Below are 1,153,433 nucleotides of genomic sequence, written 5' to 3' on the forward strand. Positions count from 1 at the left end.
AAAAGCATATGTGTAGGAATAATTTCCACTATAGTGTATCATAGACTTCATACCTTCTTCAGGGATTTTAATAATGCTTTTCCGAATAGGAAGTCAGGATTCTCTCTGTGCCCCATCCCCGGCTCCCACTGTGTTCACTTTCTTGCATGTTGTACATTTAGGATTAAGATTTTTTAGTTTTCCTTCAAACAATGATTTTGCAGTATTAAACACACCTCATAACTTTCAGCCTAGTATTTGTGTAGATGGCTCTCCAGTGCTTTTAAAATTACTTAATTAAAATTCTAGAATGATACAATTCCAGTGGGTTACATTAGTCTTACTTTTACCTTCCTCATCTAGTTTTCTCTTATAGTATTTTTCTTTGCTAGAATTATTGGAGATGACTACAGCCCAGCAGACTGCTTAACTATTAACTTATTACTTAAGAAAACACTAAAATAATATAAAGTATTCGTTGTAAGCACAAAGATGTTAAACTCAGCTTGATATTGATGTGATGTCTCTCTGCTCCAAGGATGTAGCTAACTTATGCTCAAAAAGCCTTTTGGGAAAGACTTCCGTTTTCTGAGATTTTCTATCCATCTTTTCTTTCTTTCTGTTTTCTTTGAACTGAAATTATTCCATCAGTTAGCCACCGAGTCTGATTTTATAATCTGCTTGCAGTTCAACAGGAGGGAACCAAAGATGTACACACTCTTTTCCCTTTATGCCCGGGATGCAGTAAGATTAGCAGAACACACAGATCATTGCCTGGGCATGCAAGTATTGCTATGCACAGGACAGACCTCTGGTGCTTCCACTTTTCTCCCCCTCTTAGTGACAGAAAACCCATTGGACTCCAGCAGCAGTTAAGCTCCGGCAGCCATTGGCCCCAGAACTCTACCTTCTGCCTTTCAGTAGGTAGAGGCCAGCCGGGGAGGTGGCCAATCGGGCGGTCTGTATCCAGGAGAACGTGGCACAGTTAGCTATTTAAATCCATCCAGGATGATGTCAGCAAGCAGAGCTGAAAGGGTTAGGAGCACGCTAAAGGAGAGGAGGAATCTTGTCAGGCTGCATTATTTACAGAGACCCGGGCTGAGGCTAAGCAGAGAGGAACACACCCACTACCTGTGCCCTGAGCCAAACTCCTCACGCCTCCAAGCTGCTTCCTCTCTGCCTCGAGAAAGGAGGAATGGCTGCAGAAAATAATTTGACACTAAATGAGACGGGGAGAGCTTAATTCTTACATGATTTTTTTTTCAACTGGAAGAGCAGCTTTCTACTTAGATAAAAATGCACAAACCGGCTCTGGTTTGCACATTGCTGGGGTTTTACCGGAAAGCTGGTCCGACTCACACCCGCTGATAAGAGAAAAGCGTTTGTTCCCGCCTCTGGAAGTCTGTGGTCCCAATAACCCAGCGTGAGACTTGCAAAAATGGTTCTCAGCTTAGACGCCGTTTTGCAGCACGAGCAAAATGTTCAGGCTCAGGAAATGATGCTAAAGGCATTTTGAAAAATGTAAGATGGGCCTGACACAGCGCTGGCACAGGATACATGACGGAAGCAGCGTGGTGAGTGGTGATAACGGCCCCTGGGGCCTGGCAGGGAGCTGGTTTCACACTCCAGTTCCAACCCCCTCCCCCCACCCCTCCTGCAGCAGGAGCCTCATCAGACTTCAGGGTGAGAGCGGAAATCTGGCCAAGCCCCTGGGGGACTCAGGCAGAGGGTCAGGCCACAAGGAAGGAGGTGAGGCTCCTGAGAGCACCTCTTGTCAGCCAGGACTTGACAATCTACCTGTGCACACATCATGCAGCTAAAAATTGTGTCCGTTTTGGTTGTTCTAAGCCCTGCTCACTCCTGCTTTTCCAAAGCACCTCCTGTAGACAAGAGGCTTGCAGCATTTTCCCTTAGGGTCTCCCAGGGAGAGGCCATGCCGTGCCACTTACACAGGTGCTCAGTAAGAATTAGATGGAGAAGACACACAGATTACTGCTAATAAGGGGGTAAGTTAATAATGGCGAGATGCCTGTTTCCGGGCAAATCCACCCAGTGCTATGGGACCTGCAGCTGATCTGCTTAAGAGGGTGGCTTTTCTTCCAGATGGCCATGCCCTTTGTGTCAGGGAAGGGCTTTCCTTCCAAGTCTGGTGCTCCAGAGTTGCAATGCAGATTAGGGAATCCGTTTTAACTTGCCACTCTTGAAAAATAAACATTCTGGGCACAAGAAAGGGAGCTTTTCAACCCCGACAGGATTCTGCATGTTTGAGTACTTGTGGCAAGACCCTCTCTAAGATAATGAACAAGTGCTCCCAGCACTTGAGCATTATCCCAGGCTTCCACCCCAGCATTGTTGCGACGGCTCTCTTCTTCAAGATGAACTGTCCTTCATTAGTAACTGTAGAGCGAGGAGGGGAAACCTTGATGATGATATGAATTTTGAGCAATTATATTTGGTTTGTGTTTCTCCTGCAAAACTCTTCCTTTAAGGCATAAGCAGGGATGTATTAATATCTCTTTGCCATTTTGTTTCCCTGATGTTGTTACTGCTGCTATAATTTTAACAAGTACGAGAAGGCAAACTATATGAAGACCTCTTTACCCAACAAATTCTGCATGAATTCTGAAGAGGTCAGTAAATTTAAATGGTAGAGGATAATCAGTATAGGTAATGAAATGATGGAGATGAAAGAGAGTATAATTCCATGATATTGCAAAATCCACAGACATTATCTCATCTCCTCTAAGCACGCCCAGGCACAAAGAGATAAAAATCTTCATCTCTAGATAGACACGATTCCTGCTTCGAGGTACTCAAAATCTAGTGAAGGAAGCAGATGTGTATACAAGTAACTGTAAGACAAGGCACATATGTGGCAAAAGTGTAAATAAAATGCAACGAGAGAGCTGAAGAAGCAATGATTCATTCCAGGGGTGAGGCATCTGAGTGGACCTGAGGAATGAGGAGGATTTCAGCATGCAGAATGGGGGATACTGCATGTGAAACTCTGCAGCCTTCAAAAAAGAAAACTGAGTCTACATGAAGAAATAGCACAAACTGTCCAATATAGACTACATAAAAAGAGGTCACTCAGCAATGTACTTAGAATTAGGGTTTAAAATATATATATACATAATATATATGTATATATGTGCATAGTAGTTGAACATTTAAGCTCTAAGGGCAGACTGGTTTAAAATCTAAGCTTAGTACTTTCAGTGGATTGTGTTATTGTTAAAAATATTTTCTGAGCCTTCCTGGGGGAAGGTTATTCTTTTCTGTTCATTGATACCAGGCTGGTCCTGTGACCTGCTTTGGCCAATGAAATGAGAGCAAAATCGAGGTGTGTGTCTTCTGAGTAGATGCTTTAAGAGCCGTCATTGGCTTCATCTTTGTTCTCTTTTCTCTGTGTTTCAGTGATCAGCTAAGTACCACATAGAGGTGCTCCTTTGGCTTCAGCCTGGGTCCTGGGATGAAGACAGCAGGGAGCCGAGCCAAATGTGGTTGACATGGCTCATTAGCATAAGCAAGAAACAAACCTTTGTTAGTGTCAGACACTGAGCTATCAAAGATGCTGTTACGATAGCCATCACTCAGACTATAGACATCTGACAACCAATGGGATCTTGTTTAACTTCTTTAAATCTCAGTTTCCTTATCTATGAAATGGGAATAATAATAGTACCTACCTCAGAGGGATGATTATGAGTTTAAAAAGAGTTAACTTTAAATCACATTGCATGATGTTCAGTTTATGATATGAAGTTACTGTTGCTGCTGCTGCTGCTAAGTTGCTTCAGTCGTGTCCGACTCTGTGCGACCCCTGAGACGGCAGCCCACCAGGCTCCCCCGTCCCTGGGATTCTCCAGGCAAGAACACTGGAGTGGGTTACCATTTCCTTCTCCAATGCATGAAAGTGAAAAGTGAAAGTGAAGTCGCTCAGTCATGTCCGACTCTAGTGACCCCATGGACTGCAGCCCACCAGGCTCCTCCGCCCATGGGATTTTCTAGGCAAAAGTACTGGAGTGGGGTGCCATTGCCTTCTCCGGAAGTTACTGTTAGTTATCTTTAAATACATATACAAAAATGTCTGGAGGACTATACACTAAACTGTTAAACAACAGTTCTCTCTCAAATGTGAGATTCAAGATGACTTTTATTTTTTTATTTCACTTATTTATTTAATCAAGTTGTTTATAATGAGCATACATTATTTTAGTAATTATAAAATCTAGATATTTCTACTTTGGAAAAATGAGCCATAGCACCCTGTACATTTTTTCATCACAGTGATAACTACACCAAACTTGGCCTCTTGAAGGAAAGGGCTATGTGCGCTGCCTTGTGACTGGGGCGTGGCCTCCTGGATGCCCCAAGATAAGTGCTCAACACACATTTACACAAGTGTAATTTATCACTGTTCCTTATCTGAATAGCTGGACGGATGGTAGCTAATGACCTATTACTTCTGAGATGAGAAACACAAAAGAAGTATAAGCTCAGAATATGTGCATTCTGAATTTCTCATAGATGTATTAATTGGACACTGGGAATATGCATTTGAAGATCAGAGATGGGGATAAAAAAAACTCCTCTAAATAGAGGTGATTAGTCGAATATGTAGGTGTAGAATGAGAACATGGGCTTTTGGGTTCATCCTGATCCCCACTTGTCCCTGCAAGACCAAGTCCAAATATTTTTGCCAACAGCACTCACTCCACAATTATTTATTGAGCACCTACCACATACCAGGCACTTACGGATGGTACAGAGTGAGTAAGAAATGTTCAAATGTCTCTGCCCTCGAGTAGTTTATGTTTTATGGTGAGAGGTAGACAGTACTAATGGTGAAAAACATAAGTAAAATAGAGTATCCTATAGTATTAAAGAGGAAAAACATGGAACGGGTAAGGGAACACTGGGTGTTGCCATTTTCGACAGGGTAAGTCAAGCTAAGCCTTGCTGAGGACATAATATTCGGGCATAAGACCTTAAGGAGGTGCCTGGGAACTCTGACTCCTGGAAGCGTGATCCAGGTAGAGGGAACAGAGAGGGCCCAGAGGCCTCGAGGTGGGAACACGCTTGTGTGTAGAGGAGTAGCAAGGTCAATGCGGCAGGATGAGTAAGGGGGCCAGTGGCAGACGAATTCAGGGAGATGATGAGAGGTAGCCAGGAGGTGCTGGCAGATCACATGAGGCCTCATCAGCAGACTATTGGAGGAACTCTGACCTTTATTCTAAGTCACATGGGAAGCTCCTGAAGTTTGATTAGAGGAGTAAGTAACATTATCTGACTTGTGTTTTAAACTAACCAGTCTTGTTCCTGTATTGATAATGAACAGATAAAGGAGAACGGAGAAGCTGGAAGAACGTTAAGGATGTTATGGCAGTAATAGGTGTTGGGCTTTTGGGCTAGAGTGGTGGCAGTGGAGGAGACAAGAAGAGGTTGGATCCTGGATGTATTTTTGCAAATGTAGTCAACATAATATACTCGTGGATTTGATGTGGCATGTGAGAGAACACGACAGAGAATGAGGTGGTTGGATCGCGTCACTGACTCGATGAACATCTGGGAGACAGTAAAGGACAGGGAAGCCTTGCATGCTGCAGTCCATGGGGTCACAAAGAGTCAGACACAACTGAGTGACTTAACTTACTATGAGAGAGAGAGAGAGAGAAGCAAGGATAGCACCATGGTTTGGGGCATAAGCAACAGGATGGAGCTACTGAGAGGGGAAGACTTCAGGAGAGTGGTTTTGGGTAGGAATTTAGGAGCTCAGTTTTAGACATGCTAATCTTGAGATGCCTTTAGATACCCAAGTGCTTAGATATCCAGTACGTGGTTGGCTATGAGATACTGGAGTTCAGGGAAGTGACCCAGGACGAATACATACATGTGTGAGTTCTCAGCAGATCAGTTGCACTTTGATTGTGAGAATGGATGAGATCACATAGGAGAAAGTGCAGGGAGAAGAGGGGGCTGGAGCCTGAGCCCTGGAGCCCTTCACACTTTACATTAGAGGGGAGAAAAAGACCGACCAGCAAAGGAGCATGAATGAGTGGTTGGCAAGGAAGGAGGCAAAGCAGGAGTGAGCTGTGTCCCAGAGTGTTTCCAGGGAGAAGAGCTACTACAACAGGGCTAAGGGCATTGAGGACTAAGACCCATCCATTGGATTTGGCCGGGTCAAGTCACAGGTGACCAGACAAGAATGTGGTGGTGGGAGGGGGATGGGGGCGGGGGGGGGGGGTTGACTGAAGGAGGTTCAAAAGAGAGTTCAAAGAGAGGAATCAGAGTGTAAACAACTGAAGGAGAGAATTTTGCTGCAAAGGAGAGTAGGAGGCATGGAGCTGGAGAGAAAGATGAGTCCAGAAAAGTATTTTCTTTCTTTTCTCTTTTTTAAGGTGGGAGAAATGGCAGTGGTTCATATCCCCCAGCACCCAGCCCATCACACTCATTCGATAAGCATTTGTTGAACTGAAATGAGCAGATCTAAGGATAAGACATGGGCAAATATGAGTCATCCCTGAATGCTGTCAAATAAGTGAAATGAGAAGAAATTCCAATGCTTCTTATAAGAGACTGAATGTTAGCACTTGGAGACTGTGGTCATGGGAATTCCTTTACCATCTTCCTGTACTTAAGATACTGCTTTTTAACACAGGGTCAAGATCTACATTTAAGTAGAAACTTTGGGTTGATATTTTTTAGGTGCCCACAAATATAGAGAAGTGACCCGTATTTCCATTATGCAGAATTAATTACTATTAACAATGTGGGTATATTTGTTTCCAGCCTTTTCATTCCGTACTCAGTTTTTAAAACCTACACTGTGGAATTATGTGAAAAAAAAAATACGATGTATGTCACTGTGTGTGTGCACCATATGAACTCACACACACATACTTGCTCAAACAGTTGTGGCTTTTTGCTTGCTCTTTCCCAGAGTTTCCAAATTGGAAGGTGCTGTGTTACAAACTGCTCTGGCAATAATGGAATCACGAAGCAGTGATGTCACATGTATGGATACAGAATGCGTTGGCCAAATAATACATTTTTAAGCATAAAAACTGTAAGTAACCTGTGCACACAGGAAAAAATTCTAACGTGACCCTTCTGGTCTACAGTCCTCCAGTTTTTCTCTCCAGACACAACTAGCATTGCCAGTTCCTTGTGAATGCTTCCAGAAATCGTATTTGCATATGCAAATGTATATTTTCTATTTTCTTACACAGATGGTAGCATATTGTGTATATGGTTTAGTACTTAAGCACAGGGTTTTGAAAATTTTGGAAGAGCTTCTTGATAATAAGTCTTCTTTCTTTTTTTAAATTCAGTTTTGTTGAGGTATAGTTGACATACAAAAATAGTAAGCTTTCTGCATGTGCAAATTAGCAATCATGCTCTTCCCTCGTGCCTGGTCTCAGACAATTAACTTGGGAAGGGGGTCAAAAAATGTTCTACACTAGCTAGACAAGTTCCTTCAGATCACATGACTCCACGTAAGTACCACATGGTTCTCATTCTCTCTGGTTGAACTTACTTCAAAGCTCACAAGAAAACCCTTTATATTTTTGGTAACTAAACCAAAGTCCTGTAGAATACAACAAAACCAAACAGAGGGAAATTGGGTCTCAGCTTAAAATACAGCTGGGCAAGCCCACATTTTGTTGCTGGAATAACAACCAACCGGGAGGGTCCAACTAAATTTAGCTTGGACCCTCAAACACTGTTCAGCTCCAAGGTCAACATCCCCCATTCCCCACAAGGAGAATTCTACCCATCTCTGAAACTGGTAGAGGAGAAGAAACAACCCTGCACGTCCAAAATGCTGACTTTGCAAAGATGACCTAGTTGCGCTGGTATGATTTAATTGGCTGTAAAAGGTTTGATTTATAGCCAATCAGTAGGCACACAGTGTGATTTGTTGCTGGGGGAGTATAGAGCACAGGGACCAGGGTGACGCTGAACAGTGGGAAAGGCTAATTAACACTTGAAGTTCATTTAAAATTTTCTTTAGGAAGGCGAGAAGAACAAACTAGAACTATAAGTGCGTCTCATGCTCCAAGCTGGCCTGAAGGAAAACGGAAGGTGAGCAGGTCAGCTCCACTAGTCCTTCCTATGTGGCCTCCTCACATGCCCTCTCTGGACCCCTGGGGAGGACTGCTAAGGACAGAGAGCCCCACGCTGGGGCTCAGTCTGGGCCTTACGATGAGGTCAGCCTCAGTTTCCTGGTTTGTTCAAGTGGCAGCGTTGACATAGATGAACCCCCTCAGGCCTGGAATTCTTGGTGATTTGGGCCTCCTACAACTACCTGCCTAGCAGCCCAGCCAGAGCTCTCTACACCCTCTACCCTCACGCTCTGGAAACCCAAGTAGAGAGGGACACACTGGGCCCTGGTGCCTCAAGATGTGTTAAACATATAACTTGATAAGAGGGGAGCATTAGGACCCTGAGAGAGCCCTGCATCCACCCGATCCTGAAGACAGCAGGGCCCTGGCGCCAGGGAAGGCCTGGCAGCCCACACAGAATCCCAGGTGGGCACCAGATCTCCTCTAGGAGAGACACGTGATGTACTTTATGGAGAATAAACTAGACGAGGTTGCCAAGTGTAGCCTAGGCGGTGCCAGGGCATGACTGCAGTGAGGAGCAGGACTTCTGATGGGCTCACGGAGCTCACGAGTGCAACTTAATATCTGTCATGGTCCTGGTGAGGCCCCTTCCCACTGGACGATGGTGAAGAGAAGCCAGATTGAGTCTAATCAGTTTAGACTTTGATGCAATGATTACTACACTCTCTTTAGGGTGACTCTCTTTAGGCTTGGGGCAGGGTCTTGACCGCTGCCTAACCAGGAGGAGGATACCCGCCTCAGAGGATGTGCTGACAGTTGATGAGATTTTCTGTAAAGCAAACAGCTCTTTTCTGAGGGAGGATCCTAGTGTGTAGAGGACAGAAGTGTCCTTCACTAATGAAGCAGAAGTGGTAGGATTCCTCCCTGAGAATTCTCACCCAGAGCCTGGCCCTTCCCCATGCAGCACTGGATCCAGGCCTGTGCCCAGTTTCTGCTTTTTCTGAGTCTGTTTATCAATGTTTCAGTGACTGAAATACCGCTCTCTGATTTGACCAACAAGTCATTTTTAAAAATAGCAATTTTGGGAACTTCCCTGATGGTCTAATTGTTAGGACTCGGTGCTTTTACTGTTGTGGCCTGGGTTCAGTTCCTGGTCAGGAGGCACAGTGGGGCCAGGAAAAAAAGGGGAATATCTAAAAAAAGCTGAATTCCTAGGAACAGAGAGTTTATGTTAGTTGCTCAGCCATGTCTGACTCTTTGTGACTGCGTGGACTGCCAGGGTCTTCTGTCCATGGGATTCTTCTTCTCCAGGGGATTTTCTCAACCCAGGGATTGAACTTGGGTCTCCTGTATTGCAGGCAGATTCTTTACTGGCTGAGCCACCAGGGAAGCCCAGATATTATGTTACCTCAGTTATCGAATCTTCTGGAGATGAAGTCAATCTATACATTTATTGGTTGACATTACAATAAAGGGGGTCGTTTCCTCTCTGGGCTATGGGGCAGCTTGTGGAGGCAGGGCTGAATGCACCCAGAAATTTCATGTCATCTGCAAGCAGTGAACTGGTTATGGTGCCTCTCTCAGGAAAATGACGAAGAAATTTGAAATCAACCTGCAGGCCAAGTGCACTTGCTTCTTCTTTGGCAAAACCAAAGTGAAGAGATGAGCTGGGGGCCCTGGGGCTGCGGTACCTGGACCAGCACCGTCACATATGCTGTCACTGTGCAGTCTGCCATCAGATGACTGAAGAGGATGAGGGCCTACTGGAAACGTTGATACCTGCAATAAGTGGGTGAATTTACATAACCAAGAAGAGAAAGTTTGTGTGACCTAGCACTTCTCCCCTAGGCCAACCCCGGGCACAGCATATGCTGTCTTGGGCCCACTGAGGGTAACAGGGTGACTCCCCAAAGTCAAGATGCCTTCCAGGTCCATCTTCTATCACAGAGTCTCCACTTAACAAGCTTTTTTTTTTCTCTCTCTCTCCTTCTCCATAGCTCACCTCTGGTCAATGTCCAGTTCCCTGTAACAGCTTTTGGCTATTGTGAAGGTTAAGGTAATCAGTCTTTTCATAGAAAGTGCTACCCTGCCAATCTTTCATTTCAAGACTTCTGTCATTAACTGGAATGAAAAGCTGTCTCTCTCTTTAACAGGATTTCAGGTCTCTGTAGATAGGGGAGGAGATGTCCATTTATTCTCAGGACAATGGTTCTGGGTCAGTAGGTGCTCCTGGAATTGTCCCAGGCCTGGTGGTGATAGGGTGGCCTTTAGGGAACCCTGGATAGTGAGCCAGAGCCTGAGAGTCCTCTGCTTCCTCCAGCTTGGGAGGTCCAGCAGGATGGGGCCTGGCCCCGAGAGAGTCAGTGAGACGGGGAACCTGGGCCTCTTTGCCAGCCTCTCATGTTCACTCCCTCCCTAAAGACAGCCCCACCTCCTTCCCATCTTTTCCCATCTGTCCATGTCTTGCCTACTTTAACCCCAAGACTCCTGCTGCTGCTACATCACTTCAGTCATGTCCGACTCTGTGTGACCCCATAGACTGCAGCCCATCAGGCTTCTCTGTCCCTGGGATTCTCCAGGCAAGAACACTGGAGTAGGTTGCCATGTCCTTCTCCGACCCAAGACTCCTAGACACATACATTCTCATATAAGTGACAGCATTTTCAGTCATATTTAATGATTTCTTGCTACTAACCTTCCTGGCCTTATTTTGTATACCTTACCGCCTCTTCTCCCCCGATTTCATTTTTCCCTCTGCTAATAAAATGTCTGCCAAGGAAATGCCATTGGAACCATCCTTTTTGTTAATAGAGGTATTATTTTCTAGAAAGGCCACGAGGTATTTTGGGGACATAAAATGCCACATCAATAATATGACTAGAGCAGAAGGGTTGACTTGAGAATAAGAACCCCAAAGAGAAATTAGAAACATATTGTTTCCCTAGCTTCAGGGGCTGGAGCAGTGAAGGAAGCAATTTAATTAGAGGGCCATTCCTAATGGGGAATTTGGTCATGTCAGGAAAGTTGCAAGTTAAGGGGAAAATTTGGTAAAGTCAAAGGAAGCTTGCTGTGTAACAATACTATTACAGCGTCTGCACTCTTCTCGGAGGTGAACCCAGGTAGCTGAAATGAGAGCAGACAGGTTAAAATGTCAGGATGTTGAGCTACGGGGAACTGCCCTCCCATACGTGTCGTGTGACTTCTGTTTACTTCTCTCCATGATTCAAGTTACGAAGGTAATTTGTTGAATCCAAACAAGGCCGTGGTAGGTCAAGAACAGGCTGGCTTGGTATCAGTTTGCTGGAGTGTGAGTTGGGACTTGTGCTTTTCATTCTACTTCTTTTTTTAAAAAAAGTTTTATGTTTTTGTCCTAAGCCACCACAAAATCTAATCTGGAGGTATGTGGTATCTAAATAAAATGAGATTAAAATGTCCTTGCTCTCATATTCTCCAGCTGTAAATTCTTTTGTACCCACATCCCATCCCCCTTACTGCAAAACTGAGGACAAAAGCCTTGAGCCTGAGTTCCAGGATCCATCTGGTGGGTCTCAGTGGGCCTCACTGGTTCTTCTCACTGTTCCCCACAACCCCCTCCCATCTTCCATGAAGCCAGCGCCCATCTTTCTTGCCAAAGCAGACCCTCTCCTGCATTCACAATGCATGTTCTTCATCATGGCACCGCTCTCATTTTGTCTAGCAAGATATGGATTTACTTATCTTTCTATTTCCCCATACATACTATCTCCCAGCCCCCATGTCATAGGGTCTCAGAGGGCAAGAACTGGGGTTATTTATCTCTGCAATCCCTTGGTTCAGTCACCAAGTCATGTTGGACCCTTTGTGACCCCATGGACTGTAGCCCACTTGGCTCCTCTGTCCATGGGATTTCCTAGGCAAGAACACTGGAGTGGGTTGCTATTTCCTTCACCAGAGGCAATCCCCTGGGTGCTGTGAATAGTATCTTGAAAGTAGTTAAGATGATAGATATATGTTGGTTAGTGGTGGGCCAGAAATATTTTATTAAGGACATTAAGAAGATAGTTGTACCTAAAAACCAATCATGGGAGTTATCTGTGCTAATTGTTTGAGCCAGAGACAGTAGGAATTCCACAGCCTACCATGTAAGCCCACTTTTAAACTGAATCACTTTCAGAACAAAGCTTTCATTGTTTTAAACTGAAGGACAATGCTTCTGCAAATTTTAAATTTTTTCTCTAATTTCAACTTCCATTAAGTTAGAGAAAACCTAGCTGACCCTTCATAAGCTTGGAGAGAGATAGTAAGTAAGTTTTGTTTATTTTATTTTTTTTTTTCCAGAAAGGCTAGTAAGCAATTGGGTCTCAATAGGAAGGAATCAAAAAGAAGAAAAAGACTTGGCTTTGAGATGGGCACATACAAAAACTGTTTTCCTACTTAAAAGCAAGACTCATGCCTTGCTCAATAACTCATTTGACAAAGGACACCAAACAGCTCTAATTCTTCTTGCCAAGTAATGATGTGCACTCTGGCTATTAAAAGACAATCTAAAGAGGCCTTATTTATTTATTTCCCCCACCTTACTCCCCAAAGGAATTGAGTCAACTTTATACAAATGCACAATATATCAAACTAAGAACAAACAGAGAGAGGGCAAAAGGAAAATAAAAGTGGAATAGTAAAATAGATAAGGATAAAGTTAGGATGCAGAAATACATGTCAGAAATTCTTGAACTTTTAAGTTTGGACTGAGTTTCCTGGGGACGCAGGCAAAGAAGAGAACACAATGGACAGGTTTCACAGTGTGTTTAAAATCAAGGCCTGCTTCCTCAGTGTCTGCATACCAGATACTGCACCCCACCTCTCTATGGCTTTCTTCATTGGGGTTAGTCATTCTGGTGTCCACCGTTGTATGCCACATGGGTTTGAAACCATAGGATAGGGAGGAGCCCTCAGTTTAGCCTGTGGATCAACTGTCTGTAAACACAATGCCCATTCATTTCAAGAGTCCACCCAGTGAGGATGAGAAAGATAAATCAGAAGGAGACGAACTCATTCTCTGAGCTGGCATCGCATGCAGGGTTTTCAGTGGTGATCAGACTTATGAGGGTTGTCTCCAAAAAGACCCCAGAAAAGTTCAAAGAGGCAAAAGAGTCTTTAACATCTTCTTGACAATTAACATCTTTCCTCTTTCTGCCCTTCAGAAGCCATGATATTCTCTGCTGCCTAAAGGCCCTGCTTTCCCTAGAGTGCCCTGCCAAGTGCCCTGGCTTCACAACTGCCTCTCTTTCTTTTCCAAAGGGAAAAAAGAAAGATGACACACTTCTCTCTCAGATAGCCATTAGGAGGAAAGTCACGCAAGTAAAATAATTAATACATTGATGTGCATGACGGATATATACACCACCCAGGAATAGGTTGTATTTTTTTAAGAGTGACTTTTTAACCCACTTAAAACTCTAATTAACTGACGAGAGGGTTGATTGATTAACAGATTGTACGTGCAAAGCAGAGCTAGAGCTTTTGAAACAATGACACCTTTTTTATGTCTTGCATGCCTTTAGTGACCATTTCATCATCCATCAAAAGCAAAGGATTTAGCAACTTGAGCTCCAACTTCTAAAAACTGACTACTGTTGCCCTAATGATACGTGAAACATGTTGGAGTCACTTAAGCAGTTACCTCACTATGCTTGTCTTAATTGATAAAGGGGAAGAACAATAGAAGTTACTTCAGGGAATTTGGACATGAACGTAATAGGAGCACTTTTTCTTCCCTCTTTTCCTATTAGTCACCCTCCCTCCCTCATCCCTTCGTCAAATGTAAACCTGAAAAACAACTGGTTCCGTGCTTGAAATTGTATGTCCTCAAAAGCAATCTTCTTCCCACCCTGCCTGAAGTTGCTTTGTTTCTGGACAGTATACCGTGTCTGCTCATTATCACTCTACTGTCCCACTTCCACGTACATCTCTCTGATTGTTACTGTCCCATAATTAAGGCTATAAGCCTGGTGGTTGGCTAGTTGTGCCAAGGGACTACCTGTGGAGGACTCACTGCTCACACTCAAGAGGTAGATGGGCATGGCCCACCTGCCCTGGACTGCTTTGTCCTACATCAGTGGTCAGTCAGGGCAGAACTGTCAACAGCAATCGTCAAGAGACAACACCTTGTGGATGGAGATACATGTGCGTGGGGGTGGAGGGGTATATGTGTATGTGTGCGTGCTAAGTCACTTCAGTCATGTTCCACTCTTTGCAACCCTGTGGACTGAAGCCCGCCAGGCTCCTCTATGAGATTTTCCAGGCAAGAATACTGGAGTGGGTTGCTATGCCCTCCTCCAGGGGATCTTCCCAACCCAGGGATGGAGTCTGTATCTCTTACATCTCCTGCTTTGGCAGGTGGGTTTTTTACGACTAGCACCACCTGGGAAGCCCATGTATGTGTATAGATATGTATGTGTGTGTGTGGTGTGTGTGTGTGTGTGTGTGTATTCATTCTGTGCAATTTTTTGTATTGAGGCCCACACTGTGCTTTACTTTTCAATATGTATAGCTAGGTTCGTTATGAACATCTGGGTTAATTTTTAGTTTCTCAAGAAATAATTTCCAATATTTTTAATATATTTTAAAATAATAGCTAATAGTAACAGAGTATTTTGGTTGGGCAAACCTTCCCAAATTTGGGAAAATTTTTAATAAAAATGACTATTAGAAAACACCAAAGGATAACCAAAAAATGAGAGAAACTAGACAAGAATCTACCCGGGTGAGATTTGCTTTTGCAGCAGCTTTTTGCTTTTGATAACTTCCCAACCTCTGGTCAGCTTAGAGGCAGCAAAAATCCACAGTCTTGCTGGGTTAAAGAGTCAGATGCAGAGTTTGGTATAGGATGCTATCATATATCCATCAGAATGGCTAAAATTTAAAAGATTTTTATAAAGCTAAATGTTAATGAGAATATAGAGTAACTGGAATTCTCATATGTTGCTGTATGTAGTTGGATATATCAGTTCAGTTCAGTTCAGTTCAGTCACTCAGTCGTGTCCGACTCTTTGCAACCCCATGAATTGTAGCACGCCAGGCCTCCCTGTCCATCAGCAACTCCCAGAGTTCACTCAGACTCACGTCCATCTAGTCAGTGATGCCATCCAGCCATCTCATCCTCTGTCATCCCCTTCTCCTCCTGCCCTCAATCCCTCCCAGCATCAGAGTCTTTTCCAATGAGTCAACTCTTCGCATGAGGTGGCCAAAGTACTGGAGTTTCAGCTTTAGCATCATTCCTTCCAAAGAAATCCCAGGGCTGATCTCCTTCAGAATGGACTGGTTGGATCTCTTTGCAGTCCAAGGGACTCTCAAGAGTCTTCTCCAACACCACAGTTCAAAAGCATCAATTCTTCAGCGCTCAGCTTTCTTCACAGTCCAACTCTCACATCCATACATGACCACAGGAAAAACCATAGCCTTGACTAGACGAACCTTTGTTGGCAAAGTAATGTCTCTGCTTTTGAATATGCTATCTAGGTTGGTCATAACTTTTCTTCCAAGGAGTAAGCGTCATTTAGTTTCATGGCTGCAGTCACCATCTGTAGTGATTTTGGAGCCCAAAAAAATAAAGCCTGACACTGTTTCCCCATCTATTTCCCATGAAGTGATGGGATCAGATGCCATGATCTTCGTTTTCTGAATGTTGATCTTTAAGCCAACTTTTTTACTCTCCACTTTCACTTTCATCAAGAGGCTGTTTAGTTCCTCTTCACTTTCTGCTATAAGGGTGGTGTCATCTGCATATCTGAGGTTATTGATATTTCTCCCGAAATCTTGATTCCAGCTTGTGCTTCTTCCAGCCCAGCGTTTCTCATGATGTACTCTGCATAGAAGTTAAATAAGCAGGGTGACAATATACAGCCTTGACGTACTCCTTTTCCTATTTGGAACCAGTCTGTTGTTCCATGTCCAGTTCTAACTGTTGCTTCCTGACCTGCATACAGATTTCTCAAGAGGCAGGTTAGGTGGTCTGGTATTCCTATCTCTTTCAGAATTTTCCACAGTTTATTGTGATCCACACAGTCAAAGGCTTTGGCACAGTCAATAAAACAGAAATAGATGTTTTTCTGGAACTCTCTTGCTTTTTCCACAATCCAGCGGATGTTGGCAATTTGATCTCTGGTTCCTCTGCCTTTTCTAAAACCAACCTGAACATCTGGAAGTTGATATATGTGGGACTTTAAAATGGTACAACCATTTTGGAAAATGGCTTGACAGTATCATACCACTAATATCGAGTTATACTTGGACTTAGCGATTTCAGTCCTAGGTATTTATCTAAGAGAAATGAAAACACACACACAAACTAAACAGTTGTTCGAGACTGTTCATAGCAGCTTTTTTTTTTTTTTTTTTTTACAATAGCCAAAAGCTGGCTTCCCAGGTGGTGCTAGTGGTAAAGAACCCGCTGGCCAATGTAGAAGATGCAAGAGATGTGGGTTCGATCCCTGGGTTGGGAAGATCCCCTGGAGTAGGAAATGATAACCCACTCCAGTATTCTTGCCTGGAGAATCCCATGGCCAGAGGAGCCTGGGGGGCTACTGTCTGTAGGGGCAAAGGATTGGACACAACTAAAGTGAAGCAAGCAAGCAGAAGATGGAGGCAACTCACTGTCCATCACCCAGAAAGTAAGATACCATCTAACAGTGGTTCTTCCATTGTAAGAGCCAGGGTTCTCACAATGGGATACCACACAGCAATAAACAAGAAGGAATTACTCAACAAAATGGATGAGTCTCACAAATAGTATGCTGAATAATAGAAGGCAGATCCAAAGGAGTATCGTTTCATTTATGTGAAGCTCTAGAGCAGGCAAAAATAATCACAAGTTAAAAAATAAAAACAGTGGCTTGTCTCTGAATGGGGGATGAGTAACAGGAGATACAAGGAACTTTCTGGGAGATGGAAATGTTCTATATTGTGATATGGATGTAGATTATGTGTGAGTATTCATTTGCCACAATTGTACAGTGAAAAATTGTATATTTTAGTGTGTAGAAATTACCTAAAAGAATGAATGATAATAATTGTAATTAAGTATATATGTGGGCAGTGGAAAAACAGATGAAACAAAGATGGCAGAATATTAACAGCTGTTTAATATTAAATGGTACCAAGCTGGAGGTTGGGTACATGGGAGCTCATTTTCTGTTCACTTTGTATATGTTGGAAATTTTACAAAATAGAAGTTTAAAAATTTAATAGTATACAATTCCTTTTGACTACAGCAAGACCCACTGAACATTATCTAATATTTTTAACTAGCTGGAGGTTAAAATGAGAAGTTAAGTGGCTTTGCTCATGAATGTGTTTCTCTTTATTTCTTGGATCATTTTCATTTGTTTCAGTGTTCAAAAATAGAAGAGAGGTCATCACTGAGTGCGGTCTCAGTATTAAACTTTATTACTAACATTTCCTCAGAGAGCAGACTAAAGAAGGCTAATTTTATCAGAAAATTAACAACTGCTCATGTTAGCAAGTTGTATAAGAATATATTTGATAAACTCCAGCATTAAATTGGCTAATTTTTTTTAAAAATTCTGCTAAATTACACACTTAAAATGGTTAGGATACTATGTGCTTATACCACAATTAAAAAATTTTTATGTAAGCAAAAATGTTCCAAATGAAGTGATAAAATGGTTTTCTTTTTCCTCCACATACTCAATATTTATTTCTCTTGCCCTTGGATGTCACATGGTACTCATTACAGTTCCGGGAAGTGAAATACTTTTTAAAATATTTCAAATAATTATCCTCAAGTTCTCAACAAGCAAAGATCCAGGATACCAATATTCCCTGAAATTTATAAACAGAAATGCTTCATGAACCAGTTCTTCATGTGTAAACTTTGTGATGAGTTTAATTTTAGCAGCTTGTTTATATCAACCTTTTTATTTCATAATTTAAACTCCCAATTTGGGGGTGGAGGGCCAGAAGAAGAAGAAATAGGATTGCTTTCATGTATAAAGAACATCTCAGTATAAATTCACTGAAGCAATCCTTAGAGGAAAAGATGGCATTGTAGAACTGACTTTTCATAACGTTTTAATTTGGAAGTTCTTCAAGAGTATAAGCTTTCACACTGGAATGTCTCTGGCTGGGCAACTTGGGTAGTTTTGAAATCTCTGTTTCCCGGGAACTCTGTGGTTTCTGAAACAGAACAGATATTCCTCCAGGGCAGTTTAGGGCAACGAGGCAGCGGGAAGGACTCAGCAGTCCTGGCCAGATAGTACAGCTGGAGGGAGAGTTTTCCGGAATGAATGAATGCCTACTGTTTTCCATCATTGAGTCATTTGGTTGGAGAGGTCAGGTCTAGAGAGAAAGAATCTGATTGCCTGAGGTGAGGCCATGAGCCTGCCGCTGCTGTTGGGGGTGGAGGATGGAAGTGGGGGTGGTGACAGGAAGTTTCTACCAGGAAAAACCTTCAGGAACTCCTTCAGCCTTCTCAGTGGCAGGACAGGGTGTCTCCAATTACTGAACATACGGGAGGAAATGAAATTCACAAGAGGCAAGAGGGTTTTGTTGCCGTGAGGGGACAGATGGGCCCACTTCTGAGAAGGGGAAGCTGCTCAGAAGAGACTTTTCTAACATGGCCATACGTTCCCTGTCCACTTCATCTACGCTATACATCCTCAGGCTCCTCCAGTCCAAGAAGATGGCCATGTCTTATGATCCTGATCATTCTCAGTAATCTTTGCAGCAGTGGACAGAGTGGGTCGCTCAGGATACTTTGGGCTGCACGGAGAGCCTCACCTGGCTCACACAATACAAGAAAGGTTATTTCACACAGCAAGTCATCCTGAGATAGGATGGCTTGGTCGAGTCAGAGGCTAAGCAATATTATCAAGGACCCAGATGAATTCCACCTTTCTGCTTTGTCATTTTAAGTGTGCCAGTCACGGTACGGTGGCCGCAGTTCCAGTGTTCAGATCCCTGCAGAAAAAGGGCTTATTGTGTCCTTGTGTCTCTCTTTAAGAGCTAAGAAACCTTTCTCGGAAGGCCCTCAGCAGATGTCTTTTTGTGCTTCATTGGTCAGAATTGGGTCATGTGCCTTTTTGGGCCAGTTACCATGAAGGAAAAGGGCATTGCCACAACTGGCTTAATCAAGATATGAGGCCAGCCTTCCCTGAAACTTGTGGCCACAGAGAGTAAAATCGACAACTGAACAAAGTTGGGTGAAATTTTGTGGACATTTGTCACATTGGTGGCTCCTTATATTTGAGAAATTCCACACATTATGAGTCCCAGATGGAAATAGAACTCTCCTTCCCAATTGGCAGGAAAGCTTGGGTACAGGTATGTTACCTGGACTCCACCAACTAGATACACCTGCACAAGACTTGAATTTAGAACTGAGCAAAGGCAGGAATTAGGGGCCAGGCAGTTTCTTTTTTTCCAGTGAAGATAGGGGAACCTTTTGGGTAGACAATGCAGTTTTTAGAAACAGCTGAGTGGTAACATCTCATGCATCACATCCATATTATAGTGGGCAGTGGCCACACATCTCCACTGGAGCAGTTTGGTAGTATAATTTGGGTATTGTTCCAGGTTATATAGTCTTCAAACCTGGTTTTCCAGCCCTCCTGGGGGTCCTGTAAGCTCCCTGAGTCCATAAATAAACTCCTTTTTAGCTTAAACTAGCTTGAGATGGTGCTGTTGTTCATTACCAGGAACTCTGCAAGGAAGAAATAAAGAATGGCTGTTGGGTACACAAAACCATGTCTACTACAGTAGGGCATCAGTAGGTAATTGGGGGACTTCTTTGATGGTCCAGTGGTTAAGACTCTGCACTCCAAATGCAGGAGACTCTGGTTTGATCCTTGGTTAGGGAACTAGATCCAGTATGCTGCAACTAAGACTCAGAGCAGTCAAATAAATAAATACTTTTCAAAAAGTAGATAGTCAGCACTGCAAATTACCAGGGGGCTGGATTTTGTGGGGCTACACCCCCTTACAGAAAATACCATGTGAACAACACCCCAGGAGTTGTGCCTTGCTGCCAGACCTGGCTTCCTTTCTCAGTTGTCCTCCTTAGGATAGTTTCAGGATTACTACCTTTCCTCTGGAAATCTGTTCTTACCGCCTTTCTCTTTAAGCAGTTTCAAATGGCTTCATACTCTGAGAATTCCCGCCGCCCTTCCTCTGGCCTAATGGGTGGGTGTAACTTAATACTATGTGGAAGAAATCACAGACCAGTCTAGCCAAGTGAAGTCAAGCATAAATAAAAAGGTTAAGAAAAAAGAGATGCATGACACAGTCATACGCATGACTGTATCTCCTTTTACAAATAACCAAAAGGTAAGGAACTTTGCTTGCAATTTATTTAACATTTTTATTAAGCCAACAAATAAATTTATGGTAACATTAAGGAAACTTTCAACAGCAGAAGAAAAAAACTACATTTACAATTCTGCCCCTCAACCTGCCTCAACAGAGCTACTTGTGCCTCTTAACACTGTCTCATTTGCATATACCTGTGCCTTTCATTCAGATCAGATCAGATCAGTCACTCAGTCGTGTCCGACTCTTTGCAACCCCATGAATCGCAGCACGCCAGGCCTCCCTGTCCATCACCAACTCCCGGAGTTGGCTCAGACTCACGTCCATCGAGTCAGTGATGCCATCCAGCCATCTCATCCTCTGTCGTCCCCTTCTCCTCCTGCCCCCAATCCCTCCCAGCATCAGAGTCTTTTCCAATGAGTCAGTACTTTGGCATGAGGTGGCCAAAGTACTGGAGTTTCAGCTTTAGCATCATTCCTTCCAAAGAAATCCCAGGGCTGATCTCCTTCAGAATGGACTGGTTGGATCTCCTTGCAGTCCAAGGGACTCCCAAGAGTCTTCTCCAACACCACAGTTTAAAAGCATCAATTCTTTGGCACTCAGCCTTCTTCACAGTCCAACTCTCACATCCATACATGACCACAGGAAAAACCATAGCCTTGACTAGACGAACCTTTGTTAATGTCTCTGCTTTTGAATATGCTATCTAGGTTGGTCATAACTTTCCTTCCAAGGAGTAAGCGTCTTTTAATTTCATGGCTGCAGTCACCATCTGTAGTGATTTTGCAGCCCAGGAAAATAAAGTCTGACACTGTTTCCACTGTTTCCCCATCTATTTCCCATGAAGTGGTGAGACCGGATGCCATGATCTTCGTTTTCTGAATGTTGAGCTTTAAGCCAACTTTTTCACTCTCCACTTTCACTTTCATCAAGAGGCTTTTGAGTTCCTCTTCACTTTCTGCCATAAGGGTGGTGTCATCTGCATATCTGAGGTTATTGATATTTCTCCCGAAATCTTGATTCCAGCTTGTGTTTCTTCCAGTCCAGCGTTTCTCATGATGTACTCTGCATATAAGTTAAATAAACAGGGTGACAATATACAGCCTTGACGAACTCTTTTTCCTATTTGGAACCAGTCTGTTGTTCCATGTCCAGTTCTAACTGTTGCTTCCTGACCTGCATACAAATTTCTCAAGAGGCAGATCAGGTGGTCTGGTATTCCCATCTCTTTCAGAATTTTCCACAGTTTATTGTGATCCATGCAGTCAAAGGCTTTGGCATAGTCAATAAAGCAGAAATAGATGCTTTTCTGGAACTCTCTTGCTTTTTCCACAATCCAGTGGATGTTGGCAATTTGATCTCCGGTTCCTCTGCCTTTTCTAAAACCAGCTTGAACATCAGGAAGTTCACGGTTCATATATTGCTGAAGCCTGGCTTGGAGAATTTTGAGCATTACTTTACTAGCGTGTGAGATGAGTGCAATTGTGTGGTAGTTTGAGCATTCTTTGGCATTGCCTTTCTTTGGGATTGGAATGAAAATGGACCTTTTCCAGTCCTGTGGCCACTGCTGAGTTTTCCAAATTTGCTGGCATATTGAGTGCAGCCCTTTCACAGCATCGTCTTTCAGGATTTGGAATAGCTCAACTGGAATTCCACCACCTCCACTAGCTTTGTTCATAGTGAGCTGTCTAAGGCCCACTTGACTTCACATTCCAGGATGTCTGGCTCTAGGTCAGTGATCACACCATCGTGATTATCTGGGTCGTGAAGATCTTTTTTGTACAGTTCTTCTGTGTATTCTTGCCACCTCTTCTTAATATCTTCTGCTTCTGTTAGGTCCATACTATTTCTGTCCTTTATTGAGCCCATCTTTGCATGAAATGTTCCTTTGGTATCTCTGATTTTCTTGAAGAGATCCCTAGTCTTTCCCATTCTGTTGTTTTCTTCTATTTCTTTGCATTGATTGCTGAAGAAGGCTTTCTTATCCCTTCTTGCTATTCTTTGGAACTCTGCATTCAGATGTTTATATCTTTACTTTTCTCCTTTGCTTTTTGCTTCTCTTCTTTTCACAGCTATTTGTAAGGCCTCCCCAGACAGCCATTTTGCTTTTTTGCATTTCTTTTCCATGGGGATGGTCTTGATCCCTGTCTCCTGTACAATGTCACGAACCTCTGTCCATAGTTCATCAGGCACTCTATCTATCAGATCTAGGCCTTTAAATCTATTTCTCACTTCCACTGTATAATCATAAGGGATTTGATTTAGTTCATACCTGAATGGTCTAGTGGTTTTCCCTACTTTCTTCAATTTAAGTCTGAATTTGGTAATAAGCAGTTCATGGTCTGAGCCACAGGCAGCTCCCGGTCTTGTTTTTGTTGACTGTATAGAGCTTCTCCATCTTTGGCTGCAAAGAATATAATCAATCTGATTTCAGTGTTGACCATCTGGTGATGTCCATGTATAGAGTCTTCTCTTGTGTTGTTGGAAGAGGGTGTTTGTTATGACCAGTGCATTTTCTTGGCAAAACTCTATTAGTCTTTGCCCTGCTTCATTCCGTATTCCAAGGCCAAATTTGCCTGTTACTCCAGGTGTTTCTTGACTTCCTACTTTTGCATTCCAGTCCCCTAGAATGAAAAGGACATCTTTTTTGGGTGTTAGTTCTAAAAGGTCTTGTAGGTCTTCATAGAACCGTTCAACTTCAGCTTCTTCAGCGTTACTGGTTGGGGCATAGACTTGAATTACTGTGATATTGAATGGTTTGCCTTGGAAACGAACAGAGATCATTCTGTTGTTTTTGAGATTGCATCCAAGTACTGCATTTTGGACTCTCTTGTTGACCATGATGGCCACTCCATTTCTTCTGAGGGATTCCTGCCCACAGTAGTAGATATAATGGTCATCTGAGTTAAATTCACCCATTCCAGTCCTTTTTCAGTTCGCTGATTCCTAGAATGTCGATATTCACTCTTGCCATCTCCTGTTTGACCATTTCCAGTTTGCCTTGATTCATGGACCTGACATTCCAGGTTCCTATGAAATATTGCTCTTTACAGCATTGGACCTTGCTTCCATCACCAGTCACATCCACAACTGAGTATTGTTTTTGCTTTGGCTCCATCCCTTCATTCTTTCTGGAGTTATTTCTCCACTGATCTCCAGTAGCATATTGGGAACTTACTGACCTGGGGAGTTTCTCTTTCAGTATCCTATCATTTTGCCTTTTCATACTGTTCATGGGGTTCTCAAGGAAAGAATACTGAAGTGATTTGCCATTCCGTTCTCTAGTGGACCACATTCTGTCAGATCTCTCCACCATGACCCGCCCATCTTGGGTTGCCCCACTGGCATGGCTTAGTTTCATTGAGTTAGACAAGGTTGTGGTCCTAGTGTGACTAGTTTTCTGTGAGTATGGTTTCAGTGTGTTTGCCTTCTGATGCCCTCTGCCTTTCATGAAGTGGGTGCTTTAGTCGCTAAGTCGTGTCCGACTCTTGTGATCCCATGGACTGTAGCCTGTTAGGCTCTGTCCATGGGATTCTCCAGGCGAGAATAGTGGAGTGGGTTGCCATTTCCTTCTCCAGAGGATCTTCCCGACCTAGAAATTGAACCCGGGTCTCCTGCATTGCAAGCAGATTCTTTACCAACTAAGCAATGAGGGAATCCCCCTATTAAGTGGGTACCTCACATTTTACCTAATCATCAACCATCTTCACTAGATATTTAGGAGGCTTCCAAGCTTACAAACGTTCTGATAATAATTTTGCATTAAGCAGGTGTAAAACATTGTTCTTCCGATGAATACTGCCCATCACTGAATCAGATAAAGATTTTGAATGGCTTTGCCTGGCACCGCTGATTTGCATTGCCATCAGCAGTGTACATGGGAGCCATTTTTGCTCCAACACTGCCAGCAGCGAGTGTGTTTAAAATATCTTATTAATTTAATAGAAGCAAAATGCAACCTTATTGCTTTTATTTTGTATATTTTAATTATTATTTAGGTTTTCCTGTGACTCTGATTGTGAAGACTCCCTTGTTCTGCGTTATCATAGAATGTTCCAAGACAGAGTCAGCACCAGGCTCCTGGGTTGTAAATGTAATAATGGTGTTCACATTATCAAGAATGTTTCAGAAAGTGCCATGTGGTTTTTTTCAGGAGCTGGTTTTAGGCAGAATTAATCCTTTTAGAGGGTTATTATATTGGATTGTCCTAGTTATGTCAAAGGATGGCCTGGGGGAGGGGATTTCTTCATTTGTTTGAACATTGCTGAACATTTAATTTCAAATTTTCTGCTTAGTGCATAATGAAAAATGTTCACTGAATTTGTGGCAGTAAATGTAAACTGCATTTCTGACATTTGAAAAATTTGAAATAGATTAATATTACAGAATTACATTGGTTCTCTGTAACATCCCTTCCCCAAAATAGAACTGCTATTTTTTAGATAAATTATACCTCTTTTTCTCTTATTTTCTCTGCAGCTAACATTAGTAGTCACTTTAAAAAAAATTAGCCATTAAAAGAAATTTACATTTTGGCAAACATGGCTTCATTTTGAATGCTAGTATAGAATTTCTCACAGAGAGCTGGGGTCCTGAAAAACAGAATGTTCTTTTTTGAACTGCACTTTGGAAAGGGAGATTAATTGTAATTCTTGCTTTTCCAGTCCATGCCATCCTGGGGGAGGATAAACAAAAAGTAACAAAAATAGTTTTTGGCTCCAAGTGTCCATCAATGGAAATGCTAAAACCCATGTGCTCTAAGCTCTTCTCTTCCTTCAGGAGATGACCCTCTGGATAACCTGAATCACGGTAGCCATTTAAGGTGCTCCCACTTGGTGCCCCCTGGTGGCTTCAGGCTGAAACTGCGGCCTCCACATTGTTTAACCTTTTGCCCCAAAGCCACCAGCCCTTCCTTGCTGCCCGCACCTTCATGTCCCCCTTCGGTGTCAGCTGAAGCCATTCTCACTGAGAAGGAAAGAAATTTGTTTCTTTAATGCATTATGGCAACCACCGTGCACTCTCTGGTAAGCTTGTACCCTCAGAATCTTACAGCCCATTTTCCTGATCTCTCTTCAGTTTCCCTAGGCCCTGGATCAAAGGACATTTACGTGACACAATGTATTATTGCCTCACAAAAGTCTCTCATCCCTCTGCAACAGCTGGGACAACTTGGAGAGTCACAACCAAAAGAATGAAGTTTCGCTATTACCTACACCATACAAGAATTGACTCATAGTGGACAAAAGACTTTACAACGTAAGAGTTAAAATTGTAAAACTCTTAGAAGAAAAGAGCAGAAAAATCTTCATGCCCTTGGATTTGGCAATGGGTTCTTGGATATGATACCAAAAGCTTAAGCAAAAGAAAACTAGTTTTGACTAGGAGTATGGGCAGCCACCCTGTTCAGTTCAGTAGCTCAATCATGTCCAATTAATTGCGACCACATGGACTGCAGTATGGCAGGCTTCCCTGTCCGTCACCATCTCCCAGAGCTTGCTCAAATTTATGTCCATCAAGTCGGTGATGCCATCCAACCATCTCATCCTCTGTTGTCACCTTCTCCTTCCGCCTTCAATCTTTCCCAGCATCAGGGTCTTTTCCAATGAGTTAGTTCTTCGCATCAGGTGGCCAAAGTATTGGAGTTTCAGCTTCAACATCAGTCCTTCCAATGAATATTCAGGACTGATTTCCTTTAGAATGGACTGGTTGGACCTCCTTGCAGTCCAAGGGACTCTCAAGAGTCTTCTCCAACACCACAGTTCAAAAGCATCAATTCTTCAGCACTCAGTTTTCTTCACAGTCCAACTCTCACATCCATACATGACTACTGAAAAAACCATAGCCTTGACTAGATGGACCTTTGTTGGCAAAGTAATGTCTCTGCTTTTTAATATGCTGTCTAGGTTGGTCATAGCATTTCTTCCAAGTAGCAAGCATCATTTAATTTCATGGCTGCAGTCACCATCTGCAATGATTTTGGAGCCCAGAAAAATAAAGTCTGTAACTGTTTCCATTGTTTCCTTATCTATTTGCCACGAAGTGATGGGACTGGAGGCCATGATCTTAGTTTTCAGAATGTTAAGTTTTAAGCCAACTTTTTGACTCTCCTCTTTCACTTTCATCAAGAGGCTCTTTAGTTCTTCTTCAGTTTCTGCCATAAGGGTGGTGTCATCTGCATACCTGAAATTATTGATATTTCTCCCACCAACCTTGATTCCAGCTTGTACTTAATCCAGCCCAGCATTTCACATGATGTACTCTGCATGTAAGTTAAATAAACTGGGTGACAATATACACCCTTGATGTACTCCTTTCCCTATTTGGAACCAGTCTGTTGTTCCATGTCCAGTTCTAACTGTTGCTTCCTGACCTGCATACAGGTTTCTGAAGAGGCAGGTCAGATGGTCTGGTATTCCCATCTCTTTCAGAATTTTCCACAGTTTGTTGTGATGCACACAGTCAAAGGCTTTGGCGTAGTCAATAAAGCAGAAATAGATGTTTTTCTGGAACTCTCTTGCTTTTTTGATGATCTAGCAGATGTTGGCAATTTGGCCTCTGGTTCCTCTGCCTTTTCTAAAACCAGCTTGAACATCTGGAAGTTCATGGTTCACATACTGTTGAAGCCTTGCTTGGAGAATTTTGAGTATTACTTTGCTAGCATGTGAGATGAATGCAATTGTGTGGTAGTTTGAACATTCTTTGGCATTGTCTTTCTTTGGGATTGAAATGAAAACTAACCTTTTCCAGTCCTGGGGCCATTGCTGAGTTTTCCATATTTGCTGGCATATTGAGTGAAGCACTTTCACAGCATCATCTTTTAGGATCTGAAATAGCTCAACTGGGATTCCATCACCTCCACTAGCTTTGTTCATAGTGATGCTTTATAAGGCCCACTTGACTTCACATTCCAGGATGTCTGGCTCTAGGTGAGTGATCACATCATCATAGTTATCTGGGTCATAAAGATCTTTTTTGTACAGTTCTTCCATGTATTCTTGACACCTCTTTTTAATATCTTCTGCTTCTGTTAGGTCCATACCGTTTCTGTCCTTTATCGAGCTCATCTTTGCATGAAATGTTCCCTTGGTAACTCTAATTTTCTTGAAGAGATCTCTAGTCTTTCCCATTCTATTGCTTTCCTCTATTTCTTTGCAATGATCCCTGAGGAAGGCTTTCTTGTCTTTCCTTGCTTTCTTGTCTCTCTCTTTGGAACTCTGCATTCAAATGGGTATATCTTTCCTTTTCTCCTTTGCCTTCTGCTTCTCTTCTTTTCTCAGCTATTTGTAAGGCCTCCTCAGACAACCATTTTGCTTTTTGCATATCTTTTTCTTGGGGATGGTCTTGATCCTTGCCTCCTGTACAATGTCATGAACCTCTGTCCATAGTTCATCAGGCACTCTGTCTATGAGATCTAATCCCTTGAATCTATTTCTCACTTCCACTGTATGCTCGTAAGGGATTTGATTTAGGTCATACCTGAATGGTCTAATGGTTTTCCCTACTTTCTTCAATTTAAGTCTGAATTTGGCAATAAGGAGTTCATGATCTGAGCCACAGTCAGCTCCCGGTCTTGTTTTTGCTGACTGTATAGAGCTTCTCCATCTTTGGCTGCAAAGAATATAATCAATCTGATTTTGGTATTGACCATCTGGTGGTGTCCATGCGGTAGAGTCTTCTCTTGTGTTGTTGGAAGAGGGTGTTTGCTATGACCAGTGTGTTCTCTTGGCAAAACTCTGTCAGCCTTTGACCTTCATTTTGTACTCTAAGGCCAAATTTGCCTGTTACTCCAAGTATCTTTTGACTTCCTACTTTTGCATTCCAGTCCCCTAGAATGAAAAGGACATTTTTGGGGGGTGTTAGTTCTAGAAGGTCTTGTAGGTCATCAGAGAACCATTCAACTTCAGCTTCTTCACCATTACTGGTTAGGGCATAGACTTGGATTACTGTGATATTGAATGGTTTGCCTTGCAAATGAACAGAGATCATTCTGTCAGTTTTGAGATTGCATCCAAGTACTGAATTTCGGACTCTTTTGTTGACTATGATGGCTACTCCGTTTCTTCTAAGGGATTCTTGCCCACAGTAGTAGATATAGTGGTCACCTGAGTTAAATTCACCCATTCCAGTCCATTTTAGTTCACTGATTCATAAAATGTCGCCGTTCACTCTGGTCATCTCCTGTGTGACTGCACAAAAGGATGAACATTTGCTCTTCATCCTGATGAAGCTCCTGGAACCACAGAACCAAAGAGGTAATCCTACCTAAGAGGTGTGTTCTGTCTCTGCACTTGATACCAAAGCTGCCCCTGTCATCTTCTGCAGTGGACTGTCTCCTCCCAGAGGAACACTGCCTTACCTGCCTGTCCTGGGTAACCATTGATTTCTCACACCTCCGTCTCCTTCCTGGCCTCTTGTCTTCACTGTCTTCTCCTTCAAATATCACCTGGTACCACAGACTGCTAGAACCCACTTGCCTTCACAGACCCAGAAAGGGAGGCCCAGGAATCTCCCATGGATTCTTTCTCCCAAATTACAAAACAGTCAGGGGAAAGATGTGAGGCTTGACCTCAGACTCCAGGCCCTAAGCCCATGGCTCTTTCCTGGGTAGTTCCCACCGGGCCTTGGCTGACTACATCTGGGAGGCTGGTGACCCCTGCAGGTGCCTGCCTGCAGGAGCTGATTGGCAGGAGCGCTTTGGCTTACACTGATGCTGATGGGAAAGGAGTTTGTTAGGGCCAAAAGGAATAGAAAGACAAGAAAAAGAGAGGGATGGGGTTGGGGGTGGGGGAGTCTGACCCTTAGCCAGGCCCGTGGACTGGTTCTGAGCCCCAGGAGTGAGAAGCGGGTGAGAAGTGAGGATGCCCCACTTGTGAGTGGCTGAGTAAGACTCTGGGAGGAAGCTGTGCTGCTCCAGGGCCTGGAGATGGGGTATGCACAGAATCAGGAGAGCCCACCCTAGCACTCCCACCCCAGGGTGGCAAGAGTAGGCAGGAGGGCAGACCACACTCTCCCAAAGGAAGTGCTCCCACAGCTGGGGCAGCGAGGGGCCCTTGAGATGGTGTGAATCAAGGGTGTGATGGGCCTTGTTTCCGAGCACAGGTAAGACAGCACAGCCATAGGCACTCCCAGAAGTACCTGGCAAGAGACTGTGGTGATTGGGGCTAGAGGGGTTGGGGGGTGACTGTCAGTGGACTGATACCCTGGAACATATGGGTCTTACATCATGACACTGACCCTGAATATCATCTTCTCAAGCCCACATTCACTTGTTCATTTATTCAGCAAGTATTTATGGAACACTTATATGCTCAATATAGATCAGTATAGATCTATATTGATAGATCAAATCAATACAGACTACCATTCTTGTATCAAGGATACCCAAAGGTGAGCAAGAAGGAAAAGCCCTCTGTTTTCAGGTGCTTACTATCCTGCTTAGCTTATGCAATTCCATTCTCTTCTCCTTGGGCTTCTCCTCTCTGGGACCCAAGTGAACGAGAAGGGTAACATACAGTGAGAAAAACAATTACCAAAAAAGAGATGGCTTGAAGCATCTTTAAGGACTCCCTACAGAGGCATTAATCTTTCTTTTTGGTGAAATTCTTGAGAGTAAGGACTCTTGGGGCATGGGAGGCTTGTACTGAGGGCTCAGAGGACATAAAATGATGCTGTTCCATGTTGGATGAGCTTTCCTCATGGCAAATCATGACCCCAGAGTGGGTCCTATCTGGAGAACTACAGTGCGCTCTGCCTGGAGCTGTTTTAGGAGACCAGCTGGTACAAGATGCAATCACATGGCTTCCTAAGAACTTAAGCCACTTAGCTCAAAGCCTGGCAGATCTTTAGCACTAGGTGCTAGGCTGAAACAGGACGTGGCACATCGTATGATGAGCAATGGTTGGCTGGGGGCTTGGCTCCTGCAGCTTAATTAGAGGGCAGAGGAAGGTAAGACCAGTGGGGGGTCTGGCGCAGCTGCAGCCAACAGGCAGACAGTAGTGGAGGCCGTGAGGAACCAGGGGGTCTCCACTCCTGATAAAAAATGCTTTGAACATTGCCACCTATGCTGAAAATTCCTTCCCTTAGTTGAGTTTGAGCTCTCAAAATCAAAATGGTTCAAAAACTGAAAAGCTTCTGTTTCTATCCATACCCTAACAAGAACCGTCACAATGAAATTAAAAAAAAATAATCCAATTGATACACCATTTGTTTTAACAATCTCTGAGTGTGAACACAGAAAACACAGAAAGAATAATTTTGCTGAGACTTTCAATGCTGAAATTTCAAGTTTCTTGATCAGGCAAGGTCAGCGTTTTCAAGTTTCAAACGGAAATTTTTTATCCACAATTTCTGGTGGGGGGCAGGGGGTTGTGTATTTACCTCTGTGAAATGTGAAGTGTTGGGAGCTCGGATGCAAAGTGCTTTCAGGTGCACAGTGATTATCATGAAGTTTTCACTCTTTTGTGGCTATCGCTTCTGTTGTATTTTTAAATGTTTATTTATCTTACTTATTTGGCTGTACTGGGTCTTAGTTGAGGCATGCTAGGTCTTCAAGTTGCTGCATGTGGGATCTAGTTTGCTGACCAGGAAGGGAACCCGGCCCCCTGCATTGGGAGCACAGAGACTTAGCCACTGAACCGCTAGGGAAGTCTCATGGCTATTATTAATACCTTCGCATTCTTGGTAGATAATATTTTGGACCCAATTTATGTAATAACTTTTAGCTGAATAGCATAAAGAATTGTATGGCTCTTCTCATCTCAATGAACATAGGTCCCTAGCATCTTTAGCTCCTAAAGATATTACTGTCAGCAGCCCAGTCGTGATCAGCTAAATTTGGGACCTGCTAGGAATCCTTCTGTCTGTATGTTGAAACCTAAAGCTGGACTCTACATTTCCTTGATTACATGAATTCCAAATTAAGCTAAATTAAACTTTCTGCCCTCTATTTAAATTTTCCTTCTTGTCATATTGCCAAGATAATATATCCTTGGGCTATCAAAACTCAATAGTACAGAAGTACATTGTTTTGAAAATCAAACAAACTGAATTTGAGAGCCCCAGGAAGCAACAAAGTAAGCCTCCTGGGTGAGCTCCTCTAAGCCATGGGTCTCCAGGCTGGCTGGGGGCTCCTCCTCAGGGCAGCTCACTGCCATCATCACCCAAGGGCACTGAAACGTTTCTCTCTCCTAGACCCTCAAGTCCTGGGGCCACAGCCTTCTCTGGGGCTGCCAGGCTCTGTGGGGAGACACCTGGACACTTCCTCCAGCCTCCTCAGGCCTCTCACTTTCCCCATGGAGGTGACCAGCCAGGCCACACCTTGGACCTCACTGTCTGGCTCTCACAACTGTTGTTTAGTCACTAAGTTGTGCCCGACACTTTTGCAACCCCACGGACTATAGGCCACCAGGTTCCTCTGTCCATGGGATTTCCCAGGCAAGAATACTGGAGCAAGTTGACATTCCCTTCTCCAGGGGATCTTCTGGACCCAGGGCTCAAACCCACATCTGCATTGGCGGGTGAATTCTTTACCACTGAGCCACCTCTAAAATCTAACCCTCAGCTGCCTCTCTGACCACAACCTCCTGCCAGGGACTGCTAGGGCTTGGCTGTATCTCAAGAGTCATTTAGTTCACCCTGCACATCCCACAGATGAGAAAAGCACAGCTATTCAGTGAGGAGCTCACAGGCCAGGGCTCAGGAGTGTCAAGGGTGGCATCTGAGGCAAGTCCCCCTGACTCCCACCTGGGGCTCCTACACTACCCTAGCACACTGCTCATGCCCTCTCTCAAACCACCTCATCTGCTCGGTGCCCTCATGTGACCTCTGTCCCCCACCCTCCCCACACCTCCCAGACCAGCACAGCCCCCTCTCCCTCTGCTCCCCACGTGGCCTGGGGGCCCGTAGCCCATCCCTTCAGACCCCATCCTCTGGGCCACCCCCAGCTCTGGTTGTCCCCATACACACTATTTCCGCTCCTCTTCCTGGGCCATGGCATATTGTACAGAAAGCCACAGCAATGTCCCGACTAGATCCACCATTTTGACCACCTGTGTGACCTGGGCAAGTAAAGAAACGAAACCTCAGTTTCCTTGCATGTAAAATGAGGATAATTTTAGCACTTTAGGGTTGAAAGATTTGCTCATTTAAAGTCATAAAAGCACTTAGCACACAGCCTGTTATAACCCCCAAATAAATCCTAGTTATTATAATAAGGTAGAAGCAGAGGCTACAGTACAGAACCCAGAGGATCTGGGATGTACTTTGGTGGTCAATGGGCAGACCGAGCTTCCCAGGTAGCTCAGTGGTAAAGAATTCACCTGCCAATGCAGGAGATGCAAGAAAATCCCCTGGAGGAGGAAATGGCAATCCATTCCAGTATCCTTGTTTGGAAAATTTCATGGACAGAGGAACAGTGGGCTATAATCGATGGGGTCTCAAAGAGTCGGACATGACTGAATATGCATGCAAGTACGCATGGGCAGACATTGAGAGCTTGTGGTCAGAGAAAGGTACACCCAGGACTGCGGTCTGTGAGAGTCACTTGGGTTGCTGCCTGTAGGGTGGACTTGGAGCAGGAGGAGAATGCAGTGGGGTCAGAGTGACCAGGTGGAGAAGGCATGGTAACAGGAGCGGGAGACATCAAGGACAGCATCCCAGGTCCGTGAGTCTCATCTCTGGGTCATGCATCATTAGCATCCTCTCTTTTCCTCCTGCTCTGAAGTCAAGGATTCCAGTGACATCTCTGCCTCCTGTTAATCCTGGCTTAGGCTCTCAGACAGAGGAGCTCTGACCTGCACCAGGGCTGGGGTCCTCCCTGCGGGCTGCTGTATGTTACAGCTTTCTCGACAGCTGTAAAAGACACTTAACCCTTTCCCCTGTGCTCTCCTCCCCCAGCAACTGGACCAACAGTGGGGTGAATGCAGAGCAGAGGTGCTTTTTGCAGCTCTCTGGGTGGTTCTAATGTGGCAGCCATGATTGGGCAGCAGTCAGACCAGGGACCACAGTCTCACTTCAGGACTTGGCACCAAACAGCACCCTGCCTGGGCGTGACTCTTTCGGTTCTCTCATTCCAGTCTGGATGAGCAGTTCTCAGAATTACTTGCCTATCCGAAGACATTCTTCATTGGTTCACCCAGACATTGTGGCAGATGCTGTCAGCATCTACCCAATGGCAGTTGACCCTTCTCTTGCTGAACAGACTCCAGTTGGTTCAGGTTGTGGCATCAGAGAAGAGGGGCTCCTCCCCCAACCCCCAGGGGATGAAATTTGATTGATCTAAATCAATCACGGTCATAGTAATCCTCTTCATCTCTTCCAGAGACTGCTGTGTGGGTATGACACAGTTCTGGTCCATGAAATACAAGAAGAATACAGCGGAGGCGCTTCTGGGAAATTTTCCCTTCTCAGTGTAAAGAGCATGTGAAAGGGCTCGGCCTCTCCCCTCTCTTCCCTGCTCCGAGAGGCTTGTGTGAGGATGTACAAGTCAGTACTGCTATTGCTGTCTTGGGACCAGGTGGGGAGACATGACTGATATTCCTTAATGCCACCCCTCAGCTGCAGGGCCAACCCTGAAACAGTACGCTTTGAGATTTACAGTGAAATAAAATGCTAAATGTCCTTGCTATTTATTTATACTACTTTTCATGGGGAGGGGGGTGGTTATCCTGTTATTCACAGCTGAAAGCTTCCAAGATATAGACATCTCATTCAGTAATGCCTCACAGGTGAGTCTGACAAAGAATAGGAGGTTTTTGATGGTCTCTCCTATAGAGGTACTTCAGCAGTTGTTTAAGATGAAGCAATCTGTAGTTAAGACTCCCAACTCAATCCCCGAAAACTAGAACCCCCTTCTGCCCAATGAAATACTAGGTAGTCAGAGACTCTTTGTGATCACCTAGTAATTAAGTGGACCCTCTCTGTTACCATCCCCAGCAATGCCTGACTTGACTGCTGAATGTGGCGCAGGTGGTTGTGGTGTTGTGGTAATCAAAGGCAACTAAGACTGGAGGTGCACAGGTAAAAGCTGAGCTCCATTTGGCTTTTTATGTCATTTTTTTTTTCCAGTGAATACATTTTAGGACCTTTCCTCTGTCTTGTGTCTATCTAGTTCCATGAAATTACTTAATTTCCATTGCATTGTAGATTTTTACCAAGTTGCATTCTGATGTAGTTGTGCCTTTAAATTTATATCTAAAGTTTGCATGGGCTATCAATTTGATGAACGCCTCACAGGAATTATGTGATAAAAATAATTAAAGCACTGAGATTCCATATTGACAAAAGCAGAAAGTATCTCAAACTGAATATCTGAATTCTAAACTGGTGATTTTTATTCCATGCCAGAAGCAATTTATTTCTCTCTGAGTCATCTTTGTTATTGTCATAAAAATCACTGAAATCATGAGCATGAAAGAAGTATTTATTTAACTTTTATCTTTTCAAGACTATGTCTAATGATATACTCTTAAAGATAAGCTATAGATATTAAATATTAAGTATACATAATATAAACTATAGTATAAATTATAAAACCCACTGGTCATCTGTGGTTAAAAATAGCTATCATTCTGTTATACTTTTGCATCATTAGGGTATGTAAAATTTTATTGTTACCTGTTCTGCCACCTATATAATTCTCATCTCAACTCCAAAGTCAGAAATCCAACATTTTCAGGTGAACATAAAGATTCTTGTTCCTGGTAGCCCCATACAGGAAATACGTTGAGATAAGAGAGGAGAGAAAATAAGAAGCATATCTTAACAGTGTCAACAGCCTAGGAGGTACTTCTCACTGCTGTGAACAAGAGGCCTCTGCCTGAAAAATAACATTTATTCATGTATAGTGGTGGATGGCGGAGAAGGCAATGGCACCCCACTCCAGTACTCTTGCCTGGAAAATGCCATGGACGGAGGAGCCTGGTAGGCTGTAGTTCATGGGGTCTCTAAGAGTTGGACACGACTGAGCAACTTCACTTTCACTTTTCACTTTCATGCATTGGAGAAGGAAATGGCAACCCACTCCAGTGTTCTTGCCTGGAGAATCCCAGGGACAGGGGAGCCTGGTGGGCTGCAGTCTATGGGATCACACAGAGTTGGACACGACTGAAGTGACTTAGCAGCAGCAGCAGTGGTGGATGGCATCAAAAACACCAGATCTCAGATCTTACTAGTGGTGTGACTGTGGGTTATTTACCCTCTTTGAACCTGAGTTGTGTCTACTCTCAAATTGGAATGATAATCTCCAAACCAACTACCTCTCAGGCCTATTATAAACTCTAAATAAAGTAATAAAAAGGAAATGCTCCAAATTAAAGCAGTTTAGAAACTATAAAGTGCTTTATAAATGTCAGAGACTAAATGTTTTCCTCTTTAATCTAAGGTATAAGAAATGTCAACAATTTTGTTTCTAAAGTAATTCCACTTACAAGCTTAACTATGTCAAATCTGTTAAATAGCCATCAGGTCAGTATACCAGGCCATTGCTATGATATCCGCAATATTTTCCCATGTCGTGTCCCTCAGTAAGGTAAGCTGGGCAGCTTCCTTGCTTTTAAATAATTGCTGCCTATAATTCTGCCCTTGTCATTCTTTTCAATCATTCTGACTTGCCCTTCAGACATTTTCTGACTGAGCCAGCCAGCTTCACATTCCAGCAGTGTGCTTGCAAGGTCTATTTTAGCCCAAGATCCTAGGTGCAAAGACCATAGTTAGTAATTGGACGTACAACATGGTTTCAAACTGAAGTTTCAACTGCGATGGTAATTGTATAATCATTAGTTCCAAACTGACAGTGAGGTGAAGCTCCATAGGTCAAGTTATAAAGAAACATACAGACTCCCTGGCCCTAAGGGACCAGGCTGAGGCTAAAAGTAAGGAGTCAGAGAGTAGAAGAGGGGAGAATGTATGAGACAATTTCTTTGAAGAGGAGGGTAGGGGTGCCACCTCCCTCATCTCAAACTCAGTGAGAGGTCTTCCCAGTGACTGCAGTTAGATGGTCCAGGGAAAACTAAAGCTCCAACCTGGGACATCATGGAGGGGGTGACATGAGCCTTCATTCTGAGTCTCAGGGATAAGAGATGTATGGGGACATCTTGAGACCCATCTAAAGGAGCTGGAGCAAACCCTGGACTTCTAAGGGATGGGAAGGAACTGAAAGCAACCAGTAATTCACGCTGAGTAGTTGGGAAAGATTTCAGCCCTGAAGAAGGCAAATACTTTGTGTTAGGCCCTAAAATTACCCAATCAACTAATAAGTATTTATTGTTTTATTATATGTGAAATCCTGTTGGGTACTTTGAAGACCACTTAGCTTCCTTTAGTTTAGGTTAATATCATTTCCCCCACCTAACACTATGCTTTACACATAGTATGTGCCCCCAAATATTTTCAATTTAATTATTCTTTACAAGATACTTAGCACCAAAGGATGTGGCATGTTCCCAGTGTTGACAACAACACTTTAGCTGAAAAATCCCCATATTTAAAAAACGTGGTGCAATCCTGAATGGAGAGTGATTATGGTCTCACTTGTATTTAACACTGTAAAGTGTTGCTGAATGGTCTAACAGGAGAAAACAGAATTTAAGCCAGAAACATAAATGGGGTGCTTTTCACAGTCAACACAACAGTAAGCACAAAAACTGCCGACCGGAGGCCTAGACTTGAATCTACCGCTATCACTCACTAGACCTCGGGCCTATATTTCCTCTCCTGTGAATAGGGATGCCGGGGTGGCTTCATCAGAGTGTCAGGGACGCTCAAAAAGATAATACACAGTGAAACACTTTGTAAACTCCGAAGTGCTTCACCCGTGCAAGGTCTTAATAATCGCAGGTTTAACATTCGTTGACTGCCACATGCACAGCACTTGAAATCTATTTTTTCAGTCTTCACAACTATCACAAGACCTAGCTAGGTACTATTATTCCCTCCGTTTTACAGATGAGGAGAGACTGGGAGGGTTAAGCATCTAGTTCAAGATTACATTGAACCTCAACTTGAACCAGTAAATCCTCAATCTTACCCCTAAACACTAAGCTGCCCTTTCTGTGTACTGTTTAACAGAGGCGCTAATCTCACACGGGCTCAACGAACGTGGTTCCGTAAACTGCTAATTTAAAAGCAGATGCCTTCCCACCCCGGCTCTTCCACGCGGTCCCCCTCGCCCTTTCTGGCCGCACCTGACACTCTCTGTCCCTGCCTCCGGCCCTCGCCCACGCTGCTCCCACTCCTCGGCCCGCTGCGCCCACGCCTCAGCGTTTCTGCGCATGCGCTGGGAGGTCTGCGCAGGCCCAGTGGCCGAGCGGCGCCGGGGGACCTGTCAGTCCGTCCTCACCCAGCCCCACCCTGCTGAGCCCCGCCTGCTCTCCTTCGCGGCTGAGGCTACTGCCTGCGGAAAAACTGGAGGATGAGCGGAATCTCTGCAGTTGTTAAACTTGTCTCCAGCGCTAACCACAAGGTACTTTGAGTCTGGCCGGAAACCCCTTTCCCTGCGCCCACTCCCAACTCAGTCTCTGGTCCACTCTGCCTATCCAGCAGCTACCTGGCTCTGCAGGGAGGCGGCCGAGCCGCCCGAGTAAGTAGTTTGTGTACGGTTACCATGGAGACGCAGGCCGGCCGGCCGGAAGGAGCAGGCTGGCAGACCGACGGGCGGGCAGGGTGAAGATGCTGCGGTGCTCTGCTCTGGCCTGGACCTGTGGAGGAGTCGGGGAGCCACTGGCCGTGCGGGAGGTGAGGCTTCCCTTGCAGATTCACCGGGGACCCCTTCTTCTGTCGTCGCCTTTCTGTCCCTGGATCGGGGAGAGAGGTGATGAGAGTGAACTGTGCTTGCTCTCGGGGTCGGGTCTCGGATGTCTTTATTTCTATACTCTGAGGTTTAGCCAAGCGCGTAGTGCTTAGTTGAAACTCAATAGTATCTGTTGAATGAGAGAGTGATAGACAAAGGGACTTTGTTTAGGCAGACAGTGACCCAGCCAAAGTCACACAAATTGTACCTGGGCTCCTCTAGGCAACAGATAGGGTCTTAAATAAATAAGCGTATGTATATCAATATACGTTAAAATATATCATATTACATATAATGTCTTTTATCATCCATTCCTACTAGCATCACAGCAGACCTTCTGTCTCATCCTTATTTAGAATTATTTTACGTGGTAGAAAAGCAAGTACCACACCTTATTTATATCTTATTTTGTAGATTTATAAAATTCTGATTGTTTTGACACAGCTTATAGGCAATAAAATTCTTAAGATTCTTTTCTCACAAAGCAGAATACCGTGGTTTAAATTTTAAAACTTTAAAATATATTAAAAAAAAACACTGAACAAATGGCATTTCCTTTCTTTTGCAGTTTCTTTTTTGAAATGCGACTTTTCATTCATGAGAAAATTAATTGTTGTATCCTTTTATCACATAGCTTTGGGACAGTAGTTAACATTTTTTAAGGGCCAGTCACCATGCTAACCCACTTTATGTTAATTACGTCATTTAATTTTCAAAACAGCCCTATGAGGCAATTACTTTTTACAGCATACTTTTTATAGATGAGGAAACTGAGGCTTAGAGATGTTAGAAACCTTGCCCAAGGTTACACAGCTGTATCCGGTCCCACCACTTCATGGGAAATAGATGGGGAAACAGTGGAAACAGTGTCAGACTTTATTTTTCGGGGCTCCAAAATCACTACAGATGGTGACTGCAGCCATGAAATTAAAAGATGCTTAGTCCTTGGAAGGAAAGTTATGACCAACCTAGATAGCATATTCAAAAGCAGAGACATTACTTTGCCAACAAAGGTTCGTCTAGTCAAGGCTATGGTTTTTCCTGTGGTCATGTATGGATGCGAGAGTTGGACTGTGAAGAAGGCTGGGTGCCGAAGAATTGATGCTTTTGAAGTGTGGTGTTGGAGAAGACTCTTGAGAGTCCCTTGGACTGCAAGGAGATCCAACCAGTCCATTCTGAAGGAGATCAGCCCTGGGATTTCTTTGGAAGGAATGATGCTAAAGCTGAAACTCCAGTACTTTGGCCACCTCATGCGAAGAGGTGACTCATTGGAAAAGACCCTGATGCTGGGAGGGATTAGGGGCAAGAGGAGAAGGGGACGACAGAGGACGAGATGGCTGGATGGCATCACTGACTCGATGGACGTGAGTCTGAGTGAACTCTGGGAGTTGGTGATGGACAGGGAGGCCTGGCGTGCTGCGATTCATGGGGTTGCAAAGAGTCGGACACGACTGATCGACTGATCTGATCTGATCTGATCTGATTTGAACTTTAACTCCAGCATCTAAGCATTTAACCACTGCTTGTTTGGATGCTCATATTGTCACAAAAGTCATTCAAAATCATGGTAAAGTTCTTGAGTATTTGATTTGCAGGAAAAAAAAGAATATGGAGATGACAAGTCTTTCTCCTATTGCTAACACCCTGATAGTGCAGTGTTGCATTTAGCAAGAAGGCTCTGTTTCAGATGACTGTTAACAGCAGAGGTAAAGACAGATGTTTATAATTAAGTATAAACTTATAAATGATGACTTACAACCTTTCCCCTAACCAATAAGAAATATTTTGTTTGAAAAGGTCTCCAGTTTCAAATTTCCTTCTGCTGGTGGTGTTCATCCCCTAGAATTTCTGTGGACATCATAAACTCAAGACAGTGATGCAGGACAGAACTCAGCTGCTGCTTTCCCTTTGTAGTCCACATCTCCTTCTGTTTTCTTTTAAAAGATCACCTTGCCCTCCCAAGGGTTGCATATCCAGTGTCATTTCTGTCCCCTTCCTGCCCTCTCAGATGCCAGATCCTGCTTCTCATGGTTCTCATGTTCTTGGTGCCACTTACTTGTTCTCATCTCTCTTCTTACCTCTGTTTCACCTTTACTCCTATACTTCAGGCTTTTAATACCCCCATCCACTAATCATGATGTTTATCAAGTCTTACTCCATGCTGAGCAACTCAAAGTGAAAGCAAGAAAGCAAAAGGGGATTAAGTTTGATCTCCTATGGCCATATAGCATCAAGAATCAGATGCCACTTGAAAGAAAGCCCCATATGTTTTCTTAATCCACTATAACAAATGCCTCCAGTTCAGAAGCCATGCAACCTCCATCTGGATGTTTTCTAGCTAGGGTCTATATTTGGAGTCCAGTGATTACATAAATGCCAACTTTAAGCTGCGCTTCTCATGAAGAACAGGCTCCGAGCCTGGTGGGGCAACACCAGGTGTGCAGGCAGCTCTAGCCCGGTGAGGGAGGAGACCACAGGGGACCTCGTGGAGTATGCGGGAGGGACCCCTGACTGAGGCTGGGAAGGTGGGAGAGGCTTGTCCAGGAAAGCTTTCTTGAGGACCTCTAGGAGATAGCTGGGTTATATAAAAACTGCCTGATTTTGTCCTTCTAGTTTTTTCCATCCTGCCCATCCCTGCCATCATTTCATGCCACAACATCTTTTAATTTGCTTATCAGCTTTTATTTACTTTCTTGACCTGCCATTCAGGTCTCTCCCTGCTACAACTCCAGTCTTCACTTCCAGGGTTCCTTCTTATCCAGCACACAGCTGGTGCATCCTTGATACTCTGCCTTGGTTCACTCGTTGACTTGGCTAGAAACTCCTTCTCTACTCCAGCCTCAGTGTCAGCCATTGTCATTTGCTCAAATTTAGACCATTTTCCAGAACCCAGCTCAAACATCGTCTCCTCCAGGAAGTCTACCTGTCACCTCCCAATCAGAAATCTCTTTCTCCTTCCTAATCACATAGTAGTTTATCTTTATTTACTTATTTTTTTTTTGTCCCCATCAGTTTCTACCTTGTATTAAAAGCATGTGGGCATAAGTAGGGTTGATACTCAGCTGGTTCACACCAAGAAGTCTATTCTGCTTGTGAAGACATGTGCATGTTTCTGTGTTGGTGTGTAAATAGCTGCAGCCGTGAGGCCTCTGAGTGTCCCACCTTCCACCAGCGCATCTAGTGGGTAATAGTTTGAATATCTTCAGCTCTGGGAACATGTGTGCATGTGTGCAATTGCTTAAGACTTTATCCATCTCACAGAATTAAGTGAGATGATGTACTTGAGAGTACTTGGCACACTGCTTGGTATTAAAGTACATGTTGAACTAGAATTAGTGGTCCTTGCCTGAGAGTGAAGACAGTGTTTATTCCTGTTTGTATTCCCAGAGATCCAAATGGAGGAAACAGCTAAATGGATTTGTTCCAGTTGTCAGGAGAATTTTTGTAAAGTTAAAATTTCTGTAATACTACTGTGTTATGGCTCAGGCATGCTTTATTGTAATAGACGTACTGATCATTTTTTAAATTGGCAAAAACCATCTCTAATAAGAATTTGCAATTTAATAATGATAAAGAAAATACCCCCTCAAACCCACTTCTGACTCAGTTCACTTGCATTATTGAACATTTCCATGTTTGATTTGGTTAATACTATATTAATATTGATAAAATAGATTAACTGTGCAGATACTACATTATTGAAAGGGTTTCTCACAGTGTAACTGCTGAAGTGAGAGTTGCAGAGGAGAGGAAAAGGGAGAAAGTCAGGTTAGAATTGATGGTAAAAATTTACAGACAAAAAGGTTTTTAAACCCATTATGTACATCGTTTCCACTGGTATTATATATATATATATATATAAGCATTGAATATTTTTTAGTGATGAGTCTATCATATCATATTAGAAATAAATGTACCAGGCCTGCTAGTTTTTGTTGTTCTAATGTACATAATTCTGGAGACCTTGCTTACATTCAAATGCCTATATCAAAAATTTCCAGAATAGTATTGCTTATCTAGTAATTTTTTTTTTTTACTGTTTTTACTTTACCCTCTGGCCTTTCCCTGTGAAAAGAATGGCATATTGTTTGTAATTATCATTATATTCTTTCCTTCAAAAACTCTCAGAGTGGATAGAACTAAACAAATGTTCTTGTTGCCTGTTGTTAAGTAACACCTTAATGTACAGAATCATAATATAGTAAATCCTCTTTGGCTGTCTAAGGAGTCACCTGTTGATTCTACTTACAGAAATGGATTGTTTTCAGTTTCCTTGGATATATTTCACAAAACTTTCTTTTTTTGCAGAAGTTATTCTAAAATTGGGCAACAGAAATATATGAATAATTTTACAGACTTCAGTCTCCCAGAGATACATTTTCAGAAGATTGGTTTTTCTTTTATTTTAAATGAATGAATACTTAATACCATGTAGTAATTAGAATTAAGTTTTTAAAATCTCAACTGTTTTAAAGTGTAAAGCTGTCAAAGTTGTGTTGCCAAGTTAGCCAGGCCTCTGTGCGGCACACAAGCATTAAGAAGAATGTGTAACCTCAAGGGATGGGATGGTGGGGTGGGAGGGAGGTGCAAGAAGAAGGAGATGTATGTATACTTATAGCTGATTCACACTGTTGTATGGCAGAAACTAATACAACATTGTAAAGCAATTATACCCCAATTTTTAAAAAATTTAAAAAGAGGGATGTGTATCCTCATGGCCCTTGTGCGTGACTGTACCTCTTTAACTGAGGTTGGTGTCTTGGGAAAAGATCATTTGATATTTTGTTATTTATTCATGTAGGACATTAACTCAAACTGAAGGCAGTTTGAATCAACTCATTCAGATATATCATAGGCGAATGTAAGGCTGCACCTTTCTACAGTTATAAAAGCTAGTATGGTGTGGAAAGAGACCCCATCTGACTAACTTGAATCTTACACTAGCATTTTGTGTGGAGGGCATGGGAAAGAAAGGGCGACATCAGTGAAGCAGAACCACATACTTCAGTTAACACAGCCTTGCCTGCGGATCTCCCATCTCTAAAACGATTGGAGACCTTGAGATGGTTTTCCCTTCCTAGGGTGTCTTCTTTCACAACTTATCTTCTTTCTCTCCAGGTTTAACTTTCATGCCGTGTCTCCTCCCTGCTTGTCATTCCCTCAATTGCATGTATTTCTAAGGCATGAATGTGCACAGCAGCCTATTTTTTGGTTTGTTTTTTTGAAAGCTCTTCTCCCATCCTGATCTTCAAAGTGTAACTGCCTGGTCGATTTTTAATTAAAAGTTGTGATTTTTTTTTTTCCAGTTTAATGTACAGGGATGGTGTAAGCGTGTATCCTTTTTGGTATTTTGTGCCCTGTATATGCAGGGTGTGGTGTCTTCCTGAAGAACATTGTACTTTAAAAGGAAAGATGCTGTCTCCAAATGATAAAAAGTTAGAAAAGCTGGATCCATTTTACCTACCTTCACTGTCCAAGCAGAAGACCAGTGCAGAAATCATAAGTGAAGCGCGAAATGCCTTACGAACTGTTAGGACCCAAAGACCATATACACCACGGGAAGACCAAAGAACACTATTTGGGCCTGCATCTTCAAGAACACCAGAAAACAGACCTCCATCCTCCTTCAGGTATTTAGCTCTTCTCTTGTCTATACACTCAAATGTGTATATTCACCAAATGACATTTTCCCTTAATTCTAGGTTCGGATAGTTGCTTTCCTAAGTTTGACTTCTGCTAATTATATCTGTCCAAGATTTCTAAAGATAACTCCAGACCTTGGGTCCAAGAAGTTGGCTGTGGTTGGAAATGGTTAATAATGGTTGTTATACCAACTTTATAAAGTCATGTGAACAAAGCTTTAAAAAAATCACTATATACATTCCATTTTTTAATTATTCACTATTTTTAATCATCCTAAAAGCAAGAGAAGAGTTATTAATAAAATGTTTAAAGTACTATGATTTTTAAAAATTCTGTCTTCCTCAAGGCTTATGCGTTGAATGCTTTCACTTGTTGTGGGGTTAGAGTTAACTAGTATATACTAGAAATAAAAGAAATGATTATTCACAAACTTGCTTTCTGTTCCATCCCCTGTGCTAGCGTCCATGCATCCAGTTTTGAGTTCTCTGATTCCAGGCCCATCTCTGGCACACGTCTCAGTCCACTGGAGTTTGTGAGTACTTTATATTACCATGGGGGTCGTGAAATAGAATTCACCACAGTACTTGGAATCAGCATGTATATTCTAAGAGAATGATCACATAGACCTAAATGTATTAATAATTTAATATGAAATAAAATTCTTTTATGTCTTTCCAAATATAATCGTTAGTACCTAATGAAACGCTTTTATTATCCACCGATAGTTTGATAGGGCTTCCCAGGTGGCTCAGTGGATAAAGAATCTGCCTGCAGTTCAGGAGATGCAGGTTTGATTGCTGGTTCGGGAAGATCCCTGGAGGGAGGGCATGGCAACCCACTCCAGTGTTCTTGCCTGGAGAATCCCATGGACAGAGAAGCCGGCAGGCTACAGTCCTTAGGGTCACAAAGAATGAGACACGACTGAAGCAGCTGAACATGCATGCGCTTATAGTTTGATAACGAAGAATTTTAGAAATATATGATAACTGGCAAGCAGAATGTTTCACAATATTTTTAAAGTTATGCACGTGTATTATATTTTCAATAGTTATGTACACAAATAAATTATAGACGCATGTACATAGAGTCAAAAAATAAAACACCCTCCAGCAGTCTCCTGTCCCCTTATTTTTCATTCTCCACTCCCCAGTGGCTTTCATTTTAAACTCTATTGGCGCATTTTTTTTTTCTGGTATTTATATCTAGATTTTTAAATAACGCAGTGTCTTGCTGTTCTCTGACTTGTAAGCTTGAGGAATTATCTAATGACTTCCCAGTAGGAAAGAGGAAGATTTAACTCTTGTCTGCCTCCAGTGACTCCTCACAGCACATTCACCGTTTCTGTCTCCACTGCCGCTCACTATATAGATACAGCAAAACTTTGGTTAGAACCCTATCCACTGAGCCACCTGGGAAGCCCTATCAAACTATCGGTGGATAATAAGAGCGTTTCATTAGGTATTAATGATTATATTTGGAAAGACATAGAAGAATTTTATTTCATATTAAATTATTAATACATTTAGGTCTATGTGATCATTCTCTTATAATATACATGTGATTGTATGAATTCTGTTCATAGCTGAGCCTTGAACTAATGATTGGTGATGATTACTTCTCCTTATCTATACCACTCTTTGTTTTCCCTGGTGTTAATAGTTGCCTTGTGTTAATAGTATTATATTATTATTGTTTCAGTTCTAAATTCTTCAGGCCTAAACTTCCTTCATATATGCAGGCACATGAGGTATTTTTTGATTCATCTCCTTGGAGAACTTTCCACAATCCCTTCCTCTAATACTTGTCCTGGCATCTTGCACACAGCTCACTCCTGTTTCCAGTACTGGCTTTCCTATTTCCTGTGTCCCAAGTCCTCTTCTGTCCTGATTTACTCTTACTTTACCGGAGTACTCCCTCCAACAGCTTCTTGAGAGAGGACATATGGGAAATAAATTATTTGAGACCTTGGTTGCTGCTTTTTCTCTTTGGAAGTTTGTAGGATTTTTCTTTTTGTTCCCAGTGTTCTGAAATGTCCTGTTACTGAGCCCTTCAGATGTAAAATCTAGTGGCCTTCAGCTCTGGGAAATGTTCTTGAGTTATTTTGATGTGTTTCCCCCTCTTGTCTGTTCTGTTTGCCCTTTCTGGAATTTATTATTCAGGTGTAGGATCCCCTGGACTTGCACTTCAGTTTTCCTATTTTTCTCATCATTTTTTGAATGGGACTTTGTCTTCTAATCCTTTTGTTGGGTCCTTTTCATTTCTAGGATGGTATTTTTAATTTCCGAAAGCTTTTCCCCCTTTAAATTATCTTTTTCTTAGTAATGGTATTCTGTTCTTATTTCATGGCTGTAGCATCTTATTGTTGTTCAGTCACTCAGTCATGTCTGAATGTTTGCGACCCCATGGACTGCAGCACTCCAGGCTTCCCTGTCCTTCGCCATTTCTGGGAGTTTGCTCAAACTCATGTCCATTGAGTCGGTGATGCCATCCAACCATCTCATCCTCATCCCCTTCTCCTCCTGCCTTCAGTCTTTCCCAGTATCAGGGTCTTTTCCAGTGAGTCAGCTCTTTGCATCAGGTGGTCAAAGTATTGGAGCTTCAGCATCAGTCCTTCCAATGAATATTCAGGGTTGATTCCTTTAGGATCGACTGCAGTCCTTGCAGTCCAGGGGACTCTCAAGAAAAGTAGCATCTTTTCTTAGTATATTAATGGTAGTTTTGGTTTTTTAAGTGTTCTTTTAAAACTTCTGTTGCTTTTGTGTGTATATATGTGTCTTCAACAACTGAAATTTATTTTCTCACAGTTTTGGAGGTTAGAAGTCCAAGATCAAGGTGCCAACGCTGGTGCTTTCTTGCAGCTTTTCTCCTTGGCTTACGGACGGCCGTCTTCTCCCTGTGTCTTTACATGGTCTGTCCTCTGTGTCTCTGTTGCAGTTTTATGTTTGTCTTGGTCTCTCTTTTTTCTTATCAGAGATTCTCCTCTGATAGCTCACGCTGCTTATTTGGCTGTTCTTATTTGAGAGTAGAAGCATGTGGAATGGGTTGGTCAATCCCTAGCTGATACCTACCCGAACCTACAGTTAGCGGGGTTTGACTGGGCTGTGTTGTTTATAAAACCCTCAACAGCATATTTGTTTAGGACTTTCCCTGTGAGCTAGTTAGTTCTCTATAAAGTTTTTCTTGGAGGATAAAGCCTGAGTGCTAACTATTGGGCTGTACTTTCCCAGCTTTAATACCAAAGAAAGAGCCCAGAGTCAACAACAAAGACATCAGTTATAGGGGGCAGTTTCCCTGGCTCATTGCATGCATGCTAAGTTGCTTCAGTCATCTCTGACTGTTTGTGACCCCACGGACTGTAGCCCACCAGGCTCCTCTGTCCATGGGATTCTCCAGGCAAGAATACTGAAGTGGGTTGCCATGCCCTCCTCCAAGGGATCCTCCCAGTCAAGGGATCAAACCCACATCTCTTATCTCTCCTGCACTGGCAGGCAGGTTCTTTACCACCAGAGCCATCTGGGGAAGCCCAGGCTTGTTAGTTACCAGGGAAACCAGCAGAGGGGCTGCCCCTCACTGCCAGTTTGATTAACTATCAGGTGGAGATATTCTGATCTAAAGATTAGAAAGGTTACCAGCTTGGAGGGAGCAAGTAGGAAGATCTGTCCTGTGAGTAGAGTGCAGGTAAAATAGATGCTATTCTGGCAGGGGACGTAGAGAACAGTCATGTTGAGTGGCCTGACCATAGACCAACTCCCAGGAGCCGAGAGGAAGAAGGTACAAATGCCTAGCATTCACTGCATAAACATCCAGTTAATATCTATGTTTACATTAAGTACCCTGACCCTCAACAGTGCCTGGTTAGCCAGAGACACTGTTTTACCCTCTCTGGACAACAGCCCTCCCATCTGTTCCTGGGTTCAGTAGCCTGACTGCCTGCAGCTGGGAGGGAAGGAGTTACCCAGACTTTCAACCAATTCTCCTTATTTCAGACACATTTTTTTCAGGTGGATATTTCAGATATTTCAGTACCTGGTGATACCAGTTCCTTAGACTTTCATAGAATTAGTGTGTCAGTCAAGCAGCTCCTCAATTTTTATTACTGTTTATGTGTGTGCATGCTTGTGAATATGTTTGTGTGTATGTATGTTTGCTTTTGGTGAACTGTTTTAAGGGAAGTTGTAGTCCTTATAAGACTTCATCCACAAAAATTTAAGTGTGCATCTCATATGAATAGGGACAGCCTCCCACACAACTGCAATGCTATCATCAAAGCTCAGAAAGTTAACATTACTCAGTAGTGTTATTTAATGTACAGTCCATATCTAAATGACCCCAGTTGTTTCAAAATGCATCTTTTATTCCCAAATACTCATCAAAATGCCTCTGTGAGGAAGACTGTACTTGTTCTTATATTGCAGATGACCAAAAATAAGATACCAAATTGGCAAGCATGAACCAATGTGCAATAAGTACTTTCTCAACCATTGTTGACACGTCTTCTTGCACCTACAACCTTGGAAACCACTTGTTTTTGAACCAGCTACAGCAAGAGGGCCCCTGGAGTGGTCAGTCTGCCTTGTTGCTAAGTGGCTCTCCATTCTACCGTTCTGCTGTTTGACTCCCATGGTTTATTTTTTAATATTGCTGTAATTTTGGGGGACTCGCTCAATTTGGGCCTACTCTTTCCTACAAATCTCAGTTTCTAGAGTTCACTTGGTCCCTGTTAAGCAGAGATAATGTTGGCATTGCCCCTGTTTGAGGTCACTGCAATTAAATTCCTTTACTGTAGGATGGTTGGGTGCTATGTGCAAAGTCAAAGCAGGTGAGGAGTAACTCTGTTAGTTTGAATTTTTTCTTTTGGTTATACTGAATTATGTAAGGGTCTTGGACATATTTCCTTTCAAACAATAAACTTTGGCGCTCCTAGTCAAAAAAAAACTCTGAAAGCGACCTCATAATTACCTCCCCTTCCACTTTCTTTCCTCCTTTCCACATCACCTTTGAAAGAATTCTTTGGTGCTGCAACCACTAAATTAACAAGCAGGAAGGAGATCTGGAGCAATGGGAGCCCAGGGAAAGGGAAGGGAGTAGTGACCCCTGGAGGCTGGGGGTGGGGTGGTGCTTACTTAAGTCCCTTAAGGATGCAGTTGCTGAATTTGTAAAGACCTCAGCAATTGAATTTCAGCCCTTTTTTGATCTGGGATATGTTCTCGGGCTGGTTTGCCTTTTAATAATTCCTCAACCAGCAGTCCAGCAGGGAAGAGGGACCTGGGAAGAGCAGCCCATTCCAGTTCCTGCATTTAACAAATCCTCTCAGCTCTTCACACTTGCACATTGATCCTTCTCTCTGTTTCTCCCTTCCTGTCTGTCCTGTGCCCACGGCTCCTCCCCGGCGGCCCCCACCATAGCCTTCAGCAGGAGTGGGCTGTCTACACTCTGGGCACACTGGGCTTGGCTCACTCACCAGGGTTCCCATTGGCACCTGTAATCCTATAAGTCAAGGGAAAGAAAGTGAAGTCACTCAGTTGTGTCTGATTCTTTGTGACCCCGTGGACTGTAACCTATCAAGCTCCTCCATCCATGAGATTTTCCAGGCAAGAGAACTGGAGTGAGTTGCCATTTCCTTCTCCAGGGGATCTGCCCAACCCAGGGATCGAACCCAGGTCTCCCGCATTGTAGGCAGACACTTTTACTGTCTGAGCCACCGGGGAAGTCAAGTAAAGGGAAAGCACTGCAGCTTGCAGTATGCCATGAGCATTTATATACACCCACTATGTAGGTGAGCTGCAAACAACTTTCTCTTAGTATTTCTCCCCTTTCTCACAGCAGTTCTGAGATGTGGGGCTGTTGTGTGGTGGTAGTTATTTCATCACTATTGTCAAAACAGAATTCTCCTTATGTTTATGAAACTTATAAAACCTAGTTATTTAAGTTCCAAGTTGGGCTCCCCTGGTGACTCAGTGGTAAAGAACCCACCTGCCAATAGAGGAGAAGCGGGTTAGATCCCTGGATCAGGAAGATCCCCTGGAGAAGGAAATGCCAAGCCACAACAGTATTCTTGCCTGGGAAATCCCATGGACAGAGGAATCTGGTGGGCTACAGTCATAGGGTTGCAAAGAGTCAGACATGACTTAGCAACTGAGCATACACATTTTTTATTAAACTTTTTGTTGACCTGTAGAAAAGACACAGATCATAAGAGTGCAGCTTCATAAATTTATGCAAACTCAACATACTAGGTAACCAGCACTGAAAAGGAAATAACATGTAGTTTCCAGCATCCCAAAACCCACCTTCCCAGGGTAACCACTGACCTGACTTCTCACAGCATAGATTAGTTTCAGCCAATTTTTATATCTTATGCTGTGCTTAGTCACTCAGTCATATCTGACTCTTTGCAGCCCCATGGACTGTAGCCTGCCAGGCTCCTCTGACCATGGGGATTCTCCAGGCAAGAATACTGGAGTGGGTTGCGATGCCCTCCTCTAGGGGATCTTCCCAACCCAGGAATGGAACCTAGGTCTTCCACATTGCAGGCAGATTCTTTACTGTCTGAGCCACCAGGGGAGCATTCATATCTTTTATAGTATTTAACAAGTAGAATGAAACTGAATATATATTTTAAAGAGAAAGTGACTTAGGAGCCCATATGTCCCTATGGGCTGGGGGAGATCCAGGGTAAGAAACTGCAGAATGAGAATGTCAAATAGTGTTTTTTCTTTCACTATTTCTGAAACAAATGGTGACGTTACTGCAGTGAGTCGCATGCTGAGAGTGACAGAGGAGCCCAGAGGACCTGTGGAGAAAATCATAGTAATAGAAATGCACCTACAATTGCCACGTCCAAAGGCGGTGTCCTTGGGGGAATTTTTAATATGTGCTCGCTTTGGGACTTCCAAGAAGGGTTGGGGGTGGGTGGGGTGTGCACGTGTGGCTGCCGTGGCTGTACAAATGAAATCATGGTGACTTTCTGAGGTTGGAGATCTTGGACCCCCTTTTCTAGTCTTCATGAAGAGTGGGACTTCACCTTCCCAGCTGGTAATCTGGAGGAGCTAGGTCAGAACTTGGTTAAGGCTCCCTTGCCCCCATGCTTGGATGAGAGTCAAGGACAGCCAGATGCCTTAAATGTCCTAGACATTTTTGTCTTCTTTGATTGTGGTGTTGTATGACAGTAGTCTTTTGGTCTTCAGGGACTCTAGCAATTTTCTCACCCAGGACAGATCTTAAATTCTGACTTTCCCAGTATTTGGGTTGTACCCCCGTCACTGGCTTGTATCTTGGCACAGAACTTGAGGGAAGTGGAGTTTTTAAGTGAAGATTTAAACCCACTTGCAGCATTCTCTGTACTCTAAAATAAAGTGAATTTTACAAGAAAAAATTTTACTCTTGTGCTTCAAAACAGCCATTTTGCTCCACAAGGTGAAAGAACATTTTGTAGAACCTGGTGTGATAGAAACTGGTGGCTTGTTTCATTTTCCCTTGGAGAATTAAAAATGCTTCACACATATCACTTTGTATTTTAAATAGTCCAGAGAGATATATGTTTAAATGGGATGAATAATTTAGTAAAGGTCAGTAGTAAAATGGAACTAATTTTTATTATACAAACAACGACTAATTTTTCACTAGGAAAATGATACCTTTTATCAAGGAGCAGTTAAAGGGATTTATCTTGCCATCCAGATACAATTAGGTTATTCTGTTTGGGTAGAAATTCGCATTGCAAAGCCATATTTTCTGTTTTATAAGATCTTTTATTTAGTACCCCCAAACATTTCTAATAGTTAAAGAATCTGTAAAATCAGCCATTTACTTTATCTGCATTACTGTTTTATAGACTTCTCAATCTTTGTTTCAGATTCAAGGCACCTACAGAGCACAGACCTTTTGAGATAAGAAAACCTTGAATCGACATTCAGTACTGAGATTATCCTTATGTATTTCATCTTTCATAATTACATGTAAAGCACTTATTGTCCTGTATCATACTCTTAGCTTTGTTGTTACTATTAGTTTCATGACTTAAGTCACATTCTTATGAATATTTTGCAGTAAATTAAGGAGACTAAAAAGTGAAGGGACTGTTAAATATAACATAATTTATACAGACAGGTGAGTGTTGTCTCCTTCAAAATAGACCCCTCTGGATTCAGGATCTGTTTTTCAGCAAGGTTGCATCAGGGTCTATGGCCTTAGCTTTTGAGACTTAAAAGTAACTTGGAACTAAATTTGGTACATACATAAAGGGTGAGCAGCTTACATAGGGAGGGAGCTAGCATTTCTCAAGCCTCCGTAACAGGACTTGTCTATACTTGAGTGTCCCTGCAAAAAGGGGGCTACTCACTCCATGTGATAGATGGGCAAGCTCATAGAAGTATATGGCCTGCCCAAGTTCACATAACTAGTAAGTGGGTTTGATCCCAGTCAGTGACTCATCCTGCCTATTATGCTGATTATTTGTTTTTTTCTGACTATGTTTAGAAGAATGTATCTCTATAGTCATAAAACTGATTTTTTTTAGGGGGGGTCTGGTTTATGAACCGATTACGGTTGCAAATGAACAGAAGGATGTAAAAATTTTTTTGAAAAATGTCTTATTATTGAAATAAGCAACTTAAGAGAACTCTGATAAAGATGTCTATCCTATTAATGTATATGAGAAAACCAGCATTTGAAATGATGTGTCATATGATAAATGAGCTCACCCATTTTCCAAATTATCTGACTTGAACTTCACACTGGATTTTTAAAAAGAATTTGTTGATTAATCTGTTGGATTGAGAGTCACTTTATTTATTATGTAAGTGATTTCAGGAACTTTAACTTGATTATTTTTGACTAGAGAGCTGGAAGCATTTGCTGCCATAGATTACTCTTTCATAGACAGATAATCCAGATAGAGTAGGGGGAAGGAGGGACCACCAGGCAACACTAAAAGTGGGAGTCCAGGCCTCTGTGAGGTTGTGGCCCCAGGTTGGGTCAGAGGTCACTGCCATCTGGAGGTTAGACCTGAAGGTGCTCTGGGTGGTTACAGGTATGTTTAAGTCTTTAGGGAATTGGAATTTTGCCACTAATGTCCCTTTTCTAATGGTTGTTGTTGTGTTCGACTCTTTGTGACCCCATGGACTGCAGCATGCCAGGCTTCCCTGTCCTTCACTATCTCTTGGAGTTTGCTCAATCTCATGTCCATTGAGTCGGTGATGCCATCCAACCATCTCATCCTCTGTCGCCCCCTTCTCCTCCTGCTCTCAGGCTTTCCCAGCATCAGAGTCTTTTCCAGTGAGTTGGGTCTTTGCATCAGGTGATCCAAGTATTGGAGCTTCAGCATTAGTCCTTCCAGTGAATATTCAGGGTTGATTTCCTTTAGGATTGACTGGTTTGGTCTCCTTGCTGTCCAAGGGACTTATCTTCTCCAGCACCACAATTCGAAAGCATCAATTCTTTGGTTTTCAACCTTCTTTATGGTCCAACTTTCACATCTGTACATGACTACTGGAAAAACCATAGCTTTTACTATATGGACGTTTAGAATTTTTAAGATGTAGAAAATAACACATTTCATAAGTCCAAGACTACTGCTTGCTCTTTTGTGATTTATTAGCCTAAATTATTTAAAAAACTTTTATATTATTAAAAACTACTTTTGTGTAGTCCAAAATACATAAAGGTTGTATTTATATTTCACATAGTTCTTGGTTGCCCAGTACATGTTTTCTGAACTGAATCAGATCGAACACAAAGATTTACAAAGTAGGTTAAATGTACTATACCATATTTTATAGTCTCTTAATTAGATTTGTTTGCTGGCATGGGTAAACCTTTTTTTTTTTTTTTTAAATATACCAAGAAGGACAGTAGAGTATTTAATACAATATAACTGACAAAAGCAATGAAAAAGTGTCATATACCTGATGCATTGAGATCTAGCATCAGGGGCTGGGGAGAAGCCCTGCAGGAAGCCGTGCATTCCTCTGGAAGTGTCAGGGTCAACTCTGGGTGGTGAGTCTCATTCAAGACAGAAACTCATGCCAGTCGTTTAAAAAAAAATCTCTTTCCAGAAACCGAAAGCTCCAGCATCTCCTGACACAGTGGAAGATTTCTGCCTTTCCTTTCCTAAACCGCCAGTGGACCCCGCGAAGATTAGAAGAATAAGCAGTGCCCGGGCGCGTTTATTCAGGGCGGCCTCCCAGGGAGCTCTTCTGCCAGCCAGGACCCTTCTTCCCACTCAGTGTAAGGAAAACCTTTAAAACGTAATATACTTTAAAACCTGGGGGCAAACATGTTTCTTGAATTTACACCCAGGAACTATGTGTATATGATTTTTTACGTTAACTAAGACTTAGTATCGTGCAAAAGCTGGTTAAGAAACATTTGTATATTTTTCTGGGTGTCTATGAAGAATACCTAAATATTAGTTTTTTTTTTTTTTTTTTTTTTAATGTTACTTGGTAGAAAAAGAATCTTAGGATAAGTGTTTTTTTAGTGAATGAGTTCACCTACACTGGAAGTAATTTCTAAATTAGAATTCCAAAAGTTGTTCATTTCATTAGGCATATTTAAGATTTATATAATGTACACTCATGAAAATACCTTTCTGATCCCATGTGAAAATTAGAAACACAACTTGAATGGGACTTTTCCTACAGCCCCAGAAATGTTGGCTGCTGCTGCTGCTAAGTCACTTCAGTCGTGTCCGACTCTGTGCAACCCCATAGACGGCAGCCCACCAGGCACCGCCGTCCCTGGGATTCTCCAGGCAAGAACACTGGAGTGGGTTGCCATTTCCTTCTCCAGTGCATGCAAGTGAAAAGTGAAAGTGAAGTTGCTCAGTCGTGTCTGACACTTCGAGACCCCATGGACTGCAGCCTACCAGGCTCCTCTGTCCTTGGGGTTTTCCAGGCAAGAGTACTGGAGTGGGTTACCATTGCCTTCTCCAAGAAATGTTGGCAGGTGTCTTAAACCTGTAAACAGAGAAGATAAAAACCTCAGATTCTAAGGAATATCCCGGTAATTGGAATCACCCCTTGTCCAGAGCATACTAAGAGTTTTACAGACTGTAGCAAATACTCCATTAGTGGGGTGACAGTCAATTTAGTGGATCACGCCAGCATTTAAAACAATATAAAGTAGGATAAAATAGAATGGAAAATATCAGAGCACATTGCAGACAGTGAACGTTAGTATGTCTTTAAGGATTTCACGTCAGCCTCATATGTGTGTTCAGTATCATATTATAAATTTACTATACATCATGCTTACACCATATTATACATTTCTCATTACTAAAATTACACCATATTATACATTTCCTGAAAGTTGAAAATCCAGTTTAGCTGGGGCTGACAGAACCAGCCCTCCTTCCGTCGACAAGGATTGATGAAGAGAGGGCAGGTTTATACTCACAGAGAGGAGACACTGCACATGATCCCAGAAGTTACGGTAGAAGCCACTCCCTAAGCATCCTACTTGTTTGACATATAAGCCTTTTCTCTTAACTAGTCACCAGCATCAATGTAGAAGATCTCACAGAGGACTCGAGATGCATGACTGTTTATGCGAGTAGCCCTCAGCCCCATTAGCCTGGTGTGTGATCTGCAGTTCCTGGGCCTCCCCAGCGCACTGCACTCACTTTCCTGTCTGGTCCCTATGGTCCCTGACACAGCTGAAGAGAGAGAATCAGGGAGAAAGGAAGGGGCGGGCAGCACAGGGTGTGCGGGCCACGCTCGATGCTGTAAGAAGTGTGTAATTAGGCATTCTGCGTTACCTCGCTGTCCCCATTTGTTTCTTTTCTAATAGGCAACTGGCTATTTATTGAGCACCTACTAGCTGCCAGGTACCAGTTTAGGCCAACAGAGTCTCACCCTCAAAGGGGAGATAGACAGTAAACAGGAAAACCCAGAGATAAGATAGGCTCCGATGAGTGCTAGGAAGAAGATAAGCTGGATCGTGGGACAGGAGTGACTGTGGCAGAAGGAATTGTGTCAACTCTGGAAGGTGTCCCTGAAGAGGTGGTGTCTGAGTTGAAATGTGAATAATGATAAGAAGACAGCCAGGTAGAAATCTGTGAGCACAGTGCGCAGGCTGAAGGGGCAATGAGGCTGGAAGGGGGTACAAGTTCGGCTGGTGGATCCTGAGGCCTGTGTGGCCAGCAGGGGGAGGGAACTGAGGTCCCAGAGCCATTTGGGGCCAGGCCAGTGGGAGGATGTGGCCAGGGCTTTATCCTTGCTGCAGTGAGAGGCCAAGACAGGATTTAAGCAAGGGAGAGACATCATCGGGCCTCTGTTTCTCAATAGTCACTGCACTTTTAGAGTCACCGAGGAACTTTTCAGATGTTGCTCCACCAAGGCCCCCAGCAGACCAGTTACATCAGAAAGGGTTGGTACTTACGGGAGCCAAGTCAAGAGGGGATGGGCTCCAGCAGCCACACGGTGCGGAGTGAGGTCAGACTCAGATAGGAACGGCGCCGCTTCTCGTAAACAGGAGGGCAGAGCTGTTGTTTATGCGATGTTTTTGCTTCTGAGCCCAAACGCCACACACATTTAACTCTTGGTGGCTCCCACTTGAAAACCGGGCTGCTTGCTGAGCTGTTCCCATGTAGTGTGGAGGTACCAGGAGAGGTGGACATTTCCCCACCGGCTGAAGCGTGTCTCTGACTGGGTTCTTCCATCCACCCTGTGGGCAGTTGCCCCCTTCACCATTCCCACCAACCTTGGCAGTCTGCGTCAGTGCCCAGGAAACAATGGCAGTAAAAAGTCATTGTCTTTTTGAAAGCGCACATCACCCAATTTAAAAAAGTGTTCTAACGCTCCAGGCTTGGACTCCCTGTCCTTTGTACAGGAGCTCCCCGGGCTTGTCTCAGAATCCCTATTGTTTAAGAAAAGGTATCTTTTGTTGGGAAACAGGCTGTAAAGGCTGCTGTGCAGACGGGGCCAGAGGGTGTGTCCCTTCCCCTGGTATGAAGTCCTTAGTAGCTGACAACTTCCCCAGCAGAGCTGGGGGGGCGTGGTGGCAGGTTTGGAATTCCTGATTGAGGAAAATGAGAGAAGAGATGTGTATAGTCACGTTCATGGGGCCAGCAGTGTAATCTTTTCTGTTCAGATAGAGGTTTTGGCTGAAAGTGACCGTGTCGCTCCAGTTATTCTAGCTAGATGGAGACCTCCAAGCAGGTTCCACCTTCTCACAGCCCTTGTATCTTAGCCATCCCAGACAGGCATCCTGCATGGGCTTCCTGAATGTCCCCGGAGTCTGTGTTCTCCATCCCACTGATGCCACGCCACGTTTATCACCTCTCACCCTATCCCTGGTCATCTAGCACTCCTGTCTTGCTCCACCTTCAGCTTGCTAGGGGGTTGCAGGTGGGTCAGCATTGGAACCTTCGGCCCTTGGAGGTGTCAGAGCCTGATCACACTGAGCGCCCACCCAGACATGGCTGTGAGCAGCAGCCTTGTCCTTCTATCCTGGTGGACTGTGAAAAATGATGACTTTCTCTCAGTGTGCCATAAGGAACAAGAGGTCAGGAAGCAAATAAAAATCAGATTGCTTATCTTCTTGCTGAAAACCCTTCAGAGAGCCCTTGCTGTGTCTAAAGGAGTGGTTGCCAAACTAAGTTCCAGGGAACACTTTTGGCAAAAATGCAACTTTTCCTTGGAGTAAAGGTCCCGTGCTCTGTTGCCATGCACGTGAGCAATTACAGGATGGGGAAGGCCATCTGGTGAAGTCACCTGTTTAGTTTTACTTTAGCCCAGCATTTCCCAGACCTACCTGGCTATGGACTATGTCTTTGGAAAACACAGTTTGGGAAACAGTGACCTAACACAGAAGTTGGCAGACTTTTCTGTGAAGGGCCAGCAAGTGAATATTTTAAACCTTCCAGGCCTCAGAATCTTCTGGTCAACCTTCTCAACTCTGCCAATGCAGTGGGAAAGCAACCGTAGACTGACCAGTGAAATTTGAAGTTTCATATAATTTTCACGTTACAAAATACTGTTCTTTTGATTTTCTTTTTTTTTGGATCAATCATCCAGACATATAAAAGCCATTCTTAGCTTGCATGCTACATAGAGGCAGGTGGTAGGCCAGGCTTGGTGGGGCTGCAGCTGACTGACTCGTGGTTCCCGGGTGAAGTCTTCCCCCTCCAGTGTGCACAGCTCCGCCGCAGCCTCACGTGCCAGGCTCTTCTCAGCCCTCCCTTTTGCCTGCCCACCCGCTCCCCGCCCCTGGCCCATGCACCAGCAGCGTGGAACCCTTGCAGTTCCCCTAGCCCATCCTGCTGTTTTGAGCTTCATGCAGGCTCTGCTATATAATTTGTTGGACCCAGTGAAAAATGAGAAAATGTGGAGCTCTTTGTTCAAAAATTCTTTAGAATTTCACGATGGCAACAGCAAAGCATTAAGCCAAGTGTGAGGCCCTTGTAAGCCTGGAGCCCAGCTTGATGGTCCAGATTGGACCCACGGGAAGCCAGCTCTCATCCCAGACCTTTGCTCCTTTTTCTCAGAAATTTTTTTTTTTTTGGAGGGGGATACTCCTGCTAACCCTTTGAAATGCTTTTCAGGCTCCACCTTCTCTGTAATCTTTCCCTGAGCAACTCCAACCCCTCAAGACTCTCCGTGCACTCCTCCTTACCTGGCGCAGACCACACTGCTCTGCATTTCTCTCTGGACAGATCTGCCTCTCTGTTTTCCCCTACTAGACTGAGTGGAAAAGGGGGTTTCTCTGTTTGAAGCCCAGGAGCCTGAATCAGGGTGTAGTCTGCAGTAAGTGCCAAAGAAATATCCTGAAACAGGACAGTTCCTATTTTCATGGTAAGGCTACTGATTGTTGAATCCTTTTGAAATGTACCCATGATCTACTACAAGATGAGTACAGCATACTGCATGTATTTGCCAGAGGGACCCGAGCTTCGTCACTCAGGCTCGGTTGAATGGTGGACCTCAGGCAGAATTAAGAGTGAGCCCCGGCTGCTCTTTGCTGTCGTGCTAACTGACCGCCCCCTCCTCAATTGTGAAAACAGAGGCTGCTGCTCCTCCATCTTCAAGTAGGGTTGCGTTTTCCCCTCTAGAACAGAAGCTCCATAGCGGCTGGGACTTCTCACTTCACCCCTAGACCACCAGCCCCTGAGTATCTGGCACATGGCAGCGCGTGCTTCATAAATATTTATGGAGCGAACAAGTGAAAGAAACGAATACTAAAATATAGGGACAGGCAAAAAATGCTTTGTAATCTGAAACAAAGTATGTGCTTTGTAATTCAGTCCTCAGGATGTTTAAGGATGTGTGGTGCTATGGAGAAAGCCCTGGACTAGCAATCCGGATTCTTGGGTTCCACGAATAATAATGACCACGACTTCTGGGTGTTGAGTGTGCTAGCTCTTTGGAAGTCACTTTACCAGGCCAGATCACTTAATTCTCACCACGTCTCCTAGAGGTGGGGACCACTGAGAAACAGGAGAGAAGCTGAGGGAGCTGCCTGCATCCCACAGCCTGTACCTAACCCCAAGTCTGATAGAATGCCAAGCCTGCCCTCTCCCTGCCATATATCCTAGCTCTCCTCAAACCTGCTCTGTGACCTTGGACTGATCACCCTTTGGGTTCTCAGTTTTCTCATCTGAAAAATGAAGGCTAGACTAGCCAATCTTTAAAGTTCCTTTCTGCTGTAAAATTCAGTGTTTTGAAAGCACAGAGCTTAGTCAGAGGAGCAGACGAGGTGGTTTTGTTATTGTTGGGTTTTTATTGGTTTGATGGTTCAAGCACAGAAAAGGAAGCCTTGACTCATTTTGGAAAAACTTGCAAAACTACTTCTGTACGAGAAATAGCTCATTCCCCTTGCCCCTTTGAAAAACATATGTTATCAGGAACTAGAGTTGAGTAGCAGCATCATGGGTCAGCTATTCCTAATGTCAATTTGGAAGAAACAATGTTATATTTTAAATCTAAGGATCTTGCCACTATAAACACAGTAGATGTTTCAGTTCAGAGACTGGACGTCCTTTTTTTGCAACTCTTATTTCTCTTGAGAAAGCCTTCCAAGTGTTCGGGTGCCCTCCTCTATCCCTGCTGGGAAATGGTCTGCTGGGCCCCTACGAGCCAGCTCCTGCTCCTCTGACCACCTTTCTCCTCCCCACCCTGTCGCACACGCCACTTATGCTGTCCCCTGAGGGCCCCAGACACACTCCTGCCTTTGGGTGTCTGCACCACCAGTTCCCTGCGATAGAAACACAGTCCCTTGTCATCTGACAGCTTGATGCCTCCCTTCCAGTAAGGGTTTGCCTACCATGCCCACCTGTTAAAATTTGCTCCCTGCCCCCATTCCCAATCCCAAGCCCCTCTTCCCCCTTCTCCACGTTTCTGCTTTTGTTTTTTCCCATAGCACCTACCCTCTTACATACTTCACTTATTATGGTCTGTTACTTATTGTCTGTTGTGTAAACAGGTGTACTAAGGATGTAAGCTCTGTGAGGGCAGGGATCTTTGCTCTGTCACTAACGTACCCCAAGTGCTTAGGACAATGCCTGACTTCAAGAAAACACTCGATATTTCTGAATGAAAAAGTTCCAGCATGATCAAATCCAGGAAGAAGCATTGCTATGGGACACAGAGGTATTTATGTGGACTAGGTAGTTCATAAACCTAAATTTGAGTATTTGCCTACAGTGAAAGACAGGGAAAGCCTGGCATACTGCAGTCCATGGGGCCACAAAGAGTCACGGAACAGCTGAACAACAACAAAACTCTAAGCTAATAGAGCTAAGATCTATTAATTTTTACCTGCTGAATTGATGATGTCAAGCCTGAATTAGTGATGAGGTCTTGCATGCATTCGGGGAGATTTTCTTTTTTATTAATAGATTTTATTTTTTAGAGCAGTTTTAGGTTTCATTTTATAGCCAAAGTGAGCAGGAAGTACAGAGAATTCCCACACCCTCCACCTCCCACCTCCTTTCCCCTATTAGTTAACATCTTGCCTTAGTGTAATGTTTTTGTTACACTAGATGAGCCAATATTGATATATTGTTATTAAGTAAAGCTGTTCAGGGAGGTTTTGTCCATATAATTCCAGACTCAATTATAAGTAATATATAACTTTTAAATTGTATAAATTCTTGGATTAAAAAAAATATTGAAAGATGGTGAATCCTAAAATAAATGCTTTGACAAAACATTTCCTTGGTTATTACAGCAAAGAGAGTGGAATCCGAAGAAACAGTTACGACAAGGGACTCTATGGTGAAAATAAATGGGATTTACTTAACAGAATCAAAGGCCATAGGCCACTTAATGCGTCATCCACTTCAGCTAACGTATGATGGAGACTTCAGTAAAATCACGGAGCAAGATATGTTTAAAGGGGCGACGTCCTTGCCGTTTCATCTCAGAAGTGGAGGGTCAGTATTCTTTTCACTTAATTTCCAGGTCAGAGCAACTGTGTCATTTACCAGTTTGTTCTCTCTGTTATGTAGATGATTGATTTGCATTTTTCCCTTTTATGTAAACAAATTTTAAATTTATGATGCATGAGTAGGAGAGATTCCTTCTCAGGGCTGAATGGTGTTGATTTTATGTCTCCCTCTTTACTCCTCAGGAAAACATTTATTCGTACCTGCCAAAATGCTGCTTTGATAGGGCTGTCAGACTAAAGTCTCTGCTTTATTTGGGCTGTTCCAGCCAGCCCTTGAGTGATGACTGATCATACTGTTTGTGTTATGTGGGATTCTTGCCCGGCCTGGAATTTCTCACTACCTCCCTTTAGGTTAGTTCACTCTTGTGGACTCCACCAAACTTGATTTATCTTATTTTCCAGTAGAAACTTGGATTAAAATATTTATTTTGCAAACTAGATTTAAAACAGGAGAGTCCTGTGGATTTCGCTTATCTGTAATACCTCACTACTAATCCCTCATGAAATGAAGGATCCGGAGTTACTCTGTTTCATACCACATTCCTGGAGAAGGCTTTTTTTTTCCACCCCGGTCTGTGTTGACCCTTTCACCAGCCCCTACCTGTGTTAGAACCCCTAAGTTCACACCATGTTCCTAGATATGGTTTTCTAGCAATTTTCCTACCGTATTAAGGATTTGTAGAGAAATGTTCACTTTGTGAATTCTTACCCTGGTGTTTTCCTAAGGAAGCCTTGAATAACTGGGGAACCAGGGGGGCAAAGAGAGCAGGCTGTGGTTTCCAGTCCCAGCCAGCAGTGGTGCTAAGATGGGCAGGAGGTCTTGAACTGGACAGGGTCACTCAGAGATATTTTTCTATGATTTTCCATTGGGTCATTGTGAACAACTGCCCAGTTAGGATTTGCTTAACAAGATTAAATTCCATGGGCCATTTTAAGACCAAGTGCTTGTTGCCCTCACTTTAGATTCGGGTCTGACTTTGGCTTGTACGTATGTCGGGTGCTTAATACCGCATCCACCCCTACTGGCTGCTTGGCAGTTGGTTAGTTTAGCTGAACTGACCTTGTCTGCTGACACAGCCTGAAGAGCATTGCACACGCAGACTTTATATTAGGCAACCTAGTAGTCCTTGTAATGTCGCTTTGCATTCAGAACATTTTTTTAAATTAAAGGAAAAATGAAATGTCTCCTTAAGTGGAAGAGAAGGGCTTCAAATTGGGACTTTGGGAGTTGAGCACAAAACATCAAACTGGCCATTGCAACAAATCTTTTCCAGTTGGTGAATAAGAATAGGCTGTGAACCTCAGAGCTTAAACATAAAAGGCAGCAGGAGAACTTGTGTTTCTTTCAGCGCTGAACTGAAACGGAAACATTTATCTTGCTGCACCCATCCTTACAGTAATTAAAGTTGACTAGGAAAAACCAGACAAGAGCTGTTTTTCTTTTCTTCTTTTGCAAGCCTTCAAATGTTGTGGAATAATCTAGCAAGGGTTCAGTATTTATTCCTCAGTCTGGGACAGCAAAGGCATTTTCGGTTACATATTTTTATCTCACACACAGCAGACGAGAAATCAGTTAGGGACTGGTGGCACTTCTTCCTGACGCTCCAGAATTAGGAGGTGCTGGGAAGCAGCACTGGTTGCTTTCTTTTCGCTTTGTTAGGATGTCTTTTGCATCGTTCAGTGAATTGTGTCTGCCCTGGATTTGTCATACACCCTGGCAGGTTTAATTTCCAGTAACATTTTGGCTTTATGAATCTTTACCCCTTTTAATCATTGGATGGGATTTTTGTTGAGGTGGTGCCAGAAAAAAAATTTTTTTTATACAGTAGGATTAAAACAAACCAGAAAATGGAAACTCTTAGCAGTTCTTTCATTAATTGCATTCATGAATCAATCTGGAACACTTGAGATGGTTGTTTCTGGTAAACATTTAAGCAAATAATTCCAAGAAATGATCTTTGCTGTGTAGTGGAGTATTCCCAGTCTTGATGCTAAAGCCCTACCCTCAATTAACATGTTTTCATGTTTAGACCAGAAAGTGGGAAATGAAGACTCCTGTCAGTGAGCTGAGCTGGCTGGAGAAGGGAGAAAAGGGATTGCGTAACTGGAGCTGACAGGGGGTTGAGGGCTGAGAAGGAGAGGGCGGAGGAAGGGAGGTCAGGCTCCGCACAGGGTCTTTGCTGCTGATCTGGCGTGGGAGCCGCCACCTTCGTGCCTGTGCTTCATGCCTAACGAGAGAAAGGAGTAGTTTAATTTGGTGAAACTGTGTTGATTTTAGGGAAACCCTTAATTTAGAACAAACTCAGACCTGGGGTGGACTGGAGTTTAACTTGACGTTGGTCGTGATGGAAAAAGGACTTGCTAGACAAGGCATCGTTGCAGACAAGGTTGGGGGTGGGGAAGTGGGCACTGTTTAACTTTCCAGATGAGAACAGCACTCTCCAGCCCTCACTGAACTGTCATCTTCAAACCATGTGCCAATTAGCGACAGTCTGTGTGTCCATGCGAGGATTCCAAGTTTGGCAGGCCTGCAATCAGCAACACCCCATCTTCTCTTGCTTTATGTTGCTATATGTTTTGAAAATAGCTTTCTTCAAAATACATACGTGTGTGTGTATCTCCATCATCTATCCAGTGGTTCTATCTGATGAACCCTTTTATACATCTGCTTTTAAAAACCTTCTAAGAGTTTCGGTGTAAATATTGTTCAATTTCTTGTGGTTTGGAAATTTGATTTTTAAGAGGAAAGTCCAAGAGCAGTTACTTGTGGAGGGTTCAGAACTCTTTGGGGGTCAGAATCTGTGGGTTCAGAATCAGTTCTCTCTCAGCCACTTGATTCAGCTGAAGGTTCTTTTTTTAAAAAGTTTTTTTTTTTTTTTTAATTTATTTACTTGGCTGTGCCAAGTTGTCACTGCAGCACGCCAGTTCTTTAGTTGCAGATGGGAACTCTTAGTTGAGGCACATGGGATCTAGTTCCCTGACCAGGGATTGAACCCGGCCCCCCCTGCATTGCAAGGTCAGAGTCTTAGCCACTGCACCATCAGGGAAGTCCTCAGCTCTGTGTTCTTGGACAAGCCTCTGAACACTTCCAAGGACTCAGTTTTCTAATCTGTAAGCTGTGCTCCTTTCACCCCTGTGTCCTCCTAGCACTCACCAAAAGCTGTGAAATGAGAGTAGTCGGTTCGGAGGTGGGCATGTGATCTACACCAGGCCAATTGAATCCTTCCCTGGGACTTCTGCCAAAGCCTTTGGGGAAAGCGCTCTTCCTCAAGGTTCCCAGGCTGTAAAGAATGACATAGTCTTGGAGCCAACAGTGGCTATTTCATTGCCTGTGGAGGATGACTGACAGGAAGTGACATATAAACAAGCAGAGCCAAGGAATGGAGACAGTGACTAAGTTCAAGGATGACATATAAGCCCCTAAATCCAGCTGTGCGTGAGGCCACCACATCCACAATATGTTCTTTTCTCTCTTTCTCTCTCTGGCCCTTCTTTCCTTTCTTCTTTCTTTCCTTCCTTCCTCTTTCTTTTCTTTCTTCCTTCCTTTATTTACTTTGACAGGAACAGCTTATGGTACTTTAGTTTTTTGTCACTTGGAATATGGCAACCAAGAGTCTTGTTAACCTGCTAGACTCTGTGAAATAGAGACAAAGACAAGGACAAAGCAAGAAACAAAGTGAATCTCTCCGTTAAGGAAGATGTATCCAGCAGTCTTTAACTAGAGAAAAGAGAGGTAAGGATGTGAGCAAGCCACAGGAGAAATGGGGAAGCCACAGTCAAGGCCTCATTCAGGAGCCAGAGTGTGGGGAACCCCCTGTCCAGTGGTTAGGGTTTTATGCTTTCACTGCTCAGAGTCCTGTTTCAGTCCCTGGTCAGAGAACTAGGATCCCACAAGCCGTGCGGTGTGGCCAAAGTGCAAAGAGCTGAAGTGTGAAGCAGCACAGGGGAAATGGAGCTGAGAGTGACACGCTCTCCTCATTTTCTGTGATCCTGCCAGTTGTGTGTGTGTGTTTATGGGGGAGGGAGTTTGATAGATTAGAACCTAAGGAACCCAGCCTGTGAAGAGGCTTTTCTGTGGATCACGAAACCTGCTACATACTGTACACACCTGCAGGTTGAGAAAAAGGACAGACTTTTCAGATAGATATTCAGGGAAAAGTTGAAGCTACAGAGCACCCCAGTTCTCGCCCTGCATGGACTGTTTTCATTCTTCAACAAATCCATGGCTCTGTTTCAAGATAAATAACGCTAGGACAAGAGTGAACATGGAACCCGAGCATAGCTTTGTAATGAACATAACAAAAGACAGATGAAGGAAATGGGTCGCAAAAGGAACGGCCCTCCAAGAATAAGGAGAGTTTTACAAAAGGGAAAAGAGCTCTCCATTGGCTTGTAAGAATGCAAATTAGAGATTTTAAGTCCTTGATCTCGTGAAGAGAGAGTACACTCACAGTTCTTAAAAAAGAAATGAAAGAAAAATGTATAAACATGGAGAGAAAAGCCACATCAGAAGTAAAAACAGCTGAAAATGCAGTCAGATGTGGTGGTTAAGCTAGAGGAAATCAAACATAGAGGAGTGAATGAGAAAATAGGAAAATGATTAGAGAGACTGAGATAGAAATGAGAGGCATGGCACTTGTATTCCTGAAGGGGAGAGTTCTCTTCCCTTCCCCCATCTTACTTTGACTAAGTGCCAGACACTCTTCCAAGTGATTTACATATATTAACTCATTTGATATTCACAACAACCCACTGAGAATGGAAAAGATGGGAACAAGAAAAATATTGACATAATAGAAGATGACGTTCTGAAATAGAGATTCAAATCCAAAGCTCAAAAGGACATGTCATGTTCCAACAAAATTTGACACGGAATAATCCACACTAAGACATTTCTAACAGTGCTCAGCACTAGTACCGTGCCCAGTACGTAGAACACACCCCATTAGTAATTGCTGATGGAGTGCGTAAATGCAAGAAGGCGGCCTATGGCGATCAGGCTGAACACGCAAGTCCCATAGAAGGAGAAAAAGGCTGGCTGCCTCTGGCTTTATTAGAGTTTCTCTCAGTGCTGGAAGACAGTGGAGTAAGGCCTATGGAGTCCTGAGTTCCAGCCACATTGTCCTTCAGTTAAAAGGCAACAGAGAGACCTTTTCATTGTGAATGGATCGGGGGACTACAGTATTCACGCACTCTGGAGAGAACTCTTTTACAACAAAACGATGAGTCAGAATTCAGAACTGAGAAACGAGGGAGCTATCATAAAATTATCCATGGTGAGTATTGACTTTGTTTTCATATTGAATTAAAACTAAACAACTCTGAAAATGATGGTTACGGAACAGAAACCTTGACGATTGTGATATTAGCATAAATAACCAAAACTGGTTCCTGGGAGAAAGTGTGAGTGAATAGATGTGTCAGTAGCTGCAGTCTGAAATTGAAGTATGTAGTTGAAAGAGTGATTTCAGCATCCTAATGCTTTTTATTCTTTCTTTTCTTAACTTTAGAGAGATCTTTTAGAAACTAATATCTCTTGTGAAGACCCATTCATCTGAAGCTCTACAATTCCTTCAGTTTCACCTCAGTTTCTGTTTCTCTGTCCTATTGAAGTAAAATTTATACTTTATACTTTTAATTACATTGACACATATAGTATCTGTGTGTCAAATCCCATTTATATGTATCTTTTACCTGCCCTCATTCTTTTGTCTTTTTATCTGAATATATGCAAAATATGTCTGGAATGATGTTTGCCACATATTAACTATTTATTTCTGGGTGGTGGGGTCCTAGATGATTTTCTAAATCTTCTTTGTACTTCTTATATTGCCCGGCCTTAAAAATAATAAATATATCATTTTTTCCAAACATAATGAAGTCATTATTCTTTTAAGAAATTAAGTAAATGTGACTGAGAAACTGTTTCCTTTGGAAAAAACAGATGTGACCAGAATGATTTTGTGGAGTCCCACCTTCTTTGACAGCATCTATTTGACAAGGATTTCATGATAAGCAAAGCCCTGGACTAGTGGGGTTGGGAGATACACAAATAATCCCCATCCATGAGGACCTTCCTGACATGGCAGGCTCTGATGCTCAAGCGCAGTTCTTGGAGCAGCAGCATCTGCATCACATGGGAGCTTGTTAGAAGTGCAGGGTCTCAGACCTGCTGAATTAGAATCTGCATTTTATAAGGTATCCAAGTGATTCTAATACACACGAAAGTCTCAGAAGCACTGTTCAATGATTAACGCTAGAGTGAAAGAACTGAAAAAAAGGGCCTTGGGAGTTCAGAGGTGCGGGAACCTATCTCTGACTTGGAGATCAGGGAAGGTTTCCTGGCGTCTGTGGGGTTTGGGATGCCCCTTGAGGATGATTTTCACAAGGCGGGTGGGAAGGCTCTGTGTTCTTTGCTACAGGAGCAGCATAAGCCACGGGGGGATTTGACTTGGTGGTGGGTTCAGAGAAAGGCAGATGGCCTGTTGTAGTGGACACATGGGTCCTGATGCTGTAGACTAGTACATGGAGCACTGAGAAGTTTTCAGGGGAGTGATGCTGGCAGCTGCATGAAGGACAGTTGGAGACGGAAGAGCAGTTGTAGCCGTTCCAGTGGGAAGATGATAATGTGTGAGCTGGAGCAGCCCACTGGGACATGGGAATGGAGAGCAGATCGTCAAAACCATGTGGAATCATTTCCTCAGAAACACCGTGGAACAGGGTAAATGCCAGCAACTCTCACTGTGCTGATGTACTCGTTGCTGCCATAGTGAGAAGCTACAGGGCTCTTCATGTGAGACCCCTTGAAACTGGAGCTGTAAAAGGTGAAGGGGAGCATGGAACTGTGGACTTTCACTCTTAAGTAAGGGAATTTAAGCCTAAGTTAAGCTAATGTGATAAGATACAAAGCAGTGTCTAGTCAACTTTCTACATACAGAACTTGAGTAATAACCACTTGGGTTTCCCTCAAGGCTCTGGTAAAGAATCCACCTGCAATGCAGGAGATGCAGGCTTGCCTCTGGGTTGGGAAGATCCCCTGGAGAAGGAGATGACAGCCCACTCCAGTATTCTTGCCTGGAGCCTGGTGGGCCATAGTCCACAGGGTCACAAAGAGTCGGATGCATCTGAGCAACTGAACAACCATAACCAGTTAGTGATTATTGAAAAAGGTGCAAGAGTATATGTATGCATAGTCTCTGAAAATGTATATTTTAAATCTTGGACCATCAACTCAAAGCTATGGTAACCTTGGAGGATTTTCTCAAAATTTTGATCTTCTGACCATTCCTCTAAAATCATATTCTTTAATTTCACTGTTTCTGTGTAACCATTTATGTAGAATTCAATTTTAGTGTTAGTTATTAAGATAGAGTGCTAGTGTCTGGGAACTATGTGTCTGGGGTTTCGGGCTATGAAGACATGATAAAGAGACCAACACCTTTTGGTGGTGGCATTCTTGAACTGCAGTCAAAAAATCAAAGAGACTGCAGAGCAGGGGCCAGCAAACTAAGGCCCATGGGCCAAATCCAGCCTACTTGTTTTTATAAATAAAGTTTTATTGGAACACAGCCACGCCCATTCATTTATCTACTGTCTCTTGCAGCTTTCACACTACAGCCCCAGAACTGAGTAGTTGTGACAGAGACTGCGTGACTGCAGAGCCTAAGATGTTTACTGCCTGACTTGAATCTATACAGCTTGAGTCTAGTTCTAAAAATGAAAAGTCATCTTTTTAGGGCAAGGAAAATGTTAGCCCAAAATTTGCTAAATTTTCTTTTTATCATGTGTATCTGTTAAAATTTTCTTCTCCATTTTCACATGTAATTATTTCCCAAATGGAAAAATCTCCCCTAATTCCAAATCCTCCCACTTATCTACTTCTTAATATCTTTTTTAGTTATTACTCCAAAGAAGGAATCAACAAGCTATAGCCCTAGAGCCAGATCTGGCCAACCACTGATTTTGTTTATATATTTTTTACAGCCCTTGAGCCGAAAAAAATTTTCCCTACATTTAAAAATCATTACATTTTAAATGGTCACGGGAGTATCTATATAATAGCCTCTCTTTTGCCACCTGACCCACAAAGTATAAAATACATACTGTCTGGCTCTTTGAGAAAAAGTTTGTTGACCCCTGCCTAAAGAACCTTAGTCATAGTAATGGGAAGAATTGTCTGAATTATAGCAAAATGTGAATTTTAGAAGACCTTTTAAGAAATATGTTTTTCTTTCTTTGGAATATAAATGATCCAGAAGTAGACGCTGCCAACATGACTGACGTGTGGATGGGCCGTCATAACCCAGGCCGGATGTGGTGTTACGTTGTCTACAGAGCTTGGTTCTGGTGGTTCAGAATGAAAGGTGGGACTTGTTAATGACTGGGAAGAGAGAACCTTGTTTTTGCTCTGAAACATGGGCTGCAGAGGAGGGTCCTGGGAATGCCTTTCCCATTCTGCTTTCCTCAGGACTCCAACCTGATTGCAGGCGAAAGCAGAGGAAGGGCAGAGCTGAGAGAACTGCAGAAAGAGAGAGCCAAAGCCCTGATCACACCACACCTGAAACCTGAAACCTACCCCTGGCACTCACCTTTTGGGTTACATGAGCCAATTAATTCCATGTACTATTTAAGTCAGAAATAGGTTTCTGTTATTTGTAGACAAAGATATCCCAGTGAAATGGTCTTATTCTGGCTTTAAGAAGGATTTCACAAAAGAGCTTTAAGGAATATTTTCTGGAATTGTTTTATTCTTGGTACATCAGAAGATATTCCAAAAAATCTAATTATGGTCTTTAACAGCATGAAACAGAAAGCTGAGAAGAAGAACAATTATACTGGATGACTGAATCAAGATCTAGAAACATCTAATAGGCAGGAACTCTTTGCCAAGTATAACTGTGAAACTTAATGAGGAGTCCAGTGTAGATGGGGAAATCTGCCTTTAGCTGCATATGGAAGACAAGACAAGACATGATGTCACCACCAAAACTGTTCATGCAATTTTAGGCTGCAGCATTTAGAACCTCTTCTCTTTGCTCCTCAGGCCACACCTTTAGCTCAACACGGGGTTGCAGACTTTAAAAGGAATCCAGACAAACTGACACTCAGAGTAACTGAACAGGCTGGTAAAGTGATTTGAAACTGTATCATATGAGGAGCAGATGAAAGGACTGGAGTCTGTTAATGACATCACTGATACAGCCATGATAACAGTAAAAGCTTACTGAGTACTTGTTGTGTGCCAGAGCTGTGCTAAGCGATTCCACATCACATCGTTTAATCCTCACAACGATCTTACTTTGAGGGGCACTGTCATTTACCACCCCCTCATACGGTGGCTCAGACGGTAAAGAATCTGCCTGCAATGCAGGAGACCTGGGTTCAATCCCTGAGTTAGGAAGACCCCCCTGGGGAAGGAAATGGCAACCCACTCCAGTATTCTTGCCTGGAGAATTCCATGGACAGAGGATCCTGGCGGGCTACAGTCCATGGGGTCACAAAGAGTTGGACATGACTGACAGACTAATGCTTTGACTTTTCACTTTCACATATATCAGATAGGGAAACCAAAACTTCGGTTAAAAACTTACCTGAAGAAGTCGCAGAACCATAGGATTAATGCCATAGGAGATGAACTGAAGTGGTGACCATGACATATTCTGAATATCTGAAGGATTGTCAAGAGGAAGAAGGATGAAGATTTGTTTCATTAGAAGAACCAGGATCAGTGGGTAGAAGTTACAGCGAGACGGTTCTTCTTTGAGTACAAGACCATCTAGTCTTCTCTTTAGCAGAGAAGAAATCTTTCTGGATGCCTCCCTCCCTGCTTCATGCGCTCTGTGAGACACAGGCTGTCCTGTGCCACAGAAACCCCATTAGAGCCACCCTCGCCAGACTGGAAAGTTCTTCCTCCAGCCTCATCTTCTTGGACTTGTTAATCACGCTCACTTCCTCAACATGCTGGCCCGCATGAGAGCATATGTTATCTCTCTCCTTCCTTTGGACTCCTTCTCCCCTTTCTGTTCTTTACCCCTGACTGTCTGAGACAAGGCCATGTCCTGAGATTCTGGTCTTGGGGCCACTGTTTTGATGCTTTTCATCCTGGTGTATTGCTTGGACCTTTAATGGAGCTCCTTCCCTGATTTTCACGTCTCCTTTGCCAATGATCCATTTATCATCAGAAACTCAACCTGGCAAAACACAAACTTGCTTTACTCCTCAGACTGTGCTGCTCTTTCACCTCCCCACTTCTGTTACGGCGGCCCTGCTGTCCTGGGCCTCCGCGCCTGCCTTCTCGTCTTTCTTCAGCCTGGAATCAACCACCAAATCCTACTGACTTTTCACTTATAGAGTCTCTTGAATTTGTTCCTCCTTCTCCAGTCCCACCATCACCCCTAAAGAATTAGTGCTTGTTACCTCCCTCCAAGTCTCCTAAATACCACTGTCATCGCGTAACTTCGGATCTCATCATTTCCTTGTTTAAGAACCTAGGGCAGATCCTTATTGACCATCAAACTGGGTCTATTTATCCAACCCAAGGTTTCAAGTGGCTGTTCCCAATACCTCCCAGCAGAAACTTATTCCTAAATTACTGGCCCTATGCAGTCACTCCCCACCACACACTCGCTACCCACCAGGCTTCTCCCACTCCTCCTCACCTTCGCTCATGCCTTTCCCCTCCTGAGAGCAGTGTTGTCGTGTGTTGGTTTGACTCTTGTTCCTTTAAGTCCCACCCGGTGGTCCACGTCTCCCTCTCAGTAATCCCTCCATCCTCAGCACTTTTCTTGTCCTTGTAACCTGCTGAATTTCTCGTTCTAGTATTTGGTTAGAGACTCCATCAGAGTTTTCCATTTAAATAAAAGCTTCTTTGGTTCCTTGAAGCAGATTTTGATCATCTTCTGGGCAACACCTTACATGTTCTTTATCACAGTAACACCCACCACTGGATTGCTCAGACAAGTGTTTGTTGACTCAGAACAAAAGAGCAAAAGAATCCTGACAATTTATTAAGTTCTTCAAACACAGCAGTCAGTGTGCTAAGTAGAAACATAGCCCTCATTTTAAGAAAAGGAAACCAAGGCCAAGAGGTTCAGTGACTTATGCAGGCCACGTGGCAGATAAGGGTTGGACCCCTTTGATCCCAGGTAGTTTGGATCCAGAGCCTGCGGCCCCTCAAACAGTGTACCGTGAAGATCACACAGAGGATTAATGGATGCCAAGGCCAGCCCTGTGCTCTGCCTGCAGTGCAGGAGACCCAGGTTCGATCCCTGGGTTGGGAAGATCTCCTGGAGGAGGGAATGGCTACTCATGCCAGTATTCTTGCCCAGAGAATCCCATGGATAGAGGAACCTGGTGGGCTACAGTCCATAGGGTTGCAAAGAGTCAGACAGGACTGAGTGACCAACAATTTCACTTTCAACCCTGAGCTCTTCTTGAGAACCAGTAGGATCCAACACTGTCAAGGTTTGATGGTTGATAAGAAGGACCCTTCTTAAACATCCCCCCAAGTGGGGACACACACATGTGGTATTTAGGGGGGCAGCCTTGTCATGGCCATGTCCTCAGGGAGGAGGCATCAGGGACTTGGGAGGCCGTTAGGTGCAAACTATCCTGCTTGATTTCAGTAGCTGTTAGGACAACGATGAAAAGAAAGGCTTGCCTCTATGGTCCTCAGATTTTCTTATCATTTCTAGGAGTGCTGAGTCTGGGAACGTATTTGGCCTTACACCCTGCCAAACTTTTGGTATTTTGCCTTTTCATAGGATTGATTTCCTTTATTTCTGTCTTCATCGGGATCTCCATTTGGATCTCTACTCTTGAGTGTTGACGAAAAGGATTCCATCCCCATTTCTTTCTCTGACCAGGACTTCTTGCTACCAGATCTGTTGTTTTGTTGCTATGTATAAAATAAAGCAATTGTTTTGGAGTATTAAATAATCAGACTCTTTGGGAAGAGTAACGTGATCTTTTCTCTATTGCATGATAAGAGGAAATGTTAAATCCAGTGTTTTTTAAAAAAGGAAATGTTTATGGAAAAAATTATATTGGGAGAAACTAATCCTTGGGCAGCAGTCAAGGCCAAGGGCCAAGACGCAGCACTAAACTCTCACTGGGAATCTTAACTCCAGCGGAAGCAGGAGCAGTGGACAGACAGACATACGGATGCTTATGGCTGACCATGGCCACGTGTGTGTGCATTCTTCATGATTTTTGTGGCAAATATTATATTTGATGATAAAAATGAAATTTTGTTGTAAAACTTGCACTATCAATCTCTCAGTGTTTTTTTACCTTGGAATTTTGTACAGATATTTAAAAGTAACTACTTTAAGCCTCAGCTCTAGATAAAGAGAAGTTATGTCCTTCCTAGACCATTTCTACATTATATATAACCTTCCAAACAAAACCTAAGCATATAATTCTGCTGTTGGCCAGCCACCAAATTTTCATCTGAAGCACAAAATACTTGTCATCTGGGGACTGCCTGAATTTACTTTCTATTATTTCACATTTCAAATATTTCTTTAAAATTTTTTTCGTAGAATATTAATTAATTTTCAAATAGATATTGGAGACATGGCAATTTGGTGGAAGGAGCAGTGAATTGGACATTATGAAACCTGGGTTCCAGATCTGACCCCCCTGTGTGATTCCTGGACACATCTGATCTAACTGGGAACAGTTTTCTTGCCTGCAGCACATGTGCACCAGAGTGTGAGAGAAAGGTCTCCTGAACGCTCGGCTTTTGTAATTCAAGCACAGCAGAGTTCTTTCTTATTGTAACAGTGACCTCTTGTGGTATAGATCCTTCATCAGTTTTTTTGGTTTGCAAAGTAAACTTTGGATTTATTTTATTGTTGTTTCTAGTAACTGTATTTCGTATTGTAAGGCAAATCTGACTTGTCTTTAAAAGGTAAATCTCAGCTGAAAATCAGAGGTTGATTAAAATGAGGTAGTAAGAGCACCAAACTCCATTTCATAAGCAATTCTCTGTGGTTTCTTCAGAAATCGTATTTAGCTTACTCTTGACACAGAACGAGAACTGCTTTGGCTTTTGTGCTGAGTGCTGTGTGTATTCATCTTCCTCACAGAGACCAGGGGAAGAGGCGTCCGAGGGCCTCCTCAAGCTCCCGCAGCCCAGACCAGAGCAGGCTGGACATCAGACCAGGTGAGGCTCCTGTGTTCTTAGAGGTCCCCAGCATCTTGTCCTCAGCATCTCCATCTGTAGAATAATCTTTTGTTTTAAAGATGTCTGATGTTGCCTCACTCCGAAATTTCCAGGAATTTTATCCAGCTTGGTCACACACCAGCATTTATTTTTATAAATTGTTATTATTTTCACAACAGTCTTAGCACTTTACCCTTACTCGACTCCAGTGCCTCAAGCATCTATAGATTATAGTCTACACAGAAATGATTTTATAATTCTGCACAGATGACTGCACAGAAATTATTTTGTAGAAGCATTTGGAAGGTTGCAAAATGTGACATTTACACAGTTCTTAAGTTGACTGAAAAGGAGTCAAAATCATGGCTTACTTAAATGACACTGTATTAGCTACATCAAACCAGCCCTTTGAGGCTTTAAACTGTTTGAGGAAATACATAACAATATAAATCACAGGCTAGAAATGCTACAGAATATATTCGTGCAATGGGATATAGCACTTAGAAAAATGACCTGGAGTACATTTATAATATTGAATGAAATGAATATAAACATAACATCACATGAAAAAATTAAGCTGCGAAAACAAAGGCATGTGTTGTTATGGATACAGATCTATGTGGTAAATGTGATAAAAATAACCACTCAGTTTAGCGTGGTGGTAACCCTTGGGGAGGGGGATGTTGGGGGAGGCACACAGAAGGCATTAGCCATATCTGTAATGTTTATTTCTTTGAAATGAAGAGAAGGAAAATACAGTTAATATTTGACCAGACTATTTGTGGACACACAGGTGTTCATTACCTTCTTCGTATAATTTTTTGGTGCACATGAACTTTTATGAAACCAAGCTAATAATTCAAAAAATATTTTCCTATCTTCCAAACTAATTTCTTATCAATAAAATGACTTTTGTGACCAGCAGGAATTTCTGTAGTAGTCAGGAAAATCTTAGACTGATTTCCCAGTCAGCATTGTTGCTAAGCATCTTACATGTGCATGCTAAAAACAGCAGCCAATAAACATTGTGTTAAGTTTTTGTGTCCCGAACTCAAAGCTGTGGTGAAGAACTATAACCACTGAGACAGCAAAATCTTCAAAAAAACATGCTGAAATTTCTGCTTGACTTACCCAATTTCCTGTTGAATCATAATTTTTATATTTAGCAAACTGTGAACCTAGATGAAAGTGCTCTCTAGAATGTTAGGTTGTTGCCCAAGACTGAGACAAACTGTATTTATTTATCATCTGGTGATCTTAAAAAGTGATCACATGACTCCAGGCTTCCGTTTCTAGGGTAGGAGCTGGGTTAGTGAATAAAATGAGATTTCTTTAGAGTGCAGAGTTGGAGGAGGTGCATGAGGGGAAAGGCCATGGCTGGACACCCCAGCTCACAGGGGGGTTCCTGGGAGAGCGTTGAAAGCAAACTCTTACGCCACAGTGTCTGGCTAACTTCTGTTCTGAGAAGAAACAAGTCTTGGAAGCCCTCGGAAGGGCCTGTGAGGGCCTTTCCTTTCCAAAGGTTAAACAAACTGCTCTGTGATTTCTGGCTCACCCCTGTAATTCAGCTCTTCCTGGGGTGAACACGTTATCAATTTTGTTTGTCCTGACAACGGTTTGATAATTGTGGTTTCTCACAGAGTGGTTCTGCTTAAGAGAGCATACTGCATAGAAGGTAAAAAGCAAACAAACCTGATTTCAACTGAAATCAGTGAAATTTGGACTCACTGAAGTCTGTATTTCTAATAAGTTTAAGTTTGTCATGGATACTTGTCTATTATATTATTTGTCTGGCTTCTTATCTCTAGGCTTTCCCCTTGCCTTGATGTATGTTGATTTTATTTCTCATACTTTGGACTTTGAGTGTGTCCGACACCTGGGAATATGAGCAACTATGTTGTTTATACAGCTTGAATAGTCATGTTTACTTTTAGGATCCGTATCCGTGATTTATCAGTGTCAGAGAAGATTTGTAAGAGTAATGAGCCAGAAGATGGAGGTGGTGGTCTGCAATCCTTTTCCTGCAGGTCCTGAACCTCGGGAGCTCTGAGAGCTGAGATACTGTATAAACTCATTTAGAGACAGTGCCTGACCTGCGCTGGTGGGAGTCCACTGCTCGTTTTTGTTTCTTTAGTGTGTTATAGTCACATGTTTTGCTGCAGGGTGCTGCCTCAGAAGACCGTGCTGGCAGTGATATGTAAAGCAGGGTAAGCACCACGTGTGCCTGTGCTAAGTCGCTTCAGTCATGTCTGGCTCTTTGAGACCCATGGGCTGTAACCTGCCAGGCTCCTCTGTCCATGGGATTCTCCAGGCAAGAACACTGGAGGGGGTTGCCAGGCCCTCCTCCAAGGGACCTTCCTGACCCAGGGATCGAACCCGCATCTCTTATGTCTCCTACGTTGGCAGGCAGGTTCTTTACCACTGGTGCCACCTGGAGGGCCTGAGGGCCTGAGGGCGAGGCCTTCAGAGGAGGAAGGCTGCGGATTTTGTCTCTAGCACTGCTTCTGAGTGTCTGGCCCGGCAGCACCCCCGCCACTCCTGGCTAGACAGTCTTTGTTTTAGACCTTGAGATCTTGCCTGTGTGAAGTGTAATCGTGATTTGCATTTTCTAATACGATTTACATTTCTCCCTGAAGTTATCTTTTAGTTTGCCAATTTGCTTCAGGGCAGAATAGCCCCCGAAGAGGTCAAGTGCAATTCTGTGGAGCTCTGTGACCTTGGCCAGGTTACTTAATAACCCTGAGCCCCCCTCTCTCCATCTGGAAAATAGTGACAATGTGGGGACCTCCTGAGAGTGTTGTGACAAAAATGCAGACCTGCTGGATCTAAAGTACACCATCTGTGGGAGTTCTGACTCGCCCACAGCTGCCTCCTCAGGCTGCCTCTCTCTCCGCGCTCTGGTGATAACACACAGCCTGATACACTTCAGACAGGGATGACCTCTTTATTGGTTTTTTTTTAACCAGGGAAGTGAAACCATGCTGACTGAGTGCTTCTAGATGCTAGGCACTGGGCTCAGAGCTTTGCTTACATCGTGTCTTTGAATTCTCATAACCCTGAAGGCAAATATTTTAATCTCTGTTTTGCTGATGAGGCTCAGAAAGGATAAGAAACCAGACCCCCGTCACCCAGTGCGTCAGTAACGGAGTTGGGATTTGAACTGAGGTCTGTCAGCACCCAGAGCTCAGGCTTCCTGTTGCCCCACACAAAACCACTGGTGTGAGAAGCACTGGCCCCACAATAATGTGAACATTTTATTTTCTGTAGGAGAGAAAGTCCCTGCAGGCCTCCCTCTCAGAAAATTTTCCATTAAAACATTTTCAAAATCCTTGTTCTTTACATATCTACAGTTTTCTATTTATTTTATGTTTTAGCGGGATATGTTTAAAAAGAAAAAACAAACAAGCAGAAACAAGCCAGAACTCCAGAGTGCCTCACTGACAGTAATTTCAGCACTTACAAAGCTGAAGGCTTTATGCAGTGTCCCAATCAGAGTTTAAAGTTACGATTTCTTTACATGATCTTTACTGAGTTTAATTTTATTTGATTAGAAGACATGTAATTCTCATTAGAATTAGTTGGGTTGGGGGGGCAAAGTGCAATGTAATTCCAGAGTTTATTAATTTTAGGGATGGATAATGAAGTCTCCTTGGCAGTACTCTCGTTGTAACTCCTTTTTCACGGCTCTTTCTCTTGTTCTGTTTTTCTGTTGCAGGCTCAAAAGCTGACTTGCAAGAAAAGAATACAGAAATAGAAGTAGATGAAGTATTTTGGAATACAAGGATAGTACCCATTTTGCATGACTTAGAAAAAGGTAAAAAAAAAAAAAAAGTAGCTTTAGATCGAAAATATCTGCAGTTATTTATATGTTCCCCATTGCCCTGATATTTTCAGTACACCTTGTCATTTCTGTGAACTTGTTCAGAAACAATTGAAATCATCTATTTACCCAGTAATGTATGTATTCAATATTACATGTAAACCTAATTTTAAAATTATACTTTAAATACCACAAGAGAACCTACTTCTAAAAGTCCCTTTAGAATATAAATTACCACTACTTCTGCCCAAGAAAATGCCAGTTTGAACTCTCTGTAGTGGTAGTTCATGAATAGCAGTGCAAAATTGAAATAGATTTCAATCCTCTGAAACATTGGCTAAGTCTCACAGAATGACATCTTTGGCAGGTATGCCCATGGTTTTCTAGATCCAAGTGTATACAGTTGGCCCTCCATAGCTTCAGGCTGCACATCCACGGAGTCAACCAGCTATAAGTGGAACTTTTTTCTGTGTTGGTTTGAATTTGCAGATGTAGAACCCGTGGATATGGAGGGCTGACTATACAATACCATTTTATACACAGGACTTGTGCATCCACGGATTTTGGTATACTCAGGGGTCCTAGAGCCAATACCCTGTGGCTCCTGAGGAAGGGCTGTATATCCAGTTTTCTAAAGATTGAACATGGTTGTCGGGGATGCCACTCAGAGAGAGAAGTGGGCTTGGATGTGTCCAGCCCTTGAACTCTGGAACGCCCCAGCAGTGAAGGCCTGCAACCCATGGGCCTCTGCCAGGGTGACCTGTGGACAGCTTGGCAGGGAAATGCCCCTGCTCCTGCTTTCTACCCCTTTGCCGCTCTTCAGGGATTCCACTTCTGAAGTTGAAATGGGCTCTTCTGGAGCTGCAGTCCTGGCCCACAGCACACATGAGGCCCTCACTAGCAACTGTGAAACCAGTGCCCCTTGGATGAGCAAACCAGCATGATAGCCACAGGAAGAAACCCTAGGAGAAGCAGGGTAAATGAGTCCTGGCCACCAGCCCACCAGGAAAGCTGTGCAAAAGACCTACTTCCTTGAAGGTTCGAACAGCCTCACCCATCCTGGGCTCTCTGGGGGTGCTTGGTGGTAAAGAAGAAAGCACAGCAGGGCAGGTGACGAGCAGCACAGAGGCCTGTCTTGGAGAAGGATTTTAAGAGGGTTCTGAGGGCTCTGTCACAACAGAGAAAATTGAGGAGTTTGGGATTCGAAATGTAGATGAATCTCCCTTCTCAAGGGATGATTAAATGCTGAAGAATGGTATCTCTTCCATAGACAAATTGAAAAACAGCAAACGGTGGCAGTTTTCCACAGGGTATGGTTCTAGGACCCCTGAGTATACCAAAATCCGTGGACACGCAAGTCCTGTGTATAAAATGGTATTGTATAGCTGGCCCTCCATACCCGCGGGTTCTACACCTGCAAATTCAAACCAACACAGGTTACTTGACCCTTTGAGATTCCTTTTTATTTCTCCTTTTTTTCCTGCTTTTTTTTGTGACATAATTTCAGACTTACAGAAAAGTTGCAAGAATAGTGCAAAGAAATCCTGTATACTCTTCCCCCAGATTCCAAAAATACTAACATTTTACCACATTTGCTTTATAATTCTTTCTCCCCCTTCCTCCCTCTCTCCCTCTTGCTCTCTTTTTCTCTATACACCCCCTACTCAACACACACACATTTTTTCCCCTTTTTCGAACCATTTGAGAACAAGTTGCCATTATGACACCCCATATTCCTAAGTACCCTGGCATGTAGTTTTAGAAGTAAGGGCATTCTATTACGTATCTGGAAATCACCATACAACACTATACAAACCCAATTTAGATTTTGCCGGTTATCCTAATAATTTTGTTCATAGGGAAGGAAAATCCTGAATACAGTTACTTGTCACATCCCTTTCGTGATCTTGATGTCCTTGGGCACAGGCCAGTTATTGCATAGACTGCCCCCACACATTGAGTTTGTCTGGTACTCTCTCACCATTTGATGGTGGTTAGGCGCTTGGGCAGGCGTGCAGCCTGAGTGGTTCTGTGTCCTTCCTGGGTATATCATTATCAGGAGGCATGGGATGCTGAGTTGGTCCATTACTGGTGATGTGGACTTTGATCACTTGGGGAAGGTGGTGTCTGCATGGTTTTTCAATGTAAAGTTACTATTTTTCCCTTTGTAATTAATAGGTATCTTATGGGGAAAAGTTACTGCAGAGTCTACCTTGCTTTCTGCTACTCATCAAACTTTCACCCACTAGCTTTAGTCCCTCGAGGATCTTGATGGCTTTTAGGTTCAAGCTGTCTTTTTGAAGCTACCTGGCAGATATAACAAACCAACCAGTAGAAAGAGGTATTTTGATTAGTAGTTTAGAATTTGACCCTGGTGCCTTCCTTTTTAATTTCTTTTAAGCTAAAACAGCTACTCTTGAGTAAAACCCAGCAGGCTGAAGAGTGTGTGGAGGGAAGTATTAGAAAAATACCTTGATGTCTACAGAGTAGCCTGCAGCCTGGACTTGGGTTTGTGAAGAAACTGCCAGTAACAGAAGAATGAAACAACAAAACAAAAGTATTTTTCTTACAATAGAACTCAGTTTTTTTCCTTTTATTTAAAGTTAGTCTCAGTCATTTCCCATCAATTCATTTTATTTAAGTGCTTAACTGAAAGGCATGGAAGGTTACTTAGCTATTGAGGTTTAAAATTTTTTCTTAGATGTTATTGTTGAAAAGAGCTAAAAATGGCCTGAGTCATTTCCTTCTGCAGGCGCACACTTCCTCTATGCGGGCTTTCAAGAGCACATTATGGTATTTATTTAAGATTGGTTTCCTACTTTTAAATTTTGTGACGAAATCTATCAGAGATAATATTTTTCAGCTGGATGTCTTATACCCTGGGTCCTTGCATTTCCCCTCATGTACTATTTTGTGTGCAGCTTTTCTTCCATGTATGACTTTCGGTATGGCTACCAGTTTCAAAAATTGTTTTCCTCAGAATTCTGATTATAAAATGAAGCACTCCCCTGCTTCCTGATGAAAGTCTACTTTTTCTTATCTTCTTTGCTAATACTTGGGGCTTCCCTGATAGCTCCGTTGGTAAAGAATCCGCCTGCAATGCCGGAGACCCTGGTACGATTCGTGGGTCGGGAAGATCTCCTGGAGAAGGGAGAGGCTATCCACTCCAGTATTCTTGGGCTTCTTGTGGTTCAGCTTGTAAAGAATCTGCCTGCAATGTGGGAGACCTGGGTTGGATCCCTGGGTTGGGAAGATCCCCTGCAGAAGAGAAAGATTACCCACTCTGGTATTCTGGCCTGGAGAATTCCATGGCCTTACTGTATAGTCCATGGGATCGCAAAGAGTCGGGCATGACCGAGCAACTTTCATTTAACTTAAGTTGCTAATACTCACCTCCAAATAATGGTGGACATGCTGACATTTTGAGGTTTTGTTCCACTTGCTCCTTCTTTTCTAAGATAATGAGCATTATTCTCATCAGAAGATATTGATCATTGTTTTCATCAATAGGCATATTATTAATAGAAAGTGAATCTGCCTTAAACTGTGTTACAGGCTGTCAGTGCAGTATTCTCCCTGTACTGTGCACTGTCGGTACAAAGATGTCTAAGACACGGTTCCTACTCAGCGTACCTCTTTGAGGGCACTGGGCATGTAACACAGATGCATTTGTTGTTTTTGTTCCGTTGCTAAGTCATATCTGACTCTTTGTGACCCCATGAACTATATAGCACAACAGGCTTCCCTATCCTTCACTATCTCCCAGAGTTTGCTCAGATTCGTGTCCATTGAATTGGTGATGCTATCTAACCATCTCATCCTCTGCTGCCCTCTTATCCTTTTGCCTTCAATCTTTCCCAGCATCAGGATCTTTTCCAATGAGTCAGCTCTTTGAATCAGGTGGCCAAAGTATTGGAATTTCAGCTTCAGCATCAGTCCTTCCAATGAATATTCAGGGTTGATTGCCTTTAGGATTGACTGATGCGATCTTGTAGTCTAAGGGACTCTCAAGAGTCTTCTCCAGCACCACAATTCAAAAGCATCAATTCTTTGGTGTTCAGCCTCCTTTAGGGTCCAACTCTCACATCCATACATGACTACTGGAAAAACCAAACTTTGACTGTATGGACCTTTGTCAACAAAGTGATATCTCTCCTTTTTAATATGCTATCTAAGTTTGTCATAGCTTTTCTTCCAAGGAGCAAGCATCTTTTAATTTCATGGCTATGATCACCATCTGCAGTGATTTGGGAGCCCAAGAAAATAAACTCTGTCACTTTTCCCTCATCTATTTTACATGAAGTGATGGGACCAGATGCCATGATCTTAATTTTTTGAATGTTGAGTTTTCAGCCAGCTTTTTCACTCTCCTCTTTCACCTTCACCAAGATGCTCTTTAGTTCTTCTTCGCTTTCTGCCATTAGAGTGGTATCATCTGAATATCTGAGGTTGTTGATATTTCTCCCAGCAATCTTGATTCCAGCTTGTGATTCATCCAGTCTGGCATTTCACATGATTACTCTGCATGTAAATTAAATAAGCAGGGTGATAAATACAGCCTTGATGTACTCCTTTCCCAATTTTGAACCTGTCAGTTGTTCCATGTCCAGTTCTAACTGTTGCTTCTTGACCCACCTACAGGTTTCTCAGGAGACAGGTAAGGTGGTCTGATATTCCCATCTCTTTAATAATTTTCCACACAGTCAAAGGCTTTAGTGTAGTCAATGAAGCAGAAGTAGAATTCCCTTGCTTTCTCTGTGATCCAACAAATTTTGGCAATTTGATCTCTGGTTCTTCTGTCTTTTCTAAACCCATCTTGTACATCTGGAAGTTCTCAGTTCACATACTGCTGAAGCCTAGCTTGAAGGATTTTGAGCATAACCTTACTAGCATGCAAAATGAACAGCGTACATATATGTGTGAAAAATAATAGTATTTGTTGAATGTGGCATTGTATACCTTTTCTGGAGGAGCCAGAACATAAACAGGGCCTTGAAGGACCAAAATCAGTAGGGATGAAGGTAAGGAGAACATTCTGGGCCCTTGGAACTGTGTGACAGAGGGGTGAAGGTGGAGATGCAAAGCAGAAGCTTCCAGGGCCCTGAGCAGAGCCCTGGTGGGTGGCGGGCAGCAGGAATAAAGGAGAGCCAGTGAAATCGGGAGTTCCCCTCCTCAGTACAGTCTCTGAAAGACTGTGTGTTCTAGAGAAGCTAACTGATTAGTAAAGAAGTCAACATGGTAGGAAATGGAGCAACAAAATAGAAAAAAAAGAAATCAGATAGATGGAAATGAAAAGGGGAAGAAAACAACATAGTTCAGGAATTTGAAGATGTTCAGGGAGGTAATTATGGGGTTTTGCGTACAGTCTGTGTTTGACACACTCAAAAACTTGACCTCAGTGAGTAAGTTCTGCTTTACTCTCTTTGCCCCAACAGAAGAAAACATTGAAATGGTCTGTGCTGCTTGCACACAACTTCATCATGCTTTAGAGGAAGGAAACATGCTTGGAAATAAATTTAAGAGAAGAAGTGTTCTCCTGAAGACCCTATATAAACTAGTTGATGTTGGCTCGGACTTGCTGAGCCTTAAACTTGCAAAAATTATTCTAGCAGTAAGTTTTTCTTTTCTCTGGTCTCATAGACTGTAGCACATACAAGTTCTGTTAAATGCTTTGTTTGTAAAACATTACAAAGAAGATTAGAAATGCAATGTGTTCATTTAGAATCTTGAAAACAGAATTGACGTGGTGAACTAACATCCCAGAATCTGACCAGAAAGTACCAAAGAAATAAGGCTGAGAACAGAGAAAATGTTCAAACAAATAAGTGTTCACACGTGGATTGTGGCAAGGTTTTTTGTTTTTTTTTTTTTCCCCTTAAAAATAGGCAAACGCATTCAAAACAGAAACTCAAGTAACTTGACTGGAGATCAGTATCAGAGAGTGCAGACTGTGGTTTCTGCCCTATGGTTTCTGTTGGGCACTCAGTGCTTCTGTCACATGGTTTAATAAATAACTTCAGATAACTTGGGCTGTGGACATAGTGCCCAGGTGCTTTATGAGGCCGCGTGAAACAGAGAACCAGCTGCTTTGTGGTCACGGAAAGGTGGCCATAGAAAGCTTCTGTGAGGTGTTAGAGAAAAGGCCAGACACCAAATAAAACTCTATAGAAACTCTGTCTCAAACAAAATGATATCATTGTTTGAGTGCAGCCCTTTGTGGTCACAGCCATAAACAGTTGGAACCAAAAGATAAGACACAATTATTGTAGAATGTTCTAAGAGAGCCGCTGAAACAAATGAATGAAGCTTTGTTTACCTGGTTTCAGAAAAATAAAAGCTATTATGTTAAAACCCATAATTCATATAATTTAAAATCTTAGAGTACCCAGTGAAGGTGAGCGTTGGTACTTAGTGATGGTTTAGTGAGGTGCCCACTGTTCCTTATTGCGAAGTCTTTCATAAAGTCTTTACATATTCTCTGCAGTTTTGGAGGGGGTACATTCTCATTTAGCTGCCACCCTAAACTGTTCACCCTCTTTGTAAAAACGGTGATATTATATGTGATGCAGAAAGCAGGATTTCTTTGAAATAGAGATTTTAGTAGTAGCTTAATCCCCTCTCATTGGTGATAATTGATCAGTCAGCTTTAGTGAGAAAGAAAAGGCACAGGGAGGATGTACAGCCAGAAGTTATAAGTAGAGATGAAAAGGTGACTGGATGCCTGCTCAGTTTCTTCTCTGGCCCTGGATTTGGGGCCCCTCCTGGCCCGGGAGAGCCCCAGTGTGAGACTGGAAGGCTCTCTTGGTATAGCTGCCCTGGGCAGGACCCAAGCGGCCAGCTACCAAGGGACTGCCTTGGTCTCTGTCAGGATCTGAGACATTGTGCTCTGTAGCAAGCCAAAAATAAATAGAGAAAGAAAGAAGGAAAATGTCATGAATTTGTTAATACTCTGCAGAGAAAATATCATCTTGGTTATTAAAGGTGCCATTCAAATTAATTATATACATGGCACAATTTAACTACTTTAAGGCAAAAGGATAAGTTATCTGCCAGGCAGTGAACAGATTCTGAATGAAACATGTTTCGATAAAGCCCTTTCCATGACACTGACCGCCTTGCTGAATCAGGGGCAAGACTCCTCCAGGCTACAGTCCAGAGTACAGAGGTGGGTAGGCCGTCCCTTCTGCTTGACTGTGGAACCTCAAGGTCAGGAACAACCTTCAAAGCCAACAAGTCCAACTTCCCATCTGCCACCAGAATCTTCTATAATGCTGTGGGCAAGGCATTGCTTCCCTTAGACCTTGGTGATGGGGTTCTGTGTAAATTAAAAGACATCATAAAAAGCTGTTGAAAGAAAAAAATTGACAAAAAAGCTGAAGATACATAGTACTAAAATTTTGTAATAGCCTCTTCTTTCTGCTAATATTGACTTTATCTACCAGTTGACTATTATCATTCAAACATTTAAAGTTATTTGTAGTTTTAAAAAGTCCAGTGAGTATACTGTTAGTTCAGGTTTCTTACATTTTTGGTTAAGTGGGGCTTTGCCAGACAGCCACTTTCATTTTAACTTTTGTATCAGAAAAACTTACAAAAATGTATCTGCCTATTTTATGACATCTTAAAAAAATAGTACAGACATATATGCAATGTGTAAATGCAACTATATTCGGAAAAGGAAGACAATCTAGCACCGTATACAAGGGGGAAAACAGAAAAGTCAGCAGTGATTATGTATAGTGGCAGTGTTATGAGTGATTTTTAAACTTCCCTTTAATTTTCCAAATTTGCTTTAAATCAAGTAAACTACTATGTTTAACATAAAAGTAAACTTCCCCACTGCAGGAACCCACTTGGCACCAGGGATTCTTGAGACTGGGAATAAAATGAATAAAATAACCCCTGCCCTCCAGGCCGACCATGTAGCAGCAGAGACAGAGAGTAAACACTTGAAGTGCCAACAGGGCTGATGGGCACTGTGAGAAGAAAATAGAGCAGAGTAAAGGGAATGGCCCGCTTTGGGAGGAAGTGCTATTTTACACAGAGCAGTCTGCATTCCTCACAGACAATGTTTTACTGTCTTTTTGTGTCTCAAAGTCATAATTTTACAGTTACCAAAAGAGAAGGTATAGTAATTTGCTTTGAATGTAAACTAACCTTACAGCAGGCCTGGAAATGGTGGTTTGTTGGGATTTTTTTTTTAATGAAAACTCTGACACTAGGTGTTTTTGTTTATTTGTCCTCTGCCGCTTTTTACTAAAAATGTAAGACTTGGGAGTGAGGTTAGTTGTATTCATTCATTTATTCAACAAATTTGATTGAATACATAGCACAGGGTACCTTCCCCACACAGAAAGAGTAATAAACCATGGTTTTGACCTCAAAGGCTCATAATATAGTGGGAGATTGCCAGCAGATTAAAGTATATTCCCAGATATAAAGGGCAATATATTTCCCTTGATACAGATTTTTTTCCTCTCTCTAGTCACTTTTTTTTTTCTGGGTTTTTAAACAACAATTTAAAAATAAAAAAAAAAATTTTTTTTTAAGTTTCCATTTCCTCTTTTCATCCTGAGAACAGAGGAAATTTCCATTCTGCCCATGTGACAGTTTATGAGGCTTCCACAACAGAGCTTCTCAGACTTGAATGTGCACTCAATCCCCTGGCTAAGTTGTAAAAGGCACATTCTGGTTCAGCAGGGCTTCTGGGACCTGAGATCATGCATTTCTAATACATACTCAGCTGATACTGAGATGAGATGACATGACCCGTCTGAGGAGCAGACTCCGTGGTTGCAAAATGGAACAAGTAAACCTAATCTGCAGGATTAGCTATGAGATGTCATGAAAAGGGCCAGAGCAGGGGGCCAGATAGATAAGGGATAATGCTTCATGGACAGTACTCACCTCTCCCTTCCTCTCCAGCTCAGGGCCAACCACACTCACCTTGGTATTTCCTACAGGGAACAGCTGGAGAAGGAAATGGCAACCCACTCCAGTATTGTTGCCTGGAGAATCCCATGAAAGAGGAGCCTGGTGGGCTACAGTCCATGGGGTCGCAAAGAGTCGGACACGACTGAGTGACTGAACAACACCAGGGAACAGCACAGTGCCTGGTAGACAACAAGAGCTCATTAATATTTGTGAATCAAACACAGAATGACAAATTCCATTATCTTTGTCTTTTTTACTAAGTGAAGACTCATTAGTAAACAATATTGAAGATAATACTTTTTAATGATAAAATAATGAACCATATGTCATCTTTTTCACACAGATATGTTTGTTCAGATGACCTCATTCCTACAAACATATTTTACATTCTTGTAATGAGGGCACACAGTATTTCCATCTTACAGTAGATTGTAGATGTCTTTTTATGCATAGCGTTCAATTATACTTTTGTGACTGCTTAACATGTATTGATGTTGCAGTTTATTAAACTGTTCCCAAATAGTGGACATTTAGGATTTTTAATTTTAATTTTTACTACTTTACATAAGTATGCAGCTCATTTCGACCATTTGACTCAGTCCTCCTAGACTATTTTTTTAAGAGTGTACTTCCTTATTGCTTAATTTACTTGAATATTTTTCTGTGATTTAGAAGGTAATTTTAACCTTTGAATGTTACTTGCAATTATCTCAAAGCATTTCAGAAATAGGCTTAAATAATAAATACATACGTATTATCTAATCAAAAGTATTACTTTTTCATTTTATTTTATACAAATGATAAGTAGAATTGTACTTTTCCCCTTTCTTTTCTCTCCTTCACCTCTACGATGTGTTCTTTTCTAGGTTAGTTTAATCTGAAATTTTAGTATTCATCTTTCTTTATTTTGAAAAGTAGTTACTCCATTTAATTAAATTTATCAACATCAGCCCTTTCTTCTTCCTCAAATATTCTTTAAAAAGTAATAATTTCACATATAAGCATGAGGCTTTATGAAATAAGAAATAAATGCTTATCATTAAAATGTGCTTACTCTAAATATCATTTATATTGTATTTACTATGAGTTAATTAGATACCATAGTTGGCAAATATGTGGCCAAATCTTTTGAAAGTTGATTTCTTTAGACCTTCTTTTTATGTTTTAGATACACTCTTGCTGCACTTTCTAAATTAGATGTTCGTGTTGAAAAATTACAGCGTGTCTTTATTTCCTTCTGCAATGGTAATGTGACTTCTTTCTCTGCAGCTTAAAGTGAGTGGAAAGAATCTTCTTAATGTTTGCAAACTTATATTTAAAATTAGCAGAAGTGAGAAGAATGATTCTCTGATTCAAAATGACAGCATTCTGGGTGAGTATTATTCAGTACTACCATTGAGCAAATGTTACGCTTGAAGATGAATGAAAAGTGTGGAGAGCAAAGTTATAATTAATGGTAGCTGGAATATTTTATTTTCTTATCATATGCAGAAATTAGGTAATTTCTTATCATATGCAGAAGTTAGGTAATGCCTGTTTTTTCTCTGTCCTTCTCTGTGTTTTCCATGTTGCACTTAATGTATCCTTTGGGGCCTAGGAGGATACCCTGCTATTTTTTTAAAGTAACTTTACAAAGTGTTTCCTATTTAAAAATTTATTTCCTGGTCTTGGATCTACTAAAAAATTACATTTAGTAGCACTTGACATAACTGACATTTTTGATCTTTTGATATGGTAGGGATAATTAACTTGGAAGACATATATAACTGTTGTAGAAAATTGACATCAAAGTGTGTCAAATGTTTCAAATATGTGGTTAGGTATTATAATACATCCTAACTGCCTAGCTAACAATGTGTAACTCTTTATATATCCTTAAATAATTAAGATGCTTAAATAGTTACCTAAAGAGAAATCTTTTATGAATTAGTACTGTTGATCTAAGGCAACAACATGGAAAATACTCTAAGTCTTTTGTTAAGGATAAATGATCTTTTTTTTTTTTAATCCCAGCAGACAGGGACAAAGCCAGTACTGAAAGAAATGTATAATGCTGAATAAGCTCGTTGAGAATAATAGATTAAAAAATAAAGATTCTGACAGATAATCACACTGAGAAAAATTAATGTGAGATAGGCATAATTAACCTTATCAGAGCTGCTTGGATTATCCTAAAAGCTAGTAATTGTATGTTATTTGGATGGATGTTCTTAACTTGTCTTAGGGAAGGGCGGATGTTATATTTGAAGCATCCTTTTATGTGGTTGAGATATTTTTTAAAGTTCCTATCTTGATTAACTTCCTGTTCATACAGCAGCCAGTATATTCTTAAAGGTTTGTTGAAATTTAACTCTTAAATTACTTTAATTATTAGTTATTCTGTAATAAACTGTTTTTAACCAAAAATAAAGGTTAGCCAATATTAATAAGAGGCTAGGAATGGCATTCAGTTAAAAGAACACTTTATTTACATATTAATAATCCCATCTTTTGCTATCATAAATGTTACAGAGATTTGTCTCATAAGCTTTCCTTTTTATGCCTTATGAGTAACTCTTAACAAACATTTGAACGTGGATCCTGGCTAACATTTTACAAATCATATTTGATGTTCACATACAAGTGCTTTAATCTCTCTCTCTCCAGCAGTTCTACTCATACATTTGTAATAATTCATCTTTTTGACAGAATCATTATTGGAGGTCCTGAGAAGTGAAGACCTGCAAGCTAACACCGAAGCTTTCCTGTACTGCATGGGGACCATCAAATTCATTTCTGGAAATCCAGAATTTCTTCATGAAATGATCGGCAAAGGTGCTGTTGAAATATTGATGAGTCTGATAAAGCAAGTAAACGAGAACACCAAGAAATCTGGGACATGTTTGCCTAATTCAGGCCACTTGTTAGTTCAAGTAAGTATTTTACTTGAAAGTGTTAGACTTGTAAAATTAGTTTTCATGTTATCTAATATCACTTACCTGCCAGGTGGGTGTAACAGGTGGGCTGTTATCCACACCCAGGTGGGAGTGCTTGGCCTCGGGGATCAGGGCGGCAGTCCCAGCCCCACCTCCGCCCTGTGTGTGCCTGTTTCCTCTGGAAGGGCTATTCTGTGGCTTTTTATACGCAGTTGTCCAAAGGCTGGAGCAGGTCTCCAGCCTATGGACAACTATTGCCGCTACCCCACAGAGAGAGCAGGCCTGAAGAATGAATACTTAACACCTCTTCAACTGCATGTTATAATCAGAATTTTAACAGGCAGAGTTTGAACTTTTAGAGTTTCTTTTTTATAATTTTATTTGTTGTTATTTTTTACTGCTCAGTCTTGGTTGCTGCGTGGGCTTTTCTCTAATTGTAACGTGTGGGGGCTACTCTTCATTGCAGAGGTCTCTCATGTTGCAGAACACGAGCTCTAGGGCATGAGGGCTCAATAGTTGTGGTTCCAGGGCTCTAAAGCACAGGCTCAGTAGTTGCGGCTCACACACGGGCCTAGTTGCTCTGTGGCATGTGGGATCCTCCTGAATCAGGGATTGAACCCATGTCTCCTACATTAGCAGGTGGATTCTTTACCACTGAGCCACCAGGGAAGCCCCTAACTCTTGAGAGTTTTGAAGCCAGGTCTAGGCTGGAGATTGCCCACGATGATTGGTAGCTCCTGTCATGCATCTTTTATCTGCAGTAAAGATCAGAAGTTAATGACACTGAGTGGACAGCTGTTGAGGGGATATGTAGATGACACATAGGCCAGAGACTACAGGAATGATGGTAGCAAAGCCAGATCCATTCAGAATGACCAGGGCAGGAAGGAAAAATGTGTATGTGTTACAGTTTTATTACTTTTGTAGCAGATTAAATCTCATAGTCGAATTACTTTCATTGGAGCTGCTTCAGGTCTCCATTCTTTAGATGAGACTGTACTCTTTAATAACATTTGAATATCAGTTAATAGTATCTTTGATGTAATAATTTATGAGGTTTGAAATGTCCTTGTCAATTAATAGGGATTGATCACAGACTGAGTGCTTGAAGCCTTCAGGAAGGCATGTTAAAAATTAGTTTTATCTCCTGCCTTTAAGATGCTTAAAGTGTTAATGATGATTATTCATTTTGGACTTTGTGGTCTGTCTCCATTTTGAAAAAGACTGTGAAAACCTCCTTCTGTTATGAATGCTTAAATATTCTACTGGATGTGCCATCTTCTGCCTGCTGCTGCTGCTGCTAAGTTGCTCCAGTCGTGTCCGACTCTGTGCGACCCCACAGGTGGCAGCCCACCAGGCTCTGCCGTCCCTGGGGTTCTCCAGGCAAGAACACTGGAGTGGGTTGCCATTTCCTTCTCCCAATGCATGAAAGTGAAAAGTCAAAGTGAAGTCACTCAGTCGTGTCTGACTCTTTGCAACCCCATGGACTGCAGCCTACAAGGCTCCTCTGTCCATGGGATTTTCCAGGCAAGAGTACTGGAGTGGGGTGCCATTGCCTTCTCCGATCTTTTGGCTAGGAAGACTGAAATAAGGAACATTTCATACTGACAGTGTTATTGAGTTATTCAAACTTTCTGTCAATGAAAATAGTTATTTTGGTTATATAATTATGTTTCTTGTTAAAATGCAAAAAGTAAGAGTGCAAAAATCACCTGAATTATTTTCACCCTGAAGTAATGTACCTCCAACTTTTAATAACCATTCTTCCATGCATTTTACATGCATATGTATTATGTATTCTTACATATGTATAGTTTTTGCTTTTGATCATGAACTTCTTCATTCTAACAGTTGCTGTTGCTTATTTTGCATCACCCTCTTTCCTCTGTGTTTCTCCTCCTGGTCCACACAACACAAGTGCTCAGAGCCTTTTAATACACCCATAGGTTTTCAAAAATAGAATATGCTATTCACGTCTCTTTTTTCATTTAACAATACATAGTAAAAACTCTATAGACTTATTTTATTCTTTTTATTGGCAGCATAATATTCTGTGGTGAAAATTTTATACCTCAAATTCTCAAGCATTCTTCTCTTGAGGTACTCTGCTTTTAATTTTTACATAAAAGCTTCTAGAATTCTTGTTTTGTTTTAGAAAGCTCTTTCATAAGCATATAGTTGTCCCTCAGTATCTGCAGAGGATTGAATCCAGGACCTGCCCCACATACCAAAGTCCACAGGCGGTCAGGTCGCATACTTGGACCTTGTATTCGTGGATACAGTGTACCATCTATGGTTGACTGAATCTGCAGATGAGAAATATATGAAGGCAACTGTATATATGTACATACATTTATATATAATTTATAAATTTAGAAATAAGTGTAGAAATTTATTTATATATAATTATTGTTGCTCAGTCACTAAATTGTATCCAACTCTTTGTGACCCCATGGACTGCAGCACGCAGGCTTCCTGCCCTTCAGTATCTCCCAGAGTCTTCTCACATTCATGTCCATTGAGTCCATTGAGTCCGATGATGTTATCTATTTCCCAGAGTTTGCTCACTTCTCTTTAGTTCCTCTTCGTTTTCTGCCATCAGAGTGGTATCATCTATATATCTGAGGTTATTGATATTTCTCCCAGAAACCTTGATCCCAGCGTGTGGGTCATCCAGCCCAGCATTTCACAGGATGTATTCTGCATAGAAGTTAAATAAACAAGATGACAATATACAGCCATATTGTACTCCTTTCCCAACTTTGAACCAGTCTGTTGTTCTGTGTCTAGTTCTAAACATTGCTTCTTGACCTGTATACAGGCTTCTCAGGAGACCCGTAAGGTGGCTTGGTACTCCTGTTTCTATAAGAATTTGCTACCATTTGTTGTGATCCACACAGTCAGTGGCTTTAGTATAGTCAATGAAGAAAAAGTAGTTATTTTTCTGGAACTCTGTTGCTTTCTCCATGATCCACTGAATGTTGGCAATTTGATTTCTGGTTCCTCTGCCTTTTCTAAACCCAGCTGGTACATCTAGAAGTTCTTGGTTCATATACTGCTGAAACCTAACTTGAAGCATTTTGAGCACGACCTTGCTAGCATATGAAAAGAGTGCAATCAACAGTAGTTTGAACATTCTTTGGCCTTGCCCTTCTTTGGGATTGGAATGAAAACTGACCTTTTCCAGTCCTGTGGCCACTGCTGAGTTTTCCAAATTTGTTGGCATATTGGGTACAGCACTTGAAGAGCATCATCTTTTAGGATTTGAAATCACTGAACTAGAATTCTATCACCTCCACTAGCTTTATTCATAGTAATGCTTCTTAAGGCCCACTTGACTTCACACTTCAGGATGTCTGGCTTTAGGTGAGTGACTATACCACTGTGGTTATCCAAGTCATCAATACCTTTCTTGTGTAGTTCTTCTCTATATTCTTGCCACCTTGTCTTAATCTCTTCTTCTTCTGTTAGGTCCTTACTGTTCTGTCCTTTATCATGCCCGTCCTTGCATGAAATGTTCTCTTGATGTCTCCAATTTTCTTGAAGAGATCTCTAATCTTTCCCATTCTGTTATTTTCCTCTATTTCTTTGCATTGTTCATTTAAAAAGGCCTTCTTATCTCTCCTTGCTATTCTTTGGAATTCTACATTCAATTGGGTATATCTTTCTTTCTCCCTTGTCTTTCACTTATCTTCTTTCTTAAGGTATTTGTAAAGCCTCCTCAGACAACCACTTTGCCTTCTTGCACTTCTTTCTCTTGTGGATGGTCTTTGTCACTGGCTTCTATACCATGTTATGAACCTCCATTCATAGTTCTTCAGGTACTCTGTCTACCAGATCTAATCCCTTGAATCTATTCACCTCCACTGGATAAGGGATTTGGTTTAGGTCATACCTGAATGGTCTAGTGGTTTTCCCTACTTTCTTCAATTTAAGCTTGAATTTTGCAATTAGGAGTTCATGATGTAAGCCATAGTCAGCTTCATATCTTGATTTTACTGACTGTATAGAGCTTCTCCATCTTTGGCTGCAAGAAATATAATCATTCTGATTTCAGTATTGACCATCTGGTGATGTTCATGTGTTAAGTCATCTCTTGTGTTAGTGGAAGAGGCTATTTGCTATAAACAGTGTGTTCTCTTGTCAAAACTCTGTTAACCTTTGCCCTGCTTCATTGTGTACTCCAAGGCCAAATTTGCCAATTACTCCAGATATTTCTTGACTTTCTACTTTTGCATTCTAATCCCCTATGATGAAAAGGACATCTTGTTTTTGGTGTTCTAGAAAGTGTTGTAGGTCTTCATAGAACCAGTCAACTTCAGCCTCAGTGGTCCGGACCATAGACTTGGATTACTGTAATATATAATAAAAATATACAAATAAAATCAGTTGGTATAAAGGAGAATTGGCTTTCCAGGTGGCCCTAGTGGTAAAAACAAAAAAAACAAAAAAACAAAAAAAAACCTGCCTGCTAAGGCAGGAGACATAAGAGATGTGGATTCGATCCCTGGGTCAGGAAGATCCCCTGGAGGAGGAAATGGCAACCCACTCCAGTATTCTTGCCTGGAGAATTCCATGGACAGAGAAGTCTGGTGGACAGTGGTTCATAGGATTGCAGAGTCGAACACAACTGAGTGACTGAGCACACACACATACTCGTGACCCAAAATACATCAGATCCAGAGCTAGGACCTCTGGCACGCCAGTCAGTGCAGTGCATGTCTCCCCACATTCCTCTCCTTTCCCTCTTCGCTTGCTTCAGCCTCCTCAAATGCAAACTGACTCACTAGAACAGATGCCCCTTTCTTTTCCAGACATCAGTGCATCCCTCCGGGTGGGAATGCAGCCCTCTAGGGTATAGTAACTCTGTCCACACTGCTCCCCCAGCCCTCACCAGCACTGCCATGTCTCCACAGTCTTCCTCTCCAGCTGCCTGGCATCTGGCATGGGGGTGTGGGGACTACACAGCCTGAGGCCTCTCCCTGGAGCCTCGTCAGCACTCACATCGCCGTCCAGCAGGAGAAAGTGGGGCCCATTATTGCCACCACCTGAGAACGTGCTCCTCCCGTGGAGCCATGTGTGTTCCTGTGCACTGTCATTATGTGTGTGTGTGTGTGTGTGTGTTTACAAGTGTGGGGAAAGGGAGATATCGTTTTAGGCCATTTCATTTGCATAATTTTCTGGACTGGGCATTCCCTTGTGTTTAATGAAGACAAAGAAAAGCTCTTTTGTATCATCTGGATGAGAAAATGTAAGCAACTTGACTTCACTGTAAGAACAGATGAAAATCTCTAGTGAGTGTGTCGCACTGCCTGGCCCTTTATTAGCTCACTCCTGTGCATATTCAGCCAAACAGATCTGGCCACAGGTAGCATTGTTTGATTACACCAGCTTTTGGAACTGGTAGCTGTAGCTCATGAGGTATTTTTTGAAAGCAACTTTGTTCAACTGAAAAAGTAAATAAATAACCTGTGTCTGTACTAATGGAGTAATATCTGTAAACCAGAGAGAACACGCAAGGCAAAAAGGTAAAGGCAGGACGTCCTCTCCTTTATGATTTTCAACCCGAAAACCTCAGTAGCTTTGCCTCGTGCTGTGAAGCTTCATGTGTCCCACCCAGCGCAGCGCTGGGGGCCTCCTGCTGCCCTTGCAGAGCCCTGTTGGAGGCCACTGAGTGAGTAGAAAGCACCGAAGCTGGACTCTGAGGGCCGTGTAGGATGTAGGAAACCGGTACCAAGGGAAAGGGACAAGGTGCATTTGGGGACTGCTGAAGAGGTGGTCTGTCCAGAGCAGAGAGTGGCGTGAGGGAGGCCTGGGAGGTGAGATTCCAAGGCTGTGGTCACGGGCCTTGAATATCAGGCTGCCGAGTGTGGACCTGGAGTAACACAGAGCAGGAGGTCTGTGCGTGGGGAGGAGATGAGATCAGAGTGGCAGAAAGAAAGATGAGTGTGCATGAGACAGTAAATGGATAAAGACCAAAAAACTGAAATGTGATGGGAGGGGAGTGTGTCAGGGATACGGTCAGATGGGAGGATTCAGATCTCATACACAGCAGCCCCAAATAAGAGACATTGCTGTAGTTATTAGATTTTAGACTGATTATAAAGGTGCTAAAGGAGCGAGAGCCAGAAGTGGATGTGAAAGAGATAAAAAAGCTCCTCCACAGCACAGGGGCTAATGATGCTTAGAGGAAATCACTGAAGTGTTGAGATTTTAAAAAAAGTTTTCTTTGTGTTACTTCTTACATATATGTGTACACATGCGCATATGTTTATCACTGCGCACCTGACTTGGAGACACTGACCTCACCGGTGTTTGTGCAGTGGCTGCTCGGTGTCAGGTATGTTCTGGGTAGTGAAGAAAACACCAGTAGGGGCCTGCTTTTTGGTGATCCCCGTGTCCAGATAATAGTATTCTGATGCCCTATTCTTCTACAAAACTCTGAACTGAACCCATGTGTTCAGTTCGAACTGTCAGATGCTTGATGTTAGTAGCATTTTGAGAAGGTTGAGAGAATGATTGTTGATATTCAAAGGGGCCAGCACCACTTTCCACCAAGTGAAAGTATTAATACTCCCTGGCAAAACAAGAGACAAGAGTTGGTCTGAAAAATCATAAGCATAAAGAAAGTTAATCTGTGCATGATCACTAAATTCCAGAATGCTAGAGTTTTGAGAGAGCTCTTTAAAACTTGGAAAAAGAGAAATACAGACCAGCTGAAAGGTTAGGCCCCCCTAGATTACAGCAGCAAATTGCGTCACCTAGGGAGGTGACACAGATGAAATAGGGGTTTGTCAATGTTAATCTCAGAGGGTTATCAGAAGATGTTAGGGTTCATTTCTGATGTGTGTGTTCGTCGCTCAGTCGTGTCAGACTCTTTGTGACCCCATGGACTGTAGCCCGCTAGGCTCCTCTGTCCATGGGATTCTCCAGGCCAGAATACTGGAGTGGGTTGTCACTTCCTTCTCCAGGGGATCTTTATGACCCAGTGATCGAATCTGGGTGTCCCGCATTGCAGGCAGATTCTTTAACGTCTGAGTTGCCAGACATTAATGTCTGGCCGGACTTGTAAGGGCCAACAATTAGGAAGGAGCCAAGGATAATTCCTGGAGTCCCCTCCATCAGAAAGTTTGTTGTGGTTTCCATCGCACCCCCTTTCTGGGCACCAGGGAAGAGTCTCTTGTATGTGTCATAATCACAAACAGGCCCCAATGCCCCAGTGACTCATTTGTCCTCTTGTCTTGAGGACACAGTAAGTGAAGAAAATCTCAAGGTACTCACATTCACAGCTAAGTAATTTGTAAGTACATAACGTAACTATTGGGCTTCCCAGGTGGCTCAGTGATAAAGAACCCGCCTGCCAATGTAGGAGACTAGGGTTCAATCCCTGGGTTGGAATGATCCCCTGGAGAAGGAAATGGTAACCCACACTAGTGTTCTTGCGTAGAGAATCCCATGGACAGAGGAACCTGGTGGGATACAGTCCATGGGGTCAGCAGAAGAGTCAGACATGACTTAGTGACTAAACAACAGCATAACTATTAAACCCAGATTGACTTAAACTAATGTTCCTATTTTTATGGATCCTTTGTATTTCCAATCTTTTCTTCTTTACAGCCTTTTATTCTTTAATTTTGAGTTTAATCCTTAGAGAAATATGTTCTTTCCCTGCTTCGAGTTTCACATTTTTGAGATTGGAACTGTCCTGCATGCCCCTGCCTTACCCCAGATAACATAATTTCTTTCCCTCTTCTTACACCTGATTTCTCTGACCCCTATGCCTGCAAGCTTCTTCCCAGAGGGTCCTTCAAGTTGTAATATTGCCCCCTTCTTGCTCTGTATACCTCCAGTTTCCCATCCTTCCTTTTTCTAAGTGGAAGTTTCTCAGAAAGATCAGTCCTCCTACCCTTTTTCAGTCCCTCTCTTATGCTTTGGCTCTGAAGTGTGGGGGAAAGGAAAGTGAATTAAACAGAGGTTGATCCTGGGTGGCTCAGAAAATGATACTTTAATTATCAGAAATTAGAGCTTTCTCTATGATCCAGCGAATGCTGGCAATTTGATCTCTGGTTCCTCTACCTTTTCTAAACCCAACTTGGACATCTGGAAATTCTCTGTTCACGTTATGCTGAAGCCTAGCATGCAGGATTTTGAGCATAACCATACTAGCACTGGAGATGAGTGCAATTGTCCAGTGGTTTGAACATTCTTTAGTACTGCCCTTCCTGGGAGTTGGAGTGAAAACTAACCTTTTCCAGTCCTGTGGCCACTGCTGGGTTTTCCAAATTTGCAGACATATTGAGTAGCGCTTTGATAGCATCATCTTTTAGGATTTGAAATAGCTCAACTGGAATTCCATACCTCCGCTAGCTTTGTTGGCAACAGTGCTTCCTAAGGCCCACGTGACTTCTCACTTTTTTATACGTTGTTTTGTGTATTCTTTCCATCTCTTCTTGATCTTTTCTGCTTCTATTAGGTCTTTGCCATTTCTATCCTTTATTGTGCCCATCTTGGATTAAATGTTTCTTTGATATTTCCAATTTTCTTGGAAGAGATGTCTAGTCTTACCCTTTCTGCTGTTTTCCTTTATTTCTTTGCACTGTTCATTGCAGAAGGCCTTCTTGTCTCTCCTTGCTATTCTCTGGAATTCTGCATTCAGTTGGGTGTTCCTTTCCCTTTCTTCCTTGCTTTTCGATTCTCTATTTGTAAAGCCTCCTTGACTTCTTGCATTTCTTTTTCTTCGGGATGGTTTTGTTTGCTGCCTGCTGTGCAGTATTATGGACCTCTGTCCGTAATTCTTCAGGCACTCTGTTTACTAGATCTAATCCCTTGAATCTATTTGTCACTTCCACTGTATATTCATAGGGGATTTGATTTAAGTCATACCTGACTGGCCTAGTGGTTTCCCCAGCTTTCTTTAGTTAAAGTCTGAATTTTGCTATGAGGAGCTGATGATGTGAGCCACAATTAGCTCCTGGTCTGTTTTTTTGCTGACTGTATAGAGCTTCTCCATCTTTGGCTGCAAAGAATATAATCAGTCTGATTTCGGTGTTGACCATCTGGTGATGTCCATGTGTAGAGTCATCTCTTGTGTTGTTGAAAGAGGGTGTTTGCTATGACCAGTGCGTTCTCTTGGCAGAATTCTATTAGCCTTTGCCCTGCTTCATTTTGTACTCCAAGGCCAAACTTGCCTGTTACTCCAGGTATCTCTTGACTTCCTACTTTAGCATTCTAATCCCCTATGATAAATAGGACATCTTTTTTGGTGTTTGTTCTAGGAGGTCTTCTAGGTCTTCATAGAACTGATTAACTTCAGCTTCTTCGGCAGCAGTGTTTGGGGCAGAGGCTTGGATTACTGTGATGTTGAATGGTTTCCCTTGGAAACGAACAGGGATCATTCTGTCGTTTTTGAGATTGCATCCAAGTACTGCATTTCAGACTCTTGTTGATTATGAGGGCTACTCCATTTCTTCTAAGGGATTCTTGCTCACAAGAGTAGACATAATGGTCATTTGAATTAAATTCACCTGTTCCTGTCTGTTTTAGTTCACTGATTCCTAAGATGTTTATGTTTACTCTTGCCATCTCCTGCTTGACCATGTCCAGTTTACCTTGATTCATGGACCTAACTTTTCAGGTTCCTACACAATATGGTTCTTTGCAGCATCAGATTTTACTTTCAGACACATCCACAAGTGAGTGTCATTTTCACTTTGGCCCAGCCGCTTCATTTTTCTGGAGCTGTTAGCAGTTGTCCTCCTCCCTTCCACAGTAGCATATTGGATACCTTCTGACCTCGGGGTGGGGTGGGGGGGGCTCGTCTTTTGGTGTCATATCATTTTGCCTTTTTATACAGGCAAATTCATGGGATTCTCACAGCTAGTATACTCAAGCGGTTTGCCATTCCCTCCTGCAGTGGATCACGTTTTGTCAGAACTCTCCACTGTGACTGGTCCATCTTGGGTGGGCCTGCATGGCATGGCTCATAGCTTCACCATGACAAGCCCCTGCACCATGACAAGGCAGTGATCCATGAAGGGCCTCACTGTAGGGCATTATTAAAAGTAGGAAACTGATATGGGTATAATGCAATTAGCTATTTTACTTATTTGCATATTGTTTATGTGATTGGGTGAAACTTTTCCTCACAGTCTTTGGTTTGGTTATTAGGCTTGCCAATTTTAAAATTATTTATTTATATTTTTGGCTGCTGTAGGTCTTCACTGTTCTTCCCAGGTGGCTCAGTTGTAAAAAATCTGCCTACCAATGCAGAAGACGCAGGTTTGATCCCCTGGGTCAGGAAGATCCCCTGGAGTAGGAAGTGGCAACCCAGTCCAGTATTTATTGCCTGTAAACTTCCATGGACAGAGGAGCCTGGTGGGCTATAGTCCATGGGGTCGCAACAGAGTCAGACATGACTGAGGGACTGAGCAGGAGCACGAGGTCTTCCCTACGATGTGCAGGCTTTCTCTAGTTGCAGTGAACGGGGCGTCCTCTCCAGTTGTGGTTTGTGGGTTTCTTATTTTGGTGGCTTCTCTTGTTGTGAAGCAAAGGCTCTAGGCGCTCAGTCTTAGGTGCTCCTTGGTATGTGAAATCTTCCCAGACAGGGGATTGAACCTGTGTCCCCTGCATTGGCAGGCAAATTCTTAACCACTAGGGACCACTAGGGAAGTCCCTTGCTAATCGTTTGATGATATATTTGTTTGTGGGAAGGGGAGCTACTTCTGCTTATGAGGTTTCCTTCCTATAAAGAAATACCCAGTAATGGAACTGATCACTCACTTAGCCATCTGGCCTGAGAGAGTGGGTAGTCAGAGCCTACTCTTCCCTTTCCTGGGAAGGGACTACATTTAAACAACTTGTGTTCCCCTTTGATTCTCCTCAGATGGCATGTCTAAAGATCTGGGGAGAGTCAGGGATCCCAAACATCTAATGGCCTTTGAATTTGGAAATGAAGAGAGACTAAGGCAGATGGGGAGGAAAGTTGAAGGCTGTTGTCTATAGCTGAGGAGGGAGTGCTTTCTAATCCTGAGCCCCTGAATGAGATTTGCCCACCTGGTCACAGGCCACGCCTGCCTCGGTGGAGCAGGGCAGAACACCTGTGCTCGCCAAGCAGGAAGTAAAGTGACCAGGAGATTATGCTAAGGGATGTCTCCTCACAAGGAAGGAACATCAAGTGTGGGAAATAAGTATTCCTACACCACCTGCTTCTGGGGAGAACCTTTGCTTTTCAGTTGCTGTCATATCTGCTCAGTCTCAGCTCTTCATTGTAGACATTGTTAGCTGTGGCAATAAAGAAACGTCACTAACTTTAACAGGTAATTTTGAAAATCAGTGTTATTACTCTAGTTCTTAAAGCATTATCTTTTCAGACTCATTTTCCTTGTTTTACTGATTTAACATTCTATAGAGTTTAGAGACGTTCAAATTTCTGCTGAACTGATACATATAATAGCCACAACTGGAAGAATCAGCTGCCTACTCGTTTTATCAAGGTAACTGACATAGATAGATAGATAGTGAAGTCGCTCAGTCGTGTCCGACTCTTTGCGACCCCATAGACGGCAGCCCACCAGCCTCCCCCGTCCCTGGGATTCTCCAGGCAAGAACACTGGAGTGGGTTGCCCTTTCCTTCTCCAGGGGATCTTCCCAATCCAGAGATAGAACCCGGGTCTCCCGCATTGTAGACAGACACTGTACCGTCTGAGCCACCAGGGAAGTCCAACTGACATAGTGGTGGTGAATGGAGAAATAATAATAAACATAGGCAGACGTTAAGTAGAGTCTCAAAATAGGAGGGCGCTAGGATTTGAGGAGGGCAGAATCATTGCCCGCTGAAGTAGGCCCCCTATGGTAGGAACGTGCCATCCAGGCTCCACAGCCAGGCACTAAGCGTTACTGAGGATTGGGAACGGGTATTACTTTCACATACATGTATCTTAGCTCCAGTGAAAGGCCTAGGAATATTTGGGACTAGCAGTTTCATGTATATAATGGCATCTTATAATTGGTTTCTTTTATCTCAGCCAGAACTGTACTATTCATATTAATATATGAGACAATATGAAACTCCTTGGGTTACCACAGAGGCTCTGGTTTTGGCATATATGTGGTCTCAGTTGGGCACAAATCCAGAAAATGAATATGCTCTCATTAATAGAGGGAGATGGTTTTGCTGAGGTTGGAAAAATGGTGTGGCTTTGGTCTTGAATCATTTGACACTGTTTGTGGTCTCTGGCGGCTGTGTTTATTCTTTCACGTCATCAGTGGGAAGCGAACCATTTTGCAGTTGGCAGTCGAGTTGAGATAAAGCTCTAGGGATTTTGGTTATGGATATTCCAGATGATTGGGCAATAAAGTGAATGCTTTTAGGAGACAGTCAAATGGAGCAGGGGAGACAACAGATGAGGAGTCGGCGGGGTCCTGGAAGCCCACCTACCTGGAGCTGGCAGCCTTCCTGAGCTTCAGTTTCCTCATCTGAAAAGTGGGGCTCAGAATACCTTTGCTGTCCACAAATTTAGAAGCAAACGCAATCAAGCTCACAAGATAGCTTTATAAAAAACAAAGTAAGCTGCTCAAATTTTTTTTTTTTTGCACGACAGCATTCAATGTATAAAAATAAAACGAATCTTGATGTCAGTTTTGGTAGAGGAAGCTTAATAACTTTCAGACTGTTAGTGGTACAATTTTCAATTGCATTATGTTCCAACATTTTCTTTGAAATTGGGAAAATATTTCTCCAAGGAACAATGCCATGACTGATGGTGAAGTTCCTGGCAAGCCAAAGAGCCTGTTCAGTTTCTGATGCACCTAAATGGGCATTCTGTGGTGGGCTGTGAGCTACAAGCGCCTCTAATCTGGGCCAGCTCTGATGGCTGAATGCCTCCTGGGGCAGAATCCGCTGAGTTCCCTGGGGCCTGAGGACTCTGATGGCGGGAGAGTGCAAAGGAAGAGGGAAGTCATGCACTGGTGAATTGAGTGTTCTGTGCAGGTTCAGGGGGACCAACCAGCCCTCCCCACGTGCGCCCACCCCAGTGCAGTAGAGAATGCTGGGGGTGGGGCCGCAGCTGCTGACCCTGCGTTATCATTCTTAAGTTCAGTGATCTAAATCAGGAGGGACTCACGTTTTAAGGCAGAGATTTCAATGTGTTTGCTAAGATTTTTCAAATAATTAATCATTGGAAACATAATTTGAAATTGATAATAAAGTACCTAAATTGATTTTTTTTAAGTGCTAAATCTTTTGAATTCTAATTTTGCTTTACTAAAATGCTGTTTGAGCCCTTATAAATTATCTGATCACTACTTGTTATAGTTTTTCCCTTTAAAATGGGTCTCCCATTTTTAACTGACAGTGAGAACTTTGAGACCCGACTAATTCAGTGTGAGATGGGATAGCTTTGCCAAACTCACCGGGTGTTTTACCTGGAGATGCTGATTGAGGGTGGGGCCCAGTCTTCCAATGATCAAGGAATCTGGGGAAACCCAGGGCTTCCCAGGTGGCGCCGTGGTAAAGAATCTGCCTGCCAACGCAGGAGCCACAGTCCCTGGGTTGGGAAGATCGCCTGGAGTAGAAAATGGCAACTCAATCCAGTATTCTTGCCTGGAGAATCCCATGGCCAGAGGAGCCTGGCGGGCTACAGTCCAGGGGGCTGTCAAGAGTTGGACACAACTGAGCGACTAACACAACACACACACACACACACACACACACACACACACACACAGAGGAAAACCTGCCTCAGGAAGAGTGAGCACCACAAGGTTGTGGAGTGCGGCTCGGTCACTTCAGCAGTAGATTTGCAACCAAAATCACGCTAGAATGTTTCTTCCCTGATATATACCAAACATTCAGATCCCCTTTTGTCCCAGACATCAAATAAAAACTGCTAATTAGTAAGGACACTTACATTTTTATCCATCCTTTCTGTGGATTGCCAGTTCCGTATTCTTCTCTTTTTCTTCTTCCCACTGGCTGCCTTCTGACTCAGCATGTCTGTCCCAAGGGGCTGCACATTAAGAGATGGGAAATAATTGAAACTCTTGTTTTTCAGTTTACTGTTTCTTGATGAGATGACCGTTAAGAGGTTGGGAATTGTTCCAGTAAGCCCTTTAGAGTCCAAACAAGCACCTATGTATGCAGCGAACTTTAACTTTGGGTTTTTGGTTTGTTTGTTTGTTTTTGTTTTGGTCATAAAGTATTTGAGATGGTTTAAAAGGTTATATACAATAAAATAGAAAAATACATCACTAAGCGGAATGAGGAACAATATAAACTAGAAGAGAAACTTAAAGAAATGGATGTATTTCTCCAAGCAGGGAGCTTGGACTTTGAACTCCTGCTCTTCAGGGGCAGGCCCAGTGTGTGGGCTTTCCTGTGAGGGGGCGGGGGGGCTTGGAACACAGACTCAGCTGCAGAGCACACATCCCATTAACAATTTCCGCAAATGTATCTCGGTTAAAAGTTGGAGCAAGGCTGAGAGTTAAGTGGGCTGACTTGGAATTTGCCTTTCGTGTCACCACGGTATTTAGCTAGGCTCTCCTCCCACCGCCCTCTTTATGTTTTTCCCAGAAGAAGCCACTTGTCTGTCTGCTGTATTCAGTCCCAGCCCCACCCACAGTGAGACCCTTGGCTCACAGCCAGCTCCTCAAAATGGGGGGCTCTCATTGCTGCATCTGCTGGGTGACCTCCTCCTGATCCTCCTCCCTGGGGGGGGGGGGGGGGTTTAAATTCTGGTTTACCACCAGGCCTCTGCTAATCCCAGCACTTTCTTGCCAGAGGCTTCTTAAAGGGCAAAAGCCTTCTTTTCCATCTCCTGTCTCCCTTGTCCCTTCATTTCCTTCCCCCTTTCCTTCTTTCTCTTCCTCATCCCCTCTTCCTTTCTCCTCCTGCGTATTATCCAGTTAGTATTTATGAGCGTATTTATTGTCCTCCAGATAGAGGAATAAGAAACTGTTTGGACCCTAGAGGAGCTCACAGTGGGAGAGAAAGTGTCTGATACCAGTTGTAAGGGGTCTAGGTGTGAAACAGGTATGAACAGGAAGGTTTGTTTACCTAGGAAGGGGAACAATCATCCACTGAAAAGCCTTCAACAGTGGAGAGGTGAGCCTGAGCTGGGTTCAGAATCCCGAGCAGGAGATGAACAAATTGGAGAAGGAGCGGAGGAGAGTGTTGGAGGAGGATATTCTGCAGAGGCAGTGGTTCATTCAGAGGCTTGGAACTGTGGAAGGACCAGGAGGTTGTGTTTGGTGCAGAGTCTGAAAGATGACCCATGTGCAGGGAAAGGGAGGAAGGGAGATGAAGGAGATGAGCCTGGTGGGGTAAGCTGTGCTTTCCAGAGCAAAGAGCCTTTTGGATATGGATTTCGCCCGGTAGGCCACTGGAAATCAGAGGAAGTATGAACAGGGAAGGGTGGGTTTCTGGATGCTTCCCCTGACAGCAGAGAGAGGCTGTGGGAGGTGAGCTCACCAGGGCAGAGAGTGGAAGGAGCCCATTCAGGGGGTGCAGACTTTGGGAAAGAGATGAAGTAGGCTTAAACAGAACCAGCAACCCTGGAGGTGGGAAGAAGAGGTGGAACAGGTGACCAGTCAGGTGTTGAAACGGAAGGGGAGAGAGGAGTTACGAGCCCAGGAAGGAGCTGCTGTCGTGGATGAAATGAAAAGGGAATACACTAGGGCCCCTCCAGGAAGTCTGTTTTTCTTTCATCAGTTATTTATTTCTTTGCTCCTTTTTGTTGTTGAGTCACTAAGTCATGTCCAACTCTTTGGAATGTTGGACCCCATGGGTCCGTGACCCCATGGACTGCAGCATGCCAGGCTTCCCTGTTCTTCACTATCTCCTGAAGTTTGCTCAAATTCGTGTCCATTGAGTCAATGATGCCAGTCAACCATCTCATCCTGTCTCCCCCATTTCCTCCTGCCCTCAGTCTTTCCCAGCATCAGGGCCTTTTCTAATGCGTCCTCTTTGCATCAGGTGGCCAAAGTATTGGAGCTTCAGCTTCAACAGCAGTCCTTCCAATGAATATTCAGGGTTGATTCTAAAGGACTGATGATCTTGCAGTCCAAGGGACTCTCAAGAGTCTTCTCCAGCACCACAATTTGAAAGCATCAATTCTTTGATGCTCATTAATCATCTTAAAATTCATCTCCCTCAGAGATACTGTCTGATTCATCCATGGTTTTCTGGATCCCAACCTTTCTATGTATACCAGTGGTACCTTTGTAGATACTGATACAGTAATCCATTCCATCAACAAATATTTATTGAGGACCCACTGTGTACTCGTAAGAGTCACTTGGACTGCACGGAGATCAAATTAGTCAATCCTAAAGGAAATCAGTCCTGAATATTCATTGGAAGGACTGATGCTGAAGCTGAAACTCCAATACTTTGGCCACCTGATGCGAAGAACTGATTCATTGGAAAAGACCCTTATGCTCAGAAAGATTGAAGACAGTAGGAAAATGGGACAGCAGAGGATGAGATGGTTGGATGGCATCACCGACTCAGTAAAGATGAGTTTGAGCAAGCTCCAGGAGTTGGTGACGGACAGGGAAGCCTGCCATGCTGCAGTCCATGGGATCGCAAAGGGTTGGACACAACTGAGCAACTGAACTGAATGACTGTGTACCAGGTACTACAGTTGGGCCTGAGGGCACAATGGTGAAAAGACAAAATGTGTACCTTCACTGAAGCTTCTAATATAGAGAAATAAAGAAACAATAAAACACAATATTAAGTAACCTAAAATAAAGTAGTTTGTCATATGTGGTATGAGATGAAGTTTGAGGGGTTGGCCAGAGTCAGGCCATACCAGGCCTTGTAGACCAAAGTCAGGAAATAGAATCGTATGGTAGGAGCAATGGACAAAAAGCCAGTAGGGCTTAGGGAAACAGAAAGCAGAAAGGCAGGGTTCTGGAATATCTCTGAGTTTTGCGACTTAAACAGCTGTGTTGATGGTAGTGTCATGAACTGAGGCGTCACTACGATGTATTTTTCAAGTGCATGGTGTATGTTTCATGTATGTGATTCTAGTAGCATCACAACCAAGAAATACGGAAACATCCCAGGTAGCATATCGTGCTCAACTCCTTGCACTCCACACAATGTGATCCAGGCAGTAGACACTGATTTTAAATCAGGTGATATGTCACATCTTGATTTGGGCCATTTGTAAAAGTTATGTGTTTGGGGCAAAAGAATCTTGAACTGTCTTGACTTTTCCTAGTGAACTGAGGAAAAAGGTTGAAAGGGAGAGGGGAAAAAAAAAAAACAAAACTGAATTTGAAACAAGAAAATAAAAGCTCCTAAGAAAGCTCTGGTCCCTCCTGCTGTGGGGAGTGAGAAGATGACAACAGATTGAGGTACCGGATCTGTGAAGCCTCGGGATCCAGGGAAGGGGGTGTTTGTGTGCACAGTGGGTGGGATCAGTGCTGCACGGTCTTGCCGCAGTCTCTGCCTGTCTGGTTCCGGCCAGGATTCGCGCGAGTGTCTGTGCTCTTTGATGAAGGAGTGGAGAAGCCTGCGAGTCATCCTTTGGGTTGACGTAAACCAGCAGTGCTCCAGCGCCTGGGCCGTCTCTGAAGAGGGTGGACAGGATAGAGTCGGGGACAGATGATGGGAATTTTCCATTTTATGGCAGTGATGGCTTGGAATGCCTCGAATGGCTTGTTAACCTTCCTTAGCTTAAGAGACGACATTGGTAGGTCAAGAGGAATGCTAGAATAGTTTGTTTCCCCTGCAGTGTTTTGGATACTGAACCTTTCAGGGAAGAATTTACTGAATCACTGTGTAATTGAATCAACTACAAAAGACTTGCACACATTTGTTTGAAGTATTATGTTTACGTTTTCTGCTTTAGAGAGAACATAGTTGGTTGGCTATATTTTTAAAAAATTTTTTGTTGTTGCAATTTGTTACAAAAGAAAACTAATCAAACATACATGTCATCTTAAGTGTTAAAGTTCATTTGTTATGGCTGTAATGATGCTTTTTATTTACATAATCCTCTACAGTGTACAAAAACCGTGTTACCTTTTTTTCCACCTGTTACACGCAACCTTGGCTGGTGAGCAGAGTTTGTAATCCCCTTTTCAAAGACAAGGAACGGGGGAGTTGAAGAATGACTGAGTGCCTCAGTCACGTATTTAGGAAGATTTGGGACTTGACTATCCATCATTTGAGTCTAAGGCTAGTGATCTCCCTCCTTCTGCATTTTGGATGTGAAGACCCATAACAAAGATGGGGATGGAACCTGTGATTTTTGAACTCCTGTTAATTAATCGGCACTGGCAATGCCAGCCACACATCTCATCTCATTGAATCCTAACAATGCCAGGGCAACTGTCACCATCCCCACTTTATTGATGAGGAAAATGTGCTCTGAGAGGTTAACTAACTAAGCCTAAACCAATGAAGGGTGGGGCTGGAATTTGACCAGGCCATCCAACTCCCAAGCTGACTCCCTTAACCCGAGGCCTGCCTGTACCATCTCAGGAGGAAAGAACACCTTGCATATATGTAAAACTATTAGATAACAGCACCTTTCATTTTATAGATTTATAAAATTGTTCTCTTCTCCACTTTCAGACAAGGGTTAAAGTACACAGTTTTTCTGAATGTTTTGTTTTTTACAAAACAAGACAAATTTGCAAGACGTCAGTTCTTGCCTCTAGGAAGAGAAAGAGACTAACATTCTTGAATATCCTTTGGCTGCAGCATTATTATTTGATGGTGTTTATAAGAATATGGAACAAGAAGTTTTTGATCTGTGGAACTCAAGTGGCATGTCACAGGGTCAATTAATTACCTTATGACTTCTACAGGTTTTGGTATATTAATTGCTTCTTAACAGGAATATTTCATTCATTACTTTTTTTTTAAAAGGCTTAAAATGTATTTTAATAAGTTCATGTTGCATTATTTTACTTTTGAACCAAAGTAGGCTTTCTTTGTATTCATTTCTTGCTCCTTGTGCATAGGCCCAGGTTCTTTGATGGGTGATGCATAAAGGGGCCTTGGTTTAGCTACTGATGTAACAAAGCTTATGGTGTGGGTTCTCCTGCACTGATCAGTATTGCTGTATTAGTGTTTTCTTTAAAAAAAAAAAAAAGCCACTAACATGCTTTTTTCCCTAGATGACTGCTACACTGAGAAACTTGGTTGATTCACCACTAGCAAGAAGTAAGTTGCTAAGCATCAATGCCCTTCCCCAGCTCTGCACAGTGATGGAACAGCACATAGGTGACAAGGATGTCTGTACCAATATTGCCAGAATATTCAGGTAAGGTAGAGGAGGAATACAAAGCAGCCTTACAATAATGCTAATGTTTAGATTCGGGAGTTATCTTTGGTATTTGTGTGTGTAAGTGGCAAAGAATCTGGTTTTCGCTTTTTATGTCACCTAGAAGAAAAGGTAAGCCTAGTGGCCCACGCTTGAAATAAGTGACTTAAAACTTATTTTATTGACTTCATTTCTTACGTATTTCTAATGTGATTCTAAACTTACTGATTTTAAGTTAAAGTTGTGAGTTGTCCTAGTGTTTTTATAAAAGAAAGAAAACTCTCAGCTTATTGGAGATAAAGAGCTGTATCACAAAATCCGGCAAACCTACTGGTGCACTTGGAAACAGCGCTTGAGGATTCTGACAGAAAAGACGAGCCGTTGCTTAGAAAGCCTGACCTGGCTTAATTTATAATCGCAGGCTATTTTATTGCAGTTGTTTGGCTGAACTTCGGCTCACACATTCAGTAGTCATGTTCATACTTACTTTGCTGCAGAAGCAAGGATAACCTGAATCTAGGCTGCCTCAAAACAAGATGTGACTAAATTTCAGAACTGTCTCTGAATTATGTATTTACATTTCGCCCTTCACTGCTCTTCACCAGTGTTTTGAGGTAATGCTCCTTCTCAAGAGACCTGGGTCTTCCTTGAACTGTAATATTGTAGCTGTTTGACAAAATACAAAATTTCCTAAAGACTGAATTGGTAATTGACCCCAACATGAGGGTGTGAGTCCAGCTTTGATCTTTTAGCACTGTACTTTCCTATCTGGGTCCTTAATTGTGGGTACTTAATTAGTCCCATTTTGAAGCACATAAAATCATAAAGAGTTCATTTCTGTGTATGGCAGCATGTAAAGATCCAATTTAGTTTTTTTTCCCTGTGGACTGTTTCCCCACCACATGTTACTGAATACGCCATCCTTTTCTCATTGCTTTTGAATGCCTACTCAGGAGAATGCAAGCTTCCATGTACTTGCAGGTCTGTTTCTGAACACTCTGTCTGACCCATCCTCAGACTAGTAACATGTTGTTTTTTTACTGTTATGGGTTTAAGTCTTGCTATAAAATATTAATAAGATGAATCCTCCACTTTTCTCCTTTAAAACCCAAATTTTTATTTTCTCTTCCTCATGAACTGGAGAATCAGCTAAAAAGTCCATGAGAGGAACTTTGGATTTTTTTTCATGAAACTATACTCAGTATTTGGGATAACTGGGACAGAGGTGGGGAGAATTGACATCTTTGTGATATCAAGTCTTCCATCCATAAACAGTTGTGATGTTTCTTCTTTTCATAAAATTTTATAATTTTCTCTTAAAAAATTTTGTCTTTTCGGAGAAAAAATACATCTTTTGTTGGATGTATTCCTTCATGACTCTGGCTGCAATTATAAATGCATCTTTTAAGAAAACAATTCTAATGAGTGTTGCTAGTGTATATGCACAGTATTGATGTTTGCTTATTAATCTTGTTATCCAGAACACCTTGATTAACATTAGGTCTAAGAGTCTATAGATTCTCTTGGATTTTCTATGCAAATTATTTGCAAACAAGTGTAGTTTGTTTTTCCGTCCCCCGCTGCCCATTATTACAACTCTGTCCCTGTCCTCACCTATTTCTTGGGTGCATTGCTTAAAAGTGAAAGTCACTCAGTTGTGTCCGACTCTTTGCAACCCCATGGACTATACAGTTCATGGAATTCTCCAGGCCAGAATACTGAAGTGGGTAGCCTTTCCCTTCTCCAGGGGATCTTCCCAGCCCAGGATCCAACCCAGATCTCCCACATTGCAGGCAGATTCTTTACCAGCTGAATCACAAGGGAAGCCCAAGAATACTGGAGTGGGTAGCCCATCCCTTCTCCAGCGGATCTTCCCGACCCAGGAATCAAACCCATGTCTCCTGCATTGCAGGCAGATTCTGTAGCAGCTGAGCTACCAGGGATATATATATGTGTGTGTGTATATATATATATTCTTTTTTTTCCCCATTATTACAGCTCTGCCCCTGTCCTCACCTGTTCCTTGGGTGCATTGCTTAGGATGTCTGGTATAAAGTTGTGAGAGTATTAGGCTGGCTGGCTTTCTCCTGACTTTAAGGGAAATGTTTTTGTAGTTTTGCCAGTTGAAATTGTTTGTTGTAGGTTTTTGTAGATACCCCTTAACAGTTAAGGAGCAATTTTTTCCCTTTAATGGATTTTAAATTTCCTTGGATTCTTGAATATATTTTGATTATATGGATTTTCTTTGTTTAATTCTTTAACGTAGTAGATTACATTAACAGGTTTTCTCATGTTAAACCATTATATATTGCTAGGTTTGCTCAGCTTGTATTTTGTTAAGGATTTTTCATTTATGGTTATGAGTTAGATTGACCTATACATTTCCTTTCTTATACTGTCCTTGTCTGGTTTTAATGTCCAGTTTATATCAGCCTCATAAAATTAACTGGGATATATTCCAACATTTTCTCTCTTTTAGAAGAATTTCTGAAAATTAAACTTATCTGCTTCTTGAAAAGTCTGTAGAATTTGCTTGAGAAGCTGTTTTATCCTGTTTGTATATGTGTGTGTGCATGCGTGTGTGAATATCATTGATAGCTGATTCACTTTCTTTAATGGTCTAGTCATATCCTATTTACACTTGGTTCAGTTTCTTTTTTTCTTTTTTTTCAGTTCTACCAGTTTATTGCTACCAACCCATCATCCTCCACCCTCATGCACACATGCCCAGTCATGTAACCCCATGGACTGCAGCCTGCCAGGCTCCTCTGTCCATGGACTTTTCCAGGCAAGAATACTGGAGTGGGTTGCCATTTCCTTCTCCTTGGTTCAGTTTCTAAAAGTTATATTTTTATAAGGATTCATTCATTTAAGTTTCAAACTATATAAGCGCATTCCAAATATTCTGTTATCCTTTTATTTTTAACACCAAAACCACTTTGTATTGGCATATAGCTGATTAACAATGTTGTGATAGTTTCAGGTGAACAGGGAAGAGTCTCGGCCACACATATACATGTATCCCTTCTCCCTCAAACCCCTCTCTGATCCAGGCTGCTACTTAACATTGAGCAGAGTTCCGTGTGCTATACAATAGGTTTTTGCTGGTTTAAATATAGCAGTGTATACATGACTTGCCCAAAGTCCTTAACTATCCCTTCTATCCCCGCCCCAGCATCCATGAGTTTTCCAAGTCTGTGAGTCTCTTTCTGTTGTGTAAGTTCACTTGTATTGTTTCTTTTTAGAGTCAATATATGCTGCTGCTGCTTAGTCACTCCAGTCGTGTCTGACTCTGCGACCCTGTCGACGGCAACGTGCCAGGCTCCTCTGTCCATGGGATTCTCTAGGCAAGAACACTGGAGCGGGTTGCCATGCCCTTCTCCAGGGCATCTTCCCAACCCATGGATTGAACCCAGGTCTCCTGCATTGCAGGCAGATTCTTTACCACTGAGCCACCAGGGAGCCCTCCATGTTGCTGCCAATGGCTTTACTTCATTCTTTTTAATGGCTGAGTAATATTCCTGTGTGTGTGTGTGTGTGTGTGTGTGTGTGTCTGCACCCACCACACCTTCTTCATCCATTCCTCTGTCGATGGACATTTAGGTTGTTTGCATGTCTTGTAAACAACGTGCTGCCTTGAACACTGGGGTACATGTATCTTTTTGGGCCATGTCTTTCTCTGGACATATGCCCAGGAGTGGGATTGCAGGATCATACAGTAGCTCTATTTTTCGTTTCTTAAGGAACCTTCATACTGCTCTCCATAGCCGATGCACCGATTTACATTCCTACCGACAGTGCAGAAGGATTCCCTTCTCTCCACACCCTTTCCAGCATTTGCTGTTTGTGGATTTTTTATGATAACCAGTCTGACCAGTGTGAGGTGATGTCTCACTGTAGTTTTGATTTGCATTTCTCTGGAAACTAGAAGTTTTGAACATCGTTTCATGTGCCTGTTTGCCATCCATATGTGCCCTTTAGAGAAATGTCTGTTCAGATCTTCTGCCCATTTTTTGAGTGGGCTGTTTGTTTTGATGATATTAAGTGTCATAAGCTGTAAATTTTGGAGACTAATCCCTTATCAGTCACATCATTTGCAAATATTTTCTCCCAATCTGTGGGTTGTCTTTTTGTTTTGTTTATTGTTTCCTTTGCTATGCAAAAGCTTTTGAATTTAAGTAGGTCCCATTTGTTTATTTTTGCTTTTATTTCCATTATTCTGGGAGCTGGATTAAAAAAGATGATGCTGTGATTTATGTCAGAGAGTGTTCTGCCTATGTTTTCCTCTAAGTTTTATAGTGTCCGGTCTGAAATTTAGATCTTTAACCCATCATTTTTGTGTATGGAGTTAAGGAATGATCTAATTTCATTTTTTTACATGTGACTTGTCTATGAGTGCCCAATCTCGCCTGTTATTCTTTTAATCTCTGTTGCCTCTCTGATTATACCCCTTTTATTTATATTATTTATTTAAGAAATATTTATGCAGTGCCTACTATGTGCCAGGCAGTGTTCTAAGCACTTTCTAAATACTAATTCATTTATTCCTTATAACGGCTTTAAGAGGTAGGTACTTATTATTATCTTCATTTTACCTATGAGGAGGCTAGGCATAGAGAAGTTTGGTAGTTTTCCCAGAGTTGCACAGCTGTGATTTAAACTAGATAGTCTGGCTCTAGAATGTACATGGTTAACTGCTATGTCACACTGCCTCTTCATTTTGATGTTGATTTTCATTCCTTATTTTGAAGATTTATGATATGTCTCTTTTTCTCTTGATCAGTCTTACCAAAGGTTGGCCAATTTATCAGTTTTTGCAAAGAACCAATAGATTTATCAAACCACTCTATTGTAAGTTTCTTTCCTATTGTATTCCTCGTTCTTAGCCTTAGTAATTCTTCTATTCTTTTTGCATATGTTATATTTTCTTCTGGACTTACCTGGTGGCTGAGACGCTAAAAAATCTGCCTACAGTGGGGGAGACCTGGGGTTGATCCCTGGGTTGGGAAGGTCCCCTGGAGGAGGGCATGGCAACCCACTCCAGTATTCTGGCCTGGAGAATCCGCATGGACAGAAGAGCCTGGCGGCCTACAGTGCATGGGGTCACAAAGAGTCGGACACAACCGAGTGACTAAGCACAGCACATATTTCTTTCTATGTTGGTTAGAAATCCCTTTGCTGTCAGCTTTCTTAAGGTTCTGAATTTTCCTCTACTGCTGCAGCCGCATCTAAATTTTGATCTGTAGTATTTTTTGTTATTATTCAGATATGTGGGTTTTTATTTTCTTATTTCTTTGACCCATAAGTTATGTGTTTTTAAATTTCCAAAAGTATGTCTTTAAAATGTGATCTAAAACATTGGTAATTTACTGAGACTTGTTAATGGCCTGGCACATGATCAAGTTTTTAAAATATTAGTGATGTTTTTTCTATTAATCTGTCACTTAATGAGAGGTTTATGAACATCTATTAATTTGATAGGTTTGTGAGTTCCACCTTGTGGGTTATGTTAGTTTGTTTGCTTACTTTGGAAAATTTGAAGCTATTTTCAAGATTTTTTGCCTTAAGGTCTATTTTGCCTGATATTAATACACCTGATATTAATATACCTAGCATATTTGAGCAGTTTAACATTTGCTTATGCTGAAGTTCCAGGAGATTGACTCTACCAGATTGAAATTTACCAGATATTGTGTAAATTTCTTATCTTGTGTTTTCTGAACCACAAGCTCAGTTGGTAAAGAAGCTGCCTGCAATGCAGGAGACCTGGATTCAATTCTTGGGTCGGGAAGATCCCTGGAGGAGAGCATGGCAACCCACTCCAGTATTCTTGCCTGGAGAATTCCATGGACAGAGGAGTCTGGCAGGATACAGTCCATGGGGTCGCTGCGTTAGAGGTTTCAGCTTTCTCTTTTTCAAAGAACTTGAAATTTTCCTTGCTCCCCACCCTGTGCTCCTGAAATCTAGAGCAGGTGACCAGCTCCCTGAGGCATCTCTGGGCCAGTGTATAGAGTATTTCCAGACTGCTTTTCATGCACAGGACAATGCTTTGAAGGTCTGCATTTAAAGCGGACTTGAGTTTTATTGAAAAACAAAGCTGACTTTTATTTTTTCCATTTGACATTTCTACAGCAAACTTACTTCTTACCATGACTGCTGTGTAGCCTTGGCCAGCTATTCCAGATGTTATGCCTTGTTTTTGAATCTGATAAACAAATACCAGAAGAAGCAGGTCAGTTCTTTATACATTTAACTCTTCAGTGTGTCTTTGCATTGGTGTATTTGTGTAATAAGGCCACGTTGAATGATTTTGTGTTTTGAATGCATAATTTTCTCTTAGAAGCTTCCATTAGATATGTCACGAGCTGCCCCCAGGAGGCAGAGAGTTCCATGGAGGAAGTGGGGAGGAAGTAATTTGAGGCAGAAATGGCCTCAGAAGGATGTGCGTGCAGTACAAGGATTCACAATGTTGGGTGAAGGGTGGGTGCTGTTCTCCTAGTGCTCTGTGGACGCCTCCTACAGGAGGCACCTTTGAGTGGGGTGGGGTTACACTGGTTATTTCCAGGCCCCAGCCCAGGCCTACTGAGCCAGGTGGGTGCAGATGTGCCCAGCCACCTGCACTTTAACAAGAACTGCAGGGACTTCTAATGCAAACTAAAGTTTGGGATCCCCTACACTGGGTATACTCTGAAGATTCTTCTAGCCCTGAAATTTTCTAATTTTTTGACACTGTTGTATTTAGAAGATGACATTTTGAGGTTAAGTATTTAAAGGAAATAATTTGGTTTTAATGAGTTGGACAAAAATGTAACAGCTGTTTTAAAAAAAGGAAGAATTCACAAATGACTTTCCCTTAATAAAATTATAATACTTAATACAAACATTAATTTTTATGATATTATCAGTTTTGAATAGTCATTAAATGCAGGCTAGTTTTATTTGCCTTTATAAATGATTAAACTGACATCAACTCTTTAGTGGGGATGGTTTATACATGAAAATAGGTATTAATTTCCAGTATGGTAAATTTTCAAAATTACATAGTAGGTATCACCAGTTTAAAATCAAATTATATATATTCTAAAAGGGTTTTAATATAAAGCTTTGTGTTTGTTTATATTAACCATATCAAAACCACCTCAAAATATAATTCCTGTTTGCCACCAATAGCGCTAAACTTATTCTTACCTAGCCAAGTACTTCTGCTGAGAATGACTAAATTTGTCATATTTTACACTGTTATCAGCCATTTATTAAAAGGTTGCTACTCTCATTTTGGTTTTATTGATAAAGAGAAATTTCTGTGTTCATATTACATCATTATGTATTACGTGCTCAGTTGCTCAATCATGTCTGAGTCTTTGCAGCAGGACTGTAGCCTGCCAGGCTTCTCTGGCCATGAAATTTTCCAGGCAAGAGTACTGGAGCAGGTTGCCATTTCCTAGTCCAGGGGATCTTCCCAACCCAGGGATTGAACCTGGGTCTCCTGCACTGGCAGGCAGATTCTTTACCACTAGCACCACCTGTAAGTTTTAAAGATGATAAACTTTGCTGAAAGTGTTAATGTCTCTATTTCACTTTAAAAAAATTTACAGATATGCACTTGGGTTCCTGATTCTGAGTATTTGGACTGCAAATGCTTTCCCCTGTGTATTTTGTATTTTCTCTAAATTACATACTTTGAAAGATTTCATGGCATAGGAATTTGCTGTGTCAGCTGAAGAATGAATTTGATTACCTTACAGTATTCACAGTGCTGTTAATTTAAGTACCCATTAGGCATTTACTGATTTAGATTTTGGTAAAATACACTATCAGAACTCTAATCTTTAGACAAGTGAATTAACCCCCTAAGAGCTTGGATACTCCTAGTTCTGGTTTTCTTTTTTAAGGAAAAAATTAAAAGGGTAGAAAAGATAGTTTGCTGTAACATTAAAAGAAACTTTTCAATATTATACTTATAAAGGGATTTAATTATGGATTTTATTTTGTAATTTTGTTTTATGGGATTACTTTATGGGTTTTAATTTTAATTTACCATCATAGTTTATTTTTTACTTTGGTGTTTTGATCATGGATAACTTAGATTGGACAGTAACTGGAGAAGATGTTTTCAAATGTGGATTTAAAGAAAACATTTCTGTTTAACAGTCTGATTTCAAGTTATGTCATAACCGGTAATTTTTTTTGAAAAAGTAGAAAACCCATCAGTTCAGTACTGACAAATAGCCCTATTTATTACGGTATTACTGGTACATAACTGTTTGTTTCTCTAATTGTAATTTAGATGATGATTGTGTTTAATAGAAAGTAGAAAGTTCTGGCATCTGGCTGTTAATAATGAGATACTTGAGATGTGAGTATAGTTAAGGGTATGCTTTTTCTGGTTCAAGGGACTAAATGTCTTAAAGTTTAATTGACATAAAATTTTACCACACTTCTTACTGAATTGCTTTTCACTTTGGACTGGTAGTTATCTATAAAGCAAAATTGGTATTTAAAGGCCATATTTTTCTCTATAGATTTACGTTATAATTTTGTATTCCTGTTAAAATTATTTTGGTCCAAAGATGAATAAAGAGCATCTTGCAAAGTAAGTACAGTAACATGTTGTTTTTAGAACCACCAAGGAAATGTGCGATTTATACCCTTAATCACCAAAGTTATTACCTTTTTAAACTTTCAAAACATTTTTTATTTATTTACTTTAGACTGGGCAGGGTCTTCACTGCTGCTTGCATTTTATGCTACTTGTGCCGAGCAGGGGCACTCTCCAGATGCAACACACGGGTTTCTCTTGTTGCTGAGTGCGGACCCTAGGACGCACGGGTCAATAGTTGCAGCATGTGGGCTCAGCAGGCGCAGCTTCCAGGCTCTAGCACAGGCTCAATAGTTGTGGCACATCCATGGCATGTGGGATCTTCCCAGATCAGGGATGGAACCTGTGTCCCCTGCATTGGCAGGCAGATTCTTTACCACTGAGCCACCAGGGAAGCCCTCACCAAAATTATTTTAGTCATTGTGGTAAAAATCATATTCAACTATATTACATATTTCCTTGCTCTCTTAGAAGATATTAAAAATAATTTCCTCTTATCGATGCCAAAGGTCAATATTACAAGCAGTAATTATTACTCTAGAGGTTATTTGTCCTACTTTGGGGGCATGAGTCTGTTGATAGACTTCTTTAAATGCCTGTGTCATCTTGGTGTAGATTTCTCTCTCCCTTTCCATTGTTATTAACTTTGCTTTGGTAATCATTACCTGTCTTTTGCAATGATTTGTAATTAGTAGGGGAACCTCATAACCAACCTTCTTAAAAGTAACACCTAAAGAGTCTAAACGCTGACTTTGAATAGGTTCTGAGTGAGAAGAGCCTGAGGGACTTTTGATGAAATTTCTCTCAGCTGTTCTTATCTTCAAAAGCCAATTCAGATTCAAGGTGTGGCTCTGTGATCCTTTCTCTATGAAGCCTTCTAAGACCAGCCAATTTTTTCCTCATTAGTGCATCATTTAATTTTTATTTTTTAAAGGTTTGTAGCAACTTAGCAGTAGCAGCAGCAGCAGCAGCAGCTCTATTTGTAATAGTCAAAAACTAGAAAGAACCAAATGTCCTTCTCTGGATAAATGGCTAAGCAAACTGTGGAATATCTATGCCGTGTAATACTATTCAGCATTAAAAAAAGGACTGAGCTATTTATATATACTATATCCTGGATAAATCTCCAACTATACTGAGTGAAAAAAGCCAGTCCCCAAATGTTACATATTGCATGCAGGATTTTAAACCCTTTAATGTAGCTAGCGCACCCAGTTAGTACAGTCAGAGCTGAGGACCCAAGCAGTATGTTTCTGACCCTAACTATTTCACTCTTATTAAGAAAAATCATCCAAAACTTAGAGCTAGAGTGCGGGGTAGGAGCCCGTATATTCTGACAAAGTCATACTGGGGCACTGTTTAACCAACAGGGCTTAATTCCCAAGGAGAATATATCTTTGTTTAAACTTGCTGTTTACTATTTGATTAGAACCCAGACACTATAAAGTTACACATTAATTTGTACATTTTTTCCTCTGGTAGACAAGATAACCTCAAAGTTATGGTTTGTTACCTTGGGGCCATTAGCCAGGTATGATTCTAACTAGTAGTCTTACTCTAACATTCTTTTTAAAGCTTGTAAACACCCAGCTCTTGTTTTTGGAGCCCACTTTACCATTGTATTGGCTTCCCTCTTTAATGAGATAAGTAATTCTTTTAATGTGTTCATTTTATATTTCTGTGAGAGCCAGGTTAACTTTTTATAAATTATACTTTGACTTTGTATTGTCTTTTACTTATGCAAAAGGAAATATTACAGTTTTGAATCATCTTTGATATTTTCTAGTAAGGAAAAATATATATATTTAACATTTTCCTCAAAACCAGAATGCTTTAGAAGAGCAGGGAAATTGTTCAGGCTACAAGGAAATAGTTATGTGTCCCAACCACTTCCTAAAATCGTTAACCAAAGGCTTTTAGAGATCTTTGTAAATATTTCTTTTGTGATTCTCTAAGTAGTTATCATTTGTGTAGCTGCCTCATGCACTATTGGGATTTCCTAAGGACACAGGCTTTGTCTTTATAAACCTGAGATGATTCTTGGCATAACAGACTCATGAAAAGTGCTGAAAGAATGAATTTTGCGTATGTGAAATGTTTTGGAATCTGTAAAGTGTTATACAATATATTTTTTTTTCTAGTCCTCTAGTACTTCTTCCTTAAATATTTACTTTCCTCTTCCTACTTTGGAGGAGGAAATAATAATTTTCCCCACATTTTTCTTGTTGATGGGCTGCCATACACAGCAGCAAAACAGAAATGCTGGATCTTAAATTACTTCAGACCAGCACAGCATCTTAGGTTCCTGTTCCCTTTGGCCCAGGTGACTAGTTGGATAAGATTTGTTTTCCTCTTTCCCGAGAGATAGAAGTGATTTCCAGAAACAGAAACCGCACACCACATCCTGATATGAGTGTTTTAATCTTCGGTGGCTCAGATTTTGCTCCACCTAAGGTTTACTTGGACATTGAGACTTTTGAACTGATCTTTGAAATGTACCCCATTCGTCCAGCAACTTTTAAACTGGAATTATTACTTCCTAGAACTATTTTTGTTTCAGTTCTAGGAAATGTTTCTCCAAGGCCAGCTTGGATTATAGACACATGCACACTTTGGACCCGTTGTAGTCCCTTAGTGTACAGAGCGGTCACCCAGGGACTCAGCAGTCTGCAGCCCTTATCTTTGTCCTGAGAGGTTAGCATTGCCTTTGTCTTGAAAGTTTGAAGGCTACGTTGATAATTGGCAGAGATTTCATTTTTCTGGGACTTATTTTTAAATTTAATCATGTTATGACTCAGTGTATTTTTGGAGAACATAGAAACAAAAATCTCAAAAAAAGAAAGAAAACCCCTCTCTAGTGATAAATGAACTGTCACCTGCACACACCTCTTTGAGTGTTTTTTGATCACCCAGGTGAGGAGCTTAGCAGGAAACTGTGGCCAGCTGCTTCCCCCGTCCACCAGGGGGAGATGCTGCTTGGAACCAGGTAGCACCAAAGCTGATGGCTGCTGGGAGAAGTGGAATCTTTCCTCCCCCATCTGGTGGTGCATTCCATTAAAGGGAAAAAAAGAAAAAGTGAAAAAATGTCAAAAGTAAAAAATTTTTTCCTGTTTTTTTTTTTTTCCACACCTTATTCATATTCATCTCTTTTCAAGGAAAAGTCTGACTTCAGCATATGAAAATTGGTCTTTTTGGAGTGTCCTTAATCTGTCTCAGTTATTAGGTCAGTTGATAATGAAAGGTGGTGGGGAGAGCATTTTCACCTTTATTTTCTACCTGTCTGTGTTGTGAGAATTATTTAAAAGAAACATGGATTCATAGTTTTTTAACATGATATAAAAACACTAGGTATTAAAGTGGTGAGATATTGAATTCTTTCTTGATTTGAATCATTGAATCATTGTCTCCTAAACTTGAGGAGTTTTAAAAATACAGGTTCTCAGGCCTCACCCTGTGAGAGCCTGATTCAGGTCTGGGACACAGCCCGAGAACCTATTTTTAATAGGCACCTCAGGTGAGGAGCAGGTGTGGGAACCTGTGGTGTAAATTATTAAGATGGCCCCTTAAAACAAATTGTTTTCCCCAAAATTGACAGCGGAGGGTTTTGTACAAATCCTCAAGAGATTTTAAAGTGATTAATCAAAGCAGCCACACAGGGTCAAATCTTCATCTTCAGGCATGTGGCTGAAAGGGAATCTCCCTTATAAAGTAGGAACCAAATCAGCAAGACAGGCCAGGTGTTGGTGTCGATTTTCCCAGTAAGTGGTGATAACCACCCGCCTTGTGCCTTTTGCTGAGGCGCAAGGCAGCCAAGGAGCACTTTCTTAGCCAGAGAAAAGGAGATGGGCCGTTCGACCCTTCCAGGGACTTTCTCTGCCAGACTTGTGTCAAAACAGATGACACTGAGACCAAGCCATTGCACGAATGGAGCTTCCGACACTGGTCACACTGGGCTACTCAGGAGAAGGGAGCCCTGGGGACCCTTGAACTGGCAGTGGAAGGGAGGATTCCTTATCCTCGGTTAGCTAGACAAGCCACAAGTTGTTCTTGATTCATTTGCTAATGAAGCAACCACCGAATTTTATTTCTGCTTTGAGAAATTTCAGTATATCTCCATATCTAACCTTTGTTAAGTTTGCAACAAAGCTGAGGACAGTTTGTTCATTTTAAATAACGCGTGGTTGGGTTCACAACAGCTCTGTCCACCCATAGCCCTTCAGTGATGCGAGCCTGTCAGCATATGATGGCTGTGGCGCAAGCCAAGGGTCTCATCTGCAGTCTCGGGGAAGGAATGCGCTCCTCCCAGCTCCACAGAGGACTTCCTCAGGGAGAACAACGGCAACTTCTTTGGCTCATGTCTGTCTATGAGGTTGATTTGTCCGGGATCCATGGTCTAACTGGTAACTCCCAGTTCCCACACACACACAAACTGAGACCAAAACACAGCACTGCAGTCGGCCGGGGTGCAGTTTGTAAGTTAGACTAGAGCACAAAGAAATGTATCTATTTAAAATGCTGACCGAAATTCAGTGAAATGACAAATCTCATTTAAGAACTGTGCACATATTGTATGCTTTATGGTGTAAACTGCATTTGGTACAACCAAATGTGCAAGCAGATGGGCCCAGTGTGGAAGGCGTGAGCGGGGTCTGTGGCAGCCTTGCAAAGCAGACCTGCCTCAGGGGTGCCTCTGACATCAGCATCGCCACATTTAGCAGCTCACCAAAATATGTTTGGGTTTGTTTTTTTGGGATAGCACGGAAGGATTTTCCCCCATTTCTTCTATAAATATCTACTGGGCAGGAGATCAGGTAAAATCCCTCAAATAAGACTTGTAAGTCTGGCAATGTTTTGCAAAGGTCACAGTCCAAAAAAAAAATAACAATAATAATAATAACCTTTATCTACATTCCCATCACTCCTGTCCATTAAACAGCTATCTGTGTAAACCTCCCCACTTTTAGATACACTCAGTTCCTTGTGCTTCTTTTGTGAAACAGAACTTCCCGATGCAGGGCAATCGTCAGCCTCAGAGAACGCTGTCTGGGAATCCCCCAGCGTGTCCGTGCTTGTACTGCTTGTTAAGCTGAGCCTCTCTCGTCCAGGGCAAGCGGCGGTCTTCAAGGCATGTGAACGCTGCCTGATTCAGAGTGCTCAGGCATCCTGGTGTTGAAAACTGGACTCGGAATGTCTGGAGAGGGTAGGGCTGAAAGCAAAAAACATTGGCCCCTTTTGGAGCTGTTCCTCTTTAGTGCAACTACAGCCGAGCAGCAGGCCAGAGGATAGCGCGACCTTTCTCCCCCTCCTCCATCCTCTTTGGGGCCACAGAGGATTGGCGAGGGAGGCGCCTCCACCCCTTCCCCGGCGCCTTTATATGGTGACTTGGCTCCCCGCTCGCCCTCCGCCTCCAGCCTGGCAGGAGGGCCCTGTGGCTGTCTTCCCAGCCCCTCGGCAGCCACATTCCCAGTGGGTGCTGTGAGCGTTTGGCTGAGCTCGCTCCTTTTTTCGGCCTTGGCCTTGGTCTGCACCCCTGACCGGGCGGGCGGCACAAAAAGCCCTTAGCTTGTTCATTCTTTCCAGCTCCTGCTGCTTTGCCCTTGTGGAGCTGGCTCTTCCCGCCCACCCTCTCCGACTCAGCACAGAACCCAAATGCCTGATTTATGTCTGTTGACTTAAAAAAAAGAACAGAGCCCAGTGAAATTCTAGCATCGCCCTGGTGCTTTGGAGTGATAGCTGTGTTCAGAAGCATACAGTAGGCGCTCAGTAAAGGGATGTTGGTGGGATGGATAGATGGATGGAAGCATCACATATAATCTCTTCTGATTTTTAAATGATTTTCTACTTCGATTCTGGTTTTGAGCTTCCAACATCTCTCAGATTCTTCTGATTTGTATGGCTCAGCACTTGGGCAAACTGTTGACCCACTTTCAGTAGCCTGGGGTTAATTAGCATTTCTGCAGCACTGCAGTCTGTCTTCCCAATGGTAAAATTTATCTGTTCTTCAAGCTACCTGTAAGCTCGATTAACACTGGAGTTTTGTCTGAGGGTGGGAAGTTGGGTAAATGTTGCAAATTGCAAATCCTGATTGAGCTCTCAGATCCAGATTGCGTGAGAAGTTTCTAACCAAAATTTAAAGAGGGCATCTTGATGAGTTTAATTTTCTGGTTAAAGGAGGGTTCCAATTTTGAGCACATTTACAACCCCTTCAATTTCAACCCATTTTTGAAAACCTTTCTAAAATGTTTCCCTTGACTTAGGGCAAGTATTCTCTGAAGTAAGTAATGGAGCCTGCTGAATATAGTTGATTCTTTCTGTGACATCTTGATATGGTTCCTTCCCCATGGTCAACATTATGCACATGGGTTATTTTAAGGTTCTGTGGGTAGGAAGGGTGTGGAGTCAGGGAAGAGTGGACAGTGGGTGGGGAGTAAAGTGAGGTAATGGCAGAAGTGGTCACGTGGGGCTGGATGGTAATTAGATGCTGGCTTTGGCATTTTATAGGCAGTGGATGATTTTGAACAAGGGGGTGATGTAAGAGCTGTGCTTCTAGAAGTGGTGTTAACCTTGGTCACAGAGGGAGGAGCCCGTCAAGGATCTATGACAAGAGTCTACAGACTGGGTTAGCCAGAGTGGGTGTGGGAAGTGGGAGTCAGGGGAGATTCTGAGATGACAGAGTGGAGGGAGCTTGGTGACTGAGAGAGGGAAGAATAGAAGATGCCGCTGGGGCTGAGCCTGGGGAAGACGAGGGTCATGGGAATGAGGAGGAGGGTTGAAGTGGTTTGGGAATCCATCTGTGAGTACAGAAGTGATTGTCCGAGTCTTGCTTCTTCTCTTAACCAGTGTGGGACTCTGGGGCCAGGGAGCCTCTTCAAGCCTCAGTTTCTACATCTCTGAGTAGGTAGAAATCTCCTTCATTGACTTTAGGCCAGTGTTTCTCACATGGAAAATAACAGTCAACACAGAGGCTGTTGCTGGAACTTGACAGAGACCACTCTGTTTAGCAGTGTCCTGCTCCTTGTTTTGTTCCAGTTAAAGTAATTTGATTTACAGGCGTGTGGAGCCTATTCAGACTGAGTAACATGTTTGCTCATGAGGGCACAGCTTATGCTAAACCAAAGAGAACATTCAGCTTTCTACCGGCTATACCTGGGATGCACAGTTGAGGTCAGGCTTCGTCCAGTACATGAACCTGTCTGAGTTCTGGTTGGCCAGAGCTGTTGCTGGGCTGACTCCTTTTTAAGCAAAATTAGAAAGTCTATGTAAACTGGTTATACTAGATTGCCTTCTTAAAAAAAAAAAAAAAAAGAGATTCTCCTGATTCATCTTCATTTTGCTGTTTCAAAACTACATAGTTGTGGTCTGAACATGCAACTTTGTGTTCAGTTTAACAAAAAGGCTGTAACAGTGTTGATTTATAGGTGGTTCTCAGATATTGTCTTAGAATAAAGGAGAGGCTCTATACCTCAAAGGAGACTGGCACGAGGATGAAATTGTTTTTTGCGAGTTATTTCTCTGCAAATTGATGATCTCGGCCTTTGTGTAATTTTTCAAATCTGTATAGGATTTTAATTAAGTGATATTTAGTAGACTTGAGCTTGATTGGGCTGTGGAACAATAAACAACCTCACGGTAACACCGTTCAGGGGCTGGGTACCTCACAGAGCACAGACCACCCGTGGGGAGCTAAGGGGCCCTCTTGCTCAGCCCCCTTGTTCAGAATTCCCGATGAGTCCAGGCAAGCACTGGCAGGGGAGTAAGGAAACACCACCTCAGCCAGCTGCCTGTGAGCCTGCCCCTGCTCTGGCCTATTCCATTCTCTCTTGAGATTCATGGAGAACATATTTGAGAAGGGTTGAGGGGAGAAAAACAAGACGATGCTTTAGACAACCCTGAGAAAGAGGACAGAAGTAGCAAGCATAGCAGTTGCTGGAAGTTTGGTGGTGCACACAGTGCAATCTGCCAGCCCATTTGTTGATTCTGCATGCCATCCTTCAGTTGGCACCACTGCTGCCAGGAACCACCCCCTCCTTTTTCCATCTGAAGGCAGGGAGAGAGGCACTGCGGCAGCGTTAACTCTTCCTGCCCTAAAGCCTAGAGTTTCTTATCCCCGTGTCAGGCTTAATAACCTGTGCCATATTAGGACCCACAGAGATATTTGAATCAAAGAATTTTAAAAGTGGCAAGGGCCTGAGGGAGGTTTTCAAGCAGGAAAAGCAGCACCCAGTCTTCCCAGGTGGGACCAAATGTGATGGTGGGTAGAAATTTGAATTTTGAAGAATGAGAACCTAGGGGGAAACCTGCTTTTACCTGCAGCCAGAGATCTGGTCAGCAAATCAGCAGTGACGGTTGGAGGTGGTACAGGGCCAGGGAAGTCTTCTGAGCTAGACCAACCAGAAAAACAAACATTGGAGGTAGAGGTGAAGGGGCAGAGCTAGCAAGAGGGAGAGGGGTGGAACGAATAGTCTAGCATCCTTCAGAAGACAAATCTTAGGAGGTAAATTAATGCTCTTGATGATTTAGCCAACAGAATGCAGCTATATATTGTGTGCTTTAAGAAGTCATTTAAAAACACTGATCATGTCTTTCCTGTCTTGCTTAATGTGCTTTTGTGGAAATAAGAGCAAGTCCAGGGAACACCGGGAAGTCTAGAAATGTTGGCCATAACTACTGCCTAGGGCATGAGGGAGGTGGCTGTCCGAATTGTGGGAACATTTTGTTCCAATTAAGGAACTGCAGATCGTCACTTCAGAGAATTAGTTAATTTGTGTACCTAGGTGCTTGGAACAGTGATTGGTGCATCATAAACACAGAGTATTAATTGCTGCTACTACTATTAGTAATAATAGTAATTATTACAATTTTCAGAGGTAGGGCTAGTGCAGAGGCTTTAATCAGAAATTGTGTATCAGAGTTTATGGGAAAAACTCTTGCTCCTCAGTCTAGAAAACACAGTGGAATTTTCCTTCAAGGAGCCTAGTTCTCAGAAACAGCCTCTGTCTTGGTTGGAAAATGGTCTGCTTTGCTGTTGGGTGTAACAAGGGAGGGAGAGCGTACTCTCTTTCTAGAGCCCAGGGAGAGGCCTGCCCCACTGGGAATTACATGAAGTAACCACTGGTTTCATGTGAAGGGAAACTGGAGTTTTATAACACAACTTTGTGAGCTTGGTTTAGATTTAAGACCTACCTGCTTCAGCTTCTTTAGGGACTGTCTGGTGATCAGACACAAACAAGGTGACCCCAGACCCGGAAAGGGACTGCCCCAGGTATTCTTTCTCAGGACATGCTCCTTTCCCCAGTGTCAACTCACCTATCCTCCACACCACATATCTGCTTTTATTAACGTACCAAGGTTGAACTCAAAATCATAGTCATAATTTTGCTAACCTCTCCCACTGCCACCCCCTGTTCGCTGAGCGTCCTCTTATCTAGACTCCTCTAAGACCTCTGTGTGTTTCCCACATAGGTTAACGCCACTAATATTTTACTGATAGTAAAGGATTCAGAACAGTGCCTGAATCATCACTCACTACAGTCTGTGCTTTATCTGTTTTGTCTCATTTAATTTTGCATCACAGTATTTTCCCCATTTTACAGATGAGTTAATCGAGAGACAGAAAGGCCAAGTGAAGTGCGACCCAGGCTGCCTGGCTCTCTGACTGGGAACCATAATCCCCTTGGGTGTCTAGTTTCTTCCTTAGCCCTTTCAGTCTTTGCAGTCTCCCCACTTATTATTAGCCTTGTTTTCTCAAGTAGATGTGAGCTCTTCAGAGCGCCTTGCCTCATCCTTGTTTGTATATGTGTGTATTCCCCCAGACCCCGGCATTCAAAATGTACCCAAGGACTAGCGTTCCACTTGTGGTGGGGGCAGGAGTGAGTCCCCTGCCTGGACCACCTGCGTGATGGGTTGCACACTGCCCAGCTGAGGTTTTCCTGCGTGTGAACTCTCCTGGGCCAGCACACATCGTGTTAGACTCTGTCCTTTCTTAATGTTGGCAAATGGTTCACAGCTGCACAAGCAGCAGCCTGGCTGCTTCTCCACCAGGGCCAGGGAAAACGTTTTCAAGAACAAGCAGGAACAAGTTGGTATTGGCAGAGCAGACCCAGGCAAGCCCCAGCATCTCGCCCTTTGTCCAGGATCTTCCACTCTCTTTAGGCCACACGCAGTGCTGGGGCTGCTCCCATCCCCCAGGTCCCACCTGGAGAAAAACCGGCCCAGCCCTTTGCCCTCTGTCCCAATTCCTTAAGGCTGCAGCTAACTACAGATCTGATAAGGTAGGGTTTGTGGAATTCCTCCTTATATTTGCATTTGAAAGGAGATAATTCCTTTACTGCTCAGAAAGCAGTCAAGGCAAAGGAGGAGGTAAATAACGAGCCACTTGGGAGGCACTGGTGTACCAAAGACTCCAGATCTGGGTAACCCGGGGTTCAAATCCTAACTCCACCCCTCACTGGCTGTGACAAGGGCGGCTTCTCCAACCCTGTTTCTTGTCTGTAAACAGCACCCGCGCAATGAGTATCAGCACCCTGGCTAGTTGTAGCCCCTCAGTAAGTGTTCCTTTAACAACAGAACTGGTCTGTCTGCCCACTGTTGTCAAATTAAGAGCACAGTTGTTTCTGTTTCTTGTGCAGTCATAAACTGTTCTCAGCTGAGATTTTAAAGAAACGTTTATTTGTTATTAAATATAGCTTATATACTGGAGAAGGAAATGACAGGCCACTCCAGTCTTCTTGCCTGTGAAATCCCATGGACAGAGGAGCCTTGCACAGTTCAGTTCATTGGGTCGCAAAGAGTCCTATGCAACTTAGCGACTAAACAACAACGGCTTATATACAGAAAAGTGCACAAAACACATATGTACCATTTAGCAAACAGTTATAAAAGCATCAGCCATGTAACCACTACCCTGCTCAAGAAAAGCAAATACTGCTTTAAAGTGGTGAATACTCTGTAATGGTGGTTTTCACCTGCGGGCAATTTTGCCCCCACGGGACATTGAAACATTTTTGGTTGTGGTATGTGAGGAAGTGCTTCTGGTATCTAGTAAGAGAGGTTAGGGGTACCATATAAACATAACCAGCCCCCCATAACAAAACATAAACATAAACAGCCCCCCATAACAAAGAATTAGCAGTGCCCCGGCTGAGAAAGTCTGATGTAACACAAACTGACTGCCCCTATGGGACAGACACCCCACTTTGAGAAACAGAGTGCTTGAGCAGGAGGTGAACTTTTAGGAAAAGATTTCGGTGCTCAAGAAACCTGTTTGTGTCAAGGCTTAGATTTATATAACACATTGTTAGTAATGTCATCTCACTCAACTAATTGTTTTCTGAAGGAAAAAAAAAAAAGCCAGCCTGAATTTCAGATGAAGGATCTGAAGTTAATAGACCTTGCTAACAGCCTCAATCAGTTTCTGTTCTTTCATTGCTGCCAAATGCTTTTAATCTCCTCTGTCACTTTGCACCAATCCTGGGAATCAAATACTGTACAAGTCAGCAGAAACCAGACGTGTTCCATCTTACTATTAATTAAATCATGAATTAATTAAATACTGTCCTCTTCCCACCAACTTGTCCCAGCCCCTTTGCTCTCGTAACTCTTTGTCTTTAATTTATTGCAGGATTTAGTTGTTCGCATTGTTTTTATTCTTGGCAACCTGACAGCAAAAAACAACCAGGCTCGTGAGCAGTTTTCCAAGGAGAAAGGGAGCATCCCAACTCTGCTGTCTTTATTCCACACATTCTACAAACTGGATCTGCATTCTGGGAAGCGCTGGGGGGAAGGAGATGAGCGTCCCAAGGCACGGAGGCCGGCCCAGGCAGAGGACGTGCTCATCAAACTGACGCGTGTGCTCGCCAACTTGGCCATCCACCCAGGTGTGGGCCCGGCCATCGCCGCCCACTCGCACATCGTTGGCCTTCTCCTCGCCACACTGGGTAAGAAACGCGGCCTTAGATGGACTGGGGTTCTGTGAGGGTTTTAGCAGTACAACCTGCTCGCTTTAATGAGCCTTCTCATTTGTGACAGGAAATTCATTTGTCTTCTGTTCGGAACTGCCTCAAAAGTAATCCAGCTTTTTAAAAAAGGAGCAAAAATAGTAATACATCCTCCTGAAATCATAAGTTGTGTCCAACTCTTGTGTCCACATGGACTATAGCCAGTTAGGCTCTTCTGTCCATGGGTTTTCCCAGCTAAGAATACTGGAGTGGGTTGCCATTTCCTTCTCCAGGGTATCTTCCCTACCCAAGGATCGAACCCAGGCCTCCTGCATTGCAGGCAGATTCTTTACCATCTGAGCTACCAGAATTATTACTAAAACCCACTGAACTGTACAATTTAAAAGAGTGAATTTTATGGTATGTGAATTATATCACAACTTTTATTAAAAAAAAAAAGCTTGCCAATCAAATTATCAAAATTGGCCAACTAACCACAGAGTTTAAAATTCCAGATTTTTCCTGGATTAGTCCACATAATTAAAGTTTATTTGTCTTTTTATTTTCTCAGCTTTTTACATTATCCACAATTATAGACTCCCGGTCCCATCTTTTCCCCTGTATTAGACAGTTGGAGCTGCCATAACAAAACACTGCAGGCTGGGTGGCTTAAACAACACAAACATACTTCTCACAGCTCTGGAAGCTAGGATTGTAAGATCAGAGTGCCAGCTGATTCTGTTCTAGTGAGAGCCCTCTTCTTGACTGGCAGGTAGCTTCATTCTCCTGTGGCTTTTCCTCAGTGTATGTGGGTACACGTGAGAGATTGATCTTTCTCTTCTTGTAAGACCATCAGTCCTATCTGATACAGACTCTACCCTTATGATCTCATTTAACTTGACCTCCTAAAAGTCCTGTCTCCAGAAATAATCACATTAGGGTTTAAGGCTTCAACATATAAATTTAGGGGAGGGGACACAATGCAGTTGATAATATCCTACCTCTGATCCCCCCTTCCCCAGATTCCTGATTTTCCTATGTGCAGAATACTTTCATTCCATCTCAACAGCCTCAAAAGTTGTTAATTAATTTCAGCATCAACTCTGAAGTCTAAGGTCCCAGATCTCATTTAAATATCATCTAAATCAGCTATCATGAGTTGTGAGATATAAGACATCCTAAGGAACAATTCCTCTCCTGCTTGAACCTGAGAAACCAGACAAGTTATATGCAAAGCCAGATGGCAGGACCAGCACAAGATAGATGGTCCTATTCCAAAAGAGAAAAATAGGGAAAAAGGGAAGTGTGATGGGTTCCCACCAAGTCCCAAGCCTAGTGAGGTGAATTCCATAAGATCTTAAGGCTTGAGAATAATCCTCTTTGGTTACATGCTATTCCCTCCAGACCCACTGGGGCAGTGGCCCTGCCTCCACAGCTCTGTCAGTTAGGCCACCAGGGCTCTGCAGGGCAGTCTTGCCCTTAAGGCTTTGGGATGAAGACCAGTGTGACCTGCTGAAACTCAGGCAGTGGCCCTGGTGATCTCTGAATCACTGCTGGGGTCATTCTCTCCTCTACTTGCAAAATGGTGCATATTCCCATCTAAATAGCTCCACACTCTGTCCTGTCAAGTCCAAGGAGTCTGACAGCTTCCTTCACTCGGTCCTGTCTCTGCCCCCTTCAGTTCAGATGGCAGTGCTTCTACTCACATAATCTCTCAAACTCTGTACTGAGTGATAATAAGACAACCACACATGTGGTGTTCCCTCCAGTACACGCTTTCTTATTTCTTGCAATATGGCCAGGCTGAGAAGTTTCCAAGTCTTCATGTTCTAGCTCCTATTGGTTAAAAGTTTCTTCTTCAATTCATCCCTTAAGTCACTCAGTTGTGTCTGAGTCTGCAACCCCATGGACTATACAGTCCATGGAATTCTCTAGGCCAGAATACTGGAGTGGGTAGCCTTTCCCTTCTCCAGGGTATCTTCCCGACCCAGGGATTGAACTCAGGTCTCCGGCATTGATGGCAGATTCTTTACCAACTGAGTCACAAGGGAAACCCAAGAATACTGGAGTGGATAGCCTATCCCTTCTCCAGGGGATCTTCCCAAGCCAGGGATCGAACCAGGGTCTCCGGCATTGCAGGTAGATTTTTTACCAACTGAGCTATCAGGGAAGCCCATCCCTCTCTTCTTACATGCTAATATAAGCAGTCAGGAAGCGCCAAGCCTCTCCTTAAACACTCTGCTTGGAAATCGTAGCTAAACATCCAGTATCATTGCTTGCAAGTTAGACCTTCCACAAAACACTAGAATACAATTCAGCCAAGTTGTTTGCCACTTTATAACAAGGATCTCCTTTCCTGCAGCTCCTCCTTTCCATCTGAGATTTTGCCAGAGTGGCCTTTAATGTCTATTTCTCTAACAGCATTTTACTCATGACTATTTCTGTGTTCTTTAAGAAGATGGAAGCTTTCTCTCCAGCTTTCTCTTGTCTTTCAGCCTTTGCCAGAATCACCTTGTCAATGAAAAATTAATCAGTGAATCTAAGAAAGAATTGGAAAATTTTATTCAAGCCAAATTTGAGGATTGTATCCCAGGAAGAACATCTCAGAAAGCTCTTGGGAACTTTTCTGCTGGTTAGAAATCAAGGCACAGTTGTATAAGATTTTTTTGAGACAGAGGGCTCTACATCAAATGATGTGTTATTGACAGTTTACATTATCCAGATCTAAGCATCATCCTGGTGTGTCATGTGACCCCTTACACGGTCAAGAAGGACTATTTTCTTTTAAGGAGGGACTTGTCTTGATGCTAGAAGAATGCTCTTTATGGTTGAGCAGATATTCCTACTGAGGGAGAGGTTTGGCAGATATACAGAGCACAGTGAGGAGAGAGAGGCCAGACAAGAGTTATGTTTAAATTTTTCTTATCTTGCCATAAAATATAAATTTTATTTCACAACCTTTAACATCCATATTTCTAGCATGCCCCTCGGAACTCCTCCAGCCTCCACCCATTACTCAGTTCCAAAGCTGCCCATATTTTTAGGTATTTGTTACAGCAGCACCCTACTGCTAAGCACCCAAACCTGCCTTAATCTGCTTAGGATGCCGTAACAAAATAACACAGGCTGTGACTCAAACCACAGAAACTTATCTTCTTACTTCAGGGGACTGGAAGTCTGAGATCAGGGTGCTGGCGTGGTTCCCGTGAGGCCTCTCTTCCTGGCTCATAGATGGCTGCATTTTTCCTTTCTCTTCCTCTTCTAAAGCCACCAGTTCTATCAGAAAAGGACTCTACCCTTACGATCTCATCTAACCCTAGTTACCTCCTAAAAGCTGCATTGGGGGTGGGAGGGCTTCAACATATGACTTTGGGAGGGACACAGTTCAGTCTGTAGCACCCCTGCTTTCCACTTCTTAGGTCTTGTCATTTCCCATGGGCATCTCTGCCTACCAGTGTGCAAGGAAATGAACTGCCATCCAGAGATATCTACTTTGCCACTACTTACCACTGAAAGATTTTGTTGTTGTGAAAGAAGCTTTAATGTCTGATGGAAATAATGTTTGGGGGTAACCTTTGAACTTTAGCCCTTTGTATAACCTCACTACATAGTCAGTGCTGTGCTCATATAAAAGGAGGTTTCTTAGTCTGCTCAGATTGCCATAACAAAACACCACAGATTGGGTAGCTTAAACAATAGAAATCTATTTCTCACAGTTCATAGGCTGGACGTCCCAGTCAAGGTGCCAGAAGGGTTGATACCTAGTGAGAATCCTTTTTCTGGCTTGTAGATGGCCCCCTTCTCACTGTGTCCTCACATGATGGGCAGAGAGCTCTGGTGTCTCCTCCTCGTCTTATCAGAGCACTAGTCATATCACCCCACTCCAGTACTTTGCCTAGAAAATCCCATGGACGGAGGAGCCTGGTGGGCTGCGGTCCATGGGGTCGCTAAGAGTCAGACACGACTGAGCGACTTCACTTTCACTTTTCACATTCATGCACTGGAGAAGGAAATGGCAACCCACTCCAGTGTTCTTGCCTGGAGAATCCCAGGGATGGGGGAGCTGGGTGGGCTGCCATCTCTGGGGTCGCACAGAGTCGACACAACTGAAGCGACTTAGCAGCAGTAGCAGCATCAGCAGTCGTATAGGATGAGGGCCCCACCCTCACGACCTCATTTAACTTTTATACCTCACCAGCCCTATCACCAAATACAGTCACTTTGGGGGTTAGAGCTTCAACATATGAATTTGAAGGGGACGCAAACACTCCACCCATCACAAGGTTTAAGAAAGTGTAGGTTGGTATCTGCTTTCAAGGAACAGGGTACATCGTGGAGGAATATCAGGCGTATACACAAAAGCTTATGAAAAGTGCCCATAACAAAGTACACACAGAGCGTGGAGGCTGAGAGGACCAAGCCACAGAGCATAGCTTTTGGTGTGTGGGGTTATAACTGACCTTGCCTTCCCTTGTTATGGAGCTGCGTAGTTTTTTTGTTTTTTGTTTTCTATATTTGTTTTTTGAAGTATAATTGAACTACAACACTATGTTAGTTCCAGATTACAACACAGTGATTCTATATTTCTGTGCATTACAAAATGATTGCCATTGGAGCTACCCAGTGTAAAAAGCGTGTTCACATCTGTTCCCTCACGTGAGCAGCCACATGAGAGTGGGTTGTTATTTTAGGCCTTTTCACAGAGGAGGAAACAGGCTCAGTGAGGTGCAGTGACTTTTAAAAGTCACAAAGTTAGTAAGTGGCAGGGTTACTCACATGTTGCTGATCTTAAGGATTCTTAAATTCTTATATTTTAAAATATTTGTTTGGCTGTGCTGGGTCTTAGTTGCGGCACATGGAATCTTCATTGCACCCTGTGGGATCTTTGGTTGCAGTGCATGCAGTCTCTAGTTGTGGCGCGTGGCTCAATGGTTGGGGCACATGGGCTTAGTTGCTCTGCAGCATATGGGCTTTTGAGTTCCCTGACCAAGGATCAAACCCATGCCCCTCTTGCATCGCAAGGTGGATTCTCAACTATTGAACCACCAGAGAATTCCCAAGATTCTTAAATTCTGATGAAGGTCTGTCCTTGTGACATATTGCTTCCATGTGATAACTCAAAATCTACACATTAGTCTAGAACTCTCTTCCAAGCTGCTGACTGCACATTATACTGTCTGTATTGAGCTGCTCCAAAAATTTGAGTTTCTCTAACAACTTCAAGTACTTTGGCCACCTCATGCGAAGAATTGACTCATTGGAAAAGACTCTGGTGCTGGGAGGGATTGGGGGCAGGAGGAGAAGGGGACGACAGAGGATGAGATGGCTGGATGGCATCACTGACTCGATGGACGTGAGTCTCAGTGAACTCCGGGAGTTGGTGATGGACAGGGAGGCCTGGCGTGCTGCAATTCATGGGGTTGCAAAGATTTGGACACGACTGAGCGACTGAACTGAACAACTTCAAACCTTGCAGCACTTGGACTCTAGTATCTCCCTGTCTTCTTTCTGCCTCTGGAGGATCAGTTCTTCTCCACCCAGAAGTCAGGGATCCACCTGCCTCAGAATCAGCTATGGGGCTCATTAGGATTCCTTTTCTAGTTTCTGGGTCTTACCTTTCTTTACCTGCAGGATGGGTTGAAATATGCATTTCAACTCCCCCTTCTGCCCCAGGTGATTCTTCTGCCCCTTAACTGTTGAGACCCAGTGCTCAGAGAACCACCTTTAGCCTCTCTGGCTAGTGAGGAGCTGGCAGGAGCCTGAAACCCACCGGATGAGTTCTTATCTGTTGGCAGGCCAAATCACTTCACTTGACTGTAGCTACCTGGGGAAAGCCTGAGGACTTGCCCTCAGATACCTGGACTGGGAGCACATCATTATGGATAGTCAAGAAAGAAAGCTCCATGTTTCATTTTATTGCAATTATTCATATGTGAAGTGAGAACATTCCTGGTCTTACATATATTTTATGAGCTTAGAAATTACATTTCTACCTATTAACTAAAAACATAATACAGTGGATAATTTCAGTTTGAATTCTAGGAAAGTAATGCTTTGGAGGCAGGAGAAAGAGGCAGAGAGCAGATTGGGCCAGAGCTTTTAGCTCTAGGGTTAATTAACCAAGGGGGCCTGGCTAGAGTCCTCAGGGGCTGGGGCCTGTCCCCGCTGTACCTCCATCATCAAGTCCTCTGGGAGGGTAGCTACTCTGCCTCTGTCACTGGGGGATTCCCATGTGAGGTCTCTCCAGTATATTGTCTTGAGGTTACTGGTACTTACACATAACCTACTTTCTTTCTTTTGCTCTAAAGTGACCAATGAAACTCAAATCTGGCACTTCAAAAACTGTGCATAAGAATCATGCAGGGAGCTCATGAAAGACAGATTCTAAACCCACCCTTAGAGGCTGTGACTGATCAAGTGAGGTGTGGAACCCGGGAATCTGCATTTTCTTTTTCGAACTCCCTCTCCCTGGCCAGCCCCAATGCAGATGATGAGCAGTCTCACTCGAGAATGCTTCGGTCTCTGTGTTAGAGCTCAGTGCCGTCTGAGGTTAAGCCCATGTGGAAAAAGCCTTCTACCTGGCCCATGGTGGCGGGCAGTCATTAGGGCAAGCAGAGGGATCCCTTGTCTTTTCTGTCTCCAGAACGACTTGACCTCCCTCAAAGAGCTTTATGGGGGTGAGGGGTAAAGTTATCTTGATAGAGGATCATACACCACCCTCCCCCTGGCAGCTCAGCTGCAGGGATGAATGCTCTGAGCTCTACAAAGTCCCCTCAGCTGATCTCTGCTGGTTCCCACCTGGTATCTCTGCTTCAGTGAAGAATAGCGACCAGACGCTGGAGAAGGGAGCTGGTCAAGGAGCCTGGCAGGCTAGAGTCCATGGGGTTGCAAAGAGTCAGACACGACTGAGTGACTAATCTCAGCACAAATGCTTGTAAGTGCATTTGAATAGAAGCACTATTAAAAATTAACTTTTGTGGGGTGAAATGCATGTAAAGTGTTCGGAGCCCTTCATGGTAGACGCCTGGTAGCTGTGAATGCCTCCTGTCTTGTCTCGGATGCCACATATTCTTCCTGCTCCCAAACGTGAGGTCCTACAGGGGGACCTCACTTCTTAGGTGGTGATACATAAGAGCCACCCTTCTTTTTCTGGGCAAGCTAACTAATTATCCCACCAAGGCAAGAGAAAAAACAGATCCCTGGACACCGCCCAAGATCTGGCACCATCAGTCCCATGATAGAGGGAACTGGGGCTGAAACTTCCTCTTTGCTGTTAGACACTCACCCAAATCATTCCCCAGGAGCCATCTTTCTGGATAGCGCATCCATGCATCTCACAGATGTTTATTTAGCACCTGCAATGTGCCATACAGTTTTATAAGCCCTTTACATGTATTAACACATTTAAACTTAGTAATGTAGCTGCGATTATTACCTACTTTGCAGACAAGGAAACTGAGCCCCAAGGAGGTTAAATGACTTGCACACAGTCACACAGCCAGCAGGTAGACAATCAGGATTCCAGCTCCAGATTCACGGCCAAGCAAGTGAGGATACTCTGGAGACGGACACACCTGGGTCGGGAAGATCCCCTGGAGAAGAGAATGACAAACCACTCCAGTATCCTTGCCTGGAAAATCCCATGGACAGAGGAGCCAGGAGGTCTGCAGTCTGTGGGGTCCCAAAGAGTTGGGCATGACTGAGTGACTAATACTTTCATGTATTTGAACTAAGAAAACAGGCAATTAGGATCTCATTTACTCTTGCTTTCTCCAAATATTGTTTAAGTTTCTACCAGGTACAGGACCCATGCTGGCTGCTTTGGGGTGGGGCAGAGAGGCCACTGGCTGAAGGGCCAGTGTGTGTTCTCTGTAGGGTAACAAATGACTGAATTTCCCTTTGAATAGAGTAGACTATAAAAAGATCATTCTCTTTAATGCAAAGAAGGCCAAAAGGAGAGAGAATTAAATCAGAAAGAGTAAGAGCTAGCACACTCCTCCTGCTCAGCTCACAACCTCCCTCTTATCCCTGAGGAGCTTTGGCTTCATACAGGAAATAAAAGATACTATTTAATTATAACAAAGGACGAAATCTTGCCATTCACAGCATCATGGGTGGACCTGGAGGATATTATGCTAAGTGAAATAAGTTAGACGGAGAAAAACAGATACTGTCCTGATTTCACTTATTTGTGGAATCCAAAAAAATAAACACATGAAGACAACAAAACAGAAACAGACTCACAGAAATAGAGAACTAACTAGTGGTCACCAGTGGGCAGAGGGAAGTGTCTGGGGGTGGGGGGCTGGCAAGGTAGGAGTATGGGATTAAGAGGCACAAGCTATGATGTATAAAATAGATAGGCAACAGGATATATCATACAGGGCAGGAATTACAGCCAGTTATTTTATAATACCTTTGGGAGTGTAATCTATAAAAACATTGAATCATTGTGTTCTACATTTGATGTAATACTGTTTATCAACTATATTCAGTTTTTCTTTCTTTCTTTTTTTTTTTAAAGAGGTAAAAGGCACTACTTAACCAGTAAAACCCAGTGGGCAAGTCAGGGCCCAAGACATGCACAGGCACTGAGGTGACTCCTTCCCAGGCAGGTGATGACTGACGGCTAGGCAGCGAGGGGGGCGAATGTTCTCCAGGCCCTGGGGGCCATGCACTGCGCCCGAAGAGAGGCAGAGACTGCTGTAGCCGGTTTAGTATAACCTGACTCCTGACTTTTTCTCTGACTTCCAGACCTATATGTCCACCTAACTGCCTTACCTAATCTCATCAACCATGGCTACTTCAGAGGTACCCCAAGAGATCTAACTCATGACCTTACCCCCAACTGGACCTTCTTCCCATTAACTCAGAGAATGGGATTGCTGTCCATCCAATTTTGTAATCCAGAAACCCAGAGGTCATCCTGGGTGGTTGCTCTCCCTCATCCCCCAATCCAGCCTTCACCACGTACTGTCTGTTTTCCTCCCTAAATAGTTTTGCAGCCTGGCCTTTGTGCTCCATCTCTGCCATCGCCCCCACCTCAGCTTTTTGCTGTCTGGACACCACAGGAGTCTCCTGACCGGTCCCCAATATCCACTCTTCTCTGTACTGTGGCCTAAGTCACCAGAAGATGAGTCTGGAGGTGGAGTGGAAGGCAGGGATAAAATTACTAAGGGTCTTATCTGCTAAGCTAAAGGATTCGTTCATTCATTCATTCACTCATTCTTGCATTCATTAACCACTTATTATTTTTTTACAACAATGGAGTTTATTATTATTACTAGCTTCAAAAATTTTTCATATAAACTTTATCCTGATCTACCCCCAAGACACTGAAATGCTACAGCTTTCTGTTTTGTAAGTTGATATTTCCAGGGAGGTTCAAGTTCTTACTTTTTAAAAAATTTTTATTGGAGTGTAGTTACTTGACTTTGTCATGTGACTTTCTGCTGTACAGCAAAGTGAATTAGTTATACATATGTTGTTGTTGTTCAGTCACTAAGTCGTGTCCCACTCTTTGACCCCACGAACTGCAGCATGCCAGGCTTCCCTGTCCTTCACTATCTCCTGCAGTCTGATCAGACTCTTGTCCGTTGAGTCAGTGATGCCATGCCACCACCTCCTCCTCTGTCACCCTCTTCTCCACTTGCCCTCAACCTTTCCCAGTATCAGGGGCTTTTCCAGTGAGTTAGCCCTTTGTGTCAGGTGGCCAAGGTCTTGGAGCTTCAGCTTCAACACAGTTTCTTCCAGTGAATGTTCAGGGTTGATTCCAGCCTTTGCTTCATACAGCCCGGCATTTTGCGTGATGTACTCTGCATATAAGTTAAATAAACAGGGTGACAATATACAGCCTTGACGTACTCCTTTCCTGATTTGGAACCAGACTGTTGTTCCATGTCCAGTTCTAACTGTTGCTTCTTGACCTGCATACAGATATATCAGGAGGCAGGTAAGGTGGTCTGGTATTCTCATCTCTTGAAGAATTTTTAAAGTTTGTTGTGATCCACACAGTCAAAGGCTTTAGCATAGTCAGTGAAGCAGAATGTTTTTTGGAATTCCCTAGCTTTTTCTATGATCCAGCAGATGTTGGCAATTTGATCTCTGGTTCCTCTGTCTGTTCTAAATTCAGCTTGAACATCTGGAAGTTCTCAGTTCACATACTGTTGAAGCCTGGCTTGAAGGATTTTGAGTCTCTCCTTGCTTGTGTGTGAAATGAGTACAATTGTGCAATAGTTTGAACATTCTTTGGCATTGCCCTTCTTTGGGATTGGAATGAAAACTGACCTTTTCCAGTCCTGTGGCCACTGCTGAGTTTTCTAAGTTTGCTGGCATATTTAGTGCAGCACTTTAACAGCATCATTTTTAGGATTTAAAATAGCTCAGCTGGAAGCCCATCACCTCCACTAGCTATGTTCATAGTAATACTTTCTAAGGCCCACTTGACCTCACATTCCAGGATGTGAGTGACCACACCATTGTGGTTATCTGGGTCATTAAGATCTTTTTTGTACAGTCCTTCTGTGTATTCTTGCCACCTCTTCTTAATGTCTTCTTCTTCTGTTAAGTCCTTGCCGTTTCTGTCTTTTATTGTGCCCATCTTTGCATGAAGTGTTCCCTTGGTATCTCTAATTTTCTTGAAGAGATCTCTAGTCTTTTCCATTCTATTGTTTTCCCCTATTTCTGTGCATTGTTCACTTAAGAAAGCTTTCGTATCTCTCTTTGCTATTCTCTGGAACTCTGCATTCAGTTGGGTATTTCTTTCCCTTTCTCTTTTGCCTTTCACTTCTCTTCTTTTCTCAGCTATTTATAAGGTCTCCTCAGACAACCACTTTGCTTTCTTGCATTTCTTTTTCTTGGAGATGGTTTTAGTCACCGTCTCCTTCCTGTACAATGGTATGAACCTCCTTCCAGAGTTCTTCAGGCACTCTGTTTACCAGATCTAGTCCCTTTAATTTATTCATCACCTCAGCTATATAATCATAAGGGATTTGATTTAGGTCATACCTGAATGGCCCAGTGGTTTTCCCTACTTTCTTCAATTTGAGCCTAAATTTTGAAATAAGGAGCTCATGATCTGATCCACAGTCAGGTCCAGGTCTTGTTTTTGCTGACTGCATAGAGCTTCCCCATCTTTGGCTGCAAAGAATACAGTCAATCTGATTTTAATATTGACCATCTGGTGATGTCCATGTGTAGAGTCATTTTTGTGTTGTTGGAACAGAATGTCTGCTATGACCAATGAGTTCTCTTGGCAAGACTCTGTTAGCCTTTGCCCTGCTTCATTTTGTACTCCAAGGCCAAACTTGCTTTTTACTCCAGGTATCTCTTGACTCCCTACTTTTGCATTCCAGTCCTCTGTAATAAAAAGGATGTCTTTTTTTGCTGTTGGTTCTAGGAGGTCTTGTAAGTCTCCATGTAATCATTTGTCTTCAGCTTCTTTGGCATTAGTGGTTGGGACATAGACTTGGATTACTGTCATGTTGAATGGTTGGCCTTGGAAATGAACCGAGATCATTCTTTCATTTTTGAGATTGCACCTAGCTACTGCATTTCAGACTATTTTGCTGACTGTGAGGGTTACTCCATTGCTTCTAAGGGATTCTTGCCCACAGTAGTAGATACAATGGTCATCTGAATTAAATTCGCCCATTCCCATCCATTTTAGTTCACTGGTTCCTAAAATGTCAATGTTCACTCTTGCCATCTCCTGTTTGACCACTTCCAATTTACCTTGATTCATGGACCTAACATTTCCAGATTCCTATGCAGTATTGTTCTTTATAGCATCGGACTTTACTTCCACCACTACACACATCCACAACTGGGTGTTGTTTCTGCTTTGACTCTACCTCTTAAACTTTTTGTGGAGCTATTTCTCTGCTCTTCCCCAGTAGCATATTGGACACCTACCAACCTAGGGGGGCTCATCTTTCAGTGTTCTTTTTGCCCCTTCATACTGTTCATGGGGTTCTCAAGGCAAGAATACTGAAGTGGTTTGCCATTCCCTTCTCCAGTGGACCACGTTTTGTCAGACCTGACTAGCTGGGACATGCCCTTCAGCCTCTCCACGTTGCTAGATGACATGCCTGGCGCCACTGTTGGTCTTTGTTGAGTGTGTAAACGTTCACTGGCTGTTGGATGTTGGTCTGCGTGCTGCCCGGGGGCCGAGGCAGAGGCCCCACTGGAGTTGCCAGGATGGGGGTGTTGGGAAGGCTGGAAGCAATGTTGGAAAAGGCCCAGGAGCAGAGGACACCCTGGCCTCTTCACTGCTGTTCACCATATCCATTCCTTTTTTAGATTTGTTTCCCAAACAGGTCATTACAGAGTGTGCAGTGGAGTTCCCTGTGGTATACAGCAGGTTCTTACTCATTATCTGTTGAGCATCACTCTTTGCAGACACTGTTCTAAATGCTGAGAATGTGATGATGAAAAGAACGAGTCCTTAGTCTCATGGAGCTTACACCTTAGAGCTGGAAGACAGACATTAAACACATAAGTCAGGCGGTCCCATGTGTTATAGGGAAGAAGCGGAGGGGATGTGCATAACAATGCTATTTTATACAGAGTGGCTGAGGAGACTGTGTCCCATAAGGCGATAGCTAAGCAGCAGCCAGAAGGACATGAGGAGTGAGCCAGGATAACTGGAGGAAGGAATATACCAGACAGGGGGACTAGCAATGCAAGGTTCTTGGGCAGGCTCAGGCTGAAATGCTCAAAAAGAGGGAAAGACTGGTGTGCTTGGCATCAGGGACCTGGGGCTGGAGCAGCAAATAAGGCCCGGGAGGTAAGGACTGGGCAGCCAGGTCAGGCCTGTGAGCCAGGGGAGATGAGTGGCGTTGTCTGACTGACTTTTAAAGGGTCTGCACATTGAGGGCAGGCTCAGGGAGGCCAAGGCGAAGAAGAGAAGCCAGTGAGGAGGTCAAAGATGGACTAGGTGGTGGTAGAGGAGGTGAGAGGCGGCCAGAGCTCGCATGTTTGGAAGGCAGCCCTGATAGGAATTATAGACGGATTAAGACCCAGAGCCATTCTGTTGGGCAGTCGAGGGTCCGGGGAACAGACTCCTAAGGTGCAGGCCCCGGGATAGTTCTGGGTCAGGGTGTACCAGCTCTGATCACCTTTGCATACAGGGACTAGATCAGCCTGACTTTTCCAGACCCCTGGGTAGAAGGACTGAGCTTAGAGGGTTCCAAATGCTGGCCTGGAGTGGTCCCCAGCCATGGGTGCATTCCCTGCAGGAAGAGTCACGGGAAATAAAGCAACAACACGGCGTTGGTGTAGACCTTGCCTGGGACAGCGGCGCGTCCCTGCACCAGCTGGGCTGCAGTTAGGACGTCGTGGCTTCTGCCCTGCAGCGAGTCTTTGATACCCTTATGCTCACTTTATTTCAGAATCCAAGTCAATTGATGATTGTGAGGAGCTGGTGATCAACACTACGGCAACTATCAACAACTTATCTTACTACAAAGTGAAGAATTCTATAATTCAAGACAGAAAGCTATATATTGCTGAATGTAAGGTTCAGAGTTGGGTTTGGGTAGATGCACACTCATTTAAGGTTTTGACTTTATTAACTAAACACAGAATTAGAGGCATTTATAGTTTCTGACTTCTGGTACAAGTATCTAAGAGCCTGATTTAATTCTAAGAAAGTTGAATATGAGGATACATTAGTTTCTTAGTTCTTGCTTATGTCCCCTATCGTTGGAATTTTATTATCACTTTTAATTTTTAAGTTACACTATTTAGCATGGTATTGGTTTCTAATAGCCTTTAACTTAAAACTTAAATTCACTGATTTTATTTCTCTGGTCACCAAACCCAGTGCTCTTAAAGCTCCTCGTGAGTAACAACATGGATGGAATCCTGGAGGCAGTGCGTGTTTTTGGAAATCTCTCCCAGGACCATGACATCTGCGATTTCATAGTGCAGAAAAATGGTGAGTTAATGACACACATTCAAAAGCAGTCACGTCTTGGCAATAAACAACTGAGTGGTTTTGCAGCTTGCGTCACAAGAACGTGACACTTGTTTCTGCTTTGGGACAAGTGGTGCTTTACATTGTTCCATCTATCTGTAAGGCTCTTGGCTCAGGATGCCAAGATAGATCTGGGCTGTGTTCTCAGGGCTTCTCTCTCCCTGATGAGTGGTCTTTTGAGTTTTGAGATGGTGTGTGTATGTGTTTGTGTTTAAGTGAAACGAGTAATCTATACACATCATTTCTGTCCATGGGAATGGACTCAAAAGACATGCTCCTTCGTGCACTGGAATGTCTATTATAGGACTGCTGGTAATAGTGAAAAATGGGAACAACCTAAATGTCTGTCAACAGGCAAGAGGATAAATATATTACGGTATATTCATGCAACCAAACTTTTACAGCAGTTAAAATAAATGAGCTAGAAGTTCATGTATCAACATGCATCAACCTCAAACACATACTATAGGAGCAAAGAATCTAGTAGTAATTGGACACACATGAAATAATACCATTAATATTGTATTAAAACATGCAAAATGGTCCTGGATATTGTTTATGTGATGTGCTCATGTGCTAATGGAATAAGGCATAAATGCATTTGGAATTAGAAACTCCACATTTAAGACAAAGTTACATTTGAATGGATGGCCCAAATATAAAATTGGATCTGTAATGTTTTATTTCTTAAACTGTGTAGGAGGTACATAACAGTGTATACTAAACATACTATTTTTCTCAAATATCTCATGTAAAACAGTAACTAAAAATACCTAATTATTCATGTTCGTGATAGCAAATTTATATAATACAGATTAAAAAAAAACCACACACTTCCCCAGAGATAATTGTTAAATTTTGGTGTATATTCTTGAAACTCTTAAAAACATATGTGATTCAGCCTTTGCAGGCTCACTGCTGACCCATCAGTAGGCCAAGGTCAGCGTGGCGTGGCTGCCTCTCAGCTGAGCAGTGGAACAGGAGCACACACCCATTCATTCTCCCCCAACCCCTGCTGCGGGCAATGAGCAAACAGGACAAACAGTTCTGTTTCTAGGAGTAAGGGAAGGCGGTGGGGGTGGGGGGAGCCTGTCCTGATATAAGACGTCCCTTACACTGGAAGTCTGGCCTCCCTGTGCACTGGTTTCCAGCAGTCTGAGCAAGTCTTCTCTTACAAGCTATGGCCTTGGAGGACTTCCCAGGAAGATCACTGAAGCCTACTCCCCCTGCTCCCCTTCCAGGGCTGTGTATTTTAAGAAAATTCCTGCTGGAGGTTCAAAAGAGCCCTTGAGAACAACCAGAAGTTAGAGATGAAATGAATGGCACCTGTGTGGTTGGAAGGAGGTGGTTCCCTCCTCTCCACGGGCAGGGACTCTACCACTGGAAGGGAGAGCTGATGCTGCGGTGGATACAGCAGTACCTGGGAACAGGGACCCTGGGGGGCAGGGAGCAGGTTCTGAAGTGACGGGTGTTGGGTGTTGGTGAAGGCACTTTCCCCACTGGGCAGTGGGGAAGCCCTACGAAGAGTGGGCTAAATCCCCTAGCAGGGTTTACAGTTTCACAAGCTGCTCCCCATTTCCCCTCTGCCATTTGTGGAATGAAATACAGCTGGGGCCCCTGCGCTTCACTGGTCTGCATTTGTTCTCTCCCTTTCCAGTCCACAAGTTCATGATTGCTCTGCTGGATGCTAAGCATCAGGATATTTGCTTTTCTGCCTGTGGTGTTCTCCTAAACCTCACCGTGGATAGAGACAAGCGAGTCATCCTAAAAGAAGGAGGCGGCATTAAAAAGTAAGTTCAAGGCACGGAGTCCTGATTCTTATCAGGATTCACAGGAGAGCTTAGGCCCCTCTCCTCATTTCTCCCAGGCAGAGATATTTCTCCATCTGGAAGTGCCTAGCTAGGCTAAAGAGGGGATTTGGATTCCACTGGACACTTAAAATAATTCAGAAGTAGGTTATTGCTTAAATTTGTTAATTACTTAAATTGGTAGATGTGAAATTATTTTAATAACACTGACTTATATATAAAATGTATATTCAGTATCAAAGAAAGTTAATCATCATGTTAAAAATATAAAAAAGATGCTGACTTAATAACTTCTCAATTTGACTTTTCACTCAGGTTAGTGGATTGTTTAAGAGATTTTGGGCCTACTGATTGGCAGCTGGCCTGCTTGGTTTGCAAAACGCTATGGAACTTCAGTGAAAACATTACCAATGCTTCATCCTGTTTTGGAGATGAGGCTGCCAACACACTCTTAGCCCTGCTATCATCATTTTTAGGTAAGACTCCTGACTGTGAATCTGTGAATCTTATCAAAATGAGAAAATTGTTTCCTGTGACCTGTGTGGATAAAGATCAGTAGGCCTTTGGGTAGCTTTTTTTCAATAAGGAGCAAGAGACGTTAAAGATGATTATAATTTGGAGATAACCTGGAAGAGGCTGAATCTTATATACAGTGGGGACGTGAGGACTTAACTCATTGGGTGCTGTCATGATTTCTTTTGTGGCTTTCCCCCTTTTTTTGAATTTTCTATAAGCTTCATAAACAGACGATCTGGGCATAAATGTATTGCTGTTGTTTAAAAAGTATATAGACATTGTTGTAATTGAGAAAATATGGTTAAAAGCTACTCCGAAATAAGTCATGCTTTTAATGAACCTATGCATATATGAGTGTGTTATGTGGGGAAATCTGTGAAATTATTTGACATTACTATGTGGTCCGACATACACTGAAAGGTAGGGAATCACTGATACAAACCAAAGGAAAGATGAGAGTGTCTTCCATTGCAAAAGTTTCTATTTTTAGGATAGTTCTCCTCATCCTGGGTTAGGTCTAATAGCAGTGATTTAGGTCAGAAGTGAGTGGAAAATCTTCATTTTCAAAATGAAGATGTGCCTATCATCTCCCAAGCACCATGTTAGCTCAGCAAAGCCATGCGGAAAGGCTCAGTGTGACCCAGAGGCTGTGAGTTCAAATTCTGACTCTCTGGGATGGTGTGATTCGACATAAGACTCTCTCAGAACCTGTCTTTTCATCTGTAAAATGGGGACGTTATATCTGTGCTGTGTTGCAAGGAGTTGTGAGAATCAAACAAGCATCCTGAGAGCATTCCAGGAAGACTAGAGGCTGTAGTCAGGCAGTTCTGAGTTAAGGTCTCACTTTATCACATGCAAGGTTTTAACTCAGGGCATATTAACCTCTGAATGTATATCTTCTCATGTCTAAGATGGGGATGATTGACATCCACTTTGCAGAGTTGTGGGGCTTCCCTGGTGGCTCAGACGGTAAAGCATCTGCCTTCAATGTGGGAAACCGGGGTTTGATCCCAGGGTTGGGAAGATCCCCTGGAGAAAGAAATGGCAATCCACTCCAGTATTCTTGCCTGGAAAATCCCACGGATGAAGGAGCCTGGTAGGCTACAGTCCATGTGGTGGCAAAGAGTCGGACATGACTGAGCGACTTCACTTGCACTTGCAGAGTTGTTAGGGTGATAAATGAATAGACTTACACAAAGAAATTCACATAGAACCTGACACACAGCTAGTTCTCAAAACACGGTTGTGAAAATGCTTGGGAAATTCTATTGTTGTAACAATATGTTATTAAACAGGAACTCCGGACCAGAGCTATTTGAAAGAAAGCTATACAATAGGTTCTTGTAGGTTATCCATTTTAAATATAGCAGTGTGTACATGACCTTCCCATGGTCCCTAACTGTCCCTTCCCCCGGCAACCAAAAGTTCATTTTCTAAGTCTGTGAGTATCTTTCTGTTTTATAAGTAAGTTAATTTGTATCATTTCCTTTTAGATTCCACATATAAGGGATGTCATATTGTATTTCTCCTCTGACTTCACTCAGTATGACACTCGCTAGGTCCACCCATGTTGCTGCAAATGGCATTCATTTTAATAGCTGAGTAATATTCCATTGTATATGAAGTACCACATCTTCTTTATCCATTCCTCTGTCGGACATTTAGGTTGCTTCCATGTTTTGGCTATTATAACAATGCTGCAGTGAATATTTGGGTTCATGTATCCTTTCGAATCATGTTTTTCTCCAGTTAGATATCTAGGAGTGGGATTGTGGGGTCATATGATAGTTCAGTGTTTAGTTTTTTAAGGAACCTCCATACTGTTCTCCGTAGTGGCAGTGCTAATTTACATTCCCACCAACAGTGTAGGAGGGTTCCCTTCTCAAAATGAGCACATTTTTAAATCATTGAGGTTCACATTCTGCTCTGTGGACTTGAAGTTTTCTTGGGTTGCTGGGAGCAGAAGTGCGCTCAACTTGCTTTAATTCAGTTCTCAACTGTGGCAGAACATTGGAATCAAAATATATGGAATTAAAAAGAAAAATCAATCAAAAAAAACCACACTTGTCCTGGCCCCATCCCTAGGAACTCTGATTCAGGAGCTCTGGGGGAGGCCAATTATCTGCATCATTAAAAAGTTCCACAGGTGAGTTTGCTATTCGGGCAGCACTGAGAACTCCACCCTATTTAGTGAAGGAGCTGAAGGGAAGGGTGCCCCGGAAAGAAGGAAGCTGGGAAACACGCGCATTGAGCAGAGCCTGCTGGACCAGCACTCAGGATGTGGAAGGCGGCCCATCAGTAGCAGGCATCATCTACCCGACCCTGCTGAGACCCAGCAGTGCTCTGTCTCCACTCTTAAGGAAAAAGGCCTTTCTCCCCCTCGTTTGCCTCTAGGCTCCTGCATGGCCACGGCTCCAGCTGTCTCAAGGCCGCTTCTTGGTGCTGTCGTGAGTGGGCCTCTGTCTCCTCTGCTGTTGGCACGACTTTCTGTCTCCCATTTGGGGAGAAGATGTGACTGGTTCCATGAGTCATTCTCCTGGGCTCTAGGCTTTCGTGCCTCAGGCAGCAGCTGCCTCCACTGCAGGCTGTCTGTGGCTTCCTTTGGCACCTCAGGCTGGGACAGTCAACCATATATAGCAAACTGGTGGGGCGTGTGGCACCACCTAAGAAGGGATGTGGGCATGGCTGGCTTCACACACGGGCAGCGCACCTGGCGTGCCCTTGACTATAATGGGCCTGTTCCTGCCTCTTCCCCCGTCAGCCCTCCCTGGAGCAGGACTAGGCTTCCCCTCATGCTTCCCTAACCTTGCCCCTTTGCTCTGGCCAGGTCTCTTACCTGCCTGGCCCAAGGCTACCGGTCCTGGCAGGCCCTTCCCATGAGCTTTCCAAGCCCACAGTCACAGGGAAGCTGTACTGCTTACATAGCAATTAATCATGAGCTGTGTAACTTGCTCTGTATTATTGTTTTGTACCTTTTGTTTGCCCACTCCAACAGAGCCACTTTAAGGAAAGGATATTGCCTTGGGCAAAGCAGGTTCTTGATAGATGGTTGTGGATTAACTGACAATGGTGGTATCTTTAATAGTGCTGTACACTTTTAAAAGGACGTTCATTCTATCCTTCTAAGATCCAAGGTCATCAGCTAGGTGACAGTGGAGGTAGGTACGTCTAGGAGGGTTAAGTGACTTGCCTAAGATCATACTGTAGCAAAGTCAGGGCTTTTCATCAGAAAGTAAACATTGAGCCCCTGTGTTTTTCTGCTGTTCCATTACATAGTATGCCCTTACCCCACCCCATCTCACCCACCCCGGAAGGGGATGGAGGCACAGGTAAGAAAAATAAATACAGTCCACCAGGGAGCCAGGTCATCATCAGAGCGTGGCATGCACTTCTCACGTGATCACGAGTGCTGCTTATAAGCCGTGAGGACCGGCTACTTCCTGGCTCTTCTCTCTACAGTGTGGACCTCAGAGCCTTACTTCTGACACGGGCTGTAGTTGTGTCTGGCCAGCTGGGTGGCAGCAATTAAAATGGATATATGAGTAAGAGTATACTTAAATTTCAATTTTTTTTACAGCGATAGGTTAAAAAAACAACAGGCCGTTTTGAAAACAGGATGAGCTGTTATATCACAAAAGTCCCACAATGTAGTGTGAGCACTGTTTTTCGAAATTACTGCAGGGCAATTGATATAGCAATGTAAGTTACCCAACTTTTTCTTGATGGGAAGCTGGAAAAAGAAAGTAATGGGACTCAGTGTGGTTGGGATGTTGACAGTCTTTTAGGAAAGTGGCTTAAAAAGAATGTTGTCTAAAACTTCCTGATGTGCTACAGCCACTTCTCATAAACTCATGAGCAATCTGTTTACCTTGAAGTTCTTATGTGGTGTGCCCTGGCACACTACCATGAGCTTCTCTCAGGGTTGCTGGCAACTGGTGGTCACCAGTATACACTGGTGATTAGTGTGTACAGTTTGCTTTGTGAACGTAGATGACTCTAGGTTATTTTATATTCATCTGAGGTATGTGGAGGGCTTCCCCAGATTGCTCAATGGTAAAGAATCTGCCTGCCAATGCTGGAGACACAGGTTCGATCCTTGGGTCAGGAAGTCCCCTGGAGAAGGAAATGGCAACCCATTCCAGTATTCTTGCCTGGGAAATCCCATGGACAGAGGAACCTGGTGGGCTACAGTCCATTGGGTTGCAGAGAGTTGAGCATGAGTTAGCAACTAAATAACAAGATATGTGGAACTTAGAACCTAGGTTATGTGATAAGGGATAGAGGGGGCCCCAGTGTTCAAAGTAGAGGGTCACATCATCATGCTCATGCCAAAGAGTCATCAGGTGCTTCTAGAACATGTGAGAACTGTGCCTTATAAGAGTTACAACAGTAATCAAACCCCTGGTAGCTACCTGGTGCTGAACAGTAGGCTAGGAAAGAGTGCAGTGATGCGCAGGATCCTTAAACTGTAGTAGAGACCATGTTATAATGGTCACTGACAGACTTGTTTTGAGTCCTTTTGTTGTTGTTGTTTAGTCACTCAGTTGTGTCAGACTCTTTGTGACTCCATGGACTGTAGCACACCAGGTTCCCTGTCCTTCACTATCTCCTGGAGTTTGCGCAAACTCATGTCCATTGAGTCAGTGATGCCATCCAACCATCTCCTCCTCTGTCACCACCTTCTCCTCCTGCCCTCAGTTTTTTCCAGCATCAGGGTCTTGTCCAATGAGTCAGCTATTCACATTAGGTAGCCAGGGTATTGGAGCTTCAGCTTTAGCATCTCTCCTTCCAATGGATATTCAGGGTTGATTTCCTTTAGGATTGATTGGTTTGATCTCCTTGTTGCTGTTGAAGGGACTCTCAAGAGTATTCTCCAACACCACAGTTGAAAAGCATCAATTCTTCGGCACTCAGCCTTCTTTATGGTCCAACTCTCACACTGTACATTGCTACTGGAAAAACCATAGCTTTGACTATACTGACTTTTGATGGCAAAGTGATGTCTCTGCTTTTTAAGATGCTGTCTAGATTTGTCATAGTTTTTCTTTGAAGGAGCAAGCATCTTTTAATTTCATGGCTGCAGTGATTTTGGAGCCCAAGAAAATGAAATCTGTCACTGTTTCCACGTTTTCCCCCATCTATTTGCCATGAAGAGATAGAATCCGCTGCCATGATCTTTGTTTTTTGATGTTGATTTCAAGCCAGCTTTTTCATTCTCCTCTTTCACCTTCACCAAGACGCTCCTTAGATCTTCTTTGCTTTCAGCCATTAGTGTGCTATCATCTGCATATCTGAAGTTGATGTTTCTCCCGGCAAACTTGATTCCAGCTTGAGCTTCATCCAACCTGGCATTTCACATAATATACTCTGCTTATACGTTAAATAAGCAGGGTGACAATATACAGCCTTGATGTACTCCTTTCCCAATTTTGAACCAGTCCACTGTTCCATATCTGGTTCTAACTGTTGCTTCTTGACATGCATACAGGTTTCTCAGGAGGCAGGTTAGGTGGTCTGGTATTCCCATCTCTTTCAGAATTCTCCACAGTTTGTTGTGATCCACACAGTCAAAGGCTTTGGCATAGTCAATGAAGCAGTAGTAGACTTTTTTTTTTTTTAATTTCCTTGCTTTTTCTATGATCCAGCAGATGTTGGAAATTTGATCTCTGGTTCCTCTGCTTTTTCTAAATCCAGCTTGTATATCTGGAAGATCTTGGTTCACGTACTGTTGAAGCCTAGCTTGAAGGATTTTGAGTATTACCTTGTTAGCGTGTGAAATGAGTACAACTGTATGGTAGTTTGAACATTGTTTGGCATTGCCTTTTTTGGGATTGAAATGAAAACTGACCTTTTCCGGTCCTGTGGCCACTGCTGAGTTTTCCAAATTTGCTGGCATAGAGTGCAGCACTTTCACAGCATCATCTTTTAGGATTAGAAATAGCTCAGCTGGGGTCTCATCACCTCCCTAGTTTTGTCTGATGCTGGGAGGGATTGGGGGCAGGAGGAGAAGAGGACGACAGAGGATGAGATGGCTGAATGGCATCACCGACTCGATGGACGTGAGTTTGAGTGAACTCCAGGAGTTGGTGATGGACAGGGAGGCCTGGCATGCTGCGATTCATGGGGTCGCAAAGAGTTGGACACGACTGAGCGACTGAACTGAACTGAATGCTTCTTAAGGAGAAGGCAGTGGCACCCCAATCCAGTACTCTTGCCTGGAGAATCCCAGGGATGGGGGAGCCTGGTGGGCTGCCATCTATCAGGTCACACAGAGTTGGACACGACTGAAGCGATTTAGCAGTAGCAGCTAAGGCCCACTTGACTTCACATTCAGGATGTCTGGCTCTAGGTGAGTGACCACATGATTGTGGTTATCTGGGTCATTAAGACCTTTTTTGTACAGATCATCTGTGTATTCTTGCCACCTCTTCTTAATCTCTTCTACTTCTGTTAGTTCAGTTCAGTCACTCAGTCATGTCCGACTCTTTGCGACCCCATGAATTGTAGCACGCCAGGCCTCCCTCTCTATCACCAACTCCCAGAGTTTACCCAAACTCATGTCCATCGAGTCGGTGATGCCATCCAGCCGTCTCATCCTCTGCCATCCCCTTCTCCTCATGCCCTCAATCCCTCCCAGCATCAGAGTCTTTTCCAATGAGTCAACTCCTCACATGAGGTGGCCAAAGTATTGGAGTTTCAGCTTCAGCATCAATCCTTTCAATGAACACCCAGGACTGATCTCCTTTAGAATGGACTGGTTGGATCTCCTTGCAGTCCAAGGGACTCTCAAGAGTCTTCTCCAGCACTACAGTTCAAAAGCATCAATTCTTTGGCACTCAGCTTTCTTCACAGTCCAACTCTCACATCCATACATGACCAGTGGAAAAACCATAGCCTTGACTAGATGGACCTTTGTTGACAAAATAATGTCTCTGCTTTTCAATATGCTGTCTAGGTTGGTCATAACTTTCCTTCCAAGGAGTAAGCGTCTTTTAATTTCATGGCTGCTATCACCATCTGCAGTGATTTTGGAGACCCCCCAAAAAAGTCTGACACTGTTTCCACTGTTTCCCCATCTATTTCCCATGAAGTGATGGGACTAGAGGCCATGATCTTGAGCTTTAAGCCAACTTTTTCACTCTCCTCTTTCACTTTCATCAAGAGGCTCTTTAGTTCTTCTTCACTTTCTGCCATAAGGGTGGTGTCATCTGCATATCTGAGATTATTGATATTTCTCCCAGCAATCTTGATTCCAGCTTGTGCTTCTTCCATCCCAGTGTTTCTCATGATGTACTCTGCATATAAGTTAAATAAGCAGGGTGACAATATACAGCCTTGATGTACTCCTTTTCCCATTTGGAACCAGTCTGTTGTTCCATGTCCAGTTCCAACTGTTGCTTCCTGACCTGCATATAGGTTTCTCAAGAGGCAGGTCCGGTGGTCTGGTATTCCCATCTCTTTCAGAATTTTCCACAGTTTATTGTGATCCACACAGTCAAAGGCTTGGCATAGTCAATAAAGCAGAAATATATGTTTTTCTGGAACACTCTCTGTTAAGTCCTTGCCTTTTCTTTCATTTATATTGTCCATCTTTGCATGAAATATTCTCTTGGTGTCTCTAATTTTCTTGAGATCTTTGGTCTTTCCCATTCTTCTTTTGTTTTCTTCTATTTCTGTGCATTGTTCACTTAAGAAAGCTTTCTTATCTCCTTGCTATTCTCTGGAACTCTGCATTCAGTTGGGTTTATCTTTCCCTTTGTCCTTTGCCTTTCACTTCTTTTCTCAGCTATTTGTAAGGCTTCCTCAGACAACCACTTTGCCTTCTTGCATTTATTTTTCTTGGGGATGGTTTTAGTCATCACTTCCTGTACAATGATACAAACCTCCACCCATAGTTCTTCAAGCACTCTACCAGATTTAGTCCTTTGAACTATTCATCACTTCTATTATGTAATCATAAGGGATTTTATTTAGGTCATACCTGAATGGCTTAGTGGTTTTCTCTATTTTCTTCAATTTGAGCCTAAATTTTGCAGTAAGAGTTCATGATCTGAGCCACAGTCAGCTCGTGGTCTTGTTTTTGCTGACTGTATAGAGCTTCTCCATCTTTGGCTGCAAAGAATATAATCAATCTGATTTCAATATTGACTGTCTGGTGATGTCCATGTATAGAGTCATCTCTTGTGTTGTTGGATGAGGGTGTTTGCTATGACCAGTGTGTTCTGTTGGCAGAACTCTTGTTAACCTTTGCCTTGCTTCATTTTGTACTCCAAGGCCAAACTTGCCTGTTACTCCAGATATCTTTTGACTTCCTACTTTTTGCATTCCAGTTCCCTATGATGAAAAGGACATCTTTTTTTGGTGTTTGTTCTAAGAGGTCTTATAGGTCTTCAAAGAATGGTTCAACTTCCACTTCTTTAGCATTAGTGATTGGGAGATAGACTTGGATTACACTGATGTTGAATGATTTGCCTTGGAAACAAATGGAGATCATTCTGTCTTTTTTGCGATTGCTCCCAAGTACTGCAGTTCAGACTCTTATATTGACTGTGAGGGCTACTCCTTTGCTTCTAAGGGATTCTTGCCCACAATAGTAGATATATAATGGTCATCTGAATCAAATTCACCCATTCCCATCCATTTTAGTTCACTAATTCCTAAAGTGTCAATATTGACTCTTGCCATCTCCTGCTTGACCATGTCCAATGTACCTTGATTCATGGACCTAACATTTCAGGTTCCTATGCAATATTGTTCTTTACAGCATCGGACTTTACTCTCACCACCAGACACAACCACAACTGGGCACTGTTTCTGCTTCGGCTCAGCCTCTTCATTTTCTCTGGAGCTATTTCTCTGCCCTTCCCCAGTAGCATATTGGACACCTACTGACCTGGGGGGCTCATCTTTCAGTGTTCTGCCTTTTTGCCTTTTAATCCTTTCTAAAATCTTACCTAAAATTCTAGTGTTTGGAAGTGTGCTGTGTATAAAGAAAGTTGAACAATAACTGGTTATCTAAATCAGTACTTTTCACACTGTAACCAGTTTGAAAAATGAAGCAGCAAACAAAGAGAATATCAGAATATATTACATGTAGAAAAGATAAGTATTCTGTCATGAAACATTTGTATTTGTTTATAAATATGTAAATATGTGTATATAGTCATCATGTAATATGGACTTCTCCTAGGTCACAGTAAAAAAAAAAAAAAAGTTTGAAAATCATAGATCTAAGGTTTTCTTGGGTTAGCCTCTGCTGGTCATTGCAATACAAGTTCCAAATTTAACACCTAGTGTAATATGACGTATTTTATGCTGTATTCACTTTGCAACTTGAGACTGCTTTTCTCTTATCTATAGTTATTTGGCCACTTTTGTTATCTTGCCTAACCCAATTTACAATTAATAGGGTACAAGTGTAGATTAACTAATTATACGTTGAGCCTCAAGAAAAGTAATATAGTCTCAATGTTAGATTAAGAAACCCCAGACACCAAAACAGTGACTCGGCTAAAATCATCAAACCCAGCCAAAGTCCTGGACAGAGAGAAAGACTGCAGGTTGCCTGGGCAGCCATCAGTCCTAAGCTGCTTTGGAAAAAGAGCATGAAAAAAGAGAATTCATTTTTAACGAAAGTTTAGTACTCAGAACATCTGCAGAAGTGTGAGCAGGAAGTAGATCTAGGAATTGAAGAGCACTCAGAGTCTCACAGGCCACTTTAGTTTGGAAATAGCCCAACAGGAAGGCCTTTCAAGGCATCAAACACCATCTGGATTCTCCTCCTTTCAAGGCCTTGATTATCAAATGGGTGGGGAGTCAGGTTTGCTTACAGGGGTCTCCATGGAGAGCTTTGCTGAATTGTTTGTGTCTGCCCAGAACTTATCTCAGAGTTGCATAGCTATCCAGTTGGCTGGGGGAGAGGACGGGAAGGTACAAACTGGGATTCCAGACTTATCTTATTCTGGCTGGTGACACCAACACCGGTAGTGCCAAAGGACACACAGTGCACTTTGTGTGTGCCGAAAATATTCAGGGTAGGAAACGGGATGTAAGCACCAAGGAAGTATTTGATGGTAGGATTTTAGTGGGCCTTATGAAAGAAGTTTGGAAATTATGCAAGCAGCAATATTTGTGGTCACTTTAGGACTTAGTGGTTACCACTTAAGAAGGCTGCCTCAGCCTCAGACCTAGGAAATGGCAGAGCCAACCTTCTGACTGGCAGGCCAGTGCATTTTCCTGAAGTCCTTCTCATGGGTTCCAGTGTAAACAGAGAGAAATGCAGTGGCAGGTCGGTGCAGAAACCTCAGTAGCCATTTGTCTTCCAACTTAGGTTGGATATACTTTCACGATATTCACAGAATTGAAAGTGCTGTTGGATTAAGAAACAAATCAAGGTTGTAATTTTGCATTTTTTTAACAAGTGCTTTTCTGCATTATACATGGATTCGCTTGGGATTCTAATATTCCTTAGGATTCTCAAAGTCTTCCACTTTTCACTTTTATTGGGGAGAGCATAAGGTGGCAGGGGGAGGGTGGTGTTATCTTTTCAAAGAAGTTTGTCCAGGCTGCTCTGAAATGAACAAAGTTGATTTTCAGTCAAATTCAACTGTGCTACTTTCTCAGAAGATTTCCTAACTTCTTTTATATTTGTCAACCACTGAAGAATTAATAATTAACATTTTTAATGTGCAGATAAGGAAATAATCTATTCATACTTTGTTTATTCTGAGAAATTGTGATCTGTCTTTTGGATATAAAGTTAGATGTAACATTACGGATAAATTGAAATAACTCAATTCAGTCTAGGGTTTTTTTTTTTTTTTTCTTTTTTTTAGGAAGATTGCTATCTTTTAATATTATTTTTTTCACCATGCCACACACTATGCACGATCTCAGTTCCCTGACCAGGGATCCAACCCCAGGCCCCCTGCAGTGGAGGCATAGAGTCTTAACCACTTGGACTGCTAGGGAAGTCCTCAAGATTATATATATTTTTTAAATTAAGAAACTATCATACACTTACTTAAAATTTTTTCTATAAAGAACTACTCCTGTAAAAGTGCCTTGTTGCAATTAGAGATGACTCAGGATGAGTTTAACTCATGCCATCAAAAATTAAACTTCATTCAGTAGGATTACATTTCTAAATAATTGCTGTAATTTTAATTTTTCTGATGCAGATGAAGAACTAGCATTGAATGGGAGTTTTGACCAAGACCTAAAAAACTATCACAAACTCCACTGGGAAACAGAATTCAGACCGGTGGCACAGCAGCTTCTAAACCGAATTAAGAATCATCACACCTTCCTGGAACCTCTGCCTATTCCTTCTTTCTAACATGATGCAGATTAACAACAGAAACAGGAAGTCAGGTCTCCATCATTCTTAAGAAGTGGTAACAAGCATGAACTTTTTTCTTCAATATTAACAAATATTCAAAGTTTTTCAGGTACTTATTTTAGTGAGTAGTCTTAGTGTATTAAAAGAAATAAGCATTTCTTCTTGTCAGGTATTGTGGAAAAATGAATATACATGTTGTGCTTCCTGCTATGAGAAATTTAAGATGAAAATGTATTCATGGTATTTCTAAGTAAATGACTTTATTCTGTTCTCTCTAGTCTTAAAATCCTGATGTCACAATTCTAGAATTTAATTGCTCATCAGTTCAGTCAATGAACTGTGTAATGAAGACAGATTTTATGTACAGAAAGAATGGTGGTCAACACTATTAGGAATACATTACTACATAAGCATCTGCACTAATTTTTACAGCTTTTAATAATTGTCTTCTGGCTAGGTACCACTATTTTTCTGTTTGTCATATTGAGAGGAGGGGGAAGCAGAAAACTTTAGAGAAGATTGCTTTGGGCCATCTACTCTTTATTAAATAAGTAATATAGATGAAAAAGAGAGTATTTTCCCTTTTTATTTTTATTTGAAATAAACGGAGTAGACCAGACAATTCTACTTATAACTCTCTGTGACTATAGAGGTGACCTAATATACTAGAAGTATATGGCAGATCTCAGTTTGAATCCTAGTTCTCCCCTGCCTAGGTTTTGGGCAACTAACTTAATATTTTTGGCTTAAGTGTACAATGTAATCATGTAGTTTAGGAACAAACAAACAAAAATGGGCAAATTGTCCAGTATGCTGACTGATGTGTAGTAGGTACTCAATAAACTACGGTTTTCCACCCTTCGTAGGATAAGATTGGTCTTTGTATAAATGATCAACACCAAAGAAATTGAGATAACCATTGCTATCCTATATTAGCCAAAGAAAGATTCAGAATAAAAGTAGATTTGATACTCTTCTCTGTAGGGTTAGAGATGAACCATTAATAACATAAAAACTCATCTCTTACCCTAACAAGATACCAAGACTAATGAGATAAAGGTAGGCTTTTAAGAGACTAGATAGACTCTTACAAGTCTATTAGAAAAACCCTAAATTTCCAGAAACAAATAGGCTTTCCAAGGGCTCCTCTAGTTTGGGGCTCAGCAAAATCATCTAGAGACACTCACTGCAGTCAGTCATCCATGAGTATATGCTATGAGATTCACTCCAACAGTTGAAATCTTTTTTTAAACAAAATATTTATTTGGCTGCACTGGGTCTTAGTTGTGGCATGTGGGATCCAGCTCCCCTATCAGGGATCAAACAAACCCATGTCCCCTGCATTGGGAGTGTGGAGTCCTAACCACTGGACCACCTGGGAAGTCCCTGGAAACATTTTTTAAAAGTCTGATAGACTAGTCTCTCAAAAACATTTGAAGATCTAAGTATTTTTACCCATGAAGTGAAGTGAAGTTGCTCAGTCGTGTCTGACTCTTTGCGACCCCGTGGACTGTAGGCCACCAGGCTCCTCCGTCCATGGGATTTCCTAGGCAAGAATATTGGAGTGGGTTGCCATTTCCTTCTCCAGGGGATCTTCCTGACCCAGGGATCGAACCCAGGTCTCCCGCACTGCAGGCAGACGCTTTAACCTCTGAGCTACCAGGGAAGCCCATTTTCACCCATAGCAGGCTATATATACTACTTTCAGTGAAAAAGATAAAACTCTCTTCCCCCTAAAAGAGCCCCCTCAGTATTTATAATTAATATAATAACTCATAGTAGAATACCATTATATTTGTTCTCCATATTAAACTCCTCTCCCTCAGATTCATCTTCAAGCTGGACCATGTGGAACTATCTCAGTTCATTTCAGTTGCTCAGTTGTGTCCGACTCTTTGCAACCCCATGGACTATGGCACGCCAGACTTCCCTGTCCATCAATTCCCAGAGCTTGCTCAAACTTATGTCCGTCAAGTCGGTGACACCATCCAACCATCTCATCCTCTGTCGTCCCCTTCTCCTCCTGCCTTCAGTCTTTCCCAGCATCAGGGTCTTTTCCAATGAATCAGTTCTTTGCATCAGGTGGCCAAAGTATTGGAGTTTCAGTTCCAGCATCAGTCCAATGAATATTCAGGACTGATTTCCTAAGGATTGACTGGTTTGATCTCCTTGCTGTCCAAGGGACTCTCAAGAGTCTTCTCTAACACCAAAAACCATAGCTTTGACTAGACACACCTTTGTTGGCAGAGTAATGTCTCTGCTTTTTAATATGCTGTCTAGGTTGGTCATAACTTTTCTTCCAAGGAGCAAGTGTCTTTTAATTTCATGGCTGCAGTCACCATCTGCAGTGATTTTGGAGCCCCCAAAAATAAAGTCAGCCACTGTTTGCCCATCTATTTGCCATGAAGTAATGGGACCAGATACCATGATCTTAGTTTTTGAATGTTAAGTTTTAAGCCTACCTTTTCACTCTCCTTTTTAGTCCTTCTTTGCTTTCTGCCATAAAGGTGGTGTCATTTGCGTATCTGAGGCTATTGATATTTCTCAATATCTTGATTGAGATCTTGATTCAATCTTGATTCCAGCTTGTGCTTCATCCAGCTTGGCATCTCACATGAAGTTAGATAAGCAGGATGACAATATACAGCCTTGACGTACTCCTTTCCTGATCTGGAACCAGTCTGTTGTTTCATGTCCAGTTCTAACTGTTGCTTCTTGACCTGCCTACAGATTTCTCAGGACGCAGGTCAGGTGGTTTGGTATTCCCATCTCTTAAAGAATTTTTAAAGTTTGTTGTGATCCACACAGTCAAAGGCTTTGGTGTAGTCAAAAAAGTAGAAGTAGGTGTTTTCCTGGAACTCTCTTTCTTTTTTGATGATCCAGCGGATTTTGGCAATTTGATCTCTGGTTCCTCTGCCTATTTGCTTACCTTATTATTGGAACTATCAGATCAGATCAGATCAGTCGCTCAGTTGTGTCCAACTCTTTGCGACCCCATGAATCGCAGCACGCCAGGCCTCCCTGTCCATCACCAACTCCCAAAGTTCACTGAGACTCACGTGAACTCTGCCTACCTTGGAACTATCTGCCTACCTTAAAAATTACAGTGAAAAAATTTGCCATCTTAACCATTTTTAAATGTTTCAGTGGTGTTAAGCTTACTCATATTTGTCTGCAAGGTTCTTTGCAGAACTTTTTCTGCAGAACTTTTTCATCTTGCAAAACTGAAACTCTGTACCCATTAAACAATTCCTTCTTTCCTCCTCTTTCCAGCCCCTAGCAACCACCATCCTATGTTGTTTCCATGAATTTGATTTGATTAGTTTAGGTCACTCATACAGCATTTGTCGTTTTGTGACTTTTATTTTGCTTAGCATAATGTCTTCAAAGTTCATCCAGGTTGTGGTGTGTGATGGAATTTGCTTCCTTTTAAGGCTCAATAATATTTTCTTGTATGTTTATATCATATTTTTTCATCCGTTAACTCATCAGGACATTTGGGTTGCTTCTGTCTCATGGCTATTGTGAATAATGCGACTATGAACATGGGTGTATAAATACCTGTTCAAGATCCTGGTTTCGGTTCCTTGTGATGTATACCCAGAAATGGAATTACTGGAGGATATAGTAGTTCTACTGTTAATTTTTTGAGGAATGTTTGTATTGATTTCTGCAGAGGCTATATCATTTCATGTCACCAACAGTGCACAAGGGTTCCCATTCTTTACATCTTCTCCAGCACTTGTTTTCTGTTGTTGTTTTGGTAGTAGCCATTCTAATGGTTGTGAAATGGTATCTCACGGTGGTTTTGATTTGCATTTCTCTAATAAGTAATGATATTGAGTATCTTCACATTTTTATTGGCCACCTATATATCATCTTTGGAGAAATGCCCATTGAAGTCATTTGCTATTTCAAATTTTTATATTTTTATTTTTAAAAATTTATTAACATTTTTTTAATGTAGTTGGTTTTATAATGTTTCAGGTGTGTAGCAAAGTGATTCAGATACACACACATACATTTTTAAGATGCATTTCTGTTATAGATTTTATAAGATATTGAGTATAGTTCCGTATGCTATACAGTAGGCCTTTGTTGATTATCTATTGGGGCGACCAAAAGGTTCATTTGCATTTCTCCATAAGATGCTATGGAAAAATCTGAATGTACCTTTTGGCCAACCCAATATTTTATATATAGTAGTGTGTATATGTTAATCCCAAACTCCTAACTTATCCCTCTTCCACCCCATTTTCCCCTTTGGCAACCATAAGTTTGCTTTCCATATCTGTGACTCTGTTTGTAAATAATTTCATTTGTATGCTTTTATTTTAGATTCTTTCCACATATAATAAATGATAATCTCTAGATCCATTCATGTTGCTGCAAATGGCATTATTTCATTTTTTTATGACTTGGTAATATCCCTTGTGTATATATTACCACATCTTTTTTATCCATTCATCTGTCAGTGAACACTTAGGTTGATTCCATGTCTTTGCTATTTTAAGTAGTGCTGCTATAAACATTGGGGTGCGTGTATCTTTTCAAATTATAGCTTTCTCTGAACATGCGACCAGGAGTGGGATTGCTGGATTATATGATAATTCTCCTTTTTGTTTTTTAAGGAACATTCATATTGTTCTCCATAGTGGCTGCACCAATTAACTTTCCCACCAACAGTGTGGGAGGGCTCCCTTTTCTCCACACAGTCTCCATTTACCGTTTGATTACTTTTTGATGATGGTCATTCTGATTGGAGTGAGGTGATACCTCACTTTAGTTTTGATTTCAGCTGCTCTAATAATTAGTGATGTTGAGCATCTTTTCATATGCCTGTTGGCCATCTGTATGTCTTCTTTGGAGAAGTGTCCATTTAAGGCTTCTAAATAGATTGAGCTGTTTATTTTATTTATTTTTATTGCAAGATAATTGCTTTACAGAATTTTGCTGTCTTCTGTCAAACCTCAACATGAATCAGCCATAGGTTTACATGTATCCCCTCCCTTTTGAAACTCCCTCCCATTTCCCTCCCCATCCCCCCCACCCCTAGGTTGATACAGAGTACTGTTTCAGTTTCCTGAGTCATTACGCTATATGAGTTGTTTGCATGTTTTGGAAATTAATCTCTTGTTGTCACATCATTTGCAAATATTTTTTCCCATTCCATAGGTTAACTTTTTGTTTTGTTTATAATTTCCTTTGCACTGCAAAAGTTTTTAAATTTAACTGTTTCCCATTTGTTTATTTCCATTACTGTAGGAGAGGGATTGAAAAATATTGCTGCAATTTTCCTCTAGGAGTTTTATAGTATCCAGTCTTACATTTAGGTCTGACATTACGTCTTTAATCCATTTTGAGTTTATTTTTGTCTATAGTGTTAAAAAATGTTTTAAATTTTTTTTTTTTTACATGTAGCTGTCCAGTTTTCATAGCACCACTTGTTGAAGAGACTGTCTCTTCTCTATTGTATATTCTTGCCTAATTTGTTGTATGTTAGTTGACTATAGATGTTAGCATTTATTTCTGGGCTTTCTATTCTGTTCCATTGATCTATGTGTCTGTTTTTGTGCCAGTACCATAGTGCTTTGATTAATGTAGCTTTGTAATATAGTTTAAAGTCAGAGAGAGTGATTTCTCCAGCTCCATTTTTCTTTATCAGGATTGCTTTGGTTATTGGAGTCTTTTGTGTTTCCACAGAACTTAAAAAATTTTTGTTCTAGTTCTGTGAAAAATGCTGTTGGTAATTTGAAAGGGATTGCATTGAATCTATAGATTGTCTTGGTTAGTATGGTCATTCTATAATATTGATTCTTCCAACCCAAGAATATGGTATATCTTTCCATCTGTGTCATCTTCAACTTCTTTCATTAGCATCTTACTGTTTATGGAGTACAGGTCTTGTATTGGGTTGGCCAAAAAGCTCATTTGGGTTTTTCCATAAGAGGTTACAGAGAAATCAAAAGCTTTACAGACAAGCAACAGCTTACAGAATTCAGCATGACCAAACCAGCTTTATGACAAATTCTAAAGGAACTTCTTTAAATAGATGAGGTTACATCAAGGGACCTCCCTGGTGATCCAGTGGCTAACACTCTGCACTCCCAATGCCCAGGAACCTGGGTTCAACCCCTGGTCAGGGAACTAGATCCCACATGCTGCAACTAGAGTTCACATGCTGCAACTAAAAGATTCTCTATGCTGCAACTGAAGATCCTGCATGCTGCAACTAAGATCCAGTGTGGCCAAATAATATTTTTTTTAAGACCACATCTAAAATCAAGAAAATTATGAAACAGAAAAGTTCACAAGTAGAGGCAAACATATAGTAAAGGTAGAAAGTCAATAGACAAAGAAGTTAAGGAAACAGTTCCATATACTATTACATCAAAAAGAATAATGTACCTAGGAATAAACCTATCTAAGGAGCCAAAAGACCTATATTCTGAAGACTCTAAAATATCTATTTTTTAATCAAGCTATTTTTTTTTTGTGGTAGTCATTGATTTAAAGGAGTTATTTATATATTTTGGATATTAAGACTTTATCAGGTACATGATTAACAAATATTTTCTCCCATTTTGTAGGTTACTTTTTTTTTTTTTTTACTGCTGATCATGCCCTTTGGGCTTCCCTGATAGCTCAGTTGGTAAAGAATCTGCCTGCAGTGCAGAGGACCCGGTTCGACTCCTGGGTCAGGAAGATCCCCTGGAGAAGGGATAGGCTATCCACTCCAGCATTCTTGGGCTTCCCTTGTGACTCAGCTGGTAAAGAATCTGCCTGCAATGCAGGAGACCTGGTTTAGTCCCCGGTTTGGGAAGATCCCCTGGAGAAGGGAAAGGCTACCCACTCCAGTATTCTGGCCTGGAGAATCCCATGGACTCTATAGTCCATGGGGTCGCAAAGAGTTGCACACGACTGAGTGACTTTCACTTTCATGCCATTTGATGCACAGAAGTAAATTTGATGTAGTTCTGTTTGTCTATTTTTTTCTTTTGCCTTTTGGTATTATGTCCAATAAATCATTGCCAAATCCAGTGTCCTGAAGCTATGCTGCCTATCTTTTCTTCTAGGAGCTTTATAGTTTTAGTTCTTACACTTAGGTCTTTAATCCATTTTAGTTAATTTTTGTATATGTTTCTAAAATAAAGGTCTAACTTCATTCTTCTGCATGTGAATAACTAGTTTTCCCAGATAGTTCTTTTCTCATCAAATAGTCCAGGCATCCTTATTGAAGATCATGAAGGCTTATTTCTGGGTGTATGTCTATGCAAGTACCATACTGTTTTGATAATATAGCTTTGGAAAATGTTTTGAAGTTAGGACATTGTGAGACTTATAACTCTGTTCTTATTCAGGATTGTTTTGGCTATGTAGAGTCTTGAGACCCCATGTGAATTTTTGGATGGCCTTTTCTATTTCTGCAGGATAAAAAGGCATTGAATTTGTAGATTGCTTTAGGTAGTATTGACATCTTAACAATATGAAGTATTCCAGTCTATGAACACAGGATGTCTCTCATTTGTTTGTGTCTTCTTTATTTTCTTATAGTTATGTTTTATAGTTTTCATTGTCAAGTCTTTCAACTCCTTTGGTTAAATTTATTTCTCAGTATTTTATTCTTTTTGATGTTACTGTAAATGGAGCTGTTGCCTTAGTTTCCTTGCTTGATTGCTGTTAGTGTATAAAAATGGAACTGATTTTTCTGTGTTGACTTTTATGGTTCCAACAGGTTTTTTTGCTTTTGTTTTTTGGTGTGGAATCTTTGGGGTTTTCTAATATAAGACCATGTCATTTGCATACAGATATATAATTTTACATTTCCTTTCTAATTTGGACATTTTTTCTTTTTATTGCCTAATTGCTTAGGTAGGACTTCTGGTATACTATGAGTGGTGAGAGTTGATATTTTTCTCTTATTCCTGATCTTAGAGGAAACAGTTTATCTTTCACAGAGTATGATATTAGCTATGTGCTTTTCACATATGGCCTTTATTACACTGAGACGGTTTCCTTCTACTTCTGGTTTGTTGAGTATTTTTTTATCATGAAAAGGCTACTGAATTATGCCAAATAATTTTTCTACATCGACTGATATGATCATGTGTTTGTTTTCTCACCCTTCATTCTGTTATTGTGGTATATTACACTGACTAATTTTTATAAACGGAATATATATACTTGCATTTCAGGAATATATCCCTCTTCATTTTTTTAAAAAAGAATTTTATTGATTTATTTACTTTTGGCTGCACTGGGTCTTAGTTGCAGCATGCACACTTAGTTGCCCTGCAGCATGTGGGATCTTAGTTCTCCAACCAGGGATTGAACCCACATCTCCTGCGTTGGAAGCCAGATTCTTTAACCACTGAACCGCCAGGGAAGTTCGTCACTTCATTTTTAAAATGTGCTGTTGAGTTTTCTTTACTAGAATTAAGGATTTTTTCAACAATATTCATTATAGATATTGGTCTGTAGTTTTCTTGCAGTCGCTTTGGCTTTGTTATCAGGATAATGCTGACCTCATAGAATGAGTTTAGAAACATTCCCTTGTCTTCAGTTTTTTGGATGAGTTTGGTGTTGACTTTTCTTTAAATGTTTGGTATAATTCAGTGAAACCATTTGGTCCTGGGCTTTGTTGAGTTTTTAATTACTGATTCCAGTCTCCTTACTAGTTATAGTTCTTTTCAGATTTTCTATTTCTTCATGATTCCCTTCTTGGTAGGCTGTGTTTCTAAGTTACCCAGTTTGTTGATGTACAGTGTATAATATTCTTTATCCAATTTTTTTTTTAATATTGGTTGGGAATGTCTCATTTTTCATTTCTGATTTTTTTTCTTAATGCAGTTAAAGGTTTGTCAATTTTGTTGATCTTTTCAAACAGCTCTTAATTTTGTTGTATTTTTTCTGTTGTGCTTTTTATTTATCTCTGCTTTGATCTTTCTTTCCTTCTGCTAGCTCTGGGTTTGGATTGTTCTGTCTAGTTCCTTGACGAAGTTACAATGTTGATTTGAGAGTGTCTCTGCTTTTATAGTCTAAGAGTTTATAGCTTTAAACTTCCCTCTTGGCACAGCATCTGTAAATATTGGTGCGTTGTGTTTTTATCTCAAGATATTTTCTAAGTCCATTTGTGATTTCTTCTTTGCAGTGGCCTTTTAAGAGTATGCTGTTTCATTTCTACATACTTGTGGACTCTCCAGCTTTTCTTTCTGCAATTGATTGTTAGGTTCATTCCATTATGATCAGAAAAGATACTTTGTATGATTTCAGTCTTTTAAAATTTGTTAAGGCTTGTTTTGTGGCTTAATATGTGGCAATCCTGGAGAATGTTCCATGTGCCCTTGAGAAGACTGTATATCCTATTGTTGGAATTTTCTGTGTGCGTCTGATAGATTCAACCAGTCTGTAGTGTTCAAGTCCTCTTTTTCCTTATTTATCTTATGTTGGTTCTATTCATTTTTGGAAGTGAGTATTTTTAAAAATATTTATTTGGGTGCATTGGATCTTAGTTGCAGCATGCAGGATCTTTGTTGTGTCATGTGGGCTCTCTAGTTGTGGTGCATGGGCTCCTGAGTGCATGGGTTCAGTAGCTGCAGCATGCAGTCTTAGTTGTTCTGTGGCATGTGTCATCTTAGTGCCCAACCAAGGATCAAACCTGTGTTTTCTGCATTGCAAGGAGTACTCTTAACCACTGGACCACCAGGGAAATCCCTGGAAGTGGACATTGAATCTCTTACTATTATTGTGTTGCTGTCTATTACCTGGGCTTCCCTGGTGGCTCAGTGGTAAAGAATCTGCCTGCCAATGCATGATGGGGTTTGATGTAGGTTTGATTCTTGGGTTAGGAAGATCCCCTGGAAAAGGACATGCCAACCTAGTCCAGTATTCTTGCCTGGGAAATCCCATGGACAGAGGAGCCTGGCAGGCTACAATTCATGGGGTTGCAAAGAGTCAGACATGACCTAGCTACTAAACAACAACCAGTTTCTCCCCAATTCTATCAACATTTGCTTCCTATGTTTAGGAGTGTTAGTGTTTGATGTCTATATATTTGTAACTGTTTTATCTTCCTGGTGAATTGACCCTTTTCTCTGATATTCATATAGCCACCTCTGCTCTTTTGGTTACTATTTGCATGGAATGTCTTTTTCTGTCCTTTCACACTCAGCCTATATGTGTTCTTAGATCTAAAGTTAGTTTCTTATAGACAGCAAATAGTTGGATCCTCTTTTTTATTTTATCCATTCAGCCAATCTGTCTTTTGACTGGGGGATTCAATCCATTTATTACATTTGATATAATTACTAATGGGGAAGGACTTACTATTGCTATTTTGTTTTCTGCAAGATTTGTAGCTTTTTTGTACCTCAGTCCTCCTCTTCCTCCTTTGTGTTTCATTGACTTTTTTTTGGAGTTACATGATTTGATTTCCTTCTCATTTCTTTTTGTGTAAATTCTGAAGAGATTTTCTTTGTGGTTACCATGGGGATTATGTTTAAAAATGTTAAAGTTATGTTTATTTTGATAAGTTGATTTGCATACAAAACTCCATTCCTTTACAGCTCTGCACACTCCCTACTTTATGTCCCCACAAGTCCCTTAGGCTCTCGTCACTTGTCATTTTTATCTCTGACTTGATAATATCAAATAACCTCTAAGGTTATTATTGATAATAACTCTCCAAAGTCTTTCTTCTATCTGATCAAATTGCCTGTTGTTGTCAGTTTTTTTATTCAGTTATTGTATTCTTCAGATCCAGAATCTGATTCTTTTTTATTCTGTCTCTTTGGTGATATTCTCATTTTGTTCATGCATCATTTTCCTGATATGTCAGTCTTGTTCTCCCTCTTTAGTACACTGAGCATCTTTAAGACAGTTGTTTAAAATCTTTTTTTTTTTTTTAAGGTTTTATTGAATTTGTTACAATACTGCTTCTGTTTTATGCTTTGGGAGAGGGTCTTGGCCCCGAGGTAGGTGGAATCTTAGCTCCTTGTAAAGTTTGTTGTGATTTGGGCATTTGAAAAATAGCTACCATTTCCAGGGATGTAACTTATATGGATGAGTGTGTATGTTTTTATTCCAGGATATAATATCTGCTTTTAGCTGTCTTAATTTCCCTAAGAGGCTTGCCTCTGTTTCTTCTCAGGAGCTTCCTGTTCCAGTTTCTGTTATTCCTATCTGTATTCTTTTGGATCCCCTGGACCTGCCTACATAACTGTAGATTCCCTGCTGTTCTAATGCACCTCCGTGCTCACTTCTGTGTTCAGTGATCTACAACCAGCATCCAAACCATTCTACCACTCCTACTAGTGCTCCAGGTCAGGTGAGATAGAATCCAGTCCCTCAAACACAAAAGTTCACCTTTTTTCTTTTGGTCCTGAGGGAGAAGCTGGGACTTAGGAGTTTCCCCTCAGTTTCCGTGCTGTACACCAGCTTAGGACAAGCAAAATGCCCCAAATTTACCTACACCTTTTGGTGCAGCCTCCTCCTGGTTTGTGTTTGCCAGAGCTGTAGCTTCCCAAGTGGTTTCTAGAATTTTCACAAAGGTATTTGGTCCTTATATTGTTGTTAGCTCAGTGTCTCCATTGGGAATAAGGACCTGGTACATCATAGGTAATGTCACTCCCCATCTACCTGCCTTTGCTGTCCCTTGATATTCACTAGTCACAAATATGTAACAAAATTTCAGAGTATCTTAATGAGTGAAAAGTGCCTGGAAAACATAGTTATCCAACAAGTTTTATTTACTTATCTACCAGTGGTCCTTTATCAAAATAATTTGAAATAAGTAAACTGTTAAAATTCATTTAAAAGCTAAGATTTTATTCCTCTAAGTTAAGAATATCACCAGTATTTATATGGAGTTAAATAACTGTGGTAAATGTGTTTAGAATTTCATTCTTAAAGAGATACTGAATTAAGTATTTCCTGATAAAAAAGTTCCCTAATTTTTACTAAAAAAGTGATCTAAAAAACTGAATCTTGGAAACCTCAACTAGAAATCTATTCATGGTTATTTAAGAAAAATAATTCCTCTTGTGGGGAAAAGTTTTGATATCCCATGTTCTATTTTACTACCTTCAATTATTTTGGAAACAGTTTCAAAGATAAATAGCAATATTAAAAACCCTGTATGTTTAGTTTTGAGAAAACATTAACAGGAAACACCTGTTAAATTTGAGGTGTTGAAACATCAACTTTGTATCACAGGCAATCCTTTATTACTTTAGGTACAAGCATACTTTCTTATTCATTAAAATTTTCATTTCGTCTCATGATTTCTAAGTGGAATAAGGTAATAAACCCAGTTTTTCTTAATCATCCTACTACTGATTAGAACTTCTATTAGAAATGTTGTATTTTTAAGAGGAAGTGCCAAGAACAAAGAGCAGAAGCAGAATGAGTAAAAATTTATCCAATGCAAACTTACTTGTTGGATTCACCTGTATTGCTATGATGAAATAACCCAGCAGCAGACAAAAAAGGGCAGAGGCATGATGCAAATTCAACAGGTAAGACCATTTGTATATTATTGTAAGCTAACTAGAAATGGGCTGATTGCTTTCAATATATTTTATAAAGAAATATGTTTTTATCTAAGATGACAGTATTATCTTCTCACTAGGGTATGTAGCCATGAAGGTAGCTATATCACCTCCATTCAAAATTATGCCTCCCAGCTCCCACCCCACACTATAATTTTATAGGCACTATCTTGTTACTCATCAAAACATTTATTGAGCTCGGTTATCACAAAAGCTTTGATTAAATTTAGAACTAATTGTTTGACTGTCATTTTTTGTTCTGTAGTGACTCCCTAATTTAACCTGTTTCTAATAATTAATAATTGATCTCTAAAACATCTCAGTTCAAAATGGACAAGGCATGGGACTGTATCAGTTATTCAAGATAAAACTTTTCTTATAGCTCTCAAAATGACTGCAATAGTTTGCCATTTAAATAACAGTCTCATCTGACTACAGAATTATCTAAGTGTGATAGCTAATGAAAATCAATAGAAACTGAGAATAGTGACTGATTGTTAAGTCATGACTTTTTGAGACAGCAAATAAAATTGGAGAAAAATTATTCTTTATTGAAAAATACTAATAATACTGACAGACTTCAAAAGCAATTCACGCTTCCAGAATACAAAGTACTTAATACATTTTTCAAGCCTGTTTGCGTTTCAAAGTTAGCATTTTTTGTAAATCAAATTTGATGACTAAAAATATTTTCCAGCTTTATTATTTAAGGAGCTGCACAATCTTTGAAGGGGGGACCATGAGGTGGGCAGGGGCAGAATGCACGTGGGACTGAGCAGCAGCTACACAATATTTCCCATAACTTCGGTGCTGGAAACAAAAACACCGCACAGGACAGCTGCCCTCCAGTGTCACAGAACCTTGGGAAATAGCATATCAAAAGATAATTTATACATTTTTCATGTAAGATTGCTTTTTGAAGAAGTCTTTAAGAATGCCACTGTAATTTAATATCATCCAATAACTGAATTAAAAAAAAACTATATGAAAAAAATGAGCTGTTGCCATCATAATGGTCTTTGCTGAGCTGTGAGTAATTTTAGATGCAAAAAAATTAACACATATATGTAAGTTTAATTTGAAACCACACAAATTTTACGTATGTAGGCTCAGATAGTAGCAGTGTTCACCTTATTACTAATAGCTTAACCGGAACAGCCACTCTATTCATTCCACCAGCAGGAATAGCAGCACCAATATCTAAAATTCTTTACGTATAAAAGCTTATGTCATTATCAAAGTCCCATTCTTTGCATGCTCCAATTTTTGTTATTTTTTAACATAAAAGCAACAGGATTTGGAGAGATACTATTTGCTGTATTAAAAGTTATACAGCATCTTGTACTGTCAAAAAGCAAAATACTGTGAACAGCAGCCCTTCTTCACAGCTCTAAACTTGAAGCTGCCGAGCAATCACTGCTTGTGCCAGCAGTGGCGTTTCCACAGTAAAATAGCAGAAACTAAAGGAATCATGGCACAATGGATTCTGAATTCTTTATCTACCATTGGTCCTGGGGCTGAGTACCTTCCCCTTGTAGACTCTATCTGCTGATCGTTCCATCATCTTTAACGGAGGAGAGGCGTCAGGTCATATAGCGGGTAATGGCTCTCAGAGCATAAAGGAGTTCTGCTTGCATCCTAGCTTCTATAAGAAGCAGATTAACATGAACCTGAATATAAAACACAACATTATTTAAGATATGGTTATAAGCATTTACAACCAGTTTCAGTGCATTTAATAAACACCAAATATAAGTAACGTTTTATGCGTACCACTGAATAGCTTAACACAAGTCTTGGGTTTGTTGAACAGAGGATCAGTTTCTCAAAACAAAAGCCATCTGATCTTTCTTGGAAATATGTTTTGAGCTTATATTTGATCACATCTCTTTTTGAAGGTTTGTTATAATAATAAACTTTCCCTGCCAAATCATCATTCAATAATTTCTGTAAAGACGGTTCAAGGATTCTCTTCTTTCTCTTAAGTTTGAACTTTGAAGACAGGCCAGCAGATCTGTTCTCCCTGTCATTCTTCTTTTACGTTAAACCAGCAGTCTCCAACCTTTTTGGCACTGGAAACCGATTTCTGGATGATTCAAGCACGTTACATTTAATCTAATGCCATGCTGATCTGGCAGCAGGTCCCAGTCCCTGGTCTGCAAGTTGGGGACCCCTGCTTTAAACCATAATCAGGTTCCCTTCCAAGGCATATCTAAGACAGCTGTTCTGGAATGTTCTTCTCTGGGTCAGTAGAGGTGATGGAAAGGGCTGGAGACCCATTAGATTAGGTGAAGGAGAATAAGAACCACTGCTAAGTTAGAGTAAACACAACAGGTACATACCTTCTCAGAGTGCTTGAACTGCCTCCAGAAGCTATCATACATTCTTTTGGTAACCTTTTCAGGAGTGCAAACAACAGTTTTGATATAAACTTTAAAGCTACGATCTAATAGCTGGTTAATTTCACCATAGTCATAGTCATCGTATCTGTTAAAAGACAATGTGAGAATTACTGTATTTTTGAGTGGAAACAGTGTCAGACTTTATTTTTCTGGGCTCCAAAATTACTACAGATGGTGACTGTAGCCATGAAATTAAAAGACGCTTACTCCTGGGAAGGAAAGTTATGACCAACCTAGATAGCATATTCAAAAGCAGAGACATTACTTTGCCAACAAAGGTTTGTCTAGTCAAGGCTATGGTTTTTCCAGTGGTCATGTATGGATGTGAGAGTTGGACTGTGAAGAAGGCTGAGCACTGAAAAATTGATGCTTTTGAACTGTGGTGTTGGAGAAGACTCTTGAGAGTCCCTTGGGCTGCAAGGAGATCCAACCAGTCCATTCTGAAGGAGATCAGCCCTGGGATTTCTTTGGAAGGAATGATGCTAAAGCTGAAACTCCAGTACTTTGGCCACCTCATGCGAAGAGTTGACTCATTGGAAAAGACTCTGATGCTGGGAGGGATTGGGGGCAGGAGGAGAAGGGGACGACAGAGGATGAGATGGCTGGATGGCATCACTGACTCGATGGACGTAAGTCTCAGTGAATTCCGGAAGTTGGTGATGTACAGGGAGGCCTGGCATGCTGCGATTCATGGGGTTGGGGAACACATGTATACCTGTGGCGGACTCATTTTGATATTTGGCAAAACTAATACAATTATGTAAAGTTTAAAAATAAAATTAAAAAAAAAAAAAAAGGAGTCGGACACGACTGAGCGACTGATCTGATCTGATAGTCTGTTTTCTTATAGAAGTACAGATATCAATAGTAAATGTTATATTCTTTTCTCCTCTTTATATAGGCAGCTGTCCCCTAAAATAAGAGCTTTACAATGTTTAAATGGGGGTGGATGAATGAGTATAAAGGAGTAAGAAATAGAGAAGTCAGGGAGATGAACAAAAAATTTGCTAGTGCAAAGTAACAGTATATATTTACAATCATGAATAAGCAACCACACTGAGGAACAAATTTTGGAAACGGTTTGAGTATTGATGATATTAAGAAGTTAACAAATTAGACAATATTGATATATCCCATGATATATAAATTATAATCTACTTGTATAAATATTTTCTCATGTTAGCAGGAGTTCTTGGGGTCAGATGAGGAAAGAATTGGTCTCTAAGATGGCCTCACAGTGTCTACACTTAGGCCATTCTGCTTTAGGCCAGGATGGTCGTAGGCACCAGTGTCTGCTCTGCCCCACTAGAGAATACTTTCTACAACATCCAAGGAGCTTCAGTCTCCTATTTGGTTTCTAGTGGAAAAGGGAGAAAACTCTTGTAAAGTTGGTCCATAATATAACCATTCGGGAGTCTAAAGTCAATAGTCTGGCTACTGAAAAAATGAATAACCAAGAGAAAAGTCTGACTTTACAGCTAAAATAATTCGGAAGGACCATAGTGTGGGTGTTTGTGTATGTTAGAAGGTGGTGTATAGTGTGTGTATATAAATAGCATAATACTGATAAAGTTTTGCATTTTATGAAGTATCATGGGAGTAGGTACTCTTTAGAAGGGCACTCTAAGTTTCATGAAGGCAGAAGTACAAGTGTCTCAGGAGATAAAAATGATACAAACACATAAATGTTTAGAGACAAACTTTGCCTTTTTCTCCATGCTCCTGGACAACCTTGCTTGTTGTTTAACTCTTGTTCCTAACTCTCCTTCTTCCTGCCTAGCTAGGTGAGAGGAAACGCACTAAGCTGCAAAAAATCAAGTTTCTAAAGCATATAAATAAGCTCTTAGGGAGGGGATGGTTCTGAGTATATTAACATGTATATCTGCATATGTGTTTCAAGCACCTGAATGATTTCCCTAAAAGAAAATATCTCTTCATAAATGTAAGAAAACAGACTAACCTGATTCCAAACATGCAGTGAATATAGTTCCAAATAGCCCGTCTGAGCATTGAGGTATCAACATCTTTGTGCATTGCCATTGTATTATAAGTAAGATTGTAAGCAATGTGAAATTTTTCATCAATCAACTGTCCTACATCTGGATAAAGACGATTTACCAAAGAATAACCATGGTCTTCCCAACAATAGTCCTAAATACAGAGAACAGAACAAATGTGAATAATTAAAATGTGGTCAAATACAGTTCTATGTCTATTGCTCTGTGGTGCAGTGAGACTACTGGCAGTTGAAATCCACTCCCTTTCTAGAACATCCCTAGCTTTCTGTTTCATTTGCATTCCAGTTTGATGTTTTCAATTTCTATACCGCAATATGCAAAAGTTAAATTTTGCAACTCACCAAGTTTAAAAACCAGTGGAATCTCTGCCTTACACACATGTGACTTGTATTCTGCTTTCTCTCACTGTTTCCCCGTCAGCCTCCAGAGATGACTCGTCTTGGGAGGCCACTCTCCTTTTATATTGCTGCAGGCATTCAAGTGTCTTCAAATTTTGTAAATTTTTACTTCAACACATCCATCACTCATTCTTTTTCCTCCTAACCCCCCTTCCTCTTAGCTCTGTTAAGTCTTCTAATTAGTTTTCCTACATTAAATCTCCGTTTCCTTTTTTTTATCTCAAACAAAACTTACTAAGCCTCTACTTCTACGTTGCTCCCATATTTGTTTTCCTAAAACACCTCTCTGATATCATGCCATCACTGTGGTCAAAACCTCCAAGTCTGATCAATTTTAAAGTAACTTCCAACTAATCAGAAAAATCCTTTGCTTGAAGCTTTCAGCAGCCCAGCCAGTTTATGATACCTTCCCTCACTCTGTCCTTTAACCTAGGCTCAATTATTGCCTATAGTCATCTCTGCTTACAATATTCATGCTTTTAAACTATTCAAATCTGTCAAATCCTAATCTGCCTCTAAAAAAAATTTTCTAGTCTACATGATCTCTCCAATTGTAATGTATTATATTTCATGACACAACTTCATTACCACGTAACATATTCTATATTTCTTCCTGTGCCTAATTTGCCTCCTTAAATAATGTTAGTTCCTTGAGCCAAGAAAAAAAAAATCTCATAGTTTCCAAATATTTTCATAATTCTGCTAAAAGTTATTACTTAATACTAGTCCTTCACAATCGGAGAAGGCAATAGCACCCCACTCCAGTACTCTTGCCTGGAAAATCCCATGGGCGGAGGAGCCTGGTAGGCTGCAGTCCATGGGGTAGCTACAAGTCGGACACAACTGAGCGACTTCACTTTCACTTTCATGCACTGGAGAAGGAAATGGCAACCCACTCCAGTGTTCTTGCCTGGAGAATCCCAGGGACGAAGGAGCCTGGTGGGCTGCCGTCTATGGGGTTGCACAGAGTCGGACACAACTGAGGCGACTTAGCAGCAGCAGCCCTTCACAATAATTGGGAAAGTTAGAACTATCAACTCATAACAGATTGTTTAAGAAATACATTTTAAATGCATTATGTGTCTAGTAATGGATTGGAAGCAGTCTTAGAAAACTACAGCATGGAATAGATGAATGTTTCCTAATTGATGATCCTCAACTTTTATTCTGGAACTAGAAGATACAGCAATTGTTGCTCCTGCAATATATTTGCAAAGCACTTAGCTTCCTGGAAAAGCAATAAGAGAGAAGGAGCCTGGTATCCTGGAGGATGACAAGGTCCCTAAGTTTCCATGGACTCAATATACACAGAATTGCACTGGGAATTTTTACTGTGTATTTCAAAGTTAATGATTATGGAGCTAAACAAACTGGGTCTACCAACAATAATTTGACTCCCTACCTCACTAAAACTTTATTCTAAGAGATGGGCATTATTTAATTTTAGAATAAGATATCTTTATATAAAAATCCTCTTCAAGATTTAAGTTTGAAACTCTCAAAAATTCTCATTGCTTCAAATGACATTAGGTTCATATTTTACCAGGGAATTAGGTTATTGTAATCACTATGACTTATTTATAAGAACTCACCCAAATTAAAAAAACAAATTTGCTGTCCCTAAAAGTTCTAATTTAAGCACATGTTTCACTCTGATTTTCTCATCCTCTTTCCTTCCACCCCCACACACATAATGCCTGAAATGTTGAGGACATTTCTCTTGTCACAGAAATGGCCTCACTCTAACACTGGTGCTCTATAAAACAATGCTATAAATGCTAGCTAGGTTCTAACACAACTATTTACTGTTTAGTTATATTATGAACTTTGAGTTTTAGTATACCATCTGGGAACCTAACCACTATTGTAATTTTGTTTTATGGGTGACTATGTTTTGAATTCTGAGCAACTGATTTATGAACTTATATCTAAGGAACTGCATGTACATAGAAAAGTTATTTATCTCTGCAATGCTTTCTGTTCTCAAATCCAGATGGTTCTTTCTAATTTTAAGTCAGATTGAGATATTTCTAACCAGTCATGTACATACAAGTTGTGATTTTACCTGGACTCGAAATGTTGGGACGTGCATTCCATGTCTAGAGAAATCCTTATAGCCATAACTAGTATCCTCAAAGTGACGTGATACATCTCTTGCTGGTGTAACTTCATCATCATCTGAAATAATTTTTTAAAAAAGCTACTGAAAGCTTTTCAAAAACAGGATGCTAGTTAAAATTCATTTTACCTATAACAAGTAAAAATAGGATAACCCTTTTTCTGATACTTAGTAACCAATATCAACTAAAATAAAGTCTTAAAACTATGAAGAAATTGCTTAATAAATGGAATATAAAGGTTAAAAAACATACTCATGGTTGCATTTACTGTGCTTTTCATTCCTCTCTTTCACAGATCCTCTCTTCCTCTGTGTCCTCTCTCTAGTTTATAGATGTGAGGTTCTACTTAAAAGTATGTACTCCAAGTATGAATACCCTTTTGAAATAATCTTTATGGTACTAACAAATCAGCTGTATTCTAAACTTTAGCACTTGGACTATTTTTAGTTGAATATTAATGTCATACAATATGTAAAATGATCTCTCTAACAGCTTCCCTGATGCCTCAGATGGTAAAGAATCTGCCTGTAATGCAGGAGACCTGGGTTCGATCCCTGGGTCAGGAAGATCCCTTGGAGAAGGGAATGGCTACCCACTTCAGTATTCTTGCCTAGGAAATTCCATGAACAGAGGAGCCTGGTGGGCTATATAGTCTGGGGGGGTCTCAAAAAGTTGGACACAAATGAGTAACTAACACTAACAGTTCAAAGGTCCTAGAAACAATTCTGAAATGAATACAGGAAAGAGGCTCACTAAGCCTTTTTAGATTATTTTCATGTTTAGGAGTTGATGAGATTATTTAGTTTCAAGTAAATAGAATCAAAGACTTCTCCTCAGGCTAACATCAAACCTCCATTTATACAAATTTGATTTTTTCTTTGCTATTAAGAAAATTGGTTATTAAAACCAATGTACTCTTTGTTCCACTGTATTATTGTCAAAATATATTGACACTATAACTTTTTTCCTTTAAATTACCTAGTTTACTTATTAAATCCTATAGGTTACATTTGATAAAGGCCTAACAAAGGGTTTAAGCTGTTAGTTATCTAATAAGTAGCTCCTTTTCACAAATTATAGAATTTTAAAGCTGGAAGTACTATTAGGCCTTTATGAATGCAACTTCCTCATTTTAAAGAAAAAAAAAAAAAAGGAATGCTCCATGCTAAATGACCTAACATTCACAAAGTTTATTAGCAGTGATTTTAGGACCTAAATCAAATATCCTTGCTCTTAGTCTGTTTTCACTTTAACTTCCTTTTTTGGAAGTAGGACTACCTATGCAATAGCCTTTCTAAAAGGAAAGACATATTAGAATTAAACTTAAAAGTTTTGCACAGCAAAGAAAACCATAAACTAAACAAAATGACAACCTACAGAGAGAAAATATTTGCAAATGAAGCAACTGACAAGGGATTAATCTCCAAAACACAAATAGCTTATGCAGCTTAATATTAAAAAACCAAACAACCCAATCAAAAAAAAAAAAAAAAAAAAATGGGCAGAAGAGCTAAACAGACATTTCCCCAAAGAAGACATATAGATGGCCAATAGGCACATGAAAAGATATTCAATATCACTAATTATTACAGAAATGCAAATCAAAACAACAGTGAGGTTATCACCTCACATCAGTTAGAATGGCCATCATCAAAAAATCTACAAACAATAAATTTTAGAAAACTGTTGTTGGGAATGTAAATTCATGCAGTCGCTACAGATAACAGTACGGAGGTTGCTCAAAAAACTAAAAATAGAGCTACCATCTAATCAGCAATCCCACTCCTAGGTATATGTCCAGAGAAAACCATAATTCAAAAAGACACACACACCCCTGTGTTTACAGCAGCACTATTTATAGTAACCAAGACACGGAAGCACCCTAAATGTCCACTGACAGCAGAAGACAGGGATGTGGTGCATGTATCAGTGGACTGTTATTCAGCCATAAAAAAGAATTAAACAATGCCACTGGCCACAGCATGAATGGACATGGACCCATATTATGTGAGGTTAGAAAGAAAAAGACAAATATCATACAATACAGCTTATTATGTGGAGTTGTAGAGAGCCTGTGGTTACCAAGGGTTTGGGATGCAGCCGGGGTAGGGGGGTGGGGGTAGGGGGAGGGATAAATTGGGAGATTGGGATTGACATATATATACTACTATATATAAAACAGATAACTAATAAGGACCTACTGCATAGCACAGGGAATTCTACTCAAAACTCTATATTGACCTGTATGGGAAAGGAATCTAAAGGTGGATATATGTATAACAGATTCATTTTGCTGTACACTTGAAACTAACACAACATTGTGAATCAACTATATTCCAATAAGAAAAACTTATTTAAATTGTCTTTAAAAATTGGGCTTCTTCGAAATAGATGTTGACTATGTAATGCTTGCTTTTACCTGAAGAGAAGACAAACATGCTCTCTCTTTTTTCTATTTCAAAACGTGAAGCCATCTCTTCCTGACTTGCCTCCTCTTCTTCTCGACATTCCTGTAACTGCTTCATCTTTTCCATGAGGGCTTCAACCTCAAAGAAGGAATCACTTACCTGAAACAAAAGTGCAATTAAGGTTGTTACATATGTCAAATATGGAATAAATTTTATTAAGTTGGTCTCATAAGAATTTGCATCTTAATACAATATAAGAAAAATAGATCTTATAACTTTAATGCACATGAATGAATCAAAAACAATTACTTTGGCCTATCATATATACAGATATAAATTTTTAAATTTAAAACAATAGAAAAATTTTAAGAACATATTCTAATGTTTAAATTTTTATTTCAAAAGTTAGTAATATTATTACTGTCATTAAGTTTTAAAAATTAAAATTTAACACTGTCAGTTTAAAACAGAACTGAGTTACGCTTTTACTTGCTCAGTGAAACAAATAAGATATACAAAATATAAAGTGGTTTTACATCAACATTGTACACTGGGCATATTGTCAATAGACAGGCATACCTCAGATATATTGTGGGTTCAGTTCCAAACCATTAGAATAAAGTGAGTATCATAACAAAGCAAGTCAAGAATTTTTTTGGTTTTCCAATGCATATAAAAAGTTATATTTATACTATACAGTAGTCTATTAAGTGTGCAATAGTATTATGTCTAAAAAACAAGGTACATACCTTAAAAAATTCATTACTAAAAATACTTAACACCTGGGAATAGGGAGCTTATCTACTAGAGAAATTTTTTTAAAAATTATATTATTTCACTATTATTTCATTTAATTGAGGGATAACTAGGAACAGTACTTCTTTAGCCTCATACTAAATCAAAGGTGGGGAAAGAATCCAATTCTCAGCATCCTGGCAACTGATATGTACTCACCCTTAGTCCATCTTATAACCTTTAAACTTTGATAAATAATCAGTGGCCATATGCGGGCCTCTCACATGAATCCAGATAGCTCAAAAGAGGGTGAAACTGACGGTCTTGGGCCTTATCAGCACACCACAGCACAGCAGTCAACCTTGGGAAAATGATTTTCCTTCCTGTGCTAATCTCACCATATGTAAATGCTACCTCTTATTTAGTACCTGATAAATGCTAAGCACTGTATTAGCCCTTTTACCTCTCTAGAGACATTTCACTTAAACTTTGCAATAACCTTGTGTTTGACCTTTATTTAGAAATGAAAGAATGGGGGGTCAGGGAGGGTAGATAACTTGCCAAGAGTCAAATCATATGTTAACAGTCAAGTGTTTGTTAAAGTCAAACATATAAATTCAACCTGTCTAAATCTGTCTTAAAGTAATAATAAAACTGAGAAAATCTGTATGAAGTATTGAGAAGGCTGTAATGTTTCTATTTGGAAATATAAACCCTTGCTCTTTCACTACAGCTAAAGAATGCAGAGGGAGTTTTGAAACATCATATATAGGAGTTAAAACTTGCTTATAGAAAATTCAACTCATTGTGATCTGTTTTCCAAGGAATAACAAAGCTGAGAAAATATAAATGCCAGAGAAGAGAAGGAATAGAGATAAAAGCATTTTAATATATTTACATTCACTTCTATATATATTTGTGAGAGGTTAAAACATGAAGGAGTATTTTAAAAGGAGAAATTCCAGATCAAAGCTGATTAACTCTTCTAAAAGAGAAACAATTGAGATGACAGCCTGTTTCTTTCGTGCAAAAAGGAAGAATGGGATGTGATCAGCAGCAGGCAGTCCCGCATCTCACATTCAGTAGCCATTCAATACTAGCTGGCTCTGGCACATCCTGGTGGCTTCCAATCCTGAAGTTATTCGAATGTAGTCTCCAGGAGGGTCTTATAATTATATATAAGTCATATAATTTTGTTTATGTCCCTTAGCATCAGACACTATAATGCTCAGCAATTGGAGGCAGTCAAATACTTGCTGAATGAACAGACTGGGGGGTCTAATACCTTTTTGGACTTAACAGGGTAAATTTTCCTAAAAGCCAAGTAAAAAAATAATACAACAGCAATTACTGTGATTAGTCTTACAACAATCCTGTAACAAATAGATACTTACCGAAACATTTCCTGCTGAGTTGACCTGCATCTCATCCACACTGTGATTGCCGTTTGTAATGTCACAGATGCAGTAGTTACTAACAGAAGGCGGTCTGAATGTGTGGCCACCATCACAATGAATCTCTGGACTGATCCCACAGCCAAATGTGAACGAGGCAAGAGAATGATAGTGTGTGAGTAGAACTACTGCGTGTACCAGTTCTGCAAGGGACCAGCTATGCTCTTCAGCTTTTAAAAGTCCCTTGGGGAAAAAAATGAGAATATATTTTTATACTGGGGTATGGTGTTGGTGAAAGAACATAGTTCATGTTGGTATTTAATCTATTGAAAACAGGATTAGTTACTGTATAAAACTTAGGATAAAATGACAATTTGAGGCATGTAGAACTCAGAATTTGCTAATTTTTATGAGTATATATTCAAAAATTGAGCTTAACATAATCTGATAATGACTAATTCCTTATTATCTGAAATCTTGATTTAAAAATGCAGTAGAATACATTTTGTTTAAGGCAGTTGCTGTGTTTCAGACAATGGATTATGAACGTATTAACTATGTTGTTAGTGTGACATCTCAAACCAAATGTAATAAATTTGAGTTTAAAGTAGAAGCTACTGTGGAAAATATGCCTGTTTTTCTTTAATATCAGGCTTCCTCAAGGAATTTTTTTTTTTAAACTTTACAAAATTGTATTAGTTTTTATAGTGGTTTGAACAACTTGACTCTGAATATGTCTAAACCATCAAATTATATTTAAAAAGTTATGCTCAAGGTCAAGTCTACAATCCTTAAAAGTCTTACAAATCTGTTCCCATTCTGCTTCATTATCTATTTCATAGTATTCTATAATTTTATGTTATTAGACAATATAACAGACATTGCATTAATCATATTCAAATCTTATATCTTCTTGAAAATAAGATGCTTCCATTATATAAAAGTATCTAAAATACTCTAGGGAATTCTCTGGCAGTTCAGTGGTTAGGACTCTGAACTTCCACTGCAGGAAGCACAGGTTTGATCCTTGGTTGGGGAACTAGGATCCCACAAGCCTCGTGGAATGGCCAATAAATTATAAAAAAAAAAAAATAATAAAATTAAAAAAATTTCTACTGCATGGCAGATTCTTTTAGAGAAAGTCAATCTACTTTTATTCTATTATCTTTATTATCAGACAGTAAAGAATCTGCCTGGAATAGAGGAGATCTGGGTTTGAGCCCTGAGTTGGGAAGACCCGTGGGAGAAGGGAATGGCTACCCACTCTATAGTTTTCTTGCCTGGAGAATTCCATGGAAAAAGGACCTGGCGTGCTCTAATCCGTGGGGTCACAAAGAGGCGGATTTGAATGAGCATTTAACACTTTCAATAAATAGAACCAGAAGAAACTAGTTTAAGATGGTATTTTGCAAAGATATACGAGATTCCACTTTACATCTATCAGAATGGCTAAAATCCAAACACTGACAACAGCACATGCTGACAAGAATGTGACAAGTATGCTGACAAGTATGCTCATCCATTGCTGGTGGGAACACAAACGTACAGTCACCTCATCAGACAGTTTCACAGTTTCTTACAAAACTAAACACAAGCTTACCATACAATCCAGCAATCCCAGTTATTTACCCAACTGAGCTGAAAACTAATGTCCATCAAAAAACCTGCATGTGAATGTTTGTAGAAGTTTTATTCATAATTGCCAAAAAACTGGGAGTAACCAAGATGCCCTTCAGTAGGTGAATGGACAAACTGTGGTACATCCACACACTGGGGTATTTTTCAGCAGTAAAAAGAAATGAGCCATCAAGTCATAGAGGCACCTTAAATGCATACTGACAAATAAAAGAAGCTAGTGTGTAAAGGTTATATACTGTATGACTCCAACTATATGACATTCTGGAAAAGGCAAAACTATAAAGACAATAAAAGGAGTAGTAGTTTCAGGGGGAAGGGAGAGAGATGAATAGGGGGGGCATAGGAGATTTTTAGGGAAGTGAAACTATTCTGTATGACACCATAATGGTGGATAACATGACATTATGCATTTGTCAAAACCCATAGAACTGTACAACACAAACAGTGAACCCCAAAGTAAATTGCTGCTGCTAAGTCGCTACAGTCGTGTCCGACTCTCTGCGACCCCATAGACGGCAGCCCACAAGGCTCCCCCATCCCTGGGATTTTCCAGGCAAGAACACTGGAGTGGGTTGCCATTTCCTTCTCCAAAAGTAAATTACAGACATTATTAATTCATCAATTGAAGCAAATGTACTATGCTAATACTGCTGCTGCTAAGTCGCTTCAGTCGTGTCCGACTCTGTGCGACCCCATTGACAGCAGCCCACCAGCCTCCCCTGTCCCTGGGATTCTCCAGGCAGGAACACTGGAGTGGGTTGCCATTGCCTTCTCCAATGCATGAAAGGGAAAAGTGAAAGTGAAGTCACTCAGTCGTGTCCGACCCTCAGTGACCCCATGGACTACAGCCTACCAGGCTCCTCCATCCATGGGATTTTCCAGGCAAGAGTACTGGAGTGGGTTGCCCTTGCCTTCTCCATGCTAATACTAGAAGTTAGTAATAAAGAAAACAATGTGTGTGTGGGGGGCGTGGAGGGTTGAAGTGGGTCAGTCAGTCAGTTCAGTCGCTCAGTCATGTCTGACTCTTTGCGACCCCATGAATCGCAGCACGCCAGGCCTCCCTGTCCATCACCAACTCCTGGAGAAACCTATATATAGGTCAAGAAGCAACAGTGAAAACTGGACATAGAACAACCCAGAGAAACCTATATGCAGGTCAAGAAGCAACAGTTAGAACTGGACATGGAACAACAGACTGGTTCCAAATAGGAAAAGGAGTATGTCAAGGCTGTATATTGTCACCCTGCTTATTTAACTTATATGCAGAGTACATCACGAGAAATGCTGGGCTGGAAGAAGCACAAGCTGGAATCAAGATTGCTGGGAGAAATATCAATAATCTCAGACATGCAGATGACACCACCCTTATGGCAGAAAGTGAAGAGGAACTAAAAAGCCTCTTGATGAAAGTTGAAGTGGGTAGAATATGGGAACTCCTTGTGCCATTTTTCTGTAAACCTGAAATTGCTTTAAAAAATAGTCTATTAATTAAAATAAAAAAGACACCCTAGATATATTCTCTGCTTACCTCAATATGTTCTTTGGTAATAAGCCAAGGTCTGTGGGCTAATACTTTGTTAAGTTCTCCTAAATTCTGTAGTTTTTGAGGAGCATTCTCTAAACCATTAAGCCACTTGGGGTCTCCACCAACATGAAGGAAATCATTTACATGGAGATTCACTAAGTAGGAGCACTGATGTCTTGCTGCAGCCTAAGAGAAAACGAAAGATGATTCTAACTACACATATTAAAATCTTGAACAACTACATGTCTTTTTTCTTTACAGTGTGCAAAACAGTTAATTTTTTGATTAGTATGTTCTCAAATTTTCAATGTACTACAGAAATAAAAGTTTTCATATAAACATTCAAAAATTCACGTATGCTATAGAAAACACCTCAAAAATATCCCATTAACAAAAAATATTTGATAAAAGTATTTGAATTTTAGAAAAATTTTATACCTACTGTCAGAACCTGATTAAGAAGAAACTTCAATTAAGATGCCAACCATAAAATAATGGAATCTTATTTATAAATTGAACATGAGTGAAAACCACTTATGTCAATCTGAACTACTATTTATATAGTAGTGAAATAATCTTGTTTTCTACTTTGTTTTCTTATTTAATAGAAAATGGTGCTCAATAAGGGGGCTTCCCTGGTAGCTCAGCTGGTAAAGAATCCACCTGCAATGCAGGAGATCCCAGTTTGATTCTTGGTTTGGGAAGATCTGATGAAGAAGGAAAAGGCTACCCACGCCAGTATTCTTGGGCTTTCCTGGTGGCTCAGTTGGTAAAGAATCTGCCCACAATACGGGAGACCTGGGTTCAATCCCTGGGTTGGGAAGATCCCCTGGAGAAGGGAAAGGCTACCCGCTCCAGTATTCTGGCCTGGAGATTTCCATGAACTCAACAAAGTGTAAATACATATTAGTTTTCCTATTATTTACAAAGAGGAAAAACAGGTACTACTTAACAGGAATCCAATTGGAAGTTGAAATATAAGTATTTATTCCTGTGTTTGAAGCATTAACCATGTCTTAAAAAGATTAATAAAAACAGAGAGAAAGAATTTTTCACTGAATGTTTACAAACCATTATTCCAATGTAGTGCCGATAATGAAGGGGTAATGGCCCATCCATTTGCAGTAGATAGTGTTGAGTTTTTAAGAAACTTTCTAAATACTGTGGGTGAAAAACCATCACTAAGGTAATATTATCCAAACGACCCAAAGCAGCAAAAGAATCTGTAAATAAAGTATGCATCTGTGCGTCTTCACTCCCCACTTGGAGAATCTGTATGAAAGAGAGGAAAACCATGGTTACAGAAATTGTAAATCAGTGTTAAAGAAAACACGGAAGGGGGAGAAATAAAGCATGCATGCACTACATTGTGTGTGTCATTTAGAAGCAGATTAAATTTGGCTTAAGAAAGGGAGGTTATAATTCTACAAGTTTAACTCAACTGGTTGCAAGATAGAAGAATAAAAGTCACATATCATGTAGCGGGGAGAAACAACAAAGGCCATCTAGATAGGCTGCTTGTAGGTTTGGCCAGAATCCAGATAAAGAAGCAGATTTAGATTATCAAATGTGCAGAGCTTGCAGACACTAATGCCTTTCCTTTTAACAACACCTACTCTCCCACAATTTACAGAGAACCAAAATTAACTAACAGTAAACAATCCTTGTGAAAACAAAACATAGAAGCATTTACATATTTAGAATTAAAGATCTAAGCTAGCATTGATACCAGCCTGTGGAGTTGGCCAAGACCAAGTAACTCAGCGTATGGGCACACTTAAATAACATCTAAATATAAGCAGGTGGCATATCATTGGTCAAAAACAAGTCTTGCCTTTGCTTGACTAATTGTGGGTGTTAGAAAAGTGCCATGAAATACTAGAAATCAAAGGGACTATAATAGCTTTCTAATCCCACAGATTCACTGCCAAAGCATGATGATTAACAATGATCAACTCTGTGTAAAGCATATTGTTGACCAACAATTGTTCAGATGCCAAGATGTGGGTCATGAAAGCTTTTCCTTAAAAGCATACAGTTCACTATGTACTTTCACAAACAACATACCTCCTTTTCTGGGATGAATCTGCTTGGTCCGTGTCCTAGTGGTCGAGGAATTCTAATTCCAAGTTCCTAGAAAAGAAAATTACACCATCTCAGGCCTCTAGCAGTAAACAACATGAACTGAGGCCACAGGAATGGGAGAGAAAAACAACCAGTTGAACAGAGCCTGGCTTGTTTTGGTGGTTTGTTTTCATGACCATATATATATATCAGCTCCTCTTTTTGCATCACATAACTGACAACAGTTTATAATAAGACTCTGACTAAAAACAATAAAACCTGTTTCACTAAAACCAGAGTTTTGCATAAAGTACTTGGCAGAAAGTCTAGGACAGAAAGTTCAGCACATAGCAGCCAACCCTGTGGATTGACAGTGATACAAAATAAGACCAATGTGTTTATACATCCAAAACCCAACCAACCAAAATATCAATCCCTGTGCATCTTGTCAGGAAATGAAAAAGTCATAACCTCTACCTAGAGGTCTTAAACTGAAAGAAGTATAATTATTATTGCATCTATAATAATACTTCACAAGAACAGAAATATCATGAAAAATAAAAATTATTTAAACCCACAAACGAGAAAGTGCTGCAGGACACGGTTTCTCTGTGGTTGAGTAAAACAATTTGAGAGAAATTAATTTTCTGAGTTTTCCTTAAATTTTTAATTTATAGGATCTCATTGACTTCACTTATATTTTTGAGCTCAACTAATTAAGAAATAAATGGTTTTCTACCCTTTGACATAGGGAACCTAGAATTCTGTAATTTGTGTGACAATGTAGTATGGTTAACAAAAACTGACAATCTACCATACCAGCTTTCCCCTCAATGTAATATGCTTATAGAAACAAAACCAAAATGTAATTCAGCCTTTTTTTTTTTTTTTGAGTTCATGTCCTATCTATCTAGTCTCTAGGCAAACAAACCCCCACCTTCTTTAACAACTAAATATTAACCCTTGCTTATATAATTACATACAAATATTATTTCCACCCTCTCTTTACTGCTTCCAAAAGTCCTTCATGATATAAACCAGATGCTTTTCTTTTAAAGGAGAAAAAAAGGTGTGTGTGGGGCGGGGGTGGGGGCGCAGTGATGCAGACAGAGAAGAACATATGGCAGCAATTCAAGAAATTTGGTCCAAGTGAATGGAAACTTTTTGAGCAGAATTGATTTAGGCAGGCAGGAAAAAATCGAAGAGAATCTTAATCCGTAGAACTCGAGATTCAGATTTGAAGTAGGCTCCATTTGCAAACTAAAATTTTATATAGGTTTCAAATAATTTTGTATTAGAGGTCAGTGATTTTTTACTCTGATAATTACAGACTTATACTGAAGATAGTAATGTCTAATAACTGTATCCTTCACTGAGGAGGCAGTAAATTTACTGGTCCAGCTATGTATGTGTCTCAATTTAACATACTATAATAAATGCAAGAAAAAACCCACATTCCTTCTATTCAATACAGAATCTTGGCACAAATGCAGCTATTTATATAAAATGATGACTCTGTTGGCCTTTCTAACTGCTGAACTTCTGATCTAATTACATACATTTCAAAGAAAATATTCTGGACAAGATTTCAAGGCTAAAATTAATATTTACCCTTTTTAATTTCTTTACTATCTTATTTAAACAAAATGCATTTTAGCAACACACCCCACTTTTCAGGGATTTATTATTCATTTTATACTATTCCTGCAACTTTAGTATACAAAAAGATGTCATTTCAAAGGAAGAGAAATGGATTATTCAAAAAATGATTTTGATTCAACTGAAGACCCACTCAGAAAAAAGTGAAATTGGAACCTTAAATCATACTTTACTTCACAATAAATCACATGTAAGTTAAAAAATAATTACAATATTAGAAGAAAATACTTGTGGAGTTAGATCTAAAAATGCAACAAAACCCAGAAGTCACAAAATATAAGACTGATAAGTTTGATGACATAAATATACTTTCATATGGGAAAAATAAACATATATAAAGTTAAACAAACAGAAAACTTGGAAATATGTTTGCAACTCACACAGACAAGGGCTTTTTAAAAAATACATAATGACAAATCACTAAGAAAACCCCCCCAAGAACCTGATAGAAAAAAATGAACAAAGGACATGAACAGTTCAAAGAAAAGGAAATATAAACGTCTGAAAAAATGGTCAATCTTCACAAAACAACTGCTGTTTAACTACACTGAGATACAATTTTTCACCTAAAAGACTGCTTAAAATCAAAAAGTTTGATGATAGACTATGTTGGAGAAGGGGTAGAGAAATAGCTATTCAACACTTATATATCTCTCTGATGGGACTGTTTTGAAATTTAAGGAAAAAAGATCAAGAAATATATAAGTAGTAAGTACAAATTACTGCAACTTCCAGGAGGGCAATCTGAAATACTGATCAAAATTTAAAAGTTACATACCCTAATTGACAATTCCATCCTAGACATTAACTTATGCTCACATTTTTGAAATGTCGTATGTAAAAGTATAATCACTGTCACACTGTTCACAATTGTGTAAGATATAAAAACACCTAAGTGCTCATCAATAGAGGATTGTTTCAATAAAGTTTAGTATGACCATAGACTAGAACAGCATGAGGTCCTTACAAAGAATGAAGCAGCTGTATACAAGTTGGCTTTAAAAGATCTCTAGGATATATTATGTAGGGGGGAAAAAGGCAAAATGCATATATTACTATTTGTGAGGAAAGGAAAAAAATTAGAAATTCCATTTCTAGGACTTTATCTTACCATATACATTAGCAGCATGTGGATTGTGTGTATATTTTTAAAAATAAGACCAGATTGTTAGTACACAGGCTTCAAAACAAAGAGGTTGAAGTATATTATTTTGGTTTTATTTCTATACCAAATAGATAGTTTATATATCAAACTATTAATATTACTATCAAACTATTAATATTACAACAGTAGCTTTATAATTCTAAGCAAGTGCCTATCAATGTTTCAGAAATGGAATCTTTTCCTATAGGTATGCCAAGGGGGTCCTACATAATTCTCAAGTCTTTGAAAGTCTATCCCTATAGCCAAATTTAGTAGCTATATTGGTATCACTGTTTCCCCTCTTCTTTGCCTTCACAGGTCAAACCTTTCCTTACCAGTTCCTTTACAAATTTTTTTTTAAGAGTGAAAAATTGTTTTAAAACAGGATGTTAAGAAAAAGCAAACATTCTTAGGAATGGATTATAGACCTACTATGCTAATAACCAGGCTTCCCTTGTGGCTCAGCTGGTAAAGCATCCACCTGCAGTGCAGGAGACCTGGGTTCCATCCCTGGGTGGGGAAGATCCCCTGGAGAAGGGAAAGGCTACCCACCTGGCTTGGAGAACTCCACGGACTACAGTCCACAGAGTCACAAAGAGTCGGACATGACTGAGCTAGACTTGACTGAGCGGCTTTCACTTTTTATGCTAATAACCTCTCAGTGTTAAGATCACATTCATTCCTTGATGAGGTACCAGTCTAACAGGAAAGCAGGGGACAGAAAAGAAAAACTGAAGGAAAGGAATGGAAAGGAGTCTCTGATATTCAATACTCTAATTTCATTATTTTACTTAAAGCTAGTTCTAGGTAAAACAGAATTTTATGAGCTCGGAGCTGTATCTCAATTTATCCTAATTCAGATTCTATCAGAAAGCAGTTAATTGATTCCATCTAGCTTCCAATTGCACACAAACTGTTCTCTAACTTTTGGAAAAAGTAAACAGGTGACAGTTATCTTGAAAACATCCATGAAGTCTGTTTCTAGAGTTGGTGTCTTTAATTACTCTGAAGAGTTTTTGATACTTAAAGGTCCTTTTAGATACCACTGTTATACAATAGCATTCTCAACTTCTAAAGGGTTAAAAATTTCAATTTACTGGAAAACTCACTTTTGAAACACTTCTTTTCCTAGTCACATAACAAAATAGTTGCTACCCTGTTTTCTAGCAGGTGTTTTTTTATTTTTTTGTTTTTTTTTAAGGCACTATGGGTATTCAATAGTTGGCTTATGGAAAGCCAAACTAAGTGCCTTTCATAACTTCCTAAAGATTACTTCAACTGTGCCTTCATACGTATCTAAGAAACTGAATTACAGATTTAGAACAAATTTTGGCCAATTTAGATTCAAGGAGGCAGAAGTTGCCAACAGCTAATGACCTTGTGAAGCAGATGTATATGCTAATCACAGCACAAAACCTCACTGGTTCTTGGTGAAGGTGTGGCTGGGAAATCTAACATGGGAACTAACAGTTCTCCTCTCAACAGTCCTCCTAATCAGCATCTTTGAAAGAGACAGCAATAGCTTCTGCCATCACAACATTTCTGCAAATCTCTGACATGGTATCTGTTTCCTCTCCAGTGTATGATACTAACATACTAATTTTCACAACATGAAAATTCTCAGCAAATGTTGACAATACCACAGAATGACTGATGAATGTAATATATTCACTGTGTAAATCTGTTTATGTACTGAATGTATTGTTCTAATCAGATTTTTCAAATTTGTCAGATACACTTATGAATCTATATAAATATCTTTTAGCAAAGGAATGGACAATTTGCCACAAATGCAAAATGAGACCATTTACTGGCTTACACATCTATCTATTTGAAAAGTAAAAACAATCAGATCTCTTGAATCATTTTATTTTTTCTCACTGCACTTGGTGCATTTTAAAACTATCTAGATGTCTTAATACTGATAATAGCAACAATGATGCTAACTTTGATTTGTAAAACATTATTACAAAAGCAGTTCTTTTTGAAACACATTTCAACAAGGCAAAAATATACTGTGTAAAAAAATAAGAGTTCCCATCCCACTCTCCCTTGTTTATAAGAATCATTGCCTATAGCTGGGTGCTAGCCTTTTGATATTTGAAATTTTTAAATAGAAATGAAGAAATCCAAAGGCCTTATAAAGAAATCTTCCTATGTACTAAAACAAAATGTACTAATGCTTCTTCTAAATTTGTCACTAACTCTTATAGGGAATTTATAAATATTTAAAGTTCAGGTATCTCTTTTCCCAGTGTCTGGTATCCTATGAACTACATCCTAGAAAAATAAAAACTCAACTGACTTCAAAGTACTGGATATATAAGGCTGACTTAGGCTCTTATGTGTGCCCTACACTTTAGTCAGGGTTCCATTTCTGGAAGGTGTTTTAACTTAAAGGCACTGTGGAAGTTTGCTATTTGAAAGAGTTCTATTATTAATTCTTTTGTAAAGTGAATAGTTTTCTTATAAAGCACTACTTCCTAATTTATCTTCCCACATGTTGGACGTTTTAAAAATGAAATACAACTACACAAAGCTGCCTGGTCTCCTGAACACAATCCCATAGGCTCTATAATCAATGTGTAAGATAAAATGTATCTCTTTATCTTCTAGTTTACATGGCTATATTTAGAGATTCTAGATCTGGCCAAGAACCAGGATTCTACACACAAATACCACTAAGAACGAACAGATTCAAGCACAATCATGAGGCTCACTTCTCAAAATGACAAAAGATCTGTTATGGCCTGCAAACAGAAATTGTAAATGCTATTTCAACACTTTTGAACCGTTTTCCCTCTATAGTAAAGTTTCAAAGCAACAGTCATGAGACTCTTTTTAGGTTGCTGTATTATCTGGAAACAAGGAGCACGCTATGTAAACATGAATGTTAAAAATACAGAAGTGTTTGGTGTTCTACAACCTTCAAGAGAAAGTGTCTTCATTTATGTTTATATTGAATATATGTGGTATACTCTTAGTGTTGACTCCATTTACAAAAAAAACATAGAACTATTGGTCATTTTAGTGGGCAATAGTGCAGAGAAATTACCTCGTATTTACATTTCTTGAACTAAGTCAATACTTAAATCAATCTGATTTCAATTCAATTTTAATTACTATTTCTCTTTCTCCCTTGCTACCATTTGAATTAAAGGCTAAAATTTGAGTTAAAGTTGTACTGTTGCTGCTAAATTTTCAATTGGGATCCTACAGGACTTCCCTGGTGGTCCAGTGGCTAAGACTCCGGTCTCTCAATGCAGGGACCCTGGGTTCAATCCCTGATCAGGGAACTAGATCCTGCATGCCGCAGGATGTTCAATTGGTGCCCTTTGTAACCACTTGGTAAAAATACAAAATGTCACAATTAAATAGCTCTTTCCGAAGGCCAATTCAGACACAAAAGAAATGTTAATAAACAAGAGTAAACGCTGTGCATAACGTCATAGAGCTGGCAGAACATAGTTATTCTAGGCAAAACTGACTGAGATGCATTTTTTTCTTTTTTAAAGTAAAAGGCAAAGAGTGAGGGTCACCAAATAATCTGTTTTGACAAGACGTTGAGGGGGGAAAAATCCACAGGCTGTTCTACCCCGGGTCTAGAGTTTGTTCGGTTTCTGACTTGTGGAGACTTGTACAGAAGACAACGTTATTTACGTTTTGGAGACTTCCATTTAAATGATCCAGATAGCTTTCTCTTCCAGCCGTGGCACTTTCTGCCCGGGGACGACTCGCAGTGGCAAACGTCCCCCCAACCCACCAGTGGCCTCCCCTTCACCTGAGGGGCGCGGGCCAGCCCGCCACGCCCCGCCGGGCAGGGCGCCGGCCAGGCGGTTGCTCCAGAGGCGCCCTCCCTGGGGAGCGTTCTCCGAAGCTGTTAGGGTGTGAGGGCAGAGAAGCGACGCGACTCTGTGCAGCCCAGAGTCGGCTGGGTACCCGCCCTCTCGCCCGGTCCCTCGCCCGGGTACCTCGTCCTGGCCGCGGCTCCCACCACACTGCTTGCAGCCCAGCAGCTCCGAGACGGCCAGAGACGCAGTATACGCCTCGTTCGCGGCTGTAGCCAGGCGCATGTCGGCGCAAAGACAGTGGCGGACGCGCAGAGGTACCGCAACAGCGCGGAGGAGAGCGCTGGGCTGGCGGCCAGCCTACATATGAGCTGCAGTCTCAGCAGCGCTGACGGCCGAGGCAGCGCGGGGCGGGACGGGGCGGCACGGGGCGGCGCAAACAAAAAAGCCACGCGGCCCCGCCCTTGCCGTCACTCAGCTGAGTCGGCAGCCGCGACAGCCAGTGGGGGCCCTCAGCGCCGCGGCGCCCCGCCTCGGCGCGGAGGGGCGGGCACTGGCGGGGGCAGTCAATGCCGCCCGGCAAAAAACAACCTCTGGGGACCGACTGTACTTCCCCCAAGGAGCTCAATCCTCTGGTCCCTAGTGGGCTTGGTCTGCCGGGATGTGAGCCTACAATGTGGCTGGAAGGTGCAGCCTGAACTGTCGGGCTTCAGTGAAAGGCAAATGTGTACACCTGTCCCAGCATCAGCAGCCGAGAGCCTGCCCTCCATCCACCCATTCAGGTCCAGTTATCTGCCAAAGGGCAACCAACCTCTAGGCTGACTCCGGCACCACTAGGAGGAAATCAAATTTGCTTCACATTTTATGAAGTCTTGAAATTTCCCTTCTTTCTTTCCAAAAAATGCCCAAACAAAGCTGATTGGACCATAAAATGCAGAAACAAGCAGGAGACCATGACCTACATTCAGTTAAAAATTATTTTTGGTAAACTATGTAGAAACTGTAAGTATCAACTCTCCTACACAGATAATAAGCCTTGGCAGCAGATCTCTAAATTTTCTTCTTCCCAAGTATATTCGAAAGCATTTAAATTTCTAATGTTTCCTCATAAGTACCCTGGATCTAAAGAAAGAATCTTTCTCTGAAACCCGATGAGGAACTTGAAAAAACACATCATAAAGGAACACAACTGACATTGTTGGATCTGAAACACAAATCTCTCAAGTCTTTTGTCATAACTGTTAGCTTAGGGCTCCATTAACTTCTTAAAAAAAAAAAATTAACTCCTAAATTAGATCTCTTTTTGCATGTTTGCCCTGTATTTTCAACCTTACATGCTCAGGTTAAAAAAAAAAAAAAAGTTGGAACATTCTATCAGAAACAAGTGGAGTTTAAGTCAATGAATACCGACAGACACAAAACCAGGGCTCATAGATGAATATTAAGTTTCAGTCTTAGAAGAGAGGTTACAATGTCTCAGAGAAAACTGAGTTACTTTTTTAGCTCTTAAACTGTCACATTTTAAAAGCAGAATGTTAAAATGGTTACTTTTTATCTTCTCCAGATAAATAAGATTATATGTTCTCATATACTTTTTATAAATTGCTGAAGCACCCAAATATGTGGTCAAGAAAAGCAATTGGAGGTTAATAATTAACATAGAATAAGGCTACAGAGACTTCCAAGTGCTCTTTCTCTGAGCAGAGCCACAAAACAATAACAACAACAAAACTGTATAATCTAATGCCCACGTAGCCACAAACAGGCAAAAGTAAACACAGAAAATCCAATTTGCAGCGATATGACATACCTTCCAAGATAAACTGATTGTACATGAGTAACTTGGAAACATTTAAATGACTTGATATAGGGGTTGTGAGTGATAAAGCTACTTAATGAGAGAAGTATGTGAAAAATGATGACTCTGGTTCTAGAAGAGTTGAGCTGTGATTTTATTTTCTGGAAAGAAAACAGCAGTGACGGTTAGTCGTCTAGTAGGGCATAACCTTGTCTGATATTAAAATTATATTATTTGCAAAATGGAGAAGGTTTGCCTTACTGTTTTTTTAATGAGAGGCAAGGGAAAAGCATGTATCTAGCCAATGCAAAAATGGTTTAAAACATTTAAATGCAAATTAGAACTGCAAACTGTGTGTGTACATGTGTATATATTCATATGTATATATGTATATATATATATGTTCATATATGATACTTCATGCTTCATAAATTTTGAAGATACATATGTTGAAATTTAATAGGAAGCTCCCATTAGGATTTCTTTTTTTTTTTTTAAAGAAAATTTCAGTTTATTTTGATGCTGCCTTACATAAAAAGAAAAATAATTTTAATATATTCTATTTCAGTCCTATTGAGGCCCTTCAAGTCATTAGATAGTACTAATTTTTGCTTTTTGATCGAGCAGTAACTGAATTAGTCACTCTCTTCTATAACATAAAAAGGTTGCCTCCAAATATATCTATTAACCAAGAGTTCCAACAACTGTATTGACCTGCAAATATTATGCAGATCTTATTTCTGAGATTTTTTACAAATCATTTAATAAAAAGTTTGTATTTTCCAAAGATTTCACTACTTGAGTTGGCCAGATATCCTGAAGGTGCTTCTCTTAATGAACTTCCAGTGCTAAGCATATAATAAACCTCCTGAACACCAATTAGTAATTGGAAAGGACTATGCTTTTGATATTTACCATAGGCTATCATTATAGGCTAGCAGCTATTTACAAAGTCTGCTATTTAAACATTTCATTTCAACATTTTATTTCTTCAATGAAGAATCCTGACATCTAATCCAAGAAGTAATAGTAATTCTGAATTTCTCCTTTCTTCTAAAAATGTTCTGGGCACTCCCTGGTGGTTACATGGTTAGGACCACATGCTTTCACTGCTGAGAATGTGTGTTCAATCTCTGGTTGGGGAACTAAGCTCCTGCAAGCTATGAGACATGGCCAAAAACGTACATACATACATACAAACATAAATGGGCTTCCTTTGTGGCTCAGTGGTAAAGAATCCACCTGGCAATGCAGGAGACCAGGAGAAGCAGGTTTGATCCCTGGATCTGGAAGATCCCCTGGAGGAGGGTATGGCAACCCACTCCAGTATTCTTGCCAGGAAAATCCTATGGACAGAGGAGCCTGGCAGGCTATGGTCCACGGGGTCACAAAGAGTTGGACACAACTGGACAGACTGAGCACACACATACATAAATGTTGGGGGTTAACCTACCCAACTCAACTGTATCAAAGTGAGGTTTTTGCACTTGACATTAGCAGTAATGATCTCAATGCTAATTGCCCCAGAACAAGATGGTGAAAGTGAAAGTGAAGTCGCTCAGTTGTGCTGGACTCTTTGCGACCTCATGGACCATAGCCTACCAGGCTCCGCAGTCCATGGGATTTTCCAGGCAAGAATATTGGAGTGGGCTGCCATTTCCTTCTCCAGGGGATCTTTCCAACCCAGGGATTGAACCCGTGTCTCCTGCATTGCAGACAGACACTTTACTGTCTGAGCTACTAGGGAAGCCCATGGTACGCCCATGTGAAAAACAAGAGTGGTGTCAAATGACTTGATCTGAGCAGAGCCCCATGAAGCATTAGAGTCCAGACTTGGACTGGTGGTTCAAGACAGGCTTCCTGAAGTAAGTGATATCTGAGCTAGGGCTTAGAGGACTAATAGAGAGGCCTTGGAAAGAAAATTGGTGGAGTGTTTGAGCGAGTAAAGACAGAGTTCTAAGTTAAGAAACTAGCACTGTGCAAAGGCCCAGAGGCAGGGGAGAGGGAAGCTGAATAAAGGAAGTTCACTGGTGTCTGGTGGAGAAGAGAATGGCAACCCACTCTAGTATTCTTGCCTGGAGAATCCCATGAACAGAGGAGCCTAGTGGGCTACAATCCATGGGGTCGCAAAGAATCAGACACGACTGAGTGACTAACACAACAACAACTGGTGTCTGGAGGGCTTCCCTGCTGGCTCTGCTGGTAAAGAATCCACTTGCAATGCGGGAGACCTGGGTTCGATCCCTGGGTTGGGAAGATCCCCTGGAGAAGGGAACAGCTACTCACTCCAGTATTCTGGCCTGGAGAATTCCATGGACTGTATAGTCCATGGGGGTCGCAAAGACTGGATATAATTGAGCAACTTTCACGCACTCACTGGTGTCTAGAGCTGAGAGTTTGGAGAGTAATGGATGGAGTTTAGGTCAAACAGTAAGGAGGGACCTTGTTTAAGATTCACTAAGGACAATAAATTTCATTCTTAAGAGTACTGTGGAGTTACTAAAAGTTTTAAAGAGTGTAATGACATCAAATTTGCATTTCAGCTAAGGTTCAGGCAAAACTAGAGGTAGAAAGATGTGTTATGAAGATTGTTGAGGTAACTGTGGCAAAGGCAAGATGGTGTTCTGAAGAACAATGGAAATGAAGCAAAGTGCAGGGATGAAGGTGGATTTGTCTCTCTTGGGGCTACGCAGGTGATACAGTGGTAAAGAATCCACCTGCCAATCCAAGAGACACAGGAGTCATGGGTTCAATCCCTGGGCTGAGAAGATCCCCTGGAGTAGGAAATGGCAACCCACTCAAGTATTCTTGCCTGGGAAATCCCAAGGATAGAGGAATCTGGCAGGCTATAGTCCACGTGGTCACAAAGAGTCAGACATGACTAAGCATGCAACCACCATGCACTTGAGAAAGGAAATGATGCCTTATACTCTTGTTTTTGAAATTCAGGAGATAAATCTCAAATTGTATGCTCTCTTGACCAAGTGGCTTCCCTAAATCCATTAGACTTTTAAAAATATAGTCAATTCATAAAAAAGAATAGATATATTTTAATAAAATACTAGTCAGGGCAAAAGGTGTAATTACACTTTCATTGGCCACATATTAAACCTTGAATTTTTTTTATTAACTAAAGAAATCGAAAGTGAATTAAAGTACTGTAGATATGTAGATCTATTCTTCAGAATAGAAATATTTAATAATTTATTAGACACACATAACAATGATTTCAGCCATTAAACCAAATAACTCCTTTAAGAATGGGAGTGGAATTTGTTAGATTTATGTAGTTTAAGCTTCTTGGAAAAAATGCCCTATTGTCATTTAAAACATTTTTTATTTGGAATGAATTCTGGCTTATAATATTACTTCTGCTTACTAATTTTGTCTAGATTTTCCTCCTCTAGTTGATATCTTCCTGTTTCTTATATATAGCTTGCCTGCTAAGCACTTTTTTCCTTTCAACAGCATGTTTTGGGTACATTGAGATTGTTTCTCTTATTTGTCTTCTACTTTTTTCACTTCTTCAATTTAATTTTTAGAATTATATTACTTATAAAGAAGCAAGAACGTTGACAAATTTTTGCTGTCTTTTCTCCTTCAGGGTTTCTTCTTTTAGAAATGAACAGTTTTAAATTTTTATATAGGGTTTTAGAAACAGACCAGCACTCATATTTGTAAACAAGTAATATTCCAAATAGTGTCAGTAGTTTTAAATTAGAAAATCCCTTTTCTAAAAGAATAAGCATGCTAAGTCATGGTCAGGCTTTCCAGACTAATGATAATAAGACTAAAATATCAGACACTAAGGATTTTACACATGTAAGGCAGATACAATTATTTCTATTTTAAAAATCTGTAAAACAGAAACATAAAATATTGGTAATTCATCCAAAGTTGTAAAAGTAGACTGAGTTTAGAACCTAGGTCTGTCTGAATCCAAAGCAGCAGAAGCTAGGCTGCTGCTTTTAATGAATATTTTAAAAATTAGAATAATTGTGTGTTAGCCTAAGTTCTTGATTCTTATAGCAAGAGAAGGTAGGAAGAAAGAAAAATGTATCCCTTTTGTGAGATCTAGTTATCTCAGGGTGAGATCTGGTTTAAAAAAAAAAAAGAAAAGTAAAAAACAATCATGAAATCAGTGGTCTTGGTCTTTGAGAGCTGCTTTCTTCTATTTCTCTATCCCTATCATTCCTCAGTGTCTTCCCAGACCTTTGCTGACTTCATGCTACCCTAAACTCCCCTATTAAATAACTCACCTGAGTATACCCAACCTCCTACCTGCTCCTCACATTACCACTCTTTTTCTTAGAATAACTGGTAGGTATTAGAAAGAGAATAGGTTTCTTAAACTAACTCATACATATTATTGTATGAGGGACTGACATTTCATGCTAATTTAGTCTGTCTCAACAGAATGTAATATCAGAATATTTGTCTTGTTCATTGCTGTATTTCCAATGTCTTAGTGCCCAGCACACAGTAGACCTTCAATAAGAATGTAATGAGTGAACTCCACAGAGATGATTCCATTAAAAAAGAAGTTTAACTCAACTGAAAGCTTAAAAATGAATTTCAACATTCATATTATAAAAGATTTGGGCCATCCAGACAAACACTCTTGGAGGCTTTGGGGTCACTATTTAGGCAGGCAGGCAGGCTCTGCTTAGGAATCAACTTGTCCTTTCCAGCTCTAACAAGCAAATTCTATTTTTCATTGTCTCTTCTCATCAGGAACCCCAGGTATTCCCAAGCTCCTTTGATTTTTCTGTTCCTGTTCTCCTATACTGCCAAGATAGAGGCTATAAAGGTTTGGGCAATGGTATATATGGCTCACTTGTTAAGTCAGGCAGGTACTTACAAGTCAGACACTGCCTGTATTCATACCATTGTTTGACAAATTTACGAACATTTTAAAGCCCAAGTCTGGCTTTAAACATCCACAGGCTTATCTAAAGTGAAATATCAGGAAAGAAAGTGACAGTTGAGATACCACAGTTAGATGGAAGAATTCATTCATTACAACTTTTAGAGGCTAATTACTTTTCAGCATTGTTTTGAGGTAAATAAGAAGGAATAGGTTTAACTTGGAATAGGACAAGGTTCAGGAAAAAGGTGAGTGTAGTGGGAAATTGAGAGTTAGGACTTTTTCCCATATGTTCTTAGGAGTTCAACTTAAGAACTTAAGTTGGTAAGATACCAACTTAAAAAAAAAGTAATGGAAGATACTTAATGTATGACATGTTCAAGTAGAAATATTTCTCAGACTATGCATATATGTTATATTTAAAGTAGTTTTTGAGAGGCCAGATTTAATCTCTACCTAAAAACATGTGAAAATATTTTTAAATTCTCAAAATGCTTCTCTTTGTGGGCACTAGGCAATATCTGGTTTAAATATGTAACCTATAATTTTAAGTCCAAGGAATATATTGGTCTGGCATAATATTAAAAAATTGTCTTTCCAAAACAGAATAAAATCAAACTTAGTGTCTTCAACTTATCCTGAGCCCACACAGACTTTATAGAACTGAATTTACCCATAGTTAAAGAGTTTAGGCTAAATGCATATTAGTAAGTCATCAGCTTAACCATGTCTGAATTTTGAATGTTTTATTCATACTAGAGATAATTTTCATTCAAAGAAACAAAATCCTAATAACAATGTTCTAAATCTTTTAATCAAGTTATTTTTTGTTTATAACAGCTATCCTGACCTCTCTATCCATGCCCCTTCACCATGATTAGTACTACCAAGCAGTGAATAGATTTCAATAATTTTTGTTTTTCTAACACAGCTCAAAGAACCCTCAGTTCCTTTGTGACAATCTTTAGTTGAAGGTCCTTTAATCCTTTAAATCACCTTCTTTCTTTGCCTCCTTCTGAGATCTCCTGTTTTTCAAGAGAGTATTAAGTTGTAGATCTTTAACTTGGTCACAAAGTACAAGGCCACATCTACAAGCTACTTGCATGCTATCCAGTGTTTCAGAAATAATGGCATTTCACTGTACTTTCTCATCTGTTCTTCTGCCCTCCAAAACCCTCACTGCACCTCTGCGGGCCACATTTCCCTTTGTCCAGAGGATGTGAGTACATTCAGGACATCATAGTTCACACATACATTTATTTTCACTTGTTACTACTATCTTTCTGTTTAGCTAAAAATACTCAAAAAAAGAATAATGCAACTTTAAAAATTATTTTTTTTTACAAAAGTTTAAGTTTGAACAGAATTCAAGATCATTTCATTTGTAGTGATAGAAAAATCTGATTTTCCTAATTTTTGGCAAATAATTGAGAAATACAAAAATAGGATTTTATTCAGACATTACAAGTTGGAGAAGGTAGTATTCTTTTTAAACTCATTATATCTTTAATTAAAAAAATATATTTGGGCATAGATTTATGTATGGATGTCAGTACTGTTATTTTACCAATTAACAGAAATCTTAATACTACGTAAACACTTAGTATTCAGTCATTCATTATCTATATTTACTGAATGCCAACTATATGCATTTAGTTTCTTAAATCTATGGGCAAGCAGAAATATCTTAATTTGAGACTGGACATCTATTTTATTTAGACTTAAACCTCTTGTGTAAGTCACACAGATTGGCAGATAGCTTGGGATTCTGTCAGGGAGCATTAAATAGGGAATCATCTACTTTACTGTCCAACTCTAGGGGGCGGGGTACCAAACAAATAAGAAAAACAAAAACCCAGAAGGTATGGCAATTTCTTAACAACCCTTCTAGTTTTAATCCCCTCAAATTTAAAATGAAGGGTTCCTGAACTTCTTGAGCTCTCAAACTTTACTTCAGCTTTAAAGTTCTACTCTGTGAATATAATTCCTGATTTTATCAAGAACTATATGCTTTAAGCTAACCAGATCCTGGCCTCCTCCTATACCAGGCTTCTTTGTACATTACTAGTGATTTCAGAATTGTATTTCTTGCAAGTACTTTAAAGATATTATGAAACATTAGATTTGAGCTTTTTTTTTTCAAGGTAACCCACAAACATATATAAACATTAAATGCACTGGAAACCATCAAAATAATAATTTTGATACTGGAGTAAATAAAACTTTTTCCATCTTCTCTGTGAGTATATGTTTGAACATTCTTATAAATTTGTCAGTGACAAGGAAGGGTATAGTTTGTGTGTTCTTGCCTTTAAAAAAAATTCATGCCTGTCTGCTTCTGCTAAATGAGTAAAATTATAGTAGTGAGTGGGCTGCCACAGCATGTAGGTACTTTGCTGTGTGAATATAGACTTCTCTGATATTATGAATATAAGAAAATACAGAAATACAGTAACTATAATCCATAACCCCTTTATTTCAAATTTGCTTAAAACATAAGATAGCCTCATTGTTCTCACTAATTGGCTTAATAATGTAACTTATATGAACTTTAAAGAGATCATTTATTAGTAAAATACCAGTTTTAGATATTGTATATAAATCAGAATCCTGATAATATTGTTTCACTAAAGACTATGCTGACAAAAAAAAAAAAAATCAGACATGTGAATATTACTTTTATATACATGCCACATCTCCTGCTCTGTTCACTAGAACTCCCAGTAGGTTTAGAAAATCCATCTAGTCTGTAGCTCCCAATGTTGTTCATCCAAGGCTTAGGTCAGGCTTTAAGGTTCAGAGAATGTTCCTAGGATTTATGCTGGTTCTAAAGGAGTGCTAGGGAAAATCTAGTTCAAAGTCTCATTCCCATCAATGCCAAATAGAGCCTTAGAGGAAAGACTCTTATAACCACAATGATTTGATTATTGTTTACTGAATGAAAAACCAAACTTGTCTTCCAGTACAACTTTTATTTAAGCTGTCCTGGATTTGGTCTATAACTGAAAGGACTATCAATTCTTCTAGCCCTTCTCCAGAAACATGAATAAAGTCAGTCTTATCCTTCAGTAACATACATGCCAATATGATCAATTATAGCTTTTAACCTAAAACACAAAAAGTTGACCTACTAAATTTTTCAATGATGATCTTTGGGATTGTTTTTATTAACAATAAGGATATTACTGATCTCCAAGCTAATCTTTTGTGTTGTGACAGGCAGTTCTTTAAATTTACTCTTTACAATGAGAATATGCTTTCTGACAGAAAATTCAACTTTCAAGTATTCAACCAGATTTTAAGAAATTAAACCATAGTAATTTGTGCATTATAAAGGTACAACTAAAATCTTAAAACCTTAAAATATAGAACACTAAATTTACAAATTGATGGGTTAAAAAAATCTAAACTTCAAAAAATATCAGAAAAAAGCATATGGATCAGGAGGAAGGCAAAAGCAGAGTCAAAAGCAGCAGGATACAGTTCAAATAGGTCACACTCAACTTTTGACTTTCCCAAAGAACAAAGAAACAAGCTTAGCAACAGTTTTCAGCCAATCAGAAAGCAGACAAAGAGGTAAGGCCTCAACCACTCCAGATACCAAAGAAGACCAACCTTCAATGTGGGTTTTTTTGTTTTTAAATTATACAGAGTCAGAGCAGAGACAAGTTATATAACAGATTAGAGTGTCCTGGGTTAAAGTAACATAAAGAAAGATAAAATCCTTTCATCAACCTTTAAAAAATATATCCAATTTTAATAATGTCGTGATAATTTCATTTTCATTTTTATTGTGCCAGACACTGTATACATTAAAGTTATCTTGAAAATATTTTTGTATTTGTAATAGTATATAGAATTTTGTGGGAAATTTTCTTTCTTATTTGTGGATGGAGGATAAGGGTAAGAATATGTATAAGATTCTTCTCTTTTTAAATTCCCTAATATTGTTTCTAAAATTCATGAGGGGATTCGAGAAGGGGTACCTACCAAACAAGAAAATGCTGCAGTCCAGATCCAAAAATGTAAAATATGATTAAAAACAACCACATACAAATATAATCTTTGAAACAAGCAAGCAAACAACAAATTGTATAGTGTCATTCTATGTAAAATTTTTTCATTTCTATTACTCAATACATATCCTTGCGAGAAGAAAGTTTGAGGGTTTAGAAGAAATTTTTCAGAGTTACAGATTTCACCATTGTAATGTTCAGCTCAAACCTAAGTATTTGCTTAAATTGACAGTTACTTGAAGTAGAAACATAAAAACACAATGAAACAATAGTGAAGAATTTTCTTCATTCTGTTTTTGGCTTGCCAAATTTATAAAGTATTCTCAATTAGTTTCTAACATTTTCCCTAAAAATCTTCAAGAACAACTTTGTTTGTTGTTTTTTTAAGTACTGCTTAAATCATTTGCAAGTTTTAGCTCCCTGAAAAGATAATTACTTTAAATACATCAGTTTGACTTGCCATATCAGTTGTCTCCTGAACTTACCATGTACTAAACACAGGGAGATTTCCTACCAGTAGTGTAGGGTGCTGTCAAAAATGTACATATGTATGTATACTTCTTCTCAATATTTCATTGTATTCTATACATCCCTAGGAAGTTAGAGAGAAATTAAAATATATTTGGAGACTAACTCTAGGTTTTGCTAAAGAATAGAGGAAAATAATAGAATGGGAAAGACTAGAGATCGCTTCAAGAAAATTAGAGATACCAAGGGAACATTTTATCCAAAGATGGGCTCAATAAAGGACAGAAATGGTATGGACCTAACAGAAGCAGAAGACATTAAGAAGAGGTGGCAAGAGTACACAGAACTATACAGAAAATGACCCAGATAACCATGATGGTGTGATCACTCACCTAGAGCCAGGCATCTCTGAGTGTGAAGTCAAGCGGGCCTTAGGAAGTATCACTACAAACAAAGCTAGTGGAGGTGATGGAATTCCAGTTGAAATATTTCAAATCCTAAAAGATGATGCTGTTGAAAGTGCTACACTCAATATGCCAGCAAATTTGGAAAACTCAGCAGTGGCTACAGGACTGGAAAAGGTCAGTTTTCATTCCAATCCCAAAGAAGGGCAATGCCAAAGAATGTCCAACTACTGCACAATTGCACTCATCTCACATGCTAGCAAAGTAATACTCAAAATTCTCCAAGCCAGGCTTAAACAGTACATGAACCAAGAACTTGCAGATGTCCAAGCTGGATTTAGAAAGAGCAGAGGAACCAGAGATCAAATTGCCAACATCCGTTGAATCATCGAAAAAGCAAGAGAATTCCAGAAAAACATCTACTTCTGCTTCATTGACTACACTAAAGCCTTTGACTGTGTGGATCACAACAAACTGTGGAAAATTCAAGAGATGGGAATACCAGGCCACCTGACCTGCCTTCTGAGAAAGCTGTAGGCAGGTCAAGAAGCAACAGTTAGAACCAGATATAGAACAGTGGACTGGTTCAAAGTTGGGAAAGGAGTACATCAAGGTTGTATATTGTCACCCTGCTTATTTAACTTATATGCAGAGTACATCATGCGAAATGTCAGGCTGGATGAAGCACAAGCTGGAATCAAGATTGCTGGGAGAAATATCAATAACCTCAGATACGCAGATAACACTACCCTTATGGCAGAAAGTGAAGAAGAACTAAAGAGCCTCTTGATGAAAGTGAAAGAGAAGAGTGAAAAAGTTGGCTTAAAGCTCAACATTCAGAAAACTAAGATCATGGCATCCAGTCCCATCACTTCATGGCAAATAGATGGAGAAACAATGGAAACAGTGACAGACTTTATTTTTTTTGGCTCCAAAATCACTGCAGATGGTGATTGCAGCCATGAAATTAAAAGACGCTTACTCCTTGGAAGGAAAGTTATGACCAACCTAGACAGCATATTCAAAAGCAGAGACATTACTTTGCCAACAAAAGTCCGTCTAGTCAAGGCTATAGTTTTTTCCAGTAGTCATATATGGGTGTGAGAGTTGAACAATAAAGAAAGCTGAGCACCGAAGAATTGATGCTTTTGAACTGTGGTGTTGGAGAAGACTCTTGCAAGTCCCTTGGACTGCAAGGAGAGCCTACCAGTCCATCCTAAAGGAAATCAGTCCTGGGTGTTCATTGGAAGGACTGATGTTGAAGCTGAAACTCCAATACTTTGGCTACCTGATGCGAAGAGCTGACATTTGAAAAGACCCTGATGCTGGGAAAGATTAAAGGCGGGAGGAAAAGGGGACGACGGGGGATGAGATGGTTGGATGACATCATTGACTCGATGGACAAGTGTTTGATTAAACTCTGGGAGTTGGTGATGGACAGGGAGGCCTGACATGCTGCAGTCCATGGGGTCACAAAGAGTTGGATGTGACTGAGCAACTGAACTGAACTGAGCCACCAGGGATGCCCCTCAGAAATGAAAAACTGCGAGACAAAGAGGTTAAATACCTAAGTTTACAGAGCAAACAAGGGGCTAGAGTGAAGGTTAGAACTTAAGTCTGTCTGCCTCCAAGGGCATGTTCTTTCTACTATACCATGATGATGTCTCATAGATTTAGTATTCTTTTCACTGTTAATATTCCAGTGATTGCATGTCGATTAGGAAAGAGGTCAATGGACCATGAACTTTCCTCTTCATCTCTTCCTATCTTCCCTGTTCTATTTTCTCTGCAATCTCTTTTGTATAACTGACTGTTCAGCCCACTCTCTGTGACCACCCAATTCATTAGAACATCATCCCTTTCCAGGAAATCTAGACTGACTCTCCATTGATGCTACTGCCGGAATAAAAATCCTCTATAACATCTAGAAAACATGACATTTTATATAAAAGGGAAAAAGGAAAACATAAATGAAGACAAACTGGCACACAATTATCATCAGTCAGTATAAAAGACTTCAAACATAAGAAAATATGGTAACTTTTCTTAGTGGCTAAATATCATATTGCCTACTGAAAAAAATGAAATATAGAATTCAGAGTGATTTATTTAGTAGGATTATATCTAGTGATTATTTACACATACACATATATATTTTGGACTTCCCTGGTGGCTCAGATGGTAGTGTCTGTCTGCAATGCAGGAGACCTGGGTTCGATCCCTGGGTAGGGAAGATCCCATGGAGAAGGAAATAGCAACCACTCCAGTACTCTTGCCTGGAAAATTCCATGAACTGAGGAGCCTGAGGGGTCACAAAGAGTCGGACATGACTGAGCGACTTCACTATACATATTTTATGTATGTATTTACACATACATATTTTAAGGGATTAAAATCCCTTAAAATATTTTCTTCTACATTTGAAAATCAGTAATTCTGGCCAAACAGGTGATTATTATAGACTATTCATATAGTAATATCTCTTTATACCTGAATTGACTTTTTTTTTGACAAGCTTGAGAATCTAGAATAAGCAAGGAAAAAAAAGTTAAACAGATGCCACAGAATATATATATTAATACCAAAGAGTATGTACTGCACTCAGAGGAAAACCTTTGGTTTACCTTAGAGATAATTTACTTTTATTTTGTACAAAATTATAACTAGCTTATTTATTTAGTTTCTAAGTCCACAGTAATTTAGAAGGAAGTAGGGACTACTGTTTGAACTGACAGAGAAAGGATGATAGTCAATCATTTGATCACAAGGAAACGGTCTGAAAAATTCTAAAAAGCAGAAATAAGAATGTGGACAGCACAGTAGCAAGCCGTTTACTAAAAGTGCACTCTGACCTAAGCCTTAAAGAACTCTAATAGCACCACTCTCTGACAGATTAGGGTAATAACTAACCTCCAAAATAATGATACTTTCTCATGTTGTACAAAACACCTACAAATATTTCTGTAAGAAATATAATTTAAAAGGTATAGCTGAATTGGCAAAGTAACAGAAATCTTCAGAAATAAAAAATGACCAATAGAAGGAATCCAAGGAGGTAGGGATTATTCATAGGCTGGGAGCCATAAATCCCCAGTAACCCAGAACAGCAACATAGGGAACAGATGGCAAAGCCTAGGACTTGGGAAACTGGAGGGTGGGCAAGAGACCCCATCATAATGCCAACCTCAAAGGGCTAGACTATCACTGAAGGCATTAACTAGGAAAAACATCTCAGCTACAAAAGGAAATAGAAAATTTTCCTGTTTCAACTTTTGTTCTTGGTTGAAGGGACGAAATCTCCCCTGAAAATTTTCAAACACAAAGTGGCTCACACATAAGGAGCTGGGGCCTAAAATCCCTTTACCTACCTGGACTGAAAACTAACAATCAAAAAAGGCAAGGATTCAGTTAAAGTGGATTGGTTATGTCCCCCAGGCTCCAGTCAGAAATGCAGATTATGTCTGAAGGAGATAAAATTCCAATGAATATGAGCTTATGATAATAAAACATACTGTGGAAAAAAACCACATTATTGAGGTCTGAAGAAACAATGATCACCTGACTCAAACTTTCAAGACTTCAGGTATTAGAATTATAGATACAGAATACCAGTTTAATACATTTCTTAAATCTTTAAAGGAAATAAAAAGTATGGGTGAGGAACAATAAACCATAAAAAAAGACGGATTTAAAAATGGATTAAATATAGATTTTATAACTGAAACAAAATTCAATGGATAAACAGCATATTTAGCATAGATGAGGAGAAAAATATTAATAAACTAGAAAATCTGAATATTCCAGAATGTAGCACATAACACAGAGAGATGGAAAATATGAAAGACAAAATTAAAAAACATGGAAGATGGAATAGAAGGTCTAATATAAATCTAACGAGTTCTTAAAGGAGAAAAGCAATATTCTAAGAGATGATGGTTGAGAATTTTCCAGAACTGATTAAAGACACCAATCCTCATTTTTCCAGGAAGCATAATGAATCCCATGCAGAGTAACTGAAAGGAAATATATATCTTTTGACAGAGTAAAACTGAAACATTCCAAGAAAAAGGAAAGATCTTAAAGGTTATCCAAGAGAAAAGTCAGATTACCTACAAAGGAAAAACTAAACTAATAACCTAATTTTAACAATGGAAGTCAGAAGATTGGGAAATAGTGTCTTTGAAACACCGAGAGAAAATGTACATTCTTGAATTATATTCACATATGAAACTATCTTTCAAGAAAGTGAATGGAAGAAACACATTTTAAAAGAAAAAAAGTAAGAATCTACACCAGTAGATCCTCACTGAAGGAGCTTTGGTTCAGAAAGAAGCAAAATGATCCTAGTAATTACTAGCCAAATGATCTTAGTATGGAAACTATATGTCAACAAAGAAAAAACCTGTGAAATGAAAAGCTTTTCACCCAAGTAGGATAGTATATTCCTTAAAGATCTGAAATAGCCTTGTATAAATGTATGTATTCATTTTCTTCACTTAGAGTAGAGTGGCCAGCTCATATAATAATCATGTGTTAGTCACTCAATTGTGTCTGACTCTTTGCAACCCCATTTACCGTTTACTAAAAGTGCACTCTGACCTAAGCCTTAAAGAACTCTAATAGCACCACTCTCTGACAGATTAGGGTCCTCTGTCCATGGGATTCTCCAGGCAAGAATACTGAAGTGGGTTGCCATTCCCTTCTCCAGGGGATCTTCCTGACCCAGGGATCAAACCCAGGTCTCCTGCACTGCAGGCGATTCTTCACCCTCTGAGCCACCGGGGATGCAAGGAACTGCCAAACTGTTTTCCACAGTGGTTGCATCATTTTTAGATTATACTGCCAGCAGTGTACCAGAGAGTTCCAGAGGCTTCACGTCTTCACCAGCCCTTAGCATAGTCAATATTTTTCATTTCAATCAAATGGATGTAGTGCAATGGTTCTTAACTGGGGGTGATTTTGCCCAGCTAGAGGACATTTGACAATGTCTGGATACATTTTTGGTTTTCACAACTGGTAGGTAGATGGGCTGCCACTGACACATACTTGGGAGAGGCTAAAGATTCTGTCAAACCATCCTACAACACACAGGGCAACCCCTCACAACAAAGAATTACTTGGCCCAAAATGTCAAGTGCTGAAATTGAGAAGCCCTTATGTATAAAGCAAATTAAAATGTATTGTGGTTTTAATTGGCATACTTGGATAATTATATTGAACATCATTTCATATGCTTATTGGTCATTTATATATCTTCATTCATGAAGTGTCAGTTCAAATTTTTTGTTCATTTTTTAAAAATTTGGCTGGGAGTCTTGTTACTGAGTTGAAAGTGTTCTTTACTCTGTATACAAGTGCTTTATCTGATATATGTGTTGTAAATACTTTCTTTCAGTCTATGTCTTGTTTTGATGATTTTCTGCTACGTTAACTCAATATGGCAAAAAGTAAAGTGATCTTTCTTCCAGAGACTAGAGCAGGCAGAAATTGGAGTAAGATTGGGCTAAGTAACACAGTTTTGCTTTTAAAATCCTTGGGTCATAAAAAAGCACTTCCTAAAAAGCAGTATTAGTTGATAACACATGGAAAACTGGGTACCACCTACCATAGGGACAAAGAATCTAATAATTAAAAATGATTCCCTTAAGCCTAGGACCTGGGACAGAACAAACACTGGGGCATGTAAGCAGTATGTTGAACAAAGAGATATTTATATTATTTTTTTTTAAAGAGATACTTTTAAAAAGTCCCTAAACAATGGTTATTTGTATCAGAAAATAATACCACCAAAAATATTTCCAAAAACTCTGCAGATGAAGAAATGAAAAAATGGCACTGGAATGGCACAGTGGTGCCTATTTGGCGGCATGAGAGAAGGCATCTTTGAATTGGGTGTGAAGATTACCTTGAAAATGTACATTGTCTATACATTTAGAGTCTAAATTCACTTTCTTACAGTTTCATGATTACTCAAACACATTTAGCATATGAAAATGATGAACTCAAGATACTTTTTATCCTCTCTGCTTAAGAAAATTATTTATTTTTAAACATGTGCAATAATGTAAGCAGTAAATGGGGGACTAAAGTGGCAAAAATGGTCTTGAGTTCTATGAGGGATTTCAGAGGGCTACACTTCCTAAAGATTGCAAAGCTCCATGTCCTAGAAATATTTTTTTTCCTAGCCGTTAATGACTAAAGACACTATTAGGAACAATGAAACCATGGTTTAAAATACAGTAATTGTACCAAAAAGGTGGTCTCTAGACTAAGTGCACTTGATTCAGGGCAATTTTACTTTTCAGAAAAATTTATGAGCAGCAGGTTTGATTCTGCTTTATTAAATACTTTTCCTGAGGGTGAATTATTGCCTAAAATGCCATGAATGCTGAATTTTAAATGTTGCCATTTTTTTTTTTTTATTTTATTTTATTTTTAAACTTTACATAACTGTATTAGATTTGCCAAATATCAAAATGAATCCGCCACAGGTTTACATGTGTTCCCCATCCTGAACCCTCCTCCCTCCTCCCTCCCCATTCCATCCCTCTGGGTCGTCCCAGTGCACCAGCCCCAAGCATCCAGTATCGTGCATCGAACCTGGACTGGCATAAATGTTGCCATTTTTATACCACCTCCTCTCCCACTGAAACACCCCTTCTCCCCAATAATAAGCAGATTTTTTAGTAAGGAAGGAAGTGTTCATTATTTTCCTATATAAATCTGCATTCAATTAAAGTCTATTTTCCTGAGCTTCTTCAATCCTCTCAGTAAAGTTCTTAGATATAGTCAAACACTGATAGAAAATATAAGCTCTTAGTAAGGTAACCAACATCAGTATGTTGGGTCCCTTCTTTCCCTCTAGTATTGTGGAAGGTAAAAATTAATAAATGGCCTTTTAACTTGGCCATAGCTTTCCCTGACACTTGGGATTAGAGGCATGTGTCTGCTTCCTCGGGTTTCCTCATTCTTTGGTCCTGCAAAAGCATAAACAAGATCCCTAGCTCTGGAACCCTCAGAATCTGAGCTTTAGTACCTGACAAGAAGTTACTGATAGAACCCTTTGATTTGAGAATCATCTGAGGAGAGGCATAAAAATAAAAAATAAGAATAATGGGTCCTGGGGAAGCAGGGATATCAGAAAAACTACTTAGGACTACGAATGCCCACAATGGCCTGAGCAGTGCTTTACGTCTAGAGCATTCATATAAGGGTGTGGATGCTAAGTAATTGGTTCTTATGCATGCAGTGTATGCTACGGGAAGAAGACAGTAGATTTCATCAGTGTATTGATAAATTAGGAAACTGAACTTTTTCATGTCTCAACCTATTTTCTTGGCTGCCTAAAGTGATTTCATCCGTAAGTTTGAGAACAGGGTAGAAACAGGTGAAAAAGAGAAAAAATAAAAATGACCAGGACCTGGATTAGAGAGAAATCTGTCACAAAGGACATATCTGGGCTTCCCTGATAGCTCAGTTGGTAAAGTATCCGCCTGCAGTGCAGGAGACTCAGTTCGAATCCTGAGTTGGGAAGATCTGCTGGAGAAGGGATAGGTTACCCACTCCAGTATTCTTGGGCTTTCCTTGTGGCTTAGCTGATAAAGAATCCACCTGCAATGCGAGAGACCTGGGTTTGATCCCTGGGTTGGGAAGATCCCCTGGAGAAGGGAAAGGCTACCCACTCCAGTAATTCTCCAGAATTCCATGGATTCTATAGTCCATGGGGTCGCAGAGTCGGACACGACTGAGCGACTTTCACTTCACTCCTTCATGTCACAAAGGAAAAATAACTGTCTGAAATTCTCAAGATCCAAAGTCTTGGAAGGAACCATAAAATCACACATTATGTAATGACTATAACTCTATAGAACTGTGAAACAAAATGCAAGTGTATATAGAGTGTTATAGTCTATAAATTTCACATGGAGTGACTTGTGCAATTTCTCACAACAACCTTGTGAAATGGAGCTCATTATTCTTGTATTACCCAACAAGGAACCAGCCAACCTTTAAGTGGCAGAGATAGAGTCAGAGGTGGGTCTGTCTGACTTCAGGTCCAATGCCCCTTCCTTTCTCTTACTCAATAGTTTAAAATGTAGCTTCTGAGCCAGCTCTAAGGGAGCTTACAATCCAGTTGATGATAAAGACTCAGAAACAATGAGGCCAACACTAGAAATATGCAGGAAGAGTGTCAGTGAAGTCTTGAAAGATGGGTAGAGGGGAATGGCATAGGGTAGAAAACAAGCTTGATGAACTCCTGAAGACTATAAGGAGACTGTCTTGTCCCTGGCAGGGGATATGAGTTGGTAAGCAGTGAGAAATAAGTTAGGGTCAGTTTTAGGGAGCCTACAAAGCCAGTGAAAGAGAAAACAAGAGAAAGCAAAAAGCAATAATGGAGCCCTAAAAGCTTTCTGAGTGGTGGCATAAAGTGGTGAAAGCAGTGTCTCTCTTAAGTGTACAAAATGAGTACAGGCAAAGGAAACCTGTGCACATCTAAGGAAGAGGTAATGAGACTAACCATTCCCCTCCTTCAGCCTTACGACTTTACCAAACTTCATAGTCTGCCCACAGGGATCATTCCTAGACTTGTGCACAGGCTCTTACCTCTGACTACAATTCTGTTCCCTCTAATCCAAGCCTACTTCTCACCATTAGTCTGAAGTTAGAAGTCACTGCCTTGGAGAAGCCTTCCCTGACCCCTCCACCCCTGGGGCAAAATATCTCCCTTAAATATTTCCCTTGTTAAAGCACTTATCTCTGAATTGTAATCCCTAGTGGGCTAGCCAGTCTCTCTTATGAAACTGAAAGTTCCAAGGGTAAGAAATGACCCATGTTGTCTAGCACTGAGTCCTTTGGCACATAATGAGTGAATCAGAGGAAGTAAGGAGGGATATAAGATCAAGAAACAGATTTAGGGCTTACCGTCCCTAAAGTTTGGAGAAGGGAATGGCAACCTACTCCAGTATTCTTGTCTGGAGAATCCCATGGACAGAGGAGCCTAGTGAGCTACCAAGTCCATGGGGTTGCAAAGAGTTGGACACAACTAAGCAACTAACACACACACATATCCTTAAAGTTATATGAACAAGTAAAAAGACAGATACATGTATAGGCATGCTTAAATAAGGAAGAATGTAATTTGGAAGATGACCTCAATCTCAATAAAAGAGACATTCCAAACCTTCTTTTCTTCTATCTACCTAAACCCCTCAAGGAAGGGGAAGGTTGAATCAGGGTCAGGACAAAGGTAGGAAGAAGATATACTTTTTATAACCACTGCTAGAGGGAAACAGGCTGTAATTTTTTTTTAAACCACATTTTGGCCTTAAAGGGAGCAAAGAATTTAACAACTTTCATTTAACAGCTCTCTACAGGGAGCACAGTGCTTTGCAAGAACCCACACAAGGTATTTCTGAGCATACTAAGATGAAAGAAACATAACTTCAGCCCTAAGGAGCTTTATAATCCAATAAAGAACTACATAAGGTGGAATTTAGTTAAAAGTATAAGTAGTGCTATAGATTCAGATGAGGGGAAGAAGTCAAGAGACCATAAAAAAGTGTGTCAAGCAGGGAGAAGAGATGATTGGTCTTCAATGTTAGAAGATTAGACGCCTCTAAGATAGTGAATTGTGAGGAGAAGCTAAGGGCAGGTAGACTTGAAGACAGTGTAATGGTATAGCTAAGGGGTAACTGACACATAAGCCAGAATGATGAGGGTAGAAATGCATGTAGGAAACATTCTGAAAGTCAAGAAGGCAGAATCTTAAAAATTGGTTATGAATGCCGTAAACTTATGAGTAAGGAAAATGAGTCAAAGAAATGCCTGAATCCTTACTGTTAATGTGAACTGAATTTTTTAGCAGGTAAAAATTCAGATTTTTACCTAGGGGATCATCCCTAAGATGATGCCTCCTCAAAACTGGATTATAGAAAGAAAATGGATTATGGAAAGAAAATATATCTCCAAAGAAACCTTTGCTTCTTTCCACTTTATAACTAAGCAAATACCATATAAGACAAAGGTGGCATTCTCTAAGACAGTTTTGATGAGATGCTTATGGATAGGATACTGAGGTTGCTTTTATTTGTGATGGTTCACTTATGAACAAATGCCTGCAGCTGTTTTTATTCCATAATGTCCCTCTGCAATTATCTTTAGAACTTAAAGCAGTATGATTAAGTGAAAAGAATACTTAAAATGAGATCTTTTTCTATGTAGATAAAAGATGACAATCAGATTATACTATTAAACATTTATAAAGAAGAAACAGTAAAGTATAATGACTAAAAGCACTGGCATTAGAGTCCAACAACCCTGGGTTCCAAGGAAAAATTAAATCTCTTTTAGCCTTGATGTCCTCATCTGTATAATGGGAATGATACTTCAGTGACTTTAGAAGGCCAGAGGATTACATGAAATCACATAACAGTGACTGGAATAGTAAGTCGTCAGTAAATATTAGCTTTGAGAACTACATAGTAAGAACTACCAGCAGCCCTGTCTTATTGAGAATATAAATTAAGGGACTCTCCTGGTGGTTCAGTGGTTAAAATTCCATGTTTCCACTGCAGGGGGGATGGGTTCAGTCTCTGATTCAGGAACTAAGATCCTGCATGCTGCACAATGTGGCCAAAATTTGTTTTTAAATGTAAATCATTAGTTGAATCATTCTTTAGCATGGCATTTGTGAAATACTCAAATTTACTCCTCCTTTTGGTGTTCTAGGCTAGAACAATGTGTATTTAAGATTAAAATTACAAGGTATTGATACACTTAAAATTTAGTATCTGTAATGCTATGTTTCTTCTAATTGCAATGTTTACTAAATATCTGCAAATAATTTAACGTCAAGCACAACCTATCCTCAACAATTTTACACATTAAAAGAGAATCTAGGGAGAAAATAATAGCAAATGAAGCAACTGACAAAGAATTAATCTCAAAAATATACAAGCAACTCCTGCAGCTCAATTCCAGAAAAATAAATGACCCAATCAAAAAATGGGCCAAAGAGCTAAACAGACATTTCTCCAAAGAAGACATACAGATGGCTAACAAACACGTGAAAAGATGCTCATGTCACTCATTATCAGAGAAATGCAAATCAAAACCACAATGAGGTACCATCTCACACAGGTCAGAATGGCTGCTATTAAAAAGTCTATAAACAATAAATGCTGGAGAGGGTACGGAGAAAAGGGAACCCTCTTACACTGTTGGCAGGAATGCAAATTGATACAGCCACTATGGAGAACAGTGTGGAGATTCCTTAAAACACTGGAAACAGAATTCCCATACGACCCAGCAATCCCACTGCTGGGCATACACACTGAGGAAACCAGAATTGAAAGAGACATGTGTACCCCAATGTTCATCACAGCACTATTTATAATAGCTAGGACATGGAAGCAACCAATATGTCCATCAGCAGACGAATGGATAAGAAAGCTGTGGTACATATACACAATGGAATATTAACTCAGCCATTAAAAAGAATGCATTTGAATCAGTTCTAATGAGGTGGGTGAAGCTGGAGCCTATTGTACAGAGTGAAGTTAGTCAGAAAGAAAAACACCAATATATTAACACATATATATGGAATTTAGAAAGATGGTAATGATGACCCTATATACGAGACAGGAAAAGAGATAGAGATGTAAAGAACAGACTTTTGGACTCTGTGGGAGAAGGCGAGGGTGGGATGATTTGAGAGAATAGCACTGAAACATGTATATTATCATATGTGAAATAGATCGCCGATCCAGGCTCGATGCATGAGACAGGGCACTCAGGGCTGGTGCACTGGAATGACCCTGAGGGATGGGATGGGGAGGGAGTTGGGTGGAGGGTTCAGGATGGGGGGACACGTGTATACCCATGGCTGATTTATGTGAATGTATGGCAAAAACCACTACAATACTGCAATGTAATTAGCCTCCAATTAAATAATAAATTAATAATAATAAATAATAAATTAATAAATAAATAAATTAAAAAAAGAGAACCTATATTCTAAAAACAATACAATGCTTCTTTTAACAACTCTTTGTCCATCTTTTATTACTGATATTCTTCCAAGAAAATCCACTGGTCAATGTGGTAGAGATGGCTAGTTGTTCCTAGTGTGGATTCTCTGCTTCTTCTATGGCTAATAAAAACCCATATCTTTAGTTGGGTATATTGCCACTCAGAATAAAAGTAAATTATCCAGTTTTCCTTGATGTGACTGAGTTGGAAAGTTTTGGCCAATGTGATTATAAAGGAAAATGGAGTGTGCACAATAAATGTCACTAAAGTGAAGAAGCATATGCTTATCCTCTTGGTAAATTCACCCTCTGTGTGGAACATGGATGTGATTTTATAGCTAGGGCAGCCATTCTGAACATCTGTCTTAGAGATGGAAGCCACGTCTTGAGGCTGATGAAAAGGGCACCTGATGATTATATGAAGCTTCTAAATCAGTCCTGGACTACCATCATTTATATGAGAAAGTAAGAAACTGTCTCGTATTAGAATTCGTACATTGACTTTTCTAAACTGGCAACGTAATGTAATCCAGTCCTAAAAAATACAGACAAAATGAAAGTCAAGATTTAAACTCACTTGTTTCCTTAACAAATTTGTTCTCATCTTATACATGCCTGGTCTTTTTATACCCCTTTTCTTCTTATTCCTTCTGTAAACTCCTGGACCCCTGTAGATACTACCTTTGGTTCATTTCCATGGTGTTAAGAGAGGGAGAGAGAGTGAGTTCTCTCAGTTGCTCCACCACCACCAGTTGTTCTATTCCTAACCTGACCTTTAGTGTGGAAGCCCACCTTCTTTTCGCCACTCTCAGTTACTATATTCCTTATCTACCTTTAGTCTACCTCCATCCACTCTAGAGTCTAGTTTCCTCTTCATCCTAGAATTTCAACTCCATTAAAGAACTGTCCTCAGAAAAAGCATTTATTTGTTCAGTACCCACTCAACAAATTTTGAGTATCTACTGTATTCTGTTAATTGATGAATAAAACAGACCCTGACTTCAGAGAGCTAAGTCAAGCAATATCTTAAAATGCAGATTGAACTTTGTTTTATTATTTACGTATTATACCTCTATGGTCCCAAATTTTACAAAGGATCAAAGTGAAAAAGATAAGTAAATGTAAAAGATAGGGAGAAAGCAGATATATGGAGAGGGAGCAGGAAATAGGGAGGGATGGAGGAGAATTCTCAGGGACAAAGGCAAAGATGTAACTGTACAGCAAAGGGAGAAGGGAAAGGAACACACATTCACTGAATTTTACGGGGCTTCACATACCCTCACAACCTCTTTCATGTGTTAATGATTAACAGGGACAAGCTTATTGTTCAACTTCTGGAACCTTTAGAGCATAGCAACTGCTGTCCTTATTATATCTGCTGTGTGCATTGCTAAAGCAAAGACCTTCAGAAATCTTCAAAAGGTTCTCCATTATTGTTTCCCAATCCCAGCAACCTATTTAGAACTTCTACCCCTTCTCACTTCTCACTGGAACCTTCTTCTGCCAGGGTCTCCGGAGGGAAGAAGCGATTCAGTAGAATGGGGAGGAAGTACTGTTGAAATCCCCAGTGAAAATTTAGGTTTGATTTTCTCATTCAAACACTGCTAAAATAGAATGTAAATATCATTTTTGCTACCAACTCTTTTGTCTGGCAATAAAGCAGTTAAAATTGGCTTTTATGGGTTGTCTTTAGGATTTGCCAGACTGAAAAAATAAGTTCAAAGTTTCCAATAATGAATATGAATTTTACCTTAGGACTGTCACCCCACTGTCAGATACAGAAAACCTGAAAATCATTCTTTGCCTGTAATATAAGATAGTACTATTGTTGGACACATGGTTCCAGAAAAATGAAAAAACAAAAACAAAACACCAAACGCAGCCACCAATGTTGGGATTTTGGTGCTTTTTGTTGCTGTTGTTATCTTAGGTAAGGAAAAGTATATTTATTAAATACTACTAAACACGTTTGTGACATTTAATTCTTAATACTTTATAATACAACTTTATGAATTTTTTTTCTTACATTGTGGTTTTAACACTTCGCAAGTAGTTTCCTTTCCTGTTAACTTTTCAGACAACTCTGCTTAAGCTTGAGCTAAATACCTGGAGGAAGTGCTACCACAATTTTAGCTTTTTTGTTTCCACTTGAGCAATATTATTCTCAATATTTCTCCATTAGTAAAGTATCATATGTTTACTCTCTAACCTAATAAAATTTTTTACAGTATATAAAAATTAATATGAAATAATTATGGTAAAATAATGAAACAATTATAAATCTAAAACAGAGAAAACCAGGAACACTGTTCCACAAGTACTAGCAAAAGGCTTATAGGATGCTTTAAAATTTTCTTTGGCTTTTGTTTAGCACCTGAGTCAGGAAACTCTCACTGGTCAGGGTCCCTTGCCTTTTTCTACAGGGCCCTTGTCCATAACATGCAGCCAAAAAATAACGATTGTTATTAATATATTCCTGATACAGCATAAAAAAGCATGAAAACATTCTAAGTAGTAAAGACAGTCTTTTCTTCCCCAATGGCCCATAAGTTCAGAAAAACAAGTTTCCTTGTTTATGAACCATGCTATTTAAGACTCTGTGATGTGCACTGCTATTTTCTATAAAAATGTATTCTTTCAATGAAAATCTCAGCTCAAATGTTGGACAGAAAAGTTTTAAAAATCTAGCTTTTTTTTTTTTTTCCTTATTCTTTCAAATTGGATTTAGGGAGTAGAAAAAAGTACGTTTTTATTTCACACAGTAAACCTCATTAGGCTTTAAAAACTATAAATCTCTACTAATTGGTATCTTTATACAGCAAAAGTTATGGCAACTTTAATTCATGAGGATGATTTTGTAGTACTACAAGATGTTAAAAATCTCCTCTATTAAACAACACAATTGTATTCAGCATCTAGTCCACATCTGATGTAATAATCATAGGTTTCAGAGGTAAAATAATTATAAACTGAAGCTAGAATTGGATTTGGAGAGTGTCTAAGTACAAATGCTTTCATTCTATAAATGAAAAAATTGAGAACCAGAGGCGAAATACATAGTTTTAATGTTGAGGTATTTATCATATTATAGTTTTGGGAAAAATTGGGTACCTGTGTGTAAAATCAGGGTTGGTCTTTGGGTTTTATAGAGTAAATGAGTGCTTACTTGGTGTAATTTTAGAAGTGCTATTACCAAAAAAACAAAAAAAACAAAAGCCCCAACCACATAAAAATATGTCACTCAACTTCTCCCTCAAGATGAAAACAGTAAAATGATATCTAGTTATCTTTCTTTTTCATATTTAGTTGAGATTTAATAATTCTATAAGCAGATCAGTTCTATTAATTTCAATTAAAATGCAAATATAAAACTCATACAAAAGAAAAAACTCAAACCATATAATGGACTCAAACCTTACACAGACGTGTAAGATGAAAATCATGTAGGTAAAATTATCATTGAAAATCTCTTTAGAAGGTACCAGACTGAAGACAGAGTAAACCACTTCTTACCAAGTCCAAAACAGGCAGTGTGCCCCTCAGCATTAGAGCTGATGACTGTTTATTTGGTTCAACATCTGCTGGAGTCATTGGTTTGTGTTTAGGAGCCTTGTATAAAAAAAGCCTCGTGTAAAAGATACGTCTTTAACACTTGAAACACCCTCAGAATGATCAGGTGGTCATTCTATAAGAAGTGAGCAGGAACTCAGACCAAGGAAGAACATAGCAGATTCTCACTTTTTATTTAACACTCACTCAGGAGCTTATGCTCACTGAGTATAATGTTAGGCAGAACTGCCTATGATATTTATATTAAAATACATTCTGCCTCACATTGAAAACTCTTTTGATGCGTAAGAATAGTTACATTTACATAAGTTAAATGTATGAGGGATGTAATGCTATTTTAACAGTCAGTTCTTTCCTTAAGACCAGGTTTTGATGGCCTATTAGAGCAACAGAGAAAAGAACAAGTTCTTTGTGAACAAGGAAAGATCTCATGGAGGGTGGATCTACTCCTTAGAAGTAGTAGTCAGAGGATCTACTCCTTTGACTGTGGATCTACCACAGTCAAAGGTAAATTTTGCCTACTTCACAAATCTGTTTAGAATATAGGTACACATATGCTGCATAAAGCTTGTAAGTCACAAGAGCTTATTAACCATAATATCCAATATTCTCAAACATGATAGATTACAGAGAATTTGTGCACACAGTAGCTATTAGTGTGAAAATATCATCTTTATACTGGGGCTTCCCTGGTGGCTCAGATGGTAAAGAATCTGCCTGCAATGTGGGAGACCTGGGTTCAATCCCTAAGTTGGGAAGATCCCCTGGAGGAGGGCATGGCAACCTACTCCAGTATTCTTGCTTGGAGAATCCCCATGGACAGAAGAGTCTAGTGGGCTACAGTCCATGGGGTCACAAAGAGTCAGACAAGACTGAGCAACTAAGGACACACACACATCAATCTTTATATTTTACTGTTTTCTGTTCAAGATGAGATCCAATTTAAAAAATAGAACTTGGAGGTGAGAATATCAAGTTTGTAAGTCACAGTGTTGTCTTGTGGCTTCTCTATTGAGTACTGCCAGCAAGTGCTGGCTTCTTGCTGAGAGCTAACCACTGCTAAAGTGTCTGAAGTGGAGGGGTCATAGTCCTATCATTAGTAGTAAAAATCCTGTTACCATATTAGATAAAGACAGTTTACATGTACAGATTCTAAACTTGTTGACCCAAAGAGCAAAATGAAGTTGACAGAAATGGGAACAAGTATTTTCATGAATTTACAAACTAAGTTTCTATTAAGAGTTCTTTTGGCTACAGATTCAGTTCTTTAAGAAGCTTGTTGATAGTCCTCTTTTTTCCTAATTAAACTATTGTTCGTGTAGAAGATATACTAGTCAAGTGGATTATTATGGCTTCAAATCTAAAGAGGAAACAGGGACTTCCCTGGTGGTCTAATATTCAAGAGTTTGCCTGCCAATGCAGGGAACATGGTTACCATCCCTGGTCCGGGAAGATTCCATATGCTGTGGAGCAATTAAGCCCGTGTGCCGCAACTACTGAGCCTGTGCTTTAGGCAACTACTGAAGCTTGTGTGCCCTAGAACCAATGCTCCACGACAAGACAGGGCACCACAATCAGAAGCCCGCACTCCGCAGCGGGAGAGCAGCCCCCATTCACTGCAACTAGAGAAAGCCCCCACACATCAACGAAGACTCAGCACAGCCAAAAATAAATAAATAAATAAATCCAAAGGAAACAGGGATGGGTGAGAGGAGAAAACACACTGAGAGGGATTATATTGTGGCCACACACTGCACCATGGCTGTGACTGGGATTTCACAAATGAATATGTACCACATATGGCTGAGCTCACTTAGGAACCATGATTGGGAAAATAACTACTGGAAACACATGACCAATTGATACCAGGTGTTATCTTTAGCATGAAAACCCCAGTTCTGGGATTAGAGATTATTGTTTGAATTGCTAGTCTTTAGCTTCAGCACTCGGAGAAGGCAATGGCACCCCACTCCAGTACTCTTGCCTGGAAAATCCCATGGACGGAGGAGCCTGGTGGGCTGCAGTCCATGGGGTCACTAGGAGTCGGACACGACTGAGCAACTTCACTTTCACTTTTCACTTTCACGCATTGGAGAAGGAAATGGCAACCCACTCCAGTGTTCTTGCCTGGAGAATCCCAGGGATGGGGGAGCCTCGTGGGCTGCCGTCTACGCAGACGGGGTCGCACAGAGTCAGACACGACTGAAGCGACTTAGCAGCAGCAGCAGCAGCTACGGCACTAATGAAAATTATTTCAGCAACAAAAGTAACTCTCCCTTCCACAAAAGAGATAATTTGGCAGATCTCTTATTTGATATCCTTTTTAAATTGTACTTAAATGAACTTCTTTAATTAGGCACAAAGGTATTAAACTGAAGGTTTTTTGTGATTAGTTTTCAGAAAGGATGAAAGGGTTGAATTTAATGTTCAGACTTCTAATTTCTCTGTCAACATAGTGAGGAGGAATTATTATAAATTTATCACTTTAGTAGTGCTACTTTATTCTTCATGTCAATATTTGTTCAAGGACTCTTAAGGCAACTCCAGCAAATTACATTAGGTGTTTTGCTATGATTATTAAATTAAAACAGAAGTCTTTGGTATCACTTCCTTGATTTTATTTTAGCTTCTTAAAAATAAATTAAAAAAAAAAGTGGGGACTTTCCTGGTGGTCCAGTGGTTGAGAGTCTGCCTTCCAGTGCAGGGGATAAGGGTTCAATCCCTGATCAGAGAGCTAAGATCCCATAAGTCACAGGGCAACTAAAGCCATTACCACAACTACTGAGCCTGTGAGCTTGGAGCCTGCGCGCCACAAGTACAGAGACACCCAGGTACTGTAGCTGAGACCCAACGCAGCCACATAAACAAACACTTTTTAAAATGTTTAATAAAAAATTAATTTATGAAATGTTAAAACCACCTAAATGGCAAACTAGTATAAATTTTTTTAAAATAACATATCCTAAGTTTGCAGAGTGTTCATTTTAATTTGAAACTTAAAAATCTCTTGGGGGTTCAGGATGGGGAACACATGTACACCTGTGGCGGATTCATGTTGATGTATGGCAAAACCAATACAATATTGTAAAGTAATTGGCCTCCAATTAAAATAAATAAATTTATATTAAAAAAAAGAAACATAACAGTCTCAAACATTTTACAATTTCTTCCCTCCAAGGACAACCCAGATTTATCTGTACAAGTACCTGTGCCACTAACAAGTAACTAATGATCCAAAAGAGGGATTTTGAGGGCAATGAAGATGTAGTAGAAGTTTTCAGAACATAAGAAATAAAGGTTCAATCACAAAATTCCTCATGTCATGGGAAAACAATAGGACCCATAATTAATATGTGAATAACATAAAATACTTTAATAATCTAGCACTGATAAGTTCAGAATTGATTGCTTAACTAAGAATACTGGGATTTCTTCTCCCTTAAACCACATCATAATTCCTGAACTATTTAAAAATTTCATAACAAAATCTATCAATACAGCACTGAGAAATTATTTTTTAAATAACAGGAAAAAATGTGCTGACCTAAGTAACTTTGAAAACAAGTAGAGTCTGTAAGACTAAAGCAAAAGGAATTGTATGTAAGCACTGTACTGTCATTGCTAAAGTTGTTTTCCACATAATATGGGTCAACAATTCTATACTGCTATACATATATACTACAATTGAATAAGTAAATGAATTGTGACTGGTGTGAGCCAGATGTCCTACTGTTGGAGGAGGGAAATTACAGATAAGGGGAGAAATCTAGAATGGTCCATGTGGTAACTGATTAGAGTTAGAAATATCGCTACAAACTCATGTTTAGCTTAATACAGATACAGATGGTTATATACAGAAGTATTTATAGATGTATATACATAGGGCTTTCCTGGTAGCTCAGACAGTAAAGAATCTGTCTGCAGTGCAGGAGACCTGGGTTCTATCCCTGGGTCAGAAGATCCCCTGAAAAAGGGAATGGCTACCCACTCTAGTATCCTTGCCTGGAGAATTCAAAGGACAGAGGAGCCTCGTGGGCTACAGTCTATGAGGTCACAAAGAGTCAGACAGGACTGAGTGACTAACACACACATACACAGGTGTGTACACACATATATATTTCCTTGCTCTGTCTGCCAAGAGGGCCTAAAAGCAATGAATGACACCCTAGTAGCAATAGGCACATCTCACTGATGTCTCTCTGGTCATTTTAATAATCTGAAGCTCATTCTTAAGCAGATTCTATAGGAAGTGACCACAGGAAATAGATTCTCTGAGCTTTTTTCCCCTTACATATTTATTTATTTGGCTGTGACAGGTCTTAGCTGCAGCATGTGGGATCTTCACTGCATCATGCAACATCTTTCCTCGCATCATGTGGACTCCAGAGCCTGTGGGCTCAGTAGTTGCGGTATGCAGGCTTAGTTGTTCTACAGAACGTGGGATGTTAGATCCCCAACCAGGGATCAAATCCACGTCCCCTGCATTGCAAAGTGGATTCTCAACCACTAGAACACCAGGGACGTTCCAGCTCTGAAATACTGAAAATGTTTGTTGTTTATGCTTGAAAGTTAGAAAATCCTAGGCTCACATTTTCTTTCCTAGAATATATTAAATATGCTGCTCTATTTTCTTTTGATATTGCTATTGAAAAGTCTGATGATAATGTAACTTTTCCCTTATAAGTTAGTATGACTATGTCCTAGTAATGGTCATTCTGGGTTAATATTGTTAGGCATGCAATATATTCTTTCAATATGTAGCTTCTTTCTTTTTAATTTCAAGAATAGTTTCTTGAATTGTACTTTTTAGTACTCATTTTTTTCCCCTTCTTCTGATTTTTTTTCTAGAGGCTGTTATCTATGTTGGCTCTTCTGTCTACTCTTAATATCTGTCACTTCTCAAAAATCCTTAAAATTTCTTTTCATCTCTTTTATATTTTTAAAGCTTATTTTTCACCTATTTTTCTTATGGTATTATTTATTTGGATTTATGTTCTTTCCAGTTTAATGCATTACTTCAAATGATTTTTTTTTTTGCAGAGTTACATTACCTCACTTATGAGTTTTTCTAATTCTGGTTTTTGTTGTTCTTTCATTTATTGTTTTCCTAATGTCTTTTGTTTTAAATAGGTTATAGTATTTGACTAATCGTTCAAGTATGCTTTCATTGTAGATAATATTCAACTCCTTATTCTCATTTATAACTTTGTAGGTTGCTCATTTTTATGTGAAATAAGCTTGAATGAGACAGGGTCAGAACAGATTTTCTAACTACATGGAATTTTCTGTTGTTTCTGAGTAGTGTGACAACTTGCATTCTGCAATTTTGGGGGCTCCATTCTCCTCTCTTATAGACTTTCTTTTCCTTTCATCTCTGTTGTCCCTATTCTGCTTAATTTGTTATCCCACTCCTAGCAACTGTTTTTCAATAGGGGACTCTGTTTTAGAAAGAAGTCATGGAAAGGTTGGTTTTAAGAGTTCATAAAAGCTGTTCCAGCCTCTTCAGTTCTTCTTACAGTGAATCTCTTGCACTCATCTACTTTGGGAATAAGCAAAATTCCTCCTAATTTCAGCTACTGTTTGCAGATTGGCCTGCCCACATTTCCCAATGAATATCTGTCAGCTGTTTCAGGGGTTTCCTCTTCTCACTACTCCATGGCTGCCTTCTTCTACCTCCAGTCTCTCTTTTGTTACAGCCAACAGCCTTCTGTCTCATTGTTTGTACCACCTTCTAGCTTATTCTCCATCCTGGAAAAGTCTTTCTAAATTGCAAGTCTGATGATGTTACAGTCCTTCATAGGTTCCCCCTTAACTTTTAGAATGAGATTCAGATTCCTCCCATGGAATACAGTTACCTTCTGAATCATGCTAACTCTCATGACTGTGCTTTTGCACATGCTAATCTCTCTAATGAGAGTACCCTTTCTCCTACCTCTTCAACCAGGTACTCCTTAGTCAGGCTTTAGTTGAGGCTGTACTCTTCCATAGGGCCTTCCTCTGACCATTCTTCATCTGAGTCCCCTCATTTTCAGTCATCCAAAGCCTCCTCTACTACCCATATACTTCTGGGGTCGAGCACATGTTCACACCACAGTACCACCGGAGGTCTCGCCCCTTTTAGTCATTTTCCTGGATGAGTTTACCTTCCTTCAGACCACTTGCCACTATGTATTGCAACTGCTTTTTACCTGTCCATTTCTCCCACCTGTTTGTGAGTTCCCTGAGAGTGAAGCCTTTGCCTTATTTGTCTCCCAGTACATAGAGTAAATACTCAATAATGTCTCTTAAATAAATAAATTCATGTGAGGCATGACGTAGAAAAACCCTAATGAAAATGAGAATTTGATTTTGAATGTGTATGGACTGAAGAAAGTATATCCCATCCTTTGCTCTAAAAGAAAAACCAGTGCCTCAACATTCAATAATTCATCCAGTGTGGAACATAAGTAAAAAATGTTATAGTTACAAGGTTTTAAAAAATCTGATGGAATACTTTTGTTCTCAAAATTCACTGAGACCATGATAAGAAGAATGTCCATTATAAACAGCCTCGCCCCATCTTTTGTTTTAAATAAACCTCTAGCTGCCCCTAACTGGCCCCGCTCATAGGTAGTGCAGGAGTTTACCACAGACATTCCTCTGCTTACCTTGCCTGTTCAGCTTGAGATCTGCACCATCAGTACTGCTCCACTGGATTTAGTCAACAAAGCAGTGGAACTGCTTCTATAGGACAGCTGTTAAAATGTAGCAACTATCAAAGAAATAAGGCTTTGAAAAGGCAGCTACCTTCTCTAGCCTTTCCTTTTAACACCAACAAGTTTATAACATCAGATAGGAAGAGCCTCTCAAAATTTTCCATAGAGGCAATGGAATCTTTTAGGGGTGAGAACTCTTTCCATAGGGGATAAAGCAGTGACCAACCCAGGAGTAGTTGGCCCAAAGCAGGATAATTACTTATGTCAAACTTTGTATCTTAGTCCCCAATAGAGCCATTCTTATTTTTAACCTAAAATAATGTTTAAAATTACTTAACAATTAAATTACCTATCTCTAGTTCCCCCTGTAAATGCCATCCCACTTTAAATTCCAGGGAGATACATTGCATTTATTCTAAGTGGGAAAAAAGATATGCAGATTTCACTACAAGGTGCAACAGAAATATCATACTGGAGAGGATGGTATAGCTGGCATATGACTGGAATTGGCACAATTCCAAGCATATGTTAGATGAGAGTACTTCATCTGGGAGAAACTTAAAATAATAATTTAAATGTTCATGAGGCAAACTAGGTTCCAACTTAAAACACTAAGAAAAAGAACCATCAACGGAAATCAACTGCTAAGTGTACCAAAAGGGTTGTAGGCTAAACAAGAGAAAAATTTGCATTTGTTGACATACAAATAGAAGTATTCTATAAGAGGTGCATTAATTATTAATGGAAAACCCTATAAACACAAAATAAAACCAACATCACTGGTCACATAATTCAAAATTTACATGTAATAAAGGCAAGGCAATAGATTCAAGTTATAACTTGTCATATATTTACTCCACAGACATACAGCCACATATCCTAGGCTGCAATAATACTCCAATTTGTGAAGCTAAGAACTATAAAAAGTGAGGGGGTGAGTACTTTAAACATTTTAACTGTTTACTATTTTATCTCCTCCACTAAATAGCTAGTCTCTTGAGGACAGGGGCTAGGACATAGTATTTCTCTTCCTTTTGCTTAGCATACTTCTCAGAGTTGCCTTTCAACAAACATCTGTAGAATGTATGAATGGTTGAATGAATAAGTGAATGATAAAACTTCTGTAAAACTTGGAAAACATCTTGGCACATCAGAGCAGGAAACAGAGAAGAGTGGATATTTATTATTTATATTAACATGCTATACACTAATATTTAGTATATAGTGTTTGAAGTCAATTATATATATTAACACATATTTTAATAATATAGAGCTGAAAGGAAGTTAACTTACATAAGAACTTGTAATTTATTTTTTCAAGAAGAAAACTCCATCATAGTAATTAATATCTAATCAAGCATAAAGGGGAGAAAATCTCAGGATGGCAGAGTAGAAGGACATGAGCGCATGCCTTATGAAAACACCAAAATCACAACTAACTGCTGAATAACCACTGACAAAAAAATGTTGGAACCTATCAAAAAAGATGCCTTATATCCAAAGAAGAAACCACAATTTAACTGTAGGAGCTGTGCCATCATGATAAAATCAAATCCAATATGCACTGGGTGAGCAACATGTAAACTGGAAAATAATTATACCATAGAAGTTCTCCCACAGGAGTGAAAGCAAGGTTTGATCACAAGAATTCCACAGGATGGTGGGGAACAGAAACTCTAATTTTGGAGGGTGCACACAAGGTCTCATGCACACTAGGACCCAAGGGAAAAAGCACTGACCTCATAAGAAAAGACCCTGATGCTGGGAAAGACTGAGGGCAGGAGGAGAAGAGGGCCACAGAGGATGAGATAGATGGTTGGATGGTACCACTGACTCAATGGACATGAATTTGAGCAAACTCCAGGAGATGGTGAAGGACAGGGAAGCCTGGCATGCTGCAGTCCATGGGGTCACAAGTAGTTGTACATGACTTAGTAACTGAACAACATAAGAGACTGGGCCAGACCTATCTGTCAGTGTTGGAGGGTTTCCTGCAGAGGCAGGGGGCAGCTGTGGCTGACTGCAGAGACAAAGAGACTGGCAGTGGCAGTTCTGGAGAATATTCATTGGCATAAGCCTTCCTGAAGGTGCCATTTTTCTTCCTAGGACCTAGCCTCACCCAACAGCCTTCAGGCTCCTGTGCTGGGATGCCTCAGGCCAAACCACCAACTGGGAAGAAACACAGCTATACGCAACAGCAGACGGGCTGCTTAAAGTCTTCCTGAGCACTCTCCTGCCCAGCAGAGGGACAAGATCCAAGTCAACTTACCAGTGGGCAGGCGTCAGTGGGCAGGAACCAGATACACACACACACACACACACACATACACACACACACATACACATACAGGAAATCACACACAACACTAAAGTAGTTTTCAAATCCCAAGAGAAGAGAACAAAAGAGGAAGAAAAAGGACCTACAGGAGCAAATCCAAAGTAATTAACAGAATGGCAATAAGAACACACATATCAATAATTACCTTAAATGTAAATGGATGCTCCAACCAAAAGACAGAGACTGGCTGAATAGATATGAAAACAATACTTATATATATGCTATCTACAAGTCCCTACACTTCAGATCTAGGGAGACATACACACTGAAAATAAGGGGATGGAAAAAGATATTCCATGCAAATGGAAATTAAAAGAAAGCTGGGGTAGCAATACTTACGTCAGACAAAATAGACTTTAAAGACTGTTTCAAGAGACAAAGAAGGACACTACACAATGATCAAGGGATCAATCCAAGAAGAGATGAGAATTGTAAGTTGTAAATATATATGCACCCAACATATGAACACCTCAGTATAGAAGGCAAATACTAAGAGCCATAAAAGGAGAAATTGACAGTAGCATAATAATAGTGGGGGACTTTAACACCCCCCTTACATCAATGGACAGATCATCCAGAAAGAACATCAGTTAACATAGGCTTTAAATGACACATTATACAAGATAGACTTAACTTATAGAGCAGCAAATGCTCATGCTTTTCAAGCGCACATGTTCATTCTTTTAAACAGATCACATACTGGGCCACAAAGCAAGCCCCAGTCATTAAAGAAAACAGAAATCTTATCAAGCATCTTTTCTGACCATAACACCATGAGATTAGAAATCAACTACTAGAAAAACACTGTAAAAAAACACAAACATGTGGAGGCTAAACAATATGCTAGTAAACAACCAATGGATCACTGAAGAAATCAAAGAGGAAATCAAAAATACCTAGAGACAAATGAAACACTAGCACAATGATCCAAAACATTTGGGACACAGCAAAAGCAGTTCTAATCGGGAAGTTTATACTAATAAAATCATACCTTAGGAAACAATAAAAATCACAAATAAACAACCTAACCTCACACCTAAAGCAGTTTTAGAAAAAATAATAGGCAAAATCCAAAGTTTGTAGGAGGAAAGAAATAATAAAGATGAAAGCAGAAATAAATAAAATAGAAACAAACAAAACCAACAGAAAAGATCAATGAAACTAAAAGCTGGTTATTTAAAAAGATTTTAAAAATTCATAAACCTTTAGACAGACTCATCAAGAGAAAAATACCATAGGCTCAAATCAATAAAATTAGTAATGAAATAAGAAGTTACAACCGACACCATAGAAATGCAGAGGATATAAGAGACTACTACAAGCAATTATATGCCAGTAAAATGGACAACCTGGAAGAAATGGACAAATCGTTAGAAATATATAATCTTCTGAGAACTATGAAGAAATAGAAAATATGAACAGAACAATCAGAAGTAATGTAATTGATACTGTGATTTAAAAACTCCCAACAAAAGTCCAGGACCAGATGGCTTCATAGAAAATTCTATAAAACATTTAAAGAAGAGTCAACCAACCTATCCTTTGGAAACAATTCCAAAAAACTGCAGAGGAAGTAATACTCCAAAACTCATTCTATGAGGCCACCACCACCCTGATGCCAAAATCAGATAAAGATACCACAATAAAAGAAAATTACAGGCCAATTTCACTGATGAACACAGACATAAAAATCCTCAACAAAATACTAGCAATCTGAATCCAACAATACATTAAAAGGATCATACACCATGATCAAGTGGGATTTTATTCTGGGAATGCAAGGATTTTTCAGTATCTATAAATCAATCAGTGTGACACAGCACATCAACCATATTAAGAATACAAATCATATTATTACCTCATTGCTGCTAAGTCACTTCAGTTGTGTCCGACTCTGTGCGACCCCAGAGACGGCAGCCCACCAGGATCCCCCGTCCCTGGGATTCTCCAGACAAGAACACTGGAGTGGGCTGCCATTTCCTTCTCCAACGCATGAAAGTGAAAGTGAAGTTGCTCAGTCGTTGCCGACTCCTAGCAACCCCATGGACTGCAGCCCACCAGGCTCCTCCATCCATGGGATTTTCCAGGCGAGAGGACTGGAGTGGGGTGCCACTGCTTTCTCCATTAGATGCAAAAAAAAGCTTTCAACAAAATTCAACACACATTTATGATAAAAACTCTCCAGAAAGTGGGTATAGAGGGAACATACTTCAACATAATAAAGTCCATACATGACAAAGTGAATGTGAAAGTGAAAGTCACTTAGTCATGTCCAACTCTTTGTGATCCCATGGACTAGTCCATGGAATTCTCCAGGCCAGAATACTGTAGTGAGTATATATGACAAACCTATAGCTAATATCAAACTCAATGATCAAAAGCTGAAAGCATTTCCTTAAAGTCAGGAACAAGACAAGGATGTCCACTTTCACCACTTTTATCCAGTACACCTTTGGAAGTCCTAACCATGGCAATCAGAGAAGAAAAAGAAACAGTATCTAAGTTGGAAAAGAAGATGTAAAACTGTCATTGTTTTGCAAATGATATAATACTATACATAGAAAGTCCTAAAGATGTACCAGAAAAATACTAGAGCTCATAAATGAATCTGATAAAGTTGCAGGATACAAAATTAATATCTAGAAATCTGTTACATTTCTATATACTAAAAACAAAAGATCAGAAATAGAAATTAAAGAGACAACCCCATGTACCATCACATCAAAAACAATAAAATACCTAGGAATAAACCTACCTAGGGAAACAAAAGAGTGGTACTCTGAAAACTATAAGATGCTAATGAAAGAAATCAAAGATGATACAAACAGATGGAAAGATACACCATATTCTTGGAATGGAAGAATCAATATTGTCAAAACAACAATACTACCCAAGGCAATCTACAGATTAGATGCAATGCCTATCAAATTATCAGTGGCATTTTTCACAGAACTAAAACAAACAATCTTAAAATTTATATGGAGACACAAAAATCCTGAATGGCCAAAGTAATCTTGAGAAAGAAAAACAGAGCTAGAGGAATCAGGCTCCCCAACTTCAGACTATGCTGTTGCTGCTGCTAAGTTGCTTCAGTCGTGTCCGACTCTGTGCGACCCCATAGACGGCAGCCCACCAGGCTCCCCCGTCCCTGGGATTCTCCAGGCAAGAACACTGGAGTGGGTTGCCATTTCCTTCTCCAATGTATGAAAGTGAAAGGTGAAAGTGAAGTCGCTCAGTCGTGTCTGACTCTTAGCGACCCCATGGACTGTAGCCCACCAGGCTCCTCCGTCCATGGGATTTTCCAAGCAAGAGTACTGGAGTGGGGTGCCATTGCCTTCTCCATCAGACTATGCTACAAAGCTACAATCATCAATACAGTATGGTATTGGCTCAAAAACAGCCACATAGATAATGGGACAGGATAGAAAGCCCAGAAATAAACCCACACACCTATGTCAATTAATCTATGACAAAGGAGGCAAGACCATACAATGGAGGGAACACTCTCTTCAATAATGGTGCTGAGAGAACTGGACAGTTACCTGTAAAATAATGAAATTGAAACATTCTTTAACATCATACAAAAAAAAAAAAAAAACCCCACTCAAAATGGATTAAAGACCTAAATATAAGACTGGACACTATAAAACTAGGAAAACATAGGCAGAACACTCTTTGACATAAAATTGCAGCAATATCCTTTTCAATCCATCTCCTAGGGTAATGGAAATAAAGACTAAAATAAATAAATAAGACTAAATTAATCTTAAGGGTTTTTGTACAACAAAGGAAATCATAAACAAAATGAAAAGACAACCCACAGATGGGAGAAAATATTTGCAAATGATGCAACTGATAAATGATTAACTGCCAAAATTTACAAACAATTCATGTGACTCAGTAGCAAAAAATAAAGGGAAGAAGACCTAAATAGACATTTCTCCAAAGAAGACATACAGATGGTCAAGAGGAACATGAAAAGATGCTCAATATTGCTAACTATTTGAGAAATGCAAATCAAAACTACAATGAGGTATCACCTCATACAGGTCAGAATGGCCATCATCAGGGTGTAGAGAAAAGGAAACCCTTCTACAGTGTTGGGGGGAATGTAAGTAGGTAGTCACTTTGAAGAACAGTATGAAAGTTTCTTAAGAAACTAAAAATAGAGCTCCCGCATGATCCAGCAATCCCACTCCTGGGCATATATCCAGAGAAAAACATATTTCAAAGGGATTCATGCCCCCCAATGTTGATTTCACCACTGTTTACAACAGACAAGACATAGAAGCAACCTAAATGTCCACTGACAAATGAATGGATAAAGAGATATGGTATACACACACACACACACACACACACACACACGTACAATGGAATATTACTCAGCCATTAAAAAGAATGAAATAACACCATTTGAAGCAACGTGGATGAACCTGGAGATTATCACACTAAGTGAAGAAAGACAAATATCATATGATATTGCTTATATGTGAAATCTAAAAAAGAAAACAATACCAATGGACTTATTTATAAAACAGAAACAGACTCATAGACTTAGAGAACAAACTTATGGTTACTAGGGGGAAGGATAAGGGGTGAGGGGTAGATTGAGAAGTTGAGATTAACTTGTACACGCTACTATATTTAAAATAGACAACAAGGACATACTGTATAGCACCAGGAACAATATTCTATAATAACCTAAATGGAAAAGGATTTGAAAAAAATAGATACATATATACATATAACTGAATCACTCTCTATACACCTGAAACTAACAATACTGTTAATCAACTATACTCCAATATAAAATTAAAAAAAAAATATCCAGAGAAGAATACATATATAAATAAAACTACATGCCTGACTTTGGTTTGAAACCTAGGCAACAGCTTTAAATGAAAATTTGAAATGATGATTCATAAATAAAACAGTGTTGTAAAATACAACAACAGCAAGAAAGGTAAGTATAGGAAAAACTGATTTTAAAAAAAGTTTTATTGGAGGATAATTGCTTTACAATACTGTGCTGGTCCCTGCCACACATCAATATGAATCTGCCACAGGTGTACATATGGCCCCTCCTCCTTAAACCTCCCTTCCATCTCCCACCCCCTGCCACCCCTCTAGGTTGTCACAGAACACTGGGTTGAGCTCTCTGTGTCACAGAAAATTCCCACTGGCTATGCTCAACATTCAGAAAATGAAGATCATGGCATCCGGTCCCATCACTTCATGGGAAATAGATGGGGACACAGTGTCAGACTTTATTTTTCTGGGCTCCAAAATCACTACAGATGGTGACTGCAGCCATGAAATTAAAAGACGCTTACTCCTTGGAAGGAAAGTTATGACCAACCTAGATAGCATATTCAAAAGCAGAGACATTCCTTTGCCAACAAAGGTCCGTCTAGTCAAGGCTATGGTTTTTCCTGTGGTCATGTATGGATGTGAGAGTTGGACTGTGAAGAAGGCTGAGCGCCGAAGAATTGATGCTTTTGAATTGTGGTGTTGGAGAAGACTCTTGAGAGTCCCTTGGACTGCAAGGAGATCCAACCAGTCCATTCTGAAGGAGATCAGCCCTGGGATTTCTTTGGAAGGAACGATGCTAAAGCTGAAACTCCAGTACTTTGGCCACCTCATGCGAAGAGTTGACTCATTGGAAAAGACTCTGATGCTGGGAGGGATTGGGGGCAAGAGGAGAAGGGGACGACAGAGGATGAGACGGCTGGATGGCATCACTGACTCGATGGACGTGAGTCTCAGTGAACTCCGGGAGTTGGTGATGGACAGGGAGGCCTGGCGTGCTGCAATTCATGGGGTCGCAAAGAGTTGGACACGACTGAGTGACTGATCTGATCTGATCTATTTTACATATGGCAATGTACATGTTTCCATGCTACTCTCTCGATTTGCCCCACCCTCTCCTTCCCATGCTGTGTTCACAAGTCTGCTCTCCATATCTGCATCTCCATTAAGCCTCTCTATATGTGATGTAAAAATATTGGCCAGTTCAGTGACAAAGTCAAATTGGTTATCAGGCATCTGACTTAACTACTTTTTCAATTTTCAACAGGTTTTGTGGCATGTCACAATCTTTTTCTAATCACATGTTAGAGACAGCCAGTGGAAAGGAGAAACTTCAAATCTAAATGTGTCCAAATAAGAGTAATAACTGGTCTGCCCAAAGCCTGATCAACTGTGCTATTAGCTGAGGTGGTGTCTGTCTGCAACAGTACTTTAGGTAGCAGTGAATACATCCCCAGCCTAGAAAAGACAAATGGATTAAAAAAAAAAATCATTTCAATTATAAACAGTCATAGATTTACCATCTTGCTAAAGAATAGAGACAGTATGGCAAGCCTTTAAATATTAAAAAGCAGAGTTTAAACTGCAAGAGGAATCAAGTTAGTTGCAATGATCTAAAAGATTGATGAGATTCACTTCCTAAGGGAAGCACACAAAAAAAAGTTTCCAATTTTCAAATTCCTTGTCTATGCAAGTGGGCAAGCAGTAGAGTTAGGTGAAACACTGACCGAAACTGCTACCCTGGCCAGGCACGAATAGTAACTATTTGCATGAGCTATTTTATGACAGGAGATAAGGAACAAGGAACTAATAAGCCACCCCCAACCAGAAGAGTTTGAGAAAGGTCAAAAGGAGATGCCATGTGTTCTACCACTTCCCAGAATCCGTCTTGCTGTCATCCATCTTGGCTAAGCAATGCACGCACCACAAGGAAGGGCCCTGAGTCAGAATGATTGGCCAGAGGCAACCTGGAAACTAACCCTATCACCATAAAACCCAAGACTGCAAGCCGCATGGCAGAGCAGTCCTCCTGGGTTCCCTTACCCTCCTGCTCTCTGCCTAGGCACCCCTTTCCAATCAAGTCTCTTGCTTTGTCAGCACGTGTCTCCTCAGACAATTCATTTCTGAGCATTGGACAAAAGCCTGCCTGCCCTCGGGCCCTGGAAGGGGTCCCCCTTCCTACAACAGTAGTAGTTCCCTCCCATCTCCCAAATCACCAACAGCAGACATACACAACCCTTAACCAAGGTTTCTAGGCCTAAGGGTAAATGCTCTGTCTTCCAGTTTGACCACAGGAAAAGCAACTTTCCAAGAGAGCTATCTTCTTTTAGTAAGCATGTGGAATTAACAAAATACTAGTGTCGACAAATAATCACTCACCACTGGACTCCCTTCTTTTCCAAACCCTCTTTCATGTCTCTGTATCCCAGTCTAGAAAGGAAAGGGAAGAAGCAAAAGCACAGCTTGTATTGCCTGGGTAGGGGAGATGTGCTCCTCAAAACATCCATTTCCATAGGAATAATGGAAGCGGTAGTTTGCTATGGTAAAAATTGTTCAATTATCATAACTTTTCAAGTAAGAATGGGCTGAACACTTTGTGTGAGCTGATCCTTGAAACTAATCACCAAGTATTAATACCTCTTATACACAGAAATATAAGGTGAGTCCTAAATAGCTGATTTACAAACTAGTTCCTGTTAAAAAACAGAGGAATTCATTTCAGAGATTAGTTTAACAGTTTAAAATTCTTTTGTATCAGTAGCTTTAAAGTTGGTTTTACGTAGTAGCAGGGTTTCAAGAAGTTTCAAAGAAAATTAGATTTAATAGTTTTTTATTTACTGAACACTTGAACTGAGTCAGACTATAATGGGGCTACTTCATTGCTACTTTAGTGATGATATAACAAATCAGCTGACTATTTTTAACATTAAAGAAGTCAGATAAACTGCAACAGTGTATGCTAATAACTGAATGGATTCTTTGAAAGAGAAAAGGTAACCTTTTAAGGAATGTTTAAATTGGGTCCTTCTTATCAACTTTACACAGGACTATTATTATGTCAAAGATAGCATTCCAAAGTATGAAAAACATTACAAGGGTTGAAGAATTGCAAAAAGTTTAGAAATTACAGTTATGGTTTTCTTTCTTTTTTTTTTTCTGTAGCTGAATACAGGATGAAAATGATAAATCACTAATGTGATATCAGAAGTTTTTAGGAAAGATGGGAAAAATAAGTTTCAAACCAAAGCCACACAGATAGCTGCAATGTATCAGAATGGAATTCCACAAAGATTTTTGCTTATTCTATTATAAGCTCATCCACTTGGCTTAGAACAGTGCTTGGTGCTTTGCACCTAACTCAATAAATACTTGTTGAATAACAACTGAATGAAAAGTAATCCTCTACACATTTCAGAAATATTTAAGAAAGCTTTAAAGATAACTCTTGTTAATGTAAAACTAATATTTTCGCTGTAAGAAAGTGTAGAAAGTTACCTGTATGTATAAACATATATGTTATTAAAACTGATCACAATTTTACCACTCAAACAAAGCTGCTGCTAACATACTGATATATTTACTCTCAGCTCTTTTTCCTATGCATATTTTTAGAGTTGAGATCAAATATTATTTAAACTAATCTATCTAGTCTTCCTCTTGAGAAATCTGCATGCAGGTCAGGAAGCAACAGTTAGAACTGAACATAGAACAACAGACTGGTTCCCAATAGGAAAAGGAGTACGTCAAGGCTGTAATATTGTTACCCTGCTTATTTAACTTATATGCAGAGTACATCATGAGAAACGCTGGGCTGGATGAAGCACAAGCTGGAATCAAGATTGATGAGAGAAATATCAATAACCTAGATATGCAGATGACACCACCCTTATGGCAGAAAGTGAAGAACTAAAGAGCCTCTTGATTGATAAAAGTGAAAGAGTAGAGTCAAAAAGTTGGCTTAAAGCTTAACATTCAGAAAACTAAGATCATGGCATCTGGTCCCATCGCTTTATGGCAAATAGATGAGGAAACAGTGGAAACAGTGACAAACTTTATTTTGGGGGGATCCAAAATCACTGCAGATGGTGACTGCAGCCATGAAATTAAAAGACGCTTACTCCCTGGAAGAAAAGTTATGACCAACCTAGACAGCATATTAAAAAGCAGAGACATTATTTAACCAACAAATGTCTGATTAGTCAAAGCTATGATTTTTCCAGTAGTCATGTACTGATGTGAGAGTTGGACTATAAAGAAAGCTGAGCCCCGAAGAGTTGATTTTGAACTGTGGTGTTGGAGAAGACTCTTGAGAGTCCCTTGGACTGCAAGGAGATCCAACCAGTCCATCCTAAAGGAAATCAATCCTGAATATCATTGGAAGGACTGATGCTGAAGCTGAAACTCCAATTCTTTGGCTACCTGATGTGAAGAACCGACTCATTTGAAAAGACCCTGATGCTGGGAAAGATTGAAGGTGGGAGGAGAAGGGGACAACAGAGGATGAGATGGTTGGATGGCATCACCAACTCAATGGACATGAGTCTGGAAGTTGGTGATGGACAGGGAGGCCTGGCATGCTGCAGTCCATGGAGTTGCAGAAAGTCAGACATGACTGAACAACTGAACTGAACTGATCTAGCCTTCATTGTACATTTACATTTTTGTAAGCCTTTTCTAATGATGAAAACAAGGGTCTTCTTTAATATTTTTAAAATATTATATTCAAAAAGAACAGAAAACATTTTTTAGTGACAAGTAAGTTTTATGTAAGGTACCGGTACTAGCTTATTCTCTAGTCATTGGTGTTGACTTTTGTGATTTATGGGCTTACAAGCAAGATTATCCTACAGGAAAAATTACCATCTAGTATGCTGTTTTGGGAGAAGGCAATGGCACCCCACTCCAATACTCTTGCCTGGAAAATCCCATGGACGGAGGAGCCTGGTGGGCTGCAGTCCATGGGGTTGCTAGGAGTCAGACACGACTGAACAAATTCACTTTCACTTTTCACTTTCATGCACTGGAGAAGGAAATGGCAGCCCACTCCAGTGTTCTTGCCTGGACAATCCCAGGGACGGGGGAGCCTGGTGGGCTGCCGTCTATGGGGTCGCACAGAGTCGGACACGACTGAAGCGACTTAGCAGCAGCAGCAGCATGCTGTTTAGATATATCTCTTGTTCTTTCATTTGTTCATCCACTCAACAAATATTTATTACTGGCTTAATCACATTGATTATATTCTTTGTAGCTAAAGATGGAGAAGCTCTATACAGTCTGCAAAAACAAGACTGGGAGCTGACTGGCTCAGATCATGAGCTCCTTACCGCAAAATTCAGACTTAAATTGAAGAATGTAAGGAAAACCACTAGACCATTCAGGTATAACCTAAATCAAATCCCTTATGATTATACAGTGCAAGTGACAAACAGACTCAACGGATTAGATGTGATAGAGTGCCTGAAGAACTATGCATGGAGGTTTGTAACATTGTATAGGAGATGGTGATCACAACCATCCCCAAGAAAAAGAAATGCAAAAAGGCCAAATGGTTGTCTGAGGAGGCCTTACAAATAGCTGAGAAGAGAGAAGTGAAAGGCAAAGGAGAAAAGGAAAGATATACCCATCTGAATGCAGAGTTCCAAAGAACAGCAAGGAGAGATAAGAAAGCCTTTTTAAGTAACAATGCAAAGAAATAGAGGAAAACAATAGAATGGGAAAGACTAGACATCTCTTCAAGAAAACTAGAGATACCAAGGGAACATTTCATGCAAAGATGGGCATAACACAGGACAGAAACAGTATGAACCTAAACGAGGTGGCAAGAATACACAGAAACTGTACAAAAAAGGGCTTAATGACCCAGATAACCATGATGGTGATATCACTCACCTGCTGCTGCTGCTGCTGAGTCACTTCAGTCGTGTCCGACTCTGTGCGACCCCATAAACGGCAGCCCACTAGGCTCCCCCGTCCCTGGGATTCTCCAGGCAAGAACACTGGAGTGGGTTGCCATTTCCTTCTCCAATGCATGAAAGTGAAAAGTGAAAGTGAAGTCACTCAGTCGTGTCCGACTCTTAGCGACCCCATGGACTGCAGCCCACCAGGCTCCTCCGTCCATGGGATTTTCCAGGCAAGAGTACTGGAGTGGGGTGCCACTCACCTAGAGCCAGACAACCTGGAGTGTGCAGTCAAGTGGGCCTTAGAAAGCATCATTACAAACAAAGCTAGTGGAAGTGATGGAATTCCAGCTGAGCTATTTCAAATCCTAAAAGATGATGCTGTTAAAGTCTGTACTCAGTACGCCAGCAAAGTTGGAAAACTCAGCAATGGCCACAGGACTGAAAAAGGTCAGTTTTCTTCATTCCAATCCCAAAGAAGGGCAATGCCAAAGAACATTCTCACTCATTTCACATGCTAGCAAAGTAATGCTCAAAATCCTTCAAGCTAGGCTTCAACAGTATGTGAACCAAGAAATTCTACATGAACAAGCTGGATTCAGAAAAGACAGAGGAACCAGAGATCAAATTGCCAACATCTGTTGGATCACAGAAAAAGCAAGAGAATTCCAGAAAAACTTCTGCTTTATTGACTACACCAAAGCCTTTGACTGTGTGGTTCAAAACAAACTGTGGAAAATTCTCAAAGAGATGGGAATACCAGATCACCTTACCTGCCTCCTGAGAAACCTGTATAGCAGGTCAAGAAGCAACAGTTAGAACTGGATATGAAAAAACAAACTAGTTCCAAATTAGGAAAGGAGTACGTCAAGGCTGAATATTGTCACTTGCTTATTTAACTTTTATGCAGAGTACATCATGCAAAATGCCTGGCTGGATGAAGCACAAGCTGGAATCAAGATTGCCGGGAGAAATATCAACAACTTCAGATATGCATATGATACCATATTAATGATAGAAAGCAAAGAGGAACTAAAGAAGGCTCTGATCAAAGTGAAAGAGGACAGTGAAAGAGCTGTCTTAACAATCAACATTCAAAAAATTAGGCTCATGGCATCTGGTTCCATCGCTTCATGGCAAATAGATGGGGAAAAAATGGAAACAGGGACAGACTTTATTTTCTTGGGCTCCAAAATCATTGCAGATGGTAACTGCAGCCATGAAATGAAAAGATGCTTGCTCCTTGGAAGAAAGGCTATGACAAACCCAGACAGCATATTAAAAAGCAGAGACATTATTTTGCCAACAAAGGTCTATCTAGTTAAAGCTATGGTTTTTCCTGTAGTCATGTATGGATATGAGAGTTGGACCATAAAGAAAGGCTGGTCACCAAAGAATTGATGCTTTTGAACTGTGGTGTTGGAGAAGACTCTTGAGAGTCCCTTGGATGGCAAGGAGATCAAGCCAGTCAATCCTAAAGGAAATTAACCATGAATATTCACCGGAAGGACTAATGCGGAAGCTCCAATACTTTGACCACCTGATGTGAAAAGCTTGAATCATTGGAAAAGACCCTGATGCTGAGAAAGACAGAAGGCAGGAGGAGAAGGGAACCACAGAGGATGAGATGGTTGGATGGCATCACTGACTCAATGGATATGGGTTTGAGCACACTTTGGGAAAGTGAAGGACTGGGAAGTCTGGTATGCTCCAGTCTGTGGGGTTGCAAAGAGTGTGACATGACTCTGTGACTGAACAACAACAGTAATATAAGGATACAGTAAGCAAAACTAGAGTTACTGCTCCCATTGAGCTTATAAACTAGTTAATTAACCAATCAACAAATGAATTTAAAAACACAGTGGTGGTGAACTTTAAGTGTTAGGAATAAGACGAATATAACATGTCTCTACATAATAGCAAGAGTTGGCCGAGACTGTTTGATAATATGTGTGTATGTATCAGGAACTGGGAGTTGAAGGTGGGTTGGGAATACTTTTATCTACATTTACAGAGTACTTTATTCAATGTTAGGCCCTAAATTGAGTACATTACATGGCTTATTCTCATTTTCTCATTTAATAATCATAATACCTTATGAGTCAATTATTTTCCCCCATTTTACAGATAAAGAAATTGAGTCTCAGGGAGAAGTCAAATGATTTACTTTATATAGGCAGGGACTTTCCTGCTGGTGCACTAGATAGGAACCCACTTGCCAGTGCAGGGGACACAGGTTTGATCCCTGGTCTGGGAAGATTCCACATGCTGTGTGAGTCTGGGCCCATGTACCACAACTAATGAGGCCCTGATGGAAGAACAGGCAGGACCCAGGCAGTGAAAGCCCTCATGGGCCACATTAAGAATACTGGCTTTAATCCTAAATGCTATGAGAAGGCACAAGACATTTTTATTTCTTTTATTTGAAACTTAAAAACTTAAGGGTGGAAAATTCACAAAGGCTGGATTAATGAAGGAAGAAACAGAAGGACAAAGATCTGCTCAGATTTAAAAATATTTTCTGGTACCTATCATATCTGTATCAATAAGTCTAAATACTTTAGGAACAAAAGTAGGCTTTTAAATACCTTTAAAAATAAACTAAAATATGGACAAATGTAAAAGAGGTTTTTTTTTTTCCTTCTGCATCTGATGTACAACTAAAGAAAAGAATTTTATAAAGAGATACTACTAGAAAATGGCTCTGGTCTAGGTTGTAATAGATGAGAGTCAGTCAGCTGATATTTAATACAGAGGCATATGGAGGCCCTAAGTCTGAGCTAGAAGCAGGGAAAAGTTGACACAGATTTCAGACTTGCTAGAGTCAAGAAATGATGGTATCCAAATTATGAAAATGGAAACATACCATTGAGAATAGGCTGGAAAAACCTGGGCTATTCATCAGGTTGTGGGAAGTAGGGTAAAGGGAAAGTTAATGTAAAAGGTATTTCCAAGATAAGTTTTAAAATTTATGGCTCCTTATATGCCAACAATCTTAATATAACAAGATTGTATATCATATAGAAACTATGTTACTTTCAATGAATTTGACCCTTGGATAATAAATCTTTTGTAATCACCATAAACATGTAGATTAGTAGCTATACTCATTTACATAGTCCTTTGGACCCCATAGGTTCAGAATGTTTTGACTCTATCTTCTGAACTTTTATTAATTATGATGATAATCAATTTCATCTAGAGTATACTTTCTAAAGCAACTAAAGTCTATGAACAATTATCTGTATAGTACAGTTTGGATGAGATGGTTGGAAGGCATCACCAACTCAATGGACACAAGTCTGAGCAAGGTCCAGGAGTGGGTGATGGACGGGGAAGCCTGGAGTGCTACAGTCCATGGCAAAGAGTTGGACACAACTGAGCAACTGAACTGATAGTTACATTTTACCTAACTTTTTCAATTTCCTGAAATGACTTTCATTGAAATAAATTCTTTTACCATAAATTTTACAATGAAGATTTGATTCATCCATTAGATTTTTACAGTATATTTTACAGCCTATTTTCTGAAGAGAGAAAATAGGTCTCTGGGTAAAACAGTGTAGGATAACTCTGTTCCTAACCTCCCTTTAATTTTCTTGGCATCCAGCTTCCTCCACCTTCCTCTCCAGTCCTTCTTGGGTCCCCAGGTTAAGTTCAGATTCTACTCTCATGTTTTCAAGTTGTAGGGCATTTTTCAGGTGTTTATTTGGTATTAATCACTGAAAGAATATATGAAATACAAACACGGTTATTCCAATCAACAAAATGGTTCCCCCAATTCAGTAACCAATAAAAAGGAAAAGACCACCAAGTGAAACAGTGCCTGGCAGAGATTACTTCAGATTTTCCAAAAATTTTATGTTACTAATCAAATTATATATGCTATACAATAAGCCCTCAATGGATGTTTGTTGCAGGGAAACATTTATCTTTTTAGGTCTGAAAATACAGACACAAGGAATAATTTCAAATTTCAGAACTTTTAATGTCAGAACATTTTGTTCAAACAAATAAAAAACAATACAGAGGAGAAAATAACCTAAAATTTCTTCATAATAAACTTCATTATGATTCATAATCAAGTAAATGGCTGATATTTTCTGGTTGCAAGCCACCACTAAGAGTTTTATTTCTGTAAAATTAAAGGAATCACTACATTGAAAAGAAAAATTTTTAATTCTATAACTTTGTATGGTGATGAATGTTAACTAAATATACTGTGGTGATCATTTTGTAATATATGCAAATTCTGAATCATAGCACTGTATATTTGAAACTACTATAGCATGTCACAGAGAAGGCAATGGCAACCCACTCCAGTGTTCTTGCCTGGAGAATCCCAGGGACTGGGGAGCCTGGTGGGCTTCCGTCTCCAGGGTCGCACAGAGTCGGACACAACTGAAGCGACCTAGCAGCAGCAGTAGCATAGCATGTCAAATATACCTCAATTAAAAAGTTCAAAAAAGTTTTTCAGGGTGCCACTTATTCACACTTTTATTGATTAAATCTCCTCCTAGAAAACTGTTAAATCTTAGAATGGGCAATACAGACAGATTAAAAGTAGTTATAGTCTTTAAATCTCCGGTAGTGGCAGACAATGGACATCAGGCCAGCCCAAATTCCATTTCTCACCCACTTCTCCCCTGGCTGTCTCTACAACACAGGCTCTAAGAGCTAAACACTTGATTTCTCGGCTTCCCTGGAGAGGACCTGTTACACATTTCTGGCCAGTGAGACACAAACAGATGTCTGTTAGCATTGCTTCTTTCCTTTACTTCTTATTGACAGGAACATATTTGTGATGTGTTATAGGCAGCTTCGGTAATTCCTGTTTCTATTGATTCACACCTTTGTGTAGTTCCCTCCCATACTGTATCAGGGTGTGTGACCAACAGAATAAGGCAGAAGTGATGATATCTCACTTCCAAGTTGAGATTATAAAAAGACTGCTCCCCTTCCCTTTTGGATCATTTGCCTTGGGGTAGCCCACTACCAGAGCTTCTCTGGTACTTCAGTTGGTAAAGAATCCGCCTGCAATGCAGGAGACCCCAGTTCAATTCCTGGGTTGGGAACATCCCCTGGAAAAGGGATAGGTTTCCACTCCACTATCCCTGGTGGCTCAGACCATAAGGAATCTGCCTGCAATGAGGGAGACCTGGGTTAAATTCCTGGGTTGGGAAGATCCCCTGGAGGAGGGCATGGCAACCCACTCCAGTATTCTTGCCTGGAGAATCCCCATGGACAGAGGAGCCTGGCGAGCTACAATCCATAGGATCACAAAGAGTCAGACATGACTGAGCGACTAAGCACAACACAGCACAGCCCAGTGCCAAGTCATGAGCAGCCCTATGGAGAGGTCTACGTGGTAAGGAATTGAAGTCTCCAGCCAAAAGTCATGTGAGTTTGCTTGGAAGCAGATCCCCAGCTCAGCCAAACCTTAACTGGATGATAGTCCCAGCTGTTATCTGGACCGCAACCTCATGAGAGACCCTGAGCCAGAACCTCCCAGAGAAACCACTCTCAATTCTCAACACTCAGAAACTGTATGAGATAATAAATGTTTGTTGCTTTAAGATATGCTTTGGGGTAATTTGTTATGTGACAACAGATTAAAAAACACAGTGATGCCTAAAAATATAATAGCTATTTGGTGACCTTGAGGATGAGAACCTCATTCTATGGATGGTATAAAGTCATCATTAATATAGTTAAGCATGATCATCAGCTCTGAACTACTTCAATTAAGATTTCTTACAGAGGAAGACCTCCATCTGTTTAAGCCACATGGTCAAGTTTTCTATTATCTGCAGCCAAACACACTCAACACTGCCCCAAACCCAATTATAATTTTCAAAGAGAGGTTCCTTTTATTCAAAGTTATGCCTCTGCTCAGAAATTCATACTTCTCTTATCTTCTGGAGCCCAGCTGTTCATTCCCTGATCCAGAAAAAATATCCAGACTGAACGGCAGATACTCCTCATACCTGAAGGCAATGGTTAGAATTACCCCCTTCACTTAGGCAGTAATTACAGTTCTTTAAGTAGTATGCCTAATCTTCAAATAAATCTTTCCTTTGATGGATCCTTTTTTAAAAATCCATTCAGCTACACCTCAAAACAGAGAATTCAGGAATGGATTCTATACTGCTGGATTCTATAATCCATAGGAACACTGGTTTCTCTTAGGATGCTCTGCTTTATCATATGGATTCTAGGACCATGTGTCAGTCAAACAGCAGGGACTGGCTGTCTATCCTGAATGAAGTACAGAAAAAGTGAGGATTAAGCTAAAACAACAAACAAACTCCTCTCCTAAACACCCCCATGCTCCCCTTTCCAAATGTAAGTCTCTCTCTAGATGCCAAAAGATACCCAAACTGTAACACATAACAGAAGGAAAGTTTCATCTGGCACAGAAGTAATTTAGATCCAGTGACCTTGCTTTTTCTTTCCAAGTGTAAAACTGCTCAGAGATAGAGGGAACACAGCCCCAGAAGAGGAAGAAAAATTACAGGAAATCCTGATTCACGCTTGTCCAAAAATCAAAAAACCAGACAACTGGTATTCACTCATATGATAGCTTTTAAGTTGTCAGCAGTTCTTGGCAAATATAAGGACAGAAAGTAAGTTCGTCTATGGCCAACCACCCTGAACGCACCCGATCTCGTCTGATCTTGGAAGCTAAGCAGGGTCAGGCCTGGTTAGTTACTTGGATGGGAGAAAGTACATTCAACAACTCTGAGCTCTAAAAGGTTTAGCTTTCACAGGTCTCTTGCCTTTAAAAAAGGTAAAGCAGGGGAAGAACCCAAGAAAGGAAATTTAGCCAGAAAAGAAATCTTCTACTGTAAGAGAAAACATGATCCAAGATACTAGCATACTACATTTGAGAAAACACCAAATTTAGTTTCCCAAATTTCTTAAAATTTAATTTTAAGGAAATCTCATTTTCACTCTAAGATGTAAAAAGCATTCTAGGATGGTTGAAGCTAGCTGAAGTACATTCCTAGATTCTAATAGTAGATTAGTGAAGTAAAGCAGGCACAAAATAGTGTTTCATAGACATGTAATAGTTGCTATTCCAATGATCAGTAGACTTGCCTAGAATGTTCATTCAATTGCATATGTTCAGAACTAATATGAAATGGATTGATTCCCTCATCCTAAAACATGGTCATTTCTACAACATGTAAAAAAGCAGAACCAGCTGGCAAAATTTGAAATACTATTAATAATTCCCATTCCACACAGACCCACACCACACTCTTTGTATTATACTTAGAGAAGTTATCTATTTATGCATACTATTGCTGTTGATCTGTAAAATTTAGGGTTAAACTCAGTTCTAATTTTCATTCCCACCTATGCTGCCCCCACCAGTCCTGCCAATAACTAATACTATATTATTCTAAAAAGTTACTTATGATACTGTTTTGAGATTTTTCTTCAGTTTGATTTTTCTTCCATTCACAGGAAGACAGATCTAGACCATAACAATGAAAGTGAACTCCAACAGAGGCAAGACAATATGAGTAAGCTTGGGGACTTCCCCTTTGCTTTACCATGGTACTCTTTGACCTACTTTGGCTTTCTACAAATCACAGCTTTAGTTCTGAGCGTAAAAGCACCCAAGCTAGGTTTCAGTTAAGCATTGCACATTAATAAAAGAGAACAACAACACACATGCACATTTATATTAAGGAGTAAATATCACCTAATTTGTGAAAAAGCTCACACTACTAAATAAAACATTAACAAAGTGTAATTTTTTGAGTTTTTTTATTCCTGGAATAGATTCTAAAACAGTTAAAAGGAGACTTTTTAGGGAAGTATTATAAGGAAAGTTGTAATAGCATTTTCATACTAACACTTTATGTGTGGATTGCTGATTCGTAGATCCAATCTACATCTACGTTCTTTTAATAAAGAGCCTGTTTATAAAACTTCACAGTTTCTTAGTCCCCAACTAGGGATCAAACCCTGACCCTTGGCAGTGAAAGTGTGAAGTCCTAACAACTGGACGGCCAGGAAATTCTCTAAACCTCACAATTTCTAATCCAAGTGAGAGAAGTCTGACCTGCCAAGCCTTTTTCTATGGGAGAAGATGCCATGGATTAGTTCAGTACTGTGGAGTTTTAGAAGGATTTTAGATAAGCATCATGTGAAAATAAAGAGCAGTAACAGTGAACTGATATCTTTTAGAGGGAAAATCCCTGAAATAAAGACAATTCCCTCCTTACCTTTTTAGGTCAGAAAAAGTAGGCCATTAATGACTATAATTAGTACAGTATCTGTTGGATGCTCCATCCTACTTTAACTACATAGAATATTTAAATTATCTTATTTAAATTATGATTAAATGAGATCAGTACTAGCTGTGTCATGGAGAAATTTAGTAAACCTCAGAAAATTTGTTACTGGAAGGTAACAATTTTCCCCCCAAGACATGTGACCAAAATAATCAAAAATAATCACATGCTTTTCCTTCCCTCTTCATTAAATTTATGCCAGACACTTTCAATGTCTCAAAAGGGAAAGTATATACTAACTTCCCCTCCCAATTTTTCCATCAGGATAGACTGACTTCAAATCAAATAAATTTAAATGGTTGATTCACTAAATGTGCATGAGCCTTGATTTAATGTGATTAAAACTGCTATAATAATAATAGAAAGTTAACATTTTCTTTGAAATACAATCAATTTTGAAATGTTTTATACATATTATTCACAACTCAGATGTGTAACTGATTTTAAAATATGAATATAAAATCAAAGCAACAATAATTTTTTTTTAAATTTAAAGTTCCCTTAGGAAAAAAGGACAATGAGCCAACTAGTTACACAGAGACTTGTGAGCCACATCTGAAGGCACAGATTAAACCTAAATAATTGAAAGGCATGTTATATAAGAAAAGAAAGTCTTGAACCAAAAATTGTTTTTTCCAATAAATTTAAAGTCTTAGAACTTTTTATTTATATATAACAAAAATTCTAAAATTTTGGACACTTTCAATTATAAACATAAATGCATTAATAATTTTAAAAATTAAGTGGATATATCAGAATTAATTTTCCCTAAATATTTTGGGCTACGTAGTAAACTTGACTTTGTCTTTCTCTTCCAAATTAATTAATCTAACAAGTATTTATTTAACTTTTACTATGTGCCTAATGAGTGATGGATTTAGAAAAGGGAGAGGAACCAAAGATCAAATTGGCAACATTCATTGGATATAAAAAGCAAGGGAATTCCAGAAAAACATCTACTTATGCTTCACTGGCTAAAGCCTCTGACTGTGTGGATCACAACAAACTGTGGAAAATTCTTAAAGAGATGGGAATACAAGACCACCTTACCTGTCTCTCGGGAAACCTGAATCCAGGTCAAGAAGCAACAGTTAGAACCAGACATGAAACAATGGACTGGCTCAAAATTGAGAAAGGAGTACTTCAAGGCTGTATATTGTCACCCTGCTTATTTAACTTATACGCAGAGTACATCATTTGATATATTGGGCTGGATGAATCACAAGCTGGAATGAAGATTGCCCGCAGAAATATTAACAACCTCAAATGTGCAGATGATACCACCCTAATGGCAGAAAGCAAGGAGCCTCTTGATGAGGGTGAAAGTGGAGAGTGAAAAAGCTACCTTAAAACTCAACATTCAAAAAACTAAGATCACGGCATCTAGTCCCATCAATTCATGGCAAATAGATGGGGAAACAATGGAAACAGTGACAGGTTTTATTTTCTTGGGTTCCAAAATCACCACAGATGGTGATTCCAGCCATGAAATTAAAAGACTCTTGCTCCTTGGAAGGAAAGCTATGACAAACCAAGACAGCATATTAAAAAGCAGAGACATCACTTTGCCGACAAAGGTCCCTGTAGTCAAAGTTATGGTTTTTTAGTAGTCACGTATGGATATGAGAGCTGAACCATAAAGAAGTTTGAGCACCAAAGAACTGATGCTTTTGAATCGTGGTGCTGAAGAAGACTAATGAGACTCCCTTGGACTGCAAGGAGATCAAACCAGTCAATCCTAAAGGAAATCAACCCTGAATATTCATTAGAAGGACTGATACTGAAGCTCACTACTTTGGCCACCTGATTGATGTGAAGAGCTGACTCACTGAAAAACACCCTGATGCTGGAAAAGACTGAGGGCAGGAGGAAGGGGGGTGACAGAGGATGAGATGGTTGGATGGTATCATGACTCAAAGGACACGAGTTTGAGCAGACTCCGGGAGATAGTGAAGGACAGGGAAGCCTAGTGTGTTGCAGTCCATGGGGTTGCAAAGAGTCGAATATGAGTTAGCAACTGAACAACAACAAAAACTGAGTGATAGAGAAATAAATGATGATAAAACCTGGCAGGATCTCTACCTACAGGAAGCCTCACACTAGTGGAGGACAGACATTAACGGAAAGAAAGAAAGTGAAGTCACTCAGTCATGTCCGACTCTTTGCGACCCATGGACTGTAGCCTACCATGCTCCTCCGTCCATGGGATTTTCCAGCCAAGAATACTGGAGTGGGTTGCCATTTCCTTCTCCAGAGGATCCTCCCAACTCAGGGATTGAACCTGGGTTCTCCCGCATTATAGGCAGACGCTTTACCAGCTGAGCCACCAGGGTGGGGAAAGGCCAGTAGGCTGCAGGAAGTAGACCAATTATTTGCCCCAAATTCCCCATGGGCCTTCCCCAGCATGCAGTTCAATAACAATGATGAATAGGAGGGGATGAAGAGGATGTGGAAATGTTCATGAAGGAGAGGAGAACTATCAAGAGAAAGTTTAGGATACTACTACCAAGGAACTCTCTATGCCTCGTCACTCTCCTGCCATTTGCCTAATCTTTGAATCCTGAGGTCTCTGAGATTAATTCTGTGACCACTGCTGTTTTCCCTTTGCATCTTTTGGGTGTACCTTTGCTGATTTAATCTTTTGATATACTTTTCATTGGGTGAGTCTTGTGTTACACCTTTTAATCTGATTATCTTCCCTCCAGTCTATAAATCCCTTATCAGGGGAGCTTTAGACATTTGTGTAGAAAGATATTCATTGTATATTGTGAAGTAAATAAAGCATTTTATGGAGGGGAAAAAAGAAACTTTCACATCTGGTATCTAAAAATATCTGAAAATAGTTATACTTTTAAAGGAAAAAAACCTTGAAAATTTTAGGTTTTCTCCTATTTCATCCTAACTTTCAACCTTTGACTCTATTCATATCAATGCTAAATTAAATAGAATAAGACCGAGCCATGTGCATAATTTTGGATCCAAAGAATTAACTGAAATTCACAACATGGAAACTAACAACAAATGGTCAGATCATCATGAAATAGTCTTAGGATCTTTGTGAACTAATATTTAGCCTGGTCATTAAACTGGCTTGATGTCTGCAAACTTTTAGGATTCCTCTCCCAACTCCCTTTTTTCCAATATGCTATGAACATTCCAAATAATTAAACAGCTATACCTTTATATTCTTGAATTATATGCTTAGAGTCAATAAAAAACCTAAAGGTGATTCAGGCCCTATATAAGGCTATACTTGGAGGTAGTATGCTATGCTAAGTCGCTTCAGTCATATCTGACTCTGTGCGACCCCACAGATGGCAGCCCACCAGGCTCCCCCGTCCCTGGGATTCTCCAGGCAAGAACACTGGAGTGGGTTGCCATTTCCTTCTCCAATGCATGAAAGTGAAAAGTGAAAGTGAAGTCGCTCTGTCGTGCCCGACTCTTAGCGACCCCATGAACTGCATGCAGCCTACCAGGCTCCTCCATCCATGGGATTTTCCAGGCAAGAGTACTGGAGTGGGGTGCCATTGCCTTAGTATACTTGACCCTAAAGCATCATGGATTCAGCTATGCAGATAATACTCTGCCCCGTGACATACTAATTGATAACAAAATGGAAAGTGATTTAAGGACAGCATGTAGTACTTGAGAACAAAAGGCAAGATCTGAAAGCCACAAGCCATCATCAATCACCAAATCAAAACATGGATCATAACCAGCTAGTTTTTTGACAAGCTTAGAGAATATCAAATATTAGAAAGAGAGAGAGAGAGGGAGGAAAGGAGGAAAGGAGGGAGGGAGGCAGAGGGAGAGAGAGAAAGAAAAGAAGGAAAGGACAAGAAAGCAAAGGAAAAAGGAAAAACCATAGAGAGTATATCGAATGTAACAAATATGCATCACTGATAATATAATGTTGGCAAAATCTGTGTTCATAAACTAGTAACACTTTGTTCTCTACTTATGTAACAGAGGCAAAACAACAAACTGGCCTCTCTTTTATACTTCATACACCCATCTATCATCTGCAAACCTTCAGATTACCAAATATGCTGTGACAATATAAAAAGTTACCAATAACAGTACTGTATGTTCTTAGTTTTTTCATTAACTGTGACACATAGTTACCTTTCACATATGAAACTGTGTTATTTGAATAAGACATATGAATTAACTTGGGTAGTTTACCCTAATATGTATCCCAACAATTTCTGTTATTGAACCAACTTCCTGAGCTGCCAAACTTAATATTTTATACTTATTTCAATCTCTCTCCCTTTTCAGTCCCCCCAATTAATAGAGAATTAACCCTTTAAAATTTTCTTTCCCTATTATCTCTAATTTTCACATCAATTGCCTTAATTTTCATAAACTTTTATATTCCTTAACTATATAGGCATATTTGAGAATCATTATTGGGTTGCCCAAAAACTTCATTCAGGGTTTTTGTACCATCTTATGGGAAAATCTGAAGAACTTTCTGGCCAATCCAATATTATCAGTGTTCTTCCAGGTTTATAAAAATATTGTTTTCCCCTGATACTGTTATTATTATACTGCCTCTCTCAGCTTTATAAGAATGTTGGTATTTAGTAACTTCTTTTCCTATTTCCACTTACTCATTCAATCTTCATAGACTTGTTTCTTTTTATTATTCAATTTAAAAATAGTAATCTACTGTGCTCTAAATAACTAAAATACAAACTCACTTAAGTTTTTAAAATCATTTAATTGACCCTCTCACACATTCCTTTCTCTATGATCATGGAGACAAGGAGAGGAAATTCTGAAGCAGAGTTGTTCTTTCTAAAGTGGCTTCAAAGGTAATATGAGATGACTAGAGGATTGAAAAAAAGAAAAAACAAGATTACTGGGCTTAACAGGGACAAGGCTTACAAGCCAAAATAAAGTACATGTGTACTCAGGTGTAGAAAGGCTCTGAATCACACATTTGTCTTTCAGACATGTGTGGACAGAGTGATAGTAATTTTCTCAGCATCACAAAATACTGTCCATTTACTAAAGAAATACAAATATTAATAACAAAACTTAAAAATATAATTTATTTTCTTTAAAATATAGTAATACCTTTTTTCTATTATAATACAAAATACTACCTATAATTATAGTCTAAAACCAAAACACTAAAGGTTTCTTATAAGAACTCTTTTTAGTCTAATGTAAGGTAAAGAGCCTAAGGTAGCTAAGAATGAGATTGCCCCTCAAATTCTGAACGAGACATTTTCCAAACAGATAAAACAATTACTAATATATACAGAGTGGAAGGTAAAATTATGAAACTAAGATAATACTCTAGAAATTCTGCTTTTACATCCAAATTAATTCTAATATTCATATTCACAGGTAATACTTTGTTAGATATCATATCTTGATTTTTAGGTTAATATATCTGTAAATTAATAAAAAGACACAAACCTACAATTTCTGTTCATATCTCTTTCCCCCTAGATCCTTTGCTGTAGCTTCCTAATAAAGGGAAAAGCAAGCATAAGCCTGTTTAGGAAGCACAGATTAGTTACTATAGTTTTTTGTTGTTGTTGTTGTTTTGTTTTTGTTTTTGGAAGGGGTAGAGGTTACTACTTCTCTTTCTTCCCTGTAGTGAGGATAAGAAAGTCATGTGAAACCCTCTGGGATAGGATGAAAAAGAAAATAGGTATTATTCATATGTGGGTCTATTCTATTTCCCTTAGGAAAATTAAACCAATTTGGTAACTAAGATCTGGACATGTATCATAGCACTGAGATTATCTGATGGCCTTTAAATTTAATAAAAAATGAAGCCAAAGAAGTCAACTAGATAGTCTTCTATTTTCAGGAATGTGTGATATGATGTAAAGAAAATTAATTTATCTTGGAGGGGGCTCTGAAAGAGCCATTAATGAAAAAAAAAAATGATGCAAAGTGCTTAAATAACCCAGCAGCAGACTAGAAACCCAAGAAAATTATCAAATAGTTATTTAATTTTAGGGGTAAAAAAAAAAGCCAATGAGAATTTGATGTGTGATGCAGGGAACTCAAAGCTGGTGCTCTGTGACAACCTGGAGGGATGGGGTGAGGAGGGAGGTGGGAAGGGAGGTTCAGGAGGGAGGGGACACATGTATGACTATGGCCAGTTCATGTTGATATATGGCAAAAACCATCAGAATATTGTAAAATAATTATCCTCCAATTAAAATTTTTTTAAAAAGCCAGTGGGATTTCTAGGAAGATGATGGAATAATAAATGTTCACTTTTAGAAAATCTATCATAGAACAACCAAACTACCAGAATCAATAAAAAGCAGACCAAAACATAACAAGATAAAATTAAGAATATCATATAACTCTGAAGAAGAAATAAGAGTAAAACTCAACATTCAAAAAACTAAGATCATGACATCTGGTCCTATCACTTCATGGCAAGTAGATGGGTAAAAAGTGGAAACTGTGGCACATTTCATTTTCTTGGGCTCCAATCAACATGGTGACTGCAGCCATGAAATTAAAAGATGCTTGCTCCTTGGAAGAATAGCTATGACAAACCTAGACAGCATATTAAAAAGCAGAGACATTACTTTGCTGACAAAAGTAAAAGCTGTGGTTTTTCCAGTAGTCATGTATGGATGTGAGAGCTGGACCATAAAGAAGGCTGAGCTGAAGAATTGATGCTTTCAAACTGTGGTGCTGGGGAAGGCCCTTGCGAGTCCCTTGGACTGCAAGGAGATCAAACCAGTCAATCCTAGAGGAAATCAACCCTGAATATTCATTGGAAGGACTGATGCTGAAGCTCCACTACTTTGGCCACCTGATATGAAGAGTTGACTCACTGGAAAAGACCGATGCTGGGAAAGATTGAAGGCAAGAGGAGAAGGGAACGAAAGAGGATGAGATGGTTGGATGGCGTCACTGACTCAATAGACATGAGTTTGAGCAAACTCAGGGAAATACTGAATGACAGGGAAGCCTAGTGTGCTGCAGTTCATGGGGTCGCAAAGAGTCAGAGACACAACTTAGTGACTGAACAACAACAATGTAACTCTAAAGTTAACTTAAGTCTAAGGAACAAGTATTAAAAACTACCAAAAGGGGAGTAGAGGTTGCAAGGGGTCCAAGAAGACATCTAAAATGGTGAAAGTTCTTAAACTCCTTGAATATCCAATAGATATAAATCAACTATTTTAAAGGATAAAAGAAGAAACAGTGACTGCTTTCACAGGAAACACATTACAACAGTGAAACTGTAAAAAGTTTGAGAGTCCATGCAGAGAAAAATTGATTTCTTTGGGTCAAGCATCAGTGAAGACCTGCAATACAGCTAACATAAATCACATATGAAGTAGTAAAGAGATACCAGAATACAAAACCAACAGATCTGGCGGGGATGGGGGGAGGGGCAGGGGTGGGAGGACAAAAAGCTATTATCATCTCACCTCCTTGGACACAGTTATTCTGGTGCAATACTAAGAAAAGCAATTGTTCCCTTAGATTTACTTAAAATATATTTTTTAAAATCTTCATCCTAATACCAGTTAATCTAGCTGCTTTTCTGATGACTAAAAGATCATATGGCCACAAGAGCCTGCATTCTGGATGTCCCATTGTCTTGCAGGCCTTATTATTCAACAAAAACTTGAATCTCAAACTATGTAACTTCTGCTTCTCAAACACAGGGATCCAGTTTATCTGGGCACAAAGGAATTGTGTCACCTTTACTGTGGGCTCCTCCACACTGTAACACACTTCCTCGAGCTCTCATGGCATTCCCCCTGCACAGTGCCCACCCCACCATCAATCTCCAAAGCATCACTAACAGATAGTCACTGAGTGTAAAAGTCTTGTAAGGATCGAGAAGTTCTCCTAAAACTAAATGCTAAATATGATTGTTCTCCAAATGCAAATAAGAATGAATGTAAATACTTCAAAGGGATCCATTTCACCGCAGACTCTCATTCCAATAGCTATATTCCAATCTTCTCCTCCCTCTCTCTTCCCTTGTTTCTGAATCCTCAAATCTTTAAAAAAAAAAAAAATAATAATGCTCCCAACTGCTCTCACCTTGACTATTCACCCGAACAATTTATTCTTGCTGCTACCTTCTATCTTCTACCATTAAAAGATGTGTACTCCTTGGAAGAAAAGCTATGACCAACCTAGACAGCATATTAAAAAGCAGAGACATTACTTTACCAACACAGGTCCATCTAGTCAAAGCTATGGTTTTTCCAGCAGTCATGTATGGATGTGCGACTTGGACTATAAAGAACTGATACTTTTGAACTGTGGTGTTGGAGAAGACTCTTAAGAGTCCTTTGGACTTCAAGGAGATCAAACCAGTCAATCCTAAAGGAAATCAGTCCTGAATATTCATTGGAAGAACTGAAGCTGAAGCTCCAATACTTTGGCCACCTGATATGAAGAGTTGACTCACTGGAAAAGAATGATGCTGGGAAAGATTGAAGGCAGGAGGAGAAGGGGACAACAAAGGATGAGATAGTTGGATGGCATCACTGACTAGATGGACATGAGTTTGAGCAAGCTCTTGGAGTTGGTGATGGACAGGAAAGCCTGGTGTGCAGACCATGGGGTCGCAAAGAGTCAGACATGACTGAGTGACTGAACTGACTGACTGATTTTCTACCACACCACATCATCCCAAAGTGCTACTCTTTTCACAGCCCAATCCACCCATCAAGATGTCTTCCTAAACACCGTGAAACTGATACAATATAGGCATGTCATATATTCTCTATTTGCCTCTCCAAATCATCTCTCTGACCTATGGACTGTATCACTGGGGTCCCCTTGCCATTTGGCTTATAATTTCACTCTTCCAGTGAGAGGCACTAACAAATTAAAAGGCAGGGGGAAGAAGGTCAGGGTATTTATTCTTCCACTTACTCTCTGCCAGGCTGAGGGCTAGCAATGAATATATTCCCCTACTGAAGGCCACAATTCCTGTTAAGTGGGCAGACTTTTCCTATAGCTGTAAATTTCATGGAGTTCCAGTAACTTCTCCCAGACCTTGTCCCTTTACGTTCATAGCTAGTTCAAAATGATTATCATCTTGTTGGTTTCCCTTAACTCTGCCCACACCTTCATTAAATTCTCTTCAGATACCCCATCTGAGTGTGCCATCATTTCCTGCCAGAATCCTGGCTGATTCAGCAGGGAGGAAAAGAAACTAATTAAAAATTATATTGGAATCCTTAGAGAGATTACAGAGAATGAAATATTAATAATACAAGAATTGGTTGTTCTGAGAAAGGAACAATCAGAGAATAAGAGTTCTTGAAAATTAAAAACATTCAGATCAGATCAGATCAGTCACTCAGTCGTGTCCAACTCTTTGCGACCCCATGAATCACAGCACGCCAGGCCTCCCTGTCCCTCACCAACTCCCGGAGTTCACCGAGACTCACATCCATCGAGTCAGTGATGCCATCCAGCCGTCTCATCCTCTGTCGACCCCTTCTCCTCCTGCCCCCAATCCCTCCCAGCATCAGAGTCTTTTCCAATGAGTCAACTCTTCGCATGAGGTGGCCAAAGTACTGGAGTTTCAGCTTTAGCATCGTTCCTTCCAAAGAAATCCCAGGGCTGATCTCCTTCAGAATGGACTGGTTGGATCTCCTTGCAGTCCAAGGGACTCTCAAGAGTCTTCTCCAACACCACACTTCAAAAGCATCAATTCTTCGGTGCTCAGCCTTTTTCACAGTCCAACTCTCACATCCATACATGACCACAGGAAAAACCATAGCCTTGACTAGATGAACCTTTGTTGGCAAAGTAATGTCTCTGCTTTTCAATATGCTATCTAGGTTGGTCATAACTTTCCTTTCAAGGAGTAAGCGTCTTTTAATTTCATGGCTCCAGTCACCATCTGCAGTGATTTTGGAGCCCAGAAAAATAAAGTCTGACACTGTTTCCCCATCTATTTCCCATGAAGTGGTGGGACCGGATGCCTTGATCTTTGTTTTCTGAATGTTGAGCTTTAAGCCAACTTTTTCACTCTCCACTTTCACTTTCATCAAGAGGCTTTTGAGTTCCTCTTCACTTTCTACCATAAGGGTGGTGTCATCTGCATATCTGAGGTTATTGATGGCTTCCCTCGTAGCTCAGTTGGTAAAGAATCTGCCTGCAATGAAGGAGACCCGGGTTTGATTCCTGGATTCCGAAGATCCCCTGGAGAAGGAAATGGCAACCCACTCCAGTATTCCTGCCTGGAGAATCCCACTGACAGAAGAGTTTGGCAGGCTACAGTCCATGGGGTTGCAAGAGTTGGACACGACTTAGGGACTAAACCACCACCACTGAATAAACACATCAGCAGAAGCATTAAAGAACAGAGCCAGGCTGAAGAGCTAATTTATAATTTGGAAGACAAATTTGAGGGAACTCTCCAGGGTGTAGAGTAAAAAAGACAAAAAAAAAAAAAAAAAAAAGGACATATGGGAAAAGATTAAGATGGAGCTCTAATACTCACCTAACAGTAGGTCCAAAAGGACAGATATAACAGAGATAATGAAGAAAGAGAATAGTTTGAGATTCAAATCTTTATATTGAAAGACATGGAGTGCAATAGATTAATAATAAAAGATATGTAGAGAGAGAGACACACACACACTCTAACATGTGAGAGATTTGCTTGAGGGTATATATAACCAAGAAGGAGAAAGTGAAAGTGAACATCACTCAGTCATGTCTGATTCTTTGTGACCCCATGACTGTACAGTCCATGGAATTTCCCAGGCCAGAATGTTTAGTGGGTGGCCATTCCCTTCTCCAGGGGATCTTCCCAACCCAGGGATTGACCCCAGGTCTCCCACATTGCAGGCGGATTCTTTACCAGCTGAGCCACAAGGGAAGCCCTTGCAATGATTAATAATAAAAGATAGGTACAGAGAGAGAGACACACACACACTCTAACACATACTAACAATATTTCAAAACTCTAAGGATGAAAAAAAAAATCTTAAGTTCCCTGAACATCCTTGTCCTTAGAAAATATAGGATAAAGTATTTTAGAGGAGAAGTGCTTGTAACTTTCAAGAAGTTCAGCAAAAGGAGAGAAAAAAATTAGAGAAAGGCACTGTGGCAAAATGTTAATTTATGAATTAAGGATACTTGGTATTTACTATATTATTCATTGATCTGTTCAAGAGTTTTTTTTGGTTTTTTTTTTTTAAGAGTTTTTCTTTTCTGGAGAAAAAGAAAAGGTTCCCAGAGAAAGGTAAAATAAAACAAACAAAAACAGGTTTCATTAAAAAAGAATGAGACTCAGACTGACATAAGATTTCTCATTATAAGCACTGCTGCTGCTAAGTCGCTTCAGTCGTGTCCGACTCTGTGCGACCCCATAGATGGCAGCCCACCAGGCTCCCCCGTCCCTGGGATTCTCCAGGCAAGAACAATGGAGTGGGTTGCCATTTCCTTCTCCAATGCATGAAAGTGAAAAGTGAAAGTGAAGTTGCTCAGTCGTGTCTGACTTGTAGCGACCCCATGGACTGCAGCCTACCAGGCTCCTCCATCCATGGGATTTTCCAGGCAAGAGTACTGGAGTGGGGTGCCATCGCCTTCTCCACTATAAACACTAGGTGCTAGAAAATGATGGAACATCTCCACAGCTCTGTGAAAATGATTTTAGTCTAGAATTTTAATGAACCATAATAAAACCTGAGGGCAGAGTAAAAACACAAATAATGAAGGGTCAAATCCCACATACTGTTGAAGAAAAAATTATACTGAGTTTATGCAATCTAAGCAACATAGCAGTGAAATACTCAAATGAAAAAGCAGTTGAAACTGCATCTTCATTACTAGCCTGCTAATTCAAGTGAAAGTCGTTCAGTCATGTCTGACTGACTCTTTGAGACCCCATGGGTATAGTCCATGGAATTCTCTAGGCCAGAATACTGGAGTGGGTAGCCTTTCCCTTCTCCAGAGGATCCTCCCAACCCAGGGATCGAACCCAGGTCTCCTGCATTGCAGGTGGATTCTTTACCAGCTGAGCCACAAGGGAAGCCCAAGAATACTGGACTGGGTAGCCTATCCCTTCTCCAGCATATCCTCCCAACCCAGGAATCAAACCTGGGTCTCCTGCATTGCAGGTGGATTCTTTACCAATTGAGCTATCAGAGAAGCCCGCTAGTCCAAAACATTGTATCAATTATTACTCAAACACTGCAATAGCTTTTTAACTGGTTTTTGTGCTTGCATTGCTGTACCCTCTTATCCATTCCCACACAGGAGCCCATGTAATTTTATTATGATTTAATATTCTATCTTATTTTTTAATGTAGGTAATATATTCACATTAAAAAATACATTGAAAATAGAAGGTACAAAAAGGCATTACATCTTTGAGACCTAAACAGTGGTGTCCCTGCACTTTAGAGGGCTCTTTACAGGCCTCTTTCAGGTGCACCCCTCCAGTAGCTGAAGCGTACTTCCCTGGTGGCTCAGAGGGTAAAGCATCTGCCTGTGATGTGGGAGACCCAGGTTTGATCCCTGGATCGGGAAGATCACCTGGAGAAGGAAATGGCAACCCTCTCCAGTATTCTTGCCTGGAGAATCCCATGGACAGAGGAGCCTGGTGGGCTACAGTCCCTGGGATCGCAAAGAGTCAGACACCACAGAGCGACTACACTTACACTTACACACAGAGTCAAGGACATATTCATCCAGACCATGTTCCCAGTACTTGAATCCTGGGACTCTCTGCCCAAATGGGCTAAGCCCTCTTCCAAGGCTTTATGGCTTGTCCTCCTTTTGGCTGAACACAGGGCCCATCAGGACACCTTTAGGCCCAGGAAGTGGGCAAGTGGTAGCTATATGTGTGGTGTGTATAGAGTTCTGATATGAGGGCAGGTGTCTAGCCTTCTTGGTATAAGTCAAAAGAGTGGGGTTGGAATAGGAGGACAGGGTAGGCAGGCTACGTGCTGGCCGTATCAGAGTGAATCTGGGAAACAGTACACTGAAAAAAGCATCAGTCCCAACTCTGTCCCCAGTCAAAAGGTTTCCCTTTCCAAAGACAACCACTGTTCTTGACACAAGAGTGATCATTTTAAATAACAAATCTGAAAATGTCATCTCCAACCTAAAATGTAGTGGGTTCTCCATTATTTTTCAGATAAAATCCAAAATCCTTAAAATGGTCAACATGGTGCTTCTTAGACTATAATGTGCATTACAGTCACTTGGGGATTCAAATCTGATTCAGAAGGACTAGGGTGAGGATGAGATTCTGCATTTCTAACAACTTCCTAGATGACACAGATGCTACTGGTCTATAGGCCGCAGTAGAGGGCCTAAAGAGATTACTATTTCTTTTTAAGTTATAATTTCAGCTATCCCAGTTAGGGAAAGAGACATTCCTCCTGGTCTACCTACCTCATTTTGAAGCTGCAGTTGATACAGGCAGATGGGAGGGTAGACAGACATTGCTAGTTAGTAATAGTAGCCGTTTATTCATTCAACAAATATTGGACATCTGTTTGTATTTGCTAGCACTATCCTAAGGAGCCCAGAAATGAACAAGAAAAAGTCTCCATCTTCAAGGAGCTTACAACCTAGTAGGGCAGATAGAATCAACAAGTAAGCTTAAGTTAGTAACAATGTCAGGTAGTGTTTGGGGCTAAGAAGAAAAATAAATCAACATAAGGAGCTAGCAGGTAAGAAGACTCACTATTTTAGACAACTGAGTCATATACAAGGATAGATTTAATGTTTTTGCCATACTAAGTACTAAGGTAGGCACTATGCTGAGAACCTTAGAGATAAAGGTGCTATTATCTCACTGATATGAGGCGCTATTGTCTTATTTTGCTGGTAATAAAACTGAAACCTTGAGATGTTGAGTAACTTGTCCAAGGTTAAACAGCTAGAAGAACCAGGATATGGACCCTGCCAGTATGACTATTTCCAACTTCTGTATTAGTGAACTTTTGCTGAGGAAAACCACAACCCCCAAATTTCAGTGGCTGGCAGCGCTGCTGTGCTCAGCTGGGCTCGCTGGGTCTTAACAGTCTTGAAGCAAGACTTGAACTTTTAATATGCAAACTGCCAGGTGTGGGCCTGCCCCAGTTTATGACAAACATAAGTAACTCAAGTACCAATATCACCAGATATACCACAAGAGGATCAGCTGACCAAGAGGGATAAGCTAACATTGAATCAGCAAAATTTTCCCTTTGTTGGTTTAAAACTCCCAGATTTCAATCACTTGAACTTATCTCTAAAGTTTAAGAAAAGCAAGGTTAATATGCAGTGGGTCACTTAGTTTTTGCAGTAGTTCTTAATCTTTTAGGGTTATAACGTCTTTGAAAATCTGATAAAACTTGGGCTCTCCCCCAAGAAATAAAGCTCATCCGTGTACACAGCTTTGCATTCAATCTATAGGGCACATAGTGCCCTAGAAAAGCCAAAATTCCCAATTTAAGAATCTGTAAACTGTAGCACCTGCCAAAATCAATCTGTTGTGCAAAAACTTCTACCTCTTCCCTGGTGAACAACAGTGATTCTCTTTTACTAATTATTTCATTTAATTAAAAGAACATGAACTCTAATTATTAGCAATCAAAAACATGTTATCATTAGTCACTCGGTTGTGTCCGACTCTTTTGCAACTCATGTACTGTAGCCCACCAGGCTCCTCTGTCCGTGGGATTTCCCAGGCAAGAATTCTGGAGTGGGTTGCCAATTCCTTCTCCAGGGGATCTTCCTTACCCAGGGATTAAACACAAGTCTCCCACACTTCAGGCAGATTCCTTACTGTTGAACCACCCGTGAAGCCCAATCAAATAAAAAATACAGTTTTGTAATCTAATACAGCTTTGCAGCAAAAAAAAAAAAAAAAAAAAACAAAACAAAAGGCACCTCGCTAGCTGTTAAGAACGAATTATTTCCACTTCCCTGAAGACAAGTTTTACTATCAATTATCTGTATATGAATTAGTCATCAATATTTTTATTCTGTGGTGGCTAACTTTCCCTCTACACTTAGTGGCTTACAATAAGTATGTTGTTAAATACAACTCTGGTCCTTCAGAAATACAAGTATAATTATAAATTATCCTAAGTTACATAAAACTTTTTTTTTATTAGAGGAAGGTAAATTTGCCCACTCCTCCCCCAAATCATGAAACTTTCATAGCATACTATTGGCCTTACTCTATTTTCTTTATAAACACAGTACTACTAAAATATAAAACCAAATAGTGAAGTTGTAACTTTTGTCACTTGATGCCCCATGTTTCATTATACAATAATTGAATCCCAATCTGATTAAGCTGTCATTAATACAATATACCCAAATTATTATATGGCAATACAGTTTAAAGTAAATAGAGCTATAAAGATGCTTAAATATATGCTTCAACAAGGCCAGCTGTGTTTGTGACTTGATCGCTATTATCTTGAAAGAGAATTAATACTTTGATATTTGGCCACAGAATCATTAAAAAAATAGGCATTTTATTTAGCCCATGTTTTTTCAGTAAAAATGGCAATAGTATTTGAATTGGATAGATCTAGCAACTTAGCAGCAGCAGCAGGGATAAACATAGGGGGGGCTTCCCTTGTAGCTCAGTTGGTAAAGATTCTGCCTGCAGTGCAGGAGACCTGAGTTTGATCCCTGGGTTGGGAAGATCCCCTGGAGAAGGAAATGGCAACCCACTCCAGTATCATTGCCTGGAAAATCTCATGGACAGAGGAGCCTGGTGAGTTGCAGTCCATGGGGTCGCAAAGAGTCGGGCACGACTGAACAACTAACACTTACTTACTTACTTACTTAGGGACAAATATGGGCTTCCCTGGTGGCTCAGATGGTAAAGAATCTGCCTGCAATTCAGGAGACCTGGATTTGATCCCTGGGTTGGGAAGATCCCTGGAGAAGGGAATGGCTACCCACTCCCGTATTCTTGTCCAGAGAATTCCATGGGCAGAGGACAAATATAAACAGACAGGTAAATTTATATTATTTACATTCAACAGAATCAATCATAAAATATTCTTTGGTTTTGGAGTCAGAATAGTGTTGCAATGAATAAACTTCAGAGACTTAAATGCTTGAATGTGAATTCTAGCTTTGTCATGTATACAACTAGCCAGGTGAATAGGGGCAAATTAGATAACCTCTTTGCGCCTAAGCTTCCTCTTATTAAATGGGTGAGGTAATGGATGAATACAAGCACAGTACTTAGAATGGCACATGAAGAAACAGTCCAAGCACTGACTGTAAGCTATATAAGGTTAGAGATTTTTTAATCTCTTTTGCCCATTGATGTACATAGTGCTTGCTGCTGCTAAATCACTTCAGTCGTGTCCGACTCTGTGACCCCATAGGCAGCAGCCCACCAGGCTCCCCCGTCCCTGGGATTCTCCAGGCAAGAACACTGGAGAGGGTTGCCATTTCCTTCTCCAGTACATAGTGCTTCGAATAGTGCTAAAAACAGCAGGTGCTCAATAAATATTTGTGGAATGAAGGACTGATACCACTATTATCAACATGGTGATTTCTGGATAGATGAAAAAAACAAAACAAAACAAAACAACTGAACCATATAAGCTCAGCTACTTAAACCTGAAAAATTTCCCCTTCTCCCCAAACTCCCTCCCTCTAAAAACAAAAGGGAAACAAGCATTCTTCAGTTGCACATTCAACTCTTCTAAGGCTCACAACACCAAAATATGATCGATAAGCTGCATTTCAGTTGAGTGAGAGTGCCATCTAGTGTTCATAAAAGCTACAACAAGCTGAAAATTCAGAGTAAATTTTCAGTGTGAAGACAAAAAACCCTATAAATGCAAAATTCATTAAGAAAATCTGCTTTATCAACAGCCAAGGTCTTTAAAAGAAAGGTATTTCTATAGAAAATTAAATAATTAAATCTGTAAAACTTAGTATATACCATATTTGAAGAAACACTTCAGAGAGTATGCTCAAGTTCTACATACCAAAAGGTCATCCTGCTATGAGTGGTGCATTGAGCTTATTTTCCTTTCAATGGGATATGTTCATTGGTCTTATGAGAAGAAACAGAAGTATCCATCATAAACATTTTGGAAAAGTGTAAAAGAGTATGAACCACAGCCTAGAGGTAACTATTGTTAGCATTTGGAGATTTTACATATAACCAGAGATCAAATTGCCAACATCAGCTGGATCATCGAAAAAGCAAGAGAGTTCCAGCAAAACATCTATTTCTGTTTTACTGACTATGGCAAAGCCTTCGACTGTGTGGATCATAATAAACTGTGGAAAATTCTTCAAGAGATGGGAATACCAGACCACCTGACCTGCCTCTTGAGAAACCTATACGAGGTCAGGAAGCTACAGTTAAAACTGGACATGGACCAACAGACTGGTTCCAAATAGGAAAAGGAGTACATCAAGGCTGTACATTGTCACCCTGTTTATTTAACTTATATGCAGAGTACATCATAAGAAATGCTGGGCTGGAAGAAGCACAAGCTGGAATCAAGATTGCCAGGAGAAATATCAATATCTAAAATTGCAGCCATGAAATTAAAAGATGCTTACTCCTTGGAAGGAAAGTTATGACCAACCTAGATAGCATATTCAAAAGCAGAGACATTACTTTGCCAACAAAGGTCCGTCTAGTCAAGGCTATTGTTTTTCCAGTGGTCATGAATGGATGCGAGAGTTGGACTGTGAAGAAAGCTGAGCCCCGAAGAATTGATGCTTTTGAACTGTGCTGTTGGAGAAGATTCTTGAGAGTCCCTTGAACTGCAAGGAGATCCAACCAGTCCATTCTAAAGGAGATCAGTCCTGGGTGTTCATTGGAAGGACTGATGCTGAAGCTGAAACTCCAATACTTTGGCCACCTCATGCGAAGAGTTGACTCATTGGAAAAAACCCTGATGCTGGGAGGGATTGGGGGAAGGAGGAGAAGGAGATGACAGAGGATGAGATGGCTGGATGGCATCACTGACTTGATGGACGTGAGTTGGGTAAACTCCAGGAGTTGGTGATGGACAGGGAGGCCTGGCATGCTGCGATTCATGGGGTCGCAAAGAGTCGGACACGACTGAGCGACTGAACTGAACTGATCCTTGATTTAAAATATACATGGAAAATATTTTAATTTTCACCAAATATTTGGCCAAAATACTAAAAATTAAATATGAGAAAAATTATAAATAATCTTTTTAAACTTAAAAGATTTCTCTACAATTAAAAAAAAAGAAACCTAGCCTCAACTTAACATTGTATTCAGTGGAGTACAATTTTTTTAAATTGCTTTCAGTTATGTAATCATTTTGGTCCGGTTTTACAATAGCCAAAATCTATAAGAACTGGGGCTTATAAAATGAAAAAAGAAATTATTTCATCTTTTCTCTCTTAGAAACTACAAAATTGATAGTAAAGCATACCAATTTGGATTTGGGATATTTGAATAAAAATTTAGGTTTGCCATAATGTTTGTTATTAAATTAAATGATAATTATTTGTTATTCAATTAAATAATATTCAATAACAATATTATTATTATTCAATCTGAGAATGCTCATAAAAGTTTTCTGAGAAACCTGTATGCAGGTTAAGAAGCAACAGTCAGAACCAGACATGCAACAGACTGATTCAAAACTGAGAAAGAAGTTCATCAAGGCTGTATATTGTCACCCTGCTTATTCAACTTATACACAGAGTACATCATTTGAAAAGCCGGGGTGGATAAATCCCAAGCTGGAATCAAGATTGCCAGGAGAAATATCAATGACCCCAGCTATGCAGATGATATCACTCTAATGGCAGAAAACGAAGAGGAACTAAAGAGCCTCTTGATGAGGGTGAAAGTGGTGAGTGGAAAAGCTAGCTTAAAACTCAACATTCAAAAAACTAAGATCATGGCATCCGGTTCCATCACTTCATGGCAAACAGATGGGGAAAAAATGGAAACAGTGACAGATTTTATTTTCTTGGGCTCCAAAACCACCATAGATGGTAACTGCAGCCATGAAATTAAAAGAAGCTTGCTCCTTGGAAGAACAGTTATGACAAACCTAGACAGCATATTAAAAAGCAGAGACATCACTTTGCTGACAAAGGTCCTGTATACTCAAATCTGGGGAAGGCAATGGCATCCCACTCCAGTACTCCTGCCTGGAAAATCCCATGGATAGAGGAGCCTGGTGGGCTGCAGTCCATGGGGTCGCTAAGAGTCGGACACAACTGAGTGACTTCACGTTCACTTTTCACTTCCATGCATTGGAGAAGGAACTGGCAATCCACTCCAGTGTTCTTGCCTGGAGAATCCCAGGGACTGGGGAGCCTTGTGGGCTGTGGTCTATGGGGTTGCCATAGAGTCAGACACGACTGAAGCAACTTAGCAGCAGCAGCAGCATACTCAAATCTATGGTTTTCCCAGTAGTCATGTACAGATGTGGAAGCTGGACCATAAAGAAGGCTGGTGTGTTAGTCACTCAGTCGTGTCCAACTCTTTGCGACCCCATGGACTGCAGCCCGCCACACTCTGCCCGTGGAATTCTCCAGGCAAGAATACTGGAGTGGGTTGCCATTTCGGCTGAGCGCTGAAGAACTGCTTTCAAACTGTGGAGCTGGAGAAGACTCCTGAGGGTCCCATGGACTGCAAGATCAAAACAATCAATCCTAAAGGTAATCAACCCTGAATATTCATTGGAAAGACTGATGCTGAAGCTCCAATACTTTGGCTACCTATTGCAAAGAGCCGACTCATTGGTAAAGATCTTGATGGTGGGAAAGATTGAGGGCAAGAAGAGAAGGGGGCAACAGAGAATGAGATGGTTAATGGTATCATCAACACCATAATGTTCATGAGTCTGAGCAAATTAGGAGACAGTGAAGGACAGGGAAGCCTAGCATGCTGCAATCCATGGGGTCGCAGAGTTGGACATGACTGAGCGACTGGACAACAATATAAGTGTTTTTGGCTTTAATTTCCTTTCCCCTCAAATCATAGACACAGCTGAGATTTGATTCATAACTTATTAGATAGTCATTAAAAGATGAAAAGAAAGCTGTCTGCCACTTTCTACCTTTTGGACAAATGCTGTTTTTATATTTAGGACAAAGAGTGGGAATCAGGGAATTTCCTAGGATGACATGGGAATAACAGGGTCAGAAGAGTCATGGGGGAAGATGGAGGAAAAAAAGACCAAGAAGCTGCCAGAGAGAGGTGGGCGGGCCTCTCCAACTGAACCTTGATGGGCCCTCGTGTGAGGCTCCTTTATCTGGAGACTGGTTGCAAGGCTGAGGAGAGGGGCAGAGCCTGGCCTCACACTATCACTTGCTGGACTGCACTCTCTTCCAGGCATTAATTACATTCCTGGACATATAACCTAATGCATAACTCTCTTCATGGTAGGCAGGGAGGTCAATTCTCCCCAGCACCTAGTTTAGGAGATAAGTTGTTGTGGTAGATTGCTTTAAAATGACTCCCAAGGATCTGTGCCCTATCTCCTGTCATTCACTCTATTGTGTAATATGCTCCCCTTGAGTATGGGCTGAACTTGTGTTTTGCTTCTAATGAACAGATTAAGGTAGAAGAGATGGCATGTCTCTTCCAAGATTTGGTTACAAAAGACTGACTTCTGTCACGCTGGCATTCATTCGCTGGTACCTTGTCTCTGGCTCTTCTCATGTGCTCTCTCTGCAGAAGCAAGTGGAGAGACCCACATGGCAACGAACAGAGAGAGCTGCCAGTAAATTACCAGCAAGGAACTGAGGTTCTCAATCTGACAACTCTCAAGGAACTGAATCCTTCCCATAGCATGTGAACTTGTTATGAAGCAATAGATAACTAATTCAGCTGTTAAACAAAGAGACTTCTCAGGCCCACCTGAGAGACTATACTCTGAGAGTCTTTGTCGCTGGCTTATGGCAGCCTTGCTAGTCACACAAAAGCCTGGACCTGGGTTGTCCCCTTGGCACAGCTGGCCACTTCTTTTGTGGGTTTACAGATTAGGTTCTCCTCAGTTCACTGCCTGGTCTCTCCTTCCTACCCAAGGGCTTTTGCACCTTCAACATCTGAAATAAATAACAGAACACCTGAGCAAAACTCCTAGCTCCATGTTTTAGTGACCAGACTATGAATCTAAGGTGCATGTGTGGTTTTCTAAGACAAACACTCATCCTGACTATATATTATTAGTTTTATTGCTTTCTGGAATTTGTTTACTATTTACCAACTAGTATGAAAATACTTCAGTGTTTTGACAAGTATTGCTGTGCCAGCGCATACTGACTATCAGCTCTAGTTTATGCTGTAAGGTTAGATCATCAGATAATATTTAAGATCTTAGTTCTATTTCCTTCAATGAGTTTTTAAACATAGTTAATGTAATTTTTACAACTCCTTTTAGCCAGCTCAGTCTTTATGATAGTATCACCACATGGAAATTGCCAAGCTAAAGGGGTTTTATTTATAATGCACAACAGTATAGTGAGAAGGAGCTTCGACAAAAGTCATAGTTACATATTCTTACATGCACTGACAGACAGCAAAAGGAAAAAAGGAGGGGGGAGCCACAAAAAGGAAACAAATATGAGGCTAAAACTTAAGTCTGTAGGAAAGAACAACAGAGCATTAGTTACAGCCAGTCATGAGAGGTTTGGTTTGGGCATGTTGGGGATAGCAGCAGTGTGTACTTGTGTAAACAAACAGATAAGCTGAGAAGAAAAGTTAATTATTACATTAAAATTTATTTGCTCCACTAAGCTGTCTTTATGACCCAACCCATTCTGATCTTTCCTTGCACTGAATTGCTTTAACACTTTATATGTCATAAAATTTTTTCACATTGATTTTAAGTCATTTTCCAATATGAAAGTAATGTGTGCTCAAGAACAAAAACAAAAAGCTATAGGAAAACAGATTAGTGCTTGAGGATGAAGAGTAAGACTTCACTTCCTGACTCTCAGTATTCACAACTTGAGTTAAGTTGCTTAATCTGTTTCCTCATCTATAGAATGTAAAACTCACATCAGAGAATGGTTGTATCTACAAAACTAGATATTGCAGTGAAACGGGCCTTCAAGGGAAGTGCATAGGTAGTTTGTAAAAATTCTTCCAGAATGCGAATGTAAACTTCAAATTCAAAAAGGCAGTAATACAGTAAAAAGTGAGTTTTGCGGATCTGGTTTGACACAGGCCATGTCACCAGCAGCTGCACCACCTTTAGGAGCACCAGGGGCAGGGAAGGCAGCACCCAAGCCGGCTCTAAATGCTTCTTCTCAATGAGACAGCCTAGCTTTTGAGATGTTCCTGTTTCCTTAGCTAAATAAAGCAGAAACTTAATCTGATCTCCCAGCAAGCAGGGTATCCATATTTGTATACTTGTTTTGTTTGGGGAAGATAGCTTCCTAAAAACCCATAACCCACTTGAAATCTTGCAAATGTTGTATGCCAAAAGCTTATAACAAAGGCTGGCATATAGTAAGCACTCAATAAAATTAAGTATTTATTAATGATTATTATAAAAAGAAAAATTAAAATCTCCAACAATCCCACCTCTAAAAGAGAACCAGACTTTCAGTATTGTTTTAGTACAAGCAGGTTTCCTGACATTTCCCTGCTCTCTCTCTCTCTCTCTCTCTCTCTGCCTGTGTGTGTGTGTGTGTGTGGTCTGTTATTTTGAAAGTTGCTTTTCCACCTAAATATATGTATATATTTTCTTTTCTTATACGTTCTAAAACAACTTTCAATAACTGTTAAAGTCCTTTATATAGTGCACCATAATTTAATAAGTTATTGGATATTTAGGTTACCAACTTATATATAATAATGGATAAATATAACACATTTATATCATAAATGAGACTATAGAGATTATCATACATAAATCTTAATTCAGATGATTTCTTAGATGTGGAATTGTTACTATGCACATACAATCCCATCAAGAGTCACACTATTGTCAACACACTATCATAAAATTTAACATTTTTAGTGAAAGTCTTGATTTGTTCTTAATCTCTTTTCTCCAAATCACTGCAAAACTCTTGATAGTAGTGGTGTTTTCAACTTCTTTTTATATCTCATAACAGTGCTAGGCACAAAGAAAGATTCTAAATGAATTCTTAATTTAAAAAAGTATTTCCATTTCAGCTTTGAATGGAGAAGGAGGTCAGCTAGAGGTATACTGAGGTTCAGGAAAAAAAAATCCTGCTATTAATTATTTTGTGAAAGGAAAAAGAACTATAATTTAGTTTCATTCCAAAAATAAAGAACATTCAATACAAATATGTGGTACAGGTTTGACTTCACATTTGACTATACAACCACTTCCAAGTTCAAAGAAGGAGCCAAAGACCGGTATAAATTGGAATTAGAATATTAATCAGAACAACCACCACTAAGGATTTATTTGTAATAATAAAATGCACTAAAGGAACTAATAATAATAAAATAAAGGTTAAAATACTGATTGCCTGATGGAAGAGCCAAACACAACTTTAGCTTGGAGTCAAGTTTTTGTTTAGAAATGTGTATGTTAGAATGAAAAAAGAAAAGAGCTTGCCAGACACCCATACTCCAACACTCAGTACAGGCCCAATCACACAAGATTTGTTTAAATTTTCAGCATCTATGGAAGATGAAGTAAACTTTTAATACAGCATTTAGGGGAAAAAAAAGCAAATGTAATCATTTGTTTATAGCTGTCACACCAATGAAAGAAGTATAATATTTAGACTTTTCATCTTCTTTGATAAGATTTATTGCCATAATTATTATTTTCATCATGCTATACTGTATTTTTAGTGCACATGCCATGGATACCAAAACTCTGACTTAATAAAGGGTACACAAAAGTATACAAAATGGCACTTACTATTACGAGTTTGAAAATATTTTGTGCTTAACAGTATAGTTATAACGGGGTTTACAATTAGAAAATATCAATGAAATATTTAAAAATCTAATTTATAACTTACAGGCAACAAAGTTAAGAATGCCTAAACAATTATGTTAGTTTAAGTACACAGTTCAAATTGGGTAATTTCTTAAAATAATATCATAACTCTAGTTCATAATTTGAGAAATCAAGATTAAAATGTTCCAATTCAATCAGATAAATGTTGAACTATGGAAAGGACAAGAAGAAAATACCTTTTATACTATTTAAACATAATCCTTTATGATTCTAATGATAATTTCCCCAAATAACTAAATAAAACAATCTAAAGACTTTAAAATATGCACATGAAACATACAAATGCAAAAATGATTTCTATTAATACACGAGCTCAAAGTCATGATATAATCTGGGCTGGATTTCTTAAAAAGACAATAGAGGCCCCTTTTCTTTTTAGCTGTAAACAACTTGCTGTATGACATGTAATGCAATATCATATTTTGGGAAATTTCAAACATTTATAATCCACGGGAAAAACACTCAACACTCCTACACTATTTTTTTTAAGCCCACAATAGTGCAGTCTTTCAGCTACAAAGCCATAAGCCAGTTATAAAACCAGTACTTTTCCACTAGTTGCTTGTGGGGCGGGGAAGGGGATGTTCAGCACTGCAAACATTAGGGTCTAAAATAAGATCATTGCAGGGAGTTACTACAACAGTTGCACTGCCAGCACTGTCATGGCAACAATGAACTAGCTAGGAGAATGCTCTTTTAACATTCAAAGCTGATCTTGAGTCTATTACCCATGGAAATATACCAAATTTTCTTTTAGGCAGTTCACTAAAGAAACCATCTTATTTGGTAATCTCTTAATGTAAAGATAAGCCTTTTATATATCATATTTCCAAGATCACAGTCTAGCACCTTCTTGCAATCCGCTGAAATTTATAATGACGACATAATGAAAATTATGTGCCACAGTGAAACACAAAGATTCATCAGGATTCAAATACAATCTCAAGATGGGTCAGGGCTTAAAAAGAATTTGATATGCAATTCAATAATACCTGAGAAATGTGGTTTCACATTTCATCCTGAAGGAAAAATAATTTGGAAAAGAAAACATTATGTATTTTCATTATTAGGAAGCTGATATTAAAGTTTTATTCAGATAATGCAGTATAACATTGAAAAGCCTAGACTCTGGAGTCTCATTGCCTGGGTTTGAAACCTGGCTCTTCTTCTTACTAAGCTATGATACCTTGGGCAAGTTATTTAACCTATCTGAGCCTTGATTTTTTTTTTCCTGATGCATAAAATGGGGATAATAATACCTACTCTTACAGTGTGGTAAAGATTAAATGAAAAGGGTTAAGAATATATGAAGAGAGTTAAGAACTAGGTTTCACATACAGAATGCCTATCCTTATTACATTCAAAAATACACATTCTACAAAACTAGAAAGATTGAGATTGCTGAAGAAAAGATAACTTTGTATCAATGTGTGGCAGAGTGTGGGCGGGGAGCAGGTATGGGAGCTCAGGAACCTGAAAGACACCTGCCACACCCAATGAAGCAAATTCAAATCAAACATGGTACAAAATCTCTTCAGGCCTTGTCACTTCTGGGGTATCTTTAGGGCAATGTAATCTTTGCTTAGTTACTCTGTTTCTAAAATCATATCAAGTTGTCTAGGCCAGGCCAGTTATCCCACAAGAGTGAAAGGACCATTTTGGGGACTTTTTGGTTAATATCTCAAGCTCCCATTGAGGGATGCAGAGCAGGAACACTGATGGTGCAGCTTTAATCTCCTCAGTAGACCTTCAAGGCAAGCAGTTTCTGCAGCAAACTCGCCTGAAGTATCAGACGTGAATGGACCAGGCACAGAGGATTCAGTTGCTTGCTGACAGCACTGGCATACAAGCCATCATTTGCTTTTCTATATTTTATATCCTTGAAGATACATTGGAAAGTCAAATGTTCCTAAGTGGAATAATAAATGAGTATGATCTCAGGGGAGAAATCAGTTTCCAAGAGTGCTAAAACAATATTCACAAAACCCTTACCTTGGTTCCTAGAGGTGTTATTTCTTCTAAGTTGCTATTCTATAGGGCCAAGGGCCCTGAAAGCAGGTTAAAACTTTTCCAGTGTCCCAGAGACTTGGTCCCCTAAAGGGCAGATGGTACCAGAGGGCTCAACTTCCCATCTCCGCTCCCCCAATCACACTGTGAGGGCAGATCAGAAGACTAATAGTTAATATTCACTGAGTGCTTACTGAGTTACAGTAAACATTGCACATGTTACCTCATTTAATCCTCACAACTCTGTGAGGGAACTGAGGCTTAAGGAGGTTATATAACTTGCCCAAGGTCACAAAGTTTGGCAGAGTAGGATTTACAGCCAGGTCTGACTAACTCCAAAGCTCATGGTTTTGACCATTCTCTTCTATTGTTGTACAGATAATTAAAGCATAGGCCTTGGCAGTGAAGCACCCGGATGACACGTGTAACTGCCTGCAACCCCTCCCTACCGGTGCCATGCTGACAAACTAGAAAGGGAGAGAACTCCAAGGAGGGGATGGATGCCACAGATCTGCCTCACTCATAAGGCAAGCTTCTGGCTAAGTCTACCACTTACCCTGTACAGTGGTTGGTTAGAAGCACTCTTGGGTAAAGTGGAGGTCAGCATTAATCAGCTAATATATTAAACTTTACCATACAAAAGGCAATTAGAGGTGTAAATACATGTGAACACAAAAGGTGGGATATATGACATAATAATCCTCAAGTAATGCCAGTTTGGAGTTTGACTCATATTAAAAGACCTAGATCAAGTTCATCATCTTCACCTTCATTATCACCAGTATTCACCACCACCAATATCTACTGAGCACTTTCTATGAACCAGGCCCACTTCTACACACTTCATTGTTCACTTAATTCTTGAAACTACCCTATGAGAGTGGTATTTGTTATTACCCACATATTGCAGATGAATAATCTCAAAATTTATTTGTAATTAAGTTGGTACAGTATATTAAAGTTAACAAAATGCTTTACCAATATGATCTTTAATTTTTATAATCACATCATGAGGCATATTATTAAAATTATGTCAGTTCACAGATGAAGAAACAGACTACAGAGGTTAATTTATTCATGAGCGTATAGCTAGTAAAGCAAATCCCCGATCTTTAAACCTTCTCAAGTAGTATCTCTGGTCAAAGTGAAACTCTTGTATGATATTTGGCAAAACTAATACAATTATGTAAAGTTTGAAAATAAAATAAAATTTAAAAAAAATAAAATAGAAGATAAGAAAAGAAAAAAAATCAAGGAAAAGAAAGCAATAGCTTCCCTTGTTTTTAAAGTTGAATCATTATTAAAATTAAGAGACGCTTACAGCCTTTCCTCTGATATGTCAATAGATAGATAAGTGCAGTGCTTGCCATATAGCAGGTACAGAGTAAATACCTCATGCATAAAATGAAAAGAAATCAGTCCCTAGGCTCAATGGTAAAATCTATACTGCCTCAATAAAATTTCAATTATTTCTTATACTCAATCTCTGTCATCAACAAAACTGAATATAGATTTTATCCTTTAAGTCTGTCAAATTATGCATTACTTGTTAGATGAAAAAAGAGACACACCTTAATTTGGTGAGGTATAATCACTATTAATGACTTTGAGAGATCTTATTTTTTGAGAAAACCCATCTCCCTATCATTTAAATCACTTTTGAAAGGCTTCTCTTAAATATGTCCTTTAGTACCACTGAACATATCACCCTACCACTATTTTGCAAGGCTTGGTCTTTATCACATGATCGGAAGAATTTCTTACTGTGTTTAGGCTATGAATAGCATTTGAAAAATTACTCAGTTATAATTATAGACAGCTAACACCTGCCAACTTGCTAGAAAATGAAATCATGTAAAGTTTAAAGATGATTGTGCAATGCCTGTCAAACACTAAAGTGTCAAAACAGTAAATGCTCATTTTTACCAGTAAACTAAAATTCTAATTAGAGAAAGAGTAAACTAAGATTCTAATTAGACTTTACTGAACCATTACACACAGGACTGACAAATTATCCTAGGTAACTTTTTAAAAAAACACATATATTTAAGTTAAAACACTAATACTATTCATTTAATGAATATCTATATATGAAAGTTTATTTGGGTAATAAGACTAACAAAACTCACTTCATAAACTTTATTTTCCTTTAGTATGGTTTAAAAGTTTAGGAAGTAGTTTGAAGGTAATTTTATAAGTAATAATTTACAAACCTATGAAGACCTTTCCCTTTTAAAATTAAAAAAGAGTAAAATTTAAAGCATAACACTAAAAGTGTCTCATTTTTTCCTAAGGTAATTCCAGATTTCATTGCAATTAAATTAGATTCTTTTAAGTAATTATATAAGAGATTAGAATATGAGAAGATAATTCTTTCACAGCCAAATTTCACAAGTTTTTTTCATATAAACTTTTCATGTCACAAATGGTGACAGTCCATTAGTAGTGCACATGCTTTCAGCAATAAAAATGCCTACTGTGAAAATCCAATAAATGGTCCTAGCAGTCATCCTACAAAAACTCCCTAAGTATCTTCAGTGAAAAACCATTAAAAAAAACCCCAAAAACCTGGAATCTTTTAAACCACTTTTTATTCTATACACAAATGTCATGGTAAATGTATCTTTAATGACATTAGTTTAACTTGGTATAGTAACCAACAGGAAAAAAAGCAAAGCATAAAATAATGTTTCCACGTTTGTGTGTTAGTCACTAAGTCGTGTCCAGTTCTTTACAACCCCATGGACTGTAGCCTGTCAGGCTCTTCCATCCATGGAATTCTCCAGGCAAGTATACTGGAGTGGGTAGCCATGCCCTCCTCCAGGGGATCTTCCCGACCCAGGGATTGAACCCGGGTCTCCTGCATTGCAGGCAGATTTCTTTACCTCTGAGCCACCAGGGAAGCCCCAGTGTTGCCATAGTGTGACTTACATTTCCAGTTTGCCCACTGTAGGCAGTAATACCCGGAGAAGGTGATGGCACCCCACTCCAGTACTCTTGCCTGGAAAATCCCATGGACGGAGGAGCCTGGTAGGCTGCAGTCCTTGGGGTCGCGAAGAGTCGGACACGACTGAGAGACTTCACTTCCACTTTTCACTTTTCTGCATTGGAGAAGGCAATGGCAACCCACTCCAGTGTTCTTGCCTGGAGAATCCCAGGGACGGGGGAGCCTGGTGGGTTGCCGTCTATGGGGTCTCACAGAGTCGGACACGACTGAAGCGACTTAGCAGCAGCAGGCAGTAATACCATCATCAAATATTCTGAAGAATCTTCAGGTGCCCCAGAGTATACTGTGCCAGTGTCACTGAAGTACTAGGTCATATCATCAAGGTTAATTAAGGTCTTTCTCTCTTAATGTAATAAATATGATCTAGAAAAGCTGGGTTAAAGTAAATCCTTTTTTCCATTGACTTCAATTAAAAAGAAAATATTTTACCATGGTGTGAAAAAAATAGACTGATTTGAGAAACTGTGACAAAGAAGATTATAACTTTTGGTGAGGCTTGCTAGTACAAGCTGGACATACGAACTGACATACATCCAGCATAACTTTCATCTCTTTATGAATTTTAGGCACTGCCTTCCCTTCACAAGTATCTCCCCTGTCCTTCCACAAATTCTAAAATTTCCCATGTCTCTGGTTCCTCCAGTACCTTGCTACTTATAAACACTGTTTTTAGATATGAAATTATTTATGATTAAAGGTCCATCTAGTCAAGGCTATGGTTTTTCCAGTGGTTGTGAGAGTTGGACTATAAAGAAAGCTGAGCACTGAAAATTGATGCTTTTGAACTGTGGTGTTGGAGAAGACTCTTGAGGGTCCTCTGGACTGCAAGGAGATCCAACCAGTTCATCCTAAAGGAGATCAGTTCTGGATGTTCATTGGAAAGACTGATGTTGAAGCTGAAACTTCAATACTTTGGCCACCTGATGCGAAGAGTTGACTCATCTGAAAAGACCCTGATGCTGGGAAAGATTGAGGGCAGGAGGAGAAAGGGACAACAGAGGATGAGACAGTTGGATGGCATCACCGACTCAATGGACACGGGTTTGGGCGGACTCCAGGAGTTGGTGATGGACAGGGAGGCCTGGAGTGCTGCGGTTCATGGGGTCGCAAAGAGTTGGACACGACTGAGCAACTGACCTGAACTGAAGACATAACACCAAATAGGTCTCTGATTACTAAGTCTTCATTAGACCCAAGAGTCTGCAGCTACTTTCTGTCACATCAAAGTTTCAACAAATTTTTAAATTGGCTGTCTGAGTTATTATCTACTCAAATAGTTAAAAGATATCCTGCAAATTTCTAATGGCTTACCAAAAAGAAAATTAATATAACTCTAAAACAAAGACCAGCACATCTATTTGCTGTCTTTTACTCCATGAATGATCTGTATAGCACTTTAAGGGCACAAAGTGTTAAAGATAAAATAATTCTAATTAAGCTAAACTATTTTTTCAGGGAGTCCTCCTAATACCGATCCTAAGTTGAAATCTAATAGGCAAACATTTAACATCCCATTTTCCTACCAAACACTATATCCCATTTATAAACAAAACAATAACTACATTAAAAAACTATTCTAAAAACTAATCATTCTGCCTTTTTGTTTCTATGCTAGAGACCATTTGGGACACTAAAACAGGAATAAAATATTTGAAATCTGAAAACTTAAAAAAAAAGAATCCTTGTTAGTTTCAATCTTACTTAAAAGTCAAAATAAAGAAAGAGGACAGGATGATTTATATATTTCAAGAGGACACTGAGGGTAGAGAGCGTAGCTACTATTCATCCTTGTAAGCCAGTGGCTAAAAAGAACACAGGCTCTTCACTTTGTTTACAAACCATTTAGGGGAAAAAGTTAAGGTTTGCTTCAATTTCTTTACATTTTTCATTCAAAGAAGTCCGGACAACCTGAGGGTAGATAGTATTCTCCTCTGCGCTCAAAAGCAAAGAAAGTGGTCAGAGATAGGAATAAGAGGAAGCACAGAAGAGAGATGCAAGCCAGTAAGCTTTCTGAGGGAAAGGGATTGAATTCTCAGTGTATCAATAAAGTAAGGAAGGCCAAAAACCAGTGTATATGGAAGAGAGAAACTCAGTGTAGATACTGAAAGAGTACTTTCATATCTGCTGTGATACATAAGAGTTAGCAGTGAATGTTTCAGATGGACTACCTTAAATGTGTGACTTTGACTAGTCACAGCAGTAAAACAGAAATAAAAACAAAATCATCTTAAAAGGCCAAATCTGTTTCTAGAATGTTCCCAATTATATTTCATAGTATCATTATAAATTAGTTATGTTCCTAATCTTACAGAATCTAAATTATAACTTGACCAATGCAATATAATACCTAGTTAAATATAAGTTTTATTGACAGCCTCTAACTAAACCTATCTTCGATCCCTCTTTTTCCTCAAAAACAGGAATCTTTGTTCATAAGATGGGGGCTCTCCTGGCTCTTAGAGGCTGGATGTGGATTAATCCAAACCAAACATAAATGCCCAGTTTCGTTGCCAGTTACTGGCTTGGTAAAGGGCATTTGACACTGCTGGAGGGCTTCTGGGGAAAATTTTTCTTCCCTGATAGATATACAGGAAAAAACTCTTTTCCTCCTAAGCTGAAAATGTTCAATGACTGCACATGCTGCCTGGAATTGCTGTAGCAACCTTGCAACCATGAGCTAAGACAGCCCTTGCTACACTGAGCAAAGGTGAACAAAATGATAAAAGGCAAAAGGGTAAAGTAGTTCAGCTAATGAATCCTTCAAGCTTGAAACAGCCCAACCTCCAGATTCACCATGTGAACAAGAGATTTATTAACCTCTATTGTTAAACCCACAAACTATATATTACCCAATGGATACCAACTGGATACTTCAACTGCAACTTTAACAACTATAAATGTGTGCCATACCCAACAGTTAAAGTTTCATTTCTCCCTGGGCAGGTGGGGAGATGCTGCTAACAATCACTTCACTAAATGAAAGTCTCCTCCATCCCACATAACAAAGATACTCTGTTGCATGGTCTAAATTTTCTACCTTAAGCCAAGTTACTTTCAGACAATGTTCATTGCTGGCAGACATATAAGAAAATTTAAGTTTTCTTTTGTCATGGTACAGAAATGAAAAGGATCAAATGACTATTCTTGGAAAAGTACTGGGCTATTCCAGATACACCTCATGATGTTTTGATGAATATATACACACACATTTTCTCCCTTAATTTCCTGCATCATAAAGACCATAGCTCACAGGTAGACTATATTAGTATAATGGGCCAGTCTGTTTCTTTGCTTATGGAATCAAGCATATCCAAAATGTATTATAGGTTTAACAAACAGCACAACTCCTTCTATGAGAACAGAAGACCTTCTTCAAAAGCAGGGAATAAATCTAATTGATCTTTCACTCCAGAGTACACTGCTTAGCAAAGAAGAGCTCTCAAAAATGTGTTGAACAGATTTAAGTATGTTGACTTGAAATCAATAAATTGAGAACAGGAATACAAAGAGAGAATGCTACCTCTCAAAGTGCCCATTTTTACACGTTTAATCATTTTGAGTTGAATCCATCCTACCACATCTCCTTGATAACATGACCTATAGCAATTAAGGGCGCCATCAGGAATAACTGCAAAAACTGCAAATACAGTTCAGCTTTTGCTGCTTACTAATGAACAACAGAAGGTATTATGGAACACTACATTACTTGGTTTCCCTTGTGAAGCTAGTGTGAGAAGGGAAGGTGCAGCATCAAGTACAGACCCGATGATGCTAAGCATTAAGAAGTTTAGAGTCTAACCTAAGGGATTTTCAGGAGGAGAGAAACATGGTCAGATTTCTGTTTTAGATAAAGAGCTCTGCAATTAAGTAGAGGATGGATAGAAAGGTGGAGGACAGGTTAAGTCTGGCAAAGTGAGAGATATCAATGTCAGAAGTAGAACAGTGGTGTCAGGGGCAGAAATCCCTTTAAGAGCTATTTCTAATCAGATTTATCAAAGGCAACTTAATCTCAACCTGTGTAAAACAGAACTCATCACTCCCCTAAATTAACCTTCTACCACTCTTGTCTTCTGAAATGACTTAACTATTCACCAAGGAGTTTAAGCTAGAAACTTTAGAGCCATCCTTCATTTTACTTCATCTCCTATATCCAATTAAATACTATATCCAATGGTTTCTAACTCCTAACTACTTCCCAAACCTAGTCACCTTTTCCCACTTTGTCTACTACATCGTACTCCACCATTTTTGCTTTGGACTAATGGCAACCCACTCCAGTGTTCTTGCCTGGAGAATCCCAGGGATGGCGGAGCCTGGTGGCACAGAAGTGACTCAGCAGCAGCAGCAGCAGCAGCGAACAACCTCCTTACTGTTGCACATTCAGTTTCAACCCCTGAAATCCATTCTCCAAATTTCTTCCAAAGTGATGCTTCTAATACACCATGTATCATGTCACCATCTTGCTCAGCGCCTCTCAGTGGCTTCTCATTGTTCCTAGGATGAAGTCTATAACTCTTAACATGGTCTGTTCTCTGGCTCCTGCCTAAAAACAGTAAGAATTCCTAGCTTTATGGTGTTTCTTATTTGCTAGGCACAGTACTCTTGCCTGGAAAATCCCATGGATGGAGGAGCCTGGTGGGCTGCAGTCCATGGGGTCACTAAGAGTCAGACACGACTGAGCGACTTCCCTTTCACTTTTCACTTTCATGCATTGGAGAAGGAAATGGCAACCCACTCCAGTGTTCTTGCCTGGAGAATGCCAGGGACGGGGGAGCCTGGTGGGTTGCCGTCTATGGGGTCGCACAGAGTCGGACACGACTGAAGCGACTTAGCAGCAGGCACTGTGCTATGCTTTGTAAGCATTATTTCATTTTATTCTCTTTGTTAAGCAGAAACTACTGGTTCCAAATAGGAAAAGGAGTTCGTCAAGGCTGTATATTGTCACCCTGTTTATTTAACTTATATGCAGAGTACATCATGAGAAACGCTGGACTGGAAGAAACACAAGCTGGAATCAAGATTGCCGGGAGAAATATCAACAACCTCAGATATGCAGATGACACCACCCTTATGGCAGAAAGTGAAGAGGAACTCAAAAGCCTCTTGATGAAAGTGAAAGTGGAGAGTGAAAAAGTTGGCTTAAAGCTCAACATTCAGAAAACGAAGATCATGGCATTCGGTCCCATCACTTCATGGAAAATAGATGGGAAACAGTGGAAACAGTGTCAGACTTTATTTTTCTGGGCTCCAAAATCACTACAGATGGTGACTGCAGCCATGAAATTAAAAGACGCTTACTCCTTGGAAGGAAAGTTATGACCAATCTAGATAGCATATTGAAAAGCAGAGACATTACTTTGCCACCAAAGGTTTGTCTAGTCAAGGCTATGGTTTTTCCTGTGGTCATGTATGGATGTGAGAGTTGGACTGTGAAGAAGGCTGAGCTCTGAAGAATTGATGCTTTTGAACTGTGGTGCTGGAGAAGACTCTTGAGAGTCCCTTGGACTGCAAGGAGATCCAACCAGTCCATTCTGAAGGAGATCAGCCCTGGGATTCTTTGGAAGGAACGATGCTAAAGCTGAAACTCCAGTACTTTGGCCACCTCATGCGAAGAGTTGACTCATTGGAAAAGACTCTGATGCTGGGAGGGATTGGGGGCAGGAGGAGAAGGGGACGACAGAGGATGAGATGGCTGGATGGCATCACTGACTCGATGGACGTGAGTCTGAGTGAACTCCGGGAGTTGGTGATGGACAGGGAGGCCTGGCGTGCTGTAATTCATGGGGTCGCAAAGAGTCAGACACAACTGAGCGACTGATCTGATCTGATCTGATTCTCATCCTCATTGTGCAGATAAGAAAACTGAGTCAAGGAGAGATTATGTAACTTACCAAAGGTTGTAGAGTTAATAAAGTATTGGAGTCAGCTCTGACTCCTAAGCATGTATTTAAACTTTCACACTCTCCTCAAACTGCATTACTTTCCACTCCTAAATTCACCTGATCTCTTTTACCATGCTGCGTTACTTCAGTCATGTCCGACTCTGTGCAACCCCATAGACGGCAGCCCACCAGGCTCCGCCGTCCCTGGGATTCTCCAGGCAAGAACACTGAAGTGGGTTGCCATTTCCTTCTCCAATGCAGGAAAGCGAAAAGTGAGAGTGAAGTCGCTCAGTCGTGTCCGACTCTTAGCGACCCCATGGACTGCAGCCTACCAGGCTCCTCCGTCCATGGGATTTTCCAGGCAAGAGTATTAGAGTGGGGTGCCATTGCCTTCTCCGTGATCTCTTTTACCATGAGGCCTTCACATATACTATTCCCTACATCTGGAATGTCCCCCTCATAATCTCATTTTTGCCTAGATAATACTTATTTATTTCTGCTTAAATGCCATCTCTTCAGGGAAGTCTTCCTATATTATCTAAAATTACATTGTTTGTTTACTTCTCTATGGTCAGTTTCCCTTTAGTAGAATGTCAAAATTGTTACCACTGATTCTCAGTTCTTAGAATGGTATTTAGCAGGGGTTCAATTAATATTTGTTGAATGAAGGCAGGAATGAATGATGTAGGGATGGAAAATCCCATATCTATTAATAGTAACCTCACCTATTCAGACTAAGACACAATATTTATTTAGTAGTTTGCAAGTCCCAGTCAATACTCGTGAGAACTTATAGCCCTCCTAGGGGAGACAGACACATAAATATGTGATTATAACCCAACATAAGTAAAGTGCCTGTTAGAATTGTGGCTGGAATGATGTACAATAGATGCAGAGATGAAAATGAAGGTATAAACTGACAGGAAAACTTCATAGTAGAGAGTCTTGATTCCTTTTGCAGAATGAATGAGTCTTAAAATACATATCACATAGTCCATGTATTTCATTTATGAAAGGGGAGAGGAAGGACTTCCCTGATGGTCCAGTGGCTAAAACTCTGCATTCTCAATGCAGGGGGCCTGGGTTTAGGTCCCAGTTCAGGGAATTAGATCTCACATGCTGCAAGGAAGATTGAAGGTCCTGAGTGCCACAGTGAAGACCCACCCAGACAAATAAATAAATGTTTTTTAAAAAATAAGGAAGAGGACAGGAGTATCCATTACATATAGGGCATTTTACAGCTCCTTTATAATATTAATTTACTATAATAACACACCTCTGTATTATTATACCCATTTTATAGATGTGGAAATCCAAGCTAAGAGAGGTCAAATAACTCATTCAAGGTTATATAGTATATTAATAAAGGAGGAGAATCTGAGCCCAGGTTTGATACCAGTACCCATTTACTTACCATTATGTCCATCCTTTGGCCTTGTAATCTCCAGAGCCTAATTACTTCAGTTTTCAATCTAACTCTTAACAAAATTAGCTATCTGGTTTCCCATTCTAGTAATTTTTAAGAGTAGCAAAATAAAGCATTCAAGAAGATGCTGAAATGAAGAATACTGACAGCAAGGGAAGGGACAGAAAAACTATAAAAATTGAACACACAAATTCAAAGTGGATCACAGAGTCCTATACATACATTCCACCCTCAACTGTACAACAGTACGTACTTGATATGCAAAATGATGACCCCATTATGAAAAAAGAAATGGTTGTTGTCGTCACTAAGATAGAGAAATAACTTGATGCTTAAAAGAGTAAACTTCAAGTCCTGGAATAATAATTCCTCTCTAGTAACTCTGGATTTGGAGAAGGAAATGGCAACCCACTCCAGTGTTCTTGCCTGGAGAATCCCGGGGACGGGGGTGCCTGGTGGGCTGCCGTCTATGGGGTCGCACAGAGTCGGACACAACTGAAGTGACTTAGCAGCAGCAGCAGCAGTAACTCTGGATAAATGTAAATTGTAACAATTGTTTCCACTGTTTGTGAAAATAAATATCTAAGATTTTAAAGAGTCTTTGTTTTATGCACATTATTATTTTTTGTTGCTTTAAACTGAATTCAAACCAGAATAGAAAAACTGTTCATCTTAGCTTATATATATATATATACACCCAAGTAAATCATACATTTAAAAAACTTCTCGTACCATGACTTTGAACACATGTGAATTGAGTAATTTAGACAGAGAAACATAAAGAGCATTTCGACCATTTTTAATTTGAAAGATAAACTGAATATGTACAAGAAGAAGGAAACATTCTTAATCTTTTACAACTTAAATAGAAATGTATGTAAGAAAGAAAAGCATCAAACTTAGGCAAACACAGAGAAAGCTAGTTAAGTAATTGACCATAAGAGTCTATCAGTCACTCAACCTGGATCCAATTTTTCAATCTGCAGATGTCAGCTCCTTTACAACATGGGCTTTTATTATTTATATAATTCTTTCTTTCAGAAAAGAAAGGTTGCATTTAGGAAACAGATTCTGGGGTTTTTTGTTTTGTTTTTAAGAACAAGAGAAAATTGTTTCACCAGTTATCTCGAACAAGCTGACTAGGAAACATTAAATATCCTTTATCATTTTAGAAGCTTTTAAACGTGAAACTTTCCACATAGAACATTGTTTGTAACAATATGAAAAGCATACTGGCTACAGTTTCCAACAACATGTAAAAATGAATGTAAAGAACTGCAAGTATTTACTTGTAATTAACTGTAATTTTCACGTATTTTTCCCAGGAAGAATGCATTTCTGCTAAAACTCTCTAGAAAGACAATACTTATTTAGTTGTACTTGAAAATTAGTTCACCTTGGCCAATTTTAACCCCAATTTAAACGTTTTACAGAACGCTCTAAATTTAAGGTAATTCAAATTATAACAACTTACTTGAAGCAATTACAAAGTGATTATCTGCAAGTAAACGTCACTGTACTAGATAAACAGTTGTACTTAAAATGCTCTTTCTTACCTGGACGCTCTTCAGGATGAACTCACTTTTCTCTCTCACATCTTTAAAGGGACACCTCTTAGAAAGCATAAGCAGATGAGCAAGAAGCTTATTCAATTCATCCAAAGAAACCGCATTTGAAAGGCCTTCTGCTGGACGATAAGGTGTCTCTTTCACCAAACGAAGACACTCGGTTTTTCGCACAATGATTTGCCTAATGTTTTCCAGAGCTGTCTCTCTAGTAGTTGAATCTCTACTGCACAGTCCATCCCATCTCACTTCATTCTCTCTTTCAGCCATGACAACCGTGGAGTTTTTACTTTGCCGTCTTCAGTTAACTTTCAGCATGCCCCCCAAAGCACTTTATATTTTTAAAACGAGAAATATAAGAATGAAATCAGAGAACTAGAATCGTCATGAAAAAACACGTCTGGGTGACATTTGGAACCAGAAGCGTCTCTTCGAGCTACAAGACAGAGCTCGCCCTCTCCTTCTACCCGGAGGGGCAGTCTTCTGGCCAGAGTCTGGAAAAAAAAGTTGGCAAGTTGAAACCTTACAGCGCTGGCTTTGCTGCACAGCCAGTGTCGGGAAAGTGTTCTCCTGCGACCCGCGGGGTCAGCGGATATCCTCACGTTGAGGAGCTGTCAAACCCGTGCTCTGCCCAAAAAGGCTGGTAACAGTTGAACGCTCTCCAGCCATTCGGTGTTTTTTGTCAGTGCAGCCACGGTGTTCTCGGGAGCGTTCCCACCCCGCCCCTCCTCCGGCACCAGTCCCCGCCTTCTGCAGCTCCTCCCTCTCGGCCGGGCGCTGGCTGGGAAGGCTTGCCGAACCCTGGCTCGCTGGCCGCCACGGCCAGAGACCCTGACGCTCCCGGGGGGCGGCAGCCTTGTGCAGCCGCTGTCTCTGTAGCGTTGGAGGAAAAGCGTCTCCTGCCCTGTCGGTTCCGGGTGCCCTGGGCAGACACCGCTTCTGTTCCAATCCTTGCGTCCTCGCCCACCGCCCTCCAAGCCAGACGGGCACAGGGCAGCCCCGCAATCCCCGAGCGCAGGGTTGGGCCGCGAAGCTGGAGGAGCGGCGGGGCCCGCGGCGCAGAGCCCGCCCCTTCGCCCAGCCTCATCTGTGGGGCTCGGCCCAGAGGGCGGGAGCGGGGAGGGAAGATGGGGTCCTCACCCCCCAGCCCCTCCCCTTTCTCCGCCCGGCACAAACCAGGAGCCGCCCCTGCCCCTGCGCCCTCTTCCCCGCCCTAGTAGACGCGACCCGCGGAGGCAAAGCCATTGGAAAAAGCCCCGCCCACACACAGGCTACCTCCAAACCCCAGGTCCGCGCGCGGCCGCCAACCGCTGCCGGTTGCTACGCAAGCGTGACAGGAAGCAAGGCGCATGCGCTTTAATAGGCACTTAATCTGCGCCGGGGAGCGTTTTCTATCCCCTGGCGTTTGGCTTCTTTGGACCGAAAAAGGGGAGAAAAAGAAAGTAAGGGGAGGTTGAAGTACGCTATCACAGACAACACAAACAGGGAAAATAAAGTGTGCACAGACGTACACCTGGAAGTGCCTGAATCTAAGTTTAAGGTCAGTCTAAAAATAAGAACGCTGTCTTTATTACGCCAAACCCCAGATTTAAGGAAGCAGGGCGTGCTCGCATTGACTTCTGGGAAAGGTAGTTTGGGTGCTGTCTGCGCTTTTCGTTTGCGACAAAAACTACAGCCCCCAAGAGCCACTGCGACATTGCTTTTGGCGGCCTGCTAGCCAACGGTTATCGCTGGCGAGGAATGACTGAGAGCGTCGGCTTGGTGAGCACTGTGGGCTTGGCTGCAACTTTTCCTTAACAGGATTTTTTCCCTTCCTCCATTTCCTCTAGGAGTTTAGAAACCGAGCCATCTAGGACTGTAAGCTTTAGTCCAGGGACTTCTATGAGTAATCTACGTTGGGAAGGACTAGTCCGGGTGCCCAGTTCTCCCGCGTCGAGGAGAGAATTTGGGAATGGTCGCTACCCTGAGGGTCGGAGGGTGCGGCGTAAGGCTAGACAAGCGGGATGCTGTGGAAACCCGTGCTCCACGCTGCTGCCTCTGCTTCCGTCCTGCCAAGCAGGCTCGCGCGTGATGGATTGGGTATCCCTGTGCAATTGCGGGCTTTGTTTGCCATTGTGCAGGGGTGTTCTGTGTTTTACTTGCTGAAATGACATCCCAAGCCAGGCATTCAAAGAGAGCTGTCAAATCCATTTTGTATGAGACTCAACGGGAAAGAATCCCTGGTATTCCTAAATATGAATTTTTGCAGGCCTTAAGGATACCGTATGAAAAGAATCTCCAAAATTGAGTATGTTTTAAAGATTCAATCTTTTGTTTACAAATTACCATTTGAGTCATTCCTCTAGAGGAAGGTCAACGTTTGAACGGTTGTCAGTGGTTGTTCAACCCACTTCAGTACTCTTGCCTGGAAAATCCCATGGATGGAGGAGCCTGGTGGGCTGCCGTCTAAGGGGTCGCACAGAGTCGGACTGAAGCGACTTACAGCAGCAGCAGCAGCAGTGGTTGTTCAGTCGCTCCGTCTTTTTGACTCTGCGACCCCATGGACAGCTGCACGCCAGGCAATGGACTGATAACCAAATTAGATTTTAACTGTTTAAAGTTGCAGAATAGATGTGTCTCTGAAAATTTAGCCTTGTTAGGTACTAAATATACAACAGTGGAAAAGACATCTAATTAATGGTTAAACACACAGTACACACATTAAACATACAGCACTATGACATATTGTTGGGATGGACAGAAAAAAGATCACTTAGCCAAGTTTTGGAAAGTTAGGGAAATCTTCATCTCGGGGAAAGAGGGCCAGAAGAACAGCATATGGTGAAGCCCTGAGCAAAAGAGAGAGAAGGTAATTTCAGGAAACTGCAATAAGCCGAGGTCGTATATATTTTGGAATAGATAGCTTTTTGTATATTGAAGTATTTTCAAGCAGCAAGTAGAATGGTACTGTGAATTTTCCAGATGGTTTCTGAAAGTGACCTATCTTTGAAAAGAGTTCTGATGAATTGGTTTAATTTGGGAGGCCTTCAACATTCTGAGATTACTGGTTTAAATCAAATTTTTTTAAAGAAGAGAACTTATGAGTATGGTTCAGAATCCAAAAAAGCTGTTTTTTTCTTTTTGATGGACTCATCCTCCTTTGTCCAACCCACAAAGGGTAGGGTAGTTTCTTAAGTCCAAGTCTCCTTTTTACTGTGAAATTGAATATGATCTCATTCGTAGCTGTGGTTTCACCACCACTTATGACTCTTAAATGTATAACTCGATCCAGCTTTACCTTTGAGCTTTGTTATATGCATTTCCAAGATAGGTCTTGGATAGCTCACAAGCACTTCAAACTCAGCAGGCCTAAAACCAAATGCATGGTTATCACCTCTGATTGTTCTCCAGTGTTCCATATTTCACTTTAGGATAACTCCAACCACTTGTGATGAAAATTTGAAATCTAATCTTTATTCTTGGTTTCTTAATGTGCTTCTGCCTCACTGTTCCGCACTGTTTACACTGTTCATTGAGCCCAGGGTAGGCAAGGCATGAGCAGGAAAGCTGGAAGAAAGCTCAAGGAGCCATAGAAACCACAGACATGTTTATTCTCTCCTCACTGGCGTAGCAACCATAACAGCAGACACACTGGATTCGCTCATGGTTGACCCAGTGGACACAGCTATAATGTAGCTGCAGCGGCTTTTCAGATGGAGCTTATATGTGTTTACAGAGCAAAAAGTGGCCGGTGGCCAAGCGGGTACATCTTGACCTGCATGTGCACTGCTGTAAGTGATCTCAGCTGTTACATAACCATGTATTTACGAAACATGGGGCAATAGCGAGAGGCCGTGGAGGCGAGAGAGTTTGACCACCACCATCTTGGTTAATTTGCTCCTACACCTTCATACATGTGTAGCCAGATTATTGTTAAGTCTTATTGATTTTATCTCCCAAACACCCGTCAAATCCATCCTTTTCCCTGCATCTACATAAGCAGTCTTTTCTAAACTGCCGTAATCTCTTACCAAAACCATTGCAATAGTGATTATTCAGCGTGGGGTTTCTCCATTAGTTCTCCACACAGCAGCCAGAATAATCTTTTTGAAATGCAAATTTCTCTTAAAACTATGTAGTGATGTCTTACTTTAATCTTAAAGGCAAAGTTTCTTTATAAAGCCTAATGTCATTTGGCCCCTTTCCACCTCACCTAGCATACCACTCTCCAACTTTATGTGCTTCAGTCATACAGATCTTTCAGTCACTGGTTCTCCTATTCCTTTTTATCCATTTGTTCACTCAACAACTATCTGTTGAGTACCTTCTATGTAATAGGACATTGATGTTATACTACTGAGCACAATGTACAAAAGTCCTTACTCATAATTTTGCATTCTAGTAAGGAGATATAGACAATAAATATGTGACATTGGGAGTGAAGACAAATGCAGTGGAGAAAAAGAAGAACCAACTCAGAAAGGGAATGGAGAGTGCCAGGTTTTGGGGGGCAAGTTTCACTTTTAAATAAGGTGGTCAGAGAAGATCTAATCAAGAAGCAGACATTTGAGGGGATCTGAAATAGGAGGAGAAAATCATGCAGAGGCCTGGAGTAAGAATGTTTCTATGACGAGAACAGCCAGTACAAAGACCTGAAGGTCTTCACATTTGACAAATAGCAGTGTGGCAAGAGAGAATAGCATGAGGTCACAGAGGAAGGAGGTCATGTAGATGACTGAAAGAAATTTTGACTTGTTTGAGACAGGAAGCTGTTGGAAGGTTTTGAGCAGATGGGTTGCATAATCTGACTTTTTAAATTGATTACTTCTTTTAAATTGTGTTGATTGTGGACCACAGAGAAGCAAGGGTAGAAGCAGAGACACTAACAGGAAGCTAAGATAATAGTCCAGGTGAAAAATGTCAGTAGTAGTGGGCCAGGGTAGTAACAGTGGAGGCAGTGGGAAGAGGCCAGAGTCTGGATGTATTATGAAATAGAGCCAACAGGTTTGCTGACAGATTGGCTATGAGGTTTTAAGAGTAAAAGAGTCAAAGATGATTACAATTTTTTAGCTTGAGCAACTAGAAGGAAGGAATTGCCAATATAATGGGAAAGTCTCCAGATTTGTGTTTGGGGGTAAATCAGGAGTTTAGTTTGGCTATTTTATGTTTGAGATGACTCTAAGATATTACAGTAGAGATACGGAGTAGTCAGTTTGGTAAATGAGTCTGGAGATGAGGGTAAAGATCTGGCTGTAGATACAATTTTGGATTTCACAGTAGTTCTCTGCCCATCTGCCCCCACCCCCCAGTAGTGTTTTGATAGCAGATAAAGACTGAGAATAGTTGATATCACAGAAAGGCACTCCATGGAGTCTGGGTCAATTTGGAGTTACCTGCAACTGATGACTATGCGAGAGTGTCCAGTGAACAGAGAGAAAAACCTAGAGCATGACATCCTAGAAGCCAAGTGAAAGTGGCTGAGGAGGAAGGAATGCTATGTTAAATGCTGCTTTAAGTCAAGTGATATAAGGATAACTGATCCCTGCATACAGCACCATGGAGCTCACTGAGGATCTTGAAAGCCAGAAGGGTGTTTTATTTAAGAGAGAATAGAAGAAGAGCTGAGCTTCCCTGATAGCTCAGTAGGTAAAGAATCCACCTGCAATGCAGCAGACTGCAGATCGATTCCTGGGTCAGGAAGATCCACTGCAAAAGGGATAGGCTACCCACTCCAGTATTCTTGGGCTTCCCTTGTAGCACAGCTGATAAAGAATCTGTCTGCAATGTGGGAGACCTGGGTTCAATCCCTGGGTTGGGAAGATCCCCTGGAGCAAGGAAAAGGTTACCCACTCCAGTATTCTGGCCTGGAGAATTCCATGAACTGTATAGTCCATGGGGTCACAAAGAATCAGACACAACTGAGCAACTTTCAGGAGAAGAGCTAGAGACACTGAATATGGATGCAGCACCTCTGGTACCATTTTCTTTGTCCAGACTAGTCTCTGACTCCTGTGCTGTAGATCTGCAGTGAAATATCACTTTCTCAGAGAAGTTTATGAGCTTCCTTGATAGCTCAGATGCTAAAGAATCTGCCTGCAATGCAGGAGACCTGGGTTTGATCCCTGAGTCAGGAAGATCCTCTGGAGAAAGGGAATGGCTACCCAATCCAGTAATCTTGGGGTTTCTCTGGTGACTGAGACCATAAAGAATCTGCATGCAGTGTGGGAGACCTGGGTTCAATCCTTGGGTCAGGAAATTTACCTGATTTGATCAAATGCCCCTATTACATACTCTTATTGTGCCCTATACCTTTACTTGCTGCTGCTGCTGCTGCTGCTAAGTCGCTGCAGTTGTGTCCAACTCTGCGTGACCCTGTGGACAGCAGCCCACCAGGCTCCTCCATCCATAGGATTCTCTAGGCAAGAATACTGGAGTGGGTTGCCATTTCCTTCTCCACCTTTACTTGTTAGTAAGTTACAAATGTAGTTTTACAGTTGTTAGTATGATAATTTGATTGAAATATGTCTGCTTCTAAGTGTTAGCAAGCAAGAGTAGCAGCTGTGCCAGTTTTTGCAAATCACCTCCAGCTCTGAGTACAGTACCTCACAGAATGAACTTACTAAATATTTGAAAGAATGGAAGAAAAATGTTAATGTCAGAATTTTCAAAGGTGTTGCATATTTACCTGTTCACAAAAACATGAGATAATTAATGAATGGAAGAAGGTATTTTATAATGCAACATTTTAGAAAAGTAGTCTTAACAGCAAACTTTTATTGCTAGTAAATTGTAGTGTTCACCCTCCTGAAATTGGATTTGGTAATAATTTTTACCATGTTCCTACATATCTCATCCTGTTATAAGATAGTCACATGTATTTATAGTATAGAGTAGAGGATGGGGCTTCTCAGGTGGCTCTAAGTGGAAAAGAATCCTTTTGCCAATGCAGGAGATACAAGGGATGTGGGTTCAATCCCTGGGTTGAAAAGATCCCCTAGAGTAGGAAATGGTAACCCACTCCAGTATTCTGGAAAATTCCATGGACAGAGGAGCCTGGTGGGCTACAGTCCATGGGCTTGCAAAGAGTCCAGCATGACTGAACACAAAGTAGAGGATATGTAGAGGAGTTCCTGCTTTAAGTGAATAGTACTCTAGTCAAGGAAAAGGCTGACTGGCTATACTCCAACAAGACGCCTTCACCATGAAATTCATTAAAAAATGACGGCTCCTAAGTCTTTTTTTTTTTAAACAGGTATACCTGTTTTTATTGTTCCTCACAAGTAATGCTTTTTTATTTATTTTTTTACAAATTGGACATTTATATACTTGCCCAACATTGTATTGGGCAAGTACATTGGCACCATTTTTTCTACAGCATTTGCTAACTTCACGTCTGTGTCACATTGTGGTAATTGTCACAGTATTTAAAATCATTATTATTATATTTGTTATTCTGATCTGTGATCAGTGTTTTTTTTAATAAATTTATTTATTTTAATTGGAGGGTAATTACTTTACAATATTGTGGTGGTTTTTGCCATACATTGACATGGATCAGCTACGGGTGCACATTGGCCCCCCCGTCCTGAGCCCCCCTCTCACCTCCCTCCCCACCCCATTCTTTTGGGTTGTCCTAGAGCACTGGCTTTGAGTGCCCTGCTTCATGCATCAAACTTGCACTGGCCATCTGTTTTACATATGGTAATATACATGTTTCAGTGCTATTCTCTGAAATCATCCCACACTCGCCTTCTCCCATATAGTCCAAAAGTCTGTTCTTTACATCTGTGTCTCTTTTGCTGCCTTGCACCTAGGATCGTCATTACTGTTTTTGTAAATTCCATATATATGCGTTAATATACTCAATTGGTGTTTCTCTTTCTGCCTTACTTCACTCCATATACTAGGCTCCAGGTTCATCCACCTCATTAGAATTGACTCAAATGTGTTCTTTTTTATAACTGAGTAAAATTCCATTGTGTTTATGTACCACAACTTCCTTATCCATTCATCTGTCAATGGACAAGACATTTAGGTTGCTTCCATGTCTTAGCTATTGTAAACAGTGCTGCAGTGAACATTGAGGTACATGTGTCTGTCTCAATTCTGGTTTCCTCGGTGTATATGCTAAGCAATGGGATTGCTGGGTTGTATGGCATTTCTGTTTCTAGTGTTTTAAGGAATCTCCACACTGTTCTCCATAGTGGCTGTACCAGTTTGAATTTCCACCAACAGTGTAAGAGGGTTCCCTTTTCTCCACACCCTCTCCAGCATTTATTATTTGTAGACTTTTTGATGGCAGCCATTCTGACCAGTATGAGATGATACCTCATAGTGGTTTTGATTTGCATTTCTTTAATAATGAGTGATGTTGAGCATCTTTTCATGTGTTTATTAGCCGTCTGTATGTCTTCTTTGGAGAAATGTCTGTTTGTTCTTTGGGCCACTTTTTGATTGGGTTGTTCATTTTTCTAGTATTGAGCTGCATGAGCTGCTTGTATATTTTGGAGATTAATTCTTTGTCAGTTGTTTCGTTTGCTATTATTTTCTCCCATTCTGAAAGCTGCCTTTTCACCTTGCTTATCATTTCCTTTGTTGTGCAAAAGCTTTTAAGTTTAATTAGGTTCCATTTGTTTATTTTTGTTTTTATTTCCATTACTCTGGGAGGTGGTTCATAGAGGATCTTGCTGTGATTTATGTCAGAGAGTATAATGCCTATGTTTTCCTCTAAGAGTTTTATAGTTTCTGGTCTTACATTTAGATCTTTAATCCATTTTGTGTTTATTTTGTGTATGTTGTTAGTGTTCTAGTTTCATTCTTTTACACGTGGTTGACCAGTTTTCCTAGCACCACTTGTTAAAGAGATTGTTTTTTCTCCATAGTATATTTTTGCCTCCTTTGTCAAAGATAAGGTGTCCATAGGTGCATGGATTTATCTCTGGGCTTTATACAAGACTCCTAAGTCTTGTGCACTTACAAACACAGTCTTGGTAAGTGCACCAGAGTTTGTGAGATACATATACACACTTGACTGATGAATTTATTAGGATGCCAAATTATTGATATACTTCGAGATATTTGTCAAGTAGATAGCATACTGATTCTCTGACTAAGGGGTTTTCTCTGTAGGAAAATTATATGAGAAATCACCAGATTGCTTAGGAGCTTAGAATTGGAACAAAGGAAATTAGATATATGTTGTGGTCACTTGGTAACATTAAGCTATGAGAACCTCTACAGCAGAACTTAAGATTGCCTCCAGTTTTTGCCTCTCTAGGCTGCTTTTTCCATTCTTTGACAACTCTTCTTTTTGATGAAAACATTCTGTCTTTAAATATATTGAAACATTTATATTGTAACCTAGTCTCTAGTCTTGGAGCCATTCTGTCTCTATAAGCCAACTTTGCATATATCTCTCTGGTCTGTTATATACGGATTGATAGTTTAACCTTCAGAGGGTAATCTTATTTATAAGTTTTCATAGGCCCCATGTTTCATATGGGGATACATTTTGAGCTCAGCAGTGAGGTCTGAGCTAGAGATGTATATTTGGAAATTATTAGAATATTTTGTTTTATTTTGCTTTTAACCTACCATGTCTATGTGCTTCTGTGTTTCAGGCACTCTCTTAAATGCTTTGCACATATATTATTTTACCCTTGCGTAGCTTAAAAAAAATGCTAGAGTTGATCCAAAGCTTACTCATAACCATTGTGTTTCAGTTTCAGTTCAGTCGCTCAGTCGTGTCCAACTCTTTGCGACCCCATGAATCGCAGCACGCCAGGCCTCCCTGTCCATCACCAACTCCTGGAGTTCACTGAGACTCATGTCCATCGAGTCAGTGATGCCATCCAGCCATCTCATCCTCTGTCGTCCCCTTCTCCTCCTGCCCCCAATCTCTCCCAGCATCAGAGTCTTTTCCAATGAGTCAACTCTTCGCATGAGGTGGCCAAAGTACTGGAGTTTCAGCTTTAGCATCATTCCTTCCAAAGAAATCCCAGGGCTGATCTCCTTCAGAATGGACTGGTTGGATCTCCTTGCAGTCCAAGGGACTCTCAAGAGTTTTCTCCAACACCACAGTTCAAAAGCATCAATTCAGTGTTATACTCTAACCATGGGAACAACTCAATTGGCTATGGTGAAAATGTAGAATAAGAGCCAGGATAGTCTGAAACTGAGCTTCCCAGGTGGCTCAGTGGTAAAGAATCTGCCCGCCAATGCAGGAGACACAGGAGACATGGGCTCGATCCCTGGCTCTTCCTTGGAGGAGGAAATGGCAAACCACTCCAGTATTCATAGACAGAGGAACCTGACAGACTACAATCCATGGGGTTGCAAGGAGTCAGACATGACTGAGCATGACATAAGCATGAGTGAGAGTCTGAAACTAACCAGAGAAGAAAGAGAATAACCCAGAAATGGGCAACCAGGAATTTGCAAATTTCAAGAAGAAATGACTAGTCAACTTGTAGAATGCTACTAACATTTCTAGAGAGCTAAAATTACTGAATGGTTTGACAGTAGGTTTCCCTAGTGGCTCACACGGTAGAGCGTGTCTGCAATGCAGGAGACCCAGGTTCAATCCCTGGGTTGGGAAGATCCCCTGGAGAAGGAAATGGCAGCCCACTCCAGTATTCTTGCCTGGAAAATCCCATGGACTGCAGAGCCTGATAGGCTCCGTCCATGGGGTCGCAAAGAGTTGGACACAACTGAGTGACTTCACTTTCACTTTGACAGTAGGCAGTCTCTGTTATCCTGCAGTGTATGCATCTGACATATATTCCCATATCAGTATTGAATTATTAATATTCAATATTGAGCTCAAGAAATATTGAGCTTCCCTGGTGGCTCAGGGCTAAAGAATCTGCCTGCAATGCAGCAGACACAGGAGATGCGGATTCAGTCCCTGGCTCGGGAAAATTGCCTGGAGAAGGAAATGGCAGCCCACTCCGGTATTCTTGCCTAGAAAATCCCTTAGGGTCACAAAGAGTTGGATGTGACTGAGCACGCACGCATGCTGAATTGAGATAAAGATTGACTGACTTGGGATGGCCTATAGTATAAAACCGTAGCAGCTCTCTGAATATAGGAGAGTCTCTCCTAAAGGACTGACGTTTCTCTTGTTCAGCTCTTCCAAAGTAGGTTCCAGATCAGGAAACTACAGCTTGGGTAAAATGATTTATCTAGGTGGGGATAGGTAACCCTGGATCCTTCTGGGCTTCTCTTTCATAGGTTTAGTCTTTAAGGAGGGGTTATGGTAAGCATGGATTCTTATTCACCAGTTGTGGGTAGATCAGGAACTATCATAGAATAGGGCCTAAAAGCCCCGCAGAGAAAAATCCTAACTTTTAAGATTCACGGCCTGATTTCTGTTTTGATGTCTGTGTTTTCTTCTAGTTTATTATCTTCTGGCCTTGGTAAAGTTTTATTTAAATATTGTAACTTTATCTTTGCTGTATCAAGATATATAAGGGAGTCATAATTGTAGATCTAACAAGGCACGAGCATTATAAGGGGAGCAACACTCTTCTCCCAACAAAGCCAGTGAGGAGGGATGAGATCTCCAAGGGGAAAGTCAATATTGAAGACAAGTACTGGAGCTCATGGATTTAACTCGTAAATTGCCCTTCTGTGTGTAGAGATTCTTCTTTCATTGTCAACCTTAGATCTCAGTTTTATTTATTAAAGAAAACAATGCCATTTTCCTTCATCAGTTACATCAGTGAGCTTTTTCATTGTTGGGGAATGGAAAAATGAAAGCCCAGTATTTGCATTCATTTGTTCAGTTGACGAGGATTCGATCCCTGGATAGGGAAGATCCCCTGGAGAAGGAAATGACAACCCACTCCAGTATTCTTGCCTGGAAAATCCCATGAACAGAGGAGCCTGGTGGGCTATAGTCCATGGAGTCGAAAAGAGTCAACATGACTTAGTGACTAAACAGCACTTCAGTATTTATTGAAAACCTAGTATGGCCACACTCTATGTTTGGCAATGAGTATACAGCAGCATGGGCTTTCCTGGTAGCTCAGCTGGTAAAAAATCCACCTGCAATGCAGGAGATCCCGGTTCGATTCCTGGGTTGGGAAGATCCCCTGGAGAAGGGTTAGGCTACTCACTCCAGTATTCTTGGGTTTCCCTGGTGGCTCAGTCCAGAGAGTTGAAATAACTTTCCCCATAACACACAGCTAATAAATGGCAGGCCCAGAATTGGAATCCGTATCTATCTGCCTCATGATAAAGAACTTAGTGGTAACTTTTTTCTCGTTGCAGATTTTTTTTCTTTTCTTTTTTTTGGTCCCAAGTGTAGAGCTCAAATACCAAATTAGAGCTCAGATGTTCATTCAGCCTTCCCTGAAGAAAAGCTTTCTACTTTCTTGAGGTGCCACCTCATCAGTTCCAGTTGTTTAGCCTCTTCTTTACAGTTGTGCTTAAAATGAAAGAATCATAACTTAAGCTGAATTCTTTATCCTTTGTACCCTTATTGTGTTTAATATCTCACTGTCAGAAAGCCTCAAGGGTCTTAACTTTTAATAGTAGCCCAGCTCAAGCTTTAACAGGGCTGAATTAACAACTCCTGATATCCATCACAGTGCAGTTTTTGAATTTTATCCATAAAAACAGATCGCAGCTGTGGCCTGAGCTCTTCTTTTTTTGTATAATTTTTGGCAAGTCTCTTGGTCTTTCTGGGCCTCAGAGACATTGGCTGTAAAATGAGGAGAGATGGACTATATATTTTTTTCTTTTTTTCTTAACAAAGTGCATAATTTGCATTAGGGTTCACACTTGTACATTTTATGGATTTTAACGAATGCATAATGTCATTTATCTGTCATTGCAGTATCATATAGAATAGTTTCACCACCCTAAAAGTTCCCTGTGCTCCAATCTTTTCACACTTCCCTCTCTCTCCTTGAATAATCGGCCTGCAGTGCAGGAGACCTGGGTTCAATCCCTGGGTTGGGTAGATCCCCTGGTAGAAGGGAATGGCAACCCACTACAGTATTCTTGCCTGGAGAATCCCATGGACTGAGGAGCCTGGTGGGCTACAGTCCATAGGGTTGCAAAGAGTCGGGCATGACTGAACAACTAACACTTTCTCCCTCCCTGAACCCCTGGCAACCACTGATCTTTATACTATCTGTATAGCTTTGCTGTTTCAAAATGTCGTGTGGTTGGAATCATACTTCTGCTGCTACTGCTAAGTTGCTTCAGTCGTGTCCGACTCTGTGCAACCCCACAGACAGCAGCCCAACCAGGCTTCCCTGTCCCTGGGATTCTCCAGGCAAGAACACTGGAGTGGGTTGCCATTTCCTTCTCCAATGCATGAAAGTGAATAGTGAAAGTGAAGTCACTCAGTCATGTCCGACTCTTAGTGACCCCATGGACTGTAGCCTACCAGGCCCTTCCATCCGTGGGATTCTCCAGGCAAGAGTACTGGAGTGGGGTGCCATTGCCTTCTCCAGGAATCATACAGTATGTAGCTTTTTCAAACTGGCTTCTTTCACTTAGCAAATATACATTTAAAGCTCTTCCATGTGTTTTTCATGGCTTGATAGCTTGTTTATTTTTATCACTGAATAATATTTCATTGTGTGGTTGTAGTTTATCTATTTGCCTGTTGGAGGACATCTTGGTTGCTTCTAGTTTTTGGCAGTCATGAGTAAAGATGCTGTGAACATTCTGTGCAGGCTTTTGTGGACATAAGTTTTCACTTGGGCAGGTTTTTTGTGGATATAAGTTTTTATTTGGATAAATAACTAGGAGCATGATTGGTAGATTATATGATAATCTTAACGGTTGTTATTTTTGTTCAGTCACTAAGTCATTTTTGACTCTTTGAAACCCCATGGACTGCAGCATGCCAGGTTTCCCTGTCCTTTACTATCTCCTGGAGTTTGCTCAAACTCATGTCCATTGCATAGGTGATGCCATTCAACCATCTCATCCTCTGTTGTTCCTTCTTCTGCCCTCAATCTTTCTCAGCATCAGGGTCTTTTCCAATGAATTGGCTCTTTGCATCAGGTGGCCAAAGTATTGGAACTTCAGCTCTAGCATCAGTCCTTCCAGTGAATATTCAGGGTTTATTTCCTTTAGGATTGACTGGTTTGATCTCCTTGCTGTCCAAGGAACTCTCAAGAGTCTTCTCCAGCACCACAATTCAAAAACATCAGTTCTTTGGTTCTAAGGCTTTTTTATGGTCCTATTCTCACCAAAGCCTTTGACTGTGTGGATCACAATAAACTGTGGAAAATTCTGAAACAGATGGGAATACCAGACCACCTGATCTGCCTCTTGAGAAATTTGTATGCAGGTCAGGAAGCAACAGTTAGAACTGGACATGGACCAACAGACTGGTTCCAAATAGGAAAAGGAGTTTGTCAAGGCTGTATATTGTCACCCTGTTTATTTAACTTATATGCAGAGTACATCATGAGAAACGCTGGACTGGAAGAAACACAAGCTGGAATCAAGATCGCCGGGAGAAATATCAATAACCTCAGATATGCAGATGACACCACCCTTATGGCAGAAAGTGAAGAGGAGCTCAAAAGCCTCTTGATGAAAGTGAAAGTGGAGAGTGAAAAAGTTGGCTTAAAGATCATGGCATCTGGTCCCATCACTTCATGGGAAATAGATGGGGAAACAGTGGAAACAGTGTCAGACTTTATTTTTCTGGGCTCCAAAATCACTGCAGATGGTGACTGCAGCCATGAAATTAAAAGACGCTTACTCCTTGGAAGGAAAGTTATGACCAACCTAGATAGCATATTCAAAAGCAGAGACATTACTTTGCCAACAAAGGTCCGTCTAGTCAAGGCTATGGTTTTTCCTGTGGTCATGTATGGATGTGAGAGTTGGACTGTGAAGAAGGCTGAGCGCTGAAGAATTGATGCTTTTGAATTGTGGTGTTGGAGAAGACTCTTGAGAGTCCCTTGGGCTGCAAGGAGATCCAACCAGTCCATTCTGAAGGAGATCAGCCCTGGGATTTCTTTGGAAGGAACGATGCTAAAGCTGAAACTCCAGTACTGTGGCCACCTCATGAGAAGAGTTGACTCATTGGAAAAGACTCTGATGCTGGGAGAGATTGGGGGCAGGAGGAGAAGGGGACGACAGAGGATGAGATGGCTGGATGGCATCACTGACTCGATGGACTTGAGTCTGGGTGAACTCCGGGAGTTGGTGATGGACATGGAGGCCTGGCATGCTGCGATTCATGGGGTCGCAAAGAGTCGGACATGACTGAGCGACTGATCTGATCTGATCTGATCTGATTCTCACATCCGTACATGACAACTGGAAAAGACCATAGCTTTGACTATATAGATATTTGTTGGCAAAATGATTTCTCTGCTTTTTAATATGCTTTCTAGGTATGTCATATCTTTTTTTCCAAGGAGCAAGTGTCTTTTAATTTCATGGCTGAAGTCACTATCTGGAGTGATTTTGGAGCCCAAGAAAATAAAATCTGTTACTGTTTCCCCTTTTCTCCCATCTTTTTGCCATGAAGCAATGGGATTGGATGCCATGATCTTAGCTTTTGAATATTGAGTTTTAAGCCAGCTGTTTCACTCTCCTCTTTCACCTTCAACAAGAGGTTCTTTAGTTCCTCTTTGCTTTCTGCCTTAGAGTAGTATCATCTGAGGTTGTTGATATTTCTGCCAGCAATCTTGATTCCAGCTTGTGCTTCATCCAGCCTGGCATCTTGCATGATGTACTCTGCACATAAGTTAAACAAGCAGGGTGACAATATACAGCCTTGAAGTACTCCTTTTCCCAGTTTTGAACCAGTCAGTTGCTCTGTGTCCAGTTCTAACTGTTGCTTCTGGACCTGCATACAGGTTTATCAGGAGACAGGTAAGGTGGTCTGATACTCCCATTTCTTTAAGAATTTTCCAGATTGTTATGATCCACAGAGTTAAAGGTTTTAGTGTAGTCAGTGGAGCAGGTATAGATGTTTTTCTGGAATCCCCCCCCCCCTTTTTTTCACTCTATGATCCAGTGGTTGTTGACAATTTGATCTCTGGTTCCTCTGCCTTTTCTAGATCCAGCTTGTACATCTGGGAGTTCTCGATACTGCTTAAGCCTAGCCTGAAGGATTTTGAGCATTCACTTGCGAGTATGTAAAACGAGCACAATTGTATGGTAGTTTGAATGTTCTTTGGCATTGCCTTTCTTTAGGATTGGAATGAAAACTGACCTTATCCAGTCCTGTGGCCACTGCTGAGTTTTCCAAATTTGCTGGCATGTTGAGTGCAGCCCTTTTACAGCATCATGTTTTAGGATTTGGTATAGCTTATCTGGAATTCCATCACGTGAACCAGCTTTGTTTGTAGTAATGGTTCCTGAGGCCCACTTGACATCACACTCCAGGATATCTAGCTCTAGGCCACACCATGATCACTTATGGTTAGCTTTGTAATAATTTCCCAGCTATTTTCCAAAGTGACTCTTCGATTTTGCATTCCCCCAGCAATGAATGAGAATTCATCTTCCTTTACATCCTTCTCAGTGTTTGGTGTTTGTCATTGTTTTGGATTTTAGCCATTCTAGTAGGTAAATAACGATATCTCATTTTAATTTGCAATTCCCTAGTGAAATATGATGTTGAGCATTTTTTAATATGCTCATTTGCCACCTGTATATCTTCTTGGTGAAGTGTCTGTTCAGGTCTTTTTAAAGATTAATGTTAAAACTGATTGGTTTGGTTTTTTGTTGTTGAGTTTTAGGAGTTCTTTGTATATTTTGGACACAAGTTCTTTATCAGATATGTTTCTCAAATACTTTCTTTACAGTCTGTGGCTCATCTTTTCATTCTCTTGCCAGTGTCTTTTGCGAAGCAGAAGTTTTTAATTTTAATAGAGGCAAACTTGTCAGTTTTTCTTTCATGGATTATGCCTTTGGTGTTGAATCTAAAAAGTCATTGCCAAACAAAGTCACCTAGGTTTTCTCCTATGTTACCCTCTAGGAGTTTTATAGCTTTGTGTTTTATGCTACAGGTTTATGTTTCGAGGTAGAGTGTTTTTGGTGAAAGATATAAGAGTCAGACACAACTGAGCAACTTTTTTTTTTCTTATAAGATCTGTGTCTGATGCACTTATATTTTTATTAATAAAGTTCCTTCTGATCTGAAATTATTCATTTTGATCAATAATATTAAAAGGTGACAGAAATTTAGAAAGAACAAATAATATGCTGAATCTTTACCACTATGTAAGTTTTGTTCTTCCAAAGCGTTCCTTGAGCAAGAGACTTGAAGTCAACCCAAAGATGGGGTCAGGGAGAGCTTTATCTGGAACAATTAGGAGACTGGACTAACAGCTCCATTTCAGTACTCTACTGTTATATATTGTTAAGCTGGCTGAGTGGTATATGCCCAGATTGTTTGGAAAGACTGCCTACAATTAGGAATATTTTGCTTCAATCAAAACCCCCTGTTATTTGTTCATATTGAGATTTCTTTGCAACTTTGCCTAGTTGTTGTTGTTTAGTTGCTAAGTTTTGCAACTCCATGGACTATAGCCTGCTAGGCTCCTCTGTCAGTGGGATACTGGAGTGTTTTAAGGGTGAAAAGAACGTAATTCAAATCAGTCTTGTTTTAAACATATCTTCTCCAGGGGATTTTCCCGACACAGGAATCATACCGGTGTCTCCTGCATTGGCAGGTGGATTCTTTACCATCGAGCCACCAGGGAAGCCCTTGCATAGTCATATAGGCTTGCAAAAGCCCACCTGTGGTTTCTCTCCAGTAGTTTCACCTTTTTATACTGTGAAATATTGAAGCCATCTGAACCTTAAATATTATCTCTCTATATTTTGACTGACTTCAGTTTATGTTTTTAAAGGAAATTTTCCTAATCATCTATCATTTAGTAACATAAATAGATTTACTTCCAAATACTAGGTTTTTTTTTTTTTTAATTTTGGCTTGTAGAAAAATAGTTTATCAACCATTTATTTAGTATGTGCGTACCTTGGTGTGTTTGTGTGTGTGTTGTCCAGATGGATCATAAAGGTTTTTAAATTTTGAATCTTTAGATTTTATTTTTAAGGTGTCTGTAACAAAATTGATTTGAATTGTTTCCTTAACAAGACTGATTTGAATTACGTTCTTTTCACCCTTAAAACACCTATTTCCTAAAACATTATCATACATACTAGTCTTAGAAAAGCATTCCTTTTTCTTTTTTGTGTTATTTTGTTCCTATTTTTCAAGAATAAATGAATGAACCACTTAAATCAGATTTACTATTTTAGTAAATTTTTTCCTTTTAGTATTTTCTCTAGTTCATCTGTCTCTGATGTTATCAAATTTACTATGCAGTATGCATGCATGCTTAGTTGTGTCTGACTCTTTGTGACCCTTTGAACTGTAGCCCACCAGGCTTCTCTGTCCATAGGGTTTTCCAGGCAAGAACACTGGAGTGAGTTTCCACTTCTTTCTCCAAAGGATCTTCCTGACCCACAGATTGAGCACGCATCTCCTGTGTCTCCTGCATTGGCAGACAGGTTCTTTACCCACTGAGCCATTGGAAAGCCTATCGAATTTACTGCAATATGTTTTAAATGTCTAAATTTCCTGTATTTCTGGCATACTTTAATAGATTTTTTAAAATTATGGTTTTTAAAAAATCTATATTCACTTTGCCCTTATTGAAATATTTGTAAGTCAACTCACTAGGCAGCTACACACAATTTATGACAAATTTTATAGACAAATTTCAATGCTGGTTTCATTTTTTTTTCTATTCTTCTTTTCCTATCCACATATTTTATGTGAATATATACATATATAGAGATAAGCTATTAAACGTTTGTGTCATTTAAAAGCTAAATATTTCAAACAAAAAATAAGAATAGCATAATATTAATAAAACCCTTTCACCTATCTCCTGGAATGAAAATTTGTTAACATTTGGTTTCATTTGCTTGTTGCTTGCCTCATCTATTTATTTTCTTTTTTTATTGAAGTATAGTTGATGTACAATATCATATGTTACAGGTGTACTGTATAGTGATTCATATTTTTGATGGTTATACTCCATTAACTATTATAAAATATTGGCTATATTTCCCATGTTGTACAATATATCTTTGTAGTTTATTTTATACATAATAGGTTTACCTCTTAATCCTCTATCTTTATATTCCCCCGTTCCCTCTCCCCACTAGTAACCACTAGTTTGTTCTCTGTATCTTGAGGCTGTTTATTTTTTCTTACATTCACTAGTTGTAATTTTTAGATTTTACATGTAAGTAATATCATACAATACTTGTTTTTCTCTTGAGATACATGTATCTTTTTGAATTAGTGCTTTTGTTTTATTTTTTTCAGATATATATGATGTATATATATATATTTCAGATATAGGAATATGCAGTACTATTTTTAGTTTTTTGAGACACCTCCATACTGTTTTCCTTAGTGGTTACACCGATTTACATTTCTATAAACAGTGTATGAGGGTTCCTTTTTCTCCATATCCTCACCAACACTTGTTTTTTGTGTTCTTTTAGTTGATAGCCATTCTTACAACTGTGAGGTAATAGCTCATTGTGGTTTTGATTTGCATTTCCCTGATGATTAGCTATGCTGAATGTCTTCCTTTTTGGAAAAATATCTGTTCATTCTTCTGCCCATTTTTTAATGGAGTTGTTTGTTTGGTGTTGAGTTGTATGAGCTGTTTATATGTGTTGGATATTATTGGTCATATCATTTGCAGATATTTTCTCCCTTTCAGTAGGCTGTCTTTTCATTTTGTCAGTGATTTCCTTTGCTGTGCAAAAGCCAAATATAATTTAAGGTTAAATTTCAGAGTAGTAGGATATATGCGTTACATATATTAATAAATGTTTATTAATTATTAGATGTGTTTCATTTTATGTATTTCTACGTTAATTGAATCACTGCAACAAATATTTACTGAATGACTATCATATAATAGGTCAGTGGATAATAGAAAAATAAAATGTCTCTGCTCTTAAGGAACTATAAAGGAAGGCTGCTGCTGCTGCTAAGTCTCTTCAGTTGTGTCCGACTCCTAGCAACCCCATAGACGGCAGCCCATCAGGCTTCCCTGTCCCTGGGATTCTCCAGGCAAGAATACTGGAGTGGGTTGCCATTTCATTCTCCAGTGCATGAAAGTGAAAAGTGAAAGTGAAGTTGCTCAGTCATGTCCAACTCCTAGCGACCCCATGGACTGCAGCCTTCCAGGCTCCTGCATCCATGGGATTTTCCAGGCACGAGTACTGGAGTGGGGTGCCATTGCCTTCTCCATAAAGGAAGGCAGATATGTCCAAATCTTGCTAAAATAAAGCTAAGTTTCTTCAGTTCAGTCACTCAGTCGTGTCCGACTCTTTGCGACCCCATGAATTGCAGCACCCCAGGCCTCCCTGTCCATCACCAACTCCCAGAGTTCACTCAAACTCATGTCCAAATTACACAAACTATAACTAACAAGTGTGTTAAAGATAATGCTAAATTAATGACAATTGATGGCTTTGTTAAAGTTGAAAATCACCAATTAAACCATCTATTGTTAATTTTTTTATTCTTTCATTGTTAGAGGCAGTTGGGGGCTTGGTGGGTAGGAGGGAAAAATGGAAGAAAATATTTATTTTTTAGTATATGTGTGTGCTTTTTTTTAAAGGCAAGAATAGAATTTACTTAAAAGATATATTTTTCTAAGTTGTTATCTTCATAGTGGTATATTTGAAGAGAAAATAGTTCTGTTAGATAAAATGTTTGTTTTCTTTGGAAAAGAATTTGGAAATTGAATTATACTCAGTCAGACATGTTTGTGTGTGGATTTATACAAAGGAAAAGTGTTAACCTTAAGCTCACATCTTTTTGCTCTCAACAGTTGTATTAGTTACTGCCCCCTCCATTATCAGTGTGTGTACTCAGGGAATGCAAACTTATTTTAATATTGGCTCAAATAAATAACATTAGGAAAATAAATCTGTTAATATTATTTGTGATCTGAGGACAAATATAGAGAAAATTAGATCCTCTATGATTTATTGAAAGCAGTACAGAAACAGAAAGGGCACCATATTTAGAGTCTGGAGACCTGATTTGAATACTGTTTTTACCATTTATTAGACAAGTCACTTAATCTTGCTTTTTTCTTCATGTGTTAAAAAATAACTGTAATAAAAGTAGTGCCACTTTTTAAACTTGTTAGAACAAAATTTGATGTGTAAAGGCTTTGTAAATTATTGTAAATGCTTTTCAAGTATTGCTTGATAATTTTTAGATTTTTGCCTTTTAGTACAGATATGAAGAATATGCTATAAAAGACTATAAATATTCTGCAGAATTGAGTTTAGCAGTTTCGATTTATCTGTATTTATGAGTCCATGCAGTCGCAGAGTTGGATATGACTGAATAGCAACAATATGAGCTTTACTGTGAGTGCATGCTCAGTCATCTGACTTTTTGCGACCTCATGGACTGTAGGCGCACCAACCTCCCCTGTCCATGGAATTTTCCATGCAAGAATACTGGAGTGGGTTTGCCATTTCCTACTCTAGGGGATCTTCCTGACCCAGGGATTGAACCCATGTCTCTTGCAGCCCTTGGGATTTCCCAGGGACTTCCCAGGTGATTGCCAAGGGGCTTCCTAGATGGTACAGTGGGAAAGAATCCTCCTGCCTCATTGTAGTTTTGATTTGCATTTCTCTGATAATGAGTGATATTGAGCATCTTTTCATGTGTTTAGTAGCCATCGTAAGTCTTTGGAGAAATGTCCATTTAGGTCTTCTGCCCACTTTTTTGATTGAGTTGTTTGTTTTTCTAGTATTGAACTACATGAGCTGCTTGTTTATTCTAGAGATTAATTCTTTGTCAGGTGTTTCCTTTGCTGTTATTTTCTACCATTCTGAGGGTTGTCTTTTCACCTTGCTTATAGTTTTCTTCATTGTGCAAAAGCTTTTAAGTTTAATTAGGTTCCATTTGTTTATTTTTGTTTTTATTTCCATTACTCTGGGAGGTGGGTCATAGAGGATCTTGCTGTGATTTATGTCAGAGAGTGTTCTGCCTATGTCTTTCTTTAAGACTTAGTTTTTATAGTTTCTGGTGTACATTTAGGTCTTTCATCCATTCTGAGTTTATTTTCATGTATGGTGTTAGAAAGTGTTCTAACTTCATTCTTTTACACGTAGTTGACCAGTTTTCCTAGCACCACTTGAAGAGACTGTCTTTTCTCCATTGTTTATTTTTGCCTCCTTTGTCAAAGATAAGATGCCCATAGGTATGTGGATTTATTTCTTGGCTTTCTATCTTGTTCCATTGGTCTATATTTCTGTTTTTGTGCTGGTACCATACTGTCTTGATGACTGAAGCTTTGTAGTACAGTCTGAAGTCAGGAAGGTCGATTCCTCCAGTTCCATCATCTTTCTCAAAGTTGCTTTTTCTATTTGGGGTCTTTTGTGTTTTCATACAAATTGTAAAACTATTTGCTCTAGTTCTATGAAAAATACTGTTGGTAGTTTGAAAGCAATTGCATTGAATCTATAGATTGCTTTGGGTAGTATAGTCATTATCACTGTGTCGATTCTTCCAATCCAAGAGCATGTTATATCTCTCCATCTATTTGTGTCACCTTTGATTTCTTTCATCAGTGTCTTCTTATAGGAATCCTCTCACACCAGTCAGAATGGTCATCATCAAAAAATCTACAAAGAATAAATGTTGGAAAGAGTGCTGTTAGTGGGAATGCAGAATGATACAAGCACTATGGAGAACAGTATGGAGATTACTTTAAAAAGCTAGGAATAAAACTACTGTATGATCTAGCAGTCCCACTACTGGGCATATAACCTGAGAAAACCAGAATTGAAAAAGACACAGGTTCCCCAGTGTTCACTGTAGCACCATTTACAATAGCTAGGACATGGAAGGAACCTAGATATCCATCAGCAGATGAATCGATAAGAAACTTGTGGTACATATACACAATGGAATATTCAGTTCAGTTCGATTTAGTCCCTCAGTCATGTCCGACTCTTTGTGACCCCATGGACTGCAGCACACCAGGCCTCCCTGTCCATCACCAACTCCCAGAGCTTGCTCAAACTCATGTCCATTGGGTCAGTGATGCCATCCAACCATCTCATCCTCTGTTGTCCCCTTCTCCTCCTGACTTCAATCTTTCCCAGCATCAGGGTCTTTTCCAATGAGTCAGTTCTTTGCATCAGGTGGCTAAAGTATTGGAGTTTCAGCTTCAGCATCAGTCCTGAGTTAATAGGACTGAGTTCATTTAGGATGGACTGGTTGGATCTCCTTGCTTTCCAGGGAACTCTCAAGAGTCTTCTCCAACACCACAGTTCAATAGCATCAATTCTTCAGCGCTCAGCTTTCTTTATAGTCCGACTCTCACATCCATACATGACTACTGGAAAAGCCATAGCTTTGATTAGATACTATGTCTACTTTTGTTGGTAAAACTAGTTGGTAAATCTAGTTTTGTTGGTAAAACTGTTGGTTTACCTTTCTTGGTAAAGTAATGTCTCTGCTTTTTAATATGCTATCTAGGTTGGTCATAACTTTTCTTCCAAGGAGCAAGCGTCTTTTAACTTCATGGCTGCAGTCACCATCTGCAATGATTTTGGAGACCAGAAAAATAAAGTCTTTCACTGTTTCCACTGTTTCCCCATCTATTTGCCATGAAGTGATGGGACCGCATGCCATGATCTTAGTTTTCTGAATGTTGAGTTTAAGCCAACTTTTTCACTCTCCACTTTCACTTTCATCAAGAGGCTTTTGAGTTCCTCTTCACTTTCTGCCATAAGGGTGTTGTCATCTGCATATCTGAGGTTATTGATATTTCTCCCGGCAGTCTTGATTCCAGCTTGTGCTTCATCCAGTCCAGCATTTCTCATGATGTACTCTGCATATAAAGTAAATCAGCTGGGTGACAATATACAGCCTTGACAGACTCCTTTTCCTATTTGGAACCAGTCTGTTGTTCCATGTCCAGTTCTACCTGTTGCTTCCTGACCTGCATACAGATTTCTCAAGAGGCAAGGTAAGGTGGTCTGGTATTCCCATCTCTTGAGGAATTTTCCACAGTTTGTTGTGATCCACACAGTCAAAGACTTTGGCGTAGTCAATAAAGCAGAAATAGATATTTTTTCTGGAACTCTCTTGGCTTTTCAGTGATCCAACGGATGTTGGCAATTTGACTTCTGGTTCTTCTGCCTTTTCTAAATCAAGCTTGAACATCTGGAAGTTCATGGTTCATGTACTGTTGAAGCCTGGGTTGGACAATTTTGACCCTTACTTTGCGGCCGTATGAGATGAGTGCAATTGTGCAATAGTTTGAGCATTCTTTGGCATTGCCTTTCTTTGGGATTGGAATGAAAAATGACCTATTCCAGTCCTGTGACCACTGCTGAGTTTTCCAAATTTGCTAGCCTATTGAATGCAGCACTTTCACAGCATCATCTTTCAGGATTTGGAATAGCTCAGCTGGAATTCCATCACCTCCACTAGCTTTGTTTGTAGTGATGCTTCCAAAGGCCCACTTGACTTCACATTCCAGGATGTCTGGCTCTAGGTGAGTGATCACACCATTGTGATTACCTGGATCATGAAGATCTTTTTTGTAAAGTTTTTCTGTGTATTGTTGCCACCTCTTCTTAATATTGTTTGCTGTGTTAGGTCCATACCATTTCTGTCTTTTATTGTGGCAAAATGGCTGTCTAAGGAGGCCTTACAAATAGCTGTGAAAAGAAGAGAAGCAAAAAGCAAAGGAGAAAAGGAATGATATAAACATCTGAATGCAGAGTTCCAAAGAATAGCAAGAAGAGATAAGAAAGCCTTCCTCAGTGATCAATGCAAAGAAATAGAGGCAAACAACAGAATGGGAAAGACTAGAGATCTCTTCAAGAAAATCAGAGATACCAAAGGAACATTTCATGCAAAGATTGGCTTGATAAAGGACAGAAATGGTATGGGCCTAACAGAAACAGAAGATATTAAGAAGAGGTGGCAAGAATACACAGAAGAACTGTACAAAAAAGATCTTCATGACCAAGATAATCACGATGGTGTGATCACTCACCTAGAGCCAGACATTCTGGAATGTGAAGTCAAGTGGGCCTTAGAAAGCATCACTACAAAAAAAGATACTGGAGGTGATGGCATTCCAGTTGAGCTATTTCAAATCCTGAAAAATGATGCTGTGAAAGTGCTGCACTCAATATGCCAGCAAATTTGGAAAACTCAGCAGTGGCCACAGGACTAGAAAAGGTCAGTTTTCATTCCAATCCCAAAGAAAGGCGATTCCAAACAATGCTCAAACTACCGCACAATTGCACTCATCTCACATGCTAGTAAAGTAATGCTCAAAATTCTCCAAGCCAGGCTTCAGCAATATGTGAACCGTGAACTTCCTGATGTTCAAGCTGGTTTTAGAAAAAGCAGAGGAACCAAAGATCAAATTACCAACATCCGCTGGATCATTGAAAAAGCAAGAGAGTTCCAAAAAAATATCTATTTCTGCTTTATTGACTTTGCCAAAGCCTTTGTGTGGATCACAAGAAACTGTGGAAAATTCTTCAAGAGATGGGAATACCAGACCACCTGACCTGCCTCTTGAGAAATCTGTATGCAGGTCAGGAAGCAATAGTTAGAACTGGACATGGAACAACAGACTGCTTCCAAATAGGAAAAGGAGTACGTCAAGGCTATATATTGTCACCCTGCTTATTTAACTTATATGCAGAGTACATCATGAGAAATGTAGGGCTGAAAGAAGCACAAGCTGGAATCAAGATTGCCGGGAAAAATATCAATAACCTCAGATATGCAGATGACACCACCCTTATGGCAGAAAGTGAAGAGGAACTCAGAAGCCTCTTGATGAAAGTGAAAGTAGAGACTGAAAAAGTTGGCTTAAAGCTCAACATTCAGAAAACGAAGATCATGGCATCCGGTCCCATCACTTCATGGGAAATAGATGGGGAAATAGTGGAAACAGTGTCAGACTTTATTTGGGGGGCTCCAAAATCACTGCAGATGGTGACTGCAGCCATGAAATTAAAAGATGCTTTCTCCATGGAAGGAAAGTTATGACCAACCTAGATAGCATATTAAAAAGCAGAGACATTACTTTGCCAACAAAGGTCCGTCTAGTCAAGGCTATGGTTTTTCCTGTGGTCATGTATGGATGTGAGAGTTGGACTGTGAAGAAGGCTGAGCACCGAAGAATTGATGCTTTTGAACTGTGGTGCTGGAGAAGACTCTTGAGAGTCCCTTGGACTGCAAGGAGATCCAACCAGTCCATTCTGAAGGAGATCAGCCCTGGGATTTCTTTGGAAGGAATGATGCTAAAGCTGAAACTCCAGTACTTTGGCCACCTCATGCAAAGAGTTGACTCATTGGAAAAGACTCTGATGCTGGGAGGGATTTAGGGGCAGGAGGAGAAGGGGATACAAAAGATGAGATGGCTGGATGGCATCACTGACTCTATGGACGTGAGTCTGGGTGAACTCCGGGAGTTGGTGATGGACAGGGAGGCCTGGCGTGCTGCAATTCATGGGGTTGCAAAGAGTCGGACACGACTGAGCGACTGAACTGAACTGAACTCTACATATGTGTAGTTTCTATTTTTTCTATTAATCTGATTTGTCATAAAGTTTTAATAAGAAGCTAACCAATAGAAACTTTGCCTAAAATAGAATATTATAATTTGGAGAAATAGTCTCAAAACATGGTGAGAATTGTGAACTGTAAGACTTTGTGTCAGTCTAAGCAGCAGTAACTTCTTCATCTAAAATAACCCCAGGCAATTTGACAGTGTGTATCAGAAGCATCAAACTGTCTTTAACTTAATACTATTTTCTAGACTGTATCTTAATGGAAAAAAAAAAGGTAGTTTACATAAATATTTATCTACTGCTACTAAAAAAATATACTTTAAATGAATATTTAATGATACAAGAAAATATTTATCATATATTATTAAGTAGAAAGGCAGTTTGCATAAACATTTTATATTATGCAATCCACATTTAGAATCAAACCCCATACCCTCCAGAGATGCTTGGAGAGCTCAAACAAAACCTTGTGCACACCAGAACCCAGAGACCACACAGAGACTGAGCCAGACCTGCCTTTGAGTGTTTGACTGTCTCCTTCGGAGGCATGGGTCAGCAGTAGCTTGCCACGGGGACAGGAACTCTGGCTGCAGCAGACCTGGGACACTCAGTGTGTGGCATAAGTCCTCTTGGAGGAGGTCGCGATTAGTCCCAGCATAGAGCCACCAAGCAGATGACCCATAAGGTGCAGAACAATTATACCAAAGAAATGCTCACACTGTTAAGAAAGTTCTAGGACCCACAACAGATTTCTCAACCTGGGGATCTGGCAAAGGGACTGAGAACCCCTAGGGAGTTTGACTTTGAAGGGCAGTGGGATTTGACTACAGAACTTCCACAGAGCTGGGGAAATGGACTCTTGGAGGGCACAAACAAAACCTTGGGTGCACCATGAGAAAGGAGCAATGTCCTCACAAGAGACTGAGCCAGACTTGCCTGTGAGTGTCCAGGAGTCTCCAGCGGAGGCATGAGTCAACACTGGCCTGCTGTGGGGTCAGAGGCACTGAATATAACAGTGTGGGCATAAGTCCTTTTGAAGGAGGTCACCATTACTGTCATTACCCCTACCATAGTTTGGCCTCAGGCCAAATTACAGGGGGGGAACACAGTCTCCTCAACAACATAAAATTGGATTAAAGATTTACTGAGCATAGTCCCACCCATCAGAACAAGACCCAGATTCCCCATAGTCTCTCCCATCAGGAAGCTTCCACAAGCCTCTTATCCTTATCCATCAGAGAGCAGACAGAATGAAAACCACAATCTCAGAGAACTAACCAAAGTGATCATCACATGGATCACAGCCTTTCTAACTCATTGAAACTATGAGCCATGCCATGTAGGGCCACCCAAGACTGACAGGTCATGGTGGAGAGTTCTGACAAAACATGGTCCACTGGAGAAGGAATGGCAAACAACTTCGGTATTCTTGCCTGGAGAACCCCATGAACAGTATGAAAAGGCAAAAAGATATGACACTGAAAGATGAACTCCCCAGGTCAGTAGGTGCCCAATATGCTACTGGAGAAGAGTGGAGAAATAACTCTAGAAAGAATGAAAAGACATAGGCAAAACAAAAACAATGCCCAGTTGTGGATGTGACTGGTGATGGAAGTAAAGTCCGATACTGTAAAGAACAATTGCCCAGGAACCTGGAATGTTAGGTCCTTGAATCAAGGTAAATTGGAAGTGGTCAACAGGAGATGGCAAGAGTCAACATCGACATTTTAGGAATCAGTGAACTAAAATGAACCAGGATGGGTGAGTTTAATTCAGATGACCATTATATCCACTACTATGGGCAAGAATCCCTTAGAAGAAATGGGTAGCCCTTATAGTCAACCAAAGAATCCAAAATGCAGTACTTGGGTGCAATCTCTGTTCGTTTCCAAGGCAAACCATTCAATATCAAAGTAATCCAAGTCTATGCCACAACCACTAATGCCAGAGAAGCTGAACGGTTCTATGAAGACCTACAAGACCTTCTACAACTAACACCAAAAAGAGATGTCCTTTTATCATAGGGGACTGGAATGCAAAAGTAGGAAGTCAAGAGATACCTGGAGTAACAGGCAAGTTTGGCCTTGGAGTACAAAATGAAGCAGGGCAAAGGCTCACTGACTTTTGCCAAGAGAACACATTGGTCATAGTAAACACCCTCTTCCAACAACACAAAAAACAGCTCTATAAATGGACATCACCAGATGGTCAATACTGAAATCAAGTTGATTATATTGTAGCCAAAGAAGGAGAAGCTCTATACAGTCAGCAGAAATGAGACAGGAAGCTGACTGTGTCTCAAATCATGAACTCTTTATTACCAAATTCAGACTTAAATTGAAGAAAGTGGGGAAAACCACTTGACCATTCAGGTATGACCTAAATCAAACCCCTTACATTTATGCAATGGAAGTAGCAAATAGATTCAAGGGATTAGATCTGATAGACAGTGCTTGAAGAACTATGGAAGGAGGTTCATGGTATTGTACAGGAGGTAGTGATTAAAACCATCCCCAAGAAAAAGAAATGCAAAAAGGCAAAAAGGTTGTCTGAGGAGGACTTACAAATAGCTGAGAAAGGAAGAGCAGCAAAAGGCAAAGAAGAAAAGGAAAGGTATACCCATCTGAATGCAGACTTCCAAAGAATAGCAAGGAAAGATAAGAAAGCCTTCCTCAGTGATCATTGCAAAGAAATAGAGGGATACAATAGAATGGAAAAGACTAGAGATCTCTTCAAGAAAAGATATGAAGGGAACATTTCATGCAAAGATGGGTACAATAAAGGACAGAAATGGTATGGACCTAACAGAAGCAGAAGTCATTAAGAAGAGGTGGCAATAATACAGAGAAGAACTATACAAAAAAGATCTTCATGACCCAGATAACCACAATGGTGTGATAACTCACCAAAGCCAGACATCTTGGAGTGCAAAGTCAAGTGGACCTTAGGAAGCATCACTACGAACAAAGCTAGTGGAGGTGATGGAATTCAAATTGAGCTATTTCAAATCCTAAAAGATGATGCTGTGAAAGTGCTGCACTCAGTATGCCAGCAAATTTGGAAAACTCAGCAGTGGCCACAGGACTGGAAAAGGTCAGTTTTCATTCCAATCCCAAAGAAGGGCAATGCCATGAATGTTCAAACTGGTGCACAATTGCACTCATCTCACATACTGGCAAAGTAATGCTCAAAATTCTCCAAGTGAGGCTTCAACAGTACATGAACTGAGAACTTGTAGTTGTTCAAGCTTGATTAAGAAAAGGCAGAGGAACCAGAGATCAAATTGCCAACATCTGCTGGATCATCGAAAAAGCAAGAGAGTTCCAGAAAAACATCTGCTTTATTAGCTACACCAAAGCCTTTGACTGTGTGGATAACAACAAACTGTGGAATATTCTTAAAGAGATAGGAATACCAGACCACCTGACCTGCCTCCTGAGAAACCTGAATGCAGGTCAAGAAGCAACAGTTAGAACTGGACAAGGAACAACAGTCTGGTTTCAAATAGGAAAAGGAGTATGTCAAGGCTGTATATTGTTACCCCAGATGATTTACCTTATATGCAGAGTATGTCATGTGAAATGCCAGGCTGGATGAAGCACAAGCTGGTATCAAGATTGCTGGGAGAAAGATCTGTAACCTCAAAAATGCAGATGACACCACCCTTATGGCAGAAAGCAAAGAAAAACTAAAGAGCCTCTTGATGAAAGTGAAAGAGGAGAGTGAAAAAGTTGGCTTAAAATTCAACATTCAGAAAACTAAGATCATGGCATCTGGTCATCACTTCATGGCAAATAAATGGGGAAACAATGGAAACAGAGAGACGGCAAGCATTTTCTTGGGCTCCAAAATCACCAAAGATGGTGATTGCAGCCATGAAATTCAAAAACGCTCCTTGGAAGAAAAGTTATGACCAACCTAGACAGCATATTAAACAGCAGAGACATTACTTTGCTGACAAAGGTTTGTCTAGTCAAAGCTAATGTTTTTCCAGTAGTCATGTATGGATGTGAGTGTTGGACTATAAAGCTGAGCATCAAAGAATTGATGCTTTTGAACTGTGGAGTTGGAGAAGGCTCTTAAGAGTCCCTTGGACTGCAAGGAGATCCAACCAGTCCATCCTAAAGGAAATCAATCATGAATATTCATTTGAAGGACTGATGCTTGAAGCCAATCTCCACTACTTTGGCCACCTGATGCGAAAAACTGTCTCATTAGAAAAGACCCGGATGCTGGAAGATTGGAGTCAGGAGGAGAAGGGGACAACAGAGGAGGAGATGGTTGGATTGCATCACCAACTCCACGGACATGAGTTTGAGCAAGCTCTGGGAATTGGTGATGGCCAGGAAAGCCTGGTGGTAAACTGCAGTCCATGGGGTCTCAAAGTGTAGGACATGACTGAGCAACTGAACTGACTGAACCTTGGTTAAAATAATAAAAACTGATTTGATAGATACCAAAGAAGGTGAAAGTCGTTCAGTTGTGTTCAACTTTTTGAGACCCCCTTGGACTGTTGCCCACCAGGCTTTTCTGTCCATGGAATTCTCCAGACAAGAATACTGGATGGGTTGCCATTTCCTTCTCCAGGGGATTTTCTCAACCCAAGGATCAAATTCAGGTCTCCTGCAATGCAGGCAGGTTCTTTACTGTCTGAGCTACCATAGACACCAAAGCAAAAGTGAAGTCGCTCAGTCGTGTCCAACTCTTTGCGACCCCATGGACTGTAGTCCACCATGCTCCTCCGTCCATGGGATTCTCCAGGCAAGAATACTGGAGTGGGTTGCCATTTCCTTCTCCAGGAGATCTTCTCAACACAGGGATCGAACCCGGGACTCCCTCATTGCAGGCACATGCTTTACCGAGCCACCAGGGAAGCGGCAGAAGGATAGGGTGGGACAAATTGAGAGAGTAGCATTGAAACATATACATTGCCACTACTGCTGCTGCTAAGTCGCTTCAGTTGTGTCTGACCCTGTGCGACCCCATAGATGGCAGCTCACCAGGCTCCCCCATCCCTGGGATTCTCAAGGCAAGAACACTGGAGTGGGCTGCCATTTCTTTCTCCAAAATGGTATGTAAATACCTTAACAGTCTTAAACTGCTAGAGTTTATAGTGATTGTTATTTTCTTCTGTGACTTCCAAATTTTGTAGAATGAGCATGTATTACTCTTGTAATCAGAGGGATAAAACAGTTTATGTATTGTTTTTGGTTTTTTGTCAAACCTCTTTCCAAATACTCTAATCTCTCAGCTAGCATAATATCATGGATTTATATATAATGTAATTATAAGAAGTTGTTAGCTATATTCATGTACATAAGAATGATATTATTAATTATTGAGCTTATCATTGCAGATACTTTTGGCTATGCCTTTTGGTTTTGCTGTGCTTCACCGCTTATATATCTTTCAGTGAAATCTAGTTTGCAGCCAATAGGAAGTTTTTAGTTCAAAGATGGAAGTTGGTCATGTTAAAGGAAATTGAGTCTGTCTTAGAGCTCATTTGAGTTGGACTGGCACACCTGGTCAGTTACCACAATGAAAACAGCATTGGAAGGTCAACCCCATGTTTTGTGGGATGCCAGCTTAGTACTTCCCTTCATGGAAGGGAGGGGACAAGGGAAGTACTTCCCTTGTCTGACGAAGGGTCTTGGGTAATTAAATGAAGATATAAGCCATGCCATGTACAGCTACCCAAAATGGATGGATCTATATAGTGAAGAGTTCTGACAAAATGTGGTCCACTAGAGGAGAAAATGGCAAACCACTCCAGTATTCTTGCCAGGAGAACCCCATGAACAGTATGAAAAGGCAAAAAGGGCCTGGTGTGTAGCAATCCACCGAGTCACAAAGAGTTGGACACAATTTAGCAACTGAATGACAACAGCTTCGTACTAGCTTAGAGTAAGTTCAAAGGCCCATGTTGGTTAGACATTGAATTTATTTCCCCTTAGACTGTGACCTTTTTCTCTTTCTACCTCCATGTCTAGCATGAAATCTGGCACATTTAGGCATTCATCAAATGATGTTAGAACTGAAGTGGAATGAAATCTGAAAATTATGCAGACTCCTAGCATTAGCTTTACTAAAAAGTCATCTGAGTCTTAAGTGAGTTATGTAGACACAGTCACAGAAGTAGGCTGTTTGGATGCATGAAAAGTTCTTAGGAACAATGAAGCTATCTTATGTTTCGCTATCATAATAGGGTCTTCTCTATGCCTCTTGTACTTTGGCTGCTAGTGAAACATTGAGAGACCCTCAGCACATCTACATTTGGCTATATAGTGATAGTTAGCTAGAATGATATATATAGTTAGCTAGAATAAAGTGTACACATTGAAAACTAATGAAGAATTGGAAAATTTAAGAGGAGGGTAATATAAATTTTCACAGATGCATTTTAAGTAAAATGTATTTTGACATCTTAACTAAGCTTCTACCTCAGCTAGGCAGGAAAATCTGGTTTTGTCCTTTTGCCCTCTGTGTTATTCAATAACATATGCTATTTCTCATGTTAAGACCTTAACAGTTGTGCCAACAAGTCCAGTTTGAAAAAAACATAAGGGCTTAATGGTGTCTCTTTACAGATTAGCCTGTCAACAACTCTGTCCATCAATAGATTACTTCAGCCCTTTAGAACAGTTGTTCATTTCAGGCATATGGGTTAAAAGTCGATGTGGTTAAGATACTACAACTTGCTAATAGGAAAAAGAACTAGAATTATAAATATTGAGCTCTGGATGCTTAGGAGACAATCCTAGGTGTGTTGCTTTTTGAAAGAATAACTCAGGCATTCCTGTTAGTCATTCAAACCCTCTTTTGTCTCAGTGGTATAGACATCGTCCTTTTACCTCATGTTGAGATGACTTGTCAGTAGGATTTATCTTGAAACTCTGCATGGCTTTTAGGCTTTCAATTCATTTCAGTTTAGTAAGCATTTATTAGGTATTGAATTAGGTACTAAGGTCATAAAGATGAATGAGACTTGATCCCTGTCCTCTTGGTTTTCAGTTTAATGGGGAGGACATAATCAGATTATTTCAATATAATATATTAAGCATATAGGTATGCAAAGGAAAAGCCTCATGGACAGATTAACTGATAAACTATGTCTTGCATAATAGGTAAGACTATTCTAGGGAAAAAGAACAATATGAACACTAGAAACATATGTTCACGCAGTGTAGGCAGAAGAAAAGAACTTGATGGACAGAGAATGGGTAATGGAGGGCCCTATATGCCCTGAGAACATGTATGATCTTTATCCTGAAAGCAGTGAGGAGTCACTGAAGTGTTTTAGACATTGAAGTGACATGGTGATGGTGGTGGTTCAATCGTTCAGTCATGTCTGACTCTTGAAACCCCATGGACTCGATCCCACCAGGCTCCTCTGTCTATGGGATTTCCCAGGCAAGAATATTGTAGTGTGTTGCCATTTCCTTCTCTTAAGTGACATGAATGGATTATAATTTTAGATAGGTCACTCTAGAGGCAGAGAAGAGTATAGCTTTAGTGGAACAAGATCAGTGACAGGGAAATCACTTTAGGAGGCCATTGTAGTCCAGGCAAAAAATGATGAAGGCCTAGGCTAAGACACCTAATTAGTGGTGGTAAGAATGCAATGGTATAGATGATTCAAGAAGTGTTTAAGGTGTTGAAATCCTCAGGACTTGAGGGTTGAGGGGTAGGGAGAATGGTACCATTAAGTGAGATTAAAAACGTAAAAGAAAAAGTTTTCAGGGGAATTATGATATACTAAGTATCAGATATGAATTTGAGGTGCTTTGGGACATCTGGGTAGATTTGAACTCTTAAAATTAAGAGAAATGGTGGTCAGTACTTGATAAGAAATAAATTATCATCTTGAGTAGAAATAAAAACAAATATATTAGGACAACCCCCAAAGCAATATTGTTGTTTGGGGAGGACTGAATGTAGAGAAGGCTTTAGGTATGAAAATCGAGTTTGTACAGCAGTATTGTAAAGTTACTACTATAAGTAAGTTAAATATTGTGGGAAATTCACTTTGTGAGTTCACTTTGTGAAAAGTCATCTTATATACCATTTATAGAGTACCTGTTGGCAAACTTCATAGTATGACATAATATTAGGATAAGATGGATATAGTTTAGGTTTTGATACTTAAGAGGGATTTTTGGATTTTGTGGTTTCTCAGTATCATTATGGAAATCAATGATAATTCAGTTCAGTTCAGTTCAGTTCAGTCGCTCAGTCTGTCCAACTCGTTGCAACCCCATGAATCGCAGCACGCCAGGCCTCCCTGTCCATCACCAACTCCTGGAGTTTACTCAAACTCATGTCCATCAAGTTGGTGATGCCATCCAGCCATCTCATCCTCTGTCGTCCCCTTCTCCTGCCCCCAATCCCTCCCAGCATCAGAGTCTTTTCCAATGAGTCAACTCTTCGCATGAGGTGGCCAAAGTACTGGAGTTTCAGCTTTAGCATCATTCCTTCCAAAGAAATCCCAGGGCTGATCTCCTTCAGAATGGACTGGTTGGATCTCTTTGCAGTCCAAGGGACTCTCAAGAGTCTTCTCCAACACCACAGTTCAAAAGCATCAATTCTTCGGCGCTCAGCCTTCTTCACAGTCCAACTCTCACATCCATACATGACCACAGGAAAAACCATAGCCTTCATTAGACAAACCTTTGTTAGCAAAATAATGTCTCTGCTTTTGAATATACAATATCACAGTAATCCAAGTCTATGCCCCAACCAGTAACATTGAAGAAGCTGAAGTTGACGGTTCTATGAAGACCTACAAGACCTTTTAGAACTAACACCCAAAAAAGATGTCCTTTTCATTATAGGGGACTGGAATGCAAAAGTAGGAAGTCAAGAAACACCTGGAGTAAGAGGCAAATTTGGCCTTGGAATACGGAATGAAGCAGGGCAAAGTCTAACAGAGTTTTGCCAAGAAAATGCACTGGTCATAACAAACACCCTCTTCCAACAACACAAGAGAAGACTCTATACATGGACATCACCAGATGATCAACACCGAAATCAGATTGATTATATTCTTTGCAGCCAAAGATGGAGAAGCTCTATACAGTCAGCAAAAACAAGACCAGGAGCTGACTGTGGCTCAGACCATGAACTCCTTATTGCCAAATTCAGACTTAAATTGAAGAAAGTAGGGAAAACCACTAGACCATTCAGGTATAACCTACATCAAATCCCTTATGATTATACAGTGGAAGTGAGAAATAGATTTAAGGGCCTCAGTCTGATAGATAGAGTGCCTGATGAACTATGGAATGAGGTTCGTGACATTGTACAGGAGACAGGGATCAAGACCATTCCCATGGAAAAGAAATGCCAAAAAGCAAAATGGCTGTCTGGGGAGGCCTTACAAATAGCTGTGAAAAGAAGAGAAGCAAAAAGCAAAGGAGAAAAGGAAAAATATAAGCATCTGAATGCAGAGTTCCAAAGAATAGCAAGAAGAGATAAGAAAGCCTTCTTCAGCAATCAATGCAAAGAAATAGAGGAAAACAACAGAATGGGAAAGACTAGAGATCTCTTCAAGAAAATCAGAGATACCAAAGGAACATTTCATGCAAAGATGGGCTCGATAAAGGACAGAAATGGTATGGACCTAACAGAAGCAGAAGATATTAAGAAGAGATGGCAAGAATACACAGAAGAACTGTACAAAAAAGATCTTCACGACCCAGATAATCACAATGGTGTGCTCACTGACGTAGAGCCAGACATCCTGGAATGTGAAGTCAAGTGGGCCTTAGAAAGCATCACTATGAACAAAGCTAGTGGAGGTGATGGAACTCCAGTTGAGCTATTCCAAATCCTGAAAGACAATGCTGTGAAAGTGCTGCACTCAATATGCCAGCAAATTTGGAAAACTCAGCAGTGGCCACAGGACTGGAAAAGGTCAGTTTTCATTCCAATCCCAAAGAAAGGCAATGCCAAAGAATGTTCAAACTACCGCACAATTGCACTCATCTCACATGCTAGTAAAGTAATGCTCAAAATTCTCCAAGCCAGGCTTCAGCAATATGTGAACCGTGAACTTCCTGATGTTCAAGCTGGTTTTAGAAAAGGCAGAGGAACCAGAGATCAAATTGCCAACATCTGCTGGATCATGGAAAAAGCAAGAGAGTTCCAGAAAAGCATCTATTTCTGCTTTATTGACTATGCCAAAGCCTTTGACTGTGTGGATCACAATAAACTGTGGAAAATTCTTCAAGAGATGGGAATACCAGACCACCTGATCTGCCTCTTGAGAAATTTGTATGCAGGTCAGGAAGCAACAGTTAGAACTGGACATGGAACAACAGACTGGTTCCAAATAGGAAAAGGAGTTCGTCAAGGCTGTATATTGTCACCCTGTTTATTTAACTTATATGCAGAGTACATCATGAGAAACGCTGGACTGGAAGAAACAGAAGCTGGAATAAAGATTTCTGGGAGAAATATCAATAACCTCAGATATGCAGATGACACCACCCTTATGGCAGAGTGAAAGTGGAGAGTGAAAAAGTTGGCTTAAAGCTCAACATTCAGAAAATGAAGATCATGGCATCCAGTCCCATCACTTCATGGGAAATAGATGTGGAAACAGTGTCAGACTTTATTTTTCTGGGCTCCAGAATCACTACAGATGGTGACTGCAGCCATGAAATTAAAAGACGCTTACTCCTTGGAAGGAAAGTTATGACCAACCTAGATAGCATATTGAAAAGCAGAGACATTACTTGGCCAACAAAGGTCTGTCTAGCCAAGGCTATGGTTTTTCCTGTGGTCATGTATGGATGTGAGAGTTGGACTGTGAAGAAGGCTGAGCGCCGAATAATTGATGCTTTTGAACTGTGGTGTTGGAGAAGACTCTTACAAGTCCCTTGGACTGCAAGGAGATCCAACCAGTCCATTCTGAAGGAGATCAGCCCTGGGATTTCTTTGGAAGGAATGATGCTAAAGCTGAAACTCCAGTACTTTGGCCACCTCATGCGAAGAGTTGACTCATTGGAAAAGACTCTGATGCTGGGAGAGATTGGGGGCAAGAGGAGAAGGGGACGACAGAGAATGAGATGGCTGGATGTCATCACTGACTCGATGGACGTGAGTCTGAGTGAACTCCGGGAGTTGGTGATGGACAGGGAGACCTGGTGTGCTGCGATTCATGGGGTCGCAAAGAGTCAGACACAACTGAGCTACTGATCTGATCTGATCTGATATAGGTTGGTCATAACTTTCCTTTCAAGGAGTAAGCGTCTTTTAATTTCATGGCTGCAGTCACCATCTGCAGTGGTCTTGGAGCCCAAAAAAATAAAGTCTGACATTGTTTCCACTGTTTCCCCACCTATTTCCCATGAAGTCATGGGACCGGATGCCATGATCTTCGTTTTCTGAATGTTAAGCTTTAAGCCAACTTTTTCACTCTCCACTTTCACTTTCATCAAGAGGCTTTTTAGTTCCTCTTCACTTTCTGCCATAAGGGTGGTGTCATCTGCATATCTGAGGTTATTGATATTTCTCCCGGGAGTTTTGATTCCAGCTTGTGTTTCTAACAGTCCAGCGTTTCTCATGATGTACTCTGCATATAAGTTAAATGAACAGGGTGACAATATACAGCCCTGATGTACTCCTTTTCCTATTTGGAACCAGTCTGTTGTTCCATGTCCAGTTCTAACTGTTGCTTCCTGACATGTGAATAGTATTACTTAAAAAAAAAAAAATTTCCCTCTAGAAAGCAGGAATAGAAGAAACATACCTCAACATAATAAAAGCTATATATGACAAACCCACAGCAAACATTATCCTCAATGGTGAAAAATTGAAAGCATTACCCCTAAAGTCAGGAATAAGACAAGGGTGCCCACTTTCACCACTACTATTCAACATAGTTTTGGAAGTTTTGGCCACAGCAATCAGAGCAGAAAAAGAAATAAAAGGAATCCAAATTGGAAAAGAAGTAAAACTCTCACTGTTTGCAGATGACATGATCCTCTACATAGAAAACACTAAAGACTCCACCAGAAAATTACTAGAGCTAATCAATGAGTATAGTAAAGTTGCAGGATATAAAATCAACACAGAAATCCCTTGCATTCCTATACACTAACAATGAGAAAATAGAAAGAGAAATTAAGGAAGCAATTATATTCACCACTGCAATGAAAAGAATAAAATACCTAGGAATATATCTAACTAAAGAAACAAAAAACCTGTATATAGAAAATTATAAAACACTGGTGAAAGAAAGAGGACACTAATAGATGGAGAAATATACTGTGTTCATGGATCAGAAGAATCAATATAGTGAAAATGAGTATACTACCCAAAGCAATCTATAGATTCAATGCAATCCCTATCAAGCTACCAACTGTATTTTTCACAGAGCTAGAACAAATAATTTCACAATTTGTATGGAAATACAAAAAACCTCGAATAGCCAAAGCAATCTTGAGAAAGAAGAATGGAACTGGAGGAATCAACCTGCCTGACTTCAGGCTCTACTACAAAGCCACAGTCATCATGACAGCATGGTACTGGCACAAAGACAGAAATATAAATCAATGGAACAAAATAGAAAGCCCAGAGATAAATCCACGCACCTATGGACAACTTATCTTTGACAAAGGAGGCAAGAATATACAATGGAGAAAAGACAATCTCTAACAAGTGGTGCTGGGAAAACTGAACAACCACTTGTAGAAGAATGAAACTAGAACACTTTCTAACACCATACACAAAAATAAACTCAAAATGGATTAAAGATTAAACGTTTAAGGCCAGAAACTATAAAACTCCTAGAGGAGAACATAGGCAAAACACTCCAACAAAGCACAGCAGGATCCTCTATGACCCACCTCCCAGAATATTGGAAATAAAAGCAAAAATAAACAAATGGGACCTAATTAAACTTAAAAGCTTCTGCACAACAAAGGAAACTATAATCAAGGTGAAAAGGCAGACTTCAGAATGGGAGAAAATAATAGCAAATGAAACAACTGACAAAGAATTAATCTCAAAAATATACAAGCAACTCCTGCAGCTCAATTCTGAAAAATAAACGACCCAATCAAAAAATGGGCCAAAGAACTAAACAGACATTTCTCCAAAGAAGACATACAGATGGCTAACAAACACATGAAAAGATGCTCAACATCACTCATTATCAGAGAAATATCAGAAAATATCAGAAAACCACAATGAGGTACCATTTCATGCCAGTCAGAATGGCTGCTATCCAAAGTCTACAAGCAATAAATGCTGGACAGGGTGTAGAGAAAACGGAACCCTCTTACACTGTTGGTGGGAATGCAAACTAGTACAGCCACTATGGAGAACAGTGTGGAGATTCCTTAAAAAACTGGAAATAGAACTGCCATACAACCCAGCAATCCCACTGCTGGGCATACACATTGAGGAAAGCAGAATTGAAAGAGACACGTGTACCCCAATGTTCATCACAGCACTATTTATAATAGCCAGGACATGGAAGCAACCTAGATGTCCATCAGCAGACGAATGGATAAGAAAGCTGTGGTACACATACACAATGGAGTATTACTCAGCCATTAAAAAGAATACATTTGAATCAGTTCTAATGAGGTGGATGAAGCTGGAGCCTATTAGACACAGCAAAGTAAGCCAGAGAGAAAAACACCAATACAGTATACTAACGCATATATATGGAATTCAGAAAGATGGTAACGATAACCCTGTATGCGAGACAGCAAAAGAGACACAGATGTATAGAACAGTCTTTTAGACTCTGTGGGAGAGGAAGAGGGTGGGATGATTTGGGAGAATGGCATTGAAACATGTATACTGTCATATGTGAAACGAATCGCCAGTCCAGGCTCGATGCATGATACAGGATGCTTGGGGCTGGTGCACTGGGACGACCCAGAGGGATGGGATGGGGAGGGATGTGGGAGGGGATTTCAGATGGGGAACACATGTACACCCGTGGCAGATTCATGTCAATGTATGGCAAAACCAATATAATATTGTAAAGTAATTAGCCTCCAATTAAAATAAATAAATTTATATTAAAAAAGAGAGAGAAATAGCCTCTGGCTTAGAGGATTGTTTTGAGGATGAAACAATTCCTGCACATACACACACACAAAAACACATTTCAACAGATAGATGTAGAAACAGTATTTTTATGACATGGTTGGAATAGTAGTGGCACTATATAAAACCATTATTCTCTTTTTTCTGTGGGAAAGTTAATATTAAGTTGTAGATAGGGGTGTCGGAAACTTCACTTCCTGCAGTCTTAGAAAATCCCTGTATTCATGTACATACGTATATGTATACGTTTGCTCCTGGGAAAGGAAGTAGCTTTCCTTAATGAAAGTACTGTGGTAGGGAGTGGCAAGAGTGAGAATCAGATTAGAATTCTTTTATCAGTTGCTCTAGATAGATTGCACTCTGAGAGAGATTTTGAGGACCTTCCTCTACTAAAAGCAGGGAGAAGGCAGCAGTTTGGCTATATAATTAGTATATTTCTAAGTCACACATTTGAATTGGTGGACTTCTCACAGTGATCAATTAGTGCTTAACTTTTACTCTAAAGCCATTTAGTCCTCTTACAACCTATTTGGATAATATGCTTGCTATTCAGTGAACTTGGAGTTTTATAAGATCCCAGAGCAGTCATGGCAAGTGATTTTTGCAATGTTTTATACTACCCTTGGTCTTCCCTGGTGGCTCAGACGGTAAAAGCATCTGCCTACAATGCCTACCATGTGGGAGACCTGGGTTCAATCCCTAGGTCAGGAAGATCTCCTGGAGAAGGAAATGGCAACCCACTCCAGTATTCTTGCATGGAAAAAACCACGGATGGTGGAACCTGGTAGGCTACAGTCAATGGGGTTGCAAAGAGTCAGACATGACTGAGCAACTTCACTTCACTTTATATTACCCTTGGAAAAGATGAAAAGTGCATTGTCTGAACCAGGAATACACTCCTTTTCTGGAAAATTATGAAAGTGCTAAATAAATTTTTTTTCATGGTGGCTTTGTTGAGAAGTGATCAGCTTTTCTTAAAAGGGGCCAGGATATTCTGGATATAATGAAAATATTAAGTTAGTATGTTTGTGGCCTGTGAGTGAAAGAAAGAACCCTGAGTGTTGGACTGGGACAGTAAATCATCTTCCTTGGCAGGAGCAAGGTTTTCTCTTCCTCCTGTCGTGTCTGGACAGTTACCAGGGCCTGTGGTGAATTTTGCAATCTAGTTCTCAAAGTTCCAGAGAATGTTGAAGCATTTACATGGACTCTGGGGTACAAGTTGTCTGATCTCACTTGTTGATTGTTTTGTTTGTGTTTGGTTTATATTTTTTTATGGATGAGACTTTTTATATTTAAAGAGATGATTAAAAATGTTTACTGCGATGGGGAGGAAAAGGATTTTTATAATTTTTAATAATCTTTTTTGGTAGTTCTTTTACAAACAACACCTATATGAAATTATGTGTGAAGTATGCTCGAGAGCCAGAAAGTAGCCACTCCACCGACACCCTGCCCCAAAGTGTCTGGGTATTCAGAATAGTCCTTGGTTTACATGCCATTTACTGTATTTTTGTAATTCTAAAACATATTTTTTTCACATTTAAAACACTTCCAAAATAGGGGTACATCTTGTAGTCATTATTGTCCTAGATTGAAATCAGATTACTTCAGAAAGGACTTGCATTTGCCTCTAGCAGTCATTTGCCTTGCTACCTGAGACTGTTTTAAATTAAATTCTCTGAGCATTACAGGTTTTTTTGTTTTATACCCTGCTGGTAGTGTGAATTCAGATCATAAACCTGTGTAAGAACTGTCCTTTGGATAAAATTCCCTCTAGCTGGTGCCCAGTACTTAAAAGGTAGAGACTTACAAGTTTTCTTGCTGTCTCTTTTTGCATTGTGGTTTTAGTTTCCATCTATTCTACATTGTATTTGTTAGCTCTTCTGTTGTTCCGGCTTTACATGAGAGGTTTCCTATTTTTCTCTTATTGTGGTATATAAGAGACTAGTGCATCTTATAATACATGGTAGCTTAGATTTGATTTAAAAAAATCCATCAGATGCTTGCTTCCTGCTAAGTCGCTTCAGTCGTGTCCGACTCTGTGCAACCCCATAGACAGCAGTCCACCAGGCTCCCCTGTCCCTGGGATCCTCCAGGCAAGAATACTGGAGTGGGTTGCCATTTCCTTCTCCAATGCATGAAAGTGAAAAGTGAAAGTGAAGTCACTCAGTCGTGTCCGACTCTTGGCGACCCCATGGACTGCAGCCAACCAGGCTCCTCCGTCCATGGGATTTTCCAGGCAAGAGTACTGGAGTGGGTTGCCATTGCCTTCTCTGGATTCTTGCTTAGGCCCTTACTATACTTCTTCAGAACTTGTTTGCTTTCATTGTAGACATAGTTCTAATAAACTCAATGTCATTGTTACTCCGTTCTTTGCTCATTCCTATCAGTGATCTTCAAACTTTTGCATAAGAATCAATTGGAGAGTGAAAATTACATATTTCTGCATCTTATCCCAGAGATTATTTACATGGACCTAGGGGATGCCCAGGAATCCTCACTTGATAAAATATCCTCAAGGTGTTTATACCTAAGTGATTGAAGAACCATACCTGGAGAAAAACTGCACACTCTGTATCTAAGTGAAAATTCATGGCTTGAGCTGCTGTCTATGTATACTGATGACTTTCAAATCCTATCTTTAGTCTAAGCCATTCTTCTTTGATGGTTCTATTAAAGGCAGAATACACTCTGATCTAGGGTACTTGGGCTTAAGTCCCAGCTCAGCCACTTATAACTGTGTGACCTTTGGCAAAGTTACTTAACGTCTTAGTTTGCCTCAAGTAAAATGAAATTGACATAAATACTTTATAGGGTTGCTTTGGCAATTCGGTGGATCAACATATGTAAATTTCTTTGACCGGTGGCTGGTATTAGCTCAGTGTAAGTGGTAGCTGTTTTTATGTTGTTATTGTCCTACAAGGGCTTTGCTGGTGGCTCAGACAGTAAAGTGTCTGCCTGCAATGCGGGAGACCCAGGTTCAGTCCCTGGATCGGGAAGATACCCTGGAGAAGGAAATGGCAACCCACTCCAGTACTCTTGCCTAGAAAATTCCATAGATGGAGAAGCTTGGTAGGCTACAGTCCATGGGATCACAAAGAGTCAGACACGACTGAGCCCCTTCAGTTACTTTCTATTGTCCTACAAAGGGGGCTTCCAAGGTGGCTCAGTGGTAAAGAATCCACCAGCCAGTGCAGAAGGTACAAACAACACAGGTTCGATCCCTGGGTTGGGAAGATCCCCTGGAGTAGGAAATGGCAACCCACTCCAGTATTCTTGCCTGGAAAATTGCCAGAACAGAGGAGCCTGGTGGGCTACAGTCCATGGGGTCACAAAGAATTGGACATGACTGAGCAACTAAGCACGTGCACACACACACATATACATTGTCCGACAAACACTTCAAACATGTCTAAAATTAACCTTTTATATTGACACCCCTCAAAATCTGTTTCCTGCTTTGACTAGAGCTATTTTTATTTTCTCCCTATCATTAATTTTCTTCATCCCAGTCATACATTCTGTAAATTCAATATCCTAATTATCTCTAATTTGTCCCCTTCTTTTCATTCCTACTTCTGTTGCTTTGGTTCAGATCTTTATTTTCACACATAGCATTCTAGAATAGTCTCCTGTCTGGAAATCTAACCTCTGGTTGTTTTTCTCTGTTCTGACTCTCAGAAATCTTTATCAAAGGCAATGTGATACTGCTGCTCCTCTGCTGGGTGACTCTCATTGCCCATGGGATAAAATCCAAACACCTGTGCCTGGCTTACTAGGCTCCTCAGATCTGGTTTCTGCCCTCTCTTCTGCAATACTTACGCACATTTGCAATCTTCCAACATTTCTTGTAGTAGCTCTCCCAAAACATCACATTCTCTCTAGATTTCACAACTTTGGATAAATAAGCAGTAAAGCATGATGGTTAAAAGTGTGAGCTTTAGAGTCAAGCTGCCCAAGTTCTGACTTTGCTACTTTAGTTGTGTTACCTTGCACAAAACAGTTTTTCTGTGCCACAGTTTACTCATATTTAAAATGAAAATAATTGTCCTCATAGAGTTGTTAGGTGGATTTTAGTAAATTAACCCCTCAAGTAATAAAGGTGAGGTATCATTATTTTTATTATTACCATGCTGTTTCTTTTGCTTGTACACTTGATCCTCCTCTCTATCCATTTTCTCACTTTTGCCTGTCAAATCCTACTTACTTATCCTTTGTTTTTCAGTTTAAGAACTAGATCCTCCAGGAAGCCATCTCTGAAACCCCCAAACTTTTTAGTTGGCCATCCTCTGGGTTCTCATGGCACCCTTTTTAGTATAATTAAGCTGTTAATGTTTTAAGGACTGCCAGGGACTATGTTTTTCATCTTTGAATGGCTAATAAATGAAATGTGATTGTTTTATTGTTTCTTATTTGTTATAGGTTGGGAAAGTAATTAGGGAAAGGATATTCTACTTGCATCAAGTAGTTCATAAAACGACAGGAAGGGAAGAGATAGCAAGAGGTGAAAAGACAGAAAGCAAAGTCTGTAACACTCTGGAACTTTCCAGCAAAAAGGCAGGCAAATCAACAATTATCAGTGTGATTCTCTAAGTATTATCATGCATAATTAAAATGCTATTATGATATCCTTAAGTCATCCCAAAGGTTTAATTGTGTTGAGTATACTCTGCCTAAAAGGAAGAAAAATAGGTTAAACATTTTAGAAATATTTCTTTTAAAACTAGTTGAAATAAATTTTGGCAATTAAATAGATAAGCTTTAGTTATTTATCATTGTCCATCAGCTCATTCCCCCTTGGGTTGTGTGACTAATCGGTACTCCCATAATTAATTCCAAATATTGAGTGTGCTCAATCTGTGGGAGAGAAAAAAAGTAAAGGCCAAGGAAGGTATATAGCAACTAACCTGAGTACTGTTAACTTTAAAATTCATTATTTGTTGACTCAATTTCTAAATTCTTTATACATTTAATAACTTTGCCATCAATCATTCTAAAGGGTGTTGACCCCAAAAAAAATAGACTGCCAGATATTTCTCCAGCAAAAATGGGTTTATTTGGGATCAGCACAAAATTACAATTTGGAGTCTGCAATTGTGGTGGGCCCTGAAAGTCTCAGCAGGGCAAGGGAAAAACTTTTATAGAGGGGAAAGGGAAGTTAGGAGGGCTGTAGTAAACCAAGAGTCTGTGGCTTTTCATTGGCTGAATCCTTGCCAGGAAAGAAGAGTAATTTTTCTTCCTGTTGGACTCAGCCATGTCACAGAGCATGAGAGCTCCCTCTTCTGATCTCTCTACTCTATTTAATTGAAGCTTCTGTTAATTAACTTTTTAGAAGACAAATGATTAGAAACAAAGTTCCACAGATAAATATAATAAACATGAGAATGTTGAAACCCTTTCAGAATCACTTTTATAAATGAAAACTTTCTGAAGAAATATCAGTAATACTTTAAAATTCTAATAATTATGATTTAATTTCTTAAATAAAATGATATTAAATTAAACAATGTATGCAAAAGTATATACCAAGGTAAAGAGTTGCACATGACAGCAACTGAACTGAATGTGTGATTTTTTTTTTAAATGTAGGCAGTATTTTTAGAATTGTTTGGTTTAACTGTGACAAACATTAGTGTAAGAAGGTAGGGAAAAGTTGTTGACTACCAAACTAGTTTCAGGGAATTCATTTTAAAAGTATTTTTTGGATTAGGTCCTGAGAATACAGTGCCCTCTTGCAGAGCATAGAGGGAACTCACAGAAGAAATAACATAATTGCCTTCCCTAAATTTATGTTGATTTAAGAGGCATAAGACCCTTAAAAATGAAAAGATATAAGTGCCTCTAAAAATATCAGTATAAACCATTGATTCTGTACGTCTTCAGCTGTTTTCTACCTTTGCAGAAATCTAATTAAAAAGAAACTAGGAAATTTTGTTTCTTATTATAAAACTAATATCTATTTATTGTAGAGAGTGTGTAAGAAAGTAGAAATCAGTCAGTTCAGTTCAGTTGCTCAGTTGTGTCTGACCCTGCAAACCCCATGGACTGCAGCACACCAGGCTTCCCTGTCCATCACCAGCTCCTGGAGCTTACTTAAACTCATGTCCATCACGTCAGTGATGCCATCCAACCATCTTATCCTCTGTCAAAATAACAAAAGAAAAATCTGTTGTCCCTCTAGTAACATTTAATATATTTGCAATTATTATTATTATATAATATAATGGATATTATTTGCTATTATTTAGTATATTTATAGTCTTTTATCTATGTTTATCTTTGTCCTTTATAAAAATCAAGCTATAATTATATAATTTTATATCCTTTATTCACTTTATATTAAATCAAGAACATTTCTCCAAACTGAATATTCAAGATAAAGTACAGATAAAGGTGATGGAGAGTCTAATCACTTACATAATCTCAGACATTGTTAAGTTTTAAACTTGCTGTATTCAAATTCGGTAAGGAAAAATCTAACTTTCTACTTATTAGATAAAATGTTTGTAAGTCTACATGTTTTAAATCTACAAATTGTTAGATTTGCTTGGAAATTAGATAGCACTTATATCATGGCAGTGAGAATTAATTGTGCACATAACAATTAGATGCTCTATTACAGTTTACAAAAGATTGGCATTGCTTTGCACTCTTTCAAAAACTGGGTATTGTATTAATGTAATCATATTTCTTCTATTTAGACTCATTTAGGATAATAGAGTTGAAGAATGCTCAATAAAATTTTAATAATTATGAAATAAGCAAACTAATTTTATTGGATATACTGCTAGTGAACTTACCCCCTGTGTTTTGTTCCTACTCTCATTGTCTCTTACTCATCTTTCTTCAAAAGTGAAATTGCAGACTACTTAACTGCAGAAGCCATGCCCTGTTTTTTTTTTTCTACAAGGCATAGCATGTTACATGTAGACACTAAACAATTACCTGTTCTTACTTTGACTTTGTTACTGCTTTCTCCAACTTCTCCCCGCCCCCTCCATTTTTGCTCCCTCCTCTTTGATCTCCTTTGATTCTTCATTTGTCTTCTAAATGCTAGGTGGTCGTCAGCATTTTGAGCTCAACTCATTTCTCTCCTAAATCTGTCATTCTTGACCTTTTAAATTTTTGCCTCAAGATGTCTGAAGGGCACCACAGTGGACAGATAGCATTAGCTCTCTAATGGATAAAGGCATTGAATCTTAGCCAACTCTTTTTCATGCATACACACATGCTAATCTTTATGCTCTCCTTGGGTAATCTAATGGATAACCAAATCTGTATCTCTAGATCTAGCCTAGACTGCTCACCTAAACTCCAAACCTGTATTTCAATTCATTTGGTGGATAGCTCTTGTCTGTAAGCACCTCAAATTCAACTATATCTAAAACAGAGTTTGTTGTTTTCATCAGACTTGTATCTCCTTTTATATTATTCCTGTAAATGCCACTACTATCTCTTTCCTTGCCCAAGTAAAATTTTGGAGACTGCTTTTGATTTTTTCCTCTCCTCCATTTCGTATATCTAGTTGGTTCCTATGTCCTTTTGATTGTATCTTCCAAGAATCTTTCATGTTGATCTCACTTACTCCAGTCTTCATTCAGGCCTTATATTTTTCCTCATTTTACTTACTTCAGTAACCTCTTAATTTGTCTGTCTGTAATTTCTTCCCACTCAGGGCTGTCTGAATAAACTTGTCAGAATACAAACCTGACCATGTTGCTCCCCTTTATATCCCTTCTTACCTCCCCACTGCCTGATCCTATAAAATACAAACTCCTTTTGTGTTATACAGATCCTTTGTGGTTTGGCCCATATACTTATTAGCCATTTCTCTCTCTCTTTTTTTTAATTGGCAGATAATTGCCTTACAATATTGTGCTGGCTTCTGCCGTACATCAACATGAATTAGCCATAGGTATACATGTGTCTCCTCCTTCCTGAATCCCCCTCCCATCTTCCTCTCCATCCCACCCCTCTAGGTTGTCACAGAGCACTGGGTTGATCTCCCTGTGTCACACAGCAAATTCCTGCTTGCTGTCTATTTTATATATGGTAATGTGTAGGTTTCCATGCTCTTCTCTCAGTTCATCCCACCCTCATCTTCCCTTGCTGTGTCTGTTCTCTATGTCTGTGTCTCCATTGCTGCCCTGCAAATAGGTTCATCTTTCTAGATTCCAGATGCATGCGTTGATATACAATGTTTGTGTTTCTCTTTCTGACTTACTTCACTCCATACAATAGGCTGTAGCTTCATCCACCTCATTAGGACTGACTCAAAGGCATTCTTTTTTTTACAGCTGAGTAATAGTCCACTGTATGTATGTACCACAATTTCCATATCCATCTGTTGATGGACATCTAGGTTGCTTCCATGTCCTAGCTGTTGTAAAAAGTGCTGCAGTGAACATTGGGGTACATGTGTCTGCTTCAATTCTGGTTTCCTCAGGGTTTATGCTTAGTAGTGGGATTGTTGGGTCATATGGTAGTTTTATAAGAAATCTCCATACTGTTCTTCATAGTGGCTGTATCAATTTACATTTCCACCAGCAGTGTGAGAGGGTTCCCTTTTCTCCAAATCCTCTCCAGCATTTATTGTTTGTAGATTTTTTAACGATATCCATTTTGGTCGGTGTGAGGTGATACCTCATTGTCTTTTCTATTTGCATTTCTCTAATATTGAGCAACTTTTCATGTGTTTGTTGGCCATATTGTCTACCATTCTGAAGGTTGTCTTTGTTTTATCTAGTTTATTGTTTCCTTTGCTGTGCAAAAGCTTTTAAGTTTAATTATGTCCCATTAGTTTATGTTTGTTTTTATTTCCATTACTCTAGGAGGTGGGTCCAAGAAGATCTTGCTGGGATATGTATCAAAGAGTGTACCACCTATGTTTTTCTCTAAGAGCTTCTAGCCATCTCTTACTGCCAACATTTATTTAGTGTGCTCCAACCAAATTCACTAGTATCTGTCATGTCCCTCCTTGTTTATACTTCTGTCTCCAATAATTATGTATTTGCAAATTTTATATTCCTGTTAAGCCCCTTATTGTCTGCTTGTTTTGATCTCTGTCTTCAATATCTTTCCTCAATGTCTGGTAAGCCTTGGTTAAACAACTTATATTTAAGAATGGAGCACTAAAAAACTGATTAGGAGACTTCCCTGGTGGTCTAGTGGCTAAGACTCTGTGCTGCCAATGCAAGGGGTACAGGTTCAGTCCCTGGTGAGGGAACTAACGTGCCATGTGCTGCATAGCATGACCAAAAGATAAAAAAATAATAATTTTTTTAAAATTGAAAACTCCAAATTTATCCAATCCATTCATTTTATTGTCTTTAGTATCTTAGTTACCTTGGGCTAGTCATAGTCCCTTGATAAGGATTTTCCCATCTCCACTTGGATGTGTCAGTTCAGTTCAGTCACTCAGTGGTGTCCGACTCTTTGCGACCCGCTGAATTGCAGCACGCCAGGCTTCCCTGTCCATCACCAACTCCTGGAGTTCACTCAGACTCACGTCCATTGAGTCGATGATGCCATCCAGCCATCTCATCCTCTGTCGTCCCCTTCTCCTCCTGCCCCCAATCCCTCCCAGCATCAGAGTCTTTTCCAATGAGTCAACTCTTCTCATGAGGTGGCCAAAGTACTGGAGCTTCAGCTTTAGCATTATTCCTTCCAAAGAACACCCAGGGCTGATCTCCCTCAGAATGGACTGGTTGGACCTCCTTGCAGTCCAAGGAACTCTGAATACCACAGTTCAAAAACATCAATTCTTCAGCGCTCAGCCTTCTTCACAGTCCAAATCTCACATCCGTACATGACCACTGGAAAAACCATAGCCTTGACTAGACGGACCTTTGTTGGCAAAGTAATGTCTCTGCTTTTGAATATGCTATCTAGGTTGGTCATAACTTTCCTTCCAAGGAGTAAGCGTCTTTTAATTTCATGGCTGCAATCACCATCTGCAGTGATTTTGGAGCCCCCAATAATAAAGTCTGACACTGTTTCCACTGTTTCCCCTTCTATTCTGTGAACTGAATCTTCCTGCTTTCAGTCTGGTTTCCTACCCTCACCTGTGCTGAGTGTCCCCCAATCCAGAAATACTCCCAGATTCCCTCTTTGTAAACCAAATAACAAAACTAAACTTCTAATCTTCTTTCCAGATGGGGGATAAAGCAATCTCTGGTTATGTGGAGAAGCAAAGGGGATTTAGACATATAATTTACTTCTAAACTAAACTTTCATCCTGTTGTCTAGGTTTCAGCCCTGTCTTAACAACTTACAAGTTTATTCACAGTGCGTGTGTGCATACTCAGTTGAGTCCAACTCCTTGCACCTCCATGGACTGTAGCCTACTAGATTCCTCTGTCTATGGAATTTTCCAGGCAAGAATACTGGTGTGGGTTGCCATTTCCTACTCCAGGGGATCCTCCCAACCCAGGGATCGAACTCGGTTCTCCTGCATCTCCAGCCCTGGCAGGCGATTCTTTACCTGAGCCACCTGAGACTCCCATTACTTACAGAGGTGCAGCTAATTCATGAGCCATTTTAGAGATTCTGTTTAAAAGTCACTTTCATTACTTGAGTTAGGAATTTGCCTTTTTTGCATTAGCTAAGTCTGTTATTATTTGTACATCTGTTTTCCATTTTCCAAAGTTGTGTTGTTGTCACCTTCTCTGATTTCTTTGTCCTTGTAGGTTTATAACTTTTTTAAATTTTTAATATTATTTTAGTGGGTTTAGAGAGGAAGCAAAAGTCAGTGTATATGTTCACTCTGCCGTATTTACCTAAACTACTCTTTCCAAACTGTTCATAATGCTAAATTATTTCTGGCTTTACTTATCACTCTGTCAAGCAAAGAGAGTTAGATAATCTCTCTTCTGTGCTCCTGTGACACTCTATGTATGCTTTTGTTATGGAATTGATCCCACTGAATCATAGCTTGTTTTTATTTGTCTCCCCTACCACACATTGTTGTACAGCCTGTACATTGTTGTACAACTAATATTCCAGAACTTTTTCATTTGGGAAAACTAGAACTCTACAACTCTGCATTTACCCCTCCCCTCAGCTACCATTCTACTTCTGTTTTTATGAGTTTGACTACTCCTTGGAAGGAAAGTTATGACCAACCTAGATAGCATATTAAAAAACAGAGACATTACTTTGCCAACAAAGGTCCTCTAGTCAAGGCTATGGTTTTTCCTGTGGTCATGTATGGATGTGAGATTTGGACTGTGAAGAAAGCTGAGCACAAAAGAACTGATGCTTTTGAACTGTGGTGTTGGAGAAGACTCTTGAGAGTCCCTTGGACTGCAAGGAGGTCCAACCAGTCCATTCTGAGGGAGATCAGCTCTGGGATTTCTTTGGAAAGAATGATGCTAAAGCTGAAGCTCCAGTACTTTGGCCACCTCATGCAAAGAGTTGACTCATTGGAAAAGACTCTGATGCTGGGAGGGATTGGGGGCAGGAGGAGAAGGGGACGACAGAGGATGAGATGGCTGGATGTCATCACTGTCTCGATGGACGTGAGTCTGGGTGAACTCCGGGAGTTGGTGATGGACAGGGAGGCCTGGCGTGCTGCGATTCATGGGGTCGCAAAGAGTCGGACACAAGTGAGCAACTGAACTGAACTGAACTCTAGATACCTAATATAAGTGTAATCATACAGTATTTGTTTTTCTGTGACTGGTTTATTTCACTTAGCATAATGTCCTCAATGTTCATCCATGTTTTAGCATGTGTTAGAATTTCCTCTCATTTTAATGCCAAATAGTATTACATTGTATGTCTATATGTTTTGTTTATCTGTTTATTCATTGATGGATGTTTGGATTATTTCCACCTTTTGACTATAGAGAATAATGCTGTTATGAATATGGGGGTACAAATATCTATTCGAGACCCTGCTTTCAATTATTTTGTATATATATACTTAGAAGTATCATCATTTTTATGACATTGACATTTTTTTAAGAAAACAGTCCCCCCCCTTTGTAAAAATAGAATGTCTTTCCTTTGGGGCTTATGTGATGTACTAAGACTCAGTTAACACATTCCTGGACAGAATGCTGCATTGCAAATAATATATTCTGCTTTCCTTTTGTCTTTCAATTTTATTCAATTTTGTTCATAATTTCTATATGTTGTGGTATGAATTTTAATGTAGGCTTTACATCGTTATCTTTATTTTCTCCATGATTTTAAACATAAAATGTCTCACCCTCTTCTAAGGTTATTTTAATTATCCAGGTTTTTTTTTTAATAAAAGAAAATTAACTCTGTACTGTATCTGAAGTTTTATACTGATGTGTTCAGTCAGGTAAATGTTTAACTGGATTCCCCCCCCTATTTTTTGTAACATCATTTATTGAACAAACAACAAATGAATCATTTGTTGAATCCTCTAGAAGTGTTTATGTGAAGTTCTTAGATTTACCAATTTCTATTGACCAGTTCATTTTTATATCACTATCTTAACACTTTAATTTTACATATTATAAATAATAGATTGCAATATCTATTAGAGAACCTATAAGGCAGATCCCTTAACCACAGATTTTTCTACTCAGTTGTAAGAGTACTTTTTAAAGTATAATAATATACATTAACAATAAAATAAAGTTAGGCCAACCTTTACTGTGTTTGTTCTTTAGATAAGTTAACCTATATGCATACACAAAGAAAACCAGATAAAAGAAACAAAACTATTGACCTTTCTCCAGTCTCTCTAAAGAAAAATCTAAACTTGAAAGAATTACCAACGAATTACCAAGAATTACCAGCAAAATGCCAGAGAGTCCTCTGTTTCAAGACCCTCTGTAGTATCCCTGATTGCCTCCTAAATGCTGTCTCCCTAGTAGTCCTCTGGGATTATTGCAATGATGATGGCACAGTCAGCCACCAGCAAGTATAGACATTGGTTGTTTAAACAGACCATTTTGGAACATTTGCTTCCCTCAAGAGCACGTGAAAATGCTTTGCAGTTAAGTATTTGTGTCTAACACATTCTTCAGGTGGGGGATAGTTTCTTTATGCAGTGGTACCTCAGCTTCAGTTCAGTTCAGTCGCTCAGTCATGTCCGGATCTTTGCAACCCCATGAATCGCAGCACGCCAGGCCTCCCTGTCCATCACCAACTCCCAGAGTTCACCCAGACTCACGTCCATCGAGTCAGTGATGACATCCAGCCATCTCATCCTCTGTCGTCCCCTTCTCCTCCTGCCCCCAATCCCTCCCAGCATCAGAGTCTTTTCCAATGAGTCAACTCTTCGCATGAGGTGGCCAAAGTACTGGAGTTTCAGCTTTAGCTTCATTCCTTCCAAAGAAATCCCAGGGCTGATCTCCTTCAGAATGGACTGGTTGGATCTCCTTGCAGTCCAAGGGACTCTCAAGAGTCTTCTCCAACACCACAGTTCAAAAGCATCAATTCTTCAGCGCTCAGCCTTCTTCACAGTCCAACTCTCACATCCATACATGACCACAGGAAAAACCATAGCCTTGACTAGACAGACCTTTGTTGGCAAAGTGATGTCTGTGCTTTTGAATATGCTATCTAGGTTGGTCATAACTTTCCTTCCAAGGAGTAAGCGTCTTTTAGTTTCATGGCTGCAGTCACCATCTGCAGTGATTTTGGAGCCCCCAAAAATAAAGTCCGACACTGTTTCCACTGTGTCCCCATCTATTTCCCATGAAGTGATGGGACCGGATGCCATGATCTTCGTTTTCTGAATGCTGAGCTTTAAGCCAACTTTTTCACTCTCCACTTTCACTTTCATCAAGAGGCTTTTGAGTTCCTCTTCACTTTCTGCCATAAGGGTGGTGTCATCTGCATATCTGAGGTTATTGATATTTCTCCCGGAAATCTTGATTCCAGCTTGTGTTTCTTCTAGTCCAGCGTTTCTCATGATGTACTCTGCATATAAGTTAAATAAGCAGGGTGACAATATACAGCCTTGACGTACTCCTTTTCCTATTTGGAATCAGTCTGTTGTCCCATGTCCAGTTCTAACTGTTGCTTCCTGACCTGCATACAAATTTCTCAAGAGGCAGATCAGGTGGTCTGGTATTCCCATCTCTTTAAGAATTTTCCACAGTTTATTGCGATCCACACAGTCAAAGGCTTATGTCGGCATTCTAGGAATCAGCGAACTAAAATGGACTGGAATGGGTGAATTTAACTCAGATGACCATTATATCTAATACTGCGGGCAGGAATCCCTCAGAAAAAATGGAGTAGCCATCATGGTCAACAAAAGACTCTGAAATGCAGTACTTGGATGCAATCTCAAAAACGACAGAATGATCTCTGTTTGTTTCCAAGGCAAACCATTCAGTATCACAGTAATCCAAGTGTATGCCCCAACCAGTAATGCTGAAGAAGCTGAAGTTGAATGGTTCTATGAAGACCTACAAGACCTTTTAGTACTAACACCCCAAAAAGATGTCCTTTTCATTATAGGGGACTGGAATGCAAAAGCAGGAAGTCAAGAAACACCTGGAGTAACAGGCAAATTTGGCCTTGGAATACGGAAGGAAGCAGGGTAAAGACTAATAGAGTTTTGCCAAGAAAATGCACTGGTCATAAAAAACACCTCAGCTTCAGTCAATACCAAAATCAGGTTGATTATGTTCTTTGCAGCCAAAGAGGGAAGAACTCTATACAGTCAGTAAAACCAAGACCTGGAGCTGACTGGCTCAGATCATGAACTTCTTATTGCAAAATTCAGACTTAAATGGAAGAAAGTAGGGAAAACCACTAGGCCATTAAGGTATGACCTAAATCAAATCCCTTATGACTACAGTTGAGATAACAAATAGATTCAAGGGATTATATCTGGTAAACAGAGTGCCTGAAAAACTATGGACAGAGGTTCATAATATTATATAGGAGGTGGTGACCAAAACCATCTCCAAGAAAAATGCACAGAGGCAGAGTGATTGGAGGAGGAGGCTTTACAAATAGCTGAGGAAAAGAAGAGAAGAAAAGGCAAGGGAGAAAGGGAAAGATATACCCAACTGAATGCAGAGTTCCAGAGGATAGCAAGGAAAGATAAGAAGGCCTTCTTAAATGAACAGTGCAAAGAAATAGAGGAAAACAATAGAATGGGAAAGACCAGAGATCTATTCAAGAAAATTGGAGATATCAAGGGAACATTTCATGCAAGGATGGGCACAATAAAGGACAGAAACGGTAAGGACCTAAATGAAGCAGAAGAAATTAAGAAGAGATAGCAAGAATACACAGAACAGTTGTACAAAAAATGTCTTAATTACCTGGATAACCATGATAGCGTGGTCACTCATCTAGAGCCAGATATCCTGCAGTGTGAAGTCAAATGGGCCTTAGGAAGCATTACTACAAACAAAGCAAGTGCAGATGATGGAATTTCAGCTGAACTATTTCAAATCCTAAAAGAGGATGCTATTAAAGTGCTGCACTCAATATGCCAGAAAATTTGGAAAACAGCAGTGGCCACAGGATTGGAAAAGGTCAATTTTCATTCCAATCCCAAAGAAGAGCAATGCCAAAGAATGTTCTAACTGCCATACAATTGCACTCTTTTCATATGCTAGCAAGATTATGCTCAAAATCCTTCAAGCTAGGCTTCAGCAGTACATGAACTGAGAACTTCCAGATGTTCAAGCTGGATTAAGAAAAGGCAGAGGAACCAGAGATCAAATTGCCAACATTTTGTTGAATCATGGAGAAAGCAAGGGAGTTCCAGAAAAACCATCTACTTCTGCTTCATTGACTATGCTTAAACCTTTAACTGTGTGGATCACAGCAAACTGTGGAAAATTCTTAAAGACAAGGAAGTACCAGACCATCTTACCTGCCTCCTGAGAAATCTGTATATAGGTCAAAACACAACAGTTAAAACTGGACATAGAGCAACTGACTGATTCCAAATTGGGAAAGGAGTACGACAAGGCTGCACATTGTCACCCTGCTTATTTAACTTCTATGCAGACTACATCAGTGAAATGCCAGGCTGGATGAATCACAAGCTGGAATAAAGATTGCCAGAAGAAATATCAACAACCTCAGATATGCAGATGATACCACTCTAATGGCAGAAAGCGAAGAGGAACTAAAGAGCTTCTTGATGAAAAGAGGAGAGTGAAAAAGCTGGCTTGAAACTCAACATTCAAACAACCTTAAGAACATGGCATCCAATCCCATCACTTCACGGCAAATAGAAGGGGGGAAAAAGTGGAAGCAGTGACAGATTTTATTGGGCTCCAAAATCACCACAGACAGTGATTGTAGCCATTAAAATTAAAAGACTCTTGCTCCTTGGAAGGAAAACCATGACAAACCTAGATAGCATATTAAAAAGCAGAGGCATCACTTTGCTGACAAAAGTCTGTATGTTCTAAACTGTGGTTTTTCCAGAGTCATGTACGGATCTGAGAGTTGGACCATAAAGAAGGCTGAGCACTGAAGTATTGATTATTTCGAATTGTGGTGCTGGGAAAGACTCTTGAGAGTCCCTCAGACAGCAAGGAGATCAAACCTGTCAATCCCAAAGAAATCAACCCTGAGTATTCATCAGAATGACTGATGCTGAAGCTGAAGCTCCAATACTTTGAAGACCCTGATACTAGGAAAGATTGAAGGCAAAAAGAGAAGAAGGTGGCAGAGGATGAGATGGTTAGATAGCATCACTGACTCAATGGACATGAATTTGAGCAAACTCAGGGAGATATTGGAAGACAGAGGAGCCTGGCATGCTATAGTCCAGAAGGTTGCAAAGAGTCGAACATGACTTAGCAACTGAACAACAGTTTTTAAGCACTCGCTTACAATATAGGACTAGGTTATAAGGCTTAAGCTGGAACCCCTAGTACTATGAGAACTCATGGCACTTTTCTCTCATTTATTGTTTCCTTTTTCTTTTCATCATAACCTAGTGGGTTTTTATTCTGCTTATGCCTACTTTCAGATGTGTTTACACACTTAATTTAAATAAACTTTGGTCTAATTTTTAATTTATTGGTATCTTCTGAGTAATCATTTCATATACATTAAAACCTTTGAATTTGAAATTTTTTTAATTCATGCAAAAATTCATCTAGTAAAATAATACCATATTTGGGACAGAGGAAGCAGACACTCTTCCCAAGGACTTCAGTGAATAGTGACTAATCCAATATTTTATTCTTTTCATTATTGGAGAGACTCAACAGGAGCTAAAAACTAAATCAAGTATCTTGAGTAACTCCAAGGTTCTTTGGATAGCTTTAAACACATCCCTCTCTCTGAAGATGTACAATCATGTTCAGAACATCTGCCCTTTGAAGCTCTACCTAACTTTGCTCTCTTATTTTTTGAGGGAACAACAGTTTAGATAGATGCAGTCTCCCAAGGGAAGCAGATAGTGTCTGAGGAGCAAGAACCCAGAGAGACAGAGACATGTTTAGTAAATGGTAGCCAGTGCTGATAACAATAGAAAAATGATTGCCTTTCAAGATTTAAGAGCATCAAGTGTTCTGGCAGATCTTCCTAGGCTATATAACCTCTAATCTAGACTGATGAAGAATGTCCTTGAAGACAACACATCATGGCAGTGGCTAAGCAGAAAACCCTGTTGAGTGAAGTATGTTTCCTGCCATCACAGGAAACACAGTCATGGAAGTGTCTTCCCTTGCCTTGTGAATTGGGAAGGTAGTGAAATCAATGAAAATTTGCAATTCTCAAAAAGTAAAGTAGGTTAATTTATATAAAGAAATTCTAAATTTACATTTTAAAGCAACATTATTTTTTAAAATTGTGCTGGTGAATTGTTTTGTATATAAACAATTTTCTGTTTCAGTGTGGTTATTAATTAACATTGACTATAATGTATTAAGTATAATACATTTCTAAAATATTTAAATTACAGAAAGAAAAAGAAAATGACTTAGGAAACTTTAAAAATTACCTGCTAAGATATTTAAAATGGCTCTCCAGCAAACATACAAAAAAAACTCAAAATGGCAAGATAAAGCTCTTTTAGATTTTTAGATTTAGAGTCCTTCTAAACTAGCTGATTAGAATGCTAGTGCATTAAATAGGGTTGTAGAATTCAAGGCTTAGATTCAGAAATTGACATATCCAAAATTACCCTTAAAAATGCCTTAGGAAGTCATATTGGAGTCTAGAGAATCATATTATATGAGTGGCTTCTGTTTCAAAGTTATGTTGTCTTTTAGAATATGTACTTTATGTTCGAATGCTAGAGTCAAACTTTGTAGAGGAGTGCTCAGATGATGATCTTACAATCAAGTGAGAAACCAGAAAATTCTTACCATTCATGTAATGCTCACTTCAGAGCATATACTCTTTGAGAATCAGGCAGAATTGTCTATACTGTTTATAGAGTAAATCGTCATTTTTTTCTTTTACTGGTGAACATATTATGGTTGAACTTGTGATAATAAACTTTATAAAGACACAATTCCACAGTATATGACTATATATTTATGTTAAAAGTTCCACCTGAATTTTTTTCTGATATCTTTGTTATTCACATAGGAAAAAAATGATGCTATACTATGTCTTTCCTTTATTCTCTACAGATAATGGATTCTGAATTAATGCATAGTATAGTCGGAAGCTATCTTAAACCTCCAGAAAGAGTGTGTGTTCCATCAGTCACTCAGAGTGATGAATCATCTCAGACTCACTACTCTGTGAACTTAGAAGTTACATCTTCTAAAATGCTTCGTAGTCCAAATAGCCAAGGTAATGCTCATAAAAAATCGTATTTAAAATTAGAGAAATTAGGAAGCATGTTATATAAAACTTTTCATTTTTATGTAGAAAATAAGATGATTATGTATTTAACTAATCTTAGTAAAATGCTAATTTTGACTCTGTTGCTTAAAGTTTCTGTAAATTTAAGTTACTTAACATTTTTATTTTGGCTTCTTTGCTATAAGATGAAGATTAATATAACCAGCTAGGCACATATTGCAGATTTATCTTTAAAATGTCATTAAAAATAGGAAAATATTCTGAAGAATAAAAGGTCAGATTTGGAGAATCCTTCTAATGAATAAGGTGGTTAGAATATTAAAGAATTAAGTTGATTTTAATCTTATTCAAGGATTAAATTCAGAAATTGCATATATCCGAAATTACCCTTGAAAATTCTTCATGAATCCAGTTCATTGGAGTAACTACAAGATACAAGTATTATAACTTTTAAAATATAAGTTTAGGAGAATCTTAAAATTTAATTAGAAAAACATTTATGATTCCAGGCATACCTGTACCATATACATTACTTTCTAAGATGCTGATAGTCATGTTTTTTAATCTTTTATAATAATGGTTGCCATTATAAATAGACTATAGCTTTGTGGACAAAGCAACTACAAGAAATATTGATCCAAATCAAACAATAATCTCTAACAAAAATCTTTCTAATTGGATATGAACTATATGAAAGTTAATCTTGAACATTTATTTATATTCCATTCATCTCTAGTTTTACAATTTGAAGTTGTAACTGAGAAGAACATATAAGATAATATTTGAAAATTGTATAACTTGAGCTTACCTGAATTATGAAGATATTAATGTATCTGAATAATAATCATAGTAGTACATGTGTATCACAATCTTTCAAGCCTGACATCAGTTAAGCCACTAGATTGTAATTTTTTCTTGATGGAAGAAGCAATGTTCTACCTCATATGTCCTAATAATTAACATAATATCTTGGACAAAGAAACAATAAATGTTTGTGATTTGACTGAAACTGAATACATCAAGAACTGAAAAATTTTTAACTTTGAACCTAAATTTCCTTGTTAATTAGTGAACATCATATTTTAATTTTCCTTATCCATGCTCAGACTTGTATGCCTCAAATTTCCCCTCCTTTCTCCCATGCTCCCTCTCTTCCTGCCTTCTTCACCTGCTTCTTCCCTTCCTCCCACACTCCTGTCTCTCATTCTCTCCCTCTCTCTATACACACACACACACACACATATATATCTTTTTTGCATATGTTTTGAACATATTTGCTTTGTTAAATTAAAATGTGATTATTAGCTTTCTCACATCTCAAACTTAGAAAATTACTAAATATAATCATAAATATATTATTTTTATAAGACATGTTAGAATTTGTCCCTCTTTAGAATTTTAGTCATTTTTATTTTTTATAAGGAATATAAATTACTTTTTCTTTTTTACTTAAGTAGCAAAAATATACTGCTCACTTTTATATGCTGCTATGATTATAAGTGCTCAAAAATTCTCACTTAAAATATCAAGACAATTTTTTCAACAGCTCTTATTTTAGCATTAAGAACTCTTCAGGAAAAGATTCATCGTTTAGAGTTAGAGAGAACACAAGCTGAAGATAACCTGAACATTCTTTCCAGAGAAGCGGCACAATATAAAAAGGCCTTGGAGAATGAAACAAGTGAGAGAAATCTGGCACACGAGGAACTGATAAAGCAGAAAAAAGGTAAGAAAATTCAATAATTCTCAGAAGGAAGAGGTTACCAAAGTTTACAACTTGAAAATAAAAAGCCCAGTCTAAGGTTTACTCAATATCTTTGTTCTTATATGTGTTCAAACCTTGTGGGCTTGTTCTCAGATATTTTGATATTTTCACTAAATGGATATAATTTTAAACTTGCCTGTATATTATCTGTTATCCCAGTTCATAAATTATTGAGATTAAAAGAAAAATTAAGTTTTTACACAAGTTGTATTTAGGAATTACAATATTTTCAAAATACCAACAAAATTCATGTATTATTCAATTCAGTTCATTTGCTCAGTCGTGCCCGACTCTTTGTGACCCCATGAACCACAGCACACCAGGCCTCCCTGTCCATCACCAGCTCCCGGAGTCTACCCAAACCCACGTCCATTGAGTCGGTGATGCCATCCAACCATCTCATCCTCTGTTGTCCCCTTCTCCTCCTGCCCTCAATCTTTCCCAGCATCAGGATCTTTTCCAATGAGTCAGCTTTTTGCATCAGGTGTCCAAAGTATTGGAGTTTCAGCTTCAACATCAGTCTTTCCAGTGAACACCCAGGACTGATCTCCTTTAGGATGTACTGGTTGGATCTCCTTGCAGTCCAAGGGACTCTCCAGAGTCTTCTCCAACACCACAGTTCAAAAGTATCAATTCTTCTGTGCTCAGCTTTCTTTATAGTCCAACTCTCACATCCATACATGACCACAGGAAAAACCATAGCCTTGACTAGACGAACCTTTGTTGGCAAAGTAATGTCTCTGCTTTTTAATATGCTGTATAAGTTTGACATAACTTTCCTTCCAAGGAGTAAGTGTCTTTTAATTTCATGGCTGCAACCACCATCTGTAGTGATTTTGGAGTCCAGAAAAATAAAGTCAGCCACTGTTTCCACTGTTTCCCCATCTGTTTCCCATGAAGTGATGGGACCAGATGCCATGATCTTAGTTTTCTGAATGTTGAGCTTTAAGCCAACTTTTTCACTCTCCTCTTTCACTTTCATCAAGAGGCTCTTTAGTTCTTCTTCACTTTCTGCCATAAGGGTGGTGTCATCTGCACATCTGAGGCTATTGATATTTCTCCCAGCAGTCTTGCTTCCAGCTTGCGCTTCATCCAGTCCAGCATTTTTCATGATGTACTCTGCATATAAATTAAATAAACAGGGTGACAATATACAACCTTGATGTACTCCTTTTCCTATTTGGAACCAGTCTGTTGTTCCATGTCCAGTTCTAACTGTTGCTTCCTGATCTGCATACAAATTTCTGAAGAGGCAGGTCAGGTGGTCTGGTATTCTCATCTCTTGAAGAATTTTCCACAGTTTATTGTGATCCACACAGTCAAAGGCTTTGGCATAGTCAATAAAGCAGAAATAGATGTTTTTCTGGAACTCTCTTGCTTTTTTGATAATCCAGCAGATGTTGGCAATTTAATTTCTGGTCCTTCTGCCTTTTCTAAAACCAGCTTGAACATCTGGAAGTTCACAGTTCACGTATTGTTGAAGCCTGGCTTGGAGAATTTTAAGCATTACTTTACTAGCGTGTGAGATGAGTGCAATTGGGCGGTAGTTTGAGCATTCTTTGGCATTGCCTTTCTTTGGGAAAGGCAATATATTATCATATCATATATTATATCTTATTATCATATCATATATTATATCTTATTATCATATCATATATTATTAGCCTGCAATATTATTAAAATGCTTCCTATTTTTACTAGTTTTTTAAAAATTTGAAAATACAAAGCAATAGTAGTAGTTAAACAATGTAAAAATAAAACAATAAAAATAACTTAAAAGATTAATTGGAAGAAGTGGACAGGTAGGTGGTTTCTGAGGAAATTAGGAAAAGGACTTATGGACACAAGTTTTAGAGATGTAGAACATAAGTTCTATAAAGTTCACTTCAAAATTGTGGCTTTTTTTCCCCCTGTAACACTATATCACCCTCATAAACAATGTTCAAGTTTATGTTTCAACTTGAAAATAGAAGAAATGAGGAGAAAAAAGAAGTCCTGAGGTAACTGAACAAAAGTAGAATAAAGAGCCAAGGAAGATAAAGAATTAGAATGAGGTTCCTTACTTCCTACAGAATTAACTATGGGATCAGTAGTTGAGAAATAAGGAAAATGGAAATAGTAGAATGCCTATATCTGAGTTTTCTGAAAGAGAAGAAATATATTATTAGGGAAGAGACTTTCAGTCAGTCAGGTCAGTTGCTCAGTCATGTCTGACTTTTTGCGACCCCATGGACTGCAGCACGCCAGGCTACCCTCAGTTCAGTTCAGTTCAGCTGCTCAGTCGTGTCCGACTCTTGGCAACCCCATGAATCGCAGCACGCCAGGCCTCCCTGTCCATCACCAACTCCCGGAGTTCACTCAGACTCATGTCCATCGAGTCAGTGATGACATCCAGCCATCTCATCCTCTGTCGTCCCCTTCTCCTCTTGCCCCCAATCCCTCTCAGCATCAGAGTCCTTTCCAATGAGTCAACTCTTCGCATGAGGTGGCCAAAGTACTGGAGTTTCAGCTTTAGCATCATTCCTTCCAAAGAAATCCCAGGGCTGATCTCCTTCAGAATGGACTGGTTGGATCTCCTTGCAGTCCAAGGGACTCTCAAGAGTCTTCTCCAACACCACAGTTCAAAAGCATCAATTCTTCGGCGCTCAGCCTTCACAGTCCAACTCTCACATCCATACATGACCACAGGAAAAACCATAGCCTTGACTAGACGGACCTTTGTTGGCAAAGTGATGTCTCTGCTTTTTAATATGCCATCTAGAATAGCCATAGCTTTTCTTCCAAGGAGTAAGCGTCTTTTAATTTCATGGCTGCAATCACCATTTGCAGTGATTTTGGAGCCCAAAAAAATAAAGTCTCTCACTGTTTCCATGTTTCCCCATCTATTTGCCATGAAGTGATGGGACCGCATGCCATGATCTTTGTTTTCTGAATGTTGAGTTTCAAGCCAATTTTATCACTTTCCTCTTTCACTTTCATCAAGGGGCTCTTTAGTTCCTCTTCACTTTCTGCCATAAGTGTGGTGTCGTCTGCATATCTGAGGTTATTGATATTTTTCCTGGCAGTCTTGCTTCCAGTTGTGCTTCATCCAGTCCAGCATTTTTCATGATGTACTCTGCATATAAGTTAAATAAACAGGGTGATCATATACAGCCTTGACATACTCCTTTTCCTATTTGGAACCAGTCTGTTGTTCCATGTCCAGTTCTAACTGTTGCTTCTTGACCTGCATACAGATTTCTGAGGAGGCAGGTCAGATGGTCTGGTATTCCCATCTCTTAAGAATTTTCCACAGTTTGTTGTGATCCACACAGTCAAAGCTTTGGCATAGTCAATAAAGCAGAAGTAGATGTTTTTCTGGAACTCTCTTGCTTTTTTGATGATCCAGTAGATGTTGGCAATTTGACCTCTGGTTCATCTGCCTTTTCTAAATCCAGCTTGAACAACTGGAAGTTCACGGTTCACGTACTGTTGAAGCCTCACTTAGAGAATTTTGAGCATTATTTTGCTAGTGTGTGAGATGAGTGCAGTTGTGCAGTATTTTGAGCATTCTTTGGCATTGCCCTTCTTTGGAATTGGAATGAGAAGTGACCTTTTCCAGTCCGATGCCCCGTGCTGAGTTTTCCAAACTTGCTGGCATATTGAATACAGCACTTTCACAACATCTTTTAGAATTTGAAATAGCTCAATTCGAATTCCATCACCTCCACTAGCTTTGTTTGTGGTGATGCTTCCTAAGGCCCACTTGACCTTGCATTCCAGGATGTCTGCCTCTAGGTGTGTGATCACACCATAATGATTATCTGGGTCATGAAGATCTTTGTTGTATAGTTCTTCTGTGTATTGTTGCCACCTCTTCTTAATATCTTCTGCTTCTCTTAGGTGCTTATCATTCTGTCCTTTATTGTGCCCATCTTCGTATGAAATGTTCCCTTAGGTCCTCTATTTTCCAGATGATATTATTTCCCAGGAATAGCCAGGTTTTTGTGATCCCACAAGTCACTGAGGTCCTTCCCCTTCAGAAGTATACTTTCTGGGTCTTTATGAGTCAGTGTTAAATTAGTTATATGTAATTAATGAGATATTCACAAATTTTATGTTAATTTCGGGAGAGTCATTATTTAGAAGTAAAGAAGTTTTGAACTTATGACTTTTGATTGAATTCATATAATACATGTCTTGTGATAACTCTCTGATATGATTCATTATTACTTTTTCTTTTTCATAGATATAAGTATGCAGTTAAGCTCAGCCCAGTCTCGCTGCATCCTCCTAGAGAAGCAACTAGAATATACAAAGAGAATGGTTCTCAATGTAGAACGAGAGAAGAATATGATCCTAGAACAACAGGTGACTATATTTTCTATAGTAATATAATATGTTTTTGAAGAATATTTAATGTCATGGGAAAATTGTCATATTGTAATTTAAATAGGATATAAAGCTGTATGTAGGAAATTTCCGGTTATAGTGATGCACACTAAGTCATTTGAACCAACTTTTCTATAGAGGAAACACAAACACTGGACAGAATATTAAAAAAGAAAAGAGGGAAGGGAAGGAGGGAGGAAAGAAAGGAAGAAAAGAAAATACACAGAATTGGTGGAGAGTTAACAAGGTGATGAAAGGTCACCAATTCAGAAGTATGTGTGCATAGTTAAATTCAAAGAAGTTGACCTCCAGAGTGGTTGGCTTTGGGTCCCTTCCTTTTTAGGACATTTTTTATTCCAGAAGAGTCAGTTGAAAGGCTAAATAGTGCTTTTGAAAGCCTCATTATGGGCTAAAGAAGTTAAAGTTAAGAGTTCAAGATCTGCCAAGGGTAGGAACCCTGGTAAATATTCTGTGCTCTGAATGCTTTGTAATGATGAACAAAAAGGAAAACAAGATAGATTACAGCTCAGCTCTAGATTATCAGAGTAATCTAGAAAATCTTAGTCCCTGAAATTGGATTAAAGTGATCCTTAATGGCTAATGTTCCCAGGGTCCTCAAATTATTTCTATAAACCTTTCTTCTACACAGTGAGAAACTTTGCAATGAAAGATGACCAGGCAGAAGGAAATAACACTATCAAAAGAAATAGCATACTTAACAGACTATATATAAACACTCTCACAAGTTAGCTCCAGCTAGATTCTGGCTCTAGAAGATACAAACTTTAAAATAATTACACTTGATATAATCAAGGAGATAGAAAATAGGATCAAAATTTTCAACAGAACATTAGAAACCATAAAATGGCACAGCAGATTTGAGAAGGAACCAAATAAAAATTGCAATATTGTAAAAAATACAATAAATGGAATTGAGAACTTAATGGTGCATCTAACAGCAGATCAGAAGAGATAATGAGTGAATTAGAAGATGAAACCATCCAGATCAATGAAGAGACAAAACAATGGTAAGTTTAGAAAAGAGAGCAAGAGACATAAGTTAGAGTGAGGTCAAATTTATCTGTGATTGGAATTCCAAAAGGAAAAGAGAGAGAATAGGACAGAAACAATATTTGAAGATATAATGGCTGGGAAGTTAAAAAATTGACTAAAAAAATAATCACACCACAGATTTAAGAAACCCTATAAAGCCAAAGCAGCAAAAATAAAAAGAAATAAAATAAATAATAAGACAAGAATAGGGATGGAATGGGGAGGGAGGAGGGAGGGGGGTTCGGGATGGGGAACACATGTATACCTGTGGCGGATTCATTTTGATATTTGGCAAAACTAATACAGTTATGTAAAGTCTAAAAATAAAATAAAATTAAAGACAAGAATAAAATCCTAAAAGCTGCTGGGGAAAATAAAAGGGTTATGTTCAAAAGGACAACAATTAAATTGACAGCTGACTTCTCAATAGAAAATACTGAATCTGGAAGAAAACAACTGATTATAATTAAGATATTAAAAGAAAATAACTGCCAGTCTAGAGTCCAATGCCTGGTGAAAATATCCTCCAGAAATAAAGGTGAAGTGAAGACATTTTAAGACTGACCAAATCTGAGGTAGTTTGTTACTAGGAAATACATTCTAAAGGAAACACTGAAGGTATCATTCAGACAGAAGGAAGAGTATCTTAGATAGAAGGTCAGAGATGCAGGAAGGAATGAAGAACAATGAAGATGGTAAATATATAGGTAAATAAATATATAACAGCAATAATTATGTTTTATTTTATATATTTAAATATATATAAAGGATTATAATTAATGAGAATAGTAACATAAATTAGAACTGATAAATACAGTTTAAGTGTTCTAAGATCTTTGCTTTATGTTAAAAATGGGTAGAAGTATCAGTCAATACTGGATTTTAATGGGCCAAGTATTTAATAGGTTTCTCAAAGAACTAGAAAAGTTGATTCTAAAATTCATATAAAAAGGAAAGGTCCAAAAGTAGCCAAGCTATTCTGAAGAAAAATAAGATGAGGTCTTGCCCCATGACATATTGATACTGTCAAAATTAGCATGATATTTGTGTGGACTGACAGAATAAAGAATTAGGGTTTAGTCAGATCTACTTATATGGAAAGTCAATATAAAACAAGGATGCCATTGCATAACATTATTGAAATGCTGGTAAATATGTGGGGGAAATTGATTATCACAATAAATATGTGACTTCAGTAAATATGTGGGGGAAATTGATTATCTATGTGAGAGAAAAAGAAAGAAATTGGATCCCTACCTCACATCATACACAAAAATAAATTCGATGGATTAAAGACTTATATGTTAACTTTGGAATTTTTAGAAGAAAACACAGAATAATGCCTTTATGACTTTGGAGTTAAGAGAGATTTCTTAAGCAAGATGCAAAAAGTACAAAGCAGTGGTAGAAAAATGGGCAAAGTTATGAAGAGGCATTTTGCAGGATAAAAGAAATCACAGTCCAGTTCAGTTCAGTTCAGTCGCTCAGTCATGTCCAACTCTTTGCGACCCCACGAATAGCAGCACACCAGGCTTCCATGTCTTTCACCAACTCCCGAAGCTTGCTCAAACTCATGTCCATCGAGTTGGTGATGCCATCCAGCCATCTCATCCTCTGTCGTCCCCTTCTCCTGCCCCCAATCTCTCCCAGCATCAAGGTCTTTTCCAGTGAGTCAACTCTTCGCATGAGGTGGCCAAAGTATTGGAGTTTCAGCTTTAACATCAGTCCTTCCAATGAACTACCAGGACTGATCTCCTCTAGGATGGACTGGTTGGATCTCCTTGCAGTCCAAGGGACTCTCAAGAGTCTTCTCCAACACTACAGTTCAAAAGCATCAATTCTTCGGTACTCAGCTCTCTTTATGGTCCAACTCTCACATACATACATGATTATTGGAAAAACCATAGTTTTGACTAGACAGACCTTTGTCGGCAAAATAAGGTCTCTGCTTTTTAATACACTGTCTAGGTTGGTCATAACTTTTCTTCCAAGGAGCAAGTGTCTTTTAATTTCATGGCTGCAGTCACCATTGCAGTGATTTTAGAGCCCAGGAAAATAAAATCTGTCAACTGTTTCCACTTTTTCCCCATCTATTTGCTGTGAAGTGATGGGACAGATGCTACTATCGTAGTGTTTTGAATGTTGCATTTTAAGCCAGCTTTTTCACTCTCTTCTTTCACTTTCATCAAGAGGCTCTTTAGTTCTTCTTTGCTTTCTGCCATAAAGGTGGTATCATTTGCATACCTAAGGTTATTGATATTTTTCCTGGCAGCCTTGAGTCCAGCTTGTGCTTCATCCAGCCTGGCATTCCACATGATGCACTCTGCATATAAGTTAAATAAGCAAGGTGACAATATACAGTAGTTCAGTGATTATTGATAAATGAGTATGCTAATGTAATCTATAGTCCTACCAAATAAAGGAACATTTTTATCACCCCAGAAATTTTCTTATATCTCTGCCAAGTTATTCCCTGCTCTCTCCCCACCTCCTAACAATGCAACTACTATTCTGATTTATTTTACTTCATATTAATTTTACCTGTCCTAGAACTTCATATAAATTGGATGATAGAAAATGTTATTTTTGTGTCTGGTTCTTTGGTTTCACATACAGTTTTTTAGATTAATCCATGTTGTTACATGCATCAGTAGTTCATTCCTTTTATTGCTGTGTAGAATTTCATTATATAGATATGCCACAATTTGGTTATCCATTTTTCATTTGATGGATATTTGACCTTTTTTCCAGTTTGGAGGTGTTGTAAGTAAAGATACTTCAAACATTCTTGTACAAACTTTTTTGTGACCATATGTTTTAATTTCTCTTAGATAAAGAGAAATTATAGTAGAATTACTGAACCATGGGGTAGGTATATTTTTATAAGAAACTATCAAAGTATTTTCCAAAATATTTTCTTCTAAAAGCTCTTAATTTTCATTTTGTTCTATGATCCATCTGGGATTAATTTTTGTATAGTGAGAAAAAATTATTCAAGGTTAAATTTTTTCCATGTGGATGCCCAATTGTCCCAGCACCATTTGTTAAAAGATTTCTTTTCTCCCATTGAATTGATTGGGCACCTTGGTCAACAAACAGTTGACAAAGATAGATCAAGTCTGTTTCTGGAACTCAGTATTTTCTAGGGATTTTCTATATACATAATCATGTCATCTATGAATAAAAAAGTTTTATTTTTCCCTTTCCAATTTTTATGGCTTTTGTTTTTTGTACTTTCTTGCACTGGTTATTGCAGCTAGTACAGTGTTAATTAGAAATGGTAAAGACTGACATCCTTGTTTTGTTTCTGATCATTGGGAGAAAGATGCTAGTCTTTCACTAGACTATTATCTCTAGGTTTTTCGTAGTTATCCCTTATCAAATGTGGAAATTACTTTCTATTCTTAGTTTGCTGGAAACTTTTATTGTGAATGATTTTGCGATTTGCTTTTTATACATGTAGTGAAAGGGTCATATGATTTTTCTCATTTCTTCTGTTAACATGGTAAGTTACATTGTTTGATTTTCAAATGTTAACCAACATTGCATTCCTGATATAGGCCCCAATCGATCTTAATGTAGTATCGTTTTTCTATATTGCTTGATTCAGCTTGCAAAGATTTCACTTAACAATTTTCGTGACTTTGTCCTTAAGCGATCTTGGTTTGTATTTTTCTCACAATGTCTCATTTTGTTATTATGATTTTGTTTGACCTCATAAAATTAGTTGGGAAGATTCCTTCTATTTTCTGAAAGACCTTATATAAGAATAGTTTTATTTCCTCCTTAAATGTTTGATAGAGTTCAAATTTGATAGATGCTATCTGGGACTGAAGTTTTCTTTAAATATATAGTGTTTAATTATAAGTTCAGTTTATTTATAACAGAGATTTGGCTACTCAGATTATCTGTTTTTATTGTGTCTTTAGAGATGTTCCCTCTTGTATTCCTGACACTAGTAGATTGTATTTGTGCTCTTTTTAAAACTATCAACCTACATATCACTTTATACATTTTATAGATTTTAAAAAATAAATCTTTATAAAAACTTTTATTTTCTATTTCATTGATTTCCACTTCATCTTTATTATTTCCTTCCTTCTACTAATGTAGGATTTAATTTGCTATTTTTTCCCTAGCTTTGGATGTTGGAAACTTAGATTATTGACTTTAAAACTTTATTATTTCTTTTAAAATGTAATATATTGTGATTAAAAACTATCAAGTTCCCTCTAAACTGTGCTTTACCTGCATCCCACAGGTTTTGACATTTTGTATTTTCATTCTTTCAACCAAAAATATTTTTTAAGTTCCCTATTCCCTAGCGGTTTCTTCTTACATTTTGCTGACTTCTCTTTCTCCAGGTATTTTTCCCCTTCTCTTTTTTAGTAACTACTGTATAGGTTAAAGTTATGTATTCTTAATGTACTACAGTCTATCATGAATTAGCATTAAAATATTTCACATGTAATATAAGATCCTACTACATAATGATTCCATTTGTCCCCCTTTGTGCTACAGTTTTCATACATTTCATTTCTATGTGTGTTATGTAGCTCACAATACATTGTTTCTGTTTCTCCTTTAAATAATCAATTTTCCTTTAAAGAAAATTAAGAAATAAGAAGTAATATATATTTATCCACATTTTTACTATTTCTAGTGCTTTTTAAAGTATGCTGGGAATTCTCTTAGCATGTATTTGTCTGGAAAAGGCTTTATTTCACCACCATTGTTGAAGGATAGTTTCACTAGGTATAAAATTCTAGTTGATTTTTTTTTCCCCCAAGATTTATTTATTTACTTTTGGCTGTGCTGGGTCTTCATTGCTGTGCACGGGCTTTCTCTAGTTGTGGAGAGTGGGGACTACTCTAGTTGTAGTTTGTGGGCTTCTCATTGCGATAACTTCTCTTGTTGCAGAGCTCAGGCTCTAGGGTGCACAGGCTTCAGTAGTTGCAGTGCATGGGCTTAGAAGTTGTGACTCTTGGGCTGTAGAGCACTGGCTTAGTGGTTGTAGTGCATGGACTTAATTGCTCCGTGACATGTGGAATCTTCCTAGACTAGGGATTGAACTCACGTCTCCTGCATTGGCAGGCAGATCCTCAACCAGTGGACCACCAGAGAAGCCTGATTTCATAGTTTCTAATGAGAATTGTTATCTTCATTCCTCTGTGCATAGTGTGTTATTTCTTAGGCTGTTTTTTCCCTTGTATCACTGGTTTTCAACCATTTGATAATATGCCCAAATGTGGTTTTCTTTGTATTCATTCTGCTTGGGTTATTTTTTGTTTGTTCATTTTAGATTCTTGAATCTGTCAGTTAATATTTTTCATCAGAATTGGAACATTTTTAGGCATTAGCCTTCAAATAATTATTCTTGTCTGACTTCTCTCTCTTCTCCTTCTGTAACTCCAATAGAATGTTAGACCACAGGTCACCAAAACTCTATTTATTTGTTGTTTCAGTTTTTTAATTTTTAATAAACTATTTTTTAGAGCAGTTTTAAGTTTATAGAAGATTTGTCAGATAATACTGAGAATTCTTATATACTTCTTGCCCCCTCACAGTTGCCCCTGTCATTAACATCTTGCATTAGTGTGGTAATAAATGCCATTACAAGACAATGCGTAGGTATGCATATATATGTGTAGAGCTTCCTTGGTGGCTCAGCAATAAAGAATCTACCTGCCAGTGCAGAAGACACAAGTTCAATCCCTAGATCAGGAAGATCCCCTGGAGAAGGAAATGGCAATTCATTCCAGTATTCTTGCCTAGGAAATCTCATGGACAGAGTGGCCTGGCAGTCTTTATACAGTCCATGGTGTCTCAGAGTTGGACACAACTTAGCAACTCAACACCAGTAAATATATATGTATAACTTTGCTTTTCTTCAAGTTCTCTGTATGCTTTAGTCCTTTGATAGCTGCTTTTCTATGTTATAGTTAGAGAGAGGGTAAGTCAATAAGTAGGTTTGATCACCTTGTGATAACACCTTGTTTATTTAATATGTTTCACTGATGATGTTTACCATAGTAGAAATGGTATATAAAGATACATAGAAGATTTTGTTCCATTGATCTAATATCTTTTTTTGCACAGTTTCTTTGTTTTTGAAAAGGATTTTATTTTCTCTTGTTTTTTTTTTTTTTTTTGCTTTCAAAGTACCTAAAGTATGTGCATGTTTGTTATGTGTTTCTTATGACAATTTATGTTGTGCTTTGAATTCTCAGAAATTGTATTATTCTTGAGCAATCAGCTTCATTTGCCAAACTTAGGTTTTGTTTTTTTCCTTTCCAGGCCCAGCTTCAAAGGGAAAAAGAACAGGATCATATGAAGCTTCATGCAAAACTTGCAAAGCTTGATGTCTTAGAAAAAGAATGTTTTAAACTTACAACAACTCAGAAAACTGCTGAGGTAAGCTTCAACTTATTTCTTTGAAGTGGTGATACCAGGAATAAATCTTTAGTGTTATGTGTAATTACCCTGTATATGAATATGCAGTAAAATTAGATTTGTAAAACTTCATTAATAGCTTTTAGTAATCCAGATATGAGTTATTGCCTATAGACCACAGCATAAATGAGTTTGCTTTTTGATGTGAAATTGTAGTTTTACCTTCTTCTGCAGTGGTAGAATATTTTCGTTTGTTAGGTGATTTACCTAAAGGATATTGAAAAGGTAGCCTTTCACCACTTGCAAGTAAGTTACGCCTATTCTAGATCCTATCCTGAAATGCCCTCTCCTTTTCCAAGTGAATCCTATCCATTTTGTAGGATTCTCCAATTCCTGCTTCCTCTATGAAGCCTTCCTTGAGATTTTGAACACTCAGGAAGTTCTCCCTTTGAGATAGTACTGTCTTCCTATTCCAAACTATACCATGGATATACAATGAAATACTTTTGTGTATAAGGTTATACATATATATTCATGACCTGGGTCAAATCATATTGTTTCATATATATTAGTCTTATTTCCCTGGTGACTTAGATGGTTAAAAGTCTGCCTACAGTGCGATCCCTGGGTCAGGAAGATCCCCTGGAGAAGGAAATGGCAACCCACTCCAGTATTCTTACCTGGAAAATCCCATGGACAGGGGAGCATGGCAGGCTACAGTCCATGGGGTCACAAAGAGTCAGACATGACTGAGCGATTTCACTTTTGCTTTTCCCTAAGTACAGCATAGTCTTTTATTCTAAGTTGTCTATATTTTGAATGAAACATTGAGACCCAAGACTATATTGTTTGACCTTCTAGACCTTTAAAACCTCCCAAATTTTCAGTATTATGATTTTGTTAATGAACATGCATTATGCATATAAATTCTTTGCTTCTCCTTTGTCTTTCTTAAATAAAGTAGGTAAAGGATCATATGAAGAAAGCCAAGGAAAACTTAGTATCTTTTGCCATTCCTTTTTCTTACTTTCTGCTTTAATTTACCAAACTATTAAGAATCAAGACCCTGAGGGCTCTATTTGGAAAAGGAATAAAAGATATTTAGCTCTAGTTTTTGTATAATAATCCCAGTTTTTCAATTCTTTTGTAGGACAAGATTAAACATTTAGAGGAAAAACTAAAGGAAGAAGAACATCAGCGTAAGCTCTTTCAAGATAAAGCTTCTCAGGTAAACAGAACACTGTATCATCTGGCACTTTAAAATCACATATGTTTTATTATACTTTATTAACTGAAGCCTTACTCTGGACTCTAATTTATGCTTCCTAACTTATCAGTTTTGTCTTTCTTTGCTGTAATAATGAAATTTCAGTAAGTCAGCAAGTATATTCATAGACTTCGATGTATTGCCAAAGATCTTTTGGTCTTTTGAAATTCTGAGAAACATGCATATATTCTCAGTTGAAAGAACTCATGCTATCAATTATTTTCAGTTTGAGATATATAAAATAACTCATTCTGTTATAAACAGAAAATGATTGTAATTACCAGTAGACTTGGTGACTTTAACACAAAAAAATAAATTTTTGGATTTTCTTTTCTTCTTCAAAAAAACATTTTTATCTTTATTAACTGATATATGATCCCTCATTATAATGTTTCTGAAGAAAAAGAAATTTGTTAAAAGTCAAGTAATAGTAAAGGTTTTTTTTTCACTATTATAGCTTCAAACTGGACTTGAAATCAGTAGAATTTTAATGTCTTCAGTAACAAATCCAAGGCACTTCAAGGAAAAGAAGAAATCTTCAAAGGTATGCAAATACTTTATTCTTATTTGCTAGTGCTTATTTCTTCATCCTTTTAGTAATTATACCTGTGCATTTTTTTAAAAGAATTTGAAGATATTTATAATATAAGACATGAAATAATTCTATGAAATGGACCTAAAAACATAAGTCAAGTAATGATGGTTTGGGGTGTGAGGACAGAAAATTCCATAAAACCTAGGTTAAAGAAAGTAGCAGCATTTGAGCACAAAACCTAGCTCTGAGTTTGCTTGACACCCAGGGCAAAAAGGAACATATAATGGGCAATACATCTAAATTTGTGAAATAACAATAAGCATTCTAATTTTTCTAGAAAGGCAAACATATTGCTAGTACTAAACTGTTAAAGAAATGTATTTTGGATACTTTTTAAAAGAAGCACTAAACAATACAATAGATATAGCACAATAGATTCTGGAAGCAGTTTTATATAATGCATGCACAATAAAAAGACAAGATATACTATTAAATTATATTGTATTATAAATTATAATATTAAATTAAATTATAGTCATTTCTCTAGAGAAATTCTTTATTTCTTTATGCTAATATCCTTTGGACTTGCCTGAAGATTGGGGAATGAGTACTTTATAGCTTTACCAATAATAATTTGTTTTGTTAAATTGATGTTTTGGATTTATTATATTAAACATTTTTATTTATAATGGTAAAGAAAATGTTAGTCCCTTTTAATCTTATGATTCTGAAATTATAGTTTTGATGACCATTATTATTATTTATTCAATATGCATGTAGTGTTTCTATGTGCTATTTGCTGTACGAACCAAGCATGCTATTTGTGAATTCTGGCCACTGCCATAGGTTCACCCTGTGGATACAATAATGGGGGAAACATTATACTTAACTTTAGCTAGTTGTTTATTCCATAAATAAGAATTCAGTAGTTGGGCTGCATTTTTCACAGATTTTTTTTTCTCTGAAAGAATTTGCAAACTACAGTAATGAAGAATATTTTCCCAATGCCGTTTATATTTTTTTAGTTTATTTCCTTCCTTAAGTATGTTTTGTGTCTTATCTCCACAATAAGATTAGAAGCTGCAAAGCTAAATAGAGAATCACTATAAGTAATTTATACAAGTGGAAAAATACTGATTTATTTTTGTAGTTATGTTTTATGACATCCTTTGAAGAGCTGGTGGAAAAGATTTTTTAATAAGGTACAGGGAAAAACAAAGTAAAAGAAATGAAGGAAAGAAAAGGTAGCTCCTGGAAGAAAAGAAAAAATAATTGACAGCAAAACCACTTTATAAAAGCAGTTAGCTTAAGTTCCAAGTTCATAGATCTGTAAGTAATAATGCTTCGTTTTAAAGGTAACAGGAGCACTAATGTTGCTGAAGGTAGTATCTGGGTTTTTTTAAGAGACCTCTGTGAGATTCCTGCTTGTCTCACTGATACTTACTCCATATCGAGTTGAATGAACTATGTCCAGGATATGGAGTAAGTGTCAGTGAGACAAGCAGAATCTCACAGAGGTCTCTTAAAAAACAAAACAAAACAAAACCCAGATACTAGTACCTTTAGGTATTAAAAGGACTTCCCTGGTGGTTCAGACAGTAAAGCATCTGTCTAGAATGCAGGAGACCGGGTTCGAGCCCTGGGTTGGGAAGATTCCCCTGGAGAAGGAAATGGCAATCCACTCCAGTACTATTGCCTGGAAAATCCCGTGGACAGAGGGGCCTGGTAGGCTACAGTCTATGGGGTCACAAAGAGTCGGACACGACTGAGCGATTTCACTTCACAGGTATTAAAAAGATAACACAGGAATTTACAGAGAAGCAGACAAAAATACAAATATAAGACAGAGTGTACTAAAAACTTAATAAAGGTATAAACAAAGTATTCTGGTGCTGTACACATAAAGAATATGTGAAAAGATCACACAAGAAGTAGTAAAAGCAGACTTGGAAAATGAGTAAGTATTGATAGAGATGAGGCGAGGTGTGTTACAGTCTGAGAGTATAGTTGATTTTTACATGAAACTGTAAATAATTGTCCAGTACTAGTACCATATCATGGAGAAGGAAATGGCAACCCACTCCAGTGTTCTTGCCTGGAGAATCCCAGGGACGGGGGAGCCTAGTGGGCTGCCGTCTATAGGGTCACACAGAGTCGGACATGACTGAGGCGACTTAGCAGCAGTAGCAGCAGTACCATATGAGACTTGAAACTATAGCTTGAAGTGAGATTATGACTGATCTTCAATGCCATGTTAAGAATTTGAACTTTTGTTCTATAAATCATTGCGAACCATTGAAGGCTTATAGAGACATGATTAGAGCTATACTTCTAGATAGTTACCAACAACAGCATAAGGTGAGCTTGGAAGTAAAGAATCAGACTGTTTGAATATTGTAAGCAAGATAATGGAAGCCTGTTCTGTGAGGTTTTCATTATTCTTTTGAAAGGACAGATGTAATTATCAGTCAGAAATCTCATTCAGTATAGCGACTAAAAAAAATTACATTTCTTTTGTTCTAATTTAACTGCTTAAAATAGACTTTGATCAAACCATCATTTTCTATTACTTGAAATTATCATTCCTAAGGTACAGAGCTTGCATGATTGTCCAGGATCACCAAGAAAATCTGAGTGAATAAGAACTGACTCACAAACTTGTGATATCTCTACCTCTAAGCAATTTAATTTTTTTAATTAAAAAAATTAATGTTTATGATAGTTAAGATATCTAAATTTTCCTTTAGAATTGGGAATATTTTGTTTTCTTTTTATTATGGAATATCCTCAGCTTATTGATTATTCTCTTGCTAAAGTGTTAAATAGAGTGACCAAGTCACCCCAGTTTGCCTATGACTTTACTGGTTTTAGTACTAAAGATCCTGTATCATGGGCAGATTGAGACAATTGGTCATCCAAGTTCAATCCATCTAACAAAAATAGTGAAATCATTTACTTTTAAGAATGTAGCTTAGCAGTGTCTTTTTAAAAATTATTCACAGAGGAGTACATATTGGTTTGGCCAAAGAGTTTGTTTGAGTTTTTCCATAAAATGTTACTGAAAAACCTGAACAAACTTTTTGGCCAACCTAATATAACAAAAAATGTCTGCTTGAAGGATAATAATAACATTAACACTGGAGTACTCGCCATACAGCTTAAGAAATAGAGCATTACCAGCACTGTTAAGGCCCAGTGTGTACCTTTCTTAAATTGTATTCCCTCCATCCAAGGAGTAACCACAATTCTGATTTTGTTTTTATCATTCTCCTGGTTTTAAAAAAAAATTGCTTTGCCAAATAAGTATTTATAAGAAATACATTTGTTGGGTTTACACTTGAACTTTATATAAATGGACTTACTGTATTTGTGTTCTTCAGCAGCTTTCTTTTTCCACTCAACATTAAGTTTATGAGATTCTTCCAGTTGATGCATATATGAATGGTTCACTGCTTTTTATTGCTAAAAATTTCTTTTTCCCTTCTCCTTTCAGTGATCATTTGGTTTGTTTCTCACTTTTTGTTATTATAAACAACACTGTTATGTACATGCCTCGTGGTGTAAGTGTTCAGGAGTTTCTCTGAGATACTGGGCCATAAGTGTCATGCACCTTAGCTTTATAAGATATTGTTCAAAGTGACTGGACCAGTTTATGTTCCAATCAGCAGTTACCATTGTTCCATATCCTAAACATGTGTCTTTTTTTTGTTTTTTGTTTTTCACTTTTTATTTTGAAAAATTATAGATTAGAGGTGATAAAAAAAATATAAAGGGAGGTACAGTGTATCTTTCGGAGAAGGCAATGGCAACCCACTCAGTACTCTTGCCTGGAAAATCCCATGGACGGAGGAGCTTGGTGGGCTTCAGTCCATGGGGTCGCGAAGAGTTGGACACGACTGAGTGACTTCACTTTCACTTTTCACTTTCATGCATTGGAGAAGGAAATGGCAACCCATTCTAATGTTCTTGCCTGGAGAATCCCAGGGACAGCAGAGCCTGGTGAGCTGCCGTCCATGGGGTCTCACAGAGTTGGACATGACTGAAGAGACTTAGCAGCAGCAGCAGCAGCATATATCTTTAACAAGCTTCCCCCAATGGTAACATCTTTCATAAATATAATAAAGTCCAGGAAATTGAAATTGGTACAATACACAGAGCTTATGGAGATTTCAACAGTTTTTTGTTCACTTAGTTGTGTGTATATATGCATATTTGTGTGATCCTATACAGTTTTATCACATGTGTAGATTCTTGTAACCATCACCACTATGAAGATACAGAACTATTCCACTACTATAAGGTTCCTTCATGTTATCCCTTTATAGTTACACATCATCCTCCCTAACCCTTAGCAATTTATAATCTGTTTACCATCTCTATGATTTTATTTCAGGAATGTTACATAAATGTAATCATACAGTATATAACCTTTTGAGAGGCTTGTTTCACTCGGCCAATCCATCCAAGTATTGATGCATTTTTAAAAGTTTCTGTGTAGTATTCCATGCTAGGGATGTACCACAGTTGAACCATTTACCTGATGAAGGAGATTTGGGTTGTTTTCAGTTTTGTTGTTGTTGTTTAGTTGCTAAGTTGTGTCCCACTCTTTTGCAACCCCATGGACTATATAGCCCACCAGGTTCTTCCTCTGTCCATGGGATTTCAGTTTTAGGCACCCCACTCCAGTACTGTTGCCTGGAAAACCCCATGGACGGAGGAGCCTGGTAGGCTGCAGTCTGTGGGGTCGCTAAGAGTCGGACACAACTGGGTGACTTCACTTTCACTTTTCACTTTCATGCATTGGAGAAGGAAATGGCAACCCACTCCAGTGTTCTTGCCTGGAGAATCCCAGGGACGGGGGAGCCTGGTGGGCTGCCGTCTATAGGATCGCACAGAGTTAGACATGACTGAAGCGACTTAGCAGCAGCAGTAGTAGTTTAGCCGTTAAGTCGCGTCCAACTCTTGCAATCCCATGGACTATAGCCCTCCAGGTTCCTCTGTCCGTGGGATTCTCCAGGCAAGAATTCTGGAGTGGGTTGCCATTTCCTTCTCCAGGGGATCTTCCCAACCCAGGGATTGAACTGGATCTCCTGCATTGCAGGCAGCTTCTTTATTGACAGAGCTACCTCAGTTTTAGGCTATCACAAATAAAGCAGTTATAAACTTTGTGTACAGGTTTTTGTGTGAACATATTTTTCATTTTCCTGGGGTAAATATCTAAAAGTGAAATCTCTGAATCATATGATAGCTATCAATAAATCTTTAATTTTACAAGAAACTTCCAAACTGTCTGCCAAAGTGGCTGCATTATTTTGTGTGTATGAGCAATCTGGCTTCTCCATTTCCTCGTTAGCATTTGGTGTTGTCACATTTTTTTTTAACCATTCTAACAGGTGTATAGTGATATTTCATTGTAACTTGCATATCCTATTGTGTAATAGTGTTAATTTGATAAATGTCTTTTTAAAATATTTTTTGTTTACTTTTTTCCTTGTCAATATTTAGAAAACTAAATGTTTAAAGAGAAGACCACCTCAGCAAATTTGTTCAAAATTTGGAACACTGCCTATTATGGCTGAGAAGGTGAGAAGGGAAAAATGAGGATACTTGTTCAGATAAATTCATGCTTTGGTATAAGTGCTATTTAAATGCCATCAGTTATTTCAAATCTTTCTCAGCTATATCTTTTCCCCCAAAGTCTGCCAGTGCAAGCCATTCTGAGAATGCAAGTACACAAAGCCTCCAAACAGTGCAACATTCTGGGCCACATATCCTTCAGAAACCGGCTGAAGTTACTGAGCTTAGATGTCTCTACAAGCCTTCTAGAACAACTTCTCAATGTAAAGCTGTACATTCTGACTCAGAAAAGTCCATTTCTATTTGCCACAATTTGTCTGAACTTTTGATGGCAATGCAAGATGAGCTGGACCAAATGACTATGTGAGTATTTATCACAAGAAGTAGCAAGACAAATTTAGGTATCTTTTTTTCTTCTCAGTCTTTCAAACATTGTTGCTTACAAATTCGTAAAAACCTTACTTAGCCTTTTGAACTTATTTTGATCTGAAGATTACTACTTTTTTCTATTTAAAGTGTTTCTGTATTCCCAAGATCTGAACTGATAGACAAATATTTCTGTCTTTCTAACAAATGGGGTCTGGTGATCTTAAATTATAATTCACAAATGCTTTTCTAAGATGCTCCTTCTGCTTTTTATAATATTTTCAGTTAAGTGAATGATTTCATTAGACAAATAGGAATGCAATTTCTTATTTTCCATTCTGGCTGGTTTGCATTGCATGTTTGAAGCATCCATATGCTTCAAAGATTCTGTATGGGATACATATTTTAAGCTTCAAGTTTAAATATCTTTTCAACAAATATTCCAGAAAATATGTGACTTGGGTGGCCAACCAGTTGAACTAAGACCTCTGTAGAAGATATAGTTCTATTAGCAGTAGTTTTTTTGAGCAGGCATTCACGAAATCTAGGAATTTCTCAGGCAAATACTTCTATAGCTGGAATTCTTCCAAAGATTCTACATTAAGAATTCCAAACTTGGAATGAAAAAGAGTCCCTTAATGCCTCTAGCTAAGGACATCAGAATATTTTACTACATTTAACTATGAACACTAAGAATTCAGACATTTTTTAAGATTCTTTGAGATCCTAAGTCTGAGATATTTCTAAATATATCTAATCTCAAATCATAAGAGCCTGTTTATAATTACCATAGATTTAATTTGATAACTCTACAAAAAGAAGCTGTCTTTGAAGGTTAATATTTAACTCTGATTAAAGTTTATGATTGAGCAGAATATTGTTTAATTGTAACAAAGATTAATATATAGTTTATATATATATTATATATATATATATAGTTTGTATACTATAAACTGTAATAGTGCTTGATACTTGCTTTTCTTTCATAGGGAGTACCAAGACCTGCTGAATCAAATGAAAGAAACTGAAAGCCAATCTGTCTGTGAAGATATAGAATGTGAACTAGAGCATTTAGTCAAGAAAATGGAAATTAAAGGAGAACAAATTTCCAAACTAATGCAGCATCAAGAAACCGTAAGAAAGTTTTAGTAAAAAATTTTAATAAAAAGATAATAGATCTGGATTCAATGTTACGTTTCTCTAGACCTTCCAAATTTGAGGCCTGTATGTGTGGCTTAGTGAAAAGATGATAGATAGGAGTCACTTAGACTTACGATAAAATAGAGTCATCTGTACATTGAAATAACATGGTCTGCTACATAATTCTTTATATAATATAAAGAAAAGAGAACCAAGAAATTTAGTTATAGAGAATTCTGTGGCCGTCCAGTAGTTAGAGCTCTATGCTTTCATTGCTGGGGCCCAGGTTCAGTCCTTGGTCGGAGAACTAAGATCCTACAAGCCACACGGCACAGCCAAAGGGAGAAAAAAAAGAGTAAGTTAAATTATGTATTCAGAAGTAACTTTGGGAAAATTAAGAGGTAGGCTAAATTTGCTTTACATCTCTCCCAGATGTCCATTTAGCATTCTTTCCTCTTATCCCTCTCTTTCCTAATGCCCTACTGAAATCCCTTATGTCAACAGGTGTCTAAAGCATACCGCATCTCTAAAACAACTATTTCCAGTTTCTTAGAACAAGCCATGCTGTGTTGCATTCCTCGGGAACCTATGCTTAGCTCACTCTAGTGGAGGTGATGAGGAGGACTCTATCCTTGTGTATAAATTCATAGTAACTAAGAAAGGCATAATAGTCTTAATATTTTGACAAAAAAAATCATGGAATATTACATTTTATCCCGAGACAATGAATTCACTCTTAGGACTATTATGCTCCTGAAACAGAAAGCAGAGGGAATCTTTCCAGGAACCTTCAGGTCATATCATGTAGCTATCTGCTAATGGAATAATCAGCATTCGTATAAGTTGGTAATATATTAACCTCACAATTAAGCCTTCCCCACTTATATAGGAAAGTAATAAATAATGCAGAATTTTACTGCCTTTATTCCTCTGTGGCCAATAAAGAAAGACAGAAGGAAATGAAATTTTAAAGCAAACATTTTCACTTAACTGGCTTTTAAAGCTATAGTAAGTAAACTTTCTGTATGATTGTGTTAGGGTGAAAATTATGTAACTTGTATGCTTTCTTAGAATTACATAGGAGAAACCTGAAAGGAATATAAGAGTAGTCGTATTTTTTTAATTTAGGCAGTATGTACATAAATTATATTTTGAAAAATATTACATATATATATAATTTATATATTACATATATATAATAGCTTATAGAAGTAAAAATTTTTAAGAATTTTTAGGTAAACAGAACACCAGATACTTAGCCAGTGTCTGGACCAGCTCTACAAATCAGACTATGCTTAAGTGAAATAGATTAAGTAATGTGGGGAATTCCCTGGCAGTCCATTGGTTAGGATTCCACACTTCCTTAGTAGGGTACATGGGTTCCATCCATGATTGGGGAATTGAGATCCCACAAGCCATGTAATGTGGCCAAAATAAATAATTGTTTAAAAGATTCAGTAATGGACTAGACTTGGAAGAAAAGGGTTTATCTAGTTTATAGATTTTGTTTTGTTTAATTCCATCAACCCAATCATTACTAGAAACTCCTCAGTGAGATAAGGTTATTTATTCCTTTGCCTTTAAAAACAAAACAAAACTGGCATTCAGTAGTACTTTAAATTCAGGAATACTTTAAAGAAAAAATATAGACTCTATAAACTTGATGTTCACTCCTAGCACCAAATTTTTGCTTTGTTGTTAATGTCACCAGAAAGGTCCTTCTCTCTCCTCCATGTTCTCCTGATTTTTCCCGTTTCTTATCTTACAAAAACAAACATTTCTTTCTCTCAGCTTCTCCAGCCCATATCGATCTTGTCCTTCTTTATCCTTCTTAGAAATACACTTTTTGTCCTACTCAAAGTTATTCTGGCTTAAATTATTCTCTAGTTGTCACATATATGCTTTTTTTCTCTAATAATAAGAGCAATAAGCTTCTTGAAAGCAATGATTGTTTTATTCATTATGTTTCTGTATAAATAGCACAGTGTTAGGCATGCAATAAGGATTCAATAAATAAAGACTTACCAAAGTTTTTAATTTCATGTGATCCTTAAACCATCAATCCAATCCTCTATTATAAGGTATATGTTAAGTATATTTTGGACTGAAATATAAGATTTTTTTCTTTCCAGGTCCGCAAACTGCAGCAAAAAGTTCAGAATTCAAAGATGAGTGAAACTTCAGCTATTCAGCAAGAAGATAGCAACTGTAAAGGAACAAAGAATATAAAAAATAGCTCCAGAAAATGTTTGCTAACTAACTCTCTTCAAAAGAACAACAACTGTCGTCCAATACGAGTCCATAATCTTCAGATGAAATTGAGACGAGATGATATTATGTGGGAACAGTAACACAATAGCAAAACTATCATCTTGAATGAACTTTGTCAATGAGATCTTGAACTGTCTAAAGTGGTTTTAATTTAATATGCCTTTATGAAATTTTGAATTATGTTTCTAGCCTCTATAAAGTATCAAATTGTAGTATTTTTAAATGAATGCCTAATGACCTCCTAAGAAACCCAAATAATAAATGATTGCTTTCCTGTTCTTTTTTATTGACTAAAATACCTCAGCATACCATGTTTTAGAAACATTGTTCACTTTGCAGATACATTAAGCTAAGTTTAAAACATTATACTAGACTGATGATATTTAAAATTGAGTTGAATTTGAGATATAAATGCCATTCCACTTTTTCATTTAGTAGGCTTGTAACCCTAGATCAGATGAGATCAGATCAGTCGTTCAGTCGTGTCCGAATCTTTGCGACCCCATGAATCGCAGAATGCCAGGCCTCCCTGCCATCACCAACTCCCAGAGTTCACTCAGACTCACGTCCATCGAGTCAGTGATGCCATTGAGCCATCTCATCCTCTGTCGTCCCCTTCTCCTCTTGCTCCCAATCCCTCCAAGCATCAGAGTCTTTTCCAATGAGTCAACTCTTCTCATGAGGTAGCCAAAGTACTGGAGTTTCAGCTTTAGCATCATTCCTTCCAAAGAAATCCCAGGGCTGATCTCCTTCAGAATGGACTGGTTGGATCTCCTTGCAGTCCAAGGGACTCCCAAGAGTCTTCTCCAGCACCACAGTTCAAAAGCATCAATTCTTCGGCGCTCAGCCTTCTTCACAGTCCAACTCTCACATCCATACATGACCACAGGAAAAACCTTAGCCTTGACTAGACAGACCTTTGTTGGCAAAGTAATGTCTCTGCTTTTGAATATGCTATCTAGGTTGGTCATAACTTTCCTTCCCAGGAGTAAGCGTCTTTTAATTTCATGGCTGCAGTCACCATCTGCAGTGATTTTGGAGCCCAGAAAAATAAAGTCTGATACTGTTTCCACTGTGTCCCCATCTATTTCCCATGAAGTGATGGGAGCGGATGCCATGATCTTCGTTTTCTGAATGTTGAGCTTTAAGCCAACTTTTTCACTCTCCACTTTCACTTTCATCAAGAGGCTTTTGAGTTCCTCTTCACTTTCTGCCAAAAGTAGGAAGTCAAGAAACACCTGGAGTAACAGGCAAATTTGGCCTTGGAATACGGAATGAAGCAGGGCAAAGACTAATAGATTTTGCCAAAAAAAATGCACTGGTCATAACAAACACCCTCTTCCAACAACACAAGAGAAGACTCTACATGGACATCACCAGATGGTCAACACCGAAATCAGATTGATTATATTATTTGCAGCCAAAGATGGAGAAGCTCTATACAGTCAGCAAAAACAAGACCGGGAGCTGACTGTGGCTCAGATCATGAATTCCTTATTGCCAAATTCAGACTTAAATTGAAGAAAGTAGGGAAAACCACTAGACCATTCAGGTATGACCTACATCAAATGCCTTATGGTTATACAGTGGAAGTGAGAAATAGATTTAAGGGCCTCAATCTGATAGATAGAGTGCCTGATGAACTATGGAATGAGGTTCGTGACATTGTACAGGAGACAGGGATCAAGACCATCCCCATGGAAAAGAAATGCAAAAAAGCAAAATGGCTGTCTGGGGAGGCCTTACAAATAGCTGTGAAAAGAAGAGAAGCCAAAAGCAAAGGAGAAAAGGAAAGATATGAACATCTGAATGCAGAGTTCCAAAGAATAGCAAGAAGAGATAAGAAAGCCTTCTTCAGTGATCAGTGCAAAGAAATAGAGGAAAACAACAGAATGGGAAAGACTAGAGATCTCTTCAAGAAAATTAGAGATACCAAGGGAACATTTCATGCAAAGATGGGCTCGATAAAGGACAGAAATGATATGGACCTAACAGAAGCAGAAGATATTAAGAAGAGATGGCAAGAATACACAGAACTGTACAAAAAAGATCTTCACGACCCAGATAATCATGATGGTGTGATCACTGACCTAGAGCCAGACACCCTGGAATGTGAAGTCAAGTGGGCCTTAGAAAGCATCACTACAAACAAAGCTAGTGGAGGTGATGGAATTCCAGTTGAGCTATTCCAAATCCTGAAAGACGATGCTGTGAAAATGCTGCACTCAGTATGCCAGCAAATTTGGAAAACTCAGCAGTGGCCACAGGACTGGAAAAGGTCAGTTTTCATTCCAATCCCAAAGAAAGGCAATGCTAAAGAATGCTCAAACTATCGCACAATTGCACTCATCTCACACGCTAGTCAAGTAATGCTCAAAATTCTCCAAGCCAGGCTTCAGCAATATGTGAACCGTGAACTTCCAGATGTTCAAGCTGGTTTTAGAAAAGGCAGAGGAACCAAAGATCAAATTGCCAACATCCGCTGGATCATGGAAAAAGCAAGAGAGTTTCAGAAAAACATCTGCTTTATTGACTATGCCAAAGCCTTTGACTGTGTGGATCACAATAAACTGTGGAAAATTCTTCAGGAGATGGGAATACCAGACCACCTGATCTGCCTCTTGAGAAATTTGTATGCAGGTCAGGAAGCAACAGTTAGAACTGGACATGGAACAACAGACTGTTTCCAAATAGGAAAAGGAGTTCGTCAAGGCTGTATATTGTCACCCTGCTTATTTAACTTATATGCAGAGTACATCATGAGAAACGCTGGACTGGAAGAAAGACAAGCTGGAATCAAGATTGCCGGGAGAAATATCAATTACCTCAGATATGCAGATGACACCACCCTTATGGCAGAAAGTGAAGAGGAACTAAAAAGCCTCTTGATGAAAGTGAAAGTGGAGAGTGAAAAAGTTGTAACCTTAAGAAGCTTATAAAGAACAAATATAAAATTAACAGAGTATGGACAGGCCTTTTAACTTTTCTTGTGCTTCTTCCCTGTGTTGTTTTAGAGCTGGGGAATATTTTTCTTTTTTGGAAAGGGAAAAGCTTTGTGAAGAGTCCTTTAGTCCGTTTTTTAATGTGACAATTACAAATAGGAACTCATAGTTAACTAACTTTTAGATGACAGTAATCCAACTGTGAAAGCCTTTCTCAGCTATTCCCATTCTCTTTTATAAATCTAGCTCTTGTTTTTTTTAATCTAACTCCCTTTATAACTATATTTTTATGCTTTGATTAGTGATGCCATAAGATATTTCTTTGTACATATATGCTTTATAGTGAATTTCCGTTTGTTGACCTGTCTTTCCAGAAACGTGTGGAAACTAGTACAACTCTACTGAACTTACTTTGTTTCTCACCAGAATCCTTTGGGGCAACTAGAGAATTGGAGTCACCACCTGAAGTAGAACTAGAAGACTGACACAAAAGGCATAACAGAAGGGAGGAGCTCAGAAAATAGGATAGCAATTTAAAAAATGGTGATTCCAGAGGGACAGTTTTAGAGGTACATCTTTATCTATAGCTGGGGGATATTCAAGCTATAGGTATGAAAGAATAAAAAGATCAAGATCTTGGGGAGCTAGGAAAAGCAAGCAATTTTTTTAAAGATAGTCTTTATATCCTCTTAGGAAATCCCAAAGAGTATAGGAGAAAGAGTAATTGTGGGCTCTCTGTGGGGGAAGGAGAAAAACTATAATTCATTCTTATGAAGAGAAAAAGAGGTGCTTCTCGAAGACCTTTCCATACCTGAAGTGGAGATATGACTGAAAATGGGCAGATTTATACTTGGAATTGTCCTTGAAAGTAACTAATGACTGAAATAAACATTTCTCTGCCTCTGGTTTAAATGTTGTCCTTCACTCACTTTCACTCCCTCTGCCCTTACAGCTCCTTCAACCCAAGAGATGTTCCACAGACTGCTTCATCTAAACTCAGTTTCATCACCTTACCTATTTTTCTACTTTATCTTTTCTCAAGAATGTGAGTGCCGTAGTTTATACTTGGCAAAAATCTCACCTGGATATGCCTTTGTTTTCTATGCACTTAAGATGGTAGCTGAATATTTTTAATTTACCAGTAGTAAAGTCATTACTTGTGGAGATGTTTTACTAAAACAAATTACCATAAAAAATTAAAATCACTTAAGGAACACTTGAATATTTTAACTAAGAATTGTGAATTTTTTTTGCAACATCAGTGCAATGTAGTAGAAAAAACATAGATCTCAGAAATAGGAGACTTGGGTTCATGTTGATTCTGACACTTAGTAGTTTAGACAATCAAATGACTTTGGAACCTCTGTTTCTCATTTGTAAAAGTGGGATTGTATTACTACCTACCTCATAGGGTGGTAGTAATGAAATAACATGTCAAAGCACCCAGCAGAAGGGTTGGCACTGAATAAAAACTCAGTAAGTGTTGTATCTGAGCAGCCAAAAAGAGAAAAAATTGTCATAGATCCTGAGTTGCAGGGGTTAAAGCCTGAAAGCAAGAACCAAAAGGTACTCTTCATAAAAGTGAGAATATTCTAAATTTACTTTTTTTTTTCTTTTTCTGCATGCCTAGGATGAAATTGCTTTGATTTGTTCCCTGGCTCAGGTTTCTAGTGGGGGTTGGGTAAAGAATACAATCCTACCATGATGTGGAAATATGTACTCATAGCAACTTGATTTGAAGTTTGTTTGGGTTGTTGGGGTGACATGTATTAGGAAAGATGATAAAGAATGGTCTCCTGTTGCTCCATCACAATTACTGAACTGAAAATGTGTCTCTGCTCACAGACTGCTGCTTGCCTTTGACTCCTCAGGGGGTGGAGCAAACGATTTCCTTCCTGGATGGGGCTGTCTATGGTCAGTGTACAAGAGTTGCTGTAGCAACCCCGCAGCTGTGCTCTGCCTAGCAGAAACTCGGTAGGATATCATAGATTTTTGTTCACTTAAGTGAAAAACAGGTTTGCTTGTTTTTTATTTAATCATAAATTGAAAGCAATGAAATTATAACTTTTATCCAAGACAAGTCTCAACTTTGATGCAACTATGAAACTAGAAAGTTTGAGTGTTTGAAGCAGTAGGTATTGTGACTATTCTAATCCTGGAAATAGGAGTTGGAATCTTGAATTAACTGTATTTGTGTGGGTCATTGGTAACATGACCATTTTTATTAAGTTGTAGCTAAAGATAGGAAGATTGGAGGGAAATGCCCTATTTTCAACAGTACAAGGTTAAAGGAAATATTTAATACAGTGTGCTAACTGGCTGGGATGGTATGCTTGAAACTTATTTTTTAGTTATGTGTAAAGCTTTCTTCCTTTAAAAATAAAATTTTAACTGTAGAGTAGTATTCTTAATCCATGATAAGACATCAAAATGTAAATCAAAACTTGACTTGTGAGATATCAAATTAGGGGGAAAGGGTGGGTTGGTCATGAGCAATGGAAGGAGTGCTCAGTGTGGCCAAAAATGCACCAGCTGCCATTGTTGGTATAGTGTAAATAGTGAAACTCCTAATGGAGTTTTCCTGGAACTCTATTCATCTGTAACTAAAGCTGTACCTACAGAGAACATTTAATTGTATGTGAAGTTTAGATAAGTATAAGCTGACTCCCAGATGTACAACAATACAAACCTATCTAAGGCATAGCATAGAATCTTGAGATTAAAAAAAAAAAAATTCCTTGTGGGTGCCATGGCACCTTTTAATTAAAGTAAAATGAGGATAAATAAAAATAATAATCGTCACCGGTGTGAAAATAAATTCACTTCTTGGTAAATAGACCTTGCCAGTACCTCAGACTTATTCTTCATAACCTGTGTACTTATTTAACTTTCCTCCTTTTTTTTTTTTTTTTTTTTTTTTTGGTGTTTTGTTATATAGAGAGAATCAGATACAGCAAAATGGTAAAATTTAAAGTTTAAAATATTGTCTAGACCAGAGTTTATTTTGATTATAGCTATGAAGTGTTTACATAAAGAATCAGGTCAATTTTTTCTCCTGATGGGTTTTTTTTTTTTTTTTTTTTTTTTTGCTATGCTGGGTCTTCATTGCTGAGAGGGCTTTTCTTTAGTTGTATCAAGTGGGGGCTGCTCTCTAGTTGCAGAGCATGGGCTCTAGAGTACGTGGACTTCAGTAATTGTGGCATGTGGATCAGTAGTTGTAGCTCCCGGGCTCTAGAGCACAGGCTCAATTGTTGTGGGGTGCCTGGGCTTAGTTCCTCCACAGCATGTGGAATCTTCCCAGATCAGGGATCAAACCTGTGTCTCCTGCATTTCCAGGCAGATTCTTTACTGCTGAAACACCAGAAAACCCTCCTGATGGGTTTTTGAGTGTATTCTCCATACCAGTATAGTGTCATTGCATTCTCAAAAGCTTATTAGATGCCATAGACAATTATTAAAATTATAAACTAGGATACCCCCACTGAAGAAATGTATTTTTTATTATATATGCATGATCTATTGTATTTCTTGTATTATATCTGTTTAACAGTTTTAACAGAAAAGAAGTAAACTGATCTCTTGTTACTTTACACTGTGAGGTATTTTTTGTTTCTGTTTTTCAACCATGTAAGACTTATAAATGCCAGTTCATCAGTTTGTAATGTTGAGAGACTGGATGCAGGCTGTAGGCAGAATGCTGGGCATTATGAATTTTCTATTAAAGAAAGACAGAAAAAGTTATTTGAATGGTATAATCAGCTTTCTAGAATAATCTTTTAAAATAAGTATGATGTTATCCACCATACTTTCTGCCTAGATTTTGCTTATCTAGCTTCCCTTAATTCTTCAGATCTCAATTTACTGCTGCCTCTAAGAAACCCTCTTTAAGCGTCTTCTTCACATCCCTACCTGCTCCCAAATCTGGCTTAGCTGCCTTTTCTAGGTACTTGCTCTGTCTTTACATTTTGCACATTTGCTTGTTATCATTTGTTTGTTTGTCTTCCCATAGACTGAAAGCTCCCTGAAGGCAAGATCATTTCTTGTTCACCACTGTAGCCAAGAACCTAGCATAGTACCTGGCCCATAAGTGGCCTCTCAGTAAATATTTAATAATTATATTGCATGGAAATACATTAACCTTATTTGGTGAACTCATTTGGAATGAGCATATTGGATCAAGTACTGTTGTTTCAGGCACCAGTTCAGCTATTCTGCTGTTTCATCTTTTAAGGATATGTGACCATATTTTACATAAACACTAGTTAAGAATATTTAAGTATTTTATTATTTTGGGGGGAGGAGTGCAGACAACAGGCACTCAGAATGTTGCTTTCTTTGATATTATGATGCTAAGAGGAAAAGGTTTGAGAATCAAGGTAGTTCTTTGCTTGTATATTGGTGTGTTTGACATGTTCATTCAGCAAGTATTGATCTCTAATAATCAAGAATTTGTTGATCCTAGGATACTGTGTTAGTTGCTATAGAAGATTCAAAGAAATTATACATGAATTATGTCTTTAAGTTGCTTATAGTCTGATAGTAGAGATAAGACATACATAAACATATAAGAAAGAAAACAGTAAGTGGCACAGAGGTATAATGATCAGCGTAGAGCAGATGCTCAAAAAATATTTGTCTACCAAACCTTTGTTTTCATCCATTCATAGATGAAGTCAGCCTGTTTGTATTTCTTCATTCGTTATCTTGATATATATATGGCTCTCCTCTGCTTTATTTCCTCATGGCAGAATTGGTCTCAGATTCTTAATCTTCCATAACTTATTGATTGAGGAAACCAGTCCACCCAGTAGTCTCAAATACGTACTGTCACATAACCAGCACCAAATTCAAAGACATGAGTCAAAAGAATGGTATGAAACACTGAAGTATATGGGAAGAGAGTGGAGAGTAATTGGGGCAAAAGTCAAACAATAAGGATTTAGACTGCAATAGAAGAATAATATAGTGGCAAGTTATATACTAAAGGCCAGTTATTGATTTTCACAGAATTATGCAAATAATTTCCAGTCACTTTCCTTATGAATTTAACCCTCTCAATTTCCTCATACTTCATCTTCTTTATCACTTAGGCCAAGTCAGTATTTTTCAAACTGTAGATCATATCCTATTAATGGATTGTGAAATCAATTTAGTGGATCACTGTCAACATTTTTAAAAATAATATAGAATAGCATTGAAACTGTCAGAGCACTTCACACGTAGAGAAGGTAGTGCTGTTTTATGAAATTTTGTGAGAACTAAATTATAATTTAAAATGCAAAATTATAATTTAAAATGTAAAATTATAATTTCTAAATGTTATTTGGAAAAGTAAAAGCCAGCTTTTAATAAATGTTCAAAGGGAATGAATTTGAAAAATGTGGAGGACAGTGAGATAGCCAGTATAAAACAGGAATACTCTCAAGTTCCCTACTATGACTTGTGGCAGTCTACTGTTGACCCCAGAAATACCATTTCAAATTTGTTTTGATTGTTCTACAGGTAAAAGTCCCACTTTAGTCAATACCGTTACATTTGCTGGTCTATAGAATACTCTTTTCAAACACTAGCCAACCTACATTAGAAAAGTGTTACTTTTCTAATGTGGATACAAATAAATATATTCACCATGAATTCTTTAACAAAAGGCCTCAATTATTCCTCAGCCATTGTTTCTGTCTTGTCACTGCCTCTGTGTGGAATCTAACCAAGCAGGGGTTTTATGATTAGGAAAAAAATCTTTTCTGTAGGTGCTTGAGACAGTTTTAAAATGCATAAAGAAGTGAGATTTGTAAGAGGAAAAACTGTGTGCATGTCTTGAATCTGAAATGAGCAAAGATTTATCCTGTGAGAAACCCTATTTGTTTGAGCATCAGCAGTCAACAACACTAAAAAAGTTTGAAACCTGATGTACTACCAACAGGACACTCTTTAAAAACATGTCATTTTACTGAACTGATAAAATATTTTGAAAAGAGTGAATGGAGTATATAAATATCTTACCTGAAAAACAGCTTCATTAAATGAAATAACTGCCAACTGAGAGGCTGTGGTTCTGTGACTTTTGATATCCTGTTCAACATGTTTCTTCAGGCCGTGTCAGCTTTTGGCTGTGGTTAGAACACTTTCACTTTTCACTTTCATGCATTGGAGAAGGAAATGGCAACCCACTCCAGTGTTCTTGCCTGGAGAATCCCAGGGACAGAGGAGCCTAGTGGGCTGCTGTCTATGGGGTCGCACAGAGTCGGACACGACTGAAGCGACTTAGCAGCAGCAGAACATAGGGAGAAGTGCCATAAGGAAGCGAACATCAGAGTGATGTTCATTATAATAGGATTCTACTCACTTGTAAAAGTTTGTTCACCACTACAAAGTATTAAAAGTGCTTAAACTGTTAAATAGATTTTAGTCCTTATGAAAAGATTATAAAGTGAGCCAGACCTTCTAGTCATAGCTAAAATATTCTTTTGACCTAATTTTGCTTAATCTGATCAAGTAAATTTTAGGATAAGTTTTGAAAAACCTTGAAAGTTTTTCTTTGGTTAATTTTCTTTAAAGTTAAATGTACATTGACTTGTGGGATATTTCTTAGAAAATCTATTACTGAACTAGTACAGAATGTGAATCATTTCTTGCCTGAAATATAAGATTGTTGTTTACAAGGCAGTTGTCCAGAATCTTCTCGTTAAATTGGAAACTATTTCACTTTTCATCACTGTAGGTTCTTTTAACTTCACAAGTGTGTTATTTAAAACATAAATCCTATTGGTACACAGGAAACCCATTTAAAATTAAATTTTAAAACACTCTTGAGAATTCCATGGAACATTTTTGGTTTTAGAATTTCTAGCAAAATAAAAAGTACCTTTAATACCTTAAATATGCATTTTCAGAGATAGCTAACCCCAGACTTTGTAATAATACATGTGAAAGAATAGCACTATTAATATTTTAAAATATTGAATGCTTGAACACAGCACAAAATTATTACCTTCATTTTCCCCAAAATAAGCTAAGCCACAAATTTAAACCTGGGAAATTCAGTATCAGAATTAAAAGAAATATTTCTGGGTTAAGAAGTTCTACTTTTACTTTTATTTCAAAATGAACTTGTCTTTTTAAAGCTTATTCTGTGATTTTATGTATATAACTCTTTGATTTGATAAACTTGAAAGAATTTATATCAGTATTATATATGCTGCTTCTCTCTTGTGGTGTGATTTAAATATTGGACACCTAAGCCTAAGTAAATTTTCCGAGAGGGTCATTTTCTCTTTGTTCTTTTATAGTATAGCTCTTAAGCAGAGTGAGAGCTTTGCCTTTGCTATTTGAATAGAATGTTTTCCTGTGGTTTCTAATTCTCAGATCCACTTCTGAGCATTTCTATGGATATGCCACAAATAGTGGAGTTTGATTCTCTTAACCAGTCTAATAAAATATTATTGATACAAACTACCACTGGCTGAAGTAAAACATAAACCACTCAGAGATTAAAGCATTTAGAAAAGAAAAGGGTTTATATGCCAACAAGATTTGTGAGGGAGTCCAAGATATAGAAGGATAGCTTTCACAAATTAAAGATATGACAAGTATTTGAAAGAAAAAAAAAACTTACAAATATACCAAGGTCATCAAGTTTACAGTTAATCTCTTCAAGGTAGAAAACAGCTTTTGGATATGACATATCCAAAAAGATCATCACAGATCTTCAGACATTGGCATTGCCAAAATCAGGGATATATTTGTTTCTGTCGGGGAATATCTTATAGGAAAGACTCAAGGTTTCATTTACTGAGGGAACAAGAATCAGACAAATTGACTGTTTTTGCTGATGTTACTTTATCTCGGTTGCAAATTTCCAAGGTCACCTTTGGGCTCAGTGATTCACTAAAAGAATACATAGAACTCAGAAAAGCTATTATACTCATGGTTTATTACAACAAAAACATACAAATTTAAATCAGCAACTCAAAAAAGGACATAAGGTAAAGTTCAGGAAGTCTAGGGCTTCCCTGGTAGCTCAGCTGGTAAAGAATCTGCCTGCAATTCAGGAGATCCCAGTTCGATTCCTGGGTCAGGAAGATCCCCTGGAGAAGGGATAGGCTACCCACTCCAGTATTCTTGGGCTTCTCTGGTGGCTCAAACAGTAAAGAATCCGTCTGCAATGCAGGAGACTTGGGTTTGATCCCTGGGTTGGGAAGATTCCCCTGGAGAAGGGTATGGCAACCCACTCTAGTATTCTTGCCTGGAGAACAAGAGGAGCCTGAACAGAGGAGCCTAGTGGTGTATAGTCCATGGGGTCACAAAGAGTCAGACACAACTGAGCAACTAAGCACAGCACAGCAAAGTCCAGGAAACACCAGGCATGAACTAGAACTTGTCTTCCAGTGAAGTCATGCAGATAGCACTTAATTCTAGCAATGATGTATGATATGCTTGGAGTATTGCTCCTCTGAGCTTTGGTGTCCAATTTTTTTATTGTGGGCTGGTCACATAGCATGGCTGACTGCCCATGTGACTGACCTTCAGTCTCCGGTCCCTCTGGAGGTTATGAAAAAGTGAAAGTGATAGTCGCTTAGTGATGTCCAATTCTTTGCATTCCATGGACTGTAGCCTGCCAGACTCCTCTGTCCATGGAATTCTCCAGGCAAGAATACTGGAGTGGGTAGCCATTCCCTTCTCCAGGGGATCTTACCAATCCAAGGACTGAACCCGGGACTGCTGCATTGCAGGCAGATTCTTTTCTGTCTGAGCCACCAAAGCTGGTACCAAATGGCTGAAAGCCCCATCATAAATCACATTGTTAGCGAAGACTATCTTGCAGAGCATGAAGCTCCTAGGTAAACTAAAAGTGTTTTTATCAGGCAGGCTGGTCCATGGTCTTAGAGGTTATCTCCCAGGAGTTGAGCAAGGGTAAAATCTTTCTTTGGAATGTGAAAGGTTAATCCTTTATAACACACGGTTGTTGTATTTCATTTTCTGACTTTGGAATGTGATGTGCACTTCTTACTCTAGTTACAGTGTCAATTTTGCCTTCAAATTTCCTCCTAAGGCATGACTTTGACTGCATAAATCTGTTTAGTGATTTTCTACTGCAGTATCATTACTTGGATATTTTGTTTTTATTACGTAAATGTGATGAAAGTTCACACATATATACAAAAAACCTTCTTGTAATTTGGTTAATAAAATTAAAGTCACATGACACTAAAATTTAGGAGTTATCTTTATCTGGAAACTTTGTGAAGTTCATAAGGTTGTCATTATTTTTACATGTAAAATATCACTCTTATCAGCTCATATACGAAGACAAGAAACCAACAACCATCCAGTTCACCTCAAGCAAGTTGCTTGGACCTTGTTGTTTAATAATGGGCTTTCTGTATGTAATTTAATGAGGTTTGAGGCATGACCATGGTTACAAAAGCAATTACTAAATAACTGCCTTACAGAAAGGAGAATCTTTTTATTGTATTCTCCAGAATCGTAATTTTTATGTTTCTCTAACAATGTTCAAGCCACCACAAATAACACTAATCTCACACACTGGCAAAGTAATGTTCAAAATTCTCCAAGCCACGTTTCAACAGTACCTGACCAGTGAACTTCCAGATGTTCAAGCTGGATTTAGAAAAGGCAGAGGAACCAGAGATCAAATTGCCAACATCCGTTGAATCATCGAAAGAGCAAGAAAGTTCCAGAAAAGCATCTACTTCTGCTTTATTGACTATGCCAAAGTCTTTGACTGTGTGGATCACAACAAACTGTGGAAAATTCTTCAAGAGATGGGAATACCAGACTACCTCACCTGCCTCCTCAGAAATCTGTATGCAGGTCAAGAAGTAACAGTTAGAACTAGCCATGGAATAGCAGACTGGTTCCAAATAGGAAAAAGAGTGCGTCAAGGCTGTATATTGTCACCCTGCTTATTTAACTTACATGCAGAGTACATCATGAGAAATGCTTGGCTGGATGAAGCACAAGCTGGAATCAAGATTGCCGGGAGAAATATCAATAACCTTAGATATGCAGATGACACCACCCTTATGGCAGAAAGCGAAGAAGAACTAAAGAGTCTCTTGATGAAAGTGAAAGAGGAGAGTGAAAAAGTTGGCTTAAAGCTCAACATTCAGAAAACTAAGATCATGGCATCTGGTTCCATCACTTCATGGCAAATAGATGGGGAAACAGTGTCAGACTTTATTTTGGGGGGCTCCGAAAATCACTGCAGATGGTGATTGCAGCCATGAAATTAAAAGACACTTGCTCTTTGGAAGAAAAGTTATGACCAACCTATAGACAGCATATTAAAAAGCAGAGACATTACTTTGCCAACAAAGGTCCCTCTAGTCAAAGCTATGGTTTTTCCAGTAGTCATGTATGGTTGTGAGAGTTGGACTGTAAACAAAGCTGAGCACCAAAGAATTGACGCTTTTGAACTGTGGTGTTGGAGAAGACTCTTGAGAGTCCCCTGGACTTCAAGGAAATCCAACCAGTCCATCCTAAAGGAAATCAATCCTGAATATTCATTGGAAGGACTGATCTGAAGCTGAAACTCCAATACTTTGGCCACCTGATGCAAAGAACTGACTCATTTGCAAAAGACCCTCATGCTGGGAAAGATCGAAGGCAGGAGGAGAAGGGGATGATAGAGGACGAGATGGTTGGATGGCATCACGAGCTCTATGGACATGAGTTTGTGCAAGCTCCGGGAGTTCGTGATGGAAAGGGAAGCCTGGCGTGCTGCAGTCCATGAGACCGCAGAGAGTCGGACAGGACTGAATGGCTGAACTGAACTGAACAATCTGTTACTGATAAGCTATATTAAGATTTCCACAGATTTTTTTTTTCTGAATTCCAAAACTTCTGTTAGAACAATGCCATTTAAATAGTCTTTTATTCCAGTTTATACAAGTGTGGCCAAATAAGAGTTTGAAATAAAGAAGAATGGAATTCTTCTTATATGTCCATTAGATACAGGACATTAGTCATAATTAACTAATTTAGTCCTGGGTAAAAAATTCTTGTTTTTCTGATTTGGGGTGAAGCAATCAATTTCACAAAGTCATCTGCTTCTGGATTTAAAGAATCCTAGAAATCCTGACTCTAATCTTTTGGTAGTCTGACAGGTATCTGTCTGTCATCCTGATATCAGCTTACACTGAAAAGTCTGTTTCCATAGTCTACTCCCTATAGAGTCAATAGTTATGAGTATGATAAAAGTCTTTACTGAGGCTTTCACTGTTTTCATGTTTCTGCCAGAACACCCAATTTCTGGTCTTTGTAGTTCATAATAGGGACTTCAAACCAGGCAAATGTAAGGAAAAAGCAGAAACTGTCTATGGAGAAGACTCAGTGGAAGTGAAATTCGCTCAGTTGTGTCCGACTCTTTGTGACCCCATGGACTATACAGTCCATGGAATTCTCCACGCCAGAATACTGGACTGGGTAGCCTTTTCCTTCTCCAGGGAATCTTCCAACCGAGGAATTGAACCCAGGTTACCCACGTTGCAGGCAGATTCTTTACCAGCTGAGCCACAAGGGAAGCCTGGAGAAGACTCAGTGACTCATATTAATTTGTAGTAGCCAACAATGATCAATTAATGAAGAATAAAATCCCTTTTTTCCTGAAATAACCCATAATCATGTTTTGAAGATTTATTTAACTATCACCTTGAGAGAAAATGTATATTCTGGACAGAGTAGGCAATAAGTAGTCTCTAGATTTTTTCTGGACAGAGTAGGCAATAAGTAGTCTCTAGATTTTTTTTTTTTTAAATTTCAGTTCAGTTCAGTTCAGTCGCTTGCACACCATGCCTCCCTGTCCATCACCAACTCCCGGAGTTTACTCAAACTCATGTCCATTGAGTTAGTGATGCCATCCAACCATCTAATCCTCTATTGTCCCCTTCTCCTCCTGCCTTCAATCTTTCCCAACATCAGGATATTTTCAAGTGAATCATTTCTTCGCATCGGGTGGCCAAAGTATTGGAGCTTAGCTTCAGCATCAGTCCTTCCAATGATTATTCAGGACTGATCTCCTTCAGGATGGACTGGTTGGATCTCCTTGAAGTCCAAGGAACTCGCAAGAGTCTTCTCCAGCACCACAGTTCAAAAGCGTCAATTCTTTGGTGCTCAGCTTTCTTTATGGTCCAACTCTCTCATCCATACTGGACTACTGGAAAAACAATAGCTTTGACTAGACAGACCTTTGTTGGCAAAGTAATGTCTCTGCTTTTTAATATGCTGTCTAGGTTGGTCATAGCTTTTCTTTCAAGGAGCATGTGTCTTTTAATTTCATAGCTGCAGTCACCATCTGCAGTGATTTTGGAGCCAAAAAAAAGTCTATTTCCATTGTTTTCCCATCTATTTGCCATGAATTGATGGGACCAGATGCCATGATCTTAGTTTTCTGAATGTTTTAAAATTTATTCATTATTAATTGGAGGATAATAGTTTTACATTCTTGTGTTGCTTTCTACCATACAACAATGTGAATCAGCCGTAGGTATATACATGTTTCCTCCCTTTTGAACCTCCCTGCCACCTCCCATGCCATCCTACCCCTCTAGGTTGTCACAGAACACCAGGTTTGAGCTCCCTGTCATACAGCAAATTCCCACTGGCTATCTATTTTACATATAGTAATGTATATGTTTCAGTGCTGCTCTCTCAATTCATCCCACCCTCTCCATCCCGCACTGTGTCCACAAGTCTATTCTCTATGTCTGCATCTCTAGTGTTGCCCTGCAAATAGGTTAATCAGTACCATTTTTCTAGATTCCATATATGTGTGTTAAGATACAATATTTGTTTTTCTCTTTCTGACGTACTTCACTCTGTGTAATAGGCTCTAGGCTCATCCACCTCATTAGGACTGACTCCAATGCATTATTTTTTATAGCTGAGTAATATTCATTGTGTGTATGTACCACATCTTCTTTATCCATTCATCTGTCAATGGACATCTAGGTTCCTTCCATATCCTAGTTATTGTGAATAGTGCTACAGTGAACATTGGGGTACATGTGTCTCTTTGAATTGTGGTTTTCTAAGGGTATATGTCCAGTAGTGGGATTGCTGGATTGTATGGTAGTTTTATTCCTAGTTTTTTAAGGAATCTCCATACTGTTCTCCATAGTGGCTGCATCAATTTACATTCTCACCAACAGTACAAGAGGGTTCCATTTACTCCACACTCTCTCTGGCATTTATTGTTTGTATATTTTTTGATGATGAACATTTTGAGCAATAGCTCATTGTAGTTTTAATTAGCATTTCTCTAATACTGATTGATGTTGAACATGTTTTCATGTATTTATTAGCCATCTGTATATCTTCTTTGAAGAAATGTCTGTTTAGGTCTTCTGCCTACTTTTTGATTGAATTATTTGTTTTCTTTTATTGAGCTGCATGAGCTGCTTGTATATTTTGGAAATTAATCCTTTGTCACTTGTTTCATTTGTTATTATTTTCTCCCATTCTGAAGCTTGTCTTTTTACTTTGTTTGTAGTTTCCTTTGCTGTGCAAAAAGCTTTTAAGTTTAATTAGGTCTCACTTGTTTATTTTTGCTTTTATTTCCATTACTCTAGGAGGTGAGTCATAGAGAATCTTGCTGTGATTTATGTCAAAGAGTGTTCTGCCTATGTTTTCCTCTATAAAGTTTTATAGTTTCTGGTCTTACATGTAGGTCTTTAATCCATTTTGAGTTTATCTTTGTGTATGGTATTAGGAAGTATTCTAATCCCTTTCTTTTACACATAGCTGTCCGGTTTTCTACGATTGTTGTGTTACTATCAATTTCGCCTTTTATGTCTGTATTTGCCTTATATATTGAGGTGCTTCTATGTGTTAGTTGCTCAGTTGTGTCCAACTCTTTGCAGCCCCTGGACTGTAGCCCGCCAGGCTCCTCTGTCCGTGGAATTCTCCAGGCAAGAATTCTGGAGTGGGTTGCCTATTTTCTCCTTCAGGGGATCTTCCCAACCCAGGGATTGAACTAGCACCTCTGTGTCTCCTGCATTAGCAGGCAGATTCTTTACCACTGAGCTACCTGGGAAGCCCCCAACAGATACATACTACCATATATAAAATAGATAAGCAACAAGGATTTACTATAGCAAAGGGAACTATATTATATTCAATGTCCTGTAATAACATATAATGGAAAAGAATTGAAAATATATGTACATATGTATAACTGAATCACTGTGCTGTACACCTGAAACTAACTCAGTATAGTAATTCACCAATTCTTCAATTAAAAAAAAAATTTTTCCCACAGGAGAGTCACCCTAAAACTAGAAAAAAAAAATATACCTCAAAGAACCCTTGAGTTGCTCCTCATGGACAATGCAGTTTACTTGGCTCTGGCTGATGACTACACCTCTGGTAGATAAATACATAAAATCTTGGCGGAACCTCTAGAATTGTCAAAGGAATAGTCATATACAAGCATTTAGAAAAGTCTACTTCCAAGAAAAGTTTGCAAGAAACTCCAAGGATTTTTCTTTTCTTTTTTTTTTTGGTCTGTACTGGGTCTTTGTTGCTGCACACAGGCTTTCTCTAGTTGTGGTGTGCTGTCTTCTCATTGCATTCACATCTCTTGTTGTGGAGCATAGGCTTTGGGGCACATAGATTTCAGTAGCTGCAATGTGTAAGCTCTGGAGCATGGGCTCAGTGGTTGTGGCGCACAGGATTAGTTGCCCCACAGCATATGGAATCTTCCTGGACCAGGGATTAAACCCATATCTGCTACATTGGCACGTAAATTCTTAACCACTGGACCATCAGGGAAGTCCAAAACTCTTAAGCTTTAGAAAAACTGGTTCGTCAAATTAAAATATACAAAAAAGAGGGTGAAAACTCCACAAAATTACCAACATTACCAAGTTTGCAATTAGTCAGTCCATGGTAGAAAAGACAGAAATTTTCTCATACAGTTGTTAAAGCCACAAAGATTATCACAGATCTTCAACTATCAATATTACAAAAAGTTGGTGACAAAGTTAGTTTTTTTTTAAGATTTTTTTGATGTGGACCATTTTCAAAGTCTTTATAGAATTTGTTACAATATTGCTTCTATATTTAATGTTTTGGTTTTTTTGGTCCCAAGGCATGTGGGATCTTAGCTCCCCAACCACCTGCACCCCCTGCATTGTAAAGCAAAGTCTTAACCACTGGATTGCCAGGAAAGTCCCCAAAGTTACTATTATTAGGAAATCAGTTCTTATAAACAAAACCTAAGGATTCTTTCACTCTCTCTCTCTCCCGCATGTGTAGGCTCTTTCTCTCTCTCTACCCACCCCACCCCATCCCCACCACGCACACAAGCTGGCACGTTCCTCCACTCTCTTCTCTTCTTCGGGGATGGATTCTCCCGCTATCTTCTAGATAAAATAGAGCTGTAACACTGATTTGTCTAAGAGCTATGACACGGTTTGTTCAAGACCCGAGAGCTGTGATGCACCGAGGGCTTTAATGTCCATTGCTCCAAATCATTGTTGTGACGAGACAAGAACCGAGAACCATACACTCACCTGACATCTCTGGTGCCGACTCGGATTTAACCTGGCTGAAACAACCTCCGCACAGCCCCTGCAAGGAGGAAGCCAAGCACAGCAGGAGCCCAACTCAGCGCGGACCGCAAAGAAAACCCAGTGCAAGGGAACTGACAAGAGACCTATGTGCTGGAGACCAGGACAGCGAAAAACGAACTCAGCAGAAAGCTCACGCAGCTCTGACCTCCAGTTAAGGTCAACAAGCTACAACATGCGGTCCCAGTTCAACAAAGATACAAAACTACAGCCTACCATGGAAAATAACATTCACCCTTAGATGGACACCGCTATGAGGACTCTGAGGCCTGAAACTAGCAAGAGAGGGAGGCCCAATACCCCTCGCCGTCCCAGTTCAGCAGGAAGTAGCCAGAAAGACCTCGACGCCCCTATTCCCAAAGAATTGGGCCTCCCATCTCTTGAGGGGGGAATGTTAGGTAGTTAGAATAGGGAAATGGAGTCCAAAATGGCAGTGGCTAAAAGACAAGGATGGAGAAGGCAGTGGCACCCCACTCCAGTACTCTTGCCTGGAAAATCCCATGGACAGAGGAGCCTGGTAGGCTGCAGTCCATGGGGTCGCTAAGAGTCGGGCACAACTGAACGACTTCACTTTCACTTAAGGATTCTTTTGTTTTGCAAAACTGAACTGGGCACAGTGACCCTGTTTGTGTTTGCTTATTTTAGTTCTCTCAGGGTAGAAGTTGTTTTATTTTCTGATTATGATGTACAAATTTATTGATAATGGCAGCAAAGCATTTTGTCAATCTTGCTTCCACATGTGCTTCCTTTCTGCCTGGTCCTTGTACTTACAAATCCTTTCATGAACAAGTAATGAGGTGGTTTATTATTACTTAAGATGAAAGACAGTAATACAGAGAGGAAAGCCAAAGTTTGAGGGAAGGTGCTTTAGATATAAGGGATCTCTTTTCTTGAAAGAAATTGTCATCCTGTGGACAAAATAATGGAAACTTAGAATGTAGGGGGTTAAAATACTAATGACTAAGACAAATCATAGAATTTGATTTTGCTTGACAAAACTGGAGAAGGGGTAGAACAAAATTACATTTGCAGAATATTTCCGTGAGAAGGTTAATTCTATGCAAAAGCCGACCTTGTCATACTTCAAAGAAAAATACATGCAGAATTCTACACTTCAAGAATTTATGTAATATTAAGGAGGATTGAAGTCCATTTAATCCATATCTATTAGATGAACTCTTCCAAACAGCCAGACATCTTGGTTTTTCCTGGAGATCTATTAGAGCAGTTTTTCTCCAAATGCAGATTATGATACATTAGTGGCTCCTAACATTGATTACTAGTGGGTTGTGACTAAAAGTTTGATTTAATGACATAGGATACAAAATATCAGAATACATTTGCTCTCAAGTAAGTATTGAGATTTCTACTTCAGGTAAGATTTAGAAAGGCCACACTCCCACTAAAACAGATAAATTAAAAAGTCATATGTTTAAAGTCATTTGAAAATTATAGACAAAATGAAAACTAGAAGAATGAAAATTCCAGAAAGGGAAGTGCCTTCCTGGGTCACTTGACAATCCCTGTTTTATTTCTTAGAGCATTTACCAATTCTGGTCACAGTGACCCTGCTTTTAGCATGGGTACTCTCCTGGAACAAAGACAAGCCAGGAGAGTTTTTGAAGGTCGTGGATACAGACATGACAGATTTGATTTAAATTCTGAAAAGTAATGACTGGTATTTGCTGAATGCTAGAGTATAAAAGAAACTGGAGAACTATCCAAGAAAGGCATAATAAGATCTGCAGTCTCATGGGAGATAAATTCCTGCTAGAGAAAGGGCATAGACTTGGGTTACTGTGATGTTGAATGGTTTGCCATGGAAATGAACCAAGATCATTCTGTCATTTTTGAGATTGCACCCAAGTTTCAGACTCTCTATGAGGGCTACTGCATTTCTTCTAAGGGATTCTTGTACATAGTAATAGATATAATGGTGTAATAGATATAATAGAACTAAAATGGATGGGAATGGGGGAATTTAATTCAGATGACCATTATATCTATTACTATGGACAAGAATCCCTTAGAAGAAATGGAGTAGCCCTCAATAGTCAACAAGAGAGTCCATTCATAGTCAACAAGAGAGTCCAAAATGGAGTACTTGGGTGCAATCTCAAAAATGACAGAATGATCTCAGTTTGTTTTCAAGGCAAACCATTCAACATGATAGTAATCCATTTTACTTCACTGACTCCTAAAATGTCAGTGTTCACTCTTGTAATCTCCTGTTTGACCACTTCCAATTTACCTTGGTTCCAAATAGGGAAAGGTGTATGTCAAGGCTGTATATTGTCACCCTGCTTATTTAACTTATATGCAGAGTATATTATGCAAAAGACCGGGCTGGATAAAGCACAAGCTGGAATCAAGATTGCCGGGAGAAATATCAATAACCTCAGATCCCCAAAGATACCACCCTTATGGCAAAAGGCAAAGAAGAGCTAAAGAGCCTCTTGATGAAAGTGAAAGAGGAGAGTGAAAAAGTTGGCTTAAAACTCACATTCAGAAAACTAAGATCATAGTATCCAGTCCCATCACTTCATGACAATATATGGGAAAACAATGGAAACAGTGACAGATTTTATTTGGGGGGGCTCCAAAATCACTGCAGATGGTGACTGCAGCTATGAAATTAAAAGATGCTTGCTCCTTGGAAGAAAATCCATGACCAACCTATAGATAGCATATTAAAAAGCAGAGACATTACTTTGCCGACAAAGGTCCATTTAGTCAAAGCTATTGTTTTTCCATTGGTCATGTACAGATGTTGGACCATAAATAAGGCTGAGCACCAAATAATTGATGCTTTTGAACTGTGGTGTTGGGGAAGACTCTTAAGAATCCCTTGGACTGTAAGGAGATCAAACCAGTCAATCCTAAAGGATATCAACCCTGAATATTCATTGGTAGGACTTATGCTAAAGCTGAAGCTCCAAACTTTGACCACTTGATGCAAAGAGCAAACTCACTGGAAAAGACTCTGATGCTGGGAAAGATTGAGAGCAGGAGGAGAATGGGGCAACAAAGGAGTTAGATGGATGAGTGGCATCACCCACTCAATGGACATGAGTTTGAGAAAACTCAAGAGATAGTGAAGGACAGGGATGCCTGGCATGCTGGAGTCCCAGAGGTTGCAAAGAGTTGGATATGACTGAGAGACTGAACAATAAGAAAAAGGGACTGCATCAAACATACGACAAGTCTCTTCTTCAAGTTTTTGCCAGATATTGAACTTGATGGAATGGGAGGCTAAGCTCAAAACTTTTGAAGGAGGGAATTTCAGGCATGAGAAGGAAGGGAATGGCCAACTATGAGTCAGAAGCCTTAGAAGGCCATATCCAAGAAATAAGGTGGACTGCAAAGTCATGGTGAAATCTATCCACAGTGCTTTGAAGACAAATTTCCACTAATGACAGAAATCAACATGGAACACTTGATAAATTTTCCTCTCAAGACTTTGCCAGATTTTCAGGCTACATGAGGTGGGAGGCTAATGAGCTAAACAAAACTCCCAAAGGGCAGACTGAATCTCCCATAGTGTTTAAGTGTTGAAAGGAAATAGACCTCCCAAGCTACCCATCAGAAGTCCAAGTGAGCCACACCTTAAGAAAAAAAAGCAAGAGGTAGACTGAGTCTAAAATTGGAATCCAGCACCAATTTAGTTCAGTTCCTTGTTGTATTAAGGTGGTCAGCCCTTCAAATTATGCATCTAACAGAGGAAATGGAGAACCTTTATGAGGGAAAATAACATCATTACAAGTCCCATTTGTTCATTTTAAACCCAAAATATGGCATATAATAAATTACAAGACTTGAGAAGAGGCAAGAAAATGTGAGTGATAAGAGAAAATGCAAATGATTAAAGCAGATCCGTAGATGATCCAGATATTGGAATTAGCAGGCAGAGTTTTTTAAATAATTATTTATGTGCAGGGAAGAAAAGGAAAAGATGGGACAAAATAGATAAAATGATGGATAATTTTGACAGAATTGGAATCTATAAAAATGATTTAACATGCATTATAGATTTAAAAAATATAATAGCTAAAATTGAGAATTCATTTATAGTTTTAACAATAGCTTGGACTGAGCAAAGAGTGAACTTGAGGACAGATAAGTTGATAATACACAAAACTGAAGCACAGAGACAAAAAGAATGGAAAGAATAAAACTAGTATAAGAGATATATGGAATATGGGGAAGCAATTTAACATATATTAATTAGAGTCATAGAAGGATAAGTATTAGAAAAAGGGGTAGAAGCAATATATGAAAACATAATAGTCAAGAAATTTCCAAAACTGGTGATAGACATCATTTCAAACATTAAAGAAGTTCAATGAACCTTAATCCACAGCAAGGATATATGCAAAGGATTAGGTAAATAAGTGTATTGTAGCTGAACTGCTGACAAAGATGAAGTCTTAAAAGCAGCAAGAGAAAACAAGGCACATTACTTTATCACAAAGGAACAATAAAGCAGATGACTATTGTACTGAAATTATGGAAGCCAAAAGACATTTAAACTGCTGAAAGAAAAAAAATCTGTCAAATTTGTATCCAGATAAAATACCTTTAGAGATCATAGTAAAAATAAAGACTTATTCAGACAAATAAAAGTTGAGAGAATCCATCAATAGCAGACCCACACTATGAAAAATATTAAAGGAAGTTCTTCAGGGTAAAGGAAAATGAACTCAAATGGAAGCACAGACCTTCCAGAAAGAAGAGCAACAGGAAAGACAAATACATGGGTAAAAATAACTGACTTTCAAAGTAGCAAGAATAAAATATATTGTGGAGTTTTATGTATTTAAACATTTGCATGAATTAGAGGAAGGAGGTGTATGGTTTAAATCATAAGGTTTTCATTTGGATAGTAAAAGGTAGACTGCAAAAAAAAAATTGCTAGCTTTAGAGTGGAATACAGCATGAAAACAAAATTTTAAGGTTAAGGTAGTCTGTAATAAGGAATTATATTGGAATATAGAGGTTGTTGTTCAGTTGCTCAGTTGTGTCCATTTCTTTGCAACCTTGTGGACTGTGGCACGACAAGCTTTCCTGTACTTCACTATCTCCATGAGTTTGCTCAAACTCATGTCCAATGAGTCAGTGATGGCATCCAACCATTTCATCCTCTATTGCTCCTTTCTTCTCCTGCCCTCAATCTTTCCCATCATCAGGGTCTTTTCCAATGAATCAGCTCTTTGCATTGCGTAGCCAAAGTATTGGACCTTCAGTTTCAGCATCAGTCCTTCCAATGAATATTCAGGGTTGTTTTCCTTTAGGATTGACTGGTTTGATCTTGCAGGCCAAGGGACTCTCAAGAGTCTTCTTCAGCACCACAGTTCGAAAGCATCATTCTTTGGTGCTCAACCTTCTTTATGGTTCAACTCTCACATCCATATGTGACTACTAGAAAAACCATAGCTTTGACTATACAGACTTTCATCAGCAAAGTGATGTCTCTGCTCTTTAATACACTGTCTAGGTTTGTCATCGCTTTCCTTCCAAAGAGTAAGCATCTTTTAATTTCATGGCTGCAGTCACCATCCACAGTGATTTTTGCAGCCCATGGAAATAAAATTTGTCATCGTTTCTACTTTTTCCCCATCTATTTTCCTTGAAGTGATGGGACTGGGTGCCATGATCTTAGGTTTTTGAATTTTAAGCCTGCTTTAACATAAATGCAAACATCCTGAACACCATGGTAGCAAAGTGAGTTCATTTTACTTTAAAAAAAAAAAAAAAAGGTCATTACCAAGTGGGATTTATTCCAAAAAAGCAGTTTTGCCTTTAACAATAGATTATCTGTGAAATTCACCATATTAAAAAATAAAATCACATGCTAATCTCAATAGGTACCTCAGCTGTTAAAAGAATCTGCCTGCAATGCAGGAGACTTGGGTTCAATCCCTGGGTTGGGAGAAGGGCATGGCAACCCACTCTAGTATTCTTGCCAGGAGAGTCCCCATGGACAGAGAAGCCTGGCAGGTTACAGTCCATGGGTTGCAAAAACTGAGTGACTAAGCGCAGCACAGCTCAATAGATGCCAAAGAAACAAAGCTCTTGGTAAACTCACTGAAAAAAATCCTGATGCCGGGAAAGACTGAGGGCAGGAAGAGAAGCAGGTGACAGAGGATGAGGTGGTTGGATGACATCATCAACTCAATGGACAGGAGTTTGAGCAAACTCTGGGGGATAGCAAAGGACAGGGAATCCTGGCATGCTGCAGTCCACAGGGTCTCAGAGTTGGACATGACTGAGTAACTGAACAACAACAACAAACTAGAAGTAGAAGCAGGTTAACCAATTCAGAACATCAAATATATCTGTCTGCGTCCCTTCATCCAACTAAAGATCATGTTCTATAGCCACACTAAAGAGAAAACACGAATATGTTTGTTTGAACAATGCCTAGGGGATGATGGCACTGACTTGGAAGGAACCAGGGTCACTGAATGTCCAAGAGGAGCAGACACATTACTTTACACACATTTTCCAAACACATTACATTAGTCACATTTAATCAATTTTGTTCTTTAAGCCACTGATGGCTGTGACTTTTTGTTGTAATAGTCTTACTGATCCAGAAGGCATATAATGTATAACAAGAGAAATTTCATCTGTACAGAGGAAGAATATGTTGATGATCAAAGATGACCAAGTATCAGAAGTGGTTTACATAAGGAGATTATAGAGTGCAGGTCTTCATGAAGAAGATAGAATTGCCCCATGGTGATACAGAGGAGACTTGCTTACAGTTTAAATTCTATTCTGGCATTTGCTAGAATAAAAATCATTGTTTTATTTTGGTACACATCACATTACCAAATGTTAGTGGCTTTAAAAATGTTCAAAACTGCTGATTCATGTGTTTTGATAGATGGGCTTTAGCCATTTACATTTATCACAGTTACCAAAATATTTGACTTCATTTCTTACATACTTCTTTCTCTTTTTTTCTCTTTTCCTACCCTCTATTGGATTTAAAAGACCCATTTCCTATTCCTCACCGCCCCCACCTGCCCCATTAGCTTGGGAAGGTCTGTGTTGCATTTCCATTCTTTTTGTAGTCACTTTGAAGTTTTTGACATTAATTATACATTTTCCTATAATACTCTAAAGTTACTAAGTATTTCTCTTAACATCCCTGAACCCTTTGAAGCCCACTTTACACACTGAACACCCTCACACCCTGGTCAAGCTAATCTTACCATCTTTTTCTTACAGCTTAGACTCTATCACTTTTTAAACATAGTTAATAAAGGGGATTTTGGTTTGTTTACAATTGATAATTAAATGTATTTATTTAAAAAAAACACTATTGAAACAATTCTTGAGAATCTTTTCTGAGACTAAATGAGAGCCCAGTGCCTGCCTCACACAGAGTAGGTGCTCAATAAAAGGAACCCACCTTTCCCCTCCCAGAATAAACAGTTGTTTGTCGCTTTAACACTAGTCATGAGTGCTTAGCAGGCGTGGATTCCTCTGGGTTGGATGCATTTCATGGACAGTTGGCAATGACCAACCTCTCCTTATGTTAATTTTGTGAATACTGTATTTGACTGTGTAGCAAGCTAAGTGATGCAGGAATAAATGTTCTCATTTCTGAGCTGTGAAGTGTTGAAAATGGATCAAAAAATAAAAGCAGAATGTCCACCCTTTGGGAGAAAAATGTCAGTCTGTGTTGCTACCACTCTTGGCTGCTAGTTGGAATGCAGCTGTTAAGGCAGCTGTTTAACTGTTTGCCCAACTTGAAAGGACACTCACTGCCAAGTGGCAAATAGTTTTCATAACATTTTGCTTTTGCTGAGAACAACAACAGTGCATTTTATTGAGCTCTAGCAGTGTGCCAAACATGACAGATTTATAACTCTGCAGGTTCACAACCTTGACTGAGCACGATGCTCATTTCTATTTATAATATTTATAAAAAGAATAAATAGGCTTCCAAAGGTAGCCTCTACACACACACACACAAAAAAAGCTCTATATCTTACATATTTTTTTGAAAATCCAGCAGATTGACTTGAGGAAATACCTCTGATAATGAAAAATGAAAATCTTAAAAGGAAGATTTAAGCTTTTAAACTTCCTTAAGGTGGCCCAAGTTGACTTTACCCCCTTGTCCAGGACAGACGAGTGCAGCAGTAGGAGAGGAAACACGTCATCTACTGAATCTCTTGCAATCGATGTGTCTCATTCTGGGTCATGAAGTTAATCTGTGTTGCTAATAAGAATATTGATACTAAGTACTTAGCATACAGTTGTATTGAATCTGACAGGCTGTGAACTGGGGTGGTGGTGAGGAGTAGGGGAGGGTGCGGTCATCAACTATTTTATTTATAAAAGGTATAGGACAAATATAAGCATTTAAAATTAAGAAAATACTTTCATATACATAAGCATGATTTTCTTCTGAGTCCAGAAGTTACATGGATGATGACCATGTTACACAGCTCTCCACCCACAGTCTATTCCCTCTGGTCAGAAGCTCATGCTCTCAGAAGAGTTATGGAGATATGCTTTAGGCATGTAGAGGGATCCTGTACATACCTATTATTTGTTCCAGCAGAAGTGATAGAAAGCAGAAGTGACCACCACTCAAACATTTAGTGTGTAAGCCCCACAAGCCTTTATGAAGACAATGGAGGTCAGGCAGGGGGGATTCAATCTCATTTAATAAATTGGACTCTCTAGGAGTTGGACACAACTGAGCAACTTCACTTTCACTTTTCACTTTCATGCATTGGAGAAGGAAATGGCAGCCCACTCCAGTGTTCTTGCCTGGAGAATCCCAGAGATGGGGGGGCCTGGTGGGCTGCCATCTCTGGGGTCGCACAGAGTCGGACACGACTGAAGCGACTTAGCAGCAGCAGCAGCACAATCAAAGCTGGAATAGAGATATTTCTAAAGGTGAACAGGGCTAAACAAAGATGATCAATGGAGATATAACCTATATTTTCTCTACTATTTACCAAACAGTGATTAACTCATAAATGATAGTCTAATCCAGCTGTTTCTCCAAATTACAAAAGCATACATTTCCACAGAGTTGACGTGATTTCTTGGACAATGATAGACAAAGTCTCACACATTGAATAATGGTCACCAAGGGAATCAGCCACGAGTTTTGTGCTCTTTTTTTTTTTCAGGGATCAGAAAATTAGTAATTGCAAACCATGGATGAAATTTATAAGATCGCTTCCACAGAAAGGATCCAGGTGTTGGAAAAAGAACTGGCTACACAATTGAGTGAGCTGAAGTCTGAGATAGAAGAACAATGGACTCTCCAGGGGTCAGCTCATCAAACTTACAGGTAAATAGTGGCAGTGTGAAGGCATGGTCTTCAAGAGCTGCAACCCCTACTCACATCCCATAATCTCCATCAAAGCCCCCCTCTCCTTTTTACTTGGACATTTGGCAGCATCTCAAGCTCAGGCTTGACTGCTGCCCTTAAGGCTTTCCTATATTCTAGAATCATCAAGGCATTTAGAGGCAATGTGCTACCAAAGAAAATGAAAAAGTGCTCTTCCATCTCACACATATCATTGTCTTAAGATTCCAGAAGCTATTATACAAACCATAGTCAATGAAACCTTATTTTTTCAATGATATTTTAACTGAATTTGACCTTGATTTTGATGAGAAATTTCAAAACAAAAATAATATGAGGTATTTGATAGTGAATTCTGCAAAATGATGTTCTATTAAGAACTATTCTATAGGTAAATGCTGCCAATGATAACAATTGAACTCTTTAGGTCATTCACAGACACTTTGAGGTTAACTGAGAGGAAAGGCATGATCTGAACAAGAGAGGGTCAGAGAGCTGAACCCTGAATCCCACCCAAACTCCCAGCATGCCAAAGAATTAGAAGACAAGAGGGCAGGGAAAGAATGGGTTTCTTCTGTTTCCCTGACTGCCTGTTTAGTAGCTGGTCCCCTTTCTAGGTGGTTACTGGTTTTCCATCCCTGTGAGGCTGTAGCCAGGATACAGGTACCCAGTAATCACAGAAATTATACCTTTGATTTATTCATGCTTTTACCCTCAAGGCCCTTTCAAAACTTGTATCTTTTTTCATCAAAACCAAGACATGAGATAAGAGAAGGCATTATTCCAACTGCAGTTGGGAATTCAACATAGCTGGCTCATGGGTTTCTTAGTCCCACATGATTGAGAGGCCTTCTGACTGTCAGCCTGGTGTTCCTTTGAGAAACAGGACCATGATTCCAGTGGGGTGAACTGCTGATAAGTATATAAACTAACGATCTATTTTCATCTTCCCTTAAAACTTATTCAAGGAGGACTGATAAATGGTCACATGAACAATATTAATCTGAACTTTACTGACTACAATCCCCTTCAAATCTCATTTCTCACATGTATTCCAGAATGATCTCCTGTGGTCCCCTTGCCAGTGTTTGCAAGAGTCTGTATTAAGAGTCCCATCTTAATACAGTAACATTTGCACCATGGTTTTAATGTTCCCGAAGCGGCCAAGCCCTGGGGTGTATCTTACACCCAATGTGGAGAGGATCCCTCTTTCTGACCCAGGGTCCCACCTCTTATCAGACCCCAGGGCAATGCTGCTTGTACTTCCTTATGTCAGAGTCCCTGGTGCAAACACCTTCCTCATGGTTAGGCTTGGACAACAGTCAATGAGGGTGCTTAAGCAAGCACTTCTGCAGTGTTTTTCCTAGAGATGAATAAATTTTTTGAAGCAGAAAATTTGGTTAAGATAATTTCCAAAGTAGTTCATGTTTGATATTTAAGGATCAATTTTCACCCTCCAGATAACTGAGCTAGAACACAAAAATAAAAACATTTTGTTTGAATAATACTGATTTTATGTGTCAAATAAAATCGATGAGATAGAGGTCTGATAAGCACAGTAATTGTTAGAAATGAGATTATAGAAGGAACTATGGGTAGGGGTAAGAAACGTCCTCACCACTGTCTCTGTTTCTAGAGAGAGAAGTTGGGGTAAAAGGAAAGACTGTGTATTTGTGAGCAGAAGGAGAGGCCATCTGGCCCAAGTTAAGGTTTAACAGGAGTGAGGTGTACACAAGAGAGATTCTAAGGCAGAAGCCTGTGGCCTTTACATGCCACCAATAATCCAGTATAATATATTTATTTAGAAATGAGCAGTTGTGGAGTTGCAGATTAATCAGGGCAGGAGGAGAAGTGGGTGATAGAGGATGAGATGGTTGGATAGCATCACAGACGCAATGAACATGAGTTTGAGCAAACTCCAGGAGATAGTGAAGGACAGGGAAGCATGGTGCTCTGCAGTCTATGGGGTCGCAAAGAGTAAGACTTGACTTAGCGACTAAACAATAGCAACAGTCTTTAACCTGATTTATAATAGCTTCTATAATTACAACTTCTGTTGCATAAAATTCTCTGCAGCTCTGTTCGAATGCCCAAGGACATCTCTTACTTTAGAAGAGAAAGGGAACTGGCCCTAAAGAAAACTTTACAGGTGAGTAAAACAATGGGCTATTTCAATACAACAGTGAATTAGGATTTGCTAAGTTGTTGGAAACTCTTGACAAGGAAAACTTTTTGTAAACAAGCAGCTGATCTTACTGACAGTGTTTACAAAGAAAAAACATTCAACTCACTGCTGGACCAGAGAAGGCCAATCCTTCGGAGATATCTGATTTTTGTAGAGTGTTCCACTTTACAGTTCCTTGATTTGTGATGTTAAAAATAATTATTTGAAATCTTAGGTATAACAGTATAACATATGAAAGCTACCAGAAATTGTATGTCATTTTCTGTCATAGACACTGATTGTTTTGTTTCCTTCTTTCCCTTTCTTTGCTTGCTCTGTTCTCCGGGGTTCAGGTGGCTGAGTCAAAGTCCCTTGTTATTCAACCAGATGTCATGCAGAGGGAGCTAGAGAGCTGCCTAAGGAGAGAGTACACTCCTGAAAATGTACCTTTGCTTCTGTTGCAGGTAAGAGTCATTTTGTAATTTGAAAAGGAGATTTGAAATTTAGTAGAAATGTATGAACAAAACTGGCTTTCTGGTATGTCCTCTGGCCAGGGTACAATATTCTCTATATGTATGGTTTGCAGAATTTGGTTAATATAAATGCTCTTCTTTGCTAGAGACCCATGCCAAACTCCAGGAAATAGTGAAGGACAGGGAAGCCTGAAGTGCTGCAGTCCATGGGGTCACAAAGAGCCAGACACGATTTAGCAACTGAACAACAGCTACAACATGCCATTTAAGTTCAGCTTAGTTACAGGCACTAGACAATTGGCAAAGTTTCTACTAGTTACTCCCTGTGCTGGTATTAGGAAGCAATACAACATTGACTAAGATAGTTGCAGACCTCAAAAACTGTTGGCTGACCTAAGGAAGATATTTCTGGAAATCTCTCACAAGAGATTATAAGAAAATATAATTATAATTTAACTTACAATTATAAAATATAATTATAATTATAACTTTTATAATATAAGAGTTATAAGAAAATAACTCACAACATGGGGAGTGGGGGAAGATATTCCATAAAGATCATTATTGCAGCATTATAATAAAAGTGAAAAAATTGGAGTTGCCTAAATGTCTAATCATAGGAGAGTTAAGAAAAACAGTATGGTATTTGATAGATTATTGTTCTGCCTTTAAAGATTTTCTGCATAAAGAATTATTGTGTTATGTAATATTAGGTAACAAAAACATGTGTGTCTGTATATTACAATAATGGTCATGTAGTGTACAGAAAAATCACTTGAAGAGCAGACATAGGCCAAAATGTTAGTAATTACTGTCTTTGAATGGCAAACAATGAATTTCCTTTTTTTGCTTTTATGCATTTTCTAAATTTTTTATAATAGAAATTATTTTTAAAATTTTATAATTTTTCTAAAACTAAAAAAAAATTTATAATAAGCATGTACTGTTTCGATTTTAAAAATTCATTGTTCTTTACTCTTGTGTTTGAGTTACAACCTCACTATGCATACAAAGTAGATTATTAGCAACTAATAATAAGTAATAAGTTAGCAATTAACTAATAACTAAATCATAAAGAAACAAAAATATTCAGATTTTGTTTGCAAGTCAAACTAATATCATTATTTTCATCCAGGATTCTCTTTCCCTAATATTTCTGGTACTCTTCATTCCTTCGTGTGTATCAGTGTTTCTTGTGGGAGAGAAAAGGAGGGGAGGGTAAAGGTTGGAGATGCTTGACAAGACATTTTTGGCTGTCATAATTTGGGGAGGGGAGTGGGTTGCAATGGCACCCCATTCCAGTACTCTTGCCTGGAAAATCCCATGAATGGAGGAGCCTGGAAGGCTGCAGTCCCCGGGGTCGCTGAGGGTCGGACACGACTGAGTGACATCTCTTTCACTTTTCACTTTCATGCTTTGGAGAAGGAAATGGCAACCCACTCCAGTGTTCTTGCCTGGAGAATCCCAGGGACGGGGGACCCTGGTGGGCTTCCGTCTATGGGGTTGCACAGAGTTGGACACGACTGAAGTGACTTGGCGGCAGCAGTGGGTTGCTACTGGCTTCTAGTGAGTAGAGGCCAGGGATGCTGCTAAACATCCTGCAATGCACAGAACCACCCCTTCACTGCAAAGAATTATTCAGTCCCAAACATCAATAGTTCAGAGGCTGAAAAAGCTTCAGTTCAGTTCAGTCACTCAGTTGTGTCCAACTCTTTGCGACCCTGTGGACCTCAGCATGCCAGGCCTCCCTGTCCATTACCAACTCCCGGAGCTTGATCAAACTCATGTCCATAGAGTCAGTGATGCTATCCAACCAATCTCATCCTCTGCAGTCCCCTTCTTCTCCTGCCTTCAATCTTTTCTGGCATCAGGGTCTTTTCCAGTGAGTCACTTTTCTGCATCAGGTGGCCAAAATATTGAGTTTCAGCTTCAGCATCAGTCCTTCCAATGAATATACAGGACTGAGTTCCTTTAGGATTGACTGGTTTGATCTCTTTACTGTCCAAGGGACTCTCGAGTCTTCTCCAACACCACAATTCAAAAGCATCAATTCTTCGGCACTCAGCTTTTTTATAGTCCAACTCTCATATCCATACATGACTACTGGAAAAACCATAACTTTGACTAGACGGGCAAAAGCTTTGAGAAAGCTTGGTAGAATCCAAGTTTCCATATGTTATCATTTATCTTCTGCCTAAAGAACTTAATTTAACATTTCTTGTAGAACAGATGTGCCAAGGACAAATTCTGTTGGTATTTGTTTGAATAAAAAAAAAAGGTCTTTGTTTGCCTTCATTTTAGAAAGGTATATTTGTTCAATATGGTATTCTAGGCTGATATTTTTTCCCTTTTATCTCTTTAAATGTGTTGCTCTATTGTCTTCTGGTTTGCATTGTTTCCATTTCCTAATACTTTTTATTCTTTTGTTACATTTCTCCAAAGAAGACATACAGATGGCTAACAAACACATGAAAAGATGCTCAACATCACTCATTATCAGAGAAATGCAAATCAAAACCACTATGAGGTACCATTTCACACCAGTCAGAATGGCTGCGATCCAAAACTCTACAAGTAATAAATGCTGGAGAGGGTGTGGAGAAAAGGGAACCCTCTTACACTGTTGGTGGGAATGCAAACTAGTACAGCCACTATGGAGAACAGTGTGGAGATTCCTTAAAAAACTGGAAATAGAACTGCCTTATGATCCAGCAATCCCACTGCTGGGCATACACACTGAGGAAACCAGGAGGGAAAGAGACACGTGTACCCCAATGTTCATCGCAGCACTGTTTATAATAGCCAGGACATGGAAGCAACCTAGATGTCCATCAGCAGATGAATGGATAAGAAAGCTGTGGTACATATACACAATGGAGTATTACTCAGCCATTAAAAAGAATACATTTGAATCAGTTCTAATGAGGTGGATGAAACTGGACTCTATTATACAGAGTGAAGTAAGCCAGAAAGAAAAACACCAATACAGTATACTAACGCATATATATGGAATTTAGAAAGATGGTAACAATAACCCTGTGTACGAGACAGCAAAAGAGACACTGATGTATAGAACAGTCTTATGGACTCTGTGGGAGAGGGAGAGGGTGGGAAGATTTGGGAGAATGGCATTGAAACATGTAAAATATCATGTATGAAACGAGTTGCCAGTCCAGGTTCGATGCACGATACTGGATGCTTGGGGCTGGTGCACTGGGACGACCCAGAGGGAGGGAATGGCGAGGGAGGAGGGAGGAGGGTTCAGGATGGGGAACACATGTATACCTGTGGCAGATTCATTTTGATATTTGGCAAAACTAATACAATTATGTAAAGTTTAAAATAAAATAAAATTTAAAAAAAAAAGATTTTCTCTTAATGGTTTTAAGCTATTTGATTATGATGTTCCTTGATGAGGTTTTCTTTGTGTTTCTCTTGCTTGGAGTTGGTTGAACTTCTTGGATTGTGATTTTATCATTTTTATCAATTAAAATTTTTTTCAACTGTTATTTCTCCAAATGTATTTTATATCCCTACTTGTCCTTTTGGGACTGCAGAGACATATATGTTTCATTCGTGCATACTTCAGTCGTGTCTGTTCTGCACTCTATTGACTGCAGCCTGCCAAGCTCCTCCATCCATGGGATTCTCCAGGCAAGAATACTGGAGTGGGTTGCCATGCCCTCCTCCAGGGGATCCTCCCAACCCAGGGATCACACCTGTGTCTCTTATATCTACCTGCATTGGCAGGTGGGTTCTTTACCACTAGCATCACTTGAGAAGCCTAGACATATATGTTAAATCACTTCATATCTTCCATAAGTCACTGAGGCTCTGTTAAATTTTTCTGTTCACCCCCTCCATGCTTCATTTTGTATAGTTTCTATTGCTATATCTTCAAGTTTACTAACCATTTCTTCTTCACTGTCTAATCCGCTGCTGCTCCTATTGTTGTTCAGCTGCTAAGTCTTGTCTGACTCTTTGTGACCCCTTGGTCTGTAGCATGCCAGGCTTCCCTGTCCTTCACTATCTCCTGAGTTTGCTCAGACTCATGTCCTTTGTCTGTGATGCCATCCAACCATCTCATCCTCTGTTCCCACCTTCCCCTCCTGTCCTAAATTTTTCCCAGCATCATGGTCTTTTCCAATGAGTCAGCTCTTCCCATCAGATGTGCAAAGTATTGGAGTTTCAGCTTCAGCATCAGTCCTTCCAATGAATATTCAGGACTGATTTCCTTTAGCATTGGCTGGATTGATCTCCTTGCTGTCCAAGGGACTCTCAAGAGTCTTCTCCAGCACCACAATTTGAAGGCATCAATTCTTCTGCACTCAGCCTTCTTTATGGTCCAATTCTCACTACATACATGACTACTGGAAAAACCATGGCACTGACTATATGTATATAGCAAAGTGATGTCTCAGCTTTTTAATGTGCTGTCTAGGTTTGTCATAGCTTTCTTTCCAAGGAGCAAGCATCTTTTAATTTCGTGGGGGCAGTCACCATCTGCAGTGATTTTGGAGCTCAGAAAAAAAATAAAATCTGTCACTGTTTCCATTATTTCCCCATCTGTTTGCCATGAAGTGATGGGACCAGATGCCATGATCTTAGTTTTCTGAATGTTGAGTTTTAGGCCAGGTTTTCACTCTCCTCTTTTACCCTGATTAAGAGGCTCTTTAATTCCTCTTCACCTTCTGCCATTAGAGTGGTATCATCTGCATATCTGAGGTTGTTGATATTTCTCCTGGCAATCTTGATTCCAGCTTGTGATTCATCCCACCTGGCATTTAGCATGATGTACTCTTCATATAAGTTAAGTAAGCAGGGTGATAATATACAGCCTTGATATATTTCTTTTCCAATTTTGAATCAGTCCATTGTTCCATGTCCAGTTCTAATCTGATGTTAATCCTATCCAATGAATTTTTTATTTCATATATTGTAGTCTTCATTTCTAAAAGCTCTATTTAACTTTTTAAAATATTTTTCATTTCTCTATTATGTTCACATTTTCCTTTCAATTCTTGAACATACTGAGCATAGTAATAAAAACTCTTTTAAAGTCCTTGTTTGCTAATTTTATCACTGGTGCCATTTCTGGGCCTGTTTCTCTTCATTAATTTTTATCCATCTTATAGGTCATATTTTTCTGCTTCTTTGCATGTCTAGTAATTTTTCCTAGAGGCTAGGCATTGCAGTTTTACATTGCTGAATGCTGATTTTTTTTATATTCCTTTAAGGATGTTATACTTCATTCTAGCAGGCAATTAAGTTATAGATCAGTTTCACACTTACAAGGCTTGGTCTTGAAGCTTTCCTAGAGCAGGTTTAGAGTAACTTTTACTCCAGACATAGTTTATTCTTCTTACTAAATTGTCACCCCTTTTATGTCTCTGCTGAATGCCCCAGGTATTTAGTGAGGACTCTTTACTCTGTCAGATTGAAAGTTGAATGTCTTCTAGTTCTGTTTGAACTCTGAGAAATGTTCAGTTTACAATTCCCTAGTTTGCTATTCTTTGCAGAGCCTCAGAGAGTTCCACCCTCTGCATGCAGTGCTTAATAGTCAGCAAAGAACTCAGAAATCTCTGTGTAGGTTTCTGGAGCCCTTTTTCTGCGTAACTTTCTCCTCTCCATTACTCTGCCCTGTCAACTCCAGCTGACTCAACTTCCCAAACTTGATTTCTCTATCCTTAACTCAGAGAGACCATCATGCTCTGATTTCCTATTCTAGTTCAAAAACTGCCTTCTTCAGACAGAAAACCAGAGCTCATTTCATTTGTTTCCTTTCTCTCAAGGACAAGAGTTCTGCATTGCCTGTTGTTGCATGTCAGTAAACAGTTGCTTTGTGTAATTTGCCCTATTTTCTAATTGTTTATGATAGAAGGGTGCATCTGATCCTACTTATTCCATCATAGCAGTATTATTTTTTATCAGAAATAACATTTTTTAAGAATTGGCTGATTTGACTACACTTGCTGCTGCTGCTAAGTCGCTTTAGTCGTGTCCAACTCTGTGCGACCCCATAGACGGCAGCCCATCAGGCTCCCCCATCCCTGGGACTCTCCAGGCAAGAGTACTGGAGTGGGGTGCCATTGCCTTCTCCAATGTATGAAAGTGAAAAGTGAAAGTGAAGTTGCTCAGTCGTATCCAACTCTTAGTGACCCCATGGACTGTAGCCTACCAGGCTCCTCTGTCCATGGATTTTCCAGGCAAGAGTACTGGAGTGGGGTGCCATTGCCTTCTCCATTTGACTACACTTAAGTATAAGTAAAATTCTTGATCTAAGGTTAAAAGCTATAATCTCCTTTATAATGTTATTTGTACTTTAGATTCATAATCTTCAGTTTTTTAAAAAATTTTAAGCTTAGCTTTAGATAATTTTATAGGCTTTTATGTCACTGTTAAAATTTCAACAACTGATAGATGAAATTATAATCTGTTGGATTGACAAAATATCTATTTAAATTTGAATGGTATATTGAGCCAGGTTTCTTAATTTTATGATCTTCATGTAGAAAGTATTGATAGATCCTTCCAAAACAGCCAAACTTATTTTCCTATTATTTTTGTTCTTAAGGTTTAATGCAGTCTTCCCATGGTGCAGTTGGTAAAGAACCCACCTGCCAATGCAGGAGACATGGTTTCAATCCCTGGGGTGGGAAGATCCCCTGGAGGAGGAAATGGCAACCCACTCCAGTATTCTTGCCTGGAGAATCCTATGGACAGAGGAGCCTGGCGGGCTACAGTCCACTGGGTCACAAAGAGTCAGTCACGACTGAGAACACCCCTCCTTCCTTGCTTCCTAATTGTATTCTCATTAATTTTTGTTGTTGTTGTTGTTAAAGCATTATACAGAGAGAATTACCCAGCTGGCCCAGAGTAAATATTTACACATGCTTAGGTGGAAGAGATTTTGCCATCACAGTAAGATCATGGAGCAACTTTATCCTTTTTACAAGGTAGGAAGCCCATGAACAGAATCAATGGGCTATTTTCTATAATGAAACAAAATGGTCATTAAGCTTGTCAGTGCTATTATTTATCTAGTCATCATGCCTGTGCATTATATCTCTAGACTTATTCATGCTACATAAACTATAAATGTGTACCCTTTGGCCAACATCTCCCCTTTTCCCCTAAACCCCAGCCCCTGGTTACCACTGTTCTATTCTCTGCTTCTCTGAGTTTGACATTTTTTTTTTAGATGCCACATAAAAGGGATACCACACAGTATTTGTCTTTTTCTCTGTCTGGCTTATTCCATTTAGCATAATGTCCTCCAGATTTATTCATGTTATTACAAATATTAGGATTCCCCTCCTCTTCATGGCTGAATAATATTCCATTATATGTATTTTTACCACATTTTCTTTATCCATTCATCCATCAACAGGCCCTTAGGTTTTCATATCTTGACTATTATGAATAATGCTGCAATGGAATGTTGAAATACAGATATCGCTTTAAAATACTGATTTTGTTTTCATTGATATATATACCCAAAAATGGGATTGCTGGATGACATGGTAGTTCTATTTTTTTTAATTTTTATGTTTAATTGGAGGATAATTGCTTTACAATATTGTGTTGGTTTCTGCATACAACAATAATCAGATATAAGTATACATATATCCCCTCCCTCGGGAGCCTCCCTCCCAGCCCCTCATCTCACTCCTCTAGGTCATCCCAGAGCACCAGACTGAGTTCCCTGTGTTATACAGCAACTTCCTACTGCTGCTAAGTCGCTTCAGTCGTGTCCGACTCTGTGCAACCCCATAGACACCAGCCCACCAGGCTCCCCCGTCCCTGGGATTCTCCAGTCAAGAACACTGGAGTGGGTTACCATTTCCTTCTCCAATGCATGGAAGTGAAAAGTGAAAGTGAAGTCGCTCAGTCGTGTCTGACTCTTAGCGATCCCCTGGACTGAGCCTACCAGGCTCCTCTGTCCATGGGATTTTCCAGGCAAGAGTACTGGAGTGGGTTGCCATTGCCTTCTCTGAACTTCCTAGTAGCTATCTGTTTTAAACATGGCAATGTATGTTTTAGTGCAAATCTCTCAATTCATCCCACCTTCTCCTTCCCCTACTATAGCCACAAATCCATTCTCTATGTTTTTGTGTTTATTCCTGCCCTGCAAATAGTTTTATCAGTACCATTTTTATAGATTCTGTATATAAATATATGCATTAATATATGATATTTGTTTTTCTCTTCCTGATTTAGTTCACACTGTATAATAGATTTTAAGTTTGTCCTCCTCAGTTAAACTGAGTCAAATTTGTTCCTGTTTTAATTGGCTGAGTAATATTCCGTTGCATATATATGTACTGCAACTTCTTTGTCCATTCATCTGTAGATGAACATCTAGGTTGCTTCCATGTCCTGGCTATCGTAAATAGTGCTACAATGAACATTGGGGTATATGTGTCTCTTTAAATTATGGTTTTCTCAGGATATATGCTGAGTAATGGGATTGCTGGGTCATATGGTAGTTTTATTCCTAGTTTTTAAAGGAATCTCCATACTTTTCTCCATAGTGGCTGCTATCAGCATGGTAATTCTATTTTTAATTTTTTGAGAAATTTCTATACTGTTTTCATATTATCACTAGATTACATCTCCACAAACAATATATCTTGTCGATGTTTTAAGTGGTGGTTAAAGATGGGAAAGGAACTAATGGATGCCCTTACTTGCCATTTCTCCATGTGGCAGAGGATAATGGTACTATTTTTAAGAATGAGATTTGAGGGTGGCTTTATAGTATAGAAAATTTATTTTTCTTCATGGGCTATAGCTAAAAAAATCTAAGAAGCCAATTCCAGTTACTAAATTTCCTTATGCACTGACTCTTTGCTAGGGTCAGTTTCCTTCAGAGTTGTGAGAATATGACTGGTTGCTGTCCTTATCAGTCAAATTCAAAATGTGAAAGAGTTTTAATATTACAAGAGCTTATTTGGCTCCCAAACAGTAATACACTATACTTGGAAGCAAATGACACAAAGAATAAGGCTTGCAAATCATCAGCTTCTGTCTTGGCATCTCTCTTAAACAGAAACAAGTTGTCTACATTATGCAGGAATACAATGATGCTCTTCAGAGAGCTGATCGATTGTCTGTTGCACGAGAAAACTTCCTTATGGGAAAAAAGAACACTCCTAACTTAGTGACACAGGAAGACCTGACTATTTACACAAATTGGTTAGTGTGTCACCTACACTCACTCAAGATTATTCACCGCTATGTGCAGGTATGTGAAACAGTTATATGGCGATGCACTGCCTTCCCAGGATGGTCAGGACATTGTTTTCTTCACACCTGTCACCTAATTTGGGGTTGTCAGTTTCTGTATTCCATCTGCCTTACAAACGACAGGAAAGTAATGGGTCACTAGCTTTTTTGTTTGAGACCTTTGAAAGTATTTTTCTTTTGGAACCTTGCTGTAATGAAATCACTCCATTTAGCTTTCCCAAAGATGTCTCTGTTACACTATTTTGTATTCACTCTATGATTTCTTGTTTTCAGCCTCTTGTTCTGGATTTATGCTCTCTAATGTAGATCCACTTTTTTTATTCAGTGACCTCTAGTGAGGGTCTAATTTATGCCAGGGACATATCCTGGCCCAATGGGAGTATATAATCTTTGCTGATGGTGAGGGACAGGGAGGCCTGGAGTGCTGCAACCCATGGGTTTGCAAAGAGTGGGACATGACTTGGTGACTGAACAGCAGCAACAAAATGTGAGTCACAGGATGATAGGAAAAAGGGCAAGTAAAGTCCTTAAATACAACTTAAAGTTGTATTTAAGTCAACTTAAATACAATGTGATGAGTATAATCACAAAGTAAAGAGAGTCACAGAGGAGAGGCCCTACTGCAAGATATAGGCGTCAGAATGGAGTGATGTGACCATATTCTGTTTTAGAAAGATTGCTGTTTTGCCACATAATTTTTTCCTACTCCACTACACCTCATCTTAGTGATACCACCGACCATGACTCCTGGCCATCATCCTGACATCATCCCTTCCCCAATCAGTCACTGTGGGGTCTACTTCTGAATCATCTCTCCCTTGTCACATGGCATAGTAATGATCTGCTCCTAAGTCCTGGTACCCCACTAAACTCTGAACTCTTTGAATTTGGTTCATGTCTTACTTATTTTTGTATCTCTAGCACCTCACATGATGCCCTGCTCATTATGGGTCATTGATCAAGGTAGGCCTGCCTGGATGACAACACAAGGTCCCTAGCTCCAGATTTAGCCCCTCATGATTGAGCAGATTACTGAGGCCCACCTCCACCTCTTTCCTCCTCTATCAAACCCAAGAGCTGCTCCTGAAACAAAGTCTGGAAGATTCTTTGAGAACTGAATTGACATGTAGCCCCTTGGTTGTCCCTTTCCGTAGGCTCTCCAGTATTTACCCATCTCCAAAGCTCTGAGTGTAGCTGTTGATGAAGTCCCCGAAGTTGGTCAGGAAAATGAAAAGTTTCCTGTTGATGACACTGACCCTGACATCCAGGGTTCTGCATCTCCAGACTCTATGAATACCAGTGTTTCAGGTAAGAAGTCTTCTTTCCCCTTAGGAAATGTGGAGAAAAGATTGTGATTTTTCATGTGTGCACCTGATCTTGCTTGAAATTTTTCTATGTACCAAAAAATTATATCTTAAAAAAAAAAATTGGCCATGCCATGCAGTCTATAGGATCTTAGTTCCCTGACCAGGGATCAAACCTGGGCCCTGGTGGTGAAAGCACCAAATCCTAACCACTGGACTGCCAGGGAATTCCCCAAAGTTTTATCTTCTTAATTAACAAGTGTTAATCTAATATTTTCTGGTGGAAAAAAACAACAAACACTTCTCTTAGAAATTATTATCTCCATCTTTATAGCTAGACAATTAAGAGGGGGGAAAAAGCAATAAACTTGAAGTTGGGAGTACTGGGCTCTAGGCCTATTCTGTTGTGGCCTCACTGTGAGCCTACATGTTTAAGTCATTTCATCTCCTTGGGCCTCAATTTACTCATCTCCAAAATAAACCTTTTAGATTAAGTGATCACTAAGGTCACCTTCATTTTTTTCCCCAGGATTGAAAACTTTTCATTTCTATTTTTTTTAAATACCAAAAACATTTTGTATTGGGGTATAGCCAATTAACAATGTTGTGATAGTGTCATGTGAACAGTGAAGAGACTTAGCCGTACATATACATGTATCCATTCTCCCCCCACCCCCCCTCCCATCCAGGCTGTCACATAACATTGAGCAGAGTCCCTTCATTTTTAGTTTTACATGATCTTTAAAGACTTCCCTTATCTGAATCAATTTAATAGTCTTCTTACCCTTACCTTATGTTACAGATGACTTAGAAATCTGATCAGGTTTTTACTCTGAGTGATGAATTTACCAGTTGCACCTGGAGAGGCAGCCAGCCCTGTTGTGGGGAATCAGAGAAGGTGTCTCAAATGGGAAGTCCAATCTGGGTGCTTAGAGATGTGTAAGAGTGAGCCAGGTGAAAGGAGGTGAGGGTTCTCAGCTTCTCCTGATTTGTTTGTTAACTTGGAATTCATATTCTTTGTCTACCCCAAAGGACTACAGGTAGTTCTGTTCTCACTAAGTCATTCCCCAAAGGGTCTGTTGGATTTCTCCTGCAGGCTACGAGAAGGGGGTGTCCTAACTACCTCCCCCAGAAAACCAGCACCAGGAGTTTGTCAGATAAGCCTGGCTGAGTGTGTGCAGTCTACAAACTGTGGCAGAGAAGGCTGGGCATGGAGCAGAACGGCCCTCACCATCCATGCAAGAGGCCCTGACTTCAGTTTTTTCAAAGGACTCTCCTTTTTCCCTCTGAGACTGGTATTCATTGATGTTAATGCTCTTGATTTTGGATATTTTCAGGGCCAATGAGAACAGAAACTGCTTTCGTTCTGCCCCAACACACAACAGAAACAGAAGAACTGAAACCTCAGCTGAGGCTTCTGCTCTCGCATTTCAGTATCTCATATGACGTGGAAGAGCTGAGCGATGCGTCTAAGGAGACAGAACTTTTTGCCTTGGTACTTTATGGATTCTTTCTTAATGCAAATATAGGTGTTCATGAAAGAAAATACTAGTATCTGCCATGAAGTTGGATATTCACACTGCCGCAATTGTTTCTAGAGTGATAAAATATAATAGTAACAGGTGAGATTTAGACTAGCAGTTGAACTTTCTCTCTGTTAGAATTTTGAAACCCTTGAATATCCAACCCAGAGGGATTGTAGGATTATTTTTTCTGCAGAATTTAAAGAAAATGGTAGGTTGTAGTCCATAATAGATGATGTAAACCTAGCCAAGATTTGACATTTTTTTAGTATGGAGTTGTCTAGTGTCTAAAGCCCTTTGATTCTCAGAAAGTGTACCAATAGCTCTTCAGTTGGCAAAATGCTTTATATTCAGTACAGTGTATATTGTGTAGTGATTTTTAAAGTTAAGCAGTCATAGTCTGCTATCTCATGGTGTTGCACCTCCTTGAATAAAAAAATCGTGTTATCAAAAGCCATGTTAGAACTTGTTTCAAAGGAAAAAAAATAGGATTATACATAGAGAACCTCAAATTTACAATAATAAACTTTTTAGCCAGAGTTTCAACAAAAGATATTTTTCTAGATCTGGGTGTATAATATTCGTAAATATATGTATTTGCTAGGTAAAAATAATAAGTTGATTAATCCAAAAAGGCAAAGATCAAATCTGTATGTTTTTGAACACCCTTTGTGTAAGAAGGAACCACTTACTTACTTGCTTACTATATCACCATTTACTTTTACCTTGAAGTTTCACATCCATGTGTATTTGTTCCAGCATTATTTTACTGGGATTATTTCTTTTATTATGTAACATGGACTCTTAAAGCTCACTGGAACCAGTTGTATCACATGTCCTCTGGTTTCTTTGAAGGTGGTGATGTTTAGCTTTTGTCTTTCTTTTCATATCAGTAGCAGCACTGTCTCCAGTAGAGAGTGCTTCTATGGGAGTATCCTCACCCTCATTCATTATCAGCAAGTATTATGATAGACCCAAACCAGAATCAGAACAAGACAGTGTTAAAAAGAGTCCAAATAAATAAAGATAGGTTATGGCACAGGAGACTATCATCAGTGATAACAAAAGAACTTGAGGCTGCAGAACTCTCCCACAGAGCAGCCTTCTCCCCAAAGAACAGCTTGTCTTCACATAGAGAGAGTTTCCACTTTTGATTTTCTTGTAACAGTATTATGTGCAGTGCTAATTGTACTCCCAAGATAATCACATTACAACACATTTTTTTGTGTAGGACAAATTTCTATAAACAGGAGGAGTGTTTATTTTGGTTTTCCAAAGCCCTAGAGCAGGGTCAGCAAACTACAGCCCGCAGCCCACCTCCTAGTGTTTGTTAAAGCTAAGTGTTATTGGAATACAGCCATGCCCTTTCATTTATGTACTGTCTGTGGCTGCTTTCACACTGTAACTGCAGCATTGAGTAGTTGTAACAGAGACCATGTGGTTTGCAAAGTCTAAAATATTTACCATCTGGCCCTTTAAGAAAAAGTTTGCCACTCTAGCTTAGACTGGCACCATCTCATTGAACTTTGTGCACTGATGGGTATGATCTGTGTCTGTCTAATGTGGTAACCACTAGTCAGTCACATGTGACTGTGAAACATTGGGTAGTGTAAAGGAGGAACTAAATTTTAAATTTTATCTAATTTTTATACATTTGCGTTTAAATGTTAAATTGCCACATATGGCTAGGAGCAATAGTATTGAATAGCACAGCCTGGAAAGTACCAGCATTAACTGAAAGACTCTTTAGTTCTGTGTCTCACTGAACTTACTCATTCCGGAAACTTTTTTCAGGCCCTAGTGTGTGTCAGGTTCTCTCTCTTTCTCTGTAATTAAATATACATAAGACTTACCATTTTAACCATTTCTAAGTGTACAGCTAAGTGGTAGTAAGAGCATTCACATTGTTTTGCAGCCATCACCATGGGGTAGATTCTTGAGACTCCCTGCACAAGCCCTCCTTGCACTGAGGAAGTCGTGACGCAGGTGGCCGGTGCACTGATGAAGGCAGTTGCACAGGGAGGCTGGGTCTGCCCGAGAAGGGAGCACGCAGTGTCTGCATCTTAGCAGTAGGCAGTTATATCATAGAAAGCCTCAGTCTGGAACTGAGATGCGAGGTGTGTGATTGATGTACCGTAAGGAGTTTTAACAGGTTCCAGCATCTGGACTCTTCTCTCTAGCAAAATCCTGGTCAGGCTTCTGGGAGCAGGATTTATCTAACCCTTAAATTTTCTCATTTACCAGGTGGTCAGGAAAAGGGAATGTATTCCCAAAGAAAGACAGTCTACTGCCCGTTGAGGGTCCATTTAAATATATATATAAATAAATATATTACATTATTTCCAATCTTAGGAGCAGGTATTCAGAACAAGTAACACACACATGGTTATAGTAATAGGCTGACTGAAAGCATGTGCCCCTCAGGTGTTTACATTTAAGTCCTATCACTGTCACAGAATCGTGTTGTATAAAATAGTTTGACTCCAAGACTCTTTCAGAGGCAGTCAGTACCTGTTCTTGAAATTGCCTCCAGCCTGAGACTATTTTTCGCCCCTGGGCTTCTCTTTTCTCCATCCTGTTTAGGTTTCCCAAAAATTTCAAAGCATCTTCATGGAGCAACAGAGAATGCAAACGTTTCCAGACTATAATGCTGGGATAGCTAAAGTGGAAAATTTGAATTTGGCAGGACCTCGTAGGGCCTTGAAAAAGAGAGCCAACTGGACTTCCTTTATAAAGGTAAGGAGCACTGTGGTGACGGTCACTTGTAAATGATGTCAGCCATGTCACAGAGTGTTCTCCAAGGAGGCCCGACGACCTGGCAGCATCAGGTCTGTCAGATGCCTGCTATCCCCTCTCCTCAATGCCCTCAGCAAACTGTGCCCTGGGAGCAAGGGTAGGTGCCTGCCTGACTTAGGAGAGGCGGCTTAGAAAACCTGGGCTCGTGTACCACCATCCCCCAGCTCCTTCCTGCCTTGAGTCTGTTGAAGTTAGCGAGGCTGATCTACCTTTTCTGGAACTTCTCGCATATTCTTTTGCCCATCTCTAACTCCAGTACTTTGGCCACCTCATGCGAAGAGTTGACTCCTTGGAAAAGACTCTGATGCTGGGAGGGATTGGGGGCAGGAGGAGAAGGGGACGACAGAGGATGAGATGGCTGGATGGCATCACTGACTCGATGGACGTGAGTCTCAGTGAACTCCGGGAGGTGGTGATGGACAGGGAGGCCTGGCATGCTGTGATTCATGGGGTCGCAAAGAGTCGGACACGACTGAGCGACTGATCTGATCTGATCTGATCCGATTGAGTCAGAACTCCTTTCTTGTTGTTAGTGACCTGGGCCACTTGGCAAGAATAAAGAACATTCAAAGTTATACTTGAATTGTGTAAATCCAGTTTTTTAGTCCAGAACTGTTTACTGACTGCATTCTGTGTGTCATACATGGCCCTTGGTGCTGGAGAGACACAATTCACAATTATTCAAAAGTGAGTAGGTTAAATGAGTTGATTTGAGATAGTGGTAAATACAGTTGATTCTCATTGTTTGAGGGGAGTCATGTTCTGTAAACTTGCCACAAATACTGAATTAACAAATCCTAAACCACTGCTCATAGGGGAAATAAAAGGTTAGGTTCATCAATTGATCTATACATAACTAGTTTTATATGTGTTTCTATTTGAAGAGACTTTATTCAATATATGTTGTTGATTCATTAACATCAAACTCATGGCCAATAGCACTATAACTCATACCTGAATGAAGCTTTTTGAACACTTGTCCTTCTACAAGACACATCACAGCCTTCCTATACTTAGGAACACTAGACAGCTCTTCAGCCCCCTGTTGGAGGCCATTTTAAATAGTGAAATTACTAATGAAAAGCACAAAAAGTATGAAAACCTGGCAGTAATTAGGCCATAAAAAGAACATTTGTTTATAGTACACACTCAAGTAAGTAGTAAATAGGTGAATGTCACCTTGTTTGTCCTCAGCTGGGAATGTGGGGTTGGGTGACTTGAACTTTTCAACCATCCTGTGCATGTCCATGAATGTCCAGGAAAGTTCTGTATTGATTTGGGGATGACAAAGAAGTTTCAGTGAGTAGGCAAATCCAAAAATACAAAATCCATGAATAATGAGGATCAGCTGTGTCATGAAGGAACCATCTTATGTGATAAAGATGGATGGAAGGAAAGCAGAGAAATCACAGGTTATTCCTAAATCTGGGGCTTGAGCAAATAGGCGGTTGGTGTAAGGAAAGCCGGACTTTCTGTTTTAGATTATTATACTTGCTATTCAAGTATAAATATCAAGGAGATAGTTGGATATAACAGGCTGGAGTTTAGAGTCAGATCTGAATTTTAAAGTTATGAGTACATTGAAGTACTCAAGAACTAATTTTTGAAATACAGCTTGCTAACATGAAAGGTGAAGTTTTACATGTGGAGCCACAAGGAGATTTTGTGGGCAAACTTCTCTTGCCCCATAAAGTTAGTGCAGTGCCCAACACTGATGGATTTAGGGTCCCTTCTGCCAGCAAATGGTGCCGTGTCATTCTAGATGGAGCTACTGCGTCTCAGGCCAGGTACCAATAGGAACTGCTGTTGCCCTCTCCCTCCACAGACCTGAGAATCCACACAGACCCTTGCCAAGACTTTACATGCTCTAGAAAACTACCACTGAGGCCAGATCCCATTTCAGAAAGTCCTTGTTTCTCTTTATTTGCAACTTTTATTGAGAACCATTCTGTTATATTTAAGTTTGTGTGTATGTGTTTGTCCACTAGATTAAGCCAAAATGTGATCCTTGGCAAAAGAAGCTTTTGACCAAACTAAAAGAACGGAGAAGAATAGATGTATTAATGCAACTCCAAGCAAAGTTTTTGAAGGTAAAAAAGTAACCATGTTTCCTTGTAGATAAAATTCTGTTCTCAGAAAATTGAACTCTTTCCACTTTTAAAAAATGTTAGCCATGGATTCACTGCTGCTGCTGCTGCTAAGTTGCTTCCCGTGTGTCTGACTCTGTGCGACCCCACAGACGGCAGCCCACCAGGCTCCCTCGTCCCTGGGATTCTCCAGGCAAGAACGCTGGAGTGGGTTGCCATTTCCTTCTCCAATGGATTCACTATGAAGGCTTTATTTGGAATTGTTTAATCTAATTGCCAGATTTTATATCCTGTTAGCTTTCATTAGTGACAGTTGTCAGAAGAGTTGGCTTTAACACTAGTTAAAGAGGGGTGTGATATTAAAGAGATATCACACCAATATCTCTGTGTGATATTGCTCTAGTCACATAACCTCTTTCAGTTTTCGTTTCCTCATTTGTGAAACCAAACTAGTGGACTAAACATTGAACTATCTTACTTTTACTATGGTAAAAAAAATAAACGCATAGCATAAAATGTATCATCTGACCCATTTTTAAGTGTATGATTCATCAGTGTTCAGTATATTCACAGTGTTGTGAAATAGATCTCCAGAACTTTTTCATCTTGTAAAAATGAAACTTTCTGCCTACTAAACAACGCCCTATTTCCTCTTCCTCCCAGCCCCAAGAAACCACCATTCTACTTTCTGTTTCTGAATTAGACTACTCTTAGATACTTCATATAAATAGGATATACAGTATTTGTCTTTTTGTGCTGGCTTCGTTTCACTTACTAGAATGTCCTCAAGTTCATCCATGTTGTACCATGTGACCAGATTTCATTCCTTCTTGTTTTTCATGAAAATTTATATCTGCTTTATTCACAATAACCAAAAACTACAAACAACCTGGATGTCCTTTCAGTTCAGTTCCGTTCAGTCGTTCACTCGTGTCCGACTCTTTGCCACCCCATGAATCGCAGCACGCCAGGCCTCCCTGTCCATCACCAACTCCTGGAATTCAGTCAAACTCACATCCATCAAGTCGGTGATGCCATCCAGGCATCTCATCCTCTGTCATCCCATTCACCTCCTGCCCCCAATCCCTCCCAGCATCAGAGTCTTTTCCAATGAGTCACCTCTTCGCATGAGGTGGCCAAAGTACTGGAGTTTCAGCTTTAGCATCATTCCTTCCAAAGAACACCCAGGACTCATCTCCTTCAGAATGGACTGGTTGGATCTCCTTGCAGTCCAAGGGACTCTCAGGAGTCTTCTCCAACACCACAGTTCAAAAGCATCAATTCTTCGGTGCTCAGCTTTCTTCACAGTCCAACTCTCACATCCATACATGACCACTGGAAAAACCATAGCCTTGACTAGATGGACCTTTGTTGGCAAAATAATGTCTCTGCTTTTCAATATGCTATCTAGGTTGGTCATAACTTTCCTTCCAAGGAGTAAGTGTCTTTTAATTTCATGGCTGCAATCACCATCTGCAGTGACTTTGGAGCCCCAAAAAACAAAGTCTGACAGTTTTCACTGTTTATCCATTTATTTCCCATGAAGTGATGGGACCAGATGCCATGATCTTCATTTTCTGAATGTTGAGCTTTAAGCCAACTTTTTCACTCTCCTCTTTCACTTTCATCAAGAGGCTTTTTAGGTCCTCTTCACTTTCTGCCATAAGGGTGGTATCATCTGCATATCTGAGGTTATTGATATTTCTCCCGGCAATCTTGATTTCAGCTTGTGCTTCTTCCAGCCCAGCATTTCTCATAATATACTCTGCATGTAAGTTAAACAAGCAGGGTGACAATATACAGCCTTGACAAACTCCTTTTCCTATTTGGAACCAGTCTGTTGTTCCATGTCCAGTTCTAACTGTGGCTTCCTGACCTGCATATAGGTTTCTCAAGAGGCCAGTCAGGTGGTCTGGTATTCCCATTTCTTTCAGAATTTTCCACAGTTTATTGTGATCCACATAGTCAAAGCTTTGGCATAGTCAGTAAAGCAGAAGTAGATGTTTTTCTGGAACTCTCTTGTTTTTTTGATGATCCAGTGGATGTTGGCAATTTGATCTCTGGTTCCTCTACCTTTTCTAAATCCAGCTTGAACATCTGGAAGTTCATGGTTCATGTACTGTTGAAGCCTGGCTTGGAGAATTTTGAGTGTTACTTTCCTAGCATGTGAGATGAGTGCAATTGTGCGCTAGGTTGAATATTCTTTACATTGTCTTTCTTTGGGATTAGAATGAAAATTGACCTTTTCCAGTCCTGTGGCCACTGCTGAGTTTTCCAAATTTGCTGGCATATTGAGTGCAGCACTTTAAAGCATCCTCTTTCAGGATTTGAAATAGCTCAACTGGAATTCCATCACCTCCACCAGCTTTGTTTTTAGTGATGCTTCCTAAGGCCCACTTGACTTCACATTACAGGATGTTTGGCTCTAGGTGAGTGATCACACCATCATGGTTATCTGGGTCATGAAGATCTTTTTTGTATAGTTCTTCTGTGTATTCTTGCCACATTTTCTTAATATCTTCTGCTTTTGTTAGGAATTGAACTGGAGTCTCCTGCATTGCAGTTAATCTTTATTAACTGAGCTATCAGGGAAGCCCTGCAAACTCTTAAAACGACAGAATTATAGAAATGGAGAACAGATTCATGGATTCTGGGGGTTAATAAGAGAATGGCGGGGAAGGAGATGAAGTATAATTATAGATGGGTAATATGAAGGATCCTTATGATGAATCTGTACTGTATACTGTGTATTGTAGATTGTGACAGTCAATATACAAGCCAGTATCTAGCTTGTGATATTGTACTATAATTTTGCAAGAAATTACATTGGCGAAAATGAAGTGAGTGTTACGCAGCATCCTTTTATATTATTTTTTCCTTCTCTTCCCTCAAATTGTGGTAAAATTATACATAACCTGAAATTTGCCATTTAACCATTTTTCAGTGTACAGTTTGGTTGTATTAAGTAAGTTCATAAAGTTATACAGCCATCACCAACATCCATCTCCAGAACTCTTTTCATCTGGCAGACTGAAACTCTTTACCCATTAAATACTTACTCCTTGTTCCTCTCTGCCTCTAAATTCTAGTAACCACCATTCTGCTTTCTGTTTCTGTGAGTTTGACTACTCCAGGCACCACATATTATGGAATCATACAGGATTTGTCTTTTTGTGACCGCTTATTTTACCCTCCATAATATCCTCAAGGTTCATTTGCAGAATTTGTTAGAATTTCCTTCCTTTTTGAGGTTGAATATTTCTTTGTATGTATCCACTACATTTTGTCTATTCATTTGTTGTTGAACATTTTGGTTGCTTTTACTTCATGGCTATTGTGAACAAGACTACTGTTAACATGGATATGAAAATAACTCTTTGAAATCCTGCTTTCAGTTCTTTTGTATATTTACCCAGATGTAGAATTTCTGGACCATAATATAATTCTCTTTTTAACTCTTTTTGAGGAAGCGCCATAGTATTTTCCATGGTAGTTGCAGCATTTTACAACCTCACCAATAGTGCTGAAGGGTTCTGTTTCTCCATATCCTCATTAACACTTGTTATTTTCTTTCTTTTTTTTAATATTAGTCATCTTAGTAGATATGAAGTGATGTTTCAATGTGATTTTTTTTCCTTTTTGAATTTCTTTGCTGCTGCTGCTGCTAAGTCGCTTCAGTCGTGTCCGACTCTGTGCGACCCCATAGACGGCAGCCCACGAGGTTCCCCCGTCCCTGGGATTCTCCAGGCAAGAACACTGGAGTGGGTTGCCATTTCCTTCTCCAGTGCAGGAAAGTGAAAAGTGAAAGTGAAGTCACTCAGTCGTGTCTGACTCTTAGCAACCCCATGGACTGCAGCCTACCAGGCTCCTCCGTCCATGGGATTTTCCAGGCAAGAGTTTGAATTTCTCTAATGATTAGTAATTTTGAGCACTTTTTCATATGATTTTTGGCCATTTTTATATCATATTTGGAGAAATTCCTTTGAAGTTCTTTCTTTTTCCTTGAAGTTCTTTGCCTATTTTTGATTGAGTTATTTGATTTTTTTATGGTTGAATTGTAGGAGCTTTCCTTATATATTCTGGACATTACCCCCTTATCATATACATTATTTGCAAATTATTCTCTCATTATTTAAGTTGCTTTTTCACTCTGTTAATTTTTTCCTTTGATACACAGAATTGTTTAAGTTTGATTGAGTCACATTCATCTATTTTTTTTTTTTTGCCTGTTCATTTTGTGTCATATCCAAGAAATCATTGCCAAGTTCAATATCATGAAAATTTCCCCATTTTCTATTAAGACTTTTATAGTTTTAGGTCTTACATTTAGATTTTTAATCCATTTTGAGTTAACTTTTATATATGGTATAAGGATCCAACTTTATTATATTGTATGTGAATATCCATTTTTTTCCCCAGCACCATTTGTTGAAGAGACTGTCCCTTTTCTTTTTTTCTTAATTTATTTATTTTTAGTTGAAGGATAATTACAGTATTGTGTTGGTTTCTGCCATACATCAACATGGATCAATCATAGTTATACATATGTTCCTTGTTCCTTCTCTTTTGCATGGTGTTGGCACCTTTACTAAGATCATTTGGTTATGCACTCAGAAGTTTATTTCTAAGCTTGCCATTTTATTCCACTGGTCTGTATATCCAATGTATACCAGTACCATGCCATTTTGACTAAGGTAGCTTTGTAATATGTTTTGAAATCAGGGATTTTGAGTCTTCCAACTTTGTTTTTCTTTTTCAAAATTATTTTGGCTATTTGGGGCTTCCCAGGTGGCTCAGTGGTAAAGAATCCACCTGCCAGTGCAGGAGCCACAGGAGATGCAGGTTCAGTCCCTGTGTTAGGGAGATCCCCTGGAGGAGGAAATGGCAACCCACTCCAGTATTCTTGCCAGGACAATCCCATGGACAGAGGAACCTGGCGATCTACAGTCCACGGGGTCGCAAAGAGTCAGACATGACTGAACATGAGATCCCATATGCATTTTAGGATGAATTTTTCTCCTTTAGCCAAAAAAAAAACATTGGAATTTTGATAGAGATAGGACTAAATAATCTTTGAAGGTTCCTTGTGATATTAAAATAATTGAAATATAGTAATATGTGTATCGCTGAAGTAGAAGTTCAGCTCTGGGACTGTGAGTTTTTACCTCTAGAGGAACATTTATTCAGCATCTACTACATGCCAAGCATGCACCAATTCTGGGAGAGACCTCATTAGTGTTGTTATCCTGTTCTACATGAAAAGCCAGGATTTCAGCAGGAATATGAGCCCAGGGCTGTGTCCTTATAGAGCCTGTGCTTTTCTCACACTACCCAGATGCCTCCTCCTCCATCTCCTGGCAACTTCCTAAGAGTAGACAAACCCAAAAGTGAGGAGAGTTTATCTTTTCATTGGTGCCACAACATGTGTCGGGGTGCTACTTGCTACTGTGTTTCAGGGGTTGTCACAGAGCTTTTTAATTAGTTGCTTATGTATATTTGAATACGTAGTGTTCTTTGGAGGAACATGCCTAAGGGAACTACGATGTTTGAGTTTACTTTTATTTTTTAAATGAATAAAGTCCCACCTGGGACTTCTTATCATTCATGTGTATGTGACCAAATTCTTGCTGAGAAGAATGGAATAACCCTTCTCCCAACCATCTCTTCTCTGTGTTCTACTCAAGATTTCCAATCCTGAGCAAGTAATGCAAGTGCTCCAGGATCATGCTGCAAAGACAGTCTTGCTGGCTTCATCTCATCCAACATGTGTGGCTTCCCAGGGCAACTATGACCAAATCTGGGAGACTATTTATAGCAACATCAACCTCTACCAGGTACAACAGGAAGAAATAACCAATATGCCTTTCTGTTCAACTCACCACCTGTTTATAGACCTTAGAAATTTATTTTGGTAGGTTTTTAGAAATCCTCCCCCAAAAGAGGAATACAAAGAGGTATAATACAATATGTTCTTGCTACCAGGGTTTATACTCAAGGGATAAGTACCAATGCAGAGTTGCGCACTCTAGTGCTGAATACTAGTGAGTTGGACATGGCTCAGATGGTAAAGCATCTGCCCACAACGTGGGAGACCCGGGGTTCGATCCCTGGGTTGGGAAGATCCCCTGGAGAAGGAAATGGCAACCCACTCCAGTATTCTTGCCTGGAAAATCCCATGGACGAGCCTGGTAGGAGAAATCTTTTCCTACAGTCTATGGGGTTGCAAAGAGTCAACCACAACTGAGCGACTTCACTTTCACTTTCACTGTCTTTAAATATTGTGAGTGTTTACAGGGAGTGTGGTCTTCACAGGGTTGATTCTATTGGGGGAAATCTCTTGAAGGAGGAGGAAATTGAGCTGGGCTTGAAGGAAGCAATCTTGCTGCCTTAGTCTCATTCAACACATGTGGCTTCCCATGGCAACTATGACCAAATATGGGAGATTTGGTCATAAATATATAGCAACATCAAACTCCACCAGGTACAACAGGAAGAAATAACCAATATGCCTTTCTGTTCAACTCACCACCTGTTTATAGACGTTAGAAATTTTCTTTGAGCCACTAGGGACTTCCCTGCTGGCTCAGATGGTAAAGCATCTGCCTACAATGCAGGAGATCTAGGTTAGTCCCTGGGTTGGAAAGATCTCCTGGAGAAGGAAACAGCAACCCACTCCAGTATTCTTGCCTGGAAAATCCCATGGATGGTGCAACCTGGTAGGCTACAGTCCATGGGGTCACAAAGAGGCGGACATGACTGAGTGACTTCACTTTCACTTTCTGAAGGAAGCATGAGGCTTAGGAAAGTGGTAGTGGAGAAGGAAGTAGGCAGCCTATTCTAGAAGAGAAACTTGAACAATAATACAGAGGAGATACTCTCTATGGAGTGTTCAAGCTCAGTTGGGTTGAGTGGAAGATTCATGTGGAAATAGAGTGAAGAGAAGTTTTTTTAACAGGGAGGAGAGGTACCTTGTGAATGCCCAGAATTCCAGACTAAGGAATTTGTGCTTAATCCATAGGAGGATTAATGTGGCAACTGGGTATCAGTTGGATTGAAACAGGGAAAGATTGGAGGCAGGGAAGTCAGATAGATAGCTACTATATAGGATAGGCATGGAGTTTACCAATGAAGGAAAGTTTCTATACAAAGCTAGTGGATACTTATCTTTGCAACGGAACTATAAGATTTTTTTAAATTTATTTGGCTGTGTTGGGTCTTAGTTGCAGCATTCAGGCTCCAGAGAGCACAGACTCTGTAGCTATGGCACTGGGCCTCAGTTGCCCCAAGCCATGTGAGATCTCAGTTCATGAACCAGAGATCGAACCCATGTCCCCTGCATCGCATGGCAGATCCTTAACCTTGGGACCATGAGCAAAGTGCCTCAGAGCTATAAGATTTTTTGAAGCTGTTCAGTTCAGTTCAGTCACTCAGTCATGTCTGACTCTTTGCAACCCCATGAATTGCAGCACACCAGGCCTCCCTGTCCGTCACCAACTCCTGGAGTACACTCAAACTCACGTCCATCAAGTTGGTGATGCCATCCAGCCATCTCATCCTCTGTCGTCCCCTTTTCCTCCTGCCCCCAATCCCTCCCAGCATCAGATCTTTTCCAATGAGTCAACTCTTCACATGAGGTGGCCAAAGTACTGGAGTTTCAGCTTTAGCATCATTCTTTCCAAAGAACACCCAGGACTCATCTCCTTTAGGACGGACTGGTTGGATCTCCTTGCAGTCCAAGGGACTCTCAAGAGTCTTCTCCAACACCGCAGTTCAAAAGCATCAATTCTTTGGTGCTCAGCTTTCTTCACAGTCCAACTCTCGCATCCATACATGACTACTGGAAAAAACATAGCCTTGACTAGACAGATCTTTGTTGGCAAAGTAATGTCTCTGTTTTTGAATATACTATCTAGGTTGGTCATAGCTTTCCTTCCAAGGAGTAAGTGTCGTTTAATTTCATGGCTGCAATCACCATCCGCAGTGACTTTGGAGCCCCCCAAAATAAAGTCTGACACTGTTTCCACTGTTTCCCCATCTATTTCCCATGAAGTGATGGGACCAGATGCCATGATCCTAGTTTTCTGAATGTTGAGCTTTAAGCCAACTTTTTCATTCTCCTCTTTCACTTTCATCAAGAGGCTTTTTAGGTCCTCTTCACTTTCTGCCATAAGGGTTGTGTCATCTGCATATCTGAGGTTATTGATATTTCTCCCGGCAGTCTTGATTCCAGCTTGTGCTTCTTCCAGCCCAGCGTTTCTCATGATGTATTCTGCATATAAGTTAAATAAGCAGGGTGACAATATACAGCCTTGACGTACTCCTTTTCCTATTTGGAACCAGTCTGTTGTTTCATGACTGGAATGCAAAAGTAGGAAATCAAGAAACACCTGGAGTAACAGGCAAATTTGGCCTTGGAATACAGAATGAAGCAGGGCAAAGGCTAATAGAGTTTTGCCAAGACAACACACTGGTCATAGCAAACACCATCTTCCAACAACACAAGAGAAGACTCTACACATGGACATCACCAGATGGTCAACACCGAAATCAGATTGATCATATTCTTTGCAGCCAAAGATGGAGAAGCTCTATACAGTCAGCAAAAACAAGACCGGGAGCTGACTGTGGCTCAGATCATGAACCCCTTATTGCCAAATTCAGACTTAAATTGAAGAAAGTGGGGAAAACAGCTAGACCATTCAGGTATGACCTAAATCAAAGCCCTTATGATTATACAGTGGAAGTGAGAAATAGATTTAAGGGCCTAGATCTGATAGACAGAGTGCCTGATGAACTATGGATGGAGGTTCATGACATTGTACAGGAGACAGGGATCAAGACCATCCCCATGGAAAAGAAATGCAAAAAAGCAAAATGGCTGTCTGAGGAGGCCTTACAAATAGCTGTGAAAAGAAGAGAAGCCAAAAGCAAAGGAGAAAAGGAAAGGTATAAGCATCTGAATGCAGAGTTCCAAAGAATAGCAAGAAGAGATAAGAAAGCCTTCCTTAGTGATCAGTGCAAAGAAATAGAGGAAAACGACAGAATGGGAAAGACTAGAGATCCCTTCAAGAAAATTAGAGATACCAAGGGAACATTTCATGCAAAGATGGGCTTGATATAGGACAGAAATGGTATGGCCCTAACAGAAGCAGAAGATATTAAGAAGTGGCAAGAATACACAGAAGAACTGTACAAAAAAGATCTTCATGACCCAGATAACCATGATGGTGTGATCACTCACCTAGAGCCAGACACCCTGGAATGTGAAGTCAAGTGGGCCTTAGAAAGCATCACTACGAACAAAGCTAGTGGAGGTGATGGAATTCGAGTTGAGCTATTTCAAATCCTGAAAGAGGATGCTGTGAAAGTGCTGCACTCAATATGCCAGCAAATTTGGAAAACTCAGCAGTGGCCACAGGACTGGAAAAGGTCAATTTTCATTCCAATCCCAAAGAAAGGCAATGCCAAAGAATGCTCCAACTACCACACAATTGCACTCATCTCACACGCTAGTAAAGTAATGCTCAAAATTCTCCAAGCCAGGCTTCAGCAATTCGTGAACCGTGAACTTTCAGATGTTCAAGCTGGTTTTAGAAAAGGTAGAGGAACCAGAGATCAAATTGCCAACATCTGCTGGATCATCGAAAAAGCATGAGAGTTCCAGAAAAACATCTATTTCTGCTTTATTGACTATACCAAAGCCTTTGACTGTGTGGGTCACAACAAACTGTGGAAAATTCTGAAAGAGATGGGAATACCAGACCACCTGACCTGCCTCTTGAGAAACCTATATGCAGGTCAGGAAGCAACAGTTAGAACTGGACATGGAACAACGGACTGGTTCCAAATAGGAAAAGGAGTACGTCAAGGCTGTATATGTGAAGCTGTAATCAGCTATTATTTGTTTGTTGCTCTAAAAAAAAGAGTTTTGTTTCATTTGCTATTTAAGATAGCAATATCTTAAATAGTGTGTTTATAGTCTGAGTGGAAGGAGGAGTGGAGAAGAGATGAAAGACATCAAAGAGTAAATTTAAGAAACTGATGACCCTGGGGGAATGAGATGAAGAAACCAGGCAGAGGAATAATTTTGAGAAAGGGAGGATGGCGTCAGTTCCCTTGCGGTAAATGAATTTTCAGGTGCAGAAAGGTACATAGAATTTTCAGGTGCAGAAAGATAAGATACAGGAGCTTGTGAATGGCCCTAGCTCATTCAGAGAGAGGAGGAAGAAGTCTGCATTAGTAAGGTGGACAGTGTGAGTGACACATGAGGAGGTGTATCACTATGGGGAGGCCACAGAACCACTAGTGAGAAAAAAATAGAAGGATGACAGTGTAGTTCACAGAGCCCAGTCGAAGTAAGAGGGCATAAATTTATAGTGAGCCCATTCTGCATAATTACTACTTTCACCCCTAAAGATAATTATAGAGTGACTAGAAATTACACATAAAGTCACAGGTATAGAGAAGTTTAGTAAAATGCTAGAGGAAGAAGCACTATCATGGTCCACCATCTGGGGGTGGGCATGGGGGAAAAGTGAAGCCTGAAATGCATCTAATGAGTTGCAGGTTGACTGTAAGCAAACACAGGCTGGAAGCATGCCCATGTCCACACACACACCTTCTATACCTTTTCAATCTAGAAACTCTAGAGCATCTAATGAATAATGAGTTGGCCACACAGACCAGGAAGAGATGCAGCCTACCATATCATGGCTCTCCCTGGCCCCTGAATTGCCCAACAGGGTGTGCAGCTACCAGTGATAGCCCCTCCTCAGCTAATATCCTGCCAGAGTTGAAAAATTTGCCACATGGTTCATATTCCATTGCCATTTCACAGTGAGATATATGTCAGCATTCAAGAAGACCTTCTACTAACAAAGGGACATTTTAAAAACATCTGGCTCTTCTGCTTCTTGAACCAGACTTGTGGGGAAGGAGACAAGGAGTATGGAAAAAGGGAGTGGGGTGAAGGCAGAGTCAGCTCAAGTATCTCTGAACAGGACCTCTGTTCCTAGGATCCTGATAGTCAAAGATGCTGATGAAATTACCCAGGAAGTTCTGATATTAACATCTGAGGGCCATCACCACAAATCTGTTTTCTTCCTTGGCTGTGAGAGCAGAGGAAACTAAACTCCTGGGGGCCAATAGGATGAAAGGAGGGTGGAAAGAAGATAAAGAATATCACTTTCTGGCTAGTTCAGTTCAGCTCAGTTGCTCAGTCATGTCCAACTCTTTGCAACCCCATGAACCACAGCACACCAGGCCTCCTTGTCCATCACCAACTCCCGGAGTTTACCCAAACTCATGTCCATTGAGTCGGTGATGCCATCCAACCATCTCATCCTCTGTCATCCCCTTCTCCTCCTGCCCTCAATCTTTCCCAGCATCAGGGTCTTTTCAAATGAAAAGGTCTTATCTGGCTAGTTACTGACTTGTAAAATTGTTCTTGAAATTGACCAAAGGAAGAGAAATGTGAGTGCTGTATTTTTAAGCTGATTTATGGTATATAGACCCAAAGAGACTTAGAATATCTGTAGAGTCTAGAAGTGGAACATGGGAGGAAACATGACATACAAACACACACACACACATTACCCATATTACTGTCATATAAGTTTTTCAGTTGCCTATTCATTTGTTCAGTAATAATTGCATGGCTACTGCTTTAGTGCCAGGAATTGTGCTGGCTTAGGGAATGAAACATGGAATTAACAAGTGAACAAAGAAGTAAGTGGCGGATTCATTTTGATATTTGGCAAAACCAATACAATATTGTAAAGTTTAAAAATAAAATAAAATTTAAAAATAAATTAAAAAAAAAAGAAGTAAATCTGCATCTCTAAAGTGTGGGTGCCATGCAGAAAACCAAGAAGTAGAGGGCAGTGGGGTAGAGAGGAGCACCCTCTGGTAGGGAGTTCAGCCAAGATCTTTCAAAAAAGGGTTCATCTGAACTGAAATTTGATGAACAAGGCATCAGCCATGCACACAGGCTGCGAAAGAGGTATCCAAGTAGGGAACAGAAAATAGGACAGGGTTTAAAAAGCAAATCCTGAGGCAGCAACCAATAGGCAGCGGCCATCTTCCTTCACGTTTTCCTGTGGGTGATACTTTGTGAACTCCAGTATTTCTGCTTTGGTCAAGCACTTTATACAATATCAGAGCATCAGTGGTAATGTTGTTGCCATTCTGAATGTTGAATACTAGTGAGATGAAATTAGGATTAAGTAAAAGGTGGCAACTGGGAATGTGGGTATGAATTTTAAAGCTCTGTTACTATTTTGCAAGCACGTAGCAGTCAAGTTGGAAAATCCCATGGGCGGGGGAGCCTGGTAGGCTGCAGTCCATGGGGTCGCTAGGGTCGAACACGACTGAGCGACTTCACTTTCAATTTTCACTTTCATGCATTGGAGAATGAAATGGCAACCCACTCCAGTGTTCTTACCTGGAGAATCCCAGCGACAGGGGAGCCTGATGGGCTGCCATCTCTGGGGTCGCACAGACTCAGACACGACTGAAGTGACTTAGCAGCAGCAGCAGTCAAGTATGAATTTTATTGTGTATATGCTGAGCAGCATCCTGATTCTGAACACTAATATCCTATGAAAAATAACTTTCTTAAGGCCCTTCTGCATGAAAGAAAGCAAACCTCACAGTACTGTTCATTTTGACAGTTCTGAGAGAATACGGGCACTAACTGCACAGCAACTTCAGAACAGTTTTTGAAAAATTCTTAGTGAATACTCTTGGCCAGTAACCTCTCTTTAGAGAGTTTTTTAATGTTTTTTTTTTTTTTTTTTTTTTTAATTTTTGAGTAGTTTTAGATTTACAGATGAGAAGGCAATGGCACCCCACTCCAGCACTCTTGCCTGGAAAATCCCATGGATGGAGGAGCCTGGTAGGCTGCAGTCCATGGGGTCGCTAGGGTCGGACACAACTGAGCAACTTCACTTTCACTTTTCACTTTCATGCATTGGAGAAGGAAATGGCAACCCACTCCAGTGTTCTTGCCTGAAGAATCCCAGGGACGGGGGAGCCTGGTGGGCTGCCGTCTATGGGGTCACACAGAGTTGGACATGACTGAAGCGACTTAGCAGCAGCAGCAGATTTACAGAAAGGTTGCAAAGACAGTACAAAGAGTTTCCAAGTACAAAGAGTTCTCAGGGCACCACAATGCGTTGGATTGTCACATCTCCCCAGTCTCCTCAGGTCTGCGCCTGTTCCTTAGTCTGTCTTTGTTTATCATGACCTTGACAGTCTTTAGCAGTACTGGCCAGGCAACCTGTAGAATGTTTCCTAATTTGAGTTTGTCAGATGTTTTTTTAGTGGTTACACTGGGATTATAGGTTTTGGGTAAGAACACCCCAGAGGTGAAGTGCTCTTCTCATCACATCATATCAGAGACAAACGCCACCAACATGACATCATTGGGATGTTCATTCTGACCACATGGTGAAGCTATTAATGTTTGCCAGGTTTCTTCATTGTAAAGTTACGATTTTTCTCTGTAAGGAGTTTCTAAAAAATCAACTTTGAACTACAAAAGTAAAAACTAAATGAACTAATGGGGACTCTAGTACTTGTGCCCCCTATTTTACTACCTCGGGTTTATACTGGTATTGCTTCAGGCCTTTTCAATGCATTTTCATCCCTACATATGTCCCTATTTAAAGAATACATATATGTATATATACACAGTATAATTTGATATTTTAGTTTTCTATATGAACCATCTGTCATACCCTATGGATATTTTTCTGCAATGTACTTTTTTCACCAAACAGTAGTATGTCTTAGAGGCCTGTCTCTGCTGTTCTTTTTAATGGCTGCACTATATCTTCTTATATACTATAGATCTCGCAGCCACCCTTCTATGGATGCTTGTTGCAATTTTACCCCTATTATTAATAGAAACCATGGTTACTGAACTTTCTTGTTTATGCCTCCTGTGCAGAGATGTGTATCTTTTACATAGATATTTAGAAGCTGATTTTCTAAGTTACAGAATGTGCACATTTGAAATTTTTCATAAATCCTGCCAAAGTGGTAATACCATTTTTCCTAATTAGCAAGTTATAAGAAAACCTGTTTTCCCACATCCATTTTAACATTGAATATGCTTGTCTAAATATTGATAATGTTTGTCATGTTTCTATTACAGTGTAAATTGGCCTTTTATTTAATATTAGCATGGAAGACTGGCCACTCTTTGTAAACACAACTCTAATTTGACATTCACGTAAAGATCTAGGTTTGGGAGGTAAAGAAACAATATCAAAATTTCATGTCATTGTTAATTGACAAAAGTATATAACTAGAAAGAGATAATTCTGATCCAAATGGACTGCATTTGTGGATATTCTTTTGAAGAAAACTTAATTTAACTGCAGTCCTGATCAGAAGAAGAATCAGCTAGTCCTTCATGGATCTTCCCAGACCTGTAATTAAGTCATTGTGTCCAATGCCATTCTCCCCCCAAACACCTATTTATGAAAATGGCTTTGTATGGACATTAAATACTGCTACTGATCATCATATTTCTAAGATATGGTTTAAATGGGTCACTGTTCTTTAACTTTATGGTAATGTGTCAAAAAACACTGTATCCGTTGCTGCTTCTTTTGCTTCTTCTCACTGGCCACACCAAAGAGGGAAGAAGAGGATAGCCATTTTCCCCTATCTCTGTTCTTGTTCCCCTGCATCTCCAGCGATAATGTGTGAGTATGTGGTGTGCACTCACAAAAGTGGTGTTGTATGTTCCCTGAACTTGTATAGGAAGTTCATGGAAACATGAAGCACCTTTTTCCTGGCTTCCCTCATTAAGTTCAGTAGAACATTTTAAAAAGAAACATTTTCTTATGACAATAATGACATGTATTTATCACAGAAAATTTGGAAAATATAAAAAAGTTCAAGGAAGAATATACAGATCACCCATTATTTTATCACCCAAATATAACAGTATTGCTAGCATTTGGTCTATATCATCCTTCCAGTCTTTTTATTCTGTGGGTATACACAAGTAAACTATAGAGACATTTGGGCAGGTGGGAAATACTTAATAGGCTTACTTTCCCCCTAATTATTCCCTCCACTCTCTTTCCCACACCACTGCCCCTGCCAGTTTTCCAGGAGGAAATGAGATTTGCAATCAGTGGAAATCTCAGAACTGTCAAAATACATGAACTCAGCCATTGTGGCGAAGATCCAGACACAAGGTAGAGTAAATGTCAAAGTACCTACCCAGGAAGAGAGAAAGAACACAGTTGGTGGTGACGTTCTGCTTTCTCATCAGCCCTCTGCTAACCTGCTTTGTGTCCAGTTCTCTTAGGGAAATACACTTGTGGACTTTCAGCATTTCCTGAGCAGTTTGTCTCTGTGGGCTATGGTTAGCTCATTGTTCCTGGAGGATGCTGGGCTCTCTGTCTTTACTCACCCTAGCCTGCTGTGCCCCCTTCCTTTCTTCCCAGCGACCTGCCAGTCCAACAGTATTTTTGTAGTTTGTTCAGTCATTCTTCAAAGTCATTCACTGTAACTTGACGTCACTTTCTCTTCCTTCCTGTGTAATTCTGGATAATTTTAGAAGCCTGAAAGAGTCACAAACCTATCAGAGAAAAGCTATGGCTCCTAGCCTACCCCCTGGAGCTTGGAAATGTCATCTTGTCTGGGACAAGACTAGATTAGAGAGCTTCAGGTTTCCAAACATCTACAATTGCATGGGTCTTCTTTTCATAAAATGAATCATAGTAAAAATAGTGACCTCTAATTTATTTTAGAAACCCAGATTTTCATATGTCAGGTTGAAATGGATCATAATGCTCTTCTACTTGTTCATGTAAATATGCCTTGTTTCAAGAGATTTACTTTTGTGATAACCCAACTTTGATTTTGTTAATAAGATTGCAAATGTTTATGTAATTCAACTAATGCTACTTTTTTCCTAGAATGAAAACACTAAGGAAGATGACCTTTCAGTGCAACGAGATGAAAATGACCCAGCACTATTAAATCTTAGCCAGTGTGCTAATAAGCCTGTGAAGCAGAAGAAAGAGACAGGGTAAAATGAAATCACTTAATGGTGACTCAAGAAAATGGATTAAACACTGGGAAAAAACTGAATGATTGATTATAATGTCAGTTACAAGTTAACTAAAAAATATTTAAGGCTGAAATAAAAGTAATGTTACAGCCGACCAGATAACTAATGTTTCACCCTAGGACTGAATTTTTAATGAGAGTGAGTGCTAAGAGAAATTTCTTTTAAATTTGTACATATAGAGCCATTATTTTCCTTCCAGTGGATTTTAAGAGTAGCTATTGTGAAATTAAATAAAATGACTTTAGTATGCTGTATGTGAATTTTCTGAACCACTTTGAGGTGAAAGGCATTTGTTCTGTTTTTCCTGCCTGCTAAAGTTACAGTTATGCAGTGGCCCTACAGCTGCTGGGCTTGAATGACAGGACTGGGCCCAGTGACAGGGATCCTGTCCTGATGAGGGGGACCTACTTGTCCTTTCTGTATCTGCGTCACCTGAGGATCCGGGAGCTGCAGGTATGTGGATGGTCTTGCATGCATCTGAATTGTTTGGTTGTCTGTAAAGGGGTCTTTCCTGCTGCTCCAGTAATGTGCATTTTTATACTTTGTTCTGATTTTTCCATGAAATCAGGCCTTTTGGAGGGTGGTATGTTCCTCTCTCAGCAGTAGGGTTGACCTGCCAACTTCTGGGACCCTAGTAAGTTTCACTCTGTAGGGTGGGCCAGCAAAGGCAGGGTCATGACCCTGTTCTTTTTTTGTTTCAGCACATCTGCTTAGGAATTCTAAACTATTTTAGATCTGTTGAGCGAACACTGACGATCAACACTTCAGGCCTTACCTTGGTTTCAGGGAGCTTGGTCCCTACCTCAGAAGGCAGTTCCTGGGTAAATAAAGCAAAAGGAGGCATGGGCACCTCGCAAGGGCTAGGCGCTCACCACTATGCCCACAGGACACCTGCCGAGCACAGGGTGAGGATTGTGTTACAGTTTTTTTCCCATGATTATCTTGTCTTCTAAGCCACTCCTTCTTAGCACCTGGAATCAGTTAAAATGATGAAGTAACAGGTGGGAGTTTCTAGGAAAATAACTTTTTTGAAAAATTGCAGTGAAAAGGGAAATGGCTTTTTAACCACAATAAATACAGTGTCCATTTGAGAGCAGGACATAGGCAGAGAACACAAAGGCCTGGAAACCACAATAGGAAGGAAGGCAGGCATTTCAGCTGCTGATTTATCCACTTTATAGTGAACAGACCAAGAGTAGCCCTTTCAGAGAACCACATGTCCTTACAGAGAAATTCTTATAAGACCCTCCTTGACATTGCAAGAAGTATTTTTTTTTTTTTTTTTGCCTCTCTTCTGTTTTCTAAGCCCCAATTAAAAAAAAAAAAAGATTAAAAAATAAATGTAGGAAAAAAACTTGAAAGATACAAATATTGAATTCTTCTATCCCTCCTAAAACCTGCTAGTCCCTTGATGCTTTTAATATCTCTTAGATATTTTTATATAATCTCAAAAAACTCATATTAAATCTCATATTAAATCCCTTTCTTTGGGAGTAAAGATGAAAAATATATTTTCTTGAAATATTGTAGACACTTTTGCAATATGTTCATCTTAATCTCCAGAACGTTTATTCTTGATGGTAGAGTTTAATATGATTTTTTTATCTTCTTAAAAGATACTAGCTTGACAAATGTGAAAAATAATATCTATTTAGCTACTAAATAGGTCATATTTTAAACTTGTATGACTGCTGACTTATGATTGTCATGTTTTATTAAGGATATGAAATCTTATTATCAACTGTTGCTCATATGCAGTCTGCAGTAGTGCTGTCCAGTAGAAATATAACACAAACCACAGATGTCATATACAATTTTCTAATAGCCACATATAAGAAACATGAAATTAATTTTAATAATGTAATCTATTTAAACCCAGTGTATCTAAAATATCATCCTTCTAACATGTAATCAATATAAAGAAATCATTGATGAGATATTATATATTTTTTCATACTAAATCTTCAAAACCTGTTGTTAGTATGCAGCTCATATATACAAGTATAGTACATCTCAACTCAGACAAGCCACATTTCATGTGCTCCATGGCCACATGTGATTAGAGCCTACTGTATTGAATAATTCAGCTCTGGATATTAGAAAACATTTTCTTAGTTTTCCTGCCTAGTCATTTCAAGTCCAACTTACTCAGTAACTGGAAAATTCTTCTTTTTGGTCTTCTTCCCTATCCACTTCCCCCTCCCCTCTCCTCACTGTACACAGATTTCCCTTTTTACCTTTCTTCTTCCCTTGATCCTAATTTATGGTGAGCCAAGTTCAGTTAGTATGTCCCTCAGTGGAACTGGAGAGGAGGGTTAAGACACTTTTGAAACAAACACAACCCATAAAACAAACACATCTTTTGTCTTGCTAATATCCAGCCTGTCTTATACCACATCTGGGTGTGTTATTTGCTAATAGATTAAAAAAAGATCTTTCTTACCACTGCGCCCCTCTCCCAGTTTGTTTGTTCTAGGATGGGGTAGGGTGGAAAGGAAGGAGGAGAGGGGAGACAAATCCTATCCTGTCCCATTGATTATAGGAGAAGTTTCTCAAGGGTAACACAGTATTTCTTTCCTATGGTCTCACAAATGGTAGGAATAACATCACCCTTAAGAAACTGCCAGCAGCTACTACTTTAATGTGAGAAACTCAAGGAGGTAGCCTTTCTTCAAGGTCTTTAATAGGACCATGTGATTTAGCTGCACTCCTTGTATGTGGCCATGTCAGCATTTAATCTAGAATGCCCAGACTAACTATGTGATTCTTTCTCATGTAGAGGATGGAAGGAACAGATGCTAATTTGTTGGACTGATCTTACCAGGCCAGGGCTAAGGCTACCTGGAGAAAGATTTTTGGGCTTAGCAGCCAGCAGAGGTAAAGAAGAAGCAACTGAGATGGAAACCCTCTTCCCTGGGCCCAGTGTGTTTGATCCCACAAGGAAAATCTTAGGCCAGTATTAACACATATTTGCTCAATGATAATACCAAAAAAGGAAAGCCCCTACAGCCTGTCATGGGCACTTTGACAGAAAGGGCCCCAGCAGAAAGGGCCCCAGAATGAGAGGCAGCAGGCTTTTCCTGGCTGTTTGACCTTGAGCATGCTTCTTCAGGCACGTAGGCCTGACACCTCATGGCATGTTCAGTATCTGCCTGGATTTGACATGACGGTATCAGAGACTATTGTAGCAAGTAGTGGGAGAGGAAGCTGCAGAAGAAAGGAGACCATGAAAGGCTAGGATTGCCTCAGGATATGGAACTAATTTCAAGATTGGTGAGGAAGAGAGAATTTTAAATAAGAAAATAGCACTCCTCATTGCTTTATAAATTTCTCAAGATCTTTGCCCAAACATAATCATGTTTATTCTCTCGCTTGAACTGTTCATGGATTTTTCTATTCTCACAAGATAAAGTCCAAGCCCCTTGGTGAAGTTTACAAGGCTGGGTGCAAGCTGGCCCCTGCCAACCTCTCAGACCTCATTTTCCCCCTCCTGTCCCTATACCTTCATTCTTACGGACCTGGGCCTGCCCTTCCTCTGAATGGGCAGAGCTGTTCATGCCTCTGAGTCTTATATATAACTGCCCTTTTGTCCCTCACCTCCTCTCCTTGATAAAGGCTTACTCTATTCAAGTCCATTCAAACATGACCTCTCTGAGAAGTCTTCCTTATATCTCTATACAGAGCTTAGTGCTTCTTCCTCTGATTTATCTACCTACATTACAGCACATGACTCATTCCAAGACTGTTGGCTTATCTACTCCCACAGGCCATGAGCCCATCATTCACTCATTCTCCCATTCATATACCCCACAAATGTTCTGACCAATAAATATACTAGGCACTAGGCATACAGCAGTAAACAAAACTGTCACAAATTCTTGCCATTATGGGACTATTTAATGGAAAGAGACAGATATTAAATTGTAGTGACATTGTAGTGACATTGTAGAATGGCTAAAGGTTTGACACCAAGGTTTCTTCAGAAATCCTAGGCCCTTGCAGTTGGGAGGTGCCAGTGGACTGTGAGCAGAAGTGACATGTGTCACTTCAGTCCAAAGCATGTAAGGGCTGACCCATGACCCTCCAGCTCTCTTCCCCTGCTGCAGCCAGTGGAAGGCATGTGTCAAGCCACAAAATAGAAACATCCTAGATCCTTGGGTCACTGCTAGAAGAGAGAAGCCTAGAAAGCAACTAGTCCTGCAGTGAGCTCTGCCTAAGTTAGAAATTAATTTGAAATGTTGACTACTGAGCTTTAAGGTTGTTTGTCACAGAATAACCTAGGCTTTATGGACTGGTAAAGATGGTGATAGAAGCTGTGGTGAAAAATTAAGTAGGATAAGGGGATAGAGAGTTGGTGATAGGATATTGCAGGTGGAAGGGAGATGATAAGGGAAGGCCTTAATGAGAAGGTACAATCTGAGTAAAGACCTGAAGGAAATCAGGAAGCAGACCATGTGACTGACTGGGAGAAGAGTGCTAGGCAGAGGGGAGAGCCAACATGAAGGCCCGGAGGCAGAACTGTGTCCAGCAGTGTTATAGGAACAGCAAGGAGCTTAGTGCAGCAAATGAGGTTAGAGAGATTGGACACATTATACAGGGCCTTGTGGATCATTCTGAGGACTTTGAGTGAGAAGAAGAGCCCTTGGAGAGTTTTGAGAGTGATGTGATTTGACTTTTTTTTTTTGTTAACATCTTTGCTGCTGTATTGGGAATAGACTGAAGGGCTGAGCAGAGACTAGCTACTACATTGATCAAACTAGAGACACTATATCTGAGAAGACGCAGGATGAGAAATGGTTAGGTTCTGTATGATTTCTAGGCTGTTGGGATGTAGAATATGAGAGAAGTCATTGTTGATTCCAAGGTTTTGGCATGAATATCTGTAAGTTTGGAGTTGCCATCATCTATGATGTGGTTAGCACAAGTTTGTTGGGAAGATCAGGCTCTTGGTTAAGGGCATTGAAACTTTGCCATTCTTTTTTTTTTTATTTTTTTATTTTTAAACTTTACAATATTGTATTGGTTTTGCCAAATATCGAAATAGATGTTCAGGTGGCAAAAAGCAAATAGAGAGCTGCATATATATCTTTCACCTGCTGCTGCTGTTGCTAAGTCGCTTCAATTATGTCCGACTCTGTGCGACCCCATAGACAGAAGTCCACCAGGCTCCCCCATCCCTGGGATTCTCCAGGCAAGAACACTGGAGTGGGTTGCCATTTCCTTCTCCAATATCTTTCACCTAGTAGGTATCTAATAAATGTTTGTTGAACAAGAGAAAGACTCTGTTCATAACAGAATAGTTGTGAGGTCACAAAAAGTCTATGTAAATGAAAGTGCTTTGCAGAGTCTATCATACTGTTCAAATTCAGAAAAAAAAAATAGTTTTGATAAGGTGTTATACTCTACAAGTGAGGTGGAGACTAGGAGATATTTTTTGTTTTCCTTTTAAAAGATTTAAAATATTGACCCTAAAGATTGAGTCATTCACCGAACAAAGTTTGATGAGTTCTTAGACTGTATTAATATTATTATTAGTAGTAGTACTGTTTATTATTTGAAATTAATGAAAAGATGATTTAGAAAAAGGCAAGTGAATCAGAGAAGTGTTGTCTGCATTTCCAAAAGGCCTAAACTTTTTGTTAACAAGTGATAGCAGAAACCAGTATAGTGAAAAGAGTTAATGATGGCCACCAATTTTCCTATAACTACTATACTCAAATAGTCACCTTGGCATCAGTAAATTTGCAGACTTAAAAGCATATAAATTATCCCAAAGGTCAAATTATACCTTAGCCAAACAGGTAATTAGTGCCTTCCTTTTCTTGCCACTCCTCCAAGAATAATATTGAAGGATCAACTTTATACAACACAAAAAGCATTAGAAGGAAGGTCTTCTACATAGCCATGGAAGAAACTAAAATAAAAAGGAAATATTATAATGACTGAACCATAACTCTACATAAGGTAATTTGGCCATCTGGTCTTCAGGTTCATCTTCTATGGACACAAGCATACATTTCAGACACAGGGAGGGAAAGGGAAAAATATGTATGTCTATCTAAAAGGCTCAAACAATGAATTGGGTATAGGGAAAGTGGGGGAAAATGAGACCATTTAAATAGCTGGTAGTATTAGGGTCAGTGTCTTGACTCTGTTATTGCTTTCCATCAGCTTTAGAACTTAATCCAGTTGCCATTTCTTTAACAGCTCAGAAAATTGTACTGTACAAGGACACTGAGAAAGAAAGGTCTTTTCCAGTGAAGTGGGTGCAGCATACCATATTAAGTTGTCCCTTGTTTTCCTCAGAGAAGAATTCATTTTGCATAACAGGCTTTAGGAGCTAAATGCCAATAGAAGTCAACATGTAAATCTAAGCGAACTGTTTAATATGTTACATGTAGTTTTCTCAGCAGCATTTCTGTTTTCCACTGGTACCTATCATTTCACAAAAAACAATATGTTCACTTTTGGCACTCCTAGACAAAGGAAGCTCCTAATTATCAAAAAGTTTTTGCCTAAAAGAATAGTAAAAAAGTAAACCAAAAACAACCACATACCAGAAAAATGTTTAACAATAAAATATCTTCTTGATGGAATATTATGAACCATAGCTATTATTTAGAAATGGTCCTAGTTTTACTTATTAGAATATATCTGAGTTCCAGCTTGAATATTTAAAAATCTATAATTGAATGAGCAACTCATTAAAGAGGAGTCTTTTCGGGGACTTTAAATATTTAATTACCTGGTGTACTTAAGCAGGACATAAAAACTGATACAGAGCGAGAGTATTGAAAGGGCCCACAGAGTACACTCCATCCACCTTTCTGATACTGACAATTATCCATCAACATCAGTAATCATCTGCCCTGTTTACAAAAAGTAAAAGATACATCTTCTGAGAGCCAGCATGTAATGAGTGCTTAAAATTTATAGATAAATGGATTCTACCCAACAACTGATTACTGAACAAAGTTTTTATAAGAATGAATAGATAGGGAATAAAAGATTGGGACCCACTGGTTCCATAGTTTAAATGACTCGTGAATATAACAACTAAGAAAAAAATACATATATATATATATAAAATAGCAAATGTTGGTAAGGATGTTAAGGAATCGTAACTCTTGTGTATTGTTGAAAGTGAAAGTGAAGTCACTCAGTTGTGTCCGACTCTGTGACCCCATGGACTGTAGCCTACCAGGCTTCTCAGTCCATGGGATTTTCCAGGCAAGAGTACTGGAGTGGGTTGCCATTTCCTTCTCCAGGGATCTTCCTGACCCATGGATCGAACCTGGGTCTCCTGCATTGTAGGCAGACGCTTTACCCTCTGAGCCCCAGGGTTAGTGGTAATGTAAAGTGGTACAACTGCTTGTGTAAAACAGTATGGTGGTTCCTCAAAAAATTAAAAATAGAACTATCTTATGTCTAGCAATTATATCATATGACCAGCTATCCTATGACCAAGGGCAAAGAGAAGCTGCAACAAGATGGTAGAAGGGGTGCAATCACATACCAGCCAGAGATGCTTGGAGGGCACAAACAAAACTTGGTGTGCACCAGGACCAAGGAAAGGGAGCATTGACTCCCACAAGAGATGGAGCCACACCTGCCTTTGAGTGTTTAAAGGTCTTCTGTGGAGGTATGAGTCAGCAGTGGTCTGCCATGGAGACAGAGGCTCTAGCAACGGCAGTCCTGGGAGGCACGTCGTGTGGCATAAGTCCTCTTAAAGGAGATCACTGTTAGCACCACTGTAAAGCCACCGGGGAGGCGCCAGGGTGGGGGCGGGGGTGGGGGCAACTCACAAACTGGAGAACAGTTATACCAAAGAAGTTCTCATGCTGCTGTGAAAGTTCTAAGCCACACAACAGACTTCCCAACCTGGGGATTTGGAAAAGGGACTGAGTATCCCCAGGGAATCTGACTCTGAAGGTCAGCAGGATTTGATTACAGAACTTCCAAGGACTGGAGAAACAGAAACTCTTGGAGGGCACAAACAAAATCTTGTGCATACATGACCCAGGAGAAAGGAGCAGTGACCCCACAAGAGACTGAGCCAAACTTGCCTGTGTATGCTTGGGAGTTTCTGGCAGAGATATTGTTCAACAGTAGCCTGGAATGGGGTCAAGGGCACTGACTGCAACAGTCCTGGGAGTCCCAGCATGCTGGATAAGTCTTTTTGAAGGAGGTTGCCATTGCCATTGTCCCTACCATAGTCTGGCTCAGGCCAAACTACAGGGAGGGAACACAGCTCCTCCCATCTGCAGAAAATTGGATTAAAGATTTACTGAGCATGGCCTTGCTCACCAGAACAAGACCCAGTTTTCCCCCAGTTAGTCCTCCCCAGTCAGGAAGCTTGCACAAGCCTCTTATCCTCATCCATCACAGGGGAGACAGAATGAAAACCACAATCACAGAAAACTAACCAAGCTGATCACATGGACCACAACCTTGCCTAACAATGAAACTATGAGCCATGCTGTGTAGGGTCACCCCAGATGGACAGGACATGGTGGAGAGTTCTGACAAAATGTGGTCCACTGGAGAAGGGAATGGCAAACCACTCCAGCATTCTTGCCTTGAGAACCCCATGAACAGTATGAAAAGGCAAAAAGATATGACACTGAAAGATGAGCCCCCTAGGTCAGTAGTTGTCCAATATGCTACTAGAGAAGAGCAGAGAAATAGCTCCAGAAGGAATGAATAGGCTGAGCCAAAGCGGAAACAGTGCCCAGTTGTGGATGTGTCTGGTGGTGAAAGTAAGTCTGATGCTATTAAGAACTATATTGCATAGGAACCTGGAATGCTAGGCCCATGAATCAAGGTAAATTGGAAGTGATCAAACAGGAGGTGGCAAGAGTGAACATTGACATTTTAGGAATCAATGAACTAAAATGGACCAGAACAGGTGAATTTAATTCAAATGACCATTATGTCTACTACTGTGGGAATAATCCCTTAGAAGAAATGGAATAGCCGTCATAGTCAACAAAAGAGTTCAAAATGCAGTACTTGGATGCAATCTCAAAAACAACAAAATGATCTTGGTTTGTTTCAAAGACAAACCATTCAATATCACAGTAATCCAAGTCTATGCACCAACTAATAATGCTGAAGAAGCTGAAGTTGAATGGTTCTATGAAGATCTACAAGACCTCCTAGAACTAACACCAAAAAAGAGATATTCTTTTCATCACAGGGGACTAGAATGCAAAAGTAGGAAGTCAAGAGATACCTGGAATGACAATTAAGTTTGGCCTTGGAGTACAAATTGAAGCAGGACAAAGACTAACGGAGTTTTACCCAGAGAAGGTGCTGGTCATAGCAAACACCCTCTTCCAAAAACACAAGAGACAACTCTACACATGGACATCACCAGATGGTCAATACCGAAATCAAACTGATTATATACTTCGTAGCCTAAGATAAAGAATCTTTATCAGATCAGATCAGTCGCTCAGTCGTGTCCGACTCTTTGTGACCCCATGAACCTCAGCACGCCAGGCCTCCCTGTCCAACACCAACCCCCGGGGTACACTGAGACTCACCTCCATCGAGTCAGTGATGCCATCTCATCCTCTGTCGTCCCCTTCTCCTCCTGCCCCCAATCCCTCCCAGCATCAGAGTCTTTTCCAATGAGTCAACTCTTCTCATGAGGTGGCCAAAGTACTGGAGTTTCAGCTTTAGCATTATTCCTTCCAAAGAAATCCCAGGGCTGATCTCCTTCAGAATGGACTGGTTGAATCTCCTTGCAGTCCAAGGGACTCTCAAGAGTCTTCTCCAACACCACAGTTCAAAAGCATCAATTCCTCGGTGCTCAGCCTTCTTCACAGTCCAACTCTCACATCCATACATGACCACAGGAAAAACCATGGTTTTTTCTGTATAGAATCTCTATACAGTCAGCAAAAACAAGACTGGGAGCTGACTGTGGCTCAAATCATGAACTCCTTATTGCAAAATTCAGACTTATTTGAAGAATGTAGTGAAAACTACTAGGCCATTCAGATATGACCTAAATCAAATCCCTTATGATTATACAGTGGAAGTGATAAGCAGATTCAATGGATTAGATCTGGTAAACAGAGTGCCTGAAGAATTATGGACAGAGGTTCATAACATTGTACAGGAGGCAGTGATCAAAACCATCCCCAAGAAAAAGAAATGCAAAAAGGCAAAATGATTGTTTGAGGAGGCCTTACAAATAGCTGAGAAAAGAGAAGTGAAAGACAAAGGAGAAAAGGAAAGACATACCCATCTGAATGCAGAGATCCAGAGAATAGAGGGAGACATAAGAAAGCCTTTTTAAGTTAACAATGCAAAGAAATAGAGGGAAACAATAGAATGGGAAGGACTAGAGATCTCTTCAAGAAAATTAGAGATAACAAGGGAATATTTCATGCAAGATAGGCAAAATAAAGGACAGAAACAGTATGGACCTAATAGAAGCAGAAGATATTAAGAAGAGGTGGCAAGAATACACAGAAGAACTATACAAAAAAGGTCTTAATGAACCACAATGGTGTGATCACTCACCTAGAGCCAGACATCCTGGAGTGTGAAGTCAAGTGGGCCTTAGGAAGCATCACTACAAACAAACTAGTGGAGGTGATGGAATTCCAGTTGAGCTATTTCAAATCCTGAAAGATGATGCTGTGAAAGTGCTGCACTCACTATGCCAGCAAATTTGGAAAACTCAGCAGTGGCCACAGGACTGGAAAAGGTCAGTTTTCATTGTAATCCCAAAGAAGGGCAATACCAAAGAATGTTCAAACTACCATACAGTTTCACTCATTTCACATGGTAGCAAAGTAATGTTCAAATACCATCAAGCTAGGCTTCAAAAGTGTAGGAACATAGAACTTCCAGATGTACAAGCTGGATTTAGAAAAGGCAGAGGAACCAGAGATCAAATTGCCAATATCTTGAATCATAGAAAAAGCAAGGGAATAAAAAAAAAACACAAACATCTGCTGCATTGACTACGCTAAAACCTTTGCCTATGTGGATTACAACAAACTGTGGAAAATTCTGAAAGAGATGGGAATACCAGACTACCTTACCTGCCTCCTGAGAAACCTGTATGCAGGTCAAGAAGCAACAGTTAGAACCAGACATGGAACAACAGACTGGTTCCAAATTGGGAAAGGAGTATATCAAGGCTGTATATTGTCACCCTGCTTATTTAACTTACATGTAGAGGACATCATATGAAATACCAGGCTGGATAAATCACAAGCTGGAATCAAGATTGCCGGGAGAAATATCAATAACCTCAGATATGCAGATGATACCATGCTTGTGGCAGAAAGCAAAGAGGAATTAAAGAGCCTCTTGATGAAGGTGAAAGAGGAGACTGAAAAAGCTGGCTTAAAACTCAACATTCAAGAAATTAAGATCATGGCATCCAGTTTCATCACTTCATGGCAAATAGATGGGGAAACAATGAAAATAGTGACAGACTTTATTTTCTTGGGTTCCAAAATCACTGTGGAAGGTGACTGCAGCCATGAAATTAGAAGATATTTGCTTCTTAGAAGAAAAGTTATGACAAGCCTAGACAGCATATTAAAAAGCAGAGACATTACTTTGCCTACAAAGGTCCATATAGTCAAAGCTATGGTTTTCCAATAGCCATGTATGGATGTGAGAACTGGACAATAGAAAAGCCTGAATGTGGAAGAATTGATGTCTTCAAATTGTGGTGCTGGAGAAGACTCTTGAGAGTCCCTTGGATAGCAAGGAGATCAAGGTAGTCAATCCTAAAGGAAATCAGTTCTGAATATTCGTTGGAAGGACTGATGCTGAAGCTGAAGTCCCATACTTTGGCCACCTGATGTGAAGAACTGACTCATGGAAAAGACCCTGATGCTGAGAAAGACTAAAGGCAGGAGGAGAAGGGGACGACAGAGGATAAGATGGTTGGATGGCCTCACCAACTCAATGGACATGAGTTTCAGCAAACTCTGGGAGATAGTGAAGGACAGGGAAGCCTGGTTTATTGCAGTCCATAAGGTCGTAAAGAATTGGAAATGACTGAGCAACTGAGCACCAGATGTCTGGCAATTCCACAAAGAAAGAATACGTAGTCTGTGCAAAGGACCTGTGGCCAGAGAAGCACGGTACCCAGAGGAAATCAAAAGAATACATGAATGGCTGGGACACAGTAATCCAGGTGGAAAGTGGTACAAAACAAAAGTAACCCAAGGTTTCTCAACGTTGGCACTATTGACATTTTGGGCCTGATAATTCTTTGTTGTGAGAGACTGTCTTGTGCACTGTGGAATATTTGGAAGCATCCCTGGCCTCTACCCACTGGATGCCAGTAGCACTTCCCCTAAGTTATAATAACCAAAAAAGTCTCCAGACATGGCCAAATGTCCTCTGAGGGCAAAATCACATTTGGTTCAAAACCACTGGAAAGAGATAGGCAGGGAGCAGACCATGTAGGTCCTTTTATGGAGTTTTGTTTTGTACTATGAGCAATGGGAAGCCTTTAGAGGCTTTAGATGTTAAAGGGGAGAATGGATAACATAATCTAAGCTCCATTTCTAAAAGATCCTCTGCTAGTAGTGAATAAAATGGAGGGGAGAAAAAGCCCATGCCAGAAGGAAAGTGGACAGACCATTTAACAGGCTAAACCAGTTTAGAAGCTGCTGGACTAGTTCTAGTGCCAGATGGTGACAGCTTGGACTAGGGTGGTGGGTGGTGTCGATGCAGTTGGATAGATTTGAGACATAGGAAGTAAAATCAACAGGACTTAGTGATAGATTGGACATGTAGGGTGAGATAGAAAGAGACATCTGGAATGATTCATGCTAGAGGAAGTAGATGGGTGGTGGTGCTGTTTACTAAGTGGGGAAGCTGGAGGTGGCCTAGGTTCATGATCATGTTAAATTTGAGGGGCTTTTGAGATGCCCAGGAACAGATGTTAAATAGATAATTGGATATGTGGGTCTGGAATTCTAGGAGGTCTGGATTGGAGATATAAACTGGGGAGCAAATGGTCTAAAGATGGTTATCTCAGCTGTGAAAGTGTACAATCTCCAAGTGAAGGACTATTGGAAGAAAAGATGGAAGTCCTAGGAGCTTGAGTGTGGGCCACTATTTGATGACCTGATAAAGAAGAAATGGCTGAAAAATTGGTGATAACAAGGAAAATGTGGAGTCCCAGAAAGCCAACACAGAAAGTGGGTCAATAAGCAGGGAATGCTAAACCATGTCCAATCTTCCTGAGAGATTACATAAAGATGACTATAGAAAGTCTGCTGGATGGTCATTGTTGGTCTTTGTAAAATTGGTTCGGGTGGCTTGATGGAGACAGGAGCTAGATGGATGAGGAGTAGGAGGTAAGGAGAAGGAGACAGATGATGTTTTAGGAGGGGTTGGACTGTGAGAAGGAGGGACATAAGGTGGAACCTGGGAAGGGTATGAGGATATTTTAAAATAAGAGGGCCAGGAGCATGTATCAGTGTCAGTTGGGAAATCTTTGGTTGAGATGAATTAGATGTCCAAGGAGAAGAGATGCTTCAGAGCGGGAGGGAATGACCTTAGTGAAGGGGACTGTAATAGGCCCCTACAGAGCAGAGGGAGCAGTAAGGGGGTGGCAAGCATGGTGGGTTTGTGTGTGAATGGAGAAGTGGAGGGCATCAGCTGAGACTGAGGGATGGCTGGACATTGGGAGTGGGGAACAGGGTAGAGGAGTTTGAAATTATGAGAGTTATTATGAGAATAATGATTCTCAGGAAGCAATAGGCCCTTGGTCATCTAAAAATAAGATTATGATTGGACTAACTCAAAACTTGTGTTAGTTTCCTAGGGTTGCCATAACAAAGTACCACAAAGTGAGTGGCTCACAACAGCTGAGAGAGAAATTTACTCTCTTACGATTCTGGAAACAGTCCAAAATCAAGGTGTCAGCAGGACCATGCTGTCTCTGAAGGCCCCAGGGGAAAATCCTCATTACCTCTCTGGCTTCTGGTAGTTGTCAGCAATCCTTGGTGTTCCTTGGCTTGTAGATGCATTACTCCAGTCTCTGCCTCTGTCTTCATGTGGCCTTCTCTCCTATGTGTCTGTTTCCAAATTTCCTTTTTATAAGAACACTAGTCATTGGACTGAGGCTCACCTTAATCCAGTATGACCCCATCTTAACTTGTGTACATCTTCAAAGACTATTTCCAAATAAGGCCACATTCACAAGTTTCAAGTGGACATGAATTTTAGGAGGACACAAAGTCATGAGATTGTGTTAATGCATTTTAGAAGTATTTATAAGATTAAGAGAAATAGCTGATTATAGATCTCAAGGGCCTCATATACATGTGAGGCCATACATACACATATGGTATCATATGCAACAAACCTTTTAGTGTCTCCACTGTCCCCGTGTGATAGATGAAGAAATGGAGTCTAAAGTCTAAGTGACTTGCTTAAAGTGAGGTTCTGGCAGAGTGCATGCGTGCTCAATCGCTTCAATCGTGTCAGAATCTTTGTGACCCTAAATGCTGTAGCCTGCCAGGCTCCTCTGTCCATGGGATTCTCCAAGCAAGAATACTGGAGTGGCCATGGATAGGAATGGCAGCCCACTCAAGTATTCTTGCCTGGAGAATCCCATGGACAGAGGAGCCTAGTTGGCTACAGTCCATGGGGTTGCTAAGAGTTGCACACGACTGAGCATGCATGCATACATGATGATGAAGATGAATTTACTATTCTTACTTAGAGCCCCAACCACCAAAGCCATGCTTTTAATCTGGGTATCATGTGGCACCTTATGCCACGTGGTGAGCCCTCAGAGAAGCAAGCAAATAATAAATTGTATTTCTTGTCAAAAAAAAATGTTCTTTTCACTGATTTCACATTCTTCATTAAAAAAAATTTTTTTAAATCATGTATTTATTCTGTTCCCACTACTATTGGAGCCAGATGTAAAAAATATTGCCAAGTGTGATAACGAGGAGTTTACCATATATGTTTTTTATTAGAATTTTATGGTTTCTAGTCTTACATTTAAGTCTTTAATCTATTTTGAGTAAATTTTTATATATAATATAAAATAATGGTCCAGTTTAATACTTTTGCATGTGGCTGTTCATTTTTCCCAAAAAGGAAAAAAGAACTAAAGAGATTGTCCTTATCTTATTGTATATTAATGCCTCTTTTGTGGCAAATTAATTGGCCATATATGTGTTGGTTTATTTCTTGGCTCTATATTCTGTTTCATTTATCCAATTTTTTTTATGACAATGTCATACTGTTTTGATTACTATAGCTTTCTAAAATAGTTTGAAATCTGTTGTGGGGTGGGGGGAGGAATACTGGAGTGGATTGCCATGCAATCCAAGATCCAGGGGATCTTTCCAACCCAGGAATCGAACCCATGTCTCTTACACCTCCTGCAATGGCAGGTGGGTTCTCTTACCACTAGCACCACCTGGGAAGCCCCAGGACCTAAACACAGGCACTCTGGCTTCAGAGACCACCTTTATCCCTTGGCTGTATTGTCTACCTTTTCCCAGATAATCCTGAATTAATTATAAAATTTAATCAACTGGTTAATCTATCCATCTTAGGAACTACTCTTCCCTGACATTCTTTGTTGTTATCTTTTCCCCTACATATAGCTAGCTCTTTATGCATTCATCATGTCTACAGCTCCATGCTGACAGCCCTGTGTGGGAACGGAAGCCTGCCATTTTGTCCATTTGAGCTGGCAAAATATTGCTCTCCTTGTTCTGGTAACTTCCAGGCTTGGCTTTCTTTCCCAGGTCCAGAGCATCCAATTCATGGAGTTCTCAGAAGTGGAGAACCAGGATGAGTACTACAGTATGGGTGCTGGTTACATCCACACCCAGGACCAGCAAGGAGTGTATGTCATGTATGATGAAGCCTTGAGTGGTCTGAAGGACCTAGAGACAGAACTGCTGCTTGTGGCCAGCCATTACATTGAGAGAGAAAAAGGTCAGAAGTCAGATTTTTAAAAATCAACCAGACAAAAATCAACCTATCCAAACGAACAAAAAACGCTAAGGGCTCTATTTAACACCTCCCACCTCAAAATATAAACACATGTATAATAGTATTGGAAAATTCAATAAGCATTTATACCTCCCCAACACACACCACTCTAGAAAAGATAAAGTTTTGTTTCCAGCTCAAGTCCCCCATTTGTTGGAAACTGTAACTTGGTTATAGTTCTTATTATTGTTTAGACTCTACTTGTTGTCCAGTAGCATTTCTGCATTACGTAAGTAGTAGGTGCAGGGCCCTGAGGGAAGCAAAGTAAGCAAGTGAAATTAATGACTTTTTTTTCTAAGTGACAAAAAAAGAAATGATTGACCTTGGGGAAACCGCAATTAGAAGCAGAGATATTTCTGAGTTCCTAACAAAAAACCACCAGGATGCAAGAAGACCTGGCTAGGAAAATGTCAGACAAGCCCCAGAGGGAGAAAGCATTAGTCAGTGTAATCAAATAACCCATAATCTGTATTCTCTCTTTCTTTTGGCATCACTCAAATTTATCCAGTTTTAGAAACCAATGAGGTAAGAATATTCCTTTTGGAATAATATGATGCCATTAGTTAGTATTCCATTTGAAAAGAAATTAGAGTTTCTAGATGAATTGCAACACCTAGAGGGAAATTTAGCAAGAGATTGTGCTATTTTGTAATATATGTAGACTTTAAGGATAATTCATGTTTGTATTATTATAAAAATTTTTTCCAAGAATGTTTGACAGTTAACCTTTCAGATCCCAGACAGAATTAATTTAGTATTAGTTTGAATTCTTTGTCCTCCCTTTGCCACAGACCATTTGGGATCTGAATCATGGGATGCAGTGATGCATCCAACATTCCAGGGCACCTAATTTCAACTTTTAGCTTTTATCTTTACTGGTGATCCTACATACCAATGCCTCATTTTTGCTGATGTTAATTTGTAATATGATGCGACTGTGTTTAGCTACTAAGAACTTACTTTGACTGAAATACTTAGTCACATGAGCAGGTCTCACTGAGCTAGTGAGTATACAGTCCCTCATTGTGAAATGATTTCCCAACTGCTGCTGGAGAAATTCCTGACCAATGGCTTTCTGTTGTTCAGTACCCATCATATACTTGATAATCACTAAACCTGAAAATCCCTTGCTTTTTAATATTTTATTCTGAAACAGACTGCTTAAAATTTTAAGCAATAATAATGCTGACAATGAAAACTTACAGTACTTTAGTGGGAAAATATTTTAGCTGAATAATGGCAATGGTTTCCCTTACTGATTTAAGTTAGTAATTAGCACAATTAAGAAATACCTTAGAAATTTCCCTGAAAATTTTTGACTTAGTTGGCATCAATTGATACAGCAGTTTAAACTAGGTTTGTTGTTAAACCACCAGGAACCTGTTTTTACAGAGGAGAAATATATGTTTTGCTTTTAAATTACAGGTTTGAGGAGATTTTAGTAAATCTTTCATGTTAACTGAATTTTGGTTTATATTTCTAAAATTAGTCTTTTAAAAGTAAAAACAAAAACCTCTGTTGATCTAGAAGTCAGCAAGTATGAACTTAAGACCTACCTAGTCTTGCCCACATCTCTTTAGCCAATTCTTAGGAATCCCAGTTACCCATTTAGTGTTTTCATTCCTGAGAGGGAGCTGACAATCTGAGGGCTCCATTTCTACTAGGAATACCTCTGTAGTGAGGCCTGTCTCTAATCATTTTCCTCTTTTTCTCTCCCAGGTCACAAAGAGGGCAGCAAGTCACATATTGACCAGGACTGGGGATGGACCCATGCAGGTGCGGACAGATTTGCTGTGCTGTATGACATGTGGACTTGGGAAGCAACTTTTCTAGAAAGCAAGCGCCAGGTATTTTTGCCTAGAAAACAAAACACCTATTAAAAACATTGTTATAAAACCCAATGTATTTTTTTAAACCCCATGGGTCTTTTAGGGCAACTCCCAATGAAGTGAATAAGTATTTTAAGAATCTTAGCTAGTTGTAAGTATATAATCAATTTTATGTTCTTTACTGTGGTTCTTTGTTATAAAAAACAAAATGTGAAGGATATGGCTTCAGCTTAAGGGAAATTTGTTAGAGGGCTGTATAATTTAGGCCCTTTAATGACGTGTATGCTTTTAGTGAGAATGTGTGATGATTCCATTCATGTTCATTGTGCTGTCAGGGACAGGCCTCACTTTGCTAAATGCAGACAAACCGACAGACCTTATTATGGTCTTTAGAAGGGTAGGCCACATGTGGGTGGGTGAGAGCAGTTGGGCAAGGATTTCCAGAAATGGAAATGACAGGATTTGAAGACTAGATGTTGGCATGAGAGAATGAGGGTGGAATTAAAATGACTTCCTCAGGCTCAGGGAAGAGGCTGTCGACTGAAACAGAATGAAAGAAGAGGGGCCTCTTTAGAGGGGAACATTTTTTTGAGTCTAGGACACAAGGCATGTGAGGAGTTTGCTAAAACCCAGGTGTGAATGTCTTCCCAGGTGGCACTAGTGGTAAAGAATCTGTCTGCTAATGCAGGAGACCTGAGGGACATGGGTTTGATCCCTGGATCGGGAATATCCCCTGGAGGAGAGGGCATGGCAACCCACTCCAGTATTCTTGCCGAGAGAATCTCATGAACAGAGGAGCCTGGCAGGCTACAGCCCATAGGGTCACAGAGTTGGACACAACTAAAGCAACTTAACATGTATGCATGAATGTTTTATGGGAGTTGTAGGTTTGAAGTTCAGGAGCAGGTATGAGCTGAGATATAAAGATGTAAGTCAAACCATAGTAATGTATCAAAATGAGTAGGTAAAGAGATGTCTGAAACGGGTCCCTGGGAACACTTACATTTAAGGGGAAGGTCATGGGACAAGAGTCCATGAGAGGAACAAGGAGTAGCCAAAGAGACTGCAGCAAAAAGAAAAAGATAGCATTAGGAAAGCCCACAGAAAGAAAAGAATCTTAATTAGGAGACGATGATTACCTGTGTGGAGAACAGCTGAAACATGAAGAAATGTGAGTCCTAACAACCAGACAGTGGGGTTAGCCATCAGGCAGTCATTGTTAGCTTTGTAGGACTCTCTCAAAGAGCCGCAGAGGTGGAAACCAGGTCACAGGGCAGTGTGATGTGGTAAGAGGATGTGGAGGGGGAAATGTTTTCTTTGAATTGTTTTTCTAGTAGAGGGTTTTACTATTTCATCTACCCTCTGGTCTGTTACTCATGGAGATGTAGATCATCCAATTTTGGAAAACAACTGGCTAGACTTACAGGGTGCAAGCCGTAGCTTTGAAAATTGTTCCTCTTTCCAAAGACAACTGACCTCTCGAGTGTGCATCTGGACACTTGATCTGTCAATTAGAAGCTCACTGTGATCAACTGAGGAAATGGGAGATTTAGCCTCATAGTATAGAAACTGGAGAGGCTGCATTAAGTGTAAGTAATACAAAATCCTCAAACTCAACATGTTTATTGGTCCGGACGTGAGTTGTAGGCAGTACCCCTTTTCTGTGCTTTCCCCACCTCTGTTTTCAGTTCTTCTAGGCCTCCTATGGAGGACTTGATGATAGAGAAGAACAGAAAGGCAGAGAGTAATAAAGAAACAAACCAATTTCTCCTCACTTTGGCCTAGTGTTCATTCTGTGCTAAGTTACCAGGGCTGTCTACTAGTTTCTTCTATGGTACATGAAAATATTTTAACTTAAAACAACCATTGAAAATAATCTCCCTCCTTTCTACCCTGAGAATAAGTTCCCTATAGAAACTGACTTATCTATGCCAAAACCTGGAAAATGTAGCCTTCCAAGACAATTTCTGGAATTCCAGAAATTGTCAAAATTGCCAAATTCCAAAAATTGCCAAAATTTTAATTGATAAACCAGACTTTTATCTAGAATACAATTGATTTCCCCCAGTACTGATTCTACTGCTAAATGTCTTCAGCTGTTTTTGATTGTTAACTATATTGAAATCACTAACGTTAAAAATTGCTCAAACATATTAGGTTGCCTTAAATCCTTCAAGTAACCATATTATATAAACTGCTCATAAAAATAGAGCTGGTATGAGTTTAGGTGGATTAAGAGACTCAGAAGCCAGGCATCAGCTGTGCCAGTTCCTAAGTGACATTTATACCAACTGCTAATTCTCTCCACAGCCACCAGAGGACACATTTTCAGGATAATTTGAATTAGTGTTTAGAGCACTAAGAAAAGGGAGGGGTGGGGGCAGAAAATTCTGTGACAAGATGTGTCTGTTACTGATTTTCTCTTTTACACTTTCATTTGACCTAAAGTACTATTTTTAAAAGTTTTTTTAAATCCAAGAAATAGAAAGAGGCTTAGGTTAAAAAAAATGTCTATAAACACAGTATGGTTTGAGATTATTCATTCTGGCTCTTTTCTATTTTCTCCAATATTTGATGCCTACCATCAGTGTGCACCACACATTATTTTGCCTGCAAGTTGGCCCTTGACATACACAGGTGACATTTGACAGGCTAGGAAGACTTCTTAGACAAATGCCAGTCCAGAGTTCAAATGGAAATGAGCCAGTTAGCAAACAGATAATAAATAGAACCTGTGAGGTGTAAAGATCACGGCCCTACCCCTGATGAGAAAGAATTCATAATAAAATTATGCAAAGGGCCATCTGAGAGCTTTAGAAGGTGGAGGGCAAAGCTTGAAAAAAGACTTGTCAATTTAAAAAGAGCTGAATTTTTCTTCTCAACAACTGGGGGTGCCAGGTAAAATATGAGAATATTTGTGACATACTAAAAAAAAAGTATTAGTTGTTTATCAGCAATTCAAATTTAATTAGATGACCTGTATTTTTATTTGTTAAACCTGGTAATTCTACCAACAACAAAGTGATGATGGCAATTTAGCACCTGCCTCTGCAACCTGGTATCACCAGATTGGAATCAGTAGCAAGAACCCTCCCCACAATCTTCCCCTGCCAAATAACCAAACAATAGGGCTCATTGTACAAAAGCAGGTCACAGCAATACAAATTCTATAAACCAGCTCCTGGAATTGCCCTGGTCCAGCCAAAAAGGTTTAAATTCATTGAGAATGATTTAGGGAAGTTACTGTTTCTTTCTTAATCTTCTCCTAGGCTATTGAGTGACAGCCTTCTTACCCCATCACTCTTTTGTTTCTGCTTTGTCGTCTGCTATTTAATAACTGAATGCTACTCTAGAGTAGAGAGCTCTGTGGATGGAATAAGGTCATTTAGATCACTCTGCTGGCTTCATTTTCCCTGAAGCTCACTTAAAAGCAAGGGATCTGCACCTTTCTTCATTTCACACTCTGAGGTGTGTGAATTTTTAACTTGTGGAGCACACTCTGTGTCCTAAGCTTTTAGCTTCTTCTGGTGTTATCCTTTGTATTCTAAGGTTGACCCAAGTTCCCATGGACCAGTGTTTCCCAAAGTGCATCCTGCAAAACTGGTTGCTAAATAAAGTGCCCCAGGCTCTCCCTCCTTGAGCCTTAGCACTGAATAGCCTTCAGACACTGGACATCTATTGCTAAGGCAATATTTGATTCCTAGGCTTCTATTGATTCTCAAGTGTTTGCCTTCTTGGGAGCCTCAGGAGTTATTATTGCAAGATGGAGACACTCCTGGCTTTTATTGCCACTTGGGTTCCTTTACTTCCTCCTGAGCTATTGCCATCTATATTCAAGCAGTGCTTACACCCTCTCAGTTCTTTCTGGTCTTTCATTCCTAGCTATGGACTCTACACAATGAAAGGTGCTCTTTATCTCCTTTTAGGAAATTCCTTAGTTTGTTAAGAAATGGGCTGGCTCCCAGGCCTCAAACCAGCAGGAAGACCACTACCCAAGGAAACAAAAAATGCTTTAATGCATCTCAAAGTGTGCTTGGCTATCAGGTTAGCAAAAATTGCAGACTCAACAATCCATTCCTTGCTGTCAACTAAATGAACTCACGGGGCACACCTGTGTCTTTGGTGCTACAGCCGCCCTAGGAGCTGAGGCCTTTCAGAAACATGAAGCCTGCATTAGAGGAGTAGGTAAGAGAAGACTGAGGAGGGGCATGTTGAGCTGAAACTCGAGGGATGATGTTGGATTATATGGGCAGAGGAAAATAATCCATTGCATTGTGAGGCTGGTGGGAGCAGAAGTTCAGAAGCTTTCAGCCAGAGTTGATTTTGTCCATCAGGTGATATAGACTCAGTGTTTAAGATCTAAAGGCTTTTCAGGGACCATTGGATATATGTGCTATCTGAGAGAAAGAAAACATGCATTACGTGGATATACGAAAAGGAAAATACAAAATAGATACCAATAAATGCTTAAATGACATGTCCATAAAATGTGAAAACTTTGAGTACTTAGAAACATCTCATTACATGTGAAAATAATTTATAGATCAGATTTTCTCACTTCATAAAAATCCTCAAGTACATACTACCCAGAAATCAGTCATCATTAATGAAATGTATTGCTCATAGCCAAACAATTTGAAAAGCAAAATTATAAATATCATTTAACATTTTTACAAAAAAAATTGATTAGGATATGAGTTTTAATATATTTGATATAGTATGGGACAGGGTTTCCAAAAGTAAGTGTGTCTAAGGCCTATGAAAGTTTTAAAACAACCCCAAAAGAGTAACTGCATTATTCAGAACTACTTGCATATCAGCTCTTAGGTATCTGTTTGAGATTGCAGTCCAGTGAACTCTGAAGAGCTTTTTCTGATTAGCACTATGACTGCTGCTGCTGCTGCTGCTAAGTCGCTTCAGTCGTGTCCGACTCTGTGCAACCCCATAGACGGCAGCCCACCAGGCTCCCCATCCCTGGGATTCTCCAGGCAAGAACACTAGAGTGGGTTGCCGTTTCTTTCTCCAATGCATGAAAGTGAAAAGTGAAAGTGAAGTCGCTCTGTTGTGCCCGACTCAGCAACTTCATGGACTGCAGCCTTCCAGGCTCCTCCATCCATGGGATTTTCCAGGCAAGAGTACTGGAGTGGGGTGCCATTGCCTTCTCCAGCACTATGACTAATTATACGCACGTAAAATTGACACGCAGAACAGAAATTCCCTAAGTACATAAACAAATGTAAAAACAAAAGAAAGAGCATATCTTTCTGAGTTTCTTCAACAGTTAGTGTGGGGAAGCCTTCTTCAGTTTTTAGAAAAGACTTGTGAACTCCAGTAAAACAGAAGCTTCTCGGATGCTCTTAAGAGTTCTGTCCATAGGCCCTTCCGAGTGGAGTCTGATCTGGAATAAATGCCTTTATATTTAGAGGGGACTTGCCTCCGCCACTTGCCATTCTAACCCCTCCCCCACCATTTCTACATATGTGACACTTAAATAGGCAAGCTATTAAAGAGAAGGTGTCATAAATGGGGCTGATGATATAGAAGAGGGGTGGAGGCTACTTGCCTACCTTTGGTAATAGAATAAAATAGGGGGAAGAGAGTGGGTCTGTGGGAAAAGGTGCTGAAGATAAATGTATTGGGTGAAGTGACACCGAATGCACTGTCTCATTGGAACCTATAATTATTAGATGTTGTATTATTCGTGCTATTACTCCCCTTTGGTGTGTAGAGAGCAGGGGAAGAGGGGACAGAGGTGCACCGAGTGCTTTTTCCCCCGCCCTCCCTAGCTTGGTCTGTGCTGCGCTGGTGCTGCGGCTGCCCACCCGGGCCAATACCCAGAGGTGCAGGGCTGTCTCTCTCCTATAGATGGTGGGGGGCTTTCCAAAGCATGGAAATGGTTGGGAGCTCACCTCTCTTCCTTTGCTGGGCCCTGTCCTCTGACTATAAACCTTATTTACAGCTTCTTGACAGTTACTTTGAAGCCTACCAGCATGCATTGGACCCAGAGGAGAGATTTGCCTTAGCACAAGTGATCACAGACATCATGCACAGGTGCCCAAGGTTTGACTTCAGTCATCCTTACTTCATTAAGGCCTACCGAGAGGAATGCACCTGCCTGAGGCTTCACCTGCAGCTGGTGAGGGGCATCCTCAACCAGCACGTGAGTATATTTGGTTTTTTTTTTTAAGATTCCATGTGGGAAGGGGATGGAAAACACAGGTCAAAACTGAAAACTGTATTTTCCTTTCAGTACCAATTCAGAATCTGGGTTTCCTAGGACAGCATGTACACAATGTTTATTTGTAAGCTTATTTGCATTGTTGAATTCCAAGCATAACTACAGTCTTAAAGGGACGTTTCCAATCCTAATTACATTTAATGATCCACAAAGAATTTACAACCTGTTTTCATTCAATCACAGTTTATCTATAGTGAAAGGACTAAGCCTACCCCTTTGTAAGACATTAAATGTGTAAAATTATATTTGTTTTTCAAAAGGTTGCAACTATTTCTAGAACACTACAGGAAATGGTCACAGTCTATGATTTCCAGGGAAAAGCTAATGCAGTTCTTTAGGCCTGCTTAGAATTTTTTCCTTGTAGTCAATTATTTTACAGAAATCAGTTTTCTTGTGCCTCTTAAGATTGCCTAAAGCTGGTTGCCTTTGCTTTTCCTGACCGATCCTTGCCTCAGACTAAAAAACAACCATGTCTCTGTGTGAGGGAATCCCTAAAACTCATGTCTGGGTGAAAATTAGTCAAATAATGAAGATACACAAAGGGCTGATGTTCTGTTCTTCTCATGCCAAGGCTCATAACTCACATCCATGGGAAAGTTTAACTTTTCTAATTTTAACTTTTATGTGACATTTCTAGATAGAGTGTCAGCGTGAGTATGTTCAGAGGCTTTGGCAAAAAGGCCGTCCAGATGCTAGCAATACATTTGGACTTCCCCTTAACATAATTTGCAAACAACTCATTTCCATCAACAATAGCTGGTAAGTTGGTGTTGTCTTTAGACATTTTACATTTAATTTCTGGATAATTTAAGGGTATGCTGTTAAGTACACTACTGTTCTACAAAGCACCACTCGAGTATTTGGTGATGAGAGAAGTAAATATAAAAGGCATAGAAGAGGGATTCCTTTGTGAACTCAATATTGATTCACTTTGCAAATAAGGAATAGGAGGCCAGAATTTACACTTATGCCCCTGGGTGCAGAATCTTCATTCCCATGAGAAGTCCTAAAAAACCCAGTTGCTCTTAGAATGCTGTCAAAGGATTTATTAGAGGTGCCATACAAGTCAACATATATGAAACATGGATGTGCTTAAAATTTTTCAAAAAGGAATTTCTTTTTTCTAGCAAGTGTCAGCAGAAAGGTTTCTGCAGACTTATCTTGTGACCCCCCCCCACCCCACCCCTTTAAGTAGTAGATTGAATTTCCTGACATCACCCAGAGAGAGTACATAAGGTCACCTCCTTGATATGTAGTGTGATTCACCCTCACCGTGCCTTTCCAGGCTTTGAGGGTACAGAGGAACCAAGAAGCTGGTGACAAGCTCCAAGCTGGTCTGGAGCTTTACTTCTATGTAGGTACAGAAAGGCCCTTGACTTGACTGATACTATATCCTTTATTTCCAAAGGAATAACCCACAGACAAGTGTTTTACTCTTTCTGCCCTCATTCATTTATAAAATATAACATTTTTATGGCAAACATGAATGATTCCAGTAGTTGTATACAGAACTTAAAAACCGTCTTCATTATCATTTTGGGAAGAAAAAGGGATAAAGAATCAGGTGAAAAATAGAAATAGTCATGGAAGGTATTTATTTAATATTTAGACACTTTGAAGTCATCTTGTTCTCAAATATTTGGCTAATGAAATGTTGACAGGTTTTCCATATACGATTTTAGATTTTTTTTTTTTCTATTTTGTTGAGATACAATTGACATACAGCACTGTATAAATTTGAGCTTGCCAAGTGGCAATCGTGGTAAAGAACCTACTTGCCAAAGCGGGAGACATAAGAGATACATGTTCGGTCCCTGAGTCAGGAAGATCCTGGAGGAAAGCCTGGCAACTCACTCTATTATTCTTGCCTGGAGAATCCCATAGCCGGCTATACAGTCCATAGCATTGCTAAGAGTTGGACACAACTGAAGCAGCTTAGCACCCATGCATATATAAATTTAAGGTATACAGCATAACGATGTGACATACAATGAATCTTATTCTTACTGGCTTTTAGAGTAAACTATGTCTTAAAAAAAGTTCACATTAAAGCAAAAAGCATGTTGTGTAACCTGATGGGCTCCCTGGACAGCCTCTAAGGCCCTGTTGAGCTTCCAGTTTTTTATAATGCCCTGGATTGTAAGAGTGTTTTATTGGTCTTGAAAAATATAAGATCTGGAAATAGATTAAGTTCTTCATCGTGTAAAATTTGCCATTAATTGTTTCTTTTCATTAAGCTCGGCTTTGAAAAACATTTATCTGCTGGAGTTCCACCCTTCCCTGGGCCTGGCTTCCTGTATCCCCAGCGCCCTCGAGCACCTCCTCAGGGAGGCCCGCCACACTTGCAGGCCCACATCAGCCAGTGCCCTCACCTTGCTGGAGAGACGCGTGCTACGGCTGGCCCTGGATGTGTGGCTCACCCCAGCCAAGCCCCAGTCCTGGTACAGTGCACAGCTCCAGAAAGATGTAGGTTCTCTGAAGGAGTTAGGTGGGTCCTTGGCAAAGAGAATGTTTCCTCCCAGATGTTACTACTTAGCTTTGTTTTTGTTTGGCTCTATTCCCCTCCTGTTTGGCCAGAGATAGATCATAGTCCTAGGGCTTGCCAACATTTTTATGGCTTTTTTTGTTATTTTGGTCAACGTTTCCAGTTTATCGGGGTGCTGCTACAGTTATTATTTAAAGGGAAATGTACACAAGTAGGGGGAAAGTATTTTCTGGATCGTTATAGTTTAGCAATATATATTTTTTAATTAATTTTTTTTCTTTCTAAGACTCTTCCTAAAATGTACTGTTTTGTCCTGAGCTAAAATCTGGTAGAGGAGAGACAGCACTGAGTGAGGAGTCAGTAATCAGGACTAAGTTCAGCCCTGCCATTAACTTGGGTTTCCCTGATAGCTCAGTTGGTAAAGAATCCACCTGCAATGCAGGAGACCTGGGTTTCTAATTTGACCTTACTCTCTGTGGGTTCTTGCTATAAGATAAAGGAAACGTCCAGGCTTCAGCTGCCAAAAATATCTGTTCCACAGGTTTATCTCAGCCTCCTATCTTCTCCAGTTCAAACAAAAGTTTATTTCATTTTAAATTAATTTTAAGTTGATCAAAAAATAGAATTCAGAGTTTTAGCAAAAGAGGAAAACAGAAAATTACCCTAAATATAACCACTCAAATGCATTTGTTTTTTTTTTTTTTTTTTTTTTTTAGGAAAACATTTCTTGTTATTTATAGGTTACATGATTAAATACAGAGGAAGATCTGAGAAACATGCTATATACAAATAATTATAATACCAGGTTAAAATGATATTATGAAAGTAGAGATAAAGTGCTACTTAGGTTCAAAAGGGAAGTTGAAGTTCTAGCTTTGAGAGCCCAGTGGTGGTGGAATGATGCTAGGAGGAGGCCTGCGCATGGTTATGGTGTATCATTCCTTAAAATGCTGATCAATGCAGTTGGCCACTATTTTGATGGAAACATTTACATCGATATTCATAAGGGATATTTGCCTGTAGTTTTCTGTTCTGGTAGTATCACCATCTTGCACTGGTATCAGTGTGGATACCATCGCGTTGCTATACTGGACTTCTGAAATGAGTTAAAAATGTCCTTTCCTCTCCAGTCTTTTGGGAAGAATTTGAGAAGCACTGGTGCTGGTTCTTTGTGCATGATTTGTAGAATCAAATGCATTTGTAATCATTATTTTTCTGAATTCAAGTATTCCTATATACGTATTTTACATAGTTCTTTCTAATCATATCCTTCATATACTATCTGCTGTTTTTCTCAGTTGCTTCATATTATATATTCTTCCATGTTGCTAATAGTCTTTATACTTAACCTTTATGACCACAAAATTCCTTTAAGCGGTGAGTGATAATTTATCCAACCATTTCCCTATCGATGGGCATTCAAGTAATTTCCAATGTTTTATTATTATTAAAAATTCCATAAGATACATCTCTATGCTCACAGATTTTACCATATTTTGAATCAATTCCTTTGGATAGATTCTTGGAATTGGATTTACTGAAACAAAATTTAAGTCTTTGGGTACATGTTGGCAGATCACTTTCCAGAAAAGTCATGCCAAACTGTAATACCACCAATAGTGTCTAAGGGTACCAGTTCTGCAATACTCTACAGTGTTAGGTGTAAGCATATAATGTCTGTGCTAATATATGCATATAATATATAAAGGTGGCATTACACTGTTAATTTTCTTCCTTTGCTTTTTGTTGAGATTAAATATTCTTCCAAATGTCATGATACTAGCTGTATTTTTTATGAATTTTCTATTCTTCCCCTCAGTTTATTGTTCTCTTGGAATCCTAATATCATTCCTATCCACTTACACGAGCACTTCTTAAAAAAACTTTAATCGTTTGTCCATAATATTTTCTGCAACTATTTTCCCCAATTTGTCTTTTAAATTTTTAACAGAAACTTATTTTCATATAGTCAAATCTGTTTATCGTTTCCTTTGTGATTTCTTCTATCCTAAATCCAGAAAGCCAAACTTCCTCCAGATGTTTCATATTTGTCTTCCTTTATTCTAACTTCTTAAGGTTTTTACTTTATTTCAAAAATATTTAACTCCTTTTAGTTTTCCACCTGGAGTGTGTGTGCATGTGTGTGTATGTGTGTGTGAGTGAGTATGTGGTGTAAAATATGGCTCATAACAGAATTTTTCCCCACATTATTACCCTTGTAGCCTACTACCATTTATTGCGGATTATTTTCACACTGTATTATGGTACCAGGGTTTCCCTGTTGGCTCAATAGTAAAGAATCTGCCTGCCAATGCAGGAGACCCAGGTTTGATCCCTGGATCAGGAAGATCCCCTGAGAAGGAAATGGCAACCCATTTCAGTATTCTTGCTTGGGAAATTCCATGGAGAGGGGAACCTTGTGCACTATAGTCCGTGGGGTTGCAAAGAGTCAGACGCGATTTAATGACTAAAACAGCAGCAATTATGATACCAGATTTTTTAAATGTATTTTTAGTTCTCTTAAAAATTGTAGTGAATAATCTGGGCTACCTACTTAATCTCTCATTGATGCCACACAGTTTTATTTTTTATTGATTGATGGATTGTCACACTGCATGGCTTTCAGAATCTTAGTTTCCCCAACCAGGGATTGAACCCAGGCCCTCAGTAGTGAAAGCACCGAGTCCTAACCACTGGACCACCAGAGAATTTCCCATACAGTTTAAATTATTTTTTTTAATATTTTCAAATTGAGACCTAGAAATGATAAATATTCAGATTAATCTTTTGTACTGGGACAGAAAATGGGGCAGGTATTGCACTCAATAGACAAGCAGGAAATTAATAAATCTCTCTATCACTTTGGAAGACTTCAGTTGTCTAGAAATTGCATCCTTAAATAGGCAAGGCCTTTGGTAGATAAGTATATCTACTCTTGGGATGCCAAACCAGGAAAGACAGACTAGAGATGGTCCCCAGACTTGGTCCTTGCTGGAAGTGGTATATTAGAGGCTAGCAAAAATGTCAGAGCAGAGGAGGTGACCAAGGCAGGAGGATGTTAAAAAACCATGTAGTAACTTCACAAATCACCCAAGGCTTGGGTGACTTGAGCAGAGGAGCACTGAAGAGGCAGCTTGGTATACTCTAGAACTGCAGCTTGGAACTAGGAAAACTAAATTTATTCTTGATACTGTTGCCTGACCTTAGAAAATTTCAGTGTTGCTTCAGATCCCTAACTGATAAAATGGACATAATAGTATCTGTGATTCCTAAATCATGGGGATCTTGTGAAAATAAAAATGAGTTAATATACATGAAAATACTTGAAAATTTTGAAACTTTCAATTAGAGTTTATAAGAAATTATCATTATTATCACTGGTCACTAAAATACTTGAAATATATCAGAGACTTCTATTTAGGTCATCTTTGTCATTTCTCTCTTTATTTTGGCTTAAAACATTTATAATAATAATGCAAATGCTATGTACCAAGCACTTTTGCATATATTTAACTCAACCCTCTCAACAACCCTATGATACAGTTATGATTTATTAGTTCCTGTTAAAGCGGTTTTTCCAGTAGTCATGTATGAATGTGAGAGTTGGACTGTGAAGAAAGCTGAGTGCTGAAGAATTGATGCCTTTGAACTGTGGTGTTGGAGAAGACTCTTGAGAGTCCCTTGGACTGCAAGGAGGTCCAACCAGTCCATTCTAAAGGAGATCAGTCCTGGGATTTCTTTGGAAGGAATGATGCTAAAGCTGAAACTCCAATATTTGGCCACTTCATACGAAGAGTTGACTCATTGGAAAAGACCCTGATGCTGGGAGGGATTGGAGGCAGGAAGAGAAGGGGATGACAGAGGATGAGATGGCTGGATGGCATGACTGACTCGATGGACATGAGTTTGAGTAAACTCCAGGAGTTGGTGATGGACAGGGAGGCCTGGCGTGCTGCAATTCATGGGGTCGCAAAGAGTCGGACATGACTGAGCAACTGAACTGAACTGAGGTGCTGTTATTATCCTTACTGCCACTTTACAGATGATGAAACTGAGAGACAGTTAAATTGAGTGAATTGCCCTAAATCTCACAGCTTCTAAGTGCCAGAGCTAGAACTCAAGCCTAGGAACTCTGGATCCAGAGTCTGTGCTTCTGACATATTTTTCTTAATATGTTCAAATTTCTTCCTTTATTTTGTATTTTTAAAAGTATTCTGTTTTCTTTCAGCTATTTTCAGCTAAAGTGATGGGTGATCTCTTTCTTGTGGGGGAGACAGGCCTGCTTGCGCTCAAATCTGCAGCAGACCAAGGACAGAACCAAGGCCAAGATTCCCAAATGCTGCTCCTGGAAATGTTTTCCAAACTTTTGGAACTCTTGACCCTCCGGCATAGGCTGATAGAGATGAGTCTGGAGACTGTACACTTGGCACGGTCAGTAGGGGGACTCACGATTCGCATGGAGGGTAATAGACTCTGGATCTTCCTACCACAAGCCTTGCCCCATCTGTGCTCCCAGAGTAGCCAGAGTGAGCTTTCTAAATGACTGAAATGATGACCTCCCTTCCACCTTCCATCCCTCCTTGTTTCTCTTTTCAGGTCTCCCACAGGCCTCTCTCGCTACTCAGCTAGTCTTGGTTCTCCTCTAAGCACCTGGGCTTTTTCTCCATTCAGCCATTGCCTTTTAATTAGGTGCTTAATGTTGATTTATTAGTTTTCCTGCTAATGTAAGCTCCCTAAATGTAAAAGCTCTGTCCGTGTTGTTTTCCATAGTATTGGGTATGAAGACTGACCCTCATCAAGCACCTAATGATACTGAGTGCTCAAATATAATGAAGTTGAATAGCAGAGAAGAACCAGTGGAGGGCCTTCAGAAAGGAAAGAATGAGTCAGTGATAGCATCCAGGTGTGGTGGAAGTATGAAATGTTCAACAGGCAGGGAGAGAGAACACTTGGTGAGTTCTGTTTTTGCTTTGCGCATGAGAGGATGATAAGACATTTAAGTGAACATGTTCCCTAAACGGGAGAAATATGGAACTTGAGGATTTGTTGCAAACATATATGAGTTTCGTGTTCAGCCCCATGAGAGTCCCTGAAGACACAGAGAGTCCAATTATCCACCATAAACCATGATCTAGGACCTACTGTGTCCAGGGTCTGTACTGGGAACTTTCCATGTATTAGTTCATTTAATTCTCAGAATATTCTTATGTTATAATAGATTAATGATGTCCTTATGATATGATATTATGATATAATAGCTTGCAAACATTTTACAACCAAGAAAGTAGAGGCTCAGAAAAGTAATTTTCCTAAGATCACATAACCAGAAAGTAGTAGAAGCAGAAATCAAACTATGGGCCAAGATAATATTAACCACTATGATACTACCTCCTCATAATTTCTGATCCTTGTTCTCAGGGAGTTCACAATGTAAAAGTTACCCCTAATAAAGTTTAATATGATATTCTAGTCATATGAACAAAATACTATGGGAGCACAGGAAGTGGAGTATTTCATTCTTTCTAAGTGAATCAGAGAAAGCTCTACAGAAGAAGGCCTAGGGATGATTGTGTACCTCCACAATTCAAATGTTCAAGCCCTAAGCCCTAGTACCTCAGAATGTGACCTTATTTGGAGATAGAGTCTTTACAGAGAAAATGAAGTTATTAGAGTGGGCTCCTATGTAGTATATCTGGTGTCCTTCTAAGAAGAGCTGGTTTGGACACAGATGTATCCAGGAGGAAAACTGTGTGAAGCCATAAGGATGCGATGCTCATCTGTAAGATGAGGAGAGAACCTAGAACAGATCCTTCACTCAGAACCCTCAGAAGGAACCAGCCCTGCAACACTTTGATCTTGGACTTCTGTCCTCCAGAACTGAGACAGATTTCTGTTGTTTAAGCACCACCACCACCCCCCCCCCCCAGTTCTTGGTACTGTTTCACAGCAGCCTAGCAAACTAATGTAGGTGTCATTTGAACTCAGCCTTAATGTACCAACTTCTCAAGATGAAGACATGTGTTAAAATGGGGATAAGAGAAGAAAGGAGGGAATTCTAAATGCAGAAGGCTGAAATGCCACAGCAACATCTGAATGGAGCGTGGCTGCAAGTCATGGGGGAGTAGAGCTCAGAGTTGAAGGAGGACAGAGATGGGGTCACAGGTCACAGGTTCACAAAAGGGAGATGGTAATGGCCTAGAGTTGAATGACAGACTTCCCAAGGAGGACATGCGGAAGGTGAGAAGAGGACTGGGTTTGGAACCCCAGGAAACACCAGGAATTTGAAAATGAAGAGGAGAAGCCAGAAAGCAGTGGCAGCAGCAGTGGCGGGATGTGGGCAGTGGTGCTTGCCCCCCACCCTCCGCCCCAGCCAGGGCCCTGGCACGGGATGGGTGCAGCTCTTTGAGGCCCATCAGAGCAATGAGCAACTGTGTATCAACAGCCTGAGGGAGCAGCTGGTGGGAGTCCCCTCCCAAGAAATCTGGGTGACCTGCACAGGGTCCTGAAGAGTCTCCAAAAAGGCCAATGGCATGGCATGGGTGGTGGGGGAAAGAAAGTGAAGTCGCTCAGTCGTGTCCGACTCTTTGCGACCCCATGGACTATAGCCCGCCAGGCTCCTCTGTCCATGGGATTCTCTAGGCAAGAATACTGGAGTGGGTTGCCATTGGGTGGTGGGGGAAGGCTGCTTCAAAAAAAAAAGAAAAAAAAGGAGAAGCCAGTGAAGACAGAGTGGTTATGAGGCAGAAGCATGGAGATCCTGGATTCAGGAGAACAAAATGGTTCAAGGAGCAGACAGGCCAGCCCCGAGGATCTCTGAGAAAAAATGGTCAGCTTTCTACTGAGAGCAATGCTGGTGACCCAGGAGCGCTCGGAAGACAGAAGCCAGCTTGCAGGAAATGAGAGTTGGGGAAGTGCCCAAGCATATCTCCTCCTACCTTAACTACTATCTTTAACCATCATAGCTGAGGGCAGACTCAAAACCTTGTGACTCATTCATTTCACACCGGACTTGGCTACTTTTGTTTTGACTTTTGCTTTTGTGCTTATTCAGATGGCTTGGTTTTCCTACCACTTACTTTCCTTTTAGGGAAATTAACAGCAAATGTTCTTGGCTTTTTTTTTTTTTTTTTTTCACTTTTAGTCTCTATAAGGATTTGGCGTGTGAGATGGGTTTTGAAGAGTTCCATTTGTATCTGAGGCCTGTTCACTTTGAATCTGCATCACACAAGGACAAGGTGGTCCATCCACCTCCTGTCTTTATAACCTCTCTGCTGGAGGACAGTGACTGCGTAGACAGGTGAGCCTTGAGAGAGTCAAAGTAAAAATAATGAAACAGTAGAATAGCAGTGAAAAATAGTTTCTATCAGCACCCCAAATGCAATTGCATTCTAATCTCTCCCTTATAATCTATCTGCCACGATGTCAATGTTTTCTTTTCCTTTTAATAGGATGGGAAAAAATAAGATCTCAATCAAGGGGGATAATTGGATTAAAAACATTGAATAACTGAAAAACGGAAGAATCAGATTAGAGAGCTCAAATGGATGGACTCTCAGGCTCAGCAACCGCCCAGGGCAACCATGTTGCTTCCAGATAGAATGGGGTGTGAGGGTTGGTCTGATGGGGCAAGAATCATGGATCTCTGCCCAGGTCTCTGCTCTTACTTTCCCTGGGACCAGGAAAGACTCAGTCAAGGTTTTTAGCAACTGTTTGCTCAAAACTCTAATGCAATGTGTATCTAACATGTATGGCAATATTTCTGTCAGACTCTTTTGTTTGCCAGTATAAGAAGCCAACTCAAACCAGTGAAACCTCTTTTTCGTGCCCCATAGGTTTAGCCCATTGCCAAAAAGAAAACACTCTTACTAGTAACAGACCAGAATCTACTCAGTGGGGAAAGGGAATCTTCCCCCCCCACCCCATACAAAGTCAGTCTTTGATGTGTACCAGGGATAAACTCATCTCCCTCTTCTTTCCTTGTCTGTCTTCCCCTGAGGGTCTTAGCTCTGTCCTGGAGATTCCTGGTATGAGTCCCCCCACAAGGAAGGCAGAGCTGACTCTAAAGGAGGGAAGGTCACCTTTGCTTTGCTATTGTGTATCACTGCTCAGAGTATAGCAGTATGCTAAAGGAGAGAGCATAGGCTGGAATGAAGGGGTTAGGACCACAGAGTGAATTTCTCAACCTCAGAAATTTGAAATCTGAGGTTGGAAAACTCTCTTTGAGAGGGCTGTTCTTTACATCAGAGGTAGTTTAATAACATCCCCAATCTCTACCTACCAGATGTCAGCAGTATGCTTTCCCTCATTTGTGATGATCAAAAATGTCTCCAGCCATTACCACTTGTCCCCTGAAAGCAAAATCCCCCATGCTGTATCCTGTCATATAACCTAAACCAAAAAGATGATTTATTGTAAAGATACAAAGATATCTCACAGAAGCTGAAGGCAGGAAGTGTGATTGGGCCTCAAACGAGGCTAGGTCTCCAACCTGGAGCCAAGCTGTTCTCTGGATCATCAAGGGCCTCCTGCCAGAGCTGTTATTTTACACTGCTGTGAAAATAGGCCATATTTTTGTTCAGCCAGAATCAACCAATCAACACAAACTGTCTGAATATCCTGTGGCCTGGCCAAGTGGTGATTGGTCCTCCCAGTGATGACCCAGAGATCCTTCAAGATCTGAAGCACTTTCTGAATTTCCAGGGGAAGGTTTTTGCATTCAAGGAACTTGAATCTTGAATTTGCATTTGTTTTATGTATGTTAATCCTTCAAGTTATCACTTTGGCGTGCCATTACAACAACATATTACCAAACATGAGCATTATTGTTGTTGTTCAGTCAGCATTATTGTTGTTCAGTCGCTAAATCAGATCCAACTCTCTGTGACCTCATGGACTGCAGCACGCCAGGCTTCCCTGTCCTTCACTGTCTCTCAGAGTTTGTTTAAACCCATGTCCATTGAATCGGTGATGCCATCCAACCATGAGCATAGTGACTTACATTTTGAGAAGCTCATTCATGCATATTATCTCCGTTAAGATAGGTGATATTTCCATTTACAGATGAAGGAAACAAGATTCCTAGATATTCAATTACTTGACAAAGTCTTAGAGTTATGAATGAAGGACCATGTCCCAAGGCAGAAACATGGCTGCAAAGACCATTTAGATGATTGTTGGAGCCATGGGAGAGAGTGAGGAAGTGAATAAATGGGGCCAAGTCAGTGAGGGGCCTGTGCAAATGAGGTCAAGAAGGTAAGAGGAAATATGGAAGAGAGCAAAGGAATAGTGATCATGAGAAAAGAATTTCAGAAAGTCTATCTCAGATGGTTACCACAACCAAACTGCAAAAAGATTGAGGCCAGTAAGGACTGAAAAGACCCTGGAGCCCTTCAGCTTTTGAATGGAAATACTAAATCTTGTGTAAAATCTGTCCTTGCTGTTACTACTGGTATTTCAGAGCTGATCACGTCACTCTGTCCCTTCAGAACAGGCATCTCCTGGCTAACTGTATGGCACATCAAAACAACATCATGTTTCTTCTTGCAGATATTCTCCTGCTACTCTTGTCTTAGCTATCTCCGAAGTGGATGATAACCAAATTGGCAAATTTAGTTTTTATACAAAGGAAGCCATTCTTAAGGTAAATTATTTTTTTTTCTAAAAAGGAAACTAAAGTAAAATTAAGCAATTTGTTTGCATATTCCTTAAAAAGTATAATGTTTAATTCATATTAGTTTGACCCCGTATACAAGAAAAGATTTCACCTTCATAAATAATGATGATGGCTTTCCTTGTCTGACATGTAATACCTCTTGAGATAACCTCTGCTTGGTATTAAAAAACCCATGTTGGGACTTCCCTGGCAGTCCAGAGATATTTTCAAACCTGGTGTTATTTTTCCCTGCCACTCAGATGGACTTCTTTGCTTCTGTATGTGTATGTGCAGGTTTGTATTTGTGTGTGTATGTTTTAAACATTAATCTAATGTTGGCAGTTTTACAAGAGCCTGCCTTTGAGCGTATGTTTGCTAGTTCATCAGAGCCTATGCATCCTGTATCTGACAACTGGGGAAACCTGATGGTGTCCAGATACAGAGCAATTCGGCCTAGAGCCTGCCCTCACAGGATGAAATACTGCTTAGGGAGAAACCAGCTTTAGGCTTGTCCCTGAGGAGCAAGGGTCTTGGCAAATCCAACAGTCTGATCCATATATTTACATGTTGAGTGAGTGGTGATCCCCACCCTCAACTTAATCTCTTTCTGTAAGAGAGAAATTCCTAATTACTTTCACATTTTCTTCCTTCAGCTCTTGTGCCATTCAGGAGTGGAAAATATGCAAGTGACCCTAGCATGCCAGGCTACTCAGAAGAATGCTTTAATGGTGGCTGTCCAGCAGGCATCCTTCTATCACACACCCCGTGGGAGCTGTCCTGCTATCAAGGTGAGCGGTAAGAGAAGCCTGAGGCATGCTACCGCTACCGTCAGGCCGCCCCATTCTCCCTCCATCCCCCTTCCCCTCCCTCACTTTGACACTCCTCCCTACTTTCTTTCTTCCCATCCTTCCATCTCCCTCCTTCCCTTTCTCCCTTTTTGACCATTTCCCCCTATCTATTTATTTTCTTTCCTTCCCTCTTCCCCTCCCTTTCTCCTTTCGTAATACATAGTAACACACGATCGGATTCTTACTGGGTCTTTTAATTTACAGAGCTTTGCTAATAATTTTAATTTTTCCGTGTGTGTAATGCTGTAATATTGACTAGCTAGAATCAACCAGCAGAAAATAGCCTGTTCCTCCACTCCTACCCTTTGTAGATAAATGATTCCATTGTTTTCTCTTTTATCATTCCTGTATATCTTTTTGCAAAAGTAAGCATACATTTGCCCTTCTTTTTGTCACAAAAGGTAACACAAAACATATTCTCTTGAACTTTTTAGTTGTTATTGAGATATAATTCACATAACATAAAATTCACCCATTTAACATATAATTCACAGGATCATACCATCATCACCACCATCTAATTCCAGAATATTTCCTCATTCTCAAAAAGAAATCCTGTATCCACTAGCAGTCAATCCACATCCCCCACTTTCCTCATCTCCTAGCAACCAGTAATCCACTTTCCGTCTCTGTAGACTTCCCTATTCTAGACATTTCATATAAATTGAATCGTACAACATATGGCCTTTTAGGTCAGAATTTTTTCACTTAGGCACAATGTTTTCAAGTTTCATCCATGTCGTAGCATGTACCAGTACTTCATTTTCTTTTTGTTTCGTTTTTTACTGATGAATAGTATTCTAGTATATGTATATACCACATTTTATTTATCCATTTATCAATTGACAGACTTTGGGTTGTTTTTACTTTTTGACTATTATAAATAATACTGCCATGAACATTTAAGTATAAGTTTTTCTAAGGACATATGTATGTTTTGAGTTTCCTAACACTTATTATTGTCTTTTTAATTTTAGCCACCCTAATAGGGTAAAATGATATCTCATTGTGGCTTTGATTTGTATTTTTCTAATTACTTATGACATGACATTGAGCATATTTCCATGTGCTTATTGGCTATTTGTATATATATATTAAAGAAATGTCTATTCAAATCCTTTGCCCTTTTATAAAGTTGGATTTTTTTGTTACTGAGTTGTAGGAGTTATTTGCATATTCTGAATACAAGTTCCTTATCAAGTATATGATTGGCAAATAGATTCTTTTATTATGAAGATCATCTTCTTACTTTCTTGATGATGTTCTTTGAAACATAAATTTTTCATTTTGATGTGTCTAATTTACCTAGTTTTCTTTTTTAACTTGTTCTTTTGGTGTTATATTAATATTTAAGAAACCATTGTTTAATCCAAAGTCACAAAAATTTACTCCTATGTTTTCTTCTAAAAGTTTTGTAGTTATAGCTCTTACTTTCAGGTCTATGATTCATTTATAGTTAATTTTTATATGTAGTATGAGATAGGGCATCCAAGTTCATTCTTTTGAGTGTAGTAATCCAGCTGTCCCAGTACCATTTGTTGAAAAGACTCATCTTTCCCCATTGAATTGTCCTGGCACCCTTAACAGAAATCAATAAACCATAAATGTAAAAGTGTATTTCTGGACTCTTAATTCTATTCCACTGGTCTATATGTTTGTTTTCATGCCAGTACCACTGTGTTTTGATCCCTGTAGAGTTGTGATAAGTTTTGAAATTAAGTACAAGTCTTCCAACTTTGTTCTTTTTCAAGATTGCTTTAGCTATTGGTCCTTTGCATTTTCACATGAATTTTAGGATCAGCTTGTCAATTTCTGAAAAAATAAAGCCATTTGGGACTTTGACAGGGATTGCATTGAACCTGTAAATCAGTTTGAATACTATTACCATCTTAACAATATTAAATCTTCTGATCCATGAACATGGAAAGTCTTTTCATTTATGTCCTCTTTAATTTCTTTCAACAATATTTTATAGTTTTCAGTGTACAGATTCTATACTTCTCTTGTTAAATTAATTCCAAAATATTTTATTATTTTTAAATTATTGTAAATGGAATTGTTAGTTTCATTTTCAGTGTTCATTATTAATTTATAGAAATACAATTGATCTTTTATTTTGCAATCTTGCTAAGCTTGTAAATTCCTTAGGATCTTCTATGTAAAAGATTATGTCTTCTGCAAATAGAGATAAATTTAACATTCTCTTTTCATTCTGGATGCCTTTTGTTACCTTTTCTTGTCCAATTGCCCTAGCTAGGCACTGTAGTACAAGGTTGAATAGAAACAGTGAGAATGGATATATTGTCTTATTCCTTATCTTAGGAGGAAAGCTTTCAATCTTTAACCATTACATATGATGTTAGCTATGAGTTTTTCTTAGATAATTTTTTTTTTACCAAGTTGAGGACATTCACTTTTATTCATAGCTTTTTGATGATTTTATCATGAAGGGGTTTTTTATTTTATCTGTATATAATACTCTAAGGCATTTTTTTCCACTTAACAGTATATCCTAGAAATCACTCTGAATTAATTCACAGAGATTTCCCCCCATTTCCAAAAACAACTTTATATAGTTCTCTCTTATGTGTATATACTTGTGAATATAATTTAGGTGCAAAATTAAATATAACTTTAGGAAGTCAACTTTCCAGATGGTCTTAAACATTCTCTAAGCCTTATGAATTCTATATTGTTGTTGTTCAGTCGCTGAGTCATATCTGACTCTTTGTGACCCCATGGACTGCAGCACTCGAGGCTTCCCTGACCTTCACTATCTCCCAGAGTTTGCTCAAACTCATGTCTGTAGAGTCAGTGATGCCATCCAACCATTTCATCTTCTCTCCTGCTTCTCCTCCTGCCCTCAGTCTTTCCCAGCATCTATATTCTTGATATATGAATCCTATACAGCTTACCACATTTTACCCCTTAGCACATTTCTCTATTTTCACTCTTTACATTAATAAAAGAGTATACATTCATAAGTATGGCAAGAGTATTCAATCTTCACTTCTACTGCCAAATACTAATTCCCATAGAAATCAAATACTGAAGTAGAAAATAGGGATAGAGTAAGTTATATTGATTTTTAAAAATTCAACCCCTCAAGTCTTAATTCAGTACATACTTTAAGTTAGGCTCATCAGATAATACTGAGGTCTGATTCATGAAGTGAAAATGGAAGTGTTTGTCACTTAGTCGTGTCCAGCTCTTTGTGATCCCATGGACTGTAGCCTGCCAGGCTTCTCTGTCCATGGAATTCTCCAGGCAAGAATACTAGAGAAATTATATCTGGTGTATAAAATGGGGACAGGCTTATAAGTGGTTTAAGTACAGGGAATAATAGAGGTTCAACGAGCTATAGGAGGAATTTTAAAAAAAGAGAGCTCACATCTGGGGAACTAGAAAGGGCAGCACAGAGTGGGGACATTTGGAAAAACTTGAAGGATGAGTGTTTTGACTGGCAGAGATGACTATGTGATCATTTTGAGTAGAGAGAAGACCTTCTGATGCTCAAGCATAGTATGAAAAGACAAATGAGTACTAGGAAAAAATGGATGCCCAGCTTGGCCCCACCTGTGGTTTTCATGCATAGTTGACATATGGAATTTTTCTTCAATTAATCTTAAGAAGAATACCAATATGTAAAACAGATATAAGTGGGGTTTTCCAGGTTGAGAGGCTTTTATGTCACTTCCTGAGATTCCTCCAGGAAGTAAGTGGTGAAAGTCACCAAATAGGAATATACAACAGGGGTGGGAAGGCATTTAGAGTAATAGCCTGAAAAGACATAGCACAAGGAGGGGTAGAGAGGCACTAGGGTTATATATATATATTTATATATATGTGAATACATGAATATATATAGTAATACATGTGAGTTTTATATATATGTGTGTGTGTATTTATATACTCTTCTACAGATGTGGGACAGGATGAAGTCTAATGATATAGTAAGGAAGAATAAATGATGGAGACATTGAGAGGGAACAAGGGAAAGGAAGGGAAAGGAAGAAGGAAGGAAGGAAAGAAACAGAGAATAAAATTGTTACTGTGTAATAAAATAAAATTGTAATACAATTGATACAGTAATAAAATTGATACAGTAATAAAATTTTTACTGTGTCCAGGCCAAAGGTGTAGAGTGTTTCAAGAAGAAATGAGTCACCAAGGAAGATGAGCAGGTGACAGATAAACACATAAATAATGTTCAACAACATTAATTATTAGAGAAATGCAATTAAAACTCCAGTGAGCAACCCCTGTATACCCACTAGAATGGCTAAAATTTAAACTATTCTGAGTCTTGGCATGACATGGAAGATCTGAAACTCATACACTGCTGATGGGAATGCAAAATGGTTACCTTGCAGAACAGCTTGGCAGTTTCTTAGAAAGTTAAACATATACTTACCATATGATTCAGCCATTTCACTCCTAGGTATTTACTTAAGAGAAATGAAAGCACATGTCCGTCCAAAGACATATGTAAATGTTTATAGCAGCTTTATTTAAAACAGCTAAGAGCTGGCAAAAATCCAAATGTCCACCACCAGGTGAATAGATAAATAAATTGTGGCATATTTTACAGTGGAATATTGCTCAGCAATACAAAGAAATAAGTTGTTGACATATACAACAATATGGATGAAGCCAAACCAAAAAAAGTATATATAACTGCATGCTTCCATTTATATAAAATTCTAGGAAATGCGTTCTAGTCTATAGTTGGAGAAAGCAGAGCAGTGGTTGCTTGAGGAAGCGGGCTGGGTAGGAGGGATGGCTATGGTCCTTATTTTTATTGCAGTAATGGTTTCACAGTTGTATAGTTATGTCCAAACTTATCTAATTTACTTTATACTTTAATTACTTATACTTTGTGTGTTGTTTACTGAATGTCAATTATACCTAAATAAAGCTATTATATTTTAGGAGGAGGAGGAAGAAGTTGAATTAAATGTAGAGAGAAGAACAAGAAGAGCAAGAATTGAAATTAGGCAATTTTACATTCTCAGAAGTTCATTGCTGACTCTGAGAGAGCTATTCTAATGGGGTTGGAGTGAAAGCCAGACTACCAGAGTAGAGAAGTAAGAGAATGATAGAAATGTAGAAGCAGAGAATATTTACAGCTTCTGTATTAGTCTGCTAGGGAAGCCATACCAAAGTAGTATTGACTGGTAGCTTAAACAACAGAAATTTATTTTTTCATAGTTCTGGAGGCTAGAAGTCCAAGATCAAGGAGGCAGCATGTCAGTTTCTAGTAACAGTTCTCTTCCTTGCAGATGGCCACATTCTCACTGTCCTCACAAGGCAGAAAGAAAGAAAGTCCTGGTGTCTCTTCTTCTTATATCAGCTTTACCAGCCCTATCAGATTAGGGTCCTGCCCTTTGACATCATCTAATCCTAATTGCCTCCCAAAGGCCCCATTTCTAAATGCCATCACATTGGGGGTTGGGGCTTCAACCTAAGAATTTATGAGGAGACAGAAACATTTAGTCCATCATAACTCTTTAAGAAGTTGGATCAGAATTTAAAAAGAAGCTTGAGGTGTAGGAGAATTAAGAATAAAATAGATGTAATCATATTTGTAGGAAGGGACTGGAAAAGAAATTGAGTCTAGAAACAAAAGATCATCATAGTTGGGTTTTTCGATGCACTGAGGGGAGTCAAGAAATTAAGGGTTCAATTTAGCAGTTTCTATTGTCTGGGCATGGTGGTAAGCTAAAGTGATGGATGAGCCTGGACTTATGGAATACGCTGAACAACCCTTGGAGATAGAGGACATTACCCATTCTTTCCAGGTGAAGAAATAGGCTGATAGGTTAAGGGACAGAGCCAAGATCACCTGCTGAGTGTCAGCACTGGGCTCTGATTACAGAGCTTGTTTTCTTTCCTCTTAGCTCACTCATATCCCTTCTAAGGCCCCTTGTGTCTTCTGAACTAGTATATTCTACTATTTTTAGGAGACTGGGATAGCCCAAGAGTCTTCAGAAAAAATCAAGATGGAAACTTTAGACTTTTTAACTCAAGATTTTTTTTCTTTTGCCTCATTTTCCTTTCCTTCAGTAATTCAGCTGTGGAAAACCTTCTTTCTTTGAAAAAGAATGGGCTTTCCTTTGAAGGCTTAATGTTTTTCTTTTAGTTAGTATTTTAGAAAAATGTAAAAGAATCCCATCTATCTGTCCTTGTATTTATCCTCAATAAATAATAGGAATATTGGAAGATACAGATTTCCCTTTTTTTCTTCCCATTCTTCCTTCCCCTCTTCCCCATCATCCCTCCACCTCTCCCTCCTTCATTAATACATTGTACAGGGCAGCATATACAGCCCACCTCCATCTGCTTAGGTTGTACCAGAATGGCGCCCTGAGATGATTCTTCAGATCTTGTACCCTGAAGTTCATCAGCTGTATTTCTTGAGAGCCCCCTATACAAAGCACTCCAACTAGCCACCTTGTAAGATGGAGAAATTTTTCTGAGAGCACTTTAGACAACTCTGTTCTGGAAATAGTCACATTTAGTGCCTCACCCTTTCGTTGTACAACATGGTATCTTTTCCATGTGCTCCCTTACTTTTTCTCTTCTCTTCTCTCCCTTCTACTCTCTCTCTCACCCCTAGGGTACCAGGCCATTTACATGTATTTGGGATCAGTTATAGCTGTTAGATAATTTTACTGTCAGTACCACAAGACTTACAAATTCAGCAAATTTAATTCACTTTGGTTTGAAATATTGTAGGAAATAAGTTCTGGTCTGAGAAATCATAGTGGCGTGGGTCCAACCAGAAGAAGAAATTCCAGAATTGTGAATGGTATAGAAGGCATGCTGTTAGCCCCAATTCCAAAAGTCTCAGATGCCCTAACTCATCCTTCAAAAAGATTCCAGGCTACCAAAAGGTACTGCATGGGGGTAGCAGTGGGGGGTTGTTTATAATAACAAAAGTATCCTCTTTTAAGTCATTTAATACAAGTATTATGGGATTGAAGGATGCCTAAACTCCCAGAGTGACCAGCATGTGTTAAAATTTTTAAGATCTTGCCTGAAAACATTGTATGAACACTAAGAAGGCTTAGCTTCTAATACGCTCCAGTCTATGAAGGAGAGTCAATGGTTCCCAATTTCAACCTCTTTTCTCTTCTCCCTCTTTTCCTTTATCTTTCTCTTCCTGTCTTCCCCTCCTTCCCTCTCTATTGTTCAAACTCCAAAGAAGGTAGAACATAAGGAAGAAGAGTATGAGCATGTCCAAGTTTTCTACTTCTGTTTTAAACAGAAAAGGACAGAACTACCCTCACTATCCTACCAAGGGTTTTTCCATTGCTTAGAATAATAGAACGGTAACTGTCAGAGAGGCAGGGCCTCTGCAGATATGTAACTGTAAACTAGGAACATCCTGTTATATCCTGATCTCGTCTCACTGTGACAAAGAAAGAGGTTTGTATTCTGTAATAATTACGAATACTCTGAACAACTGAGGCATACCAATGACACTCTAGTTTAATCCTGGCAAATTTAGAATGAAAAAGAAAATGACAGGCAAAGCTTCTCTGCTTCTCAAGATGCCATTAATCTGACGCACGGCCAGAGTTCAAGCGTCCTAAATCCACACTTCAGTGTGTGGATGGGAGATTTAAGACCAATGTGTCTAGTCAAGAGGACCCTTACCAGGCCACATCAATCCAGGGACCCCTACAGTTCAGACCAGGAAGGTACAAAGGGACACTGGGAGTACAAACACTGGGCCAAGCTATGAAGTTTGGGAGTGGGGAGGGACTGCTGGTGCATGCTTTAGGCACAGTGTGGTCCCCAACAAGGTGACACAGCAGCATGCCCAGTGAATATAAGAGGAACACTTGAAGCAGGTGAGGACCACAGAAGCAGAGTTACCTGCTCTCCTGCTGCAGTGCCCAGCGTGCAGCCCCAGGTGCTCCTGTCAGTCAGGGAGTTCTCAAGTTGTCCTCTTGTTGTATGAGCACTCATCTCCTGCCTTGGGCTCACATGTCTCTGTTCACTTGTCAGGGCTCCGGAAGCTTTCGTGTCTATTCAACTAGAAAAGGTGGGGCTGCGGGACATGATGCTGAACGCCTTCCTCCTCAGGAAACAAGCCATGGCTGACAGAATGAAAAACCTTGTGAGTATAGTAAGAAGGGCTCCCTAGAGATCTCATCAGCCTTTACATTTGAGCAAGTAAGAAATCCTTAACTTGGAACCTGTTGCTTTCAGCCTATTTGGGTAAAACCATGGAAAATATAAAGAACTGAAAATGAGAGTTCAATAAGAAATAGAAAGGAAGTCAGCTAATTGCAGTCTACTTTTAAAAATATGTACATTTTTCCAAGGGCACATTATGCTTTGTCACTTTCTAAACAGAGTTTCAGTACCTACTTGGAAACATTTCATGGTTCCTAAGTGACCCACAGGTGCTTAGAAGGTTTAGACAAGGTGAGCAAGGGCATTTGCCATCTATAATTCATCTGTTAGGTTGCTGACATAACCACTATGTTTTTCAGACACTACCACCATGTTTGCATTTAAGGGTTTTATACTAACCCAACCTAGATAGCATATTCAAAAGCAGAGACATTACTTTGCCAACAAAGGTTCGTCTAGTCAAGGCTATGGTTTTTCCTGTGGTCATGTATGGATGTGAGAGTTGGACTGTGAAGAAGGCTGAGTGCCAAAGAATTGATGCTTTTGAACTGTGGTGTTGGAGAAGACTCTTGAGAGTCCCTTGGACTGCAAGGAGATCCAACCAGTCCATTCTGAAGGAGATCAGCCCTGGGATTTCTTTGGAAGGAATGATGCTAAAGCTGAAACTCCAGTACTTTGGCCACCTCATGCGAAGAGTTGACTCATTGGAAAAGGCTCTGATGCTGGGAGGGATTGGGGGCAAGAGGAGAAGGGAATGACAGAGGATGAGATGGCTGGATGGCATCACTGACTCGATGGACGTGAGTCTCAGTGAATTCCTGGAGTTGGTGATGGACAGGGAGGCCTGGCGTGCTGCGATTCATGGGGTCACAAAGAGTCGGACACAACTGAGTGACTGATCTGATCTGATCTGATCTGAACCTTTGGAAAATCCATGGATGGAGGAGCCTGGTAGGCTGCAGTCCATGGGGTTGCTAAGAGTCAGACATGACTGAGCGACTTCACTTTCATTTTTCACTTTCATGCATTGGAGAAGGAAATGGCAACCACTCCAGTGTTCTTGCCTGGAGAATCCCAGGGATGAGGAAGCCTGGTGGGTTGCTGTCTATGGGGTCACACAGAGTCAGACACGACTGAAGCAACTTAGCAGCAGCAGCAGCAACCTTTGGGGTGCCATTTCCTTCTCCATAAAATTTAAACCGTTAGTCAATTAAAAGTGTTGCTTAATTTTATGAATATCATTTCATTATTCATTACTTTTTTGATGAGGGAGTCCTTAGGCTAATATATAGTTATTTGGGAATAAAATGATGAGGTTTATAATCTCTAGGCTTTGTTCTTTTATTACTGAAAAGGAAGGACTTCAATTTACCTAATTCAGTTCTACAAATGCCAGGGCTTCTAGATTACTGCTCAGCAATGATGTGGGCAAACGACTCCTTCTGATACATACTTAAGTAAATTACTTTGATACATAAATTACTCTTTATAATATTAAAAAAATACTGACCAAGTGAAAATGTATTAGCTCATTAACTGCCCTTCAGGAATATCCAATGCCTATCAGATTAGAAAGGATTCAGGCAAGATAATTGTCAGTTTTGTCAAGGTCTGGGATTTTAGCCTACTTATAAGCTAAGAAGGTAGCCTGTTACTGCTCTGCGTGGGCTGATAGAGAACACTAGACTCAGGTCAGAGAAAAACGACTTTGTTACTTACAGCAGAGCCAGCATCATGAGCCTCACGTTTGTGTCGTTTCCCTTTGCCTCCCAAGTCCCAGGGGCAACATGGAGGAGCCGAGATTGTACACAGTTTTGTGTCAGAGTTGAAGAATACTGAGTTTAGGAATCTACCTCTATTATAGCAAACTTGCTCTATTTCATGGAGGGAGACAATTACCTCATTCCTCCAGACTGCTCTCTGCGAACATAACCCTGAGAAATGGTTCAGGTAAAGAATAGTCAGGGCGTTGAATTCTTGGTGTACTCACAAGATGTGCAGGAGTAGAAAAGACCCACAGGGGGAGTACCTCCCAGTAGGTTGACCTTCAGAAAGAACATCTCAACTGTGTGACCTACTCCCACTTTAAGTTGACTATAAGTTTGTACACATGTATTAGCTTGGGGAATTCTTATAGCCAATTGTCTAATAGGAAAGCTATCATTCTCTTTTATCACAGGATGAAATTGGGAAAGTCAAGAGAGATGTTATAGTTGAATATTGCCAGAAGTGAGTATAATATATGTAAACTATACATTCTGATTTCTGACTCTGAACTCAATAAACAGCAGTATTATATAGAAATCTGGACAATTAGTTAGCTGGTTTGTGTTTAAATAAGCCTATTTAACAGTCCTATTGTTGTTGTTCAGACGCTAAGTCATGTCCAACTCTTTGCAACCCTATGGACTGCAGCACAGTCCTTCACCAAGCCTCCCTGTCCTTCACCATCTCCTAGAGTTTACTTAAACTCATGTCCATTGAGTCGGTGATGCCATCCAACCATCTCATTCTCTGTTGTCCCCATCTACTCCTGCCCTCAGTCTTTCCCAGCATCAGGGTGTTTTCCAATGAGTCAGCTCTTTGCATCAGGTGGCCAAAGTATTGGAGTTTCAGCTTCAGCATCAGTCCTTCTGATTAATATTCAGAGTTGATTTCCTTTAGGATTGACTGGTTTGATCTCTATACTGTCCAAGGAACTCTCAAGAGTCTTCTCCAGTACCACAATTCAAAAGCATCGACTCTTCAGTGCTTATCCCCCTTTATATCAAACTCTTACATCCATATATGACTACTGAAAAAACCACAGTTTTGACTAGACAGACCTTTGTCAGCAAAGTGATGTCTCTGCTTTTTAATACACTGTCTAGTTTGGTCATAGCTTTTCTTTCAAGGAGCAAGCATCTTTTAATTTCATGGCTGCAGTCACCATCTGCAGTGATTTTGGAGCCCAAGAAAATTGTCTGTTACTCTTTCCACTGTTTCCCCATGTATTTGCCATGAAGTGATGGGACCAGATGCCATGATCTTAGTTTTTTGAATGTTGAGCTTTAAGCCAGCTTTTTCACTCTTCTCTTTCACCTTTATCAAGAGGCTCTTTCTGCCATTAAGGTGGTATCATCTGCATATCTGAGGTTATTGATATTTCTCCCAGCAATCTTGATTCCAGCTTGAGCTTCATTCAGCCTGGCATTTCTCATGATGTACTCTGCACATAAGTTAAATAAGCAGGGTGACAATGTACAGCCTTGAAATACTGCTTTCCCAGTTTTGAGACAGTCTGTTCCAAGTCTAGTTCTAACTGTTACTTCTTGACCTGCATACAGGTTTCTCAGGAGGCAGGTAAGGTAGTTTGGTATTCCCATCTCCTTAAGAATTTTCCACAGTTTGTTGTGATCCACACAGTCAAAGCTTTGGCATAGTCAGTAAAGCAGAAGTAGATGTTTTTCTGGAACTCTCTTGTTTTTTTGATGATCCAGTGGATGTTGACAAGTTGGTCTCTGGTTCCTCTGCATTTTCTAAATCCAGCTTGTACATCTGGAAGTTCTTGGTTCACATACTGTTGAAGCCTAGCTTGAAGGATTTTGAGCATTATTTTGCTAGCATGAGAAATGAGTGTAATTGTGTGGTAGTTTGAACATTCTTTGGCATTGCCCTTCTTTGGGATTGGATTGAAAACTGACCTTTTCCAGTCCTGTGGCCACTGCTGAGTTTTCCAAATTTGCTGTCATATTGAGTGCAGCATTTAACAGCATCATCTTTTAGAATTTGAAATAGCTTAGCTGGAATTCTATCACCTCCACTATTTTTTTCATAGTAATGTTTCCTGGATGAAAGCAAATTGAACTGTCCTCTGACACACAGAGGAAGCAGCATCAGAAATGACAGATAAGAGGCACTTGGAAGAGGTTCATACGTTTGTGTTCAGGCAATAGTAATCTGACCAAGTCAGAAGTTTCTTCTTGACAGAAGTCCTCTATTCTCTTTGAAAAATCTCCAGGGATTTAGCGAACTTCTGTGAGAGATTGAACAACTTGAATTCACCTCTGCACATTATCTCTTCTTCTGACTTTTCAGGTTCAACTGCCATATGTCTCACTATGCTCTTCAGGGGCAGATCATAGCATACTGCAACAGCCTGAGAGCCCTACTGGACGATTTCCCTACTATCAGAGATAGTTTTTTCATGGTGGGACAACGACAAGAAAAGGAGGAGTTGAGGGACTCCAATGATGGCCTCAAGAATGACCCCAGGTGTGGAATTTTCTTTCGAGCTTGTTTTTTCCCCATCCCCTCCCCACTCCTCCCAGGGGAGAGGTTTATTAAGTTTGGCGTTTAACCTTGATTTTCTGTCCAGAAGGGCAAAAGAAAGAGTTAATACTCTAAGAATAAGAGTATCTTTGTATTTGAATACAGAAGGAGTTCTTTGTTTATGGGCTGTATGACTGCTTTTTCAATCTATGAAGTTTTGTTTTGTCCTGGAGTACCCAGAAATTTTCATCAGTCATACCCTTTTACATAAGCCAGAATCTAAAATAAGCAAACAAATAAGTAGACGTAATCTAGAACTGTTGTAGCTTTAAATATTTTACTCAGTGGAGTAGAAGAAATATTCAGGAAAAAAAAAACTATACTTCAGTGCTTTGGGTAAATCAGTGTCCTTCTGCACTTCTCTGATAGAGAAATATATATATATATATCAGTCAGTTCAGTTCAGTCGCTCAGTCGTGTCCGACTCTTTGCGACCCCATGAATCACAGCACACCAGGCCTCCCTGTCCATCACCAACTCCCAGAGTTCACTCAGACTCACGTCCATCGAGTCAGTGATGCCATCCAGCCATCTCATCCTCTGTTGTCCCCTTCTCCTCCTGCCCCCAATCCCTCCCAGCGTCAGAGCCTTTTCCAATGAGTCAACTCTTCGCATGAGGTGGCCAAAGTACTGGAGTTTCAGCTTTAGCGTCATTCCTTCCAAAGAAATCCTAGGGCTGATCTCCTTCAGAATGGACTGGTTGGATCTCCTTGCAGTCCAAGGGACTCTCAAGAGTCTTCTCCAACACGACAGTTCAAAAGCATCAATTTGGTGCTCAGCTTTCTTCACAGTCCAACTCTCACATCCATACATGACCACTGGAAAAATCATAGCCTTGACTAGACGGACCTTATATATATGCATAAAATGATATTAAGTGATAAGAATGGAGCTGCTTCTATTTTTCCTTAGCATGCCTTATCTAGTTTTCCAAATGTTCTTAATTCAGCCTACCTAGAGTTCACTCACTTGGATGGAGGAGTTGGCATACATTTGTTGTAAGTGACCACATTTCCTTTAAGGAAAAGAAGGGGTTGTTACATAGTTACATAGCCTCCAAGACCAAGCAGAAACACCCTATAGGGTAAAGTTGCCTCCCTCCTTACTCTTTCCCTTATGGCATGGCACAGAATTTAGTGCTGAGTAAGGGTAATACTTAATAAATATTACCACAGAACAGAAAGATAGAAGGGAATTAAAAGACCACTTGTATCAGACAACTCTTTTGCTCCCTAATTATTCATGGATTATTCAACCATTGTTTGTTCAGTGCTTACTTAGTATCAAGCACTTTGCTATGTATACTGGAGTTGCAAAGGTAAATATGTCATTGACTCTGGTCAAGATTAGCTAAAGATGGAGGGACAGAGTTGAGGAATGAGGGTCATGGATAGAGGTTCTTGCCCTATTCCTAAAATAAGGAGTTGGGTTATATTAAGAATAAGAAATATTTTATTTTAAATGTAGATTCCAATAAAGTATTCAGATCAGATCAGATCAGTCGCTCAGTCGTGTCCGATTCTTTGCGACCCCATGAATCGCAGCACACCAGGCCTCCCTGTCCATCACCAACTCCTGGAGTTCACTCAGACTCACGTCCATCGAGTCGGTGATGCCATCCAGCCATCTCATCCTCTGTCGTCCCCTTCTCCTCTTGCCCCCAATCCCTCCCAGCATCGGAGTCTTTTCCAATGAGTCAACTCTTCGCATGAGGTGGCAGTGTCCTGCTAAGGATTCTAAGACACCCCAAGCTTATGAGATTGTTGTGATTGATTGGCAATGACCATGGTCAAGGAAAGGGAGAAAGGAGGCCTCCCTGCTTGTGTTTGCCATCTCCTTGACTAGAAGAGTCCCATATATTCTGTAGGTTTAAAATTCTAAGATGCTACTTAATCCTTAAAGAGCTGAAACATACTGTTTAGTTTTAGCAGAGACACCCTGCCCCTGAACCAGAACCTAAATAGAAGAGGGGCCAGGGGAAGCTCTCCTGCAAAGAAGGATGCCCCTTGAGGGCTCTGTGGCCTTCATGGCTCTAGAGGAGACTGGAGTCTGGAGACTAGGCTGACGCTTGGCCATACTCCCAGGAGCAAGGAGTAGTGGTGTTGGCTGATGGGTGATTGAAGAAGGGACAAAGAGAGAGGACACCAATACTCAAGCCCTTACTGTGTGACAGGCAGATCCACCACTCTCCCACACAGCTGCTTTATGAATAAGAATGTGCTGTTTCCTCTGGGCAGGGGTAGTCCCATGCTAGGGTGCAGAGTTTGGCGAGTCAAGTATAGGCTGGATTTTAGCTACTGCTGGTTGCCTCAGGGCACAAACTGAACAATGGCACACGGTAGCCCTGGTGCCAAAAGCTGTATAGCAATGAATTAAACATGGTTCCCGCCCTTCAGGCAAGGGGAAATAGACAATGACCAAACATTGTGATAAAAAATAAAATTAAAGTATAATGAAAGAACTCACCAGGAAATATTCAGTATTATCTGAAGGATCAGGGAGGTGGGGATGAAGAACTAGATGGGCTTCAGGGAAGGGGGTACACTAAACCTGGGTCTTGAAAAGACTAGCGTTTCAGGTGGACAAGGAAAGAAATTCAGTTCAAGCTGGAAGACCCATATAGATATGAGACAGCATATCTCATGATATGAGACAACCATGTGGACCTCCCCATGGCTCCTGTTCCAGTGTATGTGAGAATGAGTTGGGAAAGCAGAATAGATAGTGCAACGGGCAAGATCCAGAAGTCTGCTCTTTGTCCTTCAACAAACAGGCTTCCTTGGTAGCTCAGATGGTAAAGCATCTGCCTGCAGTGCAGGAGACCTAGGTTCAATCCCTGGGTCAGGAAGATCCCCTGGAGATGGAAATGGCAACCCACTGCAGTATTCTTGCTTGGAGAATTCTGTGGACAGTGGAGCCTGGTGGGCTACAGCCCATGGGCTCGCAAAGAGTTGAACATGACTGAGTAACTAACACTTTCACTTTCAAACAGGGAGAAGGGGGGCAAGATGATTGTTGGTGACCATTTAGGAACCTACTGAAACTGTGCAGACAAGAGATGTTTAGGGAGGTTAAATCAGCGAGGTGCTGGGTTTAATGCAGAACTGAATGAGGAGAAGGAAGAGGAATCTAGGATGTTACCCAAAGTCTCTGGCTTGTGAATAAAAAGATGGTAGTCTTGCTGTTGTTTAATGGGTACAGAATTTCAGTTTTGGAAGATGGAAAAAAATTTTTTTCTGGAGATAAATGGTGGCAGGTTGCACAACAGTGTAAATGGACTTAATCCACTGAAATGTGCACTTAAAAACAGTTAAAATGGTAATTTTATGTTATGTATATTTTATCACATTTTTTTAATGGGGGGAAAAAAAGAATGGTCATGCCATTAAGAGGAGAGATGTGGAGGGGGAGATAATGAATTACAGCTCAGAGGCACCAGCTATGAACTTCTTTCCTTGGTCTCCCAACAAGTCTCAGACTCCTCTTATTCTAGATGTTCTCCACTTTCACATACTTCCATTCCTCCACACATCCATCACAGCATCATGCTTGCAAATCTAGCTGCCTCTGGAATGTAAGATCCTTGAGGGCAGAGCCTATCTTCACTTCATACCCTGGGTGTGTACCTCTGCCTTGGACCTTGATTTGAAAGAGAGGATGGGGAGGGGGAAATGAGCCCTCAGGAAGTGGAGGCAGTTCCAGCCCCTTTGATTCAATTATGAAATAATAGACCATGTCATCAACTGCTGCTAGGAATCTGGTATGAGGCTTAAGGAAGATTTGGAGTTACTGAAAAAAGGAAGTGGACATGAGAGCTGATCAAAGGGAAGAAAACCAATTTTTCTTGGCGTGACACAGCTCAGACTGGAAACCTTTTATTTGTTGCATCAATAAATTTAGCGGTGTGATTTCCTCCAGCTGTGCTCAGCAACATGCGACTAGAAGCAGAAAGCAGACTAGCTAGAGGGATCCAGAGTTGGAGTTTTGCTAGATGGATGGGCTGTAAGTACAAAGAAGTAAAGAATTGAAGGTGCTGGTGGGAGTGTAGTTCACGTGATCAGCTGTGCTCATTGTTGATTGTTGTGTTTCTTTGGAGCACCTTTGAACAAATAACAGAGATAGGACGAGATTAAGCTGGTTTTGATCTGCTCCGGGACAGGACACTTTCAAACTCTGGTGGGGCTTCCCTAGTAGCTCAGATGGTAAAGAATCCACCTGCAATGCAGGAGATATGGGTTTGATCCCTGTTCAGCACGATCCCCTGGAGAAGGAAATGGCAACCCACTCCAGTACTCTTTCTTGCCTGGAGAATTCTATGGACGGAGAAGCCTGGTGGGCTACAGTCCATGGGATTGCAAAGAGTAGGACACGACTGTGTGACTAACTTTAACTTTCAGGACAGGATAGTCTGACTTTTTGGTGGCTGAAATAAGAGAAGTTCTCCAAGCTAACACCACCATACTTTGTTTCTGAACTTCAAATTACCTGTTTAAAATCCTGAGACTTGAGACTAACCCAAGTAGAGTTTAAAAAATTTTAAGTTTCATATTCAAAATGTTTGATATGGAAAACATTAGACCTCAGTTAAAATGAATTACATTTTATTTTAGGAAATGAAATGGGTCATCTGAATTTCTCCTAAGGACCCAGAAATAATGACAATCAAAAACTGCCTCAATGATTTCCAAAATGCTCTCTAGAAGGTGAAACCCTCCCATTGAGAGTCCTTGCTATAGACAATGGAGTGTGAATGGAAACTGCGCACAAGAGAGCTATGGGGTCAGTAGGACCTGAGGGGTAAAGAAGGAAGCATCTAAAAACCCTGGGTTCGGGTTTTGAGGACTTGGAGGTTATGGTTCTCTTAACACAGGACGAAGCCCAGGATCGGGGTGGGGGTGGGGGTGAGGAGTTCAGTTCTTGCCTTTTTTGACTGAGGTGGTCTGAGTCACTGCCAGCCAAGGTGGAACAAGTTGGGACTAAGGAACTATGTAAGGGCGTCTGAGGAACTGGCCATGTTCTATACCCCAGGCCAGGTAGTAGGTAACTGGGTTGTGTGAATCCTTAAACCAGACATATATGAATTATGTTTGTAACCAAAAAACTGCTATACTGGTGCCTAAGAAATGATAAAGTATTGAGTTGGCCAAAAACTTCAATTAAGTTTTTGTAACATCTTATGGGTAAACCTGAAACAACTTTTTGGCCAACCCAATATCTGAAGAGGGGCTTCCCAGGTGGCAGCTAGTGGTAAAGAACCCTCTTACCAATGCAGGAGACTTAAGAGATGTGGGTTTGATCCCTGGGTTGGGAAGATCCCCTGGAAGAGGGCATGGCAACCCACTCCAGCATTCTTGCCTGGAGAATCCCATGGACACTGGAGCCTGGCAGGCTACAGTCCATGGGGTCTCAAAGAGTCTGACACAACTGAAGTGACTTAGCACAATATAGGAAGGAGGAAGGAAAAGAGGGCCTGAGTCTGGAGAACTTGACAGGAATCTGGCAGGGAAGGAAGGAAAACAGAGGCTGGTCTCTGGAGCCTGAATTCTAGAACTGGACAAATCTGTGCTTAAATCTCAACTTCTTCTTTTACGAGTTGGTTAGGCAAGATCTTTGTAACCTGGTCGGTCAGTCAGTCAGTCAGTACAGTCGCTCAGTCGTGTCCAACTTTTTGTGACCCCATGGACTGCGGCATGCCAGGCCTCCCTGTCCATCACCAACTCCAGGAGTTTACTCAAACTCATGTCCATTGAGTCGGTGATGCCATCCAACCATCTCATCCTCTAACCTGATAGGGCCTCCATTTTCTCCTCTGTGAACCAGGAACAGCATAGGAATGTCCCAAGTTTGTCATAAGAATTAAGTGAGAAAATTATCACCCCCAGTATGGTGTCAGTGTTGTGGCCACACGTTCTGGGAAACAAACTCACTCAGAAGGACAATGCAGATAGTGGAGTGCAGTTTATTACACTGGCTGGCCCAAGGCAGAGTCTCCTCTTAGCCTAGGACCCCAACCAGTTTTTGTGAAAACCTTATATACCCCTAGGTGTACGTGCCCAAACCCACCTCCCTAAATTCCCTGAAACTAGTCTGAACAAAGGAAAAGAAAGATACAGTCAAAGATAACCCATGATTCATATGCCTTAGGCCTAGGTAGTTAACAGTGGACAATTATCAATAGGCCTGTGCTCATACCCCAATAAGCATAATAGAATTCATGATTCTATTTGGTTACACAGATAATTAGGGTATTCTTTTAGGGTACGGAGAGTCTAGGTATGAGCCCTGGGGCTCTTCCATCCAGGGGTCTGGTTTTCCAGTTGGTATGTGGTTTCCATAGATACTGGGCATATAGATCAGAGTCCATAGTCCAGCCCAAGATGGAGTCCTGCTTTCTGGCCTGTTCTGTCTGTTGCCTCCTTCAGTTCAGTCGCTCAGTCGTGTCCGGCTCTTTGCGACCCCATGAATCGCAGCACGCCAGGCCTCCCTGTCCATTCATGCCCTCTCTGCTTCCTTTCTTATCACACCTTTCCCTGTGTCTGTGCCCACGCCTTCTTCCCAACACAGCTGAGGCTAAAACCAGCCCAACTGCTCTTCTCCCGGTGAGTTATTTATAACTGTGTCCCCTTGCGAGCTGCCTGAAATGGAGTCCTGCTGCCCTCGGGCTTAGACATTCGATGTGTGTGTCACCGCAATGCGGGCTCTGGCGCTGCGGCTGGAGGGCGGAGGTATAAATAGTTCACACCGGGAGCCCCTTTTAGAGAGAGAAACGCTGTACTACTGGATCTCTCTTCTCATTACCGCAGGAGTTTTCAGCCCCGGCCACGGCGTTTGCTGTCTGCTGATGGGAAAGTCTTCCTCGACTTATGGTTCATACCCCATCCTTCTGAAGTGCTGGTTATGTTCAAAACTCTGCCTGAAAAGGTTTGTATTTTTTTATGTGTGCCAGAATGGAAACTGGCTGTTTTTATGTCCCACAGTTAAACATGTCAGTTTCAGAGAATATCTCTTGTTGTGTTTTTTTCCCAGGAACATTTAATAACTGAAATCTCTCAGCTTCTCATATTTTGCTTGCTTTATTATAATTTCTCTTGTGCCTCGTTATTTCATAGTTCTGCTTCTCCGTGGTCATTACTAAACACTAATGGAGCTTCTGAGACTCCTTATTAATCCTTAATTTCCTCCCCAGCTCCAAGAAAACCCCACCCTAATGTGCTGAAGCTGAAGAGAGGTTGAGATTGCACTTAATCACAGTAATTAGCTGGTTTCTGTTTTTTCAGGAGTTCCTCTAAGTACCTCATTTACTGATAAAGGTTAACCATTAAAAAGAATAGATACCGAAATACGTAGTGCATTCAAGTATTAACTAAATAAAATGCAGTGTTGAAAATGGCAATTTGGGAACATTCTGATTTTTCTTTGTAAGTGAAAACCTGTTTAGCAATCTAGGTTTCTCACCCTTTCCACCCCCCCAACTTTTTTGAGGTGTGGGGCTTCCCTGGTGGCTCAGATGGTAAGGAATCTGCCTGAAATCCAGGAGATCCTGGTTCAGTCCCTGGGTCATGAAGATGCCCTGGAGAAGGGAATGGCAAGCCACTCCAGTATTCTTGCCTGGAGAATTCCATGGACAGAGGAGCCTGGCGGGCTATATACAGTCCACGGGGTTGCAGAGTCAGACATGACTGAGCAACAGATACTTGTTGCTTCTGCTGCTAAGTTGCTTCAATTGTGTCTGACTCTGTGCGACCCTATGGACAGCAGCCCATCAGGCTCTGTCCACTGGATTCTCTAGGCAAGAATACTGGAATGGGTTGCCATTTCCTTCTACCAACTAATACTTATTGAGGTGTAATTAACAAATAAAATTGTATATATTTAAATTGTACAGCATGATGATTTGATATACATTATAAAATGATTACCACAGTTAATACATTCATCACCTCACATAGTTACTTTTTTTGTTTTTTGGAGGTGAGAATGCTTATCCAACGCTAACAAAATTTCAAGTATACAATACAGTGTTAATAACTATAGTCACCATGCTGTACATTAGATCCTCAGAACTTATTTATCTTATAAATAAAGTTTGTACCTCTTGACCACATTGCACCATTTCCCCCTTCCCCTGGTAACCACTTTTCTGTACTTTTGACCTTCATTTTTAGATGCCACATATGAGTGAGATCATAGTGTGTCTTTCTCTGTGGCTTAGTTCACTTAGCATATGTCATTCAAGTTTACCCATGGTTGTAAATGGCAGTTCTTTTTTATGTCTGAATAATATTCCTGTGTGTGTGTATGGTTGTGTGTGTGACATTTTCTTTATCCACTTATCCATACACTGGACACTTAGGTTGTTTCCATATCTTGGCTATTGTGAGTAATGCTACATGGAAGTGCAGATAATCTCCTTAATATATTGATTTATTTCTTTTGATATATCCCCAGAAGAGAAGTGGGTTTGCTGGATCATATATTATAATCTTACATGCAACAGAATGAAACTAGATCCCTGTCTTACACCAATCACAAAAATTAACTTCAGGTGGATTAAAGACAGCTGTTAAGACTGGAAACTATAAAATCTTAGAGGAAAACCAGGAAAAAAACTCTTTGACACCAGTCTTGGCAATGATTTTTTTTGGAAACAACAACAAAAGCATAGGTAACAGGAGCAAAAATAAACAAGTGAGATAATATCAAACTAAAAAACCTCTGCTGGCAAAGGAACAAATCAATGGAAGGAGAAGGCAACCTACATAATGAGAGAAAATATTTGCAAACTATATATACCTAAAATATGTAAGGAACTCATATTATTCAATAGCAAAAGCAAGAACAAAACAAAACAAAAAAATTTTAAACCTATAATCTGATTTTAAAATGGTCAAAGGACCTGAATAGACATTTTTCCAAAGGAGACATACCAATGACCAACACATAAATGAAAAGGTGTTCAACATCACTAACCATCTGCTGCTGCTGCTGCTGCGTTGCATCAGTCATGTCCGACTCTGCGACCCCATAGACGGCAGCCCACCAGGCTCCGCCATCCCTGGGATTCTCCAGGCAAGAACACTGGAGTGGGTTGCCATTTCCTTCTCCAATGCGTGAAAGTGAAAAGTGAAAGTGAAGTCGCTCAGTCGTGTCCGACTCTTCGCGACCCCATGGACTGCAGCCCACCAGGCTCCTCTGTCCATGGGATTTCCCAGGCAAGAGTACTGGAGTGGGGTGCCATTGCCTTCTCCGACAGGGAAATGCAAATCAAAACTGATGAGATATCACCTCACACCTGTTAGGATGGCTGTTATTAAAAAAGACAAGAGAACAACTGTTGGTGAGGTTGCGGAGAAAAGGAAACATTTGCACACTGTTAGCAGGAATGATGATTGGTGCAGCCATGATGGAAAACAGTGTGGAGGTTCCTCAAGAAATTAGAAATAGAACTACCCTTTACTTCATTTATTCACCATGAGCATTTTTTTAGGGCTTTTAAAAAATATAAAACTGCTACTTTCTGCAGTTAAGTCAAAAATTTTCTCTTTTCCTTTGCTGAATGTTGATATTTAAGATCCATTGTTTGTTTTTTAGTCTTGTGTTTAAACTATGTTGATAAGTAGTTATGTTTTCCTTACAGGTAGGAAGAAATAACAGCCCTTAGGGCAATGTTGTCTGAATATGAATCCCTGCTAGGAATTTATTTGTGAACTTTGTAATTTGTTGATCATTGGTAATACAATCATATTTTGATGTGTTTTTGGCCACCAATGGCTTTAAAGAAAGAGAAACACATTGTTTTAATTCCCCAGAAGAAGTTACCTTGTCAAAAGACATATATAACCTGAGTTCATGAAAAGCTTGTTGTTCATTTTTTCAGTTACTATCTTGTAGCTATTATTATGTATTATTCTGTGAAAATGTTTATTTAAAAATTCTTAAATATATTGTCCCTAATCAATGCTCATATATTTTTGTGTTCCTTTAGAAATTTCTTGAAAATTATTTCTTTGTATTGATTTTACTCACAGGTAGCTTTTAGAGCCTTAAAGCTAACTCTGCAGCTGATAGCCCCTCTTCATGACATTGTGGCCTACCTTTTCAGTTTTGCTAAACTTGGAAATTGTCCAGCATGTTTTGAATTTCCTCTGAGTCCTAACCCTCTGAGAGGTGACTGGGGAGGAACTGAGGGTATTGGTAAGTGATTAAAGGTGATTAAAATTGCCTTCAATATTCAGTTGAAATTCCATGACATGCTTTTTTTTTTTTTAAGCTTTATTGAGGCATAGTTGAAGAATAAAATTTGAGTGAACAATATAATATTTGATATACATATACAGTATACACTGTGGAAGGATTTCCCCCATCTAATTAATTACTGTGAAGCCCTTAATGCTCAGAAAGAGAGAGAGAGAAGTCGCTCAGTCGCATCCGACTCTTTGTGATCCCATGGACTGTAGCCTACCAGGCTCCTCCATCCATGGGATTTTCCAGGCAAGAGTACTGGAGTGGGTTGCCATTTCCTTCTCCAGGGGATCTTCCTGACCCAGGGATCAAACCCAGATCTCCCCCATTGCAGGCAGACACATTACCGTCTGAGCTACCAAGAATGCTCAGAAAGACAAGACTAAAATATTTCCTCATAAATGACAAAATGGCAAAGGGAAAGTCCCATCATATACTCTCTCCAAACTGATTGATTCCACATTTGTTGGCTAAACCACCAAGTATGCCAAGTCAGAATTGGGCTGGGGTTTTGCCCTGCCTTTGTCACTTGGATTACTGGAAGCTGGGCTCTTTACTCTCTGGGTCTCTGTTGTCATCTGTAGAATAAGGGTGATGATAACTGTCTTAGAAGGTTGTTCTGTGGATTCAGTTCAGTTCAGTCACTCAGTCATGTCCGACTCTTTGCGACCCCATGAATCGCAGCATGCCAGGCCTCCCTGTCCATTACCAACTCCCGGAGTTCACTCAGACTCATGTCCATGTGATGCCATCCAGCCATCTCATCCTCTGTCGTCCCCTTCTCCTCCCACCCCCAATCCCTCCCAGCATCAGAGTCTTTTCCAATGAGTCAACTCTTCGCATGAGGTGGCCAAGTGAGGTGTTTACTGGAGTTTCAGCTTTAGCATCATTCCTTCCAAAGAAATCCCAGGGCTGATCTCCTTCAGAATGGACTGGTTGGATCTCCTTGCAGTCCAAGGGACTCTCAAGAGTCTTCTCCAACACCACAGTTCAAAAGCATCAATTCTTCGGCACTCAGCTTTCTGTGGATTCGAATCTGTAAAAAGTTTAGAAGGATGTACAAGTACCCTTTAAATACTAGTTTACTTTCATTCCCTTTCCCCTCCTGGCCTTCCTGAAAGGTCAGAGCCTTGCAGACAGCCCTTAGGTAGCTAACAAGACCCGGTTGGTAGTCCTGTAGTAAGAATAGTTGAGGCTTTAGTTTTATCTGCCCATTGCTAATCCAGGAACTCCAACTCAGCACGATTTCTCAGATAAACACATGAGATAAAGACACTGAGATGCTTAGTAAACTGGGTTTATCAAAAGCAGTGAAACTAATCTTACTATTATAATAATTTGACTCTCATCCAAATTATGTCATTAGTCATGTAAATATTAATTAATTGATAGCAATATATTATACCATAGTAGCCAAGGATTTTAAAGTGTAAGAGCCAAAACAATGAGGTAACATGCCTATTTAAATCTAAGTGATCTTAAAACAAATGTGATATAATTTGAATCTATTCCTCTCTGGCCAGTGCGTCAAGGAAGTGTTTGTGGGAGATTCTGACTTGTTCTAGGAAGAAGATTGATGCCTATATCTGAGGAGAGGAGCATGAAGGAATGGGGTTGGTGCTGCCCCAGCAGAGAAAGCTCAGAATTACTGCAGGCCTACTAGCAATTCTTCAATAAGCATCAAAAAATTACAGAAGTTCCAAAGCACTCTTAGCTCCTTTCCTTTTGCTAATCTGGGGACTGTTGTAAAAGGGGTTTACTCAGAAAATAAACTAAAATGCTCTCAGTAGAGCTGGATGTTAGTTGAGGAAAAGAAGAAAGGAAGATAGGCCAGGAAAAATGCCACCCCCCCACCTCGAGAAGGGGAGACAGGTATTATATGGAGATGAGGAAGAACCAGAGCTGTGTTTCCAGAAGTCCCTGCATAGGAAGCTCTGTAGCAGCTGGGAGGGGAGAAGCCCACAGGGAAGATGATCTGGGGGGACCTACCCCCACTTGAATCAATGGAGAAAAAATAGGAGGGCTTGTCCTGGAGGAGGACAAAAAGAGGATGCTGGCGAAGGAAACAGGCAGGGCTACAAGTGGCCAGTCCAGAAGGATGACCCCACCAGTGTGACACTGAGGGACAGTAGGAAATAAGGCCCAGTTGTTGAGGACCTAGAACTGAGGAGGAAGGCAATTGGTTTCTTACTATTTATATGCTTATGAACTGAAAACCATTGAAATATCTGGGGGTCCAGGCTTTCTGAGGTGTGCAATTAGAGACCTACATGTTGTCATGTTGCCAGTAAAAATATTTGTGCTCCAGGGAGAATGTACAAAGTTTTACATACTTTGCTTTGCTGAAAATAGATAAAGAGCAAACTGAACTAAAAAAAATTCCACTGTAAGATAATCATCTTTTTTAAAGGCTAGGCTGCTTAGTTCCTGGCCTGTTTCCCAGAGGAGGCAAGGAGAACTAAGGTGAAAAGATGAGATGAATCTGTTCATATACCCACCCAACTCCCTTTAGCTGTTTCAGAATTATTTGGAGTTAGATAAAAGGACATAGGTAGACTTATGCACTTAAAAAAATTTTTTTTAAAGAAACACTTCAAATTTCCGCTGGGGTCCTCCCACTTGACAGAGGGAGCAGCTCTTAGACACTGTGGACTAGTTCCTTGGACCCTGCAAAATTCTCTCCTTCCCTGAAGGCCAGCAACTCCCTTTGGAGTCAGTATGAAGCAGAGGATGTAATCAGAATGTGGGAGTTTACATTGTGATTTCCTTGTAAAGGATTAGGAGACCAAAGAAACCCAGACACTACACACTGAACTTAGGGTTTCAGGAACAAAAGGTACTGGCTTTGAGTATTCACATAGAGGCTGGGCCACTGTGATTCTTCTCTTTCTGATTTCCCACACAGAACCCTCCTGTGGAAAGGCACAAGAAAAGGCTCATTTGTTTCCTAGTGGAGAGTCTCCTCCTTCCCCCACCACCGTCCTCCTCCATGACCACATGCAACCACCTGCCCCATACTCACAGACAGGCTTTCTTCCCTGCCCGTGCCCACCATCCCTGCTCCCTCTGAGCAGTGCGACCCCACAGAAAAAGGCCCAAATGAGGAGTATTATCAGTGTGTAACTAAGAGAAGGTAGGCCCTCCTCAGTACCTGTATTTTAATGATAATGCCACCTGCCAGCACATAACAGTTTTGCTGGGAAGTGACCGTGTAAAAGTGCACACACAGAATTTTATAAACAATAATGGAAATAATGAGAAAAATCACGCATAATCCAACTATTCTAACAAGTGAAATAATTTTACTTTACTTCCTTCTAACCCTTGCTCAAATACATTTTACAGAGCTTTAATCACAGGGTATGTGCAACTTTATATTCTTTTTTAATTGTCATTGCAGGGGATTATAAACTTTTTCTCCTGGTTACTGCATAGCCTGACAGAGTGTATTGCTTGTAGACCAAGCACACTAGACCTTGAACAAATAAGGCTCACCAACTATCCCTCCTCCCATCAACCACAAAATTCTTTGAGTTCTTGTACAATTTGCTGTGATTCCTCTTCTGGTGGAAGTTTCTTCTCAGCCCAATATGACCATCAGATTTATAAAGGATTCATAAAAAGTCTAATGATTGACCCCAATTCCTTTGTGGTTGAAAAAATACCCCCAAAACATTCTTCTGTTATGTGTAAAATGTCAAATGGGTATGAAATCTAGACTGCTCATCCTTTTCTAAGGATGAGCTTCCCTCGTGGCTCAGAGGTTAAAGCATCTGCCTGCAATGTGGGAGACCCAGGTTCGTTCCCTGGGTCGGGAAGATCCCCTGGAGAAGGAAATGGCAACCCACTCCAGTATTCTTGCCTGGAGAATCCCATGGAGGGAGGAGCCTGGTAGGCTACAGTCCATGGGGTTGCAAAGAGTCAGACACGACTGAGCTACTTCACATCCTTTTCTAAAACCAAGAGCCCATATTGCAAGTACATGTTGGCAACCATTCTCAGACCTGGTTCTGCCCTGATCAGGCTCTCGTGGACAGCCTCCCAGTTCTCAGTCCCCTGCCTTCCATGCCAGAAACATAGAAAGAGTTCCAGTACCAGGCCAGTTAGGGCACAAGACTGCGCAAGTCTGAGTGAGTTGTTTATACAGTGTAACTTTGGAAATGCTTCATAGGTCTCCCATCTCACTTCTGCCTTGGGCTACAATCAGGGATGATGATCAGTTTCCACATTGCTTCTCTTTGCATAGCAGGGATGTCCTCTCAAGTAGAAAGCTATTACTCTCTCCACAGGGAGCTGATGAGCATTTCACATCAGCCAACATTCTGTAGACCTGGAAAAAGGGCCCACCCACCCACCCCACCAGTGCTCCCTAAGGACCATGATTTTTTTTTTTCTGTGCTTTCCCATTCTGAGTGGCTCATTTCCTGAGCCAATAATAGAGTTGCTAGTACAGCCATCTAGACCCAGGCCAGGTTCCTCAAACCAGTAAAAGGCCCCTAGCTTAAATTTCCATCCAAAACACATATAAATCCTTTAGGATAAGGGTCCAAGAAATAAGCCTATTTAGGATCTCTCACATCTACTCCTGAAATGATGTGAATCTCCTAGAAGGATGTATGTTTCTGTATACATATATGTATACATATTTTTGCCTCCTTGGATGGTCTTGAGTCTTCATTAATCCATGAGCCATCGACAGGATGAGTCTATGCCAGTGTTGATTTGAATGGTAGGGCTGTAAGAAATGGCTGCTGGTTTATAATAATTTCAAGCCCCTAATAGATTTACTGAGACCTATACCTTTCCCATTCCTTGTAATTTCTCTTTTTCAATCTATTTAGAGTCTATAGCCTTGTATACTTTGAAACTTACTTTTAGCAGTATGTTCTTATTCTGCTGAAAAGCAATACAAGTTACTATATTCCTGAGGGAGGGAAGAAGGAAGGAAGGAAGGAAGAAAAGATAAATCAGGCCTTGGGTTCTGAAACATAAGGCTTTGCTGATCTTGCAAAATGTTTAATTAGTATACTCACAAACAAACAAACAGAATTCGATTTAGTTAAAAAGTTAGCTTTGGAGGTGAAATGATGGTTCACAGGGTAGCTGGGGTAGCCTGTATTTCAATCTGTTTGACTTAAAATGTCATCTCTCTTCTAGGATCTGGACTTCAAGAGCTGCAGAAAATGATTGACAGCCTCCAGAGCCCCCAAGACCCCACTCTGGTGTCCCAGGTCCTTCTCCTCCAAAGGGAAGTTATGTTTCTGCAGTTTGACGCTGCAGTGAGGTACCTCATCCGGTAAGGGCTGGAGGGCTATTCCTGTCTAGTAAATTCTGTGGGGCAGGTGTTTCTGAGTGCTCATGGAGGGAGGCCACCCTTGGCATGAGTAGATAATGAGCTTAAAATAGTCAAGGGCACAGCCTGATCCAGAGCACTGCGGCTACCAAATGTGTTCTGCTGCAAAGGCTGTCCAGGTGGACTGTGTTCTTGTTAGATAATAATATTCTTGATTTTGTTAAATGTGATTCCAATGTAGTTAGTTTGCATAACAGACTATTTTATGGGGAATCATATTTTTTATACTGCTGAAGATTATTCTTCCTACCAAGTTTTATTTTTTTCAGCCCTTAATTACCTTTCAGAAGAACAGAATTTTCACTGCATATCTGAAACCAACAAAATTGACTACCTGAGTTAAATTTATAAGTAACTTAATTTACCTCTAGCCTTGTAGGTATTAAATACTCTGCATCAAAAAGAATGTTTGTTTGGTTAAAGAGTCATGATTGATGAAAAAACTAATTTGAATTAAGAATCACAATGTTTCCTGTATAAATAATAAGTTGTATATGGGAAGAAAAGAGGTTAGATAGACCTGAGAGTCCCTGCTTATTGTTAAATTGTCAAAATTAACTTCATTTGATAAATTCCCAGTGTGAGTATTTAGGGGAACTGAGGGGGACCTTGGAGGGCAGTACTCTTATCTGTGGATTATAATCATTTCCAACCGTTTGGCATGAGTGTCCACAGAGAATAGAAATGTGGAGTTTGTACTTACCTAATGTTTTCTCTTTCTACTCTGCTTTTTCTTTACTCTGAGCATCAGAGGACGCTGGATTTAGAATGCAAATTCAGCAGGACAAAAAAAAATCAGGCTCTTTGTTTTTTTGTTTGTTTGGGTTTTTTATTGACAGGTTGCTTTGGGAGCTATAGCTTTGTCAAGCAGGTAGGATATAAGGATCTGACTAATTGTCAGGATGGCCATTCATTAGCCCTGCTGCTGCTGCTGCTGCTAAGTCGCTTCAGTCGTGTCCAACTCTGTGCGACCCCATAGACGGCAGCCCACCAGGCTCCCCCGTCCCTGGGATTCTCCAGGCAAGAACACTGGAGTGGGTTGCCATTTCCTTCTCCAATGCATGAAAGTGAAAAGTGAAAGTGAAGTCATTCAGTCATGTCCAACTCTTAGCGACCCCATGGACTGCAGCCCACCAGGCTCCTCTGTCCATGGGATTTTCCAGGCAAGAGTACTGGAGTGGGGTGCCATTGCCTGAAATCTCAAGTCAGAATTTGCAAGGAATTTACATAGACTGAAGAAATAGGACTATACCTCGGAAATTCTTTTGGAATTCCAGCTCCATGGAGTTCATCTTGCTCCTGTTCTCCCAGGGAAACCGTTCTGCTTCCCCTAGGAATTGCTTTTTGGGGCTTTCTCTGCCCTGGCATACTCGGTCTGCAGGAATGGAGGGTCATGCGTCCTATGTCTGGTTTCAGTATTGAATAGTCAGTATGTTTTTCAGAGGACCTCAGAAGGAACCAGGAGTCCTTCATTTACAGCATTTCCTCCAGCCCTTTTTTTCTTCAGAGCCCTTTAGGTTATGTGTGTGTTTGGAGTCACACAGCTAGTAAGCAGCAGACCAGGATTAGATCCTAGGTGCATTTGACTCCAAAGCCTGAGAACTAGGATGGATGCCAGACAGCAGCAGGATGGATGGAAAGGGAAACTCTGAAGAGACGACAGGAGGCAGGAAAAAAAGAGAAGTAAAAGATCAATGTCATTCTACTTGAGGATTTTATTAATACTTTGTGCTGAACCTGCTAGCAATAAGTCCTTAGATAACCAAAAGAGACAGAAAGCTTGGGGAAGTTCCCTTGCCCTTCCCAGAGCTTGCCAACTCTGGGTAAATATGACTTTTATTCCAGGAAACTTTTTTCTTACATAAACTGAAGCCTTCTCCAGACTTTGAAAAGAAGGAATTCTCACCTGAAATGAAAGCAGCATACTTCATAGACCAGGGGAGGAGAGGCAGGATATAGCTCAGGACAGTGGCCCCATGGAGTCCTCCTTACCTGGCACCTGCTTCACTGTGGCACAGACCAGCTTAAGTTGCCAGAAGGATACATGTTTCTAAACACAAAAGTTTCTCTCTGCCTCTGTTGACAAGCTCAGGCAAGAACCTAATGCAAATTGGTGTGTCCTCTAATGGTGTCAGAATCACATTGCCTAAGGCCTGCCATTCACCTCTGGGCATGTCCACCACCTGTAAGAGTTATTTATTAGCCAATGCAAGAAATGCCTGAGAATTGAGTTTATGTTTAATTTCAGGTGAATTAATCATTTGTGCTAAAGATAAATGCTTGTGTGGTACAGTGATTTTAATCAATATCATCTGTTTAAGTTAGGAATCATAGGCCCCTGCTTGATTTTGTAAGGCCTGCAGGCTAAGGCTGGTGTTTAAGTGGTTGAGGCGGGGGGAATTCAAGAGTAGTATTTTGTGACACAAGAAAATTCTGAGGAATTCAAGTTTCAGTGTCCAGAAATGGAGGATTTTTTTTGGGAAGACAGCCCTGCCTATTCATTTATGGATAACCTCTGGCTGCTCTCACATTACAACCACAGAGTTGAATAGTTGCAGTGGAGATCATATGCTTCATGAAGTTGAAAATATTTACTATCCAACCCTTTAAGAAAGAGTTTGCCACTCCCTGATTTAAAGGATTGAATTCCTTTGAAATTCAAGAATGGAAAGAAAGAAGAAAAAAAAGAAAGTTCCTCAGAGGAACTCTATAGGAATAAAACATATGCCTTGAAAAATGCCACTAATCTCAATGTGTTATTGATGTTCAGAGTGATTACTGTAAAAAGGAGGAGTTTGAGGAAATAAATCAAAGGTGCCTTGACTTCCTGCCATAAGCCTTATTTAGGAGTACATCAAGGGATCTCTGAAGAAGCAACACCAATTCTTTTAGTCGTTGAATCTGTGTTGGTTTTCTCTTCATTTTTCAATTTATTTTTATGTTCATCTAGTTTAAGTGTCTCTGAACACACAGATATTAAAGTGTGTTTCAGAGTTATTTGGGGATTTCTGGGAGATACACAGAAGCCCTCATGTTGTCCTGGTCTCCAGCGTCTGAGAAGTGAAGAGCCACAACTTTTTCCTGGCCTCCTCAGGTCTACTTTGCAGCTGTTTTTTGGGTTTTGTTTTCTTTTATATATCCTTGCATCCAGGAAAAAACGTAGCACATGCTCCATGAATTCCCTGCTCCCTGTGGCTAGAGCCAGTTTACCTGGGATCACACTATGGGTAACTCACACACAAGATGACTGGCATTCTAGGAAGCCCTTGACTGCTTGTTGACAGTAAGGCAACTGGAGTGTGGCAAAACCGTTCGGAGAATGTGAGGCGTCTCTATTTGTATTTTAGTGGGCTTCTGGGAAGATCTGACTTTATTAGGAGCTGGCAGTTGCAGGTGTACCACTGGCACAAGCAACAAACTGACCTTTCATTCCTATGGGTTTCCCTCTATCTTGAGTGCTGCTGGCAAGCTGCACTGATTCGAGCTACCCCAGCAGAAGGTGCAGGCCAGCGTTTACCAACTGAGGGTCTGAGTGAGCTATCACTGTAAGCTGTTTTCGGTATTTCTAAAGGCATGAAGAAAAAGACATATTTGTCCAAAAGTTTTGCAGTAAAGAAAATGTCACATTTCTTTCTTTTTTAAACTGGAATCATAAGAATGAGTAAGATAAGGAGGAGAGGAAACGTGCTTTGGTTGAACTCTTACCTTGTGCCAACTCCGTGAGACAGCAGTTACACTCCCATCTTTACAGATGAGGGGATAGAGAGGTTGCGTGACTGCCCCAGGGTCACAGGCTTGTTGAAGCAGACCTTACATTAACACAGCTTGTCAGACGCCAAAACCCTCTTCTTTCCTTTATATCGTATTTCTTTATCTCTTCCTGCAGCTCAGAGCTTAGGCTAGGTGCTTATGTGGTTTTGACTTAAAAACAGGAGAATGCTTAATTTGGTTTAAAAAAAAAAAAAAACTTTCAAAATATGGGGTCCATGGAGAGGAAGAAAATAAAAGAGGATATAGTGCTAAAAATGTTAGGTATCATCTTGAAACTCCTTTATTTATATGGCATGATTTTGTTCAGCTTCCTAATAAACAGTTCTGTTGATAAAGGGGAGGTGGGAACCTATCAAGGACAGTGATCTTGACTGAAGAACTAAGAAAGTGGGAATAGGATAACCAACGATTTGATCAGTGGTGACGCCTCGAATCTGACTGACTCTGGTCTCTCCAGACAGTGTATCATATGCTATGATTCTGTCACTTAGAGTAGCAGTCATATTTACATCTGAACTGTGTGATTTTTTAATAGCCTCCAAGTATGTATAAATTAATAGACCTAGTATGTGTTTGGGGCTCTAAAACTCTCCCAAGAATTGTGCTTGTTTGTGGCCCTTAGTTTAAAACTCTGCACAAACTTAGCAAGATAAAAGAACAAGTCATTGTTCTGTGTTCTTTTATGTGATAATCAATCTAGTGCAATCACAGGAGGAGATACAGGAGAGACTCAGGGAAATAAAATTATATTCGGTTCCTAGACACATCCATCACGCCATGTCGCACAGGGCCGTGGGTCAGGAGCAAAGAGAGTGCTTAGGCCATGGCCTGGAAAGGCAAGGCAGAACAGGGGAACATTTTAAGATCTGCTGGTTGGCATAATTCCAACAGGCTTTGGGCTGTAGGGTTGGTCTCTGTTCTATTCTTAATAGCTCAGTCTTGTCCAACTCTTTGCAACCCCATGGACTATAGCCTGCCAGGCTCCTCTGTCCTTGGAATTCTCAAGGCAAGAATAATGGAGTGGGTTGCCATGCCCTCCTCCAGGGGAATTTCCCTAACCCAGGGATCAAACCCAGGTCTCCCACATTGCATCAGTTTCTTTACTGTCTGAGCCACCAGGGAAGCCCACGTTGGTCTCTGCTGCTGCTAAGTCACTTCAGTCGTGTCCAACTCTGTGTGACCCCATAGATGTCAGCCCACCAGGCTCCCCCGTCCCTGGGATTCTCCAGGCAAGAACACTGGAGTGGGTTGCCATTTCCTTCTCCAATGCATGAAAGTGAAAAAGTGAAAATGAAGTCGCTCAGTCGTGTCCGACTCTTAGTGACCCCATGGACTGCAGCCCACCAGGCTCCTCTGTCCATGGGATTTTCCAGGCAAGAGTACTGGAGTGGGGTGCCATTGCCTTCTCCCATGTTGGTTTCTAGTTGCTTGTTAATTAGCCCTAGGATGATTAAAAGAGAGGAATATTGCCTCCTGGGTTGCAGGGATCAGAGGAGGTGTGGTTCAGACTGGTTTGTTTGGGTATCAAAAGTATGCTAGGCCTTCAGTTGTCTTTAAGAATTGGCTACAGAGGAAGGAACAGTCTCTCCCCAGCCAGCAGGGTTTTTTTGTTGTTGTTTTTTAAAGATGTTAAAACATCATAATAAACAAAAAAAGAATTTTAAAATATGAGCAATACAGTCAAGGTTTAAACAATAAGATGTGAACAAAGCTGGGCCCAGAGGCTGAGAGAGAGAGATAATTGTGGAGATTGGTAGGAGAGAAGCACAGGAGTGACACTGAAGGAGTCAACCAGGGAGAGGTTTATTGGGATATTGGGCTTCTGTGCTCTGATTTTGGACCAAAAAGAAATGTTTCCATTAGAATACTCTGCTTTTTAGCGCCACTGACTAAAGAAAAAGGCACAGCTTAGAAGTTGTAAATATTTTATTCTGGAACCTTACTGAAGACTATAGCCTGGGAGACAATGTGTCAGATAGCTAAGTATCTAATCTGAAGAAGTAAGGGAGGAGCTAGGATATAGAGGAGTTTGGGCCAAACAACAGCAATAACAAAAACTCATGTGATCAAACATCAAAGAATTACTGCTAATCACAAAAGACAGACATCACAAGTTAATGATTTTAGTGCTTTTCTATGTGTGGGAAGATGTAAGACTCTGACTCATTAAAATTATTTCTTAGCTATGCATCTTCTCTAGACCCAGTATCCTGTTTTTTTATCCTGAATTCCCCTCAGAGCGCACCACTGGAAGGCAGCTGCATTCGCTGATGGGTTGGTGGCAGGCAGCATTCTTTGTTAACTGGTACGGCAGGCAGCATTTTTTGTCTGCAGTAAGGAAATGGCAACCCACTCCAGTGTTCTTGCCTGGAGAATCCCAGGGATGGTGGGGAGCCAGGTGTGCTGCTGTCTACGGGGTCGCACAGAGTCGGACACGACTGTGGCGACTTAGCAGCAGCAGCATCTTTGCATCTCAGTTCCTGACACAGTATCCTCTACATGGTAGATGCTTGATACATCACTGTCACATGAGTGTTGAGTGAATCATGGGTCCCTTGGCAGGGCCCATTGAGAATCATGAGAAAGCATATGAACAATATGAGAAATAGGAGAAAATGGTCATATCCATTGAGCATGAGCAATTCCAAGTTCCATCCTTGAACTACGAGGATAAATCAATGTTTTTATTCAGTGTCTCGGTATATAACTGTATGCAACTATCTTTTGTTAATTCTCACAAAGATGTGAAAAGGGTGATATGGTTTTGCACTAGTGCAATGGTTTGATATGCAAATATAGAGCTCCCTTTATCTGTCTTTGAACTTAAGTTCATAAGCCCCTACTTCTTTCTTCAATTCCATGTCATTCAGCCATATTTAGAATTTAAAGTGGTGAATTTGAGATATAAAATCAATTACTTCAAGATTATCCCCCTTTACCTTTGTTTTAAATGCCTTCTTTTCACCTTGTTGGTGAGGGAAGGATTCTGCTCCAAGGTTATGGAGATGACCAAACACATAACTTTAAATACTGGACAAATGAGATCAACAGCAGTTTACTAGTTACATATACTCATGGCCAAGGGGAACAGAACATTGCATATTCTGTTCCCCTTGGAACAGAACAGAATCTTCAAGGCCACAGAAGATTTGTACTTGTGAACAGAATGAACAGCTAGGGGCTTGAGAGGCAGGCTTTGAGTATCAAAAGGATGTGGTGCCTATTGGAGGCACATAGGAGGATGTGCTTGGTTCATTCGAATAATTCTGTGGTCTGGAAGGGAACTGGAAACCACTGCTTGTGGCTGGATAAGCAGGAATTATACATGGTCCCTGTGATAAGGAAAGTAAATAAACATAGGTCCCTATGTTTGACTAGGGGACCTTCCCTCCATAGGGAGGGAAACTTGTAGTTAGGATATTCAAGGCCCTCCCAGTTTTACCAGATGTCAAGGCAGCACTAATAATGGATCTTAGGCCTTATACCACACCTTCTCCTCCTTTATGCTTCTCAGAGGTGATCTAAGTTCTGAGGTGCTTATAAGTCATCCTAGCAGTTGATGAGGAGTGGTACCTCACCCATCTCTATTCAACACCAGATATCTTCTGGTTGGCCTGCTGCTCAGCACCCCACTTGGACACTGCCTTGTGGGGTCTTAGGCACTCCCCAGGTCTTTCCTCAACACTTGATTATCTGCTAATCTCTGAGAGACTGCCTCACTCCCATCGGTGATAACATCTCCCTCAATCATTGCTAATCTTTTTTTTGATGTCTGTTTATGCATGACTTGATCCAAGTCTATGGAAGATTTAGGTAAAAGATCCTTTTGTCCTGGGGACCTTTTGGATCCCCTCAACTTATCCTGTTAGATAGCACTGGTCTAGAGGATAACTATCCTTCCCTTGAGAGCTGTGAATTGTGAGAGTGAAGGGCAGTGGTAAAGAAAAATGAATGAGGGGCGATGCTGCCAAAGAAGAAACCTGTTGACATCTCCAAATGTTATCTTGCTGCAAATTGGCTTGAAGAGAGTTTTGAGCTTTAGGAACTTGAGTAACTGCTTTTAATGAGATTGCTTTCCTGTTTTGGTAGACGAACATTTTTGGCAGCTAGAAATGCTTCTGCCTACCAGTCTGTCACAGACGGCATGTACCATGGGTTGCCATCACTGAGCAACTCTCCAGTGAAGAGCATTTTTTACTTCCCAGCTCAGCCTACCACAACCACTGGATCCACAGAGCCTCCAGGTGTGTTGAGAGCTATTTTTGTACTGAGATGTGTTGAGAGCACATTTTGTAATAAAATGTGCATTGTGCATAGGAGGCTCTTCATGCTGAAGTACCCATTGGCCTTGGTAAGCTCCCCTTCACTCATACAGTAGAGAGGGCCCCTGTAGCTTGCTGTTATTTCTAGTCAGGAGCTCTGTCTCCAAACCGCTTAACAGGCTAATTGGGATAACAGCTTATCTGCTCACAGCTGGTAGCAAAACCAACACCTGATCTCTTTCATGTAATAAATAATAATGATAGCAATTATGATACATAAAGTAGGTCAGCAGCTGAGTTTTGAACAGCCCAATAACAATATGTGTTATCAAATGTAATCCTGGCAACTATTGTTGCTGCTAGGCACCAACTCTATTACCCACCTGCTACAACTAAAGAGATCAGACTGCTATGCACTCCTGGCAACACTAGGTCACAAACTGTATTAGCTTTTTATGGCTTCAGAGCAAATTACCCCCAAATATAGCATATTTGATGCTTCTGAACTGTGGTGTTGGAGAAGACTCTTGAGAGTCCCTTGGACTGCAAGGAGATCCAAGCAGTCCATTCTGAAGGAGATCAGCTCTGGGATTTCTTTGGAAGGAATGATGCTAAAGCTGAAACTCCAGTACTTTGGCCACCTCATGCGAAGAGTTGACTTATTGGAAAAGACTCTGATGCTGGGAGGGATTGGGGGCAGGAGGAGAGGGGGTCGACAGAGGATGAGATGGCTGGATGGCATCACTGACTTGATGGACGTGAGTCTGAGTGAACTCCGGGAGTTGGTGATGGACAGGGAGGCCTGGCATGCTGTGATTCATGGGGTCACAAAGAGTCAGACACGACTGAGCGACTGAACTGAACTGACTGAACACAATAGACATTCATTATCTCATATAGTTTCTGAGGTTCATGAGTCCGGGCTCAGTTTATTTGGGTAGTTCCGGCTCACAATCTCTCATGAAGCTGTGGTCAAGGTCAAGGTGCTCCACCTCTTAGTGAAAACAGAATCAAAGAATTTGTGGACACATTTTTTTTTTTTTTTTTTTTTTTTGCCATGTTATTCAGGATCTTAGTCCTCTAACCAGGGATCAAACCCACGCCCTCTGCAGTGGAAACTCAGAGTCTTAACCACTGGGCCTCCAGGGAAGTCCCTGTGGACATATCTTTAAAATCACCTCACAAGCCCATATCTTTTGACTCCAAAACCTCCAACTTAATGTTTTCATGTTACAAAGCTAAGGCAAGTAATGCCAGCATCAATCCCATGTAAGTCTCACACTTCTACCTTCCCTAGCTATAAGACAATGACTCTTGGCCCAAGCCTTGACCCTCATGAAGACCTGAAGACAGGGTTGGATTGTGACTACTGGGCCTGCTCCTGTTGCCTTTGGGCATTGCCTGGCATTAAGTAGTTGCAGGTGTCCTGGCTGCCTGCCATCTGCATCAACTCCAACTTTGAGAATTGTCTGAAGCCAGCACCAGCTCTGAAACTGTAGAATGGGATCAGATGGACAGGCCCACTCTATCCTGGGCTGCATGTCATGCCCCAGGGAGTAGGGATGCCTTGGCTGTTGAACAGTGATGTGGAAAAGATGGAGGCCCATGTGTCATGTCATAGCATTGGTTTTGAGTTGTTGCCTAGAATTGGAGCACAGTGGTGATAAAGCACAAATATTTAAGATTTGTAATACTGAAAAAAATTGAGTAAGTTTACTTTTGTTGATTATAAACATGTATCATTGGTTTTATACTATTCTGGGACTTCCAAACACTATTGCTGACTATTTACACTGAAACTTTAATACCTTTCTATGTTTAGTTGCTTTCTGAAAAATCAGTTTAAAAAACAAGATTATTACTCTCTCCTCTGCATCATCAGAGACTATTCATCAAGAACTATTTCTATATAATAGAGAAGTAATCCCATAATGTTTTAGTGTACAGATGAAGACATCTTATTCATATACAAATGCCTATTACTTGTGGACATTATTATGCAGCATTATTATATTTATTATTTGGTTCTTTTAGGCATTTGTGCTGTTCCCTTGGAGAGCGTTTCTGGGAGATGGAGGACCATTTCCAGTTACAAGTAGCAGCCCAGATACTCTAGAATATCACATGCAGGTAAGATTGTTCTTCCTGCTTGTCACAGACAGAACTGAATACAGACTGCAGAGCAGATGTCACTGCATCCGTAGGTCTAATCCTTCATACTCTAGCCAGTGGTGAATAATTTATTAATATGAGATAAGCAAGGTGTTTGTTTGATTATGAAGCTATAAACCCAGTACTGCGGGGTGAATCATGTGTTCTTATGACAGAAGAAAATCATGTTTGCAGCTGGAATCAGACTTGAATCAGCTGAAATTCTCCTGGCTAATAATGATCTCGGGGAGTGGTCATCCATTTCCGGTCACTCTCTGGGCCTCTTAGAGTAACTCCCAGACTGGCAGTTCAGAGATGTGTGACTCGTGACCCACCTACAGTGGTAGAAACAGAACTCCTTAAGCAGAACCCAGAGGGAGAATTTCTTTCAAATGTATGTTTCCCTCTGATTGTTCAAGCAGGTATTATTGTATTTTCATTTTTTAAAATAGAAAATACTTTTAAAAGTATTATCAACAACATGAAAATCAATGATACATTTGCTTAAAAATAATGGGGAGGTGGGGAGTGATGAGGATGGGGCAGAACTGGCCATAGGTTGGTGGTTTTTGGGGCTGAGTGATGGGAACTGTTCTGTTTGCCTTTGCATATGCTCAGAATTTTCCAAAAGTAAAGTTTTTTTTTTAAGTAAAATAGTAAAAATGGTTTAAAAATATTAATCAGAGTCCCCCACTTTGGGGTATGGTTACAGATCATATTTGTTTTTCTCTTGTGTTTTCCCTGTGCTTTTGTGTATCATACTATCCATACAACCATATACAGACACCACCACCATAACGTTTGGGGAACTTGGACTTCCATACAGAGCCAAATGTCTAATATGTTCAAGGTGGATTTTGAACTAAAAGTGTTACTCTGATTTTTATGGATTTTTTAAATAATTGAGAGCATGGGGCTTGTAAACACAACTACTCCTCGTTTTCTCCCCCCAGGACCACATGTAAAGGATACATAGAAGTGTTCAAAATGGGTGTTTTGGTTTGGTTTTGTTCCTTTTTGTTTTTAGCTATGCCTCTGTGGACTGAGTGGCCATGACCTCAAGGTGGCTCATGGAGAGCTGGCAGGCATGCAACTGATAATGGAAGATGTTCTTCTGAGTAACTATCATACGATCATGGAGGGTCTCCCAGAACAGCAAGCCACACCAGACAAAAATACACAGGTATTCTTGGTGAACAGTCTACATACTTGACCAGTGGTGTGTTGTACTGGAGGACCTTTCTATTTGGGAGATGGACTAGAGAGCTTCATCTGTCCCATAGCCTCTCCCAGTGTCCCAGGACTGTGCTCATGCCACATGGGAGCAGCAGTGAAGCAGCAGTAGCCAGTCAGACCCTCTCCAAAGTGCTTTCTTTCACAGTAAATCCCATGATCAATGGAATATCAATTTCTTTTAATTTTAGAAGTACAACAGACATTGAGGAGGGGTGGTCCATTGAAACCAGTTTGAACAAATACTCCAACTGACTGTTTTTCCTTGTGAGTCACGCATTTAGGACTGGAGTTGGAAGGGTATGATAGAGGCTCCAGGTGAACAGCTCCAGCCTGGCTCCTGTCTTCATCACTCAGCTAGCTCATGGACTCCTAGGCAAGCACTCCCTTCTCTAGACTGTCCCTTTGACGCTGTAAGGTACCAGGAGCCTGTAGTCCCCCTAGTATTATAGCTTGAAACAATTCTGCATATATCTGGAACCAGACAGATACTTGTGTGGACACAGGGTAAACTAGCCACTGCCCCATTTAAAGAGCCCCCTTTTCAGAGCCAAACCCTGCACCAGCCATTTCCATGTCCTTGCCTTCCATTCACTCCTTAAAAACTGCCCTCTGCCTTCTTTCTTATCTTACCACCGAGACTGCTCTCATCAAGAGCACCATGGACCTTGCCACTGAATCCCGTAGATATGTTTCAGTCCCCTTCCAACCTGACGCCTTAGCAGCATTTGAAACAGTGTGTCCTTCTTAAAGCCTGTCTGCCCTTAGCTTCTAAAGCACAGCTGTCTCCAGTCTTCCTCTGATGTCATGGGCCAGGCCTTCTCAGACTTCTCTGTCAACTCCCCTACCTCTGCTAATCCTGAAAATGTTATTTATTGGGTTCTGGCCCACTTCTACCACTGCCAGGGCTGCATTTTGACTTCCGTGACTCTACCACTTTTGCCTTTGAGGGCTCATTTCTCCATTAAAAAGCATGAAGAGTTATAGCTTATAATTGTGTTAATATAAAGAAAATATATTAATATCATAAATTATAGCATTTTACTCTACCTAAGCATTCTTTTTTCTGATTTTCAGTTCAGTTCAGTTTAGTCACTCAATCGTGTCCAACTCTTTGCGACCCCATGAATCACAGCACGCCAGGCCTCCCTGTCCATCACCAACTCCCAGAGTTCACCCAAACTCATGCCCATCGAGTCGGTGATGCCATCCAGCCATCTTATCCTCTGTCGTCCCCTTGTCCTCCTGCCCCCAATCCCTCCCAGCATCAGGGTCTTTTCCAATGAGTCAACTCTTCGCATGAGGTGGCCAAAGTATTGGAGTTTCAGCCTCAGCATCAGTCCTTCCAATGAACACCCAGGACTGGTCTCCTTTAGGATGGACTGGTTGGATCTCCTTGCAGTCCAAGGGACTCTCAAGAGTCTTCTCCAACACCACAGTTCAAAAGCATCAGTTCTTTGGTGCTCAGCTTTCTTCACAGTCCAACTCTCACATCCATACATGACTACTGGAAAAACCATAGCCTTGACTAGATGGACCTTTGTTGGCAAAGTAATGTCTCTGCTTTTGAATATGCTATCTAAGTTGGTCATAATTTTCCTTCCAAGGAGTAAGCGTCTTTTAATTTCATGGCTGCAATCACCATCTGCAGTGATTTTAGAGCCCCAAAAAATAAAGTCTGACACTGTTTCCACTGTTTCCCCATCTATTTCCCATGAAGTGATGGGACCAGATGCCATGATCCTAGTTTTCTGAATGTTGAGCTTGAAGCCAACTTCTTCACTCTCCTCTTTCACTTTCATCAAGAGGCTGTTTAGCTCCTCTTCACTTTGTGCCATAAGGGTGGTGTCATCTGCATATCTGAGGTTATTGATATTTCTCCCGGCAATCTTGATTCCAGCTTGTGCTTCTTCCAGCCCAGCGCTTCTCATGATGTACTCTGCATATAAGTTAAATAAGCAGGGTGACAATATACAGCCTTGACGTACTCCTTTTCCTATTTGGAACCAGTCTGTTGTTCCATGTCCAGTTCTTACTGTTGCTTCCTGACCTGCATACAAATTTCTCAAGAGGCAGGTCAGGTGGTCTGGTATTCCCATCTCTTTCAGAATTTTCCACAGTTTATTGTGATCCACACAGTCAAAGGCTTTCTGATTTTAAAAGAAATTAAAACATTTCGTGGGCCCTAAGCATTTCTGTGTCTAGTCAATAAGTTGACCTTGAACACTATTAATAGAACATTATCAATTAATAATGTCTATGATTGAGATCTATTCAGAGTGCTTTATTAATTTCTTTAATTCTCACAATAAGTCCATGAGGTAGGTACTATCATTATTCTCATTATATAGATAGGAATACCAACTCACAAAGGTTAAATGATATGCCTAAAGTCATTTGCCAAGAGAGAAAAGAAACCCAGGTTCCAGTCTAACAGTCTGGCCCTGGAGCTCCCTCATATTCAGCTTCTTTCATTTTGTCAAATGCACCATGCTCTCTCCTCAGTACCTTCATGCAAACCAGCCTCCCTGGTGGAAAACTTCCCTCTCTTCCCACTCTCTACTTCTTCATCTGATTAACTCCTATTTATCATTCAGATTTCAGCTTCCAAACACTCTTTTAGAAGCTTTATCTGATCTCCCACCTTTGGGCCAATGTCCCTCTGTGCCAGTAAGGGTGCACCTGCTGTAAGTAACTACTCATGTAAACTACAAAGTGTATGAACCTTTCAAAGCAAGTCTAGAAGGAGGCAGTTCACATTGGTGGAGGCAACTGTGCCATCCTGGGTGTGTCAGCAGATCGTCTCCCTCATTCTTGTAAGGTGAAGATAGGAGTGAAAAAGCTTTCCCGTTAAGGGGCTTTGTCTTTTTGTCAAGGAGGGAAATCTTTTCCAGACAACTTCCAATAGACTTTTCTTGTCTCTCACTGGCTAAAACTGAGTCACAAGTACATGTCAGGCCAATTAGTGGAAAAGGAAGTGTGTTTAGATGTGCCATCTGAATTCCATAACAGGAGTCAGTGCTTCTCCTAGGAGCATTTACAAAGGTGAATATAGACCAAGTAATACCAAGACCAAGAAGCGTGCTAGGCTTTTTGGTCCTTCTATTTTCCCTCTTTTGGCCCTGTTTCCGATGGATTATCATCTTTCCCTGACCTCCTAGTCTCCTCTGCCTTGTTCTTTATCCTGTCTCCTGTCCCTTCACCCATTCTGCAAAGCTTAGGAAGAGGTGACTTCTCTTAATAGGTACGTTTGCTTTAAAATTATTGTTTATTTTAATTAGTTTCATTTTATGATTGGTTCTATTTACTAGCGTTCCAATGTTCATAGATGGTGGGCAGCCCTGAAATGCGCACTGCCTATGACCTAGGACTCGAGGTTTCCTGTCCCAGCTGTGTCACCAGTTCTGTGACCTTTTAGACTTCCATCTCTAAGACTCCCAAGGGGATGGATTAGCTCAGGGCCTTTATTTTATTTTTTTAAATGTTTGTTTATTTGGCCGCGTTGGTTCATGTGATCGTTGCTGTGTCGTGTGGGATCTTTCATTACCGCGCACAGACTCTAGCTGTGGCATGCAGGCTTTGTTGCTCCACCACACATGGTAGGTATCTTAGTTCCCTGACCAGGGATAGAACCAGCATTGCCTGTACTGCAAGCCAGTTTCTTAGCCCTGGACCACCAAGGAAGTCCCAGCTCAAGGCGGCAGGAGCTTGGGGCTTTTTGAGTGGAGGGGTCCAACTGTATGGCCTGTAGGCTGCCCCCTCCTTATCACAGTGCTTGGCCCTGGTCTGTTGGATATCTTGGGTCACTGAGTAAGATTTCATTTGCATAAGTTTCTGAGGATGAAATAAATCCAGAAGTGCATGCATTAGCTGATTGTTGAGGAGGTAGACTACTAGGTGGAGGGCTTGCCAGATATTGGCAGGAGTTCACTCTCCCCTGGGACTTGCCCGTCAGTTCTTCTTCTGACCAACTCTCTTCTGGCAGCCTCACCTCCACCCCACCCCATATGTTAATAGCACTGATCTATGGTCCAGTTACACCCCGGTGGTGGTTTTTCCTGTTCATGGCCAGGAAGCTTGAGTGTCCAAGGTGCTGTTACCTGAATGTCCTCTGATCTGAGTCTGCAAAGGAAAGCTCCTTTCCCTATGAATGAGATACTGTCTTCAGGCCATGGGTGAGATACAGGTCCCCATTCTGTCTGTCATTCTCTGGGTAACCCTGGCCTTCGTATCGCTGATGTAAAGGAGATCAGGGACCTGAAAACCTTGTTCCCTCCACATCCTCCAAGGCTTACAGCAGCCCCTCAACCAACACTTGTTTAAGGAAACACCAATGAATGAATGAACAAATCATGATTTTAAAGTAAAATTGTCTATTGAATCATAAATTCAAATCAAGTGACATATTCTCTGCCTAAATTTTGGAGGATGGAAGGAGGAATGGAGAAGGCAATGGCACCCCACTCCAGTACTCTTGCCTGGAAAATCCCATGGACGGAGGAGCCTGGTAGGCTGCAGTCCATGGGGTCACTAAGAGTCGGACACGACTGAGTGACTTCACTTTCACTTTCACGCATTGGAGAAGGAAATGACAACCCACTCCAGTGTTCTTGCCTGGAGAATCCCAGGGACGGGGGAGCCTGGTGGGCTGCCGTCTATGGTGTCGCACAGAGTCGGACACGACTGAAGCGACTTAGCGGCAGCAGTAGCAGGAGGAATAGGAGATAAGATAAACCCAAGTTTCCATTTCCTTACCCATAAAATGGATAAAATCTTCAATTTACGATTATAATATAGCTCTACCATGACGGGCTGTTAAATCTTGAGTGTGTTGAAGAATGCTTTTCAAAACGCAGAGGCTAAACATGAAAGGCTCAATTTATCAAAGGCAGATAAAAATGTTAGCACCCAAGTAAAAGAGTTTTAAAAGTCAGTGGTTCATGACTCAAGCAGAAATTTTAAATGGAGACATTTCTCTCCTCTCTGAATACTACCTGTGTTCAGGAAGGATGCTTATCCTCCCTAAGTTCTACATGTGCTATTGGCCTGTAAACCATTCCTCCTGGGGTGAAGAGTCATTCTTCCAAGACTTCACTGTGCATGAGCTGCATGTAGAAGGTTATCTTGTAGCGGTCTATGATGAATGAGGAAGAATTTCTGTAATGCTTTCAGCCAGATTTGTCCAGAGTACCAGGACTCAGAAGTCAGTTCCAAAGCAGCCCAAAGGCCTCCAAGCTGCTGGGGGGCCCGTGTGATGCAGTGATGTCCCTTGCTTTGCTGAGATCATTTCTGGTGCTGTGGAAGCAACTGGAAGTTCTAAAGGAGCACTGGGGCCGACTCAAGCTCCAAGTCCAGGACATCAACTCTCCCTCTCTCCACAAACAGTTCTCAGAGCTCTATGGGTGAGTGTTGCTCAGGGGGAAATTCATGTGGAGGAGTGGAACCTGGGGTCTGGCAGATTACTGCCCTTGCTCTGAGGGTGACATTTGGTCCTTGAATCTGGTATACCTAGCCCCACTGATCGCCAAGGAAACTGGGCAGTGTGTCTGTCCATCAACAGTGCTTTCCAGGAAAAGCTGAGTTCTGTAGACTGCAGGCATAGCACTGGATTCCACTGAGCAACACTTTATATCATTTACCCAGAGTTCTGGCCCTGGAAACGTGTGCTTCTGAAGTGTCCCTTCAGTACTGACTGTAAGCGTTTTAGCTCATAGGATCCCAGCGAGTATTGAGTAGGGAGTGCCGCTGCTGTGACCTCCTCCCCACTCTCTGCCACGTTGGACTTATGTCTAATGAGTCTTTGAGAGCTTCAGCGTCACAGCTGGGGTACAGTATGGTGCAGTGTGAGGTGTTCGGTCTGTGGCCCATGTTGTTTTTTCAGCTTCAAGAGCTGGCTGGGATGCCTTAGCTGGCAGGAAAGGCAGGTGGCCTCTGCCATGTGTCTGTTACCAAACAAGCATTCACTAAGCACCCATCCACCATGCTAGACCGCACTGAGGACCCTAAGGCCCACTTTGGTGGCCTAATTCAAATTGTCTGTCTTATGAGTTATGATAGTCAGCTTTCCTGGTAAATAGAGAATGAGAAGAAATGTCAGTATTTTGAAGAACAAAGAAATTAAATGTGCCAATGAGAAAAGGCCTTGGGATTTAATATTGACTAAGGGAGTGGCAACTATGGTGAATTTAGATGTTGATGTGAGTGTCTATGACAAGTTGGGAGGTTTATGCATGATGACAGAAAACAGAACATGAGTGAAAAGAATTGTCAGAAAATCTAAAAGAGAAAAAAAATGTTTGTTTGCTAATTTCTGTTGCTCTTTAATAGAACTGATATTCTCTACCCCAGCATGAAAGCTATAGCTAGGCGGATGGGGAAAGAAGATGAATTTGAAGAAATTTTAATAACTAGTCAGTCTATTATTCCCCCCAAAGGAACTTCAGAAATCGAAATAAAAACTCAACAGGTATGTAGAAGCTATTTTGAACTTGGCTTGAAAATCTGCTTTATGGCATTAGCATGTAAACCTACGGCTATACCCAAGTGGTGTTTTTCTTCTAGAAGTTAAGTGTAAATTGAGGGTCTGTAAATTGTTGAACAGATTCTAAGGAAGCTTAAGTGTTTAAAGGTATGTGGGGCTTTGATTAAGCAAATAGCTAGCCTTAATGTCTCAGTTCTGTAATTCTAGGTTTTCATATTCTTATTTTCCTCAAATTAAAGTGCACCACCACAAAAAAGACAACAGAAAACATAACCACTAGCATCTTAAACATAAAGTTCAGCACACAAGTATCCTCTCACCCCAACACACGCTCACAGAACTAGAATATTTAAAATAGCTTCCGTGATTGTTTTTCTGAGAGTAAGACAACACAATTTATGTACTAGTCTGTTTGGTGTGTGTTGATGGTGTGTGGAGGGGTTGTTTTTCCAAGTGTTTGTTCCCTTTGGTCCTGGGACACAGGCTGTCCCTGGCTGTGCTTATTGTAACAGGGAACGAAGACTCTAGCTGCATGGGTGTAACTATAGAGATACATGTCCGCTAAGCATCCAGGAGAACTCAGCACCGCCCCTTCTCCACACACAACCCAGTCCCATGACCATTGCTTACCCTTTTGAAATCTGCTTCCTCTCTAGCACCAGGGGTCCTCTGACAGGGAGAAACATGGGCTTTGCAAGCATAAAGGGTAGAGTAAGGGCTCATGGGTATTGGAACAAAGTTTTCTCTTGGTTGTGTATGGATTAATATCTTCTTGTGAAATCCTCCTTGGTATCTAAATTGAGTTTCAGACTTTTGCGCTTTTTATAAAACAGGTCATGAAATTCCTGGCCATATTTAGAGACTCCAAAACATAAGAGATCACTTCAGACACTGAGCACTTTGCAATTTAGCAGAACCTGGTAAAAAAGGGTTGTATTTTATCAACTGAGATATGAGCCAGGAAGAAGAGATATTTGTCTCCAAAAAGATGCCTCTACCCTACTTGGGAACCTCAAAAAAAGAATCCTTCCTTCTTTCTCAGTAGAGAGTAGCCCAAGGCCCTTATGTAAGAATTTAGGAGCCTGGAGTATAAACTAATAGTGAAGAGTGACTCTCAAACTGTTTACTCTAGCTTCAGAAACTTCTGGAAAATCTTGAAATTCATATGATCCAGGAGGTATTAAGGAAAGTTAACAGAGAGATAACACTGGTTGTATCAGAGAAGTCCAAGGAGCAGCATACTCTCCCAACAGGTAAAGTATGTTTATTACTTTAGAAAATAACATTTTAATTATTTTTCCTAATTATAAAAGCAATCTATGTATCTATCCATATTCATGGAAAAACAAAAACACTGCAATGCCCAGAAAATAGTATCTAAAAGTTATTTATTTATATTATTTTTGGCTTCCCTGGGTCTTCATTGCTGCGGGAGTTCTAGTGGTCTCGGCTTGTAGGCTCCAGAGAGAGAGCTCAGTGGCTGTGGCTCACAGGCTCAGTGGCTGCACAGTGTGTGGGATCTTCTTGGACGAGGGATCAAACCGGTGTCTCCTGCATTGGCGGGCAGATTCTTTACCACTGGGCCACCAGGGGAGTTCAAATAAGTACATTTTAAAAATTTTTATTGAAGTATAGTTGATTTGCAGTGTTGTATCTGTATCTGGTGATTCAGTTATGTATATTCTTTATCAGATTGTTTTCCATTGTAGTTTGTTACTAAATATTGAATATAGTTACCTGTGCTCAGAAAGGAGTACTTTTCATGTTTTGAAGAATATATATTCTTCACTTAGAGGGCTTTTAGAGAACATCTGTAAACTTCAGTCTCTTCTGATTTACTCCTAACTGAAATAAAGAATAAAGTTGAAATGGAGGAAATACATGAAGCTTTTTCATATATATATATATAAATGTATATAAATATCTGTCTTAGAAATACACGTACTTGGGGTGGGAAGGCAATCAAGATTGTTTCCTTTCATCTGAGGTCCGTCAGGAGGACTTCATGGGCAAGTGACCCGTACACTCTCATGGGACTCCCACAGGGGAACATGGGGTTTAACGCTCTATTGGTGCCATCTTGACACGCTTTATTTTAACCTAGAATTTGTATTCTATCAGTGGTGTCCAGTGAACCAATGGAGTAAGCACCAAAGGCTTGGTGCCTGGGCTCACAGTCCCACCTCCTGCTGCCTCCCCACCTTGCCAGGAGGAGTTCTCTGCCCAATCCTCTGCTCTCTGACACCCCAGCATCACTAACCTCCCCCTCACCATCCCCATCCAGCAGTTGCTGCCACTCCCCATACCAATGGGGGCCTGAGCATGGTGAGGGCATGTGTGGGGCATGTGTACCTAGCAGCATCTCAGGGACTCCATACTGACAGCACTGTGGCGTGTTTGATGAGCGACTTAGTCAAAGTGAGCTCGCTGCCCATCCCTGTGTACCTGGAATATCCCAGGGCAGAGGATGCAGTACCCTTGGGGTTGCCCATCCATCGTGGATAGGAGCAATGGGCCAGTGTGAAGAGGAGACACCTGGCTTAACTTCTTTGCCCCTGGCTAGGGCATGAAGCCTCGGTCCAGTAGCTGGTAGACCATGTGTTTTCATGCCCCCATCACAGGGCAGGGGCCCTGATGGCTATGAAGGTTGCACTTGCCCTGCCAGCATCCCCAAGCCAGGGAGTTCAACATTAAAACAAAAACACCGTGACAGGTCAAGAGAAAGACTGCAGAAGAAAGAAAAACACTTTATATTTTGGTACCTTTAATGGTACAAAACACCTTTTTCCTGTGTTTTGAACAAGCCTGAATTTTTATTTTTCATGGGGCACCATAGATTGTGTGACTGGTCTTCTCTGAACTACAGTGTCTGTTCCTAACTCCTACTAACTCTGTAGGAAAATCCCTGATTTTTGAGCTAAGGAGAATTGTCTGACTGACAAAATTAATTAGGGTTTCCTTTTGAGACAAGGTCCATAGACATTGTAATGTTAATTAATAACCTCTGTCCTTACTAAGACACTGTGGTTTTCTCAGTGCTTTAAGTAACTGGATTCTGCAAGCAGGACTTTGGGGAAAGGCTGGGCAGCAAGAGGGGAAGCCCCACTAACTGAGTATCTCTGAATGTCACCAGACAGCCAAGTGTGATTGAGCTCCAGTTACAGAGCATTTAACAAGACACAAAGCCCCTGTTGTTGATGCTGTGTTTGCTGCATCTAGGCAGCTTCCTTCTGAGTCCTTGGAGAAAATCCACAAGCATACAGCAGGTGCAACCATCTGCATGATTTAGGGCTGCGGTTCTTATGAGACAGCCAGGTGGGGGCCCAGGGGAGGAAGTGTCTTTGCTTTGCGGCTGTGCTGTGTGTTGCCTTGTGCAGGGTGCTCATCAGCTGTGCTTGGAAAGGGCCTTCAGTAAGGAGCTGGTGGGAGTCAGGCAAAGGGGAGGGGTAGAGTTATTTTTAATGGTGGTAAGGTTGATATTACCAAACTCTGGCTAGAATATACTGGCCAATTCTAAAGTTTTGTTCAGATTCTGTACTCATAAGATTTTTAAAATAAACAGCAGTAGTGAGAGTGTTTTGTTACTGCTGATTTTGTTTGGGGTCTGTTCAGCATGCTTTGGTGTGGAGGCCTGGGTCTCCTCCTCTGCTGAGTGTCCCCCAGTACAAGTGATGGAGTCCCCACTGTGTACCAGGGGTGCTTTTATATTCTTTGACTTCGTCTTCCTGAGACCTCTGTGGGCTGGGTCTCACGGAAGAGGAGGATGGTAAACCCTTGGAAATCTCACTCACCTATTGCTCATCTCAGCAGTAGGAAGCAGCCATAGTGAACTGGGGCTTCCAACAGGGCCTGCTTTTTCATGCAGTGATCACGCTTTGTGGTCAAGGCTAGCTTGGGGCTAGGAGTTTCTCCAGAGGGAGCTGGAAATGGAGAGTATTGAGAACAGGGGACATCACAGGCTTGAATATTTCTCCTGTTTACTTCCCTCCTCCCCACCTTGTCATGGAACTTAATCTTTTTATTAGCTTCTGAATGAGCTTCCAGTTTGTCTGAGAGCATCTGAAGATGTCACAGCCACACCTGGTTCTTGGTAGTTTGTGTTCCCCCCCCGAGAGCAATCAAAAGCAGCCCCAGGCATCCTCGCTCAGCCTCAGGGCTTGCTTAACAGAGAGATAGGCTCCACTGATTCAAAGAGGCTCTGCATTCCCCATCTTCGACGTTTTGGCATTGAAGTAACTTTTAATTGACTTTCTCAATTTCTCTGAGCAGTTATAAGACCAACAGTCTCCAGAGTAGAGACATATAGCCCAGGGATGGGGGAAGAAAATACTAGAATTTCTAAATAGATTAAGTCCATACATAAGAAATCCATGTTACACCCTATAGTAAGGTGTCCTAACGTGACCATGGGGAGGCAGTCCACAAGAGAATAATAAGAAATAATAGAGTTGACAGTTTTAATCCTACTACATGCTTATCTTCAGTCACATTATGAGATTTAAAAAGATAAACTAATCACATCTAAGAAGTCAGACCAAAATTTTTTTAAGTCAAAGAAACTATTGGGAATGTGCATTGAGATTCACTCTCACTGTTGGTGAATCTCACCCTATGTACAGCATGTTTTGCAGTATTAGCCAGTGATAGTACTGGAGATAGTTATGAATACATAAACAGACATATGTTAAAGGTGAGTCAACAAAAATGCTTTTCTTGAAAGAAGCACAATCAAAACATCTGGGAGAACATGGGCCAAGTCAGCATTTCCCCAGCAGTGTGCCCTAGAATACTAACTCCTCAACATGTTAATGCAGTAGTTCTCCCAACCACAGACTCATGGATTACCTGAATCTTTCCATTGTCTTGGTAATACAAGCCAGCAAGGTGCTCACTAATTACAGCCTTTGGGTTGCATATGTTTACCTAGCATCACTGGTCATTGTTTGCTCTAAATCTGTTTGTGCCAGTTTTACTTGTCATTGTGTTTGAGTAATTTAATTGTTATGTATACTAATGAAATAGTACAAAAAGAAAGATCTGTTCTATAAAAACTAAATTGAAATAAATTGTGGTACATCCAGTCAATGGAATATTACTAAATGAATGAAACTAAGCCATGCTCATGGGGCAACCCAAGATGGGCAGGTCATGGTGGAGAAATCGGACAGAATGTGGTCCACTGGAGAAGGAAATGGCAAACCACTTCAGTATTCTTGCCTTGAGAACCCCATGAACAGCATGAAAAGGCAAAATGATAGGATACTGAAAGAGAAACTGCCCAGGTCAGTAGGTGCCCAATATGCTACTGGAGATCAGTGGAGAAATAACTCCAGAAAGAATGAAGGGATGGAGCCAAAGCAAAAACAATACCCAGTTGTGGATGTGACTGGTGATAGAAGCAAGGTCCAATGCTGTAAAGAGCAATATTGCATAGGAACCTGGAATGTCAGGTCCATGAATCAAGGCAAATTGGAAGTGGTCAAACAAGAGATGGCAAGAGTGAACGTCGACATTCTAGGAATCAGCGAACTGAAATGGACTGGAATGGGTGAATTTAACTCAGATGACCATTATATCTACTACTGCGGGCAGGAATCCCTCAGAAGAAATGGAGTAGCCATCATGGTCAACAAAAGAGTCCGAAATGCAGTACTTGGATGCAATCTCAAAAACGACAGAATGATCTCTGTTCGTTTCCAAGGCAAACCATTCAATATCACAGTAATCCAAGTCTATGCCCCAACCAGTAACGCTGAAGAAGCTGAAGTTGAACGGTTCTCTGAAGACCTACAAGACCTTTTAGAACTAACACCCAAAAAAGATGTCCTTTTCATTATAAGGGACTGGAATGCAAAAGTAGGAAGTCAAGAAACACCTGGAGTAACAGGCAAATTTGGCCTTGGAATACTGAATGAAGCAGGGCAAAGACTAATAGAGTTTTGCCAAGAAAATGCACTGGTCATAACAAAAACCCTCTTCCAACAACACAAGAGAAGACTCTGGACATCACCAGATGGTCAACACTGAAATCAGATTGATTATATTCTTTGCAGCGAAAGATGGAGAAGCTCTATACAGTCAGCAAAAACAAGACCAGGAGCTGACTGTGGCTCAGATCATGAACTCCTTATTGCCAAATTCAGACTTAAATTGAAGAAAGTAGGGAAAATCACTAGACCATTCAGGTATGACCTACATCAAATCCCTTATGATTATACAGTGGAAGTGAGAAATAGATTTAAGAGCCTAGATGTGATAGATAGAGTGCCTGATGAACTATGGAATGAAGTTCGTGACATTGTACAGGAGACAGGGATCAAGACCATCCCCATGGAAAAGAAATGGTAAAAAGCAAAATGGCTGTCTGGGGAGGCCTTACAAATAGCTGTGAAAAGAAGAGAAGTGAATAGCAAAGGAGAAAAGGAAAGATATAAACATCTGAATGCAGAGTTCCAAAGAATAGCAAGAAGAGATAAGAAAGCCTTCTTCAGCAATCAATGCAAAGAAATAGAGGAAAACAACAGAATGGGAAAGACTAGAGATCTCTTCAAGAAAATCAGAGATACCAAAGGAACATTTCATGCAAAGATGGGCTCGATAAAGGACAGAAATGGTATGGACCTAACAGAAGCAGAAGATATTAAGAAGAGGTGGCAAGAATACACAGAAGAACTGTACAAAAAAGATCTTCATGACCCAGATAATCACGATGGTGTGATCACTGACCTAGAGCCAGACATCCTGGAATGTGAAGTCAAGTGGGCCTTAGAAAGCATCACTACAAACAAAGCTAGTGCAGGTGATGAAATTCCAGTTGAGCTATTCCAAATCCTGAAAGATGATGCTGTGAAAGTACTGCACTGAATATGCCAGCAAATTTGGAAAACTCAGCAGTGGCCACAGGACTAGAAAAGGTCCGTTTTCATACCAATCCCAAAGAAAGGCAATGCCAAAGAATGCTCCAACTACGGCACAATTGCACTCATCTCACATGCTAGTAAAGTAATGCTCAAAATTCTCCAAGCCAGGCTTCAGCAATATGCGAACCGTGAACTTCCTGATGTTCAAGCTGGTTTTAGAAAAGGCAGAGGAACCAGAGATCAAATTGCCAACATCCGCTGGATCATGGAAAAAGCAAGAGAGTTCCAGAAAAACATCTATTTCTGCTTTATTGACTATGCCAAAGCCTTTGTGTGGATCACAATAAACTGTGGAAAATTCTGAAAGAGATGGGAATACCAGACCGCCTGAGCTGCCTCCTGAGAAATTTGTATGCAGGTCAGGAAGCCACAGTTAGAACTGGACATGGAACAACAGACTGGTTCCAAATAGGAAAAGGAGTACATCAAGGCTGTATATTGTCACCCTGCTTATTTAACTTCTATGCAGAGTACATCATGAGAAACGCTGGACTGGAAGAAACACAAGCTGGAATCAAGATTGCCGGGAGAAATATCAATCACCTCAGATATGCAGATGACACCACCCTTATGGCACAAAGTGAAGAGGAACTCACAAGCCTCTTGATGAAAGTGAAAGTGGAGAGTGAAAAAGTTGGCTTAAAGCTCAACATTCCGAAAAGGAAGATCATGGCATCCGGTCCCATCACTTCATGGGAAATAGATGGGGAAACAGTGGAAACAATGTCAGACTTTATTTTTCTGGGCTCCAAAATCACTGCAGATGGTGACTGCAGCCATGAAATTAAAAGACGCTTACTCCTTCGAAGGAAAGTTATGACCAACCCAAATAGCATATTCAAAAGCAGAGACATTACTTTGCCAACAAAGGTTCGTCTAGTCAAGGCTATGGTTTTTCCTGTGGTCATGTGTCGATGTGAGAGTTGGACTGTGAAGAAGGCTGAGCGCCAAAGAATGATGCTTTTGAACTGTGGTGTTGGAGAAGACTCTTGAGAGTCCCTTGGACTGCAAGGTGATCCAACCAGTCCATTCTGAAGGAGATCAGCCCTGGGATTTCTTTGGAAGGAATGATGCTAAAGCTGAAAGTCCAGTATTTTAGCCACCTCATGCTAAGAGTTGACTCATTGGAAAAGACTCTGATGTTGGGAGGGTTAGGGGCAAGAGGAGAAGGGGACGACAGAGGATGAGATGGCTGGATGGCATCACTGACTCGATGGACGTGAGTCTCAGTGAACTCTGGGAGTTGGTGATGGACAGGGAGGCCTGGCGTGCTGCGATTCATGGGGTCGCAAAGAGTCGGACATGACTGAGCGACTGATCTGATCTGAAAAAGAAATGAGTTATCAAATCATGAAAAGACATGAAGGAAACTTAAATGCATATTATTAAGTGAAAGAAGTCAACTTGAAAAGACTACATATTGTGTGATTCCAACTATGTGACAATCAAGAAAAGACAAAATTATGGAGCCAGTACAAAGATCAGTAGTCGATAGCAGTTGAGAAAGGAGAGGAGAAGGAATAAACAGAGCACAGAGGATTTTTAGGGCCATGAAACTATTCTGTATGATACTATAATAGTGGATACATGCTAGTATACATTTGTCAAATCCATAGTTTCACAAGAGTGAATCATAACGTACACTGTGGACTTTTGATGACAATGTTGTATCAATGTAGGTTCATCAGTTGTTGCAAGTGTACCCACTGGTGTGGGATGTTGATAGTCAGGGAGGCTGTGTGTTTTGAGTCAGGGTGCATAGGATTTGTGGGAACTCTCTAAACTGTCCAGTTATTCTGTGAACCTAAAACTTCTTTAAAAAAACAAAGCATTAGGCATTTAGGTTGTTTCATGGTCTTTAAAATTTATCTCCATAAAAAGAAACCAACACACACACACACACACACACACACAATTGTAGACCACACACTTGTATTATGATTTATGGTACAGAATTCCAATGAGTGGGCGCATACAAAGAAAAAGTCTAGAGTCTATGTTAGAAGACTGACAAATGTTTGTATATTTGTGAATTTTTTAATTTAAAATTTTTAGATAGTGCATGTCATTTTTAAAGCATTCCCTGGTTTAACAGACTTTTTATGATTGACCAACCAACTCTTACTCTTGATTGCCTTGGACAGGAGGATTTCTACTTGCAGGGCTCAGGGAAGAAGGTAAGGGTTTTATTAGCTTTTAAAAAGTGTTTGGGAAACTGAGAGTAAAGAATGTTAGAAAGGTCCCCTTACTCCAGACCTTCTCAGAGCCTTTACTGTTCTGCTGTGTATTGTGAATCTTCAGAGAGAGCATGGAATGTTCTTTGAATCTATATGACCACAGAACTGTGGGAATATCTTTCATCAACTCAAAGAACTAGTGTTCTGGGCAGCATTTTGAGAAGCAAAGGAGTACAGAATTCATACATGTGCTTGAAGCAATAAGGCTTTCAACCTACCCGCTCCCCACCACCACCACCCTGCTGGTCAAGAAAACAGCCATGATTGTTGGCACTTGTGTGCCTTCAGTTCTGCCTTGGCTTAGGACACAGGGGCTGCTCAGGCACAGTGAGTTTGTGGTCATGTTAGAGAAGTGCTGGACTGTGTGCTTAGTCATGTCTGACTCTTTGCGACCCTGTGGACTGTAGCCCATCAGGCTTCTCTGTGCATGGGATTCTCCAGGCAAGAATACTGGAGTGGGTTGCCACTCCTTCTCCAGGGGTTAGAGAAGTGAAGTGCTTCCAAATCAAAGTGCCCTTCCTAGAGGAAGGGGGCTGTATGAGGGGTGGGGCAGATGGGGTGCTCAGAGAAGAGAGGGGAAGTGGTTTGGCCACCAGAAAGTCAAAGTTTCCTTCAGTCATATGACCTGGGAACAGAGTAAAAGGGAAGAAAAAGCCCTAATTGAACCCCTAGTATGCTATCTCCCTCCCACGTCCACATTTCTTCTTAGAGAAGCCATGGCCACACACACACACCAAAAATAAAACACATTTGGAGACCACGAACACCACCTGGCCAGGAAGTGCTTCTCTTGGATGTTCTCCTCACCCTGACTCCTGCACACAGATGCAGATGCATGCCTGAACTTGAACTCAGGAGGAAGAGGCATGCTGGGAAGATTTCTCAAACGTTTAGTAAATAAAATATTTCCCCCTCAGCTAGTTCAGTTCAGTTCAGTGGCTCAGTCGTGTCTGACTCTTTGCAACCCCATGAATCGCAGCACACCAGGCCTCCCTGTCCATCACCAACTCCTGGAGTTTGCCCAAACTCATGTCCATCGAGTCGGTGATGCCATCCAGCCATCTCATCCTCTGTCGTCCCCTTCTCCTCCTGCCCCCAATTCCTCCCAGCATCAGTCTTTTCCAATGAGTCAACTCTTCGCATGAGGTGGCCAAAGTATTGGACTTTCAGCTTCAACATCAGTCCTTCCAATGAACACCCGGGACTGATCTCCTTTAGGATGGACTGGTTGGATCTCCTTGCAGTCCAAGGGACTCTCAAGAGTCTTCTCCAACACCACAGTTCAAAAGCATCAATTCTTCGGTGCTCAGCTTTCTTCACAGTCCAACTCTCACATCCATACATGACCACTGGAAAAACCATGGCCTTGACTAGACGGACCTTTGTTGGCAAAGTAACGTCTCTGCTTTTGAATATGCTATCTAGGTTGGTCATACTTTCCTTCCAAGGAGTAAGCGTCTTTTAATTTCATGGCTGCAGTCACCATCTTCAGTGATTTTGGAGCCCAAAAAAATAAAGTCTGACACTGTTTCCACTGTTTCCCCATCCACCAGATGCCATGATCTTAGTTTTCTGAACGTTAAGCTTTAAGCCAACTTTTTCACTCCTCTTTCACTTTCATCAAGAGGCTTTTTAGTTCCTCTTCACTTTCTGCCATAAGAGTGGTTTCATCTTCGTATCTGAGGTTATTGATATTTCTCCCAGCAATCTTGATTCCAGCTTGTATTCTTCCAGCCCAGCGTTTCTCATGATGTATTCTGCATAGAAGTTAAATAAGCAGGGTGACAATATACAGCCTTGACATACTCCTTTTCCTATTTGGAACCAGTCTGTTGTTCCATGTCCAGTTCTAACTGTGGCTTCCTGACCTGCATATAGGTTTCTCAAGAGGCAGCTCAGGCGGTCTGGTATTCCCATCTCTTTCAGAATTTCCCACAGTTTATTGTGATCCACACAGTCAAAGGCTTTGGCATAGTCAATAAAGCAGAAATAGATGTTTTTCTGGAACTCTCTTGCTTTTTCCATGATCCAGCGATGTTGGCAATTTGATCTCTAGTTCCTCTGCCTTTTCTAAAACCAGCTTGAACATCTGGAAGTTCACGGTTCACATATTGCTGAAGCCTGGCTTGGAGAATTTTGAGCATTACTTGACTAGCATGTGAGATGAGTGCAATTGTGCAGTAGTTGGAGCATTCTTTGGCATTGCCTTTCTTTGGAATTGGAATGAAAACTGACCTTTTCCAGTCCTGTGGCCACTGCTGAGTTTTCCAAATTTGCTGGCATATTCAGTGAGCACTTTCACAGCATCCTCTTTCAGGATTTGAAATAGCTCAACTGGAATTCCATCACCTCCACTAGCTTTGTTTGTAGTGATGCTTTCTAAGGCCTACTTGACTTCACATTCCAGGATGTCTGGCTCTAGGTCAGTGACCACACCATCGTGATTATCTGGGTCGTGAAGATCTTTTTTGTACAGTTCTTCTGTGTATTCTTGCCACTTCTTCTTAATATCTTCTGCTTCTGTTAGGTTCATACCATTTCTGTCCTTTATCGAACCCATCTTTGCCTGAAATGTTCCCTTGGTATCTCTAATTTTCCTGAAGAGATCTCTAGTCTTTCCCATTCTGTTGTTTTCCTCTATTTCTTTGCATTGATCGCTGAAGAAGGCTTTCTTATCTCTCCTTGCTATTCTTTGGAACTCTGCATTCAGATGTTTATATCTTTCCTTTTCTCCTTTGCTATTCACTTCTCTTCTTTTCACAGCTATTTGTAAGGCCTCCTCAGACAGCCATTTTGCTTTTTTGCATTTCTTTTCCATGGGGATGGTCTTGATCCCTGTCTCCTGTACAATGGCACAAACCTCCATCCATAGTTCATCAGACACTCTGTCTATCAGATCTAGTCCCTTAAATCTATTTCTCACTTCCACTGTATAATCATAAGGGATTTGATTTAGATCATACCTGAATGGTCTACTGATTTTCCCTACTTTCTTCAATTTAAGTCTGAATTTGGCAATAAGGAGTTCATGATTTGAGCCTCAGTCAGCTCCCGGTTTTGTTTTTGCTGACTGTATAGAGCTTCTCCATCTTTGGCTGCAAAGAATATGATCAATCTGATTTCGGTGTTGACCATCTGGTGATGTCCATGTGTAGAGTCTTCTCTTGTGTTGTTGGAAGAGGGTGTTTGCTATGACCCGTGCCTTCTCTTGGCAAAACTCTATTAGCTTTTGTCCTGCTTCATTTTGTACTCCTAGGCCAAATTTGGAGAAGGCAATGGCAACCCACTCCAGTACTGTTGCCTGGAAAATCCCATGGACGGAGGAGCCTGGTGGGCTGCAGTCCATGGGGTCGCTGGGAGTCGGACACAACTGAGCGACTTCACTTTCACTTTTCACTTTCATGCATTGGAGAAGGAAATGGCAACCCACTCCAGTGTTCTTGCCTGGAGAATCCCAGGGACGGCAGAGCCTGGTGGGCTGCCATCTATGGGGTCGCACGGAGTCGGACACGACTGAAGCAACTTAGCAGCAGCAGCAGCAGCAGCAGGCCAAATTTGCCTGTTACTCCAGATGTTTCCTGACTTCTTACTTTTGCATTCCAGTCCTCTATAATGAAAAGGACATTTTTTGGGGTGTTAGTTCTAAAAGGTCTTGTAGGTCTTCATAGAACTGTTCAACTTCAGCTTCTTCAGCATTACTGGTTGGGGCATAGGCTTGGATTACCGTGATATTGAATGGTTTGCCTGGAAACGAGCAGAGAGCATTCTGTCGTTTTTGAGATTGCATCCAAGTACTGCATTTTGGACTCTTTCATCGACCATGATGGCTACTCCATTTCTTCTAAGGGATTCCTGCCCACAGTAGTAGATATAATGGTCATCTGAGTTAAATTCACCCATTCCAGTCCATTTTAGTTCGCTGATTCCTAGAATGTCGACGTTCACTCTTGCCATCTCCTGTTTGACCACTTCCAATTTGCCTTGATTCATGGACCTGACATTCCAGGTTCCTATGCAATATTGCTCTTTGCAGCATCGGACCTTGCTTCTATCACCAGTCACATCCACAACTGGGTATTGTTTTTGCTTTGGCTCCATCCCTTCATTCTTTCTGGAGCTATTTCTCCAATGATCTCCAGTAGCATATTAGGCACTTACCAACCTAGGGAGTTCCTCTTTCAGTATCCTATCATTTTGCCTTTTCATGCTGTTCATGGGGTTCTCAAGGCAAGAATACTGAAGTGGTTTGTCATTCCCTTCTCCAGTGGGCCACATTCTGTCAGACCTCTCCACCATGACCCGTCTGTCTTGGGTGGCCCCACACAGCATGGCTTAGTTTCATTGAGTTAGACAAGGCTGTGGTCTGTGTGATCAGATTAGCTAGTTTTCTGTGATTATGGTTTCAGTGTGTCTGCCCTCTGATGCCCTCTCGCAACATCTACCATCTTACTTGGGTTTCTTTTACCTTGGACGTGGGGTATCTCTTCACGGCTGTTCCATCAAAGCACAGCCGCTGCTCCTTACCTTGGACGAGTTGCCCCTCCTGACCTTGAACGTGGAGTAGTTCCTCTCGGCTCTCCTGCGCCAGTGCAGCTGCCGCTCCTTGGACATGGGGTTGCTCCCTCAGCTAAGCCCATAGCTGAATGCCAAACCAGCTTTGTAGGCATTTGGCAGGGGAAGGTCTCCAAACTAGAAGTGTGTAGCCCCTCTCCAGGCTTATCTGTGAGTCAGTGACCTGCCAGGAGAGTACCCTGAAAGAAAAACGCTATACACACTTCCTTATCTGAGAATTTCTGAAGCGTACATGAGCTCTGTCCTATCAAAGTTTAGATTTGTGAAAGTCTTAAATTTCTTAGAAGCATGAACTTCTAGTCACAACATTAATTCTTTTGGATTTCCTACTTCAACTGGATTAGGAGAGTGGCGATATATCTATTTACTGTCATTATCCTAAAGAAAAAAACAAAATCAGATTTATTTGTTTATGATGGAAAGTAGCCAATTGTAGAAGAAATGTGGAATCCCATTTTGAAAACCAGGACCCCCAATAAATAACAGTAAATGTAAGTTCCAGAGGCTCCTGCTCTGTCATATCACATTTCTGGGAGGGTTTTGCTGGATGCTTTCTCTTGTGTGTACTGAGTCTCCTGTCAGAAAAAATGGAAGTATGGGTAGGAAATCCCATCTAAAATTAGAAACAGCCAGAGGCAGGGAGAGGCCCTGTGGGTGCACTTGCTGAGGGCCAGTCCCACCCCCAACCCAAAAGGGAGCAGAGGTACGGGGCGTGGCTCCTACTTCTGACGCCATAGGTCTCTATTAGTTTCAAGACTCCCCTGGAGTGGGAAGAGGAGAGAATAGGTGAGGGAAGTTAAGAGGTACAAGCTTCCAGCTGCAAAATAAATGAGCCACAGGATGAAATATACAGCACAGGGAATATAGTTCGTAATATTGCAATAAGTGTGTATGGTGACAGACAGTAACTAGATTTACGGTGGTGATCATTTCGTGATCTATAGAAATATTGAATCGCTATTTGAACCTGGAACTAACACAATGTTGTAGGCCAACTATACCTTAATTTTTTAAAAAAATGACTCTCCTGGCACCATGCACAAGGAAATAGGCCCCGCCCAGCATAATTACCATGCACATGGAAGTTAGAGTGTTGACAGACTTCATTGTTGCAGCACCGTCATATATTTAACTTGATTTTTTTTTTTAACAGATAACGCATTCACCTGGTTCAAAACTCAAAATGACACAAAACATATATTTAGAAGGTTCATTGCCACCGCTATGTAATCATCTTTTTCAGTTTTTAATGTATCCTTTCAGTGCTTTTTATACATACACTAATTCATCCTTTTATTCAATACTTATTTCCTAAGCACCTGCTATTTTCTAGGCTATATATTTTAAGCACTGTTTTGGGCATATAGTAGTCCCCCCTTTTCTGTGGAGAGCATGTTTGAACACCCCTAGAGGATGCCTGAAACTGGGGATAGTACCAAACCCTACACACACACACACACGTATGTATACTCAGTTGCTTCAGTCATGCCCGACTCTCTGTGACCTCATGGACTGTAGCCCACCAGGCTCCTCTGTCCATAGGATTCTCCAGGCAAGAATACAGGAGTGGGTTGCCATTGCCTGCTCCAATATATTGTATACTATAGTAAACATAGTGTATGTTTTTTCTATACATACATACCTATGGTAAAGTTCAATTTATAAGTTAAGCACAGTAAGAAATTAACAATGAAGTGAAGTGAAAGTCACTCAGTCGTATCCAGCTCTTTGCAACCCCATGGACTGTAGCTTGCCAGGTTCTTCTATACATGGAATTCTCCAGGCAAGAATACTGGAGTGGCTTGCCATGCCCTCCTCCAGGGGATCTTCCCAACCCAGGGACTGAACCCAGGTCTCCCACATTGCAGGCGGATTCTTTACCATCTGAGCCCATGGTTGCCATTGCCTGCTCCAATATATATACATATTTGTACTACAGTAAATATAGTGTCTTTACTACCTATATATGTATGTATATAGTATACTGTGTTTTTTTCTATACATACATACCTGTGATAAAGTTTAATTTGTAAGTTTAGCACACTAAGAAATTAAGGTCTCCCGCATTGTAGACAGACACTTTACTGTCTGAGCCACCAGGGAAGTCGTAATAATAAAATTGAAAAATTACAATATGTTGTAATAAAAGTTATGTGAATATAGTCTCTCCCAAAATAGTGTACTGTTCTCACCCTTCTTTGTGTAATGGTATGAGATGATGAAATGCCTATGTGACGAGAGAAAGTGACGTCGGCACTGTGATTTAGCACTCTTCAGGCTTCCATTGAGCTTCGATGATAGGTCAGAAGGGGGATCATCTGCTTTGGGTGATCCTGGATCATACAGCTGTTGTGATGTCCATGCTTTGATGCCAGGAGAAGACTATGTTAGTGGTTGGGATCCCAGGTGGGGCAGAACATAGCTGGATGGCATGAGATTTCACTGTGATACTCAAGACAATGCTCAATTTAAAATGTATGAGTTGTTTATTTCTGCAATTTTCCATCTAGTATTTGCAGACTGCAGTTGACCACAGGCAACTAAAACTGCAGAAAGCAAAACCATGAATAAGGGAGAACATCCTAATTGTCATGGAGCAAAAATCCTTATTCTCATGGAATTTATCATCTTGTAGGGGATAGACAGACAATAATCAAGGCACATAAGAAATAAGAAAATAGTGGAGTGAGGAGGATGGTGGTGTGGTGGTTTGAAGGGACACATTGTCATTTTAAATAGGGAGGTCAGGATAGACTTTACTGAGAAAGTGATATTTTGAGCGAAATTGAAGAAGGTGAAGGAGTTAGCTATGCAGGGTATCTGGAGGAAGAGCATTGCAGACAGAAAGACAACCCATACAAAGCCCTGAAGCAGAGCATACCTGTCATGTTTACAGAACAGCAAAGACTCAAGTGTAGCTGCAGTGGAGAGAGTGAAGGAGAGCAGTGGGGGATGTCCGAGAGGAAACATGAAAGGGCAATATCATGTAGGCTCCCGTGAGGACTTCAGTGTTTACTCTGAATGTGATGGGGAGCCTGTCCCAGAATTTGAGTGGCATAATCTGACTTATTTTTGAATAGAATTTCTCTGGCTGCTATGTTAGAAAGAAAAGGCTGAAGAAAGGAGAGGTTGGTTTTGAGGCTATTGCATTATGAATCCAAGCAAGAGAAGATGGTGAATCAAACAAAGTTAGGAGCAGTAGAAGTATTAAGTGGTAAGATTTGGGGCATATTTTTGAAGTCATTGATGGATTGGGTATAGGGTTTGGAGAAAAGAGAAGAGTCCATGATGACTCCAAGATTTTTGACCTGAGCATTTGGGAAAACTGAATTGCCATCTGCTGAGATGGCAAATTAGGGAGGGAAGATCAGAAGTTTAATTATGCACAAGTAGAGTTTGAAATGCCTTTCAGACATGCAAGAAGAGATGCCAAGTGGGCATTTGATCTAAATTTGAGACTTGTCAGCATATGGATGGTATTTAGCCATGATACTAGATGAAATAGTCAAGGGGGTGAGTATAGATAGAAAAAACATAAAGGCAAACCAAGGGCTGAGTCCTAGGACACTCTAATGTTAAGAGCTGGGTGGGGCTGGGAGGGGGGGGGGGTAGAAGGAAAACCAGAAAAAGGAGCCTACAAGAAACAGAGAGGTAGAGGAGAACTAGGACAGAGTGGTCCCCCAACGTCTGGTGATGGAAGTTTCTCAAGCAAGAGGAAGTGGAAAGTTGTGTGAAATGTTACTGGAAGTCAAGTAAAAACACTGGTTTTAGCCATGTTGAGGTCACTGGTGTTTATGACAGAATCACTTTCAGTGGAATGGTGAAGGTAACAGCTGGGTGAGCGGGTCTAAGAAGGATTTTGAAAGAAGTCACAGACAGTAAGTGTAGACATCTCTTTTGGAGAGTTTTGCTGAAAAAGGAGCAAAGGAATGAAGCAAAGGCTGACGTGGGAAATGGGGTCAAGTGGAAGACTTTTATGAGGTTGAAGAAATAATGTGTGCTGTTGTGAAGGATCCAGGAAAACAGGAGAAATGATGACATCAAAGAAAGCCAAATTTTTGGAGCAATGACCTTGAATAGGCTTGAGGGGATGGCCTCTCCCTTTATTGTATTTACTGTATCTTTCTTATAAAAGATAGGATTTTATATCCACTGTTCTACACCTTGCATTTTTCACTTAACAATCTATGAATATTCTTTTCACATCAGTACACGGAGAAATTTTTCTCTTTTTTTACAGTTGCATACTATCCCATTGGAAGGATATACCATGGTTTGTGTGTTGTTTCTAAATTTTTGATGTCCTAAACAATGCTACTCAATAATTGTGTATATGCCTTATCGCATCCTTCCTTCTTGGCTCAGCTGGTAAAGAATCTACCTGCAATGTGGGAGACCTGGGTTTGATTCCTGGGTTGGGAAGATTCCCCTGGAGAAGGGAAAGGCTACCCACTCCAGTATTCTGGCCTGGAGAATTTCATGGACTGTCCATGGGGTCGCAAAGAGTCGGACACGACTGAGCGACTTTCACTTTTTCACTTATCACATGTGTGTCAGCCTTGTTGCTGCTTCAGTACAGGAGCTAAAGTTCATATTCTGCAGCTCTCTACACTTTCTAATCTGTGACTCTTTCTTCTTTCTTTTGAATTTCCTGACCTTTTAAAATCAACTCTGTATTCAACTTACTTGAATTTGTAACACTTAAATAGATAAATATAATAGCTCTTCATTTATTTCTGATAGTTGTGTTAGATCAAAATAATTGTTCAGTTACATGTAGGGACTTTATGAAAACAGATGTCATATAAGGTCAATAATTATGGTAACAAAATATTGTCCGCTGGGCTTCAGAGGTGTTTTCCAAACCTTTTCTTAGGAATCTTGTTAGAGATCGTCCTTATTCTCGTGTTCTGTAGGGTCCCGTATCCTCAGCCACCACCTCCCCTCCCTCACCCGTCAGTTTTTGTGTGTTTGGAAATGACACCTTGTGTTGTGTCTTGGACAGTTGCCAACTTGTAACTATTAATAGTTGTTCAATGTTTTCTGATACTATTATTGGTGTTTCTTTCCCTAGACCTTTGGAAGCACCAAGTCATGGAAGAAAACTTTTCAATTGTCAGACCGCAAATAGTTGAAAATTTTGTACAGAGATTATTGGAGAATTACCAGGATGGTGGATTAGAGATATGAGGTGAAAATTAGTCATTCTAGAGTGTCATTTGCTTTTTTTTTTTTTAAACAAACCCAAATGAGAAAGACTTTCTTTTCAATACATCTCCTAATGCTTCCCTTACTCCCCTAAAGTGCAGATATGAGAACTGAGCCTGAACTCAAAGTAGAAATCACATGTTACCATTTTAATTTTGGAAAAAAGACTGATTTTTAACCAAGATGGGAGAGTAATTATAATATGCATGTTGGCTCATTTCAGATTTGGCCAATTTTCCACATAACCTTGGAGCTTATTTATGGATGACTTATTTTTAGCAACATTTCCTGTTGTTGATTTTTTAGTATAAAAATTTAAGGAAAAAACAAAATAGCCTATGAAAACGCTACCTAGAAAACATTTTTAAATGAACAACATGAAAAAAACAACAGCTCCAAAAGGTAGCATTTTCATACGTCCTCCACTCCATCCATCATCTCCAGTTTCCTCTCCCAAAGGAAGCCAGTATCAATAATTTGTATGTATTTAACAGTATTTGAAGTCATAACAACTCTATATAATGTGTATATAACATAATATATAGTTAATACATACAACAGTCATACATATAGTCCTTGGAGTTTTGAACTGTTTACTATTGACAGAAGGTACCTTTCTAAATCAAAAGAATCTACTATAAAGGGCAGGATAGGAGTGTATATGTAGATATTTGGCCATAACAGAGTTTTTAGGGTCTTTAACAAATTATACCAAAGTGCAGTAAGTAGCTATGAATCTAGCTTCCTTTCAAATTCAATCACTTTTAAAGCCTGCCTTAGCAAAATGTGCTCAGTTTTTTGAAACATTTTCTCCACATTTACGACCATTATATCTACTACTGTGGGCAGAGATCCCTTAGAAGAAATGGAGTAGCCATCATGGTCAACAAAAGAGTCTGAAATGCAGTACTTGGATGCAATCTCAAAAATGACAGAATGATCCCTGTTCGTTTCCAAGGCAAACCATTCAAGATCATGGTAATCCAAGCCTATGCCCCAACCAGTAACACTGAAGAAGCTGAAGTTGAAGGGTTCTATGAAGACCTGCAAGACCTTATAGAACTAACACCCAAAAAAGATGTCCTTTTCATTATAGGGGACTGGAATGCAAAAGTAGGAAGTCAAGAAACACCTGGAGTAACAGGCAAATTTGACCGTGGAATACTGAATGAAGCAGGGCAAAGGCTAATAGAGTTTTGCCAAGAGAATGCACTGGTCATAGCAAACACCCTCTTCCAACAACACAAGAGAAGACTCTACACATGGACATCACCAGATGGTCAACACCAAAATCAGATTGATCATATTCTTTGCAGCCAAAGATGGAGAAGTTCTATACAGTCAGCAAAAACAAGACCAGGAGCTGACTGTGGCTCAGATCATGAACTCCTTATTGCCAAATTCAGACTTAAATTGAAGAAAGTAGGGAAAATCAGTAGACCATTCAGGTATGATCTAAATCAAATCCCTTATGATTATACAGTGGAAGTGAGAAATAGATTTAAGGGACTATATCTGATAGACAGAGTGGCTGATGGACTATGGATGGAGGTTTGTGCCATTGTACAGGAGACAGGGATCAAGACCATCCCCATGGAAAAGAAATGCAAAAAAGCAAAATGGCTGTCTGAGGAGGCCTTACAAATAGCTGTGAAAAGAAGAAAAGTGAAAAGCAAAGGAGAAAAGGAAGGATATTCCCATTTGAATGCAGAGTTCCAAAGAATAGCAAGGAGAGATAGGAAAGCCTTCCTCAGCAATCAATGCAAAGAAATAGAGGAAAACAACAAAATGGGAAAGACTAGGGGATCTCTTCAAGAAAATTAGAGATACCAAGGGAACATTTCATGCAAAGATGGCCTCGATAAAGTACAGAAATGGTATGGACCTAACAGAAGCAGAAGATATTAAGAAGAAGTGGCAAGAACACACAGAAGAACTGTACAAAATGACCCAGATAATCACGATGGTGTGGTCACTGACCTAGAGCCAGACATCCTGGAATGTGAAGTCAAGTGGGCCTTAGAAAGCATCACTATGAACAAAGCTAGTGGAGGTGATGGAATTCCAGTTGAGCTATTTCAGATCCTGAAAGACGATGCTGTGAAAGTGCTGCACTCAATATGCCAGCAAATTTGGAAAACTCAGCAGTGGCCACAGGACTGGAAAAGGTCAGTTTTCATTCCAATTCCAAAGAAAGGCAATGCCAAAGAATGCTCCAACTACTGCACAATTGCACTCATCTCACATGCTAGTAAAGTAATGCTCAAAATTCTCCAAGCCAGGCTTCAGCAATATGTGAACCGTGAACTTCCAAATGTTCAAGCTGGTTTTAGAAAAGGCAGAGGAACCAGAGATCAAATTGCCAACATCCGCTGGATCATGGAAAAAGCAAGAGAGTTCCAGAAAAACATCTATTTCTGCTTTATTGACTATGCCAAAGCCTTTGTGTGGATCACAATAAACTGTGGGAAATTCTGAAAGAGATGGGAATACCAGACCATCTGACCTGCTTCTTGAGAAACCTATGTGCAGGTCAGGAAGCCACAGTTAGAACTGGACATGGAACAACAGACAGGTTCCAAATAGGAAAAGGAGTACGTCAAGGCTGTATATTGTCATCCTGCTTATTTAACTTATATGCAGAGAACATCATAAGAAACACTGGGCTGGAAGAAGCACAAGCTGGAATCAAGATTGCTGGGAGAAATATCAATCACCTCAGATATGCAGATGACACCACTCTTATGGCAGAAAGTGAAGAGGAGCTAAACAGCCTCTTGATGAAAGTGAAAGAGGAGAGTGAAAAAGTTGGCTTAAAGCTCAACATTCAGAAAACTAAGATAATGGCTTCTGGTCCCATCACCTCATGGTAAGTAGATGGGGAAACAGTGGAAACAGTGTCAGACTTGATTTTTTGGGGCTCCAAAATCACTGCAGATGGTGATTGCAGCCATGAAATTAAAAGACGCTTACTCCTTGGAAGGAATGTTATGACCCGCCTAGATAGCATATTGAAAAGCAGAGACATTACTTTGCCAACAAAGGTCCATCTAGTCAAGGCTATGGTTTTTCCAGTGGTCATATATGGATGTGAGAGTTGGACTGTGAAGAAGGCTGAGTGCCAAAGAATTGATGCTTTTGAACTGTGGTGTTGGAGAAGACTCTTGAGAGTCCCTTGGACTGCAAGGAGATCCAATCAGTCCATCCTAAAGGAGATCAGTCCTGTGTGTTCATTGGAAGGACTGATCCTGAAACTGAAACTCCAATACTTTGGCCACCTCATGCGAAGAGTTTACTCATTGGAAAAGACCCTGATGCTGGGAAGGATTTAGGGCAGGAGGAGAAGGGGATGACAGAGGATAAGATAGCTGGATGGCATGAGTTTGGATGAACTCTGGGAGTTGGTGATGGACAGGGTGGCCTGGCGTGCTGCAATCCATGGGGTCACAAAGAGTCAGACATGACTGAGCGACTGAACTGAAGCTCTTCAAATATTCTCCATAATTTTATAATAAGCATTTCAGTTCTTGTAGAGAATTCACAAGGTTGGTTAGAGGTACAGTCTTTCAGAATTCACATGTGATTTACATGTATTTGCTTTAAGCTTTCAGTTATACCCAGTGTAATACTATGTATTCTGATGAGAGGGTAAAGTGTCTCCTCCTGGGTCTCTGCAGGTTAGTGGTTCTCAATCAGAGATACAGAGGTGATTAATGTGTGGCACGTGCAGAAAAATGTTTGAATCAAAAAATTTTATGACTTTCCTTAAAGGGAAGGAAATTCTTACACATGCTTCACCATGGAAAACATTCTATTAAGTGAAATAAGCCAATCATAGAAACGTAAATGCTGTGTGATTCCATTTATGTGAGGTATCTAATGTAGTCAGATTCAAAGAGACAGAAAGTAGAATGGTATTTGTCAATGTATAGGGTTTCTGTTTCGCAACATGGAAAGAGTTCTAGAGATTGATCACACAACGGTGTGAATGTATTTAATGCCACTGAAGTGTATACTTAAAAATGGCTAAAACGGCAAATCTCATGTATATTTTACCATGACAAAAGCAAAAAAAAAAGTTTGTGGCTTAAGATCTGCTTGTCCTTTATCTATATACTTCACCCCAACATTGAAGACAGGATCTTCTAGGAAAGAAACATGGGTGTTAATAAACAGGGCAAGCCCACATCAGGCACAGCTGAAACTCAGGGTGCGCTGATGAGGCTGGTATCAGCTGGCGGTTGTCCAGGCAGGAGTACTGGAGTAGGGTGCCATTACCTTCTCCGGTCCAGGATGTTCGGTCTCTCCAAAATCTGTGGGTGGTGGGCCTCAGGACTCTCCTGGATCATCTGTAGTGTCAGGGAGTGCACTCTCTTTCAGTGTCACCCCCCACCACCCATTCCTGGCAGCTCCTATTTCTGGCAGCTCTTACTGAGCTGAATTTGGCCTCCCCACCATCTCCACCATGGATCCTAGTTCTTGTCCTTGGGACACAAATCATGGTTCTAACCCATCACAACAAGCCTTTAAATATCTGAAGGCAAGTCAGAGAAGCTCAGTTGGTGCCATTGCTAACACGTGTGAATCTTCTCTAAAACTACACGTGGATGGGCTCCAGGAGGACACACCCAAACAGGTGTTTCTCTGGGTGGTGGGTAACAAATTGTTACCCCTTCCTCTGGGCAGTGAAGCCTATGTCAGGGACACAGACATGGAAATGAAGGAGGCATCATGGTCACCTGGCCTGGGTGCCCCTGTGCAGAGCAGACCACACTAGTGTGCAAGGAAGATCCAAGCCCCGCCTTCCTTCCTTCAGACCACACCAGCCTCCTTTCCTACAATGTCTCTATAGGAGTGCCCCACCCTCCTGGTCAGGCTCCTCTAATTTCATGGCTGTCTGACCAGCCTAGAGTGTCCTTGTCCTGGGTGCTGGGCTTTGATTAGCGCCCATGAGCGTGTTGGATTTTGTCACAGGTGACTCTTTAGGCTAATAGCCACCTGAAGCCCACACAAGGCCTTCAGGCATCCTGATGCTGCCATATTATTAGTCTTGTTCTTTTTCAGCCTGGTTCACTCTTTGAACCTCTTGAAATCTTTAAAAATCTGGATTTATCATCTAGCGTACTCTGTCACCCTCTGGGTTCACATCAGCTTACCCTCAGTATCCTCGTTCAAGCTTCTGACAACCACGTATAACAGATGGGTCCCAACGCAGCGCTACCCACCCTGGGGCCCCTCCACACTGAACCGTTGCTTTGGGCACTGTCTTGCACTGACCAGAAGCTCATCTGATTGTCCTGTCTCTCAGTTCATGTTCTCCATTTGTCCAGAAGGACATCATGAGAAACCTTCTCAGATGTCCTGCCGAAACCCAGATACATTGCATCTGCTCTATTTCCTCAGGGAAAAGATTAATCTGATCTGACTATTCTTGAACCCATGTTAGTATCTCGTGATTTTTGCTTCCTTCTCCAAATTCTAGAACACCAGACTTTCACAATCAATATATTGGCCAAATTTTATGCCAAACACACTGGCCTGAAGTTAGAGACTGACCTTTTTTTTGGAAATCAGAACTGAAACAGTCTATTTTGTGGATTTCAGAACCATTTTCATTCATATACTGAAAGTCATTCCCTCATTCAGCAAGTGTTTATCGATCTCCTTTTTTTTCAAGCACTTTATTTTAGATATAAATGTAAAGAGCACAGCCCTTGCCCTGAAAGAACTCATAGAAAAAGTTAGGTGAACCAGTGATATCCAGAAAAGGTATTTCACATTAGGCACTTAGATAAAGGCACAAATAGGGTGCTGTGTTAGCTTAGAGAAGGGGGAACACAACCTAGCTAGCGGGAGGAGGGATGGGAAGTAGTCAGGGAAGAATTCCTGGAGGAGATATTGCTTGAGCCAAGTTATAAAGCATAAATCAGGATTGGCCAGATGAAAAATGGCAGGGGAGGGAAAGCAGCAATCTAGGAAGGGGTTTCTAGCAGAGTTCAGAGGAGGACGTTGTAAAAGTAAGCAGGGCCAGATGCTGATGGCCTTGTGTGTAAGCCTTATGAGTTTGGATTTCATCCCACAGTCAGTGGGAAGTCACTGAAGCATTTTGTCAGCAGAGGTAGGTTTTAGAAATATCATCAAAACCCCGTGTGTGTGCCTGATGTTAGATGGATTGCTACGAGAAGCACAGTTACAGAAGCACAGTTTGTTCCAGCAGGGACTTTTGCTTCTCAAAAGTTGTTCTGCAACTCATCCCTGCCTTCCTTGGTCACTAAGAGTCAGCTCAGTGTCAAAGTGTCAAACAAGGCCTGGCACCTGTCATCCTTCACCCAGGCTGGGTCTCCAGAAGAATCCATGGGACACTGTGATGCTTTTCCAGCCGATGCCATCTGACACAGTTCAGGTTTAAGTGTTGGTGACACCTGGAGGGCACCAGGCCAACAGTCATCACTCTGGTTCTTATGGAACCCAGGGGCTTGCCTTGGAGGGGAAGTTGGCAGATGAAGGCCCTTGGTGCTGCACTTTGAAACTGAGCTGACTCTTAGGGACCAAGGAAGGCAGGGATGAGTTGCAGAACAACTTTTGAGAAGCAAATTTCTCTGAGACCTCACAGAAGGACTGTGCCAAGAGAAACACGTAGGCTCCAGCCCCACAATAGATGTTTCTCTGGGGGCTCCACTGCTGCTCTGGGAGGCCGGGCACCATCTGCAGAAGCAGAGGTCATGTGCAGAGAGGGACTGCCAGGAACTGGGAGTCTCCCTGCACCTCTCTGTCACCTGTCAGCCATGGCTGCCTGTCTGCCCCACTCAGATATGGTCCACATTCCAAGTGCCCACTGAAGATGCCCTAGCAGGGCCTTTACCTCTCTCCCTGCCTGCACACTCACCCTCTGTGTGCCATCCCCCTTGAGCTGATCTTTCAGCCCAGGCTCCTAAGGCCTTGAGCCACTGCAGGGAAGGAAGCAACACAATTTCTCTGGCCTCTGGAGATGCTCCGGGGAGTCCTGGCTATTCTCACTTCTTTGGTATAACACGGACTCACCCAAGGCTTCCTTAACCTGGGCTGGTTCAAATAGCATGCTGGCTAAGAGAGGATGATGGCAGAGGGCCATCGTGGTTCGAGCCTGCACTTCTGTTTGTTTGGGATCCTTTATCCGCAGTGGTTATGGAGAGTTAGTTTGAGAAGTGTGCCCTGCTAAAGAGCTGTGGAGGCCCTGTTGGCACACGGCCGCTGCCACCCAGGGCAGAGAGGTGTCAGTCAGTTGCGGCTGACTCCAAGCACTGGGGCCCGCCCACCTGGCTGAGGTCACTGGCCACACCCTGCTGGCCTCCAGTGCAGTCTCATGACTTCTCAAGGCTTCAGGCTTTCATTGTACTCAGTCTGGAGAAGTGTTTCCTTTCTGGATGCTAATCCACATAGCCTTGGCCCTGTCACCATAAAGAAGACAAGGTCCAGGGGATGGAATCTTGGTGTCCTTTGCCTTGGAGGCAGCAGCTGACTCTGGCTGTCCTACTGCTCACTTGCCAGGGGCAGGATGAATTGCCCTCACCCCCTTCAGCTGAGGGACCCCCTTGAGGAGGCCCTGGAGAGGGAGGGAGGGAGGTAGGGAGGCTGAGCACCCCCCCTGATTGCCTGGCTCCAGCTCATAAAATTCTCCAAGACATTCCATTCTGCGTGTCTTGAGTGCATTCCTGCCAAGTTGCTGCAGTTGATAACTTTTACCAAAGCTTTGCTATTTTTAATTAGTATATATGTTTTATTAATACATATATTTTATATCTAATTATTTTAATTATATATACATTTTGTGAGTATACTAGAAAATAGAAATATGTATTAGAAAATACACTCATTAGCTTACCCTCATTGATAACCACTATTGTTATTTTGGTGCCTTTCCTTCCAAGCTTTATTTGTAACTTTTTGGAATTCATGTACTTTTTAAACAAAATAAGATTATTCTATATGCCTTTCTGTTATGGTGTATATGTTATACACCATATGTATATGGTGTTTTGATCAAACCTTTACTATATGTTATAAATATGCTTGCTTGTCAATAAACATACATCCACAGCACAGTTTTTGGTGGCTGTTTAGTATCTCCCTGTACAGATGAATGAGCACATTCAACCTGTTTTCCATTATTAAGCACTTTAGGTTGTTTCCAATTTTCTTTTCTGTTGGAAGGACTACTATAAAGAACATCTGTTAACATATATTTTTGTATATAACTTTTATCGTTCTCTAAAGATAAATTCCTAGAAGAGGCATTGCTAGGTCAAAGAACATGAATATTTTAAAATCTTTTCATAGATGCTGCTAGTCCACCCTCCAGAATATCTTGCTGATTTCCCCTCCCATCAGCAGTGATGAGGAAACCATTTTCCTCACTCTGTCAGTACTGGGTTTTATCACTATGTGCCACCTCTGTTAATTTGCCTCAACAACTCAGCTGGCAAAGCCTGTCTCTGCTCTCGCTGGAGGTCAATGGCATGGAGGTTGCATTGATGGGATGGTGTCACCAGGATAATCAAATCAGAGCCAGGGGAACCACCCCAGGCCGGAAGGGAGCCTAGTTTCCACAGCAGACTTCCAGGAGCCTAGAGCTGTCCTGACACTGGAGGTGTCACAGGTAGGCACTGCATCGGGTGAGCAGGCTGAATCTTGGAGTTGGCCCCACACACGAGCACACTTACTGATACACGGAGAGGGACACATACAGACACATAGAGACCTATATGGATACTCACAGGTGGGAACATACACAGAGAGGTACAGACACACAGACATGCACTTGTGAATACAGACACACACACAAATGGACACAGACACACTGGCTGATACAGACATGCAGAGACACACAAGCACTCCCGTGGACACGCAGGTGCTGCTAAGGTAGATCTGCCCTACTGCCCACATATTGGCTCCCATTTCTCTTGGAACCTAAGACTAAGTCTGCCTTGGAGGGGTAGACTTTTCCTCTGTTCCTTAATGGCCATTTCTTCAAAAAGGTGTTGAAAGGGAAGAAACGGGACAGGCGAGAGAGTGAGCACTGTGGCCCTTTGAGCAAGGCAAGAGGAGCCCCTGTCAGATGCCCCACTTCAGAGGCCCCTCCGGCGCTGCTCCAGCCCCACTGTTTCCCACAGGAAATCCTCACAGCCAAGGGGATGCACCCACTCAGATCCCTGGCTTCCCTTCTGGACCATGCTCCAGACACCTGGGGCCCTGGGATGCCCTGAATCCAGGGCCTGGTCCCCAGATCATCCTCCCCAGAGAGAGAGTGGACCTCACCACCTGTATGCACACTCTGGCCTGTGGCGTAGACGAGGACAGCTGTGCAAGGGCAGGGACAGCTGGGGTGTCTGCTTACACATATTCAACCCTCCCCACAGCCAGTCCCACAGTGTGACGTGAGGGCAAAGGTAGGGAGCGAAGAGGGTCAAACTGTAAACTATGCGTTGGGGCCTACTTCTTGCCCAAGTAACCATATCTCAGCACTGAACTCAGAGTTGTCCAAGAATGATAAAATCAAACCTGGTCTCCCAAGTCATTTGGAGGTCTGTTTTTCAAATTGGAAGAATTAAACATTTTCAGTTTAATAGTTAGTTTGATTTATAACCATTAAATATTTAATACACTTAGACATCCAGAATGTGAGCCTCCATTTCTACTTTTTTTTGTAATTGAAGAATAAGTGCTTTACAGTATAGTGTTGGTTTCTGCCAAACATCAACAGAAATCAGCCACAGGTTTACCTATGTCCCCTCCCACTTGAACATCCCTCCAACCTCCCTCCCCATCCCAGCCACAGGTTTACCTATGTCCCCTCCCGCTTGAACATCCCTCCAACCTCCCTCCCCATCCCAGCCCTCTAGGTTGTTACTGAGCCCCGGTTTGTGTTTCCTGAGTCATACAGCAAATTCCCATTGGCCATCTATTTTATATATGGTAATGTATGTTTCCGTGTTACTCTCCATACATCCCACCCTCTCCTTCCCTTCCCCCACCCAGCCATGTCCATAAGTCTGTTCTTTATGTCTCATTTGTAGTCTTATCCTTGACCCTGCGGATGTTAGGATCAGACCTGAAAGAGAAGCTTGCAAGGCTGACGCCAATGTTTTTCTATGGAGGATGAATGGAAGTAGGTCTGTGAGCCAAAGCAACGTGTGCCGTGAGCAATCGTGTGGTGGCACTGCCCTGGAGGAGCTGTTGTGAGTGATGCCCCTTTCTTTTCAGGTCACTTTCAGGAAAGACCACCTCGAGGCCTGCCTCCTTTCCCTGGGTGGTGATGTGATGGCCAGAGAACGCAGCAACTTCGAGAGCTACTCCACGTGTTACGAGCATATATTGGAGCACGTTAGACAGAAGCTCTGCCAGAAGGAGCAAGTATGTTCCCAGACAGATGAGAAATACACTGGGGAAGGTTGGGTAGGGAGGCCCAGGAGCGACTCCACAATGCGAGAGGTGTTCTTAAGGTAAGAATTGAGGGTAAATGGTACTCTCCAAATCTCTTTTCTTATTGGCTTATTTCCTTGGGCTCTGGTCTCCTCACCTGGGATGGTGATGGCCCCAGCAACACTGTGTTGTATGCTTTGGAGGCTTCGAGTGGGGAATATAAGAGGTGAACAACAAGGCAGCTGGCCCTTTGGAGAAGATCCTCAGCTGACCTTCCCACTCTTAGCAAACACGGGGAACTTTGTGCTGTTCCTGGTCCAGCAAGAAGCCAGGATCCCTGAGTAAGCTGTCTTCAGGATACGCATTGTGGGTCTCACTGATGAGACCATCTTAAGATGAGAGCCTATCCCAAAGTGCAGTCGGGCAACAACTACAGTCCTGGCTCCAGTTGGAGCTTGAGGATCTCAAAACGAAGCACCAGTAACACAGATAAGAGAAGTCTGGACCATGTGGTACCGAATAAATGTTTGAGTTCGACGGCGCACTGTTTTTTCCTCTTCAGGAATTAGACATTATACAAGGAGGTCAAAGTCCACCTGAAGACAAGGCTGGTCAGGTAGGCCAGTTATTACTCTACAAGCTTTCTTCTCCATTTTTCGAATCCACAGTCTCAGCAGCAGCGAGGCATGGGACATGCTGCTATCATCTGCTTGTGCCTCTTCCTGTAGAAATCCTGTCAATGACTGGTCCCCTGCAGAGACATCCAAAGAGTGTATTTGTACTTTTTAAGCAATGAGACTTTTTTCCTTTAGTTTTTTTGCTGACTCTTGTTATTTTTTATTGCTTTGTTTTTTCTTTTTGTTGTTATTGGTTGTGTGTGTGGGGGGGGGCTGGGGGGAGGAGGGTGGGTGTTTTCTTCTCAGGTCAGCATACCATCTGAGGAAAAGATAGTTAGGCTAAGGTGTCAAGGGAAGGCCAGTTTGGAAATGGAAGCCAAGACAGTTGAGTATTTTCTCCATATGAAAAGTGCTTAAGTAGCATTTCTTCTGGGTTCATTCCTTCGTCAGCCATTTCCTGAGCACCTGCTATGTGTCTGGGACTGTTCTGGGACCCTTCAACCTTCCTTAGCTTCTTCTGCCTGAACTTGCACACCAAGACATTCGCCTTCTTCATTGGGCCCAAAGCAGAATGCCAATTCAACACTGATATACAAAGAACTCTCTCTGCAGTGGCTATTGGGAATTCCTGAATTAGTTCGCATTAAGAAAAAAATATTTCTGCCACTAGGTTGCAGAACTCAGTCACAATATGATTATGGAGATCACTGCCCTGAGAGCCCGACTCACGGATTTGGAGGAGGAGAATCTAAATCTCAAAAAGCAAATTAGAAAAGAAGTCCAAGAAGAATATGAAGCATTAGTCCAAGCTTTGTTTGTGACATGTTTGCACATCAAAGTAAGTGACCTGGGTGGGATGTCTGGACAGTCCCGTGGAGACCCGGGTGTACCTGCCTCCCATGGTGGCTGTACAGAGGGATCAGTAACAAAGTGGGCTTTGGGACAAGAGGTTGTTGGGGCCAAGAATGCTCCAGCTCTAGGCTTTCACTGAAGAGAGTGAGTCAGCGATGGGTGGTCATTATTTTACCAAAAGAGACACTGAATTTTAAATAATTTAGATATTTGCTATTTTCCTCACTCTACTGCATTGTTACCATCTGATTGCTGTTGAGGCAAGGGGGAGTTCTTCTTATCCCAAACCCCAACAGTTTTATGTTACTCTTTTGTCTACTGAATGACCATCCAAAACAGGAGAGGCCAGTACCCCGGGCCAGGCCAAGCCCCAATGTAGGTAGCAACAGCTACCTCCTAGAAGCTCACTGGGCAGATTCAGAATTTGAATCAGCTTTTGAAAATTTTATAGCCCTCAAAACTCCCACTAGCTGGGCATATACAGTGTCAGGGAACTGCTGACCTGTCAATAAAGGTCCTCTCAGAAGAGGAGTGATGGGTGCACATGTGCCCACCTCACTGTGGAAGCCTGTCACTGTCTTATGACTTCTGAGCAGCTGTAAGATGGAGACCCATGCCTAAAACAGGCCATCATGGAGCCTGGTCCAGCTGCCCCACAAGTGAGAATTTCAGTACAGCCATACCTCCCCCAAGTCCCCCAGATCTGCCCCCTTCCCTGCTATCAGGTGTTCCCCAGAGCCAGCCCCATGTGGGTCCTTCCATCACTCCCTCCTCCCAGGGGATTCCAGGATGGTTCCTGGACTTGTTCCATTGAGAGGAGTTTCTACTGAGCCTCTCTGGTTATTCCAGAGAGGATTGAACACTGCTTCTTACTGTGAAGTATCCATAAAGTACAAGTGCTTACAAATGTTAAGGGATCCAAACCAACTTGCATTGGGCGTGGCACTGCAGCAAAGTGGAAGCAGACAGTGAAGTCTAGAATTTACTAAGCCATCTTTCAGGTGTGAAATTGTTAAAAAATTTCTTAGGTTCCTTTTAGCTTCTATCAGATTCCAAGACAAGAAATTCTCTATTTCTCTCAGGCTCAACTAGTTGCACAAGCCCCTGGAGGTAGGGAATCCCTGTTTTATCCCAGGGTCCCCATAAGGTGGTGAAGCTCGAGCTGTGTGGTCACTAGCCAAGCTTTCTGCTGTGTCTCCCCGGCCCTAACCTCCCGTTTCCTCTCCAGGGAAGTGGTTCAGAGGTGACAGGACACCCCACAGTCACTTCTTACCCAAGGATGCTGGGTCTTCAAGTTGTACTAAGCAGTGAGCAAGCTGTTTCACCATAAGCTGTTAGCCATAGCCACTCAGAATGAACGGGCTGTTTGATAATGAGATTTCTGCTGGAGCCTAGAGAGGAAGGGCAGCCGGCCTATTCCTTCCTCTAATGTGTCTCTTTTAATGGAGTTCCTTGTTAGTGGCTCATGGATAGTGTCTTATCTGCTCAGATTCTGCTGAGTAAATCTCACAGCAAAAATCCCTAGGTTCAAATTCCCAAGTAACCCTTTGTGTGTGTTTCTGGTGCTGAGGGGGTTGAGGGGGAATGAGAGGGTGATTTGCTTTTCCACCTGTGACATCCCATTCTTCTGCCTCCTTGGCGTCTGACAACCACAGGCTCTAAGATGTGCAGATGATGAAGCCCTGCAGGTTGAGGACAACACTAAAGGACTAAAGGGGCCACAAGTGACACTTTCAGACAATACCTGATAGAGTAATTGTTTGGTCGACGACGTTTTAATGTGAAATCATTCCTGAAAGTTGGGTTTTAGAAGGCAAAATGACTCTTTCTCAACTGCCCTTCCTAAACCTGAGTCTGCACTTTGCAGGAGAAGTTGGATGAGAATCAGCTTAATTTGATCCAGAAAGTGTGTGAGCTCATCGGCGAAGTAAGAACAGAAGGGATTGACAACATGAAAAGCCTAAAGAAGTGGGGCTCCGCCAGGCCTGACGAAGAAATGAAAGAAAATCCAGCCAAAGTATGTGATTTCACTTAGAGTGGGGTATCAGCACTTCATCCTAGCGTCTGACCCTGCCGCTTGCTTGGGTTGCATTCCTGTTCTGTTTCCCAGAGAAAGCCTGTGTCAGGCATTTTAAAAGGGCTCTGGGGCTCACTGCACAATCGTCTCATCTTCTGGAAGGCATGCTTCTGACGTTACGATTTATGTCCTTCCCGAGAAAAGTGCTGGGGGCAACCTTTTCTGAAAGTGAGCCTTCTAAGCAGGAGCAGCTGCAGCCTTTGGAGCAGGACAACTGCGGCCTGCCCACCCTGGTGCGCCAACTGAGGAGGCTGGTGGTGCAGCAGGCGCACTTCCGGGGCCAGCTGAGCAGGGCTGAGAAGGTGAGCGCTGGGGGAGGGAGGCCCCGCCCAGCCAGGGGGAAGGGTGGCACTGGCCTCCCTGGATGCAGCTGCCGCGCTGGTGTCAGGTAGCAAGACCGACCGACCAAGAAGCAAATGAGAGGACAGATCAGAGAGTTTAGCACAAGGAAAGGGAAAAGATGGAGTTGGCAAACTTTGTCAAAGCACTGCAAATCTTTGGGTTTCAAGCATTATTATCGGTGGGAAATGCACTAAGTTGAAAATCTGCTTTAAGGAAAATTGAAACCAAAGCACATATCAATAGTGGTTTGGAAACTTTGACTTACTGTTTCCGAAAGATTTTATTTATGCTGATCTGTCACACTGTTCTTAACTGAAATTAAGGAGGCAGTGGCCAGCGGGAGCTCCATGCTTCCAGAAATTTCAAAGAATGGTGGATGATGGTTCAGAGACTGCTTGTGAAACTGAAAATGTGGAAAAGAAACTCATATCCTACCTTACTGTGTTTGGGATGTTCACAGGAAGCTGTGCAAAGGAAAAAAGAGTGTTTGAACATCAAGCTAATGGCAGAACGAGAAGTGGTTTTATTTCATCAACAGCTATTGGCTCTAAGGCAGGCCCTGGCTAGGGCTCAGGCGGACAATGTGAAGATGTGCAGGCAGCAGGAGAATCAGGTATCTGAGCTCAGAAGCCCTCTTCCTCCCTCTCTGTGAACACGTTCTGGCCAGGAGACACGGCACTGAGCTGCCTGTGGCAGTCACCAGAGTGCCGCAGAGTGAAGCTGAGCAGACGGCACTGCTGGAGAAAGACGGCCTGGAACCCAGCTTCCCTTCTCCCTCCTTTCCAGCCCAGAGACCAGGGGCAGTGGCCAAAAGGCTTTTGTTGTTATTCATATTTGGCTAAAATGGTGGAATACTGCTCATATCTAAGATTGATCTCTCTCTGTGTTTCTCTGAGTATTTTTTTTTACCAGAGAGCATCTAGGGGTCTGAGTCTCTGCCTCTAACACCTTCCTTTCATGCTCCAAGCATGTGTTCTATGAGTGTGGTCCAGCCATCAGCATTGTGCCCCAAGCAGAGAGTCTTGGTTCCTTTCCTGGTGACCCACACTAAATCTTAATTTCAGAAGTTACTGCTGCCCTAAAGAACTGGCACCAAAATAAAGGCTTTTTAAAATCTATGCTCTTAATAACTGTGCCAACCCTCTGAGCATAAATGAAACAGAGGCCTTAGGTTTAGAGAGACAAGAGCTGAGTTTAAATAACAGCCTAGGAAACAGCCTGGGTATATTTTAAGAGATGAAATATAATCTGTTTCTTTTGGACCCTAATTCCTTCATTATGGTGTGCCAGTGAATTGTGATATATAATTATGTGATATATAATTATATAATTACCCTACAAATATTAATCCTCATTATTAATACAATATTATAAGTAAGGATCGACCTTCTGGTAACTGTTGATTAGAAAAATTTCAGAACAGAACCAAATTATTACTGCTCTTTTTTAACCATCTGCAACCTGGCTTTTCCCAGGTTTTTTAAGAAGTCAAAACAGAGGCAACATGAGTGCCTCCCTTGCCCACTCTCAGTACGTACTGCATCAGCACGTTCTCCCCAGGTCCAGCCCTTCCGTTGCTATCACGTGATAAAGGTGTAGCGACGTGCAGATGCAGTCTGTGGTAGGAATGACTGTGGGGTCTTGCTGCTGGTTGGCACAGGACAGGACAGAATGGCTGGGAGGTGGCACCTGAACCCAGGAACACTTCACACAATTCTGCCCCTGGATTTTAATTGAGGGGACAATTGTGTTGGCCAACGTTTCATTCCCTCTGCTGAGAAAGACCGTGTGCCTTTCTCATTTCCTGCCGCAGGCACAATTGCTGAAAGAGTTAGAACACCGAGTGACCCAGGAAGCTCTCCATAGGCAGCAGCTGGATTTAATGAAAGCCTCCAGCATGGAGAAGCTCTTAAAGGATGTGCAGCAAAAGGAACAGGACCTGCAGCTCCTCACTGAAGATGCCAAGAGGGCTTCTAAAGTGGGCCAGCTGCAGCGGAAGAAAATTCAGAGAGAACTCCGACACGTAACTCCAGTGAGAGGTAGCAAGTCAGGGTGCACCAGCCAGAGTGGTTTCCATCTTGTCCTCTCCACACCTCTCTTGCCTCCACAGCGGTGTTCCTTACCTTGGTCACTCCCAGGAACGGCAGGGAAATGGAAATATCTGTACCTGGGTGATTGCTCAAGCTGCTTGTGAGCAAAGATGATGGCTTGAGTGCCTTAGGGCCCAGAATCTTGGCATCTTTGTCACCCACGTGGAAAGCATATTTCCACATGGCTCTAATCTTTGAGCTAGGAGGGATCTTTTAGAAAATCCTAACAAGTAATCTGGAAAAGCAGCAAGTATTATTGTAAGGGAATTTTATTCATGGTGTTTCTGGAATTGTAGAAATAAGAAAGGAAAGGCTGAAGTGGTTTCCAGACCCAGTATGTTCTTCTTCAATATACCCCACAGCAAAAAAAAGGAAATAATGTACATGTGGACTAATGTAAGTTCCAACAAAGGAGACCACAGAATGAAATTCAACACAAAAGGAAAAATTAAAAAACCAAAACAGCACTTTCTGGGGCAGGTGTTTCACACATATTCATTGAACAAATAAGTCAATTAATTCCCAAGATATAATAGGAAACAGAAATCAGAAGGTTAAATGATTGACTGTTTTAAGTGCTCAAGGAAGTCAGTAAGGGGAATTTCATAAAATAAGTGACCAAAAAAGGATGAAAAAATGTATCCTCTCACAGTTCAGGAGGTCAGAGTCTGAAATCTAGGTGTGGGTCCCTCCAGGCGGCTTGGGCAGAACCTGCTCCACGGCTCCCCTGGCTGCTGGCGGCTGACCGCAGTCCCCGGTGTCCCTGTGCGTGCAGCTGCTGCTCTCCATCCGGCCTTCTTCCCTGAATCTCTGTGTGTGTGCGTCTGTGCTCCCTCCACTGTTTATAAGGTCATCAGCATTCAATTTACAGCCCTCCCTTTAATCCAGTATGACTTCATCTTCACTTAATCACGTCTACAAAAACTATTTTCAAATAAGGTAACATTTTGAGGTTCCAGGTGTCCATGACTTTGTGGGAGACACTATTCAACCTGTTACACTATTACTTTTTCATAATTAAAAACAATTAGGAGATGATAAAAAATAAATTTAAAAAGAAAAAAATGCCTGTGATCTATGCAGATGAGTCACTTTGGGCATAGAGACTCTCTGGCCAGGGGACTCCGGGTCAGGGGTGCAAGGGGAGAGCAAACATGAAGCTGTCTTCTGGATGTGGGCCTTGTGTAAGGCCTGGAGATGGTGCTCAGTGCACTCCCTGCAGATGATTAGTTGAACTTAGAGGTCTGGGAGAGAGATCAAGTCTTTGCTTGAAGCCATCAGGGGTCCCACAGGCACTGGGCTTGGCCTACAAGGTCCTTTGTGAACTGGTTCCTCTCCCCTCCCCGCTTCTCCTCTGATAAAAGATAACTTTTGTGAGTAAACTTCTATTACAAGAGGATAACGTGTTCCAAGGGCTGCCTCTGTTCCTCGCTGATTAAGTTCTTGACCTTCCTGGTGCTCCTGATTTTCATAAGGCTCAGTTCAGCCTGACCAGGGATTTTTTGAAAACTTGTATTCCTGGGATAGCTTTGGACCCACACTCTCTCTGGCAATCCCCCTACCCCACCCTTCAGAGTGAACTGATGGAACAGTTCTGCTTCCCAAAAGCATTTCTGCTTCCCAAGCACTTTTCCACTCAGGTGAGAAGCCGGCTTGCCCATGAGCGTAGTGTGAAGTTGGATGCTTTCCAGTGGGTAGAAGAGCTACAAAGTCAGCTTAATGATGCTGAGCAATCCTCCACCCAAAGAAACTCACCTGGCGGTAAGGATACCCTCTCTCTGGGTAGAATAAGCTCCCAGGGTCTTGGGTGGGGATTGAAGGAGGGTCCTGGGGACTAATGATAACATTCCAGTGGCTGTGAAGGGAGTGCTTCATATTTGTTGAATGAATGAATGAACCTTTATTCTCATTTGCAGTTAGAACTTTCTATTTTAGTTCACCTTGGAGTATTGATATATTAAAAGGTTTCAATCATAAAAACTAGTTCAAGTTGAAATATGTCACCAAAAGAACACTGAGTATATCACTAGATTTTGAAGCAAGCTAACACCTTAGGAGAATAGAGGAGTAGAATTTGCCATACTAATGTGTCTCTTTGGCATAAAGTTTTAAGCTGATTATTTTTAAGAAAAAGCAGACATGGGAAGGGAGTTGCCCTTTTGTAAGAAATGTTTACAGTTTTAAGAGCATCTCTTTCTTCAGTACAAGGAAGAGAAGGATGACCAAATCTCTAGAAATTTATCTGTGGAAAAGACAAATCTGTGTAACAATGTTACCCTCATTTACTCTGCTTTTCCTGGTAACCTCTCATAACTGACTTTCCCCCATCCTCAACATCTTCTTCTGTCTTTAGCTGAGGATGGCATTTAAGTTGAGAGCTTCAGTAATGCTGCCAAGTTGCTCAGTTTTCCTAGGTCTCTCCCATGTGTTTGTTGTTCAGTCACTAAGTTATCTAACCATCGTATCCTCTGCTGCCCCCTTCTCATTTTGCCTTCAATCTTTCAGAGTCTTTTCCAGTGAGTCAGCTCTTCACATCAGATGGCCAACATATTGAAGCTTCAGCAGTAGTCCATTCAGTGAATATTCAGGGTTGATTTCCTTTAGGACTGACTGGTTAGATCTCCTGCAGTCTAAGGGACTCTCAAGAGTCCTCCAGCACCACAAATGGAAAGCATCAGTTCTTCAGCCTCAGCCTTTTTATGGTCCAACTCTCAAATCCATATATGACTACTGGAAAAACCATAGCTTTCACTAGACAGACCTTTGTTGGCAAAGTGATGTCTCTGCTTTTTAATATGCTGTCTAGGTTTGTCATAGCTTTTCTTCCAAGGAGAAAATGTCGTTTAATGTCATGGCCAGTCACCATGTACAGTGATTTTGCAGCCCAAGAAAATAAAATCTGTCACTGCTTCCACTTTTTCCCCTTCTATTTGCCATGAAGTGATGGGTCTGGTTGCCATGATCTTAGTTTTCTGAATGTTGAGTTTTAAGCCAGTTTTTTCACTCTCCTCTTTCACCCTCATCAAGAAGCTCTTTAGTTCCTCTTCACTTTCTGCCATTACAGTGGTATCATCTGCATTTCTGAGGTTGTTATTTCTCCCAGCAATCTTGATTCCAGCTTGTGAGTCATCCAGCCTGGCATTTCTCATGATGTACTCTGCATATAAGTTAATTAAGCAGGGTGACAACATACAACCTTGTAGTTGTTGCTAAATTGTTGTTGCTAAGTCACTTCAGTCATGTCCGACTCTGTGTGACCCCATAGACAGCAGCCCACCAGGCTCCCCCGTCCCTGGGATCCTCCAGGCAAGAACACTGGAGTGGGTTGCCATTTCCTTCTCCAATGCATGAAAGAGAAAAGTGAAAGTGAAGTCACTCAGTCATGTCCAACTTAGCGACCCCATGGACTGCAGCCTACCTCTGTCCATGGAATTTTCCAGGCAAGAGTACTGGAGTGGTTTGCCATTGCCTTCTCCAACAACCTTGTAGTACTCCTTCCCAATTTTGAACCAGTCTGCTGTTCCATGACCAGTCCTAACTGTTGCTTCTTGACCTGCATGCAGGTTTCTCAGGAGATAGGCAAGGTCTCTAAGAATTTTTCCACTGTTGTAATCCACACAAAGTCTTCAGTGTAGTCAATGAAGTAGAAATAGATGTTTTCTGGAACTTCCTTGCTTTCTCCATAATCCAACAAATGTTGGCAAATTAAACTGTTGTGTGATTTTCTCCTGTTAATCTCATTATCAATTGAATTCTTAGACCAGCCAAAAGAACCTAGAAGGGTAAAGGAAAATTTCTTCCTTCCTGACAGGGTACTAGTGACCACATTTCTCAGATGTTATTCATAAAGCACATTGTGATTCTTGGGTCCTAGGGGCTTGAGGAGTCCTATGGAAATGACAATCAAAACAGCACTCTGGACAACACAGTCAGTGGGCAGCAATGGAACGGAGGCCAGAACCTGGGATGTCTCTAAACTAGCTTCCTCTCATGTAAGATGAGGACTAAATAAATTCCAAGTTCTCTTCTAGGTCTATCAAAAATAGCAATAGCCACAATCAGCCTATTGTTAAGGTCAGCTAGGCCTTTCCTTTCTGTTCCATAGCAAAGCCTGGTGGTTGACAATATGGACTTTGAAATAAGACAGCCAAGGTTCAAATCCTGCCTCTGTCACTGCTAGCTGTGTGACCCTGGACAGGTTATTTCACCTCTCTGTAAAATACCTACCTCAAAGATGAATCCTGAGGACTCAATGAAACAGTGTGTGTCTGCCACAGAGTGTAGTAACACTAGGTCACTGTGCAAATGTTTGTCATTATACTTTCATACATGTGTGTACTCCTTTATCTGTGTTTTCTTTTGGCCACTTAACAGTGGTGTGAATGATGTGAGGAAACACTCACAGAAGCAGAACAATCATTTTCAAGCAGAAAGATCATTTTCAAAGGTCAAGATAGTTTAGGTTTTCTAGGAAAAAGGCTGGACTTGTGACTTCCGTAGTGGCTCAGATGGTAAAGCACCTGCGTACAATGCAGGAGACCTGGGTTCAATCCCTGGGTCAGGAAGATCTTTTGGAGAAGGAAATGGCACCCCACTCCAGTACTCTTGCCTGGAAAATCCCATGGACAGAGGAGCCTGGTAGGCTACAGTCCATGGGGTCGCAAAGAGTCGGACATGACTGAGCGACTTCACTCACTCACCCCCCTCCCTGCCCATGCCTGCAGCCTGGGCCCTAACAGTGGGACTGGAGTCCTCCCCCAAGCCCAGATCCAAAGAGAAAGAGTGTCAAGAGCACCCAAGGGCCCTATTTTGACCAATCACCCTGAGTGATTCTGAATCTCCCACTATCCTCTAGACTCCCTGGGGTTTTCTGTTTCTCCCTTTCCCCTCTGCCTCCATATGCCTCCAGCCTAGCCAAACATCTTTTAAATCCTTCTCCACGTTAACATGTCCAATCAAGCTGCCATCTGTGTCCTCTAAGACCTGCGCATTTACAAAGGAGGGCAGGAGTCAGGCAGGAGGCACATGGGGAGAACCCTAATTACCAGGATAGGAATGCAGCAGGAATGAAAGAGAAGCCTCTTTTTCAGGAAGCAGAGGTAGAAGTTACTTGCAGGTCTCAGCCCCCATCTGTCCCCTTCTGCAGTGATGGGAGGGGGTTTGCTCAGGACTTTCTACATGTTGTCTGTTGAAGAACAAATGCACAACCTAAAAGTTGTGATTAAGTTTTATTTGGAGAGCTTACTAGAGTTTTTGCTGAAAAAAATCGTGTAGTTGAACATCATAAGATTACTGCTAATCACAAAAAAAACAAATTAATGATTTTAGTGTTTCTCTATGGACGGGAAGATGCAAGAATCTTATTAATAACTGAGTAGTCTTTCATTTTATGTATATACATATACACCACATCTTGTTTACCCACTCATCTTTTGATGAGCACTTAGATTGCCTTCATGTCTTGGCTGTTGTAAATACTGCTGCTATGCTATCTTTTCAAATTATACTTTTCTCTGTGTACATGCCCAGGAGTGGAATTGCTGGATCATATGGCAACTATTTTTAGCTTTTCAAGGATCCTCCATACTGTTTCCCATAGTGTCTGTACCAATTTACATTCCCATCAATAGTGTAAGAGGGTTCCCTTTTCTCCATACCCTCTCCAGCATTTATTATTTGTAGACTTTTTGATGGTGGCCATTCTGACTAGTGTAATACCTCAGTGTAATTTTGATTTGCATTTCTCTGATAATTAACAATGTTTAGTATCTTTTCATGTATTTGTTGGTCATCTGTGTATCTTCTTTGGAGAAATGTCTCTTTAGGCCTTCTGCCCATTTTTTTATTGGGTTGGTTTTTTGTCATTGAGTATATGAGCTGTTTGTATATTTTGGAAATTAAGCCCTTCCTTATCAATCATATCATTTGCAAATATTTTCTCTCCATTTGTAGGTTGTCTGTTTTATGGTTTCTTTTGCTATGCAAAAACTTAAAGTTTGACTAGGTTCTATTGGTTTATTTTTATTTCTATTGCCTTGGAAGACTGACCTAAGAAAACATTGCTACAATTTCAGAGAATGTTTGACTGTGTTCTCTTCTGGGAGTTTTATGGTGTCATGTCTTATATTTAAGTCTTTAAGCCATTTTATTGTGTATGGTGTGAGGGAATATTCTAGTAACTTCATTGATTTACATGCAGTTGTCCAGCTCTCCCACCACCACTTGCTGAGAAGACTCTCTTTTCTCCAATGTATATTCTTGCTTCCTTTGTCAAAGATTAACTGATCATGGATGCGTGAGTCTATTTCTGGGCTCTCTATTCTGTTCCACTGATTCATGCGGGCTTGATGAAGGTTTGTTTCTTGAGGACTGATTTCTCTCTGCATCTCTGGGCCCTGAGCATGCTGGGGGCAGACAGGAAGTAGAGCCCCTTGGGAAGCAAGATGTCTGTCACCTCTGTAGCTTCCATCCTCTGTTCAAGCTCACATGGCAGGAGTCGGGAATGGAGAGGGGACTGGGCTGACTCAGGTCATGTGACCAATTTTGACCATATCACTGAAGCCAGAGACTGAGATGCCTGGTGGGCTTAGGCCCAGATCACATGTTCTCCTGGAGCTGAGGGGAAGGTCAGCTCACTCTCTCCTCCTCTTCACAGCAACTAATTTATTTATTCTTAATTGAAGTATTATAGATTTACAGTATCATATTAGCTTCAGATATACAGCATGATTCAGTATTTTTATAATTATACTTTTTTAAAAGTTGTTAAAAAAAATAAATTAAAAGTTGTTATATAATACAGCAACTATTTTAAATCTTCATGGTCTCTGCAGACACTGTCCTCCTCCTCCCCTATCAGATGGGAACTCCCTCTACTTCTTGTCCCCAGCCTACCTAAACCTAAACTCAGCTGCTTCTCCTTCCTTCCTGTTAAAATAGAAAAGGTGTTCCTTTTCCTCCCTGGGATAATCACTGTGATCAGCATCCCATGGGCTTCTCTCATCTCAGGGGCCTTGAGCTAATCTTTGTCTACTTCCTGTCTATACATTCATATTTCCCACCCATCTATCCTCATCTTGCAATGAACAATGACTTGTTGAGTATGTATGTGCCATCAGCATAAAATCCACCATAAAATCTGATCAGTTGCTTGAGCCAGAAATCTGAAAGCTATTCTTCCTTACCCTGCATACCCAACTAATTACCAAGTCCTATTAATGTGAATATCTCAGTCTGCCTACTTCTACCCACAGGTCCAAGTAACCCATCATCTCTTTCACTTGGTCATAGACACGCAGGCAAAAGACACTATCCATGTTTTGACATCTTCACTCAAAACTGATGAAGCTGAAATCAGATGCCCATTTTAAGCTCTAAAATTTTATGAATTAAACCTAGACCTGTACATTACAACTAGAGATATAATTTAACATTTTTCACATTACAGGCCTTATCTCCCAAGCTCACTACTCCCTAAGTTCTGCTTCCACATCATCCAGATACACCCAGCGACACCTTTTAAAGACTCAACTCATGGGCAGCAAAACAACAAGGATTCAAAGGCCAAAGACTGTAAGTAATGATAAATTTGATTATATGAAACAATGAAAAATGTCAATATGAAATCATGGTTTAGGGTCACTTCGAACTTACATTAAAAAATTGTGCATCAAGATCTTATCTCAATGGTTGGATCTTAGAAAATAATATTCTGGGTTTCTCACTAAGGGAATTTGTCCATGAATAATTGCTGAATTAACATGTTCCTGCAGGAAGGAGGATCTAGGGTTTCCTATTCTGCCATCTTGATGGCATCACTCCTCAATAATAAAATTCTAACGTTGAAACAAGCCCAAAAGCACTTACTCAATTACAATTCAGTAAATGGGTGTGAAAGTCAGTCCAACACCTGGACATGTTCTCTGTTTTTTCCTCAATCATCTACAGTAATTAGCAGTGCCACAGCCTTTGCGTTCCCTGGCGGAGCAGAAATAATTGCAGAAGTCAGCCTTAAAACATGTGAGAAATGCTTGGAATACAAATTAGGTTGAAGTATAGCACATATTTGAAGAATTTTTTTTAACTGTTTCACCTCTTAGTTTATTGTTAAGACACCATTTGAATCCCCTTTCACCTTCTCTATGCTACTTTAATAAGTATTACACTCTTTGCGCCACTGTTTTTCAGAATCCCCTTCAGAGAGGTATATATATCTAAGAATATATATATACTTAAGAATTCCTTTCCTCTTACCTTGAGAAAAGTTAAGAGGAAAAAATACAATCATTCTGTCAGAAAATATGCCATCCTAAGGCCTCTTTTGAAGCTAATGGTCTAGTTTTTGGACCAAAATTTTGTTGCAGTATTTCCAGACATACAGTTAAAGGGAGACACACAGAGAGGGAAGGAGGTCAGGAACATACCCAACTGAGAACCTTGACCAAGTAGGGCTACATTATCAATGCCTACCTTGTGCTTGACCCACCGATCTCTGTGCAGTCATCTTTCACCAAAAGGTGACATTCTACTACATGTCTATCTGCTTCTGCAAAAGCCCTTTCCAAAAGGAAGCAATGTTCTGTTGACCTGTGTGGGACCACAACGGCTTTTAAGCTTTACTCTATCCCCACTTCACTCCCCAAAGCAAACGTTCCTTATGGGGCAGGTTGCTGATCACGACTCTTACGGTTGAGAAAGCTGCTAAGGAGCTAAGTACATCAGCGGGGATGCACTAGGTTTCAGATTTAGAAGGTTATGGTCTAAGACCAATTGTTGGCTACATTACTCTATTAAATAAATAAACTGTAATAATAAGTGTCTAATATAGGGCCCATTGGCTTGTGCATAGTAGAGACCAAGACAAAAAGCCTGAGGTCCAGGAAAGCCACAGAATCATCTGGCACCTCTTCAAATCTAAGGTCTGACTTCTTAAACAAGGTCTATGAGACAAGTCAGATAAATACAGACTGGGAGGAATTTATTGAAGGCTGAAATATAAGACCACCACTGATTTTCTTTTAAAAGTAGCACTGCACTAACATAAATGATAAAACATTAAGGAATTTATTGATTTCTCCAAATATGAGATATCTTTCCTTAGCTGGACATGGCTTTCCATTAATGGGTTCATCCCTGACTAGTTCCCTTTAAAAACAAGAGGCAAAATATGTATGACAAGGCACACTAAATGATCTAACCCAGACTGAACCAATGATCTTGGTCTCAGTAGTTAGTAACAGTCACTTGTAATGATGCTATAATAATTATTCATCATTTTTTAAAAAGGCTCTAATACCTAATAATTATTTTGCAGGTACCTATTAAACACACAAAAAGAACTGACCATGTCTTCCTACCCTATGTGGCAGATACTGTTCAACTTCCAACTTTTCAAGTTTAAACAGCTCCATCCAGAACCCCATTTAGACCTGATTGGTAATCACATAGACTTTTTTCAAGTTTTATTTCTATGAGCATTTGAATGAATAAAAATGATTCTAAATTCCATTAAGCCTTTTATCTCAATTTTATCGTATGTGAAGATACTATGGAAGGACTGAGATGATTATATGTTCAATGTCCCAAGTGAAGTAAGATTTGACCCTAAATTTTAACAGTTGATTTGCATTTCTACATCCTAGGCCTTGCCTCTGGTCAACCAGCAGCCTCTTAATACGGGTTCTCGAGTTACTGATTAGGTGGGAGAGCCAAGAGAGGGCACTGCTGGCCAGACAGTATTTATTAACAAGTGAAAAACCAGGTCAGAGACTAAGTAAATTTCAAAGCACTTATTTCTATTTGTTTCACTTAAGAACACCATTCTCTCAAGTCTTTTTATTCTTCCTACATACAGCAAAACCCTCTTCAGATTTTTATCAAGTCCTAATCCAAGTCTTTTTGTTGAGATAGGAAAATTTATCTTGGGTAAAGGAATAAACATCAACAGATAAATGGAACAGAAGAGACCAGAAAAACATATTTACAGACATAAACTTCTATATTAAATATCTAAATACACATGCAAATTTACTTCTGAAACAAAATAAAAAACAAAAGGAAGGTTGATGACTGAGATCAAAACTAAAAAATCAGCCATGACCAGGTAAGATACCACTTAAGTTTCTGACGTCCAGATTCACTCTTCATTGTCTTCTATCAAGTAATGAATCTGGACCCTGCCAACATGTCTTCTTTACCACCAGGCAGGATGTTAAGCTTTGTCAGTAGAGGGTGCTGGAGGAAGAAGGGTTTCTCTTGGGTTCTGGGCTCCTCACCTAGGCAGGCACCTGCTGCTTTTGCAGTGCTCAACTCCAGTGGTGCATGCAGGTTCTTGGTGGAGTGCCACTGGGACAGCACCTCCTGTGAAGGGGTCCCCCCGCCGCCCCACTACCCCTCCTTCACAGCTTCAGTGAAGCCCTCTGCCATTCAGCCTCGGCCACACCTTCTCCAATGAAGTGTGGATATAAGCTCAGGAGGGTAGTGACGCGCAAGGGTAGTGATGAAATAACAAGTGGTAATAGTAAGCGGAAGGACAAAGAAACATTCCGATATCTGCTGGTAGGAAATGGAAGGCAATCTCAGTGTGTGAAAATTTTCAAAGTGGAAACCCTGGGCGCAGCTGTCCACTTCTGTTTGCTCTAGAGAAACATTCACACATATAAGCAAGGTGGCAGGTACCAAGACATTCTTTAGAAAACAGTAAAATCTGCAAATTACAAACAACCTAATTGTTCTTCAGTAGGTAGATACTTACAAAAGTCATACTATACATACCAACAGAGAATTTAAGAATTTGGCATAGCTAATGAGTGAAAAAAAACTTGCAGGATAATAAAAAAATAAAAATCCACATCATGTATTTTCTAAGGGTATATTTAGTTGTGTGTATATAAATACTGAGGGGGAGAGTTTACCACCAAACCAGTTCTAATAATTATTTCTGGAAAGTGGAGAAGGACAAAGATGGGGAAGGGGCTGGGATTCTCAAAGCAGACTTTACCTGTAATAGTTTAAGAAGAAGAAGAAAAAACAGAATATGTATTTGTTACTTAAATAATTAAAAATGAAGACTTTAAAAGTACTATCTTGAACTTTTACTTCTGGCCAAGATGAAGTAAGAGACTGAATATACCAAGAAACAAATGAAAAACTAGGCAAAACACATTAAACAGTGGTTTTCAACACACTGGACTTCAGCCAAAGAACAGTGATCCTTGAAAAAAAGGAAACCACCAACCCAGCTTACTGCCTTGAATTTCTAAGCCATGATGCAGGAAGGCAACACCTAGGCAAAAATCAGTGGACTTCCCTGAGTTGAGATGGAGCTGAGAGTTAAGGGAAGTGAAAGCAGATCGAGTTCCCAGGGCAGAGAACCAGGGAGGGGAGAACTACACAAAGGAGAACTCCAGAGACCTGCAGAAGGTACCCCTCAGGTACTCAACAATGTACTGGTCAGGAAACGTACACGAGCAAACTATCCAAGGCTGGGGAAAGGTTTAGAGGAAATAGTACTTGGAAGGCACACAAGGCTAGGAATAGAGGCTGTTTCCACTAACCCAGACCAGAAAGCCTCTTAATCCAGGGAGCACTGGGTAGATAATTAGCCAGTGCAGAACTGGGGAACAATTAATCCTAGAACAAATGTTCTGCTCTCTTAACAAAGCTTAAAAAGCAAGATCTGAAAGGAGCCAACTGCTGTCAAGAAATTTAACTATGTCCCAGAACAAAAATAACCAGCACCCGACAAGTTAAAATTTACATCTGGTATGCAATAAGAAACTACCAAGCATACAAAGAAACGGGAAAGTTATGACTTATAGTGAGAAAAAAATCAACAGAAACTGACCCAGATGTTAAAAATTGTTACATGTTCAAAACGTAAAGCTGGAATATGTGGAAATATGAAAAACACCCAAACTGAACTTTTAAAAATGAAGACATCTGAAGTGAAAAAACTCCAGGTAAGATTAACAATAGATTAAACATAGTAGAAGAAAGTATTAGTGAATTTAAAGACAGTAATAATCTGACACGAAGTAGAAAAAAAAACCAAAACAGTGCATGGATAAATTTTAAGTCACCTTCTAGCAGCCTCTGTGGAACTGAAGTCCCCAGCACAGAGAATGGGAAGGACAGAAAAAGATATCTGAAAAAATAATAGCTGAAAGTTTTCCAAATCTGATGAAAAACCACAAATCCAAGACACTCAACAAACCTCAACCACAAGAAACAAAACAGCATCAGTTCAGTTCAGCTCAGTCGTGTCTGACTCATCGCAACCCCATGGACTGCAGCATGCCAGGCTTCCCTGTTCATCACCAACTCCTGGAGCTTGCTCAATCTCATGTCCATGGAGTAGGCGATGTCATCCAACCATCTCCAACCATCTCATCCTCTGTCGGCCCCTTCTCCTCCTGACTTCAACCTTTCCCAGCATCAGGGTCTTTTCCAATGAGTCAGTTCTTCCCATCAGGTGGCCAAAGTATTGGAGTTTCAGCTTCAGCATCAATCCTCCCAATGAATATTCAGGAATGATTTCCTTTAGGATGGACTGGTTTGATTTTGCAGTCCAAAGGACTCTCAAGAGTCTTCTCCAACACCACAGTTCAAAAATCAATTCTTCAGCCCTCAGCTTTATGGTCCAACTCTCACATCCATACATGACTACTAGAAAAACCATAGCTTTGACCAGACAGACTACAGCATAGCACGTTACAATAAAAATGCTCAAAACAAGTGATAAGGAGAAAAATCTTGTAAAAGCCAAGAGCGAAAAAAAGACACGTACTGAGGAATAAAAGATAAAGATGAGATTTCTCATAGGACACAATGCATGTGAGATGCTGGATCATCATTATTTAAGGACTAAAAGCAAAAATGTCAACCTAGAACTCTATGCAATGAAATCATTCAAAAACAAAAGCACACAAAAACTGTAAGAACTCATAACCAGTATCTGTACCAACAAAACTAGAAATGTTGAAGGTTAAAAGACATCCTTTAGGCAGAAGGTGAATACCAGCAGCAACATGTTACTTACACAAATTAAGGAAGAGCACAGGCATAGTAACTACATGGGTAAATACACAGGACTTTAATCATTAAAACATTAACAAAAAAAACAAAACACCCCATCTACTGTGAACACCATGCTCATCAAAATAACAGTTTGTCTTTAGCAATGTTCTAGGAGTCTTCAATCCACTCTTCTGGGCTTTAAGGCTGATAGAAGAGTGTTTATTCTCTCTTCTTTAGTCGAAGTTCTGCGATTTCATATAGAACGTAATTTTGCCCAAAACATGGGCCTACAGAATCAGATTTCACATACCAGATTTCACATACCAGCATGTGGCTTGGTACTAAATATTTATACCAAAGACTCTGAATAGAAACCCAATTTTACTTTACATGCAATCTGAATGAGGCACAAAGTCGCAAACAAGCTTTCAGATATCTAACAGCAGATGGTATTCTCATAAATACTTGGTAAACTAGCACCTAAGTAGATGATTTCTATTTGAGGAAGATCAACTTTTTTGTCAATAGCAAGGCAAACCAAGTCCTCCCTCCAACTATCCTTTCTAAGGCTCTGTTCTCCACTGATAATGACATCCCTTAGCTACTATCTGCTGGTCTTGAGGAGCAATGAAACACTGAGTAGACAAGCCATTTCCAACAAGACTAAGGTAAATTCACTAGCATTAAATTTCATAGTCAAAATATAAACACACACTTCAGTTAATAAAAAAAAAAAAAGGCAGATTAACCCAATAAACATGTAGATTTATTTTAGATTGGTTTGGTACATGATACAGATTGGTTTTGCAGTTTTTAATGAACTGAAATAGAAATTTCTAAATACAGCAGTGTCTGCCTGTGCAACAATTATCCGTAAGGTAAGATATGGGATTTTAATAGAACTACAATCTGCATGAACAAATCAGGTGAAAAATCTGAAAATGTTTCTATATACTTTCTGGATTAAAAAAAAAAACAAACCCAAATCATTAATGGCTCAAGATACTAAACTGCTCAACAGGGGAAAAGGCTGTGAGTTCACTGTAAGAGCTCTTCTTGTAAAATCTAATTCCATATTATGATTCTGTTAGAGCAGTATTCAAAACTACAGAAGATGAGAGGCTTCATCAGCTACATTTTCACAGAAATAGCTATAGCGTTAACGTTAATGTGTGGCAAGGTATTCATATCTAAGTAAATGACAATTACACCATTGTAGCTAATTTTTACCCCCTTGGGAGAATGGAAATTCTGTGTATTTTCAACTGAATTTTGTATCTTAAAACAATCACTAAAAGCTAACAGCCATGGCACCATAATAAACATTTTTGTGAGGTACCTAGAATATCACTACTGAGGGAAACACAAAAATGTGAGGTAAGCCTACCTTTTCCCAAAAACCTTTGAAGCCAGAGATTTTAAACAATTAAGGCACTTGAAAACATTAGGTATATGTACAAATGTGCAAGTAAAACAAACTTTAGCTGTACCAGCAAGTAACAAAGAAACAGTAAATCTTCACTTTAAGAACCTTTAATTATCTAAATATAAGGAATTCTGGCTTATGAAATGGACCAAAGCAACTTGTCTTGTACTATAAAATATTGAAAACCAGTACTAAAATCGGCCCCTATAGGCTAAAGAAACTAAAACAAAACATCTTAATGACCTAGAAAAGCAAAAGTTCATTTTAAACTGATTTAAGCCCCTGAACTAATCCAATGTGTAAAAGGCAGGGAAGAAATATCCCTCAACCTGAAAAAAACTAGTGCTTCATGAGGAAACTAAAAAATAAAAAGTACACATGCTTTTCCTACAACAGGAATCGAAACTAAGAAGAAAGCCTGGGAGAGGAGAAACAAAAAGTTCAATCTGTTTATCCAGGGCAATTATCAATAAAAATTTAGTCATCTGATCAACTAAATTTTTTCTGAAATTATACTGCTCACATTTGCTATTTCAAAACTTAAAATGACTGTCTCATTTAAAGAGTTATAGTAAGTGATTCTAAAACAACTTATTTCTTCCTTGTCTTATAGAAGTTACTTTTCAAAAAAGCTCAGTGGAAATCTTTTTAAGGTACAACAGTGTTAGGATACTTTTTCGAAGTACAAAGGAAAACACAATTAAATCAACTTTATCTTTATACTTTTTAACAGCCATAAGAAAAATGGTAGGAGGTCCAATAGATGAAGGCTTTCGACTCTGTAGAATATCATTTAAGTTACTCAGGCTTGAAATAAAGTAGGTAAGTTTTCAATTAAATACTAATAGTATGGTATCTAAAAGCAGGTTTACTACTGCTCACATCAACAGTTACATCCTCAAACCAACTTTTCCCTTCATTAACGTAAAAGAACAAATCACCAACATTTTTTAAGTTACAGTCTACCTTTCAGTCTGTCTTTTAAGGCACTGTTCTTTATTTCTCAATGATATAAGGTGCTTTACAAGTATGAACAATAACCTGCTATACTTTTCATGTTGTGTATCCTCTCATTTCTTTAAATCTGGAATGTAATTCCCTGTGTGGCATCTTTTTTCTAATGTAGAAAAAAATAACTGTTATCAAGCACAAAATTTTACTCTAAGGGTACTAAACTTATAAATTTATTCCACTTTTGAAATGATAGCCAAAAATCCACCTGATTGATGCTCATTTGGCACATTCTTCTCAATTCTGGTCACTAAACTACATCCTGAGTTAGGATGAAAATAATGCAGCTTTCAGGCTTAAAACGACTACATTTAAATTGCCAAAAGAGTCATGAGGTTGTCTGCGCAGGACAATGTTTTCCATCACTTACAGTTACATTTGGCATGTCAAGCAGAGAGAACACAATCCCACAGCAGCAGCCATGTAAAATGAAAGACAGCCACAAGGACTCATGCAGCGTACTTTAAATAGGCCCGTTGAGCAAAGTGACTGAACTGATTCTTCTTCAAGGGTGATGCTCCTATACGCATCCTTTGAAAAATTAAAGATCCTAGAATAGCGTCTTCCATGTGGGACATCTTGAAAGATAATATTTTGGTTTCAGTGAGTTACACGCCAGTCCTTGTTAATTTAGTGGGTCTCTTTACAGAGTGTGGTAGTTTCGTTCTTTAGATTTGCAGAATTTATACAGAAAGAAAATTACAGCCTGCACACCCAAGACAAGGACAATTCCTCCAATGAAACTGGCTGCATCAAAGGTAGACTTCCGCATAGGTTGTACAGTTGGAGATAAAGTGGTATTAGTTGTACCTGGTTAAATGAGATAAAAGAAATAACAATACTTAGTAAGATACTCAGTAAGTCTCCTGATCCTCTATGATAATTTCAAGACTCATCTGAGGCTTTTTGTCATGTGTTTCTATAAAGTATTTCCTCTTGTGTCAACAGCTTCCTAATTGAGGAAGACAACCATTTATCAATCCCACTCTTCATTCTATCCAACAACATCAAGTGGTCAATGGTGCTAATATAATTTCAAATATGAAAAGGAAAATTTATTCTCTTGGCACATTATGCCCTATGAACATATTAAGCACTTTTAAAATTTGCAGTTTCTTCAGACTACATATCTTAGTTAATTGCTAGAATAAATATTAATATTTGTGTTTAAAATTCATACTTTGCATTTTTCTAAATTTATAAAAGGTAAATGAAAATTTGATTACAGGTTTTAAAATTACAAAAATAATCTTAATAAAGCCAAAAAAATGCACAGAATCAAAATTTTCAGTATTACCTAAAAGTAAAAAGGATGGCTATATTATCTTCAAATTGACACAGTCTAATACAGCACACAACCAATCTCCAACAGAAATCAGTATTTAATTTCTAAGTTATAAGAAATTAGATTTTACCTACAGATTGTACTAAAAGGGTTTTGGAAAACCGTTACTATTTAATTCTAACATGTCACACCAAATGTGATTACAATTTTAAAATGTATTAGAGGACCCTCAGCAAACCTATCCTTATTGTTTTAACAGCCTGCTACCTTGGTCTTCCAAATCTAAGAGATGAATTTCAGTTCTTAACTATTTAAGAATAAAATTGGAACGTGATAACAAATAGTAAAAGCTAACACTGCACACACATCCTATTTCACTTAGTTTTAAAACCCACAATTACCTGACGTAGTAGCTGTGGTGGAAGTTGTAGTAGTGGAGGGCAGAGTTGTGGTTTTAGCTGGAATGCAAATGAAATGTATTAAAAACTTAAATTTCTCAATTATCTAGCATCTATCTTTTAAAAACATAACTACCACTTCAACATGCTTCCAGTTGTTTTTTAACAGAATAAAGGCCAAATCTCAGTTAATGGTTTACTAACATATCTGCACATTCAGAACATTAGCTTTGAAGTGTATTCTAAAACATTAAGCAATCATAAAGTTGTATCTATGTTAGCATCTATGTACATATATAAAAATTTATATATATACCTGGATACAGTTTGCAAAAAGACACACAGGTGGGCAAGAATTTAGGTGAGGGAACTATTGGTTCTTTCTCAATAATCCTGCTTCTAAGACAAAACCCATTAACTTAGTAAGTCATGGTAAGAAACAAATACAATTCAGTATTTCTTAAAGTAGATATCAAGATTTATCTTCTTCATTTCAGGGGTTTGGCAAACTTCTTAACGAGGCAGACAATAAACATTTTAGACTTTGTGCACTGTGTAATACACAAGCAGCCAAAGACAACAAGCAGATGAATCCACATGGCTGTGTTCCAAAAAATTTTATTTAGAAGAACAGGTGCCCTAAGGCCCTAATTTCCCTCATCTAAATGATGTTAAGAGCCCAAGGGTAAGCTCTCCTCTACTGTAGCACATGAGTTCAAATAATTATCTGCTGGTGTCTCTAAAGAAATGCACACTCATGGGAAGAATAAGTTTGAATGTAAATACATTTTAGGAACTACAGCACTATGTTAAAAGAGACTTCAGACAGTATCAATACTACCAATAAACATTAGTAAACACTACGATATGTGCACACACTTATTTGTACTCCTTTCTCTGTCATTGTAATAAGCACTGTGGTCCCACTCTTGGTTGGACAGTTAGGTCATCTTTCATTTCTCCAAGCTATGAACATCTCACAGGGAAATATGTGATCTCCTCTCTGATAGGACGGATTCTTATACAGATTTCCTAGATTAGAGGGTATGGTTATTTTAAGACTCATAATCTGTTCAAAGTTTTCCTTGCTTGTACCTTTTGTGAAACCACAAAAAAATATACTTTATAACTTAAACATGTATCAAATCCTTTACAATACTAAAATACTATTGCTAATTTTGTCTGACAACACTAGGAGAAAAAATTCGCAAATTTGCCATTTGTGTCTCACTATTCACCCTCTGAACATGGCAAAAAAATTATTTTTTAATTTGCACTGGTTTCAATCTCAGAAGCACTAGAAGCCACTACATAATCAATGAAGACAGAGCTATGAGGTTTAATTTTTAGATACTTGTAGAAGTTGCCCTCATTTTTAAAAACAGTTCTCTAGAATTACCACAACAGAATACCCCATCTGTGTTCAATCCTGCCTCTTTCCAAAAGCCTCTCTACACAGAATAAGTTATTATAATGCAAATCTCATCGTATGATCTACATGGTTCAAACATACCAGCAAGGCATACAATGGCACTTCTCAGTCTGGCTCTTGACCTGTTGATTGTTGTGTTTGTTCTCATCTTGTTACTGGATACTCCAAATGCAATTCCCTGACTTTATTATATTACACTCTTTCACCTCTCCTTCACATGTGCTGTCTGCCCCGCTCTACTTGGGAAGTTCTCCTCTTATTTTACCAGGTAACTTCAAGACTTAGTCTGTCAGCATCTCCAGGAAGTTGTCACCACATATTACTCAACACACACACCTTCCCACAAATACCCCAACACACTGTGCTTCCTGACCTCTCATAGTTCCTACAAGAGACAAAATACTATCTTACTTCTGTTCCTATATCCCTATCTTCTAACCTAGTACTTGTCCTGGAGTAGATGTTTTTATTTACTCTTTTAAACTGGTAAAAATTTATACAAGGAGATAATATTTAATGCTGTTGAAGTGAAGTGAAAGTCACTCAGTTGTGTTCGACTCCTTTGCAACCCCATGGACTGTACAGTCCATGGAATTCTCCAGGCCAGAATACTGGAGTGGGTAGCCGTTCCCTTCTCCAGGGATGTTCTCAACCCAGGGCTCAAAGCCAGGTCTCCCGCATTGCAGGCGGATTCTTTACCAGTTGAGCCACCAGGGAATGCTGTTGAAGGTGTGGTTAAAAACTTTCCGGTTTCTGGAAAGCAATCAGTATTAAGAGCCTTAAGATTATCATATCCTCTGACCCAGAATGCTGTTTGAATCAATCCTACCAGAGCTGACAGCAAGTATTTTCCTGTAAGATATTCACTGCACAGAGAATGAAAGATGACCTATCCAACTAGGAGTAGCTGAGTAAAGTGCATACAACTACGTGTGCAGTACGAAGGCAATTCAAATGTGCATGGGCATGTCAACCAATTTCCTAGTAAGTGTATTTATTAGGAATCTATAGATATAAATATATTTAGTTAGTTCTGAAAGAACTGAAGACATTTTAGTATACCTATGGATGACAAGAATTAATTTCCTTTAGGCTTCTATATTTCCTTAAGAGTTCCACAAAATCCACAAAACGCAGTTTTCAAACTCAATGTACAAAACTACAACAAATCTGTTCAGATTCAATGAACATGAAACACTACCGTTATCTGTCTCTGTCACAAACAGTACATATTAATGTAATTATTGCAGTCCAAGACTAAATATGTCTACTCATTTTTAAAATTAAACTAATGATTTTTAGGTATTAATTACTCAAGTTACTCATCAACAAAAGTTTAAAAAAACCCTCAAAGGAGGAGGAAAAGAGTCAATTATCTTGTATTACCTGTAGAATTGGTTGGCGTTGGTGTGGTAGTGGGCACTATTTAAAAAACAAACATGTAAGTCAAAGCTGTCTAAAATATCACAATCAAAGCTGCTAAAATACCATAATCTATAACACTGTTTCCCAACCTGCAGTCATTTGAGTACTTTTACAATTTTTTTCATTTTAGTACCACCTATGGAGGAGACAGACAGTTGCTGTCCCAATACCGGTCCTCCATTCTTTAGAAACAGGACCGATTTTTAGTGACACCCTCCCCTGCAAAAACATTTCTTAGTCTCCCCTGCAGCTAGGTAGCCATGTGTAACTGCTAGAAAGCATCCGTAAGGTAGACACAGGTCTCTCACTTTCCTTTCCTCTTCCTGTTGGCAGAAAAACCATTCTGATGGCTGGAACATGAGCATTCACCTTGGACAATAAGGGCAAAGCCATTTCTGAGGAATGACACAGTAAAAGCATAGAAAGAGCCTGGGACTCTAATGATTGCAGATTCTACTCTAGCCTGCTAGCTCCACTCAAGCCCAGATTTCCTTTAATGAGAGCCAAATTAATCTTATCAATTAAACCATTTTCCTTAACATATTTTAAAATTTTATACTCTTATTTCTAAGCAATATTATCATATAATTACATTAAATACTTAAACTATTCATTCATTTACCACCTAAACCATATTAGGGACTCTATGTAGGGTATAACTGATCTCATTCTAAGGAAAATTTCAGTTAGAAAGTTCAAGTTGGGGTGAGGGAAGGGAAGGGAAAATGACTACTGAAACTAGTTACAGGTAGACTTGAAAGTTATTTACTGCAGAAAAATCTTTTATTCTATTTAATTATTAATATACCAAATTAGGAATTTGACTTTCCCATTAATTTATAATCTTTTTAGAAAAACCAGCTTTCATCCAGGAATTTTAACTATTTCCTGGGCAAAGATGAAAGATTAAACCATCAAGTTTCTCAAACTAAAATACAGAAATCGGATGAATAAAGCAGGGATTCATTTAATCACAGCACAAACTAAGCTGACTGTGATAATCACCAGTACCATAATAAAGAAAGTGACAGAACAATATTGTTCATGCCTGTAAAATGCAGCAAATAGAGAGGGTCTAAAATTCAGTGAGTATCTGGAAGAGGTTAAAGAAAAATAAAGTAGAGAAACAGATATCTGTACTTATAGCATTCCACATTATGTACCACCAAACGACTAAATCAAGCTTCAATGCAATAAGTATGAATATGCTATTCAGATCCAGATTTCTTACAAGATAGAATTATGGAAATGCTTCAAACCAAATATTGAAATAAGGTTTCCTAAGGCAATGATCTTCCTCATCTCCTCTTCTCAGATACCAAAGTGAACACTTACCAGAACAGAATCCTGTGGTGTTCACCACCTTGCAATCACCAGCTGTTGAATTATCTGAACAGTAGCTTTTACCTGTTAATGGGGAGTGAGGGTGGTGTGGGATGAAGGAAAAAAAAAGAGTATCAATTACTCATTTATGTTATCTCTGACTTTGTTACTATGCTCCAGAGTTCCTCCCCAAAATAGAACTCAAGTACAAACTCTCTAGAAGTTCACAAATACTCCATTATTATCTTTTCCCCATTGTTTTAAATACTACACAGGATCTCTCCAAACATCCTTCTAAAATCCACATGAATATACTGAACAGATAAGTCAGAAACACACAGACCTCAGAACTGTGGTATAACGAAGGTTGCTAGAATTCACAAGAGGGCTGAGTCAGTAGGGAGAAGTGCTTAGAAACTAATACAGGCTTAGTAAACATGGGAGGTGCCCCAGAGCAGCAGCTCTGTTCCAGACCTCTGCTTTAGTCTTCTACACTTTCTAAAACTGCTTTCCTGGATGGGAAGATGTGTAGCAAGAGTAAGAGAAAGTTTTCCCCAACATATTCAATGGCAAGGCATCCAATCTCCAGAACTTGCTGATCCTGTCATACAAGAGGGGAGGGGCACACTCTTAAATTCCATTTTATGACCTAAAGAAAAGTGACCCTTATATAACAAAAAAGTTAATTAAATTCAAACTTAGGCTAATTCCTTATTTTTAAGAGGTTTTTAAACTTTCTTACATACTGATGTAATTTCCAGAACTCTTAAAATTTTCAATGAAGAATAACAAAGTTTAATACCATGTAGCTTTGGATTTTTCTTTACATAAAAAGGAAACCTGAGAGATTATTTTACCAATAAGAAAAAAATTCAACCATCTTACATTTGCAGAAGATAAATATGGTTCAAACATTTTTCAGGGCAACAGTTTTCAGGGGAAAATCCCATAACTTTCTTTCATGGCTAATTTCAGTGTACTAGTACACTTAACCTAACCACAAAGGTCTAAAATTTCTCTTCCTTTTAAAGCTATTGAGACTTAATTATCAAGCCTAAGAAATTAAAGGGGGGAGCATGGGAGACAACAAAAGATTTTAGGGGGAATATTAAGCAACTGATATTTTAAAGGAAAAGTATTTGATTTGCTAAACAAACAGTGCCCACCATCCTAAATGTTTTACATTTCCAAATGTTCAAAGAATACCTTGCAGCAATTTTTTAAAATGTTAGAACAAAACAATACAGCATTCTCAAAATTAAAGCAAACCCAAAGATATCTTACCTTTACATTCTATCCAAAAGCAGGTAGCATTACCATCAACACAGGAAACACAACTGTTTCGGCTTCCACAGATATCTAGGGGTGTGAGTTCAAATACATAAAATCCATCAATCGGTATCTCATTCCGAGTCTGTACTGCTTATCTTTGTTAAACAACAGCAAGCACTGCATATACTACCAGACTTACTTATTCAGAGAAATGGCAAAACTTTATAACTCATTCACAGAGGAATGGATACAAATGTGCTACACAATAGAATATTATTCAGCCATTAAAAAAAAAGAAATCCTGTTATACACTAAAACATGGATGAACCTTGAGGACATTATGATGAATAAAATTACCCGGTCACAGAAGGACAAACACTGCATGACTCTACTCACATAAAGTATCTAAAATAGTCAAAGTCTGAAGCAAAAAGTAAAATGGTGGTTGTCAGGGGCTGGGAGAGGGGAAAATGTTTGCTGTTCAATGAGTACAAAGTTTCAAACAAGATGAAAACTTCTGGAGATGTGTGCTTATAGTTTATTAGGGTACAGGACACTTAAAAATCTATTAAGAGGGCTTCCCTGTTGGTCCAGTGGTTTGGAATCCGCTTTGCAATGCTGGGGTTACTGATTCCATCCCTGATCAGGGAAGATCCCACATGCCTCAGGGCAACTAAGCCCCCGGATCGGAAGGGCACACCTAGAGTCTGTGCTCTGAAACAAGACAAGCCACCCCACCGAGAGGCCACCCCTGCTGGAGGAAACCAGAAAAAGCTGGCACCTAGCAACAACGACGACCCAGCATAGTCAAAAATAAAGAACAAAAATACATTCTTTTAAAAAGCTATTAAGAGGGTAGATCTTATGTGTTTTTAAACCAGACACATAAAAAACCCCCACAAAACTATAAAGTGGTTTACTAAAAAATTCTTTCCAATCATTATAAAAGACTTATGAAACCAGAAGGCAACTCAAGAGAAAGGGGGAACAAAGCACAAGCTAGTGTTAACACTCAATACTTCATGGTGCCTATCTAAACAACCCCTTTGTGCACAGCAAAAATTTCCGATGCTCAGTTTCTTGAGGCATTTTTAAAAAAGAAAAAAATTGGAAAAAAGGCTGTTAGAAGGCCAACACTACACACAGGGAAATCACCGCCCCCAAACATCAGATGTGAAAAGAAATTTTTAATAGTAATAAAGATTTATTATAGGTTGAATCCAAGCTCCAATGATGTCTATTCTGAAAAACCTGAGTTCATAAACACAAATGAGCCAAGCTTTCCGGGGTTTTCCATGAGAGGATAAGAGACAACTTACCTGGAAGGGGCTACATTCACAAAATTTAACAAGTTAGCATGGTCTTTGTCAATAATTTAAGCCAAACAGCTCTGAGACAGAACATTGAAGAAGGCTACATACAATTCAGTGTCTGGACTATAGAACTGGGCTCTACACTTTCCTAGAAGCTAGGTGCCTCCAAAAATATTCTCATTTGCTTTCCTCCTGCCTAAAAAAAAGAGTTCTGCAAAGAGGAATTGCATTTCAATATTTATCAGAAATTGGGAACAAATACTGTACTTTTTCGGGGGTAGGAGGAGAGTTGCAAAGTAGAAATAAGTTCAGAGGTTTGTATACACCTGAAAAACGCTAGTTGTTTAAAATCTTTTGTGCTTGTAATGAATCCTTGGTTAGCACAGCAGTGTGTTACTTACAATGAACTGAACTGCTGCCTTTCAGACTGCAGTTTATCCAACCACCACTTAACAGAAGAGACTAATCATCTCCTTGGCACTCATTTCAAAATACACAAATACAACTAACGTATCTCCAAACCTCTCTTCAAATACACACACACACCCTACCAAAAAAAAAAAAAAATTCTAGGAGGAAACTACCAAAAGAGCACAAAAATTCTGCTCTATCATCTTGGAAATAGTGAGGTTAGAATCTCCAGTACTGTACTGCAATTTACTTTCCTCATTAAAAGATGTTTACAATCTTTCATTATATATTTTATTTAAACCCCTATAAAACACAAAAACTAGAGAAGATATTTTCAAATAGATTGGCCTGGAAAAAAATTCTTACACTGCAGCAATTCTTAGGTCAATATGTTACTCCTTACCCAGTATTAACTAGGATAACCAATCAAACTGGACTCTTAGGTTTTAAATATCTAGGGAGGCTCTTCACTTTATTAACTCAAATTTATCTCCCCCTCTGTTGCGCGTGTTGTCATGACATTGACTTTTCTGCTGTAAGACTCTCAGCGTACGTTTCAACCAGTCCCCAAATGGAGTCAGAGCTTAACAAAAGGTCCCGATCGGGTTCTGAAAAATCGATTGACCTGGGTTCCAATGTCAGCTTCACAATCTCTAAACACAGGGTTCTAGTGGAATAACTTTATCTCCATCCAGCTCCTAGGTTTCATCACTTATCTTCCAGTTTAGTCTAAAATACTAAGAGATATATGCGAAACACCAGGTACACCAATAGGTCCTTTTCCTCCTTTGCACACAGCACCGAGTATAAAGTTTTAATTAATTAAATGCTCAAACTTCAGATATATCCTGCAAAATCTATGTAATTAAGTCCCAAGCGACTAATTTTTTCAGACCCAGGACTGAGACACCAGCGAGTATTTTTGTCTCCCAGGGTCTCTTTCCTTCTTTCGCCAACTTCGGGAGAAACCTCCCTTCGAAAAGACGACCTGGGTTGCCCGGGTGGACACAAACGACTAACCTCGGGGAGAGGGAGTTGGGTCTCATCGCCCACTTTGGAGGCGGTCGCCTCGCCCCCCAATCAACCTCACTGCCGCCACGGCAGAAGGAAGCCACGTCCCCTCTTCAGAGCCTGAAGTGAGGCTGGGGATTACGAGGCGCTTTTATACAACACCTCGGCGCGGAACACTGTCGGGTCGCAAACAACCCTACGCCCCCGAGGCTCCACCAACCCTTCCAACCAAGGCACTCCGCAACCGCGGCCACCTCGGCCCGGCCCCAGCCGGACTCGGACGGGCCGCCATGTTGCCGGACCGCGGCCCGCCCCGGCCCCGCGCACCACACGCAGGGACGGCGGCTCGGCCCGACTGGCGGGCGGGCGAGCGCAGAAAGCCCGTTGGGCCGGCGCCCACCTGGTGCTGGAGTGGTGACCGGCGGCGGCGGGAGAGTCGTCGGTGACACCGGGACTGTCGTGGTGGTGGGCGGTGGAGACGAGGCTGTAGTCACGTTCGGGGCCACGGTGGTGTTCCCAGCCGCTGTGATTACGCAGAGCGCGGCCAGGCAGCCGACGGCCAAAAGCAGCGGGCGAGACAGCCCAGACATCGCGTCCTCCGCGCTGGCGCTAGAGCGAAAGCTGGGACACCCTAGGCTGCGTCCGTCGCTCTGTCCACTGCAGCGCAGCCTACGAGACTCCACTCCCCCAGCGGGATCGCGCCGGCGTCACATGAGGGCGGCGTGCGAAGGCGGGGCGCCGGCGATACCAAGTGGAATCCTCTGGGAGGAGGGGGATGGAGGAACCGAGAGGAAACCGAGGAAAGGTTTTCTCTCAGGCGACTGTATTGGCCAATTGAAGAAACTGGCCAGATACAGGAAACTCTTTTCTTTGCCCTCAGGTTGCCATCTAGGGCGCGGCCGGGCTTTTCTCGTTCCTTCAATAGAGAAGGATCCCACCTCGACTCAGATGGAACAACCTACATGATGTGGCGACGGCGTTCTCGCGAAAGACTTGCTAGGCCCCATGTGACCTCTGGGGCGGTGCCGGACGGATTCGCGCTGGGCGGAAGTTGTTTCCGAGCGTTTCGGTTAGAACCCCGGCAAGAGTTAACTTTTTACTGTCCTCCGGCGTTCCCAGCATGCTTGCATAGGTATTCTTCGTAGGACCCCCGCATTACCCCTTGAAAGTCGATTTCGCTGAAAGTAACCTTGTGTTTGGACACCCCAGGGAGATGGAGACCCCACGCGTTTAAGGAGTTTGTGCTCCGCCGCCCACGTAGTGAGAGCGGCTGAAACACCGAAAGCAGTCTGCTGGTGCCGCACACCGTCTACTTGTGCCACGCTTTCCCACCCTGACTTATCTTGGGGAGTTCAGCCAGCGGTAGAAACAGCTAGTTAGTGCCACCTTTGTAGTCGAAGAATCAAAGACAGTATGGGTTGGAGATTCATCCGGTCTGTTCCCACTCCCGCTTCACAGGTGAAAACACTGAGACTCAAGAGACTTGACTGAAAGGCGCAGTTGCTTAGCCTCAGGGTTGTGTTTCAAAATCCCTATCACGGCTCAGCCTTTTAGTGAGATGAGCGCCATCTGATGTCCAGTCTCACAAAAATATTTACAAGTGCAGCCATGCTTATATCAAGTGGTTAAAGTTCGGTCATAAAAGCTGTATCTAACTCTTATTTTCAACTATTTGTATTTATCATCTAATTTTAATTACAAACATTAAACCTTTAAAATAATAGGACATCAGTTGCTTTTTTTGAGATCTGCTTTGCTATGCAAACCCCGAAAAAGACTGTATATATGCACCTTTTAAAAAAAATCTAAACTTGAAGGCTTTCCTAACCCAACCCTAAAATCCAATCAGTACCCTCATGACTATGAACATTTGTTCCATCAACTACGCTAGTTGGAGATTTGCTTGGATGTAAACAAAAAACTCGGTTTTTGATCCAACCAATGGCAAGACGTGTCAGTACAGCCAAAAGGTATCTCTTCTCTCAGGATATCTATCCCTCACACGGTGTTTATTTAGCGCATAACCTGACTCTAGAGCAAATGAAGGCTACTAGTCAACCGTTATTATTTTTAAGGTTAAAAATATAAATTCTCTTTTCTTCGGACAGCTCGATGGAGTGTCTTGTTTACCTCACTGTGGAGGCCATTGTTTTACAAGTTGCCATCTCGGTGTTTACCTCTTATCCTCAAATTTTTCTTAGTGTTTTTAGGGGGACATTTCACTTTCTTGAATTAAGACTAGAAAAGCATCACCAGTTTTTTTTCTTTTTAATTTTTTTTTTTACATGGCATCTGTTGAGCTAGATCAAGAACTTCACAAGTTTTTTTCACCCTTTCAGATCAAGGACTGGGATCTAAAATACAGGATTTTTAAAAATTGAAATCTAGTTGATTTACTGTGTTGTGCTTTTTCACTGAACAAAGTGATTCAGTTATACATATATACGTATATACCTGTTTTTTATTCTTTTCCATTATAGTTTGTTACAAGATATTCTTTATAGTTCCCTGTGCTATACAGTGGAGAAGGCAATGGCAACCCACTCCAGTACTCTTGCCTGGAAAATCCCATGGACGGAGGGGCCTGGTGGGCTGCAGTCCATGGGGTCGCTAGGAGTCGGACACGACTGAGCGACTTCACTTTATTTTTTCACTTTCATGCATTGGAGAAGGAAATGGCAACCCACTCCAGTGTTCTTGCCTGGAGAATCCCCGGGACGAGGGAGTCGGGCTGGCGTCTATGGGGTTGCACAGAGTCGGACACGACTGAAGCGACTTAGCAGCAGCAGCAGCAGCAGCAGCAGTGTGCATATGTTAATCCCATACTCCCAGTTTATCCTCCCAAACCCCTTCCTTTTTGGTAACCATAAGTTTCTTTTCTATGTCTGTGAGTTCATTTTGTAAATAACGTCATTTGTACAATTTTTTAGACTCCACATGTAAGTGATCTCACATGATATTTGTCTTGGCCTGACTTCATTTAGTGTGATAATTTCTAGGTTCATCCATGTTGCTGCAAATGGCATTACTTCATTCTGTTATGGCTGAGTAATATTCCATTGTATTAATACATCTGTGTACCACATCTTCTTTATCCAGTCCTCTGTCAGGAGACATTTAGGTTACTTCCATGTTCTGGCTATTGTAAATAGTGCTGCTCTGAACAATGGGGTGCATGTATCTTTTCTAGTTACAGTTCTCTGCAGTTATATACACAGTGTTCTTGCCTGGAGAATCCCAGGGAAGGCGGAGCCTGGTGGGCTGCCGTCTATGGGGTCGCACAGAGTCGGACACGACTGAAGCGACTTAGCAGCAACAGCAGGATTGCTGAATCTTACGGTTATAATTTTTAGTTTTTTAAGGAGCCTCCATACCATTTCCATAGAGGCTGTATCAGTTTACTTTCCCACCAACAGTGTAGGAGAGTTCCCTTTTTTCCCTTTCTAGCATTTGCTATTTGTAGACTTTAATAATGGTCATCCTGACTGGTATGAGGTGATACCTCATTGTAGTTTTATGTTTCTCTAATAGTTAGCATTGTTGAATATCTCTTCAGGTGCCTATTGTCCATCTGTATGTCTTCTTTGGGGAAATGTCTATTTAGGTCTTCTATCCATTTTTTGATGCAGTTGTTCATTTTTTTGTTATTGAGTTGTGTGAGCTGTTCGTATATTTTGGAAATTAAGCCCCTGTTAGTTGCTTCATTTGCAAATATTTTCTCCCAGTTCATAGGTTGTCTTTTTGTTTTGTTTATGACTCCCTTTGCTGTGTGAAAGCTTTTATGTTTGATTAGGTCCCATTTGTTTATTTTTGCTTTTATTTCTGTTGCCTTGGGAGACTGACCTAAGAAAACATTGCTCCGGTTTATGTCAGAAAATGTTTTGCCTATGTTCTCTACTAGGAGTCTTACGGTGTCATGTCATTAAGTCATTTTGAGTTTATTTTTGTGTATCGTGTGAGGGAATGTTCCAATTTCATTGATTTACATGCATATAATACAGTTTTAACATGTTTTATTTTTTTTTTCCTTTCCCTTTGCTATATTATACTTTTGGCTTTTATAGTTTTGTTTTTTTTTAAACTCGATTCATGTTTATTTAAACATGTTTTATTTTTTTTTCCTTTCCCTTTGCTATATTATACTTTTGGCTTTTATAGTTTTTTTTTTTAAAACTCTTGATTCATGTTTATTTAATGGAAAATGGTAACATGGAAATAAATGGGTTTGGGAGCCAAAGCATGATCTAGAATCCCATCCCTGTCATTTTTATTTTATTTTTTAACTTTACAATATTGTGTTGGTTTTGCCATATATAACATGTCTTAAAGCTTAACTAACTTTCAACAAAGTTAGAGAAGGATTGTAATAAGGCAAAGATTAATAGTGGGCTAAAACTGTATATTCAGATTCTTAACGTTAACACCGTGATTAGGGTTGGTGATAAAATACTAGAGATGCTCTCCACTTTGACTGTGGATATTGCTTTGATAATTGTTCCAGGGTTTCATAGGGAAGCATTACATTTTATAGCAGTTGTTCTCAACTTCGGCTGCACATAAGAACCACCAGCAAGTTTTGAAAAGCAGTGATGCCTGGGTACTGATTTAATTAGTCCGGAATGAAGTTTGGGTATCAGGAGTGTTAAAAGCTCTGCAGATGTTTTTATTCTGCATCTTAGGTTGCAAACCACTGCTTTACTCTTGCTTCTCAAAGTGTGGCTTATGAACCTATACCATTCATAGCCCTTGAAGACTTGTTATAAGTGCAGAATGTCAAGCCTCACCTCAAACCTCCTGAATCACAGTCTGCATTTTGTTCCATATGCAGATCAAAACATACACCTACTAAAGTCTAAGAAGACTGCTTTACACTTTAACCCATGGAGAACTATTCTACCCTCCTGAGTGGCTGCAATACTTAGTGGTGAATCCTCTACAAAATTACATCAAGCAGGACATGTTGTGAGGTTTTTGTTTCTTTGTTTGGGTTTTTACTTGTTTTACAAATGTATGTAAGGTTGGGGTACAAACAATACAAAACTGGATATGCAGGAATCTTGGAGCCCAGCCTAGGTTCCCTGTAGACTGGCACTTGAGATGCATTTATTTTTATTTCTATACTGCTTTAAATCCTGGGCAGGCTAGAACTTTCCCCATTATATCTCTTAGTCCTTTAGGAAACAGAGAAAGTCTTGTTAATAACTCATTCCTTAGGAACAACCCCAAAGTTCAAGCTGAACTATACCCAGGCAGCTTTCTGATACTCAGCATTACTTGCTACCTTCTCCTGTGCCCAGGCATCTTTGTGCTCCTCCTAATCAAACCAGTGAGTGGTAAAGGAAATCAGTCCTGAATATTCATTGGAAGGACTGATACTGAAGATGAAGTTCCAATACTTTGGCCACCTGTTTTCGAAAAATTGACTCATTGGAAAAGACCCTGATGCTGGGGATGATTGAAGGCAGGAGGAGAAGGGGACGACAGAGGATGAGATGGTTGGATGGCATCACCACATCGATGGACATGAGTTTGAGCAAGCTCTGGGAGATGGTGATGGATAGGGAAGCCTGGCGTGCTGCAGTCCATGGGGTCGCAGAGTCAGACACAGTTGAGCAACTGAACTGAACTAACCCTATTTTGGAGTGCTGCTTTTCAGCCGCAACACACCCTGATGAATATTCTGCTTCTTAGCAACACACCCTGATGAATATTCTGCTTCTTAAAAATATTCAAGTGATTCTGTTCTGAATGGTGAAGGGCACCACCCTGAGCACCCTAAGAGTCCCCCACCCCTCCTCTGAAACCCCAGACTTGGCCCCGTTGCCTCTCCAGCAGTGGAGGGCTCACCTCCAACCCAGCCAAGAGCTCTGGGACCCTGCATCAGGCCTCTAGTTGCTGTCCCTTGTGATTGGCCAGTGTTTGCATACCTCCCTTCTGCCTTGATGAAATCAGTTTCTTAACCATTTTTCATTCTTTTCTGTGTGTGTGTGTGTGTGTGTGTGTGTTGTTTTGGTTTTTTTTGGCCATGCCACTTGCAGGATCCTAGTTCCCTGACCAGGAATCAAACCCCGGCCCTCTGCAGTAGAAGCCTGGAGTCCTAACCACTGGACTAGCAGGGAATTCTCCTCATTCTTTTCTGTTGTCACACTTTAGTGTTTAGTAACTTTTATCTTTGTTCTACATACCTGTATGCCCCAAGTCTCATGTATCTATGACTTCAGTACATTCCAGTGGTTCTTTTTTTAAATTAATTTTTAGTTTTGGTTGCACCGGGTCTTCGTTGCTACGAGTGGGCTTTCTCCAGTTGCGGCAGGCAGGGGCTCCTCTTCATTGTGGCGTGCAGGCTTCTTGTTTCAGTGGTTTCTCTTGGTGCAGAGCACGGGCTCTAAGTGTGCTGGCTCAGCAGTTGTGGTGCATGGGCTTAGTTGCTCTGTGCCATGTGCAATCTTCCTGGAGCAGGGATTGAACCTGTGTCCCCTGCTTTGGCAGGCAGATTCTTGTCCACTGTACCACCAGGGAAGTCCCCAGTGTTTTTTAATGTGTGGTCTCCAGATCGGCATCACTTGGAACATGTTAATGCAAATTCTCCAACTCACTCCAAATCCACTGAACCAGAAACTGGTGTGAGGTCCAAGAACCTGTGGTTTAAATAGGCTCAAGCATTTTGATGCACACTGAAGAACGTATGATTCATCACATTTTCAAAGCCTGCTTTCAAGTGTCAGACTTTATGTTGTGTTACTACTGAGTTTGTTACAAATATTTTGTATGATGTATAAAACTTACTGGAGATATGGACTGACTAGATTTGCTAGTTTAAGTCATGATTCCATTTTGGGAAGGGTAGTGGATGGTATAAGCAATATAGTAGTTTAAAAAGTGAGTTCCCATGAGGGAGAGAGTATCACAGGTTGATAGAGATTAATTTTTATTTTGAGGATTATACCTTTGAATTAATTCAGTCAATTGGAAATTAGTATGTTAGTGAGAATAGCTAACACTGAGCGTAACAGGGATTTGTTGTTCTTGAAATGATAATAATGTTCTGTTAGTGGCAGTTTCTCTGGTTTTTGTGGGTTGACATTCCAGAAAGGAAACCAACTTTTGTTGAATTTATGCTTTATGTCAAGCATCATTAGAGGTGTCTTCACAAATTAGTTCAATCCTCAAGCCGTTATGAGATGTGCCCCGATTTTACTAATGAAATTGAAGCCCAAAAGTAAATTATAGTGTTGTTATTGATCATATAAATTTACTCAGGGAACCACCACAGTATTAGAGCCAGGGGGTAGCTGACAAGCTTCTTTACTTCTTTTAACAAATGAAGAAAATGTAAAGTTAAGTGATTTGGCTACCATTTTGCTAACTAGCTGGGACTAAAACAAACACACCTGATCTTAAATATGTATAAAATGTAAATACTCTTGAGTATGGAATCCTGAGGTTGCCAGCCTATTCATTCATTAATAAATAGCTGGCATTGTTTGGAGTTGGGGAAAACATGTTCTTTGGGTAGAATTTTAAACATTTATCTCAAATCTCCTCCAAAATGAACAGATACCACATCTGCTTATCAGCATGGCTGGCTGTAAGATACAGCGTTATGTGCTTGCCTTTGCCATATCAGCTATTAGGACAAGATTGTATAACTAGCATTTTGTATAAATCATCAGAATGCCCTTACTCTTGTATTTGTGGACTTGGAAAAATTTAGAATTCCTTCTATTTAATCAAATCAAAATCTTTCAGTTTGGTTAAATCAAAGTCTTATATTTGGAGTTAGTTGGTTAAGCTTGTGTCCTTTTTAATGGTTTCTCCAAATGTTATGGTTAAACATATAAATCATTCTAAGATAGAATGTATTCTAATACAGCAGTATCAGTGTGTGTGCCTTTAAATGATGATGATAAGAACCACTGCATATGTAGATTTGTGATTAAAGTTTCTACACACCCTGAAAGTGGGACGTGAGAGCAGACAAAGGGACCGTGAACTTGCTGCTTTAGGTGGTCAGTGGAGTTCTACCTTTACAGTGCAGCTAAACTAAAAATAAAGAGTTTCTTGTGTCCATGCCCCAGTTCTTTAACAATATTAGATGAATGCTTAATTCTCACTGTCAGTAAGAATTGTTCTGCTGCTGCTTATTACATGACTAATGCTTGTAATGTGTTTTAACCAGGATTTTTGCAGAGCGTCAGTTTGATTTATCACATGCTTCAGGAGTTGCTGAGACTCACTGTGGCAAGCTCAGCACCCCTTGGTTTGAGGTGTCATCAGTGTGACCGGAGGAACCCCTCCAAATACAAAGAGCTGGGATTCTTAGGTAGGGTGCAGGTCCTCAGAGTAGAGGAAAAGGAGATAGCTCCTCTGCAGTGTTTTCCAAATCTGGCTGTTAATCAGTCATTGAGGAATTTTTTAAAAATGCAAGTTCCTTGACAACACCCAGGAATTTATTAATCATACATATATTGAGCACTTACAGCATAACACTTCGTACTCTAGATCCTGTCTACAAAGTATTGATTCCCTGAACCCTGAGAGCAGCCCTGTGTGGTAGGTACTACTGTTTTGAGACGAGGCAAAAAAGAGCGAAGTTCTTGCCTGCGTTCATGCAGCGAGGGAGGGGCAGAGCCAGGACTCTAACTTTGGCTGTCTGGTTCCAGAACACACGTTCTAATACTCTGCAGCCCCCAGGTGATTGATAGTGTGACACAGGCAGTACGCTTCTTCCTCATCCACCTCAGGCCTGGAGATGGAGCCGTATCACTGTAGCAATGAGGCTGTTATTAGGAAGGAAGAGAGGGAAGGAGATAGATGGACAGATGGATAGATATACAGATACTGGTTGGCAGGAATTAGGGATGGCGGGAACCAGGGGAGTAGGTGTAACTATGAAGGGCTAGCCAAGGGAGGTCTTTGTGGTGCTGAAAAAGTTCTGTGTCTTGATTGTGGTACCAGTCACGCAGATCTGCACAGGATAAAGTGACAGCTCTGTTACTGTCAATTGCCTGCTTTAATATTGTGCTTTAACACAAGATGGGCTTCCCTGGTGGCTCAGATGGTAAAGAATCTGCCTGCAATGTGTGAGACCCAGGTTCAATCCCTGGGTCAGGAAGATCCCCTGGAGGAGGAAATGGCACCCACTCCAGTATTCTTGCCAGGAGAATCCCATGGACAGATGAGCCTGGTGGGCTACAGTCCATGAGGTTGCAAAGAGTTGGACATAACTGAGCATCTTTCACTCATAAAGGTAGGACCTCTGGGGAAATGGTGATCGGTACACAGGACCACTCTATTTTTGCAGTTTCCTGTGAATCTATAACCATTTCAAACTAAAAAAATGTTTTAATCCTTTGCCTCCCTTTGGCAAAACCCAAGTCAACTAGAGGGCTGTCTCCTGAAGATCGAGAGATTGCTCTTGGAAGACAGACCTTCACTTAAGCGCAAGAAGAGTGTGGTGGCTCTGGGCGGAGCAGCAGCGCGGCAGCAGTGGTGGTGAACGCTGGGGTGGCCGCCACCGATGCAGACAAGCGCGCGCTAACCGCAGAAGGGGCCGAAACTCGCTGCTGTGTCTTGCAGTGATTCCCAAGTGACCAGTGCTCAGGTGACTAAATAAGAACCTGGGGAGAGAGCTGGGTGAATGCCAAGAATCCGTGTCCCATGTTTAGAGACTCTGTGGCTCAAGGATACGTTCCAGCCACCTGCGTTGAAAAAGTTCCCTAGTTGATACCTCTTAGCTTAAGGAGCAGCTGATAAAGCTGGATCCCAATAGCATCTCAGGAATCCACCACCGTGGGGACTGTAACTCAAGCCCTTGGTTTTCACATGGTTGGTGTGACTCAGAGATAAGCTTTCTACTCATAAAAACATCCAAAGTGTATACCCTTTTCTGAATGCTATGTATAAACAAATATTACAATGAATTTTTTTCTATTGCCTCTCCTATTTGATTATTTACCAAGCTTCTTATGGAAGAAATATAAACAGCAACATAATTCTGTTATAGTTACAAATGTTTTAGGATTCAAGGCCATTAAGTACTGCTGCTAAGTTAAGAATGGTTTTGGCTACAAGTAACAAAATCAACCAACCAACAAACGGTAGTCTATTTGTCTCTATAGTAAGAAGTCGAGACATAGGTAGGTCCTTACAGCTCGAGAACTGGAGCTGATATCTTTGTTGTTCTCTTGGCCTTCCTTCATGGCTCCAGCCTCTCTGCATTCAAGACTGGATAGAAGGGAAGGGGCAGGACCACTGGCATTCTGCTCCTGTCTGACTGGCCGATACAGTATCCCATGGCTACTCCTGATGCAAAGGAAGCTGGAAAATTGTGTATTTTGCTTTAGATAAGAAAGGAAAATGGGGAGGGATTGGATGTTGGAGAGCTACCCTACAGCGTCTGCCACAGCTTTCAAATTAAATTTTATCAAATACCATTTAATTAAATCTAGAAACAGCTGATCAGATATGTAATAATAAAACTGTCAGAAAATACTGATGTGAAAGTTAGGCATAAAGCTGTCCACTGGCAGTAATTACACAATTTTGTATTGGTCTTTCATTCTCTGTTGGAACTGATTCTAGATGATGAAGAACATCTGTTCCTTCAATCAACTGCCTAGATCGGAGGAAAAAAATGGAAAAAAAAAAATTGTCAAGTTTCACGTATACCTTACATTCTTAAATTGAGTCCTGTCTAGCTTAGCTAAGGCTACAAATTAAATTAACCTCAGTCATAAATATCTTAAATAGCTCTAGATGTGTGTACTCTGTCACGCTCCTCCACACCTGCTCCAGGACTCTTCCAATCTGTTATCCTCACTGCCGCCAGAGTGATCTTTTAAAAATGCTAATGTAGTCTCACCTCCCCACTTCAATAATCTCCCATTATCCTTAGGATAAGGATTGAAGGTCTTTACCATCACCCACCTCCCCGCTCCCCTTGAGGGCGCCCTGCAGCATGCTCCCTTGCTCTCGGCTCCAGCTGGACCAGCTTGCAGCACCTCAGCCACCCCATGTGCCCTTCCTGCCACAGCTGTCTGCTTTGCTCTTGCCTCCCACTCCCTCTGCCTGGCCAAAGAGGATGTGAAGCCTATTCTCCCAATTGGTTTCATAGACACTGAATGAGCACCTACTATATGCACCTCTCCAGGTGTTAGGGACAAGATAAGGGAGGCCCAGTCCCTATTTCCAGTTGTTCACACTGTGCCGAAGAGGACAAGGAAGCAGTTTGATTTTGGTAGTTGGTGGGGATTTCTGACCTAAGCCCTGAGTGGGATTTTGGCAGACTGAAGGAAGGCAGAAAGTGACAAGACAAGCAGAGGCCCAGAGGGTGTTCTGGGAGGGATGGTACTCTGGGTCTGGCTGCAGCTCAGCCGCCGTGTTGAAAGCTTCCAAATGTACCTCCAGCCCTGGTCCAGCTTGAATCCCTTACTTCTGGTATTGAGGAGTTGCCACCTGCCTGTAATAGAGCTGTCTTCACTTGAAACATAACTTGTCCATCTTGAATTCATGGTCTTCTCTCCCATATCTTCCTTTTTGTATTCTCTGCTGAAGTGAATGGCACCAACCATCCGACCAGTTCCAAAATCCTTGGAGTTCCTCCAGCTCTTCACTGCCCAGTATGGTAGCCACTAGTCACAGGTGGTGATTACATTTAATTAAATTTAGTTCCTCAGTTGCACTGGCCACATTCCAACTTCTCAGTGGCTCTCTATGGCAGGGGCTATCATATTGGGCAGCACTGATCCTAGTATATTTCCATCTCTGTGGAAAGTTCTATCAGGTATCATTGCTCTAGAATTTTCCCATAACCTCACCACCAACATCTAAATAGTCATAAAGTCTTGCTGAATCTAAGTTCCAAATATCTCTTCAATTTGTATTCTGTTATCCCCTGCTCACATGTACTGCCAGTGCCTTAGATGAAAACTTCATGGCCTGCTGTTACCATCACTTGTTAACTGGACTTTCTCCCTTCATTTTCATCCTTTGCTAATTAATCCCTCACTTCTGCTAAAAAGATACCTTTTTCAGAGCGAAAACCTCGTCATGTTGCTCCTAATTTAAAATTCTTGCATGGCTTCCTAGGGCCTTCAGGTGGGGGTCCATGCTCAGCAGCATGGCACCCTCAGCCCTTTGAGAGCTGGGCCCTGGCCGTCTCATCTTCTCCAGCCACCACGCTCTCCGTTTCCCCTGGGCACTAAGCTCTAGCCAGACTAAGTGACTGGTAGATAGGATACTCCCCTTACTCCTCAGGTCCCTCTGCAAAGGCTCTTCACTGCTTCCGAAATGGATTTTACTCATTTTGATTTCCACTGTGCTCTATCTGCCTGACTTCTCTATGACTTTCAGTCCTCATTTCACCTTCTCATGAAACTTTCTGTGACTCCCCCCCACTTTAGGGGTCCCTTATAGTGCAATTAATTCCTCCCTAGCACTATTCCCAACATAATATCCCTTCTACCTTTGTGTGAATGGACTTGTATTTTGATATTCTTTCCCCATGAAACCACTGGGCAAGGGCATCAACCAGACCGGCTGTGGGTTGACACCGCCTCCCCAAAGGGCATTCCCAGTGTTATCCTTCTGAAGACAAGGCAAGGTAATGCACCAGAAATGAGGGCTTGGATGGAGGGTCTGTCTCAAATAGGAGAGGAAATTTCTGTATATCTCTGGACTTTGCCAGCCATGTCTGAGCTTCTGGAAGCTCAGATGAAGCTGGGGGTGCTCTGTGATGACAGGGAAGAAAACGCATCTCCCACTAGAGGCAGCCCCACAGCAGGAAGGAGGATATCTCTGAAGGAGTTGGTTCTATTTTGTCGGATTATCTAGTTGCCTACTATGGTATTACTTTTCTGCTTCTCCCTTAACCTTCTGCAAGGTCTTGTTTAAATAGTTCAGCCCAGACTCAGCTGTTATTTGGAGGCTTCAAGGGGGAAAAAATGAGATTATACTTAGGCTAGAGCAATAAAACAGTGCAACTGCCTCTCTGAGGCCAATAGTTGTTGGTGATGATTCAGTGGGAGAGATTCCCCCAAGGATGAATCACATGGGAAAAGCAATCATCAAAAGGAGACCAAGCTCCCCTCTACTCCACTGCCGTCCTGTAAGGGTCTGCGTTGGCTTTTACTAAGGAGCTGGAGGGTATTTATTGCTTTGCCCTCCCTCCTGTATTCTCAGTGCACTTTTTACAGGGCTTGCTATCTCACGGCTCACTGTCTCACAGTTGTTGGGTTTTCTAACATATTATAGGCTCCCTGAAGACAGGAATTGTGTCTCATCACTCTTTCCTCAGGACTGAGCACAGGGACCAGCATTTGGTGGGAGCCTAATAAAATGCTAGTTGAATAAATAGGTCAGAAGGCCAGCCGCAGTGAAGGCTGAAAAAAGATGGGGGGCCAGAGGGTGCAGGACCTAAAATGCCACTCTGAACTCCAGGCTGTATGCATCTGGGGGTGGAGATGGTGAAAGAGGCATTAAATGTTGCAGAACGGTCTGTGTGTTTGAGAAAGGTTCTTTTCAGAAGGATATAAAGAATCATCTCAGTATATGGTTGAGGGCAGTGACACTACCAGAAAGTGACAGGAAGATATTTAAATGATCTAAGAAATTGTGAGAATTATTTGGACTTAAAAAATATTGAAAAATGCATTTTCAAAATCAGAATATAGTTTATAAAAGTCCAGGGAAAATGGAGGAAAATGCATTATTTTAGCTTATGTAGCTGTTAAAATTACCTCTTTAAAGAAATCGCCTTTGGCTGAAAATATACTTTACGCTTTTTCAACCTGGAAATATCCACATTACCCTGAAGGAATAATTGTGCTTAAAATTGGCCTGGAAATTTTCCTTGGAATGAAGGGTCAGTAATTATCCCTATGGAATAGCTGGAATAATCTAAATATTCAGAAATGTTCTGACACTTTATACATCATTTCAAGAAAGACTAAGTATAAGCTTCAACTTATATCAAATAGAGATATGAAACACAGGAGTGATGAATAGTATCATCACCATTCACTTTAGGTCCACATACCTATATGCATCGGAGAAGGCAATGGCACCCCACTCCAGTACTCTTGCCTGGAAAATCCCATGGACGGAGGAGCCTGATAGGCTGCAGTCCATGGGGTCGCTAAGAGTTGGACACGACTGAGTGACTTCACTTTGACTTTTTGCTTTCATGCATTGGAGAAGGAAATGGCAACCCGCTCCAGTTTCTTGCCTGGAGAATCCCAGGGACGGTGGAGCCTTGATGGGCTGCCGTCTCTGGGGTCGCACAGAGTCGGACACAACTGAAGCGACTTAGCAGCACCAGCCTATATGCATCTTGCTAATAATATTCTAATAATTATTACCTGAGACATTTCTATATTTTAAGGGCTTCCCTGGTAGTTCAGATGGTAAAGAATCTACGTGCAATGCAGGGGACCCAGGTTCAATCCCTAGGTCAGGAAGATCCCCTGGAGAAGTGAATGACTACCCACTCCACTGTTCTTGCCTGGAGAATCCCATGAATGGAGGACACTGGCTGGCACAGTTCGTGGGGTCTCAGAGTTGGATGGACATCACTGAGCGACTAAGCATGCATGCACATTCCACAGTTTAAACTGCTCCGTAACAAAAAGTTACTTGTAACTTGGATGACTGTCATCTTTCTCTTCTCAGTGTTCATGGATAGTTACTTAAATGGCTTTGCCTCACTTCTGCATCTAAATATATGTATACATTATTAAGAGCTATGGTATTCTTCACTTTCATTGACAATATCCTTGAGGCTAAAGAGCCACAGAAGGATGGATGATGGGTGAATGGATGCACAGAACATTGTAATGGCTGAATAGTTTCTGTGTTTTTAATAGATAGCAAGCTTCTTGTGTGTTCAGTTGCTCAGTCGTGTCTGTCTCTTTGTGACCCCATGGACTGTGGCCGGCCAAGCTCCTCTGTCCTCAGAATTTTCCAGGCAAGAATACTGGAGTGGGTTGCCATTTCCTTCTCCAAGCAAGCTTCTTATGAAATACTTATTTCTAAATATATTTGTCTATAGTATTTGTATTACTTTTTTTTAATTGTTTTTAGTTTATTCGTAGGCTATGTACAAATACTCACCCAAATATTTTTGAACCACATTTTAACATATATAAATATTACATAGACAAACTTAAAATGCACATACCCAAAAGCCACGTATTTTTTATCTAGATACGGAGCAGCCTGTAGTGTGATATAGAATTGTGACCCATTGCTGTGACGGCCTTTGTTGACCATTCCAAGAACTCCCCTTTTATTATGAGGAACTGAGAAGTTTTCATCTAGAAAAGATAATACATAGTAGGTTATTAAAATATTTATTTTCTTGGCTGACTGTAACACATAGAGCACAAACAGAATGCTTGGTTATAAGGATTCACAATCATATTTATCAATATATTCCAAATTGTAAATATTCTATTTGTTTCATAGAACTTGCACTCAACTGGGCTGTTACAAAAGATAAGCTGGAAAGTCTTATTAGAACTATTTAAACATTTACCTTTAGTTTATCATTAGCATCATTAAAAACAAGTGTGGTAAGAAAATTGATAATGTAAAAGCAAAAACTTGAAATTAAAAATGTAAAAGGAAGTGCATATTTTTTTAGGAATTAAAGTCAGTAAACATTCTTGTATTGTTTTGACAGTAATATTCAAACTACCAATGTGATTATTAAAAATGCCTCCTTGGAGATACCTTTCATGGATAGAGCCTTCCCTTCACAGCATCTTCTACAGGCCTCTATTGTAGTCTTTAAAATACCCTGTAATTGTTCACAGGTTGTTTCCTGTTTGTGAAGGCAGGGACTTTATCTCATCATACCTTTTATCCCCAGGGCCACCTAGCACATTACTTGGCACATGTGTGGCCTTAAATATTGATGATGAAAATAATTTATGCTTATTGTTAGTAGTCTTTAAGTAAATTTTCATCTCAAACCTTACATGGATTGACCAAGATTTTGTGGAAGTGATTTCTTCTTAGCAGAAGATTTAACAAGTAAAAAGAATTATACAGTGATTATCAGACCACCATTTGCAGGAAGAACCATTTCCAGCATGAAATAAGATTTGCCTCCAAACTCGAAAACACAGAAGGAAGTAATAGAAGAGAAATTCAGTAAAAGTTTTCATTCAGGAACTATATCAAATTCTGGGGATAATTGAGAGAGGAATATTAACTGTCAAGATTTTCCTAAACTGGAGTTGCTGACTATTCTTATTTTAAGTTTCAAAGCTAAGTCAACGAAACAATTAAGCCATACCCATGGTGGTTACTTTTAGCTTGTTAAACTGCACACTGAATAAAGACCTGAAATCTTATGAAATGCAAATAAAGTATTATTGTGCAAATGTATCTTTATAATGACATTGATACTCCATATTCATTTTGGTGGAATAGAGAGTAACCCATTAATTTCACAGAAAATGGCATGGCATAAGAAATCTGCCCAAGCAAAGATTCAGAGAGTTTTAACAAAATGATTTTTGTCATTGCTTTTAGATATTATGATCAATTTTTCCTAAAATCTGGAATTAGTTGGAAAGAAAATTTATAGAGCTGTAACATTTTTACCAAAAATTCTGTGATTATGGGAGAACTTTTAAAGCATTAAAGGTGTAACTTTGTTTGAACTATAAATCAGAATTCAACTGCTGATGAAAATCAGTTTCTGAATTTAATATAAAACTCATTCTGATGTTTATAATGAAAGCAACTACTACTTTACCAGGTTTATGGAAATTGCCTTGCATTCTCTCTGGTAAGAGAATAATCAGACAGTTTAGGGGCGTTTGCATATAATTTTCTGAAGACAGTAATGTCAAGTAGAAGTTGGACTTGAATCCTGCAACATCAGTTTTTTAAACCTACTGCTCTAATTTTACCAGCATCTTTAAATAATAATAGATGTTCACTAATTATTTATTGTTATATAAAAGTAGGTGTGCTACCTATCATTTTTAAACTGCTTTAATGAATTATTTTTTATATTTTTAAATAAATTATAGTTGATTTAAAGTATATTAGTTTCAGGTGTACAGCATAGTGATTCGGTATTCTTACAGATTATATTCCATTAGAAGTTATTACAAGAAAATGGCTATAATTCCCTGTGCTATATAATATATCCTTGTTGTTTATTTTATACATAGTGGTATGTATCTCTTAATTCTATACCCTACCTTGTCCCTCCCTGCTTCTCTCTCCTTTCTGGTAGCCACTGGTTTGGTTTCTGTATCCATGAGTCTGTCTCTGTATTGCTAAATACACTTGTTTATATTATTTTTTAGATTCATATATAAATGGTAACATACAGTATTTGTCTTTCTCTGACTTATTTCACTAAGTATAATACTCTTTAGGTCCATCCGCATTGCTGCAAATGACAGTATCTCATTCTTCTTTATGATTGAGTGTGTATTGACAGATGAATATTAACTGTCAAGATTTTCTAAACTGCAATTGCTGACCATTCTTATTTTACATTTCAAAGCTAAGTCAATGAAACAAGCCATATACGTGGTGGTTACTTTCATAGTTATGATATTCAAAATGGAAGATTACACATACATATATACTACAAAAACACATACACATATATATACACTATATTTCTTTATGTGTGTGTGTGTTTATCTGTTGATGGACACTTAGGTTGCTTCCATATCTTGGCTATTATAAATAGTGCTGCTTTGAACACTGGGGTACATGTATCTTTCTGAATTAGTGTTTTTTTTTGTTTTTTGTTTTTTTTTCTGGATATATACCAAGGAGTGATATTGCTGGATCATGTTGTAGTTCTATTTTTAGTTTTTTAAGGAACCTCCATACTGTTCTCCATAGTGTCCATACCAACTACATTCCCACCAACAATATGCAAGTGTTCTTTTTTCTCCACACCCTCTCTAACATTTGTTATTTGTAGATTTTTTGATAATGGCCATTCTGACTGATGTGAAGTGATATCTCAATGAATCAGTCATTTTGATTTATATTTCTCTACCCCATGGACTATAGCCCGCCAGGCTCCTCTGTCCATGGAATTCTCTAGGCAAGTATACAGGAGTGGGTAGCCATTCACTTCTCCAGGGGATCTTCCTGACCCAGGGATCGAACTTGCTCCCCTCATTGCAGGCAGATTCTTTGCCTTCTGAGCCACGAGGGAAGCCCCAATGATTAGTGATATAGAGCATCTCTTCCTGTGCCTGTTGGCCATCTTCTTTGGAAAAATGTCTATGAAGGTCTTCTACCCATTTGATAGGGTTGTTTGGGGTTTTTTGAAATTGAATTGTATGAACTGTTTACATGTTCTGGATATTAAACCCTTATCAGTCATATCATTTGCAAATATTTTATTCTATTCAGTAGGTTGTCTTTATTTTTGTAGATGGTTTACACTGCTGTGCAAAACTTTAAAGTTTAATTAGGCTATTTATTTTCACTTTTATTTCTTTTGCCTTAAGAAACAGATACAAAGATGCAAAGCAACCTACAGATTTAATGCATTCCCTATCAAAATACCTATGACATTTTTCACAGAACTAGAAAAAATTCTGTGGAACAACAAAAATTTTACAGAACCACAAAATATCCCAAATTGCCAAAGCAACCTTGGGAAAAAAGAATAAAGCTGGAGGTATCACCCCCTCAAACTTCAAACTATACTATATAAAACTACAGTAATCAAAACAGCCATGGTACAAGTGCAAAAACAGACACACAGATCAATGGAGTACAATAAAGACCCAGCAATAAATCCATGGTCAATTAATCTATGACAAAGAAGGCAAGAATATACAATGGAGAGAAGAAAATCTCTTCAATAAGTGGTGCTGGGAAAACTGGACAGCTACTTGTAAAACAAGATTAGAATACACCGTCACGCCCTCAAACTATATACAAAAATAAACTCAAAATGGATTAAAGGCTTCAATGTAAAATCTGAAACCATAAAACTCCTAGAAGAGAACATGGGCCCAACATTCTTTGGCACTGAAATATTTATTTTAAAACATGTTGACTCTGTGCATGACATTAGGAATAAAAAGCCAAGTGTTCATCAATACATGAATGGATAAAATCTTTAAGAATTTTCATAGTATTAAACCAGGAAAATGAAGAGAATTCCCGCTGTGACAACATAGATAAAGTTCATAGGCAGTGATGAACAAAGGAAAGGACACGAAGAGCGCCCGCCATGCGCGTCCACTCATTACTGCTGCTCAGTTGCTAAGTCACGTCAGACTCTGCAGCCCCATGGACTGCAGCACGCCAGGCTTCCCTGTGATGCTCTTTTTCCTGGAGTTTGCCCAAACTCATATCCACTGGATCAGTGATGCCATCCAACCATCTCTTCCTCTGTCGCCCCCTTCTACTCCTGCCCTCAATTTTTCCCAGCATCAGAGTCCTTTCCAGTGAGTCGGCTCTTCACATCAGGTGGCCAAAGTATTAGAGCTTCATCTTCAGCATCAGTCCTCCAGTGAATATTCAGGGTTGAAGTGAAGTGTTAGTTGCTTGGTCATGTCTAACTCTTTGTGACCCCATGGACTGTAGCCCTTGGGCTCCTCTGTCCATGGAATTCTCCAGGCAAGAATCCTGGAGTGCGTAGCCATTCCCTTCTCTAGGGGATCTTACCCCTCTGCGCCCCCCGACCCCGCACCCAGGGATTGAACCTGGGTCTCCTGCATTGCAGCCCAATTCTTTGCTGTCTGAGCCACAAGGGAAGCCCAAGTCCACGTCATATAAAGTCCAAAAATAGGAAAAACTTAATTTTTTTAATTTAGGGATTTATGCATGAATGATTGGAGAATCCCATGGACCAAGGAGCCTGGCAGGCTACAGTCCATGGGGTTGCAAACAGTTGGACACGACTGAAGCGACTTAGCATGCACGCATGCATGAGTGGTAAAACGAACAAGAAAAGAAAGGGAAAAGTTAGGTTAGAGGCTACCTCTAAGAGGGAGATGGAGTTATTATTGAGGATGGGCAGATGAGATGCTTCTGGCATGCTGGTGGTTCTTTCTTGACAAGGATAGTAATATAAGGGGTTGCTTTATAATTAGTTTTAAACTGTACATATGAAATTTATATATATAAATCTCAGATTTAAAAAAAAGTAGCCCTTAAGTGGCTACCCAGCCATATTCTTCAGTTCTTAATTCTACCAAAAAATACTTTTGTACAACTTTAAGTTGCATTATTGAATATTAACAGTGCATCAGGCACTCTGCTTTTTGTTAATGTCTGCTGCTGCTGCTGCTGCTGCTGCTAAGTCGCGTCAGTCATATCCAACTCTGTGCAACCCCATAGATGGCAGCCCACCAGGCTCCTCTGTCCCTGGGATTCTCCAGGCAAGACACTGGAGTGGGTTGCCATTTCCTTGTCCAATTGTTAATGTCTACTTTCATTTAAAGGAGATCTAGGAATTAGACAAATGGATTTTAAGTGCTGTATCTGTTTGTTAATTAATTGTTAATGTCTACTTTCATTTAAAGGAGATCTAGGAATTAGACAAATGGATTTTAAGTGCTGTATCTGTTTGTTAATTAGAGCACATGCTAATATTAAGAAACTGGTCTACTTAAATAAGGATAATCCAGTATTTAAATACATTACTGACTTCCCTAGTGGTGCAGTGGTTAAGAGCCCACCTGCCAATGCAGGGGTCATGGATTCAGTCCCTGGTCCTGGAAGAGTCCACATGCTGCGGAGAAGCTAGGCCCGTGCAACACAGCTACTGAGCCTGTGCTCTGGAGCCCATGAACTACAACTCCCGAATCGCACGCAGCAACTGCTGAAGACTGCATGCTTAGAGCCCATGCTCTGCAACAAGAGGAGCCACTGCAGTGAGAGCCTGCTCACCGCAATGAAGAGTAGCCCCTGTCCACCACAGCTAGAGAAAGCCCTCGCAAAGCATCAAGAACCCAGCACAGCCAAAATGAATAAAATTATTTAAAAATACATATATCCTTTCTTTTCTTCTGCTGTTCACATAAATAGCCTTTTCTCTAGTCAGCCCAAGCCATGGAGTCACCAATCCTTTGAGAGTGGGAAGGATTAGGGATATTATACAAGGAATACAAAGCAGGGGAAGAGTTGATATTTAGCTTCTAACATTCACAACAGGATCTGGGAAGACAAAAAAAAAGTTGTGATTCAAAATAAAGCAAAACAAGGCTTCCCTGGTGGCTCAGTGGTTAAGAATCTGCCTGCCAATGCAGGAGACGCGGCTTCAATCCCTGGTCCGGGAAGATCCCACAAGCTGCGGAGAAGTTAGGCCCCTGCACCACAACTACTGAGCCTGTGCTCTGGAGCCCAGGAACTACAACTCCCGAGCCTGCACGCAGCAACTGCTGAAGCCTGCATGCTTAGAGCCCCCGCTCTGCAACAATCTGCCTGCCAATGCAGGAGACGCGGCTTCAATTCCTGGTCTGGGAAGATCCCACGTGCTGTGGAACAAATAAGCCCACGTGCCACAACTACCGAGCCTGTGCTCTGGAGCCCAGGAACCACGACCACTGAGCCTAAGCCCCACAACCTACTGAAGCCCACATGCTGTAGAGCCTGTGCTCTGCAACCAGAGAAGCCACCACAAGGAGAAGCCTTCATGCCGCAACTAGAGAAAAACCCACGCAGCAACAAAGACTCAGCACAGCCAAAAATAAATAAAAAATTATTCAAAATAAAGCAAAACAGACTTTCCTCAAGTTAAATACTAACCAACTTATAAAACAACAATTATGTAAAATTTATTTCGTTCTTTTAAATTCACTGTTAAGCTTAATAACAGTGATTTTTGTGGTTATAACTTTTTAAGAAGCCCTGGGTTTTAACTGTGCATCTCATGGAAATAACGGTCCAGTGAGAGAACGTAGAAGAAAGTCTGGCTGTCGATGTATTAACTAACATTCCATGGGGCCGGGGGAAGGTGAGTCTACATGAAGAGGGAACCCATGCTGTAGCTGTTTTGAATACTAGCCCCACATTCTCTTTCAGCCATTTATCTTTCCTTTGGGAGCATCTCTTCACTTGACAGTGTACTGAATTCCCGATTCTGCACTGCCAAACAGGAATGAAAGCTTCCCTAAGCCCACCAGGCTCCCTGGGCATTAGAGGAGCCAGGCCTCCAGCTGGAGAGGAAATCCCCACAGTATCTAATGGGGGCGAAGGGGGAATGGATGGAGGCATGGGGATGTCCAGAGGGACAAGTGAGCAGATGAGCCAAGAGATCATCTCCTGGACAGAAGACCCAGGCTCTGCCTGGGACTGCACTTCCAAGCAGAAAGAGTTTGGGTGATCTGATAATGGCTGTGGGGTGGAGAAGTTTGGTAGACCCTGATCGGAGATTAAGGATTTCAGAAAAGCTACCCAAATGCCCTTTCCTCATCTGCAATGTCTTATTTTAAGCCCTAGCTCAGAGCTTCTCTGGTCAGCACCCTCAGCTCTCCCAGGCAGTTGTTCTTTCCTGATTCTCTGGCTTCTTCCTCTGTAAAGGCACTGGGCACCACACCAGTACTTTTATCTGTTTAAACATCTGTCTGGGCAAAAACACTGAAATCCTTAAGGGTGGAAACTTTGTCATAACATCTATGTTTCCTAAGGTCCTAAGCACCATGTTGGCACCTAAGAATTTAAAGTTATATGAACAAATAAATGAGTGGTGTCACTTGCATGATTTCATTTGATAAAGCTGTCTCTGCATGAATTTAGAAGGAAAACTAGCTCTTACTTTTCCTGTTCTCTTTGGCCATTGATTCAATATGATTATTTAAAAAAAAAAACTTTTCATTCTATTAAAATATAGACACAAAAAGCCTTGTAAAACTAATGTATAGTTAGAGTTATTGTTAAGGTTATTATAAGGCAAATACCCTTTTAAACACCATTCAGGCCAAGAAAAAGAACTTTGCCAGCCTTCCCCAGAGTCTCTTGTCAAGTCCCTCTCCCCCTCCAAAAGCATGTACTTATGTTTTATGTCAGAGAAGGCAATGGCACCCCACTCCAGTACTCTTGCCTGGAAAATCCCATGGACGGAGGAGCCTGGTGGGCTCCAGTCCATGGGGTCGCAAAGAGTCGGACATGACTGAGCGACTTCACTTTTACTTTTCACTTTCATGCATTGGAGAAGGAAATGGCAACCCACTCCAGTGTTCTTGCCTGGAGAATCCCAGAGATGGGGGAGCCTGGTGGGCTGCCATCTGTGGGGTCGCACAGAGTCGGACACGACTAAAGCGACTTAGCAGCAGCAGCAATGTTTTATGTAACTCACTTAGAGTTTTACCATCCAAGTATGCCTCCCTAGGCACTATAGTTCAATCTCTCTCATTTTACCGGACTTGTGATGCCTTTTAAATCTCTCTTAATCCACAGGTTTCCTCTCTGTCCCTTTCTTTTCCTTGCACTGTATCTGTTCCTGAACCTGAGCTAGTTCACCTTTAGGATTTCTCCCAGGCTGGAATCTGCCGATTGCATACACACGGTGCAGTTCAGCAGGTTTCTCTTGTTTCCTGTCCTGTCAGTTCTGTGTGAATGCTTGTGTTGAAGATGTATATTGCTTCACTTTGATTGATACGTGAGGGAGGGAATGACTTGAACATGATGAAGCTCACCCCTGCTTAATGTGCCGTTCCCTCCGTGAGAACCACCAGGTAACAATGGCCTTCACTGAACTGAGCCCGCTGCCCAGGAGCACAGACACCTCAGACGTGACCAACCACCTTGGTCACCACATGAGAGTCGCATCCACCCACATCTGGAGTTACAGCCTCCCTCCTACTGCAGAGAATCTGGAGTTACAGCCTCCCTCCGACTGCAGAGAACGCTCCTGCCGCCACCTCCAGATCACTCACAAGATGCAGCTCTTCCCACATCGCCTCCACAGACATCAGGGGCTTTTCAGGGTAAGGTTGCCTTATTTATTATCACACTGATATGTTGCTTGACCACATAAAACATACAAAACTATGTTACTGTTTTTATTGCGAACTTATTTTTTAATATGTCACCGAGGAATTTTTTTTTTTTTTTTTAATCTCAGTTATGGCATCAGTCGGCCCTGTGGTTTTTACTGTGTGGTTTGACAAAGCACAGAGATCTTTTAAGAACATATTACTAGCAGAACTGGTTGCATTTCTCGCAAACTGGATGCTGGGTCCAAAAGCTTCATCGGGCTCATGTTCTATCCCTTTGGTAGTGTGTTCTCTCAGCAGGAGGCCCACACTGTCTGACTGTCCCTGTTCTTGTGAAAGCAGTAGATTCTGATGCAGCAAATGCCCACATCCATTATTTCACTGGGGGCAGCAAAGTGGTGACATTCTAATTTCCTTTTCACTGTTAATTGGAATTCTAACAAGATGTTTGCCCTTATCTATGATTTAGTATAGTTCCTACAGGAGAGGCAAGAGAAATGCTTGATTTTTACCTATATTTATCATTTTCAAGACAATGAATTCGTTTCCTATCATTTCCCCGAAGGTAAACAAGTAGGATTTATTTTACAATATCATTATGAACTCATGGATTTAAAATCTTTGTTGGGTTTCAGTTAGCTGCAATTACCACTCAAATTACTCCATCTTTGACCAGTGAGAGACTCTTCAAACTGACTCCTGAGCCCTTTGCCATGACCCCAGTAAATTTTTAATAGTGCTCTTGGCTACGTCATGATAGCATGACTGAACGTGAGCTTCCACGCTCATTTTGAAATTTTCTGTCTCAAAACTGGAATCTGCCATGTTTTCCAGAGACCCTGGTTTATTTAAGCATGAAATGACATTTCAAAACAACAATCTAAATTCTAGGAGAATATATCACTACTGGGCTGGTCACTGTAGATAAATTCCATGGCCAGAACTAAGATATAGATATGATACTTCTTGAGTTTAACAAGATATTTCCAATTCATATTCAGGACTATGGAATATTTTACTTGTTAACCTCTATTATATTTCATCTGTATTTCCTTTCTTCCACAATGAAGGTTCTAACTCTGAAGGACAGGAAATTATAAAATTAGAATATCTCATAATTACTTGTTTTTTCCTACATTGTATATACAACAATCTCAGTATAATACAACTATCACCAGTAAAATTTAACTGAAAGTAGTTAAAAATTTTGTGTATATTCTCCCCATTTCATTTTTTAAAAATTGTTAGACTAAGCATATAGTCATTATATATCATACTATCACCCTTTTATTCATCATTAAATTTTAGTTTTATAAGTAATTATGTGATTAATGCTCACCACCAATTCTGTCAGGATCCCTCTTGTAATCTGGCTGAATGAAACTCATTCTGCAGTCATTGATTCCTCAGGAATGACCCATGACAACACTATGCCCTGAAGTTTTACATACTGATAACTCTGTGTGCCCTTTAAAATTCACATTCAGTTTGACTGGATATAAAGCCCCCAGGTCACATTTCATTTTAATTGAGCATCATAAATATATTACTCAATTTTCTTCTGGCATAAGAATATGATGATAATGTACTTTTCTTTCCCTTATAAATCACTTACTGTTTTTGTCTAACTGCCCAAAGATTCTTTTTTCTTTTTCTTTAATATCTAATAATATTAGTAAAATATGCCTGGTGTTGGTTGTTCTGGTTCAGTATTGTCAGGTAGCTGTCTGTTCTTTCAGTAAGTAGTTTCAAGTTTTTAAAAAGATATTTTTACTTGAGGTATGAACATGCAGTAAAATGCATATATTTTAGATGTTTGGTTTGATGCATTTTGACAGTTGGGTATAGTTCTGTAACCACCACCCAAACAAAACACAGACTATGAGATCCTTTTTTATTTCAGGAAAGCTTTTTAAAATTATGATTTTTAGTATCTGTTCCATTCCCTTCTATTGGTTTAATTCTTAAGGACACTTATCATCTGTATGCTGGATCTTCTTTCTGTATCACTTTGTTGTAAATCCTTTTCATCTTTATTCATCTCGTTTTGGTTTAAAACATGTTTTTCTCCTTCTGTCTTTTGCTTCTTTTAATACACATATCAGTTGTTTTTATTTGGTCTTGTGTTCCTTATAATTTGTTCATTTCTGGAATTTTCTTTTATTGTTAATTCTTTTATTCAGTTCTGTAAACAACCACGTATCTGAGGTTTTCTAATTCTGATTTACAAGTTCTTTCCTGTCGTATCATTTTCTTTATGTCTGTTAGCTTATTTTGAAATCAGTTTGACCTGTGAGCTTTCTTTCTATGGTGCTTTCATTATCTGTAGTTATATGACTATGCACCTTTTTTTTTTTTCCCAAGAAAATTTCTGCTGCTTTCTAATGCAACTTTATTTTTATGTAGAATTAGTCTCCCTCAGTGTTTAGAAGGAGGTGTGGCTTTAGAAGGAAGGTAGATTCCCGACTTCACAAACTCCCTCTAGTGCTGTTTTCGTGTGTTGGTTATCTGTGTGGCAGCTTGGTTTCTGGGATTCCTGGCTCTGTTCCCTTTCCCTCTTCATCACTGTTACCCCAATACCTGCATAATTTTGATTCCATTCCCAGCATTTCTTCTCAGTGTGGGCCTGTCCTGGAATAGAGGGCTTTCAGATCAGTTTTGAGTTCACAAAAGTTTGACTGCTCTGGCCTCAAGCCTTATGAGGGGTCCCATGCACTACCCTGCTCTTGCCTATTGTGGGGTTTTATATCCTCAGCTCTGACAAAAATGTCCTGCTTTCACTCACATCCATGCTGATACCATGCGGATTGTGTGACTGTTGGTAGTTTGACCTTACCTGTTTATATTTGAAATTCGTGTAGATACCTTACATGTAGTATTTGTTGTGTTATCCATGGGTCTTTAGTTTTCCCATCTAGTTTTTTGTCTATTTTTAGGTTGGGATTTCAAAAAAATTAAAAAACTATGCCACTACCACTACCATCTTCCCAGGATGCCCAATGGCAATCTTAGTAGGATGGTTATCAGGTACCAATTCTAAGTGTGAGCATAGCAATAAATATAGCCTTAAAAATATAGCCTTAAAAAGAGCCTTAAAAATATAAATTCCCTTCTACCCTTACAATCCTAATTTTAGAAACTTATTCTAAAGAAATAATACAACGAGGCAAGTGAAGAAAGTGCAAAGCTGTTCTGAACTGGACTGGGGTGCCTTCCCACCCACCCCATTTCTAACCCCTGCTTCTGGCATGTGTCCTTGTAGGGTATCACTCCAAATGCTCTCTTACTTGAGATCATGAAATTGTCCAGTCCTGTTAAATTTGAATAATCAATTAAAATATGACTGACAAAATTTAGAGACACATACCTTCAAATGTTGGTCCATAAATTGACTCTCCATTATCTCCTTTTCCAGCAACTATATCTGAGAAATAGCAGTAAATAAACATTAAAATTCTGAAACTAAAAAAGAGATAATGGCAGGGGAAAATGCTTAAATTATGATTCCATTTATAACAATAACTAGAGTAAGTGACCTAATTGTTCAGTATCTATACCATGAAAATACTTCTATAATGATTTCACTTGTATTTTGTAAGTACTTTAATTTTCCTGATCCCTTTTTTCCCCCCTCATAACTCCCAAGTAGGCTAAATTTAATGTAAAACCTTTGAAATGATGAAATATTAAATTATAATTGTGGCCAGAATTTAAATTAAGTGTGTTCATATAGGTTCGACTTATTTCACAAGTTATTCCATGGCTGATCTTACTTTTCAGAAAAAAAATGGAAAGATTTAGCTGAGGATGAAACAGGAACAGTGAGGTCTTTTTAACACAAGAATGAAAATAGATGCTCTAAAAAAGAATTAATGTTCAAATTTTTATTCTTTGGAACTCTGTAGTGATAACTCATTTATCTGGTGTTTTAGAACTGAAGTTCCTTTGCAATATAAAGATTTTTTAATGGTATTTATAGAACCTGTTTCACATTATATGCATTATATGCATATTTTGGCTTAGGCAGTGATCCTACTATAAAACTCCTCTATGCACAGCTACAACAGAAGCAAGGCTAACTCTAGTGAACCTAGAAGTCTCCGAGGTCTGTGCTCTCCCCATCAGCCCCTTTCCTTCTTTCAGCCCTTTAGACGGCCTCCTCGAATAATGTGCAATAAACTGGCCCATTTAAACTCAGTATGAGTGCTTTATCATAAAAGTGTCTGTGCTATTTAAAGAAATCTGATGCAACAGCAAGCATGTGAAGAGAATTTATGCAGGAAAGGGGCATATAGCGTTTAAATTATACTACTCATAAAGCTGGTTCAAAAGTTAACTGATAAACCTTAAGTCTTCAACCTACTCTGCCAGATATATACTTCCTTCCTGCCACTCCCACCGTATTCACCACACAGCCCAGGGCTGTTCTCAGAAGCCTGCTGCAGTAGCCACAGGCTAAATCCGGGTTTGGAGAAGTTGAATGTCCTCTAAGCACCAATTCCTTCCTGTGCCAGAGTTTGCTTTGCTTGGTGAACCTGCCCAGGTGATTCCCCTGTCTGCTGACTTATGTAAATATCAGTGACACTCCCTTGCTTTCTCCAACACTTGTCACTACTCTTGCCCTTTGTTTCTGATCTCCCAGGTGAATATTTTATATTGACACCATGTCAGTCAGTATTTAATATTTTTTGTGACCATAACCCACCCCTTTGAATTCAGCTCTGGATATCCTCTATACTTCTGACAACAGATTCAGCAATGCAGAACAGTGGTTAAAGGTAAACTCCAAAGTCAGATTTTTATTTTGATCTTGATGTTGGTTACCTTTCCCAACACTGTTTCCTCATCTGCTATAGACAGAGATGATGGGAAATGCCTCCCAGTTAGTTCTGAGTGTGAAGTGCAGTCATGTAGGGAGAGCACTACACATGGACACCACCAGACGGTCAACACCGAAATCAGACTGATTATATTCTTTGCAGCCAAAGATGGAGAAGCTCTATACAGTCAGCAAAAACAAGACTGGGAGCTGACTGTGGCCCAGATCATGAGCTCCTTACTGCCAAATTCAGACTTAAATTGAAGAAAGTAGGGAAAACTACTAGACCATTCAGGTGACCTAAATCAAATCGTTTATGATTATACACTGGAAGTGAGAAATACATTTAAAGGACTAGATCTGATAGAGTACCTGATGAACTATGGAATGAGGTTCATGACATTGTACAGGAGACAGGGATCAAGACCATCCCCATGGAAGAGAAATGCAAAAAAGCAAAATAGCTGTCTGGGGAGGCCTTACAAATAGCTGTGAAAAGAAGAGAAGCGAAAAGCAAAGGAGAAAAGGAAAGATATAAGCATCTGAATGCAGAGTTCCAAAGAATAGCAAGGAGAGATAAGAAAGCCTTCCTCAGCTATCAATGCAAATAAATAGAGGAAAACAACAGAATGGGAAAGACTAGAGATCTCTTCAAGAAAATTAGAGATACCAAGGGCACATTTCATGCAACGATGGGCTCAATAAAGGACAGAAATGGTATGGACCTAACAGAAGCAGAAGATGTTAAGAAGAGGTGGCAAGAATACACAGAAGAACTGTACAAAAAAGATCTTCACAACCCAGATAATCATGATGGTGTGATCACTGACCTAGAGCCAGACATCCTGGAATGTGAAGTCAAGTGGGCCTTAGAAAGCATCACTATGAACAAAGCTAGTGGAGGTGATAGAATTCCAGTGGAGGTATTTCAAATCCTGAAAGATGATGCTGTGAAAGTGCTGCACTCAATATGTCAGCAAATTTGGAGAACTCAGCAGTGGCCACAGGACTGGAAAAGGTCAGTTTTCATTCCAATCCCAAAGAAAGGCAATGCCAAAGAACGCTCAAACTAGCGCACAATTGCACTCATCTCACACACTAGTAAAGTAATGCTCAAAATTCTCCAAGCCAGGCTTCAGCAATACGTGAACCGTGAACTTCCAGATGTTCAAGCTGGTTTTAGAAAAGCAGAGGAACGAGAGATCAAATTGCCAACATCCGCTGGATCATCGAAAAAGCAAGAGAGTTCCAGAAAAGCATCTAATTCTGCTTTATTGACTATGCCAAAGCCTTTGACTGTGTGGATCACAACAAACTGTGGGAAAATTGTGAAAGAGATGGGAATACCAGACCACCTGACCTGCCTCTTGAGAAACCTATATGCAGGTCAGGAAGCAACAGTTAGAATTGGACATGGAACAACAGACTGGTTCCAAATAGGAAAAGCAGTACGTCAAGGCTGTATATTGTCACCCTGCTTATTTAACTTATATGCAGAGTACATCATGAGAAATGCTGGACTGGAAGAAACACAAGCTGGAATCAAGATTGCTGGGAGAAATATCAATAACCTCAGATATGCAGATGACACTACCCTTATGGCAGAAAGTGAAGAGGACCTAAAAAGCCTCTTGATGAAAGTGAAAGAGGAGAGTGAAAAGGTTGGCTTAATTAAAGCTCAACATTCAGAAAACTAAGATCATGGCATCTGGTCCCATCACTTCATGGGAAATAGATGGGGAAACAGTGGAAATAGTGTCAGCCTTTATTTTTGGGGGCTCCAAAATCACTGCAGATGGTGACTGCAGCCATGAAATTAAAAGATGCTTACTCCTTGGAAGGAAAGTTATGACCAACCTAGATAGGATATTCAAAAGCAGAGACATTACTTTGCCAACAAATGTCCACATGATTTTTCCAGTGGTCGTGTATGGATGTGAGAGTTGGACTATGGAGAAAGCTGAGTGCCAAAGAATTGATGCTTTTGAACTGTGGTGTTGGAGAAGACTCTTGCAAGTCCCTTGGACTGCAAGGAGATCCAATCAGTCCATCCTAAAGGAGACCAGTCCTGGGTGTTCATTGGAAGGACTGATGCTGAAGCTGAAACTCCAGTACTTTGGCCACCTGATGTGAAGAGTTGACTCATTGGAAAAGACCCTGATGCTGGGAGGGATTGGGGGCAGGAGGAGAAGGGGACAACAGAGGATGAGATGGCTGGATGGCATCACCGACTCGATGGACATGAATTTGGGTAAACTCCAGGAGTTGGTGATGGGCAGGGAGGCCTGGCATGCTGTGATTCATGGGTCACAAAGAGTCGGACATGACTGAGCAACTGAACCGAACTGAGGGAGAGCACGTGTATGGTGACTGGCAGAGTGTCATGCTCCTTCATTAGTGGCCATTATTATTGTGCATCATCACACACTTACGGAATGCATCTTCTCATTATCATTTTCACCATCATTCTGATGACCATGATGATGATAAAATATATTAAAGTAAATCTCAAGAGATCCTTCTCAAGGCAGTTGGCCTTGTGGGAGCCACAAAGAGGATCCTGCCAAAGTGGCTTAACAACTTGGTATCTTCATTAACTTCAACTTTAGAAACAAACAGAATGTATGCTTCCTGTTTATCTTCATTCATTCATTCTTTGAACAAACTTTTAAAAAGCATCTACTAATACTGTATGCTAGGCACTGTTCTCTAACTTGAAGATGTAACAGTGAATGAAACAGATAAAAATCTGTGCACTCATGGAACTTACATTCTACTGAAAAGAAATAGAAAGTTAACAAAGAAGTATTAATAGTATGTCCTGTGGTGAAAAGTGCTAGAAAGAAAAATAAAGCTCGGTAAGGGGACAGGAGAGCAGCCCAGAAAGGGGAGAGGAGAGGTATATGGAGAGGAAGGTGGGAGGTTTTGAACAGGGTGGTCAGGTAATTCCCTCCTGATATAAGCTCTTAGCAAAAACCAGAAACAGGTCAGGGGGTGATGCAGGGGGATATGCAGAGGAATAGCTGGGTGTACATAGCGCTGGCAAAAGAAATAATGAAAGACCTCAGGGCATACATATGCTTGATATACTTCAGGAACAGCAAGGAGCCCTATGTGTGGAGCAGAATTAGCAAGAGGAAGAGGTCAGATGATGAGATGGAGTCGAGGGAGGAAGAAGACTTTGTAGGGCCTCTTGGTCCCAGCGAGCAAGCAGTAGTGCTTGGAAGCATCCTAAGGCACAACACCAAACCACAGTCAGTTCCTGTACTCCCAAATGCTACCCAAAAAGCCCTCTGAGAATCTGACATCTGAAGGAGGAGGGTGCTTATGGAGCTTAGCGGTTCAAAATACCATGTCCTTGAATCCTCACCATATCCTGTAATATTATAATTATCCCCATTTTGTGATTAGGAAACTGAGAGATGACAAGTTCCTTATCCAACATGGTGCAACTTATACGTGTCAGTTTGGAGCTGAATCTATTAACCAGAATTTTTTTTCCAAACTCCTTAAACAGCATTGCTTTGTTATCTGAAAACATGAACTGAGACCTATGCACTTTTTGGAAATTTTGCTTCAAATAAATAAATATCATGGTCCACTTTCCCCAAATCCTGGTCTGGCTCACAGGGGTGAGAGGAGGTCTAGCTAAAAACAAAACAGAAAACCGCATCTGGAAGATCAGTGACAACAGTGAACTAAGTATCAGGAGACACGGATATGGGCCCTCTTGAGGATTATCTTATACTAACAAAAAATCAAAAACAGTCTAAATGTTCACCAACGGGAAACTACTTCAATTGGCATAGCAATATGATGAAAAACTAGGCAGATCCTAAATGTTTTCTATGTCAATATACATAACCACATAAAATTTTTAGGGGCTTCCTTGTTGGCTCAGATGCAGGAGACCTGGGTTCGATCCCTGGGCTAGAAAGATCCCCTGGGGGAGGGAGGGCATAGCAACCCATTCCAGTATTCTTCCTGGAAAATCCACATGAACAGAGGCACCAGGCAGGGTACAGTACATGGGGTTGCAGAGTCAGACACAACTGAGCGACTAAGCACAGCATAGCACAATTTTTCATTATATTGCTATGCTGATTTAATTAATTTCCCATTGGTGAACATTTAGACTGTCTTTCATTTTTTGTTAGTATAAGACAATCCTCAAGAGGGCCCATAAAAATTTGATATATTTATGTGTACTGACATGGGCTTTCCCAATGGCTTAGGGGTAATGCAGGAGACTTGGGTTTGATCCCTGGGTTGGGAAGACACCTAAGAGGAGGAAATGGCAACCCACTCCAGTATCCTTGCCTGAAAAATTCCATGGACAGAGGAGCCTGGTAGGCTACAGTCCAAAGGGTTGCACAGAGCCAGACATGACTGAGCGACTGAGCGTGCGTGCACATGCACACACTGAGCATGCACACACACACTGAGCACGCACACACACACACTGACATATGACCAGGCTTTCCAGGTGGCGCTAGTGGTAAAGAACCCGCCTGCCAATGCAGGAGATGTAAGAGACATGGGTTCGATCCCTGGGTTGGGAATATCCCCTGGAGCAGGGCATGGCAGCCCATTCCAGTATTCTTGCCTGGAGAATCCTGTGGACAGAGGAGCCTGGCAGGCTACAGTCCATAGGGTTGCAAAAAGGCAGACACGATTGAAGTGACTTAGCACACACCATAAATATTAAGTAGAAAAACAACTGGATTAGAAACAGTACTGGTGATATCTCATTTTGGATAAGCTGATTTACATACAAGAGCTGATTTACATACAAGATACTTGGATTAAATCTATATTTTTCTCCTCATCAGCCTGAGAATGTTCTAGATTGTAGACAAATAATGAAACATTATTAATTTAAGCCTTTGCATATTTCATCAAGTTCAAGAAAATCTCCTTCCGCACTAAACCAATTATTTTTAAATTGCTGCCTGATTGCTCCCTATGGGATATCTCCTAAAAGGCCTCTAAAATTGAATTTTGTGTTGCTAATCAAGGTACCTCCTTTGTGTAAAGCCAAAGGATTGACCTGGAAAGAAAGCAAAGATGGAGACCAAAATGCTTTTGATCTTATTTCAGTTGTAACAGTATAATATCTTTGGTGAGAAATAAGCTGTTTTTCATTTATTCTGTTTTCAAATTCCTACCTTTAGTATGTTTCTTAAAAGCACTGTATTTTCTATATACTTTATTTTTAGGTGAGCATTTAAAATTATCTTTTGGTTAAAAAAATGTTACCCATCCTACTTTCTTATATCACTTTTTAATCTGGAATATTCCTAGTAACACACTTTAGATTTATTTTAATAATGATGGAATTTTTAAAAAGAGTATGAATATCTTAATTCATCATTTGACCATCCTTTAAATATATCTATATAACATATAATGTTAAATATATTCTAATTCTATATGAATTTCAAAGAGGCAGATAAACAGAAGTTTGGATATTCGGATTTGATGTTGCAACTAAGTTGTATTTAAGGTTTCAACTTAAATAGTTTAAAAAAACTCACCTCCTCCTTGTACCCAGCCATTCCTTACCACTCGATGGAAAATGGAACCTGTGTAATGTAGCTTGATGCCACTTTGAGAAAACCCTGCTTTTCCTGTGCACAAGATCTGAAAATTTTTACATGTTTTGGGACATGTATCAGAATATAGCTAAAAATAAAGATAAAAGTTTTCAAAGATTAAACATTTTGATAGAGAGTCTCACTCTCCCCAACTTATTAAAAAACAACCACCAAAGCCCTCTTACCTCAAAAATCAATCTTCCAATTGGATAAAGATCAATAGAAATGTCCAAGAACACAAAATTATGCTATTAAAATTAAAGAGAAGAAGGCAATGCAGGTCAGTGTTTTGGAAGAAAGTTTTAGAAGTGACCAAAAATATAACATAATAATGTTTTCAGTGTTAAGATGACTGACAGCATTAACATAGATGATGTAACAGCAAAATTAAACAGATGACTTTTAAAAGTTTGTTTCATTTTATTATACTACAATTTTATAACTTAAGTAACATGCTTTTTAAAAGCTTTCAGTAGTAAGTCACATTAACCTATCACACAAGACTGAGAACACATGGCCTAGATAGCAACCACATCACAGACTGGGTGTGGAAAGGGACACTGATCAGTCCCTTTGGGAAAAAGAGCAGACTGGGAAGCCTTTTCTTTCCTGAGTAATTCTGGAAAAAGATCCACATGAGCCCATAGATTTGGTTACTGTGTGTTCTGGATTTTGAAAGACTGCACAGATTAGCTAAGCTGAGCCAGGCCACAGTCTCTCTGAGTGGAAAAATAAGACCACTGTATGCACAGGTACTATGCCGCGGGTAGGGAAGAGAGGACGCCGTACCTTTTAGTTCTCTCTTTCATGACCTCATACTCCTAGATGCCCCAAGCTCTTATTTTCAATTGACATCCTTTCTGGTAGAGGCAGCTAACATTTGTGAGCCCTTGTCTAGCCCTACAAAGAGGCACCCAAAATGAAAACACTGTTCTCCATCACAGTGGCATTCATTTTGGTAGCAAACCACATCTAATAGAATACACTGCAACTCTTAGGCACCATTCTCCTACATAAAAATGCTGCCTGATTTAACAAGTACATAATTTGTCCTGCCTTATTTCTTAAGAATCTAGGAGGCATAAATGAAATCACTTTTAAATGTATCACTATCATTATTTTATGTCGCTCTAAGCTCTTTTTTTTCGGAGAAGGCAATGGCAACCCACTCCAGTACTCTTGCCTGGAAAATCCCATGGGCGGAGGAGCCTGGTAGGCTGCAGTCCATGGGGTCGCGAAGAGTTGGACACGACTGAGCAACTTCACATTCACTTTTCACTTTCATGCATTGGAGAAGGAAATGGCAACCCACTCCAGTGTTCTTGCCTGGAGAATCCCAGGGACAGGGGAGCCTGATGGGCTGCCATCTATGGGGTCGCACAGAATCAGACACAACTGCAGCAACTTAGCAGCAGCAGTAGCAAGCTCCTTTTTAAATTAAAGACTAAGATAGTATTATAATACCTGGTATCCAGGAATGAAGTATTTATATCCATGCTATTAATAATTATGATTATGTTTGTGCCTCTCTGCATCTGTATTACAAGTTATTAATCATAAAAGAATATTATAACTTTAAGAGGCATAATATGGTAAATTTCACAGGTTTAGGAGGAAAAAGAGGACATATTGGAAGTTATGACTGACTTCTAAAATGCATGAGTCCATTCAGGCATTATTAAATTTCCCTGGGCATCAATATATTATCTTTATGTGGTTGTCAAGAGTAGATAATTTTAGAAATCCTAATGAAAACAGAGCAAGTGACTTGTAACACAAGGTAATGTCACCTATCAGCCAAACCTAATTATCTACTCTATCATTCCAAACCAGAAGTAAACAAGTATCCCTGGGTTTAACTCAGCATGAAAAATCTAGCCTCTGGGCAAAAAAATCCAAGAGTTTTCTCTAGAATCTGGGTCCTCTTTCCTCAGCCACTAATTAATTCAGGCTGCCATTATTTCTAGCCCGCACTACTCCAGCAGCTTTCCAAATGGCCACCCTGCCATCAAGCTTTCCCTACTCCACCCTGTTTGGCCTCAGCCCTAAACTTTTTTCTAAAACACCAAAGAAGGTTATGTCATACTTCTGATGAAAAGTTCTGTTGGCCTGCTTTCTTCTAGATAAAATCTAACTCCCTGGTTAAGAGTGGACAGTAAGTTCAACCTTTTCTTAGTGGATCTGGTTTGGGGTTTTTTCTGTTTTTGGTTTTTGTAAAACAAAAAAATACGAAAGGAAAGCAGCTTTCCTATTTGGGAAACTCCTGCACCAGCCTCTGCAGAACATTCTCTCTTTCCCCACCATTTGAGAGGCAGGGTGCGGGCACATAACCTGGGCTTGACTGGTCAGGTGCTTCTGCCTGGGGCCTTCGACCTCTGGGGAGCGACACAGACCCAAGGAGAACAGAGAAGTTATGCTCAGTGAAGGTGGCAGGGAGACCCGAGGGCCAGCAGGCACCCATGGCAGCACCCTGGCTGCACTTGCCTGGGGTGTGACTCTGGCCATGTTTTCCTGCTGCCAGGTCTCCCTAGGTTCCTGCCTGCTTTCCAAAGCTGGCTCTCCAACTTTCCTGTCAGTTGTGGATTTACCAACATCCCTCAGTACATACTTTTTCTCCTTAAGTTAATCAGAACAGCTTGGTACCGTTGGCACCAAGAATCCCGACTGATGCTCTCATTTCCTAAGCCTCCTTCCCACTCATTCGGGGCTCCATGCTGTCCTCTGCTTTCCCCAGAGCACACCATGTACTTTAAGACTCTTGGCCCTTTGGGAATGAACTGCTATGAATGTTAAATTCCTCTCCACGCCTTAAGAGTTTAGAGCATTTTGCAAGCGTACTGTTTATTCAACAAAATATTCACTGAGCACCTCCTATGTTTCAGGTTCTGTTCAAGGCAGTGGTTGAATCAGGGTGAACAAGACAAGGTCTTTGCCATTGCATGGCTCAGATCCTAGCTCTGGGTCTTTATGTAGGCACAGGCCACCATGGGCATGATATGATTTTCAGCATGTGGCAGCTATTGCTGCAACAAGGTTCCTGAGCAAAACTGCATACATTTACCAGCCTCATGGAGGTTGCCCATTCCACCTGATGTCTGTCTCTTGCTCTCTGGACCTCAAGCTTCATGACTGTTGTCTACCATTGGAAACCCCAGGGCCATCGCTCGTCTGCTCCTCCTGCCGCCTGCGTGTCAACTTTCTTCTCAGACTTGCCAGTCTCTCCGTGCAGGAGCTCTCACTTAGGTGTTACAACATACTAATAAAAATATTTCATGCTCAAAGTGAGTAAAGGATAGGTTTGACTTTGCCTGAGGGAGGCAGTCTTAATATTTTAAATAGACGCCAGTTAACGCACATAAGCTTCTTTGGAGAGTCGAAATGTTTGAACAGGGATGCTCTTATGCCTGTGCCATCTACCTGCTGTGAGATAGGCTGGCTTTACACACCACCAAGCCAAACCCCACCAGTTCTTTGCAACTAGAGATCACAAGTTGATTGAGAACTTAACCTAGTCCTCTACTCTTTTATATTCCCTTTGCTAGGTTTATCAGTAATTAGTGCTTAATCAATATAAGTGCTCAAAGATTCCACTATTTTCCTTTTTAAAAAAATTAGTGTAACTTGCCTTGGTGTCTCTTAAGAATTTGGCAGAATAATCCACAGTAAGTGCTTCGTAAAGTGCAGGAGGCTTAAAATCAACTATATCCCACACTTTGTGGGCCCATTTCTGTAGATCAAGTGCATCACCCAGGAGCTTATCATTAATAAAACACATCACATAGGAAGAATATTCCCAGACTTCATTCTTAAGTTCCTGTAAAGGAAAAGGGCCCCCCCCCCCCAAAAAAAAATTAATGGGGCATGGGGATGGGGAGTGAACCTTGCTAAACCCTCAAGCCAGAGCTTTGATCAATCCCAGGACTGAACCTTTAAAAAAATGTAATTTTTGCCATCTTTCAGAATTTAGCTCTCAAAGGGAATTTAAGAACATTTCAAAACTCTGAAGGTGCTGAAATCAATAACCTAAAAGTAATCCTTAAAATGGTACAATCTTAGAAAATAGATGGTAATCTGGTAATAAAAGTCAGTGTGCATAGCATACTTGTTATATATGAATATAAAAACAAAAATGCAGTCCTCTAGCTTCATTTCTGGAGCACATTTTACTGTACGCATACTTGCTTAGGGGTCCTAAATAAGACATGGTTTTCAATGCCAAGGATGGAAAAGAGTGCTTTTTGATGGAGGGAAGTCAGACCAGGTGAGGAAATGCCTCCTGAGGGCCAGCAGGGTTTCTGGGACACATGAGGGGCCATGAGGAAGGGAACTCACCTTTGTTAACACTTTTAAGTCCTAAGCCCTTCAAAATTAAGTGTGTAAGTGTTTTCATCCACACAACAGTGACAGCCAGTGTGCTAAACCTCAGTGTGTGGCCGCTGAGTAACGTCACCTCGGAGGAGATCTGGTTTATTAGTACCCAGTGCCAGTCCTGGCAAAACCTGGCATCATCTGGGACAGCTGTTCTCCAGTTTTAGTGGGCAGTCAGAATCATAGATTCCTGAGCCCCACCCCAAGTTTCTGATTCTGGGATGGGGGTTGAGACTTCATTTTAATTTTTTACCAGCATCCCATGAGATGCTTCCAATTTGCATTGATTCATGGACCTAACATTCCAGGTTCCTATGCAATATTGCTCTTTACAGCATCAAACCTTGCTTCTATCACCAGTCCCATCTACAACTGGGTGTTGTTTTTGCTTTGGCTCCATCCCTTCATTCTTTCTGGAGTTATTTCTCCACTGATCTCCAGTAGCATATATTGGGTGCCTACTGACCTGGGGAGTTCATCTTTCAGTGTCCTATCTTTTTGCTTTTTCATACTGTTCATGGGGTTCTCTCAAGGCAAGAATACTGTAATGGTTTGGCCTTCCCTTCTCCAGTGGACCACATTCTGTCAGGCTATGGTTTTTCCAGTGGTCAGGTATGGATTGGACCATAAAGAAAGCTGAGAGCCGAAGAATTGATGCTTTTGAACTGTGGTGTTGGAGAAGACTCTTGAGAGTCCCTTGGACTGCAAGGAAATCCAACCAGTCCATCCTAAAGGAATCAGTCCTGGGTGTTCATTGGAAGGACTGATGTTGAAGCTGCAACTCCAATACTTTGGCCACCTGATGCGAAGAGCTGACTCATTTGAAAAGACCCTGATGCTGGGAAAGATTGAGGGCAGGAGGAGAAGGGGACAACAGAGGATGAGATGACTGGATGGCATCACCAACTCAATGGACATGGGTTTGGGTGGACTCTAGGAATTGGGGATGGACAGGGAGGCCTGGCGTGCCACGGTTCATGGGTTCGCAAAGAGTCAGACATGACTGAGCAACTGAACTGAACTGAACACGAGATGCTGTTGCTGCTGGTCTGGAGACTGCACTTGAAGAAATGCCAGTTTGGGGAATGGTGTGCCTTTAGCTGCCCACATGCTCCATTCCCGGCTCCTGTCTCAGGAGGAGCTCACTTCCAGTTCCTCACTTGTTCATGCTAACTGTCAGTCACTGAGACAGCCCTAGGTCAGTACTCCCTGGAATGTTTACATTTATCAGGGGTCTCACATTTTACAGGACACAAAACTTGAAAAAGGAGAGGAAAAGTTTAACTGTGGATATTTCAGTTAGCCTGGTAGGAGAAATGCAGGAACAAATAGACTTTATTGGGAAGCTGAAGGTTATTACATGCTCTGTCCGGATGTCTTCTACTTATAAGGAGCCCTCATCACCTGCCTCAAGATAGCGGGCTGGACCCGATGGTTTCTAGGGCTTCCCAGTACTAAGATGTATGATGCTCCCTTTTTTGGAGGTGGGGGAAAGGCCTTCCCGAAGGTTCAGAAGCCATCCCTCAGAGTTGGCGTTATATTCTGCTGAAGCATAAGGCCACCTCAGACTAGCCTCATATGTGCTAAGAAGCACTACGTATAACGTAAGACAGTGCTCTTTTTAAAAAACTATGTGTTTGGCTGTGCTGCATCTCAGTTGTAGCACACGGGACCTTTTAGTTGTGGCATGCAGCATCTTTAGTTGTGGCACGCAAACTCTTAGTTGCAGCACATGGGGATCTAGTTCCCTGATCAGGAATCACACCCAGGCCCCCTGCACTGGCAGTTTGAAGTCTTAGCCACTGGACCTCCAGGGAAGTCCCATGACAGTGCTTTCGTAGGAGAACAAAAGACTGAAGAGGAAGAAGAGGTTAGGAGATGAGGGTCGGGTGGAGGTAGAGAAAAGAAAGACAGGAGTTAAAGGGTATGTGGGAAGAAGCAGCAGTAATGACCTAGGAAGCCTCATTCAGCCCCCGTGAGAAAAGCAGAAGAGAACACCAAACATCTCAACGTCAGCAACCCAGACTGACGGGTCAGAAACTGCAGAATGGAACCCACGCCAGTCTTCCCAGTATGGTGGGAATATGGGAGAGAGTGGGTGCAAACCTCGAAGCATGAAATCATGGCTCTCTTGTAGGTAGAGAAAACAGTATGATAGGCATTTTAGGAAGTTTGATGATAAAAATTAAGAAAAACATTGTTTTACGTTAGAGTGCCCAACTGTCTGGGTTTGCCTCAGACCATCCCAGCTTAAATCAACCCTGTATATTCATTGGAAGGACTGATACTGAAGCTGAAGCCCCAATTCTTTGACCACCTGATGCAGAGATCCAACTCACTGGAAAAGACCCTGATGCTGGGAAACATTGAGGGCAGAAAGGAGAAGGGGACAACAGAGGATGAGATGGTTGGATGGCATCACCAGCTCAATGGACCAAACAAACTCCAGGAGATAGTGAAGGAGAGGGAAGCCTGGCAGGCTATAGTCCAGGGGGTTCACAGAGTCAGACATGCCTTAACAACTGAGTAACAACAACAATCCCAGCTTTACCAATGAAATTTGTGCATCCCAGGAAACCCTCCAATCCAGGCAAACCAGGACCATTGGTCACCATAGCTTTGTAATGATTAGAGTTAATATTTATAGAAGTCATTAGAATAGAGCCTGGCATACAATAAGCACCATAGGCTAAGTGTTTGTTATATTTCTATTTGAATTCCAATGAAAATGTACTGTGGCTGTGAAAATGGTATGAGACTTAAATGGTATTCTTAACTTTATCTTGCACTATTCATGTGACTGGGGAGACAGTGATCTGGTAACGCAGCACAGTCTGCATGATAATCACAGGACATCCTCGTGCAGTCAAACACAGGACAATCAAAACAGCTCTGATCAGGAGAAACGCGATCTCATCAGCCAGTGAGAGATGGGGTGGGGCAGGGAAACCAGGACTGGGACTCTACAGGACTGGGCCAGGAGATGTATCCATTCCAGTCTGCCCCCAACACGAGCTGTAACAGAGCCAGGATGCCACCTTAGAATCCTTCATATCGCACGTTCCAAGCAGCACTACCAGTTAATTAGGGTTGGCACTCAAGAGGAAATCAATCTGCCATCTCTGGATAATCTCTGCCAGCTTAGGGCCTGGGGTCCTCAAGGGGAACTGTTATCAGGGAGAGTGCAGAGAAGGAAGCTCCCATTTGGACATGGTTATCCTGTGGGAAGCTGATGCCTACCCTCAGAGCTCCCCTGGAACCCCACATGCTCTTCTGCTGTTTCTGTGCTGGACACCACTGAAACCTTCCAGAATTTGGGCCTAAAAGAGTGCCAAGCCATAGTAACCTGAGTGCCAGGGTGTCACAGGAAGTAGGACTAAGGGATATGCAGGGAAAGAGGGGTAGTCATCAGCAAGAGTAAATAGCAGCATTGACAGTGTCAAACTTACCTTTATTGCTTGCCTTCCAAAAGAAAATCCTGCAAGTGTTTTACTTTTTCTTAATATCAGCTTGGTAAAATGACTGAAATAATTTAGGAAAAGTGCATAATTTAGAGAAATAAAATCTATTTGTATGAAAATCACTGCTTTCGTTTTTCCAAAGCAATGCATAGGTAAATAATTCAGGCAAAACTTTGCTCATTTCCCATACCCCAAATATCCTTTACCCTTTTTTTCTCTTGTAGATATTGATGCCATGCAAATTCTTGAACAGGAATTATTATTGGATCTTCAAAATTGGATGGATAATTACTCTTCAGACTCTAGGTTTCAAAATAGAATATTATTGTAGAGTACATTCTCTTTTAAAGTAGAAATCATTCCCCCTAATTTTTATGGAGTCTTCAGGAAGTTTTACATAGTGTACACCCAAGTCACAAAGTCTGGCTTAGATGCCCCTTGCCAGCTCCCAGAGGGCCCTATGCTTACCTCTATTAAGTCCCTCCCCAGGCCACACTTATTTGTCTCTCATCTGAAGAGAATAAGCCCCTCGAGGACAAAGACTATGTTTTAGTTTCCCACTGGCCTCAATATTTGGTACATAGTAGACAAAGAGCAACTGCATAAACAAGTGAACAAATGAGTTTATGCCAACAGTTTTGTGATCGGCCATGTTCTTTTAGGACCAATTTTTCCCTAAATTAACTCTTACTACATCTCAGTGGAGCCATGAGTACTTTTAACTAAAAAAAAAAAAATTTATTACTTTAATTCACTGATATGCAGAATAACCAAAAGATATGGTTGTGGTTATAGCCCCTGGGGAAAAGAGAAGTAAATATTCAATATTTTTTGGTCTAGATATTGAGCATGTATTGACTTAATGTATTTTGTTTTGTCTGTATGAATCAGAGAAAATTCTTTCTGGTTAACAATACCTGTTTAAAAAAAAAAGTTTTTTTAAAAGTTAATACTCCTTTTAATGCTAAAGTTTGTATTCTTCTAAAGCAAGAGAAGGCAGTTGAGGCAGCACTCTTCTGAGCAGGTCTGAGGAGTAAATGAACCAACTGGGAAAAGTGTCAGCTGGCTGCTTCTGTCATGGTCTAAGGGGACAATGGCTTAGCACACTTCCTCAAGGGCGGATAGTCCAAGGAGGAGAAAGCCAGGACATGAGCGTACCCTGCCTTGGGACCAGGGGTAGCAGAAGAGGGCAACAACAATCTGGCCATTGCCTTCCTAGACCACTGTGCCCAACCAACAGCTGATGTGTCCTTTTCCCTCAATTCTAGTGTCTGGGCTCTGAGGCAGTCATGCAAGATGACTGCTGTTTCTCACTGAGGGACCACCTGATATAACTAATAAGCCCAAGAGTTTTCAAATTAAGCATACTTAATCATACTTTCTTCATAATTTGTTCCAGAATGGACTATATTATGTAATACTACTCTTTTTAAATCTAAATATTCCAGTTAATTAGGTATCAGAGATTGCCTGCAAGTGATCATGTTGGAAATATATTCAAGGATCCTTTATTAACACAGAACTAACTGAATTTACATTGATATATTTTCATACTCAAATAGAACTACAGTAAGCAAAAGCTTAAGAAAGTGAAAAACAACATTATTAATAAAATAAAGACATTGTTTTCTTGACTTAGTGTTCTCTCTGACAGGGATGGGCAAGCTGATCAGGAGGCCAAATCTGGACCACTGCCTGTTTTTCTAAGACCTGAGAACTAAGAATAATTTTTAGATTTTTAAACAGTTAAAAAAGAATCACAAGAAGAATCATTTCACGTCACATGAAATTATATACAAGTCTAATTTCACTGTCCAGAATAAAAAGCTTATTGGAAAATCACCATTCATTTACAAACTTTCTATGGCTGCTTTTGCACAAGGACAGAGTTGAGTAGTCATGACTCAGAACCTGTAACTCCAAAGGCCTAACAATTTTATGTATGGACTTTACAGAAAAAGATCTGCCAACATCTTCTCTACAGTATGAAGAAAACATGCTCCTTCAGATAAGGAGCTAAGAAAAAGCAAAAGAAAAAAATCCCTCCAACTCATTAAATACAGTTGTGGGCCGTATAACTTTGCTGATCCCATCAGCCCAGCTAACACAGACTGTTTTCACAGACTTCTTATCACTTGTTCTCTTCATCTTGAGACTTCACCTATTTCACAAATAGTCACTATTTCCTGATTTGATATAAACTCAAAACTGTAACTCTGTGGACTTGGAGCAGGCAAGAAGTTAGGAATTTCTTAAGATTTCTTCTATTTGGGAACATTTTGTGTCAACTGATCCAGCTGGGTACTTTGGGAGATACAAACTTTAATAAGGCTTTGTCCTGTAGTCTAGTGTAGTTTTGAAGGAGGGAAGCTTGGCCTAATCTTATAACAGCATATCTGGAGCAAACCCCAAAGACATGCTGAATTTTACATTTCAGCATTTCACATATTTCTACATTTCTCCTGTGTTTGGGTTATAGGAGTGTTGCAGCATTGCAGACCTGGCCAAATTCTTTCAGTTCCTTAAAGTATTTTTCATCTTACAATGTTCTGCATGTTTACAAAGAAATGTCTGGATTCTCCAGAGCACTTGGGGGTCATTTGTTAAGAAATCCCTTAAGCAATAATACTACTGGGATGTAGTGACTGCTATAGAAAATTTAAGGAAAAAACAAAAAACAACAACTCCCCCCGAATGAATAGCTTTCAAAAATCATTTGGGAAAGGAGTTTGTAAAAATTCAGCTAGTTAATGGTAATTTTTTTTAGATTAGAATATTTTTAATTTGGTATAAATTTCTAGTAGATCTAATCAACTGTGTTTTCAATGACATTCAGTTAATGATAATGTTGCTTGTTAAGTATTTTATGAAGTTATATGGTAATATTTTTTCCACGGAGTTTCAAAAGCTATCATTTCAGTGAAAAATTAATGTGGAATAAAATGTGTGTTAATGTATAGATAGGAATCACCTTCCATTCCCAGCAAGGTTCTGAACGATTCCTTCACTCGAATCTCCCGTTAAAGGCAGCCCTTCTCGAAGTGGAACTCCTGCCCAGACCGGCACTTGTCACCTGCACGCTCCGATCCATTCTGACACAGCCAACCCCAGTCGGGACAACCCTTCCCTGAACCTCGACTCCCGATACCAGGTGGTGCAAAACCAGGAAGCGGGTCGCACTTGCGGTTTCTTCGCAGTTACCTCAGCGGCGCTCTTAGCGATCTGAAAGCTGGAACTCTTGAAAAGCCCCACCACCTTCACCTGAAGCGGCTGCTCGGGTGGCGACCGCGAGATGCACGGAACGGACTGCTGCTGGCTGGCCATGCCTGCGCGCGGGGACTCCTGGGGTCACAAACACTGCGCGTCGCCAGGGCAACCACCGCGCGGCCCCGCCCCCGCCGCTCGCGGGGAAAAGGGGGCGGGGAGAGGGGCGGGGCGGTCGGCGAAGGCCCGGCCTTTCCTCAACTTTGCGCCTGTTGCTGTTGAACCGGCGGAGAGGCGGGAGAGGACCCATAGGCAGTCGCCACCAGGGACGAGCTTCGGAGAAAAGGAACGCGGAGTCCACGTCCCGCGTGCCTCAGTCCGGTTCGCCGCTCCCCAGAACCTCCTCTGGGAGCCCCCACCCGTGGAGCCCCCAGCCGCCCCCGCCTCTGGGATCCCTCTGGGATCGCCCAGGGTCCTCCAGCGCGGCCGTTGCCTCCGGTCAGCGCCAGACTTTCCGGGTTGGCTCGCCGCCAGGTTGGGGCCCCGCCCGCCGGTTGCCTGGGTAACGCGAGAATCCGCCCCCAGGCGCGTGCACTTGGGCGCCGCGGCCTTCCAGGGAGCGCGGGAGCCGGGCGGCCACCTGTACGCAGTGCCCCGGGAGGAGCGCCGCCCGCCCGTGTCCCCCGCCGCGGCCGTCGCTCTGGAGGCCGAACCGTCCCGCGCCGCCCAGTGTCCCCGCCATGAAGCCCAACTTCACCCTGCGACTGAGGGTCTTTAACCTCAACTGCTGGTGAGTGCGCCCCCTCAAGCGGGTCTGGGGCCGCGTCCCGCCCGCACCCGCACTGCCAGAGGAAGGAGGCCTTCCTCACATCCGGGCCACGGCGGTCCCCTGCCCTACAGCTTCGGGGTGCGGGGGGCAACCCGCACCTCCACAGCCTGCCCCTGGCCCCAACTCCGGTACTGCCCCGGAGCGCCCAGCGCCCGCAGCCGTCACCTCCCCCCTGCGCTTCTCGTCCTCAGGGGCATTCCCTACCTGAGCAAGCATCGCGCCGACCGCGTGAAGCGCCTGGGAGACTTTCTAAACATGGAGAGCTTCGACCTAGCTCTACTGGAGGAGGTGGGGTGCGGAACCGTGCTGCAGGGGGGCAGCGGCAGTGGGGGCGCTCTCCCAGGGGGAAGGGCCGGGAAGGTATCTTTAACCCCTTCCCCCAGGTGTGGAGTGAACAGGACTTCCAGTATTTGAGACAGAAGCTGTTGCCCACCTACCCAGCTGCACACTACTTCAGGAGGTGAGCAGCCAACTGGCCTGGAAGCCTAGTTTCAGACCTTGAGGTGCTTGGCCTGCCAGCCCCTCCTCCCAATGCTGCCTGCACCCTGCTTCCTCTTCCCCAGCATCCTCTCCTCTGGGAGTGGAAGCAGAAGGTGGAATGAGGAAAATCTAGCTCTACAGCTCATCAGACTTACTCTCAGGCCGTCCTATCACCCCACACAAACAACTAACACTTTGTGAGCTTTCATCAGCTGCAAAGAGAGAAAAAAAAGCTGATAAGAGCTGGGAGACAAGGGAGGGGGAAAGGGCTGGGTATTTCTCTCCCTGCTTTTGTGACTGCTAACCAGGATTTGGCTTTCAGTGGCATCATTGGCAGTGGTCTCTGTGTCTTCTCCAAACACCCAATCCAGGAATTCACCCAGCATGTCTTCACCCTCAATGGCTACCCCTACATGGTGAGCCTGATCTCGAACTCGTCCACCACCCTCCCCCACCTCCACTAACACATGGTAAAGGAGGTAACCTTCCCAGGACTGCAAGGGATGGGCAGAGAGAGGGTGGCAGTGCTCTGAGTTCTGTCCCACTCCTGCCTGCAGATCCATCATTGTGACTGGTTCTGTGGGAAGGCTGTGGGGCTGCTGGTACTCCATCTAAGTGGACTGGTGCTCAATGCCTACGTGACCCACGTGAGTGAAGCCCACAGTGCTTAGGGCTGGGAGAGGCAGTCTGGTCCTGGGAGGGAAAGAGGGGACGCCTTTGGTGGAGTCGCCTTGGGGTGAGTTGTAGGGGCAGGATTCCTAAGGTCAGTAGGCAGAGTTCACATGTATTTTACCAAGCACCATGCCAAATGACAAACTTGATTTACATCTGCCCTTGGGACCTTGAGTCTCACCTGTTACTGTCTCCTCTATCTTGCGCAGCTCCATGCCGAGTACAATCGACAGAAGGACATCTACCTAGCACATCGCGTGGCCCAAGCTTGGGAACTGGCCCAGTTCATCCAGTGTGTGAGCCTGGGCTTAACAGGGGAAATAGGGTGGGATCGAGGGACTGAGTGGTAGCTATAAGGTCCCACTTTTAGGGCAGAACTGATGAGGGAAGAATTCCTGCCTCACCATCTTGGTTTCTCCAGCCACACATCCAAGAAGGCTGATGTGGTTCTCTTGTGTGGGGACCTCAACTTGCACCCAAAGGACCTGGGCTGCCGCCTGCTGAAAGAGTGGACCGGGCTGCATGATGCCTATCTGGAGACCCGGGACTTCAAGGTGAGGACCTGTCTAATTATTTCCCCACCTACACCCTCGGCCTCTTTCCCTCCTCCTTCCCCTGTATCCTTACTCAGGCCCACTCTTCACCTAGGGTTCTGAAGAAGGCTGTACAATGGTACCCAAGAACTGCTACGTCAAGCACCAGGAGCTGGGGCCATTTCCCTTGGGCATCCGCATCGACTATGTACTTTATAAGGTCAGGCCTCTCCCCGCCACACCCACCATGTCTCTTCATCTCTCACCAGGCTGTGCTGATCCTTTGTCCAGCTGGTCTAGTCTTACGTCACTGGCAGCTGGAGAATGGATAGCCAGGAACTGGTTCTCTGGAAACATACTTCCAAATAGAAGTTTCTCTTTGGCCCTTTTCCTAGGCAGTGTCTGGGCTATACATCTCCTGTAAGACTTTCAAAACTACTACAGGCCATGACCCTTACAGCGGCCCCCCCTTCTCTGATCATGAGGCCCTGATGGCTACCCTGTGTGTGAGACACAGCCCCCCGCAGCACAACCCCAGCCCTACCCATGGTGAGTCATCCACATCCTTTTCTTTGTCCCTTCCACACCACAGGTACGCCCTCCACTCTGACCGTTATTCTGCCTCCCCACTCTCCTGCCTTGTAGGACCAGCAGAGAGCTCGCCGTTGACCAGTGTGCTAAGGGAGGCCTGGGCAGAAGTGGATCAGGGCATGGCCCAGGCTCACTGGTGGGCCACCATGGCCAGCTATGCAGTTGGTCTAGGGCTGCTTCTCCTGGCGTTGCTGTGTGCCCTGGCGGCCGGAGGATGGATCAGGGAAGCTGCTCTACTGCTCTGGACCCCCAGCGTAGGACTGGTGCTGGGGGCAGGTGCCTTCTACCTCTTCCACGTGCAGGAGGCCAAGGGCTTGTGTAGGACCCGGGCCGAGCTTCAGCATGTGCTGGGAAGGGCAAGAGAGGCCCAGGACCTGGGCCCAGAGTCTCAGCCAGCCCTGCTCCTAGGGCAGCAGGAGAGAGACAGAGCTGAGGAACAATAAAGCTTGACACTTTTGTGGCTCGGCCTTTTTCCTTGTAGAGGCAGTGACTGGGGCCAGGGGTCAGTGTGATTGTCACAGTGTAGACCTTTGGGTTCCCACCTGTCTGCCCTCCCTGCTTAGTCCCCACCTCACACCTGCAGCTAGCCAGAAGTCCTGTTTATGTCAGAAACTTTTTATTGTAAACACTGAGGCACTCTCCCAGGCAGCCCAGATGAACACAGGGTAGCACTGTCCTGGGGTAAGGCGGTTTTCCTGGCAGATAAGTCAGGCAGCCTGCCCTCTTCTAGCCCTGGACCCCGGGCTCCGAGGCCAGCTCACTGAGCCTGCGCTCCTCCTGGAGGCGGATGAGAGCATCTCGCTGGTTCACCACATCCAGTAGCTTCCTCAGGACCTGGTCCTCAGCCTGCCGATCGGCAGCTGTCTTTAGGGTTTCTGAAGGGAGGAGATGAAGCTTAGAGGACAGAGGATGCGGCAGAGAGGCACAAGAGGCACAGCCTAATCCTGGCCTGTGTGACTTCTACAACCCCTGCTGTTTCCCACCCTGTGAAATTGGCTTATCAACACTAATGGTTTTCTAGCATTGTTTAGCTGCAACATCATTCTTAAAGGAAATCTGGTGTAAAAGCTGAGTTGTGCAGCTCTGACTGAAGGTGCAGAGTAGGCGCTTAGAGCCCCATCGTCTGGTGTCCTTCAGTTCAAGAGGCAATTCAGGAGGCATTTCAGCCTCAGAGGTACTCAGACTGGAGGACTGTTGCTGGGCAGTATCTGCAGTCACGAGGCTTGTGCAAATACCAGCCTCTCCCCACATCCTGCTTACCTTCCCGGTTCATGTAGGTTCGCAGCTCTTGGTCCAGCTGCCACTGTTTCTCCTCCAGGTTTAGCTCCTGCACTCTGTGGAGGGCAGGAATAGAAAAGGCACAGATGCCTAGGGTGAGCAAAGCCCTGGCTGGGGCCTGCCTGACTCAATGCCACTGTCCCCCACTCCCCAACCCTGTCACCCCTTACGTGATCATGAGCTCAGCCTCCTCGGCCACCAGGCTGTTTTTCTTCTGGACGAGCTGTAGCAGCTGTTCCACCCATAATGCCTTTTGCTTTTCGGGGGAACCTGATAAGGAAAAAAGGGGGCCAGTCAGGCCTCCAGCCAGGATCATAGGAGTCGTGGCATGAGGAATAGAGCCTGCTGTGAGCCAGACCTAGCAGTTTGGAGGTTGCTGGGGGCAGAACACAGTGCCAGGAGGCAGAGGTCTCCTAGTTTTATCCCTCCCCTATCTTTACTCACTGCTTTGGCTCCTCAAAGCCAGCTCCAGCTCTGTGCCCCTGGCCTCCAGCTCCCTTAGAGCAGCCTCAATTTCATTTAGTCGCCGCTGGATGGCCTGAGGAGTATAAGACGGGGCCCAGGAGTCTCATGATTGCTCAAGAACAGAGTCCCAGGGGAGCTCTCATCCCCAGTCTCAGGATTCTAACCCCATCAGAACCTCTGGGAACCCTGAGGCCGCACCTGAGCCTTGCAGAACCGCTTCATCTCCTCCTCCTTGGCCCGGCGCAGCAGAGTCCGACGCCACGTTGGATAATTGTTCATGGTGCCTGAGTTCTTAGCCAAGTTCCTCAGAAACTGTGACAGAGTCAGTGGTTAGGGGTTGGGAAAACTCCAGTTAAGAAGGACCAGAAAGACCCTAGGTTGGAAGTGAGGTAAGTTCTGATAGAAAAGGTAGAGGCTTAGAGACATGAAAGAGACCACGTGAGAAGGCATTTGGGCTCAGAAGAGGCTGAGTGCTGTGGGTTTCTCCTGGGTGAAGGGAGGCGTGTGTTGAGTGGATGTGTGCTGGCTTGGGCAGAATAGGTGGCCAGGTTCTTCCCACTCACCTGTTCCATGTCTGAGTCCAAAGGCACATCTTCCTCTTCCTCTGTTTCCTCTTCACTGGAGGAGGACCTCTCTTCCCCCATTTCCATGGCCTCAAGAACTGAGCAGGACGTGGACATGGGCTGGAATCCCCACGACCTCCCTCCCCATGCCCCACACCCCTGTCCAAGAATCCAAAAACCACCCACGCCATCCCCACCCTGAGCCAGCAGCTACCCTGAGGGCTCTGGACTGGCATTCCCCAGCCCTTGAAGCTTGCTTCCAGGGCTTGGTGGGCCAAGGTGGAGCAGCTTCGGGGGGGCTTGGGTGGTGGCTCCATTTCCGGGTCAGGGGTGAGATGAAGGGAGGATAAACGCTGGCGTTCTGGGCTGGAGAGGCGGATCAATCGACGGGTGGGCTGGCTGGGGTTTGGGACAGGATTGGTCCCTTGGTGGAGGGCCACGGGAGTCGCGGGGCCTGATGGCGTGTTATTCTCACTCGGCATGGGAAGGTCCTAGAAAAGCCACCAGATGTTCTGGTCAGTGAGTGACCTGCCCAGCATGGGCTGAGGCTGCCCCTTGAGACAGATGTGGGACCTGGCATTCATCCATTTGTGCCATTTACTGAACAGTGTCAGGCAGTGTTCTGGATACTTGAAATATGTCAGTAAGTAAAACAGGACAAAGATCTCTGCCATCATGCAGTTTACACTCTCATGGAGGACATTCAGTTTCCCCCCATTCACTCTGCTGGGCCGGGGAGCCCTTTCCTCCTCCTCACCCCCCCTACCACACACTTCCACAGCTTTTACCTGACTCTCAGGACCTCTATCGCTGCTATCTTCTTTGTGGCCTGTCTGAGGCAGGTGCTGGAGGCAGTATAAATATCCTGAGAAGGTGGGAGAGGGAAGGAGGCATCAGATGTAGGCAGACCAAGGATCAGATATTCAGTCTATCAGGGAAGGTGGGGGTGACAAGACTGCATTTGTTGGTGAATTTCTACCAGCCTCCTGGTTTCTCAGAACCCCACATTTGGGGCTTTGGAGGGGACAGAGAAGACTGAGCTTGGGAGAAAAAAGCGTAATCTTTAGTTTGTTTTTCTACCTCATGCGCAGCACCCCAGTTCCTCTCCACTTTCAAGCTCTTGACCCTGCCCGGTAGGGCCAAACACAAAGTCCCTCTGAATGCCTCCCAGGCCCACTCACCATCTCCTGGGTGCTGCCTATAGCCACCTGGCCATAATGTGGTCTCACAGATATGACAGTGGAAGCAGCTCCGGTGGAAGAAACGGCCATCAGCACAGAGGCGTTCCAGGATATAGAGGTGTTGCCCACAAAGTGCACACAGATCCTCAGCACTGGCCTGCAGTGACCCCCAGGTCCCAGGTCAGCTGGAGTCAAAGCCAAGGTCGGCCCTTCCCCTGAAACACACCTCCCTGCCCTTCCCAGGTCTTTGCCTGCAGACAGGGCCCCTGTGCTCACGTCCTGCTGCTGGGATGGTGGTGTCATTGGTTCATCACGCTCTGGGACAGGTGGCTCCTCAGTACTTGGGGTCTCAGCCTCTACCTGAAAAGGCCGAGAGGTAGAGGGACAGGGTCAGTTAGGGAGTCATGTGTGCAGATGAAAGAATTGGAAGGGAAAGGCAGTGAGACTGGATGGGGGGTTGGGTACAGGAGCTTGGGTAGCAAGCAAGACCTGGGGGACAGGACGTGGGAGAGCACCTCAGGGAAGGGACTGTCCAGCCCCTGCGTACACTTACCTCCAGGCGAGGCTTCTTGCCACCAGCATCCTCCCCATTTTCCTGCAATAAGCCCTACATTCTAAGCATGGGCTCTGAGCCCCCACTTCTTTCCCCCAACTCTGGATGTCGTCCTCTTCATCTTAGGGACCCCCACAAGAACCCCACTGCCCAGCCCAACCCCACCCAAACTCTCCACCTGAGTCCGGGTCCGTTGCAGGGTCCTCTGCAGTTTGCCAAGGAATAGTACAGCGCTGGCAGCGCCCAGGGAGCCTTGGCCGACCGAGCCTGTGAGGAGAGGCGTGGAGATCAGGGGCGATACTATATCCCCAGAAGACAGCTATGAGCCAGCCCAGAAGGCTAAAGGATACCTCTCCCAGGATGTCCCTTAGAGGGCGCTCTCTTGCTTGCTCTGTCTGTCCCTTTCTCACACACACACACACCCTTGTCGTCCCACCCTTGTCTTCCAGCTCACCTGGGTTGTGTGGTATGCTCTTGAAGGCACTATGGAAGTGGCTGAGGTAGGCAATGAGGCCAAGTGGGTCACTCCCTGCCACCATTGCCTGTGCGGACAACACTGGTGTGATGCCCAGCTCATGCTCTGCCATCTTCAGCGCCCAAGAAGTAGCTTCCAGAGCCCCCATTCCCTGGAGCTCGGAGGGTTCCCTATGGGGCAGCAGGGAGAAAGGTCAGTGGGAGACCCAGAACTTGAGCCCACGGAAAGGGGAGGGATAGCGGGAAAGGGAGGCAAGGGCAGGAAGGGTTTTTATTCTCCGCTGCACACCCACCACCACCCAGCCAATTACAACGGCTTCTGGCCTTGGGGGGCCTCCACCACTCACAATGCTCTCCCTATTGAATGCATGCTCATGGGCAGAGGGGCAGGAGTACTATCTTTACGGAGGTGAAGCGACTAGAGCAGGATTTTTAGCAAGTGATGGTGCTGGGATGCAGTGGCTGTGCCACCTCCTACATGGTGATCCCCTGCCATTCCACACTGCCTGGAGGGGGCGGCAGAGAGGCATGGAAGAGAGGGAGGGTCTATCAGGGACCCCCAAGCCCAACTCCTGACTCACAGTAGGGCGGGCCGCAGCCGGTGCACCAGGGCGCACAGAGCCAGCCCGTCAGCCCAGGAGGAAGACAGGTCAGTGACATGGACACCTGGGTACCCAGCCGTCTGCTCCTGGCACCAGCGCAGCAGCTCCTCCTGGGAGCCCGCTGCCCCTAGGAAGAGGAGGTTCCACTTGTACCCAGGGCACCCCAGCCCGCAGAGAGAGCCCAGCTGCTGGCTGTGGGGTCTGTATGGGAGCCAGAAGCAGGGACCCACCCCGACTGAGCACCAGCCTAAGAATGTGAGCAGCACCTCCTTCATCCCCATTTTCTCATTTGAAAAAAAATCTTTTGGGGGAATAAAGTGAAATCACTGCTAGCCACAGAGAGGCCAGCAGGCTATGAACTGAGGGGCAAGGGAAGCTCAGAGGCTGAAAGGAGAGACAGGTTTGGGGTCTGCCAGGTGAGAAGGGGCAGGACAGCCAAGAACAGCGCGACACGGCTGCCATCCAGTGTTCCAGTGGTGGTTAAAGTGCTGAGATACTCCGCACAGGCTGCCAAACGGCTGCTGCCAAGCGCCTGCTGCCCTGTGCTCTCCAGGATGCCCCCAATCTCCACCCCCCAACCCAGCGGGGCTCCAGCACCCTGCTCCCTGCTGCCAGCGGCTGCAACTGCTGTCGGTGCCTACGCATCACTGTTCGGTCAATGTTTTAGATGTGCCCGTGGAGGAGACCTGCTCACCAGTGGCTGCCTTTCCGGAGTCTGTCTCATCACTCATCTTCTGCACAGGCTCCTTGGCCTCCACGTCGTACAGGTCTCGTACCTACGGCAGCCCCTTTCAGGTCTCCAGGCAGGCTGACCACACACCCGCTCAGCCCACAGGGGAGGGCTGCCTGGGTGGGGCTCACCCAGAGGGACAGTGGCTGCGGGGACCAGGAGGCAAGGGCTGCGCTGGGGTGGAGTGCTGACCTGACTGGGGGTCACAGCCCGGAGGTTCAGGTTGGGGTAGCGGGTGGTGGGGTCCAGCCCGTACTGTGCCACATTGCGGTGCATGTTCTCCGGGGACGTCTGTGACAGGAGCTGGTACAAGCTCTCTCTAGGGGATGAGGGTGAGGGATGGGCACAAGCAGGAGGGCACCATTAGCGCTCACCCCTCAACTACCACCAGGCCTTTGCCTTATTCTCCTTTATCCACTCCCCCATCTACTCCCCCAGCATCTCGGAACCTACTCCCGAGTCCTGTCCCACATCCAGCCCTGCTCTGCCCCATCCCCCAACTCAGGCCTCACCTCTCTGCCAACACCTCTAGGGGCCCAGCGCCCTCTGCCCACCGCTTCACCATCCAGGCGGCATCAAAGGCTGCCAGGAAGCCCCGGGCCACTCCAGTGCCCAGGGGCCAGAAGGGCTGCAGGGCCAGAAGGACAAGAAACAGCTCAGTGAGGGCCTAACGGAGGGCCCAACCCCCAACAGGGTTGCCCGAGCCCACATGCCCCTGGGGGCAGAGCTGGGGGCCCCCTGACACCACCAGGCCACCCTCAGCTCCTCTTTACAACAGTAAACATTTTATTACCCGCCCCGCCCCACTTCCCATGAGGCTGCTTCTTCCCCCAACCAGGGAATCCCCGTGCCTCCTTACACAGAACCCAGAGAGCCACTCCCCAAGCAGGGAACACTGAGCCCTTACCTCCACCAGGCAGTCCCCGACCAGCCCCAGCAGCAGGCGGGTGCCGTGCCTCTCCTGCACCCGAGCAGAGCTCTCTGCCCGCATCATACTTGTGAAGTCAAAGGCAGAGACGTCCGGCCGCCCGTGGGCGTCCCGGGCAAACTCCAGCTTCCCAAGCTTGCCGTGGGTGGCGAAGTCGGCAGCTGCCCGAGCAAAGCGCTGCAAAGCCTCGGGCACCACGTTGGCGCTGCCCAGCAGCCGTTCAGTATCAGGCCAGTCCTGTGTGGCCGACAGATCAGATCCATCAGTGTCCCGTCCCCTCAGGTACACATTCTGAGGCCCCAAGAATGGGCTTCCACGGATTACACAGCAGTTGGAGGCTGAGCTGGGACTAGACGTGAACATCCTGCCTCCCAGGCCCAGCATCATTACATGTGTTCAACTAGTTCATTCAGCAGATACCTTCAGGGTGCTTACTACATAGCAGGCACCATTCTAAGCTCTGGGAATCATCAGCAAGGAAGAGACAGACAAAACCCCTGGTGGAGCTTAGTCCTCATGGAGTGCAGTGCTGTGACTGGTATATGGTGTTGAGCCCAGAATAGGATTCAAGTGGCCATGTAAGTCTCAGAGGAGAAGAGCTTACTGAGGTGGAGAAAGTGCCACTGCAGACAGGATGGACTCCCTCCACACCCAGGGGGAGACCATGTCCAGGCCTGGACCCTACCTCCCAGGGTCCACCATTCAGTCCCCCCTGCCTGGGCCTGGGCCCCACCTGATGCAGCACTCCCAGCCGTAGCAGGCACTGCTTCTTGGCTGTCATCACGAAGTAGTGGGTGTCATCCTTGTAGTACACGATATTCTCCAGATCAATGCCTGTGGGGTCAGGGCAGGGTGCAGGGGATGTGTCTCCTCTCGTTATGTGTCACTTCTCCAAATACACCAGACATGCCTGACCTCTGAGCTGGGATCACAGCTTAGCCTGCAGTGGGTCCTCCCTACACAGGGACCCATGAGTTCTGGTGGCACCATGGACCATCTATCTCAGGCCCAGCAGATGGAGGAGCAAAGAGAGAAACCAGGGTGGAGTGGCAGCAGGGAGACGTGAACCACACGGTCACAGGCTTGCAGAGGACAGCCTGGCTTCTCCAAATGAGATGCGTACACTCCAAAGGGCGTGGTAGTGTGAAGCCAAAGAAAACCTAGAACACCTTCTGGAAGTACCACTTACACTTTGAATTTATGTCACTTTTATATTAAAGCCTATGTACAGAAGCACAAAGCAAAAGCCCATGCATTTGGCAAGAGATTTCTAAGACTTGTCATGCCGGATGGCCAAGTGCGGTTGTGCCTGCTGACTCCCTGAGGGCTCAGGTTCTTTGCTGCCAGGACCACAAAGATGGACAAGTGTGGGATTCTTTGGACTGTGGACAGGTCTAAGAGGGAGAGTCGGGAGCTAGGCCACAGTCAGGCACTCGGAAGGGAAATCCTGTGAGGAAGGGCCCTGACCTGTAGCTTTGAGCAGGCTCTGGAAGAAGCTCTGGTTGTAGATCCTGGCCACACCACTGATCTCGGGCACCTGTGTCTCTTCCACGGTGCGCCCATTCACAAAGTTAGCCGTGATGCCAATTGCCAGTTTGCCGCGCATTTCTCGCACTGTGAAGCCTAGAGGTGGGGACAGGTGGGGAGTGGCCGGAGGATGAGGGGCGTAACAGCCTAGAAAGGCCCAGGAGGAGCTCAAGATGCTGGCTTATTCGAGGGAAGGGATCACTCACCTTCAGGGACGAATTTACCTCCAGCCGCAGAGATGAGGACATCAAATTCATACTTGGCCAGTTGGGCTGGGGGGCTGGGCTGGAGCTGGGCACGCCAACCACTCCCTGGGGCAGAAGATGTGAGTGGCACAAAGATATAGAAAACTGAGGGGGTGTCTATATTCCCAGGACAATCCAATGAAATAAATAAACATTTAAAGGGTTTTGTGGTTTACAAAGCAGTGACACAGTCTATCAAATGACACCTTCACAACAGCCATGGAAAGGAGGTGAGGAAAGAAATACTTCACATTTTACAAAAGTCCAAAATGAGGCTCAGCAGGGTTTGAAAAAGCCCAGGCTGTGAGAAAGGGAGACTCAGCTGACTCCCAACCCTACCCTTTTTCTTTTGCAAGACCAGGGTATCCTTGGTACATGGGGGTTCTCAAGAGCAGAAAAGTACTTACCCTTTTTTGGAGGAGGCTGCAGGCCAGTGAAAGTGATGCCCCAGTGGATTTCCACCCCCAGTAGTAATGCCACTTTCAACAAGAGGAGCTGCAGTTGCCGGATGCCTGGAAGGGAGAGGACATTAGCGACAGAGACCCCAGGATCCTACAGCCTCCCAAACACCAGTGTGTACCTGGTCCAGGCTGGAGAAAGTCTTAGAGCTCACTCAGTCCAAGTGCCTGTTCTACAGGTGAGGAACCTGAGTCCTGAAAGCCATCTGACTGCAGTGAATCTTGACCACCCTGCCCTGGGCTGGCCCAGCAGCCCCCAACCCCCACCTACTGGCCTGTCTCTAGGCCCAGGCTCATCCGCCCCTCCAGGCCACCACACAGTGCTCACTGATGTGGTCCAGGGAGCCTGTGCAGAAGCGCCCATAGAACTTCTTGGCGCCGAGTGCCCGAAGGTCGTGGATGGTGAAGGGCCAGAGGTGGAGCACGTTGTGGCGAGAGAACTTGGTGCGCTTTTCCACCAGCACCACTCGGGCCCCCAGCATCGCCAGCTCCACAGCAGCCCGCAGACCGCAAGGTCCCGCACCCACCACCAGGCACTGGGAACACATAAGGAAGCATAGGCATGGCCAGGGGAGGGGTGGAGGGGGGGGGGGGGGCTCCTCTGACTCCGCCCACTCTCCAAGCCCCACCCCAGACACTGAGACACACCTTAGTGCGGGTGCAGGCCCGGCCCTGCTGGTAGACCGGCTGGCTCGCTCTCTTGTCCAGCTTGGCCCACAGCGACTTGGCACTCCAGTAGTTGAGCTGGGCCTTGACCTTGTGGTACTGGGAGAGCCCCCCACCAGGCTCCACCCCCAGGGCCCCGCATAGCCCTTGAAAGCTGCTCAACACATCCTGGCACAGCTGGGCCTGCAAGAAGCTCTCAAAGTGGGCATGCGCTGGGTTGGTGGAGGTGGGTGAGGCCATGGAGACCCCTGGGAGGGGATCCTGGGGAGGGGCAGAGGCACGTGGTTGCTGGAAAGAAGAAAGGAAGAGATTGCAAGGGGCTGGAGAAAGGAGGAAGGGAAAAGGAAGAGGAGAAGAAGGCAGTGTGGTATCCCCAGGGAGCTCTGAGTCCTACCCAGATGGGCTCCTCTCCTCTCTGTCAGCTGCTCCACAGACAGCTGCAAACCGTTCCACTTCAAGTGAAATCTGCCAAGTTTGGAAATGAAAAATCAGCAGTCCTGAGCCCCGTGGGCCTGCAGAAAGCTAGGGAGCCTCCAGCTCAGCCTTGTCAGCCAGGAATCTCCAGGCCCTACTCCAATCCCTGGGGGACAGCAATTCTTACCCGGCCTTCAGCGAGGCCCTGCAAGCAGGCCGGGGGAATTTCTCAGACATGAAGAGAGCAGGGTGTCAGATAAATGGGCTTTCCTTGCAGTACAGATAGGGACAGATCTAATATCTGCAACCCCAGCTGCCAGACACACATACTGTCCCATCTCACCCCATACCTCCCTGTGCCCGGCAGCCCTCAACGGACTCAGTGTGCCGTTGGGTGTGGTGTGTCTTATGCCAGGGGCAAAGTTTTCCTCCTTAGCACTTGCCATTGCCTCTTAAAGGGGAGGAGGAGGTGGTGGTGGTGGTTTAGTCGCTAAGTCGTGTCCAACTCTTGGGACTCCATGGACTGTAGCCCGCTAGGCTCCTCTGTCCATGGGATTCTCCAGGCAAGAACTCTGGAGTGGCTTGCCATTTCCTCCTCCAGGGGATCTTCCCGACCCAGGGATCGAACCCCGGTCTCCTGCATTGCAGTCAGATTCTTTACCAACTGAGCCTCTAGGGAAGCCCCTTCTCTAACCACGTAGGATCCACTTCCCACCACCAAACTACCTTAACAGACAGCCCCAGGATGTTGCATCTGTCTGGTGACAAACCACTAACTGGGCCTATTTCTGACTCACTGTGGTCAGAATACTTCCCCTGTGACTTGCTGCTGCTCCAGTGGCCACAAGACCGTTGGGGAGTTGGGGGGCGACAGGGCAGCAGGATTCGCTCCGCCCAGCTTCTCTCACTCCCATAGACACCCCGCCCCATCCCTGCTTGCTCTCCCAGGAATCTCTCCAGACAAGGCTTCTCTTTGTCCCCTTCTCCCTCGCTCGGGCACCCACGCAACTTGAAGGGTGGCAGAGCTTTCTCACGTTGGGACCAGGAGGAATCAGAGGGTACGGGGATGTGGTTGCCCACGGGGGAGTTAAGGACGGTGGTGGCGTAGACCAGGGAAGACCCTTGAGCTGATCCCTCTGACCCCATCAGTCGCCTCCCCGGTCCCAGCCCGGAGCCCCGCAGGCCAGGCCCAGGCCGGAGATTAAAATCACCGCCATAGGTCACCCGGACAAGGCGGACTGAATGTCAGTAAGAGCAAAGGTCTCTCTTGGAAGGTGGAAAGGAGGAAGACCTCAGCGAAGTGGGGAGAGGAGCGACCCAATCTGGAAACACCAAGACAAAGAATGTGCGAGCGGTAGGGCGGTCCAGAAGGATGGAGGGAGCTGGACCACTGGCAGCGGGCGGTTGGGAGTACTCACACTCTGGACCGTAAAGTTTGGGAGGGGCTGGGCAGGACGGAGGCGCAGAGAGACGGCGCCTGACGGGCCAGGCGGGATACACAAGGGCCTCGAGCCACGTTTCCCAGGAGGCGCGTCCCTACCCCCACCCCGGGACCCCGCGGGTCGGGGGACGCACGTTTGGCGCAGCTGGACAACTTACCCGGGGGCTTGGGAGCCCGCAGGGGTCTCTTGCTGCCAGGCGGGCGTCCCAGTCCGGGCGAGTTGGGAGGCGGGGACAGAGGAAGCGGGGTGGAGGAGGAGGAGGAAGGGGGGGGGGTGGTGAAAGAGGCAGAGGAGGCGCGGACCAAAACCCGGGATTGAGGGGCTGCCGGCCGCTGCGCCCGACCAGCGAATCTAGCTGGGCGTGGGCTTCGGCCAAGCAAGCTCAGCCGGCAGAGACTTTATTGGAGCCTCATTAACATCTCATTAGCCGGCCATCCCCGGCTGGGGGCAGCCAGGGGCCCGCCCACGGCTGCAGGGTGGCGCCGGAGGGCGTGGCGCCGCAGACGCAGTGTTCCGGCTAGGGGCGGGAGACCCCGGCCCAGCCTAGCCTGGTCGCTTAAGCCAAGTGTCGGAGGCTCCGGGAAGCCGGCAGCACACCAACGGCGGAGGCTCCGGGAGCCCGGCAGCACACTAGCGGCCTCCGGCTCCATTCCGGAGCCTGCGCTTAAAAGCTTGTCCTTCCCAGGCGGGCGAGGCAACCCGCCCTTGCGCAGTACCTACTGAGCTGCCGCCTCCGAGCCCTGGGCCGGAGAAGGAGCTCTCACTGAGCAAGAAGTTTGCAGAAGCTGTAGGGTAGCGCCGAAGCATCTGTGTCCTTTACACCTCTCCTACGAGGAGATTCACGGCCCGGGTACTCCACGATGGATCCAAGGTCGGTGTCCACCTACCCTGCAACCAGTCTGCACCTAGACCCGGGCTGAGGGCATCCGGCACGGACGCAAAGTCCTGGAAACTCGGCAATTTGCAGCGTCCACAGCGGCAGAAGTGAGAGGGCAAGAAGGTCTTGGGGTGGGGCTGGGGGTGTTGGACCACTTCTAAGACAGGCGGAAATGAGAAGGGTGTAAATGAGAGGCTGGCTCCCTACTATTCAAGAATGCCTGGGAGAAAGGACCCACAGAACTGTTTGGTACCAACTTCCTCATATTCCCAATGAGGAAACAGCTGAATGTGAAGGCACTCTTCCAAGGTCATTCAACTAGTTAATATTAATAAAACATCAGTTTTCCTTTATTAAACGTCTACTATGAATATTAATCTCAATGATCACAAATGTCCCGTTTTACTGAACAGGAAACCGAAGGTCACCTATGGCAAAGTTACACAGCAAGTGGCAGAGCTGGTATGGGACCCAGGTCTATCTAACACCACACCAGTGCTGATCTAATGTGACAAGTGAAAGGCTGGCACCCTGAGAGACTGTTTCTTGTTTAGAGGAAGTGACACCATTACACTGGAAACACTCACAAAACAGAGGAATGAATGGCACTGCAAAGAGCTGGGGACCCTATGGCTCTCCCCTTCTCTTTATTCTCACTTTGCATTGCCTGGAAACCCTCTGAGACCCAGTAAGACCTATATACACACTGCTCCCAGCTTGAGATGAGAAGCAGGGAAGGGGAAATGCCTGCTTTCTGCCGGCAGAGGCAGGGAATTGAGCCAGGTCCAGCTCAGGAAACCAGGGCAGTCTCCCAGCTGGGCCCATCCTAGCTCTTGAGTATGACTAGTCATTTGGCTTGAAATCAATTTGCCAAATATGAGACACACCCATATTTAAATACATTGTGTCAGAAGGATTCTAAGTCCACTCTGAATGGGTTACCTGTTTTAGAATCATTCCATTTCCCTTTCATTAGTAGATGGTAAATAATCAGCAGCTCTGACTTTGAGGTTAGCAGAGGCCCAGCAAAGTCTGGCCCTTGACTCAATCACTTGCATCTCAACCAAATAGGGGTTTGTGGCTCTCCAAATGGCAGAAGGTAAAATTTGTCTTTAAAAAAAGATCACAGAATAATGACTTCATCAGTGCTTAAAAATAACTGCTGACTTGGAGTTTCACTCTATGTTAATTAAAAATACCTGGTAGAGCAAAGAGCAATGGGGAATGGTTTGTAATCTAGAAGATCTGGCCAGATGGCAGCTTCACTTCACATGAACTTAAGTGACCTTGAAAAGTCACCAACCACTATGTTTCAGTCTCAGCTCTAAATGGAGGCACTTTAATTACTGAATCTTTTCAATGCATTTTGATTCTAAAATCCTGTTACTCAATGTTGGTGATTCTAAGAAATGTAGTCTAGAAGGCCCAAAACAAATTCTATTTTAGACTTTCTTCAAAGACAGTCATGATCCACATTATTGAGTCATGATCCATATTACATGTGTATACAAAACTAAAAATACTGGCACAAACACACTGGCTAATTTATACTGGGTCAAATAAGTGGCTGATATGTGAAAAATCAGTTGGGTTTTTTGTTTGTTATTGGCCATGTGTGACATGGCCTGTGGGATCTTAATTCTCTGACCAGGGATCAAACCCAAGCGGTGGATATGCTGAGTCCTAACCACTAGACTGCCAGGGAATTCCACAAAAAGTCACTTTTAAGAGAATCTCAGGACTTCCCTGGTGGTTCAGTGGTTAAGAATCTGACTCTCCAACTGGCAGATGGTAAAATGTCTTTAAAAAAAGATCACAGAATAATGATCTGACTGCCAATTCAGAGGACATAGTTCCATCCTTGGTCTGGGAAGATCCCACATGCCATGGGGCAGCTAAGTCTGTGGGCCACCGTGACTGACCCTGCGCTCTAGAGCCTACAAGCATCAACTCCTGAAGCCTGCGCACCTAGAGCCTGTCCTCTGCCAACAGAAGAAGTCACCACAATGAGACCCGCTCCTACCGCAACTAGAGTAGTCCCTGTGTAGCAACAAAGACTCAGTGCAACCAGAAATAAATACACATTTTAAAAAATAATAAAAGAATCCCATTCTAATGTTTTTGCAAATAAATCATGCGAGTAGTGGCCTAGGTTAAAAACCTGAGCCATTAAAACAGGGTTCCTTTCCTCTAATTTACACCATGTTGTCTTTCTGCAATGCCATTCTTACCACACCTCTCATCCTTTCATCTCCTAAACCTGGAGTCAGAAACTGGATCCCATACTGCAGGTGATGGTTCTAAGCCATCCAATATATGACTTTACACCCGTAGGTCAGTGTGTTCAAACGCCACACCCACAGTCCTGGGTCAGGAGCCACAGCTGCTGTCTAACCAAGCAGACACAGCTCCTAATGTAAAAATAATTACCAGCTGAGTCCAAAGTGTAGCATGCTGTGGACAGATATGAAAGGTGGCTTGACTGAGATTAAAGGGTAGGAGACAATTAGAGGGTGAGGAGTGACACTTGCACTGAGTTCTGACAGACCTGCAGACACTGAGACGGGAGGAGGCGCAGAAACATTTCAAGCCTGAGAAACTGCCTGCCTCAAAGCCTAAGGCAGGAAGTTGCTGGCTGTGTTTCGGGAACAGCAAGGAAGATAGTGTGGCTGGAAGTGAGAATGGGGAAGGGACCCAAGAGGAAGATGGGCTGGGGATTTTATTCTGAGTGCAGTCGGAAACTGCAGAAGGATTATAAGCAGAGCAGAAGTAATGATCATATTTGCATTAAGCACACAATATTCATGCATTTAGCAAGGCGCTGTGCTTGATGCTCAGGGCAGAGCGGTGAGCCCAGATGGATCACCATTTCCAGCAGAAAAGGGGGCGGGGGAGGGGAAGAAAAGCAGGCGTACCGGCAAGAGGACATGCTGATGGTGCAGCAGTTGGGATGGAGGAAGTGGATGGACTCAAAATACAGTCTGAGGTGAAACTGATATAACTTGATGATGGATTGGGAGTGGAGGGTGAGGAAAGGCCCATCAAGAATGAATTCCAGCTTTCTCTTTTGCTGGTAAGAGTGAGTGACTTGAAAATTTGGGTCCCTCATCCTTTCTTATTCTGCCCTGAAACCTCATCCTCTATATGCTGCATTTTATTCAAATACTTTCCCCAGAAATCAATGATGATTTCATATACTCTGAGATAACACAAAGGACAGAGATTAAAAACACAAATAGGCTCAGGATCTGTTTAAATACTTTCCTATATTTTTGTTAAGAGAGTACTTGCATACTTCAGACATTAAGATTATAGGAAAATTTGTCCAGAAGCCACTTAATCATACTAGAATTATCTATAAGAGGTAGATTTTTTTTTATAAACAAGACATTCTTGTTTATAACTCTAATTTAGCCTAAGGAAGCTTCAGTTTAACTTTTCATCCAAGGATGAAACAAACTAAAACAAAAGCCAAACTATTCCTTTGGAATATTTTCAAATCCATATATTAAATGATCTAATATTATGGATAAGATTTCCCTCGTGGCTCAGATGGTAAAGAATCTGCCTGCAATGCCGGAGACCTGGATTCAATTCCTGGGTCAAGAAGATCCCCTGGAGAAGGGAATGGCAACCCATTCCAGTATTCTTGCCTGGAGAATTCCATGGACAGAGAAGCCTGGCAGGCTACAGTCCATGGGGTTGCAAAAAGTCAGATAAGACTGAGCGACTAACAGTATCATGGATATTAAGAATTCAAAACAAATTGGGACTTCCCTGGTGGTCCAGTGGTTAAGACTCATGCTTCCACTGCAAGGGGTGAGGGTTCAATCCCTGGCTGGGGAACTAAGATCCTCCATGCCACATGGTGTGGCCCAAAAAAAAAAATTTTTTTCAAAAAAATAAATCTATGCTCTGAGACCAAGAAACTTCCCTGACCTCTGCTCAAATTTTTCCCTTTCTATATGTCACACTGGATATAGTACTATTTTTCACTTATATTATAAAGGAAGAAAGCTAAGATCTCTTCCTAATGTTATCTAAAGTTCCTACACTTTGTGTTGAGAAGGTGATCAAATGAGCTTCAGTATAAAAGCTCTTCTGAAAGTAGTGAAAGTGTTAGTCACTCAGTCATGTCCAACTCTTGTACAGCCTCCTCTGTCCATGGAATTCTTCAGGCAAGAATACTAGAGTAGGTAGCCATTTCCTTGTCCAGGAGATCTTCCCCACCAAGGGATTAAACCCAGGTCTCCTGCATTGCAGGCAGATTCTTTATTGTCTGAGCCACCAGGGAAGCCCAAAAGCTCTCCTAATGCTGATGCTAATGCTAAGTCGCTGCAGTCGTGTCTGACTCTGTGTGACCCCATAGACGACAGCCCACCACGCTCCCCCGTCCCTGGGATTCTCCAGGCAAGAACACAGGAGTGGGGTGCCATTTCCTTCTCCAATGCGTGAAAGTGAAGTTGCTCAGTCGTGTCCGACCCCCAGCAACCCCATGGACTGCAGCCCATGAAGCTCCTCCACCCATGGGATTTTCCAGGCAAGAGTACTGGAGTGGGGTACCATTGCCTTCTCCTAGTGTGGTACATTTCCAGTAAGAATGACGATATGTATATATATTCTAGTCAACTCATGTGTTTGTTGTTTAACTATGTGTAAAGAATTTGAAAGCAAGATAAACTATGGCAGTGACATTCCAGCTTCTTTTAGAGGTCATTCCGTTATACCTGCTGTTTACAAAAGGCAAAGGGAATTTTTTTTGTGGGGGTCGGGGGCGGGTAACTCCTCCAGATCTACTCTTTACAAAAGCAGGACAAAGCATTTTCTTTAAATTCTTGAGAACTTAAGCTTATTTTCATTTGGAAACTAAGGATGAACATTTACAAGGTTAGCAAAAATAAAGCAAATCTGCCCTAAATACAAAATAGCTTCAGTCAGAAATTTGAAAAAAGGGCCCACTTACAGAAGTTCATATTAGTTAATTTTCACTTTAGTAGAAACTTCTATTCAGTTGGCAAATTGCGATTAAGCTTTGAAGCTTAATAGTAGTAAAATACCAACATGAATATTATTAATACGGTAGTTACTGCATTTCTGTAGGAGAGAGACTTTTACTATTATTGTTTTATGTAAAAAGCTTATGATTGTATGCTAAAATTTCATAAACAGATCCTCTAGTCAATAAGGTTCTACTACATGAAGCAGATCATATGTAAAGAGAAACCCAGCTTAATGTTTCAAAAGGCTGATGGTATTAAGCCCATCCGGTAGAATAGCCAGCCCTGTGCTCCAGTTCCAGTTCTGCCACTTACTGTGTGACCCTGGGCAATGGGCGTCATCTGTTGGTGCCTCGGTGTTCTCATCTGTAAAACAGGTGTAATAATATAGAAACGTCATGACAATTAAGTAAAATAAGATTGTGCTTCAAATGGGTTATGGGTGTGTCCCAGACACTACTTCAGATGCCAGGTGTTACTAATGCCCATACATCAAAATGTGACTATTTGGAGATACTGCCTTTAATGAGGTAACCAGGGTAAAATGTGGTCACCAGGGTAAGCCCTAATCCAATATGAGTAGTGTCCTTACAAGGAGATTAAGATAAAAACACGGAGAGGAAGAGCATGTGAAGACACAAGGAGGAAAAGATGGCAAGGAGGCCTCAGAAGACACCAGTCCTCACCAGTCCAACACCTTCATACTAGACTTTCGGCCTCTGGAACTGTGAGAAAATAAATTTGTCATTTAGGCCACTCAGTTTGTGGTATTTGTTATAGCAGCCCTACCTAGCAAACTAATTTGCCAATCATGGCCAGAGATGCCTGAAGTCCTCTAACTGAAGGGTACCATGTAAGACCTTCTGTGCACCCTGATACAGAAAAGGTTTCAGAGGCCCTAAGATAGAGACCTGAAACACCGGCTTTGCTCAAGGCCTACAGTAAAGATTCAACGTGGCAGATATTGTTATTACTCCAGCTTATGAAAACCTAGGTGTAAGCATCTCTAGTGAGACTCTCATATCCCTCAGCATCATGTGACCAGTTGCTCACATTCACAGCACAAGAACCAGATGCAGAAAAATAACACAGATGAGAGACAGAAAGTTTCAAGAAACACACAGGGCAAGCTCAAGGACAGCTCATTTTGATGGCAAGAGCTAAAGTCTTCCCAAGGCTAGCCTCCTACTGAGAGAAAACCAAAGATTCACCTTCAAAAGTGATAGGGTCATTTCAGCAGTCTGGAAGCATAATATTCTGCTATAGTTCTATAGTGTTAGTTGCTCAGTCATGTCCGACTCTTTGCGACCCCACTGAATGTGGCCCACCAGGCTCCTCTGTCCGTGGAATTCTCTAGGCAAGAAGACTGGAGTGGACTGCCATGCCCTCCTCCAGGGGATCTTCCCGACCCAGGGATCGAACCCAGGTCTTCTGTATTGCAGGCAGATTCTTAACTGTCCGAGCCACCAGGGAAGACTTACTAGGCTTCTACTAGTACTACTTCTCTACTGGTCCCTAAGAACCGCAATTTGTATTTCTGTACTTGTTAAAACAATTATTTCAATTGCACAAGCTTAATACAAAATAAGTTGTGAAACAATGAGCCAACAACTTCTCAAAGACAATAGAAACATTTTTTCTGTACATGTCATTTCCTTTGGGTGCAGTTACTGAATTTTAAAATTAGGATTTCAGGGACTTTCCTGGTGGTCCAGTGGCTTAGACTCCATATTCCCACTGCAAGGGGCGAGAGTTTCAAGGGAGGAGAGTTCAATCCCTATTGGGGAACTAGGATCCTGTGTGCCCACACCTGGGCTGGCCAAAACAAAAACAAAAACAAAAACCAATGAAACCTTAAAATTCAGGATTTAATTCAAAGGGACAGAATGTGTATTTGGGACACAGAAGAGAGACTTGATTTATAAAGCTTTCCTTTTCTCACTTCCCTTTGACAGCTGGTCAAATAACCCAGAATCTTCCAGAAGAGATTTTTATTGCTGAGCCCGGCTCTCATGCTAGAGACGGGTAACATGTGCTCCAGAAGCCACTAGCTAACATGTGAGTACCAAGCACTCACAATGCAGCTAGTTGTGACTGAGGAACTAGGTTTTATTTTTAATTAATTCTAATACAAATTTTAAAACACACTTGTTTCAGTTATTGGGGAAAAACCTGTATCTGTAACCTAGATATGTGAACCTAGGTTTTCAACTGTAAACTGTATGAACCCTAAAAACAGGTAAGTGTGTCATGAACATTAGCATCCAAACTGAGTGTGCAGTCCCCATGTAAAATACACCAGATTTTGAAGACACAGTATGAAAAAAAGAATTTGTCAAGTATGATTATAGTTTAATATTTCATACTTACATGCTGCAACACTTGGCACACATGTTAGATTAAATAAGTGATTTTATTAAAATTAATCTCATCTTTCATGTTTTTAATGTGGCTACTAGAAAATTTTAAATTATGCATGTGGCTCACGCTACGTTTCTCTTAGAGTAGAGGCAGACTGTCATAAAGCTAGTTAAACTTCACTTGGAAATAGTCATATGATCATGATCATACTTCCTGAATAATTAATTAATAAATATCCAGCTACCCAGAATGAGTAGTTAGGCATTTATCTGCTTTAATATTACATATCTCCAGGAGAAAAAGATGTGGGCCAGTAGGCTTTGAAAAGCTGGTAAAAACAATGCATTTTAACAATAAGGTTAAGGTAAATAGTTTAAATGACTAAGTCAAGAATCTGAAATGGTATTTAGGACATAACTGTATTTATAAAAATTGTCTCCAGTCAGGCCTGATTTAGCATACTTTGGCTGATACATATAAGATAAATCATTTAAGAATTTTTGAATTATATACAATAAAACAACTATAGTTTGGTAGATATGCTAGAAAAACTTTTATCCTCTCTCAACCTGAACAATTCTAAATTTTCTCCAAAAACTTATTTGACTCGGGTAGAAATCAAAGATCTCTAAAACAAAGAAGTGACTGATGTGAAGATCCTGTTAATTTTAGTGGCGATTACTGCTACTCTCAATCAACATTGTTAATTTACATACACTAGTGCCCACCTTCTTTTCTCAATAACCCTCTACCAGTTTACTTGAGAGAAAGTGGTCAAAGTATTCAATAAAATAGGCTGGGCTGGAAAACTTAACAAAAACATAATTTAACCTTCTGACAATTATTTGAAATCACACTATTATAGATAATGCTGGCTTACTAAGACGCTGAGGCTCAAAAGTATTTTTAAAATTAGGAGAATTTACTTTTAAAAATTATGTGTCTATTTTGTGAGATTTAACCTTTGTGATAAAAACAGGTTATAATAAGTTCCTATCAAAAAACTTACCAGACACAATACACAGATCAACATTTTTAGAGATCAATTAGAATCCAATATATTTAACACAAATTACACTGAATTTTGCACTCCAGGATAATTAATAAAGATTTTACCTTCATCATGGAGATTAATATCAACGCTGACAGAAAGTTCAGAATTTGGGGTGAACATCTTGTCCAATTTCATACCTTAATTACACTTTAAAATTTCCAACAACCTGCTTTTAAAAACCATGTCAATCTATGCTTTTCAGAAAAGCTCAATTCAGAATTTAAAAAATGGTCCTATCTTTCTGGCTTTCCTCTTTTGTAAATCTCAAGTTAAAATAGACACTTAGTTTCTATGTCTTTTGAATATATCTTAAACATGATATGATGAGACCACTGTACACGCAAAGATTAAATTTTGAGAAGTTACTCTATCTTAACGGATTGGAAGTTATTAAAAGGACAGAGTCCCCAAAGTTATAATCTGTTACATTCAGCCCCAACTTATAGTAGCAACTGTGTTGCCTAAGACAAATAAGGAAGGGGAACCAACCATTTTACCCAATTCAACATATGACTTCATTTGTTCTAAAAAATCAAAAATATAACTAGAAAGATCAGCAAGACCGTATCTATGGCTGTGAATATTTAATACTCACTTAGAAAAACTCTAACACAATGCCCTCAAAGAAAAGTTACCCAAGTCTTTAAGAGATGTAGTAAATGAAAACCACTCATCAATATCGAAATGTTAAGTCCAAATCAACATTAGATATAAAACATGATACACACATCCTGCTCCTCAGATGGAAAGCATTAAGCTATTGGCTAGCTTAGCGAGCTACCGCTTCTCTGTAAGAATCCATAAGTGAGTGTTGCAGAAAGCCTAACTTCAAGCACACAGTCTGGTCACAGCGGGCTGACGGAGAAGAGACCAACAGAGCAGCCAAGCCTGTGAACAGGTCAGCTCTGCTCCTGGCTCAGCGACGTGGGCTGGGGCACGTGGTGGGTGGCTGGCGGCGGAGCCGGCTCCTGCGTCAGCTGCAGGTGCTGAGCCGGATCTGAAGCGCTCGCTAAATGGAGCTCCCCTGTTTGCTCCTGATGGGCGTGCAGATGTTCCAAAGTCTCCTTGGAGAGTGTGATGACGTGCACCGGCTCGGTCTGTGAGGGCTCCATCTGGGTTTCAATCATATTGAGGCTCTGGATGTGTTCTGTTTGCTCCTGTTGAGCTGAAAGAATTAAGTTCTGCAGTTGCTCTGGCTGCTGTGTGAGCAGGGTGAGGTTTGCAGTCTGGTCTGCCGTCATGTTCTGGGAACTCTCTGCAGTGACGATGCTGATTCCTTGGCTAGGACCTGGCATGAAATTGATGTTATGTACGGAATCGGTTACGAGAAGCTGAATTTCCTGCTCTCCGGAGGTAGAGAGTTGATAGGGCTGTAGCTGAAGAATATTCCTGACCTCTTCGGCATTATTATTGCCAGAAATACTGCTGGCATCGGACGCGTGTTTCTCTTTGCTGTGGATTTTCAAGTGAGCCTTCAAGTTGTCTAAGCGAGCAAACTGTAAGTTACACTCAGGGCAGGTGAAAGGCTTTTTGCCTGTGTGTAGAATGCAGTGTCTCCTCTTGGCACTCGAGTCAGAGAAGGATTTGCCACACACGGCACAGGAATATGGCTTTTCTCCTCTGCGAGAAAATATACATTTTATTTTTAAAACAGAAAGATTTCACTACTTCCTGACTATTTAGGGAGAAGCAGTCCAGAGGAGAGGAAAATTAACCTGACTTGGAGACTTAAGTCATGGGTTCTCTTACTAACTTAAGGACTTGGAACAAGTATCACACCTGCCAAGGGCTTCACTTTCTAATCTTAAGGAAAAAAAAAAATGGGGGAGGGGAAGGATGTCTAAGGATGGGGCTGTGGGGCTGAGTCAGATGTGATAAAATTTTATGGCCACAGTGTGTACTTCAGATAAGAAGGTAAATATTAATATATGTCACAAAAGTTCTATTTTTTGTTTTTAGTTCTCACAGCCAATTTTTAGATTCTAGATGCCAAACAAGTATATATATGATTGATTTCAATATTAAAAGTATGCTGCTACTGCTGCTAAGTCGCTTCAGTTGTGTCCGACTCTGTGCGACCCCATAGACAGCAGCCCACCAGGCTCCCCCGTCCCTGGGATTCTCCAGGCAAGAATACTGGAGTGGGTTGCCATTTCCTTCTCCAGTGCATGAAAGTGAAAAGTGAAAGTGAAGTCGCTCAGTTGTGTCCGACCTTTAGTGACCCCATGGACTGCAGCCTACCAGGCTCCTCCGTCCATGGGATTTGCCAGGCAAGAGTACTGGAGTGGGATGCCATTGCCTTCTCTGTAAAAATATGAGTAGTCCCTAAATATTTGTGTTAGAGGAACTACTAAATCAATTCTGGAAACAAGTTGTGTGAACAAAAAAATTAATTCAGAAAATATTAAGTTAAATTTAATTTAGTTTTAGGGGCTTCCTTGGTGGTCCAGTGGTTAACAATTTGCCTTGCAATGCAGGGGACGTGGGTTCAATCCCTGGCCCATAAAGATCCCGCAAGCCTCAGAGAAACCAAACTCCTGCTACTAGAGAATAGCTCCTGCTTGCCAAAACTAGAGAAAAGCCCTCACACAGCAACAAAGATCCAACACAGCCAAAAATAAATAAATATATATATACTTTAATTTAGTTTTGATTAAAGATTTAAGTTTTGGATCATCCCCCAAGGCCAAAATCAACATTCAACAAACGACATCAAAAACTCAAACTTTTGTGGGTCAGAATCAGTTTTTCTAATTTTGCCTGCATGAGGAATTTCTTAAAGCAAAATAACAAGCTTCCCAGGAATTTCTCCTAGAGTAATAATTTGGGGGAAAGCACTATACAGGCTGGGACTTCCCTATAGCTCAGATGGTAAAGAACCAGCCTGCAATGCAGGAGACCCAGGTTCGATCCTTGGGTCAGGAAGATCCCCTGGAGAAGGAAATGGCAACCCACTCCAGTATTCTTGCCTGGAGAATCCCATGGACAGAGGAGCCTGGTGATCTATAGTCCATGGGAGGTCACAAAGAGTCAGACATGACTGAGCGACTAACACGGACTCTATGTAGGTAATGGATGTCATCCTGCTGAATGCCAGGGCTGGACGAGAACTCCATGGGAGAAAAGTATGAGGGAAACTTTACCGATGGATCCTGATGTGGGTCTGAAGAGAACTCTTTGCTGTGAAAGATTTGCCACAGATCTCACACGTAAATGGCTTCTCACCTAAAAAAATGGGAAAACGTTTGTTTTATCCTAGATAAAAAGCGAAAACCACCCCCACAATTTCACAATATAAAAAAGAATAAAGGCAATACCACTTGAACCCTCAATAAGCATGAGTGACTAAATGCAGCACTTAGCAAGCACCTACTGTGTACCTGACACTGTGTCCTAAGTGTCAGGAGGACACAGAGAAAGAGTGAGGTGTGGGTCTCTCCCTCAAACATGTAAACACCGAAGCAAGGAGGAGAGCAATTCTGTGGAAGAAACATTTGCTCCTGTATAGTCCACCCTTGGGTAACTTACTGAAAAACCCACATGGACTTTTTTGGCCAACCCAATTTTCTGTGGCATGAAGTGAGGTTTCATTTATGAATAGTGCTCAGTAAGTACGTCTCATCTTGCTAACCTACACAGATGTGATTTCCCCACAGGATAGCGCAACACAGGATAGTGGGCTTTCAAAGTAGTCTACTTATAAAGTTCCCACACAATCCACAATACGCACAGCCTGAGGAAGCGATTCTGAATATTTCATTTCTTGCTCTCCTGAAAACACGAAATATACTAGAAAGAAAGGGTGAGATGGACTTTTACCCGTGTGTGTTCGCAGGTGTTTCTTTAGCTGAGACACATCCATGAATTTGCGGTGGCAGTCGTTGCATTCCGGTAATGAGTGGCCTTGTCGCAACAATAAAAAAAGTGTCAGTGCATATATGCTGTCCCTGCATTTCTTCAGTGATTTGTGTTAAAGCACTTCCCTGAAAAATAATCACTTTAAATATGGTACTTTAATACAACAACAATTTTTAAATTAATTTTGGTCCCAGTTAATATTTTCCTATGCATCTCAACTCACTGCTTCCCAAATAAAGGTGGGACCCTTCCCATCTCCCTAAGTGTAAATCTCCTTTTCCCCTCAAAGCACTGGTGCGACTGTGGCCAACTGATCTCAAATGATGCTCCCAATCTCCTCTTCATTTTTCATCAGTTGGCAGGAAAGAAAAAAAAGGACAACGGGTGGGGCCAGGCTGGAGAAAGCCTGGACGGACAGCTACGGGGTGGTGACACCGCTGTCCAGACACAACTACCAACCAATCGACTGGTGGCCTCTTAGCCAAGTGGCGCCCTGAATGGCACCAATTCTACAGGGTTTCTGTGTGTGGCACAGAAACTGTGATATAAAAATTCAATACAAATTGCAAGGTGGTAAGAGTAACCCAAGGACACCTAATTTAGACTGCTTCCCTATAAACTCACTTTTCTTTTACAACATGAACCTACTGATTCAGAAACAATTTGTATTTGCATTTCTCCCCCACCAATCCAAATTTTCTCTCACTTTATTGTACCTGTATGAACTCGGTAATGGCTCTTTAGTTGTCTTTTCTGGCTGAAATATTTTCCACACTGATCACAGGTAAAAGACTTCTGTCCTGCCAAATAAAAAACAAAACACGCAAAAAACTATAACGAACTAGAATGCTCACTAATGAAGTAATTAAGTATCACAGTGGGCCCAGGTCTACAAACAGCACAAGTAACTTGTCTACAAACCCAAATGTCTTCAGAGTCATCAATGTGCAAAGGCACGTAAGGCAATAGGGAGTGGTGGAGACTAGGGCAGTGCTAAAGAATTCAAGTTCCCCCCAACATTGTCCAGAGTAAAATAATTCTGAAGCCTGGTGCTTACACACATCCTGATTATACATTCAACTTTCAGCAGCCAGTTTATAAATGCTAGTTTAAGGCTCAAAGCTGGGCAGAACTCTAAACTACACTCTGAGAGATACACAATTCTGTCTTTAAATGAAACTACGTGGGGAATGACCTGAGACTGAGAAAAGCCCATTTAGAGCACGGTAATGCCCACCCCGGGAGCGAGCACCCGGCGGCACCAGGCTCCTGAGTGCGGGCCGTACCTGAGTGCAGGCTCATGTGCTCCAGCAGCGAGTGCTTGGTGGTGAGAGCCTTGCTGCACACCGTGCAGGTGTACGGCCGCTCGCCTGTGTGCATCCGGGTGTGGACCTGCAGGGAGTGCTTCTGGGCAAAGCCTTTTCCACACTCATTACATTTGAAAGGTCGCTCCCCTGGAAGAAGAGCCCCAGGAACATGGTGTGAGCAAGAATCTGCACATCTCTTTGTTCCCTCCCAAATGAAAATCACAATTAGCAGGAGAGACAACATCAGCAATAACATTTTGCAAATGGGAGCAGACAAGTGTGATGCCAGCGGCGAGGAGCACTGATACACAACCTAACTGAAGACAGAGCCTTCATGAGGTCAGGAACTGTTGGCATCTGTTATCTCTGAAAATGGGGGTGAGGAAGAAATAAATGACAGTCTGTTTCTAAGGTAGTTTGGCCCCCCCCAACCCCCACCCCCACACACAGATCCAGTCTCCATGCAACCAGGAGACTGGCCTTTTCCCCAGTGGAAGATGGAGACTGTTCTTGAAGCGGCTAAATCAGATAAAGGATCTCCAGACTAGGGGTCTCTGGGTTAGAGGTCACCCAGCGCAGTGCAATAGGACTACCATGGGGACAGCAAGTCAGAGTGTACACCTGGGATGATGAGACTACCCCCAAAACTTCTGCCTTCTCCTGCACTGGACCCTGGCAGCCAGGCCTATGGCTCCAGGCGGGCACTGGAGCATCTTTTCCTGGAATACAAAGGGCCTGCAGTAAAAGAACTGAGGACCTGATGCCAGGTATCAGCCAGGATGTCTTCAGGCCCTCTCCACACCTGCAGAGCTGCAAGTAGCTATGAGCAAGCCATTCTTGCATATAATTAAATGAGTTAAAAAAAAAAACCACCAGACACAGTAGAAATAGATAACAAAACAGAGAAGAGAAAAAGCAACCTGCAGAAAACAGACACTTCCCAGAGTGAAGAAAACATTAAAAAATAACAAATAAGTAAAAGTTATTAAGAGGCTCATAAAAGCAAGACGTTATACTGTGAAACAAAAAGAAGATTCTACTTAAACAAAAAAAGAATTTCGAAAAGAGTTTGCAGAAGTAAAAAAAAAAAAGTAAAAAATAAAAGTTGAAAGATAAAGTAGAAATGTCCCAGAAAGTAGAGCAAAAAGTAATGGAAAATAGGAGAGAAAAGATAAAGTTAGAGGATGAGTCCAGGGGATTCAACATCCAAATAGGAGGAGTTCCAGAAAGAGAGAGCAGGGATTACTATGAAATCATTCAGGAAATGTTTCTGGAACTAAAAGATGAGTTTCCATACTGTATGGATCTACTGGTATCCACTCAAATGGAAGAAGAGCCCCACACTAAAGTGATTCAATGTGTAAGTGCAGGACACCTTGAGGGAAAGGGAAGAGCCTACACGTTTTTTTCCTTAAAATCTTATAGAACTATTTAACTCTTTAGCCTCTGTCACAAACAAGCAAATATGTCTTAAGTGTCTATTTTGTTCAAAGAACCAACTTCAGGGTTCTCAGGCTCTCTGTGCTTAAAATCTCCAGGGAGCTTTTAAAAACACCACCGCTCAAAAAAACCAGAAGCTCTGGGGCTGGGACCCAGGCCCTGGTAGTGTAAGAAGCTCCCTGGGAGACTGTCGGTCTGTCTGCGGGGCCCCTCGCCAGTCTTTCCCTAGGTCTGTCGGGGAGGGTGAGGAAGGCAGGGGTTGGGTGCAGCCTCTGGCCCTGACCTTTGGTCTCCTGTCCCCCGCCTCGGGGCATCTGTGGGGCCAGGTTGAGAACCACAGTGCTGGATGCTGCTGGGTCTTAAGGCAGCAGGTTGCTTGATGACAAGAAGTCTTAAGTACTAGACTCTATACTTAATGCTTACAACTAGGCTGAAGGGTATATAACTACTGCCTGATCCAAAGCAGACTGAGGTAGGTACATAAGAGACAGCTCAAAGGAGGAAGGGATTTCTGCCTAGGGCTGCACTGTCCAACACAGTGGCTATTTAGTTAAAATATTCAGATCCTTAGTCACAGTCCCCACATGTCAAGCACTCAAAATACATCTGTGGCTAGAGGTCACCAAAAAGAACAGCACAGATACAGAACATTTTCATCCTCACAAAAGGGTCTATTGGCCAGCCTTGGGCTAGAAGGATCAAAAAGCAAACAACATTTACAGACAGATGGCTGAGTGAGAGAACTGTCCAGACATATCCGAGCAAAAATACAACTATGGTCAAGATGAGGAAGCTTCAAGAATCATAAAGGTGATTAATTTTGGCTAGAGCTCGATTCCTGAACATTCAAGCCTTGAAGCAACAACTTCAGGTAAGAAGAGAGGTTCTGGAATCAGGTTCCTTGTGTTCACATCCCACCTCTGTCACTACATGGATGCCCTGGGCAAGTACTTTAAGCTTTCTACAACCTAGTCTCTTCAACTGTACAATCGGGATAACATTTCATATTTCACCAGACAGTTTGGAGAATTCAATGCAGTAACACATACTTTGTTACAATGCCCATCATATAGATGTTGCACAATAAATGAAAGCTGTTTTTACTGTTACTTCTCCAAAACACATTCCAATAAGCTGCAAAAGCATAATTACCTGTGTGGCTTCTCTGGTGGATTGCTAAAAAGTGATTGTATTTAAATACTTTGCCACAGTCTTTACAACGGGCCTCAGGCCCACCAGGGCGCTTTCTCCGTCCACAGACCCTCTTGGCTGAACCCTGGTCATCTTCATCCCCTACAAGTTTGTAATCTTTCAGTTTGACAGACCTCCGAATCCTCCGCTTGCTGCACCGACTCTGGCTGTCCTGCCCAGAGTCCTGGGTCTTGGGATCACAGTTCTCATCTTTCTCAACTGGCATCTCCTCCCCTCTAGCTGGCTCACAAGTCGGCTCAGATTCTTCCAGTTCTTTTGCTGGAATCTGTTCATTCAGTACACCACCATCTCCCTCTTTAACCACAAAGTTTTGTCTGTTTTGGACAGAATTGTTCACTCTCAGCTGTATTTCTTCCTCTGCAGCCAGTTCTGACTTCCCTTCCTGTAAACTGTTGACTTTCCTTGGTCTTCCCCGTTTTCGCTTTGGATGATCACTTTTCTTATTAGAAATAACAACTAATGGAGCACCAGCTGTGTTCAAAGTTGGTGGCTTTGGGGAACTATGATTATTTTGAAAGTCCGTGTAAGCCTTTACCAGGTCATAGACTTTTAAGAACTGGGCAGTAGCCAGGATCTGTTCTGTACTTTTCTCACTGGCCTGAAGACAACCAGTGTAGATAAATTCTAGCAGGATACCAAATGTGTCCGCAACCATGCCTTCTAGCATATAAATGGACTGGCCGATCTCCCCCTCTTCAGCAAACATCATTGAGAAGTATTCACTACTGGCAGCAAGCAAGGCTTTGTGGGCCCGGAAATGCACATTCTCCACGATTAAAGTAATGTCACAGAGAAAGCCTTTCTTCCTCTGATCCTCAAAACTGGCCAGGACAGTGTCACTGTGTGTATCTGAGTGTACAACCAGCTGCCCAGAAGGCTCTGATGATGTTTCTGCCATTTTCTTTAGAAGCTCAAGAAGGATTAAGCCTGAAATAAGAAAGTAATGTTTAAAAGGGAGACATTCTCTAGCAAGATTAATCCCAGCCCAAAGGAACTATTCACTTTTGTTAGCTTTTTTTTTAATCATTTTAAAAAGATTATGTAAAAACTTATAGTTTGGGGTTCTTATTCCTATTGTACCATTATCCAGCTGGGGTGCACTTCCGACGTCCATGTGACCTCTCGGGGTCTGTTTTCTGCTCTGTAAAATGAAGGAATTGGGATCAACTATCTCTAAAGTCCTTTACTGCGCTAACTTTCCACAGTTGCACAAACACGAGAATGAAAACTACGGTGTCTCGATTTCACATATTAGGAGCCATTTTGTCTGTGAAACAAAAATGGAAAGGGAGAAGAAAACGTACAGGTACGATGTAAATTTGGAGGTGGTTGCAATGGACAATAACGTAAGGCCCACTGGCCCTCGCTTTGGAAAGGCGGCACAGATCGCCCAGCCTGGCGCCCGACCGCGCGCGGCGCAAGGCGCCGGGCTGGCGATTCCCCGGAGCCCACCCAGCGGGAAGCCGGCCGCGAGGGAGGCCCTCCACCTCCAAGCCCGGACCCCTGGGGACCGACCGAGGAGCGGCCGGCTGGAAAGGAGTCAATACGCGCACGGGTGCAGCGCCCACCGACAGAGGGCTGGTGGCTAACATACCTCTCTGGACGCCCGGCAGGGTCCGGATCGCCGCCCGCCCCCCTGGCTGCCTGGCGGGCGCGCCAGCGCCGGGCCCGCCCAGGCTCCCAGCTCCGCCCGGCCAGCAGTTGGCGTCCCTGCGCCGCCGGCGTAGTCGCAGCCAACCCGGAAGCTCCTGCGCGGGATCCTGCTGCGCGCACGCCGGACCACGTGATCCAAGGAGGTGTCAGGGGGCGGGGCGGGGCGGTGCCTGCGATCCCTGGAGGCGCTGCAGGGACAGTCCCGGCAGGGCGTGTGTCTGGTGTGAGTGGCGATCAACGGGCGGTAATGGTGTCGTCACTCTTGCAGTTAGGGGAGTTTTATATCCTGTTAGCCTGGTGGGCTGCAGTCCATGGGGTCGCTGAGTCGGACTTGACTGAGCGACTTCACTTTACTTTTCACTTTTCATGCACTGGAGAAGGAAATGGCAGCCTACTCCAGTGTTCTTGCCTGGAGAATCCCAGGGACGGGGGATCCTGGTGGGCTGCCGTCTATGGGGTCGCACAGAGTCGGACACGACTGCAGCGACTTAGCAGCAGCAGCTGCTCACTGACACCTTCGTCAGTTTTGTCTTTTCCGCTTTTTGAATGCTGAAGCTGGCTTTCAGGTCTCAAATGTATGAGGAATGAATGAAAACGCCTTTACATTTCACCGTTATCACCGAGATCATCCGCACCAACATCCAATACCTTAGTCCAAGGGAATGAAAAGAACGCTGCAGTCAAACAGATCTGGGTGCTGAGTGATCTTGATCAAGTTATTTGTACTTATCCTCTCTACCTTCTTTGAGTGAGTGAGTGAGTGAAGTCGCTCAGTCGTGTCCGACTCTGCGACCCTGTGGACTGTAGCCCACCAGGCTCTTCCGTCCATGGGATTCTCCAGGCAAGAGTACTAGAGTGGGTTGCCATTTCCTTCTCCAGGGGATCTTCCCAATCCAGGGATCAAACCCAGGTCTCCCACATTGCAGTCGAAGCTGACACCAGTGCCAAAACTGGGTGGCTATGGGGTAAACAAGATTAAATATGTGACGGGGCTATTGGTTTAATTCATGTCTGCTGTCATTTACATGATTGTTATTATTCAGACTTTCAACATCTTTTTTTTCAGTAGACTATTAAAGGTTTCTAACTAGCCTTAGTTACAGTGTTATTCCTGCTAATACACAGGAATACAGGAGATCTTCCCAAATGCAAATCACATCCAGAGACTGGAGTCACTCCCTTGCATAGAATCCACTGTGGCTCCCATGTACCCTTAGGAGAAAGGCCCAGCTTCTGGATATGGCTACAAGCACCACTCAAATTCAGTCCCCTCCTGCTCAACTATTTCAGCCTTTTCTCTCAATTTATGCTTCACTAACACCTAACTTTTTAATTTAGGACAACCAACACACCCTCCCAGATCCCAGCATGCCATCTCTAGTCTGAGATTTTGAGAAAGCAGGTATTACCTCCTGGCTCTTTAAACATTTTTTTTTTTAACTAGTTTTTATTAAAATTAGCTCCTTCTTTGAAGTTTCCCTCTTTGTCCTGAATTGCCTCTAAACCCCAGAGTTTGTGGAGTCTAACCGGGAATCTTTTTACTATCTCTAGAGTTTTGCCTTTTTCAGAACATGTAGCTGGAATCACATGGTATGTAGCCTTTTCACATTAGCTTCTTTTTAAAATTTATTTATTTGGCTGTGCTGGGTCTTCATTGCTGTGCTTGGGCTTTCTCTAGTTGCAGTGAGTGGGGGCTACTCTTCTCTCTTTGTTCTGCTGGCTTATCTTGTTGCAGAGCATGGGCTCTAGAGCACAGGCTCAGTAGTGTGGCACACAGGCTTTGCTCCAGCACTTTGCTCCAGAATCTTCCCACACCAGTGATTGAACCTGTGTCCCCTGCATTGGCAGACAGATTCTTAGCCACTGAACCACAGAGGGAAGTCCCTGACTCTTGGTTAGAATCTCATTTTTTTTTTTTAAATCTCAATTTTGAAAGGTCCATTTAATTCAGATGTTACCCTTCTAATAATTATTCCAGAACCATCCATAGTTAAGAGCCCTCCAGCTTTGTAGATAAACCTTTACTCAGACTTTCATTTGTAAAAGCAAAACAAACCAAAAAGATAAAAGAAAAAATCACCCACAGTGAGACTGAGGCATACATATATAAAATATATCTTATTCTTTCTCTCTTCTTGAACTGCTCTTTAACCAATGAATTTATGAAAACTTTCAATAAATGCACTGAGAATAAAATGAAATATATGAAACTTAAAATATTTTTTAAAAACATATTTACTACTATGAGTTTTGGAAAATTTAAAACAACAGCTAACAACACATCCAGAAATGAATTCTAGGCAGCTTAGAAAATTAAATATAAACACATACACCAACAGTAGAAGAAAACATAATAGAATATTTAATCTCTGAAGATGGAATAACTTCCAGAGTTTAGAAAAGGATTCAATATCATAAGATGAACAGCTTTCATACCTTAAAAATCGGACTTATTTACTGCAGATACAAGGATTGGTGTGTATTTTACATAAAGAATTTTTATAAAAGAATTGAAAAACAACCAATGAGTTAAAGTGCAAAAGGCATGAAAAAAAATTCACAGAAGTACAACTGGTGACCAGCATATATAATAATGTTCAATATCACTGTTAATTCAAGTTAAAGTAACAAGGTTCTGCTTTCCTCCCATTTATTATTATGGGTCACAATTTCTATTACTAAGCTGCCTTCCAAATAACAATTCACAATGTTTCCAGGAGTATTTCCAAGAGCATCACTTTTATTACTTTTTTTACTGTCATTTAGCATTATATTTTTAGTTTTTTAAAGTCATTCCCTTTCACCCTGTACTTTTGTTTCTTAGAAAATTTTTTAGACTAATAATCCCAAATATGGTGAAAAAAAGTTCATCACAGCTTTTAAAAATACAGTAAAACAGTACATGGTCCAGCAATCAGTTCAGTTCAGTCGCTCAGTCGTGTCCGACTCTTTGCAACCCCATGAATCGCGGCACACCAGGCCTCCCTGTCCATCACCAACTCCCCGAGTTTACCCAAACTCATGTCCATCGAGTTGGTGATGCCATCCAGCCATCGCATCCTCTGTCGTCCCCTTCTCCTCCTGCCCCCCAATCCCTCCCAGCATCAGGGTCTTTTCCAGTGAGTCAGTTCTTTGCATCAGGTGGCCAAAGTATTGGAGCTTCATCTTCAGCATCAGTCCTTCCAATGAATATTCAGGACTGATTTCCTTTAGAATTGACTGGTTTGATCTACTTGCAGTCCATCTATGGATATGTATCAGTAACTGTTCAAAGGCTTTTGGGGTTTATCCTAAGTTTGACAATAGGCATTTAGCTTTTGTTTAAAAATTGTTTTATTATGAAATATATCATATAAAATAAATGTAAAACAGGCTTCTAGTTTTTAATTAATGTTGAAATTATAGATATCAAAGACAAGATGAGTGAATTTGAAGGGTATTATGCTAAATGAAAAAAGCCAGACAGAGAAAGACAAATACTGTATGGTATCACTTATATGTGGAATCTAAAAAAAAAAAAGACTCATAGAAGCAGAGAGTAGAATGGTGGTTTCAAGGAGTCTAGGGAAGGGGCACATAGGGAGCTATTGATCAAAGGGTACAAACTTTCAGTTATAAGATGAGTAAATTCTGATAATCTAATGTTCAATGTGGTAAATATAGCTAATAATACAGTAATAATAATACTTGAAATTTCCTAACAGACTGATTCTTAAGTATTCTTATTACTCACATACACACAATCACAGAAACACACTGAAATAATGATGTGAGGTGGTGGATGTGTTATTAATAATTAACTTGATTGTGGTAAATATTTCACAATGTATAACTATATCAAAATCATGTGGTATAGTTTAAACATATAGAATTTCATTTGTCAATTCACCTTAGTAAAGCTGAAAAAAAGAGCTAAATCATTCACTTTAGAGATTAAGAAACAACAAAAACTCATAGAAACTGAGATTTACCTAAGGTTAAATAAGATAATGGTTGTATTTTTTATTTTTTAAAAGAGCCAATCTTGCTATTTCACATTCCAGATTTGTTATACGCCTGCCAAAAAAATTGATAATTTATTTTTAAAATCTCATCCAAATTCAATATAGTAATTTTCCTCTAGCATGTATGTCTTGATAATGTCATATAAAAGGACTCTAGCATTCATCCTCAAGTATCCGGTGATTTCTAACTACAAAATAACGTATAAAATGTGTTTCCTTGAACACTTGAGAAAAAAAAAAAAAGCAGCAGCCATTTAGTTGTCTCTAAATCTGTTTATTTTGTTGGGAAAGTGATAAAGTATTTTTAGGTTCACAAAGTTTACAAACAACTCTCTAAGTTAAAAGTGTAACCAATATTTCTATTTTATTTATAGCAATGTTAATTCTTTTCTTGAAGCTTTCTAACATTTACTGCATAAGTTTCTTTAACAGAGACAGACTCTTCTAATAAAAATATTAAAAAGGAAAATGAACAAAGGATTCATTAAGTCAAATACGTTACCTAAATATTCTAAATGGAATAATTTTTGTTGAAGCATCAAAGTTCAGGCAAACAGCAATAAGCTTTACAAGTATATGAGAACTTAGGCTTACAGAAGAGTACTCCTTCCTGGCTGGCAGAACTCTGAATGCACTGAAAGTCTAGAAGCCAAGGCATATCACTCAGGAGGGAAAAGTACATCAGAGAGGCCCAGATTTTCAATCTACTTCCTTTTATCCTTTTCAGGTAACTCTTAAGATTCTGGGTGCATTTACGCAAACATTCTAACCATTGACTGGGTCTATATTTCTAAGAGAGAGAAAGGTCTGTAATTTATGATCAAAGTCAATGGCTCTAAACTGAGGTTCCTTGTATTTCTTGGTCATCTTGGCACTCAGGTATGTAATGAGTTCACATCTCTCCACAAACTGCTCCATCTTCTTCTTGTATTTTTTTCTTGTATATTCAGAACTATTGGGATTAAAGGCTGTAGAAAATTTTACAGGACTGTGAATGTTTTCTGTTAGGTTAGTGCATCATTAAAGAGAAGGAGAACTATGTGTGTGATTGAGCTGCACAGTTTGACTGAGAAGATATCTAAATCCCAAATAAGATTTGGGGATTATTCTATTTTAGATCATAATTGTCATTATTCACCTTCAGTGTGGATTATTACGGTGTGGATAATGCGGTGTGGATTATTGAGAGCTGGTTATGTTACTCATGGTACCTGCTTTAAAAACTAGAAACTCAGTTTTGCTAAAATATTGGCTACCAGCACACACACACACACACGCGCGGGCACACACACACACACAGCATGCAAGTGACCAACCCAGTTTGACAATCCTATTTATCACAATTAGTGCTAAATTAGTTCTGAGTAGCATGTCATTTCTAGCAAAAAAAGAGACATACCTTTCAGATGAAGTGCTATATAAAGTAGCGCAGATCTCTGTACACTTAAGAAGGGGAATTTGGGCTTTAAGCATCCCGCTGCATTCATGGCTTTAATTAGAGCAGTTGCAATACCCTGCAGGTAGGGAACAAATTATGTGTAATTTGAGTCTGTTTTCTTTTCTTGTGGCAAATATATAGAGGCTATTCTTTGCTTCAAATAGCCTCCTCAGGATTGAGGATGGAGCTTAAAAAGATAGTTAAATGAGCACTTGCTGCTGCTGCTAAGTCGCTTCAGTCGTGTCTGTCTCTGTGCGACCCCATAGATGGCAGCCCACCAGGCTCCCCCATCCCTGGGATTCTCCAGGCAAGAACACTGGAGTGGGTTGCCATTTCCTTCTCCAATGCATGAAAGTGAAAAGTGAAAGTGAAGTTGCTCAGTCGTGTCCACCTCTTAGCAACCCCATGGACTGCAGCCTACCAGGCTCCCCTGTCCATGGGATTTTCCAGGCAAGAGTACTAGAGTGGGCACTTAGCTCTACAGAAAAGAAACACAAAATACATTTGAATAGGAAAAATTTAAAACGATTGATTGGCTTAGTGCCAGGTAGGTGATGGATACATCGGTTTCATTATGCAATTCTATTTTTATATGCTTGACATGTTCTGTTTAAAAAAAGTTGAAAGAAGGGGACACCTAGTTGTCTTGGTCCATCTCTGCTTCCGTTGCTCAGAATTGGCCAAATTCTACTCCCAGGACCCTGGCCACCTACCCGGGAACTCCAGAGACCATAGTTACCACTACAGTCAGGATTCTGGGGCCCCGAGCAGGCAGAGGGGAGGACACTCTTCTCTGGGTGAGTGTCCTCTTCCCTTTTGATATTAAACTTGATCAAAAGCTAACCATCTAGGGGAGATGAAAAAAAAAAAAAAACTGGTTAAGAATTTGTAAGAAACATATGAAACTGTGCCCTGGGCATCTGTTTTATAGAATTTTTTAAAAAGGCCTTTTAAATAGCGGTTGGTGACTGATACATCTGACTATATTTAGAAAGTGTTAGAGAAATAAGAGTGACTTCAGTAGATAGCTTCATCCAGATTTTGGGCAAAATATGTATTTGGTGGTTCAGTTGTGGTGACATCTTAACTCTTTCAAGCCGGGGGTCGGGGGGAACCTCTCAGAGACTGAATTTGCATATTTCACATTACAGAAAAGTTCTACAGACACTGAAATTTCAAAATAAGAAACAAACTACATGTCAAATGTAAATAATTTTCTAAAATCCTACTCTTTCTTCACTTTAGTGCAGTTATTTGGGAATTAACTATGAAAAGGGGGGCTTTCCTTACATTTTATTTTCACAACTACTCAAAACCAAAATAGGTTAAAAGTGGATTTGCAGCTTAAACTCAGGACACTCTGCCTTTAATTTCATTGTTACCAAAATAAAAATGATTTTTGAAGTAGAGATAGCTGTCGTCTTCTAATATCTAAACAGAGAAACCCATGTGAGCGAACCTGTTCCAGATATCCGGGCAAAGGCAGGCTGGTGAGAGACATTGGTTCCTTCAATGGGGGAAGTTTGTAAGGAAGCTTCTGATTCCAGTATTTCTGTGGCGACCTACGAATACCAAATCCGTTAAATGGATGATCACAAATGTCTTCATTGTGTTTACACAGGAAGATAGGTACGCAAGGCGACTAAAAGATAATGTTCATTACTCATTTTTCTTGAGTGGAGAAAATGATACAGAAGCAGGAAGACTGAGACTCCTAGAAATTCATGACCACCCAACTTCACCTGGGGCCCTAGCCCTGCTCACCGCTTCTCAATGTTCTTGCTTTTCACAGCACCTATATGAAACTTTCTTTATATACTTTTATCCTCACACTTTTATTTTGAACTGACAAGATACTTCAATTCCGCATGTAACTCCTGCGTGAAAACTGAAAGTGAAAGTCGCTCAGTCATGTCTGACTCTTTGCAACCCCATGGACTATACAGTCCATGGATTTCTCCAGGCCAGAATACTGGAGTGGGTAACCTTTCCCTTGTCCAGGGGATCTTCCTAACTCAGGGATCGAGCCCAGGTCTTGCGCATTGCAGGCAGATTCTTTACCAGCTGAGCCACAAGGGAAGCAACTCCTATGCTGGCCTTGTTTTTATCTTGTACTATAATTCTCCTCACACTAGTAACCCTCTCAGGGACGCCCCCCCACCAACACAAGGTGCCAGGCTATAAAAAGAGAAGTCTTCAGTACAGAAAGTCCTCGGCTGCTCACCACAAGCAGAATCACACACAGGTTGCTTTCTCCATGGCAGAGCTTACCTCCCACCTAAGATCAATCTCCACACATTCTTTGGATGTCTACTCCACCCTGTCTCCAGAAATCTTAAATAGCAATAGAGAGATAACTCTCTTCAGCCTTCATGACATTTCCTTTATTAGATCCTTCCCATGTACCTGCATTTAAACATGTTCATCCCTTTCCCATTGGAAAAAAGAAGATAAAAAAGAAAAACAACCTTATTCCTTCAATCCTATATTCCTTTCGGCAACTAATGTCTCTTCTCTTTTTACTATTAAATTTCCTCAAACAGCTTCATGAGAGGTCACAAACCACTGCACAAATTCTAGCTGCATGTACGATTTGATGGACTTCCCTGTGGCTCAGACGGTAAAGCATCTGCCTACAATGCAGGAGACCTGGGTTCAATCCCTGGGTCCTTAAGATCTCCTGGAGAAGGAAATGGCAACCAACTCCAGTATTCTTGCCTGGAAAACCCTATGGACGGAGCAGCCTGGTAGGTTACAGTCCATGGGGTCGCAAAGAGTTGGACATGACTGAGCGACTTCACTTTCCTTGTTTCCTTTATGATTTGATCCACATTGTCATTTTTGAAAAAACTGAAGTGCAAGTGAAGTTGCACAGTGGTGTCTGACTCTTTGCAAACCCATGGACTGTAACCTACCAGGCTCCTCCATCCATGGAATTTTCCAGGCAAGAATACTGGAGTGGGTTACCATTTCCTTCTCCAGGGGATCTTCCTGACCCAGGGATTGAACCCGGGTCTCCCACATTGCAGGCTGATGCTTTACCATCTGAGCCATGGGGAAGCCCCCTCTCAAAAAAACTGAATCAGTCACAAAAGTTTAAAAATCAGATAAACATAAGAAGAAATTTGGTTTCCAACTTCTTGTGAAAAACAGAAATGTGTGGCAGTAGGTAAAGGCTGCCCCTTTCAGCTGTGTGTATGTATATGTGTACATATATGTATGTGTTTATGAGTGTATGTAAACTCACATATCTTTCTGTCCCAGGATACTGCATTTAACATAGATATTCAATGAATATTTGTGACTTAGTGAATGGTCTCACCTCAAAAATTTCTGAAGTTTTTCTCTGCTCTCACAAATATATATACGATCACGATATTCTAAAGCATAGTGAATATTTCCAGGTACTAGGGCTTCGTATCTGAAAGACAAAGGAACAAACAAAAACAACTATGTATTGTATCATTAATATGCAGCCTGGAAAGACTGAAGGCAAGAGGAGAAGGGGGTGACAGAGGATAAGATGGTTGGATGGTATGACTGGCTCAGTGAGTTTGAGCAAATTCCAGGAGATGGTGAAGGACAGGGAAGCCTGGTGTGCTGCAGTCCACGGGGTTGCAAAGAGTCAGACATGACCTAGCAACTGAACAACAGGAATGACAACTATGTAAATAAAATGTCATAGACATCGCAGCTCAAGGAAGAAAAAGAATACTTTCCAGTTAAACAATAGTGACCTTTTGATCAAAATGCTACGATTGTCATATAGACCACTTATTCCAGTAGAGCTATCCGCCTGTACTCACACGAGGGCGAGGACTTGCCTTTGTCTGCCATCCTGATAAGTCACTGGACAGTAACCCTGGAGCTCAGCACACTTAGGGAACCGGCTCTTCAGCTCTGACAGTGTCAGCCTCTTGGGGATCATGTCGGTAGGTGGAAGTGGATGAGGTGCTAACGGAGGTACGTAGAATTCTGGATTGTCCAAAAATTTCTATAAAAAAAGATGACAGCAACATGACCGTTTGAAACAGGAATACTTTGCCAACAAAAACCCACTGAGCCTCTCCTGCTGCTCTTCCCATTTTTGGCAGCAATGTTCAGTCCCGCAAACCATCTGAGAGGAGCTTTCTGCACTACAGTAACTCTTTCCCTGACTGGAAGTTCCTTACAGTAATACCTGCAAGTGATGTCACTTACAGTCTCTCTCCTTTTAATGCTTTCACTCACTCACTCATCCACCTATACTGAAAAACATTTGTTGAGCTCTTACTATGTGCCAGACCCTGGAGTGCATAGTCCCCTGCCCTGCTGTCCACCTGTCCTGCAGTGTAACTAACTAGGGGGTGCACTTTGGCAGGTGAGTTAGCTTCTCCAGCTTCAGTTATCACACTGTAAAATGGAGGGGGCAGACCAGGTACATGGTCTCTAATGTCATTTCCGGTTGTAAAATTCTGTGATTATCACTTAAATAAGCAGAAAGAAAGTAATGTCTTCTTTATAAAGTGATTTTAAAAATTCAGATTCTTCAGAGGAAAATAAAATGTTCAGAGACACCTGATTAGTTTTCAACTACAATCTTTTTATGTCATCATATTATGGTCAGTGGAATACTGGAACAAATCTATATTCTGTTCCATTAAATAGAAGTATAAGGTACCTAGGAGAATAAAGTGATAGAAGAAAGTTTAAAGCACAGGGGAATCATTTCTACTGACTCTGACTTCCCTTCTGCACCTTTAAATGGAATGTCCTGGATGCCCACTCCGGGGCTGAGCTCAGATGCTCAGCATCCCCTCCATGGTTGGGCTTGCCCTTGGGTCTCCCCACCTCTTAAACTGACCCAGGTGGAGGGGCCATCACCGACCCTGAACTTCTGCTTTGTGCCAGAATATGTCTTGGGATGCAGTCTTAGGACTGGCCTCTGAGTTGCCTTATTGAACCCAAGGATCACAGTTTCCAAAAATGGGGTCCCTGGTCCCCAGCTCCTGGTGTTCCCAGCTGTGCCCACCCCTTCCTGTCTGATGAATTCTAAGACAGGTATTTTCTTTCCCTGGTAAATATTTGGAGTTAAGAACAAACTTACATTCAATTTCTCTAGAGAACTCATTTTATAATAGTGCCCTCTGAACTCTGCTGCAAATTCCAAGGAATCATTTGAAGAGCAATCAACTAATTCATATGATTCTGCCAGGCTGACAGGGCAGAACTGTCCAAATTCGCCCAGGCGAGAAATCAGTTCTTCAGGGGAGATACATAACTTGTCAATGCAGGCGGCTTTTCCTATTATTAACAAATTAACTGTTGTTATAAATATATATTTTCACAGAAAACACAATCATTTTCAAAATGAAAATAAATTCAATTATGCTAGCACTATACCAATGAGTACACATTGTAAAATTCCAAACAGAGTAAAGAGCAAAAGTTTCTTTTCACATGTCCATCCTCTCAATCCAACATCCCTCCTGAGAGGTAATCACTGTTGAGTTTGTATCTTTTTCAGATTTTTTTATACATTTGCATACACACATGTATATATTTTTTGCAGATAGGATGCTTATGCCACTATACTGTAAATATTATTCTGCAACTTGCTTTTATCAGTTAGTTATAGCCTTTGACATCTTTCCATTTCAGTTTATATGATTTACCTAATTCCTTTTAGTTTATGCATAGTATTCCATTGTATAAATGTACATATAGATTATTCAATCAATTATCTGTCGATAAATATTTTGTTTGTTTTTAATTCTTAGCTATTATAAACTATTTATGTTATATACTATGTACACATCAGATCAGATCAGTCGCTCAGTCGTGTCCGACTCTTTGCGACCGCATGAATCGCAGCATGCCAGGCCTCGCTGTCCATCACCAACTCCCAGAGTTCACTGAGACTCACGTCCATCGAGTCAGTGATGCCATCCAGCCATCTCATCCTCTGTTGTCCCCTTCTCCTCCTGCCCCTAATCCCTCCCAGCATCAGAGTCTTTTCCAATGAGTCAACTCTTCGAATGAGGTGGCCAAAGTACTGGAGTTTCAGCTTCAGCATCATTCCTTCCAAAGAAATCCCAGGGCTGATCTCCTTCAGAATGGACTGGTTGGATCTCCTTGCAGTCCAAGGGACTCTCAAGAGTCTTCTCCAACACCACAGTTCAAGAGCATCAATTCTTCGGTGCTCAGCTTTCTTCACAGTCCAACTCTCCCATCCATACATGACCACAGGAAAAACCATAGCCTTGACTAGATGGACCTTTGTTGGCAAAGTAATGTCTCTGCTTTTGAATATGCTATCTAGGTTGGTCATAACTTTCCTTCCAAGGAGTAAGCGTCTTTTAATTTCATGGCTGCAGTCACCATCTGTAGTGATTTTGGAGCCCCAAGTCTGACACTGTCTACACTGTTTCCCCATCTATTTCCCATGAAGTGGTGGGACCAGATGCCATGATCTTTGTTTTCTGAATGTTGAGCTTTAAGCCAACTTTTTCACTCTCCACTTTCACTTTCATCAAGAGGCTTTTGAGTTCCTCTTCACTTTCTGCCATAAGGGTGGTGTCATCTGCATATCTGAGGTTATTGATATTTCTCCCGGCAATCTTGATTCCAGCTTGTGTTTCTTCCAGTCCAGCATTTCTCATGATGTATTCTGCATATAAGTTAAATAAACAGGGTGACAATATACAGCCTTGACATACTCCTTTTCCTATTTGGAACCAGTCTGTTGTTCCATGTCCAGTTCTAACTGTTGCTTCCTGACCTGCATACAAATTTCTCAAGAGGCAGGTCAGGGGGTCTGGTATTCCCATCTCTTTCAGAATGTTCCCCAGTTTATTGTGATCCACACAGTCAAAGGCTTTGGCATAGTCAATAAAGCAGAATTAGATGTTTTTCTGGACCTCTCTTGCTTTTTGATGATCCAGCGGATGTTGGCAATTTGATCTCTGGTTCATCTGCCTTTTCTAAAACCAGCTTGAACATCAGGATGTTCACGATTCACATATTGCTGAAGCCTGGCTTGGAGAATTTTGAGCATTACTTTACTAGCGTGTGAGATGAGTGCAATTGTGCGGTAGTTTGAGCATTCTATGGCATTGCCTTTCTTTGGAATTGTAATGAAAACTGACCTTTTCCAGTCCTGTGGCCACTGCTGAGTTTTCCAAATTTGCTGGCATATTGAGTGCAGCACTTTCACAGCATCATCTATCAGGATTTGGAATAGCAATAGCTCAACTGGAATTCCATCACCTCCACTAGCTTTGTTCGTAGTGATGCTTTCTAAGGCCCACTTGACTTCACATTCCAGGATGTCTGGCTCTAGGTCAGTGATCACACCATTGTGATTATCTGGGTCATGAAGATCTTTTTTGTACAGTTCTTCTGTGTATTCTTGCCATCTCTTCTTAATATCTTCTGCTTCTATTAGGTCCATACCATTTCTGTCCTTTATCGAGCTTGTCTTTGCATGAAATGTTCCTTTGGTATCTCTGATTTTCATGAAGAGATCCCTAGTCTTTCCCATTCTGTTGTTTTCCTCTATTTCTTTGCATTGATCGCTGAAGAAGGCTTTCTTATCTCTTCTTGCTATTCTTTGGAACTCTGCATTCAGATGTTTATATCTTTCCTTTTCTCCTTTGCTTTTCGCTTCTCTTCTTCTCACAGCTATTTGTAAGGCCTCCCCAGACAGCCATTTTGCTTTTTTGCATTTCTTTTCTATGGGAATGGTCTTGATCCCTGTCTCCTGTACTATATACACATACACACACACATATATACATATCCACTTACACACATACACATGAATTTGCTACATATTTAAATTTTTTCTGTGAGATAGATTTCAGGAAGTACATATAGTTTGTTGACACAATGTTACTGACATAAACCTCTCCCTGTTCCCTAATGGCATCCAAGAAAGAGAAAGAAACATTTAATCCAAAAGTGACTAGGTTTACCCTAAAGAGTACATTTAAAAAGAAAGGCCCAAGTTCATTCAATGGATAATTTTGAGTTGTCTTACCAGGACTCCACTAGAATGGAGACTCCAAAGCAATATTAGATTTTACAGAAAATAAAATTACTTCTTTATACATCTTAGTTATAATGAGTCCATTTTGATCCTGATATATTTTCTTATTGGTTCTTTTCACCAGTGAAAATTTTCTTTTTTAAAAAAATTATGCCAAGAAACGTCTAACACTAACTCAAATTGTGAAGCATAAATCATAGTTTGTTTTGTTATGTGACAGTGTAAACATAAAATCAAACCTTAGGATTGCAGTGATGTGTCTATATCCAAAGAATGCAGAGGCCTGGTGGCAATGCTGGACATGAAGAGAAAGGCATGGAGGAGAGTCTCTCCTAGAACCTTCAGAGTGAGTACAGCCCTGCCAATGCCGTAATTTTGGACCTCTAGCCTCCAGAACTGTGAGAGAATACATTTCTGTTGTCTCAGTTATCTAGTGTGCGGTAATTTGCTATGGCAGCCTTGGGTAACTAGAACAGTTACAAAAGACTATGATTTCTGTTCTTTTGGCATTCTTTCTTGCTTTGTCTTGTTCACTTGGTAAAGCAAGCTGCCATGTTGGAAAGGTCCATATGGCAAGGAACTGAAGGTGGCCCTTGGCCAACAGCTGGCAAGAAACTGAAGCCCTCAGTCCAACAACCCTCAAGGAACAAACTCTTGTCAACAATACATGAATGAGTATGACAGTATATTCTTTCCCAGAAAGGCCCTCAGATGAGACTTGAATCCTGGCCAACACCTTGACTGTCTCCTTGTGAGACACACTGAAGCAGAAGACTCAGTTAAACTGTGCCTGGACTCTTGACCCACAGAAATTGTGAGGGAGTGTGTATGTGTTGTTTTAAACTGTTAAATTTTGGAATAATTTACTATAAAGCAATAAACAAACTAATCCACAATTCTATCCATTGTATATGATACAGATGAAAAGGCTAAGATGATTCTTTCCTACAAAGAATATTATACTACTACAATGCTAAAGTACTATAATGCACAGTATTATGGTATAATAATAGTGTTGGTAAAGAATACACTATTGTATAGCGCTATAATATCATACTAAATGGCACTATAGTTTTATAATTGTGTGTTGCTCTTTAGCGCAGATGTGCTGACCTCACCTCATAGGTTTTGTGACAGGTCATTTAGAATCAAATCATTTCAAGTCTTAAAAGACACTCAAATATCTTTTTCTGATTCTTGGGGTATTCTTGATGACGTCTGACAATGTCTATCTATCTTTTTCTGGAACAGGACAGAATGAGGTTTTGGTTTTGGTTTGGCTTTGATTTTCTGGCCCTGACCTCGCTCTGTCTCATTAGTGAGAATAAATTGGTCACTAAATCAACACTAAATTCAAACAGTCAGATGCAGATCACCAGGTAGATGGTGAAGCAGAAAAGTAAGAGGACAGTTTTAATTAAACTCTTCCAGGCAGAGGCACATGTATCTGGAATAACACGGTGGATACTGTGGTGCCCCATGCAGATCCCTCGTCAGGGTTGATTGCCCCCATCCCCTAGCTGCTGAAAATATCTGTGTTGATGGCTCGTAGTTGCACTGGGACTTGCCCCTGTTACAGTATATACTCCCTCCCAGAGTGACCTTTAGACAAGTCAACGGGAGGATATAAAGCCTGGCCTCTCCCCTCAGTTTGGGAAATTCTCAAGGTCCATCCCAGCTGCAGTGCTTCCCTGTATGGCCTACCAAGGCCTCTGTTTCCACCATGCTGCAGGCTAGTGTCTCCCTCTGTCAGGTCTACTAGCCTCGGTGTATCTCCCTATTAGAGTTGACAGATAAAGCACAGGATGCCCCATTAAGTTTGAATTTCTGATAAACAATGAACAGTTTCTAGTATGAAAATGTCTCATACCACATTTGGGATATACTTAGACTAAAAAATTATTTGTCATTTATCAGAAACTTACATTTAACTAGGTATCCTTTATTTTTATTTGCTTAATCTGTCAACTCTACTCCTGGGTGTCATGCATGCTCAGTCATGTCTGATTCCTTGCGAGCCTGTGGACTGTAGCCCAGTAGGCTCCTCTGCCCATGGGCATTATCTAGACAAGAATACTGGAGTGGGTCACCATTTCCTCCTCCAGGGCATCTTCCCAGCCCAGGGACTGAACCCGAATCTCCTGTGACTCTTACATTGGCAGGCAGATTCTTTACCACTGTGCCAGCCGGGAAGCCCACTTTTGAGAGTACTTCCTGACAAAGATTCTGCACACAACTTTTCATCCTGAGTTTCTTCTCAGGCAACCAAGTCTGAGGCAAGAAGGGTGAAGCAGGGTAACAACAAGATGAATGAGGCACAAGTTTTTCTTTCCAAGTCAGCTGTGGAATGTTTTACTAGTGTGATGCTCTCCAGAACTTATTGGGAGTGGGTTTCTAAAACTCATTTATCTTTTCACTTGCACTTTTATCTTCAAGCCTTATAATCTGCAGGCAAACAGAACCAGAGATACTGGGGATGCCCAAATAATGAAGCAAATCAAGATTCAATGATTCCATTATGATCAGAATCCTCACTGCATTTTCCCTTGTACAATATTCTCTTTGTCACGTTGATCCCTCATACCTCCAAGTACCTTCTCCCTATTTTCCAAAGTCAAAGTCATCAGATGTCTGTGAAACCCCTCCAGACAAAGTCTTTGGTGTCATCGTTCTTTTTAGAGACATGAGTTCTAGATAACTTTCTTTTTTTTTTTTTTTTGATAACTTTCTGTCTGTTTTGTGTATTTTTGGAGAAAAATTAAGAAACTTCTAGGAGTATACAATCATTTTCTTTCATGGATTCCAAATATAGATTAAAAAAAATTCTATGTTCAAGTAATATTTTTTAAGAGAATCAACATTTATATAATAATACAATTTTATTATGTAAATAGTTCACAGTAACTAATTCTAGATTCCTAAACAAAACTTTGCCAAGTGTCACACTACAGACCCCTCCCCTCATATAACTACCATTCTTGAAACTAGCTTATGTGGCATTCCAAACATTATAAACTCTTCTAGTGAGAGACCATGTATTGTTTTATGTAATAGGTTCACATGGACATTCAGTATATGACAGCTTGAGTAGAGGCAGTCATTTATTAGAACAAATGTACATGCCCACAATAACTTGGAAATAATATGCATTTAAAATGCTGACTAAGGCTCATTAAATACTGATTAAGGGAACAAATGTTCAAATTGAATGAATTATGGCAACATGAGTCAGGCATGCGTAGATTTCAAATTCACATTTTTTTGTTTTCAGAGTTATAGGTCTTCTTACCTGCTTTTATTCTTTCCATATATATCTGCATGTATTTATTCACCATTTTAACCTTCTTAATGACTTCATTCCATATCCACCATTTGCTGTGAAAGCCATCAATCACATACCAGTTCTGATGTTGTACTTCATAATATTGCCTAATCTCACCAACATTTTTGCGGTACCTTGAGTTCTTGACAGCTATAATCTGTGAGCTGTTGTGCAATGGATAAGGCAAACTAAGAGAGGAACAGAAAAGGAATGGAAAAAGCTGTCAAAAACCTGCTGCTTCTTCTGGATGATTAATGTTCACTCTTTTATCATTGTTTTCATCACATACATTACCTTGACTCCTTTTTTTTTTCCAGGAGCAATCTTCTGAAAATCTCTTTGGAAGGCACATCCAGCTCAAAGATAATCATGGGGATGATTGACCTAGCTTCTAAGAGACTCACTTGATACTTAGTTACAGGGTATCCATCAATGACAACACTAGTAAGGAGAAACATGAAAATTAAAATTCCAGATTTCTTTACTCTCAGACCTTCCTTTCTGTCTTCCAGAAAAAGTCTGTCTTTAGGATTAGCCCCATACCATTCCTTACGGAACTTGATTTACCTTGTCACCTTGCCCTCTTTTATATATATACATATATATTTTTAGGAGGCTGTACTTTGCAGCTTGTGGGATCTCAGTTCCCCAACCAGGGACTGAACCTGGGCCCTGGCAGTGAAAGCTTGGAATCCTAACCACTAGGTCACCAGAGAACTCCCTTTGTCTCTGTATTTTTAATCCCAGTCAGCCCAAGAGCCAGAAGAGGGCTGCATACATACAGACACAGCTCTGACTCATATACTTAGCATCATAGAGCTAGATTTTGATGGACTTTGAGAGATATTACACATAATACCTTGAACCTTGTGTTATTTAATTGGTGCTATTATTCTAAGCATGAAACAGTGGGAAGAAGGACCTCGCTGGCATCTCAGCTGATAAAGAATCCACCTGCAATGCAAGAGGTCCCGGTTCAATTCCTGGGTCAGGAAGATCCCCTGGAGAAGGAATAGGCTACCCACTCCAGTATTCTTGGGCTTCCCTGATGACTCAGACAGTAAAGAATCTGTCTGCAATACAGGAGACCTGGGTTCAATCCCGGGGTTGGGAAAATCCCCTGGAGGAGGGCATGGCAACCCACTCCAGTATTCTTGCCTGGAGAATCGCCATGGACAGTGGAGCCTGGAGGGCTACAGTCCATGGGGTCACAAAGAGTCAGAACACTGAGCAACTAACCACAGCACAGAGCACTTGAGTCTAAGCATGAGACAGTGGGAAGAGTATAGGTTTCAGAGGCACACAGACTTAAATTTGAAAACGGGTCTGACCTCTCTGAGCCTCAGTTTTCAGTAAAGTAGTAAATACTAAATATAATAGTGAAATAATGATATTTAACCCTTGTGTGTGTATGCCCATGTTTGGTCATGTCCAACTCTTTGCGACCTCATTGACTGTAGCCCACCAGGTTACACTGTCCGTGGGATTTTCCAGGCAAGAGTACTGGAGCGAGTTCCCATTTATTTCTCCAGGGGATCGTCCTGACCCCAGGATCAAGATTGAACCTGCGTCTCTTGTGTCTCCTGCATTGGCAGGCGAATTCTTTACCAGTTAAGCCAACAGGGAAGCCCTATTTAACCCTTAGATTTATCTTAAAGATTGTAGATCAAGTGTGTAAAGCAATTAGCAGATTAATTCACATTCCTTATAATAGGATGCCTGGCATGGGAAGAATTACTTAATATTGTAGTTTTGTAACAAATTGTGTAAAATTTTTTGTACAGAGAGATCAGTGTAAGATAAGATGTCTTGTAAATCAAGATTTTAGGTACATTAAAGTGTTTTAAAATTTTAAAAAAGCCCTGCATAATTAATAGTATTTTAGCAAGAGATTAAGCAAATATGGGAAACATTGTGTTTTAAACTTGATTTTCTAGTAAAATTCTATAAGGAGGCTGGGTGTGGAAGGGGAGATGAAGAGCTGGTGAGAGACCCCTGTGGTCTCTGGAGAGAATCATTCCATCTGGACCCATCAATCCTCTAGGCAGAAATAATAGAGAATTTGTTAGTCCAACAGACTAAGCTAAAGAGTGTCATCAGCAAACTGACAGGATGAATGAAGGCTATCTGCAAATTTCTAAGTCAGGAAACCGACTCTGAGGGGCCAAGTTGGGCATACTGGCTGCTGGTCACCAGGAAGGGCTGGTTCATCTTACCTTGGTGCTCTCTGGACTTAGGCACTAACTAGTCCTACATCCCATGGCAGAGAGGACTATAAATTAACAGAGCCCAAAAGCCAACTAGAGAATGTATGCAGCTGCCATTGTTGGTTTTTTAATGCCTCAACTTCTTTGTCCTGTGAAGAATCACTTGAGAGGCCCTTGGGATTAGGGAAATTCAGGGTGACTGGGCAGTCACTGTCCTGGTATTAAAGTGAAATAAAACTTTTGTGAGTGCACAGTAGCCCTCAGTAAGATCTCTTGTATGCAAAGTTGAATTTCAGGAAGGAGGTAACTCAATTTGCTAGAAAGTCCCAGGACTTTCTCTGCGGGGGGATGGGGGGGTTTGGTGGGATGGGGTTGTGGGTGGAGGTGGATACTCGACACTCCAGAATCTGCTCCCCACCATAACAGGAATTAGGAGAACTGATACAGACTTGATTAAGGACCAGTGGTAGGGAAGGGCAAGGAGGTTCCTGATAGAAAACAACTTTGCGTGACTCAGCAAGATTTTAAGTCAATGACCTGAGCTCAAGAGCAGGGCCTTAGGTTTTACGGGCTTTTACTACTGGGTGGTTTCCCTGAGGGCTTCCCTGGTGGCTCAGAATCTGCCTGCAATGCAGGAGACCCGGGTTAAATCCCTGGGTCAGGAAGATTCCCTGGAGAAGGGAATGGCAATCCACTCCAGTATTCTTGCCTGGGAAATCCCATGGACAGAGGAGCCTGGAGGGTTACAGCCCATGGGGTCGCAAAAAAGTCTGACAATGACTGAGAGACTAACACACTTACTTTCTACTGGATGTGAGCTGGGGAAGTCATGGTTGAGTAGAGGAGTGTAAACTGAAGACCAGTTCAAGCACAGGGCTCTCCTGTCCAAAGGCAGCATTAAGGGAGGGGCGCTGCTACCTGTGCAGAGACTGGACCGGTGAGAGACTGTCTCCATTGGACCAGTACCATCTGGAGGAAGGGGAAGGCCACACCTTCATCACTCCTTTGGGCAGTGAGAAGTTCTCCTGGGCTATAGAAGTCACATGGGTCTCCTATAGACTGTGTAAACCTGGAGACTTTGGGACAACTCAGGAGTTGCTGCAGGGAGTGAAGTTGGCCTGTGAGTGTTTAAGCTAAATTTTAGCCTAACCAAAAATTAAATTATTAATATACAACCATATCGGTGCCCAGACTTTGAGAAGCAGATCACACACCTTTTACAAGAGCTTTAAACTCTGTTTAAGGTATTTTAATTAATTCCGATGAGTAATTTCTTAAAGATTTAACTCCCTCCCACTCTCTCCCACCCCTATGGCCCCCACTTACCCTGCGGTATTACATACACTTCCCATCAGAGATAATTCTAAGGCCTGAATAGCCAGTTCATCAGGTGCCGTCATTCCTTTATGAAGATGCCAATTTAGCATAAGTGCCAGCTCTGTGTCTGGTTGGTTGTTTAATACATAACGCAAAGCATCTCCTATCGACAAACGCTTTAAGCCATATTCACTTGAAATCTTTTTGGCAACTGAAAAACATTAAAATTTTAAACTTATTCTGTTTCACAAACCCATCTGTTAACCTTAGTTTCAGATTCTAGTTGACTGACAACAACAGCAAGTTAATCTTCACATTCCTCAAAGAAATTTCAAAAATTAAAATAGCTACATTTTATTGAATTAATGGGCTTCTCTGGTGGTGGCTCAGACGGTAAAGAATCTGCCTGCAATGTTGGAGACCCAAGTTCAATCCCTGGGTCGTGAAGATCCCCTGGAGAAGGGAACGGTTACCCACTCCAGTATTCTTGACTAGAGAATTCCATGAACAGAAGAGTCTGGTGGGCTACAGTCCATGGAGTTGCAAAGAGTCGGACATGGCTGAGCAACCAACACTTTCACTTCACTTCATTGAATTAATACTATTCAAAGGTCAGTCATTATTAGCACTTCAGGTATGTGGCTGACAGATCTGGTTAATGAGCCAACTATGTTAGGTTTTTCCATAACCAAACCATTTAAGTGTTTTTTTCCTTCTGTACAAGGTAGCAAAAAATTTGAGAGCTTTATAAGGCATCCTGTGTGTACTATTAATATTTGGTCTTTTTAATGTCCAAAATAACAATTCAATGTTCTTGTGTCATTGGGTTAACCCATTTCCCTATCTATACACTTATGACTTCAGGCTGCAATCAGGATAACTTACCCTATACAATTAAGTGCACTCAAGCCTCTAGGACATAATTTTTTAATCTATTTTCTAAAAATTATAGTGGTGATAGTGGTGTATCTGACACTTTATTAATAATTTACAGTTTATAAGGCAGTATTTCTTCTGTGACTTTATTTGATATTTTCAACTATTCCATCAAATGTGTAGAGTGGGTACTGAAATTCCAGTTTTACAGGTGAAAGAACTGCAGCCCACTGAAATGAAATGGTTTGTCCAAGGGCACACAGATGTTGCCACTGGCTGAAAGAGGACTCGGCCACAGCCTCTGCTTCTGCTACGTGAGGCCATAGATTAGGCTTCTGTGTGTGTGCGTGCTCAGTTGCCTCAGTCGTGTCTAACTCTTTGCAATCCTATGGACTGTAGCCCTCCAGGCTCCTCTGTCCGTGGGGATTCTCCAGGCAAGAATACTGGAGTGGGTGGCCATGCCCTCCTCCAGGGGATCTTCTCAACCCCGGGGAATCGAACCCGTCTCTGATGTTTCCTGCATCAGCAGGCAGATTCTTTACCACTAGCGCTGCCTGGGAAGCCCAGTGGTTTCCAGTTACTGTTAAATGCAGGTGTGCTCTGATGGAGTCTACAAACCTTGCCTCGTCATGGTCTGGAGACAGGGTTATAGAGGACACTGGAGACAGCGTGTGTAGAGGACATTGAGACTCACCTGGTCCCATGGGGAATGCAGGTTAACTGGCCACAGTTAGGGCCTCTGGGAGGGATGCCCCTGTGAGGGCTGCAGAAGCCTTCATCTCAACTTTGCCACAAACACTAGGGTCAGACCCATTACTTTTCAGCTATAAAAACAAACTTTTACAATTTGGGATTCTGTTGAAAAATTAGCCTCTATTTTGACAAAGACAAAGAAATCTGATTGTACAGTATACATGTTACTTTTTGCTGTGTTGGAGGATCTTACTTTGAATGTCAATGTACATTAAAATACACTTTTCATCTGAAGAGCTAAAACACAAAACTCTCTTTTATTATTTCTGGTGACAAATCAATATTTGACCTAATCCCTCCCTTTCATTTTCTATGCCATCAGTCATTAAGTCCTGGTGTTTTCCTTTTAAATATTTCTGGTATCTATCCTTTCCCATTTTATTCTCATTGTGACCAACCACTAGTCATGTGATTATCATGTCATTTTGAAATACCACACTCACCTATTGTTGGACTACTTGTTTTAAAAAATATATAGAAAATTCAAACATTATAGTTTACTAAATGCCTTTATCAGCAATGATTAAGATAATGAATTTTCACTCTTTAACTTATTAATACAGTAGATTATATTTATAAATTTTAAATATAATTTTTATGCAAATAAAATCTTAATATACTGTTATTTGACTATATTTATAAATAATATTACTTTGTAATTTCTTTTCTTATATTATCTTTGTTTAGTTTTTATATCAGGGTCATACTGACTTAAAAATGAATTTGTATTTATACCTTTTTAATTGTATGGACTATATTCTTAATTTAAAAAAACTGAAAATAAATTGGACAGCTTACTTTTATTTCCCTTGCTCTGGAAAAGCTTATAAAATCACAGGAAGTATCTCTTGAATTTTTAATTTTTGAAAGGTTGACATAATTTCCCTCTAAAACCATTTGATTGTGGCCTGTTTTGGTGTGGGGCTATGTTTTTGAATGCCTTCTCTTTGGTGGTTATTGGTCTGCTTAGTTGTTCTGCCTCTTACTGAGTTAGTTTTGATAGTTTCTTAAAAAAAATAGTTCTCGTTTTCAGGAGATTCTTGTATGCTTAAGGATAGCAAAGGCAGACACACCCTTACCTGTAGTTTTTCCAGATTTTGGAGGCCCCAGAACTGCAATCCTAATGGGGATAGTAGGCTTAGGTTTGGGTTGGCAGATATATTTGATTGGGTTCTTCATAAATTTTTCTTTAGTTTCCTTACTAGATAAAAAATAAATATACTGACGATGGATTACAGGATGAAGTGGATTCTCTGAGTTTTCAACTGGTTTGATGGTCTCTCCTTCATGTAGCTGCAATATATACACAATTGAATTAACAAATTAGCCTTATTTTAAACAGCATTTCCCCAAAATATATTTCTAAGAACAAATTTGTAAAATCTTTCTTATAGAACAAGAAAACTAATTATAATTGAATATTGGTATTAAAAAACTGTGTAAAAAGAACAAGTTATTTTACACTCACATGCAATAAATGTTTTTCTTTAATGGGTTTCAGTTTCTGACGATTATAGTTCTACTTCCTTTATAATGTGTTTAGTGTGTACTGAATGTTTCTGCCAAGGAGTGTAAAGGTGTTTGGATATAGTCATGGGCCAATTTATCTTCACAAACAGGTCCATTCCTAAGGTGGTGTAGTGTATTGAAATGTGCCCTCCTAAAATCATGGTTTGAAGCCCTAACCCTCAAAGTGACTATATTTGGAGACAGAACCTTTAAGGAGATGACAAAGGTTAAATGAGGTTATAGAATGGGGCTCTAATCTAAGAGAACTGGGGTCCTTAGAAGAGAGACACCAGGAGTGCACGAGCACAAAGGAAAAGCATTGAGGACCCAGTGAGGAATGGCCACAGTGAGACACACCAGAAAAACCACCCCTGCTGGCAACATGATCTTGGACTCCAGCCTCCAGAGCAGTAAGAAAATACATTTCTGTCATCTAAGTCACAAAGTCTGTGGTATTCCAATATGGTAACATATGCAGACTAATGCAGAATTCTAATATGCTGTCCAAAGATGTCATTCCAGTAAGACAGCATGGATAGGCTAAAGTATGTGGTATTCCAATATGGCAGCATGGTATCCCAATATGGCAGGTAGAGTCCTGGGATATCTTTAGGAGTATACTGGTCAGATGAATCTCACTGACTTCTCTTTTACATTTTTATACAGACAAATCCCACTCACATAAATATGAATAGTGGCCACAAAAGGGAAAAATACACCAAAACAGCAGCCTAACTTGTTGGTATGGAATGGAGAGGAAGGACTGGTCCCACATCTTTGCATGGGTAATGATGATAAATGGGTAATTAATGGATATCTTTTTTACATCATCAGATGGCCCAGCATCAGTCATCCCTGGACTTGACAGGGTAGGTGGGAAATGGTATGGTAATATTGCTTCTCCCCTAGAGTTAGAGTATTCCATGGACAGAGGAGTTAGAGTAGAGAATTCCATGGACAGAGGAGCCTGGTGGGCTACAGTCCATGGGGTTGCAAAGAGCTGGACATGACTGAGCGACTAACACACACACCTAGCGTTACACCAGGTCAGTTGTCACAGGTAAATGGAGTTATCAGCATCATCATTTTTGGGGCTGGAGTGATGTTTATGGCTGAGTGTAAATGCTATTGATAAGAAGAAGCTTATCCCTAGAAACTAGGGATGGGGTGGGAATGTCTGCTCTATTTCTTATATTTGGTAGTAAAAGAAAAGCTGAAAGTTTAATGATTCCATTTCAAATTCCCAAATTAACTATGAATTCTTGCAATGGTTTCTGCTATTTCCCAAAATATCTACAATGTATCTTTCTCTTCTATAGGTCAGAATACCCAAGGTGTCATCAAATCTGAAACATCAAATTGTCAGGACCTGGAAAGATTCCCAACAGCCCTGAAAAATGATTATTTATATGCTTAAAGCCTTCCTATGACCATGCACTCATTTACTCACAAGACATTTTTGTGCAGTCCTAATTATGTTCAGACATAGGCCCTTGAATAGGGTTCGGACTTGGCCTGCTTCTTCCCCTCTCTTACCCATCTCAAAGAGACAGTTAGGGTGTGACTATTTTTCAAAAGTTTTCTAAATGACCCTAATACATGCTTAACTTTATCTGATTATTTATGGAGGGACTTGTCATAATGTTTCTATATTTTAGCACGATATTTAAAAGATTTCTCTTGACACCCTTATGGTTAAGGTAAAGAAGATATTAATATCACAATTAAGTAGAACTGAAAATGACTGTATCAGTATCAACCAAGAAGGTTTCAAGTAATATGCATATCGCTCTATTTTGGATCCTTTCCTCCAAAATGTTTTTTATCAGTGACCAATAAGAGTAATACATATTAATAACAACATTGTTATTATAATGTTGTATGTATACTGTTATAATGTTATAATTTATACTATTGTTGTATATTTTGTTATTATATATGTTATATATATAAAACATATATAATATTTATATTATGTATATATTGTATATATTGTTATTATAATGTATTTATACTATTATAATGTATGTATTTATACATACGTGTAATTTTACATCCATGTAAAATTACATACATGTAATTTTATATACATATTTTACATGCATATTATGAAGTAAAAGTGAAAGTCACTCAGTCGTGTCCAACTCTTTGCAACCCCATGAACTATACAGTCCACGGAATTCTCTAGGCCAGAATACTAGAGTGGTTAACTTTTCCTTTGACCAGCAGAACTTTCCAACCCAGGGATCAAACCCAGGTCTCCTGCATTGCAGATGGATTCTTTATCAGCTGAGCCACAAGGGAAGCCCAAGAATACTGGAGTGGATAGCCTATCCCTTCTCCAGGGGATCTTCCTGACTCAGGAATAGAACTGGGGCTTCCTGCATTGCAGGTGGATTCTTTACCAACTGAGCTACTTATGTAACATATTTTATATATGTATTATATAATTTAATATACATATTATATACATATCTACTGCAATACAGGAGACCTGGGTTTGATTCCTGGGTCAGGAAGATCCCCTGGAGAAGGAAATGGCAATCCACTCCAGTATTCTTGCCTGGAGAATCCCATGGACAAAGAAACCTAGCAGGCTATAGCCCATGGGTTCTCAAGAGTCAGACACAACTTAGCTACTCAACCACCAATATGTAATGAACATATATGAATAACAGCATTGCAGGTGGGTTCTTTACCAGCTGAGCCACAAGGGAAGCCCATTAATAATAACAGCTTATGTTAATTGAGCACTCACAAGAAACCACGCATGGTTGCAAGCACTTTCTAATAACTAACTGATTTAATAATTGTAATAATATTGTGAGGTAGGAACTATTCTTATTCCCATTGTGCAAATGGGAATGGCTCAGAGAGGTTCAGTAATTTGTCCAAGGTCACTCAGCTAGGAAGCCGTGGTTTTCAACTCAGGCAGTCTGACTCCGGAAGCCATGTCTTCTCCACTCTACTACTGTGCTACTTCACTGACGGAAATAGGAAGGTGCAGGGGTCGAGAGGGTCGGTGTACCTTTACAAGGCATTTCTTTACTGTCTTTCTAGCACTTAATACAACCTGACTAGAACCTATTTGTTTACTCATGTATTTCCTGTTCATCCTCTCCAAACCAGCTATCATATAAAGCCCATGACAAAAGGAACCTTGCCTGTTTTGTTCACTGCTCTGCTCCCAGGGATTGGAACAGCAGCTAGAAGGTTCTTATTTAAAACTTGTTGAAAAGCATCCCACATTTGAAGTCACTGAATTCCAATTACATCAAATATGTTTGTCCACACTACATAAAAATATTCTACTTGGCAGTAAGCTTGTGATGAACATTAAAGGCACATTTTGTTTGATATCTCACACTTTCCAGAGGACTTCATATTCCTGCATTTGATCACATTGGCCTGATGGCATTCTCCCACTTTACAGGTGAGGAAACAGAATCAAAGAATTTAAATGGCTTGCCTAAAACTAGATAGCAAATTAGTGCTGAAGCTCAGCTCACTAGATGTCTGGTTTGAAAATATTTCTACTACGAACTTCCTCCGCTGCAGAGTTAGAACCAAGTTGGATCTGAATTATCTCTATAGAAATAGATAAAAGGAATTTAAACCCTTCAAGTACTTCTCCTACTTCAGAAAGGCAAAACAACAACACATATTTTTATAGCTATTTAAGAATACTGTATAATGCTTACAGTTTTTAAAAATTATCCGCTGTCGTCTTCTTAGACATACTTCAAAAAGAAATAAAAGAAGAAACGTGAGTTTCAGATGCATTTGCTGATATTACCTTTACAGGGTCCCAGTAGCCGAATGAGCTTATATACTTGTAGGTAAAGCTGAGCATTTTCTGGGCAAGGCGTGATGATATTGGATAACATTTCTCAAAAATGCTTGCACGATTCTCTACTAGTGGTTTCAGTTTTGTATTCAATGTGTATTGGACAATGTGGATTTTCCGAGATCCATTAATGAGAATTACTGGAATCAAAAACTTCTCAAATTCTTCCTGATCAGAAAAATCATAAAACCAAATATTTTTAGTGGGAAGGAGGCTGGTAGTATTCAGTCACAGTGCATAGACTACTTCAGTCTAGAAAACAAATACTTTTAAACTTCCAGGTGACTCTGTGGTGGTAGCTAAAACTTTTGACCCTATGTGGTTTCCGTGTTGCCCTTGATTTATTAACTAGTTTTTATAATTGTAAGTGGTACTGAGGGACTTAACCCCTAAAAATATACATTTCTTTTGAAATGTTAAAAAGAAACCAAGGAATAAACCAAAATTTTTTGTTTCCTTCTCAAATGTTAATTTTTGAATTATGAAAAAGTAATAACCTGTATTATTTGTAAATTATTCATATCTGCTTCAAATTTTTCTCCGAGTTCACCCCTCAGGCGTTCGAGAGCATCAATTTCCTGCTCTTCCTCTTCCTCACTCATCACTTCCTCATCTTTTGGAAATTCATCTTCGAGAATGTTATCAATATCATCTTCATTGTTATCAGGTTCTTCTTCACTCATGTCTTCATCTTCTCTAACAGTCTAAGGAAGAAAATATTCCTCTTTGTTATAAAACTGAAATATGAAACAAATGTCACGGCTAACTAATCATCTGGGATATTCTGGAATAAGTGGATATTGGTTAGTGTGGTATGCAACATTCATCAACTGATACAGTAAAATTTCAAATATCTGGTACCCAGAAATGTAATGCCTTCAAGACTAACACCACAGTGATCCCTAGATAAATACACAGACAAGATATTAGCTTCTAACACTTAATGCTATATATGGTCATCAGAACATTACGTGCTTTTCATGGTCTTTAGCAACAAAGTTCCATGCAACTCAAAGAGTATAAATCACTCCAACCTATGTTAGCTTGGACAAGATCAGTTTCCTCATCTATAAAACAAGAATAACGAAAGGACCTCCCTCACATGATTGTTGGCAGAGTTAAATAAGTTCATACATGCAAAGCCCTTAGAAAACTGTCTGGTAAGCATGCAAATGATAGCTATTATTCCTATTATTATGTTATTATAACTATTATATTATTGTCATTTTGTATAAAGCACTGTTCTAATAGAATAGTACATGCCCCTGAGGAGGCTGTAGCTTATCTGAGGACACAAGAATAACAGATAAATGATTATTAAAGACTGTGACAGGATATTGATACTAAGTGGTGTTGTATAGGCTTTAAGTGCTGTGGTTCAATTTGCATAAAACTGAATCCTATCGTATTGATTCTCCTGCACTGTCTCCTGGCATGTTGCCCTGAAGTAGTCCTTGTCCCACCCAACTGGAAAACTGCCTTCCAGTCAGAAACCTGGGAGTTACCTCAGCTCCTCACTCCCCATTATTGCACATCGCATTTCCGAAGATGGAATACTTAAGCTCTTTCCTCTTTCTAGTCCTGCTCTACTGTTTGCCCTCTCGTTATCTCTTGCCTGCACTCTTCTGATTAATTTGATGTTTCCTAATCATTCTAACTATTTGGAACCAGTTTGTTGTTCCATGTCCAGTTCTAACTGTGGCTTCCTGACCTGCATATAGGTTTCTCAAGAGGCAGGTCAGGTGGTCTGGTATTCCCATCTCTCTCAGAATTCTCCACAGTTTATTGTGATCCACACAGTCAAAGGCTTTGGCATAGTCAATAAAGCAGAAATAGATGTTTTTCTGGAACTCTCTTGCTTTTTCCATGATCCAGCGGATGTTGGCAATTTGATCTCTGGTTCCTCTGCCGTATATTGTCACCCTGTTTATTTAACTTATATGCAGAGTACATCATGAGAAACACTGGGCTGGAAGAAGCAGAAGCTGGAATCAAGATTGCCGGGAGAAATATCAATAACCTCAGATATGCAGATGACACCTCCCTTATGGCAGAAAGTGAAGAGGAACTAAAAAGCCTCTTGATGAAAGTGAAAGTGGAGAGTGAAAAAGTTGGCTTAAAGCTCAACATTCAGAAAATGAAGATCATGCATCTGGTCCCATCACTTCATGGGAACTAGATGGGGAAACAGTGTCAGACTTTATTTTTTGGGGCTCCAAAATCACTGCAGATGGTGACTGCAGCCATGAAATTAAAAGACACTTACTCCTTGGAAGAAAAGTTATGACCAACCTAGATAGCATATTCAAAAGCAGAGACATTACTTTGCCAACAAGGTCCATCTAGTCAAGGCTATGGTTTTTCCAGTGGTCATGTATGGATGGGAGAGTTGGACTGTGAAGAAAGCTGAGCGCTGAAGAACTGATGCTTTTGAACTGTGGTGTTGGAAAAGACTCCTGAGAGTCCCTTGGACTGCAAGGAGATCCAATCAGTCCATTCTGAAGGAGATCAGCCCTGGGATTTCTTTGGAAGGAATGAAGCTAAAGCTGAAACTCCAGTACTTTGGTCACCTCATGCAAAGAGTTGACTCATTGGAAAAGACTCTGATGCTGGGAGGGATTGGGGGCAGGAGGAGAAGGGGACGACAGAGGATGAGATGGCTGGATGGCATCACTGACTCGATGGACGTGAGTCTCAGTGAACTCCAGGAGTTGGTGATGGACAGGGAGGCCTGGCATGCTGCGATTCATGGGGTCACAAAGAGTCAGACACGACTGAGCGACTGAACTGAACTGAATCATTCTAACTAAAGAGCCACTTGATGAAAGTGAAAGAGGAGAGTGAAAATGTTGGCTTAAAGCTCAGCATTCAGAAAACTAAGATCAGGGCATCTGGTCCCATCACTTCATGGCAAATAGAGGGGAAACAATGGAAACGGTGAGAGCCTTTATTTTCTTGGACTCCAAAATCACCACAGATGGTGACTGCAGAAATGAAATTAAAAGACGTTTGCTCCTTGGAAGAAAAGCTATGACCAACCTAGAGAGCATATTAAAAAGCAGAGACATTACTTTGCCAAAAAAGGTCTGTCTAGTCAAAGCTATGGTTTTTCTAGTAGTCATGTATGGATATGAGAGTTGAACCATAAAGAAAGCTGAATGCCAAAGAACTGATGCTTTTGAACTGCGATGTTGGAGAAGACTCTCGAGAGTCCCTTGGACTGCAAGGAGATCAGGCCAGTCCATCCTAAAGGAAATCAGTCCTGAATATTCATTGGAAGGACTGATGCTGAGGCTGAAACTCCAATAATTTGGCCACCTGATGGGAATAAGTGACTCACTGGAAAAGACCCTGATACTGGGAAAGATTGAAGGCAGAAGGAGAAGGGGACAACAGAAGATGAGATGGTTGGATGGTATCACCGACTCAACAGACATGAGTTTGAGAAAGCTCTGCGAGTTGGTGATGGACAGGGAAGCCTGGCATGCTGCAGTCCATGGGGTCGCAAAGAGTTGAACATGACTGAGCGACTGAACTGGACTGAACTGAATCTTTCTAACTGATGAGACCCTGCTTCCTTGAAAAGAGTCTGCAGCTGGGATTTGGACTTGTAAGGGCTGAGAGGAAGATGAAAAGATAAGGGCCCTTCCTTGCTCTGTGCCCAGGCTTTTCTCTCCCCAGAAGGAGAGACTTCTGTTGGGACTACAACAGATGTTTGGTGTTGGGACTATGCTTCTCAGTTCTTGTTATTTTTTGTTTGAATTTTGAAAGTCATTTGGTTCTCTGACTACTTTTTCCTTTTTCTTGTATTTTGACATTTTTTTATGGTGAAATTTGATTTGCTAAGGAACATGGGAAGTATGGTGGGGTGAGTCCACACTGCAAGCTGGGACATCTTAGCTTCTGATGACCTGTGCTCACCTCGCCAGCTCTACCTAATAGGTCTTCCAACTTGTTTGTGATAGAAAGCTCTGTCTTTTGTCACCTACAAAAGGTGACTTGGCACTTACCATCTACTTCTAAAAGGAGTAAATTATGAGCTGCTACAGCTGCTGATCTTCAACACCAGAAATGAGGCACTCTGTGCTTTGGAAAAAACTATCAGAACAGGTCTTCAGATAGTTAGATATATTCAGGAGATGATTTTATGAGCCCAATTATTGCATCTCCTCATAATTAGAAAAACACTAAAATCCTTCATGGTGATGTCTGCTCCTTTTGACTAGTAGTAGCCATGAGACTAGCAGAACCTTCTGTAAAGATATGTGCTTTATTGCATGTACTCCCCCTTCACCAAAATCACATATATACTGGCCTTGCCCCTTACCTCTTTGGGGCAGTTTCTCAGAGTATCTGAGGCTATTCTCCTCATTTTACCCTAAATACAACTTAACTCACAATTCTCATGTTGTGCAATTCTTTTTGAGTCAGCACTTTCAGTTGGAGCAAGCAGGGGGAGAGAGCCACAACCAGGGGACTGGAGAGTGAGAAAAAACTTTAGAGTTGAGAGAGCCAACAAAGGATATACAAATCAGTTCACAAAGATTATCCAAGTCTCTGGCTAATCTCTGAAAACCCCACACATATTGGCTGTTTACAACAGTATAAACAGAACTGCTGCCCATTCGTAGGCATGACAGAGTTTGCAGGTTTAGTCTCACCAAGTTAATTGTCTGCTAAAACAATAACACCATCCCTCTTTGAAGGCATACAACAGAATCCAGAATCCCCACAATATAACATTCGCAATTCTAGGATATAATCCAAAATTACTGAAACTATAAGGCTCATGAGATGTGACCCATTCTCATAAGAAAGATAATCATTAAATACTCAGTTCAGGTGTTAGAGTTACCAGCTGAGAACTTTATCACAGTTATTATCACTGGGATCAATGAGGAAAAGGAAAAAGAAGTGAAAATATAGGAAATTTCATGATGGAAATAAAAAAATATAAAAACAAACCAAATTGAAAGTTTAGAAATAAAAACTACAATATTTGAAGTTTTTAAAAACATTGGGTGGGCTTAATACGTGAACCGTGAACTTCCAGATGTTTAAGCTGGTTTTAGAAAAGGCAGAGGAACCAGAGATCAAATTGCCAACATCCGCTGGATCATCGAAAAAGCAAGAGAGGTCCAGAAAAACATCTATTTCTGCTTTATTGACTATGCCAAAGCCTTTGACTGCGTGGATCACAATAAACTGTGGAACATTCTGAAAGAGATGGGAATACCAGACCACCTGACCTGCCTCTTGAGAAATTTGTATGCAGGTCAGGAAGCAACAGTTAGAACTGGACATGGAACAACAGACTGGTTCCAAATAGGAAAAGGAGTACGTCAAGGCTGTATATTGTCACCCTGTTTATTTAACTTCTATGCAGAGTACATCATGAGAAACGCTGGGCTGGAGGAAGCACAAGCTGGAATTAAGATTGCCGGGAGAAATATCAATAACCTCAGATATGCAGATGACACCACCCTTATGGCAGGAAGTGAAGAGGAACTAAAAAGCCTCTTGATGAAAGTGAAAGTGGAGAGTGAAAAGGTTGGCCTAAAGCTCAACATTCAGAAAACAAAGATCATGGCATCCAGTCCCATTACTTCATGGGAACTAGATGGGGAAACAGTGGAAACAGTGTCAGACTATATTTTGGGCTCCAAAATCACTGCTGATGGTGATTGCAGCCATGAAATTAAAAGACGCTTACTCCTTGGAAGAAAAGTTATGACCAACCTAGATAGCATATTGAAAAGCAGAGACATTATTTTGCCAACAAGGTCTGTCTAGTCAAGGCTATGGTTTTTCCAGTAGTCATGTGTGGATGTGCGAGTTGGACTGTGAAGAAAGCTGAGCGTTGAAGAATTGATGCTTTTGAACTGTGGTGTTGGAGAAGACTCTTTTGAGAGTCCCTTGGACTGCAAGGAGATCATACCTGTCAGTCCTAAAGGAGATCAGCCCTGGGTGTTCTTTGGAAGGAATGATGCTAAAGCTGAAACTCCAGTACTTTGGCCACCTCATGCGAAGAGTTGACTCATTGGAAAAGACTCTGATGCTGGGAGGGATTGGGGGCAGGAGGAGAAGGGGACGACAGAGGATGAGATGGTTGGATGGCATCACCAACTCGATGGACGTGAGTTTGAGTGAACTCTGGGAGTTGGTGATGGACAGGCAGGCCTGGTGTGCTGCAATTCATGGGGTCGCAGAGTCGGACACGACTGAGCGACTGAACTGAATTGAACTGATAAATATTTTAGACAAAGAAATGACTGTTTCAATCCTTCTTCTGCATAGTTTTGATTTACAGTTACAGTTTTACTGTATCAACAGTCTTCTGTACAACATAAGCATATTGGCGGGGGGTGGGAGTGGGGATACATGGTTGCTCATGCAGCAAGTCATATTTTCTGTTATTTCTCTTTTCTCCTTCCCTTTCTTGACTATTTTTGAACAGATGGAAATCAGATTACAGGAGGGTCAACCCTGAGAAGATATTATAAGGGTGCTGAAGCCAGAAGGAAATGGAAGAAGGCAGGGGCTATCTTATCTTTTGTCTTGGTTACCAGGGCACTGGTAAGCTGATTATATAAACAGGAGCTTTAAGTCCTTTACAGAACAAGCTTGTCTACTCTGCCTCCTCTTTAACTTTGGCACCTCTGAGTTGCTTGGCTGTAGCATTTGGGTCAGGTAGGTCAACTTGGGACTAGCTTCTGTCTAAATAAAACAAAATCCATGATCTTCCAGGTTTCTCTTTTTTAAAAAAACCAGCAGATGGAAAAGAGGAACCATATTGAACATTCTGCAGAGTACGTGACTCTGTCCACAGGCTCTGCCTCATTCCATTCTTTATCTCAATGTAATCAGCATTTTAGCTCCAGCACAACTTTACTGTGTGTGTGTGTGTGTGTGTGTTAGTCACTCAGTCATGTCTGACTGTTTGTAACCCCACAGACTGTAGCTTACCAGGCTTCTCCAGGCAAGAATACTGGAATGGGTAGCCATGCCCTTCTCCAGGGAATCTTCCCAGCCCACGGATCAAACTTGGGTCTCCTGTTCTGCAGGTGGATTCTTTACCATCTGAGCCACCAAAGAAGACCACAACTTCATAAGCTCTCGGTCTAGACCTTATTCCCATTCTCTCAGCCTATCTCCCTGTGACTTGGACTGAAGTGTGAAAAGCACAAAAGAAAATCCGTGAGAAACATAATTTAATGTAGTATTATTATATTTTGTATTAGATTGTTTAAACATCTTTAGTGATTTCCTTTCCTTTAAAAGTGTTCATTTTTCTTATCATAAAAATAATAAAAGTTCATTGTAAGCAGTTATAAAATACCAGAAGTATAAAAAATGATACATAATCTAAGTACTAGTATATAAACTTGATATTTGCTTCAAGACTTCTATGCATCATTTTGATGCTCAATATCACGAATTATTAGAGAAATGCAAATCAAAACTACACTGAGGTATCACCTCAAAACAGGCAGAATGTGCTGTGCTGTGCTTAGTCGCATCCGACTTTGCAACCTCCATGGACTGTAGCCCCCTAGGCTCCTCTGTCCATGGGGATTCTCCATGCAAGAATACTGGAGTGGGTTGCCATGCCCTCTTCCAGGGGATCTTCCCAACCCAGGGATTAAACCCAGGTCTCCTGCATTGCAGGTAGATTCTTTACCATCTAAGCCACCGGGGAAGCCCCAGAATACTGGAGTGGGTAGCCTATCCCTTCTAAAGGGGATCTTCCTGACCCAGGTATTGAACTGGGGTCTCTTGCACTACAGGCAGATTCTTTACCAGCTGAGCTACCAGGAAGCCCCAGTCAGAATGGCCATCATCAAAAAGTCTACAAACAATAAATGCTAGACAGGGTGTGGAGAAAAGGGGACCCTCCTACACTGTTGGTAGGAATGTAAATTGGTACAACTACTATGGAGAACAAAACGGAGGTGCCTTAAAAAGCTGAAAATAGAACTACCATATGACCCAGGAATCCCACTCCTTGGCATATAGCTGGAGAAAACCAAAATTTAAAAAGCTACATGCACCCTAGTGTTCACTGCAGTGCAATTTACAAAAGCCAAGGCGTGGAAGCAACCTAATCGTCCATCGACAGATGAATGGATAAAGAAAATATGGTACATAAATACAGTAGAATATTACTCAGCCATAAAAAAGAATGAAATAATGCCATTTGCAGCAACATAGATGGACCTAGAGATTATCACATTAAGTGAAGTAAATCAGAGAAAGATAAATATCATATCATTTATATGTGGAATCTAAAAAGTGATACAACTGAACTTCTTTACAAAACAGAAAAGACTCACAGATTTAGGAAACAAACTTATGGTTACCAAAGTAGAAAGGTCAGAGGAGGGATAAATTAGGAGGTTGGGATTAACAGATACATACTATTATATATAAGATAGATAATCAACAAGGGCCTACTATATAGCACAGGAAACTCTACTCAATACTCTGTAATAAACTATATGGCAAAAGAATCTGAAAAGGAATAGGTATATGTATATGTATATCTGAATCACTTTGCTGTATACCTGATATTAACATAACACTGTAAATCAACTGCACTCCAATATAAAATAAAAATTAAAAAAGACTACTGTGCATCTTTTCATTTTATATGCTTGAGATTTTATATATATATATGTAAAATATATATTTTATATATGTAAAATATATATTTTATATATGTAAAATATATATTTTATATATGTAAAATATACATTTTATATATGTGTGGGTGTTTGTGTGTGTATGTGTCCATTTTATTTTTTGAAAAAAGCAATTTTATTTACTTACCACCCCTCCTTTCCTCCTTTTTTCTCTCTCTGTTATAAGTTCAGCCCTTCTTTTAGCAATCATATCATCCTGTTAAAGAAAGAAGCATTAAAAATGTCAACAGATAATAATAAAATTACTTTCTATGTATTAATATTTTTTCCCAAATGGGAATAATATTTGGTCAGAGGATACTTCCCAGAAAGGATTGTGATGGTGATAATTATGTCACATGTATCTTTGGACCTCTGGCCCTCTTGATCAGCTGTTTCCCTCCAGAGGTATAAGTAGCACTTGGGATCAGTCAGTTTTTCTTCAAACTTTAGAATCCCTTTTCAAAATGTATTACTTATTTGTTTGCTTTGGTGGAGAGGTGGATTTTGCACATGGAGAAATAGGGAGGCTATTTGTTGAAAATGTCTGATAATTTTTCATCATATTATTAAGATGTAATTGTCTAAAGAACCCTAGAAGTACATATATACATGAGGAAAGCATTTGTACTTTGGATACTTTCACACATATGGTATATGGGTAGTCCTCTAGTTTTTTCTCAGCCTCTAAATGTAACGCAATGAATGGGTCCTCTGATGTGACCTTAAGGTTTGCATGAAAGCTAATCAGCTACCCTTGGGTTTTGGGGCTCATTGGTTCACAACTCTTGAAATTGCAGTCCCTTTAAATACTCAGAGATCAGAGAGGTGCCTTAAAGACATGCCCTGGGGGCTCTGGTCTAGGCCAGTAGCACCCTGCTCCTTTTATCTGGCAGTTACTGAGTATACATCCCAGATAATGTATGTTTGCTTGACATTCAAGAAAGAATTATAAAATCAAATGAAATCAAATTAATTTCATATATGAATCCCAGAGAGATTCTGTAGCTTTTCAGAAGGTGAGGATTATAAAAACTCTAATTTCCTTTTTTTAAACCAAAGTTTTACCATAGGTACTTTAACTGTAAAGCTATAAAAATAGTCCCTTTTGCCTGAGTTGTGGGTATGAAAAGAAAGGAGCAAATGCACAAGGTTATGAACTAGCTCTAGAAATCTATTCTTTCCTGTTACACATGCTCTACAAATTTTAGGGCATGTGATGGCTAGGATGGGGCTTGATTGCTTTACAGCTGCTCTGTCCAATATGGCAGCTACTAGCCATCTGTAAAAGGATTTAAGGCAAAAGGACAAGGGGGTGGCAGAGGATGAGATGGTTAGATAGCATCATTAACTCAATGCACATGAATTTGGGCAAACTTTGGTATGCCCTCTGCTTTCTTTTCCATTCTTATGCTTACAGAGCCTCTTGCCTAGCAGACAGTTGGGCCCATTTTCTTTAGAGATCAGCAGCAGAAAAGCGAAGGATGTCACACAGCAGAGTGTGAAGCTTGGTGTCTCTCCATATCTCCCTCCTTACTTTCATAGTTCTTGGAAGACTGAGAGCTGGGCTTGCTTTGATTGTGCTGGCCACAGATGACCTGGGACAGGCAATACTTTTTTTGGCTTCACAGGATCTTAGTTGCTATACACAGGATCTTCCATCTTTATTGTGACATGTGAACTCTTAGTTGTAGCATGTGGGTTCCAGTTCCCTGATCAGAGATCCAACCTGGGCCCCCTGCATTGGGAGCATGGAGTCTTAGCCACTGGATCACCAGGTCCATGTTCCAGGGCATGCAATCTTAGTTCCAGGGCATGCAGTCTTAGTGTGGTGGTGCAAAGGGATGGATGGAAATGCCTTTAGAGGGATTTCCTCCAACTAAGTCCAAGATGAAAAGAATTCGACAACTGTGTCTGAGCAGTGAAAGAAGATCTTCATGGTTTTAACACATGATACATTAATGAGTACTGAGTTGTGATAATGAATCCAATAATTTAAGTCATTGTATCTCAGAATTGGAATTAACTGATTAGCTCTCTGACACTAGAGAGCTTTCTTCCATATTCTCCCTACCAAATGTCTACTTAGCCTATGCTTATCTGCCTTTGATAAGTAGCTCACTGCCTTCGGTCTTTGTTCTTTTTGTAAAGTCTTACTAGTACTGAAATACATCTTCCTGTACCTTTCTCCTACCAATGGTGTTTCTTTTGCCCATGGCCACATGGAACGCAATAATTTCTCTTCAGCATAAAAGACTATCACATAATTTACCACTGCTCTCATGCCTTATCTTGGTCTTCCTAGTTCCAGACTTGAAAGCTCCATTCATTCTACTCAATCCAGAAGAGAAGCGAAAAGCAAAGGAGAAAAGGAAAGATATAAACATCTGAATGCAGAGTTCCAAAGAATAGCAAGAAGAGATAAGAAAGCCTTCTTCAGCGATCAGGGCAAAGAAATAGAGGGAAACAACAGAATGGGAAAGACTAGGGATCTCTTCAAGAAAATCAGAGATACCAAAGGAATATTTCATGCAAAGATGGGCTCGATAAAGGACAGAAATGGTATGGACCTAACAGAAGCAGAAGATATTAAGAAGAGATGTCAAGAATACACAGAACTGTACAAAAAAGATCTTCACGACCCAGATAATCACGATGGTGTGATCACTCATCTAGAGCCAGACATTCTGGAATGTGAAGTCAAGTGGGCCTTAGAAAGCATCACTATGAACAAAGCTAGTGGAGGTGATGGAATTCCAGTTGAGCTATTTCAAATCCTGAAAGATGATGCTGTGAAAGTGCTGCACTCAATATGCCAGCAAATTTGGAAAACTCAGCAGTGGCCCCAGGACTGGAAAAGGTCAGTTTTCATTCCAATCCCAAAGAAAGGCAATGTCAAAGAATGCTCAAACTACTGCACAATTGCACTCATCTCACATGCTAGTAAAGTAATGCTCAAAATTCTCCAAGCCAGGCTTCAGCAATATGTGAACTGTGAACTTCCTGATGTTCAAGCTCGTTTTAGAAAAGGCAGAGGAACCAGAGATCAAATTGCCAACATCTGCTGGATCATGGAAAAAGCAAGAGAGTTCCAGAAAAGCATCTATTTCTGCTTTATTGACTATGCCAAAGCCTTTGACTGTGTGGATCACAATAAACTGTGGAACATTCTAAAAGAGATGGGAATACCAGACCACCTGACCTGCCTCTTGAGAAATCTGTATGCAGGTCAGGAAGCAACAGTTAGAACTGGACATGGAACAACAGACTGGTTCCAAATAGGAAAAGGAGTACGTCAAGCCTGTATATTGTCACCCTGTTTATTTAACCTCTATGCAGAGTACATCATGAGAAACGCTGGACTGGAAGAAACACAAGCTGGAATCAAGATTGCCGGGAGAAATATCAATAACCTCAGATATGCTGATGACACCACCCTTATGGCAGAAAGTGAAGAAGAACTAAAAAGCTTCTTAATGAAAGTGAAAGAGGAGAGTGAAAAAGTTGGCTTAAAGCTCAACATTCAGAAAACAAAGATCATGGCATCCGGTCCCATCAGTTCATGGGAACTACATGGGGAAACAGTGTAGACAGTGTCAGACTTTATTTTTCTGGGCTCCAAAATCACTACAGATGGTGACTGCAGCCATGAAATTAAAAGACGCTTACTCCTTGGAAGGAAAGTTATGACCATCCTAGATAGCATATTCAAAAGCAGAGACATTACTTTGCCAACAAAGGTCCATCTAGTCAAGGCTATGGTTTTTCCTGTGGTCATGTATGGATGGGAGAGTTGGACTGTGAAGAAAGCTGAGCATTGAAGAATTGATGCTTTTGAACTGTGGTGTTGGAGAAGACTCTTGAGAGTCCCTTGGACTGCAAGGAGATCCAACCAGTCCATTCTGAAGGAGATCAGCCCTGGGATTTCTTTGGAAGGAATGATGCTAAAGCTGAAATTCCAGTACTTTGGCCACCTCATGCGAAGAGTTGACTCACTGGAAAAGACTCTGATGCTGGGAGGGATTGGGGGCAAGAGGAGAAGGGGACGACAGAGGATGAGATGGCTGGATGGGATCACTGACTCAATGGACATGAGTCTCAGTGAACTCCGGGTGTTGGTGATGGACAGGGAGGCCTGGCGTGCTGTGATTCATGGGGTCACAAAGAGTCGGACACGACTGAGCGACTGATCTGATCTGATCTGATCTGATCAAGATATGTCATATAAATGGAATGAATCATAGAGTACATATAATACTATTTTCTTTGCCTGGTTTCTTTCACTTAGCATAATGATCTTTTGTAGGGAGTATGAATAGTTCATTCCTTTCAAATACTGAGTGCTACTCCATTATATGGATATACTATATACTTATTTATTATTTTTCCAGCTTTGTAAAAATGAGAGATATTTAATGTGTATGTCATTAAGATTTGATGTATGTATACATTGTGAAAGGACTCTTCCCCCATTTGGTTAAGTAACACATCCATCATCTCACAAACGTATCCTGTGTGTATGACAATATTTAAGTTCTAATCTCTTGCCAAATTTCAATTATACAGTACAATATTATCAACTATAGTCATCATGTTATACATTAGATCCTCAGGCCTTAATCGTATTATAACTGAACTTTTTTATATCATCTTACCAACCTCTCCCCATTTCCCACACCCCACAGCCCATGGCAACCACTTGTATACTTTCTGTTTCTATGAGTTTGATTTTTTTTTTTCCAGATTTTACATACAAGTGATAGCTTGCAGTATTTGTCTTTCTCTGTCTAGCTTGTTTAACTTGGGGATAATGCCCTCAAGCTTCACCTGTGTTGTTGCAAATGGTAGGATCTCCTTCCTTCCCATGGCTGAACAATGTCCCATTGTATATACACCTACCCCACATCTTCTTTGTCCATTCATCTGTTGATAGACACAGGTTGTTTCTATACCTTGACTATCATGAATAATGCTGCTATGAACATGGGAGAAGAGATATCTCTTTGAGATAATGACTTTGTTTCCTTTGGATACATATACCCAGAAGTGGGATTCCTGAATCAAATGGTAATTCTATTTTTTAATTACTTGAGGAACCTCCATACTGATTTCCATAGTGGCTGTACTAGTTGACATTCCTATCAACAGTGTACAAGGGTTCCTTTTTCTCCACATCCTCATCAGCATTTATCTCTGTTCTCTTTTTTTATTTAGACATCCTAACAGGTGTGAGAGGTGATATCTCATTGTGATTTTGATCTGCATTTATCTTATGATTACTGATGATGAGCACCTTTTCATGTCTCTGTTGGTCATGCCTTCTTTGGAAAAATGTTTATTCCGTTCATCTGCCCACTTAAAAAATTAGATTGCTTGTTTTTTTTTTCCTCTCTCAACTCCCTCTTCCCTATTCCCTTCCCACAATTTACTCTTCTCTATTTCCCTTATTACAACTGAATATAATACTACAGTTTATTTATTACTTATCTGTCTCTTATTGAAATGGTATTGCCACAAACACAGAATTTTTGTCTGCTTTGTCTACTGTTATTTATCTCCAGCCTGACACATAATAAGTGTTCCACAGTATGTGTTCAATGAATGAATAAATGAACATATATTGAGTACTTACTATGCATTGAATATTATATAAGTCCTTCACATAGTTTTTTTCTGTTTAAACTTTTTATTTTGTACTAGTGTATAGCCGATTAACAATGCTGTGACAGTTTCAGCAAAGGGATGGAGCTGTACATATACATGTACCCATCCTCCCCCAAGCTCCCCTCCTATCCAGGCTTCCACATAACATTGAGCAGAGTTCCATGTAATTGTTTGCTTTTTTGATACTGAGTGGTGTGAGTTCTTTATGTTTTTTGGACTTTAACCCCTTATCAGGTATATGATTTGCAAATATTTTCTCCTATTCCCTAGACTGTCTTTTATTTTGTTGATGGTTTCTTTTGCTTGGAAGAAGATTTTTTTAGTTTGATGTAGTCCCACTTACTTATTTTTGCTTTTGGTGTCAAATAAAAGAAATTATTGCCAATATTGATGTGAAGGAGCTTACCCCTTTTTGTTATAGGAGTTTTAGGGTTTCAGGGCTTGTGTTTCAAGTCTTTGATCTACTTTGAGTAGATTTTTGTGTATGGTATAAGATAGGTGTCCAGTTTTATTCTTCTGCATGTGCCTGTACAATTTTCCCAACGCCATTTATTGAAGAGACCGTCTGTTCTCCATGTGCATTCTTGGCTAGTTTGTCATGAATTAACTGACAATATATGAGTGGGATTATTTCTGTGCTTTCTACTCTGTTTCACTGATTTATGTGTCTATAGCCTGCTATTGAACCCCTCTGCTGAATTTTTTAGTTTGGTTACTATATTCTTCAGCTTTATGACTTCTGTTTGGTACTTTTATTTCCTGTTTGTTGAAGTTTTCACTTTGTTTATGCATTGTTCTTCTGACATTGGTGAGCGTACTTATGACCATTATTTCTAACTATATATCAGATAAATCACTTATCTTTGTTTCAGTAAGGTTTGTTTCTGGAGTTTTATCTTGTTCCTCTGTTCAAAATATATTCCTCTGTTCCTTCATTTTCTTTGACTCTATGTGTTGGTTTCTGCACATTAGATAAAGCAGCCACCTCTCCCAGTCTTGACTGGGGGTCTTGTGTAGAAGACGAATACAGCTCAGGTTGGCCTGAGGTCCTGGCCATCTCTCAAGCCTTTGTATTTGTGTAAGCCATTTTCTTGGTTTTCAGTGGCTCCTGTAGTTAAGGGTGTGCCATGACCTATCAGCGTCCCAAACGGAGGATCACAGTCATTATAGACTGATAGGAAGCTAAGATCTTCAGGTAGCAGCTATTTTGATGTATTAATATGTGATGTGGGTATTTTCTCATATACCCAATGTGCAGGAATCTAGCTTCTCCTAGACTAGTTTCTCCAGCTAGTTTCTGCATTTCTTTCAGAGTAGACTGAGTTCAGAAGACTCATGTGTTGCCACCTTTAGCTGTAACAAGGGAACCTATCTGGATATTTGTCACATTTTGTTTATCCATTCATCAGTTGATGGACATTGAGTTGTTTTCACTTATTGGCTATCATGAACAATGCTGTGTGAACTGTCACAAACACATTTTTACATGGTCTGCTTTCATTTTTGTTAGATTCCTAGGAGTGCAATTGCATAGCTTCACTATAACACTTTTGAACATTTTATGGAAACTTCTCAGAATACAGTTTAGGAAAAGATATTTTAAGCTAATACCTGGATTTATTTTACTATGGGCTAAAATGACCTTGATGCTTGGTGTCGGAGCTAGTGAAAGTCAATGAAAACTTTGAGTTTCAAGGTTTGCTCTACTTGCTGCCTCGTCCACTGTGCTCCCATGTCTAGTACAAGGATACTTCGGTGCAGCCACTATCTTTAATTTTATTTGCCTTAAAGAGAGAAGCATTAACATGTAGATAATCACAAAGGCCTCAGATAATTCTTAACTCTTTCATGATAAATTGTTAAAATTTGATGAAAATAGTTTGCATACTGAACGTGGTATTAAAATCAGAAAACTACGTTTTTGTAAAGGTCACTTTAGAAATTGGATAGTTGCTGAACACATTTACCCTCATGCTTTTTCAAATAGATACATACCTTGATTTTTGCCTTCATTTCTTTGATGAGTTTTTTCCTTTCTAATTTCTTCTTTTGTTTCACTTTCCACTTTCCAATTTGGACAGGAAGGAGGCGATCAGAAATATCTTGATCATCAACTTGTATAAACACAGCAGCATCTGGGAAAAGCCCATGTTCCCCCAGGAACTGGACCTCATCTGGATACCGCGGGAAACCGTCTAATACAAAACCTGTAGAACTATGTGGAAATTTCATAACTTACTTTATTTGCTTAAACTATTCTATTATAAATATTGATTTAAAAATGAAAAAAAAAAAGTACTGCTAAATCTCAACTTTATATTAGATGTCCAATGAAATTTTTAAAAAGTTTAAATAGTTTATTGTAGTATCTTTTATTTCTTTTAATATTTCTACTTGTATAAACATGCTGCTTCTTCTCCCAAATGTATCAAATTAAAGTTATAATATTTGATATTTATAGTATAAAATTGTAGTCAATCAGTTTATAGGCAATTACTGTTAAATACAAGCTTACTAAAAGTTGTGAGAAGATCACAGGAAAGGAGAAAGTAAGTTCTCTGCTTGGGGTGAGTGCCCAGCCTAATGATGGTGTCACCCTTTATGTAAAGAGTTTGTTTGGCTGTCTCCCTACCCCCACCCCTCTTCATTGAGAATCCTTTTAGTCATTTTTCTCCTAATGATGTTGCTCTTCCCTCGTTCTTTTTGTAACCAGTGACAATTATTAATGTTTTCGTGGCTCGTATGTGTAGGATGATTATATTCAAATAGGATCATCAAACTTGCCCAAGTATGATAAAACTTTAAGAATCATGAAAATCACATGGAATGTTAACACATTTTCATTAGGGAATATTTATAATACAATCAGGCTTGGAGAGGGCTTCCCAGGTGGCACAGTGGGAAAGAATCTGCTTGCTAATGCCGGAGATACAGGAAACATGGGTTCAATCCTTGGGTCAGGGATATCTCCTAGAGGAGGAAATAGCAGTCCACTCCAGTATTCTTGCCTGGATAATCCCACGGACAGAGGAGCTTGGCGGGCTACAGTCCATGGGGTCACAAAGAGTCGGACACAAATGAGTGACTGAACACATACACAGGCTTGGAGAACTTGGCTTGGTTTAGTTTGGTCCCTTTTTGAATGAACGTATTCTGTTTCTCTAAAATTTGGTTCAACTATTTATATTTAAATATACATTTTCTTCTTCATATGAATAGGGTTTTCAAGAACATTTGATAGTTTTAGCTCTTAACTGGCATTTAGAAATGTTGTATCCTTTCTAATTAAACAGGCAAATTTATATATATTGCCTTAAGATATGTTTCCTTTTCTTCAGAGATGCCTTCAGCAAAATCTCTTATGTTCTAGTCACTTCTTTGTCAATGACATCTAAATCTTTACCTCTACATCCAAGCTCTTTTTTGAATTTTTATTTAGAATTTTCAACAAAACTGCCTAGTTTCTCTATCTGAGTGCCCTTCAGGAGTTATATATGCATCATACTATCAAAAATCATGCTCACTGTTACCCTTCTACATGGCTCTTCCTCTGACTCACTAGGGTCCAGGGGCCAAACTTCAGAGACCCTTCAACTCCCTCCTGCTTCTCACATACAGTAGCTAAGTCTTGGCAAACCCTCTTCTGAACCAACATTTTCATTTCTACCATTATATCTCAGTAATGTAATGCAATTAGCTATACATTTTCATTTCTACCATTATATCTCAGTAATGTAATGCAATTAGCTATACCTCAGTAACTAATAGGAGAAAGCAATGGCAACCCACTCCAGTACTCTTGCCTGGAAAATTCCATGGGCGGAGGAGCCTGGTAGGCTGCCGTCTATGGGGTCACACAGAGTCGGACGCAACTGAGCGACTTCACTTTCACTTTTCACTTTCCTTCATTGGAGAAGGAAATGGCAACCCACTCCAGTGTTCTTGCCTGGAGAATCCCAGGGACGGGGGAGCCTGGTGGGCTGCCGTCTATGGGGTCGCGCAGAGTCGGATACGACTGAAGCGACTTAGCAGCAGCAGCAGTAACTAATAAGCTCTCTCTAGGATTGAGGCCGTTTAAAAATGTGCTGATTTTTCCTTAATTATAAAAGCAATATATTTCACTATAGAAAATAAGAAAGAAATAAAAGCACAAAGAAAGGACAAAATTATCTGTAATCTCATATCCAAGAAGTTATCGACATTTTGTTTTGTTTCTTTCTAGTTTGTTCTTCATTTGTTGAACTTTCTATCATAAATAACTGTGTATTCTCTTTTTTTAGTTTAACATTATATACTAAAATTTCTCATGCTATTATAAACTTTTCATTATAATAAGTTTCAATGGTAGTGCTAATGTTCAGCTATTTTATTTAGGCTTTTAGAATTTCACTTTTTACTTTTCTTCAATCCATATGTTTGGTTTTTTTTTTCATGTGTGATGTAAGATTAGGAGCTAAGTTAATGAAGAACATCCATGACTATGTTGTCGCAAGCAACATGCCTAAGTTTACCTCAACTATTGATCTAATTTAGGGAATAAGAAATTAAAATTAAAGTGACTAATAATCTCACTTACTCAGTTAGGTCAGGGACTAAGTAAAAGAATGACCAGAGAAGCACTGGGACCTGCTAGTTTTTTTTTTTAATTCTAATTGATATGGTTTCCTTATCTCCAAAATGAGAAAATAAAAGTTCCTGTCCCATAGGGTAGTTATAAGGATCAAGGAAATTAATATGAATACAATATAGAAGAACAGTATTTTACACACAGTAAGTTCCATATATGTGTTTGCTATTAGCAGTACTGTAAATATCATTTCACTTTCTTCTGGTGGATATCAAGGTAAGAGATTGTGGTTAGGAAATTGAGACAAAGTTTTACATTCTGGTGACCTGTAACTCTTAAATTTGTTCTGTCTGGGGTCAAGTTGTTCCTGGCTTTTGGTAAAGGTATAAGACTATGGACAGCTATTAAGTGATGTGAACAACAACCGCAACATAGAGTGTTGCTCACCAACCAGTAATATGGGGGTTAAATCACAACCCACTGCAGTCACTTACTGACAATGCACCCTGAAAAGAATTCAGAATGAAAAAATAGGGTGTGGCATTCTGTCTATTGGATAAATGGGCCCCTAGATAGTAGACTGCACATCTCAGGAAGGATTTCAATGACCGCAGATTCTTGCATTTTCCCATATGTAGAAAAGCACTAAAATCATTAACATGGGATATTTGTTCTTCATGATTAGCAGTAATCTTTTTATCAAGATGTATGCTTAACTACATGTATTTCTTAATCATGACTGAGCTTCCCTGGTGGCTCAGATGGCAAAGAATCTACCTGCAATGCAGGAGACCTGGGTTCGATCCCTAGTCTTGGGATCAATCCCTGGCCAGGGGTCTTGGGAAGATCCCCTGAAGAAGGAAATGACTACCCACTCTAGTATTCTTGCCTGGAGAATCCCATGGACAGAGGAGCCTGATGGGCTACAGTCCATAGGGTTGCAAAGAGTCAGACATGACCGAGCGACTAAGCACACACACACAGCCACGACTACACATTATAATCCCCTGGAAGGCTCCAATGTCTAGGTCCCCCTTGCACCTCAAATTTTAATTCAATTGTTTGGAGCCTCTGGCATCAATATTTTAAAAATAATCTCCTAGATGTTTTTAATGTATGGAATCACTAGTTTACATTGGAGTAAAGGAGAAAATTCTTAACTTTATGTTGGATTACATTTTTAACATTTAAGAATAAAGCAAATGAAAGTCAATAAGTGTATAAAAGTCTATATAAATTAAGATACCATATTGGTTCCTTAAACCACCACTCAGAAAGAATTGCTTCAAGGATTTCAAGAGGCAATGGCTCATTTTCTGTTAGGTTTAATCTGATTGCTTCTTCTTCTTCTGTAAGTTGCACTTCCTGAGGCTACAAACAAAAATTATAAAACAAACAAAACTTAAAATTCTATATTAATAAATAGTAATATGTTACATAGTTAATATAAGACCTGTTTTTCTCAGGTCACTTTTCACTGTTGTTTGTAAGCATTTAAAAATCTGAGTACTTTTCTTCAAACCAATATCAGTTCAGTTCAATTCATTCACTCAGTCATGTCCGACTCTTTGCGACTCCATGGACTGCAGCACGTTAGGCCTCCCTGCCTATCACCAACTCCTGGAGTTTTCTCAAACTCATGTCCATTGAGTCGGTGATGCCATCCAACCATCTCATCCTCTGTTGTCCCCTTCTCTCTCCACCTTCAATCTTTCCCATCATCTGGGTCTTTTCCAATGAGTCAATTCTTTGTATCAAGTGGCCAAAGTATTGGAGTTTCAGCTTCAGCATAAGTCCTTTCAGTGAATATTCAGGACTGATTTCCTTTAGGATGGATATGAAATTATACTTACTATTGCTAAGAGGCGGAGAAGGCAATGGCACCCCACTCCAGTACTCTTGCCTGGAAAATCCCATGGACGGAGGAGCCTGGTAGGCTGCAGTCCATGGGGTCGCTAAGAGTCGGACACGACTGAGTGACTTCACTTTCTCTTTTCACTTTCATGCATTGGAGAAGGAAATGGCAACCCACTCCAGTGTTCTTGCCTGGAGAATCCCAGGGACGGGGGAGCCTGGTGGGCTGCTGTCTAAGGGGTCGCACAGAGTCGGACACAACTGAAGTGACTTAGCATAGCATAGCATAGCATTGCTAAGAGGAGCTACTAGCAAGTAGCAGGACTAATTTTAATTGTCTCATCATTTTTACTAAAACCAAGATCAATCTATATCACACACCTATAAAGGTTAACTGATTTTTGTCACCTATCTTATAACTACTCAATCTAGATCCTGATTAAAGGATGGGCCAGGCAGGCAGTCATCTAATATAATCTGTACCTGTGTCCATTTATAGAAGATAATTTGGAAAAAAAGGGTTCAGATATATCAGAAATGGTTAAAAGGAGAGTTAAAATAATGAACTTTCTCTATATGCCCATATAGAAACCACCTAAGAGATACATTGAGGGCAGGAGGAGAAGGGGTGACAGATGATGAAATGGTTGGGTGGCATCATCGACTCAATGGACATGAGTTTGAGCAAACTCTGAGAGATGGTGAATGACAAGGAAGCCTGGCATGCTGCAGTCCATGAGGTTGCAAAGAGTCAGACATGACTGAGTGACTGAAGAACAAAAAGATACATACAAACTTTCTTATGAGGAATCATTAGAAATTAATATTTTGAGATCTCTACTGGTGCAGGGGAAGATTTTTTATAGTATTATTAATAAATATAAAACACAGAACACAATAACAGAAATCTTATCATCTAGATCAGACATCTCAAATAACATTGTTGTTTAGTCACTAAGTCGTGTTGGACTCTGCAACTCCATGGACTATAGTCCACCAGGCTCCTCTGTCATGGGATTTCCCAGGCAAGAATATTGGGGTTGGTTATCATTTTCTTCTCCAGGAGAATCTTCCTGATGCAGGGATTGAACCTGCATCTCATGAATTGGCAGATTCTTTATCACTGAACCATCTGGGTAGTCCATCAAATAACAGCCCCAAATAAATGCTATACAACACTCTTGTCAGGGAAAGCTTTTCTGTTTTTCATTGGAACTCATGTAAAACTCAGTTTTTCATGTAAAACTCAGTACTCTATATTCTAGATGAGTAGCAAGGTCTGTATTTAACATATTGAGAAGATGACTCTTAAGTTATTTTTATGGGCTATTTTTTTTTTTTATTTCTTTGAAATTTTATATAGAGAGTTTTATACTACTTATATTCTACTCCCTCAAAGTAACACCAGTAAGCACAATTATCTGCAAAGAAAGTATTAATATTCCTACCAGCTTCTTTATATTTTCTTCCTCAGTTGTAACATTGGCCTGAATTGCAAGCTCTTCAAGTTCTTGTTTTACTAATTGTTCATCCTCAGAATCGTCCTCAAATTCAGGTCCCACTTTCTTTTCAGTTTTGAGCATTAGTTTTTCTTGAAGAAATTCTTCAAACTGAATATGAAAAATGCCCAATTTTTCTGCCAGCTGTCTTCCACAGACAGTTTTGCCAGAGCCATGGGGACCGAGAAGGCATATTCTTAATGGCGGAGCCTGAAATAGGGGATAAGTCAAGGATGGGGGTATAGGAGAGGGACAGTGAAGAAGAAGAAGCTTTAAGAATTTAGAAAACCTTAGGCTTATTAACTGCTCTCCTTAAGACTGAATTAGCACTTCACAAACTCAAGGATGTTTTGACATTAGAATACCAATTAACATGATTCATGGCATCAACCATGATCCTCAGGGAGCATCAACAAATACAGAGCATCTTGATATCAAGTGCCAAAAGGCATTTAATAAAATAAAATTAATTTTGTTTCTTTTAAAAAGTTTTAATTATGGAAGAATGCAAAGACATTTTCTTAGTACGATAAAAACACCACCACCACCACCACCAAAACCTTTCTACCAAACAAAAAGCCCTCTGATACAGGAATGTTAGAGGTGTCTTCATTAAATCTGTAATCTCTGTATTGGAGATAAACTGAAAGTAGTGAAAGTGTTAGTCGCTCAGTCATGTCTGACTCTTTGCAACCTGTGTGGACTGTAGTCCGCTAGGCTCTTCTGTCCATGGGAGATAGGGAAGCCCCCAAACCAGAGAATCCACAGAGATCCAGGTGTATGGACTGTCCACTGATGCTCAAGCTGGTCAGGAACAATGATGAGATTTGGGATGAAGGAGCAGATAAATCTTTTGTAAATGTGGGGCAATGACTCTGATATTTATAGGTGACAGCAGGAGTGGGAGATGGTGATATATTTGGATGGAATGAGCCTCAAAGGGGCTGGCAGTAATGGATTTTGAGCAGCAGAGGGAAGCAAGCACAGCCTCATCATCTTTTGTCCTTGTGAAGGAAATGGTCAGAGAAGAGTTTAAAGGTGTATGCAATAGCCATGAAAATGGCCCAAATTATCCAGAAGAGTTTAAATTGTGTTTTACATGTTCTGTTGAACAAGGCATCAGTATTATTGAAAGTCCTGACAATATGTTGTTTAGTGGCTGAGTCATGCCCACCTCTTTGCAACCCCATGGTCTGTAGCCTGTCAGGCTCCTCTGTCCATGGAATTTTCAAGAATACTGGAGTGGGTTGCCATTTCATTCTCCAGGGTATCTTCCATACCAAAGGATCAAACCCACCTCTCCTGTACTGGCAGGCAGATTCTTTACTGCTGAGACACTAGGGAAGCCCCACAACAATATACTGTGATTTATAATTTTGATCTCGTAATCCCATTCTAGGGAACTATACTAATAAAATAATTAAGAGAAAGAAAGAATGATATGCCCACAGATTTCCTAAGTACTATTTCATATCCATAATGGCAAAATCACAATATTGTGAGGAAAAAAGTCTAACAAGAAATTAGATGTTAAAATGGTACATCAAAATGATTAGGAAATAAAATAAGTCCAATAAAATTACAAGCAATAAATTCAACTGTGACTTTCTATAAAATACTTCAGCTAAAAAAATATGTGTTGGTTTGATGTAAGGTATTACTGAAGAAATAAAATAGATAATTAGATTATGTTATATTCTAAAAAGTTGTTCTTAAAACCTAGATATTGCCACCATACTGTTTTATTATACTGGTGACTTCACTATTGAGTAAAATGGTGGAGACTGGTAACAAGTCTCTAAACAAGGATGCAGGAGCATTCATCAGGATGGGAATATTGTTTTCACCTTTAATGGTTCATCATGAGCCACATACTCCTCAGGCTGCTCCAAAAACTTTTCTTTAGCTTCAGGACTTGAAAAGTAATAGATCTTTTCTCGATATTTAGCTGCTTCTTCTGGGGTGCCTGGTTGTAGGACGAAGTTTTCTTTGAGAGCCACTGGACAAAAGTGCTTTGTATCTCCCAAATGCCTTCTCTTCTCCTTAATTATATCTTCATTCTAGAAATATCATTCAAAGTTTGGAGAACACTATTAATGCCCTGTTCTCATAATACTAAAGAGGGAATTATAAAAATGCATCTTTGAATAGTATTTAATCCATAACAATATCCCTTTAAAACAATCCACAAAAGACCAGTTCTTGTACTATTTGAATTCATCAAAAAATAAGTTTCTTATATTCCTCTGAGTTCAAATCCCAAGTGTCTTTATTTTATAAAGAAAATGAAGCAGCACTGAGAATGAAGGTGTCCCAAGCCCTTTATAGACAAATGTGTAATAAAACCCCTTGTAATGTGTGGATGCAGGGTCACTGTGAAGTCAGTTTCTAAAATAAAATTATTTCCAAGAAGTAAAAGCTGAGTCAGGGTCACAACTTCTTAGTCATTGAAAATGAAAATGGGAGATGTCTCAAGATTTGCTTTGTTTCCTACTCAGTGGATATATAATCAAATACTTTGGGAAAATTTTATTTTATTCAACTGGAAATGCGATAGATGAAGAAACCATGTGTAAAGTCCCTTAAGGACTCCTGTATTTAAAGTAAGTGAAAGTGAAAGTTGTTCAGTTGTGTCTGACTCTTTGCAACCCCATGGATGGTCCATGGAATTTTCTAGGCTAGAATACTGGAGTGGGTAGCTTTTCCCTTTTCCAGGGGATCTTACCAACCCAGAGATCAAACCCAGATCAAACCCAGGTCTCCCCTATTTCAGGCAGATTCTTTACCAGCTGAGCCATAAGAGAAGCCCAGGAATACTGGAGTGGGTAGCTTATTCTTTCTCCAGGGGATCTTCCCAACCCAGGAATCAAACCGGAGTCTCCTGCATTGCAGGCAGATTCTTTCCCAACTGAACTATGAGGGAAGCCCTATATTTAAAGTAAAGTATATTTTAAAAATAATTTTGTGTTGTACAATGCATGCTTGCTGTAAAAATATTCAAAACGTAACCACAATGCATGAAGAGTGAACATTTCCTCTCAACTTTCTCTTCCAGTACTGTCTTAAACACTTAATCATTTTATGTGTATTCTTTCAGACTCATTTTTCTCAGTATAGCTTACACATTTACATACAAAGACACAAATTTAGGCACAAATACATTATTTTTTAAGATAACAACGAAATAATACTTTGCATGACTATTCTACAACACGCCTTTTTTTATTCCCCCAAACAGGATGTAAAAAACAACTTTCTGTAAATGTGCAAAACTAATCTTTACTTTTCTTGTGTCACTCATTCAATTTTTGTGTCAGGGTTATGCAAGCTTCAAAATGAGCGGGAAAGTATTGAAATTTTTCCATGCTATGGAAGATTTATAACATAAGACTTATCTAAACAATAAGAAAAGCCCTATAACTCCCTACAGTTATTTTTGTTTGTCCAGCTTTTATCGTTCATCTTAAGCACATTTTAGTAATTTGTATTTTGAAAATGCTTTTCATTTTGACTTTAAAATTTGTTAGTATAAAGTTGTAATTTAAAATGAACCTCTTTCAAATCTGATTTCTGTTCCAAATGTTATTTACTCCTCCTTCTTTTTACCTCATTTTACTTGCCAGAGGTTTGCCTATTTTATTGCTCTTGTCAGTAAACCAATTTTTCATTTTTTTTGAAGGTAGGCCTACTGCTTTTATTTGGTCTTTTTTTCCTATTTCATTAATTTTTGCCTTTAACTTCCTTCTTTTTACTTTACTTGGTCTATTTTGTTATGCTTTTTTTCTCTAGGTTCTTGATTTGAATGCCTAATTAATTTCTCTAGTCTTTCTTGTTTTTCAATAAATGCACTTAAAGTAAGGTTGCCAGACTTTTAGCAAATAAAAAATGAAGGCTCACCAGTTACATTTGAATTTCAGTTAAAAAAAAGTGAGATATGTCTGTAATAGTGATAAGGATTGGGGCGTCTTGGAGCAAGGGATTCTGGGAAGATGCTGCTCTAAAGACTCTCCTCATTTCTCTACCACCTCCTCAGTGTTTAACTGCTAGAGCAGGTGGTGGTTGGCCTCTGTGGACGTCTGAGGGCAGACAACTGTACAACACTCTTCACCACTATGGACTGGATGAGTATCTGGAGACAAGCATCAGAGGGACCAGAGCATCGGGATGGCAAGTCTTAGGAGGAATTTTCCCTGTAGAAATCTGTGGGTTTCCTGGGGAATGTTGGCATCAGCAACTACCACCCTTTGTGGTCTCTGTGGCCTGCAAGAGACCAAGAAGGAGCTGTATGGGTGGGAGGAGTCCTCCCTGACCCTGCATCCGGGCAAGTATGAGGAATTCAGGTAACTGGGCTTGTCTCAGGCCTCAGCAACGAATAGGTGGCCTATCTGTCGCTATACTCCTGAATGCTGGGGAGAAAAGTCCGTTTGCCCTTCAAAAATTTTGAGGATGTTGTCACCTAAAGCACTCCAGCAAGACTTGTGAACTCCACTGAGCCAAAAAAGAAAAGAAAAGAAAAGAAAGAAAGAAAACAACCACCCCTCTCAGGAAGCCTAACACACACTGGAAGAAGGGATGATAAATTAGGAAGAGTAAAAGTGAGGTAAGTCGGAGGAGCTAAGATGGCGGAGGAGTAGGACGGGGAGAACACTTTCTCCCCCACAAATTCATCAAAAGAACATTTAAATGCCGAGTAAATTCCACAAAACAACTTCTGAATGCCGGCAGAGGACATCAGGCACCCAGAAAAGCAACCCAAGTCTTGGAAAGGAGGTAGGAAAAAAATATAAAAGACAAAAAAAGAGACAAAAGAGGGAGGGACGGAGTTCCATCCCGGGAAGGGAGTCTTAAAAAGAGAGAAGTTTCCAAACACCAGGAAACCTTCTCACTGCCGAATCTGTGCCGAGCCTTGGAAGCACAGAGGGCAACATAACAGGGAGGAAATATAAACAAACAATTAAAACCCGCACATTGCGAGCCCTACGGTAACTCCCCCAGCGGAGAAGCAGTGCAGATGCCTGCATCCGCCATTAGCAATCGGGGGGCTGGGCAGGGAGGAGCGGTGCAGGCTGCATCGCAAGGATCTGGCCTGAATACCCCGAGCGCTATCTGAGTGAAATAATTTGGGCTAGCAAACCAGACTGTGGGATATCTACCACGCGAAAAGCCAGCCCTAACCTAAGACACCGCCAGGCCCGCGCAGGGAACAAAGGACTGAACAGAGATAGCCGGCGGCAGACCATCCCCCTCCGGTGACAGGCAGCCAGAGCCGGAAGGGGACAATCGCAGCCCCCGAGAGACATTATCTATAAAACTGTAAGCAGGCTTCTTTGCTAAATAAAACTTCTTGGGGGTCTGGACGGTCAACATCTGCCTGAGAAGGTGTGCCGGTTGCAATCCTAGATAACGAGCGGCGGGGAGGCGATAAGTCGCAGCAATCGCGCGCGCCAAACACCTCATCACCTGAGCTGCTCGGATCTGGGAAGGGCACAAAACGCAGGTCCAACCGAGAGTCTGCATCTCTGAGGACCACCCGAGTGCCTGAACCTGAGCGGCTTGGACCTGGGAAGTGCAGGCAGCCCAGGGCTGGCCTTGGATGGTTCCCGGCGGAGCAACCTAGAGCCTGAGCAGCGTGGGCAGGGAGGCTACATGCGCCGTGAACAGGGGGCAGACCCAGTGTGGCTGAGGCACTGCGAGCACACACCAGTGTTATTTGTTTGCAGCATCCCTCCCTATCTCCCCACAGCGCTACTGAACAAGTGAGCCTTAAAAAAAAAAAAAAAAAAAAAAAAGTGTCCTCCACCGTCCCCTTTGTGTCAGGGAGGAAACCAGACACTGAAGAAACCAGCAAACAGAAGAAGCTATAACAGAGGGAACCGCCTTGGAAGCTACAGGCAATAGATTAAAACCCTGTGGTTACTACCAACTACATAGGAAGGGGCCTATAGATCTTGAGAAATATAAGTAGGACCAAGGAACTAGCCAAAAATGAACTGAACCCACAATACTCACGACAAAACCGGAGAAAGTCCTAGATATATTTTTACTATTTTTATGATCATTCTTTCTTTCTTTTTTTATTTTTATTTTTTTTAATTAAAAAAATTCTTTTTAAGTCTTCTATTATTCCTTTAATTTACACTTTTATAACCGATTACTTTGCAAAAAAAAAAAAAGAGAGAGAAGACCCTATTCTTTTTTTAAAGCAAACTTCATATATATCTTTTTTATAATTTTTTGACCTTGTTTTTTTTTTTTCTTTTTTTTTTCCTTCTTTTCTTTAACATTGTATTTTGAAATTCCAAACTCTACTCTAGATTTTTAATTTTAGCTTTTTGGTATTTGTTATCAGTTTTGTACCTATAGTTTTTTTTTTTATAATTTCTGTGACCCTTTTTTAATTTTTCTTTTTCTCTGTTTCTTCTTTTCTTCTTTTAAATAACATTGTATATCTGAAATTCCAAACTCTAGATTTTTAATTTATGCTTTTTGGTATTTGTTATCAATTTTGTACCTGTATTTTCTTTATAATTTATGTGACTTTGTTCTTGTTTGGTTTTTTGTTTTTTTTTCCTCTCTCTCTCTTTCTTTTTCTTCTTCTTTTTTAACATTGTATTTTTGAAATTCCAAACTCTACTCCAGATTTTTAACTTATGCTTATTCGTATTAGTTATCAATTTTGTACCTATATTTTCTTTATAATTTTCATGACCTTGTTTGTTTTTGTTTGTTCATTTTTTCTCTTTCTTTTCCTTCTTCTTTTCTTTAACATCGTATTTTTGAAATTCCAAACTCTACTCTAGATTTTTAATTTTTGCTTTTATGTATTTGTTACCAATTTTGTACCTTTAAAAACCCAATCTTCAGTACCCATTTTTCACTAGGGAGCGAGATTACTGGCTTGACTGCTCTCTCTCCCTTTGGACTCTCCTTTTTCCCCACCAGGTCGCCTGTGTCGCCTCCCTAACCCCTCTCTACTCTACCCAACTCTGTGAATTTCTGTGTGTTCCAGATGGTGGAGAACACTTAGGGAACTGATTACTGGCTGGATCTGTCTCCCTCCTTTTCATTCCCCCCTTTTATCCTCCTGGCCACCTCTGTCACCTTCCTCCTTCTTCTCTTCTCTGTATAACTCTGTGATCAACTCTGAGTGGTCCAGTTGTGGAGTGCACATAAGGAAGAGATTACTGGCTAGCCCACTCTCTCCTCTATTGATCTCACCCACCTCATCTCATTTGGGTCACCTCTAACTCCCTCCTCCCTCTTCTCTTCTCCATGTAACGCTATGAACCTCTCTGGGTGACCCTCACGGTAGAGAAACTTTTCATCTTTAACGTAGATGTTTTATTAATGGTGCTGTATAGAAGGAGAAGCTTTGAAACTACTGTGAAAATAAGACCGATAACTGGAAGCAGGAGGCTTAAGTCCAAACCCTGACTCCAGGGAGCTCCTGACTCCAAGGAACATTAATTGGCAGGAGCTCATCAAATGCCTCCATACCTGCACTGAAACCAAGCACCACACAAGGGCCAACAAGTTTCAGGGCAAGACATACCAAGCAAATTCTCCAGCAACAAGGAACACAGCCCTGAGCTCCAAGATACAGGCAGCCCAAAGTCACCCCAAAACTATAGACATCCCATAACTCATTACTGGACATTTCATTGCACTCCAGAGAGAAGAAATACAGCTCCACCCACCAGAACACCGACACAAGCCTCCCTAACCAAGAAACCTTGACAAGCCACCTGTACAAACCCACACAGAGTGAGGAAACGCCACAATAAAGAGAACTCCACAAACTGCCAGAATACAGAAAGGACACCCCAAACTCAGCAATTTAAACAAGATGAAGAGACAGAGGAATACCCAGCAGATAAAGGAACAGGATAAAAGCCCACCAAACCAAACAAAAGAGGAAGAGATAGGGAATCTACCTGATAAAGAATTCCGAATAATGATAGTGAAATTGATCCAAAATCTTGAAATCAAAATGGAATCACAGATAAGTAGCCTGGAGACAAGGATTGAGAAGATGCAAGAAAGGTTTAACAAGGACCTAGAAGAAATAAAAGAGAGTCAATATATAATGAATAATGCAATAAATGAAATTAAAAACACTCTGGAGGCAACAAATAGTAGAATAACAGAGGCAGAAGATAGGATTAGTGAATTAGAAGATAGAATGGTAGAAATAAATGAATCAGAGAGGATAAAAGAAAAACGAATTAAAAGAAATGAGGACAATCTCAGAGACCTCCAGGACAATATTAAATGCTACAACATTCGAATCATAGGGGTCCCAGAAGAAGACAAAAAGAAAGACCATGAGAAAATGAAAATGCTTGAAGAGATAATAGTTGAAAACTTCCCTAAAATGGGGAAGGAAATAATCACCCAAGTCCAAGAAACCCAGAGAGTCCCAAACAGGATAAACCCAAGGTGAAACACCCCAAGACACATATTAATCAAATTAATAAAGATCAAACACAAAGAACAAATATTAAAAGCAGCAAGGGAAAAACAACAAATAACACACAAGGGAATTCCCATAAGGATAACAGCTGATCTTTCAATAGAAACTCTTCAAGCCAGGAGGGAATGGCAAGACATACTTAAAGTGATGAAAGAAAATAACCTACAGCCCAGATTATTGTACCCAGCAAGGATCTCATTCAAGTATGAAGGAGAAATCAAAAGCTTTTCAGACAAGCAGAAGCTGAGAGAATTCAGCACCACCAAACCAGCTCTCCAACAAATACTAAAGGATATTCTCTAGACAGGAAACACAAAAAGGATGTATAAAATCGAACCCAAAACAATAAAGTAAATGGCAACGGGATCGTACTTATCAGTAATTATCTTAAACGTAAATGGGTTGAATGCCCCAACCAAAAGACAAAGACTGGCTGAATGGATACAAAAACAAGACCCCTACATATGTTGTCTACAAGAGACCCACCTCAAAACAGGGGACACATACAGACTGAAAGTGAAGGGCTGGAAAAAGATTTTTCATGCAAATAGGGGCCAAAAGAAAGCAGGAGTAGCAATACTTATATCAGATAAAATAGACTTTAAAACAAAGGCGGTGAAAAGAGACAAAGATGGTCACTACATAATGATCAAAGGATCAATCCAAGAAGAAGATATAACAATTATAAATATATATGCACCCAACACGGGAGCGCCGCAATATGTAAGACAAATGCTAACAAGTATGAAAGGAGATATTAACAATAACACAATAATAGTGGGAGACTTTAATACCCCACTCACACCTATGGATAGATCAACTAAACAAAAAATTAACAAGGAAACACAAACTTTAAATGATACAATAGACCAGTTAGACCTAATTGATATCTATAGGACATTTCATCCCAAAACAATGAATTTCACCTTTTTCTCAAGCGCACATGGAACCTTCTCCAGGATAGATCACATCCTGGGCCATAAAGCTAGCTTTGGTAAATTCAGAAAAATAGAGGTCATTCCAAGCATCTTTTCTGACCACAATGCAGTAAGATTAGATCTCAATTACAGGAGAAAAACTATTAAAAATTCCAACATATGGAGGCTGAACAACACGCTGCTGAATAACCAACAAATCACAGAAGAAATCAAAAAAGAAATCAAAATTTGCATAGAAACTAATGAAAATGAAAACACAACAACCCAAAACCTATGGGACACTTTAAAAGCAGTCCTAAGGGGAAAGTTCATAGCAATACAGGCATACATCAAGAAACAAGAAAAAAGTCAAATAAATAACCTAACCCTACACCTAAAGCAACTAGAAAAGGAAGAAATGAAGAACCCCAGGGTTAGTAGAAGGAAAGAAATCTTAAAAATTAGGGCAGAAATAAATGCAAAAGAAACAAAAGAGACCATAGCAAAAATCAACAAAGCCAAAAGCTGGTTCTTTGAAAGGATAAATAAAATTGACAAACCATTAGCCAGACTCATCAAAAAACAAAGGGAGAAAAATCAAATCAATAAAATTAGAAATGAAAATGGAGAGATCACAACAGACAACACAGAAATACAAAGGATCATAAGAGACTACTATCAGCAATTATATGCCAATAAAATGGACAATGTGGAAGAAATGGACAAATTCTTAGAAAAGTACAACTTTCCAAAACTCGACCAGGAAGAAATAGAAAATCTTAACAGACCCATCACAAGCATGGAAATTGAAACTGTAATCAAAAATCTTCCAGCAAACAAAAGCCCAGGTCCAGACGGCTTCACAGCTGAATTCTACCAAAAATTTAGAGAAGAGCTAATGCCTATCCTGCTCAAACTCTTCCAGAAAATTGCAGAGGAAGGTAAACTTCCAAACTCATTCTATGAGGCCACCATCACCCTAATACAAAAACCTGACAAAGATCCCACAAAAAAAGAAAACTACAGGCCAATATCACTGATGAACATAGATGCAAAAATCCTTAACAAAATTCTAGCAATCAGAATCCAACAACACATTAAAAAGATCATACACCAGGACCAAGTGGGCTTTATCCCAGGGATGCAAGGATTCTTCAATATCCACAAATCAATCAACATAATACACCACATTAACAAATTGAAAAATAAAAACCATATGATTATCTCAATAGATGCAGAGAAAGCCTTTGACAAAATTCAACATCCATTTATGATAAAAACTCTCCAGAAAGCAGGAATAGAAAGAACATACCTCAACATAATAAAAGCTATATATGACAAACCCACAGCAAACATTATCCTCAATGGTGAAAAATTGAAAGCATTTCCTCTAAAGTCAGGAACAAGACAAGGGTGCCCACTTTCACCATTACTATTCAACATAGTTTTGGAAGTTTGGGCCACAGCAATCAGAGCAGAAAAAGAAATAAAAGGAATCCAAATTGGAAAAGAAGAAGTAAAGCTCTCACTATTTGCAGATGATATGATCCTCTACATAGAAAACCCTAAAGACTCCACCAGAAAATTATTAGAACTAATCAATGACTATAGTAAAGTTGCAGGATATAAAATCAACACCCAGAAATCCCTTGCATTCCTATACACTAATAATGAGAAAACAGAAAGAGAAATTAAGGAAACAATTCCATTCACCATTGCAACGGAAAGAATAAAATACTTAGGAATATATCTACCTAAAGAAACTAAAGACCTATATATAGAAAACTATAAAACACTGGTGAAAGAAATCAAAGAGGACACTAACAGATGGAGAAATATACCATGTTCATGGATTGGAAGAATCAATATAGTGAAAATGAGTATACTACCCAAAGCAGTTTATAGGTTCAATGCAATCCCTATCAAGCTACCAACAGTATTCTTCACAGAGCTAGAACAAATAATTTCACAATTTGTATGGAAATACAAAAAACCTCGAATAGCCAAAGCTATCTTGAGAAAGAAGAATGGAACTGGAGGAATCAACCTACCTGACTTCAGGCTCTATTACAAAGCCACAGTTATCAAGACAGTATGGTACTGGCACAAAGACAGAAATATTGATCAATGGAACAAAATAGAAAGCCTAGAGATAAATCCACACACATATGGACACCTTATCTTTGACAAAGGAGGTAAGAATATACAATGGATTAAAGACAATCTCTTTAACAAGTGGTGCTGGGAAAACTGGTCAACCACTTGTAAAAGAATGAAACTAGAACACTTTCTAACACCGTACACAAAAATAAACTCAAAATGGATTAAAGATCTCAACGTAAGACCAGAAACTATAAAATTCCTAGAGGAGAACATAGGCAAAACACTCTCCGACATACATCACAGCAGGATCCTCTATGACCCACCTCCCAGAATATTGGAAATAAAAGCAAAAATAAACAAATGGGACCTAATTAAACTTAAAAGCTTCTGCACAACAAAGGAAACTATTAGCAAGGTGAAAAGGCAGCCTTCAGAATGGGAGAAAATAATAGCAAATGAAGCAACTGACAAACAACTAATCTCAAAAATATACAAGCAACTCATACAGCTCAACTCCAGAAGAATAAATGACCCAATCAAAAAAATGGGCCAAGGAACTAAATAGACATTTCTCCAAAGAAGACATACAGATGGCTAACAAACACATGAAAAGATGCTCAACATCACTCATTATCAGAGAAATGCAAATCAAAACCACTATGAGGTACCATTTCACACCAGTCAGAATGGCTGTGATCCAAAAGTCTACAAGCAATAAATGCTGGAGAGGGTGTGGAGAAAAGGGAACCCTCTTACACTGTTGGTGGGAATGCAAACTAGTACAGCCACTATGGAGAACAGTGTGGAGATTCCTTAAAAAACTGGAAATAGAACTGCCTTATGATCTAGCAATCCCACTGCTGGGCATACACACTGAGGAAACCAGAAGGGAAAGAGACACGTGTACCCCAATGTTCATCGCAGCACTGTTTATAATAGCCAGGACATGGAAGCAACCTAGATGTCCATCAGCAGATGAATGGATAAGAAAGCAGTGGTACATATACACAATGGAGTATTACTCAGCCATTAAAAAGAATACATTTGAATCAGTTCTAATGAGGTGGATGAAACTGGAGCCTATTATACAGAGTGAAGTAAGCCAGAAAGAAAAGCACCAATACAGTATACTAATGCATATATATGGAATTTAGAAAGATGGTAACAATAACCCTGTGTGCGAGACAGCAAAAGAGACACTGATGTATAGATCAGTCTTATGGACTCTGTGGGAGAGGGAGAGGGTGGGGAGAATTGGGAGAATGGCATTGAGACATGTATAATATCATGTATGAAACGAGTTGCCAGTCCAGGTTTGATGCACGATACTGGATGCTTGGGGCTGGTGCATTGGGATGACTCAGGGGGAGGGTGTGGGGTGGGGGAAGGGAGGGGGGGTCCAGGATGCGGGGTACGGGTGTACCTGTGGCGGATTCATTTCGATGTTTGGCGGAGCTAATACAATATTGTAAAGTTTAAAAATAAAATAAAATAAAAATAAATAAATAAAAACATTGATTCTATTAAAAAAAAAATAAAAGTGAGGTAAAGACACTATGTTATCAATGAAGACCATACTTAAAAATTTAAGTTTTGAAAATTACAGACAGCTTGAGAACTTTGCAGGTACAAGAAAGACACCATGCACGCTCTTGCAGACCAGAGCAGGTCACAAAAGAAAAGAGAGAGTCTGAACATTATTGGGACAAAACCCACACCCTTTAACCACCCTGACTGAGAGTCTCAGCAGTTTCTTGGGATAAAGTATTGAAAGCTATTAGCAGAATCACACTGCATAACATTTTTTGTTTGACACATACATATTTGGATTTAAGTCAAGCAACAAGTTAATTACAAATGAGTGTTTATCTAACCTATTATTTTGCTTTATTTATAAAGACCAGAATTAAAAGAATCACTTCCTATTTTATTATTGATACATGCCTTAATTAGGAGGCTATCCCTTGAAAACAGTTATCAAAATTGTGGTGCCAAGGGAGTAGACTGGTGCCTAAAAGGAGTTGTTCCTCTTTGAGAAAACCACTTGTTTTCATGCCATCAGCCCCTCAAAGATGCCACTGTTGTATTTTACATAAAACACCCACTTCTGTTAAATTTATAAAATATTTCTGTCTCTAATATGTATAGATTTTTCCATGGGAAAAAAATTTAAAGTTTTCTCTTTCCTTTTTTCATGGGTGTAACATACTGTCTAAGTAGCTCTGGCATTTCAGAGGTCAAATGAAGCTGAGTGGAGGAAAAATGTGTTGAAAATGTTTACAAATCTGAAGATCCCTGCTTGTTTTCTTGAAGTCTAGAAGTGCCAGTTACCACTCTGGATATGTGCACTTTCAGTGACGTGACTATGGGCAGTGAGCAGGAGAAAAGCCTCCCACCTCTTCCTCTTCCTCTTCTTCCTCTTCTAGTGCCTCATCGACATCAACTTCAGCCTGATAATCTTCTGTTTCTTCATCATAATCTTCTATAGTTAACTCCCAAGCAGCATGGTGAAAGGGTTCTTTCAAAAACAAACAAACAGTTGGGAAGACATTTTTAGGATAAAAGCATATGAACATATTACAGTAGCAAGATTAAGAAAATTAACTGTAGGGCTGGTCTCTTAGCTTACACGTGTAGGCAAACAGGCCTTTCCAAATTCTTTAGGTGACAAGTGGCCAGTTTGGCCAGTGCTGTGTGTCCAGTGGCTGTTCTGATGTGTGTTCTAGGACAGTTGTTAAATATTTTAAATATCATCCCTGGATATACTGAATGTTTTACTTCATAAACCATAGGCTTTAAACTTTCACAGTACTTTTAATAATATGGCTTGCTCACGACAATAAATGTTATGATTACAGCAGCCCTTACTTTCCATAATTTCAACGACTTTTTGAAGTAGTTCCTCTGGAGTTTTGCCAGCAATCTCCAGGTTTAAAATCTGAGTAAAAGAGTCACTGATAGCTGTTTCCACCTGTCTCCAGGCAGCGTAGAAAGAGCTGACATTCTCTCTAATTGAATCCATTTCAGGAACATCAGGATAACCATCTTCCGGAAATTCAGGTAGTAGAACTTTTGAGTAAAGGTTAAAAGAAAGAAAAAAGAGCCTTCAAGCATTATATCTTTAGCTATATTGCCAAAATAATTTATAATACTTTTTAAACATTTGAAAGAAATAAACTTAGAGTTCTAAGCAATAATATGCATTTATAAATTCATATTTCAACTATGCTTTGTTCATTGTTTTGGCTGTAGATGAATTGTTACTTATAAATAAAATCCAAATTATTTAGATAATATGAATTTCATATGGCAACTTTGTTAATAAAAGTAGAACATAAAATTTGTTGAAAAACTATTATAAGTTGGCTAGATACACTTTTAATATAATAAGTTAGGCAAATATAACACACATCAACCAGCATATAACTGGCATAGAAAGAAATCAGTAGGAAATTGGTTTTATGCCTAAAATTGTAAGAGAATATGAAAAGCATTTCTATGCACTACTTTTATTTATAATCTAACCTGTTTCAGGTAATTCTTTAGTTTCCAGGCCCTCTCTGGATCCTTTTGGAAATTCTGCTCCAACTGTAGCATCCTCAGGAGGCTCAGATACTTAAAAAAATATCTAATAGTTAGTGTTTGAGTTTTAAAAACATTATTCCTTTATGAAAATTTTGGCACAAAGAAAATTTCAAAAGTTTAAATTGTGTATACTATGTCAAATTGATAATACAGTTCTCATTAGGTAAAGTACTGTTGCTGCTAAGTTGCTTCAGTCGTGTCCAACTCTGTGCGACCCCATAGATGGCAGCCCACCAGCCTCCTCCGTCCCTGGGATTCTCCAGGAAAGAACACTGGAGTGGGTTGCCATTTTTCTTCTCCAATGCATGAAAGTGAAGTCACGAAGTAGTGTCCGACTCTTAGTGATCCCATGGACTGCAGCCTACCAGGCTCCTCCGTCCATGGGAATTTCCAGGCAAGAGTATTGGAGTGGGTTGCCAGTGCCTTCTCCAATTAGGTAAAGTACTGATTTCCCCTAAAACCAAGTTCCCTTGCTGAGTTTATGATTAATCTCTTTATTCAAAACGTTATTCCCTTTCTTGTCCCCTCTGACCTCATTTCTGTGCTAAGTGAACACTAATCAACCAGAATCAGATAACATCATTAATGTACATACTCAGGTTGTTTCTCCAGGGCAAGATGAGCTAACAGGTCCCTGGATCATGAATCACCAGATACTCATAAAAAGATTCATGAACAGTAGGCATCCTGACCCCCAAAACGATTAAGAAATGTCACAGGATGATGATTAACTGCAGATTCTTTGTTCTTCCCCTTTGTGCATGAGCTAAGTTGCTTTATTCATGTCCGACTCTTTGCAGCCCTATGGACTGCAGCCCACCAGGCTCCTCTGTCCATGGAATTCTCCAGGCAAGAATATTGAAGTGGGTTGCCACGCCATCCTCTAGGGGATCTTCCTGACCCAGGGATTGAACCCATGTCTCTTACATCCCCTGCACTGGCAGGTGAGTTCTTTACTACTAGTGCCACCCGGGAAGCCCTCTCCTCCTTAAATGCCCCCAACTCAAAGACCAAGTTGGAGTGGATCTCAGGCTTGTCTCCCACTCCCTCACTTGGTGTCCTACTACTAAGCCCTTACTTTGCTGCAGACATCTGCAGTCAGAGTTTAGTTTTCTACACTGCAAACACACAAACCCACTGGTTGGTTCCAGGGAGGCATAAAAATACATAATAAAATAAGGCAGAAAATGAAGAATATTCTTAAATACACAAAAGGATGTTGACCAGAATAATAATTGATACATACAGTTCTGATAACTGTTGTTAAATATCATTCAAACTTCTATTCACATGGCATCAAAAATGCCTGAGCATTCTTTTAATTTCTTGACATACCCATAAAGATATTCCAAAAGACCATAAAGTGGCCAAAGTCTCAGTTGTGGGTGTAGGTGTGGTGAAACTGAGGAGAATCTCAACTAATAGCACTTTTGAAGATACAGATCAACAACTGCTTTCCTGGATAATAAAAGACATGATTCACATACAGATCTAGTGTAGACAGTTTCAGGGAAGGAAGGACTAATTATCTTTCTTCTCACCCCTTAGTCTTTCCTAGTTCTGAGACACAAGTTTTGTGTGTCTCACACACACACACACATATATATTTAAAAAAATCTATATATAGCCATTCTGTAATATTGTGCAGACTGTCCTGCAAGTTAGCTAAAATAATAGTTGGGTCCTCTTTCAATAGAATCTATAATGTTTAATACTCAAGAGAGAGGGAGTAATTCAACACTAATTGTGCTTCGAGGCATTTATGAGCCCTGCTTCCACCACCATGAAGTGCCTGATCTTGCTGCTTAAGTCCACTCTCCAGTCATGAGAGTGACTTTCGTTGCCTTATAGACTCCTTCTTGCCCTGTCCCAACCCACCAAACTGGACATTTGAGGAGGGCTGGCTTCATGGGTATATAAGCTGTGTGGGTGTCCTGAATCTCTTGCCCAGAATGGCCCCATACTTAGTTTAATGCACTTTGGTTGTCATTTTGATCTTTGAACCGAGTTTTGTAAGCAAAATCCAAAGGGACTCCATCGGGACACTAGGGCACGCCTGTGAGCAGAGAGATCTGTCTGCCGTTCTTTGCCATCTCATTCCTATGAGCGTTCCTGATACCCCATCATGAGCACAGAATTCTAACAGGGCCCATGATGTGTGGGAAAAAGTGTGACTTAGTGATTTGGGGATGGGAAGATGCTGACAGGCCTGACCATGGTTCCCCTTCGAATTAGAACTCGCTCCAGATGCAGAATGAAGGTAATGGCATTTAAAGAGACACGAATGACTATGGAACCTCATCACATCCTTTCTTATGTTTGCATTTAAAAGTGGCATTGGGCAACATAAAGATGAATGGTAAAATTCATGCTTAAGAACTTAAAATTTTAATTTTTTTTAGAATGACTTTTTTTTTTTTTTTTTAGAATGACTTTAAACAGCAAATATAAAGTACTATGACAAGTTAAGAGAGACCATGGAAGGAAAGAAAGAGCTTTATATTCTTGTACTTTTAATGAGTCTTTTTTCCTGATATTTGAACACTGTGCCCCCCAAATTATATAGCAGACCCTGACAAGAGTGCCAGCACCCGGGCAGAGCACTCAGCTTTCTTACCATACTTGTAGCCACCTGCTGCTCTCTGGGGCCACATCTCTGCAATCTCAACCTGCTTCCACTTTATACCACATCAACAGACATACACACACATGCACACAAACATGCCAATAGGCAGCAGTGGAATTAAGGACACACTCTTTAATAAAAGTCTAACCTGATTCATGTTCTGTTTCTGGGGCCTCAAAAATGTCAGACTCCTCGGGTAAGAACCCCCTGGTCTCCTCAGAAACCTCAGGGGTCTCAGACCCTTCGTGAAGTTCAGACTCTTCACCTTCAATATCCTCAAAAGCCGCGGCTTCAGCTTCTTCTGCTTATAGAAAAAAATGAGAAGAAATAAATTATTTAGTTTAAGTCAGCAGATATTTAATTGGGAACAACCCCTGGAGCATGATGCTTAATGAAAAAGATAGATACAGTCTCTATATATTATATCTATTAAAATGGAATATAAAATATATTCCCAAATATATGCCATAGCATACAGCAGTCCCAAATATTGTAACAGTAAAAGACAGGAAACAGCCCAAATGTCCATTTAATAGGGAATGGCTATTCCTGCACTATCTGATACATAGCCACAAGCCACATGTGTCTACTGAGCACTTGAAATGTGGCTAGTCCAAACTGAGATGTGCAGTGAGTGTAAAATACACAACAACTTCAGAGACTTTGTGTGAAAAACTGAATATAAAAACATATCAATAATTTTTGCATTGATTACATGCATTAATCAATGTTAATTAAATTTAACATAATTTGCATTATGTTAAAATAATAATTTGGATATAGTGTATTAAATAAAATATACAGTTGGTTTTCTGAATCTTCAGGTTCTGTATCCATGGATTCAACCAACCACAAATTGAAAATATTCGAAAAAAAATTTCAGAAAGTTCCAAAAAGCAAAACTTGAATTTGCTAGCAACTATTTACATAGCATTTACATTTTATTAGGCATTATAAGTTATCTAGAGATGATTTAAAGTATATGCCAATGTGTTTAGGTTATACACACTATGACATTTTATATAAGGGACTTAAGAATTTATGAATTTTTGGTATCTGCAGGAGTCCTGGGACCAATTCCTGATGGATATTGAAGGATTATTGTAATTCATTTGTTTCTTTTTATTTTTTATGTGCTTACTAGAAAATTTAAAAACATGTTGCACATGGTGGTCCTGCCGTGTATCCCTCTTACAAGGTGGGTGAGTAGGTGTCTGTGTCAGGAGTCCATTTTCTATGAATTCATTACTGCTGTGATCATACAGTGTATTATCCAAATTGGAACACAACGAGAAGGAGAGGGAGTCAAACAAATATTTCAGGAATCTGGGCATAAACCTGGACTCTAACAGGCAAACTGGGAAACATGGTCACTCTGTTTATGCTGCCGCTGCTGCTAAGTCGCTTCAGTCGTGTCCAACTCTGTGTGACCCCATGGAAGGCAGCCCACCAGGCTCCCCTGTCCCTGGGATTCTCCAGGCAAGAACACTGGAGTGGGTTGCCATTTCCTTCTCCAATGCATGAAAGTGAAAAGTGAAAGTGAAGTTGCTCAGTCTTGTCGGACTCCTAGTGACCCCATGGATTGCAGCCCACCAGGCTCCTCCGTCCATGGGATTTTCCAGGCAAGAGTACTGGAGTGGGGTGCCATTGCCTTCTCCGCACTCGGTTTTTAATTCTCTGTAAATACTGCAACTTTGCAGTCACAACACAAAATCAAATGACACATTATTAATCATATAATCTTGTGTTTGCCTTTTGCTTTTGCAGTCATAGCTTCCAATAGCTTTCGATTTTCTTCTTCTATTCTTAATGCCTCTTCCTTGACTTTTCTGAAATGAAAAGGTCCAAAATGTAGTTATCTTTGGAAATTCAAATATCTTACAATATCATAGAGTTTAAGGCTTATAATGGTAAAAATAAAGAATAAATCATTTATAATATTCACTATACTTTTTACTTTACCACATAAACATTTAATTTACTCATATTGAGGCTAGTTAATTTTCAGAATTTTTTGTGTGTTTTGGGGATTTTTTTTTTGGTAAGGAAATTTAAAATGTTGTATTTAAAAAACTCTGGCTATTAATTAGGAAACCTGAAAAAATTGATAAAGAATTGTCTAACTCTAAGTTTGTATCATTTTCCCTCTGATTAAATGAGAAATGTTCACAGCATAGAGTTAAGTGAAAAAAGGTATAATATAAAACTATGTATAATACAAATTTTTTATTTAAAATGTATATAAATGAAGATTAAAAGACTAGAATAAAATGAATCAAACTGTTAATGGTAATTTTCTATGGATGGTGGCATTCTGACAGCTTTTAAATTTTGTTTCACATTTTTTGCACTTTAAATTTTTTTCTGTATGAATAAGTTGAAAATTTGCAAATTTTCTTTGTATTCAGAATATTAATTTATTTTCTTTTCAACAAAGTAATGATGAAATTTAAAGAGGTTTGGGATAAGGGAATCTGTTTTTCATTAGGGTTGAAGAAATAGGAATTTAGCCCTCAGGTATTGGCATACTATTACACAAAGAAACATGTATAAGAATGTTGACTGCATCTTTAAAAACAGTATCAGAAAACTGTATGGAGCAGTCACCAACAGGGGACCAGTTAAGTGGAGCAGGGCCCATTCATGTGAGTAGGCCACTCTGGACAGTCTTCTTCAGACTGTTCTGTAGGTGGGTCATTCTCTCATACTCAGTGTTCTTTTGGTGCCCTTTCCCCCTTCCTTTGAAAATCTTTACACATATTCTCTTCAAATATATCACTGCACCTCTCCTCCCAACAGTGTGTACCTTGGTTTATTTATCTTTGGCTGTGCCGGGTCTTTGCTGCTGCACCCGGGCTCGTCTCTAGTTGTAGCAAGCAGGCGCTACACTCTCGCTGTGGTGCTTGAGCCTCACATTGAGGTGGCTTCTCTTGTTGCAGAGCATGGGCTTTAGGGTGTGTGGGCTTCAGTAGTTGCAGCTCAGACTCTAGGCTGTGGGTTCTATAGTTGTGGTACATGGGCTTGGTTGCCCTGAGACATGTGGAATCTTCCCAGACCAGGGATTGAACCAGTGTCCCCTGAACTGGCAGGCAGATTTGTAACCATTGGACCACAAATCCTGTTTCTTGTTAATAGGAAGTGTTGACTCACTATATTCTAAACCCTGTGGACCCTGTGATCTAGACTGAAGTCTTAATGTAATTTGAGTTCTCTTGTTCATGACCCAGACCTTTGAGACTATTGAGCATTGTTTCTGCATGGCTTCCCTACTTGGCAGTGTGTGAACTGGCAATTCTTCTACTTTTCTAGTTAGGTAGGGCTCTTTTGTGATGCTTTCCTCATCCAAAACCTGGATACTATATGTTGCTGCTGCTAAGAATCTAAAATCTGACAAGGAGGAAGAAGAATTTTGCTGCCAGTTTCTAGCTACTTCCATATACTACTTGGGTAGATCAAAGACAAATGGTGATAAAAGAAATTATCTTGCATTTGATCAGCACATTTGGAAACTGATGCTGGAAAACAGGTAGAATCAGCATGTCTGTAGATGTTTGGCCAAAAATGTAATTCTAAATCCTATAAATTTTATCTTTTCCAACCAAGTTGCATTGCATCTCTGACCAATTTTTTTAAAGTATTTAATTAATTAATTTATTTGGCTGCACCAAGTCTTAATGTGGCATGTGGGATCTAGTTACCCCACCAGGGATTGAGTTGACATCCTCCATATCGGGAGCTCAGAGTCTTAGCCACTGAACTACCAGGAAGTCCCAAGAATAAGCATTTGATGTTGAACCTATCAGTTATAAATAACTAGTCTTGTTCTTGGGAGAAGGCAATGGCAACCCACTGCAGTATTCTTGCCTGGAGAAACCCAGGGACAGGGGAACCTGGTGGGCTGCTATCTATGGGGTCACACAGAGTCAGACATGACTGATGCGACTTAGCAGCAGTCTTGTTCTTTACCTTATGTAGAACTTAGTCAAGCTTTGAATTTAAGTCATATGACACAAGTGTATTTTCACTTTTTATATTATTTCTTTGACCTGGGGATTCTAGTTAGTAAAATTAAGTCACAGATAAATAAAGTAGAAAATATATACTTTGCTACTGCTGCTAAGTTGCTTCAGTTGTGTCCGACTCTGTGTGACCCCATAGATGGCGGATCACCAGGCTCCCCCGTCCCTGGGATTCTCCAGGCAAGAACACTGGAGTGGGTTGCCATTTCCTTCTCCAATGCATGAAAGTGAAAAGTGAAAATGAAGTCGCTCAGTCGTGTCCAACTCTTTGCGACCCCATGGTCTGCAGCCTACCAGGCTCCTCCATCCATGGGATTTTCCAGGCAAGAGTACTGGAGTGGGGTGCCATTGCCTTCTCCAAATATATACTTTATGTTCATTAAAAATATATATATTTATTTATTTGACTGCACTGGGTCATAGTTGCAACATTCAAACTCTTAGTTGAGGTATATGGGATCTAGTTCCCCAGCCAAGGATCGAACCCAGGCCCCCTACATTGGGAGCTCAAAGTTTTAGCCTCTGGACTGCTGCTGCTGCTGCTAAGTCGCTTCAGTCGTGTCCGACTCTGTTCGACCCCATAGACGGCAGCCCACCAGGCTGCCCCGTCCCTGGGATTCTCCAGGCAAGAACACTGGAGTGGGTTGCCATTTCCTTCTCCAATGCAGGAAAGTAAAAAGTGAAAGTGAATTCGCTCAGTTGTGTCCAACTTTTTCGACCCCATGGACTGCAGCCTACCAGGCTCCTCTGTCCATGGGAGTTTCCAGGCAAGAGTACTGGAGTGGGGTGCCATTGCCTTCTCCAGCCTCTGGAATACCAGGACATTTTTTTTTTTTTACAATGTCTTTTGAAAGTAAACATTTGGTTTGGAATGTCTGATTTGGGACTGTGAAAATATCCACAGCTATATACTTTAGAGATTCTGGCAATTTTTGTGAAATTACTATTTTTCTTGGAATTAGAATTGAATCCTGTTAGTAGGCCTGTTTTAATGTTAAACACATTTTGTAAATATAAATTATAAGTAGATTTTTAACAATTGTAAAAGGTTAATTAATCTCATTTATTGTGCCAGGCAGATTACCTTGCTGCTTCTTCCTCTTTTCTTTCCTTTAGTAGTTCATCTAATAATCTTTCTAAAATCTTAGAGTCAATTTCTTGTTTATTCTCTAAATACAGTCTATTATATAAATATTTTCCTGAAATACAGATAAAGAGTAATATTAATTTTAAAGCTCTATGAAATATAGTGAGATATATTTTGGAAATCAGAAATGAAAAATTATTTCTGTCTATATCCAAATATATTTACCTTTAAGTATTTATCTAAATAGAGCCCAGATTTTTTGAGACCATCTTAAATCCTTTTAAAAAGGTATATATTGACATACTATAAGTAACTAAAACATAAAAAGTAGTGTTTTTATGTTTTAAAAATAATACAGTGTCCCCCTGGAAATTCTTTTTTCAAATATATTTCCTTAAGATGCAAAATAACAGAATATTTTTGGCTCCCTTATCAAAGATTAGTTGACTATATATGTGTGAGTTTATCTCTGGGCTCCTTATTCTGTTTGATTGGTCTAGGTCATTTTTGTCTGGTAGTGCCATAATTTTTTTACTACTATAGCTTTATACACAGTGACAGAAATTAAAATTTAGTTCTGTTATCTTTATCTACTTAGTATTTCCCATTTGAGGGGAAAAAGGATTAATAGATAGTTTTGCTCTCAGCCTTATATATTTTTCATTCAGAAGTTATAATGCTGACTGGGATGAGGGTTGTTAAATGCTCAGCTCCAAAGAATAATGATAAGAGTCTATTGGAGCATCCAGTGACCCAGAATACCATCCGTGGCCACCTACTCTGTGGTTGGATGTTTCCTTTTGCGTACCTCTAGGTCATGAAGGGACTGCTGGGGTGGTATTTGTTGTATCCAGGGAAGGTGGAGAGTTTTCCATTTTATAGTTCATAAAAATATAAACTAAAAAAATTATCAGCAGTAAAAACTTCACTCTGAATTGACATGATAAGTATTTACCAACCATTGTTTTCTGTGTCTGATAAACAGATGACTAAATCGGGTAGAACTCCTTTGTCGACTAAGACCATCCAGAGTTCTTTCACAAGAGGGCAGTTGTCCAGTATCCATCCTCCGTATTTGGGGGCACCATAAAACCTATTCTTGTTTTCTTCAACTACCTGTGAAAAATGACACACTGAAATTACCATCGTAGGCACCCAAGTCAAGGATGTTACCCTGATATATCACTTTCCTGGACCTTAACCAAATATCTTTTGAGTTCTTCTGACTTTCAGAAGAAAAAAAAAGAGCCACTTAATTTTAAAAGAGAAACAATTTGAAAGCACTAAAGCTGTACATTAAGAACAAGAAGCAAAAGCCTCTGTTAAATAAATATAACAAAACATGCTTGCTATATCTTACTCAGTATTACAGAATCTAGATCCTGATTCAGAAGGTCAAGGGTAGGGCCCATGAGTCTGTGTTTCTAACATGGTCTCAGGTGACAATGGCCCCTGGTCTACTCTACTCCCTGGTCCCTGGAGTCACCAGGTCTGTGCTCAGTCTGCCTTTTTAAGTGACAATGCTCTTTACTTCCCTTTAGATTTTTAGCCTTTAATGTGAAAGCTGAGAGGTCCTGAGATGTTTACTAACAGCTATAGAAAGAAACTGATTCAAAACAAATCTTGCAGGTGCTTTGTGAGTTCTGCTAAACTATTCCCCACCTGCCACCCAATTATAACAACTTCAATACAAATGTGGAGATTAGTGATGTGGGTCTGTGAATATACCAGTTCTGAAGGTTTTAAACAAATCTGTATGCAATCAGGAAGTCACAGAATATTAGAAGTCAAGGGAAAGAAATCTTGAGAGGACCAGTGTAGCCCTTTGGCTTATGCAGATTTACCTGCTTTTTGAAATTTCCATCTGAATGAAGAGCATTTGGGGAAAAAAAAAGAATTTTAAACACTTGGAAAAGTTTCACATGAGAGAATTAGGAGGGAAAAGCTATAATGAAGTAGTATAAGTGAAATAAGTTAGAGAAAGACAAATACTATATGACCTCATTTATTGTGAAATCTAAAAAAACCAAATTCATAGAGAAGACATTGGTGGCTGCCAGAGACAGAGGAAAAGGTGGGGGGAAATGGGTGAAAGGGTCAAAAGGTAGGGCTTCCCTGGTGGCTCAGCAGTAAAGAATTCACTGGCAATGCAGGAGCCTCAAGAGATGCTGGTTTGATCCCTGGGTCAGGAAGATCCCCTAGAGGAGGGCGTGGCAACCCACTCCAGTGTTCTTGCCTAGAGAATCCCGTGGACAGAGGAGCCTGGCAGACTACAATCCATAGGATCACAAAGAGTTGGACATGACTGAAGCAACTTAGCACGCACACATGCATGGTCAAAAGGTACAAACTTCCAGTTACAAGATAAATAAGTACTGAGAGTGTAATGTACAGCATGGTAACTACAGTTCATATGCCATGCACATGCGTGTGAGATATCTCTTCAAAACCCTGCTTTCAATTCTTTTGAATATATAGCTGGAAGTAGGTTTGCTAGTTCATGTGGTAGTTCTGTTTTTAAAAAATAAACTTTACTTTTAGAACAGTTTTATTTTTTATTAAGTTAATTTCATTTCTTGGCCATGCCATGAAGCTTGTGAAATCTTAGTTACCCCACCAGGGATTGAACCTGGACTCTGGCAGTGAAAACGCTGAGTCCTAACCACTGGACGGCCAGGGAATTCCCTTTAGAGCAGTTTTAGATTCACAGCAATCTTTCTGTTCTATTTTTCCAATGCCTTATACAACTGTATATCAAAAAGTTTAAAAAAGCCACTTCAAGAGCATTTTTATCAGTCTTTTTTTCATGTAAAGAAGTCCTTTTTATTAATAAACTTACGATCATACTTAGATAAGCCTGCAGTGTGCCTGCGGTGCCACCTGTGATCTGGGAGACCTGGGGTTTGATCCCAGGGTTGGGAAGATTCTCCTGGAAAAGGGAAAGGCTCACCGCCACAGTACTCTGGCCTGGAGTCCATGGGGTCACAAAGAGTCCTGACAGGACTGAGAGATTTTCACATCATACTTAGAAATGTAGCAACATAGATGCCATATTAACACTTTCAAGGAATAGGAAGTTGTCACGGTGACAATTGAGAGAAATCTATAGTTTGAGGTAGAAATTCCGTCTTAATTTTAAATAATCTTTGTTTAAACTTCTTGTGCTGTTGTTTGGAAAATGGGAGAAAAGATCACCATAAAAGCTCATTTATTGAGCACTTCTGTTCAGTTGCACTGAAAAACGCGGAGGGAATGAAAAAGATAACTGATCTGGTATTCTTGCCTTGAGGTGCTACATTTAATAGGCATTGATGGACATGTAAACAAAGTTACAATGCTGTCAGTTCAGTTCAGTCCCTCAGTCGTGTCCGACTCTTTGCGACCCCATGAATCACAGCACACCAGGCCTCTCTGTCCATCACCAACTCCTGGACCATACCCAAATTCATGTCCATTGAGTCGGTGATGCCATCCAACCATCTCATCCTCTGTCGTCCCTTTCTCCTCCTGCCCTCATTCTTGCCCAGCATCAGGGTCTTTGCCAATTCTTCTCATCATGTGGCCAAAGTATTGGAGTTTCAGCTTCAACATCAGTCCTTCCAATGAACACCCAGGACTGATTTCCTTTAGGATGGACTTTGGATCTCCTTGGAGTCCAAGGGACTCTCAAGAGTCTTCTCCAACACCACAGTTCAAGAGCATCAGTTCTTCTGCACTCAGCTTTCTTTACAACTCTCACATCCATACATGACTACTGGAAAAACCATAGCCTTGACTAGACGGACCTTTGTTGACAAAGTAATGTCTCTGCTTTTGAATATGCTGTCTAGATCGGTCATAACTTTCCTTCCAAGGAGTAAGCGTCTTTTAATTTCATGGCTGCAGTCACCATCTGCAGTGACTTTGGAGCCTAAGAAGATAAAAGTCTCATGTTTCCACTGTTTCCCCATCTATTTGCATGAAGTGATGGGATCAGATGCCATGATCTTAGTTTTCTGAATGTTGAATTTTAAAGCCAACTTTTTCACTCTCCTCTTTCACTTTCATCAAGAGGCTCTTTAGTTCTTCACTTTCTGCCATAAGGGTGGTGTCATCTGCATATCTGAGGTTATTGATATTTCTCCCGGAAATCTTGATTTCAGCTTGTGCTTCTTCCAGCCCAGCGTTTCTCATGATGTACCCTGCATGTAAGTTAAATAAGCAGGGTGACAATATACAGCCTTGACGTACTCCTTTTCCTATTTGGAACCAGTCTGTTGTTCCATGTCCAGTTCTAACTGTGGCTTCCTGACCTGCATACAGATTTCTCAAGAGGCAGGTCAGGTGGTCTGGTATTCCCATCTCTTTCAGAATTTCCACGTTTATTGTGATCCACACAAAGGCTTTGGCATAGTCAATAAAGCAGAAATAGATGCTTTCCTGGAACTCTTTAGCTTTTTTGATGATCCAGCATGTTGGCAATTTGATCTCTGGCTCCTCTGCCTTTTCTAAAACCAGCTTGAACATCTGGAAGTTCACGGTTCACGTATTGCTGAAGCCTGGCTTGGAGAATTTTGAGCATTACTTTGCTAGCATGTGGAGAAGGCAATGGCAACCCACTCTAGTACTTTTGCCTGGGAACTCCCATGGATGGAGGAGCCTGGTGGGCTCCAGTCCATGGGGTTGCACAGAGTCGGACATGACTGAGCGACTTCCCTTTCACTTTTCACTTTCATGCGTTGGAGAAGGAAATGGCAACCCACTCCAGTGTTCTTGCCTGGAGAATCCCAGGGACAGGGGAGCCTGGTGGGCTGCCATCTATGGGGTTGCACAGAGTCAGACACAACTGCAGCGACTTAGCAGCAGCAGCAGCAGCAGTGTATATTACATATTAACAGTGTTACTGTAAAATGCACGTGAATTAGAAGGCTATAGATTTCAACACTGCCATATGGGATTCAAAAGTAATTGTACATATACCAGGTTAACATTTTCTCAGATACTGTGAAATCAGGGATAAAAACAAAGATTCTGGATTTCTCACCTCTTGGAGAACTTCATCTAAGATCTCAGCAATTTTTTCATGTGGCTGTTCAAAGTTCATATCCTTTGCCATTTTTACTGTCTCATTTATTATGGAAAGAACTTCTGGATGATCAGCAGTTACCTCTTCTATCTCATAGTCTGTTACATCTAAAGTAAAGTAAATCAATAAATTAATACCCTTAATAATTTTAGTAGACAATGTTATTTGCAACAGAACATGATCGTAAATACCTAACCCAAGGAAGCACTCTTTGTGTTACTGCTGAACATGCCAGAAAAAGGGAGAAATGAACTAGAGAGGAAATAAGTCTGGAATCACAAAACAGTAGAATAGTGGCTTAAAGCCAGTGCATCAAAACGAAAGCATATGAGGCAAGAAAAAAACTCATGTCAGGCAGGAGTAAAAACTCAGAAAACCAGAGAGAAGAGGTAGGAAGCAAAGGCTTCCAGGAGTCAAGCTAAAATACAGGCAACTAAAGAATGAGTCAGAAAACAAAATAAATGCTTTCAATTAATAATTGTTTTTATTATTTATTGTTGGCTGTGCTGGATCTTCGTTGCTGTGTGGGCTTTTCTTTAGTTGGGGAAGAGTTCTAGTGGGGGCTTTTCTCTAGTTTTGAAGACTTCTCTTGTTGTGGAGCATGGGTTCTAGGGCATGTGGGCTTCAGTAGTTGCAGCACGTGAGCTCATTAATTGCATCTCCTGGGATCTAGAGCATAGGTTCAATAGATGTGGTGCACAGGCTTAGTTGCTCTGCGGCATGTGGGATCTTCCCAGACCAGAGATTGAACCTATGTCTCCTGCACTTGCAGAAGGGTTCTTTACCACTGAGCCACCAGGGAAGCCCTAAATTGTATGCATGAGACTACATGGGACAATAAAAGGAGAGGGGGTGGGCAAGAGGATGGGAAAAAAAGGTAGCATAGGCTGGTTTTTCAGGTGTTAGCCTTGATTCCTGCCTCATTGTGTGCTGAATGTTTTCTTACATAGCTGAGCTGGCTTTTAGGCTGCACCATGATATAAATATTCATCCATGTGTCTAACAGGACATGAGACTGGCAGTGCCACCAGACTGTGGAGCGACTCTTCTACCTCGGCCTTTCCAGTAGTGCTTTCTGAGCTCCATCCATCAGGGTCTCCTGCCAGAGCCTAATTGATCCTCTCGCAGAAAAAATCCCAAAGGACTTTTGAGGAGCAGCTGCCTGCTGCCCTCCCTGTCATGAAGTGAGAAGTCTGTTCTCAGAGATACAGAAAACCAGCAATTCCTGGATAGTCAGATGTAAGAACCCAAGATCTTCCCATAGCCTGGGAAAGGGGACATGAGGAAGCAGAAATAGCCAGGCAAAAATACTCAATGTGCCACAAGATACTACTTTCCTACACAATATCCAGTTCTCCTTTCCCTTAGTAACAGAATGCTGATTTTGTTAGGGTCAGCAATGTGCCTAGCCGTTTAAAAACACTACATCTCCTAACTTCCCTTATATTGATAGTTTCACTGGCAGATAAAATGCAAGAAGAACTTTTTGGGGGTGAGTCTTGTTGTTTTCTCTTTAAAGAGGAATAACTCAGCAGTGGCCACAGGACTGGAAAAGGTCAGTTTTCATTCCAATCCCAAAGAAAGACAATGCCAAAGAATGCTCAAACTACTGCACAATTGCACTCATCTCACATGCTAGTAAAGTAATGCTCAAAATTCTCCAAGCCAGGCTTCAATAGTACGTGAACCATGAACTTCCAGATGTTCAAGCTGGTTTTAGAAAAGGCAGAGGAACCAGAGATCAAATTGCCAACATCTGCTGGATCATGGAAAAAGCAAGAGAGTTCCAGAAAAACATCTATTTCTGATTTATTGACTATACCAAAGCCTTTGACTGTGTGGATCACAATAAACTGTGGAGAATTCTGAGAGAGATGGGACTACCAGACCACCTGACCTGCCTCTTGAGAAACCTATATGCAGGTCAGGAAGCCACAGTTAGAACTGGACATGGAACAACAGACTGGTTCCAAATAGGAAAAGGAGTACATCAAGGCTGTATATTGTCACCCTGCTTATTTAACTTCGATGCAGAGAACATCATGAGAAACACTGGGCTGGAGGAAGCACAAGTTGGAATCAAGATTGCCGGGAGAAATATCAACAACCTCAGATATGCAGATGACACCTCCCTTATGGCAGAAAGTGAAGAAGAACTAAAGAGCCTCTTGATGAAAGTGAAAGAGGAGAGTGAAAAAGTTGGCTTAAAGCTCAACATTCAGAAAACTAAGATCATGGCATCCAGTCCCATCACTTCATGGGAAATAGATGGGGAAACAGTGGAACAGTGTCAGACTTTATTTTTCTGGGCTCCAAAGTCACTGCAGATGGTGACTGCAGCCATGAAATTAAAAGACGCTTACTCCTTGGAAGGAAAGTTATGACTGATCTAGACAGCATATTCAAAAGCAAAGACATTACTTTGTCAACAAAGGTCCGTCTAGTCAAGGCTATGGTTTTTCCAGTAGTCATGTATGGATGTGAGAGTTGTAAAGAAAGCTGAGTGCCGAAGAATTGATGCTCTTGAACTGTGGTGTTGGGGAAGATTCTTGAGAGTCCCTTAGACTACAAGGAGATCCAACCAGTCCATCCTAAAGGAGATCAGTCCTGGGTGTTCATTGGAAGGACTGATGTTGAAGCTGAAACTCCAATACTTTGGCCACCTGATGAGAAGAACTGACTCATTGGAAAAGACCCTGATGCTGGGAGGGATTGGGGGCAGGAGGAGAAGGGGATGACAGAGGATGAGATGGTTGGATGGCATCACCGACTCAATGGACCTGGGTTTGTGTGGACTCCAGGAGTTGGTGATGGACTGGGAGGCCTGGCATGGTGCAGTTCTTGGGGTTGCAAAGAGTCAGACATGACTGAGCGACTGAACTGAACTGAATTGACCGAACTCAGCTGGATGGAGTGCTATTTTTTTGTCTCTTGCCTTTTCCCTCTTCTTGCCCATTGGTGTAACAACTGGCACACTAGCAGCCATCTCTTGAATTATTATGGTAGCCACATGCCAGGAATGACAGAACAGAAAGACAGATATCCTATCTTTCCAATACTCTTGTTCATGAAAACAGTATATAATGTTCTTCTATCTGTGTTTCTGCATGTCCAGCTGTTCATATTATAGTAATCTTTAAGACAGAGTAAAGGTTTCCCTGATAGCTCAGTTGGTAAAGAATCTGCCTGCAAGTAGAAGACCCTGGTTTGATTCCTGGGTTGGGAAGATCCCCTGGAGAAAGGATAGGCTACCCACTCCAGTATTCTTGGGCTTCCCTTGTGTCCCAGCTGGTAAAGAATCTGCCTGCAATGAGGGAGACCTGGGTTTGATCCCTGGGTTGGGAAGATCCCTGGAGAAGGGAAGGGCTACACACTCCAGTATTCTGGCCTAGAGAATTCCATGGACTGTATAGTCCATGGGAAGTGGGGGGTGGGGTGGGGAGCAAAGAGTTGGACATAACTGAGTGACTTTCACTTAAGATAGAGTAAGTGGATATTAATAGGATTTTTAAGTAAAAAAGTACATGGTTATCCTTCAAAATTCTAAAGGAATTATTTGTGATTTTTACCACAGTATAAGAGAACCAATTAAAAGACATTTATGTGTAGCAGAAGCAATACAATATTGTAAAGTAATTAGCCTCCAATTAAAATAAATATATTTAAATTAAAAAAAAAAAGAAAGTTATGACCAACCTAGATAGCGTATTAAAAAGCAGAGACATTACTTTGCCAACAAAGGTCCATCAAGTCAAGGCTATGGTTTTTCCAGTGGTCATGTATGGATGTTAGAGTTGGACTGTGAAGAAAGCTGAGCACCGAAGAACTGATGCTTTTGAACTGTGGTGTTGGAGAAGACTCTTGAGAGTCCCTTGGATTGCAAGGAGATCCAACCAGTCCATCCGAAAGGAGATCAGTCCTGGGTGTTCATTGGAAGGACTGATGTTGAAGCTGAAACTCCAATACTTTGGCCACCTCATGTGAAGATTTGACTCATTGGAAAAGACCCTGATTCTGGGAGGGATTGGAGGCAGGAGGAGAAGGGGATGACAGGGGATGAGATGACTGGATGGCATCACCGGCTCGATGGACATGAGTTTGGGTGAATTCTGGTTGTTGGTGATGGACAGAGAGGCCTGGCGTGCTGCAATTCATGGGGTTGCAAACAGTCGGACATGATTGAGCGACTGAACTGAACTGAAGAGAACCAAATCACCCTAGTAATAATTTACCTTTTTTGGAATCCTTCTTTAGATCTCGACTAGAGTCTTGCTGACTTCTTTGACGTGTAAACATTTCACTTATTTCTTTTTCATCTGAAAATAAAACTCTGTTAAACACATAAAGAACAGTACTTAAACTGTAGGTGATTCCTAAGGAAGATTGTGGTATGAGCCCAAGGACCCAGGACTCAATGCTCCTAATTTCTTAAAAATTTAAAATAACAACCATAATAAACAAATAGGTAGACATATTTATCAGCAGTAGAAAATACAGATAACAAAACCAGGAGTAATTTCAGTTTCATATGATGCCAATGGATGTAAATTGGAAAAAAATAAAATTTTCCCTTCCTGGTGTCACAACACTCTTTTGCTCCAAGAGGTAAAAGGTGTGTTTATCTCAGACACATGGGGGAGAGAGGCTGTCTTTTACCACGGCACACTGGCAGTGCTGGTGATCCTCTGGCAGTGAGTACAGGTACTGATGATGTTGCTACATTGGACGGCTTCCCCTAAAGAGGGAACAGGTAGTATGGGGGAGGGCCTCTCTGTGTACATTTTGGTGCTGGGAACTCTCCAGGAGCAGAGATGGGGTTCCCAGATGCCACTTGGCAAAAATTTTAATGTCCAGGTGCTTCTGTGAAGTGTGTGTGTGTGTGCGTGTGCATGCAGGCTGGGAAAGGAGGAATGCCATATATGATTCTGCCAGTGCCCAGTTCAATTCCTACTCAGCTTGAAATAAACACAAGGCAAAGACACATCTGTCTGAATCAGGAGGAGGAACCAAATAAAAAAGATCAGCCCTACATTATACAACACAATAAACTGTAGATGGAATTGAAAGCTAAATACAAAAAGGCAGCGCCAACTTAAAAAAAAAGTATATATGAAATCTCTGGTTGAGAGGAAGATACTTTTAAGCTGGAAAGTAAATGGAAGAAATTAACAAATGGAAAGTAATTATTTGGATATGAAAATGTGAAAAACTCTGCTACCTCAAAGTCAGCAAGGTGACTTAAAAGACAAACCACTCAATTTGGAAAAAAATATGAAAAATAAGTGACTTATACAGAACATTTATATTAAAACCATATAATTGATACAACAATTTAGAAAAATGGGCAAAAGATAAAAATGGTCACCTCAGAAAAGAAGAAATATAAATGGCTAACACAGTATTACAACACTAAACTTCAGAAATAGTCAAATAAAAATTAAAATAATATTTAAAAGAGAAAATACTGAGAAACCTAGGACATGTAGTTTGCATATTCTTGATGGGAGCATAAATTGAAACTTTATGCAAAGCAATTTGACTCTATTATTCTTACTCATTAAACTAGTAATTCCATTTGTGTCAACATACAGGCAAAACTTTATGTAAAAAATTCAATGCAAAAAATTCTTTGAATTTTTTAGTAGCAAAAATATAAGTTTTCAATGTAATGAACTAAAGCTAATACCTCTAAATAAAGAAATTATGCAGTAATTTTAAATGATGGTTAAATTATTTTCTAATGAAATTATATAATTAAATGTAACACAAATAAAAAATAAAAGTAGTTTACTTTGTATGCTCTTGATTATGTTAAAATATAAATGGAAAAGTTTTAGAAGAGTGTAAAGTGAAAGTGTTAGTTGATAAGTCATGTCTGACTCTTTGTGACCCCATGGACAATTAACTTGTTAGGCTCCTCTGTCCATGAAATTCTCTAGTGTGGAGAAAAGGGAACCCTCTTACACTGTTGGTGGGAATGCAAACTAGTACAGCCACTATGGAGAACAGTGTGGAGATTCCTTAAAAAACTGGAAATAGAACTGCCTTATGATCCAGCAATCCCACTGCTGGGCATACACACTGAGGAAACCAGAAAGGAAAGAGACACGTGTACCCCAATGTTCATCGCAGCACTGTTTATAATAGCCAGGACATGGAAGCAACCTAGATGCCCCATCAGCAGATGAATAGATAAGAAAGCTGTGGTACATATACACAATGGAGTATTACTCAGCCATTAAAAAGAATACATTTGAATCAGTTCTAATGAGGTGGATGAAACTGGAGCCTATTATACAGAGTGAAGTAAGCCAGAAAGAAAAACACCAATACAGTATACTAACGCATATATATGGAATTTAGAAAGATGGTAACAATAACCCTGTGTACGAGACAGCAAAAGAGACACTGATGTATAGATCAGTCTTATGGACTCTGTGGGAGAGGGAGAGGGTGGGGAGATTTGGGAGAATGGCATTGAAACATGTATAATATCATGTATGAAACAAGTCGCCAGTCCAGGTTCGATGCACGATACTGGATGCTTGGGGCTGGTGCACTGGGACGACCCAGAGGGAGGGTATGGGGAGGGAGGAGGGAGGAGGGTTCAGGATGGGGAACACAGGTATACCTGTGGTGGATTCATTTCGATATTTGGCAAAACTAATACAATATTGTAAAGTTTAAAAATAAAATAAAATTTAAAAAAAGAAGAATACTGGAGTGGTAAATAGCACTAAATGATAAACATTTCACAGCTAAAACTCTGGGTTTATGATGCTCTGATTCCAATCCATTAAAGGAAGCAGAGAGCTTTTAAGAAAGAATTTATTATTATACAATAATGATTGTATCATGTTTGGAAAGAGTCAAAAAATTTTGGAGAGCGTTCCAATAGTATTAGACTTGTGTTCTATTTTCTCCTTCATTCTAGTAGATCAATTTCTGTTCTACAGCTGGTAAGTTTAAATCTGTAAGAGAAAAACTTAACTCTTTTACTCCTAAAGTTTCCAATTTGAGGGTGAGGGGAGGGTAAGTTTAAGCTTCAATATAAACATGATAACATATGAAATAAATGGAAATAAGATCCACACGCATGGCATAAGCAGCTCATTTTGTTACCATCTTTATCATCTGACTTCATTTTGGCTTCTTCATTGTCTTCTAAAGAGCTTTCTCTTTGGGATTCAAAAGTGAACACTGCAGTGAAAGAATAAGACGCTCCATCAGCTAATCTGTTTATACTAGGAAAGATTTGGCCAATAACATTAGCAACATTTTCTTTACCATCTTCATCAAGTGACGACTGCAATTCTTCTGTACTTCTGTATTCATCAGTTGGGACTTCACTTTCCCTCCTTTCAGATTCTCCTCGAAGGTCTTTTGAAGTTGACTGAGCTGTAAGATAGTAATTGACTGTGTTAGCAAAAGGTAGCTGGGGGGCAGGTAGACAACCTTGGGCATGTGGGTTCTAACTGAGTCAATGTGACTTTTGCGAATCATTTGCTTTCCCTGTCTCAGTTTGAATCATTTGAACTTCCTGTCTCAATTATTACTGGGCAAAATGAGGATCATTAAACCAAAAACACAGTTGCAACATCAAATAAGATAATGGGTGTCAACAAGGAACATAGAAAAGGCTTGGCACACTGGAAGCCTGCTCCATGTTAGCTCCATATTATATAACTTTCTATGTTAAAAAGCCTCAATACTCTCCAAAGACAAAATTTCTTAAAAAATATGTTGGAGTAAAATCCCTGGCAAAAAAAAATCCAATTTTTAAAATTTTAAGAAGGGCTATGCAGAGTACATCATGAGAAACGCTGGGCTGGAAGAAGCACAAGCTGGAATCAAGATTGCCGGGAGAAATATCAATAACCTCAGATATGCAGATGATACCACCCTTATGGCAGAAAGTGAAGAGGAACTAAAAGCCTCTTGATAAAAGTGAAAGAGGAGAGTGAAAAAGTTGGCTTAAAGCTCAACATTCAGAAAATGAAGATTATGGCATCTGGTCCCATCACTTCATGGGAACTAGATGGGGAAACAGTGAAAACAATATCAGACTTTATCTTTTGGGGCTCCAAAATCACTGTAGATGGTGATTGCAGCCATGAAATTAAAAGACACTTACTCCTTGGAAGGAAAGTTATGACCCACCTGGATAACATATTGATAAGCAGAGACATTACTTTGCCAACAAAGGTCCATCTAGTCAGATCAGATCAGATCAGATCAGTTGCTCAGTCATGTCCGACTCTTTGCGACCCCATGAATCGCAGCACGCCAGGCCTCCCTGTCCATCACCAACTCCCAGAGTTCACTCAGACTCACGTCCATCGAGTCAATGATGCCATCCAGCCATCTCATCCTCTGTCGTCCCCTTCTCCTCCTGCCCCCAATCCAAACCAGCATCAGAGTCTTTTCCAATGAGTCAACTCTTCGCATGAGGTGGCCAAAGTACTGGAGCTTCAGCCTCAGCATCATTCCCTCCAAAGAAATCCCAGGGCTGATCTCCTTCAGAATGGACCGTTGGATCTCCTTGCAGTCCAAGGGACTCTCAAGAGTCTTCTCCAACACCACAGTTCAAGACCATCAGTTCTTCAGCGCTCAGCCTTCTTCACAGTCCAACTCTCACATCCATACATGACCACAGGAAAAACCATAGCCTTGACTAGACGAACCTTTGTTGGCAAAGTAATGTCTCTGCTTTTGAATATCCTATCTAGGTTGGTCATAACTTTCCTTCCAAGGAGTAAGCGTCTTTTAATTTCATGGCTGCAGTCACCATCTGTAGTGATTTTGGAGCCCAGAAAAATAAAGTCTGACATTGTTTTCACTGTTTCCCCATCTATTTCCCACGAAGTGGTGGGACCAGATGCCATGATCTTTGTTTTCTGAATGTTGAGCTTTAAGCCAACTTTTTCACTCTCCACTTTCACTTTCATCAAGAGGCTTTTGAGTTCCTCTTCACTTTCTGCTATAAGGGTGGTGTCATCTGCATATCTGAAGTTATTGATATTTCTCCCGCAATCTTGATTCCAGCTTGTGTTTCTTCCAGTCCAGCATTTCTCATGATGTACTCTGCATATAAGTTAAATAAGCAGGGTGACAATATACAGCCTTGACGAACTCCTTTTCCTATTTGGAACCAGTCTGTTGTTCCATGTCCAGTCAAGGCTATGGTTTTTCCAGTGGTCATGTATGGATGTGAGAGTTGGACCGTGAAGAAGGCTGAGCACCTAAGATTGATGCTTTTGAACTGTGGTGTTGGAGAAGACTCTTGAGAGTCCCTTGGACTGCAAGGAGATCCAACCAGTCCATTCTGAAGGAGATCAGCCCTGGGATTTCTTTGGAAGGAATGATGCTAAAGCTGAAACTACAGTTCTTTGGCCACCTCATGTGAAGATTTGACTCACTGGAAAAGACCCTGATTCTGGGAGGGATTGGGGGCAGGAGGAGAAGGGGATGACAGAGGATGAGATGGCTAGATGGCATCACCAACTCAATGGACATGAGTTTGAGTGAAGTCCGGGAGCTGGTGATGGACAGGGAGGCCTGGTGTGCTGTGATTCATGGGGTCGCAAAGAGTTGGACATGACTGAGCGACTGAGCTGAACTGAACTGAATCTTATTGTATGGGGGCTTACCTGGTGGCTCAGCTGGTAAAGAATTTGCCTGCAATGCGGGAGACCTGGGTTTGATCCCTGGGTTGGGAAGATCCCTTGGACAAGGGAAAGGCTACCCACTCCAGTACTCTGGCCTGGAGAATTCCATGGACTGTCCATGGGGTCGCAAAGAGTCGGACACAACTGAGCGACTTTCACTTCACTTTCCCCTCAAGGACAGGAGCTTCAAGTGTCTTGTTCACCCCTGTAGCTCAATGTTTAGAACAGTATCTAACACAAGAAGGTGCTCAAGTGTTTGTTGAAAGAATTATTCATTTTTGAATGAATTCATTTTTAATTTTAAAATTATTCATTTTTAATGAATTTTGAGTGCATTTGAAAATTTTGAGTTCATTTCAAAATTCAATTTTGAATTCAAAAATTCATTTTTGAATCAATTATTCATTTTTGTTATTCAAAACTGAATGACAAGCCATCTTAGAAGTTTGAGTCAATATTTCCAGATATCTCACATATTTATTAATTGCCCAAGAGTATTTTTTAATTTTGGTCTTAATTCTGAAGATAATACGATAAACACCTAAATTCATTCTTTATTATTTGTGCTCAATCGATCAGTTGTGTCTGACTCTTTGAGACCCTGTCGACTGTAGCCCACCAGTTTCCTCTGTCCGTGGGATTACCCAGGCAAGAATACTGGAGTTTGTTGCCGTTTCCTATCCCAGGGGATCTTCTAAATGCAGGGACTGAACCTGTGTTGCCTGTGTTTCCTGCATTCCAGATGGATTCTTTACCACTGATCCATGATCATTTGGATGGCATATTATTTCAATGCTGGTCTTTTTGTGGTTGCTTTTTGTAATCTCTCAGGCACCAGGTTGTACTTTCTTACTTGATTATAGGTTAATGAGAAAGAAGAGAGGCAGATTTATTAGGCAAAACCTGTGTCCTTTCCCAGCAAAAGCTCAATATTGCCATGTAAGAAGTAATTTCCTTGATCTTTAAATAGTTTCCAGCATAGGAAATGATGGGAAGCTTTCCAGTGTATGTAAAAAGTTAGTGAAATCCTGATAGCAGATTCTGACAAATAGAGGATGTTCAAATCTTAGCTATGCCACCATCTGGATGAATTTCAGGAAGCCATTTAACCTCTTGTGCTTCTGTCTCCTCATCGATGACTTTTTCATTTATAACATTTTGAATCTGAAAATAATATTCCCCAAATAAAAACACTGACTTACAATCAAGGCTGACGCAGAGGCCTAGAACAACAGCAGCAGCAATAACACAAACTCCATGAGTCAGACAAAGTGTCCTTGTTGTCATCGCCCCTGGTGTAAATAAAGGTGTAAATTCTGCCCAGGAAGCAGATCCATAAAAGAAAAGAAATCTAAGTTTGAAAACTCTTTATGATTCCTTTTCTTAGAAATCCAGAGTTGGAACCTTTTTCTCAGTGTATGATTCGGGTTTATGTGTATTCATTTCTCCAACCACTTATTCTGAGGCTGCAGTGTGCAAGATGCCAGGGATATCAAGACAAGCCAAGACTGTGCCCTCAGGGAGCCAGGCTTAACTACTGTTAAAACACACATTAAAAAAATAGTTCACCATTTTTAGCTTGTAGTTCTAAGAGAAGCCGTTCTTTCACAACTTTAATGGCTGCTTCAGTGGCCTCAGCTATAGTGTTTCTGGTTAACATTTCAAGGGCTTTATCAAAACGTGGTTGAATCACTTTATCATAGTCAACTACCTGCAAAGAATATTTGAGAAAACCAATATAAGCACAAGTTACTCTGAAAACTAAGCACATTGTTCATCAACATCTATTTCTACAGCTATACCTATGTATCTCAAAAATCTTAATGCTGCTTGAGGTATGTTATTTTCAGAATTCACCGATTTTTAAGTACTAGCTTTCAAAGAAAGCTAGTATATATATTATATATGTATGATCATGTAATATGTATTCAAATTACATATATATTTTAAACATCAACATTTTATTTATAGTCTAATACAATAAAAGGCACCCATTTTAAGTACAGAGTTTGATGAGTTTTTATAAATATGTACATAAAAACCACTATAATAAAAATGTAGAACATTTTTATCACCCTCTAAAGTCTCCTCATCGCCCTTTATAGTCAGTGCCTGGCCCTTAGCAACCACTTTGTTTTCCATCAAATACAGACAAATTTTGCCTTTTCTAGAATTTCATATAAATGGAACCAAACAGTATATAATCTTCCCCAAGCTTTTCTCCCTTAGCATAATGTTTTTGAGATTCAACAATATAACTGTATATCTCAGTGGTCTATTCCTTTGTGTTTTTAAGCAGTATCATTGTATGAACATATAGGTTTTTTTTTTTAATTCATTCATCATGGACATTTGGGTTATTTCTAGTTTCAGTTCAGTTCAGTTCAGTTCAGTTGCTCAGTCGTGTCCGACTCTTTGCGACCCCATGAATCGCAGCACGCCAGGCCTCCCTGTCCATCACCAACTCCCAGAGTTCACTCAGACTCACGTCCATCGAGTCAGTGATGCCATCCAACCATCTCATCCTCTGTCGTCCCCTTCTCCTCCTGCCCCCAATCCCTCCCAGCATCAGAGTTTTTTCCAGTGAGTCAACTTTTCGCATGAGGTGGCCAAAGTACTGGAGTTTCAGCTTTAGCATCATTCCTTCCAAAGAAATCCCAGAGCTGATCTCCTTCAGAATGGACTGGTTGGATCTCCTTGCAGTCCAAGGGACTCTCAAGAGGCTTCTCCAACTCCACAGCTCAAAAGCATCAATTCTTCGGCGCTCAGCCTTCTTCACAGTCCAACTCTCACATCCATTCATGACCACAGGAAAAACCATAGCCTTGACTAGATGGACCTTTGTTGGCAAAGTAATGTCTCTGCTTTTGAATATGCTATCTAGGCTGGACATAACTTTCCTTCCAAGGAGTAAGCGTCTTTTAATTTCATGGTCGCAGTCACCATCTGCAGTGATTTTGGAGCCCCAAAAAATAAAGTCTGACACTGTTTCCACTGTTTTCCCATCTATTTCCCATTTCTAGTTTGGGCTATTATAAATAAAGAAGCAATGAACATTTGTGAGAAAGTCTTTTTGTGGACCTATGTTTTCATTTCTGTTGGATAAATAGCGAGGAGTGGAATTACTGGGTCATATGATAAGTGTATGGAGAAGGCAATGGCACCCCACTCCAGTACTCTTGCCTGGAAAATCACATGGACGGAGGACCCTGGTAGGCTGCAGTCCATGGGGTTGCAAAAGTCAGACACGACTGAGTAACTTCACTTTCAATTTTCACTTTTATGCATTGGAGAAGGTAATGGCAACCCACTCCAGTGTTCTTGCCTGGAGAATCCCAGGGACGGGGGAGCCTGGTGGGCTGCTGTCTATGGGGTCGTACAGAGTCAGACACGACTGAAGCGACTTAACAGCAGCAGTAGCAACATGATAAGTGTATGTTTGACTTTATACTAAACCATTGAACTGTTTCCAGAGTGGTTGAAACTAGTTTATATTCCTAGCAGCAAAGTATTAAAATTGCAGTTATTCTATCTCATCATTAGCACTTGATTTTGTGAATCTTTTACATTTTAGCCACCCTAGTTGGTGAGAAATCTCATTGTATTGTAAATTTAACTATCCCTCCCGCTGCTGCTGCTAAGTCGCTTCAGTCGTGTCCAACTCTGTGCGACCCCATAGACAGCAGCCCACCAGGCTCCCCCGTCCCTGGGATTCTCCAGGCAAGAACACTGGAGTGGGTTGCCATTTCCTTCTCCAATGCACGAAAGTGAAAAGTAAAGTGAAGTCGCTCAGTCATGTCCGACTCTTCGCGACCCCATGGACTGCAGCCTACCAGGCTCCTCCGTCCATGGGATTTTCCAGGCAAGAATACTGGAGTGGGGTGCCATCGCCTTCTCCGTTAACTATCCCTAATCACTAACAATTTTATGAGTGTATTGGTAGTTCATTTACCCATATGTTTTTAAGCATATGTTCAACTTTCAAAAAACTAGGTTAGAATTCTACATATTTTTGAATATAAGTCCTTTGGTAGATACTATACTTAATACTGAATATTGGGATGTTAGATTTCTATATATGCCTTTTAAGTTTAAATAATGTTTTCATACTTCTAGATTCCATTTTGCTTTTCCTTCAATATGCTTGTATTATTTTATTTTATGCCAATAAAAATATATCCAGACCATCACTTTTTTCACACCATCATTTTTTAACTTAAAAATACAGCTTTATTGAGATATACCATCCAATTCACACAGTTAAATTAATCCATTAATTTTTAAAAATTTTATTTTTAACTGGGGAATACTTGCTTTATTAATACAATATTGTATTGACTTTTGCCACACAATTATGTGAATCAGCCATTAAGTATACATATGTCTCCTCCCTCTTGAACCTCCCTACCACCCCCTACCCCATCCTGCCCCTCTAGATTGTCACAGAGAACGACATTGAGCTCCCTGGGTTATACAGAACTTCCTATTAGCTACTAGTTTACATATGGTAATGTATATGTTTCACCGCTACTCTCTCAATTTGTCCCACTCTCTGCTTTCCCTGCTGTGTCCAGAGTCTTGTCTTTATGTCTGTATCTCTATTCCTACCCTGCAAATAGGTTCATCAGTACCATTCTTCTAGATTCATTAAATATGCATGAATATATGCCCTATCATTTTTAATGGATGTAAGTATTATATTAGATAAAAATATTACAACTTATTTAAAGCACCAATAATACATATTCAGATATACATGATTTTGCTATTATAAACTAGGCTATGGGTATGTATATATCTTTGACAGTTTTTTCAACAAAAATCTATAGTTCAAAGGATATGCATAGATATTAGACTTTTATAGATATGTCCAATAGCTATCCAGAATGGTTACACACTAACCAGCAATGTATGAGAATGTACTTTCCTAATCCTAGCCACACATCGGTATTGGGTGATTTTTCAACAGTGAGGTTGACATAATATATCTCTGGGTTTTTTGGCCTCTCCCTGATTATTAAGGTGATAATCCTTTTCTCATGTGCAATGGCTGTTTGAATCAATTATTTCATGAACTGCCTGTTTGCTATCTTTTCTACTGGGGCTTTAAAATATTGATTTGTAAAAATGCTTTACATTTTAAAAGTATAATTCTTTTGTCTGACACATACTCTGATGGTTTTAAAACATATCCACAAATCCTTTAATACTCTTTTCTTCAGAAGGTGAAGCCTAATTCCCATCTTCTTTAGTTCAGTTCAGTTGCTCAGTCGTGTCCGACTCTTTGCGACCCCATGAATCGCAGCACGCCAGGCCTCCCTGTCCATCACCAACTCCCAGAGTTCACTCAGACTCACGTCCATCGAGTCAGTGATGCCATCCAACCATCTCATCCTCTGTCGTCCCCTTCTCCTCCTGCCCCCAATCCCTCCCAGCATCAGACTCTTTTCCAATGAGTCAACTTTTCGCATGAGATGGCCAAAGTACTGGAGTTTCAGCTTCAGCATCATTCCCTCCAAAGGAATCCCAGGGCTGATTTCTTTCAGAATGGACTGGTTGGATCTCCTTGCAGTCCAAGGGACTCTCAAGAGGCTTCTCCAACACCACAGTTCAAAAGCATCAATTCTTCGGCACTCAGCCTTCTTCACAGTCCAACTCTCACATCCATACATGACGACAGGAAAAACCATAGCCTTGACTAGACAGACCTTTGTTGGCAAAGTAATGTCTCTGCTTTTGAATATGCTATCTAGGTTGGTCATAACTTTCCTTCCAAGGAGTAAGCGTCTTTTAATTTCATGGCTGCAGTCACCATCTACAGTGATTTTGGAACCCAAAAAAATAAAGTCTGACACTGTTTCCACTGTTTCTCCATCTATTTCCCATGAAGTGACGGGACCGGATGCCATGATCTTCGTTTTCTGAATGTTGAGCTTTAAGCCAACTTTTTCACTCTCCACTTTCACTTTCATCAAGAGGCTTTTGAGTTCCTCTTCACTTTCTGCCATAAGGGTGGTGTCATCTGCATATCTGAGGTTATTGATATTTCTCCCGCAATCTTGATTCCAGTTTGTGTTTCTTCCAGTCCAGCATTTCTCATGATGTACTCTGCATATAAGTTAAATAAGCAGGGTGACAATATACAGTCTTGACGTACTTCTTTTCCTATCTGGAACCAATCTGTTGTTCCATGTCCAGTTCTAACTGTTGCTTCCTGACCTGCATATAGATTTTTCAAGAGGCAGGTCAGGTGGTCTGGTAGTCCCATCTCTTTCAGAATTTTCCACAGTTTATTGTGATCCACACAGTCAAAGGCTTTGGCATAGTCAAGAAAGCAGAAATAGATGCTTTTCTGGAACTCTCTTGCTTTTTCGATGATCCAGCAGATGTTGGCAATTTGATCTCTGGTTCCTCTGCCTTTTCTAAATCCAGCATGAACATCAGGAAGTTCATGGTTCACATATTGCTGAAGCCTGGCTTGGAGAATTTTGAGCATTACTTTACTAGCATGTGAGATGAGTGCAATTGTGCAGTAGTTTGAGCATTCTTTGACATTGCCTTTCTTTGGGATTGGAATGAAAACTGACCTTTTCCAATCCTGTGGCCACTGCTGAGTTTTCCAAATTTGCTGGCATATTGAGTGCAGCACTTTCACAGCCTCATCTTTCAGGATTTGAAATAGCTCAACTGAATTCCATCACCTCCACTAGCTTTGTTTGTAGTGATGCTTTCAAAGGCCCACTTGACTTCACATTCCAGGATGTCTGGCTCTAGATGAGTGATCACACCATCGTGATTATCTGGGTCATGAAGATCTTTTTTGTACAGTTCTGTGTATTCTTGCCACCTCTTCTTAATGTCTTCTGCTTCTGTTAGGTCCATAACATTTCTGTCCTTTATCGAGGCCATCTTTGCATGAAATGTTCCCTTGGTATCTCTAATTTTCTTGAAGAGATCCCTAGTCTTTCCCATTCTGTTGTTTTCCTCTATTTCTTTGCATTGATTGCTGAAGAAGGCTTTCTTATCTTTTCTTGCTATTCTTTGGAACTCTGCATTCAGATGCTTATACCTTTCCTTTTCTCCTTTGCTTTTGGCTTCTTTTCTTTTCACAGCTATTTGTAAGGCCTCCCCAGACAGCCATTTTGCTTTTTTGCATTTCTTTTCCATGGGGATGGTCTTGATCCCTGTCTCCTGTACAATGTCACGAACCTCATTCCATAGTTCATCAGGCACTCTATCTATCACATCTAGGCCCTTAAATCTATTTCTCGCTTCCACTGTATAATCATAAGGGATTCAATTTAGGTCATACCTGAATGGTCTAGTGGTTTTCCCTACTTTCTTCAATTAAGTCTGAATTTGGTAATAAGGGGTTCATGATCTGAGCCACAGTCAGCTCCTGGTCTTGTTTTTGTTGACTGTATAGAGCTTCTCCATCTTTGGCTGCAAAGAATATGATCAATCTGATTTCGGTGTTGACCATCTGGTGATGTCCATGTGTAGAGTCTTCTCTTGTGTTCTTGGAAGAGGGTGTTTGCTATGACCAGTGCATTTTCTTGGCAAAACTCTATTAGTCTTTGCCCTGCTTCATTCAGTATTCCAAGGCCAAATTTGCCTGTTACTCCAGGTGTTTCTTGACTTCCTACTTTTACATTCCAGTCCCCTATAATGAAAAGGACATCTTTTTTGGGTGTTAGTTCTAAAAGGTCTTGTAGGTCTTCATAGAACCGTTCAACTTCAGCTTCTTCAGCATTACTGGTTGGGGCATAGACTTGGATTATCGTGATATTGAATGGTTTGCCTTGGAAACGAACAGAGATCATTCTGTCGTTTTTGAGATTGCATCCAAGTACTGCATTTCGGACTCTTTTGTTGACCATGATGGCTACTCCATTTCTTCTGAGGGATTCCTGCCTGCAGTAGTAGATATAATGGTCATCTGAGTTAAATTCACCCATTCCAGTCCATTTTAGTTCGCTGATTCCTAGAATGTCTACATTCACTCTTGCCATCTCTTGTTTGAGCACTTCCAATTTGCCTTGATTTATGGACCTGACAGTCCAGGTTTCTATGCAATATTGCTCTTTACAGCATTGGACCTTGCTTCTGTCACCAGTCACTTCCACAACTGGGTATTGTTTTTGCTTTGGCTCCATCCTTTCATTCTTTCTGGAGTTATTTCTCCACTGATCTCTAGTAGCATATTGGGTACCTACTGACCTGGGGAGTTCCTATTTCAGTATTCTATCATTTTGCCTTGGACTTAATGACTTACTTTAAATGAATTATATTATGGTACATTTTTCATTTAAGAAGTGAAAAGGCAAAGCAGAATAGTAGAAAATATTTATAATGTCTATAACAAAAATTTGTATGTATACAACATAAGGAACTCCTGCCAATAATGATGCAAAAAAGTTGGAATGAGCAAGAAGCTTGAACAAACACTTCTAAAAGAGAATACATGAATAACGTATAAAAAATGTTGAACCTCATTAGTCATAAGGGAAATGCAAATTAAATCAGCTAAGTAGTTACCTTTCCTTTGTAATGTTTTGCAAGCAAATTGCTAAGTGTTGTTTTCCCTGAAGACTGAGGTCCAAATATGAATACTTTAAATGGTGGTGCTGGCATAGGTGGAATAAGATAGGGACGTGGGTTCAATAGAAATGTTTTTAATGCTTCTTCTGATGAAAGACAGTACATTTTACCTAGAAAACTAAAAATATGTCATTATCATAAACAACTGAAAAGAAGTATGGGCACGTTTTAAAATTAAATTCTGAAAATCTTACCTACCTCACAGAAAAATCTGCCAATCCTTGAAAAATGTTACCTTCTTTTAAATTCACAGGACATGTACGTCCCCATCTGCTTCTCTGCCATCTATATCTTGGTGCAATAAGTTTATAAGATGCGAGAGTACGGAACAGCTCATCCTGTTAGTAACAAACATTAAACATGTGGGCATAAGTTTTGCTGAAATTCACATTATTATTTTATTTGTTATTTGATCATGCTCTACTATTTAAGAAATAATTAAGACAGGATTTTTTTTTCTTAATTGCAGCCATCTGCACTTGTCCAACATTTACTTAGATAAACAGTTTTCATTTCTGTTTTAAGACCTTGTTTAAATTTTACCAAGTATTTTCTCTTGTAGGTTAGAATGAGCATAAGGTGGATAAAGGGTTTTCTATAATCTATTTCAGGAAAGTCTGAAAAATTCTTATTTAAAAGGTTTGAAAATTGTTACTCTAGTTAATTTACCTAAGTTTTAAAATAGTAAGATGCCATAGGCACATTTGTACTGACTTAGCTCTTTCATTTTTCTTAAATATAAAGTCTCCCTCAGTAATCTTCCATTCATCACCTCCAAACAAGTTAACAACTACTGTTGCAGCATCAGAGAGCAAAGAGGCATGCTGGTTGTGGGGATCCTGCCTGGATGTCCCCAGTTGTAGGCTGCAAGAAGCTAAACTTGAAGGAAACTGTCACTGCTTAGGCAAGCTGCAGGAGACTGAGAACTTTGTCAGTGGGGTACACTGGGCTACCACCCTTCTCCATGAATCAACAGACAGTGAGCTAGGGACTGAAAGTGAAAGTGAAAGTTGCTCTGTTGTGTCTGACTCTTTGTGATCCCATGGGTTATACAGTCCTTGGAATTCTCCAGACCAGAATACTGGAGTGGGTAGCCTTTCCCTTGGTACACAGTTAAGTCAGGAAGCAGCTGCTTTTTCCTCACCATCCCTATTTCCTGTCCAAACTTGGGGAAAGTGTTTGGATAGCCGACCATGCTCCCCTCTCAAGTCTCTGGGCCATGTATCTATTGGGGCAATGAGAAGATAATCTTTCAAATGACTTTGATATCACAGCCTTAAAAAACATCAGGACTGCCTCTGGTTAAACAAGGCAGACTGAACACACGCATTTGGGTTTGCTGATTTCCTAAAACCTTGCGGAAATCACAGCAGAGATCATTTCATGAGAAATGGACAGAGAAACAGGGGAGAAGAGACCAGAAGAGCTGACGCTGGGCAGTTGCAGCTACATACTTCTGTAAACTAAAAAGCAGGTGGACTAGTGGTAACTTATGTCAGAGGAAAGTGAAAGCTCAGTGTCTGTGGTGGCAGGGAGGGTGATGGAGGATGGGCTGAGGACAAGAAGAAGCAAGTTGAGTCACTTCACAGTTCCAGAAAGGCTCAGGACCTGACAGCAGGCACCTCTGAAGAGGAGAAATGGAGAGCAGAAGACAGGATTGGCTGAGAATCTTTAAGAGGAGGTTCTAGTGGCCAGGGCTGCACCCCACTTCACTTAGTCAGCCACTGCCTCTTAAGAAGACCTCAGCCAAAAGGCTGGATGCTTACCTTTGGGAGAGGCTGAACCAAAAGAGGAGAAAGATTAAGCCCATTTGGCTTCTCCTTGTGAAGCTACGCTCCACTAGTCCTCTCCCTCGCTAGTGGCTTCCTCTCCTGCGGTTCACTTTCCCAGAGCCTCCCAGGCTCATTCTCATTCTTTTCCCGCAAGAACTTGAGAACTAGCCCCAGTGGCCTGCCGCCCACCATGCTCAGAGCTGCAGCAGTTCCCGGAGCTGCCCTATCCTGGCTTGGATCCTCCTCATGCCATCGTCCTTTCCCTGACGCCGAGACATCGGGGACTGCAGGCTGAAAGAACCTCCAGGTTTTCTGAATACTTTAAAATTTTCCTTCAATGATGACCTAGAAGAAGAGGCTCAGTACAGAGCCTCTGGGTGCATCAGGCCCACCTTTCCTCCTCTTCAGTATCAATTCATGAGCTATGTTCACCCATTAAAATCTAGGGATTACACAGTACAGGAAAACAAAATGACCTCTATCCTTAAAGATCATTTTATTTGAATTCTAATACCTACTTATGATTCTGGCATTAGTTGTTTAATTCCTATTTTTTTAAAAAGGTGAATCTAAACTTCCCAGAATAGATTAAGTCCTCCAGCTAAAAAGTCCTGGTGGCTCTTTTAGCACTTGGCAATTTATAAGTTGATGACCGTCACATCCACATTATGTCACTTTAGTAGTTATTTTAAAAACTGGTTGAATGATGGAGGGAATGAACGAATATTTAGAGAATTGAGGGCTGTTATGTCTTTGGTGTTGCAATTTTTTAAAACTAAACTTGGGTTTCTTTATTTCTTATTATACTTATTAAATTGTTCTTTATTGTCTTTCTTTTTCAAAACTTTTGTTTAGTGTTTACAAGGATATTGTGCCAATATTATAGCTTCTGAAAAATCAAATCTATTTTTATAAAAGGTATTCTGAGACCCTTTTATACCTTGAAAGGATACAAATTAAGGGCACAACATAGAGGGAAAGGGTAGACTTTCAAACAGTTAAAGGTAACTTACATTTTCCATTGTGTCATTAATATCTTCCTCTGTACTCTGAAGTTTGGTTATAACAGCTGCTCTTTTTAGGTTTAGATACTTAAGTCGATCCATAACTGTCTAAATTTAAAGAATAAGTCTTTTTAATACATTGGCATTTGAACATTTCAAGTATTTTGAAAAAGTCATGTGCTCATGAGCAGAATATTTCCTTGTTCTTCCTAGCTTCTGGTAGATTGCTGGCAATTTTTAGTGTTGCTTGGCTTGTAGTAGTATCAGTCCAATCTCTGTCTCTATTGTGAGCCATTTTCTCCCTGCTTTCATAAATCTCTTAAAAGGATGCCAGCCACATTGGATTAGGGCCCATCCTAATTCACTGTGGCCTCATCTTAACTTAATTACATCTGAAAAGATCCTATTTCCAAATAAGGTCACACTTATAGGTATTGAAGTTTAGCTCCTCAATATTATCTTTTTTGGGGGAAACAATTCAACCCACTAGAGTCTGCCCTTTGGTCCTTAAATAGTCATGCCCTTTGAGGTCTAACACTGGGGGAGGTCTTCAGGCAGAGGGAAGAAGGCAGCCATGTAAAGATGGAAGCAGATGTTAGCATTAGCTACCACAAGCCAAGTGGTGCCTGGTGTTACCAGAAGCTGCAAGAGGCAACGATGGATCCCCACTTAGAGGCTTTGAATGGAGTGAAGCTCTGCCAACACCTCGATATTAGACTTCTAGCCTCTAGAACTGTAATAAATATCTGTCATTGTAAAATACCTAGTTTGCGGTACTTTGTTATGGAAGCACTAAGAAACTAATATACTATGTAGAAGACTATGAAACAGAGTCTGAGATGAGAGATGGTAAGATAGACAAGGTCCTGATGGTGTATTGCAATCTATGGTAGATTGTATTATTTGTTCACAATTCATCCTTTCCTCCTTTCCCTTGTTAATGCCCTAGTTTATGTGAGAATACTTAGTTCATTGGTATTGAGCTTCTCCATGTAACTTGTTCTGGCCAATGAACTGTAGGCAGAAGTACCAGGGTGCCAGTGCCAGCTGGGGCCTTAACAATCTTGGTGAATTTCAACCAGGCCTGTTGAAATTCTGCCCTTTCCCTTGAGGAAAGTATATCCCAGGTTGTAAAAAGTAGTCAAATTCTGAATGTATTTTGAAGAAGAAAAAGCCTGCTGTGTATGCTGACAGGTTGGTTGTTGGATGTGAAAAAGGGTAGCTGGAAGGACAGATGTGGCATTTACTGAGAGGGTAAATCTGTGGAAGGAGTGTATTTGGGGCAAGGTGGTGGTGATGGTAGACCAGAACTTTCTGAAAATACTTTTATTTATTTATTTGGCTGTGCTGGGTCTTAGTTGTGGCACGTGGGATCTTCAGTCTTCCTTGCAGCATGTGGGATCTTTAGTTCCTGCATTCTAACTCTTAGTTGTGGCATGTAGGATCTAGTTCCCTGGTCAGTTCAGTTCAGTCACTAAGTCGTGTCCAGCTCTTTGTGACCCCATGAACTGCAGCATACCAGGCCTCCCTGTCCATCACCAACTCCTGGAGTTCACCCAAACTCATGTCTATTGAGTCGGTGATGCCATCCAACCATTTCATCATCTATTGTCCCCTTCTCCTCCTGCCCTCAATCTTTCCCAGCATCAGGGCCTTTTCCAATGAGTCAGCACTTCTTATCAGGTGGCCAAAGTATTAGAGTTTCAGCCTCAACATCAGTCCTTCCAATGAATACCCAGGACTGATCTCCTTTAGGATGGACTGGTTGCATCTCCTTGCAGTCCAAGGGACTCTTAAGAGTCTTTTCCAACACCACAGTTCAAAAGCATCAATTCTTCTGCACTCAGCTTTCTTTATAGTCCAACTGTCACATCCATACATGACTACTGGAAAAACAATAGCCTTGACTAGACGGATCTTTGTTGACAAAATAATGTTTCTGCTTTTTAATATGCTGTCTAGGTTGGTCACAACTTTCCTTCCAAGGAGTAAGTATCTTTTAATTTTATGACTGCAATCACCATCTGCAGTGATTTTGGAACCCCAAAAAATAAAGTCAGCCACTGTTCCACTGTTTCCCCATCTATTTCCCATGAAGTGATGGGACCAGATGCCATGATCTTAGTTTTCTGAATGCTGAGATTTAAACCAACTTTTTCCACTCTCCTCTTTCACTTTCATCAAGAGGCTCTTTAGTTCTTCTTCACTTTCTGCCATAAAGGTGGTGTCATCTGCATATCTGAGGTTATTGATATTTCTTTCGGCCATCTTGATTCCAGCTTGTGCTTCTTCCAGCCCAGTGTTTCTCATGATGTACTCTGCATATAAGTTAAATAAACAGGGTGACAATATACAGCCTTGACATACACTTTTCCCAATTTGGAACCAGTCTGTAATTTCATGTCCGGTTCTAACTGTTGCTTCTTGACCTGCATACAGATTTCTCAGGAGGCAGGTAAAGTGGTCTGGTATTCCCATCTTTCAGAATTTTCCACAGTTTGTTGTGATCCACACAGTCAAAGGCTTTAGTGTAGTCAGTGAATCAGAATTACATGTTCTTCTGGAATTCTCTTGGTTTTTTCTATGATCCAATGGATGGTTGCAATTTGATCTCTGGTTCCTCTGCCTTTTCTAAATCTAGCTGGTACAAATGGAAGTTCTCAGTTCACATACTGTTGAAGTCTAGCTTGGAGGATTTTGAGCATGACATTGTTAGCATGTGAAATGAGTGCAACTGTGTGGTAGCTTGAACATTCTTTGGCATTACCCTTCTTTGGGATTGGAATGAAAACTGACCTTTTCCAGTCCTGTGGCCACTGCTGAGTTTTCCAAATTTGCTGGCATATTGAGCGCAGCACTTTCACAGCATTATCTTTTGGGATTTTAAATAGTTCAACTGGAATTCCATCACCTCTACTAGCTTTGTTTGTAGTGATGCTTCCTAAGGTCTACTTGACTTCGCACTCCAGGATGTCTGGCTCCAGGTAAGCGATCACACCATTGTGGTTATCCAGGTGACTAAGATCTTTTTTGTATAGTTCTTCTGTGTATTCTTGCCACCTCTTCTTAATATCTTCTGCTTCTGTTAAGTCCATACCTTTTCTGTCCTTTATTGTACACATCTTTGCATAAAATATTCCCTTGGTATCTTCAATTTTCTTGAAGAGATATCTAGTTTTTCCCATTCTATTGTTTTCCTCTCTTTCTTTCTATTGCTCAGTTAGGAAGGCTTTATCTCTTTGCTATTCTTTGGAACTCTGCATTCAGATGGGTATATCTCTCCTTTTCTCCTTTGCCTTTCACTTCTCTTCTTAGATATTTGTAAGGCCTCCTCAGACAACCATTTTGTCTTTTTGCATTTCTTTTTCTTGGGAAGTTTTGGATCACCGCCTCCTGTACAATGTTATGAACCTCCATCCATAGTTCTTCAGGCACTCTATCAGATCTAATCCCTTGAATCTATTTGCCACTTATGCCAGCAAATTTGGAAAACTCAGCAGTGGCCACAGGATTGGAAAAGGTCAGTTTTCATTCCAATTCCAAAGAAAGGCAATGCCAAAGAATGCTCAAACTACCGCACAATTGCACTCATCTCACATGCTAGTAAAGTAATGCTCAAAATTCTCCAAGCCAGGCTTCAGCAATATGTGAACTGTGAACTTCCTGATGTTCCAGCTGGTTTTAGAAAAGGCAGATGAACCAGAGATCAAATTGCCAACATCTGCTGGATCATGGAAAAAGCAAGAGAGTTCCAGAAAAACATCTATTTCTGATTTATTGAATATGCCAAAGCCTTTGACTGTGTGGATCACAATAAACTGGGGAAAATTCTGAAAGAGATAGGAATACCAGACCACCTGACCTGCCTCTTGAGAAACCTATATGCAGGTCAGGAAGCAACAGTTAGAACTGGACATGGAACAACAGACTGGTTCCAAATAGGAAAAGGAGTATGTCAAGGCTGTATATTGTCACCCTGCTTATTTAACTTATATGCAGAGTACATCATGAGAAACACTGGACTGGAAGATGCACAAGCTGGAATCAAGATTGCGGGAGAAATATCAATAACCTCAGATATGCAGATGACACCACCCTTATGGCAGAAAGTGAAGAGGAACTCAAAAGCCTCTTGATGAAAGTGAAAGTAGAGAGTGAAAAAATTGGCTTAAAGCTCAACATTCAGAAAGCAAAGATCATAGCATCTGGTCTCATCACTTCATGGCAAATAGATGGGGAAACAGTGGAACAGTGGCTGACTTTATTTTTTTGGGCTCCAAAATCACTGTAGATGGTGACTGCAGCCATGAAATTGAAAGATGCTTACTCCTTGGAAAGTTATGACCAACCTAGATAGCATATTCAAAAGCAGAGACATTACTTTGCCAACAAAGGTCTGTCTAGTCAAGGCTATGGTTTTTCCAGTGGTCATGTATGGATGTGAGAGTTGGACCTGTGAAGAAAGCTGAGCGCCGAAGAATTGATGCTTTTGAACTGTGGTGTTGGAGAAGCCTCTTGAGAGTCCCTTGGACTGCAAGGAGATCCAACCAGTCCATTCTGAAAGAGATCAGCCCCGGGATTTCTTTGGAAGGAATGATGCTGAAGCTGAAACTCCAGTACTTTGGCCACCTCATGCGAAGAGTTGACTCATTGGAAAAGACTCTGATGCTGAGAGGGATTGGGGCAGGAGGAGAAGGGGACAACAGAGGATGAGATGGCTGGATGGCATCACTGACTCGATGGACAGTGAGTCTGAGTGAACTCCAGGAGCTGGTGATGGACAGGGAGGCCTGGCGTGCTGCAATTCATGGGGTTGCAAAGAGTCGGACACGACTGAGCGACTGAACTGAATGAACTGAACTGAACTATATAATCATAAGGGATTTGATTTAAATCATAACTGAATGACCTAGTGTTTTTCCCTACTGTCTTCAATATAAGTCTGACTTTTGCAATAAGGAGTTCATGATCTGAGCCACAGTCAGCTCCTGGTCTTATTTTTGCTGACTGTATAGAGTTTTTCCATTTTCAGCTGCTAAGAATATAGTCAACCTGATTTTGGTATTGACCATCTGGTGATGTCCATGTGTAGAATAGTCTCTTGTGTTGTTGGCAGAGGGTGTTTGTTATGACCAGTGCATTCTCTTTGCAAAACTCTGTTAGCTTTTGTCCTGCTTCATTTTGTACTCCAAAGCCAAACTTAGCTGCTACTCCAGGTTATCTCTTGACTTCCTACTTTTGCATTCCGGTCCCCAGTGATGAAAAGGACATCTTTTTTGGTGTTAGTCCTAGAAGATCTTAACTGTCTTCATAGAACTGTTCAACATCAGCTTCTTCAGCATTAGTGGTTGGAGCATAGACTTGGATTACTGTGATACTGAATGGTTTGCCTTGGAAACAAACTGAGATCATTCTGTCATTTTTGAGATTGCGTCCAAGTACTGCATTTCAGACTCTTTTGTTGACTATGAGGGCTATTCCATTTCTTCTAAGGGAGTCTTGTCCACAGCAGTAGATATAATGGTCATCTGAGTTAAATTCACCCATTCCTATCCATTCCCATCCCGACACAACTGAGCGACCAACATGTCCATTGTATGAATATACATTTCATTTATTCATTCATCAATTGTTAGACATTGGGGTTGTTTCTACCTTCTGGCTACTGTGAATAGTGCTGCTATGAATATTCACATACAAATTTTCACTTAAACACCTGTATTCAGTTATTTTGGGCAAATACCTAGGAGTTAAATTGCTGATTCATATGGTAACTCCATATTTAACCTTTTGAGGAAGTGCCACACTGTTTTCCAAAGTGGCCACACCATTTGCAGTCCTACCAACAATGTATGTTGGGCTTTGCTGGTGGCTCAGCAGTGCAGGAGAGTATATTGCAAGAGACTCCAGTTCCATCCCAAGGTTAGGAAGATCCCCTGGAGAAGGAAATGGCAACCCACTCCAGTATTCTTGTCCAGGAAATCCCATGGGCAGAGGAGCCTGGCAGGCTACAGTCCATGGAGTTGTAAGAGTTGGACATGATTTAATGACACTACCACAACAGTGTATGAATGTTCTGCTTTTTCTACATCCTCACCAACATTTGTTATTCATTATCTGTTTTTTTTTGTTTTTTCTTTTTAATTTTAGCCATCTTAGTGGATTTGCAGTGATATCTCCTTATAGCTTTGGTTTGCATTTCCCTATTACTCATATTAAGCATTGTATCATGTGTTTATGGGTCTTATCTGCTTTTACTTTTTTTCAAGATACTTTTTGTCACAGAGAGGTTTTAAATTCAAGTGTAGTTTTGATTTAAATATGGACAGATGAATAAATATCATATCAAATTTTAAGTGTCAAAATGAATTTTTCAAAAATAAATGGTATTCAAAATGTAAATCTATTTCTGATACAAAAATAAGTATCATTCAGTCAATACTTTTTTGATTTATCAAACTGTGACATATTCTTACTAAGCATTGCACTTACCATGAACAGCTCCTCTGGGGGCTTATTTCCATCTAGCTCAATGAGATACTGGGAATCATGTTCAGCCATTACTTCCTGCAGATAATCAAAAAGAAGCCTTATCATTCAGGATCATTGGCAAAAGTTCAGTCTTCATATACCAAGAAGAAATCTTTAATGATAAATTATTTGCTATATACATGACATACTGGATGTTATTTTCAGTGCTCAGGAGAACTTTTACAAAAGCCTAAACTAGTCATACCATGAATTCTGCTCTTTCTGTTTCTTCTGTTTTTCTCTACAGTGAAGCCAGTCTTTCTCAATAGAAATGTTTGGGGGCATCCATCTCTCTGCATATATTCATAGAATAATTTCTGCCAAACTGCTAGGTGAAGAATGGCCTTGGTTTGTTTCACTTTTTATTCCCCTGGCTGTGGGTGATGTTCGGTATCTAGAAATCCATCTCTGTAAACTACTGAACCATAACCTCTGTGCATTTTGTTAGACCTTTCTTTTCCTTAACATTCATGGAAAGTCTTTAACCTTTATCTGCCATATGGTTTGCAAATGTTTTACCTGGCTATGATTTATCATTTGACTTTGTTTATGGTATCTTTTGTATTATAAAATATATTTATGATGAAATCTGTTATCATTGTTTCTGGATTTCCTTTCTTCTTTAAATTAGATTTTTCTGTATCTCAAGATTATATTAATATTCTTGTAAATTTTCTTCCATTCCCAGAAAGTAGGGATGGTGGAGAGATAAGATCCACCTCTACCCTTCCTCAAAGACTCAGATAAGATCCATCTCCATCTTTTTTCATGGTTTCCATAAGACCCTTATTTACCTGCCTCCATAAAATCCTAGCCCCTCTCTTTGATAAAGTCTTCATTAGTGAATATTTTCCCTGCTGCCATAGTCTGAACAAAATCACCTACTTAAATGTCCAGTACATTTTGTCTTTCATAATACTGTGCAAGGTTAGGTTCTAAGTGTTTCTCTACTTCTAAACAGAAGAACCATTATGCCTGCATTGTTTAACCATAAATTCAGTTCAGTCACTCAGTTGTGTCCGACTCTTTGCGACCCCACGGACTACAGCACGCCAGGCCTCCCTGTCCATCACCAACTCCCGGAGTTTACTCATACTCATTTCCACTGAGTTGGTGATGCCATCCAAACATCTCATCTTCTGTTGTCCCCTTCTCGTCCTGCCTTCAATCTTTCCCACCATCAGGGTCTTTTCAAATGAGTCAGTTCTTTGCATCAGGTGGCCAAAGTACTGGAGTTTCAACTTTAGCATCAGTCCTTCCAATGCATATTCAGGACTGATTTCCTTTAGAATGGACTGGTTTGATCTCCTTGCTGTCCAAGGTATTCTCAAGAGTCTTCTCCAACACCACAGTTCAAAAGCATCAATTCTTCTAGTAGAATCCAAGAATCCAACCATAAATTACGATGTTCTAAACAAGGATGTACATCATGCTTTTCTGCATTTCAGATATTTTCCTTAAACTAGATACTTTTTATTTAATAGTCTTTTTTCAGAGAAGGCAATGGCACCCCACTCCAGTACTCTTGCCTGGAAAATCCCATGGACAGGGGAGCCTCGTAGGCTGCAGTCCATGGGGTCGCTAGGAGTCGGACACGACTGAGCGACTTCACTTTCACTTTTCACTTTCATGCATTGGAGAAGGAAATGGCAACCCACTCCAGTGTTCTTGCCAGGAGAATCCCAGGGACGGGGAAGCCTGGTGGGCTGCCGTCTATGGGGTTGCACAGAGTCGGACATGACCTAAGCGACTTAGCAGCAGCAGCAGCAGCAGCAGCAGCAGCAGTCTTTTTACCTTAAATTAAAAAAACTTTTTTTTTGGTTTAAAAAACTTTTTTTTTGGTTTACCACACAGGATGTGGTATCTTAGTACCCTGACCAGGGATCAAACCCACAACCTCTGCAGTGGAATCTCAAAGTCTTAACCACTAGACCACCAGGGAAGTCCTAAGCTAGGTTCTTCAGAATGAAGTTAGTATACTAAGTGTAAAGGTATAAAGACTCTTAAGGATAAAGACACAAACACCGGGTCAGACCAGTAGTCAAGCTGGGATTTGAAGACAGGCAAGAATGAAGATGTGTGCCTAGGATTACTCCTGAAGCAGGATAGAAACCAGACACTCATGCAGTTACTTTGCTCCTACTTGCTTTCCTCATGTCTTTTAGAGAAACACTGAATTTTGGTGGTCTTGGCCTCCCAAGTGAATCCACATCTCAACCAGATCAGAGGAGACTAGAATTGTAGGCTCCTGCCTTTCAAGATTCTTCCCGACCTCCCTCCACACATATCAGCACCCTGGAATTACCATACAAGGCAAGCTATACGCTAGACCTGAAGTCTAGGTTCTTGGCCTAGAAATTTTTGTTTGAGCAGTCAGTTCTTATCTATGCTTTGCTGCAGGGCCTAGTAATTTTCCACTTCTGTGCTTTTCTCAGGCAAGCTATCTAAAAACCACCATACTAATTTATATTCCTTTCAGCAGGGTATGGGAATGTTTGCTTTACCATATGTAGTTGCTAGAATTAGGAATTCTTATTCCTTGTCCATCTTTTAAAATTTAATTGGGGAAATATTTCTTTAGCATTTAATTATTATCAGTAAAACTGAATATTTTTCTATAGACTTGTTAGTCTTTTGTCATTAATTTTTGTGAATTGTCTGCTCATATTTGTTACCCATTTATCATCTGGAGGGTAAGACCTTACAGGTTTTAGAAAAATCATATCTATGATATCTTTTCCTACATTTAAAAAAATTGAAGGATAGTTGATTTACAATGTTGTGTTAATTTCTGCTATATAGCAAAGTGATTGCTATATATGTATATGTATATAATTGATGCTTTTGAACTGTGAATCAGACCCTGATGCTGGTAAAGATTGAGGGCAGGAGGAGAAGGGGACGACAGAGGATGAGATGGTTGGATGGCATCGTCGACTTGATGGCCATGGGTTTGGGTGGACTCCGGGAGTTAGTGATGGACAGGGAGGCCTGGTGTGCTGTGGTTCATGGGGTCGCAAAGAGTCGGAGACGACTGAGCGATGGAACTGAACTGAACTGATTATGTATATATAGACATACACATTCTTTTTTTTAAATTCTTTCCCATTGTGGTTTATCATAGGATATTGAATATAGTTCCCTGTGCTATATATTAGGACCTTGTTATTTATCCATTCTATATATATTAATACTAATTTGCATCTGATAACCCCAAACTTCCAATCCATCCCTCCTCTACCCACTGTCCCCTTGTCAACCATGTCTGTTCTTTATGTCTGTGAGTCTATGCCCTTTCAATATATTAAAGCTTTAAATATTTTATCATAGTCGATGTGGATATTTTTAAGTAAAGATTTTTAAAATTATGTCCAGAAATTTACATGTAATGAAATGGAAGCTGTTATTTTTCCTTTGTGACCTCATCATTTGTTCAACTGAACATCTGTCAAGCATTTACCACTCGCCAGACTTTGGGCACCGCACTGAACATTGATGATGCTGGGAGTCCCTGTCCTTGAAGAGACTACCTCTGCTTCCCACTCCCAACTCCCTGCCCATGAATATAATTTTATAATCTTCTGAATCTGATTTTAATTATGCTTTATTCATACCCAATGCAGCAGCTCAAGGAATATGTAGAATATTTTTGTTGAAGGAGAAAGAATGTTATAGATAGACATGTAAATTACCATTAAGAAGCTATGTTTAGAGGCCAGGGATAGAAGAGGAAGAAGGGAGGAATCCAAGTCATACATAAGGAAACAAAAATATTGAATCACTGTGCTGCATATCTGAAACTAACACAATACTGTAAATAAATTAAAAAAATAAAACAATTTTGATCTCACTGAGGGGGTGGACAATGGGAATGAAAATGATCCACTTGTCTCTAAAAATATATAAACATTATAAAACACCATGAAACAAATTATTTTAATTTCTCCATCAGATGGGAAGAGGCAATCTGAGGACTGTTTTTCATTTGTCTTTGTAGTTCTATTGCTTAGCATGGAATCTGGGCAAATACCATATAATAAATGTTTGTTGAATAAATCTCCAATATAAATTGGGCAGAGTCTGCCCTGGATTTTTAACCATAAAAATATGCTTTTCAATAATCATAATTTCAGTAATCATCCTTTTAAAATGATAATTCTTTTAATTATAACTTTTCTATTATAATATATAATAGCCTTATCATATTTACAAATAACCAACTTTGAATAGGATACACAGAGAAACCAGTCTTGGATGGCTTTCTTTAGATTGTAATTTAACTAAATTAACAGTTCCCTAAAGAATAAAAGATGCACCTTAAGTGTACATTTGTTTTTATAAACCCATACATTTTGGATTCAAAATGCTTTCACAAAACAATGCCTTAATATGGACTTTCTAATCCCCAACCATAAATAAATTTCCCTAATGACTTTTGAAAAAGGCAATTCATTTATCACTTTTCAGCAGCACTGTTGCTTTATAAGAGTAAAATAATGTTGCTCTGTGAAACAGCCTTTGGAATGCAATCTTATTCTGAAAGCATTTTACCAAGCTCAAGAAGAGGAGAATGAAGCAGATAATACACACAGTGAAGAAATGTGAAAGCTATTTAACTGGGGATAAAACACAAATAGGGCTTCACTGGCAGCTGAGCAGTAAAGAATCTGCCTGCAATGCAGGAGATGCAGGTTTGATCCTTGGGTTGGGAAGATCCCCTGGAGGAGGAAATGACGACCCATTCCACTATTCTTGCCTGGAGAATCCCGCGGACAGAGGAGCCTGGTGGGCTACAGTCCATGGGGTCACAAAGAGTTGGACGTAAACCAAAGCAACTTGGCACACATACATGCAAAACACAAATATCAGCATTCTTTTTTCAGCAATATATCTTTTCTTACTTCTAAAGGATGAAGAATTATTTCCTTATAAAGGTTAATGATGTGTTCGATATTTTCCAAATAATCCTCAGGTCTCTGAACGAGGTGTTGAAGAACTTCAGCCACTATCTGCATTTCAGCAATAAATGCCTAAATGGAAAAGAAGTTATGTTGAATATCTTTATGTTAATGATTACTTCATTTGCAAGTCATATCCCTCTCTCCCTATACCTGCATGCCATTTTGGGGTAAGAAGCAGGGAAAAGGAGAGATTGGAAATAGGATTTTTATTTTAGAGAGACTTAACACCCTGAAGGTCTTTTATCAGATGGAATAAAGTTTTAAATTGACTTGGATACTTACTCATTTCTTTTGCCCCCCAATGAGTAGGGAAGAGTATGGGAATAACATCAGATTTTTAGAGACAAAATAAAGAAGTTGGATTTTCTCTAAGTACCTGAGCTTGTAGCTCATTCACTCATTGATTCATTCATTTATTAATAGTAAAGCTTAAGTGCCTACCCCATGCTAGACACTGTTCTAGGAGCTTGAAATATGACAGAGAACAAAACTAAGGGCTTGGGGCTTAGACAGCACACATCCCAATTGAGGAAGACAGAGCATAAACAAGTAGACAAATAGATACATCACAGGTTAGGCTGTGGTGATAAGAGCTAAGAAGAAAGATGATGGCAGAGGAGAAGGGATGGAGAGTGATGGGGGAAGGTAGTTATGAAAGGGTTCACAGAAAAAGTGACATTTGTATCATATTTATTTCCCCATTATTATCATCATATTTGGGCTTCCCAGGTGGTGCTAGTGGTACAGAACCCACTTGCCAATGCAGGAGACTGAGATGCAGGTTCAATCCCTGGGTTAGGAAGATCCCCGGGAGGAGGAAATGGCAATCCACTCTAGTACTCTTTCCTGGAGAATCCCATGGACAGAGGAGCCTGGTGGGCTACAGTCCATAAGGTTGCAAAGAGTCGGACACGACTGAAGCAACTTGGCACGCACGCACGTATTTATTATACTAATTATGATGGTATGCTTTATTCATGTTAAAATGACACATTTTTACTCATATTTACTATGAGTTTACTTGAAATATTTACCTAGAATAGTTGCTGGTTATTTATCTAATGCCTTATTTGCACAGGGAAGATTATTTTATATTTTTAAATGGGCATTCTTACATTAATAGGTTTTTAAAATTGAGATATAATTGACATGTAACATTACATTAGTTTCAGGTGTACAATAGAATGATTCAATACAGTTGATCTTTGGGCAATGTGAGTCTGGACTGTGTGGATCCACTGATTGGATATTTTTCAATAGTAAATACATAATGTTACATGATCTATGGTTGGTAGGATGCAGAACCGTGGATATACAAGGCTGACTGTAAAGTTAACTTGGACTTTCAACTGCACAAAGGGTCAGTGCCCCAACTCTGGAGATATTCAAGGATCAACTGGATTTGTACTTATTGTGAAATGATCATAATAAATCTAATTAACATCCATCATCATACACGCATGCGTGCATGCTAAGTCACTTCAGTTGTGTCTGACTCTTTGCAACCCTATGGACTGTAGCCTCCCAGGGTCCTCTGTCCACAGGATTCCAGGCAAGAATCCTGGAGTGGGTTGCCATTGCCTTCTCCAGGGAATCTTCCTGACCCAGGGATTGAACCCAGGTCTTCCACATTACAGGCAGATTCTTTATTGTCTCAGCCACCAGGGAAGCCCTTCATCATACATAGTTACAGTGTTTAACTATGAAGTGAACATAACCCCTTAAAAGTTCTGCTCCTAAATGAAAGATCTTTTCATTTAAGATCTTCTCTTAAATGAAAGAACAAATGTCAAAAATTCATTTAACCCATTAGTGAGGAAATCAGCAGCATGACAAAACTGAAGTGTATATAATCACTGAAATCAGAGTGCAAAGTTTGATGTCCTGCTTAACATCCTTCAGGGCAATAAAACTGTTGCCTTTGGGGTTTATCTTTTCTACTAGACAAATGATTTTCAATGTATCCTTTTCTACATTAACGTCAGATTTAACTGAATCTAGGCCCTAATAGAAATAGTATTTATTCATGATAATTTATAAGTTATAGAAACTATTTAAAATTATTAAACATTATAAATAAGTAAATCTATAATAGAAATCACAGGTATATTTCAATAGAGCAAGGACTGGCAAGTTATGACCTGTCTCACTCACCCCAGTGGGCTAAATCCAGCCCATTAGCTATTAACAAACTTCCTGAGTGAGTGAAAGTCACTCAGTCGTGTCAGACTCTTTGCGACCCCATGACTATACAGTCCATGGAATTCTCTAGGCCAGAATACTGGAGTGGGTAGCCTTTCACTTCTCCAGGGGAATCTTCTCAATCCAGGTCTCCTGCATTGCAGGCGGATTCTTTACCAGCTAAACAGAAGGGATGCCCAAGAATACTGGAGTGGGTAACCTATCCCTTCTCCAGTGGATCTTCCTAACTCTTAGTATCAAATTTTCCTCATTAAGTCTGGTATAAGATTCTTTTGAGGTCCTGTTGCAGTATGCTTACTAGTATTGACTTTAGGATTGTTATTATATGTGAAATTGGGATATAGATTTCTTTTCATGTGCTCTCTTTGTCAGAGTTTGGAATCGGGGTTATGTTAACTTCATAAATTGGATTCTACCTGGGCTACCTTCTTCCTCAAATTGCATATGTTTTCTGTTGCTCTGACTCTTCACACTAGTTTGCATAGTGCTTGACACATGGCAGGTGACCAGTAACTCTCTGTTGCTATGGAATGAAGCAGATTAGCTGTCAGGATATGGAGGGACTTCCATCCTGACAAGAAGGATGACCTTAAACTTGATGACCTTTACATTCTGATCTAAAGTTCTTGAAAACATGAAATATTTTTTCCGTTTCCTCTAACTAAATCAAACCTTAAGGAAAATATAATTTTCTGTATAGAATATTCATATTCTGTCATTTAATTATAGCAATTTTAAAAAATGAAACCGATATAGCAAGCAAGGTGTTTTTTATTTCTCTTTTTAAAAATTTTAATTTATTTGGCTGCACCAGGTCTTAACTGTGGCATGTGGGATCTAGTTCCCTGATCAGGGATTGAACCCGGCCCCCTCTGCATTGGGAGTGCGGAGTTTTAACCACTGGGCCATCAGGGATAGTCCCTATAGCAAATTTTAGAAGTATAGCATCTTGTATACAGATATTACCTCTTCTTCTTCTTGCTCTTCTTCCTCTTCCCCCTCCTCTTCTCCTTTTCCTTCCTTTTGGGCTTCTTTCTTCTTTTTCCTATGATTCTCAATGACTTCAGGATCCCACTGATCTCTTGTGTATATGTATCCTGTGGTACTGTGCTGCCTTTGCCCCGAAATTCTTTGGCATAAATCATAGTCAGGGCACTAAGGAACAACATTAATCATTACTCAAAACATTTTGAGTATGCCTTTGCTTCCTGTTCATATATTATACAATACATAAACCCCCAAATTCCTCAAAACCCTGAGGAAATGCAGTACTATAAACGGTATTTTGAATTAGATTTCATCACATGCCAAGAGAGGCACAAGATACAACTTTTATGTTATGGCAACACTTTTCTTTACCCAAAAGTAATATATGAGAAAGTTTCAGAAGCTGTAGAATAAAAGAAAGAGAGAATAACAGTAGAAAGAGCTAGAGAAGTAGAAGAGAAAATCTGTTTAGTTAGCAGAGGTATACAGGAAGATTTTGTCAGATTAGTTTGAAAAGGCTGATAATGGACGAAAATAGTGGGATAGCCACATTATTCCAACAAAAAAATATATCACATATTTATAGTATTTACTATGATATACAGCTCTATGGATGAAGTATTTCATAAAATAGCATCAATGAATGGGATCTGAAAGGTCATCTGGTTTAGTCTAACCTTATCATTTGCAAATGAGAAAACTGAATCTGGATAGTAAAAAAGGCCCGAACCAAAGTCTATGAGTGATTTTTTCATTTCAAGTACTTCCATGTGTATAATATTTTACTCAGTTCTTAAACTAACCCTGTCAGAGAAGTAATACAATGTTAGGATTCAAACCATTTTCAGATCGGAGAGGGACTGCTCTGGGCAGCATCAGGTCACAGTGTCATGAGGGGAAACTACAACCCAAGCCCAGGCCTTCTGCTCCACAGCCCACTCTCTGTAACTCATTATAAATGATAAACTAAGGTTTGGGGCTGTAAAGCCCACTCTGAGTATTTTTCAGGATAAAAACCTCTGGATGACATTCTCTAGTAGCGGTTTTAAAACATTAGAGTGTAACTCTATACAGAGGATTATAAATAAAAGTTTCTGCTTCCCTTGTCATTTATTAAGTTTGGAGTAAGACTCAGGCATTTTAATGAACATCCTCAGTGATTCTGATGCCAACAGTTTATGCACCACACATTTGAGAAAGGGAGCAAGAAACTTTAGAACTTTTCATGCTAATATTCTGATTTCCTCAGACTACTTCTATATGGAAATGGGATGGGAATTTATTGAGGCAAGACTTTTATTTAGGCTAATTTTTCACACACAAAAGATTTCAACCCATACTGGTAATTAATGCATATTTGCCCTTATTCAGCAACCTAGAATACCCACATTGTGGGTCCTTGGCAAAGACTATTGCCTCTAGCTGTCTCCTGTTTTTGCGTATCAGTTCAGTTCAGTTCAATCACTTAGTCGTGTCTGACTCTGCAACCCCATGGACTGCAGCATGCCAGGCTTCCCTGTCCATCACCAACTCTTGGAGCTAGCTCAAACTCATGTCCATCGAGTCGGTGATGCCATCCAACCAACTCATCCTCTGTCGTCCCCTTCTTATCCTGCCTTCAATCTTTCCCAGCATCAGGGTCTTTTCCAATGAGTCGGTTCTTCACGTCAGGTGGCCAAAGTATCGGGGTTTCAGCTTCAGCATCAGTTCTTCTAGTGAATATTCAGGACTGATTTCCTTTAGGATTTGATCTGCTTTCAGTCCAAGAGGTTCTCAAGAGTCTTCTCCAACGCCAAAGTTCAAAAGCATCAATTTTTTGATGCTCAGCTTTCTTTATAGGCCAATTCTCACATCCATACATGATGACTGGAAAAACTATAGCTTTGACTAGATGGACCTTCTCACATATAGGAAGTGATTTATCAGTCTTAGGGTGAGGCTGTGCCTCAGAGCAGTCCTCAAACTTCAGCAGCATCAGTGTCAGCTGGAGAACTTTTTCAACACAGACAGCTGGATGCCACCCCCCACAGTGTCTGTAGTTCTGGGTTGCTCCCTGAGAATCTGCATTTCTGACAAGCTTCTTGAGTGCTGCTAATGCAGTTGGCTCTAGGAATAAACTCCAAGGACCATTACTGTAGTAGATCACTGGCCTTTAATGCTTTTTTTTTTTTTTTAAGTACAGACTGCTTTAGAATATGGTGATGCCATTAGATTTTGCATGAGGAAAATGCCCATACACATAAAATTTGCATATAATTTCAGATGGTTCATGGGTGCTTAAGTGTTCTTGGACCCCAAGCTTAGAACTTCTGGTCTAGAAATCCCAGACTCCATTCCCAACTAAGGTCAGACCATCAGAGAAGTGTGTGCTGTACTGAAGTTCTGCTTCACACGAGGTCCTCTGATTACACTCCAGCTATAAGAACTGCCATGGACACCTACCATCACACTTATAATACCAGTGGGGTAAGGACTTCATTTTCTACACACAGTACAATCCTTATATTAAACCCATGTTAAGATATATCTCTCATTTAGTTTTTCCTGAGGAATTCCTCATCTTTTCAAGGACAATGTGAATTTTATATAACTGGTCACATGTCCCCTTCTACTTTGGCTCGTCAAACTTAGAACCAAATTCATGACCCAAATTTAGTTAGCATTTGGGGCCTTACTGCCTGTATATCTGTGTGTTCTTATTCCACTAAGTCTTAATTTCCTATACATTCTCTATTTTCCATGGCCTAGACTTTATATTTGGTTTCAGTTAAATCTTTGAGATTTTTTTTTTTCTTTTCTCCATTATACACATGTTCACACAGGTAACATTCCGAAAGTCACAAAGGGATGTTGATTGGCCCCTGACCATGATCTGGGGCTGGGGCTGCAGATGACACCACCCCAGCACTGTATGCCACCTGTCTCTCACAGCTGGCCCAAACACACCACTGAGTTCCCGCACCTGAGCTGAGAACCATCTCATTTATATATTTTGAGTTGTCAAACCCTTTGGGGAACCAGGCAGGGTATTATTATGAATAGCTATCATTCATTTTCTAAACAAGGGCTCCTCACCTCACTGCATTCTTACCATAACCCTATGAGGCAGCTATCTTTGAATCATCTTTGTGAAGAGGAAATTGAAGCTCCTAAATGTGATTTACCAAGTTCTACAGTTGGTAAAGGAAAGGACTGGGACCAACCTAGCAATATTATTAACATTCATACATCTGAATCATCTGTTCAGCCTTTCATTTTGTTTAACTGGTAGACTTATTAGGTACCCTTTGTTGTGCTAGTTGATGTTTACAGGAGTAAGACATGGTTCCCGCCTCCAAGCAAGGCATGAGTCTAGAAGAAAATGGATGATTATAATATAATGCAGTATTAATAATATGATAGAAAAGAGCAACATGAATGGTTGTCAGACAATATTTAACTTTTCTGTGGTGAGTAAAGGGTGGGGTATAAGGAGAGAGAGAAAGAGCATAGGAATGAGAGTCAGTTAATGTTTGTGTTAATGTGGAAGGGGTGGTCATCAGGGAATGTTCTGTAGAGATGATGCCTGAACTGACTTTCAAAGAATGACTGTGATTAAGCCTGGTGAAGGGACAAGAAGGTATTTCCTGTGGACAGAGCTACGGGAGCAAAAGAATGGAGGTATAAGAAAATACAATTCAGTCCCTAAAATTGATTCATAAGTTATTTTTCCTTAACTCCTTAAAAAATTAATAACATTCCTTGAACTTAACTACTATCAAAAAGAATGTTTATATACTCTATACTAGAAAGACATATTCTTACCTTAATATTGATTATAATATCAGGTTTCAATTTTAAATTTCTAATTAATTCTATTTGCTGCAGAGTAGTCATGGCATCCTGTGAAAGTGATGGTATTTCAGTGATAATATAGCCTGTAGAGTGAAATATAATTTTAAAAGTTTTATAATATTATCAATATCTGAGAGAGTGGATTTATTATTATTTATAAAAACATCATTTCTTTATTGATGAATACCAATGCTGATCTTAAAATATCTGTTGACACTTAAAATTAATAGTTAAGGTTATTGCCACATGACATATAACTATGAATAATGTTTTTCTGGCAATAAAACTATTGGGCTAGAGGAGACATCTTTAAAAATTCCAAATCAATTTATTTTAGGCACAAGAGGTGCCTAGAGAAGGAAATTCCATGCCAGTAATTCTTTAACTCATCTTAGGAAAACTCATATGATGAGTGGTAAAGGTAAATGGTAGGGGTTGCATGGTATTATTTTTCTTTCTTTAATTAATAGTTCATAATAGAATATACATATACAGTGTTTAAGTTACAGAGAGTAAAAAAAATACCCATGTAACCCTCTTACAGTTTAAGAAACAACATTATTAATATGATTTTGGCTTAGTATATTTATTGGTTTGCATCGCTACCCAAAAACCTATATCTGCTCATTGAAATTCACCCTTGATACCATTATCATATTAGTTTCCTTAATATATTTATTTAATATGTCACTCTCTTGTTTGAGAAACCTTTCTCTTTTTTAAAATTTATTTTTTAATTGAAGGATAATCGCTTTAGAGAATTTTGTTGTTTTCTGTCAAACCTCAACATGAATCACCCATAGATGTACATATACTCCCTCCCTTTTGAACCTCCCTCCCATCTCCCTCCCCATCCCACTCCTCTAAGTTGATATAGAGCCCCTGTTTGAGTTTCCTGAGCCATACAGCAGAGAAACCTTTCTCTTAATAGAATAAAATCTTGACTCTGTCACTGGAAATTAAAGGCCTTCGACAAATTTTTCTGCTGTTTTATAGAATAATTTTTCCTTGGAGGAACTGACAAATTCTGGTTATTAAGCTTTGATTCTTGGCACACATTTTATAAAAAGTTAGCGGAGTGAGGTTGTCAAGACTGACCAGTGCCTCCTCTGGGACACGATGGCTGGCACACTGCAGTGCTGGGTGCTGCGGTGAAGGTGACCGCATGACTCAGCCCTAGACTGAATTCAACCCTTGCCCAGCTGACCCATCTTGATCAGATAAGTCCAGAGACCAGTCAGTCCCCAGAGATCATGCCCTCCCCCTCTAAGCAACAAGGGATTACACAAGACCTCCCTCCCATCCCCCGTGCTGCCAGCACTGCTCTCCTCTGTGTATCTCAGGAGGATGACAGAAAGCTGCTCGGCACTGTCTGCAGTGCTCTCTAGCACCCCGCCCATTACCGCAACCACTGCCACTGCTCAGAGAGCTTCTCAGGCGTTCCAAGTGTGACTGTTTGCAGGCATGCCAAACCTTGGTAGACATGTATATTCGAATGAATTTCCTGCTTGATCTCTTTCCTGGTGGAACCACCAGGAAGGTGGAACCAGCAGAAATAGAAGGTTGTTTCCATGGGGTCTGGCTCTTAGTGTTCTGCCTCAGTGTTCTGAGCAATGGATTTGGGGGCTTTACCCATTGAGAGGTAGCCAGTTATCATCATATCCAGACCCCAGAAATATATTTATGGAAGAATTGTGGCAGAGATAGTTATGTTGCTTGTCTCACCATTGAAGATTTAGAGGAATAACTTAGTTTTCTAGATCCAATTCTGGGAAGATCTCAAGGGGATACTTCTTAGAGTGGCTGAACCCACTGTCAACCTCTCTAATCCCAGAGATGTGTTGTAAAGATGGAAGCATAGGTGAGGAATCCACCATCCCATCCCACCTTTCCTTGATGCCATTACTAAGCCCTTACACTCCATGCTTTGAAGATGGAGGTATGGTAGACCCCACACCCCTCCTTGCTGGGAAGCTCTGCATATACCATCATAGGCAAGATAGGCACTTGGCAGGCTAATGCCCAGCCTGAGTCACCCCCACCAAGGGACAACTCAGACTGTTCACACCACTGCCCAGGGGAAGCCAACTGGCCTGTACCATCACTTTGCCACTGCTTTCTGGCACAGTGGGAAGAAGGTATTCCCACAAAAGATGGCATGCCACTGCTTTTAGGCTGAAGTGTTGAGAGATCCATGGACATTGGGTAGCTTAGCGTCCAGCCAGCCCTGATAGTTACCTCACCTCATGCCAGCCTGACATGAATGGACACACTGGTGACCAACGACTTACAGTACCATCTACAATATGACACACCAGGGCAGGGGCTGCCCAGACCAGGGCTGTCCACCAGTCACTTGGGAAAATGATTTTTTCTGGAATATAGAAAGAGAAAGCAGAGAGGGGCTTCTTAGGGTACCCAGGAATTGACTCTTCCTTTTTCTCTTGGGTAAGGATGCAGCTCATGGAATCTGATTTTGGCTCAAGGCCAACACATCATGACAGGCTGTGAATAAAAGGCTTATAACTAATAGATAATGTAAAGTTTTTTTGGGGGGGGGTCTGGAATTCTCAAGGAGGAAGAAAGGACAAACTTTTTTTCTTTCTCCACATTCCTTAGGATTATATAACAATAATGTATCCTGCCTAAGGACAGTCTTTGGATTCAACCTTTTGTTATCTTAAAATGTTAATTATGGGAGTAGACCTGGTCTTTACAAGGATGTATCTTGCCTGAGGACAGTGTTATCTTAAAATGTAAATTACGGGAATAGGACTGATGAGGTCTTTACAACCTCCAGATATTCTTTGGATTATATAACTTCATTGTTAACACTAGCAAGCGGGTACTCTTTTTGCCCCCTTCTGATGCCTATGTCAGAAGCTTTCTCTATCTCCTTTATACTTTAATAAAACTTTATTACTCAAAAAAATAAAATAAAATAAAATAGCGATAGATGCTCCAAGTATAAAAGGGCTCTGGTACAGAAAAACATTGATTGGATCTGGCAGTACTTTACGGTGAAGGGTTCCTGGCAGCACATATCCATCTTTGGGATTTTGGAATCATTAATCACCCAGCCTCACCCAGGCCCTGACCCAAGTTAATATCTCTATTTTGAAAGCCCTTCACTTTCAATATCGCTTCTACCATCTACCAGGCTGCTGGATAAGACCAAACATCAGAAAGAATCCTTGCTTAGCAGAGAGTTTCAAACTGTGTTTAGCAAAGTGCTAGGTTCCAAACAAATTTCTCTGGGGCTGCTGTAGGATGGGTGAGGGGAGGCTGGGTAGAAGGGACTCGACATCCTGCCTTCACTATAGCCTTTAAATGAGCCCAGTTGTGCATGCCTAGACTGAGGCCATGCACTTGCATGCTCATAGCATGGCCCTCAGGCTCAAGAATTATTATATGACTGACTTTTCCTATGCCAGCTCCCAGGACCAGTACCAGTGTACCAGAAGTCTAGGGGAAAGAGGAATACATTGAATGATACCAGGGGGTATAACTGGCAAAATTCAGAAGCTTAGGAAACTCAAAGACAAATAATCAATTTCTTCAGCATAAAAAACACAAGATGCTAGACAGAGGTATGGGTAATTTATAGATTAAAAGGGAATTGTGACACATGAAGCAATAGCAATATGCAAAACCTGGTTGGTTGGATCCTTCTTCAAACAAACAAACAAACAACAAACTAAAGCCAGCTAGAAAAAAAAATATATGAGGTACAGGGTGAAATTTGATCACAGATGGGTTAGTAGATGAATTATTATTAATTTTTAGGTATGATAATGATAATATGATAAATTTTAAAGGAATCCTTATCTTTTTGAGATACAAACTATAACATTTACAGATGATATGATATGGATTAGCTTCAAAGTAAAGTTGGTTGGGGGAGGGGTATAGTCAGAAGTATGAATAAATATGACAGGACAAGAGTTGTCATTGTTGAAGCTGAGTGATAGACACATGGGGGATTTTATACCAGTCTCTCTACTTTCATTTAACATTTTCCATAATAAGCTAAAGAGTTTATGAACATTGTGAATGGCAAGCTGAGTAGATTTATTTTTCTAATGTTTCTTTTTTTTCTTTCTCTTTTTGCCAGTACTTACAATTTATGCCATCTTTTTGTGACCTAGTAAGTCACTCTAAATTTTCTTAAGAGGTAAGGTGAAGTAAAGAAAAAACAAAAAGATATTTGCCTATATACACTATATATAGTCTTCAGTTTCAATCATTATACTTTTTGAGGTAATTTAATGACCTATTCTGGAATTCTGTGATTGTCTTTTTTACCTTGTTATTCATTTTACTTTCCTCATTCTGAGTGCTTTTCCTAAGTTCATTCTCTGTGTTGGAGGAGGGCATGGCAACCCACTCCAGTATTCTTGCCTGGAGAACCCCCACGGACAGAGAAGCCTGGCGGGCTACAGGCCATGGAGTCACAAACAGTCAGACACAACTGGGTGACTAAACACATTCTCTTTATTACTGATCAGTATATAAACGGATGGATAGATAAAGTGTATTTATATGAAATAAAAGAGATGATATGTGGATATATTAATATATTTATGTATTAAATAGTTCATTCTGTATATATAGATCTTTCTTCATATAGATATAGATGATATATATATATATATATATATATCATCTACATCTCTGGCCACTGATCAACATCGACTGCAACTAACTATATATGTATACACACACACACATATATATATATAGTCTTCAGTGAGAAGTCCGCTGTTGCTATTTCCAATACTGATTTTCATTGTACTGCACTTTATTTGTGCCCCTGTATTCTTAATAGTCACGGCACCCTCTCTTAATGTACTGAGACTATAAAGGAGATCTCTATATTTTTTTCTCTCATTCAGTACATCTCTTTCAGGTGGATGATTTTCTCCCAAACATATCTTTATTCTTCTTTCTTCTTTGGCAAATGCCATAGAGTTTGCCCTTTTCCTTTTAGTCATTCTGAACTTAAGTAGTCTGTCTTGGGAAATTAGGTCCAAAGTCCCAGTTCAACATCTGTTTGAGCGCAGACAGATTTCTTGGGTCCAGAGTCAGAGGGTAGACTGGATAGAGGCTGAAGCCTGCAAGCATCTGGAGCCAGAGGATAAGTTGGTGTCATTCTAGTTCCCATTTCTGTCTTATGAGTGTGGATTAATGCAGAGAAACCTAACCATTGACAGGGTTTAGTAATAAAACTCAGGGCAATGGGCAAGCAGTTAACAGAGGCTGTCGGCACTGCACGAAGGACCACAGCAGGTTACTGATGCTTTTGCTGGGTAAGATGTTGCTAAAAGAAGGCTGAATCACATAAACTTAAATTTTGAAAACAAATGTAGATTCTGAAGAACAAAAACAAGTAAACAAGCAAATAAAACTATCAGAGTTACTCAATTGAATTCAGACTCCGGGATTCCTGTGCCAGGGGAAAAAATTAAAGGGGCAACTCCAGGAATTATTTGTGCCTTAGATAAACCATGAGTCTTAAGGTTGCTCTGAGAGCCACTGATGTATAAAAATGAACATACCAAAGTGAGAGACTTCTGAGGAGTTCAGCTTCTCCAACATTAACTTTGTGACAAGTTCATCTGGAATGCTTTGGCCACTGATCAGCATTGACTGCAACTAAGAACAAGCATAGATATTGTATATGACTGTATAATGTACATGTGATACACAGCTTTTAAAGAAATCATAACAGTTTTGAAACTTAGATTTACCATAGCTCCCGTTACAGTGTCACTGGCAATCTGTTCTTCCAAAATTGGTAAAGCTAAAATATGAATTCAGAATATTAGCACAAATTGTTCTGAGAATTTTCAAGTAAGAAACATATTTGTGTGTTTTTAACTAGTAACACAGATTGATCTTTGTGTCACTTTAGAGTTTACAAAGCACATTTACACTCAGTGTATCATTTAAGCCTATGTAAAGGACAAGGTAGCAGAATGTATTCCATAAACAACTTCTATCTGACATTTACCCAGCTAAAAGATCCTGGGGAAGCTAACTTCCCAAACACCTTTGCACCTTGCATGCCTGAGCTCTGTGTAGTATACCAGGGAATACGGATGAAATGGGGTTGTATATGACAGTGATTTGGAAATTAGAAAGTATTATGATACTTTTATAACCATGCATAGTTATATCTACTGCCCATTAATTTTGCACACTGATTGTATAAAAGTAAATTATACATCCAGAAATGTTTAAAATAGATAAAACTCTGAAATTAATCTAGGAAAAAGGGATCCTGAGGGTGAAATTCTATAACTTGGTTCCTTTTTAAGATGAGATATTTAATCCCATGATGAAAGAGATTCTAGGACAGAAATGACAGGGGCATAACCTAGGGGAGGACCCAGGAACCTATGATGTCCCTATCTGCTGTTAATCTATGATAAGTTTTGTGCTTTTTAAGATTTCCTACAAGTGGATTTTATTTTGATAAAGAAAAAGGAGACATTTTTAAAGTTTTGGGTGTGTTTGTGTTACGTGTTAACAAATTGTTCTCCCTCCAAGTTGTACCAGATCACCATTTCACTAACAGCATGTGAAATGCTCATTTGATAACATTCTTACCAACAATGATAGTAGAAACTGTAAAGATTCACTGCCAATCTATTCAGCAAATATGGATCAGATTATTTACATTAGCATTTCTTTGAATAATAACAAAGTTAAACTCTTTTTCGTATATTTGTCCCTTTTTATTTCTACTTTTATGAATTATAGATTCATTCTTTTGCTTATTTTTTTAAGGAATAAATGGTTTTATTGATTAAAAGAGTATGTATGTACAAAGATACAAATCCCTGTCTTATATATTGCAAAGAATGAAAAGCGAATTACAAATGATAAAAAATAAAATTAATCATTGAAGATAATTTAGTCCTGGGAAATCTTCCCATGAGCAGCTGTGAGAGTTCCATCTCTTCTCATCTTTCATAGGGAGATACCCACAACACACGTATCCCCATTCGTTCTAAATTATGCAATTAGAGAACTGGAGGCAGTAGAATGGAGTCAAAGATGTTTCATAAACATCTTAAATCCTATGACCAAAATTAAGACTAACAAAAGGGCAAACCATGTTTGAAGCTATTTTAAAGATAACATTAAACAGGGTTGGTAGTGATGTCTGATAAAGCAAACACAGCAAATAATCATAGACTCTACACAGTAAGTAGATGGGCGTATGGGTGTTTATTGTATAATGCTTTACCTTTTAATGCATATTTGAAAGTTTTCATAATAAAATATTGGCGGGGGGGAAAGGTAAAATTTACCTTCTACACGAATACATTTCCATGCCTGTGTTATCTGTTGGGCTAATGTTGTCTTCCCAACCCCCTTAAAAAGAAAGACATTATGTAAAACCTAAGATAATAGCTATTTTCCAACAAAACACAATTTTTAAAGATTATATTAATAGGTACTACAATTACATAAATATTATCAAGTAAAATTTTTCCATACAATAAATAAAGAATAGACCCTAGGTATGAAATATTTATAGCTTCATTTTTCTCTGTTGACTGTCCCACTTGTCACATTTTGTGAAGTGATTTAAGTTTTTTTTTTTAATTAATAGTCCTGAAACCAGGAAGGTGTACTGTAATGGTATTCTAGCTATTGCCCTCTTCAATTGTTAAATTTTATAATTCTGAATACAAATCATTGTGATAATATTGTGATTCTCATTTTATTTCCTTCCTAAAGCTTATGATTGTGAATGACTAAATGTAAAGACTTCCATCTAGTAACTTTCAAGAGCAAAAACTTGCTTCTTAATAGACATCTTTGAAAAGGATCATAGTTTAAAGATAAAAGCTCACTTTAATGAAGTAATGTTTACATCTGATTGCTTCCACTGTTGACTTTTAAAACTCCACTATGTTTTTAGAAACATAATAAAAGTTATTGGAAACATTTCTTGACTCTGTCCCAGGGTCGGTAGAAAAGCAAGTCAAGAACTGGGTTCAGTCCTAAGACTCTGCTATTCCAGAGAGGCTTTTATGTTAACTACCTCAGGCCCTTTAATGGTAGCTACCAACTAGCTCAGTGGCTGAAAACAGTTCTCGTCTAGAGGTCTTACTAGAACTGCCTAGGAAGGAAAGCTATCTTACAACAGCCATTCTTGGTTCCTTCCTGTTTTGTGGAAAACCGATAACATAGGTCCACTAACAAACTGTGGGTGAAGATGAAGCACATTCCCTCTCAGGAGCTCTAGACGCTGGTGGGAGAATCTTACGTTCGTCTCTTTAGAGTCCTGCCTTCACATATCCAGAGAGCCTCACAACAAACTTCATAGAAGTTTTATGTGAAAATTGAGTGTGAAATAACTTTGGATCACATACTATTAATAATTGTCATGGAGCAGTGCTTTGATGAGTTAATTTTTTCATAATATAAAAGCAAAGATAAATACAACCTAGGTTCCTTTTCAGTAATAGTGTACAAGAGGAAAGAAAGTTATAATTTACAACCAATACTATATCAGCGTTCAAGTCATACAATGAAAGTCTAAAAAACACTAAAAAAATTAGCACATTATATGGTTTTCATTCTTATATGGTAACATTAGATTATGACTTTAAAGTTTTTAAATTATATTAAATAATAAGTTAGAAGAGATAACTTACTGGTTTCCCAAATACAACAAAGCAAACAGGTTTAGACAACATAAAGTTTATGTCAGCTTCATCTTCATTAAATATATCCGCAAAAGGATGCTTTTCTGTCTTCTCTTGAGAAGTCATAATACAAAACACTATAGTAAGAAAGAGTAAGATTGTTAAAGTGCCTGATTTAGGAGAAATAGGCAGGTAGGTTGGGGAGAACTAGAATATTTTGTGAATTTACTAAGCTCAGAAGCCATTCTACTCCACTGAGAGATGGGTTTTGCCAGTAATGGCAAATAAATTAAACTGATCTATTAAAACAATACTTGGTTCATAGTTTGAGACAGAAAGCAAAAGCTAATATATGCTACATAAAAGACAGCTAAAATAAAGTCTCTTTGAAAGACTAAATTAAGGAAAAAATACACACATGTACATATACACATGTATGTTTTGATATGTGTATTCTATTAAAGGTCAAATTAGTGTACACACAATCACCCCAAAAAAGCTCAATAACGGACACTTAAAAAAATCAAATGCTATATGTATACACACATAAAAATTTGTCTATGGGTATGTATGTAGGGCCTACTAGTGGCTCTAAAAGAAATCCTAATGGAAATGAGAAAATATGTAGAACTGAAAAACAATGAAGCCAATATATAACAAAATATGTAAGCTTACAATTTAAGAAGTTAGAAAAAGAAAAATAGGAAAAATAGAAAAAATATTTTAAAAATTAATAAATTAGGAAATAAACATTACACAAAGAAGGTCAAGAAAGCTAAATAGTGGTATTTTGGAAAGACTTACAAATAGAAAACTCTATCAAGATTTATTAAGAACAGAAGATAGAAAGCACAGACAATATTAGACATTAGTTTTTTAGAGGTGTGTTTTCTCACATCTCAAAACTAAGATTTTCCTATGTTTTTGTTTTTTATTTCTTTCATTATAGTCAGAGAATGTTCTCCATGTTATAATAATTCTTTGAAATTTGTCAAGTCTTGTCTTATGGCCTAGCACATGATAAATTTCAAAAAAATTCCCTAAATCTCTGAGAAGAAGAAACAATTTATATTTGTTTGATGTAGTATTCTTTAAATGTTGACATCAAGTTTGTGAATTTCATTGGTTAAGTCTTCCATAATGCTTACTGATTTATTGTCTACTTGATCAAACAATATTAGACATAGAAGGAAGCAAAACAGAGAAAATAAATGCTGCAGAGAGATAATAAGATACTATCATAAAGTTATCCCAAATAAATTTGAAAACTTAAGCAAAACTAACAAATTACTAGAAAAATCAGCTTCTTAAGAAAAAGAGAAAAACTTGAGTGGTTCTATAACCATTAAAGAAATGGAATCAGTAACTATTAGTCTTCCCACAAGGAAACCAGATGGTTTTATTGCAGTGCTCCAAGTCTTATAATTACATAGACAGTCTTTCAGAAAAATGATAAAGTGGAGACTTCTTACATCAGTTTATGGGTCTCATATAACCTCTATACTTAAACCAGAGAATAGTGCAAAAAAGCAAAATTATATTCCAAGTTCATTCATGAACAAGATTCTTAAAAATTCTAATCAAAGTATTAGCAAGTTGAATTTAGCAATATATGAAGAAGATAAGATTACTATACTAAGTTGGGTTTCCCCAGGAATTCAAGGATAGTTTAATGTGGGAAAATTAATTTTCATATTAAAATAAATTTAAGGAGAAAAACTATATGATCATCTTAATGGAAGTATGAAATAATTCAGCACCCTTTAATGATTGCTAAAAGATAAATCTCTTACCAACTAAGAATAGAAGTTAAGTGTAAAGTGGTAAAGTGTATTACAAAAAGATAACCATTATATCTAATGATTAAGTACTTAAAATATTCTTTTTTAAGAGAAAACTGTAATTATTTCCAGATGATATGATTGTTTACATAGAAAACTCAAATATACCACAGATAAATTTTAATAATTAATAATTAATGATAGTCCAGTTTGCTGAATTCAAAATCATTATACAAAATTCAGTTGTATTTCTGTAAATCAAAAATAGCTAGAAAGTGTAACCAAAGATAAATATGACTTAGCAGCAAAAACATAAACTAATAATTTAATTAGGATTAAACAGAACAAAAGATATACAAGCCCTTTATGGAAAAGTTATAAAACCTTATGAAAATATTTTAATGAGCAGACTTTCCATGAACGATGGACCAAAACTTTGTCCTAGTGGTCTGGGAAATTGCTCATGGAACCATGAAAAATGGATTAGAGGGGAATATATGCATGTGTGTGCACTCAGTTCACTTCAGTTGTGTTCAACTCTTTGTGACCCCATGGACAGTAGCCCGCCAGGTTCCTCTGTCCATGGAATTATCCAGGCAAGAACACTGGAGTGGGTTGTCATTTCCCTCTCCAGGGGATCTTCCCAACCCAAGGATTGAACCCGCATCTCCTGTATCTCCTGCACTGCAGGTAGATTCTTTACCATTGAGCCACTGGGGAAGCCAAAGGGGACCATATCCTTCCAGGTAAATGTGATATGGTTACATTTTCTGTGGAAGTTAAGAATATTCAAATAGGCTTAAAATACCAATATTATTTTAAGATGACAATATGAAACAAGATGTAGTAAGAAATAATACTAATATATTAAAAAATTGAGATGAAAACTTCATGAACTAAAGGCCTGGAATTTCAAGATTAGAAAAAAAATACCATGAAAATTAGTATAAAATGTAGTTGTAAAGGGGAAAATGCATCTAAACATTTTCAAGAGATCATGCATTTATTAAGGAGTCTCCATAATATACAGTAAAATCAGGGCCCTAAAGCCTGGGATGGAGATATGTAGGTGGATGTCTAAGTACCTTGAGTCTTGAACCCCAAATGCTCTGCATTAACAGAAGTAGTTTTCTCATATCTGGAAAAGAGCAGCTTCTCCTTGCCTCACCTGAGGCAGATGCCTCAGAAAACAAGCTTGACCTTTAGAAGGTCTACCTTTATTTTCTCTCATAACTTCTAGAGCAGTAACTGGGGTTAAGTGTCAGCCCAGCCCAACTGGAGGCATTGGTCAGGAAGAAAGTTATGCAACTAAAGAGCTCCAGGGCCTGACTGTGATGTACCAACAGGAACCAGGAGAAAATGCCTAGGAAAGATCTTGAGGGTGCCAGGTGGGGGGAATGTAGACTATCCAGTTGGTTGATATGTGGGCTCTCTCACACTACTCATAGTTTAACATCCTAGCTAGGACACCTAAAGTAAATCCTAATTTTCACTGCTGGTAAGGTTACTTGATGCTTGGGAAAACCAATAGACTATAGTAAATGAGGTGAAAATGCCAGACTGCCTTAGAGGGCATAGAGAAAGGTGTTAAATACTCATGGAGTATACTCCCCAGCCTTTCTCCAAGAGAACCTACAACCATTAACCAGAGAAACAGACACTCTGGATATAGGAATATTCTCCTTTTTCACAAGCTATAGGACACAGGGTCTGAGCTGATATCAACACTAGCAGATCCAAAATGCCATCATAGCCTCCTGTTAGAATGAGGGCAAATGGAGAACCAGTGATAAATGGGGCCTTGGCTCAAGTCCATCTTATAGTGCATCCAAAGTGTTTGCAGGATCACTCAGTGGTTATTTTCATGGTTCTTGAGTGCATAACAGGGACTGCAGCTGGCAAAACCTTCACTGGGGTTCCCTAACTGTAGAGTAAGGGCCACTGTGTAGAAAAGGGCAAGTGGAAACTTCTGAAACTGCATACCCACTCCTTAGCTTCTGGCCAAGATAAACAATAGTAAATCATTCTGAATGAAATGGAAGAGTGCTACCCCTAAACTGTTTAAAAGATGCATCATATTGTTGTATCGGAGAAGGCAATGGCAACCTACTCCAGTACTCCTGCCTGGAAAATCCCATGGATGGAGGAGCCTGGTAGGCTGCAGTCCATGGGGTTGTAAAGAGTCAGACATGACTGAAGTGACTTAGCAGCAGCAGCAGCAGCATGTTGTTGTATAGTTGCTCAGTTGTGTCTGAGTCTTTTGTGACCCCATGGACTGTAGCCCACCAGGCTCCTCTGTTCATGGGATTTCCCAGGCAAAAATACTGGAGTGGGTTGCCATTTCCTTCTTCAGGGGATCTTCCCAACCCAGGGATTGAAGTTGTGTCTCCTGCATTGGCAAGTGAATTCTTTACCACGGAGCCTCCAGAGAAGCCCTTAAAAGATGCACAGTCCTGTTTAATTCTGTAGTCTGAATTTCTGCAAAAACCAGACAGATCATGACAGATAATATTGGGCCACTGTAAACTTAACCAAGGGGCAGTCCTAATTTCAGCTGCTGTGCAGAGCCCTTTTTCTAGAGGGACACAGTTTCTTGTACTTGATATGTAGCTACTCAACTGGAAAATGTATTTTTTTCAATACACACCAAAAAGGAGGGTCAGAAGCAGTTTGTATTTACATAGAACAGTCAGCAGTGAACATTTAATCTTACCCCAGGACTCTCCTGCTCTTTGTAACAAATATAGTACAAAGGGGTCTTGTTGATCCACAGTATTGACAATACCAGGCCTGGTGAGCAGGAAATAGCCAGTGTTCTAGATGCCCTCATAAGATATATGAGCAGCAAAAAGTGGGAAATAAACCTTTAAAGACTCAAGAACCTGTTATAATATATTGGTGAAGTTTTCAAAGGCCAGTGGCCAGTCGTCTGGGACATTCTGAGACATTCTCTCCAATATAAAGTACAAGTTACTATACCTTACACCTTCTACTTCTAAAAGGGAGGTGCAATATTTTGTAAGTGTCTTTAGTTTTTGGAGGCAACATGTAAAACATTTGGAAATACTGTTCTGATTCATTTAAGGGGTGACTTGGAAAGCTGTCACCTTGGGCTTCCCAGGTGTTGCTAGTGGTAAAGAACCCGCCTGCCAATGCAGGAGATGTAAGAGGCTTGGGTTTGATCCCTGGGTTGGGAAGATCCCCTGGAGGAGGGCATGGCAACCCACTACAATATTCTCACCTGGAGAATCCCATGGACAGAGGAGACTGGTGGGCTGCAGTCCGTAGGGTCGCAAAGAGTTGGACATGACTGAAGCGTGGAATCCCTCCTTGGAAAGCTATCAGTTTTCAGTGGGGCCAACAGCAAATTGCCAATATTTGTTTGATCATAGAGAAAACAAGGGAATTCCAGAAAAACACCTACTTCTGCTTCATTGACTATGTTAAAGCCTTTGGCTGTGCGGATCACAACAAATTGTTGAAAATTCTTAACGAGATGGGAATACCAGACCACCTTACCTCACTCCTGAGAAACCCAAATGTGGTTCAAGAAGCAACAGTTAAAACAGGACATGGAACAATGGACTGGTTCAAAATTGGGAAAGGAGTATGTCAAGGCTGTATATTGTTACCCTGCTTATTTAACTTATATGCAGAGCACACTATGGAAATGCCTGGCTGAATGACTCACAAGCTGGAATCAAGATTATCAACAACCTCAGATATGCAGATGATACCACTCTAATGCAGAAATGAAGAGGAACTAAAGAGCCTCTAGATGAAGGTGAAAAAGAGAGTGAAAAAGCTGACTTAAAACTCAACATTCAAAAAATTAAGATCATGGCATCCAGTCCCATGCTGCTGCTAAGTCACTTCAGCTGTGTCCGACTCTGTGCGACCCCATAGACAGCAGCCCACCAGGCTCCCCCGTCCCTGGGATTCTCCTGGCAAGAACACTGGAGTGGGTTGCCATTTCCTTCTCCAATGCATGAAAGTGAAAAGTGAAAGTGAAGTTGCTCAGTCGTGTCCGACCCTCAGTGACCCCATGGACTGCAGCCCACCAGGTTCCTCCGTTCATGAGATTTTCCAGGCAAGAGTACTTGAGTGGGGTGCCATCGCCTTCTCCAATCCAGTCCCATAACTTCATGGCAAATAGATGGGGAAACAATTGAAACAGTGACAGACTTTATTGTTTTGGGCTCCAAAATCACTGCAGATGGTGACTGCAGCCATGAAATTAAAAGACACTTGCTCCTTGGAAGAAAAGCTATGACAAACCTAGACAGCATATTAAAAGCAGACATTACTTTGCCAACAAAGGTCTGTCTAGTTAGAGCTAGACAGGGGTTTTTCCAGTAGTCATGTATGGATGTGAGAGTTGGACTATAAAGAAAGCTGAGCGCTGAAGAATTGATGCTTTTGAACTATGGTGGTTGGAGAAGACTCTTGAGTCCCTTGGACTGCAAGGAGATCATACCTCTCAATCCTAATGGAAATCAGTCCTGAATATTCATTGGAAGGACTGATGCTGAAATGGAAGCTCCAATACTTTGGCCACCTGATGCAAAGAACTGACTCATTGGAAAAGACCCTGATGCTGGGAAAGACTGAAGGCGGGAGGAGAAGGGGATGACAGAGGATGAGATGGTTGGATGGCATCACCGACTCGACGGACATGAGTCTGGTGTGTTGCAATCCATGGGGTTGCAAAGAGTCAGACACAACTGAGCAAATGAAGGGAACACATTTACCAGTTGGAAAATCCTCTAGCGGTGAGTTCTGCGATTAACAGGGGGCCCATCTCCTGGGAAACCTAGCACTTCTACCTAGGCTAGGTTAGTTGCCATTCCAGTACATCTAACACCTCACAGTAGGTGCTCAGAAAATATTCGCGGAATGAAGACATTATCCCCTGGAAAGGGAAGTGGGTTTAAAAAGCGGGATTTATGGAGATCCCAGTTCAGTTTTCGGAGAAGGCAATGGCACCCCACTCCAGTACTCTTGCCTGGAAAATCCCATGGATGGAGGAGCCTGGTGGGCTGCAGTCCATGGGGTCGCGAAGAGTCGGACACGACTGAGTGACTTCACTTTCACTTTTCGCTTTCCTGCATTGGAGGAGATGACAACCCACTCCAGTGTTCTTGCCTGGAGAATCCAGGGACGGGGGAGCCTGGTGGGCTGCCGTCTATGGGGTCGCACAGAGTCGGACACGACTGAAGCGACTTAGCAGCAGCAGCAGCAGCAGTTTAGTTTTGCAAGAAAAGGCACTGGTTTGGCGTCCCCGCAGGAGGTGGGATTCCATTCATGCGACACCAACATGCATCTGAGCGGTGAATTCCGACCCCTACTTACCTGGCCTCAGCAGACCCCGGCAGACCCCACCGGTTGGCCGCAGCCGGCTCCCGGGACGGTTTGTTGAGCGGTTGCCAAGGGATCTGTTGAGCGGTTGCCGAGGGAACCCAAGGCCGAGAAGAGAGCAAAGCCTCTTGGGGGGCGGGACCTACGGATGGGGGTCTATGATTTACTGACTTATTTTCTCTTTTTATTAAATGTTCACTTTTGTACCAAATTTTGTATTCATATTTATAATACACTCCTTTTCACAAATATGGACAGTAATGATCAAGGAGGGTACATGCACTATGTTCACGTACATCAAAAGAAAGAAATCTTTTAACGCAGAACTCTAAAGTCATTGCTACACCGTTACACTCCGCAATTCACTTTTAGAATTTAGAAATGGTTAAACTTATGCACAAATATGTGACAAAGTTGGAAATTTCCAACTTTAGGTGATTAAAAGAAATTACCTGAACCACACACCCTCTGGATAATATGAATTCTGTTGATTCTCCTAAGGGTAAAAATAGACAACAAAGAGATGGGAGGGAAAAACAGACACTCAGAGAAAGAACACAGCTTTTCAGGAATATAAGGGCAGAAGTGGAAGGAGGCAGGGAAAATAGACCAACTTGAATCAATGAATTAACCAATGAATCTGTCCGCAACTCGGAGAACAGCTTCAAAAGAAGCAGTCCAGTCCCAAATTATCCACTTTTCCAAAGAGAAGGACCACAGAAGGGAGAAATTCAACTAAACCGGCAACGCTCTTCCCCTCCCACTTTTCCTCCTGCCAGCATCAAATATGGCGCTCTTTGCTTCCTCCCCCGGCAGCACGCAGGTTCTGGAAAGCTACACCACCTCTCTTTGGTAAATCCTCCAGCCCTGCCCCCGCGCGTCTGGGGCGGGGCTTGCCTGGAGGTGGGGCGTAGGGATCCGGAAACACCTGAACCGTATTAGCTATTCCCTTATAAATTTAGCGTGCAGGCAGTGTTTTTCCCGGCTGAACTTGGCGTCCAACTGCTAAGGCGTCTCCTCTTCGAATCTTTTGGGGGCAGCACAGAGGCTGCGGCAGTTTGGGCCGCGGCCTGGTGCCCTGCCGTGGGGGCCCCCATATTAGCTCCAGCCATGCCCGCGGCTGCTGCCCCCATCATCAGCTCGGTTCAGAAGCTGGTCCTGTACGAGACTAGAGCTGTGAGTACCCCGCGCCGTGGGGCGCCGGCGGGAGGATGGCGGCCGAGTAGGTGTGGGGCAGAGACAGCATTCTCCCCCTTTGCTCCCCCCATTTTCTCAGTTCCCTTATCCCCGCAGAGGGGAATGTGTCCGGGGCTGGGGGTGGGGTTGGGGCTGGGGGCGGTCTTCGCCTTGTCATCGCACCCAGGGCACTGCTGCTTTTGCATGCAAACATTCGGAGCACACGGGCAACAGGTGTTTGTGGTATCTCAGAAACGGTTAATGGGGCTTTATACGAGTTAACTGAATTCTTTTCAACTTTCAGAAAGGCTTAAGAGTTCTGCAGTTCACTGGTTGCAGTACAGGCAGGGGTATGGAGAGTATTTTTGATCATGGCACAGCATTGCTGAGATTGATGTTAATTACGTGCGCTGTACTTGCTGACGTATTTCTCTTGATTTGAAAGGAAGGAAAAACGTATTTTCTTTAAAGACAGTCGATTTGTTTGTATAACATTGTTTTGCTTTTCACTTGACTTTTCCAGCACATTTTATTTTATTTCGTCAAATCGCCATGAAAATAGTTACTCGTAGAATAAGCAGACTCGTTTTTAGGTTACTGCTGCTGCTAAGTGGCTTCAGTCGTGTCCGACTCTGTGCGACCCCATAGACGGCAGCCCACCAGGCTCCCCCGTCCCTGGATTCTCCAGGCAAGAACACTGGAGTGGGTTGCCATTTCCTTCTCCAGTGCATGAAAGTGAAAAGTGAAAGTGAAGTCACTCAGTCGTGTCCGACTCCTAGCGACCCCATGGACTGCAGCCCACCAGGTCCCTCCCTTCATGGGGTTTTCCAGGCAAGAGTACTGGAGTGGGTTGCCATTGCCTTCTCCCACATACTATGTTTAAAACACATCAATTTCAGCCCATTAAGCCGAGCATGCCTGAGGACTGGCTGATATGTGAATGTTCTTTCTAAAGCAAAATTCATATTATAGGGCTTTTCTGCTCAGACTTAAGTGGCTCCCATTCTGAGGAGAGGAAACTCGGCATCCCTTAAGTTGCCATTTAGTTACTGGCAACTAAGTAGATCCAAGGAATTTTAAAAAATGGTCAGTCAGTTCAGTTGCTCAGTCGTGTCCAACTCTGTGCGACCCCATGAATTGCAGCATGCCAGGCCTCCCTGTCCATCACCAACTCCCGGAGTTCACTTAAACTCACGTCCATCGAGTCGGTGATGCCATTCAGCCATCTCATCCTCTGTCGTCCCCTTCTCCTCCTGCCCCCAATCCCTCCCAGCATCAGAAACTTTTCCAATGAGTCAACTCTTCCCATGAGATGGCCAAAGTACTGGAGTTTCAGCTTTAGCTTCATTCCTTCCAAAGAAATCCCAGGGCTGATCTCCTTCAGAATAGACTGGTTGGATCTCCGTGCAGTCCAAGGGACTCTCAAGAGTCTTCTCCAACACCGCAGTTCAAAAGCACCAATTCTTCGGTGCTCAGCTTTCTTCACAGTCCAACTCTCACATCCATACATGACCACTGGAAGAACCATAGCCTTGACTAGACGGACCTTTGTTGGCAAAGTAATGTCTCTGCTTTTGAATATGCTATCTAGGTTGGTCATAACTTTCTTTCCAAGAAGTAAGCGTCTTTTAATTTCATGGCTGCAGTCACCATCTGTAGTGATTTTGGAGCCCAAAAAAATAAAGTCTGACACTGTTTCCACTGTTTCCCAATCTATTTCCCATGAAGTGATGGGACCAGATGCCATGATCTTTGTTTTCTGAATGTTGAGCTTTAAGCCAACTTTTTCACTCTCCTCTTTCACTTTCATCAAGAGGCTTTTTAGTTTCTCTTCACTTTCTGCCATAAGGGTGGTGTCATCTGCATATCTGAGGTTATTGATATTTCTCCCAGCAATCTTGATTCCAGCTTGTGCTTCCTCCAGCCCAGCATTTCTCATGATATACTCTGCATAGAAGTTAAATAAGCAGGGTGACAATATACAGCCTTGACGTACTCCTTTTCCTATTTGGAACCAATCTGTTGTTCCATGTCCAGTTCTAACTGTGGCTTCCTGACCTGCATATAGGTTTCTCAAGAGGCAGGTCAGGTGGTCTGGTATTCCCATCTCTTTCAGAATTTTCCACAGTTTATTGTGATCCACACAGTCAAAGGCTTTGGCATAGTCAATAAAGCAGAAATATATGTTTTTCTGGAACTCTCTTGCTTTTTCCATGATCCAGCGGATGTTGGCAATTTGATCTCTGGTAATGGTAGCAGGTTGTATTAATGAGAATAATAGCTAATACTCTTGGAAGAGTTATATAGTCCAGGCACTGGTCAAAACACTCTACATAGTTCATTATTTAATCCTCATAAAACTTCTGAGACAAATATTGTTGCTATTACTATTATTATTTGGTGAAGGAAAAAATGAGGCAAAGAAAGGTTAGGACATTGAATGGTGTGGGCTGGTAACTGGCACCAGGCACAGAGAGTGTGTAACTGGATGGCAACAAATTGCGTATATAAATTGAGAGTAAATGACTAGAGATTTTCACAGCAATTTGACAGAGTAATTGTATTTCAGATGAATCAGATAAACATAGGGCTTATGGATAATGTCTTTGGTTTTTTGTTTTCCGCTTTATCATGGAAATTTCAAGAAAATACAAAGTAAAATAATAAACAGAATAATAAACTCCCATCTAGCCATCACCCAGCTCCAAAATTACCAACATTCTGTCATCCTCTATTACCTATAACTTGTTCCACTTCCACCCACCACATATTATTTTATATGGTTCTTTTTCTTTAAAATTTACATAAATTGAACGTGCAAATCTAAGCTACAGAATTTGGACAGAAGCATACATGTGTAACCACACCCCTGTGTTGTCACAGAAAATTCCCTTGCGTCCATATCTGTCACCTGTCCCTTCCTTTCTGGCAATTAATATTCTGTTTTTTAAATGTTAGATTAGATATGCCCGTTAAAGAATTCTGTATGAATAGAATTGTACACACTGTCTTGAGTCTAGTGTCTTTTGATTGGCGTCATGTCTTTGATGTTCATCCATGCTGTGTGTAACAGTAGTTTCTCCTTATTGAGTACTCGTCCATTGGATACATATTCCACAGCTTTGTTTATCCCTTAACAATATTGGCTTAGAATGTTACCACGTTTAGACTGTTGTCTCTTACTTACGTGTCTCAGAAGTGTAGGCCAGGGAAGCAGTATGAACCAGGGGAAGGGCTGTCCTCCGTCTCAGGTCACATGCAGACAGGAGATAGAAAGCAGGGTAGCCGACGCATTAGTACGTTTAAGGTGGTTGGAGTGGAGGTCACTAACTTATTGGGGGGCTTACCTCTAAGTGGCTATTTTAAAAGGTGCTCTGGGAAAAGCAAACCAGGAATTTATGGTAGGACTCCTCAGCTCACTGGTTTATCTAAATGTCCACACTGTTGGTATGAGCAGGGAAGAATACTGAAAAATGCCTAGGAACAACTCAAAATAGTGTTTTTCTCATCACACTCAAGTACAGTGGATCTCACTACTTCTTTTTTGAAATTCACTTTAATTTTTATGTTTTACTGCAGTAAAGTTGATTTAATATGTTGTGTTTATTATAGGTGTACAGAATCTTTTTTAGTTCAACATACAGATTCTTTACTCAAATAGGTAGCAACAGGGTGTTGAGTAGAACTCCCTTGCTATACAGTGGGTCCTTGTTGATTACCTGTTTTATATGTATGATGGTGGATTTGTTAATCCCAACCTCCCCATTGATACCTTCCCTCACCTTTCCCTTCTGGTAACCATAATTTTGTATTCTAATTTGGAGACTCTGTTTCTCTTTTGTCTGTTGGTTCATGGGCGTCAATGTTCAGATCCCACCAATATGTGATATTTGTCTTTTTTTTCTGACTTACATCACTCAGTATGATGACAGCTACTTTCATGCATGTTGCTGCAATAGGAATTGGCTCATTCTTTCTTCTTCATGACTGAGTAATACGCCACTGTGGACACGTACCACTCTTTCTTAATGCATTCGTCTGTCCTTGGACATGTCTCTTGCTTCAAGGTCTTGGCTATTGGAAGTAGTCCTGTAGGGTACATTTGGGTGCAAGTTTTTTGTTTGTTTGTTTTAAGAATTCTGGTTGTCTATGAATATCCTGTTAGGAGTGGGACTGATGAAATATATGGTATCTCTGTTTTTACAGTTTCATAGTTCTGTATTGTACCGTTATCATTCATATACTCCTGGAGAATCCCATGGACAGAGGAGCCTGGCGGGCTACAGTCCATAGGGTCACAAAGAGTCAGGCACAACTGAGTGACTAACACTTACTTAGCATTGTAAGAGGATCCCATTTTCTCCACCCCTACTCTAGCGTTTATTGTTTGTAGACATTTTGATGATGGCCATTCTGAACACCAGAAGGTGATCCCTTCTGATTTGCATGTCTCTAATAATTTGTGACTTTGTACATCATTTCATGTGATTTTTAAAAAAATAGTGTCAGTAGTACTTGCCTTTTCATATTGTCTTGATGACACTTTGCCCTTTGTAAAGATTTCTTTTAGAATACTTACAGAAAATTTTGAGGACGGTATCTTGCAGCCCAGCGGTCCTTTTGAATATTGTCCCCTGAGCAAGTTTTCAAGTTGTTTTTGCGTCAAACGGCCACAAGGCGGCAGCATTTCTTCGAAGCCCAACTCTGCCTCCTTTAGCAAACAGACCCTCAGTGGAAGTCGTGGTTTAAGATTGTATATTGGACTGGATTGTGCCAGAAACAACACCCCAAAGTTCGGATCTTGTTGCTTCCTATTTTTCCCTAGTGTTATGTATAGTTTTTCTTTGAGTAACAGTGATATACGGTGTTCTGTGTGTATAGAATCTTTTACATTTGCACATATACATATATCACTTGATCTTCAAATTCTTATGTCATAGAGATTATTACAGAATGTTGAGTAGACTTCTCTTGGTATACTCAAGTCCTTGTTGATTATGTATTTTGTATGTAATAGTTTTTATTCGTTAATCCCAATTTCCTCATTTATTCCTTCCCAACATCTTTCCTCTTATGTAATGATAATTTTATTTTTGACTGTTGTGAGTCTGTCTGTCTTTGGTCAGTTGGTTTCTTGGTATTAATTTTTACATTTTACCTGTAAGTGATATATGATATCTGTTTTTTCTGAGTAACATCTCTCAGTATGCTTAGAACTAGGTCCATGTGGGTTCCTGCAATTGGTATTATTTCCTTCTGTTTCGTGGCTGAGTCTTGTTGCATTGTGGACATATACCACTTCTTCTTAATTCATTCATCTCTCGATGGGAACTTTGTTGGCTTCCAGGTCTTTGGCCTTGTAACTGGTGATGCAGTGCAGCTTTGGATGCATGTTCCGTTTTGAATTCTGGTTTTCCCTGGATTTTCTCATAGGCATGGGGCTGTGGATCATATAGGTAGCTCCAGTTTTCCTTTAAAAGCACCACATGCTGTTCTCTAAAGGGAGTGCAGCCAGTTTCATCCCACTTGCGTCTTAGGAGGTTTTCCTTTTCTCCAGGCCCTCTCCACTGTGGATTCCTTGAAGACTTACTGATGACCGCCATTCGGGCTCTGGCATTGTGAGGCCTCACTGTACTTCTGATTTGCATGCCTCTAAGAAGAGGGGAATTTGTGCACCATTTCATGTGTTCTTTTTTTTAACTAAATGGTGATGATAAAATTGACTTGTAGTTGGCTCCCTGAAAGTCAACCAGGTGTTGAATTTTTTTGGATTACTACTTTAGGACATTTATTGACAGAAGGCTATCATTTACAACTCTGCAATTGTTGTGAATATTGCATGCCCAATAAGCATTGATTTTAAACTTGCTATTTTGGAAAACAGCCACAATGCGGCAGGATTTCTTCATGCCCAACTAGTTACCAGAAAGCAGAGCCATAGTGGGCATGGTGTTTCTGGGTGTAAATTAGTGTGGAGCGTGCCAGCACAAACACCCCAGTCTTGTGTCTCATTACTTACTGTGTGTTAAATTAATTTAGTTATTATTAATAACTATTATTTTGGCTACCGTAAGTGCTGCTGTAGCGCACATTTGGGTGCCCGTTTCTTTTAGAAGTCTGGTTCTGTTCCAATATCCTGTTAGGATCGGACTCTCAAATCTATGGTAGCTCTGTGTTTACCTTTTTAAAAAAATTAATTTATTTTAATGGGAGGATAGTTACTTTCCAATACTGTGATGGTTTTTGCCATACACCAACCTTTTAAAGACAGTTGCCTATTGTTCTGTCTCGTGGCTGTTACCATCTATATGCCGCTGGCATTTTCTCCACCCCTACTCTGGTATTCACTGTTTGTGGATATTTTGATGAGGGTAGTTTTGACTGTGATTCCTCATTGTAGTTTTGATTTCCGTGTCTCTAATAATTTGTGACTTTGTGCATCATTTCATGTGCTTTTTAAAAAAATCGTGTGAGTAGTATCTACCTTGTGATATTGTCTTATGAAATACAGCCCTTGTAAAAAAATATATATATATATTTTTAGAATACTTACCCTAGACAGTTTTTGAGGACTCGTACCTTAAGTCCAGTCATCCTTGTGAATGTTAGTCCTCGTAAAGTGAAAGTGTTAGTCACTTAGTTGTGTTCGATTCTTTGTAATCCCATGTAACGTAGCCCTCCAGGCTCCTCTGTCCATGGAATTCTCCAGGCTAGAATATTGGTGTGTGTAGCACTTCCCCTTCTCCATGGGATCTTCCTGACCCAGGTATGGAAACCGGCTCTCCCGCTTTGCAGGCCCATTCCTTTTCAGTTTGAGACACCAGGGAAACCCATTTTCCTGTGTGGGTGTGTTAGTTTCTCAGTTGTGTCCGACTCTTTGTGACCCTTTGACTCAAACCCGCCAGGCTTCACTGTCCGTGGAATTCTCCAGGTAAGAACACTGGATTGTGTAGCATTCCCTTCTCCGTAACAATTTTCAAGTTGCTGTTGCGGAATATGGCCACAAGGCGGCAGCATTTTCCAAACCGCAGCTCGGTTCTCTGGCAAACAGCCTGAGCAGACAAATCATGATTTGGGGTTGGCAATTAGACCGAAGTGTGCCGGAAGCAACACCCCAAAATTTGTGTCTTGTCACTTCTTCTTTTCTAATTCAATGTTTAGGTTTTATTGGGTGTAACAGTGATGTGCAAGGCTGGATGTGTACAAAACTGTTATATTTACACATATACATGTATCTATTGATTTTCAAATTATTTTCCATAGAAGTTATCACAGAATGCTGGGTTGATCTCCCTTGGTATACCTAGGTCCTTGTTGATTATATATTTTATATGTAATTTTTATTTGTTAATCTAAACATCCTTATGTATTTTACATGTAATGGTTTTTATTTGTTAAACCAACTTCCTAGTTTACCCCTTCCCCATATGTTTCTGCTTTCTTAATGATGATTTTATTTTGTGACTCTGTTTCTCTTTGGTCAGTTGTTTTTCTTGGTTAATTTTCAGAATCCATCTTTGAGTGATATCATGTGATATGTCTTTTTTTTTTTTTTTAATTAGCTGAGTATGGTTAGAACTACTTCTTTGTTCAGTTCAGTCACTCGGTCGTGTCCGACTCTTGGAGACCCCATGGACTGCAGCTCGTCAGTCTTCCCTGTCCATCACCAACTCCCGGAGCTTGCTCAAACCCATGTCCATCGAGTCGGTGATGCCATCCAACCATCTCATCCTCTGTCGTCCCCTTCTCCTCCTGCCCCCAATCCCTCCCAGCATCAGGGTCTTTTCCAATGAATCAACTCTTCGCATGAGGTGGCCAAAGTACTGGAGTTTCAGCTTTAGCATCATTCCTTCCAAAGAAATCCCAGGGCTGATCTCCTTCAGAATGCACTGGTTGGATCTCCGTGCAGTCCAAGGGACTCTCAAGAGTCTTCTCCAACACCACAGTTCAAAAGCATCAATTCTTCGGCGCTCAGCCTTCTTCACAGTCCAACTCTCACATCCATACATGACCACAGGAAAAACCATAGCCTTGACTAGACGGACCTTTGTTGGCAAAGTAATGTCTCTGCCCTTGCTCTATAGGAGGTCCTTTTTGATGATACCACTGATATCACTCAGCATATTAGACCTGGGTTCACGTTTGTTGCTGCAGTAGACATTGTCTCATTCTCATTCTCTTTTTTTTTAAGCATTCGAACAGAACATCTAATTTTTATTTTATTTATTTAAATAAAACTTTAGTTTTTTAACCCCCAAAGCATTTTGTATTGGGATATGACTGATTAACAATTTGTGACAGTTTCAGGTGTACAGTGAAGGAACTCAGCCATGCATATTATTTTTCATGACTGAATATTATGCCATCATGGACACATACCCCTTCTTCTTTAGCGTTCATCTGTCCTTGGACGTTTTGGTTGCTTCCAGCTGGTGGCGATCGCAGGCGCTGCTGTGGTGCGCGTTTGGTGCATGTTTCTTACAGAAATCTGGTTGTTTTCAAATGTGCTGTTAGGGTGGGGCTGCGACATCGATGGTAGCTCTGTTTTTACTTTTTAAAGACAGTTCCCTGTTGTTATCTCTGGTGCCTGTTAAGTTTATCTACCACAGGCCCTTTTCTTCACCCCCTTTCTTGCATTTATTGTTTGTGGACATTTTGATGATGGCCATTTGACACTGCAGTGTGATCCCTTATTGTAATTTTTATTTCCATGTCTCTAATAAATGTGATTTTTGTGCATCATTTCATGTGCTTTTTTAAAAAAAAAATAGTGTAAGTAGTTTCTACCTCTTGATATTGCCTTGATGAAATTCAGCCCTTTGTAAGGAACATTTTTTAGAATACTTACCTAGGAGGGTTTTTGAGGACTGATGCCCAGCCATCATTGGGACTGTTAGTCCCTTAAAGTGAAAGTGTTCGTCGCTCAGTTGTGTCTGACTCTTGGTCACCCCGTGGAATGTAGCCCACAAGGATCCTCTGTCCATGGAATTCTCCAGGCAGGAATATTGGAGTGGGTAGCCATTTCCTTCTCCAGGGGATCTGCCTTGACCCGGGTGTGGAACCCAGGCCTCCTGCATTTCAGGCAGATTCTTTACTGTCCCAGTCACCAGGGACACCCAATTTCCTGTGGTGTGTGTTAGTTGCTCAGATGAGTCCGACTCTTTGCAACCCATGGACTGGATTTCTCCAGCTCCTCTGTGCATGAAATTCCCCAGGCAAGAATACTGGAGTGGGTAGCCAGCCATTCTCTTCTCCTTAACAGGTTGTAGTTGGTGTTGTGGGCAACGTCCACAAGGTGGCAGCATTTCCCCAAGCCCAACTCTACTCTGGCAACCAGAGCCTCAGTAGACATCTTGGTTTGGGGTTGGAATGGCAGCCCACTCCAGTACTCTTGCCTGGAAAATCCCATGGACGGAGGAGCCTGGTGGGCTGCAGTCCATGGGGTCGCTAAGAGTCGGACACGACTGAGCGACTTCACTTTCTCTTTTCACTTTCATGCATTGGAGAAGGAAATGGCAACCCACTCCAGTGTTCTTGCCTGGAGAATCCCAGGGACGGGGAAGCCTGGTGGGCTGCCGTCTATGGGGTCACACAGAGTCGGACACGACTGAAGTGACTTAGCACAGCATAGCATACCAAAAGCAACACCCCAAAACTTGTGTCTTGTCGCATCTTTTTAAAAAAATTCAGTGTTTAGTGTTTTGGGGTGTGACAATGTTGTATAATGTCAGATGTGTACAGAAACTTTTATATTTACATATATATATAACTATTGATCTTCAAGTTATTTTCCATAGAGGTTATTACAGAATGTTGAGTTGACCTCCCTTCGTATACCAGGTTGATTACATATTTTAAATGTAATAGTTTCTATGTTAATACAAACTCCCTTATGTATATATAATTTCCTTCCTCATTTTATATATAATGATTTCTATGTGTTTCTCTAATTTACTCCTTTCCCACATTGTTCTCCTTTCTTAGTGATAATTTTATTTTCTACTTGGTAACTGTTTCTCTTGGTCAGTTGTTTTCTTGGTTATATCTTAGATTCTATGTGTAAGAGAGATCATGTGATATGTATTTTTGTTTTTTTTTTTTTAGTTAACTGTGCCCATGTAGGATGCTGCACCTGGTTTGTTGTTTTTAATCCTATTTAGTGGGTGAGTCATGTACCCTTGTGGACCTGGACAGCTGTATCCTGGTGCATTCATTCTCGATGGACGCTTTGCCCTCCAGGTCTTTGCTGCTGTAACTGGTGATGCAGAGCAGCTTTGGATGGATGTTCCTTTTTCAAATTCTGGTTTTCTTCAGATATTCCCTTAGGCGTGGGACTGCTGGATTACAGGTTGCTCTTATTTTCCTTTCTTATTTCCTGCATAACTGTTCTTACCAGTTTGATCTCACCATTACCCTAGGAGGCTGTGCTTTTCTCCAGGCCCTTTCCACCAGCATTCTTCAAATATTTATTGATGATGGCCATTTAGACTTGGTGAGATCAGCCCTTGTTGTAGATTAGATTTGCATAGCTCTAAGAACTGGTAATTTTGTGCACCATTTCATATGCTCTTTTTTTTTTATAACATTGGTAATGAAATTGTCTTGTAAAATTGGCTCCTTGAAGGTGGACCATGTATTGGGTTTTTTTGGATTACCTTCTTTAGGACGTCTAGTGACAGCATGCGTCATTTACAGCTGTGCAGTCCTTGTGACTGGTGTGCCCAGAGCATTGATTTAAATTTGCTGTTTGGGAAAATGGCCTCAAGGAAGCAGGATTTCTTCGTGCCCAACTCTAGTAACTAGAGAAAGCAGAACCTAGAGGAAGTGGTGTTCCTGGGTGTTAATTTGTAGGGAATGTGCCAGCAGAAACAACCATAAGCTTGTGTCTCAATGCTTGTTTTTTTTTTTCATATATTTAATTTTTAGTTTGTAATTTAGTAAGTTGTTTTGTAAAGTGTTTTTTTGTAGGTGTAGAGAATTCTTTTCAGTTCTGTATGTATCTACTCATCTTTGAGTTCTTTTCTTCTGTAGGTTATTACAGGGTGTTGTCTTGACCTCTCTTGCTCAGCAGCAGGTCCTTGTTGATTACCTATTTTATATATATTATTGTGGATTTGTTAACCCCAACCTCCTAATCAATACCTTCACCCACCATTCCCTCTGGTAACTCTAATTTTGTTTTCTAATTTTTTTTTTTTTAGCCCAGAAAACAATATTTAATGTCTTTTTTTTTTTTTTTTTTTACTTTACAATATTGTATTGGTTTTGCTGTACATCAACATGAATCCGCCACGGGTGTACACATGTTCTCCATCCTGAACCCCTTCCCATCTCCCTACCCATACCATCCCTCTGGGTCATCCCAGTGCACCAGCCCTGAGCATCCTGTATCCTGCATGGAACCTGGACTGGTGATACGTTTCACATATGATATTATACATGTTTCAATGCCATTCTCCCAAATCATCTGCCCCCCCCTCCCCCCACAACAGAGTCCAAAAGACTGTTCTATACATCTGTGTCTCTTTTGCTGTCTCTCATACAGGGTTATTGTTACCATCTTTCTAAATTCCATATATATGTGTTAGTATACTGTATTGGTGTTTTTCTTTCTGGCTTACTTCACTCTGTATAATCAGCTCCAGTTTCATCCACCTCATTAGAACTGATTCAAATGTATTCTTTTTAATGGCTGAGTAATACTCCATTGTGTATATTACCACAGCTTTCTTATCCATTCATCTGCTGATGGACATCTAGGTTGCTTCCATGTCCTGGCTATTATAAACAGTGCTGTGATGAACATTGGGGTACACACCTTATCTTTGACAAAGGAGAAAATGGAGAAAAGACAATCTCTTTAAAAAGTGGTGCTGGGAAAACTGGTCAACCACTTGTAAAAGAATGAAATTAGAACACTTTCTAACACCATACACAAAAATAAACTCAAAATGGATTAAAGATCTAAACATAAGACCAGAAACTATAAAACTCCTAGAGGAGAACATAGGCAAAACACTCTCCTGCATAAATCACAGCAGGATCCTCTATCACCCACCTCCCAGAATATTGGAAATAAAAGCAAAAATAAACAAATGGGACCTAATTAAACTTAAAAGCTTCTGCATAACAAAGGAAACTATAAGCAAGGTGAAAAGACAGCCTTCAGAATGGGAGAAAATAATAGCAAATGAAGCAACTGACAAAGAATTAATCTCAAAAATATACAAGCAACTCCTGCAGCTCAATTCCAGAAAAATAAATGACCCAATCAAAAAATGGGCCAAAGAACTAAACAGACATTTCTCCAGAGAAGACATACAGATGGCTAACAAACACATGAAAAGATGCTCAACATCACTCATTATCAGAGAAATGCAAATCAAACCCATAATGAGGTACCATTTCATGCCAGTCAGAATGGCTACTATTCAAAAGTTTACAAGCAATAAATGCTGGAGAGGGTGTGGAGAAAAGGGAACCCTCTTACACTGTTGGTGGGAATGCAAACTAGTACAGCCACTATGGAGAACAGTGTGGAAATTCCTTAAAAAACTGGGAATAGAACTTCCATACGACTCAGCAATCCCACTGCTGGGCATACACACCGAGGAAACCAGAATTGAAGGAGACACATGTACCGCAAAGTTCATTGTTTTCTAATTTTGTGAATCTGTTCTCTTTTTTCAGTTAGTTTATGGGCATGAATTTTCAGACTCTACTGTGAAATGATATTTGTCTCTTTTTTTCTGACCAATGTCATTCAGTATAATTACAATGAGCTCCATGAATTTTGCTGTAGATGGCTCTGTCTCATTTTCTTCTGGACGGCATAATACACCATTGTGGAGAGGTACCACTTCTTCTTTACGCATTCATCTGTCTTTGGGCATTTTAGTTGCTTCCAGGTCTTGGCCATTTGCCATGATGCTGTAGTTCAATTGTGGGTGCAAGGTTCTTTTAAGAATTCTGGTTGTCTTTGACTATCCTGTTAGCAGTGGGACTGCTGGAATATATGGTAGCTCTGCTTTTACAGTTTCATCCGTTACCATTTACATACCACTAGAAACATAAGAAGGTTCCTTTTCTCCATCCCCAGTCTAGCATGTATTGTTTGCAGACATTTTGATGGTGGTCATTCTCACCGCCTGGAGGTGATCCCTCATTATGATCTTGATTTGCATGTCTCCAATAATTGGTGATTTTGTGCATCATTTCATGTGCTTTTTTTTTTTTTTTTTTTTTTTACAAAATAGTGTCAGTAGTCTCTGCCTTTTCATATTGTCTTGATGACACTCTGCCCTTTGTAAAGATTTCCTTTAGAATACTTACTCACTGAAAACTTTTGAGGACAGGTGTCTTGCAGCCCAGCTGCCCTTTTGAATATTAAGTCCCCTAAGCAACAGTTTGCAAGTTGTTTTTGTGGAAACAGCACAGGAAAGCAGCATGTCTTCAGAGCCAACCCTGCCCACTCTTGCACACAAAGGTTCAGTAAAAGCTGTGTTTTGGGGTTGCACGTCAGACTGGGCTGTGCCAGAAGCAACACCCCAAAGCTTGAGTGTTGTCACTCCTTTTTTTTTTTTTTTAGTTTACTGTGTAATTCTGCTTTAATAAACAGTGATTTACAGTGTTCTGTGTGTTGTATGTGTACAGAATCTTTTACATTTGCACATATACATATGTCTGAAGGTGAAAGTCACTCAGTTGTGTCCAGCTCTTTGTGACCCCATGGACTCTACAGTCCATGGAATTCTCCAGACCAGAGTACTGGAGTGGGCAGCCTTCCACTTCTCCAGGGGATCTTCCCAACCCAGGGATCGAACCCAGGTCTCTTGCATTGCAGGCGGATTCTTTACCAGCTGAGCCACCAGGGAAGCCCTATTGATCTTCGAATTCTTATCTCATAGAGATTATTACAGAATGTTTATTAGACTTCTCTTGGTATACTGAAGTCCTTGTTGATTATGTATTTTGTATGTAATAGTTTCCGTTGTTAATTCCAATTTCCTCATTTATTCCTACCCACATCTTTCCCCTTGGTTAATGATGATTTTATTTTTGACTGTTGTGAGTCTCTCTGTCTTTGGTCAGTTGGTTTCTTGGTATTAATTTTTAGATTTCACCTATAAGTGATATCATATGATATCCATGCATTTTTTTCTGAGTAACATATTTCTGTATGCTTAGAACTAGGTTCATGTGGGTTGCTTCTTCGGTATTATCTCATTCTGTTTCATGGCTGAGTCTCATTCCATTGTGGATGTGTACTGCTTCTTCTTTAATGCATTCATCTCTTGATGGAAACTTTATTGGCTTCCAAGTCTTTGCTCTTGTAACTGGTGGTAAAGTGCAGCTTTGGAGGCATGTTTCTCTTTGAATTCTGGTTTTCCCTGGATATTCTCATAGGCATGGGACTGTAGATCATAGGTAGCTCCAGTTTGCCTTTAAAGGCACCTGCATACTGTTCTCTAAAGAGAGTGCACCCATGTCATCCCACCTGCATCTTAGGAAGTTTTCCTTTTTTCCAGGTCCTCTCCACCACGGATTCTTTGAAGACTTATTGATGATGGCCATTCAGACTTTGGTGATGTGAGCCCTTGTTGTAGTTTTGATTTGCATGTCTCTAAGAACTGGTGAATTTGTGCACCATTTCATGTGCTCTTTTCTATTTCTTATCAGTGGAAATAAATTGACTTATTGAAGTTGATTCCTTGACAGTCGACCAGGAGTTAAAATTTTTTTTTTTTTTTATTACCTACTTCAGGACATTTAGTGATAGAAGGTATCATTTACAGCCCTGTAGTCCTTGTGAATATTGCGTGCCCATAGGTTATTGATTTTGAAGTTGTTGTTTTGGAAAACGGCTACAAGGAGGCAGGATTTCTTCATGCCCAACTCTTCAGTTCAGTTCAGTTCATTTACTCAGTCATGTTGGACTCTTTGAGACCCCATGGACTGCAGCACTCCAGGCTTCCCTGTCCATCGCCAACTCCCAGAGCTTGCTCAAATTCATGTTCATCGAGTCGATGATGCCATCCAACTGTCTCATCCTTTGTCATCGCCTTCTTTTCCTGCCTTCAATCTTTCCCAGAATCAGAGTCTTTTCCAAAGAGTCAGTTCTTTGCATCAGGTGGCCAAAGTATTGGAGCTACAGCATCAGTTCTTTCAATGAATATTCAGGACTGATGTCATTTAGGATTGACTGTTTGATCTCCTTGCTGTCCAAAGGACTCTCAAGAGTCTTTTCCAACACCACAGTTTAAAAGCATCAGTTCTTTGGCCAACTCTAGTTACTACAGAAAGCAGAGCTTTAGTGGTAGTGGTGTTCCTGGGGTGTAAATTAGAGTGGAAGGTGCCAGCACAAACACCCCTAAGTTCATGTCTCATTTAATTACTGTTTTTTTATTAGTTTAGTTTTTATTTTTTAAAGGAGAAATTTGTTTTAAAATGTTGAGTTGGTTGTGTGTACAGAATATTTTTCTGTTTTATATATATATGTATATATATATATATAAATATAAATGTTCGGGTTCTTTTTTCATATAGATTCCTACGGAATATTGTATAGACCTCCCTTGCTCAGCTGAGGTCGTCACTGACTGCCTATTTTATATGCATTACTATGGATTGGTTAGTCCCACCTGCTAATTCCTCCTCTCACATTTCCCTTCTGATGACAACGATTTTGTTTTCTAGTTTTGTGAATCTGTTTTTCTTTTTCAGGTGGTTCATGGGCATCAATTTTCAGACCCCACAGATAAGTGATATTTGTTGTTGTTTTTGACTGACATCACTCAGTATCATTACACTTAAGTCAATGTATGTTGCTATAGGAGACACTGTCTTGTTCTTTATCTTTTTTTAAGCATTCAAACTGAACATCTAATTTTATTTTTTATTTTCTTTATTTTGTTAACATTTTAATTTGTATTTTTAACCCCAAAATCATTTTGTATTGGGGTATAGCCGATTAACAATTTGTGATAGTTTCAGGTGTGCAGCGAAGGGACTTAGCCATACATATACATGTATCTGTTCCTTCTTTTTCATGACTGAGTAGTGTGCCATCGGGGACATGTCCGCTGCCTTCTTTAGCATTCTTCTGTCCTTGGACGTTTTAGTTGTTCCAAGCAGGTGACTATTGTAAGTGCACGTCTGGGTGCATGTTTCAAAATCGGGTTGTTTTCAAATCTCCTATTAGGATTGGACTCTGAAGTCAGTGGTAGCTCTGTTTTTACGTTTTAAAGTCAGTTCCCTATTGTTATATCTGTGGCTGTTTATATATCACAGGCATTTGAGAGGGTCCTCTTTTCTCCACCTGAAGTGAAAGTGTTAGTTGCTCAGTTGTCTGACTCTTTGCCATCCCATGGTCTATGGCCCGACAGGCTCCCCTGTCCATGGAATTCTCCAGGTGAGAATCTTGGAGTGGGTAACAATTCCCTTCTCCATGGGATCTTCCTGATCCTGGTGTGGAACCCAAGTCTCCCACATTGCAGACAGATTCTTGACTGTGTGAGCCACCAAGGAAGCCCAGTTTCCTGTGTGTATGTGTTCGTTGCTGTCGTGTCCGACAACACATGGACTGTAGCCCACCAGGCTCATCTGTGCATGAAGTTCTCCAGGGAAGAATACTGGTCTGTGTAGCCATTCCCTCCTCTTTAAGTTTAAAAATTTTCAAGTTGCTGTTGCAGGATATGACCACACGGCGGCAGCATTTTCCCGGCAACCAGAGCCTCAGTGGACGTGGTGGTTTGAAGTTGGAAAATAGAATGAAGTGTGCCAGAAGCAGCACCCCAAAACTTGTGTCTTGTGACTTCTTTTTTTAATATAATGTTTGTTTTTTGGGACATAACAATGATGCACAATGTCGGATGTGTGCAGAAAATTTTATATTTACTCATATACCTATTGATCTTCAAATTATTTTCCATAGAGGTTATTACAGAATGTTGAGTTGACCTTCCTTGGTATACCTAGGTCCTTGTTGATTATATATTTTATATATATAATCTATATATATATAGAAACTATATAATAGTTTCTATTTGTTAATCCAAACTTCCTTATGTATTTTGTATGTAATGATTTCTATTTGTTCCTACAGCTTCCTAATTTACCCCTTACCCACATCTTTCCCCTTTTGTAATGGTAATTTTATTTTCTATTTTGTGACTGTTTCTCTTTCGTCAGTCGTTTTCTTGGTTACTTTTCAGAATCCACCTGTAACTGATAACATGTAATATGGCTTTTTTTTTTTTTTAATATTTCCCATCTGAGTATGGATAGAACTAATTCCATGTGGGTTGCTGTAATTGTTGTTTTTTCGTTGTGTTTAATGGGTGAGTCATGCAGCGTGGAGGACCTGTACAACTGTCTCTCTGCGTTCATTCTCAGTGGACACTTGTTTGCTTCCAGGCCTTTGCTGTTATCACTGGTGATGCAGTGCAGCTTAGGACGCATGTTCCTTTTCCGAATCTTCTTCGGATATCCCCTTAGGCGTGGGACTTCGGGATCACGGGTTTCTCATGTTTTCCTTTAAGGCACCTGCATACAGTTCTGTGTCAGGACTTTTACCAGTGTCGTCTCACCATCGCCGTATAGGCCCTACTTTTGCCCAGGCCCTCTCCACCAGTATTCTTTGAAGACTTATTGATGATGCCCATTCAGATTGCAATGAGCTGAGCCCTCATTGCAGTTTGGATTTGCATGGTTCTTGAAAACTGGCAAATTTGTGCACCATTTCATGTGCTCTTTTTTTTTTTTAATTTAAACGATGATAATAAAATTGGCTTGTTGAAATTGGCTCCTTTAAAGTGGGCCGTGTATTGAGTTTTCTTTTTGATTACCTTCTTCAGGACATTTAGTGACAGCGGGTGTCAGTTTACAGCCACGCAGTCCTCGTGAATGCTGTATGCCCATAGAAGCATTGACTTTTAAAGATTCCCCCTGGGGAAATGGACACAAGAAGGCATGATTTCTTCATGCCCCAGTCTAGTTACAATAGAAAGCACAGCCTGGTGAAAGTGGTGTTCTTGGATGTAGATTAGTGTGGAATGTGCCAGCAGGAACACCCATAAATTGTGTCTCAATACTTGTTGTTTTTTTAAATTAATGTAATTTTTTAATTTAGTGAGTTGTTTCAAAAAGTGTTTTTGGTAGGTGTAGACAATCTTTTTCAGTTCTATATGTACCTATTCATCTTTGTGTTATTTTCTCATTTAGATTATTACAGAGTGTAGAATAGACCTCTCTTGCCCTACAGCAGGTAGTTTTGGATTTTTTATTTTATATGTAATATTTTATGTATTATTTTATTCTATTTTATATGTATTATTGTGGATTTGCTAATCTCAACCTGCTAATTGGTACCTTCCCCCACCTTTTCCTCTGGTAGCTCTAATTTTGTTCTGTTGTCAGTTGGTTTACGGGCATGGATTTTCAGATTCCACCAAGAGGTGATATTTGTCTTTCTTTTCCCCAGTTGATGTCACTGAGTATGATTACAGCAAGCTCATGTATCTTGCTGCCGTTGGCATGTGTCGCTTTTTCTTGATGAGATATCTGCTGCCGTGGGCATGTGCTGCCACTTCTTTATTCAGTGGCCGGTCCCTGGATATTTAGTTGTTCCAGGTCTTGGCTGTTTGCTGTGATGCTGTAGTGCCCATTGGGGTGCCAGATCCTTTTAGAGTTCTGGTTGTCTTCAAATATCTTGTTAGGAGTGCTGCTTTGCTGCTGCTAAGTCGCTTCCGTCGTGTCTGACTCTGTACTACCCCAGAGACCGCAGCCCACCAGGCTCCCCCGTCCCTAGGATTCTCCAGGCAAGAACACTGGAGTGGGTTGCCATTTCCTTCTCCAATGCATGAAAGTGAAAAGTGAAAGTGAAGTTGCTCAGTTGTGTCCGACTCTGTGCGACCCCATAGACGGCAGCCCACCAACTCCGCCATCCCTGGGATTCTCCAGGCAAGAACACTGGAGTGGGGTGCCATTGCCTTCTCTGTGTTAGGAGTGGGACTGGTGAAATACATGGTAGCTCCGCTTTTACAGTTTCATCGTTCTGTATTGTGGCCGTTACCATTTACATACCACTAGCAACATAAGTCGGAGAAGGCAATGGCACCCCACTCCAGTACTCATGCCTGGAGAATCCCATGGGCGGAGGAGCCTGGTAGGCTGCAGTCCATGGGGTCGCTAAGACTCGGACATGACTGAGCGACTTCACTTTCACTTTTCACTTTCATGCATTGGAGAAGGAAATGGCAACCCACTCCAGTGTTCTTGCCTGGAGAATCCCAGGGATGGGGGAGCCTGGTGGGCTGCCGTCTCTGGGGTCACACAGAGTCAGACACGACTGAAGTGACTTAGCAGCATCAGCAGCAACATAAGAGGGTCCCCCTTTCTCCACCAACACTAGCATTTATCGTTTGTGAAATATTTTGTTGATGGCCACTCTGACCACCTGGAGGCGATCCCTCGTTGTAATCTTGATTTGCGTGTCTCCAGTAATTGGTGATTTTGTGCATCATTTCATGTGCTTTTAAAAACTAATGTCAGTAGTATCTGCCTGTTCATATTGTCTAGATGACATTCTGCCCTTGGTAAAGATTTCTTTTAAAATACTTACCTCCTGAAAATTTTTTGAGGACAGATAGCTGGCAGCCCAGCCATCCTTTGGAATATTTGTCCCCTAAGCAACAGTTTTCAAGTTGGTGTGGAAAAACGACCACAAGGTGGGGCATTTCTTCGAAGACCAACTGCATACTCTTGCAAAGAGAGCCTCAGTGGAAGTCGTGGTTTAGGGTTGTATACTGAATGGGAATGTGCCAGAAGCAGTACCTCAAAGCTAGGGTCTTGTCACTAGTTTTTTGTTTTTAAGTCTACTGTATAGTTTTGCTTTGATTTACAGTGATTTATGGTGTTCTGTGTGTTCTATGTGTACAGAATCTCTTACATTTGCACATATACATATATCTATTGAGCTTCAAATTATTCTCTCATCTTCTTACAGAATGTTGCGTCGACTTTCGCTGGTATATTTAAGTTCTTGTTGATTATGTGTTTTATATGTAGTAGTTTCTATTGTTATTCCCAATTGCCTTATTTATCCCTTCCCCACATCTTTCCCCTTGATTAATGATAATTTTATTTTCGACTGTTGGGAGTCTTTGGTCAGTTGGGTTCTCAGTATTAATTTTTATAAGTGATATCATATGATATCTGCCTTTTTTCCTGAGTAACATCTCTCAGTATGCTTAGAACTAGGTCCCTGTGGGTTCCTGCAGTTGCTATTATTTCCTTCTGTTTCATGGCTGAGTCTCGTTCCATTGTGGACATGTACCGCTTCCTCTTTAATGCATTCATCTCTCGATGGAAACTTCGTTGGCTTCCAGGTCTTTGCTCTTGTAACAGGTGCTGAAGTGCAGCTTTGGAGGCATGTTTCTCTTTGAATTCTGGTTCTCCTGGGATATTCTCATAGGCATGGGACTGTGGATCAGAGGTAGCTCTAGTTTTCCTTTAAAGGCACCTGCATCCTGCTCTCTAAAGAGAGTGCCCCCGTGTCATCCCGCCTGCCCCTAGGAGGGTTTCCTTTTCTCCAAGTCCTCTCCACCGTGGATTCTTTGAAGACTTATTGATGATGGCCATTCAGACATTGGTGATGTGAGCCCTCATTGTAGTTTTGAGCTTGCATGTCTCTAAGAACTGGTGAGTTTGTGCATCATTTTATGCGCTCTTTTTTCCCCCTAAACAAAGATAATAAAATGGACTTCTTGTAATTGGCTCTTTGAAAGTCAACGAGGTGTTTTTTTTTTTTTTTTTTTTTTTGCCTACTTCAGAACATTTATTGACAGAAGGTATCATTTACAGCCCTGTAGTCCTTGTGAATATTGCATGTCCATAAGCATTGAGTTATGAAGTTGCTATTTTGGAAAATGGCCACCAAGGCGGCAGGATTTCTTCATGCTTAACTTTAGTTACCACAGAAAGCAGAGCCTTGATGGAAGTGGTGTTCCTGGCCTGTAAATTAGCATGGAAGGTGCCAGCACAGACACCCCTAAGCTTGTGTCTCATGACTTAGTGTGTTAATTTTATTAATCTAATTTTTATTTTCTAATATAGAATGTTTTAAAATGTATTTTTTTTTGGATGTGTCGAGAATATTTTTCAGTTTTATATGTATCTATTTATCTTCAGGTTTTTCTTTTTAATATGGGTTACTACAGAATCTCCCTCTTCAGCAGGTCCTGGTTACTCCCTGTTCTATATGTATTGTTGTGCATTTGTTAATCCCACCTGCTAATTTGTACCCCCATGCTTCCCTTTTGGGAACAATGATTTTGCTTTCAAATTTTGTGAATCTGTTTCTCTTTTCAGGTGGTTCATGGGCATCAGTTTTCAGATTCCACAGATAAGTGACATTTGTCTTTTTTGACTCTCGTCACACAGTATGATTACAACTAGGCCCATGTGTGTTGGTGCCTACAAGTTGGTATTGTCTCATCCTTTTTCATTACTGAGTAATATGCCACCGTGGACATATACCACTTCTTGAGCATTCGCTGTCCTTGGACATTTTGTTTCCTTCTAGCTCTTGGTTCTTGTAAGTGCTGCTGGAGTGCACATTTGGGCGCCAGTTTCTTTTAAAACTCTGGTTGTCTTTGAATATCCTGTTAGGGTGGGACTCTGAAATCGATGGTAGCTCTGTTTTCACCTTCTACAGACGGCTCCCTGTTGTCCTCTTTTCTGGCTGTAGCCGTTTGTATACCGTGGGCGTCTGAGGCAGTATCCTTTCTCCACCCCTACTCTAGCGTGTATTGTGTGTGGACATTCTGATGAAGGCCATTTGACTCCTGCAAAGTGATCCCGCATTGTGATTTTGATTTCCACAGCTCTAATAATTTGTGATTTTGTGCATCATTTCATGTGCTTTTTAAAAAAGTAGTGCGAGAGGTATCTACCTCTTCATATTTTCTTGATGAAATTCAGCCCTTTGTAAAAAAAAATGTTTTGTTTTTAGAATACTTACCCTGGACAGTTCTTGAGGACTGGTGTCTTACAGCCCAGCCATCCTTGTGAATGTGTTAGTTCTCTTAAAGTGAAAGTGTTAGTCTCTTAGTTGTGTTCCGTCCTGTGAGACCCCGTGTAATATAGCCCGCCAGACTCCTCTGATGATGGAATTCTTCAGGCAAGACTATTGGAGTGGGTAGCCATTCCCTTCTCCAGGCGATCTTCCTGACCCAAGTATGGAAACAGGGTGTCCTGCACTGCAGGCCAATTCTTTACCATCTGAGCTACCAGGGAAGTCCAGTTTCCTGTGTGTGTGTGTGTTAGTTGCTAAGCCCTGTTCGACTCTCTCTGACTCATAGACTGGGGCCTGCCAGGCTCCTCTATCCGTGGAATTCTCCAGAAATACTGGAGTGGTTAGCCATTTCCTTAACTGTTTTAACGTTGCTGTTGCTGGAAACGTCCACAAGGTGGCAGCATTTCCCCAGTACCAATGCAAGGTACTCTGGCAACCAGAGCCTCAGTGGACATCCTGGTTTGGGGTTGGAAATTAAACTGGAATGTGTCAGAAACAACACCCCGAAGCTTGTGTCTTGTCACTTCTTTTTTTTGTCAGTTTAATTTATAGTTTTGCTTGCAGAAACATGACATACAGCCTTGTATATGTTGTGTTGTGCTGTGCTTAGTTGCTCAGTCATGTGCAACTCTTTGCAACCCCATGGACTGCAGCCCACTAGGCTTCTCTGTCCATGGGGATTCTCCAGGCAAGTGTGTGTACACAGTGTTTTACGTTTGCAAATATACATATATCTATTGATTTTCAAATTATTTTCTCATAGAGGTTATAACAGAATGCTGATTATACCTCCCTTGTTATTTGTATGTCCTTGTTGATTATGTGTTTTATATGAAATTGTTTCTATTTGTTAACCCCAACTTTCTTGTTTATCCCTTCCCCATGTCTTTCCCCTGTTACGACGATAACTTTATTTTCTAGCCTTGTGAATCTGTTTCTCTTTGGCCCATTGGCTTCTTGGTATTAATTTTTAGATTCCACCTATAAGTGCTCTCAGTCTTTTTCTTCTTAGTTACTAACCCTCTAGCATGGTTAGAGCTAGGTCCATGTGGGTTGCTGTAGTTGGTATTATTTCATTCTGTTTCATGACCGAGTCATGTTCCCGGTGGACGTGTAGCCGCTCCCCTTTATGCATTCATGTGGATGGGCAGTTTGTTTCCAGATCTTAGCTGTTGTAACTGGCAGTGCACTGCATATTTGGTGCATATTTCTTTTTGAATTCTGATTTGGCCTGGATATTCTCTTAGGCATTGACTGCTGGTTCATGGGGAGCTTAGTTTTCCTTTCAGGCACCTGCGTACTGTTCTGTTTAGGGGCTGTTTGCAGTTTCATCCCACCAGCACCTTGGAGGCTTTCCTTTTCTCCAGGCCCTCTCCACCATGTATTGTTTGAAGACTCGTTGATGATGCTCGTTCGTACTGTGGCGAGATATGCCATTGTTGTAGTTTTGATTTGCATGTCTCTTTCAACTGGTGAATTTGTTCACCCATTTCATGAGCTCTTTTTTTTTTTTTTTTTTAAGATTGGTAATAAAATTGACTTGTTGAAATTGGCTCCTTGAAAGTGGGACATGTGGAATTTTTGTTTTGATCACCTTCTTCAGGATATTTAGTGACAGCAGGTGTTATCTACAGCTCTACTGTCCTTGTAAATGTCGCCAGCCATCAGCTCAGTCGCTCAGTTGTGTGCAGCTCTTTGTGACCCATGGACTGCAGCACCCCAGGCTTCCCTGTCCTTCACTGTCTCCAGAGTTTGCTCATACTCATGTCCATCAAGTCGGTGATGCCATCCAACCATCTCATCCTCTGTTGCCCCCTTCTTCTCCTACCCTCAGTCTTTCCCAGCATCAGGGACTCTTCCAATGAGTCAAGTGGCCAGAGTAATGGAGTTTCAGGTTCAGCATCAGTCCTTCCAATGAATATTCAGGGTTGATTCCCTTTGGGATTGACTGGTTGGATCTCCTTGCAGTCCAAGGGACTCAAGAACCTCTACAGAAGCACAGTTCGAAAGCATCAGTTCTTCAGCACTCAGTTTTCTTTATGGCCCAACTCTCACATCCATATATGACTTACTGGAAAAACTATAGCTTTGCCTATATGCAGCTTTGTTGGTAGAGTGATGTCTCTGCTTTTTAATACTCTGTCAAAGTTTGTCATAGCATTTCTTCCAAGGAGCAAGCATCATTTAATTTCATGGCGGCAGTCACTGTCCACAGTGATTTTTTGTGGCTCAAGAAAATAAAGTCTGTTACTGTTTCCATTGTTTCCCTGTCTATTTGCCATGAAATGATGGGACCAGATACCATGATCTTATTAATTTTTTGAATGCTGAGTTTTAAGCCAGATTTTTCACTCTCCACTTTCACTTTCATCAAGAGGCTTTTGAGTTCCTCTTCACTTTCTGCCATAAGGGTGGTGTCATCTGCATATCTGAGGTTATTGATATTTCTCCCGGCAATCTTGATTCCAGCTTGTGTTTCTTCCAGCCCAGCGTTTCTCATGATGTACTCTGCATATAAGTTAAGTAAACAGAGTGACAGGATACAGCCTTGACGTACTCAAATAGGAAACTATTTGGAACCAGTCTGTTGTTCCATGACCAGTTCTAACTGTTGCTTCCTGACCTGCATATAGGTTTCTCAAGAGGCAGGTCAGGTGGTCTGGTATTCCCATCTCTTGAAGAATTTCCCACAGTTTATTGTGATCCACACAGTCAAAGGCTTTGGCATAGTCAATAAAGCAGAAATAGATGTTTTTCTGGAACTCTCTTGCTTTTTCCATGATCCAGCGGATGTTGGCAATTTGATCTCTGGTTCCTCTGCCTTTTCTAAAACCAGCTTGAACATCAGGAAGTTCACGGTTCACATATTGCTGAAGCCTGGCTTGGAGAATTTTGAGCATTACTTTACTAGCATGTGAGATAAGTGCAATTGTGTGGTAGTTTGAGCATTCTTTGGCATTGTCTTTCTTTGGGATTGGAATGAAAACTGACCTTTCCCAGTCCTGTGGCCACTGCTGAGTTTTCCAAATTTGCTGGCATATTGAGTGCAGCACTTTCACAGCATCATCTTTCAGGATTTGGAATAGCTCAACTGGAATTCTATCACCTCCACTAGTTTTGTTCGTAGTGATGCTTTCTAAGGCCCACTTGACTTCACATTCCAGGATGTCTGGCTCTAGGTGAGTGATCACACCATCGTGATTATCTGGGTCGTGAAGCTCTTTTTTGTACAGTTCTTCTGTGTATTCTTGCCATCTCTTCTTAATATCTTCTGCTTCTGTTAGGGCCATACCATTTCTGTCCTTTATCGACAGCCCCCCTTGCTCTACAGCAGGTCCTTGTTGATTATCTGTTTTATCTGTATTATTGTGGATTTGTTAATCCACACCTTCTAATTGATACCTTTCCCTGCTGTAACCCTAATTTTGTTTTCTAATTTTGTGAGTCTGTTTCTCTTTTGTCAGTTGGTTTATGGGCGTGAATTTAAGCTTCCGCCAGTAAGCGTTATTTGTCCTTTTTTCCCCTACTGACTTCGTTCAGTATAATTTGAGAGATCCTCACGTGTTGCTGCACTTGGCAGCGTGTCGTTCTTTCATGACTGAGCAGTGTGCCATTGTGGACACGCACCACTTTTTCTTTCTGCAGTCAGTCAGTTAGGACGTCTTGGTTGCTTCCAGGTCGTGGCTATTGGAAGTGGTGCTGTATGCAGATTTGGGTGCCAGATTCTTTTAGAATTCTAGTGATGTTCACATATGCTGCTGTAATGTATGGTAGCTCGCTTTTTAACTTTTTAAGACAGTTCCATATTGTGCTCTGTTGTGGCTCTTACCATTTGCATACCACAGGCAATTTAAGAGGGTCCCCTTTTCACTGACCCCACCGTGACCTTTAGTTTGTAGGGATTTTGATGATCGTCATTCTGAGTGCTGTGAGGTGCTCCCTTATGTAATCTTTATTTGCATGTCTCTAATAATTCCTGATTATGTGCATCATTTCATGTTCATTTTCTTTCTCAAATATTGTGAGTCGTGTCTACCATTTCATATGTATGGATGAAACTCTGTCTTTGTAAAGATTTCTTTTCTAATAGTTACTCCTGGGAAATTTTTGAGGACAGGCATCTTACAGCCTGATCCTCCTTGTGACTATTAAGTCCCTTTAAGGACAGTTTTCAAGGTGCTGTTGCAGAAAGTGGCCACAAGGTGCCAGCATTTCTTTGATGCCAATACTGCGTACTCTGGCAAACAGCCTCAGTGGAAGTCCTGGTTGGGATTGTACATTAGACTGCAATGTACCAGAAGCAACACTCCAAAAGCTTGGGTCTCGTTACTTTTTTTTTTTTGTCAGTTTGATGTTTAGTTTTGCCTGGAGTAACACTGATATATGGTGGTGTATATGTCGTATGTGTACACAATGTTTTACATTTGCACACATATATATATATATATAGATCTGCAAATTTTTTTCTTATAGAGGTTATTACAGAATGTTGAGTAGACCTCCCTTGGTATACCTGTGTCCTTGTTAATTATGTATTTTATACAAATTGTTTGTATTTGTTAATCCCAACTTCCTTATTTATCCCTTCCCTGTATCTTTCACCTTGTATAATGATAATATTATTGTGTAGTTTTGTGAGTCTGTTTCTCTTTGGTCCATTGCTTCTTGGTATTAATTTTTAGGTTATACCTATAAGTGTTATCTGTCTTCTACTTCTTAGTTGCGCTTCTTAGCATGGTTAGAACTAGGTCCAGGTGGGTTGCTGCTGTTGTTATTTCATTCTATTTCATGACTAAGTCATGCTCCTGGTGGACATGTAGCAGTTCCTCTTTATGCATTCATCTGGACAGACACTTTGCTTCCAGATCTTAGCTATTGTAACTGGTGGTCCACTGCAGATTTGGGTGCATATTTCTTTTTGAATTCTGGTTTTGCCTGGATATTCTCTTAGGCATTGACTGCTGGTTGATAGGGAGCTTAGTTTTCCTTTCAGGCACCTGCGTATTGTTCTGTGTAGGGGTTATTAACAGTTTCATCCCATGGGCTCCTTCGGAGGCTTTCCTTTCCTTCAGGGCCTTTCTATCATGCATTCTTTGAAGAGTCATTGAAGATGGCCATTCAGTCTGGGGCAAGGTGAGCCCTCTTTGTAGTTCTGATTGGCATGTCTCTAAGAACCTGGAGTTTGTGCACCGTTTCATGTGGCTTTTTTTTTTAAGTGGTAATAAATTGACTTGTTGAAATTGGCTCCTTGAAAATGGCCCATGTGTTGAATTTTTCGATTATGTCTTCGGGACATTTAGTGACAGCTGATGTCATTTATAGCTCTGCTGTCCTTGTGTGTATTGCCAGAGTTTAAGCATTGGGTTTGGCTTCCCTGGTGGTGCTAGTGATAAAGAACCCTCCTGTCAGTGCAGGAGTGTAAGACATGGGTTCGACCCTGGGTTGGGAAGATCCTCTGGAGGAGGGCATGGCAATCCCCTGCAGTATTCTTTCCTGGAGAGCCCATGGACAGAGGAGCCTGGTGGGCTCTGATCCATAGAGTCACAGAGTCGGACACGACCTAATCAACTTAGCATGCATGCATGCAAGAATTGGTTTTAAAGTTGCTGTTTTGGAAAATGGCCACAAGGGAGCAAGATTTCTTCATGCCCAACTCTGTTCACTGCAGAAAGCAGAGCCTCAGTGAAAGTGGTCCTCCTGAGTGGTGAATAAGGGTGGCAAGTGCCGGGACAAACACCCATACGCTTGTGTCTCATCACCTTTTGTTTTTATTAATTTAGTTTTTAATTTAGTAAGTTGTTTTAAAAATGTTTTGTTTTTGTGTGTGTAGAGAATCTTTTTCAGTTCTATATATATATTTATTCACTTTGGCTCCTTGTCTCATATAGGTTATCTCAGAGTGTGTAGACCTCCCTTCTCTACTGTAGGTCCCTGTTGATTGCCTACTTTATACATATTATTGTGGAATGTTACACAAGCTCTTAACTCATTCCTGCCCCCACCTTTCCCTTTTGGTAATCCTAATTTGGTTTTCTAATTTTGTGAGTCTGTTTCTCTTTTATCAGTTGGTTCATGGGCTTTTCCATCAATTTTCAGCTGCCACTGATAAGTATAATTTGTCTTTTTTTATGTCTAGGTCCGTGTATGTGGCTGCAGTTGGCATTTTCTCATTTTTTCATCACTGAGTAATATGCCATTTTGGGCATGTACCACTTCTTCTATATGCGTTCATCTATCCTTGGATTTTGCTTGTTTCCAAAATCTTGTCTATTGAAAATGGTGCTAAGGTGCACTTTGGGTGCAAGATTCTTTTAGAATTCTGGTGGCCTTTGAATGTACTCTTAGGAGTGTGACTTCTGAAATATATGGTAGCTCTGTTTTTGCCTTTTAAGGACAATTTCATACTGTTGTCTGTTGTGACTGTTACCATTTAAATACCACTGGCATATAAAATGGTCCCCTTTTCTCCACCCTCACTCTAGCAGTTATTGTTCGTAGACATTGGTGATGGCCGTTCTGACTGCTGCAAGGTGATCCTGCTTTGGAATCTTGGTTTGCATGTCTCTGATAATTAGTGATTTTGTGCATCACTTCATGTGCTTTTTAAAAAATAGTGTCAGTAGTATCTGCCTTTTCTTATTGCTTGACGAAACTCTAGCCTTTTTAAAAAGATTTCTTTTGGAATACTTATCTCTGGAAATTTTTCAGGACAAGTATCTTTATAGCCCAGCCGTTCTGGTGAATCCAAGTCCCGCAAGCCGTAGTTTTCAAGTTGCTGTTGCAGGAAGCAGACACAAGGTGGCAGCACTTCTTCGCCGCCCAGCTCTGCTTACTGTGGCAAACAGAGCCTCAGGGGAAGTCCTGGTTTGGGGTTTTACATTAGAGTACAAAGCGCCGGCGGAGAAGGCAATGGCACCCCACTCCAGTCCTGTTGCCTGGAAAATCCCATGGATGGAGGAGCCTGGTGGGCTGCAGTCCATGGGGTCGCTGAGGGTCGGACACGACTGAGCAACTTCACTTTCACTTTCCGCTTTCATGCATTGGAGAAGGAAATGGCAACCCACTCCAGTGTTCTTGCCTGGAGAATCCCAGGGACGGAGAAGCCTGGTAGGCTGCAGTCCATGGGGTCGCACAGAATCGGACACGACTGAAGCGACTTAGCAGCAGCAGCAACAATGCGCCAGAGGCTACACCCCAAAGCTTGTGTCTTTTCACTTGTCTTTTTTTTTTTGTCTGTTTAATGTACAGTTTTGCTTGGAGTAGCACTGATATATACAGTGTTTTATGTGTTGTGTACACAGTCTTTTACACTTCCATATATACATATATCTATTGATCTTCAAATTATTTCCTCATGGAGCTTATTGTGAAATGTTGAGTAGACCTCTCTTGGTGTACCATGTCCTTGTTAATTATATATCTTACATGAAATTGTTTCTATTTGTTAATCACTACTTCCTTATTTATCCCTTCCCTGCATCTTTCCCATTTGTTAACAATAATTTTATTATCGACTCCTGTGAGTCTGTTTGGTCAGTTGGTTTCTTGGTATTTTTAGATTTCACCTATAGGTCTTATCATATGATATATGTCTTTTTATGCTGAGTTACCTTTCTCAGCATGGTTAGAAGTATCCATAGGTCCATGGAGGTTGCTGCCTTTGGTGTTGTTTCATTCTGATGCATGTTCTGTGGTGGACATGTAGCGGTTCCTCTTTATTTCTTTCTCCTTGATAGACACTTTGTTTCCAGATCTTGGCTATGGTACCTGTGCCCCACTGCAGCTTTGGGTGCATGTTTCTTTTCGATTTCTGGTTCTTTGGGGTTATTCTCTTAAGCCAGGGAATATTGGATCATTGGTAGCTTTAGTTTTTTTTTGGAAAGACAGCTGTGTACTGTTCTGTCTAGGTGTTGTTAACAGTCTCATCCCACCTGCACCCTAGGAGGGTGTCATTTTCTCCAGGCCATCTCCACTGTGGATTCTTTGAGGACTCCTTGATGATGGCCATTCAGACTTTGGTGAGGCGACCCCTCAATTGTAGTTTTGCTTTGCATGTCTCTAAGAACTAGTCATTTGTGTGCACAATTTCATGTGTTCTTTTTATTTTCTTTAACGGTGGTAATAAAACGGACTTGTTGAAATTGGCTCCTTGAAAGTAGGCCATGTGTTGAAGTTGTTTTGATTACCTTCTTCGGGCCATTTTGTGATAGCAGATGTCATAGCCTGGCTGCCCTTGTGAATATTGTGTGCCCATGAGCATTGGTTTTGAAGTTGCTGTTTCAGAAAATGGCCACATGGCGGCAGTGTTTCTACATGCCAGGTGGTAGTTACTACAGAAAGCAGAATCTTAATGGAAGTTCCCGGGTTGTAAATTTTTGTGCAGTGTGCCAGTACAACACCCATAAGCTTGTGTCTTATTTATTTATTTTTTTTATAATATAGCTTTTATTTTTTATGGAATAAATTATTTTAAAATGTTGTGTTTAATATAGGTGTAGAGAATCTTTGCCAGTTCTACATGTGTCTATTCATCACGTATTGGTTTTGTACATGGGGTGTTACAGAGTTGTGTAGATCTCCCTTGCTCTACAATGGGTCCTTGTTTATCACCTGTTTTATATGTATTTTTGTGGATTTCCTAATATCAACCCCCTAATTGTTACTTTTCCCCATTTTCCCCATTTTGGGTAACCCTAAATTTGTTTTCTAATTTTGTGAGTCTTTTCTGTTTATTCACTTGGTTCATGGGCATCAATTCTATGATTTCAGCAATAATGGTGTTTGTCTTTTTTTTTTTTTCTGACCTTCTTCACTCGGTATGATTACAACAAGGTCCATGTACATTATTGCAGTTAGAATTGTCTCATTCTTTTTCGTAGCTAAGTATTATGCCATTGTGGACACATCCCACTTCTTCTTTATGCATTCATCTGTTTTTGAACATTTTGCCTGCTTCTGGATCTTGGCTTTTGGAAGTGGTGCTGTGGTGCACGTTTGGGTGCAAGTTTCTTTTAAAATTGTGGTTGTCTTTGCTGGTCCTCTTAGGAAGGGGACTGCTGGAATGTGTATGGCAACTCTGTTTTTCCCATTGAAAAACAGTTTCATTCTATGGTCTATTTTGGCTTTGACAGTTTATACCACTGGCAACATAAGAAGGTCCCCTTTGATCCACCTTCACTCTAGTATTTTTTGTTTATAGACATTTTGATGCTGGCTCTTCTGAATCCTGTGAGGCGATGCCTCACTGTCATCTTGATTTGCGTGTCTCTTATAGTTGGTGATTGTCTGCATTAGTTCATGTACTTTTTTAAAGAAAATAATGAGTAGTATCTACCTTTTGCTATTGTCTTGATGAAATTCTGCCCTTTGTAAAGTTGTTTTTTTTTTTTTTTAAGAAAATTTACTTGCAGCAAATTTTTATAATAGGTATCTTACAGCCAAACTCTCCTTGTGAATCTTAGTCCCCTTAACCACAGGTTTTAAAAGGCAAAGAAACCAGAGATCAAATTGCCAACATCCGTTGGATTATTGAAAAAGCGGGAGAGTTACAGGAAAACATCTATTTCTGCTTTATTGACTACACCAAAACCTTTGACTGTGTGGATCAGAACCAACTGTGGAAAATTCTTGAAGAGATGGGAATACCAGACCACCTGACCTGCCTCATGAGAAATCTGTGTGCAGGTCAAGAAGCAACAGTTAGAACTGTACATGGAACAACAGACTGCTTCCAAATCAGGAAAGGGCTGTGTCGAGGCTGTATATTGTCACCCTGCTATTTAACTTCTATGCAGCGTACATTATGCGAAATGCTGGGCTGGATGAAGTGCAAGCTGGAATCAGCATTGCTGGGAGAAATATCAATAACCTCAGATATGCAGATGATACCACCCTTATGGCAGAAAGCAAAGCGAAACTAAAGAGCCTCTTGATGAAAGTGAAAGAGGAGAGTGAAAAAGTTGGCTTAAAGCTCAACATTCAGAAAACTAAGATCATGGCATCCGGTCCCATCATTTCATGGGAAATAGATGGGGAAACAATGGAAACAGTGACAGACTTTATTTTGGGGGGCTTGAAAATCACTGCAGATGGTGATTGCAGCCATGAAATTCAAACATGCTTGCTCCTTGAAAGAAAAGTTATGACCAACCTAGACAGCATATTAGAAAGCAGAGACATTACTTTGCCAACAAAGGTCCATCTAGTCAAAGCTATGGTTTTTCTAGTAGTCATGTATGGATGTGAGAGTTGGACTATAAAGAAAGCTGAGCACCGAAGAATTGATGCTTTTGAACTGTGGTGTTGGAGAAGACTCGTGAGAGTCTCTTGGACTGCAAGGAGATCAAACAAGTCCATCCTAAAGGAAATCAGTCCTGAATATTCCTTGGAAGGATTGATGCTGAAGCTGAAATTCTAGTACTTTGGCCACCTGATGCAAAGAACTGACTCATTGAAAAGACCCTGATGCTGGGGAAGATTGAAGGTGGGGGAGAAGGAGACGACAGAGGATGAGATGGTTGGATGGCATCACTGACTGGATGGACAGGAGTTCGAGTAAGCTCCAGGAGTTGGTGATGGACAGGGAAGCCTGGTATGCTGCAGTCCTTGGGGTTGCAGTGTCAGACACGACTGAGCGACTGAACTGAACTGAGTCGCTCAATCATGTCCGACTCTTTGCACCCAGGGATTGGGCTCATTAGGCTTCCCTGTCCTTCACTGTTACCTGAAATTTTCTCAAACTCGTGTCCATGGTGTCGATAATGCCATTTAGCCCACCTCATCCTCTGTTGCCCCCTTTTCCTCCTGCTCTCAATCTTTCCCAGCATCAGAGTCTTTTTCGGTGAGTTGGCTCTTTACATCAGGTGGCCATGTATTGGAGCTTCAGATTCAATCCTTCTAATGATTTTTCAGGGTTGATTTCCTTTTTAGAATTGACTGGTGTGATCTCCTTGCTTTCCAAGAGACTCTCAAGAGTCTTCTCCAGCACCAGAGTTGGAAAGCGTCAATTCTTTGGTGCTCAGCCTTCCTTATAGTCCAACTCTCACATCTGTACATGATTACTAGATTAAAAAATCCGTAGCTTTGACTGTATAAACCTTTGTTGGCAAAGTGACATCCCTGCCTTTTGATATGCTGTCTAGGTTTATTGTAGCCTTTCTTCCAAGGAGCAGGAATTTTTAAATTTCATGGCAGGTCACCATCTGCAGTGATTTTGGAGCCTAAGAAAATAAAGTCTGTCACTGTTTCCATTTTGCCCCATCTACTTGCCATGAAGTGATGGGACCAGATGCCATAATCTTAGTTTTTTGAATGTTGAGTTTTAAGCCAGCTTTTTCCACTCTACTCTTTCACCTTCATCAAGAGGATCTTTAGTGACCCTTTGCTTTCTGCCATAAGGGTGGTGTCATCTGCATATCTGAGGTTGTTGGTATTTTTCCTGACAGTCTTGATTTCAGCTTGTACTTTATCCAGCCTAACATTTCAAATGATGTACTCTGTGTAGAAGTTCAATAAGCAGGGTGACAGTATACAGCCTTGAATGTAGTACTTTCTCAATTTAAAACTAGTCCGTTGTTCGATTTCCCATTCTAACTCTTGCTTCTTGACCTGCATACAGGTTTCTTAGGAGTTAGGTAACGTGGTCTGGCATTCCCATCTCCTTAAGAATTTTCCACAGTTTGTTGTGATCCACACAGTCAAAGGTTTTAGCATAGTCAGTGAAGCAGAAGTAGATGTTTTTCTGGAATCCCTTGCTTTTACTATGATCCAAGAAATGTTGGCAATTTGAAATCTGTTCCTCTGCCATTTGTAAATCCAGGTTGTACATCTGGAAGTCTTTGGTTCACATATTGTTGAATCTCGGATGGAAGGATTTTGAGTATTACCTTGCTAGCGTGTGAAATGAGTGCAATTGTTGTGGTAGTTTGAACATTCTTTGGCATTCCCTTTTTTTGGGATTGGGTTTCCCTGGTGGCTCAGAGGTTAAAGCGTCTGCCTGCAATGCGGGAAACCTGGGTTTGATCCCTGGGTCGGGGAGATCCCCTGGAGAAGGAAATGGCAACCCACTCCAGTATTCTTGCCTGGAGAATCCCATGGATGGAGGAGCCTATTGGCCACAGTCCACGGGGTCGCAAAGAGTCGGACACGTCTGAGCGACTTCACTTTCACTTTTTTTGCGATTGGAATGAAAACTGAACTTTTCCAGTCCTTTGACCACTGCTGAGTTTCCCAGATTTGCTTGCATGTTGAGTACAGCACTTTAACAGTATCATCTTTTAGGTTTTGAAATAGCTCAACTGGAATTCCATCAACTCCACTATTTGTTTGTAGTATTATTCCTAGGGACAATTGACTTCATGCTCCAGAATATCTGTCTCTAGGTGAGTGAGTACAGCATTGTGGTTATCCAGGTCATGAAGACACATTTTTTTTTTTTTTTTTTTTTTACAGTTCTGTGTATTCCTGCCACCTCTTCTTAGTATCTATTGCTTCTGTTAGGTCCATAAAGTTTCTGTCCTTTATTGTGCTCAGCTTGCATGAAATGTTCCCTTGATGTCTCTAATTTTCTTGAAGCGATCTCTATAGTCTTTCCCATACTATTGTTTTTTGCGATTTCTTTGTATTGTTCAGTGGAGAAGGCTTTCTTATTGGATCTTGCTATTCTTTGGAACTCTGCATTCAGATGAGTATATCTTTCCTTTTCTCCTTTCCCTTTTGCTTCTCTTTTTTCCCAGCTGTTTATAAGGCCTCCTCAAACACCCCTTTTGCCTTGTTGCATTTCTTTTAAGTTGCTGTTGCAGAAGATGGCCACAAGGAGCAGCATTTCTGCACAGCCCAGCTCAACTTCCTCTGCAAACAGAGCTTCAGTGGAAGTTGTGGTGTGGGGTATAAATTAGCCTGTAATGTGCCAGATGCAACACCCCAATGCTTGGGTCTCATCACTTCTTGGTAATGTGTCATTTTGCTTGGAGTCACAGAGACATAAAATGATAAATGTGCTGTATGTGTACAGAACTTTTACATTTACACATATACATACATAGAGAGATCCTCATTACTTCCCATAGCTGTTACTCCACAAAGTCTAGTGAGTTCCTGTCATAAACCTATTTCCTCACTGATTATGTATTCATGAGTAATAGTCTGTTTGTTCATCTCAGCCTCCTAATTTGTCTCTTTCCTGCATCTTTCCCCTTTGTTAGATATAATTTTATTTTCTAGTCTTGTGAGTCTGTTACTTTTGAGTCAACTGGTTTCTTGATATTAATTTTTATATTCTACCTATAGAGTTGGTTCAATCCCTGGCTTGGGAAGATCCTCTGGAGAAGGGAATGGCTACCCACTCCAGTGTTCTTGCCTGGGGCTGCAAAGAATCGGACACAACTGAGCAACTAACAGTTTCACCTAAGTGATAGCATGTGATGTCTGTACTTTTGTTCTGAGTTACCTCTCATCCTGCTTAGAGCTAGCTCCATGTAGGTTGCCGCCACTGGTGTTAGTTCATTCCATTTCATGGCTGAGATGTGTCCCATGGTGGACATGCAGCAGTTCCTCATTCTCGATGGACGCTTTGTTTGCTTTTGTTTTGTTTCCAGGTTTTTGCTGTTGCAGCTGTGGGCCTCAGCAGCTTTAGAGCATGTTTCTTTTTGAATTTTGGTTTTCCCCTGATATTTTCTTAAGCGTTTGATGCAGGGTCATAGGTAGCTCTCGTTTTCGTTTCCAGACCCTGCACGCTCTTCTGTGTAGAGACTGTTAGCGGCTCCCTCCCAGCAGCACCGCAGGAGGCTGCCTCTTCCCCAGCCTCTCCCCCGTGTTCTCTGAGGCTCACTGATGGTGGCCTGTCAGACTGGGTGAGTTGAGTCCTGGGAGTTTGGATTTGCATACCGCCTGATTTGGGCATTTTGTGCACCATCACACGGGTTCTTTTTTGTTTTAATGGCTGTAAGAAAATCTACTTGTTGATATTGGCTCCTTGAAAGTGGGCCATATGTTGAAATTTTTAAAATCATCTTCTTTTTTTTTTTACCTTTCATTTGTTAGATATGCATTGATGCAATGATTGACCACAGCTGTTGTTCGCAAGTGTCTGAATGTGCTGGGAATTCTTGTTTTGGGTGCTGGGAGCGTATTCTTTGGTGAGGAAGGCATTATGAGATGCATTAATTGAAGAGAGACACTGGGCAAGATAGGGTCCTGTCCTGAGCCTTCCTGTAGAATGGCAACTGGGCAGAAGTGTTCCTGAGGTTACGTGTATGTTGGTGTTGTTACTTGTGTTTAATGATGGATTTTGAGGACTCGTTGGGTAGCAAGGGAGATATGTTTATGGATTATATGCTTTAGGTCTGGTTCTATTCCCTCCAGAATTTTACCTGTTCTTTTTGTCACTAAGCACCTTCATTTTTCCTTTAGCTCATTGTGACCCAGGCCTACAGATGAATTTGGGCTTTATCTCACCCTGATGCTCATATACCCCAGGGTAACTAGGAGTTTCCCATTGGAGACTTACCAACCTGTTATTTTCCGGGCAGAAACTATGTGATTTCCCAGTGTCTAGTCCTTGCTTTGTCTATAATACCCCCGAGGTCTTACCATTGCAATAAGGGACCATTTTATAATAAAGGAAGGGACATTATAGTGGTTAACTTTAAAACTGATAGTTGAACAGAACTGTGGTAGATTTTTGTCTCTGCATATGTATTTTGTGTGTATATGGTTGTTAAGATAATTTTTACTCTTGCTAGCTCAAAATTATTATTGTATATGTATGTATGTTTGGGTTTATTTCAAATCCTGCCTGTTCTAAAAGGATTAAGGTGACTTCTCCCTTCTTTCCATCTCATCACATGAAATAGAATTAAGTATGCCTGAACCACTTTGTGAGGAATGCAGCTCATTTAATTAGCCTTGATTTGGAAATTAGAGGACAGGAGAGGACGTCACAGGATGTGGGTCACAAAGGGACTGGAACTGGGAACCAGTTGATGTAAAGTTGGAAAGAGAATCATGGTGATGATGGCCGGTTTAGAACGTGTGGTTGGAGGTGACAAAGTTTCCACTTGTTTCCAGAGGGGATTTAATGCTTCCCCTTCAGCAAAGCCCTGACGCCATGAAGAATGAACTTGGCAGCATCCCTCTGACTGTCAGAATCTCCTTTCTCCTCCTGGGCTGGGTTACTGGTTGTAGGATTGCTGGGATCAGTGAGGTGGCAGGCCTGCAAGACTGCTCAAGATTGTGAGAAGTGACTTTGTGATCTTTAAAAATAATACCTTTATTCTGAAAGTTCAAGTGCAGTTTAACATTAATCGAAGCTGTCAGGACAACCTAAAATGTCTCCTCTTTCAAGAAAGCTGATTTTCTTCCCTCAGCTGAAAACTGAGTGATTAATTAGCCTGTCATTATCAAAGAAGATGATAATGTTAGTAGATAACTGCATTTCCTGTTAAGTGGATTACCTTCTGTATTCCATGTGGAGTTCATGTATATACTTTAGAAACACATTCATCTTTAAACCAAGTCACTGCTGTTAAAGCTGCATGGTGAGATTTTAAGCTTTTTCTTGGTATTTAACTTGGAAAAGTCAGCTCAGAGCCTTTCTGTCTTCATGGGCATCTTAAGGCAGCTTCTTTTGGTGTCCTGATTCTCCACCCCAGTTCTTGCCATAGCAATAAGGGACCACATACACTCCACCCCAGTTCACTGCCCCTCAGTGAATCTATGAACACACACAGACGTGTCCCTAGCAGAGTCGATTCCTTTCATCCATGAGTGTGCCCGTGTTCAGGCAGTCCGGCTGACGTGCGCCCGATTATGAAAGTCCCGAACACTCTAGTTACTGCTCCCTTTTTCCCTTGGTTGCTTTTGGGCATTTTGGTTACCTCCTCTTTCACCTTCACCATTTGAACTTCAGACTGCAGGTACCTGAGATGACCTTTCCTTCTTCCTAAAATCCCGTTATTCCTAATTTATAATGGTTTCAGCCCAACTTTCCAGATATGTAAGTCCCCTCTCAGCACATTCACACAGTAGGTATTCTTCTTGGCTTCATCTTCTGAAGCAGTGGCTCAGATCTGGACTGGTTGCTCCCAGGCCTCCAGCTCAGCCGCCATCCTGGGATCTCCCTTAACCACCATCCCATCACCTCTCCTGTGATGATTTCCTTACTTTCCCAGATCCTGGATTTTTTTTTTTTTTTTTTCTCTCTGGAGTTATGCCCTCATTTTGGTGGAGCATCTATTTCAATTGCTTCATGAGGAAGGGTTCCTCGGCAGGAATCTTTTTGAATCCGTGGACGTGTGAAACAGTAAGGACCTAACAGAAGATTAAAAAGAGGTGGCAAGAATACACAGAAGAACGGCACACACATAGAAAGGTGTTAATGACCTGAAAAACTGTGATGGTGTGGTCACTCACTAGGGCTGGACATCATGGAGCAGGATGTCAAGTGGGCCTCAGGAAGCATTACTGTGAAAAAACCTAGTGGAGGTGATGGAATTCCAGCCGAGCTATTCATATTTGAAATCCTAAAAGATGATGCTATTAAGGTGCTGCACTCCATATGCTCGCAAATTTGGAAAACTCAGCAGTGGCCACAGGACTGGAAAAGGTCAGTTTTCATTGCAGTCCCAAGAAAGGGCAATGCCGAAGAACTCCTCTACAGTTGTGCTCATTTCACGTACTAGCAAGGTTATGCCCAGACTCCTTCAAGCTCAGTTTCAGCAATGCGTGAACTGAAAACAGACGTACAAGCTGGGTTTCAAAGAGGCAGAGGAACCAGAGATCAAATTGCCATCATTTGTTGGATCATGGAGAAAGCAAGAGAATTCCAGAAAAACACCTACTCTGCTTCATTGGCTATATAGTAAAGCTTTTGACTGTGTGGACTGCAACAAGCTGTGGAAAATTTTTAACGAGATGGGAAAACCAGACCACCTTACTGCCTCCTGAGAAATCAACATGCAGGTCAAGAAGCAGCAGTTAGAACCGGACATACTGACCGGCTCAAAATAGGGAAAAGAGTATGGCAAGGCTATATATTGTCACCCTGTATTCAGAGTACATCATGTAAAATGCTGGGCTGGATGAATCACAAGCTGGAATCAAGATTGCCACAACAACCTCAGATATGCAGATAATACCACTCTAATCACAGAAATTGAAGAGGAGCTAAAGAGCCTTTTGATGAAGATGAAAGAGGAGAGTGAAAAAACTGGCTTGAAACTCAACATTTAAACAACTAAGAATATGGCATCCAGTCCCATCACTTGATGGCAAATAGAAAGGGAAAAAGTGGAAGCAGTGATGGATTTTATTTTCTTGGGCTCCAAAATCACTGCTGACAATGACTGCAGCCATGAAAATAAAAGACACTTGCTCCTTGGAAGGAAAGCTATGGCAAACTTAGTGTATTGAAAAGCAGAGATATCACTTTGCTGATAAAGGTATGTGTAGTCAAAGCTATGGTTTTTCCAGTAGTCATGTAAGGATGTGAGAGTTGGACCATAAAAAAAAAACTGAGCACTGAAGAATTGATGCTTTCAAATTGTGGTGCTAGAGAGGACTCTTGAGAGTCCCTTGGACTGCAAGATCAGTCTAATCAACCCAAAAGGAAATCAATCCAAAAAGGAAACCTGAATATTCCTTGGAAGGACTGATGCTGAAGTTGAAACTTCAATACTTTGGCCACCTGATGTGATGAGCCAGCTCATTGGAAAAGAGCCTGATGCTGGGAAAGACTGAAGGCAAAAGGAGAAGAGAGAGGCAGAGGATGAGATGGTTAGATAGCATCACCAACTCAACGGACATGAATTTGAGCAAACTCCAGAAGGTGGTGGAGGACAGAGGAGCCTGGCATGCTACAGTCCATGGGGTCGCAGAGTCAGACACAACTTAGTGACTGAACAGCAACAACAATATCTGAAAATGCCCTTATTAGGCCCTCAGGTTTGATTGATAGGCCTAATTGGAGTTAAAAATTGAAATTAATTTTCTCTTAAAAATTTGAAGGCATTGCGTCCCTGTCTTCCACCTTCAGCTTTGCTGTTGAGAATTTCTAGTGTTATGCTATTCTTGATCTTTAGCTTGAAGCCTTTTTTTCCTCCTTGGAAGCGTGTGCTAGCTCCTTTTTAATCTTCAGTTTTCTGAAGTTTTACACTTCTCCCTCCAGAGATAAGAGCTGCAACAAATTTTCATGCCTTTGGGGGTTCTATAGCGCAAATTAGATTGCTTCTTGACTTGCTACTGCTTTCTTTCTTGGGCATACTTTTCAGTTTCAAATGATTATTTTTTTCTTTTTTCTGCAGTCTGCTTCTCTTTTTCTCTTGCCCTTGAGGCTTCTAAGAAAATGACCATAAAAAACTTTATTGTGATTTTAGTGAGGTGTTTGGCGGGGGGAGCAGAGCCCTCCATTCCTCTCTCTTTGCCTGGAAGGCTACCCATTTGCTCGTCACCCAGCTCTGCTGTGGCTTTTTGCCCCCACTCCAAGTGGAGACAAGAACTTGCCCCCAGAAAGACCACTCACAAGCTCTTGTCCTCAAACCCCACCTTCGTGGGCCCTGTCCGCAGCATTTGCTCATCAAGCAAAAGTAATCGGATTGATTACTTCTTTTTTCCCCAGTCTAATACACTAGCAAGGCATGTGCCTAAAATATAGCTTCAATGTATCATTGCCCTTAGGTATCTAGTCGAGTGCCTGGCACACAGGAGGCATTCACTGGTACATGGACAGATGAGTGATGTCAATAGGAAGCCAGGAAAATTGTTAAAATTGTGGACTCTCTTAACATGTTCTGAAAGACAGTCTTTGAAAGTAAAGGCAGGGCGACTGTTCTAGATTAAAAGATATTTTATAAAGGCCTGGTTACAAGTGCTATACAGAATCCTTAATTGGATTCCATGTTTTTTTGTTTTTTGTTTTTTTTTTTAATTTAAAGCTAGCTAGAAAGGATACCGGGCTTCTCACGTGGCGCTAGTCATAAAGAACCCCCCTGCCAGTGCAGGAGACTTAAGAGATGTGGGTTCAATCCCTGGGTCGGGACAATCCCCTGGAGGAGAGCATGGCAACCCACTCCAGTATTCTTGCCTGGAGAATCCCATGGACAGAGGAGCCTGGTGGGCTAAAGTCCATGGGGTCGTAAAGAGCTGGACACAACTGAATGGACTTAGCACATAAAGGATACTATTGGGACATTTGGGGAAACTTGATGGATTATAGGTAATGTTGTATCAATGGTTGTTATGATTATGTGGGAGGATGTCCTTGTATTTAGAAAATACAAGTTGAGGGCTTTCAGAATGATGTGTTATGATACCTGCAACTTGTTTTTCACATGGTTCAAAAGAAAAAAAAAAAAAAAGCTTATCTCCAGAAGGAAGAAGGGAGAAAAAAAAATGCAGCTCAAAGTTAACTATGCATGAATCTAGCTGAGTGAAATGTGGGTTTTCATTTTACTGTTCTGTCTATTTTACTGTAGGTTTGAAAATTTTGAAAATTTTTCTAAATAAAAAATTTAGAAACAATAGTGCAGAAGAATTTAAGGAAAAGATATTTCAGGGCTATTTTTAAGCCCCCAAATGCTGAAATTAATTTTGAAGCATGATGTTAAATATAATAAAGCCTAAGGAGGATATGTGTGTGTGTGTGTGTGTGTATAATCAAACCAAGTAGAATTAAGGCCTTTCTGGAAAAGTTACCTCTTAAAAATTTGGCCCGTCCAGGTTCCATGCAGGATACAGGATGCTTGGGGCTGGTGCACTGGGATGACCCAGAGGGATGGTATGGGGAGGGAGGTGGGAGGGGGGTTCAGGATGGGGAACACCCGTGTGCACCCATGGCGGATTCATGTTTATGTATGGCAAAACCAATACAATATTGTGAAGTAATTAGCCTCTAATTAAAATAAATAAATTTAAATAATTAAACAAAAATTTGGCCTGAAAGCCTGTGACTCGCCCACCAGGGGGCAGTGCAGGAGCGTCATTCTGTGCACTGCTGAGCGCTGTGGGTTTCCCCCACATAACTGTTTCCACAAGAGGTCGCTCTTCTCTGCACAAAACATTTTCAGGATTCTTAGACCACTTCAACGGAGAATGTGGATAGTTACACTGCTTCCCGTTTCTTTCTTCCCATTCCGATCTGCTTCTGAGTTCTGTGGATTTTTGCCTTGGCTCCTCTGCTTCGTGGAGTAAAGACTTCACGGAAGGGTCTGGATAAGAGGGGTGCAGATCCGCTCTCCTCTGTGTGCTTCAAAGGCCAAGAGTGCGTTTGTCTACTCCTACCCCAAGAATTCAGTCTTTTTATTACAAACTGCCAAGTCATGGTCCTACTGCAGTTCATCTTTAGATTTCCTAGGATGTGTTGAAATTCTAGGAATTCTACTCAGCAGTTTTACCTCTCTTAAAGCTGTGATGTGGCTTCTTACTGAGTAATTCGGATATATACAGCTTAGACGGTAAAGAATCCACTTGCAATACAAGAGACACAGGTTCAATTCTTGAGTCGGGAAGATCCCCTGGAGAAGGGAATCGTAACCCACTCCAGTGTTCTTGTCCAGAAAGTCCCATGAGGTGATTGACTTAGAAGGACTGTCTTTCTGTGCAATTAACCAAGAAAGATGTCTTAGTGTAAATGTTGTAGAAAGTTACCCAGCAGATTAAATAGTTAGCCTGTGGTGGGTGATTGTTCTTTCATTTAACATGTACTCAATGCCTGCAGAACCAGATTGCACTTCTGGATTAGAATTAAAAACCACAAGAGTCAGACTCCTAAAGCTGCTTATAATAGGCAAACAGGATAGAGTAGCCCCAGACAAATTGAGCAGGGCGCTCAGAAGAAGTGCTGACTTCAGATACAGCACAAGTGCTCTGGTAGGGGCAGGAGAAGGCAATGGCACCCCACTCCAGTACTCTTGCCTGGAAAATCCCATGAACGGAGGAGCCTGGTGGGCTGCAGTCCATGGGGTCATGAAGAGTCAGACAGGACTGAGCGACTTCACTTTCACTTTTCACTTTCGTGCATTGGAGAAGGAAATGGCAACCCACTCCAGTGTTCTTGCCTGGAGAATCCCAGGGACGGGGGAGCCTGGTAGGCTGCCGTCTATGGGGTCGCACAGAGTCGGACACGACTGAAGCAACTTAGCAGCAGCAGGGGCAGGAGGGAGGGATGTTACTTGCTCTGTCTTGGCTCAAAACATTGAGTCCTGTCTAGAGATCCTCCAAGGCCAAACCCAGCATCAGGACACCACCAGCCTGTCTGGACAGCTTGCTCTGACTTTCCCCAAGTGAGCGAAGTGCCCTTCATGTGTTGTCGTCTGTGCAGTTCAGACCTCAGTAATACACGCTATTCGTGGTAGTTACTCTGCATTCTCTCGTCTCCTGAGGACAGAGGCTGATTACTCATAGGTTGGTGTATTTTCCCCACTCTGGTTCCATTCTGGTCCCGTGCATGCCTTTTTCCCCTCTGGGCGCTCTCTTTTTTTCTCTTTTTTGAAGTCTTTTTCTCAACTACAATGACATAGACTTGCTAATATCTTAAAAAGTAAAGCAAAGAAAAGTAGCCCTCACTGAGTGCCTTTTTCTGTGTTGGACCCTTCACTGTGTTAGGTGTTTCATAAGCATCTTCTCTGTTAATCTTGTTCCTCTAACAAACTTGGAGAGCTTCTTCGCTGTTCAAGTCTTTGCACTCACTGTTTCCTTTCCTGGGAACCTGTTTTTCCTCAAGTGCTCAAGAAGGCGGTTTCCTTTTCTCCTAACAAACAAACGTGTAGTTTATAGGCCGTTCTTCTGTGGCTGAGTTTACTAGGCTGGTGACCCCGCTTTCCTCTCTGTGGTGGGTAGGGTCTTGGGGGAAACTCACTGAGGCCAGCCTGGAGAACTTGGACCTCCTCCCTCTCGCTGGGTCCCTGCCCTTCCAGCTGCTCCTCCAGTGCATCCTGGTCACTGGATGTCTTCTTTTACTTTACTAATTTATTATAATTGCTCTGTGTGCATCCTGGTCACTGGATGTCTTCTTTTACTTTACTAATTTATTATAATTGCTCTGTTTCTTCCTCGTGATAACTGATACTTTCATCTAGATTCTATTTCTCCCTAGAAGACGAGGGATTTAGTATTTTGGTTAGTTTTCCCCTTAAGCATGGGCTAACCCGTCATCTTTTTTTTTTTTTTAATTAACATAATTGTATTTATTTATTTATTTTGGCCACTCTGTGTGGCATGCAGGATCTTAGTTCCCTGACCAGGAATCGAACCTATACCCCTTGCAGTGGAATCACAGTCTTAACCACTGGATAGCCAGGGAAGTCCCTAACCTATCATCTTTTAACATACAGTTTTGTTCTTTATAATTTGAAAGTCTAGATCATACCTTTGTAAACAGATATATACTTAATTTAAAAACTCATCCATTTTTACAGCTTTAGTATTAAAACAATATAACCAAGTTCTCATCTTCTGTTATGGGGCTTCCCAGGTGGTGCAGTGGTAAAGAGTCCACTGGCCAATGTAGGAGACGCAAGAGATGAGAGTTCGATCCCTGGTTCGAGAAGATTCCCTGGAGTAGGAAATGCCAGCCCACTCCAGTATTCTTGCCTGGAGAATCCCCATGGACAGAGGAGTCTGGTGGGCTACAGTCCATGGGGTCACAAAGAGTCAGACACGCCTGAGCACATGTGTATCTTCTGTTATACCTATCTTCTATTATAAAATCTTACCTTAAAAAATCTCCAACCTTCAAGGCTCAATTTAAGTCCTAAGTCCTCTGAGGTTTTCTACACCTTTAGTACCTAACATTAATCTTTCCTGCTCTCAGTACCTATACTTCAGTTTGGCCATTAATCTAAAGAATCTTATTTGTTATTTAATTGCTTTGTCTATCTTTGTCTTATGTGACTGATGAGATGCTTAGATGCCAGTTGATGGTGGCAATGTGTTCTTAATTTTTGCAGTGTTGAAAAAGAGTCACTTTAAAGGACTTTTTTGAAGCAAAATATTTTAAATATATTTTTCCTAATGGAGTTTTACGTATTTTTTTAAACACAGTATAAAAATTATTCATCTGGTTTAGGTTTTCTGAAAAGCATTTTCTTTGACTATAGGATGATTATTTTTCTGTATATTTAGTATTCATTTTATTCTCAGTATTCATTTAAGAAGACTGATGTGTTCAGGTATAATGCTCCAAGGAAGTGTTTCAGAAAAGAAAGAATATTAATTATTTCCTGTGGCTTATCTATAAAAAGCCATTTCGGAAAGTACATTCATTTTTATTTTTTATTGGGACTTTGCAGTTGATTTTTACAGTTGCTATATTAAAGTCATTTTTAGTCTTCTACAGAAAATGTATAAAGGCTTATTTGGTAAAATATCAATATTTTAATAGCTATAATTGTCTAAGCATTCCTAATTATATGTTGAGCTTTCTAATTCTTACCAGAGCTGCTGTTTCCTGGCAAAGTTTAAACATCAGTCCCCAATCAGTTAGGTTAATCTCTGTATAATATAATTAAATTCATCTGACCTGGTTACTGGGTACATTTTAAATATCAGACTGCTAATCATGACACCACGACGAATATTTCAATTTTAAAGTTGACCTTTTAGAATCAGCCTTTCTTTAATCTGCCAGTTGTACTTAACAGAAATATTTCTTTTAAAAAGTAACCTGACTTAATTCATGTATTTAATGAGAAAAAAACCCAAGTTATTATAAAATGTGTATAAGGCAAGCTGTCTTAAAAAAAAAACTGACATTTCTTTTTCTTTATAGAGATACTTCCTAGTTGGGAGCAATCATGCAGAAACGAAATACCGTGTTTTGAAAATTGACAGAACAGAACCAAAAGATTTGGTTATCATTGATGACAGGGTAAGTATCTCGACAACCTGAATACAGACGGAAACCTTTGTACTTCTTGTTTAACGGATATGAAATATCCTTACAGCTTCTAGCGATGTATACTTTTTTTAATCATACGTCTAAAAATGACAGTTTTTCATGGTTGGCTAGAATTTTTAATCTCTAATCTGGTTTCTAAAATTACTGAAGTCAGAAAGTTTGCCAGAATTACACTTTGCCCTTCATTTTGATTTTTTACGAAGCAAACTCTTTGGATAAGATAATGAATGTATTTTCTTAAAGGGGTGCCATTTTAAGGATCTGATATAACTCTCAATATTGCAGCCACCGGAGAGATTATTTATTCTTCTTCTTTAATATGAAGCTCCTTGAAGTCAAAAAGGACTTCTCTACTGCAGACTTGTTATTATACTGCTAAAAGTGATTGGTAGGGTCACTTCTGATGACTTGCTAGAAATGTTAAGCTATTCTTATCCACGTGTCATATTATTCAGAGTTGGGACTTAATTCAGGTGGCACAAAAATATGAGGCTTTTAGTCAAAAGAGAAATATAGTAAGGTGGAATTGAACAGTTAATTTTAACTCTCAGGTGAGAGCAGCTAACACTTTGTGTTGAAGTTCCTGTCTGAAAATTTCTGAATCTGTGTGGATTCCTGGTTTTTCAAAGGTATCAATAGCCGTAGTTTGGAACTCATTTTCACTAAGCTGTTTGGAAAACTAATTTCTATGTTATAATAATTTTGGATATATTGTATTTTGTGACTTCGCATACTCTTGGGTATCATGGTCCTCCTTCGCCCACACACATACCATCTGGCAGTATTTATTAATACGATGTAATGATACTTGGCTTTACTTGTGGGTAGGAGTGGCTGATTGGGGCTCTCTTTGAGAATCTAAGAAAAGCTATGGGCCTTCTCACAAAAATACACATATGCACATATAACCAAAACTTTGCATACAATATTAAGGAGTTTATAGATTTCTTGAAACTTGTCTGTGGATTCCTCATACCTCTGAATCTCTGATCCAGAAGATAAGGTTTTGGTATACCTTTTAAGTACAGCAATGTGTGATCCAGTAACCACCCTTAATTAACTGTTAATGTTAAAAAATTTGTTGGCTTTTTAAATTGTAGCTTAGTCCTGCACTTTTATATACTTCTTTGTGAAATAGCTAATGATGTAAAGCTGTAGGAAACTTAATTTTCAGAGGTAAATAAATAATGAATCTAAAAATCAAGCACCACCTTACAGATTAATTTGCTTATTTCTAGCATGTGTATACTCAACAAGAAGTGCGAGAACTTCTTGGGCGCTTGGACCTAGGAAACAGGACAAAGATGGGACAGAAAGGCTCCTCGGGGTTATTTCGAGCTGTTTCAGCTTTTGGTGTCGTAGGTAAGAAAGATGCCTCCCTCTTTCAACCTCTTTTTTTTTTTTTTTCCCCTATATAGACTACTTGATAGTTTGCAAGGCTCATATTTATATAGGTTTGTAAATGTGACCCACCTTCTGTGTCTTTGGTTATTTAAAACGGAATCATCTATCAACCAGGTATCAAACAGCCTTTATATAATATCTGCTATATGCCCAGGACTGTGCTCAGTTTTGTATAGGATATGAACAAGTGTAGTGATGGTTTGGACCTCTAAGGAGTCTGGCTTGTCAAGAAATGAAAAAGTGAAAATTGGCTTGGACTTGTAAACATCAGCTGGAAAAACAGATACAGGTAAAACCAGCTTTTAAATTAGAGGAGTTTCTCTCAAGGACACGCTGCAGTGTAAAGTGTCACGAGCCCCTTCTCTGAGCGACAACTGCTTTCTTACTCTCAGAGAAACTTTGGTCTCTAAAATCACGGAGAGTCGGAAACTTTGCTCTTTAAAATTGTGTCAGTGAGAGGAAACATCCCCCTGTCGCCTGGATGATCTAAGTCATTTTGACGCAGAGAGGCAGCCTCGGTTGACAAGGCGAGCGCGGAGCTTCAGATAAGGGCTTTCTGGACGCAGCCGACTGTAGCTCTGTACACTTTATTGCTTTCAAGGAAATGAGACCCCGAGTCCGCTTCACAGTCCAGACCTGATGTTTATCTCTTTACATTCAGTCTTCCTCTGGTTTGAGCCTCTTCATTTAAATTTTACCTAATCTCTTTCCCAAATCCTATAATAACGCCTTTACTTATTCATGAACAAGCATAGAAATGGCCTTGGCCTTTAAAGGAGTCCAGCTTGTGGGGTGTTTGGGAAATGCCCCGCAGTTCTTCTGGTGCGTTGTACCTCGTGACAGTGGGTCAGAAAACCTATCTTTGCTCCTGGACTTGTCCCAGGGAGTCTTAGGATGATTGGATTGGACGGGGGTGGGGTGGGGGTGGGGGGGCTGGGGGGACAAAACCCAGTGCCCAGGAAACAACTCCAGGACTGGAATTTGGATCCCAGTTGTGTAGTTGATAGTAAATGCTGGAGATTGCATAAGAGGTAGACTTCTTGGACCTGGAGTGGCCAAGAAAGATTTCCTGGAGAAGACAAGACTCAGGCTGGACCCTGGAGGAGAAGCAAGCTTTGGATGGATGTGGGGAAGGGAGGGGAGAGCTCCAGGAGGGGTCACGGCAGAAGCACCGACATGAAGATGCCCATGGGTCCTGGAATGCTGGCAAGAGGTTGGTGAGACCAGATCACTGGGGCCTTGGCAGCCAGGCAGAGGGCAGTTGTGTTTCAGCTTCCCTGTTGGCATGGCCGTATTTCAAGTCTTTCCCCACCTCCCCCCGCCAACACAAAATTATCTTTCTGCTTTTTAAACCCGCTGAACTGTCTATAATATTTACTGAGTGGTGTCTGTAGCTGTTAACCAAACTAATATGGACTGACCTGTGCTATATAGTTTCACAGTCTTAGGTTCATTTTTCTGATTAGCACTTTCTATTTGGTGAATGTGTACTTGTTGAGACTTTGATTATGCATATTCTGCCGTGTTTGAAGTTTCTTTTTCTCGATGTGCTCTCATAGCCCTTCATGTGGAATCCCTTTAGGTCCATTTTGTGTCTTAGGCGGCTGGCTGCCAGGGGAGGTCGAGAGTGGTCGGTATGGTTAGTTTCTTCTGCATAGAACTGGCACCTTCTGCGTACCTTCTGCTTAGTCTTGACAAATCCCTTGAGGTTTCATGTTTAATGGATGAGTGTTTAACGGATAACGTTTAATGGATAATGTGCATGTTAGTGTATGTCAGGTGAGTTCATGTGTTTCAATTCCATATATTCCATACATGTTAAATTCCACTTTAAGTGTTACTTAACTCTTAATCAAAGAAAAAAATCTAGAAATAAAGTGTCTTAAATACATTAGGCTTAATCAGATACTTAATAGGTTAAACTCATTTCTTTAAATACTAATACTTTCTTACAACTTTTGAAAAATGTAAATTTCCTAAGGTATATGTAATATTGAATGCCTAATTAGTCAGAGTTAAATATTCAAAATTGAACCTTCCTTGCTAATTAAGTATAATGAGTTGAAGATCAGTTGTGGGTGTGTGTGCTAAATTACTTCAGTCGCGTCTAACTCTTTGCGACCCTGTGCGCTGTAGCCTGTCAGCCTCCTCCGTCCATGGGATTCTCCAGGCAAGAATACTGGAGTGGGTTGCCATGCCCTCCTCCAGGGGATCTTCCTCACCCAGGGATTGAAGCCGGGTCTCTTATGTCTCCTGCATTGGCAGGTGGGTTCTTTACCACTAGCACCACCTGGGAAGCCCATTGAACTATATTTTAAAATAGCTGCCCTTGGGTGTTTTGGAGTTGTATTGGGCAGTTTGCTTTTTACATTAAGTGGCCTCTAGATGCTTTCCTCGGAGAAGGCAATGGCACCCCACTGCAGTACTCTTGCCTGGAAAACCCCATGGATGGAGGAGCCTGGTAGGCTGCAGTCCACAGGGTCGCTAAGTCGGACACAACTGAGCAACTTCACTTTCACTTTCACGCATTGGAGAAGGAAATGGCAACCCACTCCAGTGTTCTTGCCTGGAGAATCCCAGGGACGGGGGAGCCTGGTGGGCTGCCATCTATGGGGTCGCACAGAGTCGGACACGACTCAAGTGACTTAGCAGCAGCAGATGCTTTCCTGGGCTTCACAGGTGGCACTGGTGGTAAAGAACCCGCCTGCCAATGTAGGGGATGTAGGAGACGTGGGTTCGATCCCTGGGTCAGGAAGATCGCTTGGAGAAGGGCATGGCAACCCACTCCAGTATTCGTGCCTGGAGAATCCCATGGACTGAAGAGCCTGATGGGCTACAGCCCATAGGTCGCAAAGAGCTGGACACGACTGAAGTGACTTAGCATGCATGCACGCATGCAGATGGTGTACTGTGTTACTTTAATGGTACTTTGATCATTCTTCACTGTTCTGGGCATATTTGCTTTTAGCAATATTCCTTGCCTCATTTTAAATTTATTGATAACTAAGCTTGTGAAACCATAGCTTTATTTTAATCCACAGATAACCAAGTTTATAGCCAAATAAATACTCATTTTATACACAGCTATTAATAAACTTTGGATGAGGGCTGAAGATATTGCCATGTTTCTCTTAGGTGGCATTCTTAGATATTGTGGTACATTTCTATCACAATTTGAGGCCCTTTTGAGACTGTCCTTGGATGATGAAGTCACAATAAGGTTGACTTGCCAGTAAAGTGACACAGTAATGTGCCAAGTAAGCATTTATTACTTTTGTGGAAATGCACTTTATTTGTTCTAATTCAACCATGCTTAAAATCTTTGAAGAGTAAATAAGGACATAATAAAAGGCTATGATTTGTCTAGTATTGGCTAGACAAATGAGGGCTACTGAAATAGCAAAACGCAAAATAAGGGCAACTGAAATAGCAAAACACAAAATATTTAACCTTGGAAATATATGTAGTCTGATTGTCAGAATAAGACGTGTGGAAGGACTTGAATGGTTGTCTTCTGTTCTGCGGCCGAAGTATTTTCTCTCTCAATTTTTTCAGCATGCCCAATTTGTGAGTAGTATTTTTGCTGGACTGTTTTGAACTGTTACCATGGTTAATTTAATTCACAGTCTATAAGAATCTAAAGCTATGCTTCTCAACTGTCTACAGTAAAGGACCAGTCTTTTTTCCAGCAATGTGTCAAGACCAACACAAGAGCCTACTGGGCATAACTTGTCATCAGCCTGGACCACATGTGACTCACCACATAAGTTCATAATATCCAAACTAGTCTTGTCTGTTCCAGGCAGGCTCGTTGATGATGAACTCTGATGTTCCTGAGCCCTCCCTTTCAGGTCGTTTGCGTTTCTTTTCATGGACTGCTCCTGAAAGCTCATGGACCGTCTCTGGTCCCTAGACATGGATTGAGCCTGCCCTGTAGCTGTGGTGCCCATTTGTGACTTGTTCCCTTGTGGCTTGACAGCCAGGAGGTTTGGGAGACTACCAGATAGGTGAGCATCGCTCACCCAGTTTTGTTTTTTTGTTTTTAAGCTCCTTCCTGTGACACACTACAGAAGGCAAATCTGCAGAGTCAGAAAATCCATCAGTGGGCGCCAGGTGCTGGGGTGGGAAGGGTGGATGGACATCGGAGGAGCCTGAGGCGGTGTTTTTGGAGTGATGGGAATATTATGTTGACCTCAGCAGTGGTTCCAAGACTGTGTGAAAGTGAAAAGCGTTAGTCACTCGCACCCAGTTTGTGATGTGGTCCTGGGACGTTTGGGTGGAGGCCTGTAGTCCTTACTACTCTTGGTACTCTGACCATCCAGCTCCTTTTGGTATATGTCCTTTTTCTGCCTGTGTCACCAGTGAGAGGATACGCTTGTAACCTGCTAGTAGGCTGAAGGGGAGTGATAGAGTAAGTGTCTTCATAGTAGACTACGTGATGGACTCGGTTGCTCTTTAAAGCAGGACCCTTAGAAACAGATTGCAGAGTCAAGAGAAGGGAAAAACAGCAATGGCACGTGGGCCTCGACTCGTGAGGGGATGATAGACTTGGTGTTAGAGTGCCACTTCAGTCCCTTGTGGTTTTTGATACGTCTCTGTCAGAGTGCAGAGAGGCTCTGAAGATAGTGACCAGCTGACAAGGTGACCCAACAGGATACTGCCCTCTTCCCTGTTGGTGAGCTTGTGGGATCCTCTCCAGCCCCCAGAACGCCACAGCACTCCATCCTCTCATCTGCCCCTTTTTATTTACTTTGCTTGGTGTCCATCACAAACGACACAGCCAGCCTTCTCTACTTGGAGAAAAAGAAGTCACTTTTGCATTATGACCGTCGTCTAGGCTTCTGGGAAGAACTTGGGAAAATGGGTCTGGGATCAGAAGTGCATAGAATGAAGATGAAAAAACTTGTCCTGGTTTTTCATGTGTTAAAATGATGATGAGGCTGACTTTTGATAGAGGTCTGTGCCAGACTGAAGGCTTTTAACTGTTGGCTGTATTTGATGGGAACCTTTGAAAAAAAGAGTGACATTTCCAATCAGTAGTAAAAAGAAAATAATCTCATAATATGCAAAAAGCACTTATGCTGGTAGAGAGTGTTCTTTTGTACAGTATATTTATTAAAAATATAAAGGGGTATGTAGGATGAAATAGTCTAGAATTGAAAACATAAAATTAAAATTCAATTGGAATGCAGGTTGGGGGAAATTATCACAGAGAAGTTTTTTCCTTATATAAAAAAATACGTAACAAGAACAAAAGGAAAACTGATTTGTCTTGGAAATATTTATTACTTAAACTCAATTAGATTCCCTTTTTGGGTTTTTATGCTGCTTCCAGGACCCTTGATTTTGTAGGTTTTGGCCTTCAAGGATAACTGCTTCCTAACTTGCTTTTAATGAGATTGACATTAAGCTTTATTTCCTATTTTATGTCCTTTAGCTTTAGTCAGAGAATTTTGGACTAGTCTACAAGTGAAAGTAGCCAAACATGACATGAAACTCAGTCATGTTTGACTCTTTGTGACCCTATGGACTGTAGCCCACCAGGCTCTTATGTCTGTGGAATTCTCCATAATACTGGGGAGTGCGTTGCCATTTCCCTCTAGTGGGGAGGAGCACGAATGAACATTAAAAAAAAAATGTGCTTTGTGGCTCGCCAAAATATTTTAATAGCAGTAACGTGGTTCATTCGGAGAAGGCAATGGCACCCCACTCCAGTACTCTTGCCTGGAAAATCCCATGGATGGAGGAGCCTGGTAGGCTGCAGTCCATGGGGTCGCTAGGAGTCGGACACAACTGAGCGACTTCACTTTCACATTTCACTTTCATGCATTGGAGAAGGAAATGGCAACCCACTCCAGTGTTCTCGCCTGGAGAATCCCAGGGACGGGGGAGCCTGGTGGGCTTCTGTCTATGGGGTCACACAGAGTCGGACATGACTGAAGCGGCTTAGCGGCAGCAGCAGCAGCAACATGGTTCATTAAAATCCTTATGGTATCTTTCTCTTAAGTATTTTGGCTCGTTTACATTAATACGTTCAATTACTAATCTCAACTAAGAATAACACGGCACAGACTATGGGTATCTGCCAATTCTAGAGCAAAAATTTGTAGCCCCAAGATTCTAGCTCAGACTTTATAGAGTGCAACACTCAGGGAGAGAGAGACAGAGAGGGCAAGTGAAAGTGGGACACCCACACGTGCACACAGGAAAGTTAGTTTTGAAAAAACATTAGGCTGTATGTGTTAGAGCCTTGGCTGAGTTTTTCTTTCAGTGCTTTGAATAAGTTGCCCCACAGCCTTCTGGCCTCTGTTGTTTCTGGCAGGAAGTCAGCTGTGTATGACCGTATCTGACTCCTGCAGTGAGTGAGCTGGGGTGACGGGATCCGGTATTTGTACTGGGGTAGAGCCTCACTCTACAAGTAGGAGCCGGTAGAAGAAAGGAGCCCCGGTGTCAGGTGTGCTTGCCTGGAATAAAGAATTTGCAGCACAGAACTGGAGGGGATGAGAAACGCGGGTGGCCTGCACCTCCTGAGCAAAAACCAGGGCCCTAGACTGAGAGCTGGGGAGGGAAGAGCGGGTACTGTCTTTCTGGAGACACCTGCTGGGAGTAGACACCGTCACTCTGAATTGGGAGAAGGGTGTAGGGAGGGAAGCAAGCTATGGTTCGGATGCCACAGACTGGCTGGTCTTTCCAAGATTTAGTAGATTTTTTTGAATAAATGTTTCTCCATTTGCTGTATGCCATTAGGAGAATTTCCAGAAACTCTCAGTGTTTTGTTTTTATAATTTTCACCAGTCACTGGGGAGAGGGTCTGCTGAGCTCCTCACATAGCCGGTTCAGAAGTGTGCCCCTCTCCCTCCCCCCAACCACCGAGACAATTCATTTTAACTCCCAAAGCAAAAGTTCTGGGAGCCAGAACATTTTTAACCAAGAAGGTATGGTAACTAGTGTGTGGTTGGGAATTTAGTGTTACTGAACCTTAACACGTACGGTCTTCTTATAATCAAATTGTTCAGAGTAGTATTTTTAAGTGAGATAAATATTTCTAGAGAATAATTCTAAAACAGCTGAAAATTTGTATGGCTGTAAATCAGAGAAATAATAAAGCAGGAAATATGTCAAAGTCTTTTTACCTTTTAAATATGTATCTGAAAGCTTTGCCAAGTTTAGGAGATGTATTTATCTTTCTGTTTTGTTGTTGTTGTTGTGTAGGTTTCGTCAGGTTTTTAGAAGGCTATTATATTGTGTTAATAACCAAAAGGAGGAAGATGGCAGATATTGGCGGTCATGCAGTATATAAGATTGAAGATACAAATATGATCTATATACCCAATGATTCTGTACGGATTAGTCATCCTGATGAAGCTAGGTATGTACTGGCGGTAACTGCTGTTTTTGTATCTGTAGACCAATTGAAAAGCAAAATATAGTTGATAGATTATAAATGTTAAAATGTAAATACAGGCTCAGAATGCTACAGCTTTTGTTCAGGCGCTATTGAAGACCCTGCATTATGATAATTGATTTGGGCAAGAATCAATAATGGCTGCTAAAACCATTAGGTGAGAGGTTATTGTTGACGTACTGTACTTCATCAATATCTCAACATACTGTACTTCATGAATATTTTTATTATTTACAAAGAGAAAAAAATGATAAACATACTTAACCAAATGATCAAACTTGGCATCACCAATAATGAGACAAAACTGACATTATTTGCCTCTTAATATGAAGCCGTGGGAAAGACACCAATAGCCTGTGTAGTTTTCTTACTAAAAATATTTAAATTGAATCTAAGCATGATAAAAATATTTAAATTGGATCTAAGCATGAGGAAAATAATCAGACAAATCCATATGTGGGACTTTCTGTAAGACAACTGGCCCAGACCCTTCAGGAATGTCAGTGCCGTGAAATACAGGAAGAGCCAGAGAGTCAGACTTTAGAATAAACATGACAGAGTGCAGCACTTGAATTTCTGTTGGATCCTGGGTTAAAATATGTGCACAATGTGTATACACACAGGCACAGAGCTGTAAAGGACCTTACTGGAATGGTTTTATATGAACTATATAGTAGGGAGTATTGGGTCAGTGTTAAATTTTGAGTGTATAGTGACATTGTGGTTATTTAGGAGATTGTCCTTGTTCATAATAGATACATAATATTAAGATATATAATATTTAGGACTGTCATCATGTCTGCTTCTTACTGTAAATGATTTAGAAAAATAAAATGTACTTGTGTATTTAAAGAGAGAGAATGTATGTATGTATAAGGAGAAATATTTAACAGTGAATTCAGGTGAAGGACATACTGCTATTCATTATACTATTTCCCCCCACCCCCAATTTTTCTATGCATTTGAAAGCTTCAAAAAGTTTTTTGGGGAAGTTATTGGAACCTTGGGCATATGGGGAAAGACTGTTAATAAATAATAAATTGATAGAGAAAATGCTAGAATTGGTTTGATATTATAAAGACTCAAAATGGAACAAAGTTAGGCATGTTTATGAGTTTTAGGGAAGATAGCAGCTTGGGTTTTAGTTACACGTTGTACCTTTATAGTGTTGTTCTAGAACATGAACCAGAATTTAAAGCTGAGGTGGTTTTCTTGCTTAAAACCTTCTTAGATCATGGTTTTCTGGAACTTTGTGACACTATCTTTGATGTTTGGAAGTGGGGTAAAAAAATAATTTTGTTTCGGACAAGAGTAAGAGTTTACTAGATAAAGTTGAATTTTGTCTTATACTAACTGAAAAAAATTATATCTCATGTAGTTTACTGTCATTTTTTCCCAGTTTTATTGAGATAAAATTGACATATACCACTGTGCAAGTTTAAGGTTTCAGCATAATGATTTGGCTTATGTATATTGTGAAATGATGACCACAGCAGGTGCCGTTAGCATCCACTGCCTCATAAAGACACAATAAAAAGAACATTTTATCCTGTGATGAGAACTTTTAGGATCTACTCTCTTAGCTTTCATATATATCATAGCAGCGGTAACTGTAGTCATCATAGTGTTAACTATAGTAATCATTTTTTTAAGGTATCTACGAATATTCCAAAATGTGGACCTATCCAGCAATTTTTACTTTAGGTAAGTTTGAGCTTAGTTTTACTCCTGTCAGTCTCTTAAATGTTTATATTATTTCCTACAGGGTAAAAAGAGAATCAGAGGACACAGTAGTACTTTGATTATTCTTTTTTAAAAGAATAGCCAAATCTTTTCATCTGAAATAATATAAATACAAGGATTCCTCCTTTAAAAAATCTAATTTTTGAAATTTTGAATGGATAAATTAAATGGTAATTATTCTTACTATGAAAAATAATCTTTTCATTGTGATTTTAAAGAAATACTTTTTATTTTTTTGAGTTTGAAGATATTTATACTTCTGAAGTTTTCAATATTATCATCTCTGAAATAGGAAAATTTAAAATTCCTGCATCCTTTATTCAAATGAGAGTGGCAATAATAATTTAAAATTATACACTGATCTTTTATTTTTTACAGAAGAGCAAATTAAAGATTGAAGAAATTAAATTACTTAACTCCTGTAGGACTGGCAAGAAGCACTCTATTAAAAATAATTATTGCCAGTTCTCAAATATACATTTTCATCTAGCACACCAAGTAGAAAATGTCAAAAGGTACTAAATCTAGAGATTAACACATAAACACACAGTTGTTGAATTAAGGGCCAAACTATAAAACATTAACAAAACAAATATTGAAAATCATGTCCATTTCTGCAAATTTTTAAAAATTTTTATTGGAGTCTAGTTGATCTACAATATTGTGTTGGTTTCTGCTGTAGAGCAGCGTGAGTCAGCTGTATGGGGGAGGGGTATATGTATCTACTCTTTTTTTTTAAGATTCTTTTCCCATATAGGCCATTACAGAGAATTGGTCACAGATATAGAAAACAAACTTAATGTTGCTAAGGTTAAGTGAGGAGAGGAGTAAATTGGGAGATTGGAATTGACATACACACACTACTATATGTAAAATAGACAACTAATAAGGACTTACTGTATAACACAGGGATCTCTACTCAATACACTGCAATGGCTTATTTTGTGATTTTGAATTACAAAAATTAAATCTGCATTGTCTATATACAGGGAGGTGGGAGGGGGATTCAGGGTTGGGGGGACACATGTATACCTGTGGTTGATTCATGTCAATGTATGGCAAGAAGCATCGCAATATTGTAAAGTAATTATCCTCCAATTAAAATAAATAAAATTTTAAAAAGTTTGTATATACAGTTGTAACCGTTTCACAGTTTTCAGTTAACAGTCTAGTAAAAATTAGGTAAAAATAAACTCAAAATAGGGAGAGCTTTTGCTGTACCAACATATTGTTGTTGGCATTGTAAATTAACAATTTTCCTGGGGAGGAATGTAGCATCAAGTATGTATGAAAATATATCTGAAGAAAATAAATCAGGAGGGAAAATATTAGTCCCTGTTTGTAAAGGCACCAGCTTTACAGACAGCGTCTCTATCGTGGCCCAAACAAGCAAACCAACCAATGCAGGGACAACCCAAATATGGTGAATTGAAAAATAAGCAATAAATTATAGCAGAGCATCCTGGGAGAGTGTTATACCATCACTGAAGTGACCAATATGTAGGCGAGGCATATAGCAAGTTATTGTGCTGCATGGAAAATTCTGTCACTTACAATGTCCAAGGTAAAATGTAGAACACAAAATCACAATCAGTGGACTTGGGTCATAGGACTAAGAGGACCCAGAGTGTTGTAGCTGTTGGCATTATGTACCGTTAGGGTGCTTTGCATTATTTTAAATTTATTTTTAAACTCTTAATATAGTTAACCATTTATTTATTTATTTATGAAATAAAAACATGTGTACTATGTAGAGTGGATTATGTCTTCATGATGTGAAACTGAAGAAAGTTAATTAATTTAGCAATTGTATTGTGAAGGGCTTCTAAAGAATAATTTTCACTTCCACGAATGTTTATTGAAAGTATATTTCCATTGTATTTGTCTCCATCATTTGCTTTTCAGCCATTATTGCTTAATTGTTTATAGTCTCTGAGGTACTGCTGAAGCTCAGTGGAGCTCAGCTGTTAGAAGTGATTTCTCCTTCACGGTTTTCAAGTTCATCTGCATTCTCATACTGAGTTCTTATCAAGTTATCCCATAAGTAAAAAATATGAGGTTAAAGACTTTAAAAAAGGTTATATTACATTAAGATTCAGCTAGGATAAATCAGTTATTTTAAATAGGAAAAGCCCAGTTTCTCACCCTGCCCCCAGCTTTATTGAGATATTACTGACATCTGTAAGTTAAAGTCTTACAATGTGATGACTTGATACATGGACGTATTGCAGAATGATTACCACAGTGTTAGTTAACACCTTCATCCCATCACACAGTTGTGATTTTGTGTGTGTGTACTGATAACACTTGATTTACTCCCTTAACACATTTCAAGCATATAATTCAGTATTGTTAATTACAGTTACCATGCTATACGTTAGATAACCAGATCTTATTTATCTTATGGCTAAGAGTTTGTACTCTTTGACCGATAGTTCTCCATTTCCCCCAGCCACTGGCAACTACCATTTTTTTTTAATATACCCTACATTTAATTTATCTGTTCCTTTGTTAATTTATTAATCTGTTCATTTGTGGTTGTTGCCACATCTGGGTATTTTGATTAATTCTGCAGTGAGCATGGGGGTGCAGATAGCTCTTTGAGATGGTGATCTTTTTTCTTTTGGATATATAACCAGAAATGGGATTTCTGGATCAAATGGTAGTTCTGTTTTTAATTTTTTAGGAACTGCTATTTTATTTTTCATGCTGCACCATGAAAATGGCTGCACCAATTTATGTTCCCACCAGCAGTGCAAAGAGTTCTCTTTTCTCTACATCCTTGTCAACCCTGCCGTTTCTTGTTTTAATAATAGCCATTCTAATAGGTATGAAGTGCTATCTCATTGTTGTCTTGATTTGCATTTCCCAATGTGATGGTGAGCATCTTTTCATGCATTTACTGGCCATTTGTATGTCTTCTTTGGGGAAATGTCTATTCAAGTCGTTTGCCCATTTTAAAATTGGATCATTTGTTTGTTGTTGAGTTGTATGAGTTCCTTATGTATCTTGGCTGTCAACCCATTAACAGTTAGATGGTTTGCGAATATTTCCTCCCATTCAAAAAGTTGCCTTTTTATTTTGCTCACTCACTCTTTCTCTGTGCAAAGCTTTTTATTTTGATGTTTCATTTGTTTGTTTTTGCTTTTGTTGCTTGCACTTTTGGTGTCATGTCCAAAAATAATATTTGTGAAGACCAATGTCAAGGAGTTTTCCCTGTGTTTTCCTTTATTAGTTTATAGTTTCAGGTCTTACATGTAAGTCTTTAATCCATTTTGAGTGAATTTTTGTGAGTGGTGTAAGACAGGGGTCCGGTTTCATTCTTCTGCAGGTGGTTGTCCAGTTTTCCTAACACATTTAGCGAAGAGACTATCCTTTCTCCATTTGTCTTTTGGAAAAGGGGTTGTCAGTTGCTCAGTCATGTCCAACTCTTTGAGACCCCATGGACTATAGCCCGCCAGGCTACACTGTTCATGGAATTCTCCAGGCAAGAATACTGGAACAGGTGGCCATTCCCTTCTCCAGGGGATCTTTCCAACCCAGGGATCAAACCTGGGTCTCCTGCATTGAATTGCAGGTAGATTCTTTACTGTCTGAGCCACCAGGGAAGCCCATCCTTCCTCCATTCGTCTTTTTGGCTCCCTGGTCAAATATTAGTTGACTGTATCTGAGTGGTTTTATTTCAGGGCTCTCAATTCTGTTCCATTGGTCTAGGTGTCTTTTTTATCTTGGTAACATGCTGTTTTGATGCTGTAACTTTGTAATGAAGTTTGAAATCAGGAAGTTTGATGCCTCCAGCTTTGTTCTTCTTTCTTAAGAGTGCTTTGACTATTAGGAATCTTCTGTGGTTCCATACAAATTTTAGAATTGTTTTTTTCTATTCCTGTGGAAAATGTAACTGGAATTTTGATACAGATTGTATTGAATCTGTAGATGGCTTTGGGTAGTATGGTTATTTACACAGTATTAATTCTTCTGTTTCATGAACACTGGGTTTCTCTTGTGGCTCAGTTAGTAAAGAATCTGTCTGCAATGTGGGAGATCTCGGTTCTATCCCTGGATTGGGAAGATCCCCTGGAGAAGGGAAAGGCTACCCACTCTTGTATTCTGGCCTGGAGAATTCCATGGACTGTATAGTCCATGGGGTCACAAAGAGTTGGACATGACTGAGTGACTCTCACTCACTCCGTGAACACTGGATATCTTTCCATTTATTTGTGTCTTATTCGTTTATTTTATTCATGTCTTATAATTTTCAGTATACAGATCTTTTACCTCTTTGGTTAAATTTATTCCGAAGGTTTTTTATGCTCTTGTATATGGGATTGAGAAACCAGCTTCTTAATACAGTTTTTATCTCTCTGAGATCAGACGCTAATAAAATTAATGGCTCTATCAAGCAAATGTGGTACATTTAAAGTTAACAGATTAAATAAAAATCAATTTCAAATTATATTAATAAACTAAAGAAGAAATAATAATGTGTGAGAATCTCTGAAGTTGTAACCATTTTAAAGTATGACTATAATACTTTCAAATTTGTATAACTTAAGAAATTCTAGATACTGTCTGAAATTCTGTGCTAAAAATATATAGCTTAAGATACTTACAAAAGTTGATTTTGTGCAAATTTTATTTGCACAGACTTATAATTTTTTTAATGACATGCTTCTCAAACATGTTTCACTCTGGTGGCTTGTGTTATTCACTTATTCTTATTTTATTACTAAATAAATTATGGTGCCACCTTTAATAATTAATATAATTATTTTCATTCAGGTAAACTAGAGTACAGACCTTGTATAATACTATTAGAGTGGATATTATAGCATTTTTAATAGTCCATTCAGATACATATAAAAGTGTGACTTTGTTATACAAGACTATGAAGTTAGATTAATTTCAGTGTGAAGCACAAAGTGCATATGCAAATCAGTGAATGTAGGTTACTAACATTTTATTGTGTATTTCTAGTTATGCAAATGCCTAAGTCGTGTAATGATTTTTAAATTTCCAATTATATTCATGATTTACTATGTTTAAGGTGCTTATTTGAACAACATTGCTTCTGTTGTTGGTGCTAACTAATTCAGTTCATAATTAGGTGCTAACTAATTTAGTTCATAGGTTTTAATTCCTTCTGGGAGCCAAGAGTATGAAATGTTTTGCTTTTCTAATTCTTATTAAGCTTTCTCTTCTCAGTTACAGCTATGATTTGTCCCACTCACTTCAATATAATCTCACAGTCTTGCGAATGCCCCTGGAGATGTTAAAGTCAGAAACCACCCAGACTCGCCAGGAGAGTTTCGACATCTTTGAAGATGAAGGATTGATTACACAGGGTGGAAACGGTAGGTGGTTTTCAGCACATCCAATATATGTTAATGTGACATCTATGAAACAGCATCTCATTAAATTCAGTCACATTTCCTTCATATTTCTCCTTTCCTATTTACTCTTTGTCCTTTCATGAAGTTGCTTCAGATATATGAATTCATATAAACGAATTCATTTTTATAGAGATTATGGTGGTGGTTTAGTCACTAAGTAGTGTCCGACTCTTGCGACCCCATGGACTGTAGCCTGCCAGGCTCCTCTGTCCATGGCATTCTCCAGGCAAGACATAGCTGAGTGGTTTGTCATTTCCTTCTCCAGGGGATCTTTCTGACCCAGGAATTGAACCTGGGTCTCCTGCATTACACACAGATTGTATACTGCCTGAGCTATGAGGAAAGTCCAGAGATCATGTATCACCAAATTGATTTCATTTGTGGGCAAGCCAGAAAATTGTATGCTGATGCTTTCTAGCAAAATTTCATGCACCTTTTATGGAATACATTCAACTTTAGTCTTTGGCTGGAGAATTTTCTTTTTAAATATTGAAGAATACACACCACCACCTATTTTTCTTCATAGAGACCAATTGTGTATGAGTTGAATTGTAGAAAAAAGTTACCCTGGGTTGCCTGTTGCAGCCTGGACATTTATGTATCATATCTCTAATCCTTATAAAAAACTACTCAGTAGGTGTAATGCTGCTTTCAAATAAATACAGGCTAAGTAGGAGGCCGAGACCTAGAGGTTAAGATCACAAGGCCAGTGTCCAGAGGAACCCTTGCAGAAGGTCAGAGGCTGTTCTGACATGATTGGTCTCAGCTTGACCCACCTGTCCCTCCCACACCCTGCTTCCGTCAGGACTGTTGTGAGGTTACTGTAGGACCTGTGTGTGACTGGTCTAGGGTGACCCTGGGGATCTGGGACTGACCAGCCACACAGCAGAATGGATATCTTTATCTCTAGATTTAAGGATTGGTCTAGCACTCTAAGGCCAGAGACATTGCCAGAGTGAATGTTGTGAAGACATTGCTTCAAATGTGAGGTTAAGACAGTTTAGCTGAATTGGCCTTACTGTGGAAACAAAAAGTCAGTAGTGTCTTTGGGTCCCTTCCTCAGTGCCACTTCTGTGACAGCGATGAAGATGTGGGTGCAGAGGTCGAAGGTAAGTTCCAGAAGATTTGTCCTTGCAGGACACTCAGGAAGAGGCTGCGCTCTGTTAGCCTTTTGCCAGAAGTTCTGGTCCGCTCTACGAAGACTGAGACTTACTTCAACTGAATGCCATCTCTGTTCATTGCCTTTGACTCTTGTTCATTTATTAGATTGACTGTCACTTGAGCTAAAGCAACACCCTGTGCACCCTCCCTACCCCAAAACATCTAGATCACAGAAATTTGCTGTGGTTCATCTGAATTGTAATCTGTGCCACTCGAGGCAGGTGGAGGGTAAGATAATGTGTACCTGAGTATTTGTCACATCATTTCTTCTAAATATTGTGCTTAGTGATAGAAAAGCTGAAAGCATTAGTAAGTATGCGGTGTGTGTCATCTCCTATGTGAATCTGAATATCTGTACTGAGATCTGAATTAAGACTCCAAAAGCTACCTAACTTTTTACTATCGCTCGAGCAGTTCTACTTGATAGATATGAATAAACTGTGTATTAGGTTTTTATGACTGCTGTAAGAAATTTCCACAAATTAAGTGACTTAAAACTATACACATTTATTATCCTACAGAAGTCAAAAGTCCAAAAGAGATCTTGGTGGGCTAGAGTTAGCGTGTTGGTAAGGCTGCATTTCTTTCTTGAGACCCTAAGGAAAAAGCCATTTCCTTGCCCTTTCCATCTTCAGAGCCAGCAATGGCTGGCCGAGGATTGCCCACATGACGTCACTCTGACACTCTCACTCCTGTTCCCCTCTTTCACGCACAATGCCCACGTGATTACAGTGGGCCCTCTTGGACAATTCAGAATAATCTGCCCATCTTAATTAGCAACCTTAATTCCATCTGCAGCTTTAATTTCTCCTTGCCACGTGACATAACTTACTCATGGGCTCTGGTGATTAGAACATAGATAGTTTTTCTGTGGGGAAGGGACGCATTATCCTCCTACTACACAGGGGGAAACTGATAGGAAAGAGAAACTGATAGGAAAGAGAAAGTGAGGGCAAAAGTTGTCTGTGTAGGTAGAAAAGGAAAATAATACATTTAAAAAAAAGTCTCTAACGTGTCAGGCAGCATGTTAGTAACTTTGCATATATTATATATTTTTTTAATCTGGATTATATCTCTGAGGTGAGTGGCATCATCATTTTACAGGTTAGAAAATTGAGGTTCTGAGATGTTACATAACTTGCCAAAGGTCACAGAGCTGGTAAGTGACAAAGACAGGACTCCTATCCATTATTCATACTCAATGTAATGTCCTTGAAGGGGCAGAGAAGGCTTACTTTTTATAAATAAAACCAAAGGGTATTTGTCAGAGTATATATAAACACTCTTAACATACATGTTTTGAGAAGAAAAATAGTATTGATTGTCTCTAAGCAGAACTGTTACAATCTTTTAAGCCATTACTTTTATACTTATTTCTTATTTTGTACTTTATATAAGTTTTGTAAAACTTACTGATATTTAGTAAATTTATCTGGATATCCTGAAATGATGCTTGATGAAATTAATTTTGTCATATCAAAAAAGCTTGATATAATAACTACCACTTATGGAATTATGAGTAAGACACGAGACTTGTTCTGAGCATTTCATGTGCATTATCAACTTGCCTTTACAACAATCACACGAAAGGGGCATGCAAGAGCAAACGGGGCACTGAAATAAGTGACCCTCTTGGTCACACCTGTCACCCTGCTGGCGAGGCAGAGCTCAGATGTGGACCCAGCACTGTGACACCAGAGCCATGCTCCTAGTCACTGCTCCTGCTGTCTGTCAGCCTCATTCATGTATTTGTACGTGTGTCCTTAATTTCCCAGTTGCTTGCTTTTCTCTAGGTTCAAAACTCTCATAGATCAGAAAAATGTGTTTTTTCTTTCATTTTGTACAGAATCAGCACAGTGTTCTGGGCAATGAGATGAGTTATATCCACTGAAAACAGCAGTGAGATTTATCAGACATTTTGAAATTAAAAAACGAAAGTTTAAGAGCTTAAAAATGAATTGAATGTCAACCAATTTCCTTATCTTCCTGATACCAACTTTATTTTTTCAGGTGTATTTGGGATCTCTAGTGAGCCTTACATGAAGTATGTGTGGAACGGCGAACTTCTAGATATAATTAAAAATACTGTCCATCGTGACTGGCTGCTATACATTATTCATGGATTCTGTGGGCAGTCAAGTATCCTTTTTTAAAGCATTAAGATACATATTATTAAATTTATGCTATAACAATTTGTAGAAAGCTGTATATGAATTATATGATCATTACAATTATCTGTGCATCCTGCAGATAGATTACAGTTATGCATTCTGTGTGGTTGAAATACAAAGGAATGCAGATCTATTATGTCTACAGACAGGTAAATAACAAGGAAGAAAATGCTCTGGGCACAGAAAGTGCTGTAGGTAGTAAGTGTCATTCTTACCTAAGAGCAGGAGCAGAATCGCTAACCGGAGGGGAGGATGGGGCCAGGCTCATAGGAAGAGTTGAACTTGGCTTGACTTGATCAAGAAGCAGGCCTCGGCAGTGAGACTGTGGGCTGGGGAAGCATCGTGAGTGTAGAGGTGGAAAAGTTTATGGGAGTGTACTTGTGGTTTGTGTATACAATGCCTGGGAGGTGCAATGGGGTGGGAAGGAGATGGGTTAGCGGGGAGTCAGACTTCCAGTCACCAGATTACTTTGATGGTCGAATGAAGAACTTTGGGTTTGGTGCTAGAATTTTTGAAAGTTTTTTTCAAGAGGGTAACATACAAATTAGTACTTAGGAAGCTTGGGTGGGTAACCATTTTCAAAGTGTGTTGGTCACTCCATTATGTCCCACTATTTGTGACCCTGTGGACTGTAACCCTCCAGGCTCCTCTGTCCATGGAATTCTCCAGGCAAGACTGGACTGGATTGCCATTTGCTCCTGCAGGGTATCTTCCCAACTCAGGGATCAAACCTGGGTCTTCTGCATTGCTGGTAGATTCTTTACCATCTGATCCACCCTAGACCAAGGGACATGCATTAGGACAAGATTGCAATGGTTCAGGCATAACGTAATGAAGATCTGGATTGAGAAGAGTCATAATAGATTAAATAGATATAGATTGAGCTTGGTGTTAAGCTGGTAAATCAATCTTATAAATATCATTTGTTGTTTTATTTGATTTCTAGGTGTAGTGATTGTGTTCTTATGAGGCTTAAAAAGGCAATGTCTACTTTTTAGAAGTGGTGTTACGTTTTTTCCTGCCCCTTTTAGAGATCCTGAAGAACATTTGTGCACCTAGCATGCTTTCTGGTTGACATTCTTCCTTGTGTCTTAGGTTTGTTAAAAACCTAGAGTGAACACTTCAAAGGAGTGGTTGTTTTGAGACCACTGAATGGGTGAATGTGATAAACCAATAATGTGCTTTCTTGCACCAGAACATTGACAGGAGTGGAGTCAGGGAGTCAAAGGGTAGAGTTGGAGAGGTTGGCCTTGGAGAGGACCTGTTTTGCTTCCTTTGTGGCAAGTGAGGGTGAGGAGAGGCTAGATGAAGATGCAGAGGACTTTTGGAATGAATTTGGTGAGATTTACGTGTTACACGTAAAATGGCTCATTACCTTATACTCATTTTCAACCAGTGAGTGGTATTATCTGCTTGATCATTCACTGAATAATGAGATTTGGCCCCAAATTACTATGTATTTTTCCAAAAGTAGAATTAAACTGGAAAAAACACACAGTTTCTACCACCTTCTAAAGAGAAGGTGCTACAGTTTCTAAGGGAAGTTTCTAAAAAGTAATTCTAAACTGTCTTTTATTTCTCAAGAGCTAACTCAGGCCTGGCATGTATTAAGTACAATAAATGGTTGTTTCTTTAAAGTAGTAAATAGCACCATAGATTATAATTTTAAAGCTCATTAGTTGAAATGATGAATCCAGTCTCCCAGTTAACAGGCATTTAATGAATTCTGGAATCTATATGATGGTAACAGTCATCGCTATTTATTGAACGTTTGCTACAAGCCAGGCGCACATTACCTAACCCAGTCCTCCCAACCACCTAATAAAATTGGTTACTTTTTTTTTTTTTTGCACTTACACCATTTTACAGAAGATGAAACTGAGGTTCAGAAAGTTAACTAAAGTGACAATATTAATTGAAACTTTATTTTGGTTAAACAGTTCCCAGTGTTCAGTTTTGCAGTTAGGTGACAAATTTGGGTGCTCTCACAGTACTATGCTAACTCTGTTCCCTCAGAATTAGCTATTGCTTCATAATTTAAACACCCTGTTAATGGAGAGGTACTTGCTTTGATTGGTATATGGTCTCTGAAGAACGAAGAAGGATTAGTTGTACCTTTTACATTCTTAACTGGCTGCAAGGAGGGACCACAGGTCTGCCCTTGACCAATAACCCTACATCCAGTTACCATTGCCTCTGAAATTCATGGAAACCACTCTTTAGTGAGGTTCAGTTTTGCCTTAATACCTGCATACTTCTTCGAAAGAGCAATTAGACCCAGTGCTGTTCCATTTCTTGGGTGGAGCTTTTTGGTGTTCTTTAACCTACTGAACAAAATATATTTAACGTAGAATGATTCTCTTGGTTGGGTGTGATGGTCATGAGTGCTAAACAGCTTTAACTAGATTTCTAAGAGCTGTTGATCTATGGACGACCTGTGTATGTCACTTTAATAGCTAGAAGATCCAGTAAGTTCGCTGGGACCCGTTTTCTCAAAAGAGGTGCAAACTGTGAGGTAAGATTGCTGCTGGCAATTTAACTTTTTATTTCAGCTCTGGTGACAGATAAAGCAAAGCGGAATTTTAGAAAGTGGAATATCTCAGTTTGGGACATTATCAAGAGAATAATGAATTCTCTAGAGCCTCTGAAACTTGTGAGGAATATGACTAATGTATAGATGTTCTGAAAAATCAGCTATCTTAGCATTATGCAGTGCCTTAGGGAGTTATAAAATGTCTAATGTTTTGGAGGATGAGCCATTTCTGTAATAGATTTTAAAATGCAGTACATATTTAGTGGAGAGACTAAAATAGCAAAGCATCTCCACCCAAGGAATAAATGGAGGGGAGTGCTCTTTGGAAAAGCATCCTTGATGAGAAAATTGAGTAAAGCAAGGCCTGGAAACCCTTTACCCGCTTCCCTCTGCTTTAGTTTGGCTCAAGACAGACTCCTTCCGCTCATCCCTAGGAAAAAAACAACATATTCATCTGTTCTGCCTTTGGTCATGTAGCGTGCTTTGAGTGTTTCGTCTCTTTTTGCAACAGATAACTGGAGTCTTACACAGATGTGTGATCAAGTAGATAGACTGAGTGAGACATTGGGTTTTGATCCTGCCTTAATATAGCAACATTTGTTCTTAAAGTCATATCAACAATGAACATAGTTATAACTGTCGCTTTAAGAAAAAAAGATGTACCCATCTGAATGCAGAGTTCCAAAGAATAGCAAGGAGAAATAAGAAAGCCTTCATAAGTGAACAATGCAAAGAAATAGAGGAAAACAATAGAATGGGAAAAACTAGAGATCTCTTCAAGAAAATTAGAGATACGAAGGGAGCATTTCGTGCAAAGATAGGCACAATAAAGGACAGAAACAGTAAGGACCTAACAGAAGCAGAAGACATTAAGAAGAGGTGGCAAGAATACACAGAAGAACTATACAAAAGAGGTCTTGCTGCTGCTGCTGCTGCTAAGTCACTTCAGTCGTGTCTGACTCTGTGTGACCCCACAGATGGCAGCCCACCAAGCTCTGCCGTCCCTGGGATTCTCCAGGCAAGAACACTGGAGTGGGTTGCCATTTCCTTCTCCAATGCATGAAAGTGAAAAGTGAAAGTGAAGTCGCTCAGTAAGTGTCTGACTCTTCGTGACCCCATGGACTGCAGCCCACCAGGCTCCTCCATCCATGGGATTTTCCAGGCAAGAGTATTGGAGTGGGTTGTCATTCTCCAAAATAGGTCTTAATGACCCAGAAAACCACAGTGGTGTGATCACTCACCTAGAGCCAGACATCTTAGAGTGTGAAGTCAAGTATGCCTTAAGAAGCATTACTATGAACAAAATTAGTGAAGGTGATGGAATTCGAGCTGAGCTATTTCAAATCCTGAAAGATGATGCTGTTAAAGTGCTGCACTCAATATGTCAGAAATTAGAAAAACTCAGCGGTGGCCCCAGGACTAAAAAAGATCAGTTTTCATCCCAATGCCAAAGAATGTTCAAACTGCTGTACAGTTGCACTCATTTCACACGCTAGCAAAGTAATGCTCAAAATGCTCCAAGCAAGGCTTCAACAGTACATGAACTAAGAACTTCCGGATATTCAAGCTGGATTTAGAAAAGAGTGTGAAACTGGATATCAAATTGCCAACATCCTTTGGATCATAGAAAAAGCAAGAGAATTCCAGGAAAACATCTATTTTGGCTTCATTGACTATGCTCAAGCCTTTGTGTGAATCACAACAAACTGTGGAAAATTGTTAAAGAGATGGGAATACCAGACCTCTTTACCTGCCTCCTATGAAACCTGTATTCAGGTCAAGAAGCAACAGTTAGAACTGGATATGGAACAATGGACTGATTCCAAATTGGGAAAGAAGTACATCAAAGCTGTATATTGTCACCCTGCTTATTTAACTTATATGCAGAGTATATCATGCAAAATGCCGGGCTGGATGAAGCACAAGCTGAAATCAAGATTGTGGGAGAAATATCAATAACCACAGATATCAGATGACACCACCCTTATGGCAGAAAGCAAAGAGGAATTAAAGAGCCTCTTGATGAAAGTGAAAGAGGAGAGTGAAAAAATTGGCTTAAAACTTAACAGTCAAAACACTAAGAGCATAGCATCTGGTCCCATCACTTCATGGCAAATAGATGGGAGAACAATGGAAACAGTGATAGACTTTATTTTCTTGGGTTCCAAAATCATTGCATATGGTGACTGCAGCCATGAAATTAAGAGATGCTTGCTCCTTGGAAGGAAAGCTATGACAAACCTAGATAGCGTGCTAAAAAGCAGAGATGTTATTTTGCCAAGAAAAGTCCGTATAGTCAAAGCTATGGTTTTTCCAGTAGTCATGTATGTATGTGATAGTTGAACTATAAAGAAAGCTGAGTGCTGAAGAATTGATGCTTTTGAACTGTGGTGTTGGAGAAAACCCTTGAGAGTCCCCTGGACTGCAAGGAGATCAAACCAGTCAATCCCAGAGGAAATCAGTCCTGCATATTCATTGGAAGACTCATGCTGAAGCTGAAACTCTAGTAGTTTGGCCACCTGATGCAAAGAAGTGACTTGTTGGAAAAGACCCTGATGCTGGGAATGATTGAAGGCAGGAGGAGAAGGGGATGACAGAGAATGAGATGGTTGGATGACATCACCAACTCAAGGGACATGAGTTTGTGCAAGCTCCGGGAGCTGGTGATGGATAGGGAAGCCTGGCGAGCTGGAGTCCTTGGGGTCACAAAGAGTTGGACACGACTGAGCAACTGGACAAGAACAGGGTTTTGCAGCTCTGTTATGTAGTTTTGGATATATCAAGGGTAATTAAACAGTCATGTTATTAATGCCTCTAAAATTATTCTTTGTTAAATCTTCATATACTTTATAAGTAAAGCTGTCTCAAGGTTTTTTTCCTTGTGTCCATCAGGCATTTTATTTGAATCTTACTTTTTGTCCTTTCATTCCTCCTTGGTCTTCAGAATTGAATTTTTATATTTCACTGGTCTTACTAATCTCCTGTAATATCTTGTGATTGTTTTCCTTTTCTCTCCTTCTCTGTACTCTATTATCTGTATTATTAGCTATTTAATTTGATTTTTCCCTTGTCTGTTCTCTGCTATTTTTAATTGCCTTCCTTTATTGCATCTTAATGATTTTCCTTTTTTAATATGTGCATCAAATATTGATCAGCACTTACCTCTTTTAAAATATCCTAAGAATAGGAATTGGGGTGGGGTGCCATTGCTTAAGAATAGGAATTATATTTTCATTCTGTACTTGACACTTTTTTCCCTGAAAAAATTCTGAGAATATAAAACGCCTGTAAATGCACCTTTCTTTCCAGGGTGATGTTGCAAATGAAGTGGAGACTGAACAAATGCTTTGCGACGCTTCTGTCATGTCTTTTACTGCAGGAAGTTATTCTTCTTACGTGCAAGTTAGGGGATCAGTTCCCTTATACTGGTCACAGGACATTTCAACTATGATGCCTAAGCCACCTATTACCTGTGAGTGGAACAGTCTTTTCAGTAGTAACTCTCCTTTACCCACATTAGAGAGTCAACTGCTGCCAACAGAAATGTCATAAAAGCATGGAGTTTTAGTTCTGAAAAGTAGATAATTTAGAATCAGGACTACTGGTATTTTTTATGCAACAACTTTATATACTTTTATTTTTAATATTGGCCACTAGAAAATTATTTATATTTTAAAATATGTAAATATAATTAATTATATTCAGAAATGTAAGAATCATTCAAATTCAATAAATATATGAAGAATGGTATGCTGAAGAGGAATTTGAGACATGAAACTACCAGAAGATCAATTGAGTTACATTTCTATAACCATTATAAAGTGAAACAAGACCCTGTGCTGCTTTTATTCTTGCTGTATAATTTTCATTCTGGTACTTATTTGTTTTTTCCTCCCAGTGGATCAGGCAGATCCATTTGCCCACGTGGCTGCCCTTCACTTTGACCAGATGCTTCAGAGGTTTGGCTCGCCCATCATCGTCTTGAATTTAGTGAAGGTATGACATGCTCTCTGTTTGCTTATGAAATTCGATCACACTGGACAACATGAAGGGGCTTAACTAGCCTGCTTTAAAGGAGGAGAGGGTTGTGGGTTGATCATGCTGTGACGACTCACCATGTCTGAACTGTCTGAACCTCTGTCCTTTGGCCTCAGAGTCCACGTGGCCTCTTCCCTGGGTAACTTCAGAGACTCTGTGGTGGGTTTTCTAGGAAAAAGAAAAATGAGCATGTCTGTCTTCTAATTTCCTGGGGTGAGCTAGGTATGGGTGAAATTCTGCCTCAGTTTCCAGGACATCTGGGAGAAGGACGCATGGAGATCAAACACCCACAGGCTAGCCTTGATACAGTAACTTCCCTTGACAATCCAGAAGATCAGCTGGGCAAGATAATATGTGGTAATAGGATCTAAGGACTAGATTCAGAAATTGGGGTGCAGTTATGGCTCAGGAATCTGGTGGACAGCGTGGTGACCTGGTCTCATATTTCTGTGCTTCCATGTCAGAGAACACTGGTCAGCGTGTCTTGTGTATATGGGTAGGCAGCCAGGTCAAAGGCCTGGCATGGAGTATAGGAGACCAGGTAGGAAATTGTATCTGTGTCTATTGCAACCAAATGAAATGGAGAAATCTCATTCTGTGGCTAGGAAAACCCTGAGTATGAAAAGCAAGTGTTTTGTTTATTATGGCTATGGCAGTTGGCCAACACCTTCTAGTATCTGAGATTATTATGACAAGTTGGTTAATAAGTATTTGTTGTTGTTGTTCAGTCACTCGGTCACGTCTGACTCTTTGCGACTCCATGTACTGCAGCACACCAGGCTTCCCAGTCTTTCACTGTCTCCCAGAGTTTGCTCAAACTCAGGTCCATTGTCAGTGATATCATCCAATCATCTATCCTCTGTCACCCCCTTCTCTGTCTTCAGTCTTTCCCGGCATCAGGGTCTTGTCCAAAAGTTAGCTCTTCATATCAGGTGGCCAAAGTAGTGGAGCTTCAGCTTCAGTCCTTCCAATGAATATTCAGGACTGATTTCCTTTAGGATTGACTGGTTTGATCTCCTTGCTGTCCTAGGGACTCTCAAGAGTCTTCTTCAACACCACAGTTTAAAAGCATCAACTTTTCAGTGCTCAGCCTTCTTTATGGTCCAATTCTCACATCTGTACATGATTACTGGAAAAACCATAGCTTTGAGTATACAGACCTTTGTCAGCAAAGTAATGTCTCTGCTTTTTAATACACTCTCTAGGTTTGTCATAGCTTTTCTTCCAAGGAACAAGCATCTTTTAATTTTATGGCTGATGTCACTGTCTGCAGTGATTTTGGAGCCCCCAAAGATTAAGTCTGTCACTGTTTCAATTTTTTCCCCATTTATTTGCCAAGAAGTAATGGGACCAGATGCCATGATCTTAGTGTTTAGACTGTTTGAGTTTTAAGTCAGCTTTTTCACTCTTGTCTTTCACCTTCATCAAGAAGCTCTTTAGTTCTTCTTTACTTTCTGCCATTAGGGTGGTGTCTTGTGCATATCTGAGGTTGTTGATATTTCTCCTGGCCATCTTGATTACAGCTTGAGCTTCATTCAGCCTGGCATTTCGCATGATGTATTTTGCATAGAAGTTAAATAAGCAGGATGACAATATACAGCCTTGACGTACTCCTTTCCTAGTTTGAAATTGGTTCTAACTGTTGCTTCTTAACCTACATACCGGTTTCTTAGGAGGCAGGCAGGGTGGTGTGGTATTCCCATCTCTTTAATATTTTCCACAGTTTGTTGTGACCCACACAATCAAAGGCTTTGGCATAGTCAATAAAGCAGAAGTAGATATTTTTCTGGAATTCCCTTATTTTTCCTGTGATCAGCAGATGTTGGAAATTTGATCTCTGGTTCCAGTGCCTTTTCTAAATCCAGCTTGTACATTTGAAAGGTCTAGGTTCAGGTACTGTTGAAACCTAGCTTGAAGGATTTTGAGCATTACCTTGCTAACATGTGAAATGAGTACAATTGTGTGGTAGTTTGAACATTCTTTGGCATTTTTCTTCTTTGGGTTTGGAATGAACCTTTTCCTGTCCTGTGGCCACTGCTGGATTTTCCAAATTTGTTGGCATATTGAGTGCAGCACTTTAACAGCATCATCTTTTAGGATTTGAAATAACTCAGCTGGAATTCCATCACCTCCACTAGCTTTGTTCATAGTAATGCTTCCTAAGGCCTGCTTGACTTTGCACTCCGGGATGTCTGGCTCTAGGTAAGTGATCACACCATTGTGGTTTTCCGGGTCATTAAGAATTTTTTTGTACAGCTCTCCTGTGTATTTTGTCATCTCTTCTTAATATCTTCTGCTTCTGTTTTATTCATAGTTTCTGTCCTTTATTGTGCCCATCTTTGCATAAAATGTTCCCTTGGTATCTCTAATTTTCTTGAAGAGATAGCTGGTCTTTCCTATTCTATTGTTCTCCTTTATTTGCATTATTCACTTAAGAAGACTCATATCTCTCCTTGCTATTCTTTGAAACTCTGCATTCAGATGGGTGTATCTTTCTTTTTCTCCTTTGCCTTTCGCTTCTCTTCTTTTCTCAGCTCTTTGTAAGGCCTCCTCAGACAACCATTTTGCCTTTTTGCATTTCTTTTTCTTGGTGATGGTTTTGGTCACCACCTCCTATACAATCTTATGTCCATAGTTCTGTCCATAGTTCTTTAGGCAGTCTATCAGATCTAATCCCTTGAATCTATTTGTCACTTCTACTGTAAGTGATTTGATTTAGGTCACACTTGAATGGCCTAGTGGTTTTCCCTACTTTCTTCAAGTCTGAATTTTGCAATAAGGAGCTCATGATCTGAGTCCTAGTCACTCCCAGTCTTGTTTTTGCTGACTGTATGACCTGGATAACCGAGATCATTAATTATAATAAGCATAATTCAATTTAATTAGAAGCCAAGGAATCCTATGTCCATTGAAGCCACCGTTTAACAGTTTTGAAGGTTTCCCTTGTGCCCAAGGCAATCATAAAAACAGTCCCTGTCTTCTCTGGGCTCACAGTCTAACAGGAGATGGTAAAGTGAGGCAGAGGTACCAGAACAGGGTTACGATTCTGGGGAGAGCTTATAGCAGGAGAGAAGTCTTCCCTGAAGAAGTGGTGAGTCAGTGTAACGCCTCTGAATGAAGAGGCCTTTACAAGGCCAAGAGGAAAGAGAGCAGCAAGCGCAAGGCCCTGGGAAAGGAGGGCATAACGTGCGTTTGAGGAAGAAAAAGCCTCTCTGACTGGATCCCAGAGAATGCAGGCAGGAGAGCCTGTTGTGAGAAGAGACTGAAGAGGTAGTTATGCCAGACTTGAAGAGCCTTGTAGGGTGTGTTAATGAGTCAGGTCTTATCTTGACTTTCCAAAACCATGGAAGGTTTTGTAGAGTTGAGAAGATGGTGATCAGATTTCTGTTTTGAGAAGATTATCCTGATCTCAATGTAGAGAACGAATGGATTGGTACAGACTAAAGTTGATATTGGAAGACTGTTATAGGCTGTTATAATTATCCAGGAAAGGGGTAACTGGCCACAGCTAGAGTGGCATGGCAGAGGTGGGGAGGAGTGCACACAGGCAGTAGAGCCAGTGATGAGCTGGGTCTGAGATGATGGAGAGGGAGGGGTGAGACTTGATCCCCAGGTTCCTGGCTCACTCAGGTGAATGGGTGGTGATGCCAGGCACTGAGCCAGGGAACACAGACTGTCTATGAGGGAAGGCGATGAGTGTGGTTTGAATGTGTTGAGGTTTGAGATGGATGGAGTCCTGTCAAAGGAGATGGTAAGTAGGTGGTCGCTGTATGAGATGGAAGCTCAGGAGAGAGGTCTGGGCTGAGATGTGATATTATGGCCCATCTGAGTCCTGGCGATATTTGAAGACATGGGTGTGGAGAGGATGCCCAACCGAGGGTACCGAGAGAGAAGAGTGGAGAGCCTCTGGTCTCGACTTGAGAACCTCCAGCTCCTGATGTCCAGGCAGAACAGGCTGAATCCATAAAGGAGTCAGAGGAAGGACAAATGGGAAAGTAGGAGGAAGACCAGGTGAGTGCTGTGCTCTGACAGCTAAGAGAAGGCGTGTTTTGTGGTGAAGGAAGCAAGCAGTTGACCGTGGCAAAGGCTGCTGACGGGCCAGGTAAGATGAAAACGGAAAATATGCTCATTGATGTTCCCAGCACCAGGGCACTGAGTGACCTGGACTGAGCTGCAGGAGGACTTTTTCCCTCAGTTCAATCGCTCAGTCGTGTCCGACTCTTTAACCTCATGGACTACAACACTCCAGGCTTCCCTGTCCATCACCAACTCCTGGAGCTCACTCATACTCATGTCCATCGAGTCGGTGATGCCATCCAACCATCTCATCCTCTGTCGTTCCCTTCGTCTGCCTTCAATCTTGCCCACCATCAGGGTCTTTTCCAGTGAGTCAGTTCTTTGCATCAGGTGACCAAAGTATTGGAGCTTCAGCCTCAGCATCAGTCCTTCCAATGAATATTCAGGACTGATTTCCCTGAGGATGGACTGGTTGGATCCTCTTGGAAAAATGAAGCACCTAGTGAGAAATGTGGAAGAGTTGGTGTTTTCATCTGGTTGTTGTTTCTTGAAGAGATCATAATGATGTGTTTAAAAGTGTTTGGGAAGAAGCTGTTTGAGATCCTTAAGGAGAGGAGAGAATACAGGAAAGAGAAGGGATGATCAGGGGCATCATGTACTTGAGAGGAAAGGAAATCTGAAACCTGGAGGGAGGAGTTATTTTAATGGGAGGACAGAATCATAAGGGTACATGTGTGTGTGTGTGTGTTGTATATGCATCCACATGCACTTACGTTCCCTTCTGATGGCTTTAACTTGTCCTTAAGGTCAGAGGGAAGGTTACCTGCTCAGAGCGGAAGTCTGAGGGTGGTGGAAGTTTCACAGCCTTCATATATGTGGGAAGGTGGGTTGACCAGAGACCTCCAGGCAATGCTAAGGGCAAATTCCAGGTTGGTGGGGGCAAATTCCAGGGTTTTTTAAGTCATGCTATTGCCTGACTTTTCCTGGCAGTGCTAGTAAATGGATATAAGCACAGAAAGTGAAATTCTCTCAGTCATGTCCGACTCTTTGCGACCCCACGGACTTCTTTGCGACCCCATGGACTATACAGTCAATAGAATTCTTTAGGACAGAATACTGGAGTGGGTAGCCTTTCCCTTCTCCAGGGGATCTTCCCAACCCAGGGATCGAACCCAGGTCTCCCACATTGCAGGTGGATTCTCTACCAGCAAAGCCACAAGGGAAGCACAAGATTACTGGAGTGGGTAGCCTGTCCCTTCTCCAGGGGATCTTCCCAACCCAGGAATTGAACCGGGGTCTTTTGCATTGCAGGCAGATTCTTCACCAGCTGAGCTATCAGTGAAGCCCAGACACACAGAGGAAGTAAATAATTGGGTTCATTTAGTTTTGCCATACAGGTGTGACATAAAAGACAGATCATAGGAGTTTTGGGTGTTGGCAGTCGTCTAATTGAAGCAGACTGCGAAACCTGAGCCGGAGGAGGGTGAATAATGGAGAGGTGGTGGAGAGAGCAGAGCTGTCAGTGGACTGGGGTTCTTGTGAGGTGGGGTGTTTAAAACAAACTGAAAATAAAAGAGGGTCTGGATAAGAAATGGTGAGGGCAGAGGAGTTACCTGTGGTGAATGGCTTGAGCTCGAGATGAGGGTGGGAATGATGGCCTAGCCATAGTGGAGGCGGAGTGTGGGGTAGGGATGCAAACTGTGAGCCAGCTGCTGGGAGAGGACCATAGAACTAAGTGCATGCGTTCAAAGGAGTGGGGTGTGTCTGTGTGTGGTGTGTGTGTGTGTCAGAGGAGGAAGGTGATGAGGAAGAGAGCCGTGGACAGTGAGGCAGGAAGCTTTAGTGCATGAATTCAAAGTTGTGTGTGTTTGTGTGTGTGCGTGTGTGTGTGTGTGCGTGTGTGTGTGTGTCAGTCAGGGGAGGAAGGTGATGAGGAGGGGAGCTGTGGACAGTGAAGCAGGAAGCTTTAGTGCATGAATTCAAAGGAGGTGTGTGTGTGTGGTGTACGGTGTGTGTGGTGTACGGTGTGTGTGTGTGTGTGTGTGTGTGTGTGAGGAGGAAAGTGATGAGGAGGGGAGCTGTGGACAGTGAAGCAGGAAACTTTAGTGCATGAATTCAAAGGAGGTGTGTGTGTGTGTGTGTGTGGTGTATGGTGTGTGTGTGTGTGTGTGTGTGGTGTACGGTGTGTGTGTGTGTATGTGTCAGGGGAGGAAGGTGATGAGGGGAGCTGTGGATAGCAAGGCAGGAAGCTTTAGTTCTCTCTTTGTCGCTCTTTGGCTTAGGAAATTATCGGTCTGCTTCTATTGGATGACTGCCAACACCCAAAACTCCTGTAATATTATTATATATAATATAAAAATAATCAGGGATTGACTCTGTAAAATAAATCAAGTATTAAATAAATAACTTTTTAGACTTTTGTTCACATCAGTTCAGAAATTTCATCTCTCTCGCTGTCAACTCAGAATAATATAAGACAATAGCTGGATGACCCATAGCCTCAGCCTGATATTACACAGTAGCTATAAGAAACATAAAATAATTCAAGAAGCAACACTCTATAAACAAGAACCTTCATGAACAATTTTCTAATAAATGTATAGGCAATAAGATATTGTTTGTATAGAAATAAATTATTGCTGAGGCACTAAATTAAAAAGTTATCACTAGAATATGTGTCAACCTAAGTTAGTGAATTTTCTTCATATATTACAGAGTCCTTGTAGTGTAGTTAAAAGCTATCGTTAAACGGAGATTCATGATGTGTGAAATAAACTATTTCTCTGTTAAGTATGCAGGTTCAAAATATAATATCAGATACATGTGGTTATAAAGTGTTCCTGCCCAGATTTCTCAAGTGAACATTTACTTCTTAATATTTAAATGCCAGCCAATAGATTTTAAAATTATTGTTATTATTTCATTGTCGTAAAAATCCTGACAATAACGAGAAAATACTTTGGAGATTAAGTTGCTGTTTTGTAGAATAGAAAAAATGTTTGATTGTTTTTGTCATCAGTTACTTTATTCATAGGATAGAAGAAGATGTTTATTCAGTTCACTTGGAAGAAGTCCATATTAACTAGTCAAAGTGTGTGTAGATACCAAGGGATAGCCACTCTTTGTTCTGCCTGTGTATGAAGTGTTGAAAATGGAGTACCTTCTTGATTTTTCTCTTTGGTCCTGTGTGTGAACTGTCTCCTTCCCACCCCCTTCCCCACCGTGGGTAAGTTTGAGACACTGCTTGACAAAAATTTTGCAGCAATCCTTACACTGTCAGTGCTGCTGCTCAGGATTATAGGAAGCCAGCCAAGGGTCTGATGTCATTATCCATCAGAGGACTTTAATCTGGGGGCCTTGGACGGCTATTGGGAGGATCTCTGAGCCCTTTGAAATGATGTACAAACTCAGTTGCATACATAAAGTTTTCCTCTGGTTGTTAAACGAGTCTGTGACCCAAAGGCAGTTGACTAAACAATTCAGTAACGAATCCACTGTGGGCAGACTGCATAAAGCATGCTCTTTGCATAGAGATGATCCCAAGTTGATGAAATAACCTTACCTCTGCATCTCCTAAACGTCAAATTTGACATAAGAAATTCACAAACTTTTTGTTTCTCTAGTTGGTTTAAAATACTTTTGAGAAAAATTCCAGGTATGTAATTTAATTTTCTCAGATGTAAAAATAAGCTAATATTTGTTCATCTAAAACTGATTTATCACTGGTCTTAATCAACTCTAATTCCTCCATTTGATATATACAGTTATGCAAAATAGATATTTTTCTTTTGTTTCCTTGGTGATTATCTAATTAAATTCATGACAGTTGAAAAGTAACCAGCATGGTTGAAAACAGCATAGACCTATCCTGATGCCAGTAATAGTCTGTTACTGAGTTACTTTTTGTTTGCATGTTTGATTCTGAGTAAAGTCCTGATCAGAATAATAATACAAATGGTCTGTTTTGTATTAATACTTACCATGCGTCAGATGCTCTGATAAGAAATTACAATGTTTCATCTCCTTTAAACCTCACATTAATCCTTTAAGAGAGGTGCTGCTGTTACCCATTTTATAGATGAGGAATTCAGGAGGCAGAGAGTGAGCTGGTAGGAGGCAGAGAATGAGCTCCAAGCTCACAGCTGAGTAACAACACACTAGCCCCCTTGAATGGGAGACGGTGCGGTCTCTCCGGAGCTACAGCAAGCAGGCGAGGAGGTGGACCGCTAAGATGTAGTCCCAGTCACGCCTCTCAGCTTCAGTGCCTTCAGCCACAGTGTAAAAGGCGAAGACAAGGCTGCCTTGGCTACCTCCAGGGGATTTTATGAGAGTGAAGTTTAAAAGCATATGAAGGCTATGAAAACACTCTCCACTCTGCCAGTTTGGGGATTATCCATCCAAGCCCAGTTGATTTCTGTCTGGTCCTTAGCTGGCTGGGGCCCTGGGGTCCTTTCTTCTGGTCTTTGGGGAGTTCTCCTTCGCCACAGTGGGGTGTGGAGGGTGTAGGACAGGTCTGTGTAGGGTGAGCTGGACTTGAGACTGCAGGAGGTTACGAGGAAGAAATCTGATCTCCTCGAGTTTTTAGTGCTCATTATCTGTTGATTGTAATTCAGTGGCATATTTATTTCTTAGCATTTATTTTAATTTTAATAAGGTAGGTTTCATTTTTTTTTTATATTTAGCACTTCATCTTTTTGTCTTGCCTTAGTGGCAAAGTTATGTTTAAAGTCTGTTCCTCCAATTTAAGGCAGTTTGAACACTGATGATGTTTAATTTTTGGAAAAGGAACGAGAAAAAAGGAAGCATGAAAGAATTCTGAGCGAAGAGCTTGTAGCTGCTGTGACCTACCTCAACCAGTTTTTGCCTCCCGAGCACACGATTATTTATATCCCGTGGGACATGGCCAAGTACACCAAAAGGTGAGCAGGTGCTCGTCTTGTCTGGTTAGGTTTTCCTCTTCTTGTGATGTAGAATAGCAGGAAGCGACCTCCCCCGTAAAGTTACTCTTATTTTCCTTTGTGGATCTGCTTGAGCGGCTGTTTAACTGCTGGTGTATAATTAGAGGGCTTAAATTAATTGATCAAACTCTTTGCCCACCATTTTTTCCATTTGCAAATTCTCTTTGAAGTATCCTAGTGACTTCAGAACACCTCTCCTCAGCTGCTTTTCCTCAAAGGTGTTAGTTTTACCTTTTCTTTCTATTTCATTCTGTCTCCCTGTTTAATTCCTTTCTCAGACGCCACTTTCAGATGTTCTCACTCGTGGGTGAACCAGCACTAACTCCCGACTGTTTATAGTAAATCCAGACCCCTTGGTGTAATGTGAAAGCCCCAACATCTGGTTGGTTCCAGAATGTAATAACTCCTTCTTGATTCCCAGGGCTATTCTGCTCCTGCAAAGCTAACCGGCAGGTTCTGTCTCCAGTGTAGCAGCCGAGGTCCAATTCTGGACCCTTTGTTCCTATTATTTCCTCTCCCTCCACTCCTCCTCCCTACCCCGCAGGGTGCTTTCCCACCTCTCTTACCGTCAAGTTCTGATTCAAAACTCATCTCTTCCAAGGAGCTCTCATTAACCTTGCATTGTCCTTTGACTCATTTGCTGGGCGACCTACAAACACTAGGTTCACAGCAAGGTCTCTCTCTCATTTTCTTAATGTCACTGTGTTGTTTTGCACTTGACTCATTGTACTTTTCTCTGAATCATTTTACATAGTTAGATACATGCACGTGCACACACACACACACACACACACACACACTTTCCCAGAGTATAAGCCTGGTTACTGGTTGGTGCCGTGCATAGTAATTTATTTCCCAGTGTTTTCTTCCCGAACAGCCGCACTGAGCATTGTGCTGTCTTCACATTTCATGACTGCGTGTTGACTTCACTGACTCCACTCTTGGGCAGTGAAAGGCTTTGGAAAAAGCTCTTGCTGGGAGATGCTATGTGCCAAGTTTAAGGCTTGCCAACAGTTGCTATTGAGTTACAGGCCCTTCTTGTGCCAAATCTTGCTAGTTATTGAGTATACCTTGCATTCTAGAAATTAATTCTTACAATGAGCCTATTGAGTACAGACCAGAGATTTAAAAAATTACATTCCCAAGTACCATTACTGTAGCCTTGGCTTTGGGTATAAACATAGGTGCATGTTAAGAGTCGGGCCCTTCTCACTTCTCTTACTCTTCCTCCTTGCTCTCAGCAAGCTGTGTAATGTTCTAGATCGCCTGAACGTGATTGCAGAAAGTGTGGTGAAGAAAACAGGCTTCTTTGTAAACCGCCCCGATTCTTACTGTAGCATTCTGCGGCCAGATGAAAAGTACGTATGGTGTTTTAAAACCTAAGATATCAAGAAGTTAGCTCTTATAGACAAAAAATATTCTAGACATGAGCAGTTTGTACTCCTTGGAAGATAGATGACTATTCCTTTGGGGAGACGACACCCTGCCCACGTGTCTGTGGAATGAACGTTCATGAGGGTGGGAGATTCTCTTGGCAGCTACATACCTTGAGATGGAAGCCACAGAATCTCTTGCTTCTTAGAATAAATGTTACATAAAGTATTTCTGTAAAATAAAACTTTCTGTAATGAATTCTGTGTTTCAGTATTAAATAGCAGGAAAATTTTTTCTTATGCACCCGTCTATAGATGAGTATTTATAGTAACATTTTAATGAAATTTGTCAGTGTATTAGTTATTTGCTCACAGATCTTTATTCATTGGGGCTTCCTTGGTGGCTGAAAGAGTAAAGAATCTGCTTGTAGGAGACCCGGGTTTGATCCCTGGGTCAGGAAGATATCCCGGAGAAGGAAACGGCAATCCACTCCAGTATTCTTGCCTGTAAAATCCCGTGGACAGAGGAGCCTGGTGGGCTACAGTCCATGGGGTCCCAAAGAGTCAGACCAGTCTATACTAACATTTTAACGAAATTTATCACTGTATTATAGTTATATGCCCACAAATCTTTCTTCATTACTACTTTGTGAGCTTCTTTAGATCAAGCATCTGTGCTTAATTTATCTTTAAAGAACCAATATTATGTATTTCCAGCATTTTATTTTCAGTTAACAAAGTTAACTATAATGGTAAAGAAAAAACATGCAAAAAGCAAGGAAAAAAAAAACCTAACCAATTACTAATGTGTACATCTTTGCAAGTAATCCTTCTGTTATAGTTTGAATTTCAGGGCACCTGTGACCAGGGTCCCCAGGACTCCTCCCAGGCTTGGTGATTTCCTAAGAGAACGCAGGAGTTGCAGTGTATTGTTGTCTTCTTGGCTGTGATTTATTATGAACAAGCAAAACAAAGCAAAATTAGCCAAGGGAGAAAGCACATGGGACAAAGTCCAGAGGAAATGAAGGACTCGCTTCCAGAGTCCTCTCCTGCTAGAGTCACACGGAGTATGTTCAATTCCCCCGGCAACTTGCGACAGCGAATGTGAAGTGTTGCCAACCAGGGGAGATGATTGAAGACTTGGTGCCAGGGTTTTTACTGGAAGTGGTCCCACAGGCAGCTCTGCCTGGCAGCTACCAAAATTTCAGGCTCCCAGAAGGAAAGGCTGTTCAGCAAACCATGTTGCTTCTACAAACAGCTTAAGCACTGTGAGCCATGCTTGTCTGTTCTGGGAATAGTGGGAATTAAAGTTCCCAGCACTAGCCAAGGGGCAGCCTTGTAAGGGGGCCTTTCTGAGCATAGCAGTCAGGCCTGCTGTGTTAACTCTTTTTCTGCACTGCACCTTCTTTTAAATAATTTAAAGATTAATGTCATTACATAGTACTTATTATAGAATATTTCCCCATACTGTAGCAAAGCTCCATGAAGAAAAGCTGGAGGAAGTAGAACCTCCTAAAATTGAGGGGAGAAGGAGCAGACCTGGTAGATTGTATTATAAAGTTGATCTGCAATTATTCATGTCTGTAGAGACTGAACAGGAAATGGGCTTAAAGCAAGAGACTTTGGATGAACGTGGGTGACGAAATGCTAGTGTGTGGGGCTGGAGCAGGTTAAGGTGCTCCTTTCCTGGCCTCCCTTTGAGGGGAGCATGGGTAGCATTCCATCTCTGTTATTTGCAAATTCACTTACCTGAGAAAGTAAACTGAATCAACCGATTGTTCAGGGGCATTCAGCCCTATTACTTTCATTCTTAATTAAGAGCTGGTACCAAATATGAATATAGATTATGTTATTAAATATTTTAAAATTAAAGCATGTATTTTTAAACACAGGTGGAATGAACTAGGAGGATGCGTGATTCCCACTGGTCGCCTGCAGGTATAGATGACATTGTGTTAATAATGAACAGAATCTGTATCCACTGTGTGTGATGTTTTCTGAAAGCAACCATGGAGAGAGATACTTCTTATTGAATGCAACATTATTAATCATTTGAGAACAAGTTTTAATGCCTTACAGCTAGTGTTTAACTCTTGGAAAGGATGTATAGCTGAAATAGTAATGGCCCATAGATTTTTGGGGGGGCTTCCCAGATAGCTCAGTTGGTAAAGAGTCTGCTGCAATGCAGGAGACCCCGGTTCGATTCCTGGGTTGAGAAGACCCACTGGAGAAGGGATAGGCTACCCACTCCAGTATTCTTGGACTTCCCTTGTGGCTCAGCTAGTAAAGAATCCACCTGCAATGTGGGAGACCTGGGTTTGATCTCTGGGTTGGGAAGGTCCCCTGGAGAAGGGAAAGGCTACCCACTCCAGTATTCTGGCCTGGAGAATTCCATGGACTGTATAGTCCCTGGGGTCACAAAGAGTCAGACACACTGAGCAACTTTCACTTTCATAGACTTTTTTCATATAATATAAAATTATTGGAAATAGAAATAAACAGAAATGTGTAAAGAATAAATTAGAAGGACTTCAGAAAATGAGCCAGATACTCACTATATATATTAATTATGCTTTAAGAATGAAACTGCCTCAGCCACTAAATATTTTGGTTTGTACAGTAAAGGAGACAGACCAGGAGGAAAAGCACATATTTAACTAATTGGTACAGGTGGAAAATGTTAGCTGTTTGTTTTATCTTGTTAAACTAAAGAAAAATTCAAATATAGACTAGAAGGTATAATGATGCTATTGGAGCAATATTGTGAATAGCAAATATAACCTTTTATAGTGAAAAAAAATGCTTCATTATTTGCTCAGGAATAACACCCTACTTGCAGCTTGTCTTCTTAAAGAAATCTTGAGTAGGCTGGAAGTAGTTCTGGTGACTGAATAATGATTGACTGTTCAAGGTGTTTCTCTTTAGACTGGTGTTCTTCGAACCAACTGTGTGGACTGTTTGGATCGCACCAACACAGCACAGTTTATGGTGGGGAAATGTGCTCTGGCCTATCAGCTGTACTCCTTGGGCTTAATTGACAAACCCAATCTACAATTTGATACAGATGCAGTTAGGTAAGCCTTATTTTTTTGCCTTTCAAATGCTGGTAATGACAGAAAGCAAACTTGATTAATCATAAAGGACTTTTATGAACTTATTTCCCCTTTTGGCTTCTCAAAAATTATGTTGTTAAAAGACGTAATTTAAATTTGGTAACATCTATTTCTATTAAAGCCCTGTGTGTTGTTGCCATGGTTTTGTTTTCCTATTCGTGTTAATTATCAGAAAACACTGTGTACTTTAGATAAATCCAAACTAGTGAGTTTCTTTAAAAAAAAAAAAAATCTCAGGCTGTGTTAGGAAAAAAAGTAATATGCCTTCGTATATTTTGAATTAAACAGGTAAGATAGATAAAAGATTGAAGAAATAATGTTATTTCACTGTCCACTGGGTCCATGACAGTGCGTGAAGTACTGTTTCTTGAAATGCAGTGATTGCTATTATCAGTCCTCTGAGATAGTCATAAAGGCTCTGTCCAAAAGAGTGCTCAGCTTACAAATGGCCAGACTCAGCCATCACTGCATTAAAAAACCTTAACAGGCACTTGAAGACACAGAAGTTTCAAACATGTATTTCTAGGAAAGAATATGGTTTGATCTGACAAGAGCTTGTCCTTTCTTCCAAAGGCAATTCAGAGAGAACAGAAAATTCTGTCATGGGAGGTAAATTGAGCTGGCAGACTGCAGAAAGTTAGGAGTCTTTTAAGAGAGTAGAACCACCTTGGTCTAGGCTTGGGTGGATTATGCTTTTTGGTCCCCCTGCTTTTTTTTTTTTCCCCTTAGAGTTTTCTGTGATTTTGTTGTTTATTGGACTATTACTATAAAATGTAATACATTTTGTGTATGCATTTATCTTCCAAGATGTTGAAGAGTCTACTTGAAAAGAAAGGCTCAGAGGAATTCATGTAGGAAAAGATTTGTTTTGAATCTGTAGCTAAGTGAATAAGGTGTATAATACTTTGGATGAAATTCTTTAGTGTTTGTGTGTTTTACTTGGGCTTCTTAGGTTGTTTGAAGAACTCTATGAAGACCATGGGGATACCCTGTCCCTTCAGTATGGTGGTTCCCAACTTGTTCATCGTGTAAAAACCTACAGAAAGATAGCACCATGGACCCAACACTCAAAAGACATCATGCAGACCCTATCTCGATATTACAGCAATGCTTTTTCAGGTAATTCTGGAGTTATATGCATTTCTGAGACTTATCCTGATGCACATTTTTCTCTTTTACATATCCTTGTTTTTAAAGCTAACTGGAAAAGTAATGTCAAAGTTAAATATTTTTTAAAAGTTTAAATAAAACAGAATCTGTCGCTTAGGAGGTGCTCAGTAAATATGCAGTAAATGAATGAATAAACTTTGTATTTTAAGAAGGGCACTTTGGCCACCCATAACTGGAGCTTTTGTATACCTCACAGTACTGTGATTCCTTGGCTTCTGCCTCATTCCTAGTTTCTGCTTGTAATGAAAGTGAAAGTGAAAGTCACTCTGTCGTGTCTGATTCTTTGTGACCCCATGGACCATACAGCCCATGGAATTCTCTAGGCCAGAATACTGGAGTGGGTAGCCTTTTCGTTCTCCACGGGATCTTCCCAACCCAGGGATCGAATCCAGGTCTCCTGCATTGCACGCAAATTCTTTACCAGCTCAGCCACCAGGGAAGCCCTGGAAATACATAGATCAATTTAAGAGTATTGAGTAATTATTTTTAAATAGAGTTCATCATTTTAACAGTTGTCTAAGAATGTGAATATCACTGTATCTTTTAAATGTCAGCTAGAAATGAGAAGTAACATTAGCACTAAATTTTAGTCTTTTCTCGTTTTATGACTTGGGAGTACTAACAGCAACAGATGGTTAAAAGGGCACTTTTTCTGCCTCCATTCTGATGTCACCCACCAAAGTGACTGTGAGACAGGTCCCGTGCACAGAATTTTTAAAGGAAGAGCTCAAGTTGATTTTGTGAGTCTTGGACTCTTAAACTAGATTAAAGACAAAAACATTTACAAAATGTAGAGAAGAGAAATCAGCAAAGAGATTCTTTGAATTTTTGCTACGCAGTGACTGTCCCCAACCCCTGCTCCTTTACCTCCAGCCTGGAGAGAACTGGATTCCGGGCAGGCTTAATGTACTGTTCTCTCGTTGGAGGGACCCCGTGGAGCTGTTGGCTTCGGGCAGCTGTGTAGCAAAGCTGAAGCAGAGGGACGGGCTGAGGAGCGGGTTGCCATGTTGGGAATGGCCTCCCCTCCTAGAGTTGGTGAGGCCAAAGGATCATTAGGCCTACCAGGTGACCAGAGGTAGGCCCCGTGGGGGAGGGTGCTGGCATGGCATTGGCCTAGGTCCTGGCCAGAGGGACCATAGCAGCGGGAACCAGGAGGTGATTGATCACTGGCTTCCCAAGGAAGGAGTAGCAGGAAAATGCCTGATGTGAGAAGCCTGTGCTCACACCAAGGGAACTGCAGGTGTCTCCAGCGCTGGGAACCTCAGGAGAGTACATGAAACCATCCACAAGAGAGTCAGCCTTCAGCCTTTTCCGTGCCCAGAGAGGATGCAAAGGCGATTCACTATACTTCTGTGCAGGCATATTCATTTCCTGTGCTATCTAACAAATTACTGAAAAATTGAGAGCTTAAAGCAACATATATTCATATCTCACGATTTCTGTGGGTCAGAATTCCAGGCCTAGTTTAGCCAGGTCCTCTGCAGAGGGTCTCGCCAAGCTGTAGTGGAGATGTCAGTCAGATGTGGTCTCATCCGGAGGCCTGATTCGGGGAGGATCTGCTTCCCTGCTCATGTGCTTGTTGGGGGAATTCAGTTCCTTGTGGACTTGTTCCTTGTAGGGATCATGGCAGCTTGCGTCTTCATCACTGGCATGGGAAAGGGTCTCTAGAATGAGTCTTCTGGCAAAACAGTCTTATATACCATAATGTAATCATGGGGTGACATGACATCACTTTGCCATATACCATTGCTCAGAAGCAAATTGTGGTCCCACCCACACATGAGCAAAATCTGTGACAGTTTCCTAAGGCTGCTGCAACAAAATACTAAGAACTAGGTGATGTAGAACAACAGAAACTTATCTCACAGTTCAGAGGTAGTTCAGTGTCAAGTTGTCAGCAGAGCCAACCAAGTTCCCTGTGAAGTCCACAGAGGAGAATGCCTCTTCCCAGCTTCTGATATTTTGCCAGCAGTCCTCGGTGTTCCTGGGCTTGCAGCTGTCTTGCTTCCATTGTCGCATGGTCTTCCTCTGTGCATCTAGGTCTGTGTCAAGTTTCCCTCTTCCTGTAAGGACACCAGTCATACTGGGTTAGTGTGCATGCACACTCAGTCACTTCAGCTGTGTCCAACTCTTTGCAACATGGGGTGTAGCCCGCCAGCCTCCTCTGTCCATGGGATTTTCCAGGCAAGAATACTGGGGTGGGTTGCCATTTCCTTCTCCAGGGGATCCTTGACCCAGGGATCAAACCTGTGTCTCTTACGTCTCCTGCATTGGCAGGCCCATTCTTTACCACTAGTGCCACCTGCAAAGCCCTAATTGGATTAGGGTCTACCCTAATTCAGTATGGCATTATCTTAACTTGATTTGGGCTTCCCAGGTGGCATAATGGTAAAGAATCCGCCTACCAATGCAGGAAATGCAGGAGACCTGGGTTTGATTCCTGGGTCAGGAAGATCCTTGGGAGAAGGAAATAGCAACCCACTCCAGTATTTTTGCTTGGAAAATTCCATGGACAGAGGAGCCTAGTGGGCTACAGTCCGTGGGGTCACAAAGAATCAAATGCAACTGAGCACACATAACTTGATTATGTCTGAAAAGACCCTAATTTCAAATAAGATTACATTAATGGATATTGGGGTTTAGGGCTTCAGTATATATTTTTAGAGAGAAACTTCACTACACAACACAGGATATCTATCACACTAAAGCATGAACAGCAGGAAGTGGGGAGCATGGGGGTCACTTTGGAGTCGAGATCAAGTAGGACCATCCCCATTACCACACTGCAGAGGGTTTGGAAGCTGGTTGGCAGCTTAGTGGGTGTGGGGGGGACGTGCGGGAGAGACCTAGAGGTCCTGTGTGGTCTGGCCCTGCCTACCTTGCCATTCTGCCATTCATGCCATCCCCTTCCCCCATCACAGCTCTCCAGACACACAGACCTTCTCACTCTTTCCTGACTGGGTTAGGCTTCCTCTGCCAGAGGCTCTTGCTGTGCCCCTTGGAACATTGGAACATAAGACTGCAGGCTTCTGAGCTTTTGAGAGCTCACTCTGCTTTCACTTTCTCAAGGAAGGTGCTCCCGTTTTTGTTCTTGGAGCATTCTGCACCTTTGCAGCGCCTGGCACAGCTGCACTTAAATCCTTGACTGTGCTATTAGTTGGGTTGTGTGTCCCTGTATCCCCCACCGTGAGACCCAAGAGCTCATGAGCATCTTATTTACTACTGGTTCACTATGGTGTCCCTGCTGCCTTGCTCATGGCACATGAACTGTTTATGGACTGAATTAATAAATGCATGAGTTAATTCATTACCTATGCCCTCCCCAGCTTCCCCTTTTCCCTGAATTCAGAAATCAACAGGGCTAAGTATATCAGCCTAATAACATGTGGCTTATCAGGAATGCTCTTAGACTGCTCAAATCATGTCTTTCGAATTCACTGAGAATTATGGCCTTTATACAGCTGGTGAGCTCAATGCGTAACATAAACCACAAAGCCACTTTAGACCTTTAGAGTGTTTGGATATTACTCTGTGTGCATGACTCCTTGAGCTGGATTTAGGAACTTTACAATCAAAGTATATGAATCTGAACAAAAATGAAGAGTTAGGAAAGTCAGATTTAGAAATTCAGGTCAGTGGTGTAAGTTTAAATTCTAGATTTCTAAAGCAAAAATATTGAAGTATTCCCATCATCCTTTATTACACGTACTGCTGTAGTTCCCAATAAAGATAGTAATATGTATTGATGTATTCCAAGTGGCTACACCATTATTGCAAATGATTATTATAAATAGCTAAAAACACTAAAAACAACACGTGGTTTCACTTGTTTTTGTAAATTAGAATGGTTTTAGTGTAGTCTCTCTAAAGGCAGTCTCACTGGCTATGCTTCATTATTGTACTGGTTTTCTAGGACTTCTGTAACAAAGCACTGCAAGCTTGGTGGCTTAAAACAACAGAAACGTGCTGTTTCACAGCTTTGGAGGCTTTAAGTTGGGAATCAAATGTCAGCAGGGCTGTGTTCCCTCTGAAGGCTCCAGGGGAGGTTCCTTACTTGCTTCTTATCTTCTGATGGTTTGCTGCTGATCCTTGGCTTGCAATTAAAACTGTGGTGCTTTCATTTCTGTCTCTGGTGTCACATGACATTCTCCTCTCTGTTGTGTCTCCGTGGTGTTCTCCTCCCTGTGTGCGTGTGTCTCTTCTTATGAAGACACCAGTCATACTGCATTCAGGGCCTGCCCCATTCCAGTGTGGCTGTATCTTAACAGGATTACATCTGCAAGGACTTGATTTGCAAATAGGGTCATATTCACAGGTTCTGGGGCTTAAGACTTTTAATATCCCTTTTGTGGGGAACACAGTTCAGCTTGAACAGCTATGTAAGTCATGTGCCAACAAGTACATGTACCTCTGGGTATGTGTTGAACAAGGTTTAAAACTTCCTGTTCAGGGTTGTTCCTGAATTGGGAGTCATTATGATCCAACCAGTCCATCCTAAAGGAGATCAGTCCTGGGTATTCATTGGAAGGACTGATGCTAAAGCTGAAACTCCAATACTTTGGCCACCTCATGCGAAGAGCTGACTCATTGGAAAAGACTCTGATGCTGGGAGGGATTGGGGGCAGGAGGAGAAGGGGACGACAGAGGATGAGATAGCTGGATGGCATTACCAACTCGATGGACTTGAGTTTGAGTGAACTCCGGGAGTTGGTGATGGACAGGGATGCCTGGTATGCTGCAATTCCTGGGGTCGCAAAGAGTCGGACACGACTGAGCAACTGAACTGATTGACACTTAAGGACCAAGTCATGTTTTTCAGTAAGATTAGAGCACAGAGAGTGAATGTGTAGCTGTACATGATTAAAAATGAAAGGAGAACAATTAAAAGACAGAAGGTGGTCATAAATAAGTAACGTGCACACGATGGAAAGGTAAAGCAAAATTATGCACAACTGAAAGAGGAACTCTTATGAAAGGAATTATTTTATGAATAATATGGCTAAAACAGACTTCTGTATTTTGAGAAGCATGGTGCCATTGGGGTGTACAACTTATTTTAAAATTACAATGGATATTATATAATGGTAATATATTAATAGAACCATTTTCTTTAAGCACTCAAGATGACTTTGTGAATCAGTCTCTCCGTATTATGTCTCTGAGGTAGACAGGAAGGTTCTTGAAATTAGGTTGTTAAGAATTTTATCCTTGGTTCATATAGACAGATGAAGACTATGTGGGTAACCCACCTGACTCCCTTTCAGGTTCATTTTAAAAACTGTTTTGAGTTTTCACATACTATTACCATGTTCTGGGGTTTCTTTTCTTTCTGAGAAATGTCCTTTGGTTTCTCTCATAACTGGCTACATAAGCAGTTGTAGGACGTCAATAAGAGAAGAACAAGTACCTAGGTATTCTCTTTGGATGTTAGGAAGAAGTTTATAATTGTAATTCCTTGTCAAGTTCTAATTTTCTTTTATATTTATATGTAGGTAAACCTGAATATTTTTTTCTGAAGCTTATTGAATTGAAATCCTATTTTAAGGAAAAAAATATAAGATACCTGCACAGTTAAGAATAGAACAGCTGTATATACATACATATACACACGTATATATACATATATACGTGTGTGTGTGTGTGTGTGTGTGTGTGTGTTTAGTTGCTCAGTCATGTCCAACTCTATGACCCTGCGTACTGTAGCCCACCAGGCTCCTCTGTCCATGAGATTTCCCAGGCAAGAGTACTGGAGTGGGTTGCTATTTCCTTCTCCCGGGGTTCTTCCGGACCCGGGGACTGAACCCCTGTCCTTACATGCTCACTGCCGTATGTGGTCAGTTTCTCCCTTCTGTGGCCTCATTTCCATGAGCATGGAGGCACACCTTGTGTTTTCCATCTAATCTTTTCTTCTGTTCTTAACCACACCCACTGCCAACAAAAGCTCTGCTCTCCTGAAGCAAAACCTCTTGGAAGCATTATCTGTACACCTGTTCCCTCTCTCATATCCTGTTCTCTCCACCTGCTTCACTGAGCCTTTGCCCTGTCATACCCCCAAACCCATGCTTATCACAATCACCCCAATCTCCCACTGCCAAACCAGGGGCCCCTTTTCTGTGTTCATCTTGCTCAGCTGTTTGGCAGCTTGTACCACAATGGAGCACTCTTTCTTGAAACTCACCTCTGTGCTGTCTCTCTCAGTCTCGCTGGTGACTTCTCCTGCCCTATTTCTAAACTCTCCTCTTCTCTTTCTACACTTTTACCTTAGGGGCATCTCACCCAGCTTTTAAATACCATACGTTTGACACTCAAATATATATCTCTTCCATGACTCCAGACTTATCTAAATGCCTACCTTGCAGGCATTTCCTTCTGAACATTGTGTTAGTTTTCTACAGGTGCCATAACCAATTATCACAGACTCAGTGGCTTAAAACAACACCCATTTATTATGTCCCAGTGTTTGTGGTTCAGAAGTCTGGGAATAGCATTACTCACCTGTGTTCTCTGCTTAGGCTCTCACCTGGCTGCAGTTCAAATGAGAGCAATGAAGTCAGAACGTGGGCTCTGATCTGGAGGCCTCCAGGCTCATTCAGGTTGCTGGCAGAACTCGAGGTGGTTCTCGGACTGCTGTCCCCATGTGCTGTTGGCTGGGGCTCATTCTCGGGTTTGAGAGGCTGCTTACCTTCCTTGGCTTGTGGTCCACTCCATCTTCAAAGCCAGCAATGGTGCATTAACCCTTGTGCCTAAAATCTGTCTGCTTTCCTCTTCTGCCCTTAAAGGATTCTTATGATTCCAGTGGCCGATCCAGGTAAGACACGATAATTTTCCTATGTTGATGTCATTGATTAGTCATTTCAGTTACATCTACAAAGTCGCTTTTGCCATCTAAGATGAAATATTCATGAGAAACTATGGAGGGAAGGTCATGAGGCCAAGTTTCTCCCTACCACGGATATCTGAGAAGAATCTCAAACTAATCATTTCCAGCAGGAAATGACTTGCTGCTGCTGCTGCTGCTGCTAAGTCGCTTCAGTCATGTCCGACTCTGTGCGACCCTATAGACAGCAGCCCACCAGGCTCCCCCGTCCCTGGGATTCTCCAGGCAAGAATACTGGAGTGGGTTGCCATTTCCTTCTCCAATGCATGAAAGTGAAAAGTCAAAGTGAAATCGCTCAGTCATGTCTGACTCTTCATGACCCCATGGACTGCAGCCTACCAGGCTCCTCCAGCCATAGGATTTTCCAGGCAAGAGTACTGACTCTGCCCCAAACTTGTTTCTCTACTTTTTTTCTTTTTTCACCTCTGCTTCCATTGTTCCGTTCAGAATCCTAGGAATCATCCTTAATTTCTTTATTCTCCTTATCTTCCTCGGCCTCCCCTCTTCTGTTCTTGCTCTTCACAAAAGCCACAGTGATCCTTTCGAGAGTTAGATCATATCACTCCCCACTCTGAAATCCCTTCCAGGGCTTCTCATCACATTTAAGATCGGACTCTTTGCCATGACCTTCGAGGCCTTGTGTGGTCTGCCTCACTGTCCCCAGTCCTGCTCTTTCTTTGCCCCCTGCCCTCCAGCCCCCCGCTCCCCACTCCACCTTCGTGCTGTTCCGGACACTGTGCAGCATCCACCTGCTTCCCTGACCACCCGACCTAAGTGTCCCTCTTCTCTCTCATCACTCTCATGTCACTCTTATTTTTTCAAAGAACTAACATCCTCTGAAAGTACCCTGTACCTTATTTACTTGAGAATTATTTTTGCTTCCCACTGTGGAATGTAAGCCCCGTGAAAGCCAGAATCAGTTATGTATAGACCATATACCTAGTGTGGGACAGACATAGTAGGCTCTTGGATGAATGAATGGTGGATTCTTTTTTTTGTAGTTATGAAGGTAATATATGCTAATTATAAAAAGTATAAAATAACTCACAAATAAATCATACAATCCTCACCTTTCAGAGGTAGCAACTTGTTCATATTTAGCAGAACATGATCCTTCTAGTTACTGTACAGGTAATGTCTATCTGCTTTTGCCCTTTTAGATAATGTGAGTAATCTTTATGACCCTAAATACTCTTTTACAACTTAATTTTTGGTAGCCTTGTGGCAGTCTGTCCTTTAGAAGCACCATAGTGAGGTTACCTGTTTTTATTGTGCATTTATGTTTCTTTTAAACGAACATCTTTTTTGAATGTTTTTTATATTATGAAAATTTCAGCACCATATTTATTAGGTCAGAGTATACATATTTTCAGGATCTTTAAAGACATATATGTATATATATAGCCAGGTAGCCTTAACGAAAGGATGTAGCAATCAGTTCTCTCTCAGCAGAGTATAGGAGTGCCCATTTTGGAAAGTATTTGCCAGCTTAATAAGTAGAAAATGGTTTGCATTGTTCTCAGTTTGCATCATTTATTGAATAATAGTAAAGTTGAGTTTTTGAATGTTTATCATCTATTTGTTTCGTTTAAAAATTGCATGTTTTTCTATTAGGGTGTTGATCTTTGTCCTTCTGACATTTAGTTGGTATTTATTTCAACATACAGTAGGAGGCAGTGGTCCAAGTTCACTGTCTGCTCCTCACCCTGGTTAAATAGTACTGTTTATCGAATAGCATCCCATTCCATTACTGATTTCAGAGGCCACTTTATCATGGACTTAATTTAATATTAGGTCAACAAATACTCTAGTTTCCAAATAAACATTTTTGGCTAATTAAAAAGAACTGTTACCTTCAAGCCTGACCTATTGAAATACAGTGCATTAGTGATTAACCATCTGGATGGAGTTTGAAAGATGCATATTCCTTTTTCCTTTAAAGCACAACTGAATATAAAAGTAGGTAGTTATTTTGCCCTCTTGTTATCTGCAACTGCAGAGAACCTACCTATTTTAAGCTTTTGTCTCAGTCCAAAGTACTACTGTCGTTCAAAGGGCGAAAACTTCACCTGCAGTCAAAAGTAGACAGGAGAAGTTCCTGAGGCTCATTAGGGCTGGCCTTAGATTCCAAGCTTAGTTCAGTTCAGTTCAGTCGCTCAGTCATGTCCGACTCTTTGCAACCCCATGAATCGCAGCACGCCAGGCCTCCCTGTCCATCACCAACTCCCGGAGTTCACTCAGACTCACGTCCATAGAGTCAGTGATGCCATCCAGCCATCTCATCCTCTGTCGTCCCCTTCTCCTCCTGCCCCCAATCCCTCCCAGCATCAGAGTCTTTTCCAATGAGTCAACTCTTCGCGTGAGGTGGCCAAAGTACTGGAGTTTCAGCTTTAGCATCATTCCTTCCAAAGAAATCCAAGCTTAGTAAGTGACCATAAATACCATAGATACATTTTAAGTTAATGTAACAGCAGTACATTCAAGAAGTCTCCATTATGATCCTTTGAAGGCATATCTATTATTTGGTTAGGTTTCTCAATCTTACATTTTATCATACTTGCTAAAAATTAAAGGAACTACTAATTAGGCTTAATTAGGGATAAAAGAAACTCCTTGAAAATGTGGCTGAAAAATGGAAAGCTTCTTTAGATAGAATTAAGATATTTTGAGGTACTGCATAGTGTGAATTATTAAGTGCCATTAAGGCTACCCAAGAATCATAAAGAATATAATTACTATAAAAGCAGTATGTTTACTTTCATATTGTGTTAAGAGGGTGCAAATTGGGGTGGTAATGCCTTCATCATTTAATACTTGATGTTTTCTCTCAACAAATGGAAAAAAGGCTCCAAGTATACTCATCATATAAACACACCCCTTTCATATATTACTTGTAGCATAAAAGGTGAGTGCTGTTTTAATGGAATGCTTCCTGTCAAAATATATACCTGGAACCCATGTTTAATGTACCAGATTTGATTTATTGCTTCTGCCAAAATGACCAAATAGCCCAATGAGAACAGTGTTGCTAATTTCAGATTTTTCTGTGTTCACTATAGCTGTTGGAAGAAAATTGATTTTATGATGATGTTATCCTGTTTCAAAAGCAGTCATTTCTGTTGGCTTTTTGGTTCTGTGCTCAATTTCAGAAAGAGATTATTATTTATATTGTGGATGTCTGCCCCTAACTTGAATATACAAGGGCTCAGAGACCAGAATGGAAAGAATGAAGGATGCTTGGGAGGGGGCTGTGCAGGACGGGAAGGATGGCTCATGAGACCACTTCAGTGCTTATCGTTTTTACCAAAAATACAATTGAGAAAAAGAAGAGGAGAGACAGCGTGTGTGTGTGTGTGTGTGTGTGTGTGTGTGTGTGTGTGTGGTCAGTTTTACTAGTTTGTAGTCTGTTTTGAAAAAGTACTTTTGGAGAGGTTGAATGGTTAGAGTGACGCTGTTTTCCGTGTGCACACTCTACCTTCATTATCAAACACAGCTGTAGGGGAAACCAAATGTTGTAAAGGTTGTCTCTGCTAAAGAAATGGAGTATCTTTTCATGGATTAAAAGCAGAAACTTGGAAACTGACTTGTTCAAGGATGTGCAACAGAATATGGGTAGGAATTGGGCCGCTTTATTTGTCTGACTTCTCTTCTGTCTTTGCCATAAAGTGAAGATGTTCTTTGTTTCAGGTAAACTCACAAATGGTGAGGATGTTTTTATTCTAAAAATGCAATCACTAAGGTAATTAGGGCAGTTCTTCAAGACTTTTTAAGAATCTCTCAAAATTCAAGAAGCAGTTTACATTCACTATCCTCTATGTTATGAGACGTATAGAGTAAAAAGGAAACATTTTGAAATAAGATTTTAATTTTCAAAATCTTGGTGGGTGTTTTAGATGTTGTGTATGATTTTTACAGTATAAATGCTATTATTTTCAGAGGTGTGTTCTATGACATTCCAGATGTACCCTTAATCCTCCTAAGAAAGCATTCCCCTGGGTTGTTTATGTGAGTAATAGAGTTCCTGAATTATGTATTTTTGCTTTTTAGATGCTGACAGACAAGATTCCATTAATCTCTTCCTGGGAGTTTTCCATCCCACTGAAGGGAAACCTCATCTCTGGGAACTCCCGACAGATTTTTATTTGCATCATAAAAACACCATGAGACTTTTACCAACAAGAAGAAGGTATTTTTCTTCCTGGTCTACTATTTTAAACTCAGCTTTGATATTATTTTGAATATGAGAGAACTTTCTTTTTGAGAAATGATTATATAGGCTAAAGAGTCAGCCTTGCTACATGTTTGCCAGGAGGAATTTAGTATTGTTGATGTCATGATAGTTCAGTTCAGTCGCTCAGTCGTGTCAGACTCTTTGTGACTCCATGAACCACAGCACACCAGGCCTCCCTGTCCATCACCAACTCCGGGAGCATACCCAAACTCATGTCCATCGAGTCGGTGATGCCATCCAACCATCTCATCCTCCGTTGTCCCCTTTTCCTCCTGCCCTCAATCTTTCCCTGCATCAGGGTCTTTTCAAATGAGTCAGCTCTTTACATCAGGTGGCCAAAGTATTGGAGTTTCAGCCTCAACATTGGGAAATTGTCATTAACAAATACAGTTGTTTTGTATTTTCATAAGATACAAAGTTTCAGAGCTTCATCATTGAACTATTAAGTTGAAGCTCCACTGGAGCAAACCAGTAACTTAACTTTTGAGTGCTTCCTACAAATGTGGGGTGATGAAGAACTCTTAACATATAAGGTATTGTCTTTGGTTTTTAAGTGTGGTGTCTAGGCAGTCTCACTTTGGAATTCCAATGTTCTTTCCTCCAGGAAGCACAGGGAACTCTTGGTGACACTGGGGAGGACAGGAAGCTAGAGCCGTGGTGCTAGTGGCAGGTGCCACTCCCACCAGCCCTGTTGCTTAGTCTGGGCTTTCTTGAGTCATTCGCTGTATGGGCTATTATGATGACAGTTAAATTGGTAGCAGTAGTCCCCAAATATGGAGAAGACGATGGCACCCCACTCGAGTATTCTTGCCTGGAAAATCCCATGGATGGAGGAGCCTGGTGGGCTGCAGTCCATGGGGTCACGAAGAGTCAGACATGACTGAGCGACTTCACTTTAACTTTTCACTGTCATGCATTGGAGAAGGAAATGGCAACCCACTCCAGTGTTCTTGCCTGGAGAATCCCAGGGACGGGGGAGCCTGGTAGGCTGCCGTCTATGGGGTCGCAGAGTCGGACACGACTGAAGTGACTTAGCAGCAGCAGCAGTCCCCAAATAAATGAACTGTTTCCTGAGGGTTGGACAAGACTCCCTGTGTAGCACAGGCCGCAGGGTCAGGGGACTTGAGTTGGTGTCTCTGCAGCCGTGTGACCTTGGACTATTTAACCTCTCTAAGTCTCATTTCCCTCCTCTGCACAATGTAAATGACAGGACACACATTACAGAGTCATTGTAAGGGTTTAATGAGAGGACTCTTTAGCACTGTTAATTGAAGAGTCATGTTTTAATAATGGGCAACATTTTTCACATATGAGACTTGAGCCTGGTCCCTTCTGCTCAGAGCCCTGTGACATCAAGTCTGCTCCTAAGGCTCTCCTCTCACAACATCCGTGTGATCTAGCCCTCATTTTGTGCAACAGTGCCTCGCAAACACTATAGGGTTCATTGCTGGTCGGTGCTAATTGTGTGGACAGACCACAAACAACTGGTGAATTAGCAAGTGCTAATGTTACAGATGTTACCAAATTCTCTATTACTTCAGGAACATTTCGAATATTAAGAAAATGTCAGAGTTTATATGTTTCTCAGTTTTGTTCCTTTAAGTACATTTTCTTGGAATAACCAGCTTAATGCTTGACCTTACTTTCCCTATAAATGAAGCAGTGCTGATTTTTCCACTATATTAATAAATGATTGCCATGAATTTTTGCTGACAAAAAAATCTGGAGCTAATTATGTTTATTTGATGAGAGATAAATGTAAATACCTATATTTAGCTTTGTTGATGCAATTGACTATGGGTAAATATGGTTGATTTTCTGAAACTTTATATTACCTTAAAGTATTGAAGCTATTAAGATACAACTTGGAGAACAAGCAAAACTCAATTTTCTGTTGCTGAAATTAGCTAGTAAATTACAAGCATAAGTTAAACCTAGAGTTACATAACTGAGGCAGGCAGTGTTGGTGCTTATTTGTGGAAATAAAAGGAAGCTGATGTTACATTCCCATTTTTAAAATTAAAAAAAGGAAACTGAGTTGCAGAGAAAATGTGTCTTGACTGAGGTTATGTAGCCGATTAGACAGCACAGTAAATGAATACACTAAACACCTGCCACTGAGAATAAACTTTTATCAAAGTAGGTACTGTGGCTCTCACAGTTGACTTGGTCTCCTTGTTTTGTTTTTCTCTAGAATGTGAAAATTCCAAAAATTGATTTTTGGCATCAACAACTAATACTAATAAAGACTGTAGGATAAATTTCAGTACTTTATTTTGGCCTTTCTAGTCATCCACCGATACTAGTTATTTTGATGACTGATGACGGTTAAATCCGTATGCTGAGTCTCAGAAGAATTAGCCAGAGGCAATAACCAGACTGGAGCATGGACGCTAGGGTAGAGCTGAGTAGGATTTTCTGCAGGTGTGTGACCTTAGACCTGTTTCTAAACCTCTGGAAATCTTGTTTTCCCAACTATAGAAAGGAAATGACTACACACACCTCATAGGTCACTTTAAGGATTAAATAAAATATGAATGGGAAGTACTTCCTACTGGGTCTGACACATGATCCACACAGTCTGGAAGCAGCCAAGCTCTGGAGGGACTGCCCGCAGTTAATACCTGTGTGACGGGAAACAAGACATATAACCGGTCCAATTCTCAGTTTCCACATCAGTAAAATAGAGATACTGATAGTGTCTGACCTGTAGGTTTTTCTGAGAATCAGATGAGATCATATAAATCCTTAGCACACAGTAGTCCAACAGATATTAGTATTGTTATTGTTCTTTAAAACGACTGCATTCCTTAGTTGTGAGTGAAGTGAACCCGCTCAGTCGTGTCTGACTCTTTGCGACCCCGTGGACTGTAACCCGCCAGGCTCCTCTATCCATGGGATTCTCCAGGCAAGAATACTGGAGTGGGTTGCCATTTCCTTCTCCAGAGGATCTTCCCAATCCAGGGATCAAACCCGAGTCTCCCGCATGGCAGGCTGATGCTTTATCCGAATGACCATTAAGTCTGGAAACTTAGATAATATTATTTTATCACTCATTTTTTGTTGTTCATTCCCTAAATCATGTGCAGCTCTTTGTGATCCCATGGACTGCAGCACGCCAGGCTTCTTGCCCTTCACTGTCTCCCAGAGTTTACTCAAATTCATGTCCATTGAGTCAGTGATGCCATTCAACCATCTCATCCTCTGTTGTCCCTTCCCTTCCTGCCCTCAATCTTTCCTAGAATCAGGGTCTTTTCCAATGAGTCGGCTCTCTGCATCAGGTGGCCAAGGTATTAGAGCTTCAGTATCAGTCCTTCCAATGAATATTCAGGGTTGAATGCCTTTAGGATTGGCTGGTTTAATCTCTTTGCTGTCCAAGGGACTATCAAGAATCTTCTCCAGCACCACAGTTCAAAAGCATCAGTTCTTCAGTGCTCAGCCTTCTTTATGGTCCAGTTCTCACATCTGTACATGACTACTGGAAAAAAAGAAAAACAAAGCTTTGACAATACAGACTTTAGTCGGCAAAGTGATGTCTCTGCTTTTTAATGCTCTGACTGGGTTTGTCATAGCGTTCTTCCAAGGAGCAAGCATCTTTTAATTTCACGGCTACAGTCACTGTTTGCAGTGATTTTGGAGCTCAGGAAAATAAACTCTGCCACTATTTCCATTTTCTCCCCATCTGTTTGCCATGAAGTGATGGGATGGGACCAGATGCCTTGATCTTAGTTTTTTGAATGTTGAGTTTTAAGCTAGCTTTTTCACTCTCCTCTTTCTCCTGCATCAAGAGGCTCTTTAGTTCCTCTTCACTTTCTGCCATTAGGGTGGTATCATCTGTATATCTGAGGTTGTTGATATTTCTCCCAGAAATCTTGATTGCAGCTTGAGATTCATCCAGTCCAGCATTTCACATGGTGTACTCTGTATGCAAGTTAAATGAGCAGTGTGACAATATACAGCCTTGATGAACTCCTTTCCCAATTTTGAACCCGTTCATTGTTCCATATCCCATTCTAACTGTTGCCTCTTGACCTGCACACAGGTTTCTCAGGAGGTAGGTGAGGTGGTTTGGTTTTCCCACCTCTTTAAGAATTTTCCACAGTTTGTTGTCATCCACACAGTCAAAGCAGAAGTAGATGCTTTTCTGGAATTCTCTTGCTTTTTCTATGATCCCACAGATGTTTGCAATTTGATCTCTGGTTCCTCAGCCTTTTCTAAATCCAGCTTGTACGTCTGGAAGTTCTTGGTTCACGTACTATTGAAGCCTAGCTTGAAGGATTTTGAACATTACCTTATTAGCATGTGAAATGAGTGCAGTTATACAGTAATTTGAACATTCTCTGGCATTACCCTTCTTTGAGATTAGAAATGAAAACTTACCTTTTCCAGTCCTGTGGCCATTGCTTAGTTTTCCATATTTGCTGACATGTTGAGTGTAGCACTTAACAGCATCATCTTTTAGGATTTGATATAACTCAGCTGGAATTCCATCACCTCAGCTAGCTTTGTCCATAGTAATGCTTCCTAAGGCCCACTTGACTTCACATGCTGTGATGTCTGGCTCTAGGTGAATGACCATACCATCGTGCTTATTCGGATGATTAAGATCTATTTTATAACATACTATTAGTGAACATTTTATTATGTATTTGTGTTTCCAAACTTTGTGACCATCTGTATTTTACACTGTTTACCAATGACTTATTCTGAAATAGTATTTTTATAAAATGATAAGGGAAGGGGGGATAAACTAGCTTTGCCCGGAATTCATCCAAACCAGTTCTCTCGAGATAACTACTTTTGTGACTCAAAATCCCACGTTTATGAATCTGTTCAAAACTGCTGATTGAAGCTTTGTTCTGAATAGTACTGGGGTGGGTTGCCATTTCCTTCTCCAGAGGATCTTCCCAACCCAGGGATCGAACCTGGGTCTCCCGTATTGTAGTCAGATGCTTTACCATCTGGGCCACCAGGGAAGTCTGAAATAGGTTAATATGTCATATATCATCTCAGATGCCATTTTTGAATCAGTGTTAATAAAGTCACCAGGGTATTTTTAGGCATTATACATTAATTATCTCTTTGACTCAGAGTTGAGAGGTTTCCTGGCACTATTTTCTGTCTGATATATGCGTTCCCTCTGTGTCTTCCCAGGTGGGGCTCAGCTGTACTGGGCTTGGCTGGCGTTGGTTTGTCAGCCAGCACCTGTCAGGTTGAGAGGTAGTCGTTTTTGGACAGTTCACTCACATTATTCTTTCTCATATCATGCCGAGATCCGTTTGTCTGTAACTTTACCTACTTCTCTTAGTTTAATCCCCTGAGACCTTAAGAACACAGTTTTCTCATTCACTTTTTGGTCTTTTAAGTATTTGAAGACAGGTTCACACATTCTCAAAGTTCTTCTTCTCCAGGTTAAATAGCTCCACTTTCTTAACTGTTTCTCCTGTACTGTGGTTTTAAGTCTGTTTAGCGTTCAGAAGGCTTTCTTCTGTATTCCAGTTTATGTCGGTGCTCTTTTTAAACTGGAATTCAAACCTGGGTCCAGTAGTAGTCCGACTTTGGTTTAATTTGTGCCAAGTGTTGTGGGACCACTGGTGCCATCATTCCCCTTGTCCTGGGTAATCTGTTTTTTTATCATGAAGCACAAAGTTACATTGATTGTTTGCAGCAATGCTATCGTAATGTTAATTCTCTGGGCTTCTATCCACTGGAATTCCCAAGTCTTTTTAACATGCCCTATTGCCATGCCTTATCTCTGCCATCTTGTCTTGCCTGTATATGCTTTGCCTGCTTCCAGAAAAAATACGTAAGCACGTATCCTATTTATTAGCTATTTCCTCTAGCTTTGTAGCTTCTTCAGAATTAATCAGTTGGCTATCTTGATCCTAATGTAAGTCCTTGATGAAATAGGGTGAGTCCTTAAACAGAATAGGATAGATAGCAGAGCCCTGTGGGCTACCAACCAACAACTCCCTCTACCTTGACACTGTTACATGATTTTTGATTGGAATCATTTCAACAGCTGTAACTAACCATGCTGTCAACACTTGACTGTCCTATCATCCTGCCCACATGTCTCTGTCTTGTTCACATATATCAGTTGCTTTGCTCAGATCCATATATGTTATTTCAGAGAGCTCCCAAGTTTACTAGTGGAGTTAAAGAGCCTTTTAAAATCTTCCTAACCTTTCTATGTGAGCCAGTGGAATTGAATACTCTTAATACTGGAGAGTGAAAAAGAGAAAAGAAGCTGACTTTCTAGGTGTTTATGCGGAGGCGGAAGTGGCGCCCATCTGCCATCGCCTGTCCTCTGATACCTGGTCCGGAAGCAGATTTCTGTCCCGGTGCAGGTGCTCTTCCCCTGGGTGAATGTGCTGGTGGGGGAGGTGATGCCTCCCAGTCCTGGGCTCAGTCCTCTCAGATGCTTTCCTCCTCCACCCATCTCAGCCCAGCTTCCACAGAGCAGGTATTTCTTTGGGCTTCTTTCCTTCTGAGACCCACTTAGAAGAGTTGGACTTTAAAAAAAAAAATTATTTATTTTTAATTGAAGGATAACTTCTTTACAATATTGTGCTGATTTCTGCCATACATCAACATGAATCAGCCATAGGTTCACATATATCTCCTCCCTCTTGAACCCCCCTCGAACCTCCCACCCCTCTAGGTTGCCACAGAGTCCTGGTTTGAGTTCCCTGGATCATATAGCAAATGCCTATTGGTCATTTGTTTTACAAATGGCAGTAGTGTATATGTTTCCATGCTACTGTCTCCATTCATCCCACCCTCTCCCTCCCCACAGCCCGTGTCCATAAAGCTTTTCTTCTATGTCTGCATCTCCATGGCTGCTCTGCAAGTAGGTTCATCAGTACCATCTTTCTAGATTCCATACATAGATGTTAATATACAATACTTGTTTTTCTAACTTACTTCACTCTGTATAATATGCTCTATTCATCCACTTCATTAGACCTGACCGAAATGCATTCCTTTTTATGGCTAACATTCCACTCTATCTGTGTACCACAAATTCCGTATCCATTCATCTGTTGATGGACATCTAGGTTGCTTCTGTGTCCTAGCTATTATAAATTGTGCTGCAGTGAACATTGGGGTACATGTGTCTTTTTTCATTTTGGGTTCCTCAGGGTATATGCCTAGTAGTGGGGATCATATAGTATGCTGGGTCATATAGTGGTTTTATTTCTCGTTTTTAAAGGAATCTCTGTACTGTCTTCCATAGTGGTTGTATCAGTCTGCATTCCCGCCAACAGTACAAGAGGGTTCCCTTTTCTCCACACCCTGTCCAGTATTTATTGTTTGTGGATTTTTGATGATGGCCATTCTGACTGGTGTGAGGTGATATCTCATTGCAGTTTGATTTGCATTTCTCTAATAATAAGCAATGTTGAGCATCTTTTCATGTGTTTATTAGTCATCTAAGAGACACAGGTTCAATCCCTGGGTCAGGAAGATTCCCTGGAGAAGGGCGTGGCAACCCACTCCAGTATTCTTGCCTAGAGAATCACATGGACAGGTGAGCCTGGCAGCCTACAGTCCATAGGGTCACAAAGAGTTGGACACAACTGAAGTGACTTAGCACATTAGTCATCTGTGTATCTTCTTTGGAGAAATGTCTGTTTAAGTCTTTTGCCCACTTTTTAAAAAAAAAATTATTTTTTAATTGAAGGAAATTGCTTTACAGAATTTTGCTGTTTTCTGCCAAATATCAACATGAATCAGCCATAGGTATACCTATGTCCCTTCTCTCTTGAACCTCCCTCCCATTCTCTCCCCATTCCACCCCTCTAGGCTGATACTGAGCCCCTATTTGAGTTACCTGAGTCATACAGCAAAACTGACTAGCTATTTTACATATGGTAATGTAAGTTTCCATGTTACTCCTCCATACATCTCACCCCCTTCTTCCTCCCCTCCAAGCCATGTCCTTAAGTTTGTTTTCTATGTCTGTTTCTCCATTGTTGACCTGAAAATAAACTCATCAGTACCATCTTTCTAGAGTCCATGTATATGTATTAGTATGCAATATTTCTCTTTCTCTTTCTGACCAACTTCACTCTGTATCATAGACTCTAGGTTCATCCACCTGATTAGAACTGACTCAAATGCATTCCTTTTTATAGCTGAGTAATCCATTGTATATATGTACCACAGCTCCTTTATCCATTCATCTGTCAGTGGACATGTAGGTTGCTTCCATGTTCTACCTATCGTGAGTGTGCTGCAGTGAACATTGGGGTATTTGTGTCTTTTTCAATTTTGATTTCCTCAAGGTATATGCCCAGTAGTGGGATTGCTGGGTCATATGGTGGTTTTATTCCTAGTTTTTTAAGGAATCACCATACTGTCTTCCATAGCTGCCCACTTATTGATTGGGCTGTTTTTCTGGTATTGAGTTTTATGAGCTGTTTGTGTATTTTGGAAATTAATCATTTGTCAGTTGTTTCAGTTGCTGTTATTTTCTTACATTCTGAAGGTTGTCTTTTCACCTTGTTTATAGTTTCCTTTGCTGTTCAAAAGCTTTTAAATTTAATTAGGCCCACCTGTTTATTTTTATTTCCATTACTCTGGGAAGTGGGTCATAGAGGATCTTGCTGTTATTTATGTTATACAGTGTTCTGCCTATGTTCTCCTCTAAGAGTTTTATAATTTCTGGTCTTACATTTAGGTCTTTAATCCATTTTGAGTTTATCTTTGTGTATGGTATTAGGAAGTGTTCTAATTTCATTCTTTTAACATAGCTGTCCAGTTCTCCTAGCACCACTTATTGAAGAGACTGTCTCTTTCCCATTGTTTGCCTCTATTGTCCAAGGTAAGGTGCCCATAGGTGTGTGGGTTTATTTCTGGGCTTTCTATCTTGTTCCATTGGTCTATATTTCCGTTTTTGTGCCAGTACAATACTGTCTTGATGACTCTAGTCTTTTTGAAAACTATTGTTAAGCTTTATTTTGCATAAGGATACAGTTTAGTAATATTTTTTAAAAATTTATGGCCTGATCTCTTAATTTTCTCTTAATTCTTTTTCTCCATATGGTGCATTCTGAGTTAAAACATGTTCTTTATAATGTTTTCTTCTTTTTCCTAAGTAACTGTTTTTTAGTTATTTATTTATATGTGCGTTGATACCTTCTCTGCTTTCCTCCTCTGCCAATTCTGTCTGCCATCATTAGAATTTATGCCTGTGCTTGCTCCTGGGTGAGTTCTTTCTCTAACACACATACACCCTTTTAAATGAGTTAGCCCATGTCTTTTTCATTCCTTTGATCTGATAATCTGATTTTTTTAGAAAAGGAAATGAGAATAGCCTGGTGTGGCTTGTTTTTATGAATAGATGTGGATTCATAGAAGTCACTGGTCATCTTCTTAGGTTACTCCCATCTCTAGTAAATACTTGATTTGTTATCTTGCCTGCATTGACATCACACTCATTGCTGTATAGTTTTTGGAGTCTTTCACCCTCTCGCTTTTGAACATCAAGACTGCATTTGCCCATTTCCAGTGTCGGTTCTGCTCTTTAAAAAGAGTATTGAGTGCAGCTGTACCAGGACACCTGAGTGCTCCCAGAGATGCTGTGCTGTCTCCTTCCGCCTCTTGGGCTGTGCACAGTTCCCTCTTATCTTGTGTATTTCTCTTTCCAGCATGAAACTTGTGCTGGTAAAGATAGGAACAATACTGTAGCTCTACTTTCTCTTTATTTTCAACATGGCATTTCTAAAGCGTAGAACAGTGTTTGACGCACAGTAAGTGCTTAATAAATGGTGAAAGACTGAATGAATTCTTTGTAAGCAGCAGACTTATCCCTTTTCTGTTGTTGTTGTTTTTTTTTCCCATGCTTTAAAGCCTTGCTATTCAAAAAGTAGTCTGAGGACCAGCCCCTTTGATATCACCGGGGGCTTGTCTTAAATGTAGAATCTCAGGCCCCACCTACTGAATCAGAATCTGCCTTTTAACGGGATTTTCAAGTGATTCATGTGTATGCTGCCTTTGAGAAGCACTGCTCTAAAGCATAACTTCAGTCTCAAGCAAAACTTTAGCAGCCTTTCCTGTTATCCTAGTACTAACCACCCCCCACCATAGTTCGTTTGTCTAGATAACACATTTTATCTAGTGAATTGTAGAAAACCAACATTTACATTTGGCGCATTTTAATTCTTTTTTTTTTTTTTTTAATAGTTATACTTACTGGTGGACACCAGAGGTAATAAAACATTTACCACTGCCCTATGATGAAGGTAGGTACGCTGTTTCTCCTTTAGTTTTTATGCCAACCTATTTGGAAATTATTATTAAATGATCTTGAAGCATTCGTTTCATATAACATTTTATTTGGAAGAAATGAATGACTATTCAGGGTTATGTAATAGATAGGAGATTATGACGTCTTAGACAGCTTTTTTTAAAGGGTAGAGATTGTATTATACTTCTTTTGTCTAAATAGGCCAATACCTTGTATTGTGTCTTACCAGTTATGAGGTATGTCACTCAGATGTTGACTGGATATATTATTTCATCATTTAAAATTAGTACTTAATATATTCCTACATATTTGGGGGGAATAGGGGAGGAAGTGAGGACCCATTCACAAGGAGAAATAAAAACTCTCCCTATATCTAAGCAGTGAAAAAGGTACAGATGTATGTATAAAACTATATTTTAGTCACTGAAGATTAAATTATATATTAATTTGTCAGAAAGGCAGGAAAGTTTTTACATTCAAAGAATACCTTCAGATGTATTTTAACATATTAGAGCAATGTTTCCAAGTTTAAATAATTGATCAGTTTGAAATAGAGTTTATTCTTGATTCTGTTATTGATTCTTCTGACCATGGACAAGCCAGTTTTCTCAGTTGTGAAAGGATGCGATGATCTATTGCCAATCTGGAACACTCCAGTTGAAGATTCCATCTAGTCACATTTGACCATCCCGTTTTTGGATGGTATGGGGCAGGCCATAAAGTAAGAAGATTGCAAATAAGTTCTTCACAAATTATTAATTATCTTTTAAAAAGCATTTTTTTACCTTGAAATTCTGGACAAAATCATAAATCATACAGCTGCTAAGAAGATTCAGTTGTTCTAGGAAAAAAGAGAGGAATTTAACAACCTAATGTTTTCCATAATAAAGAGGATTTGAAATATAATGGAAAATTTAATAAAATAGCTGCATAATTTTTATCTCTAAGGCAGAGGGTGTTTATTTAAGAGAAAAAAGGAATTTAAAGAATTGAGTGATTTGATTTCTTAAATAATTCCCCACTCCCACCCCAGCTTCCAGAGGCCTCTGCCTCCTTAGCGATTATCTTGCTCAGCTTTGCTGTGTATGTTTTGTGCACGTGTCTGGTTTCAGCTCCAAGTGTGTAAAAGCCAGAGGCACGATCTGAGCCTTGTTCAGTGTACTCTCTGTGAACACAGTTGCCATGACAGAAATGTTTATGAGATGTAATCTGAAGACTTTTAAGAGTAACAGGCAGTATCTCTCTTAGTTATCTGTGCTGCGAACTTAAAGAAGTTAGTAGTGAAGAAATTTCACAAATATGAAGAGGAGATTGACATCCACAATGAGTTCTTTCGACCGTACGAGCTGAGTAGCTTTGATGACACCTTTTGCTTGGCTATGACGAGTTCAGCACGGTATGCTGTGAATTCTCTGAAACTGGAAGCATTGGGGAACTGTGGTTTTCCCAGTTTGTTTAGCTGTGTCTTCCTTTACTGTTCTGCATGCCTCCTGCAGGTGGTTGTCCAACCTCTAAAACTCCTTCTGCAGTTGGGAGCCCATTACTCAGGAGGCAGTCCTTCTATTGTTGGACAGCTCTCCATCCTGGTCTGTCACCTTTGAACATACTTCATTTTTCTGTCTCTTTTGGACTTTAATGGGGCCTTTTAGGAAAATGATGGGTCTAGATTAAGAAAATTAGGCTCAGAAAATCAGTTTTTGACCATTATGTTTTATACTAAAGTTTGCATTCTTGTATTTACCTTTTGTGTTTCACATTTTCTTCAAATGTGATATATGTGTGCCTAAACTTAATATAGTACATGGTGAAACATATTTCATGGTTTGTTTCCTAAAAATCACTCTACATTTTTCTTTGGTTTCAGATAGAAAGTTTGGAATTTTTACTTGCTTGATTTTCAGTTATACTTGTTAAAGTTTAGCAGTTTTAACTGTGAGGTTATCGTCATTTTCCTTTGGGTTATACATAAATTTTAGTGAGTAGAAAATTCTCAAATGTGTCATCCATAAATCATGAGGATCAACTGAGTAGTTCAAAAAGAAGGAAAAATTAAACCACTTACATTTGTGTAAAGTTTAAAAATAAAATAAAATTAAAAAAAAAAAAGAATTAAACCACTTACATTTGAAAGGAGCATTTTCAAACTGTTAAATAGGCATTTTGAGTCAGATTCAATATTACTTTCTTTTCCTTCAAAAAATGTAATATTGAGTCACATGCTTGGAACAGTATCCTTGCCAGAAGTTATGAGTCTTATCTGCATACATCATGTAACGATTGCTTATTTGGCATCTATTAAGGAGTTTTGTCTGGCATCAGCAGTAATAGTAAGGTAGCCCCTGTATCATGAGGAAGTAGCTTCAGCTTATCACAGTAAGTGGTAAATTAACAGTTTCTATTTAAAGTGTTCCAGTGTTATAATGAATTAACTCCAGACTAATGAGATAGATGTTGATACTTCAATTCATACCACTGTGTTTTTGATAATTGTGCCTGCCTCCTTAGGTGGTATAGTGTAATAAACACATTGTCCATAAAACCGAGCAGCTTAGTGTCTTGCCATCAGTTTTATGAGTTTAATTTTACTTGAAAATGAATCATGATATACAACCAGAGATGAATCTTAATAGTAATTCAGATATCAGTTCTGCTCCAGAAAACAAAATCTTGAATTCAAAATCGTTGGGCCTCTTAATCAGAGAAAATTCACAGTGAAGACTGCTAACACTGAAGTTACCAAGTGCCATTAATTCATGGGATCTTATGGCCCAGATCACCTAAACTCCCCTGAGTATTTCACTTAGAATATATATACCTCTGAAGGCTAAGAAGGAACAGTATAAGAATGTGAATAGAGAGGGAAGCTGACACCATCTGGATGGACAGTGATTCACATGGAATTTTTTCCCCTTTCTTCAGTGACTTCATGCCTAAGACCGTTGGTATTGATCCAAGTCCATTTACTGTACGTAAGCCAGATGAAACCGGAAAATCGGTATTGGGGTAAGATTTACATGTAGAATAAAATTTTAAAGATTCACATAAAAATAATATAGCACTTTCACTCAAAACTAATAACTTCAAGTCAAATAGTTTACAGCATAGTATATACACTGCATCCACGGGCATGCTAAGTCACTTCAGTCATGTCTGACTCTCTGTGATCACATGGACTGTAGCCCGCCAGGCTCCTCCATCCATGGGATTCTCCAGGCACGAATACTGGAGTGGGTTGCCATTTCCTCCTCTAGGGAATCTTTCTGACCCAGGGACAGAACCTGTGTCTCTTATGTCTCCTGCATTGGTAGGTGGGTTCTTTACCACTAGCACCACCTGGGAAGCCCACTGCATCTATACAGATAGCTTATTTATAAAACTGGGATTATTAAAACATGTTTGACGCTTAAAGTAGAATTTATGGGAATTTCAGCAACACAGTACATTTTACTTAAATTAGATGTTTCGTAGATGGCATAAAGTTAGGTAGCAGATGTTATGTATGTCCTTTAATAACTCCATATCCTCTGTTTACCACAACATAAAAGACTTAGGTAAAAATGTGTATTTGTTGTGTTTATTTTTGCTGGCACCCAGAGAAAACATTAAAGCAAATGCTCAAACAGAGGCCTTAATAGATTTTCTGTGTACTATGTTAACATTGTGTGGGGGATGACTGTTATTTTATTGTATACAGCAGTACAAGGAAGAGAACAAACCACGGTTAAATCTTTATGCTTTGAGACTGGAATGAAATGTGTCCTAGTGTGCGCATCTCTGTTACTGCTGCTGACCTGAGTGATCCCAGGGATGAGAATTCTCCTAGGCCCTGGCCAGACCATGGATTTTGAGTCCTAATTGTATTTGGGAGTGTGTACAGGGTCTTAATTGGATTATAACTACATGTGTGACTTATACAATGAGATATATACTGATATTACTATTTCCCAGATACACCACTTATGTGGCTTAAATATGTGTCCTGGACCAGGTGCTATGAGGAATTTAAAAGAAGGAACGTCCTCAGGACATTTAGAATTTAAAGTGTTCCTGGGACAAATACATAGATAACCATTTATATTAGTGTATAGTTCTGAAATGTATCAACTTTAATTTTTAGTTTCATGAAGTCAGAAATGAATTTATTTTCTCTAATATCTAACCCATGGTTAGATAGTATTACATATTTCTTTTCTAGAAAATGTAGAATATTTCAAGTCCCTTGCAGATAATTTTTTCAAGTAAGAATATTAAATATATTAAATATTTTTCATAAAATCCAAAAATATTACCATACATTTTTTTAATTAAGAAAAAAACAGTATTCTGACTACTGTCAAATTTGGCAATGAAATAAAAGCAAATAATGCATATTTTTTCTGTTTCCCCTCATCCACTCTCTATGATTAGAAGACATCATCAGCAAACATAGTTATTTACTAATTAAATTGTTTTAAAACAATTTAAAATCTTAGTTTATGTTCATCAGTTGCTCATTACTTCGGTACAAGTTAATCAGCTGCCACTGTGATTGATAAAAATTCATAGGAAGGCCAGAAACACACATGGATTTGGCTATCGACCCTTTCTTGATGCTTCTACAAGTTATAGGTAATTTCACTAATATCTCCGATATAACAGTCTTCTACTGTACTATAAATTTTGAAAATCCTGATTTCAGTTACCAAAAGGGAAGACACAGTAGCCAAGTGGTAGAAAGGCTTTTCTGCACACTGCAAGCACATACTTACTTATTTTCTGAATTCATAGCAAGCTTAAATTCATAGAAGGTCAGTACATGTACATGATAAACTATTAAACTTTTCCCTTCAGCACAACTTGAATCCAGACGCTAGCTTCTCACAGTCATTTTCTTAACACTTCTCCAGGACTAAGGCTTTGGGACAGAGTGATAGGCGGTGAGCACTGAGGGTTTGGTTTACAGATGCTTCACATCCATATTCATCTTTTTAAAGAAATAAGAGCAACAGAGAAGAAGCTGTGTTACAGCGGAAAACAGCTGCCAGTGCCCCACCGCCGCCCAGCGAGGAGGCCGTGTCCAGCAGCTCGGAAGACGACTCCGGGACCGACCGAGAGGAGGAGGGCTCCGTGTCCCAGCGCTCCACCCCAGTGAAGATGACCGACCTGGGCGACAGTGCCAAAGTGACAGAGGTGAGGGACCCAGGAGAGGCTGCTGTCCAGTGAGGCTCTGGACAACCAGCTCCAGCATCCCGCTTTCAGCCGAAAGGCTGAGAGCCAGGAAGAGTCACATCACCTCACTCCACCATTCTCATGCACGGTGTTGGAGGTGCTGCAGAGACAAATACATTTGGCAAAGATATTACTGAAAATGGTTTCTGAAATCGGTATTTTTGCTTCCACGTGTAATAGTAAATTTCTTCTCCCTTCAGAATTCTTAAGGCGAATCCTGTCCCTCTTTGAGCAACCCGTCCACTTGAGGTCTATTTGTTCCCTTGCTTAGCACATTATGGGAATGCAGGGTTTGCACCTGGGCCTCACAATCTCTGCCTAATCCCAGTGGGAAGTTCATCCTGTTGAATTTGATATTGATAGTATATTGAGGGAAAACAAAAGGCAAGTGAACAATAGAAAAATCAAATTTAGCTTTAGGGGAACTGGATTTCTAGAAAGAGCCAGAAGTCATTTGAGGTAGACATGGCAAATAAAATGTAATGATATGGGAACTAAATCTGTTATTCTGGGCATTGGCAAAGTGCAGCCTATTGACCAAAGCAGCTTGCTGCCATTTTTTCTAAGTAAAGTTTAATTTACAACCAGCCATACCTATTTACAGCCATACCAATTTGTTTATATGTTATCTATGGTTGCTTTCACCCCGTAACAGCAGAATTACGCAGCTGTGGCAGAGATGATGTGACCCAAAGAACATAAAGTATTTACTGCCTGACCCTTCACAGAAAATGTTTGCCAACTCTTGCATTATACAAAAGCAATTAGTAATTACCAACTAATTTTTATCTGTAATCTATTTTAGTGAAAATGAAATAAAAATTTTAAAAAATCATTGAGAAATTTAATGAATGCATTGAAACATTGTGATGGTTTTTATGGGAAAATTCACAGGGTTGTTTTCTTCATTTTTGGAAATTATTAATGTGCTAGATGTCTAAGAACTCTTCCTGATTCCCTTATTTTTGACCCCAGAATGTAGTCCAGCCCATGAAAGAGGTGTATGGAATCAACCTCTCAGATGGCCTCTCAGAAGAAGATCTTTCCATTTATTTAAGGTAAGGTATTTTCAAGAGAAATTAAGGACAAATGCAAATGTATTACAATAACTTACATCTAATATAACTTTTAAAAATTGAAAGTAGTCAACCATACAGAAGGAAGTGACTTCCACTTGGAATAGTAGCATTTAGGTCAGATTCTGAAACAACTTATATTTGGAATTAAAAACCCTTCTTACTGTCTGAGACTCTTGGGCCCCTGAATGATAAAAGTTTATGATACTTACACATATTTTCACTGCCCGAATATAAACTGCAAACTGAAGTTCAAATGCATTTCTGCATTCCTGCATTAACAAATCCTCAAGATCAAGTACCTTCTTACAAAATGAACTTGGGATATTGACAGTTGAGGACTTTGTATTCAATTTAGCTTGGGGTGGGTGGAGGGGGTGGATGTAGCCCTGGTGGGAGTGGTGACTGGGGAGGAAAAAGGAAGCAGTGATGAAAAGGTACCAATTCAGAGTGTTATAGACTTTTATTAGGAAGATCTAGCTAAAAGGTGGAGATCTACCAAAAGGTATCCATAAAATCACGTACCTAAAAATGTGTCTGTGTGTGTTTGCAGAGATTAATAGTTATCAGATTCTCTAAAGAATTCCTCACCCCCAAATCCTCAAAAACCTAAGGATTAAACACCCATTTAAACACCGCCTCAACCTAGTATTAATATATGTATTAAGAATTCGTAATTATTTAACAAATGAACATGGTCCCACTTATGTAAGTTTGGCTTATGTAAAATGTAATATAAATGAGTACTAGTCTTCAGGTCTTTTTTAAGGAGGGTATTTGTTTTGCAGAATCCACTGAACTGATTATTTTTTGTTCTCTACTTCAAATTAGTAAGATCTGCTGTAGAATATGTAAAATATAGAAATAAATAGCATTTCTTAACTGCAGACGCACTGGTATGACTATGTATACTGTCCTACTGGAAGTCAACTGAGTCCATTCAGAACTCAGCCGCACCCTCCTCAGTCCTGGACACACAGTACATTCATAGCAGCTGCCACACTCTGTCACTCAACTCTAATAGTAGTTGAAGTAGACCTCTAAGCAACATGGTCTAGAAGAATGAATTATCTGGAGTTAGTGACCAATATGACTCTACTTACTGCAGAGAGCATAAGTATACATGTCAATGATGTTCACTTGCTGAAGATAGAAGCTGGACAAGACTAAGCTAATTTAAAAGTTTTTCATAGCACTGTAATGATTTAATAATTGGTAGTTTCTGAAGCACTTTTCCTGACCTTTAAAAAACCTAATAAAAACTACAGGCTGCATCCCTGAGGGTCAGATGGATGCATGGAGCACAGGCCACACCTCAGATGGGTGTACTTGAGAAATATCAGGGGCCCATTGCTAGGCATCCTCTCGCCTTGCTGAGTGAGCCTGGGGCCTGCTCTGGCCCTTAGCTACAAGTCCGGTTTAGTGTTGTTGGAGGCTTCTCTGAGGAGGCGTGGTGGGCCAGTGAAGCTCAGCAGGTGGTCTCCTCAGCCCCCTCTGTCTCTGTTGAAAGTACCCTTAGTAGTGGCTGGTGTACGTGTGGGGATTCTTGTGGTCCTGAGGAACCAAGTCCTTGTCCTGGGATTTTAGCAGCATCCTTGCTTTAGGAGCTGGGTCTCTAGCCTGATCCTGCTGTTTCCTTGTCATTTGTCTCAGCCAAGCACCATCCCCCTCCCCTTGTTTCCCTCTGCTTCCCGCTGTGGTCACCCTCAGACCCGCAAGGGGTTACGGTCAAATTCCTGGCCTCGGGAACATTTCGGCTCAGGTTCTATACCACGTTTGAGTAAACAGAATGCAACAAAGTAAACATTTTCTTTCATTTTTATATCCATGGTTATGACTTAAATTTTAAGCATTTCCTCCTCCTCTATTCTCATAAACCCACTCTAACATCAGGCAGTCATTTATAAACCAAGTCTTGTGTCACACACGGTCCTCTTGTGTGCTTTTCTGATAGAAGTATATTACTGTCATTCAAACACCCATACAATTTGTGTGATCTACTGAATTTGTGGCAGGTAGTTCCTTTAGCTTACTTTTTTTTACACATTATAACTTGTAGATTTGTGCAGCTGGGGCAGAGTCAACACAAACAAGACAAGAGCAGCCAGCAGTTCTGTTCCAGGTGCCCAGATGGAGTTATAAAATTGTAAGTACTAGATTAGGCCTTGTAAAAATAATCTTTGTATTCATGCCTTTAAGACTTTGTAAGAGAAATATTGGGACCAAATTAGTATAAGCACTAAAGCATCTCCTCCTGGTATCCTATTGGAGGAGAACTGGGTATCTATGGGCATGTGGAAGAGGCTGGCAGCCTGACCTGTGCTTGAAATGCGCCCTTTAGAAATGGGATTGAAATTGCTGGGGGATTCCCACCAGTGGGTGGGGCCGGGATGAAAAAACAGATCTGATCCTGGAGACAAGCTCCTCAAGTTCACTACCAGGCCCCTGAGGGCAGGAGTGGTTTGTCTTTTCTAGCACTATATCTTCACCAGTTCTTTTAACTTGCTGTTTAGTAAATTAAATAAACACTCTGCCACTTTTGGGGTTTTTTACGTTAAGCAAGTACTTTTAAGTCCTGTGTGGCTCAGTTTCTTTATCTGCAAATGTGATGATAGTCCCTGCTTCATGGGAGGGTGGCGACACTTGCAATGAGATCATGCACAAAGTGCTTAATATTTCCCATTACGCTGTGATCATCACCATCCTCACACTCTTCTTTGTATTTATCATTGTTCTCTGCTTTTGGGGACCAACCAAAGCAGAGGTTGTGACCAGGAGTGGCTCCCTGATGCCGTGTGCTCAGCTGAGTTTCTTTTATGAAAATGGGTCACTGTGGTGATTAAGTGAGGTGGAATATGTAATGTGTCGAGATCAGTGTCTGGCATAGAGTTGACATTTAGTAAATGTTCTCTTCCCTTTTCTTAGTCCAACTTTATCAGTTAGTTTAATAAACCATTGATACTGATTGCCCGACTTCTGTCTGTACTGTATCTGTGTGTTCCTGATTGTTAAGAGGCTACTGTAGTGATCCAGGCAAAGATTGGTGGCTTAGAGAGTAGTGGCTGGGAGAATTTTGGAAATGAGATGAATCTAGGAAATGTTTAGGAAGTAAAATAGAGAGGAGTTGGATATGGAAAAAAGGCCTTACCAAGGATGGTCATTAGGTTTTTTGGTTTGTGCAGTAGGTTTGATTGATTGATTGATTCATTCATTCACTTAGCAAATAAGTACTTAATACCTATTAGGACCTGCCATTTATCAAGGTAAAGAGCACTGTAGGAGAACCCCATTTGCCTTTCAAGGGGGAACCAAAGTGGCCATGTTTAGGAAGCAGTTGAATCAACTGATATGAACTCAGAAAAGAGGCTCTGGGATTGTGAATGCATATTGATGATAACTGAAGCCATTGGTCAAAGATGACACCACTTAAGAGAATAACAGACTGAGGAGATCTACAGGTGAGTCTTAAGGGGATCTGGGTTTAACACTGAGAAGAGACACAGAGATGGCTAATCACAGAAGGGGAAGGAAAAACCAAGATTATTTTATCACAGCCTCCAAAAGGTCTATTTATCCCTTCTTTCTCTCCTCTGTCACTATTTTTTTCCTCTCTCTTTTTAAAAACATAAGAGCTCATTAACTTAGAAACAGGTTTTCTTTCTTAGATCTAGTTAGCATACGGAAGTATGAGCTCCCAAATAAGCTGATATTGCTGCTGTTAAGTCACTTCATTCATGTCCGACTCTGTGTGACCCCATAGACGGCAGCCACCAGGCTCCCCCATCCCTGGGATTCTCTAGGCAAGAACACTGGAGTGGGTTGCCATTTCCTTCTCCAATGCATAAAAGTGAAAAGTGAAAGTGAAGTCGCTCAGTCGTGTCCGACTCTTAGCGACCCCACGGACTGCAGCCTACCAGGCTCCTCCATCCATGGGATTTTCCAGGCAAAGTACTGGAGTGGGGTGCCATTGGAAGTAGCCAAAGAAGGAAAAGTGTTTAAATGTGTTGGTAAAGTAAGAGACTCTGTTATCAAATTGTATTATTTGAATTGATTCTTCCATTAAAATAGTATAGCACAATTTAGGAGGAGCAGATACTAAAGGGAATATAGCTTACAAAATAAAAGAAAAACATCTTCCCATTTCCTTCAACATTGTGTCTACTTTGATCTGTGACTGGTCTTGCTGATAAGTTACTTTTAAATTCTTTTTCTTACAGTATTTAGTATTTGCTTTTCTGAGTCTAAGCACAGATAAAAAAAAAACAAACCATGTGGATCTTGAATTTTTTTAACCTTTTCCACTTAATTAGTAAAGAATCTAACATGAGTATCTTTGCACAGCATCTTCAGCAGGATAACAAAGAGCTTGGTAGGCTTTGTATTATGTTGTCATGGCAACTGCTCAAGAGTGTTGTTTTTTGGTGTGTGTGTGTGTGTGCATGTGGCATGTGCACTTGCTTTAAATTGAAACCCTGTAACTAGGTTCTTAAAATGTCAGCTATTCAATTTTAGATTTTTAAAGCTGTGCCAAAACCAAGAGAAATTAGATTTATGTGAGATGCTCCAAATCCTCATCTTGTTATGGTTCAGGTTCTAGTATATTTTGAAATATAGCAAGTTTTTTTAAGTTTATATACATTTGTGTCTACTGATCTCTGGATAATTCATAGTCTTATCAGTTTGTCTTGAAATTATGAGGCAAACAAGTACTCCTTTTCTAAATGGGGTATGTAACAACCAATATAAAATATATTGACAGTGATCAACTGGCAAGGAGCCAGTAGACCAGGAGCTCCTGAAGCAGAGGTATAGAAAACTGGATGGAGGAGCTGGACATGGTCACTTGTGCTCTTGCAGGACATTTCTTAGGAGTGCATCTTAAACCCCAAACTGGTCAGTGTCTGCACTATCAGCCCAAACACTCACAGTTATATCCTCTTTGAGCGTGACCCTCCCTTTGACTCATGCCACTCCCTCAGTGTGTGGGTGGTGATTAGGGAAAAGCGACATCAGGCAACACTTCCTGAGCAGTGCGTGATGGGCACTGTTCTATGTACCTTAACCTGTATCAACTCAATTCTCACAATAACTCTAGGAAGTAGGTCTTAACTATCGTCTTCATTTTACAGATGGGGAAACCCCACAGAGAAATTATATAACTTGCCCAAGGTCAAACAGCAACTGACATTCAAACCCAGACGAGCTGGCTGTCCATCACTAAGCTGTAAATGCCTAGTGTTACCAACAGCTTTTATAACCACAGTGGTAAAAATACTGGGTTATTAGTGTGAACATCCTTTATTTTGATCCTCTGACATGATCTGGTTTATAGGCGGCTCCAGATGCAAACCATAGTGTTTCTGCCCTGTTGAGCTTGAACTTTTTTTTTTAAATAATATTTAAAGAGAATATGCCTTTATTCTTTTCCTGGTCCCGAGCATATTGCCTCAAATGTAGACTTGCTTCCTGGGCAGGCACACTTTGCTTGATTCATAACATGGTATGGAGGTTAAGACGTCCTGGGAATAGTGTTACTGCTGTTTAGGGTTATTGCCATCCTAAGTTGTAAGTTCCCCTGCTGCCTCTTGAATTGTACCTAAATTGGGTGCTCAGTAAATGTCTGTTGAAATGTGCTGACTCTCACGCTCGCCCCCATTACTATCCGAGTACGCGCGGGGTGCCATGAGCATCTCTCACGGCCCACCTCATCCATCCTTGATCACTTGTTAGTTCTTCCCCTATTCTGCTTCCTGCTCATAAACCCTCTGCCCTCTCCTGTTGTTTCCCTAGTGCCTTCTAATAGAGGAGAAGAGTGAACACATCAAGGGTTTAGCATTTTTTCCCTCTCTGTCCTGCTTTCACTTGCACCTGTGACCAGATGCAGAGTGAGACAGGCCTGCAGGGAAGAACTTGCTGAGCCCGGGCAGGTGGGGCACTGTATTCAGGACCACCCTGCCCTCATTGTATACTCCAAGTTCTCAGCACTTTTTAACTAAGCAATATATGCCAATACGTGGAGGTTAAGAACATGAACACGTGTATTATTAGTGCCTGCTATTCCATGGCTCACCTATTCCAGGTATATGTCTCACTTGTTTAAACATTTGTCTCTCAGCAATGGTTCAAAATGTAATACATAGAGTTTGGTAAAAAACTGTCTAATTTAGGATCCTTCCAATGGAGGATGAGCTAAATAACTGTTTACTGTATTAAGACCATAGGTTGAATTTATTTGCTAAGAACATCTCACAATAAACAGCATCTGCTGACCTTAGAGGGAATGCCCCTGGGTTTCAGCTTTGGCTAGGGGATCCTCTCACTCATCAGAGATGCTCTTACACAGAGTCAGGGCATGTTTTCACACACATGAGGTGAGCATGACACTAGGCCGTGCTTAGCTCAACTTTGTTGACTTTCCGTGGTGTCACTTTCAATGCTGTGTCGCTATATACATGTCACTCCAGGGTTCCCACCCCACCGTTGATTTCATCGAGTCCTCTGCAGATAATACTCTCATCTCCGCTGCAGGCTAAAAAAGTATTTAATGGGTCACTTTTGTTATCTTTTCCAAACACCCAGGGGTACAGTCTTTAAAGGTTTAAGGATCAGAGCAGTTGGGAAGCAGTGATCAGTGATTAGCAGCTAATTCGCTCCATAGGAGGGAGACGATGGTGACGACAGTTCCTCAGCCCAAGGAAACTAGGCTGAGACCTTTCCTCTCACCCCAGAAAGTACCACAGAAGTCTTGCTTTCTCTGGCTCAGGCCTTTGTTTTTCTCTCTTTAACCCTCTCTGGCTTTTTTCTATATGCTTTTCTAATGATCTCTTTCTGCTTCCCCCAACCCCCTGTTTATTTTACCTTCCTCTCTTTCTCCCTCTTTTTTCCTTTGCCATCCTCTTTCCAACCCCTCCAGGGTATTTTTAACTCGTTTAGTTTTTAAAATACAGTAATCTCTCCAGAACACAAATTTCTTGCCTGTATTTTAGGATAGTGCTTTTCAGATTATAATTCTAGACTCATTAGTGGGCCATGAAATTAATTCGGTAGGCCTCCACACAACAAAATGAAACGAAACTGAATTGAGTCCAGTAGAAGGCTCTAGTGCATGGCACAGGGGTTGAGTCTTGTTTCATGAAATTTTATTTCTATACATAAATATAGCATTGTGCAAAACACATTTCTCACTGTGGATAACAGTCACAGATTGAGTTTATATGAATGCACCTTTTCTGAGACCAAATGAATTAAAAATCTTAACTCTGTTCCCATTATCCAGGCACTTAATGAATGCTTGTTGTTTGAATGAAAATGTGTGACTAATTTCTGTTTGGAATAGACAAGAGAGGTCAGGAAGGAAAGGGATCAGAAAGAGGTGTAAGAGGTTTCTGTGGTGTATCCAAAGTGGGTAAAGTAAATGCAGGCTTTGGAAAATACACTCTCATTACTTACAATGAGTTGAGCACTGGGATGACCATGCAAAGGAAGGAAGTAGTAGGAAGCTCCAGCTGAAAGGCAAAATGAAAAGCTATTAGATGTATAAAGGAAAGACAGAAAAGTGAACGCCTCTTTGTTTGAATATTATCTATAATAGTACCTGCATTCTGAATATTATCTATTATAGCACCTGCATACTATGTTAAACAAGAAAATTTAATGGAACACGGTGAATTTTTTGAACCTTTCAGAGAAGGCTATCCTGAAAGGTTTCTAGCATATAAGGAGTAATAAATGGAAATTTAATTATAGGTAATTGTGTAATTAATTTACTGTATCTAAAATAACTTCTGATATTTTAAAAATTTAGTATATTGACTATTTTATTTTGGTGACTACAAAGCATACCATTTATGGAAATTCTGCAGGTTCACATGAGGACTTGAGTCTCCACCCCGCCAATATAGGTTTTTCTTTTTTTCCAAGAACCTAGCTAGTGATTCTATAAGATATACTTGTGTGTGTGCTCTGTTGTGCCTGACTCTCTGCGTTGCCTGTGGACTGTATAGCCTGCCAGGCTCCTCTATCTATGGAATTTCCCAGGAAAGAATACTGGAGTGAGTTGCCTTTTCCTCCTCCAGGGGATCCTCCTGATCCAGGGACCAAACCTGCATCTCCTGCATTGTTAGGCATATTCTTTACCACTGTGCCACCTGGGAAGCCCAAGGCATACTTTTGTAATACAGTAAGGCATTATAGGCACTATATGCCAGGTTAGGTGTATGTACATTAATACACAGTTGAGTGAGAGAGAGAGATAGTCTCTGCTTCTGAGGGTTTCCCTGGTGTCAGGCAATTCCAGGTGGTGGGAGGTGCTGTGAAGGTGGGAGGTGGTGTGAAGAGGAAGCTGTTGGGAGTGCAAAGAAGAATACAAATCAGATTCCTGGGCAGGCTTCACCTAGGCTAAATTTTAAGGGAAAATTGGAGTTATCTGGTTGAAGAAGGCAGAGAGAGCAAAGGTTCAAGACCGTACACCACTTTTGGAGACCCATACAGAATTCAGTGTCTAATGTAAGGGGATTTTCAGTGAGGAGGCCAGAGATACAGACCGACAGGAATAATCAGAAAGAGATGCTAAGTGAGAGAGAGTGACCCTTGTCCTAGAAGCCTGTTTTAATCAGGGATGTGATAAAAGTTACTGTGGAAATAGCATGGAGAATGGATTGGAGGCCAAGAGATAAACAGCACATCTATTAGAAACCTCAGGGCAAGGAAGTGATTGGAGTCTGCTTTTGGCTGCTGAAATAAAGGGATTTATTTTGTAAAGGTAGATTCTGTAGGACATGGTACAATTTGGTAACTAATTAGGTGTGAGGAATGTGTTAGAGGCAGGAGTGTTCTAACTATGTTGACTAGATCTGGTCACCAGAATTGGAAATACAAATCCAAGCTTGGGACAATGATAGGATCAGGTGATTTGTCTGGCGCTCCGGGGGATGGTGAGGGACAGGGAAGACTGGCATGCTGCGGCCCTTGGGGTTGAAAAGGGTCCACACGACTGAACAAAAGCAAGAGGTTTTACAGAGATTCAGTGATTTTGTGGGTGTTTTTTTTTTTTTTTTTTTTTCTGCTCTTGATTTTAAAAGAAAGTAAGTTAAATTTTGTATCTTTCTTTGATGGGGTCCAAGTTAAATAGATTATTATATGTGTTTTTTAAATGTTTTGGAGATTCATGGTCCTATTAAAGGGGGGGGGATCCTCCAATTACTGATAGAAATGAAGAATTTAGGGGTTTAAGTGTATTTTTAGCCCTTAAAATACTTATTTTTTCACATGAACAAGCAGGTTAATCCTGAGGGAACAGATCTGCATATCTCATATGGCCATGTGAAGAGTATTACTCATTGGTTTTCTTAGCTCTACATAAAGAATCACATTTTGTAACTGTTTAACCTTTTGTTATTTTGTTGGTTTACCAAATTACCATCAATTCTGTGGATGGAAGGTGAGTGGGATGGTTTTGGGCAGATGGAGTGGTTACTGAGTCTTGTGCCATGTCACTGTGCCTTCCTAACAGCCTTTCCTTTTGCACAATGACGATGTGAGCCCAGGTATGATGTATTCATTGCCCTTGTCTTCTCTGAGCTTATGCAAGAAGTCTTTCCAGCTAAGATAAAATTTTGGTTCCAATACAAGAAAAAAGCATTTCAATTGTATATTTAAATATAGATCTGTCATCCTATGTATGACTCAGAACCCTTTGGGGCTTTTACACATAATTTTAAAAATAAAGTACAAATCCCATTAAATCCTAATTTGTGTTTAGAATCCACCAATAGGCATCAATAGTCTTAATGTTGGATCAGTAATTTTCTGTGTTTAGCATTTTAATATTATTTTTCTTATGGTTTATGAAGAAATTTAAGAAGTATTACCATAGAAATCAATTGCATTGTTTTCAAAATTAAAGGTCCATTCATTTTATAACCATCCTTCTGTCATCCCTCCCAATTTAATGGGAACAGAAAGTCCTTGAATAAAAAAAAAAAAGCTGTGGTATTTTTAATCTGAAATTAATTAAAAAAAAAACTGTTAAGTTACTTGAGGGCAAGGCTTACCTGCCTTTGTGTCTGCAGTTCATAGCATAATACCTAAGGTGCAGTAAGCATTAAGTAAATTAGGAATGAGTAATATTCAGTAGTTTAACTTCTTTAAGGAATGTCATGCAATAGTTTAAGTGTGATGGGAAAAAAAAAGAAATGTCAGGGTTAACAAATTGAAGCAGATGGCAAGACAAATGATAAATATTTGTTACTTTTCATTTCACTATAGTATATTTTCAGTTTTAGATGTAACAACACAGAGTTCTTGGCAGTTGTCTCATGATTGTCTCAACTGCTTGATATTCTTATTAATTTATATGTTAGTAGGACAGGCTAATGGCACCCCACTCCAGTACTCTTGCCTGGAAAATCCCATGGACGGAGGAGCCTGGTAGGCTGCAGTCCATGGGGTCGTGAAGAGTTGGACACGACTGAGCGACTTCACTTTCACTTTTCCCTTTCATGCGTTGGAAAAGGAAATGGCAACCCACTCCAGTGTTCTTGCCTGGAGAATCCCAGGGATGGGCAAGCCTGATGGGCTGCCATCTATGGGGTCACGCAGAGTCAGACACGACTGAAGCGACTTAGCAGCAGCAGCAGGATAGGCTAAAATAGGATCATGATTTTCTTTTTAAAATTTTTTCAGCTTTATTAAGATAGAATTGACATATAGTATATGTAAGTTAAAGGTATACAATGTAATAATTTGATGTATGCATATACTACAAAATGATTACCATAAGGTTAGTTAATGCAACCATCACTTCACATAGTTAACAGTTGTATATGTGTGTGTGTATATGTGGTGAGAACGTTTAAAAATTTACTCTTAGCAACTTTCAAATGTACAAAACAGTATTATTAACTATAGTCACCATGCTGTATATTACATCTCCAGAATTTACTTTATAACTAGGAGTTTGTACCTTTGACTACCTTCATCCATTTCCCCTATCCCTCAGCGCCTGCCTCTGGCAGCTACCAATCTGTTTGGGTTTTTTGGAGGGTGGGGTTGTTTAAGATTCCACATATTAGGGAGATCATATGGTATTTATCTGACTTAATTCACTTAGCAAATTGCCCTCAAGTTCCATCCATTTAACATAAGGCAAGACTTCCTTTTTTTTATATAGTTGAATAATATTCCTTTGTGTTTATATATAACACATCTTTATCTATTCATGCATTGATGGACACTGAGGTTGCTTTCCCATCTTGACAGCTATAGCTAATGCTGCAATGAACCAGGGGGGTGCGTATATCTTTTTGAGTTAGTATTTTTTTGTTTTCTTCAAATAAATAGCCAGAATTGTGATTGCTGAATCATATGATAGTTCTATTTTTAATTATTAGGGGAACCTTTATATTATTTTCCATAGTGGCTGTACCAGTTCATGTTCCCACTATAATGAACAAGTGTTCCCTTTTTACCATGTTCTTGCAGCACTTGTCATCTCTCCTTTTTGATAATATTCTAATAGCTGTGAGGTGAGCTCATCATGGTTTTGGTTTTCATTTCACCGATGAACCTTTTCACATTCCTGTTGGCCATTTATGCCTTCTTTGGAAAAACATCTATTCACATTCTTTGCCCATATTTTAGTTGGATTGTTTGTTTTTGTTCTGTTCAGTGGTTTGAGTTCCTATATATTTTGGCTATCATTTTGTCTTTTCATACTGTTCAAAGAGAAACTCCCCAGGTCAGTAGGTGCCCAATATGCTACTGGAGATCAGTGGAGAAATAACTCCAGAAAGAATGAAGGGATGGAGCCAAAGCAAAAAGAATACCCAGCTGTGGATGTGACTGGTGATAGAAGCAAGGTCCAATGCTGTAAAGAGCAATATTGCATAGGAACCTGAAATGTCAGGTCCATGAATCAAGGTAAATTGGAAGTGGTCAAACAAGAGATGGCAAGAGTGAACGTCGACATTCTAGGAATCAGCAAACTGAAATGGACTGGAATGGATGAATTTAACTCAGATGACCATTATATCTACTACTGCAGGCAGGAATCCCTCAGAAGAAATGGAGTGGCCATCATGGTCAACAAAAGAGTCCGAAATGCAGTACTTAGATGCAATCTCAAAAACGACAGAATGATCTCTGTTCATTTCCAAGGCAAACCATTCAATATCACAGTAATCCAAGTCTGTGCCCCAACCAGTAACTCTGAAGAAGCTGAAGTTGAATGGTTCTATGAAGACCTACATAGACCTTTTAGAACTAACACCCAAAAAAGATGTCCTTTTCATTATAGGGGACTGGAATGCAAAAGTAGGAAGTCAAGAAACACCTGGAGTAACAGGCAAATTTGGCCTTGAAGTACGGAATAAAGCAGGGCAAAGACTAATAGAGTTTTGCCAAGAAAATGCACTGGTCATAACAAACACCCTCTTCCAACAACACAAGAGAAGACTCTATACATCGACATCACCAGATGGTCAACACCAAAATCTGATTGATCATATTCTTTGCAGCCAAAGATGGAGAAGCTCTATACAGTCAACAAAAACAAGACCAGGAGCTGACTGTGGCTCAGACCAAGAACTCCTTATTGCCAAATTCAGACTTAAATTGAAGAAAGTAGGGAAAACCACTAGACCATTCAGGTATGACCTAAATGAAATCCCTTATGATTATACAGTGGAAGTGAGAAAGAGATTTAAGGGCCTAGAGCTGATAGAGTGCCTGATGAACTATGGAATGAGATTCGTGACATTGTACAGGAGACAGGGATCAAGACCATCCCCATGGAAAAGAAATGCAAAAAAGCAAAATGGCTGTCTGGGGAGGCCTTACAAATAGCTGTGAAAAGAAGAGAAGCGAAAAACAAAGAAGAAAAGGAAAGATACAAACATCTGAATGCAGAGTTCCAAAGAATAGCAAGAAGAGATAAGAAAGCCTTCTTCAGTGGTCAGTGCAAAGAAATAGAGGAAAACAACAGAATGGGAAAGACTAGAGATCTCTTCAAGAAAATCAGAGATACCAAAGGAACATTTCATGCAAAGATGGGCTTGATATAGGACAGAAATGGTATGGACCTAACAGAAGCAGAAGATATTAAGAAGAGATGGCAAGAATACACAGAAGAACTGTACAAAAAAGATCTTCAAGAACCAGATAATCACGATGGTGTGATCACTGACCTAGAGCCAGACATCCTGGAATGTGAAGTCAAGTGGGCCTTAGAAAGCATCACTACGAACAAAGCTAGTGCAGGTGATAGAATTCCAGTTGAGCTATTCCAAATCCTGAAAGATGATGCTGTGAAAGTGCTGCACTCAATATGCCAGCAAATTTGGAAAACTCACCAGTGGCCACAGGACTGGAAAAGGCCAGTTTTCATTCCAATCCCAAAGAAAGGCAATGCCAAAGAATGCTCAAACTATGGCACAATTGCACTCATCTCACATGCTAGTAAAGTAATGCTCCAAATTCTCCAAGCCAGGCTTCAGCAATATGTGAACCGTGAACTTCCTGATGTTCAAGCTGGTTTTAGAAAAGGCAGAGGAACCAGAGATCAAATCGCCAACATCCGCTGGATCATGGAAAAAGCAAGAGAGTTCCAGAAAAACATCTATTTCTGCTTTCTTGACTATGCCAAAGCCTTTGACTGTGTGGATCACAATAAACTGTAGAAAATTCTTCAAGAGATGGGAATACCAGACCACCTGACCTGCCTCTTGAGAAATTTGTATGCAGGTCAGGAAGCAACAGTTAGAACTGGACATGGAACAACAGTCTGGTTTCAAATAGCAAAAGGAGTACGTCAAGGCTGTGTATTGTCACCCTGTTTATTTAACTTATATGCAGAGTACATCATGAGAAGCGCTGGACTGGAGGAAACACAAGCTGGAATCAAGATTGCTGGGAGAAATATCAATAACCTCAGATATGCAGATGACACCACCCTTATGGCAGAAAGTGAAGAGGAACTCAAAAGCCTCTTGATGAAAGTGCAAGTGGAGAGTGAAAAAGTTGGCTTAAAGCTCAACATTCAGAAAAGGAAGATCATGGCATCCGGTCCCATCACTTCATGGGAAATAGATGGGGAAACAGTGGAAACAGTGTCAGACTTTATTTTTCTGGGCTCCAAAATCACTACAGATGGTGACTGCAGCCATGAAATTAAAAGATGCTTACTCCTTGGAAGGAAAGTTATGACCAACCTAGATAGCATATTCAAAAGCAGAGACATTACTTTGCCAACAAAGGTTCGTTTAGTCAAGGCTATGGTTTTTCCTGTGGTCATGTATGGATGTGAGAGTTGGACTGTGAAGAAGGCTGAGTGCCGAAGAATTGATGCTTTTAACTGTGGTGTTGGAGAAGACTCTTGAGAGTCCCTTGGACTGCAAGGAGATCCAACCAGTCCATTCTGAAGGAGATCAGTCCTGGGATTTCTTTGGAATGAATGATGCTAAAGCTGAAACTCCAGTACTTTGGCCACCTCATGCGAAGAGTTGACTCATTGGAAAAGACTCTAATGCTGGGAGGGATTGGGGGCAGGAGGAGAAGGGGACGACAGAGGATGAGATGGCTAGATGGCATCACTGACTCGATGGACGTGAGTCTCAGTGAATTCTGGGAGTTGGTGATGGACAGGGAGGCCTGGTGTGCTGCAATTCATGGGGTCGCAAAGAGTCGGACATGACTGAGCGACTGATCTGATCTGATATTTTGGCTGTTAACCCCTTATCAGATACATTTTTTACAAATATTTTCTTCCAGTCCATAGGTTGCCTCTTCATGATCACTTTTTACTCTACAGAAACTTTTTAGTTGGATTTAGCCCCAATTATTTTTGCTTTTGTTACCTCATTGACAAGACCAATATCAAGATATTGATGCCAATATCAAGTGTTGTATTAAGAAAATGATGGTTTCAGGTCTACATTTAAGTCTTTAATTCAGTTGTTATTTTGTGTGTGGCATAAGAAAGAGGTCCATTTTCACTTTTTTTGGATGAGAATATCCAGTTTTCCCAGCATTATTTATTGAGGAGATTATTTTTTCTCCATTGAGTATTCTTGGCTCCCTGGTCAAATATTATTCAGCCATGTATGCATAGGCCAAAATAGAACAGAATTGAGAGCTCAGGAATAAACCTGTGTGTCAGTTTTTATGCCAGTATGGTTTATTTCTTTCTGGATTGCTTTGGGTGTTTGGGGCCTTTTGTGCATTCTTAAAGCTCAAGTGAGCTTCTTGCAGGCAGCATTTCACTGGATCTTCTTCTTTAATTTATTCACCCACTGTATCTTTTGACTGGAGAATTCAGTCCATTTACAATTAAAGAAATTATTCATAGGCAAGGACTTACTATTGCCATTTTGTTCATAATTTTCTGTTTTGTAGATCTTTTGTTCCTTGCTTCCTCTCTTGATATCTTCCTCTGTGATTTGATGACTTTTTTATACCAATACACTCAGACTCCTTTACTCAGTCTTTTTTGTGACCACTACAGATTTTTTTTCCTATGGTTCCATGAAACTTACATAAAATGTATTTGTAATATTCTATTTTTAAGGTGATAATAACTTCAGCAGCTTACAGAAACTTTGCACTTTTATATCTACCCCACCATCCATTGTGTTTTAGGTTACTGTGATACCATTTACATCTTTTTATTATATACAGTAAGTCCCCTACATTCAAATGAGTTCTGTTCCAAGAGCACATTCATAAGTCCAATTTGTTCATAAGTCCAACAGAGTTAGCCTAGAATATCCAAGTAACACAGTAGGGTATATAGTACTTACTGTACTAGGTTTATAATACTTTTCACACAAATACATAAACACACACGAAGAAAATGTTTTCAATCTTACAGTACAACACAGTACCTTGAAGAGTACAGTAGTATCAGCTACATCGCCTCTGCTTTTACACTTGCTTCTGGACATCCTGGGCTTGAAATAAAGATAGTGTACTACTTACTGTATTCTGTACAGTACTGTACAGTAAAGTGGACAAAAACACAACCTGCAGAGGATGCATGCACACGACAGTCTACACCAGACACGTGAACTAACTTACATGACTGGACATGCAAATGCACGTTCACATCTTTGAAAGTTTGGGACTTACTGTGCCCAATAACAAATTATTCTAATTATGCTTGTTTTTAATATGTCTTAATATTTAAAGTAGCATTGCATGCAAATTATGCACCACCAATACAATGTTAGAGAATCTGACTTTGACCATGTGTTCACTATTACCAGTGAGATTTACACATTCATAGGTTTTTGCAATGTTAAATTAGCATCCTTTTTTTCCCACTGCCCACCAAATTCCCTGGCCAGACAGGGCTACCAGCACAGCTCTTCAGATGGAAAGAGCCTCTGGCTGTAATCTCTGATCAGTTGTAGCTACAAAGAGGAATGTGTTCAGCCAATATCTGAGTGATGGTTACTGTAAATCTGGCCCCCCCCTCTCTGTGTCTGAGTCTCCAAGGTCAAGCCCCACAGATTTCCCCAGTGATCCCTGTGAGGGGAGACCCAAGTGGACTTTCTGGGAAGCACTCTGCAGTGCTAGGGGAGCTGAATTTTTACTTTGGGTTCCTTCTTCTCCCCCTTCCCCTACACCCCCCAAAAGCTATAGGCCCAGGGGCCATCTCATGTGGCCCTGTTAACTATCCAGAGAATGGGCAATGCAGTTGGAGTGTAGACCTTCTTCTTACCTTTGTAATGCTTTCCTTCTTGGTCTCGGTGAGTCCAAGGGGGTGCTCCCACCTCACCCCCTGGGTTCTGGAATTTTCACAATAGTAACTTGTTTAAGTACCTATCTTGTAAGGGGGATGACTTTGGGGACAACCTACCTTGACATCTTGATCCATGATTTTCTTATTTTCAGTTCAGACTGCTGAAGCTAAAGAATCCCTTGATCAACATGCCTAGAGTTGAATCATGATTTCTTGATTTCCATTTGCCTGTTGTTTCCAAATACGAGAAACTCTTAAGGTTTTGCCTTATTCTTATATTTAACGTACTCTTAGAATCTTACAATTAAAAAAAAAATTATGGCAGTTTGATCTCAGTTGCAAAGAAGGAAAGTTTTTACATTGAAAAAAAATCTTTCCCTTGCAAACCCACTTTCCATTTGCTTGCAAAAACACTGTATAAGATGGTTTACATCCGTTGGTAAAGGGTCACAGTTTCTATTCTGTATGTGTGATGTCACCAAAACACTAATTAAGTCCCAAAATATCTGAATAAAATATATCCTGTTCCTCATGCAGAAAAAAAGAGGCCTTGAGACTATCTTGACTTTCTTAACCATTTTGTTTTACTATTTATAATTCTGTTAGAAGTTCATTACTTAATGTCAAAATAAAGTCAATTAGTGCTTTTTAAGCATTGTACATCAAGGTAATAACTCTTTAAATATAAAACTCTTAGACTTATTTCAAAAGATGAATAGCCAAATTAGTAGTTCCTGTATCATGTGGTTGGAAAATAGGGAAGTAAATTGACTAAATAGAGTTAGTATGTTCAGATACATTTACTTTCAGTAATAGAACAGAGTTAGGGAAAAAAATTTTGATCATCTCAGAAACATCAGTAAATAGTAGACAGAAAAAGAGCAAAATATAACTTTAGGTATGTTTCTGGGAACTCTAAATAAAATTATATTTGAAGCTTCTGAAACCGAGAACTTCATCCTTTACAATCTCTTCTACTCATTACTACTCTTACTTGCCCCAAAATTTTGCTTTTACTTGGTTTGAATGGTTTTAACACATATCATTGAACATATCAGTAGGTATTAATTCTTAATTGCATTTTCTCATGCTGTAATGAAATCAGTTACTGGTTTTATATATCATGTAAATGATACAGTTAAATTGAATTTATTGTTTACTAGTTTATTATTTCATTTTAGCATTTAATATCTGTTTTTACATATGGAATCTTAGATGTTTCCCAATAGTCTCATCATGAGAAAATCAGCTGATATCATCTGAACTCTTTGCATACTTCTTTCCTCCCAAAACCTGTCTGTAATGACTTCTAGAGATTTAAAAATACAGTCAGAGTTGTGAGGACGGGTGCAAGACAATGTACTCAGAATGTTTCATTTGTGCACACATGCGTTTAGCATATTAGGACCATAACGTTTGGGGACTGGAAGATGTTTAGAGATCACTGGACTCAGTCCTCTGATTTTCTAAGAAAACAAGGCCTGCAGAGGATCTGCAGTTGATTCAGTTATAGAATTCTTAAATGATGAATCTGGAACTCGAACTTCATTTCTTGGGACTTAAACCCAAAGTCCAAAAACATGAAATCTGGAGCCAGGCATCTGGAATTTCTCCAACCCATGCTTCTACTGGGTGTATCTAAAAGTGGAGGAGCCTCCCACAGGCAGCATGGACAGTTACAAATAGGGACAACTAGCACCTCGAAACCAAAGAAAGTTATAAAAAGCATAAAGCAGTGAGGCTCAAATGTGGTCTGCAGACTCCTAGGGAGTCCTCCAGCCCCCACTGAATCAAGTCCTTCTCTGGCCTGGCTCCTAAAATGAATGTACTTTTATCCCCAGCCAGGCCTTCAGGATTGGAGGGGCCATGAGGAAAGGGTCAAGGGTGTGTGTGTGTGTGTGTGTGTGTGTGTGTGTGTGTGTGTGTGTAAGACTGAGAGGCAGGTAGGCTAGTTCCACTTAATTTTTAGTGCTTCATCAAGGAATTACTTAAGTATCAACCCTTGAATGCATGTCTTTTTAATATGCTTTGTGGCAAAATGGGAGATGCGCATAAAAGAATTCTGTTGTACATCAAAATATGGAAATTGTCTCAAGGAAAAACACATATGAGAGCTGAACCCATTGCTTTTTTCCTGGAACACTAATTAAAATAATGACCGAGAGACAAACTATGGGTCTTCAGACTTGAGTATTTGGCAGATGGGTTTTCAAAAATGAATACAGTAAGCCTGTCACTTCAAGAAAAACAATTGAAAGTACTTGTTACCATTGATAATGTTAGATATTTCAAGCCAAAAATCAGAATTTTGGAAAACCTGTACCCATCATCATGAGCAATACTTAAAAGATTTTTCTGGTGAGATGAGATTGGTAACAATCTTAACCAATGTGAATTTTTTTTAATATTGTATAATGAAATGTCTTACCACTTGGAGGATCTTCATAACTCAGTGAGTCAGTATTATTGAAATGACCAATGCATGCTTTTAAAAAAAAATATCATCCATGGATAAGAAAACTTATTCCAAGTGTAAGATGGACCAATGGATTCTAACACATTATTGACTGGAGACATATTAATACATCTTTTGTTACCCAAATGTTACTGACCAGAGGCGTATCAATACATTTTTAGAGACTGATATATTATTAACTGTATCACCACGCAAAGTTGTTAAAACTTAAAATTAATCAAGAGTTCATTATACAGCTTATGATTGTCATTTTCACATTTTGCTCCATTAGGTTTTTTAATTTATTTTTAATTGAAGGATAGTCGCTTTACAGTATTGTGTTGGTTTCTATCAAGCATCAACATGCATCAGCCATAGGTTTACCCATGTCCTTCATGAGGTTTTTATTCCAACGTTGTTTATATTATAAATGCAAGTTTTTTAACCATAAAATTTTCAAAAATGATGCATTATGAAATTTTGAGTGAAGAATTTTTCAGTGAATTTTATGCAGATACTTTCTTTGGTTGTCCAAGCGACATATATACTAGTGTCTAAGAAGATGATAGTTCCTCAGAATATAGTTCTGATACAGACAGTGTGAAGATTAAATCAATAAAAAGACAAAAAACTTTAGTGATTGATTCTGATATAGAAAGTGAAAATGAAACTCACAGTGATGGAGGCTGCTATTTTGGTTCTACAAAAGAGTGGATTGAAGAGAACATTTCATGAAAATTAGAAAACTTTACAGCTGTGTCAGTGTAAAGTAACCATTGGATGTAATAACCAACAAAGTGTTAGTAAAATACCAGAGTTAATTTTTGGTAATGACTTTTTCGAGTTGGTTGCTTCTCAAACAAACTTGTATCACCAACAGAATGAAAAACCATATTAAAAGTATAAGGCTTTAAAATGGACTGATATAACCAGTGGTGACATGAAAAAGTTTCTTAGATTAATAATTTTGATGGGACAAATAAAGCCACCCTGGAAAGAATATTGGTTGACTGATTCCTTATTTGATCTTTGAAAGATTTATGATGAGAAGGTTTGAACAAATAATGACATTTCTTTACTTTAATGGTAACTCAGAAACTCCACTTCCTGGAGACAGAATTTCAACAGTCAAACCTCTTTTGGATTATTTTCTACCAAAATTTCAATATATATATATATATACACACACACACACACACCCAAACAAGAGCTTGATGAGGCAGTGATAAAGTGGAGAGGATCAAAAACCTATAATCCTGGAAAACTTACAAAACTTGGAATTTTGGTCAGGAAGTTTAGTGAAAGTGAAAGCTAGATATATATGCAACCTTGAGATTCACACAGGTATAAGAAAGAAACTGTAGGAAACAGTATTATTGGGCCTACAACCTTATCTTGGTTCTTGGCACTGTATTTACCAAGACAATTATTATATTACAACAGTGTGTCCATCTGAAATATTGTTGAAAACTAAAACCAAAGTCTGTGGAACTATAAGAGAGAATCTTGTTTCTACAAACCAATTGAAGGAGAAATCTTAAAATCTACAGAGAAGAGAAATGACATTTTTACAGAAGGGAGAAGTGATTGTTCTTATATGGAAAGACAAGAGGCTAGTCAGCATGGTGACTATTCTTGACACCTCCATAGCATCTACAAGAACAGAAGACAGGAGGACTGGCCATCACATAACTAAGCCCACTTGTATATTAGGGTTTAATAAATATATGAAAGAAGTTGACTGATCCGATCAATACCTGGCAAACTACAATGTCCTCTGGGAAACTTAAAAATGGTATTAAAAAGTGGATTTCTATTTGAGTAATTGTGGTTTTTTCAATGCATTTAAAATTTACTGTAGCCTTAATGCACAGAATAAAATGACAGTTTTTGTTAGCAGTAGCTAGAGAATGGGTAACTGACCATTCCTTCTTGTGGCGTTTCTAAAAAAACCCCTGACAAAGACCTACCTTGTCAACTACCAGATGAAATAAATGAACATATCCTAGAGGATATAGTACTCACAGGACTAAAAGAACAAAATGCTGCCAGAAAGTGTAGGGTCTGTTCTGCCAGGGAAAAGCGCAGTGCAACACAGTATATTTGTAATAGATGTTCTGTTCTCCTACACAGAAGTGCCTGCTATACCGCCTGTCACACTCTAAACAAATATTAGAATGCTTTAGTATAAGACATGTACAGAGTTTCAAATAACTACATTAAGTGCAAAAAAAGTTGTTGATATTTACTCAAACATGGGTGTTTCATTATTATTTATGTAACAAATCATTGGCCACAGGCATTAGTTTCTGCAAAAATCCCCTGATCAATAATGTGTTAAGATTAAAGTATGTGAAAAGTTCATTGATATGATTTCAGATTCTAGATTGCAATTAATCTTTAAGAAACTAGTCAAGTTTGGGTGTAGTATCAAAGAAAAATATTCTCAGTTACCTGGAAAGACTGTTAAAACACTTCTTTTCCAATTACATTGAGTTCAGATGTTCCTCATATGTACATTTCAACCAAAACAATGTATTATGACCAATTCAGCTAGAAGCAGATGTGAGAATTCAATTGTCTTGTTATACCAAACATTAAATTAAAAGATGCTTGTTCCTTGGAAGAAAAGTATTGACAAACCTAGACAACATATTAAAAAGCAGAGACATTACTTTGCCTACAAAGGTCTGTATAGTCAAAGCTATGGTTTTTCCAGTAGTCAGTCATGTACAGATGTGAGAGCTGGACAATAAAAAAGGCTGAGCACTGAAGAATTGATGCCTTTGAACTGTAGTGCTGGAGGAGACTCTTGAGAGTCCCTTGGATAGCAAGGAGATCAAACCAGTAAATCCTAAAGGAAATCAACCCTGAATATTCATTGGAAGGACTGATGCTGAAGCTGAAGCTCCAATACTTTGGCCACCTGATGCGAAGAGCTGACTCATTAGAAATGACCCTGATGCTGGGAAAGATTGAAGGCAGGAGGAGAAGGGGACAACAGAGGATGAGATGGTTGAATGGCATTGCCGACTCAATGGACGTGAGTTTGAGCAAGCTCCAGGAAATGGTGAGGGACAGGGAAGCCTGGTGTGTTGCAGTCCGTGGGATCACAGAGTCAGACATGACTGAGTGAATGAACAACAATACCAAACATTGAAGAGATTTCCTCACATGTAAAGCACTGCTTCCTTTTAAATTTATTTTAGAAAATAGTATATTTTAGGTTTCTTATTATTTTTAAATGAAGTAATAGAAATTTAAATTTTCTCATACAGTAATAATCAATAAATATAGCCCAATAAATCAAAGCTGAGTGGAGGTCCTCAATAATGTTTTTAAGAATATAAAGGGGTCCTGAGACTAAAAAGGTATAAGATAGATATAGTTTTTTATTGTTTAAGAAATTAAGGAAGCATATAGAAACCTTTAAAAGGAAACTGTCAAATTGTTTGAACCTCTTAGGATACTTTCAGTTCTGAATAACAGAATATCTATCTGACTTACCTGGTTTAAATAAGGTAATTTACCTTTCTGTTTCACTGAAAGACCACAGATGGGGCAGCCTTCAGAGCTGCTGATGTAGAAGCACCCAGATTCTTTCCATTTTTCTGCTCTCCCGTCTTCAGACTGGCAGCAAGATGGCTGCAGCAGGTCCAAGTACGAGTCAGACAAAGTAGTGTATGAGGGAGGAGAGGGACGTTTTCCCTGTGACTCCTCAGGAACAAGGAGTCAGAATCTGCCCAGTGGACTTCTTCTCGGGCCTCGATGGCCAGCATTGGGTCACATGCCAGTCCCTAAACTTGTCACTGCCAGGGTCCATGGGCTTACTGTGACTGGTGTAAAATAACCAGTTGGGGGACATGGATATAAGGAAGTTATCCACAATGACTTAGTTATTAAAAACAAAACAAAATCCTTTTGTACTTACTCGTTAACTGGAAATGTTCACAGGTGCCCAGTAAGACAGGCAGTGTGAACCAGTGAGAGAATGCTAAGCCTGAGAATCTGGAGCCCTGGGGCCTGGTCCCACAGCTGGCACTGCTGAGGAACGGGTCCGTCCCTGTCAGGACCCTGCTCCCTCTGTAACATGAGGGCGTGGACCAGAGCACTGGTTCTGATGCCTTCTGATTCATTGGTTTCTTTATTCACTCACTCACTCCTTCATTCAATGGCTTTTTTCACAGAAATAGAACAAAAAGTTTTTTAAATTTGTGTGGAAGCACAAAAGACCCCAAATAGTTGAAAGCAATCCTGATAAAGAAAAATGGAGCTGGAGGAATCAGGCTCCCTGACTGCAGACTATATTACAAAGCTAGTTATGGTACTGGCACAAAAACAGAAATATAGATCAATGAAACAGGATAGAAAGCCTGGAAATAAACCCACACACACCTCTGGCCAAATAATCTGTGACACAGGAGGCAAGAATATACAATGGAGGAAAGATAGTCTCTTCAATAAGTGGTTCTGGGAAAACTGGAGAGCTACATGTAAAAGAATGAAATTAGAATATTCCCTAACACCGTACACAAAAATAAACTCAAAATGGATCAAAGACCTAGATGTAAGGTTGGACACTATAAATCTCCTAGAGGAAAACATAGGCTGAAACATGGGACCTAATTAAACTTAAAGTCTTCTCTAGAGCAAAGGAAACCATAAACAAAAGGACAGCCCTCAGAATGGGAGAAAATATTTGCAAACAAAGCAACTGACAAGGAATTATCCTCCAAAATATACATCAGCTCATGCAGCTCTGTATCAAAAACAACAACCAACCCAATCAAAAAATGGGCAGATCTAAATAGTTCCCCTAAGAAGACATATAGCAGTCCAAAAGCACATGAAAAGATGTTCAACATCACGAATTATCAGAGACATGCAAACCTAAAACTACAGTGAGGTATCACCTCACACCAGTCAGAATGGCCATCATCATAAGGTCTATAAGCAATCCTGGAGAGGGTGTGGAGAAAAGGGAACCCTTCTACACTGTTGGTGGGAATGTAAATTGGTACAGTCACTATGGAGAACCAGTATGGAGGTTCCTTAAAAAACTAAAAATAGTACTGCCATGTGATCCAGCAGTCCACTCCTGGGCATATATCCGGACAAAACCATGATTTGAAAAGATACATGCACCCAGTGTTCATAGCAGCACTATCACAAGAGGCAAGAATGGAGGCAAACTAAATGTCCATTGAGAGAGGAATAGATAAAGAAGGTGTGGCACATAAATATATATACACACACACAATGGAATAATACTCAGCCATAAAAAAGAGTGAAATAATGCCGTTTGCAGAACATGGATGAACCTAGAGACTGTCTTACTACAGTAAGTCTGATAGAGAAAGACAAATACATGGTATCACTCATATGTGGAATCTAACTTTTTAAAACAAGATGCAAGTGAACTTATTCACAACACAGATACAGATACCAAAAACAAACTTATCGTTACCAAAGTGAAGTGAAGTCGCTCAGTCCTGTCCGACTCTTTGCGACCCCATGGACTGTAGCCTACCAGGCACCTCTGTCCATGGGATTTTCCAGGCGAGAGCACTGGAGTGGGTTGCCATTTCCTTCTCCAGGGGATCTTCCCAACCCAGGGGTCGAACCCGGATCTCCTGCATTGCAAGCAGACGCTTTACCGTCTGAGCCACCACGGCAGTCGTTACCAAAGGGGAGGGATAATTCAGGAGCTTGGGATTAACATACACTCAGTACTATGTATAAGATAGATAACCAGCAAGAACCTATGTAGAACACAGGGAACCTCCAATATTCTGTGATAACCTATATAAGAAAAAAATCTGTAAAAGAATGAATATATGTATTTGTATAATTGAATCACTTTGCTATACACCTGAAACTAACACACCATTGTAAATCAACTATACTCCAATAAAAAATTTTATTTATTTGGCTGTGTCAAGTCTTAGTTTCGGCTCATGGGTGCTTCATACTCGGGGGCGGGAGCAGTGGGGAGGCGCACGGATTCTGTACTCGCGTCACTGGCTCGGTAGTTGCAGCCCATGGGCTCAGTTGCTGCTCAGCATATGGGATCTCAGTTCCCCACCCAGGGCTGGAGCCCATGTCCCCTGCATTGGAAGGTGGATTCTTTACCAATGAACAACCAGGGTAGTCCCTCCAGTAAAGTTTTTAAAATATATAGAGTGCTTACTCTATTGTGGAAGTCACTGGGAAGGATACAAATATGCACTAGAATGTTGCCCATTTAATCACAACAGATGTTCTTCCTCCTATACTACACACACTGATAGCCCCAAGGGGTGTAAGATCCAAACTGTTTTCACTCATAGAATAAATTGTTTACTGCCTTCGGCAAATAGCACTTGCCACAAAGCTCATTAGCCAGCAGTTACATCATGAAAGTTCTCTCTCATCTTATTGAATTATAAACGATATTCAGAAGTGAGGACGTATCCTCACAAGTATCTTCTGCAGAAGATAAGTCTTTGTCTCAGGGAGATGCTCATGGGCCTATCTGTGATTGTTGCAGTTCCCTCAGTATCAGAAAGGGTGTGATGCAGGGAAACAGGCTGTTAAGAGAACACAAAGACAGCCACGAGAAATGAGACCGTTTTCTTTGAATACCCACAGGCACGCTTAGGTTTTATTTTTCAGGTAAGATGCTTAGAAAGGCTTTATTTAAAGCCTTTATTTAAAGCTGCTAAACATTTGCAGACTTTTCTCATGTGCAGGGCTGGTTAATTTTTCATGTTACATGAAGTGTTGAGATAGCTGGGAGAATTTATCTCAGAGCTTAAAATCATGTGATCATTCCCTCAAGTAATATTTGAATTACTGTCAGGTGAAGCAGGGCTTTTTCAAGTTGTTTTGGGATCAATAAGTAGAATATACAGGGAGGAAGATTTAGGGTCACAGAATAGACAATCTTTCCAGAAATTAGAGCTATCAACATTGATATGTAAACATTCCATTATTAAAAGTCACAAATTCGATCACTGAAAGTCCTCAAACAGAGGCTGGATAACCTTCTACCAGCAGTGTAGTGGAGAATTTTTTCATGTAATCTGAGTTTAGATAAGATTATTTGGAAGGAAGGTCATCTCTAGGATTCTGTAATTATTATCACGGCCATCAGACATCTGCTGATGGCTGTTCTGTCTGAGAGCAGAGAGCACATTATTTATTTATTCACCACATTTATCGAGCACTTATATGTCACTCTTCTAGACACTGAAGATACAGTAAAGAACAAGTCTGACAAGGTCTCTCAAGGCACTAATGTTCTAGGGTAGGCAGACAAGTACTGAACTAATAACAAAACAATTTCATGTTAGGATACATGCCTTGCAGAATACAAACCAGGATGATGGGAGAGTAGTGGTTGGGCAGGGAAGGGTTAAGAACCATTTTAGATTAGGCCTTGAGGGAAAGTCTTTTTGAGGAATTGAGGTTTGAACTGAGACCTAAATGCAGGGGAGGCATCTGTCCTGAGAAGACCAGGGAAGAGTGTTCAAAGCGGAGAGAACATGTGTGGAAGACCAGAGCAGGAACAAGCTTGACATACAGATGGCCAGTGGGCACATGGAAAGATACTCAGCATCAGTAATTATTAGAGACATGCAAATCTAAACTACATTGAGTTATCACCTCACACCAGTCAGAATGGCCATCATCAAAAAGTCTACCAATTATAAATGCTGGAGAGGGTGTGGAGAGAAGGGAACCCTCCTGTACTGTTGGTGGGAATGGAATTTGGTGCAGCCAGTATGGAGTTTCCTTAAAACACTGCGAGTTGCCATATGATCCAGCAACCCCACTCCTGGGCATATATCTGGAGAAAACCACACTTTGAAAAGATACATGCACCCCAGTGTTCACTGCAGCAGTATTTACAGTAACAGGACATGGAAACAGCCAAATGTCCATCAACAGATGAATAAATAAAGATGTGGCACATATATACCATGGACCGCTGCTGCTGCTGCTAAGTCGCTTCAGTCACATCCGACTCTGTGTGACCCCAGACATAAAAAAGAATGAAATAATGCTATTTGCAGCAACATGGATAGACCTAGAGATTATCATGTTAAATAAGTCAGAGAAAGACATATCATAGATCACTTATATGTGGAATCTAAAGAAATGATACAAATGAAATTATTTACAAAATAGAAATATAGAAAACAAACTTAACAGTTACCACAGGGGAAAGTGGGAGGGGGGATAAATTAGGAGTTTGGGATTAACAGGAACACACAATTATATAGAGGGCTTCCCAACTGGCTCAGTGGTAAGGAATCTGCCTGCCAGTGCAGGAGACTTGGGTTCGACCCCTGGGTAAGAAAGATCCCCTGGAGAAGGAAATGGCAACCGGCTCCAGTATTCTTGCCTGGGAAATCCCATGGACAGGAGGAACCTGGTGGGCTACAGTCCGTGGGAGTCGCAAAAGAGTAGGACACAACTTAGCGACTAAACAACAACTATTATATATAAAATAAATAAGGTCCTCCTGTATGGCACAGGAAACTATATTCAATGTCTTGTAATAAACTATAATGAAAAAGAATCTGAAAAAGAATATCTGTGCGTGTGTATAAACTGAATCACTTTGCCGTACACCAGAAACTAACATTGTAAACCAACTATACTTCAGTTTTTTAAAAGCATATAGATTAAAATACAGTAAAAATATTGCATAAAAAAAAGAAGCAAACAGTCAAGTGAGAAGCACAGAGGGTTGTGCTTTGGGATGGAGTAAGGCATAGACAGGGGCCAGATCTCACCAGAGCTTAGCTGTTACTTATCCAGTGAGAAGCATGGGGTGTAGGGGTGGCTGGGGGATATTTTCAGTGAGTGGCATGCTCTGATGCTGTATCTAAAAGGTGACTATGGGTGCTTTCTAGAGGGTGAATTGTAGGGGCCAGGGATGTAAACAAAGAAGGGAACAGGAGGAAACTCAAGAGAAGTGTGGTCTCACAGAAGCCAAAAGAAGGAAATATTTCAGAAAGGAAAGAGTGGGCAGCAGTCTTGAATAGGGAAAAATTACTGAATAGGGAAAAATTATCAGGGAGGTATTGATAGCCTTGATGAGCAATTGTTTATGGGTGGTAGCTTTGCAAGCCCTCTTCAGTGAATTTAGGAAACATTGGGAAGTGAGTAAGAGAACATAGGGAGAAGAAACCATTCTTTCAAAAATGCTGCGGAGGGGTGCTGAGAGGTAGGACTGCCTTTGGGGGATATAAAGTCAAGGCCTCATTTCTACAATAGGAGCTACTACAGCAGCTGCCCCATGTGCTGACAGATGGGGGTCAGCAGAGAGGCAGACTCGGGATGCTGGTAGTTAAGTGCAGGAGAAGGCTCCTCAAAAGGGGGACTGTGAACTGTTTTGCCTTGTTATTGAAGTTGAAAATGGCATTACCTTTATTGATTAGTTTATAGTTTTTGGAATGTTCTTATATTAAGTGAACCATATGAAGTTACCAGTATGCATACATTTTGACCTACAGAAACATCTGTGGCAATATCAGATCAGATCAGTCGCTCAGTCCTGTCCGACTCTTTGCAACCCCATGAATCACAGCACGCCAGGCCTCCCTGTCCATCACCAACTCCCGGAGTTCACTGAGACTCACGTGCATCGAGTCAGTGATGCCATCCAGCCATCTCATCCTCTGTCGTCCCCTTCTCCTCCTGCCCCCAATCCCTCCCAGCATCAGAGTCTTTTCCAATGAGTCAACTGTTTGCATGAGGTGGCCAAAGTACTGGAGTTTCAGCTTTAGCATCATTCCTTCCAAAGAAATCCCACGGCTGATCTCCTTCAGGATGGACTGGTTGGATCTCCTTGCAGTCCAAGGGACTCTCAAGAGTCTTCTCCAACACCACAGTTCAAAAGCATCGATTCTTTGGTGCTCAGCCTTCTTCACAGTCCAACTCTCACATCCATACATGACCACAGGAAAAACCACAGCCTTGACTAGACGAACCTTTGTTGGCAAAGTAATGTCTCTGCTTTTGAATATGCTATCCAGGTTGGTCATAACTTTCCTTCCAGCAGTGGCCACAGGACTGGAAAAGGTCAGTTTTCATTCCAATCCCAAAGAAAGGCAATGCCAAAGAATGCTCAAACTACCGACATTTGCACTCATCTCACACGCTAGTAAGCTTCAGCAATATGTGAACCGTGAACTTCCAGATGTTCAAGCTGGTTTTAGAAAAGGCAGAGGAACCAGAGATCAAAAGACAAGAAAGCGTCTTTTAATTTCATGGCTGCAGTCACCATCTGCAGTGATTCTGGAGCCCAAAAAAATAAAGTCTGACACTCTTTCCACTGTTTCCCCATCTATTTCCAGTGAAGTGATGAGACCAGATACCATGACCTTAGTTTTCTGAATGTTGAGCTTTAAGCCAACTTGTTCACTCTCCTCTTTCACTTTCATCAAGAGGCTTTTGAGTTCCTCTTCACTTTCTGCCATAAGGGTGGTGTCATCTGCATATCTGAGGTTATTGATATTTCTCCCAGCAATCCTTGATTCCAGCTTGTGCTTCATCCAGCCCAGCATTGCTCATGATATACTCTGCATATAAGTTAAATAAGCAGGGAGACAATATACAGCCTTGACAGTACTCCTTTTCCTATTTGGAACCAGTCTGTTGTTCCATGACCAGTTCTAACTGTTGCTTCCTGACCTGCATATAGGTTTCTCAAGAGGCAGGTCAGGTGGTCTGGTATTCCCATCTCTTGCAGAATTTCCCACAGTTTATTGTGATCCACACAGTCAAAGGCTTTGGCATAGTCAATAAAGCAGAAATAGATGTTTTTCTGGAACTCTCTTGCTTTTTCGATAATCCAGTGGATGTCGGCAATTTGATCTCTGGTTCCTTTGCCTTTTCTAAAACCAGCTTGAACATCAGGAAGTTCACGGTTCACATATTGCTGAAGCCTGGCTTGGAGAATTTTGAGCATTACTTTACTAGCGTGTGAGATGAGTGCAATTGTCGGTAGTTTGAGCATTCTTTGGCATTGCCTTTCTTTGGGGTTGGAATGAAAACTGACCTTTTCCAGTCCTGTGGCCACTGGTGAGTTTTCCAAATTTGCTGGCATATTGAATGCAGCACTTTCACAGCATCATCTTTCAGGATTTGAAATAGCTCCACTGGAATTCCATCACCTCCACTAGCTTTGTTCGTAGTGATGCGTTCTAAGGCCCACTTGACTTTACATTCCAGGATGTCTAGCTCTAGGTGAGTGATCATACCATTGTGATTATCTGGGTTGTGAAGATCTTTTTTTGTACAGTTCTTCTGTGTATTCTTGCCACCTCTTAATATCTTCTGGTTCTGTTAGGTCCATACCATTTCTGTCCTTTATTGTGCCTATCTTTGCATGAAATGTTCCCTTGGTATCTCAATTTTCTTGAAGAGATCTCTAGTCTTTTCCATTCTGTTGTTTTCCTCCATTTCCTTGCACTGATCTCTGAGGAAGGCTTTCTCATCTCTCCTTGCTATTCTTTGGAACTCTGCATTCAGATGCTTATATCTTTCCTTTTCTCCTTTGCTTTTCACTTCTTTTCTTTCCACAGCTATTTGTAAGGCCTCCCCAGACAGCCATTTTGCTTTTTTGCATTTCTTTTCCATGGGGATGATCTTGATCCCTGTCGCCTGTACAATGTCAGAAACCTCCGTGCATAGTTCATCAGGCACTCTGTCTATCAGATCTAGTCCCTTAAACCTATTTCTCACTTCCATTGTATAATCATAAGGGATTTAATTTAGGTCATACCTGAATGGTCTAGTGGTTTTCCCTACTTTCTTAAGTCGTTTTTAAGTCTGAATTTGGCAATAAGGAGTTCTTGGTCTGAGCCATAGTTGTCTTGTTTTTGCTGACTGTATAGAGCTTCTCCATCTTCGGCTGCAAAGAATATTATCAGTCTGATTTCAGTGTTTACCATCTGGTGATGTCCATGTGTAGAGTCTTCTCTTGTGTTGTTGGAAGGAGGATGTTTGCTATGACCAGTGTGTTCTCTTGGCAAAGCTCTATTAGCTTTTGCCCTCCTTCATTCCATACTCCAAGGCCAAATTTGCCTGTCACTCCAGGTGTTTCTTGACTTCCTGCTTTTGCATTCCAGTCCCCTATAATGAAAAGGACATCTTTTTTGGGTGATAGTTCTAAAAGGTCTTGTAGGTCTTCATAGAACCGTTCAACTTCAGCTTCTTCAGCATTACTGGCTGGGGCATAGGCTTGGAATACCGTCATATTGAATGGTTTGTCTTAGAAACGAACAGAAATCATTCTGTCGTTTTTGAGATTGCATCCAAGTACTGCATATCGGACTCTTTTGTTGACCATGACGGCTACTCCATTTCTTCTGCCCACAGTAGTAGATATAATGGTCATCTGAGTTAAATTCACCCATTCCAGTTCATTTTAGTTCACTGATTCCTAGAATGTCAATGTTCACTCTTGCCATCTCCTGTTTGACCACTTCCAATTTGCCTTGATTCATGGACCTAACATTCCAGGTTCCTATGCAATATTGCTCTTTACAGCATCAGACCTTGCTTCTTATCACCAGTCACATCCACAACTGGGTATTGTTTTTGCTTTGGCTCCAATCCTTCATTCTTTCTGGACTTATTTCTCCACTGATCTCCAGTAGCATATTGGGCACTTACTGACCTGGGGAGTTCCTCTTTCAGTATCCTATCATTTTGCCTTTTCATACTGTTCATTGGGTTCTCAAGGCAAGAATACTGAAGTTGTTTGCCATTCCCTTCTCCAGTGGACCACATTCTGTCAGACCTCTCCACCATGACCCATCCATCTTGGGTGGCCCCACATGGCATAGCTTGGTTTCATTGAGTTAGACAAGGCTGTGGTCCATGTGATCAGATTGGCTAGTTTTCTGTGATTATGGTTTCAGTGTGTCTGCCCTCTGATGCCCTCTCACAACACCTACCGTCTTACTTGGGTTTCAGGGACCTTAATATATCAGAGGAATTCATGCATTTGAATGTCTATGGCTGCTAAACTCTTTTTAAGGTACTGTTGATTTCATCAGATCCACTAGATGAGAAAAAATATATAGTGTGTACACAGACACGTATATGCTAAGTATATAGATATATTCAATAAATAATATTTATATGTAACATTTATGCTTATATATATTAATATATACATATGTTTTCTTTAAACATAATGCTGAGGAAAGGGCTATGTGTGTATATATATATATTTCAACACTCCCCACAAAGTGATATATACTTCAAATGAGTCCATGGGACCTCATTTTTACAATGTCCATTCCACTGTGCGGACACTAGAACAAAAGTATAGTTGATGAGTATTTAGGGTGCTATCAGAGAAGGCAGTGGCACCCCACTCCAGTACTCTTGCCTGGAAAATCCACGGACGGAGAAGCCTGGTGGGCTGCAGTCCATGGGGTCGCTGAGGGTTGGACACGACTGAACTACTTCACTTTCACTTTTCACTTTTATTCATTGGAGAAGGAAATGGCAACCCACTCCAGTGTTCTTGCCTGGAGAATCCCAGGGGCGGCAGAGCCTGGTGGACTGCCATCTATGGGGTCTCACAGAGTCGGACACGACTGAAGTGACTTAGCAGTAGCAGTAACAGTAGGGTGCTATGCTCAGTCACTCTATCATGTCCAACTCTTTGCGATCCCATGGACTGTAGCGCTCCAGTCTCCTCTGTCCATGGGCTTATCCCAGCAACAATACTGGAGTAGGTTGCCATTTCCTTCTCCAGGGGATCTTCCTGCCCCAGGGATCGAACCCACATCTACCGTGGCTCCTGTATTGGCAGGCAGATTCTTTATCACTGTGCCACCTGGGAAGCCCCCTAGATAATGTATAACACTTATTCTTTCTTAGAATTGGAACATCTTGCTTTTAAAATGTGACTTTCTATTTTACACTGCTATACATAAGGGCCTTAGAGGCTGTTACAAGCTTGTGAGAGTGAAGTTTTTGGTTTAAATGCCATTACATCACTGCCACACATGCATGTTATAAACAAAAAGAACAAGGTTTATCCAATATTTATCATGGAAGAACTGTCGTGCTTTAAATCTATCAATGCTTTTCACCTTTTTATTGTAAATAAGACCTATAGTAGAAAGCCACACAAAACAAACACACAGAATTATTAGAGGGTAAACATTAGCTGGGTCAAGAAGCAGAAATTTCGGCAGCTGACCCAGAAACCCCTTCCATGTGTTCCATCCTCATCACAACACCCTCTCTCTCCTTATAAGGAGCCATCAACCTGACTTCTACAGTATTCACTTCTTTGCACTTTAAATAGAGATTTTTTTTCATTCACATGTGCATCCCTAGACTATAGTTTAATCTTGCACGAGTAGCCTTTTAAGCTACAGATTCTCCCTCCTTTCTTTTCCTTAACGATTTATCTGTTGAAGAGACCAGGTTGTAGAATTCCTCTCAGTCTGGGTTTCTGGGTTTTGCTGATGGCATATTCATGATGCAGTTCGAAAATGTTCCTCTGTTCTTTATATTTTCTGCATGTCAGCAATTGGATCCAGAGGCTTGGTGAGATTTATAATTGCTATGGTGAGCACACCGGAGGTAGAGTGCTGAGTCATCAGAAGGGCTGCAGTGTCTAGCTGTTTTTTTATGACTTCCACAATCACTGATGTGCTATGCCTAGATCAACTCATCACACTTTAAAAAAAAAAAAATGTATTATTTATTTGGCTGCGCCCAGTCTTATTTGCAGCATGTAGGATCTAGTTTCCTGACCAAGGATTGAATCCAGGCCCCCTGCAGTGGGAGTGTGGGGTGCCAGTGGATCACCAAGGAAGTCATATGCTTGATTCTTTCACTTTATTAGCCCACTTCCCAGATAATGAAGTAGTTCCTTATTATCCTTGTAAGGTAACCATATTTCTAAAAAACTGATCATAAACTCACAGATTTAAACATATTTGAGTTCCATTCTATTGCAATTACTGTTCTTTTTGAAGTTCAAATGGTCCCATCTTTGTCCAGGGAGCCAGCATCACCAGAGTATCACAGTCCACATCACTAGTCCAGGAAAAGATCAAAATTCAAAATTTGAAGCACAGTTTTCTGTTGAATGCATATCACTTTCACATCATCGTAAAGTCAGAAAATTAAGTTGAACCATTGTAAGTCGGAGACCATCTGCACTCCATTTTTTTCCCCCTGACATAAAGTGTTGCATTTAAAAGCTTGAGAATAATCCAATTTGCTTTCCCTTAAAAGACACTCTGTCTTTTAGATGTCTAAAGGAACTTATTCCTTTAAAGTCCAGTTAACTTACTATGTGGTATTATTTTGGGTCAGTATTCTCAGGGATATGCTGTGCTCTTTGAGTAAGCAGTTTTCAGTTTCAGGAAAAAAGTTTTTTGGCATTACCATTTTTAGTATTTTTTTCAGTTCCCTTACTTTGTTTTTCTTCATCAAGGCTCCTGCTGTCCATGCTAAATCTTCCTTGTCTATTGTCTACATGTGACATTTTCTCTAAATCTTTTTAATATCTTTCCTCATTATTTTACTTTTGGCTGTGCTGGGTGTTGGCTGCTGCAGGGTTTTCTCCAGTTGTGGGGAGCAGGGGCTACTCTCCAGCTTTGGTACATGGGCTTCTCATTGCAGTGGTGTCTCTTGTTGCAGAGCACGGGCCTCAGGGCATGAGGGCTTCAACAGCTGTGGCACGTGGGCTCAGTGATTGCGGCTCCTGGACTCTAGGGGACAGGCTCAACAGCTGTGCCGCACAGGCTTAGCTGCATGTGGAATCTTCCCAGACCAGGGATCAAACTCATGTCTCCTGCATTGGTAGGCAGATTCTTATCCACTGTGCCACCAAGGAAGCCCCTCTCGTTTCTTTTTGAATTTTAGAGTTTTATACTTTAAGCTCATTTTGAAATACTATGCTTCAGTGTTTCCTTTTTTTAAATAAAAATTTGTATTTATTTTTTAACACTGAAAACATTTTGTATTGGGGTTGCGAGAGTTTCAGGTGAACAGTGAAGGGACTCAGCCATACATATACATGTATCCATTCTCCCCCTAACCCCGCTTCTATCCAGGCTGCCACATGCCATTGAGCCGAGCTCCATGTGCTGTACAGTAGGTCCTTGTTGGTTATCCATTTTAAATATAGCAGTGTGCACATGACCTTTCCAAAGTCCCTAACTATCCCTTCCCCCTGGCAGCCATGAGTTCGTTTTCTAAGTCTGTGAGTCTCTTTCTTTTTTTTAAAGTAAGTTCATTTGTATCATTTCTTTTTAGATTCCACATATAAGGGATGTCTTATATTTCTCCTTCTCTGTCTGACTTACTTTACTCAGTATGACACTCTCTTGCTCCATCCATGTTGCTGCAAATGGCCTTATTTCATTCTTTTTAATGGCCGAGTAGTATTCCACTGTGTGTTTTTATATACACATGCACACACACACACATGACTTCTTTATCCATTTCTCTGTTGATGGACATTTAGGTTGCTTCCATGTCTTGGCCATTGTAAACAGTGCTTGCAGTGAACACTGGGGTGTATGTATCTTTCCGGGTCATGTTTTTCTCTGGATATATGCCCAGGAGTGGGATTGCAGGCTCATATGGTAGCTCTCTTTTTAGTTTTTTAAGGACCCTCTATACTGTTCTCCATAGTGGCTGTACCAGTTTACATTCCCAGCAACAGTTATGCTTCAGTTTTGACCTCTTCCATCAAGTTGTCTTTCCAGCATGCTTTCATCAGAGGGATGTTATTCTGCTCCCTGTTCTTTCATCTCCCTAGTAACTTCTTATGAGCTTGGAAGTTGATACTTTTCTGTGGCTCATTATGCAAAATTAGCTTTTCTGAATAGTTAGAAGGAAGTGCAGTTCAAGAAAATCTCACTAACTTGACAGAACTCCCTCTTTGGTTATCACCGCGAAGTGTTTAAAACCATGGCCTCTTGCTTTCTGATATTTCCTGTTGTCGTTTAATCGCTAAGTCATGTCGGCTCTTTGCGACCCCATGGATTGTAGCCCACCAGGCTCCTCTGTCCATGGGATTTCCCAGGCAAGACTACAGGAGTGGGTTGCCATTTTCTGTATCTCTTCCTTTTCCCCACTTTTATCTGACTTCCTCTTTCCCTCCTGTCTCCTGGCACTGTTGTGCTCAATTTTGACTCCACTGTCAACATTTTCGCTTCAGCTGGTGCCCTGGCCTGGAAGAGGGCTTTGGTTTTAGGGTTCAGGAGTTAATGTGGCCCAGACTGCCCGAGTTCCTTTCAGAACCCGCCAAGAACCCTGGCACTCCTATGGCACTGAATTGGGTAAAACCCCTCCCAGTCTCAGCTGCTGTGCTCACATCAGCCTGCACTCATTTCCAGTGCACTCCTGTTACCTCTTCTGGGGTTCTCCTGGCCTCAGGTCTGTCAGATGCCCTATTGTCCCCGCACCCCTGACTTATCCCTCTCGTACAAACACTGATATCCTGCAGGTTTTGTGGCTGCTGGAGGTTTATCTCCGCCACCCGCTTATACTTGGAGATCTGTGGATAACTCACTTGGTTCTGATGTACGTGCTGCATATGCGTATTTTGTGCTACCTAGTTGTTCTGTTTTACATGAGGATTCAGAGATTCGAATAACAATGTTGCTGCTGTCTTTTTCCCAGAACCGATTAGGCACGTCTATCTTCAAAGTCTATTTTTCACCCATCCCCAAAGCTAGTCCCTGCATGTGACATACTGCCGCCTCATGGCCATACTGTCCTTGCTGCTGAAGCAGGCATTGCCACACCACTGCTCCTTACCCTGGGCTTTTCTCAGAGAAACTACCAGAGACAGCCGAAAACTGCAGGGTGCAGATGCGGCTGCTGCCTTAGTGATGCAGAGACTTGGGGGGAGTGGGGAGAACACAGTAGGGCCTATAACCTTGTGGTTTATCTGCATTTGGCTAATCAAGCATTACTACCTCAGTGGCAGCAGAAAAAAGTACAAGTAGAGATAGGAAAATTAAAAAAAAAATAGGCTGCCTATCAGCTTTACTTTTGTGGCAGCTAATGCAAGATGGCTAGGATTTGGGTCATGGGCTTAACAGAACAAGGGAGCCCTTCCGATGGCTACCCAAAGACCTCACTCCATCATGCAAGCAGGTGATTTCACCGTTCTTGCCTAGTGGAATTTGATGACTACTAATACAAATGACAATCATATGTTTCCATTTTCTCCCTTTCTGGAATCCTTCCATTTTCCTTTGCCTTCCAGTGTACATTGAGAGCAGACAGGCCATCTTTTAACTTAAGGTCACTAGGTCACAAGCAGCCTTGTCTGGACTTGATAAGGAGAGCTGCACAAAACCCAGATATCCTGGACTCTGAATGGGATGCAGTGATGAATGGAGGAGGGAGCTGGTTCTACTTATAGCAAGAGGAATGTGTATGGATAACGAGAGGGGCAGACTCTGACAGATAACATAAATTAGATTGCTCAGTATCCATTTGAATTTCCTGTCCTACATGCAGAGGTTGAAAAACAAAAAAATAACATCTCAGACACCCTTGCAATTGAGGTTCAAAATGTGATTTCGATTCTAATCACCACTTAAACTCACAGGAGTCTGATTTGGAATAGTCATACGGGAAGAAGCAATACGTAGGGTATTTATTTTGCAGACTGTGGCAAAGGCAACATGCTCTTGAGCTGGCCACCGCAGTGGCAGCTTCCTGATTTTAGCTGAAGTGGCTGGTTTGTGGCCAACAGCCGCTGGGATTCCTTCCTGATCTAGGCAGATGCAGCAGCCTCACTGAGGATTTGCCATGTGGTTTGGGGAGTCATTCCTGGCAGCCTGGTCTACAGCCTGTCTCTTTAGCCCTCCAGGGATTCTGAAAGCCACTGAAAATCCTTTGAAAATCACTTTTTGTTTAGTCTACCTAGAGTGGAATATGTTTTCCACTACTAAACTCTGACCCACATAGCCTGCCAGTGCACAAAGCAGAGGCAGCTCCAGCTCTCTTGCTTTATTTACCCAGGAGCAAGCACCCAGGTGCCTAGGTAACCCCATTTCTGGATGCTTCTAGCAACAAAGGGGATAATTCTTGCAGTTGGGCACATGTTTTTGCTGCCCTAGGAGGCAGAAGGGACAGTCTGCCACAGCACATACATGAGTGGCGATGGTGGTGCTTTGATGTTTGGGCCATAGCTGTTGGTATTTTTACTGGTATGGGAGAATGATACTCTTCTACATTCTCTCTGAGAACTGTAAAATTAAAATGTTTGTGTTTCTTATTTTTAAATTAATTTTTATTAGACTACAGTTGCTTTACAACATTGCGTTAGTCTACTGTACAGCAAAGTGAATCAGCTGTGTGTATACATCATCTATCCCCCCTTTTTTTTTTCCTTCTTCCCATTTAGGTCATCACAGAGCATTGAATAGAGTCCTCTGAGCTCTACAGTAGGCTCTCATTAGTTATCTATAGATAGTATCAACGGTGTATACATGTCAATGCCAACAGTGTGTATACGTCAATCCCAATCTCCCAATTCATCCCACCCCACTCTGCCCCCTTGGTGTCCATATGTTTGTTCTCTACATCTGTGTCTGTATTTCTGCTTGGCAAATAAGATTGCTTTGTGTTTTTTAAAAGGACTTTTGGCTTTAGACAAACAAGGTAAAATGCTTCCAATTCAGGACACAATTTATAAATTGTAGGATTTCCCACCCATTTTGTATTACATGTTATCTGTCCTAGAATAAAAAGAAATGTAGTTTCCCCTCTGTTTCAGGCGTGTCTAAGATTACAAACACCAGGGACGCACCCAGTGCTAAGTGGCTGCACGGTTTTGTAGTCTTTGTAGACTTGAACATTTTCAGCTGTAGTTTAATGACAGCACTCTTGGCTTTGAGCCACTGGCAACAGGGACTGGTTACCGTGCGCAGCACTGGGTCTGCTCTGCCAGTAAAGGCTGCACATCAAACCCATAACAGCTGTTCTCAAAGGGCAACGAATACACCTGCCCCTCCCAGAGTCATCTTTCCTCCCTGCCTGTGAGCAGGCCCTCGGGGCAACTGGTCATCTCTGAGACCTTTCCACAGTGACCTTTGGGAGCAGTCTGTCCCTTCTGCCCTTAAATTTCCTGGAACAGCAGCAGCACTGGGCTCTCACTCCCAGAAACGCAGACCAATGAGCTACAATAATGGCCCCGTGTCTCATCTCCCACATGGAAGTGATGACCCCTACTTATATCCTTCATGCCTATTTGAATACTTTCATCTTTTCCTGATGATTTACAGAGTGCTATCATTGAGTTTACCACATCACACCATTACATCCCCTGTAAACTGCATCTTTTTTTCCTAACACTTTTTATTGTAGAACCTCTTCAGATTTATAGAATTCTGTACAGAGTTCCTGCATACCCCATACGTACCCCAGTATTCCCTGTTGGTGATGTCTTCCATTAGGATGGTATGTGCTGCTGTGCTGTGCTTAGTTGCTCAGTTGTGTCCGACTCTTTGTGACCCCATGGACTGTAGCCCATCAGGCTCCACTGTCCATGGGGATTCTCCAGGCAAGAATATTGGAGTGGGTTGCCATGCCTTCCTCAGGGGATCTTCCTAACCTAGGGATGGAACCCAGGTCTCCCGCATTGCGGGCAGATTCTTTACCCTGTGAGCCACCAGTGAAGCCCAAGAATACTGGAGTGGGTACCCAATCCCTTCTCCAGGGGATCTTCCTGACCCAAGAATCAACCTGGGGTCTGCTGCATTACAGGTTGATTCTTTACCAGCTGAGCTACCAGGGAAGCCCCTAGGATGGTATATTACTTGCAAATAATGAACTGATGTTGACATTTATTACTACCTAAAATCCACACTTCACTTTAACCCAAAGTCCTTTTTCTGTTTCAAAACTTCATCCAGGATACACTGTATTAGGTGTCGTCTCCCCTTAGGGTCCTTTTGGCAGTGACAATAGACTGTCCTTGTTTCTGATGACCTTGACAGTTTTGAAGAGCATTTAACCTGCATCTTTTTAGAGTTATCGTTCACTTTAGTAACAATAAGAATCAGAGAAAACTGATTTTTGGAAGGAGTTATCAGTAGGATCCGTAGAAGGCAATGGCAACCCACTCCAGTACTCTTGCCTGAAAAACCCCATGGACGGAGGAGCCTAGTGGGCTGCAGTCCATGGGGTCGCTGAGAGTCAGACACGACCGAGCAACTTCACTTTCACTTTTCACTTTCATGCATTGGAGAAGGAAATGGCAACCCACTTCAGTGTTCTTGCCTGGAGAATCCCAGGGACAGGGGGAGCCTGATGGGCTGCCATCTATGGGATCGCACAGTTGGACATGACTGAAGCGACTTAGCAGCAGCAGCATCAGTAAGATCAAGAGCCCTCAAACCAAATCCTACCTGTCCTGAGTTTTCAGAAAGCTCATGTGGTTTTATCTCTATCAATGTCTCTCTGTGATGGAGGGCTGGGTGCAGGCCCAGTGGATCTTCAGACAGCTGCTGCAGGAGCTGGAAGAGTTGGTGGAGTGAGAGGTTCTACAACCTGGCTGATCATTACAGTCAGTGGAGAATTTTGTAAAGCACAGATGCCCAGGCCTTAGCCCAGGTGTACTGAATTAGAATCTCCAGCCGTTGCATCTGGAATTCTATATTTTGTATTGCTTAAAAAATAATAATCTTGCTAATTATGTTTTTAATATATAAAATTATAAAAAACATGGGCCCTAATCCTATGAATATACATAGAAGTATAAATGTAGAAAATGTAAAGAGGAACCAAAAGTCTAAAATGAAAAATGAAAGCCTCCCTATAATCTATATAACTATTTTTTAAGGATGCTTCGGTTTCTCCCTGTTTTTAGTGCTGTCTTTTTTTGCTTGAGATTTGTATTTCTGCAATCTTCCAGGGTATTCTGGTGTCACCAGAAATTTGGAACCCACTACAGATGAGATTCACAATTCACCTGGCCGGGGGTGGGGTGGGGAGAGAATGTTCCTTTCAGTGCTGACATCCATTATAAAATCACAGAGGCCTATTCTTCCTCTTTCCCTCCCTGAACAAGTCAGCCCTAAAGCCATCAGTTGGGGCAGAGCAAGGGGAGGCAGCCTGTGACAGCCTTTCGGAGCCCAACTGGATTGACAAGGGCATCCTACAGAGGACAGATCCCGTATGGGGAGTTCAGGCCTGAGTGTGTGAGGCTGGCATCCACGGGTAGGGGCAGGCTGAACAGGGAGCAGTGGGTGTGAGAATCCATGTAGAGGGGTGGCCTGGGACCCAAGGGGATAAAGAAGGCATTCATGAGGGTGGTGTCTCTGAGAAGGGAGTCAGTGCCTGAATAGAAGGCGTCTTTGGCTTCCCTAGTGGCTCACATGGTAAAGAGTCTGCCTGCAATGCGGGAGACCCGGGTTTGATTCCTGGATCGGGAAGATCCCCTGGAGAAGGAAATGGCAACCCACTCCAGTATTCTTGCCTGGGAAATCCCATGGACAGAGGAGCCTAGCAGCCTACAGTCCATGGGGTTGCAAAGAGTCTGACACAACTGAGCAACTAATACTTTGTGGGGGAAGGGGTGGATGCAGTGGTGACGGGAGGCTGTTTATATATGCGGGAATGAATTAAAGAAATATAATAAGGGTAATGGGAACCATGTTTCTCACTGTTGGACAAGGAGGTCACTAATATGCAAAGGGTGAAGGACAGACTAAACCCAGAAAGAAAGTGAACTCCCCATGGACTACACAGTCCCTGGAATTCTCCAGGCCAGAACACTGGAGTGGGTAGGCTTTCCCTTCTCCAGGGGATCTTCCCAACCCAGGGATTGAGCCCAGGTCTCCTGGATTGCAGGCAGATTCTTTACCAGCTGAGCCACAGGGGAAGCCCAAGAATACTCAAGTGGGTAAGTCTATCCCTTCTCCAGGGGATCTTCCCGACCCAGGAATCGAACCGGGGTCTCTTGCATTGCAGGCAGATTCTTTACCAACTGAGCTATGAAGGAAGCCCCAGAGTACCCTACAATTAGAGATACCAGTATGAACTTATGTATTTAAGATATAAATCTATATTATACTTACAAATATATACATTTATATTATAGAGTATATAAAATATATGTGGCATATATTTGTAGATACATAGGTGTATGTTTGCATGGTTGTATATATTTACATATATGAATATATTTAAATGGATATGTGTCCTTTGAGTGGGCTTGGGAGCAATGATATCCATTGGTAGTAGGTACACCCAGTGCCCACTCCTTGGCTATTATACCATTTTCCACTAAAAAGAACCAGAGGTTCTTGGAGAAACGACTGATTTCAGGGCTGGGGCAGGCAGAGAACATGATGAGTTTAGAACATCTTGTGCCAGAAATCAAAGACATACTTAAAGAATGATGAGGACATGTCCAGAGAGGACAGGAGCCAGGCTGAAAGGACTCAGGTGAAATTTGAAACAGTTTGAACATTAAAACAAATAATGACAGTAACACACTATATCACATCCAATAAGATAGAAATCCAAGACCTCATACTGAGAACAATGAATTAAACTTTGAAGGAATATTTACATAGTTTCAAAGCATCTCCCACAAAATATTCATTAATTAAAAGAGAGAAGAAAAAGAGCAACTTCACAATGGAAAATCCCAGAAGATTCTACTTTAATCAAGGGACTAAAATAAAGATGACTAGTAATGGCAGGAATTGAAATTGTGTGTCATGCGACAGACTGTACTGAAGAGCACCCACCATCACTTCTATGACATTCCTGCCTGTGTGCATTATGTACCGGGAGCCAACAAACATTTGTTTTTGTCACAATTTCTGGGGTCAGGAATCTGAGAGTGGCTTCATTGGGTGACTCTGGTTTTAGGTCTGTTACAGGGTTAAAGTCCAGCTGTCGAACGATAGACATCTTGGGGTTTAACCAGGCCTGAAGAATCCACCTCCATGCTTACTCACATGGTTGGCAGGCCTCAGTTTCTCCTGGCTGTTGGCTAGACGCTTCAGTTCCTTGCCATCTGGGCCTCTATGTAGGGCTGCTCACAACATGACATTTGCTTGCCCCAGAACAAATGATCCAAAAAATCACTTCTGTAACCTAACCACTTTGGCTCTATGCTCTTGCTTACAAAGACCTACTCTGGTACTATGTGAAAGGAGACTCGTGAGGGTTTGAATAATAGGCGTGCGTGTGCTAGGTTCTTTCAGTCATGTCTGATTTTTAGTGACCCTGTGGATTGTAGCCCGCCAGCCTCCTCTGTCCATGGGATTCTCCAGACAAGAATACTGGAGTGGGTTACTGTGCCCTCCTCCAGGGGACCTTCCCGAACCAGGGATCAAACCCGAGTCTCTTATGTCTCCTGCACTGGCAGGCAGGTTTTTTACTACTAGTGCCGCCTGGAAAATCCTTGACTAATAGGAAGTGGGGCCAATTTGAAGGCTGGCTATGAAACTGCCAATAATAATCATGACAAACTCAGATACGGAGCTGTTCTACAGAATCACTGATCTATATTCTTCAGTGTCAACGTCATGAAAATCAAGGAAGAGACTGGGGAACTGTTCCAGAATGAAGGAGACTAAAGAGACATGACCACCAACTGCAGTGTGAAATGCTGGACTAGTTCCCTTTGAGATTCAGGACATTGGAGGACACTAGCAAAAGTTTTTGTGGGGTTGAAGGATTAGCTGGAAGCAATGGATTAATGTTAATTTCCTGATTTTACTAGATTGTACTATTATTTTATAGAATAATCTTATTTATAGAAAACACCCATTCAAACGTTAGGGAGAGATAGGAAAGCAGGTTTGTAACTTACTCTCAAAAGGTTTGGGGCAGGAGGGAAGTATTCTTTATTCTTTTACTGCAACTCTGAGAGAAGATATTAAGAAGAGGTGGCAAGAATACACAGAACTCTACAAAAAAGATCTTCACAACCCAGATAATCACGATGGTGTGATCACTGACCTAGAGCCAGACATTCTGGAATGTGAAGTCAAGTGGGCCTTAGAAAGCATCACTACAAACAAAGCTAGTGGAGGTGATGGAATTCCAGTGGAGCTATTTCAAATCCTGAAAGATGATGCTGTGAAAGTGCTGCACTCAATATGCCAGCAAATTTGGAAAACTCAGCAGTGGCCACAGGACAGGAAAAGGTCAGTTTTCATTCCAATCCCAAAGAAAGGCAATGCCAAAGAATGCTCAAATACTGCACAATTGCACTCATCTCAAACACTAGTAAAGGAATGCCCAAAATTCTCCAAGCTAGGCTTCAGCAATACGTGAACCGTGAACTTCCTGATGTTCAAGCTGGTTTTAGAAAAGGCAAAGGAACCAGAGATCAAATTGCCAACATCCACTGGATCATCGAAAAAGCAAGAGAGTTCCAGAAAAACATCTATTTCTGCTTTATTGACTATGCCAAAGCCTTTGACTGTGTGGATCACAATAAACTGTGGGAAATTCTGAAAGAGATGGGAATACCAGACCACCTGACCTGCCTCCTAAGAAACCTATATGCAGGTCAGGAAGCAACAGTTAGAACTGGTCATGGAACAACAGACTGGTTCCAAATAGGAAAAGGAGTATGTCAAGGCTGTATATTGTCACCCTGCTTATTTAACTTATATGCAGAGTATATCATGAGCAGCACTGGGCTGGAGGAAGCACAAGCTGGAATCAGATTGCCGGGAGAAATATCAATAACCTCGGATATGCAGATGACACCACCCTTATGGTAGAAAGTGAAGAGGAATTCAAAAGCCTCTTGATGAAAGTGAAAGAGGGGAGTGAAAAAGTTGGCTTAAAGCTCAACATTCAGAAAACTAAGGTCATGGCATCTGGTCCCATCACTTCATGAGAAATAGATGGGGAAACAGTGGAAACAGTGTCAGACTATTTTTCTGGGCTCCAAAATCACTGCAGATGGTGATTGCAGCAATGAAATTAAAAGACGCTTACTCCTTGGAAGGAAAGTTATGACCAACCTAGATAGCATATTCAAAAGCAGAGACATTACTTTGCCAACAAAGGTCCATCTAGTCAAGGCTATGGTTTTTCCAGTGGTCATGTATGGATGTGAGAGTTGGACTACAAAGAAAGCTGAGCACTGAAGAATTGATGCTTTTGAACTGTGGTGTTGGAGAAGACTCTTGAGAGTCCCTTGGACTGCAAGGAGATCCCACCAGTCCATCCTAAAGGAGATAAGTCCTGGGTGTTCATTGGAAGGACTGATGCTGAAACTGAAACTCCAGTACTTTGGCCACCTCATGCGAAGAATTGACTCACTGGAAAAGACCCTGATGCTGGGAGGGATTAGGGGCAGGAGGAGAAGGGGACGACAGAGGATGAGATGGCTGGATGGCATCACCGACTCGATGGACATGAGTTTGGGTGAACTCTGGTTGTTGGTGATGGACAGGGAGGCCTGGCGTGCTGTGGTTCATGGGTTTGCAAAGAGTCGGATACAACTGAGCCACTGAACTGAACTGTACTTGGATCTATAAATAACTTTTCTCTTTTGTTGATGTGGCTTTTAGGCTTAGGCATAAAATCCTAACTTTGGTGAGACTGCAGTGCTTTTCTGGCTGGCCTGTCACTCACATGCCTCCTTGACACATTGAAGGCAGAGATGTGTTAGAGAAACACAGTAAGTTTTGCTGTCCTCACACTCCATACCCAATGGCAGCTACTCCTCTCCTATCAAAATCTACAAAGACCTAATCTGTCTAAGGAATTGTCCTTACTGCTGAGCCTTTGAAGGGCCTTATATATAGACAGTGCCTCCTGCTCCCTGGGTCTGCAAGGCTGTGCATTTTATGTTCCATCAGCACAGATTATATTCTTCAGTTCCTTCGCATCACACCTCTTGCTTCTTCTAATGGTGGGTTGTTTAGGGACTGGCATTATTGTCATCTTTGCTTTAATGCATTTTAACCTGCTTGTGAAATTTCGAACATCCCTTCCAGTGTCCCTGCTGGAGGACAGTCCAGTCATCCATTATAATAGCAGCTGTTAAAAGGGTTTGGAATGTGTTTGGATTTGAAGGAACCAGATTTGTAGACTATTCTGTATCATGTTCATGCCATCTGTCAACGGCATAACAAGACTGAAAATTTAATTGGACTTTGGGGAAGTCATGCATTAGGTTCATAGCATTTTGTGTGTGTAAGATAGAATTGCTGTCAAGAAATAATTTTTCTTTTTAATTTTTACCTTGATGATGTTTAGAATGTTAGCAGCTAATAAAATGGTTTCATATCCTAATGCATAGATAAGTGCTTGGCCCTCAAGCCTGTGGCCTTAACTTTGTGATTTCACGTATGTCTATCCAAAGATACATGAGAGTGCCCTTGGGGTCAGTCGCTCAGTCAACTCTTTGTGACCCCAAGGACTGTAACCTGCCAGGTTCCTCTGTCCATGGAATTCCCCAGGCTAGAATACTGGAGTAGGTACCCATTCCCTTCTCCAGGGGATCTTCCCAACCCAGGGATCGAACTGAGGTCTCCTGCACTGCAGGCAGATTCTTTACCATCTGAGCCACCAGGGAAGCCTGTGGGGGGGAAGGCAGCAAATGTGCTTACCCATATCTCCAACGTTGAACCTGGCTTGACAGGGTGTTTAAAAGTGAATTACATAGGTAGAGCCTGCCTCCCAGGATACAGGGACATCTTTTGCCTTTTGTTTTATTACAAGTGGTTTGAAGATTGATGCATTCCTCTTGATTTCAGCCCATTTAGTGAATTTGTTCATCTAAGTCACTGTTATGGGTTTCCCAGGTGGCATTAGTGGTAAAGAATCCGCCTGCCAATGCAGGAGACTTAAGAGATGTGGGTTCGATCCCTGGCTCAGGAAGATCCCCTGGAGGATGGCATGGCAACCCACTCCAGTATTCTTGCCTGGAGAATCCCACGGACAGAGGAGCCTGGCGGGCTACAGTCTAAAGGGTCACAAAGAGCAAGCAATAAGTAGCATAAATGGGCGATTTATGGGCAATTAGAACACACCCCTCCTGCCTCACTCTTGTTTCTTGAACTTTGATAATTTTGTGCCACTAGAAAGCACCTAAGCTTCCCCTGAGGGAAGTGGACAGTGTCCTAGATAGGACATAAAGCCCCTGTTGTCTTTATGGGTTATCTGAGGAAAGGAACTTAAAATTTGCCAGACTTCTGTTGGGGAATCCTACCTCCCTATCATCCAGAGTAAATCAAATCACACTGCATTCAGATTCTGAATTTAGAAATTCAAGATAAAATCATCTTCCTTAACCAGACATCATTCATGCATTCAGGGAATAATTATTGAATGTTTACTATATGCCAGATACTCTTCTGGGCATTGGGGATAAAGGTAAACAAGACAGAATTCACATTCTTGAAAGTATATAAACAATAAAAGATCAGATAGTGGTAAGTGTTATGCAGAGACATTAGGGCAGTGTGTTTAGAAAGAGATACTCAGAATTCCCAAGGGAAAAAAACTAGCAGGAAAGAGTTTCTAGAAAAGTCCAGCTGAACTTTCTCTAATGATGGAAATGTTCTATACTGTACTGTCCAGTGCAGTAGCCACTAGCTGCATGTGGTTTTAAGGAACTTGAAATGTGGTTATTGCTACTGAGGAATTTTAAATTGTATTTAATATAAGTATAAATGGCCACATGTGGCTAATGGCTACCATATTAGACAAGCATGGTTTGAGAGCTATATTTTGGACTTAGGTAGTCTATACTTGTACACAGAATGGGAGTAATATGCAGCAGTATCTTGATTTTTTTTTTTTAACTCAAAGAACCAAACACATTCTCACTGTATCATCTTTGTAGAATAGATTCATGACTAGACTTCAGTGTTTGAGTACTTAGTTGGAAAGATACAAGAGCAAGCAACCTAATAAGGAAGCTTAAGAGAAGCAATGGATGGTCACAAAAAGATGTTAGAATGGTACCCACAAACTGAAGGCTAAAGGCTCTGAGCAGTATTAAAAGCTTGAAAGAGAGAAAATCACTGCATGGCAATGTGTGCAATAGGCCCCTCTCTGCCAGGAAGGTAATAAGGGATGTTATTTCCTAATAAAAATTACAAGGCCGGCAGAAAGAGAATTAGAATAAGAAAGGATTCGTGCTTTCTTATTCTTTTAAGACATTTGCTGAGGTTTTTGCCCCACTGAGACCAGAGCGTCTGATTAACTTTGATCCTGCCCTGAGGAATGACCTAATGGCCATTGTCTGCAAGTAAGGCTGTTGGACAGGGTCTTACATAAGGGCCTCTTCAACTGAAATATTCTTTTAATTTTGTCAGTCATGAACAACAGAGAACCATTTGGTGATGTGAAAACAGCAACTTGGGAAAACTTGGTGTTTGTGGTAACAACAGGGGGGAAATATATCCTGTTTTTAGAACCATTACTAAATTTTCTGGAAAAGCCAAATGGATTTGGTGTGTGACAAAATGCTCATTGTAGAAAAAGTATAAGATTTTAGCATATTGGAAAAATATCACAAGTATAAGATTATTGAAATTATTCAAGTATTGTCTAATTCTTCTATGACCAACCACAAATCATCATGACATTACTAAATCCAGAAAACAGTTCAATCTGACCAGTTAAATATTTTCTTGTCACATCAACAAATGCTTCAGTTCAGTCACTGAGTCGTGTCCGACTCTTTGCGACTCCATGAACCGCAGCATGCCAGGCTTCCCTATCTACCACCAACTGCAGGAGTCTACCCAAACCCATGTCCATTGAGTCAGTGATGCCATCCAACCATCTCATCCTCTGTTGTCCCCTTCTCCTCCTGCCCTCAATCTTTCCCAGCATCAGGGTCTTCTCAGATGAGTCAGCTCTTCACATCAGGTGGCCAAAGTATTGGTAGGAATGGCACCCCACTCCAGTACTCTTGCCTGGAAAATCCCATGGACAGAGGAGGCTGGAAGGCTGCAGTCCATGGGGTTGCTGAGGGTCAGACATGACTGAGCGACTTCACTTTCACTTTTCACTTTCATGCATTGGAGAAGGAAATGGCAACCCACTCCAGTGTTCTTGCCTGGAGAATCCCAGGGACAGGGGAGCCTGGTGGGCTGCCGTCTGTGGGGTCGCACAGAGTTGAACACGACTGAAATGACTTAGTAGCAATATGTTTAAGTTAGAAAAGTCATCAATAGGAACTTTTAAAGGGACTCAAACATTAGTTACGCATCCAAGTATAAGATACAGATACTTTAGTACACGGTCACATTATAAGCAAACAAGTAAGAGCATATTTAAGAAAGGGCATAAGGACTTCCCTGGTGGCCCAGTGGCTAAGACTCCACATTCCCAATGTAGGGAGCCCATGTTCGATCCCTAGTCAGGGAACTAGATCCCACATGGCACAATGAAAATTGAAGATCCTTTGTGTTGCAACTAAGGCCCAGGGCAGCCAAATAAATATATTTATTTTAGAAAGAAAGAAGATAGAGCATAAAAGGGCACCAATAAGGATCTTCTTTAAAAACATGTAGTATGTCTAATGAATTTCTGCCTAAAGTGTTTCTCTTGTGTGTGTGTGTGTGTGTGTGTGTGTGTACATGTGTGTGCTCAGTTGTATCTGACTCTTTACTACCCTGTGGACTGTAGCCCACCAGGCTCCTCTGTTCTTGGAGTTTTCCAGGCAAGAATACTGGAATGTGTTGCCATTTCCTACTCCAGGGGATCTTCCCAACCCAGGTATCAAACCCGTGTCTCCTGCATTGACAGGTGGATACTTTACCTCTGCGAAGCAGTTAAGGCTGAGTGTCATAATCTTCAGTGCACTGAGGGGCTTCAGCAGTGCATAAATGAACTAGTTAAGAGTGCAACATTCCTTGAGGGGAGATACAGAGACCCCCTGAAAATGGGCCTTGGTTTTGTAGATAAGAGAAATGAGCCTGCAAATTTGTAATAATATTTCATCTCCAAAAAGACTACTAGGATTTGAAGAGGACTGTGAGGAGAAGCCAAAAACAATAATTCTGTTAATGGACAGGAGAGAAACGTGGAACCTTTTTTCCCACTATGAAAGCACAATAATAAGCCGTCTCTCTCTACTGGAATGAATAAGAAAATAGTCTCATAATTTCCACATCACTTAGTGTTGAAATACTGGTCTTTTCACTCATAAACAAAGGCCGTTTAAGCTAATAAAAAGACTAATGGAAGTGTTATTGGGATTACCTCCATCCCTTTCCAGTGCCCTCAGAGACAAGGTGCCCTCCAGCACCCCCTTGTGAGGGTCTTGGATGGTTTTATGTTTCTTCCTTGCCTTGTATAAGCCAACAGGGAAATCAAGTGTCTCCTCATTAGGAAATGGAATATTGCTACTTATATCTTTACAGTTAAGTGTTAAATGATGCCTGCTCAATGTAGGGCTGGTAGTAGGACATCATTTAAGAAGAAATTCCTACTTTAAAATGTTCAGTGCTGTTGACTGACTGCAAATAAGACTTTATTTAGCATTTTAGATTACAGTTTGGTCTCAGACCAAAGATTCTCAACCTTTCAGTTCAGTTCAGTCGCTCAGTCAGTGTCTGACTCTTTGCGACCCCATGAATTGCAGCACGCCAGGCCTCCCTGTCCATCACCAACTCCTGGAGTTCACCCAAACTCATGTCCATCTAACCATCTCATCCTCTGTCGTCCCCTTCTCCTCCTGCCTTCAATCTTTCCCAACATCAGGGTCTTTTCCAATGAGTCAGCTCTTCGCATGAGGTGGCCAAAATACTGGAGTTTCAGCTTTAATATCAGTCCTTCCAATGAACACCCAGGACTGATTTCATGGCTGCAATCACCATCTGCAGTGATCTTGGAGCCCAAAAAATAATGAGTAGCAAAATCACTTGGAGGGCCCGTTACTAAACACCTTTGCTGGGCCTCATCCCCAGAGTGTCTGACTTAGCAGGCCTGGAATAGGGCCTGAGAATTTGTATTTCTAGCACATTCCCAGGTGGCACAGATGCCACTGGTCTGGCGACCATACCTGAAGAGCCACTGCCTTAAGACCAGGAGGAGCTTGTTGGGATAGGTTTCTTGATGTGCAAGTACAATGAGGAAACAAATGGTTTTTTGTAAATCTCTTTCTTCCCATTCCTCTTTCTGATCGTGCCAAAAGTATTGGGTATGTCTTAAGCTCCTTTCTGGCCCAAATCCAATAATAAACATTCTAACATTACAATTTCATTGTTTAACATAGACTTTGAATCTTGTCTGAATGAAAAAGACAAAAGGGCTGATTGATGCGCTTTCTGACTCCCTATATTGTTTTGAAACCACACTGAGGTAGTGCTGGAGCCCTAAACCCACCTGCCACTCAATCTGATACCATTAAAAGCTGAGGTTGGACATTTCATATTTCCCATCTTTGTAATGCGTTTTCCCTTATTCCACACGGCAGTGACACCGTTTACTGAGAAGTAGAGTGAGGACTCCTGATAAAAAAAAGCTCTAGGCACTGGGTGGAAGCGGCTGTTCCGTGGCCCCAGTCATGGTTGACCGGCTCTGCTGCTCTCCCCCCAGCCTGCCCACCCGGGTACTCAGCTGAGCTTCTGAAGGACAAAACAATGACCTGGATTCTCCCTTTCTCACTTGCATTAAGGTTTGGTACCTCTCTGGTGTGATGCCAGCCAGAAAGCTCTTGGTTAATGTACACAGGGTTCCAGGCAAAGGTCTGGCTTCAAAGCACAGAAACCATTAGTTCCATTTTTAAATTGACTTCAAGTGTCTCATCTGTAAAATGGAGGATGTAGACGCTAGACAGGTGTGGATGGTGTGGTACAGAGGTGTTGCTGTGGCTGGCACTTTGATGGCAATCTCTAAAACCACTAATGGAGGAGCCCCTTTTAACGGTTCAGGTTAAAATGGCTTGACCTTGAATATTATCAACTGTTAAAAGAGTTTAGCATCTTCTTTTGAATTGCGTAAATGACTGAGGAGTTGCTCTGTTTTTGTGAGGGAAAATTGAGAAGAGTTCACATATTAATCATCCCAATTATTCCTGATGTTAACCACAGATATTTGAATAACTAACATGTATGCAAAACCAATACAATATTGTAAAAAAAAACAATTATTACAATTGTTATGGTGAATTAATGACTTTTGATGTTACTGCTGTGTTACAGTATGACTTGTTGAAGGCTTGGATGACGGTTGGCATTTTTAGCAACTAAGAATTTTTAAATTAAAAAAAAAGAAAAGAAAAGCACTGCTGCCAAGCTGGCATTCAAACTGAGATTCAGACATCTCAAGATTCTTTCACCTTGGCCTTTTTTTTTTTTTTTTTTTTTAATTTTAAGTAAATCACTACATCCTTTGGTTTTTTTTTTTTTTTCTTATGTAAGGATATAGTCTAAGATTATGTAAAATTATTATAGTGCTTTGGAAAAATAGGAGTATTTCATAAACCATTTACCAAATTTTAGTTTAACTATGTTACCCCCAAGGTCCAACAGTTGAGGTTGACTTCCAGAAAGCACATTCGGCCTTGAGTTATATTTTATTTCAAAGCCATCCAGCCACAGCAGGATGTGTTAGTTTTCTAAAGGCAGAGTACAGGGAGATAACGTGACTTTTTTAGAAGAGTAAGAAAGAGAATAAAGTCACTCAGTCGTGTCCGACTCTTTGGGACCCCATGAACTGTAGCCCGCCAGGCTCCTCTGTCCATGGGATTTTCCAGGCAAGAATACTGGAGTGGGTTGCCATTTCCTTCTCCAAGGGATCTTCTTGACCCAGGTATCAAACCTGGGTCTCCCACACTGCAGGCAGACTCCTTACCATCTGAGCCACCAGGGAAGCCCTAAGTAAGAAAGACCCAAGTTTAACTGTAATGCGTCCTGTGAGAATGGAGGGCTTTACTCTACAACTCTTGTCTCCGGCTGTGTGTCACTCACTGCACCTGCCTCACTGCCCACAACATGCTGACATTGCACGTACAGACCTAGCTGCGTCTGAGGCTCATTTCTGCTTCTGACCACAGGGAATCCCACCTCCCTGCCCCAGCTCCAAGGGTAAGGGTCCCAGCTAACTCAACAGCCAGGCATCCAGGATGCCTTTCTCTTCCCCTGACAAGATGTGCATGAGCATGGTTGAGGTCCCAACTCAGCAGAACAGATTCTCCAGATGTCTTCTCTGTTATCTTAGTACCCTGAAGTGGAGAACTGTCCCTTCCCCCTGCAGGGCCAGCCCTGGGCTAAGTGGTGGAGTGTGTTGTCATTGTACCCCCAGTCCCTCACAAGGTCTAGCTTAGCATCCTCGCCTACCCATGGCCTCATCTTGACCTTCCATGCACACTCACTCTGCAGCACACCTGATTTGGTGGTTGACTCATTCCTAGAGGGCCTTCCCCCAGCTAAAGATGTAGTAACTAGCAGGTGTTCACACTCTGATGAACTAAGGATGTGTCAGGCACCCAGCTACACTTTGACAAGGTCTTTTTTGGAGACAGTGCCTTCCCCAAGGGTGGATGGAAATTTCAAGCACTATGGCAGGCTAGGTGGGGCAGGAATAGAGGGATACTTTTGAATTGAGAGGTTCTTGGGTGCTTTTCAAATCACCCCAGAAAGGAAGGAAGCTGCCTATTACAGATTTCCAACTTTTCATCTAAAAAGCATAAAGCAAAAAAAAAAAAAAAAAAGCATAAAGCCAGATGTATTTCAGAATTCAGAATTTGGGGGGTGTTAGCGACCTTATAAGAACATCCCCTGCATGATCTGAGGCTGATAACTAAACACATTAATATTCACATGAAATGGGATGACTGTTGCATGTTGTACCACCAGATGAGTTTCAAGTGGGTCAGGTTTTGCTGGCAAAGTCATGTTTGGTTATTACAGCTTTGAGGATTTCAGAATTGCAGATAAGGAATTATGCTCCTGTAATTGTTAACAATAGTTTACTATTACTGAGCACTAATAGTGTGCCAGGCTCTAGGCTAAGGGAGAACTTTACTGATATAAACTCATTTACTCCTGCCATCAATATGTGAGGTAGAAATCATTAGTATCCCCTACTTCACTGATTCCTCCTAAGTCTTCTGTAAAAAAAAACACAAACTACTGGGTATGTACCAGATACCAGGAAAAGGGAGCAAAAAAGTCTGTCCAGCCCCCACTTCAAGTTACTTGAGTCCTGGGAAAGAGGCAGATGGGCACACAGACATGGGTGTGCTCAGAGCTGCAGGAACAGAGGAGGGGGCCCACCCAGCCTACACAAGGGGAAAGCTCCCTGGGCAGGCACTGTTCTTGCTGTCCTCCATGCAGGGCAGAAAGCCAGCCGAGAGGTCACTACCACTGCTTGTTACTAAGTTCACTCGTTCAAGGTCAGTGACTCTCAAGTTCTCTTGAGGTCACAGGTCCCTGTGCTCCTTTCTTTTCTTTAATGTTGCTCTGTCCTCCCTTCTCTTCTACAGAACACCCATCTCCGCTTTCTCCCAAGACAACATCTATGAGGTTCAGCCTCCAAAAGTAGACAGAAAGTCTACAGAGATCTTCTATGCCCACATCCAGGCCAGTCAAGGTATCATGCAGCCCCTGGGGAAAGAAGACACCTCCATGTACCGAGAATACATCAGGAACCGCTACCTGTGAGGAGAGAGCAGGTCCCCGCAGGGGGCCCAGAAGGGGACCAAAGTCCCACTTACTTGCATTCTAACCTGTTTGTCTCATCTTAAAAAGGTAATTTCCTGTCAGTCCTTTACATCGGAAGGCTTTTACTCTTTTTATAACTGGTTAATTACTAATCATTGGTATTAATAATAAAGAAATGACTGAATATTTTGCTGTCATTGTCTTTGCTTTATTTTAGAAATACTTTGCTTAGAAATGTGGTTATGTAGTATCACACCATCACGTTTAGATGTTAACAGTATTTATTGAAGACCTGCTGTGAGGGTTCCCTGGTGGTCAATTGGTTAAGAATCTACCTGCCAATGCAGGGGACACAGGTTTGATCCCTGGTCCAAAACATCCCACATGTGGCACAGCAACTAAGCCTCTGTGCCACAGCTACTGAGCCCATGCCCTGGAGCCTGTGATCCGCAGCAAGAGAAGCTGGCCTAATGAGGAGCCTGCACGCTGCAACGAACAGTAGCTCCCTCGCAACCACAGCAACTAGAGAAAGCCCACACTCAGCAATGAAGACCCAAAGCAGCCAAAAATCAATAAATGACTCTAAAAAAAAAAAAAAAAAGCCTGCTCTATGCCAGGCCCTATGGCAGGTCTGGGAATATTACAGTAAGCAAGACAGGTCCAGATTTTCCTCCTGTGTGACACGAAGGCAGAGTGTTTTTCTTTGTAGTTAGCACTTCTTAAAATTTATTCTGATGGTTTATGTTAACTTTATGTGTTGATAAAAATTTATTTTGAAAGCCCTTGTTCTTAGGGAATAAACACTGAAATATTTCTAGATAAAGTGACAGGATGTCAACAAAGTGCTCTCCGGTGGTTCAGGAAAAAAGAAAACACAATAAAGCAAATGCAGCAAGATATTAATAATTGGTAAATCTGGAAAAGAGCAAAACACAAGTTCTTTGAACTTCTGTAAATATAAAATTACATCAAAATAAAACATTAAAACTGTGTTCCTCTGCATAGCATTTGCAGTAAGCAGTTGCATTACATGATTTGATATTTGATGACCAGTCAGGGTGAACACACAATGTACTTGTATGTTTGTTCTCTGTATCAGTTCAGTTCAATCACTGAGTCATGTCCCACTCTTTGCAAACCCGTGGACTGCAGCACGGCAGGCCTCCCTGTCTGTCCATCACCGACTCCCAGAGTTTACTGAAACTCATGTCCATTGAGTCGGTGATGCCATCCAATCATCTCATCCTCTGTCGTCCCCTTCTCCTCCTGCCTTCAATCCCTCCTAGCATCAGGGTCTTTTCCAATGAGTCAGTTCTTTGCATCAGGTAGCCAAAGTATTGGAGTTTCAGCTTCACCATCAGTCCTTCCAATGAATATTCAGGACTGATTTCCTTTAGGATGGACTGGTTGGATCTCCTTGCAGTCCAAGGGACCCACAAGAGTCTTCTCCAACACCACAGTTCAAAGCATCAGTTCTTCGGTTTTCAGCTTTCTTTATGGTCCAGTTTTCACATTCATACATGACCACTGGAAAAACCATAGCCTTAACTAGACAGACCTTTGTTGGCAAAGTAATGTCTCTGCTTTTTAATATGCTGTCTAGGTTGGTCATAACTTTTCTTCCAAGGAGTAAGTGTCTTTTAATTTCATGGCTGCAGTCACCATCTGCAGTGATTTTGGAGCCCAGAAAAATAAAGTCATGCAAAGATGGGCACTATAAAGGACAGAAATGGTATGGACCTAACAGAAACAGAAGATAAGAAAAGGTGGCAAGAATAAACAGAAAAGGTCTTAATGACCTGGATAACCACAATGATGTGATCACTCACCTAGAGCCAGACATCCTCAAGTGTGAAGTCAAGTGGGCCTTAAGAAGCATTACTGCAAACAAAGCTAGCACAGGTGATAGAACTCCAGCTGAGCTATTTCAAAACCTTAAAGATGATGTTGTTAAAGTGCTGTACTCAATATGCCAGCAAATTTGGAAAACTCAGCAGTGTCCACAGGACTGGGCAAGATCAGTTTTCATTCCAGTACCAAAGAAGGGCATTGCCAAAGAATTTTCAAACTATCACACAATTGCACTCATTTCACATACCAGCAAGGTAATGCTCAAAATCCTTCAAGCTAGGCTTCAACAATACATGAACCAAGAATGTACAAGCTGGATTTAGAAAAGGCAGAGGAACTACATATCAAATTGCCGACATTTTTGGATTATAGAAAAAGCAAGAGAATTCCAAAAACAAAAAATTTACTTCTGCTTCATTGACTATGCTAAAGCCTTTGATTGTGTGGATCACAATAAACTGTGGAAAATTCTTAAAGAGATGGGAAGACCACTTTACCTGCCTCCTAAGAAACATGTATGCTGGTTAAGAAGCAACAGTTAGAACCAGACAACAATGGAACTGGATCCAAATTGGGTAAGCAGTATGTCAAGGCTGTATATTGTCACCCTGCTCATTTATCTTACATGCAGAGTGCATCATGCGAAATGCTGGGCTGGATGAAGTCAAGTTGGGATCAAGATTGCTAGGAAAATAAAAATAAAATAAAATAAAATAAAAAAAAGATTGCTAGGAAAAACATTAATAACCTCGGATATGCAGATGATACCACCCTAATGGCAGAAAGCAAAGAGGAACTAAAGAGCCTCTGGATGAGGATAAAAGAGGAGAGTGGAAAAGCTGGCTTAAAACTCAGCATTCAAAAAATGAAGATCATGGCATCCAGCCCCATCAATTCATGGCAAGTAGAGGGGGAAAAAATGGAAACAGTAACAGACTTTATTTTCTTGAGGTCCAAAATCACTGAGGACAGTGACTGCAGCCATGAAATTAAAAGACACTTACTTCTTGGAAGAAAAGTTATGACAAACCTAGACTGTGAATTCAAAAGAAGAGATATCACTTTGCCATCAAAGGTCTGTATAGTCAAAGCTACGGTTTTCCCATTAGTCACTTCCATTAGTATGGATGTGAGAGTTGAACCATAAAGAAATTGAGTGCCAAAGAATGGATGCTTTTGAACTATGGTTCTAGAGAAGACTCTTGAGAGTCCCTTGGAGAACAAGAAGAATAAACCAGTCAATTCTAAAGAAAATCAACCCTGAATATTCATTGGAAGGACTGATGCTGAAACTGAAACTCCAATACTGTGGCCACAGGGTGGGAGACCCAACTGATTAGAAAAGACCCTGATGCTGGGAATGATTGAAGGCAGGAGAAGAAGGGGGCGACAGGATGAGATGGTTGCATGGCATCATTGACTCAATGGACATGAGTTTGAGCAAACTCTGGGAGAGAGTGAAGGACAGCACACAGTAAAGCCTGGTGTATTGCAGTCCATGGGGTTGCAAAGAGTCAAACGCGACTGAACAACAACAGATTGGATAAGAAGTAAAACTCTCACTGTTTGCAGATGACATGATACTGCTGCTGCTGAGTCGCTTCAGTCATGTCCGACTCTGTGCGACCCCGTAGACGGCAGCCCACCAGGCTCCCCCGTCCCTGGGATTCTCCAGGCAAGAATACTGGAGTGGGTTGCCATTTCCTTTTCCAATGTGTGAAAGTGAAGTCACTCAGTCATGCCTGACTCTTCGCGACCCCATGGACTGCAGCCTACCTCCGTCCATGGGATTTTCCAGGCAACACAAAGAAAACTTGAAATATATTATCACAAAATTACTAGAGCTAATAAGTGAATTTAGTAAAGTTGCAGGATACAATATCACTACACAGAAATCATTAGGATTCCTATACTCTATCAATGGAAAATAAGAAAGAGAAATTAAAGAACCAATCTCATTTACCATTGCAATAAAAAGAATAAAATACCTAGGAATAAGCCTACCTTAGGAGAAGAGGGCAGCAGAGGATGAGATGACTGGATGGCATCACCAATGCAATGTACATGAAGTTGAGCAAACTCTGGGAGATGCTGAGGGACAGGAAGGCCTGGTATGCTGCAGTCCCTGGGGTCACAAAGTGTTAGACACGACTGGGCAAGCAGTCCAGGAGACAAAAGAACTGTATACAGAAAGCTATTAAGACACTGATCAGAGAAATCAAAGGTGACATAAACAGATGGAGAGATAGTCCATGCTCCTGGGTGGGAAGAATATTGTGAAAATGACTATACTACCAAAAGCAATCTGCAGATTCAATGTGATCTCTATCAAGTTACCAATGGCATTTTTCACAGAACTAGAATAAAAAATTTCACAATTCATATGAAAACACAAAAGATCTTAAATATCTGAAGTAATATTGAGAAAGAAGAATGGAGCTGGAGGAATCATCTTCCTGACTTCAGACTACTACAAAGCTACAGTCATTAAGAGAGTATGGTACTGGCACAAAAACAGAAATATAGATCAATGGAAGAAGATAGAAAGCCCAGAGATAAACCCATGCACCTATGGGCACCTTATGTTTGACAACAGAGGCAAGAATATACAATGGGGGAAAGACAGTCTCTTTAATAAGTGGTGCAGGGAGAACTGGACTGCTGCATTAAAAGAATGAAATTAGAGCACTTCCTAATATATTATGCAAAGATAAACTCAAAATGGATTAAAGACCTAAATGTAAGACTAGAAACTATAAAACTCTTAGAGGAAAACATAGGCAGAACACTGTGTGATATAAATCATAGCAAGATCCTCAAAGACCTACTTCCCAGAGTAATGGAAATAAAAATAAACAGGCAGGACCTAATTAAACTTGAAAGCTTTTGCAGAGCAAAGGAAACTATAAGCAAAGTGAAAAGACATCCCTCAGAATAGGAGAAAATAATAGCAAAGGAAACAACTGACAAAGGATTAACTTCCAAATATACAGCAGCTCATACAACTCAATACCAGAAAAACAACACAATCAAAAAGTGGGTAAAAGACCTAAACAGACTATTTCTTCAAAGACAACATATAGATAGCTAATAAACACATAAAAAGATGCTCAACATCACTCATTATTAGAAAAATGTGAATCAAAACTGTGATGAGATATCACTTCTCACCTGTCAGAATGGCCATCATCAAAAAACCAACAAACAAGAAATGCTGGAGAGGGTGTGGAGAAAAGGGAACCCTCTTGTACTGTTGGTGAGAATGTAAATTTATACAGTCACTTTGGAAGACAGTATAGAGATTCCTCTAAAAACTAGGAATAAAACAACAATATGACCTAGCAATCCAATTGCTAGGCATATAATCTGAGGAAACCAAAATTGAAAAAGACACATGTACCCCAATGTTCACTGCAGCACTATGTACAATAGCTGGGACATGGAAGCAACCTAGATGTCCATTGATGGATGAATGGATAAAGAAGCTGTGGTACATATACACAATGGAATATTACTCAGCCATAAAAGGAATGCATTTGAGTCAATTCTGATGAGATAGATGAAGCTAGAGCCTATTCTAGAGAGTGAAGTCAGAAAGAGAAAAACAAATATCACATGTTAATGCATATATATACACATGGAATCTAGAAAGATGGTACTAATGAACTTTATTTGCAGGGCAGCAATGGAGACACAGACATAGAGAACAGACTTATGGACGTAGGCTGAGGAGAGGAAGGAGAGGGTGGGAGGAATGGGGAGTGTAGCATAGAAACATATACACCACCGTATGTAAAACAGTCAATGGGAATTTGCTACATGATAGCCAATGGGAACTCAAATCAGGGCTCTGTAACAGCCTAAGAGGAGTGGGAAGGGGTGGGAGGTGGGAAGGAGGTTCAAGAGGGAGGGGACATATGTATACCTATGGCTGATTCATGTTGATGCAGGGCAGAAACCAACACAATATTGTGAAGAAATTAATTATCCTTCAATTAAATTTTTTTTTTTAAAGTAGCTTGCCAAAGATGCTAGGGAAAAAATTCCTTCAGGCTAGGCTTCAGCAGTGTGTGAGCCAAGAACTTCCAGATGTACAACCTTGATTTAGAAAAGGCAAAGGACCAGAAATCAAATTGCCAACATCGTTGGATTACAGAAAAAGCTAGGGAATTCAAAAAAAAAAAAAAATCGACTTCTGCTTAATTGACTACACTAAAGCCTTTGACTGTGTGGATCATAACAAACTTTAGAAAATTGTTAATGAGATGAGAATACTGGACTAACTGCCTGTTGAGAAACCTGTATGCAGATCAAGAAGCAACAGTTAAAACCAGACTTGGAAAAATGTACTGGTTCAAAACTGGGAAAGGAGTACATTAAGGCTGTGTATTGTCATCCTGCATACTTAACTTATATGCAGAGTAGATCATGTGAAATGCCGGACTAGATAAATGACAAACTGGAATCAAGATTGCCAGGAGAAATATCACAACCTTCAGATAAGCAGATGGTTAACACTCTAATGACAGAAAGTGAAGAGAAACAAAGAGCTTCTTGATGAGGGTGAAGAAGACAGTGAAAAAGCTGGCTTGATACTCAGCATTCAAAAATCTAAGATCATGGCATATGGTCCTATCATTTCATGGCAAATAGATGGGGGAAAATGGAAACAGTGAAAGAGTTTATTTTCTTGGGCTCCAAAATCAATGTGGACTGTGACTGCAGCCATGAAATTAAAAGGTACTTGTTCCTTGGAAAACCTAGACAAACGTAGACAGTGTATTAAAAAACAGAGACATCTCTTTGCCAACAAAGATCCATATAGTGAAAGCTGTGGTTTTTCCAGTAGTCAAGTACGGATGTGGGAGTTGGTCCATAGAGAAGGCTGAGCAGCAAAGAATTGATGCTTTCAAACTGTGGTGCTAGAGAAGACTCCTGAGTCCCTTGGACAGCAAGAACAAACCAGTCAAAGAATCCACCTTGAGAACAAGATGGCAGAGGAGTAGGTGGACGTGGAGTACATCTCTCTCCACAGATACATCAGGAAGACACCTTCAGACACAGAAGTACATGCAGAACACCAGCTGAGAGCGGACAGGAGTATCTGACCAGAGGAAAAGAATATATAGAACCACGCAAAACTTGGTAGGATGAAGGAACTAGGGGGAAAAACAGGAGCGTTAATAGGGCTGGACCTGTCCTTGGTGTGGGGATGGAAGCAGGGGTCTAGTCCCCACATCGGGGCAATTGTCTGAGTCAGAGGAGAAACATCTAAGGCTGAGAGTGAAACAGCTGATCTGTGGCTGCCTAAATGATTTGAATGAGAATCAGACAGTCCTTGCTGTAGTCATGTATACCCAGGAGAGGGATTAGGGTCCCCTGGAAGGTGCAGCGGCTGGGAGCTAGAGTTCGGGAAGTGTGGAACAATCCCAGGGTGAAGGCTGCTGTTGACTTTGGAGAGATGGATCAAGGGGAGGTGAGGGAGGAGATTGTGATGGGAATTGCCTGTGGAGGAAAGGCGGGCAGCCAAGGAAGCAAGGTGATACTGCTGAGTCATGCATAGGTGACTCAGGCCATCACCATAGCCTCTCCCCACATGCCAGCATCCACAGCTGAACAATAGAGAGGCTGGCCCATCAAATGCACCTGAGGGCACTGAACTACAGAGTTCAGAAGGTAGGCTGAACTACCCAGGTGCTCCTTTAAGTGACTGATGCACTGAACTACAGAGTAGGACCCCACTCAGGGTGCCCCTTTAAGTGCCTGATGGGCCAATCTATAGAGTAGGAACCCAGCCTGGGCGGCCCCCTCTATGTGCCTGACGCACTAAACAACAGAGAAGGACCCCAGGTAAGGGAGCCCTCTAAGTGCCTGAATGGTCAGAGCTATGGAAAAAGACTGGCCAAAGAGGCCTTCTGATCACCAGCTACAAGAGGCTCGAAAAAAGACTCTGATAGGGCCATAACTCCTGCGGCAGAGGCAGTCCGTGTCCCTGCACACTTGGCGCTGCCAGGGTCCCCGCTACCCAAGCAGCTGCGCCACCTTCATGCTCAACACTTACTGGGGCAGAGCTGCCACAGGCAAAAAAAAGCCTTGCATCTATGCATGCAGGGTCGCTTCGGTAGTGTCTGACTTTGCGACCCTGTAGACTGTGGCCTGCCAGGCTTCTCTGTCAAGGAGGGGGTTTCTGCAGGCAAAAATACTGGAGTATATTGGCCAATCCTGGTTGCCACACCCTTCTAGAGCACTGTATTTCCTGCTGCCCTAGACCCCAACTCTCCTGAGTACCTGGTGCTGCCAGAACCCTTGTGACCCAAGCAGCTGCACCACCTCCATGGACCTGGCCCTCACAGGGGCAAACCCAAGTCCTTTAGGGCAGCCTCAGGAGCAAACCCCAGTGGATGACCCACATGCAGAGGTGGAAATAAAACCACAAGTGAAACCCAGGGACAGTGTGGCTAAGGAAGAAGACCCGAAACCTTCCCACCAGCTGTACAAGATTCAGAATAAATCCACACCATCAACTAGGCAGACTCTGTGTCTATGGAATACATATGAAAGGTCATTGAGCACTCCCACAAAAGAAAACACACTAGTTCTGTTAGCTGTGGACATTGGAGGCAAAAGCACATTGGAGTGGACAAGATTAGAGTCTGAGCTGCCCCCACAGCAGGTCCAGAGATCAGCACAGTGTTGGAAGGCTTCCTAGGGAGGTGAGGTGGACTGTGACTCCCAGCGAGGGAGAGGACTCTGACAGTAGTGACTCAAGAAAAACATCTATTATTCTTATGTTTTGACTTGCTCTGTAGATTCTTTTGGATTTTTTCTTTTTTCCTTCCCGCCCCGCCCCCCCCCCCACCGTTGTAGTTGTTGATTTTATTGGCACTATGAAATCTAATTAGGCTTTTGAGCTTTTTTTTTCTCAGTCACATTTTTTATTGCTGTTATAAACCTCTGCCTCTGCATTGGGCTTTTGCAGTTCTGTGGAATTTTTTTTTTTTTACTTTTTTAAATTTCAATTTTGAATTGTTTAAACCTATTATTATTTTTTCCACATTTATTCAACTTTTGCTTTTCCTACCATTTTTTACCCTTGCAGTTAATCTTTAATATATATAAATCTTCATCTACCTCTATTTAACTTTGCATATCTATTCTTTCTTTCTTTCCTTTCCTCTCAACATATGTTAGTTTTATTTTCATTGCTTTATTCCCCAATTGGTACCCTGCTCTAGTTCTGTTTCCAGTTTGTGCTTTAGTTAGTTTTTTTCTGGTAGATATAATTTTTGGTTTCCCTTGTTTGCTGGGTCAATCTATTGTACTTTATTTTTGTTGGACTGTCTTGATTTTGCTTATGGGTATGTATGTTTATGGGTATATATGTATATATTCATATGTTTATGGGTGTATATGTATATGTGTATAAAAACAACAATATTTCTTTTGTTATAAACCTCTGCCTCACGCTGGGATTTTGCAGTTCTGTGAAGTTTTATTTTTCCTTTTTTTCTTTTCTCTTTTATATTTTTAGTTTTTTAAAAAACCTATTATATTTTTCTACATTTATGCCTTTGTCTTTCCTATTACTTTCCCCTTGCAGTTAATCTTTAATGTATATGATCTTCTTTATCTACCTCTATTTAACTTCACATATCAATTCTTTCTTTCTTTTTTTTCTTTCCTTTCCTCACAACATATTTGTTAGTTTAGTTTTCATTGCTTTATTCCCCATTTGGCACCTTGCTTTAGTTCCATTTTCCAGTTTTTGCTTTAGTTAGTTTTGTTAACTGGTAAATATAATTTTTGATTTACTTTATTTGCCGGGTCATTCTACTGTATTTTAGTTTTGTTGAACTGTTTTCACTTTGTTCATGGGTGTATACGTATATGTGTATATTCCATTATTTTAATTATTATTTGCTTGATTTTTTAACTGCCATTTGCCTCAGGTTCATCTTTGGTTTCTTGTTTTTGGATATTTGTTTTAATCTCACTTAATGCCATAACAAACCACTTGTGGAATATTCATTCCTGAATCTTCATCCCTGAGCCTTTGGAGTGGGAGCACAGACTCCAAAACCCTAGACTACCAGAGAATTAACCCTGCTGCTGCTGCTGCTAAGTCACTTCAGTCGTGTCCGACTCTGTGCGACCCCATAGATGGCAGCCCACTAGGCTCCTCTGTCCCTGGGATTCTCCAGGCAAGAACCCTGGAGTGGGTTGCCATTTCCTTCTCCAATGCATGAAAGTGAAAAGTGAAAGTGAAGTCCCTCAGTCGTGCCCGACTCTTAGTCTAGTTACAGCCAAAGTAGAAGCACCAGAAGTACACATATCAAATACATACAGACTAAAGGCATGTAGCTAAGAGCTGATCAACACGCAGAAGCACAAAGCCCAGGTTCCATCACATTTTGAATTGTGTATCAATGGTTGTGGAAAAGCAGCTGTTCCCATAATGAAATACAAACTATACAAAACATATTTAAAGAAAATGGCAGCAGAGGGGTTCAAGAAGGTACACTTCTTTAGTGGTCCACCAGTGTTCACAAGACAGCCACGCATACAGCCAGGCGCTTCGTGGGGTTGGCATTCTCTGCTTTCCCTTCAAGAAGCCGCTTTCGACTTGTGGAAGGCTGGGCAGGGACCTGGGGCAGAGCCATCAACTTATCTTCTTCAGAAAGCAAGTTGTTAAATTTTCTCTTCATGTCCTCATCCTGAAGCCATGGGTGTCTTAAAGCCTCTTCTGTCATAAAACGCGCCTTTGGACCCACTATCAACAACTTCTTGATGAGATCCAGAGCCCTCTCTGAGACCTCTGCCCAGACTTCAGGAATGAAGTTGTATTTTCCACTGGTGATCTGATCCTTCAATGACACTTGAGTCTTATACTCAGAGAAAGGTGAATACCTACTAAGGCAAATGAAAAGAATAACTCCTAAACTCCAGCAGTCCACAGCACGGTTATATCCAGCAATTCCAAAGGAATTAAGAACCTCCGGAGCCAGGTAGGTGGGGGTACCACATAAGGTTCTCATCAGAGAGGTCTCCCCCAAAATCTTGGACTACCCAAAATCAGTAATCTTTATAAGGCAGTCCTCTTTTGGAGATGACAGTAGAACATTCTCTGGCTTTAAGTCCCGATGTATATAATGCCATGTTCATGAAGGTACTGCATGGCCAGGAGCATCTGATAAAAATATAGCTTGCATGTGGCTTCTTTCAGGCGCTTATGCCCCACCACCCTGTCAAACAGCTCTCCTCCTTCCATCAATTCCCAAACAATATAATAATCTTTGGCATCAAAAAAGTCTTTAATCTTGATGATACAAGGATGATTTAGTTTCTTCAAAATTTCTAATTCTGTTTCAACATTGTGTGCCGGATCTTCCTCTCTCTCAGAGCCGATAGCAAACTTCCTCTTGCTAATGATCTTTATGGCCACTTTCTTACATGGCTTCCTCTCGAAAGCTAGCTTCACCTTACCACAGGCACCACTTCCGAGAGTTTTTAACATGATGTATTCGTCTCTTAATTCCTTAGGATACACTGACTGATCGTCTACAGTCAGATCAAAAAATACAAAAACTTTATTACTCCATACTGAAAGTGCAATTTCAGAATTGTTACTCAAAGGAAGGCGTCTTCCTTTCCCTACAAGCTCTCTATTTACAAAGGTTCCATTCCCACTGTGATCTTCTATGTATGTGATGTAAGAGTTTTTAGGACCCATTTCTCTGAAGATCCGAAAGTGCTTCTTGCTGGATGTACAGTATTTTATCAGTGCTTTTCAGCAGGGGCTCATCGAAGCAGTATTCAGTTTCTATCCCTCCCAAACCAGTAGCTGTCATTAATACAATCAAGATTGGAGAATCCATCTTGAAGGGTCCATCATCAAGCCCAAGGGCCAGGGACAGGCTCCTCGGGTTCTTGGTCCTCCGGAATAGAATAGAGTTCCTGTGCAGACACTGTGTCTAAGGAGCTCAGCATGCCAGAGCTGGAGTGAGAGGACTGGCTGGACGTGCCCTGGAACTGCGAAGAGGAGCTGTGCGGCTGCAAGGAGGGACCTTGAGACTGTGAGAAACCGCCTTGGGACTGTGGGGAGGCGCTGCCGTGGGGCTGCTGACACTCCACGTTTGTCTCCCAAGACATCACCACCTCAAAAATAAGTGTCCCACAACCAGGTGAGTTTCAAGGAACAAGACTTAAAAGTCAACAATGAATGATGGGCATATTACAACAGCCAAAACAACACAAAAAAGATCCAGGACAAGCATGCTCTGCAAAAGTTAAGATTCCAACAGTCTACAGCTATCACTCTTCTGAGCTGAGTTTTTCTTCAGATCATTTTCACCTGATAAGTTTTTTGTGTGACAGCCACAAACCACAGGGGAAAGAAACAAAGAAATAATTTGAAGGCTATAAATAAGTGAAAAAACAAATATACTGAATTGGGGATGGGGAGAGAATCATAACAGCTTACAGTCATCCAATTGTTAAAAATTAGAAATGGTGGTCCCTGGTGGTCCAATGGCTAAGACTGTGCTCCCAATGCAAGGGGCTCCAGTTCAATCCCTGGTCAGGGAACTAGATCCCTTGTGCCACAATCAAAAAGATCCCACAGGTTGTCACTAAGACCCAGTGCAGCCAAATAAATAAATAAATAAATATTTTTTAAGAAAAAAGAAATGGAACCTAAAATGTATTCATTAATACAATCAACACTACACTTAAACTTCATATGTATTTTTGGAAAGCAAAGAAGGGGAAAGGTCAGGTGGTTTGGCATAGATGATGGGCAAAGAAAAATTCTACAGAAATTGGCTGCATCACCCCAGGGGTGACATTTACATAAAATGTCACTGATGCCCCTTACAAACCAGCTCCTGGAGGGTAGGACCCAAGTTCATTCTAGATTCCTAGATTCCAAACTAAGAGGTGGGCCACTTAATAACCCCACCTAACCCTTTGTGATGCTAATTAACTATGCGGCTCATCTTTTCAGCATCCCAAATGACCTCCCAGCACAACAGAAAGAACTATTCAGACACACAGTAACGGAGGTTCCCACCCTTGTTTTAGAATTAATTTCACAGTTAAACCCCAATAACAGAACCTACAGTAAAGTCAAAATAACTTTCAAATCCTAACTTTAAATCCCTAATCTGATTTTTTTTTTAAGTGCTTTCTCTCCAGAATTCCACACTCAGGCTACCCCTCAAGGAAAATATAGTAAACATGACTGACACAGATTATTACATTTACATGGGCCTTCCAGACACAAACGTCCTTCCAGATGCAAAAGTCTGATGAGGTTTCCTGAAAGTGCACCAGAGAGGTGCTGCCAGAGCTTCGACTTCAGAACCTGATGCTCTGATACCACCTCAGCCGAGGTTTGACCTCCAGCGGCTTTGGAGCAAAACTTCTCCGCCTGCGTGAGCCCCTCTGGAAGAGTACAACCCAGAGCAGCCAGAACTCACACAAACGAAACCACTTGAATAAAGACCCAGCATCACCCAACCACAAGTAGCACACCTACTTGTGCAGGACACCTCATCTAAACAACAAATAAAACAAAACAAAACCAGCAAAACAAACAAACAAAAAATCATCAGCAGACAGGATTACCACCTCACTCAGCCTTGCCCATCAGAGGAAAAACAAACAAACAAAAACTTAGCACAAATCTCACCCTATACGAAGCTTACACAAACCACTGGACCAAATTTAGGAGGGCAGAAACCAAAAGGAAGAAAGAATTCAACCTTGAAGCCTGGGGAAAGGAAACCTCAAACACAATAAGTTTAAAAAAAAATAATGAAAAGGCAGAGAAATACTACACAAATGAAGGAACAAACTAGAAACACAGAAGTCCAAATAAATGAAGAGGAAATAGGCAAACTACCTGAAAAAGAATTCAGAATAATGATAGTAAAGATGATCAAAAACCTTGAAAACAAAGTGGAGAAAATGCAAGAATCAATTAACAAAGATCCAGAAGAATCAAAGAATAAACATACACAGACAAACAACACAATTACTGAAATTAAAAATACTCTAGAAGGAATCAATGGCAGAATATCTTAAGCAAAAGAATGAATCTGTGAGCTGGAAGGTAAAATGGTGGAGATAACTTGTGAAGAGTAGAATAAAGTAAAAAGAATGAAAAGAACTGAGGATAGTCTCAGAGACCTCAAGGACAATATCAAACACACGAACATTCAAATTAGAGGGGTCCCAGAAGAAGAGAAAAAGAAAGGGTATGAGAAAATTTTTGAAGAGATTATAGTTGAAAATTTCCCCAACATGGAAAAGGAAATAATCAATCAAGTCCGAGAGGCACAAAGAGTCCCATACAGGATAAACCCAAGGAGAAACATGCCAAGACACATACTAATCAAACTAACAAAGACTGAACACAAAGAAAGAATATTGAAAGCAGCAAGGGAGAAGCAACAAGTAACATACAAGTGAAACCCCATACACTTAACAGCTGATCTTTCAGCAGAAACTGCTGGCCAGAAGGTAATGGCAGGATATATTTAAAATTCAGTTCAGTTCAGTCGCTCAGTCATGTCTAACTCTTTGCAACCCAATGGACTGCAGCACACCAGGCCTCCCTGTCCATCACCAACTCCCGGAGTTTACTCAAACTCATGTCCATTGAGTCTGTGATGCCATCCAACCATCTCATCCTCTGTCGTCCCCTTCTCCTCCTGCCTTCAATCTTTCCCAGCATCAAGGTCTTTTCAAATGAGTCAGTTTTTCACATCAGATGGCCAAAATATTAGATGTTCAGCTTCACCATCAGTCCTTCCAATGAATATTCAGGACTGATTTCCTTTAGGATGGACTGGTTGGATCTCCTTGCAGTCCAAGGGGCCCTCAAGAGTCTTTTCCAACACCACAGTTCAAAAGCATCAATTCTTTGGTGCTCAGCTTTCTTTATAGTCCAACACTCACATCCATACATGACGGCTAGAAAAACCATAGCTTTAACTAGACAGACCTATGTTGGCAAAGTAATGTCTCTGCTTTTTAAACTGAAAGGGAAAAATCTACAACCAAGATTACTGTAGCCAGAAAGGATCTCATTCAAAATCGATGGAGAAATAAAAGCTTTTCAGACAAGCAAAAGTTAAGAGAATTCAGTACCACCAAACCAGCTTTACAATAAATATTAAAGGAACTTATAGTCAAGAAATATAAGAGAAGAAAAAGATCTACAAAATCAACCTGAAACAATTAAGAAAATGGCAATAGGAACATATATATCAATAATTACTTTAAGTGTAAAAGGTTTAAATGCTCCAACCAAAAGACACAGACTGGCTGAATGGATACAGAAATAAGACCCGTATATATGCTGTCTACAACAAACCCACTTCAGACCTCAAGACACATATAGACTGAAAGTGAGAGAATGGAAATATATATTCCATGCAAATGGGAACCAAAAGAAAGCTGGAGTACCACCCTCAAATCAGACAAAATAGACCTTAAAATAAAGAATATTACAAGACATAAGGAAGGACACTATATAATGATCAAGGAATCAATCCAAGAGGAAGATATAACACTTGTAAATATCTATACACCTAACACAGGAGCACCTCAATACATAAGACAAACACTAACAGACATAAAAGGAGAAATTGACAATAATACAATAATAGTAGGATGCTTTAACACCCCACTCACACCAATGGACAGATCACTAAAACATAAAATTAATAAGGAACGACAAGTTTTAATGATACATTAGATAAGATGGATCTCATTGATATATGAGAGGACATTCCATCCAAATGCAGAAGAGTACACCTTCTTCTCAACGGCACATGGAACATTCTCCAGGACAGACATCATCTTGGGTCACATATCAAACCTCAGTAAATTTAAGAAAATTGAAATTGTATCAAGCATCTTCTCCAACCATACACTATGAGACTATATATCAATTACAAGAAAAAAATTATAAGAAACACAAAGACATGGAGAGTAAGCAACATGTTTCTAAATAACCAACAGATTAGTGAAGAAATAAAAAGGTAAATCAAATATTTCTAGAAACAATGAAAACACAACAACTCAAAATCTACAGGATGCAGCAAAAGCAGTTCTAGAGGGAAGTTAATAGAAATACAATCCTACCTCAAGAAACAAGAAAAACATTGAATAGACAACCAAGTAACTTTACACCTAAAACATCTGGAAAAAGAAGAACCAAAAAAACCCAAAATTAGTAGAAGGAAAGAAATCATAAAGATCCAAGCAGAAATAAATGAGAAAGAAATGAAAGAAAAAAGAGTAAAGATTAATAAAACTAAAAGGTGGTTCTTTGAGAAGATAAAGAAAATTGACAAACCTTTGGCCAGACTCATCAAAAAAAAAAAAAAAGAGAGAGAGAGAGAGAAGAATCAAATCAACAAAATTAGAAATGGAAAAGGAGAGGTTACAACAGACAATGCAGAATACAAAGGATTGCAAGAGACTATTATTAAGAACAACTATATGGCAATAAAATGGATAACCTGTAAGAAATGGACAAATTCTTAGAAAAGTTCAATCTTCCAAGACTGAACCAGGAAGAAATAGAAATTATGAACAACCCAATTAAAAGCACTGAAATTGAAGCTGTGGTCAAAAATCTCCCCCAAAACAAAAGCCCAGGGCGAGATGTCTTCACAGGAAAATTCTATCAAACATTTAGAGAAGAGCTAATGCCTATCCTTTTAAAACTCTTTCAAAAAATTACAGAGGAAGGAACACTTCTAAACTCATTCTACGAGGCCACCAACACCCTGATACCAAAACCAGACAAAGACAACACACAAAAAGAAAACCACAGGCCAATATCATTGATGAACATATATGCAAAAATCTTCAACAAAATTTTAGCAAACAGAATTCAGCAACACATCAAAAAGCTCATACACCATGATCAAGCTGGGTTTATTCCAGGAGGGCAAGGATTCTTCAAAATACACAAATCATATGCGAAATAGATCACCAGTTCAGGTTTGATGCATGAGACCAGGTGCTCAGGGCCAGTGCACTGGGATGACCCTGAGGGATGGGATGGGAAGGGAGGTAGGAGTGGGTTTCAGGATGGGGGACACATGTACACTCATGGCTGATTCATGTTAATGTATGGCAAAAACCACTACAATATTGTAAAGTAATTAGCCTCCAATTAAAATAAATAAATTAATTTTTAAAACATGCAAATCAATCAATGTGATACACCTTGTTAACAAATTAAAAGATATAAACCATATGATCATCTCAGTAGATGCAGAAAAAGCCTTTGACAAAATTCAGCACTCATTTATGATTAAAACACTTAAAAAAATGGGCATAGAAGGAACCTACCTCAACATAGCAAAGGCCATCTATGATAAGCCTACAGCAAACATTATTCTCAATGGTGAAAAGCTGAAAGCACTCCCCCTAAGATCAGGAACACGACAAGGGTGTCCACTTTCACCACTATTATTCAACATAGTTCTGGAAGTCCTAGCTACAGCAATCAGAGAAGAAAAACAAATAAAAGGAATCCAGATTGGAAAAGAAGAAGTAAAGTTCTCACTGTTTGCAGATGACATGACACTGTATATAGAAAACTCTAAAGATACTATCAGAAAATTACTAGAGCTAATCAGTGAATTTAGCAAAGTTGCAGGATACAAAATCAATACACAGAAATCACTTGCATTTCTATATACTAACAATGAAAAATCAAGAAGAGAAATTAAGGAATCAATCCCATTCACCACTGGAACAAAAAGAATTAAATATCTAGGAATAAACTTACCTAAGGAGACAAAAGAACTGTACACAGAAAATTATAAGATGCTGGAAGAAGCACAAGCTGGAATCAAAATTGCCAGGAGAAATATCAATAATCTCAGATATGCAGATGACACCACCCTTATGGCAGAAAGTGAAAAGGAATTAAAAAGCCTCTTGGTGAAAGTGAAAGAGGAGAGTGAAAAAGTTGGCTGAAAGCTCAACATTCAGAAAACTAAGATCATGGCATCTGGTCCCATCACTTCATGGGAAATTGATGGGGAAACAGTGGAAAGAGTGTCAGACTTTATTTTTTTGGGCTCCAAAATCACTGCGGATGGTGACTGCAGCCATGAAATTAAAAGACGCTTACTCCTTGGAAGGAAAGTTATGACCAACCCAGATAGCATATTGAAAAGCAGAGACATTACTTTGCCAACAAAGGTCCGTCTAGTCAAGGCTATGGTTTTTCCAGTGGTCATGTATGGATGTGAGAGTTGGACTGTGAACAGAGCTGAGCGCCAAAGAATTGATGCCTTTGAACTGTGGTGTTGGAGAAGACTCTTGAGAGTCCCTTGGACTGCAAGGAGATCCAACCAGTCCATTCTGAAGATCAGCCCTGGGATTTCTTTGAAAGGAATGATGCTAAAGCTGAACCTCCAGTACTTTGCCCACCTCATGCTAAGAGCTGACTCATTGGAAAAGACTCTGATGCTGGGAGGGATTGGGGGCAGGAGGAAAAGGGGACGACAGAGGATGAGATGGCTGAATGGCATCACTGACTCGATGGACATGAGTTTGAGTGAACTCTGGGAGTTGGTGATGGACAGGGAGGCCTGGCGTGCTGCAATTCATGGGGTCGCAAAGAGCTGGACACAACTGAGCAACTGAACTGAACTGAACTGAATGAAAGAAATCAACGATGACATAAACAGATGGAAAGATATTCCATGCTCCTGGGTAGGAAGACTCAATATTGTGAAAATGACTATAAGCAATCTATAGAATCAATGTAATCCCTATTAAATTACCAATGGCATTTTCCACAGATTAGAACGAAAAAATTTTTACCATTTGTATGAAAACAAAAAAGACCTTGAATTTCCAAAGCAATACTGAATTGCCAAAACAATCTTGAGAAAGAAAAATGGAGCAGGAGGAATCAATCTCCCTGACTTCAGACTATACTACAAAACGACAATAATCAAGACAGAATGGTGCTGGCACAAAAAAATATAGATCAAAGGAACAGGATAGAAAGTCAAGAGATAAACCTACACATCTGTGGTCACCTAATCTTTGACAAAGAAGGCAAGACTATACAATGGAGAAAAGACAGTCTCTTCCATAATATTTCTGGGAAAACTAGACAACTACATGTTAATGAAATTAGAAAACCTCTTAACACCATACATAAGAATAAACTAAAAAATAAACTCAAAATAGATTAAAGGCTAAATAGAGCCTGTGCTCCACAAGAGAAGCCATGGCAATGAGAAGCCTGTGCACTACAACAGAGAGTAGATCCTGCTCACTGTTTGGATGAACAGTTGTTCAATTAGGTAAAAAAGCCCATTAAGTGGGACTCAAATGATACATATATACATATGTAACACCACCCTTATGGCAGAAAGTGAAGAGGAACTCAAAAGCCTCTTGATGAAAGTGAAAGAAGAGAGTGAAAAAGTTGGCTTAAAGCTCAATATTCAGAAAACTAAGATCATGGCATCTGGTCCCATCACTTCATGGGAAATAGATGGGGAAACAGTGGAAACAGTGTCAGACTTTATTTTTTTGGGCTCCAAAATCACTGCAGATGGTGACTGCAGCCATGAAATTAAAAGACACTTACTCCTTGGAAGGAAACTTATGACCAACCCAGATAGCATATTGAAAAGCAGAGACATTACTTTGCCAACAAAGGTCCGTCTAGTCAAGGCTATGGTTTTTCCAGTGGTCATGCATGGATGTGAGAGTTGGACTGTGAAGAAAGCTGAGTGCTGAAGAATTGATACTTTTGAACTGTGGTGTTGGAGAAGACTCTTGAGAGTCCCTTGGACTGCAAGGAGATCCAACCAGTCCATTCTAAAGGAGATCAGTCCTGGGTGTTCTTTGGAAGGACTGATGCTAAAGCTGAAACTCCAGTACTCTGGTCACCTCATGTGAAGAGTTGACTCATTGGAAAAGACTCTGATGCTGGAAGGGATTGGGGGCAGGAGGAGAAGGGGACAACAGAGGATGAGATAGCTGGATGGCATCACCGACTCAATGGATGTGAGTTTGAGTGAACTCCGGGAGTTGGTGATGGACAGGCGTGCTGATGATGGACAGGTGATGCAGCCTGGCATGCTGCAATTCTTGGGGTCGCAAAGAGTTGGACACGACTGAGCGACTGAACTGAACAGAGGTTTCATTTTAACATAATGTAGAAGTGTACATTCATTTGTCAAACTTTTGTTGTAGGGCCAAGAACTTCCTTGTATTGGAATTTCTGGGCTTCCTTGGTGGCTCAGTTGGTAAAGAATATGCCTGCAATGCAGGAGACCCGGGTTCAATCTCCGGGTTGGAAGATCCCCTAGAGAAAGGAATGACAACCCACTCCAGTATTCTTGCCTGAAAAATTCCATGGACAGAGGAGCCTGGTGGACTACAGTCCATGGGGTCACAAAAAGTCAGACATGACTGAGCAACGAACATAACCATAACTAGAGAAACCCCATGCACAGCAGTGAAGACCCAGTGCAATCAAAATAAATAAATTAACAAGCTTTTCCACAAAAGGAAATCATAAACAAGATGGAAAGACAACCCTCAGAATGGGAGAAACTACTTGCAAATGAAGCAACTGACAAGGGATTAATCTCCAAATATACGAACAGCTCAGGAAACTCAATATCAAACAACCAAACAACCCAATCAAAAGATGGGCAGAAGAGCTAAATAGAAATTTCTTGAAAGAAGACAGATTGCAAACAAACACATGAAAAGGTGTTCAATATCACTAATTATTAGAGAAATGCAAGTCAAAACTACAATGAGGGGCTTCTCTGATGGCTCAGTGATAAAAGAATCCACCAGCCAATGCAGGAGAGTTGGGTTCAATCCCTGTTTTGGGGAAGATGCTGTGGAGCAACTAAGCTGATGCACAACTTCTTTGTCCATTTCTAGAGCCTGTGAGCCGCAACTACTGAAGCCTGCACACCCTGGAGCTGCACACTGCAATTACCGAGCCCACATTCTGCAACTACTGAAGCCTGTGTGCCTAGAGCCTGTGCAGCAAGAGAAGCCACTGCAATGAGAAGTCCACACACTGCAATGAAGAATAGCCCCCACTCGCCACTACTAGAGGAAGGCCTGAGCAGCAACGAAGACCCAGTACAACCAATAAATAAATAAAATTATTAAAACTACAATGACATATCACTTCACACTGGTCAGGATGGCCATCATCAAAAATTCTACAAACAAATGCTGGAGAGGGTGTGGAGAAAGGGGAACCCTCACACACTGTTGGTAGAAATGTAAACTGTGCAGTTACAATGGAAAATGGTAAAGAGCATAGAGGTTCCTTAGAAAACTAAAAATAGAATTACCATGTGACCCAGCAACCCCGCTCTTAAGCATATACCCAGAGAAAACCATAATTCAAAAAGATACATGCACTCCAGTGTTCACTGAAGCACCATTTACAATAGCCAGGGCACAGAAGCAACCTAAATGTCCACCAATAGAGGAATGGAAAAAGATGTGGTACATAACTACAAAGAATACAAGGGAATATTGTTCAGTCAGAAAAGGAACAAAATTATGTCATTTGCAGAGATGTGGATGGACCTAGAAACTGTTATACAGAGTGAAGTAAATCAGAAAGAGAAAAATATATATTGTATATTAATGCATATATGTGGAATCTAGAAAAATGGCATAGATGAACTTATTTGCAAAGCAGTAATAGACACACAGATGTAAAGAACAAATATATGGAGACCAAGGAAAGAAGGGGGGATAGGTTGAGAGATTGGGACTGGCCTATATACACTACTATGTATAAAGTAGATAACTAATGATAACTGACTGTATAGCACAGGGAACTCTATTCAATGCTCTGTTGTGACCTAAATGGGAAGGAAATCCAAGGAAGAAGATATGTGTATACATGTGGCTGATTCACTTTGGTGTACAGCTGAAACCAACACAATGTAAAGCAATTGTGCATGTGTAATACTCAAATAAATAAGATATACAAGCAAGCTCAATGGTTACATAGATATAACACACAAGGTCCAGATCCAAGTTCCATCTACAATACAGTCAAACAGAGCCTCCCCATCTTAACTTGGCTTCTCCCATTTCTAGTCGCACTAATTGCTATTATCCTGCTTATTTTGGGGCCTTGCCTCTTTAACAGCCTAGTCAACTTCATTAGCAAATAGCTTGAAGCCATCAGACTTCAGATCATACTAACACAATGGCACCAGCAACTGGGACTGCAGCAGGGTGACAATCAGACTTATTTTAGGCCAGTCGGGAAACAGTTCTGCTCCTCTATCCAGGGAAAAACCACACTGATGTTCAACAGAAAGCAGCTTCAGAAGTCATACCTTCACCCTTAGCACCCCTCAAGAATGAGGAGGTGCAACAGGGAGACTTTGTTGCCAGAGCTGCTCCAGGCCTTTGCTTAAAACCTGCCAACCACTCACCCCACCTTTAGCAGGAGTTAACATAAATCTTAAAGGACCCAGAGAGAAGGAAGTTACAAACAAAAAAAAAACAACCCTGACAGAACCAGCTGGGACCAACATGGCGACGAATCTAACTTCTAACAGACTCCAATCCAAGTCTCATTATACCTTGATTTTACTACATGTATTAAATGACACATCTACCGAAGGCCATGATTGGACATTAAAGACCAGAATAGGATAAAAAGGGGTGGAACCCCACTGCCTCAGAGAAAGCCTTGCCCCTTCCCTAGTAGACTAATGTGTATGCCTCCCCATCTGCTTGGCAGGTGGCTTCCTAGGTGGTATAGCAGTAAAGAATTTGCCTGTCAAGCAGGAGATGCAGGTTTGATCCTTGGATGGGGAAGATCCTCTGAAGAAGGAAATGGCTACCCACTCCAGTACTCTTACCTGGGAAATCCCATGGACAGAGGAGCCTGCTGGGCCACCGTCCATGGGGTCACAAAGAGATGGACAGGACTTAGTGACTGAGCACATACTCATGCCCTGTCATTGACCTCATTCCTCCTCTGTCTTTAGTCTTTAAAAATTAAATCCCTTTCTCCAGGTGAACTTAGTTTCCGCTTCTCTATTCTTTGGCCACTGAATAAAGCCTGTGCTGTGTCCATCTCACCTTCAGTTTTGTTATTCGCCTACTCAAACTTGAGTGGGAAAAAAAAAATTCTCCTTGCCAAGGCAGAGAGCCTCGGCCAGGTTAGGGCCTGAGCAGGGTCCCTATGACTTAATTCAGTAACATAACGGCAGCCAATATCTCCACGACAGCCTTAGGGGTGTCTATGAGCTCTCCGTACTCTCTTGGCACCCCACTCATCAAGGACAACCACACCAGGACCCCACATACTAGCAGACGGCCACTCCAGGGTTCCCCTGGAACTTTTAGGCCCCAAACATTGGTGGACACCCCTGCAGCTTTCCATTCCCCATCCTTATTTCCCAGCATCTCAGCATGCACGGAAGTTTTATCTGTCCCCTGGGCGGCACACGGCAGCTTTGAGATGGAAGAAAGAGCCTGAAGTCAGTGGCGGAGACATCAATGGCTTCATGGATGGGGGAACTTACACGTCTGAAGCAAGGTCCTGGAGTGACACTCCCCCGTGTGCAGCAGATGGCAGATAAGGCAGAACATGGTGGCAGACTTTGCCTTCAGCTGGAGGGAGGAGGCTACCTATTACAGGGGGAATTGATGTCAGGTGGGCTCATGGGTTACCAAGGAAACTAACAGAGGGGCAGTCCCCTCACCACCCCTTTGAGAAGCTATCAGGTGGAGATGTTCTAATTTTTCAGTTAGAACAGTCACCAGCTGAGGTGGGGTCAGTGTTAAGATTTGGGTTGGTCAAAAAGTTCCTCAGGTTTTTCCATGACGTATCTGAACAAAGTTTTTGGCCAACTCAGTATGTAGGAAGGTCAGTCATGTGAATAGAATGTAGGTGAAGTAGGTGCTGGTCAAGCAGGAGATGTACATAGAGCAAGAGAACAGCCATCTTGGGTGGCCTGATCAGATATCTACAAGTAATCGCTACTGCAATATCTATAGCAATAGCTGCTATGGTATGGGATCTCACCCTCGTCTCCCTAAATCCAAGAATACTCCCAAGTTGCCAAGGAGATGTCAGGTTTTAGACCAAACATGGATCTTCATTTTTAAAATTTATTTTTAACGTGGCTTCTCCAGGGTCCATCTCCTTATGAAAAGAATGGAGGCTTCATGAAGATCTGGAACCCAAGTCTTCTTTCATAACCTTTTTTTAGCTGTAAAGGAAGGATAATAATTCTGCTCTAGTACTCTTGCCTGGAAAATCCATGGACTGAGGAGCCTGGTAGGCTACAGTCCATGGGGTCACAAAGAGTCGGACACGACTGAGCAACTTCACTGTCCAGTATAATGTGAAGTGTTAGTGTAATGTGAAGTTTTGAGGTAACGTGTGTAGAACAGGTGGCTGTGGTTCCTGGCACATAAACGCCCAGTGCATGGTAGTTGCTGCTGATACAACAGTGGTGGGCGGTGGCGGTGGCGGTGATGGTGCTTTTCTGCGAACACCATGGTGTTCTCCCCTTCAGGCAGCTGTCTGTGTCCTCATGGGTAACATGGTTTTGACATAAGATGGTATCTGAACTATTAACTTTGGCATTAATTCAGATTATTTCAGCTTTAGCTGTACATGGAAGCTCTTACAAACTAATTTTGTTGATTAGCCGCCAAGTTGTCTCTGACTCTTTTGTGACCCCATGGACTGCAGCCTGCCAGGCTCCTCTGTCCATGGGATTTCCCAGGAAGGAATACTGGGAGTGGGTTGCCATTTCCTTCTCCAGGGATCTTCCCCACCCAGGGATCAAACCCACATCTCCTGCATTGGCTTGTGGATTCTTTACTGCTGAGCCACCAGGGAAGACCCTATAAATTGATAGCAAAGTAAATATAATATTTAACCTCTAGAAAGAAGTTAATGACCTCAAGGAGCATATAAATGGAAAGAATGTATACATGAAAGCACTAAAAAACTAACATGCAATAGAAAGTAGAGAGGCTGCTCCAATTTTCAGACCCAAAGAGGAGAAATATCTAATGGTTAAAAGTTAAAAGCATGAGCTGTGGCCCCCATCACTTACAAGCTGCTGCAGGGCTTTGAACAATGACTCAGTGTCTCTAAGCCTCAGTTTTCTCATCTGATCTAGGAGTTGTTGAAAGAAATAGCCTAATACCTATAGAGCATGGTCTATCATATAGTAAACATTCACTAAATTTCAGTTTAAAAGGTCACCAATACTATGTAATCACCAGCACTTAACAACCTGGTGCCTGAGCATCATCTCAAACCAGGACCACGTATCCACCCACCATGCCCTCGTGACTGAGAAAGAAGCCTTTTACTTCAGCTGGATATTGAATATTTCAATCCTTTAACAGAAGCAATCTGAATGAACCTTGAAACATAGTACATGATAAATTATCAGCAAGTAATGATAAGATCCTATGAAATAAAATTGTTATCACACCTAAGAGCCAAGTGAGATGTTCACATTAATATACAGTGTGACCCTCCTCCACAAGGAGCTTCCCTTATGGCTCAGCTGGCAAAGAATCCACCTGCAATGTGGGAGACCTGGGTTCAATCCCTGGGGTGGGAAGATTCCCTAGAGAAGGGAAAGGCTATCCACTCTAGTATTCTGGCCTGGAGATTTCCAAGGACTGTATAGTCCATGGTGTCACAAAGAGTCTGACACGACTGAGTGACATTCACTTTCACTGTTTGTGACCCTGCTAAGGGTGTACCAAGGGAACATTTCATGCCAAGATGGGCACAATAAAGGACAGAAATGGTATGGACCTAACAGAAGCAGAATATATTAAGAAGAGGTGGCAAGGAGAACTATACAATAAAGATCTTTATGACCCAGATAACCACATGGTGTGATCACTCACCTAGAGCCAGATATTCTGGAATGCAAAGTCAAGTGGGCCTTAGGAAGCATCACTACTAGCAAAGCTAGTGGAGGTGATGGAATTCCAGTTGAGCTATTTCAAATCCTGAAAGATGATGCTGTGAAAGTGCTGCACTCAATATGCCAGAAAATTTAGAAAACTCAGCACTGGCCACAGGACTGGAAAAGGTCAGTTTTCATTCCAGTCCCAAAGAAAGGCAATGCCAAAGAATGCTCAAACTACCGCACAATTGCACTCACCTCACATTCTAGCACAGTAATGCTCAAAAATCTCCAAGCTAGGCTTCAACAGTACGTGAACCGTGAACTTCCAGGTGTTCAAGCTGGATTTAGAAAAGGCAGAGGAACCAGAGATCAAATTGCCAACATCCAGATAAACATCTACTTCTGCTTTATTGATTACACCAAAGCCTTTGACTATATGGATCACAACAAACTGTGGAAAAATTGTAGAGATGGGAATACCAGACCACCTTACCTGCCTCATGAGAAATCTGTATGCAGGTCAAGAAGCAACAGTTAGAACTGGACATGGCACAATGGACTGGTTTCAAATTGGCAAAGGAGTACGTCGAGGCTGTATGTTGTCACCCAGGTTATTTAACTTATATGCAGAGTACATCATGTGAAATGCCAAGCTGGATAAAACACAAGCTGGAATCAAGGGAGGAATATCAATAACCTAAGATATGCAGATGACACCACCCTTATGGAAGAAAGTGAAGAGGAACTAAAGAGCCTCTTGATGTAAATGAAAGAGGAGAGTGAAAAAGCTGGCTTAAAACTCAACATTCAAAAAACTAAGATCATGGCATCTGGTCCCATCACTTCATGGCAAATAGATGGGGAAACAATGGAAACAGTGACAGACTTTATTTTTGGGGACTCCAAAAGCAGTGCAGATGGTGACTGTAGCCATGAAATTAAAAGACACTTGCTCCTTGGAAGAAAAGCTATGACCAACCTAGACAGCATATTAAAAAGCAGAGACATTACTTTGCCAACATAGGTCTGTCTAGTCAAAGCTATGGTTTTTCCAGTGGTCATGTATGGATGTGTGAGCTAGACTATAAAGAAAGCTGAGCACCAAGGATTGATGCTTTTGAACTATGGTGTTGGAGAAGACTCTTGGGTCACCTGGGGCTACGCCAGACTTGGAGTGAGCTCTGTGGCCTGAGCCGGGCTAGAGCTGGAGACCTGGAGCGGGTCCCACCACCCCACCTCCTTCGGTGCGGGGGTCCCTCCAGCGCCCCCACCCTCTGGCGCCCCCACCAACAGGCACTCTGGGAACTTTCGCCAAGACACCCCATCTCCTCTTCCCTCGACTGCCAGACCCAGAGCTAGATTTTATCACTTGAACCTTATTTGTACATTTTAAAATAGTTATTTGTATGGGAGCCAACTTATTTTAAAAGAAATAGAATATTTTTCCTCTTTGTGGTGAGAGAATAAAATGTGTAGGGTTGGGTCCCCCCAAAAAGAGTCTCCTTGGACTGCAAGGAGGTCAAACCAGTCCATCCTAAAGGCAATCAATCCTGAATATTCATTGGAAGACTGATGCTGAAGCTGAAACTCAAATACTTTGGCCACCCGATGCAAAGAACTGACTCATTGGAAAAGACCCTGATGCTGGGAAAGATTGAAGGCAGGTGGAGAAGGGGATGACAGAGGATGAGATGGTTGGATGGCATCACTGACTCAATGGACATGAGTTTGAGCAGACTCCGGGAGTTGGTGACGGACAAGGGAAGCCTGGCGTGCTGCCGTCCATGGGGTCGCAAAGAGTCAGACACGACTGAGCAACTGAACTAGGGGTATGCATGTAATGGTGCAAGAACATGCTTTCTTTCTTTCTTTTTTAAATTTATTTGGTTGTGCTGGGTCTTCCTTGCTGCCTGGGCTTTTCTCTAGTCGTGGTGAGTGGAGACCTCTCTCCAGCTGTGGTGCACAGGCTTCTCATCACTGTGGCTTCTCTTGTTGCAGAGCACAGACTCTAGAGTGTTTGGGCTTCAGTAGTTGCAACTCCAGGGCTCTAGAGCACAGGCTCAGTAGATGCGGTAAAGGGGGTTAGTTGTCCCATGATATATGGGATCTTCCCAGACCAGGGATAGAACTCACGTCTCCAACATTGGCAGGCCAGTTCTTTGGAAGCCCCAGAACAGTGATTTCTTAAAGCCGGTTTGTGTAAACCTAGACAGGCCATGGAGGAAACTGTTTCATTTTGTCAGACCTAGAGATGCTTTCGGAGAAGGCAATGGCAACCCACTCCAGTACTCTTGCCTGGAAAATCCCATGGATGGAGGAGCCTGGTAGGCTGCAGTCCATGGGGTCGCGAAGAGTTGGACACGACTGAGCGACTTCACTTTCACTTTTCACTTTCCTGCATTGGAGAAGGCAATGGCAACCCACTCCAGTACTCTTGCCTGGAAAATCCCATGGATGGAGGAGCCTGGTGGGCTGCAGTCCATGGGGTCGCGAAGAGTTGGACACGACTGAGCGACTTCACTTTCACTTTTCACTTTCCTGCATTGGAGAAGGAAATGGCAACCCACTCCAGTGTTCTTGCCTGGAGAATCCCAGGGACGGGGGAGCCTGGTGGGCTGCAGTCCATGGGGTCGCACAGAGTCGGACACAACTGAAGCGACTTAGCAGCAGCAGCAGAGATGCTTTGGCTTGGTTGGACCTTTCCAGCCTGCATGCTGCTGCTATGCTGTTGGCAAGGCTGTTATCATATGGCATAAATGGTCTTGGCATGAAACATCCTTCTTTCATCCTGAAGCAGAATTTATATGACTGTAATCTGTCCTCAGAAGAGTTTAACTTTAGATTATGTGAATACAAATTGAAATTACATGAAATTCATTTCTCCATAGAAAAGTGATTCCTCTCTGAATTCAAATAGACTTTGTTCTTTCTTACATGTGAATAAATTAATTGGCACTTGAAAATGAGATGCCAACTTTAGTTCTGCAGGTGGAGAGTTTGAAAAACATCCTTTTTTGTTGTTGTTATTGTTGTACTGGGTCTTCACTGCTTTGCAAGGGCTTTTTCTAGTTGTTGCAGCGAGTGAGGGGCTACTCTTCATTGCCTTGTGCAGGCTTCTCATGGCAATGGCTTCTCTTGTGGTGGAGGACAGGCTCCAGGCACATGGGCTTCTGTAGTTGCAGCACTCTGGCTTGGTAGTTGCGGTGTGCAGCTCTAGGGTGTTCAGGCTTCAAGAGCTGTAGCTCATGGGCTCTACAGTGTGGGCTCAGAAGTTGTGGCACACCAGCTTGGTTGCTTTGCATCATGTGGAGTCTTCCCGGACCAGGTATCAAACCTGTGTTCCCTGCGTTGGCAGACAGATTTCTATTCACTGTGCCACCAGGGAAGTCCAAAATCATTCTGTACCTTACCATGTCTCACAGTAAAGGCTTATTCCCCAACTCAGTTTTCTCCTTCCTAGAGTCTACCCAGTGCCAAGCTGGAGTGTTTTCTCTTTCAAAAAACGTGTGTCACAATTGTCCTTACACGTGCCTTTGGGGCAGGCTGCTCAGAATGAAATTTCTCGAGTGGACAGAGAAGGCGAGGCTGTCCCCGTGTTCCAAACATGTTGTTCTTGAAATCACGTTTTGCTGTTTTAAAATGAGTTTATGTACCACAGCTTTCTTATCCATTCATCAAATAAAATAAAAAAAATAAATAAAATGAGTTTAAAGATACGTTCCCTTCCACTGGTTTGTCCTCGTGGCATTTTTTGCTTTGTTATGTTGAGATAAGTAGGCTTGTCAGAATCTCTCCTGCTTGACAAACAATAGAGCTAACTGATTATTGTTATAGCTGAATAAATCCTTCACTGAAAGAAGAATGATCTGTTTTACTTCCTTATTGAGACTTACTTCCCTCCCTTTGGAAGAGGTGATGGATTGTTTTGGAAGCTGCATGTGTGGCCATGTGCTCCCAGGTAGGTCAGGGGTCTCTATGTGCACACGAGCAGCTTTCTTCAATCACCTCTTTATTCTCCTTATCATATCCAGAAGCTGGAGGGCCATTTGCTAATAAAGAACAGTAAGCTATCATTTAACTCTTGCTACCCACACACAAAATATTTGGGGGGTTCATTTCCTCAATATAGTCATCTGAATGGACTCCCATGTAATTGCCATCCAATTGGTAGATAAGATTGGATCAATTGAATTGATCCTAGGTAGTTGGCGAATACTTGGGTTGCAAAGAAAATTACAGAACTAAATGTTAGTTTATAAAGAGAGAAAAGGACTGGGAAATGGCTGCTGCTAAACTAGGCAGCAGCCAAGATGCTGGTCAAAGGCAAGCGAGACATGGCATGGATGATAGGAAGAGGATCAAAGATACCGTTGCCTCAAGATTGGTTGCAGAAAAAAGGAAATGCCTCAATCTACATTTTCAAAATTAATAACTGCTGAAAGGCAAGTCATTCTGGCATTCCCCAACATGATTATTTTTGTCTTTTAAAAATGGGAATTATAATTTGAAACCAAGTGTTCTTATCTCCCTTGCCCTTCTCTGCATCCCCCAATCCCTGTAATTGAGATGTGTTTGGGCTGATGATAAAATTAACTATCTGATTCCAGGGAAGCAGAATATCTAAGACAGGGACATCCCAGAGATCTTGCATTCAGGGAATGATGGTGATAGCATAGAGACATGCCTCTGGCTACAGTAGCTGGATGGGGCTCTGGGTGATTTCCTATGGGGAGGGAGTGCATGCTTAAATGTATGTGGGAGATCTCTGGTGTATATCAGAAGACGTTTCTAGAAGTGGTTGGAGGAAGGGAGGAGGTCTGTGTGTGCTGAGCAGTTAGTGTGTGCCTGATGTTTTGTCTAGTGTGCCCCTCCTTCCGAGGGGTGCCCCACCCTACACCAATTGCCACTATCCCTCCTTCTGCCCCAGAGTTGTTAGGTCAGGGCAGGGGAATGAGATGAAATTCCACCCCTCCTTTCTTCCTTTGCTTGAATTCAGTGAGCATCACCAGTGTGCTAGGGGCCATGCTAGCTCCTAGATTTATGAGTATAGGGTGAGGAATGCCTTCCTCACCCTAAGGAGCCTGAAGAATAAAGGGAAAGACAGATGTGTAAACAACCTCATACAAAATGATTTCTCAAGATCATGGCTCTGTGTCAAGCCACTGGGGCCCTGAGAAGGGGCCCACTACTAACTTCTAGGGTAATGAGGACATTTTTCCTGAGCTTGGTTTTAAGAGAATGAGTAGGAACTTGACACGTAAGGGTAGCAGAGACAGCATTCAGAAGAACCATGGAAATAAGGGGTACTGTCTGCCTGGGGGACATCAGGCATTGTGAGAAATGGGAATAGTTGTGGAAGGAGGGGGAGATGATGGGAAGGGAGAAGGCAGGAAATCAAGTGGGAAAGATAGGTCAAGAAAGATGGGGAAGGGCCTAATAGGCTCATACAGTGGTTCTCAAACTTTTTCTGCCAGAACCCCATCACAATCTTAAAAATTATTGAAGACCCCAAGAGCTTTTGTTTACATGATTGGCTGTCTATCAGTATGTACTGCATTTAGAGATCAAAAGTGATAACTTTTAAATGTGTATTAATTCATTAAAATAGCAACAATAAACTAATCTTCATAATATAAACAGCATATTTTTATGAAAAAATAACTTTTCCAAAACAAAAAACCTTAATAACAAAACCATCAGATGTTAGCAAAAATAGCATTGTTTATGAAAAGTAACTTTTCCAGAACAAACGAACAAAATACTTAATGAAGATTGGCGTTGTGTTACATTTTTGAATCTTTTTAACATCTGGCTTAATGGAAGACAGCTGGATTCCCATGTTTTCTCCTAAATTCAATCTATTTTGATAAATTGTTTTGGCTAAAGTTTATGAAGAAGATCAATCTTCATACAGATACAAATTTGGATAAAAGAGGGATATTTTAACCATCTTTTTAGATAATTGTGGATATTCTTTCTTACTACACCAAAACTCAATAAGTGATACTTTCTTAAAGGATTGGGCCTCCCCGTTGGATCAGATGGTAAAGAATCTGTCTGCAGTGCAGGAGACCCAGCTTTCATCTGAGGGTCTAAAAGATCCCCTGGAGAAGGGAATGGCTACCCACTCCAGTATTCTTGCCTGGAGAATTCCATGGACAGAGGAGCCTGACGAGCTACAGTCCCTGGGGTCACAGCAAGCTGGGATGTGATTGAGGGGCTAACACTTTCACTTCTTAAAGGATTAGTTACGCTGTGGAATCCGAAATTGTATAATTGAAGTTTTCAGTCTGTGACATTAAAATCCATTGGTCCATCTTGCACTTAGGATGGATATTTTACCCATGCTTGATTTTGTAACACTGTGCATTGCTTATTTGGAAAGTACTGGCTCACTGAGTTAGGCAGAGCTTCCAAATATTGACATATTCCTTTATAGCCAACCAATCCTCTAGAAAAGCTTTTAAGCACTGGGAAATTGCCAAGCTCGTAGTGTAGATACAAGTTTCCCAAAATTATAATCTTTGCTTGAAAGCTCAGATGTTATCATTGGCAACAAATACTGCCAGTTTTCTATGTAATAACAGGCAGGCTTCCTTTATTCGTTTTCAAAAAAAGGGATGGGGAGGTGGGGAGAGAAGTTGCCAAATACTCAAGCCTCATAATTATAGTGTGTTTGACAGTCCTTCTTTCAAGTAAAAATGGTCTTCCATGAAAAGGGGCTAGGTCAGCTCACAACTCAAACAATCGCAAATTCCTCAAGACAACCATTGTTCTTTAGGTACATTTCCCATATCATCCCATGGACTATTTCAAAAGACTGTATTCAAGGGTGGAGATTTACTACAATCAATCATTTCTGCTACTTTATTGGGGACACTCAAGTGAAGCTGGTTGTTTACTGAGAGTGTGCGGTGGCAAAGCACACTGTCCCAAAGATACAGATGGCCCCCCTGCCTGGACTGGTGTGGAGGCTCTAGCAGTTCTATTCCCATTGCCTTTGCACCATCAGCATCAGTGTTAACACAGCGAGAAGGGCAGATTATATCCTAGTATCAGGATGAGAAGAGACTGACTTGACCAACTCCTTGAACAGGTCCTGGGAAGTCTCACCTTGCATCTTGAGAACTACTGCACTGAGAGATTACAGGCTTCAGGTGGTCAGTAGTGGACAGTTTGGCCCCACTAGGGTCTTAAAGAGGGTGCTTTGGTTGGACATGCCCTCCTTGGGGTGCTCACAGCATCTGGGTTTCTTATAGTACTTACCATGGTGTTCTGTAGGGTGTGTTAGGTACCTGTGCCCCCAAGAAGACAGCATCCTGTGAGAGAGCCCTATTGCACTCACCTGCACCTCTAAGTCCAGAGCCCCCCAGCTGGGACTTCATAACCGTTCTCGCCTGACTGCTTTGATGGTGACTCTGGCTGCACTGTGATGCTGTGGAGGCTCAGAACCAGCAGGGGACTTGAATCATCCTCTGGCCTAGGAGTGTTTAGCCCATTTAGAAAAGTGTAAGCTCATTCCTTTTTAAAAAGCTGTCTAAGGGTATAGCCTGGCTTCCCTGGTGGCTCAGATGGTAAAGCGTCTACCTGCAATGTGGGAGACTCAGGTTTGATCCCTGGGTTGGGAAGATCCCCTGGAGAAGGAAATGGCAACCCACTCCAGTACTCTTGCCTGGAAAATTCCATGGACTGAGGAGCCTGATGAGTCAGACACGACTGAGTGACTTCACTTCACTTCACTTCAAGGGTATAGCCTGCCAGGCTCTTTTGTCCATGGGATTCTCAGGTAAGAATGCTGCAGTGGGTTGCCATTCCCTTATGCAGGGGATGTTCCCAACCCAGGGATCCAACCTGCATCTCTTATGCCTCCTGCCTTGGCAGGTGGGTTCTTTACCACTAGCCCCACCTGGGAACCCCATTAAGATGGTATGTAACCCTCTGATTCTAACTGGCTCTTTGGATCATATTTCTTCGTGAACTCCCATATGTATAAAACTCTGCCTTTTCTCTTGTTAAATAAATAATAAAATAAAAGCTGTCCTAGGAAGTGTTGACTGTACCTTCTTTTAACCCCAGCCTGTTTCATGACTGTCTGCTACCAACCAGGGGTATTCTAAGTACAGACGATATGCCTTCTTTTCCTGGAGAAGAAACTTACGTGAATATAGAATTTGCTTTTTTTATCACATCCAAAATGATCAACTAGTGCAGAACCTTAGTTTTTTTTGGATTTGGTGATTGTAACATACTAAAAATTGTATTGATAATGTTGAAAATTCTTAACTATTTTTAGTACTATTTCATCTCTTTTTATTGACTTTTGATGGCTTTTTAGCAGGGTAATATAGACTAGAAATTATATTAATATACTTTTTTCCCACTTAACTGTGGAGAATCATAATGTAACTTTCCACTTCCAGATGACTAGCTGCAGGGGTCTGGTTTTTTCCGAGATATGGATAACCATTTTGTGAAGTCTGGTTTTGCCTCAATAAAATCTAAAGCCTCTGAAAAATCAAGCTGAGAAAAGACACCACATGTTGGCAAATCACGTGTGGTAAAACCTTTATGAATCTCTCTTCCCTGATTATGAAGTCATCTTTCACTCGGTTCAATAAAACATTTAATTTTGTCTTTATCTAAGGAGACAGAAATTCACAGGTCGGCTTGTTCACAGAAAACATTCAGTAAATGGAAGTATATGACCTTTTTAATCATCATTTCAGGTCAATTAAGCTTCTGTAAAAAAATCTATTTTATCTTTTTCTCATAAAATTTTTGGGATAAAGATTTAAATCATTGGGATAATATAATTAAATGTCTCTGTGAACCTTCTGAGAATCTTCTGCATTTTAAAAAAAAATGTCTATTCAGAAAACTCAAATAATTACCTGCTTTAAGGGCTTTTGTTTGACATACTTACAAGGATGAGTTTATTATTGTTCTTAACAAAATCAACTTGCAGGGTACTGGAGGCCACCATGAAGGTGGGCCTCTGGACCTGGGTCAGAACTGGCTGCGAGTGGAAATGTCCCATGCCTGCATTTACTCTGGAGATATCATTTCTAGGGCACCGGGAGAAACCCAGGGCTGTACAAAACTATTTTTTAATAGTGGCTCTAATCTCTACCTTATGACCTGGGTGTGATATTTTTTGTTTTGCATTTATGGCCCTTGAGAAGAGGTTTCGTCACTCTGAGAATTCTAACTCACAGTCCAAGAGTCTAATGTGGAGGTTACTCCAACCACCAAGTATATCTGTTCCAATTATATGCTCAAGGTCTGGAAAAACATCCACCATGGACCCACTGGGTCCACAGTTTGCCACCATAGCCTGGCCCTCTCTATTTGTTACCTGACCTCTGGGAATCTTCATCCCAACAGGGAAAATTTTAGACTTTACATCTCCAGCAATCACTGTCAACTCAGATCTGTAAGGGTTGTTGAAATGTCTGAGTAGTTCCCTTTCCCCAGTGTCTAGTCACTGATGTAAATGGCCATAGGTCACTTTAGGGAAAGACATGGGGAATCACCACAGGATATATAGCTGTGCACTTCTTCAGCTGGTAGGACTTCCCTCATCACTCAGTTGGTAAAGAATCCACTTGCAATGCAGGAGACCCCAGTTTGATTCCTGGGTCAGGAAGATCTCCTGGAGAAGAGATAGGCTACCCACTCCAGTATTCTTGGGCTTCCCTTGTGGCTCAGCTGGTAAAGAATCCACCTGCAATGTGGGAGACCTGGGTTTGATCCCTGGGTTGGGAAGATCCCCTGGAGAAGGGAAAGGCTACCCACTCTAATACTCTGGCCTGGAGAATTCCATGGACTATAGGGTCACAAAGAGTCGGACACGACTGAGTGACTTTCACTCTTTCACTTTCTTCGGCTGGTAGGTGCTCGGTTTGAAAATTGCTCAGGTTTGGGAACTGAGCAAAGGGATTGTGACTTTTTCCTGGGGTGTCCTCAGCCTCCTGCTTCTTCCTTCTCACTCTGGTTGTTAAGCAGCACTCTGTTGGTTGCCCATTTTCCACCAAGGAACACCACACTCTACAAATCATCTTCACCTTGTGGGTCAAGCTCCTTGGCCTGTCCCAATTTAGTGCTCATTTCAGCACTAGTAGGGCCTCCCTGGTGCCTCAGTTGGTAGAGAATCCACCTGCAATGCGGGAGACCTGGGTTTTATCCGTGGGTTGGGAAGATACCCTAGAGGAAGGCATGGCAACCCACTCCAGTATTCTTGCTTGGAGAATCCTCATGGACAGAGGAACCTGGCAGGATACCGTCCATGGGGTCACAAAGAGCCAGACACGACTGAGCAACTAAGCACAGCACTAGTAAGAGAGAAAAAAACGTGTATGTGTGTGTGCTTAGTCGTGTCCAGCTCTTTGTGACCCCATGGACGGTAGCCCCCCAGGCTCCTCTGTCCCTGGATTTCCCCAGGCAAAAATACTGGAGTGGGTTGCCATTCCCTTCTCCAAGGGATCTTCCGGACCCAGGGATCAAACTCAGATCTCCTGCATTGGAGGCAGATTCTTTACCATCTGAGCTACCAGGGAAGTCCAGATGGCTTTAGTGGTAAAGAATCCATCTACCAATACAGGAGTCCCAAGAGACATGGGTTCAATCCCTGGGTCAAGAAGATCCTCTGGAGGAGGAAATGGCAACCCACTCCAGTATTCTTCCCTGCAGAATGCCATGAACAGAGGAGCCTGGCAGGTTCCAGTCCATGGGGTCACACAGAGTCAGACATGACTGAAGCGACTTAGTGTGCAAGCAGAGCACCAGTGGCTCTAGCAGGACCTGCCCTCTACAGTGTAGGTCTCTCTGTCCCTGTGATTACCAAGACGCTCAGCTCTGCAGCCGCCCCTGCTGTACACTAAGCACTGGCCAGCAGACGAGACCCTCCCAGATCTTCTGAATGCTGCTGGGCCTCTCTCACTGGGGCATTCCTGATAGTCTTGCTGAAGGGTATGTCTTCAGCCCTCACATAATAAATACACGCCAGCGTTCTCACTTCCCTCAGCCTCTTTATCACTTCCTCCAACAACTGCCAGGGCAATTCAAGTATTTCCACTTTGCTCAGCACATGGATCATTTATTCTTCCCTGAGCTTCTGATAACCACCCTGAGTAACTTTGTCTCATTGTATAGGATTCTTGCCAGGGTATTAAATCCTGTATCTCAATATAGTGTCCCCAAGTCAAGGTACTCTTTTTTACCCAGTCTTATATTCCAGCATCTTGACCAGCCACACCATAGGGGTGAAAGCCCTTGTAGATGTGATGATTTCGGAATCAGGATCCAATCCTAGGCACTTTCCTGGCTCCAGCCATGCACACATGCTAATTATTACAGCTCATTTGGTGCACATTGCCCTTCATCCCTTACCTGCCTAGCACATCCCCAGGCAGGTTATGCTGGGATTAACCCTTGTTGTATGTAGCCTGGTGAGCAGCCCACAAACTGTAGGGGCAGCCCATGAGGGGTTGCTAGTTGCTTTGTTAAGGAGAGGCCTTTGCAGCATCTTCTAGCATGGAGAAGTGCTAGCTTTTACCAAGGACAGTAAGTTCTGCAAGCTCTGTGCATTCAGGGGGGTCTGCAGAGCTGGTATCTTCAGCGGCATCCATCCAGATATCCCTAGCCCATAGTTCAGAGTCCAGATTTTCTCAACTGGGGCTCTGACTTTAGCAAAGCCAACCCGCCCTGACTCAGCATTTTGACATTTCTGGAGCTCTGTGACTCAACTCTCCAGTCTTCAGCAGGCTGCTCCACTGTGCACACTCTCCACAGCCGAAGAGGAGGGCCTCTTTTTAGCTCTTCCCAAGAGGCCTTCTGGTGCTCATATTTCGACTTTAATGGCTTGTTCATGGTCTTCCATTTTCTCATTGTCCCTCTACAGAGCATCAACACAACTGAGCAGTAACCAACTAATATCACTGTCCTTGAAGACACTGTTCTATCCATGTCTTGCAAATGCCTCCATTGTGGCATCTGCAAGGACAGTTGAGTCTACCAGGACGTTTCCCAGGTCACCACTAATGACATCTTTAGCAACTGTGCACTGCTCAGGAGGGTGGGGTGCAGTGTCCTCTTTGCCCACTATCAGTTATATGAATTCAACCTAATGCCTATTTTCTTGGGTTGTTCTTTTAGTGTTGCTAGATAAAATGCAGAATATCCAGTTAAATTTGAATTCAGATTAACAATAAGTATTTTTTTCAGTGTAGGTTCTATGCAATGTTTGGGACATACTTATGATAAAAAAAAATCATTGTTAATCTAAAATTCAAATATGACTAGGTATGCAGAGTACATCATGTAAAATGCTGGGCTGGATGAAGCTCAAGCTGGAATCAAGATTGCTGGGATAAATCAACAACTTCAGATATGCAGATGATACCACTCTAATGGCAGAAGTCAAAGAGGAAAGAGGAACTAAAGAGCCTCTTGATGAGGATGAAAGAGGAGCATGAAAAAGCTGGCTTAAAACTCAGCATTCAAAAAACTAAGATCATGACATTTAGTGCCATCACTTCATGGCAAATAGAAGGGGAAAAAGTGGAAGCAGTGACAGATTTTATTTTGGGGGGCTCCAAAATCACGGCAGATGGTGACTGCAGCCATGAAATTAAAAGACGCTTGCTCTTTGGAAGAAAAGCTATGACAAACCTCGACAGCATGTTAAAAAGCAGAGACATCTCCTTGCTGACAAAGGTCTGTATAGTCAAAGCTATGGTTTTTCCAGTAGTCATGTACAGATATGAGAGTTGGACCATAAAGAAGGCTGAGCACTGAAGAATTGTGGTGTGGAGAAGGCTTTTGAGAGTCCCTTGGACAGCAAGAAAATCAAACCAGTCAATCCTAAAGCAAACCAACCCTGAATATTCACTGAAAGGACTGATGCTGAAGCTGAAGCTCCAATACTTTGGCCAACCTGATGCGAAGAGCTGACTCATTGGGAAAGACCCTGATGCCAGGAAAGATTGAGGGCAGGAGGAGGAGGAAACAGAGGATAAGATGGTTAGATGGCATCACCGACTCAATGGACATGAGTTTGAGAAAACTCTGGGAGATAGTGAAGGACAGGGAAGCCTGGTGTGTTGCAGTCCATGGGGTCACAAAGAGTCAGACACAACTTAGAGACGGAAAACAACAAAGCCTGTATTTTAATTTGCTAATCTGGCAACCGTGTTCCTGATACCACTTGTGTTGGTTCAGTTTCTCCAGGAAGCAGCAGAGAATTGGGAACATGTTTGTAAAAGATAAAGGAGAGGAGCCCAGTGAAGTCTCCAGCACCTGTGAAGGAGAGGGGACATGGGAGGAGGATCAGGTAGGAAGAATCTCAGACTCTGCACAGTTTGAGGAAGGTTTGGCTAGGCTGCTGGGGAGTTCTAAGCCACTCTTCAGAAGTAACTTCCCCTCCCCCTGCTCACTACCATCTGGGAGCAGCCTGCAGGAACGTGGCCTTAGGACAAATGCAGTGGTGGTCCCAGTGTGGAGTAGCTGAGGTGTCAATTAAGTATGCCCGACATAGCAGGAGATCTGAATGGTGCGTTTTCTCAGAGTTTATAGCAACAGATTGGTCACTCTGTCAATTCAAGTTCTTTAGGAAGCAGATGCTGTGTTAGAAATATGAGTGGTTTACTGGAGGACAAGTCTGTGAAAGACAAAACACCAGGCAATGAACGTCATATTGCCATGCTGATAAGACCCCAACCTGATGCAGAGCTCCATAAAAAGAATGCCATTGCCTCATTGAGTGGAAATGATTAATCCTAGCACCCTCACTTTTCCCTGTCATTGGCTGGTAGCTATCCACCAGCAGCAAGATCTCAGCTCCAACACTACCCTGATATAACTAGGGTGTCAGCCAGCATAGTCCTCACAACTGAATGGCACCCTCTTTCTTGAAGGGAGGTCTGAACGGTGGGTCTCCTTGGCTACCAGTCACCACGAGGCAGAGTTCTGCACCATTTATCAAATACCCATGATTGTGCTGCTGCGGGGACTTCCCTGCCCTCAGGACCTTTTGGTTTGGTTGAACAGGGAAGAAAACCATAAGGAAATAATTCTGTTGCAGCATGGAGTGGTCACATATAGTGCCAGTGGACTATAATTTCAGGGTATGTTGTTGGTCAGACATACCTAGACTCAGCTGTTAGGTTGCTGATGACTTTCAAATGACTTGGTCTCCATTCTCACTGAGACAGTGTAACACAGAGGTTATGTCAATAGGACAGGGTAAGATGTTCTCCAGTCTCTAGGATGCGGTCTGCCCCATGGGCCCTTTCCACCACTGCTGAGAAGTTAGGAAGAGGTGACTGAGAGGAATGAGAATAACCTCAGCTCAGCAAACAAGGATTCCAACTTCTAGGGAGGCGTGTGCATATAAAGAGAAAAACAGGTTCTCTTTTGGGGGTGGGTGCAGGGCAACCCAGTAACAGAGTAACTGGAGGAGGCCAGCAAGTCCAGGCTGCTGGCAGTGGCAAAGCTAAGCTTAGGGTCACAGAGACCAGAGAAGGGAGCAGGAACGCATACCAGGCACACTGCACTTAACACTTCAAAGAGACAATCTCATTTTCCTTTTAACAAGTCATTCGGTTGGACTGCTCTGGTGGTCCAGTGGTTAAGAATCCACCTACCAATGCAGAGAAAATGGGTTCAGTCCCTGGCCCAGGAAGATTTCACATGCTGAGGAACAACTCAGCCTGTGCACCGCAACTACTGAGCCAGCCCTCTAGAGCCCGAGCTCTGGAGCAAGAGACGCCACTGCAGTGAGGAGCCTGTGCACAGCAATTGGAGAAAGTCCACACTCGGCAATAAAATGAAGACCCAGTGCATCCAAAAATAAATAAATAAAGTAATTCTGTTAAGGTTGAAGGTAAGCTCTTCTGGTGCCCAGAAAACCCTATTAATGAACATCTTTAGGTCATTTTTAAAGTTATATCTTTTCGACTCCCCCTTTAGTCATTGGAATCTGATTGAACTAGAGGTGTGCTGAGATGTGGACCTAGAATGGCTGTTTGTGGCTAGCCTCTCACTAGAAGGAGCAGGGAGATGGTGGCTGGCGCTGTCCAAAGGCTGAGGTCGCCTGGTTTTGTGACTCTTTCATTTAATACATGCCAACACTATGGGTTTTTAATAAAAGCTGGTTGGGAGCAGTTACTTTATATATAATAATGCACAGAGGTTGGTTTCAAATTAAACAGTGTCTTCATATTTGAAAAAACAGGTGTGCATTCCTCAACATGAGCAAGTTTTCTGATTGGAACTCCCAGGGCCAATAATGATAGCTGTTTCTTTATTAGGGAAATACGTTCAAGAAATAGTCTGTTGAAACCTCTAATGGGGCAAACATTTCCTACGGAGGACCATGCAGTAGGGCTTCCTTCTTTGGTTAGAAGGCAGCACTCTCTGGGGTCCACATAGAATGGGGAATTCTGCCCAGCCTTGGGGTGGGGATTTCAGGACAAAGACAGGAAGGAAAGAACCCTGCAGAATGTGGAGCACTGGCATCCAGGCTGATGAGAGCCCCCCATCTGGGAAGGAGCCCAGATAGAGACTCTGGAGCTCCTGAATGACTCCTCAGCCTTGGAAGTGAGCTACAAGACTTCTAGCCATTGATCCTTGCCATCCTCAACCAGACAACCACCAACCTTCTATATGGCTCTTCTTGTCTTAAAAGCTCCCTCCCTCCTCCAACTGAGGCCTCCAAAGGCCATAAGAAGGTGGCTGCCTAACTAAAATGTATGCACCCATTTATTCCTTGGTTTAAGCACATCTCCAGCTAATTCATTCAACAATTATTATTTTTTTGGAGGGGTACATGTGCCATGTGCTAGATTGAGGGGAAGCACAGAGACTTAGGTGTAGTGTAGAATTAGGGGCCAGGTCTCCCCAAGTGTGTCTGCCAGTTGCCAAAAAGGAAAAGGTAGCTTGCTGTATGGCAAAGCAGGACCATTGTAGGATTAGACCTGCTCCATTTAAGCTCTTTGCTAGAGACTGAAAATATACTGGCAAACAAAACATAGGTTCTTTCCTCAAGGAATTTATAGTCTGTAAACAATACAGGCAAGACAGGGGCACTTTGGATCTGTAATGGTAAGTGTGGTATAGGTTGGAAGTGCAGGGCATCAGGGGAGGGCACCAAGGCCAGCAGGACTTTACTTGGTAGGCAAAGACAAGATTTAAAACAAGGCTTCATGTGGATACCTTTGCCATTGGTTCCCCATCGGTGTGCAGGAATCCCTTCACCAATGTGCTATCGATTTTTAATCAGTGTGTCCAACTCTTTCAATGACCCCCAAGTGTTCAGACAGCGGGACTGTGTTGTCAGACTGAAATGGGGCTCAGCTGGTTGGGCGACTGTTACAGGTAAGAGATGAGAGGTAGAGCTCAGTCCAGTCCCTTCAAAAGGGAGAGCTCCTGCACATGGGCCGTGGGAGAAGCTGGCCCCAGACCACTGGACAGGTAGCTCAGGCAGCAATTGCTCTGCTCAAACACTAGGCCGCTGTGGAGGAATGACAGGAATCTGACAATCACTGGGCTGTGTCACGGGAAGGTTTGTTTTGCAAAGATTATTGACCAGTTTTGCACTATTCTCATCTTTTCAACACCTTTACATATATCACCAAAGGTTTTGGTATTAGAAAGACTGTTGGGATCACACACACACACACACACACACTGAAAATTGCTTCGTTCTCATCTAAGCCTCAGAGAATCTAAGGGGTTGCCTTTTCTGCTTCCAGCCTCGGTGACAACAAACAACCCAGTCTGAGCCCATCACATGCCACTCTCTTGCTCTGAGAGGGTGAAGCTCACCCATGAAAGGGTTTAATCAAACCTTCCCTTTTGCCATGAATCACAAAGTGATTTCTCTATACATTTTTTGAAAAACTGTTTTCATTGTGAGAGTTTAACTTCACTCCTACTTTCTGAAGAAAGGGCAGAGGAGATATTAACATTCTTTGGTAACACAGGCAACACATTATCCACAAAAACTTTCAGGGCTGGAGCCCTGTGCAAACACAGCCCAGGACCACAGCCTCCTTGCAGGCTGGCAGCCTGAGGAGGGGAGGCCGCTCCTTACCACTGGGGGTTCTTATGTTTCTGGTCCTCTGGGGTGGTATTTAGCAGTGACCTCACAGCCTGGAATGCTTGAAGATTCCACTCTTTGGGGATATTCAGACACTGAATTTGAAGAAGCACCACTCACTCTGCACCAGGCCTGGCCAAATGCACCCAAAGGAGGCTTCCCGTCTGGTCACACAGGCAGTCTAGTCTGAAGTGAGGAGCTGCTGGAGGGACTCTGGGGCGCCGGGAGGTGGGTCAGTGGAATGGACTCGGAGAGCTGGAGAGGCAGTTTAGAGCCATAAAGGGCCTGAGGAAATAGCTTTCCCTCTCCAGATGCTCTTAAAGGACCACTTAGGTATCCCTACCATCAAGTTCAGGTTTATCTTAATTCACTCTCCTCAAGTCAACCCTGCCCAGCAACAGACAGCAACTCTGAGGGTGGGTCCTGCTGTGCTAGGGTCTGTCCCTGCAGAGCACAGGCAGGCAAATTCAGTGCAAGTTTGATTAACAGGGCTTTGCATATGTTCTCATGTTAATTTTGTGAGTTAATTCTCACAAAAAGTATGTGAGAAACTTGTTATTTTCCACGTGGGAGAATCTTTAGGGAGAATAACCTTTTCCCCTGATTGCTCACTCCTCTTTACTCTCTTCTTCCCTCACAGCCAGGCCATTTAGGGACCACAGCCATGACAAAGGAAATGATGGGAGCATTTCTTGGTTGGTTTCCCTGAGCCAGTGACAGGGGAGAAAGGAGAGGACTATTGGAACTGCCAAAATGTCTGATGATTTTGAAAAAGGGGAAATTATCTTTTGCTTCCCCTCCCCACTGTGGGCTTCACTCCCCCTCTACACACACACACACACAGGAAAAATGACAGGGAAGCAAGTGTAGACTTTGGAGGGTCCTGGAGAGAGGGGCTGTGGCAGGTTATTGTTTTCAAACATGTTCCACTATAGCAACGTCCCCCATTCCACAGGCTGTCCTTACGATGTGACTGTGACAGTTTTCCCAAAGACAGGTGGGGTCTGTGTCCCCTCCCTTTGAGTCTGGACAGACTAGAGACTGTCCGCGTCTCTAGGTCCCATCTGATCTCTGCCTGATATCTGGGACCTGCAGAATTCCCCCCACCACACCTAGCCCATATTCTTCGCAGACATCTCTGGTGATAGCTCTATTCCAGTAATGGCTCTGTATCTAAAATTTTTAAAGCAGTTAGAAGGAAGGTTAAAAGGTTCTTTCCAAGTCATTTGAATGTTGATTGTTTTCATGATCAAAATAATCTATGTGCCATTTTGGAGGTAGCGAACTTTACTCCTCTCTAATCTTCACGCTCAATTCTCTAAATTTTTCATTTGAATATCACATTGCAGCTGCTTCTGGTCAGAGAACTTGTGGGTGAGTCCATTTTGAGATGAACATGGTGAGCATCTCTAGTTCTGTTTGGGACAAAGTCAAGGGGAATGTTTTATTTGGGCCAAACCATTAACAAGAGACAACAAAGCAAAACAATCAGAGTAGAGGGTAACACAAAAATTGACGTTTGATTCTGACATCAGACAGATACCTGGGTGCTCAAAACATTATGCAGTGATTTTCCAGCTCTGGCTTCACTTGGGAAAAAATTCAAATGTTGCTTCAAAGCACTGTATCAAATTAGGTAAAACTCCTTTAGGAAAAAATATTATAGTTAAAATGGCATTGCTTTCTCTGATTCTTGTAATTAAATTCTGCAGCCTCATTCTGGGGGAGATGATGAGTTTTAATTTTTTTTTCATGAATAATGCAATATGTGAACCAATAAACATGGAGAAAGACGATATTAACACATGTTTATTGTGCCCACATGGCTACTGAGGGTGAAGCTCCGCTCCACAGAGCACACCACATTTTCTAGATTCAGGGAGGTATTTCCAAGATGGGTGATCCAGCTCCTGACCTCCCAGGATTGGGTGGGGTGGTGGGGTGGGGGTGGGGGGCGGGTATATGATTATAGCTGGCAAGTGTGGGGAAATACATGTACAAAATTAGAGCTGGCAGGTGTGGGGGAAGAGGAAGGCAAAAGAGGGAGAGGAAAGTGAGACGGGCAGGGCCTTTAAGAGTGTGGCCTGGAGCTGATATTCCCAAGAGCCACTGATGGTCACCTGGAGCGCTTCAGCTCTGACCACGACAGTGCGCATGCTCCTGGGTGGGAACAGGAACTGTGTGCAGGGAAATTCTGCCCCACATTCAAGGAGGGTCTAAAGACTTCAGTTGTCCAAATGTAACCAAGCAGGACCCTATTGGGCCTTCCCAGGACAGATCCCATCCCCCATATCCTCTGCTTTAACTCCTCTCTAAAAGGTAACAGTATCTGATACACATTTTTTGAATTGTTTTACAGATGCTAAAACTCTGACCAAGTGGATGAAGTTAACTAATTACTTGACTGTGTGTTCACAGGACCATGAACACATAGTCCCCAGACATACTGGGGCCTGAGGATGGATGATGTTAACTCCTGTGACCCTGCCCTGTTCTTACCATCAGCCAATCAGAGAACTGTGCACAAGCTGATCACACACTGAGACGGAACCCTCTTACACTGTTGGTGGGAATGCAAACTAGTACAGACACTATGGAGAACAGTGTGGAGATTCCTTAAAAAACTGGAAATAGAACTGCCATATGACCCAGCAATCCCACTGCTGGGCATACACACTGAGGAAACCAGAATTGAAAGAGACACGTGTACCCCAATGTTCATCGCAGCACTGTTTATAATAGCCAGGACATGGAAGCAACCTAGATGTCCATCAGCAGATGAATGGATAAGAAAGCTGTGGTACATATACACAATGGAGTATTACTAAGCCATTAAAAATAATATATTTTAATCAGTTCTAATGAGGTGGATGAAACTGGAGCCTATTATACAGAGTGAAGTAAGCCAGAAAGAAAAACACCAATACAGTATACTAACGCATATATATGGAATTTAGAAAGATGGTAACAATAACCCTGTATACGAGGCAGCAAAAGAGACACTGATGTATAGAACAGTCTTATGGACTCTGTGGGAGAGGGAGAGGGTGGGATGATTTGGGAGAATGGCATTGAAACATGTATAATATCATATATGAAATGAGTCGCCAGTCCAGGTTTGATGCACGATACTGGATGCTTGGGGCTGGTGCACTGGGATGACCCAGAGGGATGGTACGGGGAGGAAGGAGGGAGGAGGGTTCAGGATGGGGAACACGTGTATACCTGTGGCGGATTCATGTTGATATATGGCAAAACCAATACAATATTGTAAAGTTAAAAAATAAAATAAAATAAAAATAAATAAAAACGCTTTGCTGAAATCCACCTGGAGTTCAGGTGTTTCAATCCTAGCTTCCTGGACTCCTTGCATGGCGGCCTGCTTTCCTTCACAGTTTGGTGTCAGTAGATGACTTTACTGCACATGGGAGAGCAGATCCAAGTTTGGTCCAGTAACCCAAAAGTCGGGTGAATAGAAAATCTTTTTCTGTATTGTCACATAAAGCACAGAAATAGAGCAAAACACACACACAACTTGACTATACAAGGAACTTGAAGTCCCAAATGACTGAAGGCATCTCTTTCCAAGACCTTCATGCCCCATGCAGGTCCTTCCTAACTTTTTCTCTTCCAGGAAAAGGACTTGATTCCACTTTTGAGAACAGCACTGCACCCAGGATGGGAACCAGTCACAGTGGGGCCAAAGTGGGGTGGGGGAAGGGCTGCAGGGTTTGTGACCCCGCCCCCCATTGGTTGGGGGGTGAGATCCCAGTTTCCAGGGATCTCAACCATCAGCCTGCAGACTTCAAACAATCTGGGCTCCATGTCCTTGTGCTCAGCCTGAAGTTATCTCTTTCACATGGGTGGGGGTCTTAGATCCTATAGAAGAACTCAAAGATGTATTATTCTATGTATTCCTTGAGGGGGAACCGGGACCCTACCCCATAGCTGTGCTATTGTTTGGTGACTGCTCTTCCTTGGTTTCTGCATTCCCTCCCCTCCATAATTAGTAACTGTTCGAAACTGCCCTTTGAAACTCAGGGAAGGCCTAGAAGGCCGAAGGCTGTCACCTAAACAAGAAATGGGGCACATGGAAAGGCTTTTGTATCTGGAAGGGCCACATGGTTTCAATCCCCCCTTTCCTTTGATACTCCTCAGTCCTGTGGGGAACAGGTGTAAGAATCGTAAACTCAGCAGAGGAACTTCATTTTAGGGGGATTTGGTTTTATTTCTTTATATCTATCTCAGCACATAACCCATACCTGCTGTGTAATAGGCCTTCAAGGAATGTGTGTGAATGAGTGCGTGACCAGCAGTTGTTCTAGAGGTGCCGTTGGAGAGGCAGATGACTGTGGGCTGTGGCCCTGAACTCTCACCTGTTCTCAGCCTGTGTGTGGACTGTTAGCCACAGAGCAGTGGCTGATGGCTGATCCACAGGTTTTCTCTGGCTGGTCTTCCAGCCCCTGAAAAGATCTTACTTCCCAGAAGACTCTAATTTAGCAACATCAGGAAAATTTTTCATCAAAGAAGATGGCTTCAATCTCTGAGATAAGCTGGATTTGCTATTAATTTATGGGTTAGAGATTATTCTTCAATTTCAGCACTCTCTTCAAAACCTTCTTTTCCAAAAATGGCTTGCAGTTAAGTAGTTTGATTTCTGTTCTGTCCTGTTGCTTTATGCATATCTCTGTAACCTTAAAAAAAAAAACCAAAAAAAACCTTTCTCTCTCAGCAACTGATCTTAGCTGTGCTCTCTCATGGGAGCTAGATTTATATTTGCTTGAGGTGTTTTTCCTTCCTCCCCTCCCTGTTTACCTGTTTGCTTGCTGCCATTAAGGATACTTTTGTGAATTTTTGTTTCTAGAATATTTTATTTATCCAAGAGCAGTCAGTGCTGGGAGGAGGAGGAGCTGGTGAAGAAACCTTGGCACCAGCCTGATTGCACAATCCCAGGCTCATGCAAATCCCCCTGCTGAAAGCAGAGCAGGTGGCACCCTGCCCCCTCTGCTAACAGGGCGCTTATACTTCTGAGTTGGTCCTGTGAGACATCCACTGTCCTCCTTGGCAAAATGAGAGAGTATCTGCTCTCATGACTCTGGTAGCTGGGGGGCGGGGTGGGGGGAGTGGACAAAGGGGAGTGAGAACCACCTGGGAGCTCTGATAGAATACTGGGGCCCTGGCTCTGCCCTGGGACTCCAGGGGCTGGGCCTGGGCACCAGCATTTCTGAGTGTCCCAGGGGATCCTTCAGGGTAGTCTGAGCTGGGAGCTGGGGAGCTAGGGTAAAGCCAGGACTGAATGAGGCATGCTTCTTGTTGCCTGTAGCATCAAAATTTCTCAAAAACTTCTGAGTAGGTCAGAAGTTTGGATAAATTGACTTTCTAATCTGTAAAGTTCAGAAACTGTATGTCTCCTGAGAAACCTGTATGCAGGTCAGGAAGCAAGAGACAGAACCAGACATGGAACAACAGACTGGTTCCAAATTGGGAAAGGAGTACGTCAACGCTATATATTGTCACCCATATATTTAACTTATATGCAGAGTACATCATGCAAAATGTTGGGTTGGATGAATCACAAGCTGGAATTAAGATTGCTGGGAGAAATATCAACAACCTCAGATATGCAGATGATATCACACTAATGGCAGAAAGCAAAGAGCCTCTTGATGAAGGTGAAAAAGGAGAATGAAAAAGCTGGCATAAAACTCAGTTCAGTTCAGTTCAGTAGCTCAGTCGTGTCCGACTCTTTGCAACCTCATGGCCTGCAGCATGCCAGGCCTCCCTGTCCATCACCAACTCCCAGAGTTTAGCCAAACTCATGTCCATTGAGTCGGTGATGCCATCCAACCATCTCATCCTCTGTTGTCCCCTTCTCCTGCCCTCAATCTTTCCCAAAAAATTCAACATTCAAAAAGCTAAGATCGTGGCAACCGGTCCCATCACATCATGGCAAATAGATAGGGAAAAAAATGGAAACAGTGAGAGATTTTATTTTCTTGGGCTCCAAAATAACTGTGGACAGTGATTGCAGCCATGAATTTAAAAGACGCTTTCTCCTTGGAAGAAAAGCTATGATAAACCTAGACAGTGTATTCAAAAGCAGAGACATCACTTTGCCAACAAAGGTCCATATAGCCAAAGTTATGGTTTTTCCAACAGTCGTGTACGGATGTGAGAGTTGGACCATAAGAATGCTGAGCACTGAAGAATTAATGCTTTTGAACTGTGGTGCTGGAGAAGACTCTTGAGAGTCCCTTGGACAGTAAGGAGTTCAAACCAGTCAATCCTATAGTTAATCAGTCCTGAATGTTCATCGGAAGGACTGGTGCTTAAGCTCAAACTCCAATCCTCTGGCCACCTGATGGGAAGAGCTGACTCACTGGAAAAGACTTTGATGCTGGGAAAGATTGAGAGCAGGAGGAGAAGGGGGAGACAGAGGATGAGATGGCTGGAATGGCATCATCAGCTCAATGGACATGAGTTTGAGCAAACTCTGTGAGATAGTGAAGGACAGGAAAAGCTGGCGTGATGCAGTCCACAGGGTCACAAAGAGTCAGACATGACTGAGCGACTGAACAACAACAAAAACCTGTGAAGTCACTGACTCAGTGAGTGATGCTGTTTGAGCCCAGAAAATTCAGTGGGGAAAAAAGAAAAAAGAAAAAAAGTCTTTACAGCTACTAACAGGCTCTCAGCCAGATGCTTTAAAAAAAAAAAAGTTAGAATTAAACCATTGCTTTGGAAACAACCTTGTCTCCATGTGAGATTAAAAACAACAACAATCACAACAAAAATACCAGTTATGTTTTAAGACATTAGCAGTGTTCAGTTCAGTCGCTCAGTCGTGTCCGACTCTTTGCGACCCCATGAATCGCAGCACGCCAGGCCTCCCTATCCATCACCAACTCCCGGAGTTCACCCAGACTCACGTCCATCGAGTCAGTGATGCCATCCAGCCATCTCATCCTCTGTCATCCCCTTCTCCTCCTGCCCCCAATCCCTCCCAGCATCAGAGTCTTTTCCAATGAGTCAACTGTTTGCATGAGGTGGCCAAAGTACTGGAGTTTCAGCTTTAGCACCATTCCTTCCAAAGAAATCCCAGGGCTGATCTTCAGAATGGACTGGTTGGATCTCCTTGCAGTCCAAGGCACTCTCAAGAGTCTTCTCCAACACCACAGTTCAAAAGCATCAATTCTTCAGTGCTCAGGATACTTAAGTACAATAAGTAGAAGTTAGTGACCCTGACCTCATTCTTACTTAGAATGTGGCTTTCCCAGAAACTGCTCTATGTCTCTGTCAAACAGCCTCATCTCTGGTCTCTCGATCTGCTCTGAAATCAGTCAGTGAGTGTCGAGACATGGTGGGCTAGATGGTACCACACCCTTCCCCCATCCTGGGTGCTGAGCTTTAGAGGGCCCAGCTCTGGCCCAAGCCCCACTGTGCTCCTCCCCCTGGGCCAGGAATCCAGTGGGTCAGGGGGAGGAACCTGCTCAGTCATAGGCCCTCACCTTCTGTGCCATGCACTGGGTATTCAGGACTCAGTATACCCTCCTTGCTATAGACTTAATATTTGTGCCCCCCCAAATTTATATGATAAAACCCTAATTTCCAATGTGACAGTATTAGAAGGTGAGGCTCTTGGGAGTTAATTAATTGGCCATGAGAGAGAGAGAGAGATCTCATGATGGGATTAGTGCCCTTACAAGAGACATGAGGGGAAAAAACTCCCTCTTTACTGTGTGAGGACACAGCAAGAACGTGGCCTTCTGCAAACCAGGAAGAGGGTCCTCACCAGACACTGAATCAGCTGGCACATGGATCTTGGACTTCACAGCCTTCAGAAGTATGAGAAATAAATGTCTGTGACCTAGCCATTCAGTCCATGGTATTCTGTTAGCACAACCCGAGCAGACTGAGACACTACTCCAGAGTCCCCGAGCCCCTGCTGGGCCCTGAGTGGGCCTCCGCCCCAGGCCATTGTCCCGCAGCCGTCTGCTTTGCTGGCACTTGTCTCCCAGGGGCCTGATGGGTGGCCCAGAGTAGCTGTTGGCTGAAGTGCCGCTTGTGTGGAGATGGAGACATAGGTGGCACAGCAGGACAGGGTGTGCTATACGCAGGCCCTGCTGTCCCACCACATTTAGATACTGCACTGAGATCCTAAATGTGAAGTTAGTCCTTCCAAGCCATCATGAAGAATATTTGTCCAAATGGGAAGGCAGTTAATGAGCTTGATTTATGACTTCTACAGAGTTAGACCTATGGGGTATGGGCCTTCCTTTGTGCTCCTATGTGCAGGTCCATAGTGTAATGTATACACAGTACTCCATGTGCAAAACACACAACCCAACTGTCTTCACATGCCAAGGGCCTTTCTGCATTTTTATTGCCTATTCTGAAGAAACTGTGTAGAGAGATCACTTCTGTTTGTCAAGTGTTTCTATTCATTCCAATCAGATTTTCCATCCCTTGACTTGCAAATGCCTTGTGCTCCTACAGTCATGTGAGAAGCAGTTACTTTATGAGCAGTAGGCTGATGATAAAACCCCTACGGCACTCTTCTGAACAGTCGGGCAAATGTTAACAAGTAAGTAATTTCTTCTTTAGTGGAAAAACAATTCCACAAGCACCTGCTTCCTAGCTCAGTTAGTCACTCTTCCTTTGAGTCCCAGTAGGATGCATATCTCACAGTCCTTGCAGAAATGTGTTTTATTCCCTTTCTCTCCACAAGGTTCAGAACTGTTCAAGAGCAGGTGCTATACCTTCTTCCCCTTCAGAGTCCCAGCACCCAGCTGGAGCACGGTGTCCTTAATTCTGTAACGGTCAGCTTTCTAAAACATTTATTCTTGATTCTGAGCAATTGTGTTTCTTGTTAGCACTGTGGTATATTGCAACTGTACATGCAAATTAGACCATCAGAATTCTGTTAACTGTTATTAAAAAATAGATGATTTTTAATGTAAAAACTTATGTTAATACAGGGCAGCAAAGGAGACACAGATGTAAAGGACAGACTTTTGGACTCTGTGGGAGATGGCAAGAGTGGGATGATTTGAGAGAACAGCATTGAAACAAATATTACCATATGTAAAACAGACAACCAGTATGAGTTCCAGCATGAAGCAAGCAGAGCACCCAAAGCCAGTGCTCTGGAATAATCTAGAGGGGTAAGGTTGGGAGGGAGGTGGGAGGGGTGTTCAGGATGGGGGTGACACATGTATTCAGTTCAGTTCAGTTCAGTTCAGTCGCTCAGTCACGTCCGACTCTTTGCGGCCCCATGAATATACCTATGGCCAATTCATACTGATGTATGGCAAAAACCATCACGATATTGTAATTATCATCCAATTAAAATAAATAAATTTTTAAAACTCATGTTAAAGGATATGGGGAAATATTTTTTATATATGGCATTTCTCTTACTACATAAATCTTTCTATACATGTTTGATTACTCTCAGATAAATTTCTAGAGAGGGATCTGCTGGATGAGGGACCATGCATATTTTAAAAGCTATTATTGATTCACACGAATAAGCTATTGTACTGACTGTCTAATTCAATGTCCTCTCTCCTCCAAGGCTTGGGGACCCACTTGGGGAGAGGGCCTGAACTGCTCTTTCATGCTTCCTCCTCCCTCACACTGATAGCTTATGGTGAAAGATGTTGGATTCATGATCACTGAAGAAGAGTTACCTTTGGGACCAGGCACCAGGCTTGATCACTCAAGAGCTTTTGTGTAGCAGAGCTTTATTAACGTATAAAAAGGGACACAGACAGCTTATGACACAGACTTCAGAAGGGGGAAGGAGAGTGCCCCCCTCAATAGTCTTATCAAGACCCTGGTGGCTCAGACGGTAAACCGTCTGCCTACAATGAGGGAGATCGGGGTTCGATCCCTGGGTCAGGAAGATTCCCTGGAGAAGGAAATGGCAACCCACTCCAGTACTCTTGCCTGGAGAATCCCATGGATGGAGGAGCCTGGTGGGTTTCAGTCCATGGGGTTGCAAACAGGTGGACACAACTGAGCGACTTCATGATATACTTTTATCAGACTGACTCCCACAACATACATCTTAAATTAACAAAATTAGAACTATAGAAAGGTTTTACCAGACCCACTCCCACATAAGATAATCAAGATTAGTCAGAAGGTTCCTGTTAAGAAGGAGAAACATGTCCTTGAGCAAGATAAGATGTTGTTATATAATCATTAGTACAGAGCTTAAGGAAAAACATACCCTTGAGCAAGATGAGTGGTTTTGTTGTGTAATCACTAGCTCTGGGCTTAAAGAAAGTGTGGCAGCAGGTAGTGAGCTGTGCAAAAGAGAGAAAAGGAGCAAAAGTCTTAGTATTTGGTGTGGTCTTTGTCCTCTGGGTATTGGGCATCCAGATGCCCGCTGTCTTGTTGAGCACGTGGTGAGAGTCTATGGGACGCCTCCTCTCAACAGTTACCCCACATGGAATTGTGCTTCCACTGGACCTTGCCCCACTCCAAGTCCAGCCCACAGGTTCTTGCTGCTGGTCATCCCCTGGGCAGGGATCCAGAAAAGCAGTACAGCTTTGCTTCCTTCCTCAGCACCCACTTGGCCACAGGCAACTCACATTCCTTCCTACATTTACACATTGAAATTGGGGATTGGGCACAGAATCCTCTTAGTAGCTATTTGAAATCTGAAGACTACTTAATGGGAAATATTTATTGAATGCATTTATTGATATATATTTAATCACTTTTGCTAAATGAAGAACTTAATGTCCAAAACCACATAATCCCATGTTTGTAAAATACATATTTTATATCTATAGATTCACAGAAAAAAAAATCATTAGAGGAACATTCACAACATCATTGTCTTCCCAGAAGGACAGAATTATAAGTGATTTTCTTCACTGTGTTTTTGGGAGTTCTTACATTTCTATGAGGACATGTTATTAATACTTATTTTGATAAGTAAAACATTATTTCTGAAAAATAAAATTAAATGCTAACCTCCCTCCTATTCACATCCCCCACAAATGTTCTTTTTCCTTATTGACTGTTGAATTTTCATTACCAGTGAAGCTGTTCTCTTTCCAAGCTAATGAAGGAGCAGAAATGAAAGCCACATACACTGGTACTAAATTCCCAGCAGTCAGCAAAAGCACACACGTGCTGGACCTGCTTCAACAAAGGATGGTGGAGCTCAGATAAGGCAGCCTCATCAACAAGTGTTTGAGGAATAGTGCTTGGAGCAGAGGTTGCATCTGGGTGCACATTGGAAACGCCTGGGATGCTTTAAAAAAAATGATGTCAGGCAAAAGGAGTAAAAACCTGGAGTGAGTCCAATGTGCAGCCCAGGTTAAGAACCCCGGCCCACGGGTGGGAGCTCCACCGGCAAGCCTATTTGCCTCCTTATTCCTGCGCCTTCTGTGGGAGTTTATGCTGAATGGAATAATATCTCCAAAAGATTTATGTCAACCTGGAACCATAGAATATAACTCTATTTGGAAAAAAGAGTTTTTGAAGATATAATCAAATTAAGAAGCAATCATACTGGCATTGAGGCTTCCCTGGTGGCTCAGTGGTAAAGAATCTGCCTGCAGTGCAGGAGATGAGGGTTTGACTGCTGGGCTGGGAAGATTCCCTGGAGAAGGAAATGACAACCGACTCCAGTATGCTTGCCTGGAGATCCCATGGACAGAGGAGACTGGTGGGCTACAGTCCATGGGGTTGCAAAAGAGTCAGACACAATTTACTGACTAAACAACAATGAAGTCAGCGACTGGTGTCCTTATAAGAAGAGGGAGATCTGGAGATAGAGACATACATGATGGGAAGATGGCCATGTGAGGGTGCAGACAGAAATGGGAACTATACAGCTATAAGCCAACGAATGTCAAGGACAGCCAGCCACCACCAGGCGCTAGGAGAGAGGCAGGGAATAGAGTTTCAGAACCTCCAGAAGAAGCCAACCCTGCTGAGATCTTGGTTTTGGATTTCTGGCCTCCTGAACTATGAGAAAATAAGCCTGATATTTTAAAGTACCAAGTTAGTGATGATTTGTTATAGCAGCCCTAGGAAACTATGCAGGCTGCTTCCACAGTCTTCCTTGGAAGCAGAGAAGAGATGCTGCCATTACATCTCTGTAAGAGGGAAATGCTCTCCTTAGCATAGCTCTTTTCTGGATCTCAAAGGTCTCTCCTCTGCATGCCCACTTCTATTTGTATGCATGGAAAAAAATACATCTTAGATAATCCATGTCAATTTTCTTTCAATATGTATGGTGCAGGAGCTATTTGGTTTGCAAGGTGGGGGGAAAAAACACTATACATTTTTTTCCATTGCTTTTCCTAGTTCAGTCAGGAGATGTTTCTTATTAACAGTCACTCATCTGGTAACTAATGAGAATTGCCAGGCTTTGAAAAGCAATGACTTCTAAGTAAAACAAGCACTTCTCTGAGCCAGAAAAGACTGTACATATTGTAAACAAGGTACTATATGAACAGGAGTTTGCGATTTCTGCTTCAATCTTGAAAAACTTCTTTCATCAAGATTATCTTTAACACAGAATGGGAGGATGGGGACTGAGGCCTTAAGGGGCCATTTATTTCCTAGCTCTTTGGGCAGCACCAACTATGTACATTAAGCTTCTTTCAATCAGATGAAGAATTACTGCATGCCTTCTATGTTAGGCAGTGGTGGTGAAAAACAAGAGGTGTGACTGAAATTCTGTTTGAAGAGAAATTAGATCTCAAGGCACTTGCCAACTGGAGCAGCTAAGAGGAGAGCCACCCATCTCCACCCAAGAGGGCAGGAGACATACTGTTGGAGAGCAGGACAGAGCGGGGCTGCAACACAGTAGAGCGTGGGGGAAAGTGCTGTTCTCATAGCGAACATCTACATCCAGACCATGGGACTCCCCACACTCTTCCTCTGTCCCCACTTCCAGGAGACTGGTACCAGGTGTGCAGATGGCGTTTGGGGTGACGGAGGGAGCGGGAGGGAAGAAGAAATCCAAGTCCTCCCTGAATCACTTTACTGTCCTACAGATCCCCCACTAAAGTCTACACATACATGGATGAGCCCCTCCCCCCATACACGCACAGAGCTTACATCAACCTTGTAGGGTTTAGTGAACAGTATACCCAGAGAGGGCTTCCCAGATGATTCAGTGGGTAAAGAATTTGCCTGCAATGCAGGAGACAAAAGAGACTCAGTTTCGATCCCTGGGTTGGGAAGATCCCCTAGAGGAGAGAACATGGCAACCCACTCCAGTATTGCCTGGAAAATCCCATGGATGGAGCAACCTGATGGGCTACAGTCCAAAGGGTTGCAAACAGTCGGACATGACTGAAGGGACAGAGCACGTATGCATACTCAGAGAATTCCCTAGAGGTACTGCTGAGGACTCGGGTTCAATGCCTGGTTGGGGAATTAAGATCCCCAGTCCTGTGGCCAAAAGCAAACAAACAAATAAAAAAACAGTGTACTCAAGACACTGGAGAAATCAAAGTAAGTAAATAACGAAAACCAAATTCAACAGAAAGAGATAGGAAAACTAAAAACAAAATAAAAAATCTTAATAGCCTTGGAGAGAATGCACCCCTAAACCAAAAAGAACTTGCTATTAAAAAGGAATGTGATTCACAATAGCCAGGAAGTAGAAGCAAACTAAATGTCCATAGACAAATAAATGGATGAATAAAAAGTGGCATAAACTACATAGAAAGGATTATTTTTCAGTCTTAAAAGAAGAGGAAACCATGTCACATGCTACAACATAAATGAAAATTGAGGACATTATGCTAATTGAAATAAGCCAGTCACAAAAGGACAAACACTGCATGATTCCATTTTTTAAGAGGTATTTAAAGTAGTCATACTCCATAGAAGCAGAAAGGAGAATGATGGTTGCCAGAAACTGGAGGCAGGGGGAGATGAGAGGAGTCGCTTTCAGTGAACATACTGTTTCAGTCATACAAGATGAAAACGTTGTATAGATTTGCTGTACAATGTAGATGTGGTTAATAGTACTGGTCCTGTACACTAAAACTGTTAAGAGGGTAGAGGTCTTTGTGTGTGCGTGTGTTTACTATAATTTTTTTGAAAAGGCAAACTCATCTCTGGCCTATACTAGCTGTGTGACCTTAAGTTAGTTGCTTCAGCTCTCTGAACCTTCATTTCCTCATCATTACAAAGTGGGGATAATAACTACACTGCAGAGAAGATTCATCTATATAATGTACATAAAGCACTAAATCTAGCAGCAGAGGACCAAAAGGAGAAAAAGAAAAAAAAAAAGGAAAATTGGGAGAATGACATAAAACTCATCAGCATTAAAAATGTTAGCATAAACAAACAATGAGGTACATAATGATTTAATTATATGGAAAATACCATTTAGAGGAGTTTTTGAAGTTGTGATAATGATATAAAAACCAAGTTAAAAAAGAAAAAGATAATTAATACTGGTAAAACAAGAAAATTGTACAAGAAAGGAAATTGAATTTTATTATACAATTTGCGTTGCAGTGAAGGACAGTCTTGTAATCAAAATAATGTAAACACTGAACACTCACTGAAAATATGGTATCACATAGTGATAATACTGAATCCTTCATCCAAATCAAAATATTTATGTTTTTGCTCAGTTCTACAATATACATAAAATAATTTCAGAATTGCTACATCCTTACTTCTACCAGCAGAAAACATACTGAGAGTTTGAGATTTGTTTGTACACCTCTTTGTCTTTAGACTGAGGATGTATAGTTAAAATATTGCCTTCAAAAATTAATTGCATTAGTTCTCTATTTCTCTTCTGTGTGATTACATTACTCACTTGAAACCTAGTTATTTGTTTCTGTTTGAATTCAGTTTTCCCCGACTCCCATCCCTGTTGTTTTAGTTAAAAATAAATATTAGCACACTTTCAAAATGAAAACTAGGTAAAATGCTATACTCAGAGAAACGTTACTCCCTCCTACACCTCTTCTGCTCCTTTCTATCTATCTCTCATTGTAAGTAACCAATTTCACTAGTTTTTATTTTTCCTGTATTTCTTTTTGCAAAATACACACACGTATGTACTTGCACACATTCGCACGCGCGCGCACACACACACACACACCCATTCTTATTTCTCCTTAGTAGTCAGAGTATTTTTATTCAACAGCAATCCTGGACAATATCTAAGAGGTACTCTATTAACACAAGAGGCCAAAGATATGGTTGTGATTCTCAAAGACAAGGGAAAAACATACAGAAGAAAAGAGAGAATGCAAGGCTTCATGAGACAGAATAGTTAAACTGAAGGAATTAGGCACCTTTTCTGTCGGCCCCTGGTCACCCCTTGATGGATAATCACCCCCTGATGGATAGTTATCCCTCTACTGCTTAAGTACCTCCAGAGAGGGTTAGTGAGGCAGTTAACACGGTGGTGAAGAGCAGACACTCTGGAACCAGAGACCTACCATTGACTATGCATTGACTATGTATATCACTAAATTTCTATCAACATTGGTTATTTTACTGTAAAATACAGATAATGGTACCCTCCTTATAGGGTTGTTAAGAGGATAAAAATGCTTAGCAATGCATGAGGTATGTATGATAGCTTTCTCTCACTTTAATTATTATCAATGTCACCTTGGGGCAGTCGATTTCCTGAATGTAGGGTTCACAAATAAAATACAGGACACCCAGTTAATCTTAATTACAGATAAACAACTAATGCATTTTTAGTAAATACAAATTTTTAGTATGTTTATACAACATTCTATTAAACATACCTATACTAATCTATTTGCTATTTATCTGAAATGAAAATGTTCCTGAGCATGCTGTCTTTTTCTCTGCTAATTCTGACAGCCCTGCTTGAATGCACTGAGGGATGCAGGTTGTAAGTGCCAGAGCTCCTCAGAGGAGGGAGAAATCACTGTGGAGCCGGGAGGTTTAACTGCCAGCTGAATTCGAGTTGAACTTCCTGAGGTATAACTTCCCAAAAGATAAAATCATACTTTCATACAAATTTGAAATGAACACATTAGATATTTTAATTAACTAGGGTACCAGGAAGATGTTCAAACAGACTCAAAGGTGAATCTGAAGAACACAGATCCAGACAAACACGCAGAAGCAATTTAGCCCTACAGAACAATATTTGTTGGCATTGCTGTGGATAAGAACCATTACTCTCAGTCTTCTTTAACTTCTACTTCTATTGCGGTTGTGAAATTGCTTGATCATTAGAGAGATACAAGTCCACTAGACAGGGCCCAGCACATCACTGAAAAGACAGCCTGTGATCTTTTTTGCCCGTTTCCAAATCTTTTGTTATTTTATCTGTCAGTCTTTCATAATATTTTGCTATCAGAATTCTGCACAGGAGAATGAAGCACACATGCAATACAGTTAGAAATCGTACATTCTTGTTTAAAATATCAATTTGGTAGATGAGCAATGATGGGAATTGAGTAATGCCAGAAGCACAAGCTGGAATCAAGATTGCTGGGAGAAATATATATGCAAATATATATGCAACAACCTCATATATGCAAATGACACCACCCTTGTGGCAGAAAGCAAAGAACTAAAGAGCCTCTTGATGAGGGTGAAAGAGGAGAGTGAAAAAGCTGCCTTAAAACTCAACATTCAAAAAACAAAGATCATGGCATCTGGTCCTGATAGCTATGGTGAGTGGTGTCAGATTTGTGATCTCCAAAGAAGATTTAACTTCAGGACCAGGGACCAGGCTTGATCATTCAGAGTTTTTGTGTGGCAGAAGTTTTATTACAGTGAAAAAGGACAGCGAAAGCTTCTGACATAGACATCAGAAGCGGGACGGAGAGTGTCCCACTCACTAGTCTTGGACTGCAAGATCAAACCAGTCGATCCTAAAGGAAATCAGTCCTGAATATTCATTGAAGGACTGATTCTGAAGCTGAAACTCCAATATTTTGGCCACCTGATGTGAAGAACTGACTCATTATAAAAGATCCTGATACTGGGAAAGATTGAGGACAGGAGGAGAAGGGGACAACAGAGGATGAGATGGTTGGATGGCATCACTGACTTGATGAACATGAGTTTGAGCACGATTTCTCCTTTCTCGGAGGAGCTCTGGCACTTACAACCTGTATCCCTCAAGTAAGGCTATCAGAATTAGCAGATAAAAATACAGCATACCCAGAAACATTTTTATCTCAGGTAAACAGCAAATAGATTCTTGGTATAGGTATGTTTAATAAAATGTTGTATAAACATACTAAAAATTTGTATTTACTAAAATATTTACTAAAAATGCATTAGTTGCTTATCTGAAATTAAAATTGACTGGGTGTCCTATATTTTATTTGCAAACCCTACATTCAGGGAATTGGCTTCCCCAAGGTGGCATTGATAGTGGACAACACTATGCCAAGTGAAATGAGGCAGACATAGAAGGACATGTATTTTCTGATTCCACTTAGATAAGGTACCTAGAAGAGTTGAATTCATAGAGCAGAAGGTAGAACAGGTGGTATCCAGGGGCTGAGGAGAGGGGGAATGAGAGGTTATTGTTTAATGGGCTCAGAGTTTCAGTTTGGACTGATGAAAAAGTTCTGGGAATGGACGATAGAGATGGTTGCAGAACCTTGCGAATGTCACAGACGTGTACATTTGAAAATGGTTAAAATGGAAAGTTTTATGTTACGTATACTTTACCACAAACTATTTCTGAATACAATCTGCCCTTTAGTCCAGAACAATAAGACAACAACTAGGATGGTTGTGATGTCTGATTTACATGGGGTATTTTTCCTCCTGCAGTCTCGCTATTACCTAGAGGATCAAGATATTGGTGACTGACTGAGCTATTATATAAAGTAACTAATACTTAAAAAAAGGACTGCCTTGCTCATTGCTCTGTGAGACTAGCGGACAGTCAACTCTGGGAGACCAGCTGAGGGCAAAAGGACTCGAATGGATAACTGTGCCCCCAGAGAAGCAGACTCTCATTTTGCCAATAGCTTCAACCTCCCCACCACTTCCCATCTGTCCAGAGTTGCTAATGAGTGGCAAAATTGACTGCTCTCACCTCCTCTCGCAGCAAGACTTCGCCTCTAGTGGAAGTGCTAATGAGCCCTGGCACTGCCTCAGCTGGAGACTCAGGTGGAGAAGTAAGAGTCCTGAATAATCCACTCACTGTTGCAGAATATTCCAGAACCAGCTATCAAAGGAGAGCAACCACCCTCTCCCCAGCTTCTCCTGCTGGCTCAGAAGTCTCCAGATTCTGCTTTTTGTACTAGCGTCAACAGAGCTATCTCATTGTGTCAGCCCTCACACCTTCAACAAGCCCAGACCAGACAGGGACTCAGCAACATGATTTATTTGGCCACTGGCCCCTCAGGGAGCAGAGAGCACTGACTCCAGGAGCCCACCCCTGGATGGGGTTTCCTTTACCACTTTTCATCCTATTTCCACAGCAGATTGGACACTAACTGAAACGCTGAGCAGCCTGGACATGCATAGGATGAAGGAAATGTCCTTCATCCAAAAACCTGATTTCAAACTGGGAAGTTTGGAGATGCCCACAGGAAGAGGTAGACTGATGGTCCACTGCTGCACTGATGTCTGTGTGCTGCTATGTATGTGGAAGCACTTTGAGAAAGACGTGAAAGGATGCACTCCAGGCTGGGACAGACTTCACCACAAGGTGATGATGCGTCAGGTGGCGGTGGGGACCCAGCTGTCAAATGGCAGCTTCCTCCCTGTCTGCTTTGTAAAAACAAGCATGGGTAACTTTTGTATTAAAAAAAAATTCAATGAAGTGAAAGAGAATAAACAATCTAGGGTTTTCCTGGTTGAACAACAGTATTTCATATCCTGCAGAACTTCATTTTACAGTGGAGATCAATCACTTCCAGTCTCCTGAGAGCCTGAACCACAAATATTGATGGGTTTGCCCCTTCCTAGATAATAAGAGATGCAGAGTACATCATGAGAAACGCTGGGCTGGAAGAAGCACAAGCTGGAATCAAGATTGCAGGGAGAATTATCAATAACCTCAGATATGCAGATGACACCACCCTTATGGCAGAAAGTGAAGAGGAACTCAAAAGCCTCTTGATGAAAGTGAAAGAGGAGAGTGAAAAAGTTGGCTTAAAGCCCAATGTTCAGAAAACTAAGATCATGGCATATGGTCCCATCACTTCATGGCAAATAGATGGGGAAACAGTGGAAACAATGTCAGACTTTATTTTTTTGGGCTCCAAAATCGCTGCAGATGGTGATTGCAGCCATGAAATTAAAAGACACTTACTCCTTGGAAGGAAAGTTATGACCAACCTAGATAGCATATTCAAAATCAGAGACATTACTTTGCCAACAAAGGTCTGTCTAGTGAAGGCTATGGTTTTTCCAGTAGTCATGTATGGATGTGAGAGTTGGACTGTGAAGAAAGCTGAGTGCCAAAGAATTGATGCTTTTGAACTGTGGTGTTGGAGAAGACTCTTTTTTTTTTTCTTAGAGTCCCTTGGACTGCAAGGAGATCCAACCAGTCCATTCTAAAGGAGATCAGTCCTGGGTGTTCATTGGAAGGACTGATGCTAAAGCTGAAACTCCAACACTTTTGGCCACTTTATGTGAAGAGTTGACTCTTTGGAAAAGACCCTGATGCAGGAGGGATTGGGGGCAGGAGGAGAAGGGGACGCCAGAGGATGAGATGGCTGGATGGCATCACCAACTCAGTGGACATGAGTTTGAGTGAACTCCGGGAGTTGGTGATGGACAGGGAGGCCTGGCGTGCTGCGATTCATGGGGTCGCAAAGAGTCGGACATGACTGAAGGACTGAACTGAACTGAGATAATAAGAGAGAATGAATTCCAAAAGAAAATTGGTTATTTCATGACCACCCAAGGCCCTGGTTATCTAATAAAGGGTGTTGGAGATAGGAAGCCTGAATGGCTTAGAAAGTAAGATGTGTGGCCCATGGTTACAGCCCCCAGTTGGCCTGGTCTGTCAGCCCAGAGGCATCACAAGGACACTGACTTCACTGGCGCAATAACCCTGGCAGTTACTGATGTAGTTAAGTTGCTGTGGCCTTTTGCAGCCACTTTATAGCTGGAAGGCACACTGGGAGCCAGCAACGACTTAAGCTTGGTTCACTCGGAGGACGCAAAGTGCACGTTCTAAAGTTTCCCTTGCCTGGGGCTCCCAGTACCTGAAGACACAGCTTCAGAATTTGCTATAAATTTAGCCATAAACCAAACCACGCGCCCCTATATTTTGCAGTGGAGCCCATCTTCTCTGGCCTGCTGGAATCGCATAGCCCATCTTAACAAGCTTTCCTAGTATATGAGCTTCATGAAATTCTGCAGGGAGAAATAATCGTCAGAAAAGTAATCTTTGTAACAGAAATTTTTACAACTTAGGGAAGAAACTCATGAATGTTGTTGGATAAAGCATCATTTTATTCAAGGATAACAATAAATGCAAACAATAAAATAAAACCTATACCTTCTGTCACATGGCTTTAGAGAGTCTTGGGTCAAATTGTGCCTCTTAGAGTAGAACATAATTGCAGAAAGTGAAAAGAAACTAAAGAACATCTTGATGAAGGTGAAAGAGGAGAATAAAAAGCTAGCTTAAAACTCAACATTCAAAAAACTAAGATCATGGTATCCAGTCCCATCACCTCATGGCAAATAGATGGGAACAGTGGCACATTTCATTTTCTTGGGCTCCAAAATCAATACAGACAGTGGCTGTAGCCACAAAATTAAAAGACACTTGCTCCTTGGAAGAAGAGCTATGACAAACCTAGACAGTGTATTAAAAAGCAGAGACATTACTTTGCCAACAAAGGTCTATATAGTGAAAGCCATGCTTTTTTCAGTAGTCATGTACGGATGTGAGAGTTGGACGATAAAGAAGACTGATCACTGAAGAATTAATGCTTTCGAACTGTGGTGCTGGAGAAGACACTTGAGAGTCCCTTGGAATGCAAGGAGGTCAAACTAGTCAATCCTAAAGGAAATCAACTCTGAATATTCATTGGAAGGACAGGTGCTGAGGCTGAAGCTCCAATCCTTTGACCACCTGATGAGAAAAGCTGACTCACTGGAAAAGACCCTGGTGCTGGGAAAGATTGAGGGCAGGAGGAGAAGGGGGCAGCAGAGGATGAGATGGTTGGATGGCATCACTGACTCAATGCACATGAGTTTGAGCAAGCTCTGGGAGATAGTGAAGGACAGGGAAGCCTGGCATGCTGCAGTTCATGGAGATGCAAAGAGTCTGACATGACTGAGCGACTGAACAACAACAACAGAGGAGAACAGCAACGTCAGTTTTGTGATATAAAGTCAACCCTGTCTCCCAACAGCAGAACCAAAGGGATCCTGCCTTAGATGTTAGATCAAGAAGACAAAGGATGAGAAAAGAAAAATCAGGGGCCCCAAGGATAGAGAAAAGTTGGTTCAATTGTATATAACAAGGGATTAACTTGATATTAACAGAAGATCCCACCTAAGGGAAAAATTATCAACTGCGGACTGGACCACTAAGAATCATCAGAGACCCTCTTCTTCTTGGCACTTAAGATATTCCTTCTGTGCTGCTGTAGATCACTCCTTCCCTGTAGGAATTAAAGGTACTGGGGCTTTAAGAACACTTCCTGTTTTGATTCCTGGGACTGTCTCCCTTTCTGGCTTTCTAGAATTCATCTTCTTTTTGTCATCAGTGATTTGAATATGGCATTGGCTTTCTACACAGGGCAATGTATGCTATGTCCTGCTCTGAAGATTTAAGAGAGGATACAGATTCCTCAGCATTCCAAGAAAGTCTCATGATTTCTTTTATCTCCATCCACAGGGATGAGTTACCAAGGTGGTATATTCAAATTTATCATTCCCTTTCCAACTTTCCCCCCAAATATATTTTTGCCCCTTGTAACCTGCTTGGCCTGACATCACATGTTGAATGAGTCAGAGCTGTCTCACTTAAATGCAGCTGACACTAAAATTGTGTTATTGATTTCTGATGCTCTCTTTACTTTTCCTTGGTGTTTGTAAAAGTTGGTTCAACTAGCATTATTCTAAATATGTAATGCTGGCATTAGCCCTGTCTCTCTCCCCACTCGCCTTACTTACCGTCATTTATTGGAGTCATTTTTACGTCAAAATATTTTTTTTTAAGATTTCAAATAATGGATTTTTCCATTCCAAAATAGTTCCAAATGTCATCTAGCTGGGTTTTTTTTTTTTTTTTTTTGGTCATAATAGAACACATCCATGCTGATATGGTGTATTCCTCCTGACATGTGTAGGGTAATAGTAAACCAGTATTGAAAGTATATAGGTTTGAGCACTGAAAGACCTGTTGAAATCCTGGCTCCATTCCTTATTATCTGCATGATTTTAGGCAAGTTTTTCAGCTTCTTTGGGCATCAGTTTCCTCATTTACAAATTGAGCTTTTGGCATTTGTTGCACAGGGTTTTGTGAAGCTCCAATGAGGTTATATAGATAGAGGTGATTTGTTAATATTGATCCTACTACTCTGACACTCCTACTCAGCTCTCTTATATTGGAGACACACCCAAAAAGGGCAGAATGGTCTTATGGAGGAGACCATGAGAAAGACCAGGATGTGAAAAAGGCTATGATGTCTGCTTCTTTGTCTCCAGGCAATGTCATCTCATCCTTCAAAACCCAGCCTAAAAAAATCACCTGCTGTGAAGATAGCCTTGAATTCTCAAGATCAACATGGACTTGCCTTTCTTTCTTCTCCAATAGTATCTACTGTAAATTTTCTCTCCAGCTCTGTGACATAGGTGCCAGAAACCCACAACCCCTACAGAATACAACAGCTAGGAAATTACCACCTTATTTGAAAATATAGATTGAATAATGGAGGTTATAAGTGATTCCCTGACACTATTTATTACATTCACTAAAATAGAATAATAAAGATGGGATATTAGATAAACAGAATATTAACAACATTCTGCATTAATAGTAATATACATTTTATAATTAATATATATTTAATAGAAAAATCTTTATAAAACTTTATTGGAGTATGGTTGCTTTACAAAGTTGTGTTTGTTTCTCCTGTTAATATTACAAATAGCTAAGGAAAGAAGAGAAGCAAAAGGCAAAGTAGAGAGGGAAAGATATACCCAACTGAATGCAGAGTTCCAGAGACTAGCAAGCAGAGAAAAGAAAGCCTTCTTAGTGAACAAGGCAAAGGAATAGAGGAAACAATAGAATGGGAAAGACTAGAGATCTCTTTAAGAAAACGAGAGATACCAAGGGAACATTTCATGCAAAGATGGGCACAATAAAGGACAGAAATAGCAAGTACCTAACAGAAGCAGAAAAGATTAAGAAGCAGTAGCAAGAATATACAGAAGAACTATAAAAAAAGGTCTTAATGACCTGGATAAGCACTATGGTGTGGTCACTCTCCTAGAGCCAGACATTCTGGAGTGTGAAGTCAGGTGGGCCTTAGGAAGCATTACTACAAACAAAGCTAGTGGAGATGATGGAATTCCAACTGAGCTATTTCAAATCCTAAAAGATGATGCTGTTAAAGTGCTGTACTCAATATGCCAGCAAATTTGGAAAACTCAACAATGGCCACAGGACTGGACAAAGGTCAGTTTTCATTCCAATCCCAAAGAAAGGCAATGCCAAAGAATGTTCAAACTACCGTACAATTGGGCTTATTTCACATGCTAGCAGGTGATGCTCAAAATCCTTCAAGATAGGCTTCAAGTGTACATGAACTGAGAATTTCCAGAAGAACAACTGGATTTAGAAAAGGCAGAGGAACCAGAGATCAAACATCCACTGGATCATAGAAAAAGCAAGAGAATTCCAGAAAAACATCTACTTCCACTTCATTGACTATGCTAAAGCCTTTGACCGTGTGGATCACAACAAACTGGAAAATTCTGAAAGAGATGGGAATACCAGACCATCTTACCTGCCTCCTGAGAAATCTGTATACAGGAGGCAAGAAGCAACAGTTGGAACTGGACATGGAAAAATGGACTGGTTCAAATTGGGAAAGGAGTACATCAATATTAGCATCCTGCTTATTTAACTTATATGCAGAATGATTCTCCAGGCCAGAATACTGGAGTGGGTTGCCTTTCCCTTCTCCAGGGGATCTTCCCAACTCAGGGATTGAACCAAGTCTCCCTCATGGTGGTGTTTTCTTTACCAGCTGAGCCACCAGGGAAGCCCATATAGAAGAGTGCATCATGTGAAATGCTGAGCTGGATGAATCACAAGCTGGAATCAAGATCGCTGGGGGAAATATCAGCAACCTCAGATATGCATATGATATCACTCTAATGCAGAAAGTGAAAAGGAACTAAAGAGCCTCTTGACGAAGGTGAAAGAGGAGAGTGAAAGAGCTGACTTAAAACTCAATATTCAAAAAACAAAGATCATGGCATCCAGTCCCATCACTTCATGGCAAATAAATGGGGAAAAAGTGGAAACAGTGGCAGAGTTTATTTTGGAGGGCTCCAAAATCACTGTGGTTGGTGACTACAGCCATGAAATTAAAAGTCACTTGCCAACAAAGGTCTGTCTAGTCAAAGCTATGGTTTTTCCAGTAGTCATGTGCAGACGTGAGAGTTGGACCATAAAGAAAGCTGAGCAACAAAAAATTGATGTCTTCAAATCCTGGTGCTAGAGAAAACTCTTGAGAGTCCCTTGGACAGCAAGCAGATCAAACCAGTCAATCCTTAAGGAAATCAACCCTGAATATTCATTGGCAGGACTGATGCTGAAGCTGAAGCTCCAATCCTTTGGCCACCTGGCGCGTACAGCCAATTCATTAGAAAAGACCCTGATGCTGGGAAAGATTGAAGGCAGGAGAAGGGGTCGACAGAGGATGAGATGGTTGGATGGCATCACCAACATTGGTTGGATGAGTTTGAGCAAGCCTGGGGAGACAGTGAAGGACGGGGAAGCCTTGCATGCTGCAGTACTGCTGCTGCTGCTAAGTCGCTTCAGTCGTGTCCGACTCTGTGTGACCCCATAGACGGCAGCCACCAGGCTCCCCCGTCCCTGGGATTCTCCAGGCAAGAACACTGGAGTGGGTTGCCATTTCCTTCTCCAATGCAGGAAAGTGAAAAGTGAAAGTGAAGTCGCTCAGTCGTGTCCAACTCTTCGCGACCCCATGGACTGCAGCCCACCAGGCTCCTCCATCCATGGGATATTCCAGGCAAGAGTTCTGGAGTGGGGTGCCATTGCCTTCTCCGATGCTGCAGTACATGGGGTGGCAAAAAGTCAAAGTAACTAAACAATAGTTTCTCCTGTACAGCAAAGTGAATCAGCTATACATACACATATATCCCCTTTATTTTGGATTTCCTTCCCATTTAGGTCACCACAGAGCACTGAGTAGAGTTTCTTTTGTTGTACAGTATGTTCTCACCAGTTATCTATTTTATACATAGTATCAATAGTGTATATAGGTCAATCCCAATCTCCCACTTCATTCCACCACCACCCCTTCCTACTTGGTATCCATAAGTTTGTTCTCTGCCTCTGTGTCTCTATTTCTACTTTGTAAATAAAATCATATATGCCATTTTTTTTCAGATTCCATATATATGTGTTAATATTACAATAATTGTTTTTAAGAGAGAAATCTTTAAGCTCTCTTTTCCTTGGCTGTTTCAATGAAACCCTTAAAAGTGAAAATTTTACTTTCTCATAGATATTTTTCCCAATAAAAAGGATTATCTTCTGTGTTTGCTTTGCTACCCAAATGTTCAAAGGCTTTCTGACTTTATATATTGAAATTGTTGGCTCCTAACTTCCAGATCTCATTAATTCAAAATAGCTTGGAGGGCTGGGAAGCTTGACTACATAGAAGTATCTCAACTTCCTCACTCTTACAGAAGGCTAAAGCCTTTGCTCTGTCTGTGATCACTTCATGCACTTCCTTTCTGATCACCAGTCTGGTAAACATCTGCACTTCTCTCTCTCCTGAGAGAGGCTCCCAGTTTCTCTGCTCTCTCTCCCAATGTTGCAATAAAAATGTCTCCATTTTAGCGTCACCATTCACAATATCTCCCTTGTTTGCACTCATCCTCAAGCTCTATCCTCCCTACTTCCTGAGTCTAAATTATCTCAAATGGGAATGATTTAATGCATAGATACTGGAGCTGGAATTCTAATCACCTCTTTAGTGTCTGTCTCTACCATGGACTATGAGCTTCTTGAGGGCATTTTCTCATGTACTATTTTGTCTTTTGCATCAAGTATGGATTCTGATGCATGTGAAGCCATTGATTCACACTGAGGGGATGCATCCTTGCTAACAGACCACTTTTGAGCTCTGCTCTACTTGTCAGCTTCACTCAGATAAGGTGAACTTTCTTGAATGTCCTCTTCCCAATTATGACTTTAGTTTCTAAATTAGAAAACTGTAAAAAAAAAAAAAAAAAAAAAAAAAAAAAAAAGAGCTACATAAGGGCAAAGAAGACAGAGGAGCTAAAGAACAGTTTACTGGGGCTTCCACTTGTGGTCCAGCGGTTAAACATCCACCTTGTAATGCAGGGGATGTTGGTTTGATCCCTGGTCAGGCAACTAAAATCCCACATGCTGCAGAGCAACTAAGCCTGAGTGCTGTAGCTAGAGAGTTAGTGCTCTGCAACGAAAGACCCTGCATGATGTGACAAGAGATCCTGAGTGTTGCGACCAACACAGACAGATAAATGAAATTAAAAAAAAACAAACAGTTCTACCTATAGAACAGCTAAAGGTGGGAGGGGTAGGTGGAAAACCAGGTTGGCAGGGAGTCTTTGTAGAGCAGCACAAGACGTTGGGAAAGGCTTGGTACACTTGAGGGGAAAACTCCAGGAATGTGCCACATGTCTTCTGCTATCTGCTCTCACAGTGAGGACTGTCTGGGATTTTGACCCTCCTGCAGGCTGACCTAGTCATACTGGATGCGTGGGCTGTGGCCTGTATATGGGGTTGGAAGCCCAGGATCAATGTGTCTGCACAGATAGTACTGTCACATCCCTCCCTGACCCTTCTTCAAGGTCCAGTCTTACAGCTTCTTGTGAAGCCATTAATATTAGAGTTCACTCTGAGCTCTGATTTACCCTCAGTTTGGGTACTCTCCCGGGCTGCCCAGTGCCAAGGCATGCACAATTACAACTCTCTGCTCAGCATGAATGCACTCTGGGGGTGGGAGCAGACTGTCTTTATAGGAACTAAGCAGTACTCTAATACTCTTTCTCCTGCACATGAAAAAGAGGATAAAAGCTCAAAGAAGCCAAGTTTTGAGAGCAGAGATGCCAATGCCATTCCACCACTAGGAGTAGGCTTTGTTAGTACAGGGGTGGTGTGCTGGGGAGGGGGGACAGAGGTACTGAGACTCTTGGCACTGGGGACAATGGACACCAAGCATTCAAAGAGAAATCACTTATCGTCACTATCACAGGTCCTGAAAACCTCCCAGTTCACCATTGCAAACTTGTGGATATTTTCACAACAGAATTAACATACAGAGTCATGTTAGTCAAAGGTCCTAGAAAAACAGTAACGTACCACAGGTTATAGTTACTCCAAGACCATGTCAAAACACTGGATATTGTTTTCTGAGAGTCAACTTACTGAAACAGCTGGCTTGATTCTTTTTTTTTAAACTAATAAACTATTTTTATAGCAGTTTTAAGTTTACAGAAAAATTAAACAGAAAATAAAGTTTTCCATGCCCCATTTCCCTACACAAAGCTTCCCCCAAATTACTAACAGTATGTCCCATTTGTTACAACTGATGAGTCACTGTGATACATTTAGTTCAGTTCAGTGGCTCAGTCGTGTCCGACTCTTTGTGACCCCATGGACTGCCCCATGCCAGCCTTCCCTGTCCATCGCCTACTCCCGGAGCTTACTCAAACTCATGCCCATCTAGTCGGTGATGCCATCCAACCATCTCATCCTCTATCATCCCCTTCTCCTCCTGCCTTCAATCTTTCCCAGCAACAGGGTCTTTTCTAATGAGTCAGCTCTTTAGATCATGTGGCCAAAGTATTGGAACTTCAGCTTTAGCATCAGTCCTTCCAATGAATATGCAGGACTGATTTCCTTTAGGATTGACTGGTTTGATCTCTTTGCAGTCCAAGGGACTCTCAAGAGTCTTCTCCAACACCACAGTTCAAAAGCATCAGTTCTTCGGCACTCAACTTTCTTTATAGTCCAACTCTCATGTCTGTACATGACTACTGGAAAAACCATAGCTTGACTACACAGATCTTTGTTGGCAAAGTAATGTCTCTGCTTTTTAATATGCTGTCTAGGGTGGTCATAGCTATTCTTCCAAGGAGCAAGCGTATTTTAATTTCACATCTGCAGTCACCATCTGCAGTGATTTTGGAGTACTAAAAAATTAAGTCTGTCACTGTTTACATTGTTTTTCCATCTATTTGTCATGAAGTGATGGGACTGGATGCCATGATCTTAGTTTTTTGAATGCTGAGTTTTAAGCTAACTTTTTCTCTCTCCTCTTTCACTTTCATCAAGAGGCTCTTTAGTTCTTCTTTGCTATTTATTATTATATATTTATGTTTATTATAGTTTCAGACATATATTATTAATTTTTATCATTATATTGGGGTTTCCCTAGTGGCTCAGTGATAAAGAACCCGCCTGCAATGCAGGAGACACAGGAGACCCAAGTTCAATCCCTGGTTCACGAAGATACCCTGGAAGAGGGCAGGGCAACCCACTCCAGTATTCTTGCCTGGAGAATCCCGTGGACAGAGGAGCCTGGCAGGCTGTGGTCCATGGGGTCACAAAGAGTCAGACATGACTGAAGCGACTAAGCACAAGCATCATTAGACTAATTAAGGTCCATAGTTCACATCGATTCTCTTTGTATTGCACATTCTATGGGTTTGACAAATGTATGATGTCATGTATCCACCCTTACAATATCTTACACAATAGTTTCATTGCCCTAAATATCCCCTGTGCTCCATCCGTACATCTCTCCCCAGCCCTGGGCAACTGTTGATTTTTTTTTTTTTTTTTACTGTCTCCATAGTCTGCTTTTTCAGTCATAGGGCTTCCCTGGTGGTCCAGTGGTTAATAATCCATCTTGTAACGCAGTGGACACTGTTTCAGTCTCTGGTCTGGGAAGATCCCACATGCCGTGGGGCAACTAAGCCCTCGAGCTACAACTACTGAGCCCACACGCAGCAACTACTGAAGCCCGAGTACCCCAGAACCTGTGCTCCACAACAAGAGAAGTCACAGCAATGAGAAGCCTGTACAAGTCATCTGGAGAGTACTCCCACTCTCTGCAACTAGAGAAAGCCTGCATACAGCAACAAAGACCCAGCATGAGTAAAAAATAAAACAAATATTAAGAAAAGAATGTCAATCATATAGTCTGTAGACTTTGCATAGTCATTTTTCACTTAGCAATATTCATCTAATTTTCCTCCATATCTTTTTGTGCCCTGATCACTTATCCCTTTTTATTTTTGAGTAATATTTCATTACATGAATGTATCAGTTTTTTATACACTTACCTATTGAAGGACATCTTGGCTGCTTCCAAATTTTGATAGTTATGAATAGAGCTGCTATAAACATCTGTGTGCAGATTTTTGTGTGGACATAGTCTTTAACTCTTTGGGGTAAATACTGAGGTGCTCTATTGCAGGATTGTATGGTAAGAGAATGTTGAATTTTGTAAGAAACTGCCAAACTGTCTTCCACAGGGGCTGTGCCATTTTGCATTCTACCAGCAATGAATGAGAGTTCTGTTGCTCCACATCTTTGTCTGCGTTTGGTGTTGTCAGTGTTTTGTATTTTAGCCATTCTGATAGGTGGGTAATGATATCTCATGATAATTTTAATTTGCAATTCCCTAATGACATATGCGAAGAGTTGACTCATTGGAAAAGACCCTGATGCTGGGAGGGATTGGGGGCAGGAGGAGAAGGGAACGATAGATGATGAGATGGCTGGATGGCATCACTGACTCGATGGACGTGAGTCTGAGTGAACTCTGGGAGTTGGTGATGGACAGGGAGGCCTGGCGTGCTGCGATTTATGGGGTCGCAAAGAGTCGGACACGACTGAGTGACTAAACTGAACTGAACTGAATGACATATGAAGGTGAGCATCTTTTCATATGCTTATTTGCCATCTGTCTATCCTCTTTGGTGAGATGTTTAGAAATTTTACTCATTGACTCTTTTTTGTTTAATTGATATTTTAACTGAATGAGCTAACTGGCAGAATTGCTTAGATGTTGCCTCCTTAGAAAGAGGAATTTTCAGCAACTGTGGCAAATGATTGTTTTAGAATAGGGCATTAAAAACAGACCCAATTTATACAGATATGGTTTTTGCTTTGTTTTTTAGTAACTATAAAACACCCTAAACTAGTTTTTTCTAGAATTAATCAAGAAATACATATTTCTTTTTCTTAGGGAACTCTTCTACAATGTTGGTAAGAATGTAAGTTGGTGCAGCCACTTTAGAAAACAGTATAACATTCTTCAATTATATTGCCATGTAATCCAGCAGTCTTACTCCTGGGCATACATATAGATAAAACTATAATTCAAAAAGATACACTCACCCCCTATGTTCATAGCAGAACTATTCACAATACATAAGACATGGGACAAGCCTAAATGCCCACCAACAAATGAATGGATAAAGAAGCTGCTTCTTTTATTTTCTTCTTTGGCCAGTGGTATATTTCTTTAGAGTCGAACACAGCTTAGTGACTAAACCACCACCACCCTATTTCTTTATAGAACTGCCCGTGTAAGATCTTTGCCTATGACGGGTGGCTAGTGTTTTGTCTTTTGTGCTTCCTGCAAGGGGAGAGGTGACCATAGTTGGTAGGGGTTGGTGGTGCATCACTGACATAGGATGTAAATGATCTTCAGAGAACATCCTCCACAGTAGGGTACCCTAAAGCAAGAACCCTAAAGCAAGAAGGCTCTACCTTACCAGGGTCTACAGGGTGGATTCATTATTTGGAATAACTATAATCTGTACTCCATAGACTTTGAACATTGGACTTATATCTAGAGAATTCACCATCTAATAATAAGTGCACACATCAAATAAAGCCCTTTTTTGTTCCCAATTTATTTGCCCCCTTACTCCAACCCTAGAGGCAATACAATGAGTGAGGAGAAAATGAGGTGGCCGGCCTGTCAGTGGGGAAGCAGTGAAGAAGCCAGCTACACTGCCTTTCACTACTGCACATTTCTGACCTTGAGTTAAGTCTACAATTAGGAATGAAGACTAAAGTTTTGACTTTAGACAGAATTGGACCACTCATATCTCAAAATGCCCAGAAAAAGCATTGATATCTAGAGAGTTCAATGAATGGTCTAGCAGTAGAGGAAAGAAAATAAAATTGGTTTTTGATTATACCCTACAGAATCCACATGTTAGTTTCCTCAGGCTGCTATAACAGACATCCAAAATCAATGTGCGGGCAGGACCATGCTTGCTCTGAAGCCTCCGGGGGCAGATCCTTCCTTTCCTCTTTCGGTTTCGGGTAGTCCCAGAGGCTCCTTGGCTTGTGGCAGCAGAGCTCCAGTCTGTCTCCATCTTCATGTGGCGTCTTTCCTCTGGGTCTGCATGTCTCTATGTCTTCAGACGGTGTTCTCCCTGCATTTCATGTCCAATTTCCCTCTTCTTATAAGGAGGCAGTCATATCAGATTAAAGTCTATTCTAATGACCTCCTTAATAATCTAATCTAATAACCTAACCTAATAACCTCAAATATGCAGATGACACCACCCTGATGGCAGAAAGTGAAGAGGAACTCAAAAGCCTCTTGATGAAAGTGAAAGAAGAGAGTGAAAAAGTTGGCTTAAAGCTCAACATTCAGAAAACAAAGATCATGGCATCTGGTCCCATCACTTCATGGGAATTAGATAGGGAAACAGTGGAAACAGTGTCAGACTTTATTTTTGGGGGCTCCAAAATCACTGCAGATGATTTGCAGATGGTGATTGCAGCCATGAAATTAAAAGACCCTTACTCCTTGGAAGGAAAGTTATGACCAACCTAGATAGCATATTCAAAAGCAGAGACATTACTTTGACAGCAAAGGTCCATCTAGTCAAGGCTATGGTTTTTCCAGTGGTCATGTATGGATGTGAGAGTTGGACTGTGAAGAAAGCTGAGCGCCAAAGAATTGATGCTTTAGAACTGTGGTGTTGGAGAAGACTCTTGAGAGTCCCTTGGACTGCAAGGAGATCCAACCAGTCCATTCTGATGGAGATCAGCCCTGGGATTTCTTTGGAAGGAATGATGCTGAAGCTGAAACTCCAGTACTTTGGCCGCCTCATGCAAAGTGTTGACTCATTGAAAAAGACTCTGATGCTGGGAGGGATTGGGGGCAGGAGGAGAAGGGGACGACAGAGGATGAGATGGCTGGATGGCATCACCGACTCGATGGACGTGAGTCTGAGTGAACTCCGGGAGTTGGTGATGGACAGTGAGGCCTGGCGCGCTGTGATTCATGGGGTCGCAGACTCAGACACGACTGAGCGACTGAACTGACTTACTGAACTAATGACCTCCTTGGAACATGATTAAATCTGCAAAGACCCTATTTTCATATAAGGTCAGATTCACAGGTATTAGGGAATTAGGAGTTCAGTTTTTGTTTTTGTTTTGTTTTTTCGGTAGGAGGACACAATTCTACCTATAACAGTCCACCATGTCAATAAATAGACTCTGCCTGTGCTGATTTCTAAAGCCATGTCCATGTGATGGGCTGTGTTTTCTCTGGCAAAGGGGCTCGCTTTTTCATTCTCCTTTCCTCTAGCCCTTCCTCTTCTGCCTCTCAGTCTGTCTTCTGCATGACTGAGAGTAGACAGGGCAGAGATTACTCTGATTTTCAGTATCAAGTCCATGGCAATATTTCATGTTCATGGGGCCCTAATAAATGCTTTTTGGTTGTGTTACATGTATTATACACACACGTGTGTGTGTATCCCTAAAATCCTCATAGTAAATCAGGTAAGTGAGCATGGGAACGCCAGCCTGAGGGTAGGATCAGACACAATTCTAAAATTTTACCACCTACACTGCACAATATCAGAATGCTATTGAGCAAATATTATGTTCTTTGGGAAAAAAAAATTTTTAAATCATAAAAATATTTTAAAAGTAACATTTCCAAATTGCAGAGCCATCTTTCTGAGAAAAAGAAAGGGAAGAAATTTCTTCCCTCCAGAAAGTCCTCTGATAAGGTTTTGAATGATGGGCCAAGGAAGTTAAAAGGAAAGGGGCATTAAAAGTAAAATCTCAGCACTTGTCTCCTGGAAACTGACTGTGTGCTGGGAACCACACTGAGCTTCTTCCTGCAAAACTGGGATGGTCGGGGAAGACACAGGAAACAAATCATTGAGGGCGTGACTTGTGTGCAAAAATTAAAATCGGCAATCATTTTAGTTTGCAATTTTACCATTGAAATGAATCAAAAACTTTTACCAATGTTGGAATTTTGGGGATGATGTGTACTGAACCCAGACACTGGAGTGAAAAGGGCATTGAGAAGGCATTACCTTGCTGAACTTAGAGGCAGCGTAATATTTTCCAGACTTCCCACAGCATCCAGCATTAGTTTTCAAGCTCATTTGCAGTTTTAAAAACTCTTCATTTCCTCCCAGGTTCAATTCATCCATCTGCCCCTCTATTTATAAATCTACACATCAAGAGGGCTTGGGTTTAGGGATTCTCTAGTGGTCCAGTGACTAAGATTCTTAGCTCTCAACGCAGGGGCATGCATGCATGCTAAGTCATTTCAGTCGTGTCCAACTCTTTGTGACCCTGTGGACTGTAGCCCGCCAGGCTCCTCTGCCATGGGATTCTCCAGACAACAATACTGGAGTGGGTGACCATGTCCTGCTCTAGGCAATCTTCTCGACCCAGGGATCGAACCCACATCTCCTGTATTTCCTGCACTGGTTCACGGGTTCTTTCTCACTAGCGCCGCATGGGAAGCCCAATGCAGTGGACCTGGGTTCAAATCCTGGTCTGGGAACTAGATCCCACATGCCCCAGCTGAGTCCTAGCAGAAAGGAGAGGGCACAGTTTTTCTTGTGTCTCCTTTTTCTCAATTGCCTCCAGCTCAAGATACTCCTTATGCCAGAGTGACATGTTTTGGGGTGACATACTCTGACCCTCTTCGATGCGCATCACATTTTGGTGTAATGCTTATTCAACAATAAAACTTTTGTTTTCTTTGTTTTGTTTCTGCTACTCTTGTAGAGGGGTTTTCCGGGTTAAGAGGACATTTTGTTTGTTTTATATTTCCCCAATGCTATCCAATAAAATGCTATTAAATACTTGCTCTGTGCCAGGCAGTCTTCCTTCTCATTGTAGCAGAGAGTTGGGAGTACCATGGGGGAATAACTTCAGCTCTTATTTTAGCCAGTCTCTGATGGACAATGATCGGCTTGCTTTTCAGAGAGCAAATGTTATAAGGGGTCCACTATCTCTTATTATCCTTGTAATGAAACTATTCCCATTAGTTTAGTTTAATGATTCCTCCTCAGTAATTCTAGTTAATGTTTACTAAGTGCTTGTTATGCACTTGCCACTGTGCTGTGCATTTACCCATGTTATCTTATTTAATCTTCACTAAGGCAATGGCACCCCACTCCAGTACTTTTGCCTGGAAAAATCTCATGGACAGAGGAGCCTGGTAGGCTGCAGTCCATGGGGTCGCTCAGAGTCGGACACGACTGAGCGACTTCACTTTCACTTTCATGCATTGGAGAAGGAAATGGCAACCCACTTCAGTGTTCTTGCCTGGAGAATCCCAGGGACGGGGGAGCCTGGTAGGCTGCCGTCTCAGGGGTCGCACAGAGTCGGACACGACTGAAGCGACTTAGCAGCAGCAGCAGCATCACCCTATAAAGTGGGTATTATAATTCTCACTATTTCATGTATGTGGAAACTAACGAGAGCAGATTAAATGACTTGCTCATGGTCACAACGGTGATGGAGCTGAGATTCAAACGAAGAACCGTCAGGCCCTCAGCGTCTGCTAGGATGCAGCAGCTGTGAGATGAAGGAGGAACAGAGCCAGGGAGGGTGCTGCTCAGGAGGCAGGCCAAAAAGGAGAGGACTAAGACGTGGGGGTTTCAATAATCAGTTCTCTCCCACCTCAGCTCCTGGTGCCCCATTCCAGAGAACCACAGTTGAGAGGTCCTCATGTCTTTCCATAGCTGGAAGAGGGAGAATCCAAGTGTCCCTCTCCAGGTATCCAGGTCCCACCGACTCTCCTTGATTGATTGCTGGGTCACTGCAGGGGCATGAGGGATACATGTATATATTAAATTAGTCAGAGATGGAGCCAAGTCAAGGGGGCCCAGCCAGGAGTTGTGGGGCGCAGCCAGGAGTTGTCAGGGGTGATGGGTGAGCACCTGGCTGTGATGTAGTGGAGTCCTGTTTCTAGGCTGCTGGCCTAAGAAATAGCTGTAGGGGTTCTGATGGAGTTGCTGTGCTGTGCTTAGTCATTCAGTCTTGTCTGACACTTTGCGACCTCATCGACTGTAGCCCGCCAGGCTCCTTGGTCTATGGGGATTCTCCAGGTAAGAATACTGGGGTGGGTTGCCATGCACTCCTCCAGGTGATCTTCCCAACCCAGGGATCGAACCCAGGTCTTCTGCATTGCAGGCAGATTCTTTACCAACTGAGTCACCAGCTACAGGCAGAGTCATCGCACTCCCCCACCCCACCCCAGGCTCCAGAGCCTTGAAGGCATCTCCAGGCAGGGAGCCTCCACCAGGTACAACTCGGCCCTTCCTTCTGGCAAGCCCAAGGTGAAGGAGGAAAATATACAGGTACAGAAAACAGGTTAAGATCTCCAATTACGGCTCAGCCACACAAGCACACACATGACCAGATATGGCGTTCTGTGTCATGCAAGAAGCAGTATACTACACTGGTCTGCTACTGCTGCTATCTCCTCCTCACTTTCTTGTTTTTAAACAAGATAGTTTAGAGCTGTTTTCACATTGGTATATATAACTCTGCCTTATTCTCTTTAATTACGGCTAATTAACTGAATGTTTATCTTCATGACAGACTCTTGAGGTACATACATTCTTAGCTGTATTTTACAGATGAGGGAAATAAAGCTTCCATATTTTACAGAAGCTGCAAGGGCTTGAGACTCAGCCGAAGTCACAAGTTCAGGCTGTGAGTTCAGGACAGTAGTACCAGCACAGGGGCCACAGGACATGATGCAGGCAACTCCTGCTGGGTGTCTGACACAAGGCAGTGCTCAGTAGTTGCTTCTTCCCACTCTCCCTGAGCAGCACCATGTGGGGCCCTGGGCCAGAACCAAGTAGGATGAGGGGCACAGGGCCTCAGCCTCGTCTCGGGACAGCCTTTCCTATTACCTCTCTAATCCCATCAAGGCCCTATTCTTGCAAGGTCAGCAGAGCCACTCAAACCCTCCCAGCGCCCCCTACTGGCTAGAATCTGAGTGCCCCTCCTTGTGAATGGCTCCCTGGGAAGGATCTGCCTGGTGGGAAGATTCCCCTTGTGCATCTGCTACTGCTGACAAGCTGGGAGAGCTGCCAGCTCGAGAAGGGGGCAAATGAGGAGATAGGGGGGCATCTGTTACCAGCACAGTGCTTCTCTGTGCTGCCTCATGAGGCGTTAATGCAGCAGACTGGGGCCCGGCCCTTGATGAGAACTTAGCTCTTGTTTTCTCCCTTCTATGCAGACTTGTTTTCATCTCTTTGGCTGTTCTTCTGGGATAAAACTCTCCTCCTGTCTGGCCGCCCCTTCTCTTCCCACTGTCATTTGTCTAAAGTCCCGTTGCCACAGGTAGCTAGGAGCCAAAGTTGTTTTGTGCAAGAGGAAGGCAAAAGCAGCTGGAAGCTTTGAGAGTGGAGAGATTTCAGTCTTAACATTCTTTCATTTGGAGCGACAGCCACGGATCGGGCATAGAAAACCCATCATCAGTGTGGGCAAAGGAGAGTGATCAACTCTTGGGACAGGTGCTAGGCTATGCAGGGATCTGGAGGATTTCTGGTAGCACTCTGAATAATTCTCATAAGAAAAGTTAACATTTTACATGTGACCAAGACTCAAATATTCATTAAGTAAAAATAGACCCTCTTTTCTTCTGAATGAAATCATCTTCAGAAATCCTGCTCAATTTCCAGTAAAAGCCTATGGATCCAGATTCTTATTATTTCTGTGATAGTCTTTGCATCAGACCATGGCAGGCTGGCTGCAGGTCAGTCAATGTTGCAGCTGGTCCACAGCGCACATTCCGCACAGAGCCATGGGACACGGTAGCAGCAAACAGGGATTTGAAATCTAACCATGCAGGGGAATTCAGTTTGAGGGCATTGCTTTGTCTTGTAATTCTTTGTGAAAATTTGTATGAGAAATATAAGGTTGTTCTAAAATAAATTAAACTGAAATCTGCTGAAATTCCTCCACTCTGAGAATAACCACTAGAAGCAGATTCTTCCAAACTTTTCTCCACTGTTTTAGTTTGCTAGGACTGTGCCATAACGAAGTACCACGAACTGGAGCTTAAATTGTTGTTGTTCAGTCATTCAGTTGTGTCCAACTCTTTGCGACCCCACAGATGGCAGCACACCAGGCTTCCCTGCCCTTTGCTCTCTCCTAGAGTTAGGTCAGACATATGTCCATGGAGTAGATGATGCCATCCAACCATCTCTCCTCCGCCATCCCCTTCTCCTTCTGCCCTCAATCTTTTCCAGCATCAGGGTCTTTTCCAGTGAGTCGGCTCTTTGCATCAGGTTGGTCGAAGTATTGAAGCTTCAGCTTCAGCATCAGTCCTTCCAATGAGTATTCAGGGTGGATCTCCTTTAGGAGTGACAGGTTGGATCTCCTTGCAGGCATTTATTTTCTCAGTCTTGGAGGCTCGAAGTCCAAGGTGAAGATGCAGGCAGGTTTGTTTTCCCTGAGACCCGAGACCTCTCCTTTTCTTGCAGGAGACTGTCTTCACTCCTCACATGATCTTTCCTCTGTGTGGGTGCATGTGTGAGTCTGAATTTCCTCATCTTCTAAAGATGCCCATCATATTGGATTAGGACACATCTTAACATCTCATGTTAATTACCGCTTTAAAAACCCTGTCTCCAAATACGGTCCAAACATGGTTCTGAAGTATGGGGGTTAGGGCTTCAGCATGTGGATTTTAGGGGTATGCAATCCAGCCCATAACATCTACGTATCTTTCTGTAAAAATACACACTTTCCCCAAATTAGGAACTACAACACAATTACTATTTAATAATCTGCTTTTTAAAGCCTTTAATAATATGTGCTATCTCTATGGCAATAGTTACTGATTAGGTTCTGATTCAGGATTCATGGTCTGAGTAGATGCATTAGCCTCCCACTCCCTCCTAAGACTGAATTAATAAAAATAGTCATGGTTACTGGGTGCTTATTATGTGCCAGGCACTGTTCTGACTACTTTGAGTGTATTCAGTTATTCCATTCTCACAACTCTGGGAGATGGGCATTATTATCTCCATTTTTCAGATGCTGAGGGGTGAAGAGTCAGTGCTGTCTCGATTGAGGAATCGAGAGGATTTTTCTTTCCTGCAGGGAGAGCCTGGAGTCAGTTAATAGAAGCAAGGAAGGACCAGAGAGGAGAAGGCGCCGAGGTGGCTCCCCTATGTTCAGGACACTCTGGCGTCCACACCCTCCAGCATGAGTGGTCCCATCCCCCTGCAGGTATGTGCACATCCTGATTCCCACTCCAGTCCCTGGGTGCCTTTATTCCCAGCACCCAGCGGTGCACCTCGTGCACAATAAGCCTGTATAAATATTTGTTCAAATAAATATCCACTAAGATGAGCATCCTGAAAGGCTCTCTTATAGAATCATTCTTATGTTTTTAAAGGTTTTTTAAAACATTTTAAGACTTCCTAGAGATAGGCGGCAAGGGTTCTCACTTCAGAGAGACCCATTTCTGGCCACAGTTGAATATATCACATTTTTCTTAGTGGGAGAAAGAAAGTAAAGAAGGGCAGAAAATTCCCCTGTCCTGTCTGAAAAAAAAAAAAAAAAAAAAGCTTTGGCTAAAGGCAAGAACATGAGTCTGATTTCACTTTACCATCTGCAAAGCATGTTCAAGCAGTGGAGGTTCCAGGCCTGAAATGGAGATATTTCCTCAGCTGGTATGAATGACGGTGCTTTCGCTTTCTCTCATCACCATCTAACTCCATTCCAGACACCACAAGATCATCATCAGCCTGGATCTCTCCTTCCAGCCCAGATAGCTTCATAAACTCCTCCCATCACAGAGCATCCTGGGATGCATGTCCAGCCTGAGCACAAGCTGAGACGCCTTCTCCTCTTCTCTGTCCCAACTCTCTGCACTAAGTGGGAAGTGAAGTCCCTCAGTCATGTCCAACTCTTTGCGACCCCATGGACTGTAGCCTACCAGGCTCCTCCCTTCATGGGATTCTCCGGGCAAGAGTACTGGAGTGGGTTGCCATTTCCTTCTCCAGGGGATCTTCCCTGACCCAGGGATCGAATCTGGGACTCCCGCATTCCAGGCAGAAGCTTTAACCTCTGAGCCACCAGGGAAACCCTACAGAAAGGTCACTTCCACCAGGAAGCCCTCTCAGACCCACTCTCCCAGCTTCTCTCACTCAGTCCTTTCTTTGCCCCCTGAGTCCACAGATGTCTGGATCCCTGGATGAAGGAGTTGATTGTTAGCATTCCTGCTCCCCTAGCGCAGGCACACAAAAGTCCCGCATCTGTCACCAGCCCTGAGGAACCTATATTGTCAAAAACTTGACGCTCAATGCTCCTGAGTCACAGTCTCAGTGCCACACCTGCACACTGCTTTGTCATGATGACAGAAGAGCATTGTCGGGGCTGGTCACTCATTGTCCCTGTCCTTGCCTTCTGCTTTACCCATCAGCTTTCTAAGAGTTCTGAATCACCGAATGGTTGATTCAGAGAGAATGGTTGCTCAAAGGGAACATCACAAACATTCACCACCCTCATCCCTCATCTGAGTGATCAACATATCCTGATGCTTAATTATATATGAAACATATACAGTTTCATTATAAAGGACAGTTCAGGAAGAACCCAATGGAATAAGGCAAGGCCTGAGGGCATGAGAGGGTGCCAGAGCTTCTGGCCCCGTGGAGTCGGGTACACCTGATGCTTAGCTAATGTTTAAAAGCCACTCTGTTGCCTTCTTTTGTATCTGCCTCCTTGTTGCATGAAATAAGAAATTAAGATGTGAGGAAGAAATGAAGGGCTGTGTCCTTTGGCAGCTTGTCCCTCCTATTTTTCTATAGCTACCCAGGCTGGATAAATTGATCTCAGTCATAATTACGAAAAGACAATCCTAATCACGCCACCAGCAATTTCCCATCTATCTTACCAAATAGAAAATTCCCAGGTTCTGAGTGATTTGTCCTCTCAGACATGAAATATCTGTTAAGAGAACAACAAAATGTGCATAGTCCTTATTTGTATGGCTTCCCTGTGTCCCCCGAAGAGGACACACTGTGCAGGAAACACAAAGTACTACGTTGAGGGGAGCACAAAGAGGCAGTTCCGAAGAAGTGATTTTAAACAGATAATTGCTGAAAAATAGAGCTCAAAAGTTTTTTGTTTTTTCCAAAAAGGAGAGAAACCCACAAGACAACTGATTGCCTATTGTTGTGGGTTGCTTGTCCTTCAAGGACGAAACAGGTCCAGACTTCCCTTCTACTGCCATTCGGTGTGCTCATGATGGCCACAAACCATCTTCTAACTACTCGGCCTCCTTCCCTGGCAATACACAGGTTCTCACAGGAGAACTCCCCGGGCATCCACAGAATGACACAGCCTACAGGGACTCAGATACAAGATAAGGGGCTTTACCATTTACGTGATAAATTGGTCTGAACCAATGACAAACCATACTTGTGGAGCTGGCAGCTTCCCAAACCTTTGAGAAACAAAATCATATCTTGTTCCCCAAAAGTCAGGAGTGTGGAGTATGGGGTTGGGGAGAGAGCTGTGAGCAATAGACAAGACTTGCTACAAGCACTCAAAGGTGGGCAGTGGGGTTCACTGAACCATCCCCTTCTGGGCATCCTGGCCAGTCACAGCTCAAGAGGCATATCAGAGAGGGAGCCAGCAGGGAGGTCTGCCTGCCAGGGGCCAACGCCTGCCAGGGCTGAGATTCAGCAGTGGTGAAGGACTTCTCCTCCCAGACAGAATTGTGGGTTCCAAATCTGGTGATCTGGGGTCACTTCACCTCTTGGAGTCTCAGTTTGCCAAACCATTAAACATGAGGTTCACCCAAGTGACACTAGAGCTTTACCCCGAGGATAAAACCATAAATGTGTATTAGACACTTACTGAACTAAATATACTCTTACCATATGATCTAGCAACCATTCTCCTTGGTATTTATCCAAAGGAGTTGAGAACATGTCCACACAAAAACCTGTTCATGAATGTTTATAGCAGCTTTATTTATAATTTCAGCCAAAACTTGAAATCAACCAAGATACCCATCTGCAGGTGAATGCATAAATTAACTGGGAGATTCAGACAACAGAATATTATTCAGCACAAAAGAGAACTGGGCTATCAAGTCATGAAAGACATGGAAGAACCTTACACGTATATTGCTAGGTGAGAGAAGCCAGTCTGTAAAGGCTACATTCTGTATTATCTCAAATACATGACATTCTGTAAAAGGCAAAATGACAGAGACTGTAAAAAAAATCCAGTGGTTGCCAGGGGTTCAAAGAGAAAAGAGTAAGTAGATGGAGAACAGGGGAATTTGAGGGCAGCGAGATTGTTCTATATGATACTATTATGGTGCATACGTGTCATCACACATTTGTCCAAACTCACAGAAGGCACAATACCAAGAGTGAACCCCAATATAATCTGTGGACTTTAGGTGATTAGGATATGTCAATGCAGGTTCATCAATTATAACCAATGTACCACTCTGGTGGGGGTTATTGACTGCAGGGGGGTAGACGATGGTGAGTGGGTTATATGGGAACTCTGTACTTTCAATTTTTCTGTGAACCTAAAACTGCTCTAAAAGATTAAGTCTAAACCACACAGTCTAAAATATGCCTGGTTAGCATTACTTATTCCTTCTTATTACTCCTGATTGGTGACCTCAATTGTAGAATCAAGCTGGTACTGCTTAACTAAATCATTAAACACAGGCATATTGTCAAATTCATTTTTCCTATACTGGAAACTTTATAATAGTAACACCTACAGGAATAAATGACTATTACTCACAACATGCCCCAGATTGAACCAAAGATAGCAACATTTGGAAGCGACTTGAAAATTGAGCTTCCTATCTTAGCTCTCAAATCTCACATTTGAACAGGACAGTGATGGCTGAAAGAGTGGGTGTGCAGGTTCTCTTAGGAGCCTCCCAGGGTTTGAGCGAGGGCCAGGTCAGAAGGCCACAGGCAAGTGTACTTTGTACATGTGCAGTGACTCTGCTCAGACTCAAAAGAGGCTCTCTGCCTGACGCACCCTTGAAAATGCCAAGGGTCCACTCAGTGCCTGGGAGGGGCAGAGAAGGAAACCTGTAGTCATGTTTTGATCTAGGAGGCAGGGGGGAAAACCCCATGCAGGGGAGATGCTTGGTGGAGCCAGTTGCTGCAGCAGAGGCAGGAAGGCAAGAACAAGGATTTGTGGAGACTGGAGCAGGGCTTGAGGTTGGGGGTAGAGGGGAGACAGCCTGCATCCCCACTCTAAGTGTGCGCTGTGGTTCTCACTGACCTCCCAGGCCTGCCCCTGCCCTGTGCACAGCTCAATATTGGCCTCTGCTGAGGCTTCAGATGAACTTAGCCTTTTTTCAGCACCACAGGTAAAGTTGCTGGTCACCATTATCACATTCAAGAAAACTTGAGGCCTTTTCTTGCCTCATTGCTGCCTCTTGCGACACTATCATCCTTCACTTTGGCTTGACCTGCCAATAGCTGAGGCCTGCACACTGCAACCCTTGTGTGTTTCAGGCCATGTCTCAGTCCAGGGGTGTGGGTGAAGACGTTTCTGTTATAAGGGACAGAAGCGAAGCTCAAACATGCTTTTATCCCAGGAGGAAATTATGGAAAGAAGGGACAGGAATGCCACTAAGGGTCTTAGGACCCTCAATAGATTGGCAGGACCAGAAGATAGGGGCACTCTTCCATCTGCTTACTTCTACCTACTTCCTTTCTTGTGCTTCATGCTTTGTCTTGCTGTATGTTAGCTTATCTTCATGGCAAAACAAACACAACATCAATAAAACTGATGAAAAAGCAAAGTTTCCCAGTTTTGCCATCTACAGTTTCAGATGTCAAAATCTCTCTTGGTCTTTAGTTCAAGGGTCTCTTGAAAGCCCTTGGTGGAGCTCTGGGGTCAAATACCCACCCCAGACTGATCAGTGATGGCCTCAGGGAAGACTCATACATTCCTGGGGCCAAATACCTGTTGGTATTTCTGACTTTTCCTGTCTTCTCTATCTGTCCATTAAAGAGAATGTTGCTTTAATCAGAATCACTAATTTACTCAGAATTAAATTAGAAGTCAAAAAGAGATTGCAACAAGTTGTTGAACAACCATCGAGAGAAGAATGCTGGAATCCACCAAAAACAATATCCCATATCCAAAGACAAACAAGAAGCCACAGTGAGATGGTGGGAAGAGCACAATCACGATAAAATCAAATCCCACACCCACTGGGTGGGTGACCCAGTGGGTGACCCACAACCTGGAGAACAATAATACCAAAGAGGTTCTCCCATTGTTGTGAAGGTTGATTACAGGACTTCCACAGGACTGGGGAAAACAGAGACTTCAGTCTTGGAGGGCACAAATAAAATCTTGCATGCACCAAGACCCAGAGGAGAGGAGCAGTGACCCCACTGCTGAACCAGTCCAGGAGACTAAACCAAAACTACGTGCTAGTGTCGAAGGGTTTCCTGTGGAGGCATGGGTTGGCAGTGGCTTACCACAGGGACAGGGGCACTGGCAGCAGCAGTCCTGGAAGTTTCCCTTTGGTGTAAGTCCTCTTAGAAGTCACCAGTAACCCTACCATGGAGCCTGTAGACCCAAGGGCTGGGTTGCCTCAAGCCAAACAACTACCAGGGAGGGAGCAAAACCCCACCCATCACCAGATAACTGGATTAAATCTTCACTGAGTAAGGCCCTCCCTGCCAGAGCAAGACCCAACTAGGAACTGGTATAGCCAGTCCCTCTGATCAGGAAGCTTACACAAACCTCCTAGCCTCCTCCATCAAAGGGCAGACAGAAGAACCATGATCCCACAGTGACTAGAACCAAAACCACATTACAAAAAGTAATTCAGGATGAAAAAGCAGAAAGTTATGTCCCAGATGAAAGGAAAAGAAAAAAACCCAGAAGAACAAGTAAATGAAGTAGAGATAGGCAATTTTTCAGAAAAAGAATTCAGAATTACGATAGTGAAGATGATCCAGAATCTCAGGAAAACAGTGGAGAAGACGCAAGAAAGGTTTACCAAAGACCTAGAAGAACTAAAGAACAAACAGCGATGAATAATACATTAGAAGGAATCAATAGCAGAATAACTGAAGCAGAAGAATGGATAAATGACCTGGAGAACAGAATGGTGGAAATCACTGCCACAGAACAGAATATAGAAAAATAGAATGAAAAGAAAAAAAAAAAAGAAGAGGACTGCCTATGAGACCTCTGGGACAACATTAAACACACAAACATTTGCATTATAGGGGTCCCAGAAGGAGAAGAGAGAGAGAAAGGACCTGATAAAATATTTGAAGAAATAATAGCTGAAAACTTCCCTTACAAGGGAGGGCTTATCTTGTAGCTCAGTTGGTAAAGAATCTGCCTGCAATGCAAGAGACCTGGGTTCAATTCCTGGGTAAGGAAGATGCCCTGGAGAAGGAAATGGCAACCCACTCCACCATTCTTGCCTGGAGAATCCCATGGACAGATGAGCCTGGCAGGCTTCAGTCCATGGGGTCACAAGAGTCAGACATGACTTACCAACTAAACCACAGAGTTGGGGCATAACTGAGCGACTAATGCTTGCACTTTTCCCTAACATGGAAAAGGAAATAGTGAACCAAGTACAGGAAGCACAGAGAGTCCCAGGCAGGATAAACCCAAGTAGGAACACACCAAGATACTGACAAAAATGAAAAGCAACAAAGAAAAAATGACAAATAACATACAAGGGAATTCTCATCATGTTATTAGCTGACTTCTCAACAGAAACTCTACAAGCCAGAAGAGAATGGCATGATATATTTAAAGTGATGAAAGCGAAGAACCTACAACCAAACAAAACTCTCCTTCAGACTTGATGGAGAAATCAAAAGTTTTCCGGACAAGGAAAAGTTAGGAGAACTCAGTGGACCAAGCCAGTTTTACAACAAATGCTAAAGGAACTTCTCTAGGCAAGAAACACAAGAGAAGGAAAAGACCTACAGAAAATAAACCCAAAACAATAAGAAAATGGTAATAGGATCACACATATCAATACTTACCTTAAATGTAAATGGACTGAATGCACTAACCAAAAGATATAGACTGGCTGGGCAGATGAAAACATGTGCACAGATGCACTTCCACTTACCACATCACTCTGCTTGACCTCCCAAAGTGTATGCAATTATTTTATATTGTTAGGTTAATCATGTTCCTATCATGGCTTGCAATTGTAATTATCATTCATTTTTTGTCTGGCAATTGAGTGTGAAAATTGATAAATATCTTTTACTATTGTGATTATGTAACTATTACTCACTTAATATCACTGTATCATGATTGGTCAACAGAAAAATAATAGGATTTTGAATCGGAAGCATCACGACGAACAATGCTAGTGGAGGTGGTGGAATTCCAGTTGAGCTCCTTCAAATCCCAACAGATGATGCTGTTAAAGTGCTGCACTCAATATGCCAGCAAACTTGGAAAACCCAGCAGTGGCTGCAGGACTGGAAAATGTCAGTTTTCATTCCAATTCCAAAGAAAGGCAATGCCAAAGAATGCTCAAACTACCGCACAATTGCGTTCATCTCACACGTTAGCAAAGTAATGCTCAAAATCCTCCAAGCCAGGCTTCAACAGTATGTGAACCATGAACTTCCAGACGTTCAAGCTGGATTTAGAAAAGGCAGAGGAATCAGAGATCAAATTGCCAACATCCATTGGATCATAGAAAAAGAAAGAGCATTCCAGATAAACATTTACTTCTGTTTTATTGACTACGCTAAAGCCTTTGACTGTGTAGATCACAACAAACTCTGGAAAATTCTTAAAGAGATGGGAATACCAGACCACCTTACATGCCTCCTGAGCAATCTGTATGCAGATCAAGAAGCAACAGTTAGAACTGGACATGGAACAACAGACTGGTTCCAAATCAGGAAAGGAGTATATCAAGGCTGTATATTGTCACCCTGCTTATTTAACTTACATGCAGAATACCTCATGAGAAATGCTGGGCTGGCTGAAGCACAAGCTGGAATCAAGGTTGCCAGGAGAAATATCAATAACCTCGGAAATGCAGATGACACCACCCTTATGGCAGAAAGTGAAGAAGAACTAAAGAGCCTCTTGAGGAAGGTGAAAGAGGAGAGTGAAAGTTGGCTTAAAATTCAACATTCAGAAAACTAAGATCATGGCATCCAGTCCCATCACTTTATGTCAAATAGATGGGGAAACAATGGAAACAGTGAGACACTTTATTTTCTTGGCCTCCAAAATCACTGCAGATGGTGACTGCAGCCATGAAATTAAAAGACGCTTGCTCCTTGGAAGAATAGCTATGACCAACCTAGACAGCATATTAAAAAGCTGAGACATTACTTTGCCAACAAATGTCCGTCTAGTCAAAGCTATGATTTTTCATGTATGGATGTGAGAGCTCGACTATAAAGAAAGCTGAGCACTGAAGAACTGATGCTTTTGAACTATTGGAGAAGTATTGGAGAAGACTCTTGAGAGTCCCTTGGACCACAAGGAGATCAAACCAGTCAATCCTAAAGAAAATCAGTCCTGAATATTCATTGGAAGGACTGATGCTGAAGCTGAAGCTCCAATACTTTGGCCACTTGATGGAAAGAACTGACTCATTTGAAGAAACCCTGATGCTGGGCAAGATTGAAGGCAGGAGAAGGGGATGACAGAGGGTGAGATGGTTGGATGGCATCACCGACTCAATGGACATAAGTTTGAATAAGCTCCTGGAGTTGACGGACAGGGAAGCCTGGCATGCTGCAGTCCATGGGGTCACGAAGAGTCAGACACGACTGAGTGACTAAACTGAACTGATATCACCCAAACTACGATGTAACAGAAAAACGTGTAATCATTTTTTAAAATCCAGATGCATATCAGAATTATCTTGAAATTTTTTGAAAAATACAAATGTCCAGGTATTGCCTTTTTTTCTCCAGAGTTCCAGATATGTTCTGAATGAGCAATCATGTTTAAAAACAGCTGGACTATATGATGACCTTTTATTTTTATCTAGTATGCTTCATTTTTTCTATTTCATATTCAGTGCCCCCATTTCATTTATTGTATGTTTTCATTTAGTTTAATTTCTCCATCTCTTTTTTATGTTATTTCTCAAGCCTTTATCAAGCATAGTAGAAAAGCTTTTGTATACATATATTTAAATAGTATGTATAATATATATATTTTTGAAAACTTACAAACTTTTGCCTAACTAAAAAATTTATGACATTTTGATTCCACTTGTTGACTTAGTATGAATAGAATGCTAGATTTCTAATTAAAAAAAATAGATATGCAACAAGCAACAAAGGTTTATTATATAGCACAGGGAACTATAGTCAGTATGTTGTAATAACCTATAATGGAAAATAATCTCAAAAATAATATATGTGTATAGGTATAACTGAATTACCTTGCTGTGCACCTGAAACATTGTAAGTCAACTACATTTCAATTAAATATATATATATATTAAGAAAAAAGATAATATATGTTAAAGTACTATGTACATGTCCAGTGACATTATTTTTACTATTTTTATTCTTTGAGGAATCCCCCAAGCTGCTGCCCAAGGAGAATTCTCTCTTGCTAAGCATTTCTCATCTACATCCCTTATGAGACAGAACAGAGTTTAAATGCATTGTATTGAGAGGCTGCAGAGACTGAAAGAGAGACAGGGGTGGGAGGGAAGGAGACAGAAGACTAACTGGCCTCATGGGGGAAAGGGTTAGGGAGTTGGTTGCTAGGAAGAGGCTTTAGAGAAGCTGGTGGCAGTGAGGGAAGGGGGTGGGATAGGAAGCAGGGTTTGGAAAGCACTGTGGTGGGAGACAGGCTTTAATGATCTTCAGAAAATGTGAATAAATATTTGAATACCTTCATATTTAACATTGGCTGCTGGACAATAAGTTAAGTCCATGCAGAGAAGGGGTCATGTGTGGTTTTATTAATGTCAGATACAAAACCGTACAGAATTCTAGGGCTCATAAAAATGCTGATGGTTGTGATCATAGTGGTGGTGGTGATGATGATGATACAACACATTTATTGAACATTTACCATGTGCCAGGTTCTGCACCACAGGTTTTTACAAGCGTTTAATGTTCCAAAAAAACACTTGAGGAAAGGAATATCCTAAAACAAATATGAGGAAAATGAGGCTTACTGAGGTTAAATAACAAGTCTAAAGACATGTATGTTAAGGAGTAAAACTGGGATTTGCATTTGGGTTGTGAAGAATCTGCCTGCAATGTGGGAGACCTTGGTTTGATCCCTGAGTCAGGAAGATCCCCTGGAGAAGGACATGGCAACCCTCTGCAGTATTCTCGTCTGGACAGAAGCCTGTCCAGCTATAGTCCATGGAGTCGGACACAAGTGAGTGAGTAACACTTGTGTGACTGCAGCTGTGAAACAGAAGCTATGTAAGGTGCTGACAGATGCAGCTTGCTACATGGTAAGAGATTTGCCCATTTCTAGAAAATGGGTCCTGGACAGAAAACCCCACTAGGTCAGGTAACTTTAGCCCCAGCAGAGGGCTTCTGCTAGACTTCTCTCAGTAGAGGATTGCTAGCTGCTGTTTGGGTCATATTAAGAAGTCCTCACTCTGTTTCAAAGTCCTTTTTCAGTTCCCATTGACTTGTCTCCCTGAAACTCAAGCCCTGATCTGGCCTCATCAGTCAATACTGGCATTGTAGCCCAGTGCCTCTGAACCTCACCGTCTATCTTGCATGCATGCATGCTAAGTCGCTTCAGTTGTGTCTGACTCTCTGAGCCTGCTAGGCTTCTCTGTCCATGGGATACTCCAGGCAAGAATACTGGAGTGGGTTGCCATTTCCTTCTCCAGGGGATCTTCCCAACCCAGGGATTGAACTCATATCTCCTGTGGCTCCTGCATTGCAGGCAGATTCTTTATTGCTGAGCTACTGGGCAAGTACCCAGTCATCTTACCCACATGCTTTCCTCCAAGGAGTAACCAGCTGGCAACACAACCCCTCACCTGACCTGTATCCTTGTTAATATGAAAGCAAAATGAGGGGACTTCCCTGATGGTCCAGTGGGTAAGACTCCATGCTCCCAACGCAGGGGGCCCAGGTTTTCTGGGTTAGGGAACTAGATCCCACATGCCACAGCAAAGATCAAAGATCCCACATACAACTAAGACCCAGTGCAACCAAACAAAAAAAAAATATGTATTTCAAAAAATAAATGAAGCAAAGTGATATCAGAGGATCAGCCAGCATCAGAGGCAGGCTTCCCCAGTAGCTCAGCTGGTGAGGAATTCGCCTGCAATGCAGGAGACCCTGGTTCAATTCCTGGATCGGGAAGCTCCCCTGGAAAAGGGATAGGCTACCCACTCCAGTATTCTTGGGCTTCCTTGGAGACTCAGATGGTAAAGAATCCACCTGCAATGTGGGAGATCTGGGTTCAATCCCTTGGTTAGGAAGATCCCCTGCAGGAGGGCATGGCAACCCACTCCAGTATTCTTGCCTGGAGAATCCCATGGACAGAGAAGCCTAATGAGCTACAGCCCTTGAGGTTGCAAAGAGTCCGACATGACTGTGCAACTAAGCACAGCACAGGGGAAGCAGCAGAGTGGCCTTCAGCAGGCCTTGTAGTGATATCTCCACCCCTACTCCACAGTGAGCAACAGAGGCCTCAGGGCAGAACTGTGGTGAGAACCCAGAGAGAGAAGAGGCTAGCAATGGTCACCACTCTGCCAGGAGGGCTAGGACTGTGAGAATGAGTAGGATGTAGCCTGGGAGTGCAGTGGGTTCTAGGGGGCTGTTTGTTGTTGTTGAGTCACTAAGTTGTGTCCAACTTTCGTGACCCCCATGGACTGTAGCCGGCTCAGTCCATGGCTCTTCTGTTCCTGTGATTTCCCAGACAAGAATACTGGAGTGGGTTGCCATTTCCTTCTTTAGAGGATCTTCCTGATCCAGGGATCGAAACCATGTGTCTTGCGCCTCCTGCATTGGCAGGCAGATTCCTTACCACTGAACCACCAGGGAAGCTCTAAGGGGCTGAGGTTCCTGCAGTTTCAGGTTGGCATAAACACAATGGAATGTTTTACTCCAAGGTTGATGTGATCCAGGACCATAGGATCACTGCAAACTGTCTTTGGATGTTTTACCAATGTCACAAAGCTCTTATACAGGTCACATTTCTAAGTCCACATTTATGTTTGGATCATCTCCAAGCCCAAAATGAACATCCATAGAGCAACTCACTGAGTAGATGTTTCATGGAGACTTAGACTGTGCAGTCCATGGTCAGGGGAAGAATTTGAAATGCATAGAAATCTCCTCTCTAGCAAAACGGATACAAATTGGCAGACTTCCTAGGGTGGTAGTTAGCCCAGGCTCTTCTCTGAGAACTTCTCAGGGATATTAGCAAAGGACTAGTGTCTCTATCCCCGATTACCACCAGCTACAATGAGCACCAGGCTTCCGTTGGAGGAGCAGGATGAGGCTGGAGGAGGACCCCATGGGGCCATTGATTCCCTCATCATTATGGTCAAGGCAATTGTTAACTATGAGAGCCAAAGACCCATTAGCGATAATGCAGTCAAAATGGAAACTCAAAATGGCTCAAGTCCAAGACAAGAGCAGAATCTGTGAATTAAGAGATTGAGTCATCCTTTCTAAGCCTAGGAAAAATATATCAATTTATAGATTGTCACCTCAGTACCTGAGAGGGAGTTCAGAGAAACAGAAAAAGGAAGAATTTGAAGAAGTTGGAAGTTGGCTTGTATTCTGCTAGGTCATTATTATTATTACTAACTGCTGCTTTTATTATATTACTATGAGCCAGGCATTGTCCAAGCATTTTATAAGCATTAACTCATTTTATCTGACCACTCTATGAGCACCTCATTGATATGGCCAGGATGGGACTGCCCATTCCTTCAAATCTCTCCTTGATTTCTCCCCTTTATAATATAATTCTTTCAGGACCAGTAACTACAGGCATCATGTGATGTAAGGAGTAACTTAGTCACTAGCTTCTAGTGAATGCCTGAAAATCTATCATGAGACACTAGATAAAGATATTGACATAGGTTATGTGCAAATCCATCTGTAAGGGATAACTTTGCATTTTTTTAAAGTGCTGTTAAATATCAATTATGTATAAGGCACTATCATGAACATTATTTCATTTAACTCTCACAGTCCTACAAGGAAGGTGGTATTTGGTGGAAACAGTGACTAAACAAAAACAACAAAGTTAAGAGAAACTCAAGAAACTCAAGTAAGTCCTCCTGGTTAAAAGATGGAGAGACGAGAATTTGAGCCCAAATCCTAGCTCTAACAACACCTAACACGCTCTTGCTCCTGTACCCTAGTGTCTTAGCTCTGTATCAATAAGTTTTCATTTATTACTGCTTCATTATATATGTTAATAATGACTTTTAAAAACATAATCACAGTACAGTTTTCACACTCAACGAAATCAACAATAATTTACAATAAAGCATATGTTCCATTTTCCCTGGTTGTCTCAGATATATCTTTTAAAATTAAGATTTGTTCAGATTTGCCTCCAAACAAGAGCCACACATCTCATTTGGCTAATAGGTGTTTTTCTCCCTTTGATTTCTAAAAAAATTTGAACAGAGAAGTGGAAAGAATACTATAATGAACACTTGTATATCTTTCAAGTTGATATGTCTTAAATCTCTTTTTATCTACAATTGTTTCACTTCTCTTTTTTTAAAAAGAATAATTTATCTTTAAATTAAACTACATGATTTAACCTGTAAAATTTCACACACTTCATGTTTCTGATTCAGTGGCTCAATGTGTCATTTAATGTGTTCCTTTTTGTCCCATGTTTCCTGAGAACTGGGAATTAGATCTAGAGTTGGACTACATTCAGGTTCTTTGTTTTGGGGGAGATGGAGGACAAAACTTCATAGGTGATGCTGTGTACTTCCATTTGCGTCATATCAGGATGTACGTAACACCTGGTTCATTTAGCCTTGACCTTGGTTCAGATGGTGTCAACAGGATCACTGAATTCCCCGTCAACCTTTAACCTAACAGCTTTAGCTGCGACTGGTGACTGTCACCTTGAACTGTTACGTTGTCAGGATTTTCACACCGGTGAGTTCCCGATTTTATCATTCCTATTGCATTACCAGTTGTGTTTCTTACATAAAGAACTTCCCTATAGCAAATATTTTGGTTGCTGTGAGGTACAAACTATGAGGCTTGAGGATGACTACCTGATTCCTTTTCTTTCACCATCAGTTTTCAGAATGATGACCCGGTGTTCTGGTAACTTCCAAAGTAACTCAAGACGTTTTCCCTATTGTGGCAGTGGGGTGTGTATGTGTGTGTGTGTGCAGGGGGTATGGAGCCTGTGTAGGGGGTATGGAGTGTATATAGGGGGTATGAAGTATCATTATGAACACAGGGACTTTTACATATTGATGTATTTCAATCCATTCCAGTGGGTTTTTTTTTTTTCCTTGAATTTCAAACCGTTTTATCTTTTGTAAGTGGGGGGCCCCTTCAGGTTAGCTACCATGTCATTTTGATGTGACAGTAATCTTTGACAGCTTCCTTGCTTTCAGGCATGACAAGATGTTCCAGCTCAAGAAGGCCTTGTTCCTTTTAGCGGGAAATGGAATCTAGAGACTACAATCTAAGGACTAGGGGTGATGTTGTTATTGAGTTACCATTGTTTCTAAATCTTTTCAGTGGACGTCACTAGGAAATATCAAAGTCTTTTAAAAAGGAGAGTAAATTGTGAGTTAATACGAATATTTTCAATTTTAAGAATTACAAGATTTTATTTAAACTTCCTGACTTTATTCATGTATATGTCTATGTTTCATCTTTTTACATGGAAAATCTTGGTTCCTTACTAACAAGATTTGAGCAAATATACTTGTTTCATCTTATTTTCTGGTTTCAAAATAATAATATTAATATTACCACTGATAAGATCACTGAATGCAGAGTCAGGTTTCTTGACATCTTTGTGGTTCTTTTACGTCCTTGTGATAGGTCCCACTAGAAGTGTGTAGTGAAAATACTGTGACTTAAAGTGATTTGAAATAAGCCTCTAGTAAGTGGCTGTGCCACCCACTAGATACACAAATACTTTTTCTTTCAGTTCGGTGTCCATTTTTAGGGGATTCTTTTTATTTAATTAACAATTATATAAAACATTTACTGGTTCTAAAATCAAACCACAAATAAGATGCATTCAGAAAGGTCTAAATGTCTCCAAGTCCCCAAACCACTCCCTTGCCTCCGTTTCTCTCTCCTCTTCAAACTTTTTCTAAAGTGAGTGTTTGTGTGTATATGTATAGTATGTGTGACACATATTATATGTATATGTGCTCAGTCGCTTCAGTCGTGTCCAACTCCTACCGACCCTATGTACTATAGCCCGCCAGGCTCCTCTGTCCATGGGATTCTCCAGGCAAGAATACTGGAGTGGGTTGCCATGCCCTCCTCCAGGGGATCTTCCCTACCCAGGGATTGAACCCATGTCTCTTGCATGTCTCCTGCATTGATAGGTGGGTTCTGTACCACTGTGCCTCCTGGGAATCCCTATATGTTTATATACACACACATATTATCATATTCATATCATTACATATTGATCCCTGAACAGCACGAGATTAGGGGTACCTACCTTGGGCATGGTCTGTCTATAATTTACAGATGGCCCTCCATATCCATGGATCCCCTCTATCCAAGGTTCTGCATCCTCCAACTCAATGAGCCACAGAATTACTGTTGTATTACTATGGAAAAAATTCACGTATAAGTAAAATCTTGAAGTTCAAACCTGTGCGGTTCAAGGGTCAGCTGTGTGTGTGTGTCTGTGTATGTCCTAGATATCACTTCATAGCATTTATGGAGATCTTTATCATTCTCTTTGACAGTTGTATTGTATTCTATTGTAAGCATGTTCCACAGATTTTTCAACCAATTCTTTGTTTAAAGACATTTGGTTTCAGTCTTGGCTATTACACATTGGGCTAAGTTAATAGTTTTTTGCATATATCATCCAGTAGTTTTTCTAATATCTTAGAGGTATAATTCTAGAAGTGGGGTGACTGGGTCAAAGGGCAAATGCATCTATAGTTGTGCTTGATCTTATTGTTTAGTCACTAAGTCATGTCTGATTCTTTGTCACCTCATGGACTGTAGCCTGCCAGGTTCATTTGTCCATGGGATTTTCTAGACAAGAAAATTGGAATGGGTTGCCATGCCCTCCTTCAGGGGATCTTCCCTACCCAGGGATCAAACCCAGGATTGAGTCTGCATCTCCTGCATTGGCGGGTGAATTCTTTACTGCTGAGGCACCAATAGATATCACCAAATTCCTTTTCCTAGGAATATTGTTCTGAACCATTCAGAACTAGCATGTCCTAAATGACTGCTGTATGCTCAACCCTGTGACAAGCTGTTTGAATATTAAGATCTGGGAGATTGCACTGCACTTGATACTTAGAAAATGTGATTGCTTTGCTAATCAGCTAGGTTTTCAGCTTGCTTGAGCCTCTGGCTTTCCTTCTTCTCTTTGAAATGATACTCTGGTGGTATAAGCACATCATCAGAGCCATGGGTATGAGCAGAAATGTTCCCCTCAGAATGAGTCCAGAGATATTGTGAAGCTACAGGACCTGAAGTGAGATTTTGATCTGTAGCTAGAGATAACATCTCTATGTTAGGTCTTACCTGCCTCCTGAAAAACCTGTATGCAAGTCAAGAAGCAACAGTTAGAACCGGACATGAACAATGGACTGGTTCAAAACTGGGAAAGAAGTACATCAAGGCTGTATATTGTCACCCTGCTGACTTAACTTATATGCAGAGTACATCATGGTAAATACCAGGCTGGATGACGCACAAGCTGGAATCAAGACTGCCAGGAGGAATATCATTAACCTCAGATACGCAGATGACATCACCCATTAGGCAGAAAGTAGAGAGAAACTAAAGAGCCTCTTGATGAAGGTGAAAGAGGAGAGTGAAAAAACTGGCTTAAAACATTAAAAAAACTAAGATCATGGAATCTAGTCCCATCATTTCCTGGCAAATAGATGGGGGGAAAAAATGGAAGCAGTGACAGACTTTATTTTCTTGGGCTCTGAAATCACTGCAGATGGTGACTGTTGCCATGAAATTAAAAGATGCTTGCTTCTTGGAAGAAAAGCTATGACCAACCTAGACAATGTATTTAAAAGCAGAGACATCACTTTGCCAAAAAAAGGTCCATCTAGTCAAAGCTGTGGTTTTCCCAGTAGTCATGTACGGATGTGAGAGTTGGACCGTAAAGAAGGTTGAGCGTCAAAGAATTGATGATTTCGAGATGTGGTGCTGGAGAAGACTCTTGAGAATCCCTTGGACAGCAAGGAGATCAAACCAGTCAATCCTGAAGGAAATCAACCCTGAATATTCATTGGAAGGACTGATGCTGGAGCTCCAATCATTTGGCCACCTGATGTGAAAAGTTGACTCATTGGAAAAAACCCTGATGCTGGGAAAGATTGAGGGCAGAAAAAGAAGAGGGGATGACAGAAGATGAGATGGTTGGATGGCATCACTGACTCAATAGACATGAATGTGAGCTAACTCCAGGAGATAGTGAACGGCAGGGAAGCCTGTTATGCTGCAATCCATGGCGTCGCAAAGAGTTGGACAGGACTGAGCAACGAAACAACAACACAAAAGCCCTGGTAGACAGATGGTTCCAAGCATAAAATCTATCACACATGTGGAACTTATACACAGCAACCAAGAATGAAAGAAAACTCCAAGTGAGTCAGTATTTCTGGGTACAGATTCTGATGAAGCTTATACTAGAGATTTGTAGCTGGGAGGAGATTAGAGGTATACAGTCCTTACAATCCAACTCCATAGTTCCAGCTCCTTCCTGAATTTGCTTTCCAAGTTCCTCTTCTATCATTAAAAACTGTCTCAGGTGGGTGCTCCCATTTTCCATTTTTTAGATCACTTTTCCATACATGAAGCTGTAGGTGGGAGTAGGAATCTTCCCCCTTATCTTACTTATCTTATTTAATCCTCATAACAATAATTCTATGAGGCAGGTTATTTGCACTTTCTAGATGAGAAACCTCCAGTACTCTTGCCTGGAGAATCCTATGGATGGAGGAGCCTGGTAGGCTGCAGTCCATGGGGTTGCTAAGAGTCAGACATGACTAAGCAACTTCACTTTCAGTTTTCACTTTTCACTTTTCTGCATTGGAGAAGGAAATGGCAACCCACTCCAGTGTTCTTGTCTGGAGAATCCCAGGGACGGAGGAGCCTGGTGGGCTGCCGTCTATAGGATTGCACAGAGTTGGACACGACTGAAGTGACTTAGCAGCAGCAGCAGCAGATGAGAAACACAAGGTTCAGAAAGGGTAGGTTATAGGCCCATTTGAAAATATTATGTAAGTAGTGAAGTCAACCTATGTCTTTAACTCCTGTACTGAAATCCAAAGCCTGTGAGGGGGACAAGCTCCAAGGATTGTTCCCTCTAATCGTCATACCCTCTAATTTTCATGTATTTTTTACTCTGAGGGAGGGGATGCTAGAAAGGGTGTTGGGCTGGATAAGAGCTGGTGCCATGGGTTCATTTTTCTCATTGAAGTTCCAGAGATCATCATTTGTCCCTGCTTGCGCAGTCCTCCTCAGCCATTGCCTTCCAAGGTTTTGGAGTCTAACAGCATCTGGATCATTACTATGTGCTATCCCAAGTGACATGACTTCACCAGAAGTCACAGTGTGCAGTGTGAAGGCAGGGTAGACCCTGATTGCACAGCCTAACATTCTGGAGGGATACCCTGACAGTTTTTTCCATCAATGTCATGAAAGATTCCTAGGAATAATTCTGCTTGTGATACTGGACCCAGAATGTGGCTGTGACACATTTTAGAGGAAGAACATGGAAGCTTGAACCTGTGGACTTAACCTTTTACTCAATGTAACGCTAATGTTTTCTGGGCAATTTATAGGGGAAAAAAACAATAAATAATCTATCACCCAAACCTGTACATCATCCTGAATTCTGTTTAATGATGAAGAGATCATATATTCACTGAAGCCAAAGACCAGAAAGTCATTCTACATTCTTCCTTTTCTTTTTCTCCATTCATCTAAGCAGTCACTAAGCCCTCTGAATTTCACCATATTAATTTTTTCTCAACTCACCTCCATAGCCTTAGTTCAAGTCTTTGGTATTACTCAGTTGCTTCAATTATCTCCTAACTATCACTTCTTTCTAATTCAGCCAGCAAACCTGATCATGTCGCTCTCATTTTTAAAGTACCTTTCACATCTCCCCATGGCCCAGAGTATCCAAACTCCTTAGCACACAAAGAAGCTGCTCCCAAATCCCCACCCCACGGTCTATCCCTGCCAATTTCTGTGGCTTAACATACCAGACATTTATTTCTTAGTCACACCAAGTCCCCTGTGGGACCACATCCCCACAAAGGGGGATAGAAGTGTAACCTTTCATGGGCTCAGGAAAAAAAAGAGAGAGCCAGAAACCGTTAAACAGTAGTAATGTCCACTCTGTGCTGTGGCCTCCTTAGCAAACCCTGCCGTGCAATGCCTCTGTACCTCTGCACATGCTGTTCTCACTCTCGGGAATGCCTCTCTCCTCCTTCCTTTCTCATTTCTCCTAGCCTTTCTTTCTCTGGCAACATATCTCCTGGGAAACTCTCCTACTTGGTTTTTGGAATCTAGAATTTGTCTCCTCCATGAAGCCTTTCTTTATGGTCCTCAGGCCCAAAGATGGATGATTTATACCCTCTTCGGTGCCATAACACTCTTAGGACAAGTTATTGACTTTGCATGTTGAGATGGTTTGTTGATTTGTTCTACCTGCTTACCAAGATCTTCCCACAGACCCTGGCTGTGGCAGTTGCCCACTGAGTGCATACAGAACGTTGAGTGAGTGGATGTGGTCCTTACTCGGAAGGGCCCAGGTCTTTCTCATGGGCCCCATATCCATTAAACTTTCCACAACCAATGAGGTTGGATGCAGTGGTCCATATAAAAGCTTATGTTTTCAGGTTCTCTAAACCCTCCACCTGTGTGTCAAAGGGGCCTGTTGTCTCCTTGGACCTAGCACGCACTTACAAGGAGCACGTAAGAGGTTAGGTTAATTCTTCAGGTTCCTGTGAGTATATTCTTCCCACTCATTCTTGAGGCTAAGCCCAGAGTTAACAGAAGAGGGGAATAATGCTAAGGGAGTAGGAGCTTTGGAAAATGGAAGAAAATGTGAAAAGTGGCTTAGATCATCAGGAGTTAAAGGCATTTCTTCCCTTTCCCTCTTGGGTATAATCACCATAGTGTTATTATTCACTCAGTCATGTCCAACTCTTTGAGACTGCATGGACTGTAGCCCATAAGACTCCTCTGTCCATGGGATTTTCCAGGCAAGAATACTGGAGTGGGTTGTCATTTCCTTCTCCAGAGGATATTCCCGACCCAGGGATTGAACCCGCATCTCCTGTGTCTCCTGCATTGCAGGTGGATTCTTTGCCCGCTGAGCCTTTGGGGAAGTCTTTATGTCAACCTCTGTACAATGAGACTTCTATTGATAATTTACCCATTGGATCCTGAGGTAAAGAGGTGTTAACATCAGTTCTCTTTTCTTTCAACTGCATCTGGGCTTCTCCCACTAAGGTGGCTGTTTCCACTGGACTCTACTTCTAGTAGGGCTTAACTGATTACACCTCAACAACGCCCATTCTGTAAACTTTGTCTCAAACCACCTGGCTTCCTCTTTCCTGTCCTTGAAAACTAATTTTCCAACTAATTTTCCAGTTTTCTCTGGAGATCCAGTTTATGGGCAAGGCCATGCTAACTCAGGGTTCCTGGTGAACTATGATGATAATAATCGGTATTCCCTTCTTCTTAGTATCTTTCGGATAGTTTGCATCTAGGATATTCTCCCCCTCATTTTCCTTCTCTATCATCAAAACTCATTTTCCTGTCCTCATTTCACGTACTCAAAGGCTCAGAGTGAGTGAGTGTGACATACGTGCTTCCCCCTGGCTAGCTGTGCCTTCTAGATGAGCATCCACAGTAGATTTAATTAGCTCAGTGTTTACCTCTGCTTCATGCTTATTAATAAAGATATCACAGTGAAGCATGCTCCTGTAACAGCCCGCCTAAGCCACGTCCAGCTGTATACATGTGAAAAGAGGGCTATGTGATTATTTGTGTGATAACTGATATAATAATATGTTTATAACCATTTCCTCAGAAGATCAGCAGACTCTTCAGAAGCAATTGTCATACCATTATTACTCTCAAAACCATATTTTTAAAATCAATAAAGTCCTTAAAAGATTAAAAAAAAAATTCCCTTCACCGTTTCACCCTCTCCATATCTTCTCATTGATCCAGAGCCCCTAAAACAGAAGAAAATGAAAACGAAGTCAAAAGTACAGAGCTGGATGAAGAGAATAGGAATGGTGAGCGAGCCGCTTGCCACCGGTCATCGATGGCTCCCTGCCATGGGTTGGAACATACCTTGTTTGCTGTGCCTTGAAAGTGACTGTTAGGATGTTTTTAATTACCAATTATTTTCTCATCTACACCAGCTTGAATTCATGTTTGAGGGGAAGATTTCATTAACCAATTTAGAAACCCCTATCCGCAATATTTACTATGAATTCTTCAGTTATTAATTCCAGAGGTCCAAGGGTGTTTGGACAATGCAAAGAATTCTTATATGTGAAATATCTCAGTAGGGTTACTGAACATGATTGCTATACATTGCCAGTATAACTAGTGATAAGAATGTAAACTGTCCTCCCATAGAGTTGCCCCCAAGACATCTGTAGAAAGGGTAAAAGTGGCACAGAATATACTTGGGAGGGGGACACAGAGGTAATAGGAACAATAACATACAGTTGGTTACATGGAGGCTATTATTAGGGAGGCCTCAGAGGTTTTAAGAGCACCCCGATGATTTGGATTCAATCCATCAGGGGCCGAGGCCAGGCATGTGTATTTTGAGAAAGCTCTCTTTGGGTACATCTTCCTTTGAAGAAGCACTGACAGCACTTCATGGTTTTCAATGTTCTTTTCCATCCTATGCAACTGCTTGGTGAGACTGCTTCCACACAGTTAGATTCAGGGTCACTTTTCTGATCTCTTGGCCTCTCAGTTGACCACTCACCCTTGGTCAGACACTCCATTCTTTTCTTGCCTTCGGGGACACCACACTCTTCTGCTTTTCCTCTGACTTCAGTGACTACTTCTTCTGTCCCTTTTGCTGCATCCTCTTCTTCACCATCATCTAAATGTTGAAGAGCTCTGGGGCTCAGTCCTTGTGTATATTCTCTTAGGTAACTCATCCAGCTCCATGGCTTTAAACAACTCCTCTGTGCATGAATTCCTCATTTCTATCTCCATCTCCTACCTGCCTCCTGAATTTTGGACCCCACTATCCAACTGCCTGGCTAACATTTCTCCTTGGATACTTAAAAGACATTGCAAAGTGAAAATGTATTTAAAAAAGAAAAGAATCATTGATCCCTCCAAACCTGTACCTTTCCTAGGCCCATTTCACTCAACCAGCTGCTCAAGCCAAAATCTTTATTCTTATTTCCCCCTCATATCCAATCCATCAGGAAGACTCATAACTGAGTAGCATCCATTCTTTTCCATCTCTCTCCTACTACCCTGGACCAATTTATCATCATCATCTACCTGGACTCATGCAACAGCCTCCTGACTTGTTTTCTTCTTTCTGCTTGGTTTTCACTTTTCTCAGAATGACCATAGAAATCTTTTTAAAACAAAAATAAAATTATGACACCCCCTCTCTCATGTAACCATTCCTATAGCTTCGTATCTCTCTTAGAAAAAAATCTCAATTTATTACCTGGATTTACAAAGGGCTGCAGGACCCTGGCTCCTGGCTCCCTCTCCCCTTCACTCATTACATTCCAGCCATGGCCTTCTTTAGTTTCTGGAATACTACAACTTTGTTAATGTAAAAGGACCTTTGAAATATATGTGTCTTCTACTGATTGACCTTCCCGTCAACTTTGCCTGGAAGGTCCCTTCCTGTCATTCAGAACTCAGCTTAAATGCTACTTCTTCAGAGATATGTGCTCTGACTACCTCCACCCCAGTCTAAAGCAAATGTCCAGTCACTTCTTCCACACTCCTCTGCTCATTTGTCTGCATACTATATCAGTTCAGTTCAGTTCAGTCGCTCAGTTGTGTCCGACTCTTTGCGACCCCATAGACTGCAGGCTTCCCTGTCCATCACCAACTACAGGAGCTTGCTCAAACTCATGTCCATCAAGTTGGAATGCCATCCAACATTCACATCCTCTGTCATCGCTTTCTCCTCCTGCCTTCAATCTTCCCCGGCATCAGGGTCTTTTCCAATGAGTCAGTTCTTCACATCAGGTGGCCAAAGTATTGGCGCTTCAGCTTCAGCATCAGTCTTTCCAATGAATATTCAGGACTGATATCCTGGATTGACTGGTTTGATCTCCCTGCAGTCCAAGGGATTCTCAAGACTCTTCTCCAATTCCACAGTTCAAAAGCATCAATTCTTCAGTGCTCAGCTTTCTTTATAGTCCAACTCTCACATCCATACATGACTACTGGAAAAACCATAGTTTTGACTAGATGGGTCTTTGTCAGCAAAGTAGTGTCTCTTTTTTAAATATGCTGTCTTGGTTGGTCATAGCTTTTCTTCCAAGGAGCAAGCATCTTTTAATTTCACGGCTGCAGTCACCATCTGCAGTGATTTTGGAGCTGAAGAAATAAAGTCTGTCACTGTTTCCATTGTTTCCCCATCTATTTGCCATGAAGTGATGGGACTGGATGCCATGGTCTTAGTTTTCTGAATGTTGAGTTTTAAGCCAACTTTTTCACTCTCATCAAGAGGCTCTTTAGTTCTCTTTCTATAATTTTGAGTATTATTTTGCTAGTGTGTGAGATGAGTGCAATTATGTGGTAGTTTGAACATTCTTTGGTATTGCCTTTCTTTGGGATTGGAATGAAAACTAACCTTTTCCAGTCCTGTGGCCACTGCTGAGCTTTCCAAATTTGTGGGCATATTGAGTGCAGCACTTTAGCAGCAGCATCTTTTAGGATTTGAAATAGCTCAAAAGCATACTATTTACAAGCTATTTATTATTTTTCATTTATGTATGTACCTTAGAATGAGAGGAGAGATTTTGTCTCATGTGCATTTGAGATATTTCCAACCCTAGATAATTGTTCAATGGATGAACCAATTTAGTTTAACTGTATCAATCTGGCTGTGAAGGAGGCTTGATCACTCTTTTTTACAGATGAGAAAAATGTCATCCATGTGGGCCATGTGACTTGCTCAAGGTCCCATAGCTAGATCAGTGGCTGGACAAAACTTTCAAGTCTTATTCCAGTTTTCTTTCCTACATATGTTGATGCTGCCACTACTTTGGAAATTTTACCTTGAAAAAGAACTAAGCTAGTGGAGGTGATGGAATTCCAGTTAAGCTATTTCAAATCCTAAAAGATGATGCTGTGAAAGTGCTACACTGAATATGCCAGCAAATTTGAAAAACTCAGCAGTGGCCACAGGACTGGAAAATGTGTTTTCATTCCAATCCCAAAGAAGGGCAATGCCAAAGAATGTTCAAACTACCACATACTTGCGCTCATTTTACATACTAGCAAGGTAATGCTCAAAATCCTTCAAGCTAAGCTTCAACAGTATGTGAACTGAGAACTTCCAGATATACAAGCTGGGTTTAGAAAAGGCAGAGGAACCAGAGATCAAATTACCAATATTTGATGGATCATAGAGAAAGCAAGGGAATTCCAGAAAAAACATCTGCTTCATTGACTATGTTAAAGCCTTTGAATGTGTGAATCATGACGAACTGTGGAAAATTCTTCAAGAGATGGGAAAATCAGACCACCTTACCTGCCTCCTAAGAAATCAGTATGCAGGCCAAGAAGCAACAGATTCTCACCTACCTGCTACCCTGCTGGTCTCTTCAAGCTGAGAAAGTGCTTCTAGACTCAGCTCTCACCAAGCTCAGGAAGCCAAGAAAGACACCTGTCTACATGGAGTCTGCAGACCTCTGTTTGGAAAGAGGAACCAGAAGGAACTATAGACTGTCTTGAAGAAATACCACAGCTGGGTTTGGAATTTTAGGACTATCTTCCTGGCTCCTGTGTGTGGTGGATTCAGAAGAGATCAAGCCTTTGGGGTGGGAGCACTGACTCGAAGAACCAAGACTACCAGAGAACTAACCCTAGGGAGTATCAAATAGTGAGAACTCACACGAAGGAAACCACTTGAGTACAACACTTGGCATCATCCAACCACCAGTAGCACCCTGTGCAAAACACCTCATCTAAACAAAAAACAGAACAAAAATACAAACCCAATCATCAGCAGATAGGATTTCCACATCACTCAGCCTTGCCCATCAGAGGAAAAACAAAGAAAAACTTAGCACAAATCTCACCCTATACAAAGCTTACACAAACCACTGGACCAAACTTAGGAGGGCAGAAATGAAAGGGAAAAATGAATTCAACCTTTAAGCCTGGGAAAAAGAGACCTCAAACACAATAAGTTAAAAAAAAATGATAATGAAAAGGTAGAGAAATACTACACAAATGAAGGAACAAACTAGAAACACAGAAGTTCAAATAAATGAAGAGGAAATAGGCAAATTACCTGAAAAAGAATTCAGAATAATGATAGTAAAGATGATCAAAAACCTTGAAAACAAAGTGGAGAAAATGCAAGAATCAATTAATAAAGACTTGGAAGAATTAAAGAATAAACACACACACACAAACAACACAATTACTGAAATTAAAAATACTCTAGAAGGAATCAAGAGCAGAATATCTGAAGCAGAAGAATGAATCAGTGAGCTGGAAGATAAAATGTTGGAAATAACTTTTGAAGAGTAGAATAAAGTAAAAAGAATGAAAAGAACTGAGGATAGTCTCAGAGATCTCTGGGACAATATCAAATGCACCAGCATTCGAATTAGAGTGGTCCCAGAAGAAGAGAAAAAGAAAGGGTATGAGAAAATTTTTGAAGAGATTACAGTTGAAAATTTCCCCAACATGGAAAAGGAAATAGTCAATCAAGTCCAAGAGGTACAAAGAGTCCCATACAGGATAAACCCAAGGAGAAACCTGCCAAGACACATACTAATCAAACTAACAAAGACTAAACACAAAGAAAGAGTATTAAAAGCAGCAAGGGAAAAGCAACAAGTAACATACAAGTGAAACCTCATACACTTAACAGCTCATCTTTCAGCAGAAACTCTGCTGGCCAGAAGGGAATGGCAGGATATATTTAAAGTACTGAAAGGGAAAAATCTACAACCAAGATTACTGTACCTGGCAAAGATCTCATTCAAAATTGATGGAGAAATCAAAAGTTTTTCAGACAAGCAAAAGTTAAGAGAATTTAGTACCACAAAACCAGCTTTACAACAAATGTTAAAGAGATTTATATAGCCAAGAAATACAAGAGAAGAAAAAAGATCTACATAGTCAACCCCAAATAATTAAGAAAATGGCAATAGGAACATATATATCAATAATTACTTTAAATGTAAAAGGATTAAATTCTCCAACCAAAAGACTCAGACTGGTTGAATGGATACAAAAACAAGACCCATATATATGCTGTCTACAAGAAACCCACTTCAGACCTCAGGACACATATTGACTGAAAGTGAGAGGATGGAAAAATATATTCCATGCAAATGGGAAACAAAAGAAAGCTGGAGTACCAATCCTCATATCAGACAAAATAGACCTTAAAATAAAAAAGATTACAAGAGATAAGGAAGGACGCAACATAATGATCAAGGGATCAATCCAAGAGGAAGACATAACAATTGTAAATATCTATGCGACTTCCCTTTCACTTTTCACTTTGATGCATTGGAGAAGGAAATGGCAACCCACTCCAGTGTTCTTGCCTGGAGAATCCCAGGGATGGGGGAGCCTGGTGGGCTGCCGTCTATGGGGTCACACAGAGTCGAACATGACTGAAGTGACTCAGCAGCACCAGCAGCATGCACTCAACATAGAAGCACCTCACTATATAAGACAAACACTAATAGACATAAAAGGAGAAATTGACAAGAACACAATAATAGTAGGATACTTTAACATCCCACTCACACCACTGGACAGATCATCAAAGCAGAAAATTAATAAGGAAGCACAAGTCTTAAATGATACATTAGATGAAATGGATCTCATTGATATCTTCAGGACACTCCATCCAAATGCAGAAGAATACACCTTCTTCTCAAGAGCACGTGGAACATTCTCCAGGATAGACCACATCTTGAGTCACAAATCAGACCTCAGTAAATTTAAGAAAACTGAAATTGTATCAAGCATCTTCTCTGACCACACCACTATGAGACTAGATATCAATTACAAGAAAAAAAAAGCTGTAAGAAACACAAAAACACAGAGAGTAAACAACATATTTCTAAATAACCAACAGGTTACTGAAGAAATCAAAAGGGAAATCAAAAAATTGCCACAAAAAATAACAATGAAAACATGACAACTCAAAACCTATGGGATGCTTCAAAAGCAGTTCTAAGAGGGATGTTTATAGAAACACAATCCTACCTCAATAAACAAGAAAAACATTGAATAGAAAACCTAACTTTACATCTAAAACAGCCGGAATAAGAAGGAAAAACACTGCAAAATTAGCAGAAGGAAAGAAATCATAAAGATCCAAGCATAAATAAATGCAAAAGAAATGAAAAAAACAATAGTAAAGATTAATAAAAGTTGGTTCTTTGAGATGATAAACAAAATTGACAAGCCTTTAGCCAGACTCATCAAGAAAAAAAGAGAGAAGAATCAAATCAACAAAATTAGAAATGAAAAAGGAGAGGTTACAACAGACAATGCAGACATACAAAGGATTATAAGAGACTATTATGAACAACTATATAGCAATACAATGGATAACCTGGAAGAAATGGACAGATTCTTAGAAAAGTTCAATCTTCCAAGACTGAACCAGGAAGAAATAGAAATTATGAACAACCCAATTACATGCACTGAAATTGAAGCTGTGATAAAAAAAAAACTCTCAGAAAACAAAACCCCAGGACCATATGGCTTCACAGGAGAATTCTATCAAACATTTAGAGAAGAGCTAATGCCTATCCTAAAACTCTTCCAAAAAATTTCAGAGGAAGGAATGCTTCCAAACTCATTCACGAGGCCACCATCACCCTGATTCAAAATCAGACAAAGACAACACAGAAAAAGAAAACTACAGGCCAATATCACTGATGAACATAGATGCAAAAATCCTCAACAAAATTTTAGCAAACAGAATTCAGCAACACATCAAAAAGCTTATACACCATGATCAAATTTGGGTTTATTCCAGGAATGCAAGGATTCTTCAATATATGAAAATCAATCAATGTGATATACCATATTAACAAATAGAAAGATAAAATCCATATGATAATCTCAATAGATGCAGAAAAAGCCTTTGACAAAATTCACCAATTTATGATTAAAACTTTTTGAAAAATGGGCATAGAAGGAACCTACCTCAACATAGTAAAGGCCATATATAATGAGCTTACACCAAACATTATCCTCAATGGTGAAACTCTGAAAACATTCCCCCTAAGATTAGGAACAAGACAAGTGTGTCCACTTTCACCACTATTATTCAACATAGTTCTGGAAGTCCTAGCTACAGCAATCAGAGAAGAAAAACAAACAAAAGGAATCCATATCAGAAAAGAAGAAGTAAAGCTCTCACTGTTTGCAGATGACATGATACTGTACATAGAAAACCCTAGAGATACTATCAGAAAATTACTAGAGCTAATCAGTGAATTTAGCAAAGTTGCAGGATACAAAATCAATACACAGAAATCACTTGCATTTCTATATACTAACAATGAAAAATCAGGAAGAGAAATTAAGGAATCAATCCCATTCACCATTGCAACAAAAAGAATTAAATATCTAGAAATAAACTTACCTAAGGAGACAAAAGAACTGTACAGAGAAAATTATAAGACACTAATGAAAGAAATCAAAGATGACATAAACAGATGAAGAGATATTCCATGTTCCTGAGTAGGAAGAATCAATATTGTGGAAATGACTATACTACCAAATGCAATCTACATATTCAATGTGATCCCTATCAAACTACCAATGGCATTTTTCACAGAACTAGAACAAAAAATTCCACAATTCATATGGAAACATAGAAGACCCCAAATAGCCAAAGCAGTCTTGATAAGGAAGAATGGAGCTGGAGGAATCAACCTTCCTGACTTCAGATTATACTACAAAGCTACAGTCATCAAGACAGTAGAGTACTGGCACAAAAACAGAAACAATGGAACAAGATAGAAAGCCCAGAAAGAAATCCATGCACCTATGGGAACCTTATTTTTGACAAAGGAGGCAAGAATATACAATGGGGCAAAGAGAGCCTCTTCAATAAATGGTACTGGGAAAACTGGACAGCTACATGTAAAAGAATAAAATTAGAACACTTCCTAACACGATACACAAAAATATACTCAAAATGGATTAAAGACTTACATGTAAGACCACAAACTATGAAACTCTTAGAGGAAAACATAGGCAGAACACTCGATGACATAAATCAAAGCAAGATCCTCTATGACCCACCTCTTAAAGTAATGAAAATAAAAGTAAACAAGTGTGACCTGATTAAACTTAAAAGCTTTTGCACAGCAAAAGAAACTATAAGCAAGGTGAAAAGACAACCCTCAGAATGGGAGAAAATAATAGCAAACGAAACAAGTGACAATGGATTAATTTCCAAAATATACAAGCAACTCATACAACTCAATGCCAGAAAAAAAACAACCCAAACAAAAAGTGGGGAAAAGACTTAGACACTTCTCCAAAGAAGACATACAGATGGCTAACAAACACATGAAAAGATGCTCAACATTGCTCATTATTAGAGAAATGCAAACAAAACCACAATGAGATATCACCTCACACCATTCAGAATGGACATCTTCAAAAAGTCTACAAACAATAAATGCTGGAGAGGATGTGGAGAAAAGGGAACACTTGTGCACTGTGGTGGGAATGTAAATTGATACAGCCACTATGGAAGATGGTATGGAGACTCCTTAAAAAACTAGAAATGACTCAGCAGTCCCACTCTTAGGCGTATATCCTGTGGAAAACAAAATGGAAAAAGACACATGTATCCCATTGTTAATTGCAGCACTATTTACAATAGCTAGAACATGGAAGCAACCTAGATGTCCATTGACAGATGAATGAATAAGGAAGTTGTGGTACATATACACAATGGAATATTACTCAGCCATAAAAAGGAATGCATTTGAGTCAGTTCTGATGAGGTAGATGAACCTAGAACCTATTATACAGAGTGAAGTGAGTCAGAAAGAGAAAGATAAATATTGTATTCTAATGCATATACACGGAATCTAGAAAAATGCTACTGAAGAATTTATTTACAGGACAGCAATGGAGAAACAGACATAGAGAATAGACTTATGGACATTGGGAGAGGGGAGGAGAGGGTGAGATGTATGGAGAGAGTAACATGGAAACTTACATTACCATATATAAAGTAGATTGCCAACAGGTATTTGCTGTATGGCTCAGGAAACTCAAACAGGGGTTCTGTATCAACCTAGAGGGGTGGGATGGGGTGGGAGATAGGAGGGAGGTTCAAAAGGGAGGGGATATATGTATACCTATGTCTGATTCATGTTGAGGTTTGACAGAAAACAACAAAATTCTGTAAAGCAATTATCCTTCAATAAAAAAATAAATTAAAAGAAATATATATATATGTGTGTGTGTGTGTGTGTGTGTAAAGAAGCAACAGAAATGAAAATGAAACAATGGACTGGTCCAAAACTGGGAAAGAGGTACATCAAGGCTGTATATTGCCACACTGCTTATTTAATTATATGCAGAATACATCCTGTGAAATGTCAGGCTGGATGAAGCTCAAGCTGGAATCAAGCGTGCTGGGAGAAATATTAATAACCTCAGATATGTAGATGACACCACCCATTAGGCTGAAAGCAAAGAGGAACTAAAGGGCCTCTTGATGAAGGTGAAAGAGAATAATGAAAAAGCTGGCTTAAAATTCAGCATTCAAAAATCTAAGGTCACAGCAACCAGTCCCATCACCTCATGGCAAATAGATGGGGAAACAATGGAAACAGTGACAGACTTCATTTTCTTGGGCTATAAAATCACTGCAGATGGTGACTGCAGCCATGAAATAAAAAGATGCTTGCTCCTTGGAAGAAAAACTGTGACAAACCTAGTCAGTCAGTTCACTCAGTCGTGTCCAACTCCTTGCAACCCCATGAACCGCAGCACACCAGGCCTCCCTGTCCATCACAAACTCCCGGAGTCCACCCAAACCCATGTCCATTGAGTCAGTGATGCCATCCAACCATCTCATCCTCTGTCGTCCCCTTCTCCTCCTGCCTTCAATCTTTCCCAGCATCAGGGTCTTTTCAAATGAGTCAGCTCTTCGCATCAGGTGGCCAAAGTATTGACAGCATAATAAAAAGCAGAGACATAACTTTGCCAACAAGGTCCATAGAGTCAAAGCTATGGTTTTTCAAGTAGTCAAGAACAGATATGAGAGTTGGACCATAAAATCTGAGTGGAAAGAATTGATGCTTTCGAACTGTGGTGTTGGAGAAGACTTGTGAGAGTTCCTTGGACTGCAAGGATATCAAACCAATGGAAGGACTGATGCCGAAGCTGAAGCTCCAATCCTTTGGCCACCTGATGCAAAAAGCAGACACTTGGAAAAGACCCTGATGCTGGGAAAGATTGAGGGCAGGAGGAGAAGAGGAGTGACAGAGGATGAGATGGTTGGATGGCATCACCAACGTAATGGACGTGAGTTTGAGCAAGCTCCAGGAGATGATGAAGCACAGGGAAGCCTGGTGTTCTGCAGGCCATGGGGTTGCAAATAGTCTGACATAGCTTAGCAACTGAAAAACAACCCTGGGCAAAATGTCCTCATGCTCCTTTAAAATTCAAATGTCCAGGGCATTCCTTGGTGGTCCAGTGGTTAGTATTTCACACATCCACTTTAGGGCACCCAGGTGCATTCCCAGTTCTGGGAACTAGGATTCCACAAGCTGTGTGGCACAGCCAAAAAGAAAAAGTAAATATCCTGCACAGCAATGCAAAATAAAAATGGTGTGCAGACTCTGGGTCTCAATGCAGAAAGAAGCAATCTTTTCCTGAGGACTAATGTTTGGTGGATTCTGCTGACCAAATGTGATGTGACCTCTGGGAAGGGAACATGGTAGAGCACAAAATAATTATACTGGGCTGTGTGTGTGTGTGTGGTGTGACTGAGTATGGGCACACACCACTCCTCATCCATAGCTCCTTTGTACTTGTACTGAACCAAGGCTCCTAGGATGAGAGTCACCAGTATGCATTCCTTGACTTGAACCAGCAGCACCTCCCTCACCAACCAGTGCTCACCCAGGAAACAAGCCCAAGGGGAAAGTTTGAATGTACTGCAGGGCAGAGCCTGCAGGGACCCCTATGATTAGAAAAATGAGGCTATTAGTTTTCAAGTGGTGAAAGAAGGCTTCAGGCTCTGTCTTTGTGTCACGCGATCACTTCACCATTCTTTCTCCAAATGAGCCAGCTGAAGGACATGCGTTGACAACGGCAGCATTTACCCAGACATGAGTGTTTCTGTAAATGTGTAGGAAATTGTTCCCATAGCAACGAACAGATGGCAGTTCAAGTCTGCTGCTCCTGTTGGATCACAGAATGCAGCAGGTGAGTTCTTCTTCTTCAGACCACAGCTCTCCTTGAAAAGGAAATGATCATGTTCTTAAGCACACCTTAACCTCCACTTAGCTTCCAGATCTGCCCATTCAGAAAACATGGCCAGGTCTTCACAGCAATATTTCTAAACTCTTTCAAGGACATCCAAGGAACGAAAGAGGTTTGAAACCTGCTCATTCCTGATGGCTTTCCTAAACCCTCTGGTTATTCTGGACTCTCTGATCAGTTCTGTTTTGTTTGCCAGCTAATGGCAAGTGTTAGCACCTAGGCTTGAAACACCAGCTGCCACTCTCCATTTCCTTTGGTTTCCACGCTTGAGCCATGAGATTGTCATGAATAGCTGTGAGGATTAGCAAGGTCCTGTTGTTCTGGGGACTCTACCCTAAGTGGAAAAACTGACTGGAGTACAGAGGAAGTTAGCTGAGGGTTTTACCAGCTGTATGGCAGTGAACAGATCCCTTAATCTCTCTGAATTTTAGACTTATCATTTCTAAAACAGGATTTACACTGCAGGATAACTGAATGGATTTAGTACAAAAAGTAGAGAAAGCATCTAGTTCAGTGCCTGGCCAGTGGTAATCCTCCATACACTCTGGTTGTCTTCCCCTTGATACTCCAGTCCCAAGGCCACACTTTTCTCAGGAGGACAGACTCCCTAGACAGAGGCAAAGAATCTGGGGAGAAGAGAGCTTCCTTATGGGCAGGGTGAGAGAGAAGAGGGACAGTGGACACCAAGGATGTAGCTCTTTGAGATGAGGTGTGTGTTGGGTGGTATCCAGGCAGAAAAGACCCATGAACATGTTTTGTGGTCTTTGGTAGAAATCTTCCAGGTGGCTTCTTTAAAGGCTGCTGAATAGCACTTTCTTAGTTAATTGACATTTTCTCCAATTCTGTATTGCTTATAGTTCCACCAGATCTGTGGAAGCAAGGTGTGAAATCCAGGGGGATAGGAGGACACTAAATAAAGACTGACCAGGAATGAAGCAGCACTGGGCAGTCTTTGCATGGAGTTGCCACATGCCTTCTATTCATGAAGAGGAAGACGACTGGGGCGGGTGAGTGTGGTTTATTTAATATTTCACTTTGTAATTCTGCAAACTGTTCACCTCTGACCACAAAACTGAGAAAAAAAAAATTTAGTATACTCAATAAACTCAACTCCTGTAGGGGAGGGGAAAAACTTTTCCCTCTGCCCTCCTGGGTTCTCCATCTGGGGCCCTGGAAATTAAAGTGACAAAAGACTAATAAGAGAAAACATTTTTTAAAAATTATGTGCAGAGATAGGATTTGGGGGTTTATATGGGGGCGGCTGCGGCCGCGACCGGCGCACGAAGTGCGGCCCCTGCCGCTACCGGCGCACGAAACGCGGCCGAGAGAAGCTACCCCATGTCCGAGGTCAGGGGCAGAAGCTGGGAGGACCCCATGCCTGAAGGGCGGTGGCCAGGAGGAGTTACCCCACGTCCGAGGTCAGGGGCAGCGGCCGAGAGTGCCAGGCTGAGAAGGCGCAGGAACGGCTGAGAGGAGCTACCCAAGTCCGAGGTCAGGGATGGCGGCCAGGAGGAGCTACCCCACGTCCGAGGTCAGGGACGGCGGCCTGGAGGAGCTACCCTACGTCCGAGGTCAGGGGCGGCTGCGAGAGGAGCTACCCTGCGTCCGAAGTCGGGGCAGCGGCTGAGAGGAGATACCCCCGAACGAGGTCAGGGGCAGCCGCCGGCTGGGAGGACCTACCCCACGCCCCAACGCCCAAGGCCAGGGGCGGAGGCCTGGAGAACCAACCCCACGCCCGAGGCCAGAGGCGGCGGCTGGGAGGACCAACCCCACGTCCAAGGAGCAGTGTCTGCAGGGGCGCAGGAGGGCCTAGAGGAGCTATCCCATTTTGAAGGTCAGGAAGGGCCGCGGTGAGGAGATATCCCTCATCCAAGGTAAGGACCAGCGGCTGCGCTTTGCTGGAGCAGCCATGAAGAGATAACCCACGCCCAAGGTAAGAGAAACCCAAGTAAGATGGTAGGTGTTGCAAGAGGGCATCAGAGGGCAGACACACTGAAACCATACTCATGGAAAACTAGTCAATCTAATCACACTAGGACCACAGCCTCGTCTAACTCAATGAAACTAAGCCATGCCCATGGGGCAACCCAAGACAGGCGGGTCATGGTGGAGAGATCTGACAGAATGTGGTCCACTGGAGAAGGGAATGGCAAACCACTTCAGTATTCTTGCCTTGAGAACCCCATGAACAGTATGAAAAGGCAAAATGATAGGATACTGAAAGAGGAACTCCCCAGGTCAATAGGGGCCCAATATGCTACTGGAGATCAGTGGAGAAATAACTCCAGAAAGAATGAAGGGATGGAGCCAAAAGCAAAAACAATACCCAGCTGTGGATGTGACTGGTGATAGAAGCAAGGCCTGATGCTGTAACCTGGAATGTCAGGTCCATGAATCAAGGCAAATTGGAAGTGGTCAAACAAGAGATGGCAAGAGTGAATGTAGACATTCTAGGAATCAGTGAACTAAAATGGACTGGAATGGGTGAATTTAACTCAGATGACCATTATATCTACTACTGTGGGCAAGAATCCCTCAGAAGAAATGGAGTAGCCATCATGGTCAACAAAAGAGTCTGAAATGCAGTACTTGGATGCAATCTCAAAAACAACAGAATTATCTCTGTTCGTTTCCAAGGCAAACCATTCAATATCACGGTAATCCAAGTCTATGCCCCAACCAGTAACGCTGAAGAAGCTGAAGTTGAATGGTTCTATGAAGACCTACAAGACCTTTTAGAACTAACACCCCAAAAAGATGTCCTTTTCATTATAGGGGACTGGAATGCAAAAGTAGGAAGTCAAGAAACACCTGGAGTAACAGGCAAATTTGGCCTTGGAATACAGAATGAAGCAGGGCAAAGACTAATAGAGTTTTGCCAAGAAAATGCACTGGTCATAGCAAACACCCTCTTCCAACAACACAAGAGAAGACTCTACACATGGACATCACCAGATGGTCAACATCGAAATCAGATTGATTATATTCTTTGCAGCCAAAGATGGAGAAGCTTTATACAGTCAACAAAAACAAGACAGGGAGCTGACTGTGGCTCAGATCATGAACTCCTTATTACCAAATTCAGACTTAAATTGAAGAAAGTAGGGGAAACCACTAGACCATTCAGGTATGACCTAAATCAAATCCCTTATGATTATACAGTGGAAGTGAGAAATAGATTTAAGGGCCTAGATCTGATAGATAGAGTGCCTGATGAACTATGGAATGAGGTTCGTCACATTGTACAGGAGACAGGGATCAAGACCATCCCCAAGAAAAAGAAATGCAAAAAAGCAAAATGGCTGCCTGGGGAGGACTTACAAATAGCTGTGAAAAGAATAGAAGCGGAAAGCAAAGGAGCAAAGGAAGGATATAAGCATCTGAATGCAAAATTCCAAAGAATAGCAAGAAGAGATAAGAAAGACTTCCTCAGCGATCAATGCAAAGAAATAGAGGAAAACAACAGAATGGGAAAGACTAGAGATCTCTTCAAGAAAATTAGAGATACCAAGGGAACATTTCATGCAAAGATGGGCTTGATAAAGGACAGAAATGGTATGGACTTAACAGAAGCAGAAGATATTAAGAAGAGATGGCAAGAATACACAGAAGAACTGTACAAAAAAGATCTTCACTACCCAGATAATCACGATGATATGATAACTCATTTACAGCTAGACATCCTGGAATGTGAAGTCAAGTGGGCCTTAGAAAGCATCACTATGAACAAAGCTAGTGGACGTTATGGAATTCCAGTGGAGCTCTTTGAAATCCTGAAAGATGATGCTGCTGCACTCAGATGAGATCAGATCAGTCGCTCAGTCGTGTCCGACTCTTCGAGACCCCATGAATCGCAGCACGCCAGGCCTTCCTGTCCATCACCAACTCCCGGAGCTCACTCAGACTCACGTCCATCGAGGCAGTGATGCCATCCAGCCATCTCATCCTCTGTCGTCCCCTTCTCCTCCTGCCCCCAATCCCTCCCAGCATCAGAGTCTTTTCCAATGAGTCAACTCTTCGCATGAGGTGGCCAAAGTACTGGAGTTTCAGCTTAGCATCATTCCTTCCAAAGAAATCCCAGGGCTGATCTCCATTAGAATGGACTGGTTGGATCTCCTTGCAGTCCAAGGGACTCTCAAGAGTCTTCTCCAACACCACAGTTCAAAAGCATTAATTCTTCGGTGTTCAGCCTTCTTCACAGTCCAACTCTCACATCCATACATGACCACAGGAAAAACCATAGCCTTGACTAGACGGACCTTTGTTGACAAAGTAATGTCTCTGCTTTTGAATATGCTATCTAGGTTGGTCATAACTTTCCTTCCAAGGAGTAAGCGTCTTTTAATTTCATGGTTGCAGTCACCATCTGCAGTGATTTTGGAGCCCAGAAAAATAAAGTCTGACACTGACAGAGTACATCATGAGAAACGCTGGACTGGAAGAAACACAAGCTGGAATCAAGATTGCCGGGAGAAATATCAATAACCTCAGATATGCAGATGACACCACCCTGATGGCAGAAAGTGAAGAGGAACTCAAAAGCCTCTTGATGAAAGTGAAAGAGGAGAGTGAAAAAGTTGGCTTAAAGCTCAACATTCAGAAAACAAAGATCATGGCATCCGGTCCCATCACTTCATGGGAAATAGAAGGGGAAACAGTGGAAACAGTGTCAGACTTTACTTTTTGGGGCTCCAAAATCACTGCAGATGGTGACTTCAGCCATGAAATTAAAAGACGCTTACTCCTTGAAAGGAAAGTTATGACCAACCTAGATAGCATATTGAAAAGCAGAGACATTACTTTGCCAACAAAGGTCCATCTAGTCAAGGCTATGGTTTTTCCTGTGGTCATGTATGGATGTGAGAGTTGGACTGTGAAGAAGGCTGAGCACCGAAGAATTGATGCTTTTGAACTGTGGTGTTGGAGAAGACTCTTGAGAGTCCCTTGGACTGCAAGGAGATCCAACCAGTCCATTCTAAAGGAGATCAGCCCTGGGATTTCTTTGGAAGGAATGATGCTAAAGCTGAAACTCCAGTACTTTGGCCACCTCATGCGAAGAGTTGACTCATTGGAAAAGACTCTGATGCTGGGAGGGATTGGGGGCAGGAGGAGAAGGGGACGACAGAGGATGAGATGGCTGGATGGCGTCACTGCCTCGATGGACGTGAGTCTGAGTGAACTCCGGGAGTTGGTGATGGACAGGGAGGCCTGGCATGCTGCGATTCATGGGGTCTCGAAGAGTCGGACACGACTGAGCGACTGAACTGATGCCACCCCAAAGGGCAATAGAGGGTGGAAAAGAGGCTAGACTAAAGAAAAGGCATTTTTGGGTCTTTAAAACAAAACAAAAGTATGCCTATTCTAGTTATGACAACCAATAAGCCTTTTTATAACTTAACCAGGGACACAGACGTGTTCCCAAAGACAGTGCAAAAAATGTAGCTTGCATGACCCAGAGTCTCTCCCAATGATAACTGAAAGAAAGATTTACATAAACTCTTTGCAACAGCCAACTGTCAGGAAGACATCAGTCACACTGTGGGTGCACCCCACATTTCTGTACAGCTATCTACAAATTCTCAGGGCCTCCAACCTAACGGTTTGCCATCTACAGACACTGGCCTACCAACCTGTGCCCACTGGTAGGCAGAAAGCCAAACCAAGCTGTCAGGATGTGGAGCAAGACAACTTGTAAATGTCCCTAAGCAGGAAAGGACCAATAACCAATGAGTGTGTGCCTGCATGCTAAGTCGCTTCAGTCATGTCTGACTCTTTGTGACCCTATGGACTATAGCCCACCAGGCTCCTCTGTCCATGGAATTCTCCAAGCAAGAATACTGGACTGGGTTGCCATGCCCTCCTCCAGGGAATCTTCCCGACTCAGGGATTGAACCCTGGTCTGTAGATCCTGCATTGACAGGCGGATTCTTTATTGCTGAGCCACCGGGGAAGCCCAACCAATAAGTACTCAAAACAAAATTCACATGAGTCACAATGTAAATGATTCTTACCAACATTTTTCTCCTGATAATCTAAATTTGGAAAGGAAAACATGAGATTCTTAGCTGCCCTATGTCGATTGAACCCTATAGGATGAAATCTGGGAGGCTTATGTAGTGAGAGTTTTCAACTTTTGCTGACTTTGTCTGACATCCCAAGGTTCCAGCTGTAGCCTCCAGAGTGAGTTGGGTATCCCAATCACTGCTTTGTAGTAGAAGGAGAATATTCTTCCTCACCCCTCCTGGTTCAATGTCTGGGACCCTCGAGTCAAACTGATAAAAGATTAACAAGAGAGAAATTTTCCTGGCAGTCCAGCAGTTAAGACTCTGTGTTGCCAGTGCAGGGGGCACAGGTCCAATCCCTGGTTGGGAACTAAGATCCCGAATGCCATGCCGCATGGCCAAAAGATTTTTTTTTTAATTGGAGAAAAAAATAGATTTAATTGTGTATATATAATGCAAGTTCACAAAGGGAAATGTGGCTCAAGGAGGAGTTTAGAACATGGGGGCTTATATACCACCCTAAAGAGTAACAGTGTGGAGAAGAGGCTAGCCCAAGAAACGAGAGGTTTGGGGCTTCTGGGCCATGGGGATAAGGTTTGGAAAGGTAACCAGGAAAAGCAGGTAAACAAGGGTTGTTCGGAAAGGTCTGCTCTGCAGATGTTAGTCCCTGCCTTATCCACTGATGGGTTATTAAGAGCCCTTCTCTTCCTACTTCAGGAGAGGGAGACTCATTTTTGAACTCAAATTGCACTTATAAATGTAAAATTTCCCTTACAGAAGAGAAAAATGCTTTGTTTTTAGAGCTTTCCCCATGTTTGCTGTTCCTCAATTGCCTTCAGCTCAAAATAACCCTTAAGTCAAAGAGGGGTATTTTGAGGTTTCATGGATGTCCTGGTCCATGCCACTCCAAAATCATGGCACATAGATTTCTCTTCTCTACCCATAAACCTCTGACTCCTAGCAGAAAATGGCCAGAATATAACAGCATGAGTGAGAAGAGGAAAACTTCCAGATAACCCATGGATGAACTGGTAAACCCTTCCATAAAGAGTTGCCTCTGGAATACATATTTTAATGTGATGAAGTGGACACGTTAGCCATGCTGGAAGGTGGAGGCTCTCAAAGGGCAGTGACTGTGAGAGTGAACCTCCTCTCAAAGGAGGTTCTCAGGGAGGATCTTCTTGGAGGGAGCACGGAGTCCTAATGAGTCTCTGGTCCAGGTCTGGCCAGTTCTGCTACAGGGAAGACAGACACAGAGACAGGGGATCCAAGCAGAGAAATCTATAAACTACAAGGAGGATGTCAAGATGACTTGTTATCCAGCAACTGCTCCAGGCTCCTGTAGGTACTGCCCACAGGTGTGGCAGAGGCAGGAATAGAAAGCCAGGGAGACCCTGGGCCTGTTTCTGAGGGAACTCTGCACACGGAGCTAAGCAAAGTTCTGCCCATCCTACACAGATTGACCATTAATCTGCAGAGATAAAGCACTGAACGTTTTATCAGTTCCCATGGCCAAAGTGCGGCTGTCCTACTCCTTCAACCTCCCAGGTTGCCTGCTGCTGCAGGAATAAGACTGAGGCTTGGCCTGCCCTGAACCTCAGGTTCCCAGGAGCCTAAGCTTCCAGCCTGGTTCTCACTCCCAAGCTGGGGGATGACTATTAGATACAGAGTTAGTAGCAAACACAGCTGTGAGGCTGTGGGCCCAGAGATCTGCTGTGTCCTCAGAGGTGGTTAGTTGTTAGTCACCAAAGCACCCACCTCTAGGAATTGAGACCAGATGTTTCAATCCTAGACCCACTAGAGATGATGCACCCACTCAAGGGAGTGGAAGTGCTTTAGGGAGACACATTGTCCTTACCCTAATTGATTTGCCACAGAGAAAGCAAATATTTGGCTCTATTTAACATTATTGATTATTACTATTATTACTGCTCATACAGAATTTTGCCAATCAATCCTTATCCTAAAGGACCTTCAGCCCCAAAACAATAAAACTAGCAACATTCAGTCCCACTCCTCCCTTCCCTCAACTCTCCATACATGTACACATATGAAAAAATTAAATGAAATGGTTAAACAACTTGGGTCCAATTCCTAAATCCTTACTAATTGTATGATTTTGAATGAGTTATTAAGTCTTTCTGTGTTTTTCCTCTGTAATTTATAAAATTAAGATAATCAGAGTGTCTCCCTCATTTTTTGGAAATGATTAAATTGGATGATGTGTATTATTTATGTGCATGCTAGGCTTATAGTTATTGTAGGTATTATTATTACTATCTGATACACACTGTGCCTAGTGTAATAGAAAGAGTAGCAGCTTTGGTATAAACTAGTTCTGGGGTCAAACTCTGATTCTATTACTTATTAATGGTGTGGTGGTGGCAGTTTTGTTGCTAAGTCGTGTCCAACTCTAGTGACTCCGTGGACTCAAGCCCTCCAGGCTCCTCTATCCATGGAATTTCCCAGGGAAGAATCCTGGAGTGGGTTGCTGTTCAGTTCAGTTTAGTCACTCAGTCATGTCCGACTCCTTACGACCCCATGAACAGCACGCCAGGCCTCCCTGTCCATCACCAACTACCGGAGTTTACCCAAACCCATATCCATTGAGTCGGTGATGCCATCCAACCATCTCATCCTCTGTTGTCCCCTTCTCCTGCCCTCAATCTTTCCCAGCATCAGGGTCTTTTCAAATGAGTCAGCTCTTCACATCAGGTGGCAAAAATACTGGAGTTTCAGCTTTAGCATCAGTCCTTCCAATGAACACCCAGGACTGATCTCCTTTAGGATAGACTGGTTGGATCTCCTTGCAGTCCAAGGGACTCTCAAGAGTCTTCTCCAACACCACAGTTCAAAGCATCAATTCTTTGGCGCTCAGCTTTTATAGTCCAACTCTCACATCTATATATGACCACTGGAAAAATCATAGCCTTGACTAGACAGACCTTTGTTGACTAAGTAATGTCTCTGCTTTTTAATATGCTGTCTAGGTTGGTCATAACTTTACTTTCAAGGAGTAAGCATCTTTTAATTTCATGGCTGCAGTCACCATCTGCAGTGATTTTGGAGCCCAGAAAAATAAAGTCACCTACTGTTTCCACTGTTTGCCCATCTATTTCCCATGAAGTGACGGGACCAGATGCCATGATCTTCGTTTTCTGAATGTTGAGCTTTAAGCCAACTTTTTCACTCTCCACTTTCACTTTCATCAAGAGGCTCTTTAGTTCTTCTTCACTTTCTGCCATAAGGGTGGTGTCATCTGCATATCTGAGGTTATTGCTATTTCTCCCGGCAATCTTGATTCCAGCTTGTGCTTCCTCCAGCCCAGCGAGTGGGTTGCTGACCTTAGACAAATTACTTAACTTCAGTCAGCTTCAATTTCTTCCTGGAAATAGGAGATTAGAGACCTCCCAGGGATACTGTCATCCACCCCCAAGGGAGGTCACACAAATAAAGCCTCTGGCCATGCTTGGTATCCAAAGACACTCCATTCAGTTCAGTTCAGTTGCTCAGTCGTGTCTGACTCCTTGTGACCCCATGAATTGCAGCATGCCAGGTCTCCCTGTCCATCACCAGCTCCCGGAGTTCACTCAGACTCACGTCCATCGAGTCGGTGATGCCATCCAGGCATCTCATCCTCTGTCGTCCCCTTCTCCTCCTGCCCCCAATCCCTCCCAGCATCAAGGTCTTTTCCAATGAGTCAACTCTTCGCATGAGGTGGCCAAAGTACTGGAGTTTTAGCTTTAGCATCATTCCTTCCAAAGAACACCCAGGACTGATCTCCTTCAGAATAGACTGGTTGGATCTCCTTGCAGTCCAAGGGACTCTCAAGATTCTTCTCCAACACCATAGTTCAAAAGCATCAATTCTTCAGTGCTCAGCTTTCTTCATAGTCCAACTCTCACATCCATACATGACTATTGGAAAAACCATAGCCTTGACTAGACGGACCTTTGTTGGCCAAGTAATGTCTCTGCTTTTGAATATGCTATCTAGGTTGATCATAACTTTCCTTCCATAGTCATCAGCTAACATTCCTTCATTTCTTCAAGACCAGCTTAAATATAACCTCTTTCTCAAAGACTTCCAAGATGCCATAGAAGCAATGCTTCTCTCCCTTACATTTCCATACCATTCACTTATTTTTATAGTAAAGCCCTGTATTGGCTTGCTATAGCTGCCATAACAGTATCACAGATTAAGTGGTTTAAACAGCAGAAATTTATTTTCTCACAGTTCTGGATGCTGACATTCAAGATCAAGGTGTTGGCAGGTTCGGTTTCCCCTAAAGCCTTTCTCCTGGCCATTCAGATGGTTGCCTTTTCTCTGTCCTCACATGGCCTTTCCAGACCTATTGGATTAGGACCTCAATGAATTGATTTAGGTCATATGACCTCATTTAACTTTACCTCTGTAAAGGCCCTATTCTCAAATTCAGTCACTTTGAGGGTTTGAGCTTCAACATATGAATGTTGAGGGGACACAGTTTGGCCTTGACCAAGATCCTGCCATAATGCTTGGCACAATCCACAGCAAAGATGGAAGGGAAACTGGCTTAGACTGAGCTTGTGACTGTCAATGCCAACTACCTCCACTCCTGGACATGCAGCTCAGAAGTGGCCTTGTCTCAACCAGTGAGGTCTGACTTGTTATGCTAGTGAATGAGGAATAATGCATCATGAGAAAAGAATTTTGTAAAACCCCAAGAGCTGCCAAGGTTGCATAACAACATTTTTTAAACACATGCCATGGGCCTCTGGACTGGAGACTAGATATAACAGACACACTCTTTCCTTATGGAGTTCAAGGTCAGTGGAGGAGGTAGTCAAATGCACCTTGCAAACTGGTAGTGCTGTGGAGGGAAAATACAGATGCAGAAGGCCATGGGTGGTGTACCTTACCTGGGCTGAGGGCAGAGAGCTTCCCTGCGGAGCAGTCAGAGGAAGCTGGAGCTTACTAGTGGGGTCAGATGATAGACTGGCTTTCCTTGGCAGAAAGCACCCTGAGTCCATGACCGTTCACTCCAGGACAGCACACCTTTAGTGAAATTGGTCTGGACAAGTCCTGGCTAGGGCTCCTGCCCCTCCACCGGTCATCAAGGTTGGTTTGCTGATTACCCCTCACATTTCCCCAAAGCTAAATGTTGGTCAAATAGTTGCTTTCTCAGAAACTTAGTAAAAATTCTTTAAAGATGAAAATTGTTTTTAAAGATCAAAAACAATAGTTATTCTACTGACACGATTTTCTGGCAGGGTCGAGTGGGGAGGAGAGTCAGCTCGCTCAGCTACACCTCCGTTAACAAAGCTCCCTTCCTAGTCACGTGCAAACCGTGGGCAAGAGCAATTGCTCCAGGATCTCTGCTCCTCCACCCACACATGGCAGGGCCAAGGAGCCCCCCTCCGCCTTGCCCCAGGAACGATTCCACAGCTCTTTGTGATGAGTTGTGTTTTGTGAAAACCTTCTCCCAAGACAAAGACAATTCCTAGGAGAAACAATTAGGCAAAAGAGGCAGGCAGAGAACAATGAAATCATCAACTGGAACTCAGCTTTGTTTAAAAATGAGGCAGAGAAATCTCTAGTTCCTGTGAGAACGCTGGCCAAGTGGGCTGTTGGCCTTCTGCTAATAAAGCAGGGCCATGCAGGGTTGTGAAGCAAAACAAACTTTCTGCCATCTTCCTCCTCTCCTTTCCTGGTGCATTTGGGTCTCTCAAAACACCCTTCACCCTCACTCCCGCCCACCTGGGGGCAGCTTGTGTAGAAGTTTGCCATGTACCACATTAAAAAGCATTTGCTGTGTGCCTACTAGGTGTCCATCATGTGCCAGGTGCTGGGGGACAAGTGAAACATGACCGAGAGTCTTGCCATGCTCTGTGTTGGTGTGGGACGGGAGATGTACGTTCATTCTTTGGGTGGAAGAAAGATCCATGCTGGAGAGACACCCAGGCTGATGAGTAGGGAAAGTGTTTGAGGCAGAGGGAACAATGTGAGAGGCATGAAATAACATGATTTTTTAACCATATAGGTGTGTCTTGCTGAAGTGGGAAAGAATGAAGGGGAGAAACGTCATGCTTACATAGAAGCGGAGAATAGAACAGTGGTTGCCAGGGGTTGGGGAGCGGGGGTTGGGGTGAGGAACAGGGAGAGGTTGGCGAAAGGATACAAATGTTCACTTATAAGATGAATAAAGTCTGAGGATCCAATGTATAACATGGTGACTAGAGTTGATAATAACTGAAATTTAAATATAAATGGAATTATATAAGAGAGTAGAACTTAAGTGTTCTCACCACCTCTCCCCCTAAGAAGAGGTAAAGGTGATGAGGGTGTTAATAAACTCAATTGTGAGAATATTTTTACAGTGTATGTGTGTGTGTGTTAAGTCGCTTCAGTTGTGTCCGACTCTTTGAGACATTATGGACCGTATCCTCTGTTTATGGGATTCTCGAGGCAATAATACTGGTGTGGGTTGCTGTGTCCTCCTCCAGGGGATCACCCTGACCCAGATATCAAACCTGCTTCTCTAGAGTCTCCTGCACTGGCAGGTGGGTTCTTTACCACTAGCATCACCTGGGAAGCCCTTTCACAGTGTATATGAATGTCAAATCTGCCAAAGAATTGCATGGAGATCAAACCAGTGAAGCCTACAAATCAACCCTAGATATTCAGTGGAGGGACTCATGCTGAAACTGAAACTCCAATACTTTGGCCACTTGATGCAGAGCCGACTCATAGGAGAAGACCCTAATGCTGGGAAAGATTGAAGGCAAGAGGAGAAGAGGACAGCAGAAGATGAGATGGTTAGATAGCATCACCAACTCAATGGACGTGAATCTAAGCAAACTGCGGGAGATAGTGGAGGACAAGTATATCTGGGGTGTGGCAGTCCATGGGGTCGCAAAGAGTCAGACATGACTTAATGACTGAACAACAACATATCAAAGCATCACATTATACACTTAGAATAAATTACAATTTTATTTTTCAACTACCCATCATAAAAGCTGGAAATAAAGAATGAGGGAGAGAAAGAAAGAGGCAGGAAGAAAGTGCTGGGAAAAATTCTGAATAGACAGGTGGACACCAGATCATAATTGATTATAGATGATGTCATTAAAGGAATTTGAGCAGAAAAAAATTGTATGATCAACTTTGCAAATTTAGAAGTTCTCTGTGATTAAATATAGAAGCAGGGAACTCTACAGGAAGATCATTATAAAAATCTAAGCAAGAGGTGAGGAGAGTCTAACAAAGGTTGTGGTGGCAGGAAATGAAGAAAAGGTGAACTAGAGATTTTTCAGCCTCTATCAAGCTAGCTTGGGCTCAAGACCCAGTGTTGCTCCTTATTAACTTCATATCACCAGGCAAGTTGCTTCATCTCTTGGTATTTCAGTTTCCACATCTATGAAATGGAGAGGAAAATATTACTTGCTTCACAGTGTTCTTAGGATGAAAAATGAATCAACAAAAGTAAAACACTTGGAAGAGCCTGCCTAGGTCATGGTAACCCCCACCCCCCAAATTCTGGCTGTTATTAGTATGATTAGATGCACAGAAAGAGGAAGAAGAGGAGACTTGGAGAACAACTGAGTTTGGGGAGTGGACATGTCGGTGTCAGGTTTGTACTTTGTCTTTCGGGCAGAGTCCTTACCCCTGAAAATGGTACTTTCTGTTAAGGTGTAAGCTTTCTTAGGTCTCACTCGAATACTTGTCATTCTCAGGACATTTTCTCTGTCCCGACTGGGCTCAGACTCCTGTGTCTCCTAGCACTGTGAGCCTTGGTGTCCACACTCAGTCCTTAGCCCCCAAGCACAGGATTCTTTAGGCCTGGTGATGTCTCACCCTACACCCTCCAGCACTGGGTAGACAGGGCCCAAGGGGACTCCCTTTGTGTGCCTATTCTATCCCCACTCAGCAGCCCCCAGCTCTGAGCTCTGCCTCCCCCACCTAGACAAACTAGCTTTGCACTCATCCTGCCCCTGTCTGTGCCAAGGTCTGAAGGTGCCCAAGCAGAAAGGAAGGAGAGGAAAGGGGAGTGGAGGTGGGCATGGAGCTGACTTTGGGTGTTTCTCTTCCTTCCAGAAGGCACTGTGCTGTCTGCTGGGACACATTTGCTTCCTTTCTCTCATCCAGTTGTATTGTTGTTCATGGCTAGAAGATAAGTCCATTGTCAATCATTCTGTTGTGGCTAAATACAGAATTTCTAGCCTCAATGAGGAGGTGTGGATAATGCAAGGAAAGGACTAAAGGAGATCATTTATATATCAGGACATGATGTGGCATTTGTCAAAAGGAGATGCACTATAAATGTGATACTTTATTCTTTAACCCCATTTTAATTAATTACAATAAAACAAACCAAACTCCTCACACACACTTAAAGCACATCATAATAAAATTAATGAAACCAAAGATAAAGAGAAAATACTAAAGGCAGCCAGAAATAAAAGATGTATTATATACAGAGGAATAATAAGACTATTAATCGACTTCTCATGAGAAACAATGAAATCCAGAAATACAATGGAAAGAAAGGCTCAGAAAGTTCAGAAAAACATTCTTAGAGAATTAAGTGCCAGCAGAACTGTGCTATAAGAAATACTGAAGGTGAACCTATACGGAGTAAAGTAAGTCAAAAAGAGAGGAACAAATATCATATGTTAACACATATATATGAAATCTAGGAAAATGCTACTGATGGTTCACATTTATTTTCAGGGCAGGAATAGAGGCACAGACATAGAGAACAGACTTAGGACACAGCGGGATAAGGAGAGGGCGGGATGAATTGAGAGAGCGGCACTGACACATATATGCCACCACGTGTGAGACAGACAGCGAGCGGGAAGCTGCAGTACAGCACAGGGAGCTCAGCTCAGCGCTCCTGATGACTGGAGCGGTGGGCCAGGGGATAGAAGGGAGGCTCTGGAGGGAGGGAGTATATGCATACATACAGATGATTCCGTTCAAGAGTTGGGCTGAAGAAGAGTGACTTTCACTTTTCACTATAGCTGATTCATCTTGCTGTACAGCAGAAATGAACAGAACATTGTAAAGCAATTATACTCCAATTAAAAATACATTAAAAAAAGAAATGCTGAAGGAAGTTCTTCAGACTTAAAGAAAATGATATCAGATAAAAATTCAGATCTATAAAGAGTTACCAGAAAGCCAAATATGTGGGCAAATGCAAAAGACCACCCTTTTTATTTTCCCAACTTCTTTAGAAGACAAATGACAAAAGAAAAATTACAATGTTTTTTACAGTTCAAAATATAAGTAGAATATATGATAACAATAACATAAAGGACAGAAGTAGGAATAAATCAAGTATCCTGTTGTAAAATTCTTACATTATAAGTGAAATAAAATGATATTCTAAGTAGTGTGTGATAAGTTATGGATGCACATTTAAAACTGCCAAGCAACTATTAAGAAAACAAGACTATACACCAAGAGGAGAAATAAAATAAAACAGTAAAAATATCCAATTAACCCAAAAGAAGGCAGAAAAGGACAAAGGCACAAACACTAAATGGGACAAATAGAAAACAAATACCAAGAAGACTGACTCAGACACAATCATACCAACAGATACATGAAATGTTAAAAAACAAGATATTCCAGTTGTGTCAAAGCTTGTCAGAAATGGATAAAAGACCAAGATACAGTATATACTATCCACAAGAGATACATTTGAATTCAAAGACTCAGGTTGAAACTAAAAGGATGGAAAAAGGTATACCATGCAAACAGTTAAACATAAAAAAGGCGGTGTGGCTATAACATCAAACAAAGTGGATCTTATGGGCTAAACTGTGTCACCTCCCTTCCCCGCCAAAAACTCTTCTTAAGTTGAAGTCCTAGTCCCCAGAACCTCAGAATAGGAATGCATTTGGAGAGTCTTTAAACAGGTAATTAAGTTAAATGAAGTCGACAAGGTGGGTCTAATCCAATCTGACTGATGTCATAAAAAGAGATTAGGACACAGAGGGAAGGCCATGTGAAGACACAGGTAGAAAAGAGCCATGTGCAAGCCAAGAAGAAAGACCTCAGAAGGAACCAACTCTGCTGACACCTTGACTTGGACTTAAACCTCCAGAACTTTGAGGAAATAGATTTTTGTTGTTTAAACCACCTCATCTGTAGGACCCTGTTATGACAGCCCTAGTAAAATAATGCAATAGATTTCATGGTAAGTGTGCAAAAAGAGGTAAAGAGAAATATTTCACATGAACAAAGGAACATTCATCAGGAAAATATAACAACCCTAAATGGAGGTGTACCTAATAACAGAGTTTAGAAATACATGAAGCAAATAACAAAACTAAAGAGAGAAACAGAAAAATTCACAATTACAGTTAGAGATTTTAACACTCCTCTCTCATTAATTGGTAGAACAACTATACTAAAAAAGAAAAAAGAAAAGTATAAATATAAAATATTTAAATAATACTAGCAACCAGCTTGACAAAATTAACATTTATAAACATTACAATCAACTACTGCAGAATACTCATTCTCTGAAGTGTACATGGACTCTTCAACAGAATAAATCAATTGCTGGATTATGGACTAAATCTCAGTAAATTTCAAAGGAATGAAACAGTAATAGACTGTTTTTTTAACCACAACAAAATTAAATTAGAAATTAATAAGAATAAGTTATCTAGAAAATCTCCCTAAATATTTGAAAATTAAGCTACATACTTCTAAATAATTTACCTCTTTCCTCTAGGCTAAAGAAGAAATCACAAGATAAATTAGAAAATATTTCAAACTTAATGAAAATACAACATACCAAAATTTGTGGTATACAATTAAAACAGAACTTAGAAAAAAATCTATGGCTTTAAATACTTGCAGTAGAAAAGAAGAAAGCTTTAAACTAAGTAATCTAAAAATAACCTAAGCTTCCACTTGAATTCAGGAAAAGCAAATTAAACCAGAAACAATAGAAGGTGGGAATAACAATGGTAAGAGCAAAAATGAACTGGAAAACTGACCAAAAAAAAAAAAAAAGTCAAAAGCCATCAAAGCCAAAAGATCATTCTTTGACAAGTTCAATAAAGTTAGTAAACCTCTAGAAGACCAATGAGGAGGACTTCCCTAGTGGTCCTGTGGTTAAGAATCCACCTGCCCACGTAGGGGACACAGGTTCGATCCCTGGCCTGGGAAGATCCCACATGCCACGGGGCAACTAAGCCCATGCACCACAGCTACTGAAGCTGGCATGCCTAGAGCCTGTGCTCCACAACAAGAGAAGTCGCTGCAATGAGAAGTCTGCATAGTCCAACTAGAGGGTATAGTGCCTGTTCACCCACCACAACTAGAGAAAGCCTGTGCGCAGCAACAAAGACCCAGCACAGCCAAAACTAAATAAACTGTAAAAAGTAGAAGACTGATGAGGAAGAGATAAAGATAATGAGCAAGGGGTAGAACACAAATTACTAGTATCAGAAATAAAAGAGGGACAACATTACAGATGGTAAAAGAATAATCAGGGAAGTCCCTGTAAGCTGGTAAAGCCTGCAATGCAGGAGACCCTGGTTTGATTTCTGAGTTGGGAAGATCCCCTGGAGAAGGGATAGCCTACCCACTCCAGTACTCTTGGGCTTCACTGATGGTTCAGCTGGTAAAGAATCTGCCTGCAATGTGGGAGACCTGGGTTCAATCCCTGGGTTGGGAAGATCCTCTGGAGAAGGGATACCCTACCCACTCCAGTATTCTTGTCTGGAGAATCCCCATGGAAAAGGAGCCTGGTGGGCTAGTCCATGGTGTCACAAGAGTTGGACACGACTGAGCAATTAAGCACACACATGAACAATTTTGTATCACTATATAAATTTGACAGTTTAGATTAAATGGATAAATTCCTTGTGTAATATTTTCTAAAACTGACACAGGAAAAAATAATTTTTTAATGGAATATCTCCTATATTAAGGAAACTGAATTTACAATTACAAACATCTAAGAAAATTCCACACCCAGATGGTTTAACTGGTAAATTCTATGTATATTACTAGCATCAAACAAAATCCATCAAAAAATAGAGAGAAAACACTTTCCAATTCATTTTATGAGACCTCCATGATCCTGATACAAAAATCCAATAAAGATATTGTAAGAAAATTACAAATCAATAATCCTCATGAATATAGATGCAAAAATGCACACAGTAAAATATTAGAAAAGAGAATTTAGCAATATATAAAAAAGATACATCATGACCAGGGGGTATATCCCAGGATATCAGATTTCCTACATTCATCACAATGACTAAAATTAATAAGACTGAAAATGCTAAGTTTTTATGAGGACACAGAGAACTGAAGCTTTCATATGTTGTTTTGACAGCCTTTTATAAAGCTAAACATAAGTACCATATCTAGTCATTCCATTACTAAGTATTTACTAGGAAAATGATAATGTCTGTGAAATTTTATACATGATTATTTATAGTAGCTTTATTCATTATTGCCCCAAACAGGAAATAATCCAAATATCTAACAAGGGGGGAATAATAAATAAGTTGTAATATTTCCAGTCAATTACTCTGCAGTAAAAAGGTACAAACGACTGATTTCAAGCTATGACATGAATGAATCTCAAAAACATGACACAAAGTGAAAAAACAAACAGATAAACCAATGATTTCTGTATGAGTCTATTTATAGGAAAATTATGAAGAGGTAACACTAATCTACAGTAGAAATCAGGGATTGGTTGTGTCAGAGGGTAGGGACTTCCTGTAAAGAGCCCAAGGGAACCTTTGTGAGGGTGACAGAAATCTTTAATGTCTTGAGTGGAATGTTGATTATGTGAATGTATAAATTTGTCAAAAGTCAATGAATCACTTAATATTTGTGAATTTCTGTCTGTGCAAATACTATTTTAGTTTTAAAAGAATAAGAAAAATAAATCTCCAAACCAATACAGCAAGGAAGTCTCTCTAACTTAAAAATATCTTAAAAATTGACCCAAAGAAATTGAAAATTTGTGTACACACCAAAACGCTTCCCTGGTGGCTCAGATGGTAAAGAAACTGCCTGCAATGCAGGAAACCTGGGTTTGATTCCTGGGTCAGGAAAATTCCCTGGAAAAGAGAGTGGAAAGACATGCACACAGTTGTATATAGGAAACTTCTTCATAACTGGCAACACTTGGAAGCAAACAAGCTGTCCTTCAGTAGGTGAATGCACAAATAATCTGTGGTACATCTAGACAGTGGATTATTATTCAGTCCTAAAGAGAAATGAGTTCCAAAGAATAGCAAGGAGAGATAAGAAACCCATCCTCAGTGATCAATGCAAATAAATAGAGGAAAACCATAGAATGGGAAAGACTAGAGATCTCTTCAAGAAAATTAGAGATACCAAGGGAACATTTCATGCAAAGATGGGCTCAATAAAGGACAGAAATGGTATGGATCTAACAGAAGCAGAAGATATTAAGAAGAGGTGGCAAGAATACCCAGAAGAACTGTACAAAAAAGATCTTCACGACACAGATAATCACAATGGTGTGATCACTCACCTATAGCCAGATATCCTGAAATGGGAAGTCAAGTGGGCCTTAGGAAGCATCACTACGAACAAAGCTAGTGGAGATGATGGAATTTCAGTTGAGCTATTTCAATTTGTAAAAGATGATGCTGTGAAAGTGCTGCACTCAATATGCCAGCGAATTTGGAAAACTCAGCAGTGGCCACAGGACTGTAAAAGGTCAGTTTTCATTCCAATCCCAAAGAAAGGCAATGCCAAAGAATGCTCAAACTACCGCACAATTGCCCTCATCCACACGTGACCAAAGTTATGCTCAAAATTCTCCAAGCCAGGCTTCAGCAATATGTGAACTGTGAACTTCCAGAGGTTCAAGCTGGTTTTAGAAAAGTCAGAGGAACCAGAGATCAAATTGCCAACATCTGCTGGATCATCGAAAAAGCAAGAGAGTTCCAGGAAAACAACTATTTCTGCTTTATTGACTATGCCAAACCTTTTGACTCTGTGGATCACAATAAATTGTGGAAAATTCTGAAAGAGATGAGAATACCAGACCACCTGACCTGCCTCTTGAGAAATCTGTATGCAGGTCAAGAAGCAACAGTTAGAACTGGACATGGAACAACAGACTGGTTCCAAATAGGAAAAGGAGTACATCAAGGCTGTATATTGTCACCCTGCTTATATAACTTATATGCAGAGTACATCATGAGAAACGCTGGGCTGGAAGAAGCACAAGCTGGAATCAAGATTGCTAGGAGAAATATCAATAATCTCAGATAGGCAGATTACACCACCCTTATGGCAGAAAGTGAAGAGGAACTAAAAGCCTCTTGATGAAAGTGCAAGTGGAGAGTGAAAAAGTTGGCTTAAAGCTCAACATTCAGAAAACTAAGATCATGGCATCCAGTTTCATCACTTCATGGCAAACAGATGGAGAAACAGTGGAAACAGTGACAGTCTTTATTTTTGGGGGGCTCCAAAATCAGTGCAGATGGTGACTGCAGCCACGAAATTAAAAGACGCTTACTCCTTGGAAGAAAAGTTATGACCAACCTTGATAGCATATTAAAAAGCAGAGACATTTCTTTGCCAACAAAGGTCTGTCTAGTCAAGGCTATGGTTTTTCTAATAGTCATGTATGGATGTGAGAGTTGGACTATAAAGAAAACTGAGCACTGAAGAATCGATGCTTTTGAACTGTGGTGTTGAAGTAGAATCTTGAGAATCCCTTGGACTGCAAGGAGATCCAACCAGTCCATCCTAAAGGGAATCATTCCTGAATATTCATTGGAAGGACTGATGCTGAAGCTGAAACCCCAATACTTTGGCCACTTCATGGTAAGAGCTGACTCATTTGAAAGACCCTGATGCTGGGGAAGATTGAAGGCAGGAGGAGAAGGGGATGACAAAGGATGAGATGGTTGTATGGCATCACCAACTCAATGGACATGAGTTTGAGTAAACTCTGGGAGTTGGTGATGGACAGGGAGGCCTGGCATGCTGCAATCCATGGGTTCGCAAAAATTCAGACACGACTAAGAGACTGAACTGAACTGAACTGAAAAAGAAATGAGCTATCAATCCACAAAAAGACACAGAGAGATCTTAAAGGTATACTGTTAAGAGAAAGAAGCCTATCTGAAAAGGCTACATGTTATATGACTCCGAATATATGGCATTCTGCAAAAGGCAAAACTGTGGGAAAAGTTACTAATTAAAAAAAAAACAAAACAAAAACAATGGTTTCCAGGGGCTTAAAGAGAGGGAGGGGTCACTAAATGTAGTATAGGGAATTTTTAGGATATTGAGACCATTCTGTACGATACTAAAATGGTGGATTAGTTCAGTTCAGTCACTCAGTCGTGTCTGACTCTTTGTGACCCCGTAGACTGCAGCATGCCAGGATTCCCTGTGCATTACCAACTCCCAGAGCTTGCTCAAACTCATGTCCATCAAGTTGGTGATGCAGTCCAACTATCACATCCATCCTCTGTCATCCCATTCTCCTCCTGCCTTCAATCTTTCCCAGCATTAGGGTATTTTCCAATGAGTCAGTTCTTCACATCAGGTGGCCAAAGTACTTGACTTTTGCCTTCAGCATCAGTCCTTCCAATGAATATTTACGACTGATTTCCTTTAGGATTGACTGGTTTGATCTCCTTGCTGTTCAAGGGACTCTCAAGATTCTTCTCCAACACCACAGTTCAAAAGCATCCATTCTTCAGTGCTCATCTTTCTTTATAGTCCAACTCTCACATTCGTACATGACTACTGGAAAAACCATAGCTTTGACTAAATGGACTTTTGTTGGCAAAGTAATGTCTCTGCTTTTTAATATGCTGTCTAGGTTGGTCATAGCTTTTCTTCCAAGGAGCAAGCACCTTTTAATTTCATGACTGAGTCACCAACTGCAGTGATTTGGAGCTCAAGAAAATAAAGTCTCTCACTGTTTGCATTGTTTCCCCATCTATTTAACATGAAGTGATGGGACTGGATGCCATGATCTTAGTTTTTTGAATGTTGAGTTTTAAGCCAAAATTTTCACTCTCCTCTTTCACTTTTATCAAGAGGCTCTTTAGTTCTTCTTTGCTTTCTGTCATAAGGGTGATCTCATCTGCCTATCTGAGGTTATTGATATTTCTCCTGGCAATCTTGATTCTAGCTCGTGCTTCAACCAGCCTGGCATTACTTTGCTAGTGTGTGAGATGAGTACAATTGTGTAGCAGTTTGAACATTCTTTTGCAATGCCTTTCTTTAGGATTGTAAAGAAAACTGGCCTTTTCCATTCTTGTGGCCACTGCTGAGTTTTCTAAATTTGCTGGCATATTGAGTGCACCACTTTCACAGCATCATCTTTTACAATTTGAAATAGTTCAACTGGAGTTCCAACACCTCCACTAGCTTTGTTCATAGTGACGCTTCCTAAGGTCTATTTGACTTCTGATTCCAGGATGTCTGGCTCTAGGTGAGTGATCATACCATCGTGGTTACCTAGGTCATGAAGATCTTTTTTGTATAGTTCTTCTGTGTATTCTTGCCACCTCTTTTTAATATCTTCTGCTTCTGTTAGGTCATACCTTTTCTGTCCTTTATCGTGCCCTACTTTACATGAAATGTTCCCTTAGTACCTCTAATTTTCTTGAAGAGATCTCTAGTCTTTCCCATTCTGTTGTTTTCCTCTATTTCTTTGCATTGATCACTGAGGAAGGCTTTCTTATCTCTCCTTGCTATTCTTTGGAATTCTGCATTCAGATGCTTACATCTTTCCTTTTCTCCTTTGCCTTTAGCTTGTCTTCTTTTCTCAGCTATTTGTAAGCCCTCCTCAGACAACCATTTTGCCTTTTTGCATTTCTTTTTCTTGGGGATGGTCTTGATCACTGCCTCCTGGATAATGTCACAAACCTCCATCCATAGTTCTTGAGGCACTCTGTCTATCAGATCTAATCCCTTGAATCTATTTGTCACTTCCACTGTATAATCATAAGGGATTTGATTTAGGTCATACCTGAATGGTCTAGTGGTTTTCCCTACTTTCTTCCATTTAACTCTGAATAGCTCATGGTTCCATAATGTAGTGGTTAGCATATTTACCTTACATGCAGAAGGTCCTGGTTTCGATCCCCAGTGAAAGCAACTCCTAAGGTTATGTCTATGCTTCCCTTGTGCCTCAGCTGGGAAAAGAATCTGCCTGCAATGCCGGAGACCTGGGTTTGATCCCTGGGTTGGGAAGATCCCTTGAAGAAGGAAATGGCAACCCACTACAGTACTCTTGCCTGGAGTGGACAGAGAGGAGCAGGACATCCTCCACGGACAGAGAAGTGGGACAGGCTGCAGTCCATGGAATCACAGAGTCGGACATGACTGTGTGACTAACCTTTCTTTCTTTGCAATAAGGAGTTCGTGATCTGAAACACAGTCAGCTTGCAGTCTTGTTTTTGCTGACTGTATGGAGCTTCTCTATTTTCAGCTGCAAAGAATATAATCGATCTGATTTTGGTATTGACCATCTGGTGATGTCCATGTGTAGAGTCTTCTCTTGTGTTGTTGGAAGATGGTGTTTGCTATGACCAGTGCATTGCCTTGGCAAAACTCAGTGAGACTTTGCCCTGCTTCATTTTGTACTCCAAGGGCAAACTTGCCTGTTACTCCAGGTATCTCTTGCCTTCCTACTTTTGTATTCCAGTCCCCTATGATGAAAAGGACATCTTTTTTTTTGGTGTTAGTTCTAGAAGGTCTTGTACATCTTCATAGAACCGTTCAACTTCAGCTTTTTCAGCATTAGTGGTTGGGGCACAGACTTGGATTACTATGATGTTGAATGATTTGCCTTGTAAATGAACAGAAATCATTCTGTTGTTTTTGAGATTGCACCCAAGTACTGCATTTCAGACTCTTTTGTTGACTATAGGGCTACTCCATTTCTTCTAAGGGATTCTTGCCCACAATAGTAGATATAATGGTCATCTGAATTAAATTCACCCATTTCAGTCCATTTTGAAAGTGAAGTCACTCAGTCATGTCCAACTCTTTGCAACCCCGTGGACTGTAGCCTACCAGGCTCCTCTGTCCATGGGATTCTCCAGGCAAGAGTACTGGAGTGGGTTGCCATTTCCTTCTCCAGGGGATCTTCCCGACCCAGGGATCGAACCATGGTCTCCTGCATTGCAGGCAGATGCTTTAACCTCTGAGCCACCAGGGAAGCCCTTCCAGTCCATTTTAGTTGACTCCTAAAATGTCGATGTTCACTCTTGCCATCTCCTGTTTGACCACTTCCAATTTACCTTGATCATGGACCTAACATTCCAGGTCCCTATGCACTACTGTTCTTACAGCATCAGACTTTACTTGCATCACCAGTCACATCCACAGCTGGGTGTGTTGTTTTTGCTTTGGCTCTGTCTCTCCATTCTTTCTGGGATTATTTCTTCACTCTTCTCCAGCAGCATATTGGGTACCTACCAACCTGGGGAGTTCATCTTTCAGTGTCATATCTTTTTGCCTTTTTATACTGTTCATGGGGTTCTCAAGGCAAGAATACTGAAGTGGTTTGCCATTCCCTTCTCCAGTGGACCACGTTTTGTCAGAAATCTCCACCATGACCCATCCGTCTTGGGTGGCCTTACATGGCAAGGCTCATAGTTTAGTTGAGTTAGACAAGGCTGTGGTCCATGTGATCAGTTTGGTTAGTTTTTTGTGATAGTGGTTTTCATTCTGTCTGCCCTTTGATGGATAAGGATAAGACGCTTATGGAAGCTTCCTGATGGGTGAGGCTGACTGTGGGGGAAACTGGGTCTTGTTTTGATGGGTGGGGCCATGCTCAGTAAATCTTTAAGCCAATTTTCTGTTGATGGGCTGGGCTGTGTTCCCTCCCTGTTTTTTGACCTAAGACCAAACTATGGTAGGTAAGATAATGGCGACCTCCTTCAAAATGTCTTATATTCAGTGCCCCTGACCCTGCAGCAGGCCACTGTTGACCCATGGCTCTGGTGGAATCTCCTGGACACTCACAGGAAAGTCTGGGTCAGTCTCATGTGGGGTCATTGCTCCTTTCTCCTCAGTTCTGGTGAGTCAAGGTTTTCTTTATGCCCCCAAAAGTCTCTATCCCCAGTCCTGTGTAAGTTCTGTAATCAAATCCCACTGGCCTCCAAAGTCAAATTCCCTGGGGGTTCTCAGTCCCTTTGCCATATCCCCAGGTTGGGAAATCTGTTGTGGATATATGTCATTAAACATTTGTCCAAACCTATAGAATGTACAACACTGAGAGTGAATCCTAATATAAACTGTGGGCATTGGGTGATAATGATGTGTCAAGGTAGGTTCACCAGTAACAACAGTGTACCATCCTGGTGGGGGATGCTGATGACGAAGGAGGCTACCCACATGTAAGGGCAACGGGTATATGGGAATCTCTGTACCTTCCTCTTAATTTTGCTGTGAACCTAAAACTGCTCTAAAACAAAGTTCTGTGTTTTGTTTTGTTTTGTTTTTTAATGAGAGAAAAAAGAAAGAGCAGAAGTAATCTCAAGGCGGATCAATATAATGTAAAACATCAGAACTCAACTTTTGTTTATCATGTTAAGTGCAAACAAAATAATGAAGGTTCAGTCTGGTGGAGAAAGATTAAAATTGATTATGCAAATAGTGGTGGGCAAGTTAAACCAGTGCTGTATGAGACAAGCTCCGGAGGCATGAGATTAGAAGTGGAGTACCTAACCTAGATTGAGGACTAGGGATAGATTCCTGAGAAGGAAACATTTAAACTGAGTCTAGGGAGATGTGTTAGCAGTGCAAAGAGGACTTTAGCCAGAGAGAGATGCATCTGAGCAGACCCCAGGTGGGAAGGAAGGCCAATGTGCCCTGAGAGAGAGAGTGTCTAGAGATGGGCAACAGAGCAGGGCTCCTTCTCAGAGCCTTATATGTTAAAGATGTGGTGTTTTATCTTAAAAACACTTCCTTGAGAAGTTACTGAAGGGGAGAAGCATGGCAGTGACATGATTCATTTGCCCTTTTAAAAGATTACCATGGGTGCAGTGTGGAAAATGATTTATTCCAGCACTATCCACTAGAAATAACAAGAGCCACAAACGCAAGTCACATATGTAACTTTAAATTTTCTAGCAGCCGCATTTAAAAATGCAAAAAATTTAAAACCCAGGAATAATCTTAAGAATACATTTTGTTTTACTAAAAAAACCCCAAATTATTATCATTGCAACAAGACAAGAATGAATGTAAAGAATTACTAGCGAGATATTTTTACATTCTTCTTTTTTTTTCCCCCCAAAGTCTTCAAAATTCAGTGCATACTTATAGCACATCTCAAATCATGCTGGCCTCATTTTCAAATGCTCAGTAGCTACATGTGACTAATGGCTACTGCAATGGAAAGTGCAGGTCGAGGCTGAAGCAGAGCGGGTTAAGGGACTTCAGCAATTTCAAGGCAAGAGAAGATGGTGGCTTGAAACAGGGTGAGCAGCAGGGGTTGATTTGAGAGAAAATTTGGAGAAAGAACAGGAGTACTTGGTGACTGGTATCAGTGTCTCAAATGAACTCTTCTATCTAGTAATCAGTCCTTGCCTTACTTAACCCATTTGATGTAGCTGATCATTTCCTCCTTGAAACATTTCCATCAATTGACTTCAAGCACATCACATTCTTCCACTTTTCTTTCTACTTCTCTGGCTCCTTCTTCTCAGCCTCCCTTGTTCTTTCTTTCTCATCTCTTTGCCTTTTAACAGAGGAGGTCCTATGGCTCAGGCCTGTACCAGTTCTGTTCTCTGTCCATAACCTCCTGCTGCCCTGGTGATCCCATCTAGACCTGTGGCCTCAAACACCATCTATAAGCTGGTGAGTCCCATATGAATATCTCCAGCCCAGATCCCTTCCCTGAACTCTAGATTTATAAATCTCTCATAACCCATGTCCATTTTGTTGGCACTTCCTTTCTTCAAAAGAAACATCAAGGGTCCCCTGGTCCACTGTTTTCAGCCTAGTCTAGGCATTTGGAATACATTAGTAAGCAATACAATGATCCTTGCCCTCAAAGATCTTACATTCTAGTGGGAGGGGACAATAAACAATAACATAATCAATACTAGGTTAGCCAGAAAGTTTGTTTGGGTTTTTCATAATATCATATGGAAAATCCCAAACAAACGTATAGGCCAACCCAATAATGAAATTATACAGTATGTTAAAAGTCGATTAGGACTGGGGGGAATACAGAGCAGGAAAAAGTAGAAAAGGGGAAAGCAGGGGGTGGGAGTCCTAGTTGCAATTATAGAGTAGTCACAGCGGAGGAGGGGCAGAATCAAACTTGCACCTTAAAAGAGCTTCTTTCTGTCCTCAGTGTTGAGAATAGAATGAAGGTACTCAAGGATTAGCCATAGAGGAGGTGAGAGGTGTTCAGTTTCTGGTTCTCTTTTGCAAGTAGAGTCCAAAGGATGTCCCGATGATTTCCCTCATTATCTGTGAGAGCTGAGAGAAATTCTCTCTAGAGAACTATGTTTCTCCCTATGCTACCTGGCAGCATTTTAAACACTTTCCAGAAAGAGAGAATTTTCTTAATTTCACAAGATTATTCCTAATAAATGAACAACATCATACCAGGCTGCTAGGCTGTTGACCAAGCTGACTCATGAGCTAAACCTCTCACCTGTTGTTGCTGTTCAGTCACCAGTTGTGTCTGATTCTTTGTGACCCCGTGAACTACAGCACGCCAGGGCTTCCTGTCCCTCACCATCTCCCAGAGTTTGCCCGAGTTCATGTTCATTGCATCGGTAATTCAGTCCAGCCATCTCATCCTCTGACATCCTCTTCTCCTTCGGCCCTCGATCTTTCCCAGCATCAGGGACTTTTCCAGTGAGTCGTCTTTTCTCATCAGATGATCAAAATACTGGAGTTTCAGCTTCAGCAACAGTCCTTTCAGTGAATATTCATCTCCCTTAAGATTGACTGGTTTGATCTGCTTGCTGTCCAAGGGACTTTCAGGAGTCTTCTCCAGCAACACAGTTCAAAGGCATCAACTCTTCAGTGCTCTGCCTTCTTTACAGTCCAGCTCTCTCACAACCATACATGACCACTGGGAAGACCATAGCTTTGACTATATGGACCTTTGTCAGCAAAGCAATGTCTCTCCTTGTCAATACACTTGTCTAGGTTAGTCATCGCTTTCCTGCCAAAGCAATCGTCTTCTGATTTCATGGCTACAGTTACTGTCCACAGTGATTTTGGAGCCCAAGAAGAGGAAATCTGTCACTATTTCCACCTTTTCCCCTTCTATTTGCCATGCAGTAATGGGGCCGGATGCCATGATCTTGGGTTTCTTAATATTTAGTCTTAAGCCAGCTTTTTCACTCTCATCCTTCACCCTTATCAAGAGGCTCTTTAGTTTCTCTTCACTTTCTGCCATATGAGTGGTATCATCTGCATATCTGAGGTTGTTGATGTTTCTCCCGCCTATCTTGATTCCAGATTGTAACTCATCCAGGAAGGCATTTCTCATGATGTGCTCAGAATATGGGTTAAACAAGCAGAGTGACAGCAGACAGCCCTGTCATACTCCTTTCTTGATTTTGAACCAATCAGTTGTTCCATACAGGGTTCTAACTATTGCCACTTGACCCACAAACAGGTTTCTCAGGAGACAGGTAAGATGGTCTGGTATTCTCATTTCTCTAAGAGCTTTCCACAGTTTATCATGATCCACATAGTCAAAAGCTTTAGCGCAGTCAATGAAATAGAGATAGATGTTTTTCTGAAATTCCCTTGCTTTCTCTATAATCCACCGCATGTTGGCAATTTGATCTCTAGTTCCGCTTCCTTTTCTAAACCCAGCTTGGACATTTGGAAGTTCTTGATTCGAAACCTCTCAGAACAGGTGTCAAATCTGTGCCTCCATCTCCACCTGGTTTCACATGGGTCTTGTTCCAAGTGTTCAGGAGGGAGCTAGAATTAAGAGCAGAGTTCTGAAACTAGACTGTCTGGATTCAAATCCCATTATGGACGCTTACTACATGAATAACCTTAGACAAGGGAATTTCAACCTCTGTTTTATAAAATAAGGGTAACAGTCTATCCCTCACAGGATTGTATGTGTAACGGCCACATGCTAATGATCCCATGTTTGGAGTCCAGGCACATTCTCAGATGTGCAGCCAGGAGGAACACCAGGCTCTAGAAACCCTCCAGTGCCTTCCTGTGGGCCCCATTTCCTCCTCACATCGAAGTGTGACAAGAGCCCCTCCCAGACAGTGCTCAACAGCGCCACCTAGGGGGCACCTGACCCTTCCTGGCACAACGTGGAAATGCAGAGTCTGGGCATCCTCTCCTCAGAAACCTCCAAGGCCATGGGCATCTTTGTGGTCTGTGTGAGAAAAACTACAAGAGGTCAGATGATCCCATAGAATCAGGGATCTCTAGATGCATAGAGATGTAATCTGTAACTATTCCCACGGGAATGGTTTTTCTTCTTTTAGGGGGATCCTGTGAACCCAGACCTGCTCAGGAATGACAGTCATGGTAGTGAGTGAATCAGAGAGCAGGAAATGGTGGATTCTTTGTGGAGATAAAGTGGTGAAGAATAAGATGCTGAGGAATATTGTTCACACCAAGAGTATGAGAATAGCTAAAATGTCAACATCATATTTCGTTAACATCTGTTTTTCTTCATCTGATATCTCCCTTTTATTTTGTTATTTTAAGTATTCCTTATGTTTCAGAATAATTTTCCCTTCACAGTGTAAGCAAATGCCTGGGAAAAAATTAACTTAAAATGGCTTTTAGTCATTTTGAGCAGCAAAAGCAAAAGTAGCAGCTGAATCGAAGCCAACTTAAAATTAAATTGCTGGTGCCTGCCTGCAGTTTACATAACCAAATGTAATGTAAACACTCCATTATTAATAGGAATGAATGGGGACACCTAGGATCTAGAACTGTATGAGGAGGTGGAATGATGGAGGTGGAGGTTCTTCCATATGACTGGTTCTGGCATGTCTCCTAAATCAATTGCAATCTTCTTTAGGACCCACTAATGAAAGGCTTCTCTTCTGTCACCATTATGTAACAGGACTACACATGTGTGTGTGCAAGCACAAGCTCACACATCCGGACACTGCAAACACATGTCAACATGATATATGTGCATGCATGCACACATACACACACACACACTCACCCTTATGTGGCACAGAAGCACAACATATGTCCTCACAAATACATACCCCTATATAACACATAGGCTCCACAAATACACAGGTAACAAAACATGCTTAACACACAAACACCTCACAAACACATGTGCATCGTCCAAATGTTAAACCACACAACATATGAGCACCGCACACCCATGTAAAGCGTGTGCAACACACATACACACACACTATGGCTTTCCTGTTGGTCTTCACAGGCCACAGTCTCAATATATTGATAGAGGCAGCTCACTTGGGCGTGGAAAGGGCTGCCTAAACCATCTCAACTTTGGTTTTATCTCAATTCACGGGTCTCTAATAACCTAAAAGGCTACTACACACATGCATGCATGCTCAGTCACTCAGTCATGTCCAGCTCTTTGAAACTCCATGTACTATAGCCCATCAGGCTCTTCTGTCCATGGAATCTTCCAGGCAAGAATACTGGAGAGGCTTGCCATTTCCTACTCTAGGTGACCTTCGTGACCCAGGGATCAAACCCGTGTCTCCTGCATCTCCTGCATTGGCAGGGGGGTTCTTTACCATTGAGCCAACAGGGAAGCCCCAAAGGCTACTACAAATATTCCCAAGTTGTTGCAATGGAGCTACATCAATACCTTATTCTCAGGAGAGTTGTGAAAACTTTTGAATTAAAATTAAGTCTATGGACCAGGGATGAGACCATGTGTCCTTTCCACCAAAAAAAGAAAAAAGAAAACTAAACACAGTATTAAGTGTTGACAAGATGCAATATGTTTGAATGGAGTGTGAGAGTAGATCTGAGTGAAACTTTGGACAGTAGATCTGAGTGAAACTTCAGACAAGTGGTTTCAGTGAAAGATTTCACAGCTAGGAAAATCACTCCATGTATAAGATTTTGGACCAGAGTTTTCAATATACCCCTATGTATTTCTTAGCTTTCAAAAATATCTAGGAGTTGGTTCAGCTGTCAAGTGATAGAAAATTCAAAATAGTAGTGAATTATATAAGATGAAGAGGAAAAATAATTCTCGTGTAGATATAGGGTATCCAGGTCTGGTGCAATGGCCCACAGCCATGAAGGACCCAGTTTCTAGTCTCTTAATTGCTCCAACACCTTCAGCATCATGGCTTCCACTTCAGAGTCCAAGATAGGTGTTCTAGCACCAGCCATCATGCTCACATTCCAGTCAGCAAGAAGGAGGAACGAGAAGAAGGCATGTCTGTTCCTTTCAAGGACACCTTCTAAAAAGTGATATATAACACATCCACTTAATGTATCTCACTGGTCAGAACAGTTACTATGACCACATCGAGCTGCAAGGGAGGCTTAAAAATATGCTATCTATTCTAGGTGGCTATTCATACGGTAGCTAAATATATGCTATGTATTCTAGGTGCTCAATTAAAATTGGAGGCTCCATTGCTATAGAATAAAGGAAGAATGGATATTGGAAGATAGTTAGTGGTTTCTGCCACATATTTAAAAAAAAAGAATATAGTCTCCATTCTGAGGTAACACTGTTAATTAACACTTTGATACATAGCATATGTATGTAAATATATATAATTTACTTTATAAAACTGAGCTCACATTGTATACACTCTCTGTGTTTTTGTGTTGTGAATGCCTTTTTATGGCTATATGTGGTTTTCTTGGTTGTTGTTGTTTAGTCACTAAGTGCGTCCGACTCTTTTGTGACCCCATGGACTATAGCCCTCCAGGCTTCTCTGTCCATGGGATTTCCCAGGCAAAAATACTGAAGTCAGTTACCACTTTCTTCTCCATGGGATCTTCCCAACCGAGGAATCGAACCTGCATTTCCTGCATTGGCAGGTGGATTCTTTACCACTGAGCCACCAGGGAAGTCCCAATGTAGATATCTATTTTCTTTTAAAGCTCAAAATAAAAATCTAATCCATTTATAAAATAAGCATATTATGTAAGTCATTTAAATAAATTATTCTTGCTTGAAGACTCATTCAGTTCAGGGTTCAGGGTAGGGATGTAAATCTACATCAAGTAAAGAGCCAGGAGAGCTTACAAATCTATGAGAGGGTTGGGTCCCTGGCTGAAGAAACAGTGGGGCTGTGGATATCCTGAGAATGCAGGTTGGAAGAAGACTCTTGGTGAGGACTCACTTCTGTGATACTTGGGAAGAAAGTCTGAGGGAGGGGGGCAAGGCAGATCCCTGCTGGCTTCCTCCTTATCTCCTGTCAAACACTCAACTGCTCCTGGCTTGAGAATCGAGCTCATTTGGGAAAACTATTTTATAGATTCTGTTGTTTATGATACTGAAGCTTTATTTCCCCTAGCAACCTCTTCTCGGTTTCAGAATCCTTCTTGAAAGATGAGGGGATTACAGTTCAGATAAGCATCCAGAGTGGTGCCTTAGCAGCAACTCAGAAGTTCCCACTTGCTCTCATTGAACAGGATGCTATATTTACTTGGTGTCCTCAAGTGTGGCACAGAAAAACAGCGTGCTTCTGCTCTTCACTCCCTACTGTCTTCCTAAAATATCAGTTTAAACCAACTCTCTGCTGAGAATCCTCCTCTGGGTCTCCATTTCCTCTTTCACCAAAACCAAACTCCTCCACTTGACTGGCTGCATCCTCCAGAAGATGCTCACCGACTGGACTGATCTCTTCTCCACAGGTCACACACTGTACTGATGCCAGGGCCACTTAAGGCCCCCTTCTCAGAGCTGAGGCCTTGTTTAGGAACGTGAGACTTGAGAACCAGATGGACTCTCTCATAAGCTATGTAACAGTGAATGTTAGTTAACCCCTTTGAGCCTCTGCTTCCTGGTATGTTAAATGGGAATAATAAAAATGGTCCCACAGTAGCACAGTGGGTAAAACTAGGTTATGGGCCTGGCCCCTGGCAAGGGTCTAAGTGATTGTGATGTTCCTTTCCCCATCACCTCTGTTGAGGGCTCCTTTTCTCTCAGGGTTTGCAGCAGGCTGTGTTCCAACTGGGTCATTACTGGGGCTGGTCTGTATCGCTCTCTCTGGGCTGGGCTATTCCATCACCCAGAGCCTATTGGCCTCCCTTGCAGCTGAAACCCTAACCTGTAACCACACCCGCAGAGACGTGTGCCAAAATTTGAGAGCCATGGTTTCCCATCTCTGCCCAAAGCTCTGCTGTCCTCATGTGCCAACACCCTCCTGCAGTAAATCATACAGGCTTTTACCTGAGGGTGGGCTTCTGACACTCAGAGGAGACTGTAGCCTGTCTCAGGGCCCATTCCCCTCCCAGAACCTTCTGTCTCCCCAGAAAATCTCTGTTCTCTCCCTTTCCTAATAAACAACAGGAAAACTCGACTGCAAAGCCACGTATGTGTCTTTCTCAGGTACATTATTGTAAAAAAAAAAAAACACACTTTATAAAAATGTAATATCTCTGAACAATCAAAACTAAATCTAAAAAGGAAAAATGGAGAAAATTTCCCTCAACTTGGACATGAAAATGATTAATACCTACTGGAGACTTTGTCAGCTATATAAAAACAGCATTAAGTCCTAACAGATAGAGGTTAAGAATAGATAATTCAAATAAAAGAAAATACAGATTGTTTAAAAAAGAGAGACAAATGGTCAACCTTCAGTTCAGTTAAGTTCTGTTACTCAGTCATGTCCAACTCTTTGTGACCCCATGGACTGCAGCACACCAGGCCTCTCTGTCCATCACCAACTCCCAGAGTTTACTCAAACTCATGAGCAACTTCACTTTCACCTTTCACTTTCATGCATTGGAGAAGGAAATGGCAACCCACTCCAGTATTCTTGCCTGGAGAATCCCAGGGACGGGGAGCCTGGTGGGCTGCCGTCTATGGGGTCACACAGAGTCGGACACGACTGAAGCGACTTAGCAGCAGCATGTCCATTGAGTCTGTGATGCCAACCAACCATCTATCTTCTGTCATCCCCTTCTCCTCCTGCCTTCAATCTTTCCCAGCATCAAGGTCTTTTCCAATGAGTCATCTCTTTGCATCAGGTGGCCAAACTATTGGAGTTTCAGCTTCAACATCAGTCCTTCCAATCAACATTCAGGACTGATCTCCTTTAGGATGAACTGGTTGCATCTCATTGCAGTCCAAGGGACTCTCAAGAGTCTTCAACACCACAGTTCAAAAGCATCAATTCTTCGGCACTCAGCTTTCTTTATACTCCAACTCTCACATCTAGACATGATTACTGGAAAAACCATAGCTTTGACTAGATGGACCTTTGTTGGCAAAGTAATGTCTCTGCTTTTTAATATGCTACCTAGGTTGGTCATAACTTTTCTCCCAAGGAGCATCTTTTAATTTCATGGCTGCAATCACCATCTGCAGTGATTTTGGAGCCCCAAAAAACAAAGTCTGTCACTGTTTCCATTGTTTCCCCTTCTATTTCCCATGAAGTGATGGGACTAGATGCCATGATCTTAGTTTTCTGAATGTTGAGTTTTAAGCCAACTTTTTCACTCTCCTCTTTCACTTTTATCAAGAGGCTCTTTAGTTCTTCTTCACTTTCTGCCATAAGGGTGGTGTCATCTGCATATCTGAGGTTATTGCTATTTCTCCCGGCAATCTTGATTCCAGCTTGTGCTTCTTCCAGCCCAGCGTTTCTCATGATGTACTCTGCGTATAAGTTAAATAAGCAGGGTGACAATATACAACCTTGACGTACTCCTTTCCCAATTTGGAACCACTCTGTTGTTTCATGTCCAGTTCTAACTGTTGCTCTTGACCTGCATACAGTTGCTCAGGAGGTCTGGCATTTCATCTTTTTCAGAATTTTCCACAGTTTATTGTGATCCACACAGTCAAAGGCTTTGGCATAGTCAATAAAGCAGTAGCAGATGTTTTTCTGGAGCTCTTTTGCTTTTTTGATGATTCAATGGATATTGGCAATTTGATCGCTGGTTCCTCTACCTTTTCTAAATCCAGCTTGAACATCTTGGATTTCAAGGTTCACCTACTGTTGAAGCCTGGCTTGGAGAATTTTGAGCATTACTTTGCTAGCATGTGAGATGAGTACAATTGTGTGGTAGTTTGAGCATTCTTTGGCATTGCCTTTCTTTGGGATTGGAATTTAAACTGACCTTTTTTAGTCCTGTGGTCACTTCTGAGTTTTCCAAATTTGCTGGCATATTGAGTACAGCACTTTAACAGCATCATCTTTGAGGATTTGAAATAGTTCAACTGGAATTCCATCACTTTGGAGGTGGTTTAGTCACTAAGTCGTGTCCAGTTCTTGTGACCTCATGGACAGTAGCCTGCCAGGCTCCCCTGTCCATGGGATTCTCCAGGCAAGAATATTGGAGTGGGTTGCCATTTCCTTCTCCAGGGGATCTTTCCGACCCAGGAATTGAACCCAGGTCTCCTGCATTGCGGGCAGATTCTTTAACAACTGAGCTATGAAGGAAGCCCCTATTACCTTAGTGGTCATCAAATATAATTTAAGTCATTAATGAGGTACCACGAATGCCCACTGAATTCAAATAGCATTTTAAAATAATAAAACCCAGTGCAACAAAGCCTTAGAGAAATTGGTATGCTGACAAAGTGCTATTAGCATTGTTACAGTCATTTGAAAAGCAATTTGGCAGTGTATTTCAAGAGCCATGAATATGTTTCTGCCCTTTGGCTGACAATTTTCATGTCAAGATAATCTTATGAATAAAAATAATCCTTTGTGTGAAAGTAATTATATGTTTGTACAGATGCAAACATATAAACAGCCTGAATGTTGTTTAACAGGAGAATTCATCTGTTAAATGTTGTTCTATGTCCTCAATGTATATAATATTGTGCAGCCATCAAAATGTTAACTGTAGAGTCCATTCCATTTGTCAACTCACTATTAGCTGATGTCCTCCTCCCAAGATTTCACAAGGAATTAGAAGGCAATCCATTGATTTCCTGGATCCTACTTAAAATTACATGTATGGCCCCACCTGCATTCCTGGTCTTTCCTGTCCTTCTCCCTTTCTCAGGTTGATTTCTCCACTGTCTTCAGACTCTCTGTGTCTTCTCCACCATCTCACTCGCTCAAATAGCAGTTCAGTTCAGTAGCTCAGTCGTGTCCAACTCTTTGCAACCCCATGAATCCCAGCACGCCAGGCCTCCCTGTCCATCACCAACTCCCGGAGTCTACCCAAACTCAAGTCCATCAAGTCGGTGATGCCATCCGTGCATCTCATCCTCTGTTGTCCCCTTCTCCTCCTGCCCCCAATCCCTCCCAGCATCAGACTCTTTTCCAATGAGTCAACTCTTCGCATGAGGTGGCCAAGTATTGGAGTTTCAGCCTCAGCATTAGTCCTTCCAATGAACACCAGGACTGGTCTCCTTTAGGATGGACTGGTTGGATCTCCTTGCAGTCCAAGGGACTCTCAAGAGTCTTCTCCAACACCACAGTTCAAAAGCATCAATTCTTCGGCGCTCAGCTTTCTTCACAGTCCAACTCTCACATCCATACATGACCACAGGAAAAACCATAGCCTCGACTAGATGGACCTTTGTTGGCAAAGTAATATCTCTGCTTTTCAATATGCAATCTATGCTGGTCATAACTTTCCTTCCAAGGAGTACACGTCTTTTAATTTTATGGCTGCAGTCACCATTTGCAGTGATTTTGGAGCCCCCCAAAATAAAGTCTGCCACTGTTTCCACTGTTTCCCCATCTATTTCCCATGAAGTGGTGGGACCGGATGCCATGATCTTTGTTTTCTGAATCTTGAGCTTTAAGCCAACTTTTTCACTCTCCACTTTCACTTTCATCAAGAGGCTTTTGAGTTCCTCTTCACTTCCTGCCATAAGGGTGGTGTCATCTGTATATCTGAGGTTATTGATATTTCTCCCGGCAATCTTGATTCCAGCTTGTGCTTCTTCCAGCCCAGCGTTTCTCATGATGTACTCTGCATATAAGTTAAATAAGCAGGGTGACAATATACAGCCTTGATGAACTCCTTTTTTCCTATTTGGAATCAGTCTGTTGTTCCATGTCCAGTTCTAACTGTTGCTTCCTGAACTGCATACAGATTTCTCAAGAGGCAGGTCAGGTGGTCTGGTATTCCCATCTCTTTCAGAATTTTCCACAGTTTATTGTGATCCACACAGTCAAAGGCTTTGGCAGAGTCAAGAAAGCAGAAATAGATATTTTTCTGGAACTCTCTTGCTTTTTTGATGATCCAGTGGATGTTGGAAATTTGATCTCTGGTTCCTCTGCCTTTTCTAAAACCAGCTTGAACCTCTGGAAGTTCACAGTTCACGTATTGCTGAAGCCTGGCTTGGAGAATTTTCAGCATCACTTTACAAGCATGTGAGATGAGTGCAATTGTGTGGTAGTTTGAGCATTCTTTGGCATTGCCTTTCTTAGATATTGGAATGAAAACTGACCTTTTCCAGTCCTGTGGTCACTGCTGAGTTTTCCAAATTCAGGTCGGTAGGTGCCCAATATGCTACAGGACATCAGTGGAGAAATAACTCCACAACCCCAGTTATGGATGTGACTGGTGATAGAAGCAAGGTCCAATGCTGTAAAGAGCAATATTGCATAGGAACCTGGAATGTTAGGTCCATGAATCAAGGCAAAGTGGAAGTGGTCAAACAGGAGATGGCAAGAATGAACGTCGATATTCTAGGAATCAGCAAACTAAAATGGACTGGAATGGGTGAATTTAACTCAGATGACCATTTTATCTACTACTGTGGGCAGGAATCCCTTAGAAGAAATGGAGTAGCCATCATGGTCAACAAAAGAGTCCGAAATGCAGTACTTGGATGCAATCTCAAAAATGACAGAATGACCTCTGTTCGTTTCAAAGGCAAATCATTCAATATCACGGTGATCCAAGGCTGTGCCCCAACCAGTAACACTTGAGAAGCTGAAGTTGAACGGTTCTATGAAGACCTGCAAGACCTTTTAGAACTAACGCCCCAAAGAGATGTCCTTTTCATTATAGGGGACTGGAATGCAAAATTAGGAAGTCAAGAAACACCTGGAGGAACAGGCAAATTTGGCCTTGGAATATGGAATGAAGCAGGGCAAAGACTAATAGAGTTTTGCCAAGAGAATGCACTGGTCATAGCAAACACCCTCTTCCAACAACACAAGAGAAAACTCTACACATGGACATCACCAGATGGTCAACACCAAAATCAGATTGATTATATTCTTTGCAGCCAAAGATGGAGAAGCTCAAATAGCAACTCTCTGTGAAATCAACCTTGGCCTCTCAGCCATCCCTTTCCCCTTCAAATCTCTTCCATTTTTAAAGGAAAAGCTTGAACTCACATCTCTAGCCAACCACTCCCCTCCCAGCCAAACTTCTTAGAGACATCTGCACTCCCCTTTCTCCCCTTTCTTTTACAACCTGTTCACTTCACCTGGCTGCCTGCTATTCCTGCCCTTTTTACTGAAGTCACTGAAAACTTTCTGGCTAAATTCAGGTAATATTTTCCTTCCCTGATCTTACCTCATTTGACCTCCCTGGGTGTAATTTGACTCTCTTTCTGAAACTCACTCTCGCTTTGATCTCCATACGCACTCTCTTTTCTCTGACTGAGGCTAGGTTTCCATCACATGTCCTGCCTCTCTGACTGTTCTCAGCTTCTCTGTGGTGACCCTGTCCTCCATGCATACTATAAGGACTGCTCTCTCCAAGGAAATGCCCTTGGTTCTCCTCACTTAGGTTTACTAGTTCCCTTCAACCGGAGTCAAGAGAAATGACATTCAAATTCTGATTCCTTCACATTCCAACCATGTGGGAAACTCACTTTGCCCTTTAATCCTGTTTCTACTCTGTAAAATGAGGATAATGATAGGATCCACTCCATAGGGTACCTTAGCAAATGGTACACATTTGGTGAATGGTAGCCTCATTAGTTGGAGAGGGCAATGGCACCCCACTCCAGTACTGCTGCCTGGAAAATCCCATGGATGGAGGAGCCTGGTAGGCTGCAGTCCATGGGGTCGCTAAGAGTCAGACACGACTGAGTGACTTCACTTTCACTTTCCACTGTCATGCATTGGAGAAGGGAATGGCAACCCACTCCAGTGTTCTTGCCTGGAGAATCCCATGGACGGAGAAGCCTGGTGGGCTCCAGTCCATGGGGTCGCACAGAGTCGGACACGACTGAAGCGACTTAGCAGCAGTAGCAGCAGTAGCCTCATTAGTAGTATTATATGGCACCTTAATCAGCTTTTCCAATCTAGACTCTCTGCTAAGTTTCAGCACAATCTCTCTGTTCAATGTCACACTGGGGACCTGCACTGGGTGGCCTACCCTAAACTCGGTATGTCCATAGTCACATTAGCCATTCTGCCCCTCTCTAGTCCAATCCTGTCAACATCTGAAAACCGGAAATCATCCTACATACCTTTTCTCCTTTTATCTGTGTCTATCTTACTCCTTGGAAGGAAAGTTATGACCAACCTAGATAGCATATTCAAAAGCAGAGACATTACTTTGCCAACAAAGGTTCGTCTAGTCAAGGCTATGGTTTTTCCTCTGGTCATGTATGGATGTGAGAGTTGGACTGTGAAGAAGGCTGAGCGCTGAAGAATTGATGCTTTTGAACTGTGGTGTTGGAGAAGACTCTTGAAAGTCCCTTGGACTGCAAGGAGATCCAACCAGTCCATTCTGAAGGAGATCAGCCCTGGGATTTCTTTGGAAGGAATGATGCTAAAGCTGAAACTCCAGTACTTTGGCCACCTCATGTGAAGAGACTCTGATGCTGGGAGGGATTGGGGACAAGAGGAGAAGGGGACGACAGAGGATGAGATGGCTGGATGGCATCACTGACTCGATGGACGTGAGTCTCAGTGAATTCCGGGAGTTGGTGATGGACAGGGAGGCCTGGCGTGCTGCAATTCATGGGGTCGCAAAAAGTCGGACACGACTGAGTGACTGATCTGATCTGATCTACCTCCTCACTTCCTGGTGTGTCCCATAAAATACTCCAAGCTTATTTCTCAGTCCCCAGAATGGTGAATGCTTAAAAACTCTGAAGTCCTAGAGGAGGGCAGAGCTAAGACAGAAGGAGCTGGGTGGGTCTCTGACTGAAAATGTGAAAGGCCTGTCTGCTGATCAGAAAACCTGTATTGAGTTTTATGTAAGGGACAATCCTCTAGTACCTTATGCCTCCAAGATTTGTAAAACTAGCAATCTTAGCAGCTAGATATGCTTTAATATACTGTATGAAACATGTGAAGGACTCATCAACTTCTCCAATCACCACCATCACTACCCACTGTTAAGTGGTCATAATCTCCTGTACAGATGACCACAATAGACTCTTAACAGGTTCACCTAAACCCATTCTTGCTCTTCTCTACTCCATTCACTCCATAAGTTGTAAGAGGGACCAAATCTGATTATATCAACTGCCTTGCTTAAGAAAATCTATCACTGGCCCCCCACTACCTTCAGGATAAAATCCAACTCGTGCCATGATACAGGAGGCCTTTATGAGTTGGCCCACCTATCTGATGTGTCTCTGCTCCTGCCCTCTTTTTCTGACATGCCAGCCACAAATAACTGCCCATGGTCCCAGTGACCTGCACCAGCCTCACCTGACCTCATGCACAGGCAGCTCCCTCTGCCTAGAACACCTCCATGTCTTCCTTACCTTCCATGTCTGTGAGTCATCCTTCAAGATTCAGTTTGGGCATCATCTCCATCATCACCTCTGAGAGGCATTTCCTGATTTCTCTAGGCTGGCTGATAGTCTTCTCCCAAGTGCCCTCATTACCCCTGTGATCAATTCTTTTTATAATATGTACCATGCTTTTTCCACATAATCCATTTACTTGTTCCTGAGAACAGGGGCCTATTATGGCATCTTGATTTTCTAGTACAATGCTTAGCTAGTAATAGGTACTCAATAAGGGTATGCTGAATGAATGAATGGCTAGGCAAAAGTATGGAAAATAATTATAATACAACATACAGAAAAACTGACAATACACCCTTAATTACAAAGTAAAAGCTGAAATTGTGCACTGTATGTATAGTACATGCATACTAGGCAATATATCTACATCAAATAATATGCATCTACATCAAATATATATGCATGTGGAAAAGTTTGGGAAATGATCATTCACGAGACATGTATTGAACACCTCCTCTGTGACAGATCATACTGATGGGAAGATTAATTAGAACTTGTCCATCCCCTCAAGAAATTTATAATCTTGTTGGGGTGGAGGAAGCAATCCTTTTTAGCTGATGGGAATATGGGTGAAAGTTTTTCTTTCAAAATTCCCTTTAGTTTTTTTAACAATACATTTTAAAAAGCAGCTTATAAAACAGAAGAAGTCATCTATAAATGCTGTTCATAGTAATTTTGAAGTTACAAACGACCTCATTTTGGCTACATCTATCCAAGGCAAAGCATCTCTGAGTTTTGGAGTCCGCATGCCTTTGCACACCTTGAGTCCGTGGGTGTTTGCTTTCCTGTGACATTGCTTATGTCTTGTGCACAATACACTTGCTGGTGTCCTGTGTGCCCTTGGGTAACTTATTTCACCTCTCTAAACTTCAGTTGTCCAATCTTCAAAGAAAATAACCCAAACTCCATGTAATTGTTTCAAAGAATAAAATGAGAAAATGAGTTTGAACCCACGGTGTGAGCTTCAAAGCACTTTGAAAATGTAGGGCACAGCAGATTAAAAGACTATCTCCTTGTTACTTTTCAAATATACCAATAGACCCAACTTTATCATTCTCATATCCAGCTGGTAATCTAAGTTGCAAGACTACACATATCTTCATAAAACTTAATAGTTATTTTCATCATATATGAAAAAATATATATTGTTTTTTAAAAAACATGCATTTTACTTATTAAAAAAATATTTATTTGGTTGTGCCATGTCTTAATTGCTGCATGAGGGACCTCTGACCTTCCTTGCAGCATGCATGTGAACTCTTGGTTGCAGCACATGGGACCTAGTTTCCCTACCAGGGATCCAACTGGGGGTTTCTGTATTGGGAGCATGAAGTCTTGGTTATTGGACCACCAAAACATATGTTTTTAAATGTTATTATTTTTCCTGATTTTCTCTCATACAAAAAACAGAGGTGCTGCTCACCAACTGAATTAAATAAAAAATTTCAACTGTCTTGCATAATGTTCTGCATCATATGGACAGGTAATGATAGTAATGTAGTCTGCTCCTTTTCTAAATTTGATGGGAATATCAGGTGATGCTGAGCTCCTAGGGTAATGGCCTTTTGAAGTGAAGATTGCTCACCTGAAGTGAAGCAGGAGTATCTCTGATGTGTTTGGACAGGCGCAAAATATATACTTTGGACATTATGATCAATTGTTAATGCCTTATGGGGAGAGGAAAGCATGTGGACTGGTGAAAGCAAAGAAAAGGAGATATTTTAAATATCATTCATTTGCCTCAGCATATGTCCCCAAAAGATTACTTCCACCCACCACCTTCGTTTTGGCCAAACAGTGTATTCAGTGGCCCTTTGTGATTCTTGCCTCTTTCAGCAATAATCTTTCTTAGTAACAGCTTCATATATCTCACTAAGCATCTGCTCTCTTACTGAGCTGTCAGCACAAGTATCTGTATACCAGCAAATAGACTTATACTTCCCAGTAGAAAACTGTATTTTTTGTCTCTAAGAGCCAAGTGGAAGGAATGTGTATGTATTTGTGTAGATGCTCAGAGAGAGAGGCCAGAATTGGTGGTATGGGTCTTTCCAACCTAGTTTTATAAGGTCTAGACAGCTTGGCTGACTTCAACTCCGGTTTTCTAAAACATAATTGATTTGCAAAGATCTGGGCCAGGAGAAGGCACACCTGGGAAGTGGCTGTGAACCCACAAGAGGGAACAGGAAAAATACCTAAAAGCTACAGAAAAATAGGTTCTGGGGCAACCAGAATTTAGAGCTCCTTGATGGAGCCATTGAGTTTGTCGGGGCCAAAAGGGGACCACATGTCAGCCTTTGTCTTGGGCCGTAAAGGTGGTTCCTGTGAGTGTGGAAAATTAAAGGTCTACTGAGGATTGGTTAGTGTCCTGAATCTGAAATTACACCAAATGATTTGAAGTTGGATTGTTGCTACATATTGGAACCATTCCAAACTCCAAATCTAAACTGCATGCTAAACTCACAAGGAGATTGTATGATTACTTAGATGAGTATTCTCAACCCTGTTTCCCATCAGAGTCTTTAGGAAACTTGATGCCTAGTTCTCACTCCAGATCAAATGAACTTCTGGGTGAAAGATCCAGAAGTCAGTTGTTTTAAAAAGCTTTCTAGATAATTTGGACATGCAGCCAGGGTTGGGAACCACTGGTCGAGACTGAGACTGGCAAGCAATAGCCAAGGGAATTAGAGAAAGAGTTGAGCTTGACAGACTGTAATTCCTGAGCATAATCTCAGAGAAGGAAAATTTCCTTGTGTTCATGCTTGTATATTGCTATAATACAAAGGCACCAGAGGATATGTTGGGTTTGTCACAGGGGTGGTAATGATGAGTTTAACCTGTGCCTATAAGCTGAAAATAAAAATCCACACACCACAAAACATAACCTGGATCAAACAACCTGCTGGATGAATAATACATTTAGTCGTGTGCTTCAGTCAAGTATCAACAATTCACAGACTAGAAACCCACTCAAGGAACATAAAGGTTTGAAATGTTTGTAGTAGAGACTACAAATAGCAATTTCAAGGGATCCAGGGATTTAGACTCCCAGAGCTGGCAACCAGACACGCAGGGACTGAGGTCATTCCCTCCACATCTCAGTCATTTGATCTCCCTTATCTCCTTTCCTCTATGCACATCTGCTTCACTCTTCTATTGCAGCTGTCTTCCTCTGATTCTCATTTCACACAAGGTTCAACATGAGTGATCCAGCCCTAACTTATCATGCTCTTTCAGGTCCAGAGCCCAGTACTGACTGACAACTGTCACAATGTTTCTTAGTTAAATTTTCAGGAATGGTCCTGAATGATGTCCAGTCACTGGTCCAGTGAATGATGGCTGATCTTGTTTAACCTTGGGTCAGGCATCAACCTCTTTCCATAAGCTGGGCCAGGAGTGGAAATTGTCACAAAGTTCACAGGTTGAACATTCTAGGAGACTACTGGAAGGGCAGGCTCTTGTGGGGAACTGTGGGAAAAGTAGGCAGTGAAGTACATCTAATTCCTGACCATAAACAATGAACTACACACCTTTTTTCTTTCCCATCTTCTGCCTCCCAGGAGACAAAAGTGAATATGGGAGAAACAAGGTGGAGCTTGAAAGAATGCCCTGTTTGCTGTCAGGACCCAGTTTAGTATATGAGAGAGGTAACCACAGACTGGCATGACTGAAAGATAGTCTACAAACCCTCACAACCAGCATTAATGTACGTGAATATACATATGTCATCTTCCTCCTGAAACTACTGAAAAGCCAATCCATTCTTGGCAATGGTGACAGCCTGAAAATGTCTGAAACACAGGATCTCTGCTTAATCTTAACCTCACACTTACCGCTGCATTGTGACACGTAAAACTGTAACACATTCAGATACTAAGAAAGATCCTCTGATCTTTCATCTCATTGTTTGGGAAATCTGCGATTAACATGTGATTACAGCGGTTTGACAGTTTGCTTGACAGCTCTGAAATAACATTCTTGATAATCTTCTACTGAAACTCAAAATGGCACTTCCAGAAACAGAACTTCAGCCAAATTGCAAATTCACAAGAATTTTATAAACTCTCCCAATGGAGAAATTGTGTGTAAATTCATTTTATGGACTCACACTAGCTATTGCAGCCAAAGATTTGAATGGTCCTATTAGTTTTCCTGCTTTTTGTAGTTAAGTATAGCTGAACTGAGATAGGAGGGCAAGATGAGCCTGGACTTAGGGGGCATATTTAAACGGAGAAGGCCAGGATAAAAATCTACCTTCCACTCCAGCCTGTACACAAGTTTGAATATATATATATTTTCTTTTTGAGGCAAAGTGAAGCCAGTAGAGGGAAGAAGTTACACAGGGAAAAGTATAGGAAGCACCAGCAGCAAATGTCTATTTTCACCTTGCCTAGAGCATGTGGCCCCTGAAAATCATGTCTGTGGCTCTGATATAATGCCATCATGCCAATAAGAAATCGTTTATTCCAGAGCCTTAGGTGGAGTCAACTATTCTAGCTTTTCCCCCCAAGTACAGGTACTGGAGATTGTGGCTAATTAAAAAAAGAAAAAGAAGTCTAACACTTGTATTTTACTGACAAAACAAAACACCTTTAAACCAAAAGGATGAGTTATCCAAGTTGAAAATAAAACTCCTGCCTACTGAAATCTGGTGCAGCTGAGTTATCACTATTTTCATCCTGTAATTTGTTTTATAGGGTACTAATTAACAGGGCAAAGTCTGTTGCCAGGAAAGTAAATCACATTTTGCTGCTTTCTTCTTTTCTAACAAGACACAGACCTGGTCTTTAATTAAAGAGCAAGTTCCAAGAGCACTATCAGTTAGTGCGATCGGGGAACATTTGGCTGGGGAGATCATGGTGAAACCATCTGTGCAGAGTTCAAGAAAGATAGTGAGAGAGAGGAAGAAATGGAGGGAGAGAGAAGAATTGATTGCACAGGTAACCGTCAAAAGAAGACATTGCTTTCCTCAAATGTCCCATCTTTTCTCTGTTCCCCACAACTCAGCTTTTCTTCTCTAGCTCTACTCAGCTGACAAGGCTACCACAAAAATCCTTTTAAGAAACCCTCACTGTCCCTTCCATACCAGTTCATTCCTGTCGCCTAAGATTTTTTTTTGTTTTGTTTTTTTTTGTTTTTTAAGGTAGCACCTTTCTGATTGGACCTCTCTGCACCAAGCTCCCTCTTCTCCAGGGCTTTTTCTTCAACCTGCCCCCCTCAGTAACCTCCGGCCCTGGGTCTTGCTGCCTGGCTAGTGCAGCTCATCCCCCACCCCTCCCCTCCCACTTCACCCTCCTTGCCTTCCCTTAGTCTTCACTCTTTTCCCCTTTGCCTCTTTCTCCCATCTATTCCTGGAGGTTCCGAGCTGGTGGCGACCCTCCGACCTCTCTTTCTATGAATCCTCTGAAACATCGTTTGGGGAGGGTATGTGGTGAGCGAGGTAGCTGATGGGCGGGCAAGGAGAGCGAGTGCCTGGCTTGCACTCTGGAGCCAGGAACCTGACGTCACCGCGCCCTGCCTGTCAATCTCCAGCCGGCGCGCTGCTCTTAGCCGCTTTTTCTTCTACTGACTGTATCTCTCACTCTCCGCAGCACCCGCACAGCGACAAGCTCGCGGCACTCCTCTGCGTGCCGGGCGGGCCACCTCCTTCAGGAGTCGGCTCTGTTCGCGCGGGGAGCGCAGCCTGGCGCCCCATCGCAGCGCTCATGATCAGCGATTTCCTGAAGCCCTGACTCCCCAGGTGAGCAACCGGGCTCTCTAAAGGAACTTTGAGGGTGTGCAGAGGGGAAGTGGTGAAGGATGGCCAGGGGATGAATCCGTCTCACCCCGGAGAAATGGAACCAAACTGATTCCACACTCTCCACCTAATACGACATTCCAGTTTCTCTCCCCCCAAACCGCTTTCCTAGGGGTCTCTGAAGCCAACGGGGTCCTCTGTGCTCCCAGAGCGCAGAAACTTATCTTTCAGCACCGCGGACAGCGATTCCGCCGCTTAGTTGAAAGCGCCTGACCAAGCCGGTCAGAGCCCGGGCAGGACTCTCTGGGGCCGACAATAATAGTCTGGTGCACAAGATGCGGTTGCAAATACGGGCACACTTACGTGATCTGTGTGAATGTGAGTGCATGTTCTTCGTGTCTTGATCTGTGCAAAAACTCAGATACCAGTGCGGCATCCCTTGTGCGTTTCACTCTCTCACTGGCTCACTCAACAGGTATTTTTTTATTTTTGGCTCTCAACCACTGCTTCCTCGCTCTGCTCTGAGGCGGGATGGGCAGTACGAGCGGGGCAGCAGCGCCCGGGGAAGTCCCCTGGAGGGGTGAACCGCACACTTGACACTTGTTCTCCCTCTCCACGCAGGGTGTAACGTCCCGCCGCGATGAACGCGAGCGTATCTTCGTTCAACGACTCCCAGGTGGTGGCAGTGGCGGCCGAGGGTGCGGCGGCAGCAGCCACCGCAGCAGGAGCGCGGGACACCGGTGAATGGGGGCACCCGGCAGCCGCAGCGGCGGCAGCGCTGGGGGGAGGCGGCGCAGCTAATGCGTCGCTGGAGTTGTCTTCGCAGCTGCCAGCGGGGCCGCCGGGGCTGCTGCTCTCGGCAGTGAATCCATGGGACGTACTGCTCTGCATGTCTGGGACGGTGATCGCAGGCGAAAATGCCCTGGTAGTGGCGCTCATCGCGTCTACCCCTGCTCTGCGCACGCCCATGTTCGTGCTGGTGGGCAGCCTGGCCACCGCCGACCTGCTGGCGGGCTGCGGTCTCATTTTGCACTTCGTATTCCAATACTTGGTGCCCTCAGAGACCGTGAGCCTGCTCACTGTGGGCTTCCTTGTGACCTCCTTCGCTGCCTCAGTCAGCAGCCTGCTGGCCATCACGGTGGACCGCTACCTGTCTCTTTATAACGCACTCACCTATTACTCGCGACGGACCCTGTTGGGCGTGCACCTGCTTCTTGCTGCCACCTGGACCGTGTCCTTAGGCCTCGGGCTGCTGCCGGTGCTTGGCTGGAATTGCCTGGCGGAGCGCGCCGCCTGCAGCGTGGTGCACCCGCTGACGCGCAGCCATGTGGCGCTGCTCTCTGCCACCTTCTTTGCGGTCTTCGGCATCATGCTGCACCTGTACGTGCGCATCTGCCAGGTGGTCTGGCGGCACGCACACCAGATCGCGCTGCAGCAGCACTGCCTGGCGCCACCCCACCTTGCTGCCACCAAAAAAGGTGTGGGAACGCTGGCAGTGGTGCTGGGCACTTTCGGTGCCAGCTGGCTGCCCTTTGCCATCTACTGCGTGGTAGGTAGCCGCGAGGACCCAGATGTCTATACCTACGCCACCCTGCTGCCCGCAACCTACAACTCTATGATCAATCCTATCATCTATGCCTTCCGCAACCAGGAGATCCAACGGGCCCTGTGGCTCCTGTTTTGTGGCTGCTTCCAGTCCAAAGTGCCCTTCCGCTCCAGGTCCCCCAGTGAGGTCTGATGGCTCCCTCCACCCTCTAACCAACACCACACCCCTAACAAGCCAGCCTTTGGTGAGCTTCTCGGTGCCTGCTGATCAACTCTGAGATCCCAATAGTGTGACTGATTTTGGAAAGCCAGAATAAACATAAACACAACAAACTCACAGAGACAAAGAGGCTTGTTGGCACTTTACATATACAGTGTATACATGTGTACATATATATACAAATATTTGTATCTTCTGGAGGTGTTCAGGATGTGGAATTTCCTGTTCTGTGAAAAACCTAACAAAAATGTGGTTGTATACTCAAATTGTACATCACATTTGTTGAGTGAAGACATTCCAATACTGCTTAATTATAGCACTTTATTTTTAGCTGCTGAACTGCCAAAACAGTGTTGCATTTTCAAGAGCAGGGGAAGGGGGTAAAAAGTGTATTTTTGTTGTATGTGATAGAATATTTTGCTGCATATACATCAGTAAATTACAACATATTTTGTACACAAATAAACACATTATAAAAATGTAATTTTGGCATGTGACTGGTGATAGAATTACTATTTAAGACATGAATTATTAGTACATTTACTTTAAAAGTTTATTATGTACCATCTCCATCCTGTGAAAATCTTAATGTAAAAAAATCATACACACTTGCTCATAAATTATCATTGAAACACCTAATCCAGATTATTGGGGAAGTCAGGAAGGGAATAATTACTCACATAATAGCATTCACAGGCCACTAAAGGGTTATTTGTATATCAGTGCAACTTGGTTACTGGGTTTGGAAGACAGGCTGCAAAGGATGTCTGAAACCATTCCTTCATCTTACCACATGTGTGCTTACAAACCCTCAAGCCACAAATTTTAGGTGTATTTTTTCCAGTCTGGAAAGAATTTTAATGTTGAAAATTCATATTGACTGAGCATATTGTTACTGGCCAGGTCTTGTAGCAAAATGCACAGCCTTATAAAATAAATAAATTCTTCAAAGACAAGACCTCAAGATATACTGTGTATATATGAGGTAAATGAAGGTAAGCCCAGCAGCCCACTTTGAGGCACTCTTATCTGCAAAGCACAGGACATTAAATTAATAACCTCAAGAACTAAACTTTCCCATTCCACCAATACATGTGAATCATAGTTAAATCATTCCCTCCTTCCCTTCCTACAGGTCATGTGAGGATAAATAATATATGTGGACAAATTCTGAGCACCTATGAAGATATATGCACACAAGCACAAGTAGTCACTGGCCTTAGGCCTTAGGAAAATATACACAAGCAAAAATTTTTATATAGTTCACAAATATTTATTTAATGCCTACTATCTGCTAGACACAGTCCCAATGCTGGGAATACAGAAGCAAACTAAACAGACAAAAGGTTACTCTACTCATAGCATTATCCTCTAGTGGGGGAGATAGTTTACAAGCAAATAAATCCATATGAAGAAATTTATTATAAAGAATTGTCTCATGCTACTGTGGAGGCTGGGACATCTCAAGGTCTACAGTCGATAGGAACAAGCTGGAAACCCAGGAGTGCTGATGGTATAGTTCCAATTTGAGTATAGAGGCCTGAGAACCAGGAGAGCCCACAGGTTCAAGACTCAAGAAGAACTGTTGTTTCATTTAGAAACATAAAGGCAGAAAAAGACCAACATTCCATCTCAGGTCAATCAGGCAGCAGGGCTTAGTTCTTTTTTGTTTCTGGTCTTCAATTGATTCGATGAGGCCCCCCCTACAGTTAGGAGGGCAATCTGCTTTACTCTGTCTACTGAGTCAAATGTTAATCCTATCCAGAAACACCCTCACAGACACAGCCAGAATAAGGTTTAACTAAATGTCTGGGCTCCTTGTGGTCCAGTCAAATTGACACATAAAATTAACCATCACACCAGCAGAACACAGTGACCCAAAATAAAGGAGAAAAGGTGTTTCAGGAGGGAGTAGTCAATTGGGTCAAACCCTGCTGAGAGAGTAAGTAAAATGAGGATTAAAAACAATGACTATTGATTTTGTAATGTGACTATCATTGGTGAACTTGACAAGAGAAACTTCAGGAGAATGAGGGGAGTGGGTATCGATTATAGAATGCACAAGAGAAAATGTATAAACAATCTAGTCTCCAATATCTTGCAACAGAGCTGTGACCTTTTTAACACTACAAAACACACTAAGATTTATAGGTTTATTGTTTTATAGTGTCTATGAATTGAGATCCAGGAAGATCAGCATTATTGCTCATTCATCAAATTAACATTTTCTAATGAACAACCTTTATAGACTATTCAGCAACATCAGACACTCTCTCAGGCCCTATTAGTATCCAGGATGCATTCAAGCGGACTGAAATAACAAAAGCTCTGGCTATAAACTTTCCAAACATGTGGTAGGGAAAACAACATAATTTCAAGGTGGAACAAAGTCAAATTATTATACATGTTAAAATTTCAGAGAAAAATTTTTGCCATCAGCAGATTAAGAAAGTTCAAGACTAAGATAGTAAGACAGACCATGGATCTGACTTCAATCCACTTGGTATTAATATTCAATATCTGCCCTAAATGTTTGAAAGAGCTAAGAACAAGAAGACACTAAACAACCAGGCTGTTAATATTCCTGGCTTACACAGCTTGTCGGGCTGTGTATTGTCAATGGGCTGCATCTTCACCTATCTGACAATGTAAGGATACAAAACTGTGAGTATGTCTTGAAACATTTCTATAAAGGAATGTCATATGTTCATTTGACCCATCTATTAATAATCTCTATTTTAAGACTTTAAGCTAATTGCTGGAAGCATATAGTCTTTGCAAAAAGCAAGAGTCAACATCCAACACCTTACCCGCTTTGATAAGTAATAGGCATCTAAATTTAATACATTTAAATAAAGCCACGAATCTTTACCTCAGTAAGCGCTGTTTCTCCCTTCTTTACCATCTAAATTAATGACAATGTCATCCTTCTAGTTGTTCAGAGCAGAAACCTTGGAATCACACCCTTCCCTTTTTTTCATACCTCCCATCCAACATGGATGCCTGTTGCCTTTATGTTTAAAATATATCTAGACTCTAGCCACTTCTCACCATCTCTACCATCTCTATCATCATCATCTCTTACCTGAATTACTGTGGCAGCCTTCTCTTTGGTCTCCTAGCCTCAGTTCTTGTGTCCTTCAGTCTATTGTCTATACAGGGGTTCAACCCACAAATAATTGCTCCTTTGACTATCCTTCAAATCAGAGCATGAGCCCACTGGCAGTACAGTCTGTCTCAAAAGAACCAACTTTGGGAAGAGGCATTTAGGCTCAATAAATAGGTCTTGAGGAAGAATTTATTTAGTAAGGAATTTGGGAGTCTTGGGGTATATGGTGCCTAGTCTAGAAGTGAAGACACAAACTCTTCACCCCCACAGCTGGAATGGGCATACAACAGAGGTCTCTGCAGCATGAGGCCCAGGGCAGGGCCTCACTTGGCCCAAGGTATTAGTTTCTTATTGATGTTGTAGCAAATGACCACAACCTTGGTAGCTTAAAACAATACATATTTATTCTCTTACAGCTATGAAGACCAGAAGTCTGCACTATATTTCACTGGTCTGAAACCAAGATTTAAGTAGGACTACACTTTCTTTAGAGCTTCTAGGGGAAGAGTCTGTTTCCTTAACTTTTTCAGCTTTTAGAGCTGCTTTTTTGGCCTGTGGCCCCTTCTTTCATCCTCAAAACCATCAGTGTATTATCTTGCTTTAGTGGTTACACTGCCTCCTTTTATAGTCAAATCTCCTTCTACCTCCCTTTTATAAGGACCTTTGTGATTATATTTAGGACTCACCCAGATAATCCAGAATAACCTCCCCATCTCAAGATTCTTGATTTAATCACATCTGCAAAGTCTCTTTTGCCATGTAAGGTAACAGCCACAGCTCTGATAACAGTACTAATGAAAAGTGCAATAATAAAGGTGTATATAGAGAGTAAGGATCCCATACGAAGGTCAGGGAAATGCTATGGAAATCCACTAGAAAGGCAATACTAAGCAGAGTCAAGAAGAACAAAAAGCATTTTCAAGGCAAAGGACATTGAAGGGGAATGGTCCAGACCAAGAGGACAACAGGAAGCACAGAAGTATGGCCCATTCAGAGCAATGCAAGCCATTCAGCACAGCTGGAGTGTTTAAGATCTAGAATCTAGAGAGGAAGTAATAGGAGATAAGTCTGGAGAAGTAGGCAGGAGCCAGATTACAAAGAGCAGTGTTGGGAATGGACTGCAGGTGGGAAAGGCTGGCAGCCAAGAGACTCTTTTGGAGACCAGTTATAGCAATCCAGGTGAGAGGTGATGTTAACATCAGCTAAGAAGGCAAAGGAGGTACATTGAAGGGGATGGAACCAAGAGGTCTCAAAGAAGAGTGTCTCTAAGTGAGTGATTGTAAGAATTAAGCAACAGTTTGGAGTCAAGGATGCTCAAAGGGTGGATACACTATGATGGGAACATAGCAGGAAAGGCAGATTTGAGAAAGAGGGCACTGAATCAAGTTTTCTACATATTAAATGTTGGGATTTGTGGAAATATCCAAGTGGAGGCAGGCAGCCCTGTGGATTTGGAGCTGGCAAGAATGGCATGAATGGAGACAGAATTTCGATAATCATTGACCTTAAGGTGTAAGTGAAGCCACAGGAAAATGAAAGTGAAAGCCACTCAGTCATGTCCGACTTCACGACCCCATGGACTACAAAGTCCATGGATTTCTCCAGGCCAGAATACTGGAGTGGGTAGCCATTCCTTTCTTCAGGGGCCAACCCAGGGATCAAACCAGGTCTCCTGCATTGCAGGCAGATTCTTTACCAACTAAGTCACCAGGGAAGCCCAAGAATACTGGAGTGGGTAGCCATTCCCTTCTTCAGCAGATCTTGCTGACCCAGGAATCAAACCAAGTCTCCTGCATTGCAGGCGGATTCTTTACCAACTAAGCTAGTCAGACATCAGAATAAAGCCACGGGAGGGATTGAGAAAAGGCCAAAGTTACAGTCTTGACACAATAACATATGGGGGTACAGTGAAGGAAAGCAAAGGAGAAAAGAAGACTAAGGAGGAGAATTGAGGGGATACCCTGGGAAAACCAAGAGGAAAAATGTTTTAAGAAGGAAGTGACTGGGAACTCCCTGGCAGTCCAGAAGTTAGGACTCTGTGCTTGCACTATGCAGTGCCTGGGGTTCAATCCCTGGCTGGGGAACTAAGATCACACAAGCCAGAGGAGGGGCATGACCAGAAAAAAAAAAAAAAAAAAAAAAAGGAAGTGATCAGCTATGTAAAGGCTGCCCACAGTTCAAGTAAGAGAAAGTTTGGAATGTGCTAGATTTAGGAACATGGTGGTCATTGGTGATCTAAGTGAGAGCAACTTAAACAGAAAGCGGGTTAAAAGCTAGACTGCAGTAAGTTGTGGAGGCAATGGGAATTTTCTAATTTTTTTCAGTATATTTAACTTTAAATCAAAGGTGAAAAATAGGATGGTAGCTTGAGGGAAGATAAGGTCACAACGTAATCTTTGTTTTGTTTTTTAAAGATGTGCAAGAACTGAATATAAGACTGATACCCTGTAACTGGAAAGATGGAAGCTAGCAGAGAAAGCTCCCAGAATAAGTCTTCACAGGAGAATGGGGTCCAAAATGTAGTGTGAGAGGGAGAGAGGGATTTAGATGGGAGGAGGTGGAGACATGACTCCTCTGCTCTGACAGGAGTCAAGGTGGGAATAAGTGGAACTGATAGAGCTAAGTTTATAGATGGTGGGAGGAAGTTCACAAAGTTCCCATCTGACACTCTCAATTTATCTGAAGGAGGAGTGCCAGGTAAGTGACTACTGCAAGAAGTATCAAGAACCTAAGTTGATGGCATTGGGAACAAAGCTGTGAACTTGGAATAGTGTAATCATTTAATCAAAATTAAAGGTCAGAGCATATCAAGTATTGCAAGGATGCAGAACCATTGGAATGTTCTTGTATTGACGGCGGGAGTGTAAAATAGTACAAACACTCTGGGGAAAAGTTTGGTGGTTTCTTAAAAACGTAAACATACTTCTTCTACATGAGCCCGTTATTCCACTCCTGAGGATTAATCCAAGAGAAATTAAAGCATATGTCCATATAAAGACTTGCACATAAATGTTTATAGCAATTTTACTTGCAATACCCAAAAACTGAAAACAACTCAAATGTCCATTACAGGTAAGTGAATAAAAATAAACAAATTGTGGTACATCTATACAATAGAATGCTACTTAGAAATGAAAAAGAATGAACCATTAATATGCACAACAACATGGATAAATTGCCAAATAATTATGTTGGGTGAAAGACACCAGGCAATAAAAGAACACATATTGTAAGATTCCATTTTTATTAATGTATAGTGACAGAAAGCAGGCCAATGGTTGGATTAGGGGAGTAGGGATGGGAAAGTGAGAGAGGCAGAGATCTCAAAGGGGCACAAGGAAACATTTGGGGTGATAGGTTCATTATCTTAATTGTGATGATGATTTCATGGGTTTGACATATATATATGTCAAAACTCATGAATCTGTATACCTTAAATATGTACATTTTATTACACATCAGAATTAGTCGCACAGTCGTGTCCAACTCTTTGCAACCCCATACATCAATTATACCTCAATAAAGCTGTAATAAATATGTGTCAGAGAAAGAACCATAGTAAAATAGAATCTAATTAAAAATAATACCATATGAAAATAAAATGTGAAGTTCCAACATGGCATGATTCATGAATCAGGATAAGTTATGCTATGGTAACAACAATCCCCAAAATCACAGTGACTTAAACACAGCAAAGATTTCTCACTTACATAAGGTTAACTGCACTGCCTGGGCAACTTCCCAAGACAACTGTTGTATAAGCAGCAAAGTAGCCATCCATCTTCTGGCTCTATCTCCACAACATGAGGCCATCTCTATAATCACTAGGGCAAGGGAGGACTGGAGGGACTCAAACCAGCAATGAAATGCTTTGGCCCATAAATGACACTTCCATTCATAGCCCATTGTGTATAGCTAATCACCTAGCCAACCTAACTATAACGGCATGGGGAAAGATAATAATCCTGAATACTCAGAAAGAAAGGTAAATCAGAAATGGATGAATTCAAAAAATACAAGATTTCAAGAGCGACTACACGGTCCATACCATTCCAAACTGAACATCAAGTTGCAGACAGAAGAGATTTACAAGGTTCAGACCCAAATTTTCAATTATTTAAGACCAGACAAAAGTTTATTTTCCTTTAATAAAACTTTACGTTATGGGGTTGTTGAGTTCATTTGGTAGAACACAGTGTAAAAAAGTCAAGGCTCGAAGTGAGCATGAAGGAAATGCAGTTCCAGACTGCAGCCTGATTTTCTAACCTCAGTCAGACTCTGCCCCTAGTCACACAGGAGCGGAGAACTGTGAAGGTTTAGCCCAAACCCTTCTCCATAAACAGGCTAACAATCCCAAACCCCTGTTTTGGTTGTGTTGTTGAGATTTTTGTGAGAAAAACTGAGCAACAGAGTGCTAATTGATGGTGATCAGAGAATCCAGAAATATCTGAATTCTACCACAAACTTACTGTGTAGCCAGGTCTCCTGAATTGCAGGTGGATTCTTTAGCATCTGAGCCACCAGGGAAGCCCTAGAGAAATAGTGAGGGACAATAGCCAATCAAAATCATTAGCTGTTGAAGAGAAGGAAGTATGAAAGAAGTTAGCTGTGACTGAGCTATGGTTTTGGCACATAACCTAAATGCAGAGCATCCTTAGAAACTGGGCTGGGTTGCATAGATTGTCTTTTTCTCTTAAACCAAGTGTAAACTGCCTCAGTTCAAAGCTTGATTTCTTTGCCCAATTTAAGCCCTCAATACACAAATCCAGGTCTCAGACCTTGCCATAACTGGTTACAAAACAAAACGAAACCAACACCAAACTTTCAGATATGAGAAGAGAATCAGAAAGAGAGAGAGAAGGCTGGGGGTGGGGAGGCCAACCCAGTGGCCAATTAGCCTGAATCTGGTTGCCTCAGAGGATATCCAGAAGGAACTGGCCAGTCCTCCAGACAAGGAGCAGTACCATCCCTTCTACTCCAGCCAGAAAGAAGGGAGTCTGCACTTGGCCACTTAACTAGATGAACCAATTGGATCAGTGCTCCTGCAAAGTAAGAGTAGAGAGAAAAGAAGATGGAGAGAGAGAGTGAGGAAAACAGCATTTTCCATGATGTAGTTGTCTGGCTTTTTAACCAGCTGTCAGACCTTGAGAAAATTTGTATTTATTCAGTGGGGAAACACAATAGTAATTACCTTCCAGGGTTGTTGTAAGGGTTAAATGGGTTCATATAAAAAGTTCAATAGTACCTGGTACATGGTAGCACCATATATGCCTTAACTGTTATTTTTATTACTGTTGATGAAAGCAGACTTCATGAATAGTGAATTCACCTAGTCTAGATTTTACAGCTTTAAGTGCATTCTGCTTTTCAAGTTTCCTTCTATTGCACCCACAAAATAGTTTTCATATGTTATCTGTTTTCAGTAACCTACAAATCTCAAAAGGTACCATTTCAATATCTTTAGTTACTGCTTTGAAAGTAATTTGAATACAACATATGTTATTTATATAACATTTTGATACATAGTTGAGATTTTTCTCCAAAACAGCAATTCAAATCAGTATTATGCCCTTTTTTTCCGATGAACATTTAAATCTATGTATTTGCCAAAAAATATTGATCTTTAATTTTCAAATAGAATCATTATATTTAGGAGTACCTGAACAGAGCAACATTGGTGCTGGTTATCTCATCTCTGCTTTCCTGAAACCAATTTTTTTGGTACATAAAACCAAACAAAAAATCAAACTGCACACACACAGACATACACATACTTGGGAGTCTCCATTTTCTGTGATTTAGCAGGGTTCACTCACTAGAAGGATATACTACACACCCAGCAGTGGTTTGTGATTCAGGATGCTCTGCAGAACTGGCTTATTTTCTATAGAAATACGGCTATAAGAAATGCATTGTTTGGATCAACTCCAGAGGTGTAGAGCCAACATTCCCAGAATATTGACTGGCTGAACACATTTGAATACATACATACATGTAGGTAGAAGGAAGTGGGGAGAAGGACCTACAGTCACTGAGAGAATCCTCTGAGTACAGTTACTTATCAGTCTGGGCATGTTGTGTTGGGGGAAAAGGGTTTATGGCCATTTGAGTATGCAAGTGAGAGCCATGTCCTGGAAGCCTTTCTGTGTGTGCTGGGTTAAGTCTTAGTGAAACCAAATTCAAGAAGGACTACAGTGCCTGGTAGTGGGGTATTACTGTAATATTCCAGTGAACTTTGTATTAAAAGAATAATTGCTCCTAGATATTTTTATGATTATTATTAATGGGAGCACACAGTAAATAAACATGAAACAGTATTCTTTCCTGCACTGAAAGTGTGTTAAATTTGTATTTTGCCAATTTGTGTTTTGTAAAAACACAAAGATGCTTGTAAAAATGATAGCAGAAGGTAAAGACAGTTATATAGTCATGTTTCATAACTTACTGATAAGTTACATTTCCACCATTATGAATGCACATCCACTTTATTACTGAAACAGCTGAAAGCTGATAACATTATCTTTTGTTGCTGAGAAATTTAATCGGTGTGGGACAGGTGTCATTGGACAGGCTGGTACCGTACCAACAGAACTTTCTACATCACGCAGTGTGCACATGAAAACTAATCTGCCTGGGCTTTGCAGATTGCACTTAACTCCTGGAGCCTGTGGCTATCTGTGATTTCCTTCCTCTCCAGTTGTCAAGGGAGCCAACTGGCCCTTCTGGGGGTTTTGGCTGTAGCATCTGTGCCAATCAGGCCTGGTAGGGACCTTAGAGACCATGTTGCCCAAGTCCTTTGGGTTTCAGACAGTGATATTGTCTTTGGATTCAGTTCAGAGAAAAGGGGTCGTTTACCCAAGACTGCTCAGCTTGTAAATGGAGAAGACATCTGAACTCAATTTACCCAGGCTTCCTGTTTTCCTTCCTTGTCACGGGACGTGTTCGGCATTCTGTTAGCCTCTCTCTGCCCCTCCCTCTGTCCTCAGAGATGTCTCCTTCTTACATCCTAGGAAAGCAGCTGGACTAGGACTCCAGGCCAACTCTAGTTAGACTAGAGCTCTGAGTGTGGTTAGGATTGGGGATTCAGGCTGGATTTTCAGCAAGGAGGGTACTGATGGAGGTCTTTGCAAAGCCTGACGCTCTTTCTTTTGGATTGCAAAGCCCAGTCTCAGAGTGGATGGCCCCTCCACTCCAGGACCCTGGCCCCACAGTGTGGTGGAAGAAGGCAGTTTTGACCCTGGACTCTTGTTTATTCTCCCAAAGCTCAGAGTTGGGCTGCCTTTTTTCTTTTTACTAGAGCTCTCAAGACAGGATAATACTACCCAGGAAGCAGTCTGGTGGCATCTTCCGGCTCCATTGTTGTGGAGGACAATCTTTGGCTAAGCACTTAGTGGATTGGTAGACAAGCTGTCATCAGCTGTAAATACCAGAGCCAAACTCTCTGGGCCCTATAATTCAGTCCAGGATTTGTTCTGTGTTTGTTTATGTGTGAAATACCACCTTCAGCCACTAAATCATGCCGCAACCCAGGGATCAAACCTAGGTCGCCTGCATTGCAGGCAGATTCTTTACCAACCAACTGAGCTATCAGGGAAGCCCATTAAAGACTTTTGGTGAAGTTTTAGCCTAAAGAATCAAAAAAATTTTCTACCTTCTACAATTTAGTTTAGTATAGATTAGTGAGTTAAAGTTTAAATTTTATTCTATTAAAAAATTAGAAGAAAATACGAGTACCTATCTTGGACATCTCTGGAGTAGGGAGAGCTTTTGAGCTGAAAGTAATGAACTAAGTCACAAAAGTACATAAGAAATTAAAAGTATGTGCCATATTGGCCACAAACAAAACTAAAAGAAAAAGAACATAGTAGAGAAATTATTAAAAAAGAAAAATATATATATATAACAAAGGAGGGTTACTCCCTTACATTTGAAGAATTTTTACAATCAAGCAAAGCTAATAGGAAATTCAACAAAAATCAAAAAGGAAGATGAACTGCTTAAATATATTACCCAAGAAATGTGAATAAAATAACAAGATGCCATGTTACATCTAGCAAGTCAGGTACTTTTTTAAATTAAAATATCAGATACGAACAAAATAATAACCACAATGTCTTGTTGACCTTGAAATACATGTAGAAGTAAAATGTAGGACACAATATTTCATTGTATGAGTATAAATTTATGAATTAGGAAAAAACTGTTTGATGGAGAAAATTAACGCTCTTTGCATCGTTTGGGAAACAGTAACAGTACTGTGTTAGTTTCTTGTGGCTGCCATAACAAACCACTACCAACTGGGTGGTTTTAAAAACAACAGAAACATACTTTCTCACAGCTCTGGAGGCCAAAAGTCTGAAACCAAGGTTTTGGCAGGGCCAGTCCCTTTGAAGGCTCTGGGGAGAATCCTTTCTTGCCTCTTGCAGCTCTGGTGTCTCCAGGCATTCCTTAGCCTATAGCTGCATAACTCCAGTCTCAACCTCCATCTGTATGAGTTCTTCTCTTCTGTGTCCTCTCCACTTTTGCCTCTTACAAGGACTTTTTTGTTGGATTTAGGGCTCACCCAGATAATCTGGGATGATCTCATCTACTGAAATCATTAATTTCATGTCTTCAAAGATCCTTTTTCTAAACAAAGTCACTTTCAAATATGTATTTTATTCAACATTTGCAGTTGTTCTTGGTGGAAGGGTTGGTTTCTTACAAGCTAGTCCATCATAGTCAGAAGTTCCTAATGTATGTTTAATGAGCATCATTTTGTTTGGAAATTTTTCCGGCAGAATGTATGCTTTCCCTGTTTCCTGTACATGTATTTTAAACTTACATTAGTGGTGCTGTGCGGTGTGAGATCTCCTTGTGTTCTTACCTTATTCTCTGAGTGCCATGCCTTTGAGCTTCCCTTGTGCAGACTCTACAGATTATGCTACTCAGTGCTGAATTTCACAGTACTCTTCCACCACATTCCAGTCTCCCAGGAATGGCACACCTTATTGACCAGTTTGGAAACTTCTTTGAACTATGTATACTCAGGAGTAGAATTACTCGATCACTTGACCCAGGATTTCTGAGCCAAACAATTGCTACATTTGACTAAGCAGTATCTATTGTTCTTCATAGTGGTTTTGTCTCTATATTAATTGCCCAGTGTCACAGAAGGGTGAGCATTTGAAATTTTCCATAAAGCAAAACGGAAGCAGTAGTGATGCTAATCATTGTGTCCTCACCCCACCTCCATCTGCCTTAAATGCACACGCCTGCTTCCTGTTCTGGCCTCCTTACTTTTACCACATGAACTTGTCCCCACAGGCCACAGCTCATCAGACAAGGATGGAAACCTTAACCATGCTGAGCCAACTAGACACTTTCTACCAAAAATTTGGGATAGGGACACTGAAAGACTCAGAAGATGGTGGACCCTTGAACTGAAAGTTTAAAGTCAGAACTTCTGTGTTTCAACCACATTTAACAAAATGTTTGCACTGGTATTAAGCAGAGACCATCAGTTGAGAGACAGAGAAGCAGTGAATGGAGCTGACATATAGCTACACTAGAAATAGAAGAAGCAGTTTATCTCCTGACTCCTTGCATCTGGTCCTTGTTGGTCTGGCTGAATTTTGTTCTCCATTTTGGATGTCTACAAGGCTAGACACCTATTGAATTCTTTTTTAAAAAACTGACCTTACCTAACTTTAGTAGGCTACCTTTCTAGTAACCAAATAGCTCCTAGAAAAATATACAGTTTATCTTCTTGCTTTAGTAAATAGAACACATTAATTTTTGTAAATGAAGTTTTATTGGAACACAGGCAACTTATTCATTTATATATTATCTGTGGTTGCTTTTGCACTACGAAGATAGAGTTGCTAGTGTATAGCCCACACAGAGTAAAATAGTTTCTGGCGCTTCACAGAAGTTTGCTGACCCTAGCCTAATCTGTCGTTAACCTAATGGCATCATTACGAATATCATCTCTTGCAATCTGTCTTGATCTGGTGCTGCACTCAGGCGTGTAGAGGGCTGTTTGCCACACACTAAAATGGCATCACCAAGGCAATGGACATGAACTTGAGCAAGCTGCAGGAGATGGTGAGGGACAGGGAGGCCTGGCATGCTGGAGTCTATGGGGTCGCAAAGAGTCAGACATGACTGGGCGACTGAACAACAACAAAATGCCCCAGAGAGCTATGATGCTCTAGCAACTAGTTTTTTCTCTCTCTCCCCTTAAGGCCATTCTGCTCTGCATAGTTACTGCTCTCTATTCTTAGGGCAGGATGGAAGCACCATGGTTAGCTATTCCTGGGTCTGTCAGCTCTTAAGAGGTCTGTTAGACCCTCCTCTTTGTTCCTTCCTTCCTCTCTCTCCTTTCCCCACAGCTTCCCACTTTGCACTTTTGTCTTTGAACATGGACCTTTCGAGTCAGTGTCCATCATCCTGCACTCTGCTGAGGACCTATCTAGACTCACTGTCTCTCTTTCAGTCTTCTTATTTGAGGTTCTTATTGATTATTTTAATCATAGTTTAATGTTCAGGTCCAACACTTCCACATTGTGGACAGTGCTGGAAACAGAGCCATGGAAAAGTACAAAGAGGATTTCAACAGTTCTGCTAGACACATTAGACGCTAGTCATTAGAACAAGGGTGGAGATGGGCCACCCTCCTCTGCATCATCATCCAGACTTCACTTGATCACCTCCCCCATACCTCTGACCCATTCTCCCCACTTCCACATAGGGCTGGGTGGGCCAGAGTTTCAGATAGCCCTCTTTGCAGATGGCCTTGCCACGCAGCAACCCCATCCTAAACTATATCCTATCCTTTAGAATCATCATTCTAGCCATCTTTGGTGCCAAGGATGTAAGAGAGTTCAGAAGCCCTAGATACGGAGACCCATCTAAAAATCTTCAAACGGTAGTTCTAATATGTGTTGAAGGCTTTTGTACTACAAGAGGGTATAATTTCTGTTCACTAGGGGCTGGCACTCTGGGAGTCAGACCTAGGCCTCAGCCCTGAATCTTTCTTTGCATGGCCATGAGACCTCAGATGAAGCCTTTCACCCCTCTGGGTCTCAGGTTGTTCATCTACAAAATGAGGAGTTTGCACTGAGGTAAGTTCTGAGTTTTCTTTTAGCCTTGCTACTCTGTTCTGAGCAGCTGGTCAGCCAAGATCCCATCTGTGATGGGGCTTAGAGAAATGTTGTGTTGGCTGAGAATTAGCTTGTCTAGTTTATTCCTCAGGGAATCCCTTGCTTAAATAACTTGGGCAGGGTTCACTGTATCCAGAGGCTGCCCTGTGCTTTCTGGTTTTGACTAAGGCAGAACTGCTTTGAAAACCGGTGGAATTTCATGTTCTAAAAGTTGACCACAGGGTTCCAATGGCATTAGAGGAAGGCATATAAAGAACAAAGAAGTGAGCTATTCTTATCAGCTCCTCTGCTTAAACCCTCAGTAGCTCCCTCACTGCCACTAAAGTCAGACTACTTCAAGTGACCAGCCAAAACCTTCATCATCTAATCCCTGACGTCTTCTCCCCTCAGACCTCTCCTCAGCCAAGCCAAATGCCTTATAGTACTTGAATATGCTGTTCTCATTCATCTCCAAGGCTTTGTATGTTCTGTTACCTTCAATCCCAATCTTCCTCCCCTGCCCTCCCCACCTTCTTCCCAACTCGTGAGTAATACTTCAGGTCCTAGCTTACACATTCCTCCCCTTCGGACAGGTTTAGGTCTCCACAGGATGTTCTCCAATTGCCCCGAGCAGCCCCCACCCTGGTATTCGTCACCCTTTCTGGCAATTATTTCTCTAAATTGCCTCTCCTTTCTAGACTCTTAGCTCCAAGGGACGCTGTCCATCTTGTCACCACCATATCTCAAGGTCTGAGACAAGCCCTGTGTTTAAAAGGTATTTAAAACATACATGTTAAAGGAGGGATAAGGAATGCATTTGCTTCCTCTTCATGATGAGAAATACCTTCTTTCTTAGGCACTGCTATGGCGACTGGCCCAGAAGCCTTGAAAATGATCTAGTTAAGTGGCTTAATTAGCTGAAAGCTAAATGACGGAGAGATGTCTGGTGGCAATGGGAGGGCTGCGGATGGGGCTCCAAACCATTCTGGTGGCTGAGATAGTGATGTTATTAGATGCTGTCAGCACATCACAGCAGAGGGTAATGGCTCAGCTGATCAAATAACTAGTTAAAAAGGAAAAAGAGACTATTTCCAACTTTTAAACGAAAGGGGCATTAAATTCTTTTCACTTTCATCTCTTGACACATTAATCAAGTTAATTTCCAACTGTCTAAGGCCCTAGGATAGCAGGTTTCCCCCTCATTTGCCAGCATCCTAGAGTACCTTCAAGCAGCTGCAAACAGCATAGATAAATCACACACTCCTGGGAAAATTCTGGAGTCCCAAAGGCAGAGGGAAGCCAAGAGGCCAGCTGGGAAGCCTGAGAAACACACCTGTTTCTGAAGGTTCTTTATTTGTAATCTTTATGAACAGCAGATGTTCATAGAAACAAGGTGTCCATGAAATAGTATTTACATAAAGACACACTGCAACCAGGGCTTCCCTGGTGCCTCCGCTGATAAAGAACCTGCCTGCAATGAGGGAGACCTGGGTTCGATCCCTGGGTCGGGAAGATGCCCTAGAGAAGGTAATGGCAACCCACTCAAATATTCCTGCCTAGAGAATTCCTTGGACAGAAGAGCCCAGAGGGCTACAGTCCATAGGTTGCAGAGCTGGACATGACTGAGCGACTAGCACTTTCACTTTCACACTGCAACCAAGCTCTTTAGATTTTCAAAGGCAGCTAAAGAAAAATACACCAAACGCTGAGTGGTTCTGTTAAGCTAGGGGCATATTTAATTTTATTTTCTCTGTATTTTAAATTATTTTTGATGAAGCACATAAATTTAATAATGGAAATATTGGTTTATAGTAAAGAAATTATAAAATGAAGGCTATATTGTCTAGTATTAAAGACAACATAGTATTTTTGACCTTCTTACAAAAGTTAAAAATGTAGCACTTGGCCTCTTGTTCCAAATTTCTAGTTCAATTTCCTGCCAGGATTCTTAATACACAGCAACAAGGTCAACTCTTAATCAACTCTTAATCATCGTAGCGAGAGCTGGGATGGCGTGGGCCTGCAGCAATCATCTCTCTGTAAGAACAGCCACCCCGCAACACATTTTAGGACTAGGAATGACTCACTCAAAAATACGCTTGCTGGTGGAGTTTTATACAAAGTCATACCAGTAAATAGTGGAAGTCACGGTACCCAGGAGCCTGCTGAAGGGCAAGGCCAGCTTTTATCCATGCAGGTTTAAAAGGCTTAAGAAGAATGTTTCCTTCCGTTATGTTAATTCTAAATTAAGAATTCAGAAATTGAAAAAGATAAGAAAGCTTATGTTTACCAATAAACAGAATGAGGAGGTAAAATCTGAACTAACTACATTATTTGCACATTCAGTTAATATCTGCTTATTTTTAAGCAGAAGGGCCTTAGTATGTTTACTTCCTATGTGTATTTGTTTCCTATTGGAGCTGTAACAAATCATCATAAACTTAGTGGCTTAAAGCAACATAAATGTATTATCTTAACAGTTCTAGAACCCAAAAGTCCACAGTCACTGAGCTGTTTTCTCCCAGAGCCTCTAGGGGAAAATCCATTTCTTGCTTTGTCCAGCTTCTAGAGGATTTCCTCATTCCTTGCCTTACTGCTCTGTATCTCATCACCTCCTTTTCCTCTGCTTCCTTCATGACATGACCCTCTCCGTCTGACTCCAACCCTTCTGCCTCCCTCTTAGAAGGACCCTTGGGATTACTCTGGGTCCACACAGATAATCCACAACCATCTTCCCATCTCAGGATCTTCAACTTAATCATATCTGCAAAGTCCCTTTTGCCAGGTAGGGTAACAAACACAGGCCCCAGGGACAAGGACATAAAGTTTGAGAAGGAGTAGGAATTATTTAACCTATGACACTATACCAAAATTCTCTTTCAACTGTCTTCTATATAAAGTTTGTCCTTTTTATTATGGAAAATATCAAACACACCAAAAGTAGACAGAAGAGTACAACAAATCTCTATGTACTCATCACCCAGCTTTAGCAGCTATCATCTCAAAACTTTTGAAAACATAGAGAGCAAACTTTTTAAGTTAATAAAAATATTTTAATATCTATGATGTGTGATAGTTATACTATAATGTGCCCCCCAAAGTGCTGAAATGAGTTTCATCTATTTTAATAGCTATTAATAGCTTCATTAATTTTTCTGAGAGAGATAAAAAATTTTAAATAAAATCACCATTTGTCTCATAGCTATGAAGGCCAAGAATTTTTTAAGTGTTAAAATATATGTTTCTAAATTAAAGTGATTATTAAACTGGATCTTCTTGACTTGATTAGTAATAAATCTATTTTATTCCAAGGACTCAGAATTTCTTACCATTACTACATTCTCCAACATGTGTGATAAATGAAAGATTCTAATCAGCATCCTTTCTGTTAGTTTAAAGAGGAAAAACAAGGTGGTAAATACAAGAATACTATTCTGAAATGCAAATCAAGTCTACAGTGAGGTACCACCTCATAACAGTCAGACTGGCCATCATTGAAAAGTCTACTAACAACAAATACTGGAGAAGATGTGAAGAAAAGGCAACCCTCTTAGATTGTTGGTGGAAACATAAATTGGTGCAGCCACTAAGGAGAACAGTACAGATCAGATCAGTTGCTCAGTCATGTCCAACTCTTTGCGACTCCATGAATCGCAGCACTCCAGGCCTCCCTGTCCATCACCAGCTCCCAAAGTTCACTGAGACTCACGTCCATCGAGTCAGTGATGCCATCCAGCCATCTAGTCCTCTGTCGTCCCCTTCTCTTCCTGCTCCCAATCCCTCCCAGCATCAGAGTCTTTTCCAATGAGTCAACTCTTCGCATGAGGTGGCCAAAGTGCTCGAGTTTCAGCTTTAGCATCATTCCTTCCAAAGAAATCCCAGGGCTGATCACCTTCAGAATGGACTGGTTGGATCTCCTTGTAGTCCAAGGGACTCTCAAGAGTCTTCTCCAACACCACAGTTCAAAAGCATCAATTCTTCGGCGCTCAGCCTTCTTCACAGTCCAACTCTCACATCCATACGTGACCACAGGAAAAACCATAGCCTTGACTAGACGAACCTTTGTTGGCAAAGTAATGTCTCTGCATTTGAATATGCTATCTAGGTTGGTCATAACTTTCCTTCCAAGGAGTAAGTGTCTTTTAATTTCATGGCTGCAGTCACCATCTGTACTGATTTTGGAGCCCAGAAAAATAAAGTCTGGCACTGTTTCCACTGTTTCCCCATCTATTTCCCATGAAGTGGTGGGACCGGATGCCATGATCTTTGTTTTCTGAATGTTGAGTTTAAGCCAACTTTTTCACTCTCCATTTTCACTTTCATCAAGAGGCTTTTGAGTTCCTCTTCACTTTCTGCCATAAGGGTGGTGTCAACTCATATCTGAGGTTATTGATATTTCTCCCGGCAATCTTGATTCCAGCTTGTGTTTCTTCCAGTCCAGCATTTCTCATGATGTACTCTGCATATAAGTTAAATAAACAGGGTGACAATATACAGCCTTGACAAACTCCTTTTCCTATTTGGAATCAGTCTGTTGTTCCATGTCCAGTTCTAACTGTTGCTTCCTGACCTGCATACAAATTTCTCAAGAGGCAGGTCAGGGGGTCTGGTATTCCCATCTCTTTCAGCATTTTCCACAGTTTATTGTGATCCACACAGTCAAAGGCTTTGGCATAGTCAAGAAAGCAGAAATAGACATTTTTCTGGAACTCTCTTGCTTTTTCCATGATCCAGCAGATGTTGGCAATTTGATCTCTGGTTCCTCTGCCTTTTCTAAAACCAGCTTGAACATCAGGAAGTTCAGTACAGAGGTCCCTCAAAAAACTAAAAATAGAGATGCCATATGATGCAGCAATCCCATTCCTGACTATACATCCAGAGAAAACTCTAATTCAAAAAGATACATGCACTCCTATGTTCATAGCAGTGCTATTTACAACAGCCAAGACATGGAAACAACCTAAATGTCCATCAACAGATGCACAGATAAAGAAGATGTGGTATAAATATACAAAGGAATATTACTCAGTCATCAAAAGAATGAAATCATGCCATTTGCAGCAACATGGATGGACCTAGAGATTATTGCACTAAGTGAAATAAGTCAGAGAAAGACAAATATGTGAAGTCTAAAACTATGATACAAATGAACATATCTATGAGACAAAAACAGACTCGCAGTTATAGAGAACAGAATTGTGGTTGCCAAGGGGGGTTGAGGGTAGGAGAGGGATGGAATGGGAATTTGAGTTTTACAAACGATTACATATAGGATGAATAAACAACAAGGTCACACTGCATAGCACCAGGAACTATATTCAATATTCTATGACAAGCCATAAAGGAAAAGAAGATGAAAGGACTGTATATGTACAACTGAGTCACTTTGCTGTGCAGAAGAAATTAACACAACATTGTAAATCAATTATACTTCAATAAAACACAAACAAACAAACAAACAAACACTCCAGCTTAAAATACTGCTGCCTCAGCCCTCGCCTGTCTGGGACCCAGTTAAGAACAAGAAAGTGCATAGGACCTACCTCTGAGCATCCAAAACAGGAGATTATAGACTCCCATTTAGTGTCCTGCAAAGGAAATGGCAACCCACTCCAGTACTCTTGCCTGGAGAATCCCATGGATGGAAGAGCCTGGTGGGCTACAGTCCACAGGGTCGCAAAGAGTCGGACACGACTGAGCGACTTCACTTTCACTTTCACTCCATTCACAGGAGAGCCCATAGGCCCTCACACAGAGCCACAGTGTTTTACTTTAGACATCCTTCTAATAAACGTGATCATCTGATTTCCTAAGGAGACAGGAGAAGGTGACAGAAGTATCGAGTTAGAAGTTGGGGCTTGTGGTGTGGAATAATTTTCTGTAGGTGGATACCATGACTGAAGCAATAGTGAGGGCCTGGAGCGGAAGGGGCATGAAGGCGTCTCAGCCAGCAGGCACGCTCATATGCAGATCTTCCTGAGACTTGATTTGAATGGATAAAGAATACCCCTGGCTCTTAAGAGTCCTCTGAACAACTCTGAAATAACTGCTATTTAAAACATTAGCTTTGAGTCCCTTTGTTTTCCACGTGAAACTATGACAACATTGTTAATCGGCTACACTCCAATATAAAATAAAAAGTTAAAAAAAAATTAGCTTTGAATCACACAGAAAAGGACAAATGATGTTTGATTAATTCTCTTTAAGAAAACAGGGAAGTGTATGGGTTAATTTTTTTTTTAGTAGATTTTATAAAGATTAAGACAAGTTGCCCACTTCCCTCTAACTTGCTTGAAGGGATGAAACCTCAACCACCCAAGAGCCAAGGAAACTTGGCTCCTCTAACTGACTTTCTAGTATTCAGATATTTATAATTTTTTGTATATTAAATTTTCATTAATTTGCATTATACACATTTAGAATTTTTGAATCCCAGCTGGATTGACTAAAATTTTGCCTTTGTCTAATTTACGAAGAAAGTGTTTGCCAAGCAAATTAAACATAGAGAGAGAGATATTTAGTTTGCTTATCAAAAAATATAAAGTCCTTTGAAATGCTCTATGCAATTAGAAGTTACTCAAATATTTATTTTCTTCTGTTTATAATGGGGAAACATCTCAATCTCAGCTTTGGTTTGTGTACTTAAAAATAGTTTTTAAAAATTGTATTTCCTTAAACATATTTAAAATTTAGACTGATCACCTGCTGCTAAGTCACTTCAGTCGTGTCCAACTCTGTGTGACCCCATAGATGGCAGCCCACCAGGCTCCCCAGTCCCTGGGATTCTCCAGGCGAGAACACTAGAGTGGGTCACCATTTCCTTCTCCAATGCATGAAAGTGAAAAGTGAAAGTGAAGTCACTCAGTAGTGTCGGACTCTTCAGGACCCCATGGACTGCAGCCTTTCAGGCTCCTCCATCCATGGGATTTTCCAGGCAAGAGTACTGGAGTGGGTTGCCATTGCCTTCTCCATAGACTGATCACCTAGGTGTGTCCAAATTAATAAGAAAAATTTTCTTTTCCCCCGTGGATTATATTATAATCAAATCAGTGATAATTAAATAGTTTTCAAGCTATATTTGAGTAAAATTAAAAAGGTGTTTTAAAAAGGCACAATCACCACTTTTGACAAATTATATTTAAAACCTTCTTCATTAAATTGATAAGATCAAACACCATTTTAAATTGAGAAACAGGCTCTAATATATTCAACACCCAGAAAAACTTCACAAAAGTTTCATAAATGTTTGCAATTATCCTAATTTTTCTCCTATAGTATAATTTATAAACACTGGGAAAACAATTTTCATACACTGTAAATCACAAACAACAGATGAAAGACTGAAATTATAGACATGGAAGTTTGAAAATGTCTCATAAGGTAAATGAAGTCCCAGAGTGGTTCACATAGATAAAACATGTAGAACACGTCTCCTAGGAGATGTATCTGGAAGATTAGGGTTAGTATTTAATATTTTCTAATTTAAAGCTGATTTAGCATCTTGCTACTTTATGTTCAGAAAAGTTTATAAACAGAGGTGGTGTCTGACTACACAAACTATTTAGGAAAATGAAACTAAATTCAGTCAAACAATTATTTCTTGTTTTCTCTAGCAACTGGATTTGGTCAGCCCAATAGATTATAACTAGATAATAATTGGTTAGTACTTTTGATTTCTAAATGATTGGTTATTGAAATATTGATTTTAAAACCAAAAACTTTGACTAAATAATACTACATATATCTGTGATTTGCTTTGAATTAATCCGAGAATGGAGGTGGATTATTATGGATGAAAAAGATGTGCCATGAGTTGATAGCTGCTGAAGCTGGGTGCTGAGTACATAAAGATTTGTTATACTCTTCTGTCCACTTTTGGTGTGTTTGACATTTTCCATAATAAAAAGGACAAACTTTATATCAAACACAGTAGAAAGAAAACAAAACAGATTACTAAGTTAGCATTAGAAAAGGAAAAATCTAACTGAATTCCAGCTAGTTAGCCTTGTTCGTTTTTAACATCTTTAGTGTCTACACTGCAAATATCTACAAATGTTTTGTATAGCTTGTCTAGAACTGAGTCTTCAGACCCGCTGTACTCACCACACAAGCATGGGTGAGTCAGTCCTCAGAGTGCCGGGAGTTTGAGGTCCCCTTTCCAGAGCTTCTGGGTGATCCCTCACAGCCCACCTGTCACCCAGATATTAGTAGGGCCAAGGAATTCATGGTTGAACACTATGAGATTTCCATATAACAATAATTCTGTGATTTTTCCAAGTCCTCAGGCCCCTCACTGAGTAAGAATTAATCCAGTAAACATGATTCAATACCTGATTCTTGCTGGAAGTGGGCATATACGTACAAGCACACCTACACCTGCACATTTAAGAATGTATAATTACACCCTACCTTGTTCCCAGAAGGATTTAAGATATTTGTGCACATGTGAAATAAAACTTAAATTAGTTTTGCCATTTAAAATTTCTTTCCCTAAAATAAAGCTTCATGAATATTTATATTATATTTCCATAAAAAAGGCAAGCACCTTGTCATGAGACCCTTTTGTTCAAGTTCATGATGAGAAACTGTCCTATTTATACACAGAATGTTAGATTTGCTTTTGATTGAAACGTGGTTAAGATCAGAAAAGTTGTCTTGTTAAGTATTTTGCTTTTCCTCAGTGACATCCACTTCAAATTCTCAATTCATGACTCCTCAGATTGTTTTCAGTCATGAAAACAGGGTCCCATAGCTTGTAAATTTACACACACAAGTCCAGTTGTTCATATACTCTCTCTGCTGGAGGTGAGTCTACCCCCGCTCTTGGTCATCTCATCACCCATCATCAATAAAAGCCTCAGAATCAGAGAGTAGAAGGAAGCAATTTCCTTGCTAAAGCAAAAGGAGCAAAATCTCCAAAGATGACTTTGACCATCCAAAAGTTTACAAGCTGGAGAAAAAACTTTTGTTTGAGCACTACAAGCAGGGGTATTACTCTATCACACCCACTTAGAATAATTGCATAAACTGAATCCTACTTGGCTGAAATTCTTCTGTTAGTCTGCAGGCATTTGGAGCCTGACCTGCCTGGGTAACATCAGGGCAGGATATGCTTCAGGCATATATGCTTCAGGGACCAGGGAAACCATGGGAAGTCACTGCAAACCAAATTAACCTGGAGTGAAGAATTATAACCACATTATATTTTTCATCCAACATTAAGAGAGAGCTATCAGTGCTAGGGACTGATTGTTGAAAAGTCAAGGATGCCTAAGTCTTGGTCCCCACCCTCACTGTGCTCCTGAGACTTGCAATGCATCCTATCACTAGAGCAACTCTCATTACAGAAGCTTGGGAACATTTAGTAGATTAACCAATGGGAGCAATGAGAAGTTAGTAAATGTGATCACTGATAAACAAAGTTCCCTCAAGAGCCATTTAAAACAGCCTGTGCTGTGCTGTGCTTAATGACTCAGTCGTGTTCAACGCTTTGTGACCCATGGACTGTAACCTACTAGGCTCCTCTGTCCTAGGGGATTCCCCAGGCAAGCATACTGGGATTTTCCCAGCCCAGGGATCGAACCCAGGTCTCCCGCATTACAGGTGGATTCTTTACAGCTGAGCTACAAGAGAAGCCCCCAAATAGCCTAGAAAGTGAGTTTAATCATGCAGACGAGAGATGATAATTCTCCCAATTATTTGTGTGGGTCCTCCTGACCCAAGGATTGAACCCATGTCTCCTGCATTGCAGGCAGATTCTTTACCACTGAGGCACCAGGGAAACCCCATCTAAGGAAAACAGCTATTCGAATGCTGACCATGATGTAACAGAATTCAGGGGCTAGTTTGCTAGCCTCAGAAGCAAAAAAGCAGCATTCCTAGTGAATAGAGCCCAGGAAGGAAATTTTTGGTTAAGGGGAAGAGGCTGGGATGTTCCAGATTTTGGTCTGTGATGACACTACAATGCCTAGTTCCAAGCCCTGGAATATGCCTCTTGCTTGAATGTTGGTTTGATTGTGTTGTACTTAAATCTGGTCAGGGCCTGATAGATGGATGCCATTTTCCTTGAGGAAGAAGTTGATCCTAGCAACAAGTAGGATCCCAGTGGGAGGAGGAATTCTTTTTTTTCTTGAATTAGGTACCCTAGGAGTCCAAAGCTCTCTGAGAATGGTCTGGATTGTAGAGAAAACTTGCGTATACCCTAATGAGGCAGGTTGGGACCAAGCAGCAAGGTACTTCCTATTCTTAAACCTGCCTACTCCCAACTGAAAGAAAAATGCACAACCTGAACATTGAGATTTATGCTGTATTCGGTGGATATTCTAAGGACTTCAAGCCTGGGGCACAGCATCTCAGGTAACTCTGAGAGACTGCTCCAAAGAGGCAAGGGTTGGAGCCAAGATATATAGGAGTTTTTGCAACCAAGACAATCCAGAACATCGGAGTGAGTGAAGTGAAGTTGCTCAGTCATGTCCAACTCTTTACGACCCCATGGACTGTAGCCTACCAGGCTCCTCTGTTCATGGGATTTTCCAGGCAAGAGTACTGGAGTGGGTTGGCATTTCCTTCTCCAGGGGATCTTCCCAACCCAGGGAACCTGGGTCTCTCAAATTGCAGGCAGACACTTTACCATCTGAGCCACCAAGGAAGCCCCCAAACATCAGAAGATTACTGTTAATTATAGAAAACCAGATATCTCAATTAAGGAATTTAGCACTTTTCTGTATATGGAAAAATGCAAGTCTGGGCTCACTAAAATCATTCCTTTGATATGCACCTCAGCTATCTGGAGCCAGTATCACCGGCTTTTCTCCATCCTGAATCCCCTCAGGGTACACAGTTGGGGGCGGCTGCACTGATGAGGGCTTGGCAGTGGGCAGCCCATTTGTCTTTATCCTGAGCTCCACTGGGCTCACTGATGGGGCCAGCAGCTGTAATGTGATGGCTTGATGGCTACAACATCATTGCTTACTGATAGAGCAGGCAATATTTTTCCTTCACATCACATATCCTATTCCTTGTAGAGCTTTTTAAATATGCAAATTTTTAGAGACCAGTCTTAGAGACCAACCTCTAAGGGTGGGATGGGAATATGTCTTTTTATAAAGTTCTCCTAGGTGGAAATCACTTAGTTAGGGGACTAAGAACTAAAGATGAGTGATCTGTATTTTGTAAGTCAAAAAAACTAATAATAGTATCTTCCTATCTGTGTTTATTTCCCTTCTGTTTTCCCTCAAGTCATAGCATAGACTTACTTAAACATTCCAGCCAAGTCTATAGTGTACTATGAGTTATGTGTCCATGCTTGTGCCAAAATATTAAATATGAAGTAACACTTCATCTCCCAGAACACCAGTTTCTTCATCTGTTAAACAGAAAATGAAATAAAGAATGTATATAATGCATTTAATACAATGCCTGTAGGTCCCCAGTGCTTTCCCTAAATGGTGATAAGTAAAAATTCTCATCTCTGCTACCTTTTTGCTATGAAAGGTAGTAACTTCCTCCCATCCTTGGTCAAGAAGAGCTGTGCTCAGGTGAAAGATATTAATAATCAATTGGGCAGTGAGGGCAGCCCAAGGACTCTGGGCCCAGGTCATGCACTTGGATGTGTACAAGAATGCAAACTTGTATCTGAATGATGGAAAATTCATTATTCACGTTTCATAGATCTGAATTACAGAAATGATCCAAAGTTGAATTTTTTTCAATCTGCTAGTGCCTCTACTGTATGTAAAATAGAATTTAAATCTACACAAAATTTACTCAGGAAATTATCTCCTGCATTAGACAAGGCCATGTAGCTACGAAAGAGAAATTTCCAAATGTAAAACGAAGTGCAAAGATAAATCATCAGCTAGGAGCTCTATCAGCTCTCATTTTCCTTGTTTCTGAACTAATGCAAACCCAAACTACCAGAAGTTACCATCACATTCAGCAAGTATTATTGTACCTGCTATGTCCATGGCATTGTGCTAGGTGATGCGGCCAGTTTTGGGTGGGAGCAGAGGTCTGGGATACATGAAAAGAAACAGTGCAGATGCCCTGCCAGAAGAGTCAGGCAGCCACACTACACTAAGAACCAGCGTGTCCCTTTTCTGTGGTTACAAGGCCCACACCCTGTGCCCTGTACAGTCCTCTTACTGTCCCCACCCCACACCTCCCCCCCCCAGCAAGTGCTCACACTGCCCCACCTCACTGGCTCCTTTCTCTTTCTTGTCCCCACTTCAGGAGTCCCCTCCATCTGGAATGCACCTCCACCCCACTCACTTTCTGCAACATCACCTCTCTTCATTGGAGGAGCCCATCACTATCACCTCTTCTGAAAGGCTCTTTCCTGACCACCTAAATCAGCATTCCCTTTCCTCTGCTCTCCTGTTAAATCTCTCTCAATTCTTTTCTGGCTTCCTTCATAGTATGACACCTCCCATCAAGGAGGCTCAGAGGGTAAAGAATCCGCCTGCAATGCAGGAGACCCACGTTCAATCCCTGGCTCAGGAAGACCCCCTGGAGAAGGGAATGGCAACCCATTCCAGTATCCTTGCCTGGGAAATCCCATGGACAGAGGAGCTTGGCAGGCTACAGTCCATGGGGTTGCAAAGAGTCGGACATGATTGAGGGACTAACACTTTCACTTACCTCTGTTCTCCTGTTAAATTTCTCTCAATCACTTTCTGGCTTCCTTCATAGTATGGCACCTCCCATCTTTTATTGTTATTTTATTTATTTGTCTGTTAACTGGGGTTTTATTTGTCTCCCTCACAAGAATGCAAAGCCCACTACAGTATCCTCAGTACTTCTGTCTTTAACATTGTTAGTGCCCAATACATACTGAAATGAATGATTATCAAGTCATAGCAAAGAAAGAAGGGAGATTCAAAATTATTGAAATTAAAGGGATAAGAGCTCAGAGGAGGAAGAGAGAGCCCCTGGCGCAGAGGGAAGATGGTTGGGGTCCCTTTTCTGAGTCATGACAGGCCAGGTCTCACTAGACTTGTGAGAATGGCCTCTTGGCAGACAGGCCCAGGGGTAATCATCCAAGAAGTCACTGGGTGTTTGGGGGTATCACAATAAGATGCCAGAAAACAGTACATTATTGACAGTCACCTGTACTGTGCTAAGTTGCCTTAGTCATGCCCGACTCTATGTGACCCTGTGGACTGTAGCCCGCCAGGCTCCTATGTCCATGGAATTCCCCAGGCAAGAATATTGGAGTGGGTTGCTGTGCCCTCTTGCAAGTGGTCTTCCTGACCCAGAGATCAAACCTGCTTCTCTTGTGTTTCCTGCACTGACAGGCAGGTTCTTTACCACTAGTGCCACCTGGAAAACCCAAGGTCACCTGGGTCCTACTTAATCAATATGAACTTGACTCTGAGGGGTCCAGGCTATAACTAACCCTGAAAAGCCATTCCTTGGATCATGACCATGACCTCCTTAGTGCCTACAGCATCCTTACTCTCACATTAAATGTTAATATTTTATTAATAAATATGGGCTGCCGTCTATGGGGTCGCACAGAGTCGGACACGACTGAAGTGACTTAGCAGCAACATGTATAATATAATAAAATATATATACGCCCTCAATAAATGTGAGAGTATTACCTGACAACCTACTTATGTGTTAGGCACTAGCTTTACCGTTTAATGCCCACAGCAACCCTATAAAGAAGATATAACTTAGGAAACTGAGGCAAAAAATAGCTAAGGGATTTACCAAAGTCACCCAAGCTAGAAGTGGTAATACTGGGGCCCTATCCCAGGCATGTGACTCCAGAGCCTGTTTTCTGAAACCCTGCACCACCCCACCTCCAGAGCTGTTCATACACACTGTCGGTTGATTGTACTCTCAACCACTCTAGCTCAAATGGAGTTTGCTAAATATTTAAAAGCAGTTCTTTAGTTAAGCAATCTATTTTGGGAGACTCTATTAACTTTCTCTTTTGAGAATGTGGAAGCTCGATTAATTTACCCATGACAGTGGTGTGGTTTTTACAAACACTAAGATGTTATTAACAACTCAATTATTCAGCAACTTCCTGGCACTAGCAAAGATCCCATCATGGTCTTACCCAGCTTGGGGGCTGCAGGGTCAATGTGCTGCTTTGTTTAAAGTCTTCAGAGGTGTGTTGCTACCACTTGATGAATCCTCCTCCTCTTTCTTCGCAAGCTGCCTTTTGGATTTCTTCCACCTTGGCTGGCATATAATCTTAAATTAAAACGCCAGCTGGAAGACTGGTATACACAGTCACGTGCCCAAAGCTCACGTGGAAGTGGTGAATGCTCCTATTGCTAAGGAATCGCTGGTAGCATGCAAGGACACCAAAGCACAAATCCTCGCTCTTTCTCATCCTAAAAGATACAGAGGCAAAAAAACACAACCTCCCTGAAAATTCAAAAGTGGTGTTGGCTTTTTTGTTTGATGTTGGCATACAGTTGTTGAAACTGTGCATACTGTTGAGACTGTGTGTAGAGGAGAATGAGTCTTTTTGGCTTTCTGCATAGAACTGCTGTGTAAACTCACCTATGCCAATATCAACATCTGGATCTGCTAGGAGAGAGTATGAAGGCCTCTGTGGTCTTTTCCCCATACGAGTGATAGCTCTCACAGGAACCAGGTATGCCCAGAGCTCTATTGCTTTCTTATCTCAAAACTCTTTGTTTGGATAAAATATATAAAAAGGTTTAAAAAGGGCCGAGTATAATGTCATATTGGTAACATGTTGCCATAAATCTGTGTTTTTTCTCCTCTAAGTCTGCTGAAATTCAAAACAGGACTTTTCCCCTCCTTATCAGTCTACAGAAAAATAAAAATTTGTGTTTGGCCAAATTCTAGAAAATCACCGAAAGGTATTTTCAATCCTAGGTGAAATATCACATTCTATCTTTTCCCCCGGTTGCTTATTTTAACAAAGCCATTCCAACAAGTTCTTCTGGAGACATTTCTAAAAGTGTATAATTAGAAGCAGGCAGAACCAGGTCTTTTCACTAAGCAAGAGTTTTCACATATACCCTGAGGTATGTTATCAATGCTCACCTGGTGGTGGTGATCCTAAAATGACCTGACTAGTAATAAAAGATGTCAGATCTTGAATACAGCTACTTCACTGCATGATTGATTGTTATACTTTCTCTACAAAGCCTTTTTGCATCATCTACTAAAGTTGGGGCAATGCATAACCCGCACCTCAGGCATGTTCACTGCCACAGAACTGGAATTTTCTGAAGCAGAGCTTAGGCTTTGCAATGCTATCAGATGCTTCAGATATGCAGACAGATGCAAAAATGTCCACAGCAGCACTATTTGTAATAGCCCAAAAGTGAAAACAGCTATAGAGCTATCAACAGTAGAATGGGAAAAAATTGAGGCCTAGTCACAGAATAGAATTCTATTTCAAAAATTAAAATGAAAAATTATTTCAACAGGCAACAACATGGATGAATCTCGTAGACACAGCGCTTCATGAAAGAAGCTGGAAGACTGCATGTTGTTTGTGTCTGCTTATATGATGAAGCTCAAAAGTCTCTACCAATGGTAGAAACACTGCAGTCACTTTGCAGTCATTACCCGGGCTTTATATTTTGGGCTTGATGTACTTTTCCGCATGTGAGTTATACTTCACAATAAAAATGACTTTTTAAAAAAATTAATGAACTATATATAAAGTAGATAACCAACATGGACCTACTGTATAGGGCGGGGAACTCTACTCAATATTTTGTAACAACCTATAAGGGAAAAGAATCTGAAAAAGAAGATATATATAAATTTATATATAAATAACTGAATTGCTGTGCTGTACACTTGAAACTAACCCAATATTGTAAATCAACCTTACGTCAGTAAAAATATTAATAGGAAGGAGCTAAAGTCAACACATATGGTCCACATTCTCAAACAATTTTGGAAAGAAATCTGGCTTCTTCTATGTCCTTTTTCCCACTGAAACCTGAGTGTATGGGGTCAGAAGCCAAAGGCAAAAGTGGGTCTTTCTGGAAGCCTTTATGATTGCTCTAAATCAAATCAACGCCCGAGTTCCCATTTCCACCAAGTAGAACTTAGGAGTTCTAAATTCCATGTGACCAACTTCTCAGAGACTTTTTACCTGATGAACAAATTGCACTGCCAAGAAAGCGTCAAAATTCTATCAAGCCTAATTATGCAATTTCTGTCTATAAATGACATACCTCCTGTACCCGGTGAGACCCACCCATGCACTAATAGGATATGACAGCTACATCGCCAACAAAGCCTCCTCCACCCTCACTTCTGTTCAGAGGTGAATGCTTCCTGCTTAGGAGGCATGACAGGCCCTTTAAGAAACGTGAACCCAGGCAAGTCCCAAATTTGAGACAGTGTGACCACCCAGGCTCACCTCAGGACTGTCCTGAGACACCAGTGGGTGAAGAGGGGAATTCATCACATTTCCATCTTTTCAGACCAAAATGCATTCCTGTTTGAGGTGGGCTGTTTAAAAATTTTTTTTAATAATTTAAAACTATTATTGTTTTGGTCAAGGTCATATGCAGTGTATTCTCGTTCAGAGGCTGGGGAGCAAACAGGCATGCTCTTCATGACTGTCCTGAATTGAGAACTCAGCTGTGACCTCACCCCATTACTAAGGCAAAAGGGGATAAATCTTTTCTCCAGGTGTTCCTGTCTCTTTATCCTCTGTGAATGAGTAAACAAATGACCGAAAGCAAAAGTTTTGAGTCTTAAGAGAAATAAAAATTCTTTCAGTATAGGCTACAAACTCATTCTTCCCCAATAAGTATTTAGGTTGGGAAAAGGAAACATCCAGTGAACTGGAAAGTAAAAAGAAACAGTCTCCTCTTACTCCTCTTAACCACACACCCAACTCCTCATTCAGTTCCCACTGCTTTTGAGTTCCAAGGAAGATCCCAGAAGTGAGAGCAGAGATTAATCAGCCTATGCAGCCCCTACTCTCTGGAGACACCCATATGAATAGGGAAGGTGCTTACTAAATACAAGAAGGAACTATAAGACAATGGGCCCTGGGATTTTATTTTACTTATTTTTTACTAGCATTATCCAAACAACCTTTATATCCAAAGGTGCAAATTTTAGTAGAGGCTACATTGTTCCACTGGTGCTGATTCTACTACAAACACTTTGGTAATACAAACAATTTTGAATTTGTTTTTGCATGCAACAAGGCCCTTTTGAAATGTAAGAATTGGGGGAAATATTTGTGGA

General features: G+C 40.9%; 14 protein-coding genes, 2 long non-coding RNA genes and 1 pseudogene across 50 annotated transcripts; 10 read left to right on the forward strand and 7 right to left on the reverse strand.

Annotated features, from left to right (window-relative positions):
* The first annotated feature begins 258 nt into the window (after positions 1–258).
* LOC112587495 lies at positions 259–34,122 on the forward strand. 2 transcript variants are annotated; one of them, XR_006542426.2, is made up of 3 exons: positions 259–1,553; positions 6,923–7,048; positions 25,428–25,859. It is a non-coding gene; the product is annotated as an uncharacterized LOC112587495 (long non-coding RNA). The 2 variants fall into 2 exon arrangements; XR_003112005.3 differs by lacking the exon at positions 25,428–25,859 and adding an exon at positions 33,670–34,122 and having other exon boundaries at positions 262–1,553.
* A 3,398-nt stretch (positions 34,123–37,520) lies between these two features.
* On the forward strand, positions 37,521–158,082 carry ARMC2 (armadillo repeat containing 2). 5 transcript variants are annotated; one of them, XM_044924370.2, is made up of 19 exons: positions 37,521–37,809; positions 37,887–38,081; positions 43,507–43,766; positions 44,239–44,311; positions 53,835–54,006; positions 60,952–61,156; positions 74,262–74,338; positions 78,054–78,152; positions 83,594–83,769; positions 88,362–88,464; positions 89,781–90,004; positions 109,142–109,287; positions 115,420–115,519; positions 129,507–129,822; positions 143,214–143,336; positions 143,648–143,761; positions 145,458–145,590; positions 145,924–146,084; positions 157,305–158,082. In XM_044924370.2, exons 2-19 carry the CDS (start codon positions 38,016–38,018, stop codon positions 157,460–157,462), a joined length of 2,706 nt encoding a protein of 901 aa, XP_044780305.2. In that variant the 5' UTR covers positions 37,521–37,809; positions 37,887–38,015; the 3' UTR covers positions 157,463–158,082. The 5 variants fall into 5 exon arrangements, with proteins under 5 accessions (XP_044780305.2, XP_044780306.1, XP_025150478.3 ...); XM_044924371.2 differs by having other exon boundaries at positions 37,521–38,081; positions 43,443–43,766; XM_025294693.3 differs by lacking the exon at positions 37,887–38,081 and having other exon boundaries at positions 43,443–43,766.
* Positions 145,966–370,724, forward strand: CEP57L1 (centrosomal protein 57 like 1). 3 transcript variants are annotated; one of them, XM_044924375.2, is made up of 11 exons: positions 145,966–146,084; positions 345,531–345,696; positions 347,255–347,434; positions 351,702–351,823; positions 359,195–359,311; positions 360,441–360,518; positions 361,015–361,101; positions 366,598–366,675; positions 366,791–367,032; positions 368,025–368,169; positions 370,308–370,724. In XM_044924375.2, exons 2-11 carry the CDS (start codon positions 345,534–345,536, stop codon positions 370,524–370,526), a joined length of 1,431 nt encoding a protein of 476 aa, XP_044780310.2. In that variant the 5' UTR covers positions 145,966–146,084; positions 345,531–345,533; the 3' UTR covers positions 370,527–370,724. The 3 variants fall into 3 exon arrangements, with proteins under 3 accessions (XP_044780310.2, XP_006075527.3, XP_006075526.4); XM_006075465.4 differs by lacking the exon at positions 145,966–146,084 and adding an exon at positions 287,735–287,863; XM_006075464.4 differs by lacking the exon at positions 145,966–146,084 and adding an exon at positions 287,948–288,084.
* SESN1 (sestrin 1) lies at positions 170,539–286,593 on the reverse strand. 6 transcript variants are annotated; one of them, XR_006542427.2, is made up of 11 exons: positions 286,315–286,593; positions 186,719–186,784; positions 185,723–185,923; positions 184,655–184,837; positions 181,489–181,731; positions 179,371–179,518; positions 176,897–177,009; positions 174,376–174,566; positions 172,356–172,500; positions 171,539–171,683; positions 170,539–170,873 (listed from the first exon to the last, which is right to left on the reverse strand). XR_006542427.2 is itself a non-coding variant. In XM_006075466.4 (10 exons), the coding sequence occupies exons 1-10, from the start codon at positions 286,591–286,593 to the stop codon at positions 171,597–171,599; spliced, it is 1,656 nt and encodes a 551-aa protein (XP_006075528.3). In that variant the 3' UTR covers positions 170,539–171,596. The 6 variants fall into 6 exon arrangements, 5 of the variants coding, with proteins under 5 accessions (XP_006075528.3, XP_006075530.1, XP_025150479.2 ...); XM_006075466.4 differs by having other exon boundaries at positions 170,539–171,683; XM_006075468.3 differs by lacking the exon at positions 286,315–286,593 and adding an exon at positions 193,490–193,729 and having other exon boundaries at positions 170,539–171,683.
* A 2,565-nt stretch (positions 370,725–373,289) lies between the features above and the next one.
* LOC123327728 (putative uncharacterized protein C6orf183) lies at positions 373,290–435,287 on the forward strand. 2 transcript variants are annotated; one of them, XM_044924381.2, is made up of 14 exons: positions 373,290–375,362; positions 398,143–398,306; positions 400,401–400,473; positions 400,842–400,952; positions 407,804–407,917; positions 410,014–410,208; positions 411,365–411,518; positions 412,852–413,009; positions 415,621–415,773; positions 417,822–417,923; positions 423,605–423,754; positions 433,862–433,974; positions 434,334–434,469; positions 434,718–435,287. In XM_044924381.2, exons 2-14 carry the CDS (start codon positions 398,170–398,172, stop codon positions 434,967–434,969), a joined length of 1,848 nt encoding a protein of 615 aa, XP_044780316.2. In that variant the 5' UTR covers positions 373,290–375,362; positions 398,143–398,169; the 3' UTR covers positions 434,970–435,287. The 2 variants fall into 2 exon arrangements, with proteins under 2 accessions (XP_044780316.2, XP_044780317.2); XM_044924382.2 differs by lacking the exon at positions 423,605–423,754 and having other exon boundaries at positions 434,718–435,284.
* Positions 435,288–449,597: 14,310 nt separating this feature from the next.
* Positions 449,598–507,132, forward strand: LOC123464615. Of its 2 annotated transcripts, XM_045161966.1 has the most exons (16): positions 449,598–449,976; positions 451,753–451,880; positions 457,822–458,022; positions 458,738–458,859; positions 460,338–460,566; positions 464,814–465,016; positions 467,727–467,882; positions 470,132–470,225; positions 470,891–471,025; positions 477,824–477,981; positions 479,102–479,213; positions 481,413–481,462; positions 483,311–483,487; positions 490,348–490,465; positions 498,944–499,082; positions 507,000–507,132. In XM_045161966.1, the coding sequence occupies exons 1-15, from the start codon at positions 449,802–449,804 to the stop codon at positions 498,971–498,973; spliced, it is 2,088 nt and encodes a 695-aa protein (XP_045017901.1). In that variant the 5' UTR covers positions 449,598–449,801; the 3' UTR covers positions 498,974–499,082; positions 507,000–507,132. The 2 variants fall into 2 exon arrangements, with proteins under 2 accessions (XP_045017901.1, XP_045017902.1); XM_045161967.1 differs by lacking the exons at positions 481,413–481,462; positions 498,944–499,082; positions 507,000–507,132.
* On the forward strand, positions 507,122–561,857 carry LOC102399541 (coiled-coil domain-containing protein 162). Its single transcript, XM_045161988.1, has 17 exons — positions 507,122–507,154; positions 509,207–509,302; positions 510,351–510,506; positions 515,729–515,958; positions 516,884–517,022; positions 518,170–518,290; positions 535,841–535,954; positions 546,194–546,363; positions 546,935–546,988; positions 547,660–547,827; positions 549,709–549,858; positions 550,104–550,220; positions 550,721–550,873; positions 552,074–552,283; positions 553,991–554,111; positions 559,798–559,922; positions 561,664–561,857. The coding sequence occupies exons 2-17, from the start codon at positions 509,297–509,299 to the stop codon at positions 561,748–561,750; spliced, it is 2,121 nt and encodes a 706-aa protein (XP_045017923.1). The 5' UTR covers positions 507,122–507,154; positions 509,207–509,296; the 3' UTR covers positions 561,751–561,857.
* Positions 561,858–566,111: 4,254 nt separating this feature from the next.
* Positions 566,112–578,401, reverse strand: CD164 (CD164 molecule). 2 transcript variants are annotated; one of them, XM_006075458.4, is made up of 6 exons: positions 578,075–578,389; positions 574,952–575,026; positions 573,680–573,751; positions 572,306–572,341; positions 569,491–569,547; positions 566,112–568,614 (listed from the first exon to the last, which is right to left on the reverse strand). In XM_006075458.4, the coding sequence occupies exons 1-6, from the start codon at positions 578,262–578,264 to the stop codon at positions 568,448–568,450; spliced, it is 597 nt and encodes a 198-aa protein (XP_006075520.1). In that variant the 5' UTR covers positions 578,265–578,389; the 3' UTR covers positions 566,112–568,447. The 2 variants fall into 2 exon arrangements, with proteins under 2 accessions (XP_006075520.1, XP_006075521.1); XM_006075459.4 differs by lacking the exon at positions 572,306–572,341 and having other exon boundaries at positions 578,075–578,401.
* A 9,689-nt stretch (positions 578,402–588,090) lies between these two features.
* On the reverse strand, positions 588,091–623,256 carry PPIL6 (peptidylprolyl isomerase like 6). 4 transcript variants are annotated; one of them, XM_044924390.1, is made up of 8 exons: positions 623,126–623,256; positions 620,071–620,166; positions 615,661–615,849; positions 612,221–612,283; positions 611,976–612,123; positions 604,987–605,043; positions 592,853–592,988; positions 588,091–588,292 (listed from the first exon to the last, which is right to left on the reverse strand). In XM_044924390.1, exons 1-8 carry the CDS (start codon positions 623,186–623,188, stop codon positions 588,181–588,183), a joined length of 864 nt encoding a protein of 287 aa, XP_044780325.1. In that variant the 5' UTR covers positions 623,189–623,256; the 3' UTR covers positions 588,091–588,180. The 4 variants fall into 4 exon arrangements, with proteins under 4 accessions (XP_044780325.1, XP_044780324.1, XP_044780323.1 ...); XM_044924389.1 differs by having other exon boundaries at positions 611,976–612,081; positions 623,066–623,198; XM_044924388.1 differs by having other exon boundaries at positions 623,066–623,198.
* Positions 623,257–623,315: 59 nt separating this feature from the next.
* Positions 623,316–626,633, forward strand: SMPD2 (sphingomyelin phosphodiesterase 2). 3 transcript variants are annotated; one of them, XM_044924387.2, is made up of 11 exons: positions 623,316–623,449; positions 623,654–623,858; positions 624,089–624,185; positions 624,281–624,357; positions 624,700–624,793; positions 624,935–625,024; positions 625,259–625,341; positions 625,420–625,603; positions 625,698–625,802; positions 625,978–626,131; positions 626,228–626,633. In XM_044924387.2, exons 2-11 carry the CDS (start codon positions 623,809–623,811, stop codon positions 626,614–626,616), a joined length of 1,323 nt encoding a protein of 440 aa, XP_044780322.1. In that variant the 5' UTR covers positions 623,316–623,449; positions 623,654–623,808; the 3' UTR covers positions 626,617–626,633. The 3 variants fall into 3 exon arrangements, with proteins under 3 accessions (XP_044780322.1, XP_025150488.1, XP_025150489.1); XM_025294703.3 differs by having other exon boundaries at positions 623,331–623,566; XM_025294704.3 differs by having other exon boundaries at positions 623,331–623,566; positions 625,471–625,603.
* Positions 626,634–626,767: 134 nt separating this feature from the next.
* MICAL1 (microtubule associated monooxygenase, calponin and LIM domain containing 1) lies at positions 626,768–638,014 on the reverse strand. Of its 6 annotated transcripts, none has more exons than XM_044924385.2 (26): positions 637,857–638,014; positions 636,238–636,308; positions 635,826–636,104; positions 635,506–635,713; positions 635,127–635,231; positions 634,681–634,785; positions 634,415–634,570; positions 633,681–633,781; positions 632,927–633,184; positions 632,532–632,647; positions 632,212–632,338; positions 631,984–632,065; positions 631,269–631,416; positions 630,668–630,858; positions 630,392–630,480; positions 630,214–630,267; positions 629,937–630,020; positions 629,661–629,817; positions 629,268–629,344; positions 628,694–628,970; positions 628,480–628,577; positions 628,115–628,228; positions 627,896–627,989; positions 627,622–627,721; positions 627,434–627,507; positions 626,768–627,048 (listed from the first exon to the last, which is right to left on the reverse strand). In XM_044924385.2, the coding sequence occupies exons 3-26, from the start codon at positions 636,081–636,083 to the stop codon at positions 626,900–626,902; spliced, it is 3,222 nt and encodes a 1,073-aa protein (XP_044780320.1). In that variant the 5' UTR covers positions 636,084–636,104; positions 636,238–636,308; positions 637,857–638,014; the 3' UTR covers positions 626,768–626,899. The 6 variants fall into 6 exon arrangements, with proteins under 6 accessions (XP_044780320.1, XP_006075508.1, XP_044780318.1 ...); XM_006075446.4 differs by having other exon boundaries at positions 630,214–630,255; positions 635,826–636,131; XM_044924383.2 differs by having other exon boundaries at positions 635,826–636,131.
* A 151-nt stretch (positions 638,015–638,165) lies between these two features.
* LOC123327730 lies at positions 638,166–639,270 on the forward strand. Its single transcript, XR_006542428.2, has 2 exons — positions 638,166–638,683; positions 638,990–639,270. It is a non-coding gene; the product is annotated as an uncharacterized LOC123327730 (long non-coding RNA).
* A 6,150-nt stretch (positions 639,271–645,420) lies between these two features.
* On the reverse strand, positions 645,421–656,555 carry ZBTB24 (zinc finger and BTB domain containing 24). 7 transcript variants are annotated; one of them, XM_006075443.4, is made up of 8 exons: positions 656,400–656,552; positions 655,886–655,946; positions 654,746–655,732; positions 652,133–652,300; positions 651,563–651,646; positions 650,808–650,891; positions 650,132–650,213; positions 645,421–648,608 (listed from the first exon to the last, which is right to left on the reverse strand). In XM_006075443.4, exons 2-8 carry the CDS (start codon positions 655,917–655,919, stop codon positions 647,888–647,890), a joined length of 2,160 nt encoding a protein of 719 aa, XP_006075505.4. In that variant the 5' UTR covers positions 655,920–655,946; positions 656,400–656,552; the 3' UTR covers positions 645,421–647,887. The 7 variants fall into 7 exon arrangements, 4 of the variants coding, with proteins under 4 accessions (XP_006075505.4, XP_044780326.2, XP_044780327.2 ...); XM_044924391.2 differs by lacking the exon at positions 655,886–655,946 and having other exon boundaries at positions 656,400–656,555; XM_044924392.2 differs by lacking the exon at positions 652,133–652,300.
* Positions 656,556–659,929: 3,374 nt separating this feature from the next.
* AK9 (adenylate kinase 9) lies at positions 659,930–790,079 on the reverse strand. Its single transcript, XM_045161989.1, has 41 exons — positions 789,880–790,079; positions 789,718–789,761; positions 789,260–789,407; positions 782,136–782,263; positions 780,780–780,843; positions 779,211–779,263; positions 779,019–779,115; positions 773,431–773,543; positions 769,606–769,794; positions 766,378–766,506; positions 761,438–761,512; positions 754,955–755,053; positions 752,368–752,507; positions 752,107–752,287; positions 745,138–745,279; positions 738,133–738,327; positions 733,859–734,007; positions 729,795–729,951; positions 728,833–728,947; positions 725,482–725,558; positions 723,878–724,036; positions 721,044–721,133; positions 720,387–720,587; positions 719,915–720,036; positions 707,873–708,085; positions 705,975–706,235; positions 703,919–704,043; positions 700,101–700,320; positions 692,590–692,658; positions 684,258–684,464; positions 683,710–683,928; positions 679,484–679,697; positions 676,785–676,986; positions 673,546–673,692; positions 673,219–673,439; positions 666,987–667,183; positions 665,725–665,894; positions 665,223–665,321; positions 663,360–663,462; positions 661,862–661,976; positions 659,930–661,430 (listed from the first exon to the last, which is right to left on the reverse strand). Exons 4-41 carry the CDS (start codon positions 782,250–782,252, stop codon positions 661,228–661,230), a joined length of 5,649 nt encoding a protein of 1,882 aa, XP_045017924.1. The 5' UTR covers positions 782,253–782,263; positions 789,260–789,407; positions 789,718–789,761; positions 789,880–790,079; the 3' UTR covers positions 659,930–661,227.
* Positions 790,080–790,196: 117 nt separating this feature from the next.
* Positions 790,197–959,523, forward strand: FIG4 (FIG4 phosphoinositide 5-phosphatase). 4 transcript variants are annotated; one of them, XM_045161968.1, is made up of 23 exons: positions 790,199–790,441; positions 836,278–836,376; positions 837,645–837,768; positions 845,023–845,179; positions 846,869–846,919; positions 852,161–852,309; positions 855,520–855,648; positions 858,095–858,195; positions 861,523–861,685; positions 862,112–862,209; positions 871,054–871,187; positions 872,468–872,584; positions 874,492–874,537; positions 875,525–875,673; positions 876,665–876,831; positions 887,807–887,945; positions 898,182–898,240; positions 899,494–899,641; positions 901,165–901,248; positions 903,219–903,414; positions 904,429–904,511; positions 906,589–906,675; positions 959,160–959,523. In XM_045161968.1, the coding sequence occupies exons 1-23, from the start codon at positions 790,376–790,378 to the stop codon at positions 959,335–959,337; spliced, it is 2,724 nt and encodes a 907-aa protein (XP_045017903.1). In that variant the 5' UTR covers positions 790,199–790,375; the 3' UTR covers positions 959,338–959,523. The 4 variants fall into 4 exon arrangements, with proteins under 4 accessions (XP_045017906.1, XP_045017905.1, XP_045017903.1 ...); XM_045161969.1 differs by lacking the exon at positions 790,199–790,441 and adding an exon at positions 820,502–820,534; XM_045161971.1 differs by lacking the exon at positions 872,468–872,584 and having other exon boundaries at positions 790,197–790,441.
* A 10,208-nt stretch (positions 959,524–969,731) lies between these two features.
* On the reverse strand, positions 969,732–971,685 carry LOC123464646 (annotated as a pseudogene).
* Positions 971,686–1,120,069: 148,384 nt separating this feature from the next.
* On the forward strand, positions 1,120,070–1,122,463 carry GPR6 (G protein-coupled receptor 6). The gene is made up of 2 exons (XM_006075440.4): positions 1,120,070–1,120,222; positions 1,120,841–1,122,463. The coding sequence occupies exon 2, from the start codon at positions 1,120,860–1,120,862 to the stop codon at positions 1,121,955–1,121,957; it is 1,098 nt and encodes a 365-aa protein (XP_006075502.1). The 5' UTR covers positions 1,120,070–1,120,222; positions 1,120,841–1,120,859; the 3' UTR covers positions 1,121,958–1,122,463.
* Positions 1,122,464–1,153,433: the final 30,970 nt, after the last annotated feature.

This window comes from Bubalus bubalis, chromosome 10 (assembly GCF_019923935.1).
Source record: "Bubalus bubalis isolate 160015118507 breed Murrah chromosome 10, NDDB_SH_1, whole genome shotgun sequence".
Lineage (NCBI taxonomy): Eukaryota > Metazoa > Chordata > Mammalia > Artiodactyla > Bovidae > Bubalus > Bubalus bubalis.

Excerpts from the sequence above, each read along its gene's own strand:
- ARMC2 (XM_044924370.2), top strand. The coding sequence starts at position 38,016 with ATGCTGCGGTGCTCTGCTCTGGCCTGGACCTGTGGAGGAGTCGGGGAG. Across the intron at positions 88,465-89,780 it reads TCAAAATGACAGCATTCTGG|AATCATTATTGGAGGTCCTG; the intron begins GTGAGTATTATT and ends TCTTTTTGACAG. Across the intron at positions 143,337-143,647 it reads AAAGCTATATATTGCTGAAT|TGCTCTTAAAGCTCCTCGTG; the intron begins GTAAGGTTCAGA and ends CACCAAACCCAG.
- FIG4 (XM_045161968.1), top strand. The coding sequence starts at position 790,376 with ATGCCCGCGGCTGCTGCCCCCATCATCAGCTCGGTTCAGAAGCTGGTC. Across the intron at positions 837,769-845,022 it reads TTCAGCTTTTGGTGTCGTAG|GTTTCGTCAGGTTTTTAGAA; the intron begins GTAAGAAAGATG and ends GTTGTTGTGTAG. Across the intron at positions 903,415-904,428 it reads ACAGTGCCAAAGTGACAGAG|AATGTAGTCCAGCCCATGAA; the intron begins GTGAGGGACCCA and ends TTTTGACCCCAG.
- CEP57L1 (XM_006075464.4), top strand. The coding sequence starts at position 288,064 with ATGACTGAGAGCGTCGGCTTG. Across the intron at positions 345,697-347,254 it reads TCGTAGTCCAAATAGCCAAG|CTCTTATTTTAGCATTAAGA; the intron begins GTAATGCTCATA and ends TTTTTTCAACAG. Across the intron at positions 347,435-351,701 it reads ACTGATAAAGCAGAAAAAAG|ATATAAGTATGCAGTTAAGC; the intron begins GTAAGAAAATTC and ends TCTTTTTCATAG.
- LOC123464615 (XM_045161966.1), top strand. The coding sequence starts at position 449,802 with ATGGAGTTCTCAGAAGTGGAGAACCAGGATGAGTACTACAGTATGGGT. Across the intron at positions 460,567-464,813 it reads GTGCACAGCTCCAGAAAGAT|CTATTTTCAGCTAAAGTGAT; the intron begins GTAGGTTCTCTG and ends GTTTTCTTTCAG. Across the intron at positions 465,017-467,726 it reads GAGACTGTACACTTGGCACG|TCTCTATAAGGATTTGGCGT; the intron begins GTCAGTAGGGGG and ends TTTCACTTTTAG.
- SESN1 (XM_006075466.4), bottom strand. The coding sequence starts at position 286,593 with ATGGCTGAAAGAGAGAATGAAGTGAGATGGGATGGACTGTGCAGTAGA. Across the intron at positions 174,567-176,896 it reads TCCCAACATTTCGAGTCCAG|GACTATTGTTGGGAAGACCA; the intron begins GTAAAATCACAA and ends CTCTGTATTTAG. Across the intron at positions 171,684-172,355 it reads AGTTCAAGCACTCTGAGAAG|GTTCATGTTAATCTGCTTCT; the intron begins GTATGTACCTGT and ends TTTTATATTCAG.
- AK9 (XM_045161989.1), bottom strand. The coding sequence starts at position 782,252 with ATGACTTCTCAAGAGAAGACAGAAAAGCATCCTTTTGCGGATATATTT. Across the intron at positions 704,044-705,974 it reads AAGAAAATATAAAGAAGCTG|CCTCAGGAAGTGCAACTTAC; the intron begins GTAGGAATATTA and ends TTTTGTTTGTAG. Across the intron at positions 676,987-679,483 it reads AAAATCTGGAAAAACTACAG|TTGCCAAAAAGATTTCAAGT; the intron begins GTAAGGGTGTGT and ends AATGTTTTTCAG.
- SMPD2 (XM_044924387.2), top strand. The coding sequence starts at position 623,809 with ATGAAGCCCAACTTCACCCTGCGACTGAGGGTCTTTAACCTCAACTGC. Across the intron at positions 623,859-624,088 it reads GTCTTTAACCTCAACTGCTG|GGGCATTCCCTACCTGAGCA; the intron begins GTGAGTGCGCCC and ends TCTCGTCCTCAG. Across the intron at positions 624,358-624,699 it reads GCTGCACACTACTTCAGGAG|TGGCATCATTGGCAGTGGTC; the intron begins GTGAGCAGCCAA and ends TTTGGCTTTCAG.
- PPIL6 (XM_044924388.1), bottom strand. The coding sequence starts at position 623,188 with ATGGCCAGCCAGCAGCAGTCCGTTCCGTGCATCTCGCGGTCGCCACCC. Across the intron at positions 612,124-612,220 it reads TTGGAAGATTGATTTTTGAG|CTATATTCTGATACATGTCC; the intron begins GTAAGAGGGCTT and ends CTTTATTTTTAG. Across the intron at positions 592,989-604,986 it reads TTATGGACCAACATTTGAAG|ATGAAAACTTCTCAGTTCCT; the intron begins GTATGTGTCTCT and ends TATCTTTTCTAG.
- GPR6 (XM_006075440.4), top strand. The coding sequence starts at position 1,120,860 with ATGAACGCGAGCGTATCTTCGTTCAACGACTCCCAGGTGGTGGCAGTG.
- LOC123327728 (XM_044924381.2), top strand. The coding sequence starts at position 398,170 with ATGGATGAAATTTATAAGATCGCTTCCACAGAAAGGATCCAGGTGTTG. Across the intron at positions 398,307-400,400 it reads TCAGCTCATCAAACTTACAG|CTCTGTTCGAATGCCCAAGG; the intron begins GTAAATAGTGGC and ends AATTCTCTGCAG. Across the intron at positions 417,924-423,604 it reads TCCAAGCAAAGTTTTTGAAG|ATTTCCAATCCTGAGCAAGT; the intron begins GTAAAAAAGTAA and ends GTTCTACTCAAG.
- MICAL1 (XM_044924384.2), bottom strand. The coding sequence starts at position 636,083 with ATGGCCTCACCCACCTCCACCAACCCAGCGCATGCCCACTTTGAGAGC. Across the intron at positions 632,648-632,926 it reads TCGGGGACTGCCTGGTGGAG|CCCTTCTGGCCCCTGGGCAC; the intron begins GTAAGGGCTCAG and ends CTGGCCCTGCAG. Across the intron at positions 629,345-629,660 it reads TAGGCAGCACCCAGGAGATG|GATATTTATACTGCCTCCAG; the intron begins GTGAGTGGGCCT and ends CCACCTTCTCAG.
- ZBTB24 (XM_006075443.4), bottom strand. The coding sequence starts at position 655,919 with ATGGACGTCGGAAGTGCACCCCAGCTGGATAATG. Across the intron at positions 652,301-654,745 it reads CCACCAGAGAAGCCACACAG|GGGAGCGACCTTTCAAATGT; the intron begins GTAATTATGCTT and ends CTCTTCTTCCAG. Across the intron at positions 648,609-650,131 it reads ACCCACATCAGGATCCATCG|AGGAGAAAAGCCATATTCCT; the intron begins GTAAAGTTTCCC and ends ATTTTCTCGCAG.
- LOC102399541 (XM_045161988.1), top strand. Across the intron at positions 550,874-552,073 it reads GCAGGCAGCAGGAGAATCAG|GCACAATTGCTGAAAGAGTT; the intron begins GTATCTGAGCTC and ends TTCCTGCCGCAG. Across the intron at positions 559,923-561,663 it reads GGATTCAAAGGCCAAAGACT|GTACCTATTAAACACACAAA; the intron begins GTAAGTAATGAT and ends ATTATTTTGCAG.
- CD164 (XM_006075458.4), bottom strand. The coding sequence starts at position 578,264 with ATGTCTGGGCTGTCTCGCCCGCTGCTTTTGGCCGTCGGCTGCCTGGCC. Across the intron at positions 573,752-574,951 it reads CTTTTGGATAGAATGTAAAG|GTAAAAGCTACTGTTCAGAT; the intron begins GTAAGATATCTT and ends CCCCATTAACAG. Across the intron at positions 572,342-573,679 it reads CACCACAGGATTCTGTTCTG|TGCCCACTACCACACCAACG; the intron begins GTAAGTGTTCAC and ends TTTTTTAAATAG.